Source organism: Microcaecilia unicolor, chromosome 9, assembly GCF_901765095.1.
Source record: "Microcaecilia unicolor chromosome 9, aMicUni1.1, whole genome shotgun sequence".
Classification (NCBI taxonomy): Eukaryota; Metazoa; Chordata; class Amphibia; order Gymnophiona; family Siphonopidae; genus Microcaecilia; species Microcaecilia unicolor.
In genome coordinates this window covers 73,878,384-74,698,628 of record NC_044039.1, presented here as the reverse complement: position 1 = coordinate 74,698,628, position 820,245 = coordinate 73,878,384, and the positions used below count along the sequence as shown (strand labels likewise).

General features: G+C 46.1%; 2 protein-coding genes across 2 annotated transcripts in view; one reads left to right on the top strand and one right to left on the bottom strand.

Annotated features, from left to right (window-relative positions):
- Window positions 1-56,084, top strand: part of ARHGAP8 (Rho GTPase activating protein 8) — a 471,174-nt gene extending 415,090 nt beyond the window's left edge. Inside the window, 2 exon segments of the mRNA XM_030214314.1 lie at window positions 43,027-43,130; window positions 55,774-56,084. Of these exon segments, the coding sequence (XP_030070174.1) occupies window positions 43,027-43,130; window positions 55,774-55,971 (302 nt within the window). The 3' untranslated portion in view covers window positions 55,972-56,084.
- Window positions 56,085-169,300: 113,216 nt separating this feature from the next.
- Window positions 169,301-728,870, bottom strand: PHF21B (PHD finger protein 21B). Its single transcript, XM_030215094.1, has 15 exons — window positions 728,607-728,870; window positions 664,956-665,048; window positions 508,231-508,599; window positions 492,775-492,812; window positions 489,652-489,660; window positions 470,274-470,334; window positions 447,926-448,048; window positions 428,754-428,805; window positions 389,675-389,751; window positions 381,864-381,918; window positions 380,533-380,555; window positions 266,538-266,696; window positions 201,194-201,269; window positions 199,597-199,700; window positions 169,301-169,612 (listed from the first exon to the last, which is right to left on the bottom strand). Exons 1-15 carry the CDS (start codon window positions 728,787-728,789, stop codon window positions 169,388-169,390), a joined length of 1,647 nt encoding a protein of 548 aa, XP_030070954.1. The 5' UTR covers window positions 728,790-728,870; the 3' UTR covers window positions 169,301-169,387.
- Between the last annotated feature and the right edge of the window lie 91,375 nt (window positions 728,871-820,245).

Sequence of the window (820,245 nt, the reverse complement as noted above, 5' to 3'; positions counted from 1 at the left end):
GGAAGGGTAGAGGCCAAAGCTTTGTGTAACTCCAGCAAGTGGAGAGCCTATCTCTTTTGCTTATGGACCAATTGATGCATCTGTAATGTCTCGTTTCTCACACCAGGTAATGTTGGGGTCTGTGCATTCTGTCTTTTAATTTAGCGATTCTTTGCTGCAACATAGCCTTCAGATCAGATACATTATCGGGTAGCTCTTCTTTGCTAGCAGTCGTCTCCTCCATCTGGGGAAAGGCAAAACTTAAACAGTAGTGCAATTTATGTGGTTAAGTTATTGAATGAAGTCATAATGCTAGGAGGAGGGTCGTGGGTATAAATGGGGGCCAGGAAAGAGGCTTGGTAAGAAACAAAGCACCTTGAAGGGTGTAAGACAAAAATAGGCTTAAAAAAAATAAAATATGATACATCTGAATTGCAACAAGGCATATTCAAATAGCAATGCAAGAAAAAAGGTTCCTCAAAAAAGACAAATGGAAGAAAAAACATTAAAAAGTGCAGCTACTTGATTAGTGATTGACCTTCACATAGAGTTTAAGTAACCCTTTTCAATCAGACAAGAAGTAGGAAGAAGCATATCGCTTCAAGACAAATCCACCACGCGGCCAGAGTTAGTTGAAGCAAGGTGTTAGTTAAATACACAAAGCATGAATTCCAGGACCGTTGCACCCAAATAATCTACACCAGTTTGTCTCACAATCACTCGCAGTGAAAGACAGACAGATAAAAAAAGCAATAGTTGGGGTTATTGTGATTACCTGTTGTAATAGAAAGGAATTAAAAAGTGGAGTGCATAATTTTCCTTATTCATGTCCGAAAGCTTCACCAATTCTCTGTCAAGAATACTACAAATTGTATGATCAGCGCAAAATGCTCCCCAAATGGCCAGTTCAAGGGAATATTTCTTGCATTCATTCCATATAATGGTTATTAAATATTTCTTCTTTCTTAGACAAGGAAATAATGAAAAGCTTTCAGATGTCACACATATCATAGAGAGATTTCAAAAATGAAGGCTTTATATTCATAAAAAACTAAAGAAGTAAATGTCACATCAATTTAAACAGCTTAATAGTTAAAGCAGAAAACATTTTAACAATGAGCAATATACAGCTTTATTTAAAAGGGATCTCGTATAAAGTAAAATGGCATAAATAAGTCAGTTCAGGTATATATATAAAATAGACATAAAATGAATATCCTCTGGGATCGCTCACCCCTGCAGTTGATAAGGACTCCCAGGGAAGGTATGCATAGAAACAACTAAATAACTTGCTGACTCAGTTAGGTCATTTGTATGGTACCATAAATATACACTTGCAATGAAATCTCGAAAAATATAAGATAAAGACATGTCACCTGTAATATAAACAGGAAACATCACACCAATACATATACAGAGAAATGTTTTTATGGATACTAAATGAGGAGCTGAGTAGTATAAGTAACTGAGAGCAACAAAATCAAATCAGGTTCGGGTAACGCCTAGTCATATGGGGTGGATAATATAGATCCTTAGGTCTGTGGTCACTGCGGACGGCGTTGATCCGGGTTCCACAAAGGGAAAGATTGCCGTTCTGGGGGATTAGGCGGAGCTGTCTTGCAACTCTATGGGACGGCGGCTGAGAACACTGAGCTGCATAATGACCAAATTGTTGGCAACGATAACACTGAACATCTATATAACGATCAGGTCGTATATTAGTGATGGGTGGCCTTTTTCAGGTTGAGACCGGCGGCCACGATTATCAGGGTAATCATTTCTACAGTCTTGGCGGCGTGGGTTGTCTATCGAGGGGAGGTCACTCGGTCGCCTGCGGTCTCTCTGTGGCTGTCGTATCTGTAGCCGCGAGACATGTAGCGATGGGGAGTCTGAAGGAGGTTGACGGTTTTGTCTATGAGCAAAGTGCCAGCATGGACATCCATGGCGCAATGTCCCAATTGGAAACAAAGGTTGCACTGTACTTCAGCTCGGTGGCTGGGAGTAGGCTGAGAGCGACAATCCCGGCACTGATTGTTAGCACTAGGACCATTGAATTTATGTGGAATGGGTGAATCGGCTCTTGCAGGGGGCCGTCTACTAGGTCGTGGATTAAGATTGACCTCACCAGGTATCAATAACGATGTCAGATCGACAGTGTCTGGGATCACGTAATCAGTGATAGTCGATACCCATCTACTGAGAATCTGATAGTGGAAATGAAGGGTGGAATCGGGTGTGTATATGTAAATAAAATTTAATAACCTTTGCAAAGTTTTGGTATTAAAGTGCCCTTACGGGGCCACGAGAGTCCAGGCTGAACTTATTCCAGGAATGCCATATTTGGCAAAACTTTTATAGGTTTATGCGTGCTCCTGGGAAGTGATTTATCACTCTTTCAAGAGGCAGCATAATGAATTGGGTACCAGAACTCGGGTATGATAGAACACCGATATCTGGGTTGTGTTCAAATAATATTGGCAAATTTAGTCTTATAAAACACTTATATCACTACTATCTGTTACCTATAAGTATATCCAAGGGGGCCAGATATACCAGTTACGCAAATCAAACACCTCACTAGAGGACACCTTAAAACAGGTGTATATTCCAAAATCCTATATTTTTAGTTACTGTCACCCCAACCACGGTTTAACCTGCCTATGGCGATATTAGTCCCAATATGGGGTGTTTTACCGCAATTCCAGCTAGTAACAGTAATTGTCAATTGTTCTAACGTATTGCAAGATATAAAAATATAAAAGGGTATAGAGTATAGGGAATTGGAGTAAAAATTTCCCAATTTTAAATTACAAAATGTAAACAGACCTGGCAATATCTCCAGCCTGGAACAGCAGAGCTTGGCATCAAGTCTGTATATTTACGTATATGAGGGACGAACTGTAGGGCACCTTAAGGGCGGCAGCCGATTCTGACGACTTTAAAGAACACATACACGGACGTACACCTATAAAATTAAATCTGTAAGTGGATTTCTTTAACTAAGAAGTCTGTCATATGATAGCTGAATAAGAATGACAAGTATGTCCAGTATATCTGTCTTATCCAGATTTAGAATCTGGATGTGAGTGCTCGGATTCCTAGTGAAAGCAATTTACCGGAAGTCAAAAACAATCAGGTATTTAACTTCACATCACAAATTAAATGAACATTGCTTAAATGAATACAATCCTGAAAAAAAAAGGAAAAAAAACAAACACTCCTTTGAGGTTTACTACCACTACAGTTGATAGGCAATCTCGCGGGGTAACCTTAGAGCACTAATTTAAAACTAAAGAAATGATTCCCAAAAATAAATATTCCAGTAGCCAATCATAAGTCACAGCACACAGACAGAATAGAAAAGAGCTAATCTAACAGGCCATGAAAGTATACAACGGCAAGTTTAATAGTAACATATAATAAATGAAAATATACTCACGATTCGTGCAATATACTCTCCAGCGCAGAAAATCAATTGAGAAAGAGGACAGTTGGCGGGATCACCACGCCCTTCCGAACTCTCGGTGGCGTAGGGGGGTCAACCGCAAAATAGAAAGCTTTGTTTCAGAAAGTCCTTACCAGAGATCTGAATAGATGTCAGATCACCAGTATCTGGTGTTGGGGGTGGAGAGGAAGATATGATATAATGGGTAGTGAACAACATCACCCAATATGTATAATAACGGGACCTAGTGAGCAAGTGGTCTACAAATAAGCTTCAGACCTGTAATCTGCTATAGAAAAATGAACTAGAGTTATAATTATATTATTGACTAGACCTAGAACCTGGTACAAGGTCAGTGGTTCAAAAGGCAGCTTCGGAGATAGCAGGGAGACCTAGAAATGATAATGTGCTAACAGGTTACAAAAACATGCAATTATTATCCTGATAGTAGAATATGCAGAGACATAACACAATCATACTCACGCATCTGCTAATGTGCTCCTACGTAGGGACCTAAAATAAAAATTACCAATTGGCGGAAAGCTCCTCGCTTTAACCGCAAGTGACATTAGGAGAAAGCAAGACAAAAACTGCAAACAGAAAGTACCTAAACAGTGGGTGTATAAGTGAATAAATACCTAGTGTCAGCTTACGTATGTATCCTATTCTAAAAATACTGCCCCCCAGAGTATGCTTCTATAGAAATTGATCATGGGACTACACTCCCCATGAATTTGGCATGGGATTACACTCGCCATAATGAAACCCCAAAAAGCGGGGGAAGCTAAAACCCCTGAAAGATTTCAGAGAACGGCGAAAATAAGTTCCCTAAAATTGAAGGGCAGTGATCTAATGGGTCTTCGCCGGTTAGGAGGATGGGAATACACTCGCCAAACTGTCGCTAACCCCCCAATAGATGCTTAAATATACGTCTAAAAATTTAAAATCCCCTAGTCAGCTTGTCCGAATGGCAACTAATGCATTGAGCGTCCCCTTATAGCACAGCGTGTATCAGAACCAAGCTAACTCCAGCAGGGGCAAAAGGTCGAGCTATGGAGCTAACACACTTCGAGAATGAAGTGGGATATTGCTCAATTTCTAAGAATCTATTTATACCGTCATCCCCTAAGGAGCAGATATGAGTCCCATAGGTGGGTGTAAGCGATTCTTCAAGCATCGGTATTAAAGCCAATGGTTCTAGCGTGACACAGGTAAAAGGAAAAATAAGAGCATAGCATGTCCTAAGGAGAAGTCCCTGAAACATACTTCAGAAATAGTAAAGCAGGAAAGAGTAAAAAGAGTGAAAAGGAAAATAAATATTCGAAAGCAAAACATATGTAAGCTCATGGGGGAAGGTACAACCATAAAGGAGCCATTAGTTGGAACACATTAGCCAGAACAAAAAATGTGAAAAATTCCACGTTCATCATTCACTAGACAATATATTTTTCACTCAACAAACCACGAGAAGGAAACTCAAAAGCATTAGAACGGAACAGCTGACAGTAAGGAAGCCTGCAATGCAAGGGCAAACACTACAAATAAATTCATTCATGCAGTTATACCTATAGTAAAAGAAAAACTATTTAGGATAAATAAGGAAAGAAAAAAAGTTTTGCAGCTTGGCAACACATCTAAATACAAAAGTGAGTACTGCTATTCTAGCATTGAAGTCTCAAAGAGAAATGACACACTGTAAAAGAGGAAGTGGGCGGGATATAAAAGTAGACAGACAACCATAGCGAACCAATGAGTAAGCAGTTGTATAAGGCTGAGCTAAACTTAACGATGGGTAAAAAGCTGGCAGATAGCTCAGAGAAATGGATTTTAAACATACCAATCAATAAGTAGTCCATGAGAGACACAAAAAAATTGTTGAGCAAGTCTTATTTAAGCTGAATTAAGGGATAGCAAGGGAAAGAAGTGTAAAACCACTAGAGTGAGAGTTGTGAGACAGAGCAACCATCAAGGAAGGGAGGGGCAGTGCTGGAGGAGAGTAGTAAGAGAAGAAAGTTTTAATATGAAGGACGGCTTATCAGGACTTATTGGAAGAGTCCTTTTAGCTAGAGCCCATAGCGGAAAGAGAAAGGAGCTTGAGGTAAATCTTGTGACTGAAACACTATAATATATAGAGGGTAAAGGAAACAAGTAGCGGAAACTGTTGCCAAGCATAATGAGCATCTTAGAAACAGTTTCTACAGAAGTGCAACAAAAAAAAGTTTAGAAATTAAGTTAGGCAACATAGGGCTGCAGAAAAGACACTAAAAGGAAACCAATTTTAATTACAGGCAATGAACAGTGTAAAGTCACTAAAAAAAGTCACGGAGATGCCTACTAGATATGGGGAGGGAAACGCCCAAGCCAGTAAAGGGGAAGTGAAAAAAATATGGCGCAGCAAAAAAAACCCTGTAGCAACAGAGGAAGTGTTCTCAGGAAGTATCTAAAAAAAGGGACTACGCAGGAGAAATAGAGATAAGATTTAGTATTGAGAACTCCTCTATTAAGGGAAAAGAAGCAAAACTTTTTAAAACGTTATAACCACATTGTGGAACAACGATAAGATCTACCAGGCTGTTTCGTGCAGCATAAGAAAATCTGGTTCTCAGTTTTAATGCAAACCGGGCAACAGATTAGATTGCCAAATATAGCATCTTAATTCTGAAAGTCTGAGAAGCAGTTTCAGAAAGAGACCAGAAGCAAAAATAAAACAGCAGTTTACAAATTCAGCCAAAAATTATGCTAGTAAGGGCAACATTCAATTGGAAGATAAAACAACAGAATTTTAGTCAAGATCTATAATCAACCCCCACTTTGACAAAAATTCTGCTGGTGTGTTGAAATCGAATGCAGTGTCACCAATGTTTTAAATTTTAGGGTTCAGAGACCCCAAGAAGGCTGGAGTGACCTTAAATCTGACTCCATCTCTAAATAGCACTAGTACTGGGGTAATCAAGGAGTTGTGAAGTTCTAAAAGGAATTGCCACTAAGAGAGATGTTAGGTCTAAGGAAAAGATACCAGCCTTATGACAAACTGGATTTATGTCACAGGTTATACAATGCAGCGAAAGATAGCCTGATACAGCAAAAGCATTTATACTTACAGCCTCTCATCATTAAGTGAAGCCCACAGATCATCATTGGGATGAGGAGTTTATTTGCCAAGATACAAGTCAAATCAGTGATTGACAACAGGCACGTACAATCAATTAGTTATAGGAATATAATAATCCACTGCAAACAGTGTTAATTAGTTCCTAATCTTTTATAATTTCTTTTACCCAATTAGAGGTTTTAAAGGGAAAGCAATTAGGTAATTTGTCAATTCTGCTGGACACTTGCTTTCCCATGGAGAGAGAGAGTGGCAACCCTTCTCTCTAACTTAAACCAGGAAATACCCTGATTTTTATAGGTGCCCTCAGGATATGGATAATATGACAGTAGATATACCTGATTGGATCTATGCTAATGTCATGGTTGTCACTGATTGGCTCATGCTAATGAGTAGCTTCTATCTTGCTAACATGGTTTTGTCTTTAGCTCGCTTGACCACAAATCTTAAGCAAGACCCTGCATCCAGCTACACCTTTCCTTTCTCACACCATGGCTGACCACAATCCGCTCACAGGAAAGTCTCCCTCCCCTCTTGGACAGCTAGTTCCCTATTTTCTTTGCACCTGGCATGACTCACTCATTTCTCAACTTGTTTTTCTAACTTACATTAGAGAAAATTCCACTTTGTAACAGATACGGCTTCCATTTTGTGCTGAAATCCTCCATTTGTTCCATATCTATTGACCTAACTTTTCCTAATTTAGCTTATTTAGGCCTCAATCCGGGCTACAAACTAGGCCATACTTTCCAGTAAGCTCCCAGTTATGTCAGCCATCAGATTTCTGACTCAGCCAAGGTCTGTAATGGCCTGAGCTCTATGACTGGGCCCGCCACCATTCCAGTGGGGGGGTCTCTGGCTGTACCATAATTATACAATCTTCTGATATAACATCCTGAACCAGCATAAGAAGTGCTAGCGGCCCCTCCGAAGGGACACCACCTTGTAGAGGTGAAGGGGCTTGTGTGTTTCAATGACTTAGAGGGCTGTGTTGAATGGTTACTCATATCAGACAGGCCTCTAAGGAGAAACCAGACAAAGAGTGTCCCAAACTGGGAGAGTGGTAAGATGGTGACCTGAAGTTTGTATGCCCAACGGCCCAGCTGCCCTCTGAAGTTTTGTCTTCTTTACGTAAATTTCCTCTCTGCAATTGCAGTTACCTTAACTGAGAGGAAGGGGACAACGGGCGGTCAGCCGCCGATGGCCAGCGTTTTATCCCCTGAGCAGCAAGTGTGGGACCGCTGCGCGACAAACTGCCCACAGATGAAAGGGTTGGCGAGTCCTTTGATTAGCGCCGGGGAAGGAGCGTTGACGCTCTTGGACCTGGAAAAAACAACTCCATCGCTCCCGAATTATTCAACCACCATGTCCAAAGGAGTGGAGGAGTGAGTTAGAGGTATATGCTGAAATGGAGGACGTTTACAGCAGAACCCGAATTGGCGGAACCACTCCTAAACACCTATGAGAAATCAACTTGGAGTTTTTGGCTCCCTTGGAGGTTACATTGAATACCATCTGGAAGGCGCTTCGGGACCTAACGGTGGCAGTAAATAATTTTGTTTCAGATATAATTTCATTAGAGAGTTACATGGACAATTCAACTGAACCCTTTGAGAGTAAAAAATTGATATAACAAATGATTCTACATGAGCAAGAAGTGGTTATGATAATAGACCAGAAATTTTGAATAATAAAATGAATATTATTATAGATGATTAATATCGAGATTATTGTTTTTCCCAGAGTTCAAGGTATGACTCCTAAAGTTTTCCTCAGAAATATTTCCTCTAATTATTACTTTAAAAGGAGTGAAGCCTGTGAAAACTGGAATTACTTTAATCAGTGGGATTTGAATTAGAGACTTAAGTATATGTATCATTAAATAACTTCTGGTTTTTAAAAGAGAAAGAATGTAATCAGATGTATTATTTCTAACTAATATTGGACAATAAGTATGTTTTTCAATGAAATGATTTGACTATACACCTTATTGGCCTTGAAGAAGCCAACCAGATGATCAATGTGGAATAATGAATTAGACAAGTAATATCTGGGATAATCAGGTTAATACCACGTTTTTTTTTTCTGTTTACTGTTTAATTGATCTCCTTATCTTGTTTCACTCTCCCTATTTAGTGGTCTAAGGAAGAAGAATAGAATTACCTGACTGAAATAATTCTTACATATTATTTTCTCTGTATTTCCAGCAAGTTGTTTTATCGCTTGTAAAAATTTAAATGGTTATAAATAAATTTTAAAAAAGAAGCGCTAGTGGCGCTGCAGAGAGCTGGGTCCTGCGCTATTCTATCGTTGTTTATGAGCGCGGGTCCAGTAGCAGCAGTGCAACGGGAGGATGCCAAACTGCTGAAGAACAGGGGTGCATGGGAGGAGAGAGGACGTGGGTCCGACAGGCAGGGAAGGTTGTGGTTCAGGTTGGGAAGGCTTAGCCTCCCCAAGCCTCTTATACAGGGCGCCTATGCCCATACCAGCTGGGACAGCACTTCACAGAACCAGGACACTGTACCAGTGATTTCACAGTGAGAATACTGAAAGGTAACTTTAAAACCATACAAGAACGTAAGACCTTTGAAGACAGAATGATTGAATATTTTAACACCCAACAGAAAGGACTTAACAAGGACCTGCGGTTCCTAGCCCATTATAAACCATAAAGCTGTATGTCTCTGTTGATCACCCCACCCCTCACCTATCCACACCCATCCTGTTAGAATATCAATGATATGCCTTGATGTCCCCATGCATACCTCCGACCCACCCCCATCCTCCCACCCTGTCAGACTGTCATAGTAATGCTTGAATGTTTTACTTATATACACTGTCAGCTAGCACATTTGCTTATTTCCGATCTGACGAAGAAGGGCAACCTTCGAAAGCTAATCAAGAAATGTATTAAGATGTCCAATAAAAAAGGTATCATCTTATTTTCTTTTCCATGTTTTATTTTGTTTGATTTCTATTGATAAGGATAAATTACAAATCACTAACAGTGGCTCTGCCAGCTCATTTTTTAGTTCTATTAGTACCCTGGGGTGAATACCATCCGGTCCAGGAGATTTGCTACTCTTCAGTTTGCAGAATTGCTCCATTACGTCTTCCAGGTTTACAGATATTTCATTAAGTTTTTCTGACTCGTCAGCCTCGAATACCCTATCCGGTACCAGTATCCCACCCAAATCTTCCTCGGTGAAGACCGAAGCAAAGAACTCATTTAGTTTTTCTGCTATTTCTTTGTCCTCCTTGATCGCCCCTTTTTCACCCTGGTCATCCAGCGGGCCAACCGATTCTTTTGCCGGCTTCCTGCTTTTAATGTATCTGAAGAAATTTTTACTATCAGTTTTTGCCTCCAACACTATCTTTCTTTCAAAATCCCTCTTTGCCTTTCTTATCAGCGCTTTTTCGTCTGACTTGACATTCCTTATGTCGCTTCTTATTTTCTTCATTCGGTTCCTTCTTCCATTTTCTGAAGGATTCCTTTTAGCTCCAATAGCTTCCTTTATCTCACTTTTTAACCATGCCGGCTGTCGTTTGGTTTTCTGATACGTGGAATATGTTTGGCCTGGGCCTCCAGGACGGTGTTTTTGAACAGCATCCACGCCTGTTGTAGGTTTCTTACCCTCTCAGTTGCTCATCTAAGTTTTTTTTTTACCGTTCTTCTCATTTTATCATAGCTTCCTTTCTTAAAGTTACACTAACATATTTGACTTCCTATGTTTACCTTTTTGAAAGCAAATTTCAAAGGCGATCATGTTATGATCACTGTTGTCAAGTGGCCCCTGGACCGTTACCTCCCGTACCAGATCATGTGCTCCACAAATGACTAAGTCTAGAATTTTTTCCTTCTCGCGTCGGCTCCAGCTGCTCCATAAAGCTGTCCTTTATTTCATCAAGGAAGTTTATCTCCCTAGCATGCCCCAATGTTACATTAACCCAGTCTATATGGGTTAAGTAACATTTTTCATTGTTACATTATATATATAATCGTGTCTCCACCTATGAGTGTTGTTGAAGGTGGATGGACAGCATTTCATGAAGTGATTTAATGTGGAGTTTTTTGAGACTCATGATTAAAGAGGCACTCTTTCTTATTATAAGGTGTGTCCTTTGGAAGGAGGGGTTGCCGGTTACACTGAGGTCTTTTTTCTCCACAATTTTTTCATGTGTGAAAGTCCATAACCTCCACTCAACCCTGTGACGATTGTAGAAAGTTGAAAATTAGTGGTAATTAAAATCACCCATTATTATTGCGTTGCGTATTTTATTTGCCTCACTAATTTCCTTTAACATGACTGCGTCCGTCTGCTCATCATGGTCGGGGCGTTCGGTAATACACCCCTATAACCGTCCTTTTCCCCTTAACACTTGGCATTTTGATCCACAATGATTCCAAGAGATCTTTTGTTTCCTGCAGAATTTTCAATCTGTTTGATTCAAGGCTTTCGTTAATATACACTGCTACTCCTCCCCCAATCTGTGATAGAAGCGATGGATAGCAGCAACAAGACCCATCTACTGACTCTTATTGAGTATAATCAGATACCTGATAAGAGGGATGAAATTCCCACACCAGAGGTTGTGCAGCATCATCATCATTTGCAACCTGTAGTTGAGTATCTACAGCCTTTGGACCCAAATACCAAAATCTTACTTTTCCTGGGAAGAGATGCACCAACAATGATCAGAGTTCATGAGTCGTTCAGGATCACCCAGTTCTCTGTTTGCCTACTGACTTACTCTGGGATGGGTGATGGTAGTTGACGTCTGTCTTAACAGATTGAGGAGACCATCTTGGAAAATGGGTGCACCACCTTGTTCAAGCCTTGTCAAAACCATTTGCATTTGAAGAAGGTTTACAGCTGGGAAGAACCAGATCCTGGCTGAACCATCTATCAGAACACCTTTCCACCAGATTTAGGAGAACACCTGGGGAATTCAGTGTTCCAAGTCACCAAGGATGATGACAAATCAACTCTCAGTAGAAAAGACAGAGAGTTCTTGAGAATCATAGATAAGGAATTCCACAAGGTTGAGTCAAACAGAACACCCTGAAGATGACTACCTAAAATCAGAAAGCAAGCTCTCTCTGTCTCATTTAATTGCAAAAGACTCTCAGAAGGAAACCAGAGGCAAAACATCACTTTACAATATTCATACAGAACAAGAGCTGTGTAGTGAAAGAAGGTTCAGCGTCAGTGAATTGTTTCTGCTCCTAGTAGAAAATTGAATATGGTGATGAAGTGGTTTAAAAGGCAGAAAGGGCGCCAAAAATCAGGATAAGGCACACATGCGCTGAATTGTAAAGGGTGAACTTAGTAGAAAAAGGAAAGTGCAGTAAGAAACCGTGAAAAGCATAGGTGTATACGACGTCGGGCTACAAGCATTCACTGGCTCACGCATAATAGACGACTGATGGAGTTAAAAGATATGAGTTGCAAGAAATAGAACGCCATCAAGTTACAGACATGCACTGGCTAATGTATTTGGCATGACAGAGTTGAAAGAAGTGTATGGCGTGGTTAGAAAAGTAAGAATTGAATGTAAGTGTTGAAGTGGAAAGTAGAAAATGTAACTGTAATAAAAATAAAGTAAAATAAAAATGCAATTAACTGCTGGTTTGCACCAATTAAAAAAACATGTTAATATAAATCGGTAACCTCGGATATGGAAATAATATGTAAACTCTAAAATGATCGTGTGGGTACAAAAATATTGACAGGTTCCAAACAATAATTTAATCCTCATTAATGAGAATTAATAAATTGCCACTGGTTGACAATATTCCTTAAGGAAAGAAAGGTTATAAAACACCTGGGAGTGTTGCATGATAGAAATTTGTCAATGGAAGACCAGGTTACACCTATGGTGAGGACCTAGTTCACGAGTGTACTCTTTGCTTACGCAACTACACCCCTTAAGATTGTCTTTATTTGTAAGCTCAGATCCATGCATTCTTTACTTCCAGGTTAGATTTGTTGTAATAGCCTATATTGTGGTTTGCTAAATATCAAATGCCGTCAGTCCAGCATACAGCAGCGTGCTTACTGAAGTGTAAAAAATTGATGGATCGTATTTCTCCTATTTTCTTTGAGCTTAATTGGTTGGTAGTTGAATTTTGGGTCCAGTTTAAAGTCCTTTGGTGTTCTGAGCCCTGTTTTTGGATGGTCCATCCTTTCTGCATGAGTTATTGCACTTGTATGACCCTCCCCCCCCCCCCCCCGGCTGAGATTTTTGCAACAGCTTTTCTCAGAGTGCATGGAAATGTTAAATTGCAATATACTCAGTTGAGTACATGTGCAGTTTATGGGGCAAAATTGTGGAATTCCTTTCCCTCTGAGCTACAATTTGAGTTGCCTAGTGGTTAATGCAGTGGACTTTGATCCTGGGGAACTGAGTTCAATTTCCACTGCAGCTCCTTGTGACTCTGGGCAAGTCACTTAACCCTCCATTGCCCCGGTACAAAATAAGTACCTGAATATATGTAAACCACTTTGAATGTAGTTGCAAAAAACCTCAGAAAGGCGGTATAGCAAATCCCATTTCCCTTTCCCTTCCCTACTGTTTAGGAAAAATGAAAAACTTGTTTTTTGAACAGGATTTTAATTGATTAGATATTTTAAGATATGAGTGCTGATTCTGTGGTGAATGAGTGTTGATGGGAAGAGTTTTGGCTCTTTTTGGGTTGGGGGGATTCCAGGAGGCAGTTCAGGTATGCTATGGTGTTAGGCTGGGTTATGAGTTAGGATGGGAGGTAGGGTGGGTGAAATTTTATGATGTGGTTTTATAAATTCAAGTTGTAACATGCTTTGGATTTTTCATGAATAAAAATGAAAAGGCTCTTAGGATCTAATTTATCAAATGTAATGAATATATATATAAATTAGATCCTAAGAGCCTTTTCATTTTTATTCATGAAAAATCCAAAGCATGTTACAACTTGAATTTATAAAACCACAAATGTAATGAATATATATATAAACTATCTTGTTAAAACATATTGGACCAAGCGTGGTACAAAGCAGTAACAAAAGAGGAAAAGATAAACATCTTTTTCAATGTAAGGTAAAGTACAGCCATTTTCAGAGCATCCTATAATTTATACTCTGTCCCCAAGGTATAAATAAGGTGCCAGATGCAGTGGAGTACCCCCAATGTTGTTTTCATAATTAAGCATGAGGGGCATAGATCACAAAGGCACATTGCCATGCTATACTCACATAATACCAATAGTGGTAACAGTGTCCATTTATTTTAGACTTCATCTGGGGTGGGAGAAGCCATTACATTGGATGATGTGATTGTTTTTCTGAGCTGATACCTGGAGTGTTTTTCTGAGCTGATACCTGAAGTGTAAACCAATTGGGTTGATTTATGTTAGACTGCTGTGTATAATCAATTGACGCCTTCCTGAATAACTTCAGTGCCATAATGTTCATAGAACTAAGCTTCTCTTTTTTTTAAAGTTTTTCTATAGCCTGTTCATCCACACCACTTCATGCTGGGTAATATAAGATTTCTGCTCCAAGAAATGTATCATTTGATTCATAGTGGATATAACTTTATCCATCCTTTCCCCTGTGGTTGCTGTTCCACTTATACAGCATGCTTCCAGTCATTCCTCTGAGACCTTCCTAATGCTTTGCATTTAGACATTCCAATCAGTAGCCTTAGCCAGACATACTATTTTGGATGGGTCTGAGCACAAAGTGGGTGTGCATACAATCCCCACCCTCCCAGTGCTCTCTAACCCTGTGCCAGCAACCCCCAACAGATTATAAATACATGAGCTAGTGGGCATCCCCAAGCCTCACAAATTGAAGAGTTCTTCTGGTGGCCAGAACAGCTTCCTCCCTGACTTGCTGCATTCAGTGGCACTGTCCATGTGTTGCCGCTGCATTGTACCCCACCCCCTACTGAGTGTGGGTGTGGGGGAGCTTGATGCGATGGCAGTGCGTGGACAGTGTTGTCAGCTGCAGCAAGTAGGGCAGGGAGCTGTTCTGGCTGCCACAAGACCTCTTCAGCTGGTGGGGCTTGTGGATCCCTGTCAGCCATAACAAGAGTTCCAGAATTTTGGGTGAACCTGAGCTCAAAGTGGGTGGAACTGGACCCACCTATGGCCACTGATTCCAATAAAAGAACCACTTTCAGCATAAAAAGTTTAGAATCTTGGGGAGGGGGGATGTCCCCTTATACCATACCATTACTTTATTCTTGCAAAGCAATATAGAAAATAATTCCCATCCTATCCCTCCAAATAGTATATATGATAGGCCTTTCCAGCCTATTCTTTGACAATTCTGTGAGGAGAATTAGAAAGTTTAGATTAGTTTATTAAAAACCTGACATACCACCCTTCAATAAAGAAATCAGAGTGGTGTACAATAAAATATTAATTACACATTAAAAAATAATGGAAAGGAACTCCAAAAAATATATATACAGGGATAGCACAAGACGGAAATCAAAAGGTGAAAGAAGACATAGTTCTGTTCTAGGACAGGCAACCAAGGCAGGTCAGTCAGAGGCAAGATAGAGGAAGGCCTGAGAGAATAAATGGGTCTTAAGGAGAGCCCAAAATTGGGGGTAGGATTGCTCAGAACAAAAATCAATGGGAAGAATATTCCAAAGGGAGGAAGCGGCACAGAAGAAAGCAGAGTGACAAGTTCATTCAAGATGAGAACAATGAACAGGGGAAGAGTTAAGCAAAAAGTTAGGTCACAGCGCAGAGGCCTTGATGATTTATAAGGAGAGATGAGAGCCAAGAGATAAGAAGGATTTCCAATGTGTAGAATCTCATGGACCAGAGTTAGAATCTTGAAGTGTGTACAGAAAAATATTGGAAGCCAGTAGTGGTGGGCAACATGATCATGAGAGAGCAAGCAAATAGCTGTATTTTGAACTGATTGAACATTTGAGAGCAATTTTAGGAAGGCCAGCATAGACTATGTTACACTAGTCTAAGCGAGAAGACACCAATGAGCAGAGTAAGGTGGCACAAGGTGTCATGTAAGTAACTTTGAAAAGAGCAAATAGAATGAAGAGATTAAAAACAAGAGCTAACTGTAGGTGAGATTTGAGAACTAAATGACAAAGAAGAGCATCTGGGCTCAGTTTGGAAGGGATTTGGAATTGAGAGAGCTGGATAATGATATCCGAATGTGTTGTCTTCTGTTTTTGCATTTCACCATTCATTTGTTGATTCTGTTTCTGTGGGAAAGAAAGCAATTTGTGTAAGTATTTATGAAATCAGACACATTGCATTTCATGCTTTACTGCTTCAGTATCCACATCAATAAGCTCTGTGGTGTAAACAGCATAACATAACCAACATATTAACTGTGGCTACCTTAAATTATTGTAAGGACAGAAGCAGGCTTCTCTCGTGAGTGGGTAGCTGCTGCATCAGAGACTATATTAATATGCTTTTCATGTTTTATTTTGTATTTATTAAGTATTATAAGCCTGATTTTATGTGATTCAGTGGTCAGATGGACTTATCTGGATAAGTGTCCCACTGAATAAGTCCAGATAAAGTTATTCAGATAACTCTCTGCCACTCATCTGGAAGCATTCTCTGGTTATGGCTGTTCTCAAGAAACGACATCTTGACCCCTCTCTGGCTTCCAAACTCCACCCAATTTCCAAACTACCATTTTTCTTAACAAAAAAAAAAAAATACTTGAAAAGCTGATGCTGCTCCAGCTTGACTCCATTCCTTGAAGACCTGTGTCCTCCATCTGAACCAAGCTATCTTCTGTAGAGGCCACAGCACTAAAAACCTGCTGGTAGCTTTTCATGACACCATCAGAGCTTCTCTTGGATCATCACTCTTCTCTAGTTGTCTTCTCCCTTGACCTTTCCTCTGCTGTTGGTCTTATGGACTACTCCCTTCTGCTTCACCTACAATCCATTGGTCTCACTGGTACAGTTCTATCTTAGTTTCCCAGCTCTCTCTCTGGATACAACTACAAACTTGCTCACTCTCTGTCCCACTTTCATGTCTACCCCCTCACCTCTGGTGTTCCCCAGGGTTCAATACTCACTCCCACTTTGTTCAATATTTTCCTCTCCCTTTACTCACTGTCATTCAGGACCAAGGCCGTGTCTGTCCCTTTTTGCTATGCCAATGACATTCAAATCCTATTTCATGTTCCCTGTTCCTCGCCGTCTGCCCCTTCCTCTATCTTCCTCCCCTGTTCCCCTCCCTTTCTTGCCGCATCATTTCTACCTTGTCTATATATTTTTTTTCTTTTTCTTAATTGTAAACCATGTTTAAGAGACTTTTGAAAACTTTTTATTTTGTGAAAGCATTTATTGATGAATATGTTTGATTCTTTAGTAGTTCTCCCTATCATGTCTGTAGCAACTAAGATTCCTTGTCATCAAGCAGATGCAGCCATTACAGATGGGTTGTGTCCATCAACCAGCAGAGGGAGATAGAGAGCACACTTTTTTCAGTGCCTCATACCAGCTTGCTCCACTGCCTCTCTTCAGTATTCTCTATCTCCCCTAGCAGAGTTGCTGCAGCTTCTTCGAGCTCCATCTAAAATCTGCCTGGAGGTTGCTCCTGTGCTTTTGCCAGTTGTTAGCAGGGGTGTTGGAGGCTATAGCAGCTTCACTTTAAAGGCACATAGGTTCGCCCTTTCCCTGCCTTACCCATACCTCCGTGGATGTGGACACTTTGCTTAGCTTTCCCTGTCCTTCCCCACCAACAGTGGATGCAGGCACATAGGTTCACCCTTTCCCTGCCTTTCCCACTCACCTGAGCCTCCGGAGTTCTATTTACCTCTGCTTTCCTCACAGCGTTAAAAAAAAAAAGTCGCGTCGCGCTTAGACGCTGGAACAGAGGTTTTTCCTTGCCTTTTTCTGTGGGACCGGAGCTGTGATACTCGGTCCAGTGAGGTAAGAGTGTTTTCTGACTCCTCCAGGGTGGGCCCGCGATCGGGGTGATTTTGGCGAAAGCGGTGTTTCAGGCGCTTCTGGCCTTTCAAGTGACCCTGGAAGGATTGGCTGTCAGAGTGAGTGCCGCCTTGTCGATTTATGTAGGCCACTGCTGTCATGTTGTCCGACAGCAGTGGCCTACATAAATCGACAAGGCGGCACTCAGTGCAGAGCTCTAGCCGCGCAGGCCGAACAGATTTGCCACTGGGCCGAGCTGCATCTACAGTTTCTGTCGGCAGCTCACATTGCAGGTCAGAGCAACGTGCAAGCTGATTATCTAAGCAGGCATCAGATTGATCCAGCGGAGTGGGAACTTGCAGACGAAGTGTTTCTGCAGATATGTGCCAAGTGGGACAAGCCCATGATCGATCTAATGGCAACAAGCACCAATGCCAAAGTCCCGTGCTTCTTCAGCAGATGGAGAGATCCTCGCGCGGCAGGGTTGGATGCCTTGACTCAACCCTGGCCTCCGGGCCTACTGTATGTGTTCCCTCCGTGGCCCTTGATAGGGCGAGTGCTCCTGCAGATTCGGCTGCATCCAGAAGTGGTTCTCGTCGCCCCGGATTGGCCCAGGAAGCCTTGGTATGCGGACCTCCGACAGATGCTCGTAGAGGATCCCCTTCAGTTACCTCTGGTTCCCAACCTGTTGTCACAGGGTCCGGTGACCATGGAGGATGCCGGCCGATTTGGTCTTATGGCCTGGCGATTGAGAGGGCGCAATTGAGAGGCTATTCCAGTAAAGTAATTACCACTCTCCTGCAAGCCCGCAAGCGTTCCACTTCCGTGGCTTATGCCAGGATTTGGCGCCAGTTTGAAGTCTGGTGTGCTTCCAGAGAGATCACACCCCTGCGGGCTCCTGTCTTACCGATTCTGGACTTTTTGCAGGATGCTGTACAAAAAGGCTTGGCCTATAATTCCCTGCGGGTGCAAGGGGCAGCGTTGGCCTCCCTGTGTGGCAAGGTTGAAGGCGTTTCTTTAGCTGCTCATCCGGATGTGGCACTGTTTCTTAGAGAGGTGCTTCGGCTCCGTCCTCCCGTGCGTGCACCTTGTCCAGCTTGGAACCTGGGGCTAGTGCTGAAGGCCCTTCAGGGTGCTCCCTTTGAACCGCTTCGGCGTGCTTCAGAGAAAGATTTGACACTGAAGGCCGTCTTGTTAGTGGCCATTACTTCGGCGAGACGGGTGTCAGAGCTCCAGGCGCTGTCCTGTAGAGACCCTTTTCTGCAGTTTTCAGAGTCCGGGGTCACGGTTCAGACCGTGCCTTCCTTCCTGCCTAAGGTGGTTTTAGCGTTTCACCTAAACCAACCTATTTTCTTGCCCTCCTTTGTCGAGGAGGAGTTTCCAGAATCTTTTGGGCAATTGCACCTGTTGGACGTGCGCAGGACTCTGCTGCAGTATCTGCGAGTTACTAACTCTTTCAGGACCTCTGATCATCTGTTTGTTTTGCTATCAGGTCCTCGCAGAGGGTCTCCAGCGTCTAAAGCCACTATTGCCCGCTGGCTTAAAGAATCTATCTTTTCAGCTTATTTGCTTGCCGGCCGGCCTCCACCTGATGCCTTTAAGGCGCATTCCACTAGAGGAATTTCCTCTTCTTGGGCTGAAACTGGAGCACTCTCTCTTCAAGAGATTTGTAGTGCAGCAACATAGTAACATAGTAGATGACGGCAGAAAAAGACCTGCATGGTCCATCCAGTCTGCCCAAGACAAACTCATATGTGTATACCTTACCTTGAATTTGTACCTGTCCTTTTCAGGGCACAGACCGTATAAGTCTGCCCAGCAGTATTTCCCGCCTCCCAACCACCAGTCCCGCCTCCCATCATTGGCTCTGGTACAGACCGTATAAGTCTGCCCTCCCCTATCCTAGCCTCCCAACCACCAACCCCTCTTCCCCCACCTGCTCCGCCACCCAATTTTAGCTAAGCTTCTGAGGATCCATTCCTTATGCACAGGATTCCTTTATGCATATCCCATGCATGTTTGAACTCCGTTACCGTTTTCATCTCCACCACCTCCCGCAGGAGGGCATTCCAGCCTAGACTTGGTGAGAGAAGGACGTGTGCTTGAAGGCTCGGTCTCTAGAGAGCAGGAAGGGTGCTGGGCTGGCTCCTTCCCCAGGTGGGCAGAGAGGCCCGGGGAAGAGTTTCCCAGGAAAGGCCCAGGACATGGGGCCTCTGGGCCCTTCAGACCAGAAGGCCCGGAAGGGTTGTGTGCAGCTCAGTCCAGCCTCGGGGAGCAGAGAAAGGAGCCCTGTGGACCGCAGGGCTCAGCGTCTCCGAGATGAAGAGGTAACAGGTACCTCCTCCATGACCCAGCGGTTTCCGGAAAGGGAGCCTGAAGAACATGGAGGGGGGAGGTGGATAGGGAGGGCCTCGGGCCTCCAGACGGTGGAAGGAGAGGAGCCGATGGTGGTACACCAGGAGCTTCAGCCGGGTCCGGGCATACAGGACTATGATAGTGATTGGTCGGAGGAGGAGGAGGATGAAGACAGGGAGGATGGTGTACGGTCGGTGAGTGAAGGACCGGGGCACTTGGCTGAAGAAGTGGTACAAAGGGTGCGAAAGATTAAAGCCCTGGAGAAAGACATAGAGGAGCAGGGGAAACGGCTGAAGATGGCAAAAGCCATGACTAGGCTGGCCCCAGGAGATAAACAGGACATTTACAAGAAAGAAGAAGCTCGTTTGTTAAAGCAGCTTCAACACAAAGAAAATACTTTGGTTTCATTAAAGAAGAATACTGATAATCCCTTAAGGGAACTTTACATAAACCAGGAGAGAATGGCACAAGGCACAGCAAAATCTCAGAGTCAGGTTTCCCCAGTATATACAGCAGAACTTTTTCAACAACAACAGTGTGTGAGTGAGGACTTGCCAGCTACAAACACTGGACATACACTGCAATTTATGAAGGGCTTAGCAAGTCAAACAGATTCTGGTGCACTTACTGTGATGGCTGCTTCTGGTAATGAGAGGGGAGGAGGCAGCAGGGAGTCCATAGTATCTCTGGAGCCTACAAGGACAGAGAAAGAGCTTCAAAAGGCTCCTACACATTTGCAGGCTATGGAAACCAGAGATAGAGACTTTTTCATACAAGAGCTCCAGACAAGTGTTCCTAGTCTTACAGAAAGAAGGTTTCCTGAAGAAGGCAGGACAGGAGAAGGTACAAAGGACAGTTTTACTCTGGTTGAAGGTGCATTTGTGGAAGAACTGTTGCCAGCAGAAGAGCTCTGCTTGCAAACACAGGTGCACTCTACAGGTTCCCTGAGTGCAGGAGCTGTTGCTAAGTTACAAGAAGTAGCTGCAGCTGGGCAAGCAGGCTCTGTGGAATCCTGCCTTCCAGAGCTGGAAAGACAGGTGGTTTCTGCCAATCAGGAGGAAGCAAGGGGAAATTCCTCTTATAACACAGTGACTGGTCTGTGCGGGACCCTTCTGAGCAGAATGCAACAGACAGCCAGCTGGGAGCAGAGGAGCCTGAGCAGCAGGATATTCAGAGGGAGCAGCAGTGCAAGGTTTCTTCTGAACAGATAAGCAGGGATCTCCCCTGTGGACAAAATCTGGAGAACAGTGACAGTCTAGTAAATGGTTTCAGTTTGGACTTGGGGGGGAAGGCTTTGGATGGGGTGGATGAGCAGGGTGGGGGATTGGTAAGAGAAGAGGGACAGAATGGGTGTACTTTTGAAGCTATGGAGGTGGCAGTCTGTGATCAGAGGAGGGGGGAGGAAGGGAGGGGGGTGGGGCCTGGGCAGGCTGCAGAAGATAGAGGGGGTGGGGCGTGGGGACAACTCAGAAGGGGCAGTTGGAGAAGGGCATGGGTTTGGATGGTCGGGACGGTTCCAGGTCAGGGAAGAGCGGGGGTGGGGATGGAAAGAGACCGGTATCTTTTGCGGCTGTGGTGAGGGGGGAAGGAGAGCAGGGGAGGGGGAGGTTAGGTTTTGCGGGTAGGGGGGGAGACAGGTTTGGAGGAGGAGGGAGGGGGCAGGGGCAGATCCCCAAACGCCGGAATGTCGTTCAGCTCAAATGGGTGGGGGAGGGGGGTATGCCATCCCGGGATAAGGTTTTGCAGTTGGTACTAGGGCTAGGGTTTATTCCAGAAGATTTATATGCTTGCATCCACCCGGCTAACATTCCGGAATATGATGTTAGTTTTTTGACTCAAAGGGGGATGGAGGTGTTTTGGGAAAAGTACGAAGAAGTTCGAGGGAGGGGGGAATGGAGAAATTATAGGGTGATTCCGATAAGCAGACCTGATCTGGTGCAGGTGACCCTTTTAGTCCGGAATGAATCCATCTCAGCAGCGGACCTGGCCTTCTGGGTTCAGCGGTATGCTGAATTGAGAACTCCACTAACCAAGCTCCCGGAGGAGGAGATCGAGGACGGTGGGGGAGGGGAGGGAGAGGGAGTCCTGGGGGGGGATGAAGGGAAGAGGAAATTTGAGGTGGAACAGGGAGAGGGTGGTAGGTGTAAGAAGAAGGGGGGGAAGGTCCGGATGGTAGGGGTTGGGAACGAAGTAGGAGGGGGTAGAGGGAGTAGAGGGAGTGGAGGAGAAGGGGACAGGAGAAGGAGAAGGGATTAAGAGGCGGTCTGATAGGATCAGATCTAGACAGGAACAGGGTAAAAGGGGTGATGGGAATGAGGTAAGGGGGGTGGGGGGGGGCAGGGGAGCAGCTCAGGGAGCAAGTAGGGGAGGGGGGTGGGGGCCTTCTTTTGTGAGAGGGGAGATGGTGGTTTGGATGACTCTAAGAAGAAGAAGGGGAGGAAGAAAGGAGGAGGGGAGGTGGAAGGGAAGGATAAGGGTTTTAACCTTGGTGTTCGGGATTGGGCAGAGGAAGGAAGGGATTCTGCAGAAGGGGTGCAGGGCGTTGGTAGTGGGGTGCTGCAGAGGGCAGATATGCAGGAAGGAGGTGAGCAGAGGATACCTTCTACTCAGTGATGGTAATGGCAGGAATTGTTTTTTTGTTTGCCACATTGAATGTGGCGAGTGTGGCTTCCCAGAGGGCGCAATGTTTGGCCTTTGATGGCCTCTCTAAGATACAGGCAGACTGTATTCTGCTTCAGGAAACACGGCTACAAACGCTAGAAGCGATTAGGCGGGCACAACGGGCCTGGAGATGGGGACCTTCGGTTTGGGGTTTGGCAGGAGAAAGGTATGGGGGGGTAGGGATCTTATTTAAAACACATAATGTAGATATTCAAAAAGTGATAGAGTTAGGTATAGGGAGGTGTTTGGTGTTAGATGTGTTGTGGCACGGGGTGGCGTTGCGGATTATTAATATTTACGGGCCTCAAAGTAAGAAGGAACGTTCCTCGTTGTTTGGGAAAGTTAAACCTTATCTCTATACAGCACGTCAGGTGGTTTGGGGGGGGGATTTTAATACTATTTTAAGGAGGCAGGATAGTGGGGGGAGGACAGCGCAGGTGAGGTATGATGGGGTACGTTTGGCCGGGATAATGAAAGGGGCAGGGCTGGTTGATGTGCACATAGAACATTCCCCTGAGGTACAGGGTTTCACATTTTCACGGGGTCAGTGTAAGAGTAGGATAGATAGATTTTTGGTTCGGGAAGGGGCATGCGGGCAGGGCCCCAGATTAGTGGACGTAGACTTCTCGGACCATAAGCTGGTGTTAATTGAGGTAGGAGGTTGGGCGGGGCATAGGCCAGGAAGGGGTTTATGGCGGCTCAACCTTAAATGGGTAGCAGATATGAGAATGCAGGAGGAGTATCGGGCTTTCTTGGAGGATCAGCTCTCCATCCAGGGTATTTTTCCCTCTATTGGAGAATGGTGGGAGGTAGTCAAAAAGCGCACGAGGAGATTTTTTACCCAACAGGCAAGAAGGGAAGGACGGGAAAGGACGAGGTTAGGAACGGCACTTAAGAAACGCAGGGATTATTTACTCTCCACAGGGGGTAGGCGGGAGGATATCCTGGAACTGCAAGCGCAGTTAGAGAAGGTCCAATACGATAGATATGCCTCCTTGCTTTATGAACGTGATTTCGGGAAATTGATTAGTCCTGATCCGTTTGTCTGTTGTAAGGAGCGGAGGGAGCGTAGGGTGGTGGGAGGGTTAAGGGACGCAAGGGGGGTAGTGCAGGTTTCGAAGGAGGAGATTTTGAAGGTAGTAGGAGAACATTTTGCACGTTTTTTTTCGGGAGGACACTTGGATCAGGAGGTGATGGGACACTATATTGACGGGACACCAGGGGTGGGAAAGGGAGGGCCCCATCTCCAGGCCCTGTCGCGTCCCTGGACACTGGGGGAAGTGGAGGAGGCCATCGGGGCCTTACGGAAAAGAACGGCTCCAGGGCCAGATGGCCTGACGGCTGAATATTACCAAACTTTTAAGGTCCATCTGGCTCCAATTCTGTTGCAGGTCTGGGAAGCCGCACGACAGCAGGGGATTCTGCCCCAATCTCTGACAGAGGCAGCATTAGTTTTGCTTAGTAAAGGGAAAGATCCTGGGTCCCTGTTGAACTGGCGTCCTATCGCCTTGTTGAATGGGGACAGGAAAATTTTTGCACACATGCTCTTAAAAAGGATGAAGTCAGTGGTCCAGGAAGTGGTGGCAGTCTCACAGCAGTGTGGGGTTAAGGGGAGGGGGGTCTTGGAGGCGGCTGCATGGGTTAGGGAGGGTCTAGAGCACAGCCGGGGGGAGGGGAACGGGAGGTTGGTGGTGGCTTTAGACCAAGATAAAGCTTTTGATAGGGTTCAGTGGTTTTTTCTTTGGAGGTTGTTAGAGCATTATGGATTTCCAAGGGATTGGGTGGCACAGTTACAGTTACTTTACACTGGGGCCAGTTGTTTTCCTCTGGTAAATGGTTGGAAAGGGAAGAGTTTTGGGGTCACAGCAGGGGTTCGGCAAGGGTGTCCCCTCAGTCCTCTGTTATACACCTTCGCAATAGATCCCTTTGTTAGGCGTTTAGAGCAGGGAGGGAGGGAGGGATTTCGGGGGGTGGAGGTGAGTACAGGGTGTCATTTGAGGGTGGTAGCTTACGCAGATGACATCACAGTGTGGGTGGCGGATCCAAGGGAGGGGGAGAAGTTGCAGGAGTTGATTTCCAGTTACTCACGGGCCTCGGGGTCACTGATTAATTTCCAGAAAAGTCAGAGTTTATGGGTGGGTCCACCAGGGCTGGCATTTGCTTTGGGAGGGGGGTTTCCGGCCGCAATTGCCAGAATGAGAGTGTTAGGGGTTTATTTTGATCAAGGAGATTATGCATCTTTTAACTGGCAGCGGTGCATCCAGGCAGCTACAGTCAAGGTTGACAGATGGAAAGGCTGGAGGATGACAATGTCTGACCGGGTTCAGCTGATTAAGAGGCACCTGGTGCCCATGTTCCTGTTTCTCAGTTATATTTGTTTGGTGCCAGCACACTGTTATACTACCCTGTATAGTGTGTTTTTCCAACTACTGTGGGGGAATCGGCTGAACCCGGTTAAACGGAACATTACATACTTACCCCGGAAGGATGGCGGGGTGGGAATGGTGAACCCAGTGTTATTTTTCAGTTCCCTGTTCCTCCAGTTTAATTTGGGACGGGCAGTGGGTAGGGACCCGCCAGGGTGGGCACAAAGTGTCTTGTTATGGTGGGAAAGATTTTGGATTCCATGGCGGATGGGGGGAAGGGTGGCGGCTTTAAAGAAGGGGGCACCCATGCAGGTAGGGTACTATTGGATGTTGGTTCGGTTGGTAAGAGTCTGGGGGATCACGGTGGAGGAAATTAAGGCAGGGAGTAGGGAGGTATGGGTGGAAAGGGTGCGGGCCCAGGCCTTTTCAGCACCCCTGACACTCCGAGATGCACCTGGGTCGGTGCTGCGGCAGGGCTTGCTATTGGTGACATCGAGGCGGATTCCACCTAAGTACATGGACATTGCTTGGCTGTCCTTTCATGGGAAATTGTATGTGAGAGGAAATCTCAACTATAGGACTCTGCAGGATCGGGATTGTCCAAGGGGGGAATGTGTGGGTACGGAGGAAACAATGGACCATTTTTTGCGGGATTGCCCCTTTTCAAGGACCGTGGGGGATAGAGTGGCATCGCTTTTGCACATTTCTAGCTTCCGGTTGTACTCCTATGCTGATTGGGTCTATGGGCGGCAGCAGCGAAGTGGGGGTTTGGATCCGGTGACGGAGTTTATCATTTCAGTAATACTCAGGTTTTACCTTTGGATGGCTCGGTGTGGGGTGTCCCTGCACCAGGACTATAGGTCGGCTGAACAGGTTAGTTGGGACATAATTAGGGGAGTTCAAGAGGTGGCTAAATGGGAACGGGTGACGGAAGGGTTACAGAAGGCAAATGTGTGGTGGAAACATGTTCATTTGAAACCTCCATAGGGGAGGTTTGGTATAGGGTGGGGGTTTTTAGGGGGGGGTTTAGTTGGCTTTGTATAGGTGTTTAGGGTCTAGGAGATATGTGGGAGTTTTTTATTGCTTGTACATACTTTTGTTGAAGTATTGTTTTGCGTTTCTTTTAATAAAAGAGTTCTCCAAGCATCCACCACCCTCTCCATGAAAAAATACTTCCTGACATCTTTCCTGAGTCTGCCCCCCTTCAATCTCATTTCATGTCCTCTCGTTCTACCGCCTTCCCATCTCCGGAAAAGATTCGTTTGCGGATTAATACCTTTCAAATATTTGAACGTCTGTATCATATCACCCCTGTTCCTCCTTTCCTCCAGGGTATACATGTTCAGGTCAGCAAGTCTCTCTTGATACGTCTTGGAACGCAAATCCCATACCAACATGGGCTTCTAAGCTCTCTTTTGCCCGACATTACAGGCTGGGTGTGGCTGCCAGGAGGGACGCACATTTTGGAGCGCAAGTGCTGGCGCGTGGTGTGGCTTGTTCCCACCCTATCTAGGGATTGCTTTGATACATCCCATCTGTAATGGCTGCATCTGCTTGATGACAAGGAAGGGAAAATTAGGTTCTTACCGTGATAATTTTCTTTCCTTTAGTCATAGCAGATGCAGCCATGATCCCTCCCTGTCTGATGCTATCTGCTGTAAATCTATTTCAGGTTCTGTTTGTGTTTCCTGGAGATTCCGTCCTTGGGAGAAAGTCGGAAAGCAGTCTTCAGGATTCTTGTTCAATTAAAGGAGGATGACTTAATTCCCTCCAGTTTCATGTTTTGGAGGATGAGTTTATTCCCTCCAGTTATGTCTCAGTGGAGGATGAGTTTATGCCCTCCAGGAGGATGTTTCATTCCCTCCATTCTGAGTTAATGCCCTTTGTTGTAGGGCCATCGTTCGCTGTGAGGAAAGTTCATGTTATTCCCATTGTGGTTTGCCATACTGCTTTGGAAGCTTCAAACACTGAAGAGAGGCAGTGGAGCAAGCTGGTATGAGGCACTGAAAAAAGTGTGCTCTCTATCTCCCTCTACTGGTTGATGGACACAACCCATCTGTAATGGCTGCATCTGCTATGACTAAAGGAAAGAAAATTATCATGGTAAGAACCTAATTTTCCCTTCCTTGATTTTATATGATTGTCAGTGTTTTGTATATCCTGAATTTATGAATGTTTTTAATGTAATTCGCTTTGACTTTAAAACAGGATACATGAAATAAATAAAATAAACAACACATCTGTGGACATCAATGGTATATCAAGTTTCTGGTAATAAGTAAATAAGCTTTAGGACATCCTGTTCACTGACAAGACTTATCACTTCCCCTTAAACTTATTGCTCTTTTGTAAAAAGGTGGTATAGCAAACCTTTAAAAAATCAAACTTCAGCTCAGCCATCACTGTTTAAAGTCGGTTTTACACGCTGAAAAGGTCTTTTACAGAACTGTATGACAGTATACATGTAAGCTCACTGACAAGATGGCAAATATTCATATAGGTACAGAATTGCCTACAAAACTCCAAGTTTTCTAAAATGGGACCAGCTACATGTGTATATGTCATCAGTTACAAGTAGAATTTACACAATTGCTGCTTCCGCGTTTAATTGCCGGCACATACATGTGGAAAATGTGTTTTTGCAGCTCTTTGTGCACGTGTAAAATGGCTGCTCCCTCTGTACATGCTGGCAAATACACATCATGTACTTCTTCACTTCCTTATATGTATTTTATGAATGGCTCAGCAGTCAGCCGAACCTTTTGTAAAATACTGCCAGAATTAAGCACATCCTTACATGGGCATCTCAGTTCCAATCTTAACATTCACCCTTGCTTTCATAAAGGGTCCACATTTGCTGAGGACACAAGGCACTGAAAGTTAGGTGCTGGAAAGATCCATGCTGAAATTGCATTCTATAAAGGGTGCTCTGCGCCAAGTGCCATTTATAGAATAGCGATTAGTGCTGTTACCATGACCAACTTTGGACACGTGAACTTGAACCAAGTGAAGCCAGGTGTAAAACCCAGTATGCAAGTTGAGTGCACAGCCCAGGAATTCTATAACATCGTGATGAAATTATAGGAACACCCCCGACCCAACCATGCCCCTCCAGTAGTCACACTCCTTTTTGGGTTCTGCGCAAGACAATTTTGATGTACAGCTTCATAGAATAGCATGCAGGCTGAAGCATGCATTAAACCAAATACTACTACTACTACTTAACATTTCTAGAGCGCTACTAGGGTTACGCAGCACTGTACAGTTTAACAAAGAAGGACAGTCCCTCTCGAAGGAGCTTACAATCTAAAGGACGAAATGTCAAGTTGGGGCAGTCAAGATTTCCTGAATAGAGGTGTAGTGGTTAGGTGCCGAATGCGACATTGAAGAGGTGGGCTTTGAGCAAGGATTTGAAGATGGGCATGGAGGGGGCCTGGCCAGTTGCCAGTTAATGCCAATAATTGTTAATTGGCTCATTAAATAATTGTTGCACTTGCATCTCAGGATCGCACCTAAAAGTTGGCATGCAAATCTGGGGGTAGATCAGCATGCAGAAAAACTCTGGCAGAAAAGAGCGTTGCTCATGCCTGTTGCTGCCAGTGAGCATTTTCTCCCTCTCCACTCTAATGAGGTCCTCATTAGGAATGGCAATTAAAGTTGCTATCAATCTTGACCAGGACAAGAGGAGCCATCCTTATCTTATTTCACATGAGTGCTGCCTTTGCTCTGGTAGATCATGACCTGCTTGTTGAGGAGCTGCAACAATCAGTACTTTGGCTTGGTGCAGATTGTTCTAGCAGATTTCAGCTCGAAAATAATCCAGTTTATCCAGCCTAGTTGTGGTATCTAATGTGGTTCTATCCTACTATCCTAGGCCTCACTCTCTTCAGTATATTTCTTACCCTATTAGTCAGCCTGATTTAGAGCTTCAGCAGCAGTAGCTGCTTTTACTCAGATGACATACAACTACTAGTTTTCACTGACTGCTGCCGGCTGAATATCGGGCCTCTCAAACTCAAATGGCATTTGACCATTTTCTCAGAATAGACCTCTCTCACTGTTCAGATTTGATTGGCACCCTTCTGGAGGAGGGCCCAGAATAATTATGCTGCTACTGCATAGGAGAGCATTTGGCCATCTGCTGCACATGTTTTACACACACAAAATCTTTTATCAAATTACCCACAGACAGTATTTATCATCTCGCCTTTGGCTCTTAGGCTGTTATTATGGAAATCTCTGCTTTTTCACCTGACCAAGCTCAGAACTGGCTTAAAAACCTGATTCTATATACATATTCTTGCACTCAGAGCCCGCAGTTTTATTCTTAATCGACTGGGAGACCCCCACATTCCTGCATGACATAATCAGTAACACTAGATGGTGATATAGGTTCCCTGAGAGTATGTGAAACTTCCTGTTGGGGAGGGAAAGGGAGGGGGGGTGGGAAATAGGGGATTTTCAAGAAGAAGCAATTGGAAGAACATAAGGAGGAGGGAGGAGGAGTCCTCTACTCCATCATTGATAATAAATAGACAGCACACTAATGACATAAGCTGAGACTGGCACTACTGATGTATGTTAATTTCTGGATGATGACTTGTTTTTGAGGACACATATTATTTTACCTGTCAGTAGTTGCTTATGGGAGTTATTAAGAGTCTTGGATATCTATAACTGGCTTTGTTTTCAAAAACACGTTGATATAACACTTTATAGTAAGGATGGGAGGGAGGGGGATAAGGGTATAGATACATAGAAGAACTTGTTTGACTGTTTGAACTAGCTCTGAATGGAGACGATTGTATTAATAATACTAAAATGTTGAATTTTTATGCTTGTATGGTTCCTTTCAATTATCAATAAACAGATTTGAATAATAAAAAAAAAACCTGATTATTCTCACAAGACTTTGAGCACTAATTCCCTTCTGTTAACTGACTGGAGTCATCATTGTTAACCTGAGGGTGTTTTCCTCATGGAAAGCTGAGCTGTTTGTGGTACCAAGACCATTATCAACTGTGTTATTGTCCTGGCTCACTCAATGTTTCTTGTTTCTGTTAGTTCTATCTACAAATGTTTTTGTAACTTTATCATCTCTCATTTCAGTTTGAGCATCATCTCCTCATCATCTCTCACCTAGCATATATTATTGTCTAATTATTGTAAACTACTTCGGTGTGAAAAGCAAATGCTGCATAGGAAATCCAATAAGTACATAAGTACATAAGTAGTGCCATACTGGGAAAGACCAAAGGTCCATCTAGCCCAGCATCCTGTCACCGACAGTGGCCAATCCAGGTCAAGGGCACCTGGCACGCTCCCCAAACGTAAAAACATTCCAGACAAGTTATACCTAAAAATGAGGAATTTTTCCAGTCCATTTAATAGCGGTCTATGGACTTGTCCTTTAGGAATCTATCTAACCCCTTTTTAAACTCCGTCAAGCTAACCGCCCGTACCACGTTCTCCGGCAATGAATTCCAGAGTCTAATTACACGTTGGGTGAAGAAAAATTTTCTCCGATTCGTTTTAAATTTACCACACTGTAGCTTCAACTCATGCCCTCTAGTCCTAGTATTTTTGGATAGCGTGAACAGTCGCTTCACATCCACCCGATCCATTCCACTCATTATTTTATACACTTCTATCATATCTCCCCTCAGCCGTCTCTTCTCCAAGCTGAAAAGCCCTAGCCTTCTCAGCCTCTCTTTGTAGGAAAGTCGTCCCATCCCCACTATCATTTTCGTCGCCCTTCGCTGTACCTTTTCCAATTCTACTATATCTTTTTTGAGATACGGAGACCAGTACTGAACACAATACTCCAGGTGCGGTCGCACCATGGAGCGATACAACGGCATTATAACATCCGCACACCTGGACTCCATACCCTTCTTAATAACACCCAACATTCTATTCGCTTTCCTAGCCGCAGCAGCACACTGAGCAGAAGGTTTCAGCGTATCATCGACGACGACACCCAGATCCCTTTCTTGATCCGTAACTCCTAACGCGGAACCTTGCAAGACGTAGCTATAATTCGGGTTCCTCTTACCCACATGCATCACTTTGCACTTGTCAACATTGAACTTCATCTGCCACTTGCACGCCCATTCTCCCAGTCTCGCAAGGTCCTCCTGTAATCGTTCACATTCCTCCTTACAATTCTGCCAAAGTGCTGTGGGAGTGCTGGACAGTTGAAATGCTACACTTCTTCAGAAGTGCCTGATTCTGTCTTACATGAACAGCAACATACAAGTAATCCTGCTTGAGGCACTGACTCTTTGAGCAGGGCAGTGGGCCTTAGTCAGTTAAGCTTGTTGGGCCCTCATTAACATAGTAACATAGGTTTTCCATCATTAAAGTGCATTCGCTTCAAGACCATTATCGAGAATTCCTTTTCCTTTGCAGGGACGAGACGATGGAATATGTTACCACCAGATCTAGCACACGTGGAGGGGCATAATCGAACGCGAACGCCTATCTCCATGGGCGTCTGAAAATGGGTACGTGAAGAGGCGGGACAGACCGTATTTTCAAAAAAAATGGACGTTTTTCAGCTGGGCGTTTGTTTATTTTAGCGATAATGGAAACTAAAAATGCCCAGCTCAAAAACGTCCTAATCCAAGCCATTTGGTCGTGGGAGGGGGCCACGATTCGTAGTACACTCGCCCCCCTGACATGCCAGGACACCAACTGGGCACCCTAGAGGTCTGTGCAGTTTACTTCAGACAACACTCCCACATGCATAGCTCCCTTACCACGGGTGCTGAGCACCCAACCCCTCTCCCCTAAAACCCACTACCCACAAATGTACAACACTACCATAGCTCTTAGGGGTGAAGGGGGCACCTTCATGTGGGTACAGTGGGTTTTGGAGACCTCTCATTTACCAGCACAAGTGTTACATGTAGGGGGGATGGGCCTGGGTCCACCTGGCTGAAGTGCACTGCGGTACCCACTAAAAGTGCTCCAGGGACCTGCATACATGCAGGCCTGTAGGACTTGTTGCTGCTATATAACATTGGCACACCAGTTGACACCTGAAGACTAATCTCTCCAAAAACGTCCTTTATTGGAATAAGCACGCTTACTCACAGTTAACTGCAGATCAGAGGTTGTGCCCCACTGGCAACGAGTCTCCCTGGTACTGAGATTAGCAGTAGGTCAGAGCTGGCAGAATGGTGTACAATGCCCTCTTTCAGCCACATTCAAGGTAAGAACTAAGTTCTGTAACGTGGCTAACACGTGAAAGGGATCTAAAACTGGCATACAAAAATGGCCACTACTACCTCATGGACTACCGGAAACAAAACAGGGCACACTCTGACCCAGTAAGCAGGGGGAAAAGCACCATGGGAGTAGAGCCTACCAATACCGACATCGTGAGCATTTGCCACAAGCTAGTGGAATCACGGAGCCCAATACCCTACACCCACCACAATGCATTGCTGATGTGACTCTGCAGTGCGTATAACAGAAAAGGTGTCACACTCACCCGAGAGCCACATCAGAACCAGGGAAAGGCTGTCACAGGATAGAACACATTCTGCTGTCATGGAGGTGGGTACGGCATTTGAGGCTGGCATAGAGGCTGGAAAAAAAGTTTTTAAAGTGGGTTTTTTTTGGTGGGAGGGGGTTAGTGACCACTGGGGGAGTCCGGGGAAGTCATCCCCGATTCTCTCCAGTGGTCATCTGGTCAGTTGGGGCACTTTTTTGGGACTTCGTGAAAAAAAAGGGTCCACAAAAAGTGACCCAAAATCACGGTAAAAACGCCTTTTTTTTCGATTATCAGCTAAAGACGCCCATCTCTCGGCCGATAACCACGCCCCAGTTCCGCCTTCACCATGCCTCCGACACGCCCCGTCAACTTAACCTATTTCCGCGACGGATTGCAGTTGGAAACGGCCAAAATCAGCTTTCGATTATACCGATTTGGGCGCCCATGGGAGAAAGGAGGAGTGGCCTAGTGGATAGGGTGGTGGACTTTGGTCCTGAGGAACTGAGTTCGATTCCTGGCACAGGCAGCTCCTTGTGACTCTGGGCAAGTCACTTAACCCTCCATTGCCCGCCGCATTGAGCCTGCCATGAGTGGGAAAGTGCGGGGTACAAATGTAACAAAAATAAAATCTCACGATTTGGGTCGCAATATAGGCGTTTTTCTCTTTCGATTATAAGCAGGATATTCTTCTATTTCTCCTTCAGGAGGGCCTTGAAGACTGGTCACCATATCTCAAAAAGATATAGTGGAATTAGAAAAGGTACAGAGAAGGGCAATGAAAATGATAAAGGGGATGGGGCGACTTCCCTATGAGGAAAGGCTGAAACGGCTTGGGCTCTTCAGGTTGGAGAAAAGACGGCTGAGGGGAGATATGATAGAGGTATATAAAATACTGAGTGGAGTGGAACGGGTAGACGTGAATCGCTTGTTTACTCTGTCCAAAAATACGGGGGGGGGGGGGGGGGGGGGGGGACACACGCAATGAAGATACAAAGTACTACATTTAAAACGAATCTGAGAAAATATTTTTTCACTCAACATGTAATTAAACTCTGGAATTCATTGCCAGAAAATGTGGTAAAAGCGGTTAGCTTAGTGGGGTTTAAAAAAGGTTTGGATAGCTTCCTAAAAGAAAAGTCCATAAGCCATTATTAAAATGGACTTGAGAAAATCCACTGCTTATTTCTGGGGTAAGCAGCATACTGTTAAATGTATTGTACTGTTTTGGGATCTTGCCAGGTACTTGTAACCTGGATTGGCCACTGTTGGAAACAGGATACTGGGCTTGATGTACCTTCAGTCTGTCCTAGTATGGCAACACTTATGTACTTATGTTACGACTTATCTGTTTGACAAATAGTTAGGTAGTATGTCAACAGTTTCAGACCACCCGTGTAACTGATTTCTTCTTGCTATTATCATTCCTCGAGATGTCACTTCGCTCTTTATGAAGAGCTTCACTTTCCTTTTTGCAAACTGCCAGGAATCCTTTATGGAAAATGGGCGGTATATAAGACTCCAATAGAATAGAATGATGGCAGATAAAGACCTAAATTGTCCAACTATTCTGCCCAACAGTCACACTCATTATCAAATCATGATTACTATATATACTCAATTGCAAGTCGATCTCATGGTTAAGTCGAGGGCAGTTTTGGGACTAAAAATGGCCTAAATTTGTGTGACCTGTGTATAAGTCGAGGCCATAAACAAAGGAAAGTATGAAACCACTGGTACTGCATTTAGTTTCCTTTACTGCTTTCCTTGCCTTTTATGGACATATTTTCTTAAGATTTAAATCTTCACTTTTAAGGAACTCCATGAAAAGCATTTTTATTTGTATTACTTTTTCAGAAATTATACTGCTGTTTTTAGTCTAACTAGATGGAAACTTTTGTACAATGCATACTATTTTTCTAAATTAAATTTATGTAATGTATATAGGAATTATATAGAGCTAAACAGTAAAAAGACTGCAGTCAGGATAAATCTCTGAGGAGTGTTTTATGCAGCAGTTGCATCAGGTTTAGTAATTTTGCCACTTTGCGGCATATATCAATTAAGAGACTACAGGCCAAGAGATTTTATATTTGTTCACACATTAGTATGCTACCATTGTGCATGCAGGTACTCTGTAGCTACATTTGATAAGAGATAGTTTCCTTTTGAAACTTGTCTACAGCTACAACAGCATATCCTCTCTGCTGCCCCCCTCACACAGACCCAGCATGCTCTCACTTTCCCCCTGCCAGCCGTGTATGTTACATTTTCAAAATCTCTTGTTTTTGGCACCGGCACTGCAGAGTCCTCTCCATTGTGTACTCTCTGACTTTCCCTTCTCCTCTGACTCAACTTCTGTTTCTGCATAGGCAGGAGAAGTCAGAGGAGAAGGGAGAGTCAGAGAGTACACAATGGAGAGGACTCTGCAGTGCATTCTCTGTAGTTTTGGCACTGAAAACAAAAGATTTGAAAATTGAAGATACGTGGGCAGCGGGGGGGGGGGGGGGGGGGGGAGATTGCGATGCTGCTCATGTGGGGGGCGGGGGGATTGCAATGTCCCTCGAGCAGGGGGATCACCGCTACATTTTGTTTTCTTCTGTGGATGTTACCCGTAGATAAGATGACCCCAGATTTTGAGGATATCTTTTTTGAAGAAAATGTATCAACTTATAGCAGGGGATTCTCAACCTAGTCCTTGGGACACACCTAGCCAGTCAGGTTGTCAGGAGATCCACAATGAATATTAATGACATAGATTTGGATGCCCTACCTCCTTTCTATGCAAATCAATCTTATGCATATTCAGTGGGAATATCCAGAAAACCTGACTGGCTAGGTGTGTCCCGAGGACTGGGATGAGATCCCCTGATTTATAGTATCTGTATATTTTATCCTGATCTTTCTTTGCCATTTTTGGGACACAGACTATAGAAGTCTGGCCAACACTGTCCTGGAGCTGCAGTCAAGTTCATTCCAGCCGATCATGATTTATCTTGCTGTACACAGGATTGGGATCAACTGGATTATAACATGAGTCAGGGCTGGCTTAACCTATGGACCAGGTTCTATGAAAGCAATTGGTGTATTGTTGCTTGAGTACAGCTTAGCAATGGCATTGTGGGGGCTATGAACTTAAATCGCACAATGTTATCACTGCTTATCCCTTCCCCTTAGGAGACTACAGTATGGCAGTGGCGTAGGAAGGGCGGGGCGGTGGGGGCGGTCCACCCCGGGTGTCAGCGGGTGGGGGGGTGGTCCGGACAGCCCTCGTCTTCTGCCCCCTTCATTTTTTTTTAAATCCATTGCAGCGACGCAGGCAGCGCTTCGCGTCTGCCCTGCGTGTGCTGTGAAGATAGAAAATCACCTCGTTAGCGTCGGCCCTTCCCCCGTTGTGTCCCGCCCTCTTCTGAGGTAACTTCCTATTTCCTCGAGGGCGGGACACAACGGGGGAAGGGCCGACGCTAACGAGGTGATTTTCTATCTTCACAGCACACGCAGGGCAGACGCGAAGCGCTGCCTGCGTCGCTGCAATGGATTAAAAAAAAAACGAAGGGTGATGGCAGGAGACAGGGCTCTGTCAGCTCTCCATGAGGGGGGACGGGACCGGGTCGGGGGGGGGGTCAGATGGGAGAGGGGGAGCTCAGAGGGGAGAAGGGGAGTTCTCAGATGGGAGAAGGGATGGGAGAGCTCAGATGGGAGAAGGGGTGGGGGTGTTCAGAGGGGACAAGGGGATTGGGAAGGGGTGGGGGAGCCCAGAGGGGAGCTCAGAGGGGAGAAGGGGAAGGTGGGGGAGCCCAGAGGGGTTCTCAGATGGGTGCTCGGAGGGGAGAAGGGGATTGGGGAGGGTGGGGGAGCCCAGATGGGACTGTCTTTCTTCTATGTTTGTGCAGCGCTGTGTACGCCTTGTAGCGCTATAGAAATGCTAAATAGTAGTAGTAGTAGAAAGGGATTGGGGAGGGGATGGGTGGGGGTGCTCAGAGGGGAGTGCTCAGATGGGAGAAGGGGTCTGAAGCTGGAACTGGGGTCTGACAAGGGGCAGGAGGGAAAATGGGTCCATGCCTGGGACAAGTGGGAGAATGGGTCTGGGGCTGAAAAGGGGGGATGCAAGGCATGTGGTGGATGAAGGGGGCTGGAACTGGGGGCTGAAAAGGGGACAGGGAGAAGTGGCTGGGGGCTGAAGCTTGGGACTAATGGAAGAAAAGGGCTGGGGACTGGTGGGATAGTGGGGCTGAAAAGGGGGGCAGGTGGGAGATGTGGGCTGGGGCTGGAACCAGGGGCAGGTGGAATAAGGGGGCTGGAACTGGGGGCAGAGAGAGAGGGGACATACCCTGGATGGAAGGGGGGAGTGTGAGGGAGGGCAGACCCTGGATGGATGGATGGGAGAGGGAGGGCAGACGGATTGAAGGGGCAGAGAGAAAGGGCAGATGGTGGGTAGAAGGGGGAGAGAGAAAGAGGGCAGACTGGGGCAAATGGTGGATGGAAGGGAGGGCAGACCCTGGATGGATGGATGGGAGAGGGAGGGCAGACGGATTGAAGGGGCAGAGAGAAAGGGCAGATGGTGGGTAGAAGGGGGAGAGAGAAAGATGGCAGACTGGTGCAAATGGTGGATGGAAGGGACAGAGATAGAGGGCAGATGTGGATGGAAGGGAGAGAGAGAGATGGCAGACTGGGGCAAATGGTGGATGGAAGGGGCAGAGCTAGAGGGCAGATGTGGATGGAAGGGAGAGAGAGAGATGGCAGACGGGCAGATGGTGGATGGAAGGGGCAGAAATAGAGGGCAGATGTGGATGGAAGGGAGAGAGAGATGGCAGACTGGGGCAGATGGTGGATGGAAGGGGCAGAAATAGAGGGCAGATGTGGATGGAAGGGAGAGAGAGGGCAGACACTGGATGGCAGAGAGAGAGAGAGAGAGAGAGAGAGAGCGAAGACAGATGCTGGATGGAAGGAAGACTGAAAAGAAAATGAAGAAAGCAGAAAACCAGAGACAACAAACTGTAAATAAAATACATATTTTTATTTTTTTGCTTTAACATGTAAATAAGGTAATCTTTTTATTGGACTAATTTTAATACATTTTGACTTAACTTTCAGAGAACAAAACCCCCTTCTTCAGGTCAGGATAGGATATTGTAACATCACTATACTGTATTGACCTGAGGAAGGAGATTTTGGCCCCTGGAAGCTAAATGTATTAGTCCAATAAAATGGTATTTTATTTTCTGTATTTGTTTTATTTCTATTTGTTAATTTGTAAAGTGGTGATTGGTATTTGTTAGTTTTTTCAAATTTACATCTGCTGTCTTTATATTTTGCACAGTACTAGGGGACATTTTCTGTTTCTTTGGTGTTGCATTGTAGTCTGGCATCGGGGGTTCAGTTTAATTTTTGACTAAATAGAAAGTTTATTATTACTTATTCTATAGTGGATTAGGGTGTATCTGTGTTTGTGAAAAAGGCATGGCTTTCGGTTGGCATTGACTGTGCAGGATTGACGATCTGTACTATTCTGTCTGTTTTCGTTTTACAATAGGTGAATTGATGTTCTAGTGTTCACTGTAGTGTTTAAGATGCTTTCCTTTTCCCTTGTGTGACTCGTACAAATTACTGCTTATGGTATGGTATAATTGCTCTCTATATAGGTCCTGGGTGTTTTGTATTCTCGGTATGCCTTGTACTGGATTTGGGGGGGGGGGGGGTGTTAAAAAATGAGCGGCCCCGGGTGTCAACTACCCTAGCTACACCACTGCAGTATGGAACTGAATAATAATGAAGTTTGAAGGACATATAGTGCAAGACTGAAATCCTTACACAAAATATTGATGGGAGGTTGTACTTAGTTATTGTTGAAAAAATGACCGACTGTGAGTCCTTGGCAGCTCTATGATTTAAAAAATGATCTTTTTAGTTACGAAAACAGGCATATAATGTTCACATTATCCTGTCTTTCATGCAATGTTAATAAAAGTAGTAATTTTATAATGGTTAAGAAATGTATTAAATAAAGGTACACAGGTCTTAGTAGGAATATAAAGCTATTCTTATGGAAGCAACAACAGTAAAGCAAGCCAAACCACCACGAGGGTGGAGGTACACAAATTCCTACGAAAAGTAGAATCTGAGGAAAGGGGGAGTAGGAGGAGTAGGCTCTTGAACAACACTAGTAGGCGACGTAGGTTAGGAACAATCTCTTTATTTAAATATACACTCGACTCAACACAGCCGTGTTTCGGCGCTACAGACGCCTTCTTCAGGAGTCTTGTGATATATAGATATACAAATATTAAGCTCAAAGAGAATGAAAGCAAGGCTTCTGCTACAATTGTAATCTACTTGCAAGGGATAGATACATCTTCAGGCCCAGTTACCAAACAGGAGAATCCATCTAAACAGCACATCCTCAGCAATATTCTTTACACAGTTCTAAACGTTCTTTTCTCGTAAATTTGAATAGCCTTGGCTACAACAGTAAAATCATAAAATACTGCTGCATTTCTGTGGTGAGACAATCAAGATGCTGATTTTTGGGTTGTACCACTTAAGATTAAGCAATTATTAAGAATTGAAGATGAAGCCAACCCCTTTCTAGCAGTAACATTTTGTCAAATGTTATAAACTGATCTTTTTTCAAAAACAGGTAAAAACATATTCTCAAGTTTCAAATGGCTAACTTACCTTTTATGCTTTCCTGTGAAAGCAGTCATTTGAGCATAAGAACAGCCATACTGAGTCAGACCAATGGCCCATCTAGCCCAGTATCTTGCTTTAAACAGTGACCAATCCAGGTCACAAGTACCTGGTACAAAACCAATTTAATAGTACCGTTCCATGCTACCAATCCCAGGGCAAGAAGTGACTTCCCCCATATCTAGCTCATTAACAGACTATGGACTTTTCCTCCAGGAACTTGTCTAAACCTTTTTTAAATCCAGATATGCTAACCACTGTTACCACATCCTCTGGCAGCAAGTTTCAGAGTTTAACTATTCTTTGAGTGAAAAAATATTTCCTCCTATTTGTTTTAAAAGTATTTCCATGTAATTTCATTGAGTGTCCCCTGGTCGTTGTACTTTTTGAAACAGTGAAAAATCGATTCACTTCCACCTGTTCTACACCACTCGATATTTTATAGACATCAATCATATTCCCCCTCAGCCATGTCTTTTTCCCAAGCTGAAGAGCCATAACCTTGGGGAGGAGTTCCATCATCTTTATTGTTTTGGCTGTTCTTCTTTGAACCTTTGTATCTTTACAATCCTGGGGAAGCTGTGGCCAGCCTTCCCCCAGAGAATAATATTCTGAACATAAGTGTTACATTACTGGGACAGACTGAAGGTCCATCAAAGCCAGTATTGTGCTTTCAACAGTGGCCAATCCAAGTCACAATACCTGGCATCTGTGGGTTGATGACCTTACAGCAGTTGACAAAAAAGGTCTTAAGTTTTATCAGGCACAGGGTCTCTTCTGAACATGCTGGTCAGTGACTGTCCTATGAAACTGTCAGACATCATCACCAGCATAACCAGGTTTGTTTTTGTGGCAATTCTACAAATTGGCGCCGTGGTTTAGGTGTGCCAATGCCATGCACTTAGCAACAGTTCTAGAAGGGCTTCTTGGCACCAAGTTTCTCTTATAGAGTACTAGTGAAAGTCAGTAGTGGTGCACACCCATGTTTAGGTGAACTCTCTTACACCATGTCTATGGCAGGCATAAGTTGGCACACCTAAGTGTGTCAAGTGATGCGTGTAGTTTATAGTATTCTATAACTGAGAAACATGCCGATGGCCTGCCCACACTCCATCCACATGTATGGCCCCCTTGCAGTTCGGCACTACCTTATAGAATTGCGCCTAGCACTCATAAGCACCTGTCAATCAATAGCACCTTCAGTGTGCATAAGTGATGCATACCTCTAGTCACCAGTTTGTACAATTACCCTGTTTATATTTCCAGAACTGATTAGATTTCTGTCTTTAAATTACACATCAAAAATTGATTATAAAATACTTGGTGCATGGAGCAAATCTCAGGAAATTTAGCCAGTATTTCCAGTGTAAAGACTAAAAGTCCTGCACCCATGTTAAATGTAGAAGTGACAGCATGCATAAAAGTATCATGTGCCAACTCAAATTGCAGGCCACACTCATTCTCTATCTATAACAAGGCATCCAATGTCATGCCAATGTGGTAATAAGTACCACTCGCCCACTATCAGCATGTTGAGTGCCAACTGATTAGCACAGTTTAGTAATCAGGCCTGATGGCATATTCAGAGTTTACTCTAAATAATAATAAATAAGGGCTTGGATGATCTTCAATAAATTATCAAAAGTATAAAGTATAAAGTATATATCTGACATCCAAATAATGATAGTTATGAGTGATGCACAGTTTAAGTGAGGAAAAAGCCTCAATTACCAAGGAGAACTCCTATGTTGGACAGCCAACTTAAGGGAGCCACCTCGGAATCATCACGGGCTAAAAACCTCTTAAATTATCATTTCACACTTGAGTGGAGGAGTGGCCTAGTGGTTAGGGTGGTAGACTTTGGTCCTGAGGTATTGAGTTCAATTCCCACTTCAGGCACAGGCAGCTCCTTGTGACTCTGGGCAAGTCACTTAACCCTCCATTGCCCCTTGTAAGCCACATTGAGCCTGCCATGAGTGGGAAAGTGCAGGGTACAAATATAACAAAACAACTAAGGGCTCTTTTACAAAGCTGTGGTAGTGATTACAATGCACCAAATGCGACAAAGCCTATAGGAATTGATTGGGCTGCGTCGCATTTGGCACGCTGCTAATTGCTAGTGTGGCTTTGTAAAAGGAACCCATGCAATCTAAGTTTTGTACCTGGGGCAAAGGAGGGTTAAGTGAGTTGCCCAGGGTCACAAGAAGCTGCAGCAGGACTCAAACCTGATTCCCCAGGTTCTCAGCCCACTGCACTAGCCATTAGGCTACTCCTCCACTCCCAAAGCAAAATTACAGCATTTGCTAAACTTGAAATTCACATATGGAGACAGGGCTCACAGTTTTGGGTAAAAGTCAAATGTGAACAAATAGAGAGTAATTTTGTTAACAGGGAGACTAAGCTAGGAAGACACTTAGGAACATATATTATGCCTGTTATATAAAGGCAGCAAACATGCTTGATCAAAGGTTAATCGGTTTGCGCTTTTTGCAAGCTTCCTGTAAAGACAGAGACTAAAATGTGAGAAATTCTATTAAACCAGAGAAGGACTCATCCCAGGCAATATTCAGCCTGTGGTGGTATGTATTTCTACCCTGGGCTGATTTGTGCCGGCCCCTATCACAATACCTGCACTGAATATCCAGACCCTCTGCATCTCCTGGAAGCTATCCAGGAACTAGTGATATTCAGGGTTGCCAGACCTCAAGTTTTTTTTTGAGGGGGGGGCTGGGCTGAGCTCAAAATGGGGAGGGCACAAATTTTGCCCTGCCTGCCCGCTGCATTCACACATACCTGGCTGGTGGGGATCCCTAAGCTCCATCAGCAGAAGCCCTCTTCCAGCTGATGTTTGTTTTCCTGAGTCATCACGCTGTCTGCCCTGTCTTGCTTCTACCCCCCTCCTCCATGCATGCTTAGTTTTAGTGAAATTGAACATGTGTCAGCAAGGCCCACCTCCTGCGTACGCTCAGTTTTCACGCATGCATGAGGGGCGAGCCTACTTCACACATGCTCAATTTCACTAAAACCAAGCATGTTCGTGATGCAAAGGGGGGTGTATAGGGGCTAATTTTCAAAGCACTTAGACTAATGTTCTATAGGTTAATATGTAACTCTGTAAGTCTAAGTGCTTTGAAAATGCAGCTCATAGTGTCTTACTATATGACAAAATACCAACAGTAACAATAACAACCCCGCTAAACATTCTAGCATAGAAATAAATGATATAGCAGATTACAAACAGCCAATATGGGGGCTTGAGGTCTTGACTCTTATGACCCCCCCCCCCCCCCCCAAGCATGATTCAGTTTTAAGGTATTGGCCTAGCTGTATCCTGAAACCCACTTGGTTGTATTCTTTAGGAGAAATTGCTTGAAGATATGGCTCTTTTAGAATGCGGTAGACTTACCGCGCCTTAGTATAAAGGCTCCTTAGTTCGTATCAAAAACCCACACAAGAGCACGCTAAGGCTGCTTTATACTGCAGCACAGTAACAGGATCCCTAAGTTTATACCTTAGCCAATGGAGTGTTAAGTGACTTACACACGTTCACAAGAAGCAGCAGTGGGATTGTGAGCTAGGCTTGACAATTTGTTCCAAAGGTTTTGTAGATACTGTATATGGAATTATTTGAGTCTTAAAGTTAATGATAGCCTGATTAGGGATCTGCATTCATTTGAAATGATACGGGAAATGTCATTTTCAAATGAAAATGAAGGGAGAAAACACAAAATGTTGTGTTTTTTGTATCTCATTAATAATGTGCACTCTTTCATGAAAAGTGCACACTATTTGCAAAGAAGACACACACTTTGCCAAGAGTGCACACTATTTCTGAAAGACTGCACTCTTTTAACAACATTACTCCAATAATAAGAAAATGCCCAAAAGCCACCAAACAAAAAAAAAATTCCTTTAAACGACATGGGAAGTGGCACAACAAGAAAATTCTCAAGCTGTACACACCTAAGCCTAATGTCCATCTTGCGCTTAAATTGTGGCCTTTCTTGGGCAGGTGTGGAGAGCAGTTTACGTTTAGCCAGTTGTAAAGAAATTGTTGCAAATCTTCCTGAGCACAACTATGTCATGCTGAGATACCTTATGTGCTTCCTACATGTGGTGAGTATGACTGCAATTAACATTCCTTTAGAATTCTATTAATATGCATTTATTTTGCTATATAAAAGGTTGACATAAAAAAGCTATACTTATTCTAAATCCCTGAGATGATCTGAAATGCAGCACTCTTGGTTAGCATCTGTAATCCCAAGTACAATAACCCATTTTCTTTATAAAGCTCCACATTATCATTCATTAATACTTAACCAAACCTTACAGGCTATTATGGAAATCCACATGCCATTTGCAATTAGTTTAACAACCTGCTGTATATTTGCTTCAGTCTCCTGAATTGTACAAACAACATTATTCCAACAATAGATACACCATCTCAGTACATTTTTAAGAGCTAAGTACTTGAGCTGTTAATCAGGCATACGAAAATACTGTATAATGTTTGCAGTAATTGAACAACAGTGCATAGAGTTATATTGGCTATACAGAAAATTAGGGTGGTTCAAAACTTTGGGCTGACCTGATATTTGTACTCATTTCTGAAATTTTTCCAGCTGTAAAGGGCCTTATATTTATTTAAGATCATTTATCTGAGTAGCATCAGTTTCTACCTTCTACCTGGATAAATGCCGCTGATCAGGGCGGTCCAGTGCAGAGCCAGGAAATATCTGGATAGCGGTGATATTCAGCAACGGTATTCAGATAACTAGCCAGGTAAATTAGGACAGCAAAAAAAAAGTTGTCCTAAGTTATCCAGGTGTTGAATAGCACCATTATCCAGATAACAATGGCAGTCAGTGGAATACCTGGATATTCAGTGCCGACATCCAAATAGCAGCAAGCACACAGCATTTTAAAAAACCCAGCAACCGAGAGAGGAAGTGACGTCACGAAACCTGATGGCCATTTGAGTCTGTGGCTCCATTCCTTACCTTCCTATCATTAGCGGCATCGGCTTCCATCAGCATTGCTGAATGCTTCTATATCACTCCGGTGAGTGAGGCTGACCTGCTGAATCGATTTTGCTGTCTGTATTTGCGAGATGACGGCGCTATGCAAGGACAGCGTGAAACAGTCTGCTAAGGCGGTGTTAAAGGCCCAGCGCCGCCATGCCTTCCCTCCGCGTTCCAACTCGGACTCAGTGACATCATCAGCGGAGGTTGGCTTGGTCCTGGCGGGCCCGAATTTTTCCAAAGAGTTGGGTAAGACTCTGGCTGATATCAGGGATGCTATTAAATCATCCAAGGAAGAGATCCTTCAACGCATGGATGTTTTAAGCGTAGACTTGCTTGAGCTGGGAGGACGCGTTGAGAGGCTGGAGACCCGTGTGGAGGAGCACGCTGACCTATTGAGTAGGGCTGATTCGCGGATAAACAAGATTACAGCAGTATGTGAGGACTTGGAATATAAGCTGGATGATTTGGAGAACTGTGGGCGCAGGAACAACCTTCGCTTGCGGGGTGTCCCGGAGGTGGGCGATAAGGTGGATGTCCCCATAATTGCCAAGCTGATTTGTGGAGAATTCCTTGGATCCGAGGAGATAGAGATTGAGAGGGCACATTGGGCACTTGGTAAAGCAACTGACAATACACCACGAGATATAATAGTCAGATTTGCTGCTTTCCCTATCAAGGAACAAATACTACAGAAGGCGCGCCAGATGTGCTCGGTGGAGTATAATGATGCCCGGATCACAATTTTTCAGGACTTGTCACAATATACCCTAAATCAGAAAAGGGTGATGAAGCCGGCTTTAGAGATCTTAAACCAACAGAAGATCCCATATAGGTGGGCTTTTCCTTTTGCCCTTTGCTTTATGGCAGGGGGAAAATGGCGCCGAATCCGTACTTTGGCAGAAGTGTGGAAAACATTGCAGGAGACGGGAGTGACAACAGCTGAAGCACCAGAGACTGCTGATCCGATTACAACTGTTCGAGCCAAGCTGCAGAGGAGGGAAAGGCTAAGAGAGCTGGGACCAACATCTGAACTAAAAGTGGGAACACTTTATCAGCAAAAAAAAAAAAAAGATGCAGCTTTGCGTATTTGCATGGGAATACGTGTGTTTTCTATTTTGTTGTAATTAAGTGCCATTGAATTTGTAGGGGGGTGGGGAGTTTGTGGGCAGAGTGTGTTGATGGATGACAGGTGGGGAGGGGGTATGTAAGTGTAAGGGGGGGCTGGGACGGGGGCTAGGATGGAGTGATATTGGGGATCGAGTGGTGTGCATTCCTCATTGTACCCAGGCGGAGTTGGGGGAGTAGTGTGTATTTTAAGGGGGGAAATGAGCCTGGGGGGGGGGACCCGAGAGGGATGAGGGGTGGGAGGGGGTTGGGTGGGAGGAGGATAGGGTGGGAACTGGGGAGCAGAGTTATGGGGGGAGCTCCTAGTGTGTGCAGGGTGGGACACGAGTGTGTTGGTTGAACTTGCCACAAAAATGCCAAAAGTTGTTTAAAGAATTAACACATTTTCAATCACAGGTGGTATTTCTCCAGGAAACACATCTGAGAAAGGAACATGAAAAGTTCTTATCCTATCCTCAATATCCATCTGTTTTCTGTGCGTCTGATATGGAGGGGTCAAAGAAAAGGGGGTGGCCATAATGCTTCATTCCTCGCTGCAGTTTCAGGTGCCGAAGGTTCAGCGTGACAGAGAGGGGCGTTTTTTGCTCTTGAGTATAGTATTGGGGGATCTGGCAGTAACACTGGCCTCGATATATGCTCCAAATGATGCACAGAAGGAGTTTTTGACCAAGCTGGTGGAACGTATCACCTCTTGCCCCCAGGGTAAATTTATTGTAGGGGGGGACTTCAACGCTACGCAGCACCCGGCATTGGATAGATCGGGTTTGCCCTCTAGGGTGGACGTTATGCTTTCGCAAGCTTTGAACAGATTTGCTAGAGATTTGGGTTTGTTGGATTTATGGCGTGTTTCTCATCCGGGGGTTCAAGACTATTCGTTTTTCTCTCACCCTCATGACACATATTCCCTTATTGATTACATTTTTGTAGATGTGTCATTGACACATGCTGGATGGACCTCAGATATCGGTATGCCTACCTTGTCGGATCATGCACCGGTATGGGTTGGTCTACCCTCGCTTGCATGTGAGGAGAAAGAGAAGAGATGGGCCTTGACACCGCTTTGCTGAAGGAGGAGGAGATAGGCCTTGCTTCTTTGCCATTTGGTGATCTCCATGAGTTTCAATTATCATCTTCCATGGTCATCCCAAGCCAGATCAAGCTTGGCATGGTAGCTCCAAACACCAAATCTGTTGCAAGGTTTAACCCTACAGACTCACCAATGGATAATAGTACCAGCAGATGCTAGCCTGTACAGCTGGGGAGCGCACTGTCAGGATTAGGTATCACAGAGAACTTGGATCAGGAGGTGTCATGGTCCATAAATCGGCTGGAGCTCAGAGTGCTTCACCTGTGTCTTTCCAAATTCTCCCTATTATATGAGAAAGCAGCTGTGTGCATGTGTATGTGTGGGGTTTTTTTCCTGACGGTGGCAAACTGCGGCTTATATCAATAAGCAAAGGGGCATAAAGAATGTAGCAGTGTCCAAGGAAGCAACTTTATTGTTCACATGGGCAGAAAAAGAACCTTCGGATGATCTCAGTAGCCCATATTGTAGGGGAGAAAAAAATGTCCAGGTGGATTTTCTTAGCAGAATCTCGGTGGATCTGGGAGATTGAAACTATCAATGGAGGCATTCCAGTGCATGGCGAACAATAGAGCCCCCCCCCCCCCCCAGTCCTCAATCTGATGGCGACCAATGTTTTTTTCAGCTGTGCAAGAGTCCTCTAACTACATTCCTACCAGTGCAGGGTGCTGTTCCCGTATCACATTTTCAATAGCAAGGGACAGGCAAGATCCTAAGGACTCCAGTGACCTTCCTGTTGCTAGTGATTTGAAAACATGATATTGAAGCCCCCACCAGCAGGAATGTAGTTGGAGTACTTCCACATACCTAAGAGGGAACATTGATGGTGACACGAGCAAATGCAAAGGTTCTGTTTGTGTTTCTGTTTTCCACCTCCTTCTGCCCCAAAGTGGAAAAGAACCCAGTTCCGAGGGTCTGGATGCACAAATCTTAGCCTTCAAGCTAGCTGTTACATGTATTTCCCTCCGATGCTAGTACTCGGTCAGGTCCTTCGAAAGGTTGCCGAGTATACCAGGCGGGTTGTCTTAATAGCATTGGAATGGCCAAGAAGACAGTGGTTTCTGGATGCAGTTCATCTCAACATTAATTGTTCATTGTGACTTCCTTAGGAGAGAGGCCTTCTTCAAGGGCTTCTGGTAATGGAGGACCCATCTCCATTTTGTCTTACAGCATGGCTTTTGAGTGGTCAAAGCTGAAGTGTAAAGGGTATTCTGAAGACCTTGTTGGCCCCTTAATTCAGGCTAGAAAATGGTCCGCATCTACAGTATATATAGAAGTTTGGTGTGTGTTTGTCTTGGTGTGCAGAAAGGTCAAATTTTCCTCTCAAGTCCTCTATAGTTCACATTTTGGCTTTCTTGCAAGCTGGCCTACAAGTAGGGTTGGCCTTGGGCTCTGTAAGTGGCAACTTTGGCCCTTTCAGAGGCCTTTTGGTGGCTCACCCAGCTGTCTGTTTTTCCTGACTATTTGACTCCTCCTCTTCATCCATTTCCAGGCTGGATTTTGAATCTAGTATTCAAGGTGTTGGAACACCTTTCCATTTTGATCTCAATCTCATGACTGTTTTTCTCCTTGCTGTCTCTTCAGCATGAAGGATTTTGGAGTTACAGGGTTCTGTCTTTTCATAAATAGGATTATTGTAATGAATTAAAATTGCTCCATTGGTTGGGTTGTGCACAGTCCTCAAGTATCTGGAGGTAACTGAATTCCACAAGTCAGGTTATTGGTCCTGTTTGGTAGACCAAAAAAGGGTGAGGCAATCTCCCTAAATTAAAATTTCTAGATTAAAGAAATAATTGTCTCTTAGTGTATTAATTTTTTATTGACTGAATAATAAAGAAAATATCTTACAAAACAGCATCAGTTTTTTGTATCATACATATATAGGAGCTCATTTTCAAAGCACTTAGACTAATGTTCTATAGGTTAATATGTAACTCTGTAAGTCTAAGTGCTTTGAAAATGTAGCTCATAGTGTCTTACTATATGACAAAATACCAACGGTAACAATAACAACCCCGCTAAAAATTCTAGCATAGAAATAAATGATATAGCCAGTGGTGTGCTGGAGCCGGCTCGCACCGGCTCTGCAGAGCCTGTTGTTAAATGTAGAACAATTTTGCGAGCCGGTTGTTGTGCTGTCAGCCGGGACTTTTTTTCTTTTTCATAAATTGCAGCTGGGACGCCTGGGAGGCACGCATGCCCAAAGAACACAACATCAGGTGACTTTTGATATTCGTGCTTGCATGCGTGGTGTCCGGCAACCTTACCCTGCCTCGTGCTGCAGGAGGTTCAGTGTGCTCACCTCAATCTGCAGCATTCCTGATAGCAGCCCCGTGGTCCACGGCAACCCAACAACCTCAGCTTAGCTGCCCAGCTGCTGTCCTGATACTGCTGTGCTGATAGATTTCAGCCACCTGCAACCCTCCCCGCGATCTGAGAGGTTGAGAGGAGAGCCCTGGGCTGAAGAAGAGGCACACTACGTCTTACCGGTAAGACTGAAAGAAGCAGTTAGATAATAAAAGGGGGAGGGGGAGGACGAGTGAATGGTTTGGAGGGCGAAGGGGAGCAATGCCTCCACAAACACTGCTGCACGGAGTGCCTGATTCTCTCTCCCCTGCGCGTTCCAGTATCATTCTGATCTCTCTGTCTCCTCCTTCTTCCCTGTTCAACTTTCTCCTTTCTTATCCTCCCTGCATTTGCTTCCGCCCTCAAACCTCTCAACCCTCCCCCAGTCTTCCAGACTTTGGGCCTCAGGGCAAGGAGGCTTAATAGACAGGAATGGAAGTGAGCCTTTCTAGTCCACACACACTGTAAGCAAAGAAGCCAGTTAGTTAGGTTAATTGCTGTTTCTACTCTGTGCAGCCGTCATCCAGTATACTCAAAAGAAGGCAAGCAAACCTTTGATCTGCTGTGAGGAGGTTTAATAGACAGGAGTGGAAGTGAGCCTATGTAGTCCACTGGAAGCAAGGAAGCCAATTTGCTTAATCTCTGTTTCTACGCCCCTGCGCAGCCATCATTGCCATTCATTCAAAACTAAGCAATCAAACCTATGAGCTGCTGCATGGTTTAATAGACAGGAGCGGAAGTGATCCTATGTAGTCCACTGTAAGCAAGGAAGCCAATTTGCTCAATCTTTGTTTCCAACCCCCCCCCCCCCCCCCCCGTGCAGCCGTCATCCAGTACACTTAAAACAAACCAAGCAAATCTGTTGTCGTTTTTTTATTGTTGGTCCATCTGTAACAAGTCTAAAGCTGTTTTAGTTGGATAGGCAGTGCCTCAAAAGGTGGAGGACAAAAGATTTTTTTTGTTTTACTTATTGGACAGCTTTTTAATTTTATTTGAAAGCTTCCCTTATGTAGATATAATAAATATCATTCTAAACCTGAGGGATCAAACCCAGAAAAACTAAAGCAAAAAAGCTGGGTTTGAAGAATTATTTTTTACATAATATACAGTTTTTTGTTTTTGCCAAGTCCCGCTGTTACAAGAAATGATTTATTTTGAGGAAAGAGCTCGAGAGCACTCGCTACTGTTTATAATTTAAGAGCAGATGCTGTATTTATAAGTTTTAGGATATTAATTTCTCCACCAATCACCAAAGGTGATAATTGCAATAAATTAAATAAATTAAGTATCAGAACACAAAGAGACCGTATTTAGCTTCAAAAAGGTTGATTTAATATACAATTGCACACGAGAGGTAGGTTTTAAGAGATCTTTACAGGTAATCAGTGCATAAAATAGAACAAAGTAGCAGGTAGGTTAACTTACAAGTCCTTGTTACAAGCATGCTGTGGTCCAGCTGATTGATGAGCACATGGTTAGGACAGGAAGGCTTCTGCAGTGAATGGATCTGAGTTGCTTGCAGCTGAAGAGAATCTGAATCTTGGGGAAACAGCTTTTGCTTTTATACCTTGCAAGCTGCAGGAGGATATGCCATGTGGATCTTTGCTGGCTTCCTGGTTTTTTTGCACACGACCCCTGAGCATTTGCAAAGCATTGTGGTATCTTGGTCTCATGTCTGCACACGACCCCTGAGTCCTGGTCTCATGTCTTATGACATCACGAGACTTGCTGTCTGGCAAATGGTCTTTTGATGTCCTGTTCAGTCTCTGGGGCAGATACACATTACCAGTCCTTCCTTTCTGCACATGTCTGGAAGCTGATGGGAGGGGCAGGTATACCTTTGACAAGCAAATGTCCTGTTTATGCTTCCTCTGAATTATTCAGGTGCCCACCTTAGTCAATCTTTTGTTAGGTGGGAGGGCAGAGGAAGCTCTTTTGTGTTTGTTAAGTGTTTGTAATTAACTATCCCTGCTCTCAGAAGTTCTCAGAAAAAGGAATGGGGAGAAAGGGGCTTGAAATGAAACTATTTTCTCTGCTGCAGTGTAAAAACTGCACAAATATATTGGTGTATATATAATCCAGCAAAATATAATAAACTGATACCATTACACCGCCACCCAAATAAATAGACTTCTGCTACTCCCCGCTGCTTGTTTCCTGCTCAGAGCAATATGCCGGGACTTCTTGTGCATGCTCTGAGAATACGCAAAAAGTCCTGGCATACTGCATAGAGCCAGAAACAAGCAGTGGGGAGCAGTGGCAGTCCATTTATTAGTTTGCAGGGCTCAGCATCCCTGCCAGCAAATGAATGCCTAGCGTGCCTGCAGGGGGGAGTGGGGAGAGAAGTGTGTTGCCCCCCCCCAAAAAAAATTGCTGGGCTGGCTATGCCCGGAGAGAGAGCCTGTTGTTAAAAATTTACCAGCACACCACTGGATATAGCAGATTACAAACAGCCAATATGGGGGCTTGAGGTCTTGACTCTTATGACCCCCCCCCCCCCCCGAGCACGATTCAATTTTAAGTTATTGACTTAGCTGTATTCTGAAACCCATTCAACACTTGGTTGTGTTCTTTAGGAGAAATTGCTTGAAGATATGGCTCCCAAATTGACAAATATCTCTTCTGGCTTTCTGGTGGTAACAAGCTCCATATGACTCCTATAGCATCAAATATAGTAAAGTAGTAATTTCCAACAAAACTTCTGGAAAAAATTCAAAAAGTACAACACCAGAAAAATATCATATAGGAGATACTTTAGTGAAGGAATTAGCCCAATCCCACTCCATGTAGATAAATAAATAAATAATACTATGCTGGATGTATGTTTATATATATATAGAAGCTTAGCTCAAGGGATGACTTTCAATAGATCGCAGCGAGGTAGCTGCTCTGCTACATACGAAACCCTGACCCAGAATCAGGTCGTCTACGAATGATTTAGCACCGGGTTTCCCACAAATGTGCGGTGCGCTACGGGAGAGAGCTGGTCCCCTTCTGTCCGCGCTCCGGTCCTGAGGCATGCGGCTCTCCTCGCCGGCCGGCGTGCGGCCGGCTATCCCTGGCTCGGTGCATCAAGGCATGGAACTTTTCTCCAATACCAGAAAGTTGGGAGTTGTTTCTGGATCCAGTAATTGAGTAGTGGCGGAAAGCACTCCATTCTCTCCCTGGCTCTCTTCAATCTCTTTCTTGCCCTTCTTTTCACTGTCATACAAAACCATACTTGCACACCATTCTGCTACGCAGATGGTATCCACATTTTCTGAAAGGTTCCCTAGAAGTTCTGAGAGAAGAGGACATTTCTCTGGTAAGAGAACATTATTTTGCTCTGTGCTTTGGGAACTTAAAAATTGGGGTTTATAGGAGGAATTGTAGGTTATTGATAGGCAGAATTAAAAAAAAAAAAGCAAACTTTATCAACTAGTCTCTATACTCTTTTCTCCATAGTTTTAAAACTTGCACTTTGTACCACAGCATTAACAGATAGCCTCTAGCAGGCACAGCAGGACCTAGTTCAGTCTTAGGGAAATAAAAAAAAAATAATAATAAAAAAAGAGAGAGAAGCAAGCATTATTAACTAGTTTCCATAGTGTACAACCCTTTTCCCAAACTGAAACTTTATCTAGAGGTAGAAACTTAACAGCTGTTTTTGGGAGCGTGTCAAGATGGCGGTATAGGAAACCCTTCTGCCGGAGCCCTAACTGAAACACCGAAAAATCGAACAGTTTGAAAATTATAGTAGGTGCTGAATTTACGCCTTTTGAATTTTCCCAGATCTTCAGAATTGAACTCGATGGCAATATTCAAGAAATATTTAGTTGAAATCCTTCAATATTCTCCTGATTTAATTCCTCCGGTTGGTAAAATATACTATTTACCTGATTCAAAGAATGCGGAGAAGAAGAAGGATGTTAAAGATTTGCAAAATTTAACTGAATTTCTTGAACAATCAGAAGTGGCAGTTTGTGAATGGAAAACATTGCTGGTTTCGATGGTCTTGGAGCAAGACCTAAATTCAATTTTGAAATTATTCTTTAAAAACTCTACAAAAACTTTCTTTGGAGATAGAGTTTGGATATATCCAGATGTGGTGAAGACTACACAGGATAGACGAAAGGCTTTCTTGACCCTTAGAGAAGAGACTCGTTTATTAGGAGCCAGATTTACTCTTTCTTATCCTTGTAAATGCTTAGTAAAGTATTTAGATAAAAAATATATCTTCTTTGAACCTGAGCAACTGAAAGAATTTTTGGAAATTAAAAAAGTCACCAGATAGTTTCTGAATAGTAAGAAACCTGGATTAAGGTTTAATTAGGTGGATATTAAATCCAGGCCATCTTTGTTTCATTTTTTTGTTCCTTTTTAAGAAATATTTACCACCAAATTTTCCTAACGCCCCCATTAAGTTTGATTAGATGGTCTAAGAAAGAGTTAATTTTTTTCTTTTTTTTTTAGTTCTTTCTTATCTATAAAGGAGAGACTAATTGTAATTGTTTCCTTGAATGTTAAATATGCTCTGATTTTCTGTAAGAAGATGTAATGTTTGTAAGTTATTTTGAAATTAAAAAAAAAAAAAAAAAACTTAACAGCCAGAGAACTACACATACTATCCAGTTGGCTAGCAGACTGCATCTCCTTCACTTACACCCAAGCTGAGCTGACTCTGGAGGTTCATGTCATGGCTTATAGTGTTAGAACCATGACTGCACTGGTAGCACACATGAGATCAGCCTCTATAGAGGAACTTTGCAGAGCTGCAATGTGGTCATTAGTCTACACATTCATATCTCACTACTTCCTAGAACAGGACTCCTGAGATGATATCTGATTTGGCCAGACAATCTGTCAGATTTATTCATGATTTAGAATCCAATTTCACCCCAGGCCCTTTTTGTTTCTGTTCCAGGCTAAGTAAAATAAGTAAATAAATATAAAAATTAATGGGAAAAATGCTGTGTAATAGTTCTATGTTACACCTTGCTTGTTGCAGTCTTCATTGTTCCCTTTTTATTTCAGAAAGCTTGGTAACTAGTGATTCCCATCAGTGTGGATGTTTCAACCTGCTTGTCCTCTAGTTACCTGTACCAGGTGTTTACTGAGGACAGCAGAATGAATATCCATACTGCCTGGCCCATCTCCCCTAGGAGTTGTATTCTGTTGGCTATAGTATTAAGCTGTCTTGGTTTTGCACTGCAGTGGTGGTGGGAAGGCACATGCATGCGTGGTGCCCTTCTCTCAAAGGCTTTGAGAAGTTGCTGGAGACTGGTTTCTGTGCAAGGCTCCATAAGATGACAAAACCCCATCAGTGTGGATATTAATCTCGCTTCCCTCGGAAACACCTGGTACAGGTGATTAATTTTGTTATACAAGCAGTTGCAACAGATTTACAAATTGGTATTATACAGCTAAACTAAAAAAACAAAAGCTTTCCAGCATCTTCACCCTCAGTTTGATTGCCCAAGGGTACAGACACACACCTTTCCTATTGTTTCCTGTCTACAAAAAGGTGTGTTGGAGATAGGTCTATAACTTTTCACCTTACCAGGATCAGAAGCAGGTTTGTTAAGGATAAGATGGATCACGGTATCCTTCAGTGCTGGTGAAAAACTTCCTCCTGTGATGAAACATTTACATTCTAGCACATGAGGTCCTGCAATAAAGGCTCCACCAGCAGGTTAAAGAAAAAGGACAGGGATCAAACAGTTGTGTAGTTGTCCTAATATCTCTGAGAATACATGTATATTTGCTAGGTCAATCAAGGAAAAAGATGACCATTCACTATGCCAAGTGAATTCCCATGCAGTCTACCAACCTCTAGCAATCACTAGATCTCATTCCTGAAACTGATCCATCCACCTGTAATCCTTGCACCAAATATTCCACTTTAGCCTGAAAAAAATAAGCAAAGACCTCATAAAAGATCTCCTTATTCTTGGGGGCAGAAGTGAGCTGGTATGTCACAGAAAACAACTCCCCAAGTCTAACATATTAGTATTTTATGGACTTTTCCTCCAGGAACTTGTCCAAACCTTTTTTAAAAACATCTATACTAGCTGTTTTTATCGTATCCACTGGCAACAAATTGCAGATCTTAATTATTAACTAAGAGGTTGAAATTCAAAGCAATTTAAATGGCCAGGAGAGGCACCCGAGAGGCTCCTGGCCATTTTCAATCGCTTATGCAGAGCTATCTGGTGATATTCAGTAGCACTTGATTGAAGAGTTCCTCTGAATATCCCCTCTAACCGCCTAATTTGTGGGCAATCCAGGCCCGGAGTTGGGGGAGTGAAAAATTAGTTGTTTAGTGACAGTTTTCAGTCCACTAAGAGGCGTATTTTCAAAGCACTTAGACTTACAAAGTTCCATAGGTTGCTATGCTGCTTTGAAAATATGCCTTTAAGTAACCTCATAAAAGGGCCATTTTACTAGAGGGTTGGCACGCAGCAACCCGGAACTACCACTGGGCTACCACAGGAGCCCGACAGTAGTTCCCACCCCCAGCGCGTGCCATTTCTGAAGCTGCAAAAATATTTTCTATTTTTTGTAGCACCGGTGCTTACCCAGTGGTAATCGCTGTCTGCAGAGCTGCCAAGTTACCCATTTCAGGAGGGAGACTTTATAGCCAGTCCTGGTTTTAAACTTGCATCCCAAAGCAGTCTGGGATTTGTAGTCCATGATTGTCTCTATTGAAACCAGTGCTGCAGGTTCCATAATGCACCAGGATGAGGTTGGCAGAAATCCAGGAGTGGCCAAAATGTCTCCTGGAATGAGTAACTTGGGAGATCTGTGCTCAGTTACTGCCAGGTTAGCGCAGGAGCCCTTACCGCCACCTCAATGTGTGGTGGTAAGTGCTCCTCCCGAAAATGGCCATGCAGCAAGTAGTTCACTTACCATACAGCCATTTCTTTTTGTGAAAAAAATGATAACCTTTTACCCTCTGTGGTAAGGGGGCCTCAGCACGTGTCAACAATATGCGTTGACACTAACACAGGCCCTCTTTTACAGCAGCTTGGTAAAAGGACCCCAAAGTAACAACAGCAAAACAGCTTTATGCGTCAAGTTAATCAGGCACCAGTCTGAATATCATTCTGACCATCTTAAAATCATTCATCTTTTAATATATATCTGTCCTGTATATAGCATCTGCTCTCACCAATGTTAAATCTCCATTCTTTTGCAGGTATCCCAGGAGAGCATTGTGAACAAAATGACAGCATCCAATTTAGCCTGTATCTTTGGTTTAAATTTAGTCTGGCCACCTCAAGGAACCTCTTCCCTTAATGCCCTGGTGCCTGTGAACATGTTTACGGAACTAATGATAGAGTTCTACCCCCAGATCTTCAGCTGTCGAAGAGTAACTTGGGAAGATTCACCTTAAACCATGCAAGACTGCATAGGCAGTATTTCAGAAACCAGAATTATTATCAATCATATTAAAGGACCTCCTTTGGAAAAAAAAAGGGAAGAGACTCACCAAGAGCATTTTTAAAAATTTCCCTTTTATAAAAGAAAAAGGGCCTGATATTCAGCCGGCAGCAGGCAGTGAGTTTGTTGTTCGCGCCAGCATTAAACCTGAATATTCAATGCTGGGCCATATCCAGTAACCAGCATTGAATATCCGGGTTTATTTTGGCTGCTAAAAAGTTAACTGTCTGCAAGCACAACTCGATACCATGGTTCAGCGATGAACTGAAAAAACTAAAAACGCATACCAGGAAACTCGAACGAGCTTGGAGGAAAACCAAAACTCAACACATGGAAACATATACATAGAAAATACAAATACGCTATAAGACAGACAAAAAGATCTTACTACAAAACTAAAATAGGGACAGATTACAATGACACAAAGAAACTATACCAACTAGTGAACAAACTCCTAAACACCAGCTTGGTCACTACAACAAATGCAGACATCCCATCTTCAGATAAACTTGCTAAGTATTTCAATGAAAAAATCATAAAACTACGCAGCACTCTACCTCAGGACAACACCGACATCGAAACCTTCATTAACAAGTTGAACCCAACCACTGGAGAATACCCGGCTGATCGGACTTGGTTAAACTTTGCCCTCCTTACCATTGAAACAGTCACCAAGTGATTAACAGGTTCTCCAACACTCACTGCAAACTAGATACCTGCCCCAGCTACCTATTGAAATCCGTCCCTGACCTCACATCCCACCTCAATTACATGCTTCAACAGGGTCTCTTCCCCAAGGAAACCGGCAATATCCTACTCACCCCGATACCAAAAGATACCAAGAAAAAAACAAATGAAATCACCAACTACCGTCCAGTAGCATCGATCCCACTGGTAGTTAAACTGATGGAAAGCATGGTAACCAAACAACTTACAGACTATATAAACAAATTCTCAATACTACACAAATCACAGACAGGTTTCCGCCCCCTCCACAACACTGAAACAGTACTACTCACCCTCCTATCCAAATTCAAACAGGAAATAGCAACAGGGAAAAAAATCCTTCTCCTCCAATTCGACATGTCTAGTGCATTCGACATGGTAAACCACAATATACTACTAAGACTGCTAGATAAACTCGGGATTGGTGGAAACATACTTAGCTGGACCAAGGGCTTCCTAACCACAAGAACATATCAAGTAAAATCAAACTCCAGCATATCATCACCGTGGAAAGCAGACTGGAGTACCACAAGGATCACCGCTATCACCTCTTCAACCTAATGATGACCCCACTAGCCAAGACCTTTTCCAACCAAGGCCTCAACCCTTTCATATACGCAGATGATGTCATAATATACATCCCTTACAAAACCAAACTGACAGAAATCACTAATGAGATCAATCTCAGCTTGAACATCATGGACTCATGGGCAAATGCATTTCAACTAAAAATCAATAAAGAAAAAACACATTGTCTCATCCTCTCATCCCAACACAGCGTGGACAACCCCACAAGAATTGACACACCAGACTACACCCTTCCTATCTCAGATAGTCTAAAAATCCTCGGCATAACAATGGACCATAACCTAACACTGGAGAGCCAAGTGGCATCCACAACAAAGAAAATGTTTCACTCAATGTGGAAACTCAAACGCTTAAAACAATTCTTCCCGAGGGAAACAATTCGCACCCTGATACAATCAATGGTACTAAGCCACGCAGACTACTGCAATGGAATCTATGCGGGATGCAAAGAACAAACCTTAAAGAAACTTCAGACCGCATAAAACACGGCAGCTAGGCTTATATTTGGAAAAACATGATTTGAAAGCGCAAAACCCCTCCGCGAAAAGCTACACTGGCTCCCAATCAAAGAACGCATTGCTTTCAAAATCTGCACCCTGGTTCACAAAATCATCTGCGGTGAAGCCCCGGGATACATGACAGACCTGATCAACTTACCAACCAGAAACCTATCTGAATCAACACGAACATTTCTAAATCTTCACTACCCAAGCTGCAAAGGTCTTAAATACAAATCAATCTACACATCCAGTTTCTCCTACATAAGCACACAATTATGGAATGCATTACCAAAAGCCTTGAAAATGACAAATCTTCGGGAAATCACTAAAGACTAACCTGTTCCATAAGGCATATCCTACCAACCCAACTAAATGCCTGAACTCTGCTACACAACAAAACTCAAGTACGTAATGGACATTACTCAACTCTTCCATTGTACAAATCCTTAATGTGACAGTGCTATATGAATTCTATCCTATCACAACATTACCTTGTATTTGTTCACCGGAGACTTCAAAGCCTCTCTGGTACTATGTAAGCCACACCTGCAAATAGGCAGGAAAATGTGGGATACAAATGTAACAAATAAATAAATACCGATGTTCAGCGCTAACTGGTTAACTTTTTAGCGGTCAATGATAGGCTTGCTATTTAAGCAGCCTATATTGATCATGCAACGTAGCCTGTTGGGCGCTGAATATTACGCCTAACCAGCTATGTCACATGATATAGCCGGTTAGAGGGTAGCTGCTAACCAGGATATTCAGTGGTTTTCTCCCACTGAATATCCGCGGTTAGGTGCTTAAACGTTTAACCGTCCAGAAGCCGTTTCTGACCAGTTAAATAGTTTGAATATTGGGGGGGGGGGGGGGGGGGAAGTGTTTTAATGTAGCCATAGTTCCCAGGGTAAACTTTTGGGAGTGGGACAAACATGGCAGGTTGCATCCTAATGGACTCTAGAGGTATGGGTTGGTTTTGCAAATAAATGTACCTCTAACTGTGGAACATTTTAAAAAGGTAATACTTTTATTCTGTAAATGTTTAAATTGCTGTGAGGCAATGACCTCTAAGCATGATTGCTATGCTGTAAGATACTTTGAATTGCCTTCAAGCTGCAAAACTTATCATGAGAGCACTGTGAGTGTGCCTAACACTTTCAAATCATATACAAGCAGATGAAGATGGCATATTCCTGTCTCAAAGAATGTTCACTCTGAGAATTCATGTGTATAAGCACAACTTTGAAAGCATTTTACCAAACTGTTGTCTGAAAATTGGCCATCCTCAATGTGGCTACAAGACTGTACACTGTTGCTCTGTTTAGGCCAGGGGACACATAATAAAACTGTAGATTGCAATTTCAAATTTAAATTTGTACTTTTCGAACAAAATTCTACTCACACAAAAAGCAGTGCAAGTAACTATACCTAATTTACACACACAGCAATTTCCAAAGAGAAAATACTTTCTTATTTTTCCCTTGAGAATTAGTCCAGTGTCATGGGCACAAAATGTATGCGGTCTTTGTCCCAATATAGATAGTTTGAAAATTGGCCTTTGAACGGTTTTCAAACTGTTTGCAGTGCTGAAAAGTAATTGGATATGTTTTACCTTTAGTGTTTGCACAATATTCAAAATGAAAGTAAGTACATATATTCACTTTGAAAATTGCTGCGAACATTTGCAATCTTCTTCTTCTCCAAGTACTTTGTCCGTGCAAAATGACATGCATAGATTTGAACATGCAAACTATGCACATTTTAGCATTTTCCTCTCCCACCCTAAACACACCCCCAGGGATGCTTACTCCTAATGCATGTTCTGGAAGTCCATCAGGCTCATTTTCGAAAGAGATGGATGCCCAAAAAGTGACATAAATCTGCACTTGGACATCCATCTCACAGAGACGTCCAAATCGGTATAATCGAAACCCGATTTTGGACGTCTTTCTCAGAAGTTGATCACAAGGATATCCAAATCTCATGGAGGTGTATCGGAGGCATGGTTGAGGCGGGACTTGGGCGTTCTAAGACTTGGACGTCTTTGAGTCATAATGGAAAAAAGCAAAGACGTCCAGGACTAAAACTTAGACATTTTCACCCAGACCTGTTTTTATTATGAAAAAGGTGCCCAAAATGACCAGATGACCACTGGAGGCAATCGGGATTACCTCCCGTTTCTCCCCCAGTGGTCACTAACCCCCTCCCACCCTCAAAAAACATGATTAAAAATATTACTTGCCAGCTTCTATGCCAGTCTCAGATGTCATACTCAGGTCCATGACAGCGCAGGCAGGTCCCTGGAGTAGTTCAGTAGTAGGTGCAGGGCACTTCAGACAGGCCCCCCCCCCCCCCCCACCTGTTACATTTGTGGAGGAAACAGCAAACCCCACTAGAAACCCACTGTACACACATATAGGTGCCCCCTTCACCCGTAAGGGCTATGGTAGTGGTGTACAGTTGGGGATAGTAGGTTTTGGGGGGGCTCAACAGACAAGGTAAGGGAGCTGTGTACATGGGAGCAGTTTATGAAGTCCACTGCAGTGCCCTGTAGGAGCATGTCCTGGCATGTCAGGGGGACCAGTGTACTAAAAATGTTGGCTCCTCCCACGTCCAAATGGCTTGAATTTGGATGTTTTAGACTTGGACGTCTTTGGTTTTGAAAATGGCCGAAAATCAAAGACATCCAAGGTATATTTGAACACAAAGATGGATGTCCATCTTTTTCAAAAATGACTTTCTTGCCTGTTCGGAATTTAGACGTCTTGTAAAACGTCCAAATTCTGATTTAGACGTTTCTTTCGAAAATGCCCCTCCATGTGTCCTTGTATCTTGGTTAAGGGTCAACAGTTCAAGACTTATCTGGATCAATGGTTTCTGAAAGTGCCCTCCCCCTGTGTGTGTTCTACTAAGACCTGAAGTCTTGATATTTCTATTTGACATTGTATTTATTTTATACATGTGAGAAACTAAGGCCGGTACCTGGCAGACTTCTATGGTCTCTGTTCCAATTAGGATGTCCTGGAGAGGGCTTTGTTGGGAACGTAAAGACCGTGCTGGGCGGACATCCAAGGTCTGTGTCCCAAAAATGTAAAAGAATGATCAGGAACAAGAATATGTATGATTTAATCCTGAATTGAAAAGGATTGTGACTGTTATGGGCAGACCGGATGGACCATTTAGGTATTTATCTGCTGTCATCTATTATGTTACTGTCCTGCTTATTTTCGAAGGAGAAGGGCGGCCATCTTCCGACAAAAATCGGGAGATGGCCAGCCTTCTCCTAAGGCCGGTATAATCAAAAGCCGATTTTGGCCCGCTTCAACTGCTTTCCATCGCAGGGCCAGCCAAAGTTCAAGGGGGCGTGTCGGCAGTGTACCGAAGGCGGGATGGGGGCGTGGTTAAGAGATGGCCGTCCTCGGCCGATAATGGAAAAAAGAAGGCCGGCCCTGACGAGCATTTGGCCGGCTTTACTTGGTCCCTTTTTGTTCACGACCAAGCCTCAAAAAGGTGCCCGAACTGACCAGATGACCACTGGAGGAAATTGAGGATCACCTCCGCTTACTCCCCCAATTGGTCACCAACCCCCTCCTACCCAAAAAAAAAAATCAAAACACATTTTTTTGCCAACCTCTATCCCAGCCTCAAATGTCATACCCAGCTCCATCACAGCACTATGCAGGTCTCTGGAGCAGTTTTTAGTGGGTACTGCAGTGCACTTCAGGCAGGCAGACCCAGGCCCACCCCCCTCCCAACCTGTTACACTTGTGGTGGTAAATGGGAGCCCTCCAAAACCCACCTGAAACCCACTGTACCCACATCTAGATGCCCCCCGTTACCCTTTAAGGGCTATGGTAATGTTATACAGTTGTGGGTAGTGGGTTTTGGGGGGCTCAGCACCCAAGGTAAGGGAGCTATGCACCTGGGATCAATTCGTGAAGTCCACTGCAGTGCCCCCTAGGGTGCCCGGTTGGTGTCCTGGCATGTGAGGGGGACCAGTGCACTACAAATGCTGGCTCCTCCCATGACCAAATGCATTGGATTTGGCCAGGTTTGAGATGGCCGCCATTAGTTTACATTATCAGCGAAAACCAATGGCGGCCATCTCTAACGCCGGCGATCTCTAAGGGTTGCCCAAATGTTAAGATTTGGCTGGCCCCGACTGTATTATCAAAACGAAAGATGGCCAGCCATCTTGTTTCGATAATGCAGTCAGGTACGCTGCTTAACAGGGCCGTAATTGGAGATGGCTGCCCTTATAGATGGGCGTCTCCGTTCGATTATGCCCCTCCACGTTACATAAGCTTGTATATACACAATAGATTTGAACTGAAATGGCTGAAAAATTGTAATCAAGGATTTTTATGTTGCTACTGTGGATATTTGACTCATTTTAAAACCGTTTACTTTGCAGATGCAGCGCAATCCTGTCTGTGCTTTCTTAGCATTCATATGCTCCCTGCATCGCTGTTGTAGTTTTCAAGCTATTCGACCCCTGAGGAAGACTTGCTGCCGAAACACGGACCGTGTTGGGTCCCAATAAACTTGTTTTGACGCTCTTACTTTCATTTTTGGGCTGGTCGTTTGGACTTGGTCTTGCACATAAATACCCAGTTACGCTAGTATCCTATAAAAGAAAATAGGCACCTACTTTCCTTCATAGAATAGATGCACTGTTATAGAATGACCCTCTTTTAAGTGTTTGAAGCACCACCATCTCTTGTTCACCTGTATATGAAAACTCAGTAGGATCAGCAATAGTCATGTTGGTGGTCACAATAAATGATAAATCTTAATTAACTGACCAAAATAAGAATTTTTTTTTTAGAAAAGGCGGGGGCGAACACTCTTACAGCATGAAAAAAAACCCAGCACCAAAATTTGAATTATAAATATTTTTCAAAGTCTGGCAGGCTCAAGTAAAGCTATGTTGTGACTTCAGCGGTGACTCGTTTCACAAGGGCAACCTTACTCTTGACTTGCCTACCTCCTCATAGGTCCGATTTATTTAGCTGTTTATTTCCAAAACCACTCATTTTTTGGGACATATAGGGCCCTGTTTACTAAGCCACACTGTAGGTGAGCAAACATTTTAGTGCATGCTAATCTTTAGTGCATACTAATGAAAGAGACACCCATAGGAATATAATAGGTGTCTATCATTAGCGTGCGCTAAAAAGTTTGCATGCCTACAGTGTAGCTTAGTAAAGAGGGTCCATACACTTTAATAGTTTTACTTAAAATTGCTAAGTGAAATATCCAAAAGCACCTAGTTTGATAATAAGAATTCATGAAAATGAATTCTCATTATCAAGCTAAGAGGCCCTTTTACTAAGCCGCGTGTCAACATGCGCCAAAATGGAGTTACTGCCCAACTACCGCATGGCTCTTGCGGTAATTTCATTTTTGGCGCACGTTCGATACGCTCGTCTGAAAAATATTTTTATTTTCGGGCACGCATAATGGATGCGTGCCAAGTCGCATTTGATGCGCATAGGTCATTACCGCCAGGTCAATGGCTGGCAGTAAGGTCTCAGACCCAAAATGGACACGCGTTGATTTTGCCACACATCCATTTTCAGCAAAAGAAAAAGGCCTTTTTTACAGGCGCGCTGAAAAATGGATCGGTGCATGCCCAAAACCTGTTCCTACACTGCCGCAAGCCATTTTTCAGTGCGCCTTAGTAAAAGGGATCTTAGTGCTTTCTAATATTTGACTTATCAAGAAAACGTGTGGTTTTGAATATAAACAGCTAAATAGATCTTCGGACCTATGAGTAGGCAGGCGAATCAAGGATAAGGTTGCCCTTGTGAAACAAGTAGCCACTGAGGTCATAACATACATGAGCCTGCTAGACTTTGAAAAATATTTATGTCAAATTTTGGTGCTGCCTATTTTAAGTGCTGGCACATACATGCATACAGTATGTGGTAAATTTTACAAAACTGGATTTTCAGGAACAGCCAATTAAGAAGCCAAAAGAAAGCATAATTTTCTCCTCAGTCACTCATGCAAGTTGCAGGTCTACATACATAGGTGTAAATGATGACATCCACATTTTTTAAAATTATACCAACATTAGAGCTAACTCCTTTTATTTATGCACACAATACACTGATCTTGTCAACTCTTCATTCATGTATCCCAGAAGAAATGTTAGCTCTTAATTCAAATCTGTACACAGTTTCTCACTGGTTAAAGGAAAATCACATATAGTTGAATTTGTCCAAAACTAAGGGGCCCTCTCAGTAAAACACGTAGGCACCTAAGCATGTCCAACACGTGTCAATTTTGAGTTACATCCCAGCTACCACATGACACTTGTGGTAATTTCATTTTTGACACGCGCCAGAAAATATTTTTATTTTCTGGTGTGCGGGCAGTAATTGGACAGTAATTGACATTTTATGCGCATAGACCAGTACCACCCGGTTACCGCGTGAGACCTTACCGCTAGGTCAATGGCTGTCGGTAAGGTCTCAGACCCAAAATGGACGCATGGCAATTTTCATTTTACCGCACGTCCATTTTCGGCAACAATTTAAAAAAGGCATTTTTTACTGGTGCGCTGAAAAATGATTCTGCGCACGCCCAAAACACACGTCTACACTACCGCTGGCCATTTTCAGTGCACCTTTGTAAAGGGGCCCTTAAGGCTCTTCTGTTTACTAAGAGCAGCAAACACATACCATTGGAATCTCAATGTGTAATTAAACTCTGGAATTCACTGCCAGAGAATGTGGTAAAAAGCTTAGCAAGGTTTAAAAATGGTTTGGAAAATTTCCTAAAAAAAAAAAAAAAGTCCATAACCTATTATTAAGATGGACTTGGGAAAATCCACTGCTTATTTCTAGGATGACAATACCTCACATACAGTTAAGTAGAACTCATATAGTAATGCAGTTAGTGAAACATTATATCTTAAAGTAGGGACGTCTCATAGGTCGCTGGGGTTGCTGTAATCCCCCTGCTTTGCGATAGTTATAATCATCTTGGTTTTAACTTTTTTATATAAATGCTCACAATACTAATTAGGAGCTTAATATATGAATGGTCTATCAAATTGACAAGGCAATTGCTCTAAATATAAACAGCTCAACTTAGCTTTTAGATGTGATGTGCGATACTTTCCCCCCTAAAATAAAGCAAAAAATATATATTAACAGATTTCCGTTCTCAATAGCTACAAAAACGCCCAGGGGCTTCAACACTTCAGACTTACAGCGAAAATCCCTTGTCAACATTCAAGCTTGATGCTGTCGAGAATGGACTGATATATAAAGAACTGACTGCTTCCTATTTCCGGTCTCGTTTCTAGTGTCTCACATAAAGCAACCCCAATGGATCTGTGAATTCAGACCATTGGGTTCCACAGTGTTCAGGTGATGGATCCAAAATGTCTCACGTTGTACGAGGGTTCTGTCCATATTACCCCCACGATTAGTGGGGGCTATATGATCAATGGCCATGCATCTTAAATCATCAATGGAATGATTGTTGCGCACAATGTCTGGCTAAAGGTGCTCCCATGTGTTGCGCTCCAATCCTTGATCTATGTTCAGTCATTCTCGCATGTAGAGTCCTGTTGGTCTTACCTATGTATTTCTCATTGCAAGGGCACACAATAAAATATACCGCATGGGACGTGCGGCATGTTGTGTGATGTCTCAATACATACTTCTTCCAATCATGTTAAAAATTGTCACCTTCTATTGTGACAGGGCCAGTTTTACAGTTCGATTTGCCACACTTATTATGTCCATTGACAGGACTAGATGTTTGTTGATCTTGTTCCGGCAAATCAGCTGGACTCAAAATTTCTTTTAGATTTTTGGCTCGTGAAAAAGCTGTCCTGAGCCTGTGTTGAGCAAACAGAGGATGGGACCTCATGACATCCCAATGATGATGTATTATCTGTGCAGCTTGTTCACCCCCTGGAATAAAACGCATTACAAAAGTCATTACTGGGTCAGGGACTGTATTTTGTCTTGTGCCTTGTAGTAACAGTTCCCTGTTATTGAACTTGGCGCGGGTATAAACCTTCTTCAAGGTATTTCTAGGATAACGCCGTTGCTCAAGTCTATTGGCAAATTCTAAAGCTTGCTCTTTGAAGTCTGCATCAGTAGAACAGATCCTTCTATATCGAAGGAACTGCAAAAAGGGTAAACTGTCTTAAGTTTTTTAGGATGGCAACTCTTATAATCCAACATGGTGTTTTTGTCAGTAGGTTTTTTATAGACTTTGGTATGGAACTCCGAGTCAAATAATCGTATTTCAACATCTAAAAAATGTATATTCGATTGTGAACAAGCTGCTGTGAACTGTATATTAGGATGACATGTATTTAGCCAATCAATGAACTTTTTGAACTTTTCTTCACTGTCATCCCACAATAAGAAAATATCATCTATGTACCGTCTCCATGTGATAATGTGTGCAAAGAAAAGAGATGATGGCAGCCAGCATTCTTCAAAGGCTCTCATGAAGATATTTGCAAGTGTAGGCGCGAACGTGGCTCCCATGGCTACTCCTGAAGTCTGCAAGAACCTTCTCTTTTGGAATCCAAAAAATGTTTTGCATAATGCGATCTTGGTCAATTGCAACAAAAAGCTAGTGGGGACGTCATGTGGTCTCAATCTATCTTCCAACACACTCTCAATCTGCTGTAATAATTCTCCCTGCGGGATCATAGTGTATAAGGACTTAATGTCCAAAGTTGCCATCAATATACTGGATTCTGTTAACTGAATTTCACTCAGGATATTTAAGAAGTGTGTGGTATCTTTTATATAAGACGCTCCACTGGTGGCATGTTGTTGTAAAAATGTGTCAATGTAAGCTGATATAGGTTCCAATAGGGAGCCACGGGCAGACATAATCGGTCTGCCCGGTGGATTTTCTAAGTTCTTGTGCACTTTCGGTAAGGTATATAATATTGGCAATCAAGGAGACTTATCGTTAAGATGTTGATACTCCTTGGTGGTGAGGAATCCTTGCGCTAAGCCTTCCTGGGTCACCATCGCTATTCTGGCTGAAATCTCTTTAATATATTCTTCATCTATTTCATCATAGGCAGCCGTGTCCGCTAGCTGCGTTTCAATTTCAGCTACATATTTAATCCTGTCCTGGACGACAACCGCCCCTCCTTTATCAGCACGTTTGATCACTAAATGTTTATTCTGTTTCAACTCTTGCAGTGCTTGATGTTCCAGTTTCGATAAGTTGTCATAATTTTTCCAGTGTTGTTTGTCAAACAACTTGTGTACGTCACGTAATACCAACCGTTTAAAGACTGCTACCACCGGGTCCAGTGGTATTGGAGGGACCCATTGTGATTTTATATACATCCGGGACTTAGTGTCTTGAGTTTCCGCCCCTCCAAAAAACACCCGTAGCTGTAGCGTTCTGATGAATTTTTCCAAATCTATACGAAACTGGAAAGGGTCAAATCCTTTAGTAGGAACATAAGACAGCCCTTTGGCTAATAGTGATCTTTGTGCAGAGGTCAATTCTGTACTAGATAAATTGATGACATTGGATTCAGCTAGAACTGCGATCTGTATCTCTAGGATGAGCAGCATATAATCTTGGACCTGGATTAGCCACTGTTGGAAACAGGATACTGGGCTTGATGGACCTTCAGTTTGTCCCTTTATGGCAATGCTTATGTTCTGATGATAATACAAAAATTCCTATTCATGGGAACATGAAGAACCCTGTAGGTTTCTTATCAATTCTGACTTAATTTTTTGGTCCTCATATCATCAATGGTTGCTAAATGAATTTTAATGTGTGCAATTTGCTAGAACATCAAGGCACTTTGAATCCTCATTCATTCCTTAGTCATTACACACCTTGATTATTGTAATGCGCTATTCAAGGGTCTACGGATGCCTGCAATTGATGCAAAATATTGCTGTCAAACTCATTAAGGGTGCAAAGACGTTTGACCATTTGATGCTGCTCTTGAAGCAGAATATTGATTGCCTATTGAATCATGTATCCTTTATAAACTATTAATACTTGTACACAAAATTCTACCTTTTGACCTGCCCATATTTCTGTTTTGTTACCTAGTCCCATATTCCCCTTCATGTAGCCATTGGTCTTCTCATCTATATCTTTTGTTCCATCATTTCATCGTGTTTTCTTGGATACCTTCTGAAACTCAAATGTTCAGTATCACAGATCAAAATTTGTGAAATGGCCTTCCACAGCATTTGCATCAGGAGCAGATGTTTCAGAAATTTAACGTTCTTCTGAAGACTTACCTCTTCCAAAACGTGTTTATATAAAAAATGCCCTCCTTTGTTCCACTGGCTACTGTCTGGCAGAGTATAGTGGAGGACATTTTGAACAGAGAATACAGCAGGGTTTTAATCTTTGTCCTGTGCTTTTCTTTATCATGTTATTATTGTAGCTCTTTGCTATTGTAGTTCTTTTGATATAATCATAGTGTACACTGCCTTGATGGCTCATAGGTGCCTCAGGGATCACTTGTGATATATCAAGTGCTGGAAATAATAATGATAATCTATAAAGCAGTCTATCAAAATAAATTGAAACTTGAAATTCATTACCACTATAGTAGACTGGTCACAGATATTCCAGGAGAGCAGTGGAGCTACCCTAAGGGGCACTGCAATGGACTTCAAATAAATGCTCCCAGGTACACATCTCACCGTGCTCCCTTACCTTGTCTGCTGAGTCCCACAAAATCCACTACCCCCAACTGTACACCACTACAGTAACCCTTATGGATGAGGGGGGCACCTATATGGGGATACAGTGGGTTTCTGGTGAGCTTTGAAGGGCTCACGGTTTCCACCACAAGTGTAACAGGTAGGGGGTGGTATGGGCCTGGGTCCACCTGTCTGCGGACTACTCCAGGGACCTGCAAGCTGCTCTAATGAACCTGAGTATAACATCTGAAGCTGGCATAGAGGCTGCTAAGTAATGTTTTTAATCACATTTATGGGGGTGGGAGGAGGTCAGTGAGCACTGGGGGAGTAAGGGGAGGTAATCTTTGATTCCCTTCAGTGGTCATTTAGGGCACCTTTTTGTGCCTTATTCATTCTCAAAACAAGTCTAGCTCAAAATGTCTTAGTTTTAGTCGTGGACAATTTTGTTTTGTTCCATTATGGCTGAAAAACGTCCAAGTATTAGGAATGCCCAACTGCTGCCCCTGGCATGCCCCCTTGAGATTTGGATGCACTGCAGATGAACAGCATAAAATAATATCTTTAAAAAATAGGTTTTGAAAATACCAATTTGGACATTTTTATGAGAAAAACATCCAAATGCTGCTTTATGCCACTTTTTAAACATTTTTCTCTTTCAAAAACGAGCCCCTTAAGCACTTGAGTGTATCTGAGGCAACAAGGTTAAGTGATTTGCCAGAAGTCATAAGGAGAGTCCAGTAAAGAAATGGCTTCCCATTGAGGAAAGAGTGATGTTTAAAGCCAGAAGTCATAAGGAGAGTCCAGTAAAGAAATGGCTTCCCATTGAGGAAAGAGTGATGTTTAAAGCACTTACAATGGCTTTTAAGTCATTTTATGATCAAGCAGCTTCTTACATGGTTTCGCTGTTGCCCCCATTGTTCAGTCAGAGAAGAATAACTTTAAGACCTTCTGTGAGGTTCTTCTTCCCTAATCCAAAGGGGTTAAAATATGGGAAACTATTTGAGAGATCCCTTCTATCTCAGATGGCGAAACTTTGTAATGCCCTCTGATAACTTACATTTTCTGACCAATCATGAGGTCCCTTTACTAAGGTGTGCTAACAGATTAGCACACACTAAATGCTAAGAAGACAATAGGTATAAAATGGGCTTCTTAGCATTTAGCTTGTGCTAAATCCATTAGCATACCTTAGTAAAAGGACTCCCATATGTCTTTTCGAAAGAACCTAAAGGCTATACAGTTTTAGAGATTTCTTAACAGTAAAAACATTGATGTGGGGGGCATTTTCGATGTTCAAATGACGAAATATACTTTTATCGAAAAACATCTAAAAACGCAAGTCCGTAATGGAAGAAAGAACTAAACATTTTCCGATATTTGAAAATGCAAGAAAAAAAATGTTTAGCAAGAGGCACTGCAAATGTTCATAGGTAAAAGTCACCAATCGGAAGTACACTACGCAAAATCTGCAATGGTGGTACTGGTCCCCATATCAAGAAAACATTTGCGGCAACAGCAGGACATTCCCTCCATGTGCAAAATGTGCATATATACCTCTGCATGTGGAGAAATGTTCCTCAGTGTGCATAGTCATGTCTCTGCATGGGGAGCCAAATTTCACTGTGCCAGAGACAGAGCTCCTAGTCCTCCTGTGCCTGAAATTTTTAAGCACCACCACCATCTGTCCCTCACAATGTCTCTATGAGGGCTTGGAGATCCATCAGAGGCACTGGATCACAGCACCACTTGTGCAAGCATCATACATAGGCAGGGGAATATATAGTGAGGTCCCTTTGTTACTGCAATACATGTAATTGATTTTTCATAAGAAAAAATAAAAAATTGCCAAAATCAGAATGTACATAAGTATTGCCACACTGGGACAGACCAAAGGTCCATCGAGCCCAGTGGCCTGTTTCCAACAGTGGCCAATCCAGGTCACAAATACCTGGCAAGATTCTTAAAAGTTCAATTATATTGCTTATCCCAGAAATAAGAAGTGGATTTTCCTCAAGTCAATTTAATCATGGTCTATGGACTTTTCCTTTAGGAAGCTGCCCAGACCTTTTTTAAACCCCGCTAAGCTAACTGTCTTTACCACATTCTCTGGCAACAAATTCCAAAGTATAATTACACATTGAGTGAAGAAAAAGTTTCTCCAATTCGTATTAAATTTACTGCTTTGTAGCTTCATCACATGCCCCCTAGTCCTAGTATTTTTGGAGAAAGTAAACAAACGATTCACGTCTACCCGTTCCACTCCACTCATTACTTTATAGACCTCTATCATATCTCCCCTCAGCCGTCTTTTCTCCAAGCTGAAGAGCCTTAGACGCTTCAGCCTTTCCTCATAGGGAAGTCATTCCATCCCCTTTATCATTTTCATCGCCCTTCTCTGTACCTTTTCTAATTCCACTATATCTTTTTTGAGATGTGGCGACCAGAATTGAACACAATATTCGAGGTGCATTCGCACCATGGACCGATACAAAGGCATTATAATGTCCTCACTTTTGTTTTCCATTCCTTTCCTAATAATACCTAACATTCTATCATCAACAAAAACACCAAGATCCCTATCTTGGTCAGTGACTCCTAACGTGGAACCTTGCATTACGTAGCTATAGTTTGGGTTCCTCTCTCACATGCATCACTTTGCACTTGCTCACATTAAACGTCATCTGCCATTTATATGCCCAGTCTCGTAAGGTCCTCTTGTAATTTTCATAATCCTCCCGCGATTTAACTACTTTGAATAACTTTGTGTCGTCAGCAAATGTAATTACCTCACTAGTTACTCCCATCTCTAGATAATTTATAAATATGTTAAAAAGCAGTGGTCCCCCCAGTGGGGTCACGTGATGCTGTGAGGGCAGCAGATGCACGTTAAGCTTGCTGCTCAGGGATCCTCTTCCTTCAACCCTTTTTACAAACCGCATGGTGTTTTTTTGAGAACATTCATCTTACTTACCATTCAGGGAGCCTATGGATAAATTTATAAGTAGAACAGTGCTTCTCATGTCGTTGAAATCATCGCGGAGGGGCCAGGATCGAACTCGGCTGGTAGAGGACAAAATGGCGCCTTCTCCTCCATCGACGCCCCACACATCAGACTTCATACCGAAACTAACTGAGGCAGTCGTTAAAGCGCTGGACTCAAGATTCATGCAGCTGTCTGAACAAATTGCTGGGATTGCCCAGTCTACCTTGGGTTTAACATGCTGGACCGGCGAGCTTGAATGCTGCGTCTCCGAGGTGGAGGACATACTTCAGACCCACAGTACAGATCTAGAACATCTGGAGACTCTAACTTGTGCTCAACAGATGAAAATCGAGGACTTGGAGAATAGAGCCCGCCGTGAAAACCTTCGGTTTGTTGGGTTCCCAGAATCATTGCAAGAGTCCTCTCTCTCTGCTTCATTAGAATCTTGGCTGCTGGAACAATTTCCTTCGATGGGAGATCAGGTCATTCATCTGGATCTAGTGCACCGTTTGGGGCCTCTCCGCACGACTGACAACAGGCCCAGAGTGGTTATAGCGAAATTCCATTGTTATGTGTAAAAAGCTCAGATCCTGCAACTCTATAAAAATAAGTCCATGGGCACCCAGTTTGAAGACCATCCGATTAGGATATTTCAAGATTACTCTGCTGCTCTCACTCCGAAACACCATGCCTTTTCGCCAATTTGCTCCCAACTTGTGGCTAAACATCTGCAATTTTCTCTGCAATATCCAGCCACCTTGCGAGTTCAGCGCGAGAACCGCTGGCACTCATTTAATAGCCCAGAAACAGCTGTCTTGGATACAATCGCTGGGGAGCGTGTGAGAACTTGTTATGTATAATTACTGTATTTACTATGTTCTCTTCTAGTGAACTATCATAACTGAATTGAAGTGTAAAAGAGCTACTGCAATTGGGTAAATAGAGGTTTTCTCCAGCTGGTAAAGATGACTTGTATATGGATAAATTTTCATAGAAGGAGGGGGACCCCCCTCCTTATAGCATCTATACTGACCCTTGTCCCTTCCCCTTTTAGGGTCTGGGACATGTTTGATGGTAACAAGGGTGTATGTTTGGGGCTGGAAGGGGGGGGGATATGAGGGCGGGGAGGGTTGGGATGAGTTATGGAACATGAAGGGATAAAATGTTGAAGAAGTGAGTGTTGTTTATGATGTGCAATGTGGATTTTCCCCTCTGATGAATCAGAACATATTAAGGATGGCTCTCCACTCTGGAATGTGGATTGGTGATTCCCTGGGGGGAGGCTGGGCACCTGGGGGTTCTCTATGGGAACAAGATTTAATTGATTGTTTCTTATTTGATCAGAGGAGGCATTGATGGGTGAATCAGCACTCCGTATTGTTTCTTGGAACATTTCGGGCATTTCTTCGCCGGTGAAGTGTTCCAAGATTTTGACACAATTAAAACACCATAGCGCCTCTATTGCTTGTCTAAAGGAAACTAAGTTATCTGATGTAGAGCATATGAAACTTAGACAACAATGGTGGGGGATTGTTATTTTTCTTCATCTGGTAATAAGAGAAGTGGGGTAGCTATCCTATTGAAAAAAGATCTCCAGTGTCAGTCTAAATTAGTGTGTAAGGATACCGAGGGTAGAGTTGTGTTAATTCATATTAACTACCAAGGCCAGGAATTTTATCTCTGTGCAGTGTATGGCCCAAATCTCTACTCACCTCAAATTTTCCCGGCTCTCTTAGCCCTGAGAAAACAATATTCAGATGCCCCTTGGGTATGGGTTGAGGATTTCAATAAAGTAATTGATCCGATGGTGGATCGCTCATCCCCAAGAGCTTGCCCGGCGGTAGGGAGAGGTAGAGGGCTCCCTCCACTATGTACAACTTTACAACTGGTCGATCCGTGACGCCTATTACATCCTATGGTAAGAGATTATACTCATCAATCCAAGGCCCACCAATCCTGGTCCCGTATAGACTACATTTTATTATCTCAGACTTGGTTCTTTCGGGTACGCCGAGCTAATATAGGACCATTAGAATTTTCCGATCACTCGCCAGTTTGGGTGGATCTAGATCTGACCAGGAGAGGCAACTCGACCCAGTTTTAGAGATTCCCATCTTACCTGTGTCAGGACAGAAAGTTTTTGGACCACCTGAAAGCTCATTGGGAATTTTATGAGGAAATGGATGCTGATTCTTGTAATTCCCCTATTCTCTTTTGGGAGGCTTCTAAACCGGTGATGAGGGGCGAGGTGATAGCCTTTATGAGTGCCAGAGCCAAACGACTATCGGCGGGAATTATGAGACTAGAGAAAGCCTATCGAGTAGCTAAAAAATCATATCTCCTGAACCCGTCCCAAATAAATTAAGAGAATATGTCATCTGCTTTGGCCGCATTAAATTCACTTATTAATGGAAAAAAAACAAAATACGCTTAATGGCACGACGCCACTATTTTCAACGATTTGGTAATAAAACCGGAAAATTGCTAGCACAAGTAGTTCCTACATGGTCACCACGTCAATTTATCCCCACAATTACTACTAAACAGGGGCTCTGTGTCTCTAGCCAGGAAGAAATAATATCTGCATTCCATTCTTATTTTACAAATATGTTCTTGGCAGAGTGGCGGAGCCCTGGCCCATCAGTTCGGGACTATTTGGAGGATGCAGGTTTACCTTGTCTCTCCCAGGGAATCCAAACTTAGCTACCCCAACCTCTAGGGGCCCCAGAAATTCAAAAAGTAATTAAATCTCTTCCAATGGGATCTGCTCCGGGCCCCGATGGTTTTTCTCATGAATATTATAAAATGTTAGAACTCCAGATTTGTGGGCCCCTTCTCTCTTATTACAACTCTGTGGTGGAATGAGGTTTTTTCTCTCCATCGGAGAATGAGGCCCTGATCACTCTTATTCTGAAACCAGGTAAACCATGGGATCAGGTAGAGTCTTACCGGCCAATTTCATTATTAAATGTGGATCTAAAAATCCTGGCATGAGTTTTGGATGATCGCTTGGACCCACATATCCCTAAGTTAGTAGGAGACCATCAGGTAGGATTTGTTCAAGGATGCTACGCTGTTTTGAATGTCCAGAAGGTGCTCCTTTCTATTGCCCATAGCCAATCCACCAAAGAACAGTTACTGCTTGTTAGTCTAGATGCAGAAAAGGCTTTTGACAAGGTTAACTGGGACTATCTATTTCAGGTTTTATCATATGTGGGATTGGAGGGTTGGTTTTCTCAAGCTATTCACTCTGTATACAAAAATCCACCTCATAGTAAACGGGTATAAATCTCCCGCCTTTGAAGTTCAGATGGGTACGAGACAGGGCTGCCCACTCTCACCCCTTTTATTTTTGCTCTATTTAGAACCTTTATTGCATACAATATTAATAGATCCCGATATATCAAGTGTGTCTGTACCGAGACAATCAGTAAAAATTCTGGCCTTTGCAGATGGCTTATTTCTTACACTTACTCACCCGCAGCAGGCTTTACCTCAGCTGTTATCTGTCCTCGATGAATCTGGATTTTTTTCAGGGCTTTCCCTAAACTACCAAAAATCAGTAGCCCTTCCGATTCAATTGGAAGTGAGAGAGATGTGGGGGGGGGGGGGGGGCCCCTTTCCACTCCAATGGGAACATAAAGCGGTGAAATACCTGGGCGTTTATTTTCCCTCCGATTTAACCCAACTCTCCTCTATAAATCTGGAAGCCCTAAAGACTCTGGTAGGTGAGATTTTACAGGGATGGCAAGCTCTGCCTCTGTCTCTGCTGGGTCTAGTAGCGTTATACAATATGGTTCTTTTTCCTAAATGGATTTATACATTCCAAACATTACCCCTTATGTTATAGTATGAAAGGTGGCTGCGCAGGAGATTGACAACATTTTTATGGCAAGGAAAGCGTACTCGGATGTTATGCTGCCACGTAGTAGGGGGTATTGGGACTATTGGATCTTCAGCTTTTTTCAATAGCCAGCTGTGCTTGCCACCTTTCTGACTGATTTTGTTCCACACAATTTTTTTCCTGCACCCACACAGAGCTCTCTTTTTTAAGCCATTACACTTTGCTTATTGGCTTCATGCTCCAGTAGGGAAGGCACCTCCTTTAGGACATTTTTCAGTTATTTTTCGGTCTTTGCATCAAGCTTGGCGATGGATGTGCAAATTTTACTCTATAAATTCTGAGGTATTTATTATTCAAGGTAATTATTCAAGGTAATTTGGCTTTCCCAGTGGGTAGTTCCTCCTTGGCTTTTCACAGGCGGTCCTCCTAGGGGATACATTATCTATTTCATGTGGTCACAGAGCAGGGAGTCATAAAACCATTTGTGAGGAATTTGGCTTAGATGTTTGCTTATTTTCAGCTTCAACACTATGTAAATTTCTTGTCTTCCATAACATTATCTTTAGAGGTATGGGAACGTCTAAATGATATTTTAGGCCTTGATGCTCAGCAAAGCATCCTGCTGAGATACTTCCATTCACATTTAAGAGACTCGACTCCACAATACGCATATTCTAATGTAACCCAGCAGTGGAACCAAGAGTTGGGTTTGAACCTCCGACCAGAACAAGTGAAGACATGTTTATTATCAATCTATCGTCTGATGGAAAATGCTAGTTGGTGATGGGAGCTACATTATAAGTTTGTGCTACAGCTGCATATATCACCTCATAGAGCCTATTGTGCTACTTTAAGAGACAGCAACTCGTGTCCTAAATGCTCTGGTGGAGAAGCTCATCTAGGCCACATGTTTTGGTCCTGCCCCTTGATATTGGCTTTTTGGAAAGACCTATCTAATCATGTATCGAGGCTCTGGAGCATTAATTGGTGTCCAGTACCCAGACAATTATTTGACATTTTCTATATTTCAGGTTTTGCACCTCAAGGCTCGAAGGCCTTCCTGAAAAGATCTATGTTAATGGCAAGAAAAGTGATTCTTCAATTGTGGCTGGGTTGGGACGGTCCCACAGTACCTCAATGGCATTCGTCAATGATACATCTCTGCTCTTTGGAACGTACAGGAATTTCTAACTTAGCCTCTAAAAGAGGAGACCTGTTTTATTTATTTGTTACATTTTGTATCCCACATTTTCCCACCTATTTGTAGGCTCAATGTGGCTTACATAGTACCAGAGCGGCGTTTGCAAACTCCGGTGTGAACAAATACGTGGCGGGGCATAATCGAACGCGAACGCCCATCTTCATGGGCGTCTATGTCCGAAAATGGATATGTGAAGAGGCGGGACAGACCGTATTATCGAAAAAGATAGGCGTCCATATTTTGTTTCGAAAATACGGTTTGGACGGACCAAATGCCATGGATTTGGTCCCTTCTGAGATGGGCGTTTTTTTTTTTTTTTTGCGATAATGGAAACTAAAAACGCCCAGCTCAGAAACGTCCCAATCCAAGCCATTAGGTCATGGGAGGGACAAATGTACAACACTACCATAGCTCTTAGGGGTGAAGGGGGCAACTACATGTGGGTACAGTGGGTTTTAGAGGCCTCCCATTTACCACCACAAGTGTTATAGGTAGGGGGGATGGGCCTGGGTATGCCTGCCTGAAGTGCACTGCAGTACCCACTAAAAGTGCTCCAGGGACAGGACTTGTTGCTGGTGTATACCCTTGGCACAGCAGTTGACACCTGAAGACTAATATCGCTGAAAACGTCCTTTATTTGAATAAGCACCTTTACTCACAGTTAACTGCAGATCAGAAGTTGTGCCCCACTGGCAACGAGTCTCACTGGTACTGAGATTAGCAGTAGGTCTGAGCTGGCAGAATGGTGTACAATACCCTCTTTCAGCAACATTCAAGGTAAGAACTAAGTGCTGTAACGTGGCTAACATATGAAAGGGATCTAAAACTGGCTTACACAAATGGCCACTACCTCATGGACTACCAGAAACAAAACAGGGCACACTCTGACCCAGTAAGCAGAGGGAAAAGCACCATGGGAGTAGAGCCTACCAACTACCAACATCGTGAGCATTTAACACAAGCTAGTGGAATCATGGAGCCCAATACCCTACACCCACCACAATGCTTTCCTTCTTTCTTGAACCTTTCTAATTGATATCTGTATTCTATGTAACTGATTTTAAAACTGCTTATTGGCTATTTGTATTTGATAGTTGATAATCTAGGAACTGGATTTAACAAGTGCTTTAAAATCGGTAGTAGTTTCTCTTGTATTTTTTTTTCCCTTCTGCTTCCATTCTGTGTGAAACTCCTCCCCTCCCCCATCTGCTTTTGTTGTAAGGTAATTGCATAGCACAGGTGGAGCTTCTCTCTCCATGTGGTTTTTGTCTCTACAAAGAACAGAAGCTGGACGGATTTGGGTGCTCTCAGATAAGATTATTTTCTGATTCCCCCTACCTTACACTTGTGGCTTTGGGCATTTTACATTCCACACTTAAGCCCACCCACCCCAAGACTGACACTTCCTATATAGCTTTACCAAATATACTACATATCATAAATTAACCCCACCCTAATTACAACCCCATCATAGTACACCTGTTCATACCCATTTCAACAAATCAAGATGACTTTTATTCTCTGTAATAATTGTGGTGCTTTAGTTTCAAGACCAAGCTTCTGGAGACTTAAAGCTTGTCCTATCTGTCTTCAGCTTGCTAGTTTAAAACAGGAGCTCAGCAAAGTAAAGCAGGAATTGAATGCACTTAAAGCAACTTCTAGGACTGCACAAAATCATACTGCACAGAATCATACCAAATTCTCACCACTGCCTCAAAGGATAATACCACCTAAGAATAGATGGTTCACAGTAGGCTCAGGCAGGCTTCGTTATGTGACACAGAAGCATCCGCCCTCACAAGTTTTGCCCCTACAGAATTCTTTTGCTCCACTACAGCACTGTGATGCTCCTGAAAATAAAACTGAGGCGGAAGAGAAAGAAAAAGCAAAGAAGGTGGAACAAAAAGATATGAAGGTACCCAAAGAGAAAAGACACCCCCAAATCACTAAAACCAAAACACATACTTGGAAATGTAGATGGAAAGTGATGACCACAAATGCTCGCAGTCTAAGCAATAAAGTTCATGACCTTCATGCCCTAATCTTGGAGGCAGACTTGGACATAGTTGCAATCACAGAGACATGGCTCAATGGTTCCCATGAATGGGATGCAAACATACCAGGCTATAATCTTTTTAGGAAGGATAGAGAGGGGCGTAAAGGTGGAGAAATAGCTCTGTATGTGAGAAATGATATCACAGCGACTGAAATGACAGGGAACTGGGGAAAGGAAGAAGTGATATGGATCACCTTAAAAAGAGAGGATAGAACCTCTGTCCATGTGGGTGTTGTCTACAGACCTCCGACACAATTGGAGGACCTAGATAAAGATCTGATCGCTGATATTCAAAAGTTGGGGAAGAAAAGAGAGGTGCTGTTGTTGGGAGATTTCAATCTGCCGGATGTAGATTGGACGGTTCCGTCTGCGGAATCGGAAAGAAGTAGAGAGATCGTGGATGCTTTTGAAAGTGCTTTGCTCAGACAAATGGTGTCAGAACTCAAGAGGGAGGGAGCGACGCTAGATCTGGTACTCACAAATGGGGATAATGTGTCAAATGTCCGAGTGGGTGCCCACCTGGGCAGCAGTGACCATCAAACGGTTTGGTTTGATATGACGGCTGAAGAGGAGGGTGGCCACTCAAAACTCAAAGTCCTGGATTTCAAACATGCTGACTTTAGTAAAATGGGGGAATACCTGAGGAAGGAGCTGATGGGATGGGAGGAAATACAAGAAGTGGAAGGACAGTGGTCCAGGCTGAAAGAAGCTATAAATAGGTCCACGAACCTTTATGTAAGGAAAGTAAATAAAAGCAAGAGAAAAAGGAAACTGATATGGTTCTCCAAGCAAGTGGCTGAGAAAATAAAGGCTAAAGAGTTGGCGTTCCAGAAATACAAAAAAACTCAAGAAAAGGGACATGAGGAGGAATACCGGATGAAACTGAAAGAAGCCAAGAGAGAGATACGTCTGGCGAAAGCGCAAACGGAAGAACAAATGGCTAGAAATGTAAGGAGGGGTGGCAAAATTTTCTTCAGGTATATTAGTGAAAGGAGAATGACTAAAAAGGGAATTGTGAGACTAAAAGATACTGCGAACTGCTATGTGGATAATGATGAAGAAAAAGCAAATTTGCTAAATAGATACTTCTGTTCTGTTTTCACAGAAGAAAATCCTGGAGAAGGACCGCGATGGACTGCAAAAAGTACAAATGAGATTGAAGTGGATAGAGCACCGTTCACGGAAGAGAGTGTGTATGAACAACTTGAAAAGCTAAAGGTGGACAAAGCCATGGGACCGGATGGGATCCACCCTAGGATATTGAGGGAGCTCAGAGAGGTTCTGGCAGGTCCTCTTAAAGATTTGTTTAATAAATCCTTGGAGACGGGAGAGGTTCCGAGGGATTGGAGATCGGCGGATGTGGTCCCTCTTCACAAAAGTGGTGATAGGGAAGAAGCTGGAAACTACAGGCCGGTAAACCTCACTTCGGTTATTGGAAAAGTAATGGAAGCGATGCTGAAGGAAAGGATAGTGAATTTCCTGGAAGCCAATAAGTTGCAAGATCCGAGACAACATGGATTTGCCAAAGGGAAATCGTGCCAAACGAACCTCATTGAGTTCTTTGATTGGGTGACAGGAGAATTGAATCACGGACGAGCTATGGACGTAATAGATTTCAGCAAAGCTTTTGACACGGTTCCCCACAGGAGGCTCTTAAATAAACTGGATGGGCTGAAGATAGGACCCGAAGTGGTGAACTGGATTAGGAACTGGTTGACGGACAGACACCAGAGGGTGGTGGTGAATGGAATTCGCTCGGAGGAGCGAAAGGTAAGTAGTGGAGTGCCTCAAGGATCGGTGCTGGGGCCGATTCTACTCAATATATTTGTGAGTGACATTGCCGAAGGGTTAGAAGGTAAAGTTTGCCTATTTGCGGATGATACAAAGATCTGTAACGGAGTGGACACCCCGGAGGGAGTGGAAAACATGAAAAAGGACATACAGAAGCTAGAAGAATGGTCTAAGGTTTGGCAATTAAAATTCAATGCGAAGAAATGCAAAGTGATGCACTTAGGAAGTAGAAATCCACGGGAGACGTATATGTTAGGCGGGGAGAGTCTGATAGGTACGGGCTGAGAGAGGGATCTTGGGGTGATAGTATCTGAGGATTTGAAGGCGACGAAACAGTGTGACAAGGCGGTGGCCATAGCTAGAAGGTTGTTAGGCTGTATAAAGAGAGGTGTGACCAGCAGAAGAAAGGGGGTGTTGATGCCCCTGTATAAGTCGTTGGTGAGGCCCCACCTGGAGTATTGTGTTCAGTTTTGGAGGCCATATCTTGTTAAGGATGTAAAAAGAATTGAAGCGGTGCAAAGAAAAGCTACGAGAATGGTATGGGATTTGCGTTACAAGACGTATGAGGAGAGACTTGCTGAACTAAACATATATACTCTGGAGGAAAGGAGAAACAGGGGTGATATGATACAGACGTTCAAATATTTGAAAGGTATTAATCCGCAAACGAACCTTTTCCGGAGATGGGAAGGTGGTAGAACGAGAGGACATGAAATGAGATTGAAGGGGGGCAGACTCAAGAAAAATGTCAGGAAGTATTTTTTCACGGAGAGAGTAGTGGATGCTTGGAATGCCCTCCCGCGGGAGGTGGTGGAAATGAAAACGGTAACAGGAATTCAAACATGCGTGGGATAAGCATAAAGGAATCCTGTTCCGAAGGAATGGATCCTCAGGAGCTTAGTCAAGATCGGGAGGCGGGGCTGGTGGTTGGGAGGCGGGGATAGGGCTGGGCAGACTTATACGGTCTGTGCCAGAGCCGGTGGTGGGAAGCGGGACTGGTGGTTGGGAGGCGGGGATAGTGCTGGACAGACTTGTACGGTCTGTGCCAGAGCCGGTGGTTGGGAGGCAGGGCTGGTGGTTGGGAGGTGAGGATAGTGCTGGGCAGACTTATACGGTCGGTGCCCTGAAGAGCACAGGTACAAATCAAAGTAGGGTATACACAAAAAGCAGCAAATATGAGTTATCTTGTTGGGCAGACTGGATGGACCGTGCAGGTCTTTTTCTGCCGTCATCTACTATGTTACTATCTCCTTCCCTCATTCTTGGGGATTTTAACATTCATGCTAATGATCCCTCTGACTCTTATGCTTCTCAGTTTCTTGCTTGAACATCTTCTTTCAATCTTCAACTGTGCTCACTGACCCCACTCATCAGAATGGCCACTGTCTTGATCTTATCCTCTTCTCAAACTGCTCACTCTCCAGTTTCTGTGCCTCAACTCTTCCACTCTCTGACCATCAACTGATAACTTTCACACTCAAACACCCTCCTCCCCAGTCCCATCCAATCTTAACCAATACATTTAGGAATCTTCAGGCTATTGACCCTTCTACTCTGTCCTCCAGTGTTTCAAATCTCTTCTCTACCACTATGTTATCCAAGTCTGTCAATGAGGCTGTCTCTTCCTATAATACTATTCTCTCCTCTGCTCTGGATACTCTCGCTCCTCCCATTCCCCGTTCTGTAAAACGTGCCAAATCCCAGCCTTGGCTGACCTCTAGAATCCGCTACCTATGTTCCTGTTGGCTGACCTCTAGAATCCGCTACCTACATTCCTGTGCCTGCTCTGCCGAACGCCTTTGGCTGAAATCCCTCCTTCCATTCTGCTCTTTTACTTGCCAAACAGTACTATTACATCCAGTTGACAAATTCTCTTGGCTCAAACCCTCATCGTCTCTTTGCCACACTGAACTCTCTCCTCAAAGTGCCTTCACCTCCAACTCCCCCTTCACTTTCCCCCCAGACTCTGGCTGAGTACTTTCATGATAAGGTTCACAAGATTAAACTTGAATTCTCAACCAGGTCACCTCCACCTCTCCTTCCCTTAGTCCATTCACTCAACCCTACAACCCCTGCCTACTTTTCTTCCTTTTCTGAAATCACTGCAGAGGAAACTACACATCTTATTTCCTCCTCGAAACTAACTACCTGTTCCTCTGATCCTATTCCCACCAATCTACTTAACACTCTCTCTCCTACTGTCATCCCTTTTATCTGTCATATCCTCAATCTTTCACTTTCCACTGCAACTATTCCTGATGCCGTCAAACATGCCATAGTCACACCACTCCTTAAAAAACCTTCATTGGACCCTACCTGTCCTTCCAACTATCGCCCCATCTCCCTCCTCCCTTTCCTATCCAAGATACTTGAACATGCTGTTCACCGCCATTGCCTTGACTTTCTTTCATCTCAAGCTATTCTTGATCCACTTCAATCTGGCTTTCGCCCTCTTCATTCAACTGAAACAGCGCTTGCCAAAATCTCCAATGATCTGTTCCTGGCCAGATCCAAAGGTCTCTATTCTATCCACATCTTTCTCGATCTATCTGCTGCTTTTGACACTGTTGATCACAGCGTACTCCTTGATATGCTGTCCTCACTTGGATTTCAGGGCTCTATTCTTTCCTGGTTTTCTTCTTACCTCTCCCAGCGTACCTTTAGTGTATACTCTAGTGGATCCTCCTCTACTTCTATCCCACTGTCCGTTTTCTCCATCTATACTTCTTCCCTTGGTACTCTGATCTCATCCCATGGTTTTCAGTATCATCTTTATGCTGATGACTCCCAGATCTACCTCTCTACACCAGAAATCTCAGCTGAAATCCAGGCCAAAGTATCAGCCTGCCTGTCTGACATTGCTGCCTGGATGTCTCAGCGCCATCTGAAACTAAACATGACCAAGACTGAGCTTCTTATCTTTCCCCCTAAACCAACCTCTCCTCCTCCCCCATTCTCTATTTCTATGGATAACACTCTCATCCTTTCTGTCTCATCAGCTCGTAACCTTGGGGTCATCTTCAACTCTTCCCTCTCCTTCTCTGCACATATTCAGCAGACTGCTAAAACCTGTCGTTTCTTTCTCTATAATATCACCAAAATTCACCCTTTCCTTTCTGAGCACACTACCAGACCCTCATCCACTCTTATCACCTCTCGCTTAGACTATTGCAACTTGCTTCTCACAGGTCTCCCACTTAGCCATCTCTCTCTTCAATCTGTTCAAAATTCTGCTGCACGACTAATATTCCGCCAGTGTCATTATGCTCATATTAGCCCTCTCCCCAAGTCACTTCACTGGCTTCCTATCTGTTTCCGCATACAGTTCAAACTCCTCTTATTGACCTATAAGTGCATTCTGAAGAAAAGGCTAGACGAATTTTACATTTAATATAAGATGTTTATTCACCTCTTAATTTACAGTTTACTGTATAGCATCAATGGGATATACAGGAAGCATATCTGTACTAGCAAGCAATGTACAGGCAAAGAAATCAGAATGCTTAAACAAGCAATGTACAGGCAAAGAAGTCAGAATGCTTAACACACAGACTTCTCATTGGTCTTATATACCCTTTTCTTTCCATGCAAGTCTCTGAATACCACAAAGCTTTAATCATGTGCAGAACATGATGCTGCATCTGTTTCCCCTTATTGCTCCCTTTTCTTTCCCACAGACTTTCTGGAGCCGTGCCTTTGGCTGATGTTTAATGTCTGTCACATTCTTTTCTCATGCCTCAGGAGGTGTTAGTATTGACACAGCTTGTTCTGATCATGGAGCCTTCCACTTCCATTTTTTATGCTTTCATTCAACAAATCCTCCCTTGAGGCCTGATCGTTCCAGGACTCACACATCTGTTTCAGCTCCAGTCTGTTTCTTCTTACCTCCCTTCTAAATCTCCTCCCCCTTGTTTGTGGCATTCAGTTTCTGCACGCTTTTTCAATATTTTTGGCTGACATATTAAAGTTCTATTCATTCTTGATTTCGGTTACCATTGTCATTTTAAAAGCACCCTGGCACATCTTTCGCAAACATGCTAATACACATGTTACACAGCATTAAACAGATTCAATTGTACTAGGGTACAAAATTTATATTTCCTTTTGAATACAGACAGTGAGCTTCATCAAAGGGAAGTACACTGTCATTCTTACTTTTCATATAAGAACAATTATAAGGATAATGCCTAATTGCATTAACTGATGTGGCATTAAAAATTATACAAATTAAAAGCATATTCCAAGGTGCTAACATTCATTAAATCAGTTGTTACATACCATTAAGTTAAAGTCTTATTGCAGCTTGTTTTATTGCCACATTTTTCTTTGGTGGTTGTGACATTTACAATCACTGTATTTCCTTCTATAGACCAATTACCTGTTACAATATTGTGCGTGTAATTGCACTTTATCGGGGGGATGTTTCCAGTCGCAAATAGTCTCATTTGTCCAATGAAGGTTTCCATCATCCCTTACACAGGTATTATTGGGATAACAGACATGGTGCCCACCCAACTTTATCATTGTAGTCCCATATATCATAACTGGCAAGGACAAGGATGTGGGCACATATGATACAATCAGTCAAATTCAACATCTTGGCCGCTGTAACAAGTCTATTCTCATATGTGTTCATTGTCCACTCCGCTGAGAAAATTAACAAACAACAACATCCCAGTACCATCATGTTTAGGGACATGATGTTTGTTTATTCTTTGTCCACTTCAATATTATTAATTCGTCGAATATCTGATAAATGTATCCAAGAAGTATGACCTTCCAGACGGGCAGCGGTCTGAGTAAGGGCCGTGATAGCAAAAGGCCCTACATACACAGGATCCTTCCACGTTTTATGTGTAAAGTTCTTTCGTAGTACTAGATCACCTACTTTAAAAGCACAAACATCATTATTCCCTACCTGATGTGACACATTGGTACGAATCATGTCACTGGTCAAATTTAGCATTGGTTGTAATTTTTGCCAATACTGCGTAGTGTTTTTCACATTTACAGTTTGCATGGGAAAAAATTGACGCCCCGTTTGTATCTGGAATGGGGACAATTTTGTACGCTCATTGGGTTGGGCCCGTATTGTCATTAATGCTAATGGCAATACATCAAGCCATGTATATAATTTTCCCACCATTGCTTTATTGAGAGATTTTAGTAAGACTCTCAACTTTGTTTTTAAAATGCCATTGTAGCGCTCCACCAAACCATTGGAGGTGGGGCGATACACTGATACTTTCCTGTGTGTTAAACCCATAATCGTTTCCATTTCTTTCAAAATACTGTTATTGAAATGTGTCCCGTTATCAGAAATTATTCTAGACGGACACCCATGTCTTGGCATAATGTGAGTTACCAGGCATTGTACCACCTCATGTGCTGTCTCCCTTTTACATGGAAATGCTTCTATCCACCTTGAGAAAGCATCCACCCAAACTAACAAATATCTTTTTCCCTGCACTGGAACAATCATATCAGTGAAATCAATATACCATTCCTTAGCTGGGCCTTCTGGTATTGGAAGTGTCCCAGGCGATATTTTAGGACCTCTTTTAGGTATGTTAATATTACATACCATGCAATTCTGCACGACCTGTTGAATCAAGTTATCAATTTTCAAAGTCCAAAATCTTTGCTCAAATTGTTGTTTCATAGTATCCTTGTTCCAGTGCATGGTTGCATGCCATTCAGTCAATACCTTAATTGTCTGACTCATTGGCATGCAAGGCAATCCTTCTTCTGTATTAAACCATTCACTTCCCAATTGCATACATCCCTTCTTCAACCATTTTTCACTTTCCTGTTCCTCTGGCTGCCACATTTCAAGCTTATCTACATTCGTAAGTGGCCCTTCCTGTGTCTGTCTAGTATTATACAAAATCTTTTCACTTTGCTTAACCACCTCCGTTGCTGCTGCATCAGCCATTGCATTACCTACTGCCTCAAAGGTTGGCCTTTCAGTGTGGGCCGGGGTCCACACAACTGCCGTTTTTCTACCTTCTCGTTCCCTTCTTGCCAAAATTTCAAACAGCAAATTCCAATATGTGTAAAGTTGTAGATTTTTACCTGCACTGGTTATCATCCCCCTACGTTGCCATTTTAATATATGATACTGTAGTGAACTTGCAACGTAACCACTATCAGTATATATGGTGACATTTTGAGTCATATCAGTTTGTTGTAAGGCCGTAATAACGGCCAAAAGTTCAGCATGCTGTGCAGTATGGTCAGGAGGGGTTTTATATTGTACTTGTGTTATCTTTGTTAAATTCTCATCCACCTGCACGCAGGCAAAGCCTGCAACAGTCCTTTCACAAGCTCCATCTGTAAACCATATCAACCCATCAGACAAGGGTTCAAAAGTAAGACAGTGAAATGCAGGGATTTTTATAGTATCGATCTCACCCTCTTGATCAACAGGAAAAAGCAGATCTATCTTATTTCTCTGTTCTTTAGTTAATGGTATTATTCTTATATCTTGTCCTAAAAGTACTGCTTGATATTTTCCAAATCTAGTGGCTGTCAATGCAGTCTGGCTAGGGCTCAACAGTGTTTTAATCGTGTGGTTGGTATGTATTACAATAGGCACAAAAGGCATTTGTGCCCTCCATTTGCCTACCGCAGCCACAATAGCTGTCAATAACTTTGGTATTTCTTTCATTCCCTTTTCCACATGATTAAAAGAGCCTGACAAAAAAGCTACTGGTGTATTTACTTCATTATTTTGATTAATCATGGCTGCCCAACTGTTTCCCATGTCTTTTACCCACAAATGCACAGGTGATTGGATATCTATTATTGCTAAGGGTCCTGGGGATAACAAATCCCTCACAATCTTAGCCAGTACTATCTTATCCTGCTCTTCCAACACAATTAGTGTATTCTTTGGTGTGGCTGCGGGCAGTTTCAAATGTTTATAAAGTCTCATTACTTTTTGTGTATAATTTGGTATCCATTGTCTGCAGTAATTTAACATTCCCAAAACAGCACGTAACTGGGTAACTGTTTGCGGTACCGGAGTCTCATTCAAAATAGATATAACTTCCGGTATAATGACCTTATGTGCTGCTGAAACATTTTGTCCTAAAAAGGTGACAGTAGACTGAGCTACAACACATTTCTCCTTGTTACATTTATATCCTAACTCTCCTAATAACAAAAATTATTTTCTAGTCCATTCTAGGCATTCTGCTTCAGTCTCAGCAGACAGTAGAATATCATCTACATAGACAAACAATGACACCGTGTCAGGCAATTGACTCCTGAAATCCTTTAAATCCATCATTAGTTGTTTCGAGAATACCGATGGACTATCAGTAAAGCCTTGCGGCATCCTAGTCCACCGGTATGCCTCATTCTGTACTATAAATGACGTCAAATCCCTAGACTCTGGATGAAGAGGTATTGAAAAGAATGCATTAGACAAATCAATGACAGTGTTGTGCGCATATATATTCTGGGTATGCAAAAGAGTAGCGGGGTTCGCACAAATTGGAAATTGATTTTTTGTAACCTCATTTAGCTCTCTTAAATCATGTACTATCCTTACATTGTTTTCCCCTTTCGGGACCGGAAACAATGGGGTATTGTACGGGGATACTGAAGGTTCAATAATACCACATTTCAATAATTTACCAATGTGTTCCAGGGTTTTGGATACTAATTTAGGTCGTATGGGGTAAGGGTCTTGCTTCGGCCCCTGTGCCCCTTCTATTAATTCTATCTTATGGGGTTTTGCATTTACGGCTAGTCCATATGGTGAATCACTTGTACTCCAAATATGTTGCGGTAATTCTTCCATAACCTTTACTTTATTTTCATTATTCAACTGTTGGACCATGGTGAGCAAACTTGGTATTTCTTTATCTTCAAAATCTAAACACAGTCCTAATCGAGACAACAAGTCTCTACCACACAAATTTACTGGGCAATCAGGTGCCACTAAGAAGGGTACCACAACCTCCCTTGAACCGTGCGGTTGGCATTCCAGGCGCACCAGAGTCGGCTCCGTTAGCCTTTTTCTTTGTTCTATCCCCGTAAATCCCACTGTTGTTCTATACTGATTTGAAAGCTTAACTCCCTGTGGTTTTGCACATAACACAGAGGTACTCGCCCCTGTATCTATCAAAAATCTCACAGGAGTTCCATATTTTCCAATTGTCAATGTAATAAAGGGCTCCCTTGTGTCTAACCTGAAAATCATTCCCTCTTCCTGACACGGTTCCACTTCCAGTCAATAGCATTGGTCTGGAGTATTCTGCCAAGTTGGAAAGGCATTCACAGTGCCCTGTCCCTGTGATTGCGTCGCCGGCTGCTGTATTGCAGTCTGCGGGGCACTCGCAGGTATCCCTACTACTTGGGGCATCAATCCTTGCTGCGTCTGCATTTGTACTTGGGGCATTCCTGTATTCTGATAACATTCTGAAGCATAGTGACCATATTGCTGACATCCCCAACATTGTACATGTGCCCTCCTATTAGGTGATGGTCCTAATCCTTGCATCCCTCGACCTCTACCCCTTCCTCTAACCATGCCTCGTCCCCTTGGTTGGTACGGCCGGCTATATCCCGGTTGTACATAGTAAATGACCTGTGGAGGTGGAGCAGAGGGCGTCACAATTGTTTCTTGTTTTTTGTTTCTATCCTGTTCCTTGCTTTCCAAATCCTTTAACTGCATAGTCATTAACTTAGAAGTTAATTTAGCATGTTCTTTCTGAGGGGTCTCTATCATTTTACGATGTACATTGCTAAAACGCATCAACGTCTCTCTTATTTCTGGCCACGGCTTTGAGGACAGGGCAATGACAGCATCTAAATTCTTACGCATATTATCAGGCAGTGTGGACATGAATAGGTGTAAAAATACTGCTACATTATGGTCCACATCCGCATCTTGCCCTGTTTGAGCCTTATACAAATTTATACATTTTGTCAAATGCACCGAAAAATCAGTTTTAGGGTCCCATTTATTTGCCGTTATGGCTGAAAAATCAATCGGGGTTGGATACATCACATGCAGGGCTGCAGAAAGAGCAGCCTTAATATTCCCTACATATACATCCCCATCCGCCGTATGTGACGGCAGGCGCTGATATCCACACTGCACTGCCAGTTGAGATATACTAATACCTGACGCCGCACACAGGGCTTTAAAATCTCCAATAGTCAATTGAGTCCCTGCAGTTGCCTGTTCTATCCCATCTAACCACATACGAGCTCCTTTCACTATACTGGGAATTTTTGCAACTAAAGTTGTAACATCTATGGGGGTGTATGGCTTGTAATGGCGTACTCGATTGCCAGCTGCGTCTAAGCGCGTCATAACTGGCATGTGTAAAGCACTACTATCTAAAGCGCCGCAAATCTCCTGTTTACATTCCTCTTCCACCTCTTCTTCAGCCTGTTTTATTTTGTAAAACCAATTGTCCCAGTACTCCAGCCCTGCTTTAATAAAGTCCAGGCTTCCCGCCTTGGGGCAATATTTATTTATTACTTTTGTCAAATTCTGTACGTCCTCATGTGAGGTAGGTCCTCCCTTATCACAGGGGAAAAGGAGGTTTTTAACTTCTAACAGGTTCTTAGTAACTCCCCACCATTCTGCCCCATATTTAGTTTTATCCAATCTCACAAGTTCTGCAGCTACATGGGTTTCCTTAAAAATTGCCTTTGACGGTCTGGGTGTCAATTTGGGCGGTGTTTCCCTGATTTTAGACGTGGGTGTCTGAGGATCCATTTTAAGGGAAGGTTCAGGGGGTGGCTCGGTACATAGCCGAAGCCGTCCCTCAACCGCAAATTGTGTGGCTAGGTCATATTGCTCTGATGTAATTAACGTTTTCAAATCAGGGTAAGTGCCTGATTCTGCACTAGATTTTCCTTTTTCTTTCTGTCTCACCTGTTTTTCCTCCTTTTTTTGTTCCTTAGTCCCTACATCACTGACCTCATTATCCCCTCCCTTTTCACTTTCTGAATCACTGGGGGGGTCATCAAGAGCAGAATACCCAGCGCATGGCACAGGGCGCTTTGGCTTTGATTCCTTCATTTTATCAGTCGCCCTTAGGGGGCACAACGTGTCCCTGCTAGATTCATACGACGGGGGATTATTTCTTTTATACATTTCTGCCTCTTGTTGTATCCTATCTACATCAGCATGAAAAAGATCTGCTGCTACAGAAAATAAATTCCAAATTGTAAGATGCTTCTCTAAACTTTTCTGCTTCTTTTTATTTTCTTGTATGTATCTCAGGAGAGATAATAATTTTGGACGATCAAACGATCCATACTGAGACCAGCTCAAAAAAGAATCTTTTGCATCATATTTGACCCATTTCTCATGTGTTTTTTCAATCTGTTTTTTGTCTAACGGGAATAATTCTATGACATGCTGCAAAGGGGTGCATTTTTTTGAACTATCTAAATCTAAATACAAAGTGTATACAGAGGGCTTTTCTTTCTTATCTGCCCCTTTCCCTTCCATTTTATTCTGACTATTACAATTTCTCCGATATAACCACAACCTACAAAAATATACTAATGCACTTAAACAAAGAAAATATACAAAAAAGAAAACTACAAAGCTAAACAAATATACCGGTAATAAGGCCACAGTGTAAGCTTACTCACGCGTCTTCTCGTTTCTTTTTAAGCAAGCCCAGGAGTCGTCACCTGTATGTCCACGTCAGTAGGTTGATCACTCCCACGTCAGTGGTACACAGAAATCAAGGCTTAAACAACGCTTGCTCTCAAAATCCTGTAAAACTTTCGTTAACAACAAACACTTAATTTGTCATTCGTCTCACCCTTTCATTCCATGTGCGGCATAAGTCCTGCCGCGGTCGCCACTTTGAAGAAAAGGCTAGACGAATTTTACATTTAATATAAGATGTTTATTCACCTCTTAATTTACAGTTTACTGTATAGCATCAATGGGATACACAGGAAGCATATCTGTACTAGCAAGCAATGTACAGGCAAAGAAATCAGAATGCTTAAACAAGCAATGTACAGGCAAAGAAGTCAGAATGCTTAATACACAGACTTCTCATTGGTCTTAAATACCCTTTTCTTTCCATGCAAGTCTCTGAATACCACAAAGCTTTAATCATGTGCAGAACATGATGCTGCATCTGTTTCCCCTTATTGCTCCCTTTTCTTTCCCACAGACTTTCTGGAGCTATGCCTTTGGCTGATGTTTAATGTCTGTCACATTCTTTTCTCATGCCTCAGGAGGTGTTAGTATTGACACAGCTTGTTCTGATCATGGAGCCTTCCACTTCCATTTTTTATGCTTTCATTCAACAATTCACTCTGCAGCCCCTCAGTACCTCTGCGCTCTCATCTCTTCCTACATCCCTCCCCGGGAACTCCATTCACTGGGTAAATCTGTGTTATCTGCACCCTTCTCCTCCACCGCTAACTCCAGACTCTGTTCCTTTTATCTTACTGCACCATATGCCTGGAATAGACTTCCTGAGCTGGTACGTCGAGCTCCATCTCTGGCCGTCTTCAAATCTAAGCTAAAAGCCCACCTTTTTGATGCTGCTTTTAACTCCTAACCCTTATTCATGTGTTCAGAACCCTTATTTTATCATCCTCACTTTAATATTCCCTTATCTCTTGTTTGTCCTGTTTGTCTGTCCTAATTAGATTGTAAGCTCCGTCGAGCAGGGACTGTCTTCATGTTCAAGTGTACAGCGCTGCATACGTCTAGTAGCGCTATAGAAATGATAAGTAGTAGTACCTATTAGGTGCCTTCAAAGGTGCCTAAAAGAGGCTCACTGTTACAACATTAACCCCACATGGATAAGTCTTTTTGAATATCAACCTGTTATATTGTTGTTTCACCCAGTCTCGCTCAAATCATTATGGGCTGGATTCAGTAATGACGCCCAAAGTTAGGTGCTGTGTTGATATGCACTAAGCTAGGATTCTGTAAAGGGCAGTCTGCGCAGAGCACCCTTTACAGAATGCTAGTGTAGCATGCTTCCCACATCTAACCTTGGGTGTGAGGACTTAGACCTGCCAAAAGCTGGTGTAAATCATCACACCTAATTTCTGGGAATGTCTCTGACCCTCCCATGCTCCTCTCATGGCCATGGCCCCCTTTCGAGTTGTGTGCTACAAAATTCAGGTACGTATGTTATAGAATATAGCATAGGGCAGATGCATGTAACTCCTAATTAATGGCAATTAACGCAAATAATTGATTGTTAGCACCTAATTGACTAGTTTATGTGTGCACTTTAGATCTATGCCTAAATGTGGGTGACCTATGCAGAATCTGTAGGTATGGGGGCAATTTTATTACTGAGTGCCTCCATTTGTTGATGCCATATGGTGAGAGATTATTCTAGAACAGCATGTGGGCTCCCAGATTCCATTTAAGCATACTAGCAGAACCTGATATGGGCACACTTTCCCCCAGATTCTATATAGCATGCCTAGAGATCGCGCCAAAATCCAGGCATATTCTATAACAGCACGTGTAACTTAATTGGCTTAACAAGCCAATCTGTGTTTTTAACAGCACTTAACAAGCAATAATGAGCAGTCATTGGCATTAATTAGAATTTATACTCACAACTTGCTAAGCGTATTCTGTAACGCACTGCACCTAACTTCTAACACACGCAGGCAAAAAGGGGCATGGGTATGGGCAGGGAAATGGGTGTTTCATGGGCGTTCCAAAATTTACATGTGTAGTTTTAGAATATGGCCCAGTGAGCTTGTACCTACATGCCGGGATTTACGCCATGTTTTCATTAGTGTAAATGGACACACATAGTTTCTGGTGCTGGGATGTCAGCTAAGCCATGCTAAATCTAGGCGCCAATTATAGAATACGCTTAGGCAGAAATGTTTTCCGCACAAATTTTTTAGGTGCCATATATAGAACCCCCTCCCTCTATGTTTATACACTTGCAGTTACATCAGTCAGAAATGCGTAAATGTGGCAGGGACAAGCATAACTTTATGCACATAAGTGGGAGTCCTTGCTTTCACTGAGTCAGATACTGCAAATTCACTAAAGAGTATGAGAATCATGTTCCAGTAGAGACTGTTCTGCCACTGAGGCAAATACTGCTGTTCTATATTTACCCAGCAGATGTCACATCATAGAGCATAGAAATCAACAAGAAAATGATTGCAAGTATAAATAACTTGAGCTATGCAATGCATGTTGCACTTTTGCTCAATTTGGCTCTTATTTGTTATTTCTTTTCTGAATTCAAAAGATTTGCCTTAATTACCTGTATTTTATTAGTTCAAACATTTGACGTCTGTTCCCATGATTCATAATCCACTGTCCCATTCAAATGGAGAACTTAAAGTAGCTAAAAAGAAAAGACTGTATTGGGGATTTGTATTTTTAGATAAAACTAGCCATTGAAAACATGATAGACCCAAAGGCAAGTAGTATTAATTATAGGCAGAGATAAGCAGGCAAAATGCACCAGGCTGGAGCACCACAAGAGGCGCCTTTGGCAAAGCTGAATGATGTTACTAAGGCAGAACGTCAGGGTTCCTGGTACTGGATGGGTTAATTCCTCAGTTTTTGCCCTGGGACTCCATGTCCCAAGGCTGGTGCAAGAATATTAGGAGCCCTAGGGAAAGCTTCAGCCTCATGCCCCTCCCCCAACTGATTTTTAGCTCCCTGTACAAGATTTTAATAAACATACTCCAGTCATGATCACCCTACAAAAATTCTATAAAAATACATAATTGGCATCATGGTGCTTATTTTTAAAGCGGATGGACATCTTAAAATTTCTTTAAAAAGGCCTATCTTCTAAAAATGTCCCAATCTTGATTTTTGAGTGAGACATATTATGGGTGTGTTTTGGGTGGGAGTAGGGAGGGCCCAGAAGTAGGACTTCCAACAGGGATTTTCGAATGGGAAGAAGTGTCCATGTCTAAAGGATGTTTTCATCTAGACCTGTTTCTGTCACATCCAAGCTACAAAAAATTGCTCTAATTGAACAGGTGACCACTAGAGGGATTAAGGCATGACCACTCCATAATTCCCCAGTGGTTGCTGCCCCTTCCCTCTCCCCTGAAAATGAAACTGGGAAGGAAAACCAGGCTTTGTGTCAGCTGCAGGTAGTATGGCCATTCTGAGCAAAGCATCAAACAGGTCAGAGGAATAACCTAGTGGCTAGTGCTGTGGACTGTGAACCAAGAGACCCAGGTTTAAGTCCTGCTTCAGCTCTCTCTCTCTTTTTGTTTTTTTGTTGTTAATAATTCAGAGCCTTCGAGAAACAGAAATATACCTATTGTACCTAAATATATAAGACACCTGGAAGCTTGAAGGCTATTGAAGTGGTGTACATTCAGGTACAGTAGGTATTTTTGAGGTCCTGGAGGGATCACATTTACAAAAAAAGTTATAGTGGAGTTGGAACCTCCACTGCACTAATCACTAAGGGACTCTTTTAAAAAGGTGCACCCAAAGGTGGCCTGCGCTTCTGTAGGCACATGTTTTTCACATGCACCGGTCCATTTCATGAGCATGCCTGGAAAAAGGGATTTTTTAAATTGCGGGTCCATTTTCAGCCTGAGACCTTAACGCCACCCATTGACTTAGCGGTAAGGTCTCACGTGCTAACCGGGTGGTAAGCATCCAGCACAAGCCAAATGCTGATTAATGCCGGGTAAGCGCCCCACGGTAGAAAATAGAAAATATTTTCTTCCACGTGTTTTGGGCATGCGCCAAAAATGGAATTACCACCCGGGACATGCGGTATCTGGGCGGTAGTGCCAATTTGATGTGTGTTGGATGCTCATAGGTGCCTATGCGCCTTTGTAAAAGGGCCCCTAAGCTACTCCTCTGCTTTGCAGGGACATCTGGTGGCCATATTTTTGAAAATGATACCAGACAGATGTTCATGTCCCTGGTTTTTGTTGTTCAAAAGTTGACATTTCACTTTAGAAAATGATTATTCATTTTGGACATTTTCAGTGCAAAAATGTTTGTCTCCCAGTCATAATTGAAGGAAATCTAGACATTTTTCATGTTTGATTATGGCTGTGAAATGGATATTTTTAATGTAATGAGCAGGACTTTTTTTTTTTGGACTTTGAACGGTTTTTTGAAAATGCCCTCTCCATGCTTTTAAATATTAAACTTTGTTTTGTAGGAAAAAGTAAGCACTGATGGTTCTTTGAGTTTCTGTGGCTGTCTGGATGAACTGTTTTTCTTTGACTGCAGCTGCTTTTGGCTGCCTCCCTAGAAGTTGCTGCCTAGTCTTGCTTAACATTTGGGTCAGTCCTGAACAACACTGGTCAAGAACTATATTTGAAACAGACAAAAACAGTAATATTTTTAGGAGATGCAGATGGAGAGATGAGTTATAGAATACTGGTCTAGTATATGATGTTCAGGTATGCAGTATTTCTGATGGTGAACTGATGATAAATTAGCTTGCTTAGGGCATCTTTTACTAAAGCGCGCTCATGTTTTTAGCGCACACTAAAATTGTGGGCACGCTAAATGTTAGAGACGCCCATAGGAATGCATCGGCGTCTCTAACGTTTAGCATGCCTACAATTTTAGCGCACGCCAAAAACGTGAGCGTGCCTTAGTAAAAGACACCCTTGATTCTTTTTATATTGTTGGCAATCTCTGTACACTGCCGCTTGTCGTCATTTAACACTCATTAATAGTGCTTTCTGGAAATGTGCTGAAGTCCTAATTTGTGCACCTGGTTTAGATACATTATGAATACCTTTTGTGCTCTTTTCAGTTTGGTTTTCTGGGTCTTTCTTCTTTTTAATTCCATACTCCAGGTTCTCTTCAGCTGAAGAAATCTTTGAAAAATATTGTTAACACTGAGAAAAAGTCTGAATTTGTTATTAATTCAGCAGTGGCACCATAATGAGCATGGACTTTCTTCAGCGCTCTTTTCTCTTCCAGTGTCCTAAGCCTCCTGGAGGAGGCAACTTGGCATACCATAGCATCTGTCTTGTGAAGGATCTTAGCATCCTCTGGTCCCCGACTGTGCTGCTGCCTAGCAACAAGTAAAACTACCTGCAGTCATCTGCTTTAGGTATTACAAAGATGCAGAAACTGGATCATTTTTTTATCATTTAAGTTTTCCATTTTCTCCTTGTGATCTCTGTTTACCAGAGAGATTGCTTTTCCTGTCAGTTACCAAGTAAAACAGCTTAAAGCAGACACATGTATGCAGAAATGCCTGATGTATGGACAGCAGCCTAAAGACCTTAGCCTTCTTTTTCATGTGGCACTTTAGTATTTAGAAGCACAAAGAAGTAAATTGATATTCCCAAGGTCAGTGATTCAGTGGAAAGCCAGAATTAGAACCCAAAGAGCTTCAGTTCTGAGCTCAATCCACTGGATAATTACTGTTCTATAAAAAATCATAGCTTTGAAATTCCTCATGTGTTGTTCAGATTTGTCAGAGAGGGTGTAGAAAGAGTTGAGCAGAGCTAACACAATAAGAATGACAGTGTTGTGTAATCGCTGCTTCAATGCAATCACACAAATGTTTGCTTTTCCGTTTACAAGCAGGATTGAATCAGGGATACAAGTGGTAATATCATCCAATGACACTGGGTCAGAACTGCTCTCCTAGAGATCAGAACTTACTGTAAATTTCTGAGCATCTGTAGCTCTTCTTGCATGCAGCGATATCCTCAGCTACTCAGTTTTGCTTCTTTAACTCTACAAAACAGATGTATGACTGAGCTTTCTCAATAAAAAATTGTTTTGTTATTTTTATTAATGTTTTTCAATATACTGTGAAAGTTCTTCAGTGTTAATCAGTACTCCAGGCACTGCAGCTAAGTTTTCTTTACCAGAATGTTGTCTTCTTGATTTTGCTATCTCCATGCGGGAAACTTCCACCTTGAGGACCTATGTTCATTCCTCTTAGCTATAGGGACCCAGTCATGACCTGGAAAACTGTATGTTCTGTATGATCATGTCTTCATCATCATCAGGACCACCTTCATGACTTTCTTTCTGCAGTGGTAATACAGTAGCCTACTTGAGTCATGATGAGATCGCCTCCACCTCTTACTTGGCTCAGAGTGCCATCTCAGGCAAATACTTCCTATCTGCACAGAGGCTTGAGAGGTTCAGTCACAGAGAAACATTTTATGGAGTCTACTTCTTATTTTAATTATCTGTAGGTACTCAGTTTATTCAAAGCTTCATTTGTGCAAGGTGCTAAGTGGTTTAAACAGATTACTTCTGCACAATCAGGTTCTTCATGTCCTGTGCATTCTCAGCACAATTCCATGTCATCATAGTACCTGCCATAATGGTGTAGCAGTGTCTTTCTGCACACAGATCCAGGCCTATGCTAAGTCTCTGCAAGCTTCCCCTGGGCAATTGCTGGATGAAACCATTTCTTATTTCTCGGTACAGCACTAGCAGTTTTGATGCATCTCATCTTGTGTAGCAGGATATGCTGGTTAACAAGGGATTTCTCAAAAGGGAGTATCTCCTTTCCAGTTGTGAGGTGGTTTGTGTCATAACAAGACTTGTTTGGAGGCTGGATTATATAGTTTTGCTTTTATGCTGTTCTCATTAGCCTGTCACTGGGTCTATATATTAATTTTCAATGCTCTGTTCCTTGTTACTGTGCTCTTGATTTAAACTGCGCCTTCTTTTTTTCCCCAATTTTTGTTTATTTATTTATATATTATTACAACTCACATGAGAAATAATACAGAAATTGGACAATCAGAATCATACAAATAACAATATGTGTCAATATTGACTACACATGAAAATTATGCAAACTTCGTCCAATATATATTAAGTAATTTGGGTCCAAGATGATAAGAAATTAAACAAGAAATTGGAGAAAAATAAAATTCTGAACTATTGCAACCCATCGGGCTCTCTCCAGCCTATCCTATAGTGCGCTCCTGTGACTTAAACAGTGATATTTACCTCCTCTTTAGCTAGCAAAAATTCTTCCAGTAGTTTAGGATCAAAGAATTGAAATACCATAGTAGTTCTCTGAGCAGTGCCGTACCAAGGGTGGGGCGGTGGGGGCGTTCTGCCCCGGGTGTCAGCAGGTGTGGGGGGGGGGTGCTCCGCTGGCACCGCAGTCCCCACCTGCCTACCAGCTCCGTCAATGGATATATGACCCTCTTCTCCTGCCACCCAGCACCCAGCCTTAAAAAAAAAACCTATGAAGTGACTCGCATCTGCTCTGCTGTAAAGGAAGCAAATCGCCTCGTCACGTCAGCCCTTCCCTCACTGTGTCCCGTCCTCGCGGAAATAGGAAGTTACATCAGAGGGCGGGGCACAGTGAGGGAAGGGCCGATGTGACGAGGTGATTTGCTTCCTTTACAGCAGAGCAGATGCGAGGCGCTTCACAGGTGGGTTTTTTTAAGGCTGGGTGCCGGGTGGCAGGAGAAGAGGGTCATATGTCCGTCAACGGTGGGGACTGGGTCAGAGAGGGGGGCTCAGATGGGAGAACGGGATTGGGTCTGGGGGGGCTCAGATGGGAGAAGGGGATGGACTGGGTGGGGGGCTCGGATGGGAGAAGGGAACTGGGACTGGGTGGGAGGGCTCAGATGAGAGACTGCGTCTGTGGGGGGCTCAGATGGGAGAAGGGGCCTGAAGCTGGAACTGGGGTCTGAGAAGGGGGCAGGAGGGAGAATGGGGCCATGCCTGGGGCAGGTGGGAGAATGGGTCTGGGGCTGAAAAGGGGGGCCCTAATGCAAAGCATGTGGATGAAGGGGACTGGAACTGGGGGCTGAAAAGGAGGGTAGGTGGGATAAGGGGGCTAGTACTGGAACTGGGGGCTGAAAAGGGGCAGGGACTGAAACCGTGGGGACTGGGGGCTGAAAAGGGGACAGGGAGAAGTGGCTGGGGCTGAAGCTCAGGACTGGTGGGAGAAAAGTGCTGGGGCTGAAACTGGGGACTGGTGGGATAGTGGGGCTGAAACTGGGGGCTGAAAAGGAGGGGCATGTGGGAGATGTGGGCTGGGGCTGGAACTAGGGGCAGGTGGGATAATGGGGCTAGAACTGGGGGACAAAAAGAGGGGGCAGCGAGAGGAAGGGCAGACCCTGAATGGATGGGAAAGGGAGGGCAAATGGTGGATTGAAGGGGCAGATGGCAGAGAGCGAACACATGCTGGATGGAAGGAAGATGGTAAAAAGAAGATGAGGAAAGCAGAAACCAGAGACAACAAACTGTAAATATAAATATATATTTTTATTTTTTTGCTTTAGGTTAAAGTAGTATTGTAGATGTGTTAATAAATGTTTATAAATAGAACATGTAAATAAGGACTAATTTTAATACATTTTGACTAACTTTCGGAGAACAAAACCCCCTTCCTCAGGTCAGGATAGGATACTATAACAGCACTATACTTATTGACCTGAGGAAGGAGGTTTTGGCTTCTGAAAGCTAATAAAATGGTATTATTTTATTTTCTATATTTGTTTTATTTCTATTTGATAATTTGTAAAGTGGTGATTGGTATTTGTTAGTTTTTTTCAAATTTACATCTGTTGTCTTTATATTTTGCACAATACTAGGGGACAGTTTCTGTGGTGTGGTGTTGCATTGTATGCAGAGTCTGGCATCTTGAGGGTTCAGTTTAATTTTTGTCTAAATAGAAAGTTTATGATTACTTATTTTCTATAGTGGATTAGGGTGTATCTTTGTTTGTGAAAAAGACATGGCTTTCAGTTGGCATTGACTGTGCAGGATCGACGATCTGTACTATTCTGTCTGGTTTCATTTTACAATAGGTGAAGTGATGTTCTAGTGCTCACTGTAGTGTTTAAGATGCTTTCCTTTTCCTTGTGTGACTTGTAGAAATGACTGCTTACGGTATGCTAGAATTGCTCTATAGGTCCTGAGTGTTTTGTATTCTCGGTATGCCTAGTACTGGATTTTGGAGGGGGGGTGTTAAAAAATGACCAACCCCGGGTGTCAACTACCCTAGGTACGCCACTGTCTCTGAGTAGTCACTTCTGGTGAAGATTCCAAAAAAGATGTGAGGTTCATAGCGTCTCCTACTTGGCCTTGGAAATTCTCACCAACTGTTTTTTTAAAAATCTGCAAATACTGTACACGAGTTATAGGAGGCAGTGAATCACCTGACATTCCCAAAATTTCAACCAAATATTTCTTTACCATATCTATTGGGGCTATTAGAGGTGACCTGGGAAAATTGGTTAGTCTCAAATTAAGCCTCCTAGCCTGATTTTCTAAATATTCCAATCGATGAAAAGTAAAATTCTTCTCCTTAATTGAGACTAATCCCAAAGATTCCAAAGTCTGAATTTTTGTATCCAGAAGTTTCACTTCAGTGGACTGTTGAGCAGTTACCTGTGCTTGAATAAGGACTGCTTCAGACAAAACCTTAATTTCACTAGTATTTTTAAGTGTCAGTGTTTGTAGAGAGAAGTGCAAATCAAATATCAAGTCCCAGAGTGACTCCATTGTCACTACAGCTGTTTTTTTCAAAGCCCCTGAAGGAATACCAGGAGGGGGAGCATTAAAAGTCTGGTTAAGAGTACTCACTATCTGTTGAGGCAAAACGTGTGCAGCAATATGAGTTTCAACCAGACTGATCTTCACATTCTCCCTCGGTGTGGGTAGGTTCCCTCCCTGCTCACTCAGTATCTCAGCGTTCGGAGCACCAAAGGCAGGACTTGTCATCACAACATTCCTTCCTGGTTGTGGGTGAGCTGCATGCAAGACGGGCCTCAGGGAAACCCTATCTACACTGCCGGCCGACACCAATGTGTCAGCTCCGATAGAGGGAGAATAAGCCTGCATGGGTCCCGATGTCAGCCCAAACCTCTCCAGTGTCGTCTGCTTTGGGTACCGGTGGGGGTCGAGGGAGTATCTCGTACCTTCCCTCTCCTTTTCCCCATAGTCAGGGGAACAAAGAGCCATTCCAAACAGCGAGTCAGAGTATTGCTTGAGTGCGTCTGTTACAATAACGCACTATGACGCCATCTTGGCTAAACTGCGCCTTCTTCTTTCATGTTCAGTGATGTGTCTCTGATACCAATGGGTTACCTTCAGTTCCTCTTTCTGTTAATATGTTTCAAGCATAGCAAAACTGTGAGAACTGAATAAAATCTTGCAATTAAAGTTTGAATGTTTTTGTCTAGGACCGTACAATCATCTCAATCTAATTTATATATCCCCTTCCTTTGGAAAATATGTTACAATTCCACTCATACTAGGGCTTTTAGTGTTATAGGCCCTACCCTTTGGAATGTCTTGCCTCCCCAACTTCAGCTAATGACTTCTCATACTGACTTTGCTCTCTAGTTTACAATCATCAAGGCACATTAGGCATTAGCCATTATATATTGCATGACGTATTTTCAAAGCAATTAGACTAACAGAGTTCCATAGATTCCTATGGAACTTTGTAAGTCTAAGTGCTTTGAAAATGAGCCCCTTTAAAATTTAGTGTACCAGCACTCTGTTACTTCCCTTCTATGTCCTATATCAAATGGAGTTTGTCTATCATTTTTAGCTATAAGCTATAAAGTTTTACTTCAGGTATACTGTATTATTTCCCACCCCCCATCTCTCTTTTCCTATTAGCCACATGAAGGAATTTCTGGCTGGTCACATGCTCTGATGGGGCCTCATGTTGCTAAGGCAACTCAGATACCTGGTATATCTTGTTACAAAAGTAATTTACTGAAAGCAGGAATGGCAAGGACACCAACTGCAAGCTTCCAGCACATATGAAAATCCCAATTACAAGTCTCCAGCCCATATGCAGCAGCAGCACCTATGATTGGTCCAGGGTAGAGGAGAGGTGGATGCTCACCACAGCCTATAAACCCCTGCTGCAGACAAAGAAACTCTGAAAAACTAGGCATGCTTAGAGAGAGAGTTTCAGATCAGTCCAATGGCCTATGGTTTTTCCCGAAGAGGTTTGCTCTCCCCCCTTCGTAGAAACTAATTCTCTATATCTAAGAATCTTTCTTTCTTTCATTCATTCTTTCTTTCTCTGCTTTCTCTCTGTTCTGTGACCTTTGTGTGAGGAAGAAACTTTTCTTCCTCCTTTTTCTCTTTATATAATTAGTCTAATTACTTATAATTACCAGAGGTACTGATGTTAGATTTTGTAAGTTTTGTTATAACTTTACAACTGATGTCTGATGCTGTGCTGGTGGGTGAGTAATTAAAAGACTTTTCTCTCTTATTCCTGTGCAACATTTTTCTATAATATTTTGTAATGTTTATAGAGAATGGCATCCAAACGCAGCCTAATACAAGTTCCTTTCCTTTTTTTTTTCTACCTTTCCTGACCCTTATTTTGTTTTGTAATTTTATCATTCTTTTATATTTTACTATGTAAACCATTCTAAAAGTCTCTGCTCTAGGGCAGTATATTAAATTGTAATAAGCCTGAAACCTGGCTTTATCTTTGGTTTTACTCTGAATACATCTGACCATTAATCTTCTACTTGGTCCTATTTGATTATGTATTACATATCAAGTCTCTGTGAGTATGCCAAAAGGTAGTTCTACCTTTTGACTGAAGGTTTTTCCACAGTGTATACATTTAGATGGTCTCTCTTCAGTGTCAGATCCTTCTGGTAATGTCTCTGCTAAGAGGTCAGGTATGGGCTCACTATCCTGAAACTCCAATTTTAAATGGAGTCATTACTAATCTGTGAGTCAACTGCTTGTATGGCAGATGGTTTTCCTCTCTCGCTAATGGTTTGACAGAAGGTTATGCTAAAGGGCAGTCTGTTTTCTTCTCCAACCTAAGACCACAGAACATGATGTAGCACTAACAGAAGAATTCTAGTTCCTACTTAAGGAAATTTAAAAGGAAAAAAGGACCAATCAAGAGGTTGGCCCTTTGGAGGACTGAGCAGGAAGATAGTGCAAAGTTCTTAGCATGTGCAGCCCTTCTCGCATGCAGTGTGGCTAATATTCCACCTAAGCGCGATTTTGTAAATACATATGTAACTTGCATAATGTATATTTGCAAATGGGAGAATGCACACTTGTGCATTTATAGTATTCTATAAGATACATGCACAAGTGTGCATTCTCCCATATGCACACGTTTTATAGTGTGCATATCTTCGGTATTTAGGTGCCTGCAGTTATACCAGCTCTATGACTGCCATAAGTACTTGCATCTAACCAACTAGGTAAGTACCTACCTGGTTTGGCTAGTATTTTATAAAGGAACTGAGACACCTACTTTCCTTTTATAGAGTAGTCTCCTACATGGCACCCTCTAGGCACCTAACTGTGGATGTTCTGTTATAGAATTGCCCTTTTTGTGCCTAATCTCTTTTTTCTTGAGAAGTCACCACTATTATATCCAGACTTCCTTCCAGTCACCTCAATTTGATGCAGGAGGAAGTCCCTCCTTCAAGCCACAGTTATAGTGCCTGGCCTTCTACAGGAGAAGAATCAAGGTCTTTTACTCAGGACTCTTTCTTATGCCAAAAAAAAAAAAAAATACAGGAGATATATTCAGTCCCAGAGACCTCAACTAATTCCTTCTCAAGGAGAGATTCAGAATGACTGCCATGCCCTTCATTCTTCCTTTGTTCAAAAAGGAGATTGGATATGTATCTAGGATCTAAAAGACGCATTTATGTATATTCCAAACCACCCTTCTTAGAAGAAATAACTCAAGATTTTGCTTCAGTCCAACCATTTTCAGTACAAGGTCTTTCCCTTTGGCCTTTTATCGGACCCCTGGGTGTTCTTCAAGTGTCTCATGGTGATAGCAGTACACCTTCAAAAGTATGGCCACTTTGCATTTCCATACCTAGATAACTGACATTTAGTGGCTTTGCCGGAGTCACAGGCCTTAATTATACTCAGGTAAACAGTTGGTATTTTTGAGTCTCTGGAACACATTATCAATTATCAGAACTCTAGACTTGGTCCAACCAATATAATCGTGTTCATAAGAGTACTCTTGGTTGTTGTCCAGTCCAAAGCATGTCTTCTACACTCATGGCCAAGCATGTCTTCTACACTCATGGCCCATGTTTGAACCAGACTAGAAGCCAAATAATAACGAGCACCCCAAGTATAAAATCAGCACAACTAGCAGCTTGCAAGAATATTTAAATGGCGAAAAAAACCTCAATCCATTCCAGAAACTAAATTAATTGTAATTATCTTGCCTAGCACTCAATAATGATCTCAATTCATCTGTCTCTAAAGTCAGTGATGAACTTTACACATACACCAGCAATGGCCACTGGTTTGTCTCTTCTGGCTGCTTCCAGGCTTTAAAATTTCTTACCTCACTGCATGGTTGGAATTGACTGAACAATTGAATTATTGAAGAGAATTGTTTGATTGACTATCTATAATAATTTATGTTCAAAGAACCATAAAAATCAATAAGAGCTAGCCTAAATTATTTAAAATATTTGTATATAACATATTTTCAATAGCAATCAAGTAAATAGAGTATTTCAACAGAAAAGCTATGCCATCTCAAATAAGAAGGAAAAATTATTTCAAAATAGTAAAGTAAAAACAATAACAAAAGATAAACATGGTGTCACGAAACGCCTAGCCACCCACCTCACAGTCACTTAGAAAGTCTATCCCCAACACAGCTCAGGTCCACCTGCACCTGTTGCTTGTGCTCTACACTAGCACCCTCCTCCCACCGACTGGGTCACAACTGCCTCTGGGCGAGTCTCCCACTCTCCAATTATCCCCAGTAAGATAATTGGAGCCACATTCCCAGTGGTCCCACAGTTCCCAGAAAGCACTCACAGACCCAACACACATACCACCAGGATTCTTTATCACTCTAGACAGAGAGGCAATAAATGAAATATTGTTTATTGTCTTAAAAATTGAACAGTGGAACAAAGCGCAATTAGCAAATAATAACAGGTAACTGAAATATGGATCAATTATAACACTAAATAAACATTTGCATACTGTCTAAATAGTAGCTGGGAAGATCAGGACATATAATTCACTGAGCCTCAACAAAGAGATCTATCTCTCTTTTCTCCCGGGCTAAGACTGAAGCAACAGCCAGCAACAACTGCTGGGTAATTTCAAACTCCAGGCCAATCAGAGTCCAGTCAACAAGTTTTAAAAGTATACTGCTCATAGTACTGTAGATTCACTTCTTCACTAAGTGAAACTAAAGGAGGGCATGCACTTTTCTATAACAGCTTTAAAATAAAACATGCATCACCTGCTGGCCAAACTAGAGAAATGCACTTCAAGAGTTAAATAAAGGCAATTTTACAGGTTTAAAATATACTGTTCTGTCACACCTCCTTTCTCAAGAGAGGGACCCCGGACTGTGGCCTCCACAGACCGCAGGGTGGTTCTGACTTTTCTTTCCTGGAGAGGCCATCAACTTTGTCATGTTCATTGCCCTTCCAGTGCTTATAACAGAAGTTTTTACCACACTCAGTACATGCTAACAGTTTTAATCCTGTATGTTTCATTTTGTGAATAGTGAGGAGTACCTTCTGACAGAAGAGAAAGGGAATGGGACTTGATATACCGCCTTTCTGTGTTTTTTGCAACTACATTCAAAGTGGTTTAGATATTATATAAAGGTACTTATTTGTACCTGGGGTAATGGAGACTTGCCGCCTTTACCACATTTTCTGGCAATTAGTCACAAGGAGCTGCAGTGAGAATCAAACCCAGTTCCCCAGGATCAAAGTCCAGTGCACTAACCACCAAGCTACTCCTCCACACTTTTACCACACTCAACACATGTGAATGATTTCGCTCCTGTGTGGATTCTCTGGTGCTTTGATAGATGTGACTTATGAATGAAGCTTTTTTTACATTCGGTGCATGTAAATGGTTTCATTCCTGAATGGATTCTATGCTGCTTTGACAATAATTTCCTACAACTGAAACTTTTCTTACACTCTGTACTTGAAACTAGTCTCTCTCCTGGGTGAAATTTTGTATTTCTTGTGGAACCTTCTTCCTGATTGAAGCTACTGTCATAACCAGAACATGAAGAAATTCTATTATCAAGTGTTTTTCTGATATTCTGTAGTTTGCTTTATTGATACAGCTTTTCCCATATTCTATGCTTGTACATATCCCCGTTTCTTTATTATTTTTGAGGTGCTGCATTAACTCTTTCTTCATACTAAAATCTTTCTCAAACTTAGAGCATGTAAAATGTGTCTATTTTATACATGATTTCTATTGTTCTAGTTCTACCTTTTGACTGAAGGTTTTTCCACAGTGTATACATTTAGATGGTCTCTCTTCAGTGTCAGATCCTTCTGGTAATGTCTCTGCTAAGAGGTCAGGTATGGGCTCACTATCCTGACACTCTTCTGGTAGGCTGCACACACTAGCACCATAGCTGTGCGATTTGCATAAGCCTTTAACATATTTACATGAAAGGTATGCTGCTTTCTGTCTTGAGAATCCATAGATATAACATAGTTTGTGGCATGCAGGTGCTTTATGACCTTGTAAGGTCCCGCCCAATTAGTTTGAAGTTTATTCTGACGTACTGGGACTAAAACAGGCACCTGCTGGCCCTCATAAAGCTCTCTATTTTGGGCCTTACGATAATACCAGGTCTTTTACTTAGTCTGGGCTGCCTGCAAGTTATCTCTGATAAAGTCCAAAAGTTCTTGCAATCTCTGCCACATATTAACTACATATTCAATTACAGGGGTGTCAGAGGTATCAACTTTTCCCTCCCAATGTTCTTTTATTAGGTCAAGGGGCCCTCTCACTCTCTGGTCATAAAGCAACTCAAATGGGGAGAACCCTGTGGACTCCTGAGGTACTTCTCTGTATGCAAACAGTAGGTAGGGCAGGTATTTTTCCAAGACATGGTCTCCTGTTTCTAGGAATGTTTTTAACATATGCTTTAATGTTCCATTAAATCTCTCTACCAACCCATTAGTTTCTGGGAGAGGTGTGGTATGTACAGATTTCACTGCACAGTGTGCCTGCACATTCTGTATCAGACATAAACTGTGTCCGTAAGTCCAATTGTACCTACCATACATGTACCTCATTCTACCACAATATCACCTTGTATTCGTTCACACCTTGTATTTGTTCAGACCGGAATCGGCTAACGCTGTTTACGGTACCATGTAAGTCACATTGAGCCTGCAAAAAGGTTGGATAATGTGGGATACAAATGTAACAAAACAAAAACAAAAAAGTAATAAATAAATAAGTATTGCCATACTGGGACAGACCAAAAGTCCATCAAGCCCAGCATTCTGTTTCCATCAGTGGCCAATCCAGGTCACAAATACCTGGCAAGATCCCCAAAAAAGTACAAAACATTTTATGCTGCTTATCCCAGAAATGGTGGATTTTCCCCAAGTCCAATTTAATAATGGTCTATGGACTTTTCCTTTAGGAAGCTGCTCAAACCTTTCTTAAACTCTGCTAAGCTAACCGCCTTTACCACATTTTCTGGCAACAAATTCCAGAGTTGAATTACATGTTGAGTAAAGAAATATTTTCTCTGATTTGTTTTAAATTTATTACCTTGTAGCTTCATCGCATATCCCCTAGTCCTAGTATTTTTGGAAAGCGTAAACAGACGTATCATGTCAACCTCTTCAACTCCACTCATTATTTTTTAGACCTCTATCATAGCTCCCCTCAGCCCTCTTTTCTCCAAGCTGAAGAGCCCCAGCTGCTTTAACCCTTCCCTAACATTCTATTTGCTTTCTTAGCCACCGCAACACACTGAGCAGAAGGTTTCAACGTATCATCAACGACGACACCTAGATCCCGTTCTTGGTCGGTGACTCCTAACGTAGAACCTTGCATGACGTAGCTATAATTCGAGTTCCTCTTTCCCACATTCATCACTTTGCACTTGCTCATATTAAATGTCATCTGCCATTTAGATGCCCAACCTCTCAGTCTCATAAGGTCCTCTTGTGTTTTACAATCCTCTTGCGATTTAAAGACTTTAAATAACTTTGTAACAGCAAATTTAATTACCTCACTAGTTACTCCCATCTCTAGGTCATTTATAAATATGTTTAAAAAGCAATGGTCCCAGCACAGACCCCTGGGGAACCCCACTTACTACCCTTCTCCATTGAGAATACTAACCATTTAACCCTACTCTCTGTGTTCTATCTTTTAACCAGTTTTTAATCCACAATAGGACACTACCTCCTATCCCATGAATCTCCAATTTCCTCTGGAGTCTTTCATGAGGTACTTTGTCAAACGTCTTTTGAAAATCCAGATACACAATATCAACTGGCTCACCTTTATCCACGTTTGTTCACCCCTTCAAAGAAATGTAATTGATTGGTGAGGCAAGATTTCCCTTCACTAAATCCATGTTGGCTTTGTCTCATTAATCCATGCTTTTGAATATGCTCTGTAATTTTGTTCTTTACAGTCTCTACAATTTTGTCCGGCACCGACATAAGACTCACTGGTCTATAATTTCCCAGATCTCCCCTGGAACCTTTTTTAAAAATCAGCGTTACATAGGCCACCCTCCAATCTTCCGGTACCATGCTTGATTTTAAGGATTAATTACATATTACTAACAATAGTTCCGCAAGTTCATTTTTCAGTTCTATCAGTACTCTGGGATGAATACCATTTGGTCCAGGAGATTTGCTACTCTTCAATTTGTCAGATTTCCCCATTACATCCTCTAGTTCTATAGAGATTTCATTCAGTCTCTCCAACTCATCAGCTTTGAATACCATTTCTGTAACCCAAATCTTCCTTGGTGGACCGAAGCAAAGAATTCATTTAATCTCTCCGCAACGGCTTTGTCTTCCCTGATCGCCCCTTTTACCCCTCGGTCATCTAGCAGTCCAACCGATTCTTTTGCCGGCTTCCTGCTTTTAATATACCTAAAAAAATTTTTACTATGTGTTTTTGCCTCCAACACAATCTTTTTTTCAAATGCCTCTTTGCCTTCCTTATCAGCACTTTGCATTTGATCTGATATTCCTTATGCTGTTTCTTATTATTTTCAGTTGGTTCCTTCTTCCATTTTCTGAAGGATTTTCTTTTAGCTCTAATAGCTTCCTTCACCTCATTTTTTACCCATGCCGGTTGTCGTTTGGTCTTCCGTCCTCCTTTTTTAATACACGGAATATATTTGGCCTGGGCTTCCAGGATGGTGTTTTTGAACAGCATCCATGCCTGATGTAAATTTTTAGCCCTTGAAGCTGCTCCTCTAAGTTTTTTTTTTTCACCGTTCTTCTCATTTTCTCATAGTCTCCTTTTTTAAAGTTAAACACCAACGTATTGGATTTCCTGTGTATACTTACTTCAAAGCTAATATCAAATTTGATCATATTATGATTACTGTTATCAAGCGGCCCCATCACTATTACTTCCCGCACCACTAAGGACTGGGTCTAGAATTTTTCCTTCTCTCATCAGCTCATATACCAGCTGCTCTATAAAGCAGTCCTTGATTTTATCAAGGAATTTTACCTCCCTAGGGTGTCCCGATGTTACATTTACCCAGTCAATATCGGGATAATTGAAATCACCCATTATTATTGTGTTGCCCAGTTTGTTTGCTTCCTTAATTTCCTTTAACATTTCTACATCCGTCTGTTCATCCTGTCCAGGTGGACGGTAGTATACTCCTATCACTGTCCTCTTCCACTTTATACATGGAATTTCAATCCATAGGGATTCCAAGATGTGTTTTGTTTCCTGCAGAATTTTCAATCTATTTGATCCAAGGCTCTCCTTAGCATACAATGCTACCCCTCTACCAATTCGATCCACCCTATCACTACGATATAATTTGTACACCGTTATGACAGTGTCCCACTGGTTATCCTCCTTCCACCAGGTCTCAGAGATGCTTCTGGCATTTGCATATAGACATTTCAAACTATGTTTGTTGTTCCTATGTACATCATACTCAGTACTTGACAGTATTAATTTGCAATCGTTTGATTTTTAATTTTATTTAAGGACACCTCATCTACTACGGTCTCTTTTGCAACCTCACTATTGGGATACCCTATCTTCCCTGTTTTGGTGATATCTTTGAAAGATACGTTATCCTGAACCATACGCTTTTGAGTGATTGTCAGCCTTCCCCCAGTTTCTAGTTGAAAAGCTGCTCTATCTCCTTTTTAAATGCTGATGCCAGCAGCCTGGTCCCACCCTGGTTAAGGTGGAGCCCATCCTTTCGGAATAGGCTCCCCCTTCCCCAGAATGTTGCCCAGTTCCTAACACATCTAAAACCCTCCTCCCTGCACCATCATCTCATCCACACATTGAGACTCCAGAGCTCTGCCTGTCTCTTGGGCCCTGCGCGTGGAACGGGTAGCACTTCAGAAAATGCTACCCTAGAGTTTCTGGATTTGAGCTTTCTACCTAAGAGCCTAAATTTGGCTTCCAGAACCTCTCTCCCACATTTTCCTATGTCATTGGTACCCACATGTACCAAGACAGCCGGCTCCTCCCCAGCACTATCTAAAATCCTATGTAGGTGATGCGTGAGGTCCGCTACCATTGCACCAGGCAGGCAAGTCACCAGGTGATCCTCACGTCCACCAACCACCCAGCTATCTTTATGCCTAATGATCGAATCACCAACTACAACAGCTATCCTAACCCTTCTCTCCTGGGCAGCACATGGAGACATATCCCTTGGTCAGAGTATTTCTTATGGATATCCTAGCCGGAAAACTATTTCTAGCAGGGCAGTGGCAATTTTCTCTGATTCTACCACTTCAGGATATCTGATAGCAAAGTCCACCTCTGTCAATATATATCTTTTCCCTGTCCAACTTGGGACAGCTGGAGGCCCCACTATATCTACAAAGGGCTCACTGATAATGGGTAAAGGTTTCAGGGGAGCTCAGGGATGATCTTGGGTCTTACCCACTCTTTGACACGCATCACAGATTCAACAATAGTCAGCTACAGCTCAAGATACTCCCGGCCAAGAGAAGTTTTTGGTCAATCTAATGCATGTGAGTGTCACCCCCTGATGTCCTGCTAGTGGAATGTCATGTGCAATCTGTAGAAATTGTTCTCTGTATGCCTTGGGCACTATAAGCTGCTTGCCTGCTGTCCAGGGCCTATTAGGATCAGCAGGATCAGTCTCTCTGTACAACATGCCCTCTTTCTATAGGATACAATCTTTACCAGTCTCATTGGTTGGCTGACCAGCCCTCTATCTCAGGGCTTCCAGATCAGGGTCAGAGCACTGTGGTTCCCAAAAAGCATGTCTCTGTCCTATATCAGTATCCATATCTGGAAGGGTCTCTGTTGATGACTCTGACAAATCAGGGTCATCAGTCTGATCAATAGGTGTGTCAGTTAAGTCCAGCTGTTCCATATTCACAGCCCCGATCACCTCTGGAATTGGTGCTGCTGGAAGCACTGGAGCGCCTCCTCCTGTCATTTGGTCAGCTGGTCCAACCGGGACTGGCTCAGGATCTGGAACTGGAAAGGTGATCTCTGCTGCTTCTGCTTGTTGGGCCACCCTGGCCTGACTACGGGTCACCATAGTGGAAATGCTGACTCTGCTATCAAGGGTAATGTTCATTGGACCCATGTCAGTCCCACACAGCAATGGTAGTGGCATGTTTTTCATTATGCCTACTTCTCTGTATCCAGGCATACTCGAGCAATAGGGTTTATGGCTAGCACTACCTCTGTAGTGCGCCCTAGTAGAATAGCATCTTCCAGCACTAGCTCTGGTCGTAACAAAGTCATGCTAGAGCCAGTGTCCACAAGCCCAGCCACCTGGGTCTGATGTCTGATTCACAGTTACTGTAGTGCTGTGGGTACTCTCTATCAATCCCCCCCCCCCCCCCCCCATTTTAATTGTGTTTTAATTGTTTTTTTTTTTGTTTTAACTTTTCTATTATATTTATTTAACACAAAAAGTTATTCAATAGGCATCCACTGTCTTGTGTGCAAAGATGGTGAGCCCTTAGGTCCCGTAAGGCCCCGAGGGACCTTAAGGAACAGCCGTGCAACCCCAAGTCTTCACCCATGGCGACCGCCATTCACCAAGGGTTGAGCCCCCAGCTGCAGGCAGTCAACGGGACTTCAGGAACCGCGGGGTGCCAAGCTGACCCGGAGAGGGACCAGGAGAGCAGAGGGCAGCTGGAGAAAGAGAACATCCGAAAACGGGCAAAGGTCAGGGCTGGCAGCAGACAATGAAGTCAAGATCCGGCAAGAGGTCGAGGCAGGCAGCGAGCAGGGAAAACCAGGAACAGTCCAAGGGGCAAAAACCAGAAGAACAAGGAACGCAGAGAAACACAGGAGCCGCAGGAAACAGGCCTCGGGAACAGAACCTGAAGCAAAGTTCAACACAGTCTTCTTCCTTAAGTACTGCTCAGGATCAGTCGCCCCACCCCCGCAGGTATTGCCGACCAACCCGAGCCTGGATATCTTGCCTCATATGAGGCCACTGGTACTGTCGAGCAATCAAACGAAGGGTCTTTTGGAATCCAAAGTGTCCAGCCCATGCAGAAGAATGTCCCCAATGCATTACTTTACCTCGGTCCTGTGGAGGCACAAGCATCCGCAACGGAGTGATCCCTCCCGGGGCCGCACTGAGACATTCTGGGTCCAACATAGGATGAGGCTCTTCAAGGACCCCTGAAGGTTCAAAAGCTCGAGAGAGAGAGTCCGCAGGGGTATTCTGAGCAGCTGACCGAAAGACAAGTTGGAACCGGAACCGGGCGAAGAACAGTGACCAGCGAGCCTGCCGCGGATTCAGTCTTTGGGCCTCCTGCAGATACAAAAGGTTCTTATGGTCAGTAATTACTGTAACCCGGTGCTCCGCCCCCGCCAGCAGATGTCTCCACTCTTGCAGAGCTAACTTCAAGGCTAGCAGTTCTCGGTCTCCCACTGTGTAATTACGTTCCACTGGGGAGAACTTTCGGGAGAAGAAGAAGCAAGGTTGACGCAGGCCCTTGGTGTTAACTTGAGAGAGGACTGCCCCGGCACCCAGAGCGGAAGCGTCCACTTCTACCACAAAGGGCTTGGCAGGATCCGGAGCCTGAAGAATGGAAGCAGATTCAAAGGCTTTCTTCAGTAGGTCAAATGCTGCTTGCGCATCGGCTGGCCAGTTCCGGACCTCCGCATGCTTCTTAGTGAGCGCTGTCAGAGGAGCTGTCAATTGTGAATAGTGAGGGATAAATTGCCGGTAGTAATTCGCAAACCCCAGGAACCGTTGCAGCGCCTTCAGGCCCTGGGTTTGAGGCCACTCCCGGATGGCGCGGAGCTTGTCTGGATCCATTTGCAGACCTCCCGGTAACAGAATATGTCCCAGAAAAGGCAGAGACTGCTGATGAAAAGAGCATTTGCTGAGCTTGGCAAACAGGCGAAATTGTCTTAGGCACTGAAGCACCATTCGAACGTGGTTCACGTGCTCCAGGGGATCTTTGGAAAAGATCAGGATGTCATCCAAGTAAACAATTACCGAAGCATAAAGCAAGTCCTCTAGAGCGAAGTTTATGAACCTCTGGAACACCGCGGGGGCATTGCACAGGCCGAAGGGCATCACCCGGTATTCGAAGTGTCCTTCATGCGTATTAAATGCAGTCTTCCATTCGTCCCCCTGCCGGATATGGACCAAGTTATAGGCCCCCCGGAGATCCAACTTGGTGAAGATCTGGGCCCCCTGCAGCCGATCAAACAACTCCGGAATCAGGGGCAGAGGGTATCGGTCTTTCACGGTGATGGCATTTAGGCCCCGGTAATCAATACAGGGCCTCAAAGAGCCATCTTTCTTGGTCACAAAAAAGAATCCTGTCCCCGGCAGGGGACGTGGAGGGACGGATGAACCCTTTTTGGAGATTCTCTCGGATATAAGCCTGCATGACTTTTGATTCCTCCCGGGACAGTGTATAGAGACGGCCCCGTGGTGGCATTTTGTCAGAATTGATAGCACAATCAAAAGACCGATGAGGCGGTAGTACATCCGCTTCCACAGGACTAAACACGTCGGCGAACTCTCGGTATTCCTCTGGCAGAGCCGCTTGAAAGGCTGACACCGCTCTAGGGGTGGCTACTACCGCGGGACAGCTGGATTCCCGGCCCTTCAAACAGGCCTCAGTGCAGGCGCTACCCCAGGCCTGTATCTTCCCTAGAGTCCAGGAGAGTGGCGCTGTAACCAGGGCAGGCCCAATACCACAGGATGAATGGTGTGGGGTAAGATCAGAAATTGAGCCTCCTCACGGTGATCCTCCCCCACCTGAAGCCCCAAAAATGGAGTCACCTCGGTGATAGGCTGGGGTAATGCAGTACCCTGGATGGATGTCACTTGCAGAGCAGGTCGGTAGGGCAGTGTGGGCCATTCCATCTGCCGCAAGAGTTCCTGGCAAATGAAATTTCCCCCGGCCCCGGAATCCAAGAGGGCACGGGTGTGAACCATCGTCTCCTGCCACCGCAGAGTTACTGGAAGAGTTATCAGCTGGTCAGGTAGGAGAGTAGAGTGCCCCAAGACCCCTCCCCTCAGGGCGCCTTGGGAGTGGCGTTTCCCGGCCGTGTGGGGCAAGTGCGAATGAAATGACCAGCCTCGCCGCAATACAGGCAAAGACCGCCCCGCAGATGTTGAGTCCTCTCTGACGGAGTCAGTCGTTGGCGGCCAATAACCATAGGTTCTTCAGAGGTCTCCCTAGGTTCTCTGGAGCCACGGCGGGGGGACGGTCCCCGACTAGACCGAGACCCACCCCTGGGTCCCTTCCGCCGGTCCGCTTGGGCTCTAGCCCTCTCCTGGAAACGGGTATCTACCCGGACACAAAGCGAGATCAGGGCATCCAATTGCCCCGGGACCTCCCGGCCAGCCAGCTCATCCTTGATCTGATTCTGAAGTCCCTCCAGGAAGATTGCAGATAGGGACTCCTGATTCCAGCGCAACTCGGTCCCCAAAGTCCGAAACCGAATAGCATATTCTGCCACGATCCCTTCACCCTGTTAGATCCGCAGCAGCTCGGACGCAGCAGAAGACGGCCTTCCTGGAAGATCAAACACCATGCGGAAGCGGCGTTGGAACTCCGCATAGTTGTCCAAGAGCGGATCCTGCTGTTCACATAACGGGGACGCCCAGGCCAGGGCCCGTCCCGTAAGCAAGGAAATAACATAGGCCACTTTGCTCTGGTTTGATGCAAACGCCTCTGGTTGCATCTTGAAGTATAAGTTGCACTGGTTGAGGAAACCCCGGCAGCTTCCGGGAACACCATCAAACCGTGCAGGTTCAGGGAACCGAGGTCCCGGGAAGGACCCTCCCGGAAGGGGAGCCGCTGCGGCGACCTGGTGGACCGCAGCGGCCTGGTTCTGTACCTGGACCGAGGATAGCTGAGAGCATACGTTCTGTAGGGCCCCCGACAGGGCGTTCAACTGCTCCTGCTGCTGCTGGAGAACTTTAGCCAGGTCCCGTAGATCGGGTTGCGTAGGCGAGCTCATGGCTTCAGGTTCCTGTCTTGTGTGCAAAGATGGTGAGCCCTTAGGTCCCGTAAGGCCCCGAGGGACTTTAAGGAACAGCCGTGCAACCCCAAGTCTTCACCCGCGGCGACCGCCGTTCACCAAGGGTTGAGCCCCCAGCTGCAGGCAAGTCAACGGGACTTCAGGAACTGCGGGGTGCCAAGCTGACCTGGACAGGGACCAGGAGAGCAGAGGGCAGCTGGAGAAAGAGAACATCCGAAAACGGGCAAAGGTCAGGGCTGGCAGCAGATAACGAAGTCAAGATCCGGCAAGAGATCGAGGCAGGCAGCGAGCAGGGAAAACCAGGAACAGTCCAAGGGGCAAAAACCAGAAGAACAAGGAACGCAGAGAAACACAGGAGCCACAGGAAACAGGCCTCGGGAACAGAACCTGAAGCAAAGTTCAACACAGTCTTCTTCCTTTACTGCTCAGGATCAGTCGCCCCACCCCCGCAGTTATTGCCGACCAACCCGAGCCTGGTGTTTGACAGAGCCCTTCTGAGTGGCTCTGTCCGCCCAATCCAGCACCTCAGAGGCGGAGCTCCAGACCCCCACGCCCAGGAGAGACGAGGACGCCGGCCATCGCGCCCGGGCACCACCTTCCCCTGCAGCGCCAACCCTGCCCCCACAGCCGGCGACCGAGAGACCGATGGCCGCAATCACCGGCCTCCGACCTCGGCCCCGGGTTGAGCGGCGGGCCTTGGCTCCCCGCCGCAGCTTCCAAATCGCCGCCCCTCGCTGCGGTGGACGCCGGCTCCCGCCCCCCACGGCGGAGGCGCCGGGGGGAGCCGCGGACGCGACATCCACATATGCAGGAGGACTCACTAGTGTGAGAAAAAGATGAACCTATAACTTCAAGGGCTGCTACTAGTGAGTCCTCCTGCATATGCAGATGCCTATTGAATAACTTTTTGTTACTTTTTGTGTTAAATAAATATAATAGAAAAGTTAAAATAAAAAATAAAACACAATTAAAATGGGGGGGGGGGGGGGCATTGATAGAGAGTACCCATGATGTTTTAGAACTTCAGAAGTGAGCCGCCATTGCGGCTAGTCTCACTAAAATCTAGCTCAGCTGAATGGTCAGCCTATACTGAACTCTCTTTTGCCCCCTTTATAATTTTTATATTTGTAAGGGTTTTTCTCTAGGCATCTGGTATATGATTTTGAATTTTTGGGGGATTGACTTCCTTTATGTTTTGATATAAGTTTTTGTCTCTCCTTACAGGGATTTTACAGTTTTCGTCAGTGATTTATTTCTTGTGTTAGGTCAGGCATCTCCAGTGTCTTCTGGCTGCTGCCAGTCACCATCAGCACACTGCTAATCTTCTAACACTACCAAAAAAAAAAACTGGAAAGGGACCCTGTTACCGATGCACTGGTTCACTGTGCTCTGTGTCTGGAGGTTATAGATAAAAGAAGACTCTGAGCCACTCAGTGGACAGTGATCCTCACTCCACACACTGAGCCTGACAATCCCACTGCTGCCACACAAAAAAAGGACAGGGGTCTTCATAAAATGCCTAGCTACTCCCCCTGGGGTTACCCCATGGCCACTTAGAGGGTCTATCCCCAGCACAGCTCAGGTCCACCTACACCTGTCATTTGTGTTCTACACTAGCACCCTCCTCCCACCGACGGGTCACAACTACCTCTGGGCAAGTCTCCCGCTCTCCAATTATCCCCAGTGATTTCTAGGTTACTAGAGCCACACAGTTCCCAGAAAGCACTCACAGACCCAACACACAAACACCAGGATTCTTTATCAGTCCAGACAGAGAGGCAATAAATGAAATATTGTTTATTGTCTTAAAACTTGAACAATGGAACAAAGTGCACTTAGCAAACAATAACAGGTAACTGAAATATGGATCAATTATAACACCAACTAAACATTTGCATACTGTCTAAACAGTATCTGGGAAGATCAGGACATATAATTCACTGAGCCTCAACAAAGAAATCTATCTCTCTTTTCTCCCGGGCTAAAACTGAAGCAACAGCCAGCAACAACTGCTGGGTAATTTCAAACTCCAGGCCAATCAGAGCCCAGTCAACAAGTTTTAAAAGTATACTGCTCATAGTACTGTAAATTCATTTCTTCACTAAGTGAAACTAAAAAAGGACATGTACTTTTCTATAACAGCTTTAACATAAAACATGCACCACCTGCTGGCCAAACTAGAGAAATGCACTTCAAGAGCTAAATAAAGGCAATTTTACAGGATTAAAACACACTGTTCTGTCATACATGGCAAAAGTCCACAATATATGAAAAGCCCAAGTAGATAAAATGGGAGACTAATATAGGAAAAAGAAGACATTTCACTTCAAGAAAACAGAAATCCTCATCATGTCTAGTGCCTCCCTCCCCCCTCCCCCCCCCAAAAAAAAAATGCCCTGGTGTTTCTTGGCACACAACCTGATTTGACTTCGCTTTCAAAAACCTGTCCACTCACTCCTAACTTGACACTGCTATCTTTGAAAATGGCAGTGCCCAGCCCCACATCCCGAGATGCACAGCAACAAGAAACAATGCCCATTCCCTCCTGCCTAGTTGCTGCTATCTTTGAAAATGGTGGTGCCCATCCCCACATGGTGCATCCTAGAATGCACCAGGCAAGATCAGTCTGCCATATAAGTGATTTTTTTTCCCTTATTTGGAAGTTGGACAGAGCTACCAAATAAGGGATAGAACTCCTTATATGGCAGGCTGACCTTGCCTGGTGCATTCTAGGATGTACCATGCGGGGATGGGTACCACCATTTTCAAAGTTGGCAGTAACTAGGCAGGAGGGAATGGGCATTGTATATGGGTCTTGGGAAGCCTAGGGGAGAGGTCAGGGGGCAATAGATGCCAGGGAATTTTTGAAAGACGGGTCGATTTTGGTTGGGTGCCACTAGACACCAGGGAAGTGTCTAAGTAGGGGAAGGGGTTGGGTGGGGAGGGGGTGCAGTAATCATGGCTGATGTAGATCGTCAACAATTTTTTTTATTTTTGGAATGTCACCCTTGCTATCACTGCCTAGGCCAATCACTGCTCAGACTCTTATAGGAAGGGTGGCATTTTGCAAAGAGCTGTGGATTACTGCCATATCATTAACACAGCAATAATTTTCATGCTCACTGGTTACAGCATGCTGCTGTATTTTTGTGTCAGTAAGTTCACAGTAGAACTGGCACATTGAGCTGGCTCCACCATGAGTCTTTTTGCATTGGTTCCTTAAATTGTAAGACTTCTGGGGACAGGAAACATGTTCTGTACCTAAATGTAACTTACCTTGAACGTCAACTGCTTTGACCCTAGTATTTTATAGACATGTTGGTGTCCATGGGTCTTTATAAAAATAGACAAAACAGACAACTACTTGGTCTTCACACATAAGTGACTTTTTGTAAAATTAGAGTGGCTAAATGTAGGTGCTCAGTCTATTCAATTTTCCAAGGGCCATTGAGGCTAACTCCCAGAGCTGGTCCCATAATATTGACTCTAAGGTCTCTGTTCTCAGGTACTTAATGTTGTAATTAATAACCATATTACATTAAATCTCATGAGTTATTCAAATTACTTTCTAGGAAAAGTCATATCATAGAAATAGATTTTACAAATTTCATTGTTCCAGGAATTATCCTAGGGTCATTCCCTGCAGTTACATTGATAACTGTTTCGCGTTACGAAAGATAACTACACAGTTCTAGTTCTAGTACAACCTCTTCTTTTAATTAAAAGCCAGTTCTCAAATCCAGTGGCGTAGCTAGGGGGGGGCGCAAGGGGAGCGGTCGCTCCCCAAATCAGATTTCACATGAAAACGGCGCCTACCTCTGCTGGTGGTGGGCCGCCACCACACAGCAGCGTCCACTTTGGAGCTTTCACTTTCACTACCCCCTCCCCCTTGGTCCCTCAAACCTGCTTTCTTTAGCGTCGCCCCTCCGTGCTGCCCTGTAGCAATCACAGGCTGCCTGAGCCGGCGCCGAATGCTTCCTTCTGCTCCGCCCCTCTGACACAACTTCCTGTGTACGCAAGGGTGGAACGTGGCAGAGGGAAACATTTGGTACTGGCTCAGGCAGCTTGTTATCGCTGCAGACGCTCCCTGCTAAAGAAAAGCAGGTTTGAGGGATGGATGGGGAGGAACAAGGAGGTTAGATTGAGAACAGGAGTTGGTATCGGCCAAGGAGGTTGGACGGAAACAGAAGACAGGGTGAACCCCCCTCGGAGCCCTGCAGTGTTCCCTCAGTTGGCTTTACTGTTTGCTGCATGCATGGCAAACAACCAGTCCTCCTCGGTCTTGCACCTAAAAAGGGGTTCCTAATTGGCTGGACACGGTGACGTCCAATTTACACAGAATCTGAGTTACTCTCAGAGTCAGCCAATCAGGAGTCTCCTTTTAGGCGCCAGACAGGGCTCCCTGACCAATCACAGCTGCACTTCTGTAGCAGCTCAGCCACGTGAAAAAACTGTGGCTGAGTCCACAGAAGTGCAGCTGTGATTGTGAATGCAAGTAAGTGATCCGGTCGGCACACAACTGCTTTCAGGAGTCGAGTCACTGTTTGCTGTTACTGTGAACGGCATGGGCACGGCACTGAGCGATTCGGTCAAGGTTGGCTCTCAGCCCAGCTGCTCACTTTCTTCCCCCCCCCCCCCTCCTCCTCCACGCTGAAGTATGGAGGATCATCCAATGTTAAAAGCAAGTACTTCCCTTTTGTGTGTTTCTTCTTTCCCCACTTATATTTTTCTTTTTCAGGGGGAGGGGAGTTCCTCATACTGCATGTGCTGTGGATGGTGAGTGTGTCTGTATTTTATTTTAGCAGCTATAATATAGACCATGTGAGGGCTGCTTGGTTGTCAGATTTCTATGGAAGATCTAAGTATTTTCATGTAGATGGGTTATGGGTGTTGGGTGGTCTGGTGGGGAGGTTTAAATTGGGATGTTTAAGGATTTTTTTTGTTTTGTTTTGCTGGAGGGTTACAAGAACAAGGACTCTCTAGCATTTGTTGCTGTGAGCCTGGGGTTTAGATTGGGATTTGTATAGATTGGGATTTGGGTTTCTTTTTATTATCTTCACATTTGAACTTTCACTTTTATTTGCTGTTACTGTTCATCTGCGCAGCTGATAATTTTGGTGGTGTTACCTCTTGCATACTGTTTTTTTGCTATTTGTTTGTGCTATGGTGCATGTTCTCTTGACAAAAATGATTAAATCTAGATAAAGTGGTAAAATTTAGACTTTTGTTTCTTGAGTTGGAACTGCAATTGAGAACTTAGTTTGCGGTTGGTTGAACGCTATTTATTTCTGACACCCTGATGATTTCTATAGATATTATTTTCCCACTTATTTATTTATTTGCTGCATTTGTATCCCACATTTTCCCACCTATTTGCAGGCTCAATGTGGCTTACAATCAGGGCCGGTCTTAGCAAGTGCGGGGCCCTATGCAGACCAATTTGGTGGGGCCCCATCCTAGCCCCACCCCCACCATAGCCCCGCCCCACTGTAGTCCCGCCCCCACCCTAGCTCCACCCCATTGATAAAATTATTCCATTTTTAGAACATTTTTTTATTTATGAAATTTCAAATAAAGACAAATGAAGCTAAACTTGTACAAAAAACTGATTGAAATAATAAGCACAATGCTATCTTGAAACCTCCACTCCCCAGAAATTATTCAGTTCAAGTCCACTACAATTAGTAGTTCCAATTCTCATAACAAAGGAGAATAAAGGAAAAATATTAAGAAAAGATTCAGTACTTTCAAATTCCCCTATTACTCTGTAACCCATATATGCAATAAAATAAAAATGAAATGAAAAGATATACAATAAAATTAAGTAATATGTAAAATATAATGTACAATATAAAAACATATAGACCACCAAGGTATTAAAATTGTTTTAAAATATATACCACAACTCTCTGACTCAAGAAGACTCCGACTCTGTCATCCATAATTGTCTGACAACACACAGAAAAAAATAAGTAAAAAAAAAAAGTCACAATTAATACCTTATACACCAATATACCAGCCATACGGAAAATGCAGATTATCAACAATATGAAGCTAGCAAGGGATCATAATATCACAATTCTCATGTAGAGCCACAAAACACCCTTTTAGAGAGAGTGTGTCATGATTTAGGCTCTACACCCTTTCCGATGTTTGGTGCCACCTTAGTAAGGCCAACACACAATCTCTCCACTGCAAAACACTATACACAAACGTGTGCAAAAACACACTCATAACCTTAACAAACCATAAACAGCACTAATTCCAAGGACAGGACGAGCTACAACCTTATGCGTGGCATGGAAAGGCAACTGTAATTACACCTGGCTCTAAAACACCAGTGCACAACCTAGTGAAAAAAAACAAACAAAAAGGGCTGCAAACTATACGCTAGCAGAATACTGCACCTTCCTTGATCATACCTGAAAAACACATGAATGCAAAATACTGAACTGGAAAGTTACCTCAAGAAGTCAGACTCAGTATGTAGCAATACTACAAAAATTAAAACTTACATGAAAAATATCACAGATGCACATTTCCAAAAACTAAGATATTCCAATTAATAAATCCTGAAAAAAATAGTTTTTTCTACCTTTGTTGTCTGGTGACTTTGTTTTTCTGATCATGCTGGCTCAGTATCCGATTGTGCTGCTATCTGTCCTTTTAACTCCGTTTCCAGGGCTTCCTTTCCATTTATTTCTTTACTTTCCGCCTTTCTTCTTCATTTCTTGCCCTACATCTGTAAGTAAAAGCTGGGTCCTCCGCAGACTTGACTGTCCAGTGGATCCAGCTTCTGCCTATTTTCTATATCCATGTGCACTTTTTCTCCTCTCTTCCTTTTCCCTCACCTCATCTCCTTCCTCACTCTTCCCTCGCCTCCATCCATGTCCAGCATTTCTTCTCTCTCCTCCATCCACCCATGTCCAGCGGCCCTCCTGTCCCCCCTGCCATCCATCTATGTCCAGCAACCCCCCCGTCCCCTCTGTCCTCCCCTGCCATCCACCTATGTCCAGAGACCCCCTCCCCTCCATCCACCCATGTCCAGCGACTCTCCTGTGCCCCCTGCCCTCCACCTATGTCCAGAAACCCCCTCCCCTGCCATCCACCCATGTCCAGCGACCCTCCTGTCTCCCCTCCCATCCATGTCCAGCAACCCCCCGTCCCCTATGCCCTCCCCTGCCATCCACCCATGTCCAGCGACCCTCCTGTGCCCCCTGCCCTCCACCTATGTCCAGAACCCCCCTCCCCTGCCATCCACCCATGTCCAGCGACCCTCCTGTCCCCCCTGCCATCCATGTCCAGCAACCCCCCCGTCCCCTACGCCCTCCCCTGCCATCCACCCATGTCCAGTGACCCTCCTATGCCCCCTGCCCTCCCCCTATGTCCAGAAGCCCTCCTCCCCTCCATCCACCCCATGTCCAGCGACCCTCCTGTCCCCCCTGCCATCCATGTCCAGCAAAACCCCCCGTCCCCTATGCCCTCCCCTGCCATCCACCCATGTCCAGTGACCCTCCTGTGCCCCCTGCCATCCCCCTATGTCCAGAAGCCCTCCTCCCCTCCATCCACCCCATGTCCAGCAACCCTCCTGCCCCCCTTGCCAACTGCCATCCACCTATGTCCAGTAACCCCCCCCCCCCGTCCCCCCTGCCCTCCACCCATGTCCCGGAACGCGAGTCTCCTCGTTCCCCTGCTGCTCCCCCTCCCTCCAGCCACCTGAGACATCTCCCGTCTGACACACCCCCCGACCCGCCAAACAACCCTCTTCTGTCGCCCGCACCTCACCTGACCCGACCCAGCATTTTAAAAAACCTCCAAGCGGTGGTGCCGGTGCCTCGCGTCTGAGGGCAGAAAACTCGCTTTGTCGTTGGCCGGCCTTCCCTCAAGTCCCACCCTTGCGGAAGTTACATCAGAGGGCGGGACTTGAGGGAAGGCCGGCCAACGACAAAGCGAGTTTTCTGCCCTCAGACGCGAGGCACCGGCACCGCCGCTTGAAGGTTTTTTTTTTAAATGCTGGGTCGGGTCAGGTGAGGTGCGGGCGACAGAAGAGGGTCGTTTGGCGGGTCGGGGAGGGGGGGGGGGGGCAGACCGGAGATGTCTCAGGTGGCTGGAGGGAGGGGGAGCAGCAGGGGAATGAGGAGACTCGCGTCGCGGGACATGGGTGGAGGGCAGATGAGCGTGGTCGGCGAGGCAGAGGTGAGGCATGCCGCGCGGGGCCCCCTTAGGCGCGGGGTCCTATGCGGCCGCCTCGGTCGCCTCTGCCTAAGACCGGCCCTGCTTACAATATGTTACAACAACACTCACATTAGTGGAATAAGAATTTCAGAATATTGATACAGATAAGGTGCATAAGAATATCATGGCAATCATATTAATGGAATAAGAATTTCAGAATTGTTACAAAGATACATAAGAATATCATGTAGTATTAGGAGTGTATAAATAAGGTAAAACATAACATAATGATATTAGGACAAGATATAATATACTGATGAGGATATGATTAAAATAAACAAGTTAGAAGGGTTCCATAATAGTTGTATCTGGTGTAATTTAGGAGTCAGATTGTTATGGGGGATCATTTTTGTAAGCCTTTTTGAACAAATATGTATTCAATAATTTTCGGAAGGTTGTCAAGTCATGTGTTGTTTTTAAGGCGATCGGTAGTTCATTCCATAGTTGTGTGCAGATGTATGAGAAGCTAGATGCATGTATAGACCTGTATTGAAGTCCTCTGCAGTTGGGATAATGGAGGCTTAAGAAAGTACTTGTTATGATTGGGGTCTGAACCCCTCTCAAACTTACCTCTTTCCTGGGGGGTCAGCTTCTTAGCTGGCTTCTGTTTCTTTTCTCTGTCCTTTCTGAGCTGGCTCTGTCTCTCTGTGCTGGCAGCTTCCAGCAGCATGGGGTTAATTGTTTTACTTTACTACAGCTGTGTGTTGCCTGAGTTGCTCTACCTCTCTTTGGGTGTACTGGCTTCAAGTGTTTCACGGTTTTGCATTGGTGTGGGTTGGGCCTCTCTGGGTCAGTGTGCTTTTGCCTAGGTCTAGGGAGTGTGACATCATCAGGGAGGGCCTTGATAAGGAAGTGGTCTTGTTTCCTTCAGGGCCTTTGCAACAGTGGTGTTTGCTGTAGGTAGGGTGGTGCAGTGTGCACTTCTGACTCTGTGTCTAGTTTCCCTGCTTGCTTTTGCTAAGGTCCAGGTTAGTGTTAGTGCAGTGTGCACTGGTGTTTGTGTGTTTAGTCCCCCTGCTTTTCCCTCTTGGTTTTGGAAGCATTGCTGTGTGTAGGGCTTTGGAAGCTCTGTTGTTGATAGAAGTACTTCAGGGTTTGGTGTTGTTAGGAACACTGCAGAGTTTGCTGTTAGAAGTACTTCTGGGATTGTGCTATTGGGAGCATTGCAGTCTTTGCTGTTGGTGTTTGGTGATTTAGAATCACTTTTGGCTTATGTGTTAGCTTCCCTTCTTTTTCCTTGTGGCTCCCCTGTCTTCCCTTTTAGTGCTAGGAGCTCTTCTGGTTGCTTGCCAGAGTAGTGCTTGGCAAGCACCTTGTTAGTTGTATCTAGCTTGCTAGAGCAGTGCTTAGGTAGCTGGTTAGTTCTGTGTTTAGCTTATTAGTGTAAAGCTCTGCTTGTAGCTTGGTGCTTAGTAGCACCTGTGTTAGCTTTGTGTTTAGTTCCCTGCTCTGTTAGTTTAGGGCTTAGGAAGTCCCTTTCTTGAGCAGGGATTAGGAGCTCCTGTTTTAGTATAGGGCTTAGGAAGTCCTTTTGTCAGTTTACTGTTAGGAACACTCCTGCTGGTTTAGGGCTTGGGAGCACGTAGATCAGTTTAGGGTTAGGAGCACTTCTGTTTCCAGTCCTGGTCCCTATGTCACCCGGTATCCAGTAAGTCCTGTCGGCTACTCGAACCCAGAAGCTCAACTCCTGGGGGGCTTAGTAGCTAAGCACAGGTGAAGCTGTGCGGACCAGTCCAGCGTGCTCCAGTCCCGTGTTCCAGTCCTGTGTCCTCCAGTCCGGGGGACCAGTCCAGTGTGCTCCAATCCGGTGTGTGTTCCAGTCTGGTGAGCTCCAGTCCAGTGTGTTCCGGTCCGGTGTGTGTTCCAGTCCGGGGGATTGCAGTCCAGTGTTCCAGTCCTGTGTCCTCCAGTCCGGGGGATTCCAGTCCAGGTGTTCCGGTTCGCTGGGCAGTGCCTGCAGTCCCTGCCGGTGTGCTTACCCAGTGTTGGTTGGTGGGTTTTGCCTGCTGCTGTCGCTCCTCGTCAGCAGCCCAAGGGCTCACGTTTGCTCCAGAGCCCGGCCCCGCGGGCTCTGAACCTGAGAACCTGACAAATTGCAAAGGCCATGAGCCCGGCAAGAACCCCCGCCCAGCTGACCCAGCTGGGGTCCAGCTCCATCGTTGTTCTTGATCCTTCTATGACTCTTCGTCAGTATCGTGGGAAACTTTTGTCTCATCCTGTTTTGAAGAAGACCCCTGAAGCGGCAGCTGAGAGAAAACGTGTCCGGTGGCTTGGAATCACTGAAAACCCAGTTTCAGATATGGACCCTTTTATCACGCTCGCTGAGTATCGCCACAGCCTTGTCTTGAATCCAGCTTTGTGGGATACTCCTGAAGCGGTCGCTGAGAGGAGACGTCTGGGGAATTCTACGCTATGGGCTCAGCTGGAGTCCAGTCCAGTCCGAGCAGCACGTCCAGCCAAGCTTCAGAGGCCAGTCCAAGGGATGCTCCTAACCGAGTCGCCGATCCCAGTTCAGGTGGCGCTTCCACTCAAGCCTCTGAGTCCAGTCCGAGGGATGCTTCTGACTGAGTCTCTGATTCCAGTCCAAGCAGCGCTTCAAGCCAAGTCTCTGCGTCCAGTTCAAGTGGCGCTTCAAACCAAGCCTCCTAGTACCAGTTTGGATCCCAGTTCCAACCCCATTTTTGATCTGGATCCGTTTCTGACACTCCAGGATTACCGGGTTGCACTTTTGTCTGATCCAGCCCTGAAGAATACTCCTGAAGCTGCAGCGGAAAGAAGGCGTGTCTCCTGGCTTGGGTTCGAAGAAAACCCAGTTTCTGCTATTGATCCCTCTACCAAGCTGTTCTTTTACCGCTTCCAACTCCTCTCGGAGCCAACCCTACGGGATACTCCTGAATCCCAAGCTGAAAGAAGGTGGCTTCCTGATTTTTCCCGCCAAATTTCTGAGTCGAGCCTGAAGGGCTTTGCCAGCCGAGATGCTGAGTCTGGAGCGAGTGGCAGCCAAGATGCTGAGTCCGGAGCGAGTTCCAGCAGTGGCAGCCAAGATGCTGTGTCTGGATCGAGTTGCAGTTCCAGTCAAGATGCGGAGTCTGGATCAAGTGGTAGTTCCAGTCAAGATGCTGAGTCTGGATCGAGTTGCAGTTCCAGTCAAGATGCGGAGTCTGGATCGAGTTGGAGTTCCAGTCAAGATGCTGAGTCTGGATCGAGTTGGAGTTCCAGTCAAGAGGCTGAGTCTGGATCGAGTTGCGGTTCCAGTCAAGATGCTGAGTCTGGATCGAGTTGCGGTTCCAGTCAAGATGCTGAGTCTGGATCGAGTTGGTGTTCCAGGCAAGATGCTGAGTCTGGATCGAGTTGGTGTTCCAGGCAAGAGGCTGAGTCTGGATCGAGTTGGAGTTCCAGTCAAGAGGCTGAGTCTGGATCGAGTTGGAGTTCCAGTCAAGAGGCTGAGTCTGGATCGAGTTGGAGTTCCAGTCAAGAGGCTGAGTCTGGATCGAGTTGCGGTTCCAGTCAAGATACTGAGTCTGGATCGAGTTGTAGTTCCAGTCAAGATGCTGAGTCTGGAGTGAGTTGCAGCATTGGCAGTCAAGATGCTGAGTCTGGATCGAGTTGTAGTTCCAGTCAAGATGCTGAGTCTGGAGTGAGTTGCAGCATTGGCAGTCAAGATGCTGAGTCTGGATCGAGTTGTAGTTCCAGTCAAGATGCTGAGTCTGGAGTGAGTTGCAGCATTGACAGTCAAGATGCTGAGTCTACACTGAGTGATGAGTCCATGATGAATGCTGAGTCTGGATCGAGTTGTAGTTCCAGTCAAGATGCTAAGTCTGGATCGAGTTGCAGTTCCAGTCAAGATGCTGAGTCTGGATCGAGTGGTAGTTCCAGTCAAGATGCTGAGAGTTGTAGTTCCAGTCAAGATGCTGAGTCTGGATCGAGTTGTAGTTCCAGTCAAGATGCTGAGAGTTGTAGTTCCAGTCAAGATGCTGAGGCTAGAGCGAGTTGCAGTCCCAGCCGGGATGCTGAGTCTACACCGAGTGATGAGTCAATGATGAGTGCTGAGTCTGCACTGAGTACAGAGTCCAGCCGAGACAATGAGTCCACGATGAGTGCTGAGTCTACACCAAGTGCAGAGCCCAGCCAAGATGACGAGTCCACGATGAGTGCTGAGTCTGCACCGAGTGCAGAGTTCAGCCGAGATGCTGAATCAGAATTGAGTTACAGTCCCGGGCAAGATGCAGAGTCCGGGTCAAGTTACAGTCCCGGCCAAGATGCTGAATCCGGGTTAAGTGAGAGTTGCCGTCCCGGCCAAGAGGCTGAGTCCAGGTCAAGTGGGAGCTGCAGTTCCAGTCAAGATGCTGAGTCTGGATTGAGTTGCAGTTCCAGTCAAGATGCTGAGTCTGGAGCGAGTTGCAGTTCCAGTCAAGATGCTGAGTCTGGAGCGAGTGGTGGTTCCAGTCAAGATGCTGAGTCTGGAGCGAGTGGTGGTTCCAGTCAAGATGCTGAGTCTGGAGCGAGTTGCAGTCCCAGCCGGGATGCTGAGTCTACACCGAGTGATGAGTCCATGATGAGTGCTGAGTTTACACCGAGTGCAGAGCCCAGCCAAGATAATGAGTCCACGATGAGTGCTGAGTCTACACCGAGTGCAGAGCCCAGCCAAGATGACGAGTCCACGATGAGTGCTGAGTCTACACCGAGTGCAGAGTTCAGCCGAGATGCCGAATCAGAATTGAGTTACAGTCCCGGCCAAGATGCTGAGCCCGGTGAGAGTTGCCGTCCCGGTCAAGATGCTGAGTCCGAGTCAAGTTGGAGTTCCAGTCCCAGGCAAGATGCTGAGTCTGGGTCAAGTTGCAGTCCCGGCCAAGATGCCGAGTCCGGGCCAAGTTGGAGTTCCAGTTCCAGGCAAGATGCTGAGTCCGGGTCAAGTTGCAACTCCGGTCAAGATGCTGAGTCCGGGTCAAGTTGGAGTTCCAGTCCCAGGCAAGATGCTGAGTCTGGGTCAAGTTGCAGTCCCGGTCAAGAGGCTGAGTCCGGGTCAAGTTGCAGTTCCGGCCAAGATGCTGAGGCCGGACATGCTGACTCTACTCCGAGTTCCCATTTCAGTCAAGATGTTGAACTCCTTCTGAGTTCCAGCTCCAGCCAAGGGGCAAGGTCTAGTCTGAAGTCCAGTTCAAGTTCCTGTCTGGCTTCAGATTCCAGGATGGGTGTGGGCTCTAGCCCAGTTCTGGCTGCTACAGTGGAGTGCCAGGAAGTCAAGGAAGTTGTGGACTCCTTCAGGAGATGGTTCCTGTTGAATAGAACTCCACTTGTTGCATCCAAGACTCTGATCCTGCCTAGCAGCCATTCTAAAGAGCCTCGTGGTGGCCAAAGCCATTCTGGTTTCCTAGTTCCAGATGTACTTGTCACGTCCTGCCCAGCCGCCCAGATTTATGTTGTGAAACCCATTGGGAGATTTCATCACAGCTACCCATGGAGACCTAAATTGTCTTTTGAGACCTGGAGCTCCCGTGGGGACACGGGAGCCTTGAGGGGGAGGTGCTGTTATGATTGGGGTCTGAACCTCTCTCAAACTTACCTCTTTCCTGGGGGTCAGCTTCTTAGCTGGCTTCTGTTTCTTTTCTCTGTCCTTTCTGAGCTGGCTCTGTCTCTCTGTGCTGGCAGCTTCCAGCAGCATGGGGTTAATTGTTTTACTTTACTACAGCTGTGTGTTGCCTGAGTTGCTCTACCTCTCTTTGGGTGTACTGGCTTCAAGTGTTTCACGGTTTTGCATTGGTGTGGGTTGGGCCTCTCTGGGTCAGTGTGCTTTTGCCTAGGTCTAGGGAGTGTGACATCATCAGGGAGGGCCTTGATAAGGAAGTGGTCTTGTTTCCTTCAGGGCCTTTGCAACAGTGGTGTTTGCTGTAGGTAGGGTGGTGCAGTGTGCACTTCTGACTCTGTGTCTAGTTTCCCTGCTTGCTTTTGCTAAGGTCCAGGTTAGTGTTAGTGCAGTGTGCACTGGTGTTTGTGTGTTTAGTCCCCCTGCTTTTCCCTCTTGGCTTTGGAAGCATTGCTGTGTGTAGGGCTTTGGAAGCTCTGTTGTTGATAGAAGTACTTCAGGGTTTGGTGTTGTTAGGAACACTGCAGAGTTTGCTGTTAGAAGTACTTCTGGGATTGTGCTATTGGGAGCATTGCAGTCTTTGCTGTTGGTGTTTGGTGATTTAGAATCACTTTTGGCTTATGTGTTAGCTTCCCTTCTTTTTCCTTGTGGCTCCCCTGTCTTCCCTTTTAGTGCTAGGAGCTCTTCTGGTTGCTTGCCAGAGTAGTGCTTGGCAAGCACCTTGTTAGTTGTATCTAGCTTGCTAGAGCAGTGCTTAGGTAGCTGGTTAGTTCTGTGTTTAGCTTATTAGTGTAAAGCTCTGCTTGTAGCTTGGTGCTTAGTAGCACCTGTGTTAGCTTTGTGTTTAGTTCCCTGCTCTGTTAGTTTAGGGCTTAGGAAGTCCCTTTCTTGAGCAGGGATTAGGAGCTCCTGTTTTAGTATAGGGCTTAGGAAGTCCTTTTGTCAGTTTACTGTTAGGAACACTCCTGCTGGTTTAGGGCTTGGGAGCACGTAGATCAGTTTAGGGTTAGGAGCACTTCTGTTTCCAGTCCTGGTCCCTATGTCACCCGGTATCCAGTAAGTCCTGTCGGCTACTCGAACCCAGAAGCTCAACTCCTGGGGGGCTTAGTAGCTAAGCACAGGTGAAGCTGTGCGGACCAGTCCAGCGTGCTCCAGTCCCGTGTTCCAGTCCTGTGTCCTCCAGTCCGGGGGACCAGTCCAGTGTGCTCCAATCCGGTGTGTGTTCCAGTCTGGTGAGCTCCAGTCCAGTGTGTTCCGGTCCGGTGTGTGTTCCAGTCCGGGGGATTGCAGTCCAGTGTTCCAGTCCTGTGTCCCTCCAGTCCGGGGGATTCCAGTCCAGGTGTTCCGGTTCGCTGGGCAGTGCCTGCAGTCCCTGCCGGTGTGCTTACCCAGTGTTGGTTGGTGGGTTTTGCCTGCTGCTGTCGCTCCTCGTCAGCAGCCCAAGGGCTCACGTTTGCTCCAGAGCCCGGCCCCGCGGGCTCTGAACCTGAGAACCTGACAGTACTGTACGTGATGAACTTTTGTTGTTTCTCTCAGGTAAGTCTGACATGTAAGATGGGGCATCTCCATAAATAATTTTACGAACCAAGGTGTAAATTTTGAATGCAATTCTGTCCTTCAGTGGGAGCCAATGCAACTTCTCTCTGAGGGGTCTGGCGCTTTCATATTTCGTTTTTCCGAATATCAATCTGACTGCGGTGTTCTGGGCAGTCTGGAGCTTCTTAATAGTTTGTGCTTTGCATCCTGCATATAAGGAATTACAATAGTCCAGATGGCTCAATACCAATGATTGTACTAGTTTGCGGAATGTCTCCCTTGAGAAGAAAGGTTTTATTCTTCTAAGTCTCCACATTGCATAGAACATTTTCTTTATAATGTTTTTCGCATGGCTATCTAGATTGAGATTTCGATCAATTGTTACGCCTAGGAGTTTCAGGGTATCCGCAACAGGAAGAGTGTGGTTTGGTGTATTTATTTTGGTATATTTGATTCTATTGTATTGCGATGATAGTGTGAGGCATTGCATGTTTTCTGCATTAAGCTTTAGTTGGAATGCATCCGCCCATGAGTTCATAATTTGGAAGCTGCGATTAATTTTATCTGCAATTTGCTTAACAATCACTCCTTTGTTTTTTTGTTTGTCATATTGTGTGTTCCACAGATCAATTTTCAAAAGTGTTTAGCCACCTAACTAAGGGACTTAGAAAGTTAACACTGAGCCCTGACTCAAGTTCTCCACCTTTTCAGTTGGAGGTAAAGGATTTTTTTTTAAATATTTATATCCCACATTATCCCAAGCAAACTTGGGTTACTACTCTTAGGATTTGCCTAAAGCAAATGACCTTAATATGTAATACTTGGTAGCAGTAATGAAACGGTGATGGAATATTCACATAACAAGCAGCCTGAGCAAACAGATTTATTTTCCACTGATAACACATATTCCTATGAGGATTTTAACCGTTCCCTCTCTCCCGGCCCTTCAAGTCTCACACTGGCGCCTATTTTACAAATGTCTGCTCCCCCTGATGTCAAAACCTGGCTACGCCTCTGCAATAATTTCCTCAGCAAAATGAAAACTGATTAGAGAATGATAACCAGTTTGGAAAGTTCTTCCTGCACAACCAAACCTTCCGTGAAACAGTTGGTCGTGCTGTTGTGCTCCCTCACATCATAAATCTAGTTCAGATTCTTGTTGTCTCAGAGGCAAATGCTAAGCTCTGACATATAGAGGTACTAGGTTTAAATATAAAATTTAAATACCAAGCATTTTATTGATGGGGAATATAATTTCAAGTCTCTCCACAGTGCTTCTGAACCCAATGAAAAAGAGATATGTGAGGGGAGGGAGAAATGTTTTTTTCAGCTTTTGCATAGCGTTTTTTGCTTTGTTGAGTTTTGTGCTATGCTTGACCTTGTGATACCTGCCATCTTACTAATGGCTCTTGTTCTTCGTTACATTGTACCTCATTTCTAGACTCATAATTTCTTCATACAGGTTTCCTGGGTAAAGTGTCAGATAAGACCAATAATAATAATATGTCAGTCTACACTGAATTATAGATTTCATTGTGATAGACTGTCATGGCCCATACCATTACAACTTTAGTTTCTTAAAACAATTGGGCCTGATATTACACGAGACTTATCCAAGTAGGAGAGGCTCTAATCCACATAAGTCCCGCTCACCAGGTCATACCTGTATATTCAGTGGCACATCCAGATAGTGCTGCTGAAAATCCAATCAGACTGCCCTGGAATCAGCGCTGGGGTGGTTGGGGGCAGAGTCTAGATGGAGCCAGGAGTTACCTGGTTAGTGACCATATTCAACCCGCTAACCAAGTAACTATCTATTTAATGCTAGGATAGCAAAAAGGCTGAATATCATGAATAAGACTTGGTGGGCACGCAATGAATCTATAAAGTAGTAAATTTAAAACAAATCGTAGAAAACATTTCTTCACTCAACATGTACTTAAATTCTGAAATTCATTGCCAGAGAATGTGGTAAAAGCAGTTAGCTTAGTGGAGTTTAAAAAAGGTTTGGATAGCTTCCTAAAAGAAAAGTCCATAGATCATAATTAAAATGGTCTTGGGGAAAATCCACTGCTTTTTTCTAGGATAAGCAGCATAAAATGTATTGTACTGTTTTGGGATCTTGCCAGGTACTTGTGAACTGGATTGGCCACTGTAGGAAACAGGATACTGGGCTTGATGGACCTTTGGTCTATCCCAGTATAGCAATACTTATGTACTTATATGTACTTATGTACTTCTGTTCAGTGCGGTATCCAGGTAAGGCCCAGTGCTGAATATCTGGACATAGCATAGCAGCCGGTGATTAAAAAATGATACTGACTACCACAAACTGAATATTGACCCAATCATTTTCCTTTTATACAGTATCTTCATTTCCTCTGTAGGCCTTACTCCTATATAAGCACATAAGCGTTGCCATACTGGGACAGACCGAAGGTCCATCAAGCCCAGTATCCTGTTTCCAACAGTGGCCAATTCAGGTTACAAGTACATGGCAAGGTCCCAAAACAATACATTTTATGTTACATATTCTAGAAATAAGCAGTGCCCAAGTCCATCTTAATAATGACTTATGGACTTTTCTTTTAGGAAGCTATCCAAACCTTTTTTAAACTCCACTAAGCTAACTGGTTTTACTACATTCTCTGGCAATACTTCCAGAGTTTAATTACAAGTTGAGTGAAGAAATATTTTCTCCGATTTGTTTTCAATTTACTACTTTTGTAGCTTCATTGTGTGCCCCCTAGTCCTAGTTTTTTTGGAAAGAGTAAACAAGCAATTCATGTCTACCCGTTCTATTCCACTCATTATTTTATAAACCTCTATCATATCTCCCCTCAGCCGTCTTTTCTCCAAGCTGAAGAGCCCTTGCCACTTTAGCCTTTCCTCATAGTGAAGTTGTCCCATCCTCTTTATCATTTTCGTCGCTCTTCTCTGTACCTTTTCTAATTCCGCTATATCTTTTTTGAGATGCAGTGACCAGAATTGCACACAGTATTTGAGATGCGGTTGCACCATGGAGTGATACAAAAGCATTATAACATCCTCATTTTTGTTTTTCATTCCTTTCCTAATAATACCTAACATTCCATCTTCTTTCATTTTATCCCCATATATTTCTTTCTTGTGCCTCCTTATTTTTCAGAATAGAAAGCATTTTATATTCTTTCTTTGCACACACTGGCATGATCACTGCATGTGTGTTTGAAGATCAGTTGGCATCCCATTTTTCCTATTTAATTGAATTCATAACATTCTATATGAATAAGTGAAAGGAGCTTTAAAACACTCTTTGAATGCTGACATCTTCCCTAGGAAATGAGATAAATAATAATCGGAATGCAAAGGGTTATAACACGTTATGTTACAGCGATTGAACTTTCTAAAAACGATAAGAATAAAACTTGACTTTGCACCATTGCTTTAAGTGAAGTTTTGAGAAGCACAGAAGAGAACTGACCGGATAAAAAAACTCCCGCAGAGCAAATAATTGGCTAGTGCTATTGTCAGATGAAATGACATCTTATGTGTGAGTTTGTAGGCTTAACTCTACAGTGTTTGCCAGCCATAAGGTCAAATCATGTATCTTTGGTTTTCTTTTACTTTTTTTAAATGGTGGCCAACAAATAATATTTACCCTTGCAGATACCTATTCTAAACTGGGTGCCAAAGTTAGGAGATTGGATGCAACACACTGAGCACAACTTCTAGAACAGAATCTGAGACCAAGAAGCCTTTATAGAATACTAATAGAAATCAGCATCTGTGTGTTTATAATTAGGTGTGTTCACTTACTCCATGTCAATAGCAGGCATAAATGTGCACAGCCAATCTGTAAGTTCCACATGTAAGTGAGAACCCTGCCTATGCCCACCCCATGCCCTGCCCATGTGGTCGCCTGCTTGTATTTACACACTGTTCGCATTGTACGCCTACATTATAGAACAGCGTTAAGCATTCGGCTAATATGTGCACAAATGTACATTCATCCACTAATGAGTTAGTGTTTTATAATTTTAGTTCTCAAAAATACAGAAGAACTACCCTCCACAGGTATCACACAGATCAAGCACAACAGTGGAGGTAACCAAACAAAAAGTCTCACACTCAAGGGTGCCAACAGATCCTTGATTGAACCTTCAATAGACTTGACACAAATTGTGTTTTGGTCTTTAAGACCTGCATCAGGAATCTGAAGATCATTGGAAATATAAATATAAAATGATCTTCAGACTCCTGATATAGGTCTCTCAGGCCAAAACATGATTCATGTTGAGTATATTGAAGATTCAATAAAAGATTTGTTGGCACCCTTGAGTGTGAGACTTTTTGTTTGGTCACCTCCACTGTTATGCTTGATCTATAATTTTAGTGTAATTTTGGGCTCATTTTCAAAGCACTTATACTTACAATGTTACATACTAATCTATGGAAGTTTGAAAGTCTAAGTGCTTTGAAAATACACTTCAATGATGCTTACATTAAGATGCCAAAGTTATAGAATGAGGGGGCTAGTGGCTCTACCAGTTACTAGGTGACCTTTTTATGCCACCCAGTACAGTAGCATAGCCAGATGTTCCAGTTTTGGGTGGGCTTGGGCCCAAGGTGAGTGGGCATAATATTTCCCCCAACCCCACCCATCGCTTGCAGTCCAGCATCATCTCTCTTCCACCCCTCACCCTGCTGGCGATCTGGCATCTCTCCCTCCCCTCCCCTTCTGCTGTCTGTTCGCAATCCAGCATCTCAGTCTTTCAATTCCCCCCCCCCCCCCCCATACCAATTAAAACTTCTCTTCCCTTCCAAAGGTCACTGGTAGCAAGCAGTGATTCACACAAGTTTCTCGTGCCAGCCCCAGAGCCTACCTCTGATGCAGGCCCGCCTATGTGGAAATAGGAATTTGCATCAGAAGGAAGGTTCTAGAGCCATTGCGAGCAGCTTGTATGAATTGCTGCTCACTACATGCTACTGGCAACCTCTGTAAGAGAAGAGTTTCAAAAGGTACATAGGGAGGGGGAAGGGTTGAGAGGCTGGGCTGCTGGATCATTGGTGCGGAGCAGGAGAAGGAAGAGAAAGAGATGTCTGGAGTGTTCCGCTGGCTTGGCTTAGGGATCCCTTCCAGCCACAGCAAGATGTGCTGATGCTGGGTGGGCCTGAGCCCAAAGTGGGTAGGTCCCAGCCCACCTATACCCACTACCAAGGCTACTCCACTGTCCAATTATTTCTAGAAGTGGGAGGGTTCTTTTTAACAATATGGTAATGTTCTATTCATACTAAATAATAATCGCATATATATAATATATATATATAAATAATATATGCATATATGTTTGCATATCAAGTAGTGATTAGATGGCAACTCTAGTTGGTGCAACTAAAGCCAGTGCTGGGCTGGCTTGTATGGTCTGATCCAGTTCAGGATGGGCTGGAGAGAGCTTCAACGAAAACCTCAGTAATTTGGACTGTGAGGAGGACAGTATCGGGCAGACTTTTATGGTTTGTGTCCCGCAAATGACAAGATGGATTCAGATAGGCTGGAGTGGGCTGGAGTGGGCTCCAGTATCTGAAACATAAGGACAGAGCTGAGCTGACTTCTACACTCTATGATCCAGAAAACCAAAGAAAGACCACATTCATTGCTGATTTCTTGAATTGATAATGAATGTGACTGTTGGGCAGACTGGATGGACCATTCAGGTCTTTATCTGCTGTCACTTACTATGTTACTATTTTTTTTCTATTGCACTACTAGATGTATACAGCATTGTGCACAAACCATCTAAGAGACAGTCCCTGCTCAACATAGCTTAAAATCAGACTAACAGGACAAATAAGAGATTAGGAAGTTATTTATTGTGGGAATGATTAAAACAAACATGGGTACTGAACTGGTAAATAGGAGGTCAAGAGTAAAAGCAGTCTCAAAAAGGTGAGCTTTTAGCCTGGATTTAAATAGGGCCAGAGACAGTACATTGACTTACCAACTCAGGAAGTCTATTTCAGATGTATGGTGTAGCAATCAGTGGCTTAGGAAGGGGGGGGGGGGGGGGGGGGGGGGGTCCGCCCCGGGTGCACACGCTCGGGGGGTGCCGGCCCCGCTGGTTCCCTGCTCTCTCTGCCCCGGAACAGGTTACTTCCTGTTCCAGGGCAGAGACAGCAGGGAACCAGCGGGGCCGACGCAGCTCCGAGTGATGTGCACTCAGGGCGGATTGGCCCTCCCGCAGGTAAGAATGCGGTCCGGGGGGGGGGGGGTTGCGGTCCGGGGGGGTTGCGCTTCGGGGGGGTATGCCGCAGAGGGGGGGGGGTCGCGCTGTGCTGCACCCGGGGAGGGGTGCGCAGCGGCGACCCGCCCCGGGTGCCATTAGCCCTCGCTACGGCACTGGTAGCAATGTAAAAGAAAAAGAATGGAGTCTGAAGCTCTCAGTGGAGGAGAAGAGTACAGGTAAGAGTGACTTACCAGATGAATAGAGGTCCCAGGGAGGGGTGTAGAGACATATAAAAGAGGAGAGATACTGAGGAGCTGCAGAATGAATGCATTTGAAAGTCAGCAAGAGGAGTTTGAATAGGAACAGATAGGGAGCCACTGAAGTGACTTGAAGAGAGGGGTTATATGAATGTAGTGAAACTGGCAGAAAATAAGCATGCAGCAGAATTTTGAACAGATTGAAGGGGAGAGAGAGATGGTTTAGTGGGAGACCTGTGAGAAGCAAGTTGCAGTAATTTAAGCATGAGGTGATGAGAGCGTGAATAAGAGTTTTGATACAGAAAGGAATGAACACATTTTGTTGTTCTTATAAAGAAAGAAATAACATGGTACTCAATATAGGGAATGTGCCTTTCGGGTTATACATAGGGCATACCTAACTCAAGCTCAGCTGGCAAAGTTTGGGGGGACCACCTCATCGTTGTGCCAAAAGTGCAAACAAACTGACAACACACTCTACCATGCTTTTTGGGGCTGCAGGTTGATATGGGACTTCTGGGGAAGAGTTGCTACACATCTATCGTGGTTGCTGTCTAAAGAGGTAGCAGGCATGACAGTGCAGATGCTCTTGGAGATCCCGGGTTCTTTTAGGGGGGGCTTCCCCAGAGGGTACTTTATTATTTCGCAAACTATGTTTAATGGCGAGGAAGTTTATCTTGCTTTACTGGACGTCAGAATTGACCCCGGATTACTGGCACTGGCGTAATCTCGTGCACCAGCTAATGATGTGGGAGGCTAGGGAATCTAAGAGCTCATCAAAACGGAAAAAAACATTTCTTAAAAGTTTGGGGAGTTTACATAGATACACTCTCGCCTAAAGGGAGGAGTCTGGTGCTTAATACCTAATGAACCAGAGGGAGGGTTGGGATAATGAGCGCCTCCTTACTTGACAGGACTTACTCCTAAGGGACGGGCGGGTGGGTTACAGGGTGAGGGGGGTGGGAGGGTAATGAGTAAAGGGGGGGAGGGAGGTTTTAGGGAATAAGGTTACCGATAAATGTTGATCTCACTTGCTATCGGACACATGGTTATTTGGGTATGGATAGCTGAAGTCACTAAGAAGGAGGGGAGGGGATAAAAGGATAAAAGTTTGACGACGCATGTAATACTTTGATCAAAGAGAGTATCTCTTTTCTTTTATCTGGATGTTTGAATGCTTACACTGTGAAAATGCTTAATCTGTTTTGTCATCAATAAAAGCGTTTAAATATAAGAAAGAAATAACAGGTTTTAGCTGTCTGTTGGATACTTGCAGTGAAAAAAGAGAGGAGTCAAATATGACACCAAGGTTAGGAGCTGAGAAGATAGGGAGGATGAGAGTGTTATCCACAGAAACAGAGAAGGGGGAGAGGACAGGTGGGTTTAGGGAGGAAAGATAAAAAGTTCAGTCTTGGCCATTGTTCAGGACCAGATGGCAGCAGGAGCATTGCAAGAGCCAAATGCACTCTGTGCGACGTGTCCCCAACTGACGCAGTGCACTCCTGCCCCATTCACTTTGATGGTGTCGGTGTGAAGGAAGCCAGTGGAAGCCTTCTCTTGCGCTCTGTGTGGCCACACCAGCCACACATGACTTGCTACAGCCCTGGATGGCAGTGAGACATCCAGGAAGGAAAGTATGACAAGCATGCCTGGAGTGGAGGAGTAGCCTAATGGTTAATGGATTGGGCTAGGAGCCTGAGGAATTAGGCTTGAATCCCATAGCAGCGCCTTGTGACCCTGGGCAAGTCACTTAACCCTTCATTGCTCCTGGTACAAAACTTAGATTGTGAGCCCACTAAGGATAGAGAAAGTTCATACATGTAATATATATGTAAGCCGCTTTGGTTGTACCACAGAAAGGTGGCATATCAAATCTGAAATTTCTGGTGTGGATAGGAGACATCAAAATGGGGGGAAAGCAAACTGCTGTAAATCTAATCTCAAAAACAGTTTTCTGTCTTTGGTCATCTAAGCTTCTGCCACCTCAAAATCCAACTGTCTGACTGATTAAGTAAAGACACCAATACATTTTATGGTTTATTAAACATTTTATATAGCGCCTAGATGTTTCAGTGAAAACGTGCAGAGCTGTACATGTAAGCATACTGGAAAATATCTTCACCTCCCCAACGAAGACTTCTAAAACCCATCAAAATGTATAAACGATGAACTCCCAAAATGATGGCATAGTAAACCTAGAAATCCAGAAATTTCAGAAGTCACTATGATGCTGAAAATGTTCCACACAGGTAAGCACATATATGCCCTGCACTTACACGAGCTTCTCGAGACGCTTGGGTCTGTTTCTTCATACGAAGACACAGACTACAAGCGGCTGGGCTATGGTCAGGCCCAAGGCACTGGATACACCAGGCGTGGGTATCTGTATCTGAGATGGTCCAGTTGCACCGAGTACAACGTTTGAAGCCGCTGAGTGTCTTTGATGACATGGAAGAAAAAACGACTTCGGCAAAATCAAACGACGTGATTGTGCCAAAAAAGAAAAAGCACAAAAAAAAGGGAAAAAACCCGACCACGTGGCCCAAAGTCTGGTTGCGTTGAAAAAGAAAGGAAACTTTAAAAGTGGAGAAAAAGATTTTTAAAAAACTACGGGAAAACTACTGTTTTTTTTTTAAATCTTTAAGATGAAAAGAAAAATAAAAGCTAAATCAGTCGTGAAGTCTTCTTCCTGGGCCTGACGGAGCAGAGCGAAAACACTGCCGCACTTAACCGCGGAGAAAAAAGAACTAAAGAGGCACGCTCGCACTGCGGGTGGGAAGTTGTTCGCACACGCGCGGTTTGCGCTGCCCGCATGACGGAACTTTCCCGAAAGACTTTGTTTTTTTATTTTGCTTGCAAAATTTGTTTGCCGATTCCTGGGCCGCTGCAGACGACAACCCACATGTGAGAACAAGCAGCCTGCTTGTCCTCGGAGAAAGTTAAGTACAATGGTAATAATGACCCATATAGACATTCCCTCCAACAGATAAAACTATGTACAATGGTTACAACAACCTCTATATACATTTCTCCTCTAACCCCCACAACAACATATAATGCTGTGGAGAACTGTCAATTACAGCTATCAGATGTAAACATAGTACATAATAAACATAGTAGATGACAGCAGAAAAAGACCTGCACGGTCCATCCAGTCTGGCCAAGAAGATAAATTCATATGTGCTACTTTTTTATTTGTACTGTCCTCTTCAGTGCACAGACCGTATAAGTGTGGCCAGCCTCCCAACCACCAACCCCGCCTCCCAACCACCAGCTCTGGCACAGACCCTATAAGTCTGCCCAGCACTATCCCCGCCTCACAACTACCAGTCCCGCCTCCCACCACCAGCTCTGGCACAGACCGTATAAGTCTGCCCAGCACTATCCCCGCCGCCCAACCACCAGCCCCGGCACAGACCGTATAAGTCTGCCCAGCACTAGCCCCACCTCCCAACCACCAGCTCTGCCACCCATTCTAGGCTAAGCTCCTGAGGATCCATTCCTTCTGCACAGGATTCCTTTATGTTTATCCCACGCATGTTTGAATTCCGTTACCGTTTTCAGCTCCACCACCTCCCGCGGGAGGGCATTCCAAGTATCTACCACCCTCTCTCCGTGAAAAAATACTTCCTGACATTCTTCTTGAGTCTGCCCCCCTTCAATCTCATTTCATGCCCCCATGCCCCGCCTTCCCATCTCCGGAAAAGGTTTGTTTGCGGATTAATACCTTTCAAATATTTGAACGTCTGTATCATATCACCCCTGTTTCTCCTTTCCTCCAGGGTATACATGTTCAGGTCCGCAAGTCTCTCCTCATACGTCTTGTAACGCAAATCCCATACCATCCTCGTAGCTTTTCTTTGCACTGCTTCAATTCGTAGACCCTCTGCTGCGAATCTGTTGGTGCGATCTGAGAAACAGCAAAAGGACATAGATGAGGACAACACAGTGAAAATATGCCTACATACGCCAGAAGGTCTCTGCCAACCACAACAGCATTGGGTTGTTTGGATTCTCTATGCTGCTCCCCAATCCATTTTAATGTCAGTGTGTTGTATGGCTGACTACCTTAATCTAAGTCAGCCAACAGGGTGAAGCCGCCTACAATTTGCAGCAGCAAGTAGGTCTCTGCACTTATGGTACAGGAGCCCCACCTAACCAGTAAGTGGGGTTCTGTACACTTAAGGACTGTGAAATGCTGTAGTACTGGGTGTGGAGTGTTATGCTCATGAGTCCATTTCCTTGCATTCCTGTAATTCTGTGGGAGGAGGATGAAGGTGTGGGCTTAACAAGGAGAAGCAATTCCATGTCCCAAGTGAATTGCAGGCAGTGCCCTCACAACAACAACCATTGTGAAAGGCATCCCTCCATTGGCAGGCTGGGGCTACTGTGACTCCCTACATGTCCCAGCCTATTAATAATGTGCAAGTAAAGATGTCAGCACATGGCCCTTCTTAACAGTCATGCACGAACACGAACACTCATGGAGGACAAGATGAGGGGTTGGGGCCAGGTAGGAGTGGTGCCTTGCATGACAGATAGATTGGGGGTCCTGAGACGGGAGGGGGAGGTATCTCTGTCACACACACACTCTCTCTCTGTCTCTCACAGTCAGTGTCTTTCTCTCTCTCACTCTCACACACTGTCTCTCACACTGTATCACATTCACTCTCTGTGTCACACAGTCACTCTCAAACACTCTCTCGATCTCATACACTCTCGGTCTCAGAGAGAGTCTGTGTATCGCACACATACTCTCTAACTCTGTCTCACACACACTCTCTCACTCACTCACAGACACACTCGCACTCACACTCACTCTTTCTCTGTCACACACACTCACACATTCACTCTCTCTCGCACAGTCACTCTCACACACACTCTCTCAAACATACAAACTCCGAGGAAAACCTTGCTAGCGCCCGTTTCATTTGTGTCAGAAACGGGCCTTTTTGTACTAGTTGTAGAGAGGTGTGGTAGCCGTGTTAGTCCACTCTTAAAGGTTATAAATAGAAATCAAACAAAATAAAACATGGAAAAGAAAATAAGATGATACCTTTTTTATTGGACATAACTTAATACATTTCTTGATTAGCTTTCCAGGAAATTGGAAGGGCAACCTTCGAAAGCTAATCAAGAAATGTATTAAGTTATGTCCAGTAAAAAAGATATCATCTTATTTTCTTTTCCATGTTTTATTTTGTTTGATTTCTATTTATAACCTTTACTAGTTGTTAAATAATGAATTGTTACTGGCAACAATTTAATAAATGGCACTCCCCCCATCAGAGTATAGACTTAATGCAGACTTCCCAAGCCAATAAAAACAATAATACACTGTTGATTCTGCTTTGAGCATCATTTTTTTAACTAGAAGGACAGAGCTACATCAACACAAGAGAATGTGGAGTGATAATTCTAAAAAAATGCCCAGTTTCCAATTGGTTTCTTTTTAGATGAAATGAAGGCACATATAGAGAAAGATGTTTAAATAACACAATTTTAAGTAACATAATGGCACCTGCAGTCACTAGGTAGCAGTCAGTAATAAATACTTTGGTCAGAGTTAGTTAATTATGAAATGTGAGTAGTTAAGAAAGAAAGACAATCTACTGAAATCACTCAGCACATGCAGCAGTGAAATAACATTAGAAGCATCAATACAAAGTCTTTTGCATACCTTTGAAATTGGGAATTCGGTTTTGCTCTCCAGGTAGGGTTTTTTTTTTACTCATTCCATGTTTGCCTTCTTCCCATTTGGTCCTTTCCTATGTCTGGCACTGGACCTATGCAGTTTTTCCTATTACTTGTTTGTTTGAGGGATGTTGGGACATAGTGATGACAAGACATCTGAATGGTTCTTTTTGGGTCCTTGCTTTCCTCTTCACATAAGGCTACATGTGCTGTCAGACTGTGCCAAATATATGCAGTGACTGCATGTGGGGTCTTGTGTTTGGACAGATGAGGTGGGATGTACCCTTTTGAGAACTGCTTGGTCATACAGTATATGCCTTGTTTACATTAGAAATCTGCACAAAATGGGGTTCACAGGAAACCTGTGGAAATAGAGGAAGTTTCCATGGAATTCCTGCAGAGATAAAAGAAGTTACCATGGGATTCTTGTGGATATGGAAGAAGTTGCCATGGGATTCCCATTGGAGTGTAGTCAAAATCTCTAGCGATGCCAGAATGAGGTTTGGATTGTACTGAACAAGACAATTGGCGCAGCAGCATAGGCGCCTCATATAAGAGGCTTGGGGAGGCTAACCAGCTCATTTTCGAAAGTGATCACCGGCCATTTCCCGACATAAATCGGGAGATGGCCAGCAATTCCTTAAAAGCGGCGAAATCGGTATAATAGAAAGCAGCATTTTTTACAGCATCGCTGCTTTCCCGTCGCTTCGCCGGCGAAAGTTCAAGGGGGCGTGTCGCTAGCTTAGCAAAGGCGGGACATGGGCGTGGCTACCAGATGGCCCGCTTTCGTGGATAATGGAAAAAAAAAAGCGACGTTAAGCAGTATTTCGCCGGTTTTACTTGGTCCTTTTATTTTCACGACCAAGCCTCAAAAAGGTGCCCCAACTGACCAGATGACCACCGGAAGGAATCGGGGATGACCTCCCCATACTCCCCCAGTGGTCACCAACCCCCTCCCACACTAAAACAATAAAACTAAAAACCTTTTTTGCCAGCCTGTATGCCAGCCTCAAATGCCGTACCCACCTCCATGACAGCAGAATGTGTTCTATCCTCTGACAGCCTTTCCCTGGTTGTGATGTGGCTCTCAGGTGAGTGTGACACCTTTTCTGTTAGGTGCACTGCAGAGTACCATCCCCCTGCTAACTGGGTCAGAGTGTGTCCAGTTTTGTTTCCGGTAGTCCATGAGGTAGTAGTGGCCATTTTTGTCAGCCACTTTTAGATCCCTTTCATGTGTTACCCACGTTATAGAACTTAGTTATTACCTTGAATGTAGCTGAAAGAGGGCATTGTACACCATTCTGCCAGCTCTGACCTACTGCTAATCTCAGTACCAGGGAGACTCTTTACCAGTGGGACACAACCTCTGATCTGCAGTTAACTGTGAGTAAACGTGCTTATTCAAATAAAATACTTTTTCAAAGAGATTAGTCTTCAGGTGTCAACTGGTGTGCCAAGGTGATACAGCAGCAAAAGTCCTAGAGGCCTGCGTGTATGCAGGTCCCTGTAGCACTTTTAGTGGGTACTGCAGTGCACTTAAGGCAGGCGGACCCAGGCCCACCCCCCTACCTGTAACACTTGTGCTGGTAATGGGAGCCCTCCAAAACCCACTGTACCCATATGTAGTTGCCCCCTTCACCCCTAAGAGCTACGGTAGTGTTGTAATGCAAACCCAAAGGGATGAAATCATGAGGAACATAGAGGAACTACATCCACACCGTATGAGCCAACTTAAGGAGGACCTGCATAACATCCAAGGAGAAAAACAATACATTGCTATCCGCAAAAAAGAAATAAAGCTGTTTTCTCTCCTGCAGAATCACAGAGAGAAAAACAGCTTATCCTGGAAGAGTAACAGCTCTGCAGAACCAACATCCCCAGACACCTTGGATATACATCTGAGGCATGTGAAAATCAAAGCCCAAACAAACCAAGAAACACTGATCACACCTTTAGAGATGCAGATCAGATGGGGATAATTAACCTCTCGAACCATCAATTATCACAGCATGAAGTCTCTGTACTCTCCAAAGGACTTTCATTTTGCCCATCCAGCAAACTGGACAAAATCCAACTATATTCAGACCTAGAAGAATTCTTTAGAAAAATGTGCCTGAAAGCATGTTTCCACAATAAAGGGTCCCCCAACAGACTGGAATACAGTCTTCAACAAAAGAACACTTATTTCACCCCACAGGAGCATTATCATCAAACCAGCAAGACAAAGGAGGCGCAGTGGTAATTATGGACACACAAAAATACATTGAAGAGGGGTACAGACAGCTCTCAGACAATAAATACTACAGAAAACTAACTGAGGGCCCCACACAGGATTATACAAAGCACCTAAAAGACCTTATCAGAACATTTCCTATACAAGTACAGCCACATCTGAAGAAACTCATACCAAACCAACCTTCTGTGGGCACATTCTACATGCTACCCAAAATCCACAAACCTGGAAACCCGGGCAGGCCAATCATATCAGGTATTGGCACACTCACGGAGGAAATATCTGGACTCATAGAGGGAATTCTGAAACCTCTCATGCACAAAACAAACAGCTTCACACAAGACACCACAGCTTTTCTGAATAAATTGAAAAATATCAAGCAATTACCACCAAACAGTGGCATTCCTAGGGGGGCTGACACCCGGGGCGGATCGCCAATGCGCCCCGCCCCCCCAGGTGCAGCACGCCCCCCCACGGCGAAAGGACACCCCCCACCCCGGCGAAAGAACCCCCCCCAGGTGCACGCCGCTGGGGGGGGTGCCACGCGCCGGTCAGCTTCCTTCGTTTCCATGCTCCCTCTGCCCCGGAACAGGTTACTTCCTGTTCCGGGGCAGAGGGAGCATGGAAACGAAGGAAGCTGACCGGCACGTGGCACCTCTCCAGTGGCGTGCACCCGGGGTGGACCCCCCCCCCCCCTTGGTACACAGTGCCACCAAACACTCTTCTGGTCACGATGGATGTAGAATCACTATACAGCAACATTCCCCATGCGGATGGCAAAGCTGCATGTGGGAGACTCCTAAAAACATCCACACTGGACCATCAATACTCACCAGAAACTATTACAAAATTAATCAAATTTATTTTAACTCACAACTACTTCTGCTTTAACAATGATATCTATCTACAAATAATGGGCACTGCGATGGGTACCAGGACAGCACCCCAATATGCCAACCTTTTTATGGCTGAGCTGGAAGAGACATTTCTGGAGTGGAGGAGTGGCCTAGTGGTTAGGGTAGTGGACTTTGGTCCTGAGGAACTGAGTTCAATTCCCACTTCAGGCACAGGCAGCTCCTTGTGACTCTGGGCAAGTCACTTAACCCTCCATTGCCACATTGAGCCTGCCATAAGTGGGAAAAGCACCGGGTACAAATGTAGCAACAACAAAAAAAAAATACCAAACCTCTAAAATACTACAGGTACATCAATGACATTTTTATGATTTGGACGGAGGGGGAAGAAACTCTGAAACAATTTTACTATTCCTTCAATACATACCATCCTACAATCAGATTCAAAATTGACTACTCCCTGAAAAAAGTCAATTTTTTGGACACCACGGTCTCAATCAGTGATGGCTATGTACAAACATCTATATACAAGAAACCCACAGACAGATGCAGCTACCTCCACAACTCCAGCTTCCACCCTTCACATACAAAGAGATCCATTACTTACAGCCAAGCCACAAGATACCACCGTATCTGCTCTGACCCAAGGGACAGAGACAGAAATTTTGAAATCCTGACTGCATCCTTCGAATGGAAAGGCTACAACCCCAAAATAATCTCCAAAAATATTGCCTCCTCCCTCAAAACACCCGGGAAAATCTGCTAAAATACAAAGAAAAAAAAAGCCACAGACAGAATCCCCCTTATAGTGACATACAATCCAGAGCTGGAAAAAATAAGAAAAATCATAAAAGATCTTCAGCCCCTACTCCAAGAGAATGAATTACTGAAAGAAATATTCCCAGCCCCACCAATGCTGGCCTTCTGACAGCCACCCAACTTGAAACAGAAGCTAATCAGAAGTAAACTCCCAACACAGACTGAAAAAGAAGAGAATGGCACACATCCTTGCAATATATCCAGCTGCAAGCTATGCCAAAACATTTCACAGGACCGCACAGTCATTCACAAAGGAAAAATATTCAACATAAAGGAATATTTCACATGCTCATCTTCCAATGTGGTATACAGGGGCATAGCCAGACAACAGATTTTGGGTGGGCCTAGGCAAGAAGTAAGTGGGCATCAAGTGTTCTCCCTCCCCCCAACCACCACCCAAAAAAATATCTCAGCTGGTGGAAAAATGCTTCTTTCCACCTTGACAGTCCGCAGCAGCATGCACAGGTGCTGGTATCGTGGAGAGTAGCGTTTTCATTACCATCAGGAGAAAGTCTTCAGCTGGCCGAGCTTGGGATTCCACCAGCTACCATTAAACGTGTGCTACTGTTGGGTGGGCCTGAGCCCTGAATGAGTGGGCCCCGGCCCACCTGTAGCTACGCCACTGGTGGTATATATCATTCAGTGTAAAAAATGTAACGAAGGATGCTATATTGGAGAAACAGGCCAGATGCTAAAGACAAGATTTAATTTACATAGACATCACATGAACAATACTGGTGCCAGCTGGGTTCCCACCCCTGTGGGCCAGCACTTTACAAAACCAGATCACTGTACCAGTGACTTCATAGTAAGAATCCTGAAAGGTAACTTTAAAACAATACAGGAACGTAAGACCTTTGAAGTCAGAATGATTGAATATTTTGACACCCAACAGACAGGACTTAACAAAGATCTGGGTTTTCTAGCCCATTATCCTATATAATAATTCTCACCTCCAACAGGATGTGCCTGGGACCGTGCCTGCCGGAAGTGGTCTGCTAGGCAGGCACGCACTGACCACAGTGACATCAGTGACAGACAATTTGGCAAAGCAAAACAATCTGAATGCTGGCCATTAGGACACAGGGTTGATAGGAGACTTTTAAAAGACTGAAGGAACCGAAAGTGTTAAATGGGGGGAGGGGGGGAGTTGACTGAAAGACATGAACATTTGGGAAAGGAAAACAATCTGAATGCTGGCCATTAGGACACAGGGTAGATAGGAGAGTTTTAAAAGACTGAAGGAAATGAAAGTGTTAAACTGGAGACGGGGGGGGGGGAGTTCTGAATGACTGAAACACATGCACATTTGGGACAGGAAAACAATTTCAATGCTGGCCATTAGCACACAGGGTACATAGGAGAGTTTTAAAAGACTGAAGGAACCAAAAGTGTTGGGGGGGGGGGGGGGGGGGCAAGTTCTGAATGAATGAAAGAAATGAAAATTTACGAGAGGAACACAATCTGAATGCCGGGCATTTGTACACAGGGTAGATAGGACACTTTTAAAAAAATGAAGGACGTGAAAGTATTACATCTTGGGGGAGGGGTGAGGAGGAAAGCGGTGGGGTATCCGGATACTGGGCATTAGGGCCACGGGGGTACATAGACTTTTGAAAGCCTTAAGGAACCCAAAGTGTGGGAAGGAGGAGGAAAAGGAGGGGAGGGAACGGGGTGAGGGGCATTAGGAACAGGGGAGGGGCCCCTGTCACAAACTCTCTTTCTCACAAACACACTGTCACACAGACAGTCTCACTCTGTCACACACCCGCACATTCACTCTGGCTCTCTCTCTCAAACATACACACTCCCAGGAAAACCTTGCTAGTGCCCGTTTCATTCGTTCCAGAAACGGGCCTTTTTTACTAGTAAACCATAAAGTTGTATTGCTATGTTTATCACCCTCCTCTCACCTATCCACCCCCATCCTGTTAGACTATCTCTGAAATGCTTTGATGTTCGCATGCATACAGTGGTGGAAATAAGTATTTGATCCCTTGCTGATTTTGTAAGTTTGCCCACTGACAAAGACATGAGCAGCCCATAATTGAAGGGTAGGTTATTGGTAACAGTGAGAGATAGCACATCACAAATTAAATCCGGAAAATCACATTGTGGAAAGTATATGAATTTATTTGCATTCTGCAGAGGGAAATAAGTATTTGATCCCCCACCAACCAGTAAGAGATCTGGCCCCTACAGACCAGGTAGATGCTCCAAATCAACTCGTTACCTGCATGACAGACAGCTGTCGGCAATGGTCACCTGTATGAAAGACACCTGTCCACAGACTCAGTGAATCAGTCAGACTCTAACCTCTACAAAATGGCCAAGAGCAAGGAGCTGTCTAAGGATGTCAGGGACAAGATCATACACCTGCACAAGGCTGGAATGGGCTACAAAACCATCAGTAAGACGCTGGGCGAGAAGGAGACAACTGTTGGTGCCATAGTAAGAAAATGGAAGAAGTACAAAATGACTGTCAATCGACAAAGATCTGGGGCTCCACGCAAAATCTCACCTCGTGGGGTATCCTTGATCATGAGGAAGGTTAGAAATCAGCCTACAACTACAAGGGGGGAACTTGTCAATGATCTCAAGGCAGCTGGGACCACTGTCACCACGAAAACCATTGGTAACACATTACGACATAACGGATTGCAATCCTGCAGTGCCCGCAAGGTCCCCCTGCTCCGGAAGGCACATGTGACGGCCCGTCTGAAGTTTGCCAGTGAACACCTGGATGATGCCGAGAGTGATTGGGAGAAGGTGCTGTGGTCAGATGAGACAAAAATTGAGCTCTTTGGCATGAACTCAACTCGCCGTGTTTGGAGGAAGAGAAATGCTGCCTATGACCCAAAGAACACCGTCCCCACTGTCAAGCATGGAGGTGGAAATGTTATGTTTTGGGGGTGTTTCTCTGCTAAGGGCACAGGACTACTTCACCGCATCAATGGGAGAATGGATGGGGCCATGTACCGTACAATTCTGAGTGACAACCTCCTTCCCTCCGCCAGGGCCTTAAAAATGGGTCGTGGCTGGGTCTTCCAGCACGACAATGACCCAAAACATACAGCCAAGGCAACAAAGGAGTGGCTCAGGAAGAAGCACATTAGGGTCATGGAGTGGCCTAGCCAGTCACCAGACCTTAATCCCATTGAAAACTTATGGAGGGAGCTGAAGCTGCGAGTTGCCAAGCGACAGCCCAGAACTCTTAATGATTTAGAGATGATCTGCAAAGAGGAGTGGACCAAAATTCCTCCTGACATGTGTGCAAACCTCATCATCAACTACAGAAGACGTCTGACCGCTGTGCTTGCCAACAAGGGTTTTGCCACCAAGTATTAGGTCTTGTTTGCCAGAGGGATTAAATACTTATTTCCCTCTGCAGAATGCAAATAAATTCATATACTTTCCACAATGTGATTTTCCAGATTTAATTTGTGATGTGCTATCTCTCACTGTTACCAATAACCTACCCTTCAATTATGGGCTGCTCATGTCTTTGTCAGTGGGCAAACTTACAAAATCAGCAAGGGATCAAATACTTATTTCCACCACTGTACCTCCTACCAATCCCCATCCTGTTAGACTGTCAATGAAATGCTTGGATGTTTTACTTATATATACTGTCATCTACCACATTTCCGATCTGACGAAGAAGGGCAACCTTCGAAAGCTAATCAAGAAATGTATTAAAGGTTATGTCCAATAAAAAAGGTATCATCTTATTTTCTTTCCCATGTTTTATTTTGTTTGATTTCTATTGATTACCAAAAATTACCTGAAATTCTTTATCAATTTATACCCCAAATTTCTGCACTACAGGAAGAGCCAACACATATGAAAGTACAAACTGTGTGTCCCACAGCCCCTCCAGCAGGACATAGAATAAGCTAGTGGTATCTTGTAGAGGCACATGGGAGTCATGTATCACCTCATGCCAGGAGCCTAAGAAATAAGATGGGGGAGTTGGAATATATTGCACTAAATGAAAAATTAGATATAATAGGCATCTCTGAGACCTGGTGGAAGGAGGATAACCAGTGGGACACTGTCATACCGGGGTACAAATTATATCGTAGTGATAGGGTGAATCGGATTGGTGGAGGGGTAGCATTGTATATTAACGAGAGCCTTGAATCAAATAGATTGAAAATTCTGCAGGAAACAAAACACTCCTTGGAATCACTGTGGATTGAAATTCCATGTGCAAAGGGGAAAAGGATAGTGATAGGAGTGTACTACCGTCCGCCTGGCCAGGACGAACAGACGGATGCGGAAATGTTAAAGGAAATCAGGGACGCAAACAAACTGGGCAACACAATAATAATGGGGGATTTCAATTACCCGCATATAGACTGGGTTAATGTAACATCTGTACACGCAAGGGACATAAGATTTCTTGATGAAATCAAGGACAGCTTCATGGAACAGCTAGTTCAGGAGCCGACAAGAGAAGGAAAAATACTAGACTTAGTCCTTAGTGGTGCTCATGATCTAGTGCAGGGGGTAACGATACGAGGGCCGCTTGATAACAGTGATCATAATATGATCGGTTTTGATATTGGCATTGAAGGAAGTGAAACTAGGAAATCAAGTACGCTAGCGTTTAACTATAGAAAAGGTGATTACGACAAAATGAGAAAAATGGTGAAAAAAAGACTGAAAGGAGCAGCTCGCAGAGTAAAAAACTTGCATCAGGCGTGGATGCTGTTTAAAAACACCATCCTGGAGGTTCAGGACAAATATATTCCACGTATTAGAAAAAAGGGAAAAAAGACTAAACGTCAGCCGGCGTGGCTAAACAGTAAGATAAAGGAAATCATTAGAGCCAAAAAACAATCCTTCAGAAAGTGGAGAAGAGAACCAACTGAAAGTAACAGGATAGATCATAAGGAATGCCAAGCCAAATGCAAAGCGGAGATAAGGAGGGCAAAAAAGGACTTTGAGAAGAAATTAGCGTTGGAAGCAAAAATACATAGTAAAAATTTTTTTAGATACATTAAAAGCAGGAAACCGGCCAAAGAGTCGGTTGGGCCGCTGGACGAAAATGGTGTTAAAGGGGCGATCAAGGAGGACAAAGCCGTAGCGGAGAAATTAAATGAATTCTTTGCTTCGGTCTTCACCGAGGAGGATTTGGGCGGGACACCGGTGCCGGAAAGAATATTTGAAGCGGGGGAGTCGGAGAAACTAAACAAATTCTCTGTAACCTTGGAGGATGTAATGGGTTAGTTCAGCAAGCTGAAGAGTAGTAAATCACCGGGACCTGATGGTATTCATCCCAGAGTATTAATAGAACTAAAAAATGAACTTGCGGAGCTACTGTTAGAAATATGCAATCTGTCCCTAAAATCGAGTGTAGTACCGGAAGACTGGAGGGTAGCCAATGTTACTCCGATTTTTAAGAAGGGTTCCAGAGGAGATCCGGGAAATTATAGACCGGTGAGTCTGACGTCGGTGCCGGGCAAGATGGTGGAGGCTATTATTAAGAATAAAATTGCAGAGCATATACAAAAACATGGACTGATGAGACAAAGTCAGCACGGATTTAGTGAAGGGAAGTCTTGCCTCACCAATCTAATGCATTTTTTTGAGGGGGTAAGCAAACATGTGGACAATGGGGAGCCGGTTGATATTGTATATCTGGATTTTCAGAAGGCGTTTGACAAAGTGCCGCACGAAAGACTCCTGAAGAAATTGCAGAGTCATGGAATCGGAGGTAGGGTATTATTATGGATTAAGAACTGGTTGAAAGATAGGAAGCAGAGAGTAGGATTGCGTGGCCAGTATTCTCAGTGGAGGAGGGTAGTTAGTGGGGTCCCGCAGGGGTCTGTGCTGGGTCCGTTGCTTTTTAATGTATTTATAAATGACCTAGAGATGGGAATAACTAGTGAGGTAATTAAATTCGCCGATGACACAAAATTATTCAGGGTCGTCAAGTCGCAGGAGGAATGTGAACGATTACAGGAGGACCTTGCGAGACTGGGAGAATGGGCGTGCAAGTGGCAGATGAAGTTCAATGTTGACAAGTGCAAAGTGATGCATGTGGGTAAGAGGAACCCGAATTATAGCTACGTCTTGCAAGGTTCCGCGTTAGGAGTTACGGATCAAGAAAGGGATCTGGGTGTCGTCGTCGATGATACGCTGAAACCTTCTGCTCAGTGTGCTGCTGCGGCTAGGAAAGCGAATAGAATGTTGGGTGTTATTAGGAAGGGTATGGAGTCCAGGTGTGCGGATGTTATAATGCCGTTGTATCGCTCCATGGTGCGACCGCACCTGGAGTATTGTGTTCAGTACTGGTCTCCGTATCTCAAAAAAGATATAGTAGAATTGGAAAAGGTACAGCGAAGGGCGACGAAAATGATAGTGGGGATGGGACGACTTTCCTATGAAGAGAGGCTGAGAAGGCTAGGGCTTTTCAGCTTGGAGAAGAGACGGCTGAGGGGAGATATGATAGAAGTGTATAAAATAATGAGTGGAATGGATCGGGTGGATGTGAAGCGACTGTTCACGCTATCCAAAAATACTAGGACTAGAGGGCATGAGTTGAAGCTACAGTGTGGTAAATTTAAAACGAATCGGAGAAAATTTTTCTTCACCCAATGTGTAATTAGACTCTGGAATTCGTTGCCGGAGAACGTGGTACGGGCGGTTAGCTTGACGGAGTTTAAAAAGGGGTTAGATAGATTCCTAAAGGACAAGTCCATAGACCGCTACTAAATGGACTTGGAAAAATTCCGCATTTTTAGGTATAACTTGTCTGGAATGTTTTTACGTTTGGGGAGCGTGCCAGGTGCCCTTGACCTGGATTGGCCACTGTCGGTGACAGGATGCTGGGCTAGATGGACCTTTGGTCTTTCCCAGTATGGCACTACTTATGTACTTATGTACTCAGTAACAATTTTAAATTGCTTGCTTTTAACTTGGCTGATATTGATATTTTATTTGCCTCTTTAAATATCTCACCACATTGTGTATCATCAAAGGCCTCCTTTCAAAATGCCTATCAATCCTGCATATAAAGCTAAAGCTAATGAACCTGTGCTGTTTAATTTCCTTAAATAAAGCTGTAATTAATCCCCTGACCTCTCGTTTCTGTATCCAGAGACACACTCCATTTGATTAAATTTCCTCTGCTTTAGTTCTTTAAAAGGCCCACTATTAATGCAGTGCCTAACTTATAAATATTGATAGAATTCAGAGGCTTTCAAATTATATGTCTGTGCCAGGGCCTCAAAAGTTCTCACATGCCTGTTCTGGAGTGGCTGTTTAAGCCCATCTCTCAAGTTTATTGTCTTGCCCAGTCAGGTCTACCCTAAAGCATAAATAAGAGGAGCTAGTAGGGCCTGCCAATTTTTACCCCATAGTGTAAGGATTCAATATTCTACCCAACCAACCACCACTGGAAGCAACTCATGGGGCACTGCATAAAGGGTTGTAAGGGAGATAATGCTGCTCAATTTGTATACTACTTACAATGTCAACACAATACGTAAATGTTATCTCAGCTAGGGTAGGAGTGGATAAACATGTCCTGCTGTAGTATGTGCAGCCCGTGTCACTCCTTGTGTGTGTGAGTGAGACTAACAAGAATTTGCACTTAACACGCATCATCCAAGTTGCTTTAAATGAGTTTCAGGACAGCTAAAATACTTAGGGGTGAGAGTTACAAATAACTCATCTGATCTGTTTCAGGCTAATTACGTTGCTTTAGTCAAAGGAATTCAGATGAATCTAAGAGTTTGGTGGAAGGAGGAACTATCATAAGTAGAGTGGCTTCTATCAAAATGAATGTTCTTCCTAAACTCCTTTATCTATTTCAGACTCTATCAATCAATATAAACCCATGGACCTTACAAAACTGGCAGCATACGATTTTTAAATTTGTTTGGGGCAGGTGACATCCCAGGGTGGCTAAATCAGTTATGATGAGGCATAGAGATATGGGCAGTATGGGTCTACCAGGCCTGAAGGTGTATATGAAGCTGCAAAAATGAGGCCTATTTGGGACTGGAAAGATGAAGTTTCAAGGAAACCTACCTTAAACAGGATTAGAAGAGGTGGATGTGGATTGGTTAGTGATAGAATACGAACAAGGATATTTTGTGTATAATATTTCTCACTACCACTCCTTTGATATCTTCACAATCCCCAATTCTCTCAGTGAATGGCTCCAGAGCAAATAGAAATGGGGATAGTGGACAGCCTTGCCTTGTCCCCCTGACCAGCTTGAAATTTCTCATATAGGCCTCATTTAATTTTATGTAGGTTTACTAGCATAGGGCACAATGAGGCAACAAAGAAAGCCAGTCCCAATCCTTTTTCTTTTTTTAATGGGCAACAAACATAAGCTCCCAATGCACCCTATCAAAAGCCTTTTCTGCATCTATTGCTAGTAACATTGAAGGTATTTTATCCTGCCGGGCCAACCAGACCAAATTCAATACCTGCATGATATGTATAGTTTGATATCGGGAGATAAATTCTACCTGATCTGGGTGAATAATATCAGGAAGCAAGATTGCTAGTTTGTTAACCAAAATCTTTGCTAATGTTTTAAGATCTATGTGTAACAATGAGATGGGGCAATAAGAGCCACAACAAGTGCTATCTTATCCTAGTTTACACCATATGGTAATCCCTGCCATGGTACCTGGTCAAAATAACCCCAACAAAATGACCCCGACAAAAAAGCTCCAAACAAAAAAACTCCCGACATAATAGCATGTATACATTTAACTCATAAGTACTGGAAATTTAAGCATTCCTCTGCTCAAACACAGATACTCTGCCCTGCATTGGCAAAAGGAAGCAAGTGCTTCAGTAAAAATAGACACTTGCTTCCTTTTGCCATTGCAAGACAGTACTCCTTAACAAGGGCACAGCCAGACCTCGAGGTGGGAAGGAGCTAGAACCCAAGGTGGGGGGGGGGGGGCACATTTTGGTCTGCCACCCTTTCGTCTCCCCCTCTCGCTGCCTCACTGCCTTGCTGCTCCTCACCCACTGCCACAGCTGTACATCTTGGCTGGCGGGGTCCCCAACCACCGTCAGCTGAAGCACTGCTGCCGCAAATACCTTGGCTGGCGGAGGTTTCACTAAAAGGAGCGTGCTGGACGTGAGGGAAAGAGTGAGCAGGGCCAGCGATGTGACGGCACTGGAAACCAGTGCTGGATGGAGGCTTCAGCTGGCGGGAGTTGGGGACCCCCGTCAGCCAAACTAGGGGCTCAGAGCTAATATAGGGGGGCCCAGGCCCCCATGGTCCTATGTAGCTATGCCACTGCTCCTTAATGCCACCTGACTGCCAAAAATGTCTGACAACACTATGGTATCAAATGTGCAAATGTTGAGCGAAAACACTGATTAGTCCAAGATTTTGTTGATAAGTTTGCAAATGTATACTACTGTGGGTGATACTCCTTAATAACATTTAAAAAATTAAATATATGAATTTCACAAGTATATGTACATACCAGCTTCCTTTTAATCCACAAATGAAGTATTATGTATGTAGGGGTAAGTTCACTTCCGGCCTCGGCCTTCTTATAAACATTCTAGACCAGGGGAGGACAACCTTTATACACAGAGGGCCCCATGAATGTCAGTCCAACCCCTAGTGGGCTATAATATTACATAATGCTGGAACTTGAACTGCACAGAGCTTCATAGACCTTTTGTGACAAATAATTAAAAATCTAGCTAAAAACAATGGAAAATGAACTTTGGAAAATAGAGTATTTAAACTTGCCAAAACTATGGTTAATGGCGTTTTCTGTGTATACTTCCCATGTTCCCGGGAGCCACATAAAATTCAATGGCGGGCCACATTTGGCCCATGGGCTGCAGGTTGCCCACTCCTGTTTTAGATAGTGCTCATTTTTTTAAGAGCCAGAATTAAAATACTTTCGTTGTTAAGGATGCTGTAAATGTGATTGTCGATCTGAAAGTTTTGTTAATACCAAGCTAGGTAATATTCTGCCAGCGGCGGTCAGTGATTTTTATAACCCTGTCCATCACAGGCAGAATTAGGCCCAGATATTCAATGTCAGGTCATAACTGTGCACCAACATTGAATATCCAGGCCATGCAAGAATGTGCTGGCTGCTAGATCTTATTTGGGCCCTGGCTGATACTCAACTGGAACCTGCTTATGACACTTATATGGGCCCCTCCATATAAGGGGAAACATGTCCCCCATCCCCTGATTCCGATACCCCTCCCTTCCCCTTGAGAGAATTAGATCCTCCAAGACTCCCCCTGCCTAACATTAAGATCCCTGGTAGTCTAGTGGTCCAATGGGCAGAAGCAATGCTAAGGGTGGAGTGGCATCATTTTACAACCTCTCCTTTCAGCCACTAGCCACCAATGAGGTTTGTCTAGTGCAAGGCAGGTTTATCCACTACTTAGGAAAAAAATTATTAATTATGTGATAATTTTATTTCCTTTAGTCCCAAAGGATCAGTCCAGAAAATGGGTTGTGACCATCCACCAGGAGGTGGAGATAGAGAACTCTGAGTTGTGCCTCATAAGCTCCTGTGCTTAGCAACCACGTCAGTATTCGATAACAAAGCAGTGAAAGAAAGTGACTTTCAGAGAAAAAACTCCAGCCTCTAGATAGAAAAAGAACTATGAAATAAAGGGCAAAACTCATGCCTTAGAAATAAAGGAACCAGAACAATACAAACACCCAAAATTATATAGAACCTGGAAAAACCGAAACCATCACAGAACAGCGGGCTGTGGACTGATCCTTTGGGATTAAAGGAAAGAAAATTACATAAGTACATAAATAATGCCATACTGGGAAAAGACCAAGGGTCCATCGAGCCCAGCATCCTGTCCACGACAGCGGCCAATCCAGGCCAAGGGCACCTGGCAAGCTTCCCAAACGTACAAACATTCTATACATGTTATTCCTGGAATTGTGGATTTTTCCCAAGTCCATTTAGTAGCGGTTTATGGACTTGTCCTTTAGGAAACCGTCCAACCCCTTTTTAAACTCTGCTAAGCTAACCGCCTTCACCACTTTCTCCGGCAGCGAATTCCAGAGTTTAATTATACGTTGGATGAAGAAAAATTTTCTCCGATTTGTTTTAAATTTACTACACTGTAGTTTCATCGCATGCCCCCTAGTCCTAGTATTTTTGGAAAGCGTGAACAGACGCTTCGCATCCACCTGTTCCACTCCACTCATTATTCTATATACCTCTATCATGTCTCCCCTCAGCCATCTCTTCTCCAAGCTGAATAGCCCTAGCCTCCTTAATCTTTCTTCATTAGGTAATTAACTCATTTTTCTTTCCATTACATCCCAAGGATCAATCCAGACAAATGGGATGTACAAAAGCAATTCTTAAAAGTGGAGGGATTGTGATATCCCTGTAGCGAAAGCCATGGCCCTGAAGGAAGCATCTGCTTGAGCAGACACATCCAAACAGTAATGCTTAAGAAAGGAATGAGAAGACCGCGTCATTGACCGACAGATTTCCGCCAACGAAACTGCCCTATACTCTGCCAAAGAATTCTCCAACGACCTGGTAGAATAAGCCTTGATGTGCATGGGGGCAGATCTATCCCTCAGAATGTAAGTTGAAGAAATAGCCTCCTTAAGCCATCGAGCCACTGCCACTTTGGAGGCCAGTAAACCCTTCTGGGGTCATGCAAAGAGGACAAAAAGATGATCAGTGGTAAGATAGCAAATAAGGACATACTTCACATCCAACAGTGACAGGAAAGCGTATTCTGCAGAATAGACCTTCCTGACAAAAGAAGGAAGAAACAGTCTTTTTGACATGAAAAGGAGCTACAGTCTTTGGCAAAAAGGATGGAACTCTCCATAGGGAAACTCCTGAATCAGAAAAGTGGAGAAAAGGATCCCTGCAAGAGAGAGCTTGAAGCTCAAACTCTCCATGCAGACAAAATGACAACTAGAAATACTGCCTTTAAAGTAGTGTCTTTGATAGTTGCCGAATGAAGGGGCTCAAAGGGGGCTGACTGAAGAACTTAAGAACCACTTGAAGACTCCTCTGAGGACAAATATTGCAGAAAGGGGGACGCAGATGAGTGACTCCCCTGAGGAATCGCACTATATCACGGTGGGCAGCCAATGAGGCATTCTGTATATGACAAGCCAACGTTGCCACCTGAACCTTGAGCGAATTGAGAGCCAAGCATTCTTTGAATTCCTCCTGAAGGGAGGATAAAATTTGAGACAAGGAAGCACAAAATGAAGAAACGCCATTCTGTGCAGACTAGCTCTCAAAAGTTCTCCACACTCTAGCAGAAGAAGAAGAAGTGGACCGTCTTCTTTCTCAATCGTGCTCTGTCAAGAGCCAAGCCTTAAGATCAAAGTGGGAGGGATCCTTTATAATGCCTTTGTATCGCTCCATGGTGCAGCTGCACCTTGAATACTGTGTGCAATTCTGGTCACCGCATCTCAAAAAATATATAGTGGAATTTGAAAAGGTACAGAGAAGGGCGACGAAAATGATAAAGGGGATGGGACGACTTCCCTATGAGGAAAGGCTGAAACAGCGAGGGCTCGTCAGCTTGGAGAGAAGATATCTATATAAATAATTCTCACCTCAAATATTCTGAAGCTCACTCTGTGGCAGGGAAACACTGAAGCCCTGTACTTAGGCTGTCACCACTCACCTCTCACTGTCACTCATGCACCACTCACTCTCACTGATAGACCCGCCCGCAGCCATGCCCCTTCCGCACATAATTCGCTACCTCAACGTTCTAATGAAGCTGCAACTTCCGGTTTTTGAGGTGGCAGAGATCGGAATTTTTCCTGAGGTGGCAGAGATCGGAATTTTTCCCCATGACTGTTTGCTCCGCCCTCACGTCAAACGTGATGATGTCGAGGGTGGAGCAATGACAATCTACCAATCGCATCGCTCCGCCCTCGATGTCATCACGTTTGACGTGAGGGCGCCGTTTCGCCTGCAACGGGGCAACGGGGAGTCAGCTGTTCGATCGAAACCACAAACGTCGGACGAACAGGCAGCCTGAAGGTCGGAGGCAGCGACAGAGCCAGCTAGCCCGGATGAACGGAGGGAGTGAGGCAGGCAGCCTGAAGGTCGGAGGCAGCGAGGGAGCCAGCCAGCCAGTCTCCACATGGCAGTGCAGGGGGGGGGTGCCCACGACCCTGAAGCACGGAGGGTAAGGCCAGGAAAAAGGGGAGGGGGATGGGAAGGAAAGGGCCTTGCTAGCGCCCGTTTCATTGGCCTCAGAAACGGGCCTTTCTTACTAGTGATATATAAAATAATGAGTGGAGTGGAATGTGTAGCCGTGAATCACTTGTTTACTGTTTCCAAAAATACTAAGACTAGGGGGCACGTAATGAAGCTACAAAGTCGTAAATTTAAAATGAATCGGAAAAAAAATATTTCTTCACTTAACATGTAATTAGATCTGGAATTCGTTGCCAGAGAATGTGGTAAAAGCAGTTAGCTTAGTGGGGTTTAAAAAAGGTTTGGATAGCTTCCTAAAAGTCCATAAGCCATTATTAAAATGGACATGGGAAAATCCACTGCTTATTTCCAGGATAAACAGCATAAAATATATTGTACTGTTCTGGAATCTTGCCAGGTACTTGTGACCTCGATTGGCCACTTTTGGAAACAGGATACTGGGCTTGATGGACCTTCAGTCTGTCCCAGTATGGCAACACTTATATAATAAGGAAGGAAGAGTCAACTGAGGAGCGATTTGAAGACGGATGAGGTCCGTATACCAAGGATGTCTGAGCCAGTCCATAGCTGGGATGACATGGAATCCTGTGCAACGTCCTTCCCATGAGAGGCCATGGAAGAAACACATAAATGAGGCTGTCCGACGGCCAAGGTTGTACCAGTGCATCCGTTCCTAGAGTCTTTTTCCCTGAAGCAGCTATAGAATCTGTGTACTTGTGCACTGAGTCTGGATGCCATGAGGTCCAGAACTGAAAGGCCCCACTGTGTGGAAATGAGGCAAAATGCAGTCTTTGACAGTTGCAATTCTCCCAGGTCCAGAGACACTGCTGAGAAATCTGCTTGTGAGTTCAGTGAATCTGCTATGTGAGATGCTGAAATCACTGGAATGTTCAGTTCCGCTGACTGAAAAAGAAGATGTGCCTCTTGGGCTAGAGATACACTTTGTTCCTCAGTGTCTGTTGATGTAAGACACGGCTGTGACATTGTCTGAGAGCACGCGCACCAGTCTCCCTTGAAGAAGAGGCGTAAAGGCTAGTAGAGCTTTCTGGACATCTTGAAATTCCAATTTGTTGATAGACCAGGAAGCCTCCACTCTCGACCAGTGGCCCTGTGCAGAGTGGTGGACATAATGTGCTCCCCATCTGAAGAAGCTGGCATCAGAGGTGAGAACACACCAACTGGGAGTCTGAAAGGGCAATCCCGCCTGAGTATGCACAGGGAGAAGCCATATTAGCGCTCTCCTCACGTCACTTAATTGATTCCCTATCCGTTTCCACATACAATTCAAACTCCTTTTATTGACTTACAAATGCATTCATTCTGCAGCTCCACTCTTATTGCTCCCTACACTCTTCCCCAGGAATTCCATACAACGGATAAATCTCTCTTATCTGTACTCTTCTCCTCCACTGTAAACTCCAGACTCACCATATGCTTGGAATAGACTTCGTGAATCTGTACGTCAACTCCAGCTCTGGCCGTCTTCAAATCTAGGATAAAGCCCACCTTTTTGAGGCTGCTTTTAGCTCCTAACTCTTATTCACTTGTTCAGTACCCATGTCTGTTTTATAATTCCCACCTTAACTAATTCCCTTATTTGTCCTGTTTGCTTGTCTTGATTAGATTATAAGCTCTGTCGAGCAGGGACTGTCCTTTACATGTTCGGTGTACAGTACTGCATATTTATATTTGTAGCCCACATTTTCCCACCTATTTGCAGGCTCAATGTGGCTTACATAGTACTGTAGAGGCGTTTGCCAATTTGGTTGATAGCAGATACAAAGTTATATTGTGGTCAGATGAGGTAGGTGTGGATCAGGCATCATGGGGTCAAAGGAAGTGAAGATATAAATTGTCCAGTACGATCATTAGTTATGCTGTGTTGCTGGGTGCTGGGATTTATGTTGGATCGGTGGGACAGGCCTTTTTGAAGAGGTGAGTTTTGAGTAATTTCCTGAAGTTTAAGTGGTCAGGGATTGTTCTCACAGCATTTGGGAGTCCGTTCCATGGTTATGCACTTATGTAGGAGAAGCTAGATGCGTAAATTGTTTTGTATCTTAGTCCTTTACAATTTGGATAATGTAGGTTTAGGTATGATCATGATAATCTGATTCTGTTTCTGGTTCGTAAATCTATTAGGTCTGTCATGTATCCTGGTACTACACCGTAGATAATTTTGTGCACCAAAGTGCAGATTTTGAAGATGATCCGTTCTTTGATTGGGAGCCAATGCAACTTTTCTCATAGGGGTTTAGCACTTTCGAATCGTGTTTTACCATATATCAATCTGGTGCTGTATTTTGGGCGGTCTGGAGTTTTTTTGTGAGTTGTATTTTACATCCCACGTATATTCCATTATAGTAATCTGCATGGCTTAGGAACATCGATTGTATTAGGTTTAGAAAAGTTTCCCTCAGGAAGAAAGGTTTTATTCGAGTTTCCACATTGCATAGAACATTTTCTTTATTACATTATTTACTTGGTTCTCGAGTGTCCGATCGAGTATTTTTAAGCTATCTGAAGTAGGGAATGTGTGTCCTGGGGTGCTTATAGTTGCGGGTTTGTACTTGTTGAGTTGTGATGAGAGGATGAGGCAGTGTGTTTTTTCAGTGTTCAGTTTCAATTGGAATGAGTTTGCCCAGGAGTCCATAATGTTGAGGCCATCATTCATTTCATTGGTTATTTCTGTCAAGTCCTGTCTGAAGGGAATGTAGATTGTAACGTCATCTGCATAGATGAATGGGTTGAGACCTCAATTGGACAAGGACTTTGTCAGTGGGGTCATCATCATGTTGAAGAGTATTGGTGATAATGGTGATCCTTGAGGTACTCCACAAGCTGCTTTCCACGGTGGTGATATGCTTGACTTTGATTTTACTTGGTATGTTGATAACACCCTCATCCTCCCCGTCTCATCTGCCCGCAACCTCGGAGTCATCTTTGACTCCTCTCTCTCCTTCTCTGCGCATATCCAGCAGATAGCCAAGACCTGTCGCTTCTTCCTCTTTAACATCAGCAAAATTCACCCTTTCCTCTCTGAACACACCACCTGAACTCTCGTCCACACTCTCATTACCTCTCGCCTGGACTACTGCAACTTACTCCTCACCGGCCTCCCACTTAGCCATCTATCCCCCCTTCAATCTGTTCAGAACTCTGCTGCACGTCTCATATTCCGCCAGAACCGATATACTCATATCACCCCTCTCCTCAGGTCACTTCAATGGCTTCCGATCAGATACCGCATTCAATTCAAGCTTCTCCTTCTTACCTACAAATGCACTCAGTCTGCTGCCCCTCACTATCTTTCTATCCTCATCTCCCCTTACGTTCCCACCCGTAACCTCCGTTCACAGGATAAATCCCTCCTCTCAGTACCCTTCTCCACCACCGCCAACTCCAGGCTCCGCTCATTCTGCCTCGCCTCACCCTATGCTTGGAACAACCTTCCTGAACCCTTACGCCAAGCCCCCTCCCTGCCCGTCTTCGCTTGAAGCCCACCTCTTCAATGCTGCATTCAGCACCTAGCCCTTACCGTTCAGTGAATCCAGACTGCCCCAATTTGACTGCCCCTATCGGACCGACCGTTCACTTGTCTATTAGATTGTAAGCTCTTTGAGCAGGGACTGTCTCTCTTTGTTAAATTGTACAGCGCTGCGTAACCCTAGTAGCGCTCTAGAAATGTTAAGTAGTAGTAGTATGTTCTGGTGGTAAGAAAGCCCTTGATCCAGTTAAGTACATTTCCATCAATCCCAAAGTGGCCAAGGAGTCTCAGTAGTATGTTGTGGTTTACCATGTCGAATGCGCTCGACATGCCCAATTGGAGGAGAAGTATGCTTTTACCTATGGTTATTTCCTGCTTGAATTTGGCCAGGAGAGTGACTAGTACAGTTTCAGTGCTATAGTGGGACCGGAATCCTGCTTGTGAATCGTGCAGTATTGAGAACTTGTCCAGGTATTCCGTAAGCTGTTTGGTCACCAAGCTCTCCATCAATTTTACTACTAGAGGGATAGACATAACTGGTCGATAGCTGGTGAGATCATTTGTTTTTTTTCTTGGTGTCTTTAGGTATTGGGGTAAGTAGGATGTTGCTCTATTCCTTGGGGAAGGAACCTTGTTGTAACATGAAGTTTAGGTAGGATGTGAGGTCTTCTATGAATCGGTTGGGGGAGTATTAAGTAGATGACTGGGACATGTGTCCAGTTTGCAGTGGGTGTTGGCGAACTTATGAGTCGCTTGTGTGACTGATTCAGTGGTGATTGAATGTTGACCAGGTTCGGTCAGCTGGGTATCCGCCGGAATTAGGTCCAGGTTCTCGAAGAAGTTTTCGATATCGGAGTTGTGATGAGGAAGGGTGCTGCGTAATTTTGTTATTTTGTCTTTAAAGTAGGTAGCCAGTTTGTCTGCAGGTGGGATGTGTGTGTTGGATGTGGTGACAGTGGTGGTGTCTAATAGCTTATTTATGAGTTGAAATAGTTTCTTGAGATTTGTTATCCGGTCCTAGTTTGGTTTTATAGTAGGACCTTTTGGTTTGTCTAATTGCATATTTGTATTTTATGTGTATTTGTTTCCATGCATTGAGTGTGTGTTCATCTTTTGTTTTTTTCCATGCTCGTTCTATTTTTCTGGTTTGTGTTTTGAGTTTTTTAAATTCGTCATTGTACCAAGGTATTGAGTTTTGTCTTCTTGATATTCTCATCTTTAAAGGTGCCATTTCGTTTAGTACGTTTCTGCATCTATCCTCCCATCGATTGAGGTAATGTATGGAGTCAGTTCTTGTTATCCATTCGTTGTCATATATCTGTTGCCAGAATATTTGTGGATCTATTTGCCCTCTCGTAGTGTAAGTTGTTTGTTCTGATCTTCGAGTTAATCCCTCCTTTCACCAATTTAAGGATAGGTTTAGTTTGTAGTGGTCGGTCCAATGTGTTTCTGACCATTTGATGTTTGTTATTGATAGGTTATGATTTGTGTACAGTTTGTGTGCTAGGAGGTCCAGTATGTGTCCCTTAGTGTGGGTAGTTTGTATGTGTGGTCATTTGAGATCCCAGGACTGTAAGAATTCTTTACATTCACGTACATTGGCGGAGTTGGGATCTTCTAGGTGAAGGTTTATGTTGCCTAGTATTAGTGTATTGGAGTTATTAACACAACATAGTAACATAGTAAATGATGGCAGAAAAAGACCTGCATGGTCCATCCAGTCTGCCCAACAAGATAAACTCATATGTGCTACTTTTTGTGTATACCTTACCTTGATTTGTACCTGTCCTTTTCAGGGCACAGACCGTGTAAGTCTGCCCAGCACTATCCCCACCTCCCAACCACCAGTCCCGCCTCCCACCACCGGCTCTGGCACAGACCGTATAAGGACATGAAGTCCGTGAAGATTGGCTGGCTTTCATTCCAATTGCCGGGTGGTCTGTAGAACAGGACGCAGTTCAGCTGATCAATCAGAGATTTGTTTTGGATTCTGAATGAAGCAATTTCTAGTTGAGGTGTTATGGACTCAGCGGTGGTTGCAGTAGTGAATTGTTCTCTATAGATTAGTGCAATGCCTCCACCTCTCTTTCAGGATCTGGTCCTGTGGGTGATTTTGTAATCTGGAGGGCATAGTTCGAGGATTATGGGGTCTTTTTGATTGTGGATCCAGGTTTCGCTGATGAAGATAAGATTGAGGTTTTCTGAATTAATCCAGTCTGATATTGTTGTTGTTTTGTTAACTACGGACCTGGCATTAATGTAACCTACTTGGATATTTTGGTATTGGGCTGTTAGGTTTGGTGTTGTATGGATTTTTGTAAGTTGTCGTTCGTTGGATGTTGTGTGTTTGTTGTGATCTTTTGTGCCATTTTGTTGGTATTGACCATGTTTAGATAATTTTCCTTTGATTTGGTGGGTATCCATTTGGTGAAGTGTGGAGTGTTTGATCAGTCTTTGGTGGTTTTGTAGGATGGGTATAATATTATATTCTGTAAGTGGGATGGTCAGTGTGAGTGAGTAGATTGCTAGGAGTATTCTGATTATATTCATATTGGTGTCAGTTTGGGATAGATAGGTTACTCACAGTCAAATGCTCGGGGGTGATGTCCTGGGCGCAGAGTCCTATAATTCTGGACAGCGTTTTGCTGGTTGGAGGCAGAGAGGTTCCATTAGAGAGGGCGTTCAATGCAATCTGAACTGCCTGTTAAATAAAGGATTTCTCTAGAAGTCTCATATACTTTATTCCACAGAAAGAAGGAAAGAAAAGTAACTTAGATGATCCTGCATTAGGGTGCTCCCGTCTCTCCGCTCCACCCCGCTGCTGCAGTCATCCGAATCACGGGTGTTCCGGGCCCATTGCTGTGCTGTTCCTGTCTCGCTGCTCCTCCCCGCCGCTGTAGATGACCGAGTCTCGGACGCTGTCAGCCAAGCTCCAGGATGTATCGGCAGCTGCCCCCGGAATGGCTCCCACCTCCCCTCTGATACCGCACCGGACTCTCCCTTAGATTTTGTGGGGCAGCAGCGAGGCGGCAGGGTCAGATGCAGAACAGGATATTGCAAGTCCTGGCTACAGGATTACTTCCTACTTCACCAGGGTAATGCTGTCCTATTCACTGGCTTCCAGTCAAGTGTCCATGGTGTTCCTCTTTCCTATCTGTCACTATTTTTTTATTTTTCTGCTACCTACACACCATGTCTACTAGCGCTATAGAAATGATAAGTAGTAGTAGCAGCAGTAGTACTATATGAAATTTATAATTATGATAGGTTTATATGTGAACTGTTCTGAGCTATTAGTAGCCATCAAAGTAAAATGAGTTGTTATATACTAGAGAACCAGAAGGGAGACAACTGGGCAGACTGGATGGACCAACTGGTCTTTATTGTCCATCATCTGGTATGCTACCTTAGCATTTATAGCTAAGCATATTATTATTCAAAATATCTCCTTGCAAATAGACAACAGACCTTTTATAAAGGAAAATTGGACTACACAAATTTTGCAAATGTAATTAAAAGAGCTAAACTGTCAATCGAGTTTAATGCATCATAAAGAAGTAAAACTACATTCGCATATTTAAGACAAACATTTTTTTTCTATGCACACTATCAACTCGAAGTATCCTTTTCAAAAACTACTTTAACAGTCCAAAACACTTTTTTAAAAAAGAAATTCTTCACTTATTCAAACTTCACATTTCTCTTTTGTTTTTCTTTTCTTGTCATTTGAGAAGAAAAAAATAACCATTGAACCCGAAAACATTTACATCCACATTAGAATGCATAATTGGCATACAATAACCAAAGTATAACAATTGTGTATTACTTTGCTTTGTTCATCAATAAAAGAATATAAAAATCTTGTTTTTTCCCAGTGTTGTGTATTAAAATAGATTTGTATAGTACTGCACAGTTTCTCCCGGAGCTGTGAAAATAGTTGAAGGGACCATGTGCTACCTAGCATGATAGGCAACTGCAGAGGCTAATCCTTTAATTTCTTCATTCAGCACCATGTGAATTGCTCATGTGAAGCTGCCTTATGTTATTATTGTATTCACCTTTTCTATTCCATAATACCTATCTTTGATAAGTAATAAGAAATCATAATGAATGAATATAATTAACCAGATGTATTTTATAATATAATAATAAAAAATGGTTTGCCCATCACTAAGTTCCAAGGTAGGCCTCAGGATCATGGCAAAGGTCTGTGGCTTACTAGGTACCAGATTGACCCTTATAGTTTTAGGAAGACTAGAGCCAGTGAAACAAGCAGATGCTTTTCAATTTTCTTCCAGGCTAATGCTGTCCACTTAAAAATGTATTGTGATTTTTAAAAATCAATAACTTAAAAAACCCCAGAAATTAAAATTTTCAAAACCAACAAGTGGTCAAAATTTTGCAGCTAGTCCTTCCCAAAATCTCTTGATATAATTGATGAGAAACTCCACTTGAGGCAGTTGTTTTTCTTCTATATCATTTAGCAGAGATTTCTGCAAGCAAAAAAGAAATCATTTTTTTCACAATACATAATTTACAATAAAAAGGCAGTACAAAAATGTAAAGTTATTTTTTGGCATATTGTCGGTGCTGGCAAAAAAGGAAAAGAAAAGTAGAATATTTTGCTTAAAAAATAACAAATATTTCTCAAGATCAATAAATAAAAATGAAAAACAACCTGTCAAAGATACCCACTGTATGATTTATGCTAAATCTTGCACAAAGTCTCCATGAGAAAAGTACATCAATAGCAAAATAATTAAAAAGAACCTGCAAGAGTAAGGGATTTTAGAGTTATACCTCTTTAAGTACTTCAGTACGCATATTCACAAGCATCAGCATGAAAACACTTCAATGTTCCATTAAAAATGCTAACTTCATACAATATTTTTAAAAATTAAATACCTGCAACTTTCAGCTATACTAATACTAAAAAAATTTGAATTTTTTTGTTTGAAGGCTCTGTGAGTATTATTCATACCATAACCCTTACTAACAGCTCAGTTTCTACATCACCTGAATGAGCTTGTTAAATCTTATTTGTCAAAGTCATAATACATCTTAAGTACTGTGTGGTTTGGTTTTCTATCATTTCCCTCCCCCTCTCAAATAGATTTCAGACCAAGTATATCTACTAGATTACTAGTCTGTTTTTTTTTCCAGTCCTTTGCTGTGTGGAGCACGACTGTAAAACAGTCTAGCCCTCAACACTTTCTACATGTTCTATTGGCCATATTTCTTTTCCTTTCATTTAAAATTCATACATACATTAAGGCCAACATAAAAATTAATCTCATAAGCACTGAATGTGTCGGCAACACAAAATGCAAAACAGACTGCTCTGTGGGAAGCAAATTGCCGCAAGAGTGCTCTATAGGCTGCGCTGATTTGTTCACAAGTTCCTTGGTACACAAATGTGTATAAAAAGAAGGGCGCTCCTTCTTTTTCCTTATTTAAATCTGATTAGATGTGTTATTGTTTCAGTCAGTTCTGTCAGTTCTTGCCCTGCGAGTGCTGCAAGGCTTTGTGCATCGCGGCAGAGGCAGATGAGGGTTTGATCCAGGGGACAGTTAGCAGGGAGGAGGTGGTGGTAGTTGTCATGGTAACTTGAATCATCTGCTCATTTTGTATCAATCTAATGAGAGTTTTGAGACGTTCCAAAGATGACTGAGTCTCTTTCTGCTGGTTCAACAGGCTGTTTTTTTGCTCTAAGCATTTCTGTCAGGGAAAAAAGAGAGACAGTGAGAGAGGGACAGTAGATTTTGTAGTCTTATTGCTGTTTTTCTTTTCAATACTACTACCACTATTGCTTATTTCTACAGCACTACTTGACCTAGGCAGCACTATATGATAGGGATGTACATCTGTTTGACACATTCAAAACATTAGCATGCCTTACAAATTTAGTTTATGCTTGTGTTTATTTACTAAAATATTTATCCCATCCTAACACAAGTCCAAGGGTATACAGCAAGTGTTTGAACACTGTATTTTACTGTAGCAAAATTTACTGTTAGCAAATCCTCTGGTAAATATACATTTTTTGTTGCTGCAGCCAGGAACATTGTGCATTTCTGGCAGCGGTAATGCAGATAGCAGGCCCTAATTTAGGCCAATTATCCCTTAAAGGATAGTCTAAAATTAACCAACCCCCCCCCCCCCCCCCCCCACTCTGCCATCCTACATCCCATCCCCTTCCCAGCATCTTTATTGCTTCTTCCCCCAGTCCTCACATAGGACCTTACTTCCCTCTGTCCCTAGCATCCTTCTCCAATCCCAACCCTTTCACCAGAGCTACTGAGCCTCTCTTATCTCCTGAACACCCCCTTGACATTTGTGTCCTTTCCCTACTGCTCTACTCCCCCCAACACCTACTGGGGGGGTTTAGTTGGCATCTAGTTGGTAAGGCACAAGAGATCAAAATTGCTTTGACCCCATCAGGCATCAAGGATCAAAAAGGCTACAAATAAGGCTTGACCCCTAGTATTAGTACTATAAAACTATCTCTGGGAATCATCCAGCACTATTTTGACCCTGGGCATCTGACAGGCAGGAAAGCGAAGATACTTACTGTAGCAGGTATTCTCCGAGGACAGCAGGCTGATTGTTCTCACATGGATTCGGACGGCATTTTGCAAGCAAAATATAAAACAATTTTGCCAGAGTCTTCTGACGTGCGCACCGCACATGCGCGGACGACTTCCCACCCGTGGCGTGAGCGTGCTTCTTCAGTTTAATCAAAAAGCATAAATAGAAACCAACAATAACAACTCCAAAGGGGAGGTGGGCGGGATTGTGAGAGCCTGGGATTCTCATCTGACTCCCACGAGCGCTCCTGTTCAGTGTCAGATAAAACCTGAGTTAAGGTGCTTCGACACTGGACCTGCCTCAATGCCGAGGAACGATGTCGAGAGGCCATTGCCCAGTCCGACTGCGGTGAACCTCCCTCCACCGACATCAAAAGGGAGTCGACCTGGGTGGCAGCTGACGTTGATGCCGCAGGCGGCATCGCAGTTGGGGACCTCACCACAGGTAAAGGGCCAGACACTGCTGCAGCAGATGGTAGAGAAGGCGCAAGCACCCCCGACACCGAAGCTGACTGACATAGCAGTCCCTCCAGAAGTTCTGGAAACAAGGCCTGGATGCGCTCATCGAGAGCCGCCATCGAAGAAGGCTGCGGGGTTGGTGGGACAGGCGGTGTCAAAATCGGTGGAGGTGCAGGAGCAGGTATCGGGCTACTGGGAGACCGAAGCGTCGGCACCTCCTGTATCGAGGGTGAGCAATCCTCTCGGTGCCGACGCTTCTCGGGTTCCAACTCTCTCGACGTCCCGGAGCTCCCAGTACCGTGCGTCGAAGAACGATGATAGTGCTTCTTCGCCTTCGCTCGACGCCAGTCATCGAGACTCCTCAGTACCGATGAAGAGGATGTGGAATCCTCACGTCTCCTCGGGGCCGGGTCCAACGAAGGTCGGTCCCGGGGGGGCTGCATAACAGGAGGCCTCGAGGCAGGTGGAGACCCACTCAATGCCTCACTGCTCCCAGCGTGAGTTGGTCTCACAGTAGCCATTACCTCTCTTCCTGATGTCAATGCTCCCTTTGATGTCTTACGTTTCTGTACTGTTTTAAAGTTACCTTTCAGGATTCTTACTATGAAATCACTGGTACAATACAGGAACGTAAGACCTTTGAAGTCAGAATGATTGAATATTTTGACACCCAACAGACAGGACTTAACAAGGATCTGGGTTTTCTAGCCCATTATAAACCATAAAGTTGTATTTCTCTGTTTATCACCCTCCTCTCACCTACCCACACCCATCCTGTTAGACTATCAATGAAATGCTTTGATGTCCCCATGCACACCTCCTACCCACCCCCACCCTGTTAGACTGTCAATGAAATGCTTGGATGTTTCACTTATATATACTATCAGCTACCACATTTGCTTATTTCCGATCTGACGAAGAAGGGCAACCTTCGAAAGCTAATCAAAAAATGTATTGTTATGTCCAATAAAAAAGGTATCATCTTATTTTCTTTTCCATGTTTTATTTTGTTTGATTTCTATTGATAACCTTTAAGAGTGGACTAAAACGGCTACCACACCCCTCTACTTAGCGTTAAAAAAGAAATTTTATTTTTTAGCGTGTGGGTAGCACATGCTGATCTCAAAATTACTGTAGGATGTCTGAGAGTGCTCCACAGTAAGACAATTTGAGCTGTGGTAAGCATGCATTAGTGCTTATTGCGTCTTAGTAAAAGGACCCCATAGTGCATATTTACACGTCACAGATCACTCTGGACGATATTTCAGGCAGGAACAGTGGCAGGCAATGCATTGAGCGCTTCAATGACTAACCACACCCACCTCCTATATCCGCCCTCAAATCCCTCCCCCGAAGCGCCGGGCAAAGCGATCCTACACCTGCAGTTCCCGGGCTCCTACACAACCAATACAAAACACTGGCCCTTCCGTTGCCCCGTTCTGTTGGCTTTTCTATTTTTGGAAGCCATGCTCGGCAGGGATGTTCTTCGTATAGATGTGCCCTTCTGGATGATCGATATGGATTGCAAGCACTGTCCCTTCCTTCTCAATTCCCTGCTACAGCTCTGACTTTCTTCAGCCCTGCCTGCGCCGACACAACCCTGGCTCCATCCCATTAGCCCTCTGATCGACGACGGTTCAAAGCAGTGGCATAGCCAGAAGGCAATTTTTGGGTGGGCCAACAGGTTGGATGGGTGGGCACTAGAGTTGCCAACTTTCTGAAAGAGAAAAACCCACCACCTGATGCACCCGTGCTCTGCCTCATCCCATGCTCCACCCCTACTTTGCTCCCAATAAATTCAATGAGGGTAGCAGTGCAGGCCACACTGAAGCTAGAGGGAAGTCCAAAAGACTGCACTCTTCAGTCCCCATTGAGCCATGGTCCCCCAACACATTTATGCTTCTCCTGTATCAGGGTTTGTCAATTCTTTTGTGACCACAACCCATAATAGTGGCCAAATAAAATTATGTGACCCCCCCCCCCCCTGGAGGTGCATAACAATGTACCATAGAGAACCCACTCAAGTTGTGACCCCAAATGTAGGTTTTGTAACCCCATTTGGTATCCCAACCCACAGTTTCTGAAGCTCTGTCTCATATGGTATTGAAGCCAAATACATTCTGCATCCACAGAATCCCCTGGCCCTTCCCCAACAGTGGATGCAGAGCAGGGCTAGGACACTTCCCCATAAAACTCACCAAATACATATTTGTCTCTTGTGTAATCTCAATAACAGACGTGTGAAGTAATTCAAGCTACTCAGAACCTAGATCAAATCTATCATTCCAGCACTAGCTCCCAAAACAAGGATTCTACCTATGATATTTTAGGGCCCTAAATATTACAGTGATGCCCTAAAATATCAACATCTATTAGGAAAACTGAACAAGCCAAATTACTACAGAATGCTACATAGAAAATTCACACTAAAAGAATACCTTGGTTACACACACAGAACACAAATGCCAAATACAGAATAGGTGACCACAAATATAAGCATCAATTAAACCGAAAACCCAAGAAGCCAGCCTTTTCATGTAGTACAATACCAGAGAAATAGAAAGAGATGTATTTCCTCCTATACTGTGCAAAAAAGAAAGATGACACATGCCAGGGATGGTGTTAGAGTGCAGCTAGGGCAACTGCCCTTGGCCTCCTGGCCAGAGAGAGCCCCAAGCCTGCCAGAACTCGAAGAAGGTGCAGCCTGATAATGTGCTTTGGGGTCCCTCCTGGATTTCTGCCCTGGGCCCCAGCCATATCTAACACCACATCTGGCAGGATGTACATTTCAAATCTGACGTATTCTAATCACAAAATAGAAAATAAAAATATTTTTTCTACCTTTTGTTGTTTGGTCATTTTTTTTTCTCCAAATAATGTTCATCCCAGGCTTTGGTTTCTGCTAACCACTGCCTTCTCTTAACTCTCTCGCTAGGGTCTTCTGTCCATTTGACATTTCTTCTCTCTTCATGCTCACCATCCATCTTTGTGCCACTATCTTTCCCCATCCAGCTTCTCTCCCCTCCCTCTTTCCCCCCATCTGCCTGCATTTGGCTTGCCTGCCCTCCCTCCTTTTCTCACTTGTTCTGTGTGTTTAGTATTTGACTCCCTGTTCTTTCATCCCTTGGCTTCAGTACCTCTTTCCCTTCCCTTCTCCCAGGTTTAGCACCTCTCTTCCTTCCAGCCAATCAGCCGCCGCCGCCTCCCATGAGTACAACACCTCTCTCCCTTCCCCCCCCTAAGGGTCCAACACCTTTCTCCCTTCCCTCCAGACCCCCTCCCCACAAGTTCAGTACCCCTCTCCCTTCTCTCCAGCCTACCCCCATGGGTCCAGCACTTCTCTCCCTTCCCTCCAGCCCCTCCCCAACAGCTCCAGCATCTCTTTCCTTCCAGCCCCTCCCCTCCCCTCACAGCACCAGCTCCTCTCTCCCTACATCCCCCCCCCCATATGTCCAGGACTCAGCCAGCCACTCCCACAGGGCAACACTTCTCTCCCTTCCCTCCAGCCCCTCCCCCAACAGCTCCAGCATCTCTTTCCCTCCAGCCCCTCCCCCCAAAGGCTCTAGCCCCTCTCTCCCTACAGCCCCCCCATATGTCCAGCACCCAGCCAGCCACTCAGCCTGCCCCTCCCTTCCCGCCAGACCCCCCCCTGCCCGGAAGGTCATCTCTGTCTTTTTCCTCCCTTCTGCTGCTCCTTTCCCTGTGCTCTCACCTCATTCCGCGAGTCCGGCACTTCAGTTTTTTTTCTCCCTGCTTCTGCCACGGTGCTTCTTAGTACTGGCGTGCACTGCACAGCGATTCACAGACATGAGCCGGCTCCGAGGTTCCCTCTGCCACGTGCGTCCTGCCCTAACAGGAAGCTGCATCGGAGAGGGAGGGATGCGGAAGAGCGAACCCTGAAGCCAGCCTGTGTGTGTGAATTGCTGCACAGTGCACGCCAGTACTGAGAAGCACTGTGGCAGAAGCAGGGAGAAAAAAAACTGAAGTGCCGGACTCGCGGAACGAGGTGAGAGCACAGGGAAAGGAGCAGCAGAAGGGAGGAAAAAGACAGAGATTACCTTCCGGGCGGGGGGGGGGGGGGGGGGGGGGGGGGAGTCTTCAGTTGGAAGCACCGCTGCACAAGAAAAAACAAAACAAACAATTGAAGGAATCGCCGTGGGAGCAGAGGGAAGGGAGCGAGTCAGTGGCATGCACCATTCCTGGGTGGGCCTTGGGCAAATGTGGGTGGGCCTGGGCCCACTCAGGCCCACCTGTGGCTACGCCTCTGGTTCAAAGACCCAGAGGCTCCGAAGGGGGTGGGAGCTGGCCACGAGTTCTTTGTTTTGATGATGGGGAGGCAGGACTCAGCTCTCCATCTCTCTCTTCCTCCCTCCGTTTGCACAGCTCTCTTCTCCCAGGTTGCAGTTGGCAAATGTGTGCAGCCTGCTGCTTTCCTCTCACCGACGTATGGGGGTGGCAGTGGCTTGGTTTTTGAATTTTTTTCCCCTGGTGCTTACAGTGGACAGCTCCCCCTTCCCACCAGAGCAGAAGTTCTTCACCTTTATTTTTAATATTCATTCTCTCTGTCTCTCTCTCTGTCTGTCTCTCTCCCTCTCTTTGTCTCTCATACTCTCTCTCTTTCAGACAGACGCACACACACACACTTCACTCTCTCTTTCACACACACACAAGCAAAATACTAGAACAAGGGGGGCCAGGTGACTCAAAAATGAGCCATGCTTTGCTGCCTCAAACAACTGGCTATAAGGAGCAACTGACCCTCCACTGTCACAGGGACTCCTAAGCAGCTCTCTCTCACACACACACATATACACACTCTCACTCTCTCTCTTTCTCTCTCTCTCACTCTCGAGATGGATATGGATGCAATGGGAGGGCAGGGCAGAGGACAATCTCTGGGGAGGGCAGAATTGCAGGACACGGATAGGCGGACAGGGCACAGGACAATCGATGGACATGGAGGGGAGGACAGAATCGCAGGACATAGAGGGGAGGGCAGGGCAGAGGAGAATCGATGGACATGGATGAGATGGGAGGGGAGGAGAGAATCACGGGACACGGATGGGAGGGCAGGGAAGAGGAGAATTGTTGCACATGGAGGGGAGGGCAGAATTGCGGGACACAGAGGGCAGGGCAGAGGAGAATCACCGGACATGGAGGGGAGGTCAGAATCACGGGACACGGAGGGGATGGAAGGGGAGGAAAGAATCGCTGGATATGGACGGGAGGGCAGGGGAGAGAGGAAAAATCACTTAGACGAGAGCCTTCCTAGGGCTCGTTTCAAAAAGGCTTTGTTCCACTAGTGTATTCTATAAAGGAAAGTATGCATCTATTTTCCTTTATAGAATAGGCTCCTACCAAACACCCCTCAGGTGCCTAATTTTAGGACTCTGTTATAAAATTGCACTCGGAGGGGGTGATTCTATAGCAGGGCATCTTTTTTAGGTGCCTAATCCAAAAAAGGAAATTAGGTGCCTACTTTCCTTCATAGAATAATAGATACACTTGCCAGCCATAAGTGTTTGCATCTACGTTCTAGTGATACATACAAAACTTATAGTATTCTATATGACATTTGCATAAATTTTCACCCTGCCCATGCTCCACCTATATGCACACATATGTATGTATATGCTAGTATTCTATTAATTTATCCAATAGGTGTGTAAATGTTAGCACCTATCTAATAGAATTACTAAATTTCACATGCAAAAAGGGCACGATATGGGACAAGTCCGAAAATCAGAAACATTGGGTCTATCAGAATTTTCAGAGAACATAGCTTCCAAAAACAAATTGCCACTGCTTTCTTTGGGAAATTGTTAGAAGCTGTTGTAACACTGACTACCACTCCATTTCAAAACCCCTCCTCATTCTTTCACCATTTTGACACAAAGCTACACAGGCAGACAGAGACAGGGAAAAATAATAGAACCATCTGGCAACACATTGCAATTCAGTGTGCCTTTAGAGACACTACTACCCCCTCCCCTCATTTAGAAGGTTAAGATAAACACAACCCCCACACCACATATGCATGTGCATATACACACCCCCTTATATGCATTCCGCACAACTCCAAATTTATAAAACAAAGCCCTACATGCATTACCATACTAATCACCCCATATGCACCCAAATAAACCCATAATCTACACACTCCTACCATTGTTTCCTCTAAGCTGAGCAGGAGTACTCCAACTGCATTGCTGCCAGTGTGGGGCGGTACTTCAATATTGTCCTTTCAATTGCTAGAGACAGGCAGGTTCCCTGGAGTCCTGCAGAGCTTGCCTGTCCCTCACTACTGAAAAGGTGATAGTAAAACAGCACCCCCCCACTGACAGGAGTGTAGGTGGAGGACTCCCACTCAGCTTAGAGGGAAAAGTGACACCTACACTCACCCACACACACAAATCTCATGCATGCCCACACACATGAGCATATATCACAAAAGAACACACTTATATCAGATCCTCATACTACAGACTTCCGGTTTGCTCTCTTGCTAAATGGCTGCTTCAACAGTGAGCTCCTGCAGTGTTCACAGATTTATTGATGGTAATACTCACCTCAGCCACCTGACATCAGTGGCATAGCTATGGGGGGCCACGGGAGCCTGCCCCCCCCAAATTGATTATGGGGCCCCTGGTTTGGCTGGCAGACATTGGGGACCCCCGCCAGCTGAAGCGTTTGTCCAGCACTGGTCTCCGCCACATTGCCTGCCCTACTCTTCCCCTCATATCGCGTGCATGCTCGTTGTAATGAAATTAACACCATTTTACCATCATTTTATGGACATAGGACTAGATTCTATATATTGCGCCAAGAATTCCATGTGGAAATCGAAGTGTATTCTATAGAGTACACTTTAATTTATATGTAATTTAAGTACCTAGTACTTTGAACAACAGGAAAAATGTTAAGCGATATCAATAATGACTTGCTTACTCTTGGGGCTGTTTTCTCAGCTTGGTTCTACAAGACAGCCAGGGTCTTCATCAACATGAGTGGTATTGGTCACATGATGCAGCGCTGCTGAGCGGACGTCCGAAGATCGACTCCGCTCCAGCCTCCTTCTATGTTTTAAAAATTAGCCCGCATAGACCTCGTTATCTGGCACAGAAAATACCTGGAACGGTAGCGGAAACCAAGGGCTCTCGTCTGCGGTGGTTGCGATTCCAGTGTGCAGGTGGATGGCTGGTATGTCAGCGAAAAATCAGCGCCTACAAAAACCGCGTGTGTTGGACGGAAGCCCCAAGATGGTGGCGGCGAAAGAGATCGCGGGGGTGACGAGCCAATCTGCAGACACAATGCAGGGGCTCATCCAACAGGTCACGGCTATACTAGAAGAGAAGCTCTCCAAGTTTCAAGCCTCAGTGGAGCAGATCCGTGAGTCGGTGGAGCGGCAAAGCACGAGACTGCAGCAGGCTGAGGAAAGAGTGTCCCAGCAAGAGGACAAGATGGAGACCGCGGAGGTGCGAATTGCTGTACTGGAGCAGAAATGCCTGAGGCTGGTAGATGACCAAGAAAATAGAAGCAGGAGGAGCAACATTCGCATTGTTGGCATCCCTGAATCAGTTAAGGACAGAGATTTAAGGCAATTAGTGGAACAATGGCTAAGGGAGCAACTGGATCTTCAAATGGCTGAGGGTGCTCTGAAGACTGAGAGAGTTCACAGAATAGGTGTGTTGAAGGAAGGAGAAAAGCAGCCTGGACAGTGATTGCGAAGGTACTTAATTATGCAGAGAAAGAAATGATCCTGCAGGCTTTTAGAAAGAAGAAAAGCTTGGAGTATGAGGGGCATAAATTGATGCTTTTTTAGGACTACTCAGCAGTGGTCTCTGAACAGAGAAGGAAGATGGGGCAGCACTGCAAAAGGCTCTTTGACAGAGGGGTGAAATTTGCTTTGATGTTTCCTGCTAAAGTGCGGATTGTACAGGATAATAAAGTGTTCTTCTTTATGGACCCCAAAGAGCTGGCAGAGAGGATAGGAGGTGGTGGAACTTGGAGAATTCCCAGCCCATGCTAATGAAGCGTTAATTACGTTGCTTTTGAAGCCAGGAAGAAAGGAAATACAGGCAGATTCTTATAGGCCCATATCACTAATCAATGTAGATACAAAAATCCTGGCCAAGCTTTTAGCAAACAGAGTACAGAGATTGCTGCCGATTTTAATAGAGCCAGAGCAAGTGGGCTTTGTACGCAACAGACATGCTGTAGTAAATGTGAGGCGTCTACTTTTGGCAATGGGGCAATGCTGTTGTGCAGATAAAGCGGCAATATTGGTGAGTCTGGACGCCGAGAAGGCGTTCGACAGAGTGGGATGGGAGTACATGTTCGCAGTGTTACAACATATGGGTGTTAAGGGATGGGCGTACCAGGCGATCCAATCTCTGTACTCGAGCCCCACAGCTGCAGTACTGATTAATGGCTCAAGAACAACTCAATTCCCCATAGCGAGGGGTACGAGGCAGGGCTGTCCATTGTCTCCGGCCCTGTTTCTTCTCTCGATAGAACCCCTGTTGAGGAGTCTAAAAAGGGAAAGGGAGATAGCTGGAGTGGAGGTAGGGGGCGAGACGGTGAAAGCTTTAGCGTTTGCAGACGACTTACTGATAATGACCACTAGACCGGCTGCGTCCCTCAATGTGCTGATAGATAGGGTATCTCACTTTGGTACGCTCTCGGGATTCAAAGTTAACCTAGAGAAATCCCGTATCATGCACATTCAATCTGGACCCGGTGGCATGGAGGGGTTTAACTTCCCATTACGCAGAGCAGAAGGAGCCATCAAGTACCTGGGGGTGCAGATCCCGAGTGACATGTCCCAGCTTTATGGCTTGAACATTCAAAAGCTGATGTCTGAAACGGCAATAAGGCTGGGTCAATGGCAGGGGCTACCTCTCATGGGACGCATAGCGTTGTACAATATGATGATAGTTCCACGCTGGTTGTATGTTTTTCAGGTTTTACCATTGTATCTCTCTAATAAAGATGAGAAGCAACTGAATGTAATGTTACGAAGGTACTTATGGCGGGGAAAAAGACCGCGATTGCCATTGGAAGTGGTGCAGATACCAAAGGAGTATGGGGGAATGGGTTTGCTAAGCATGCGGCATATGACAGTAGCATGTGCAATGAGACATATTAATGACTGGTTCCGCAATACTACGGATTTTTCGGCAACCCAAATGGAGAAAAACTTATTTAACCCCCTTCATTTTAGCAGTGCCTTGCATGCCTCGGATAGAGGAGCTTCCCCTGTTTTGAAGTTCACTAACATCTCACAAACTGCGCAAAAAACATGGAAGTGGATTTGCAAAATGCATCATTTCTCCCATAAAACTACTCCGTATTTACCACTGAGAGGGAACCCGGACTTTCCACCTGGAGATTTATATGCCGTGTTCAAGCGATGGGAAGGACAAGGAATAATTTATTTTCAACAGATACTTACTGAGGAAGGGAGACTAAAAGCCTTCGCAGAACTTCAAAGGCTAAAACTGTTAACTCCGGGAGACTACTTCCACTATTGGCAACTACAACACTATGTGTCTAGCCTGGAATGGGAAGACCTGGCAGAAGATGTTCAAGTGGAGGTAGTGGAGGCGTTTTCACTTAACTCCCAACAGAAAGTGCCTTTGAAGTACCACCACAGACATATTAAAGATCATAAATTGGAGCTGGAATACGCAAAATATGCCGGGGAATGGGAGAAAGATCTGAACGTGGCTGTTACGCTCGAAATGTTCAAAAATCACGTCCTGACCATCCACCGAACTTCTCCGCTGTCGGCACATTGGGAGATGCAGTATCGCTTTGCTCTTAGACTTCATATTCCCCCACGGCGAGCGTTCCATATGGGAGCTTCCCCAGACGGGGCATGCCCCAAATGTGGGAGAGAGGGAGCGACTTTGGGACATATGTTCTGGCGCTGTGCACAGGTGGAGAAATTCTGGAAGAGTATTTTGGAACAGATCTCTAAACTGTGGGCCACAGTCTGGCGTTATTCTCCGTTGCTGTTGTTTGGTAAACCTGTACTGAGCCCCCCAGTCCCAGGGGGATGCGTAGCCTTTGTGAAATGAGCTACTGTTATAGCAAAGGCAACTATTCTTACAGATTGGCTCTCTCCTGATGGACCCTCAGCACAGAGGTGGAGAATGCAAATGGTGACTTTGATGCGTTTGGAAAGACAGATGTGTCAGGGTAAACCTGAGCCTGACTTGCAACAATTCTTAAAGAGATGGAGACCATTCTTAGAGACATTACCCGCTGCTTCTAGGAGTCATCTGTTGAACTTCTAATACTAGTAGCCTTTAGATTAACTAACTGAGTATATCCCAGAACTTGAGGGATAGGGGAAAGGTAGGGAGGGATGGGTGGGTAGTTAAGGAAGGGTAGGGAAGACAGATGGTTACATAGGGGCTAAGGGGTCATAATATGGTCACATGGGAAATGTATAATGGAAAATATGTGGATCCAGTGGTATAATGACTGCCAATTTGTGTACATTCTGAAAGAACATATGTTATATCTGTTATTGTTAATAAAAATGATTTAAACATAAAAGCAGAGGATTTGATCAGTGCATGAGGTGGGACTGTGGACCTTTGTAAGTGTGAGGCAACTGAGGTGTATAAATGTGTACAAGTGAAGAAGAAGAAACGCACATAGGTTAAAGGATCAGAAAGATCGGGGATGTTGCCGTTGAAAGAGATGGTGGACCCTGAGTACAGAATGGAGCATGGACACCAGAAGGTGGATGCAGAAGATGGAGTGGGACTGCTGGATACAGCACTTATAAGCTATGATTTCAAATCGGTCCCAGCAGAGAGGTTACACAGACAAAGCCCCATACTGTTAAAGTTGCTTTAATTGCACTGTATGCACTGCTACAATTCTGATTAATATTCCCCCTTTTTTTTTCCTTTTGTCTCTTTCTTTTTCTCCTTTCTATCTTCTTTTGTTGAATTGCAAATGGTTGTGGACTATTTGAGCTATTCAGTAGTTTTAGAGCATGGGGTAAGGAAGGGTAAGGGAGCACATAGGTTAGTGTCAGAAGAGGGGTACATACTCTACGGGAGGGGGAGGTGGAAGCGGGGTAATAGAGTTGGTAATGATGGGTTGGGGGGAAAGAGGTGTATGGCTGTGGGTGTGGATGATGGAACAATGGAATACGATGTGTGCAGAGGGGTGGCAGGGGAAGGGAGGGAAGAGGGGTTTGGGGGCTGGAGAAAGGGGTAGGGAGGCGGGAAGAGGGAGGGATGTGCAGGGGGGGAAGGGGGAGAGGGTGGGAGAGGGTTTATTATTGGATGTTTATTTGGTTAACTCTAGGACCGAGGGAGTGGCAAATGTATGAGAGGTACGGGGATGGTATGAGGCACAGGGGGCAAGAGCAGTGTCTCTGGTTGCTGAGGGCTCAGCTGGGAAGCCCTTGGGCCACATGAGGAATTGACTCTCACGCTGTTTGGAGACAAATGGAGATGCATGGCTAACCTTAAAATTATATCATTGAATGTAGATGGAGTACATTCACCAGTAAAGAGAACAAAAATTTTGCAGGCTCTGAAACGTCAGAAAGCTGACGTGGCCATGATTCAAGAGACTCACCTCAGCAGGCTAGAACACCTTAAATTGAAGAAGGACTGGGTTGGGGACATATATTTTGCATCATACAATGGGCGAAAGCGGGGGGGTGGCTATTCTAATCAGAAAATCTATTGCCTTTGACTTACATACAATGTATCAGGATCCAGAAAGGCGATTTTTGATAGTGGCGGCAGTGCTACAGGGGATTAAGGTGGGGCTTTGTAATGTATATGCTCCAAATGTATATTGTCATAAATTTTTCACCTTGTTGGCAGCTAAGTTGATGTCTCTAGGCAATTACCAACTTGTTGTAGGGGGGGACTTCAACATCACCAGTGACCCGTCAATAGATTGCAAACCCCCAAGGAAAGCAGAAAAGGATCACGAAGATAAAGGGGTGAACTTTCTCATGAGAGAATTAGATTTGGTGGATATCTGGATGCAACAACACTTAGATGATACTGATTACACAATTTTTTCCCACCCTCATGGAGCCCACTCCCGTTTTGACTACCTGCTTGTCTCCCACTCAGTAGGTTTGGCATCGGTGAGGTCGGGAATTGGAGAGCCAGATGTGTCTGATCATGCCCCCGTTTGGGCAGAGTGGGCATGGGGGAGCAGGGAGGGACCAACCTGCTGGAGGATGAATCCGGCTCTCTATCAGAGCAGGGAATTTTGCTATTATTTAAGGAAGAGCTGGTTGGATTATAAAATCGACAATGAAGAGCAGTCTGTGAGCCCGAGGATTTTCTGGGAGGCGGCGAAGGCCGTGTTGCGGGGGAAAATTATTTCATATGTGGCCTTGAAAAATAAAAAACGAGGGATGAAGCTTAAAGATCTAACCATGAAGCTGCGGGAGGTGCGAAGGGCCCTTATTGGTTGCTCCTCTATAGGTAAATGACAGGCTTACATGGAGTGCAGGAAAGAAATACAGGAGGTCCTGGACGAGGAGGTGCTTTACAATGTCAATTTGTATAAGTACAAATTACATCGGTGGGGCAACAAAACGGGTAAGATGTTAGCATCTCTAGTGACCCAGAGGCCTGCCAGGAAATTTATCAGCAAAATTAGAGACAAGAATGGGCAGATTTGTGCTACACTACCGGCTATTAAAAGGGAGTTTGTAAATTTTTTTTCGGCGCTATACAAGGAGGGGTCATTCTCTGAGGATAAATGTAGGGAATTCCTGGAGGGGGTGGGATTGCCCACTGTATCAGAGGAGCAACAGAGGATGCTGAGCACGCCAATACAAGGGAAGGAAGTTCAGATTGTAATCAAGCGCATCCCGTTGGCAAAGGCATCGGGCCCAGACGGGCTGGGAGTGGAATATTATAAAATCCTTCAGGATATGATAGTAGATCCATTTATTGCTATGTGTGAGGACATCAGAGAGCAGAGTAGTCTGGGACCAGTGTTGAATCATGCACACATAGTGGTACTCCCCAAGCCAGGGAAAGACGGGGAGCTGGTGGGCTTGTACAGACCAATCTCCCTGTTGAACCAAGATGTAAAGATTTTGGCATCGGTGTTGGCGGACCGATTGGGACGGGTGGTCCCCTGTCTGGTTCATCCAGATCAGGTGGGCTTTGTTAAGGGTAGATTTGCGTCGGCAAACATACTGAAACTGAGTCGGATTCTAATGGAGGGGAAAGGACGGACGGGGGGACGCGGTTTTGGCCAGCCTGGATGCCGAGAAAGCATTTGATAAGGTGGTGTGGAAATATATGTTCTGGATTTTGGAGCGCTTCGGCATCCAGGGGGAGTTTTTGGCTTGGGTCTGAGCTATGTATAGCTCACCAACAGCTCAAATTCTTATAAACGGCTCTTTGACAGAGGTTTTTTCTTTGGGGGCGGAACCAGGCAGGGATGCCTGTTGTCACCGTTATTATTCATTTTAACGCTGGAGCCTCTGGCAGCTAGAATTAGACAAGAGGCGAGTTTGAAAAGCATAAGAGTGGGAGGAGAGGAATATAAAATAAATTTATTTGCAGACGATATGCTATTATTAATGGATGAGGCGACTAGAACTCTACCTTTGGTGATGCAACTTATCTGGGCCTTTGGGACTTTTTCGGGTCTCAGCATCAACTTTGGGAAATCAGAGGCGCTTCCCGTAAGTGGTCGGTGTCGTTGTAGAGACTCGTAGAACTTCCCATTACGCTGGGCCACAGATGGTATTAAATATTTAGGGGTATATCTTAGTGCGGATCAGGCCTGGGTGTATAAAAGAAATCTGGTAAGCCGTCTGGAAGAACTAGAAAAATTATGTCAAAAATGGAGAGACTTACCTTTAAATTTCATGGGAAGGATAGCGCTGGTTAAGATGGTGCTACTGCCTAAGCTTTTATACCCATTACAAATGCTTCTGCTGTGGGTGCGAAAGGGGGAGGAGAAAAAGTATCGCAGTACTGTTGGTACTTTTATCTGGCATGCCAAATGCCCTAGGATTGCCTTTGCTAAGTTGATACAGGGCAGAGCACAAGGAGGCCTTAGACTTCCGGATTTGAGGAGATATAATGTAGCAGCGTTAATGCGGTGGATACATGAACTGATTTCGGGAGAGGGACACTATCCTGCTTATAATCGAAATAGAAAAACGCCTATATTGTGACCCAAATCGGGAGATAGACGTTTATCTCACAAAAACGAATAAAGCGGTATAATCGAAAGCCGAATTTGGACGTTTTCAACTGCACTCCGTCGCGGATGCGGACAAAGTTGATGGGGGCGTGTCAAAGGCGTGGTGAAGGTGGAACTGGGGCGTGGTTATCGGCCGATCAGAGATGGGCGCCTTTCGCCGATAATGGAAAAAGAATATGCATTTGTAGCGAGAATTTAGGGCACTTTTCCTGGACCCTGTTTTTCCACGAGTAAGGCCCCAATAAGTGCCCTAAATGACCAGATGACCACTGGAGGGAATCGGGGATGACCTCCCCTGACTCCCCCAGTGGTCATAAACCCCCTCCCACCACAAAATATGCCGTTTCACAACTTTTTATTGTCACTCTCAAATGTCATACCCACCTCCCTGGCAGCAGTATGCAGGTCACTGGAGCAGTTATTAGGGGGTGCAGTGGACTTCAGGCAGGTGGACCCAGGCCCATCCCCCCCCACCTGTTACACTTGTGCTGGTAAATGGGAGCCCTCCAAACCGCCCCCCAAACCCACTGTACCCACATGTAGGTGCCCCCCTTCACCCCTTAGGGCTATAGTAATGGTGTAGACTTGTGGGCAGTGGGTTTTGAGGGGGATTTGGGGGGGGGGCTCAACACACAAGGGAAGGGTGCTATGCACCTGGGAGCTCTTTTACCTTTTTTTTTTGTTTTTGTAGAAGTGCCCCCTAGGGTGCCCAGTTGGCATGTGAAGGGGACCAGTGCACTACGAATCCTGGCCCCTCCCACAAATAAATGTCTTGGAGTTATTCGTTTTTGAGCTGGGTGCTTTCATTTTCCATTATCGCTGAAAAACAAAAACGCCCAGCTCACAAATTGTCGAATAAAACATGGACGTCTATTTTTTGCGAAAATACAGTTCGGTCCGCCCCTTCATGGACCCGTTCTCGGAGATAAACGCCCATGGAGATAGACGTTTCCGTTCGATTATGCCCCTTTATGCCTTACAAGGTTTCTGGGAGAGCTGGTTTAGGCCGAATGATCCTTTTGCGGTCTTAGAATCTTGGGCATTGCGGGGGGGGGGGGGGGGGGGGGGTGTGGCGCGGAAGTTAGTGGGAAACCCATATTTGCTGCGTTACAACGGGCTTGGAGATGGTGGAGAGGGCATGGGGACGCAGGCAAGGGGATTAGCCCATTTATGCCATTAGTGGGGAACATGGATTTCCCGGCAGGAATGGGAATGTCGGTATATTTCGGGTGGCGGGAAAAGGGCTGTAGATTTATAGGCCAACTTAGAAGAGAGGAGGATAGAGTTTTCCAAATGTTTGATAAGGTTAAAAATGAACTACAGCTTGCTGGCTCCCAATTCTTTGCATACCTACAGGTGCGAGATTATGTGCTGAGTGAGGAGCGCAGGAGTCGGACTATAGTTCGGTTTACTAAATTAGATCACCTTTTCCTACAAACAAGCTCGCCATGTAATGGGCTGGCAAGGTGGCATCAAATGATTAGAGACCATCAGAAGGCATCACACATGACACATTTAGCAGAGGCATGGAGCAGGGAGGTAGTAGAAGATATCACAGTGGAACGCCTGGGAGCAGTCTTTAACAATTTGAGAAGGATCACCCCGAACACTTCCCTTCAAGACATACAGTATAGAATCCTCCATAGGGTACATATCACTAAATCCTGAGGGAAGGTGTTGGGGTTGTGGCAGGATGACATGTGTAATAAGTGTAAGGGGAGTGCGGGCACTTTTTTACACTCCTTTATGGAATGTCCTTCACTGCATGCTCTGTGGGTCGGGGTGTTGGGATTGGTAGAAGAAATTTTGCAACGTACATTGGAGTGGAAGTATTCGGTTACTTTGATGGGCTGCGGGGATTCTCTCTGAGAACAAGGGTTGGGAAGTGCTCAGTCCAAATTTGTACTGTTGACCATGATCATACTGAAGAAATGCATATTAAAAAAGTGGGTTGATGAGGAGCCCCCCGACCTAGCAATGTGGAAGATCTGCATGTTAGATATGTGTTACTGGGTAGGCACATCACTTAAATCTGCTGTCTCCCTGAGGAATCGCCAATATCGAGATCTGTGGGGGAGAACTCGTACCTTGCTCTGCCAGAAGAGTCCTGGTCTAGGTTCTTAGAGTAAGCGTGTAAATAGGAGAAACATCCAATTAGGGGGAGGGGGAGAATAGGGGGTGGGAGGAGAGGAGGGTAGGGGGAGGGTGGGATGGGAGGGGATATAAACATAAAATCGTTATGGAGGTCATTGTGTTTTTTCTGGGAGGGGGGCAAGACGTATTTGAAGACGTTGTTTTCATGACAGTGTTATGTTCTTGTAAATGGTACAAGTTGTAATGTTAATGGCACCATACATTAATAAAAATATTTAAAAAAAAAAAACATGAGTGGTATTGCTGGGTACATGTCTGCCATATTCTCCAATGTGCCAGTAGATTGGGAGACTGTACCAACTGGTCAGCTAGTGCTCTTTCCTTTTTCATTCCTCCAAGGGGTTATTTGCTTCCATACTAGGGATCTGGGTAGTTTATTTATTGGTCACAGGGGTTCTGAGGTTTGTCCTGCAAACCTATTGCCTTTTTGGGTCAGGGGTCCTCAGTAGTTTCTGGGGTTTTTTTCTTTTTGGTTCTCATTGGTTTTCTCTGGTTATTGGTATGCCCATTCACATTTTCTTTTAAATTCTTCTTGTGGTCACAGTCAAGATAATTGCTAGTCTTCCTGTTTTGTTTCTGGAATACAGGAATGGCCCCCTCTGTGGTGGCATCAGAGTGGGTCCCTGAGGGCAAGGGCTCCACTATTCCTTTTGTCTCAGCTTTCAGTGTGGCACTGATGTATGACTATTTTGTCTGAATGTTGTGCCTGTATGTATGTCTCCCGCCTCTGCAGGGGCTATACATGGTAACTTCTTTGCAGCCCTTTGCTTTGTGTTATTGTTTCTTGCAGTTCCTGCATATCTTGAATGATCACTCCCAGTGGCGTAGCAAGGGCGGGGCGGTGGGGGCGGTCCGCTCCGGGTGTCATCGGGTGGGGGGGGGGGGTGCTCCGCTCCCGCTGCTCCGCCTTTAAAACTTTTTTTTTTGAAGCGCTGGAGAGTGGCAGACAGCGCGCCTCGCGTCTGCCCTGCTAGTAAAGAAGATCTCGCTGACGTAGTCGCCCTTCCCACATTGAGTCCCGCCCCCCTCTGAGGCAACTTCCTATTACCGCGAGGGTGGGCGGGACTCAGTGTTGGAAGGACGACGTCAGCGAGATCTTCTTTACTAGTAGGGCAGACGCGAGGCGCGCTGCCTGCCACTCTCCGGCGCTTCGAAAAAAACAGCTGTGTGTGTGTGTGGGGGGGGGGGGGGGTCAGAGGGGAGAAGGGGATTGGGGAGGGGTGGGGGCGCTTAAAAGGGATTAGGGAGGGTGGGAGAGCATCAAGGAGGGGAGAAGGGGATTGTGGAGGGGTGGGGGAGCTCAGAGGGGTGCTTAAAGGGGATTAGGGAGGGTGGGAGAGCATCAAGGAGGGGAGAAGGGGATTGGGGAGGGGTGGGGGAGCTCAGAGGGGTGCTTAAAGGGGATTAGGGAAGGTGGGGGAGCTCAGATGGGTGCTCAGGGAGGGGAGAAGGGGATTGGGGAGGATGGGGGTGCTCAGAGGGGGGAGGGGAGTGCTCAGATGGGAGAAGGGGTCTGAAGCTGGAACTGGGGGTCTGACAAGGAGGCAGGAGGGAAAATGGGTCCATGCCTGGGGCAGGTGGGAGAATGGGTCTGGGGCTGAAAGGGGGGGATGCAAGGCATGTGGTGGATGAAGGGGACTGGAACTGGGGGCTGAAAAGAGGGGGCAGAGAGAGAGGGGACAGATCCTAGATGGAATGGGGGCACGTGAGGGAGGGCAGACCCTGGACGGATGAGAGAGGGAGGGCAGATGGATTGAAGGGGCAGAGAGAAATGGCAGATGGTGGGTGGAAGGGGAGAGAGAAAGAGGGCAGACTGGGGCAAATGGTGGATGGAAGGGGCAGAAGTGGATGGAAGGGAGAGAGGGCAGACAGTGGATGGAAGGGGCAGAGAGAGAGAGAGAGAGGGCAGACACTGGATGGCAGAGAGAGAGCGAAGACAGATGCTGGATAGAAGGAAGACAGTGAAAAGATGAGGAAAGCAGAAACCAGAGACAACGAACTGTAAATATACTGTATATTTTTATTTTTTTGCTTTAGGATAAAGTAGTATTGTAGCTGTGTTAATAAATGTTTATAATAGAACATGTAAATAAGGTAATCTTTTTATTGGACTAATTTTAATACATTTTACTTTCGGAGAACAAAACCCCCTTCCTCAGGTCAGGATAGGACTGTAACAGTACTATACTGAATTGACCTGAGGAAGGAGGTTTTGGCCTCTGAAAGCTAAATGTATTAGTCCAATAAAATGATATTATTTGTTTTATTTCTATTTGTTAATTTGTAAAGTGGTGATTGGTATTTGTTAGTTTTTTCAAATTTACATCTGCTGTCTTTATATTTTGCACAGTACTAGAGGATATTTTCTGTTTCTGTGGTGTTGCATTGTATGCAGAGTCTGGCATCGGGGGTTCAGTTTAATTTTTGTCAAAATAGAAAGTTTATGATTACTTATTCTATAGTGGATTAGGGTGTATCTATATGTGAAAAAGACGTGGCTTTCAGTTGGCATTGACTGTGCAGGATCGACGATCTGTACTAATCTGTCTGTTTTCGTTTTACAATAGGTGAATTGATGTTCTAGTGCTCACTGTAGTGTTTAAGATGCTTTCCTTTTCCTTGTGTGACTCGTGCAAATTACTGCTTATGGTATGGTAGAATTGCTCTATAGGTCCTGAGTGTTTTGTATTCTCGGTATGCCTAGTACTGGATTTTTTTTTGGGGGGGGGGGTAGTGTTAAAAAATGACCGACCCCGGGTGTCAACTACCCTAGCTACGCCACTGATCACTCCTTCACCTGGTGCCCAAGCACTTCACATTTCCTGTAGATCTGGGTTTGGCTAGGATGTTCAAGAAGTCCAGGAATCGTCCCAGAAAAAAGCTAGTTGGGGCATGCTGAAGTCCATCATGTGCAGCTGAGACTACCCTCGGGCAGATGTAGGCTACTCATTTAGCAGTTCAGATGCCTCACTGATCTGTCACCTTGATTGATTTGATAACTTTACAAACAGAACCGAGGAAGGTACTTCTGTCTTTTCCAGGGATATAGGAACCCTACAGATTGATGATTACATAGCAGGAAGTCCACCTTAAAGGCTGGGGAGGAGGGTTTTCTTGTCCTTGCCTGCAGAACTGTCCCAATATATCTTTTATAAGCCTCAGCAACTGAGGACATTTTTGGATGACAGAAGCAAAGCAGGAGTTGCAGATTCTTCTGTCTCTTAATTCATTTTAAGTCAGGGTGCAGATTATTAGGAAGGAATGTTTAATTTATTTACATCCACTGTGTGGAATGTTGTAAACAGGGCCGTTCCAACACGGTAAGCAGGGTAAGCACCGCAGGGGGGGTGCCTGCCTTCAAGGGCGCCGCTGCGGTGCTGCGCCGCCATACCGCTTGGGGTTTAAATGTTTAATTTACCTCGGTCGCAGCGTTTGCATCATTTCAAAACCCTGCCCGTCTCTAGCTTTCCCTCTCTTCATGAGTTCGTTCCTTCAGAGTCCCGCCCTCGAGGAAATGACATCAGAAGGCGGGACTCTGAGGCCGAACAAACTCACGAAGAGAGGGAAAGCTAGAGACGGGCAGGGTTTTGAAATGATGCGAACGCTGGGTGGGTGGGGGGGGGGGGGTGCTCCGCTGGCGCTGCAGTCAGCCCTCATCTCCTGCCACCTGCCTTTAAAGAAAAAGGTGTGAAGCGGCGTGGCAGGCAGCGCCTTGCATCTGCCCTGCTTGTAAACGAAGTAAATCTCCATTCTCCTTCTCCTCGTCATCGTCGGGCCTTCACTCACTGGGTCCCGCCCTCGCAGAAATAGGAAGTTACCTCAGAGGAGGGCGGGACCCAGTGAGTGAAGGCCCGACAATGAGGAGGAGAAGGAGAATGGAGATTTACTTCGTTTACAAGCAGGGCAGACGTGAGGCGCTGCCTGTCACGCCGCTTCACACCTTTTTCTTTAAAGGCAGGGGGCAGGAGATGAAGGCTGTCCTCTCTGGATGAAGCTGGTGGTCGGGTCGGGGTTTCAAATGGGAGAGGGGGGTTTCAGATGGGAGAAGGGGGTTTCAGATGGGAGAAGGGGGGTGGAGAAGGGGGGTGGGGAGGGGGGTTTCAGATGGGAGAAGGGGGATAGGGAGGGGGCTTCTCAGATGGGAGAAGGGGGTGGGGGCTTCTCAGATGGGAGTGGAGCTGAAACTGGGGGCTGAAAAGGGGGGCATGTGGGAGATATGGGCTGGGGCTAGAACTAGGGGCAGGTGGGATAAGGGGGATGGAACTGGGGGCTGAAAAAAGGTGCCGAGAGAGGGGACAGATCTTGGATGGATGGATGGATGGGGGGACAGGAATAGCAAATGGTGGATTGAAGGGGCAGAGAGAAAGGGCAGACAGTGGATGGAAGGGATAGAAAGGGCAGACAGCGAATGGAAGGGGGAGAGAGAGAGGGCAGAAGGGCGGATGGAAGGGGCAGAGATAGAGGGCAGATGTGCATGGAAGGGGAAGGGGAGAGAGGAGGGTTGCTGGACATGGATGGAGGGGAGGGAAGGGAAGACAGGAAGGAGATGCACATGGATGAAGGGGAGAAATTCTGGACATGGATGGAGGGGAAGGAAGACAGAGGAAGGCGATGCAGATAGATGGAGGGGAAGGGAGAGAGAAGAAATGATCGACATGGATGGATGGGAGGGAAGAGAGAGGAAGGAGATGAGATGAGGGAAAAGGGAGAAAACCTGCACATGGATGGAGAAAATAGGCAGAAGCTGGATCCACTGGACAGTCAAGTCTGCAGAGGACCCAGCTTTTACTTACGGATGTAAGGCAAGAAATGAAGAAGAAAGGAGGGAAGTAAAGAAATAAATGGAAAGGAAGACCTGGAAATGGAGTTAAGAGGACAGATAGCAGCAGAATCAGGTACTGGGCCAGCATGATCAGAAAAACAAAGTCACCAGACAACAAAGGTAGAAAAAAATCATTCTATTTTCATTATAGTGTTTGGAATATGGCCACTTTGATAATCAGGTGCTCAACGCGAAAAGTTTATATTTATTTACTTATTTATGGCATTTCATGCTAGACGGGGGGGGGGGGGGGGGGGCGCCAACTGATAGTCTGCAGGGGGGCACCAGAGACCCTAGGCACGGCCCTGGTTGTAAATGACATGATTGCTATAATTACACTGTATGCTATTTATAAGGTGGCACCAGGGGGGCGTGTCAAGATGGCGCCGTGAGCAGGTGTGCTAGAAGCGAGCTCCTGCCTTTTGCTTGCGGAATTTAAAATTATATACCTGGTTTTTTCCTGAAATGCCGCATACCAAGCGTAAAGGGACGACTCGGGGGATTCCCCTTCACCCCGCGACGTCCACACCGGCAAGCGGAGGTTTGGAACGCTTCTTCCCTGCATTGTCCCGAAGAAGCGGAGCGGAGTCCTTAGCGAGTGGGGCCGGTGAAGCGACCTCCCCGCAGGAAATAGAAGTTTCTCTCTCCCCGCCTTCTACGACGCCTCCTTGCCCTGCAACTGCCTTGAGCGAGTCGGGGTTTCTCTTGGAGCCCGGAAAGGGCTATCACGGGGAGCCCAGAGGGGAGCCTGGCTCTGTAAAGACAACTGCAGCTGCAGAGGAGACGGAGGTGAGCCTGGACAAGATCTGGCTGAAGTTATTGGAAATAGAAAAAACCTTGAGACAATCTTCGGATGAGGTAAAGACTTTGAACTTCAATGTACAGGAAGTGAAAGGCTCCCTAGATTTGGCAAAACAAGATTTTACTTTAAAGATTGAGGCCTTAGAGAGAGAGACAAAACAAACAGAAGATTTCAAAATGGCAGTGGTAAAAGACAATATGGAAATTAGAAGAAAATTGGAACAGGTAGAGAATTTCAATAGGAGATTAAATCTTCGAATGTTGAATTTTCCTAGAATACTGGGAGAATCTCCAAAAGACCTGTTCCAGAGATATCTAAAAGAAAATTTAAACTTTCCCCAAGAAGTATTTCCTCCTCTGGATAAAATATATTATATTCCAAGCACGATGAAAAAAGTCGGGACAGAAAATTCTATTGATCTACAAAATGTCACAGCCATTTTGGAGCAAACAATTGAGGAATCACCAGAAAGGGGGACATTGATAATTTCCTTTGTATTTCAACAGGATTTAAATGCAGTTATGCGTCTTTACTTTAAATCTACTAATCGAGAATTCGCAGGTCAAAAGATTTGGCTTTATCCGGATGTGACTAAACCCACACAAGAAAAACGTAAAAAGTTTCTATCTATGAGGTCTAAAGTATTGGAAATGGGAGGTTCTTTCCTCCTGGCTTACCCATGTAAATGTGTCATCAGGTTGAATCAAGCTAAATACATATATTATATGCCTGAACAGCTTCAGACTTTTCTAGACACTAAACAACGATAGAATTAGAATTATAAATGGGACTGACGGTACCATAAAAGTTTCACTAATATGTTTTGATTTTGTATATCTTCACTATTTCCTGCCTCCCCACTATTGAGGTTTAAGGAAGCCAATATTTGTCTTTATTTAGATGATTTGTTGTATTTAATGGCTGTATTACACTTTTGCAGTATGATAATTTCTGTAATAAGTATATAAAAATTAATAAAAATTATGAATCATAAGGTGGCACCTGTGTCTTAGATCATATGTAAAAGGGGGCGTACACATGACCACCCTGGAGAAGCAAGATTGTATCTCTAATTTACACATGTGACACAGAACACTATAAGTTATGAATGTTATATACTACTACTACTACTTAACATTTCTAGAGCGCTACTAGGGTTACGCAGCGCTGTACAAATTAACAAAAAGGCCAGTCCCTGCTCAAAGGAGCTTACAATCTAATGGGCGAAATGTCAAGTTGGGGCAGTCTAGGTTTCCTGAATAGGGGTGTGGTGGTTAGGTGCCGAAGGTGACATTGAAGAGGTGGGCTTTGAGCAAGGCTTTGAAGATGGGCAGGGAGGGGGCTTGGCGTATGGGCTCAGAGAGTTTATTCCAGGCATGGGGTGAGGCGAGACAGAAAGGGCGGAGCCTGGAGTTGGCGGTGGTGGAGAAGGGTACTGAAAAGAGGGATTTGTCTTGAGAGCGGAGGTTACGGGTCGGAACGTAAGGGGAGATGAGGGAAGAGAGGTAAGGAAAGGCTGCAGATCGGGTGCATTTGTAGGTTAATAGGAGAAGCTTGAATTGTATGCGGTATCTGATCGGGAGCCAGTGAAGTGACTTGAGGAGAGGGGTGATATGAGTATATCGGTTCAGGCGGAAGATAAGCCGTGAAGCAGCGTTCTGAATGGACTGAAGGGGGGATAGATGGTAAAGTGGGAGGCCAGTGAGGAGCAGGTTGCAGTAGTCAAGGCGAGAGGTGATGAGAGAGTGGATGAGAGTTCGGGTAGTGTGCTCAGAGAGGAAAGGGTGAATTTTGCTAATGTTAAAGAGGAAGAAGCGACAGGTCTTGGCTATCTGCTGAATATGCGCAGAGAAGGAGAGGGAGGAGTCGAAGATGATTCCAAGGTTGCGGGCAGATGAGACTGGGACGATGAGACTGAGATAGAGAGTGGAGGGAGAGGAGAAGTGGGTTTGGGAGGGAAGACAATAAGCTCGGTCTTGGCCATGTTCAGTTTCAAGTGGCGATTGAACATCCAGAGAGTGGAGGGAGAGGAGAAGTGGGTTTGGGAGGGAAGACAATAAGCTCGGTCTTGGCCATGTTCAGTTTCAAGTGGCGATTGAACATCCAGGTAGCAATGTCGGATAAGCAAGCCGATACCTTGGCCTGGGTTTCTGCAGTGATGTCAGGTGTGGAGAGATAAAGCTGGGTGTCATCAGCATAAAGATGATATTGGAAACCATGAGATGAGATCAGGGAACCCAGGGAAGAGGTGTAGATTGAAAAAAAAGGGGTCCAAAGACACATCCCTGAGGAACTCCGAGAGAGTTGGGGATGGGGGTGGAGGAAGAGCCATGCGAATGTACTCTGAAGGTGCGGTGAGAGAGATAAGAGGAGAACCAGGAGAGGACAGAGCCCTGGAACCCAAATGAGGACAGTGTGGCGAGAAGTAAGTTGTGATTGACAGTGTCAAAGGCGGCGGATAGGTCGAGGAGGATGAGAATGGAGTAGTGACCTTTGGATTTGGCAAGGAACAGGTCATTGCAGACTTTAGGTAGTGCTGTTTCTGTCGAGTGTAGGGAGCGAAAGCCGGATTGAAGCGGATCGAGGATGGCATGAGAGGAGAGAAAATCAAGGCAACGGCTGTGAACGGCGCATTCAAGTATCTTGGAGAGGAAGGGTAGGAGGGAAATGGGGCGGTAGTTGGAGGGACAGGTAGGGTCAAGTGATGGTTTTTTGAGCAGTGGTGTGACTACAGCATGCTTGAAGGTGTCAGGGACAGTTGCAGTGGAAAGAGAGAGGTTGAGGATATGACAGATTGGGGGGGGGGGGGGTGACAGTAGGAGAGATGGTGTTAAGTAAGTTGGTGGGGATGGGGTCTGAGGAATAGGTGGTGCATTTCGAGGAGGAGAGAAGATAGGCGGTTTCCTCTTCGGTGATATCAGGAAAAGAGGAGAAGGAGGCCTGGGTATGTTGGTTGAGGGAGTGGGTTATAGGATGAAGAGGAGGAGAAGGTTTGGTAGTGAATTCGAGGTTAATCTTCTGGACCTTGTCGCGGAAGTAGTCAGCTAGAGATTGAGGAGAAAGTGAGTGGGGGTGGGAGTGGAGGGCACTTTGAGGAGGGAGTTGAGGGTGGCAAAGAGACGACGGGGGTTAGAGCTGAGGGAGTTAGTCAATTGGGTGTAATAATCCTGTTTGGCAAGGAATATGGAGGACTGTAAGGAGGATAGCATGAATTTGTAATGGATGAAATCAGTATGGGTGCGAGATTTCCTCCAGAGGCGTTCAGCCAATCGGGTGCAGGAGCGAAGGTATCGGGTGCAAGGGGTCAGCCAGGGCTGGGGATTAGTACACCTTGTGGGATGGGAGTTGGATGGTGCAAGGGTGTCCAGAGCAGAGGAGAGAGTGGCATTGTAAGTGGAGACAGCCTTGTCGACAGACTCGGAGGACATAATGGAAGGGAGGAGATCAGAGATACTAGAGGATAAGGTGGGGGGGGGGGGGGGTCGACAGCCTGGAGATTCCTGGAAGTAGTGGTTAGTGTTGGGCGGGACTGAGGGGGAGGGTGATGAAGTGTGAAGGTGATCAGAGAGAGGAAGAGCTGAGGCGCAGAAATTGCAGGGTGAGCAGGTAGAAGAGAGGACGAGGTCACGGCAGTGGCCAGATTGGTGAGTAGGGGTGGTGGAGCTCAGTTGGAGGTTGAAGGAGGAGGTTAGAGTGAGGAACTGAGAAGCGTATGAGTCGGATGGGTTATCGGTGTGTATGTTGAAGTCACCAAGAATGAGGGATGGGGATGAGGGCTCAAGAAAAACAGAGAGCCAGGCATCGAAGTCGGTAAGGAAGGAAGAGAGGGACTTATCAGGGGGGCGGTAAATGACTGCAACTCTGAGTGGTAGTGGGTAGAATAGACGGATGGAGTGAACTTCAAAGGATGAGAAGCAGTGAGACTGTGGTAGGAGGAGAGGTTGAAAACTGCAGGAGGGCGAAAGTAGTAGCCTGACGCCGCCACCGCGGCCAACTGGGCGGGGCGAATGGGAGAAAAGACAGCCTCCGTGGCATAGGGCCGCGATTGAGGCACAGTCATCGGGGGTGAGCCAGGTTTCAGTTAGGGCAAGCAGCTGAAGGAATGGGAGATGAAGAGATCATGGGTGAAGGAAAGTTTGTTGCAGACCGAGCAGGCATTCCACAGGGCACACGAGAAGGGGAGGGAGGAGGAGGGGAGGAGGGGAATAGAGATGAGATTGGAGGCATCGCGGAAATGTTTGCATGGATGAGACGAGGACATGGACAGGTGTGGGGGACCTGGGTTGGGATTGATGTCTCCCGCGGATAACAAGAGAAGGAGCAAGAGAGTGCGGAGTAGTGTGGGGGAGGTAGGGCGACGAAGGCAACGAAGACGGGATGAGCTTAGGAGGAATGGGGAAGGGTTCATGGCAGGAAGGAGGTGATGAAGGTTGAGAGCTAGGAAGGAGGAGAAGGACAGTAGGGATGGTGAGGTGGTGGGGGACGAGGGTGGGTAGGGTATTGCAGTAGTGAGCAGGATGGGAGAGGACATGGATGGGCAGTGAGTTCGCGCGGTATACAGCGGTGGGAGGGACAGGGCAAGGAAGAGAATGTGTATGGGGGGCCATAGGTAGTAACTGAGGTGTTTACGGGGCAGGTAGATGGGCTGGGAGACAGGCAGGTTGAAGGGTGAGCAGTCAGTCAGGAGGGTGATGGGTTGGCAAAGTGGCAGGCGGGGGGCAGGTAAGTAGTTGTGCAGGCTGGGAGCAGGCAGGTTGTTGATTGATGGGCAGACAAGCAGGCAGGTTGAAGGGCTGACAAGCAGGCAGGTTGGTTGATTGGCTAGCAGGCAGGCAGGAAGGAACAGGTGATTGGCTAGCAGGCAGGTTGATTGGCTTGCAGGCAGGCAGGAACAGGTGATTGGCTAGCAGGCAGGTTGATTGGCTTGCAGGCAGGCAGGCAGGAACATGTGATTGGCTTGCAGGCATGTTGATTGGCTAGCAGGCAGGAACAGGTGATTGGCTAGCAGGCAGGTTGATTGGCTAGCAGTCAGGCAGGTAGGAACAGGTGAGTGCGGTGGAGAGCACAGCAGCAGGATTGGAGCAAGCTGGAATAAGCAGGAGCAGATGGACTGGAACAAGCTGGAGCAGACGAACTGGAACAAGCTGGATCAGGCGGACTGGAACAAGCTGGAGCAGATGGACTGGAGCAAGCAGGGAGAACCTGGATCAGGCGGACTGGAACAAGCAGGGAGAAGCTGGATCAGGCGGACTGGAACAAGCTGGGGCAGATGGACTGGGACAAGGAGGGAGAAGCTGGATCAGGCAGACTGGAACAAGCTGGATCAGGTGGACTGGGACAAGCAGGGAGAAGCTGGATCAGGCAGACTGGAACAGGCAGGGAGAAGCTGGATCAGGCGGACTGGAACAAGCTGGATCAGGTGGACTGGGACAAGCAGGGAGAATCTGGATCAGGCGGACTGGAACAAGCTGGAGCTGCCTCTCTAACAATACTTGGACACATCCATGGCCTGTATCATTCCCTTATAATCTCTAGCTCTGGAGTTGGCTTTGTTCTTTGACTTCCTAGAGGCTTGATTGAAAAAATAAGCACAGGGAGTGACCAGGGAATCAGAGGCAAGCAGGTGAGAAGGAACGGAGTTGGGGCAAGACCCGGTCTGGTACACAGTAGCGATGTAAATGGCATAAATGGTCATGCCTAAATGTAGGCGTGCCAATTCAGGTTTACACTAGTATTCTATAATGGCATCTGGGTGGACAGATGCTGTTAGAGAATTGTGTTGCAGCACCCCTTTGATGGTTTTCCTTTTGTTCAATTCTACTTTATTAATTATGGGGCCCTTTTACTTAATAGGCTTAGCATTTTTAATGCTGGACCTTCCTGTCCACTAAGCCCATATTTTACACAACAATATACTCACAATTTGTTTGCAGGTCCTACACTACTTTTTCCATTAGCTAGCGGGACTTGCAAAATAATAATGCAGGAGCACTTACTGCCTCCTAGTAAGGAGGCACTAAGTGCTTCCATGTTAAGCTTGCATTATCCAATTAGCATGTGCTAATTGTGACATGGTAGCTGGATAATGCTTCCATGCCCATTCCCTACCAATGGCGCATTCCCTCCTGAAAAAAATTAGCAAAAATTATAAATAACACACAACTAGCACTTGCAAAAAGGCAAATTACTACAAAATGCTTTAACGCATTTTGCAATAAGGCTTTTTTGGCATGCTAACCATGCATTAAGGCTTAACATCCTTTAGTAAAAGAGTCCCTATATTTGTGACTTCAAATTCCCATATTTAAGGGCTTTATATAATATGAATGTAGTTAAAATGCTTTTCTTTCTTCTATTTATAGTATATAACTTTGTAAAACATATGCCACCCCTTCTTCCAAATTCTGATTTAAAATTACTGCAAAGATTCAATTTATAAAAATAAAATAAAAGAAACATGAATACAAACAAAATAGAAAGAAATGGACTCACTGATATTTTAAGCGAACTAGCTATTTCTGCCATTTTAAATTATTGGTAGCTGAACTGCAGAGTGGTTCGGAATCAAATTCATCATAAAAATTAATAACTAGTTAGTCCAGCAATAACAAATCTAATAATTAACATTTGTCCTTACAATCTAACATCTTACCTGCATTGCATTACTGAGAATTCGATCTTTGTCTTCAAGTTGTCTATGTTCATTTTTCAGCTCGCTCTCTCTCTTTAATAATTTTCTTTTCTCTTCTTCTTTGACTGTAAATAAATAAGACCGTACAGCTTATAGTTTGGATATGGATGTTGGTATTCACCTCAAGCCACCAGTGTTTGTCTTCTAACTAATCAGTGATTTATAGAACTAGATAAGTTTATTCATCATAGCTCAGTGGAAAGTAAAATGAAAAACAGTTATTTTATATCACTTTCTGAAGATCTTTGAGAGAACAGGTTTTATCAAATGCAGAAAACATTTTTTCATAGCTCACAAGCCATAATATAACATTTATAATGTTTCCCTTTTGTCAATCTCAATTATTCAGAATTTATCAGTCCTTCAGTGTTGCCTCAACGTTGGGGAAGGTGATGGGGTGAAACAAAGTAAGACACCATAGAACCACCAATTTTATTTATGGGACATTTCTCTCCTTAGGTATCTTCTTCATTTGACTTATTACCGGTGAGCCTTGAAATGATACTCAGAAGAAACGCTGGCTCAGAGTCCATGTTTGTAAATGCTACAAGCCTTCTGTTTGTAATTGTACCAGCAATTAGTCCGAAAGTGCTGCTGCAAAAATGGGCACCTTTGGAGAAGCTTTTTTATTTTTTTTAAATAACAAACTGTTTAAAAATAAAAAATTGACTAAAGTTACATAGAAGAAAACTGGAGGTTTAGAATGTCAATGGGCCTAAAATGCCACAAACAAAATATTGAAAAAAAGAAAAAGAAAAACAGAGTTATAAATGTATGTGGGACTCTCTGAGGATCTCATGAATTCAAGATTTTAATAAAGTGGCTTAAAATTAATTAGCAGACAGGCAAGTAAATAATGCATTTATAATTAGACCATGCAATAATTTTTTGTATTGTTGAAACCTAATACAACTTTTTATCTATACTGAGAAAGTAAAATTACAAGCCAATATAAATCAGCAATTTTAAATCCTATGGAAGGATCATGACTATATTTTGATATGTATGCTAATATCTAAGCACTTTTCCAGCTTGTGAGAGTAATAGGTGAAGTGTGGCATTTATTTTCTTCGGTAGAATTATAAAAAAGTTGCTGATCTTCTGAAAAGGGGGTCCTTGCATTTTGAAAAAGAAGGTATCCTGCAAAGTTTCAAGAATTGGGGGTCCTTTTACAAAGCTGCAGTAGAAAGTGGTCTTAGTGTGCCCTTACGTGGGTTTTTCCTGCATAGTAAGGTTATTTTTACCGCAGTTGGAAAATGGCCAATTTTCCATTTTCTGAATTAATAGCCATACACATGGTCATTACCAAAAATTAGCGTGCGAGCCCTTACTTTTACCTATTTACATGCTAATCCCCAGTTAATCAGCGCACGGTAATGTGTTAACTCATTCACACTAACTCTCTGAAAAAATGTTTAGCATGTGATTTACATGCGCACATTCAAAACTTACCACAGAACACCTCAGCACGTCCCACGGTAAGCCCTTTTAAGCTGCCGTAAGCATGAGCTACTGTTTATTGTAGCTTAGTAAAAGGAGCCCTTACTGTGATCTGTACCTGTTTTGTGATTGGCATACGAATGAGATACAGCTAGAGTTCTAGTCCAGGGCACATTATCATCTTTCTTTAATACCTAGAGGAAACAATAAAGCATTAGAAATTTGTATGATTATGCTGTTGTGTATTATTTTTCTGAACACAAACCAGAGCACATGAAGAATTATATTTGGATATCTATGAGGAGTCAGCAAAAGTAATTTGCAGTGGTTGATTCCATGAAAAATGAATGAGGCCTAAACCCGCTCATTCAGAAACGATGCCATTTCATATCTTGTAAAATCGATGATTTCAACATACAAAATAAACTATAAATATTGTGAATACTGCAAACGGTCGCTCCTAAACCTAAACCTTCAACTGTCCCCTATCCCTGATATGTCCTGTCTGTCCTAACCCTTACCCCTTACTTTTCCTGTCTGTCTGTCATAATTAGATTGTAAGCTCTATTGAGCAGGGACTGTCTCTCCATGTTCAAGTGTGAAGCGCTGCGTATGTCTGGTAGCGCTATAGAAAAGATAAGTAGTTGTAGTAGTAGTACTGTTTGGAATTGTTCACTTAAATATCTGCAACCTGTAATTTTATTTACTAAATATAGTAGAATCCAAAATGTGGGCACCTTACTGATTCTAAAGCCTGTTTCCTCTGTGTAGAAGAAGCATATCACTCCTCTTGAAAATCTGGCACACAAAATAATTTATTTTTTAAATGACATGATTTGAGTCATCAAGGGACAAAATATATTGAACAATTAACTAAAGGATATTAAGCTAGAAATGTGGGAGCTAATTTCATAATAATAATAATGTTTATTTTTAGAGACAAACAAGACATAATGGAAGCACTGCACAAAGGTGATAATCTTGTATTCAAATATAATACACCTTTATCTTAAACAGGTTACAATCGACTTGGATATCTGAGGCAGCAGGAGAGAAAGCGATTTGCCAATGGTTACAGCAACTGCCTGTTTAGAAATGGAATCTTAACCCTTGTTCCCTGGTTTGCAGCCCATTGCACTAGCCATTAGGCTATTTCGTTTTTCTGGATGGCATGTACAAAGAAGGAACTGACAGCAGGGGTTAGATTCTCCTGCTGCTAGCACAGTCTTGAACTGTTACTCAGAAGATAGTAGAAAAAGCTATAGTGCTACAGCCTGCCACAGTGTATAGCAGAAAGAGAACATGCTTTGCTCCATTTGTCAGCAGGACACTTGACAGGTTGAATTTCCCTGCAGGATCTCGTCTCTGCAGCTCTTGCTTAAGAGGTTCCAGACTATGTTCCCACTCTGTCTTCTCCCAGAGCAAGAAAGTAATAAATAGGGAAACTATACTATGCTTCTATAAAGGTGCCTGTTTTATAAAGGAATGAAATAAAAGTGGGAGGGCGACCAAGGATTCCAAAGACTGAAAGGATATATAATAATAAAGATGTTTATTGAGGTATGTTGTGTTGAGTCTTTATACCTCAATAAACATCTTTATTATTATATATCCTTTCAGTCTTTGGAATCCTTGGTCGCCCTCCCACTTTTATTTCATTTCTTGTTGTTGTCCGTGGGGCGTCTAGAGTTCTCCGCCTTCTGGCGGATATTTTTTCTCTTGTTTTATAAAGGAAACACGGGGTTCTATGTGCCTTTATAAAATAGGTACCCAGAATCAACCCCTGCAGTGCACAAGTTCTCATGCATTTATTGACACCTGTTCAAAAGGTCTGTGCATGTATACAAGTGATTTGTAAAGTATGTGCACACTAGACCCTAGGAAAGTCCATGTGCAGAATGTGTAATATTGGGCACAGTCTTTCTGGGAACCTACATTTTACAGGTTTATGCTACCATGCAATTTGATAATTTTTCCACCTGGAGATACTTTTATAGTGCTTTTTTCCCCACATATAAAGTATGTTTTACATGCTCATAAAGCAAAGTTACTTACCTGTAGCAATGTTCTCCAAGGACAGCAGGCATATATTCTCATATGTGGGTGATGTCATCCACAGAGCCAGGTGCGGACACTGCCATAGTACACTGTCACTTTAAAATTTTGAGGCAGTGCCCCCACTGCACATGCGCCAAGTGCCTTTTCACTTTACCCTTGAGTGTGGGACCAGCAGTATAATGCTAAAGCTAAGAAGAAAACTGCAAAGGGAGGCAGGAGGGATATGAGAATGTATGCATGCTGTTCTCGAAGAATGGCTGATACAGATAAATAACTTTGCTTTCTCCAAGGACAAGCAGACATGATATTCTCACATGTGGGGCTCACTTGCTGCAAAGCTCACAAATATAATAATGAACTTGGCAACTAAGGAGGAAGTGAGCCTGGCAAAAATAAAAAGGGCTGGAGGGTGGAGTTGACATTCAAGTAGTAAGGACTGCTTGTCCAATCTGGCTATCCTGCCTAGAATGCAGCTTCATACAGTAGTGAGCAGTGAAGGTGTGGATAGAAAACCATGTTGCACCTTCCAAATTTCTTCAATGGATGCAGAGCAGAAATGGGCTACTGAGGCCACCATGGCTCTCACATTTTGAACGATGAAAAAGCCATGAAGGGTGAGCCCAGTCTGAGCATACACTTAGGAGATGTGGAGGGGCATAATCGAACGCGAACGCCCATCTCCATGGGCGACTATGTCCGAAAACGGGTATGTGAAGAGGCGGGACAGACCGTATTATCGAAAAAGATGGGCGTCCATCTTTCGTTTAGAAAATACGGTTTGGACGGACCAAATGCCATGGATATGGTCCCTTCTGAGATGGGCGTTTTTTTTTTTTTTGCGATAATGGAAACTAAAAACGCCCAGCTCATAAACGTCCCAATCCAAGCCATTTGGTCGTGGGAGGGACAAATGTACAACACTACCATAGCTCTTAGGGGTGAAGGGGGCAACTACATGTGGGTACAGTGGGTTTTAGAGGCCTCCCATTTACCACCACAAGTGTTACGGGTGGGGGGGATGGGCCTGGGTCTGCCTGCCTGAAGTGCACTGCAGTACCCACTAAAAGTGCTCCAGGGACAGGACTTGTTGCTGGTGTATACCCTTGGCACAGCAGTTGACACCTGAAGACTAATATCGCTGAAAACGTCCTTTATTTGAATAAGCACCTTTACTCACAGTTAACTGCAGATCAGAAGTTGTGCCCCACTGGCAACGAGTCTCACTGGTACTGAGATTAGCAGTAGGTCTGAGCTGGCAGAATGGTGTACAATACCCTCTTTCAGCAACATTCAAGGTAAGAACTAAGTGCTGTAACGTGGCTAACACATGAAAGGGATCTAAAACTGGCTTACACAAATGGCCACTACCTCATGGACTACCAGAAACAAAACAGGGCACACTCTGACCCAGTAAGCAGAGGGAAAAGCACCATGGGAGTAGAGCCTACCAACTACCAACATCGTGAGCACTTAACACAAGGTAGTGGAATCAGGGAGCCCAATACCCTATACCCACCACAATGCATTGCTGATGTGACTCTGCAGTGCCCTTAACAGAAAAGGTGTCACACTCACCCGAGACCCACATCAGAACCAGGGACACATTCTGCTGTCACGGAGGTGGGTACGGCATTTGAGGCTGGCATACAGGCCGGCAAAAAAAGTTTGTAAAGTGGGTTTTTTTTGGTGGGAGGGGGTTAGTGACCACTGGGTGAGTTAGGGAAGGGCATCCCCGATTCCCTCCGGTGGTCATCTGGTCAGTTGGGGCACTTTTTTGGGACTTGGACCTGAAAAAAAAGGGTCCAAATAAAGCGGACCAAATTCTCGTCAAAAACGCCCTTCTTGTTTCAATTATCAGCTAAAGACGTCCAACTCTCCTCGGCCGATAACCACGCCCCAGTCCCACCTTCGCCACGCCTACAACACGCCCCCGTGATCTTTGTTCATCTCCGTGACGGACTGCAGTTGAAGACGCCCAAAATCGGGTTTCCATTATACCGATTTGGGTGCCCAAGGGAAACGGACACCCATCTCCCGATTTGGGTCGAAATATGGGCGTCTTTCTCTTTTGAAAATAAGCTGGAGAGTCAGCCAGCCAAGATAAGGTAGTACATTTGGTGATGGGAATCCCTAATCTGTTAGTGTCAAAGGATAGAAAAGACTGAGAGGATTTCCTATGAGGTTTTGTATGCTCCAGATAATATGCTAGAGCACACTTGCAGTCTAAGGTATGCAGTGCTGCTTCTGCAGGATGAGTGTGGCTTAGGGAAGAAGACAGGAAGTACAATGGACTGACTGAGGTGGAACTCTGATACCACTTTAGGAAGGAATTTGGAGTGGTTTCGTAGAACAACATTGTCATGGTAGTACCTGGTGTAAGGTAGATCTGCCACAAGAGCTTGGCTTGCTTACTCTTCTGGCAGAAGTACTGTTAAAAATAATACTTTATATCAGAGGCGTAGCTAGGTTTTGACGTCTGGGGGAGCAGACTTTTGTAAAATAGGCGCCAGAAAGTAGGCAGGCCATAGCATCCCACAGCAGAGAAAGTGCAACTAGACATTCTTGGAAAAGACAAGCCTTGGGGACACTTGTGGCTGCTTCTCATTGGGATTAGCACATCTTCCAAGGGGAATGTACCTAGGATCTCAAGTGTACAGCGCTGCGTACTTCTAGTAGCACTATAGAAATAAGTAGTAGTAGTAGTCTGACTGTCCTATAAAGGAAACAACCAAACAGGAACTTCTCTGACCATTTACACTGTACTGCCAAGTGGCAGCCAAGTGCAAACACTAATAAAAACATAGAAATATTTTTTTTTTACACTTGAAGCTTATATTAGCATGGCAAGATGTTGGCATTTGTGTACTATGAAGTGGAATTTCATACAACAGGCAGCAAAAACTGCTGAGGTGAATTTAGTGACAGTGCTGGTACAGTACTGAATCTGAATGCACAGAAATACAAAGCAAATATATACGCTGATACCTTTTTACTGAATCTTAAGACACTTTAATCATCTTACACATTTTGTATTATGCCCTTTTAAAAACAGAGAGAAAAACTGAAGCTGAATAAACAAAGTTGAACACAAATAAATGCAGAAAACCCAGTATAAAGTACCAATTATGAGCTAAATATTCAAAGGATTTATGCTGTTTACTGAGAGTTATGCCCATCTCTGAGTATTTTGATTGCCTTGCTCTCCCCTCCCATTTTTCCTTTTGCCTAGTTTTCTTTTCACTATCCTTGGTACAATTGTGATAGAATGCATGGATATCCTTTCCTTCAGTAACAGCAAGACAAAATCCCTCCACTGCCAGATACTGTGTGATGCATCAAGAAGGTTGAAGAAAACAGGAAATGGGATGATGTCAAAAAAGTTGAAACCAATTAAGTTAGTCTATGTTTCCTCCTTCCCTGCGCAGCCGTCATCTAGTACACTCAAAATAAAGCAAACAAACCTATGAGCTGCTACATCCTTGTTGTTCTTTACTGTTCCTAGCATTTTTATTTAATCTATTAAACATGCTAGTTTGAGCAGCATATGGATGCACACAAAGGTATTGGTTTCACTGATTAGAGTATCAATAGAAATCAAACAAAATAAAACATGGAAAAGAAAATAAGATGATACCTTTTTTATTGGACATACATTTCTTGATTAGCTTTCGAAGGTTGCCCTTCTTCTTCAGATCGGAAATAAGCAAATGTGCTAGCTGACAGTGCATATAAGTGAAAACATTCAAGCATTACTATGACAGTCTGACAGGGTGGGAGGATGGGGGTGGGTAGGAGGTATGCATGGGGACATCAAAGCATATCATTGATATTCTAACAGGATAGGTGTGGATAGGTGAGGGGAGGGTGATCAACAGAGAAATACAGCTTTATGGTTTATAATGGGCTAGGAACCCCAGATCCTTGTTAAGTCCTTTCTGTTGGGTGTTAAAATATTCAATCATTCTGACTTCAAAGGTCTTACGTTCTTGTATGGTTTTAAAGTTACCTTTCAGGATTCTCACTGTGAAGTCACTGGTACAGTGTCCTGGTCCTGTAAAATGCTGACCAACAGGGGTGGGAGCCCTACTGGCACCAGTATTGTTCATGTGATGTCTATGTAAATTGAATCTTGTCTTTAGCATCTGGCCTGTTTCTCCAATATAGCATCCTTTGTTACATTTTTTACACTGAATGATACATATACCACCAGTGGCGTAGCTGGCTCTTGACCACTTTTTTACTACCCAACCTAAGGACTGGGAAAAAATATGGTACCGCTCGGTCTAAGACCTGCCGAGTGTCTTGATAAGAAGTTTCCCTGAATGGCCAGTCATCTAGATAGGGAAAACTAAAATTCCCTCTTTCCTGAGAGCCACTGCCAGCAGTCTCAAAACTTTGGTGAAAGTGGGAGGGGCTGTTGCGAGACCAAATGGTAGAGGCCGAAACCGAAAAATGGTGTCAGAGAACCGCAAACCAAACAACAGTTTTGGAGACCGGTTCTATACAGATAAACTGCCTTCAGATCAAAGACCGTTACAACACTGTCCTGCAACCGCTAATATGACGTATCAAAGGGCCTCTATACGACCCTTGTGACTTTGAAAACACGATTGATGGCCTTGCAAACTAAAATAGGACGAAGGAACCTTCTCCTTCCTGGGAACTATAAACCCAAGGCATAACGACCGTGCCCGTACTGTAAAGAAAAGACTGGGCAAATAGCTTGAAAATGTAAGAGCCTCTGTCAATTGTCTCCTACCATGCCTGCAGTGCAGTGATAGCGACAGGTAGCCTGTAAACAGATGTCTGAACGAAACGGGACAAAAGCTAAGGCATAGCCTCCCCACTGGACAGAGGAAATATAGACCCTCCTGAGCTGCAGAAAGTGTAAAAACAGGGGTCATTTACTACAAAGCCTCACATGATACAGTTAGGTCCTAGGCTACTGGCCACATAGGAGCAGATAGCGAAGTATGCAAAGGGTGTCATCCACATATTACTTCCTCCCCTGAAGCCAGAGAGGTGAGAACAGAAAAAAATATGAAACATGTACCCATAGAAAATAAGTCAGACCTGAGAAGGAATAGAATTGCCAGAAATAGCTATAACCCCTTGATAAAATACCAGCCGCTGCAGTTACACAAAATAGATATTTATACTATTTATAGTATTGAAACAACTATGTTATGAGAAGAAAAATACACCCAAGTACAATTCATACCAGGCAGAAACTGCCTGTGGCTGCTACTGCTGCAAGGATATTCCCAGAGGTTTTTGGCCTTACAATTCATACCAGTCAGAAACCGCCTGTGTCTGCTACTGCTGCAAGGAGATTCCCAGTGTTTTTTTTTTTTTTAACTGGCTATTGTTACCACTCTTACGATGCCTGGTGGACTTGTACTGCTCCTGTTCAGCTTGCCACTCGTGGCATCTGGATGCACACCTGCACCATACTGCAGCTGCCCTCTCTCTCTCTCTCTTTTTTTTTTTTTTTTTTTACAGAAACTGCAGCTAAAAGAATGCCTGACTGCCACCATGCCTAAGGAAAAAAAGCGGATACCTAACCTATGGGTGGATATCCTGACATGTAAAAAGGAAAAATCACACAGGCAGTCCAAATGCAGTATATATAGATATAAAAACAAAGACATACAGGTATCTTCTAAAGGGCTACCCGACATTAAATGTATAAGGGGCTAGGAATGAGCGTTTATATATCATACTGCATAGAAGAGTAGCCAAATAGCCCCATGGCCCGATGCTGGGCTAACAAAGACTGTACGTATGGATCTGAAGCAACAGATCCCCTGAAAGACTAAAAGAGGTAAATGACACCTATGAAAAAACAGTCCCAAGACCAAAATTGGCCATATAAAAAAGCTGGCACCTCTGAAGGCAAACTCAGGGGAAAATACCGTGGCCTGAGAGCCTCCAGAGTGCCCGAGAAAATGTAGCTTTGCCTCCTAGAACAAAGCTGAGAATGGAAGACCTCCCTTGGAGAAACACTGCAGCTGCCGAGACAAAAATGGTGGCCGTTTGCGCCAAAAATAAAAGAAGCAGAGAGGACCGAAAACAGCAATAGAGGAGACTGAAGAAGCCCGAGAAAGCAGCAATCCAAGACGGACCAAACGCCTACTAAAAATTTTGCGTCGCTGAGGACTTACATGAGGCTCGGCAACTGACGCTCCAGCGCTGAAGAAAAAAACAACGGGAAAGCGTGACCGCCATAGCGGAGCTCCCTCTGCCCTGAACAAACACCACTTCGCGCTTTTTTTTTTTTTTAAAGAACCCCCGCTGGGAAAACGCGAAGAAAAAAGGGTAAGAAAAAAACCCAAACAATGAAAAAACCGCTCCCTGAAACCACGGGCACTGAAATAATTATTTATTTGCTTTCATGCAGTCCACAAGAGCCATAGAGCACAACCAATGCTCGTTATAACTGAGGGGAAAGAAAAAGACATTTGCTTTTAATGCTGTTTTGTTTCCTATATTACTTGTTTTAAAAGTAATAATGGCTGCCTCTCCCAAAGGCAGTACACCTTTCCAACGAATGGGTAGGCCCTTCCCAACTAAGCAAGGGAGATGGGGAGGAAGGGGGGAGGGACTCGGGGCACCCGAGTTTAACACCCCAGAGGCTGTCAAAGAAAGGATGTCAGGTTCTCAGGTTCAAAGCCCGCGGGGCCGGGCTCTGGAGCAAACGTGAGCTCTTGGGCTGCTGACGAGGAGCGACAGCAGCAGGCAAAACCCACCAATCAATGCTGGGCAAGCACACCGGCACCGGCAGGGACTGCAGGCACCGCCCAGCGAGCCGGAACACACGAACTGGAATCCCCCGGACTGGAGGACCCAGGACTGGAACACTGGACTGGAATCCCCCAGACTGGAGGACACCGGACTGGAACACTGAACTGGAACACACGCCGGACTGGAACACTGGACAGGAACACACCGGACTGGAACACACCAGACTGGAGCACCCTGGACTGGTCCGTACAGCTTCACCTGCACGTAGCCACTGCCCCCCTCCCAAGGGTTGAGCCCTTGGGTTCGAGTGGCCGGCAGGACTTACCGGAAACCGGATGACACAGGGACCAGGACTGGAAACAGAAAGTACTCCTAAATCCTAAACTGACCTAAGTGCTCCCAAGCCCTAAACCAACAGAAGTGCTCCTAACAGAAAACTAACAAAAGGACTTCCTATGCCCTATACTAACAGGAGTGCCCCTAGGCACTGACCTAACAGGAGTGCTTCTCACAGCACCAAAAGGAAAAGCAGGGGAGTTACAAGGGAAGGCAGGAAAGCTGAACACAAAGCTAATAAAGGTGCTTCCAAAACACCAAGCTACAGCAGCTCTACAACTCTAAACTAACTAAGGTGCCCCATGCACCAAACAACCAGAAGAGCTCCTAGCACTAAAAGGGAAGACAGGGGAGCCACAAGGGAAACAGGGGAGCTAAACATGTAAGCCAAAAGTGCTTCCAAAGCACCAAACACAAAGACTGCAATGCTCCTAATAGCACAAACACCAGAAGTACTTCTAACAGCCAAATCTGCAGTGTTCCTAACAACACCAAACCCTGAAGTACTTCTATCAGCAACAGAGCTTCCAAAGCCCTACACACAGCAATGCTTCCAAAACCAAGAGGGAAAAGCAGGGGAACCACAAGGGAAAAGGAGGAAAGCTAAACACACAGTCACAAGTGCACACTGCAAGTGCACACTGCAAGCAGGGAAACTAGACACAAAGTCAGAAGTGCACACTGCACCACCCTACCTAAAGCAAACGTTGCAAAGGCCCTGAAGGAAAGAACACCACTTCCTTATTTAGGCCCTCCTAGATGATGTCACACTCCCTAGCCCCAGGCAACAGCACACAAACCCAGAGAGGCCCAACCCACACCAATGCAGCACCGTGAAGCACTTGAAGCCAGTACACCCAGAGAGAGGTAGAGCTAACTCAGTCCACACACACAGCTGTAGTAAAGTGAAACAATTAGAGTCATGCTGCTGGAAGCTGCCAGCATAGAGAGAGAGAGAGCTAGCTCAGAAAGGACAGACAAAAGAAACAGAAGCCAGCTAAGAAGCTGACCCCCAGGAAAAAGGTAAGTTTGAGAGGGGTTCTGACCACGATCATAACAAAGAAAAAGAAAAGAAACTCTGCCAAGCCTCTAACTGAGATTCCAGGCATAGAAGAACTATTATAAATATCTCTAATATCATAAAGAGAGAGAGAGAGAGACTAATGGGCTCACCTCCTGCCTGCTGGAGACTGAGAAAAAAATACGGAGGCTAGGGTCACATGGCCAGGGCTCTCATTGGCTCTCTAGTCTTAGAATTTTCTCAGTCTCCACCTACTAGTAGGCGTACACAACCCATCAGTCCAATCCTGGTCAGGTCTGGAGGGACGCTAAGGAACCAAATTTGTCATGGTTAGTAGGGAGCAATTAGGATTATAGTCTCTTGGTCTCAACATAGCTTGGAATATCAGATGAGCCACAGGCATGCTGAGGGGACCATTCATGAGGCTGAAGGACTCTGCTCAATTTATCTGCCACAGCATTTTGTTTGCTGACTAGATAAACTGCTCTTATAGAGATGTTTCAAGAAGTTGCCCAAGTCCATATCTGGATTGCTTGTCAACAGAGGTGGTAAGAACCTGTTCCCCCTTATTTGTTCAGGTAGTGCATTCCAATCTGGTTGTCCATGTGAATGGGAACTATCTGATTGAGGAGGCAGTCCTGGACAATATAGAGGGCATTCCAACTGCTCGCATTCCAGAGATATGATGTAATTTCTTCTCTGGGGACCAAGAACTCTGTGTATGGAGACCATCAAGATGAGCACCCCAACCTACCATGAAAGCATCCATGGCAAGGACTTTGTGATATGGAAGGAGTTGAAAAGGAAGTCCCCTGGGTGAGATTCTGAGGAACTGTCCACCACTGCAGAGATTGGCATAGCTGTGAAGTAATTCAAATACAGGATGAAACAAATCTCATGGCTTGAGACCACTGAGAGAGCTCACTGAGGTATTCATAAGTGAAGCTGAGCCATTGATTTTACATGGAATGTTGAAGCAATGTGACTGAATAGGTGGAGCATCTGATGAGCATATACTTGGGTGGATCTGGAAACCTGAGAGGAGAAATGCATTATTTATTTATTTGGATTTTGCTCACACCTTTTTCAGTAGTAGTTCAATGTGAGTTACATGCAGGTACACTGGATATTTCTCTGTCCCAGGAGGGCTCACAATCTAAGTTTGTACCTGAGGCAATGGAGGGTTAAGTGACTTGCCCAAGATCACAAGGAGCAGCAGTGGGATTTGAACCAGTCACCTCTGGATTTTAAGACTGGGGCTCTAACCACTAGGCCACTCCTCCACTCCTTATGCTACCTTTCCTCAGTTGAGGGAGGAAGGCTCAACCCTGGAGAACCCTGATGAACTATAAGGTCTGAACTGGTTGAAGATGTGATTCAGGGTAATTTTTTACAAAGCTGAGGAGCTCCAGGAGACGTATGGCAGATAGAATTGAGGTCTGTGCCGACTCTCAGGAGACTGCTTTGATTAACCAGTCATTGAGGTAGGGGAAGACATGTATGCCTCACTTGCGAAGCACTGCCGCTACCTCTATCGAGCATTTTGTGAAGACTCGAGGAGCTGAAGCCAAGCCGAATGGCAAGACTTTGTAATGATAATGCCACGTTCCCTTGCAGGGAGAATAGGTATGTGAGTGTATGCCTCCTTGAGATCTAGAGAGCAAAGCCAGTTGTTAAGTTGGATCATGGGGAGAAAGGACCCCAGGGAAACCATGCATAATTTTTCTTTGAGTAGGAATTTGTTTAAATCTCACAGGTTGAGAATTGGACGCACTTCCCCCGTTTTTTTTTGGTATGAGAAAGTATCTGGAGTAAAATCCTTGACCCCTCTCCAGTGAAGGAACTTGTTCTCTTGAATTCTTCTGGCAGAAGGCAGAGAGCTCCTCTCGAAGCACTATCATTTGGAGGGAATTGAAACAAGACTGTCTTGGTGGATGGTTGGGAGGTCTTTTTTGCTAACACAGAGTGTAACCATGCTGGATGAGTCATAGTACCCAATGGTCGGAGGTTATGAGCAGCCACCTTTGTTGAAAGAGGATGAGTCTGCCTCTTACCGGTAGGTTGTTTGGCAAGGACAACTGGATAGTGGCAATGCTCTCTGGGAAGGAATCAAAAACTGGGTTGTTCTTTAGATTGAGACTTATGTCTCTGCTGCTGCCTCGAACGTGAGCACTGGGACGTAGTCTTTTGAGGTGGAGGAGTAGGAGTATAACAATGCTTATATGTATAGTAATTAGAGTACTGAAATCCTCCTGCAAATCTTCTAGAAGAGGCAGCAGACAGTTGTGGCCTGTTTTTTAATTAGGTCGGTCACTTCCTTGACTTTGTCACTGAATAAGTTGTCTCCATGACAAAGGACATCTGCCAGGTGCTCCTGGAATGTAGATTCAAGGTCAGAAACTCTGAGCCCGGGGGTTACGTGATGCTGGAAGACTGAGCAGATGCCTGTTAGCTCGGCTCCCAACCCCTTTGATCTTTTAATCCTTTTTATGGTAATATCGGTACCTTAGAAGATCTGGGATTCGAATCGGACAGAGTAGACAAATGCACGGATGCGGAGGCTGGGTCGCCGAAGTGAGTGTGGTATGGTATGCCAGTCAAATTGGTGAAAGCAGGAAAAGAGAAAGGCAGCGTGCTGAAAATCAAGATGGCGACACGCCAACCCCGCCAACACAGGCCTTAAGCCTGGCCCCAGCGCATGAGGAAATGGTACAAATCTCGCTAAGACACATGTCGCAGCTTTTAGATGACAAATTAGCAAAACTACATGATGGTATAGACGAGATTAAAGAATGTATAGCTTCCCATGTGGCCAGGCTTCAGGAAGCTGAAGAACGCATCTCCTCGCAGGAGGAGCACACGCGGGCGGCAGAGGGACGAATTGGAGAATTGGAAGCGCAAGTGCGTTTGCTTCAAGATCGGGTGGAAGATCAGGAGAACAGAGGCTGGAGGAATAATATTCGAATAGTTGGTATCCATAGGCGGTCGGTGGCCCAACTGTTTGGGGAGGCTAAAGGGGGCGGGGTTAGGGGTGGGGCCAGGGGCGGAACTTACCTCCATAATTGTCTGACAACACACAGAAAAAAAAAAAGTAAAAATAAAATAGTCACAATTAATACCTTTTATTAAATTTAGATATTAGGTATGTATCATATTTCAAAGAATAAAGTGGTTGCTTATACTAACCACAATCGCTCAACTGCAAAACACTATGCATAACTTTGTGCAAAAACACACTCAGAACCTTACTGTAACATAAATGTTACACTGGGCAGACCCTAATACACCAATATACCACCCATACGGAAAATGCAGACCGTCAACGATATGAAACAAGGGATCATAATATCACAATTCTCATGTAGAGCCACAAAACAACATTTTAGGGTGGATAGTGTTCACAATGAGCTCCTTTTATTAACGACCATATGTAGATCCTTCAAGAGGTAGTGTGTCATGATTTAGGCTCTACACCCTTTCTGATGTTTTGGTGCCACCTCAGGAAGGCCAACACACAATCTCTCCACTGCAAAACACTATACACAAACTTGTGCAAAAACACAGTCATAACCTTACCAAACCATAACAGCACTAATTCCAAGGACAGGACGAGCTACAACCTTATGCGTGGAAAGGCAGCACTATAATTACACCGGGCTCTAAAACACCAGTATACAACCTAGTGAAACAAAAACAAAACAAAAAGGGCTGCAAATACTACACGCTAGCAGAATACTGCATCTTGATCACACATGAAAAACACATGACACAACAGATATGAAGGCAAAATACTGAACTGGAAAGTTACCTCAAGAAGTCAGACTCAGCATGCAGCAATACTAGAAGAATTGAAACTTTCATGCAAAATATCACAAATGCACATTTCCAAAAGCTGACATATTCCAATTAATAAATTCTGAATTAAAAAATGTTTTCTATCTTTGCTGTCTGAGCATTTAGTTTGTTTATTAGCTTTGGTCCCAGTGTCTTCTGTTTTATGCAGTGTCTTCTTTCCATTTGATATTTTTTCTCTCTCCATGTACACCATCCTTCTGTGTCATTATGCGTCCTGTCTACCATCTGTAGCCCTGTCCTTTCTCAAGTTTCAACATCTGCCCTCAAAGTGTTCCAATCCAGCCCTTAAATTCAGCAATTTGCCCTCCATCCATATCCAGCATTTCTCCTCACTCCCCTCCCCTCCCCTCCATGTGCATCTACTTCCTCTGTCTTACCTCCCCTCCATCCATGTCCAGCATTTCTCCTTTCTCCCTTCCACTCTGTCTATGTGCATCTCCTTCCTTTGTCTTTCCTTCACTCCATCCTTGTCTAACATTTCTCCTCATTTCCCTGCCCTCCACTTCATCCAATGTCCAGCATTTCTCCTCTCTCCCCCCCTCCATCCATGTCCAACAACTCTCCATTCTCCCCTGCCCTCTCCTCCATCCATCCATATCCAGCAAATTTCCTCTCTCCCCTGCCCCCTCCATCCATCCATGTCCAGCAATTCTCCTCTCTCCTCTGCCCTCCCCTCCATCCATCCATGTCCAGCAATTCTCCTCTCTCCCCTGCCCTCCCCTCCAACCATCATAAGTACATAAGTACATAAGTAATGCCATACTGGGAAAAGACCAAGGGTCCATCGAGCCCAGCATCCTGTCCACGACAGCGGCCAATCCAGGCCAAGGGCACCTGGCAAGCTTCCCAAACGTACAAACATTCTATACATGTTATTCCTGGAATTTTGGATTTTTCCAAGTCCATTTAGTAGCAGTTTATGGACTTGTCCTTTAGGAAACCGTCCAACCCCTTTTTAAACTCTGCTAAGCTAACCGCCTTCACCACTTTCTCCGGCAACGAATTCCAGAGTTTAATTACACGTTGGGTGAAGAAAAATTTTCTCCGATTTGTTTTCAATTTACTACACTGTAGTTTCATCGCATGCCCCCTAGTCCTAGTATTTTTGGAAAGCGTGAACAGACGCTTCACATCCACCTGTTCCACTCCACTCATTATTTTATATACCTCTATAATGTCTCCCCTCAGCCGTCTCTTCTCCAAGCTGTATAGCCCTAGCCTCCTTAGTCTTTCTTCATAGGGAAGTCGTCCCATCCCCGCTATCATTTTAGTCGCCCTTCGCTGCACCTTTTCCAATTCTACTATATCTTTCTTGAGATGCGGCGACCAGAATTGAACACAATACTCAAGGTGCGGTCGCACCATGGAGCGATACAACGGCATTATAACATCCTCACACCTGTTTTCCATACCTTTCCTAATAATACCCAACATTCTATTCGCTTTCTTAGCCGCAGCAGCACACTGAGCAGAAGGTTTCAGTGTGTTATTAACGATGACACCCAGATCCCTTTCTTGGTCCGTAACACCTAACGTGGAACCTTGCATGACGTATCTATAATTCGGGTTCTTTTTTCCCACATGCATCACCTTGCACTTGCTCACATTAAACATCATCTGCCATTTAGCCGCCCAGTCTCCCAGTCTCGTAAGGTCCTCTTGTAATTTTTCACAATCCTGTCGCGATTTAACGACTTTGAATAACTTTGTGTCATCAGCAAATTTAATTACCTCGCTAGATACTCCCATCTCTAAATCATTTATAAATATATTAAAAAGCAGCGGTCCTAGCACGGACCCCTGAGGAACCCCACTAACTACCCTTCTCCATTGTGAATACTGTCCATTTAACCCCACTCTCTGTTTCCTATCCTTCAACCAGTTTTTAATCCACAATAGGACATTTCCTCCTATCCCATGACCCTCCAATTTCCTCTGTAGCCTTTCATGAGGTACCTTGTCAAACGCCTTTTGAAAATCCAGATACACAATATCAACCGACTCCCCTTTGTCCACATGTTTGTTCACTCCTTCAAAGAATTGAAGTAAATTGGTCAGGCAAGATTTCCCCACACAAAAGCCATGCTGACTTGGTCTCAGTAATCCATGTCCTCGGATGTGCTCTGTAATTTTGTTTTTAATAATAGCCTCTACCATTTTCCCCGGCACCGACGTCAGACTCACCGGTCTATAATTTCCCGGATCTCCCCTGGAGCCTTTTTAAAAATGGGCGTTACATTGGCCACCCTCCAGTCTTCCGGTACCATGCTCGATTTTAAGGATAAGTTGCATATCACTAGCAGTAGCTCCGCAAGCTCGTTTTTCAGTTCTATCAGTACTCTAGGATGAATACCATCCGGTCCAGGAGATTTGCTACTCTTCAGATTGCCGAACTGCCCCATTACGTCCTCCAGGTTTACCGTGAAGTCAGTTCGTTTCTCCGACTCGTCCGCTTGAAATACCATTTCCGACACCGGTATCCCACCCAAATCTTCCTCGGTGAAGACCGAAGCAAAGAATTCATTCAGTCTCTCCGCTACGTCTTTGTCTTCCTTGATCGCCCCTTTTACCCCTCGGTCATCCAGCGGCCCAACCGATTCTTTTGCCGGCTTCCTGCTTTTAATATACCGAAAAAATTTTTTACTATGTTTTTTTGCCTTTAATGCTATCTTTTTTTCATACTCCCTCTTGGCCTTCTTAATCTGTGCCTTGCATTTGCTTTGACACTCCTTATGCTGTTTCTTGTTATTTTCAGACGGTTCCTTCTTCCATTTTCTGAAGGCGTTTCTTTTAGCCCTAATAGCTTCCTTCACCTCACTTTTCAACCAGGCCAGGTGTCTTTTGGACTTTTGGCCTGGGCCTCCAGGATGGTATTTTTGAACAGCGTCCACGCCTGTTGTAGTTTTTACTCTCTCAGTTGCCCCCGCTTATGTTGCTTTTCCTGAATCTGTTGCCGATTCGGAGCTGAAGGACCTTCATGGGCGTAGTTTGACTGTTTCATTGGGGGGGGGGGGGGCAAAGGGTGGGGCGTGGCACATTAGCATATTCATTTGCATACATACATCTTATACATATTAATTATGGTTATTCAAAACACACACAAGCCTAAAACACTGAATATGAAGCCATCATAAATATATATATGTGGGATACAAATGCAGCAAATAAATAAATATATATGTATATAATTTTTTTTTAACTGAAATAAGTCAGCACCATGGGAATATTATGCCTCCTCTCACATTCACATAACACCAGTACACCTACTGGAAAACTAAACAGGCCAGATTAGTACATATTGATCCTGCATAGGCATTCAGTGCCAGCAGAATACCTGGTCTCTTCCACACACACACAGAATAAAGATCAACCCTTACCAAATATAGAATATGTAACTACATACTAAAAACAGAAATATGTGGACACAAATTAAACTGAACTCCCAAGCAGTCAGACTTTCTACTCAATACACCAGAAAAACTGTAATGTGTTCCCTCATAATGTGCAAAATATAAAGACAGCAGATGTAAATTTCAAAACCTGACATTACAAATTAAGGGTTTAATTTACTAAGGTGTGCTAATGGATTTAGCGCACGCTAAATGATAAGATAACCATTTTATATCTATGGGCTTCTTAGCATTTAGCACATGCTAATCATTAGCATGTGTTAAATCTATTAGCGTACCTTAGTAGAGGGACCCCTAAGCATGGTATACTGTCCGAACCAGAAGAAGGTGGTTTAGGCTTTTGAAAGCTAACCGAAAGATGTATTCATTTAGTCCAATAGAAACTATTACCTTATTTCCACTTTGCATTGTTTAAACAAAAAAAACAGCACCACGGGCCTTTAAAAATTGAACACAGTTCTTTAACGAATGAGCCTTGACAAAAAGACCCGACACGGGCCGTGTTTCGGTGACTAGCACCTGCGTCAGGGGTCACAGTGATGACGTGGAAAACTTGGGGAATAACTCGAATATATTCCTCTACAATATATTATTCCTTACCCCACGTCTCATGTAGTAAAAGCTACAAAGCACCAAGGCACTTTCACTTTCTGTATCAAAATGGATGCTGTTTTTTTTGTTTGGACTTTAGTTTGTACTTTGTTCCCTCTCTTTTGTTACACTTTGCATTGTTTGTAATATGCTAGTTTTTAAATTAAAAATATATTTTTTTCTACCTGTGTGGTCTGGCCGTTTAATGTTTCTAATCGCATTGATTCCAGTCTCTGGTTTCTGCTAACTCTCTTGCCAGGATTTCCTTTTCCATTTGTCATTTCTCTCTCTCCTGTCTTCTTCACTTTCTTCATTACATCCATATCCAGCATTCATCTTTTTCTTCCAGATTTCTGTCCAGATTTCATTATTACTAACCAGCCTTCAATTTCCCTCTTGTTACTGCATCTACCTAAAAGTTTCCATCTCTTTCCCTCACCTCTGCCCCTTCCACATATTCCCCTGACTTTCAGTAACTGTCCTCTCCTTCTTCCATCCTCTCTCCCCCTATTCCATCCTGTTTCTTTCCATACCCTTCCCCCTTCTATCCAGTCTCCCCCCTCTCTCCCTCTTCGCAGCATCTCCCATCTCTCTCATACCTTTCCATCGTGTTCTCTTCCTCCTTCCATTCAGCATCTCCCCCTCTCTCTCATTCCTTTCCATCCAGCATCTCCCCTTCATCCCTCCATTGAACATCTCCACCTCACCCCTCCATCGCGCATCTTCCCTTTCTCTCCCTTTTGCAGCATCTCCCATTCCTCATTCCTTTCCATCCAGTGTTTCCACTCTCCCTTACCTCCAGCCATCTCTCATCTGACATTCCTTTTCATCCAGTATCTCCCCTTCCTCCTTTCCATCAGTATCTCCCCCTCTCTTTATCCGCCTTCCATTGCCTCCCCTTTTATTCACTGTCTCCCCCCTCTCTATCCTCTTTACTTCACTGTCTCTCCAGGCTTTCTCCATTCCTTCCAGTGTCTCTCCTTTCCATGTAGAATGTCCTCCCTCATTCCCCTTCCCTGATGCAGCCATCCAGGATCTCATCTCCCCTACCTCATCTGTCCTCTCGCTCACTCTGTCTAGCCCCCCACCCCACCCAACAAGGTTAGGGACATAGGCACCAAACTACTCCTCCCGGCTGCTGCTGTGGCAGCCTGGAGGAACCACGAGCTTCTGTGCTCTACCCTGCCCTTCTTGCCTCTCGCTCACTCCATCCCACACACCCGACGTGACGCTGCTACAAAACAAAATAAAAACGTGCGCGGGGCCATGCTCCTGCCGGCTTCCCTCCTTTCTCTGGAAACAGAAACTTACATTAAGGAGGGTGAGGGAGAAAGAAGGAGGGAAGCCGGAAGCGGCGCACGCAGCAGGAGTACAACCCTGCGCAAGTTTTCATTATGTTTTGCCAAGAAGAAAGGAGGCGGGGAGGAAGTGAGTGAGAGGCAGGGAAGAGCACGGAAGATCGCGGTTCCTCCAGGCTGCTATAGCAGCAGCCGGGAGAAAAGAAGCTAGTGGTGGGTTATGTCCAATGAAGTTTCGGTAGGGTCATCTCGTTTGGGGGGGCATTGCCCCCCTCGCCCCCCAAACTACACCCATGAGGACCTTACAGAAAGCTGGCTCCCGAAGCAGCTGGGGGTGAACCCAGAGACGTATCGAGGACAAGTGGAAAGGGTACACCGAGTTGGACCGAGGAGAGAGGCTAACGGGAGACCCAGGCTGATAATAGCGAGGTATCTGAACTATATGATTAAAGCCACAGTCCTTGAGAAATTTAAAAAACTTAGTGGTGTAGAATATGAAGGCGCTAAGATACTGTTGTTTCAGGACCTCTCTGCTCGAGTAATGGAGCAACGGATGTCGCTGGCGCCATACTGCACTAAGTTATATGAGAAGGGAATCAGATTGGCATTTCAATACCCAGCTCGAGTGAAGATAATGTACAACAACAAAACTTTTACATTGATAAAGAAGGCTGAGGAGTTACAAGCCTTTCTGGAGAAGCTGCCGAAAGACCCAGAACGAAGAGAGGAACTGTGAGAAATTGAGTACTTTACCGGTGGGTCCATAATTCGACTAGCGTGGAAGGAGGTGAAATATTTCACAGTGACTTTGTTTGCTGTAACACAACAAGAAGCAGTCAGAGGAGAGTGACGTGTGTAGGGGTATTTGAGTTTGAGGATGAAACAAGATACCCCTGTATGGGGGGGGGGGGGGGGGGGGACTCTGGCAAGTGCGACTCGAGGCCTACATATGCCTGAGGGGGGAGAAAAACCATCCTGTATGTGGAGCGGCCACAGAACGCGCGATAATGTGTGCAGCGGAAACTCCAGTATGCCCCAGAGACTTTATCCTCAGGCAAATATAACTTTGTTAGCCTGCATGAGGGGACTGGCAGGGGAAGTTATTAGATAGAGTTGCGTTGTGCAGGACTCTAAATGTTACCAAAGGCTCAGGGTTCACAGGACATCTTGGTTGGTTACTACACAAGGCTAGTGGGCGGGGACGAAGAACTTGTAAACGCGACAGGGACTCTTGAAAGCATAAGGTGATGTTAGACTTTTGTGGCAGTAATGTTGGTGTATTAAGGAGGGGGGCAGGGGGGAGGGGGCTGGAAGCTCGGGGATTTGAGGGGTTTGGTTGAAGGGGTGAAGCAGTCAACCGGGGGAGGGAGGGAGGTTATTTGGATACTGATGAGCATTGTGGGTTGGTAAGCAGGAAGGTGGGGGTGGATGAATGAATGTAAGAACGAGAGATGGACAGAATGGAATGTGGGAGAAGGGGGGTAGTGGGGAGGGTGTGTCAGTTGGTGGGGGAGGGAGGTGGGCGGGAGGTGGGGGGAAGGATGAGATGGGGAGGAGGGAGGGAGTTGAGGGGACAGATAGACAGAAGGGAGGGAGATCAGAAACTACTTTGCATAATGTGGCTGACTGTGAATTTACAGTGCAGGGCAAAAGAGGATGTGGTAGCATGGAGGACGTCACTGCTGGGATGGCGTCTTGCTATGTGTCTATATTTTTTGTGTCTTCCAACAATATGAATACGATTTCGTTCCGGGATACTGGGTAGCCTAAGGGTAGCTTCCTTAAACATAGATGGAGTGCACTCCCTGATCAAACAGAAAAGAATACTGCATTATGGTAAGCAAATGAAAGTTGACATTTTTATGCTCCAGGAAACCCACTTATCCACCCCAGAACATCTTAAGCTGAAACAGGGGTGGGTGGGAGACCTAATATTTTCATTACTTAATAGCAGACAGAGAGGAGTAGCTATACTTATACGCAAAGGCCTGGACATGGTCTGCCACAGAGTGGTGCAAGACCCGGAGGGTAGGTTCATGATGTGGACTGGAGTCGTTCAGGGCCTGAAAATAGCTTTATGTTCAGTCTATGCCCCAAATGTCTACTCCAGGAAATTTTACTCTAATCTACTGGCAACACTCACACAGGCGCAGGAATATCAATTGCTGGTGTGTGTGTGTGTGGGGGGGGGGGGGGATTTTAATTTAACAGTGGATCCCCTGATTGACTGTAAACTGCCCAAGACGCGGCCTAAAGGAATAGAGGAAAGGGGGATAGAATTATTGCAAAGAGATCTGGGATTAGTAGACGTCTGGAGGGCCCTGCACCCGGATGAGAGAGAATATACTCATTACTTTAATGTACATAAATGCAGGGTTTTTTTGTGGGGGTGCTGAGTACCGGCACCTTTTTCATTGTCTACTAAAATTGCCCCTTGGTCCCCAAGTTTATGTGTCAGAGCTCAGGCCCTACACATCAATTCTGCCTTGTCATAGATTTTGTGACTAGTTGCAGGGGGCCTGACCATTGTAGGGTGGGTCCCTCAGTGATCACCCCACCCCTGAAGGGTGGCCTGGCATTTGAGTACCGGCACCTTTTGCATTAGAAAAAACGCACTGCATAAATGTCACGCTAGATTGGATTATATATTGCTGTCCCCGACTCTTTTTTCTGTAGGGCGGATGGCAGAGATCGTTATATATTGCTGTCCATGACTCTTTTCTCTGTAGGGCGGATGGCAGAGATCGAGGCCTGTGTTTCAGATCATAGCCTAGTAAGGGTGGAAATTGGAATAGTGGGGGAAAAGAAAACCTCAGGATGGCGCATGAACCCTACTCTGTACCGTGAGTTGGAGTTTAGGGAGTATCTTATTAAAGAATGGGAACACTACCTGACAGACAACAAATTGGCGGATACGGAACCGCTTACATTATGGGAAGCAGGGAAGGTGGTGATGAGAGGAAAAATAATAGCCTACACAGCTAGCTCCTGTAAAAAGAGAGAGAAAGAACTACTTGACAAACTTGACCAGCTCCATGCCGCAAGGGCAGCGGTAGCAAGAGGGGGAGAGGCAGCTAAACAAGAAAGAATTGAAAATCCAGATTAATGACATCTTGACTAAAAGGGCTATGAGAGACATTCAGTTGTATAAATATCGGTTGCACAGGTGGGGGAATAAAACTGGGAAATTGCTAGCCACCATGGTAAGGAAAAGATCTGTGAAGCAGGTTGTAACACGTATCAAAACAGGGTCAGGTCAGTGGGCAGATAGGGAAGAGAACATACAAACAGCTTTTGTGGATTTTTACAAAAATCTGTATGATAAAGGAAACTGCGATAGAGAATCCAGAGAGGCCTTCTTTCAAAATCTCACTCTCCCATCCCTTACACAAGCACAATAAGAATCCCTGAATGAACCGGTCCAGGGTCGTGAAGTACAACAAGCCATAAAGAAACTTAAGCTAGCTAAAGCCTCGGGTCCTGACGGATTGGGTCCGGAATTTTATAAGATTCTAGGGGGGAGAATAGTAGGGGCCTTTAGTGAACTTTTTGAAGCATTATGCCCAGAAGGGCAGCGCACGGGCGATATGACGTATACATCCATCATAGTTTTACCTAAACTGGGCTGAGACAGAGAGTTACTGGGTTCCTACTGCCCTATATCACTGTTAAATCAAGATATCAAGCTCTTCGCAGGTATTATGGCTGCTAGATTGGGTAAGGTGCTGCTCTCTTAGGTGCACCCAGATCAAATGGGCTTTGTTCCAGGGAGATATGCCTCTACAAACATTTTAAGAGCATTGAGTGTGCTTCAGGACGGGGGGGGGGGGGGGGCGGGGGCAGGCACGGGGATAGTATTATGGTAAGCTTGGACGCGGAGAAGGCATTTGCGGAGCAGGTGGGGGAAGAGAGGTTGGTAGTTGGGAGGCGAGGATAGTGGAGGGCAGACTTATACGGTCTGTGCCAGAGCCGGAGATGGGAGGCGGGACTGGTGGTTGGGAGGCAGGAAATACTGCTGGGCAGACTTGTACAGTCTGTGCACAGTCTGTGCCCTGAAAAAGGCAGGTACAAATCAAGGTAAGGTATACACATATGAGTTTATCTTGTTGGGCAGACTGGATGGACCATGCAGGTCTTTTTCTGCCGTCATCTACTATGTTACTATGTTATATGCGCAGCTTAAGCATTATGTATTATCATTACAGAATGAGACAAGGCAAACCCCTGCGTTCACTGCACTTGATGTGGTTTTTAAACAGATGCCAGCGGAACAGAATAAGCTTTCACGCTGGTACCATTTGGGAAAGGCTTAGACCCCTAGTACTGCCACAACTATCTTGGCGCAGAAATGGAGTGAGCTGGTGGGGACAGAGGTGTCGGTAACAGAGCTCCAGTGGTGTTTTGACTTAGCGTACCAGATAACCCCAAATGTCAGCTGTCATGAAACTCAACTAAAAATTTTGCATCATGCATATATAATGAGGTGTAAAGGAAAAGCTATGGGATTGTGGGAGTCAGAGGAATGTGATAAATGTGTTAATCATAAGGGGACACTGGTGCATCACTTCCTGGAATGTAAGATGTTGGAGGCCTTTTGGAAAGAGGTGCTGGCACACTTGGAAGAAGTGATTGAGATGCCAATAGAGTGGAACTATAGGATAATGCTAATGGGGGTTGACACAGATTTAACTCTGCAAGGAGTATCTGCTTTACACAGTCGGTTTGTACTATTATCCCTGGTGTTGGCTAAAAAAGTCATACTGCAGCACAAGGTGGACAAATCGCCACCACCTCTAGCCCAATGGTATGCTGCCATGAAGCAGATGGCAGGATGGGAAGGAGGTGTGTCACTTGAACTTGAGAGTGAAAGAGAATGACTGCCAGTGGATCACCTGGTCTGGAAGAGAAGTTATGAGTGTCTGTTGCAAAGGATTGGTGCGAAGAGTGCCGGGTGTACACTAGCGTCTGTAGTGGATGTTGGAGATGATAGGTATAAGTACTTGAAGGTCTCCGAGGGGGGTGGACAGTGGGAGGGAAGGGAGGGGGTTTACAGGGAGGGGGGGTGGGAGGTGGGGGGGGGAATGGAAAAGTAAGTACAAGAGGAAGTGACACGTTATGGTTACGAATGTTGAGATTGCGATTATTAAAGGTTATAGGAGTCTAAGAGGCACATACGTTATTTGTACAACAGTTGATAAGTTATCTCACATTGTATAAGCTGTTGATGGTGATACCTATGTGATGTAAACCGAGAATGCGGAAGTGGAGGTATAATGTTTGTGCTGCAGTCTCTTGCGGCAGTTGTATATTTTGTATTTCTCTTGTCAATAAAAATTATCAAAAAAAAAAAAAAAAGAAACTCTGAGCCAGGAAAGACATTGCATTACTACTCCTAAGGTGGATATGCGAGAAGTGACATCAAAGGCATCAAAAGCCTGTCTTGCTAAATATTTATAACAATCCAGAAGTTTCCTGTGAAGTTTGAGGAACTCATCAGCCTTTTCAGGGGGAAGGAAGTCTTCAAAGGTGAGTCAGTATTAGAAGTAAATTGTGGAATAAAGTTGATAATGTAATATGAGGTTGGTTAGCATAGAGACTTGAAATGTTCTCCTGCCAAAACAGTCTAAAGTTCTAGCTTCTCTGCGGGAAGAGCAGAAGCATGAGATCTTGTACTGCAAGCACACTTCAAAGCAGTTTCCACAACTAAGGAATGATGGGGTAACTGCGTTTTATTTTTCAAAACCGATGGATTTCTGTATCCTGTACATTGTATCAATTTTCTTTGGAACAACTTGAACAGTTAGTGGAATCTCCCAGTTTTTGATTAGAGCATGCCTCATAACTGTATGAAAGGGAACAATAAATGCCTCTCTAGGAGGAGAGTCATAATCTAGAACATTATAGAGCTCTGAACAAGGTTCCTGTTCAGTCTCCAGTTTGAAAGGTATGGCCTAGACCATCTCTTGGGCAAACTCAGGAAAGCATATATTTTCTGGAGGAGACTTACATCTCTCAGGTGGTGAAGAAGGGTCAGATGGGATGCCATAGGACTCTTCAGCTGAGAGGTCCTGTGGGTATTGCTCTGACTCCCAGGAGAGGTCTGAGTCTGACTCTTCAAAGTACTCCTCTCAGGAAGTACGTGGAAGAGTGTGTCGACTAGAGCGTCGGCTCTGCATGAAAGAACACCGAGACAAATGAGTCTCTGAGGTTAGAGAAAGTTCCTCTGCTGATGTTGACGCATGCGTCAGTTGGGTTTGTCATTCCCCCGACGGTCGACACCAAGCCGGTGTGCGGGACTTCTCCTATGACTGTCTCTCTGATATTTCTATGGGCTGGGCTAAGGCTGATGCAAGCACCCTGTAAGCCTGAATGGACTGTGTATGCAATAGCCCTGAGAACTCTTCTTTGATCATAGCCTGGATTTCCTCCTGTAGAGTAGGCATCAGTATCGGTTGGGAAAGCAGTGTGAAGGCAGCCTGTTATAGTCTGGCAGGTGTAGGAGATCTCAAGGACCTCAAGGGCTCTCATTGAGAATAAGTTGTAGAGAAGAAGAGCAGTCACTGTGAAATGGATGCTTTCCATGCCATCAAGCACTTCATAATGTTATAATGGTTGGGCAGATAGGCTAGCTGTCATGTCCGACTGCAACATGTGCTGCTTTTTGAGCAAGCATTAGAAGAGATGGGGCAGATTCATCATGTGATACTAAGTTTAAGCATGCTTATTGAATTTTTTAAGCTCACTTATTTATTTATTTATTTTATTTATTTAAAACTTTGTAGACTACCTAAAACTAGGTGTTTTCCAATAATATATTCACAATCCAATACACTTCATAGCACAAAAACAGTACATACAGAATATACTTTCTCAGAACATCAATAGAAATAAAACAAAATAAAACATGGAAAAGAAAATAAGATGATACCTTTTTTATTGGACATAACTTAATACATTTCTTGATTAGCTTTCGAAGGTTGCCCTTCTTCGTCAGATCGGAAATAAGCAAATGTAGGTAGATGACAGTATATATAAGTGAAACATCAAAGCATTTCAGTGGCAGTCTAACAGGATGGGGGTGGATAGGTGAGAGACAGGGAGATATGCATGGAGACAGGAGGGTGACAAACAAAGCAGTACATTTCTATGGTTTATAATGGGCTAGAAAACCCAGATCTTTGTTAAGTCCTGTCTGGTGGGTGTCAAAATATTTAATCATTCTGACATCAAAGGTCTTACGTTCCTGTATTGTTTTAAAGTTACCTTTCAGGATTCTTACTTTGAAATCACTGGTACAGTGTTCTGGTTTTGTAAAGTGCCGCCCCACAGGCGTGACATCCTGGCTGGCACTGGCATTTTTCATATGATGTCTATGTAAATTAAATCTTGTCTTTAGCATCTGGCTTTTTTTCTCCAATATAGCACCCTTCGTCACATTTTTTACACTGAATGATGTATACCATATTGAAAGATGAGTATGTAAAGGATTCCTTTATGTTGAATATTTTTCCTTTGTGAATGACTGTGGGGTCCTGTGAAATGTTTTTGCATAGTTTGCAGCTGGATATATTGCAAGGATGTGCGCCATTCTCTTCTTTTTAAGTCTGTGTTGGGAGCTTACTTCTAATTAGCTTGTATTTTAAGTTGGGTGGCTGCCGGAAAGCCAGCACTGCTGGGGATGGGAATATCTCTTTCAGTAATTCATCCTCTTGGAGTAGAGGATTTTTCTTAATTTTTCCAGCTCTGGGTTGTATGTCACTATAAGGGGGATTCTGTCTGTGGCTTTTTTTCTTTGTACTGTAGCAGATTTTCCCTGGGTGTTTTGAGGTAGGAGGCAATATTCTTGGAGATTATTTTGGGGTTGTAGCCTTTCTGTTTGAAGGATGCAGTCAGGATTTCAAAGTGTCTGTCTCTGTCCCCTGGGTCCAGGGGCGTAGCCAGACAACAGATTTTGGGTGGGCCTAGGCAAAGAAGTGGGTGGGCACCAAGTGTTCTTCCCCCCCCCCCCCCCCCCCCCCCACCACCAAAAAATATCTCAGCTAGTGGGAAAACGCTTCTTTCCACCTTGGCAGTCTGTAGCAGACATGCATTGAAAACTGAGCATGTGCAGGTGCTAGTATCGTGGAGAGTAGCATTTTCGGTAACATCAGGGGAAACTCTTCAGCTGGTGGAGCTTGGGATCCCCACCAGCTACCGCTAAATGTGTGCTACTGTTGGGTGGGCCTGAGCACTAAGAGGGTGGGCCCTGGCCCACCCAGGCCCACCTGTGGCTACGCCACTGCCTGGGTCAGAGCAGATACAGTGGTAACTTGTGGCTTGGCTGTAAATAATGGATCTTTTTGTATGTGAAGGGTGGAAGCTGGAGTTGTGGAGGTAGCTGCATCTGTCTGTGGGTTTCTTGTATATAGATGTTTGTATATAGCCATCGCTGATTGAGACTTTTTCTGGGGAGTAGTCAATTTTGAATCTGATTGTAGGATGGTATGTATTGAAGGAATTGTAAAATTGTTTTAGAGTTTCTTCCCCCTCAGTCCAAATCATAAAAATGTCATCGATGTACCGGTAGTATTTTAGGGGTTTGGTCTGGTATGTATTCAGAAATGTCTCTTCCAGCTCAGCCATAAAGAGATTGGCATATTGGGGTGCTATCCTGGTGCCCATCGCAGTGCCCATTATTTGCAGATAGATATCATTGTTAAAGCGGAAGTAGCTGTGAGTTAAAATAAATTTGATTAATTTTGTAATAGTTTCTGGTGAGTATTGATGGTCCAGTGTGGATGTTTTTAGGAGCCTCCCACATGCAGCTATGCCATCCGCATGGGGAATGTTGCTGTATAGTGATTCTACATCCATTGTGACCAGAAGGGTGCTTGGTGGTAATTGCTTGATATTTTTCAATTTATTCAAAAAGTCTGTGGTGTCTTGTATGAAGCTGTTTGTTTTGTGCATGGGAGGTTTCAGAATTCCCTCTATGAGTCCAGATATTTCCTCCGTGAGTGTGCCAATACCCAATATGATTGGTCTGCCCGGGTTTCCAGGTTTGTGGATTTTGTGTAGCATATAGAATGTGCCCACAGAAGGCTGGTTTGGTATGAGTTTCTTCAGATGTGGCTGTACTTGTTTAGGAAATGTTCTGATAAGGTCTTTTAGCTGCTTTGTATAATCCTGTGTGGGGTCCTCAGTTAGTTTCCTGTAGTATGTATTGTCTGAGAGCTGTCTGTGCCCTTCTTCAATGTATTCTTGTGTGTCCATAATTACCACTGCGCCTCCTTTGTCTGCGGGTTTGATGATAATGCATTCGTTAGTTTGTGGAGTTCTTATGGCCGCTCTTTCTGGTGGAGTAAGATTGTACAGAATTTTCTTTTGTGTGCTGGAAAGTTGTGATTTCACCCTATGTCTGAAGCTTTCTATGTAGTTGTCTAGCTTGTAGTTTTGTCCATCCTGTGGGATGAAATAAGTGTTCTTTTGTTTAAAACTGTATTCCGGTCTGTTGGGGGTCCCTTTATTGTGAAAATGTGCCTTCAAGTGCAGTTTTCTAAAAAACTCTTCTAGGTCCAAATATAATTGGATTTAATCCAGCTTGTTGCATGGGCAAAACAAAAGTCCTTTGGAGAGTACAGAGACTTCATGAAAATTGATGGTTCGAGAGGTTTACTATCTCCATTTGATCTGCATCTCCAAAAGTGGGATCAGCGTTTCTTGGTTTGTTTGGGCTCTGATTTTCACATACCTCAGATGTATATCCAAGTGTCTCCAAGGTGTCTGGGAATGTTGGTTTTGCAGAGCTGTTTCTGTTCCAGGATAAGCTGTTTCTCTCTGTGATTCTGCAGGAGAGAAGACAGCTTTATTTCTTTTTTGCGGATAGCGATGTATTGTTTTTCTCCTTGGATGTTATGCAGGTCCTCCTTAAGTTGGCTCACATGGTGTGGATGTAGTTCCACCATGTTCCTCATGATTTCATCCCTTTGAGTTTGTATTATTTTTTTCTTCTTGTAGAGTTGATGTATAAATTCATTTCTTAGTTTCTGACTAGTGAGTTTGCAGAGTTTCTCTGTATAGTCAGAATTGTAAGTAGTAGCCAAAGGATTTTTGATCCTCAGTCCTTTAGGAATGATATCCAATGTGGTATACATCATTCAGTGTAAAAAATGTGACAAAGGGTGCTATAGTGGATAAACAAGTCAGATGCTAAAGGCAAGATTTAATTTACATAGACACAGTGCTTTTTTCGTAGAAAAAAAGGCGCCGGTACTCATTATAGGCGGGGTCACCACATATGACCCCACCCCTGATAGCCACACCCACATTAGCCACACCCCTTATACCACCCATTGCACATATAAACAGACATCATTGAAAATAATATACTAGTATAGGAGAAAAAAATAACGTGATTTTCTGTAAGCCGTTACAGCTCCAGTATACCCAGGGCAAAATAAGACAGCTGATATATATTCTCAAATTGGACATATTCCAAACACTAAAATGAAAATAAAATGATTCTTTCTACCTTTGTTGTCTGGTGACTTTGTTTTTCTATCCATATTGGTCCCAGTCTCTGATTCTGCTGCTCTCTATCTGTTCTCTTAACTCCGTTTCCAGGGCTTCCTTTCCATTTATTTCTTTACTTTCCTCCTTTCTTCTTCATTTCTTGCCCTACATCCATAAGTAAAAGCTGTGTCCTCCTCCGTGGCATTGACTGGAGGAGGTATAACATGGATAGCATTTGCCTATTTTCTCCATCCATGTGCAGTTTTTCTCCTCTCTTTCCTTTCCCTCATCTCCATCCATGTGCAGTTTTTCTCCTCTCTTCCCTTTCCCTCATCTTCATTCATGTGCATCTTCTTCTTTTTTCTTTCCTCCCCTCCATCCATGTCTAGCACTTCTCTTCTCTCCTCCCCTACATCCATGTCCAGCATTTCTCCTCTCTTCCCTCCCTTGTATTCATATAAAGCAATAATCCCTCTCCTCCATCCAAGTCCAGCATTTCTCCTCTCTCCCCCCAAACCCCTCCATGCATCCATGTCCAGCAATTCTTTTCTATCTCCTGCTCTCCTCGCCATCCATTTCCAGCATTTCTCCTCTCTTCCATGTCCTCCCCTCCCACCCATGTGCATCTCCTTCCTGTCTTCCCTCCCCTCCATCCAAGTCCAGCATGTGTCCTCTCTCCCCTGCCCTCCCCTCCTATGTCCAACGATTCTCCTCTGTCCCCTGTCCTCCCCTCTCATCCATGTCCAACGATTCTCCTCTCCCCTGCCCTCCCCTTCCATCCATGTCCAGCAAATTTCCCTTCCCTGCCCTCCCCTCCCATTCATGTCCAGTATGTCTCCTCTTTCCCCTGCCCTCCCCTGCCATCCATGTCCAGCAATTCTCCTCTCTGACCTACCTTCCCCTCCATGTCCAGCGATTCTCTCTTCCCTGCCCTCCCCTCACATCGATGTCCAGCGATTCTCCTCTCTCCCCTGTCCTCCTCTCCCATCCATGTCCAGCGAGTCTCCTCTTTCCCCTGCCCTCCCCTCCCATCCATGTCCAGCGATTCTCCTCTTTCCCCTGTCCTCCCCTCCCATCCATGACCAGCGATTCTCTCTTCCCTGCCCTCCCCTCAAATCGATGTCCAGCGATTCTCCTCTCTCCCCTGCCCTCTCCTCTCATCCATGTCCAGCGATTCTCTATCCCCTGACCTCCCCTCACATCCATGTCCAGTGATTCTCCTCTCTCCCCTGCCCTCCCCTCCCATCCATGTCCACATGTCCAGCGATTCTCTCTTCCCTGCCCTCCCCTCACATCGATGTCCAGCGATTCTCCTCTCTCCCCTGTCCTCCTCTCCCATCCATGTCCAGCGAGTCTCCTCTTTCCCCTGCCCTCCCCTCCCATCCATGTCCAGTGATTCTCCTCTTTTCCCTGTCCTCCCCTCCCCTCTCATCCATGTCCAGCGATTCTCTCTTCCCTGCCCTCCCCTCACATCGATGTCCAGCGATTCTCCTCTCTCCCCTGCCCTCCCCTCCCATCCATGTCCAGCGATTCTCTATCCCCTGACCTACCCTCACATCCATGTCCAGTGATTCTCCTCTCTCCCCTGCCCTCCCCTCCCATCCATGTCCACATGTCCAGCGATTCTCTCTTCCCTGCCCTCCCATCCATGTCCAGCGATTCTCCTCTCTCCCCTGCCCTCCCCTCCATGTCTACATGTCCAGCGATTCTCTCTTCCCTGCCCTCCCCTCACATCGATGTCCAGCGATTCTCCTCTCTCCCCTGTCCTCCTCTCCCATCCATGTCCAGCGAGTCTCCTCTCTCCCCTGCCCTCCCCTCCCATCCATGTCCAGCGATTCTCTTTTCCCTGTCCTCCCCTCCCCTCTCATCCATTTCCAGCGATTCTCTCTTCCCTGCCCTCCCCTCACATCGATGTCCAGCGATTCTCCTCTCTCCCCTGCCCTCCCCTCCCATCCATGTCCAGCGCTTCTCTATCCCCTGACCTCCCCTCACATCCATGTCCAGTGATTCTCCTCTCTCCCCTGCCCTCCCCTCCCATCCATGTCCAGCGATTCTCTTTTCCCTGTCCTCCCCTCCCCTCTCATCCATTTCCAGCGATTCTCTCTTCCCTGCCCTCCCCTCACATCGATGTCCAGCGATTCTCCTCTCTCCCCTGCCCTCCCCTCCCATCCATGTCCAGCGCTTCTCTATCCCCTGACCTCCCCTCACATCCATGTCCAGTGATTCTCCTCTCTCCCCTGCCCTCCCCTCCCATCCATGTCCACATGTCCAGCGATTCTCTCTTCCCTGCCCTCCCATCCATGTCCAGCGATTCTCCTCTCTCCCCTGCCCTCCCCTCCATGTCCACATGTCCAGCGATTCTCCTCTCTCCTCTGCCCTCTCCTCCCATCCATGTCCAGTGATTCTCCTCTCTCCCCTGCCCTCCCCTCCCATCCATGTCCAGCAATTCTCCTCTCACCCCCTGCCCTCCCCTTACATCGATGTCCAGCGATTATCTTCCCTCCCCTGCCCTCCCCTTGTATCGATTCTTTCCCCAGCCCATCCTTCTTCTCCACTGCCTGCCTGCTATGAAACAATAAAGGAAGACTGCAGGCAGCGACTGAGAGAGGCTGGCAGCATTGGAGCTTCCCTCTGCGAGTCCTGCCTACTTTCTTTCAACTTCCTGTTTCCGCAGAGGTGGGACTCGCAGAGGGAAGTTCCGACACTGCCAGCCTCTCTCAATCACTGCCTGCAGTCTTTCTTTATTGCTTCATAGCAGGCAGGCAGTGGAGAAGAAGGATGGGATGGGGAAAGAATCGATAGAAGGGGAGAGAGGGGAATCGCTGATCATTGATGTAAGGGGAGGGCAGGGAAGAGAGGACGGAGAATCGCTGGACAGTAGGGGAGTGAGAGAAAGGGTTAGGACTTGCCGGGAAAAAAGGTGCCGGTATGCCGTACCATTGCGTACCGGCACAAAAAAGCCCTGCATAGACATCATATGAAAAATGGCAGTGCAAGCCAGGATGTCATGCCTGTGGGGTGGCACTTTACAAAACCAGAACACTGTACCAGTGATTTCATAGTAAGAATCCTGAAAGGTAACTTTAAAACAATATAGGAACGTAAGACCTTTGAAGTCAGAATGATTAAATATTTTGACACTCACCAGACAGGACTTAACAAAGATCTGGGTTTTCTAGCCCATTATAAACCATAGAAATGTACTGCTTTGTTTGTCACCCTCCTGTCTCCATGCATATCTCCCTGTCTCTCACCTATCCACCCCCATCCTGTTAGACTGCCATTGAAATGCTTTGATGTTTCACTTATGTATACTGTCATCTACCAACATTTGCTTATTTCTGATCTGACAAAGGTTATCAATAGAAATCAAACAAAATAAAACATGGAAAAGAAAATAAGATGATACCTTTTTTATTGGACATAACTTAATACATTTCTTGATTAGCTTTCGAAGGTTGCCCTTCTTCGTCAGATCGGAAATAAGCAAATGTGCTAGCTGACATTGTATATAAGTGAAAACATTCAAGCATTACTATGACAGTCTGACAGGGTGGGAGGATGGGGGTGGGTCGGAGGTATGCATGGGGACATCAAAGCATATCATTGATATTCTAACAGGATGGGTGTGGATAGGTGAGGGGAGGGTGATCAACAGAGACATACAGCTTTTTGGTTTATAATGGGCTAGGAACCCTAGATCCTTGTTAAGTCCTTTCTGTTGGGTGTTAAAATATTCAATCATTCTGACTTCAAAGGTCTTACATTCTTGTATGGTTTTAAAGTTACCTTTCAGGATTCTCACTGTGAAGTCACTGGTACAGTGTCCTGGTCCTGTAAAATGTTGACCAACAGGCGTGGGAACCCTGCTGGCACCAGTATTGTTCATATGATGTCTATGTAAATTGAATCTTGTCTTAAGCATCTGGCCTGTTTCTCCAATATAGCATAGCATCCTTCGTTACATTTTTTACACTGAATGATATATACCACATTGGAAGATGAGCAAGTGAAAGATCCCTTTATGTTGAATATCTTTCCTTTGTGGATGACTTTGGGGTCCTGTGAAATATTTTGGCATAGTTTGCAACTGGATAAATTACAGGGAAGTGTGCCCTTCTGTTCCTTTTCAGTCTGTGATGGAAGTTTACTTCTGATTAGCTTGTGTTTTAAATTGGGTGATCTGACAAAGAATGGCAACCTTCAAAAGCTAATCAAGAAATGTATTAAGTTATGTCCAATAAAAAAGGTATCATCTTATTTTCTTTTCCATGTTTTATTTCTATTGATTACCCCTAAACCCACCTCTCCTCTCCCCCCTTTATTTCTGTGGATAACACTCTCATTCTCCCTGTCTCATCAGCTCGTAACCTTGGGGTCATCTTCAACTCCTCTCTCTCCTTCTCTGCTCACATTCAGCAGATTACCAAAACCTGTCATTTCTTTCTCTATAACATCAGCAAAATCCGTCCCTTCATTTCTGAGCACTCTACCAGAACCCTTGTCCACACTCTTATCACCTCTCACCTAGATTATTGAAACCTGCTTCTCACCCCTCTTAGCCATCTCTCTCCTCTTCAATCAGTCCAAAACTCTGCTGCGCGACTCATTTTCCGCAAAAGTCGCTATGCTCACATTAGCCCTCTCCTCAAGTCACTTCACTGGCTCCCTATCCATTTCCGCATTCAATTCAAACTTCTCTTACTGACCTATAAGTGCATTCACTCTGCCGCTCCCCAGTACCGCTCCACTCTTGTTTTTCCCCACGCCTCACCTCGGGTACTCCGCTCTGCAGATAGATCTCTCTTGTCTGTCCCCTTCTCCTCTACTGCTAATTCCAGACTCCGTTCCTTTTATCTTGCTGCACCTCACGCCTTGAATAGACTTCCCGAGCCTGTACGTCTAGCCCTGTCTTTGGCCGTTTTCGTCCAGGCTAAAAGCCCACCTCTTTGACACTGCTTTTGACTCCTAGCCACTACTCACTTTCCCTGTACCCCACCTCTTTAATTCCCTTACCTCTAAGTTGTTCTGTCTGTTTACCTGTCTTATTTAGATTGTGAGCTCTTTGATCAGGGACTGTCTTTTCATGTATGGTGCACAGCGCTGCGTATGCCTTGTAGCGCTATAGAAGTGATGAGTAGTAGTAGTAAAAGTGGACTAACATGGCTACCACACCTCTCTACTCAGAACATCAACACATTTTTCAGAGCATCAACAAAGTATTCAGAAAAACGCAGCCACAAAAAGCCTAGTCTTCAATAATTTTTAAAACTGCACAGCTGTCACGATTGTGACTATATTTCCTGTCGGACTTGCTTTGGGGTTCCTCCAGCCAAGTTAAGTCGGTGTGCAAATCCTGAAGCCTGGGTGGAAATCTTGAAATCCATTCCAGTCCAGGCTAGTCCATTCCGAGATCCTGATCCAGCCAGGCTGTGCTCTGCTCTTGTGTTGCTGAGCCCCACCCACCTGCACCTATGGGCTCAACCCCTGGGGAATGGTGGTCAAGTGTAGGTGAAGTCTGTTCCAGTCCTGTATCTCTGCCTGCTTATGTATGTCTTTAGTTCCCTGCCGTGTTAGTGTGTTGCCCAGTACTGGTTGAGGGGTTTGCCTGCCACTGTCGCTCTATGGCAGTGGCCCAAGGGCTCATAAATCCTGTTTCCTCTTCAGAGGCCTGACAGAATGCAAAGGCCATGAGCTTGGCAAGGTTTTGCTCCTGTTTCTCCTGTGTTCGGTTCCAGTTTAATTATGGTTTTTGATCCTTTCATGACACTTTATAAGTATCGTGGAACACATTTGGCTGATCCAACCTTGAAGAGACTTCCTGAAGCGGCAGCAGAGAGAAAGCGTGTCCGGGAGCTTATGATCACTGACAACCCAGTTTCTGCCATTGCTCCTATGACCCTGCTCTGCGAATACTGCCACCTACTTGTCTCCCTTCGAGTCCTGTGGAGTACTTCGGAGGCTGACGCTGAAAGAAGGCGTCTTGGTAATCACAAGCTCCGGGCTTACCTGCAGTCCAGCCTGAGTTCCAGTTCTGGCTCAGATGCTGAGTCCAGTGTGAGTTCCAGTTCCAGCCAAGATGCTGAGTCCAAGCCGAGTTCCAACTCCAGCCGAGTCCAAGCCGAGTTCCAGCTCCAGCCAAGAGGCGGAGTCCACGCCGAGTTCCAGTTCCAGCCAAGAGGCTGAGTCTAGACTGAGTTCCAGTCAAGATGCGGAGTCCATGCCGAGTTCCAGTTCCATCTGAGATGCTGAGTCCAGGCAGAGTTCCAGATCTAGCCGAGATGCTGAGGCCAGTCTTCAGCCTCATGTTTTGAAACCCATCAATAGGTTTCACCATAGCTATCCCTGGAAACCCAAATTCCCCGTGGAGACCGGGGGGGGGGGGGGGGGGCCTTGAGAGGGAGGTGCTGTCACGATTGTGACTATATTTCCTGTCGGACTTGCTTTGGGGTTCCTCCAGCCAAGTTAAGTCGGTGTGTAAATCCTAAAGCCTGGGTGGAAATCCTGAAATCCGTTCCAGTCCAGGCTAGTCCATTCTGGGATCCTGTTCCAGCCAGGCTGTGCTCTGCTCTTTTGTTGCTGAGCCCCACCCTGCTGGTCACCTCACCTGTAGTGCCTTTATTATCACCTAGGAACTTTCTAAGTTGGCCTTTGCATCGCTATAGGCCAGTTGGTGTGCTTCTGCACTTCTGCTTCTGTGTTCTATCTGTGGGCTTTTGCCTTCTGCTTCTGTGTTCTGTCTGTGGGCTTTTGCCTCCTACTTTAGTGTGTCTGTTTGTGGGCTTTTGCCTTCTGCTTTAGTGTGTCTGTTTGTGGGCTTTTGCATTCTGCCTCTGTGTTCTGTCTGTTTGTGGGCTTTCTGTTTTATTTCCCTGTGTGTTGGTGGCTGCTTGATGTTCAACCTTCTGTTCTGTTCAGGTATTAGGTGGTAGTTGTAGCCTAGCTTTGGGTTTAGCCTTGTCTGTCTTTTTTGTGTTCTTGTTTCCCTCTGCCTTTCCCTCCAGTCCTTGTTTATGCAAGCTTGTTGCTGAGTCCTGTTACCTTCGGAGGTTTCCCCAGTTCTGTGACCTGATTCCTGGCCCTGTTAGTCAAGCTTGCTCTTGAGTCCTTTCCCCTGTGTGTGTTCCTGGATCCTGTAAGTTCTGTCGGCCACCTGCACCTGGGGGCTCAACCCCTGGGGAATGGTGATCAAGTGTAGGTGAAGTCTGTTACAGTCCTATATCCCTGCCTGCTTATCTATGTCTGCAGTTCCCTGCCGTGTTGGTGTGTTGCTCAGTACTGGCTGGGGGTTCTGCCTGCCACTGTTGCTGTACGGCAGTGGCCCAAGGGCTCACAAATCCTGTTTCCCCTTGAGAGGCCTGACAACAGCACTACCACAAAGGCAAAGTTATTCAGGAAGAGTGTTTCATAATGAAATTCCTACTGAGGCAAAAGCCATAGATTGTATGTCAGCATAATGTAAACGCACTACCTCATCTGTTGACAATCGCATGGTATTCTCCGATCTTGATACCCGTCTTGGCTGATAGGTAAAACTTGCTTCAGATAATACAGAGCATCAACATACAATGTCTGGTATACAATCAATTTAAATTGTATTCTTTGTAGCACCGGTAACCAGTGCAATTACTTAAGCACTGGAAATATATGAAAAAATTTTGATATTCCTACTATGACTCGAGCAGCCGTATTCTGGATTACATGCAATGCCTTTACACTTGATGTAAAGTACAAAACAGGAAAATCCTCTACGACGAGACAGCAAAAATAAGTAGAGGCTGACCAAAGACGAATCACCACTGGAGATATGAATCCGACAGTCTATCTGTGATAAATAAAAGACCTGACGTGGGCCGTGTTTCGATGCACGAGAGCGTCTACATCAGGGGTCAAACAGTATCTAGTAGCAGGACCGCAGCCCTGTTCGTGACTAGAGATGTGCGCAAATACCTTGGCATTCAAAGCAAGCAGACCAACTTCTTGTAACGACTATAGGAACAAAAAAATCACAATTTTTTGTTCCTACAGTCATTACAAGATTCGTCTTTGGTCAGCCTCTACTTATTTCTGCTGTTTCACACTTGATGTAGACATCGTTTATCGTTTATTTATTTACTAGACCATTTCTTATTACAGAATAAATCAGAACAGTTTACAATCAAATATACAATTAAAACACACAAATCAGAAATCCATATGTGATAAAAAAGCACACCAAACCATCAAAACTAAGAATATACAATTAATAAAAACATTCATATATATCAAAAACAGCAAGGGGCATTAATTCCTCCTCCCTTTTTTTTCTTTCAGTTTGATTCTAAGCAGTGTTTCCAAAAGATTCTTGAAAAAAATGTGTTTTAAGAATTTTACGAAAATGAGTGTAAGAATCCTCAAGCATAAGTTCTTTAGGAAGGCAGTTCCAAAGTGTTGGAGCCAGAAAAAAAATGCAGATTTTTCAGTAGATTCCCATCTAGCTTTATATGGTGGCGGAATTACCAATCTATTATCTGTTAATGATCGAAGAGTCTGAGTTGGCGTATGGGGTATAATAAGATTAAACAAATATGAAGGGCTAGATACATAGACAGCTTTATGTGTCAATGCTAAAATTTTAAATTTTATCTTAGATTCTATTGGAAGCCAGTGCAAATGATATAGCAATGGGGTGATTCTATCATATTTTGAAGCTCTGCAGATAATACGAGCTGCTGTATTTTGAATCGTCTGTAATCGTTTTAGATTAAGTTTTGATAGACCTGCATAAACTATATTACAGTAGTCTAGATGTGATGTAATGTATGCATGAGTTAGTGTGCATAATGATGATTTATTTAAGGAGTTTCTAATTGAATGTAACTTACGCAATTGATAAAAAGATTTCCTTGTTACATCAGATATTTGCTCACTGAAGGACAAGGAAGAATCAATAATAATACCTAAGTATCTAAATGACTACATTGTCGGAACTTGTTTACCAAACAAAACAGGCCCGTTATCCAAGAAGTTATTGTTTTATCTGGATTTAATACTAGTTTATGTGTTGTAAGCCAATCTGCCACCTTATCAAGACAATTTTGGATTGGTACCAGATCAATGTTTGCTGGCTTAACATAATGTATTAAAAGAAAATTGTCGGCATATGAATAGGAACTAATGCCTAAAGATTGAATGAGTAATGAAAGTGGATTAAAATAAAGATTAAATAACATAGGTGACAACACCGATCCTTGTGGTACCCCACAAAGACTGGAATAAGAATTAGAATCTATTAAATTGTAAGCTCTTTGAGCAGGGACTGTCTCTCTTTGTTAAATTGTACAGCGCTGCGTAACCCTAGTAGCGCTCTAGAAATGTTAAGTAGTAGTAGTAGTAAGTTGAATGATTTTGTATAACTTTGAATGAGCGGTTTGAAAGAAAAGAAGTAAACCAATCATAAATTGTACCCGAGATCCCAATTTCCGTTAGCCACTTTAGTAATAAGGTATGATCTATTAAATCAAATGCTGCAGATAAGTCCAATGAAACAACGATTGCAATGTATCCTTGTTCTAACCGTTTCTGTACTATAGCCTATTCTGAAACCATACTGTCTAGGATGTAATAGGTTTTTCATCTCAACATAAGATTGCAATTGTTTAAATACAACCAATTCCAGTATTTTAGATATACATGAAAGATTGGAGACTGGATGATAGTTTCCCAGGGTCTGAGGATCCAGTGTAGGTTTTTTTAGAATAGGCTTTACTAAGGCTTCTTTTAGAACTTGAGGAACTACTCCCTCCTTCAAACTTTTAGTAATGATCGAATAAAGATGTTCTTGTCATGATTTAGTAAGTTATTATTTGATGAAGGGGGATTGGCTCTTGTGTGGTTAATACTGACTATTTCTAATTTTTTGTTCATAGCTTTTTACCATTAGGTGATACTTCTGGAATACACCTCTTATGTATATGCTACTACTACTACTTAACATTTCTAGAGCGCTACTAGGGTTACGCAGCGCTGTACAATTTAACAAGAAGGACAGTCCCTTCTCAAAAGAGCTTACAATCTAATGGGAGAAATGTCAAATAGGGGCAGTCTAGATTTCCTGCATAGAGGTATGGTGGTTAGGTGCCGAAGGCGACATTGAAGAGGTGGGCTTTGAGTAGGGATTTGAAGATGGGCAGGGAGGGGGCCAGGCGTATGGGTTCAGGGAGTTTATTCCAGGCATGGGGTGAGGCGAGGCAGAAAGGGCGGAGCCTGGAGTTGGCGGTAGTGGAGAAGGGTACTGAAAGGAGGGATTTGTCTTGAGAACGGAGGTTACGGGTAGGAATGTAAGGGGAGATGAGGGTAGAGAGGTAGGGAGGGGCTGTAGATCGAGTGCATTTGTAGGTTAAAAGGAGAAGCCTAAACTGTATGTGGTACCTGATCGGAAGCCAGTGAAGTGATTTGAGGAGAGGGGTGATATGAGTGTACTGGTTCAGGCAGAAGATAAGACGTGCAGCAGAGTTTTGAACGGACTGAAGGGGGGATAGCTGGCAAAGTGGAAGGCCAGTGAGGAGTAGGTTGCAGTAGTCAAGGCGAGAGGTAATGAGAGAGTGGATGAGAGTTTGGGTGGTGTGCTCAGAGAGGAAAGGGCGAATTTTGCTGATGTTATAGAGGAAGAAGCGACAGGTCTTGGCTATCTGCTGGATATGCGCAGAGAAGGAGAGGGAGGAGTCGAAGATGACCCCGAGGTTGCGGGCAGATGAGACGGGGAGGATGAGGGTGTTATCAACAGAGATAGAGTGGAGGGAGAGGAGAAGTGGGTTTGGGAGGGAAGACAATAAGCTCGGTCTTGGCCATGTTCAGCTTCAAGTGGCGGTTGGACATCCAGGTCGCAATGTTGGCTAAGCAGGCCGATATTTTAGCCTGGGTTTCTGTAGTGATGTCTGGTGTAGAGAGATAAAGCTGGGTGTCATCAGCATAAAGATGATATTGGAACCCATGAGAGGAGATTAGGAAACCCAGGGAGGAGGTGTAGATTGAGAAAAGAAGGGGTCCAAGGACAGATCCCTGAGGAACTCCAACAGAGAGCGGGATGGGGGTGGTGGAAGAACCCTGAGAATATACTCTGAAGGTACGGTGGGAGAGATAAGAGGAGAACCAGGAGAGGACAGAGCCCTGGAACCCAAGAGAGGACAGTGTGGCGAGAAGTAAGTTGTGATTGACCGTGTCAAAAGCGGCGGATAGGTCGAGGAGGATAAGGATAGAGTAGTGACCTTTGGATTTGGCAAGGAACTGGTCATTGCAGACTTTAGTGCCGTTTCCGTCGAGTGTAGGGGGCGAAAGCCGGATTGAAGCGGATCGAGGATGGCATGAGAGGAGAGAAAATCAAGGCAACGGCTGTGAACGGCGCATTCAAGTATCTTGGAGAGGAAGGGTAGGAGAGACATGGGGCGGTAGTTGGAGGAACAGGTAGGGTCAAGTGATGGTTTTTTGAGGAGTGGTGTCAGGGACAGTAGCAGTGGAGAGGTTGAGGATATGACAGATGGGGGGGCGACAGTAGGAGTGATGGTGTTGGTGGGGATGGGGTCTGAGGAATAGGTGGTGCATTTCGAGGAGGAGAGAAGATAGGCGGTTTCCTCTTCGGTGATATCAGGAAAAGAGGAGAAGGAGGCCTGGGTATGTTGGTTGAGGGAATGGGTTATAGGATGAAGAGGAGGAGAAGATTTGGTGGTGAATTCGAGGTTAATCTTCTGGACCTTGTCGCGGAAGTAGTCAGCTAGAGATTGAGGAGAAAGTGAGGGGGGGTGGGAGCGGAGGGCACTTTGAGGAGGGAGTTGAGGGTGGCAAAGAGATGACGGGGGTTAGAGCTGAGGGAGTTAGTCAATTGGGTGTAATAGTCCTGATTGGCAAGGAATAGGGAGAACTGGAAGGAGGATAGCATGAATTTATAATGAATAAAATCGTATGGGTGCGAGATTTCCTCCAGAGGCGTTCAGCCGATCGGGCGCAGGAGTGAAGGTATCGGGTGCAAGGGGTCAGCCAGGGCTGGGAATTAGTATGCCTTGTGGGACCGGAGATGGACGGTGCAAGGGCGTCGAGAGCAGAGGAGAGGGTAGCATTGTAAGTGGAGACGGCCTTGTCGATAGTCTCGGAGAACATGATGGAAGGGAGAAGATCAGAGATACTAGAGGATATGGTGGTGGGGAGGGGGGGGTTGACAGCCTGGAGATTCCTAGAAGTAGTGGTTAGTGTTGGGCGGGACTGAGGGGGAGGGTGATGAAGTGTGAAGGTGATTAGGTGATGGTCAGAGAGAGGAAGAGCTGAGGTGCAGAAATTGGAGGGTGAGCAGGTAGAAGAGAGGACGAGGTCAAGACAGTGGCCAGATTGGTGAGTAGGGGTGGTGGAGCTCAGTTGGAGGTTGAAGGAGGAGGTTAGAGTGAGGAACTGAGAAGCGTATGAGTCGGAAGGGTTATCAGTGTGTATGTTAAAATCACCAAGAATGAGGGATGGGGATGAGGGCTCAAGAAAAACAGAGAGCCAGGCATCGAAGCCAGTAAGGAAGGGAGGGAGGGACTTATCAGGGGGTGGTAAATGACTGCAACTCTGAGTGGCAGCGGGTAGAATAGACGGATGGAGTGGACTTCGAAGGATGAGAACCAGTGAGACTGTGGTAGGAGGAGAGGTTGAAAACTGCAGGAGGGCGAAAGTAGTAGCCCGATGCCGCCACCGCGGCCAACCGGGCGGGGAGAATGGGAGAAAAGATAACCTCCGTGGCATAGGGTCGCGACTGAGGCAGAGTCGTCAGGGGTGAGCCAGGCTTCAGTTAGGGCGGGCAGTTGAAGGGAATGGGAGATGAAGAGATCATGGGTGAAGGAAAGTTTGTTGCAGACCGAGCGTGGATTCCACAGGGCGCACGAGAAAGGGGGGAGGAGGGGAATAGAGATGAGATTGGAGATATCGCGGAAACATTTGCATGGATGAAGCGAGGACGAGGACAGGTGTGGGGGACCTGGGTTGGGATTGATGTCTCCCGCGGATAGCAGGAGAAGGAGCAAGACAGTGCGGAGGAGGGTGGGGGAGGTAGGGCGATGAAGGCGATGAAGACGGGGTGCGCTTAGGAGGAATGGGGAGGGGTTCATGGCAGGAAGGAGGTGTTGAAGGTTGAGAGCTAGGAAGGAGGAGGAGGACAGTAGGGATGGTGAGGTGGGGGACGGGGGTGGGTAGGGTAGGGTGGGTAGGACTATTATACCCAATTGACCAATTATCAGCTCCAACCCCCGTCGTCTCTTCGCCACCCATAACTCCCTCCTCAAAGTGCCCTCCGCTCCCAGCCCCCCCTCGCTCTCTCCTCAATCACTGGCTGATTACTTCCGCGACAAGGTGCAAAAGATCAACCTTGAGTTCACTACCAAGCCATCTCCTCCTCTTCACCCGTCAACCCTCTCCCTCAACCAACAAACCCAGGCCTCTTTCTCCTCCTTTCCTGACATCACCGAGGAGGAAACCGCTCGCCTTCTTTCCTCCTCGAAATGCACCACCTGCTCTTCTGATCCCATCCCCACCAACTTACTTAACATCATCTCTCATACTGTCACCCCCTCCATCTGTCATATCCTCAACCTCTCTCTCTCCACTGCAACTGTCCCTGACACCTTCAAGCACACCGTAGTCACACCTCTCCTCAAAAAAACCATCACTTGATCCTACCTGTCCCTCCAACTACCGCCCCATCTCCCTCCTACCCTTCCTCTCCAAAATACTTGAGCATGCTGTTCACAGCCGCTGCCTTGATTTTCTCTCCTCTCATGCCATCCTCGATCCACTTCAATCCGGTTTTCACCCTCTACACTCAACAGAAACAGCACTCTCTAAAATCTGTAATGACCTATTCCTTGCCAAATCCAGAGGCCACTACTCCATCCTCATCCTCCTCGATCTATCCGCCGCTTTTGACACGGTCAATCATGACTTACTTCTTGCCACACTGTCTTCATTTGGGTTCCAGGGCGCTGTCCTCTCCTGGTTCTGCTCCTATCTCTCCCACCGCACCTTCAGAGTTCACTCTCATGGATCTTCCTCCACCCCCATCCCGCTATCTGTTGGCATTCCCCAGGGATCTGTCCTTGGACCCCTTCTCTTCTCAATCTACACCTCTTCCCTGGGCTCCCTGATCTCATCTCATGGTTTCCAGTATCATCTCTATGCTGATGACACCCAGCTGTATGTCTCCACACCAGACAACACCGCTGAGACCCAGGCAAAGGTATCAGCCTGCTTATCCGACATTGCTGCCTGGATGTTCAACCGCCACCTGAAACTGAACATGTCCAAGACCGAGCTCATCGTCTTTCCACCTAAACCCACTTCTTCTCTTCCTCCACTTTCTATCTCAGTGGATAACACCCTCATCCTCCCCGTCTCATCTGCCCGCAACCTCGGAGTCATCTTTGACTCCTCCCTCTCCTTCTCTGCGCATATCCAGCAGATAGCCAAGACCTGTCGCTTCTTCCTCTTTAACATCAGCAAAATTCGCCCTTTCCTCTCTGAACACACCACCCGAAATCTCGTCCACGCTCTCATTACCTCTCGCCTTGACTACTGCAACTTACTCCTCACCAGCCTCCCACTTAGCCATCTATCCCCCCTTCAATCTGTTCAGAACTCTGCTGCACGACTTATATTCCGCCAGAACCGATATACTCATATCACCCCTCTCCTCAGGTCACTTCACTGGCTTCCAATCAGATACCGCATTCAATTCAAGCTTCTCCTTCTTACCTACAAATGCACTCAGTCTGCTGCCCCTCACTACCTTTCTGCCCTCATCTCCCCTTACGTTCCCACCTGAAACCTCCGTTCACAGGACAAATCTCTCCTCTCAGTACCCTTCTCCACCACCGCCAACTCCAGGCTCCGCTCATTCTGCCTTGCCTCACCCCATGCTTGGAACAACCTTCCTGAGCCCTTACGCCAAGCCCCCTCCCTGCCCATCTTCAAGTCTTTGCTTAAAGCCCACCTCTTCAATGCTGCGTTCGGCACCTAACTCTTACCGTTCAGTAAACCAGACTGCCCCAATTTGACTGCCCCTTTAGGACTGACTGTTCACTTGTCTTTTAGATTGTAAGTTCCTTGAGCAGGGACTGTCCCTCTATGTTAAATTGTACAGCGCTGCGTAACACTAGTAGCGCTTTAGAAATGTTAAGTAGTAGTAGTAGTAGTATTGGAGTAGTGAGCAGGATGGGAGAGGACATGGATGGGCAGTGAGCTCGTGCGGTATGCGGCGGTGGGAGGGGGAAAAGATTGGGGAGGGACAGAGCAAGGAAGAGAATGTGTATGGGGGCCATAAGTAGTGACTGGATGTTTACGGGTGCATATGTAGTGACTGAGGTAGTAGTAATGCAGGATGGGTAACAGGCAGGTTGTTGATGGGTAGACAAGCGGGCGGTTGAGAGGCAGACAAGCGGGCAGGTTGGTTGATTGGTTAGCAAGCAGGCAGCCAGGCAGGCAGACAGGCATGAGGAGGTGATAGGCCAGCAGGCAGGTTGATTGGCTAGAAGCTGGATCAGGCGGACTGGAACAAGTTGGGATCAGGCGGACTGGAACACGCTGGAGCAGATGGACTGGAACAAGCAAGAAGAAGCTGGATCGGCGGACTGGAACAGGCTGGGAGAAGCTGGGTGAGGCGGACTGGAACAAGCTGGAGCAGATGGACTGGAACAAGCAGGGAGAAGCTGGATCAGATGGACTGGAACAAGCAGGATCAGGCGGACTGGAACAAGCTGGAGCAGATGGACTGGAACAAGCAGGGAGAAGCTGGATCAGGCGGACTGGAACAAGTTGGAGCAGATGGACTGGAACAAGCAGGAGAAGCTGGATCAATCAGGCGGATTGGTTCAGGCGGACTGGAACAAGCAAGGAGAAGCTGGATCAGGCGGACTGGAACAAGCTGGAGCAGATGGACTAGAACAAGCAGGGAGAAGCTGGATCAGGCGGACTGGAACAAGTTGGAGCAGATGGACTGGAACAAGCAAGGAGAAGCTGGATCAATCAGGAGGACTGGATCAGGCGGATTGGAACGAGCAAGGAGAAGCAGGATCAGGCGGACTGAAACAAGCTGGAGCAGATGGACTGGAACAAGCAGGGAGAAGCTGGATCAGGCGGGCTGGAACAAGTTGGAGCAGACGGACTGGAATGAGCAGGATCATTGCACGATACTGAAACATTGCTAATTCCTATTTTGGATACTGCCAGAGAGGGTTTTGATAAAAGTATGCATTATCTTCTGGTAAGCCTGGATATATCTGAAGCCTTCTATACAATTAATCATACCACATTGATCAACAGGCTTTGATCTACTGGGCTGAATAGTTTAGTCCTTAATTGGTTTAAATCTTTTTCTGTAAGTAAGAATGTTTCTGTCAATTCTGAATGCTCAAATGAGCTAGATTGTTTTTCAGGTGTACCGCAAGATTCAGCACTTCCTGCTATGCTGTTTTTCTGTTACCTCTGTGTAGACTCCTGAATTTTCAGCTTACTTATAAACTATATGCAGATGACATTCAATTTTTGCTGGAGCTCGGCAACTCTATTGCTCTTTATTTGAATTCTGTTAATCAGTAGTTACGGGCAGGGCCGCCGAGAGGGGGTGAGAGGGGGGACAAAAGTCCCCGTGCCCGGGCCTCCGGAGGGGGCCCGGCGCCACCGCAGTCAGGCCCGCCCGCCGTTGCTCCCGAACTAACTAACCTAAACGCCTCCTTCCTTTCCTTTCACCACTTTTGCGGCAAGCAGCAGCAGGGCAGGCCACTCCTTCCTTCCGTGTCCCGCCCTCGCCTGACGTAACGTCTGCGAGGGTGGAGCACGGAAGGAAGGAGAGGTCTGCCCTGCTGCTGCTTGCCGCAAAGGTGGTGAAAGGAAAGGAAGGAGGCGTTTAAGGTTAGTTCAGGGCCCGGTAGCGGGTAGAGGGGGAGCCCGGCGGCGACGATGACCTCTGGTGGGGAGGGGTCCGGGGGCAGCCTTGTCCCGGGCCCGGCTCTGGCTCTCGGCGGCCCTGGTTACGGGATAAATGGTTGTCATAACCATACTCTGTAAGCCACATTGAGCCTCAAGGAACCTTCACAATGGATCTGGACCCAGTTCACTTTTCTCTGTGCATCCGATTGTATGGCCTCTGCTCCCCGTTCGCCCCTTTCAGTCTAGCCCTGGGATGAGGAAGCAGCTCGAGATCCCAACTTTGCCCTGGGCAGTGGCGGGTGCTCACCTGTGGCCTGCGCTCTGAGCAGGCGATAGATGGCCCCGCAAAGCTTCATCCGGCCGGCAGCTTTTCCCGCTTCAGTCAGCAAGCTCCCACCCTACCCGCACACTCCAGCCCTGATGCTTTAGGAGCGGGGAGCTCAGGAGAGAGACCTTGGGGTGTTGGTCGGAGGATCTGAAGGTGAAGAAACAATGCGACAAGGCGACGGCCATGGCCAGAAGGATGCTAGGCTGTGTAGAGAGCAGCATAACCAGCAGAAGAAAGGAAGCGTTGATGCCCCTCTACAAGTCATTGGTGAGGCCCCACTTGGAGTATTGCATTCAGTTTTGGAGGACGTATCTTGCTAAAGATGTAAAAAGCTGGAAGTGGTGCAAAGAAAAGCTACGAGAATGGTATGGGATTTGCGTTGCAAACCGTACGAGGAGAGACTTGCTGACCTGAACATGTATACCTTGGAGGAAAGGAGAAACAGGGGTGATATGATACAGACGTTCATATATTTGAAAGGTATTAATCCGCAAATGAACCTTTTCCGGAGACAGGAAGGCGGTAGAACTAGAGGACATGAAATGAGGTTGAAGGGGAGCAGATTCAAGAAAAATGTCAGGAAGTATTTTTTCACAGAGAGAGTGGTGGATACTTGGAGAATTCCTTTATTAAATGAAAACGGAAAAAACAATATTCAAGACATTGCATCATGCAGTTGTAAACCAGCCCCACTACATTTTTTTACAAAAATACAAACCCTACAAAATCCGTCCCTCCCCCAAATCCCCCCCCACCATACATTCAAATCAACTTCAAGCGTACATGCTTCCACCAAACCCCAAAATTATGTACCCCCCCCCCCCTCCACCTTTTCCCAGCGCGCCACTTCCTGGACGGCTCGGATATCGTCCCACGAAAACCTGCTCAGCAGACCTGCATTCCTGGTGCACAGACACCCCGCATCGGGCCACCCACAGGCAGTACCTGATAATAACTGATATGAGGAAGGCGGTACCTGGCTCCAGCCGCCCCGTCCCCTGCTGTCTCCCGTACACCCAGTCTGCATAGGTGTAGGATGTGAGGCCGGGGATGACCAGCAAGGTGGCCACTCTTCGACAAACTGCTCTGGAGAATGGACACTCCATAAGGAAGTGGTCCATCGTCTCCAGCTGAGCAGCACACTCCCCCCTCGGGCAGTTTCAATCCTGCATGCTTCGATACATATTTGCCCTAACATACAATTTACCGTGAATGGACAGCCAGGCAATGTCCCTGTACTTGTTCAGGAGTCGTCTAGATGAAATAAAGCGCAGGCCCTGCCTCAGCACGGGCCCTGGAGCATCCCTAAGAGTCAGGGGAGATGAGAAATGCTGGGAGCGAACCCGCTCCACCCAGCTCTCCCTCTGCCCCACCCTTATTTCCTCCCATGTAATGTCCCACAACCGGACCAGCTTTACTAAGGATTTGTAGTAGCCTACCCCCTCCGGTAAACCCTTCCGCAACCTCCCCACCTTTCCCCCCCCCCCCCCCCCACCAAGGGCCCCAAAATCCCTCCACCACTGTACAACGCTTTGTGCCCACCCTGGGGCCTCCGCCCAAGGTTAAACTGGATGAACAGGGAGGAGAATAGCAAGACAGGGTTTACCATCCCCACCCCCCTTCCTCCCGTGAACGGTAAGTAATATTGCGTTTTATTGGGTTCATCCTGTTGCCCCACAAAAGTTGAAAGAACACGCTGTACAATGAAGTGAAACAGCATTCCGGTAAAAGGCAGATGTAACTCAAGAAGAGAAACACGGGGACTATCTGGGTCTTCAACAACCGGACCCTGTCCGCCATGGACATCTGCCACCCCTTTCAACGATCCACCTTCTCCCTTGCCTCCGATATCTTTTACTCCCAACTCTCCTGCCCGTAATCCCCCCCCCCCCAAATACACTCCCATCACCTGCATTCTTTCAATCCCTGCAGGAAACCCGCCCCCTAGGTTAAACCGCCGTTCCTCTGGACCCACCCACAAGCTAGTACTCTTACCCAGGTTTACCCGTGACCCCGATGCCTTGGAATATTCTTCAAGGGTCTCCCGCAGCATCCTCCCCTCCCTCTAGTCTGCCACCCAGACGGTGACATCATCTGCATAAGCGATGACTCTCAATACGTTCCCTTTGCCAACCTCTACCCCTCTGAGCCCTCCCTCCCCCCCCTTCCCAGCCTCTGCACCAGATCATCTATGGTGAAAGCGTACAGCAGGGGGCTCAATGGGCACCCCTGCCGTACCCCTGCCGTGACCCCCACCTCCGCCCCCTCCATCCATTCACCAGGGGAAAAAATCGCGCCCCAGCATACAACAATTGCAGTTGTGCGATCCACTCCCCCGGGAAGCCATAATGATCCAGGACCTTCCACAAGAACCCCCACTGCACTCGGTCAAAAGCCTTGTCCTGGTCCAAGGCCACGACCAACCTACCATCTCCCACCCGGCTATGTTCCAAGCCCTCCCTCACCCAGGCTACTGCTTCCAGCATCCCCGTCCTGGGACCCCACACCCCTGCGGGACTGCCAGCACTTCCCCAGAGACCTTCCTCATGCGAGCATGAAGCATGTGGGCGAAGATCTTCCGGTCGCTGTTCAATAGTGCTATTGGTTGCCAGTTCGCCACGTCTTGAGGATCCTTGCCTTTGCTAAGGAGGACCAATGCTGATCCTCCCATAGACTCCGGCAAGGATCCCCCTGTTCGCGCCTCCTCCCAGAGTTCCAGCAAGAGCGGCGCCAGCTGGTCCCTGAACCGTTGGTAAAACTCTGCCGGAAGTCCATCCGGCCCCGGCGCTGTCCTGCGCCGCAAGGCCCCAATGGTCTCCTGCACCTCACCCAGCGTCCACGGCTGCATTAAGACCTGAAGATGGGGCCCCCAGTTACCCACCCCCGGGGTCCCCTCAATGTATCTTCCCATGGCCTCTTTCCCCAACTGTTGGTCCGAGAAAACCCACCCAAAATGTGTCCCCACCACCCCCAAAATGCCTTCCCTGGACTCTTGGAGTACCCCCCCTCATCCCTAAACCCCCACCACCACCACCCTCCTCTCCCTTTGTTCCTTGCAGCAGTCATACGGGTCTGGACCAAGCAGCTTCTCAAAGTCCCGCTCGTAGACGAGGGAAGAGTACCAGTTGTACTGTACTCTTTCAACCTCCTGCTGCAGTACCTCAATATCCTCCCTCCTCCCTCCCCCGGGAAATTAGATTATCCCGTCGCTTCCTCAGAGTGATCCCCAACCGGGTGGCCTCCCTTCCCTGCCGCCCCGCCTGACGGAGAAAAAACCCTCTGGTGCGGTGTTTCAGTACTTCCCACCAGTCCCTGAGGGAAGGGAAGACACCTGGTCTGCTAGGAATTCCAGGTACTCCTGGTGCAACACCCCCTCTTTCAACCATTTGAGATTCAATCTCCACAACCCTTTCCCTAGCTTGTGCGCCCCCCCAACTCTATCATCACCATCTTGTGGTCAGAGAAACCTACTTCCACCACCCTAAGTGCCTGCCCACATGCCCCTTCCTGAACTATAAACCGGTCAATTCTGCTCCTACAGGTGCCCCGTGAAAAGGTGAAACCCTGATTCCCACCACCAAGTGTGATATGTACATCCACCAGCCCTGCTCCCTTCATAATCCCCGCTAGTCGAACCCCATCATAACGTACTTGTGTTGCTCGCCCCCCACTATCCTCTTTCCATAAGATAGTGTTGAAGTCTCCTCCCCACACCAACTGCCTTGAAGGGTATAGGTAAGGCTTAATTTTGTTGAACAATGCCGACCTTCCCTGCTTGCTTTGCGGTCCATACACATTAATCACCCGCAAAGCCACCCCCCGCAGTATTACGTCCAACACCAAACACCTACCAATACCGAGCTCCACCACCCTCTGGATCTCTACTTTATTGGTCTTAAAGAGGATGCCTATCCCCCCATACCTCTCCCCGGCCAGACCCCAGATAGAGGGTCCTCATCTCCAGGCCCTCTTTGCCCGCTGGACGTCCTCCAGCGTCTGCAACTGGGTCTCCTGGAGGAGCAAACAACTGTGCACCCCAACCTCCCGCCCACACCCTACTGGGGTCCGGGAGTTTGGACAAGAGGGTACGCAATTCTGCGTACCGTTGTAGCCAGAAGGCCAGGTCCGCCCCTGATAGACTCATTTTGAACCAGCAGGGTTACCTGCACCAGGTCAGGTCTACTGATCGGTACAGCCCGGTAGTTCTTCCAGTCCCCTCTCCCCCGTACCCCCTCATATCTCTCCCAGATCTCCATGCCTCACTGGGTTAGAAAGCTAATATCATATTCTGGTATATTCACCGGATGAATACAGGCATAGAGGTCCTCTGGGAGGAATCCTAGACCCAGGACCAATCTCAGGGCCGCATCCCTACTTGGCATCCCCCCTCCCCCACCCATCGCAATTGTACCACATTCCTCCTTTTGGGAACCTGGCCTCCCCATCCCCCTCCCTATCCTTCCCCACTGCCCCCTACCCCCCAGTTCCCCTGCACCCACCTCCTCCACCCACCACCGCCGCAAAGGACGGGCCCCCCCACCATCCCCCACATTCTCCTGCCCGGGGACCCCCCCCCCCCCGCTCCTGATACACCATACCCTCCTTCTCTTGCCTTCCCCCTTTCTCAGCCTCCCTCCCTTCCCTCCCTATCCCTCCCCCCAACATGCCTTGTACCCCTTCAACCAGCAAACCTTGGTCCCCTGCACCCCCTACCCCCAGAGCACTCGTATCCCCTGCAGTCACAGTGTTCATCAGTTCAATGCCTCCTGCAGCAGAAACCCTGCCTGTCTCCCCATCGATTTGGTCCGTAGGAACTTTCAGAGCAGGTTCCCCTATATAACTGGTCCCCTCCCGGTGCCCCTGCCCCCTCCCCCTCCCGTCGAACCAACCCCTCCCCCCAGAGCCAACCCCCCCCCCCCCCCCCCCCACTGCCTGGCCGGAATCAGAGTCCCTGGTACCACCAGTTAAGTTTACTTCTGGCGCGCATGGCAAGGCAAGCACCCCCCCTCCTCCCCCCTCCCTCCCACCCAAAACCTGCTCTCTGGACCGGGTCCCTCTTTTTCCCAACGTCCTGCTCCGTCGGATCCTCCAGCCCCGCTGTTTCGCCAAGCGGGCGGGGCTTCCCACACTCCGGAAGCGCCTGCCCTCTCACACATGGGGAATCCTCTGGCGCTGCAGCTATTTCCCCTGCCAGTCCTTGTAGCTGTTCTGTAGTCTTTCCTGCTCCAACAGCCCGAATGGCTGGAGCCTCCTGCTCTGCTGCCAGGCCGGTTTGTTGAAAACACTCCTGATCCTCCTGTGCCTTCCTCATCGAGAGCCGCTCCTTTTCGTCCAGCATTCTCTTTCACCAGGTTTTTCTCTGCTAAAACATCACCATGCTCAGTCTTTGACACTGCTGCAGCCTGATTGGCCATGACCTCCAGCTCCTCAGAGCTGTATGGGCGGGGCCTCCCCGACTGCAATGGAGTCAGTGTTTTTTTCCTGCCCTCTGCTGCAGCAGTGTTGCCAGGTGGGCGGTTTTCCCGCCCAATTGGGCGGTTTTCCGCGACCCGCCGCGGGAAATTTTTGCCCACGGCGGGTTGCGGTTTTTTGGGCTTCTTTTTCTTCTTTTCCGCGTTTTTTTTCGGCCGCGGGGGGCGGGGTTAGTGACGTTTTGGGCGGGGTAAGTGACGTTCTGGGCGGGGCCGGTGACGGGGGAGGCGGGGCCGATGACGGCGGGGGCGGGGTTGATGACGGCGGGGGCGGGGGTGATGACGCGGGGGTGGGGGTGTCAGGGGCGGGGTTTGAGTTTGGGCGGGTTTTGGGCTGGTTTTGGGCTGGATTGGGTGGGAAAAAAATTTTCCACCTGGCAACCCTGTGCTGCAGGCAATGAGCACAAAATAACCTGTGGCTGCAACTGCTTCTGCCGACCTCTTGCTTCTTGTTCAAGTAAGTTTTCTACTTCTGCTTCCACCATCACTGGTGTAGAAAAGAGTCTCTCTCCTGAACTTCCATCCCCTGTTTCTACAAGAGGAAAAGTCTGGGTTTTAAAACTTTTTTCCTGTTCAGTTTTTCCACCCTCAGGTTCCCTTAACGAGGATGCCTCTCCAGCCCCAATTCCAGTCCTGCTTGCTCCAGAAGCTGCCAGAAGGGGCCCCGACTGACTAGCAAGGTACTGCATATACTGTAATGTCTTTTGGGTGCTGGGCTCAGGAAGCTCCCCTGGCCCTGGGCCCTGGGTGTTCTGGGGTCCAAGATCTGAGCTCCTACTCTCCTTGCTGCTGTAACTGTTTGGAGGTTGTCAGGGCCTTTCCCCCCGAGGCCATCCTTTCCCGGTTGATGTAAACGTCTCTCAGAGGGTTCCCAGAGCCCTTTTTCAGTGCCCCCTGCAAATGTTCTTTCTTTTGAAGAAGCTTAAGTAAACGGGTTACCTCCTTTGTATAGGTCTTGCGGTGCTCCACTGGGGCTAGTTTGCACAGGGCTTTTGCCATCTCAACCCGCTTCCCCAAACCCACCACCTCTTTTTCTGTACTTTTTATCTTCCTCACCATTTTAATCAGGCCACTAACCGGGTCCTCTGGATCCTGGCAATAGTCCGTGAAATCTCTGAAGAGTTACTGTCCTCCTCCTCTGACACCGGTAGGGCCTCCCGGCAGATCTCCATTACCTCTTCTCTCTCCTCCCTCTCCTTCTCCGACCTGCTCTTCTCTGGGGCCTCCCCCAGCTCTCTCCCCCCCTCACCTGCTAGATGGCGTGCCACTGTGAGGGGGGTACCGGTCTGGGTTCCTCCCGTGGAAGCCTGCGCTCTTCGATCCACAGGGCTCCTTTCCCTCCTCTCTGAAGCCCTGCCAGAGAGGGAACCACTTCTCTTGGCCTTCTGGTCCCTGAATCCAGGAGGCCCCATGGCCTGGGCGCCTGTCCTGGAGAACACGCCCCAGGGACCCTCCTCATCCTTGGGGGAAGGAGCTAGGCCTTGCTCCCTTCCCTCCTGACACCGACAGAGCCTCTGACAACCCTTCCTCCTCTGTCAGCAACTGACTTGGAATGCCCTCCCGCAGGAGGTGGTGGAGATGAAAACGGTAATGGAATTCAAAAATGCGTGGCATAAACAAAGAAATCTTATTCAGAAGGAATGGATCCTCAGAAGCTTAGTGGTGATTGGGTGGCAGCACCGGTGGCTGGGAGGTGGGGCAAGTACTGGGAAGAATTCTACGGTCTATGTCCCGACAATGGCAAGGATAAATCAAGGTCAGGTAAACTCATTTGTGCTACTTTATATGTATATCTTGTTGGGCAGACTGGAGAATTCCTTTATTAAATGAAAGCGGAAAATCAAATTTCAATACATTACACTGTGCAGTTATAAAGCCAGCCCCTCTATACTTTTATACAAAAATGCAAATTTTACACAAAAAACCGTCCCCCCCAACCCCCCCCCAAACATTCAACTCAACTTCAAGCGTACATGCTTCCACCAAACCCCAAAGGTCTTTACCCCCACCTCCACCCGTTCCCATCGGGCCACTTCCTGGACAGCTCGGACAACGTCCCAGGAGACCTGCTCAGCAGACCTGCACTCCTGGCCCAGGGACACCCCGCAGCGAGCCATCCATAGGCAGTATCTGATGATAACTGAGATTAGAAAGGCGGTACCTGGCTCTAGCCGCCCCGTCTCCCCCTGCCTCCCATACACCCAGTCCGCATAGGTGTAGGACGTGAAGCTGGGGATGGCCAGCAAGGCAGCCACTCTCCGGCAAACCGCTATGGAGAATGGACACTCCTTCAGGAAGTGGTCCATGGTCTCCAGCCGGCCAGCACACTCCCCCCTCGGGCAGTCTCGGTCCTGCTGGTTCCTACACCGAAGGTTTGCCCTAACATACAACCTGCCATGTAGGGACAGCCAAGCAATGTCCCTGTACTTGTGTGGGATGCGTTTGGATGAAATAAACCGCAGGCCCTGCCTCAGCACGGGCTCCGGAGCATCCCTAAGAGCCAGGGGAGAGGAGAAGCGTTGGGAGCGAACCCGCTCCACCCAGATCTCCCTCTGTCCTGCCCTAACTTCCTCCCATGTAATGTCCCACAGCCGAACCAGCTTTACCAAAGATTTATAGTAGCCTACCCCCTCCGGGAACCCTTTCCGCAACCGTCCCACCCTACCTCCCCCCAACCAAGGACCCCAAAATCCCTCCCACCACTGGACAACACTGTGTACCCATCCTGGGGCATTCAGACCCCCCGCCCGCCCCAGGTTAAACTGGATGAAGAGGGAGGAGAATAGCAAGACTGGGTTTACCATTCCCACCCCCCCTTCCTCCCGCGACCGGTAAGTGAAATTACGTCGAACTGGGTTCATCCTGTTCCCCCACAGGAGTTGAAAGAACACGCTGTAAATTGCCGTGAAACAGCGTTCCGGCAGGAGACAGATGTAGCTCAGGAACAGGAACATGGGGACCACCTGGCTCTTCAGCAACCGGACCCGGTCCTCCATGGGCATCCGCCACCCCTTCCAGCGGTCCACCTTCTCCCTCGCCTCCGCTATCCTTTGTTCCCAATTTTCCCGCCCGTAATCCCCTCCCCCAAAATACACTCCCAAAACCCTCATTTTCTCTATCCCATCCGGGAACCCTCCACCTAAATTAAACCGCCGTCCCTCTGGCCCCACCCACAAGCTGGTGCTCTTGCCCAGGTTTACCCGAGACCCCGAAGCCTGGGAGTATGCTGCAAGGGTCTCCTGCAGCCTCCTCCCCTCCCTGCGATCCGCCACCCAGACGGTGATATCGTCCGCATAGGCGATGACTCGCAACACATTCCCTTTGCCTACTTCCACTCCTCTGAGCCCGTCCTCCCCCCCCCTTCCAGCCTCCTCACCAGGGGATCAATGGCGAAAGCGTACAGCAGGGGGCTCAACGGGCACCCCTGCCGCACCCCCGCCGAGATCCCCACCTCCGCCCCCCTCCATCCATTCACCAGGGGAAAGAATCGCGCCCCCGCATACAATAACTGAAGTTGCGCGATCCATTCCCCCGGGAATCCATAGTGGTCTAGGACCTTCCATAAAAAACCCCACTGCACTCGGTCGAAAGCCTTGTCCTGGTCCAAGGCCACGACCAGCCTGCCCTCTCCCACCCGACTACGTTCCAGGCCCTCCCTCACCCAGGCCACTGCCTCTAGCACCCCCCTTCCCGGGACCCCACACCCCTGCGGGGCTGCCAGCACTTCCCCGGAGATCTTCCTCATGCGGGCAAGGAGCATGTGAGCGAAGATCTTCCGGTCGGTGTTCAGAAGTGCAATCGGCCGCCAATTTGCCACATCCTGGGGGTCCTTGCCTTTGCTAAGAAGGACCAAAGCTGATGCCCCCATCGACTCAGGCAAGGATCCCCCTGTTCGTGCCGCCTCCCAGATTGCCAACAAGACTGGCGCCAACTGATCCCTAAACTGCTGGTAGAACTCTGCCGGGAGTCCGTCTGGCCCCGGCGCCGTCCTGCGCCGCAAGGCCCCAATGGCCTCCTGTACCTCCCGCAGCGTCCACGGCCGCAGCAAGGCCCGAAGATGAGGCCCCCCCTTACCCACCCCTGGGGTTTCCTCAATGTACCTCGCCATGGCCTCCTCCCCCAACCGTTGGTCCAAAAAGGCCCGCCCAAAGTGGGTCCCCACCACCTGCAAGATACCTTCCCTAGACTGCTGGAGCGTCCCCCCCTCATCCCTTAACCCCTCTACCACCCTCCTCTCCCTTCTTTCCTTACAGCAGTCATAAGGGTTCGGGCTGAGCAGCTTCCCGAAGTCCCGCTCATAGACGAGGGAAGAGTACCGATTGTATTGTACCCGTTCCACCTCCTGCTGCAAGGCCTCAATGTCCTCCCTCTTCCCTCCCCTGGAAATCAAATTGTCCCTTCGCTTCCTCAGAGCAGTTCCTAGCCGGGTGACCTCCCTCCCCTGCCTCCTCGCCTGACGGAGAAAGAACCCCCTGGTGCGGTGTTTCAAAACTTCCCACCAGTCCCCTAGGGAAGGGAAGACACCCTGAATGGATACCTGGTCTGCCAGAAACTCCAGATACTCCTGGTACAACACCCCCTCCCTCAACCATTTCTGATTTAAACGCCACAATCCTTTCCCCAATCCGTGAATCCCCCCTCCCCCCAGCTCGACCAGCACCATCTTGTGGTCTGAGAAATCAACCTCTACCACCCTTGGTGCCTTCCCACACGCCCCTCCCCGAACTAAAAACCGGTCGATTCTACTTCTACAAGTGCCCCGGGCAAAAGTGAAACCCTGCGTCCCACCACCAAACTCTATGTGCGCGTCCACCAATCCCGCTCCCTTCATGATCCCTGCTAGCCGTACCCCATCGTAACCTACTTGCGCCGCCCTCCTCCCCCTATCCTCCTTCCTCAGGACTGTGTTAAAATCCCCCCCCCCAAACTAGCTGCCGTGAGGTGTAAAGGTACGGCCGAATTTTCCCAAACAGTGCTGCCCTTCCCCGTTTGCTTTGCGGCCCGTAGATGTTAATCACCCGCAAAGCCACCCCCCGCAATCTCACATCTAACACCAGACACCTCCCAATTCCCAGCTCCACCACCCTCTGGATCTCTACTTTAAATGTTTTGAAGAGGATGCCTATCCCCCCATACCGTTCCCCTGCCAGACCCCAAATAGAGGGCCCCCATCTCCAGGCCTGCTTTGCCCGCCGAACCTCCTCCAGCGTTCGCAGCCTGGTCTCCTGCAGAAGAAAACAGTCCACCGCCACGGCAGAGAGGCCATCGAACGCCAAGCATCTCGCCCTCTGGGAGGCGACACTAGCCACATTAAGTGTGGCGAATGTTAACAGCAGTCCAGCCATCATTGTGCCGTTCCATACCCCCCGCCCTCCTGGCTACCTTCCCTCTGCTCCATACTACCTCCAGGGATCCCTTCCCCTTCACCCTCCCCTTCCTCGTCCGCCCAGTCCCGGACCCCTAGCTCAAAAAGCCCCCCCCCTTTCCTTACTTTCTTCCTCCCCTTCTTCCTCTTTTCTTCGCCCACCTCCCTCCCTTCTTGGGAGTCGTCCACTGACCCTCCCCCCCCTGCCTCCTCTCCCGCCCCTTCTGCCCCTTCTTCGACCCCCTCCATCAATCCTGCCTCCAGCCCATCCTCCCTCTCCTCTCTTGCCTTCATCCCTGCCTCCTGTCCTACCCTCCTTTTCTCCCCCACCCTCCCTTCAGCCCCCCCCAATCTGCCCCCCACCTCCCCGACCTCCTCCACTACCATTTCCTCCTCTTCGTCCCTCAAAACCTTCTCCCTCTTCTTCTTCTTCCTTTTACCCGCTGTTCCCTTTCCAGCGTCTGCCATGCTTTCCAATCCATCCTGCCGGCTCATCCCATCCTCTCCTTCCTCTCCTGCCAGTTCGTCACCCCCTTCCTCATCTTCCAATCCCCTAAATCTGTTCTCTACTTCTATCCCCATTCCTGCCTCCCCTCCCCCTTCCTCCCGTACCCCCTTCACCTTCCGTTGTTTTTTTGACACCCGCGTCCAACCCTCATCTGCCCCGTCCTGCCGCTTCCGCCCTTCCCCCAACCCTTCCCCACCTCCCACTCCCTGTCCCTCCGCAGCTCCTTTCCCCCCCACCCCGGGAACCTGATCTCGCCCTACATTCACTCCCCCCCTCTCCCTCTGAACTGGACCGCCCCCTCCCATGTCCTCCTCTCCCCCGTTATGGGAGGCCCAAGGGCAAGCTCTGAATGCATGCCCCAGACCCCCACACAAATTACACCGGATAGATGCACAAGACTCCGTAGGATGCTCCTTAGACCCGCACTTCCCACACTGCCGTACTGGGCACGACATACTAAAATGTCTGAATGACCCGCACTTGTGACATTGCCGCGGCTGCCCCTTGTAAAAGCAGAGGATCCGATCCCTGCCAATGAACGCCGCGGAGGGAATGTGCTGGGTCACGTGTCCTGCCTGCTTCAGCCTAACCTGCGCACACCATCCTCCCGCCCACACCCTACTGGGGTCAGGGAGTTTGGACAAGGGGGTACGCAATTCTGCGTACCGCTGTAGCCAGAAGGCCAGGTCCGCCCCTGAAATGGATTCATTTCGGACCAGCAGGGTTACCTGCACCAGGTCAGGTCTGCTGATCGGTACGGCCCTAAAGTTTCTCCAATCCCCTTTCCCCCTTACCCCCTCGTATTTCTCCCAGAAGACCTCCATGCCTCGCTGGGTCAGAAAACTAACATCATACTCTGGGATATTCACCGGGTGGATACAGGCATAGAGGTCCTCTGGGAGAAATCCTAAACCCAAGACCAACTTCAGGGCCTCATCCCTACTTGGCATCCCCCCCTCCCCCACCCACCTTAACTGAATCACATTCCTCCTTTTGGGAACCTGGCCCCCCCACCCTCCCCCCCATCCTTCCCCAATGCTTCCTGCCCCCCCATTCCCCCTGCGCCCGCCCCTCCCACCTACTACCGCCGCAAAGGATGGAGCACCCCCCCACCGTCCCCCTCCTCCATCTCCTGCACTGAGACCCCCCTGCTCCTGCTGCGCCGTACCCCCCCCTCTCTCTCTTGCCTCCCCTCTCAGCCTCCCTCCCTTCTCTCCCTTCTGTCAGCAGACTTTGCACATCCCCTGCCTTCACAGTGTGCTTCTGTACCATTTCCCCTGCAGCAAAAAACCTGCCATTGTCCCCTTCAAAACGTTCGCTAGAGACAGTGAGAGCAGGTTCCCCTAAATACTTGTTCCCCTCCCAATGCCCCTGACCCCCTCCCCCGCCCACCGAGCCAACCCTCCCCTCCCGGCCCGAACACTCCCCCCTGGCTCGCACCCCCGCAGCCTGGCCAACTGCAAAGTCAAAGGTACCAGTCAAGTTTCCTTCTGGCGCACACTGCAAGGCAAACACCTCCCGCTCCTCCCCCCCTCCTTCCCCCCCGGAACCTGCTCTCTGTGCTGGGTCCCTCCTTGCAACGTGCTGCTCCAGCTTTCCCTGTGCGGGCCCGCTGTTTTCCTGGGAACTGGTCTCCCCTCTGGCGTCCTGCTTCGTTGGGACTTCCTGCTCTGCCGTTTTGCAAAGTAAGAGTGGCTTCCCGCACTCCAGCACCACTCGCTCTCCCAAACATGGGGAATCCTCCTGCGCTGTAGCATTCTCCTCTGCGGCCATCCCTGCTCCTCCAGCCCGATTGGCTGGCGCCTCCTGCTCCAATGTGCTGGGCGGGCATGGCATCCCGCCACCCGGCAGCGCAGTTCCTTGCCATTCTGAACCTTTATGTGGGGAACACTGTGTGGCCTCCTGTGCTTTCTCTATGGAAAACCACTCCTTGTCTTCACCTGCCTTTCTTCCTGCATTCTCCTTTAAGAGGCAGCTCCCTGCTGGAACATCTCCACTTTCAGTCCTTAGCCCTGCTGCAGGCTGATTGGCTGGAACATCCTGCTCCTCAGAGCTTTGTGGGTGAGGCCTCCCAGGCATTTTTTCCTTGCCGTCTGCTTTTACTACAGGCAATGGGAACAGGACAACCTCCTCTTCTCCAGGTAAGTTCTCTGTTTCAACTTCCACCACCACTTCTGTGGAAAAAGGTCTCTCTCCTGAAATTGCAGCCTCTGTTTCAACAATGTGAAAAGTCTTAGTGTTTAAGTTTTTTTCCTGTTCTGTTCTCCCACACTCAGGTGCTCTCAATGAGGCTTCCACAGCCCCACCTTCAGTCCTGCTTACTCCAGAAGCTGCCTGCAGAGGCCCTGACTGACTAGCAAGGTATTGCATGAATTTCAATGTATTTTGGGTGCTAGTTCCTGGCAGCTCCCCTGATGCTTCAATGTTCTGGGGTCCAAAGCCTGGGCTGATTCCTTCCTGCTCTGTTTGTTGCTTCCACTGTACCGAGGCTGACGGGGCCTGTCCCCCCGAGGCCATCCTGTCTCTGTTGATATAGAGTTCTCTCAGAGGATTTCCAGGGCCTTTCCTCAGGGCCCTCAGCAGCTGTTCTTTTCTCTGGAGAAGCCTAAGCAGCCTGGTTTCCTCTTTCATATAGGTTTTGCGATGCTCTGCTGGGGCCAGCCTGCTCAGGGCTTTTGCCATTTTGACTCGCTTCCCCAGGTCCACCACCTCCTTCTCCGTACTTTTAATTCTCTTCACCACTTTAATTATGCCACTGGCCGGGTCCTCTGGATCCTGGCAGTAGTCCACAAGCTCTTCCTCCTCTAGATCGTCACTATCCTCACTGCTTTCCTCCTCCACCTCCGGCAGGGCCTCTTGACAGATCTCCATTACCACTCTTTCCTTCTCAGACCAGCTCTTCTCTAGGGTCTCCGCCAGCTCTCTCTCCCCCTCACCTGCTGGACGTCGTGCGGCCGCGAGGGGGGTACCAGTCCGGCTTCCTCCCTTGGAGTCTGGCCCTCTTCTATCCACAGGGCTCCTTTCCCTCCTCCCTGCGGCACTGCAAGGGAGGAGACCGCTTTTCCTGACCCTCTGGTCCCTGAGCCCAAGAGGCCCCATGGCCTGGGCCTGTCCTGGGGAACGCTCCCCAGAGGCCCTCCACATCCTTGGGGAGGGAGTTAGGCCTCACTCTCCTCCCACTGGAAGTCTGCAGAGCTCTCTGAAACACCTCCTTCCACCTCAGCAGACTGGATGGACCGTGCAGGTCTTTATCTGCCGTCATCTACTATGTTACTATGTTACATGTGGGTACAGTGGGTTTGTGGTGGGTTCTGGAGGGCTCACATGTACCACCACAACTGTAACAGGTGGGGGGGCCTGGGTCCGCCTGTCTGAAGTGCACTGCATCCACTAAAAACTGCTCCAGGGACCTGCATACTGCTGTCATGGAGCTGGGTATGACATTTGAGGCTCGCATAGAGGCTGGAAAAAATGTTTTTTTTTTTTGGGTGGGAGGGGGTTGGTGACCAATTGGGGAGTAAGGGGAGGTGATCCCCGATTCCCTCTGGTGGTCATCTGGTCAGTTCGGGCACCTTTTCGAGGCTTGGTCGTGAAAAAAAAGGGACCAAGTAAAATCGGCCAAATGCTTGTGAGGGCCGCCCTTCTTTTTTCCATTATCGGTCGAAGACGTCCATCTCTTAACCACGCCCCTGTCCCGCTTTCGGTACACTGCCGACATGCCCCCATGAACTTTGGTCGTCCCCGCGATGGAAAGCAGTTGAGAATGCCCCAAATCGGCTTTCGATTATGCTGATTTTTGCGACCCTGAGAGAAGGACGCAAATCTCCCGATTTGTGTCGGAAGATGGGCGTCCTTCTCTTTCGAAAATAAGCCTGATAGGCGCCTAGCACAAATCCTGCAGAAATCATTCCTTTATTGAAAGTATGGCACTATGTCTGCTCAAAGGCAGGTGTGAATTTATGCATGTACACTATATGCGATCACTTGTACTTTATAACGTATACATATATATTGCAACTCTGCCCGTGCGCTGCCTATACTCCACCCCTGAGCCAGGAATGCCAAACTTGGACTGTGCATGCTTTTTGTTATGACCCAATTTTATAAGAGCCCACTTACACATTTGAATCAGTTCTTTAAATGTGGAAATGTTTTTATACAATTACCCAGCTTGGGGGCAGTTCTATAAAGGGCACTAAATATTAGGTGCCCAAAATCTAGGTGCTAACTTAGTATTCTATAACAGCAAATTTGTGTGTCTAATCTTGCGATATTGCAGAAGGGCTGTCTGGTAAGGTTTGTCTCCTTGCAGATGATACCAAACTCTGTAATAGGGTGGACACCCTGGAGGGTGTGCTTGGAATGAGGAGGGATCTAGCGAAGCTTGATCCGATAATTGGCAACTAAGATTTAATACTAAGAAATGCAGGGTCATGCACTTGGGTCACAAGAATCCAAGGGAACGGTACAATAAAGGGGGTAAAGTGCTTCTGTGTACGGAAGAAGTACGAGACTAGGGAGTGACTGTGTCTGATAACCTTAAAGTGGCCAAACAGGTAGAAAGAGCGACGGTCAAAGCCAGAAGGATGATTGGGTGCATAAGGACAGCGATGACCAACAGAAAAAAAGAGATGATAGTGCCCTTGTATAAGTGTCTGTGGAGGCCCCATTTAGAGTACTGCGTGCAATTCTGGAGACCGCACCTACAGAAAGATATAAACAGGATGGATCGGTCCAGAGGGCGGGTACAAAATTGGTAAGCGGCCTCTGTCATAAAACATATAAGGACAAGCTTGTGAATCTTAACATGTATACGCTGGAAGAGAGGCAGGAAAGAGGGGATATGATAGAGATGTTTAAATACCTCAGTGGCATTAATGTAGAGGAGGCCAGCCTTTTTCAAATGAAGGAAAACACTGGAATGAGAGGTCATAGGATGAAGTTAAGAGGAAATAGGCTTAGGAGGAATCTAAGAAAATACTCTTTCAAGGAAAGGGTGGTGGGCACATGGAATGGCCTCCTGGTGGAGGTGGTGGAGACAAAGACTGTGTCAGAGTTTTAAAAAGTGTGGGACAGGCATGTGGGATCCCTTAGGAAAAGAAGGAGTTAGTGGTTACTGAGGATGGCCAGACAAAATGGGCCATTTGGCCCTTATCTGCTGTCATGTTTCTGTATTTCTATTATAGAATAGTAGTGTAAACCAGCCTAAATTTACGTACAACTACTTACACTTGCTTTATGGCAGGTGTACATGGGTGCACCTAAATGCAACAGTTACACACCTAATCTAATCTAATGTGGACATTTCTATTCCACTTTACCAATCGACTCAAGGCAGATCACAGAGTAAAAGAAAGCAAATCTGGAGACACATCCCCAAATTACAATAAACTATCCAGTCATTTAATATCTCTAGACATTCAGGGCCCTGTTTACTAAACCTTGCTGTAGGCGCACAAACTTTTTAGTGTGCACTAAAAATTAGTGTGTGTTAATGCTAGATACACCCATTATATTCTTATGGGTGTCTCTAGCGTTAGCACACGCTAAAACGTTTGTGTACCTACAGCGCAAATTAGTAAACAGGGCCCTCAATCTCTAATCTATATACCTTTTAAATATTGTGCAAAGCGATAACATTTAACTGCCCTCCTAAAAGAATGATAATATTTAATATCTTATATATTATGTGGCAATAAACCATGTACTTGAATGGTCAGAATGCCCATTGCTCCTCCCATATGATTGCTCCCTTTGCAGTTACATTCTAAACCACTTAAGTGCCAAATTCTAAAATAGCGCCTAAGTCCTAACTGCCGTATCACATCTGTTTTGGTGCTTACATTCCATTTGAGTACCACAAATTAGCTGTCTAATTGGTGCTTAACATTTGGAGCACTCTATAGAATTAGGAGTCTTGTGTTTATGGCAAAAATAGTTAGTAAATAGGGCTTAAATTTAGCTAGCTAAAATAATTTGAAAATCTAGCCAAGATTTTAATCACAGGGTGAGGTTATATATATAATATAACTTTTTACAAAGAAACTCAGAGTCCCCTTTTCATCCCGCAGTGGTAAGTGGCTGGTAAGCTCCTTGCAGCTGCAGGCTAAACTAACTCCAGATATTCAATGCTGGGGCATGCTTGGTTCCTAGCATTGAACATCATGTATGTCCACCAACCCTGAAGTTAATCAGGCACTGGCTGATATTCAGACTAGTGCCTGGTTAACTCAGCACATAAAGGGGCCCTATTACTATTCAGTACTAAAAGTGGCCTACACTATCCCTAGCGTAAGTCTTTCCCATGCGCTAAGGTGTTTTTTTATAGGCTATTAGCAGTCTAAGGAACACATCTAAGGAAAGATGTTGCAGGATTGTTCTTTATATCACAGTCCTATCTTTCATTTAGGAAGCACATAAAAACTTATCTGGTCAGAAAATTTTGTACTTAATTGTGTTATTTCTTTTTTTTTCATTACTTCCCAGAAGTTTGTTCTAGTTTTCTTATAATTTGGAACCCACTTAGAACTGTAAGATGTTAGCGGGATATAAGCCTGGATGTAATGTAATGTAACTTTTAGCACTGCAGGTAAATGGCCAAATTTCCTATTTTTGCAATAATGGCCATGCACTAATTTTCCCATTACCGCGTGGCCATTACTGTGTGAGGACTTACTGACAGCTATTTTGTAGGAGGTAAGGGCTCACTCACTAATCCTGCACTAATCAGTGCACGACAATGTCACACGCTAACTCTCCGCCCACTCTCCACCTCAAACATGCTCCTCAGTGCTTAAAAAATAAAATTTATTTTTAGCATGTGGGCAGCATGCACACATGCAAAAATTATCATGGGACACATGAATGTGCCCCGCAGTACTGCATTTTAACCTCTCCTGTCTGGTTAAATCCATTTGAAGATTGAGCTCTGAATATTTTTACAGTGTTATATACATGTTGGGTGACCATGTAGGAGAAGCAGATTTCAAATGTCACAATCAAAGCAGACATTTTAATATGAATATGTATACAGTATACTACGTGACAGTACAAATGTTTTTACCTTTTGTTGGCACTTAGGACACACCCATGTTCCCTTTGGGACAGCTTTTAGTGGAGGGTTCAAACAGTCTAAATGATAAGCTCTTGGACAAGTGCCACACGGTTGTAAATTACATCCACGTTTACAAGCTGCACAGTGTTCATCATGAGTAATCTCATTCTAAAAGAGAGCCAAAGATACATTGGTTTCTTGCAGAAAACCAGCCTGGGTGCAACATTTGCAATTAATAGTCTACCAAACAAGCCGAGATGTATCAAAATGTCTTGGATCTTGGGTTTTTACAAAACAACAGCTCAGTCCAAATTCTGCCCCAAACACCCTACTCCAAAGTCACGTAATAATATATATTACACATTAATCTTGCATTCTACAAAAGCCTTTACAGTTCAGCATGGATCACAAAAGACTAAAGATCAAGACAATTCAGGAATTTACAGTTTGAGTACAGTAAGTAAAAAAAATTCAACCAACATATTTCTTAAAAAGAAATATTTTCAGTTGTTTTCTAAAAGTTAAATCACCACATGTACTTTTATGAAGGGGGTGGGGTAATTATATAAGTGGCATTTTACCCACATACCTCTCTATAACAGTGTGCCTATATGGCATCTGATTGGAGCCTATCCTATTAAGTATGCAGTTAGGTGCAAGTACTTACGGCAGCCATAGAGCTGGTATAACTGCACAAGCCTAAATACCAAAGATATGCACATAACTTACAGTATTCTATAAGTTATGTGCATAAGTGTGAATCCTGACTAGACTGCCTGTCAGGGGCATAATCGAAAGAGAAGCGTCTATTCATGCTTTCCAAAAATACTAGGACTAGGGGGCATGCGATGAAACTACAGTGTAGTAAATTTAAAACAAATTGGAGAAAATATTTCTTCACCCAACGCGTAATTAAACTCTGGAATTCGTTGCCGGAGAACGTGGTGAAGGCAGTTAGCTTGGCAGAATTTTAAAAAAGGTTAGACGGTTTCCTAAAGGAGTTGCGTTCCAAGACGTATGAAGAGAGACTTGCTGACCTGAACATGTATACTCTGGAGGAAAGGAGGAACAGGGGTGATATGATACAGACGTTCAAATATTTGAAAGGTATTAATCCGCAAACGAATCTTTTCCAGAGATGAGAAGGCGGTAGAAGGGGGGCAGACTCAGGAAAGATGTCAGGAAGTATTTCTTCACAGAGAGGGTGGTGAACGCTTGGAATGCCCTCCCGCGGGAGGTGGTGGAGATGAAAACGGTAACGGAATTCAAACATGCGTGGGATAGGCATAAAGGAATCCTGTGCAGAAGGAATGGATCCACAGAAGCTTAGCTGAAATTGGGTGGTGGGGGGAAGAGGGGTTGGTGGTTGAGAGGCTAGGATAGGGGAGGGCAGACTTATACGGGGTCTGTGCCAGAGCCGGTGATGGGAGGCGGGACTGGTGGTTGGGAGGCGGGAAATACTGCTGGACAGACTTATACGGTCTGTGCCCTGAAAAAGACAGGTACAAATCAAGGTAAGGTATACACATATGAGTTTATCGTGGGCAGACTGGATGGACCGTGCAGGTCTTTTTCTGCCGTCATCTACTATGTTACTAAGTCCATAAACTGCTACTAAATGGACTGGGGAAAAATCCACAATTCCGGGAATAACATGTATAGAATGTTTGTACGTTTGGGAAGCTTGCCAGGTGCCCTTGGCCTGGATTGGCCGCTGTTGTGGACAGGATGCTGGGCTCGATGGACCCTTGGTCTTTTCCCAGTGTGGCATTACTTATGTACTTATGCTGTTAAGTATTAAGCCACTTGCACTAGTATTCAATATAGAAAAGTAGGTACCTAGTTTTCTTTACAGAATAGGTTTCAAATAGGCACTTTTCTAGCACCCACAGCACATGTAGGTCCCCTGCTGTAGATCTACCCTCGTAGCTGCCAGCGATGAGTGCTTTCCACATATATCAGTGCAGTTGCCTATCCATATAACAGAGCTGAATACATGTATTTTTTAAATACCACTGTTTGCATTAAGAAAAATCCAGTTGTTGCTATGGCTGAATATTGGACCACTTGTTTCAACATATTTTGACTTCTATTTGCAATGCTGTGTAATGGGAATAATGCATGTTATTGGCAAATTAATGCAGCTACTTGGTGTCCTGGCATGTGAGGGGGACCAGTGCATGCATTCTTCACCAATAGCATGGCTTAAAGCAACCCCCCCCCCCCCCCGACAAAAGTTGAATAAGATTGAACTGCTGTATGTGATAAGGGGTGAGAGGATGATATGCCAGGAGAAGGACCTTGGTGTACTAGTATCTTAGGATCTCAAGGTGGCAAAACATTGTGCCAAGGTGGGGGCCAAAGCCAGAAGGATGCTAAGCTGTATAGAGAGAGGCATAACCAGCAGAAGAAAGGAGGTGTTAATGCCCTGTCCAAGTCATTGACGGCGCCCCACTTGAAATATTGTGCTCAATTTTGGAGACTATCAGGCCCATTTTCGAAAGAGATGGATGTCCATCTTCCAACATAAATTGGTACTTGGACATCCATCTCTCAGAGACGTCCAAATCGGTATAATCAAACCCCGATTTTGGACGTCTGTAACTGAAGTCCGTCACAAGGACGTCAAATTTCAAGGGGGCTTATCGGAGGCATGGTGAAGGCAGGACTTGGGCTTTCCTAAGACTTGGATGTCTTTGACCCATAATCGAAAAAAGCAGAGACGTCCATGAATACAACTTGGACGTTTTCACCCAGATGTGTTTTTATTACGAATAAGGTACAAAAAGGTGCCCGAAATGACCAGATGACCACCGGAGGAAATCGAGGATGACCTCCCCTTACTCCCCCAGTGGTCACTAACCCCCTCCCACCCCAAAAAAATCATTAAAAATATTACGTGCCGGGGAGGAAGTGACATCACGAGGTTAAACGGCCGCCTGACTTATTAGCTCCGTACCTTCCCACCTTAAATCAGCGAAAATCGCAGTCTTCAGCCTTCCCCTTTCGAGTAAAAAGCAGCTGAAGGGAAGAATCTGGTCCCTCGCGGAAATGAGTAAAAAAAGTAGCGGAACGCTACGGGACAACGAGCGCCAATCCACGCGCCAGTCGACGAAGGGCCTATCAAGCCTGCGTCCCCCAAGCAGCGGAACACCTCAGGCGCGGATTCGGTGACCCTTAGAGAAGAGAGAGATGAACCTGCAGCTGCCGCTGCCACACCATCGAAGATGCAGAAATGCTTTGAAGCGCTACGAGCCGAAATCTTGGCTTCCAAAGAGGAAATCTTAGAACATGTGGACGCGCTGAGTAGTGATCTCCGAGAGCTTGGGGGCAGGGTTGAGGCCTTGGAAGAGAGAGCAGAGGAGCAGACTGAGAAGAATGAGGCAGTGGACAGAAGACTGGCCAAAATGGAGGAGCAGGCAGAGGAACTACAATACCATTTGGATGACATCGAAAATAGAGGGCGCAGACAGAACCTCCGTTTTCGTGGGGTCCCAGAGAGCGGAGGCCAGGAAGACGTCCCACAGGTGGTGCGGGCCATATGCACACAGCTTATGGGGGACAGCTTTGATGTCGGAGCAATGGGTCTTGACAGAGCCCATAGAGCACTGGGGAAACCCAGAGACAATAGACCGCGTGATATAGTGGTCAGGTTCACAGCTTACGGGATTAAGGAACAGATATGGCAGCAAGCGCGCCAGAACCCTGTGCTGAATTACAATGGAGCACGAGTCTCGATTTACCAAGACCTCTCTCAGTTTACATTAAATCAGAGGAAAGATATGAAACCCGTCATTGAGGTCCTGGCTAAAGAAAAGATTTCCTACAGATGGGCCTTCCCATTCGCTATCTGTTTCGAGATCCAAGGAGAGAGGTTTCGTTGCAGAAAGGTGGAGTCAGCATGGAAACATTTGTTTGCAGCGGGGTTAGCACCAACAGAGGCCCTTTCGACAACGATGGCCCCCTCCACGAGAGCACGATTGCAGAGATGGAAAAGAGTGGAGAAAATAACGAAGAAGAACGCGCCACAGACCTGAGGAAAAGATGCATTGTTTGGTAATGCTGATGCTGGGCTTTGCAGCGCGTGGTACATAGCAAGGAGAAATTTCAGCCTGAAAAGAACAAAGGGACAATCAAGAGGGCTGGACACTGTGGTGAGAAGAAAGGGGGGCTAGAAGGTAAAAGAAGGTGGGAGGTCGGGGTGGGGTAAGTTAGGGGTACACCACTTGTTAGTAGATAAATAAGATTGCACAGTTTTTGCTTGTTTGGCTGGTGGAGTTTCTTCTTCTATATTCCCAAGTAGTGTGGTATCACACTGGTTGGTGAGTGGAATACAGAGGGAGGGGGGAGAGGTCTTGGGAGGGGGAGGATGGGGAAAAATGGGGTAGTCAGGAGGGGGGTGGGGTTAGTAGGGGGGGTAGGAGGTGGGGAGGGGGGAGAGTTAGGGTCTCGATCATGTAGCTTAGCTAAATTGTACTGTGCCAAGAATAGTCAGGATGGCAGATCTTAAATTCCTAACCTATAATATAAAGGGTCTGAACTCGCCCTACAAAAGACATGCCTTGGGGCGAGAGTTAAGCCTACTGCATCCGCAGGTAGTTTTTCTGCAAGAAACGCACCTGCATAGACGGCACGAAAGGCTCCTGGTCACTAGGCAATACCCGCTGGTACGATGTGCATCCAATACAAAGGGGGCCAAAAAAAGGGGAGTAGCAATCATGTTTCACAAAGATGTTACGGTACAGGTATTGCATGAGAAGCGGGAAGCAGAGGGATGCTATCTTTTTGCACATGTAATGCTGGAACAGGAGGAATGCACACTGGCGTGTGTTTATGCCCCTAATGAGAGGCAGGAACACTTCTACCAGCGCCTTCGGAGGGAACTACAGGCATTTGCTAGAGGTAAGGTGCTGGTGGCAGGAGATTTCAACGGGACTATGCAGCCCAGTCGAGACAGGTCCTCATCCCCTACTGCAAGTGACAATAGAGTCTCCCAGGCTTTGAAACACTTGGTGGACGGGTTGGGACTCTGCAATGTGTGGAGACAGGAACACCCAAGAGGAAGGGATTATACATATTACTCCCAGTGCATTCCTCCTACTCAAGGCTGGTCTATGTGTTTGTGGACAAATCTTTGTTGGGAGGGGGGAGTGTCTCCTCTATAGGTCACATCACTACATCAGATCATGCACCGGTATGGGCAAGTATCTCATCCCTCAGGGAAGAGGTGAGAGAAAGAAGATGGTCCCTGAACAACTGTTTGTTACAAGATCCAGACATAGTGGCTAGGTTTGTACCGATTTTGAAGGAATATTTTGACACTAATGTAGATTCCGGCCCCCCTTTAGGTACAGTCTAGGACGCCTTTAAGGCAGTAGCAAGGGGTCACTTCATAAAGTGGGCAAGTCAAAGGGCTAGCGTACGAAAGGAGCGTTTGTCTAATTGCTTGGAGAGACTGGGGGTGTTGGAGTCTAGGTACAGGGCCACCGGTGCTGTGGCCGACTACCGTAGGCTCCAAAAGGTGAGGTTGGAGATGGCTGCGATGCATGAGGAGAGCCTGAAGTTTGTTCATGAATGCCTGAAGCAGGTATACTATGAAAGCATTAACAAGCTTGCGGAGCTACTGCTAGTGATATGCAACTTATCCTTAAAATCGAGCGTGGTACCGGAAGATTGGAGGGTGGCCAATGTAACGCCCATTTTTTAAAAAGGCTCCAGGGGAGATCCGGGAAATTATAGACTGGTGAGTCTGACGTCGGTGCCGGGGAAAATGGTAGAGGCTATTATTAAAAACAAAATTACAGAGCACATCCGAGGACATGGATTACTGAGACCGAGTCAGCACGGCTTTTGTGTGGGGAAATCTTGCCTAACCAATTTACTTCAATTCTTTGAAGGAGTAAACAAACATGTGGACAAAGGGGAGCCGGTTGATATTGTGTATCTGGATTTTCAAAAGGCATTTGACAAGGTACCTCATGAAAGGCTACAGAGGAAATTGGAGGGTCATGGGATAGGAGGAAATGTCCTATTGTGGATTAAAAACTGGTTGAAGGATAGGAAACAGAGAGTGGGGTTAAATGGGCAGTATTCACAATGGAGAAGGGTAGTTAGTGGGGTTCCTCAGGGGTCTGTGCTAGGACCGCTGCTTTTTAATATATTTATAAATGATTTAGAGATGGGAGTAACTAGCAAGGTAATTAAATTTGCTGATGACACAAAGTTATTCAAAGTCGTTAACTCGCGACAGGATTGTGAAAAATTACAAGAGGACCTTACGAGACTGGGAGACTGGGCGGCTAAATGGCAGATGATGTTTAATGTGAGCAAGTGCAAGGTGATGCATGTGGGAAAAAAGAACCTGAATTATAGCTACGTCATGCAAGGTTCCACGTTAGGAGTTACGGACCAAGAAAGGGATCTGGGTGTCGTCGTCAATAACACACTGAAACCTTCTGCTCAGTGTGCTGCTGCGGCTAGGAAAGCGAATAGAATGTTGGGTATTATTAGGAAAGGTATGGAAAACAGGTGTGAGGATGTTATAATGCCATTGTATCGCTCCATGGTGCGACCGCACCTTGAGTATTGTGTTCAATTCTGGTCGCCGCATCTCAAGAAAGATATAGTACAATTGGAAAAGGTGCAGCGAAGGGCGACTAAAATGAAAGCGGGGATGGGACGACTTCCCTATGAGGAAAGACTAAGGAGGCTAGGGCTATTCAGCTTGGAGAAGAGACGGCTGAGGGGAGACATGATAGAGGTATATAAAATAATGAGTGGCGTGGAACAGGTGGATGTGAAGCGTCTGTTCACGCTTTCCAAAAATACTAGGACTAGGGGGCATGCGATGAAACTACAGTGTAGTAAATTTAAAACAAATCGGAGAAAATGTTTCTTCACCCAATGTGTAATTAAACTCTGGAATTCGTTGCCGGAGAAAGTGGTGAAGGCGTTTAGCTTAACAGAGTTTAAAAAGGGGTTGGACGGGACTGCTACTAAACGGACTTGGAAAAATCCAAAATCCCAGAAATAACATGTATAGAATGTTTGTACGTTTGGGAAGCTTGCCAGATGCCCTTGGCCTGGATTGGCCGCTGTCGTGGACAAGATGCTGGGCTCGATGGACCCTTGGTCTTTTCCCAGTATGGCATTACTTATAAGCCGGGAAGGTTGTTGGCTAACAAGCTGCGGAAAATGAGGGCGGACAGGCAAATTCTGAGAGTAAAAGATGATACAGGTAGCATGCTGAACACCTCGAAGCAGATTCGGGAGCGATTTGCCCAATACTATGAAGCGTTATACAGGGAGGATGCTGCTGTACAGACTGAGGAGATAGACAAATACCTGAAAGACAGAGGATTGCCGGTGCTATCCGAGCAGCAGAAGAGAGATTTGGAAGTGCCAGTGGGAGTGGATGAAGTGCTTCATGTCATTAAAACTCTGCCAAACGGTAAGTCCCCGGGCCTAGACGGGTACACAAACGAGTTTTTCAAGACATTTGGGAGGGAACTGGCTCCGTACCTGGCGACGGTAATAAATGCTGTGAGGGATGGGGCCAAGCTCCCTCAATCCATGATGGAGGCGTGGGTGGCGGTTGTCCCGAAACCGGGTAAGGACAAGGTTGAATGTGCATCCTATCACCCTATCTCGATATTAAATGCTGATGTCAAGATACTGGCGAAGGTGCTGGCCAATCGTCTGGGACGTGTTCTTCCAGACTTGATTCACCCGGATCAGGTCGGATTTGTAGCCAAAAGGCAAGCAGCGGACAATATACGTAGAACGTTGAATCTGCTGTATAGTGCAAAGGTGAAGACCAAGCCCTTAGTGCTGTTAGGATTAGATGAGGAAAAGGCCTTTGACAGGGTCCATTGGGGTTATTTGGACAAGGTATTACATTGAGCTGGGATTGGCCAGCTCTTTAGGTCATGGATTCAAGCCTTATACTCGTCTCCCCAGGCCTGTGTGAGAATCAACGGTGGGAACTCGGGGAGCTTCAGGTTGGGAAGAGGAACTAGACAGGGCTGCCCACTGTCTCCTTTATTATTTGCATTGGCGCTGGAGCCCTTGGCCGCGGCTATTCGTGAAAATGTGGACATCACTGGAGTTCGAATAAGAGATAGGGAACATAAAATCGCACTATTTGCAGACGATGTACTCACGTACATGACGAAGCCATTGGTCTCCTTCCCCAACTTGATGATGGAGATAGAGGGATACGCCAGGATATCAGGCTATAAGCTTAATGCTAGCAAATCAGTTGGCATGGCGGTAGGAGTCCCGGCGGGATTGATGGACACGCTGAAGACATATTTTGCTTTTAAATGGGCTGAGCGAGATATAAGTTACCTGGGGGTCCAGATTCCAAAAAAATTGTCTGAATTGTTTGATGTTAATTATCCGGGCCTTAAGAGAGAGATAACAAGAGATCTAGACAGTTGGATGTCCCTGGGGCTATCCTGGATGGGAAGGATTGCCACCATTAAGATGAACGTGTTGCCACGCCTTCTTTACCTGTTTCAAGTGATTCCATTGCGAGTGTCCCGGGCCTATTTGTCAGGGTTGCAGGATATCATCATCAAGTTCATTTGGAACCAGAAGAGACCAAGGCTCTCGAGAGCGTTTTTGTACAGGAGTAGAAGGGAGGGAGGACTGGGAGTTCCCAATCTCTTTTGGTATTACTGCGCAGCACAGTCACGGGCTGCTGTGGAATGGTTTCGTAGAGAGGACCACAAACTATGGGTTCATATGGAGCAAAACATGGTGGGCTCCCGTAGCCTGCGACATTTAATGTGGGTGGGGTATGTCACAGAGGCCAGATAGACAGGTTCCCTCCCACCGTACAGACTACATTTTACTATTGGGACCTAATGTTTGAGGGGAGACGGCCACCTGCCTCTGCTTTAGCACCGATAGCAGACAACCTGGGGTTCCCGCTGGGGGTGGGAGATACTACATTCAGTAGATGGGCAAAAAATGGCTTAGACATGTGGGGTCAATTGCATGTGGGAACAAATGTGATACCTTTTGAGACCCTACTGGAAGACTACAGCCTCCGCCGGGAAGATCATTATGCTTATGTGCAGACTAGGCACTACATAAGGGGTCCGGGCTATGCTGAATGTATGAAGAGGGACGTACATCCCTTGGAGCACATATGTGTAGATTTTGCGGCAGTACGGGGTATGATATCCTTTCTGTATGCCCACTTAACTGTTTGTCATAGACCCTCTCCGGTACATAGGGCGCAATGGGAGCGAGAATTGAACTTTACACTCACAGAAGCTGGGTGGCAGCAGCTTGAGAAAAGTATATTGAAGTCTGCTAGATCAGTGGCCCTGCAGGAAAATGCGATAAAAGTTTTCTATAGATGGTACCTAACACCTGTCAGGTTACATCATATGTTCCCAACAGTGTCAAGATTGTGCTGGAGGGAGTGTGGGGAGACGGGAACTATGGGACACATATGGTGGTCCTGCCGTAAGGCACAGGCATACTGGAGGGGTGTTCAGTCTCGGCTTCAGAGTTGGGTGGGTCGGTCTGTGCAGTGGCATCCTCTGACCTTCGTATTGGGAAGGAGACCTGGAGGTTTGCAGATGAACCAGTGGCTGCTGGTGAGGGCATCATTGCATGCAGCCAGAATTAACCTGGCTAAGCATTGGAAAGTATCAGGGGTTCCCTCACTGACAGATTGGATCACGAAAGTGAGATATATACGTGAGATGGAACGATTGATGGCGGTGAAAAGGAGAATGTTGTATAAGTGGGAAAAAGTGTGGTTGCCATTCCTGACTAAATGTCCGTGACAGCAGAAACATGGTCGAAGGGGGTTAGAAGAGGGGAGGGGGGTTGTTAGAGTAGGAGGGGGTCCATGAAATGGGGAGGGGGAAGGCAATAAAATGGGGGGGAAAATAAAAAGGAGGAAGTACAAATTGGGCTAGCATTGAAACTGCTGACACCATATGTTGTATCTCGTTGAATCTTTGAGACTATGGTTGGCCAAGTTGGAAAAAAAAAAAGAGTTGTAACGAGTTGTTTTGAGTATGTTTGGTGTAATGTCAACAATGTTTAATAAAGACTTCTATAAATTAAAAAAATATATATTACGTGCCAGCCTCAGATGTCAGGTCCATGACAGCGCATGCAGGTCCCTGGAGCAGTTTTAGTGGGTGCAGTGCACTTCAGACAGGCCCTACCTGTTATTGTGGAGGAAACAGCAAGCCCTCCAAAACCCACCAGAAACCCTCTGTACCCACTACAATTTGGTTTTCGCCCTCTCCACTCAACCAAAACTGCTCTTACTAAAGTCTCCAATGACCTATTACTGGCTAAATCCAGAGGTCTCTATTCCATCCTCATTCTTCTTGATCTTTCCGCTGCTTTTGACACTGTCGATCACAGCATACTCCTTGATATCCTGTCCTCACTTGGATTCCAGGGCTCTGTCCTTTCCTGGTTCTCTTCCTACCTCTCCCTCCGCACCTTTAGTGTTCACTCTGGAGGATCCTCTTCTACTTCTATCCCTCTGCCTGTCGGCGTACCTCAGGGTTCTGTTCTTGGTCCCCTCCTCTTTTCTATCTACACTTCTTCCCTTGGTTCATTAATCTCATCCCATGGCTTTTCCTACCATCTCTATGCTGATGACTCCCAAATCTACCTTTCTACCCCTGATATCTCACCTTGCATCCAAACCAAAGTTTCAGCGTGCTTGTCTGACATTGCTATCTGGATGTCTCAACGCCACCTGAAATTAAACATGACCAAACCGAACTTCTCATTTTTCCCCCCAAACCCACCTCCCTACTCCCCCGTTTTCTATTTCTGTTGATGGCTCTCTCATTCTCCCTGTCTCCTCGGCTCGAAACCTTGGGGTCATCTTTGACTCTTCTCTCTCCTTCTCTGCTCACATCCAGCAGACCGCCAAGACCTGTCGTTTCTTTTTTTACAACATCCGTAAAATCCGCCCCTTTCTTTCCGAACACTCTACCAAAACCCTCATCCACACCCTTGTCACCTCTCGTTTAGACTACTGCAATCTGCTTCTTGCTGGCCTCCCACTTAGTCTCCTCTCCCCTCTCCAATCGGTTCAAAACTCTGCTGCCCGTCTCGTCTTCCGCCAGGGTCGCTTTAGTATGAACTACCCCTCTCCTCAAGTCGCTTCACTGGCTCCCTATCCGTTTTCGCATCCTGTTCAAACTTCTTCTACTAACCTATAAATGTACTCACTCTGCTGCTCCCCAGTATCTCTCCACACTCGTCCTTCCCTACATCCCTTCCCGTGCACTCCGCTCCATGGATAAATCCTTCTTATCTGTTCCCTTCTCCACTACTGCCAACTCCAGACTTCGCGCCTTCTGTCTCGCTGCACCCTATGCCTGGAATAAACTTCCTGAGCCCCTACGTCTTGCCCCATCCTTGGCCACCTTTAAATCTAGACTGAAAGCCCACCTCTTTAACATTGCTTTTGACTCGTAACCACCTGCCTCCACCTACCCTCCTCCTTCCTGTACACAATAATTGATTTGATTTGCTTACTTTATTTTTTGTCTATTAGATTGTAAGCTCTTTGAGCAGAGACTGTCTTTCTTCTATGTTTGTGCAGCGCTGCGTATGCCTTGTAGCGCTATAGAAATGCTAAATAGTAGTAGTAGTAGTAGTACCCACATATAGGTGCCCCTTCACCCGTAAGGGCTATGGTAGTGGTTAACAGTTGGGGGTAGTGGGTTTTGGGGGGGCTCAGCTATGTACCTTGGAGCATTTTATGAAGTCCACTGCAGTGCCCCCTAGGGTTCCCAATTGCTGTCCTAGCATGTCAGGGGGACCAGTGCACTACAAATGCTGGCTCCTCCCACATCCAAATGGCTTGCATTTGGACATTTTTGACTTGGATGTCTTTGGTTTCGAAAATTGCCGAAAGTCAAAGACGTCCAAATCTAAGGATGTCCTTGGTATTTTCGAAATGAAAGATGGACGTCCATCTTTTTTTGAAAATATGCTTTTTCCCGCCTCCGGATTTGGACGTTTTTCAAAGACGTCCAAATCCCAACTTAGACGTTTCTTTCGAAAATGCCCCTCTAAATCTTGCTAAATGCTTGTGTTAAAAATACTTGAACAGGTTCAGAGGAAGGTGGCAAAAATGGTATGGGGTTTGTGCTACAAGACATAAATGAGACCTGAAGACCTGAATTTATATACCCTTGAGGAAAGGAGAAATGATACAAATGTTTAAATACTTGAAAGCTATTAACATACAAAAATTGTTTTCAGAAATGGGGAAAAACAATAGAACTAGAGGATATGAACTGAGGTTGCAGACTGGTGGACTTAGGAGCAACAAAAGGGATTTTTTAAAATATTATATTTCCAAATTTATAATAAACATATACAAGTAATTCACTTACAATAGAAAAAGAGTTAATATTCAGAATTCATCAGCCATAGGCTTCAGAAAAAGGGGGGGAAAAACCCTTGTTAGGCTGTAGTCTACAAGTCCTCAAAAATGAAAGGGATCCAATACCCAAATCAAAGGAAAATATTTAAGACTATTACAGTAACGGATATTCTATCATATTGCAGGCCAAAGATAGAATCAAATTAGCAAGCTTAGCAATACTAAGATCAGTGCTATGCCTAAGGCCTAAATGCCTGATATCCTAGCACTTAGAAAAGAAGATAAATGTGGTGGGTCATTAAAAATATATCTCACTCCTTGGTATTTAACTAGACATTTTCATGGAAATCTCAGGAAAATATCCAGCTTATTTTCGAAAGAGAATGACGCCCATATTTCGACCCAAATCGGGAGATGGGCGTCTTTCTCCCGTGGGCGAACAAATCGGTATAATTGAAAGCAGATTTTGGTCATCTTCAACTGCACTCCGTCACAGGAATGAACAAAGTGGACGGGGGCATGTCGGAGGCGTGGTGAAGGCGGGACTGGGGCATGGTTATCGGCCGAGGAGAGATGGGCGTCTTTAGCTGATAATCGAAACAAGAAGGGTGTTTTGAACAAGAATTTGGTCCGCTTTATTTGGAACCTTTTTTTTCAGGTCCAAGTCCCAAAAAAGTGCCCCAACTGACCAGATGACCACCGGAGGGAATCGGGGATCACCTCCCCTGACTCCCCCAGTAGTCACTAACCCCCTCCCACCAAAAAAAACCCACTTTACAAACTTTTTTTGCCAGCCTGTATGCCAGCCTCAAATGCCGTACCCACCTCCATGACAGCAGAATGTGTTCTATCCTGTGACAGCCTTTCCCTGGTTCTGATGTGGCTCTCGGGTGAGTGTGACACCTTTTCTGTTATGCACACTGCAAAGTCACATCAGCAATGCATTGTGGTGGGTGTAGGGTATTGGGCTCCATGATTCCACTAGCTTGTGTTAAATGCTCATGATGTTGGTAGTTGGTAGGCTCTACTCCCATGGTGCTTTTCCCTCTGCTTACTGGGTCAGAGTGTGTCCTGTTTTGTTTCCGGTAGTCCATGAGGTAGTGGCCATTTTTGTAAGCCAGTTTTAGCTCCCTTTCATGTGTTACCCATGTTACTGAAAGTGGGCATTGTACAGCATTCTGCCAGCTCTGACCTACTGCTAATCTCAGTACCAGGGAGACTCTTTGCCAGTGGAGCACAACCTCTGATCTGTGAGTAAACGTGCTTATTCGAATAAAGGACATTTTCGGAGACATTAGTCTTCAGGTGTCAACTGGTGTGCCAAGGTTCTACAGCAGCAACAAGTCCTAGAGGCCTGGAGCACTTTTAGAGGGTAACGCAGTGCACTTCAGGCAGGCGGACCCAGGCCTGTAACACTTGTGCTGGTAAATGGGAGGCCTCCAAAACCCACTGTACCCACATGTAAGTGCCCCCCTTCACCCCTAAGAGCTATGGTAGTGTTGTACATTTGTGGGTAGTGGGTTTTGGGGGAGGAAGTTGGGGGCTCAGCACCCGTGGTAAGGGAGCTATGCATGTGAGAGCTGTTTCGGAAGTCCACCGCACTGACCTCTAGGGTGCCCAGTTGGTGTCCTGGCATGTCAGGGGGCCCAGTGTACTACGAATCCTGGCCCCTCCCACGACCAAATGGCTCGGATTAGGACGTTTTTGAGCTGGCCGATTTTAGTTTCCATTATCACAAAAAAAAACAAAAAAACACCCGGATCAGAAACGAACAAATCCATGGCATTTGGTCCGTACAAACTGTATTTTCGAAACAAAACAAAGACGTCCATTTTTTTTGAAAATACGGTCTGTCCCTCCTCTTCACGTACCATTTTTCGGACATAGACGCCCATGGAGATAGGCGTTTGCGTTCGATTATGCCCCTCCATGCCACCCAAGTTGTAATGCAACATGAGAAACTGTTTGTATTCTTTTGAGTAGATTGAGCTACGTTGGGGAAAATTCTAATTTTCTGTCCCACAGAGAGTCTCTTGAATGAAAATATAATTTAAAAAAACAACCTCTATCTGGCTCAAGAGCACAAGTAATTATTAAGGTAGCAGAACATACTGGATTAGATACTCAAGTTTCTAGTTCCAAACTATCCATGGTTAATTGAGCAACTTGTGCTGGAACTCTGCCTCTCACTTCTTAGCTAAAGGCAAATAAAAAGCCCCTGCCAATGGAGGTACTTTTAGCATAGAGGTTACATACTTTTTAAGCATTTCCGAATGCAAAACAGATGGCAAACAAGGAAAATTCAGAAGCCTCAAATTCTTTCTGCATATGGAATTTTCCAGAGCTTCAAGCTTCCTATGTGTGACGGTAGAATCAGAAATAAATCTCTCTTCTCTAATCTGAAAAGCTTTAGCTTGTTCTTCTAAATCTTCATTAAAGGGAGATAAATTAGATCACATGGATTGTATTAATTATTGACCAGTAGCTAATATTCCTACATTGATGAAAATTACGGAAGCAATTGTGACATTACAGCTACAAGAATATCTGGACCATTTTGATTTATTGGACCCTTTTCAATCAGGGTTCCGTCCATCATATAGTATTGAGATGGTACTTTTGGTACTGGTATCTACACTCCAGGGTTACCTTAATAGGAAGGTTGAGGTGCTGCTAATACAATTAGATTTATCAGCAGCGTTTAATCTGGTGAATCATGATGTACTTTTGGGTAAAATGGAAGGTATGGGGGTGGGAGAGCACATGTTAAAGAGGTTTGAAGGCTTTTTGAAAAAGAGATCTATGCAGGTTTGCTGGCAAGGAGGATTTTCTAATTTGTGGCATATGGAGCAGAGTGTCCCCCAAGGATCACCACTCTCCCCGGTTCTTTTTAATTTATACATGAGTGAATTGTATTTAATAGTGTGTAGGAGGGGTATTGAGTACTTCTCATATGCAGATGACATTGCCTTGATTTTTCCTATTTTGCCAGATCTCAATGCTGTGCAAATGTTGATGAATGCTGTTTTATGGAAATCTTTGTCTGGATGTATCAGCAGTTTTTAAAGATTAATCTAGAAAAAAATCAATGTTTTATAGGTCAGACCTAAGAGGGAAGCTCAATTGTTGGGGGTGGCAGGGCAATTAAGTACAAACTTGGATATTACATAGTAACATAGTAGATGACGGCAGAAAAAGACCTGCACGGTCCATCTAGTCTGCCCAACAAGATAAACTCATATGTGCTACTTTTTGTGTATACCTTACCTTGATTTGTATCTGCCATTTTCAGGACACAGACCGTAAAAGTCTTGCCCAGAACTATCCCCATTTTCAGGACACAGACCGTAGAAGTCTTGCCCAGAACTAGCCCCACCACCCAAACACCAGCCCCGCCTCCCAATCTCGGCTAAGCTTCTGAGGATCCATTCCTTCTGCACAGGATTCCTTTATGTTTATCCCACGCATGCTTGAATTCCGCTACCGTTTTCATCTCCACCACCTCCCGTGGGAGGGCATTCCAAGTATCTACCACTCTCTCCGTGAAAGATACTTCCTGATATTTTTCTTGAGTCTGCCCCCCTTCACTCTCAAATCATGTCCTCTCGTTCTACCGCCCTCCCATCTCCGGAAAAGGTTCGTTTGCGGATTAATACCTTTCAAATATTTGAACATCTGTATCATATCACCCCTGTTTCTCCTTTCCTCCAGGGTATACATGTTCAGGTCAACAAGTCTCTCCTCATACGTCTTGTAACGCAAATCCCATACCATTCTCGTAGCTTTTCTTTGCACCGCTTCCATTTTTTTAATATCCTTAGCAAGGTAAGGCCTCCAGAACTGAACACAATACTCCAGGTGGGGCCTCACCAACGACTTATACAGGGGCATCAACACCTCTTTTCTTCTGCTGGTCACACCTCTCTCTATACAGCCTAGCAACCTTCTGGCTAAGGCCACCACCTTGTCACACTGTTTCGTCACCTTCAGATCCTCAGATACTATCACCCCAAGATCCCTCTCCCTGTCCGTAACTATCAGACTCTCCCCGCCTAACACATACTTCTCCCGTGGATTTCTACTCCCTAAGTGCATCACTTTGCATTTCTTCGCATTGAATTTTAATTGCCAAACCTTAGACCATTCTTCTAGTTTCCGCAGATCCTTTTTCATGTTTTCCACTCCCTCCCCGGTGTCCACTCTGTTACAAATCTTAGTATCGTCCGCAAAAAGGCAAACTTTACCTTCTAACCCTTCGGCAATGTCACTCACAAATATTTTGAACAGAATCGGTCCCAGCACCAATCCCTGAGGCACTCCACTACTCACCTTCCCCTCCTCCGAGCTAATTCCATTCACCACCACCCTCTGGTTTCTGCCTGTCAACCAGTTCCTAATCCAGTTCACCACTTCAGGTCCTACCTTCAGCCTGTCCAGTTTATTCAAGAGCCTCCTGTGGGGAACCGTGCAGTGGCGTAGGAAGGGTGGGGCGGTCCGCCCCGGGTGTCAGCGGGTGGGGGGGGTGCTCCGGACAGCCCTCGTCTCCTGCCCCCTTCGTTTTTTTTTTAAATCCATTGCAGCGACGCAGGCAGCGCTTCGCGTCTGCCCTGCATGTGCTGTGAAGATAGAAAATCACCTCGTTAGCGTCGGGCCTTCCCCCGTGTGTCCCGCCCTCGAGGAATAGGAAGTTACCTCAGAAGAGGGCGGGACACAACGGGGGAAGGCCCGACGCTAACGAGGTGATTTTCTATCTTCACAGCACACGCAAGCTGCGTCGCTGCAATGGATTAAAAAAAAACGAAGGGTGATGGCAGGAGACAGGGCTCTGTCAGCTCTCCACGAGGGGGGACGGGGACGGGACCGGGTCGGGGAGGGGGGTCAGATGGGAGAGGGGGAGCTCAGAGGGGAGACGGGAAGTGCTCAGAGGGGAGAAGGGGTGGGGGAGCTCAGACAGGAGAAGGGGTGGGGTGTTCAGAGGGGAGAAGGGGATTGGGAAGGGGTGGGGGGGCCCAGAGGGGTGTTCAGAGGGGAGAAGTTGATTGGGGAGGGTGGGGGAGCCCAGAGGGGAGCTCAGAGGGGAGAAGGGGAAGGTGGGGGAGCCCAGAGGGGAGAAGGGGATTGGGGAGGGAGGGTGGGTGAGCCCAGAGGGGTTCTCAGATGGGTGCTCGGAGGGGAGAAGGGGATTGGGGAGGGTGGGGGAGCCCAGATGGGCGCTCGGAGGGGAGAAGGGGATTGGGGAGGGGTAGAGGTGCTCAGAGGGGAGTGCTCAGATGGGAAGAAGGGGATTGGGGAGGGGTGGGGTGCTCAGAGGGGGGAGGGGAGTGCTCAGATGGGAGAAGGGGTCTGTAGCTGGAACTGGGGTCTGACAAGGGGCAGGAGGGAAAATGTGTCCATGCCTGGGGCAGGTGGGAGAATGGGTCTGGGGCTGAAAAGGGGGGATGCAAGGCATGTGATGGATGAAGGGGGCTGGGGGCTGAAGCTCGGCACTAATGGAAGAAAAGGGCTGGGGACTGGTGGGATAGTGGGGCTGAAAAGGGGGGCAGATGGGAGATGTGGGCTGGGGCTGGAACCAGGGGCAGGTGGAATAAGGGGGCTGGAACTGGGGGCTGAAAAGAGGGGGCAGAGAGAGAGGGGACATACCCTGGATGGAAGGGGGGAGTGTGAGGGAGGGCAGACCCTGGATGGATGGGAGAGGGAGGGAGACGGATTGAAGGGGCAGAGAGAAAGGGCAGATGGTGGGTGGAAGGGGGAGAGAGAAAGAGGGCAGACTGGCGCAAATGGTGGATGGAAGCGGCAGAGATAGAGGGCAGATGTGGATGGAAGGGAGAGAGAGAGATGGAAGACTGGGGCAGATGGTGGATGGAAGGGGCAGAAATAGAGGGCAGATGTGGATGGAAGAGAGAGAGAGAGGGCAGACAGTGGATGGAAGGGGCAGAGAGAGAGGGCAGACAGTGGATGGAAGAGACATTAGAGAGGGCAGACACTGGATGGCAGAGAGAGAGAGAGAGAGAGAGAGAGAGAGAGAGCGAAGACAGATGCTGGATGGAAGGAAGACTGAAAAGAAGATGAGGAAAGCAGAAACCAGAGACAACAAACTGTAAATAAAATACATATTTTTATTTTTTTGCTTTAACATGTAAATAAGGTAATCTTTTTATTGGACTAATTTTAATACATTTTGACTTAACTTTCAGAGAACAAAACCCCCTTCCTCAGGTCAGGATAGGATACTGTAACAGCACTATACTGTATTGACCTGAGGAAGGAGATTTTGGCCCCTGGAAGCTAAACGTATTAGTCCAATAAAATGCTATTTTATTTTCTGTATTTGTTTTATTTCTATTTGTTAATTTGTAAAGTGGTGATTGGTATTTGTTAGTTTTTTCAAATTTACATCTGCTGTCTTTATATTTTGCACAGTACTAGGGGACATTTTCTGTTTCTTTGGTGTTGCATTGTATACAGAGTCTGGCATCGGGGGTTCAGTTTAATTTTTGTCTAAATAGAAAGTTTATTATTACTTATTCTATAGTGGATTAGGGTGTATCTGTGTTTGTGAAAAAGACATGGCTTTCGGTTGGCATTGACTGTGCAGGATTGAAGATCTGTACTATTCTGTCTGTTTTTGTTTTACAATAGGTGAATTGATGTTCTAGTGTTCACTGTAGTGTTTAAGATGCTTTCCTTTTCCTTGTGTGACTCGTACAAATTACTGCTTATGGTATGGTATAATTACTCTATATATAGGTCCTGAGTGTTTTGTATTCTCGGTATGCCTTGTACTGGATTTGGGTGGGGGGGGGGGGGGGGGTGTAAAAAATGACCGGCCCCGGGTGTCAATTACCCTAGCTACGCCACTGGAACCGTGTCAAAAGCTTTGGTGAAATCTAATTCTCCAGTCACCCAGTCAAAGAATTCAATGAGATTCGTTTGACACGATTTCCCTTTGGTAAAACCATGTTGTTTCGGATCTTGCAACTTATTGGCTTCTAGGAAATTCACTATCCTGTCCTTTAGCATCGCTTCCATTACTTTTCCAATAACCGAAGTGAGGCTTACCGGCCTGCAGTTTCCAGCTTCTTCCCTATCACCACTTTTGTGAAGAGGGACCACCTCTGCCGTTCTCCAATCACACGGAACCTCTCCCGTCTCCAAGGATTTATTGAACAAATCTTTAAGAGGACCAGCCATTGAGATCCCTCAGTATCCTGGGGTGGATCCCGTCCGGTCCCATGGCTTTGTCCATGTGATACTTCACAATTCTGTTATACTTATAAAACAGGAAATAAAGCTTTTGGGAGTTTGGCTTGACTCATGTTAACTTTTGGTTCAAAAGATCTGGTTTAAATTGAAGCTGTTACGTAGGCTAAGAAATTTCCTGGAAGGACATTATTTTTAGCTTATTATTCAAGCGGTTATCCATACTTCCTTGGATTATTGCAATGTTTGTTTATTGGGATTACCAGCTAAACAATTAAAAAGACTTCATGTTTTACAAAATGTATCTGCTAAAATAATCCTGAAAGGTAATAAGTATGACCATGCAACCCATTTTTGTGTAAATTACATTGGTTGCCTATATGGGCGAGGATTGAATTCAAACTTTTATCTTTAAAATTTTATATGGACTGAGTCCTGAGTATTTAGCTGGTATGATTACTATATATCAGCCATCTTGCAGTTTGTGGTCTTCACAGGAGCTGTTGTTAGCCCCTCTATCTTTTATGTGCTCTCGGTTCAGTAGTACTAAAAACAGTACGTTATTTGGAAGAGCTACTGAGCTTTGGAATAGTTTACCATCTGACTTAAGAAATATCTCACACTATATATGTTTTAGGAAAGCTGTAAAAACATGGTTGTTCCAACAATATTTGTAGATATATTGTTTTATTGATGATGTAATATTTCAGCTGTATTATATTGCAGTTTGATGTAACCTGCTTTGAACTTGTTAGTTAAGTGTGATATACTGTAAATGTGGATACTAAATTAAATTAAACCAAAAACCCTTTGTGCAGGTCCAACCACATCCTGTTGAATTTTAGATACTAAGGCTATGGGATATTCAATTTTATCTGAGCAGGCAGAGAAATTTCCAAAGTAACACGACCCTCCCAAATAGTTTTCAAGTCAAATTTGTCTGGTCTCACCAGCATCAACGTTTTTTTTGGAAGGGGATAAAGGTTTCTCCATTGTCTCTGGGTTGTGAGTAGATTCCAACTTGTCTGTCAGGAGCACCGGTCTTCCACCAACTGCCCAGGGCCGTGCCAACTCGGTAAGCGGTGTAAGCACCGCAGGGGGGCGTCGACCTCTGGAGGGCGCCTACCGGCACCTTTTTCCTGAGGTCAGCTCACTTGCAAAATGTTTTACCTGAAGCTGTGATTCTCCTCTCTCCCCTGCCCTCCTCTCTTCGACCGCAGTGCTCACTGAGGCAGGCAGGCTCTGCTAAAGTTGTTTGAAAGAATACAACCAGTGTTATATATGTCTTTGGTGTGGGAAGAACTCCTCATTCAGGGTGAGCTTGAACAACATTCAAATTAAAGAAAACAGCCAGGTTTGGAGGGAGGTGTGCAAGTGAGACTGGGGAGAAATAAAAACTAAAATAGTGTAATTGTTAAAATCTGTAAGTGGTTCAAAGTTTTTTTTTTCTAAGCTTGTACACCGAGAGGAGGGCATGACTGCAATGATGTGTGCATAATTATCAGGTAACTGGATATCTACAGCTAAAAGCCATTTCATTGGCTGGTGGTTCCAACAGTAGTTTCAAAAGAGGAAGTTTAGATGACGTGTAGTGTAGAAGAGCTGGTAAGTGAAAATCTGATTGGTTTTTTTTGGTGTTTGTTTTTATATAAAAGATTCTCCTTGGATAGGAAGAGACTGTGATATGTGAAAATATATTTTACTTTAATGAAATTGCTAAACTTTAGAGTCAGAGACTTATCAATGATCAGAAAAAGAAAGTCACCAGACAACAAAGGTAGAGAAAAATCATTTTATTTTCATTTTAGTGTTTGGAATACGTCCACTTTGAGAATTTACATCTGCTATCTTATTTTTGCAATGTATAGCAATTGTTTCTAAGAATATTGCTGACAATTCCCGTCAGTGTGGCAAGTGGTGAGCGATCATTTTCACGGTTAAAAATCATAAAAAACTAGTAAAAAATGCCCGTTTCAAAAGGGAAGGAAACGGGTGCTAGCAAGGCCATCTCCCACCCTCCCTCCCTCGCTGTTCCAGACTCTGCCGTCCCTCCGTTTTCACCCCCCCTTTCCACGACCCAGTCGACACCCCCTTCTCGGCGAAAACCGTCCCCCGCTGCCGTCCAGTACCTGTGCTGACGGGGGACCCCAACCCCCGTCAGCAGAAGTCCTGTGCTGGCCTTCGAGGCGTTGCTTCTTCAATGATTTTGTGTTCAAGTTGCTCTGCGTGCGTCTGATGTCAGACGCACGCAGAGGAACCTGAACCAAAGATCATTGAAGAAGCAATGGCGCGAAGGCCAGCACAGGACTTCGGCTGACGGGGGTTGGGGTCCCCCATCAGCACAGGTACTGGACGGCGGCGGGGGACGGTTTTCGCCGAGAAGGTGGGTCGACTGGGTCGTGGAAGAGGGGTGCAGTGGGCTGTAACACAGGGGGAGGAGTAGGGAATTCCTCCCCTTGTTTTGGTATCAGCTGTCACTGATGTCAGTGCGTGCCTGCCTAGCAGACCACCTCTGAGGGAGGCACGGTCCCAGGCACATCCTGTTGGAGGTGAGAATTATTATATAGGATTATTTGCGATCAAGTATTTCACAAGAAAGGCTTATAAGCCTTGCCATGATTGCTATTGAGAATGATATATGTGCCCAGTTAGATATCAAAGATTTAATTACTAATTTCGTGAACATGAATGCATGAAAAGCTAAGTGGTTGTAAACCCTCTATTTGTTCAGCAATCCCACAAAGATGCACTCCATCTTTCAGCTCCTATTTCCTTTGCATCTTGTGCCACACGGGGGGGGGGGGGGGGGGGGGGGTGCCAACTGATATTCTGCAGGGGGGCACCAGAGACCCTAGGCACAGCTCTGCAACTGCCCCACACTCTCAGCTATTGCAGCTTAAATTCCTCCAATAATGTTATTCTGGTGAAGGAAGCTATTAGGGTGGTGAAGGAAGCTATTAGGGCGGTGAAGGAAGCTATTAGGGCTAAAAGAAACGCCTTCAGAAAATGGAAGAAGGAACCGTCTGAAAATAACAAGAAACAGCATAAGGAGTGTCAAAGCAAATGCAAGGCGCAGATTAAGAAGGCCAAGAGGGAGTATGAAAAAAAGATAGCATTAGAGGCAAAAAAACATAGTAAAATTTTTTTTTCGGTATATTAAAAGCAGGAAGCCAGCAAAAGAATCGGTTGGGCCGCTGGATGACCGAGGGGTAAAAGGGGTGATCAAGGAAGACAAAGACGTAGCGGAGAGACTGAATGAATTCTTTGCTTCGGTCTTCACCGAGGAAGATTTGGGTGGGATACCGGTGTCGGAAATGGTATTTCAAGCGGACGAGTCGAAGAAACTTACTGACTTCACGGTAAACCTGGAGGACGTAATGGGGCAGTTCGGCAAACTGAAGAGTAGCAAATCTCCTGGACCGGATGGTATTCATCCTAGAGTACTGATAGAACTGAAAAACGAGTTTGCGGAGCTACTGCTAGTGATATGCAACTTATCCTTAAAATCGAGCGTGGTACCGGAAGATTGGAGGGTGGCCAATGTAACGCCCATTTTTAAAAAAGGCTCCAGGGGAGATCCGGGAAATTATAGACCGGTGAGTCTGACGTCGGTGCCGGGGAAAATGGTAGAGGCTATTATCAAAAACAAAATTACAGAGCACATCCGAGGACATGGATTACTGAGACCAAGTCAGCATGGCTTTTGTGTGGGGAAATCTTGCCTGACCAATTTACTTCAATTCTTTGAAGGAGTGAACAAACATGTGGACAAAGGGGAGTCGGTTGATATTGTGTATCTGGATTTTCAAAAGGCGTTTGACAAGGTACCTCATGAAGGCTACAGAGGAAATTGGAGGGTCATGGGATAGGAGGAAATGTCCTATTGTGGATTAAAACTGGTTGAAGGATAGGAAACAGAGAGTGGGGTTAAATGGGCAGTATTCACAATGGAGAAGGGTAGTTAGTGGGGTTCCTCAGGGGTCCGTGCTAGGACCGCTGCTTTTTAATATATTTATAAATGATTTAGAGATGGGAGTAGCTAGAGAGGTAATTAAATTTGCTGATGACACAAAGTTATTCAAAGTCGTTAAATCGCAACAGGATTGTGAAAAATTACAAGAGGACCTTACGAGACAGGGAGACTGGGCGGCTAAATGGCAGATGATGTTTAATGTGAGCAAGTGCAAGGTGATGCATGTGGGAAAAAAGAACCCAAATTATAGCTACGTCATGCAAGGTTCCACGTTAGGAGTTATGGACCAAGAAAGGGATCTGGGTGTCGTCGTCGATAACACACTTAAACCTTCTGCTCAGTGTGCTGCTGCGGCTAAGAAAGCGAATAGAATGTTGGGTATTATCAGGAAAGGTATGGAAAACAGGTGTGAGGATGTTATAATGCTGTTGTATCGCTCCATGGTGCGACCGCACCTTGAGTATTGTGTTCAATTCTGGTCGCCGCATCTCAAGAAAGATATAGTAGAATTGGAAAAGGTGCAGTGAAGGGCGACTAAAATGATAGCGGGGATGGGACGACTTCCCTATGAAGAAAGACTAAGGAGGCTAGGGCTATACAGCTTGGAGAAGAGACGGCTGAGGGGAGACATGATAGAGGTATATAAAATAATGAGTGGAGTGGAACAGGTGGATGTGAAGCATCTGTTCACGCTTTCCAAAAATACTAGGACTAGGGGGCATGCGATGAAACTACAGTGTAGTAAATTTAAAACAAATTGGAGAAAAATTTTCTTCACCCAATGCGTAATTAAACTCTGGAATTCAATGCCGGAGAACGTGGTGCAGGCGGTTAGCTTGGCAGAGTTTAAAATGGGGGTTAGACGGTTTCCTAAAGGACAAGTCCATAAACCGCTACTAAACAGACTTGGAAAACTCCAAAATTCCAGGAATAACATGTATAGAATGTTTGTACGTTTGGGAAGCTTGCCAGGTGCCCTTGGCCTGGATTGGCCGCTGTCGTGGACAGGATGCTGGGCTCGATGGACCCTTGGTCTTTTCCCAGTATGGCATTACTTATGTACTTATGTTTATACCCTTCCAACTCCACTCAGGCGGCAGCACTCTGCCTTCTTTCCTCTACCTGCTACATTTGTCAGGATTCCAGACAGTCCAGAGCCAAGATGACCTTGAGGCAGTATTGGGGGGGCCTGCTCCTTGAGGCTAAGTGAAACTTCTGGATCTGGGGAGCCTATGTTGTCTCTTTCCACAGGCATAGCTTCCAGCAAGACCCCTCCATAAGTTTCCTGGTGTTGAGGCAGTGGGCAAAAGAAATTGATTAATTCTGAGAAATCATATTAAGTGTTAATTCTGCTTAAAAATCTGGTGTTTAAAAGTTTGGTTTAGTTCTGCAAGTGAAGGAATGTCAGCTGGATTTAATTACTTAGAAAGTCTAGCGTTTGGCTAAGCTAAAGGTTAGAAAGGTCAGAAAGAGAAACTTTCTTTGACCCTTTGTGAATGATGGATTGTTAATGCTAGCACATCTGTATACCATTAAATCTTGAGGGGATACTATTATGAACAAGGAATGAGCCAGACATACTGTAGTTTAAAAGCAGGCAGTTTGTTTTAAGATTAAGCTGAAATACTGTTTAGAAGAAAATAGTTAGATTCTAAATAATTCTAGATATTCCTGATGTTTAGACATGTCTTATAAGGATGCTTATTTTAGAATATGTTTTATTTTGGTAGTTAATATGTAGAATACCTTTTTAAATCCAGAGTTACATCAGTGCCTGACTTTTCAAGTGGAGCCTTTGTCTGCTGTTTAAGAGGTCAAGCATGTGGTTTGAATTATCTGCAGTCCTGGCTGGTTTGATGTATGAAGCTGATAGGTGAAAAGAGGTCAGAGAAGTCAACTCTCTTTTCCTTGATTAATTATAGGTAAATGTAGGAATGGGTCTTGAAAGTAATAACTGATATGTATGGTATTAAGTAAGACTGGCCCTTGACCCCTTAATGAATGCCAGAGTTCAGTTAGCAGTTAGTACTAGGAATATGAGAATAATAAATGTCAGATTGGCCCCTTAGCCTCTAAGTGAACCCAGTTTAAGCTATAGCTGAGAAATTAATCATAATGACATGCAGGAGTTCTGGAGCCAAAATGTCTGGTGTGAGGGGCCCCAGGTCATAGGTCAGTTTAGGAAATATCGAACCTATGTAACTGATATTTTTAAAGTAATGATTGGCTGAGGCAAGGTAACCAATCCATTCTTTACCATCTGGAGAGTAAGGGGGGCTAGAGGTTAGGACTGTATTTAAGTGGGAGTAGAAGCAGCTTACGTCAGAAGGAACAGACAGAAGAAAGAGAGCTGAAGGAAGACAGGCAGCAGAAGAAGAGAAGAAGCTGAGACAGAAGCCATAACATCCAGAGAGCTGAGAGAGAGAGAAAGAGAGCTAGAACTGATGTCCTGCTTTGTTTGCTGGCAAATAAAGAAGATTTCTCTCTCACTCTGGTGTGTGCTGTTTGACTCCTGAAGTACCACAGATTCTGCTAACAATAGGGGTAATTCATGCATCAATTCCTGCAACAGTGTCACTGAGGTCCAATAGACGAAAGAATTCATCAGTTCAGCTGGAGCGGCAGCCATCCAAGGTGTTGACATCTGTTGCTTTGCTTTCTGCTTATGTCTCAGGGAAGAGAGGTAACTTTTCCGTAAGAAAAAGCACAGAGGGCGGAGAACTGTTTCAGCAGTCTGCTATCACAGATCTCTATATAAGGGAATATTTTTTTCAAGGAGAGGGTGGTAGAAGTCTGGAATATTGTCCCAGTGGAGGTGAAGGGAACAAAAATAATGATGGAATTCAAAAATGCATGGGATAAACACAGAGGATCCCTATAGAAAAAGGATGGAATCAAAGCAAAAGTTAAATGGCGTTCACACTTTACAGAGAGCATAGAGGGGTGTTACCTGCATGAAGCAGCAGGTACCATTCTGGCTGCCATCTTGAGCAGACTACATGGACCATGCAGGTCTTTATCTGTTATCATTTACTATGCTTAACAAAGAATGAAAATGCATGTAGAGCAGCTTATTATTAAATAAATGATATAATACAACTTGCATCAAACTTTGCAAGCTTTGCAATTCTAGGAAAATTAAAAACATCTCCAGAAGCGTTGTTAATTTCTTCCAGGAAAGCAGCTTAAATGTCCCCCCTCCCCCCCCCCCCAGACGTGTTGTTAATTTCTCCCAGGAAAGCAGCTTAAATCTTCCCCCACTCTGTGATCCCTTCTAAATATAATGCACCAACACCGAGAACCCCCTCCTGATCTCTCATCTCTTTCTAATTAGGAATACTTTTTTGGACGTCAATAGCTGTCATCCGCCTGCATTGAAACACAATCTCCTGTTCTCTCAATTCCTTCGATATAGAAGGAACTGCTGGAGTATGGTTGAGTTTAAAGTTCAAGCAAAACAGCTGAAATCCCACTTGCTATAAAGCGAATGCTACATACCTGTAGAAGGTATTCTCCGAGGACAGCAGGCTGATTGTTCTCACTGATGGGTGACGTCCATGGCAGCCCCTCCAATCGGAAACTTCACTAGCAAAGGCCTTTGCTAGTCCTCGCGCGCCCATGCGCACCGCGTATGCGCGGCCGTCTTCCCGCCCAAACCGGCTCGTGTTCATCAGTCCCATATGTAGCAAGACAAAGACAAGGGAAGACACAACTCCAAAGGGGAGGCGGGCGGGTTTGTGAGAACAATCAGCCTAGCCCCCAGGCTCACTCAAAACAACAAACATGGTCAATTGGGCCTCGCAACGGCGAGGACGTAACTGAGATTGACCTAACAATTTATCCAACTAACTGAGAGTGTAGCCTGGAACAGAATAAACATGGGCCTAGGGGGGTGGAGTTGGATTCTAAACCCCGAACAGATTCTGGACCGCTGCTTTTTAATATATTTATAAATGATTTAGATATGGGAGTAACTAGCGAGGTAATTAAATTTGCTGATGACACAAAGTTATTCAAAGTCGTTAACTCGCGACAGGATTGTGAAAAATTACAGAAGGACCTTACGAGACTGGGAGACTGGGCGGCTAAATGGCAGATGACGTTTAATGTGAGGAAGTGCAAGTTGATGCATGTGGGAAAAAAGAACCCGAATTATAGCTATGTCATGCAAGGTTCCACGTTAGGAGTTACGGACCAAGAAAGGGATCTGGGTGTCGTCGTCAATAATACACTGAAACCTTCTGCTCAGTGTGCTGCTGCGGCTAGGAAAGCGAATAGAATGTTGGGTATTATTAGGAAAGGTATGGAAAACAGGTGTGATGATGTTATAATGCCGTTATATCGCGCCATAGTGCGACCACACCTTGAATATTGTGTTCAATTCTGGTCGCCACATCTCAAGAAAGATATAGTGGAACTGGAAAAGGTGCAGCGAAGGGCGATGAAAATGATAGCGGGGATGGGATGACTTCCCTATGAAGAAAGACTAAGGAGGCTAGGGCTTTTCAGCTTGGAGAAGAGACGGCTGAGGGGAGACATGATAGAGGTATATAAAATAATGAGTGGAGTGGAACAGGTGGTTGTGAAGCATCTGTTCACGCTTTCCAAAAATACTAGGACTAGGGGGCATGCAATAAAACTACAGTGTAGTAAATTTAAAACAAATTGGAGAAAAATTTTCTTCACCCAATGCGTAATTAAACTCTGGAATTCAATGCCGGAGAACGTGGTGCAGGCGGTTAGCTTGGCAGAGTTTAAAAGGGGGGTTAGACGGTTTCCTAAAGGACAAGTCCATAAACCGCTACTAAATGGACTTGGGAAAAATCCACAATTCCGGGAATAACATGTATAGAATGTTTGTACGTTTGGGAAGCTTGCCAGGTGCCCTTGGCCTGGACTGGCCGCTGTCGTGGACAGGATGCTGGGCTCGATGGACCCTTGGTCTTTTCCCAGTGTGGCATTACTTATGTACTTATGTACTTTGTAAAAATAACCTTAAAGGTGGCAAATGTAAAGCATGTGATCCTACGTTGGAACTGTTTGAATGTTTTGTGCATCCTGTGACTGAAGGCAAGTTCAAACATCAGAATCAAACCACCTGTCACACTGAATATGTATTCTACGAGGCATATTTTCAAAGCGCTTAGCCTTCCAAAGTTCCATAGAAACCATTTCAAAACTGCATAAATGAGCACAGAAGCTGTGTGAATTACATAAGATCTGAAGAACCAATTGTACAGCATTGTATGCCTTTTGGGCATGCTTTCTCCATGTTGAAAGTGTGTGTGATAGACCATATATCTGTTTTGGAATTTGGAGGTGACTGAAGAATATTGCTGATGCATCATGAACAGGAATGGATTTTTCGTTTATGTACAAAAGAACTTCTTGGACTTAATGCTACAATTGAATGCCAACATTTCTTTTAGATTTTGTAGTGGCAGGCCCAATTGGGTTTTGATTGCTTACGTATTTCTGACGTCATCTGCTGATACATATGTGTGAATCAGCCCTCCGGTGGCCATGTTTGCTGAGCTTCTAAGTGAAGCAGTGTTTGTTCGACACTAGTAAGGTAACTGGGACATTTACAGGCTTATAAATTGGGAGATGGGCGTCCTTCTCCCAGGGTCGCCCAAATCGGCATAATCGATTTTGGGCGCCCTCAACTGCTTTCCGTAATGGGGACGACCAAAGTTCATGGGGGCGTATCGGAAGCATAGCGAAGGCAGGACAAGGGCGTGCCTAACACATGGGCGTCCTCAACCGATAATGAAAAAAAGAAGGGTGTCCCTGACAAGCACTTGGGAGACTTTACTTGGTCCACTTTTTCTTATGACCAAGCCTCAAAAAGGTGCCTGAACTGACCAGATGACCACCGGAGGGAATTGGGGATGACCTCCCCTTACTCCCCCAGTGGTCACTAACCCCCTCCCACCCTAAAAAAACCTTTTAAAATATTTTTTGCCAGCCTCTATGCCAGCCTCAAATGTCATACCCAGCTCCATGACAGCAGTAAGCAGGTCCCTGGAGCAGTTTTAGTGGGTGCAGTGCACTTCAGGCAGGCAGACCCAGGCCCATCCCACCCTACCTGTTACACGTGGTGGTAAATGTGAGCCCTTCAAAACTCACCACAAACCCACTGTACCCACATGTAGGTGCCCCCCCTTCACCCCTTAGGGCTATGGTAGTGGTGTACAGTTGTGGGTAGTGAGTTTGGGGGAGCTCAGCACCCAAGGTAAGGGAGCTATGCACCTGGGAGCAATTTCTGAAGTCCACTGCAGTGCCCCCTAGGGTGCCCGGTTGGTGTCTTGGCATGTCAGGGGGACCAGTGCACTATGAATGCTGGCTCCTCCCATGACCAAAGGGCTTGGATTTGGTCATTTCTGAGATGGTTGTCCTCGGTTTCCATTATCGCTGAAAATCGGGGACAACCATCTCTAAGGACAACTATCTCTAAGGTCGACCTAAATTTCGTGATTTGGGCGTCCCCGACCGTATTATCAAAACGAAAGATAGACACCCATCTTATTTCGATAATACGGGTTTCCCCACCCCTTTGCCAGGTCGTCCTGCGAGGACGTCCGCAGGAAAACTAGGGCGCCCCTTTCGATTATGCCCCTCCACGTTTACTAAGTGTTGGTTTTGAGTGTGATTTTAACATATTTTCATTTTTGTAGATTGATAGTCCTGACTACTCTGATGCAGAACCTAGTGAAATGCTGGTCACCATCAGTGGGACCGAGAAGTTTGAAACAATTTTTCTTAAGTTTGGATGTTATATTTATATAAAAATATTTTGATTTTGCACTTAAAGTTTTGTGATTAAAGTCTACCTATGGAGGTTGGAGGGGTTTTTAGCCAATGAGGTAACAACTCTTTCCAGTCTTGGAGCTTTTAAATTATTGGGTCCAGACGGGGTTCTGAGGTTTTTTCCTCCTTTTATACGTTAATCAAATTTTGTTGTATTTATATTAATCTTATTGCTTCTGTTGTAGATTTTTTGGTATATTTGTGGGGGCCTTTTGGGTGTTAATGTATGAAATGTTACCAGTGATGGTAATAACTGTGGGTTTCTGGACATAAGAACAAGCATTCTCTGAACCTTGGGCCATGATTTTTAAAGAAGGCATTAGCCCTGAATAAAGAACCCCCTTACTTCAGTACATAAGTACATAAGTAGTGCCATACTGGGAAAGACCAAAGGTCCATCTAGCCCAGCATCCTGTCACCGACAGTGGCCAATCCAGGTCAAGGGCACCTGGCACGCTCCCCAAACGTAAAAACATTCCAGACAAGTTATACCTAAAAATGCGGAATTTTTCCAAGTCCATTTAATAGCGGTCTATGGACTTGTCCTTTAGGAATCTATCTAACCCCTTTTTAAACTCCGTCAAGCTAACCGCCCGTACCACGTTCTCCGGCAACGAATTCCAGAGTCTAATTACACGTTGGGTGAAGAAAAATTTCTCCGATTCGTTTTAAATTTACCACACTGTAGCTTCAACTCATGCCCTCTAGTCCTAGTATTTTTGGATAGCGTGAACAGTCGCTTCACATCCACCCGATCCATTCCACTCATTATTTTATACACTTCTATCATATCTCCCCTCAGCCGTCTCTTCTCCAAGCTGAAAAGCCCTAGCCTTCTCAGCCTCTCTTCATAGGAAAGTCGTCCCATCCCCACTATCATTTTCGTCGCCCTTCGCTGTACCTTTTCCAATTCTACTATATCTTTTTTGAGATACGGAGACCAGTACTGAACACAATACTCCAGGTGCGGTCGCACCATGGAGCGATACAACGGCATTATAACATCCGCACACCTGGACTCCATACCCTTCCTAATAACACCCAACATTCTATTCGCTTTCCTAGCCGCAGCAGCACACTGAGCAGAAGGTTTCAGCGTATCATCGACGACGACACCCAGATCCCTTTCTTGATCCGTAACTCCTAACGCGGAACCTTGCAAGACGTAGCTATAATTCGGGTTCCTCTTACCCACATGCATCACTTTGCACTTGTCAACATTGAACTTCATCTGCCACTTGCACGCCCATTCTCCCAGTCTCGCAAGGTCCTCCTGTAATCGTTCACATTCCTCCTGCGACTTGACGACCCTGAATAATTTTGTGTCATCGGCGAATTTAATTACCTCACTAGTTATTCCCATCTCTAGGTCATTTATAAATACATTAAAAAGCAACGGACCCAGCACAGACCCCTGCGGGACCCCACTAACTACCCTCCTCCACTGAGAATACTGGCCACGCAATCCTACTCTCTGCTTCCTATCTTTCAACCAGTTCTTAATCCATAATAATACCCTACCTCCGATTCCATGACTCTGCAATTTCTTCAGGAGTCTTTCGTGCGGCACTTTGTCAAACGCCTTCTGAAAATCCAGATATACAATATCAACCGGCTCCCCATTGTCCACATGTTTGCTTACCCCCTCAAAAAAATGTATTAGATTGGTGAGGCAAGACTTCCCTTCACTAAATCCATGCTGACTTTGTCTCATCAGTCCATGTTTTTGTATATGCTCTGCAATTTTATTCTTAATAATAGCCTCCACCATCTTGCCCGGCACCGACGTCAGACTCACCGGTCTATAATTTCCCGGATCTCCTCTGGAACCCTTCTTAAAAATCGGAGTAACATTGGCTACCCTCCAGTCTTCCGGTACTACACTCGATTTTAGGGACAGATTGCATATTTCTAACAGTAGCTCCGCAAGTTCATTTTTTAGTTCTATTAATACTCTGGGATGAATACCATCAGGTCCCGGTGATTTACTACTCTTCAGCTTGCTGAACTGACCCATTACATCCTCCAAGGTTACAGAGAATTTGTTCAGTTTCTCCGACTCCCCCGCTTCAAATATTCTTTCCGGCACCGGTGTCCCCCCCAAATCCTCCTCGGTGAAGACCGAAGCAAAGAATTCATTTAATTTCTCCGCTACGGCTTTGTCCTCCTTGATCGCCCCTTTAACACCATTTTCGTCCAGCGGCCCAACCGACTCTTTGGCCGGTTTCCTGCACTTGAAAAAGAGAGCCATTCATGCACTTGTCAGAATAAAAAAAGAATTGGGTGAAGCAGAATGATGTCATGAAAGAAGGTGTAATGAAAACGTGACTAAAACTAAAAAAACATGAAGCAGGAACAAAGTGTGATGATAATGTGAAAAAAGGGAAAGGCATACAAAAGTAAAGTAAAATGTAAAAATGTAATTTTAATGTGCTATTGCTCAGAGTTATAAAAAAGATATTTTTTAAAGAATGGTTTTCTATGTGTGTATACATATGTTTGCAGACTTTGTAATCCATGATACAGGTTTTTGCCGAAACATGGCTGCGTCGGACTTCTGTACAAGAGATAGTTTATCAATAAAAGGCTGGATTCAGTAAATGGTGCTCAAAGTTCGGCACAAAAAAAATTGGCACCAAGAGCGATTCTATAAGGGGAACGTGCCCTTTATAGAATCACGCTTAGCTCAGTTTCCCACATCTAACTTTAGGTGCCAGACTTATGCCTGCTGAAACCTGGTGTAAATGCTTACGTCCCAGTTAGGCACACTGAGGCCATATTCTATAATTCCGTGTGCAGCTTTTCAGAACACCCCTGAGATGTCCATGGCCATGCTCCCCTTTTGTGTTACAAGCTAGTAGAGTTAGCCATCAAGAATAGTGCGCAGCCAGATGCGTTCACAAATTTTACTGAATGCCAAGTAGCATCAATAATTGGTTGTTAGCACCCAATTACTGATATTAATTGGCTCATGATTCAATTATTTGCATGTGCATCTTGGGCACATGCACAAATTTAGGCTTGCAATTTTGGGCGTCGTATATAGAATTGGGGGGAAAGTGGTTTGTACCAGAATGGTATACTTCTTCATTATCAGCTTGGATATTTCCTCTTTGAATGTATACTCCTAACAATTGACCTGATGCAATTCTTCTCCCTTTTTTCATAAGTACATAAGTATTGCCATACTTGGAAAGACCAAAGGTCCATTGAGCCCAGCATCCTGTTTCCAACAGTGGCCAATCCAGGTCACAAATACCCGGCAAGATCCCAAAAATGTACAAAACATTTTATACTGCTTATCCCAGAAATAGTGGATTTTCCCCAAGTCCATTTAATAACGGTCTATGGACTTTTCATAGTAACATAGTAGATGACGGCAGAAAAAGACCTACACGGTCCATCCAGTCTGCCCAAGATAAACTCATGTGTATACCTTACCTTGATTTGTACCTGTCTTTTTCAGGGCACAGACCGTATAAGTCTGCCCAGCAGTATTCCCCGCCTCCCAACCACCAGTCCCGTCTCCCATCACCGGCTCTGGCACAGACCGTATAAGTCTGCCCTCCACTATCCACACCTCCCAACCACCTCTTCCCCCCACCTGCTCTGCCACCCAATTTTAGCTAAGGTTCTGAGGATCCATTCCTTCTGCACAGGATTCCTTTATGCATATCCCACGCATGTTTGAATTCCGTTACCGTTTTCATCTCCACCACCTCCCGCGGGAGGGCATTCCAAGCATCCACCACCCTCTCCGTGAAAAAATACATCCTGACATCTTTCCTGAGTCATGTCCTCTCGTTTTACTGCCTTCCCATCTCCGGAAAAGATTCGTTTGCGGATTAATACCTTTCAAATATTTGAAAGTCTGTATCATATCACCCCTGTTCCTCCTTTCCTCCAGGGTATACATGTTCAGGTCAGCAAGTCTCTCTTCATACGTCTTGGAACGCAAATCCCATACCATTCTCGTAGCTTTTCTTTGCACCGCTTCCATTTTTTTAACATTCTTCGCAAGGTACAGCCTCCAAAACTGAACACAATACTCCAGGTGGGGCCTTTAGGAAGCCATCCAAATCTTTTTTAAACTCCGCTAAGCTAACCGCCTTTACCACATTCTCTGGCAATGAATTCCAGCGTTTAATTACATGTTGAGTGAAGAAACATTTTCTCAGATTCGTTTTAAATTTACTACATTGTAGTTTCATCGCATGCCCCCTAGTCCTAGTATTTTTGGAAAGCGTGAACAGACGCTTCACATGTACCCGTTCAACTCCACTCATTATTTTATAGACCTCTATCATATCTCCCCTCAGCCGCCTTTTCTCCAAGCTGGAGTCCTAGCCGCTTTAGCCTTTCCTCATAGGGAAGTCGTACCATCCCCTTTATCATTTTCGTCGCCCTTCTCTGCACCTTTTCTAATTCCACTATATCATTTTTCAGATGCGGCAACCAGAATTGAACACAATATTCGAGGTGCGGTCGCACCATGGAGCGATACAAAGGCATTATAACATCCTCATTTTTGTTTTCCATTCCTTTCCTAATAATACCTAACATTCTATTTGCTTTCTTAGCCGCAGCAGCACACTGAGCAGAAGGTTTCAACATATCATCAACGACGACACCTAGATCTCTTTCTTGGTCCGTGACTCCTAACGTGGAACCTTGCATGACATAGCTATAATTCGGGTTCCTCTTTCCCACATGCATTACTTTGCACTTGCTCACATTAAACGTCATCTGCCAATTAGACGCCCAGTCTCCCAGTCTCGTAAGGTCCGCTGGTAATTTTCACAATCCTCCCGTGATTTAATGACTTTGAATAACTTTGTGTCATCAGCAAATTTAATTACCTCACTAGTTATTCCCATCTCTAGGTCATTTATAAATATGTTAAAAAGCAGCGGTCCCAGCACAGAGCCCTGGGGAACCCCACTAACTACCCTTCTCCATTGAGAATACTGACCATTTAACCCTACTCTCTGTTTTCTATCTTTTAACCAGTTTTTAATCCACAATAGAACACTACCTCCTATCCCATGACTCCCAAATTTCCTCTGGAGTCTTTCAAGAGGTACTTTGTCAAATGCCTTCTGAAAATCCAGATCACAATATCAAAGGGCTCACCTTTATCCACATGTTTGTTCACCCCTTCAAAGAAATGTAGTAGATTGGTGAGGCAAGATTTCCCTTCACTAAATCCATGTTGACTTTGTCTCATTAATCCATGCTTTTGAATATGCTCTGTAATTTTGTTCTTAATAATAGTCTCTACCATTTTGCTCGGCACCGACGTCAGACTCTCCGGTCTATAATTTCCAGGATCTCCTCTGGAACCTTTTTTAAAAAATCGGCATCACATTGGCCACCCTCCAATCTTCCGGTACCACACTCGATTTTAAGGATAAATTACATATTTCTAACAATAGCTCAACAAGCTTATTTTTCAGTTCTATCAGTACTCTGGGATGAATAACATCCGGTTCAGGAGATTTGCTACTCTTCAGTTTGTAGAACTGCCCCAATACATCCTCCAGGTTTACAGAGAATTCATTAAGTTTCTCCAACTCGTCAGCTTCAAATACCATTTCCGACACTGGTATCCCACCCAAATCTTCCTCGGTGAAGAGCGAAGCAAAGAATTCATTTAATCTCTCCGCTACTGTTTTGTCTTCTCTGATCGCCCCTTTTACTCCTCGGTCCTCTAGCGGCCCAACTGATTCTTTTGGCAGCTTCCTGCTTCTATAAAATTTTTTACTATATGTTTTTGCCTCCAACGCAATCTTTTTTTCGAAGTCCCTCTTAGCTTTCCTTATCAGCGCTTTGCATTTGACTTGACATTCCTTATGTCAAACCACTTCTCCCTCAAAACAATCCAGGAATCAATTCTCAAACCCCTAAACCTTCAATTTTCCGAAGAGCAGGTAGAGGGTCTCTTGGGCATGAGCAATGTGTTTTTGTTATTACCTCATCAGAGCAAACATTCAAAATAATGTAACTGACCTGAAGTTCTCCTCTGCCCTCAGGTCAGCTGGCATCATTTTTAATTACATCACTGATAGGGCAGAAGCAATTGGACATCATCCCTATTTGGGATAAACTCTGGCTGCCCAGGGTTCCAGTGAGGATTTTTAGTATATCGAGTTGGATGATGTTTATAGCCAGGGGTGTGGGTGGTGGGGGATCTCTCAGGAATGACCTATTACTGGCTAAATCCAGAGGTCAATATTCCATCCTCATTCTTCTTGATCTTTCCGCTGCTTTTGACACTGTCGATCACAGCATACTTCTCGATACCCTGTCCTCACTTGGATTCCAGGGCTCTGTCCTTTCCTGGTTCTCTTCCTACCTCTCCCTCCGCACCTTTAGTGTTCACTCTGGTGGATCCTCTTCTACTTCTATCCCTCTGCCTGTCGGCGTACCTCAGGGTTCTGTTCTTGGTCCCCTCCTGTTTTCTATCTACACTTCTTCCCTTGGTTCATTAATCTCATCCCATGGCTTTTCCTATCATCTCTATGCTGATGACTCCCAAATCTACCTTTCTACCCCTGATATCTCACCTTGCATCCAAACCAAAGTTTCAGCGTGCTTGTCTGACATTGCTGTCTGGATGTCTCAACGCCACCTGAAATTAAATATAACCAAAACCGAGCTTCTCATTTTCCGCCCCAAACCCACCTTCCCGCTCCCCCCGTTTTCTATTTCTGTTGATGGCTCTCTCATTCTCCCTGTCTCCTCAGCTCGAAACCTTGGGGTCATCTTTGACTCTTCTCTCTCCTTCTCTGCTCATATCCAGCAGATTGCCAAGACCTGTCGTTTCTTTCTTTACAACATCCGTAAAATCCGCCCCTTTCTTTCCGAGCACTCTACCAAAACCCTCATCCACACCCTTGTCACCTCTCGTTTAGACTACTGCAATCTGCTTCTTGCTGGCCTCCCACTTAGTCACCTCTCCCCTCTCCAGTCGGTTTAAAACTCTGCTGCCCATCTCGTCTTCCGCCAGGGTCGCTTTACTCATACTACCCCTCTCCTCAAGACCCTTCACTGGCTCCCTATCCGTTTTCGCATCCTGTTCAAACTTCTTCTACTAACCTATAAATGTACTCACTCTGCTGCTCCCCAGTATCTCTCCACACTCGTCCTTCCCTACACCCCTTCCCGTGCACTCCGTTCCATGGATAAATCCTTCTTATCTGTTCCCTTCTCCACTACTGCCAACTCCAGATTTTGCGCCTTCTGTCTCGCTGCACCCTACGCCTGAGCCCCTACGTCTTGCCCCATCCTTGGCCACCTTTAAATCTAGACTGAAAGCCCACCTCTTTAACATTGCTTTTGACTTGTAACCACTTGTAACCACTCGCCTCCACCTACCCTCCTCTCTTCCTTCCCGTTCACATTAATTGATTTGATTTGCTTACTTTATTAATTTTTTTGTCTATTAGATTGTAAGCTCTTTGAGCAGGGACTGTCTTTCTTCTATGTTTGTGCAGTGCTGCGTACGCCTTGTAGCGCTATAGAAATGCTAAATAGTAGTAGTAGTAGTAGTAGGAAGCATCTGATTTTGAGGTATTTTTGCTAGGGCAGGAGATGAGGATCTGCCAGGGAGACTGATTTCTTGGAAAAAGAGACCTTCACTGAGGGTTAAACACCCAATTATGGAATCCGGGGGAGAACCCTGAGATCATTGGGAGGTATATTAACCTGCTGATACTCTCATGGGGAAGTAAAGTGCACTTTTTGAAGTGCAGTTAGCTTTTCAATGCTTATCACAGAATGTGATGTTTATCGTACTCCTTGTTAAGTCATTTTAATGTTAATGAAAAGCTTTGTATGCATTTGCATGCAATACAGCTTCTTAATATTTTCTGCATGTTCTTCTTAATTTTTTATATTACGAATAATGTCATTAACAGGCCCCAAGGTCTCTTATCTGTCATTCAGGTAGAAAGTATATTTACTAAGAGCAATTATCTAACCAAGTACTAAATATTTTAATTAGCTCACTTAGTTTAACATTCATATGCCACTATATCATCTTCAGGATATTAAATATAAAGAATGGCCAAACACCCAGGGGCAATTTTAATTAGGTTAGGCAGTTTGTAGGTACTTTTGTATACATAGATCTATAACTTATTTTTCAAAGGAAAAATCTTCTATGAGCTGCCTGGACTCTTGTATACTGCATATTGTGAAGATGAGGCTTCTGCTCCCCCTCTCCAGCAGGCCTCACTGGCCTGTGGTCTCTGAACAGGACTCCAAACAGTCTCTTCCCAGCATCCTGAGCAATCCAACCTCAAGCTCCTGGGCCCCTTTCTGACTCAGGGTGAGCTGGTTCTCAGTATGCAAATTGTATGCGGATTAGCATGTTATCCTTTCACGCTCAGGGTGACCTGGTTCTCCAGAGTCAAAATTAAACAGGTCTTACCAACAGCATATTCAGGCAATTCTTTATTCCAGCCCCTGGGCACAGTTCTTCTAGCTTAAATACTTTATACATTTACTTATCTTCACACTGAGCCTCCCCACACAGATTCCTGGGCTCAGCATTAACCTCAATACTTTGGGGACTTCTAACCCCAGGCTTTGCAGCCTGCTTCTCAGTACTGGGACACACAGCCCTACTTCTTCTTTGGACACCCAGTCCTTTCTTTGAACACACAGTTCCTTTAAGTACTGAGGCTACACAGTCCAACACTAATGCTTTAGGGACTTCTTACCCCAGCCTGTTTTTCTTCCTTGAGCACACAGTCCACCACAAGTCCATAGGGTTTAGCCAGTTCTTTCCAGGGGGATTCTCCTTCTTCAGCTACCAGCTCTCCTCTTTTTCTTTCACATCTCAGGTGGGGTATAAAGTGGTTAATAGCTAAACAGGACCCAGCCCATAACCGCCTGCACCTGTAGCTATCCCAGGACTCTCCCCGGTCCTAGTGACCTCCTCCTATTCTCCTAGCGCCCTCTAGTGGTCTACCGCGGACATCCTGGACATTTTTAGGGGAACAGCGCCATCTAGGGGCCTGCCCAGGGTAAGACAGCCTCTTACTTATCACAATATCCTATATAATAATTCTCACCTTGAACGTTCTGAGGCTGCTTGGGACTGTGGCTTCCACTGGAGGTGGTCTGCTTCATGGAGTAGATCACTGACGTCAGCAGGAAACAGCGACCCAGGCAGGGGGAGGAGTCTCCTGCCTAGGAATCGCTGGACACAGGCTGCCAACCTCCGGAACCACCCGCGCACAGTCACCGCCCTCAAAAACCCACTGCCGCCCTCTCTCTCCTCTCCAAGTCCGGATTCAGACTGTCGGAGAGGGCGCAACTCCCGAAACAACCGCGCGCCCTAACCGCCCTCAAAAACCCGCCGCCAGCCTCCCTCTCCTCTCCAAGTCCAGATTCGGACTGTCGGCGACGAAGAAGAGGGAGGGCGGCGACTCGGCGAGCGCGCGCCTCTGGCGACTGTCCAATGTGGAGGAGGCGGGTGACGGCTCAGGGGAGGGGGTCGGGGTCCAGTAGTGGCGATTCGGAGGAGGGAGCAGGGAAAGAGCAGCGGTTCCCATTCCAGCGCGGCCGTCATCCCTGTTGACTCGAAACAAAGCAAGCAAACCTCTGACATGCTGCAGCACCTTCAATACACAGGAATGGAAGTGAACAAAGCAAGTGTATGGTAAGCAAGGAAGCCCATTGGTTAATCTCTGATTCCACTCCCCTATGCAGCCGTCACTCATATACACTCAAAAAAAACCGGACACCTAGGAGCTGCTGCTTCTCTTTGTCGTTTTTAAGGCTGTTTCCACTGGATACACAGTGCCATTAACCGTGGAGGACAAAAGGACGGGGGGAGACACACAGACCCTGCAACTGGGAGGGAGGGAGGGGGTTGTGACCCTGCAACTGGGGAAAAGGGAGGGGGCTGTGACCCTGCAACTAGGAAAAAGGGAGGGGGTGACCCTGCAAATGGGAGACAGACTGGGGGGGGGGGAACGACCCTGAAACTGGGAGAGAGAGGGGGATCCTGGCACATACTCTCATTCTCATACACATACGCGCACCCAGTCTCACTCTCTCTCTGTCACACACACACACACACTCGCACATTCACTCTCTATCACACACTCACTCACACACACTCTCTCAAACATACACACTCCAAGGAAAACCTTGCTAGCGCCTGTTTCCTTTAAAACAGAAACAGGCCTTTTTTACTAGTTGTATACTGCATAATACTGTCATACTTTTATCTACATTGTATTGTATTGTAACATTTATTCACCGTGCTTTCCCACTTAATAGCAGGTTCAATGCGGCTTACAAATATAACAGGTTTACAAGATAACACAAAATGAATAAAACAGCTGAATATAGTATATAAAGAGGTGGACAATAAAAAGTGGGTAAGTAAGATGGGTAAGGGAGGAAGGTGGTAGAGGTAGGGAGTGGGGAGACGGTATAAATTGGGATAGTGTGTTGTAATTAAGGAAGAATGCATAATGATGGCTGGAAGAGGGATGAAATCAAAAAGGGGTAAAAGAGGAAGCGTATTTCAGGTTCTGTCACAAGGTCGGATCTGGGAGGCACAGAAGGATCTTAATTTAAGTCCTTTGTGTAGGCTTGCTTGAAGAGGTAACTTTTTAGCAGCTTCTGGAAGGGTAAATGGTTATTGACTGTTCGAATCGATCTTGGTAAGGCGTTCCAGAGCTTGCTACCTATAACGGAGAAATTGGATGCATAATATGTTTTGTACTTGATTCCTTTATAGTTGGGAAGATGTAAGTTTAGATACGTTTGAGAAGATCTAGAGCAATTCCTGGCTGGAAGGTCAATCAGATTGTACATGTAGGCTGGGGATTCTTTGTAGATAATCTTATGAATCATTGTGTGGACTTTGAAATTTATTCGTTCCATAACAGGGAGCCAATGAAGTTTTAAACGGAGAGGTGTTGTGCTCTTAAATCGCGACTTACCAAAAATAAGTCTGGCTGCCGTGTTTTGGGCAGTTTGGAGTTTTTCCAGAATTTGGGCCTTGCATCCAATAAAAACACTATTGCAGTAGTCAACGTGAATGAGTACAGTGGATTGGACCAAATTGCGGAAGGTTTTCAGGGGAAGATAAGGTTTCAGACGCTTCAACATCCACATCATGTTGAACATTTTCTTTGTCATAGCTTTTGCGTGATTTTCCATAGTTAGGTGTTTGTCTAATAATACCCCTAATATTTTTAGTTTGTCTGATATGGGGATGGTGACGTCAGGAGTGTTGATTGTAGTCATAGAGAGTGTAGAGTACTGGGATGTAAGGATTAAGCATTGTGTTTTCTCCTTAGTCAATTTCATCTTGAAAGCGTTGGCCCAAGAGACTAAGATGTTCATCCCATTGATTATTTTATCGGAAATTTCTGCAATGTTGGATTTGAAGGGGATAAAAATAGTGACATCATCTGCATAAATGAAGGGATTGAGTCCAAATTTAGAAAGGGATTTGGCTAGAGGGATCATCATTAGGTTAAAGAGGATCGGGGAAAGAGGTGAACCTTGGGGTACCCCGCATTTTGATGACCAGGGAGACGAGATAGATGTGTTTTGATTTGACTCGATAGGACCTTGAGGTGATGAAACCTTTTATCCATTTGATGATGTTTCCACTAATTCCAAGTTTGTCAAGTAACTTAGCAAGGATATCATGATTCACCATGTCAAATGCGCTAGACAAGTCAAATTGCAAAAGTAGGATGTTGTTTCCAAATGATATTTCATTTTTTTAATAATAACTTTTATTGGAAATGCATGCCATTACAACAAAAATTGTTTCACACATGGCAACTTAACATCTGATATCGATAACACCAGATCTCTAAGGCAATTAAACATGTGCAACTAACCTCAACTTCAACCCCAAAACCCTATTCCCCCCCCCCCCCCCCCCCCTTTATAGAAGTCCAAGAGAGGAATCTGGACAGGAGGACCATGTCACATAAGTGTCCCATATTTTCTGATACGCTATAATATGACCAGTTCGTTTAGCTGTCAATTTAGACATCAGATGAATTTGAGCCAATTTGCGGGCCACCAAGCCGCAGCCAAAACCAACTTGCTGGCCACAAAAACAAATGTAGCCAAATGATAAATGTGTGGCTTTACTCCTCTCGGCTTGACATGAAGAAGGCAATGTTCCATTTTCATGGGATATGAGAGCTTGGTGATACTGTGCACCATTCGTAAAACATCCAACCAAAATGTCTGAGCTTTGGGGCACTCCCACCAGATATGGTACATATCACCCACCCCCGCACATTGACACCAGCACAATGCTGATACCGAAGAGAACATCTTATGTAGCTTATGAGGGGTGTAGTACCAGTTATACAATATCTTATACCCATTTTCCATTAAAGCACTAGAAACACAGACCTTACGCAATAATTTGAAAACCCCCTCCCATTGTGAAAACTCATATGACACTCCCATAGCTCGCTCCCACTTTGTTAAATAGTATGAGACCAGCCTACTGTAGGAAAGCAAGGCTCTATATAATCTAGATATGCCACCCCCACCTTCCCCACTCACCATTGCTTGTTCTAAAAGCGTTTCAGCTAAACTCACATCCGCCCTAGCCTTTCTCCGAATAAAATCCCATACCTGATGATACTGAAAAGATTGGGAGAGAGGAATCCCATATTCCTCTTGTATGTGTTGAAAAGAGACCACCTCCCCCTCTTCCCAAATCTGTCCCAATTCACATAATCCCAATTTTTCCCAGCTCTTAAACCCCTCTGTCTCTTTCCCAGGTGTAAACTGTGGTGCAAAACGAATAAACATATGCAAAGAATATTGACGACTCGGGAAAAACTTGCGCCGTACAGCCCTCCAAACCGACAGAGGCCATTGCAACAATGAAGGCAGGTCTCTAATTAAGACTCCTAAATGATGATCTGATAACCATGGAACAGCAGCTAACGGATAAGGATCTAACCAAGTTTGCTCTATCCGCTCCCAGAATTTGCCCAACTTTTGCATCCAGATCGCCAAGATGCGAAGGTGGGCAGCCTGATAATAAGCCCAAAACCCAGGAACACCCATCCCACTCTTCGCCCGCGGCTGGTACATCACTTCCCTACGAACCCGAGGGGGTCTCCACTTCCAGATAAACGAAAAAACCCTCTGTTGTAATCCTCTAAAGAATTTATCAGGCAACGAGATGGGAAGTGCCATAAATAAGTATAGCAGCTTAGGAAGCAAGATCATCTTGACCGCCGCAATACGACCCAGCCAAGATATCATTCGAGCTCCAAGAAAAGCTCCCTTAGTTTCCCTGGGAAATTAGCAGCATAGAGATCCTCAACCTTTTTCGTTAGCATAACCCCTAGGTATCTAATACCTGTGGAAGCCCACCTAAAGGGATAGTCTCTCTTTAGCCTAACCACCTGGTCCTCTGGAACTGACACATTCAATGCTTCTGATTTACTCAGATTAATTTTGAACCCTGATAGCTTACCATATTCTTGAAGAACTAGGGTCAAAGCAGGAAAAGAGATCATCGGATCCGAAAAAGTCAGCAAGAGATCGTCCGCAAACAAAAGCAATCTAGTTTCAAGCTCTCCTCGGCCTAATGCCCTGAATCCCAGAATGAGTACGAATGCATTCTGCCAATGGGTCGACCACAAGAGCAAAAAGTAAAGGTGAGAGAGCGCAACCCTGTCTCGTGCCCCGAAACAAAGGAAATGAGGGCAATCTCCCGCCATTAACACGAACCGAAGCACAAGGGGCCCTGTAAATAAAATATAACCAATGCAGAAAAGACCCACCTATTCCAGCCCGTCCAACACCGCAAACATATATGGCCAATGCACGTGATCAAACACCTTTTCTGCATCTAATGATAGAATACACAAAGGCACCCGTGCAGACTCAGCATGAGACATAAGATGTAAGGCACGGCATATGTTATCAAAAGTTTGACGCCCATGAACAAACGCACTCTTGGGGTTGTGGTTAGAATGAGGTTGCATCACACTTATTTCAGTCAGAAAAGGCATCCACTGATTCCTTAGGCAATTATTTTCAAAGAGAAAGAACATATTTTTTTTTATTTTTGTTACATTTGAACCCTGTGCTTTCCCACTCATGGCAGGCTCAATGTGGCTTATAGGTACTTATTTGTACCTGGGGGAATGGAGGGTTAAGTGACTTGCCCAGAGTCACAAGGAGCTGCCTGTGTCTGAAGTGGGACTTGAACTCAGTTCCCCAGGAACAAAGTCCACCACCCTAACCACTAGGCCACTCCTCCATATGTACTGTTACATATGTACTTTCACTTTCAAAACTGGTGTGTTCTGCTTTCAAAAAGTGCCCCCAGGTTTTGTAATAATGTGGGAAGAAGGAATATTGTCCCCTAAGGGGGTAATTTTATAAGCCATTGCTGCTTGTACAGCATTTTGCATGCAGAAACAAGTATTTATAAAATTGTCTTAGTATATAGTTTCTCCAATCTGGCCAGGGACAGAGGTGTTCCTAGGGGCATGGTTTAGGCAATGTTTTGGACAATATTTCCACTTTTGCACTTTGCCCATATTTTATAAAATGGCGCTTGGAGTTTTCATTTTGAATTTACAGTTCTCTTTATCTTGTGGGGGTATGAGAAGGGTGGGAGGACATGCCCTTCACTGTTGCCCTATCGCTGATTTTGGCCAGGGTGGGGAGGGTAGAGGAGCTGCGTGTTAGTGGCGCCATGACTCTGGGGGAAAGTTAACACCACCCTCTGAAGATATTAATAATGTTCCATGAGTAACGCAACTTATGAAGTTTAACATATTCAACATTATGAGTAAATTTGCACATACAGTGGGGGAAATAAGTATTTGATCCCTTGCTGATTTTGTAAGTTTGCCCACTGACAAAGACATGAGCAGCCCATAATTGAAGGGTAGGTTATTGGTAACAGTGAGAGATAGCACATCACAAATTAAATCCGGAAAATCACATTGTGGAAAGTATATGAATTTATTTGCATTCTGCAGAGGGAAATAAGTATTTGATCCCTCTGGCAAACAAGACCTAATACTTGGTGGCAAAACCCTTGTTGGCAAGCACAGCGGTCAGACGTCTTCTGTAGTTGATGATGAGGTTTGCACACATGTCAGGAGGAATTTTGGTCCACTCCTCTTTGCAGATCATCTCTAAATCATTAAGAGTTCTGGGCTGTCGCTTGGCAACTCGCAGCTTCAGCTCCCTCCATAAGTTTTCAATGGGATTAAGGTCTGGTGACTGGCTAGGCCACTCCATGACCCTAATGTGCTTCTTCCTGAGCCACTCCTTTGTTGCCTTGGCTGTATGTTTGGGTCATTGTCGTGCTGGAAGACCCAGCCACGACCCATTTTTAAGGCCCTGGCGGAGGGAAGGAGGTTGTCACTCAGAATTGTACGGTACATGGCCCCATCCATTCTCCCATTGATGCGGTGAAGTAGTCCTGTGCCCTTAGCAGAGAAACACCCCCAAAACATAACATTTCCACCTCCATGCTTGACAGTGGGGACGGTGTTCTTTGGGTCATAGGCAGCATTTCTCTTCCTCCAAACACGGCGAGTTGAGTTCATGCCAAAGAGCTCAATTATGTCTCATCTGACCACAGCACCTTCTCCCAATCACTCTCGGCATCATCCAGGTGTTCACTGGCAAACTTCAGACGGGCCGTCACATGTGCCTTCCGGAGCAGGGGGACCTTGCGGGCACTGCAGGATTGCAATCCGTTATGTCGTAATGTGTTACCAATGGTTTTCGTGGTGACAGTGGTCCCAGCTGCCTTGAGATCATTGACAAGTTCCCCCCTTGTAGTTGTAGGCTGATTCTAACCTTCCTCATGATCAAGGATACCCCACGAGGTGAGATTTTGCGTGGAGCCCCAGATCTTTGTCGATTGACAGTCATTTTGTACTTCTTCCATTTTCTTACTATGGCACCAACAGTTGTCTCCTTCTCGCCCAGCATCTTACTGATGGTTTTGTAGCCCATTCCAGCCTTGTGCAGGTGTATGATCTTGTCCCTGACATCCTTAGACAGCTCCTTGCTCTTGGCCATTTTGTAGAGGTTAGAGTCTGACTGATTCACTGAGTCTGTGGACAGGTGTCTTTCATACAGGTGACCATTGCCGACAGCTGTCTGTCATGCAGGTAACGAGTTGATTTGGAGCATCTACCTGGTCTGTAGGGGCCAGATCTCTTACTGGTTGGTGGGGGATCAAATACTTATTTCCCTCTGCAGAATGCAAATAAATTCATATACTTTCCACAATGTGATTTTCCGGATTTAATTTGTGATGTGCTATCTCTCACTGTTACCAATAACCTACCCTTCAATTATGGGCTGCTCATGTCTTTGTCAGTGGGCAAACTTACAAAATCAGCAAGGGATCAAATACTTATTTCCCCCACTGTATTTGCATATGACACAGCTTGTTATTTTGTAATGTTCATTGGACCAAGCTTTGTGTATTATGATGATATAACACATGTTATTGGCTTTTAGGGGGCATAATTTTTAAACTCTTAAATTATAATAACATTTCAGCTGAAAAGTTATGTTCCTAAGTTTGGCTGAAAATAGGACACAAATTTAGGGAGCTAACAGGAGCACAAATTTAGGAGCTCAGCATTTTTTGAATATTGCGTCCACTCTTTTCATTATCAAAAGCATGTCATCAAAATGTTCAATTTTAAATATGTTATGCTTACTACTACTACTTATCATGTCTATAGCGCTACTAGACATACGAAGTGCTGTACACTTGAACATGAAGAGACAGTCCTTGCTCGACAGAGCTTACAATCTAATTAGGACAGACAAACAGGACAAATAAGAGATAAGGGAATTACTAACGTGAGGATGACAAAATAAGTGATGACAAAATAATGAACAAGTGAATAAGGGTTAGGAGTTAAACGCAGCAGCTTGGTAAGTGAGGGCAATTTTCAAAGGTTTGGATTAAATATATGTTTAAAAACAACAAAGAGAGTCCAAAATCTCCCGCAAAAAACACAAGAAAACAACAAAACAAGCGGAAGATATCCAGAAGGACCAGACTGAAGCCACAGATGCTGGAAACCAGAGGAGATCCGGGAAATTATAGACCGGTGAGTCTGACGTCGGTGCCGGGCAAGATGGTGGAGGCTATTATTAAGAATAAAATTGCAGAGCATATACAAAAACATGGACTGATGAGACAAAGTCAGCACGGATTTAGTGAAGGGAAGTCTTGCCTCACCAATCTAATGCATTTTTTTGAGGGGGTAAACAAACATGTGGACAATGGGGAGCCGGTTGATATTGTATATCTGGATTTTCAGAAGGCGTTTGACAAAGTGCCGCACGAAAGACTCCTGAAGAAATTGCAGAGTCATGGAATCGGAGGTAGGGTATTATTATGGATTAAGAACTGGTTGAAAGATAGGAAGCAGAGAGTAGGATTGCGTGGCCAGTATTCTCAGTGGAGGAGGGTAGTTAGTGGGGTCCCGCAGGGGTCTGTGCTGGGTCCGTTGCTTTTTAATGTATTTATAAATGACCTAGAGATGGGAATAACTAGTGAGGTAATTAAATTCGCCGATGACACAAAATTATTCAGGGTCGTCAAGTCGCAGGAGGAATGTGAACGATTACAGGAGGACCTTGCGAGACTGGGAGAATGGGCGTGCAAGTGGCAGATGAAGTTCAATGTTGACAAGTGCAAAGTGATGCATGTGGGTAAGAGGAACCCGAATTATAGCTACGTCTTGCAAGGTTCCACGTTAGGAGTTACGGATCAAGAAAGGGATCTGGGTGTCGTCGTCGATGATACGCTGAAACCTTCTGCTCAGTGTGCTGCTGCGGCTAGGAAAGAGAATAGAATGTTGGGTGTTATTAGGAAGGGTATGGAGTCCAGGTGTGCGGATGTTATAATGCCGTTGTATCGCTCCATGGTGCGACCGCACCTGGAGTATTGTGTTCAGTACTGGTCTCCGTATCTCAAAAAAGATATAGTAGAATTGGAAAAGGTACAGCGAAGGGCGACGAAAATGATAGTGGGGATGGGACGACTTTCCTATGAAGAGAGGCTGAGAAGGCTAGGGCTTTTCAGCTTGGAGAAGAGACGGCTGAGGGGAGATATGATAGAAGTGTATAAAATAATGAGTGGAATGGATCGGGTGGATGTGAAGCGACTGTTCACGCTATCCAAAAATACTAGGACTAGAGGGCATGAGTTGAAGCTACAGTGTGGTAAATTTAAAACGAATCGGAGAAAATTTTTCTTCACCCAACGTGTAATTAGACTCTGGAATTCGTTGCCGGAGAACGTGGTATGGGCGGTTAGCTTGACGGAGTTTAAAAAGGGGTTAGATAGATTCCTAAAGGACAAGTCCATAGACCGCTATTAAATGGACTTGGAAAAATTCCGCATTTTTAGGTATAACTTGTCTGGAATGTTTTTACGTTTGGGGAGCGTGCCAGGTGCCCTTGACCTGGATTGGCCACTGTCGGTGACAGGATGCTGGGCTAGATGGACCTTTGGTCTTTCCCAGTATGGCACTACTTATGTACTTATGTAATTTATTACGACCCAACACGGTCCGTGTTTCGGCCGAAAAGGCCTTCTTCAGGGGTCTAGAACAAAAATATAACATATATAATAAAAACATAAAAACACATCTCGTATATAACAGTGGCATTAAAATAACAAGTGTATTAAAAATATACATATAAAATACATATATGTAATCGCAACCCATTTATATAATAAAACAAAAGTATATAAGAACTTGAAAAATATGACAATTAGAATAACTGGAAAAATTAAATACACATCATGAAGGCAGAAAGGCTTATGGAAACAGTAATCTTGTAATGGCCATGCACATTATACATACAAAGGCAAAATATATGAAATTTAGGAGTGCAATAAATTACTAAAAACCTATGTAAGAATACAAATAGCGAGGTTACAGACAAATGTAAAAAAATGATAGTTATAGAGACACCAACACTTGCATAAATGTTATTCAATGTTTGTCATACCTTCAGACTGGCATATACAGGTATTCCTCCAAAGAATCTCACAAAAATGAGACGATCTGGACAAACATAAATGCAAAAATTATAAAAAGTAAATCAAAAATATGGGAAGGTACTAAACAGATGGCAAACCATATAGTTAAAAATGTATATATAATATAAAAATATATCATATAAAAATATATAAATATGTCTATCACGGATACTTTAAGTACTAAAATAAGAGTATAGCTTTTAAAAATACATTCAAGAGAATGTGTATATATATGGCCGTCTGAAATCTATTTAAATTGAGATAAAACCTACAGATATAAACATTTACCATATACATGTGCACGACTGAATGCACTGATGTATAAGTAATCTCAGAAAAAATCATGTGAAATGTTAAAGTCATACCGCTAATACTATTCAAATGACAGTCGACTTGCCAGTCTGCAATAGCTGGCAGTGACAAGAAACGCTGTTATTTTAATCAATAAGTGACTTATACAATGTGTAAGAGATTGGTTGAGAGCCTTGGTGTTCAAAAGAAAATAGGATGACGTCTCAAACCTTCTAGTCAATGATATTCGGGACTGAGTTTCAATTTGACATACGTCACTAATTGATTGAGACGGTTTGAGACGTCATCCTATTTTCTTTTGAACACCAAGGCTCTCAACCAATCTTAGCTCTTACACATTGTATACGTCACTTATTGATTAAAATAACAGCGTTTCTTGTCACTGCCAGCTATTGCAGACTGGCAAGACGACTGTCATTTGAAAAGTATTAGCGGTATGACTTTAACATTTCACATAATTTTTTCTGAGATTACTTAGACATCAGTGCATTCAATTGTGCACATGTATATGGATAGAATCCGCTACTTTGTTACGGATATCTTATTTTTCTCCAAGGACAAGCAGGCTGCTTGTACTCACGACTGGGTTTTCGTCCACGGCAGCCCCCACCAACCGGAACAAAAACTTCGCGGGCGGTCCCGCGCACAGAGCACGCCCACCGCGCATGCGCGGCCGTCTTCCCGCCCGTGCGCGACCGTTCCCGCTCAGTTTTTTCCGATTCCGCGCTGAGGAGAGACGTGTTACCGTCTCTCTCTTGGTCAGCCCCGGAAACCGTATCGCGGCCTAGTCGCAAATTTTCTCTTTTGTGCGCGTTCGCGCTTCTTTTCTTTTCTTTATTTCCAAAAAAAAAAGAAAAGTTTTGTTTGTCCCCTCGTCGTCTTAGTGCGGGGGCGCTTCGTTGTGGCCTTGTGGCCGCTCGGTCGTTTCTTTTTCCAGTGTGTTTTTCACCGCCACCATCGACGACTTTGACTTCGCCGACGCGATTTTTCCGTCAATGTCCTCGAAGGTCCCGAGTGGATTCAAGAAGTGTGGTCGGTGCGGCTGGCACATCTCGCAAACCGATACTCACACTTAGTGCCTCCAGTGCCTTGGCCCGGAGCATAATACCAAGACGTGCACCTTGTGTCTCGGATTGCGAAAGCAGACACAGGTGGCGAGGCAAGTTCGTCGGGACCAACTTTTTGGAACTTGCGCCGGCCCTTCGACGTCATCGGTGTCGACGGCCGGGTCTTCGGTACCGGTACCGATGTCGACGAAATCGACACCGACGATGGCATCGACCCCAGGAGCACAGGTACCGTTGGCCCACTGGACTGCCGGCGGGGGTGAGCGGCCGCGCGGGCAGTCGGCCCCGGCCACTCCCTCTACCCAGGGCCATCGGGACCGAGCCCTGTCAGACCCGATCCCTCGAGGCCGGGGGGGTTCTACCTCCTCTTCATCTCTGCCACCGAACGTCGATGATGGGCACCGAAAGAAAGCAAAGAAACATCGGCATCGGTCGCCCACGGCTCACGGGACTGCTAGTTCCGGCGCCTCCAGAGATGGATCGACACCGAGGAAAAGGCAGTGCCGAGAGAAGCGTTCCCCCTCGGTCGAAGAGGTGTCGCTGCGTCAGTCCATGGGTGCTTCGGTATCGTCTCCTGGACCCGAGCAGCTTCCGGCACCGGCACCCACTCCGGCCCCCCGCCTTTCCCGACAGCGGGCCTTGACGAGTGCCTCCGAGCCATCCTTCCAGGGATTCTGGAAGGGCTGATGTGCCAGGCCTTGCCGGCTCTGGGGGTGCCGTTGATGGAGGCGCCGGCGTGCTCCAGCTCGATGCCGAGGCCTCCGACACCAACGCCGCTTGCGGTACCGGTGTCGACTGCCACGCAGGTGAAATCCCCGTCGACGTCGATGGAGGGAGATTCATCCCCGCCGGCGCGGGAGTCCACCGCTCGATGCCACCATCGAGGACGTGGTTCCTCGCAGTCGAGACGGGCACGGTTCAGGTCTGAGCTGCAAGAGCTCATGTCCGATACCGAGGAAGAGGCCTCGTGGGGGGAGGAGGAGGACCCCAGATATTTTTCCTCAGAGGAGTCTGAAGGTCTTCCCTCCGACCCCACTCCTTCACCGGAGAGGAAGCTCTCGCCCCCTGAGAGCCTCTCTTTTGCCTCCTTTGTCAGGGATATGTCTATATGCTTTCCCTTCCCCGTGGTCTCTGTGGATGAGCCGAGGGCTGAGATGCTCGAGGTCCTCGACTATCCATCACCACCTAGAGAGTCTTCCATGGTACCGTTGCACAATGTCCTCAAGGAGACACTGCTCCGGAACTGGCAGAAGCCATTATCTAACCCCACCATTCCCAAGAAAGCGGAGTCCCAATACAGAATCCACTCTGACCCAGAGTTAATGCAGCCCCAATTGCCTCATGACTCGGCGGTCGTGGACTCTGCTCTCAAGAGGGCACGGAGTTCGAGGGATACCGCCTCGGCACCCCCGGGGCGGGAGTCTCGCACTCTGGACTCGTTTGGGAGGAAGGCCTACCAATCTTCCATGCTCGTGACCCACTTCCAGTCGTACCAGCTCTACACGAGTATCCACATGCGGAACAATGTGAAGCAACTGGCGGACCTGGTCGATAAGCTCCCTCCGGAGCAGTCCAGGCCTTTTCAGGAGGTGGTCAGGCAGCTGAAGGCGTGTAGAAAGTTCCTGTCCAGGGGTATATATGACACCTGTGATGTGGCATCTCGAGCTGCGGCCCAAGGTATAGTGATGCGCAGACTCTCATGGCTGTGTGCCTCTGACCTGGACAACCGCACCCAGCAACGACTGGCGGATGTCCCTTGATGGGGGGATAACATTTTCGGCGAGAAGGTCGAGCAGTTGGTGGACCAACTACACCAGCGGGAAACCGCCATCGACAAGCTCTCCCACCGGGCGCCTTCAGCATCCACCTCTACAGGTGGACGTTTTTCCCGGCCCTGGCAGGCTGCTCCCTACGCCTACAGCAAGCGTAGGTACACCCAGCCGGCCCGAAGGCCTCCTCAGGCACAGGGACAGTCCCAGCGCGCTCATTCCCGTCAACAGCGTGCGCCTAAGCAGCCCCCTGCGCCTCCACAGCAAAAGCCGGGGACGGGCTTTTGACTGGAACCATGGGAACATAGCCGCCATCAAAGTGTCCGTACCGGACGGCCTGCCGGTCGGGGGGAGGTTGAAAGCTTTTAACCAAAGGTGGCCTCTGATAACCTCCGACCAGTGGGTTCTCCAAATAGTGCGGTGCGGATACGCCCTGAATTTGGCCTCCACTCCACCAAATTGCCCACCGGGAGCTCAGTCCTTCAGCTCCCATCACAAGCAGGTACTTGCAGAGGAACTCTCCGCCCTTCTCAGCGCCAATGCGGTCGAGCCCGTGCCATCCGGGCAAGAAGGGCTGGGATTCTATTCCAGGTACTTCCTTGTGGAAAAGAAAACTACTACTACTACTACTACTTAACATTTCTAGAGCGCTACTAGGGTTACGCAGCGCTGTACAAATTAACAATTAAGGACGGTCCCTGCTCGGAAGAGCTTACAATCTAAAGGACGAAATGTCAAGTTGGGGTAGATAAGTTTTCCTGAGAAGAGGTGAAGTGGTTAGGTGCCGAAGGCGATATTGAAGAGGTGGGCTTTGAGCATTGATTTGAAGATGGGTAGGGAGGGGGCACGGCGTATGGCTCAGGAAGTTTGTTCCAGGCGTGGGGTGAGGCGAGACAGAAGGGGCGGAGCCTGGAGTTGGAGGTGGTGGAGAAGGGTACTGAAAGGAGGGATTTGTCTTGAGAGCGGAGGTTACGGGTAGGGACGTAAGGGGAAATGAGGGTAGAGAGGTACGGAGGGGCCGCAGATCGAGTGCATTTGTAGGTGAGTAAGAGAAGCTTGAACTGTATGCGGTATCCGATTGGGAGCCAGTGAAGTGACTTGAGGAGAGGGGTGACATGAGTATATCGGTTAAGGCGGAAGATAAGACGTGCGGCAGAGTTCTGGATGGACTGAAGGGGAGATAGATGGCTACGTGGGAGGCCGGTCAGGAGTAGGTTGCAGTAGTCAAGGCGAGAGGTAATGAGAGAGTGGATGAGAGTTCGGGTGGTGTGCTCGGAGAGGAAGGGGCGAATTTTGCTAATGTTAGAGAGGAAGAAGCGACAGGTCTTGGCTATCTGCTGGATATGCGCAGAAAAGGAGAGGGAGGAGTCGAAGATGACACCGAGGTTGCGGGCAGATGAGACGGGGACGATGAGGGTGTTATCAACTGAGATAGAGAGTGAAGGGAGAGGGGAAGTGGGTTTGGGTGGGAAAACAATAAGTTCAGTCTTAGACATATTCAGTTTCAGGTGGCGGTTGGACATCCAGGCAGCAATGTCGGATAAGCAGGCCAAGACTTTGGCCTGGGTATCCGCAGTGATTTGTGGTGTGGAGAGATAAAGCTGGGTGTCGTCGGCATAAAGATGATAGTGAAAACCATGAGAAGAAATCAGGGAGCCTAGGGAAGAGGTGTAGATTGAGAAAAGAAGGGGCCCAAGGACAGATCCCTGAGGAACTCCAACAGAGAGCGGGATAGGGGAGGAGGACGCACCATGAGAGTGTACTCTGAAGGTATGATGGGAGAGATAAGAGGAGAACCAGGAGAGGACAGAGCCCTGGAACCCAAGGGAGGACAGTGTGTCAAGAAGTAGGTTGTGATTCACAGTGTCAAAGACGGCGGAGAGGTCGAGGAGGATGAGGATGGAGTAGTGACTTTTGGATTTGGCGAGGAATAGGTCATTGCAGACTTTAGATAGTGCTGTTTCTGTTGAGTGTAGGGGGCGAAAGCCGGATTAAAGCGGATCAAGGATGGCATGAGAGGAGAGAAAATCAATACAGCGGCTGTGAACAGCGCGTTCAAGTATCTTGGAGAGGAAGGGTAGGAGGGAAATGGGGCGGTAGTTGGAGGGACAGGTAGGGTCAAGTGATGGTTTTTTGAGGAGTGGGGTGACCACAGCATGCTTGAAGGTGTCCGGGACAGATGCAGTAGAGAGAGAGAGGTTAAGGATATGACAGATGGTGGGGGTGATGGTAGGAGTGATGGTGTTGAGTAGGTTAGTGGGGATGGGGTCAGAGGAACAAGTGGTGGCTTTCGAGGAGGAGAGGAGATGGGTGATTTCCTCTTCGGTGATAGCAGGAAAGAAGATGAAGGAGGCCTGGGTAGGTTGGATGACAGAGTGAGATATAGGCTGAAGAGGAGGAGAGGGAGTAGTGGAGAATTCGAGGTTGATCTTCTGGACCTTGTCACGGAAGTCGTGGGCTAGAGATTGAGGAGAGAGTGAAGTGGGGGTGGGAGCAGAGGGCACTTTGAGGAGGGAGTTGAGGGTGGCGAATAGACGACGAGGGTTAGAGCTGAGGGAATTGGTCAATTGGATATAGTAGTCCTGCTTAGCGAGGAATAGGGAGGATTGGAAGGAGGATAGCATGAATTTGAAGTGAATGAAGTCAGTAAGGGTGCGAGATTTCCTCCAGAGGCGTTCAGCCGAACGGGCGCAGGAGCGGAGGTATCGGGTGCAAGGGGTCAGCCAGGGCTGGGGATTGGTACATCTTGTGGGCCGGGAGGTGGACGGTGCAAAGGTGTCAAGAGCAGAGGAAAGAGTGGCATTGTAAGTGGAGACAGCTTTGTCAACGGATGTGGAGGACAAGATGGAAGGGAGGAGATCAGAGATAGTAGAGGATAAGGTGGGGGGGTCAACAGCCTGGAGATTTCTGGACGTAGTAGTTAGTGTTGGGCGAGATTGAGGGGGAGGGTGCTGAAGTGTGAATGTGATAAGGTGGTGGTCGGAGAGAGGAAGAGGTGAAACGCAGAAAGTGGAGGGTGAGCAAGTAGAAGAGAGGACGAGATCAAGACAGTGGCCAGATTTGTGAGTAGGGGTGGTGGGGCTCAGTTGGAGGTTGAAGGAGGAGGTAAGAGTGAGGAACTGAGAAACATACGAATCGGAAGGGTTGTCAGTGTGGATGTTGAAGTCACCGAGAATGAGGGATGGGGATGAGGGCTCAAGAAAGACGGAGAGCCAGGCATCGAAGTCGGTAAGGAAGGAAGGGAGGGATTTCTCAGGGGGGCGGTAAATGACTGCAACTCTGAGTGGCAGTGGGTGGAATAGACGGATGGAGTGAACTTCAAAGGATGAGAAACTGTGAGACTGAGGTAGGTGGAGCGGTTGGAAGCTGCAGGCGGGCGAAAGTAGTAGTCCGACGCCGCCACCGCGGCCGACTGGGCGGGGCAAGTGGGAGAAAAGATAAACACCGTGGCATAGGGCTGCGATTGAGGCAGAGTTGTCCGGGGTGAGCCAGGTTTCAGTTAGGGCGAGCAGATGAAGGGAATGGGAGATGAAGAGATCGTGGGTGAAGGGAAGTTTGTTGCAGATTGAGTGGGCGTTCCATAGGGCACACGAGAAAGGGAGGGAGGAGGGGGGGAGGAGGGGAATAGGGATGAGATTGGAGATATCGTGGGATCGTTTGCATAGATGAGATGAGGATGAGGACAGGTGTGGGGGACCTGGGTTGGGATTGATGTCACCCGCGGATAGCAGGAGAAGGAGCAAGAGAGTGCGGAGAAGGGTGGGTGAGGAAGGGCGACGAAGGCGGCGAAGACGGGATGCGCTTAGGAGGAAAGGGGAACGGTTCATGGCAGGAAGGAGGTGTTGAAGGTTGAGAACTAGGAAGGAGGAGGAAGACAGTAGGGATGGTGAGGTGGTGGGGGACAGGGGTAGGTAGGGGAGTGCGGAAGAGGATAGGGATGGGTAGTGAGATCGTGTGGAAGACAGCGGTGAGAGGAGGAAAAGATTAGGGAGGTACAGGGCAAGGAATAGGATGTGAATGGGGGCCATGGGTAGTGACTGAGGTGTTCAAAGGGAAGGTAAGTGGGCTGGGAAACAGGCAGCTGAGGGTAAGCAGTCGGGCAGGAGAGTGATGAGCTGGTAGGAAGCTGGGCTGGGAGGCAGGCGGGTTACAAGGTGGGTGGTAGACAGTCAGGTGATTGGTGGAAAGTCAATGATTGGCTAGTAGTCAGGTTGAGAGGCAGGCTGGAGTGGTTTGAAGCAGGAGCTGGCGGACTAGGACAAGCTGATGCAGACAGACTGGAGTAGGCTGGGACAAGCTGAAGCAGACGGACTGGAACAGGCTGTATCAGGCAGACTGGAGTAAGCTGGCTGGAGCAGAGGGCCTGGATTAGGCGGGCTGGAACAGGCTGTATCAGGCGGACTGGAGTAAGCTGGCTGTAGCAGAGGGCCTGGATTAGGCGGGCTGGAATGGCAGGAGCAGGTGGCTGGAACAGGCTGTATCAGGCAGACTGGAGTAAGATGGCTGGAGCAGAGGGCCTGGATTAGGTGGGCTGGAATGGCAGGAGCAGGTGGCTGGATTTGGCGGGCTGGAACGGCAGGAGCGGGCTGGAACGGCAGGAGCAGGTGGCTGGAACAGCAGGAGCAGAAGGCTGGAGATCTGGATCAGGCTGACTGGAGCAAACTGGATTAGGCTGGATTAGGCGGGCTGGAACAGCCGGAGCAGGTGGCAGGAACAAGCAGGAAGCGCTGGATCCGACGGAGGCTGGAGCAGATGGACTGGGATGAGTAGGAAGAGCTGGATCCGACGGAGCAGGGATGAGCAGGGGGAGCTGGATCAGGCGGGCTGGAGCAAGCTGGATTAGGCGGGCTGGAACGCGCAGGGGGAAGCTGGATCAGGCTGGAGCAAGCTGGGTTAGGCGGGCTGGATCAGCTGGAGCAGGTGGCTGGAACAAGGAGGAAGAGGCTGGATCCGAAGGACTGGGACGAGCAGGAAGAGGCTGGATCAGGCGGAGTGGAACAAAGTGGGCGAGCTGGATTAAGCGGGCTGGATCAAGCTGTAGCATGCGGGAAGAAGCTGGAATCGATGGAGCTGGATTAGGCGGGCTGGATCAAGCTGTAGCATACAGGAAGAAGCTGGAATCGATGGACTGGTACAGGGTGGTGGAGATGGGCTGGAGCGAGCAGGGAGAAGCTGGAGTGGTACAGGCTGGACGAGCTGGATCAAGCTGGAGCAGATGGCTGTGATAAGCAGGCAGGTGGACTGGAACAACAAGCATGGAAGCAGGAAGAAGCTGGATCGTGCGCATGCAGGCAGATGGAGCAGATGAGGCAGGCAGATGGAGCAGATGAGGCAGAGCAGGCAGGCAGGGAAGGCAGGGAAGCTGGGCCTACAGACTGGTCAGGGATGAGATGTGGCTGATGGATTGTTTCCCACGGTCTCTGTCCCTGCCCCGGTCGGCCCGTACGCTGGATCGCCTTGAAGCCTAAGCAGATGTTGGATCGGCCGGCTGGAACGGGCTGGTGGACTCTCCTGTCTGCGCTGCGAAGCCCCGGGCGTCTCGGTCGCGTGGTCCGCACACTGCAAGTACGCACCCAGGCCGTTCCGGCCGGGGAGTGCGGTGGCAGTGCTCTTCGCTAGTGCTCCCGTCTGTCCGCCATCTTGCCAGCTATCCTCTCCAGCTGCTTGCTATGTGGGCACAGGGGGGATGCGCCCCATCCTAGACCTGAGAGGCCTGAACAAATACCTGGTCAAAGAGAAGTTCAGGATGCTTTCCTTGGGCACCCTTCTCCCCATGATTCAGAAAGACGATTGGCTATGCTCCCTGGATTTAAAGGACGCTTATACTCACATCCCGATACTGCCAGCTCACAGACAGTATCTCAGATTCCGCCTGGGGACACGGCACTTTCAGTATTGTGTGCTGCCCTTTGGGCTCGCCTCGGCCCCACGGGTGTTCACGAAGTGCCTCGTGGTGGTCGCGGCGTATCTACGCAAGCTGGGAGTGCACGTGTTCCCATATCTCGACGATTGGCTGGTCAAGAACACCTCGGAGGCAGGGGCTCTCCGGTCCATGCAGTGCACTATTCACCTCCTGGAGCTGCTGGGGTTTGTGATAAATTACCCAAAGTCCCATCTCCAGCCAGTCCAATCTCTGGAATTCATAGGAGCTCTGCTGAATTCACAGACGGCTCAGGCCTTTCTTCCCGAAGCGAGGGCCCACAACCTCCTGTCCCTCGCTTCCCAGACCAGAGCGTCTCAGCAGGTCACAGCTCAGCAGATGTTGAGACTCCTAGGTCATATGGCCTCTACAGTTCATGTGACTCCCATGGCTCGTCTTCACATGAGATCTGCTCAATGGACCCTAGCTTCCCAGTGGTGCCAAGCCACCGGGAATCTAGAAGATGTCATCCGCCTGTCCCTCAGTTGTCGCAATTCGCTGCACTGGTGGACACTTCGGACCAATTTGACCCTGGGACGTCCATTCCAAATTCCGCAGCCCACGAAAGTGCTGATGACGGATGCATCTCGCCTGGGGTGGGGAGCTCATGTCGATGGGCTTCATACCCAGGGACTGTGGTCCCTCCAGGAACAGGATCTTCAAATCAACCTCCTGGAGCTCTGAGCGGTCTGGAACGCACTGAAGGCCTTCAGAGATCGGCTGTCCTATCAAATTATCCAAATTGGGACAGACAATCAGGTTGCAATGTATTACATCAACAAGCAGGGGGGCACCGGATCTCGCCCCCTGTGTCAGGAAGCCGTCGGGAAGTGGCGTTGGGCCTGCCAGTTCGGCATGCTTCTTCAAGCCACATACCTGGCAGGTGTAAACAACAGTCTGGCCGACAGACTGAGCAGAGTCATGCAACCGCACGAGTGGTCGCTCCATTCCAGAGTGGTACGCAAGATCTTCCGAGAGTGGGGCACTCCCTCGGTGGACCTTTTCGCCTCTCAGACCAACCACAAGCTGCCTCTGTTCTGTTCCAAACTACAGGCACACGGCAGACTGGCGTCGGATGCCTTTCTCCTCCATTGGGGGACCGGCCTCCTGTATGCTTATCCTCCCATACCTTTGGTGGGGAAGACCTTACTGAAGCTCAAGCAAGACCAAGGCACCATGATTCTGATAGCGCCTTTTTGGCCCCGTCAGATCTGGTTCCCTCTACTTCTGGAGTTGTTCTCCGAAGAACCGTGGAGATTGGAGTGTTTTCCGACTCTCATTTCGCAGAACGACGGAGCGCTTCTGCACCCCGACCTTCAGTCTCTGGCTCTCACGGCCTGGATGTTGAGGGCGTAGACTTTGCTTCATTGGGTCTGTCTGAGGGTGTCTCCCGCGTCTTGCTTGCCTCTAGAAAGGATTCCACTAAAAAGAGTTACTTTTTCAAGTGGAGGAGGTTTGTCGTTTGGTGTGAGAGCAAGGCCCTAGAACCTCGTTCTTGTCCTGCACAGAACCTGCTTGAATACCTTCTGCACTTATCAGAGTCTGGCCTCAAGACCAACTCAGTAAGGAATCACCTTAGTGCGATTAGTGCTTACCATCATCGTGTAGAGGGTAAAGCCATCTCTGGAGAGCCTTTAGTCTTTCGATTCATGAGAGGCTTGCTTTTGTCAAGGCCCCCTGTCAAGCCTCCTGCAGTGTCATGGGATCTCAATGTCGTCCTCACCCAGCTGATGAAATCTCCTTTTGAGCCACTGAATTCCTGCCATCTGAAGTACTTGACCTGGAAGGTCATTTTCTTGGTGGCAGTTACTTCAGCTCGTAGAGTCAGTGAGCTGCAAGCCCTGGTAGCTCATGCTCCTTATACCAAATTTCATCATAACAGAGTAGTGCTCCATACTCACCCTAAGTTCCTGCCAAAGGTGGTGTCGGAGTTCCATCTTAACCAGTCAATTGTCTTGCCAACATTCTTTCCCAGACCGCATACCCGCCCTGCTGAACGTCAGTTGCACACATTGGACTGCAAGCGAGCGTTGGCCTTCTATTTGGAGTGGACACAGCCCCATAGACAGTCCGCCCAATTGTTTGTTTCTTTCAACCCCAATAGGAAAGGGGTCGCTGTCGGGAAACGCACCATCTCCAATTGGCTAGCAGATTGCATTTCCTTCACTTATGCCCAGGCTGGGCTGGCTCTTGAGGGTCATGTCACGGCTCATAGTGTTAGAGCCATGGCAGCGTTGGTGGCCCACTTGAAGTCAGCCACTATTGAAGAGATTTGCAAAGCTGCGACGTGGTCATCTGTCCACACATTCACATCTCATTACTGCCTCCAGCAGGATACCCGACGCGACAGTCGGTTCGGGCAGTCGGTGCTGCAGAATCTGTTTGGGTTTGAATCCAACTCCACCCTCCAGGACCCAAATTTATTCTGGTCAGGCTGCACTCTCAGTTAGTTGTTCTTCGTAGGTCAATTTCTGTTAGGCCCTCGCCGTTGCGAGGTTAAATTGACCTGGGTTCTTGTTTTGAGTGAGAGTGCGAGCTAGGGATTCCCCAGTCATGAGAACAAGCAGCCTGCTCCTTTACTAAACTCACTACGTAATAACCTTTGTCAGAATTGAAATTATGTATTACTCCTGTGACTTATGATTATGATCTGTTATCGAAATAATCCCGGACTTGCCCTGTATGCTGATGCTTGTTACTGTTAACTTGAATGTATTTTTAAAAGCTATACTCTTATTTTAGTACTTAAAGTATCCGTGATAGACATATTTATATATTTTTATATTATATATACATTTTTACACTATATGGTTTGCCATCTGTTTAGTACCTTCCCTTATTTTTGATTTACTTTTTATAATTTTTGCATTTATTTCTGTCCAGATCGTTTCATTTTTGTGAGATTCTTTGGAGGAATACCTATATATGCCAGTCTGAAGGTATGACAAACATTGAATAACATTTATGCAAGTGTTGGTGTCTCTATAACTATCATTTTTTTACATTTGTCTGTAACCTCGCTATTTGTATTCTTACATAGGTTTTTAGTAATTTATTGCACTCCTAAATCTCATATATTTTGCCTTTGTATGTATAATGTGCATGGCCATTACAAGATTACTGTTTCCAAAAGCCTTTCTGCCTTCATGATGTGTATTTAATTTTTCCAGTTATACTAATTGTCATATTTTTCAAGTTCTTATATACTTTTGTTTTATTATATAAATGGGTTGCGATTACATATATGTATTTTATATGTATATTTTTAATACACTTTTTATTTTAATGCCACTGTTATATACGAGATGTGTTTTTATGTTTTTATTATATATGTTATATTTTTGTTCTAGACCCCTGAAGAAGGCCTTTTCGGCCGAAATACGGACCGTGTTGGGTCGTAATAAATTATTTTGGTTTCCAACATCTGTGGCTTCAGTCTGGTCCTTCTGGATATCCTCCGCTTGTTTTGTTGTTTTCTTAAATATATGTTTATTCATGTAAATAGTTCTCTAAAAACAGCCCATCCCCCATATATGATTATAAGTATGCATGTTCTATGTCTAGCTTCACAGGGTCGGTCTTAGGGCGAGGCGACCGCATAGGGACTCGCGCGCCTGAAGTCGCCCCGCCCTGACCGCCCGAGCTCCAGTCCCCCCTCCCTCACAGTGGCGTAGCAAGAAGGGCAGTGGGGGCGGTCCGCCCCGGGTGTCAGCGGGTGGGGGGGGGGTGCTCCGCTCCTGCTGCTCCCACCCTGTCCTACCTTTAAAAAAAAATTGGCGAAGCGCCGGAGTGGCAGGCAATGCCTCGCATCTGCCCTGCTAGTAAAACTCTCCTCGACGTCGTCGGGCTTTCCCACATTGAGTCCCGCCCTCCTCTGAGGTAACTTCCTATTACCGCGAGGGCGGGCGTGACTCAATGTGGGAAGGCCCGACGACATCAAGGAGATTTTTACTAGCAGGGCAGACGCGAGGCGCTGCCTGCCACTCCAGCGCTTCGCAAATTTTTTTTAAAGGCAGTGAGGGTGGTGGCAGGAGAACGGAGCTGGTAGGTGGGTCAGGTCGGGTCGGGTCCAGCTTCTTCATTGTGTGTAGAGAGGGGTTTGGAACCCCCGGTCATTTTGAAATTTTGGTGCCTATCCCAGAGCAGTGGCGTAGCCAGACCTGACATTTTGGGTGGGCCCAGAGCTAATATGGGTGGGCACTATGTATATAAGTATGAGTAGTGTTTCTTGGGATACTACAAAATAATGCCTTAGAATGCACTTGATGATGGATTTCTAAGTAGCTTGCCCAACAGTTGCCCTGTATCATCATAAACCACATACATACTTTAATGGAAATGAAAAAAAAACAATATTTTTAAATATAGTTACATTATGCCATATCAAACTTGACCAGATATAAGTCTTCTATAATGGCAAACATATCAGCACACATAACAGAATCCTGCAATATAATTACAGCAATGGCATATATCCTTCAAACTTTACTTTATAACAAATGTAAATGCCTGATTAAGCAAAACAGGTAAAATATCTTTGAAGTCTTTTTCCCTTCCTTTGGCTCTACTGTTTTCTCTCTATTCTGATGCTGACAAAATAAAATTGCCACAGTTTGTCACATATCCTTCACCTGCTCAGTCACATGCAGACCACAGACCAACCCTTGTCAATTACAGAATAAAAGACCAAAAATTAGAAATATTTATTTTCTAAATTTCTATACCACACTATCTCTGCAATTCTAAGCGGATCACAATTCAACACACATAGCTTTAAAACATATCACAAAAACATAAAACAAAGACCTTTCCTTTCCCTTACCCCCCATTCATCCAAGTAATCCAACATCAGCTTTTCCCTCCCCTACCCCCCCATCCAATCCCGTAGCCCAGAATCAGCCCGTCTCTTCTCTACCTTACCCCCCATCCATCCCTGTAGCCCAGTAGCTATCCTTCCCTTCCCCACCATCCATCCCATAGTTAAGTATTAGCCCTATCTTACCACCCCACCCCTCCTTGTAGCCTAGTACTCCCAACCCACCCCCCATGACATTAAATATAAGACTTTTTTTTCAATGTCCTGGGAACTGCAGATCCCACCTCCACCCAAAGAAGACCACCCACACTTTTAAAAAATTTTAACCTAGGCACTGCAGAGACCATCCCCTTCCAACAACCCACCACCAACATGAAAAATAGACAACCTTTTTAAAATGAACCTGGTCACTATTAAAATGTATTGCTGGTGAGTTTCTGAGTGGGGGTGGGCTCTTCACTGCTAGGGCAAAACAGGTATATTTAGTGATTAAATATACCTTTCTTTTGCCCTAGGCAGTGAAGTCCACCCCCCACCCAGAAGCCTACCACCAGAGCCATCATTGTTAATGATTAAATATATCTTTTTTGCTCTAGGCAGTGAAGTGCTGACCCCACCCAGAAGCCCATCACCAGCCAGCATTTTGATTACACTCTGAGTCACTCTGTACACATTAAAATTTAAAAAATATATGTATTTTTATTTTACCTGGGCTGCTGCTTGCTGGTGCAGAGCACTGTGCTGGCTCCTGTACCTGTTGTGTGGGGCCGCGGGGAGTGCTGCTCAGCTGCTGTTTGTGTTTCGTGAGGTGAAGACTAATATTAGTTCTGGCACAAGAATTATCTTGCTCCGCATTCTTCCTCACTGAGGAAGAAGCATCTGGGATAATTTAGTTTTTACCTTTAATCTTCTTCATAAGGTACCAATTAAACTGGTCTAGAAGACCCACCTCTCTCATCAGCCACAGTTCTCATTTGTGGAAGGTACCATAGCAGAATTTGGATAATAACAATAGAAAAATAAAACCATCTCCATCTGCCTTAACTACAGCTTCTCTGTCTAAAGCTATGGTAAAGTGGAATCTGGTGCAAGTAAATACAGAGATGACAAACTTTGTGCAAGCTTTTCTGCATTACTTAGGCTGAGACCTGTCTACATACCCACAAAGGAGTATAAGTTTACTCCTTTCTCTTCATATTTATGCTATGAGGGCCTAGTTTACTTCCAGCTGAGTTAGAGGAAGAGAGAGGTAAAATGAGGGTCATGACAGAATAACCTGGTTCTATTGGTTTTTCCTTTTGTCTGGAGATACAGCAGAAGGCTAGATTTAATGATTCACACCAGGTCCATTGGAAGACGAGGCCTGTGATAGTCAACTGTTTCCTTGGCCTGCTACAGCTCAATTGAGTTTCAATGGACATAGGAATAATAGCACTGGCCAGTCTGTTGAGAATGGGTTTCAGGGCTGCTTCCAGTTAAATAGTCCTACTGGGGTTATGGTGCTCTTCAGAATCCTCTCGCTTCCTAATTTCAGACCCAGCCGGCAGGCACAGTTTGGAGGAGCCGCGCCTGCCGCCCGCGACAAATCCGGCAGCCTTTCCCATGTGGCACTGCGGCACCTTCATGCCTTACGCACTACGGGGACGGAGAGCAAAGCAATGTAAACCAGCGCGGTGCCGAAGGAGACAGGACGGAGTTAGCGTGAGAGCCGAGAGTGGGGCGGCGCCGCCGACTGCCTAAAAGAAGTGGCTGAGCCGCGACAGCTGAAGGCTATGCACTTTTGTCACTGAAACTGGGTGGGCCTGAGCCGAGATTGGGTGGGCCTGTGCCCACCCAGGCCCACCGTAGCTACGCCCCTGCCGTTCAACCAGTTCCTAATCCAGTTCACCACTTCAGGTCCTATCTTCAGCCCCTCCAGTTTATTTAAGAGCCTCCTGTGGGGAACCGTGTCAAAGCTTTGCTGAAATCTAAGTAGATTATGTCCATAGCTCGTCCCTGATTCAATTCTCCTGTCACCCAATCAAAGAACTCAATGAGATTCGTTTGGCACGATTCCCTTTCGTAAAACCATGTTGTCTCGGATCTTGCAACTTATTGGCTTCCAGGAAATTCACTATCCTTTCCTTCAGCATCGCTTCCACTACTTTTCCAATAACCGAAGTGAGGCTTACCGGCCTGTAGTTTCCAGCTTCTTCCCTATCACCACTTTGTGAAGAGGGACCACCTCCGCCGTTCTCCAATCCCTCGGAACCTTTCCCGTCTGCAAGGATATATTAAACAAATCTTTAAGAGGACCCGCCAAAACCTCTCTGAGCTCCCTCAATATCCTGGGGTGAATCCCGTCCGGTCCCATGGCTTTGTCCACCTTTAGCTTTTCAAGTTGTTGATACACATTTTCTTCTGTGAACGGTGCTCTATCCACTTCATTCTCAATTGTATTATTTCCAGTCCATCGCAGTCCTTCTCCAGGATTTTCCTCTGTGAAAACAGAACAAAAGTATCTATTTAGCAAATTTGCTTTTTCTTCATCATTTTCCACATAGCGGTTCGCAGTATCTTTTAGTCTCACAATTCCCTTTTTAGTCATTCTCCTTTCACTAATATACCTGAAGAAATTTTTGTCACCCCTCCTTACATTTCTAGCCATTTGTTCTTCCGCTTTTGCCAGTCGTATCTCTCTCTTGGCTTCTTTCATTTTCATCCGGTATTCCTCCATGTGTTCCTTTTCTTGAGTTTTCTGTATTTCTGGAACGCCAACTCTTTAGCCTTTATTTCTCAACCACTTGCTTGGAGAACCATATCGGTTTCCTTTTTCTCTTGCTTTTATTTACTTTCCATACATAAAGGTTCGTGGCCCTATTTATAGCTTCTTTCAGCCTGGACCACTGTCCTTCCACTTCTCGTATTTCCTCCCAGCCCATCATCTCCTTCCTCAGGTATTCCCCATTTTACTAAAGTCAGCACGCTTGAAATCCAGGACTTTGAGTTTTGAGTGGCTGCTCTCCACTTTAGCTGTTATATCAAACCAAACGTTTGATGGTCACTGCTGCCCAGGTGGGCACCCACTCGGATATTTGACACGCTATCCCCATACGGTCGAGGACGCCCAAATCTTAACATTTAGGTCGACCTTAGAGCTGTGGACCTGGATAGTTCTTCTGTACATTTAATGCAGCTCTACAGATAGGTTACAGCAAACACATTCCAAAGGTTTTAAGTTTAAGCCCACCCACCCTTCCCCTCATCCCATCCACCCCAAGACTGACACTTCCTAAATAGCTTTTCTAAATACACTACGTATCACAAATTAACTCCACCCTAATTACAACTGTCTCAGTTTGCTGAGGAGTAAAATTAATCTTGCACACTTAAACCCCATCATAGCGTACCTGTTCATACCCATTCCAACAAATCAGGATGACTTTTATTCTCTGTAATAATTGTGGTGCTTTAGTTTCAAGGTCAGTCATCTGGAGCTTTAAGGCTTGTCCTATCTGTCATCAGCTCACTAGTTTAAAACAGGAGCTCAGTAAAATAAAGCAGGAATTAGATGCACTTAAAGCAACTTCTAAGACTGCACACATCATAATGCACAGAATCAAGCCAAATTCACACCACTACCTCAAAGATAAAACCACCTAAGAATAGATGGTTCACGTAGGCTCAGGCAGACTTCGTTATGTGACACAGAGGCATCCACCCTCACAAGTGTTGCCCCCTACAGAATTCCTTTGCTCCATTACAGCACTGTGATGTTCCTCAAAATAGAACTGAGGCGGAAGAAAAAGCAATGGAGGTGGAACAAAAAGATATGAAGGTACCCAAAGACAAAAAACACCCCCAAATCACAAATGTTGAAACACATACCAGAAAATGTAGATGGAAAGCGATGACCACAAATGCTCGCAGTCTAAGCAATAAAGTTCATGACCTTCAAGCCCTGATGTTGGAGGCAGACTTAGACATTGTTGCAATCACGGAGACGTGGCTAAATGGTTCTCATGAATGGGATGCAAACATACCGGGCTATAATCTATTTAGGAAGGATAGAGGTGGAAAAGGTGGAGGAGAAGCTCTGTATGTGAGAAATGACATTGAGGCAACTGAAATGTCAGGGACCTGGGGAAAGGAAGAAGCGATATTGATCACCTTAAAAAGAGATGATAAAACCTCTGTACACGTGGGTGTTGTCTACAGACCTCCGACACAATTGGATGATCTAGATAAAGATCTGGTCGCAGATATCCATAAGTTGGGAAAGAAGAGAGAGGTGCTGTTGCTGGGAGATTTCAATCTGCCGGATGTAGATTGGAAAGTTCCGTCTGCGGAATCGGAAAGACGTAGAGAGATCGTGGATGCTTTTCAAAGTGCTCTGCTCAGACAAATAGTGACGGAACCCACGAGGGAGGGAGCGACACTGGATCTGGTGCTCACAAATGGGGATAGTGTGTCAAATGTCCGAGTGGGTGCCCACCTGGGCAGCAGTGACCATCAAACGGTTTGGTTTGATATGACGGCTAAAGTGGAGGGCGGCCACTCAAAAATCAAAGTCCTGGATTTCAAGCATGCTGACTTTAGTAAAATGGGGGAATACCTGAGGAAGGAGCTGATAGGATGGGAGGATGAACGAGAAGTGGAAGGGACAGTGGTCCAAGCTGAAAGAAGCTATAAATAGGGCCACAAACCTTTATGTAAGGAGAGTAAATAAAAGCAAGAGAAAAAGGAAACCGATATGGTTCTCCAAACAAGTGGCTGGGAAAATAAAGGCTAAAGAGTTGGCGTTCCTGAAATACAGAAAAAACTCAGAAGAGAAACACGGGGAGGAATACCGGATGAAACTAAAAGAAGCCAAGAGAGAAATACGTCTGGCGAAAGCGCCATGCGGAAGAACAAATGGCTAAAAATGTAAGGAGGGGTGACAAAAATTTCTTCAGGTATATTAGTGAAAGGAGGAAGACAAAAAAGGGAATTGTGAGACTGAAAGATGCTGCGAACTGCTATGTAGATAATGATGAAGAAAAAGCTAATTTGCTAAATAGATACTTTTATTCTGTTTCACAGAAGAAAATCCAGGAGCAGGACCGTGATAGACTGGCAAAGTACATGTGAGAATGGAGTGGATATAGCACCATTCCCGGAAGAGAGTGTGTATGAACAACTTAAAATCTAAATGTGGACAAAGCAGTGGGACCGGACGGGATCCACCCCAGGATATTGAGGGAGCTCAGAGAGGTTCTGGCAGGTCCTCTAAAAGATTTGTTTAATAAATCCTTGGAGACAGGACAGGTTCCGTGGGATTGGAGAAAGGCGGAGTTGGTCCCTCCTCACAAAAGTGGTCATAGGGAAGAAGCCGGAAACTACAGGCCGGTAAGCCTCACTTCGATTAATGGAAGCGATGCTGAAGGAAAGGATAGTGAATTTTCTAGAAGCAAATAAGTTGCAAGATCCGAGACAACATGGTTTCACCAAAGGGAAATCGTGCCAAACGAATCTCATTGAATTCTTTGACTGGGTGACCGGAGAATTAAATCAAGGACGTGCTATGGACGTAATCTACTTAGATTTCAGCAAAACTTTTGACACAGTTCCCTACAGGAGGCTCTTGAATAAACTAGACAGGCTAAAGATAGGACCCGAAGTGGTGAACTGGATTAGAAACTGGTTAATGGGCAGACGCCAGAGGGTGGTGGTAAATGGAGTTCGCTCGGAGGAGGGAAAGGTGAGTAGTGGAGTGCCTCAGGGATCGGTGCTGGGGCCGATTCTATTCAATATATTTGTGAGTGACATTGCCGAAGGGTTACAAGGTAAAGTTTGCATTTTTGAGGATGACACCAAGATTTGCAACAGAGTGGACACCCCGGAGGGAGTGGAAAACATGAAAAAAGATCTGCAGAAGCTAGAAGAATGGTCTAATGTTTGGCAATTAAAATTCAATGCGAAGAAATGCAAAGTGATGCATTTAGGGAGTAGAAATCCAAGGGAGACGTATGTGTTAGGCGGGGAGAGTCTGATAGAGGTATCTTAGGGTGATAGTATCTGAGGACCTGAAGGCGACGAAACAGTGTGACAAGGCGGTGGCCGTAGCTAGAAGATTGCTAGGCTGTATAGAGAGAGGTGTGGCCAGTAGAAGAAAAGAGGTTTTAATACTCCTGTATAAGACGTTGGTGAGGCCAGTATTGTGTTCAGTTTTGGAGGCCATATCTTGCGAAGGATGTTAAAAAAAAATGGAAGCGGTGCAAAGAAAAGTTACGAGAATGGTATGGGATTTGCGTTACAAGGATATGAGGAGAGACTTGTTGACCTGAACATGTATACCCTGGAGGAAAGGAGAAACAGGGGTGATATGATACAGACGTTCAAATATTTGAAAGGTATTAATCCGCAAACGAACCTTTTCCGGAGAGGGGAAGGCGGTAGAACGAGAGGACATGAAATGAGATTGAAGGGGGGCAGACTCAAGAGAAATGTCAGGAAGTATTTCTTCACGGAGAGAGTGGTGGATGCTTTGAATGCCCTCCCGCGGGAGGTGGTGGAAATGAAAACGGTAACGGAATTCAAACATGCGTGGGATAAACAAAGGAATCCTGTTCAGAAGGAATGGATCCTCAGGAGCTTAGCCGAGATTGGGTTAGTGATTTTCTTCTGAGGGGTATAGGGGCATCCATCTGCTGAGTTAACTATGAGCAGGGGTCTCATTTATATCTGAGGAGGGGGATATCCCAAGAGTCAGAGTCTAGTAAACATCTCTATATGTGCACTATTCGTAGGTGTAGGGTTGCAGTGGGATGGGGTGGTGAGTAGAAAGGAAAGCCAATGCAAAATAGAGACCTCTTGTAGCAGGTACAGGTGAGACCACTATGGGAAAGACCAAGGGAAATGTTATCCAGATAACCAGGGAAAGAAAATAAATCTTGCAGCTGATAAGAGGCATTTAAACTAAGTTTCTGGGTCTGCCACTGCCTTATTTCCTGGCCTGGATTACCCTATTTTCTCCCTTTGGCCAGAGAAATTCATTTTTTTCTACAGATCTTGGAGGGGGGAGGGGCAGAGAGAGAGGGGCAGACCCTGAATGGAAGGGGGAGCGAGAGGGAGGGCAAACCCTGGATGGATGGGAGAGGGAGGGCAAATGGTGGATTGAAGGGGCAGAGAGAAAGGGCAGACAGTGGATGGAAGGGATAGATAGGGCAGGCAGTGAATGGAAGGGGGAGAGAGAGAGAGGGCAGACAGGGGCAGATGGTGGATGGAAGGGGCAGAGATAGAGGGCAGATGTGGATGGAAGGCGCAGGGAGAGAGGGCAGACATTGGATGGAGGGAACAGCAGAGAGGGCAGACACTGGATGGCAGAGAGAGACCGAAGACAGATGATGGAAGGAAGACAGTGAAAAGAAGATGAGGAAAGCAGAAACCAGAGACAACAAACTGTAAATAAAATATATATATTTATTTTTTTGCTTTAGGATAAAGTAGTATTGTAGCTGTGTTAATAAATGTTTCTCCGAGGACAAGCAGGCTGCTTGTTCTCACTGATGGGTGACGTCCACGGCAGCCCCTCCAATCGGAATCTTCACTAGCAAAGTCCTTTGCTAGTCCTCGCGCGCCCGCGCGCACCGCGCATGCGCGGCCGTCTTCCCGCCCGAAACCGGCTCGAGCCGGCCAGTCTTCTTTTGTCCGCACTCGGTACGGTCGTGTTTTCGCCGTGTCGAGCCCCGGAAAGTCGACCTCGCGCGTCCTTTGTCTTCGACGTGTGTTTTTTTTCTTCGGAAAATCTTTCGAAATTGTTGGGAAGTGCTCCGGAAAGCCCCCTCGGGTTTCGTTTTGCCCCTTCCCGTATTTTCAGTCTTTGCCCCGGTAAGTTTTCTTTTGTCGTCGGGGTAGGCCTCTTTTCGGCCTCGGTCGAGATTTTTCTCCCTCAAAGTTTTGGTGCTCATTTTCGTCATTTCGGATTTTGATTTCGCCGGCGTGACATCGAAGCCTTCCAGCGGCTTCAAGAAGTGCACCCAGTGCGCCCGGGTTATCTCGCTCACTGACAGGCACGCGTCGTGTCTTCAGTGTCTGGGGGCCGAGCACCGCCCTCAGGCCTGTAGTCTGTGTTCCCTTTTGCAAAGGCGGACTCAGGTAGCGAGATTGGCCCAGTGGAACGTTTTGTTCTCGGGCTCTTCGTCGGCGTCGGCACCGGGGGTATCGAGTGCATCGACGTCTTCAGCGTCCAGAGCTTCATCCTCGGCCGCCAGTGCATCGAGTGCATCGAGGCATCGGCCCTCTGCATCGGCGCCGAGACATCGGATAGCTGCATCGACGTCGGTGGTACCGGGACCTCGTCTGCTGATGTCGTCGGACGGTGGTGCATCGTCGGGAGTGCAGGTGAGGGCTGTCCATTCCCCTGCTGGTGGCGGTGAGCCTTCGGGTGGGTCTCCCCCTACCCTGAGGGCTCCTGCGGTACAGCCCCCCCGAGACCGACCTCCTTCGGCCTCGGCCCCGAGGAAGCGACGGCTGGATTCTACGTCCTCCTCGTCGGTACCGGGAAGCTCCGGTGACATGCTTCGTTCCAAGAAATCGAAGAAGCATCGTCACCGGTCCCCTTCCCGTGTCGGTACCGAGAGCTCTGGGTCGCCGAGGGAGTCGGCACCCAGTAGGCATCGGCACCGAGAGGACCGCTCACCCTCTGTTCAGGAGGTGTCGATGCGCTCCACTCTGGACAGCCCGGAACAGCCTCCACGCCCGGAACAGGTTCTGACGTCGACGCCTGCATCGACTTCCATGCCTTTCTCCGCAGCCGCTCTGAACGAGAGCCTCCGGGCCGTTCTCCCAGAGATCCTGGGAGAGCTGTTGCGCCCTACCCCTCCGGTACCGGCGGTGCTTGCGCCACCGGTACCGTCGACTCCCAGGAAGGCTCCCCGACTACGTCGGCGGAGGGAGCTTCGCCGATGCGGGCGAGGGAGTCTACCTCTCGACGCCCCCATCGTGGACGTGGCTCCACGGAGTCGAGTCGGGCACGGTTGCAGACACAGGTCCGTGAACTTGTGTCTGACACCGAGGGTGAGGCCTCGTGGGAAGAGGAAGAAGACCCCAGATATTTCTCTGACGAGGAGTCTGAGGGTCTTCCTTCCGATCCCACTCCCTCTCCTGAAAGACAGCTTTCTCCTCATGAGAGTCTGTCTTTCGCTTCCTTTGTCCGGGAGATGTCTACGGCCATCCCCTTCCCGGTGGTTGTGGAGGACGAGCCCAGGGCTGAAATGTTTGAGCTCCTGGACTATCCTTCTCCACCTAAGGAAGCGTCCACTGTTCCCTTGCATCATGTCCTAAAAAAGACATTGCTTGCGAACTGGACAAAACCCTTAACTAATCCCCACATCCCCAAGAAGATCGAGTCCCAGTACCGGATCCATGGGGACCCAGATCTGATGCGCCTCATGATTCTGGAGTTGTGGATCTGGCCCTAAAGAAGGCTAAGAGTTCTAGGGAGCATGCTTCGGCGCCCCCAGGCAAGGACTCTAGAACCTTAGACTCCTTTGGGAGGAAGGCCTACCATTCTTCTATGCTCGTGGCCAAAATTCAGTCTTACCAGCTCTACACGAGCATACACATGCGGAACAATGTGCGGCAGTTGGCGGGCTTGGTTGATGCTCTCCCCCCTGAGCAAGCCAAGCCTTTTCAGGAGGTGGTCAGGCAGCTGAAGGCGTGCAGAAAATTCCTGGCCAGAGGGGTGTATGACACCTTTGATGTTGCGTCCAGGGCCGCTGCTCAAGGTGTGGTGATGCGCAGGCTCTCATGGCTGCGTGCCTCCGACCTGGAGAATAGGATCCAGCAGCGGATTGCGGACTCGCCTTGCCGTGCGGATAACATTTTTGGAGAGAAAGTCGAGCAGGTGGTAGAGCAGCTCCACCAGCGGGACACCGCATTCGACAAGTTCTCCCGCCGGCAGCCTTCAGCCTCTACCTCTACAGGTAGAAGATTTTTGGGGGGAAGGAAGACTGTTCCCTACTCTTCTGGCAAGCGTAGGTACAATCCTCCTTCTCGACAGCCTGCGGCCCAGGCTAAGCCCCAGCGCGCTCGCTCTCGTCAGCAGCGTGCGACTCAGCAAGGCCCCTCGGCTCCCCAGCAAAAGCAAGGGGCGAGCTTTTGACTGGCTCCAGCAGAGCATAGCCAACATCCAAGTGTCAGTGCCGGGCGACCTGCCAGTCGAAGGGAGGTTGAAAGCTTTTCACCAAAGGTGGCCTCTCTTAACCTCCGATCAGTGGGTTCTGCAAATAGTCCGGCAAGGATACACCCTCAATTTGGCCTCAAAACCTCCAAATTGCCCACCGGGAGCTCAGTCTTACAGCTTCCAGCACAAGCAGGTACTTGCAGAGGAACTCTCCGCCCTTCTCAGCGCCAATGCGGTCGAGCCCGTGCCATCCGGGCAAGAAGGGCTGGGATTCTATTCCAGGTACTTCCTTGTGGAAAAGAAAACAGGGGGGATGCGTCCCATCCTAGACCTAAGGGCCCTGAACAAATATCTGGTCAAAGAAAAGTTCAGGATGCTTTCCCTGGGCACCCTACTTCCCATGATTCAGGAAAACGATTGGCTATGCTCTCTGGACTTGAAGGATGCCTACACACACATCCCGATACTGCCAGCTCACAGACAGTATCTGCGATTTCAGCTGGGCACACGTCACTTCCAGTACTGTGTGCTACCCTTTGGGCTCGCCTCTGCGCCCAGGGTGTTCACAAAGTGCTTGGCTGTAGTAGCAGCAGCACTTCGCAGGCTGGGGGTGCACGTGTTCCCATATCTCGACGATTGGCTGGTGAAGAACACGTCCGAGGCAGGAGCCCTGCAGTCCATGCAGATGACTATTCGCCTCCTGGAGCTACTGGGGTTTGTGATAAATTACCCAAAGTCCCATCTTCTCCCGGCACAGAGACTCGAATTCATAGGAGCTCTGCTGGATTCTCGGACGGCTCGCGCCTATCTCCCAGAGGCGAGAGCCAACAACTTGTTGTCCCTCGTCTCGCGGGTGCGAGCGTCCCGGCAGATCACAGCTCGGCAGATGTTGAGATTGCTGGGCCACATGGCCTCCACAGTTCATGTGACTCCCATGGCCCGCCTTCACATGAGATCTGCCCAATGGACCCTAGCTTCCCAGTGGTTTCAGGCTGCTGGGGATCTAGAAGACGTGATCCACCTGTCCACGAGTTTTCTCGAATCCCTGTATTGGTGGACGATTTGGTCCAATTTGACTCTGGGACGTCTTTCCAAATTCCTCAGCCACAAAAAGTGCTGACCACGGATGCGTCTCTCCTGGAATGGGGAGCTCATGTCGATGGGCTTCACACCCAAGGAAGCTGGTCCCTCCAGGAACGCGATCTACAGATCAATCTTCTGGAGTTGCGAGCGATCTGGAACGCTCTGAAGGCTTTCAGAGATCGGCTGTCCCACCAAATTATCCAAATTCAGACAGACAACCAGGTTGCCATGTACTACGTCAACAAGCAGGGGGGCACCAGATCTCGCCCCCTGTGTCAGGAAGCCGTCAGCATGTGGCTCTGGGCTCGCCGTCACGGCATGGTGCTCCAAGCCACATATCTGGCAGGCGTAAACAACAGTCTGGCCGACAGACTGAGCAGGATTATGCAACCTCACAAGTGGTCGCTCAACTCCCGAGTGGTGCGCCAGATCTTCCAAGCGTGGGGCACCCCCTTGGTGGATCTCTTCACATCTTGAGCAAACCATAAAGTCCCTCAGTTCTGTTCCAGGCTTCAGGCCCACGGCAGACTGGCATCGGATGCCTTCCTCCTGGATTGGGGGGAGGGCCTGCTGTATGCTTATCCTCCCATTCCTCTGGTGGGGAAGACTTTGTTGAAACTCAAGCAAGACCGAGGCACCATGATTCTGATTGCTCCTTTTTGGCCGCGTCAGATCTGGTTCCCTCTTCTTCTGGAGTTATCCTCCGAAGAACCGTGGAGATTGGAGTGTTTTCCGACCCTCATCACGCAGGACGAAGGGGCTCTTCTGCATCCCAGCCTCCGGTCCCTGGCTCTCACGGCCTGGATGTTGAGAGCGTAGACTTTGCCTCTTTGGGTCTGTCAGAGGTTGTCTCCCGCATCTTGCTTGCTTCCAGGAAAGATTCCACTAAGAGGAGTTATTTCTTTCTATGGAGGAGGTTTGCCGTCTGGTGTGACAGCAAGGCCCTAGATCCTCGCTCTTGTCCTACACAGACCCTGCTTGAATACCTTCTGCACTTGTCTGAGTCTGGTCTCAAGACCAACTCTGTAAGGGTTCACCTTAGTGCAATCAGTGCATACCATTACCATGTGGAAGGTAAGCCGATCTCAGGACAGCCTTTAGTTGTTCGCTTCATGAGAGGTTTGCTTTTGTCAAAGCCCCCTGTCAAGCCTCCTACAGTGTCATGGGATCTCAATGTCGTTCTCACCCCAGCTGATGAAACCTCCTTTTGAGCCACTGAACTCCTGCCATCTGAAGTACTTGACCTGGAAGGTCATTTTCTTGGTGGCAGTTACTTCAGCTCGTAGAGTCAGTGAGCTTCAGGCCCTGGTAGCCCAGGCCCCTTACACCAAATTCATCGTAACAGAGTAGTCCTCCGCACTCACCCTAAGTTCTTGCCAAAGGTCGTGTCGGAGTTCCATCTGAACCAGTCAATTGTCTTGCCAACATTCTTTCCCCGTCCTCATTCCTGCCCTGCTGAACGTCAGCTGCACACATTGGACTGCAAGAGAGCATTGGCCTTCTATCTGGAGCGGACACAGCCCAACAGACAGTCCGCCCAATTGTTTGTTTCTTTTGATCCCAATAGGAGGGGAGTGGCTGTGGGGAAACGCACCATATCCAATTGGCTAGCAGATTGCATTTCCTTCACTTACGCCCAGGCGGGGCTGGCTCTTGAGGGTCATGTCACGGCTCATAATGTTAGAGCCATGGCTGCGTCGGTAGCCCACTTGAAGTCAGCCTCCATTGAAGAAATTTGCAAAGCTGCGACGTGGTCATCTGTCCACACATTCACATCTCATTACTGCCTGCAGCAGGATACCCGACGCGACAGTCGGTTCGGGCAGTCAGTTCTTCAGAACCTGTTTGGGCTTTAGAATCCAACTCCACCCCCCGAGGGCCCTGTTTGTTCTGTTCCAGGCTGCACTCTCAGTTAGTTGGTAAATTTTTTAGGTCAATCTCAGTTATGTCCTCGCCGTTGCGAGGCCCAATTGACCATGGTTGTTGTTTTGAGTGAGCCTGGGGGCTAGGGATACCCCATCAGTGAGAACAAGCAGCCTGCTTGTCCTCGGAGAAAGCGAATGCTACATACCTGTAGAAGGTATTCTCCGAGGACAGCAGGCTGATTGTTCTCACAAACCCGCCCGCCTCCCCTTTGGAGTTGTGTCTTCCCTTGTATCTCTTTTGCTACATATGAGACTGGCCGGCTCGAGCCGGTTTCGGGCGGGAAGACGGCCGCGCATGCGCGGTGCGCGCGAGGACTAGCAAAGGACTTTGCTAGTGAAGATTCCGATTGGAGGGGCTGCCGTGGACGTCACCCATCAGTGAGAACAATCAGCCTGCTGTCCTCGGAGAATACCTTCTACAGGTATGTAGCATTCGCTTTATAATAGAACATGTAAACAAGGTAATCTTTTTATTGGACTAATGTTAATACATTTTGGCTAACATTCGGAGAACAAAACCCCCTACCTCAGGTCAGGATAGGATACTGTAACAGTACTATACTGTATTGACCTGAGGAAGGATGTTTTGGCCTCTGAAAGCTAAATGTATTAGTCCAATAAAATGGTATTATTTTATTTTCTATATTTGTTAATTTGTAAAGTGGTGATTGGTATTTGTTAGTTTTTTTTCAAATTTATATCTGCTGTCTTTAAATTTTGCACAGTACTAGGGGACATTTTCTGTTTCTGTGGTGTTGCATTGTATGCAGAGTCTGGCATCTTGGGGGTTCAGTTTAATTTTTGTCTAAATAGAAAGTTTAAATATTACTACTTATTCTATAGTGGATTAGGGTGTATCTGTGAAAAAGACATGGCTTTCAATTGGCATTGACTGTGCAGGATCGACAAGCCCTGGAGCTGGGGGCCTTGGAGCTCGGAGGGAGGGGTGGCCAGCCCTGGAGCTAGGGTGGGGGGTGGAGCCAGGGTGGGGCGGAGTTATGGTGGGGCGGAGTTATGGTGGGGCGGTGTTAGGGGGCCCATCAAATTGGTCTGCATAGGGCCCCACACTTGCTAAGACCGGCCCTGTAACTTCACCAGCAAGGAGTAGAGAGAATAAAGTATGTAAGGGAATTTCATTTCAGAATCCTTGTGTTTACTTTACCACATGTACCCTGCACTTGAAAAGCACATAGATATAAAAGTAGCCAAGTCGTGCACCAGCCCTCTTTGCAAAGGGAAACATCAAAGAAAATGCAAACTTGCAGCTTTCCTGTATAGAAGGAATGGAACCAAACAAGCTTAGCGGTAATTAGATGGCAACACCAGCAATTGAGAAGCAAAGCCAGTTCTAGGCAGACTTCTTTAGTCTGTGCCCTGATTGTGGCTGGGACAAATCAAGATCAAGTATATGTATGTAGTATTACATCATACCTTATACCGAGTTTATCTTGTTGCGTAGACTGGATGGACCGTACAGGTCTTTATCTGCCATCATCTACTATGTTCTATATGTTACATGCAAATTAGTCCATTTATTTCACAATCTAGTGAAAATTTTATTTAGAAACATAGAAACGTGATGGCAGATAAAGGCCAAATGGCCCATCCAGTCCACCCATCCAAAGCAACCACTATCTCCTCATCTCTCTAAGCAATCCCACGTGCCTGTCCCACACTTTCTTGAATTCAGATACAGTCTTTGTCTCCACCACCTCCATGACAGAGACCAGTAATCAATTTTGTAGCCGCCCTCTGGACCAGCTCCATCCTGTTTATATCTTTTCGAAAGTGTGGTCTCCAGAACTGAACACAGTATTCAAAATGAAGCTTCATCAGAGACTTACACAAAGGCACTATCACCTCTTTTTTTCTTGTTGGCCATTCCTCTCCCTATGCACCAAGCATCCTTCTGGCTTTGACCGTCGCCTTTTCTACCTGTTTAGTCACCTTATGATCATCAGATACAATCACCCCCAAGTCCCACTCTTCTTACATACATAGAAGTACTTCACTCCCTATGCTGTTCCTTTGGATGTTTGCAGCCCACATGCATGACCCTGTATTTTTTAGCATTAAATCTTAGTTGCCAATTTCTGGGCCATTCTTCAAGCTTCGCTAGATCCCTTTTCATGATATCCATACCCTCTGGGGTGTCTACCCTATTACAGAGTTTGGTTATCATCTGCAGAGAGACAAACCTTACCAGTCCTTCTGCAATATCACTCACAAAGATGTTAAAAAAAAAAAAGCTGGCCCAAGGACAGATCCCTGCAGGACACCACTGATAACATCCTTTTCCTCAGAGTGAACTCCGTTTACCACTTACCCTCTGTCTCCTTCTACTTAACCAGTTTTTAACCCAGTCATTTAGGGCCCATACTGAGGGCACTCAGTTTATTTATCAGTCACCTATGCAGAACTGTATCAAGTACATCCAAGTACACCACATCTAGCACCCCTCCTATATGCAACTGTTTGGTCACCCAGGCAAAGAAATCAATTGGATCCTGCAGTTCATTTGATTTTAGAAACTTCACAATCCTCTGCTTTAAAAACATTTCTATTAGTTTACTCACCACTGAGGTCAAACTAACAGGTCTGTAATTCCCAACCTCTTCCTTACTTCCACTGTTGTGTAAAGGGACCACATCTGCCCTTTTCCAGTCCTCTGGGACCACTCCAGACTCTAAAGAATCATTGAAAAGGTCAAACTAGACAGGCTAAAGATAGGACCCGAAGTGGTGAACTGGATTAGGAACTGGTTAACAGGCAGACGCCAGAGGGTGGTGGTAAATGGAGTTCGCTCGGAGGAGGGAAAGGGTGAGTAGTGGAGTGCCTCAGGGATCGGTGCTGGGGCCGATTCTATTCAATATATTTGTGAGTGACATTGCCGAAGGGTTACAAGGTAAAGTTTGCCTTTTTGAGGATGACACCAAGATTTGCAACAGAGTGGACACCCCGGAGGGAGTGGAAAACATGAAAAAAGATCTGCAGAAGCTAGAAGAATGGTCTAATGTTTGGCAATTAAAATTCAATGCGAAGAAATGCAAAGTGATGCATTTAGGGAGTAGAAATCCAAGGGAGACGTATGTGTTAGGCGGGGAGAGTCTGATAGAGGTATCTTAGGGTGATAATATCTGAGGACCTGAAGGCGACGAAACAGTGTGACAAGGCGGTGGCCGTAGCTAGAAGATTGCTAGGCTGTATAGAGAGAGGTGTGACCAGTAGAAGAAAAGAGGTTTTAATACCCCTGTATAAGACGTTGGTGAGGCCAATATTGTGTTCAGTTTTGGAGGCCATATCTTGCGAAGGATGTTAAAAAAATGGAAGCGGTGCAAAGAAAAGCTACGAGAATGGTATGGGATTTGCGTTACAAGGATATGAGGAGAGACTTGTTGACCTGAACATGTATACCCTGGAGGAAAGGAGAAACAGGGGTGATATGATACAGACGTTCAAATATTTGAAAGGTATTAATCCGCAAACGAACCTTTTCCGGAGAGGGGAAGGCGGTAGAACGAGAGGACATGAAATGAGATTGAAGGGGGGCAGACTCAAGAAAAATGTCAGGAAGTATTTCTTCACGGAGAGAGTGGTAGATGCTTTGAATGCCCTCCCACGGGAGGTGGTGGAAATGAAAATGGTAACGGAATTCAAACATGCGTGGGATAAACAAAGGAATCCTGTTCAGACGGAATGGATCCTCAGGAGCTTAGCCGAGATTGGGTTAGTGATTTTCGTCTGAGGGGTATAGGGGCATCCATCTGCTGACCAGACCTGATGTCCAAGGAAATGTGCTGTCTGCCTGGTGCCAAGATTTGAGATGTAGCAGAAAGTTTGCAAAAGTGGCTTCATGGCTCTGGGTCAGAGGGTAAAGCAGTTAGGTCCACAGTTAATGTTCTCATCGATCCTTCCTGTTGAGAGTAAAAGCCAAATAAGGACGATCGCATTCTGGAGCTGCACATGAGTGCTTCAGTTTTCTAGGCATGGGATGATTTTTCAAGAGCTACTGAGCAGAGATGATGTCCATCTATCAAAGAAAGGACAAAGTGACTTACATAACAGACTGGCTAATGTAATAAAGAGTTCTTTAAAATAAATTTGCTGAGGATGGGTGAAAAAAAGCCCCCAAATCATTAATAACCCACAGGAATGTAAGACATCAAATACTTTTATAGAAATAGAAAAAAAAAGGTTAATATCTGGAGAGCTTTGTGTACCAATGCCTGTAGCATAGGAAACAAAATCTACAAGCTATAATGGTAGAAACCAACATGGATTTAGTAGCAGTCACAGAGACATGGTTAATGGAGAGCCATGACTGGGATATAGTTATACCTGGCTATAATGTACTCAGGAGGGACAGGATAGGAAAAAAAAGGTGGAGGAGTGGCATTATATGTTAAGGATAATATTAAAGTGACAGAATTGCAGGACATGTGGGATAAGAAAGAAGTACTGTGGGTTAAACTGGAAAGAGGGAATGGAAAATATGTTTACATTGGTGTGATATACAGGCCTCCTTCACAGTCGGAAGAAATGGACAGAGATTTAATTGAAGACATTCACTACTGATAGGTGATTTTAAAATGACAGACGTTGATTGGGGCGTTCCTGCTGCAGGAATGTCTAGAAGCAAGGGGATCTTGGATTTGCTACAGGAAAAACTGTTCTAAACAGTTGGTAATGGATCCCACGCTGGATGGATCTATTCTGGACCTGGGGCTTACAAATGGTTAGAGTGTTACTGATGTTCTCTGAAGACAAGCAGGCTGGACATCATCACGCATGGGTTGTTGTCCGCGATGGCCCAGGAGATCGGAAGTCAAAACAAAAACTTTCAAAAGTTCTAGAAGCGGCGTGGCGCGCACGGGGACAATGCACCGCGCATGCACAAGTGACTTCCTGCCCGTGACGCGCGCGCACTTCCCTCAGTTTCTTTTTCTCCACGCTGTGAAGGGGTAGTGTTTTTACTCTGCTCCTCATCTTTTGCCCAGGAGATCGTGTTTTTTTCCGCGTTTATCGCGCCCCTTTTCAAATTCTTTTTACTAGTAGTTAATTACTTCGAAATAAAAAAATTAAAAAAAAAAGAATTCTTTTCCTTATTTTTTTAGTTTTTCCTCATTTTTTTCAAGTTTCCTTTTCGTTGCGGCCATCCTTAGGATGCTCGGCTGCGTCTTTTTTCCCTTTTTTGTGCCTTTTTATATGGCATAATTGAGTCGTTTGATTTCACGGACGCTATTTTCCTTCCCATGTCATCGAGGACTCCCAGCGGCTTCAAACACTGTACTCGCTGCAACCGGACCATCTCGTGTACCGACCCTCACGCGTGGTGTCTCCAGTGCCTCGGGCCCGATCATCTTCCAGCTGCTTGTAAGCTCTGTAAGTTAATGAAGAAGAGGACCCAGGTGGCTTGAGAGGCTCAGCGCGAGAGGCTTTTTCCGGATCGGTCCGCTCCGGTCCTTCGACGTCGGCATTGACATCGGTACCGAGGTCGGCGGCATCAGCGTCGACGTTGAAGGAAGCAACACCGAGAGTCCAGGTAATGGCTGCCGAGATACCAAGCTGGGAGCAGCAAGGCATCGAGCGGGTCTCCATCCGTCTCGAGGCCTACTGCTTTGCAAGCCCCCCCCCCGGGACCGACCTGAGTTGGACCCAGCCCCGAGGAGGTGGGAGGATTCCACGTCCTCCTCATCAGTACCGAAGAGTGTCGATGACGGGCGTCGGTCAAAGGTTAAGAAGCATCGCCATCGATCTCCTTCCAGACATGGTACCGAGGGCTCTGGGGAGCCGAGGGAGTCGGCACCCGAGAAGCATTGGCACCGGGAGGACCGCTCACCCTCCATTCAGGAGGTGCCGATGCGTCGGTCGTCCGGCAGCCTGGTACCGGCTCTCGAGCCCCCTCAGATTCTGGCACCGACTCCTGCACCAGCCCCACAGCCTTATTCGATGGCAGCTCTCGATGAGCATCTCCGGGCCATTCTTCCAGAACTTCTGGAAGGACTGCTCCGTCAACCTGTTTCGGTACCGGAGGTGCTTGCACCTCCCATTCCTACTGCTGAGACGGCGTCTGGCCCATCCCCTGTGAGGAAGTCCCCGCCCTCGGTACCACTTGTGATACCGGAGCCGGTTGCCACCCGGGTCGACTCTCCCTCAACGTTGGTGGAGGAAGCTTCGCTGGAGTCCAGGCAGGGGTCGATCAACATCCCCCACGAGGACGTCAATCCTCGAAGTCGAGACAGGCTCGGGTTCAGGCTGCTCTTCGAGAGCTTCTGTCCGATACCGAAGAGGAGCGTTCATGGGGAAAAGAAGAAGACCCCAGGTATTTTTCGGAGGAAGACTCCTGTGGGCTTCCTTCTGATCCTACTCCACCTATTGAAGTCAGACAGTCTCCACCTGAGAGTCTTACTTTTTCATCTTTTGTGTGGGAAATGTCTAAGGACATTCCATTTCCCATGGAGGTTGTGGATGAGCCCAGGGCTGAGATGCCCGAGGTCCTGGATTATCCTTCTCCACCTGCAGAGGTTGCAACGGCCCCCCTGCACAATATGATCAGGAAAGCGATGTTGCGGAATTGGTCTTGCTCTCTCTCTAATTCAGTTGTCAACAAGAAGTCCCGAGTCCCAGTACAGAGTCCATGGTGAGCCTGTGATGGTGAAGGCTCAACTTCCTCACGATTCTATGGTGGTGGACTCTGCTCTCAGAAGAGCCAAGAGTACTAGAGACTATGCCTTGGCGCCCCCGGGCAGAGTGTCTAGAACCTTGGATTCTTTTGGGAGGTGTACATATCAGGCTGGAATGCTCGCCGCCAAGATCCGAACATACCAGCTGTACACGAGCATTCACTTACGGAACTCGGTGAAGCAACTGTTCAGTTTAGTTGAAGCTCTCCCTCCGGAGCTTGCTGAACCTTTTCACCAGGTGGTCAGGCAGCAGAAGGCGTGTCGCAAATTCCTGGCCAGGGGGGCTTACGACTCTTTTGATGCCGCATCCCGAGTAGCTGCTCAGGGTATCGTGATGTGCAGACTCTCATGGCTGCGTGTCTTGGACCTCGATCAGAAGACCCAGCAGCGAATGGTGGATGTTCCTTGCCGGGGGGATAATCTTTTTGGAGAGAAGGTTGAGGATATGGTCGATACCTTCAAGAAGCATCATGATGCAATGGATTCTGTCTCCCGCCGGACGCCTCCACTAGGAGGTTTTTTGGAGGGAGAAGGACTACTACTACTATAAATCACTTTTATAGCGCTACCAGTCGTACGCAGCGCTTTACAATTGAACATGAAGAAGAAAGACAGTCCCTGCTCAAAAGAGCTTACAATCTAAATCAGGACAAACAGACAGGACCAAAAAGAATAAGGGAAGGACAGACAGAAGGACACATAGGGATAAGATGAAAAGTTACAAGTCAGGAGTCAAAAGCAGCATCAAACAGGTAGGCCTTTAGCCCGGATTTGAAGGCTGCGAGGGATGGAGCTAGATGTAATGGCTCAGGAAGCCTATTCCAGGCATAAGGTGCGGCGAGATAGAAGGAGCGGAGTCTGGAGTTAGCGATGGAGGAGAAGGGTGCAATTAGGAAAGATCTGCCCAGTGAACGGAGTTTTAGGGAAGGAGTGTAGGGAGAGATGAGGGTGGAGAGGTAGTGAGGGGCTGTAGAGTGAATGCACTTATAGGTCAACAAGAGGAGCTTGAATTGTATACGGAAATGGATAGGGAGCCAGTGAAGTGATTTGAGGAGAGGAGTGATATGGGCATAACGACTTTGGCGAAATATTAGTCGTGCGGCAGAGTTTTGAACAGATGGAAGAGGAGAGAGATGGCTGAGTGGAAGACCTGTGAGAAGCAAGTTGCAGTAGTCTAAGCGTAGGTACACTCCTACCTCTTGACAGCCTGTTCAAGCTCACTCCCGGCAGGCTCGCTCTCGTCAGCAGCGTGCGCCGAAGGCCCCTCCGGCTCCCCAGCAAAAACAAGGGACGGGCTTTTGACTGGCTCCAGAGCAGCATAGCCGCGGTAAAAGTATCCGTGCCGGACGATCTGCCTGTTGGGGGGAGGTTGATATTTTTTCACCAAAGGTGGCCTCTTATAACCTCTGACAGGTTCTTCAAATAGTCCGGTTCGGATACGCTCTCAATCTGGAATCCAAACCTCCAAATTGCCCACCGGGAGCTCAATCCTTCAGCTCTCTGCACAAGCAGGTACTTGCAGAGGAACTCTCCGCTCTTCTAAGCGCCAATGCGGTCGAACCCGAACCACCAGGGGAAGAAGGGCTGGGATTCTATTCCAGGTACTTCCTTGTGCAAAAGAAAACAGGGGGGATGCGTCCCATCCTAGACCTAAGGGCCCTGAACAAATTCCTAGTCCAAGAAAAGTTCAGGATGCTTTCCCTGGGCACCCTTCTTCCCATGATTCAGGAAAACGATTGGCTATGCTCTCTGGACTTAAAGGACACCTGTACTCACATCTCGGTGCTCCCAACTCACAGGAAGTACCTTCGATTCCGCTTGGGAACTCAGCACTTTCAGTACTGTGTACTACCCTTCGGTCTAGCATCTGCGCCCAGGGTCTTTACAAAGTGCTTGGCAGTTGTCGCAGCATTGCTATGCAGACTGGGAGTGCATGTGTTCCCTTATCTCGACGATTGGCTGGTGAAGAACACCTCGGAGGCAGGAGTTCTATGATCCATGCAGATCACTATTCAACTGCTCGAGCTGCTGGGGTTTGTCATAAATTATCCCAAGTCCCACCTGGTTCCAGTACAGAAGTTGGAATTCATAGGTGCTCTGTTGAACACACGGACGTCTCGAGCTTATCTCCCCCAGGCAAGGGCAGACAATCTTCTGGCCTTAGTGTCCTCGGCTCAAACATCTCAACAAATCACAGCTCGGCAGATGTTGAGGCTTTTGGGCCACATGGCCTCCACAGTCCATGTTACAACCATGGCACATCTACATATGAGATCAGCTCAATGGACCCTAGCTTCCCAGTGGTGTCAGGCTACAGGGGATCTAGAGGATGTCATCCATCTTTCCACCGATTTTTGCATTTCCCTCCAGTGGTGGACCATTCGCTCCAATCTGACCCTGGGACGTCCATTCCAAATTCCTCATCCACAAAAATTGCTGACGACGGATGCATCCCTCCTGGGGTGGGGAGCTCATGTAGATGGGCTTCACACTCAAGGAGTTTGATCTGGAGTTACGAGCAATCTGGAATGCTCTCAAGGCTTTCAGAGATCGGCTGTCCAACCAAATCATCCTAATTCAGACCAACAATCAGGTTGCGATGTATTACACCAACAAGCAGGGGGGCACCGGATCTCGCCCTCTGTGTCAGGAAGCTGACAGGATGTGGCTTTGGGCACACCAGCATGGCATGCTTCTCCAAGCCACGTATCTGGCAGGCGTAAACAACAGTCTGGCCGACAGGTTGAGCAGGGTAATGCAGCCTCATGAGTGGTCACTGAACATGGATGTTGTCCGCAAGATCTTCCGAGCGTGGGGCACCCCCTCGGTGGATCTTTTTGCCACTCAGACCAATCACAAGGTCCCTCAATTCTGTTCCAGGCTTCAGGCCCATGACAGACTAGCGTCAGATGCCTTTCTCCTACATTGGGGGACAGGCCTTCTGTATGCGCATCCTCCCATACCTTTAGTAGGGAAGACTCTGCTGAAACTCAGGCAAGACCGTGGAACCATGATTCTGATAGCACCTTTCTGGCCGTGTCAGATCTGGTTTCCTCTTCTTCTGGACTTGTCCTCCGAAGAACCGTGGAGATTGGACTGTTTTCCGACCCTCATCACCCAGAATGAGGGGTCGCTTCTACATCCCAACCTCCATTAGTACATAAGTACATAAGTAATGCCACACTGGGAAAAGACCAAGGGTCCATCGAGCCCAGCATCCTGTCCACGACAGCGGCCAATCCAGGCCAAGGGCACCTGGCAAGCTTCCCAAACGTGCAAACATTCTATACATGTTATTCCTGGAATTGTGGATTTTTCCCAAGTCCATTTAGTAGTGGCTTATGGACTTGTCCTTTAGGAAACCGTCTAACCCCTTTTTAAACTCTGCCAAGCCTTCACCACGTTCTCCGACAACGAATTCCAGAGTTTAATTATGAGTTGGGTGAAGAAAGATTTTCTCCGATTTGTTTTAAATTTACTACACTGTAGTTTCATCGCATTCCCCCTAGTCCTAGTATTTTTAGAAAGCGTGAACAGACGCTTCACATCCACCTGTTCCACTTCACTCATTATTTTATATACCTCTATCATGTCTCCCCTCAGCCGTCTCTTCTCCAAGCTGAAAAGCCCTAGCCTCCTTAGTCTTTCTTCATAGGAAGTCGTCCCATCCCCGCTATCATTTTAGTTGCCCTTCGCTGCACCTTTTCCAATTCTACTATATCTTTCTTGAGATGCGGCAACCAGAATTGAACACAATAATCCAGGTGCGGTTGCACCATGGAGTGATACAATGGCATTATAACATCCGCACACCTGTTTTCCATACCTTTCCTAATAATACCTAACATTCTATTCACTTTCCTAGCCGCAGCAGCACACCGAGCAGAAGGTTTCGGTGTATTATCGACGATGACACCCAGATCCCTTTCTTGGTCCGTAACTCCTAACGTGGATCCTTGCATGACGTAGGTATAATTCGGGTTATTTTTTCCCACATGCATCACCTTGCACTTGCTCACATTAAATGTCATCTGCCATTTAGCCGCCCAGTCTCGTAAGGTCCTTCTGTAATTTTTCACAATCCTGTCGCGAGTTAACAACTTTGAATAACTTTGTGTCATCAGCAAATTTAATTACCTCGCTAGTTACTCCCATCTCTAAATCATTTATAAATATATTAAAAAGCAGCGGTCCTAGCACAGACCCTGAGGAACCCCACTAACTACCCTTCTCCATTGTGAATACTGCCCATTTAACCCCACTCTCTGTTTCCTATCCTTCAACCAGTTTTAAATCCACAATAGGACATTTCCTCCTATCCCATGACCCTCCAATTTCCTCTGTAGCCTTTCATGAGGTACCTTGTCAAACGCCTTTTGAAAATCCAGATACACAATATCAACCGGCTCCCCTTTATCCACATGTTTGTTTACTCCTTCAAAGAATTGAAGTAAATTGGTCAGGCAAGATTTCCCTACACAAAAGCCATGCTGACTTGGTCTCAGTAATCCATGTCCTTGGGTGTGCTCTGTAATTTTGTTTTTTATAATAGCCTCTACCATTTTCCCCGGCACCAATGTCAAACTCACCAGTCTATAATTTCCCGGATCTCCCCTTGAACCTTTTTAAAAAATCGGCGTTACATTGGCCACCCTCCAATCTTCCGGTACCATGCTCGATTTTAAGGATTGCATATCACTAACAGTAGCTCCGCACGCTCATTTTTCATTTCTATCAGTACTCTAGAATGAATACCATCCGGTCCAGGAGATTTGCTACTCTTCAGTTTGCTGAACTGCCCCATTACGTCCTCCAGGTTTACTGTGAAGTCAGTAAGTTTCTCCGACTAGTCCGCTTGAAATACCATTTCCGACACCGGTATCCCACCCAAATCTTCCTCGGTGAAGACCAAAGCAAAGAATTCATTCAATCTCACCGCTACGTCTTTATCATCCTTGATCGTGCTATTTACCCTTCGATCATCCAGTGGCCCAACCAATTCTTTTGCCGGCTTTCTGCTTTTAATATACCGAAAAAAAAATTTTTGATATGTTTTTTTGCCTCTAATGCTATCTTTTTTTTTTTTAATCCCTCTTGGCCTTCTTTATCTGCGCCTTGCATTTGCTTTGACACTCCTTATGCTGCTTCTTGTTATTTTCAGACGGTTCCTTCTTCCATTTTACTACTACTACTACTACTACTACTACTTAACATTTCTAAAGCGCTACTAGGGTTACGCAGCGCTGTACAATTTAACATGGAAGGACAGTCCCTGCTCAAGGAGCTTACAATCTAAAAGACAAGTGTACAATCTAAAGACAAGTGTACAATCTAAAAGACAGGTGTACAATCATTTTCTGAAGGCGTTTCTTTTAGCCCTAATAGCTTCCTTCACCTCACTTTTCAACCACGCTGGCTGTCTTTTGGACTTCCATCTTTCTTTCCTAATTCACGGAATATGTTTGGCCTGGGCCTCCAGGATGGTATTTTTGAACAGCATCCATGCCTGTTGTACAGTTTTTACCCTCTCAGTTGCCCCCCCTAAGTTTTTTTTTAACTGTTCTTCTCATTTTATCATAGTCTCCTTTTTTAAAGTTAAACGCTAACGTATTTGATTTCCTGTGTATAGTTACTTCAAGGTTGATATCAAAACTGATCATATTATGATCACTGTTATCAAGCGGCCCCAGTACCATAACGTCCCTCACCAGATCATGCTCTCCACTAAGGACCAAGTCTAGAATTTTTCCTTCTCTCGTCGGCTCCTGCACCAGCTGCTCCATAAAACTGTCCTTGATTTCATCAAGGAATTGTACCTCTCTAGTGTGTCCCGATGTTACATTTACACAGTCTATATTTGGATAATTGAAGTCACCCATTATTATCACATTGCCCATTTTGCTTGCGTTTCTGATTTCTTTTATCATTTCTGGGTCTACCTGCTCTTCCTGGCGAGGCGGACAGTAGTACACTCCTATCACCGTCCTTTTCCCTTTTATACATGGAATTTCAACCAGTGGCGTAGCAAGGGCGGGGCGGTGGGGGCGGTCTGCCCCGGGTGCCAGCGGGTGGGGGGTGCTCCGTCGAGAGCAGGCAGCTCTCGTTTTCTGCCACCACCCTGCCTTTTTTTAAAAAATCCATGCAGCGTCGTAGGAAGCGCCTCGCGTTTGCCCTGCGTGTGCTGTGAAAGGGAAAATCGCTTCGCTGGCATCGGGCCTTCCCTTGCTGTGTCCCGCCCTTTTCTGAGGTAACTTCCTATTTCCTCAAGGGCGGGACACAGCGATGGAAGGCCCGATGCCAGCGAGGCTATTTTCCCTTTCACAGCACACGCAGGGCAGACGCGAGGCGCTGTCTGCGTCACTGCATGGATTAAAAAAAAAAAGGCAGGGTGGTGGCAGGAGAAGAGGGCTCTGTCGGCCCTCGACGGAGGGGGGACAGGACCGGGTTGGGGGGGCTCAGATGGGAGAGGGGGAGCTCAGAGGGGAGAAGGGGATTGGGGAGGGGTGGGGGAGCTCAGAGGGGTGCTCAGAGGGGAGAAGGGGATTTGGGAGGGTGGGGGAGCTCAGATGGGTGCTCAGAGGAGAGAAGGGGATTGGGGAGGGGTGGGGAGCTCAGAGGGGTGCTCAGAGAGGAGAAGGGGATTGAGGAGGGGAGAAGGGGATTGGGGAGGGGTGGGGGAGCTCAGAAGGGTGCTCAGAGGGGAGAAGGGGATTGGGGAGGGGTGGGGGAGATCAGAGGGGTGCTCAGAGAGGAGAAGGGGATTGGGGAGGGGTGGGGGAGCTCAGAGGTGTGCTCAGAGGGGAGAAGGGGATTGGGGAGGGGTGGGGGAGCTCAGAGGGAAGAAGGGGATTGGGGAGGGGAGGGGTGCTCAGAGGGGAGAAGGGGTCTGAAGCTGGAACTGGGGTCTGACAAGGGGACAGGAGGGAAAATGGGTCCATGCCAGGGGCAGGTGGGAGAAGGGGTCTGGGGCTGAAAAGGGGGGATGCAAGGCATGTGTTGGATGAAGGGGGCTGGAACTGGGGGCTGAAAAGGAGGGTTGTTGGGATAAGGGGGCTAGTACTGGAACTGGTGGCTGAAAAGGGGCAGGGGCTGAAACTGTGGGGACTGGGGGCTTTAAAGGGGACAGGGAGAAGTGGCTGGGGGCTGAAGATCGGGACTAATGGGAGAAAAGGGCTGGGGACTGGTGGGATAGTGGGGCTGAAAAGGGGGCAGGTGGGAGATGTGGGCTGGGGCTGGAACTAGGGGCAGGTGGAATAAGGGGGCTGGAACTGGGGGCTGAAAAGAGGGGGCAGAGAGAGAGGGGACATACCCTGGATGGAAGGGAGGAGCGTGAGGGAGAGCAGACCTTGGATGGATGGGAGAGGGAGGGCAGACCCTGGATGGATGGAAGAGGGAGGGCAGACGGATTGAAGGGGCAGAGAGAAAGGGCAGATGGTGGGTGGAAGGGGGAGAGAGAAAGAGGGCAGACTGGGGCAATGGTGGATGGAAGGGGCAGAGATAGAGGTCAGATGTGGATGGAAGGGAGAGAGAGGACAGATGTTGATGGAAGGGGGAGAGATAGATGGCAGACTGGGGCAGATGGTGGATTGAAGAGGCAGAAATAGAGGGCAGATGTGGATGGAAGGGAGAGAGAGGGCAGACAGTGGATGGAAGGGGCAGAGAGAGAGGACAGACAGTGGATGGAAGGGACATTAGAGAGGGCAGACACTGGATGGCAGAGAGAGAGAGTGAAGACAGATGCTGGATGGAAGGAAGACAGTGAAAAGAAGATGAGGAAAGCAGAAACCAGAGACAACAAACTGTAAATAAAATATATATATTTATTTTTTTGCTTTAGGATATAGTATTGTAGCTGTGTTAATAAATGTTTATAAATAGAACATGTAAATAAGGTGATCTTTTTATTGGACTAATTTTAATACATTTTGACTTAACTTTCAGAGAACAAAACCCCCTTCCTCAGGTCAGGATAGGATACTGTAAAAGCACTATATTGACCTGAGGAAGGAGATTTTGGCCTCTGGAAGCTAAATGTATTAGTCCAATAAAATGGTATTATTTTATTTTCTGTATTTGTTTTATTTCTATTTGTTAATTTGTAAAGTGGTGATTGGTATTTGTTAGTATTTTCAAATTTACATCTGCTGTCTTTATATTTTGCACAGTACTAGGGGACATTTTCTGTTTCTGTGGTGTTGCAATGTATGCAGAGTCTGGCATCGGGGGTTCAGTTCAATTTTTGTCAAAATAGAAAGTTTATGATTACTTATTCTATAATGGATTAGGGTGTATCTGTGTTTGTGAAAAAGACATGGCTTTCGGTTGGCATTGACTATGCAGGATCAACGATCTGTACTAATCTGTCTGCTTTCGTTTTACAATAGGTGAATTGATGTTCTAGTGCTCACTGTAGTGTTTAAGATGCTTTCCTTTTCCTTGTGTGACTCGTACAAATTACTGCTTATGGTATGGTAGAATTGCTCTATAGGTCCTGAGTGTTTTGTATTCTCGGTATGCCTAGTAGTGGATTTGGGGGGGGGGGGGGTGTTAAAAAATGACTGGCCCCGGGTGTCAACTATCCTAGCTACGCCACTGATTTCAACCCACAATGATTCAAAGGTGTGATTTGTGTCCTGCTGAATTTGTAATCTATCTGAGTCAAGGCTCTCATTAATATACAATGCTACCCCTCCACTAGTCCGGCCCACCCTGTCACTACGATATACTTTGTACCCCGGTATGACAGTGTCCCACTGGTTATCCTCCTTCCACCAGGTCTCAGTAATGCCTATTATATCCAATTTTTCATTTAGTGCAATATATTCCAACTCTCCCATCTTATTTCTTACACTCCTAGCATTTGCATATAGACATTTCAGAGTATGTTTGTTGTTCCTATTTACATGATGCTTAGTACTTGACACTATTGATTTGCCATCTTTTGTCTGATCTTTAGTTGTATTTAAGGGCACCTGGCCTACTACGTTCTGTTGTGCAACCTCACTATCCAGAAACCCTATCTTCCCTGTTTGTGAGGTATCCTTGCAAGATACCTTATCCCGAACCATGCGCTGTTGAGCGACTGTCAGCCTTCCCCCCATTTCTAGTTTAAAAGCTGCTCTATCTCCTTTTTAAATGTCGATGCCAGCAGCCTGGTTCCACCCTGGTTAAGGTGGAGGCCATCCTTTCGGAATAGGCTCCCCCTTTCCCAGAATGTTGCCCAGTTCCTAACAAATCTAAAACCCTCCTTCTTGCACCAGTCTCTGCCTCTCAAGGCCTGGATGTTGAGATCCTAGAAGTTGCCTCTTTAGGCCTTTCAGAGGGTGTCTCCCGAGTCTTGCTTGCTTCCAGGAAAGATTCCACGAAAAAGAGTTATTCTTTTAAATGGAGGAGGTTTGCCGTCTGGTGTGACAGCAAGGCCCTGGATCCCTTTTCTTGTCCTACACGGACCCTGCTTGAATACCTTCTACACTTATCTGGTCTGGTCTGGTCTTAAGTCTGGTCTTAAGACTAACTCAGGAAGAGTTCACCTTAGTGCAATCAGTGCTTACCATCCACGTGTAGAAGTTCAGCCTATCTCTGGACAGCCTCTAGTTGTTCGCTTCATGAGAGGTTTGCTTTTGTCAAAGCCCTCTGTCAAACCTCCACCAGTGTCATGGGATCTCAACGTTGTTCTCACCCAGCTGATGAAACTTCCTTTTGAGCCACTGAATTCTTGCCATCTGAAGTACTTGACCTGGAAGGTCATTTTCTTGGTGGCTGTTACTTCAGCTCGTACAGTCAGTGAGCTCCAAGTCCTGGTAGTTCATGCTCCTTATATTAAATTTCATCATAACAGAGTAGTCCTCCGCACTCATCCTAAGTTGTTGCCGAAGGTGGTGTCGGAGATCTATCTGAACCAGTCAATTGTCTTGCCAACATTTTTTCCCCGTCTACACACCCACCCCAGTTGCACACCTTGGACTGTAAGAGAGCATTGGCCTTTTACGTGGAGTGGATAAAGCCCTATCGACAGTCTGCCCAGCTGTTTGTTTCTTTTTATCCCAACAGGATGGGAGTTGCCATCGGAAAATGCACAATCTCCAATTGGCTAGCAGATTGCATTTCCTTCACTTATGCCCAAGCTGGGCTGACTTTGGAGGGCCATGTCACGGCTCATAATGTTAGAGCCATGGCTGCGTCAGTGGCTCACTTAAAGTAAGCCTCTATTGAGGAGATTTGCAAGGCTGCAACATGGTCATCGGTTCACACATTCACATCTCATTACTGCCTCCAGCAGGATACCCGATGTGACAGTCAGTTTGGGCAGTCGGTGTTACAGAATCTGTTCGGGGTTTAGAATCCAACTCCACCCTCCTAGGCCCTTTTCTGTTCTGTTTCAGGCTGCACTCTCACTTAGTTGTGTTTATTTTCAGGTCAATCTCAGTTATGTCCTCGCCGTTGCGAGGCCCAGTTGACCTATGTTCATTGTTTTGAGTGAGCCTGGGTGCTAGGGATACCCCATGCATGATGATGTCCAGCCTGCTTGTCCTCGGATAAAATTAAGATACATACCTGAGCAGGTATTCTGCGAGGACAGCAGGCTGGACATCATTACAACCCACCCTCCTCCCCTCTGGAGTTGTTCTTCTCGTTTGCTTTTCATATAACTGAGGGAAGCGTGCGGGCGTCACGAGTGGGAAGTCACTTGCGCATGCGCGGTGCGTTGTCTCTGTGCGCGCCACGCCGCTTCTAGAACTTTTGAAAGTTTTTGTTTTGACTTCCGGTCTCCTGGGCCGTCGCGGATGATGACCCATGCGTGATGATGTCTAGCCTGCTGTCCTCAGAGAATACCTGCTACAGGTATGTATCTTCATTTTATAGAGGGCAATCATTTAGCGTCTAGTGATGGTGTGGTTCAATATTAGACATAGGAGGAGAGGGCTTATTCAAGACTGAAGGTTCTAGACTTAAAAGAACTAACTTTTTCAAGATGGAGGCATACCTCAAGGAAGAGATAGTTGGATGGGAACAGTTGAAGGAAGTAGAACAGCAGTGGGCACAACTGAATGGAGCTATTTTAAAGGTGAGAAACCTTTATTTTAAAAAAAAGTAAATAAAAGGAAAAGGAAAAGAAGGCTGCTTTAGTTCTCAAATGTAGTAGCTTAAAAAGTAAGGGAAAATGATTAGCCTTAATAAATTACAAGACAGGCAAAAAATCTGGAAAAGCTAAGAGAATGGAAAAATTGTCAGGAAAGCAGAAATTCAAATGGAAGAAAAGATAGCCAATATAGTATAGTTACTACTACTACTACTTAACATTTCTAGAGCGCTACTAGGGTTACGCAGCACTGTACAAATTAACAAAGAAGGACGGTCCCTGCTCAAAGGAGCTTACAATCTAAAGGACGGAATGTCAAGTTGGGGCAGTCTAGATTTCCTGAGTAGAGGTGTAGTGGTTAGGTGCCGAAGGCGACATTGAAGAGGTGGGCTTTGAGCAATGATTTGAAGACGGGCAGGGAGGGGGCCTGGCATATGGGCTCAGGGAGTTTGTTCCAAACATGGGGTGAGGCGAGGCAGAAAGGGCGGAGCCTGGAGTTGGCGGCGGTAGAGAAGGGTACTGAAAGGAGGGATTTGTCTTGAGAGCGGAGGTTACGGGTAGGAACGTAAGGGGAGATGAGGGTAGAGAGGTAAGGAGGGGCTGCAGATCGAGTGCATTTGTAGGTTAGTAGGAGAAGCTTGAACTGTATGCAGTACCTGATCGGAAGCCAGTGAATTGACTTGAGGAGAGGGGTGATATGAGTATATCGGTCGAGCCAGAAGATAAGACATGCAGCAGAGTTCTGAACGGACTGAAGGGGGGATAGATGACTAAGTGTTGGGGGATAGTTGGGGGACAAGACATTTTTTAAAAACGTAAATGATAGAAGGAAGTGCCAAAATGGCATTATGATGCTCTAGATAAAGGGGAGGAATATGTAGAAGATAAAGCTAAATTAACAATTACTTCTGTTGGAGGAGGGACCAAGATGGCATTGTGAACAGACGCCCAGTTGAATTGCTTCTCACCTTTGGTTGTGCTGGTCAGCTTTGTGAGTCTCTTTCCCAGTTTCATATGGGGAAGAGGAGAAGCAGAGTGCGGCAGCTTCCTCCAGCATCCACTCCAATCCCGGCAATGAAGCAGATCTTAAGCCAAGAGTTTTGTGCACTGGCTGGTTTGAGTCCTCTCCCGCCTTCACTCATTCCAGAGGTGCTCTCTGGCAGCAGTGCGAGCGGAGTATCGCTCAGTCCCAGTCAGGCCATGAGATCTAGGCAGCCTGGAAGTGGTTCCCGTTGCAGGGGTTGGGAGCATCAGGAGAGGCTCTTCTGTCACCAGTACCCCTGCTGGAGGAAACTCCAGACATGGTGTTTCATCCTGAGAGAGGTCAAGTAACCCCTGGCCTAAAACAGCAGCTTCAGCAGCATGAAGTTGCCCTCTGCTGAAGCTGCCCTTGAGGAAAGAAAGATGGAACAAAGTCCCGAAGCCTTTCAATGCTGCAGAGGCCTAGTGTAGTAACAATGGAAGTATTATGGAACACAATGCAGACCCTCAATCAATCTGTTCAGCGTTTGTCTTCAAACTTTGGTGTACAGTTGTCTGATATTGCTAGAACCTCTTCGGATCATACACAGAGGCTGGAGATGCTGGAATCCTTGGAAAAGAAGGTTAGTGATTTGCAAGATTTTTGTGGCTCTTTGGTCAAAGATAAACTTGCTCTCCACAGGAAATTGGAGTACTTGGAGAACCAGGTTAGGAAAAATAACCCCCGTTTTACAAATTTCCCTAAATCACCTTAAGTGGCACCCCTGGACATTGGCTGGAAGTATATGAGGGAAGTATTGAAGTTGCCATCCGAGGCTATTCGTCCTATGGTTCCTGTTCAGTATTTAACTATATCTGGGCATATTCTATCTGAGCTTCCTGATGTGTCCAGTATGAATTTAACGGAGTTTTTGAAGTAATCTTTAGATGTCATCGCATGCAGATCTACTCTTGTGGCTACATGACAGGAATGTGATTCTAAGACTTTATTTTTGTTCGATGGATCAATTGTTTTTGGGATCTAAAGTTAGAATTTTTCCTGATCTGTCAAGAGCAGCTCAAAAACAGTGGCAATAGTTCCTCACTATGCACGTTAGAGCTCAGAAGCTAGGGTTGGTATTTGTTCTTCAATTTCCTTGTACTTGTGTGGTAAAGTTTTAGAGTAAGGTTTATATGTTTTTTGATCAAAAACAACTAACGGACTTTATAATCTCTAAGGAGGAATTGAGGATTCTGACATGATGTATTAAATCTTTCCTGGTCTGGCTTGGGTACTGGATTCAGGATGTGCCTGTGTTTTTCTTTGGGGGTTTTTTTTTTGCCTTTTATCTTTTTATGATGAAAGACGTATTGTTTTTTCTCCGAGGACAAGCAGGCTGCTTGTTCTCACGACTGGGTGACGTCCGCGGCAGCCCACACCAACCGGAAGAAGCTTCGCGGGCGGTCCGCACACAGGGCACGCCCACCGCGCATGCGCGACCGTTCCCGCCAGTCTTGTTTTTTCCGCGCTGGAGAGAGTCGTGCGTCGCCGCTCTCTCTTGGTCAGCCCCGGAAAACCGTCGCGTTTCGCGAATTTCTTATTTTTTTGTTTGTTTCTGGTTCCCGCGCGTTCCGGACCCTTTTCTTTTCTTGTTAAAAAAAAAAAAAAAAAAGTGAACGCGCTTGTTTTTCCCTCGTTTAATAGCGGGGGCGTCGCGTTGCGGCCTTGTGGCCACGCGGTCGATTTATTTTTCGAGGTGTGATTTACCGCCACCATCGACGACTTTAATTTTGCCGACGCGATTTTTCCGTCGATGTCCTCGAAGGTCCCGAGTGGATTTAAGAAGTGTGATCGGTGCGGCCGGCCTATCTCGCAGACCGACACCCACGCTTGGTGCCTCCAGTGCCTCGGCCCGGAGCACAATATCAAGTCGTGCTCTTTGTGTCTTGGTCTCCGGAAACGGACTCAGGTTGCGAGGCAAGTTCTTCGGGACCGTCTTTTTGGAACTTGCGCCGGCCCCTCGACGTCGACCTCGACGGCATCGGTATCGACGGCCGCAAAATCGGCACCGATGGCACCGACCCCAGGAGTACAGGTCCCGTCGGCCCGCCGGTCCTCCGGTGAGGGTAGGGGTGAGAGGCCGCATGGGCAATCGGCCCCGGTCACTCCCTCTGCCCATGGCCCTCGGGACCGAACCCTGTCTGACCCGGTCCCTCGAGACCGAGGGGGATCGACCTCCTCCTCCTCCGTTCCACCTGGCGCCGATGACGGGCACCGCAAAAAATCAAAGAAGCACCGTCATCGGTCGCCTTCGATGCATCCGGCTCTCGGTGCCGGCGAGGAGTCGACGCCGAAGCGTCAGCGTCGAGAGGAGAGGTCCCCTTCGGTAGTAGAGGTACCAACGCGTCAGGGTCCCAGCACTTTGGTGCAGTCTCCTGGACCCGAGCAGCTTCTGGCACCGACACCTCTACCGGCCCCCCCGTCTTTCCCGACAGCGGGCCTGGACGAGTGCCTCCGAGCCATCCTTCCGGGGATCCTGGAAGGGCTGATGCGCCAGGCTGTGCCGGCGCCGGGGGTGCTTGCGCCCTCGGCGCCGTTGACTGTGGCGCCGGCGAGCTCTAGCCTGGTGCCGAGGCCTTCGACACCGCTGCTGCTTGCGGCGCCGGTCTCGACCGCCACGCAGGTGGAGTCCCCGTCGACATCGATGGAGGGAGCTTCGTCCCCGCCGGCGCGGGAGTCCACCGCTCGACGACACCGAGGCCTCGGTGCCTCGACGTCGAGCCGGGCCCGGTTAAGGACTCAGCTACATGAGCTTATGTCCGATACCGAGGAAGAGGCCTCGTGGGGGGAAGAGGAGGACCCCAGATATTTCTCCTCAGAGGAGTCTGTGGGCCTTCCCTCTGACCCCACGCCTTCACCAGAGAGGAAGCTCTCGCCTCCTGAGAGCCTCTCCTTTGCCTCCTTTGTAAGGGACATGTCCATTTGCATTCCCTTCCCCGTGGTCTCTGTGGATGAGCCGAGGGCTGAGATGCTCGAGGTTCTCGACTATCCATCACCACCTAGAGAGTCCTCCACGGTGCCGTTGCACAATGTCCTCAAAGAGACACTGCTTCGGAACTGGATGAGACCATGATCTTTGTGATTGACATTATGTGAAAATGAATAAATATTGAAAATAAAAAAAGTTTTAAAAACCCAGGGGCCCTTTTACTAAGCCGTGTAAGCATCTATGTGCACCCTACATGCCAAAATGGAGTTACTACCCGGCTACCTTGTGGTTCTTGAGGTAATTTCATTTTTGGCGCGCGTCCGATATGCGCGTCCAAAAAATAATTTTTATTTTCGGACATGCGTATGGGGCATGCGCCAAGTGGCATTTGACACACATAAGTCATTACTGCCCGGTTACCATGTGAGTCTTTACCGCTAGGTCAATGGCTGGCGGTAAGGTCTGAGACCCAAAATGGATGCACGGTAATTTTCATTTTGTCGCACATCCATTTTCTGCAAAAATGTAAAAAAGGCATTTTTTACAGGTGCGCTGAAAATGATTCTGCGTGCACCCAAAACAAGCATCTACATTACTGCAGGCCCTTTTTCAGCACGCCTTTGTAAAAGGGCCCCCCAACTACTTCTGTTCTGTTTTCATGGATAAGGGCCAGGGTAGAACCGCAGAAAACAAATGCTATTAGGAATAGATCTGTAGTGCACCAGGACCAATTCTCAGAAGATTGTGTTCATGAGGATCTAGCTAAACTAAAAATAGACAAAGCGATGGGGCCTGATGGGACACATCCAAGGTACTCAAGGAACTTGAAGAAGTTCTGGCGGCTCCTTTGACCTTTTCAATGATTCTTTAGAGTCTGGAGTGGTCCCAGAGGACTGGAAAAGGGCAGATGTGGTCCCTTTACACAACAGTGGAAGTAAGGAAGAGGTTGGGAATTACAGACCTGTTAGTTTGACCTCAGTGGTGAGTAAACTAATAGAAATGTTTCTAAAGCAGAGGATTGTGAAGTTTCTAAAATCAAATGAACTGCAGGATCCAATTGATTTCTTTGCCTGGGTGACCAAACAGTTGCATATAGGAGGGGTGCTAGATGTGGTGTACTTGGATGTACTTGATACAGTTCTGCATAGGTGACTGATAAATAAACTGAGTGCCCTCAGTATGGGCCCTAAATGACTGGGTTAAAAACTGGTTAAGTAGAAGGAGACAGAGGGTAAGTGGTAAACGGAGTTCACTCTGAGGAAAAGGATGTTATCAGTGGTGTCCTGCAGGGATCTGTCCTTGGGCCAGCTTTTTTTTTTTTACATCTTTGTGAGTGATATTGCAGAAGGACTGGTAAGGTTTGTCTCTCTGCAGATGATAACCAAACTCTGTAATAGGGTAGACACCCCAGAGGGTATGGATATCATGAAAAGGGATCTAGCGAAGCTTGAAGAATGGCCCAGAAATTGGCAACTAAGATTTAATGCTAAAAAATACAGGGTCATGCATGTGGGCTGCAAACATCCAAAGGAACAGCATAGGGAGTGAAGTACTTCTATGTATGTAAGAAGAGTGGGACTTGGGGGTGATTGTATCTGATGATCATAAGGTGACTAAACAGGTAGAAAAGGCGATGGTCAAAGCCAGAAGGATGCTTGGTGCATAGGGAGAGGAATGGCCAACAAGAAAAAAGAGGTGATAGTGCCTTTGTGTAAGTCTCTGATGAAGCTTCATTTTGAATACTGTGTTCAGTTCTGGAGACCACACTTTCGAAAAGATATAAACAGGAAGGAGCTGGTCCAGAGGGCGGCTACAAAATTGATTAGTGGTCTCTGTCATGGAGGTGGTGGAGACAAAGACTGTATCTGAATTCAAGAAAGTGTGGGACAGGCACGTGGGATTGCTTAGAGAGACGAGGAGATAGTGGTTGCTTTGGATGGGTGGACTGGATGGGCCATTTGGCCTTTATCTGCCATCAAGTTTCTATGTTTCTAAATAAAATTTTCACTAGATTGTGAAATAAATGGACTAATTTGCATGTAACATATAGAACATAGTAGATGATGGCAGATAAAGACCTGTACGGTCCATCCAGTCTACGCAACAAGATAAACTCGGTATAAGGTATGATGTACTACTACATACATATACTTGATCTTGATTTGTCCCAGCCACAATCAGGGCACAGACTAAAGAAGTCTGCCTAGAACTGGCTTTGCTTCTCAATTGCTGGTGTTGCCATCTAATTACCGCTAAGCTTGTTAGGTTCCATTCCTTCTATACAGGAAAGCTGCAAGTTTGCATTTTCTTTGATGTTTCCCTTTGCAAAGAGGGCTGGTGCACGACTTGGCTACTTTTATATCTATGTGCTTTTCAAGTGCAGGGTACATGTGGTAAAGTAAACACAAGGATTCTGAAATGAAATTCCCTTACATACTTTATTCTCTCTACTCCTTGCTGGTGAAGTTACAGGGCCGGTCTTAGCAAGTGTGGGGCCCTATGCAGACCAATTTGATGGGCCCCCTAACACCGCCCCACCATAACTCCGCCCCACCATAACTCCGCCCCACCCTGGCTCCACCCCCCACCCTAGCTCCAGGGCTGGCCACCCCTCCCTCCGAGCTCCAAGGCCCCCAGCTCCAGGGCTTGTCGATCCTGCACAGTCAATGCCAATTGAAAGCCATGTCTTTTTCACAGATACACCCTAATCCACTATAGAATAAGTAGTAATATTTAAACTTTCTATTTAGACAAAAATTAAACTGAACCCCCAAGATGCCAGACTCTGCATACAATGCAACACCACAGAAACAGAAAATGTCCCCTAGTACTGTGCAAAATTTAAAGACAGCAGATATAAATTTGAAAAAAAACTAACAAATACCAATCACCACTTTACAAATTAACAAATATAGAAAATAAAATAATACCATTTTATTGGACTAATACATTTAGCTTTCAGAGGCCAAAACATCCTTCCTCAGGTCAATACAGTATAGTACTGTTACAGTATCCTATCCTGACCTGAGGAAGGGGGTTTTGTTCTCCGAATGTTAGCCAAAATGTATTAACATTAGTCCAATAAAAAGATTACCTTGTTTACATGTTCTATTATAAACATTTATTAACACAGCTACAATACTACTTTATCCTAAAGCAAAAAAATAAATATATATATTTTATTTACAGTTTGTTGTCTCTGGTTTCTGCTTTCCTCATCTTCTTTTCACTGTCTTCCTTCCATCATCTGTCTTCGGTCTCTCTCTGCCATCCAGTGTCTGCCCTCTCTGCTGTTCCCTCCATCCAATGTCTGCCCTCTCTCCCTGCGCCTTCCATCCACATCTGCCCTCTATCTCTGCCCCTTCCATCCACCATCTGCCCCTGTCTGCCCTCTCTCTCTCTCCCCCTTCCATTCACTGCCTGCCCTATCTATCCCTTCCATCCACTGTCTGCCCTTTCTCTCTGCCCCTTCAATCCACCATTTGCCCTCCCTCTCCCATCCATCCAGGGTTTGCCCTCCCTCTCGCTCCCCCTTCCATTCAGGGTCTGCCCCTCTCTCTCTGCCCCTCCCCCCTCCAAGATCTGTAGAAAAAAATGAATTTCTCTGGCCAAAGGGAGAAAATAGGGTAATCCAGGCCAGGAAATAAGGCAGTGGCAGACCCAGAAACTTAGTTTAAATGCCTCTTATCAGCTGCAAGATTTATTTTCTTTCCCTGGTTATCTGGATAACATTTCCCTTGGTCTTTCCCATAGTGGTCTCACCTGTACCTGCTACAAGAGGTCTCTATTTTGCATTGGCTTTCCTTTCTACTCACCACCCCATCCCACTGCAACCCTACACCTACGAATAGTGCACATATAGAGATGTTTACTAGACTCTGACTCTTGGGATATCCCCCTCCTCAGATATAAATGAGACCCCTGCTCATAGTTAACTCAGCAGATGGATGCCCCTATACCCCTCAGAAGAAAATCACTAACCCAATCTCGGCTAAGCTCCTGAGGATCCATTCCTTCTGAACAGGATTCCTTTGTTTATCCCACGCATGTTTGAATTCCGTTACCGTTTTCATTTCCACCACCTCCCGCGGGAGGGCATTCAAAGCATCCACCACTCTCTCCGTGAAGAAATACTTCCTGACATTTCTCTTGAGTCTGCCCCCCTTCAATCTCATTTCATGTCCTCTCGTTCTACCGCCTTCCCCTCTCCGGAAAAGGTTCGTTTGCGGATTAATACCTTTCAAATATTTGAACGTCTGTATCATATCACCCCTGTTTCTCCTTTCCTCCAGGGTATACATGTTCAGGTCAACAAGTCTCTCCTCATATCCTTGTAACGCAAATCCCATACCATTCTCGTAACTTTTCTTTGCACCGCTTCCATTTTTTTTTAACATCCTTCGCAAGATATGGCCTCCAAAACTGAACACAATACTGGCCTCACCAACGTCTTATACAGGAGTATTAAAACCTCTTTTCTTCTACTGGCCACACCTCTCTCTATACAGCCTAGCAATCTTCTAGCTACGGCCACCGCCTTGTCACACTGTTTCGTTGCCTTCAGGTCCTCAGATACTATCACCCTAAGATACCTCTATCAGACTCTCCCCGCCTAACACATACGTCTCCCTTGGATTTCTACTCCCTAAATGCATCACTTTGCATTTCTTCGCATTGAATTTTAATTGCCAAACATTAGACCATTCTTCTAGCTTCTGCAGATCTTTTTTCATGTTTTCCACTCCCTCCGGGGTGTCCACTCTGTTGCAAATCTTGGTGTCATCCTCAAAAATGCAGACTTTACCTTGTAACCCTTCGGCAATGTCACTCACAAATATATTGAATAGAATCGGCCCCAGCACCGATCCCTGAGGCACTCCACTATTCACCTTTCCCTCCTCCGAGCGAACTCCATTTACCACCACCCTCTGGCGTCTGCCCATTAACCAGTTCCTAATCCAGTTCACCACTTCGGGTCCTATCTTTAGCCTGTCTAGTTTATTCAAGAGCCTCCTGTGGGGAACTGTGTCAAAAGTTTTGCTGAAATCTAAGTAGATTACGTCCATAGCACGTCCTTGATTTAATTCTCCGGTCACCCAGTCAAAGAATTCAATGAGATTCGTTTGGCACGATTTCCCTTTGGTGAAACCATGTTGTCTCGGATCTTGCAACTTATTTGCTTCTAGAAAATTCACTATCCTTTCCTTCAGCATCGCTTCCATTAATCGAAGTGAGGCTTACCGGCCTGTAGTTTCCGGCTTCTTCCCTATGACCACTTTTGTGAAGAGGGACCAACTCCGCCTTTCTCCAATCCCACGGAACCTGTCCTGTCTCCAAGGATTTATTAAACAAATCTTTTAGAGGACCTGCCAGAACCTCTCTGAGCTCCCTCAATATCCTGGGGTGGATCCCGTCCGGTCCCACTGCTTTGTCCACCTTTAGATTTTTAAGTTGTTCATACACACTCTCTTCCGGGAATGGTGCTATATCCACTCCATTTTCACATGTACTTTTGCCAGTCTATCACGGTCCTGCTCCTGGATTTTCTTCTGTGAAAACAGAATAAAAGTATCTATTTAGCAAATTAGCTTTTTCTTCATCATTATCTACATAGCAGTTCGCAGCATCTTTCAGTCTCACAATTCCCTTTTTTGTCTTCCTCCTTTCACTAATATACCTGAAGAAATTTTTGTCACCCCTCCTTACATTTTTAGCCATTTGTTCTTCCGCATGCGCTTTCGCCAGACGTATTTCTCTCTTGGCTTCTTTTAGTTTCATCCGGTATTCCTCCCCGTGTTTCTCTTCTTGAGTTTTTCTGTATTTCAGGAACGCCAACTCTTTAGCCTTTATTTTCCCAGCCACTTGTTTGGAGAACCATATCGGTTTCCTTTTTCTCTTGCTTTTATTTACTCTCCTTACATAAAGGTTTGTGGCCCTATTTATAGCTTCTTTCAGCTTGGACCACTGTCCTTCCACTTCTCGTTCATCCTCCCATCCTATCAGCTCCTTCCTCAGGTATTCCCCCATTTTACTAAAGTCAGCATGCTTGAAATCCAGGACTTTGATTTTTGAGTGGCCGCCCTCCACTTTAGCCGTCATATCAAACCAAACCGTTTGATGGTCACTGCTGCCCAGGTGGGCACCCACTCGGACATTTGACACACTATCCCCATTTGTGAGCACCAGATCCAGTGTCGCTCCCTCCCTCGTGGGTTCCGTCACTATTTGTCTGAGCAGAGCACTTTGAAAAGCATCCACGATCTCTCTACGTCTTTCCGATTCCGCAGACGGAACTTTCCAATCTACATCCGGCAGATTGAAATCTCCCAGCAACAGCACCTCTCTCTTCTTTCCCAACTTATGGATATCTGCGACCAGATCTTTATCTAGATCATCCAATTGTGTCGGAGGTCTGTAGACAACACCCACGTGTACAGAGGTTTTATCATCTCTTTTTAAGGTGATCAATATCGCTTCTTCCTTTCCCCAGGTCCCTGACATTTCAGTTGCCTCAATGTCATTTCTCACATACAGAGCTTCTCCTCCACCTTTTCCACCTCTATCCTTCCTAAATAGATTATAGCCCGGTATGTTTGCATCCCATTCATGAGAACCATTTAGCCACGTCTCCGTGATTGCAACAATGTCTAAGTCTGCCTCCAACATCAGGGCTTGAAGGTCATGAACTTTATTGCTTAGACTGCGAGCATTTGTGGTCATCGCTTTCCATCTACATTTTCTGGTATGTGTTTCAACATTTGTGATTTGGGGGTGTTTTTTGTCTTTGGGTACCTTCATATCTTTTTGTTCCACCTCCATTGCTTTTTCTTCCGCCTCAGTTCTATTTTGAGGAACATCACAGTGCTGTAATGGAGCAAAGGAATTCTGTAGGGGCAACACTTGTGAGGGTGGATGCCTCTGTGTCACATAACGAAGTCTGCCTGAGCCTACGGTGAACCATCTATTCTTAGGTGGTTTTATCCTTTGAGGTAGTGGTGTGAATTTGGCTTGATTCTGTGCATTATGATGTTGTGCAGTCTTAGAAGTTGCTTTAAGTGCATCTAATTCCTGCTTTATTTTACTGAGCTCCTGTTTTAAACTAGTGAGCTGATGACAGATAGGACAAGCCTTAAAGCTCCAGATGACTGACCTTGAAACTAAAGCACCACAATTATTACAGAGAATAAAAGTCATCCTGATTTGTTGGAATGGGTATGAACAGGTACACTATGATGGGGTTTAAGTGTGCAAGATTAATTTTACTCCTCAGCAAACTGAGACAGTTGTAATTAGGGTGGAGTTAATTTGTGATACGTAGTGTATTTAGAAAAGCTATTTAGGAAGTGTCAGTCTTGGGGTGGATGGGATGAGGGGAAGGGTGGGTGGGCTTAAACTTAAAACCTTTGGAATGTGTTTGCTGTAACCTATCTGTAGAGCTGCATTTAAATGTACCAGAAGAACTATCCAGGTCCACAGCTCTAAGGTCGACCTAAATGTTAAGATTTGGGCGTCCTCGACCGTATGGGGATAGCGTGTCAAATATCCGAGTGGGTGCCCACCTGGGCAGCAGTGACCATCAAACGGTTTGGTTTGATATAACAGCTAAAGTGGAGAGCAGCCACTCAAAACTCAAAGTCCTGGATTTCAAGCGTGCTGACTTTAGTAAAATGGGGGAATACCTGAGGAAGGAGATGATGGGCTGGGAGGAAATACGAGAAGTGGAAGGACAGTGGTCCAGGCTGAAAGAAGCTATAAATAGGGCCACGAACCTTTATGTATGGAAAGTAAATAAAAGCAAGAGAAAAAGGAAACCGATATGGTTCTCCAAGCAAGTGGTTGAGAAAATAAAGGCTAAAGAGTTGGCGTTCCAGAAATACAGAAAAACTCAAGAAAAGGAACACATGGAGGAATACCGGATGAAAATGAAAGAAGCCAAGAGAGAGATACGACTGGCAAAAGCGGAAGAACAAATGGCTAGAAATGTAAGGAGGGGTGACAAAAATTTCTTCAGGTATATTAGTGAAAGGAGAATGACTAAAAAGGGAATTGTGAGACTAAAAGATACTGCGAACCGCTATGTGGAAAATGATGAAGAAAAAGCAAATTTGCTAAATAGATACTTTTGTTCTGTTTTCACAGAGGAAAATCCTGGAGAAGGACTGCGATGGACTGGAAATAATACAATTGAGAATGAAGTGGATAGAGCACCGTTCACAGAAGAAAATGTGTATCAACAACTTGAAAAGCTAAAGGTGGACAAAGCCATGGGACCGGACGGGATTCACCCCAGGATATTGAAGGAGCTCAGAGAGGTTTTGGCGGGTCCTCTTAAAGATTTGTTTAATATATCCTTGCAGACGGGAAAGGTTCCGAGGGATTGGAGAACGGCGGAGGTGGTCCCTCTTCACAAAAGTGGTGATAGGGAAGAAGCTGGAAACTACAGGCCGGTAAGCCTCACTTCGGTTATTGGAAAAGTAGTGGAAGCGATGCTGAAGGAAAGGATAGTGAATTTCCTGGAAGCCAATAAGTTGCAAGATCCGAGACAACATGGTTTTACGAAAGGGAAATCGTGCCAAACGAATCTCATTGAGTTCTTTGATTGGGTGACAGGAGAATTGAATCAGGGACGAGCTATGGACATAATCTACTTAGATTTCAGCAAAGCTTTTGACACGGTTCCCCACAGGAGGCTCTTAAATAAACTGGAGGGGCTGAAGATAGGACCTGAAGTGGTGAACTGGATTAGGAACTGGTTGACGGCAGGGGCGTAGCTACGGGTGGGCCTGGGTGGGCACAGGCCCACCCAATCTCGGCTCAGGCCCACCCAGTTTCAGTGACAAAAAGTGCACAGCCTTCAGCTGTCGCGGCTCAGCCACTTCTTTTAGGCAGTCGGCGGCGCCGCCCCACTCTCGGCTCTCACGCTAACTCCGTCCTGTCTCCTTCGGCACCGCGCTGGTTTACATTGCTTTGCTCTCCGTCCCCGTAGTGCGTAAGGCATGAAGGTGCCGCAGTGCCACATGGGAAAGGCTGCCGGATTTGTCGCGGGCGGCAGGCGCGGCTCCTCCAAACTGTGCCTGCCGGCTGGGTCTGAAATTAGGAAGCGAGAGGATTCTGAAGAGCACCATAACCCCAGTAGGACTATTTAACTGGAAGCAGCCCTGAAACCCATTCTCAACAGACTGGCCAGTGCTATTATTCCTATGTCCATTGAAACTCAATTGAGCTGTAGCAGGCCAAGGAAACAGTTGACTATCACAGGCCTCGTCTTCCAATGGACCTGGTGTGAATCATTAAATCTAGCCTTCTGCTGTATCTCCAGGCAAAAGGAAAAACCAATAGAACCAGGTTATTCTGTCATGACCCTCATTGTACCTCTCTCTTCCTCTAACTCAGCTGGAAGTAAACTAGGCCCTCATAGCATAAATATGAAGAGAAAGGAGTAAACTTATACTCCTTTGTGGGTATGTAGACAGGTCTCAGCCTAAGTAATGCAGAAAAGCTTGCACAAAGTTTGTCATCTCTGTATTTACTTGCACCAGATTCCACTTTACCATAGCTTTAGACAGAGAAGCTGTAGTTAAGGCAGATGGAGATGGTTTTATTTTTCTATTGTTATTATCCAAATTCTGCTATGGTACCTTCCACAAATGAGAACTGTGGCTGATGAGAGAGGTGGGTCTTCTAGACCAGTTTAATTGGTACCTTATGAAGAAGATTAAAGGTAAAAACTAAATTATCCCAGATGCTTCTTCCTCAGTGAGGAAGAATGCGGAGCAAGATAATTCTTGTGCCAGAACTAATATTAGTCTTCACCTCACGAAACAAACAGCAGCTGAGCAGCACTCCCCGCGGCCCCTCACAACAGGTACAGGAGCCAGCACAGTGCTCTGCACCAGCAAGCAGCAGCCCAGGTAAAATAAAAATACATATATTTTTTAAATTTTAATGTGTACAGAGTGACTCAGAGTGTAATCAAAATGCTGGCTGGTGATGGGCTTCTGGGTGGGGTCAGCACTTCACTGCCTAGAGCAAAAAAGATATATTTAATCATTAACAATGATGGCTCTGGTGGTAGGCTTCTGGGTGGGGGGTGGACTTCACTGCCTAGGGCAAAAGAAAGGTATATTTAATCACTAAATATACCTGTTTTGCCCTAGCAGTGAAGAGCCCACCCCCACTCAGAAACTCACCAGCAATACATTTTAATAGTGACCAGGTTCATTTTAAAAAGGTTGTCTATTTTTCATGTTGGTGGTGGGTTGTTGGAAGGGGATGGTCTCTGCAGTGCCTAGGTTAAAATTTTTTAAAAGTGTGGGTGGTCTTCTTTGGGTGGAGGTGGGATCTGCAGTTCCCAGGACATTGAAAAAAAGTCTTATATTTAATGTCATGGGGGGTGGGTTGGGAGTACTAGGCTACAAGGAGGGGTGGGGTGGTAAGATAGGGCTAATACTTAACTATGGGATGGATGGTGGGGAAGGGAAGGATAGCTACTGGGCTACAGGGATGGATGGGGGGTAAGGTAGAGAAGAGACGGGCTGATTCTGGGCTACGGGATTGGATGGGGGGGGTAGGGGAGGGAAAAGCTGATGTTGGATTACTTGGATGAATGGGGGGTAAGGGAAAGGAAAGGTCTTTGTTTTATGTTTTTGTGATATGTTTTAAAGCTATGTGTGTTGAATTGTGATCCGCTTAGAATTGCAGAGATAGTGTGGTATAGAAATTTAGAAAATAAATATTTCTAATTTTTGGTCTTTTATTCTGTAATTGACAAGGGTTGGTCTGTGGTCTGCATGTGACTGAGCAGGTGAAGGATATGTGACAAACTGTGGCAATTTTATTTTGTCAGCATCAGAATAGAGAGAAAACAGTAGAGCCAAAGGAAGGGAAAAAGACTTCAAAGATATTTTACCTGTTTTGCTTAATCAGGCATTTACATTTGTTATAAAGTAAAGTTTGAAGGATATATGCCATTGCTGTAATTATATTGCAGGATTCTGTTATGTGTGCTGATATGTTTGCCATTATAGAAGACTTATATCTGGTCAAGTTTGATATGGCATAATGTAACTATATTTAAAAATATTGTTTTTTTTTTCATTTCCATTAAAGTATGTATGTGGTTTATGATGATACAGGGCAACTGTTGGGCAAGCTACTTAGAAATCCATCATCAAGTGCATTCTAAGGCATTATTTTGTAGTATCCCAAGAAACACTACTCATACTTATATACATAGTGCCCACCCATATTAGCTCTGGGCCCACCCAAAATGTCAGGTCTGGCTACGCCACTGGTTGACAGACAGACGCCAGAGGGTGGTGGTGAATGGAATTCGCTCGGAGGAAGGAAAGGTGAGTAGTGGAGTGCCGCAGGGATCGGTGCTGGGGCCGATTCTGTTCAATATGTTTGTGAGTGACATTGCCGAAGGGTTAGAAGGTAAAGTTTGCCTATTTGCGGATGATACTAAGATCTGTAACAGAGTGGACACCCGGGAGGGAGTGGAAAACATGAAAAAGGATCTGAGGAAGCTAGAAGAATGGTCTAAGGTTTGGCAATTAAAATTCAATGCCAAGAAATGCAAAGTGATGCACTTAGGGATTAGAAATCCACGGGAGACGTATGTGTTAGGCGGGGAGAGTCTGATAGGTACGGGCGAAGAGAGGGATGTTGGGGTGATAGTATCTGAGGATTTGAAGGCAACGAAACAGTGTGACAAGGCGGCGGCCGTAGCTAGAAGGTTGTTAGGCTGTATAGAGAGAGGTGTGACCAGCTGAAGAAAGGGGGTGTTCATGCCCCTGTATAAGTCTTTGGTGAGGCCCCACCTGGAGTATTGTGTTCAGTTTTGGAGGCCGTATCTTGTTAAGGATGTAAAAAGAATTGAAGCGGTGCAAAGAAAAGCTACGAGAATGGTATGGGATTTGCGTTACAAGATGTATGAGGAGAGACTTGCTGAACTAAACATGTATACTCTGGAGGAAAGGAGAAACAGGGGTGATATGATACAGACGTTCAAATATTTGAAAGGTATTAATCCACAAACGAACCTTTTCCGGAGATGGGAAGGTGGTAGAACGAGAGGACATGAAATGAGATTGAAGGGGGGCAGGCTCAAGAAAAATGTCAGGAAGTATTTTTTCACGGAGAGAGTAGTGGATGCTTGGAATGCCCTCCCGCGGGAGGTGGTGGAAATGAAAACGGTAACGGAATTCAAACATGCGTGGGATAAGCATAAAGGAATCCTGTGCCGAAAAATGGATCCTCAGGAGCTTAGTCAAGATCGGAAGGCGGGGCTGGTGGTTGGGAGGCAGGGATAGTGCTGGACAGACTTGTACGGTCTGTGCCAGAGCCAGTGGTGGGCAGCGGGACTGGTGGTTGGGAGGCAGGGATAGTGCTGGACAGACTTGTACGGTCTGTGCCAGAGCCGGTGGTTGGGAGGATGGGCTGGTGGTTGGGAGGTGAGGATAGTGCTGGGCAGACTTATACGGTCTGTGCCCTGAAGAGCACAGGTACAAATCAAAGTAGGGTATACACAAAAAGCAGCAAATATGAGTTATCTTGTTGGGCAGACTGGATGGACCATGCAGGTCTTTTTCTGCCGTCATCTACTATGTTACTATGTACTATGTATTATCAAAACGAAAGATGGATGCCTATCTTGTTTCGATAATACGGGTTTCCCCGCCCCTTCCAGAGGACGTCCTGCGAGGACGCCCTCAAGAAAACTTGGGCGCCCCGTTCTATTATGCCCCTCAAAGTAAACTAATATCCTTCTATTAGAGGTATATAAACTAAATAATAAACCTTGCATTAAAGAAAGAAAAACCCTGTTTATATAACATTGGTTGTTTTGTGATGTAGTTTTTTTATGATTAGTCAGCTAGCCTGACAAATACCAGTTTATGATCTTAAATACTGAGTACCTACTTGTGGAAGCTGAAAACCATCATTTAGACATCCAAACTGCATGGCCATCCAAATCCTGATTTTATAAAGCTAGGATATTGATGTCTAAAACAGAAGTATGTCCTTTTGGCAAGGGGGCATGGTCTGGATGTGCAACTCCAATTTCAGAAAGGGAAGGGACACCTATGTCCGCAAAAATAGACTTTAGTATTTAGGCCTGGTGTCCAGGGCCGTGCTAACCCGGTAAGCGGGGTAAGCACGGCAGGAGGCGCCTCACCTTCGAGGGCGCCGCCGCCGCCACCGGCCGAGTCAGTGTTGTGTTCTAAAATTAAAAAATATAATTACCTCTCTCGCGTTGGCCGGCGCCTATATGCGCATGCGCTGCTGGCTCTGGCTGCTGCCTTCCCGTGCGCAGCGGCGCGCTCGTTCATCTGTTTAGACTTAGCACCGCCCCAGCTTTTCCACGCACGGCTTGACGTCATCGCGCCTGGAGCCTCGCAGGCAGTCCGACTCCGAAGGACCTGTACGGGTGTTGTTGCTGTCGCCGCCGTGTTGGAGTAGTGCTGCTGACTGCTGAGAGGAGAGCCGGCACCGCTGCTTGGATCCGCTGCTGCCTGCTCCCGCGGCGCTCGCATTAATTTTGTTTTTTGCTGAGAGAGTCAGACTGTGGTGGACATCATTGGTAAGGACGGTTTCACCTTGTTGTTAACTTTTCATTACTCTGTAATGGCTAGCTGGCCTACACTTATCGATATAGAAAGTTACATTTGAGGCTGCAGGTTGGGTGGGGGAACTGGAACCAACCAGGCCAGCTGGGGAAGAAAAGAAAGACAAGTCAAGGAGGAAATTTCTGTGTGAGGAACGAAGGAGGGGAGAGTAAGAGCTGATGGAACAGAAAGGCAAAGAGGAAGATAGGAAAAACAAGGCAAGGAAAATTCTGTGTGTTGGGGGGGGGGGGGGGGGAAGAGAACAAGCTAGAATCAGGGAGGAAGGAGGGGAGACTAAGGCACGAGGAAAGGAACTGGAAGATAAGCTGATGAGTAATAAAATGGATTGTGACATAAGTATAACAGTCATATTTCCAGTTCTAGTAGTACTTAAGATCCAGCAACTATGTTGTAAAAAAATGTTGAAACATAAAGATAAGTGGTTGTAAACCCTTTATTTGTTCAGCAATCCCACAAAGATGCACTCCATCTTTCAGCTCCTATTTCCTTTGCATCTTGTGCCAAACCGGGGGGGGGGGGGGGGGGGGCGCCAACTGATAGTCTGCAGGGGGGCACCAGAGACCCTTGGCACGGCCCTGCTGGTGCCCAACACATTCAAGTTACACAAAGATGTTCCAAATAATCAGCTCTCCACTGGAGGGATTAAGGTAAGTCACCCCCTTAATCCCCCCAGTGAATGCAATTCCCCTTCCCCCAATTGTGATGCTACATGGAATTACACTGTAAAGGGATGCTGGGATCTGTGACATCTTCAGGAACTATGGATATCCATGGTTCTAAAACTTCTTATTTTAATTAATTTCTTATATAATCACCCACAAACCATCAAAGTAGTATGCATTCAGGTATAGTAAGATTTTTTTGTCCCTGGTGGGCGCACAATCTGAGTTTATACAATTTGTACACGAGACAATAAAGGGTTAAGGAACTTGCCAAGATCACATGAAGCTGCTCTGAGATTTGAGCTGCCACAATGATGTCCATGTCCCTTGTTTTACCCCATCCAAAGTTTGGATGCTTCAGTTTGTAAAACGGATGGACATAACCAGCACATGGACATCCATTTCTCATGTATTTTAGTACAGGCTGTATGTCGGCAGATCCTGTTCTAAAATACTAGTATCACTGGCAATGTACTGACCTGGACATCCTTATTCTGAGTTGGACATTCTTTCTAAAATGTCATTCCACATGTATAGCTGTAATATTCAGTTACTGTAATATTCAGAAATGTATTTGTCATCTAAGATTTACATGACAAATACATGTGTAAACGATTAGAATACTATATGGATGTACGTTTGCCCATAAGTCTGAAGATGTCAAATGCCTATATAAAATAGCACACAGTTGGAAGCTGGACATACACATGAACGTACACATTTGAGACATACAGATATGAGAGGAGTATAGAGGTGGGAAGGGTGAGGTGCACAGTTATACATAAATTATAAAGTGCTATACGTTATGCATGTGTTTTCACAGTTTAGGCATGAACTCCAAGCTCTATGGTTAGTGTTTGTACTTGCACCTAAACTGTACGCATATATCTAACCTCTTATGCTAGTATTCTGTAAAGAAAAGCAGGATCCTATTTTCCTTTATAGAATAAGCACCACATAGGTGCTCTCTAGGTGTCTAAACATATGTGCATTATTGTAGTCTTCTTTAGGACTGCTGAATATTGCCGCTATTGAAGTTATATATGGTGGTGCCTAGTTTTAGGCACAAACTACATTCATCAGTGTTGGCATTTTAGTCACTTATGTGTGTAAGTAGCAACAGATGTACAAAAATGACTGCTTATAAAATACCAAGTGTTAAATATAATATCCTTTTGTGGCTGTATCCTCTTTTCCTGACAGAATCCAGGATATATGACTTATATAATAGTCAAATAATTTTTTTCAGCTCACTTTCAGCAAAATATATTTTTCGACATATAGTATTACAATGTTGCTGTTTCTGTGTTTATTGATTGGTTTATTTATGTCAAATCATTTGATATACTGCTTTTAAAATCAGTAACACTATAAACAAATTCTTAAGATATTAGATGACCAAGAAAAGGTTAATTTACAATTTTTATGATTTTGATCCACATATGCCTACAAACATAAGTCCTATACACACTGTTAAAGTGCATGCCAGCATTAAGCAAATCTTGCCAAAACATACCTTCCAACATGGATCCTCATTTGCTAGCACATGGAAAAACGGCAGAGAATAGGTTAGTGGGCAAATAAATAGTGCAAAGTAAGATCACTCTCAGGTATATTAGTGATTTTAGTGAAGATTAGATGTTGGGAATGAAAGGAAAGCCAAGTTGCTTAACTATAATTGTGTTCCCTATGGACATCAGGATAAATCAGAAACATATGTGGATGACAATATTTGATGGCACTGGGGATGAAACATTCACCAGATGTGGAGCTGGCATCACAAGAAACATCTGAACACCGAAAGAAATCAAGTGTGTGTGATTATTCTTCTATCCACAGAAAACACCAGTTACAAATCAGCAACTATGCATTTTCTATGGGCAAGCAAAATGGGTCATTCACACAAATGAGAACTCCTAAGCTGCAGTAAGGGTTGTATTGAAGTTCCCTAACTAGGCTCTTCTTAAGAACACCTGCTCAAATGGGAAGATGTTGAACAAAAATTTGAATTGATATTCAAAGCTATTTAACCGGCTGACTGCTTAAATTGATTGTTTGGGGTTATCCGCTAATTTTTAGCGCTGAAAATTAGAAGTTAGCACCTAAGAGAAAAATGACTATTTTGAGGCCAATCCGGGGCAGAGTTAGCACTTGGCTGGTTATGCTCTAGATGGCTTTTAGGTACCCCATTACAAAGATACTCTCGGGGAGGAGGGGGGGGGGGGGTGGGGAAATAGCATTTTTAAGCCTGTGGAGTATATGCAGGTAATTCTTAAGTTACACGGGCAAATTCCTTTTACACTTATCCTCATAAATTGACTTGTGATCTCAAAAGCTCATATGCATAATCTTTGGAAAGTTATACACTGGTATAGATCTTTTAAAATATGGCAATAAAAATAAAAAATAAAAGGCGGGGATAGTGCTGGGCAGACTTATACGGTCTATGCCCTGAAGAGGACAGGTCCAAATCAAGGTAGAGTATACACAAAAAGTAGCACATATGAGTTGATCTTGTTGGGCAGACTAGATGGACCGTGCAGGTCTTTTTCTGCCGTCATCATCTACTTTGTATAATGAAGAACTTAAAGGAACGGATATTAAAGAAAGATAAATAGTACTCAAATAATGTCAGAGAAACCCCAGTGAAAGTAAATACAATTTGTATTATTTCTTTTGAACACAGAGCTGCTTTATTAGGAAACAAGGCCAAATATATCAATTTCAGAACTGTAGACAGCTAATAATAATCATTAATTTGGAAAAGCTAACCTAGCAATAGAGAGAGAGAGAAATATTTGGTGCAGCACATTTACAACAATGTACTTGTCATTTAATAATCTTTACCTTTTGATGAAAGAAACAATGGATTATTCAAATAATTTGATGATAGGCGTTTCCTCTGCAGAAAAAGAGAAAAGCATGACTTTATAAGACATTGGAATTCAGAGTATCAGGCTGAGAAAACAATGTTTATGTTAAATAGACAAGTAAATACCAAGTTTTTCCTTGCAACTCAACAGCATTACAATGTCAACTGTTAGAGTGCAATTTTTTCTCTGAAAGCCTATACGCTTAGATTTGTGAGGTTGAATTAATACTTCTTTGAATGTGCTGCATGCATATGTTATAATTTTATCTGAATACTAAGGGACCCTCTTACTAAAGTGTGGTAAGCAGTTAGAGGTTAATTCTATAAACTAGGTGCTAAAATTTACATGTGTGTTAGAATACTAGTATTCACACATTTTTGGGTGCATATGTGCCAGTATGCTGCCTAAGTGCTGTTCTTCAGATATCCACTTAACTTACATTGCATGTATTTGCAAAACATACACAGAGGTGGAGCATGGTCGGGACATAGGTGTGGCTCAATTATCGGCACTAATTAGAATTTACGTGCTCAACTTTCAAAGCGTCTTCTGTAAAGTGGTGCGTGTAAATTCTAATGCACTGATCTCAAAAGGGGTGTGGCCATGGGAGGTGCATGGGCAGGTTGTGGGCATTCCTAGAAACTACACGCACTGTTATAGAATACGCCCAATCTGTGACTAAGTTAGGCACAGGCATTTACATCAGGTTTTAGATGGCATAAGTGGTTGCATCTAAATTTAGTCACTGGTCTGAGCACTACATATATTCTATATGTGCGCCTAACATTATAGAATAGTGCTACGTGCGTGTTTTCTGCGTCAATTTTTGTGGCACCATATATAGAATCTAGACAATGCACAAACTCCATCATTCTATAATCTGGCACCTTAGGTGCCAATTGTGTGCATACGTTATAGAAAACTAGTACTTATGCACATACGAGCACTTTTATGCACAAGTGCTAGGTGCTATTCTATAACTTACATACCCAAATCATGGCATTCAGCATCTCTTTCCTTCCCTTTTCCTTTCCCCCCTACCTATCGTGTCAAGCATTCCCCCTCCCTCTCTTTAGCATAAATCTACTTCCCTTCTTCCTTGCCCCTGTTGCCCATGGTGCCCAGCATTCCCCTTCCCCTCACTATCATCTCTTACCTTCCTTTCCCCTCTTGCCCATGGTGTCTAGCATTCCCGTTCCTCTTTCCCTCTTTAGCATACCTCTCCTTTCCTTCCTCCTTCCACCTCCTGCATATTATGTCCAGCATACCCCTCACCTCCCCCTTCCCATTTTCAGCATATCTGCCCTCTCCACCATCCCATTCTACAGTTGTAATGTATTTATTTATTTTAAAAATGTATAACCCACTTAAAACCTAAGCGGTTCATATCAAGTACACTCAAAATAAAAGAAAACATCATATACAAAATGGACATATCAAAATCAGTAGCGCTATTCATCCATTATTCTTTCCAACATCAATGGTGCTATTAATACGTTATCCTTTACTAGTCAGCTTTCTACCATTCAAATATTAATAGAAGCAAGTTTAATTATTTCCTAAATAAAGGTCTTTGCACACCTAAGTGGAATTGCGTTATCATTTGTTAATATGACTTACGTCCCTCATAAAAAGGCCTGCACAAAAAAGTGAGTCTTTAACGACTTTTTAAATTCCATAACAGTGATCCAGCCACTGAAAAGCCTGAAGTTCTCATGCTGACGTGGAGGGGCATAATCGAACGCGAATGCCCATCTCCATGGGCGTCTATGTCCGCGAACGGGTACATGAAGGGGCGGGACAGATCGTATTTTCGAAAAAAATGGGCACCCATCTTTTTTTTCGATAATACGGTTTGTGCCTGGCAAATGCATCGGATTTGTGTGGATTTGAGCTGGGCGGTTTCATTTTTCAGCGATAATGGAAACCGAAGGCGCCCAGCTCAAAAATGAACAAATCCAAAGCATTGGGTCGTGGGAGGGGCCAGGATTCGTAGTGCACTGGTCCCCCTCACATGCCAGGACACCAACCGGGCACCCTAGGGGGCACTTGTAACAAGTAAAAAAAAAAAAAGTTAAATACCTCCCAAGTCCATAGCTCCCATCCCTTGGGTGCGGAGCCCCTCAAATCCCCCCCCAAAACCCACTGCCCACAACTCTACACCATTACCATAGCCCTAAGGGTTGAAGGGAGGCACCTACATGTGGGTACAGTGGGTTTTGGGAGCGGTTTAGAGGGCTCCCATTTACCACCACAAGTGTAATAGGTAGGGGGGATGGGTCTGGGTCCACCTGCCTGAAGTCCACTGCACCTACTAACAACTGCTCCAGGGACCTGCATACTGCTGTGATGGAGCTGGGTATGACATTTGACGGTGGCATACAGGCTGGAAAAAAAGTTGTTAAAGTTGTTTTTTTTTTGGTGGGAGGGGGTTAGTGACCACTGGGGCAGTCAGGGGTGGTCATCCCCAATTCCCTCCGGTGGTCATCTGGTCATTTAGCGCACTTTTTTGGGACTTGTTCGTGAAAAAAAGGGTAAAAAAAAGTGACCTAAATTCGCGCAAAAAACGCCTTTGTTTTTTTGATTATCGGCTGAAGGCGCCCATCTCTCCTCGGCCGATAAACACACCCCAGTCCCGCCTTCAACACGCCTCCGACACGTCCCCGTCAACTTTGTTCATTCCCGCGACAGAGTGCAGTTGAAGACGCCCAAAATTGACTTTCGATTATACCAATTTGAATGCCTTTGCGATATGGGCGCCTATCTCCCGATTTGGGTCAAAATCTGGGCGCCCATCACTTTCGAAAATAAGGCTGATAATGTACTCTGGTCATTGCCTTTACATTTAACCGCATTGCAGTCTTTAATCTCAAAGTCCTCTAAGATGATAAACATAGGGTGTTTGTAAACTACTAAAGCACTTTTCCATAGAAAGACTGATACAGAACCTTATGCTGTATCCTGTATTTCACTGGTAACCAGTGGAGATGTTTCAAATAGGGGTTATATAATCAAATTTAGACATGCCAGCAATCAATCTAGCTGTAGAATTTTGAATAGCCTGCAAAGCTTTCATCCACAAAATACAAATCATTACAGTAATCTACTTTAGATAGTACCAAACTCTGTACAACACTTCGGAAATACAACATAGTCAACATTGGTTTTAACCTACATAATAAGCAGAGTACCTGAAAAAATGTTTGCTGAACCCTGGCAATTTGCTCTCTTATAGCCAGCTTCGCATCCAGAACACTCTCCCAACAGTTTCACTTCCTTCTTCACTACTCCCTTACTTCTCTCACCAGGGTGGCAAATCTATCATCTGCCCTTTTAATGTGGCTCTTTTAATTATTCAAAGTAATCCTATATAATAAAAAGCACCTCCAACATTCTGAAGCTGACTCCATGGCACTGTGGCAGTGTAGGGTTTGTAAGTCTGTAGTTCAGCGTTTCATTGGCTCTCACTGTGAATGAAGAACCAATCAGACAGAACGGAACTTGGAGGAGGGAAGTGGAGTGGATTGAATCTCTAACGTAACAAACAATCATATACAGGGAGGTACGAACATCAGTGGAGGCAAGTGCACAGAATGGAAGGGAAGACAAACATTTAATCACTTTGTCACTCACACACATCACACACACACACTCAATCACTCTTTGTATCTCTCTCTTACACTGTCTGTAAAACACACTGTTACTCTCAGTCTCTCACATGGGCAACTGTATGTTGCATTCTCACGAGTAAGGAGCTCTTCTGATGTGATTGTTAAACTGAATGAAGGGCCTGAACAAGGAAAACTTTTACCACATTGTAACACAGTTTACACAAAAAATATTGTATATAAAGAAATCTTACACATGTAAACAACAATTATATTCAGAATACAACCGTGGAAACATTAATGGCAGGAACTCATTACATTGCTAGCGCCCGTTTCATTGCGGTAAGAAACGGGCCTTTTTTACTAGTATATTGATAAAAAGAGATAGATGTCCAAAAAGTCACATAAGTCAGTATTTGGATGTTTATCTCACAGAAACGTCCAAATCAGTATTATCAAAACCTCTTTTTGAATGTCTTTCTCTGAAGTCCTTCAGAAGGACATTCAAATCTGAAGGGGGCGTGCCAGGGGTGTGTTCAAGGCTGGACTTGGGCGTTCCTAAGACATGGATGTCTTTCAGCAATAATGGAACAAAACAAAGACATCTAAGACTAAAACGTAGATGTTTTGAGCTAGACCTGTTTTTAAAGTGAATAGCTGTAGTGGGAATTGAACCCACTTCCCCAAGATCAAAATCTGCTGCACTAACCACTAGGCTACTCCTCTACTCCACACAAGAGTTGCCTACAAATGACCAGATGACCACTGGAGGGACTCGGGCATCACCTCCCCTTACTCCCCCAGTAGTCACTATCCCCCTCCCACCCCAAAAAATGTGATTAAAAATATTACTTTCCAGCCTTTATGCCAGCCTCAGATGTTATACCAGGGGCATAGCTAGGTGGGGCCATGGGCCCCCATAGATTTAGCCCTGGCCCCCTCTACTTTTGACCCCCCACCACCACTTTCGACCCCCCCTCCCGCCGCTGCCACTACTGACCCTCCCTCGCCACCAGGTACCTTAGCTGGCGGGGGTCCCCCAACCCCCGCCAGCCGAAGTCTTCTTCGGCGCCGGTCTCCACCGCCTTCACTGATCTGTTTCTGTGAGTCCTGAAGTCCTGCATGCTCGTCCTGCACAGGCTACATACAGGACGTGCATGCAGGATGTCAGGAGTCAGGACTCACAGAAATAGATCAGCGAACGCGCCGGAGACCGGTGCTGAAGAAGACTTCGGCTGGCAGGGGTTGGGGACCCCTGCCAGCAAAGGTACCTGGTGGCAGCGGCGACGGGGAGGGGTCGAAAGTGGCGGGGAAGGGTCGGTGGCTGGGGGAGGTGGGCTAAAATGTGCCCCCCCCCCCACCTCGGGCTCTGGACCCCCCCTCCCGCTGAGGTCTGTCTACGCCCCTTTGTTTTACTCAGGTCAATTAGAATAGCATGCAAGTCCCTAGAGTAGTCTAGTAGTGGTGCAGTGCACTGCAGACAGGTAGACCCAGACTTCTACCTCCCCCTACTTGTTACACTTGTGGAGAAGACTGTGAGCCCTCCAAAACCCACCAGAAACCCACTGTATCCACATATTGGTGCTCCCTTCACCTGTAAGGGCTATGGTAGTGGTGTACAGTTGGGGGTAGTGGGTTTTGGGGGGGGGGGCTCAGTAGACAAGGTAAGGGAGCAATGGTGAGATGTGTACTTGGGAGCATTTTATAAAGTCCACTGCAGTGCCCCAAAGGAGGCCCTATTGCTTTCCTGGGATGTCACTTTTCCACTATTCTACCTGATGCCAAGCTTTCTATTTTTTTTATAACATCTGAGCCTTGTGTCTATTGTTTATCATTAGCTTGGGGCTTTGAATTCAGATCTATAGATGAAAAGGAGGTCTCATTACATATATCTAAATACCAGAGTGCTTTTTTTCCATACTTCATTCCCTAATTACCTGTCCAAATGCAACTCCTCAGTGCATGTAAATGGTTTCATCCCTGTGTGGATTCTCTGATGCCATGTGAGGCTTTCTTTCCAACCAAAGCTTTTACCACACTCAGGACATGTAAATGGTTTCACTCCTGTGTGTATTCTCTGGTGCATTGTGAGATTTACCTTCTGACCATAGCTTTTACCAGACTCTGAACATGCAAATGGTTTCTCTCCTGTGTGAACTTTCTGATGCACTTTCAGATTATATTACAACCAAAGCTTTTACCACACTTAGAACATGTGAATGGTTTCACTTTATTGTGGATTTTCTTGTGTATTTTGTACATTTTGCATTTGGATATATTTGTTTGAAAATGGACCAAAAAATAAAACATCCAAATCACAAAACATTTTTCCAAACTGCATTTTCAAAAGGAAAAGATAAGACGTTTTTGGTAGAAAATTACCTTTCCTGTTCTGATTTTGGATGTTTTACAAAAAAAAAAATTCAGACTTAGATGTCGTATCCAAAAAAGCCCCTTGTGCATTTGACTTGCCCAAAGTCACAAGGAGCAGTAGTGGGAATTGAACCCATGTTATGTTGCCAGATCAAAGTCCACTGCACTAACCATTAAGCCACTCCTCTGTTTTGGATGTCTTGCATTTGGATGTCGTTTGGTCGAAAATGGACCAAAAGAAAAAGGACGTCCAAATCCCAAAACATCCAAATTACAGGACGTCCACAGTATTTTTGAACACAAAAGATAGACGTCCATCTTTTTCGAAAATGACCTTCTTTCCTGTTCACAATTTGGACATCTTTGTAAAACGTCCAAATTCTGATTTAGACGTTTCTTTCGAAAATGCCCCTCTAAGTCAAACACTGTTTACCTTCCAGTGATTTCTCTTTAGAGTATATTTGTACTAAGTAAGTAGGCTGTCGGTACTTCACTAGTTTAAAACCTGGCTGCCTCACTGTGCTAATGAAAAGGCACTACTGGACATTTTGCATTTTACAATAGATAGTGTGCTGTATACCATGGGGTCAATATTGAGCCGTTGGCAGTCAGTATTTTTATAATTAGTGACTACCACTAGCTAATTTAGTCCTGGATATTCAATACTGGGCTATATGCAGTCTCTGACACTGAATATCTCGGTCAGCAGTGGTACCCAGAATTTATGTGGGTACAGCCAATATCCTGTGACCGTACCTGCATAGCTAACTGGGCAAAGACAGGACTGCAATTTAAGTGGTCCTTCTTGCTCGGTTAGCTATATGGTCATCGGCACCAAATATTGCCTGCATAACTCTTTGCTTGGCCCAGACTCCGCCCCTAGGCTTCCTTGACAATCAGAGGGGATATTCAGTGGCACTATCTAAGCATGAGTGAACTGGGCAGGAGCCTCTCCTGTCCAGTTAAATCATTCTGAATATCCCTATAGGGGCCCACATTTGTTAAGGAATCAGCACTCTATTTAGGTTTGTACTGAATTTACGATCATTAGCAGGCTACTCTGGTGATGTGCCAAACCATATTGTTAAAATAGCATTTATTATGTACTATACAGTACATATCAAGGCCAAAGGTAGTGCTATACTAAGCGCATATTATTTATGACACTGTGGAGGTGATTTTAAGGCCTCTTTATATGAAGAGAATTTCACTGCTGTATACACCTATATATGTGCAAACAATAACATACACACAGGTATTCCCAGAAGCAATGTGCATGTATATTTTATAAAATATGCACATACACACATTACCCTCTCATTCTAAAAGGTTAGACACAGAAGTTACACATCTGGCATTTCAGTGCCATAAATGCAGAAGGGCGCTAAGTGCTACTCTGTATGTTGAAAAGATGGTGTGAATCTGCAGGCTGTTGCAAAATGTTATTTACACAAAAAGGGGGCATAAAATGGGCAGGGCCTACCCCACATCAGCGCATGCAAAACCCATTCTACAAAGCTTGAGAAAGTTGATGATGCACAACTGCCATGACCAAGCGTATATGGTGACTAAGTGACTGCAAACTTGTCTTCTGTGACCAGGCATTGTGACTAATTAGGTTTTTTTTATTTTTGGCCTTTTGTGCCTTGCTATGCAGTAATATAGGAAATAAGAGTTTATGCTCTTAAAACTTTTCAGGATGAAACTTTTTCTTTTTTTATTAATGTCCATTCTCCATACTGTATGTAGAAATGAGGTCCAACTGTAAACATTAATTCAAGTAACAGAGAAATAAATGAAGTACCTCTGGTTCCAGAAGTCCACTGTACGCTGGGTTAGCAGTACTCCTTCGCTTTCTTTCCTGACGTTTGCTTTGGATTTCTATAATCACAGAAAAAAAAAACCAGTCACTATATGTTTCCCTCTATGCTGTCTATAGAAAAATGTAGATGGAACTTGTTCAGCAACGTTTCTTTTTGATACAATATATATTACCAGTTTGTAAATATAGCAAGCAAGAATTGTATATACTACCACATTAGAAATATAGCATACATGCTTTTAAAAGGTCTTATGAAAAAGGGTTGAGATGCATATTTGAAGGGCTCTGCTGTTGCTAGGGGAAATCATTCTGAAAATATCCATTTGAAACAACAGCAGCTGGAGACCAGGGCTAATATTTAGTAACGGAACTCCAGCTACACCAGTTTCTTTACAAGAAAAAAACAAAAACAAAAAATTTTAGACTGACTTTTCAAAACTTTTGAACAGCAGATCAAAAGGAAATATGTAAGAAACCACAAATAAATAATTACAAAAAGAAAATAAAGACCACAAGAAGAAAACAAGATTAGCGGGATCCATAAAAATTAGCCTACAAGCATGGATATCGAAGAACAATCAGGAACAAAACGAAAAGTTATTGCACAAGAAAACAATATGGTCTATATAGCTCTATAACTTACTAATGAAAGTTTAGCCAGCATATCACTCCAGACCACCTGCAGCCTTCTCAATGTGTGCATCCTGCTTAGAATCCATAAGCATCTTAGGTTGTATATGTCCATAAAAAAAGTTGTGCAAAAAAGTTTAACTACCCCTGACAAAATTCTCTGTTTCAATGAATCATCAAGTAAACAGAAGATGACAAAACCTCTATAGTTGCACAGTTGGATGCAGATAGGGTGTCAGAATAGGACATTGCAGGAGTTAGTGATGAGAGCTCAGTAAGAATGCTAAAAAGCCATTCAGGATGACAGGAAGACTTTTCAATCAGGGGTCCATTTACTAAGGTGCGGTAAGCCTAATGTGGGCTTACAATGTGGTAAAAGGGCACTACCGCTGGACATGCTGAGGTGTCCCGTGGTAGTTTTCTGCTCAGTGTGCACAAATCCCACATTGGAAAATATTTTTAATTTTCCAGTGCAGAAGGCATTGCCGATGGGTAGAGAGTAGGTGTGCCTCTGCTAATCAGGCAGTGTGGGCACATTACCGTATGCTATCCAATTAGCACAGAAGTAGCGTGGGAGCCCTTATCGCCTCCTAAATAGGTGGAGGTAAGGGCTCCTGCAGTAATGGCCATGCGTTAATGGGGCCATTACAATAAGCTCTAGCAAGGCGGCCATTTTACTGCTTTATAGAATACTAGGATCAGTGGTGTACCTTGGATTGAATGGGCCCCGGGTAGAAAAACTGAAGCCCCCCCCCCCCCAAAAAAAAAAAAACCCCACAACATTGCTTAGTGGGATGGGGGAGGGAGAAGGCACATTTTCTAAAGCAGACATATTTATTTATTTATTTTATTTATTTATTGCATTTGTATCCCACATTTTCCCACCTCTTTGCAGGCTCAATGTGGCTTACAATACATCAAGAATAGTGGAAATATATTAGAAAATACATATTTAGTGTTATAGGAGGGTCTTGGTCAACTTGATAATGATAAAACATGATAGTAGTATTACAAGAAGATATTGTAAGACAGCCCTGAATATCTGTGGAGGAGTTGTGTGTATTCACATTGGTTGATCTTTGTGGTATGCCTTGTTAAAGAGATGGGTCTTCAGTAGTTTGCGGAAGCTCGTTAGTTCGTGGATCGTTTTTAAGTTGCGCAGCAATGCGTTCCATAACTGTGTGCTCAAGTAGGTAAAGTTTGACGTGTGCATTAGTTTGTATTTTAGACCTTTGCAGTTAGGGAAGTGCAGATTGAGGAATGTGCGGGATGATCTTTTGGCATTCCTGAGTGGTAAGTCTATCAGATCTGCCAAGTAGGCTGGTGCATCTCCGTGAATGATTTTGTGAACTAGGGAGCATATTTTGAACGTGATGCGTTCTTTAAGTGGGAGCCAGTGTAGTTTTTCTCGTAGGGGTTTAGCACTTTCATATTTTGTTTTACCGAATATGAGTCTAGCTGCAGTGTTCTGGGCTGTCTGAAGTTTCTTGATTATTTGCTCATTACAGTCGGCGTAGAGTGCGTTGCAATAGTCTAGATGACTGAGCACCATTGATTGTACCAGGTTATGGAAAACAGTCCTTGGGAAGAAAGGTCTTACTCTTTTTAATTTCTACATCGAGTGGAACATCTTCTTGGTTGTGTTTTTCGCGTGGCTTTCGAGTGTTAGGTGTCGATCGATTGTAACTCCAAGAATTTTTAGGGTATCCGAAATTGGAAGGTTCAAGTTTGGTGTGTTAATGGCGGTGAATTTATTCTTGTTATGTTGAGATGTGAGTATTAGGCATTGAGTTTTTTCTGCATTAAGTTTCAGCCGAAATGCATCCCCCCACGAATGCATGATCTGGAGGCTTTGGTTGATGTCGTTGGAAATTTCCTTTAGATCTTATTTGAATGGGATGTAGATCATTACGTCGTCTGCATATATGTATGGGTTGAGGTTTTGGTTTGATAATAGCTTGGCCAAGGGTATCATCATTAAATTGAATAGAGTCGGCGAGATCCCTGTGGGACTCCGCACTCAGGTATCCATGGGGCTGAGGTAGTCGAGTTAGATGTCACTTGGTATGAACGTGTGGTTAGGAATCCCTTAAACCAGTTGAGAACGTTACCTCCAATTCCAAAGTAATCAAGGATATGTAGTAGTATTCCATGATCAACCATGTCAAAAACGCTTGACATGTCAAATTGAAGTATGTTCTTTCCAGATGCAATCGTTTGTTTGAATTTGGTCATGAGAGTAACTAGTACTGTTTCTGTACTGTGGTTAGACTGAAATCCTGACTGGGAGTCATGGAGTATTGAGAATTTATTTAAATAGTTTGTGAGTTGTTTGGTCACCAATCCTTCCTTTAGTTTGGTTATTAAGTGAATGGATTTTATTTTATTTATTTTTGTTATATTTGTACCCTGCACTTTCCCCACTCATGGCAGGCTCAATGCAGCTTACACGGGGCAATGGAGGGTTAAGTGACTTGCCCAGAGTCACAAGGAGCTGCCTGTGGCTGAAGTGGGAATTGAACTCAGTTCCTCAGGACCAAAGTCCACCACCCTAACCACTAGGCCACTCCTCCAGATGCTACTGGTCTGTAGTTGGTTAGTTCACTGGCACTTTTCTTTGCATCTTTGGGTATGGGGGTGAGTACTTTTTTCTACCTTTGTTGTCTCAGCGAAGCATTGGTCCTAGTGTCTCATCTGTTTTTCTGCTTTTTTCTCAACTCTCTCCAGGGTCTCCTGTCACTTTGACATTTCTTCTCTATATCTACCATCCATCTTTCTTATGTGTCTCCATCTCTCCTATCCAATGTCTGCCCCCACTTTGTCCCTGTCCCTTTTGCTCCTTGCAGAGCCAGAATTTATTATCTGTCCCTTTCCCTCTCATGGCCATATTTTCTCCTCTCTTCTCTACCTCCTGCATTCCCTGACTCCCACCAACCTTCTGCAGTATGGCATCTCTCTCTCTCTCCCTCCCTCTGTTGGGTCAGTGTCTCTTCCCAGTCCAGTCTCTGTCTCTCTTTCTCTGTTCCTGACCTCTGCCCCCTCCCTTCTGCTCTCTCCCCCCCCCCCCCCCCGCACCCGGGTCCATTGTCTCTCCACCCTCCCCTCCACATGCCTGGATCCAGCATCTGTCTACCCATAACCCACCGCCGTTCCTCCAAATGCTGTGGCAGTTTGCAGCAGACGTAGCACTGAAAGCTGCTTTCTGTCCAGTGGGGCCTTTCCTTTCCCACACCTTGCCTATATGAAGTTGTATCAGAGAGGCAAAACGCAGCAGAGGATAGGCCCTTCTGGACAGAGAGCAGCTTTCAATGCTACTTCTGCTGTAACCCATCACAGCAATTGGAGGACCGTGGGGAGGGGGGCAAGATGCAGATAGATGTAGACAGATGCCAGACCCACATGAGCGCATGAGAGGAAGGAGAGTGGAAACACAGTTGGACCTGGGCCCAGGAGGGAAGGGGGAAGAGGAGAGGAAGGGAGGGTACAAATTTAGGCAGTCCCTACCATTGGGTGGCCATTTTGATGGGCTTGCTCAATGCTAGCTACACCCCTGACTAGCATAACCAGGTATACATGCATGTATGTGCGTAGGTGCAAGCTTTTATGCAAGTCATAGAGCTGGTGTACATTCACCTAGATTCAGAAGGTAAGCACTTACAGTATTCTGTGAGTCCCACCCATGCTGTACCCATGTGAATGGCTATCAAAGTTATGCACATATTTCCATAAAAGTGCATAGTCATATTTTAGGCATTTATACAAATAAACATATGCGCTTATATGCCAGTATTCTAGTCATTTATGTGCCTATTTGCCACGTTTGTGTTAGTGCCTTCTTTCTTGAATTAATCCCTCAAGGGTCAGTATTCAAAAAGGTGTAACAGGGAAAACTGATGTTACCTCTGTCTTAATATCTTCCTGATTACCTGCTTCTTTCTATCTTATTAAAAAAAACAAACAAACTTGTCTTTTCACTTGTAGAGGGTCTGACCTCTAAAAGTTTCTAATCTGTCTTCATCCTATTGCTTATAACTTAAAATTGTTGCATTGTGATTTCATATTTTTATGCTGGTACAGTCTTAAAGGTGCTTTTATTGAACTGTATTTTGATCTTCTGTGCCAGTTGATTTCTTATTTTTATGTTGGAATTGTCTTAAAGGTGCTCTCATTAGAACTGTGTTTTGAACCTGTGCCAAGTGACTTAATCCAATCAATTTGGTTACACAAAATTGGGTGACTCTGCTGTCCGTCTTAAAGGTGTGTTTATTAGAACTGTGTTTTGGATCTTCAGTGCCAGAGACTTAATTCAATGAATTTGGTTACATAGCATACCTCTGGAGGAGGGGCATTTGTGTGGTAAAAGAAAAAACAGAACTTAAGTTCACCTTGTGAGCTGTCTGAGATACGCTGGGCATTTTCAGACTCGGCTAAACGCGTTGATTGGCTCAGAGACTTCCTGGTCTCTCAGCTGAGTGAAGCATTGCCAAAAAAGACATTTTTATTATTGCGGGGGTGGGGGGGGGGTGGGGGGGAATGGCGGCCAAAAATCGACGTTTTTTTTGGATGGGCTTCCTCAACTGCACTGTCCTCTGGATCGAGCTGCATCGGAGGGGGTGAGCAGCGCGGCATCTTCGGGCGGCACAGGGAGGCGTATTTGGCATGCGCAGAGCAGTCAGCATAACGCTTGGCTGCTCTGCGCATACTCGACCGGCCGATTGGCCGACTGTTTAACGATGGAATAGAGAATGCAAGTGAGCTACAATGAGCAGCTCATTTGCATTCCCTTTCCTTAATGCATGCGCGTTCCTTACCAATTTGCTAAGGGAATCGGTAAGGGAAGGGCTCTAACGATTTAGTGCATCTGGCCCTTAGTTTGATTGTAAACTGATGTTACCTGTGTCTTAATATCTTCCTGATTACCTGCTTCTATTCTATCTTATTAAAAAAATAAACCCTGTCTTTTCACTTGCAGAGGATCTGTGACACAGAAGCACTCACCCTCCCAACCTTTGCCCCTGTCAAATTCTTTGCTGATTTGCATTGTTATGATGCTGAAAAATGGTGGAACCAGAGGCAATGAAAGTAGCACAACTCAAGAAACATCCCCCAAACAACAGATTGGTGAAAAGCAGAAAATTCTTCCTGATTGGAGACTCCATTATCAGAAGAATTAACTAAGGAACACAGTTCAAGGGTTCTAACCTAGTGAAATACCTTCCATGATCTTCAGCTACCAGATGTACCAACCAAATACTTAAAGTGATCCAAAAACAGAGCATGTCTTCAAATACTGATGTTGCAATTCACCTGGGGACAAATGACCTGGCCACCAATAGCAAGTTTGCAGCACAGAGAGCGTTCCAGAAGCTTGGGGAGGGACTGAAATCTTTGATTCGGACTGTGGCTTTTTCTGAAGTAATTCCCACATAGGAGAGGGAGAAGAAAGACTATGCAAAACAGTAGATTTCAATATGTGGCTTGAGTCTTGGTGTAAAGAAGAAGGTTTTAGATACATAGGAGCATGGGGTAATACGTGGAAAAATAACAGGCTGTACTGTAATGACAGGTTATATCTTTCTGTGATGGGAAAAAGGATTCTTGGGGAGAAATTCAGACAGTATGTTTCTAGACATTTAAACTAGAAGGCGGGGTGACAAAAGGAAACAAGTGAATTCAAAAAGTCATCCCCAGAATAAACATGATGGCAGAGGGAAAGGTCATCTAAATATAGAAAAACACCTAAACTCACTCAGCACATGGAAAGCAATGAGCACAAATACTCGTAGTCTAGGTAAAAAGATTCAAGACTTGCAAGCCCTGATGTTTGAAGAAAACTTGAATATTGTTGTTATTACAGAGACATGGTTGAATGATGTGACTATACCGGGCTATAATCTTTTTAGGAAGGATAGGGAGGGCTGAAGAGGTGGAGGAGTGGTGCTGTATGTGAGAGACAATATCAGAGTGGCTGAAATGCGGGGAACCTGGGGAAAGGATGAAGCTTTATGGATCATCTTGGAAAGAGAAGACGGAACCTGTATCTGCAAGGGGGCTATCTACAGACCTCTGGCACAAACGGAGAAGCTAGACAAGGATCTGATAGAAGACATTCAAAAGACTGGCATGAAAGGGGAGATTTCAACTTGTCTGATGGGGATTGGAATGTCCAGTCTGCAGAATTGGAAAGAAGTAGGGAGATTGTGGACGCCTGTCAAAGAACCTTGCTCAGACAAATGGTGATGGAACCCACGAGGGAAGGGTCTATGCTGGATCTAGTGCTCATGAATGGAGGAACTGTTTCTAGTATCCGGGTAGGTGCCCACTTATATAATAGTAATCATCACACAATATGGATTGATATAAGGGCAAAGGCGGAGTGTGGATGCACAAAACTCAAAGTACTGGATTTTAGACGTATTGAATTTGATAAAATGGGGGAATACCTGAAGAAGGAGCTGTTGGCGTGGGAAGGCGTAGGAAAAGTGGAAATAGGAAGTTACATCACAGGAGGCTGGGACACAGTGAGGGAAGGCCCGCCTGAGGCAATCTGCCGCTTTCACACAGAAGGCGCTGTGCTGCCGATTTCAAGATTTTTTTTTTTTTAATGCAGGGGACCGGGTGGCAGACAGAAGGGAGCTGAGGGTAGGCAGGTGGAGACTGGGGACTGCGGCGCCAGTGACCTGGGAGCAGGAGAGGGCAAAAGACCCCAGCACCGGGCCCTTCTTGGAGTCCCAGGCCCGGGGAATTTTGCCACCCCCCCTCTCAGCAGCCCTGGTAGAAATTCCCAACAGAATATCCCTGTTTCACTGACACGTCATCCTCAGGAGAAACTGGCAACTGCACATACTCAAAATAGCTGCTGGATTGCTGGGCTGTATTGCTGAAAACTTTCATTGACTAGAAAGTTTTTTTGCCTATTCATGTGGTATCTCTGTCTTTTTGCAATCTTTTGTAATTATTATTATTGTGGAGTTTTTTTGACCAATAGAGGAGAGGTGTTTTTTTTTTCTTTGAGTGCTTCATATTTTTCATCTCTAATCCTCTCTAAGTTTTCTTGTTAGAGGTAATTGAAACCACCCATTTTTACACTGTTGCCCAATTTGCCAGTTTTCCTGTTAACATTTCTTCATCTGTCTGGTCTGTCTTGGCAGATGGTAGTATACCCCTACCAGCAGATGAAATTTCTACATATAAGGATTCCTCTTTGCTATCTGTTTCAAGCAGAATATATAGTTTGTTTGACACAATTCCCTATTTTGTGCAATAATATGTAGCTTCTGTTTGCAGATTTCAATAGTTTTTGGGCAGTTCCATCAGAGATTCTTCCTGGTCTCAATGCCACTGGGCCCATGAAACTTCCATTTGTCAACAGTGTTTCTTACCATTTAAATATTTAACTGCAAGCATTTAGACATTTCTTTTTGTCTTCATTGTTTTATAATACTGAACTACCTTCATTTCCAAATACTCAGACAGCTGCTTAGAGAAGCCCTTGGTTATTGTGAGTAGACAGAACAAAGGGTTGAAGTATTTGATCAACTGCGAAATTGTCTTTACTTCACTAAGTCACATTATTTTCCCCATTGATGTGACTTAAAGGACACTAACGTGGCTATATTTAAGTCACCATGGGTTCCATAGCAGTGAAATTCAAAACATACAAATGCATGTAAAGCAGCTCATTCCATAATGCTACTTGCAGTGAACACTGGGTGCATACCGCAAGTTGCACTATGGCCCTAAAATTAAAGTAAAATAACCCTAGCTTTTAACTCAGGTTATTTTACTGCCCAGGAACACTGGGCCTCCAAGATGCGGACCGATGCTCCCGATGGTCACTTCCTGGGGCTTTCCCACCTCTCCCATGTTCCCTCCCTGATCCACATCCCTGAAAAATTCTCCCTCTGACTGGAACACCCCCATCAGGTCTCAGATTACCACTGCTAGGGTCCATGTTACCCTATAAGGTAGCATGGACCCCAACGGTGGTAGCACGAGACTATCACTAAGGGAACTAATTTGAGGATCAGCATCAGAAGGGCAGGAGCAACTGGGGATCACTCTTAGAAGCAACCACTGGACCATCAGGCCATAAAGTATGTCCATGGGGGTGCAGGGTTCTTGCCTTTGGGAGCTGAGGAGGGGGCTTGATTTTGGTGGCTGGGGGAACTTGACTGGAGGGCTAGATGTGGGTTGCTTAGGGGGGTTCCCAATTGGGGAGCCTTGCTCAAGAGGGCATGATGGAGTCATCCCAATCAGAGATAGGGGAATTGTTCAGAGGAGTACAGATTAAGGATGCATGGTCGGGGGCAGGGGGAGGTTGGGGATAGTACCACAGCCCTTTTGAGATAACTTAGCAGCCTGATGTTCCTGGGCTGCTGGACAAACATTGTTTGCGAGGTGTCTTATAGGTAGCATTAGTCCTTACCATGGAATAAGTAACCTGCGGTACAGTGATACTGTAGGTTGCTGACTCTTGTGGTAAATCAAGGTGTGTTAAAAACATGCCTTTTACTACACCGTGATAACTTCCCCCATATTTGAAGTCCTAATACATAGCTTAACATTATGGGTTTTATGAACAATATATTTTTTTAAGTAGTAATCAATCAACTGGAAAAAACCATACTTTTGCATCTGTAACACTCACTTTCTGATTATTTTCCATTTGTTCATGTCATGTTTAACTTAGTACCAGGTAAAGGTTGTGTCAGTTTTTGTTCACTTAGGGCTGCAGTAAAATATATAATTTGACCAGGAGTACTTAAACTTTTGCACGCAACTGCATGTATTTAATGTCTCAAAGCTTGACTAAACATTTGTACATTAATAAACGTAGGACCCTAAAGTAGGACAAAAAGGTCCAAAATGCAAAACAATTTAAATGGCCAGGAAAGGCTCCTGCCCATTTAAATCACCTGTCTAGGGTTAACTAGGAATTTTCATTGGCCCTTAACTGGATAGTGCCGCTGAAAATGCTTGGTTAGCGTCTAAACTGAAACTGGCTATTTTGTGGGTATTCTGGGGCTAAGTCAGTATTTAGCTGGTTGTGACGATTTTCAGCAATTAACTGGCTAAGATTACTGTACAAATAGGATCGCATAATACAGTCCTATCTTTGGTCTGCTTTTACCAAGCCACAGTAGTGATTCCCGTGCAACAAATACGACTAAGCCCATAGAGCTTCGTTGCATTTCTGCACCGGGAATCACTAATGTGGCTTAGTAAAAGGAGCCCTTTATGCAGTTCTTTTTATCTGGTTAAGTGTTGAATATTACATTTAACTGGCTAAGTTTTGTCTGGTTGTGTACGCCCAGATATTTAATGCCGGAGCCCAGACATGACCCAGCATTCAATATTTGAGGATAAAGCCACTGGTGGTCAGCAAAATGCTGACCGCTGCCAGCTGAATATTAGGCACAAAGTTTTTACAACACTGTTGTGTGTTCCTAGACATGTTATAGAAAATCCATGGGACAAACTGCATAAGTGTTGTTTTTTTTTTTTAATGGTCCCACTTGTGTAACAGTGGGACCATATTTTATAACAGGAAGCCTATGTGAGAAGTCCAAAAAAAGATGACTATTATAAGCCCGTTTTATAAAGGCAATATATGAGCCTATGTGCTTTTAATAAACAGGTTCCCAGACACAAACCCAAAAGCGCACAAATGCTGATGCACAAATTTACACCTTCTCTGAAGAAGGTTTAAATATGTGCATGTACTCTCTAGGGAAATTCTATAAGCAACCACCTAGATCTAGGTAGCAGGAAAGCACATAAATGGCGGTATTCTAGTCATTTACATGCATAAATGACCTCATGGAATACCAACTAGCAGAAAAATATGCACCTTGATTTGATGCTGTATACCTTGTAGTGGGCATGTACACGGGCAGAGTTTGGGTAGAGCATAGGCAGAGTGTGCAACTATGCACGTAAATTATAGTATTCCATAATTTACAAGCATTTTGGCTAACATTTAGGCTTGGGCATTTACATCAACTCTAGGGCCTGTGTAAGTGATTGTGCCTCAAATGTAAGCACATTTTCTGCCACTTGTGCTAGTATTTTATTTTTATTTATTTATTATCTCATTTATACTCCACATTTTCCCAACTGCGTCAGGCTCAATGTGGCTTACATCACACCGCAGAGGGGGACGCCAATGCAGTAAATTAAGCTAATACTAATTAAATCTACATAAGAAATAAAGGAGAGGATGGGGAAGGAACGAAAGGAACAGGGAAACCAGGGGAGAGGAGGGAAGGGAAGGGTGGATGTGTCCAAAATTGTCATTAGATTGATGTGTATCAAGCAGTGGAGACACATGCTGAGTCCTTGGGATAGGCTTTTCCAAATAACATAGTCTTAAGAGATTTCCTGAAAGGTAGATGGTTGTGGATGGTTTTTATAGCTTTTGGCAAAGAATTCCATAGTTGTGAGCTGATGAAGGAGAAGGATGATGCATATGAGGTGCCCACTTTTTATAGAATAGGTTTGAAATAAGTGCCTGCTTACCCTCTTATCCTAGGCATCCTGTTAATGGCAATGCTGTTGAAGGCATTGGAAGCTGGGTCATCAGCCACTGCACAGGGGGTGATTGAAGCAAAGGGGGCATATATACATGGGCATGACATAGGCAGAGCTTCTACCTACATTCATCATTTACAGAATACTGTATGTTATACATGCCCTTGCCACATTTAGGCACCCACAGTTCTGCCAGGTCTATGGCTGGTATAACTGCAGATGTCCAAATGTTTGTTGCACCAACACCAGGTTACACTAGTATTCTATAATGGAACCTGGGCACCAAGATGTCATTATAGAATATGCTCCTCACACGTATTATCAGGGGGGCTAAAAGAAGGTGCCTACTTCTAGAACTGCTCCCTTAGGATGTAATTCTATATGGAGCCATCTAGCTTTAGGTGGCTACAAAAGGAATGTAAATGTGAAATTTTAATCATTGATGTACATAAATGACCTATTATAGAATACTAACAGAATAGTACATGCCATGACTTAAACATGTGTACTTTGCCAGTGGAGAACATAAGTATGCATGTAAATGATAATTTACACACATCTATGCTAACATGTAGGCACAGGCATTTACATCAGCTATTGGACTGGTATAAGTGATCATGCCTTACATGTAAGCACATGTTGGATAACTGTGCTAGTAATTTTTTCTTTTCTTTAAAGAACAGGCTTAAAATAGGTGCCCTGTTATAGAATGCTGCACGTTATACACTAAAGGGGTCTTTTACAAAGCCGCATTAGCGTTTTTACCTCACAGTAAAAATCAGCTGGCAGTAAAAACTAGCACAGCTTTGTAAAAGTACATAAGTACATAAGTATTGCCATACTGGAACATACCAAAGGTCCATCAAGCCCAGCATCCTGTTTCCAACAGTGGCCAATCCAGATCACAAATACCTGGTAAGATCCCCCCCAAAAAGTACAAAATATTTTATGCTGCCTATCCCAGAAATAGTGGATTTCCCCAAGTCCAATTTAATAATGGTCTATGGACTTTTCCTTTAGGAAGCCGTACAAACCTTTTTAAAACTCTGCTAAGATAACCGCCTTTACCAAATTTTCTAGCAATGAATTCCAGTGTTGAATTACATGTTGAGTGAAGAAATATTTTCTCATGTTCGTTTTAAATTGACTACTTTGTAGCTTCATCGCATCCTAGTATTTTTAGAAAGAGTAAACAAATGATTCACGTCTACCCATTCCACTCCACTCATTATTTTATAGACCTCTATCATATCTCCCCTCAGCCATCTTTTCTCCAAGCTGAAGAACCCCAGTTGCTTTAGCCTTTCCTCATATTCCCATCCCCTTTATCATTTTTGTTGCCTTTCTCTGTACATTTTCTAATTCCACAAAGGCATTATAATGTCCTCAGTTTTGTTTTCCATTCCTTTCCTAATAATACCTAACATTCTATTTGCTTTCTTAGCCACCACAGCACACTGAGCAGAAGGTTTCAATGTATCATCAACGTTTGACAAAGTACCTCATGAAAGACTCCAGAGGGAGAGTAGGGTTAAATGGTCAGTATTCTCAATGGAGAAGGGTAGTTAGAGGGGTTGCCCAGGGCTCTGTGCTGGGACCGCTGCTTTTTAACATATTTATAAATGACCTAGAGATGGGAGTAACTAGTGAGGTAATTAAATTTGCTGTTGACACAAAGTTATTCAAAGTCGTTAAATCGTGGGAGGATTGTGAAAAATTACAAGCGGACCTTACGAGACTGGGCGTCTAAATGGCAGATGACATTTAATGTGAGCAAGTGCAAAGTGATGCATGTGGGAAAGAGGAACCCGAATTATAGCTATGTCATGCAAGGTTCCACGTTAGGAGTCACGGACGGCTCTAAAGGCTTTCAGAGATTGGCTGTCCAATCAAATTATCCAAATTCAGACAGACAATCAGGTTGCCATGTTCTATATCAACAAGCAGGGGGGCACCGGATCTCGCCTCCTGTGTCGGGAAGCCGTCCAGATGTGGTTTTGGGCTCGCCGTTATGGCATGTTTCTCCAAGCCACATATCTGGCAGGCGTAAACAACAGTCTGGCCGACAGATTGAGCAGGATAATGCAACCTCACGAGTGGTTGCTCAACTCGGGCGTCATACACAAGATCTTCTGAGAGTGGGGCACCCCATCAGTGGATATTTTTGCCACTCAGCTCAATCACAAGGTCCCTCAGTTCTGTTTCAGACTTCAGGCCCACGACAGGCATCGGATGCCTTTCTCCTTCATTGGGGGAAGGGCCTTTTGTACGCATATCCTCCCATACCTCTAGTGGGGAAGACTTTGCTGAAACTCAAGCAAGACCGTGGAACCATGATTCTGATTGCTCCCTTCTGGCTGCGTCAGATTTGGTTTCCTCTTCTTCTGGAGTTGTCCTCCGAAGAACAGTGGAGATTGGACTGTTTTCTAACCCTCATAACTCAGAACGAGGGGGCGCTTCTGCATTCCAACCTCCGGTCTCTGGCTCTCACAGCCTGGATGTTGAGAGCATAGAATTCGCTTCCTTTGGTCTCTCTGAGGGTGTCTCCCGGGTTTTGCTTGCCTCCAGAAAAGATTCCACGAAGAAGTGTTACTTTTTCAAATGGAGGAGGTTTGTAGTCTGGTGTGATAGCAAGGCCCTAGATCCTCGCTCTTGTCCTAGTTGAATACCTTCTACACTCTCAAGACCAACTCTGTAAGAGTTCATCTTAGCGCAATTAGTGCTTATTATCAACATGTAGAGGGTAAGCCTATCTCTGGACAGCCTTTAGTTGTTCCCTTCATGAGAGGTTTGCTGACAACAGATGCATCTCTCCTGGGGTGGGGAGCTCATGTCGAGGGGCTTCACACTCAAGGAGTTTGGTACCTCCAGGAAAAAGGTCTTCAGATCAGTCTCCTGGAGTTGCGAGCGGTCTGAAGATCATTTTCCTGGAGGGACCAAACTCCTTGAGTGTGAAGCCCATCGACATGAGCTCCCCACCTTAAGAGGGATGCATCCATGGTCAGCACTTTGTGTGGCTGAGGAATTTGAAAGGGACATCCCAAGGTCAAATTGGATCGAATTGTCCACCACTGAAGGGAATTCTGAAAATCGGTGGACAGCTGGATTGCATCCTCTAGATCCCCTGAAGCTTGATACCACTGGGAAGCTAGGGTCTATTGAGCTGATCTCCTGTGAAGACTGGCCATGGGTGTCACATGGACTGTGGAGGCCATATGGCCTAGAAGTCTTAATATCTGCCGAGCTGTGATCTGCTGAGATGCTCTGGCCATGGAAACTAGAGACAGAAGATTGTCTGCTCTCACCTCTGGAAGATAGGCACAAGCTGTCTTTGAGTCCAGCAGAGCTCCTATGAATTCCAGTTGCTGAACAGGGTAAAGATGGGACTTGGGGTAATTTATAACAAAGCCGAGTAGCTCCAGCAGTTGAATAGTCATCTCATCTGCATGGACTGTAGAGCTCCTGCCTCTGAGGTGTTCTTCATCAGCCAATCGTTGAGATAAGGGAACACATGCACTCCCAGTCTGCATAGCGATGCTGCAACTACTGCCAGGCATTTTGTAAAGACCTGGGCACAGACAGCAGACCAAAGGGCAGCACACAATACTGGAAATGCTGCGCTCCCAGAGGGATTCGAAGATAGCTCCTGTGAGATGGAAGTATCGGGATGTGTGTATAAGCATCCTTTAAGTCCAGAGAGCATAGCCAATCGTTTTTCTGAATCATGGGAAGAAGGGTGCCCAGGGAAACCATCCTGAACTTTTCTCGGACTAGGAATTTGTTCAGGGCCCTTAGGTGTAGGATGGGACACATCCCCCCCCTGTTTTCTTTTGCACAAGAAAGTACCTGGAATAGAATCCCAGCCCTTCTTGCCCTGGTGGACCGGGCTCGACCGCATTGGCGCTGAGAAGGGCAGAGAGTTCCTCTGCATGCACCTGCCTGTGCTGGAAGCTGAAGGACTGAGCTCCCGGTGGGCAATTTGGAGGTCTGGAGATCAAATTGAGGGAGTGTCCACCGATCGGAGGTTATAAGAGGCTACCTTTGGTGAAAAAATTTTAACCTCCCCCGACCAGCAAGTCGTCCGGCACGGACACTTTTATAGCGGCTATGCTCAGCTGGAGCCAGTCAAAAGCCCATCCCTTGCTTTTGCTGGGGAGTCACAGGGGCCTGCCTTGGCACACGCTGTTGACGAGAACGAGCGCGCTGGGGATGAACCTGGGAAGGCTGTCGAGAAGGAGGATTGTACTTACGCTTGTTATAAGAATAGAGAGCCTAGTGGTTAGGGTGGTGGACTCTGGTCCTGGGGAACTGAGGAACTGAGTTTGATTCCCGCTTCAGGCACAGGCAGCTCCTTGTGACTCTGGACAAGTCACTTAACCCTCCATTGCCCCAGGTACAAATAAGTTCCTGTATATAATATGTAAGCCGCATTGAGCCTGCCATGAGTGGGAAAGCGCGGGGTACAAATGTAACAAAAATAAAAATAAATTCTTCCTTCCCCGGAAAAATCGTCTACCTGATGAGGTAGTAGCAGAAGGCGCCCGGTGGGAGAGATTGTCCATGCGTGATCTGATCAACCACTTGCTCGACTTTCTCACCAAAAATATTATCCCCCTGGCAAGGGACATCCGCAATCCGCTGCTGGACTCAATTGTCCAGGTCAGAGGCATGCAGCCATGAGAGTCTGCGCATCTTTATACCTTGGGCAGCAGTTCTGGATGCAACATCAAAAGAATTGTAAGCACCCCTGGACAAGAATTTACGACACACCTTCTGCTGCTTGACCACCTCCTAAAAAGGCTTGGCCTGCTCCGGAGGGAGCTTATCAACCAAGTCCACCAGTTGCTTCACCGTGTTCCTCACATGAATGCTCGTGTAGAGCTTGTACGATTGAATTTTGGCCACGAGCATAGAGGCCTGATACGCCTTTCTCCCAAAAGAGTCCAGGGTTCTAGATTCTCTTCCCGGGGGTGCCAAGGCAAAGTCTCTAGAACTCCTGGCTTTCTTGAGAGCAGAATCCACAACCATAGAGTCGTGAGGTAACTGCGACTTCATCAACTCAGGTTCTCTGTGAATCCGATATTGGGACTCAGCTTTTTTGGGAATGGTGGGATTACTTAGTGGTTTCAGCCAGTTCCGCATAAGTGTCTCCTTGAGCGCATTATGCAAAGGAACCGTGGATGACTCCTTAGGTGGCGAAGGATAGTCAAGGACCTCGAGCATCTCAGTCCTGGGCTCATCCTCAGATACCACAGGGAAGGGAATAGCCACAGACATTTCTCGGACAAATGAAGAGAAAGAAAGACTCTCCGGGGGAGAAAGCTTTCTTTCTGGTGAAGGAGTAGGATCAGAGGGAAGACCACAAGACTCCTCAGAAGAGAAATACCTGGGATCCTCCCCTTCATCCCACGAGGCATCCTCATCGGTATCGGACAAGAGTTCCTTAACTGCAGTCCGAAACCAGGCCCGTCTCGACGCCAAGGAACCATGTCCTCGATGGCAATGTCGAGAAGTCGACTCCCATGCCGGCAGCAATGAAGCTCCCTCCAATGATGTCGATGGGGAGCCGACCTGGGTGGCAGCCGACGCTGATGCCGCAGGTGGCACTGGCGTCGGAGACCTCACCACAGGCATAGAGCCAGCTGCTGCTTCCATCGACGGTACAAAGAGTGCAAGCACCCCCGGTATCGAAGCAGACTGACGCAGCAACCCCTCCAGAAGACCTGGAAGAGTCGCTCGGACGCGCTCGTCTAGAGTCACTGTCGAGCAAGGCTGCGGGGTCGGTTCAAGAATCAGCATCAGAATCTGTGGAGGTCGAGGAGGCGGTACTGGGCTGCCTGAAGACCGACGCACCGACACCTCTTGAATGGAGGGTGAGCGGTCCTCCAGGTGTCAGCACTTCACGGGTGCCAAATCCTTCGACGCCCTGGAGCTCCCGGTACCGTGCTTGGAAGGAGACCGATGACGGTGCTTCTTCGCCTTCGCTCGATACACGTCATCGATACTCCTCGGTACCGACGAGGAGGACGTGGAATCCACACGCCTCCTCGTGGTTTGGTCCGAGAGTGGTCGGTCCCGGGGGGCCTGTACAGCAGGAGACTTCCAGGCAGGTGGAGACCCACTCAACGGTTCACCGCTCCCGGCGTGTGGTGGTCTCCGGACAGCCATTACCTGTGCTCCTGAAGTCGATGCCATCTTCGGTGCCGATATGAACGCCGCCGACCTCGGTACCGAAGTCGATGTCGAGGAACTGTTCAAAGCTCCGAAAAGACGGTCCTGAAGAGCTTTTCTCGACGCTTGTGTCCGCTTTTTAAGGCTAAGACACAACTTACATGCGTCTGGGCGATGGTCGGGCCCAAGGCACTGAAGACACGCATAGAGATCGGTACCTGAGATCAACCGGTTGCACCAAGCACACTTCTTGAAGCCGCTGGGAGTCCTTGATGACATGGACGGAAAAATAGCAGCGGCGAAGTCAAAATTCGCGATTGTGCCAAGTAAAAGGGCACAAAATTGAGAACGCGCATACGCGCGGCCTAAACAAACGGAAACTTAAAAGGGCCAAACTAAGAAATAAAGGATGTTTTTGTATTTTTGCTTTTTTCAGTTTTGAAGGGAAACAGAATAAAAGAAATAAGAGAGGACAAAAGAGAGAGAATACTCTCAAAAGCGAAGGCTCTTTTCTCTGGGCCTGACGAGAGAGACCAACAAAGCAGCCACTCTCCACCCCGGAAAAAGAAAAACTGGGCGGGGACTCTCATGCGACAGGCGGAAAGACGGCCATGCACCCCGCGCACCGGAAGGCTCTGGCAAAACTTTTATTTTTGCTGTGAAAAATTGCCATTCCTGGGCTGCCGTGGATGTCAACCCCATCAGTGAGAACAAGCAGCCTGCTTGTCCTCGGAGAATTCTGTTTCTTTGGTATTTTTCTCAAATATTCATCATTTACTCTTTGTAACCTCTGTCCCTTGAATACCTATCGCTCATTCTGGTCCTTCACTGAAAATGACTCTGTGTTAACTCAGGCCCAGATGCATCAACCAAACGTAAAGAAAGCAAAATCGTTAAAGCCATCACCGAATTTTAAAAAACGACCAATGCTCCAAATAAACAAGTCGCACAAGTTTGGTGCGGTATTGTAAAGAACGATGCACTAATCCCCATCGGTAATCGGCTCGTAAAGCATGCGCAGAGCAGCCAAGCGTTATGCTGGCTGCTCTGCGCATGCCAGAAACGTAAAAGAAAAAAAGAAAACACAAACACGTGGCTCCCCACTTTCCCCTGCATGTCTCCACAAACATTAAAGGATTGGGAGGGGGCAAAGGCGTTCATCAGTAGCGTCCTGTATGGACGGCCTTGCCTTGCTCCCCCCCCCCCCCCCCCGAAGTCCCCGCTGCTCCGTTTGTGAAATAAAAGCTGATAAAAATGAAACCTTTGCAGTTGCTGGGCTCCCCCTCCCTTCCTGTCTCTCTCTTCTTCAGTCGGCAATGCTCCGCCTCCTGCCCTCCTCCAGCTCCGTGCCCCACCCCCCCACCCCGAGTTCGTCCCCGCCGCTCCCCCCCTCCACCGGACCCCCCCTCCACCATAATGGCCGGTGCAGCGCCTCTCACCTATGTTTGAAGGCGCTGCACGGGATGGATCAGCTGTTCTTGATCTCTTCTGTCTCCTCCGATGTCTCCTTCTTCTTCCTGTGCCCGCCCTCCTCTGACGTCAGATATCTGGGGAGCAGCGGGGACTTTGGGGGGGGGGGGCAAGGCAAGGCCGTCCATACAGGATGCTGCTGATGAGTGCCTTTGCCCCCTCCCAATCCTTTTTTAATTTAGTTTCATTTTTTATTTTAGGCACAGGGAAGCAGGGAGCCACTTTTCTTTTTAAACATGCCAGCAATTTGGTTTTTCATCGTGCAGGGGGCAGCGGGGAGATGACAGCTCAGGCTTTAACGACAGGTCTGAGCTGACGTTAAATTTCTGGCGGTACGTGAATCGTTGCTATCGTCGGTATGGTTAGTGCATTCCGAATTGTCTACATTTCAATGGTAGTTTCTCATTTGCATTCTAGTTTCGTTAGCTGCTAGCTTCCTCGGAAAATGGACTTTGATGCATGCTACGTTTGAAAATTTCTTCGTTAAGGGTCATTAAAAGGGTCCTTCAGGTTTAGTGCATCTGGGCCTCAGAGTCTGTTTGAAGCAAACAGACAGATACTTGTTAAAATTTATGGCCCATTACTAGGGCTAAGCAAGCCTGTCTATGGTCTGTGAGAAAACCAGGACACAAACTAGCTAATTGCCTTACTAGATAAAAAAAGGAATGTTATACAAAACTGACTGATCTGAAAAACCAAACAGCTCTATACAATAGATGCCAACTTAAGTTGTACTGTATTCTATAACAGAATCTTGTCACTCAGATGCTGTTACAGAATTAGCACTTAGCGTGCTGCATCTAAATGCCTAACTTGTGCACTCAGGTATAGAATTGTCCTCTAGGGCCGTAGGGCTAGATCCTATATATGGTGCCTGAAAAATCTGGGCAGAATAAATTTCCACCTAAATGTATTCTATAAAAGGCGCCTAGATTTAGGTGTGTTATATAGAATACACGTAGTTGTTATCCTAGCGCCTAGAACTACGTGCATCCATTTACACCAAGGGAAATGTGTTGTAAATACCGGCGTGTAGATTTAGGTGCAGAGGGGTATAATCTAAAACAGTGCACATAAATTTTGGAACACACATGGAAAGCCCATTTCCCAGCCCATAACCATGCCTCTTTTTGGCTCTACACATTAGAATTTAGGCGCTGTTCGTTACAGAATACACTTAGTGAGTTGTGTATGTAAATTCTAATAATTACCAATTTACCAATTAGTGCTCATTATTGCTTGTTAAGTGCTGTTAAAAACACTGATTGGCTTGTTAAACCAATTAAGTTACACGCATTGTTACAGAATATGTTTGGATATCGGAATGGAATGCTAGGCGTGATATATAGAATCCAGCGGTTAGTCCATAGCACAGTATTTTTTGTGCATAGCAAGCTTTACTGTGTAGACCCCCGACATGCTTTTATAAAAATGCAATGCAGCTTGTTTAGATTAAAATTATTTCTAAATTAAAGGAAATTACTGAGGCAAGGCTGTCCTGTGGTTTTATTTATTTATTTATTGCATTTGTATCCCACAATTTCCCACCTCTTTGCGGGCTCAGTGTGGCTTACAATAAAGCGAATGCTACATACCTGTAGAAGGTATTCTCCGAGGACAGCAGGCTGATTGTTCTCACTGATGGGTGACGTCCACGGCAGCCCCTCCAATCGGAAAGGCCTTTGCTAGTCCTCACGTGCTCATGCGCACCGCGCATGCGCGGCCGTCTTCCCGCCCGAACCGGCTCGTGTTCGTCAGTCCCATAAGTAGCAAACAAAGCAAGGGAAGACACAACTCCAAAGGGGAGGCGGGCGGGTTTGTGAGAACAATCAGCCTGCTGTCCTCGGAGAATACCTTCTACAGGTATGTAGCATTCGCTTTCTCCGAGGACAAGCAGGCTGCTTGTTCTCACTGATGGGGTATCCCTAGCCCCCAGGCTCACTCAAAACAACAACCATGGTCAATTGGGCCTCGCAACGGCGAGGACATAACTGAGATTGACCTAAAAAATTTACCAACTAACTGAGAGTGCAGCCTGGAACAGAACAAACAGGGCCCTCGGGGGGTGGAGTTGGATCCTAAAGCCCGAACAGGTTCTGAAGAACTGACTGCCCGAACCAACTGTCGCGTCGGGTATCCTGCTGCAGGCAGTAATGAGATGTGAATGTGTGGACAGATGACCACGTCACAGCTTTGCAAATTTCTTCAATAGAGGCTGACTTCAAGTGGGCTACCGACGCTGCCATGGCTCTAACATTATGAGCCGTGACATGACCCTCAAGAGCCAGCCCAGCCTGGGCGTAAGTGAAGGAAATGCAATCTGCTAGCCAATTGGATATGGTGCGTTTCCCCACAGCCACTCCCCTCCTATTGGGATCAAAAGAAACAAACAATTGGGCGGACTGTCTGTTGGGCTGTGTCCGCTCCAGGTAGAAGGCCAATGCTCTCTTGCAGTCCAATGTGTGCAGCTGACGTTCAGCAGGGCAGGAATGAGGACGGGGAAAGAATGTTGGCAAGACAATTGACCTGGTTCAGATGGAACTCCGACACAACCTTTGGCAAGAACTTAGGGTGAGTGCGGAGGACTACTCTGTTATTATGAAATTTGGTGTAAGGGGCCTGGGCTACCAGGGCCTGAAGCTCACTGACTCTACGAGCTGAAGTAACTGCCACCAAGAAAATGACCTTCCAGGTCAAGTACTTCAGATGGCAGGAATTCAGTGGCTCAAAAGGAGGTTTCATCAGCTGGGTGAGAACGACATTGAGATCCCATGACACTGTAGGAGGCTTGACAGGGGGCTTTGACAAAAGCAAACCTCTCATGAAGCGAACAACTAAAGGCTGTCCTGAGATCGGCTTACCTTCCACACGGTAATGGTATGCACTGATTGCACTAAGGTGAACCCTTACAGAGTTGGTCTTGAGACCAGACTCAGACAAGTGCAGAAGGTATTCAAGCAGGGTCTGTGTAGGACAAGAGCGAGGATCTAGGGCCTTGCTGTCACACCAGACGGCAAACCTCCTCCACAGAAAGAAGTAACTCCTCTTAGTGGAATCTTTCCTGGAAGCAAGCAAGATACGGGAGACACCCTCTGACAGACCCAAAGAGGCAAAGTCTACGCTCTCAACATCCAGGCCGTGAGAGCCAGGGACCGGAGGTTGGGATGCAGAAGCGCCCCTTCGTCCTGCGTGATGAGGGTCGGAAAACACTCCAATCTCCACGGTTCTTCGGAGGACAACTCCAGAAGAAGAGGGAACCAGATCTGACGCGGCCAAAAAGGAGCAATCAGAATCATGGTGCCTCGGTCTTGCTTGAGTTTCAACAAAGTCTTCCCCACCAGAGGTATGGGAGGATAAGCATACAGCAGACCCTCCCCCCAGTCCAGGAGGAAGGCATCCGATGCCAGTCTGCCGTGGGCCTGAAGCCTGGAACAGAACTGAGGGACTTTGTGGTTGGCTCAAGATGCGAAGAGATCTACCAAGGGGGTGCCCCACGCTTGGAAGATCTGGCGCACCACACGGGAATTGAGCGACCATTCGTGAGGTTGCATAATCCTGCTCAACCTGTTGGCCAGACTGTTGTTTACGCCTGCCAGATATGTGGCTTGGAGCACCATGCCGTGACGGCGAGCCCAGAGCCACATGCTGACGGCTTCCTGACACAGGGGGCGAGATCCGGTGCCCCCCTGCTTGTTGACGTAGTACATGGCAACCTGGTTGTCTGTCTGAATTTGGATAATTTGGTGGGACAGCCGATCTCTGAAAGCCTTCAGAGCGTTCCAGATCGCTCGTAACTCCAGAAGATTGATCTGCAGATCACGTTCCTGGAGGGACCAGCTTCCTTGGGTGTGAAGCCCCTCGACATGAGCTCCCCACCCCAGGAGAGACGCATCCGTGGTCAGCACTTTTTGTGGCTGAGGAATTTGAAAGGGACGTCCCAGAGTCAGATTGGACCAAATCGTCCACCAATACAGGGATTCGAGAAAACTCATGGACAGGTGGATCACGTCTTCTAGATCCCCAGCAGCCTGAAACCACTGGGAAGCTAGGGTCCATTGAGCAGATCGCATGTGAAGGCGGGCCATGGGAGCTGTGATCTGCTGGGACGCTCGCACCCGCGAGACGAGGGACAACAAGTTGTTGGCTTTCGTCTCTGGGAGATAGGCGCGAGCCGTCCGAGAATCCAGCAGAGCGCCTATGAATTCGAGTCTCTGCACTGGGAGAAGATGGGACTTTGGATAATTTATCACAAACCCCAGTAGCTCCAGGAGGCGAATAGTCATCTGCATGGACTGCAGGGCTCCTGCCTCGGATGTGTTCTTCATCAGCCAATCGTCGAGATATGGGAACACGTGTACCCCCAGTCTGCGAAGTGCCGCTGCTACTACAGCCAAGCACTTCGTGAACACTCTGGGCGCAGAGGCGAGCCCAAAGGGTAGCACACAGTACTGGAAGTGACGTGTGCCCAGCTGAAATCGCAGATACTGTCTGTGAGCTGGCAGTATCAGGATGTGCGTATAGGCGTCCTTCAAGTCCAGAGAGCATAGCCAATCGTTTTGCTGAATCATGGGTAGAAGGGTGCCCAGGGAAAGCATCCTGAACTTTTCTTTGACCAGATATTTGTTCAGGGCCCTTAGGTCTAGGATGGGACGCATCCCCCCTGTTTTCTTTTCCACAAGGAAGTACCTGGAATAGAATCCCAGCCCTTCTTGCCCGGATGGCACGGGCTCGACCGCATTGGCGCTGAGAAGGGCGGAGAGTTCCTCTGCAAGTACCTGCTTGTGCTGGAAGCTGTAGGATTGAGCTCCCGGTGGACAATTTGGAGGTTTTGAAGCCAAATTGAGGGTGTACCCGTGCCGGACTATTTGAAGAACCCACTGATCGGAGGTTATGAGAGGCCACCTTTGGTGAAAAGCTTTTAACCTCCCCCCGACTGGTGGGTCGCCCGGCACTGATACTTGGATGTCGGCTTTGCTCTGCTGGAGCCAGTCAAAAGCTCGTCCCTTGCTTTTGCTGGGGAGCCGATGGGCCTTGCTGAGGCGCACGCTGCTGACGAGAGCGAGCGCGCTGGGGCTTAGCCTGGGCCGCAGGCTGTCGAGAAGGAGGATTGTACCTACGCTTGCCAGAAGAGTAGGGAACAGTCTTCCTTCCCCCGAAAAATCTTCTACCTGTAGAGGTAGATGCTGAAGGCTGCCGGCGGGAGAACTTGTCGAATGCGGTGTCCCGCTGGTGGAGCTGCTCTACCACCTGTTCGACTTTCTCTCCAAAAATATTATCCGCACGGCAAGGCGAGTCCGCAATCCGCTGCTGGATTCTATTCTCCAGGTCGGAGGCACGCAGCCATGAGAGTCTGCGCATCACCACACCTTGAGCAGCGGCCCTGGACGCAACATCAGCCTTCAGCTGCCTGACCACCACCTGAAAAGGCTTGGCTTGCTCAGGGGGGAGCGCATCCACCAAGCCCGCCAACTGCCGCACATTGTTCCGCATGTGTATGCTCGTGTAGAGCTGGTAGGACTGAATTTTGGCCACGAGCATAGAAGAATGGTAGGCCTTCCTCCCAAAGGAGTCTAAGGTTCTAGAGTCCTTGCCCGGGGGCGCCGAAGCATGCTCCCTAGAACTCTTAGCCTTCTTTAGGGCCAAATCCACAACTCCAGAGTCATGAGGCAACTGTGTGCGCATCAGCTCTGGGTCCCCATGGATCCGGTACTGGGACTCGATCTTCTTGGGAATGTGGGGATTACTTAGAGGCTTGGTCCAGTTCGCCAGCAATGTCTTTTTTAGGACATGGTGTATGGGTACAGTGGACGCTTCCTTAGGTGGAGAAGGATAGTCCAGGAGCTCAAACATTTCAGCCCTGGGCTCGTCCTCCACAACCACCGGGAAGGGGATGGCCGTAGACATCTCCCGGACAAAGGAAGCGAAAGACAGACTCTCGGGGGGAGAAAGCTATCTCTCAGGAGAGGGAGTGGGATCAGAAGGAAGACCCTCAGACTCCTCGTCAGAGAAATATCTGGTGTCTTCTTCCTCTTCCCACGAGGCCTCACCCTCGGTGTCAGACACAAGTTCACGGACCTGTGTCTGCAACCGTGCCCGACTCGACTCTGTGGAGCCACGTCCACGATGGGGGCGTCGAGAGGTAGACTCCCTCGCCCGCATCGGCGAAGCTCCCTCCGCCGACGTAGTCGGGGAGCCCTCCTGGGAGGCGACAGCAGCCGGTACCGCACGCGGCACCGACGCCGGAGACCTCACCTCGGGCGATGGACCAGCCGGCGCCACGCTCGACGGTACCGGTGGTGCAAGCACTGCCAGTACCGGAGGGGTAGGGCGCAACAGCTCTCCCAGAATCTCTGGGAGAACGGCCCGGAGGCTCTCGTTCAGAGCGGCTGCAGAGAAAAGCATGGAGGTCGATGCAGGCGTCGACGTCAGAACCTGTTCTGGGCGTGGAGGCTGTTCCGGGCTGTCCAGAGTGGAGCGCATCGACACCTCCTGAACAGAGGGTGAGCGGTCCTCTCGGTGCCGATGCCTACTGGGTGCCGACTCCCTCGGCGACCCAGAGCTCTCGGTGCCGACACGGGAAGGAGACCGATGACGATGCTTCTTCGACTTCTTGGAACGAAGCATGTCACCGGAGCTTCCCGGCACCGACGAGGAGGACGTAGAATCCAGCCGTCTCTTCCTCGGGGCCGAGGCCGAAGGGGGTCGGTCTCGGGGAGCTGTACCGCAGGAGCCCTCAGGGTAGGGGGAGACCCACCCGAAGGCTCACCGCCACCAGCAGGGGAATGGACAGCCCTCACCTGCACTCCAGACGAAGCACCACCGTCCGACGACATCAGCAGACGAGGTCCCGGTACCACCGACGTCGACGCAGCTGTCCGATGTCTCAGCGCCGATGCAGAGGGCCGATGCCTCGATGCACTGGCGGCCGAGGATGAAGGTCTGGACGCTGAAGACGTCAATGCACTCGATACCCCCGGTGCCGATGTCGACGAAGAGCCCGAGAACAAAACGTTCCACTGGGCCAATCTCGCTACCTCAGTCCGCTTTTGCAAAAGGGAACACAGACTACAGGCCTGCGGGCGGTGCCCAGCCCCCAAGCACTGAAGACACGACGCGTGCCTGTCAGTGAGCGAGATGACCCGGGCGCACTGGGTGCACTTCTTGAAGCCGCTGGGAGACTTCGATGTCATGGGCGGAAAAATCACGCCGGCGAGATCAAAAGTCGAAATGGCGGAAAAGGCACCACAAAAACAAGGGGAAGAAAACTTCGACCCGAGGCCTAAAAGCGGCCTACCCCGACGACGAAAGAAAACTTACCGGGGCGAAAAAGCTGGAAATATCGGGGGAAAAGAGACCGAAGAGTCCCTTTCCACACACAGAATGTTTTTTTTTTTTTTTAACACGAAGAGAACGCGCGAGGTCGACTTTGCGGGGCACGACACGGCGAAAACACGACCGTACCGAGCGCGGACAAAAGAAGACTGACGAACACGAGCCGGTTCGGACGGGAAGACGGCCGCGCATGAGCGCGGGAGGACTAGCAAAGGCCTTCTTCGCTAGTGAAGTTTCCGATTGGAGGGGCTGCCGTGGACATCACCCATCAGTGAGAACAAGCAGCCTGCTTGTCCTCGGAGAATATATGAATAATGGAAATACATTTGTTACAACTTGGTTATGGGTTACATTGTACAAGTTATGCGAGACCATCGAAGTATCGTTAGGAATGTAACAATGGGACATCAACATTGAAACATTGGAAAGAGACAATGGGAAGCTTAAAGGGCAGTATTAAGACACAAAGACATATTGTGTACATATTTCTGTGAGTAAATATATGAGTGATGTGGAATTACGAGGGATGAGGATCAGAAGTGGATGTATGATGCATTGATGATCAGTGAGTGTGGACTCTATGTGTTTTGGCTCTTTCCATAAATTGTTTCAAACAGATGGGTCTTCAATAATTTGCGGAAGGAAGCTTGTTCGTAAATCGTTCTTAAGTTGCGCGGCAGTGTATTCCAAAGCTGCGTGCTCGTGTGAGAAAAGGTTGACGCGTGTAGCGTCTTGTATTTCACGCCCTTGCAATTAGGGAAGTGGAGGTTGAGGTATGTTCTGGATGATCTTTTAGCATTTCTGGGTGGTAGGTCTATCAACTCGGACATGTAGGCTGGGGCTTCACCGTGAATGATCTTGTGGACTAATGTGCATACCTTAAAAGTGACGCGTTCCTTAAGTGGAAGCCAGTGTAGTTTCTTTAGTAGTGGTGTTGCCCTTTCATATTTTGGTTTTCCGAAGATGAGTCTGGCTGCTGTGTTCTGGGCTGTTAAAGTTTCCTCAGTATTTGCTCTTTGCAGCCTGCGTATAGTGAGTTGCAGTAAACCAGATGGCTGAGGACGAGGGATTGCACTAGGTTGCGAAAGACGAATCTTGGGAAGAATGGTCTTATCCTTTTCAATGTCCACATGCAGTAGAACATCTTCTTAGTTGTGTTGCTTGCGTGAGTTTCGAGTGTTAGGTGGCGGTCGATAGTGACTCCAAGGATTTTTAGCGTTTCTGAGATTGGAAGGTTTAGGTTTGGTGTGTTTATCGCGTTGAATTCATTTGTGTTGTATTGGGAGGTGAGTATCAGGCATTGAGTTTTTTCTGCATTTAGTTTCAGACGAAATGCATCTGCCCACGTGTTCATGATGTATAGACTTTGATTGATTTCGTTGAAGATTTCTTTGATGTCTTGTTTGAAAGGGATGTATATCGTCACATCATCGGCGTATATATATGGGTTGAGGTTATGGTTTGATAGGAGTTTTGCTAAAGGGATCATCATTAGGTTAAAAATAGTTGGTGAGAGAGGTGATCCTTGTGGAACTCCACATTCAGGTGTCCATGCCTTGGACGTGGTTGAATTTGATGTGACTTGATACGAACGCAGGGTTAGGAACCCCTTGAACCAGTTCAGGACATTTCCTCCAATGCCAAAGTATTCAAGTATGTGTAGTAGGATTCCGTGGTCGACCATGTCGAAAGCGCTTGACATGTCAAATTGTAGGAGGAGTATATTGTTGCCAGTTGCTATTATTTGTTTAAATTTAGTCATAAGGGTGACTAATACTGTTTCTGTGCTATGGTTCGACCGGAATCCTGAATGGGCATCATGCAGTATTGAATGTTTGTTTAGATAGTTTGTGAGTTGTTTAGTTACCATTCCTTCGGTTATCTTGGTTATTAGTGGTATGGATGCTACTGGCCTGTAGTTGGTTATTTCGCTTGTGTTTTTCTTTGTATCTTTAGGAATTGGGGTGAGTAAGATTTTTCCTTTTTCTTTTGGGAAGAGTCCGTTTTATAGCATGTAATTTACATGGTTCGTTAGGTCTATTATGAATTGTTGAGGAGAAGATTTCATGAGGCTATTTGGGCATGTGTCTAGTTTGCAATTGGATTTGGCATATCTTTTGAGAGTTTTAGAGATGAGGTCTTCTGATAGTAGTTCGAATTCGGTCCAGGTTCTGTCTGCTGGGTGTGTTCCTTCTTCTGGATCTAGACAGTCTAGAAGAGTGGCGTATTCTATAGGACTAGCGGGTATTTTGTGTCGTAATAGTATAATTTTCTCCTTGAAGTACTTCGCAAGGTTGTCGACGTCTGGTATATCTTTGCCGTTGTTTGTAACTGGTGTGGTGTCTAGCAGTTTGTTCACGAGGTTGAAGAGTTTATGTGTGTCTTTGTAGTTTGGTCCTATTATTGTTTTGTAATGTAGTCTTTTTGTCTGTTTTATGGTGTATTTGTATTTTCTCCGAAGTAGTTTCCAGTCGTTTAGTGTTTGTTCGTCTTTCTTTTTGTTCCAAGCTCGTTCTAGTTTCCTGACTTGTGTTTTAAGTTTTTTCAGCTCTTTGGTGAACCATGGGTTTGCTTTTTTCCTGTGTGATGTTCTGGTTTGGATTGGGGCAATTTTGTCTAATGTTCTTGTACATAGATCGTCCCATTCTTGGAGGAATTGGATGGTGTCAGCGTTTGTTGTCCATTCGTTCTGGTAGATCTGTTGCCAGAATGTTGTGGGGTCTATTTTTCCTCTCGTTGTGTATGTTGTTCGCTCATGTTTATTGGTCGTGTTTAGATGTGTTTTTCGCCAGCAAAGAGTGACATTTGCTTTATGGTGGTCTGACCATAGTGTAGGTGTCCATCTTGTGTCAGTGAGTATGATGGTTGAGTCCGATTCGAATTTGTTCGTTATGATATCTAGTGTGTGTCCTTTTTTGTGAGTTGGTTGCATGTTGGGTGCTTGCAGATCCCAGAGTTTTAGGAATTCTTTGAATTCTCGTGTGCTTGGTAAGGTGTCATCTTCTAGGTGTAGGTTGATGTCTCCTAGTATAAGGATGTTTGAGGCAGATACGCAGGAGTTCGAGATGAAATCCATGAGTTGTGTTTGGGAGTCTTGCCATTTTCCTGGTGGCCTGTAGAATAGGATTGTGTTAAGGTGTCCTGTTAAGTTTGGATGGTTAATTCTTGTCGATGCAATTTCGAGTTGTCTATATGTTTTAGGTTGGAAGCTCCCTTATAGGTTTAGATTCCTTTTAACTTTTCCTCAAAATACCTTCCTCGATTTAATTGCCACTCTTCTTATGGTCTGACATAGCACTGTATTAATTCTATTGCTGTTCTTGCTTTGGTTATTATTTTGCCTCTATATGCTTTTCAATTATTGTACTTGATGTATTGTTTAAATGCAAATAAATATAAAGTTAAAAAGAAAAAATGAATGGAAGGAGTTGCTTGAACTGTAGGAACAGAAGCCCATAAGAATCATATTGTATGTGTTGGCATAGATTTGGAATTAAATACTGTTTGCTTTTCTTATGCTTCATAATCCAAAATAGAACAATCCAAAGGGATTCTAGCAAAAAAAAAATCCAATTAGTATTTGAAATGATAATGTGCAGTGCTGCTTCAAAAGAATTATTGGTAACTGTAGAACAAAATGCATTGTCTGATTTCTTTCTATAGTTTGAAGCTGTGTATGCATGATAATCTAATTCCTTTGCTACTGCTTCCTGCTTCCAGAAATAAACATTTCTGTCAGAAATGTACTATGTAAATTGGATTATTTTTCACACTTTCCCTTTTTCACCAAGTCCTAAAAGGATGAGATGCTGTGTTCATTCCTGCAATTTGTTCAGATGTAAAAGTTCTACAATCAGGATAACTGGACTGGCCAAGGCAGGAGATGCTGTGGAGGCAATGGTCACAATTCTGGAGACGAAGAATTATCAACAAAGTTAAATCTTTGTGTCCAGATTGAGAGTGTATGATATATGGTTGCCAAAAGAACACTGGCGAATAACTCCTGGCCTCTGGAGTGATGCTGCAGTGACCCAACTAAGAAAAGTAAGAGGCTTTATTCTAACAGGAGAAACATCCTTAGCTGGTCACGAATAAAGGCTAATAGTACCAGGATTAGAGTACTGGTTCTAACTGAGCTTGGAAGGATGAGAAGAAAGCACAACTGTAGAAACTGCACCCTCTCCCCACCCAACAAACTGGAATACTCATAAAATTAAATTATATTTTGTATAGATTTTTAACTTTAATTTTACCCTGTGAGTTTTTATCCTCTCTGTGTAAATGTATATATTTCCTATTATCAATTGGTGTTCCTTTTACTTTCTAATTAAAAATGTTTTAGCCTGTACACCGCTCTGCTCTGCCCTCACAGCTAGAGTGGTCTAATAAGTCTCAAAAAACTGTAAACTTGTCTCCACCACCTCCATCGGGAGGTCATTCCACACATCCACCACCCTTTCCATAAAGATGTATTTCCTTAGATTATTTCTGAATCTATCCACTTTTAACTTCATCTTATGCTCTCATTCCAGAGCTTTTTTTTTTTCCGGTTGAAAAGCGACCTGTCTCCTGTGCGTTTATGCTCCAGAGATATTTAAATATCTCAATCTTATCTCCTCTCTCTCTCGGCTTTCTTCCAAAGTATACATAATGAGGTCTATCTCTATATGCTTTATGATGAAGACCACTGACCATCTTAGTAGCCACCCTCTGAACTGACTCCACTACCCTCTGTCTCCTCCTATTTAACCAGTTTCTAACCCAGTCATTTTTCAGTCTAGACCAGTGATTCTCAAACTTCGTCCTGGAAGCACCCCAGCCAGTCAGGTTTTCAGGATATATGCAATGAATATTCATGAGAGGTATTTGCATGCACTGCCTCCACTACATGCAAATCTCTCTTATTCATTGTGGATATCCTAACCTGACTGGCTGGGGTGACTCCAGGACCAGGTTTGGGAACCGGTGGTCTAGACCAAGGTCACTCAATTTATTTATCAGTCGCCTATATGGAACGGTGTCAAAGGTTTTACTAAAATCTAAGTACACCACATCTAGCGCTCCTCCTGCATCTAACTGTTAGGTCACCAGTCAAAGAAGGTAATCAGATTAATCTGACAAAACCTTCCTCTAGTAAAACCATGCTGCCTCGGGTCTTGCAAGTGTTTCCATAATGTACTCACCACAGAGGTAAGACTAACTGGCCTGTAGTTCTCACCTCCTCCTCACTTCTGTTTTTGTGGAGGGTGACTACATCAGCCCTTCTCCAGTCCTCTGGGACTACTTCCAGCTCTAGCGAATCACTGAAAAGGTCATAACCGCCAGGCGAACAGCACACCTCCTTAGACATCTTATCTGGTTGACGGATGGATGCCTCTGTACCTCTCAGAAAGGAATCACCGGCTACTACAACCCTTCACTTCCTAGTGATAACTGGCTCAGCAACTTTGAGATTTTTGTGCTTTGTATCCTCCTGTTCCTGGAGTATTTTGACCTCTCAAATTCCAGAGCTGTATACTTGTTCTTCAGTTTGAGGTGCAGTTGGACTCTTAACTTTGCAGGGTCTAGTGATCTGTGTCCAGCAGTCCTCTTTTTCTACAGCACCTCTTTTCTATTTTGCTGGAGACCCACACCTCTTCTCTATTTGCTGGAGAGTCCCACTGGCTTCAGAAGCATTTCAGAGATGGATATCTCCTTGTCATCGATGCTTCTCAGTCTTGTCACCTCCTCTCTTAGCTCTTTAACTTCTTTAATGAGGGATTCAATGTGCAGACATCTTGCACATGGCACAAGTCCCTCATCTTGGATCATACTTTCAGTCTGAACAAAGGCAGAAACAGTTTGGAGAGCAACAGCAGCTTTTCCTAGTTTAGTAGTAGTAGGTTTTGTACCTGTACAAATAAAAGGCTTACCAAGGTCCCCAAAGGTTCTCCTGCCCCCCCCCCCCATCTGTTTTGTAAGTAAAAGGATGCAGTTAGATACTTTTATATGAGACCTAACCACTTCTGATTCCCTGTGTATCCTAATTGCTTCATCATCAGTTATTTGGGTATAGAATGGTATTTATGTGTTCAGGCTTAATGACAAGTGGGTCTGTATAGAACCTATAAAAAAGTATAGTTTGCTTTCCTTTTTGAAACAGAGGGAAAAAATAAAGCCCTAGGGCAAACTAACAAGTAAGCTCTTGAAGAGAGCAGAGGACATCCTTCAATTCCTTGTCCCCTCCCCCCATAGGAGCTCTTATAATTCCTGTCCACAGAATCCTTAAGCACATACAGATGAGAATCTGGGTGACCTCCTACTCTGCCTCTCCTATCAATAAGAAGGCTGGCTCTATGTAGAGGCCAGAAGGCTCCTAGATTTGAGAAGCAGCTGCTTCCTCACGATTCCATGGTGGTTGAATCTGCTCTCAAAAGGGCCAAAAGTTCTAAGATATACTCTTTAATGCTCCTGGGAAGAGAAGCTTAGACATTGCAGTCTTTGGGGAGAAACATATTTCAAAAGGCTGTTATGCTTGGCACATGATGGTTGATTGTTTAGCCTTGACATTATTCTGAGGTATCCCCCCCCTTTTTTTTTTGGTAGGGTTGCTAGGGGCGGAGTCAGCATTTGGCCAATTTGCTGATATTCATCACTTAACCAGTCAAAGTAACCGCATAAACATGACTGCACGAAAGTCAGACCTATCTTTATGCGGCGCCCCATAGACAGTTAAGTGATGAATAACACGTTTAGGGGGTCTTTTACAAAGACATGCTAGCATTTTCAGCATGTGCTAAAACTTCACGTGCGCTAAATGCTAAGATGCCTATAGGAATATAATGAGTGTCTTAGCATTTAGCATACACTAAAAAAGCTAGCGTGCCTTTTTAGAAAACAGGTGCAAAAGTTTGTGCACCCTTTCGCTTAACACATTGTAACACATCCTTTGGCAGAAATAAAAGCTTCCAAATATTTCCTGTAGCCAGCTTAAAGATTTTCTATTCTTGTTTTGGGATTTTTTCCCCACTTTTCCTTGCAGAATATTCTAGCTCAGAAATATTCTTAGGTCTCTTTGCATGAACTGCAGGTAGCACAGAATTCTGTGGCTTGACTGCTCACGAGGAAGAGTAAGTTTGATTATATAACCCCATAGCTACAGAAATTGCATTGGTTGCCTATTGTGTAGCACATTGAGTTTAAATTGTTGGCATTGTTTTTTAATGCTTTGTATGATGAGGCTCCATTGGTATTGATTCAGAGGTTGCAGCAATATTGTCCTGCACGACCTCTTCGGTCTCAGACTCAGGGACTGTTGGATGTCCCTTCGTTCCATCGTGTTCATTTGCAGATGGTTTGTTCTTGGGCTTTTTCTGTGGTTGGCTTGGAGAATGTCCTTCCTTTCACTTTGTGCCAAATTGCTTATTTTTTATTGTTTAGAAAGCAGTTGAAGGCTTTGCTGTTTTGCAGAGCATTTGCTGGATCATAGGTGGGAGGGTATTTTTGTTTTTTTTTGTGGGTGTTTATGTTATAGCTGTATGTCTGCTATTGATTGCTTGATTTGTTTGTTTTATTGTAACCTACTCACATGGTTGAATGGGTGTGCTATAAGTTTTGTTAAATAAATAAATAAACAAAAAAGATTTACAATATTCAATCTGGCGATTATGATTGGCCATTCCGAAACCTTTATCTTTCTTTCTTGTATGTACATAATGGTTTATTTTGAGGTTTGTTTTAGATTCTTTTTTTGCAGAAATATCCAACACCTTTTCAGTTCAAATTTCTTTGACTATGGGACATTAGCTTCTACGATATGTTGATATTAATTGAATCTATTCTTCCTTCCCTCTGTACAATATTTCTTGTGCCACTGGCTGCTACACAATTCCAAAACATAATAGAACTACTTCAGTGTTTTTTTTTTTTTTTATATTTTATTTATATTTATTTCAAATTTACATTTATGCAATACAACATAAATCAATCAAGATAACTTTAAAGGAACTTAAATCAAAACGGAAATTATCCTACATTATATCGACCACAAATTATGATCCAAGATCTAGGAAAATAACTAAAATCAAAAAGCAATCAAATTAAGTGAACAGAGAGAGATGGCGAAGATTCGCAGCCGAATAGCGCTTAATACAGTGCCTATTACAACATTATTCTTTAGAGGTAATAAATTCTTGTAATTTTCCTGGGTCAAAAAAAATATATGATATAGATTCAATAGTAATAAAACATTTACAAGGAAACCTCAATTGAAAAGTTCCACCTAAACGGAGAACTCTTTCTTTTAGTAACAGGAAAACTTTTCTTCTTCTCTGGGTATCCTTGGAAAAGTCTGGGAAAATCTGTATTTTTGACCCAAGAAAAGTGGAGTTCATATGGCGAAAATAAAGTCTCAAGATGTTATTACGGTCTGTTTGCAGTGCAAATGTAGCAAGCAGTGTGGTTCTCTCAGTTATGACCTCCATAGAACTTTCCAGGAAGTCAGTTAAATTTAAAGCAGTTGAGGATTTTGAGGAATATCACCCTTTCTTGCACCAGAAATATATTGTACTCTTATAATAGGAGGGAATCCCTCAGAGGGGACACCCAATATCTCATGCACATATTTCCTCAACATTTCCAGTGCTGGGATGAGTGGAGATTTAGGAAAATTAAGAAAACGTAGATTATTTATGCGAATTTGGTTTTCAAGGAAATCTATTTTACGCTGCTGAAAGTTGAAACTTTTCATCAACATTTCTGTTGAAGATTTCACTGCCTTAAAGTCATTGTCCAAAACATTCATTCTAGATGTGTGCTCTGCAACTTTAAGAGAAATATCTTTTTGAGTTTGCTTTACCTCTGCCAACTCTCCCGTTAGGATTCGGGCAATCTGTTGTACGTTGGAATTTAGGCCTTGTATCGCTTCCCATAAAACTTCTAGGGTAATAGCTGAAGGTTTTTTCAAATCTCCCAGCACGACAGAGGACGCATTCAGATTCACTGCAGGCAGTACACTTGCCTGCATCGATGTTCCTTCTGGCGTTGAGGAAGCAGCGGGGTCTCCGCAAACAAGCGCAGGGGACCGACTTCCGGATACCACGCTCCGTTCCACCGCTGAATCCTGCCTCTCTCCTGGCCTTGGGGGAACAGCCATTGGGGGTGGGCTCAACGAGACTCCCTCAGCGCTCAGGTCTGTAAGATTTTCCGGACCGCCCGTAGCGAAACCGCCAGCTCCCGGCGTCAGCAATCCCATCTCTACCAGAGTCATCTGCCGCAACGGGGCTGGTTCCACCCTGCGCGCGGAGACAAGTGCACTGGGTTTACCCTTTCGCTTGCCCATAACGGCAAGCGAAACTCCGTGTGCAGGTTTCAATGGAGGGAGGAGAGAGCTCGGCGCACATCCGTTCAGCTAGACGCCATCTTGGATCTGCCCCCAGAACTACTTCAGTGTTTAACCCTTTTTCCTAAATGTATCTTGGGTGACGGTGGTTGAACATTACAATTTTTGTTTTATTGGTCCAAAGTAATTCTAAAAAGTTTCAGACTTTATCAAGGTTGTCTTTGCATATTGATGGTGTTTGTGATAAGATTGTAGAAAAGGTCTTCTTCTGACAAAGCTCCCATGCAAATCATTGTCATGTAAGCAACACTATACTATTGACAGCTATCCCATTATCAACTAATTTCTTTTTGCAGTAATCTAGGGGTTCTGTTTTATTAATTTATTTGATTAATTTTTATTCTGCCAATCTCAAATTCTGAATGGACTGCAACAAAAAAACAAGAAATAACATATTTAAGTACACTCTGACAATTACAGATCACCAATCATTTTGAAAGCTAAGCAGTTAATGCAGGCATTAGTGTGTGCTGCTAGCAGAGGCCTGCACTAACAGTTAGTGTGGTGGCTTTATAGCTCATTCTGATTCTCTTTTGGTTAAGTTATAGAAGGATGGGTAGCAGAACAACTGAGTGATTATTTGGAATCCTTCACAGCTCTCAGGCAGGTTTTCATAGAGGATTCAGTACTGAAACAGTGGTGAGTTCTTTGATAGCACATGGGAATAACATGCTTAAAATAGGTCAGAATTCTTTGATCATTCAATTTGACCTACCATAAACATGGTTTAATGGGACAGAGTCAGCATGGATTCAGTCAAGGGATGTTTTGCCTCACCAATTTGCTTCATTTCAGGGAACAGCATCTGATTTTCATATAGAATACTACAGTAAGCTACCACTGGTGTGCCTGAAATTTATGCACCAGTGATTACATCAGCCATAAAGCTGGCAGAAATGCTGGTGCATAAATGTGGAAAGACAATGCATAATGAACAGTATTCTGAAAGACATATGAGTAGCTTGGAGCCCCACCCTTGCTTCACCCATATGTATGCCCTCTTGCAGTTGTGCACCCTGATAGAATAGTGCTGAGGTTACTTACATGTACAAGTACTAATTATCTCAGCATTTATGCAGCTAATGATATTTGCGGGCACCTCATTATAGAATTGCCTTTATACTGCTTGTAATGCCTGGGATCCGACCATGATCCTTCTCATTGTATTCTCTATTCACAGATGTCAGAGAGAGAGAGATTTGTGGTAGAGAAAAGCAGAGAGAAAGACGTTTTGGAGATAAAACTAGTTCATCAACATTAGCATTGGAAAGATCAATTTCAATGGATCCAGAAGCAGGGACTGTCTTTTGTGTATGGTGTACAGTGCTGCGCTGCTGCGCATTCCTTGTAGCACTATAGAAATGATAAATAGTAGTAGTAGTAGAAGCTGCATTGGACACTGGGATGTATTGACATTGATATCTCTATGATACTTGTAGACGAAAGCTCTGTTTTTATTTGGAAAATTAAAGATCACCAATAAAATACATGCAAATTATACTATTCTGTAATTTATATGAGTAACTGTGTACCCCAGTCACACTCTGCCCAGACTCCACCCATGTGTACACCCACTTCCAAACCATGCGCCATTTCATAGAAGACTGATTAGCTGAAACAGTGTCAATTATGTGCATATGTACACACAGACACATGTATATGCTGGAATTCTGGCTATTTACACACATTCTTGGAGCCTCAGTGTTAGTGCTCTCTTCATAGAATTACGTCCATACACTTGGATTCCATAAAGTTGTGTGCGTAAATCAGAATGCATAGCCAATTTGTGCGCACAACTTAATTGATTAATGAAAGGGAAAGGGAAATGGGACTTGATATACTGCTTTTCTGAGGTTTTTGCAACTACATTCAAAGCAGTTTACATATATTCAGACCAATCAACACCAATATTGGCTGCTAACAACCAATTATTGGCACTAATTGGCCTTAACTGAGAGTTACGTGCACACTGTATTCTATAAAACTGTGCATGTAACTCCTATAGCATCTAATTTCAAGGGGGCGTGTATATGGGTATTCCTATGAATAATGCACATTGTTGTAGAATATGCCCGTGCCTAACTTATGTGCTGGCATTTACACCTGGTTTCAGAATGCATAAATGCAGGCACTTTAAGTGCTTAAAAACTATTCTATAAAGTGTGAATACCCTTTTATAGAATAAAACTTGATGCATACTTTTTTCCATGCCAATTTTTCAGTGCGATTTACTGAATCTAGTTTATATTGGGTAATTTTAGAAAGGTTTTTCTGCATGTAAAGTCTGCTTTACATGTGGAATTGAGCTTTTAGAAAATTCCACGGCTATATAAAAATGTATGAGTACTTGTACTGATATGACTTCTGTTGTGTATTTCAACAAATATACTTGTTTCTTTGGTGGGGATATGGGCATTTTTTTAAAAATTCCCTACATTTATGATACCTTTTCTAAAACACTAGAATTTTTTTGCATGCATAGATCTAAATGTCTATTTTCTAAGCTAGACATCCGGTACAAATTATCCTCTTTGTTTTGTGATCACATGGTTTGGAGTGTAAATTTTTTGGGGTGATAAAAATTTCAAATTGGTCTACTGAAGATAATCAGAACTTTCCTCTCCTTGAATTACAAAGATTAGTTTCATTAGTATACATGAATATCAAGTTCTACTAATATTAATAAGTTTACAGTCTGTGTAGCTTTAACTGTGTATTCTTAAACAAATTCAACTGACACTGAAGGCCAGATAGACTAATGTATTTGTCTCCATTTTGAGCTTAGGAGATAAAAATGTACTATGTCTTGCCTTATGTGGGAGGTTGGTGTATTGAATGACGTTTACTTTTCCTGTTTGTTTTTCATCTTGTGGGATTAAAAAAAATTGTGTTCGATCTAACTTAAACAAGACTTGGGTGTTTGGGATAAACATAAGCCTTACTTTTAGCATATTTTTAGCTGAACTGCAAGGACGTATTCCTGAAGGCTGTTTAGACTGGGGGCTCCCTTTACAAACCCGTGCTAGTGATTCCGGTGCTGCATATGTGACAAAGCCCATTCAATTCTTATGGGCTTCCTCACATTTACCGCACCAGAATCACTAGTGTGGCTTTGTAAAAGGAGCCCTAGGGGAGGAAAACAGCACATTTACATAATATTTTCCCAAGTATGCATGCTATTTTATATTTCTTGGTTGTCTACAAAAAACGAGCAGGTGTAAAATATGTGAGAACTTTTAGCTCCAGTACTGTATACCATTTTTCTAAGAAAAAACTTCCTTGCTTTCTCTTTTCTGTTAGAAACTTAGCATAAAGTAGACACACTAACTCCATTTACAAAGCCATGTGGCAATGCCGACACAGCCTATTCAAAGTGAATGGGCTGTGTCGGCATTATCGCACTGCCAGTCTGTAGCTCAACTTTGTAAACAGGGGGTAAAAGTGCTGCTTATTTTACAGGTTCATGCGCTATTTGAAAATCACCCCTTTCATGTGCAGGAAAAACAAATGGTAAACATATATGATTCCAAAACTGAAACAGCTTACCTTCCAAATGCTCTGCTGTAACCAGGCCTAATGCCACCATAAAGGCAATTTTCTAAGGAACAAAGAAAATCAAGTTTATCTTTATTCTTTTAAAATAATACACAATACTGTCTATTGTCACTGTAATGATTACATATAAGGCACCGATCAGCCTTTATAAAATAGGTTCCCAGATTCCACCTCAATAATACTCAAATACCAATATGTACATTTACACCTGCTCTGATGATGGAAATTTATACATGTACTCTATACAGGCACCCATGTATTTTATAACATATGCATAACCACAACTCCATCTCTGCTCAGCCCAGGACACCTACACGTGGTCCATGTAAAGATACATGCAATCTTGTAGTACATGTTATATTTAAGTGCACATATGGTTATGCAAATTTATTAAAGGCTTTTTCTGTATGTAAATTTGACTTTACATGCAAAATAAGTTTTATAAATTTACTCCTTTACTGATTTCTAATCTTAAGTACGATCTTGATAAAAACAGCTTTACAAATTCATTACTTATATATTGACAGTCATTCTAGGTTTAAAGTGCACAAAGAGGAATACTGGTGTACTGACACTTTTAAACCAATATGTCTGGAAAATTCAAGTAGTGAGCAATGATGTGGAGGGGCATAACTGAAATGCCGGCGAACTCAGAATTTGACCGGCTTCATTCAGGCGGTGGAAAAAGGGCAGGAATAATCAAAAAATAATATGGCTGGCCATAAATATACCATTATTGCGATCAAATCTGGCTAAATGTGATCTGGCGAAAGCATAGTAAAAATGCCGCCATTATACATTCGATTTTTGTGGTCCAACCCGGCCAAATCAGGGCCAGCTAAAGTATACTAAGAATATGGTACTTGAAAAATACGTTACTGTACTTGATATTTTTCACTGTGCCTTAAATTTTCCCTGTATCTGGATGTCCGCAACTGCACTGTACTTGCGGAACATGCAACTACAGGAAATATATTGTGTATGAAGTTCGCATTTGTGATAATGATCCATATATGAAAATTCCCATATAAGGGAAACTCCGCACGTAGGCCCCGCACGCATGACGACAATGCGTCAAAGACGGCCATGCGTCATAGTCGGCCATGTGTGGAGCCACTGTACATGGCAAGACGTGCACATACTGATTTATCCATATATGGAATTGCGAACCTTATATGGAGCTTTGCGTGTAAGGGCGGCCATCACGCATGGCCAGCAATATAAGGCAAGGCACGTTTTTCTATTTTCACTTATAAATATGTCTATGAGAAGGGAGCCCAACTTCTCTGTGGCAGAGAACCTGCTCCTTGTATGCCTGTGTGTCAAGCACAGGCATGCTCTCTTTCCCTACCACCACCATCTGCCTCCCAGGGCCATCTGCATTAGAACATGGACTGAGATCAGGGACAGGTTACAAAGGTAAGTGTTTCAGCGCCCCAACCCTCCTGTAGCTACATGCACATTCATTAATATAATCTAGGTAGTAGAAAATACAAACCTTACCACATCCTTACAATACTGCACACAAACGATTCTCTCTGTCCTCACATCCCCTTTCCCCCCCCCCCCCCCCCCCCCCCACCAAGTGTTGTGAATCTCTTCTAGTTGATTTACAAATGAATTTGTGTGCTGAAGGCAAGAAGGCCCATCCCCTGACTCCTGGTGTAAAAAATTATATCTTGCAGAAGATTTGGCATCAGGAGGGACTTAGAGTCCCTCCGCCGGAGGTACCGTTGCGTCTGGCTAGAGAGCCCTCAGATGGTCAGGGCGGCGAGACGGCGCCTCAGGGATCAACGTAAGTATTATAAACAGGGCACCTATACTCCTTTGTAAATGTATTTCATACTGCAAATGTCCTGTACAATATCAGTTTCCATGTGACTAATAAGCAACTATTTAAGTCATAACACCTCTATCCCAGATCAAGGCCTGAGGTATGGCTGCAACTTCCAACTAACCTCCTGTGAGATGAATGAGATGGCATGCCTCATTCCTGTATCCCCCTTTCTGGGGTAGATACTGTTTCATGGTGTTCCTGCCTGAGGTCCTACTCTTAGTGGATGTCATTGCCTCATATTAAACTTGTGTCCCCCCCCCCCCCAAAAAAAAAACATTATTAAACATAAACCCTAAATAGTCAGCCAACCATAGTCACAAATCATCATGCAAAGATGCTGCTGAGCAATGACTGTGGTCTGCCTGCGTACTCAGAGTCACACCAGCATTCACGTTCCCTGTCATCTCATCTCATGCATCTCACGCCCCATCAGGCCAGCCAGCTCCTGCACTATGTAAGCTATGTTGGATGTGCTGATCTCAAACACAATCCTGTTACATACACAGAGCACCAGCGGCAGCAGGAGGCGGCCCAGGAGGAGGAAGAGGAGGAGGAGGAGATGGACTAGGAGGAGGAGGAGCAGGCAGCCCAGGAGGAGGAGGCGGCAGCCCAGGAGGAGGAGGAGCAGCTAGCCCAAAAAAGAGGAGGCAGCGGCCCAGGAGGAGGCCCATCAGGAGGAGGCCTGGCCAGACATGCCTCCCCTTGAGGGGGATGAAGAAGGGCCCACACCCCCTGCCCTCTCCACTCCATCCCCACCCCCATTCCTAGCCGTATCCCCATCACCATCCCCACCCCCATTCCTAGCTGCAGCCCCACCCCCATCCCTAGCCACACCCCCATCACCACCCCACCCCCATCTCCTGCCCCAGCACTGCACCTCCTGCAGCAACTGGTGGATGGGGTAAACCAGTTGCTGTAGGAGGTGACAGCAATGAGGCAGCAGATGGGGGCAATGTGGCAGGCTAATGAGCAGCACCATAGGGCAGTGTCGCTGCTCCTGGTGCTGCTCATTAGCCTGCTGTACAGGGTCATTCAGGCAGGAGGACGTGGCCGCCATTAAAGGACATTTTGGGGGGGAGGGGGGGAACTTGTAAATAGGTTATTTATTGTTTTGCAAAATTTGAATATAAGTTGTATTTTGTTCATATACCATGGTGTGTGTCTCTCTTTCTGCACTACATATTATCAAATGCTGGGGTTCATGTGAGAGGAGGCAGCAATATGGATTGCATGACAGGTGAACTGTGACAGAGAAACTTTGGTACATATGTGTGATGTGTGGCCATACAGAAGGCCACCTGTTCCATCCAAACTGCATGGCTGTATGCCCATCCAGGCTCTTCTCCCCCCACTTTACCATAGAGCTGCACAGCACAGAGTTGTGTAGCACTAGTGACCTGCCAAGTAGAAACTTGGAGATATCTATAGGTAGCCCCTAGACAAGGTTTGCTCTTTGCTCACCAGACACCCTCACCCACAATCAAACCACATTGGTGGGGGCCACAAAGATGTTACAAGCAGCTGGGCCATCTTTTGACATTGAGCAATGCTATATAGTGCTCAACAGAAATGGGAAAACAATGTTAAAAGCATTAGATGGATGTTTGATTCTTTTCACAATTGCAATACAATACCACAGGTACAGAAGGGCCTAGGCTAGGGGATATAAATGTATTGTTGTAGTGATTTTCAGTTTGCTTACAGCTTCTTGGGTACCGGGAGGGTTGTAATGGAGGGTTAAGTGACTTGGCCAACACCACAAGGAGCCGCACCAAGATTTGAACTGGCAACCTCTGTATTACAAGACCAGTGCTCTAACCACTAGGCCACTCCAGCCACCAGGCTGTGGCCACCTGCACGTAATTTGCAGTAGGAATTGTAAAAACCCTTGCTCTCAGCATGACTTAAGGGCTCAGTAGCCACGTACCTGTGGCCACCTTGAAAATAGTTTGCAGGCTGGAATGTAGAAATGATGTGGTTCCATAATTATGGACGATTGTAGGACTGTGTTTAATAATGTGGAAAAGACATTCAAGGCATATTAATTCATTTGTTTATTTAATTAAAGCATTTATATCCCACATGTTCTCACTGGATGCAGGTTCAATGTGGCTTACAAGAGCTACATCAAGAATACTGTATTACTGACATACTAAAACAGTGCAAGCAGTAAATTAACTTTGCAATAATATACAGCAGTGAAATAGTAAAGAACATATATGGTAACTGATTTATTATATATTGTTATGTATGCCCCCCCCCCCCCCCAACAACCCTGAGAATGGGTGGGCACTTCATAACAGGGGACTGGGGTTCACCACATAAAGAAGGATGGAACCTAGTGGGGAGACACATGAGGGGCAAAGCGGGACACAAACTACCAGCTGTGGATACCTGTGAACCTGGTGAAAATAGAGGTACGATTTGAGTGCAGTGAAGACAGAGAGAGAATGGGGAACCCTTGACCATGAGGGATGCACACATCCATTCTCAGGGCCTCTTCCCCTCCCCCACTCCCACCCCACAGCCAGCCACAACTCAGTGTGTCCAATAGAGAACAAGACATCTGTACAATGAATTGGGTTGAACAAATCATGGCTCTCAGAGTTCTGTATTACACTCCACTGCTGTCTCTTGCAATCCTCTTGACCAGCTGTCCTGCAAGATGCAAGAAGTGTTTGTTTAGCAACTACATAGCAGAAAGGGAAGAGATGGCTGAGAGGTATGAGCTTACCTTGAACTTCTGGTGCAGGAATCTGTTGACTCCAAGGGACAGAGGCTGGCAGCTTCAACAAAGGAGAGAGCGAGCACATCACACACAGCAAGGAGCTCCTGGAGGGTACAGAATGGAGAGTTGGCCCCATGTAGAAAATGCAGAGTATATGCTAGGCTACCACCTACCACCCAGTGTGAAATAAAGTCCACACATCAGTTGTGTTCCAAAAAGTGCCCAACCCCCCCCCCCCCTTTCAAACACTGCCCAAAAACTCACCCCCCCCAGAAGAACCCAAAACAACAAACAGGTATAGAAAACTATACAGTGCCAAAAAGAAGGTGTAATATAACAGAAGCACAAACGCGAAATACCAGCCCATACTATAAACGGAAACCTCTAAAGTGCAGCACAGAGAAAGGCCTTTTCCAAAACACAGTGCAGGTGAAAACACCGTAGTTCCCTACCGATAATGAAAATTACGCCGGCTATTTGATTTGCCAATTAGCCCGGCCATCTGCGAAAACAGCTGTGGCCGGTTAGCATTTTACGCGATTATCGAAATTACGCCGGCTATATGAGACCCGCCCATATCATTCTCACATGGCCAGTCATAAGAGCGTATTTAAGCGGCGTTCTTGGTATTTTCGAACCTTTTGCATTGCAGTGGTACAATGGGACCCAAGCTACCACCAACCCGCAATGGTAATTTCTCAGATGCTGAAGTGCAACTGCTGGTGGTAGAAATAGACAGGAGGCACATGTATCTGTTCACTCCCACCGGCCAGAGGTTAGCTGCAAGCACAAAGCAGCGGGAGTGGGAAGCAGTCAGGGACAGGCTGAATGCGGTCTTCCACTGTGGCCAGGATGTGGAGGACTGTAAGAGAAAGTGGCGCCGGCTGAGGCAAGATGTCCGCAGGAAAGCTGGTGCCAACCCCCCAGCACAAGACACTGCTAACCTCACTCCCATTGAGCGCATCATCCATGGGCTCTTGCCCTAGGAAGGGATCCATGGCATTGGGTCCCTGGACACATCAGCACAGGCTGAGGGCTCAGGTAGGTTCACCATTAGGGAGCTGGGGGATGTGTTCTGCTGTACACAAGTGGGGGACAGTGTGGTGCTCCTCAGCAGTAGGGAAAGGGGGAAAAATAGCATGCAATGTATATCACTATTCATTACAAGCCATGGCAGAGGGAGAGGAGGGGGGAGAGGGGCGAGGGGGAGGGTTTCCAGCAATGCATATAATAGATGTAAATATAGTTACAATATAATATATACCATAGGAGCTGACTCTGTGGGTGCTTGAGCACCCCCAAAGCGAATGCTACATACCTGTAGAAGGTATTCTCCGAGGACAGCAGGCTGATTGTTCTCACTGATGGGTGACGTCCACGGCAGCCCCTCCAATCGGAAACTTCACTAGCAAAGTCCTTTGCTAGCCCTCGCGCGCCCGCGCGCACCGCGCATGCGCGGCCGTCTTCCCGCCCGAAACCGGCTCGAGCCGGCCAGTCCAGTATGTAGCAAGACAATACACTTCAAGGGAAGACACAACTCCAAAGGGGAGGCGGGCGGGTTTGTGAGAACAATCAGCCTGCTGTCCTCGGAGAATACCTTCTACAGGTATGTAGCATTCGCTTTCTCCGAGGACAAGCAGGCTGCTTGTTCTCACTGATGGGGTATCCCTAGCCCCCAGGCTCACTCAAAACAACAACATTGGTCAATTGGGCCTCGCAACGGCGAGGACATAACTGAGATTGACCTAAAAAATTTACCAACTAACTGAGAGTGTAGCCTGGAACAGAACAAACAGGGCCCTCGGGGGGTGGAGTTGGATCCTAAAGCCCAAACAGGTTCTGAAGAACTGACTGCCCGAACCGACTGTCACGTCGGGTATCCTGCTGCAGGCAGTAATGAGATGTGAATGTGTGGACAGATGACCACGTCGCAGCTTTGCAAATTTCCTCCATGGTGGCTGACTTCAAGTGGGCTACCGACGCTGCCATGGCTCTAACATTATGAGCCGTGACATGACCCTCAAGAGCCAGCCCAGCCTGGGCGTAAGTGAAGGAAATGCAATCTGCTAGCCAATTGGATATGGTGCGTTTCCCTACAGCCACTCCCCTCTTGTTGGGATCAAAAGAAACAAACAATTGGGCGGACTGTCTGTGGGGCTGTGTCCGCTCCAGATAGAAGGCCAATGCTCTCTTGCAGTCCAATGTGTGCAGCTGACGTTCAGCAGGGCAGGAATGAGGACGGGGAAAGAATGTTGGCAAGACAATTGACTGGTTCAGATGGAACTCCGACACAACCTTTGGCAGAAACTTAGGGTGAGTGCGGAGGACTACTCTGTTGTGATGAAATTTGGTGTAAGGGGCCTGGGCTACCAGGGCCTGAAGCTCACTGACTCTACGAGCCGAGGTAACTGCCACCAAGAAAATGACCTTCCAGGTCAAGTACTTCGGATGGCAGGAATTCAGTGGCTCGAAAGGAGGTTTCATCAGCTGGGTGAGAACGACATTGAGATCCCATGACACTGTAGGAGGCTTGACAGGGGGCTTTGACAAAAGCAAACCTCTCATGAAGCGAACAACTAAAGGCTGTCCTGAGATCGGCTTACCTTCCACTTGGTAATGGTATGCACTGATTGCACTAAGGTGAACCCTTACGGAGTTGGTCTTCAGACCAGACTCAGACAAGTGGAGAAGGTATTCAAGCAGGGTCTGTGTAGGACAAGAGCGAGGATCTAGGGCCTTGCTGTCACACCAGACGGCAAACCTCCTCCAATGAAAGAAGTAACTTCTCTTAGTGGAGTCTTTCCTGGAAGCAAGCAAGATGCGGGAGACACCCTCTGGCAGACCCAAAGAGGCAAAGTCTACGCCCTCAACATCCAGGCCGTGAGAGCCAGGGACTGGAGGTTGGGATGCAGAAGAGCCCCTTCGTCCTGCGTGATGAGGGTCGGAAAACACTCCAATCTCCACGGTTCTTCGGAGGATAACTCCAGAAGAAGAGGGAACCAGATCTGACGCGGCCAAAAGGGAGCAATCAGAATCATGGTGCCTCGGTCTTGCTTGAGTTTCAACAAAGTCTTCCCCACCAGAGGAATGGGAGGATAAGCATACAGCAGACCTTCCCCCCAATCCAGGAGGAAGGCATCCGACGCCAGTCTGCCGTGGGCCTGAAGCCTGGAACAGAACTGAGGGACCTTGTGGTTCACTTGAGATGCGAAGAGATCCACCAGGGGGGTGCCCCACGCCTGGAAGATCTGTCGCACCACACGGGAATTGAGCGACCACTCGTGAGGTTGCATAATCCTGCTCAACCTGTCGGCCAGACTGTTGTTTACGCCTGCCAGATATGTGGCTTGGAGCACCATGCCTTGACGGCGAGCCCAGAGCCACATGCTGACGGCTTCCTGACACAGGGGGCGAGATCCGGTGCCCCCCTGCTTGTTGACATAGTACATGGCAACCTGATTGTCTGTCTGAATTTGGATAATTTGGTGGGACAGCCGATCTCTGAAAGCCTTCAGAGCGTTCCAGATCGCTCGCAACTCCAGAAGATTGATCTGTAGATCGCTTTCTTGGAGGGACCACCTTCCTTGGGTGTGAAGCCCATCGACATGAGCTCCCCATCCCAGGAGAGACGCATCCGTGGTCAGCACTTTTTGAGGCTGAGGAATTTGGAAGGGACGTCCCAGAGTCAAATTGGAGCAAATCGTCCACCAATACAGGGATTCGAGAAAACTCGTGGACAGGTGGATCACGTCCTCTAGACCCCCGGCGGCCTGATACCACTGGGAGGCTAGGGTCCATTGAGCAGATCTCATGTGAAGGCGGGCCATGGGAGTCACATGAACTGTGGAAGCCATGTGGCCCAGCAATCTCAACATCTGCCGAGCTGTGATCTGCTGGGACGCTCGCACCCGCGAGACGAGGGACAACAAGTTGTTGGCCCTCGCCTCTGGGAGATAGGCGCGAGCCGTCCGAGAATCCAGCAGGGCTCCGATGAATTCGAGTTTCTGCACTGGGAGAAGATGGGACTTTGGGTAATTTATCACAAACCCCAGTAGCTCCAGGAGGCGAATAGTCATCTGCATGGACTGCAGGGCTCCTGCCTCGGATGTGTTCTTCACCAGCCAATCGTCGAGATATGGGAACACGTGCACCCCCAGCCTGCGAAGCGCCGCTGCTACCACAGCTAGGCACTTTGTGAACACCCTGGGCGCAGAGGCGAGCCCAAAGGGTAGCACACAGTACTGGAAGTGGCGTGCGCCCAGCTGAAATCGCAGATACTGTCTGTGAGCTGGCAGTATCGGGATGTGTGTGTAGGCATCCTTCAAGTCCAGAGAGCATAGCCAATCGTTTTGCTGAATCATGGGGAGAAGGGTGCCCAGGGAAAGCATCCTGAACTTTTCTTTTACGAGATATTTGTTCAGGGCCCTTAGGTCTAGGATGGGACGCATCCCCCCTGTTTTCTTTTCCACAAGGAAGTACCTGGAATAGAACCCCAGCCCTTCTTGCCCGGATGGCACGGGCTCGACCGCATTGGCGCTGAGAAGGGCGGAGAGTTCCTCTGCAAGTACCTGCTTGTGCTGGAAGCTGTAGGACTGAGCTCCCGGTGGACAATTTGGAGGTTGTGAGGCCAAATTGAGGGTGTATCCTTGCTGGACTATTTGGAGAACCCACTGATCGGAGGTTATGAGAGGCCACCTTTGGTGAAAAGCTTTCAACCTCCCTCCGACAGGCAGGTCGCCCGGCACTGACACTTGGATGTCGGCTATGCTCTGCTGGAGCCAGTCAAAAGCTCGCCCCTTGCTTTTGCTGGGGAGCCGCGGGGCCTTGCTGATTCGCACGCTGCTGACGAGAGCGAGCGCGCTGGGGCTTAGCCTGGGCCGCAGGCTGTCGGGAAGGAGGATTGTACCTACGCTTGCCAGAAGTATAGGGAACAGTCTTCCTTCCCCCGAAAAATCGTCTACCTGTAGAGGTAGAAGCTGAAGGCTGCCGGCGGGCGAACTTGTCGAATGCGGTGTCCCGCTGGTGGAGAGACTCTACCACCTGCTCGACTTTTTCGCCAAAAATGTTATCCGCACGGCAAGGCGAGTCCGCAATCCGCTGCTGGATTCTATTCTCCAGGTCGGCGGCACGCAGCCATGAGAGCCTGCGCATCACCACACCTTGAGCAGCGGCCCTGGACGCAACATCAAAAGTGTCATAAACTCCTCTGGCCAGGAATTTTCTGCACGCCTTCAGCTGCCTGACCACCTCCTGAAAAGGCTTGGCTTGCTCAGGGGGAAGAGCATCAACCAAGCCCGCCAACTGCCGCACATTATTCCGCATGTGTATGCTCGTGTAGAGCTGGTAAGACTGGATCTTGGACACGAGCATAGAGGAATGGTAGGCCTTCCTCCCAAAGGAGTCTAAGGTTCTAGCGTCCTTGCCCGGGGGCGCCGAAGCATGTTCCCTAGAACTCTTAGCCTTCTTTAGGGCCAAATCCACAACTCCAGAGTCATGAGGCAACTGAGTGCGCATCAGCTCTGGGTCCCCATGGATCCGGTACTGGGACTCGATCTTCTTGGGAATGTGGGGATTAGTTAATGGCTTGGTCCAGTTCGCAAGCAATGTCTTCTTCAGGACATGGTGCAAGGGAACAGTGGACGCTTCCTTAGGTGGAGAAGGATAGTCCAGGAGCTCAAACATTTCAGCCCTGGGCTCGTCCTCCACAACCACCGGGAAGGGGATGGCCGTAGACATCTCCCGGACAAAGGAGGCAAAAGACAGACTCTCGGGAGGAGAAAGCTGTCTCTCAGGAGAGGGAGTGGGATCAGACGGAAGACCCTCAGACTCCTCGTCAGAGAAATATCTGGGATCTTCCTCTTCCTCCCACGAGGCCTCACCCTCGGTGTCAGACACAAGTTCACGGACCTGTGTCTGCAACCTCGCCCTGCTCGACTCCGTGGAACCCCGTCCACGATGGGGGCGTCGAGAGGTAGACTCCCTCGCCCGCATCGGCGAAGCTCCCTCCGTCGACGTAGTCGGGGAGCCTTCCTGGGAGGTGGCCGCGGTCGGTACCGCACGCGGTACCGACGTCGGGGACCTCAACCTGGGCGATGGGCCAGCCGGCGCCACGCTCGACGGTACCGGTGGCGCAAGCACCGCCGGTACCGGAGGGGTAGGGCGCAACAGCTCTCCCAGAATCTCTGGGAGAACGGCCCGGAGGCTCTCGTTTAGAGCGGCTGCAGAGAAAGGCTGAGAGGTCGATGCAGGCGTCGACGTCAGTACCTGTTCCGGGCGTGGAGGCTGTTCCGGGCTGTCCAGAGCGGAGCGCATCGACACCTCCTGAACAGAGGGTGAGCGGTCCTCTCGGTGCCGATGCCTGCTGGGTGCCGAATCCCTCGGCGACCCAGAGCTCTCGGTGCCGACACGGGGAGGAGACCGGTGTCGATGCTTCTTCGATTTCTTCCGAAGCATGTCACCGGAGCTCCCCGGCACCGACGAGGAGGACGTCGAATCCATCCGTCGCTTCCTCGGGGCCGAGACTGAAGAAGGTCGATCTCGGGGGGGCTGTACCGCAGGAGCCCTCAGGGTAGGCGGAGACCCACCCGAGGGCTCACCGCCACCAGCAGGGGAATGGACAGCCCTCACCTGCACTCCACCCGATGCACCACCGTCCGACGACATCAGCAGACGAGGTCCTGGTACCACCGACGTCGATGCAGCTATCCGATGTCTCGGCGCCGATGCAGAGGCCCGATGCCTCGATGCACTCGATGCAGGGGCGGCCGAGGAAGGAGGTCTGGACGCTGACGACGTCGATGCACTCGAAGATCCCGGTGCCGATGCCGACGAAGAGCCCGAGAACAACACGTTCCACTGGGCTAGTCTCGCTACCTGAGTCCGCCTTTGAAGCAGGGAACACAGACTGCAGTTCTGAGGGCGGTGCTCGGCCCCCAGACACTGAAGACACGACGAGTGTCGATCAGTGAGCGAGATAACCCGGGCGCACTGGGTGCACTTCTTGAAGCCGCTGGAAGGCTTCGATGTCATGGGCGGAAAAATCACGCCGGCGAAATCAAAAGCCGAAATGGCGAAATTTGAAGCACCAAATTTAGAGGGAGAAAAAATCTCGACCGAGGCCGAAAAGAGGCCTACCCCGACGACGAAAGAAAACTTACCGGGGCAAAAAAGCTGGAAGTACGGGGAGGATTTACACGAAACCCGGCGGGGGGTTTCCGGAGCACTTCCCGACTAGGACAAAGCTTTCCCGAAGGAAAAAAACACGTTCAAAACAAATTGGACGCGCGAGGTCGACTTTCCGGGGCTCGACACGGCGAAAACACGACCGTACCGAGTGCGGACAAAAGAAGACTGGCCGGCTCGAGCCGGTTTCGGGCGGGAAGACGGCCGCGCATGCGCGGTGCGCGCGGGCGCGCGAGGGCTAGCAAAGGACTTTGCTAGTGAAGTTTCCGATTGGAGGGGCTGCCGTGGACGTCACCCATCAGTGAGAACAAGCAGCCTGCTTGTCCTCGGAGAATATAGAGAATATTCATTGACTGTGTCCAGGGAGGGGTTATTTCCACTGGGCTTAGCACCCCCAATAATTTAGAAACGTTGGCTCCTATGATATATACAATGTAAATAAAATACATACACTGTGTGTAGCTTTGCACTGTTTCACATCTTTGGCTGCTCTTCCCCATCACCAAACTCTGCATATCTCCTTCCCACACCTCTGTGCTATAGCCACTGTGTCCTCTGCACTCCTTCCACAGTTCTATGTCTACCCACCTGCCTGTGTGGCTGTCTTGCACATCAGTCTCTGCAGTACACTGCACTCACTCCTTGTCTCCAGCTCAGTACAATGACATCTGTGGCTTGCCTGCCAATCCCATTCCTCACCATCTCTTTGCTGGGTCTTTGCCGGTGGGGCTATGTGTATGAATGCTGAAAAACAAATGCAGATTATTTTGACCAACACACTTCTTCCCCTTTTGCTATGCAGGTGATGACAGCCAGTGGGAGGAAGAAGCTGGCCCTAGTGGCTACCAGCCCCACCACACACAGCTGCAAACCAGTGGGCCTGCACAACAACCCACACAGGACCACAGGGTTGGAAGCACACGACCCAACAGCAGCAGCACCAGCTATCCCTCCACCACCTGCTGCACCGGCTATCCCTCCACCACCCGCAGACTGTGCTGATGGTGGGAGCGAAGATGAAACAGAAGATGCAGAAGGGGGGGCACCTGCTCAGCAGAGGCCAGGCAGCCAGAGGAGGCAGCTACTGCGCCTCGCCACACAATTGCTGGCCCACAATGTACAGATGGAAGAGTACTGGCGGCAGAAATTGGAGTTGCACCGGGAAGCACTCCAGGTGCACCGGGAAGCGCTCCAGGTGCACCGGGAAGTGCTCCAGGTGCACCGGGAAGTGCTTCAGGTGCAAGGGGAAGCGGTAGAGGCCCAACGTGCTGTGACCCAGCAGCTCCAACGGCTGGAGCACAGCATTGAGGGCCTCCACCGTGACTTCAGAGCAACTACTCCAGCTGTGCAGCAGCCACCACCCCAACAACTGCCGTCTGCCTCTTCCACTGCACATGAACCACCTGCAAAGAAGAGGAGCTTGCGATCCTCATGTTCCGCAGCCACTGGTCCAGCAGCCACCACACCAGCTCCCCTTCTGGGTCCAGTGCCCAGATTGCAGGACAAGGCCCACAGCACAAAGTGGCCGGACTTCCACAGGGCAGCTGAGGCAGCAGGCTGCCTTGTGGACACAGAGGAGGAGAGTGGGAGCTCATCAGAGGACTCTCAACAGAGTTCCCATGCAGCACCAGCTGCAAAGGAACACGGTGGGAGGGATAGGAGGGGATGGGAACGGGGGAGGGGGCAGGGAAAGTGATTGGACATGCTGGGGGGGGGGTAAGGGGGGAGGGGGCAGGGAAAGTGATTGGACATGCTGGGGGGGGGGTAAGGGGTGGAGGGAGGGGAATATGCACTGAGCGGGTGATGGTGGTGGGAGGGGGGGTGGTGTTGGTGTGTAAATACCATGTGATATCAATAAAGGTCCACTTACTTCACTGAAAACTTGTGTCAATGAGTCTTTGCCTGGTGCTGACCCCCAGCTGGTATGCACTCTGCTCTGCTCTGTGGGCGGGAGGTGGAGGGGCTCCTCATCCTGTTCCTCTGGGGCCTGCTGCTCTGGTGGCTGTACCTCTTCTGGGAGGGCCAGTCCTCGGCGCTTTGCCAAATTATGTAGCATGCAGCAGGCCAGGAATATCTTTGCCACCTTTTGGGGACTGTAGAGGAGCTCCCCTCCAGAACGGTCCAGGCATCGGAACCTGTTCTTTAGTAGTCTGAAGGTCCGCTCTATGATGACACTGTCCGATGCCTACTGTTGTAGTTCTCCTCTGACCTTCTTTGTGGGTGCACTATGGGGGTCATGAGCCACATCCTCTGTGGGTAGCCTCTGTCACCTTTGGGAAGAAGCAGAGTGTGTGTTGTTTAGAGCAGGTACCTTGTGGTAGTGGGGGGGGGGGTGGGGGTGGTGGTGGTGGGGGGTTATAGTGGGTTGAGCAGGAGGTATAGTTTGGCCAGAGCCATGCTGCACTTACCTAGTAGCCATCCACCAGTGAACTCCCCTTGCTCAAACCTCTGGAAGATGCCCGAGTGCTGCAGGATATACGCATCGTGAGTGGACCCTGGGTATCGGGCACACACATCTATGATCTCTCCCTGGGCATCACACACCACTTGCATGTTCATGGAGTGAAATGCTTTGTGGTTTCTGTAGGTGGCCTCTCGTGCCCGGGGGGGTCTCAGTGCGACATGTGTGCAGTCTATCACACCTATGATTGAGGGGAAGTGAGCTACAGCGTAGAAGGCAGTCATGTTGTTGTGCAGGGCCTGGGGGGTGGTGGGGAAGGTGATGTACTCAGAGGTGTGGGTAAGGAAGGCATCAAGGAACTGGGTGAGGCAGTTAGAAATGGAAGGCTGGGTCAGACCCGTGTTGACAGCTAGGACAGACTGGAAACTCCCAGTGGCCAGAAAAGAGAGAGAAGCAGTGATCTTTAGGTGCACAGGGATGGGGTTGTTCCTACAGGTCCCGGCCTGCAGGAAGGGTTGGAGCTGGTCACAAAGGTACTCAATGGCAGCTCTATCAAACCGGAACCTAGTGAGGCACTGCAGGTCAGTGAGGTCTAGGAAAGTGCTACGGGGCCTGAACACTCTGGGGCGTGCGTACCTCCTGCGGTGCCTCCCCTCTTCCTCCAACATGCAAGCCACCTGTGCATTTAGTGCCTTCATTTCCCCACAGTACAGGTGAAATACACCAATGAAACACAGCAGGAACAAACAGAAGCTTCCACTCACTCTCACACCAGACACAAACACCCACTACAATCTCTCCTGCCACACCCTCTAGTCACTCACTCTCCAAGCAGCAAACGACACTCTTCACACACAGCTGCAGCAGTACACAGGACAAAGACAGAAACAGAGACTACAAACAGGTAAGGGAATGAATTATGAACGTGGAGACACTGACAGGAGAGGGAGAGGGGATGGGGGAGATAGAGGAAGGAGTAGGGGTGTCTGGGTTTGGGGAGTAAAAGGGGTAAACCTGAAAAGGTAAACCACAAATGAGGTAGGTGAGGGTGAAAATGTTGGGATACAGACACAGGTAACAGGTACTCAACAAACTCTCAGCTTTCTCTGCAAACACCAATTCAGCTCTCCCAACAACGATTTAGCCACTCTCCAACTCCACACAATCGCTAATGGGTCTAAAGACAATTTCCCCCTTACTCTGGTCGCTTTTATTTGTGCTCTAACTAGTGCTGCCCCTATTACCGGCCATGTGAAACTCATTCGCAAACCGTTATATGTAGCAGCCGGCGATCTCATTACACCGCCCTTAACACGCCCCGTATTTCCCCGGCCATAGCTGGCCGGTGTTACGTTTACGCTGGCGTCTCGACCCACAATTGATTATTTGGATTAGCTGGCGTTCTCTAACGGAGCCGGCTATGTCCCTTTTGTGTCGCTTTTTCGCCGGCGATAACTTTCGAAAATAAGCTGGTGAGCAAGTTGCTAAAAATATCCTTGCAATGCTGGCCATTACCATGTGATTTTCAAGAAAAAAACCATCCACAGGCAGTTTTCTTTGAAAATCATTTTGCAGGCCTGTGGGTACAAAACATCTGTGAGCCCACAGACTCTCTGAAAACTGCCCTCACTTCGTTTACTAGTGATGTCAAAAAGGCATATGTTTGGGTTCTACGTATAATGTATTTTCACAGGGAAAACATTTATTTCCAGATTCTGTATAGGTCATCCAAAGTTGGGCTTCCAAATTTGGGCATGCACGGCAGATGCAAGTGCAAATTAATGAGCTAATGAGGTGTTAATAATGAATTATTTATGTTAATTGGCATTAATTTGCATTTGCACACACATCTGCCTGTGTGCTATTCTATAACACTGCATCAGGGCCGTGCCAACACGGTAAGCGAGGTAAGCATGGCAGGGGGGCGCCACCCTCTGGGGGTCGCCTCCGCACCATGCTCACCTCGCTCACCCTCCCGCTCCCATTGTTCAACTACTGCCCGCCCTCTTCTCCTCCCCCCCCCCCCAACATCCCTTTTCTTTTTTTTTCTTTTTAAATTTACCTCCGTGGCGGTCCAGCAGCGCAGCGTCAGTGAAAGAGGAAATGACATCAGAAGAAGGCGGAACACAGCGAAGGGAAGGCTAGAGACGTCGGGAGGCGAGCGCCGCCTCCTTCACTGACGCTGCGCTGCTGGACCGCCACGGAGGTAAATTTAAAAAGAAAAAACAAGAAAAGGGATGTTGGTGGGAGAGAAGAGGGTGGGCAGTAGTTGAACAATGGGAGCGGGAGGGCAGGGGAGAGACGAGCATGGATGCGAAGGGGGAGGGGAGAAGAGGGCGGGCCAGGCCAACTGGGACATGATGGGAGCGGGAGGACAGAGGAGAGAGGAGCATGGATGCGAGGTGGGGGGGTCATGGAAGGGAGAGAGGGGAATTGCTGGATAGGGATTAATGGAGGGTGACAGAGGAGCATGGATGAGAGGGGCAGGGCTCAGGGAGAGAGGGGAATTGCTGGATAGGGAATTAGGGATGAATGGAGGGCACAGAGGAGCATGGATGGGAGGGCAGGGCTCAGGGAGAGAGGGGAATTGCTGGAAAGGGATGAATGGAGGGGGCAGGGGACACAGGAGCATGGATGGGCATGGATTGGGAGGGCAGGGCTCAGGGAGAGAGGGGAATTGCTGGATAGGGATGAATGGAGGGGACAGATGGGCATGGATGGATATGGATTGCAGGGCAGGGCTCAGGGAGAGGGGAATTGCTGGATAGGGATGAATGGAGGGGGCAAGTGACAGAGGAGCATGGATGGGCATGGATTGGGAGGGCAGGGCTCAGGGAGAGAGGGGAATTGCTGGATAGGGATGAATGGAGGGGGCAGGTGACAGAGGAGCATGGATGGGCATGGATTGGGAGGGCAGGGCTCAGGGAGAGAGGGGAATTGCTGGATAGGGATGCATGGAGGGGGCAGGGGACAGATGGGCATGGATGAATATGGATTGCAGGGCAGGGCTCAGGGAGAGAGAGGAATTGCTGGATAGGGATGAATGGAGGGGACAGATGGGCATGGATGGATATGGATTGCAGGGCAGGGAGAGGGGAGAGGGGAATTGCTGGATAGGGATGAATGGAGGGGGCAGGTGACAGAGGAGCATGGATGGGCATGGATTGGGAGGGCAGGGCTCAGGGAGAGAGGGGAATTGCTGGATAGGGATGAATGGAGGGGACAGATGGGCATGGATGGATATGGATTGCAGGGCAGGGCTCAGGGAGCGAGGGGAATTGCTGGATAGGGATGAATGGAGGGGGCAGGGGACAGAGGAGCATGGATGGGCATGGATGGGAGGGAGGGCAGGGCTCAGGGAGAGAGGAGAAATTGCTGGACATAGAGGGGAGGAAAGAGAGATGAAGGAGATGAAATGAGGGAAAAGGAAGAGAGGAGAAAAACTGCACATGGATGAAGAAAATAGGCAGAAGCTGAGGACCAGAAATGAAGAAGAAAGGAGGAAAGGAAAGAAATAAATGGAAAGGAAGCCCTGGAAACGGAGTTAAGAGGACAGATAGCAGCAGAATCAGATACTGGGCCAGCAACATCAGAAAAAGAAAGTCACCAGACAACAAAGGTAGAAAAAAATCATTTTATTTTCATTTTAGTGTTTGGAATATGTCCACTTTGAGAATTTACATCTGCTATCTTATTTTGCAATGTATAGCAGTTTGTTTCTAAGAATATTGCTGACAATTCCTGTCAGTGTGGCAAGTGGTGAGCGATCATTTTCACGGGGGGGGGGGGGGGGGGGGGGGCGCCGCCGCCGCCAACTGATAGTCTGCAGGGGGGGGCACCAACTGATAGTCTGCAGGGGGGCGCCAGAGACCCTAGGCACGGCCCTGCACTGCATGTCCAAATTGTCTCGTGTGCAGCCCAAAAGGGGCATGGGTGGGTCAGGAGCATTCTTGAAATTTTGGTGCAGTGTTATAGAATATCTGGGTTATGTGCCCAACTTGCATGCTGGAATTTACACTAGGTTTCAGCAGCCATAAATCCTCTTGCAAACAGTTGGGCGCAGGAATCCACGATATAAAGGGCTTCAGCCTGGAGTGCCCTTTATGAAACAGCACTTAGCAAGGATTTCCCGGAGTCTAAATTTCAGCACCATTTACCCTTAGTGCATAGGCCCCAATGTCTTAAATATGGACGTCAGAGTGAAGTACTTTACTTACATTTTTAATATAGGAATATTTATGAGATGGAACATGCCATTATTATAATGAAAAAAAAATGGGAAAACCATTACTAAACAAAGGCATCATTTTACTAAAGTGTGTTTACCATGTGGGAAAATGCACTACCGCGGGGAGTGCTCAGGTGTTCATGCAGTAGTATTGGCATCTGCGCATGCTTCACATGCGCTAAAAAATACTTTATATTTTTTACTGCTGGGGACATGTTTGGGGGTAGAGAGTAGGCATTCCCATCGCTAAGCGGTTAGCGCAGCCACATTGCCGTTACCTACTGATTAGTGCATGGTTAGCGTGTGAGCCCTTTATCTCCTACTAAACAGGTACTGGTAAGGGCTCATGCACTAATTGGTCAATATATGAGGAAATGAAAAATCAACCATTTTATAGCAGCGCTAAAGGTGACCTTAGTGTGTGGGGAAACTCACGCACTAGTCATAGTGCAGGTCACCTTCTACGGCAGCTTAGTAAAGGGGCCTCAAAATGATTATGTCTTAGCTAGACTGCATATGAAGCTGATAAATAAAATATTGAAAATGGAAAATATTCAGGGCTTGATGTCAGTTAATTAAATAATCAGAATACCAAAAGCAAGATCAAATTACTTATGTTAAAAAAACAGATTTATGTTAATAGAGATGACTCATGACTTTACAACATTAACATGCCATGATCTATATTTCAAATCCTTGCCTTAGTTATACACCTTTATAGTTATAGATATACCTAATAGAAAAAGTGAAAATTGAGAGAAATACATTTACATATGCACTTTCTTACCTCAGGATTTTCCTCCTTTTTCTTTTTGGTAGTAGGGGGTCCCCGAGCTGGCTTGTCAGAATGTTTTTCATTCTCTGTTTTCCTTTCTGATTGGGTCTGAACTTGAGGCTGAATAATAATGACCTTTAACAATGACAAAAACTAGTTTGAGATTGAAGCTATGAATATAACTCGAGAATGTATTGTAGAACATTAAAAACAATAAGTAGAAAGATAAAAAGAAAGAAACTGTGTTAATAAGAAGATCTGTTTTCATATTGTACAAACAGGTAAACAAAAGTATTGAGGATTATGTATTAATCCAGAACAAGCAAAAACTTCCCACAAAACACCTTGCAAAAGCTAATCATCAAATGTGAGGAAGTGAACACCCAAATGAAACCTTCAAAATTCACTTAATCAATTTAGTATAAACTTTTTTATCTATCTTTTTTTCCTTTTATATGGAGGAAAAAGGCCTCAGCAGCAGTGGCGTAGCCATAGGTGGGCTTGGGTGGGCCAGGGCCCACCCATTTATGGCTCAGGCCCACCCAACAGTAGCACATGGTTAGTGGTAACTGGTGGGAATCCTAAGCTCCGCCAGCTGAAGATTTCCCCCTGATGGTAACAAAAGCGCTACTCTCCACGACACCAGCACCTGTGCATGCTCAGTTTTCAGTGCATTCCTGCTGTCAAGGCAGAAAGAAGCGTTTTCCCACCAGCTGAGATTTATTTTTTTTTTGGGGGGGGGGGGGGGGGGAGAACACTTGGTGCCCACCCAATTCTTGCCTGGGCCCACCCAAAATCTGTTGTCTGGCTACGCCCCTGCTCAGCAGTCAGAGGTTTCAAACTGTCGGTGTTGCTTACTTCAATCTTCACAGCAATATCACTTTGGGGCTCATTTTCAAAAGAGATAAACATCTAAAAAGTGGCATAAAGCAGCGTTTGGATGTTTTTCTCACAAAATGTCCAAATCAGTATTTTCAAAACCTATTTTCAGACGTTTTTCTATGCTGTTCTTCTGCAGTTCATCCAAACCTCAGGGGGGTGTATAGGGGGTGTTTTAAGGGTGGCATGTGGGTATTCCTAAGACTTAGATGTTTGTCAGCCATAATGGAACAAAACTAAACTGTACAGGACTAAAACTAAGGTATTTGAAGATATACCTGTTTTTATAACGAATAAGGCACAAAAAGGTGCCCTAAAAGACCATATGACTACTAGAGGGAATCAGAGGTGACCCCACAATACACCCCCAGTGGTTACTGACCCCCTCCCACCTCCCAAAATGTGAATAAAAATATGACTTACCAGCTTCTATGACAGCCTCAAATGTTAAAGTCAGGTCTATTAGAGTAGCATGCAGGTCCCTGGAGTAGTGTAATGGTCGGTGTAGTGCACTGGGACTCAGGTCCCTATCTCTCTCCACCTGTCACACTTACAGTGGAAACTGTGACCCCTCCCAAAGTCACGAAAACCCTACTGTACCCACATATAGGTGTTCCCTTCACCCACAAGGGCTATTGTAGTGGTGTACATAGGTTTTGGAGAACTCAGGGGACAAGATAAGGGAGCAAAGGTGAGATATGTACCTGGAAGCATTTTTATGAAGTGCACAGAAGTGCCCTCTAGGGTGCCCCATTGCTCTCCTGTGATGTCTGGGGGATCAGTCTACTAAAAATGCTGGCTCCTCCTACATCCCAATAGCATGAATCTCTAAGTTTTGCACTTATTCGGGGGGAGGGGGGGTTCCGAAAATGGAGCAAAAAACAAAACGTCCAAAGCACAAAACCTTGTTCAAAACAGTATTTTTGAAATAAAAATAAGGTAGATGTTTTTCTTTTTCGAAAATGACCTTCTTTCCTATTAGGGTTTTGGACGTTTTGTGCAAAACATCCAAAGTTGGATTTAGACATATCGAAAATGCCCCTCTTTGTGACTTAAATCAATCATTAGCCGAAAAAACCTCCTACATTTTTAACCCAATGCACTTTTTTTCATAAACAGTTTTATTTATATGTAAACAAATCAACATACATCAGAATGAATCTGCCAATAAAAATGTATGCAATGGGGAAAAGTAGGAAGCACTTAGCTTATTCTTGTAGATTTTTATTTATTTTATTTATTGCATTTGTATCCCACATTTTCCCACCTTTTTACGGGCTCAGTGTGGCTTACAATACGATATGAAAGATGGAAATACAATTTGTTACAACTTGGTTATGGATTACATTGTGAAGAGTTATGCGAGACAATCAAAATGTTGTTAAGGAATATAAACACTGGAACAGAACCTTGAAACATTGGAAGGAGACAGCGGGAAGCTAAAAGGGCATTATGTATGGTATACATATTTCTGTGAGTAAAGGTATGAGTGAGGTGAGATTACGGGTGATGAGAGTAGAAATGGATGTATTGATGCATTAGTGAACAGTGAGTGTGGACTTTATGTGTTTTGGTTCTTTCCGTAAATTTTTTCAAAAAGATGGGTCTTCAATAATTTGCGGAAGGAGGTTTGCTCGTAGATCGTTCTCAGGTTGTGCGGCAGTGCGTTCCAGAACTGCGTGCCCACGTGAGAAAAGGTTGACGCGTGTAGCGTCTTGTATTTTACGCCCTTGCAATTAGGGAAGTGGAGGTTGAGGAAAGTTCAGGATGATCTTTTGGCGTTTCTGGGTGGTAAGTCTATTAACTCAGACATGTAGGCTGGAGCTTCGCCGTGAATGATTTTGTGGATTAATGTGCAAACTTTAAAAGTAATGCGTTCCTTGAGTGGAAGCCAGTGTAGCTTCTCTCGTAAGGGTTTTGCACTTTCATATTTTGGTTTTCCGAAGATGAGTCTGGCTGCTGTATTCTGGGCTGTTTGAAGTTTCCTCAGTATTTGCTCTTTGCAACCTGCGTATAGTGAGTTGCAGTAATCCAGATGGCTTAATACGAGGGATTGCACTAGGCAGCAAAAGACGGATCTTGGGACGAATGGTCTTATTCTTTTCAGTTTCCAGACAGTTTCAGATCCGGACAGGGACCCATTTCACCTTAGCTTTGTCAGGGGAATTCTTCTTTAATTCAAAGTGCTCCTTTTTATCACTCACCCTGTGCAAGCAGGCAGATTGATTTAAGCCACAAGGTGATGTTGCTTTGAAAAATGAAGTAAGCAACACCGCCAGTTCAAAACCTTTAATTCCTGAGGCCTTTTCCCTCCATATAAAAAGAAAAAAACATAGATGAAAAAGTTTATACTAAATTGATTAAGTGAATTTTGAAGGTTTCGGGTTGAGTGTTCACTTCTTTGTATTTGGTAATTAGGATTATGCATTAAAACATGGCCTGCATGCTAAGATAGTTTAATGCTGTACATTAAGAAAGCAGTGTGCATGCTAACAGAAACAGCAAAAAGTGGAGGCAGCCAGTGAGACAGAGAAGTCACTAGAGCCTATAGCCACACTCTGGTTATACATTTTATTGTTGAACTGACATGGCCATGTTTTGGCAAGTGCCCATGTTAGGGGTTCTTGTTTTTAAATGCGAATAAACACAGTTTTCCCCTCCCCATATTCAGCGCGATTTAGCCACTCAGCAATGGCCACTGACCGCTTAAATAGCATTTAACCGGGTAATTGCGAATATTCAGTGTGAAATAACCAGTTATTTCCGCTGGATATTTGCAGTTAATGCATAGCAATTAACCAGCTGTATTGCATGATGTGGAGGGGCATCCAAATGCTGCTGGAGACGTTTATCACAAAACGTCCAAAATAACAGAGATAAAATCATTTTTTTAAAACCCATGTCTTTAGATGATCGAAAATCCAGCAAATAGCCATCTAGAAGTAAAACATCCTAAAAGAGAAGAGAAGAACGTTTCCACCGTTCGAAAATATGCCATGTAAAATGTGCAGGTGAAAACGTTACTACCGTGGTAGCATGTAGACTTCCTTTGACGTGCAAGACATCTATATATAGTTCTGCACATGGAACAATGTTCTAATCAGAGTAAACATGTCCCTCAGAAGAGAGCCAAATTACTCTGTGCAACAGACACAGCTCCTAGTGTGATTGTGCCACAGATATAGCAGGCTGCTATATAAATATAACCACCACCTGCCCCCCACAGAAATGTCTCCCTGCGAGCATGGAAACAGATCTTCTGGCAAGGTAATTGTCCAGAATTGCCTCCTCCCCCCCCCCCCCCCCGCCCCAATAGCACAGCAGCATTTATATACTGTACAGCAGAAGCAATGCATGATATTGCTGTCTCACCAATACCATAGTGTTGCAGTATCTCTATTCAGCATTAAACAAATGACAGCTTAAAAAAATGTAACAAGTCATAACAAGGGACTGCATAGAGCAGTGCTGGCGAACCTATGGCATGCGTGCCAGAGAGGGCACACAGAGCCCTCTCTGTTGGCATGTGCGCCGTCGCCTCAGCCAGTTCCAGCCCCCCCGCCCCGCCCTCCGAGCACCAGGGCCCACCTCCGAATAAAAGTCATATCTGGTCGGGGTTAAGGCGGCGTCAGTGGCAGCAGCAGTAGTGAAAAGCGTGCTGACTCGGCGCGGAAACAGGAAATGAGGGCGGGACCAGAGATTGAGAGACAGAAGGGAAGGCTGAAGGCGCGCCAAGTCAGCACGCTTTTCACTACTGCTGCTGCCGCTGACGCAGCCTTAACCCCGACCAGGTATGCCTTTTAAATTTCGGAGGGGGGCCCTGGTGCTGGGACGGAGGGAGGACGGGCTGCTCTGGAAAAGCTTTTGTCTTTGACGCCATTGGTTTTCCTTGTCAGACCAGCCTCCCTGTAGGGTTGCTGGTGTGTTTTCACTATGACAGCACTGCAGGATTAAATAAAACACCGTTCCTTTTGTGGGGCACAAAGATTGGCTACCACAGTAGTAGGAAAATGCTGATAGGAGAGAGTCATTGAATGAGCAGAATTCTGGTTCCTCCCACGACAACCCTGGGAGGGAGGGAGAGGGGAGGGGGACCCTGGCCCTGGAAGGAAGAGGGGAGGGGGGATCCTGGCCCTGGAACTGGGAGGGAGAGGGGACCCTGTGGAACTCAGAGGGAGGGGGGATCCTGTTGAACTGGGAGGGAGGGGGACCCTGGAACTTGGGGGGAGGTGGAGGGGGATGAGGGGGAAGGGGAGAGCGAGGGGGACGAGGGGGGGGAGAGGGAGGGGGAATGGCACTTTGCAATAAATAATTAGATTTTGGGTTGCTGTTTGGGCACTCGGTCTCTGAAAGGTTCGCCATCACTGGCATAGAGCTACACCTCTCCCCCCCTTATCATGAACTACAGCTTTATGGTGCTTGGACTGTTGGCAACACGCACCACATGCATTACCATCTTTCAACCCACTGATCACAGTGCTTCCAAGGTTACCTGCTATGTCATCTCATTGCCACCAGGAAACAACTCCTGCCCACACTTGTCCCTGTACCTGCCTCCCATCAGCCATCTACACCACTAGGCAAGTCATGTAAGATCTTACCTGCCAACTATTTCCACACACAGGACCCCCCTCCAAACAGGGACCAGCCAGCCGAGGAGGAGGCAGGAGGGGATGAGCTGGCCTTGGAGGAGGAGAAGGCAGGCAGGGATGAGCCGGCTAAGAGGAGGAAGCAGGGAACAGCCAGCCGAAACACAGGAGGCAGCTGAGGACCAACTGGCTGCAGCAAAGGAGACAGCTGGCGACCAGCCGGCTGTGTGGAGGAGGTAGCCAGGGACCAGCAGCAGTGGAAGACAGTGGAGGTTGAGGCTGGCACCTGGAAGGTGCCACCCCCCCCCCCCCAAACACACACAGGGGGAGTACCATGGGGCAGAAGAAGAGCCCACCCACCATCTGCCTGAAGGCCTAACTGGGGAGGCCAGGGTCCCAGCGATATGGATCCCCTACAGCTCCTGGAGCATGTTTCTGATACACAGACTGCTGGGCTGCAGGCTCAGCACCTGGTCCTCGAATAAATCCTAACCCTGCTCCAGAAGCAGGCTGAGTAGTGTAGGCCAGCGCCCTAAGCACGAGGGACAGTACAGTTCATGTGTAACTTTGGCCAATGCAACAAAAATGTGTTTTTGAAATAAAATTGAACTGTAAATGTTTTATATTGTTTGCCATACAAAGTCAGATGTCTCCAGTTTGTCTAATATGTGTAGATACCTTGATATCCAAGGCTGATGGGTGCTATGCTGCCACCACTACTACACATGGCCAGGGAAAGAGAGACTGGATAAGCTTGGGGGGGGGGGGGGGGGGGGGAGACCCAGGCCTGCAGTTTCTCAACACTTCCTTGTGCACCTGGCATGTGGGTCCTGAAGTCCAGCTCCATGATGGAGTCTGCAATCTGGGTGGTATCACAGGTATCCCTTGTCAAACATCCTATGTATAAAGCTGTCCTCCTGTGGCCAGGTAGAAGGCCACATATACTGATCTGGGTCAAAATTAGCCCACTGAAAGCATTGTCCTTTCTGTTCTTTACATAGACCAGCCCCATTACCCCCGCTGACCCTGCAACTCTACACCCTTTGGACACACAGCATACTTTTATTTTAGAGTGGCCTAAAATAAAAATATGTTGTCTCGCACTAGCAACCTGCCTGGCACCAACCCGCAGATATGCATAGTCAGTGCTTAGACTATAGTTTACTCTATGTTCAGCATACTTCCCTAGCCATCCACCAGTTTGTGTTGTAGGGCTAGGTAATTCTTGCAAACAGCTGGGTCATATTTACACAATAACAATTTTCCACAATGGTAAACACTGGTGAAGGAAAATAACCATGTACAATTATGGGAGATATCTACATGATCCAGGAGTCAAAGGTACCATTAGATACATGTTTATTTTGTAACAATTGGAAATAGTCAGGTACTGAACAGCAGGGGAACTTGCCTATAGGAATAAGTAGCCTCAATCTGGGATCGGCAGGGCACAGGCCAGGGAAAAAAATGTAGGCACCAGGCTGGAGCCACCTGCAGGGGATTTAGAGCAGGAACTGTAACTGGATGCTCTTGAGCCTGTGAGAGGCCCTACCTATGGTCAGATAGGAAATAGTTTGAAGGACAAACTTGCATAACCATGGAGGATTGTAGGAGTGTGTTCACTGCTCTGGAAATGACAATCAGTACATACAATGGTTCCCCCCTGAACCCTAGGAATGGGTGGGCATCTGAGAAAAGGGGACTGGGGTTCAACACACAAATAGGGATGGAGCCTACTGGGTAGACACATGAGCTGCAAAGCGGGAGCAAAACCACCAGATATGGATGCCAATGAAGAAGGTGAACATAGATGTGAGATGTACATCTTGGAAAAAAGGCACAAAATGGGGAGCCCTTGACCCTACGAGAAGAGGAGAAGATGGTGCACAGACACATTCCCAGGGCCTCTTCCCCTCCCCCTCACACACCCACAGGCAGCCACACCTGAGTGTGTTCAGTTGAGAACAAAACATATGTACATAGGCTGAAGCAATTGTTATCACTAGCATAGTCCACTGCTATCCCTTGTGTTCCTGCTGACCAGTAGCAGTGTTTGTAGCAGTGTTTGCAGCATTCTATCCTGTCCTGCATCCAGATCCTGCAAAAGGCAAGGATTCCTTGGTTAGCAGATACATAGGGCAGCCACCCATGCCAGCGATTGTACTCTCTTCCTTGCCCCCCTCCAACCACCCATACCCAGTGATTGTCTTCTCTTCCTTGCCCCCCCTCCAGCCACCCATACCCAGTGACTGTTCTCTCTCCCCTGCCCCCCTCCAGCCACCCATACCTAGTGATTGTCCTCTCTCTCCTGCCCCCCCTCCAGCCACCCATGCCCAGCGATTGTCCTCTCTCCCCTGCCCCCCCTCCAGCCACCCATACCCAGCAATTGTCGGTTGTTGAGTGGATTCTTCGGGGCAGGCAGGAAAGATCCCCAGTCTTTCCTGCCCACTGCCGGCGCTGACTCTCCCATGGCGCTACTGCATCGCTCTTCAAAATGGCCACCGAGACTTACAAGGGTGGCCTCCTTCAGCAGAAGTCTTGCGAGGCCGCCGCTGGAAGTCTTGGCGGCCATTTTTAAAGAGCGATCCGGCAGTGGGGGAGGGTCAGCGTCGGCAGCGGGCAGCCAGGACTGGGGATCTTTCCTGCCTGCCCCGAAGAATCCATACACTGGGATGGAGCCTGTAGCTGGAGGGAAGGAGGGATGGAGCCTGTAGCTCGAGGGGAGGAGAGCCAGCTCACCCTGAACAACAACCGGCTCGCAAGATGGTAATAAATTTAACAACCGGCTCTTGCGAGCCGGCTCCAGTACACCACTGTCTCTCTCTCTTTACAGTGGGCAGGGATGGAATTGTTCCTACGGGTTCTGGCCTGCAGGAGGGGTTGGAGCTGGTCACAAAGGTGCTGAATGGCAGCCCTGTCAAAGCGGTACCTAGTGAGATACTGCTGGTCAGTAAGGTCCAGGAAACGGGTACAGGCCCTGAAAACTCTGGGATGTGGGTATCTCCTGCGGGGCCACCCCTCCAAACTTTCCTCTTCCTCCAACATGTAAGCCACTTGTGCATTCAGTGCATCCCATCACCACAGGTGCAACCCACTGAACCCAAACAAACCTCTGTGCTCACCTCTCCCTACCAACCTAGTGAAAACCACCACCAACAAACACGACCTGACACTCACTCTCCCACCACCGACAAATAATACAGGCACACACAGCAATCACTCTCTCAGATACAGCAAATACTCATGCCACACCCTCTACCCACTCACTCTCCAAATAGCTACCAACAGTCCTTACACACACACAGCAGCAGCAGCACACAGGACAAACAGAGCAACATGGACAGACACCAAACAGATAAGGGGGTGTAACGAAAGAAGTGTGGACCTAGGGACAGTGAGTGGAGCGGGGGGGGGGGATATACAGAGGAACAAGTAGTTGTGTGGGAGGGGGGCTGGCAGGGTTTGACAAGAAGCTGAGAAGGTGAGACACAGAGGAGGCAAGTCAGGGAATGTAAGGGTGAAAAGGTTCAGACTAGGGCAAAAAGACAAATGATAAGACAACGTCAACAACTCTCAACTTTCTTTCAAACCAACAGTTCCTCCACTCCAACTCCACAAATGGGTCTAAAGACAACCTTGTGCTTACCCCAGACGCTTTTATATCAGGTCTAACTCTGAACGTTTTTATTTCCATCAATGTGACAACATTTTGCTACCCGTCATTATGCGCTGAAGTCATTCATTTGGTAAGACTGCCCAAGATATGCCTTTGAAACGCCCCCTCTAGAGATGTTCTAAGTTGGATGCACTGACGATTTAGACCGGTTTTTTTCCTGCTCTTTGATTATATGTTTTAGATGTTTCCCTGAGAGGTAAACATCTATTTCTCCTTTAGGTAATTTTTTGGACATTTTTCTCTTTTGAAAATGAGCCCATTAGTGCAAATATTCAGCACTGGGTTTAGTGGTTAAATAGGATCGCATAAATAGAAATCCAATCTTTAACTGCTAGGAACTTAACCGGTTAGTGCTTAACTGGTTAAGTTCTGGCAGCCAAAAATAAAATTGGAAATTTAATGCTGATCGTTGGATATGGTGCAGCATTGAATTTCCAGATTCAGCGCTGGCAGTGGGATTTAACTGTGCTGCCTGCTGCCAGCTGAATATAAACCCCAATTTGTTCACAAATCTTAGCTTCTCATATAATCAATTGATCTAACAAAATACTGCCACACCATTCAAAATGGCACTTAGACAGAAAATCTTACAAACTCACTCCTTCGTGGTCTGCTAAAACAGAATATAAACATAGAGGGGAATAATCGAATGGCGCCAGCAAAATACATGGCCGGCGATGTATTTTGGCGGCACCGCAAACAGCTGGCCAGACCCGTATTTTCGAAAAAGATGGCCGGCCATCTTTTGTTTCGATAATACGGTTCCGGCCAGCCAAATGCCTTGGATTTGGCCGGGGTTTGAGATGGCTGGATTCGTTTTTTAGCGATAATGGAAAGTTATGTTGGCCATCTCAAACCCCGGCCAAATTCAAAGCATTTGGCCATGGGAGGAGCCAGCATTTTTAGTGCATTGGCCCCCCTGACATGCCAGGACACCAACTGGACACCCTAGAGGTCACTGCGGTGGACTTCAGAAAAGCTCCCACGTGCATAGCTCCCTTATTTTGGGAGCTGAGCCCCCCAACCCCCCCCCCCCAAACCCACTGCCCACAAATGTACTGCACCCACTAAAACTGCTCCAGGGACCTGCATACAGCCTCTAGGACTTATTGCTGCTGTATAACTTTGGCACACCAGTTCACACCTGAAGATTAATCTCTCTGAAAAAGTCCTTAATTTGAATAAGCACGTTTACTCACAGTTAACTGCAGATCAGAGGTTGTGCCCCACTGTCAAAGAGTCTCCCTGAGACTGAGCTTAGCAGTAGGTCCGAGCTGACAGAATGGTGTACAATGCCCTCTTTCAGCCACATTCAAGGTAAGAACTAAGTTCTTTAACGTGGCTAACACATGAAAGGGATCTAAAAGTGGCTTACAAACATGGCCACTACCTCATGGACTAACGGAAGTAAAACAGGGCACACTCTGACCCAGTTAGCAGGGGGAAAAGCACCATGGGAGTACAGCCCAGTACCCTACACCCACCACAATGCATTGCTGATGTGACGCTGCAGTGCACCTAACAGAAAAGGTGTCACACTCACCCGAGAGCCACATCACAACCAGGGAAAGGTTGTCGGAGGATAGAACACATTCTGCTGTCATGGAGGTGGGTACATTATTTGAGGCTGGCATACAGGCTGGCAAAAAAGGTTTTTAATTTTATTTTTTTAGTGTGGGAGGGGGTTGGTGACCACTGGGGGAGTATGGGGAGGTCATCCCCCACTCCCTCCGGTGGTCATCTGGTCAGTTGGGGCACCTTTTTGAGGCTTGGTCGTGAAAATAAAAGGACCAAGTAAACCCGGCGAAATACTGCTTATCGCCAGGTTTTTTTTTCCCATTATCGGCGAAAGCCAGCCATCTGGTAGCCACGCCCATGCCCGCCCATGTCCTGCCTTTGCTTAGCCAGCGACACGCCCCTTTGAACTTTCGCCGGCGAGGCAACGGGAAAGCGGCGATGCTATCAAAAACGCAGCTTTCGATTATACCGATTTCGCCGCTTTTCCGAGATCGCCGGCCATCTCCCGATTTATGTCGGGAAATGGCCGGCAATCACTTTCGATTATAAGCTGGATAGTAACATAGTAGATGATGGCAGAAAAAGACCTGCACGGTCCAGCCAGTCTGCCCAACAAGATAAACTCATATGTGCTACTTCTTGTGTATACCTTACCTTGATTTGTATCTGCCATTTTCAGGGTACAGACCGTAGAAGTCTTGCCCAGCACTAGCCCCGCCTCCCAACCACCAGCCCCACCTCCCCCCACCGGCTCTGCCACCTAATCTCGGCTAAGATTCTGAGGATCCATTCCTTCTGAACAGGATTCCTTTATGTTTATCCCACGCATGTTTGAATTCCGTTACCGTTTTCATCTCCACCACCTCCCGTGGGAGGGCATTCCAAGTATCCACCACTCTCTCCTTGAAAAAATACTTCCTGATATTTTTCTTGAATCTACCCCCCTTCAATCTCGTTTCATGTCCTCTCGTTCTACCGCCTTCCCATCTCCGGAAAAGGTTAGTTTGTGGATTAATACATTTCAAATATTTGAATGTCTGTATCATATCACCCCTGTTTCTCCTTTCCTCCAGGGTATACATGTTCAGGTCAGCAAGTCTCTCCTCATACGTCTTGTAACACAAATCCCATACCATTCTTGTAGCTTTTCTTTGCACTGCTTCAATTCTTTTTTACATCCTTAGCAAGATACGTCCTCCAAAACTGAACACAATACTCCATGTGGGGCCTTACCAACGACTTATACAGGGGCATTGAAACCTCTTTTCTTCTGCTGGTCATACCTCTCTCTATACAGCCTAGCAACCTTCTAGCTACGGCCACCGCCTTGTCACGCTGTTTCGTCGCCTTCAGATCCTCAGATACTATCACCCCTACTATCTACTCCCTAAGTGCATCACTTTGCATTTCTGCGCATTGAATTTTAATTGCCAAACCTTAGACCATTCTTCTAGTTTCTGCAGATCCTTTTTCATGTTTCCCACTCCCTCCCGGGTGTCCACTCTGTTACAAATCTTAGTATCGTCCGCAAAAAGGTAAACTTTACCTTCTAACCCTTCAGCAATGTCACTCACAAATATATTGAACAGAATCGGCCCCAGCACCGATCCCTGAGGCACTCCACTACTCACCTTTCCCTCATCCGAGCGAATTCCATTAACCACCACCCTCTGGCGTCTGCCCGTCAACCAGTTCCTAATCCAGTTCACCACGTCAGGTCCTATCTTCAGCCTGTCCATTTTATTCAAGAGCCTCCTGTGGGGAACCGTGTCAAAAGCTTTGCTGAAATCTAAGTAGATTACGTCTATAGCATGTCCCTGATTCAGTTCTCCGGTCACCCAGTCAAAGAATTCAATGAGATTTCTTTGACATGATTTCCCTTTGGTAAAACCATGTTGTCTCAGATCTTGCAACTTATTGGCTTCCAGGAAATTCACTATCCTTTTGTTCAGCATCACTTCCATTACTTTTCCAATAACCGAAGTGAGGCTTACCGGCCTGTAGTTTCCAAGTTCTTCCCTATCACCACTTTTGTGAAGAGGGACCACCTCCGCCGTTCTCCAATCCCACGGAACCTCTCCTGTCTCCAAGGATTTATTAAACAAATCTTTAAGAGGACCTGCCAGAACCTCTCTGAGCTCCCTCAATATCCTGGGGTGGATCCCGTTCGGTCCCATGGCTTTGTCCACCTTTAGGTTTCCTAGTTGTTCATACACATTCTCTTCCATGAACGGTGCTATATCCACTCCATTCTCATATGTACTTTTGCCAGTCAATCGCGGTCCTTCGCCAGGATTTTCTTCTGTGAAAACAGAACAAAAGTATCTATTTAGCAAATTTGCTTTTTCTTCATCATTATCTACATAGTGGTTCGCAGCATCTTTCAGTCTCACAATTCCATTTTTAGACATTTTCCTTTCGCTAATATACCTGAAGACATTTTTGTCACACCTTTCTAGTCATTTGTTATTCCGCTTGCGCTTTCGCCAGACGTATCTCTCTCTTGGCTTCTTTCAGTTTCATCCGGTATTCCTCCCCGTGTTCCTCTTCTTGAGTTTTTCTGTATTTCTGGAACACCAACTCTTTAGCCTTTATTTTCTCAGCCACTTGCTTGGAGAACCATATCGGTTTCCTTTTTCTCTTGCTTTTATTTACTCTCCTTACATAAAGGTTTGTGGCCCTATTTATAGTTTCTTTCAGCCTGGACCACTGCCCTTCCACTTCTCATGCGTCCTCCCAGCACATCAGCTCCTTCCTCAGGTATTTCCCCATTTTACTAAAGTCAGCACGCTTGAAATCTAGGACTTTGAGTTTTGAGTGGCTGCCCTCCACTTCAGTTGTCATATTGAAACAGGTGGGAAATCAGGAGACGAAAGGCAAATTGGTTCCAAAACAAAACAGCTTTTTTATTGCTAGCAATTCAGACAGCCCCGAGTACAATCTCAGAATACTGCCCCCTGAGCGTCACCTGACACTCGTTCTTATACACTCTTATCAGTAGTCATGCGCAGTTACAGACAGAGGATCTTACACAGAACCCAGGAAACGAAACTTATCTTTGGCTTTGCACACAACCCTCTATTTCCAACACTGGTCTCTAGTCTATTCACAGTTATTTGGCATTGCATATACCATATAAGGCAATATACTGATAAGCAGCACAAGTTCCGGCTGGTTTCTGCTATCTGGCTAACTGTCAGCTTGCAAGCCTTACATTTCAGTGTTCCAGCACATTTACACAATACAGCCTCTATGCAGGAATCACGAGACTGGGCTGGCAGAGCCAGCTGCCCTAAATTGCTGACTACTACAATTTGTTATCTAGCTGCTGGTTAACAAATACATACTACTAGTAAAAGTCTAAACTGCACAGGTTTTGGTCTTAGTCTAGGCTCATTATATGTAAGGCACAAAAGGTCCAGTGCATTAATAAAGTATGGCTAAGAGGCCAAAAGCAGAGTTAGAGTCCATAAGTATAAGTCCATCAGTAGGCACAAAACATGAGGTTGTTCTGGTGGTCAGTAGTATTCATAGTATTCGAATAGTATCCGGCGTTCCACCCCTTCATTCCCCCCTTTTGATACTTGAACATCCATCTGGTGGAAAGTATCACCTCCATGAACCCTGAAAGGGAAGAGAGACAAGAAGCATTAGCAGGGAGGCAAAAAGGGAGCCCTAGTTCCTTGCGCAGCCGCTGGTTACTTCGCCGGGGTTGAGACGGAGGGCCCCTAGTGGAATCCCCCCCCCTTTGTATCCGGTCTTATGCTGACACAAGGGTACTGGCCCATTAAGTGACTCAGGAGGTGAAAGGTGCACGTCAGCCACAAGGTGCTTCATTGTCAGCTTCATCAGACTGGGGAATGGGGGAGTACATCTGGAGAGCCATAAGTTGGGCAGCAGCACGGCAGTCAGCGATGCTTTCCATGGTGGAGCGGAGACACCTGAAAACTAAGGGGAGAGACAAAGGTATTAATAGGCAGGACAGCAAAAACAGGCCCCCCCTGACGAGGATACTCTTGAGGCTCCCAGAGGTCGGCAACCAGCTGGTGAGGGAGGAAGTCCAATCCCACGCACTGTTCCAGGTCTGGACGGGGACGTGGGCGAGTTTCACCATCCGGTCAGTTATTTCTCTGATGACATGGCTCTGGTCATCAATTTGTAAGCAGCAATTACTGAGGTTAAACTTGCCACACACCCCCCCCTCCTGGGCTAAGAGGTAGTCGAGAGCCAAGCGATTTTGGTAAACGGCGGTAATGAGCTTAGTGTTCTGTCGAGCTAGGATATTGAGGGCAAGGGCCGAATCGTTAGTGAGGATTTCGAGTACGGCCTGTAGGCGAATAATACGATTCAGCATATAGATAGGGGTACGGTACCCGTATGTACCATCTTCAGCCCATGTGGCCGGTCCATAGTAATGAATGATGCGTTCAGGCGGCCACTCGTTGTCTTTCCAGTCTCCAATTTGGACTTTGGGCTTGGTATCTAGGAAGGACCGTTTACGTCTGGCCGGGTTATCTGGCCCCTTTTCCACGTATAGGGGGATACCCAAAGTTTCGCCAACCCGCAGGGGCAAAAGGAAAAAGCTAGGTCGAACAGTGCCCAAGAGACAGGTACCGTACCAGCGGGCCGGGAGCTGTTCGTAGGCCCTGCGCCCGCAGATATAGTAGTAGCCCGCTGGGGCTACCCACTTGAGGGAAGCGTTGCCTCCGTATGTCCATGTCATGTTCAAGGTGGGTTCTGTCCAGATAGGCTCCGGGGCGGGCAGATTATCCGTTTGCCACCAGGTCGTCCGGCTTCCATTATACTGAAGGACCCCCGTGCAAGCAGAATCTCCCACTGGTACAGAGTACCGCTTCGATGGCGCTCGACTAGCGCAGAGGGTACCTATTATATTTGTTCTCAGGGCCCATTCGTACGGCTTCGGCCGTTGGGGAAAGGTAATGTTAGTGGTGTTGAGTGCATCCCATGTTTGCTGTCGGATCTCTCTCGCTTCCCAGGGCCATTGTTCACCCATGTCGGTTCCTCCACAGACGAAACAGTTGGCAATTCCGAGGAAGAGGGCGATGTTTTCGGCCAAGTTGAGGAACATATTCCGGGCTTCTGGGGAAATGGGGAATTTAGTCTCGGTCTGCTCAGCACGAGCAATTTCATCGAATACGTCTTGGTAGCCGACAACAGTAGTCTGGTAGTGCGTAGGAGGCTTCGTTTCGAGACTCTGATATATGGTAATATATGTCAACGGGTCCATTCCTCCGCCGTCAATACCGAGGCCCCACGTCCCTCTCCAGGGCATGTCGTGTCCTCGAATGGGCCAGTCTAGGGACACATAGTTACCAGAACCTCGACGAAACTCGCCCAGGCCGGTGCATCCGGCATATCCTCCTCCCGTATAAGCACATACTCGGTCCCAGCCCGAGGCTCGAGTGTCGCCGGCGCATGGGAGCCAAACCCACGGGGAGCAGCATCTCATGTCTGGACTGAAGGGGCAGACATACTTGTGGTCGTTAACATATGCCTCACGCCAACTCTGGCTGCCACACTTGCGAGACCAAGGGTGTTTGTCCATGGCGGCACAGACGTCGAAGGTTAGGGTTGCTACAGTTTGGATGCCACCGACAAGGATGCGAGTGGAATTAATGTAATATAGAATGCCATCTCCCTCGACTCCCGGAGGTCCGGCCACATACGCGGGGAGTCCTACGCTGAGGGTGACATTGTAGTATCTTGGTTTGGTAGGGCTGTGGCAGATAGTGAGATTTCCTTGGAGGCACCTGTGGAACTGTTGAAGGCCATTCGGAGTGATGAGGGCACAAGTCGGGAGAAGCCGGCAATCGCCTTCCGGGGGCTGCGTCTGGTGAATGAGGGTGGTGACTAGGTGATATCCTCCCTCTATACGGTGGCGCACGAGGCGCAAGCATTCAGTGCAATTCAGGCTCAAAGTGGCAGGATAGCTCGGGACTGCACACAGGAGAAGGAAGATGGTCAGCATTATATATATGGTGGAAGGTATCCAAGCTTTTGCAGCAAGAAGATAATGAGGCCCACGATGAAGGCAGCAATAAACAGAGAGCCAAAGACGCAGTGGGTCCAGAAGCTGAGTTCCTGTTGCTGGGCAGGCATGAATCTGGTGGTTCACGTATTTCTTAGAGTCAGCCGTAATGGAGCGTCAGGATGTAGATGCGCACGCCAACGCTTCAGGGTGCTGCTAGTGGTAGCAGCAGGTTTCAGTCGGGTCCAATGTATCCACACTGGGCTTCCTGCAATTTTAACAGCGGTTGAGGTCGTTAGGAGAACAAGGGAGGGCCCCTTCCATTTGGGCTTTAGGCAATCAGATTCATCCCACTCTTTTACCCAGACCTCGTCTCCCACCCTGAACCTGTGCGTAGGACTGGTGAGGACCAAGGGAGCTACTCTTTCAGTGTACTGCTGGATGTCTTGCACTACCTGGTGTAAAGCTCTCATCTGTTTCACTAAGGAACTCTCACCCTGTATCTGCAAGGAGTCGGGAAAGGAGGGTAGTGGTGGTGGCCTAGCATACATCATCTCGTAAGGAGTAAGGCCGGTAGCCTTGGGGGTACACCTAAGATGCAGCAAGGCCAGTGGAAGCAGGTCGGGCCATTTGGCTTTTGCTTCTTGGCATAGCTTGGCTAGCTGGTTCTTCAGGGATCGGTTAGCCCTCTCCACTACTCCACTGCTTTGGGGTCTCCAGGCACAATGCAACTTCCAATCGAGGCCCAGTCTGGTACTGAGCTGTTGTGTTACTTCGCTAGCGAAGGCGGGACCGTTGTCAGAGTTTATTTGCTTGGGGAGACCATATCTGGGTAGGATTTGATGAAGCAGTAGGGAGGTAACTTCTTTAGCCATTTCCGTTCTAGTGGGCTGGGCTTCAATCCATCCAGTGTAGGTACACACGGCGACGAGGATAGCTTTGTAGCCGCGCGCCGGGGGCATGTGTGTGAAGTCAATCTGGCACACGTGGAAAGGGCTGGTGCCTCGGAGAACATGTCCTGGCATAGGGCCGGGCCCCGTTCGAGGGTTGTTCCGAGCACAAGTCGCGCATCGGCTGGAAGCGTTTTTGGTCCACAGGGATAGTTTGTTGATGTAGTAAGTCTTCTCAAGTAAGCGCCCCAGGGCGTCCCTTCCCAGGTGGGTGCGGTCGTGAGCCTCCTTGGCCACCGTCCAGGCCAAGGCTTCGGGTATCCATATGCGCCCATCCTGTAGTATCCACCAGCCATTGCGTGACTGTAGACCCTCTTGTTGGGCCCATTCCGTTTCTTGGGGGGTGTAGATAGGGGTCTCCGTAGGGAGCTGGACGACGAGTACGGGGCCAGAAGGGTGAGAGGAGTAGGGGAGCTGACTTGCCCTTTTTGCAGCGTCGTCTGCCCGCTGATTTCCCCGGGCGATAGGGTCCGTTCTTCCAGTGTGGGCCCTGCAGTGCATCACAGCCACCTTCTTCGGCTTCCATACTGACTCGAGTAATTGGCAGATCTCAGTGGCATTTGCAAGTCCTTTCCCCTCAGCTGTCAGAAATCCCCTCTCCTTGTACAAGGCCCCATGCACCTGGAGGGTGAGAAAAGCGTATTTGGAGTCTGTGTAGATGTTAACAACTTTTCCCTCAGCCCACCGGAGGGCTCTGGTGAGAGCTATCAGTTCCGCCTTCTGGGCTGACGTTCCGGGCGGCAGAGCCATAGCCTCGATCACGTGGTCCTCAGACACAACAGCATAGCCAGCTCTTCGAATTCCCTCTACCACCTGGCTGCTTCCATCGGTAAAAAGGGCGATGCCCCCTTGCCAGGGTTGGTCCTTGAGGTCAGGTCTGCTAGAATGCACTGTGGCCATTACCTCTTCACAGTCGTGGAGTGGTGGTTCAGGGGCCGGAAGGAGAGTAGCGGGAGTAAGGTTAGTTGTGTCCAGGATCCGTACCTCCGGATTTTCGCACAGGAGGGCTTGGTATTTAACCAATCGGAAGTTGGTCATCCATCTAGGTCCGCGGCTCTCGAGTAGGCCGCGGATGGTGTGGGGTGTAGTCACAAAAAGTGTTTGGCCAAACGTGAGTTTATTGGCCTCGTGTATCAGCAGACAGGCCGCCGCAATGCTTCGGAGACAGCCCGGCCATCCTCGTGCCACGTTGTCCATGCCCTTGGAGAGGTATGCTACAGGGCGTTGCCAGGTGCCGACCAGTTGGGTGAGGACTCCAAGTGCCAATCCCTTCTTTTCGTCGATGAACAAGTGGAACGGCTTAGTCACATCTGGCAGTCCGAGCGCTGGTGGGGCCGCAAGGGCATCCTTAAGGTCCTGAAGGGCTTTCAGTTCGCTTTTCTCCCACTGGAGGTTTTGGCCCTCGAGTTCAGGTCCTTTCAGTGTGGCGTACAAGTCTTGGGTCAGGACAGCGAAGTTGATGACCCAGATCCGGCAGTATCCAGCGGCTCCGAGGAGTGCCCGCAATTCCTTCTTATTCGCAGGGGTGGGTTGGTTGCGGATAGCTTGGGTACGGGGTGTACCGAGCCTCCGGGTTCCTTCTCGGAGGCGAAATCCCGGGTACGCGACTTCGATCTCGCATATCTGGGCCTTCTTGCGACTGGCCCGGTACCCCTGGGCTTCCAGGGTTTTCAAGAGGTAAAGGGTAGCTTCTGCACAGTCCGTGTATGTTTCACGGGCCACCAACAGGTCATCCACGTATTGGACGACCGGCCCGTACTCGTCTTGGTACGTTTTCAGGTCCTGGGCAAGCTGGTCACCAAAGAGGGTGGGGGAGTTCTTGAATCCCTGGGGGAGCCGGGTCCAGGTATATTGCTGCTTGGTTCCCGTCTGTAAGTCTTCCCACGTGAAGGCAAACAATTTCTGGCTGTCGGCGGCGAGGGGGATGGAGAAGAAGGCGTCCTTCAGATCAATGACACTGTACCACTTGGTCTGGGATGGCACTTGGGCTAGGATGGAGTAGGGGTTTGGTACGAGGGCAACTATGTCGGCTACCTGGTTGTTGACTTTTCTCAGGTCCTGGACGGGTCTGTATTCTGATGTTCCTGGCTTCTTGACGGGCAACAATGGGGTGTTCCACGCGGATCTAGTCGGTTTAAGGACCCCTTGTTGAAGGAGTTTCTGTAGGTGAATTTGCATACTATGCCGGGCCGCATAGGGGATATGGTATTGTCCTTGGGTGACAACTTGAGCGTTCGGTTTGAGCTCAATCCAGATAGGGATAGCGTTAACGGCCAGTCCTCCGGGGTTCACTTCTGCCCATACATCAGGCACTTCATCCATTATGGCTCGTCTCTGCTGGGCAAAAGAGGTATTCTGGTCGTAACGGCAGCTGCTAGGCCCTACAGTTGGGGGAGCGTGTAGTCTCCATTCTTCTCTTACCGGGCAGATGAGTGTCACTGGCCGATCTTCAAAGCGAGCTTCCACCTCACCCTTGGTCTTGAACTTCAAGGTGGCCTGGAGCTTACAGAGTAGGTCTCGACCAATTAAGGGGACTGGGCATCCAGGGATGTGTATGAACTGATGGGACACCATCGTCCCTCCGATCTGGACTTGGCGCTCTTTGAGGAGGGGGGGCCGCAAGGGATTTCCCGGAGGCTCCCACAATTGGTATAGTTTCTTTCGTGGCTGGGGCTATGGCGGTGGTGATAACAGATCGCTGGGCCCCCGTGTCTAGTAAGGCCTTCATAGATTCTGTCCCCACCCGAATTTCCACCAGAGGGTCAGTGGGGACTCTGCCCTCCCGGTTTCTTCATGCTGTGCTGTCTCGGGTGGCGTCCACAGCCATCTGCCATTCCCTCCGGTCATCCCGTCCTCTCTCTCTTCGGCCCCTTCCCCGGCCTCGCCTGGGGGCCCCCGCACGGTCGCCTGTCTCCTCCTCTCTCTGCTGGTCCCATGATTCCTCTTCTCTCGGGCTGTCCCGTATCTCCTCTGGACAATCAGCCCACCAGTGTCCTTCTTGTCGGCAATTTGCACACTGGTTACGCCCTATGGGGGACCGCGTTCCTCTTGTTCTCCTGCCCCTCCCTTTTGGTCTAGACCTCATTCGTTCTTCCAGCACCGTGGCCAACACATCTGCCTTCTCCCGCATCCGTCTGGTCGATTCCTTCCGGGCCTCCACCTTCTCCTCTTGGTCGCGATATCCGAATACGCGATCAGCTATAGCTTTCAGTTGGCTGAGGCTCATCCCTTCGAACCCCTCCGTTCTCTGTAGCTTTCTTCGTATATCCGGTGCTGACTGGCTAACAAAACTCATAACCACGGTTGGGAGGTTCTTAGGGTCTTCGGGATTTATCGGGCTGTGCCTCCTGAATGCTTCCATAAGTCGTTCAAGGAAGTCCCCTGGACTCTCGTCCTTTTGTTGGACCACACTGTGGATCTTCCCCATGTTGGTAACCTTCTGCTTTCCCTTCCTTAAAGCGGCCAGGTACGCCTGCTGGTACCGGCGGATAAAGGTTTGGCCTTCAGCGGTTCGGTAGTCCCACGTAGGGGCAGCGATGGGCGCCTCCGTTTCTATTAGGTTCTGTAAGTTGGCATGGGCCGGATTAGCATCCCGGATGGCTTGCTCCATATTTTGTTGCAAAAGGCGGCGTTCTTCAGTGGTCAGGATGTGGGCGCTCAACTGCCTAAGGTCTGCCCAAGTCGGATTATAACTGTATATAATGCCTTCCACCAGCTCTATCAACTGCTCGGGTTTCTGGTCGTAGGACGGCCCATGGAATTTCCAGTTATACAAATCAGCACTTGAGAAGGGAACGTGGCTATAAACTGTTGATTCAATGGGCTGGCCCCCCCCTTCCGCCGGGTTAGGGGTATAGGTGGTAGACTGTCGAACTGGGAATAAGTGGGAGGTTCCCCCTTTTCGGCCGGACGGGAGGGCCTGATGCGGACTCGATTGGGGGAACCGAGTAATGTTCTTCACAACCCGTTTACTCTTCCGTGTGGTTGCGGGGCCAGGTGACTCAGGTGAGGCTGGTTGGGACGTCTCCCCGGCATCTGACTCTGACCCGGAAGTCTCGGCGTCAGCGGGGCCTTCTGCTAGGCCCGTAAGGTCAGGGTATATAGGGGCATATGGCGGCGGCGCAATGTCGTCTTCGTATGCGTCCGCCGTAGCAAGTATCGGGGCTTTTGGAGGCTTCTTCTCGGGCGAACCCTGAACTTTCCCTGCGGTTTTCTTTGGGGGTTTCTTTCTAGAAAGTGTGTTGGTAGTACTGGGCGTGGTTCCTGCCTTGGCTATGGTAGCAGGGGGCGTGGTCTCAGTGGCTTCAGTGCTAGGGGCGGTAGGCCGTATGGGGGCGGTCCCTGCGGCCTTCGGGACGGCAGCGGTTGCCGAGCTTTGGAGAGCGAAGGCATGGGTCGGCAGGGTTCTAAGTTTAGTTTTCCGACCTTTTCTCTGCTTTACCAACATGAGGGCGGCCTTTTCTACCTTCCGTTGGGCCCAAGCCGGCGGATCCCGGACTACATCCAACCACGCTTCTATGTATGGAATGTCCTCGGGACAGCCTGGGTTTCCCTCAATTATAACAATATTCATGACCGCCGCCACTTTTGCATACTCGAATGACCCTTCTGGGGGCCATCCAGCAATACCTAGCCCCGGCCACATAAATTGACATCTCTGTATCATCCCGGCTCTGCTACATTTATCTAGGTCGAACACTTCGCTAAAGTGTTCCGTCATTAAATCTAACGGTGAAGACCCACCCCCGCCCATCCTAACCTGAGTGCCAAAGGACAGGTGACGGACAAAGGGGGAAAGGGGCGGTGGAGGAGTAAGGGGTCTCGTTCCACCAGACACAGAAGGGTCAACACTCGGCCTGACCAGGACGCGGTCGCCCGGCCTGGAACTGCAAGCCCATTCACACACTTTCATATGCCACAAGAAACCCTCCCGTTCGCCGCTCGGTTTCGTCGTCGGAGCCTAGTGAGTTTCGGGACCTAGTCGGATACCAATAGTCCGTATTAGTCACTGGCTAAAAGAGGGTGATCACGCCTCTTCTTCGGTCCTTACTGGGCCGGTCACTACGTAGAGTATACTCGCCTGTCCGCCGGGGTCGCAGGCCGCGCCGTCGTACGCTTCTCTCTGAAATAGAAAAGGTGCCTTGTCGGAACCACACAGCCCCCTCCACAGTCAGGCGGAGTTGATCGGCCCTCCTCCGGGAGATGGACGCTGAAATCAGCGGTGGCCACTCACCACCTTCGCGGGTGGGGGTCGATGACCCGGTCCGACCGCAGTGGGGGAGGGGAAGAATATAATCCGATTCCCCTTTCTACTTCCGTCCCATCTGGGTCGCCAATGAAACAGGTGGGAAATCAGGAGACGAAAGGCAAATTGGTTCCAAAACAAAACAGCTTTTTTATTGCTAGCAATTCAGACAGCCCCGAGTACAATCTCAGAATACTGCCCCCTGAGCGTCACCTGACACTCGTTCTTATACACTCTTATCAGTAGTCATGCGCAGTTACAGACAGAGGATCTTACACAGAACCCAGGAAACGAAACTTATCTTTGGCTTTGCACACAACCCTCTATTTCCAACACTGGTCTCTAGTCTATTCACAGTTATTTGGCATTGCATATACCATATAAGGCAATATACTGATAAGCAGCACAAGTTCCGGCTGGTTTCTGCTATCTGGCTAACTGTCAGCTTGCAAGCCTTACATTTCAGTGTTCCAGCACATTTACACAATACAGCCTCTATGCAGGAATCACGAGACTGGGCTGGCAGAGCCAGCTGCCCTAAATTGCTGACTACTACAATTTGTTATCTAGCTGCTGGTTAACAAATACATACTACTAGTAAAAGTCTAAACTGCACAGGTTTTGGTCTTAGTCTAGGCTCATTATATGTAAGGCACAAAAGGTCCAGTGCATTAATAAAGTATGGCTAAGAGGCCAAAAGCAGAGTTAGAGTCCATAAGTATAAGTCCATCAGTAGGCACAAAACATGAGGTTGTTCTGGTGGTCAGTAGTATTCATAGTATTCGAATAGTATCCGGCGTTCCACCCCTTCAATATCAAACCAAACCGCTTGATGGTCACTGCTGCCCAGGGACATTTGACACACTATCCCCATTTGTGAGCACCAGATCCAGCGTCGCTCCCTCCCTCGTGGGTTCCGTTACCATCTGTCTGAGCAGTGCACTTTGAAAAGCATCCATGATCACTCTACTTCTTTCCGATTGCGCAGATGGAACCTTCCAATCTACATCTGGCAGATTGAAATCTCCCAGCAACAGCACCTCTCTATTCTTTCCCAACTTTTGAATATCTACAATCAGATCTTTATCTAGTTCCTCCAATTGTGTCGGGGGTCTGTAGACAACACCCACGTGGACCGAGGTTCTATCATCTCTTTTTAAGGTGATCCATATCTTCTTCCTTTCCCCAGTTCCCTGTCATTTCAGTCGCTGCGATATCATTTCTCACATACAGAGCTACTCCTCCACTTTTACGACCATCTCTATCCTTCCTAAAAAGATTATAGCCTGGTATGTTTGCATCCCATTCATGGGAATCATTGAGCTAAGTCTCCGTGACTGCAACAACGTGTAAGTCTGCCTCCAACATCAGGGCTTGGAGGTCATGAACTTTATTGCTTAGACTGCGAGCATTTGTGGTCATCGCTTTCCATCTACATTTCTTAGTATGTGTTTCAACTTTAGTGATTTGGGGGTGTCTTTTCTCTTTGGGTACCTTCATATCTTTTTGTTCCACCTTCATTGCTTTTTCTTTTGCCTCAGTTCTATTTTGAGGAACATCACAGTGCTGTAATGGAGCAAAAGAATTCTGTAGGGGCAACACTTGTGAGGGCGGATGCTTCTGTGTCACATAAGGAAGCCTGCCTGAGCCTACGGTGAACCATCTATTCTTAAGTGGTTTTATCCTTTGAGGCAGTGGTGAGAATTTGGTATGATTCTGTGCAGTATGATTTTGTGCAGTCCTAGAAGTTGTTGTAAGTGCATTCAATTCCTGCTTTACTTTACTGAGCTCTTGTTTTATACTAGCGAGCTGAAGACAGATAGGACAAGCTTTAAGTCTCCAGATGATTGGCTTGAAACTAAAGCACCACAGTTATTACAGAGAATAAAAGTCATCCTGATTGGTTGAAATGGGTATGAGCAGGTGTACTATGATGGGGTTGTAATTAGGGTGGAGTTAATTTGTGATAAGTAGTGTATTTGGGAAAGCTATTTAGGTAGAGCTGCATTGAAATGCCCAGAACCACAGCTCTAAGGTAGGGGTAATCAGAAAATAGTATTATCTGTGAGCTCCAAATTCCTTCCAGCTCCTCTGGCAAAGACTCTTGGAGAGAAGCCACACCTCTTCTTTACAAATGACTTACAACAAAAAGCAGGTGGGGGAGGGGAGGGGCTCCACATAATAAGGAAACAGAAAAAAAGAACTAATACCGATTTTAAAGCACTTGTTAAATCCAGTTCTCAGATTATCAGCTATCAATATAAATAGCCAATAAGCAGTTTTAAAATCTGTTACTTAGATTACAGATATCAATTAGAAATAGCCAATAAGCAGTTAGTTAGGAAACACAGATTATCAGATCACAAGTTTAGCTGAGCAGATAAAAACAGGTTGTTGTTTTTGTTTTCCTGTCTCAATGCCATTTTGAATGGTATGCAGTATTTTGTTGGCCTGACTGATATATAAGAGGCTAAGATTTGTGAACACATTGGACTGAATTCTATAAACAGTGCTGAAAAAATGGCACAAAAAAAGCGCAACACACTATTCTATAAACAGCACTTAAAGTTAGGTTTCATTTATAGAATAGTGTTAAGTGCCAGGAACCGTGATTACATTTAGCTGAGACCATTCACACCAACGAAACCTTGGTGTAAATCCCCATGCTTAAATTAGACATGGATCCCCCTTATTCTATAACAGTCATTCCCAACCTCGGGGCACACCTAGTCCCATTGGGTTTTCAGGATATCCACAATGAATATTCATGAGTTAGATTTGCATACAATCAAGACAATGAGGCAGTGTATGCAAATCTATTCTATGCATATTCATTGTGGATATCCTAAAAACCCAATGGGACTAGGTGTGCACAGAGGACTGGGTTGGGAATGGCTGTTCTATAACACACCTAAATTGCAGGAACACCACTGATCCTCCCATGGCCACGACCCCTTTTTGATCCATGCATAAAAGTTACGTGCAGAGCCAGGCACGTAAATTTACACATGCAGATTTTAATGAATGCCAATTAGAACTGATAGTTGATTGCTAGAGCCCAATTATTAGCACTAATTAAATTCCATGTGCAAATTGAGCACATGCCCAAATTTGTGAACACAATTTAAAGCGCCATTTATAGAATTCAGAATTGTGTTTACTTACATTGAAAAACAAGGATCCTTGACACAGGCACTTGCCAAAACACAGCCGTGTCAGGTCAGCAATAACATTTATAACAAGAGTGTGGTTTCCGTGACTTCATTATTTATCTCCCTGGCCATCTCTACTTTTTGCTGTTAGATGGATCCATGGTGACATTTTATTTACTAGACTTATACCCGCTTACCATTTTATTTCTGATTAGTGTACAATAAAACACTCAGAATAAACACAATATAGTTACGACAATAATATAATTCAAGTAACAAAAGAATAAAATATCACAAGTTAAGCATAAGTAGACCAAGACAAGTTGGTTCTGAAATTTTATATAGTCCTTTTCTCCATGTAACACAGTGAAGAGGTTATTCCATCACCTCGTTAACTTTTGTGCTACTTTTATACTTTCCATCCCCCAGTTTCCTTTTGTATCAAGTGTTACATTGTTTTGTCTTGTATGACTTCCCTTCTCCCAATTATATTTATTTATTTATTGCATTTGTATCCCACATTTTCCCACCTATTTGCAGGCTCAATGTGGCTTACATTATGGCCAGGGCCGGTCAAACCCAGTAAGCAGGGTAAGCGCCTCAGGGGGGCACCTGCTTTCAAGGGCGCCATACCGCGCCGCTCTTGGTGCTTTAAATCTTTAATTTACCTCCGTTCCAGCAGCGGCGTCATTTGAAAGCCCTGCCCTGTCTCTAGCCTTCCCTCCCTTCGTGAGTTCATTCCGCAGTCCTGCCTTCTGATGTCATTTCCTCAAGGGCGGGACTTTGGAACGAACTCACGAAGGGAGGGAAGGCTAGAGACGGGGCAGGGCTTTCAAATGATGCCGCTGCTGGAACGGAGGTAAATTAAAGATTTAAAACACCAAGGGCGGCGCGGTATGGCGGGGATGGGGCGGAGAATTGCTGGACAGGGGCAGGGTGGAAGAAGAGAGAACGGAGATGCTGGTGGGGGCATGCGCAGGCGCCAACTCAGTCTGCAGGGGGGCGCCAGAGACCCTAGGACCGGCCCTGATTATGCCGTAGTGGCATTATCGGAATGAGAAATACAGAGTGGTATTGCATTAAAGTTCATAAGTGACAGAGTACTTTAAGCAGTCAGGTATAGAGAGTTCATTTCCGGAATGAGAAATAAAGTGGTATTGCGTTAAAGTTCAATGGTGACAGAGTAAATTAAGCAATCAAGTATCGAGGGTTCAGTTTTGTTCAGTTCTGGTATAAGTTTCATTATCTGGAATTTAGGATAGATCATTGTAGTATGCCTTTTTGAACAGGTTGGAAGGGGTTGGGGGAACAGGCAGGGGATAGGGAAGCCTTGTGGGGCCCTTATCCAGGTATGGGCAGCTCCTTGAAGTCACCTAGGTGCGCCAAAATTCAGTGGCAGTATCCAAATAACTAAGCAGACATAGTTAAAACTACATTTTATGTGGTCCTTCTTGCCCAGCTAGTTATCTGGGTACCAGCATTAAAAATTGGCAGCACCCAGATACTTTCCAGATCCACCCTGACTCTGCCCCTGGACTGCCTCACCACAAGCCACAGTGTCACTGATATCCAGGAACTATCTTGTAAGTGCTGCTAATATCCAGATCTGGCCCAGTAAGTAACTTAACTTGATAAGACCCTTTTCTATTTAGATATGTCCTGCTAAATATCGGATCCAAATATTCTCGGAACAAGCCCAATTAGACAGAAGCAGAGATGGCCAAGGGTGAACCATACTTAAGGTCTAAAGCATTAGATTTTTCCACAGTGTGTCTAGGACATATGTCTAGAACGACTCAAGTGGAGGAGTAGCCAAGTGGTTAGAGCTCCAGGCTTGACACCCAGGGGTGCCTGCTCCTTCTGATCTTAAGCCACTTAACACTCCATCGCTTCAAGTACAGATTGTGAACCCTGCAAGGAGAGGGATATACTTTCTATACTCAAATGTAACTCAGCTTGAGCTAGTACTGAAAAAGTGTATTATTGCTTTGCAAATTAACAAAGCAGAATAAAATATTTGTTTTTTCTTTAGAACCTCCGAAAAGATAGTGGAAGCAATATGGGAAAGTATATGTGTGTGTGTGTGTGTATATATATATATATATATATATATATATATATATATATATATATATCATTGTAAACTACTTATGATTTCTTTTTTGAAAATATGTAGTATATCAAATAAATTGAACCATAAATCTTGCAGTCTGCATACAGAGAATACAAGTGACCAAGTAGATTAATTCTGCACTGCCCTAACAGTAGGCACAAGTAACAATCCTGCTTGTAAAGAACTAAGAGTTTAGCTCAGTGACAGGTACCTTACGAACTACCTTAAAAATCACACAAACATTTGAACATCACTCTGTATTTAATGGGACTCTAAAACTGAGGTGTGTTCTGTATGTTTACCCCACTAATCAAATTGGGCAGCCATATTTTACTACTACTACTACTGATCATTTCTGAAATGTTTGGGCAAGCATATTTTGATTTCTGCACATAAATCACAATGAAATGTTCTCAACCTTTGTCTATAAATGATGACATGAGATCAACTCTACATGGTTGAAAAAAGGATAAATTATATTCCATATCTTAAAGTAGAAGAGGCCTTCTGTAGTACCGTGAGTCTGTTGTGAGAGGTCACTGCAGCCATTTTCCACAGGCAGCTGCAAGGGGCAGGAGCAAGGGGACTTCACTCCTGCTCCCAATGTCCCCACTGGACATCAGGAAGCAAAGGCAGATCCAGGGAGGCCTACCTAGACCTCGGGGATGGAACGTTTCATAGGGAGGTTCCTCACCACAATTTGAGCAAGTTGGAGCCCCTCTGTCTCACTTAAATCGTTTTGAATATCAAGACCAATAATAATGAAATTGTGCATTATTAATAAGTATTCATTGTTTTCAATAAATGATAATCACTCACTTGGAATTTTATCATGTAAAATTAATCACTAGAATACAATAGCTGCGCCAATTGTCTTGTTCAGTACAATCCAAACCTCATTCTGGCATCGCTAGAGATTTTGACTACACTCCAATGGGAATCCCATGGCAACTTCTTTCATATCCACAAGAATCCCATGGTAACTTCTTTTATCTCTGCAGGAATTCCATGGAAACTTCCTCTATTTCCACGGGTTTCCTGTGAACCCCATTTTGTGCAGATTTCTTTTTTTTTAATATCTCATGTTTATTGAACATAATACACCAACCAGGATATTGTTCTGATCCATTATACAATGTAAACAGTGCCACACATATCCTTATTCAGTCCAAACCGCCAACTTAAACATTTTATAACATTTTCCTTCCGTCTCCCGTCTCTTTCCTTCCCTCCCCAACGCCTACCCCCCCCCCCCCCTCCACCTCAGGAATTCAACACTCTACTGCGAGCCACTGGAGTTAAAGTGTCCCAGAACGGTGCCCAGACAGAACAGAATTTGTCCCCCCTGGACCCTGCCAGATCCTTAATTCCACTACGTTCAAATGAGCACATGTAAATCATCGCCGATCGCCAATGCGATACTGTTGGAATGTCTGGGGTCAACCACAGTTGTAAAATTAGTTTTTTTGCCATCAACACAGCTCTTTGTAAAAAGCCTCGAGAGCCTGCCCTGGCCGCTCCCCGCATATTGTAGATACCAAACAGTTGGCCTGGAGAAATACGCCACTTTGTGCCCCACATCGAAGAGGTGTGCAGCGCCAATGACTTCCAAAACTTCTGAATACATATACAGTTCCAAAACATATGACCCAAATTTGCATTGTCTTTCCCACATTTAGGGCATACATCTGAGTCTCGCAAGGTAGCTCGGAACGCTCTTCTTGGCGACACATGAAGACGGAACAGAAACTTATACTGTAATTCCCACCAGCAGGCATTTTCTGTCAGTTTGTATGTGCCCATCAATACATTTTTGATACTCTCCGGGTTCACCGAAAAGGCCAGCTCCTTCGTCCATTGTTGTGCCATCCGGGTAAAGTCTGTGGACTGTAGGTGCTCTCTTAGGAGTGAGTGAAAGTACTTCAGCGGGATCTTTCCCTGTGCCTCAAGCGCCAACATTGCATTTAAACACTCCCAAACTTTTACAGACAAATCCTTCTTAGGTAATGAGTTAACATAATGACTTAACTGCATAAATGCAAAAGGATCCCTCTTTCCCAGGTGGAATTCTCCACTGATATCAGACATAGTTTTCATCCCTCCCTGCTCCGACACCACATGTCTCAAATAAGTGACACCCTTGGCCCTCCAGTCTCTAAAAGTCCCAGAGGAGTCTCCCACTGGGAATTCCGGATTACCTCTTATAGGCAGCAATGGGGACACCGATTTATTCAGTGTGAAAAACTTGCAGAGCCACCTCCACGTCTGCCTCAAGGGACCGAGTATGGCCGAAGCCCCACCCAAATTCGGGCTCTGCCCCCTCACCTGATGAAGCCAGCTGGAGAAATGCAAAGGTTCAACCCAGCTCGTCTCAGCAGCCGTGAGGGAAAAATGTTCAGTGGCCCGAAACCAATCTGAAATGTGGCGCATACCACTAGCCACCGAAAACATACGTAGATCCATCAATCCCAACCCGCCCTGTGCTCTTGGGAGAATTGCCCTGTTGATTGTCATGCGTGCCCTTTTTCCCTGCCACAAAAACACATTTAATTTTGACCTCAGCCATTTATCATCTTTGGAGGTCAGGAACATGGGCAGAGTTTGGTAAGCATAAATCCAGACAGGAAACAATACCATATTGTAGAGTGCTACCCTGCCCATCAAAGAAATGGGCAAATCCTGCCAACTCACCAACGATTGTGTCACCCTCTTTTTTAAGTGAACCATGTTTCTCTCGTATAAAGAGCCCAGGTCAATTGGAATCCTCACACCCAGATACGTCACCTCCTCCTGCACCCACTGAAGCGGAAAAGAGTCCCCCCAGTTCCCTCGTATCCTCTCCGCTGAGGGCAAGGCAAAAGATTTCTTTAAATTCAGCGAGAGTCCCGAGTATAGCCCAAACTCGTCAATAGCTGCTAAGACTCTATTTAAAGAATTGTGGGGGTCAGTCAGGGTCAAAAATATGTCGTCCGCAAAGGACAAAACTTTTACCGAGTGGTTTGGCAATTGGACTCCCTCAATATCCGGGTCGACCTCAATGGTCCTCAACAAAGGCTCCAAATACAGCAAAAATAAAAAGGGGGAGAGGGGACACCCCTGCCTCGTTCCCGCTTTTATCTGAATCGGAGGGGATTTCGACTCATTGACTAAAATTCTGGCTACTGGGTCCTTGTAGAGTATTTTTACCGCATCTAGAAACCATCCTCCCACGCCTATGTAGTCTAATACTTTGAATAGGTACCTCCACTGTACTTTATCAAACGCCTTTTCGGCATCTAAACTAACCAGTAGGAGGTCCCGATCCCTTGCTTGGCAGTGTGCAATGGCCAAAAGTACTTTCCGTACATTAATCACTGAGTTCCTGTTTTTCATAAAGCCTACCTGATGTGCCCCAATCAACGTCCCCATGTAGGGTGTGAGGCGAACCGCCAAGATTCGAGCCAGAATTTTAAGATCCACGTTAATAAGGGAGATAGGGCGGTAAAACTCCACCCTATCCCCCGGCTTGCCCGGCTTTGGGATTAACGTCACTAGCGCCTCGTTACCTCCCCTTGGGAGCCCCCCTTGTTCTATCACCTCCTCAAAATATTCAATTAGAGGGCCTATAAACTGTGGTGGGAGAATCTTATAGTATTCGGCCGAGAACCCATCGGGCCCCGGCGCCGATCCCAGAGGTAAAGCTCTTAATACTCTCTGCACTTCTTGGGCCTGTAACGGTTTTGAAAGCGCCTCTCTGGCCGACATGGAAAGCCGGGGGAGCCCAGCGTCCCTCAAATAGTCCTCCACTGCCATGTCCGTTGTATCCCCCTTCCCAGAATATAATTTAGAAAAATAGGCGTGGAATTCTTTTACAATCCCCTCCGGGGTACTAACCCTGGCCCCCCCGGGGGATGTCACCGACGCGATCAGTTTTCTCCGCCCTCGGGTTCTCACCATCTGGGCCAGCAGCCTACCCGGCTTATTTCCATATCTACGGAAATTGAACCCTCTTGCCGTGAAACTTTTCTGAGTTTTTTCGTGGATTAGGGAGTCCAGGGCCACCTTTGTGGAAGACCAAAGATCACGGGTCTCCGGTGAGGGTCTTAGTAGATACCCTTTTTTGGCCTGTCGTAGCTGACGTTCTAAGTGAACTATTCCTGTTGAAAGTTTCTTATTTCTGGCACTCATGTACGCTATCGTAGCCCCCCTCAGTACTGCCTTTGACGCTTCCCAAAAAACTAAGGGGGACTCACAGGACTCCAAGTTAAATTCTACATATTGTTCCCATTGGGCTATGATATATTCTTTAAATTTTTGATCTTGATATAAAAAGGATGGAAATCTCCAAGCAGAACCCCCCACACCCGTGGTCGGGAACCTCATATCTACCCAAATCAACGAGTGGTCGGTAACCTCCATGGGGCCTATCTCGGCTTGAGTGACTTTGGTAAATAATGAGTGGTGCATCAGAATGTAGTCTAATCTCGACCATGATTGGTGTACTCTAGATTGATGAGTATAGTCAATTTCTGATGGGTGGAGTAACCTCCAGGGGTCAATCAAGTCCAGGGAACGGCTCAGGGATTGGAGTGCCCCTCCCCCCCGTGCCTCACTCCGCTGTCGTCCGGCAGTCCTATCCACCCCTGGGTCCATGACCTGGTTGAAATCCCCGGCCCACACCCAAGGGGCGTCCGAGTATCGCAGACCCAGGGATATCAAGGATTTAAAAAATGTAGGGGAGTGGGAGTTTGGGCCATACACAGCACATAGATACAATTTGTGCCCCGATAGAGTTAGCTGCAAAAGAATCACCCTACCCTCTTGGTCTTTGTATATCAACCTGGGGTCACAAAGCAGCCCCTTCCTAATCAGAATCGCTACTCCACCTCTTTTGGCTCCCGAAGAAGAATAAAAACATTCTCCCACCCATTGACGCTTAAGCTTTTCATGCTCTAGATCAGTCAGTTTCGTCTCCTGAAGACAGGCAATAGAAACCCCGTGCCGCTTCAGTTGCGCCAATATCTTGGCCCGCTTAATCGGGGATGAAATTCCCGACACGTTCCAGGACATCAAGCGCACGCGCGCTCTATCAGAGATTCCCGCTGTATCTAGGCATGTCCACGTTACACCATTTGTCCTCCCCCGGGAGCCCAGCCCCCCTCCCCGGGGAGATCAATTCTCCAGTCCGCGGGTACACACTCCAGCTGCAATCCGATTGTAAACCACCCATATTCCTGAGGCTGTTATCCCCCCCCCCAATTTACCCCCCCTCCCCTTCTTGCCCTTCCCACCCTTCCAACCCCCCCTACCCTGCCTACACAAGTCGTTCCCGTCTTTTACCACGGGAGTGGGTCACTTCCATGCTAAGGCCCCCCCGCCATTTACAAACAAGTAATGTCAAAATCCAGCCCATACCTCAAGTAATGCTTACAACAATTCAAATACCTGTTACAGACATTAATGTATTAGTCCTTCACTCTCTTTGAGTCCCAGACTTTCAAGTGGCTACATCTGCTCCTTCCGCATTTAGCTGAACATCATCCAATGTTTTTACATAGGCATCCGCCTCTGCAGCATTGGAAAAAACCTTCCATCCATTGCCGTTTTTGATTTTCAAAATTGCAGGATAAAGAAGCATAAATTTAACTTGTAAAGCATGCAGGCGTTGACACGCTGGGTTAAATTTTTTTCTTTTATCTTGTAAGCCAGCTGAATAGTCCTGGAAGATTCGTATGAGCTTCCCTTCATATTTTGTCGTTTCTCTCTTCTGACGATACCCCCTCAGGATTTCGTCCTTGTGGATATAGTTGTGCACTTTTATAAGAACTACTCGCGGTGACTGGCGGCCATCTTGTAGTCGGCCCACTCGGTGTGCCCGCTCTAAGCACAGCGGGCCCATGCTGTCTGAGAGGGCAAACTCTCTTTTAAGCCATTGCTCCAGTTCCGTGGCCAGGATTCTGTCGCCCACCGATTCTGGAAGCCCCACAATGCGAAGATTTGCTCGTCGTGATCTGTTCTCCAGATCATCAACTTTGGTCAGTAGATTTTCAATTGTAGTTTCTTGCTGTTTTATCCACGCCGCCATTGGAGCGCACATGTCTTCCAGCTCAGAAACACGACGCTCTGTTTCGCCAGTCCGTGCTGTGGTTTCGGACAAAGAAGATGTAAGTGTGGCGATTTGTGCCGACAGCTGTGCGAGTCTCGGTTCCAGCGCTAGACTCACTGCTTCCGTGATTTGTTTTAATTGTTCCGGCGTAAAGATGAAACTTTCACGTTTTGCCGGCCCGTCTTCTCCGTTCGGAGTTTTCAACTTTTCTTTCTCTCGTTTTCCGCTGCGGGTTGGCAAGCCTTTACCCTGCGCTTCCACAAATTTATCCATTGGACCCTCAGCTTCTTGTAGTATCGATTTTAGGGCTCGATTTCAGCACTTTGTGATCGAAAATTGCATAAAATTGGCGAATGGGCCTAAGAGAGCACGGAACCACGTCCTTCACTCTCTAGTGCATCACGTGACCTTCTTGTGCAGATTTCTAATGTAAACAAGGCATATATGACCAAGCAGTTCTCACAAGGGTACATCCCACCTCATCTGTCCAAACACAAGACCCCACATGCAGTCACTGCATATATTTGGCACAGTCTGACAGCACATGTAGCCCTATGTGAAGAGGAGAGCAAGGACCCAAAAAGCACCATTCAGATGTCTTGTCATCACTATGCCCCAACACCCCTCAAACAAACAAGTAATAGGAAAAACTGCATAGGTCCAGTGCCAGACATAGGAAAGGACCAAATGGGAAGAAGACAAACATGGAATGAGTAAAAAAAACCCTAACTGGAGAGCAAAACGTAATTCCCAATTTCAAAGGTATGCAAAAGACTTTGTATTGATGCTTCTAATGTTATTTCACTGCTGCATGTGCTGAGTGATTTCAGTAGATTGTCTTTCTTTCTTAACTACTCACATTTCATAATTAACTAACTCTGACCAAAGGATTTATTACTGACTGCTACCTAGTGACTGCAGGTGCCATTATGTTACTTAAAATTGTGTTATTTAAACATCTTTCTCTATATGTGCCTTCATTTCATCTAAAAAGAAACCAATTGGAAACTGGGTGTTTTTTTAGAATTATCACTTCACATTCTCTTGTGCAGCCACTGGTTGATGTAGCTCTGTCCTTCTAGTTAAAAAAATGATGCTCAAAGCAGAATCAACAGTGTATTATTGTTTTTATTGGCTTGGGAAGTTGGCTTGGGAAGTTGTTGCCAGTAACAATTCATTATTTAACAACTAGTAAAAAAAAAGGCCCATCAAATGAAAAGGGCGCTAGCAAGGTTTTCCTCGGAGTGTGTATGTTTGAGAGACTGTGTGTGAGAGTGACTGTGCGAGAGAGAGTGAATGTGTGTGTGAGTGTGTGTGTGTGTGACAGAGAGAGAGTGAGTGTGGGTGCGAGTGTGTCTGTGAGTGAGAGTGTGAGAGAGAATGTGTGTGAGACAGAGTTAGAGAGTATGTGTGCGATACACAGACTTTCTCTGAGACCGAGATCGAGATCAGTGATTGATAAAATGTGATCGAGATCGAGAGAGTGTTTGAGAGTGACTGTGTGACACATAGAGAGTGAATGTGATACAGTGTGAGAGACAGTGTGTGAGAGTGAGAGAGAGAGAGAGAAAGACACTGACTGTGAGAGACAGAGAGAGAGTGTGTGTGTGACAGAGATACCTCCCCCTCTGGTCTCAGGACCCCCAATCTATCTGTCATGCAAGGCACCACTCCTACCTGGCCCCAACCCCTCATCTTGTCCTCCATGAGTGTTCGTGTTCATGGCAGCTGCATGACTGTTAAGAAGGGCCATGTGCTGACATCTTTACTTGCACATTATTAATAGGCTGGGACATGTAGGGAGTCACAGTAGCCCCAGCCTGCCAGTGGAGGGATGCCTTTCACAATGGATGTTGTTGTGAGGGCACTGCCTGCAACTCACTTGGGACATGGAATTGCTTCTCCTTGTTAAGCCCACACCTTCATCCTCCTCCCACAGAATTACAGGAATGCATGGAAATGGACTCATGAGCATAACACTCCACACCCAGTACTACAGCATTTATGGGTTTACTCACAGTCCTTCTTAAGTGTACAGAACCCCACTTACTGGTTAGGTGGGGCTCCTGTACCATAAGTGCAGAGACCTACTTGCTGCTGCAAACTGTAGGCGGCTTCACCCTGTTGGCTGACTTAGATTAAGGTAGTCAGCCATACAAAACACTGACATTAAAATGGATTGGGGAGCAGCACAGAGAATCCAACAACCCAATGCTGTTGTATTTCTAATTGATATTACATGTGGCAGCACTTGTTGTGGTTGGCAGAGACCTTCTGGGGTATGTAGGCATATTTTCACTGTGTGGTCCTCATGTATGTCCTTTTGCTGTTTCTCAGATCGCACCAACAGGGAATGCAGCAGAGGGTCTATGGAAACACATCTGATAGCTGTAGTTGACAGTTCTCCACAGCATTATATGTAGTTGTGGGGGTTAGAGGAGAAATGTATATAGAGGTTGTTGTAACCATTGTGCATAGTTTTATCTGTTGGAGGGAATGTCTATATGGGTCATTATTACCATTGTACTTAACTTTCTCCGAGGACAAGCAGGCTGCTTGTTCTCACATGTGGGTCGTCGTCCACAGCGGCCCAGGAATCGGCAAACAAATTTTGCAAGCAAAATAAAAAACAAAGTCTTTCGGGAAAGTTCCGTCGTGCGGGCAGCGCAAACCGCGCATGTGCGAACGACTTCCCACCCACAGTGCGAGCATGCCTCTTTAGTTATTTTTTCTCCGCGGTTAAGTGCGGCAGTGTTTTCGCTCTGCTCCATCAGGCCCATGAAGAAGACTTCTCTTCACGACTGATTTAGCTTTTATTTTTCTTTTCATCTTAAAGATTAAGAAAAGAAGAGTAGTTTTTCCTGTAGTTTTTTAAAAATCTTTTTCTCCACTTTTAAAGTTTCCTTTCTTTTTCAACGCAACCGGACTTTGGGCCACGCAGTCAGGTTTTTTCCCTTTTTTTGTGCTTTTTCTTTTTTGGCACAATCACGTCGTTTGATTTTGCCAAAGCCGTTTTTTCTTCCATGTCATCAAAGACACTCAGCGGCTTCAAACGTTGTACTCAGTGCAACCGGACCATCTCAGATACAGATACCCACGCTTGGTGTATCCAATGCCTTGGGCCTGACCATAGCCCAGCCGCTTATAGTCTGTGTCTTCGTATGAAGAAACAGACCCAAGCGTCTCGAGAAGCTCGTGTAAGTGCAGGGCATATGTGTGCTTACCCGTGTGGAACATTTTCAGCATCATAGGTACTCTTTCTGAAATTTCTGGATTTCTAGGTTAACTATGCCATCATTTTGGGAGTTCATCGTTTATACATTTTGATGGGTTTTAGAAGTCTTCGTTGGGGAGGTGAAGATATTTTCCAGTATGCTTACAAGTACAACACTGCACGTTTTCACTGAAACATCTGGGCGCTATATAAAATGTTTAATAAACCATAAAATATATTGGTGTCGTTGCTTAATCAGTCAGACAGCTGGATTTTGAGGTGGCAGAAGCTTAGATGACCAAATACAGAAAAATGTTTTTGAGATTAGATTTACAGCAGTTTGGTTTCCCTCCATTTTGATGTCTCCTATCATTACCCATCTACCTCTCCACACAGAAATTTCAGCAGGAAAGGGTCATGGATTTGATATGCCACCATTCTGTGGTACATAAGTAATGCCATACTGGGAAAAGACCAAGGGTCCATCGAGCCCAGCATTCTGTCCACGACAGCGGCCAATCCAGGCCAAGGGCACCTGACAAGCTTCCCAAACGTACAAACATTCTATTCATGTTATTCCTGGAATTGTGGATTTTTCCCAAGTCCATTTAGTAGCGGTTTATGGACTTGTCCTTTAGGAAACCGTCCAACCCCTTTTTAAACTCTGCTAAGCTAACCGCCTTCACCACTTCCTCCGGCAACGAATTCCAGAGTTTAATTATACGTTGGGTGAAGAAAAATTTCTCCGATTTGTTTTAAATTTACTACACTGTAGTTTCATCGCATGCCCCTTAGTCCTAGTATTTTTGGAAAGCGTGAACAGACGCTTCACATCCACCTATTCCACTCCACTCATTATTTTATATACCTCTATCATGTCTCCCCTCAGCCGTCTCTTCTCCAAGCTGAATAGCCCTAGCCTCCTTAATCTTTCTTCATAGGGAAGTCGTCCCATCCCCGCTATCATTTTAGTTGCCCTTCGCTGCACCTTTTCCAATTCTACTATATCTTTCTTGAGATGCGGCGACCAGAATTGAACACAATACTCAAGGTGCAGTCGCAACATGGAGTGATACAACGGCATTATAACATCCTCACACCTGTTTTCCATACCTTTCCTAATAATACCCAACATTCTATTCGCTTTCCTAGCCGCAGCAGCACACTGAGCAGAAGGTTTCAAAGTATTATCAACGACGACACCCAGATCCCTTTCTTGGTCCGTAACTCCTAACGTGGAACCTTGCATGACGTAGCTATAATTCAGGTTCTTTTTTCCCACATGCATCACCATGCACTTGCTCACATTAAACGTCATCTGCCATTTAGCCGCCCAGTCTCCCAGTCTCGTAAGGTCCTCTTGTAATTTTTCACAATCCTGTCGCGATTTAACAACTTTGAATAACTTTGTGTCATCGGCAAATTTAATTACCTCGCTAGTTACTCCCATCTCTAAATCATTTATAAATATATTAAAAAGCAGCGGTCCTAGCACAGACCCCTGAGGAACCCCACTAACTACCCTTCTCCATTGTGAATACTGCCCATTTAACCCCACTCTCTGTTTCCTATCCTTCAACCAGTTTTTAATCCACAATAGGACATTTCCTCCTAGCCCATGACCCTCCAATTTCCTCTGTTCATGAGGTACTTTGTCAAACGCCTTTTGAAAATCCAGATACACAATATCAACCGGTTCCCCTTTGTCCACATGTTTGTTTACTCCTTCAATGAATTGAAGTAAATTGGTCAGGCAAGATTTCCCCACACAAAAGCCGTGCTGACTCGGTCTCAGTAATCCATGTCCTTGGATGTGCTCTGTAATTTTGTTTTTAATAATAGCCTCTACCATTTTCCCCGGCACTGACGTCAGACTCACCGGTCTATAATTTCCCGGATCTCCCCTGGAGCCTTTTTAAAAAATCGGCGTTACATTGGCCACCCTCCAATCTTCCGGTACCACGCTCGATTTTAAGGATAAGTTGCATATCACTAGCAGTAGCTCCGCAAGCTCATTTTTCAGTTCTATCAGTACTCTAGGATGAATACCATCCGGTCCAGGAGATTTGCTACTCTTCAGTTTGCTGAACTGCCCCATTACGTCCTCCAGGTTTACCGTGAAGTCAGTACGTTTCTCCGACTCGTCTGCTTGAAATACCATTTCCGACACCGGTATCCCACCCAAATCTTCCTCGGTGAAGACCGAAGCAAAGAATTCATTCAGTCTCTCTACTACGTCTTTATCTTCCTTGATCGCCCCTTTTACCCCTCGGTCATCCAGCGGCCCAACCAATTCTTTTGCCGGCTTCCTGCTTTTAATATACCGAAAATGTTTTTACTATGTTTTTTTTGCCTCTAATGCTATCTTTTTTTCGTAATCCCTCTTGGCCTTCTTTATCTGCGCCTTGCATTTGCTTTGACACTCCTTATGCTGCTTCTTGTTATTTTCAGACGGTTCCTTCTTCCATTTTCTGAAGGCATTTCTTTTAGCCCTAATAGCTTCCCTCACCTCACTTTTCAACCAGGCCGGCTGTCTTTTGGACTTCCATCTTTCTTTTCTAATTAGCGGAATATGTATGGCCTGGGCCTCCAGGACGGTATTTTTGAACAGCGTCCACGCCTGTTGTACAGTTTTTACTCTCTCAGTTGCCCCCCTAAGTTTTTTTTTACCGTTCTTCTCATTTTATCATAGTCTCCTTTTTTAAAGTTAAACGCTAACGTATTTGACTTTCTGTGTACAGTTACTTCAAGGTCGATATCAAAACTGATCATATTATGACCACTGTTATCAAGCGGCCCCAGTACCATAACGTCCCTCACCAGATCATGCGCCCCACTAAGGACTAAGTCTAGAATTTTTCCTTCTCTCATCGGCTCCTGCACCAGCTGCTCCATAAAGCTGTCCTTGATTTCATCAAGGAATTGTACCTCTGTAGCGTGTCCCAATGTTACATTTACCCAGTCTATATTTGGATAATTGAAGTCACCCATTATTATCACATTGCCCATTTTGTTCGCATCTCTGATTTCTTTTATCATTTCTGCGTCTACCTGCTCATCCTGGCGAGGCGGACGGTAGTACACTCCTATCACCGTTTTTTCCCCTTTTATACATGGAATTTCAACCAACAATGATTCAAAGGAGTGATTTGTGTCCTGCTGAATTTGTAATCTATCTGAGTCAAGGCTCTCGTTAATATACAATGCTACCCCTCCACCAGTCCAGTCCACCCTATCACTACGATATACTTTGTACCCCGGAATGACAATGTCCCACTGGTTATCCTCCTTCCACCAGGTCTCAGTAATGCCTATTATATCCAATTTTTCATTTAGTGCAATATATTCCAACTCTCCCATCATATTTCTTAGACTCCTAGCATTTGCATATAGACATTTCAGAGTATGTTTGTTGTTCCTATTTGCATGATGCTTAGTACCTGACACTATTGATTTGCCATCTTTTGTCTGATCTTTAGTTGTATTTAAGGGCACCTGGCCTACCACGGTCTGTTGTGCAACCTCACTATCCAGAAACCCTATCTTCCCTGTTTGTGAGGTATCTTTGCAAGATACCTTTTCCCGACCCATGCGCTTTTGAGCGACTGTCGGCCTTCCCCCCATTTCTAGTTTAAAAGCTGCTCTATCTCCTTTTTAAATGCCGACGCCAGCAGCCTGGTCCCACCCTGGTTAAGGTGGAGCCCATCCTTTCGGAATAGGCTCCCCCTTCCCCAGAATGTTGCCCAGTTCCTAACAAATCTAAAACCCTCCTCCCTGCACCATCGTCTCATCCACGCATTGAGACTCCAGAGCTCTGCCTGTCTCTTGGGCCCTGCGCGTAGAACAGGTAGCATTTCAGAAAATGCTACGCTAGAGGATCTGGATTTGATCTTTCTACCTAAGAAGAGCCTAAATTTGGCTTCCAGAACCTCTCTCCCACATTTTCCTATGTGATTGGTACCCACATGTACCAAGACAGCGGACTCCTCCCCAGCACTATCTAGAATCCTATCTAGGTGACACGTGAGGTCCGCCACCTTCGCACCAGGCAGGCAAGTCACCAGGCGATCGTCACGTCCACCAGCCACCCAGCTATCTATATGCCTAATGATCGAATCACCAACTACAACAGCTGTCCTAAACTTTCCCTCCCGGGCAGCACTTGGAGACATAATCTTGGTGCGAGAGGATAGTACAACCAAAGGATAGTACAACCAAAGTGGTTTACATATATATTACATGTATGAACTTTCTCTATCCTTAGTGGGCTCACAATCTAAGTTTTGTACCAGGAGCAATGAAGGGTTAAGTGACTTGCCCAGGGTCACAAGGAGCTGCTATGGGATTCAAGCCTAATTCCTCAGGCTCCTAGCCCAATCCATTAACCATTAGGCTACTCCTCCACTCCAGGCATGCTTGTCATACTTTCCTTCCTGGATGTCTCACTGCCATCCAGGGCTGTAGCAAGTCACGTGTGGCTGGTGTGGCCACACAGAGCGCAAGAGAAGGCTTCCACTGGCTTCCTTCGCACCGACACCATCAAAGTGAATGGGGCAGGAGTGCACTGCGTCAGTTGGGGACACGTCGCACAGAGTGCATTTGGCTCTTGCAATGCTCCTGCTGCCATCTGGTCCTGAACAATGGCCAAGACTGAACTTTTTATCTTTCCCCCCTAAACCCACCTGTCCTCTCCCCCTTCTCTGTTTCTGTGGATAACACTCTCATCCTCCCTATCTTCTCAGCTCCTAACCTTGGTGTCATATTTGACTCCTCTCTTTTTTCACTGCAAGTATCCAACAGACAGCTAAAACCTGTTATTTCTTTCTTATATTTAAACGCTTTTATTGATGACAAAACAGATTAAGCATTTTCACAGTGTAAGCATTCAAACATCCAGATAAAAGAAAAGAGATACTCTCTTTGATCAAAGTATTACATGCGTCATCAAACTTTTATCCTTTTATCCCCTCCCCTCCTTCTTAGTGACTTCAGCTATCCATACCCAAATAACCATGTATCCGATAGCAAGTGAGATCAACATTTATCGGTAACCTTATTCCCTAAAACCTCCCTCCCCCCCCCTTTACTCATTACCCTCCCACCCCTTCCTACCCCCCTCACCCTGTAACCCACCCGCCCGTCCCTTAGGAGTAAGTCCTGTCAAGTAAGAGGCGCTCATTATCCCAACCCTCCCTCTGGTTCATAAGGTATTAAGCACCAGACTCCTCCCTTTAGGCGAGAGTGTATCTAAGTAAACTCCCCAAACTTTTAAGAATTTTTTTTCCCGTTTTGGTGAGCTCTTTGATTCCCTAGCCTCCCACATCATTAGCTGGTGCACGAGATTACGCCAGTGCCAGTAATCCGGGGTCAATTCTGACGTCCAGTTAAGCAAGATAACTTCCTCGCCATTAAACATAGTTTGTGAAATAATAAAGTACCCTCTGGGGAAGCCCCCCCTAAAAGAACCCGGGATCTCCAAGAGCATCTGCACTGCCGTGCCTGCTACCTCTTTAGACAGCAACCAAGATAGATGTGTGGCATCTCTTCCCCAGAAGTCCCGTATCAACCTGCAGCCCCAAAAAGCATGGTAGAATGTGTTGTCAATTTGTTTGCACTTTTGGCACAACGATGAGGTGGTCCCCCCAAAATTTGCTAGCTGAGCTTGAGTTAGGTATGCCCTATGTATAACCCGAAAGGCACATTCCCTATATTGAGCACCATGTTATTTCTTTCTTTAAAAGAACAACAAAATGTGTCCATTCCTTTCTGTATCAAAACCCTTATTCACGCTCTCATCACCTCATGCTTAAATTACTGCAACTTGCTTCTCACAGGTCTCCCACTAAACCATCTCATATCAAACATGGCAACTACTCAGTATCTTTCTTTGCTTTTAACAAATTTTGAATTTGACAGCTCTGATGAACAGGACCCCCCTGATCCCACACTTTGTAAAAATGTTCCCTGATGGTCTAGTGGACCCTGGATCCCTCCCCCCCAAATATTTTTAAAAACTTTTCCCTGGTGGTCCAGTGGATCCTAACCAGGGGTGGACTGACCATTCGGGCAACTGGACAGTGCCCGAGGGCCCAGAGGCTCTAGGGTGCCCAGAGGATCTGCCCGGATGCCCAGTGTGCCGCTGGTGATCTAGTGGCCTCTGCGGAGGGAACATGTGCTTTTCTGCCTGGCCCGCTGGGTAGCTGCTATTCCCCCCCCCCCCCCACCCGGCACCACCATATTTTAAAAATGGTGGCCAAGACTCTATGGAAGTCTCGTGAGACTGTTGAGACCTGCGAGACTACCACGAGAAGTCTCGGCCACCATTTTGAAAACACAGTGGGGCTGGCAGGCAGGGGAATAGCGGCAGCGCAGCAGACAGGAAAGAACATGCCCCCACCGCAGATGCCACCAGACCACCAGGACCCCTCAGATAGGACCAGGGCAGTGGGAGCGTCAGCTGCGGCAGCAGGGGTGGCAGGGGGGTGTTGGGCAGTGGCCCTTCCAGCAACCTCTCCCTCAAAAGCATTTAAAAATTTTTTCCTTGGTGGGCCAATGAACCGGATCCCTTCCCCCACATGTGCACACCCCCCTCCGGGTCCTGACCCTACCCGCACCCCTTCCTTATATGGTGCTTAGCCCTGCCCAGTACATCCCAGATCATACAGGGCAGGTTCTGGGCGCTGCCATTTTGTTCCAGGCAGGCCCGAGGCAGAAGGGAGGAGCTGTTGCTCATGCCCTCCTGCCTCCACCGGGTTGGGACCGGGAGTGGGGGGGTGTGCACTTGTAGGTGGAAGGGGTCCGGTTCATTAGAACACCAGGGAAAATATTTTTAAAAGATTCCTGGGGTGGGGGATCACAGGGAGGGCTCCGGGGGGGTGGGGGTGGGGTGGGTGGGGGGTCGGGGTCCACTGCACCACAAGGGAAAATTTAAAAAAAAAAAAAGATTCAGGGAGGGCCACGAGGGGGGGGGGGGGGGGGGTTCAGTGTCCACTGGACCACCAGGAGGGGCATAATCGAAAGGGGTGCCCAAGTTTTCCTGAGGATGTCCTCACAGGATGTCCCGACGAAGGGGCGGGGAAACCCGTATTACTGAAACAAGATGGGCGTTCACCTTTCGTTTCGATAATACGGTCGGGGACGCCCAAATCTTGACATTTAGGTCATCCCTAGAGATGGTCGTCCTTAGACTTGGTCGTTTCTGATTTTCGGCGATAATGGAAACTAAGGACGCCTATCTCAGAAACAACCAAATGCAAGCCCTTTGGTCGTGGGAGGAGCCAGCATTCGTAGTGCATTGGTCCCCCTGACATGCCAGGACACCAACCAGGCACCATAGGGGGCACTGCAGTGGACTTCAGAAAAAGCTCCCAGGTACATAGCTCCCTTACCTTGTGTGCTGAGCCCCCCAAACCCCACTACCCACAACTGCACACCACTACCATAGCCCTTACGAGTGAAGGGGGCACCTATATGTGGGTACAGTGGGTTTCTGGTGGGTTTTGGAGGGCTCACATTTACCACCAGAAGTGAAACAGGTAGGGGGGGATGGGCCTGGGTCCGCCTGCCTGAAGTGCAGTGCACCCACTAAAACTGCTCCAGGGACCTGCACACTGCTGCGATGGGCCTGAGTATGACATTTGAGGCTGGCATAGAGGCTGGCACAAAATATTTTTAAAGTTATTTTATTTGGGTGGGAGGGGGTTGGTGACCACTGGGGGAGTAAGGGGAGGTGATCCCCGATTCCCTCCGGTGGTCATCTGGTCAGTTCGGGCACCTTTTTGTGACTTGGTCGTAAGAAAACTGGACCACGTAAAGTCATCCAAACGCTCGTCAGGGACACCATTTTTTTTTTCTATTATGGGTCGAGGACGCCCATGTGTTAGGCATGCCCAAGCCTCGCCTTCGCTACGCCTCCGACATGCCCCCGGGAACTTTGGTCATCCCCACGACGAAAAGCAGTTGAGGACGCCCAAAATCAGCTTTCGAATATGCCAATTTGGGTGACCCTGTGAGAAGGACGCCCATCTTCCGATTTGTGTCGAAAGATGGGCGTCCTTCTCTTTCGAAAACAAGCCTGCAGGTAAATTTAAAAAAAAAAAGATTTGTTGGGGGGGTGGGGGGGCTCGGCTGAGGGGGCGTCGGAAGGTGAGAGGTAGGAAGCACAAGCAGGCAACTTTTGCAGTGGCATGCTTGTGCTTCCCTCCTCTCCGATAGCTCCAGAGCAACCATAAAATTTGCTTCCACAGAATACACACTAGAATACTAATGAGCTCATTGTAATACATTTGCATGGTGTTCTCGGTGGCTGCTAACGGCACACATTAGAGCCACGGAAAGCCCCTTTGTGCATTACTAGCTACATAATCGCTTGCTTTAGACTGGCTAGAACCAGTCTAAAGCAAATGTTAATAGTAAAGTAAGCTTTGTGCATCTGGCCCTAAGTTCCCTTATAGTCTGCAACTACATGTCCTTGGAGTGCCCTGTTATAGAATTTCCCTCAATCTTTCCTAATTCTATAAACTTGCATGCCCAATTTTCAGCTTAGCAAGCACAGTTATTATTATTATTATTTATTGCATTTGTATCCCACATTTTCCCACCTATTTGCAGGCTCAATGTGGCTTACACAACTTTGTTATGACATTTACATTCCAGGATATCAGATACATTTAGTAATGTGCAGAGATTGAGTAAGGGAAGAAAGAAGGAAATGGTTAGGCGGGTAAGTATAGAAGGTGGACTTTCATGGCTGGGTGGGTTGGTAAAGTGGATTAGAAGAGATATTGGTTCTCTTTGTAGGCCTTGTTGAAGAGGTATGTCTTCAGAGATTTGCGAAAGTTATTTATATTGTCGATTGATTTCAAGTCTGTAGGTAATGCATTCCATAGCTGCGTGCTCATGTAAGAGAAGGTGGTGGCATGCATCAGCTTGTATTTTAGTCCTTTACAGCTGGGGTAGTGCAAATTGAGAAATTTGCGGGATGGCATTTCTGGGAGGTAGGTCCACGAGGTTTAGCATGTAGATTGGGGCATCTGCATGAATGATTTTGTGTACAATTGTGCAGATCTTGAATGCAATGCGTTCCTTAAGTGGGAGCCAGTGAAGTTTCTCTCTTAGGGGTTTTGCGCTTTCATATTTGGTTTTTCCAAATATGAGTCTGGCGACAGTATTCTGGGCGTTGCAATAATCCAGATGGCTTATTACCATAGACTGTACCAGGGTACGGAAGATGTGTCTCGGGAAGAAAGGTTTTACTCTTTTGAGTTTCCACATAGTGTGGAACATCTTTTTCGTCGTGTTCTTCACGTGGGTATCGAGAGTGAGGTTTCGATCAATAGTAACCCCAAGGATTTTCAAGTTTTGTGAGACAGGAACAGAACAGTATGGTGTGGTTATGGTGGAGAAGTTTTTTGTGTTATGTTGAGAGGTGAGTACAAGACATTGTGTTTTTTCTGCATTAAGTTTTAGTTGGAATGCATCCACCCAGGTGTGCATGATTTGGAGGATTTGGTTGATCTTGTTAGTGATTTCATTTAGATCATGTTTAAACGGGATATAAATTGTGACATCGTCTGCATATATGTAGGGACTGAGGTTTTGATTGGCTAGAAGTTTGGCTAAAGGTATCATCATTAGGTTGAATAAGGTTGGTGAGAGGGGGGATCCTTGGGGGACTCCACATTCAGGTATCCATGGGGGTAATCTGTCTGCGTACATTATTACTTGGTATGATCTTGTGGTCAGGAATCCTTTGAACCATTTGAGAACTGTGCCTCCTACTCCAAAGTATTCTAGTATATGTAATAGTATTCTATGATTAACCATGTCAAAGGCACTGGACATGTCGAATTGTTGGAGGAGTATGTTGTCACCCGTTGCTATTGCTTGTTTGAATGAGTTCATTGCGGACACTAGAACTGTTTCAGTACTGTGATTTGACTGAAATCCTGATTGAGAATCGTGTAGAATTGAGTGTTTATTTAGGTATTCAGTAAGTTGTTTCATCACTATGCCTTCCATGAGTTTGGTTATGAACGGAATGGATGCTACTGGGCGATAATTGGTTAGGTCCAATGTGCTTTTCTTGACATCTTTTGGTAGCGGTGTAAGTAGGATGTTTCCTTTGTCCATGGGAAAGAGCCCATTTTGAAGCCTGTGGTTTATGTGGTTCATGAGGTCTATTTTGAATTGTTTGGGTGCAGATCTTATTAGACTAGTTGGGCAAATGTCTAGTTTGCATTGCGATTTGGCGTATTTTCCGAGCCAGTGTGAGATTTCATCTGATGAGAGCGTGTCAAAGTTGGTCCATGATCGATCTGCTGGGTATTCCCCGGGTTTTGGGTTTAGACATTCCAGGATGTCTGTGTAATCCGATGTATTGGTAGATATCATGAGTCGGAGCTTTATTATTTTTTCATTGAAGTAATTCGCAAGATTGGTTGCTGATGGAGTGTCAGTGTTGTTGGAGGTAACCGTTGTAGTACTTAGGAGATTGTTTACGAGTGAGAAGAGTTTGTGTGTATCCTTGTAGTTTGGTCCTATTTTGGTTTTATAATACGTCCTTTTAGTTTGTCTGATAGTGTATTTGTATTTTCTTTTTTTTTTTTTAAATTTATATTTATTAGTATTTCAATAATCACAAGCCAATACCACTTGAGAAGGAAAAAAAGCATCCAAAGAGTACTAATTTACAAAGGAAAATAACACAATTTTCTTCAGAAAAAAAAAAAAGAGAAAACATCTCCTTTTTAGATGCTTTAAAGTCCACAAATAGGGAGTCCAAGTATTCAAAATACTGGAGATATAAGGAAAAGAAATTAAACATTTCAAGTAAATTGTTACCAAAACTAAGACATCAGCATTCCAGACAAGGTATATATTCATTTACAGAGCTTTCTTAGATGTTAAAAAGGAACTTAAATGGGAAGGGTCAAAATACACATATTTGACATTCTGATAATTAACCAAACATTTGCAAGGATATTTTAAATAAAACGTTGCTCCTAATTGGAGAGTCTCTTGTTTCAACTGCAAAAACTTTTGCCTACGCTTCTGCGTATCTCTCGACAAATCCGGGAAAATCCGTGTTTGTAACCCTCTAAAGGTTTTTTCTTTCTTTAGGAAAAATTTCTTTAATATCCATGATTTGTCAGAGGTCAACGCCACAGTAGCAAGTAAAGTTGAAGCTGTAATTATTTCATTATCTGATCTTTCTAACAATGCAGATACATCTATTGCCTGATTACTTGGAAGTTGTTCATCTTTTTTACCCGGGATATAAAAAACCTGGGAAATAGGAGGGAGTTGATCTTCACCAATTTCCAAGACCTCTCTGAAGTAATTTCTTAACATTTCCCGTGGGGAAATCAGAGGCTGAGCAGGAAAATTTATAAAACGTAAATTATTATTTTTAAGATTGTTTTCAAGAAACTCCGATTTCCTCCTTTGGTTTACCAAATCTTTAACAATTGTTGTTTGCACAGATTGTATATATTGTAATTCTTTCTCAAAATTTTCAGTTTGTGAGGCCACAGTATTAAGTTTAATTTCTACTTCCTTCAATTTCCCATCCAATAAAACAATTTCTTCTGACATTTTTTTTGTCTGAGGGCATAAAGCCCTACCAAGTTCCACAATTAGATGCCAAAGATTGTCTAAAGTTACTTCAGTAGGTTTTTTGAAAGGAAATATATCTTCTGTCTCAGTGTGTATCGGACTTACATTCCCATTTGTTCCTACGGTCTCCTCAGTGGTTCTTCTCTGTATGGGAGCAGTTAAGGTGGGAGTTAACAAACTTCCCAAACCTTCCATCGAGGATAGAATAGCCTCCCGTTCCTCTCCGCTACCTGACCCTCCGGTCTTCGCGTCTGAGTGCGCACTCATCGGGGAACTGCTTCCAATTGGCTGAGGAGGCGGTTCTCTGCCGTCTGGGCTCAACGAAACTTCCAGCCCTGTGTTCGCTTCACTTTCTCCAGCTAGTGTGCGAACAAGCGGGCCACCATTGACGGAACAACCATTGCCTGCGGCTCTCTGCAAAAATGGTTCGATAGAACCAAGAGAAGGTACATTTCCCGGCTGCTGGGAGGCAGTCGCCGCAGCCCTTCCCCTCCTCTTAGGCATAACAACGATATTTTTTTTTTTTTTTTTCAGGAAAGGGAGAGACGAAAAAACGCGTCCGTCCTAATCGGCGGCCATCTTGGACTCCTCTTATTTGTATTTTCTTTGTATGTTTCCAATCTTTGAATTTGTCTTCGTCTTTTTTCTTGCTCCATGCTCTTTCTAATCTTCTGACCTGTGTTTTTAGTTCTTTCAATTCTTCGTTAATTTACAAAGGAAAATAACACAATTTTCTTCAGAAAAAAAAAAAAGAGAAAACATCTCCTTTTTAGATGCTTTAAAGTCCACAAATAGGGAGTCCAAGTATTCAAAATACTGGAGATATAAGGAAAAGAAATTAAACATTTCAAGTAAATTGTTACCAAAACTAAGACATCAGCATTCCAGACAAGGTATATATTCATTTACAGAGCTTTCTTAGATGTTAAAAAGGAACTTAAATGGGAAGGGTCAAAATACACATATTTGACATTCTGATAATTAACCAAACATTTGCAAGGATATTTTAAATAAAACGTTGCTCCTAATTGGAGAGTCTCTTGTTTCAACTGCAAAAACTTTTGCCTACGCTTCTGCGTATCTCTCGACAAATCCGGGAAAATCCGTGTTTGTAACCCTCTAAAGGTTTTTTCTTTCTTTAGGAAAAATTTCTTTAATATCCATGATTTGTCAGAGGTCAACGCCACAGTAGCAAGTAAAGTTGAAGCTGTAATTATTTCATTATCTGATCTTTCTAACAATGCAGATACATCTATTGCCTGATTACTTGGAAGTTGTTCATCTTTTTTACCCGGGATATAAAAAACCTGGGAAATAGGAGGGAGTTGATCTTCACCAATTTCCAAGACCTCTCTGAAGTAATTTCTTAACATTTCCCGTGGGGAAATCAGAGGCTGAGCAGGAAAATTTATAAAACGTAAATTATTATTTTTAAGATTGTTTTCAAGAAACTCCGATTTCCTCCTTTGGTTTACCAAATCTTTAACAATTGTTGTTTGCACAGATTGTATATATTGTAATTCTTTCTCAAAATTTTCAGTTTGTGAGGCCACAGTATTAAGTTTAATTTCTACTTCCTTCAATTTCCCATCCAATAAAACAATTTCTTCTGACATTTTTTTTGTCTGAGGGCATAAAGCCCTACCAAGTTCCACAATTAGATGCCAAAGATTGTCTAAAGTTACTTCAGTAGGTTTTTTGAAAGGAAATATATCTTCTGTCTCAGTGTGTATCGGACTTACATTCCCATTTGTTCCTACGGTCTCCTCAGTGGTTCTTCTCTGTATGGGAGCAGTTAAGGTGGGAGTTAACAAACTTCCCAAACCTTCCATCGAGGATAGAATAGCCTCCCGTTCCTCTCCGCTACCTGACCCTCCGGTCTTCGCGTCTGAGTGCGCACTCATCGGGGAACTGCTTCCAATTGGCTGAGGAGGCGGTTCTCTGCCGTCTGGGCTCAACGAAACTTCCAGCCCTGTGTTCGCTTCACTTTCTCCAGCTAGTGTGCGAACAAGCGGGCCACCCATTGACGGAACAACCATGCCTGCGGCTCTCTGCAAAAATGGTTCGATAGAACCAAGAGAAGGTACATTTCCCGGCTGCTGGGAGGCAGTCGCCGCAGCCCTTCCCCTCCTCTTAGGCATAACAACGATATTTTTTTTTTTTTTTTCAGGAAAGGGAGAGACGAAAAAACGCGTCCGTCCTAATCGGCGGCCATCTTGGACTCCTCTTATTTGTATTTTCTTTGTATGTTTCCAATCTTTGAATTTGTCTTCGTCTTTTTTCTTGCTCCATGCTCTTTCTAATCTTCTGACCTGTGTTTTTAGTTCTTTCAATTCTTCGTTAAACCATGGTATTGAGTTTTTTCTAGGTGAGGTTCTGGTTTGTAGTGGTGCTATGTTGTCTAGTACTGTTCTGCATCTGTTATCCCATTCTTGGAGAAATTGGGGTGAGTCTGTAGGTGTTGTCCATTCGTCAGTGTAGAATTGTTGCCAGAAGATTAGTGGGTCTATTTTACCTCTCGTTGTGTAGGATTGTTGTTCTTGTTTTTGTTGTATCTTTTTTGTTCTCCAGTGAAGGGAAAGGTTTGCACTGTAGTGATCGGACCATGGCGTGGCTGTCCATTTTATGTCTATTAGTGTGAGGTTTGGTTCTGATGAGAATTTGTGGATGATGATGTCTAGTGTATCTCCTTTGTTGTGGGTGGGTTGTGTGTTCGGCCAGTGGAGTTCCCATAGTTGGAGAAAATCCTTGCATTCGCGTACATTGCTTGAGTTGGTATCTTTGCGCACACAAGATACAGAATAGTCAATTGCACGCATAACTTAATTTAATAATTAGCTGCTAATTGCATTAACCAATTATTGGCTATAATTGGTGTTGATTGGTACTAATTTGGCACAAATTAGTAGTTACAAGCGTAACTTTCATTAATTGGTATTCTTAAAATTGTGCATGCAAAATCTATCACATGCAACTGCAAAGTAGATGGAGATCTGGGAAGCGCATGTGTGGGTCAGAAGAGTGCCTAGCTGTAGTGTACGCAGTGTATAGAATACTAGCATTTATGCGCATGCATTTACACAAGCCATTAAGACAGAGTAAGTGCTCGTGCCTACAGTTGTTAAGTATGCAAATGCAAACTTACACTAGTATTCTATAATGGCAATTGCATGTATAATTGCCGATACAGAATTCACAATTAGCATGTATTATTTTTATTTATTTATTACACAGTTTCTATACCGCACTGTCAAACTTTCTACACAATTAAAACATATTAATAACAACACTTGCTCTTCCAAGAAAGCAACCAAAAATCAAAGATAGCAAATATCCCTAACCCTCCAGATCAATATCAAAGGCTTCACACATTTTCTAAATTGACCATAGTTCTTCAAAAGGCGCCTAACTTCAGGTGTCCTTTTGAAAATTACTTTCAATATGTTTGCATTACATTTTGTGTGTTTTAATTTGTATTCTATTTTTGCTGTGCTAATGGGTAATGAGCTATTCTGCATACTCTTGCACCTCATTATTTCATCAGAATAGATTTTGCATTAGTACTAAAGCAGTCTAGTTTACAGGGCCGGTCCTAGGGTCTCTGGTGCCCTCCTGCAGACTATCAGATGCCCCCCCCCCATCTAGCATCTCCTTTCTCTCTTCTCCCTCCCTCTTCTCCCACCCTGCCGCCCTTTTCAGCCCAGTGCCTTAAAAGGTGAAGAACAAGTTGAAGAACTGCAGACAGAGGGAGCACAAGATGCAAAGGAAATAGGAGCTGAAAGAGATGGAGTACATCTTTGTGGGATTGCTGAACAAATAGAGGGTTTACAACCACTTAGCTTTTTGTGCTTTCATGTTCACGAAATTAGCAGATAGGGTAGTGACTGCCTAGGCTGGCCACGCTGCCCACACGCACAGGAGGAGCAACTCGCGAGCGGACTCAGTGGAGGGAAACCATTTGCGCTGCAGCCTTCTGCCTGTTCCACCACGGCGCTGAACACTGAGTCTGTCCGGTTCAGTCAGTGGTGTGCTGGTAAATGTTTAGCAACAGGCTCTCTCCCCGATCCACCTCTGCCCCACATCCACCTCTGTGCCCCCCCCCCCCCCCAAAAAAAAATAATTTCAGAACTGGCTATAGCCGGGGAGAGAGCCTGGGGGGGGGGGGGGCAATGCATTACTCTCTCCAGAAAAAAAAATTAAATGCTCCCAGGTTCCAATCTAATTCATGTTTAATGTGGGATAAAATGCCATAAATAAGTAAATAAATTTAAACTTTTAACATTGAGCACCTGATTCTCAAAGTGGACATATTCCAAACACTATAATGAAAATAAAATGATTTTTTTCTACCTTTCTTGTCTGGTGACTTTGTTTTTCCGATCATGTTGGCCCAATACCTGATTCTGCTCCTATCTGTCCTCGTAACTCTGTTTCCAGGGCTTCCTTTCCATTTATTTCTTTACTTTCCTCCTTCCTTCTTCATTTCTTGCCTTACATCCCTAAGTAAAAGCTGGTTCCTCTGCAGACTTCACTGTCCAGTGGATCCAGCTTCTGCCTATTTTCTCCATCCATGTGCAGGTCTTCTCCCTTTTCCCTCATCTCATCTCCTTCCTCTCTTCCCTCCCCTCCATCCATGTCGAACATTTTCTTCTCTCTCCCTTCCCCTCCATCCATGTGCATCTCCTTCCTCTGTCTTCCCTCCCCTCCATCCATGTCCAGAATTTCTCCCCTTCATCCATGTGCATCTCCTTCCTGTCTTCTCTTCCCTCCCCTCCATCCATGTCCAACAATTCTCCTCTCTCCCTGCCCTCCCCTCCATCCATGTCCAGCAACCCTCCTCTCTCCCCTGTCCTCCATCCACCCATGTCCAGCAACCCTCCTCACTCCCCCGCCCTCCAGCCACCCATGTCCAGCAACCCTCCTCTCTCCCCAGCCCTCCCCTCTATCCACCCATGTCCAGCAACCCTCCTTTCCCCTGCCCTCCATGCATATCCAGCAATTCTCTTCTCTCCCCTGCCCCCTCTATCCATCCATACCCAGCAATTCTCTTCTCTCCCTGAGCCCCGCCCCCTCCATCCATCCATACCCAGCGATTCTCCTCTGTCCCCTCCCCTCCCGCTCCTATCCATGTCCAGTAATTCTCCTTCACCCCCATCCCCCTCCCATTTATGACCACCTGCCTGCCCTCTTCTCCGACTCCCCCCCAACATTCCCCTTTTTCGTCCTGCCACCCTGCGTGGTTTAAATCTTTTTTAAATTTACCTCTGTCCCAGCGGCCGCGTCATTTCAAAGCCATGCCCGTCTCTAGCCTTCCCTCCCTTCGTGAGTTCGTTCCCTCAGAGTCCTGCCCTCGAGGAAAGAGGAAATGACGTCAGAAGGCGGGACTCTGAGGGAACGAACTCACTAAGCGAGGGAAGGCTAGAGATGGGCAGGGCTTTGAAATGACGTGGCTGTTGGATGGAGGTAAATAAAAGATTTAAACCCCCAAAGGGTGGCGCGGTATGGTGGCACAGCGCCACAGTAGTGCCCTTGAAGGCAGGCACCCCCTGTGGTGCCTACCCCACTTACCAGGTTTGACCGGCCCTTCTAGTTTATGTATGTTAATGCTATTAACATGCATTAATCGCCTATGACAGATAATGCAGACATTTAGGGAGCAATTCTGTAACTGGACGTCTCCATTTAGGTGCCCCGAGGGCGCATGGTAGGATCTTATTCTATGAAGAAATGTAGCTGTTGAGGTATAAACTGTATGCACCTGACATTTAAGTGCTTACAGCTGGTGTAAGTGTGAGCACCTAAGTGCAGCAGGGATGCACATAACTGACCGTATTCTGTGAGTTATACACATAAATGAGAGTCCCACCTAACTCCCACCCATGCAATACCCCTGTGTATGCCCCCATTGCACATACAAGCTATGCAAGTTTCATGCGTTTGTACAGAATAGCGCATAGATGACAAGCTAGCATATACGCATGTAAAGGCATACATATGCCAGTAAACGCTAGTGTTCTAAACATTAACATGCATATGTAAATGCTAGTGCCAACTTTATAGAATTGCCCTCAAAGTAAATTAACACTTGTGTTGCAATTAATGTACTTAAGAACATTGGCGTCTATGCTGCTAAACATTGTGGCCTTCAGAGACAGGAAAAGCTTTTGCTATAAATCTATGATCTTCTGTTTTTTAAATATGTCTGAAAGAGGTCTGTGACCAATTTTAAAGGTCTGCAAGGGAGAAATTCTGTAGTGGAGGCACTAACATTTACACGCCCAATATGTACATAAATGTTTAGAATAATGGCATTTTGGAATAGCAAAGAGGCGCTGAGTGTCTAGCAGTGAGAAAAGGAAAAACAGAAAGCAGAAACTGGAGGTCCAAACAGCTCCTTTACTCGTACGAATAAAGGAAATGTTTGGACCTCTAGAATAATGGCATTTACACATATTGGGGTAAATTCTATAAGTAGCACCTAAAAATTGGCGCGGATAATGTGAGGTGCATAGTGTGGTTCTATGGAGTGGAGGAGTGGCCTAGTGGTTAGGGTGGTGGACTTTGGTACTGGGGAACTGAGGAACTGAGTTCGATTCCCACTTCAGGCACAGGCAGCTCCTTGTGACTCTGGGCAAGTCACTTAACCCTCCATTGTCCCAGGTACAAATAAGTACCTGTATACAATATGTAAGCCGCATTGAGCCTGCCATGAGTGGGAAAGCACGGGGTACAAATGTAACAAAAATAAAATCTATATATATAAAACTCACCCTCAACGTTCTATTGGCTTCTGACGTCACTGAAGCCAAGGTTCGTATGTTCGAAGCTCTGAAGCCTCGAAAAACACAGTCTCTGGGCCCCGCCCTCGCGTCAAACGTTATGACATTGAGGGCGGAGCACATTCAAGGAGCCAACTGCAAATCCCTAGCCGGAAGCAACCTGCACGTCCCTCCCGGACGGGTGGCGCGGAGTACTGCGGCGGTTGCGCGCGTGCACGGGGAGCATGCGCAGTGACTGGGGGCCGCGGCGGTAGGTACTGTAGCGCATGAGACAGGGCGGGAGGAGGAGGAGGCGGCCCGGTGGCGCTTCGGCCTCTGCGGCCGGGATGGGGAGGAGGAAGACGGGAGAACTAAGCCGTCGTCGTCCTGGAGGTGAAGAGCAGCGCACTGGCCGGTAAAGGTTGCGGTGCTGGGAGGGAGTGGTCCGGAGGCGCTGGAACAGGAGGTGGGGTACCAGGTACCGTCTGCACTGCAGGGGTGGCTGAGGGGACGGTATCAGGGGGGCTGTTGGGTAGAAGAGAATGAGCTGCAGCGCGTGTTCTGTCCAGTGAGTCCCCCCCCCCCCCCGGGGGATGTTGTCCTGCGCTGGTCCTACCCCCTCCCCCCCCCCAGGGATGCTCTCTCCTCGCCCCCCCCCCCCCCTCCAGGCACCGAGCGATTCCCTGGGTGGCTGGAAGGGGAGCAGGGGACAGAGGAGACTCGCTGGGTGGCCGGAGGGGGGCAGGGGAGAGAACAGCACCGCTGGGGTAGATACAGGGAGGGGGAACCCTGGCACATACTCTCATTCTCACACACACACTTGCACCCACTCTCACTCTCTCTCTGTCACACACACACACTCGCACATTCACTCTCTCTCACACACACGCTCTCTCAAACATACACACTCCGAGGAAAACCTTGCTAGCGCCCGTTTCCTTTAAAACAGAAACGGGCCTTTTTTACTAGTAAATAAATAAACAATAACGAGTATGCTTCCTTTACAGATTTGCACTTAGCACTAAGGTGTGCCTTACTGTAGGTGGCTACAATTAAGCCTGCTTAAATATTGGTGCCCAAGTTAGGCACACTTAGGTGTGATTCTAATCCAGGAACACCCCCAAACCACGCCCCCAAATTGTTATGCGAAATAGGATTTAGGCGCAATCTGTTATAGAATCAGATATGCGCCTAAATCCTAACTATTGCCAGTTAGTGCTGATAATTGACTATCTTTCAATTATCAACACTGATTAACTTGTTGTTCAATTAAGTTGTGTGCACTCTTTATAGAATCACGTTAAGCGTGTCTTTAATTGGTATCCATTTTTCAGGCACATTATATAGAATTTGGCCCATTATGTGCACACATATGCACAATTGCCAAACTTATGCCTATTCTGTAAATACTGCTTAGCTTACATTGTGTATATTTGCAAGATGAGGTGTACCATGGGCGTAGTTTGACTGTTTCATTAGGGGGGGGGGGGGGGGCAAAGGGTGTGGCTTGGACATTTGCATATTCATTTGCATATATACATCTCATACATATTCATTATGGCTATTAATAAAAACAACAAAAACACACACGCATCAGACTAAAATGCTGAATATGAAGCCAGCATATCAAAAACAATAGAGCCAGACACTTTATGAAATAACACAAAACCCTACAAAAAGACACTCAAAAACTATATAGAAAACTTAAACACACAACAGTCTTAACTCACCTATGAAAAGACAGTGCTATAAATTTTACACTGACCCTAGAGCACCAATATACCTGCTACTGGAAAACTATAACAAGCTGGACTGTTACACATTCCTACACAAACACTACATGCAAGCAGAATCTGTCACGTCAGTCACATATGCAGAACATGGACAGACCCTTATGTGATACAAAATAGGGAACCACAAAAAAACATGCACACAAAAACTTAAATATAGATCTCTTTAAGAAACCCAGACTCTGTAAGCAGTGCAAATACTGGTAAAAGAGAAACAGAAATGTATTTTCTCCTGTACTCTGCAAAATACAACAATAGAAAAAAAAATGTACATTTCACAAAGCAGGCATATATTAGTTCTTAAAAAGAATGTTTTCTTTTCTACCTTTGTTGTCTGAGCATTCTATTTTTCTAGTTGGTCTGGTCCCAGTCTCTTTTCCACTTTCCATGTATCAGTCTTCTCCTAAATTCTTTTCCAGGTTGACTTTTCCATTTCTTTGCTCTTCTCTTGTCTCTTCCTGTCCTTCTCTGCATCTGTCTGGCACTAATCTTTCATTTTACGTCCCCCCCCCACCCCACACACACACACACTTTCTCTCACTCGTTAGTCCTTGGTATCCATCTACCTATGGCTTTGACCATCTCCCTCTCATTCCCTCTCCAGTACTCCCGTATCCCCCCTCTGTCTCTCCCTTACCCAGTCTCCTAAATTCCCTCCCTCATCTTCAACCCACTTCATTAGTCCCCCATTCCCATACTCTGTACTCACCCCCTTTGCCCTCATCTACCCTCCACTGCATCTCATCACCCTATCAGTCCCAGCTCCATCCATGTCTATCCTTCCTTCCCTTGCCTCCAGACCACTCTTCTGCATGTTACCTTATACGCCATGCCCAATAACTTATCTTTCACCATCTTTTTAACCCCTTTCTTACCCTAACTCAACCCCTTCAGAGACTTATCCCCTTCTCCTATACTCTCACCAGTACCCCAATCCCTTTTTCAATGTCTCTTATCCTCTCTCCAGTCTTCCAGGTCATTCACATTATGTCTCAACCTTTTCCACATCATCCTTTTTCTCATATCCTCATTTCACATCCTGCTTCTTTCCCTCTCCCCACCCCCCAGTCCCACCCCATCTCCTGCTCCTTCCCTATGCTCACCACCCCCTCCCAGTCCCATCCATCTTCTGCTCCTTCCCTATGCTCACCACCCCTCCCAGTCCCATCAATCTTCTGCCTCCTTCCCTTGCTCACCACCCCTCCCAGTCCCATCCATCTCTGCTCTTCCTCTGCTCACCACTTCCCAGCCAAACCCATCTTCTGCCCTCTGCCTCCACCACCTCTCCCAGTCCCATCCATCTCCTGCTCCTTCCCTCTGCTGTGCCCCACCTCTCCTAGTCCCATCCATCTTCTGCTCCTTCCCTCTGCTCACCACTTTCCAGCCAGTCCCATCTTCTGCCCTCTGCTCACCATCCCATCCCAGTCTATCCATCTTCTGCTCCTTCTCTCTGCTTACCATTCTTCCCAGCCAGTCCCATCCATCTTCTGCTCTTCCTCTGCTCACCATCCCTCCCAGTCCCATCCATCTTCTGCTCACCCCCCTCCCCCAGTCCCATCCATCTCCTGCTCCTTTCCTCTGCTCACCACTCTTCCCAGCCAGTACCATCCATCTTCTGCTCCTTCCTCTGCTCACCACTCTTCCCAGTCAGTCCCATCCATCTGCTCCTTCCCTCTGCTCACCATCCCTCCCAGTCCCATCCATGTTCTGCTCCTTCCCTCTGCTCACCACCTCTCCCAGTCCCATCCATCTCCTGCTCCTTCCCTCAGCTGTGCCCCACCTCTCCAGTCCCATCCATCTTCTGCTCCTTCCCTCTGCTCACTACCCTTCCCAGTCCCATCCATCTTCTGCTCCTTCCCTCTGCTCACACGACACCACCCCTCCCAGTCCCATCCATCTCCTGCTCATTCCCTCTGCTGTGCACCACCTCTCCCAGTCTGTTATCCCCTCCCCCTCCTCTGGCGCAGCAGTCTTCAGTCATTCTGTGCTCCCAGCAGCATTAGCTATGTATACACGCTGCCTTCAGTCTGCCCTGGAAGCCTTCTCTTCAACCTCCTGTTCCCGCATAGGTGGGACCAAGGGACGCTGCAGAGAAAAGGCTTCTGGGGCAGTGCAAAGGCAGCATGTATACATTGCTAACGCTGCCGGTAGCCTAGATAGATTGAAGACTGCAGCGCAGAAGGGAGGAAGAGAGGGAGTAGATGGAATCGCGATCAGCAAAGCAGGCGGGGGGCACTGCCCCCCCTCACCCCCAAACTACGCCCATGGGGTGTACACATGGCAGAGCTTCGATGGGGCTCAAACTTATGTGCTTAACTTACACAAAACTGTAATTTACACAGGTTTCTGCAGCACTTAGGTATTAACACCTATACCAGCTCCATGGCTGGTATAAATGCTCATGCCAAAGCACATTATAGATAGATAGATAGATAGATAGATAGATAGATAGATAGATAGATAGATAGATAGATAGATAGATAGATAGATAGATAGATACACACACACACACACACACACACACACACACACACATACATACTGTATGTATATACTCTATTGTGCTAGTATTCTATAAAGGAAATAGACACCTACTTTCCTTTATAGAATAGACCCCTACCATGCACTGTCTGGGAACCTAATTGAAGGTGTTCTATTATAGAATTTCCCTTTACATATATTGACTTAAATATATACTAAAACTGCTATAATATCAGAATATGCTATGAACTTGAAATTTAACTGTAAGCATATTAACACATACTTTGCTGTCGGCACAGATGAGAAGTGGTTGCACTTTGATACCATCGTTGACCACAGAAACTGTGCTGGTGTTGATAGGAGTTGCATTGTTAGGTGAGGTGGATATGATAGCATAGGCTACACCTGCACCACTTAGAGTTGATGAGATCGATGTAGACTCTGCCACACTCTGAGATTGACCATTAGATGTCTGTATGTGGCTGAAAGTATTGTTGGCTGTAGGAAGGGCAGGGCTTGGATTTTTGATGCTGACGACTGTTGCCTTTTGAAAAGTAGAAGGCTGTTTAGAAGGCTGGTCTCTGCATGGAGATATAGGGAGACTGTCTGGGATCAAGGTCTTTGGCCTAACCTGTAAACAGATAAATAGACAAAAAAAAACCTGAATTTTAAAAATGCTAAACACAGAAATGTTTGTCATATATTCTTTCTGAAGTCACTTATTTAGTTTAGTTTAACTTAATTTATATTTACTTTACCCTAGTCCAGTGGTGTGCTGGTAAATGTTTAACAACAGGCTCTCTCCTTGGTCCCCCTCTACGCCCCCGTCCCCCTCTGCGCCCCCCCCCCCAAATTGCAGAGCTGGCTATAGCCGGGAGAGAGCCTGGGGGGGGGGGTGGCAATGCATTACTCCAGGAAAAAAAATTAAATGATCCCAGGTTCCAATCTAATTCATGTTTAATGTGCGATAAAATGCCCAAATAAGTAAATAAATATAAACTTTTAATGTTGAGCACCTGATTCTCAAAGTGAACATATTCCAAACACTATAATGAAAATAAAATGATTTTTTTTCTACCTTTGTTATCTGGTGACTGTTTTTCTGATCATGCTGGCCCAGTATCCAATTCTGCTGCTATCTGTCCTCTTAACTCCGTTTCCAGTGACCCTCCTCTCCCCTGCCCTGCATGCACCCATACCCAGTGACCCTCCTCTCCCATGCCCTCCATCCACCCATGTACAACAGTGACCCTCCTCCCCTGCCCTCCATCCACCCATGCCCAGCAGTGACCCTCCTCTCCCCTGCCCTCCATCCACCATACCCAGCGCGACCCTTAGTTCTCTCCCCTCCACCACATACCCAGGGACTCCCTTCTCTCCCCTGCCACCCCTCCTGAGTTGTTCACCAGCGACTTCTCCTCCCTCCCTCCGGATCCGTCCCTCACCCACCTAACTCTTCTAATTCTTTGGCGGGGCAGGCAGTCTTGCCTGCCCCTACCAGCGCTGACTCTCCCCTGCCGGTTCGCACTTCAAAATGGCCGCCGAGACTTTAGTAGAAGTCGCGAGGGCCTCTGGAAGTCTCGGCGGCCATTTTTAAAGCGCGAACCGGCAGGGGAGAGTCAGTGCTGGCCTGCCCCGCCGAAGAATTAGAAGAGTCAGGTGACGGTTGGTGACAATGAGGGACTGGATTGGGTGGGCGATTGATCGATCGGGCGGGCGGGTGGGAGGGAGGAGAGCTGGCTCGCAGTAGGAAACAACCGGCTCGCAAGTCGGTACAAAATGTAACAACCGGCTCTTGCGAGCCGGTGCGAGCCGGCTCCAGCACACCACTGGCTGGAGGTGTCCTGGGTTGCCAGGGAGATATTTAACGAGGATGACTTCCTGACCTGCACTGAGGACAGATAGAAGCAGAATCGGATACTGGGCCAGCATGATCAGAAAAAGTCACCAGACAACAAAGGTAGAAAAGATCATTTTATTTTCATTATACTGTTTGGAATATGTCCACTTTGAGAATCAGGTGCTCAACATTAAAAGTTTATATTTATTTACTTATTTATGGCATTTTATCCCACATTAAACATGAATTAGGGTGTTTTGTGGCTCTACATGAGAATTGTGATGATATGATCCCTTGTTTCATATTGTTGACGGTCTGCATTTTCCATATGGGTGGTATTAGGGTCTGCCCAGTGTAATATTTATGGTACAGTAAAGTTCTGAGTGTGTTTTTGCACAAGTTGTGCATAGTGTTTGAAGTTGAGGATGTGGTTAGAATATGCTTGAGCAACCACTTTATTCTTTGACATATATACATATATAATATCTAAATTTAATAAAAGGTATTAATTGTGACTTTTATTTTATTTATTTTTTCTGTGTGTTATCAGACAATTATGGATTTAAGCTCCACCCCTGGCCCCACCCCAACCCCGCCCCCTTTAGCCTCCCCAAACAGTTGGGCCACCGACCGCCTATGCCTCCATCCATGTCCAGCATTTCTCCTCTCTCCCTTACCCTCCATCCATGTGCATCTCCTTCCTGTGTCTTTCTTTCCCTCCAACATTTATTCCCTTCCCTCCACTCCATCCAGGTCCAGCATTTCTCCTGCCCTCTCCTCCATCCATCCATGTCCAGCAACTCTCCTCTCTCCTTGTCCCCTCCAATCCATGTCCAACGATTCTCCTCTGCCCTCCCCTTCCATCATAAGTACATAAGTAATGCCATACTGGGAAAAGACCAAGGGTCCATCAAGCCCAGCATCCTGTCCACGACAGCGGCACCTGGCAAGCTTCCCAAACGTACAAACAATTTATACATGTAATAACATTTTTCCCATGTCCATTTAGTAGTGGTTTATGGATTGTCCTTTAGGAAACCGTCTAACCCAGTTTTAAACTCTGCAAAGCTAACCGCCTTCACCACGTTCTCCGGCAATGAATTCCAGAGTTTAATTATGCGTTGGGTGAAGAAACATTTTCTCCAATTTGTTTTAAATTTACTACACTGTAGTTTCATCGCATGCCCCCTAGTCCTAGTATTTTTGGAAAGCGTGAACAGACACTTAACATCCACCTGTTCCATTTCACTCATTATTTTATATACCTCTATCATGTCTCCCCTCAGCCGTCTCTTCTCCAAGCTGAAAAGACCTAGCCTCCTTTCTTCATAGGGAAGTCGTCCCATCCCCGCTATCATTTTAGTCGCCCTTCACTGCACCTTTTCCAATTCTACTATATCTTTCTTGAGATGCAGCGACCAGAATTGAACACAATACTCAAGGTGCGGTCGCACCATGGAGCGATACAACGGCATTATAACATCCTCACACCTGTTTTCCATACCTTTCCTAATAATACCCAACATTCTATTTGCTTTCCTAGCCGCAGCTGCACACTGAGCAGAAGGTTTCAGTGTTTTATCGACGACGACACCCAGATCCCTTTCTTGGTCCGTAACTCCTAACGTGGAACCTTGCATGACGTAGCTATAATTCGGGTTCTTTTTTCCTTACACTTGCTCACATTAAACGTCATCTGCCCAGTCTCCCAGTCTCATAAGGTCCTTCTGTAATTTTTCACAATCCTGTTGCGAGTTAACGACTTTGAATAACTTTGTGTCATCAGCAATTTAATTACCTCGCTAGTTACACCCATTTCTAAATCATTATAAATATATTAAAAAGCAGCGGTCCTAGCCCAGACTCCTGAGGAACCCCACTAACTACCCTTCTCCATTGTGAATACTGCCCATTTAACCCCACTCTGTTTCCTATCCTTCAGCCAGTTTTTAATCCACAATAGGACATTTCCTCCTATCCCATGACCCTCCAATTTCCTCTGTAGCCTTTCATGAGTTACCTTGTCAAACACCTTTTGAAAATCCAGATACACAATATCAACCGGCTCCCTTTGTCCACATGTTTGTTTACTCCTTCAATGAATTGAAGTAAATTGGTCAGGCAAGATTTCCCCACACAAAAGCCGTGCTGACTTGGTCTCAGTAATCCATGTCCTTGGATGTGCGCTGTAATTTTGTTTTTGATAATAGCCTCTACCATTTTCCCCGGCACCGACGTCAGACTCACCAGTCTATAATTTCCCGGATCTCCCCTGGAACCTTTTTTAAAAATCAGTGTTACATTGGCCACCCTCCAATCTTCTGGTACCATGCTCGATTTTAAGGATAAATTGCATATCTAGCGATTCTCCTTTGCCCCCTATCCCATCCATGAGTAGTGACTCGCCCCAGCCTCCACCTACCCCCGAGTTCAGCCCCCGAGTTCAAGCTCCAATCCCAGCGCCGGCTCACCTGCCTGCCCTCAGCTCCCCAATAGCCCTCCTTTCCTTCATGCCGCCGCCCGGCCTTTAAAATTTTTATTTTACCTCAAGTCACGGCGGCGGCACTAAAAGCAGAAGGCTCGCCTCCATCCTTCCCTTCCCTCTCAGTGTCCCATGTTCTTCTGATGTATTTCCTGTTTCTGCGAAGGCGGGACAGTAAGAGGGAAGGGAAGGCAGGAGGCAAGCCGAGCCTACTGCTCTCAGTGCCGCCGCTGCAACTTGAGGTAAAATAAAATATTTAAAGGCAGGGCAGCGTCAGAAAGGAAAGGAGGGCTATCGGGGAGCTGAGGGCGAGCAGGTAAGCCGGTGCTGGGAGTCTGTGACCCTGCAGCTCGCGGGGTGGGGGGAGGAGACGCAAGCTGGCTCGCACTCCCAGAACACCGGCTTGCAAGATGCCAAAAAATTTAACAACCGGCTCTTCAGAGCCGGTGCAAGCCGGCTCCAGCACACCACTGCTCCCAGCCTCTCCAGGCCCAGACCCCTCTCAATACTCCTCACTCAGGCTAGGTCTCCCAAGCCTACCTGAAGTCCCTCGTGGCCCAGTGGGGGCGATGGGGGCAGCCTCAGTTGCTGCTTCTAGAAAAGAGCTGTTGTGACCTCTCAAGGACAAAACCACAGGCTGGAGATTTTATTACAATTCTTCAATATGACTCAATACGGACCATGTTTTAGTGACAAGACCTTGTATGCAAGAATCAACTTGTGAAAGCAGCAACATATCTATTTCATCAGCCAAAATTGTCTAACGAGTCTCCCAGCAAACACATGATTGATTTTATCTATACTAGTGGTCATCTAGACCTACCTTTGATGCAGTTTTACAGACTCCTAACACAGGCCTTGTCGCCAAAACAGGTCCATGTCGAGTCATATTGAAAAATTATAATAAAATCTCCAGCCTTTATCATCCACTCCGCTGTGGTTTTGTCCTTGTTTGCTTGGTGAATTTGCCTGCTTAGCTATTCGGGTGCCAGCACTGAATACTGCTGGCACCCGCATAACTACACGCTCCTCTGCCATATTACTCCTGTGCACCTTGGCACAAAAATGGCCATTTTGTGCTGATATTTAGCGGCAGTGCCTGGTTAAGTGCCACTGAATATCGGCAGTTATTTATTTTATTTATTTATTTGTTACATTTGTATCCCACATTTTTCCACCTATTTGCAGGCTCAATATGGCTTACATAGTACCGTAACGGTGTTAGCCAGTTCCGGTATGAACAAATACAAGTTGATATTGTGGTAGAATGAGGTTCATGTATGTAAATACATTAAGGGGACTTAGAAAGGAAGAGGAGGAGTTAGGATATGCCCATTACAGTCTTACGTTATGTTTGTTGGGCCATGATTTAAGCGAGCAGGAGACTCTTGCCCACTTAAACCGCTTTGAATATTGGGCAGTATGCATTTGTTGATGGCAGCCCTACCCTATTTGCATCAAAGCAAACAGAAAGTTGGGTGGGCTTTCTAAAAGCTTTATTCCACTCCAAATAGAAGGCAAAGGCTCTCTTGAAGTCTGATGTGTACAGTGCACTTTCACCTTTGTGAGCATGAGACCTGTAAAATAATGTTAGTGAGGCAATAGTTAAGATGGAAAACTGACACTACCTCAGGAAGAAACTTAAGATGATTGCACGGAGCCACCCTATTGTAAAAGAATTTAGTTTAAGGTGGATTAGTTATTAGAGCCTTGAGCTTAATCTTTCTGTGCTGAAGTCACTGCCACCAAAAACAAGACCTTCCAACTCAAGTACTTCACTTCATAGGTATCGAGTGGAACATAGGGAGCATTTGTCAGTTGGGTTAATATCAGCCTTTTTGCTGACCTAAGTTAACTGGATAGCTATTTGGATACTGCCACTGAATCTCAGTGGCACTCACGTAAACTCCTTGCTCTGCCCTGACTCTTCTCATGAGCCATCTTGTACTAACTGAATATGTGCAGCCAAAGATCCTGCCAGGACCCAGTAAGCACTAGTTAACTAGGTAGAAGCTTCTCTTACCTAGATAATTAGCACTAAATATTGCCCCTAAGTTTAAACTTTAAGCAATGTAGAGTTAAGTGACTTGCCCAAGATCACAAGGAGCTCCCCAGCCCAGTTTGGATGCATCTGTCCTGAGTTTTTTGATAATGTGGAATTTGGAAGGAAGTGCTTTTTCCTAGATTGGAAAAGTCCTGAAGAGGCTTGTGACATATATGACGTCTCATATTTTGTGAGTGTGTTAAGGTCTACTGAGCTTGTCTCATTTGAGACAAGTCAGGGGCATTATAAACTCAATATCTTCCAGTGGTGACACATTCAGTAGAAAAGAGACATGTATTTGAAGATTATAATTTTTGTGATTGTTCTACCATCTCTCTTTTAGAGAGGTGGTAACATAGATCACAAATTGTTCAGGTTTGAGCAACAATTTATTTTTGATTTTAATAAAATTAGTCATATGGTCTAAATCAAGAAATGAAACTTGTATTTTTCACAATGAGGCCCTTTTACTAAAATATGTACTTAGCGGTTTTAATGCGATACTTCCTATGTGCTATGTCCATATTTAAGATGCCACCATTTTAAGTTTTTTATTTTGCAGGTTCTGTGCTAATTTTTCCAATGTGAAAGCACTTACTGCTTCCTATTTAGGAATTGCTAAATGCTCCTGCTCCCTGTGTTATCAGGTATCATACGTAATAGAACATACTAGTTGGATAATGTTTCAACCTCATTCCTGGCCCCGTGCCTGAAAAAATTACAACCCCCCTCACTGCAAAAAACATGCGCTTTAGAGCACACTGACAGGAATATTAGTTTAAAATTGCATTAACATGTGTTGTGGTAAACATTTTTTTCTGGATTAAGCACACGTTAGTGCTTACATTGTTTAGTAAAATGGCCCCACTGATTCTTAATTTAAATTATTAAGAGCAATAGATCAGATGATTGTGTTATTTCGTTTTTGGCAGAACTTATGCCTTGTAGCGCTATAGAAATTATAAATAGTAGTAGTAAATAGTAACTTGATTTTATATTGTAATTTCAGCTTGAAAACTCTTCTTTATTGCAAAATAGCAAAACACAAAATATCAACTGCGTTGCATGTACAAATGAGCTAATATAGGTTCATTTATCTGTTAACTAGATATTATCAATTATCTATTATCAGTTACACTTATAATCATCAATTTTTTTTACTCCTTCCCTTCCCCCATACCCCTCCCATTATATACATAATCAATTAAGAAACTGTTCAATTTTCAAAGTTAAGGAGGCAAAAGTGGGTCCCAGATTGCTAGAAAGCATTTTATTCCTTTATCCCCAGTCTCAATGCTGTTAAGCGCTCCATTCTCAGCAGAAAATGCATTTAGTTTCAACATAAAGTAAAGGTTGAGGGGTCTGTTAACATTACACCTCTCTTCCCATCAGGTACACTTTTTGGACAAATGATTCCTATGTTCTGATGTTTATGGGTATGAGCTGTCCCAACAGTGTTTGAAGTTGAGAGTGGATTGCTGTCCAATAAGATTGTATGTTATCACATTCTCAAAAACAGTGTACCAACGTACCCGCTTCACTGGCTCATTTTTAACAGCATGCTGATATCTGTGGTCAGACCTTATAGGCCGCCTAGGATGCATATACATTCTGTGCATTATTTTAGATTGGAGCCAGTGGTGTGCTGGAGCTGGCTCGCACGAGCTGTTTGTTAATTTTTACAGAATTTTGGGAGCCGGTTGTTAAACTTTAACAACTGGCTTCCAAAATTTGGGCTCGGATCCCTTTTTGGCATTGTTGTCCTCCTCCTACCCTGTGGCTTGATAGTGGTGTAGCTATAGGGGGCCTCGAGGGCCAAGACCTCCCCAACAATAGTGGCCAGCCAGGCAGTTTTTTTTTGCTTCCTCAGGATTACTGTGAAGAGGAGGAGTGGCATAGTGGTTATGGTGGTTAGGGTGGTGGTCTTTGGTCCTGAGGAACTGAGTTCAATTCCCACTTCAGGCACAGGCAGCTCCTTGTGACTCTGGGCAAGTCACTTAACCCTCCATTGCCCCAGGTACAAATAAGTACCTGTATACATATGTAAGCCGCATTGAGCCTGCCATGAGTGGGGAAAGCACAGGGTACAAATGTAACAAAAATACAATATTTTGTCCCCCAAAAAGGAGGACACATGCCCCGCCCCATTTCTTGCCCACCTGCCCCCTTTCTCACCCCACCCTGACCCCTTTCACACCCCGCCCTGCCCCCTTTGATGCCCTCGCTCCGCCCCGTCACATTTTCCCTCCCTTGTCACCCACCCTGTCACTCCCCTCCCCATCACCCCCCTCCCCTTACCTACTACTGCCCTGGTGGTCTAGTGACCTCTTTGGGGCAGGAAAGAACCCCCTCTTTCCTGCCCAGAGCGCTGCCCTGCATGCATCCTTCCTGTTGTGATCTCGGTGCCAATCAAAATGGCCAGCTGTGAGTTGAAGTCTCGCGAGGTCACTTCAACTCTCGGCTGCCATTTGAATCGGCGCCGAGATCACGAACAGGAAGCATACATGCAGGGCAGTGCTCTGAGCAGGAAAGAGGGGCTCTTTCCTGCCCTGAAGGTGGAAGAGGTCACTAGACCACCAGGGCAGTAGTAAGTAAGGGGAGGGGAGGCTACCAATCTGCCATTTGTCCGGATTTCTGGACAAACGGGCAGGCTGGGCGGGCGGGCCATCCTAAGGCCTGCCTGCCAGCCTGCCCGTTTGTCAAGAAATCCGGACAAATGGGCAGATTGGCAAAACCCGCCCGGTTGCCCGGACATGTCCTCAAAAAGAGGACATGTCCAGGTAAATCTGGACATATGGTAACCCTAGTGTACTTCAAAATGTGTTCAAAACACACTATTTACAGTCACATCCACATTTCATTCTTTAGTTTTCTAAAAAAAAAAAAAAGAGCTCATGCAGCTATACATGAAATTTGTAACAAGGTTTCTGACCCCACTGTTTTTCTCTTTCCCAGGGGAATCAGGCAGATTATAAAGTGGATGACCTCGTCATTACCTTAATTTAAATAGAAAGGAAACAAAATTTCTGTTAGTAGGTTTTAAAATGAACCATACCATACCATATATTTAAACCTTAATATTGATGGCAAAACTTACTTGTTAGATCGTTCAGTAAAATTATTAGGTGTTATACTAGATGATAAATTATCCACGGAAAATCAAGCTAACTATCTTGTAAAAAGTTATTTTCGTATTATGAGGAAATTAAGGAGCATTTGGAAATATCTGTGGGAAATGTATTCCGACTTGTGGTTCAATCTTTAGTCCTGGGTTAATTGGATTACCGTAATATTGTTTACCTGGTGATTATTTTGGTTGCGGAAAGGCATGCTCTAAAATATATATTGAACCTACCTGCTTCCTGAGACCTCCTGTTCCTCATACCTTGGATGGGGAGGGTGGATGAGAGGACCCAAAAAATATACCACGGGGGCAGGAAGAGATCCAGGAAGTGAGTCATTGAGGATATGGTAGGAAGCAGGGAGGAAACTTGTAGATAGGAGGAAGAGGTTCTAGAAAGGGCCACTGGGGAGTACTATGAAGAAGGGAGAAAGGATTCAGGAGGGAAAAGATAGGAAGAAGACCAGGAAGGGGCCCAAGTAGAGACTAGGAGAGAGAGAGAGAAAGAGAGAATCTGGGAATAGGATATTGGACAAACATTTATTTCCCACCCAACAAAATGCTTTTCCTGCCCTGGAACTGGCTTTAAAAATTGTCAATGGATGAATGATATGTGATTTTAATGAAGCACAAGCACGAGCACAATATACCCCAAGGGAAGTGAAATAATTATGTGAATTTGTGTGTATATTGCATTGTGGGTTGGTTTGTGTAAGATATGTGGGGGAAGAGAAATCAGGGTGTCATGAATTAACATATTCCTCCTTTAGGTTTAAACAAACGGTGAACTGTATGTTTTATTATCCATGTATCAGAAAGGTTTGAGCTCAAGTCTAACAATAGTTAATGTGAGTAGTCCATGACTTATACATATGTATTGTAGATATACGCATACATTGGTGAGTAAGATCTACTTGGCGCAGCTGTATGTACATACACAAATATTAGGAGGTGGAACATCATATGTGCAATGATGGTTCCATTGTGACACCACACATATTCCTCTTGGGGATATAATGGGTGTAAACGGTATGGTCTGAGCACATTTAAAACAATTTAAAACACTTAGCATTTTTTAAGTGCATACATATATATATATAAAAAGATAAATTATTCTGAACCCAAGTTTACTATAGTGAGTTTAAAAATTGTCTCCCATATATTATTTATTTGGTTCACTTGTATCCCACATTTTCCCAGCTTATGCGGGCTCAATGTGGCTAACAAAGTTACTAGAAAATTGCATAATACAACAGGATAAAATTGTTCCAGAAAAAAGTGTCAAATACAAGTACAGAAGCAGCTGAAATAAGAGAATACGATGGGAATACAGGAGCAACAAAGGGAAGCAGACAGAAGGTAAAAAGCGGGAAAACAAACAAAACGGAAAAAGGGGGGTTTAAAGAGCATTGTGGACTGCGGGTAGGCTTTATTGAACAAATAAGTTTTTAGTAATTTTCAGGAGTCTCAGCAAAGCATTCCAGGTTCACGGGCTGATGAACGAAAAGGAAGATGCGTATATCGTCTTGTATTTTAGATTCCTCCAGGAAGGATAGTGCAGATTAAGATAAGTTTGAGATGATGCCAATGAATTTCTAGGAGGTAAATCAAGCAATCACACATGTAAACTGGTTGCTTCTCCGTAAATGATCGTTGAGTTAAGGCGCAGATCTTGAAATCAATTCGGTCTTTAAAGGAAGCCAGTGAAGATTCTTACAGAGAGGCTGCGCACTGTTGAAACGAGATTTTCCAAAGAATAGTCTGGCTGCGGTGTTTTGAACCGTCTGAAGCTTCTTCAAAATATAGAGTGTACAACCAGCGTAAATTCCACTGCAATAATCGATGTGGCTGAGGACCATGGAATGTATCAGGGTTCGAAATATATCTTTTGGCAGGGGTTGTTTGATGCGTTTTAGCTTCCACAAAGATAAGAAAATTTTTTTTTGTAATCTGCTCTACATGACTATCAAGTGACCCCAAGAATTTTCAAACTGTTCGAGATTGGGAGGGTATAATCAGGAGTAACCAGAGCTTTGGGAATAGACTTGTTATGTTGTGAAGAAAAAACAATACACTGAGTTTTATCCTTATTGAGTTTAAATTGAAACGCATTAGCCCAGGATTCCATAATGGAAAAACTGGCTTGGATTGTGCCAGAAATTTCAGTCAGTGTGGACTTAAAAGGGATGGATATGTTACATCATCCGCATAAATGAAAGGATTGAGGCCATGTTGGATAATGCATTAGAGAGAGGAATCAACATAATGTTGAAGAGCATTGGGATAGAAGAGAACCTTGCGGAACTCCACAGACGGGTTTCCAAGGTGGTGAAATAATGGAGTTCACTTTGACTTGATAAGACCTAGATGATAGGAACCCTTGAACCAATTGAACACATTGCCACCGATACCGAATTTATCTAATATGCTGAGAAGGATAGTATGGTCAACCATGTCGAACGCACTGGACAAATCAAATTGCAGCAGAAGTATATTTCTGCCCACAGAGATTTCTCTTTAAAATTGGACAACAGAGTAATCAGAACTGTTTCAGTGCTATGTTGGGTGCGGAAACCGGATTGAGATTTATGAAGAATATTGAATTTGTTCAAGTAACATGTAAGCTAATTAGTGACCATACTTTCCATTAGTTTTACTAGTAGCGGGGATAGAAGCAACTGGACGATAGTTAGTAATGAGATTTGCCTTTTCTTTGGGTCCTTTGGAATTGGGGTAAGTAGAATACTACCATGGTCCTTTGGGAAACAACCTTCCTGTAGCATAAAATTGAGGTGAGACATGAAATCAGTAATAAAACATGAAGGAGGAGAAGACAATAGGTAATTAGGGCAAATATCTAGTGTATAAAAAGTTTTTGAAAACCTTGTAAGATCTTGAACTACAGTCTCCGAAGGTCAAGGGTGTGAAGTTGATCCAAAAGCGATCTGAAGGGCAATGACAGATGAGTAATCAATGTCATTAAGAAAGTTGCCAAAGTCTGGGGAAGAGGCACAGTGATTTGTGCAGGGTTAAAATTTTCTCATTGAAATATTTTGCGAGCTGATCAGCAGTTGGAAGGTCAACTTGTGCTATAATTGCAGTAGTTGTCAGAACTGAGATATGAGTTGGTAAGTTTCTTAGGGGTCTTACTAGATTGAGTAATTTGTTTCCTAAATAAAGTCTGCTTAGCTTGTTTAATTGCACGTTTATATGTTCGTCGCTGTATTTTCCAAGCATTAAGTGCAATTTCATTTTTGATTAGGACCATGCACGTTCGTACCTCCTAGTTTAAGTTTTTTTTTTTTAAATTTATTTATTTATTAAATTTCAAAATAATACATTCACATAATAAATGTATAAATCAGGAAAACATCCAAAAGATTAAAGAACCATCCATTACATTTTCCATGGATTTTCAAAAGAATATCTTTCTTACTTAGTCCACTTAAACCATCAAGATACAAGGTATTGATCCATAGGGAAACAAAAAGAGTAAAGAAACTCTTACAATAAACATAAGGAGGACAGAATCACAAGTTTGACTGCGGTTTCAGCTCCCTACTGGTGCCTCCGAGGCTTGAAGATCCCTGCTTTCTTTACTTATTATAGGAGCTTCAATTTTCTGGATCAAAAAAAACATAATGCAACATTACCAAAAGAACCAGACATCTGCATGCAAATTTCAGCTTAAATGATCCTCCCAGGGAGAGAGTTCGAGGCCTAAGCCCCAAAACTTCTCGCCTTTTCTTTTGTGTAGATTTGCTGACGTCAGGAAAAATCTGTATCTTTGAGCCAAAAAATTGAGTTTCCCTAAATTAGAAGTAAAGGCGAAGTATATTGTTACGATCAGTCTCGAATGCAAAGGATACCAGGAGAGTAGTGCGTTCACTTATAGACTCTAGTGATGTTTCAAGAAATTGAGTAAGATTTAAATCTGGAGCAATCTCCAGATTTGTTTTAATTCCAGTAATATAATAAGCTTTAACAATCGGAGGAAAAACTTCTTTTGGAATCCTTAAGATTTCTAGGAAATATTTCTGTAACATCTCTAATGGAGGTAATAGAGGGCTTTTAGGAAAGTTTAAGAATCGCAAGTTGTTTCGTCTAAGTTGATTGTCCAAAAATTCTACTTTCCTTTGGTCCCTTTCTTTCTCCATAAGAACATTGTCAACTAGAGTTTGTAATTTTTTTATTGCAATTGAATTTAACTCACTTTTCTCCTCTTGCTTCGCTGTTCTCGACTCCATTAGTTGTTGAGAATTTTTAACATCCTTCACTTCAGCAGTCAATTCAAATGAAATCTTTTGCAGGGAAACATTCATTGTCTGGATGGCATCCCATAGGGTATCCAATGTAACCGTTGCTGGTCTAATTAATTCGCTGAGTCTCGCTGGTGAAGGCGTCTGAATGGAAGCGGGTACACTCTCCACTCTTCCCGCCTTGCGCTCAGACGTCGCCGCGTCTGGCGTCGAAAATCCCACAGGCCGCTGCCAACTTCAAAACTATCCAGATGAAGTTCTCCTGTAGGGTCTGTCTCTCCACCCGTCTCGGCGGCGCAACTCTATTAGGCGGGCTCAGCGATATCGCCTCCGCGCCAAGATCTCCGGTAAGCTGATGTTTCGGAGATCCAACCTGGGCAGAAACTTGTGGTCCCAACGTTGTAGCCCAAAGACTTCTAAGGTAGGCTGCTTTAGCGATGTGGTATCCCCGGTGCTAGGAACGGCTTTAGCACCGACTTTCCTTTCCTCTTAACCATAATTAAGGCAGGGAAAGGAAAAACGCCAGGCAAGCCTTCTCATGTCTCAGAGCCTCAAAACGCGCTCCTCCCATGGACGCCATCTTGATCCTAGTTTAAGTTTTTAATATTTTTAAGTCCTGATTAAACCATGGAGTTTGAAGTACGCTTAAAGGAGGATTTAAATTGCAAAGGGGCCAAGCATCCAGCACTGAACGACATCTGGAGTCCCATGCCGAAAGGAAATCCACGGAATCTGGGTGAAACTAACCAGTCAGTATGATATAACGATTGCCAAAATGATTTAGGGTCAACAACTCCTCTTGAATAGTAGGAAGAGGGTTCTCTTTTGATACATAAACCCGATTCAACCAGTGCAATGTGAGATTTAATTTATAGTGATCAGACTAGGGGCACCTCAGACCACTTGATATTAGACAAAAAGAAATTCTTGTCATTGAGGAACTTGTAGGATATGAGGTCCAGGTGTGACCCTTTTACATGCGTTGGATGCATCTGGGCCAAATAAAATCAAGGTGGAGGTTTAAATCACCAAGATTAAAATATTAGAGTTATTGGTGCAGGTATCGGAGATGTAAATCCATGAGGTAAGATTGACCTGTCGTTCCAGTTGGAAGGTGGTCTATAGAACAAAACACAAGTCAGGCAATCTCGAAGAGTATCTTTACAGACAAAATTTCAAGGTATGGCAAGATGGATTTGGCTAATATATAATTGTATTCAACATAGGGGTCTTAATCGAACGGGGCCAGCCATCTATATGGGTGGCCATTTCTAGGCCGGCCCCTTAAAGCGGCATACCTGACCGTATTATTGAAACAAGATGGCTGGCCATCTTTCATTTTGATAATATGGTCGGGGTCGGCCAAATCTCAACGTTTGGGCCGGCGTTAGAGATGGCCGCATTAGAGATCGCCGCCATTGGTTTCCCGCCGATAATGGAAACCAATGGCGGCCATCTCAACCCGGCCAAATCCAAGCCATTTGGTTGTGGGAGGAGCCAGCATTTATAGTGAAGTGGTCCCCCTCACATGCCAGGACACCAACCGGGCACCCTAGGGGGCACTGCAGTGGACTTAGAAATTGCTCCCAGGTGCATAGCTCCCTTACCTTGTGTGCTGAGCCCCCACCCAAACCCCCAAATACACAACCCACAACTGTACAACACTACCATAGCCCTTATGGGTGAAGGGTACAGTGGGTTTTTTGGGCGGGGGGGGTTTGGAGGGCTCACATTTATCACCACAAGTGTAACAGGTAGGGGGGGATGGGGGGGATGCGCCTGCCTGAAGTGCACTGCAGTACCCACTAAAAACTGCTCCAGGGACCTGCATAGTGCTGTGATGGAGCTGGGTATGACATTGAGGCTGGCATAGAGGCTGGCACAAAAATGTTTTAATTTTTTTGGGGGGTGGGAGGGAGTTGGTGACCACTGGGGGAGTAAGGGGAGGTGGGTTATTCGGAACAAATAGGGCCTAAGGTTATTCTAGTAACATTAGATGTTACTACTTTATACACGAATATACCACAAAGGGCAGCTGTGCAGATGTTGGAACGTTTGTTAAATACGCTTCAGCTGTCTGAAGGACGAATATCTTTGTTATGTCAAATGGCACAATCAATTATTTTTCATAATTTCTTTAGGTTTGGAGACCAATATTTTTTACAGGTGAAAGGGGTCGTCATGGGGGCAACGGTTGCCCCCACAGTGGCACGCCTGTATATGTCACAGTATGAGGAGGATTTTGTGTATGGGTCACCTTTTTTTGCGAGCGTGGTGGGATGGCTACGGTATATCGATGATGTCCTGATGATTTGGAGAGGGGATGAGTATCAGTTAAGACAATTTCTGATGTATTTAAATAAGCAGGATCCCAGTATACATTTTGATCATCACATAGGGGGTGATATAGTAAATGTTTTGGATGTCAACATTTCTTATCATCAGGGCAAGTTTGTTACACGATCTTACAGTAAGGATACGGATTGGAATGCACTTTTACATTACTGTAGCCACCACCCGCTACGGTTAAGAAACAGTATACCAGCAGGACAGTGTCTCCGGATTCGGACACTGTGTACTTCTCGGGGTACTTTTAAGGAGCAAGCACAAGAGATGGTAGAATGGTTCAGACAGCGTGGGTACCCTCCCAAAATTGCCACGTAACCTAAAAGCGACCTATGAACTGACCAACTTCCAAAAACTGCTGAAGACACATCTTTTCGACAAGACATACCACAATAACTAAAACATATGAAAAACCCACATATATCTAGTAAGCATTGTTAACATGCCCCATATCATATCTTCATCATACTTTCTATTACCCAATATACTTCTGTTACACTATTAACTCTCCTCTCATTTCCACTTTCCACTATATATTGTAAGCCACATTGAGCCTGCAAAGAGGTGGGATAATGTGGGATACAAATGCAATAAATAAATAAATAAATAAATTTAATGCCCAGCGAGAGTGGTTGACCATTTCTGGGAAAACGCGTGATACCCCAAGATTAACATGTGTGCTGCCATACCCTGTGGAAAGTATCGCGGTGGAATGAATAGTGAAACGTTTAGGGCCAATTTTATCAGTCCATGAGCATTTTCAACAACCACCCCGTTTCACATACACTCATAGGAAAATGTGGGAGAAATAATGTCCCATTATAAAACTTTGGAAGACGCAGAGACTGGATATAGTGGGAGGTCACAGGGAGTGTGGGGCATGTGTGTATTGCAGATATGCATTGCAGATTTCTCAAGTAGATATACCCTACTCTGGTGGGCAGGTGTATGAGTTGCAGTCACGAACAGATTGTAATACCAGTCAGTGTGTTTATTGTATTTGTTGCCCATGTGGGCTGTGGTACATAGGGCATACCACAGCCCACATGGGAAAGTTAAAATAGAATTGCACAACATCTTAGCAATATTCGTTTATTAAAACAAGAAGCACCTTTAGTATCAGATTGGTGACCGCAGGACATGCACTCCAGGATTTAAGATTTGTGGTGTTATGCCAATGTTATAATAATGGGGGGGGAGGGGGGGAGGGGGAATATCCCTTTAATGCTCTTACGTAAACGCATAATATTTGCGTGCAATATCATTGCTGCCTCTGGATCGAATAGGGAGGTAGAATGGCTGAATGTGTGAGTGGGTGGGGGTTATAGTGCTTTAAAAACCGCTGAGAATTGAAGCACTCCATACACATGCACTCGCGTTTGTGCTGGGGCGTGGACGCATGGAAGTGCTATGAGAGTTCCTGTCTGCCTCATATGCACGAATTGGATGGAATCATCAATAGTAAGTTGGGAAATGTTATGTGTATGAATAGTTTGAGTGTAAGAGTAGCAGATACTGTACATACAGATTATGATGGTTAATGTGTTTTATGAACCCAACCCCTGATGATGCTCACGTAGTGAAACACAGGCTGTGTAGGGTGTGGGATGCTGTGTGCAATAAAGGGTGGTATTTGAAGACCAGCCTTGAGGATCCAGACGTAGTATTGGAAACTGCTGAACGACAGTGAAGCCTGCTGGCTGTGGAAAGTTAAATGTGGAGTGGAGGAGAATACTCTGGAAGCAATAACGAGTTTATGATTGATAATATGGACAATATGAATAATCAACAAATTGCTTAAAAGGACAGTTGTTGTCCCGTTCCGGGCCCTTACCTGGCACTCCGCGGGCCGGAGCGGGAGGCTGGGGCGCCCGGGGAGCGCGGGTCGACAGGGAGGGGCGGCCACGGGGATCGCGGCGACTACGGGTTGCTCCGAGGCCGGCGACACAGGAGAACCAGCGCCGGTCTCGGAGAAGAGGATCCGCCGGCCAAGATGGCGGCGCCGGCGGCGGCGTCCTCCTCGCTGCAGCAGGACCAGCGAGGAGGCTCCGCCCACACGCGCCGGATTGGCGCTTCCCCCTAGGAACTCCGCCCATTGGACGGAGGGACCAATCCGGGTCCCGCTGCAGGCTGGGGCACCGAGGATTGGCCACAGCTGTTCCCCAGCCAGGACGAGCGGGGGATTTAAACGGAAGCATGGAAGGGAACCAATGCTTCCGTTTTCTTGTTTGAAGCCATCCTGCGAAGATTTCCAAGCCTGTGTTTGTTCCTCGTGACTGCTAGCCAGTCCAGCTAGCGAATTCCAAGTCTGTGTTTGTTCCCCGTGACTGCTAGCCGTCCAGCTAGCGAATTCCAAGCCTGTGTTTGTTTCTCGTGACTACTAGCCGGCCTGCTAGTGAATTCCAAGCCTGTGGTTGTTCCTCGTGACAGCTAGCCGTCCTGCTAGCCATTTCCAGGACTGTGTTTGTTTCTCAGGCCAGCTAGCCGTCCTGCTAGCCATTTCCAAGACTGTGTTTGTTTCTCAGGCCAGCTAGCCGTCCTGCTAGCCATTTCCAAGACTGTGTTTGTTTCTCATGCCAGCTAGCCGTCCTGCTAGCCATTTCCAAGACTGTGTTTGTTTCTCATGCCAGCTAGCCGTCCTGCTAGCCATTTCCAAGACTATGATTGTTTCTCATGCCAGCTAGCCGTCCTGCTAGCCATTTCCAAGACTGTGTTTGTTTCTCATGCCAGCTAGCCGTCCTGCTAGCCATTTCCTAGACGGAGTCTGCCCTTCAGAACAACTAGCCGTCTCGCTAGTACTTGCCACTTCAGCACACGTTCCAGTTGTCAGCTAGCCGCCCGTCTAAGCCACGTTACCAAGGACTCTGTATCCACATCCAGCCAGGCCAGCCGTCACCCCGTGCTTCCAGCAGTCCTGCTGGCCGCCCGCAGCTGAGGGCTCAACCCTCGGTGAACGGCGGTCGCCGCGGGTGAAGAGTCGGGGTGCTCGGTTATCTTCTGGGCCTAGTGGAGCTCGGGAGAACTCGAGAGCTCACCTACACCAGAGTGGCATCAGGGCCGCGACAGAAAACGGAAGCCATGAGCTCGCCGACGCAACCTGATCTACGGGACCTGGCCAAGGTTCTCCAGCAGCAACAGGAACAGCTTAATGCCCTGTCTGGGGCCCTCCAGAATGTATGTTCTCAACTTTCCACGCTTCAGGTACAGAACCAGGCCGCTGCGGTCCAAGAGGCCGCAGCAGCTCCCCGTATGGAGGGTTCCGTGTGGGACCTCGGTTCCCTGAGCCAGCACAATACGATGGGAACCCGGAGGGTTGTCGAGGGTTCCTCCATCAGTGTAATCTGGCCTTCCGGATGCAACCGGAGGCCTTTGCTTCAGATCAAAGTAAGGTAGGCTACGTTATGGGCCTTTGTGCGGGAAAGGCACGGGACTGGGTGGTCCCTCTGGACGAACAACATGATCCCATTTTGGGGGATTATAGCGAATTTCAGCGCCGGTTCCGGATGGTGTTTGACATTCCGGGAAGACCCTCCTCGGTGGCCTCGGAGCTGCTCCGGATTCATCAGGGAGAGGGTACAGTGGCCGACTATGCCATCCGGTTTCGTACCTTAGCCGCGGAGCTGCGGTGGGATCCGGAGTCCCTGATGGCCATTTTTAGGGAGGGATTACACGAACGAATCAAGGATGAATTAGCGGGACGAGAGATTCCCGGACCATTGGATGCCTTCATCTCACTCTGTATCCGGGTGGACACTCGATTCCAGGAGCGAGCCAGAGACCGGGTGGAGCGGCAGAAGTGGATACGAGGGGCCTCCAAGACGAGCAAAGGGCCGTCGTCTCGCCAGGCGAACCGGGACTCTATGGAGCCCGGGGAGGAGCCCATGGTAATGGGTCGGCAACGGTTGACCCCCGCCGAGAGACAGCAACGACAGTCTAAGGGACTGTGCTTCTATTGTGGGCAGGCTGGGCATTTCCTCCGGACTTGTTCCCTCCGGCCGGGAAATGCGCTCCCCAAGGCACCCTGAGGGGAGGGTTCTTGGGGCACTCCGCTCCCCTACAGGACACCTTGCTCATCTTATCAGTGACCTTACGGTGGCAGGAGGCCACGGTTCAGACCCGAGCCCTGGTGGACTCGGGGTCTGGGGGCAACTTTATTGGGCTCGAACTGCTGCAGCAACTGGGCTGGCCCACGCTCCCCCGGAGACCAACGCTGCGGATAACCTCCATCCAGGGAACTACCCTTCCCAGCCGGTCACTGAGATTACGCCTTTGTTGGGCCTGCAAGTGGGGGAGGGCCATCGGGAGGAGGCCGAATTCTTAGTACTATCCCGGACCATCCACCCGGTGGTTCTGGGATTGCCATGGCTACGATACCATAACCCGGTTATCGACTGGACCGGAGGAAAGATTCAAGCTTGGGGCATCTCCTGTCAAGAGACCTGTTGTAAGGGTCGGGCTGGCAGCTGTCCGGCTTTAAATACGTTGCCCGGGGAGGGACCCAGTGAACTGGGCTCCCTGCCTATGGATTATAGAGACTTTGCTGATGTGTTTAGTTCCAAGGAGGCGGAGGTATTACCGCCGCATAGGTCGTTTGACTGTGCTATTAACCTGAAGACTGATACGGTACCTCCACGGGGCCGCCCGTACAAACTGTCCCGAGGAGAAGTCAAGGCTATGCGAGATTATATCCATGAGAATCTACGGAAGGGGTTCATTCAGCCATCTACATCCCCAGCCGGGGCGGGGTTTTTTTTTGTTACCAAGAAGGATGGAACTTTGAGACCTTGTATTGACTATCGGGGATTAAATGCCATCACCGTGAAGGACCGGTTCCCGTTACCACTCATTCCCGAGCTCTTGGACAGACTGCAAGGAGCTCAGATCTTCACGAAGTTGGATTTGCGGGGAGCCTACAATCTAGTACGAATCCAGTCAGGGGATGAATGGAAGACGGCCTTCAATACCCATGAGGGGCATTTTGAATATCGGGTAATGCCATTCGGTCTCTGTAATGCCCCTGCGGTGTTTCAACGGCTTATCAATAGTGTGCTAGAAGACTTACTCAATTCCACGGTGATTGTATATCTGGACGACATTCTCATTTACTCCAAGGATCCCAGGGAGCATCCGGGCCATGTACGCGCGGTGCTGTACCGCCTACGTCAAGCCCATCTATTTGCGAAGCTGAGTAAGTGCGCCTTCCATCAGCGGTCTTTACCATTTTTGGGGCATATCCTGCTTCCAGGGGGGTTAAAGATGGAACCAGACAAGCTCCAAGCCATTCGAGAGTGGCCGCAACCGAGGGGTCTGAAGGCATTACAACGATTCCTGGGCTTCGCAAATTATTATCGCCAATTTATTCCCCAGTATTCCCGGTTGACCACCCCGTTGACGGAGCTCACCCATAAGGACACAAGGGTCAGGGATTGGCCGCTAGAGGCGCAAGCGGCGTTCCAGCAGGTCAAAGAGGCCTTTGAGTCCGCGTCCATTCTGCTGACCCCCGACCCTGAGAAGCCCTTCACGGTAGAGGTGGACGCATCCGCTCTAGGGGCTGGGGCAGTCATTTCACAGATCAACCCCGAGGGCCGGCGTCAACCGTGCTCCTTCTTTTCACGTAAATTCTCTCCAGCCGAGCGGAATTATACGGTTGGGGATAGAGAACTCTTGGCCTTGAAACTCGCACTGCAAGAGTGGAGACACTTACTGGAAGGAGCGGAACACCGGTTCACGGTCATCATGGATCATAAGAATCTCCTATACCTCCAAGAGGCCCAGCGGCTGAATCCCCGACAGGCCCGGTGGTCATTATTCTTTTCTAGGTTTCATTTTCAGCTAGTGTTCCGGGCGGCCTCCCAGAACACCCCGGCAGATGCGCTCTCCCGGGCCTTTGAAGTACCAGAGGAGACTAAGGAGACTCATCCTATGTTAGACCCCGCGTGTCTCAGGGCGGCCACAGGGGAGGTTGCCCAAGTCCAGAGATTCGTGGCGGCCGCAGACCGGAAGAGGGTTCTGCACTGGGGGCACTCGTCTAGGTGGGCCGGGCACTTCGGGTACCAAAAGACACTCCGGTTCATCTCGAGACAATATCGATGGCCACAGATGAGACGAGATATCCTCCAGTTTGTTACCTCGTGCCCAGTATGTGCCCGAACCAAGCCAGTAGGAGGACCCCCCGTGGGAGACCTACAACCGTTGCCCATACCGACCAGCCCTTGGTCAGAGATATCCATGGACTTTATCACGGACTTACCTCGTTCCCAGGGACATACTGTGGTCTGGGTGGTGATAGACCGCTTCTCTAAAATGGCTCACTTTGTTCCCTTCACAGGTATTCCGACAGCAGCCTCGCTAGCTCAAGCGTTCATTCACCACATCTTTCGACTACATGGACTGCCCACTCGGGTTATCAGTGACCGCGGGCCCCAATTCACCTCTCGCTTCTGGAGAGGTTTATGCAAGGCCTTGGGGATGGAGAATCATTTTTCATCCGCGTACCATCCTCAAACCAATGGTATGGTTGAGAGGTTAAACCAAACCCTGAAAAACTTCTTAAGGGCCTTTGTCAACCAACGACAAGATAACTGGGTTTCTCTACTTCCATGGGCCGAGTTCGCCTATAACCAAAGTGACCATTCATCCTCAGGACAGTCCCCGTTCTTCCTGGTATATGGACGACATCCACGGCTTCCAGGGCCGTTCCCGACTACCGCCATGACCCCGGCTGGGGATCAAGTAGTAGCCGACCTACAAAAGGTCTGGAGGATGGCCAGGGAACAATTACAGAAGACCACGACCAAGGACAAGCTTTTTGCTGACCGCCACCGGCGGCCCGCCCCCGTGCTCCAACCAGGACAAAGGGTCTGGTTAAGCACGAAACACCTGAGACTCCGAGGATCTTCCCGAAGACTGGGACAGCGATACGCGGGACCCTATGCAATCCAAGAACGAATTGGGCCAGTAACATATCGATTGCGGCTACCCGCCACCCTACGAGTGCATAACGCCTTCCATATCTCACTACTGAAGAGGTTTCGGGAGTCCAGGTGGCACCCGCCTCCAGCCCAGGAGAAGGATCTCCAGGTGGCTCCAGACCCGGAGTACGAGGTAGGAGAGATTCTCGACTCCAAGTGGCGGCGGGGAAGACTGTATTATTTGCTATCCTGGAAATCGTTTGGCCCCGAGGATAATTCCTGGGAGCCCGTGGCTAATGTTCATGCTCCAGAACTGGTCAAAGCCTTCCACACCCAATATCCGTCCAAACCCGGGCCCCGGAGGAAGGGGTCTTCCGGGGAGGATACTGTCCCGTTCCGGGCCCTTACCTGGCACTCCGCGGGCCGGAGCGGGAGGCTGGGGCGCCCGGGGAGCGCGGGTCAACGGGGAGGGGCGGCCACGGGGATCGCGGCGACTACGGGTTGCTCCGAGGCCGGCGACCCAGGAGAACCAGCGCCGGTCTCGGAGAAGAGGATCCGCCGGCCAAGATGGCGGCGCCGGCGGCGGCGTCCTCCTCGCTGCAGCAGGACCAGCGAGGAGGCTCCGCCCACACGCGCCGGATTGGCGCTTCCCCCTAGGAACTCCGCCCATTGGACGGAGGGACCAATCCGGGTCCCGCTGCAGGCTGGGGCACCGAGGATTGGCCACAGCTGTTCCCCAGCCAGGACGAGCGGGGGATTTAAACGGAAGCATGGAAGGGAACCAATGCTTCCGTTTTCTTGTTTGAAGCCATCCTGCGAAGATTTCCAAGCCTGTGTTTGTTCCTCGTGACTGCTAGCCGTCCAGCTAGCGAATTCCAAGTCTGTGTTTGTTCCCCGTGACTGCTAGCCGTCCAGCTAGCGAATTCCAAGCCTGTGTTTGTTTCTCGTGACTACTAGCCGGCCTGCTAGTGAATTCCAAGCCTGTGGTTGTTCCTCGTGACAGCTAGCCGTCCTGCTAGCCATTTCCAGGACTGTGTTTGTTTCTCAGGCCAGCTAGCCGTCCTGCTAGCCATTTCCAAGACTGTGTTTGTTTCTCAGGCCAGCTAGCCGTCCTGCTAGCCATTTCCAAGACTGTGTTTGTTTCTCATGCCAGCTAGCCGTCCTGCTAGCCATTTCCAAGACTGTGTTTGTTTCTCATGCCAGCTAGCCGTCCTGCTAGCCATTTCCAAGACTATGATTGTTTCTCATGCCAGCTAGCCGTCCTGCTAGCCATTTCCAAGACTGTGTTTGTTTCTCATGCCAGCTAGCCGTCCTGCTAGCCATTTCCTAGACGGAGTCTGCCCTTCAGAACAACTAGCCGTCTCGCTAGTACTTGCCACTTCAGCACACGTTCCAGTTGTCAGCTAGCCGCCCGTCTAAGCCACGTTACCAAGGACTCTGTATCCACATCCAGCCAGGCCAGCCGTCACCCCGTGGTTCCAGCAGTCCTGCTGGCCGCCCGCAGCTGAGGGCTCAACCCTCGGTGAACGGCGGTCGCCGCGGGTGAAGAGTCGGGGTGCTCGGTTATCTTCTGGGCCTAGTGGAGCTCGGGAGAACTCGAGAGCTCACCTACACCAGAGTGGCATCAGGGCCGCGACAGTTGTTGAACGAGTTGGTCATCAAGAACAGCACGACAGCGTGGTTGACAAGATGAAAATACTGTAAATCATTTAAACAAAGGTTTTGAAGGAACTGTTAATTGTAACAAGAGTTGATGGTTAGGGTTCACGGTAGTAGTGAGGCACATGATGTATTAGTAAGATCTGGTACAAGGCTTGGATCAATGTGGGGGTGTGAGTGTGTGTATCTGGCTTATTGATGATAAATAATTTTATAGGTTTGATATTTGTGATACATAATAAAGAGTAATTAAAAAATAGTTGATACTATGTTGAATATCTAAGATATAGAGTACAGACTAAAAGCCCCATCCAGCCTGCTTGGTTGTTCCCTTCTATACTTCTCTAAGGACATACACCAGTTGTCAGTTACATAAGCGTAAAAGTTCTTATCCACATACATTTTGTTGTAGACGAGCACACAAGTTCCCACACATAAGCTAATATCTAGGTACTTGTCCTGTTCTTACCAGTGCCCCCTATAACCATCTCAAGCATGAATACATTTTGCCAAAGTATTGATTGCCACCATCTCTCCTAGCAGATTATTTCACGCATCCACTAACCCCTCCAGTAAAGAAGTACTTACTAATGTGGGCTCTGTTATAGAAGAGATGTCACTGCTGACTTTCAGGGTGCCTGAATGGAGCCACCCAGTTGTAGAATTGCCTCCATACTCAACACCACTGACCATTTGTATAGTGCCACTGAAAACTGACCTAATAACAAGTGTTTAAAGCTGAAGTTTGCCGCTGAACATACATCATTTTTGCCTGCCTTTGCTCTGCCCAAAACCATGCTCCTGTTATAAGTGGTTATTTTATTCATAACACGGCCAAAATTATACAAAGTTATACACAGAAGTGCCCTTGATTAAAAAAAAAATCATTGATGTCGTCGCCACCACCTGCCAAACACATAAGTGCTTTTGAATATTGGCTTGATTGTTTTATCTGGGGTGCAAGAGATTGCAGGGTAAAAGTAAAATCTTAGAAAAATTACAAAATAGCAATGTTACTTGTGGCAAACCAAACCATAAAAAAACATTTTTTATAACAGGTATTTATGAACTTGAATGAACTTGTCAAATGAATAGATGTATGATGTACAACTTTCAAAGAGTATACTATAATTAAAAATAAATAAATAAATAAAAGAACAATTATCTTGGACCTTATCTGCCACCTTGTGATAAGATGCGCAAACTGCATGGTTTTCACATTCATTACAATCTACTCATTCCTATTTCCAGTGTATTTCATACAATGAAACAAAGCAAAAGAAACTATCTGGTCATCACATTTTACATTTATTTAATATACTGTGAATAAAAACATCTAGGTGGTTTACAAAATAATTAAACTGAATAAGAGATAAGGAAATAGGAGGAGAGAGGAGGAGAGATGGATGCCTAGATTACAATAACAAATCATATGTTCTGTAATACATACAGATGTATATAGGTCTGGAGTATAATTAGGATATGAGACACATGAGGGGGAGAGGTTGTGAAAAGCAGTAGACATAGACTATGTGAGAGCTTTACCACCAGGGGACAAAAAGGCGGGAGGAGAAATGTAATACATTTAGAAGACATGCTAAAGCAAAGAAATAGGCTTTAAGAAATGCTTTATTTTCTAGAAATGAGAATTCTAGTCTGAGTTCAGTGGGGATAGTATTCCAGAGGGATGGGGGCTACCATGGTGAAACATGAACTGAGAGCTAAATGTGATCTATTTGAAGATGGGATATTACAACAAATAAATTCAAAGGCGCATATGGTCAGAACTTGAATTTGCTAACTGCATAATGCTTTTTTATTCCATTTAAGTTCAGTGCTGGCTGATGGATACATTCTGACCAGACAACTCAATGTCTTCCCCAGATTATCCAGTTAAATTTAATAGTACTCACAGGCATTTCGGAGTCAGGGTCAAAATTTATCCAGATAGCAGTGAAATTAATCTGTCCGCCAGATAAATTTGTCCATTTAGGGAGACCACACACACAGAAATCCTAACTTAGAGGGGAAGTTACCAAACTTCAGTAAAACATGTCATTTTATCACAGCTTAGTATAGAGTGGAAGTCAACTATGGTAATGCAATACTGTAATTACATACAATTTGCGATCAACCCTTCAAGATAACACACAGCACAATGTTCCTAGGAAGCCTTCCTTAAACGGATTGGCATGGTGGAGAAAAGAGGGCAATGCAGGGGTCCCTTCTTTCTCTTCCCCCTCCTCATCCTCCTCCACGACTCGCCTTAAAGATACCTTCCACATCACTCTGATTATCTTTATGTGGATGCTGTCTTTCTGAATATTCCTACCTGAAATTATACATCTGACTAGCATCTAAGGATAGGCAATTAGAATTGAAAGTATAGGTGACTGAATGATAAGATCCTGATGTGTCATAGAAAATGCAGTTCAGATTCTGGGATGTTTCTTAGGTTGGTTAATCAGAGAAAAAAGTATTCATTAACATACGGCACAATTCATATTTGTATGCCTTTTTCTGAAGAAGCGTAAGACTGAGAGCTGCTTTACTATTAGGCACATGTTTATCTCAAGGTTTACTAAGCTGCACAAAGAAATGGGCTTAGCATGCCCTTACACTTTCAGGGGAATTTTCAAAAGAGAAGGGCGCCCACCTTCTGACACAAATTGGGAGATGGGTGTCCTTTACTCAGGGTCGCCTAAATCGGCATAATCGAAGGCCGATTTTGGGCGCCCTCAACTGTTTTCCATGACGGGGACGACCAAAGTTCACGGGGGCGTGTCGGCACTGTACCAAAGGTGGGACTGGGGCGTGATTAAGAGATGGGCGTCCTCGGCCGATAATGGAAAAAACAAAGGCGTCCCTGACGAGCATTTTCACAACCAAGCCTCAAAAAGGTGCCCGAACTGACCAGATGACCACCAGAGGGAATCGGGGATGACCTCCCCTTAACTCCCCCAGTGGTTACCAACCCCCTCCCACCCAAAAAAAATTTTTTTTAACATTTTTTGCCAGCCTCTATGCCAACCTCAAATGTCATACCCAGCTCCATTATAGCAGTATGCAGGTCCCTGGAGCAGTTTTTAGTGGGTGCAGTGCATTTCAGGCAGGCGGACCCAGGCCCATCCCCCCCCTACCTGTTACACTTGTGGTGGTAAATGTGAGCCCTCCAAAACCCACCCAAAACCCACTTTACCCACATGTAGGTGCCCCCTTCACCCCTTAGGGCTATGGTAGTGGTGTACAGTTGTGGGGAGTGGGTTTGGGGGGGGGGGGAGGTTTGGTGGGCTCAGCACACAAAGTAAGGGAGCTATGCACCTAGGAGCAATTTCTGAAGTCCACTGCAGTGCCCCCTAGGGTGCCCAGTTGGTGGTGTCCTGGAATGTGAGGGGGACCACTGCACTACGAATGCTGGCGCCTCCCACGACCAAAGGGCTTGGATTTGGTCATTGTTGAGATTGACGTCCTCGGTTTCCATTATGGCCGAAAACCGGGGATGATCATCTCTAAGGTCAACCTAAATTTTGAGATTTGGGTGTCCCCAACCGTATTATCGAAAAGAAAGATGGACGCCCATCTTGTTTCGATAATACGAGTTTCCCTGCCCCTTCGCCGGGACGTCCTTAGAGATGGGCATCCTCATTCGATTATGCCCCTCCACGTCTTTCCCATGTGCTAAGCCCATTTAGCGTGTGGCCATGAAAATTTTTTTTTGTATTTGTTTGATTTATGGCTGTGCACTAATATTACTGCTAGTGCATGGCCATTTAAAAAATTCCTTACCACTTCTTGTTTAAGAGGCATGAGATTCCTACATTAACCCTGTGGGAACCAGTTAGCGTGCGCTAACTGGTTAACAGCTTCTATTCTCCGCCCATTCTCAGACCTTGACATACCCCCTCAAAACAATTAAAAAACAATAAAACCATGGCCCAGATTCAGTAAATGATGCTCAAATTTGGGCGCTGAAAAAAATCAGGGCTTAATGTAATTTTTAAAAAGGGTGTACACTAGAGACTCTTGCTTAGCACCAATTCCCATACCTAAAGATTTGCGCCTGCTGAAACTTGGTGTAAATGCTGGCATCCAAATTAGGCACGCTGAGGCCGTATTCTGTAACAAAGTGCACAATTTTTGGGAATGCCCCTGACATGCCTGTGACCATGCCCTCTTTTCAGTAACGCTCTAGTAGAGTTAAGTGCCATGCCTTATAGAATAGTGTTGAGCCAGATGTGCACACAAATATTGAGTGCCAATTAACTTCAACAATTGATTGTCAGTACCTAATTATTTATAGTTAAGGGCTCGTTACTCAATAAAATTGTGCGTGCATCTTGGGCTCACAAATCCGGGCACCATGTATAGAATCCAGGGGCTTCTGCTTAGCATACACAAATGCCAAAAGTAATGCAGGACACTTCAGCACCTAATGCAGCTTAGTAAAAAGGCCCCTAAAATTTGTTGGACCTAAACATGTGAGCATATGACAGATTAGATTCTATTAGTAGGTATTATCACAATTGAAAATACCAACGCACGTAACACAAAAATAAAACTAAGCTGACAGCAGTTTCCAGGATGGGAGTTTGCTATTTGGATTGATTGAGAATAGTGATGCCACAAAAAGAACATTCATAATGTCTTGGGCAAGAATTAGTGCCTAGAGACAGGGGCCCCCAACTGAGCACTGTTATTACAGTGGCTGGACTAAGTGAGTTGGGCAGTGATACTGGACATTTGCACACACAGTCTAGCACTTTTATTAATATTAATGTATAAAATGGAAATAGTCTGTCTTTTCCTTATCAAGGTGCCAAAATTTGTAATACCCTACTGCAGTGGCGGCCCTACCATTAGGCCAACTGAGGTGGGGGACTTAGGCAGTAATCTTTATGGAGTGGCATCTCCCCCCCCCCACCCTCCTCCTAAGCCTACCTTCTTTTTTTGTTTTTCAAGTAGGCAGTGATCCCCATATGCTGCCCTGCCACCGGCACTGGCGTCTCCTTTGTACTGCAGGCCACTTCTCTGATGTAACTTCCCATTTCCTTGGAGGTGGGCTGCAGTTCAAAGAAGACGCTGGTGCCAACAGCAGGGCAGTGTATAGGGATCGCTGCCTAATTTTGAAAACAATAACAAGAAGGTAGGCTAGGGGAGGGAGATGGAGGAAGGAAGGGGGGAGAGATGCCAGGCCTGGGGAGGGGAGAGGCAGTGTGGAAAGATGTTGGACTCAGTGGGGGGGGGGGGGGGGGCTAGGGGGTGCGATGCTGGGGGGCCATCTTATCCCTGCCTCAAGCGGCAGATTGCCTTGGGTCGCCCCTGCACTAATGGTGTATATTAGATCTGAAATGGACTATTCCTCTAATTTTATAATGATGCCTAAAGTTGGGCATGCAGTTATAGAATAGGGTTGGTTATGTCTGTAAAATAATTAGTTAATTGTGCTAAATTGGCTTTTATTTGGAGATAATTATTGATAATTGACTTTAACAAGCACTAATTGGCACTAATTAGCAGTTGCGCACATAACTGACATGTCCCTATTCTGTAAACTGAGTGCCTAACTTCTCTGTCAATCAACTCCAAAGGAGGTGTGGTCATAGGAGGAGAATGGGCAGCTCAGGAGCATTCCCAGGATTTAGGCGCGATGTTACAGAATTGTTTCATTTACACACCGAACTGTTTTTGGCAGGTGTAAGTACTTGTGCCCAAATTTAGGCAAGAGATGCGCACTAAGCCAGTGTTCTGTAAAGATCATTCCGTGCAGAGCATCCCTTGCAGAATACTGGATTAGTGCTGATCTTCCTGGTATCTAACTTTGGGAGACATTTACTGAATCTACCCCTATGAGGTGAATTATATATATGGTGCCAAAAAAAGTGCTATTTTATAAGCCACATTTAAAGTTAGGCACGGTTTATAGAATGCCCAGGAATCATGCCTAACTTTTGGCATGGCCATTTGCACCAACTGAAACATGGTGTAATGTCATGGCCCTGTCGGGATTCCTGCCCTGATCCCCCAACATACTCACCGCTCTGCGGTGTTGTGTGGGATGCATCTTGCCTCCTTCCTGGAACTGCGCGCTGGCCTCATAGAAACGCATACATGCCACAGTCCGTAGTTTATAGTGCTTGTGGTGGAAATCCCTGGGGGCCCACAGGGAGTGATATCACGGGCCTGGGCACATTTAAGGAAGGCCCAGGTCCTCCTCCAGTGCTTCTGCAATGGGTCCCATCCATGTCTTCTGTTTGCTGTGTTCTTGACCCTGCATTGTAGAGCCTTGTGTGTCTCCAGCCTTGCCAAGTCTTGCCTGTTTCCAGCCATGCCATGTCTTCTGCTACTGTCTGATTTCCAGCCTTGCCTTGTCTGCGAGTTTCAGCCGTGCTTGTCTGTGAGCTCCAGCCATGGGCGTAGACTAGGGGGGCAAGGGGGGGCAGTGCCCCCCCCCAAACGACGACGACTTACCAGAAGTTGCTTCAGAGAACTGGAGGGCGGGGCACCAGTAGTAAAAGCAACAAACAGGCACGCTCGTCTCCGTCCACTTCCCTGCCCTCTCAGCATCCCGCCCGAAAGGAAATTACATCAGAGGAAGGTGGGACGCAGAGAGGGCAGGGAAGCGGACGGAGACGAGCGTGCCTGCTTGCTGCTTTTACAACCTCTGCTCGCTCGGCCGCCCGCCCGCCCGCCCATTCGCTGCTGGAGTGGAAATGCTGGCTCCTGTCTAGTCCACTGTAAGGAAGGAAGCCATTTGGTAAGTCTCTGCTTCAACTCCCCTGCGCAGCCGTCGCCGGTCACTCAAACACAGCAAGCAAACCTGTGAGCTGCTGCATCCACGTTGTCGTTGCTCCACGTTGTCGTTGCTGCGAAGGGGGAGGGGGGAGACGCTGGATAGAATGGGGAAGGGGATGGATAGAAACAAGAAAGGGGGTGGGTAAATACTACTGAAGAGGAAGAGGGAGTGCTGGGTAAGGAGGAAAGAAAGAAGGAAGGAGGGGAGATAAAGCTGGCTTGATATTCCCAAAAAAAGCCAGCTCTTTTCCCCTTCCTTCCTTCCTCCATATTAGCATATTCATTTGCATATATATGCAAATGAATATGCTAATATGCTCCGCCCCATCCTTTGCCCCCCCCCCCAAATGAAACAGTCAAACTACGCCCATGGCTCCAGCCCTGCCAAGTCTACAACTCCAGCCCTGTCATGTCACTTGCTTCAGTCCTGCCTTGTCCTGTCATGCCTTGTCTGTATCTAGTTCTAGTCTTGTTTGCCTTGTCCTGTCTTGCCTTGTCTGGATCCAGTTCTAGCCCTGTTTGCCTTGTCCTGTCTTGCCTTATCTGGGTCCAGTTCTAGCCCCACTTGCCTTGCTTTGCACTGTCTGGATTCAGTTCAAGCCTCATCTGCCTTGTCTTGTCTAGCCCTGTTTGCCTTGCCTGCCTGCCTTGTCAAGTCTAGCCCTGTTTGCCTTGCCTAGTACTTTGCCTAAGGCTGTGCCTAGCTCAGTTGAATTGCCTGCCATAGCTGGTGCCCAACTACGGCCCAAGGGCTTACTTCCACTGAGTCCATGACAGATTGTGAAGGCTATGACCTTGACAAGTTCTCTGTGTTGGGAATGCAAGGATACCATGGATCTCCTACTGGGAGGGAGGCTTCCCCAGAGTAAGACATGTTCACTCTCTGCATTTAAAATTCAGGCTTTGGCTGGGAATCTACCCAAAGAATTTCTTCAAGCATCAATGACAGGGAGTGGGCCCTGAAGAACCAGATCATGGGTACGTGGTCCAGAACCCCGCTTATTCCAGAAGGGGCTACAATCTTAGGATTCTATTGTAAGTCTACTAGCCTTGTTCCAGTGTTCCCCATAGGGAAGTATTGTCTGACACAGCCCCAGACCCAGGAGTGGAGCCCTTAGAGGAGAGGTACTGCCATGGCCCTGCCATGACTCCTGCCCTGACCCCCTGATGCTCTCACTGCTCCGCAGTGTTCTGTGGGACGGCATCCTGCCTCCTTTCTGCAGCTCGCACTAGCCTCCTAGGGCATTATGTTATGTTTATCTATCAATCCACTTCCAATCCTACATGATTTACTCATGCACTCTTATTTGTAACAATTGTAAAATTATTATTCTGTTAATATGATTGCTATGTTATTCTTATGCTCCTCTCTGTATCTTTATTCTGAAATTCTTATTCTATAATGTGTATATGTTGTTGTAACATTTTGTAAGCCACATTGAGCCTGCAAATAGGTAGGAAAAATGTGGGATACAAGTGCAGCAAATAAATAAATAAATAAATAATGTGTGAGTTCTGCAGCCTGTAGCTTATAGGGAATGTGGCGGGAATCACTGGGGGCGCACCGGGAGTGATGTCACGGGCCTGGGCAAATTTAAGGAAGGCCTAGCTCCTCTCCTCTAGTGTCTTCACAATAGGTCCCATTCGTGTCTTCTGTTTGCCTTGTTCTTGACCCTGCCTTGTTGAGCCTTGTGTGTCTCCAGCCTTGCCAAGCCTTGCCTAGTTCCAGTCTTTACGTATCTTCTGCTGCTGTTTCTTGTTTCAGCTCTACCTTGTCCCCGAGTACAAGCCCTGCCTTGTCTTCACATTCCAGCCTTGCTTTGTCTCCGAGTTCCTGCCGTAACTTGTTTTCCATCTCTAGCCTTGCCTTGTCTCCAAGTTCTATCCTTGCCTTATCTCCAGTTCCAGACCTGCCTTGTCTTCAGCTCCAGCCCTGTTGTTTCTCTTATTTCAGTCCTGCCTTGTTCTGTCTTACCCTGTTTGACTTGCTTTGCCTTATCTGGATCCAGTTCTAGCCCTCTTTGCCTTGCCTTGTCTGGGTCAAGTTCTAGCCCCACATACCTTGCTTTGCCCTGTCTGGATTCAGTCCTAGTCTTGTCTACCTCGTCCTGCCTAGCATTGTCTGCCTTGTTCTGCCTAGCCTTGTCTGCCAAGTCCTGCCTGCCTTGTCTTCAGTCTAGCCCTGTTTGCCTTGCCTAGTACTTTACCTAGCTCAAGTGACTCACCTGCTGTAGCCAGTGCCTGTCTATGGTGCAGGGCTCACTTCCCCGGAGTCTGTGACATGCAAATGTACACATATACATTAAGTGCGTATTCCCCCTCATTCTATAACAACTCGAGTAATTGTTAGTAATGTCCCTGTTCCTCCCATGACCCTCCTATTTCTGTGCCCCTTTTTTGAACTCACACATAAAATTTATGCGCAGATCCTGCACCTAAATTTATGTGCCTATATTTCAATTAAGTCTAATTAGTGCCAATAATTCCTTAACACACCAATTATCAGGGCTAATTAGCTCATTCAATTAAATCATATGCACAAATTAGAAGCATGCCCAAATTTGCGCATGAAATGTTTAGTGACTTTTATAGAATTAGGGGGTGTATGTGCTTTAATAGGAGGTTGAAAACTTTTCTTTTTTTCAAAAATTTTGGAAGTTTAATGTTTATATTATATTTGTATTTGTATTGAGCCCTTTTTAATTGTGATTCTGCAGAAACGTTTGGCTCTCTTATTGTAATCCACAATAGACCAAATTTATTGGAAATTGTGGAATATAAGCAGTTACATTGTATTGCATCATATTGGAGCAATAAGCTTGCCAAATAAAACATAGATGGTGAAGAGATAAATATATAGACAATGCATGCCACTGTATTTATTTATTTATGAAAAATATCACAGCTATTTACAGTTCTAGGTGACATTTTTTCATTACTGACAAAGAAATGTGAAGCCAGTGAGTTGAAGTGGGCACTTTTGATTTATCTTTCATCTTCTTTAAACTGAAAAATGTGTGCAAAGGCATGACTTGTGACAGCTTGGATAATTAAGTGATAAAAATGGTATGCATCTGTTACATTATAAAGGAAGAGATTTTATATATGTATCATTGGTTTAAAAAGATTTCTTATTGCAGTAAATGCTAATGACACATGAATCCCAAGCCCCTGATGAAGTGGCAGGCCTCCTTCGGGATTTAAGATAAATTAGCTATAACACTTTATTAATTGCATGCAAAATAATTATTAAAAATTTTAAAAAAGCAAAAATTGAAATTTTTTAAAATTGGAGGTTTTTGAGAGCTATGATTGATGCTTAATACAGCCCTGGTGTGCCAGTTACTGGGCACTGTGAGACTTCTGAAGTTTTTTTCCTCCACATTATAATTGTGTGATATACAATCTAGTTATCTCCAGCTTTTTTGGCCATGCATTGATGCTGGTTAATGTTCAGGTGAGGATTCCAGCCTAATTTCTTGTGATCTCAGGATATTACCACTTAAATAATAGGAATACTGGAGGCAACTACCAACATAGGAGGGCTTTAGAATGGTTGCAAGGTTGTGTCTTAGTAAGCCATAATCAATGATGAGCCCAATGTCCAGCTAGTGATGATCAGCATTTTGTTGACCACTGCTGGAGTTAAACCTGGAAATTCAATGCTGAGCCATATTGCATGCGGACAATATATGCAGGCATTACATCTATTTTTTTTTTTTAATTACATTTGTACGGTCCCGCACTTTCCCACTCATGGCAGGCTCAATGCGGTGAGCAATGGAGGGTTAAGTGACTTGCCCAGAGTCACAAGGAGCTGCCTGCGCCGGGAATCAAACTCAGTTCCTTAGTTCCCCAGGACCAAAGTCCACCACCCTAACCACTAGGCCACTCTACTACTACTACTATTTAGCATTTCTATAGCGTTACAAGGCGTACGCAGCGCTGCACAAACATAGAAGAAAGACAGTCCCTGCTCAAAGAGCTTACAATCTAATAGACAAAAAATAATGTAAGCAAATCAAATCAATTAATGTGTACAGGAAGGAGGAGAGAAGAGTAGATGGAGGTGAGTGGTTACGAGTCAAAAGTAATGTTAAAGAGGTGGGCTTTCAGTCTAGATTTAAAGGTGGCCAAGGATGGGGCAAGACATAGGGGCTCAGGAAGTTTATTCCAGGCGTAGGGTGCAGCGAGACAGAAGGCGCAAAGTCTGGAGTTGGCAGTAGTGGAGAAGGGAACAGATAAGAAGGATTTATCCATGGAGTGGAGTGCACGGGAAGGGGTGTAGGGAAGGACGAGTGTGGAGAGATACTGGGGAGCAGCAGAGTGAGTACATTTATAGGTTAGTAGAAGAAGTTTGAACAGGATGCGAAAACGGATAGGGAGCCAGTGAAGCGACTTGAGGAGAGGGGTAGTATGAGTAAAGCGACCCTGGCGGAAGACAAGACGGGCAGCAGAGTTTTGAGAGGGGAGAGGTGACTAAGTGGGAGGCCAGCAAGAAGCAGATTGCAGTAGTCTAAACGAGAGGTGACAAGGGTGTGGATGAGGGTTTTGGTAGAGTGCTCGGAAAGAAAGGGGCGGATTTTACGGATGTTGTAAAGAAAGAAACGACAGGTCTTGGCAATCTGCTGGATATGAGCAGAGAAGGAGAGAGAAGAGTCAAAGATGACCACAAGGTTTCGAGCTGAGGAGACAGGGAGAATGAGAAAGCCATCAACAGAAATAGAACGGGGGGGAGTGGGGAGGTGGGTTTGGGGGGAAAAATGAGAAGCTTGGTTTTGGTCATGTTTAATTTCAGGTGGCGTTGAGACATCCAGACAGCAATGTCAGACAAGCACGCTGAAACTTTGGTTTGCATGGGGTAGAAAGGTAGATTTGGGAGTCATCAGCATAGAGATGGTAGGAAAAGCCATGGGATGATATTAATGAACCAAGGGAAGAAGTGTAGATAGAAAAGAGGAGGGGACCAAGAACAGAACCCTGAGGTACGCCGACAGGCAGAGGGATAGAAGTAGAAGAGGATCCACCAGAGTGAACACTGAAGGTGCGGAGGGAGAGGTAGGAAAAGAACCAGGAAAGGACAGAGCCCTGGAATCCAAGTGAGGACAGGGTATCGAGGAGTATGCTGTGATCGACAGTGTCAAAAGCAGCGGAAAGATCAAGAAGAATGAGGATGTCCCTTCTGTTCTTGGGATTCTATGTATGTCTGCTGTAACGTGGCAAGATATTCACCCGTATTTTTGCCTCGAGTATATGTTATTAAAGGCTTTTGCATAAATTATTCCTGCACACTTAAAATGGACCAGAAACACAGTCTCCCAGATAATTCAAAAATACTGGCCCATGAAAATTCTTTAAAACGAGTGTTACATACTCCTAGTGAGACTCGGCATCTCTGTTCTAATATTCTTCCAAAAGCCTTATTCACAACCAGCAGAATCCACTTTACATACCTTGAACTGCTTGGACTTGTTTTGCTTGGACTTCACAAAAAACCACAGGAAGTCTTCTCGGCTTTGCTTCTATCATCCCACCCATTTGGACCTTGCTGTCTGAAAGTGAACACTTTCTTCATGGATAGCAAACTGTATTTGTTATCAACCATAATGGCAATCGCCATTACGATACTTTGTAAGCCACATTGAGCCTGCAAATAGGTGGGAAAATGTGGGGCATAAATGCAACAAATAATAATAATAATATCCAGGCTCCAACACTGAATTTCTGGATATAGGGAGCCGGCTAAAACATAGCCACATAACTGCAATATTTGTCACTTAACCAGCTATGAATAACTGCATAAAGATAAGACTGCATTTTATGCAGTCCTATTTATGCAGTGATCTTAAGTGGTTATGTGCAAAATATCAGCACTTAACCAGCTAAGTGCCGACTCCACACCCAGAATGCCCTCAAAATAGCTGTTTTTGGCTTGAGTGCTAACCAGGCATTTTCAGTGGCACTATCTCCTGGCCATTTAAACTACTTTGAATATCGGGTTCGACATTATTGCCTTTCAGAGAACAGGCTGCTGGCTTCCTATTTGTGGGATTATTGGGGAAATTAATTTTGTACCAAAATCTGGGATAGGAAAGTCAGATAGAATGATTTCCAGCAAGTGTGGGACACTTACAAAATTTAAGCCAGTGACTTTAGTAGAAATAGAAAAGATGTTAGGAGTTAGGCCAACATATTATAGTTTGGACCATACGCCATTGAAAATGATGAAATCTCTTGGTTATGAGTTAGCTCCCTTTTTCGTACATATTGTTAGTTTATCTTTGTAGCAAAGAAGTTTGATTCAGTCTGTTGTTGAGGTCAATTTCAAAAAAGGAGAAGTTAAATCCAGCAATTCCATTACAGACCAGTTTTGAATTTGCCTTTTTTTAAACCAAAGTAACTGAGAGACTAACTTATGAATAAATTTTTAGTTATTCTGCATGGATTGGCTTACTCCATCACTGCCAATTGATTTTGAACTGGACAGAACACTAAGATGGTTCTGATAGCTTTAGTAGATAGTTACTGCTGATGCTCAGCCTGTGGCATTGTTTTTTTAAACACTGACCACCATGGACAGATTTGGGATCAAAAATTCAGTGCTGGACAAAATCTGTATCCCAGCACTGAATATCTGGTACATTGGCAGCTGCTGGAATTTATTCGAGTTCAGTTGATATTCAATACCAGTACCAGAATAGGCTAGGAAAGATAGGACAGCCTTTTATTCAGCCCATTTGGTCTAGCATTGGCATTTCTGAGGACCAGCGGTGGTGAAGGATGTGTTGGTGAATGAAAATTTAGCTCTGTCGCAGTAGCCATCATCCAGCCAGAAACACCAAAGTCGCCAATCGATAACCCTCGACTCGGGGAGTGGAGGAGTTCGTACTTACACATATGGTTGTATTGCCATTTGCTCCATATTGACTTTTTGGACATTGTTGCGTCACAATTGTGGCCTGCACGTAGTGGCATGGAGTTGCCACACCTGTGAATATCCTGGATCTTATATAGCTGATCGGACTGGTGCTAACAATGTTAAGTTGATGAGGGATTGAATGAATTATAGTGAAGTATGGATTGATTATGAGCGTGTGTGTGGTGGATGTAAGGAGTGCTGCGATAAATTGTTTGGGATTATATGTAACTGTTTCGCATAGAGTATACATAAATAGTATATAATAAAATACGATATGTAAAAGGTATATCTGTGTAAGGAGTACGTTGAAGATTGACATTGTAAGGTTAGTGGTACTCCGGGGTAATATATATCCCCTGTTGTACAGTAATTGGCATTTCTGTCCCAGAAATTGGGTTTCTGCTAGGTACTTGTGACCTGTGGCCACTGTTTGGAAACAGGATACTGGGCTAGATGGACCATTGGTCTGACCCAGTATAGCTACTCTTATGTTCTTAGGTAGTAACTGGAGAGTGCTGTGGCCATCTGTGATAATATTCAGAGGTACTCTCTGGTTAAGTACTAGTACTACTGAATATCAGCGTCAGACCCAGTCAACATCTTTTAACTGGGTAGTAGCTCAGAGAGAGTGCAGAGCATTGGAGCTCATCTTGCCTATTAAAACTGAACAGTGATAAAATGAAGGCTTTATGGTTAAGTAACCCTTCTGATTCTATACCTACAAAGTTTTCCTTCTTACTGGTGCCTCTCCAGCAGAAAAGCAAACATCCAAAATATTAGATGTTGCTTTCAATTTTTCGTTATCCTTAAACTGTCATGTAAACCTGATTATTAAAAATATTTCTTTGCAAAATTCATCAGTTGAAGGTAATTTAGGTCTTTCTTTCATGGAGAAGCTGTTTGTACTTTATCACAGGCCTCAATACTTCCTCATATAGATTATTGCAATGCTCAATATTTGGATGCTAGCAGGACATTGATTAAAAATCTTCAAATTTATCCAATATATTGCTGCTAGATTAACATTTAGATTGCATAAGTATGATAGGGTATCTCCTCTGTTGATCTAGTTACACTGGCTCCCTATTCAAGCATAAATTATATTTATACTAGCATAAGTGTTTCAGGAGTTCAGAGCCAGAATATTTGGTTAACCACTTATCTTTTCCTTTGTTTAAAAGAGACACCAGCTCCAAGGTTTTGGTATTGTATTTTTCATTTGTTGCTGGCCTGCAATATAAGAAGGTCATCAATATACTTGATTTTTTTTCCGCCTTGCTATAATTTGGAATGCTTTACCAAGAGAGATCAGAATGAAGGATTCTTATTTTATTTATTTATTTGTTACATTTGTATCTCACATTTTCCCACCTATTTGCAGGCTCAATGTGGCTTACATAGTACCGTAGAGGCATTCACCAGTCTGGTAAAGAAACAAATACAGGTGGTATTATGGTTGAGTAAGGAACATATGTTTCAATTACAATGGGAATCAAGGAGAGGAAAGATTATTTAGTGTCCAGTACAAGCTTTGGTTATGTTGTGTTGCAGAGTGCAGGCGTTTATGTTGGGTCGGCGGGGTATGCCTTTTTGAACAGGTAGGTTTTTAATGATTTCCTGAAGTTTAGGTGGTCGTAGGTTGTCTTCACAACTTTTGGCAGTGCGTTCCATAATTGTGTGCTGGACGTATAGGTTGTTTTGTATTTAATTCTTTTGCAGTTTGGGTAGTGGAGGTTTAGGTATGTTCGAGATGATCTGGTTATATTTCTGAGTGGTAGGTCTATAAGTTCTGTCATATATCCTGGGACTTGGCCATAGATAATTTTGTGGACCAGGGTGCAAATTTTGAAAGTAATACGTTCTTTGATTGGCAGCCAATGCAGTTTTTCTCAGAGGGGCTTGGCACTGTTGAATCGCGATTTGCCAAATATTAGTCTGGCTGCTGTATTCTGGGCGGTCTGGAGTTTCTTTGTGAGTTGTTCTTTGTATCCAGTGTAAATTCTTTTGCAATAGTCTGCATGACTTAGCACCATTGATTGTATTAGGTTACGAAATATTTCCCTTGGGAAGAAAGGTTTTAAGCGTTTAAGTTCCCACATTGAGTGGAACATTTTCTTTGTTGTGGAGTTCACTTGGCTCTCGAGAGTGAGGTTGTGGTCGATTGTCATGCCGAGTATTTTCAGGCTGTTTGAAATAGGGAGGGTGTGTTCTAGGGTGATTAAGGTTGTTGGTTTGTGTGTATTGTGTTGAGATGAAAGGATGAGGCAATGTGTTTTTTCAGTATTCAGTTTCAATTGAAAGGAGTTTGCCCATGAATCCATGGTATTCAAGCTGAGTTTAATTTCGTTGTTGATTTCTGTTAGATCATGTCTGAAGGGAATGTAAATTGTGACATCATCTGCGTAGATGAACGGGTTGAGGCCTTGCTTTGATAATGCCTTGCAGGGCCGGTCTTAGGCCGAGGCGACCGCATAGGGCCCCGCGCTTAGGGGGGCCACGCACGGCGCCTCAGTCAGCCTCTTCCCAAGGCCTACGGCGATCCGACGACACGCTATTCTGCCCGCCCTGGCGCCCTCTTCCCCCCAACCAACAAGCATGCTTTTTCTTTTAAATTTACCCGCCTCCGTCGCCGACTCGCTGGAATCTGACTGGACACTGGAGAACACAGCAGGCATCGTCGCTGAAAGCGCTCCTCCCCTCCCAAGTGCACCCGACGTCTCTAGCAGAATGGAGAAGCTTTCTGATTCGTTCATTCTCAGTGTCCCGCCCTCGAGGGCGGGACACTGAGAATGAACGAATCAGGAAGCTTCTCCATTCTGCTAGAGACGTCGGGTGCACTTGGGAGGGGAAGGAGCGCTTTCAGCGACGATGCCTGCTGTGCTGTCCAGTCAGATTCCAGCGAGTCGGCGACGGAGGCGGGTAAATTTAAAAGAAAAAGCATGCTTGTTGGTTGGGGGGGAGAAGAGGGCGCCAGGGCGGGCAGGCAGTTGAACAGGGGAGCGGGAGGGCAAGGGAGAGAGGACCTGGACATGGATGGCAGGGCTCAGGGAGAGAGGGGGACTGCTGGATAGGGATGAATGGAGGGGACAGAGGAGCATGGGAGGGCAGGGCTCAGGGAGATAGGGGAATTGCTGGATAGGGATGAATGGAGGGGACAGAGGAGCATGGATGGGAGGGCAGGGCTCAGGGAGAGGGGAATTGCTGGATATAGGGATGATGAATGGAGGAGGCAGGGGACAGAGGAGCATGGGAGGGCAGGGCTCAGAGAGATAGGGGAATTGCTGGATAGGGATGAATGGAGGGGGCAGGGGACAGAAGAGCATGGGAGGGCAGGGCTCAGGGAGATAGGGGAATTGCTGGATAGGGATGAATGAAGGGGACAGAGGAGCATGGGAGGGCAGGGCTCAGGGAGAGAGGGGAATTGCTGGATAGGGATGAATGGAGGGGGCAGGGGACAGAGGAGCATGGGAGGGCAGGGCTCAGGGAGATAGGGGAATTGCTGGATAGGGATGAATGGAGGGGACAGAGGAGCATGGGAGGGCAGGGCTCAGGGAGAGAGGGGAATTGCTGCATAGGGATGAATGGAGGGGGCAGGGGACAGAGGAGCATGGGAGGGCAGGGCTCAGGGAGAGAGGGGAATTGCTGGATAGGGATGAATGGAGGGGACAGAGGAGCATGGGAGGGCAAGGCTCAGGGAGAGAGGGGAATTGCTGGATAGGGATGAATGGAGGGTGCAGGGGACAGAGGAGCATGGATGGGAGGGCAGGGCTCAGGGAGAGAGGGGAATTGCTTTATAGGGATGAATGGAGGGGGCAGGGGACAGAGGAGCATGGGAGGGCAGGGCTCAGGGAGTGAGGGGAATTGCTTTATAGGGATGAATGGAGGGGGCAGGGGACAGAGGAGCAGGGCAGGGCTCAGGGAGAGGGGAATTGCTGGACATGGAGGGCAGGGGAGAGAGGAGAAATGTTGGGCACGAATGGAGGGAAGGAAAGACTAAGGAAGGAGATGCACATGGATGGAGGGGAAGGGATAGAGGAGAAATGCTGGACATGGATGTAGGGAAGGGGAGGAAAGTAGATGCACATGGAAGGAGGGGAGTGAGGAGAAATGCTGGATATGGATGGAGGGAAAATTGCTGAATTTAAGGGCTGCATTGGAACACTGAAGGCAGATGCTGAAACTCGAGAAAGGATAGGGACAGGGCTACAGATGGTAGACAGAACACATAAGGACACAGGAGGATGGTGGACATGGTGAGAGAAAAAATATCAAATGGAAAGAAGACACTGCATAAAACAGAAGACACTGGGACCAAAGCGAATAGAATAACCAAATGATCAGACAACAAAGGTAGAAAAAAGTATTTTATTCAGAATTTATTAATTGGAATATGTCAGCTTTTGGAAATGTGCATCTGTGATATTTTGCATGTAAGTTTCAATTTTTCTAGTATTGCTGCATGCTGAGTCTGACTTCTTGAGGTAACTTTCCAGTTCAGTATTTTGCCTTCATATCTGTTGTGTCGTGTTTTTCATGTGTGATCAAGGTGCAGTATCCTGCTAGCGTGTAGCATTTGCAGCCCTTTTTGTCTTGTTTTTTTTACGAAGTAGTGTATCGGTGTTTTAGAGCCTGGTGTAATTACAGTTCTGCCTTTCCACGCATAAGGTTGTGCTCGTCCTGTCCTTGGAATTAGTGCTGTTATGGTTTGGTAAGGTTATGAGTGTGTTTTTGCACAAGTTTGTGTATAGTGTTTTGCAGTGGAGAGATTGTATGTCCGCACCTCTGACCCCCCCCCCCCCCCGGGGTTATGAGAATTGGAACTACTAATTGTAGTGGACTTGAACTGAATAATTTCGGGGGGGGGGGGGGGGACATGATAGCATTGTGCTTATTATTTCAATCAGTTTTTCTGTACAAGTTTAGCTTCATTTGTCTTTATTTGAAATTTCATAAATAAAAGTTTTTCTAAAAATTGAATAATATTATCAATGGGGTGGAGCTGGGGTGGGGGCGGGGCTAGGATGGGGCCCCACCAAATTGGTCTGCATAGGGCCCCGCACTTGCTAAGACCGGCCCTGATGCCTTGGCTAGTGGGATCATCATTATGTTGAAGAGTGTTGGTGATCCTTGAGGTACTCCGCAGTCTGCTTTCCAAGGTGGTGATATGTTTGATTTTGTTTTTACTTGGTATGTTCTGGTGGTTAGGAAACCTTTGATCCAGTTGAGTATGTTTCCTCTGATTCCGAAATAGTCTAGGAGTCTCAGTAGTATTTTGTGGTTTACCATGTGGAATTTGCTTGACATGTCAAATTGTAGGAGAAGTATACTTTTACCTATGCTTTCTTTCATCATTTGAAAACATTTTTGTTTGACGGCTAATATAAGTGTATGATTTATATTGGATTTTCTGTGTTTTACTGGTGTTTTTCTCATCTCTTTCATTTCTGTGACCTGCTTTGAACCCTGTTTGGGGATTTGGCGTGATATAAATCTGTCAGATTAGATTATCACAGAATGGTTCCACCTTGGCCTTTCTACTTTGTGCTTTGTATCTTGAGCTAAGGGTGTACAGTTTTAAACTGCTTTTTCTAAATCTTTCTTTTCTTGCTGCAGTTCAGTACTGGAATAAACTTCCATTTGAGCTTTGCTCCTTAAAATATTATTTTTTATTCCGTAAAGCCCTAAAAACTTGTTTGCTCACTAGGTCCTAGGGGTTATAGTATTGTGCGTTAAGTTCGAATTTGTTTTCATTTGTAGTTCCTGATAGCTGTTCTCAGTCTCTTACTTTTTGAGTAATTGTAACTTGCCTTAAATCTTATTTAAGAGAGTTGGTGAGTAATAAATCCCTATTAACATAACATAACATAACATAAGATAACAGGGTAGATTTTGTTACTTAGCTTTGTCCACTCTATTTTTGATGATATCATCCAGTTTATTGCTTATTTAGAGAGGGGTCAGGTTGGATGAATGTCTTACTTGATGCAATATATAGAAACAGTGGCAGACTGGTTAATGCAATATAGGTTAAAATTCTAAAACAGAAGTGTAAGGATGTCTATGTAAAATAGTCCCTTCCTGTCCAACCATTAATCCTGGGATAGGAACCAGATGAAATAGTTCTAAAATGATCAACAGTCTTTTTTATAATGCATACAGTGACAGTATTAAAAATCTAAATATGCATACCTAGGAGAAAAGGTGATACCTAGGAGATACGAGTATAGGGTCAATATTGAAAATTTAATATTATGCATTTATTTGTGGATGGTACAATATAAATCTTCTAACTACTGATATTCAAAGTACTTTGGGAGTAATTTTATAAAGCCAAATTTAATACGTATAAGCCAGTATGGGGGTAATTCTAGAACATAATTGCTAACATTTGTCCGCCAATTAGTGTGTGTAAATGTTTAAATTATAATGGCAGTGTGTGACTGCCAAAATCTGCCTAAGTACTACTATTCTATAAATAGATGCTTAACTACATAGGGCCCTGTCTACTAAGCTGTGCTGTAGGAGCGCATACTTTTTAGTGCGCGCTAATGATAGAGACACCCATTATATTTCTATGGGTGCATATCATTAGCATGCGCTAAAACATTTGTGCGCCTACAATGTGGCTTAGTATACAGGGCCCATAATGTGTATTTGCAAGGGGCTGTACGCTTGGGGGAGCTTAGGCAGGGCTTAAACTTATACACATAACTTATAGCCTACTGTAAGTTAAATGCTTATCTGCAGCATTCAAGAAAGCTTGGGGCAAGTACATAGGATCTCTAAGGGAGAGGAAGGGATAGCAGATGGCATGAATGGGCAGACTGGATAGGACATATGGAGGGGCATAAAAGAACGAAAACGTCTATCTCCATGGGCGTTTATCTCCAAGAACGGGTCCGTGAAGGGGCGGACCGAACCGTATTTTGGGAAAAATAGACGTCCATGTTTTAATCGACAATTTGTGAGCTGGGCGTTTTTGTTTTTCAGCGATAATGGAAAATGAAAGCGCCCAGCTCAAAAACGAATAAATCCAAGGCATTTGTTCGTGGGAGGGGCCAGGAGTCGTAGTGCACTGGTCCCCCTCACATGCCAGGACACCAACCGGGCACCCTAGGGGGCACTTTTACAAAAAAAAAAAAAAAAAGGTAAAAGAGCTCCCAGGTGCATAGCACCCTTCCCTTGTGTGTTGAGCCCCTCAAATCCCCCTCAAAACCCACCACCCACAAGTCTACACCATTACTATAGCCCTAAGAGGTGAAGGGGGGCACCTACATGTGGGTACAGTGGGTTTGGGGGGCGGTGTGGAGGGCTCCCATTTACCAGCACAAGTGTAACAGGTGGGGGGGGGGGGGGATGGGCCTGGGTCTACCTGCCTGACGTCCACTGCACCCCCTAATAACTGCTCCAGTGACCTGCATACTGCTGCCAGGGAGGTGGGTATGACATTTGAGGGTGAACATAAAAAGTTGTGAAACGGCATATTTTTGTGGTGGGAGGGGGGTTTGTGACCACTGGGGGAGTCAGGGAAGGTCATCCCCGACTCCCTCCAGTGGTCATCTGGTCATTTAGGGCACTTTTTGGGGCCCTATTCGTGGAAAAACAGGGTCCAGGAAAAGTGCCCTAAATTCTCGCTAAAAACGCATATTTTTTTTCCATTATCGGCGAAAGGCGCCTATCTCTGATCGGCCGATAACCACGCCCCAGTTCCGCCTTCACCACGCCTTTGACATGCCCCCATCAACTTTGTCCGCATCCGCGACAGAGTGCAGTTGAAAACGTCCAAATTCGGCTTTCGATTATACCGCTTTATTCGTTTTTGTGAGATAAACGTCTATCTCCCGATTTGGGTCGCAATATAGGTGTTTTTCTTTTTCAATTATAAGCTGGATGGTCTTTATCTGACTTCATTTTTCTCTGTTTCTATACTTTTATTTAAGAGCTAACAAACCAGCAATATGGCTAGTATAAGTGCTGGCATCTAACATTTAAACATGTGTTTAAGCGATGATGCTAGTATTCTATAAAGGAAAGCAACCACCCAGATTCCTTTATAGAATGGGCTCCTACCAGGTGCCCTCTGGATGCCTAATTATAGGTGCCCAATTATAGAATTGTCCTCCACATGCATATAAAATGTTGCTGATATAATTATTCTGTTCAAACTTGTACACAATTCTACAGTGTGCGTGTTTGTCCCAGTGGCGTAGCCAGACCCACCATTTTGGGTGGGCCCAGAACTAATATGGGTGGGCACTGTGCTTATGAGTAGTGTTTCTTGGGACACTACAAAATAATGCCTTAGAATACATTTGATGATGGATTTGTAAGTAGTCTGCATCAATATAAACCACATACATACATAATGGAAAAAAACAACCAGTTACATTATCCCATATCTTAAACTTGACCAGACGTAAGTCTGCAATAACAGAAAACATCTCATGACAAGATCCTGCAATATAACAGCAATGGCATATATCCTTCAAACATTGCTTTATAACAAACATTTAAAAATATAGAACTGAGAGCCAGTGGCGTACCTAGTGTATTTGACACCCGGGGCTGATCATTTTTTAACACCCTCTCCTCTATATGAAAATATTATTTTTACTAACATGAGTTACACAACAAGTATGTACCTAGGAAAGGCAGCATCTTAAACATTGCAGTGAGCACTAGAACCTCAATACACCCATTGTAAAACTAAACAAGACATTAGTAAAAATGATCCTGCCAACAGAAAATCATGTCTTTTTCACAAACATAGAACACAGATACATCCTCACCAAGTATAGAATAAGTAACCACAAACTAAAATAGAAATATGTAGACAAAAATTAAATTGAACCCCCAAGAGGCCAGATTCCGCATACAATGCAACACCACAGAAACAGTGATGCATGTCTCCTAGTACTGTGCAAAATATAAAGATAGCAGAAGTAAACTTGAAAAAACTGACAAATACCAATCAACACTTTACAAATTAAACAACAGAAATAAAACAAAACATAGAAAATAAGATAATACCATTTTATTAGATAATGCTTTTTCAATTAGCTTTCAGAGGCCAAAACCTCCTTCCTTAGGCCAGTACAGTATACTGCTGTTACGGTCCTGTCCTGACCTAAGGGTGGAGGTTTTGGTCTCTGGAAGTTGGTCAAAAATGTATTAAAATAGTCCAACAAACATATCACCTTATTTTCATTTTCTATTTATCACCACAGCTACAATACTACTTTATTCTAAGGAAATACATAAATCTTTTTTTCTACCTTTGTTGTCTCTGGTTTCTGCTTTCCTTGTCTTCTCTTCACTCTCTCCCTTCCATCCAGCGTGTCTGCTTTCTCTGCTCCTTCCATCCACTGTCTGCCCTTTTCCCCTTTGCATACGGTGTCTGCCAGCTTTCTCTGCCTCCTCCATCCACTGCCTGCCTTTTCTTTCCCTTCTATCCTGCCTGTCTCCCTCTCTCCTTTTTACATGATTTATTCCAGTATCTCCCCCCTCTCCATCTTTATTTCTCCTCTCTCTGTACTCCATCCATATCCATCTTCTGCTTATCTCCTGTCTATTTGACTTTTTTCTATGTCCACTGTCATTTCCTCTGTGACTCACTCTCTCTCCTATCCATAACCTCCTCTCTGTGTCCCTGTCCCTATTCCCCCTGTAATCAGCATTTGCTCTCTGTGTTCCCATCCCTGTTCCCCCCCCCCCCCCCCAATGTTCAGAATCTGCCCTCTGTGTCCCCTTCCCATGTTCCTCACCCTTCTTTCTCTCTCTCTCCTGCATTCCCACCCCGGGGCCAGTATCTCTCTCCCTCTTCTCTCCCCTGCTTCATAGTACTGCATCTCGTTCTCCCCCTCCCCAGATGCAGCTTTTTCCCAGTCTCCTCTCCCTCATGCGTCCCACCTTTCTCTCCCCTCTTGCTTCCTTTTGGTCTAGCATCACTCTCACTCCTTTCTCCATCCCCCCCTTTTTCCCATTGCTTTCCTTCCTCTCTCCACCACTCTTTTCCCTTGGGTCTGGCATCCCTCTCTCCACCCCCTCTCCCCTCAACATCCTGCACCCAAAAACTACCCCTCTGCAAACTGCCCCAGCTTTAAAAACTATTGTATTTCCATCTTACTAATAGCCCCATATATTAAAACAACGCACCCCACAATGATCCCCAAGCAATTGCCTTAGCCCTCCCTGCAAGTTGCAACTGCACCTCCTCCAAGCACCTCCCCCAAAATAGCCCCCACATTTGCCTCAACCCATCGCAAACTGCCTCACCAAGTAAGAATATTACGAGATATGCTACTTAGGCTACCCCACTAGTTCCCGGTTGCAGCTTGTTAGGAACTGCAAAAGAAAACAGACTTCAATGCAAAGAAAGAACTCGTCCCAAAACGGCCTGAGCACGCGGGCGCTGGGTTGGGCGGCGTGACGTCATGGAGCTCCATCTCCCCTCCCTCCTGGCCGCCCCGCCCCTGGGCTGCGTTCCGGAGCGATTTGCAGCTGATTAAGCAAGCGCCGAACAATCGCGTATTCTAGCCGGTGTTGTTGAACCCATAGTGAGGAGGGGGGAGAGCGATACCGCACGTCGGGGAGGGGGGGAGATGGGACACCCCATGCAGCACCGCACCAGCGGGGGGGGGGGGGGTGAAGACGTACGCAGCAACATCGTGACCGCACCAGTTGGGGGAGGAGGGAAGACGTCCATGGATAGAGGCAGCACCCCCTAACGACCTGCACCCGCCCTCGGTAGTTACGCCACTGCTGAGAGCTGCCTGCTGCTTGGATTGGAACCAAGACTACGCTGAATCCCAATTGGAGCATCAAGAGAAACTGGGTGGGCCTGAACTATGATTGGGTGGGCCTGGGCCTACCCAGGCCCACCCGTAGCTACGCCCCTGGTTTGTCCAGGAGTAGATTTGGGGCAGATTATGGGCAGAACAAAACTTTACATACAATTTTTATAAAATAAATGTTTGCAAACTTTGAGGCTCATTTTTAAAGCACATAGACTTACAAAGTTACATATGTTACTATGGGGCTCATTTTCAAAGGAGAAAAATGTTCAAAAAGTGGCATAAATCTGCATTTAGACTTGTTTCTCACAAGAAAATGTCCAAATTGGTATTTTCAAAACCAATTTTTGGATGTTTTTCTACGAAGTCAATCAGAAGTGCATTTAAATCACAAGAGGGCATTGTCAGGGGCATGTTAAGGGCGGGATCTGGGCGTCCCTAACACTTGGACATTTTTCTACCATAATGGAACAAAACAAAAACATCCAGGGTTATAAGTTGGACATTTTCGTCTAGACCTGTTTTATTCATGAATAAGCCACAACAAACTGCTCTACATGACTAGATGACCACTGGAGGGAATCAGGGATGACCTCCTCATACTCCCCCAGTGGTCATTAACCCCCTTCCACCACCCAAAAATGTGATTAAAAACATTACTTTCGAACCTCTATGCCAGCCTCAGATGTTATACTCAGGTCCATTAGAGCAGCATGCAGGTCCCTGGAGTAGTCTAGTGGTGAGTGCAGTGCATTGCAGACAAGTGGACCCAGACCCACACCTGTTACACTTGTGCTGGAAACTGTGAGCCCTCCAAAACTCATCAGAAAGCCACTGTATCCACATATAGGTGCCCACTTCACCCATAAGGGCTACTGTAGTTGTGTACAGTTGGGGGTAGTGGGTTTGGGGGACTCAGCAGACAAGATAAGGGAGCAACGGTTAGATATGTACTTGGGAACATTTATTTGATGTCTACTACAGTGCCCCCTAGGGTGCCCCATTGCTCTCCTGGGATGTCTGTGTGGCCAGAAATCTTGTTCCTCCTGCATTGCAATGGCTTGATTTTGTTTATTTTTCACTTGGACATTTTTTTTTTTCAAAAATGGACTAAAAGATAAATGCACAGAGCACAAAAACATCTAGCAAATAGCCATTAAAAAAAAAGATAGACATTTTTCTGTTTTGAAAATGGCTATATTCCCCACTTGAATTTTGGACATTTTTAGCAAAATGTCCAAAGTTGGACTTAGGCGTCATATCAAAAATGCCCCTCTATGTAACTTTACAAGTCTATGTGCTTTGAAAATGAGCACTATGGTGGGATAGATTCTATAAACAGCACCAACAAAATTGGTGCCGAAAAATGCACTATTCTGTAAGCTGCACTTAAAGTTAGGCACAGTTTACAGAATAGAGCTTACACCTGGGAATCACGCCTAACTTTAGGCATGGTCATTTGCACCACATGAAATATGGTGCAAATGTACCCGCCTACATTAGGTGTGCATTCCTGTTATTCTATAACAACGTGCGTTAATTTTAGGAATGCCCTCCTTACATCCATGCCCCTCCCATCTCTGTAATGCCTTTTTCCAATCGTATGTAAATATTAGGTGTGGATCCTGCATCTACATTTATGTACATAAATGCCAATTAAATCTAATTAGTGGAAATAACTGCTTGTTAAAAAAACAATTATTGGTGCTAATTGGCTTATTCAATTAAATTACGCACACAAATTGGGCATGCACCTGAATTTGCATGCACAATTTTTGGTAACATTTATAGAATTAGAGGTTCTGCAACAAAATCAACCAAAGTTTACATATTATGCATTCTTGGGCAGATGCATTTCAGCTGAAACTAAATGCGGAAAAAACCCAATGCCTAGTACTCACCTCGCAACACAACAAAGACAAATTTACCACCATCAACACACCAAAACTAAATCTACCAATCTCAGATACCCTAAAGATTCTTGGAGTCACCATTGATCGGCATCTAACACTTGAGTATCATGTGAAAAACACAACCAAAAAGATGTTTCACTCAATGTGGAAACTAAAAAGAGTAAGAGCATTTTTTCCAAGGACCGTCTTCCGCAATTTGGTACAATCACTGGTACTCAGTCATCTGGACTATTGCAACTCACTCTACACCGGCTGTAAAGAACATATACTCAAAAAACTCCAGACAGCCCAGAACACAGCGGCCAGACTAATATTTGGAAAACCAAAATATGAAAGCGCAAAGCCCCTACGAGAGAAACTGCACTGGCCCCCACTCAAAGAACGAATCACGTTCAAAGTATGCAGCCTCGTTCATAAAATTATCCATGGAGATGCCCCAGCCTACATGTCAGACCTAATAGACCTGCCACCCAGGAACGCAAAACAATCTTCTCGAACATTCTTTAATCTTCATTTCCCAACTGCAAAGGTCTGAAATACAAATTAACACACGCCTCCACCTTCTCTTACATGAGCACGCAACTCTGGAACGCGTTACCACGCTATTTGAAAGCGACCTATGAACTGACCAACTTCCGTAAACTACTAAAGACTCATCTTTTTGAAAAGATATACCACAAAGAATAAAATATGTTAAATCTCCAAATACACCTAGAAACGTCGTAATGCGTCTATTGTTTTACAATGTCTCTGCTACACCATGATCTTGTATTTCTAATGTCTGATAATGTCTTCTGTAAAACCACTATCTTGTATTCCTAATGTCTGTCAATGTCTTCTGTAATGCCACTATCTTGTACTTCTTGACCATGTAGCCCAAATCCTTCTGTAAAACCAAATGTATATCCTTTTCTATTTCCAGTATCCATGATATATTGTAAGCCACATTGAGCCTGCAAAGAGGTGGGAAAACGTGGGATACAAATATAATAAATAAATAAATACATACATTTATACCAGGTCTCAAATTGGTATAAATATATGCAGTTTCATTGCAGCCACAACTTCTATAACTTTTATAAGGCAATGGTATAAAAATACATAGGAATTTATGTACTGTATCTTTATGAAATAGGCTAAAAAAAAGGCATTTGCTTGACCTCTCAATCTAGACAATTGATCATAAAATTACTTTATAACAGCTGAGCTGAGCTGGAAGCCCAATGGGGAACGAGGCAATCAAATTAAAAGTGTAAAATTCAGGGGGTGGGGGGGGGGGGGTAATATCAGAGCTGCTAAGAGGTCCCAATTTCTGAGGGGATTTTAATACAAGCCCCCAGCCTCTCCCCACTCTGCCTTGGCTCCACCTACTCTACATAACTCCGCCCCCTGGCACACCTCAATCCCACGGCCATTTCAGAAAGCTATTTTCAATTAGCTTTCAGAGGCCAAAACCTCCTGCCTCAGGTCAAGTCAGGACAGTAAAATGCTGTTATGGTATCCTCTCCTGACCTGAGGAAGGAAGTGCTGGTCTCTGAAGACTAATCAAAAATGTTTTAAAATCAGTGAAGGTATCACCTTATTTTCTATTTTGTGTTTTATTTGCATTTATTAACCTTTATTAACACAGATACCACATTACTTTATTCTAAATTAAAAATAAAATTATTTTCTGTACCTCTGTAGTCTGGCCATTTACTTTTTCTAATTGTGTTGGTCCCAGTCTCTTGATTCTGCTTTCTTTCATCTTCTCTTAACTCTCTTGTCAATTTGCCATTTTTTTCTCCTTTTTCTTTGTTTTCTTCAATTTATTTTTCTGCCTCTATCTATCCAGATTTAATTCATTCTTACTATCCATTCTTTAATTTCCCTCTTTTTACTTCATCTACCTATAGCTTTTCATCTTTTCCTCACTTTTGTTCTCTCCATGCCCCTTCCTCTTATTCTCCATTAACTCTATTCTCTCCCCCTTTCAATCCAGCATCTTGCCTCTTTCTCTCCCCATCATCTTTCCCTCAGAAGTTTACTTCTGAGGCTCTATTTCTATCACAACTGCTGAACTCTCACTCTCACTGTGAGCCTGTATTCCCATCAGAACTGCTGAGCTCCCACTCTCACTGTAAGCCTGCACTTACTTTAGAATGGTTAAGCTCCCACTTTTATAGCAGTTTACACTCTTATTAGAGCTGCTGAGCTCCAACCTTTATTGTAGCCTGCTCTTGGGGAAGGCTTTCCTCAGCCATCATCTTTCACAACATAATTTCAAACCAGGCAGACGGTTGGTGATACCAGAAAGCACCTCCCACAATAGGCAGTTTGCTTCTGAGGCTCTACTTCTATCAGAACTGCTGAACTCTCTCACTGTGAGCCTGTATTCCCATCAGAACTGCTGAGCTCCCACTCTCACTGTAAGCCTGACTTATAGGTGTCCAGGACTTCACTCCCGAGCATCTGACTGTGAGTAACCTATATATCCTAAATTGACACCAAAAGGAACACTATCAAAATACTTCTGGTAATCTACTCCCTTTCACTGATCCACCTAGCACTATCCATCCCACTAATAGAACATTACTTCATACCCACCCTACAAAATCACTAAAGACTGATCAAACATTCCACACTCCACCAAACTGACTCTCATCACACTAAAGGAAAACTATCTAAACATGGACATCACCAACAAAACGAGAGGAAAGACCACAACAAACACACATCACCCAAAGAATGACAACTAACAAAAATCCACATAACACCAAACCTAGAAGCCCCATACCAAAACATCCAGGTAGGCAACATCAATGCTAGATCCGTAATCAACAAAACAACAATATCAGATTGGATCACCTCACAAAACCTTGATCTCATCTTTATCAATGAAACATGGATTCACAACCAAAATGACCCCATAATCCTTGAACTGTGCCCGCCAGGTTACAAAATCACCCACCGAACCAGATCGGAAAAGAGAGGTGGAGGCATAGCACTAATATACCGAGAACAATTCACCACTGAAACCACAGCCGCCTCCATAACACCCCAACTAGAAACTGCCTCGTTTAGAATCCATAACAACTCCCTAACCGATCACCTGAATTGCGTATTATTCTACAGACCACCCAGCAACTGGAAGGAAAGTCAGCCCACCTTCATGGACTTCATATCAAACAACTGTGTAAATAAAAACAACATACTGCTACTAGGCGACATTAACCTTCATCTAGAAGACCCCAACTCCACAAATGCACTTGAATGTAAAGACTTCCTACAGTCCTGGGATTTTAAATGGCCCCCACATGCAAACTACCCATATCAAAGGACATACATTGGACCTCCTATCACATAAACTACCTACAAACAATAATCTATTAATAACAGACATCAAATGGACAGCAATACCTTGGACTGACCATTACAAACTGAACCTAACTCTAAACTGGCGGAAGAAGGGCTCAAACAGTACACCAGAACATACTACTTACACTACAAGAGGGCAAATTGATCCACAAATATTCTGGCAACAAATATACGACAACGAATGGAAAACACGTACTGATTCCATACTTTATCTTAACCACTAGGATGGCAGATGCAACAGCGTACTAAACAAAATAGACCCCTTAAAAACAAAAATATCAAAAAGACAAAACACTATACCTTGGTTCAATGATGAACTAAAAAAACTCAAAACACAATCTAAAAAACTTGAACGAGTATGGAGAAAGACAAAAGATGAACACACACTCAACGCATGGAAACAAATACACAGAAAATACAAATACGCAATAAAACAAACCAAAAGGTCCTACTACAAAACCAAATTAGGACCGGACTACAAAGATATGAAGAAACTATTCCAACTTGTAAATAAATTACTAGACACCACCCCTATCACCATAACCAACACAGACATCCCACCCGCAGACAAACTTGCTAACTACTTTAACAAAAAAATAATAAAACTACGCAGCACACTTCCTCATCACAATACCGAAGTCGAAATCTTCTTCAACGATCTGAACCCATCCTCCGAAGGATACCCAGCTGACCGCATTTGGACATTTAATCTCCTCAGTACCGAATCAGTTACACAAGCGACTCACAGGTTCACCAAGACCCACTGCAAACTGGATACATGTCCCAGTCATCTACTCAAGTCTGCCCCAGACCGCTTTATAGCAGACCTTACATCCCATCTAAACTTCATGTTACAACAAGGTCTCTTCCCTGAGAAACATGGCAACATCCTACTCACTCCAACACAAAAAGACGCCAAGAAAAGCACAAACGATATCACCAATTACCTCCCAGTTGCGTCTATCCCATTAGTAGTAAAAATGATGGAGAGCTTCGTGACTAAACAGCTTACAGAATACCTGGACACGTTCTCAATTCTACATAATTCACAATCAGGATTATGATCCCACCATAGCACCAAAACTGTCCTAGTCACCCTCCTGGCCAAATTCAAGCAGGAGGCAAAAGCAAAGGCAAAAGCATACTCCTCCTCCAGTTCGACATGTCGAGCGCATTCGACATGGTAAACCACAACATACTACTAAGAATACTAGGCCACTTCGGAATTGAAGGAAACGTACTTAACTGGATCAAAGGCTTTCTAACCACCAGAACTTATCAAGTAAAATCAAAGTCAAACATATCACCACCGTGGAAAGCAGTCTGCGGAGTACCTCAAGGATCACCATTATCACCAATACTCTTCAACATGATGATGATTCCACTGGCACAGTCCTTATCCAACCGAGGCCTTAACCCATTCATTTACGCAGATGATGTTACAATATACATCCCCTTCAGACATGATCTGACAGAAATAACCAACAAAATCAACAATAGTCTGAACATCATGGATTCCTGGGCAAACTCATTCCAACTGAAACTGAACACCGAAAAAACACATTGCCTCGTCCTCTCCTCTCCATATAACAAATACAAACCCACAACTATAAATACTCCAATACATACCCTCCCTACCTCGGACAGTTTGAAAATACTCGGTGTCACACTCGATCGCAACCTTACCCTCGAGAGCCAAGTAAACTCTGTAACAAAGAAAATGTTCTATTCAATGTGGAAGCTCAAACGATTAAAACCTTTCTTCCCAAGAGCAACTTTTCGATACCTAATACAATCAATGGTCCTAAGCCATGCAGATTATTGCAACAGAATCTACGTGGGCTGCAAAGAACAACTCATAAAAAAACTCCAGACCGCCCAAAATACAGCAGCCAGGCTGATATTCAGCAAAACACGCTTCGAAAGTGCCAAATCCCTCCGAGAAAAGTTGCATTGGCTCCCAATCAAAGAACGGATCATCTTCAAAATCTGCACTTTAGTCCACAAAATCATGTACGGCGTAGTCCCAGGATACATGACAGACCTTATAGACTTACCAATAAGAAACAAAGTCAGATCGTCAAGATCCTACCTAAACCTACACTACCCAAATTGCAAAGGACTGAAATACAAAAAAAATTTACGCAGCCGGCTTCTCCTACATAAGCACACAACTATGGAATGGGCTCCCAAAAGCTATGAAAACAATCCACGACCACTTGAACTTCAGGAAATCACTAAAAACCTACCTCTTCAAAAAGGCCTACCCCAACGATCCCACGTAACCCTCTTCACCTACCGACACAGCATGACTATGATCGAACAGGACATCATGCAATCTTCATCCATTCCGACCCTCCACTTATACCTCATACGATCACTATACAACTTTGTATTTACATAAGTAATGCCACACTGGGAAAAGACCAAGGGTCCATCGAGCCCAGCATCTTGTCCACGACAGCGGCCAATCCAGGCCAAGGGCACCTGACAAGCTTCCCAAACGTACAAACATTCTATACATGTTATTCCTGGAATTGTGGATTTTTCCCAAGTACATTTCGTAGTGGTTTTTAGACTTGTCCTTTAGGAAACCATCTAACCTCCTTTTAAACTCTGCCAAGCTAACCGCCTTCACCATGTTCTCTGGCAACGAATTCCAGAGTTTAATTATGCATTGGGTGAAGAAACATTTTCTCTGATTTGTTTTAAATTTACTACACTGTAGTTTCATCGCATGCCCCCTAGTCCTAGTATTTTTTGGAAAGCGTGAACAGACGCTTCACATCCACCTGTTCCACTCCACTCATTATTTTATATACCTCTATCATGTCTCCCCTCAGCCGTCTCTTCTCCAAGCTGAAAAGACCTAGCCTCCTTAGTCTTTCTTCATAGGGAAGTCGTCCCATCCCCGCTATCATTTTAGTCGCCCTTCACTGCACCTTTTCCAATTCTACTGTATCTTTAGTCTTTCTTCATAGGGAAGTCGTCCCATCGCCGCAGGGCCGCCGAGAGCCAGAGCCGGGCCCGGGACAAGGCTGCCCCCGGGGCCCCCCTCCCCACCTAAGATCATCGTCATCATCGTCGTCGTCGCCGGGCCCCCCCTCCACCCGCTACCGAGCCAGGCCCTCAACTAACCTTAAACGCCTCCTTTCACCACCTTCACAACAAGCAGCAGCAGGGAAGACCTCTCCTTCCTTCCGTGCCCTGCCCTTGATGACGTTACGTCAGGCGAGGGCGGGACACGGAAGGAAGGAGTGGCCTGCCCTGCTGCTCCTTGCTGCGAAGTTGGTGAAAGGAGGCGTTTAAGGGTAGTTCCAGAGCGATGGAGGGCGGGCGGGCTGGACTGCGGTGGCACCGGGCCCCCTCCGGAGGCCCGGGCCCGGGAACTTTTGTCCCCCCTGTCCCCCCTCTCGGCGGCCCTGCACCCCGCAATCATTTTAGTTGCCCTTCGCTGCACCTTTTCCAATTCTAATATATCTTTCTTGAGATGCGGCGACCAGAATTGAACACAATACTTAAGGTACGGTTGCACCATCGAGCAATACAACGGCATTATAACATCCTCACACCTGTTTTCCATACCTTTCCTAATACCCAACATACTATTCGCTTTCCGAGCCGCAGCAGCACACTGAGCAGAAGGTCTATTATCGACGACAACACCCAGATCCCTTTCTTGGTCCGTAACTGCTAACGTGGAACCTTGCATGACGTAGCTATAATTTGGGTTCTTTTTTCTCACATGCATCACCTTGCACTTGCTCACATTAAACGTCATCTGCCATTTAGTCGTCCAGTCTCCCAGTCTCGTAAAGTCCTTCTGTAATTTTTCACAATCCTGTCGCGAGTTAACGACTTTGAATAACTTTGTGTCATCAGCAAATTTAATTACCTTGCTAGTTACTCCCATCTCTAAATCATTTATAAATCTATTAAAAAGCAGCGGTCCTAGCACAGACCCCTGAGGAACCCCACTAACTACCCAGGCTTCTCCATTGTGAATACTGCCCATATAACCCCACTCTCTGTTTCCTATCCTTCAACCAGTTTTTAATCCACAATAAGACATTTCCTCCTATCCCATGACCCTCCAATTTCCTCTGTAGCCTTTCATGAGGTACCTTGTCAAAAGCCTTTTGAAAATCCAGATACACAATATCAACTGGCTCCCCTTTGTCCACATGTTTGTTTACTCCTTCAAAGAATTGAAGTAAATTGGTCAGGCAAGATTTCCCCACACAAAAGCCGTGTTGACTTGGTCTCAGTAATCCATGTCCTTGGATATGCTCTATAATTTTGTTTTTGATAATAGTCTCTACCATTTTCCCTGGCACCGACGTCAGACTCTCCGGTCTATAATTTCCCGGATCTCCCCTGGAACCGTTTTTAAAAATCGGTGTTACATTGGCCACCCTCCAATCTTCTGGTACCACACTCGATTTTAAGGATAAATTGCATATCACTAACAGTAGCTCCGCAAGCTCATTTTTCAGTTCTATCAGTACTTTGGGATGAATACCATCCAGTCCAGGAGATTTGCTACTCTTCAGTTTGCTGAACTGCCCCATTACGTCCTCCAGGTTTACAGTGAAGTCAGTAAGTTTCTCCGACTCGTCTGCTTGAAATACCATTTCCGACACCAGTATCCCACCCAAATATTTCTCGGTGAAGACCGAAGCAAAGAATTCATTCAGTCTCTCCGCTATGTCTTTATCTTCCTTGATTGCCCCTTTTACCCCTCGGTCATCCAGCGGCCCAACCGATTCTTTTGCCGGCTTCCTGCTTTTAATATACCGAATGTTTTTTTTGCTATGTTTTTTTTGCTCTAATGCTATCTTTTTTTCGTAATCCCTCCTGGCCTTCTTTATCTGCGCCTTGCATTTGCTTTGACACTCCTTATGCTGCTTCTTGTTATTTTCAGATGGTTCCTTCTTCTATTTTCTGAAAGCATTTCTTTTAGCCCTAATAGCTTCCTTCACCTCACTTTTCAACCATGCCAGCTGTCTTTTGGACTTCCGTCTTTCTTTTCTAATTCGCAGAATATGTTTGGCCTGGGCCTCCAGGATGGTATTTTTGAACAGCGTCCATGCCTGTTGTACAGTTTTTACCCTCTCAGTTGCCCCCCTAAGATTTTTTTTAACCGTTCTCATTTTATCATAGTCTCCTTTTTTAAAGTTAAACGCTAACGTATTTGACTTCCTGTGTATAGTTACTTCAAGGTTGATATCAAAACTGATCATATTATGATCACTGTTATCAAGCGGCCCCAGTACCATAACGTCCCTCACCAGATCATGCGCTCCACTAAGGACCAAGTCTAGAATTTTTCCTTCTCTCGTCAGCTCCTGCACCAGCTGCTCCATAAAGCTGTCCTTGATTTCATCAAGGAATTGTACCTCTCTAGCATGTCCCGATGTTACATTTACCCAGTCTATATTTGGATAATTGAAGTCACCCACTGCCCATTTTGTTTGCATCTCTGATTTCTTTTATCATTTCTGCGGCTACCTGCTCATCCTGGCAAGGTGGACGGTACTACACTCCTATCACCGTCCTTTTCCCTTTTATACATGGAATTTCAACCCACAATGATTCAAAGGTCCCCGTTTCTCCCCAGCTAGGGTTACCATATGGCTCCAGAAAAAGGAGGACAGATTGAGCCAGTCTGGGTTTTACTTCCATTGCTTTCAATGGAAGGAAAACCCAGACTGGATCAATGTGTCATCCCTTTTCTGGAGCCATATGGTAACCCTATCTCCAGCAGTTTCTGCCCTTTTCCATGTCCCCTCTTTCGGTCCCCATCTTTCCACTCATCTCTCTCTCTGTACCCCTCTTCCATCCCTTCCCTCTTTCTGCCCCCTCCTTCTCTCCCTCCTTTCATCCAGTGTTTATCTTCTTTCTCTCTCCATCTAACCAGCCAGGCTCTCCCTCTTGCTTCCCTTCCTTCTCCTCAGCAGCTTTTCTTTCCCTTGCCCTTTTCCATGTCCCCTCTTTCTTTCTCCATCTTTCCACTCATCTTTCCACTCATCTCTCTCTCTCTCTCTCTCTCTCTCTCTCTCTCTCTCTCTCTCTCTCTCTCTCTCTCTCTCTCTCTCTCTCTCTATATATATATATATATATATATATATATATATATATATACTCTATATATATACCTCTCTTCCATCCAGCGTACCCACTCTTCTTTCTTTTTCTCCATTTATCACCTCCTGCCTCCCTCTTGACGTCCTTTCCTCCTTCCCCTACCCTTTCCACCCAGTACCCCGTGTTTCCTGGTCACTGCTGCTTCTTCCGATGTCACAGCAATGGCCTCGGCAAAACAAGAAAAACAAGTGCAGGGCTGCAGTAGCCTTCAGGCTTACGCTGTTGGCTCTGCTGTCCTCTGCCCCCGCTGACATCAATTTTTCGTTCCTGGTGCAGAGGACCAGCAGAGCTGACAGTGGCAGTGCATGCCTGAAGGCTGGTACGGCCCCGCGCTTGTTTTTCTTGTTTGCTGCAGCTGCTCATCAAGAGAGAAGCAGCGGCAGTGGCAGCAGTGGATCACCTGGCAAAGTGTGTCTCAGCAGGAGATGACCTGCCAAAGCTAGTCTCCCGCTGAATGTGGGAGACTTGGCAGGTCTGGTAATCATGGTGATCAGTAAAGCATTATATGGGCCTTGGCTGAATATTGGCTGGCACCAACATAATTTTTTTTAACCTCCCGCAATCCCCCTCCTACTCCACATTGCATCCCCCTCCTTCCCTTCCCCCACCCCTTTTCTTCCAGCCTGCAGTGGTAACAACCCCTCCCCTCCTGAAATGAAATTTCCTCTCCCATCCCTCTAACCCCCCGACCTAGATAGGCATCCCCTAGGCTTACCTCATATCCATGATGATGCAGTAGGGGCGTGTAGGCAGGAGCAAAGCTCATGTACTCCTGCCCCTTGAGGCTGCTTGAATAAAATGGCTGCCATGACCTCTCATGGAAGCTCATGGTACCCTTTATTCAGGCAACCTCAAGGGGTAGGAGTGAATGGGCTTCGCTCCTGCTGCCATTGCCCCCACTACACCACCGTGGATATGAGGTAGGCCTGGTGGGGGTGGAATTTCCAGAAAGGAAGGTGTTATAACTGTTGTGGGCTGGGGGATGTGGAAGCGAAGGAGGGGGCTGCATTGGGGGTACAGGGCCACATTAGGACAGCTTTTGAGCTGTCCTAAATTCGCCCATTTAGTTATGCAGGTGCCGGCAATGAATACTGCTGGCACATGCATAACTACCAGCACTTCCCCAACACTGCTCCCTACACCACTCCTGAACCTGACCATTTTTTTAACGGGTGATCAGAGCCGATATTCAGCGGTACTGCCCAGTTAAGGGCTGCTGAACATCAGTGGTTGGGTGGCCAGGTGTGATTTAAGCAGGCCAGAGCCTCTCCTGCCTGCTTACATCACTTTGATTACCGGGGGTGGGGAGGGGATGAGGTGGGAAGGTTTCTAAGGTTAAATATCCAGAAATGCGGGTTATAGTATGAACAAGTCTTAACAGCATTTCTTTCTGTCACTGCCTATAGATGCATAACCAGATAAAAGAGTATCTATTATTATTTGTGACAACTATAGACTCTAACAATAGTATAGAGATGTACATACAGGATAATTTTATAGCACGTCATCTCAGTTGGGAGGTCAGGTAGGCACCTATTTTATGAAGATATATAGGCCCCTATCTGCCGGATTCTATCAGTGGTGTAGCTATGTGGGGCCTGAGGAGGCCTGGACCCCCATAGATTTCGTCCTGGACCCCCCTCCCAATGACCCTCTTGATCCCCCCCCCCCCCCCGCGAACACTCCCCCGCCGCTGCCTACCTTTGCTTTTGCTGGCGGGGGACCCCAATCCCCGCCAGCCGACGTCCTCTTCGTCCTGCAGTCAGTGCAAAAAAGTCTTCGTTCTGTTGCATGCTGACGTCCTGGGGTCCCCCGCCAGCAAAAGCAAAGGTAGGCAGGGGAGGGTTCGCAGTGGGAGGGGGGGTCGAGAAGGCGGGAGGTCGTGAAAGGTGGCGGCGGGTCGGCAATGGGGGAGGGTCGGCAATGGTGGGGGGGTCAGTGGCGCTGGGGGGAGGAGCTAAAATGTGCCCCCTCACCTCGGGCTCTGGACCCCCCTTCCACCGAAGTCTGGCTACACCCCTGGATTCTATATAACGTGCCTAGAGATCTGTGCCAAAATCCAGGCGTATTCTATAACAATGCATGTAACTTAATTGGCTTAACAAGCTATCAGTGTTGATAACACAACAGGCAATAATGAGCACTAATTGGCAATAATTAGAATTTACATGCACAACTCGCTAAGAATATTCTGTAATGAACTGTGCCTAAATTTTAATGTGCGCAGTCATAGGCGGTCGGTGGCCCAACTGTTTGGGGAGGCTAAAGGGGATGGGGTTAGGGGTGGAGCCAGGGGCAGAGCTTACAGCCACAATTAACACAGAAAAAAATAAGTAAAAATAAAAGTCACAATTAATACCTTTTATTAAATTTAGATATTAGATATGTATCATATGTCAAAGAATAAAGTGGTTGCTCAAAGCATATACTAACCATAATCGCTCAACTGTAAAACACTATGCACAACTTTGTGCAAAAAAACACTCAGAACCTTACTGTACCATAACACTAGGCAGACCCTAATACACCAATATACCACCCATATGGAAAATGCAGACCGTCAACAATATGAAACAAGGGATCATAATATCACAATTCAAATGTAGAGCCACAAAATACCCTTTTAGGGTGGATAGTGTTCACAATGAGCTCCTTTTATTAACAACTGTATGTAGATCCTTCAAGAGGTAGTGTGTCATTATTTAGGATCTAAAACCCTTTCCGATTTTTTGGTGCCACCTCAGTAAAGCCAATACACAATCTCTCCACTGCAAAACACTATACACAAACTTGTGCAAAAACACACTCATAACCTTAGCAAACCATAACAGCACTAATTCCAAGGACAGGACGAGCTACAACCTTATGCGTGGAAAGGCAGCACTGTAATTACACCGGGCTCTAAAACACCAGTACACAACCTAGTGAAACAAAAAAAAAAAACCCAAAAGGGCTGTAAATACTAGTAGAATACTGCACCTTGATTACACATGAAAAACACATGACAAAACAGATATGAAGGCAAAACTGGAAAGTTACCTCAAAAAGTCAGACTTGGCATGCAGAAATACTAGAAAAATTGAAACTTACATGCAAAATATCACAGATGCACATTTCCAAAAGCTGACATATTCCAGTTAATAAATTCTGAATAAAATACTTTTTTCTACCTTTGTTGTCTGATCATTTAGTTTTTCTATTCGCTTTGGTCCCAGTGTCTTCTTTCCATTTGATATTTTTTCTCTCAACATGTCCACCTACTACTACTACTATTTAGCATTTATATAGCGCTACATCCCTCCATCCTTATCCAACATTTATCCTGTCTTCCCTGCCCTCCACTAAATCCATGTCCAGATTTCTCCTCTCTTCCCTCCCCTCCATCCATCCTTGTCCAGCACCTTCCCTCTTTCTCTTCTACCCATCCATCCAGTGTCATCCCTCTTTCTCTCTCCATCCTTCTACCCATTACCCTCTCCCAATCCTTTCGTCTATTGTCTCCCTCTCCATCCATCCACTGTCTCCCTCTATCTACCCTTCCTTCTAAACAGTTCTCTCTCGCGACCCTTTTCCATTCAGCATGTCCTCTCTATCCCCATCCTTCCAGTGTCTTTCCTCTTTCACTCCCTACCCTTACGTCCAGTGTCTTCCTCTTTCTGCCCCCTCCTTCCAGCATTTTCCCTCTTTCTCCCTCCTTTCATTCAGCATTTCTCCGTCTGACAGCTAGGGTCTCCCCCAGTTTCTCCCCAGCAGCTTCTCTCTCTCTCTCTCCTACCCATGTCCCCTCTTTCTTTCCCCATCTTTCCACTAATCTCTCTCTCTGTACCCTTCTTCTATCCAGCATCTTCTCTCTGGCTCTCCCTTGCTCTTCTCCAAGGCCCCTCTTTCTCTCCCCATCTCTCTCTGTCTCTTCCATGCTCTTTTCCGTGTCCCTGGCTTTCCCCTGCTCTCTTCCATGTCCCCTTTTTCTCTCCCCATCTCTCTTTGGCTCTCCCCTGCTCTTTTGCATGTCCCTGGCTCTCCCCTGCACTTTTCCACTTTCTCTCTCTCTCCTCCAGCGTCCTCATGCATCTCTCCTCTCCCTCATGCATCCCACTTTTCTCTTCCCTCCCCTTCTTGCTTCCCTTAGATCTAGACTACCATCACTCTCACTCCTTTCTCCACCCTCCCCTTTTCCCATTCCCATGCCCTGACATTGCTTTCCTTCCTCCCTCTTCCCCTTAGATGTTACATCACATCCTCCTACCATTTGCAAGATTAGAAATGAATTGGGGGCTCTTTCTCTGGCTGCGTGGGTAGAGCTTAAGGTTTGTCTTCTTGCACTGCTGGAAGAAGGACAAAAACTGAGATATGGGGGCTTGATATTTTTCATTAATCTGCAAATGAAAGGAAGAAAGCCTTACCCTTTGCTTCTTTCAGGGCACAGACTGATGACATCAGAAAGGGAAAGGCAGAGCTTCACAACAAAGCGGAGTGATTGGCCCCAGCCCTAGCTCCCTCCTTCTTCCACTCTTCTTTTCCTCCATTCGTCATGCGCCTCAGGAATAAAGCTCAAACTCCTCCTCTTCCCAACCCCAGAAACATTCTGACCAATGAGTTTCCAAAGAAGGAACTAAAACTCCTCCTCTCCCCGCCCCATCAGTGTTAGCGGCGGACCCTTCTACTGCTCTTCCAGTCCCTGACCAATCAACAACATTAAAAAACGGATAGAGCTTAGAGCCGACTCAGCCGAGACCAGAATGGACTCTCTCAGCCAAGGAGGTAGAAGATTAAGAGCCTCAATCAAACCTCATCTCAGTCAAAAACGTCCACCCTCTGCAGCAGCAGCAATGATGTAAGCGCTGCTTTCACCCTGCCCCTGAAACACTCTCTGTACAGCTTCCCGCGTAGGAGGGACGCTGTCCAGAGAAGGCTTCCGGGGCAGGCTGAAAGCAGTGCTTACATCATTGCTGCTGCTGCTGCTACCGGAAGAATGCCTCGAAGTTGAAAGATGACGTGACAGGCGCGGAGGGGGAGAAGCGATACCGCACTAGATGGGGGGGGGGGGGACAGGGTGGGTAAAGATCGCACGGTCCGCCCACCGCCCCGCCCTTGCTGCACTTCTGGCTGGGGAGGCTTAGCCTCCCCAAGCCTCTTATACCGGGTGCCTATGAAGGAGACTATCATAAAATGAGAAGAACAGTGAAAAAACGCTTAGAGGAGCGGCTGCGAGGGTCAAACATTTTCATCAGGCATGGATGTTGTTCAAAAATATCATCCTGGAAGCCCAGGCCAAATATATTCCGTATATTAATAAAGGAGGAAGGAAGACCAAACGACAGCCAGCATGGTTAAAAAGTGAGGTGAAGGAAGCTATTAGAGCTAAATGAAAATCCTTCAGAAAATGGAAGAAGGAATTGACTGAAAATAATAAGAAACAGCAAAAGGAATGTCAAGTCAAATGCAAAACGCTAATAAGGAAGGCAAAGAGGGACTTTGAAAAAAAGATTGCGTTGGAGGCAAAAACACATAGTAAAAATTTTTTTTAGGTATATTAAAAGCAGGAAGCTGGCAAAAGAATCGGTTGGACCGCTAGATGACTGAGGGGTAAAAGGGGCAATCAGGGAAGACAAAGCCATAGCGGAGAGATTAAATGAATTCTTTGCTTCGGTCTTCACCGAGGAAGATTTGGAAGAGATACCGGTGCCAGAAATGTATTCAAAGTTGACAAGTCAGAGAAATTGAATGAAATCTCTATAAACCTGGAGGATGTAATGGGGCAATTTGACAAATTGAAGAGTAGCAAATCTCCTGGACCGGATGGTATCCATCCCAAAGTACTGATAGAATTGAAAACTGAACTGTCGGAACTATTGTTAGTAATATGTAATTTATCTTTAAAATCGAGCGTGGTACCAGAAGATTTGAGGGTGGCCAATGTAACACCTATTTTTAAAAAAGGTTCCCGAGGAGATTCGGAAATTAAAGACCAGTGAGCCTGACCTTGTTGCTGTGCAAAATGGTAGAGACTATTATAAAGAACCCAATTACAGAGCATATTCAAAAGCATGGATTAATGAGACAAAGCCAACATAGGTTTAGTAAAGGGAAATCTTGCCTCACCAATCTATTACATTTCTTTGAAGGGGTGAACAAACGTGGATAAAGGTGAGCCAGTTGATATTGTGTATTTGGATTTTCAAAAGGCGTTTGATAAAGTACCTCATGAAAGAGTCCGGAAGAAATTGGAGAGTCATGGGATAGGTGGTAATGTCCAATTGTGGATTAAAAACTGGTTAAAACATAGAAAACAGGGTTAAATGGTCAGTATTCTCAATGGAGAAGGGTAGTTAGTGGGGTTCCCCAGGGATCTGTGCTGAGCTAGAGATGGGAGTAACTAGTGAGGTAATTAAATTTGCTGATGACACAAAGTTTTCAAAGTTGTTACATCTCAAGAGGATTGTGAAAAATTACTAGAGGACCTTATGAAACTGGGATACTGGACATATATATGGCAGATGACGTTTAATGTGAGCAAGTGCAAAGTGATGCATGTGGGAAAGAGGTACCCGAATTATAGCTACGTAATGCAAGATTCCACGTTAGGACTCACCGACCAAGAAAGGGATCTAGGTGTTGTCATTGATGATACGTTGAAACCTTCTGCTTCGTGTGCTGCAGCGACTAAGAAAGCAAACAGAATGTTAGGTATTATTAGGAAAGTCAGCGATAGCAGCGGGCAGGCAACACTGCCTGCCCCGAAGAATTCGATAGTCAAGGTAGGATCGGTGAGGGACCGGATCCGGAGGGCGGAAGGAGGGAGAGCCGGCTCGCCTTTTCCAACAACCGGCTCGCAAGTCCGGCCAAAATTTAACAACCGGCTCTTGCGAGCCGGAGCGAGCCGGCTCCAGCACACCACTGCAGGATTGTCTCTAGAGAAAGAGGAGCTGTTTTAGGACCCTGGAGGGTCCCAGTCAAGTCTGCTCAGTTTTCCCTTCCAGTTAAAGAAATGGGAGGTGCCAGGGTGCCGGATTCTCCATAAACCTGGCTTCAGTGCTTAAAGCCCTGCAGACGTTACAACTTTTCCAAAATGCGTTTTAAAGCTTTGTTTTAGCAAAATCATTTTCGGATAGGTACAGCTCAACTATTTGCATTTTCAAGAAAGCCTAAAGAGTGATTTTCAGAGTGTTTTGATTGCCTTTCACTTATTGTACAGCCCGAAGAAACTTCAGCAAATCTCGTGGAAGCTTGTTTTTAGTGGAAGGAGAGGAAAATAGCAGTGATTTTATGCTGCAACGCAGTTATGTTAGAGAAAAGCTCTGGAGAAAAGGCCAGCTATTTTTGCATAAGTAGAGAAAGTAACCTAGGCTGAGCTCTGTTTATAAGTGCCAAAAAGCCTTTGCTAGATTAGAAAGTTAACTGAAGACTTGCAGGGTCAGATGTTTACTGTATGAAAAATCCTGGTTGATCTTGCTGTAATCTTTGGCGGCTTTTTAAAACGACGGAAATGCAAGTTTTCACCCTTGGGAGCAGCTTAGAGCACCTATGGATTCATAAAAAGGTATAAGCATATTTTGCATTTTTATTTGGTATAGGATGAACAACATAAAAACCCATAAAAAACCCACCCCCTGTGGATCCAGTTCATTGGCGGAAAGTTTTTTTCATTTCGCTATAAACTTTCTTGAAGCTTTTGCAGGAGGAGGAGATTTGTGGGGGGGGGGGGGGGGCTGGAGGTACCTCTCGGACAGCCGGGGGGGGGGGGGGGCAGATGCTTGGCTATTGAAGGGTGCAAAAGGACCGATCCCTTTGCTCCGACATGACAGTTTATGCCCTTACTGGCTTTTCTGTGGTCAGTCTGCTCAGCTTTGGCTACATGTATCCAGCCGAAACCTGCCCTTGGATACTGTTAAGCAAAGGCAAGTCCCCAGAGGCTTGGCTACATAAACAAACACAGGTTTCTGCCAGCTGCCATTTTTGCCAAAATACTGTTCTTTAAAGAGACTTTTTTTTAAGCAGCTTCCATTTTTCACAGCTACTGTTCTATCAAATTTTGTTTTATAAATTAAAAGCCTACCTGCTTCCCTGTGGTTCTTTAGACCCTGAATAAACACACAGAGAATGGGGGCTAGCGGAATGGCTCAACAGAGAACCTGGGTCATTCAGGACTGGAGATGCTACAGAGGCATCCATAGTCCCTGAAGGGAGGGATGTGCAATCACTGTGCAATGCAGATAAACATGACCTTTAGATACGGGTGTGATTAAGCATTCAGGACTGCCAGAGTTGCAGCACCCTAGCTAGTCATATGGCAGGGCACCTATGGGGTCATGGTGAGGCATCTGAATCTTTTAGGACTGTAGTGCCACCCAGTGAAATCTGCCTAAGAGGCCTCTGACACAAATAACGTGGGAGAGGGGAGGGCAGGGGAGAGGAGAGTTGCTGGACATGGGTGGATGGAGGGGAGGGGAGAGGAGGGTTGCTGGACATGGGTGGATGGAGGGGAGAGGAGGGTTGCTGGACATGGATGGAGGGGAGGGAAGAGTGAGGAAGGAGATGAGATGAGGGAAAAGGAAGAGAGAAAAACTGCACATGGAGGAAGAAAATAGGCAGAAGCTGGATCCACTGGACAGTCAAGTCTGTGGAGGACCCAGCTTTTACTTACGGATGTAGGGCAAGAAATGAAGAAGAAAGGCGGAAAGTAAAGAAATAAATGGAAAGGAAGCCCTGGAAACGGAGTTAAGAGGACAGATAGCAGCAGAATCGGATACTGGGCCAGCATGACCAGAAAAACAAAGTCACCAGACAACAAAGGTAGAAAAGATCATCTTATTCTCATTATAATGTTTGCAATATGTCCACTTTGAGAATTAGGTGCTCAACATTAAAAGTTTATATTTATTTACTTATTTATGGCATTTTATCCCACATTAAACATGAATTAGGGTGTGGCTCTACACGTATCATGATATTATGATTCCTTGTTTCATATTGTTGACGGTCTGCATTTTCTGTATGGGTGGTATATTGGTGTATTAGGTTCTGCCCAGTGTAATATTTATGGTACAGTAAGGTGCATAGTGTTTTGCAGTTGAGCGACTGTGGTTAGTATATGCTTTGAGCAACCACTTTATTCTTTGACATATGATAAATAGCTAATATCTAAATGTAATAAAAGGTATTAATTGTGACTTTTATTTTATTTTTTTTTTTCAGTGTGTTATCAGACAATTATGAATTTAAGCTCCACCCCTGGCCCCACCCCCACCCCTCCCCCAACAGTTGGGCCACCGACCGCCTATTGGGGAAAAATACAAATATACAAAAAATTATCAAGGAGCAGAGAAGTAACCCCAATAGTCCCCAGAAGAGATAGAAGTCCAAGGCAAAATCAAAGGAAACTAATAATCTGAAAATAAAAGTACCACCCACTAAAAAGGAGAGCTAGTAGAAGGGACATTGTTAGATAATGCTCCTGCCATTTGTATGCTACAGTTTTATTACTTAGGAAGGTGGTACGTTCAGAGAACAAGTTTATTACTCTGATATTTAATTAAATACACAGAAAATACATGAACATAATGCTACTTATCTTAGATGGTGACTTTAGACACATCATTCTCACAGGACAATTCATAAATAGAAAGTCCTTGAACATTCCAAAAATTATTTGTGCTCCATTGTATCGGTCACAAGGTGAGAAGGTACTTCCTAACTCTCAGCTTCCTTCTGCCTAGCTGAAGGCAAATGGCAGGCCTGGAAGGACTGTATGTAGGAAAAGGGAATTTGCACTCAGAAAATTTACCAGAGTAACACTGCAGAAAGGGTCAGATCAGGAGCAGGGACTCTAGAATGTTCCTCTGTCTGAGCATAGGGAGCACATTGAGGCACCCTGCTACATTTATTTTAACATGTTTTTCTACTTGCTTTATATAAGAATATATGAGATGAGACTGACCTGAAAATCAAGTTTGAAGGATGACACTTGAACATCTAATATCTTATACAGCTGAAGACAGACAGCCTAGTGTAGAGCATTACTTACAATATTAGTCATTACATTAAAGCATGTGAATATCTGCTTTAGTCTCATGCTCACTGGAGCATATTTTCTAAATGTATTCTCTTCCTTTCTCTGCTGCAGGAAGCTAGATAGGGAAAGGTAAATTTGGATTTTTAGCCCATCATTGCCACATGAAGCTCAAAGTAGCATTTCTTAGATTCAGGTACCGCTCCAATGATTCCATGCTCCAAAGAACTTACAGTCTATGACAGTATCAGTGAAAGTTTATATACTGCGATAGCAGTGAGAAAACGTTGCACGCATACATTTTGGAATGCCTATAAAAAGCCCATTTCCTTGCCCAAAGCAATGCCCCTTTTGAACTCCTTTATGAAAGATAAACGCTAACGTATTGGATTTCCTCCGTATACTTACAGGCGACCCTCAGGGGGAGGAATGCTGGCTTCGGCCTAACCCCTGGTAAGCCTTTCCTCAGCTGAGAGGTGCCCACCTCTACCACCGGCTGCCTTTCAGGTGCTGTGGAGGACTTGCAGCTCATCTGCATATCCTTACAGCCTTCTCCGGGGTGACACCCAGGTCCACCCCGATCCACTCAGGGCCTCCGCTCTAGGTGCCCAGCGCTCCCACCAGGTGCTGTGGAGGATTTGCAGCCCTTATGCATTTCCTCACAGCTGTATCCGGGGTGACTCCAGTTCCACCCCGATCTTCCCAGGGCCTTCTCTCCAAGTGCACAGAGTTTCCAGGTGCTTTTTGGCTAAGATCAGGCGACCCTCAGGGGGAGGAATGCTGGCTTCGGCCTAACCCCTGGTAAGCCTTTCCTCAGCTGAGAGGTGCCCACCTCTACCACCGGCTGCCTTTCAGGTGCTGTGGAGGACTTGCAGCTCATCTGCATATCCTTACAGCCTTCTCCGGGGTGACACCCAGGTCCACCCCGATCCACTCAGGGCCACACCTCTCCTACTCTCCTCCGCTCTCTTTTACTCCTTCTCTTACTCTCAGCTGGTGACATCAATCCCAATCCTGGTCCTCCTCACCAACTATTATCCAAACACTACAGATCTCACCGTGACCTCTCTAACCTCATCTCTATTCCTCTACTCCCCTCCTCTTCTCTGCCCTTCTCTTGCGCCCTATGGAATGCCCGCTCTATCTGTAACAAACTCCCCTATATCCAGGACCTCTTTATCTCGCGTCACCTCCATCTGCTCACCATAACAGAAACCTGGCTCTGCCCTGATGACTCTGCTTCAGTCGCAGCCCTGTGCCATGGCGGTTTTCTATTTTCACATTCTCCTCGCCCTGCTGGCCGTGGGGGCAGTGTTGGACTACTTCTCTCTCCCTCCTCCAGATTTCAACCCCTTCTTCCACCTCAATCTCACTGTTTTTCCTCCTTTGAAGTCCACTCTATCCGCCTTTTCTCTCCTCTGCCTCTTCGAATAGCGGTCATTTATCGTCCCCCTGATAAGTCCCTTTCATCCTTTCTCAGTGACTTTGACGCCTGGCTTGCCTTCTTCCATGATCCTTCCTCCCCCTCTCTCATCCTTGGTGACTTTAATATTCCTGCTAATGATCCTTCCAACTCTTATATTTCCAAGTTACTCGCTTTAACGTCGTCCTTTAATCTCCAACTATGCTCCACCTCCCCCACTCATCAAAATGGTCACTGTCTTGATCTCATCTTCTCCTCCAACTGTTCACCTTCTAGTTTCCTTGCCTCTGATCATCCCTCCTCTGATCACCATCTTATAACTTTCACACTTAAATCTCCTCCCTTCCAGTCCCGTCCTGTCCTATCTAATTTATCTAGGAATCTTCACGATATTGACCCTTCATCTCTATCCTCCCATGTTTCAAACCTCCTCTCTACTGTGGCACCATCCACGTCTGTCAACGAGGCTGTTTCTTCTTACAACAATACTCTATCCTCTGCCTTAGACACTCTTGCACCTTTGATGTCCCGCCCTGTAAGGCGTACAAAACCCCAACCTTGGCTGACTTCTAATATCCGCTACCTACGTTCCTGTACACGCTCCGCCGAACGCCTCTGGCGGAAACCTCGGGCCCTTGCTGATTTCTTACACTTTAAGTTCATGCTGACCTCCTTCCAATCTGCTCTTTTACGTGCCAAACAGGATTATTATATCCAACTGACCAACTCTCTTGGCTCTAATCCTCGACTTCTCTTCACCACATTGAACTCTCTCCTCAAGGTGCCCCCTCCCCCAACTCCCCCTTCATTATCTCCTCAGACCCTTGCTGAATTCTTTCACGACAAGGTTCAAAAGATAAACCTTGCTTTCTCTACCTCACCAGTTCTCCCTCCACTAGTCCGTTCCCCTCTCTCTCCTTCCCCTCATTCCCTTTCCTCCTTTCCTGAAGTTACTATTGAGGAAACTACACTTCTCCTTTCTTCCTCAAAATGTACCACCTGTTCCTCTGATCCCATTCCCACCCACCTTCTTAATGCCATCTCTCCTACTCTTATTCCTTTTATCTGTCACATTCTCAACCTCTCACTTTCCACTGCGACTGTCCCTGCTGCCTTTAAACATGCTGTGGTCACACCTCTCCTTAAGAAGCCTTCACTTGACCCTACTTGTCCCTCTAATTACCGACCCATCTCCCTCCTTCCTTTTCTCTCCAAATTACTTGAGCGTGCTGTTCACCGCCGCTGCCTTGATTTTCTCTCCTCACATGCTATTCTTGACCCATTACAATCTGGTTTTCGCCCTCTCCACTCAACCGAAACTACGCTTACTAAAGTCTCCAATGACCTATCACTGGCTAAATCCAGAGGTCAATATTTCATCCTCATTCTTCTTGATCTTTCCGCTGCTTTTGACACTGTCGATCACAGCATACTTCTCGATACCCTGTCCTCACTTGGATTCCAGGGCTCTGTCCTTTCCTGGTTCTCTTCCTACCTCTCCCTCCGCACCTTTAGTGTTCACTCTGGTGGATCCTCTTCTACTTCTATCCCTCTGCCTGTCGGCGTACCTCAGGGTTCTGTTCTTGGTCCCCTCCTCTTTTCTATCTACACTTCTTCCCTTGGTTCATTAATCTCATCCCATGGCTTTTCCTACCATCTCTATGCTGATGACTCCCAAATCTACCTTTCTACCCCTGATATCTCACCTTGCATCCAAACCAAAGTTTCAGCGTGCTTGTCTGACATTGCTGCCTGGATGTCTCAACGCCACCTGAAATTAAATATGACCAAAACCGAGCTTCTCATTTTCCCCCCCAAACCCACCTCCCCGCTCCCCCCATTTTCTATTTCTGTTGATGGCTCTCTCATTCTCCCTGTCTCCTCAGCTCGAAACCTTGGGGTCATCTTTGACTCTTCTCTCTCCTTCTCTGCTCATATCCAGCTGACTGCCAAGACTTGTCGTTTCTTTCTTTACAACATCCGTAAAATCCGCCCCTTTCTTTCCGAGCACTCTACCAAAACCCTCATCCACACCCTTGTCACCTCTCGTTTAGACTACTGCAATCTGCTTCTTGCTGGCCTCCCACTTAGTCACCTCTCCCCTCTCCAGTCGGTTCAAAACTCTGCTGCCCGTCTCATCTTCCGCCAGGGTCGCTTTACTCATACTACCCCTCTCCTCAAGACCCTTCACTGGCTCCCTATCCGTTTTTGCATCCTGTTCAAACTTCTTCTACTAACCTATAAATGTATTCACTCTGCTGCTCCCCAGTATCTCTCCACACTCGTCCTTCCCTACACCCCTTCCCGTGCACTCCGCTCCATGGATAAATCCTTCTTATCTGTTCCCTTCTCCACTACTGCCAACTCCAGACTTCGCGCCTTCTGTCTCGCTGCACCCTACGCCTGGAATAAACTTCCTGAGCCCCTACCTCTTGCCCCATCCTTGGCCACCTTTAAATCTAGACTGAAAGCCCACCTCTTTAACATTGCTTTTGACTCGTAACCACTTGTAACCACTCGCCTCCACCTACCCTCCTCTCTTCCTTCCCGTTCACATTAATTGATTTGATCTGCTTACTTTATTTATTTTTTGTCTATTAGATTGTAAGCTCTTTGAGCAGGGACTGTCTTTCTTCTATGTTTGTGCAGCGCTGCGTATGCCTTGTAGCGCTATAGAAATGCTAAATAGTAGTAGTAGTAGTAGTACTCCAAAGCTAATATCAAATCTGATCGTATTATGATCACTATTATCAAGCGGCCCCAGCACCATTATCTCCCGCACCAGATCATGCGCTCCACTAAGGACTAGTTCTAGAATTTTTCCTTCTCGTCAGCTTCTGTATCAGCTGCTCCATAAAGCGGTCCTTGATTTCGTCAAGGAATTTTACCTCCCTAGCATGCCCTGATGTTACATTTACCTAGTCAATATTCGGGTAATTGAAATCACCCATTATTATTGTGTTGCCCAGTTTGTTAGCGTCCCTAATTTCCTTTAACACTTCTGCAACTGTCTGTTCATCCTGGCCATGTGGACTGTAGTACACTCCTATCACTATCCTTTTCTCCTTCACACATGGAATTTCAATCCATAGCCCTAAGATGTGTTTTGTTTCCTGCAGAATTTTCAATCTATTTGATTCAAGGCCCTACTTAACATACAGTGCTACCCCTCCACCAATTTGATGAACCCTGCCACTACGATATAATTTGTACCCCAGTATGACAGTGTCCCACTGGTTATCCTCCTTCTATCAGGTCTCAGTGATGCCTATTATATCTACTTTTTCATTTAGTGCAATATATTCTAACTCTCCCATCTTATTTCTTAGGCTTCTGGCATTCACATATAGACATTTCAAACTATATTTGTTGTTCCTATTTACATAATCATGCTCATTGCTTGACAATATTAATTTGCAATCTTTTCTCTGATTTTTATTTTTATTTAAGAACACCTAATTTACTATGGTCTCTTTTGCAACCTCACTATCGGGATACCCTGTCTTCCCTGTTTTGGTGATATCTTTGAAAGATACCTTATTCTGAACCATGCACTTTTGAGTAACTGTCAGCCTTCCCCCAGTTTCTAGTTTAAAAGCTGCTCTAACTCCTTTTTAATTGCCGATGCCAGCGGCCTGGTCCCACACCGGTTAAGGTGGAGCCCATCCTTCTGGAATAGGCTCCCCCTTCCCCAGAATGCTGCTCAGTTCCTAACAAATCTAAAACTCTCCTCCCTGCACCATTGTGTCATCCACGCATTGAGACTCTGGAGTTGTGCCTGTCTCTTGGGCCCTGTGTGTGGAATGGGTAGTACTTCAGAAAATTCTACCCTATCTGGATTTGAGCTTTCTACCTAAGAGCCTAAATTTGGCTTCTAGAACCTCTCTCCCACATTTTCCTATGTCATTGGTACCCACCTGTACCAAGACAGCCGGCTCCTCTCCAGCACCATCTAAAATCCTATCTAGGTGACGCGTGAGGTCCGCCACCTTCGCACCAGGCAGGCATGTCACCAGGTGATCCTCACATCCACCAGCAACCCAGCTATTTATATGCCTAATGATTGAATCACCAACTACAACAGCTGTCCTAACCCTTCCCTCCTGGGCAGAACTTGGAGACATATCCTCAGTGCGAGAGGATAGTACATCCCCTGGTGGGCAGGTCCTGGCTACAGGAGTACTTCCTACTTCACCAGGGTGATGCTCTCCATCTAGAAGACCTCCCTCCTCCAAGGTAGCACAGTGGCTACCATACTGGAGGTGAGACTTCTCTACAACTTCCCTGTAGGTCTCCTCTATGTACTTCTCTGTCTCCCTCAGCTCCATCGTCTGCTACTTTAGCCTCAAGAGAATGGACCCGTTTTCTGAGAGCTAGGATCTCTTTGCATTGGGCATACATATATAACCGCTCTCCAACTGCGAGATAATCATACATGTGACACTCATTGCAAAAGACTGGATAACACCCCTCTCGCTGCTGGACTGCTGACTCCATCTTAGTATTTTTGAGTTTTTTTCATAATTTAAAACTTGCTAAGGTATTAAGGACATTAGTCTAACATGAAAATGTCTTTAATTTATATGATATATTGTGTGATTTATTTAGTGTTTCCTTCTTAGATAGTAATGAAATGTATTTAAAACTCTGTAAGAGCATACTTGCTTGTTATCCTAATTACAATAACTGACAATAAATGAAGAGTTGTGCTAGGGGTAGGCAGCTGTTGGGGAGGGTGGGCAGGATGAAGACTAAACTAGGTCCTGCAGTGATTGCTAGAGGCTATCTGTTAATGCTGTGGTACAAAGTTCAAGTTTTAAAACTAGGGGGAAAAGAGAATGGAGATTAGTTGATAATGTTTGCTGTTTTATATTTTAATTCTGCCTATCACTAACCTAGAATTCCTCCTTTAAACCCCAATCTTTAAGTTTCCAAAACCACAAAGCAAAATAGTGTTCACTTACCAGAGAAATGTCCTCTTCTCTCAGAACTTCTCTCTCTCTCTCTCTCTCTCTCTCTATTTTTCCTCTGCATACAGAATCTACCCCTTCCCTCCCTTCCTTCCTTCCTTCCCTCCTTCCTGTCTAGCTTCAGACCCCTCTTTACTCTCCCTTATCCAACATCTGGCGTCTTTCAGTTTCTGTTTCCCTTCCAATCCAGAAGATACCCTCAGCAAAGGAGACCCCTGCCTGTAGAAATGAAGGCAAAAGTAAGCACGGGACTTCAGAACCACTGCATGCTCTCAAGATCCTGCAATCTGCAGTGGCTCACAGACACCGTTTTTATGTTTTCACTTCCATTGCTTCTTTATCCATAGACTGGGCTCCATGCATATTGCTGTTTGCTCCCTCATTATGTTTCAGCAATAAGCCCATCACTGCCCACTGTGGCATGCCTGAAAGCCCAATAAGGCTATCTGCGCCTGAAGAGAAACTTGCCGCAGAGGTTAAAACTCAAAGTAAAAAATTTTCAGGTACATCAGAAGCAGAAAGCCTGCAACGGAATCCATGGGATTGTTAGATCATGAAGGAGCAAAAGGGGAGCTCAGGGAGGACAAGGCCATAGTGGAGAAACTGAATGAATTATTTGATTCTGTCTTTACAGAAAAAGATGTAAGAGATCTGCCTGTATCGGAAATGATTTTCAAGGACGATGAAGCGGAGGAACTGAAAGAAATCTCAGTGAACCTGGAAGATGTACTGAGCCAAACTGACAAACTAAAGAGTAGTAAATCACTTGGACTGGATGGCATAAATCCAAGGGTACGCAAAGAATTCAACCATGAAATTGCTGATCTGCTGTAATCAGAGTAATCTGAGAGGAGGAGTAGCCTAGTGGTTAGTGCAGTGGACTTTGATCCTGGAGAACTGAGTTTGATTCCCACTGCAGCTCCTTGTGACTCTGAGCAAGTCACTTAACACTCCATTGCCCCTGGTACAAAATAAGTACCTGAATATAGGTAAACTGCTTTGAATGTAGTTGCAAAAACCTCAGAAAGGTAGTATATCAAGTCCCATTTCCCTTTCCCTTCCCTAATATGTAACCTGTCATTAAAATTGTCTGTAGTACCTGAAGATTGGAGGGTGGCCAATGTGATGCTGATTTTTAAAAAGGGTTCTATGGGTGATCTGAGAAACTACAGACCAGTAAGTTTGGCGTTGGTGCCGGGCAAAATAGTGGAAACTATTATAAAGAATAAAATTACACAACAGGTAGACAAACGTGATTTAATGTGATGGGACAGAGTTAGTATGGGTTCAGCCAAGGGAAGTCTTGCCTCACCAATTTGCTTCATTTCTTTGAAGGCATGAATAAACATGGGATAAAGGTGAGCTGGTCAATGTAGTGTATCTAGATTTTCAAAAAGCTTTCGATAAAGTTCCTCATGAGAGACTCCTTAGAAAATTAAAGAGTCATGGGATAGGAGGCAAGGTTCTGGTGTGGATTAGGAATTGGTTACTGGAGGGGGAAGTAACGTCATCGAGCATAATGGATGTCTGAGCAAGGAGCTCCTGCTTACCCAGACAAAGCCTGGCGATTAACCAGCGTCAAACATAGCCAACTAATATAAAAACAAACCTCGAAGGTTGCTGAATACAGGGCAGTCCCCATGGCTGATGAGCCAGAAATCTACAATGGCGAATTTAGCACTTTTCGCCTACACGCCGCGAGGAGACAGAGGGGCAAACAAAATGGCGGAGCTAGAGAAAAAATCACCGCCGGAAGGCACGATGGAGCATCAAACGCAGGTCACAGCGCATGGGCCGTCCGGATCGGCGATACCTGCAGAATTGAAGTCCTGGCTCCAAGACATTTGCGCCAAATTGCAGACGTTGTGCAATGAAGTGGTGACATTGGGATCCGATCTTAAGGCTGACATACGGGATCTGGGCTCCAGAATTGTGAAATTGAAACGCAGATGGAGAATCAAGGGGAGGCCCTGGGCCAGTTGGACCAGCAAGTACTTGAAATGAGGTCTACCCAGCAACAACAACAAGATAAGCTAGAAGATCTTGAAAATAGGAGCCGGAGGAGCAATCTGAGGTTCCGGGGCCTACCAGAAACGCCAACCTATCAAGACTGCAAAGTAGTGGTCCAAAAGATGGTGGTGGAGCTACTAGGCGCGGGCGGCACGCAGATTACAGAAGAAGCTGTCCAGGTCGAGCAAGCGCACAGGGCGATGCGCCCAGTTAGAAATAATGTGCCAAAAGACATCATCGCCTGTTTCAGCAGCTATAAGCTTAAAGAACAAGTTCTTAAAATGTCTCGCCAGGTGCAGGACTTCACCTGGGATTCATATAAAGCGAATGCTACATACCTGTAGAAGGTATTCTCCGAGGACAGCAGGCTGATTGTTCTCACTGATGGGTGACGTCCACGGCAGCCCCTCCAATCGAAACACTTTCCTAGCAAAGGCCTTTGCTAGTCCTCGCGCGCCTATGCGCACCGCGCATGCGCGGCCGTCTTCCCGCCCGAACCGGCTCGTGTTCGTCAGTCCCATATGTAGCAAAACAAAGGCAAGGGAAGAAACAACTCCAAAGGGGAGGCGGGCGGGTTTGTGAGAACAATCAGCCTGCTGTCCTCGGAGAATACCTTCTACAGGTATGTCGCATTCGCTTTCTCCGAGGACAAGCAGGTTGCTTGTTCTCACTGATGGGGTATCCCTAGCCCCCAGGCTCACTCAAAACAACAACCATGGTCAATTGGGCCTCGCAACGGCGAGGACATAACTGAGATTGACCTAACAATTTATCCAACTAACTGAGAGTGCAGCCTGGAACAGAATAAACATGGGCCTAGGGGGGTGGAGTTGGATTCTAAACCCCGAACAGATTCTGAAGCACTGACTGCCCGAACCGACTGTCGCGTCGGGTATCCTGCTGCAGGCAGTAATGAGATGTGAATGTGTGGACAGATGACCACGTCGCAGCTTTGCAAATCTCTTCAATAGTGGCTGACTTCAAGTGGGCTACCGACGCTGCCATGGCTCTAACATTATGAGCTGTGACATGACCCTCAAGAGCCAGCCCAGCCTGGGCGTAAGTGAAGGAAATGCAATCTGCTAGCCAATTGGATATGGTGCGTTTCCCCACAGCCACTCCCCTCCTGTTGGGATCAAAAGAAACAAACAATTGGGCGGACTGTCTGTTGGGCTGTGTCCACTCCAGATAGAAGGCCAATGCTCTCTTGCAGTCCAATGTGTGCAGCTGACGTTCAGCAGGGCAGGAATGAGGACGGGGAAAGAATGTTGGCAAGACAATTGACTGGTTCAGATGGAACTCCGACACAACCTTTGGCAAGAACTTAGGGCTACTCTGTTATGATGAAATTTGGTGTAAGGTGCCTGGGCTACCAGGGCCTGAAGCTCACTGACTCTACGAGCTGAAGTAACTGCCACCAAGAAAATAACCTTCCAGGTCAAGTACTTCAGATGGCAGGAGTTCAGTGGAGGTTTCATCAGCTGGGTGAGAACGACATTGAGATCCCATGACCAGACTCAGACAAGTGCAGAAGGTATTCAAGCAGGGTCTGTGTAGGACAAGAGCGAGGATCTAGGGCCTTGCTGTCACACCAGACGGCAAACCTCCTCCACAGAAAGAAGTAACTCCTCTTAGTGGAATCTTTCCTGGAAGCAAGATGCGGGAGACACCCTCTGACAGACCCAAAGAGGCAAAGTCTACGCTCTCAACATCCAGGCCGTGAGAGCCAGAGACCGGAGGTTGGGATGCAGAAGCGCCCCTTCGTCCTGTGTGATGAGGGTCAGAAAACACTCCAATCTCCACAGTTCTTCGGAGGACAACTCCAGAAGAAGAGGGAACCAGATCTGACGCGGCCAAAAAGGAGCAATCAGAATCATGGTGCCTCGGTCTTGCTTGAGTTTCAACAAAGTCTTCCCCACCAGAAGTATGGGAGGATAAGCATACAGCAGACCCTCCCCCCAGTCCAGGAGGAAGGCATCCGATGCCAGTCTGCCGTGGGCCTGAAGCCTGGAACAGAACTGAGGGACTTTGTGGTTGGCTCGAGATGCGAAGAGATCTACCAAGGGGGTGCCCTACACCTGGAAGATCTGTCGCACTACCCGGGAATTGAGCGACCATTCGTGAGGTTGCATAATCCTGCTAAGCCTGTCGGCCAGACTGTTGTTTACGCCTGCCAGATATGTGGCTTGGAGCACCATGCCGTGACGGCGAGCCCAGAGCCACATGCTGACGGCTTCCTGACACAGGGGGCGAGAACCGGTGCCCCCCTACTTGTTGATGTAATACATGGCAACCTGGTTGTCTGTCTGAATTTGGATAATTTGGTGGGACAGCCGATCTCTGAAAGCCTTCAGAGCGTTCCAGACCACTCGTAACTTCAGGAGATTGATCTGCAGATCGCGTTCCTGGAGGGCCCAGCTTCCCTGGGTGTGAAGCCCATCGACATGAGCTCCCCACCCCAGGAGAGACGCATCCGTAGTCAGCACTTTTTGTGGCTGAGGAATTTGGAAAGGACGTCCCAGAGTCAAATTGGACCAAATCGTCCACCAATACAGGGATTTGAGAAAACTCGTGAACAGGTGGATCACGTCTTCTAGATTCCCAGCAGCCTGAAACCACTGGGAAGCTAGGGTCCATTGAGCAGATCTCATGTGAAGGCGGGACATGGGAGTCACATGAACTGTGGAGGCCATGTGGCCCAGCAATCTCAACATCTGCTGAGCTGTGATCTGCTGGGACGCTCGCACCCGCGAGACGAGGGACAACAAGTTGGTGGCTCTCGCCTCTGGGAGATAGGCACGAGCCGTCCGAGAATCCAGCCGAGCTCCTATGAATTTGAGTTTCTGCACTGGGAGAAGATGGGACTTTGGATAATTTATCACAAACCCCAGTAGCTCCAGGAGGCGAATAGTCATCTGCATGGACTGTAGAGCTCCTGCCTCGGATGTGTTCTTCACCAGCCAATCGTTGAGATATGGGAACACGTGTACCCCCAGCCTGCGAAGTGCCGCCGCTACTACAGCCAAGCACTTTGTGAACACTCTGGGCGCAGAGGCGAGCCCAAAGGGTAGCACACAGTACTGGAAGTGACGTGTGCCCAGCTGAAATCGCAGATACTGTCTCTGAGCTGGCAGTATCGGGATGTGCGTGTAGGCGTCCTTCAAGTCCAGAGAGCATAGCCAGTCGTTTTCCTGAATCATGGGAAGAAGGGTGCCCAGGGAAAGCATCCTGAACTTTTCTTTGACCAGATATTTGTTCAGGGCCCTTAGGTCTAGGATGGGACGCATCCCCCCTGTTTTCTTTTCCAGAAGGAAGTACCTGGAATAGAATCCCAGCCCTTCCTGCCCGGATGGCACGGGCTCGACCGCATTGGCGCTGAGAAGGGCGGAGAGTTCCTCTGCAAGTACCTGCTTGTGTTGGAAGCTGTAAGATTGAGCTCCCGGTGGACAATTTGGAGGTTTTGAAGCCAAATTGAGGGTGTATCCTTGCCTGACTATTTGGAGAATCCACTGATCGGAGGTTATGAGAGGCCACCTTTGGTGAAAAACTTTCAACCTCCCTCCGACCGGCAGGTCGCCCGGCACTGACACTTGGATGTCGGCTATGCTCTGCTGGAGCCAGTCAAAAGCTTGTCCCTTGCTTTTGCTGGGGAGCCGAGGGGCCTTGCTGAGGCGCACGCTGCTGACGAGAGCGAGCGCGCTGGGGCTTAGCCTGGGCCGCAGGCTGTCGAGTAGGAGGATTGTACCTACGCTTACCAGAAGAGTAGGGAACAGTCTTCCTTCCCCCCAAAAATCGTCTACCTGTAGAGGTAGAAGCAGAAGGCTGCCGGCGGGAGAACTTGTCGAAAGCGGTATCCCGCTGGTGGAGCTGCTCTACCACCTGTTCGACTTTCTCTCCAAAAATATTATCCGCACGGCAAGGCGAGTCCGCAATCCGCTGCTGGATCCTATTCTCCAGGTCGGAGGCACCCAGCCATGAGAGTCTGCGCATCACCACACCTTGAGCAGCGGCCCTGGACGCAACATCAAAGGTGTCATACACTCCTCTGGCCAGGAATTTTCTGCACGCCTTCAGCTGCCTGACCACCTCCTGAAATGGCTTGGCTTGCTCAGGGGGGAGCTTGTCCACCAAGCCCGCCAACTGCCGCACATTGTTCCGCATGTGTATGCTCGTGTAGAGCTGGTAAGACTGGATTTTGGCCACAAGCATAGAAGAATGGTAGGCCTTCCTCCCAAAGGAGTCTAAGGTTCTAGAGTCCTTGCCTGGGGGCGCCGAAGCATGCTCCCTAGAACTCTTAGCCTTCTTTAGGGCCAAATCCACAACTCCAGAGTCGTGAGGCAACTAAGTACGCATCAGCTCTGGGTCCCCATGGATCCGGTACTGGGACTCGATCTTCTTGGGAATGTGGGGATTACTTAATGGCTTGGTCCAGTTTGCCAGCAATGTTTTTTTTACGACATGATGCATGGGTACTGTGGACGCTTCCTTAGGTGGAGAAGGATAGTCCAGGAGCTCAGACATTTCAGCCCTGGGCTCGTCCTCCACAACCACCGGGAAGGGGCTCGCTGTAGACATCTCCCAGACAAAGGCCGCGAAACACAGACTCTCGGGAGGAGAAAGCTGCCTTTCAGGGGAGGGAGTGGGATCCGAAGGAAGGCCATCAGACTCCTCGTCAGAGAAATATCTGATGTCCTCCTCCTCCTCCCACGAGGCCTCACCATCGGTGTCAGACACAAGTTCACGGACCTGTGTCTGAAGCTATGCCCGGCTCGACTCTGTGGAACCACAGCCACGGTGTGGGCGTCGAGAGGTAGACTCCCTCGCCCGCGCCGGTGAAGCTCCCTCCGCCGACGTTGTCGGAGAGCCTTCCTGGGAGGCGACCGCAGTCGGTACCGTAAGCGGCACCGATGTCGGAGACCTCACCCTGGGCAAAGGGCCAGCCGGCGCCTCACTCAACGGTACCGGTGGCGCAAGCACCCCCGTTACCGGAGGGGAAGGGCGCAACAGCTCTCCCAGTATCTCTGGGAGAACGGCCCGGAGATTCTCGTGCAGAGCGGCTGTGGAGAAAGACATGGAAGCCGATGCAGGTGTCGATGTCAGAGTCTGTTCCAGGCGTGGAGGCTGTTCCGGGCTGTCCAAAGTGGAGCGCATCGAAACCTCCTAAACAGAGGGTGAGCGGTCCTCTCGGTGCCGATGCCTACTGGGTGCCGACTCCCTCGGCGACCCGGAGCTCTTGGTACCGATACGGGAAGGGGACCGGTGACGATGCTTCTTCGACTTCTTGGGACGAAGCATGTCACCGGAGCTTCCCGGCACCGACGAGGAGGACGTAGAATCCAGCCGTCGCTTCCTCGGGGCCGAGACCAAAGGAGGTCGGTCTCGGGGGGGCTGTACCGCAGGAGCCCTCGGAATGGGGGGAGACCCACCCGAAGGCTCACCGCCACCAGCAGGGGAATGGACAGCCCTCACCTGCACTCCAGTCGAAGCATAACCGTACGATGACATCAGCAGAAATGGAGGTCCCGGTACCACCGACGCCGACGCAGCCTTCCGATGTCTCGGCCCCGATGCAGAGGGTCGATGCCTCGATGCACTCGATGCAGTCGCGACCGAGGACGAAGGTCTTGACGCTGTCGACGTCGACGCACTCGATACTCCCGGTGCCGATGCCGACGAAGAGCCCGAGAACAAAACGTTCCACTGGGCCAATCTCGCTACCTGAGTCCTTTTCTGTAAAAGGGCGCAAAGACTGCAGGCCTGCGGGCGGTGCCCAGCCCCCAGACACTGAAGACACGACGCGTGCCTGTCAGTGAGCGAGATTACCCGGGCGCACTGGGTGCACTTCTTGAAGCCGCTGGGAGACTTCGATGACATGGGCGGAAAAATCACACCGGCGAAATCAAAACTCATAATTGCGGTAAGGCACCAAAAAGAGGGGGAGAAAAAAATTCGACCCGAGGCCTCAAAAGGGCCTACCCCGAAAACGAAAAGAAACTTAACGGGGCAAAAACTGGAAATACAGGAAGGGGAAAAAGACCGAAAAGGCCTTCTTCCGAAATCCTTTTTCCCTTCTTTTTTTTTTTTTTTACTAGCGAAAAGTCCAAAAAAGACGCGTGAGGTCAACTTAAGGGGCGCGAGCGGCGTAACACGACCGTACCGAGCGCGGACAAAAGAAAACTGACGAACACGAGCCGGTTCGGGCAGGAAGACGGCCGCGCATGCGCGGTGCGCATAGGCGCGCGAGGACTAGCAAAGGCCTTTTGCTAGGAAAGTGTTCCGATTGGAGGGGTTGCCGTGGACGTCACCCATCACCCATCAGAGAAAATAGAAGTATATCAAGACCTGGCGGCCGCAACCCTGAAGAGGAGAAATGAACTGCGCCCATTCACAAGAACGCTGAGAGAACTGAATATCAAATATAGATGGCGGTACCCATTTGCATTAGCCCAGGGCCGTGCCAATGCAGTAAGTGGGGTAAGCAAGGCAGGGGGGCACCTGCCTTCGAGAAGCGCCACTGCCCTGCCTTCCACTCACTTGCAAAATCTTTTACCTGAAGTTGGGATTCACCTATCTCTTCTACCCTCCTTTTCATGGCAAACCGGATGTGAAAGCAAGCCAGCAATATTCACTGAGGCAGGCAGGCTCTTCAAGTTAAGTAAGAGAATACAACCAGATTGCTATATATGCTTTGGTTTGGGGATAACTCTTCACTCAGGGTGAGCTTCAGCATTCAAATTAAAGAGAACGTGAAATTTTAAAAGTGCTAAAAATAAGTTTTAAAAGTATTTGCATTAAATCTAATTGCAGAATTCAGGTGCTGGGAGTCTGTATTTGGTTGTCATATGCTCAGATTTGTTTAAATCATATGCAAATTAGTCCGTTTTTGGGAGGTTCTCATTTGCATATTTATGGATAAAAATGATGGAAATGTTTACATCCTTAATGTTAGGTCATGGCTCTGATCAAAAGTGTTAAGTTTGATCCAAAAACGAAGGGTTTATCTAGTGTTTTTGACTAAAAATTCCCATTACAGTGTCTGTATGTTAAGCTGCATTCAAATAGAGCTCTCTGATTGGACGATCAGCTTCTGTTAGAAATCTGCAGGGAAGGGAACAGAGTGAGACAGCAACTGACCGTCGGTTTGGCCAAGAGAGACATGCAGCTGTGAGTTCCTGTGTGTGTTGACTGAAATTATAAAAGAGTGCCTGATTATGTGGTAAATGAGAAAATATGAATGAAAAGAGGTTGGTGGAGATTGAAGTTTGAGGTTTCTCTAGTGAGAAAAGGATCTAAATATTTCAGGATTACTTGAAGTTTATGAAGAATAGAAAAGGGTGAATTTCAGTTTAAGTGTTTAAATCCTATAAGCTATATAAAGGCTAGGTAGATTTAAGTGACTGTAAGCAAGGAAAAGCGAATGCTACATACCTGTAGAAGGTATTCTCCGAGGACAGCAGGCTGATTGTTCTCACTGATGGGTTGACGTCCTCGACAGCCCCCTCCATCGGAAAGTTTACTAGCAAAGGCCTTTGCTAGTCCTCGCGCGCCCATGCGCACCGCGCATGCGCGGCCGTCTTCCCGCCCGAAACCGGCTCGAGCCGGCCAGTCCAGTATGTAGCAAGACAATACACTTCAAGGGAAGACTCAACTCCAAAGGGGAGGCGGGCGGGTTTGTGAGAACAATCAGCCTGCTGTCCTCGGAGAATACCTTCTACAGGTATGTAGCATTCGCTTTCTCCGAGGACAAGCAGGCTGCTTGTTCTCACTGATGGGGTATCCCTAGCCCCCAGGCTCACTCAAAACAACAACCATGGTCAATTGGGCCTCGCAACGGCGAGGACATAACTGAGATTGACCTAAAAAATTTACCAACTAACTGAGAGTGTAGCCTGGAACAGAACAAACAGGGCCCTCGGGGGGTGGAGTTGGATCCTAAAGCCCAAACAGGTTCTGAAGAACTGACTGCCCGAACCGACTGTCGCGTCGGGTATCCTGCTGCAGGCAGTAATGAGATGTGAATGTGTGGACAGATGACCACGTCGCAGCTTTGCAAATTCTTCAATGGAGGCTGACTTCAAGTGGGCTACCGACGCAGCCATGGCTCTAACATTATGAGCCGTGACATGACCCTCAAGAGCCAGCCCCGCCTGGGCGTAAGTGAAGGAAATGCAATCTGCTAGCCAATTGGATATGGTGCGTTTCCCTACAGCCACTCCCCTCCTATTGGGATCAAAAGAAACAAACAATTGGGCGGACTGTCTGTGGGGCTGTGTCCGCTCCAGGTAGAAGGCCAATGCTCTCTTGCAGTCCAATGTGTGCAGCTGACGTTCAGCAGGGCAGGAATGAGGACGGGGAAAGAATGTTGGCAAGACAATAGACTGGTTCAGATGGAACTCCGACACAACCTTTGGCAAGAACTTAGGGTGAGTGCGGAGGACTACTCTGTTATGATGAAATTTGGTGTAAGGGGCCTGGGCTACCAGGGCCTGAAGCTCACTGACTCTACGAGCTGAAGTAACTGCCACCAAGAAAATGACCTTCCAGGTCAAGTACTTCAGATGGCAGGAGTTCAGTGGCTCAAAAGGAGGTTTCATCAGCTGGGTAAGAACGACATTGAGATCCCATGACACTGTAGGAGGCTTGACAGGGGGCTTTGACAAAAGCAAGCCTCTCATGAAGCGAACAACTAAAGGCTGTCCTGAGATCGGCTTACCTTCCACATGGAAATGGTAAGCACTGATTGCACTAAGGTGAACCCTTACAGAGTTGGTCTTGAGACCAGACTCAGACAAGTGCAGAAGGTATTCAAGCAGGGTCTGTGTAGGACAAGAGCGAGGATCTAGGGCCTTGCTGTCACACCAGACGGCAAACCTCCTCCAATGGAAGAAGTAACTTCTCTTAGTGGAATCTTTCCTGGAAGCAAGCAAGATGCGGGAGACACCCTCGGACAGACCCAAAGAGGCAAAGTCTACGCCCTCAACATCCAGGCCGTAAGAGCCAGCGACTGGAGGCTGGGATGCAGAAGTGCCCCTTCGTCCTGTGTGATGAAGGTCGGAAAACACTCCAATCTCCACGGTTCTTCGGAGGACAACTCCAGAAGAAGAGGGAACCAGATCTGACGCGGCCAAAAAGGAGCAATCAGAATCATGGTGCCTCGGTCTTGCTTGAGTTTCAACAAAGTCTTCCCCACCAGAGGTATGGGAGGATAAGCATACAGCAGGCCCTCCCCCCAGTCCAGGAGGAAGGCATCCGATGCCAGTCTGCCGTGGGCCTGAAGCCTGGAACAGAACTGAGGGACTTTGTGGTTCACTCGAGATGCGAAGAAATCTACCAAGGGGGTGCCCCACACCTGGAAGATCTGTCGTACCACACGGGAATTGAGCGACCACTCGTGAGGTTGCATAATCCTGCTCAACCTGCCGGCCAGACTGTTGTTTACGCCTGCCAGATATGTGGCTTGGAGCCCCATGCCGTGACGGCGAGCCCAGAGCCACATGCTGACGGCTTCCTGACACAGTGGGCGAGATCCGGTGCCCCCCTGCTTGTTGACATAGTACATGGCAACCTGGTTGTCTGTCTGAATTTGGATAATTTGGTGGGACAGCCGATCTCTGAAAGCCTTCAGAGCGTTCCAGATCGCTCGTAACTCCAGGAGATTGATCTGCAGATCGCGTTCCTGGAGGAACCAGCTTCCTTGGGTGTGAAGCCCATCGACATGAGCTCCCCATCCCAGGAGGGACGCATCCGTGGTCAGCACCTTTTGTGGCTGAGGAATTTGGAAGGGACGTGCCAGAGTCAAATTGGAGCAAATCGTCCACCAATATAGGGATTTGAGAAAACTCGTGGACAGGTGGATCACGTCCTCTAGACCCCCAGCGGCCTGATACCACTGGGAGGCTAGGGTCCATTGAGCAGATCTCATGTGAAGACGGGCCATGGGCGTCACATGAACTGTGGAGGCCATGTGGCCCAGCAATCTCAACATCTGCCGAGCTGTGATCTGCTGGGACGCTCGCACCCGCGAGACGAGGGACAACAAGTTGGTGGCTCTCGTCTCTGGGAGATAGGCACGAACCGTCCGAGAATCCAGCCGAGCTCCTATGAATTCGAGTCTCTGCACTGGGAGAAGATGGGACTTTGGATAATTTATCACAAACCCCAGTAGCTCCAGGAGGCGAATAGTCATCTGCATGGACTGCAGGGCTCCTGCCTCGGATGTGTTCTTCACCAGCCAATCGTCGAGATATGGGAACACGTGTACCCCCAGCCTGCGAAGTGCCGCTGCTACTACAGCCAAGCACTTTGTGAACACCCTGGGCGCAGAGGCGAGCCCAAAGGGTAGCACACAGTACTGGAAGTGGCGTGTGCCCAGCTGAAATCGCAGATACTGTCTGTGAGCTGGCAGTATCGGGATGTGAGTGTAGGCATCGAGAGAGAGCATAGCCAATCGTTTTGCTGAATCATGGGGAGGAGGGTGCCCAGGGAAAGCATCCTGAACTTTTCTTTTACGAGATATTTGTTCAGGGCCCTTAGGTCTAGGATGGGACGCATCCCCCCTGTTTTCTTTTCCACAAGGAAGTACCTGGAATAGAATCCCAGCCCTTCCTGCCCGGATGGCACGGGCTCGACCGCATTGGCGCTGAGAAGGGCGGAGAGTTCCTCTGCAAGTACCTGCTTGTGCTGGAAGCTGTAAGACTGAGCTCCCGGTGGACAATTTGGAGGTTTTGAGGCCAAATTGAGGGTGTATCCTTGCCGGACTATTTGCAGAACCCACTGATCGGAGGTTATGAGAGGCCACCTTTGGTGAAAAGCTATCAACCTCCCCCCGACAGGCAGGTCGCCCGGCACTGACACTGGGATGTCGGCTATGCTCTGCTGGAGCCAGTCAAAAGCTCGCCCCTTGCTTTTGCTGGGGAGCCGCGGGGCCTTGCTGAGGCGCACGCTGCTGACGAGAGCGAGCGCGCTGGGGCTTAGCCTGGGCCGCAGGCTGTCGGGAAGGAGGATTGTACCTACGCTTACCAGAAGCATAGGGACCAGTCTTCCTTCCCCCGAAAAATCTTCTACCTGTAGAGGTAGATGCTGAAGGCTGCCGGCGGGAGAACTTGTCGAATGCGGTGTCCCGCTGGTGGAGAGACTCTACCACCTGCTCGACTTTTTCCCCAAAAATGTTGTCCGCACGGCAAGGCGAGTCCGCGATCCGCTGCTGGATTCTATTCTCCAGGTCGGCGGCACGCAGCCATGAGAGCCTGCGCATCACCACACCTTGAGCAGCGGCCCTGGACGCAACATCAAAAGTGTCATAAACTCCTCTGGCCAGGAATTTTCTGCACGCCTTCAGCTGCCTGACCACCTCCTGAAAAGGCTTGGCTTGCTCAGGGGGAAGAGTATCAACCAAGCCCGCCAACTGCCGCACATTGTTCCGCATGTGTATGCTCGTGTAGAGCTGGTAAGACTGGATCTTGGCCACAAGCATAGAAGAATGGTAGGCCTTCCTCCCAAAGGAGTCTAAGGTTCTAGGGTCTTTGCCCGGGGGCGCCGAAGCATGCTCCCTAGAACTCTTAGCCTTCTTTAGGGCCAAATCCACAACTCCAGAGTCATGAGGCAACTGAGTGCGCATCAGCTCTGGGTCCCCATGGATCCGGTACTGGGACTCGATCTTCTTGGGAATGTGGGGATTACTTAATGGCTTGGTCCAGTTCGCAAGCAATGTCTTTTTCAGGACATGGTGCAAGGGAACAGTGGACGCTTCCTTAGGTGGAGAAGGATAGTCCAGGAGCTCAAACATTTCAGCCCTGGGCTCGTCCTCCACAACCACCGGGAAGGGGATGGCCGTAGACATCTCCCGGACAAAGGAAGCGAAAGACAGACTCTCAGGAGGAGAAAGCTGCCTTTCAGGAGAGGGAGTGGGATCAGAAGGAAGACCCCCAGACTCCTCGTCAGAGAAATATCTGGGGTCTTCTTCGTCCTCCCACGAGGCCTCACCCTCGGTGTCAGACACAAGTTCACGGACCTGTGTCTGCAACCTCGCCCGGCTCGACTCCGTGGAGCCACGTCCACGATGGGGGCGTCGAGAGGTAGACTCCCTCGCCCGCATCGGCGAAGCTCCCTCCGCCGACGTAGTCGGGGAGCCTTCCTGGGAGGTGGCCGCGGTCGGCACCGCACGCGGTACCGACGTCGGGGACCTCAACCTGGGCGATGGACCAGCCGGCGCCACGCTCGACGGTACCGGAGGCGCAAGCACCGCCGGTACCGGAGGGGTAGGGCACAACAGCTCTCCCAGAATCTCTGGGAGAACGGCCCGGAGGCTCTCGTTCAGAGTGGCTGCAGAAAAAGGCTGAGAGGTCGATGCAGGCGTCGACGTCAGAACCTGTTCCGGGCGAGGAGGCTGTTCCGGGCTGTCCAGAGTGGAGCGCATCGACACCTCCTGAACAGAGGGTGAGCGGTCCTCTCGGTGCCGATGCCTGCTGGGTGCCGACTCCCTCGGCGACCCAGAGCTCTCGGTGCCGACACGGGGAGGAGACCGGTGTCGATGCTTCTTCGACTTCTTCCGAAGCATGTCAACGGAGCTCCCCGGCACCGACGAGGAGGACGTAGAATCCATCCGTCGCTTCCTCGGGGCCGAGACCGAAGAGGGTCGATCCCGGGGGGGCTGTACCGCAGGAGCCCTCAGGGTAGGAGGAGACCCACCCGAAGGCTCACCGCCACCAGCAGGGGAATGGACAGCCCTCACCTGCACTCCTGACGATGCACCTCCGTCCGACGACATCAGCAGACGAAGTCTCGGTACCACCGACGTCGATGCAGTCGCCCGATGCCTCGGCGCCGATGCAGAGGTCCTATGCCTCGATGCAGTCGATGGAGCGGCAGCCAAGGAAGATGGTCCGGACGCTGACGACGTCGATGCACTCGATGCCTCCGGTGCCGATGCCGACGAAGAGCCCGAGAACAAAACGTTCCACTGGGCTAATCTCGCTACCTGAGTCCGCCTTTGTAACAGGGAACACAGACTGCAGTTCTGAGGGCGGTGCTGGGCCCCTAGACACTGAAGACACGCAGAGTGCCTATCAGTGAGCGAGATTACCCGGGCGCACTGGGTGCACTTCTTGAAGCCGCTGGAAGGCTTCGATGTCATGGGCGGAAAAATCACGCCGGCGAAATCAAAGGCCGAAATGGCGAAAATTGAAGCACCAAAATTTAAAGGGAGAAAAATCTCGACCGAGGCCAAACTAGGCCTACCCCGACAACGAAAGAAAACTTACGGGGCAAAAGCTGTGAAAATTACGGGAAGGGCAGAAAACCCGAAAGGGTCTTCCGGAACACTTCCGGAGCGCTTCCCGAACTTTTTCAACGAAAACCAAGGAAAAAAACACGTTGAAAAGGACGCGCGAGGTCGACTCTCTGGGGCACGAACGGCGTAACACGACCGTACCGAGCGCGGACGAAAGAAGACTGGCCGGCTCGAGCCGGTTTCGGGCGGGAAGACGGCCGCGCATGCGCGGTGCGCATGGGCGCGCGAGGACTAGCAAAGGCCTTTGCTAGTAAACTTTCCGATGGAGGGGGCTGCCGAGGACGTCAACCCATCAGTGAGAACAAGCAGCCTGCTTGTCCTCGGAGAACCTTAATATTTGATCTGCAATAAATATTTGATCGGAGATAGTTGATCAGAGATAAATGTTTGATCTGAATTATATCCTTTGGTGCAAAGGAGATTAGAAAAAGAATCTTTGGAAACTAAGAGGACTTTGCTCACATTTTGAATTAGCATTCCTATTTTGAGTTGGAAATCTTTGAAGTGTTATGAAAATACATTTTGCTTTAATGAAATTGCTAAACTTTAGAGTCAGAGACTTATCAATGAGGGATACATACAGTGCTATTTTTTCCTGAGGTCTGGCTTACTTGCCTGCTCCCGTCTATTCCTGCTCTGCTAGACGGAGGGGGGGGGGGGGGCGCTAACTGATAGTCTGCAGGGGGGCACCAGAGACCCTAGGCACGGCCCTGCATTAGCCTTCTATAAAGATGGTAAACAGCATCAGGTGCGCTCTATAGCAGAGGCGAGAGAGGTTTGTCCGGATGCCGAGACAGAGAAAGACCCACTAGATTCCGCCAACACTCAGAGAAAGAACCTGCAAGCCGCCCCACTGAAATGGAAACGCGTTGGAAAAGGGCCGAAACGCCTGCAACGGCAGCAGTCGGCGGCGAAGGTCTCTTGAGAATGTGCCCAAAGGGAAGGTTTTTTTTCCTCATCTCTGGCAGCCTGGGGCCGCAAATTTGGCCGAAGAAGCAGAGCCCGCGAGGACATGTGAGATAGTTTGACTGGTTTGGTTCACTATGTTGATTAATGGGATTTGGGGCAGCGGTTAGCGTTCCATATGTCACTTTCTCTTATCAAGGGGTCCAGGGGGTTTCCACTGGCCACCATAAACAATCGGGGAAATATGGGGAGTGGGGGGAGGGGGGAGATGGGGCTTAATGGGAGGGGAGAGACATACATAGGAACTTTTGGCTGGGGGGTCAGACACGTAGGGGCCTACACAATAGGGAAGAGAGGGCGTCAGGGTACCAAGAAAGAAGGAACGACATTAAGATCCAATGGTTGAAGTAAAATGGTTGTCGCTGAATGTCAAGGGATTAATCACCCCACGGAAACGACAACTCCTATTTAGAGAGCTTAGTCGCCTTCAGATAGATATAGCGTTGATACAAGAGACCCATCTTAAGGCCAAGTATGAGCGATTATGTTCCAACAAAAACTACCCAAATATATACTACGCCTCTTCATCTGGGGGCACCAAGAATAAGGGCGTACTGATAGCTCTGCGAAATTCTAAACCCTGGGAGATAAAAAAGGTAGTCTGAGATAAAGAGGGCCATTACCTGCTTTTGGTGCTGGCCTTGGCGGGGCAGTCCTACACGGTGGTGAACATTTATGGGCCCAATGCTAATCAGGGAGACTTCTACCAGAAAGTAAATAATATGCTTACACAGCATGTGGAGGGCTCCCTCTTACTGGGAGGAGATTTTAATATCACATTGCAGCCACAGGTGGACAACTCCTCCCCGGGAGGACAACAAGCTAAGTTAAATAGGCGCCAATTAAAAGAGCTAACTGAGCATTGGCAATTGACAGACCTCTGAAGACAGGCCCATCCTACACAAAGACAATACACACACTATTCAGCGGTTCATAAGACCTCCTCGCATAGAGATCTATGGCTGGGGGTATGGTCTAATCCGGGGACAGGTGGCGTCAATTGAGATCTTTTCATGCACCTGGTCTGACCACTCCTCAGTGCTCTTGCACACGAAAAGCTGGGGGTCCACCAGGGTACGGCGACCCTGGCGGCTAGATGATGCACTCCTGTAGGACCCGGACAATATCCCTATTATAGAAAATCACATCAGGGAATATATAAACTTTAATGATAATGGGGAGCTTTCTCCGGTGGTAGTGTGGGAGGGCTTTAAGGCGGTCATAAGGGGCCACCTCATAGCTCTGAGAGCTCACTGTTGGAAAAAACAATCAGCTAGGGAAACCACATTAAGGACAGAACTGCAAAGCTTAGAACACCCGAGCCAGAGGGTAGACACACATACGTCTATAGAAAGAGAGTCCCAACAAAAGAGGTTAAGGAGCCAATTACAGGAGTTAGAACTGGAGGATATTTCAGAACAGATGCAAAGGGCACGCCAATCCCATTTTGAATTTTGGAGTGGAGGAGTGGCCTAGTGGTTAGTGTGGTGGACTTTGGTCCTGGGGAACTGAGGAACTGAGTTTGATTTCCGGCACAGGCAGCTCCTTGTGACTCTGGGCAAGTCACTTAACCCTCCATTGCCTGCTGCATTGAGCCTGACATGAGTGGGAAAGCATGGGGTACAAATGTAACAAAAAAAAAAAAAATTTGGAAACAAGGCCAGTCGTTTACTGGCCTATAAGCTAAAGCAACAAGCTACATGAAATGGGGTTGGCAGTTTGAGGGACGAAAGGGGACAAGTGAGGTCCGATGAACAGTACATACGAACAGCTTTTAAAAATTTCTATGAAGCACTGTATTCACGGGAAACCCATCGTGCAGATGCCCAGGGTACACAGTTTATAGACGATGCGATGTGGAGCTCCCCCAGCTCTCTACTGAGGCTGGGGAGATGCTCTCGGAACCCATAACCCTTGAAGAGATAGAACAATCTGTTAAAGAATTGATCCCGGGCAAGGCACCAGGGCCCGATGGTTATACTAACAAGTTCTATAAAGTGTTCGGCAAACTGGTGTGCCCCCTACTATTAAAAGTCTTTAATTCGTTAGAAAATGGCGAGGGATACCCACCAACGTGGAATCTAGCTACAATAGTGGTACTGCCGAAGCCAGGGAAGGATCCCATGCAATGTAGTTCATACAGGCCCATTTCCCTATTGGGTGTAGACTACAAAATCTTCACAAAGATTTTGGCAACCCGGCTACAAAAATGGTTACCCACTCTAATACATGAAGATCAGGCGGGGTTCATTCAGAATAGACAGACATTTGATAACATCCGAAGGGCCCTTTTTCTGGTCCAGAACGCGCAGCTCAGCGGTACCCCACTTTGTATACTGTCGCTGGACGCAGAAAAAGCCTTCGACCGGGTGAGCTGGTCTTTTCTTGTTAAAGTTATGGAACGCATGGGTATTACAGGACGGTTTGGGAACTGGCTTTGGCAGATCTACAAGGAGCCGCAAGCCTCCATACGGGTTAATGGGCAACTTTCCCAATCATTTAGACTCTATAGAGGGACCAGACAGGGGTGCGCCCTGTCGCCCTTGCTATTTGCTCTCGTAATGGAGCCTTTGGTTATAAGAATAAGGGCCCAGCCGGACAGTAGAGGATTCAAATGGAGGGGGCTAGAAACAAAAATTCTTTTATTCGCAGACGATGTGCTGCTTACTTTGAAGGCCCCCCTGGTAGCACTTCCCAAAGTGGGAGAGATAATTCAGAGTTATGGGGCAGAGTCCGGTTTTAAAATTAACTTCGACAAATCAGAGGCCCTAGATATAAACATCCCAGCAGACCAGTTGCAGCAATTGCAGACACAGTTCCCATATCGCTGGGCCAAGCACCAAATTAGATATTTAGGGATAAACATTACCCGTAGCCTTGATGAGCTTTTTAGTGCTAACTTCCCAGATAAAACACAGGAGTTGTTTAGTGAAGTGGAGAGATGGGAGGGACTCAACCTATCTTGGATGGGGCGGATTAACGCAATCAAGATGATAGTACTCCCCAAACTCCTATATTTCTTCATGGCTCTACCAATAATGTTACCAAAGGGGTATCTGCGGGGCCTACAAAGAGAGGTGTTCGCTTTCATCTGGAGGAAGAGAGCACCTCGGGTACGGAGGGCAGTAATGTTCCAGCCGCAGGAGAGAGGTGGGATGGGGGTCCCGTGCTTATACACCTATCACCAGGCTGCACAATTGCGGATCATATCGATGTGGTTGCAGAGGGATAGCAGACTAGGTGGGGTACTAGAACAAGGTTGGTGAGGACCGGTCCCATTGAGGGCAATACCGTGGGCATCTAAACAACAACTAGGGGATTTCATAAGGAAAAGCTCTCCTCTCATAAGATGGCCCCTGGAGACATGGAGTAAAACTAGGGAGTCCTTCTTCCCGGACCGCAAGTACTACACTCACATGTATCTTAGATTTGCACCAGACTTTGGCCCGGGGACAGTGGATGAGGCATATATTAGGTGGGAAGAGATGGGTTTATGTGAACTGGGCCAAATGCATGAACAAGGGCAAATGATTCCCTACAAGGAGTTGTGCCAGGTCCATGGGCTCTCCCCTTTACAGGCTTATCAGTATCTTCAGGTGAAGGATTTTATCAAGCGTAAGGCAGCAGAAGAGCTTAATCTCACTGAAACATGGTTGTAACAAAGCATGATTGGGGGGGGGGGGGGGAGGTCAGGGGGGAATCTCTAGGATATACAAGGCTTTATTATTCCAAGATTACCCAGTGGCATATTACACAGCTAAATGGGAGGCAGTATTGGGGGTGACATGCGAACCTGAACAATGGAGCAGGGCGTTTAAATCACTGTTACAAGTTTCCACTTCAAGTACCCTTATGGAAAATGGGCATAAAATTCTCTATAGTTGGTATTACACGCCCTGCCGCCTGATGCAAATGTATAAGGCAGGGACCGGGCTCTGCTGGAGAAATTGTGGACTACAGGGGGACATGGCCCACATTTGGTGGGAATGTGAAAAAGTAAGCCGGTTTTGGAAGGAAATTGTGAACTATTTGAACACGATAATGGGGGTGTCATACCCAGTGAGACTGGATAGTTGTTTACTACATTTTAAACCGCAAGGAATTCAGATGGGCACTCACAGGTTTGCCACCCAGCTATTTGTAGCAAGCAAACTATTGATTGCGGCTGCATGGAAAGCACCATCACTTCCAGATCTACAAAGAGTTTTGCAGAGACTTGACAATGTACGCCTGATGTCAAAGTTGACCGCTATTCAAAAAGGCACCCTGGCCCAGTACCACAAGGTGTGTGGCACATACGAGACGAAGAGGGCATTGCCATAGTGTCTGTCCACCTCAAGCTAAAAGTACAAAATAACTTAGAGGGATGAGGTGGGAGGGGGGAGGGTAGCAGGGGGGGGGGGGGGTTCACAAGGGGGAGCTTGCTAATAGGGGACAGTTGTGTGGTATTATACGCTTTCTTTACCAAAGCATATGATGTTTTAGCAATCTGGTTCCACAGTATTTGGAGATATTACTGTCATTCCATTTTGTCTTGTTATATTGTGAAAAATTTCAAAATAAAAAGTTAAATAAAAAAAGGAATTGGTTACTGGAAAGAAAACAGAGGATAGGGTTAAAAGGTCATTTCTCTCAATGGAGGAGGGTGGAGTGCCACAGGGATCTGTATTGGGACGGTGCTATTTAACATATTTATAAATGATATGGAAATCAGAATGAGTGAGGTGATTAAATTTGCAGATGATACAAAACTATTCAAAGTTGTTAAAACACATGTGGACTGTGAAATATTGCAGGAAGACCTTAGGAAATTGGAAGACTGAATATCCAAATGGCAGACAAAATTTAATGTGGACAAATGCAAGGTGATGCAATTGGAAAGAATAATCTGAATCATAGTTACCTGATGCTAGGGTCCACCTTGATGGTCAGCACTCAAGAAAAAGATCTAGGTGTCGTTGTAGATAATACACTGAAATCTTCTGCTCAGTGTACGGCGGTGGCCAGAAAAAGCAAACAGGATGCTAGGAATTATTAGGAAAGGGATGGTGAATAAGACCCAAAATACTATAATGCCTTTGTATCATTCCATGGTGTGACCACAGCTTAAGTACTGCATTCAGTTCTAGTCGCTGTATCTCAAAAAAGATAATAGTAGAATTAAAAAAGGTTCAAAGAAGAGTGACCAAAATTATAAAGGGGATGGAACACCACTTGTATGAGGAAAGGCTAAAGAGGTTAGGGCTCTTTAGCTTGGAAAAGAGACGGATGAGGGGAAATATGATTGAGGTCTACAAAATCCTGAGTGATGTAGAATGAGTAGAAGTAAACCAATTTTTTACTCATTCCAAAAAGTACAAAGATTAGGAGACACTCAAAAAAGTTACATGGAAATACTTTTAAAACAAATAGAAAGAAATATTTTTTTCACTCAACGGATAGTTAAGCTCTGGAACTCTTTGCCAGAGGATGGGTTTAAAAAAGGTTTGAACAAATTCCTGGAGGAAATTTCATGTTTATATATTTATTTAGATTTTGCTCACACCTTTTTCAGTAGTAGTTCAAGGTGAGTTACATTCAGGTACTCTGGATATTTATCTGTCCCAGGAGGGCTCACAATCTAAGTTTGTGCCTGAGGTAAGTGACTTGCCCAAGATCACAAGGAGCAGCAGTGGGATTTGAACCAGCCACCTCTGGATTGCAAGACCAGTGTTCTAAACACTAGGCCACTCCTCTACTCCACCCATAGTCTAAAATTGAGACAGACATGGGGAAACAACTGCTTGCTCCAGGATTGGTAGCATGGAATGTTGCTGCTAATTGGGTTTCTGCCAGGTACTTGTGGCCTGGCTTGGCTACTGTTTGGAAAACAGGATACTGGGCTAGAAGACCATTGGTCTGACCTAGTATGGCTACTCTTATGTTCTTATGACCCTGCTAGACAATATGAGGCCTGAAGCAACTACTAACCTGCTGGCATTGACCTAATTGATTCCATGGAATTACTATTTCTGCCCCATGTTTTTTTTTACTTTTTACCTTGCTGGATAATATCCAGCCATCACTAACTGCTGGTATTGGGAAAGCTGGTTTGGAATTATTTTTAGCTTGATACCAATTACTATCCTAGGATCTGTGGTGTCACCAACCAGAACTGGACAAAAGAAATCAGCTAGGCATGCTTCTACTGTGATGCCATCTTAAACCAGGGGTATCCAAACTTGGCCCTCACCAGGTTAGGTTTTCAGGATTTCCACAATGAATATGCATGAGATCTATTTGCATACAATGGAGGCAGTACATGCAATAGATCCCATGCATATTCATTGGGGAAATCCTAAAATCCCAACTTGATTGCGGTCCTTGAGGACCAAGGTTGAACACCCTGAAATTAATTGCCCAATGCCAAAAATGGATGTCCATATTTCTATCATCTCACACTTTATTTTAACTTGCTGTTTACATCACACTGTTCCATAACAAGCAACTACTATAATACCATACAAACAAATGTAAAGTCTGCAATCCTGCGACAGTTATAGTCTTGAAGAAAAAGAAAAGCTAATTAAAAGTAAAGCAAATCTGCTGAGATGGGCAGTGATTATTTGATAATTGTACCCTGCACTATGGGAAATATTCAGATATTTCTCATTGACTAATCAATATCAACAATATATAGAGAAGTAGCAGGCAGTATATATGAAAACATCCTCAACAGAAGGTTGATTTAGAAATCAGTTGGATTTTAAGAAAGAACAAGCAATTTCAGGGACTTAACAGGATGATGACTAAATGTAAAGGCCACCTAAAAAAAAACAACATTTTTCTAATAGGCAGAAATCTTCTACACACTAGAAGAGAGAACCAGTGAAAGCAGCAGGGCTTTTTTTGTGCTGGTATGCGCTGGTATGGCATACCGGCACCTTTTTTTCAGTCCCCCAAACAGCTGTTTTGAAAAAATGGCACCTATGCACCTCGTGACAATAAATATATATATTTTTGCTCTCTTTCTCCCGATTCTTACTGTTTTCCAGTCTCTTTTGCCCGTCTCTCCTGTCCGCGTGGTCACTTTTTACTTCCCTGAAGCCTTCTCCCTCCTGCGCAGCACTGCACCGGCGATTCTCAGTCAGCCTTCTGCCAGTGTCGGGGCCTCTCCTCAGGTGCGTCCCACCTCTGCGGAAAACAGGAAGTTGCAATAGAGTAGGCGGGACGCGTCTGAGAAGAGGCCCCGATGCTGGCAGAAGGCTAACTGGGAATCACCGGTGCTGCGATGCGCAGGAGGGAGGATGCTTCAGGGAAGTAAAAAGTGACCACCTGGACGGGAGAGACAAGCAGAAGAGAAGGTGAAAGAGGCAACGCTCGGGGGGGGGGGGGGGGGCTGGAGAAGGGAGAAAGCTGCTCGGGGGGGGGAGGGGCTTGAGAAGGGAGAAAGCTGCTCGGGAGGGGGCTGGAGAAGGAAGAAAGCGGCCCGGGGGGGGGGGGGGAGGTTGGAGAAGGGAGAAAGTGGCGGGGTGGGGTGGGGGGCTGGAGAAGGGAGAAAGCTGCCCAGGGAGGTTTAATTGACCGGAGTGGAAGTGAGCCTATCTAGTCCACTTTAACAAGGGAGCCAATTTGGGTAATCTGGCTCCACCTCCCCCCCCCCCAGCTGTCGTTGCCGTTCAGTTTAAAGCAAGCAAACTTATGATCTGCTGCATACACGTCGTTATTTATTGCTGGTCCATCTGTAACATGGATGGGAGGGCAGGGGAGAGGGAAGACATGCTGGACATGGATGGGAGGAGAGAGCAGGGGAGAATCGCTGGACATGGGTGGGAGGAGAGGGCAGGGGAGAGAGGAGAATTGCTGGACATGGATGGGAGGAGACGGCAGGGTAGAGAGGAGACGGCAGGGTAGAGAAGAGACATACTGGACATGAATGGGAGGTGAGGGCAGGGGAGAGTGGAGAATCGCTGGACATGGATGGGAGGAGAGGGCAGGGGAGAGAGGAGACATACTGGACATGAATGGGAGGGGAGGTCAGGGAAGAGAGATTCGCTGGACATGGATGAAAGGGGAGGGAAGGGGAGAGAGGAGAATCGCTGGACATGGATGGTAGGGGAGGACAGGGGACAGAGGAGAATCGCTGGACATGGATGGAGGGGAGGGAAGACAGGAAGGAGATGCACATGAATGGGAGGGCAGGGAAGAGAGGAGAAATGCTGGAAATGGATGGAGAGGAGAGCAGGAGACATGGATGGATGGAGGGGTTTGGGGGAAGAAAGGAGAAATGCTGGACTTGGATGGAGGAGAGGAGAGAGAGAATTATTGCTTTATATGAATACAGGGGAGGGAAGAGAGGAGAAGTGTTGGACATGGATGGGGGGGAGGAAAGAAAAAAGAAGAAGATGCACATGGATGGAGATGAGGGGAAGGGAAGAGAGGAGAAAAACTGCATATGGATGGAGATGAGGGAAAGAGAAGATAGGAGAAAAACTGCACATGGATGGAGAAAATAGGCAAAAGCTAGATCCACGTTATACCTCCTCCAGTCAATTCCACAGAGGAGGACACAGCTTTTACTTATGGATGTAGGGCAAGAAATGAAGACGAAAGGAGGAAAGTAAAGAAATAAATGGAAAGGAAGCCCTGGAAACGGAGTTAAGAAAACAGATAGAGAGCAGCAGAATCAGAGACTGGGACCAATATGGATAGAAAAACAAAGTCACCAGACAACAAAGGTAGAAAAAAATCATGTTATTTTCATTTTAGTGTTTGGAATATGTCCAATCTGAGAATTTACATCTGCTGTCTTATTTTGCACTGGGTATACTGGAGCAGCTTACAGAAATGATTTATAATGAAAAGAAATCACATTATTTTTTTCCCCTAAACTAGTATAATATTTTCAACTAGTAAAAAAGGCCCATTTCTGACACAAATGAAACGGGCGCTAGCAAGGTTTTCCTCGCAGTGTGTATGTTTGAGAGAGTGTATGTGAGAGTGACTGTATGTGAGAGAGAGAGTGAATGTGCGAGTGTGTGTGTGTGAGAGAGAGAGAGAGTGAGTTTGGGTGCGAGTGTGTCTGTGAGGGAGAGTGTGTGCAAGTGCGTATGTGAGAGACAGTGTGAAAGAGAGAGTGTGTTTCACACAGATACAGTGTGTGCGAGAGAGAGAGTGTGTGTGAGACACAAACTCTCTGTGAGACTGAGTGTATGAGACCAAGAGAGTGTGTGTGACTGTGTGACACAGTGTGAGACAGAGTGTGTGAGAGATAGTGTGTGAGAGTGAGAGAGAGAAAGAAAGACATTGACTGTGAGAGAGATAGAGTGTGTGAGAGAGAGAGTGTGTGTGTGACAGAGATACCCCCCTCTCTGGTGTCAGGCCCCCCCCTCCCTCCCTCTCTCTGGTGTCAGGCCCCCCCTCTCTCTCTCTGGTGTCTGAGCGTTACTGTGCAGGTCGCTGAGCTCTGGCTGTGCTTCAAGGAACTGACCAATCCCATTTAATAGAATGCACCTCCAACATTCTGAAGCCGAGAAACCTCGTGTGGTTGGTCACTTCTGCTTGTGACGAACCCGGAACTACGTGATGTCAATTCAGGAGATGGATACAGAGAGCAGGAATGCCTCAGCCATGCAGTCAGCTTCAGAATGTTGGAGGTGCATTTTATTATATAGGATGATGTCTGTTTATATGCACCATGGCTGGTGTAAGGGGTGTGGCTAATGTGGGTGTGGCTATCATAGGGGTGGAGCCATATGTGGTGACCCCACCCATGAGTACAGGCACCTTTTTTTTCTACAAAAAAAGCACTGGGAAGCAGTGAGTGTCCTTGGTGGGAAGGATGTTGGTTCTTGAGAAAGTGTAGAAATGTAAGAGGAATGGGGAAAAGTGTGAGGGTCTGCAGCAGGCTCAGAAACTTTTACATGACAGTGGGTTGAGCTGGTTAGAGGAGGGGGCACTAACTGAATGAGCACCTGAAGAGCAGCACAGTACCAGAAAAGAGAGAAACAGAATCTGTCTGTTGAAAAGTGAGAGTATATGTGCATCTTAAGAACAAGAGTGTATATCTGAAGAATGAAAGTGTGCCTATATCTGAAGAGCAAGAGCACATGTGTGTATTTTATTTTTGTTCACACGTAGCTCAAGGTGAGTTATATTGGGTACTTCTCTGTCCCTGGAGGGCTCATAATTTAATTTTGTATCTGAGATAATGGAAGGTTAAGTGACTTGCCCAAGATCAGAAGGAGCAGCTGTAGGATTTGAACCAGCCACCTTTGGATGTCAAGAGTGGTGTTCTAACCACTAGGCTACTCCTCCACATGCTTGTGACTAAAGAGTGAGAATGCATGCACAATGGAGTGCATGTATGAAGAGCAAGAGGTGTATGGGTTTGTGTGTGTTCACCAGTCTGAAGAGTGACAGTGCATACATGTGTACATGTTTCTGTGTCTCCAGTTGGGACACTCACATATTGTTTTCATTTAAAAATTTGTGCTGGCGTGGAGAAGTTCACTGGTATAAATGTACCTGGGAAAATCCCTTTAGAAACTGTCCTACTAATACTGCTTCCACTCTATTTATATCCTGTCAGGAGCACCACATAAGTTAAATACCATTTTCCTTTGATTCTTCCATTTGAGAAGTTTTTTCACACCTAAAACTTTGTAAATGTATACCTTAGACATATCACTCAATACTATTTGGGGCAGCCCACCTTTGGCATCTCTGATTTGTACCAGAGGCAAAAGAGGGTTACAATGGCTTGCTCATATTGCTCCAGTGCTGCCAAGTTATCCATTTCCAGAAGGGACACTTTTTTGGCCAATCCTGTTTTTGAACTTACATCCCAATTCAGTGTGCTATTTGACATCCCTGATTGTATTGATTGAGATAATTCACCAGAATAGAGTTGTCAGAAACTCAGAATTAGCCTAAAATCTCTCTTTTGGAATTGAGTGATTTGACAGTTCTCCAGCTCTAACCATTAAGCTACACCATTTGAAGCATGTACTTGCCTAGTCTCCATACTCACTCACAACCTATTTCCTCCAATATTCAGCCAGCAGCAGTCAATGTTTTTTTTAAACACTGACCGTCGCTGGCTAAATTATCCCCCGGTATTCAGTGCTGGGCCAAGTCTGGATACCAGCACTGAATATCGGGGGATAATTTTGGGCAGCCTGGCCACCTGGAGTTTAAACGGGCCTGGCTAATATTCAGTCAGGTCCGCATAAGGCAGTTATTGTGGCCCCAGTTGAATACTGGGCCGAGATACACATAACTTTAAAAAGAACAAATTCCTAGGAGCCCCCTCCTACCCCCCGACAATGTCCCCTTCACCTCACTCCCGCCCCAAGCCCACACAAGAAAGCCTACTGCGAGCTGCTGTGAGAGGTCGCAGCACCCATTTTAGAATGGACAATCCAGTTTCTTTTATAGAAAATTGGAAGCAATTGATGGTTTCTTATAATCCTACTTGGGCAGACATGAATAATCTCCTCAATACCTTGTTTGTTAATAAATCAGATTACATTAAAATAACAAATAATGAGGAAACAAATACTAAATGCCCCACTGAGGATCCTGTTGAGGATTACACAAACTCAGAAGAAGTTAATGATTATATTAATCAAAGAAATAAATTGACAGCAAGCTTAGAGAAATTCTGTGCACCCAGAGTAGATTGGCCAAAACTGATATCTCTGAGGCAGGAGAAAGGAGAAGATGTTACAACCTTCCATACTCGGTGTGTTAAATCTTTTCCCCGTTTTTCTGGCCTTCCTGATGATGGAACTGGGAAAGGAATGGTTGCTATGTTTGTAAATGGCCTTTTACCACCTATAAAAGATATGTTAGAGAATGCAGTCCTCGACTGGCCAGCTAAAGATTTCAGTGCTATTTTGGTAGCTGCCAGACAGTGTGAGTGAAGAATCAAAGAAAAGGAAGATCAGGAAAAGCAAAAGAAGGAAAACCAGAAACAAAGATTGTTGAACTTACAAATTTCTTCCTTAGCATGGGCAGCTAGGAAACAGGGTAGTGGAAGAGGGGAGATCACAAGTATAGAAATCCAGGATATGGGAGTGGTAAAGTAATCTGTTATCAGTGTGGACAGTCAGGACATTTCAAACGTGAGTGTCTGTATAGACCACGGCAGGTGAACCGAGCCGCTTCCCCTCTGCATCCCCCTCCGCCACATCCTCTCCCCAATCAAAACTTAAATCCCACAGCCCACCAGCCCTGGCCTAAACCACCTCTAGCTGCTTATTACTCCAATGACATAAATATTGACTTTGCAGAGGACTGACTAGGCCAGGAGGCCCCGGTCCTTATGAATCTCCAACTCCAGGGCCGTGCCGATGCGGTAAGCGAGGTAAGCGCCGCAGGGGGGCGCCCACCTCTGGAGGGCGCCGCCGCGGTGCTTACCCTCGCCCCGCGCCGCAAAGGCCTTTAAATCTTTTACCTGGGTCGCAGCAGTGTCAGTGAAAGCGCTGCCGACCAGCAAGGGCGGGGCGGTGGGGGCGGTCCGCCCCGAGTGTCATCAGAAAGGGGGGTGCCGCCGCTCCCGCTGCTCTTCTTCCTGGCAGCCCCTCCCCCGCACCAGCCCTTTAAAAATAAATTGCCGACGCGAATAGCGAGCGCAGCACCTCGTGTGCAAGTAAAAGAAGCGGATCCGATCATCTCATTGGGCCTTCCCTCACTGTCCCGCCCTCCTCTGACGCAACTTCCTATTTCCTCTGGGGCGGGACAGTGAAGGAAGGCCCAATGAGATGATCGGATCCGCTTCTTTTACTTGCACACGAGGTGCTGCGCTCCCTATCGCGTCGGCAATTTATTTTTAAAGACCGGGTGGCAGGGAGAAGACGAGGCAGGGTGAGGGTGGGGGACAGATGGGGTGAAGGTGGGGGGGACTCGGATAGCAGAAGGGACTGGGTGGGAGACAGATGGGGTGAGGGTGGGGGGCACTTGGATAGCAGAAGGGACTGGGTGGGAGCCAGATGGGGTGAGGGGGACTCGGATGGGCAGAAGGGACTGGGTGGGAGACAGATGGGGTGAGGGTGGGGGGGCACATGGATAGCAGAAGGGACTGGGTGGGAGACAGATGGGGTGAGGGGGACTCGGATGGGCAGAAGGGACTGGGTGGGAGACAGATGGGGTGAGGGTGGGGGGCACTTGGATAGCAGAAGGGACTGGGTGGGAGACAGGTGAGGGGGACTCGGATGGGCAGAAGGGACTGGGTGGGAGACAGGGTGAGGGTGGGGGGCACTTGGATAGCAGAAGGGACTGGGTGGGAGCCAGATGGGGTGAGGGGGACTCGGATGGGCAGAAGGGACTGGGTGGGAGACAGATGGGGTGAGGGTGGGGGTGCACATGGATAGCAGAAGGGACTGGGTGGGAGACAAATGGGGTGAGGGTGGGGGCACTTGGATAGCAGAAGGGACTGGGTGGGAGACAGATGGAGTGAGGGGGACTCGGATGGGCAGAAGGGACTGGGTGGGAGACAGATGGGGTGAGGGGGACTCGGATGGGCAGAAGGGACTGGGTGGGAGACAGATGGGGTGAGGGTGGGGGCACTTGGATAGCAGAAGGGACTGGGTGGGAGCCAGATGGGGTGAGGGGGACTCGGATGGGCAGAAGGGACTGGGTGGGAGACAGATGGGGTGAGGGTGGGGGGGCACATGGATAGCAGAAGGGACTGGGTGGGAGACAGATGGGGTGAGGGGGACTCGGATGGGCAGAAGGGACTGGGTGGGAGACAGATGGGGTGAGGGTGGGGGGCACTTGGATAGCAGAAGGGACTGGGTGGGAGACAGATGAGGTGAGGGGGACTCGGATGGGCTGAAGGGACTGGGTGGGAGACAGGGTGAGGGTGGGGGGCACTTGGATAGCAGAAGGGACTGGGTGGGAGCCAGATGGGGTGAGGGGGACTCGGATGGGCAGAAGGGACTGGGTGGGAGACAGATGGGGTGAGGGTGGGGGGGGCACATGGATAGCAGAAGGGACTGGGTGGGAGACAAATGGGGTGAGGGTGGGGGCACTTGGATAGCAGAAGGGACTGGGTGGGAGACAGATGGGGTGAGGGGGACGGATGGGCAGAAGGGACTGGGTGGGAGACAGATGGGGTGAGGGTGGGGGCACTTGGATAGCAGAAGGGACTGGGTGGGAGACAGATGGGGTGAGGGGGACTTGGATGGGCAGAAGGGACTGGGTGGGAGACAGATGGGGTGAGGGTGGGGGGCACTTGGATAGCAGAAGGGACTGGATGGGAGACAGATGAGGTGAGGGGGACTCGGATGGGCTGAAGGGACTGGGTGGGAGACAGGGTGAGGGTGGGGGGCACTTGGATAGCAGAAGGGACTGGGTGGGAGCCAGAGGGGGTGAGGGGGACTCGGATGGGCAGAAGGGACTGGGTGGGAGACAGGGTGAGGGTGGGGGGCACTTGGATAGCAGAAGGGACTGGGTGGGAGACAGATGGGGTGAGGGGGACTCGGATGGGCAGAAGGGACTGGGTGGGAGACAGATGGGGTGAGGGTGGGGGCACTTGGATAGCAGAAGGGACTGGGTGGGAGACAGATGGGGTGAGGGTGGGGGCACTTGGATAGCAGAAGGGACTGGGTGGGAGCCAGATGGGGTGAGGGGGACTCGGATGGGCAGAAGGGACTGGGTCGGAGACAGATGGGAGAAGGGGCATGGATCTGGAACTGGGGTCTGAAAAGTGAGCAGGAGGGAGAATGGGGTCATGCCTGGGGCAGGGGTGGATGGGAGAATCAATGGATCTGGAACTAGGGGCAGCCGCAGGTGGGAACTGGGAGCTGAAAAGAGGGGGCATTGAGAGAGGGGGGATAGATCCTGGATGGAATGGGGAGTGAGAGGGAGGGCAGACCCTGAATGGATGGGAGGGGGAAAGAGAGAGGGCAAATGGTGAATCGAAGGAGCAGAGAGAAAGGGCAGACAGTGGATAGAAGGGAGTGAAAGAGCAGACAGTGGATGGAAGGGGCAGAGATAGAGGGCAAATGCTGGAGGGAAAGGAGAGAGAGAGGGCAGATGGTGGATGGAAGGGGGAGAGAGAGATGGCAGACTGGGGCAGATGGTGGATGGAAGGGGCAGAAATAGAGGGCAGATGTGGATGGAAGGCACATTAGAGAGGGCAGACACTGGATGGCAGAGAGAGAGCGAAGACAGATGCTGGATGGAAGGAAGACGGTGAAAAGAAGATGAGGAAAGCAGAAACCAAAGACAACAAACTGTAAATATATATTTTTATTATTTTGCTTTAGGATATAGTATTTTAGCTGTGTTAATAAATGTTTATAAATAGAACATGTAAATAAGGTAATCTTTTTATTGGACTAATTTTAATACATTTTGACTTAACTTTCAGAGAACAAAACCCCCTTCCTCAGATCAGGATAGGATACTGTAACAGCACTATACTGTATTGACCTGAGGAAGGAGATTTTGGCCTCTGGAAGTTAAATGTATTAGTCCAATAAAATGGTATTATTTTATTTTCTGTATTTGTTTTATTTCTATTTGTTAATTTGTAAAGTGGTGATTGGTATTTGTTAGTTTTTTCAAATTTACATCTGCTGTCTTTATATTTTGCACAGTACTAGGAGACTTTTTTGTTTCTTTGGCGTTGCATTGTATGCAGAGTCTGGCATCGGGGGTTCAGTTTAATTTTTGTCTAAATAGAAAGTTTATGATTACTTATTCTATAGTGGATTAGGGTGTATCTGTGTTTGTGAAAAAGACATGGCTTTCAGTTGGCATTGACTGTGCAGGATCGACGATCTGTACTATTCTGTCTGGTTTCGTTTTACAATAGGTGAATTGATGTTCTAGTGCTCACTGTAGTGCTTAAGATGCTTTCCTTTTCCTTGTGTGACTCATAGAAACGACTGCTTGTGGTATGGTAAAATTGCTCTATAGGTCGTGTTTTGTATTCTCGGTATGCCTAGTACTGGATTTGGGGGGGGGGGGGGGGGGGGGTGTTAAAAAAAATGACCGGCCCCGGGTGTCAACTACCCTAGCTACGCCACTGCTGCCGACGTCTCCCTTCCCTTGCACTCGTTGGTTCCCTCAGTGTCCCGCCTTCTTCTGACGTCAGAAGAAGGCGGACACTGAGGGAACAAAGAGCGCAAAGGGAAGGGAGACGTCGGCAGCGCTCCGCTTTCACTGACGCTGCTGCGACCGGAAGTAAAAGATTTAAAGGCCCCAGGGCGCGGAGGGAAGGGCAGAGAGGCATGGATGGGAGGGCAGAGAGGCATCGATGGGAGGGCAGGGCCCAGGGAGAGGACAAATTGCTGGAAGGGGAGGGGAGAGAGGATTGCTGGCTATGGATGGAGGAGGGAAGGGCAGAGAGGGACAAGGATGGACATGGGGGCCCAGGGAGAGGACAAATTGCTGGAAATGGAGGGGAGGGGAGAGAGGAGGATTGCTGGCTATGGATGGAGGAGGGAAGGGCAGAGAGGGACAAGAATGGACATGGATGAGAGGGCAGGACCCAGGGAGAGAGGAGAAATTGCTGGAAATGGATATAGAGCAAGAAATGAAGAAGAAAGGAGAAAAGTAAAGAAATAAATGGAAAGGAAGCCCTGGAAATGGAGTTAAGAGGACAGATAGCAGCAGAAAGCGAATGCTACATACCTGTAGAAGGTATTCTCCGAGGACAGCAGGCTGATTGTTCTCACTGATGGGTGACGTCCTCGGCAGCCCCTCCAATCGGAATCTTCCTAGCAAAGTCCTTTGCTAGTCCTCGCGCGGCCGTCTTCCCGCCCGAAACCGGCTCGAGCCGGCCAGTCCAGTATGTAGCAAGACAATACACTTCAAGGGAAGACACAACTCCAAAGGGGAGGCGGGCGGGTTTGTGAGAACAATCAGCCTGCTGTCCTCGGAGAATACCTTCTACAGGTATGTAGCATTCGCTTTCTCCGAGGACAAGCAGGCTGCTTGTTCTCACTGATGGGGTATCCCTAGCCCCCAGGCTCACTCAAAACAACAACCAAGGTCAATTGGGCCTCGCAACGGCGAGGACATAACTGAGATTGACCTAAAAAATTTACCAACTAACTGAGAGTGCAGCCTGGAACAGAACAAACAGGGCCCTCGGGGGGTGGAGTTGGATCCTAAAGCCCAAACAGGTTCTGAAGAACTGACTGCCCGAACCGACTGTCGCGTCGGGTATCCTGCTGCAGGCAGTAATGAGATGTGAATGTGTGGACAGATGACCACGTCGCAGCTTTGCAAATTTCCTCCATGGTGGCTGACTTCAAGTGGGCTACCGACGCAGCCATGGCTCTAACATTATGAGCCGTGACATGACCCTCAAGAGCCAGCCCAGCCTGGGCGTAAGTGAAGGAAATGCAATCTGCTAGCCAATTGGATATGGTGCGTTTCCCTACAGCCACTCCCCTCTTGTTGGGATCAAAAGAAACAAACAATTGGGCGGACTGTCTGTGGGGCTGTGTCCGCTCCAGATAGAAGGCCAATGCTCTCTTGCAGTCCAATGTGTGCAGCTGACGTTCAGCAGGGCAGGAATGAGGACGGGGAAAAAATGTTGGCAAGACAATTGACTGGTTCAGATGGAACTCCGACACAACCTTCGGCAGAAACTTAGGGTGAGTGCGGAGGACTACTCTGTTATGATGAAATTTGGTGTAAGGGGCCTGGGCTACCAGGGCCTGAAGCTCACTGACTCTACGAGCTGAAGTAACTGCCACCAAGAAAATGACCTTCCAGGTCAAGTACTTCAGATGGCAGGAATTCAGTGGCTCAAAAGGAGGTTTCATCAGCTGGGTGAGAACGACATTGAGATCCCATGACACTGTAGGAGGCTTGACAGGGGGCTTTGACAAAAGCAAACCTCTCATGAAGCGAACAACTAAAGGCTGTCCTGAGATCGGCTTACCTTCCACACGGTAATGGTATGCACTGATTGCACTAAGGTGAACCCTTACAGAGTTGGTCTTGAGACCAGACTCAGACAAGTGCAGAAGGTATTCAAGCAGGGTCTGTGCAGGACAAGAGCGAGGATCTAGGGCCTTGCTGTCACACCAGACGGCAAACCTCCTCCATTGAAAGAAGTAACTCCTCTTAGTGGAATCTTTCCTGGAAGCAAGCAAGATGCGGGAGACACCCTCTGACAGACCCAAAGAGGCAAAGTCTACGCCCTCAACATCCAGGCCGTGAGAGCCAGAGACTGGAGGTTGGGATGCAGAAGCGCCCCTTCGTCCTGTGTGATGAGGGTCGGGAAACACTCCAATCTCCACGGTTCTTCGGAGGACAACTCCAGAAGAAGGGGGAACCAGATCTGACGCGGCCAAAAGGGAGCAATCAGAATCATGGTGCCTCGGTCTTGCTTGAGTTTCAACAAAGTCTTCCCCACCAGAGGTATGGGAGGATAAGCATACAGCAGACCCTCCCCCCAGTCCAGGAGGAAGGCATCCGATGCCAGCCTGCTGTGGGCCTGAAGCCTGGAACAGAACTGAGGGACTTTGTGGTTCACTCGAGATGCGAAGAGATCCACCAGGGGGGTGCCCCACGCCTGGAAGATCTGTCGCACTACTTTGGAACTGAGCGACCATTCGTGAGGTTGCATGATCCTGCTCAATCTGTCGGCCAGACTGTTGTTTACGCCTGCCAGGTATGTGGCTTGGAGCACCATGCCGAGACGGCGAGCCCAGAGCCACATGCTGACGGCTTCCTGACACAGGGGGTGAGATCCGGTGCCCCCCTGCTTGTTGACATAGTACATGGCAACCTGGTTGTCTGTCTGAATTTGGATAATTTGGTGGGACAGCCGATCTCTGAAAGCCTTCAGAGCGTTCCAGATCGCTCGTAACTCCAGAAGATTGATCTGCAGATCGCGTTCCTGGAGGGACCAGCTTCCTTGGGTGTGAAGCCCATCGACATGAGCTCCCCATCCCAGGAGAGACGCATCCGTGGTCAGCACTTTTTGTGGCTGAGGAATTTGGAAAGGACGTCCCAGAGTCAAATTGGACCAGATTGTCCACCAATACAGGGATTCGAGAAAACTCGTGGACAGGTGGATCACGTCTTCTAGACCCCCAGCAGCCTGATACCACTGAGAGGCTAGGGTCCATTGAGCAGATCTCATGTGAAGACGGGCCATGGGAGTCACATGAACTGTGGAAGCCATGTGGCCCAGCAATCTCAACATCTGCCGAGCTGTGATCTGCTGGGACGCTCGCACCCGCGAGACGAGGGACAACAGGTTGTTGGCTCTCGCCTCTGGGAGATAGGCGCGAGCCGTCCGGGAATCCAGCAGAGCTCCTATGAATTCGAGTTTCTGCACTGGGAGAAGATGGGACTTTGGGTAATTTATCACAAACCCCAGTAGCTCCAGGAGGCGAATAGTCATCTGCATGGACTGCAGGGCTCCTGCCTCGGATGTGTTCTTCACCAGCCAATCGTCGAGATATGGGAACACATGCACCCCCAGCCTGCGAAGTGCCGCTGCTACCACAGCCAGGCACTTTGTGAACACCCTGGGCGCAGAGGCGAGCCCAAAGGGTAGCACACAGTACTGGAAGTGGCGTGTGCCCAGCTGAAATCGCAGATACTGTCTGTGAGCTGGCAGTATCGGGATGTGAGTGTAGGCATCGAGAGAGAGCATAGCCAATCGTTTTGCTGAATCATGGGGAGGAGGGTGCCCAGGGAAAGCATCCTGAACTTTTCTTTTACGAGATATTTGTTCAGGGCCCTTAGGTCTAGGATGGGACGCATCCCCCCTGTTTTCTTTTCCACAAGGAAGTACCTGGAATAGAATCCCAGCCCTTCCTGCCCGGATGGCACGGGCTCGACCGCATTGGCGCTGAGAAGGGCGGAGAGTTCCTCTGCAAGTACCTGCTTGTGCTGGAAGCTGTAAGACTGAGCTCCCGGTGGACAATTTGGAGGTTTTGAGGCCAAATTGAGGGTGTATCCTTGCCGGACTATTTGCAGAACCCACTGATCGGAGGTTATGAGAGGCCACCTTTGGTGAAAAGCTATCAACCTCCCCCCGACAGGCAGGTCGCCCGGCACTGACACTGGGATGTCGGCTATGCTCTGCTGGAGCCAGTCAAAAGCTCGCCCCTTGCTTTTGCTGGGGAGCCGCGGGGCCTTGCTGAGGCGCACGCTGCTGACGAGAGCGAGCGCGCTGGGGCTTAGCCTGGGCCGCAGGCTGTCGGGAAGGAGGATTGTACCTACTCTTACCAGAAGCATAGGGACCAGTCTTCCTTCCCCCGAAAAATCTTCTACCTGTAGAGGTAGATGCTGAAGGCTGCCGGCGGGAGAACTTGTCGAATGCGGTGTCCCGCTGGTGGAGAGACTCTACCACCTGCTCGACTTTTTCCCCAAAAATGTTGTCCGCACGGCAAGGCGAGTCCGCAATCCGCTGCTGGAGTCTATTCTCCAGGTCGGCGGCACGCAGCCATGAGAGCCTGCGCATCACCACACCTTGAGCAGCGGCCCTGGACGCAACATCAAAAGTGTCATAAACTCCTCTGGCCAGGAATTTTCTGCACGCCTTCAGCTGCCTGACCACCTCCTGAAAAGGCTTGGCTTGCTCAGGGGGAAGAGCATCAACCAAGCCCGCCAACTGCCGCACATTGTTCCGCATGTGTATGCTCGTGTAGAGCTGGTAAGACTGGATCTTGGCCACGAGCATAGAAGAATGGTAGGCCTTCCTCCCAAAGGAGTCTAAGGTTCTAGGGTCTTTGCCCGGGGGCGCCGAAGCATGCTCCCTAGAACTCTTAGCCTTCTTTAGGGCCAAATCCACAACTCCAGAGTCATGAGGCAACTGAGTGCGCATCAGCTCTGGGTCCCCATGGATCCGGTACTGGGACTCGATCTTCTTGGGAATGTGGGGATTACTTAATGGCTTGGTCCAGTTCGCAAGCAATGTCTTTTTCAGGACATGGTGCAAGGGAACAGTGGACGCTTCCTTAGGTGGAGAAGGATAGTCCAGGAGCTCAAACATTTCAGCCCTGGGCTCGTCCTCCACAACCACCGGGAAGGGGATGGCCGTAGACATCTCCCGGACAAAGGAAGCAAAAGACAGACTCTCGGGAGGAGAAAGCTGCCTTTCAGGAGAGGGAGTGGGATCAGAAGGAAGACCCTCAGACTCCTCGTCAGAGAAATATCTGGGATCTTCTTCTTCTTCCCACGAGGCCTCACCCTCGGTGTCAGACACAAGTTCACGGACCTGCGTCTGCAACCGCGCCCGGCTCGACTCCGTGGAGCCACGTCCACGATGGGGGCGTCGAGAGGTAGACTCCCTCGCCCGCATCGGCGAAGCTCCCTCCGCCAACGTAGTCGGGGAGCCCTCCTGGGAGGTGGCCGCAGTCGGCACCGCACGCGGTACCGACGTCGGGGACCTCACCCCGGGCGATGGGCCAGCCGGCGCCATGCTCGACGGTACCGGAGGCGCAAGCACCACCGGTACCGGAGGGGTAGGGCGCAACAGCTCTCCCAGAATCTCTGGGAGAACGGCCCGGAGGCTCTCGTTCAGAGCGGCTGCAGAGAAAGGCATGGAGGTCGATGCAGGCGTCGACGTCAGAACCTGTTCCGGGCGTGGAGGCTGTTCCGGGCTGTCCAGAGTGGAGCGCATCGACACCTCTTGAACAGAGGGTGAGCGGTCCTCTCGGTGCCGATGCCTGCTGGGTGCTGACTCCCTCGGCGACCCAGAGCTCTCGGTGCCGACGCGGGAAGGGGACCGGTGTCGATGCTTCTTCGACTTCTTCCGAAGCATGTCACCGGAGCTTCCCGGCACCGATGAGGAGGACGTAGAATCCATCCGTCGCTTCCTCGGGGCCGAGACCGAAGAGGGTCGATCTCGGGGGGGCTGTACCGCAGGAGCCCTCAGGGTAGGAGGAGACCCACCCGAGGGCTCACCGCCACCAGCAGGGGAAAGGACAGCCCTCACCTGCACTCCACTCGATGCACCACCGTCCGACGACATCAGGAGACGAGGTCCCGGTACCACCGACGTCGATGCAGCTATCCGATGTCTCGGTGCCGATGCAGAGGGCCGATGCCTCGATGCACTCGATGCACTGGCAGCCAAGGATGAAGGTCTGGACGCTGATGACGTCGATGCACACGATGACCCCGGTGCCGATGCCGACGAAGCGCCCGAGAACAAAACGTTCCACTGGGCCAATCTCGCTACTTGAGTCCGCCTTTGTAACAGGGAACACAGACTACAGTTCTGGGGACGGTGCTCGGCCCCCAGACACTGAAGACACGAAGAGTGCCTATCAGTGAGCGAGATTACCCGGGCGCACTGGGTGCACTTCTTGAAGCCGCTGGAAGGCTTCGATGTCATGGGCGGAAAAATCACGCCGGCGAAGTCAAAATCCGAAATGACGAATTTGGAGCACCAAAACTTTAAGGGAGAAAAAATCTCGACCGAAGCCGAAAAGAGGCCTACCCCGACGACGAAAGAAAACTTACCGGGGCAAAACTGGAAATACGGGAAGGGGAAAATGAAACCCAAGGGGGTTTTCGGAGCACTTCCCGACAGATATAGAAACTTTTCCGAAGAAAAACACGTCAATAAAACACGGACGCGCGAGGTCGACTCTCCGGGGCTCGACACGACAAAAAACACAGCCGTACCGAGTGCGGACGAAAGAAGACAGGCCAGCTCGAGCCGGTTTCGGGCGGGAAGACGGCCGCGCAGCGCGCGAGGACTAGCAAAGGACTTTGCTAGGAAGATTCCGATTGGAGGGGCTGCCGAGGACGTCACCCATCAGTGAGAACAAGCAGCCTGCTTGTCCTCGGAGAATCAGATACTGAACCAGCATGATTGAAAAAAGAAAGTCACCAGACAACAAAGGTAGAAAAAAAATCATTTTATTTTCATTTTAGCATGTGGAATATGTCCACTTTGAGAATTTACATCTGCTATCTTATTTTGCAATGTATACCAATTTGTTTCTAAGAATATTGCTGACAATTCCTTTCAGTGTGGCAAGTGGTGAGCGATCATTTTCATGGGGGGGGGGCGTGATCATTTTCACGGGGGGGGGGGGCGCCAATTGATAGTCTGCAGGGGGGCGCCAGAGACCCTAGGCACGGCCCTGTCCAACTCCCTTGCTCAGAAGGAGCGGAGGTTGAGGGGGAGGTGGAAGGAAGAACCTGCAGGTTCATTGTGGATTCAGGGGCAAATTATTCAGATCTCAGCTATATGGATGTCCCCATGTAGGTGTCCCAAAAATTAGAGGGAGCACAAGTTATACAGTGTGAGGGAATCAGAGGTGCAAACATCCCTCATTTCAAGTCACCACCCCTGACATTAACCCTGCAAGGACACAAATACCACCTCCCCTTCCTGATCAGTACCCAGCTCCCAGTAAATCTGCTTGGCAGGGACTTTCTTAGCATGGCCAAGGCTAGTCTTAGCTGGGATCAGTGCACATTAAAATGCTCCATTTATTTAATGCAGCCAGCAGCAGAAGAAGATGAGTTGAAAGATATTCCTAAAGACTTGTGGGCTAGACCAGGAGCTAATGTTGGATTTTTAAAAGCCTCACCAGTAAAGACTAAAGTGGATCCAGAGTTAGAACTACCCCGTATCAAAACAGTACCAATCGAAACCAGAAGCAATAGAGGGAATTAGACCAGTGCTACAGGACTTACTCAGTCAAGGGGTTATATATCCTACTTCACCACCATGTAATACTCCAATTCTGCCTGTTCTGAAGGCAGATGGTAAAATGTACAGGTTTGTCCAAGACCTCAGAGCTTTGAATAAAATAGTGGCGGCTAAGTTTCCTGTGGTACCGGACCCCCATTGTAGACGGACAATGATTCCTGTGACATCTACCTGTTTCTCTGTTATAGACTTGAGCTCCGCCTTTTTCAGTATACAGCTCCATCCCCTTTCTCAGCAGTTTTTTTGCTTTGTCCTTCAAGAGGCAGCAGTACACCTGGCGGACCCTCTCGCAAGCATACACCAAGAGTCCTAGTTATTTTTCACAGGCCTTGAGAGCTGCCTTACAGAGATTCGATCCAACACCTTCTACTCTGGTACAGTATGTGGATGATTTGTTATTATGTGCTGATGATGTTGAATCTTGTAAAATGTTTACTAAAGATCTGTTACTATTCTTGTATAATACTGGGCTTAAGGTAAACAGGGAGAAGTTACAGTACTGTTAAGTCTAGAGTAGTGTTTTTGGGAGTGTGTTTAACTGATAAGGGAAAAGAAATTACTCCAGAAAGAACTGCAACTATTTTGAATATGAGTTTTCCATAAAAATATGACTGCCTTAAGAAGATTTTTGGGGTTAACAGTATTCTGTAGACAGTGGATTCCTAACTTTACTCAGATAGCAGAGCCATTGTATAAAAGAGACAGATGGGGAATTTCCTGTCCCAACAGAACAGCAACTTTCTGCCTTTATTAATTTGAAAACAGCTTTGACCAAGTTTCATTTATATGTGTACCATACTAGAACTGTTGCTACATGTTTGCTGGCCCAGAAGTTTCCCACTGGCCTTAAACCGCTGGGATACTTCTCAAGCCAATTTGATCCAGTGGCTAGAGGGATGCCATGTTGTTTGCAGAGCTTAATTGCAATGGCATATGCTGTACAAATTACAGATTTTGTAGTTCTACAGCATCCACTGGCTGTGCATACAGAGCACACAGAGTCACAGTTGTTAGTCTTCGCAAAAACTCAGCATATTACAAATACCAGACTACTGACCAAGGATCATATAACCATCACTAAATGTACTGGCATGAATCCAGCAACCCTCTTCCCTGCAGAGGAAGAGGTGGGGGTAGCTGAGGGGGATCATAACTGTGTTCAGCAAATTGCATTGGACACTAAGCCACATCCAGACCTTTCACCATGCCTTTGTCTGATGCAGATTTAATCATGTTCACTGATGGGTCAGCCTATAGGGACCAACAAGGGACTATATGAGTGGGATATGCAGTATGTACTCAGGACAGAATAATAGAAAAAGGGTCTTTGCCCTTTACCAGTTCTCAGCAAGCAGAACTGTTTGCATTAATTCATGTATGTGAATTGGGACAGTTTGCAGCTGTAAATATCTACATTCACAGTGCATACGCTGGAAACAGTGAGGTTTTTTTTACCTCATCTAACAGACCTATCAAATATGCTAAATATATACAGAGACTATTGGAAGCAATTAAGAAACCAGCAAAAGTAGCAGTCCTTAAGTGCTTTATTTCAATTTCACTTGACTGATAGGGGAGGGCATATAAAGATCAGCCAAGCCCTACACGCTTTCACCTCCCAGGGGGCGGAATCAAGATGGCTGCACGAGCCTGACTGCTATCACAAGAGCTCTGTCTGTTGGCATTTTTCCTTATTGGAACATCATGCTGCATACTAAGAGGAAGGGAACGAGTAAGCCCACAACCTCTGTGGGATGTACTTTGACCCTATCCAACAGACAAGCGACTGATATTCAGTCAGAACCTCCCAAGGTATAAGTGGGACTGGTGTGCCTGCTGCTGTCCGTGATAGAGGAGTCCTGGAGAGCTTGGGCATGGACTATCCCCCCCCCCCCCCCCCCCCCACTATGCAAGACACATCCTTGTCCAGCAAGCGAGAGGGTGGTTAAACTGGTTGCGGAAGGCACTCCCGATGATCGGGTGGAGGAGACCCTGCCCTCTATGGGACTTGCTGGAGGCCTTGGAGGCCTGGAACAATCTTCGGCCCTGAGTGAGGTGATGCTGCAAGGCATCTGGAGATGTTGAAAGCGACAACAACAAAAACTGCAGCTGAAGTGTCATCACTAGTAAGTAAAATCGATTTAATCTCTACAAACATCTACATAATAATTTATCAATCTGCGTCCCTGAATGGCTGGTTGGGTTCATAACCGTATGCAAATGAGCTACCTGGCATGCAGCTATGAGCAAAGAACAAAAGGCCCGTGAAAGGGAACAAGCCGCTGCAAGGAAAAGGTCCAGTGGCGAATATGACTGATGAGCAAAGAGCAAACAATAGAGAAAGAAATGCCGATTTAGAAAGGCAGAGAATTGCAGAAATGACAAACGAGCAGAGACAAAGACACAGAGAAAGACGAGCAGATTTGGAACGGCAAAGAGTTACAGAAATGGCGGATGAGCAAAGAACAATGACTAGAGAAAGGCGAGCAGATTTAGAACAGCAAAGGATTGCAGAAATGACGGACGAGCAATGAACAACGAATAAAGTAAGGAGAGCAGATCTGGAATGTCAAAGAGTTGCCAATCTGCTAGAAGAGGAAAGGGCCCGTGTGAGGAAACGAAATACAGCAAGAAAAATGGCTAGAGTGGCAGATATTCCTGCATTGTAAAGCGTTATCAGTTATTGCTTATCACATGATATTTCTGATAATGCTTCAGTTGAAAACATAATGGCCATTAGACGATAGCCTTGCTAGGGCCTGTTACATTTTTTTGCGAAACGGGCTTTTTTGCTTGTAGGAAATATTAAAGAAAGTTTTATGGACAGACACAGTAGATAAAGAAAGACTTACAAATTAATCAGAAAGTGACTGCTGCGTTAGTTACAGACAAATTGCTGATACACAGGAAAATAGAACAATTAGAAAACTCTAACAGAAATCTCCGCTTGTTACATTTTCCAAAATGTGAGTGGTATGACTCTTTTGGATACCTTTAAAAAATACTTAGTACATATTCTACATTATTCTTCAGACCAGATACCTCCTGTTATCAAGATTTACCTTTTGCCAGTTTCCTCTAAGTCTAGGTGAAATACCTCTTAAGATTTAGTTAATATAGAAGAACGGCAGGAGATTGAAAATGAAAGGGAAAGGGAAATGGGACTTGATATACCGTCTTTCTGAGGTTTTTGCAACTACATTCAAAGCAGTTTACATATATTCAGGTACTTATTTTGTACCAGGGACAATGGAGCACAGAGTAGACTTGAATAATTTAACAGCATTTTTGGAGGACACTACTATTGAAGTTTTAGGGCATTCAACTCTACTGGTGATATTTGTGTTTGAGAAAGATCTAAATTCTCTTCTTCATTTGTATTTTAAAAGATCTCAGGAAGTGTTTTTTGGACAAAAAAATTTGGATTTTTCCAGATATAACTAAATCCACACAGGAAAAGAAGAAGGCCTTTTTGGCTTTGAAATAACAAGTTAAGGATTTGGTGTGATACGTTATCTAGGGGTTAAATATGTATTTTTTTGCTCCTAATCAAGCTTAAGTCTTTTGTTGAGTTAAAAAACTATTTGTGCCTTCTACTTAATTTGCAGACAAGAAATATGACTAGGGAGATAATTGTGTTAATAGCCTTTTCCTTATTTTTTTATTTCCTTCTTTTAGTCATCTATATTTCAGGTTTTTGCGCCTCACCTTATTGTGGCTTAATTAAGAGGAGTTGGATATTCCTTATTATAATTAACTCCCAATTTTTTATATTTTGGTAATATTCCTGTAGTTCATATCCTCTGTGTTTCTGTAACAAGTTTATTCTTGTGATAATTTGTTTAAAACTTATAAATAAAGAAAAAAAAGAAAATTAAGGAGTGGTATATAACGAGTGAAATAGGGAAACAAAAAATAAATGAAAGGAATAGATCAGTGTTAGAGATGGATGTAGAGGAGAAAGTGAAGACAGTAGGAGAGAGAAGAAATGGCAAGTGGACAGGACAGGAAACCATAGAAACACAGTAAAGCAGTGGTTCCCAAACTTTCTCAGGTCACTGCTCCCTTAGGCTACACATTTCCTCCCAAGCCTCGCCAGCTGAAGAGGTCCACTGCCCGAGGTCCAAGCTCCATACTGCTTGTGCAGCAAGCAAATTGGTGGCATTCTTCAGCCACCAACACCGGCATTTCCATGCATGCTCTTCTTCTCGCCCCCCTTTTCCATCCGTCTGCCCTCCTCTCCCCCTTCCATCCAGCCTGCCCTCTTTCTCTTCCCACTTTCATCCAGCTTCTGTCCTCCTCTCGGACCACTTTCATCCAGCTTCTGCCCTCCCTCTCTCCCCCTTCCATCCCGCCTAAGCCCCCTAATTAACCCCATTCATCATTACCCCTTTCTCTCTGTTTTTTCTCCCATATCCAGCCTTTTCCCTTCTCTCTTTGTGTTTCTTCTTCCCCATCCAGCACTACCCCAGTCTCTCTTTCTCTCCTCCCTCATTTTTCATTATCCCCTATCTCTTTCTCTCTGGCAATGTTTTGCTGCCCCTCTCCCCAAGCCAGTATCACTTGTGGCTTTCTCTCTGCCTTCCCCCCTCCTTTCCCGCTCACCCTCTGCAGATTTCCCCGATCAGCAGCAGGCTAGAACTCTCAGCTAATGTGAAGACAGCGGGACCAGTTTCCTGAGCGTGTTGTCACTAGCTTTGATGGTCACACCCCTCTGATGCAGAACATTTGCTTCAGAGGAGTTGTGACTGTCCAAGCTAGCGGCAATGTTTGCAGGAAACTGGTCCCGCAGTCTTCACATTGCTTAGTGCTGCAGCCTGCTGCCGCCCTCGAAGAACAATGGGCCTTTCCAAGGAGGTTAGACTGAGAACAGGAGAGGGGAAGGTCATAGTTGCAGCTTGGCAGGAAAACATGTCATGGCACCCATGACAGTTTGCTGCAGCGCATCAGGGTGCCGCAGTGCACTATTTTGGTACCAAGGGAGCAAAGAGCCTGGCACCAACAAAATTAGAAAAATAAAATGGCCAGACAACAAAGGTAGAACAAATAATTGTAGTTTCAATTTTGTGAATGGAATGTCACACAATATGGTTTGATATAAGGGCGAAGGCGGAGTGTGGACGCACAAAACTAAAAGTACTGGATTTCAGACGAACTGATTTTGATAAAATGGGGGAATACCTGAAAAAGAAGCTGTTGAAGTGGGAAGGCATAGGAGAAGTGGAACATCAGTGGTCAAAGCTGAAGGCTACTATAAATATGGCGACTGATCTTTACGCGAGGAAAGTAAACAAAACCAAGAGAAACAGGAAGCCTATATGGTTTTCCAACCAAGTAGCTGAAAAAATAAGGGCAAAAGAGGCTTTGTTCAAGAAATACAAAAGAATGCAACAAGAGGATCATGGAAAAGATTATCGGATTAAACTCAAAGAAGCGAAGAGGGAAATACTGCTAGCGAAAGCGCAAGCAGAAGAAAAAATGGCTAAAGATGTAAAGAGAGGTGACAAGACCTTTTTCAGATATATTGGAGAAAGGAGAAAAGATAGGAATGGAATTGTGAGACTGAAAGATAATGAGAATGGTTATGTGGAAAGTGAGGAGGATAAAGCGAATGTGCTAAACAATTACTTCTCTTCGGTGTTCACGGAGGAAAATCCTGGTGAAGTACCGCGGTTGGCTGCTGAAGGAATATTTGGGAATGGAGTGGATACTGTGCTGTTCACGGAAGAAAGACTTTATAAACAGCTGAAGAATCTGAAGTGAAAATGAGTGCCACAGATATGTTTTAGCAAGAGTCTTGCTTCTTGGGGTTTCAGCTTAATTTTTATCTACATATTTCTATTTTTAGTTTTTGGTCATTTTGGCCACAAGGATCTCTGCTTTCTCCAATTCTTTTTAACCTAATGATGATCCCTCTGGCCAGAGCACTATCCAAGTATGGCCTTAATCCCTTCATTTACGCTGACGACGTCACCATATTTATCCCTTTTAAAACTGACCTATCTGAAATCTCCGATAAAATAAACATAGGCATGACCACTTTAACCTCCTGGGCTGATGCTTTCAGGATGAAATTAAATAAAGAGAAAACACAATGTTTAGTCCTATCTTCTCAACATTCTCCACTTATCCCAACCACCCTTTGCACCCCAGAGATTAAACTTCCCATATTAGACAATTTGAAAATCCTTGGAGTAACAATTGATAGTCATTTATCATTTGACAACCATGCTAAAGTCATCAACAAAAAGAAGTTTAACATAATGTGGGTATTGAAACGAGTGACATCCTATCTTCCCCTGGACACCTTCCGGAACCTAGTACAATCCATTGTACTCACACACGCAGATTACTACAACAGTGTTTTTTTAGGTTGTAAGTCCCAAATATTGAAAAAGCTCCAGACTACCCAAAACACGGCAGCCAGACTAATTTACGGCAAGTCAAGATTTGACTGTGCTATACCTCTTCAGGGGAGAAGCTTCACTGGCTCCCCATCAGAGAAAGAATTAACTTTAAAGTCCACACAATGATTTACAAGATATTACACGGAGAAGCCCCCACCTACATGAATCACCTTGTAGACCTCCCAACCAGGAACAGTCTGAAGTCTTCCTGTACTTACCTTAATTTACACCTCCCCAACTGCAAAGGTGTTAAGTACAAATCCCTCTACGCATCCAATTTTTCCTTTTTAGGTAGCCAGCATTGGAATGCTCTACCAAGACCTATCCGTACCATTAACGGCCTTTTGTCCTTCAGGAAAGCATTGAAGACCCATCTCTTCAAGATAGCCTACCCTAACAATTCAACGATTCAACCTAACCAAAACTTGCCCACATGATTATTATTGACATTTGTTTTACATTGACCTTGTTCCCATTATCCTTTTTTGCTACCCTTATCCCTTCATCTCTATCTTCCTACACCTACCTCCCAACGCTCTATTTCTCTGCTCCCAATTCCTCCTATGTTCAATTTACTTATCCATTAACCCCATTAATTTTGCGTTCACTACAAACTGTATATTCTTCTTACAACTTTGTCATTCTTTTTATTGTTACTATGTAAGCCGCATTGAGCCTGCCATGTGTGGGAAAGCGCAGGGTACAAATGTAATAAATAAATAAATGGGCAGAAGAGGCTCCTGTCTGTGTAAATAGCACTCAGTGGGTCAGCCAATGACATTCAGAGGCACTTAACCAGGCAGTGCTGGACATCACCAATAAAACGAGAGGAAAGACCACAACAAACACACATCACCCATGGGGGATTCTTCCTGTTTCCTTTGTAATAACAGACATCCACATCCATCTGTTACAACATGTGAATAAAGCTGAACTGATTTATGTAGTGTATCTAGATTTTCAGAAAGCTTTTGATAAAGTTCCTCATGAGAGACTCCTGAGAACATTAAAAAGTCATGGGATATGAGGCAATGTCATTTTGTGAATTAGGAATTGGTTACTGGACAGAAAACAGAGGGTACCTTTAAATGGGCATTTTTCTCAATGGAGGAGGGTGAATAGTGGAGTGCCGCAGGGATTTGTACTGGGACCAGTGCTATTTAACATTCATAAATAATCTGGAAATCGGAATGACGAGTGAGGCGATTAAATTTGCAGATAGCACAAAACTATTCAAAGTTGTCAAAACACATGCGGATTGTGAAAAATTGCAGGAAGATCTTAGGAAACTGGAAGACTGGACATCCAAATGGCAGATAAAATTTAATGTGGACAAATGCAAAGTGATGCATATTGGGAAGAATAATCCAAATCATAGTTACTCCACTTTAGGAGTAAGAAACCAAGAAAAAGATCTAGGTGTCATTGTAGACAATATACTGAAATCTTTTGCTCAGTGTGCAGTGGCCAAAAAAGCAAACAGGATGCTAGGAATTATTAGGAAAGGGATTGTAAATAAGACCAAGAATATTGTAATGCCTCTGTATGGCTCCATGGTGCGACCTCACCTTGAGTACTGCATTCAATTCTGGTCACCATAGCTCAAAAAAGATGTGGAGGGGCATAATCGAACGCGAACGCCCATCTCCATGGACGTCTATGTCCGAAAACGGGTATGTGAAGAGGTGGGACAGACCATATTATCGAAAAAGATGGGTGTCCATCTTTCGTTTCGAAAATACGGTTTGGACGGACTAAATGCCATGGATTTGGTCCCTTCTGAGTTGGGCGGTTTTTTTTAGCGATAATGGAAACTGAAAACGCCCAGCTCAGAAACGTCCCAATCCATAAGTACATAAGTACATAAGTAATGCCATACTGGGAAAAGACCAAGGGTCCATCGAGCCCAGCATCCTGTCCACGACAGCGGCCAATCTAGGCCAAGGGCACCTGGCAAGCTTCCCAAACGTACAAACATTCTATACATGTTATTCCTGGAATTGTGGATTTTTCCCAAGTCCATTTAGTAGCGGTTTATGGACTTGTCCTTCAGGAAACCGTCCAACCCCTTTTTAAACTCTGCTAAGCTAACCGCCTTCACCATGTTCTCCGGCAACAAATTCCAGAGTTTAATTATACGTTGGGTGACGAAAACGTTTCTCCGATTTGTTTTAAATTTACTATACTGTAGTTTCATCGCATGCCCCCTAGTCCTAGTATTTTTGGAAAGCGTGAACAGACGCTTCACATCCACCTGTTCCACTCCACTCATTATTTTATATACCTCTATCATGTCTCCCCTCAGCCGTCTCTTCTCCAAGCTGAATAGCCCTAGCCTCCTTACTCTTTCTTCATAGGGAAGTCGTCCCATCCCCGCTATCATTTTAGTCGCCCTTCGCTGCACCTTTTCCAATTCTACTATATCTTTCTTGAGATGCGGCGACCAGAATTGAACACAATACTCAAGGTGCGGTCGCACCATGGAGCGATACAACGGCATTATAACATCCTCACACCTGTTTTCCATACCTTTCCTAATAATATCCAACATTCTATTCGCTTTCCTAGTCGCAGCAGCACACAGAGCAGAAGGTTTCAGCGTATTATCGACGACGACACCCAGATCCCTTTCTTGGTCCAAGCCATTTGGTCGTGGGAGGGACAGATGTACAACACTACCATAGCTCTTAGGGGTGAAGGGGGCAACTACATGTGGGTACAGTGGGTTTTAGAGGCCTCCCATTTACGGGTGGGGGGATGGGCCTGGGTCTGCCTGCCTGATGTGCACTGCAGTACCCACTAAAAGTGCTCCAGGGACAGGACTTGTTGCTGGTGTATAACCTTGGCACAGCAGTTCACACCTGAACACTAATCTTGCTGAAAACGCCCTTTATTTGAATAAGCACCTTTACTCACAGTTAACTGCAGATCAGAGGTTGTGCCCCACTGGCAACGAATCTCGCTGGTACTGAGATTAGCAGTAGGTCTGAGCTGGCAGAATGGTGTACAATGCCCTCTTTCAGCAACATTCAAGGTAAGAACTAACGCTCTCTAACGTGGATAACACATGAAAGGGATCTAAAAGTGTCTTACACAAATGGCCACTACCTCATGGACTACCAGAAACAAAACAGGGCACACTCTGACCCAGTAAGCAGAGGGAAATGCACCATGGGAGTAGAGCCTACCAACTACCAACATCGTGAGCATTTAACACAAGCTAGTGGAATCACGGAGCCCAATACCCTACACCCACCACGATGCATTGCTGATGTGACTCTGCAGTGCCCTTAACAGAAAAGGTGTCACACTCACCCGAGACCCACATCAGAACCAGAGAAAGCCTGTCAGAGGATAGAACACATTCTGCTGTCATGGAGGTGGGTACGGCATTTGAGGCTGGCATACAGGCTGGGAAAAAAAGTTTGTAAAGTGGGTTTTTTTGGTGGGAGGGGGTTAGTGACCACTGGGAGGGGAGGTCATCCCCGATTCCCTCCGGTGGTCATCTGGTCAGTTGGGGCACTTTTTTGGGACTTGGACCTGAAAAAAAAAGGGTCCAAATAAAGCGGACCAAATTCTCGTCAAAAACGCTCTTCTTGTTTTGATTATCAGCTAAAGACGCCAATCTCTCCTCGGCCGATAACCATGCCCCAGTCCCGCCTTCGCCACGCCTCCGACACGCCCCCATGATCTTTGTTCGTCTCCATGACGAACTGCAGTTGAGGACGCCAAAAATCGGGTTTTGATTATACCGATTTGGGCGCCTACGGGAAACGGACGCCCATCTCCCGATTTGGGTCGAAATATGGGCGTCTTTCTCTTTCGAAAATAAGCTGGATAGTGGAATTAGAAAAGGTTCAAAGAAGAGCAACCAAAATGATAAAGGGGATGAAACACCTTCCATATGAGGAAAGGCTAAAGATGTTAGGGCTCTTCAGCTTGGAAAGGAGATGGCTGAGGGGCAACATAATTGAGATCTACAAAATCTTGAGTGGTATAGAGAAAAAGTCCATACACTATTATTGAGATAGACATGGGGGAATCCACTGCTTGCCCTGGGATTGGTAGCCCTGAGAAGTTCCGAGAGAAGAGAACATTTCTCTGGTAATTGAACGCTATTTTGCTTTGTGCGTTGGGAACTTAAAGATTGGGGTTTAAAGGAGGAATTGTGGGTTAGTGTTAGGCAAAATAAAAATATAAAAAGCAAATTTTATCAACTAATCTCCATAGCCTTTTCCACTTAGTTTTAAAAACTTTGTACCACAGCATTAACAGATAGAATCTAACAGGCACTACAGGATCTAGTTTAGTATTAAGGGGGAATAAAAAGAGAGAGAGAGAGAGAGATAGAGAGAGAGAGAGAGATGACCGTATTTTCGAACGAGATGGGCGTCCATCTTTCGTTTCGATAACACGGTTGGGGCCGGCCAAATGTCAGAGATGGCTAGGTTTGAGATGGCCGGCATCGGTTTTTGCTGATAATGGAAACCGAGGCCGATGATCTCAAACCTGGCCAAATCCAAGGCATTTGGTCGTGGGAGGAGCCAGCATTTGTAGTGCACTGGTCCCCCTGACATGCCAGGACACCAACCGAGCACCCTAGGGGGCACTTCTAAAAATTAAAAATAAAAATAGCTCCCAGGTGCATAGCTCCCTTACCTTGGGTGCTGAGCCCCCCAAAGCCCACTCCCCACAACTATACACCACTACCATAGACCTAAGGGGTGAAGGGGGCACCTACATGTGGGCACAGTGGGTTTCGGGTGGGTTTTGAAGGCTCCCATTTTCCACCAGAAGTGTAATGGGGGGGGGGGGGGGGGATGGCCTGGGTCCGCCTGCCTGAAGTCCGCTGCACCCACTAAAACTGTCCCAGGGACCTGTATACTGCTGCGATGGACCTGAATATGTCATTTGAGGCTGGCATAGAGGCTGGCAAAAAAAGTTTTTAAAGTTGTTTTTTTTGAGGGTGGGAGGGGGTTAGTGACCACTGGGGGCATCAGGAGAGGTGATCCCCGATTCCCTCCGGTGGTCATCTGGTCAGTTCGGGCACTGTTTTGGGACTTGGACCTGAAAAAAAGGAACCAAATAAAGTGGACCAAATTCTCGCCAGGGACGCCCTTCTTTTTTCCATTATCAGCCGAGGGCACCCATCTCTTAAGCACGCCTGTGTCCCGCCTTCGATACCCTTCTGACACGCCCCCAGGAACTTTGGCCGTCCCGGCAACGGAAAGCTGTTGGAGCCGGCCAAAATCAGCTTTCAATTATACCGATTTGGCCGACTTCAGGAGATGGCCGGCCATCTCCCGATTTGTGTTGGAAGATGGCCGGCGATCTCTTTCGAAAATAAGCTGGATAGTGTACAAACCCTTTCCCCACAGTTTTAAGCTGAAACCTTTTCTAGACGTAGAAACTAAACAGCCAAAAACTCTTGTTCTAAAAGGCAGTTATTTTCTGTTCCTTGGCTGCTGGAGAGGTAGCTCATCCAGCGACCTCAATTAAGTGTTAATTAAGGTGTGGGGAAGTAGAATACTTGCATCGGTTGCTGAGTCAGCTTCAAAGAGCCGGTTTAAAAGAGGCCGTTTAGATTCAAAACTATATAAAGAGGAAAGGTCCCACTGAACTTTCTTTCTGAGAAGTTCCAAGAGAAGAGAACATTTCTCTGGTAAGCGAACGCTATTTTGCTTTGTGCTTTGGGAACTTAAAGATTGGGGTTTAAAGAAGGAATTGTAGGTTAGTGTTAGGCAAAATAAAAATATAAAAAGCAAATTTTATCAACTAATCTCCATAGTCTTTTCCACTTAGTTTTAAAAACTTTGTACCACAGGATTAACAGATAGAATCTAACAGGCACTGCAGGATCTAGTTTAGTCTTCCCACCCACCCCTAGGACAACTCTTCATTTATAGTCAGTTATTGTAATTAGGGTAACAAACAAGGAGTGCTCTTACAAAGTTTTAAATACATTTCATTACCATCTAAGAAGGAAACACTAACTAAATCATACAATATACAGTGGTGGAAATAAGTATTTGATCCCTTGCTGATTTTGTAAGTTTGCCCACTGACAAAGACATGAGCAGCCCATAATTGAAGGGTAGGTTATTGGTAACAGTGAGAGATAGCACATCACAAATTAAATCCGGAAAATCACATTGTGGAAAGTATATGAATTTATTTGCATTCTGCAGAGGGAAATAAGTATTTAATCCCTCTGGCAAACAAGACCTAATACTTGGTGGCAAAACCCTTGTTGGCAAGCACAGCGGTCAGACGTCTTCTGTAGTTGATGATGAGGTTTGCACACATGTCAGGAGGAATTTTGGTCCACTCCTCTTTGCAGATCATCTCTAAATCATTAAGAGTTCTGGGCTGTCGCTTGGCAACTCGCATCTTCAGCTCCCTCCATACGTTTTCAATGGGATTAAGGTCTGGTGACTGGCTAGGCCACTCCATGACCCTAATGTGCTTCTTCCTGAGCCACTCCTTTGTTGCCTTGGCTGTATGTTTTGGGTCATTGTCGTGCTGGAAGACCCAGCCACGACCCATTTTTAAGGCCCTGGCGGAGGGAAGGAGGTTGTCACTCAGAATTGTACGGTACATGGCCCCATCCATTCTCCCATTGATGCGGTGAAGTAGTCCTGTGCCCTTAGCAGAGAAACACCCCCAAAACATAACATTTCCACCTCCATGCTTGACAGTGGGGACGGTGTTCTTTGGGTCATAGGCAGCATTTCTCTTCCTCCAAACACGGCGAGTTGAGTTCATGCCAAAGAGCTCAATTTTTGTCTCATCTGACCACAGCACCTTCTCCCAATCACTCTCGGCATCATCCAGGTGTTCACTGGCAAACTTCAGACGGGCCGTCACATGTGCCTTCCGGAGCAGGGGGACCTTGCGGGCACTGCAGGATTGCAATCCGTTATGTCGTAATGTGTTACCAATGGTTTTCGTGGTGACAGTGGTCCCAGCTGCCTTGAGATCATTGACAAGTTCCCCCCTTGTAGTTGTAGGCTGATTTCTAACCTTCCTCATGATCAAGGATACCCCACGAGGTGAGATTTTGCGTGGAGCCCCAGATCTTTGTCGATTGACAGTCATTTTGTACTTCTTCCATTTTCTTACTATGGCACCAACAGTTGTCTCCTTCTCGCCCAGCGTCTTACTGATGTTTTTGTAGCCCATTCCAGCCTTGTGCAGGTGTATGATCTTGTCCCTGACATCCTTAGACAGCTCCTTGCTCTTGGCCATTTTGTAGAGGTTAGAGTCTGACTGATTCACTGAGTCTGTGGACAGGTGTCTTTCATACAGGTGACCATTGCCGACAGCTGTCTGTCATGCAGGTAACGAGTTGATTTGGAGCATCTACCTGGTCTGTAGGGGCCAGATCTCTTACTGGTTGGTGGGGGATCAAATACTTATTTCCCTCTGCAGAATGCAAATAAATTCATATACTTTCCACAATGTGATTTTCCGGATTTAATTTGTGATGTGCTATCTCTCACTGTTACCAATAACCTACCCTTCAATTATGGGCTGCTCATGTCTTTGTCAGTGGGCAAACTTACAAAATCAGCAAGGGATCAAATACTTATTTCCACCACTGTACTATAGAGGCATAAGGAACTTTGGCAGGCTAAGTGCTTTGAAAATATGCCTCTATATAAACTAAAAGGCTAATATCCTTAATACTGTAGCAAGTTTTAAATGATTGAAAAACTCAAAAACACTAAGATGGAGTCAGCAGTCCAGCAGCGAGAGGGGTGCTACCCAGTGTTTTGCATTGAGTGTCACATGTATGATTATCTCCCAGTTGGTGAGATGTCATATGTGTGTGCCCTATGCAAAGAGATCCTAGCTCTCAGGGAACGTGTCCGTTCTCTTCAGGCTTGAGTAGCAGACTTGGTGGAGCTGAGGGAGACAGAGAGGTACATAGAGGAGACCTACAGGGATGTGGTAGAGAGGTCCCATCACCAGTCTGGTAGCCCTTGTGTTACCTTGGAGGAGGGAGGTCTCCTAGAAGGAGAGCATCACCCTGGTGAAGTAGGAAGTACTCCTGTAGCCAGGGCCTGCCCACCAGGGGATGTACTATCCTCTTGCACCGAGGATATGTCTCCAAGTGCTGCCCAGGAGGGAAAGGTTAGGACAGCTGTTGTTGTTGGTGATTCGAGCATTAGGCATATAGATAGCTGGGTGGCTGGTGGACGTGACGATCGCCTGGTGACTTGCCTGCCTGGTGCGAAGATGGCGGACCTCATGTGTCACCTAGATAGGATTTTAGATAGTGATGGGGAGGAGTTGGCTGTCTTGGTACATGTGGGTACCAATGACATAGGAAAATGTGGGAGAGAGGTTCTGGAAGCCAAATTTAGGCTCTTAGGTAGAAAGCTCAAATCCAGATCCTCTAGGGTAGCTTTTTCTGAAATGCTACCTGTTCCATACGCAGGGCCCAAGAGACAGGCAGAGCTCCGGAGTCTCAATGCGTGGATGAGACGATGGTGCAGGGAGGAGGGGGTTAGATTTGTTAGGAATTGGGCAACATTCTGGGGAAGGGCGAGCCTATTCCGAAAAGATGGGCTCCACCTTAACCAGGGTGGGACCAGGCTGCTGGCATCAGCATTTAAAAAGGAGATAGAGCAGCTTTTAAACTAGAAATGGGGGGAAGGCCGACAGTCGCTCAAAAGCGCATGGTTTGGGATAAGGTATCTTTCAAAGATATCACCAAAACAGGGAAGATAGGGTATCCTGATAGTGAGGTTACAAAAAAGACCATAGTAGATCAAGAGGCATATTTTCAAAGCACTTTGGGAGGCTAAGTTCCATAGGTTTCTATGGAACTTTGGGAGGCTAAGTGCTTTGAAAATAAGCCTCCAAGTGTCCCTAAATAAAAATAAAAATCAGACAAAAGATTGCAAATTAGTACTGTCAAGTACTAAGCATGATGTAAATAGGAGTAACAAACACAGTTTGAAATGTCTATATGCGAATGCCAGGAGCCTAAGAAACAAGATGGGAGAGTTAGAATATATTGCACTAAATGAAAAATTAGATATAATAGGCATCTCTGAGACCTGGTGAAAGGAGGCTAACCAGTGGGACACTGTCATACCGGGGTACAAATTATATTGTAGTGATAGGGTGGATCGAATTGGTGGAGGGGTAGCATTGTATATTAACAAGAGCCTTGAATCAAATAGATTGAAAAATTCTGCAGGAAACAAAACAGGATTGAAATTCCACAGGAAACAAAACAGGATTGAAATTCCATGTGTAAAGGGGAAAAGGATAATGATAGGAGTGTACTACCGTCCGCTTGGCCAGGATGAACAGAAGGATGCAGAAATGTTAAAGGAAATTAGGGATGCAAACAAACTGGTCAACACAATAATAATAGGTGATTTCAATTACCCTGATATTGACTGGGTAAATGTAACATCGGGACACACTAGGGAGGTAAAATTCCTTGATGAAATCAAGTACAGCTTTATTGAGCAGCTGGTACAGGAACCGACGAGAGAAGGAAAAATTCTAGACCTACTCCTTAGTGGAGCGCATGATCTGGTGCGGGAGGTAATGGTGCTGGGGCCGCTTGATAACAGTGATCATAATATGATCGGATTTGATATTAGCTTTGAAGTAAATATACATAGGAAATCAAATACGTTAGCATTTAATTTTAAAAAAGGAGACTATGATAAAATGAGAAGAACGGTGAAAAGAAAGAGGAGCAACTGCGAGGGTCAAAAATTTACATCAGGCGTGGATGCTGTTCAAAAACACCATCCTGGAAGCCCAGGCCAAATATATTCCGCGTATTAAAAAAGGAGGACGGGGAGTCACGTGATGGAGTAGAGGAGAGCAGCAGCAAGTTGTCTTTCCTCCTGAGCCCCCTCCCGGTTCTCCAACTTAAATAATGCGAAGAGAGACGGGAAAGGAAGAAACAGTAAGCTTAGCATTTTGCTAGTATATGGATCCTTTCTTAATTCGCGCAGAGGCGGGCATGCCAAGCAAAGCAGGGAAAAAAGAAACAGCGAAGCCACGCGGGCCTCCCGAGGCCAAGATGGCGCGGAGTCCCGGGGCCGAACCGTCATTGTTCAGCGAGCCTCAGCTGCAGCAAATAATAGCCGCAGTTAAGAGCGCGACGGAACCGCAATTTGCGCTTTTGACACAACAAATGTCAGTAATGGACAAAACGCTGGAGGAAACAGTACGGCGCACAGGAGAATTAGAAAGCAGAGTGGCCGAGACGGAAGATCGAGAGACAACAATGGCGTCGTCAGTGCAGGCCCTGCAAAAGCTGGTAAGGGAGCAGGGCCAACTGATAGACGAACTGGAAAATCGCTCGCGTAGATCGAATATCAGACTTGTGGGCTTTCCGGAGTCCGTTCCAGACCAAAATTTGTCAGCGGTTCTGGAGCGCTGGATAAATGCTGAACTAGCGTTGACGGACAGCATAGGAAAATTATGCCTGGAGCGGGCCCATAGACTCGGCCGTAAACAAGAAGGAGCGCAGCGCCCCAGAGTGATAATAGTGAAGATCCACAATTTTTTACATAAAGTGGAAATCCTCCGGGGCGCAAGGCAGAGAAAGGACGATCTTCAATATGAAGGCCATACTGTGAAGATATTCCAGGATTACTCCTGGGCATTACAACAGCGTCACCGAGAATTTAATCCTATTTGCAGCGCGCTACACACCAAAAAAGATAAATTCATGTTGGTATACCCAGCTACATTAAAGATCCATCATAATGGGAAATGGCATGCTTTCACAACACCTAAAGAAGCAGCAGTTTTTCAAAAAGCAATGCATGTAAAAGCAGAATCTCACCAAGACTAAAATAGGCTCCACGAGCACAGTACCCTGGAAAAGGAGACCATGCAGACTACAGTAAATGGAGGAAGACCATGAGTCTAAGAGGTAGCGACCAGGAGTGTGGATGGTGGCAGGCAGCTATACTCAGACATGTTCACAGCCATCCCCACCGCAAACCAGGTTTGGGAGGTGGTGGAATATAATACCATTCTGAGCAAAAGGGCCGAGACTGTAAATGAAACAAGCTAAAGGTTCAAGTTTGAGTTACATGAAAGTGTTTGTTTGTTAAGTTAGCATGTTTTAAAAATGAGTAATTGCAAAATGTCTATAAATGTCAAAGATCATATGATGAGAGCATAAGGATCAGGGGGAGGACCGGGGGGGCTATCACAGTGATCTATGCTCACCCAAGATCTAGGGGGAGATGAGAAGGGTAAAGAGGGGCGTAAGGGAAGATTCGGGGTACTTATGGGGGGAAGGGGAGGGAGTTTAGAGAGAGGGATGGGGAAGGGAAGGGAAAAGAATGGAGGGGGGGGGTTAAGGGAGGGCAGGGACTACATTTAATTGACCAGGAAAAGAACTCAAGTGAGCAAGGAAGGCTCTGTCCTTCAGATAACACCTTAGGTACACAATACAAACCAATGTCCTCAGATCAGGCAAAACAAAATAGAAAGGATCAGGGCGAGGCTGGGCGCCCGATCCTCCATTATAGAACTTTCTCATACAGGAACCTAATAAAGGATGTTAATGGCTAAAACCGTTAGATTTAATACCTGGAATGTAGGAGGAATTACCTCTCCTATCAAACGCGCTAAAGTGCTGACAGCGCTACGTAGGAAGCAAACCGATATAGCATGCATCCAAGAAACCCGCCTGTCCCAAGTAGAAAACCAAAAATTAAAAAGGAACTGGGTGGGCGAAGTATATGCCTCTCCAGCAGAAGGTCAAAAAGGGGGTGTAACTGTTCTCATACGAAAAGGACTAGTATCAAAATCAGAACTAATAACGGTAGACTCGAAGGGCAGATATGTATTATGACATATATGGCTGCAGGGCAGAGAACTACTACTGCTAGCCCTTTATGGGCCTAATACATACGACAAAAACTTTTATAATCATTTGATACAATTATGTAGGCCGTACAGATCTCTGGAGCTTATGGTCATGGGAGATTTTAATTTGGTAGCGCGACCTATGGAAGACTGTTCAGATCCAAATAGGGCTCATAGGGGAGGCCCAAGGGCTAGGACATTATTATCATTCATGCGAGCCTTGAGCCTAGTTGACTCTTGGAGAACTCTGCATCCGGGGCAGAAAGATTTCACTCATTTGTCGAGAGCTCACGGGACATATTCCAGGTTAGACTATGTCCTAGTGGCTCGCTCATTGTGACCTCAGTGGAAATAGGGGCTGCAGACATATCAGATCACGCCATGGTTTGGTTGGACTTAGAGGCGCCAAAACACTACCAACAGCGTGGAAGGGGATGGAGGTTCCCGGCCTATCTCTATAAAAATCAGGAATTTGTAAAATACATACAGGCAAAGTGGGATGAATATGAGCAATTTAATGGACAACATAGAGATAACCCCGCCTTGTTTTGGGCTACGGCAAAAGCAGTGATGAGGGGTGAGGTGATCGCATATGTAAATGGTAGAAATAAGAAAATCTCTAAAGCTATTATAGATCTAGAAATGAAATTACGAATAGCTAAAAGAAAAGTTATAAGATCACCAACAGGGGCAAATAGAGACAATATGCAGTCGGTGCAAGTAGCACTTAATTCCCTCTTACACGAGAGAGCTACAAGGGGACTCTTATATAACAAATACAGACTCCAGAGATTTGGGAATAGGACGGGCCCAATGTTAGCGGGGATGGTTAAGACATGGGGGAACCACCAGGTAATAACAGCATTGAAGGATGACCAAGGGAAACTACATCATATGAGTGAAAAGATTGCAGAAATTCTTAGACATCATTTCTCGGGGATATATTCAACCCCAAGTAAGAGTGATGTAGGAGCAATAAATCAATATTTGAGCCAGGCCCATCTGCCAGAACTAACTCAACAGGAGCTGGAGTCTTTGAATCACTGGCAGGGAAGTACAGGAATGCATAAAGTTCTTAAAACTAAATTCAGCGCCCGGCCCGGATGGACTGTCGGGAGAGTTCTACAAATTGTTAAGTGCCAAGTTAGTTAAGCCATTGATATCAAATTACGAACAGGCAGTACAGCGGGGACAGGTGGCGGATCATGCCAACGAAGCCCTAATAGTTCTTATAAAGAAACCAGGCAGAGCAGAGGAACTCCCAGACTCATATAGGCCGATATCCTTAATAAATGTAGATTTAAAAATATTATCAAAGATAATGGCAAACTGCCTTTCTAGGATACTACCCTGGGTAATAAGTACAGAACAGGTGGGCTTTGTTAAAGGGCGGCAAACCGTAGGAAATGTCCGAAGACTTCTAATAGGAATGGCCTCATGCCAAAGATATGAACAACAATCCTTGGCAATCAGCCTAGATGCAGAAAAAGCTTTTGACAAGCTGCACTGGGACTATTTGTTTGCTACCCTACAGACTATGGGATTCCAGGGCTGGTTTGTTCGAGCTCTTCAAGTATTATACACAGATCCAACAGCCGCAGTGTTAGTTAATGGGATTAAAACACCATCATTCCACATAAGTAGGGGGACACGCCAAGGCTGTCCGCTCTCACCACTCTTATTTATATTGTCCCTAGAACCGTTGTTAAGGAGGCTATGCCTCAGGACAGACATTATGGGAGTGGACGTGGGAGGTACTATAATTAAAACACTAGCATTCGCGGATGATTTACTAGTCCTTCTTAAGAACTCTAGATCCTCAGTACCGGCACTACTACAGGAGATAGAATCCTACGGGAGGCTCTCTGGGTTTGTGCTGAACAAACAGAAGTCACAGGCACTTCCAGTATATGGGATACCACCTGAAAGGGGAGGAGGGGAGATACCAGTGTTACCAGAGGGGGCGCCTTTGAAGTACTTAGGAGTATATATCCCACAGAACTTAACTTATCTTTATGACAGTAACGTTCAAAAGCTGTTACGGGATACAAAAGATAGACTGACTACATGGCAGGGATACCCATTGTCATTGTTGGGCAGAATTGCCTTATATAACATGGCAATAGTACCTCGCTGGTTATATGTTTTTCAGGTTCTGCCGTTGTATTTGAAATGTAGGGATGAGAGGCAACTCAACAGGCAGTTGCAAAAGTTTTTGTGGAATGGGAAAAGGGCTAGACTCCCCTTGAAGACATTGCAGGTGCCTGTTGAGTATGGAGGCTTGGGCCTTTTAAGCATTAGGCAAATGACAATTGCAAGTGGGATGAGACACATAGCAGACTGGTATGAACTTGGACGATCAATGATAATGCCTACAGCGAAGAAAGTTTGGCGATGGGTCTGCAAACTCCATAGATTCAATGCAGAAGCAACTCCATTTTTATCCATAAGCAGAAACCCAGCTTTCCCAGCTGGAGATATGTATCATATCTTCAAGAAATGGCAACAGCGAGGAATTCAATATGTGTATCAGATTTTAAATGAACAGGGACGCTTGTTGCCCTTCAAGGAACTACAAGATAAATATTCTCTTCCAAATACAGATCTCTTTCATTATAGTCAGTTGAAGCATTACATTGATAGCCTGAAATGGCAAAACTTGACTGAAGATGTACAGGAAGAACTGGCCGCAGCATATTCCTTATCTGCTCAACAAAAAGTTTCCTTATCGCTCTACCATAGACATATCTGGGATACTGCAGCAGAACTGCCTTATGAAAGGCTAGCTCAGGCCTGGTCAGATGAATTAGGGGCGACCCTATCAACAGATATCTTCAAAATCCATGTCTCGAACTTGAAGAAGTCTACAGGCTTTGTTTGGTGCTGGGAATTACAATATAAGTTTGCAGTCCGAATGCATATAGCCCCCAGACGGGCATTCCACATGGGCTTGTCCCCGGCAGGGGAATGCCCCAAATGCAATCATGTTGGGGCCACGTTGGGACATATGTTTTGGACATGCCCACATATTGCAAAATTTTGGAGACAACTTTTAACAAATATATCACAGATGTGGGATATTCGCTGGATTCTGGATTACAAACTATTGTTCGGCCACGTAAAAATTGTGGCCCCAAAACCTAAAGGACTTAAAGAATTCACAAACAGGGCGGTCATTGCAGCCAAGAAGGTGATTCTGCTGGAATGGATGGCATCGAAAGCTCCAACTCTACAACAGTGGAGGACCCAGATGATAACTTTAATGAGAATGGAGAGATTTGATATAGTGCAGTTGGACAATAAAAGAGGACAGCAGTTTGAACGGAGATGGGCACCATTCTGGCAAACGCTAACGCCAGCAGCACGGGGATACCTGTTAAATTTATAACAATGTCAAGGAAGGAGGACAGAGAAATATTGTGTAACAGTAGTCTCGGAGGGCATGGGAGGGTGGGAGGGAGGTTCAGGGAAGAAGTGGGGGGGGAAAGGGGTGATAGAGGGAGGGGGAAATAGAAAACGTATGGAACAGGATGATTATTGTATAGACAGCTGAAAGTTCTGTAACTATCGCAATAATGTGCGCTTGAATTGGTGGATGTTTTTATCTGATGTGTTAAGTTATGTCTTGTTCCATAATAAACAGATTTAAATATAAAAAAGGAGGACGGAAGACCAAACGACAGCCGGCGTGGTTAAATAGTGAGGTGAAGGCAGCTATTAGAGCTAAAAGAAAATCCTTCAGAAAATGGAAGAAGGAACCGACTGAAAATAATAAGAAATGGCATAAGGAATGTCAAGTCAAATGCAAAGCGCTGATAAGGAAAGCTAAGAGGGACTTCGAAAAAAAGATTGCGTTGGAGGCAAAAACACATAGTAAAATTTTTTTTTAGGTATATTAAAAGCAGGACGCCGGCAAAAGAATCAGTTGGACCGCTAGATGACCGAGGAGCTCTTTGAGCAGGGACTGTCTTTCTTCTATGTTTGTGCAGCGCTGCGTATGCTTTGTAGCGCTATAGAAATGCTAAATAGTAGTAGTAGTAGTAGTAGTAGTAGTAGTAGTAAAAGGGGCGATCAGGGAAGACAAAGCCGTAGCGGAGAGATTAAATGAATTCTTTGCTTCGGTCTTCACCGAGGAAGATTTGGGTGGGATACCGGTGCCAGAAATGGTATTCGAAGCTGACGAGTCGGAGAAACTTAATGAATTCTCTGTAAACCTGGAGGATGCAATGGGGCAGTTCTACAAACTGAAGAGTAGCAAATCTCCTGGACCGGATGGTATTCATCCCAGAGTACTGATAGAACTGAAAAATGAGCTTGCGGAGCTATTGTTAGAAATATGTAATTTATCCTTAAAATCGAGCGTGGTACTGGAAGATTGGAGGGTGGCGAACGTAATGCTGATTTTTTTAAAAGGTTCCAGAGGAGAGCTGGGAAATTATAGACTGGTGAGTCTGACGTCGGTGCCGGGCAAAATGGAAGAGACTATTATTAAGAACAAAATTACAGAGCATATTCAAAAGCATGGATTAATGAGACAAAGTCAACATGGATTTAGAGAAGGGAAATCTTGCCTCACCAATTTACTACATTTCTTTGAAGGGGTGAACAAACATGTTGATAAAGGGGAGCCGTTTGACAAAGTACTTCATGAAAGACTCCAGAGGAAATTGGAGAGTCATGGGATAGGAGGTAGTGTTTTATTGTGGATTAAAAACTGGTTAAAAGATAGAAAACAGAGAGTAGGGTTAAATGGCCAGTATTCTCAATGGAGAAGGGTAGTTAGTGGGGTTCCCCAGGGCTCTGTGCTGGGAACCGCTGCTTTTTAACATATTTATAAATGACCTAGAGATGGGAGTAACTAGTGAGGTAATTAAATTTGCTGATGACACAAAGTTATGCAGGGGCGTAGCCACGGGTGGGCCTGGGTGGGCCGGGGCCCATCCATGTTCATCCCAGGCCCACCCTGCAGAAAACCAGCCACTATAATCAGTCTCTCCTCCGTTGTTGCAGATTCAGCAGCGAAGTTATGAAGGCAACCATGGTCTCTCCCAGCTGCACACGTCAGCAGACAGCTGGTGTGGTTAAATAGTGAGGTGAAGGAAGCTATTAGAGCTAAAAGAAAATCCTTCAGAAAATGGAAGAAGGAACCAACTGAAAATAATAAGAAACGGCATAAGGAATGTCGTCAAATGCAAAGCACTGATAAGGACAGTTAAGAGGGACTTCGGAAAAAAGGCTGCGTTGGAGGCAAAAATACATAGCAAATTTTTTTTAGGTATATTAAAAGCAGCATCGGAAGATCCATAGCTGGGGAGATGTAATCCATTCCTCAGACTGCAGCACGGGACCAGCAACATGCCCGCTAACAGCTCTGCGCAGCGTTCAGACTCCGAATCCCGCCCCTTAAGACACAAACGTCCTGTTTCTGACACAGAGAAACAGGAAGTTTGTATCCTAAGGGGTGGGAGTCGGGACGCTGCAAAGCTGTTAGCAGGCATGCGGCTGGTCCCAAGCTGCAGTCTGAGGAATGGATGACATCTCCCCACGGATCGTCGGGTGATCCGGAGGCAAGCACGAATGAAGGCCCAGCAGGGTTGCAGGGGAAAGGAGCTGCTGCAGTGAACAGGAAGATTAGATAAGAGAGCTGAAGGGAGAGAGGGGGGAGGGGTGGATGGCTTGGCAGGCAGAAAATATGACCTAGATTGTGTAAGGGCACCAGAGTTGGGGAATAAAGACATCGGAGGGTGGAGAAATAAAGAGGAGATGCTAGACTGGGGGGGGGGGGGGGGGAAGAAAAAGCTTATAGAGAAGGAATGTTAAACTTGAAGAAAAGAATGAGAGAGTATTCTACACACACAGGGAGAGACTGGATAGAGAGGGCATGCTTGGGGGGGGGGGGGGGGGGACAGGTCACAGAGAGGGGGTGCTGGGCATGAGGGAAGGAATGGGAGAGATCCTGGCCACACTGGATCACGGGAGAGGGGGCAAGAGGAAAGAGAAATGACAGGAAGATGCTAGGAGTGGGTGAAGGGTGGGGAGAAGAGAGGGAGCAGATGCTGGGCTAGAAGGGTGGAGGAAGAGAGACACTGGGAAATGTAGAACCATGTGGGAGAGGTCAAGGGGGTGGCAAGGAAATGAACGCAAGGAGGATGGTGATTACAGGGGAAAGAAATATGGTAATGGGGAATAGATTGAAGATGGAAGGAAATGGATGGCTGGGGAAGTAGAGAGATGGGGAATAGGAGAACTAGTGGGTGAAAAGGAAATGGAAATCTGACAGGTATCTGAAAAGTAAAACAAAGGAAATGGGGTTAGACAGGAAAACATTTGGGTGGACAGAGAGCAGAAAAGAAAAAAAGGAGAGGAAAGAGCTAAAATGGAAAGCTCAATATGTCAGAGGCAAGTGAAGTGAGGGAATGGAACAAGAGAGGAGAAAAAGACAAATGGACAGCAGCTGCTTGAAGGAGAAATAGCAGAAAGATAGGAAAGATCAAAACAGAAACTGGATCAACATGATGGAAAGATAAAATGACCAGACAACAAAGGTAGAAAAGGCATTTTATTTTGAATCTTAACTGAAATATAATAGCTTGAGAAATGTGCATAGCGGATGTCACTTTATTGTGTTCAGTAGTAAAAGACATATATTTCTATTTTTATTTCTCCACTGTTGCAGTATGGTATCCGGCTAGTTGCCACCCACCAATTCCTGCCTGGACAATTCCCTCCTAGGACGTTTCCCCAAGGTGGACAATTCCCTCCTAGGTCTGTTCCCCCCTGGCTAGTTCTTACTGGCATGTAGTTTTGTTTTGTTTTTTTGTGTTGATGTTTTACTGGGGGGGGGGGTTTTCTTATGCATTGTATTTTTTTATGAGGAGTGTCGTTGCGTGTCGTGGACGTGTTGGTAATATTTTGTGTAAGTTTTTATATATAATATTTTATGCTCTGTATTAATTTGGATTGTGGCTTATTTTAAATTTTTTGGTGTGGTGTGGCGTGTTAAAGGTAATATTTGAGTGTGGGGGGGGGGGGAGGGCATTACCCCCCCCCCCAAAAAAAAAAACAACTACCTGGAAAGGGAAGGAGATAAATTTAAGTCTGTGATGTTTCATGATTGTTAAGGGTGGGAATTGTCCTTCCTGGAGCAGTGGGAATTGTCCTAGGTGCGAACTGACCTAGAATCTGCAGTTTATGCCAAGGTTCCCAGTTCAATTTTTGTCTGTTGGTGTTATTGCAATGGTAGGTGGGGAGATTGGAGGGGAGAAAAGGAGAAGAGGGAATTGGGGGGGGTACCTTCTTTATTTTCTGCCCTGGGCTCTAGCATGTCAAACACCAGTCCTGACCTTTGCTGTGGCTGGAGAGGATCCCTAAGCCCCATAAGCTGAAGACCTCCTCTGACGGCAGCCAAAACTTCCTTCTACTAAGCTTAGCAGGTGGCGGCAACATCGAGTCACCAATAACTAAGCATGCCTGGGGTGCCAGCATCAGTAGCTCAAGGAGTTGCTGCTGCTGCCTGCCAAGCTTGGTAAAATGGAGTTCTGGCCGTCTTCAGAGGAACTCTTCAGCTGATAGTGCTTGGGGATCCTCATGAGCTAAACTGTTTCTGTTTCTATTTTGAGTTGGGAGGTGCTGGGGGAGAGGTGGAGAATAGGGGGAGGAAGGGGGCGGGGCAGAGAGAAAATTTTGTGTCCACTCACTATGGTCTCAGGCCCACCCAAAATTGGCTGTCTGGCTATGCCACAATTAAATCGCGGGAGGATTGTGAAAAATTACAAGCGAACCTTACGAGACTGGGAGACTGGGTGTCTAAATGGCAGATGACGTTTAATGTGAGCAAGTGCAAAGTGATGCATGTGGGAAAGAGGAACCCGAATTAAAGCTATGTCATGCAAGGTTCCACGTTAGGAGTCACATACCAAGAAAGGGATCTAGGTGTCGTCATTGATGATACGTTGAAACCTTCTGCTCAGTGTGTTGCTGCGGCTAAGAAAGCAAATAGAATGTTAGGTATTATTAGGAAAGGAATGGAAAACAAAAAGGAGGATGTTATAATGCCTTTGTATCGCTCCATGGTGCGAACGCACCTCGAATACTGTGTTCAATTCTGGTCGCCGCATCTCAAAAAAGATAATTGTGGAATTAGAAAAGGTGCAGAGAAGGGCGACGAAAATGATAAAGGAGATGGGACGACTTCCCCATGAGGAAAGGCTAAAGCGGCTAGGGCTCATCAGCTTGGAGAAAAGGCGGCTGAGGGGAGATATGATAGAGGTCTATAAAATAATGAGTGGAGTTGAACGGGGAGATGTGAAGCGTCTGTTCACGCTTTCCAAAAATACTAGGATTAGGGGGCATGCGATGAAGCTACAATTTAGTAAATTTAAAACAAATCTGAGAAACTTTTTCTTCACTCAACGTGTAATTAAACTCTGGAATTTGTTGCCAGAGAATGTGTTAAAGGCGGTTAGCTTAGCGGAGTTTTAAAAAGGTTTGGAAGACTTCCTAAAGGAAAAGTCCATAGACCGTTATTAAATGGACTTGGAGAAAATCCACTACTTCTATGATAAGCAGTATAAAATGTTTTGTACATTTTGGGGATCTTGCCGGGTATCTGTGACCTGGATTGGCCACTGATGGAAACAGGATGCTGGGCTCGATGGACCTTTGGTCTTTCCCAGTGTGACAATACTTATGTACTTAGCATGGAATGTTGCTACTAGTTGGGTTTCTGCCAGGTACTTGTGACCTGGATTGGCCACTGTTGGAAGCTGGATACTGCTCTGGCCCAGTATGGCTATTCTTATTTTCTTATGATGTCTCTTCCTTCCACATTTGTGATTGGATTTTAATCTTTGAGGCCCCTCCCCATTCACATCCAAGATACACCCACACCAAGCTCCCTTGCCATATGGACTAACAGCTCTCACAGACTTCCATATCCTGGGTTCATCACAGGATTTGGGTGCCCATCCAATATGAACATCTAAATGGAGCGTTTCACATAGCCCAAACAATAATAGAGGTAAAGTCCTTTGGGACTGTGTGGCTCTAAGGTAAAGCCCTTAGGGTCGCACAATGGATAGCAGTATGTGTTTACACAGTAAGCTATCTAGAATAGGGGCCCAGGAATGGAACATGAGCACATCACCATTACAGAACCAAACTGAAACAAGCCATTTGTAGCACTGTGGTAAAAATGGCCTTGCCACATGGGAAAGACACACCCAAGGTTAAGCTGAGACCCATTTTTTTCCCAGCTTGATATGAGGATCTTTCATCTTTACAATATAGGGTCCAAGGTTAAAACGAAAGCTACATACCTGTAGAAGGTATTCTCCGAGGACAGCAGGCTGATTGTTCTCACTACTGGGTGACGTCCACTGCAGCCCCTTCAATCGGAGATCTTCTCTAGCAAAGACGTTTGCTAGCCCTCGTGCGCGCACACACACCGCTCATGCGCGACCGTCTTCCCGCCCGAACTCGCTCGTGTTCCCTAGTCCAGTACAAAGCAAAGACATAGACAAGGGAAGACACAACTCCAAAGGGGAGGTGGGCGGGTTGGTGAGAACAATCAGCCTGCTGTCCTCGGAGAATACCTTCTACAGGTATGTAGCATTCGCTTTCTCCGAGGACAAGCAGGCTGCTTGTTCTCACTACTGGGGTATCCCTAGCCCCCAGGCTCACTCAAAACAACAAACATGGTCAATTGGGCCTCACAACGGTGAGGACATAACTGAGATTGACCTAACTTAAGCAACTAACTGAGAGTGCAGCCTGGAACAGAATAAAAATGGGCCTAGGGGGGTGGAGTTGGATTCTAAACCCCGAACAGATTCTGTAGCACCGACTGCCCGAACCGACTGTCGCGTCGGGTATCCTGCTGAAGGCAGTAATGCGATGTGAATGTGTGGACGGAAGACCACATGGCAGCCTTGCAAATCTCTTCGATAGTGGCTGACTTCAAGTGGGCCACTGACGCTGCCATGGCTCTAACACTATGAGCCGTGACATGACCCTCAAGAGTCAGCCCAGACTGGGCGTAAGCGAAGGAGATGCAATCTGCTAGCCAATTAGAAATGGTGCGTTTCCCAACAGCCATTCCCCTCCTGTTGGGATCAAAAAAACAAACATTTGGGCGGACTGTCTGTGGGGCTGTGCCGCTCCAGATAGAAGGCCAATGCTCTCTTGCAGTCCAATGTGTGCAGTTGACGTTCAGCAGGGCGGGTATGCGGACGGGGAAAGAATGTTGGCAAGACAATTGACTGGTTCAGATGGAACTCCGACACCACCTTTGGCAAGAATTTAGGGTGAGTGCGGAGGACTACTCTATTATGATGAAATTTGATATAAGGAGCATGAGCTACCAGGGCTTGAAGCTCACTGACTCTACGAGCTGAAGTGACTGCCACCAAGAAAATGACCTTCCAGCTCAAGTACTTCAGATGGCAGGAATCCAGTGGCTCGAAAGGGGTTTCATCAGCTGGGTGAGAACGACATTGAGATCCCATGACACTGTAGGAGGTTTGATGGGGGGGCTTTGACAAAAGCAAACCTCTCATGAATCGAACAACTAAAGGCTGTCCGGAGATCGGCTTACCTTCCACACGGTAATGGTATGCACTAATCGCACTAAGATGAACTCTTACAGAGTTGGTCTTAAGACCAGACTCGGAAAAGTGCAGAAGGTATTCAAGCAGGGTCTGTGTAGGACAAGAGTGAGGATCGAAGGCCTTGCTATCACACCAGACGGCAAACCTCTGCCATAGAAAGTGGTACCAAGCAAGACTGGAGACACCCTCTGAGAGACCCAAGGAGGCAAAATCTACGCTGTCAACATCTAGGCCGTGAGAGCCAGGGACCGGAGGTTGGGATGCAGAAGCGCCCCCTCGTTCTGAGGGTCGGAAAACACTCCAATCTCCACGGTTCTTTGGAAGACAATTCCAGAAGAAGAGGGAACCATATCTGACGCGGCCAAAAGGGAGCGATCAGGATCATGGTGCCTCGATCTTGCTTGAGTTTCAGCAAAGTCTTCCCCACCAAAGGTATGGGAGGATAAGCATACAGGAGGCCGTCCCCCCAATCCAGGAGAAAGGCATCTGACGCTAGTCTGCCGTGGGCCTGAAGTCTGGAACAGAACTGAGGGACATTGTGATTGACTTGAGTGGCAAAGAGATCCACCAAGGGGGTGCCCCACACTCGGAAGATCTCGCGTACCACTCTTGAATTGAGCGACCACTCATGAGGTTGCATTATCCTGCTCAATCTGTCGGCCAGACTGTTGTTTACGCTTGCCAGATAGGAGGCTTGAAGAAACATACCGTACTGGTGAGCCCAAAGCCACATTCTGACGGCCTCCTGACACAGGGGGCAAGATCCGGTGCCCCCCTGCTTGTTGATGTAGTACATGGCAAACTGATTGTCTGTCTGAATTTGAATGATTTGATGGGACAGCCGATCTCTGAAGGCCTTTAGAGCGTTCCAGATCGCTCGTAACTCCAGGAGGTTCATCTGTAAACCTTTCTCCTGAAGGGACCAACTCCCTTGGGTGTGAAGCCCATCAACATGAGCTCCCCACCCCAGGAAAGATGCCTCCGTCGTCAGCACCTTTTGAGGCTGAGGAATTTGGAAAGGACGTCCCAAGGTCAAATTGGACCGAATTGTCCACCAATGGAGGGACTGAAGAAAACTCGTGGACAAAAGGACTACGCCCTCTAGTTCCCCAGCAGCTTGGTACCACTGAGACGCTAGGCTCCATTGAGCTGATCTCATGTGGAGGCGGGCCATGGGAGTATGCACTGTGGAGGCCATGTGGCTGAGCAATCTCAACATCTGCCGAGCTGTGATCTGCTGAGACGCTCGTACCCAAGAAACAAGGGACAGAAGATTGTCGGCCCTCGCTTCCGGGAGGTAGGCACGAGCTGTCTGAGAATCCAGCAGAGCCCCTATGAATTCGAGTTTCTGAACAGGAAGAAGGTGGGACTTTGGATAATTTATCACAAACCCTAGTAGCTCCAGGAGTCGAATAGTCATCTGCATGGACTGTAGAGCTCCTGCCTCAGAGGTGTTCTTCACCAGCCAATCATCGAGGTAAGAGAACACGTGCACTCCCAGTCTGCGTAGAGACGCCACTACTACAGCCAGGCACTTTGTGAACACCCTGGGCGCAGAGGCGAGACCAAAAGGCAGCACACAATACTGAAAGTGCCGTGTTCCCAGACGGAATCGAAGATACTGTCTGTGGGCTGGCAGTATCAGGATATGAGTGTAAGCATCCTTTAAGTCCAGAGAGCATAGCCAATCGTTTTCCTGAATCATGGGAAGAAAGGTGCCCAGGGAAAGCATCCTGAACTTTTCTCAGACCAGATATTTGTTTAGGGCCCTTAGGTCTAGGATGGGACGCATCCCCCCTGTTTTCTTTTCCACAAGTAAGTACCTGGAATAAAATCCCAGCCCTTCCTGCCCCGGTGGCACGGGCTCAACCGCATTGGCGCTGAGAAGGGCGGAGAGTTCCTCTGCAAGTACCTGCTTGTGCTGGAAGCTGAAGGATTGAGCTCCCGGTGGGCAATTTGGAGGCTTGGAAACCAAATTGAGGGAGTATCCTAGCTGGACTATTTGAAGAACCCACTGGTCGGAGGTTATGAGAGGCCACCTTTGGTGAAATAATTTTAACCTCCCCCCGACCGGCAGATCGTCCGGCACAGACACTTTGATTTCAGCTTTGCTTTTGCTGGGGAGCCGCAGGGGCCTGCTGAGTCGCACGCTGTTGACGAGAACGAGCGCGTTGGGGCTTGGCCTGGGCTGCAGGCTGGCGAGAGGGAGGATTGTACCTACGCCTATTAGAAGAATAGGTAACAGTCCTTCTTCTGCCATAAAAACGTCTATCAGTTGAGGTAGATGCTGAAGGTGCCCGGCAGGAGAACTTGTCGAATGCGGTGTCCCGCTGGTGGAGCTGCTCTACCACCTGTTCAACATTTTCACCAAAAATATTATCCCCCCGGCAAGGAGAATTCGCAATCCGCTGCTGAATCCTATTTTCTAGGTTGTAGGCACGCAGCCATGAGAGTCTGCGCATCACCACACCTTGAGCAGCGGCCCTGGACGCGACATCAAAAGTGTCATAAACACCCCTGGCCAGGAATTTACGACACGCCTTCAGCTGCCTGACCACCTGCTGAAAAGGCTTGGCTTGCTCAGAAGGGAGCTTATCTACCAAGTCCGCCAACTGCCGCATATGAATGCTCGTGTAGAGCTGGTAAGATTGGATTTTGGCTACGAGCATTGAGGAATGGTAGGCCTTCCTCCCAAAAGAATCCAAGGTTTTAGAGTCTCTGCCCGGGGGCACAGAAGCATACTCTCTAGAACTCTTGACCTTCTTAAGGGCCAGATCCACAACCCCAGAGTCGTGAGGCAACTGAGTCCGCATCAAGTCAGGGTCCCCATGGATCCAATACTGGGACTTGATCTTCTTGGGAATGTGGGGATTAGTTAGCGGCTTCGCCCAGTTCTCCAGCAGTGTCTTTTTGAAGACATGATGCATGGGTACTGTGGACGATTCCTTAGGTGGCGAAGGATAGTCCAAAAGCTCAAACATTTCAGCCCTTGGCTCATCCTCCGTAACCACAGGGAAGGGAATTGCCGTAGACATTTCCCGGACAAAGGCCGCGAAAGATAGACTCTCGGGAGGAGAAGGCTGTCTTTCAGGGGAGGAAGTGGGATCAGAGGGAAGACCGTCAGACTCCTCATCTGAGAAATATCTGACGTCTTCCTCTGCCTCCCATGACGCCTCACCATCGGTATCGGACGCCAGTTCATGGACTTCTGTCCAAAGCCGTGCCCGCCTCGACTCCGTAGACACATGGCCACGGTGGGAACATTGAGAAGTAGACTCCCGTATCGGCGTCGATGAAGCTCCCTCCATCGACGTCGTCGGGGAGTCTGTTTGGGAGGCAGCCGACACGGGCACCGCAAGCGGTACCGGCATTGGAGACCTCACGACGGGCAAAGGGCCAGCCGTCGCCTCACTTGACGGCACCAGCGGCACAAGCACCCCCAGTACCGGAGGAGAAGGCCGCAACAGCTCCTCCAGGATCCCTGGAAGGATGGCCTGGAGGCTCTCGCTTAGAGCGGCTGTCGAGGAAGGCTGGGAGTCCGGTAAAAGGCGACGAACTCAGAATCTGTTTGGGGCACGGAGGCTGTACCGGGCTGTCCAGGGTAGAGAGCATCGACACCTCCTGAATGGAGGGTGAGCGGTCCTCCCGGTGTCGATGCCTAGTGGGTGCCGACTCCTTCGGCAACCCAGAGCTCTCGGTACCACGTCGGGAAGGTGACCGGTGCCGATGCTTCTTTGCCTTCACACGAAGCATGTCAACGGAACCTCCCGGTACCGACGAGGAGGACGTTGAATCCAAGCATCTCTTCCTCGGGGCCGGGTCCGAAGAAGGTCGATCCCGGGGGGGGGGGGGGGGGGGGCTGTACCGCAGGAGCCCTCGAGGCAGGGGGAGACCTACTCGAGGGCTCACCACCACCAGCAGGGGAATGGACAGCCCTCACCTGCACTCCTGATGAAGAGGCACCCTCCGATGGCATCAGTACCAACGATGATGTCGGTACCGTAGACGCTGCAGCACTGGTCAATGACCTTGGTACCGCAGACATCGATGCACCAGCCGATGACCTCGATACTGTGACCGTCGAAACACCAGGCGAAGCCCCGAACAAAACGTTCCACTGGGCCAATCTCGCCACCTGAGTTCTCTTCTTCAATAGACAACAGAGAGTACAGGCCTGAGGATGGTGCCCAGCCCCCAGACACTGAAGGCACGAAGCGTGCCTATCAGTGAGCGAGATAGCCCGGTTGCACTGGGTGCACTTTTTGAAGCCGCTGGGAGGCTTCGATGACATGGGCGGAAAAATCACGCCGGCGAAGTCAAAATCCGCGATAATGGCAAAGGGCCCCAAAAATAAGAAGGGAAAAACCTGTACGGGCGGCCAACAGGGCCGCTTTCGAAAGTGAAAGGAAACTTGACGGCGAAAAACAAACTCGAAAATAAAGGTTTTTTTTTTAGACAAACACGCAATGCGAAGAACTTTTGAAATCAAAAGAAGACTTCCGAATCGGAAGAACTTGGCAAAAGCGCGAGGGTCTCCTCAGGGCACAGAACGACGAAAAACACAGCTGTCCCGAGCGCGGAAAAAAGAAGACTAGCGAACACGAGCGAGTTCAGGCGGGAAGACGGTCGCGCATGTGCGGTGTGCATGCACGAGCGAGGGCTAGCAAACGTCTTTGCTAGAGAAGATCTCCGATTGAAGGGGCTGCCGTGGACGTCACCCAGTAGTGAGAACAAGCAGCCTGCTTGTCCTCGGAGAATGTTAATACATTTATCTAACACTCCAAAAAAATTACACAGGAGACAGATAAGTAGCAAAGTAGAAAAATGTATTATATAAAAATATCAAATAAAATGTATGCTACCTTGCCATTATTTAAAAACAAGGATTATTCAAACACCAAGTAACATTGCCTTGGGGAAAACTGAACAAAACATGATCACAAACTAATTCACACATCACCAGGGCCAGCCCATCTATAGCAACCCTCAAGTCCTATACCTCTGTCACCAGCTCCCTGGCAACAGAGGGCTGAGCTACAGGGTCACCACTAGGGGCTGATCGTGGCGGGCTCTGGGGTGCCCTTGCCTCTGCTTCATCCTCTCCTTCTGACTGAGAACAGAAGGATGACTCAGAGACGGGGGCACGCTGATCCACCCCCTGCAGCAGCTGTGGTAGTGGAGCTCTGCCTGGTGGTGTGACTGCACCTGCTTGCCCTGGTGATGATGGCACTGTGCCTTGTGGTTGTGGTGGCGCTGGTGCTGGTGGCTGGGCTTGGAGCCAGTCCGCCATCCCTGCTGCTGCACCCCGACCTGTAGCCTCTGTGGACAAACATCAAAGAGCAAAATGTAAATATCTGAATATGATATAGTGATTTCTGTGAAGGTTAGCCCCTTAAAAGCAGCTGACACAGCCTAATGAACCAGCTAGAAATAGGCAGGGCCTAATCTGATCACATGCATCCAGTGTGCCATATTTTCACCTTTCTGGATTGCCAGATTGACACATAAGACCGTATATCACACATCCCCAATAAAACTGGGACATCTGTGGGCCGTGAGCCAGCCACTTGTCTCCAGTGGACATTCAGCTGCACATAACCTTCCTGTGACACCCTACCAAAACCCACAGCACTGTGGAGTAGTAGCCTAATGATTAGTGTGTTGGTCTGATAATCACAGGAACTGGGATCAAGTCCCACTACAGCTCCTTGCAACTCTGGGCATGTCACTTAACCCTCCATTGCCTCAAGTACAAAATAAATACCAGTAAATACATATAATATGTAAGGCATTCTGACCGTAACTACAGAAAAGCAGTATATAAAATCCCATCCCCATACATGATTAGTCCCTTACCTCTCTCTGCAGTCACCTCTTCCTGGAACTGGTAATAGCGGCTGGGGTTCTTGTTGAGGAAATGCCTCACATCATACTGTCTGTGTGGACAAAGTAGCACAGATTTCACCCTGTGTCCAGAATCCTGTGCCACCTGTCTGTTGTCATCACCTCTCATCCATGTTTGTCTGGTCCACAATGATGAGCGATAACGCTCATCAGTCATCCCTTAAATATGATACCCACCATCCCAAGGCTGTACACAAGGGCTTGGTGCCATGTCTAGTGTGCATGTGGCAAATCTGCACATTGTAGCGCACTCTCATTCCTAGTTTGTACCTTTTCTCTCTTTGCATGTATGCCTGCCTCTGGCAGTCAGAAGGTTTAAGGTGGTCACTCTGCACAGAGGCAGACACACACAGCAGCAGTTAGCTGATGTCATGCAGGTTCTTACACTTGCACACAATGGCTCCAATATTCAGACACTGCTGAGTTTGAACATTTTAGCACCCAGGTGGTTATCCATCGTTATCAAACTGATTTGGGTGCTTGACTTTTCTGCTGAAGTTCATCCTACTTGTGGAAGACAGGTAAGGATCATAAATTATCACCTTCCATTTGTAAGCCTACATTTCTGGGCCTAATTGATAAGTCAAGTTGTGCACATCTGTGCTGAGTTCTTAATTTTTCTTCCCAGCCCAAAATCCTGTTGTGACTCACTGTTAGAGTGTAGGGATTTGTTTTCATCAGAGGTTTATACACTCAGGATTAGCCAATCTTCTAAAGGGACTATTTAAATGCACAGAAGTGAAACCTGGGAAGGAATATCCCTTGATTAATTAGTCCATCATGACTTACCCAACCTGGGCATTGTGAGGCCTACATGCACACCACGGGCAAAGGGTGTGGGCATATCTCTTACCTCTCAAGGTGGCTCTGGAACCTTCTCCAATAGATTATTGAGATTTGCAGGCCAGCCTTCTGGTTTCTGGGGTATAATTCCCGCTTATGTTGGAGGACTAGCTTGCACTGCTCCACTGCCTCCTCTTGTGAAAATTCTGGAATTTTTTTCCTGTCAGCCATCTTTCTGCTCTGAACCTCCAAGCCACAGAGGTCACCAGCAGAAAGGTAAGCAGGTTCTGCATTGCATATATCCAGTTCATATGTATAGCTGGTTACTCTACCCTTACACAAAGCCAGTTGCCATGCACCATGTCCCCAGGTATGATGGCATAAGTACATAAGTATTGCCATACTGCGACAGACCAAAGGTCCATCAAGTCCAGCATCCTGTTTCTAACAGTGGCCAATCCAGGTCACAAATACCTGGCAATGGCACCTGGAAACATAGGAACTGAAATCTGGCACTATGCCATCCGCCCCTGCATACAGGAGGGCAGCAGTCCTTGCCAATCTTGGTACTTGTCCTAGTTTTGGCCTGTTGCCCGTGCAGGATCCAAAAGTGTGGCCATGTCATCTCCTTCATACCTCATTGTTATCTCAAACAATATTCAAAGCTGACAGGCACCATATCGCTAGTCCCTCATTTTCAAAGGTAAGCGGGTTTCAGAATAGCGATTGGAATATTCATTATCATGGTTAGGGTAGTTTATGCGGTTATGGTTTCTGAGAACTAAGCAGCAATATTCAGATATATAACTGGTTATCTTCTGGCATTTAAAATGCAGGACCAAGTATTGGCGGTTATCTTTAACCAGTTATCACGGCATTGCCCGTATTTCTGAATATCGGCCAGAGTGTTGTCTTTCTTAGGTAAGGTCCTTGTTATGTAAATTTTGGAAAATAGTGCTGAGATGATAGGTTTGCTCAGATCCTGAGGGATTATTTGAAGAGGTTTTTATTACTTCACAATATGCTTGGTATTGGGAGAATTTATATTGCTGTTACTGAAATGACACCAGAATAAGAATTTTTTTTTGGATGGTAAGTTCTATAGGCAAATGTCCTATTTCTGCTCTGTATCCATTGTTGGGAGTGAGGCTACAGGTTCTGTCGATGGAGAATATATGTTTGGATTTAATACTATATGGGGAACATATGTGCACAGGGGAGGTGGTTGAAGAGTGCAAACCTCATGTAAGTCCTCCCCCCCCTCCCCCCCACACACCTCAAGTTAACATACAGGTGCTGAAGTCTGTGCTGCTGCTGTTACTGCAGTTATTTGTTGAGGTCTGGCAGGGATATGGCAGCAGTGTGGCATGGGAAGGATGGGGGGGGGGGGGGCATGGACAAGAGCAAGTGGCATTTTTTCCACTTTCAAAAAGTTGGCATTTTTTCCACTTTCAAAAAGTTGGTAATCCTAATCCTCAATTGTTCCTGTCCGCTAGGCTGCCTGGATTCAAAATGATGTTGGTCTACCTCCTAGTAGACCCCTTTAAGAAAGAAACTATCAGGCTTATTTTCGAAAGTGATCGCCGGCCATTTCCCGACATAAATCGGGAGATAGCTGGCGATCTCTCAAAAGCGGCGAAATCGGTATAATCAAAAGCGGCTTTTTTGACAGCATCGCCGCTTTCCCGTTGCCTCGCCAGCAAAAGTTCAAGGGGGCGTGTCGGCGGCGTAGTGAAGGCAGGACATGGGCGGGCATGGGCGTGGCTACCAGATGGATGGCTTTCGCAGATAATGGAAAAAAAAAAGCGGCGTTAAGCAGTATTTCGCCGGGTTTACTTGGTCCTTTTATTTTCACGACCAAGCCTCAAAAAGGTGCCCCAACTGACCAGATGACCACCAGAGGGAATGGGGAATGACCTCCCCGTACTCCCCCAGTGGTCACCAACCCGCTCCCACACGAAAAAAATAAAAATAAAAATCTTTTTTGCCAGCCTGTATGCCAGCCTCAAATGTCATACCCAGCTCCCTGACAGCAGTATGCAAGTCCCTGGAGCAGTTTTTAATGGGTGCAGTGCACTTCAGGCAGGCAGACCCAGGTCCATCCCCCCACCCCCCACCTGTTACACTTGTGGTGCTAAGTGTTGAGCCCTCCAACCCCCCCAAAACCCACTGTACCCACATGTAGGTGCCCCCCTTCACCCATGAGGGCTATGGTAATGGTGTAGAGTTGTGGGGAGTGGGTTTGGGGGGGATTTGGGGGGGCTCAGCACCTAAGGTAAGGGAGCTATGCACCAGGGAGGTATTTGTATATATTTTTTAAATTGTTAGAAGTGCCCCCTAGGGTGCCCGGTTGGTGTCCTGGCATGTCAGGGGACAAGTGCACTACAAATGCTGGCTCCTCCCACGACCAAATGCCTTGGATTTCGCCGGGTTTGAGATGGCCGGCATTTTTTTCCATTATCGCTGAAAAACAAAACCAGCGATCTCAAACCCGGCGAAATCGAAGGCATTTGGCCGGGCTAAACCATATTATCGAAAAAAAAGATGGCCGGCCATCTTTTTCAATAATACGGTTCCGGCCAGCTGTTGCGCCGCCGCCAAAATAGATCGCCGGCGACGTTCGATTATGCCCCTCGCATGTATCGTTATAAAGTAGGCCAAAAATATGTGCATGCTTACCCTCTCAACCTTAGGCCACCTATTATAAAATTACCCACTAACTGTAACACTAGAACATTATCTGAAAAAAAAAATAAAAGTGGAAGTACTTGTATATAATATTTGTAAACCACTTTGACTGTACCACAGAAAAGCAGTATATCAAATGCCTTACCCTTAGAAACAGTACTGAAACAGTACTAGTCACTCTCATGAGTAAATTCAAACAAACGATTGCAACTGGAAAGAACATTCTACTTCTACAATTCGACATGTCAAGCGCTTTCGACATGGTCGATCATGGAATACTATTACACATCCTTGAGTACTTCGGAATTGGAGGCAACGTTCTCAGATGGTTCAAGGGATTCCTAACCACACGATCTTACCAAGTGACATCTAACTCGTCCAGCTCAGCCACAGGGATACCTGAATGCAGAGTCCCACAGGGATCCCCCCTCTCGTCAACTCTATTCAACTTAATGATTTATTTATTTATTTATTTTTGCTACATTTGTACCCCGCGCTTTCCCACTCATGGCAGGCTCAATGCGGCTTACATGGGGCAATGGAGGGTTAAGTGACTTGCCCAGAGTCACAAGGAGCTGCCTGTGCCTGATGATACCCTTGGCCAAACTATTATCAAACCAAAACCTCAACCCATACATATACGCAGACGACATAACGATCTACATCCCATTTAAACAAGATCTACAGGAAATTTCAAACGAAATCAACCAAAGTCTCCATATCATGCATTCCTGGGCAGATGCATTTCGGATGAAACTCAATGCAGCAAAAACCCAATGCCTAATACTCACCTCTCAACATAACAAGAAATATTTTACAGCCATTAACACACCAAATCTGAACCTTCCAATTTCAGACACCCTAAAAATTCTTGGAGTTACCATCGATCGACACAAAACACTCGAGAACCATGCGAAAAACACAACCAAGAAGATGTTCCACTCAATGTGGAAACTAAAAAGAGTAAGACCTTTCTTCCCAAGGACTGTTTTTCAGCAATTTGGTACAATCAATGGTGCTCAGTCATCTAGATTACTGTAATGCACTCTGCGCTGGCTGCAGAGAGCAGATAATCAAGAAACTTCAGACAGCCCAGAACACCGCAGCAAGACTCATATTCGGCAAAACAAAATATGAAAGTGCTAAGCCCCTACGAGAAAAATTACACTGGCTCACACTTAAAGAACGCATCACGTTCAAAATCTGCTCCCTAGTTCATAAAATCATTCACAGAGAAGCACCAGCCTACATGTCAGACCTGATAGACTTACCACCCAGGAATGCCAAAAGATCATCCCGCAAATTCCTTGATCTGCACTTCCCTAACTGCAAAGGTCTAAAATACAAATTAATGTACGTGTCAAACTTTACCTACTTGAGCACACAGTTATGGAACACACTGCCGCGCAACTTAAAAATGATCTACGAACTAACGAACTTTCGCAAACTACTGAAGACACATCTCTTTAACAAGGCATACCACAAAGACCAACCAATGTGAATATACACAAACCCTCCACTTATATTCAGAACAATCTAACTATATCTGCTTGTTTATTCAAATATTATGTTCTATCTTTATTCTGTCGCCCAAGATCTTTCTGTAACACTAAATTTCCATTTTCTAATATATTTCCATCACTCACATGCAGCCACATTGAGCCTGCAAAGAGGTGGGAAAATGTGAGATACAAATGCAATAAATAAATACATGAAAGGGGCGAAAAGCATTGCTTTCTCAACTTTCTTAGACATCTTAAACTAAATATTACATATTTGAAAATGATTCACTTAATTCAAGACATATGAAATATTTTCAGAATCACATTTTTGTTATTCTTTTTACCTGAGGTAGCACTGTGGGTCCATGTCCTGCCAACCTCTGCAAGGAGCTGACCTGAGGAACTTTGATTGGGACTGCAGTGATAGTTCCCATAGCCTGTTCAGAGTAACATAGAAAGAAAAAAAAGCTTTTATTAGTTTCTCTGTATGAAAAATACTAATGTACAATATTTGCAAGGTGTATTAAAAATTATAAAGTAAAATAAACTAAACTAACAATTATAAAGTAGTTTCAATACCTATTTGCACCAGAAGATATAAGACCCTAGTGGAATGTTCCTATCCTTGGAATGGATTTTAAAAGACTTTAAAGACAATAATACACTAAAAAATGAAAGGTGAAAATGGCATTTTTGGTCTGAGAGATGTGGAGGGACATTTTCGATATGACATCTAAATCTAATTTTGGAGGTTTTGCGGAAAACTTCTAAAAATCCAGTAGTACATAAGTACATAAGTAATGCCATACTGGGAAAAGACCAAGGGTCCATCGAGCCCAGCATCCTGTCCACGACAGCGGCCAATCCAGGCCAAGGGCACCTGGCAAACCCCCCAAACGCACAAACACTCTACACATGTTATTCCTGGAATTGTGGACTTTTCCCAAGTCCATTCAGTAGCGGTTTATGGACTTGTCCTTTAGGAAACCGTCCAATCTCTTTTTAAACTCTGCTAAGCTAACCGCCTTCACCACTTTCTCCGGCAACGAATTCCAGAGTTTAATTATACATTGGGTGAAGAAAACTTTTCTCCGATTTGTTTTAAATTTACTACATTGTAGTTTCATCGCATGCCCCCTAGTCCTAGTATTTTCGGAAAGCGTGAACAGACGCTTCACATCCACCTGTTCCACTGCACTCATTATTTTATATACCTCTATCATGTCTCCCCTCAGCTGTCTCTTCTCCAAGCTGAATAGCCCTAGCCTCCTTAATCTTTCTTCATAGGGAAGTCATCCCATCCCCGCTACCATTTTAGTCGCCCTTCGCTGCACCTTTTCCAATTCTACTATATCTTTCTTGAGACGCGGCGACCAGAATTGAACACAATACTCTGTGCGGTCGCACCATGGAGCGATACAACGGCATTATAACATCCTCACACCTGTTTTCCATACCTTTCCTAATAATACCCAACATTCTATTCGCTTTCCTAGCCGCAGCAGCACACTGAGCAGAAGGTTTCAGCGTATTATCGACGATGACACCCAGATCCCTTTCTTGGTCCGTAACTCCTAACGTGGAACCTTGCATGACGTAGCTATAATTCGAGTTCTTTTTTCCCACATGCATCACCTTGCACTTGCTCACATTAAACATCATCTGCCATTTAGCCGCCCAGTCTCCCAGTCTCATAAGGTCCTCTTGTAATTTTTCACAATCCTGTCGCGATTTAACAACTTTGAATAACTTTGTGTCATCAGCAAATTTAATTACCTCGCTAGTTACTCCCATCTCTAAATCATTTATAAATGTATTAAAAAGCAGCGGTCCTAGCACAGACCCCTGAGGAACTCCACTAACTACCCTTCTCCATTGTGAATACTGCCCATTTAACCCCACTCTCTGTTTCCTATCCTTCAACCAGTTTTTAATCCACAATAGGACATTTCCTCCTATCCCATGACCCTCCAATTTCCTCTGTAGCCTTTCATGAGGTACCTTGTCAAACGCCTTTTGAAAATCCAGATACACAATATCAACCGGTTCCCCTTTGTCCACATGTTTGTTTACTCCTTCAAAGAATTGAAGTAAATTGGTCAGGCAAGATTTCCCCACACAAAAGCCATGCTGACTTGGTCTCAGTAATCCATGTCCTCGGATGTGCTCTGTAATTTTGTTTTTAATAATAGCCTCTACCATTTTCCCCGGCACTGACGTCAGACTCACCGGTCTATAATTTCCCGGATCTCCCCTGGAGCCTTTTATAAAAATCTGCGTTACATTGGCCACCCTCCAATCTACCGGTACCATGCTCGATTTTAAGGATAAGTTGCATATCACTAGCAGTAGCTCCGCAAGCTCATTTTTCAGTTCTATCAGTACTCTAGGATGAATACCATCCGGTCCAGGAGATTTGCTACTCTTCAGTTTGCTGAACTGCCCCATTACGTCCTCCAGGTTTACCGTGAAGTCAGTAAGTTTCTCCGACTCGTCCACTTGAAATACCATTTCCGACACTGGTATCCCACCCAAATCTTCCTCGGTGAAGACCGAAGCAAAGAATTCATTCAGTCTCTCCGCTACGTCTTTGTCTTCCTTGATCGCCCCTTTTACCCCTCGGTCATTTACCCATGGCCATTTTCACACCAGAAAAATATCCCAACTTTTTGTTTCAAAAACGGCCATTTGTGAGATGTTTTTGCGCTCAGTATATCTATCTGTTTGGACCATTAAAAAAAAAAGTCAAGGGAAAAAACACACAAAAACCAAGCCATTGGGATATATAAGGGGCCAGCATTCTTAGTAGTCTGGACACATAAATATTCCCCCAGAGCAGTGGGGCATCCTAGGGGGCACTGCAGTGGACCACATAAAAGGTCTCAGGTACACATCTCACTATTACTTCCTTATCTTTTATGGTGAGCCTTCCAAACCTACCAAAAACCCTCTGTACCCAACTGTACACCACTACAACAGCCCTTGGGTCTGCAGGTGTCACCTATATGTGGATAGATAGGTTTTTGGTGGGTTTTGGAAGGCTCACACCTTCCACCACACACTTTCCACCACAAATATAACAGTTAGAGTAGGATATGGGCCTGGGTTCCCTTCTCCACAGTGCACTGCACCGACCACTAGGCTACTCTAGGATCTGCTTGCTGCTCTAATAGGACTGGCCATAACATCTGAAGCTGCCATAGAGATTGGTATATACTGTTTCTTTCACATCTTTCGGGGTGGTGGGTGGGAGGGGGTTGGTGACCACTGGGGGAAGAAGGAGGGGCCATGCCTTAATCCTTCCAGTGGTCATTTGGTCATTGAGGGCACCTTTTTGTCACATAGTCGTAATTGAGAGGGTTCACAAGTACACAAACTAAAGCAAAAAAAAAAAAGCACAAATGGGCCTTCAAGACTGGAATAATCAAAAGACCCGACAGGGGCCATATTTCGGCGAGCATCTGCCTGCGTTTGAGGTCTAACAATGCAACATAAAAAGAATAATATGATAGAAAACATAATGCTACAGAAGCAAGCTGATAATATAAAATCCTTTAAAATGATCTAAAAGGACATACCTTAATGGACATATTACATAGTAACATAGTAGATGACGGCAGAAAAAGACCTGCACGGTCCACCCAGTCTGCCCAACAAGATAAACTCACATGTACCATTTTTTGTGTATACCTTACCTTGATTTGTACCTGTCTTTTTCAGGGCACAGACTATATAAGTCTGCCCAGCACTATCCCCGCCTCCCAACCACCAGCCCCGCCTCCCACCACCGGCTCTGGCACAGACCGTATAAGTCTGCCCAGCACTATCCCCACCTCCCAACCACCAGCCCTGCCTCCCACCACCGGCTAAGCTTCTGGGGATCCCTTCCTTCTGAGCAGGATTCCTTTATGTTTATCCCACGCATGTTTGAATTCTGTTACCGTTTTCCTCTCCACCACTCTCAGGGCATTCCAAGCATCCACCACTCTCTCCGTGAAAAAATACTTCCTGACATTTTTCTTGAGTCTGCCCCCCTTCAATCTCATTTCATGTCCTCTCGTTCTACCGCTTTCCCATCTCCGGAAAAGGTTCGTTTGCGGATTCATACCTTTCAAATATTTGAACATCTCTATCATATCACCCCTGTTTCTCCTTTCCTCCAGGGTATACATGTTCAGGTCAACAAGTCTCTCCTCATACGTCTTGTAACGCAAATCCCATACCATTCTCGTAGCTTTTCTTTGCACCGCTTCCATTTTTTTTAACATCCTTCACAAGATACGGCCTCCAAAACTGAACACAATACTCCAGGTGGGGCCTCACCAACGTCTTATACAGGGGTATTAAAACCTCTTTTCTTCTGCTGGTCACACCTCTCTCTATACAGCCTAGCAATCTTCTCGCTACAGCCACCGCCTTGTCACACTGTTTCGTCGCCTTCAGGTCCTCAGATACTATCACCCCAAGATCCCTCTCCCCGTCCGTACCTATCAAACTCTCCCCGCCTAACACATACGTCTATCGTGGATTTCTACTCCCTAAGTGCATCACTTTGCATTTCTTCGCATTGAATTTAAATTGCCAAACGTTAGACCATTCTTCTAGCTTCCGCAGATCTTTTTTCATGCTTTCCACTCCCTCCGGAGTGTCCACTCTGTTGCAAATCTTGGTGTCATCCGCAAAAAGGCAAACTTTACCTTCTAACCCTTCGGCAATATCACTCAGAAATATATTGAATAGAATCGGCCCCAGCACCGATCCCTGAGGCACTCCACTACTCACCTTTCTCTCCTCCGAGCGAACTCCATTTACCACCACCCTCTGGCGTCTGCCTGTCAACCAGTTCCTAATCCAGTTCACCACTTCGGGTCCTATCTTCAGCCCGTCTAGTTTATTCAAGAGCCTCCTGTGGGGAACCGTGTCAAAAGCTTTACTGAAATCTAAGTAGATTACGTCCATAGCACGTCCTTGATTTAATTCTCTGGTCACCCAGTCAAAGAATTCAATGAGATTCATTTGGCACGTTTTCCCTTTGGTAAAACCATGTTGTCATGGATCTTGCAACTTATTTGCTTCCATGAAATTCACTATCCTTTCCTTCAGCATCGCTTCCATTACTTTTCCAATAATTGAAGTGAGGCTTACCGGCCTGTAGTTTCCAGCTTCTTCCCTATCACCACTTTTGTGAAGAGGGACCACCTCCGCCGTTCTGCAAGCCCACGGAACCTCTCCCGTCTGCAAGGATTTATTAAACAAATCTTTAAGAGGACCTGCCAGAACCTCTCTGAGCTCCCTCAATATCCTGGGGTGGATCCCAAACGGTCCCACTGCTTTGTCCACCTTTAGATTTTTAAGTTGTTCATACACACTCTCTTCCGTGAACGGTGCTATATCCACTCCATTCTCACATGTACTTTTGCCAGTCCATTGCGGTCCTGCTCCAGGATTTTCTTCTGTAAAAACAGAACAAACGTATCTATTTAGCAAATTTGCTTTTTCTTCATCATTATCTATATAGTGGTTCTCAGCATCTTTCAGTCTCACAATTCCCTTTTTAGTCTTCCTCCTTTCACTATTATACCTGAAGAAAGTTTTGTCACCCCTTTTTCTCTTTTATTTACTCTCTTTACATAAAGGTTTGTGGCCCTATTTATAGCTTCTTTCAGCTTGGACCACTATCCTTCCACTTCTCGTTCATCCTCCCATCCCATTAGCTCCTTCCTCAGGTATTCCCCCATTTTACTAAAGTCAGCACGCTTGAAATCCAGGACTTTGATTTTTGAGTGGCCTCCCTCCACTTCAGCTGTCATATCAAACCAAACCATTTGATGGTCACTGCCGCCCAGGTGGGCACCCACTCGGACATTTGACACACTATCCCCATTTGTGAGCACCAGATCCAGCGTCGCTCCCTCCCTCGTGGGTTCCGTCACCATTTGTCTGAGCAGAGCACTTTGAAAAGCATCCACGATCTCTCTACGTCTTTCCGATTCCGCAGACGGAACTTTCCAATCTACATCCGGCAGATTGAAATCTCCCAGCAACAGCACCTCTCTTTTCTTTCCCAACTTATGGATATCTGCGACCAGATCTTTATCTAGATCCTCCAATTGCGTTGGAGGTCTGCAGACAACACTGGTGTGTACAGAGGTTTTATCATCTCTTTTTAAGGTGATCCATATCGCTTCTTCCTTTTCCCAGGTCCCTGACATTTCAGTTGCCTTGATGTCATTTCTCACATAGCTACTCCACCACCTTTTTGACCCTCTCTATCCTTCCTAAATAGATTATAACCCGGTATGTTTGCATCCCATTCATGGGAACCATTTAGCCACGTCTCCGTGATTGCAACAATGTCTAAGTCTGCCTCCAACATCAGGGCTTGAAGGTCATGAACTTTATTGCTTAGACTGCGAGCATTTGTGGTCATCGCTTTCCATGTACATTTCCTGGTATGTGTTTCAACATTTGTGATTTGGGGTTGTTTTTTGTCTTTGGGTACCTTCATATCTTTTTGTTCCACCTCCATTGCTTTTTCTTCCGCCTCAGTTCTATTTTGAGGAACATCACAGTGCTGTAATGGAGCAAAAGAATTCTGTAGGGGCAACACTTGTGAGGGTGGATGCCTCTGTGTCACATAACGAAGCCTGCCTGAGCCTACGGTGAACCATCTATTCTTAGGTGGTTTTATCCTTTGAGGTAGTGGTGTGAATTTGGCTTAATTCTGTGCATTATGATGTTGTGCAGTCTTAGAAGTTGCTTTAAGTGCATGTAATTCCTGCTTTACTTTACTGAGCTCCTGTTTTAAACTATTGAGCTGATGACAGATAGGACAAGCCTTAAGACTCCAGATGATTGGCCTTGAAACTAAAACACCACAATTATTACAGAGAATAAAAGTCACCCTGATTTGTTGGAATGGGTATGAACAGATATGCTATAATGGGGTTTAACCGTGTGCAAGATTAATTTTACTCCTCAGCAATCTGAGACATTTGTAATTAGGGTGAAGTTAATTTGTGATAAGTAATTATTCAGAAAAGCTATTTAGGAAGTGTCAGTCTTGGGGTGAGTGGGATGAGGGGAAGAGTGGGGGGGGGGGGGGGGCTTAAACTTTACCTGTGGAATGTGTTTGCTGTAAAACCTATCTCTAGGACTGTGTTAAGCCACTGTTGTTTGGGACAAGGGGAAGACAAGGTTAAGAAATGCACCAGAAATGTGCAGAAACCACAGCTATAGGGTAGGGAAAGCCAGCACAGTTTTTATCTGTTTTGAGTTTCCTTCAGGCAGGGGACAAGCAAAGAGCTGCAGGCTGCTCTCCACAGAAAACAGAAATCACCACACCTAAGTGTTTAAAATGTCTGCTGAAAACCAGGTGGTTGGGGGAGGGGAACAGCTCAGCAGCACACTTTTAGTAAAAGAAAGAGATTTCTAATACTTCCTGGCAGTTTTGAAATCTGAAAATCTAGTTTTCAAATTTATAGATATCAATAAACCAGTTAGAAACAAAACCAGTTAGAAACACAACAATGAGATCACACCATACAATCCATACCTTGCAAATCCCCAATGAGTACATCTCTCTATATAAAACGCACCTCCAACATTCTAATGAAGCCTCACTTTCCCAACGTTCTAAAGTGAGGCGGCTGAGACCACTTTTTTGCTCCATGAGTGTCTGCCCCGCCCACGCGTCAAACGTAATGATGTCGAGGGCGGAGCAATGACACTCAGCAAATAACAGCGCTCAACCTAAAATGACGTCCCATTAGAAGGTTAGAAACACACTATCCGCCCTTCCCAACTTCCCCCACACCCCAAAGTCGCTGACCGTCACCCAAGGTTGCCACCGCTAACACACGGAACAAAACCCCCCAGCACGTCCCCCACCCACCAAAGTTGCCGCCCGTCACCAAAACACCCCCCCCCCCCCAAGGTTGACACCGCAAACACACTGAACGCCACACCCCAGCAAACACCAACCCAGGCAGGGGAGGAGTAGAATCGCTCCAGGGTGCCACTGCAAACACACGTAACACCCCCCCCCCCCACCCCAGCAAACAACAACCCAGGTAGGGGGAGGAGTAGAATCGCTCAAGACTGCTGCCAGGGGCGTAGCCACGGCCGGCCCTAGACGGGCCCTGCCAGCCCACTTTTCCTCCACCGCGACAGCGCCAGCCCCAGCTCCCATTGCCGGCCACTGCTGCTTTTCATGTTCAGCAGCAGGGCCGGTGCTACAAAAAAAAACCCAATCAGCTGACTAACCTGAGCGCAAACAACAAAAAATGTAAAAACAAAACAAAAAAAAAACCACAGCACCGCGGGCAGCCTTGAGCCATTGGCTGCTGGCTGTGCCGGCTCCACCCGTCTCTTACGTCACTGCCCCTACGTCGCTCCGGGGGCAGTGACTTAAGAGACGGGAGGAGCCTGCGCAGCCAATGCCTCAAGGCTGCCTGCAGTGCCGCGTTTTTACATTTTCTTAAACATTTTTTGTAGTTAGCGCTCAGGACAGCTGAGCGCTTCTTTTTATAGCGCCAGCCCTAGGAATACCAAAGATACAACATCAAGTGGCAGGGCGGCCCGGAGGAGGAGAAGGTGGGTGTGTACCAGGCAGGGGGAGGAGTCACGAAGATCGCCGATCAAGAGGCAGGGAGGGACAGAAGAGGAGGAGGTAAACATCAGTACTAGCAGGCAGGGGGAGGAGTACCGAAGAACGGGATCAAGTGGCAGGGAGGGCTGGAGGAGGAGGAGGTGGGGAGAGAGGGAGGTGGGCCCCTGGCAGGGAAGCAGGCAATGAGGGAGGGGGGGCACCCTTGAGGCAGCCATGGGCATAATATATATAAGAAATCATATTAAGGGTTAATTCTGTTTAAAGGTGCTCAAATACTATTTTAAATTCTCAGTTTTGCAACTAAAATGAAGGAATGCCAGATGGTTCAGGTTAATTACTCAATGTCTAGCTTGCCGAGCAAAAGGTTAAAAAGGTCAGAGACAGGAATTTCTTTCACCCTTGTGAGTGATGGATTGCTAAATGCTGGCACAGCTGTAAATTATTATGAATGAATAAAGGAATGAGCCAGACATATGACACATTGTAGTTTAAGGAATAGGCTGAAATATTATTTAGAAGTTCTTGATATTTAGAATATGTTTTATAAGGATGCTTACTTTAGAATATGCTGTATTCTGTGTAAATTAATAAGTTTTGTGTCTGTGTAGAATGTCTGTTAAATTCTGTATTACTCTTTGTCTGCTGTTTAAGAGGTCAAGCAAGGACTGCAGTGAAGAGGCCAACATGTGTTTTAAGTTATCTGCAGTTCTGGCTGGTTCAATGTATAAGCTGATAGGTGAAAGAGGTCAGGACTAGTCAGCTCTCTTCTCCTTGATTAATTATAGGTAAAATGTAGAAATGGTCTTGAAAGTAATAACCTGATATGTATGCTATTAAGTAAGATTGGCCCTTGACCCCTTTAATGAATGCCAGAGTTTAGTTAGCAGTTAGTACTAGGAATATGAGAAATCAATCATAATAACATGTAAGAGACTGGAGCCCAAATGTCTGGTGTAAGGGGCCCCAGGTCACAGGTCAGTTTAGGATGTCTGGAACCTATGTAACTGATATTTGTATGGAACTGATTGGTTGAGGCAAGGTAATCAATCTATTCCTTAACCAATTGGAGAGTAAGGGGGCTAGGCTAGGCTAGATAGAACTGTATTTAAGTGGGAGAAGAAGCAGTTTACGTCAGAAGGAGCTCAGAAGAAAGAGAAGGACAGAAGGAACAGACAGAAAAAGGAGAAGACAGCATAAGAAGAGAAGCAGCTGAGACAGAAGCCACAAAGACACAGAGAGCTGAGAAAGAGAAGAAGAGACTTAATGCTGATGTTCTACTTTGTTTGCTGGCAAATAAAGAAGATTTCTCTCTCATTCTGGTGTGCTGTCTGACTCCTGAAGTATCATAAATTTATGCATCAATTCCTGCAACACACTCACCTTCATCTGGCACACACTCTCCTTCATACACACACACACTCTCTCTCTCTCTCTCACACAAACAAACACACTCACACACACTCACTCTCCCTCTGTCACTAACACACACTTAAATCTGGGACGGGGAGGGGAGGGATGCGCCCCACCCTGGCACACACGCTCATTCCCCTACACACACTCTCTCTCTCAGTCACAAACACACACGCACCTGGGAGGGAGGGAGGGGGGCACCCTGGCGGACGGAGGCCACCCTGGCACACACTCTCATTCTTACACACACTCACATTCCCATACACACACTCTCTCACAGAGACACTCGCACACAGTCTCACTCTCTCACACTCACAAACATACACTTGCACCTGGCAGAAGGAGAGGGAGGGGGGGCCACATCTGAGGGAGGGGGGCCCATCCTGCCACACACTCTCATTTTCACACTCACTCTCATTCCCACACACACTCTCATTACCACACACACACTCTCTCACAAACACACTCACACACACTCACTCTCTCACAAATACACACTTACACATGGCAGGGAGACAGGGAGGGGGCACCTTGCAGGAGGGGGGACCATCCTGGCACACACTCATTCTCACACACACTCTCATTCCCACACACACACTCTCTCTCTCAGAGACACTCAAACACAGTCTCACTCTCTCTCTCCCAATCACTGTATCTGTGTGAAACACACTCTCTCACACTCAGTGTCACACATACGCACTTCCACACACATCACACACACTCATTCTCACAGACACACTCACACCCACACTCACTCACTCTCTGTCACACACACACACACACACACACTCGCACATTCACTCTCTCTCACACACACTCTCTCAAAAATACACACTCCAAGGAAAACCTTGCTAGCGCCCGTTTCATTTGTTTCGGAAACGGGCCTTTTTTACTAGTATAAAATAAAATCATAATACTCTATAAATATGTAAATCATATCTATATAAAATAAAATAATGCCCTGTTTTATTTGTATTTATTGATCTTTACTAAACACAGCTACCACATTACTTTATCCTAAATTAAAAATAAAATTATTTTTTCTACCTTTGTTGTATGGCTATTTACTTTTCTAATTGTGTTGGTCCCAGTCTCTGGTTTCTGCTTTCCTTTGTCTTCTTTTAACTGTCTTGTCAGGGTTCTTGTCCATTTGCCATTTTTCTCTCCCCTCCTTTTTGTTTAATTTTTCTTAAATTTATTTTTCTGCCTCTCTGTCTAGATTTAATTCATTCTTACTATCCCGTCTTTAATTTCTCTCTTTTAACTTCACCTATCTACAGCTTTTCATCTTTCCTTCACCCTTGTTCTCCCCTATGCCCTTCCTCTTATTCTCCAGTGTTTCACCAACTCTGTCCTCTCTCCCCTTTCCATCTTACATCTCCCCCTTTCACTTCCCATTCCCCTATCCAGTGTTTCCTCTCTTTCACGCCCCATCCTTCCATCCAGTGTCTCCCTCTCTCTCCTCTTCCTTCTACCCAGCATCTACTCTCTCTCTACCCTTTTCCATTCAGTGTCTCCCCTCTCTCTCCCCATCTAGTATCTTCTCTCTTCCCATCCTTTCATCTCACATCTCCCCTCTTTCTAACCCCATCCTTATAGCATAGAAACATGATGGCAGATAAAGGTGAAATGCCCCATCAAGTCTGCCCATCCACAGAATTCACTATCTCCTCCTCTCTTTAAGTGATCCCAGTACCTGTCCCACACTTTCTTGAACTCAGACACAGCCCTTGTCTCCACCACCTCCACTGGGAGGCTATTCCATGCATCTACCACCCTTTCCATAAAAAGGTATTTCCTTAGATTACTCTTGAACCTATAACCTCTTAACTTCATCTTATGCCCTCTCATTCTGGAGTTTTTCTCCATTTGATAAAGGTTCACCTCTTGTACATTAATACTATGGAGGTATTTAAACATCTCTATCATATCCACTGTCTCCTGCCTTTCTTCCAGAGTATATATATATATTGTAATAAGGAAGAGGCTGTCTTACCCTGGTTAGGCCCCTAGAGGGCGGTGTTGCCCTAAAATGTCCAGGGAGAAGGGCTGGGTGAGTTGCTGAAGGGAGCCAGAAAGGGGAGGTATAGCTGGAGGTCGCTAGGACCGGGGAGAGTCCTGGAGATGGAAACAGGTGCAGCAGGTTATGGGCTGGGTCCTGTTTGGCCATTAACCACTTAGTACCCCGCCTGAGGGAGAGGGGAAAAGGAGGAGGGCTGAGTGCTGTTTAGCCCTTAACCACTTAGTACCCCGCCTGAGGGAGAAGGGGGAAAGGAGAGCTGGCAGCTGAAAAAGGGGCTGGTAGCTGAAGCCAGGGAATCCCCATGAGAAGTACTGGCTGTGTCCTTTGGCCTGGTAGTAGAACGGTGTGTCCCCAGAAGGAAGCTGGCTGGGGTAAGAAGGCCCTGGAGTAGCCAGGTATAAGAACTATGTGTTCAAAGAGGTACTGTGTGTCCCAGCTGAAAAGACTGTGTGTCTAAAACAGTGAAGAGGTACTGTGTGTCCGGGGACTGAGTTAGTCCGGGGACTGAGTTAGTACTGAGCCCAAAGGCCTGTGGGAGACAGCTCAGTGAGAAGAGTCCAAGGACTGAGTTAAGACTGAGCCCAAATGGCTGTGTGAGAGGGCTCAGGGGGAAGAAATCTATGGATAATGAACTGTGCAAGAAGAAATGTTTAAAATGGAAGAGTGCACTGAGTAGGAAGAAATGGTTAAGCTGGAAGAACTGTTAAAGCTTGTGAAAGTGTTTTAAGCTAAAAGAAGTGTGCCCCAGAGGCTGAAATAAAGATGTGTTTGCAAATAACCTGACTGGTGAGACCTGACTATGCTGACTATGTTTGCTTTGTGAGAAGCAGGTCACCCTGAGCAGAAAAGGGTAGTAGATTAATTTGCATAAAATCTGCATACTGAGAACCAGCTCACCCTGAGTGAAAGAGGGACCTGGGATCCTGAGGTGGGAGCTTCATTATCACACAAGCCTCATCATTTTCACAATATTGAGGTTTATAGTCTGTCCCCATACGCTTCCACTGACCAATTTTGTAGCCACCCTCTGGACCAGTTCTATCCTGTTTATATGTTTTAGAAGATGCAGTTACCAGAATTGCACACAGTATTCTAAATGGGGCCTCACCAGAGACACTATCACCTCTTTTTTCCTGCTGGCTATTCCTCTGTCTATGAACCCAAGCATCCTTCTGGCTTTGACTGTCGGCTTTTCTACCTGTTTGGACACCTTAAGATGATCAGATATGATCACCCCAAGTCCCACTCTTCTTTCATACACAGAAGTATTTCACACCCTATATACTATACTATTCCTTTAGATTTTTGCAGCTGCATTTTTTAGCATTAAATCCTAGTTGCCAGTTTCTGGACCATTCTTCAAGCTTCACTAGATCCCTCCTTATGCTATCCACACCCTCTGGGGTGTCTACTCTATTACATAATTTGATATCATCCACAAAGAGACATACCTTACCAGACAGTCCTTCCACAATATCACTCACAAAGATGTTAAAAAGAGCTGGCCCACGGACAGATCCCTGCAACCCACCACTGATAACATCCTTTTCCTCAAAGTGAACTCCGTTTACCACTACCCTCTGTCTCCTTTCACTTAACCAGGTTTTAACTAGCAGCAGTGGCTCAGTGGGAAAATTTCCCACTTTGGCAGGAGAGTGGGAGGCTTGGCAGACCTGTGGTTTACAGTCCACCTCACTAACCAGTAGGTTACTCCTCAAACTTGGTTCCTGTTTTGTTAAGAATGCCCAGAGACATGATTCATAGAGAACCATAACTGAGATATACTGGACTATAATCTGTTCAGGAAAGACACGGTAGGAAAAGTATATGTAAAAAATAATAGCAAAGTCACACAATTGCAGGACCTGTAGGGTAAGGAAGAGGAACTGTGAGAAAGAGGGAATGGAAAATGTATTTAAATTGGTGTGATATACAGGCCTCCTTCGCAGAGATTTAATTGAAGACATTCAAATTATAGCTGTGAAAGGGGAAGTACAATTAAATTAATGAGCTATTAACACTCAATAATTGGCCACTAACAATTATTGGCGTTAATTGGTACTAATTTGGAGTTGTCGTGTGCAACTGCCTATGCGTGATTTTATAAAGAACTGTGCTTAAATTCTCTCATTCAACCTAATGGGGGCATGGCCATAGGAGGAGCATGAGCGCGGGTCATGGGTCTTCCCAAAAGTTACATGCAGTGTTACAGGAAATGGGGGTTGCGAACCTGACGTGTGCCAGGATTTTTATTGGTTTCAGAAGGTGCCTAATTTTCAGAAGGTGCCTAATTTTTATTGTGAGAATTGGCGCTACATGCTGTTCTATAAAGGGTGCTCATCCCAGAGTGTCCTTTACAGAATAGCACTGAGTGCCGATTTTTCCCGGTGCCTAAATTTGGGTTCCATTTACTAAAGCTAGTTCTTATTGCTTACGCATGGGGAGAGTGTTTCTGATGCTATAGTTGGTAATCATCTGGCATCCAGTGTTCACTGGATGGTGTGGTTTAATATTAAGACAGGTGTGGAGAGGGTTCATTCAAAATTGAAGATTCTAGACTTCAAAAAAGCTAAAGCTGTTCAGATGGGAATTGTTGTCTAGATGGGAACATCTGGGGGAAGTTGGAAAGCAGTGGGCAAAACTAAAAGGAACTAATTTAAGAGCAAACAACCCTTTTTGTAAGGAAAATAAATAAAAGGAAAAGAAGGCTGCTTTGGTTTTCAAATGTAGTAGCTGAAAAAGTAAGGAAAAAGAGGTTAGCCTTTATAAACTAGAAGAGATCGCAGAAAGAGGAAGTCAGTTAAAAATATCTGGAAAAGCTGAAGAGAAGCTGGCAGTCAGGAAAGCAAATATGCAAACGGAATAAAAAATAACCAATGCAGTAAAACGGGGAGATAAGACATTTTTTTTTAGATAAGTTAGTGATAGGATGAAGTGCAAAAGCGGCATTGTGAAATTCAAAGGTGAAACGGAGAAATATGTAGAAGCTGATAATGATAGGGTGGAATTGCTTAAACATTTCTGTACTGTGTTCACAGCTGAAGGACAGGAGCAAGGACCATGGAAGACAAACAAATAGGAATGAAGGTGTGGTAGACCCTGAATGATATTCAGAGGACTGAGTTCATGAGAAGCTAGCTATACTAAATGTGAACAAAGCAATGGAGGTGGATGGCATACATCCAAGAGTTCTGAAGGATCTTAGGAAAATTCTGGCAGCTCTGCTGGATGAGCTTTTCAATGCTTCTGTAGAGTCGGGAGTGGTCCTGGAGGTCTGGAGAAGGGCAGATATGAGGAAGAAGTTGGGAACTCTATGCCGGTAAGACTGACTTCTGTTGTAAGTAAATGAATGGAAACACTTTTAAAACAGAGAATAGTAAAGTTTCTGGAATCCAAAGGATTACAGGTTCCGAGGCAACATGGTTTCACTAAAGGCAGATCTTATCAGACTATTTTGATTAATTTCTTTGACTAGGTGGCCAGAGAATTGGATCAAGGAAGAGTGCTAGATATGGTGTGGTACGGTATTTAGATTTTAGCAAAGCCTTTGACACGGTTCTGCATAGACGACAAATAAAATGAGTGCCTTTGGTATGGGCCCTAAAGTGACAGACTGGGTTAGGAACTGGTTGAGTGGAAGGTGACAGAGTACATAAGTACATAAGTAATGCCATACTGGGAAAAGACCAAGGGTCCATCGAGCCCAGCATCCTGTCCACGACAGCGGCCAATCCAGGCCAAGGGCACCTGGCAAGCTTCCCAAACGTACAAACATTCTATACATGTTATTCCTGGAATTTTGGATTTTTCCAAGTCCGTTTAGTAGTGGTTTATGGACTTGTCCTTTAGGAAACCGTCCAACCCCTTTTTAAACTCTGCTAAGCTAACCGCCTTCACCACTTTCTCCGGCAACGAATTCCAGAGTTTAATTACACGTTGGGTGAAGAAAAAGTTTCTCCGATTTGTTTTAAATTTACTACACTGTAGTTTCATCGCATGCCCCCTAGTCCTAGTATTTTGGAAAGCGTGAACAGAAGCTTCACATCCACCTGTTCCACTCCACTCATTATTTTATATACCTCTATCATGTCTCCCCTCAGCCGTCTCTTCTCCAAGCTGTATAGCCCTAGCCTCCTTAGTCTTTCTTCATAGGGAAGTCGTCCCATCCCCGCTATCATTTTAGTCGCCCTTTGCTGCACCTTTTCCAATTCTACTATATCTTTCTTGAGATGCGGCGACCAGAATTGAACACAATACTCAAGGTGCGGTCGCACCATGGTGCGATACAACGGCATTATAACATCCTCACACCTGTTTTCCATACCTTTCCTAATAATACCCAACATTCTATTCGCTTTCTTAGCCGCAGCAGCACACTGAGCAGAAGGTTTCAGTGTGTTATCGACAACAACACCCAGATCCCTTTCTTGGTCCGTAACTCCTAACGTGGAACCTTGCATGACGTAGCTATAATTCGGGTTCTTTTTTCCCACATGCATCACCTTGCACTTGCTCGCATTAAACATCATCTGCCATTTAGCCGCCCAGTCTCCCAGTCTCGTAAGGTCCTCTTGTAATTTTTCACAATCCTGTCGTGATTTAACGACTTTGAATAACTTTGTGTCATCAGCAAATTTAATTACCTCGCTAGTTACTCCCATCTCTAAATCATTTATAAATATATTAAAAAGCAGCGGTCCTAGCACGGACCCCTGAGGAACCCCACTAACTACCCTTCTCCATTGTGAATACTGCCCATTTAACCCCACTCTCTGTTTCCTATCCTTCAACCAGTTTTTAATCCACAATAGGACATTTCCTCCTATCCCATCCATGACCCTCCAATTTCCTCTGTAGCCTTTCATGAGGTACCTTGTCAAACGCCTTTTGAAAATCCAGATACACAATATCAACCGACTCCCCTTTGTCCACATGTTTGTTCACTCCTTCAAAGAATTGAAGTAAATTGGTCAGGCAAGATTTCCCCACACAAAAGCCATGCTGACTTGGTCTCAGTAATCCATGTCCTCGGATGTGCTCTGTAATTTTGTTTTTAATAATAGCCTCTACCATTTTCCCAGGCACCGACGTCAGACTCACCGGTCTATAATTTCCCGGATCTCCCCTGGAGCCTTTTTTAAAAATGGGCGTTACATTGGCCACCCTCCAATCTTCCGGTACCACGCTCGATTTTAAGGATAGTTGCATATCACTAGCAGTAGCTCCGCAAGCTCGTTTTCAGTTCTATCAGTACTCTAGATGAATACCATCCGGTCCAGGAGATTTGCTACTCTTCAGTTTGCTGAACTGCCCCATTACGTCCTCCAGGTTTACCGTGAAGTCAGTAAGTTTCTCCGACTCGTCCGCTTGAAATACCATTTCCGACACCGGTATCCCACCCAAATCTTCCTCGGTGAAGACCGAAGCAAAGAATTCATTCAGTCTCTCCGCTACGTCTTTGTCTTCCTTGATCGCCCCTTTTACCCCTCGGTCATCCAGCGGCCCAACCGATTCTTTTGCCGGCTTCCTGCTTTTAATATACCGAAAAAAAATTTTACTATGTTTTGTTTGCCTCTAATGCTATCTTTTTTTCATACTTCCTCTTGGCCTTCTTAATCTGTGCCTTGCATTTGCTTTGACACTCCTTATGCTGTTTCTTGTTATTTTCAGACGGTTCCTTCTTCCATTTTCTGAAGGCGTATCTTTTAGCCCTAATAGCTTCCTTCACCTCACTTTTCAACCAGGCCGGGTGTCTTTTGGACTTCCGTCTTTCTTTTCTAATTTGCGGAATATGTATGGCCTGGGCCTCCAGGATGGTATTTTTGAACAGCGTCCACGCCTGTTGTACAGTTTTTACTCTCTCAGTTGCCCCCCTAAGTTTTTTTTTACCGTTCTTCTCATTTTATCATAGTCTCCTTTTTTAAAGTTAAACGCTAACGTATTTCACTTTCTGTGTACAGTTACTTCAAGGTCGATGTCAAAACTGATCATATTATGGTCACTGTTATCAAGCGGCCCCAGTACCATAACGTCCCTCACCAGATCATGCGCTCCACTAAGGACCAAGTCTAGAATTTTTCCTTCTCTCGTCGGCTCCTGCACCAGTTGCTCCATAAAGCTGTCCTTGATTTCATCAAGGAATTGTATCTCTGTAGCGTGTCCCGATGTTACATTTACCCAGTCTATATTTGGATAATTGAAGTCACCCATTATTATCACATTGCCCATTTTGTTCGCGTCTCTGATTTCTTTTATCATTTCTGTGTCTACCTGCTCATCCTGGCGAGGCGGATGGTAGTACACTCCTATCACCATTTTGTTCCCTTTTATACATGGAATTTCAACCCACAGTGATTCAAAGGTGTGATTTGTGTCCTGCTGAATTTGTAATCTATCTGAGTCAAGGCTCTCGTTAATATACAATGCTACCCCTCTACCAGTCCGGTCCACGCTATCATTACGATATACTTTGTACCCCGGTATGACAGTGTCCCACTGGTTATTCTCCTTCCACCAGGTCTCAGTAATGCCTATTATATCCAATTTTTCATTTAGTGCAATATATTCCAACTCTCCCATCTTATTTCTTAGACTCCTAGCATTTGCATATAGACATTTCAGAGTATGTTTGTTGTTCTTATTTGCATGATGCTTAGTACCTGACACTATTGATTTGCCATCTTTTGTCTGATCTTTAGTTGTATTTAAGGGCACCTGGCCTACCACGGTCTGTTGTGTAACCTCACTATCCAGAAACCCTATCTTCCCTGTTTGTGAGGTATCTTTGCAAGATACCTTTTCCCGAACCATGCGCTTTTGAGCGACTGTCGGCCTTCCCCCCATTTCTAGTTTAAAAGCTGCTCTATCTCCTTTTTAAATGCCGACGCCAGCAGCCTGGTCCCACCCTGGTTAAGGTGGAGCCCATCCTTTCGGAATAGGCTCCCCTTTCCCCAGAATGTTGCCCAGTTCCTAACAAATCTAAAACCCTCCTCCCTGCACCATCGTCTCATCCACGCATTGAGACTCTGGAGCTCTGCCTGTCTCTTGGGCCCTGCACGTGGAACAGGGAGCATTTCAGAAAATGCTACCCTAGAGGATCTGGATTTGAGCTTTCTACCTAAGAGCCTAAATTTGGCTTCCAGAACCTCTCTCCCACATTTTCCTATGTCATTGGTACCCACATGTACCAAGACAGCAGACTCCTCCCCAGCACTATCTAAAATCTTATCTAGGTGACGCGTGAGGTCCGCCACCTTCGCACCAGGCAGGCAAGTCACCAGGCGATCCTCACGTCCACCAGCCACCCAGCTATCTATATGCCTAATGATCGAATCACCAACTACAACAGCTGTCCTAACCTTTCCCTCCCGGGCAGCACTTGGAAACATATCCTCAGTGCGAGAGGATAGTACATCCCCTGGTGGGCAGGTCCTGGCTACAGGAGTACTTCCTACTTCACCAGGGTGATGCTCTCCTTCTAGGAGACCTCCCTCCTCCAAAGTAGCACAAGGGCTACTAGACTGGAGGTGGGACCTCTCTACAACATCCCTGTAGGTCTCCTCTATGTACCTCTCTGTCTCCCTCAGCTCCACCAAGTCTGCTACTCTAGCCTCAAGAGAACGGACATGTTCTCTAAGAGCTAGGAGCTCTTTGCATCGGGCGCAAACATATGACATCTCACCAACTGGGAGATAATCATACATGTGACACTCAATGCAAAAGACTGGATAAAATCGCTCCCAAGATGACCATACACTCCATACACACATATACCCCTGAATTCTATATATGGCGCTTTGAGTTGTGTGCACAAATTTGGACGTACGTCCAATTACACGTGCAACTTAATTGAATAACAAGCCAATCAGTGCCGATAATTGGGCAACAGCAAGCAATTATTGGCAATAATTAGAATTTATGTGTGCATCTTTTTAGGCGTATTCTATAAAGATGTGCGTGTAAATTCTACTGCACGGATCCGAAATGAGGCATGACCATGGGAGGAGCATGGGCAGGTTGGGAGCATTCCTAAAATTTATGCATGTTATAGAATTAGGGGGATCCACACCTAATTGGATTTACACCAGGTTTTCATTGGTGTAAATATTCACGCGTATATGTAGTTGTGGTTCCCGACACTAAGTGCTATTCTATAAACCGCATCTAATTTTAAGCTCGGTTTTTTTCAGCGTTAATTTTTTAGGTGAAATTTATAGAATTTAGTCCATAGAGTGTAATCTTCAGCCCTCCTGCTTAGTTTGTAGATGGTGGACCTATAAACCAATTTTGAAAAGAAATCTTGCGAAGTTTGACTTTCAAATGGTGCCTGTCTACTGGTGCTATGGAGAAGATGCGGGTTTTAAAAATAAAATCCTTTGGCATACTTTTTAAGGCCTGCCCTGGCTCCATCCATCGTGCTGTCCATTTTCGCTGTGTGAAAGTGTGTGAATTGCTGGCAGTCTATATGCTTTTCACAGATGAAGGTTCAGGGTAGTTTTCTAGAGGGTTTTCAACACTCGTTTAAATATGGCAATCTTTTAGAAATTACCCCCACATTGGTATTATTTACCTGTAGTCCTTTACATAATATCATAATATAAACATACTAATACAACTCATATTGAACAGGAAATTAGAGTCTAATAGACACGCTCACATTTAAAACATGTCTTGCCTTTTTCTTGTTTTATCTCACATGTTCTTAAACAAACCCTTTACCCCAGAAATCCAGAAGCCCCTATATGAACTGCAGATAGAGATACAAAGAGATGTGAAGTTGTCTGTGGTTTTTTTGGCCTCCTTTTTTAATTAAAATGTTTAGAGTTGTAAATGTAGTAATAAAAACTCATTTATCTTCACAAAAGACTGCTATGAGCTATTCAGCACTCATAAAGTAACCTTTTGAATTATTGTTTCTGCTAGTATCAATACATTCAAACAAAGTGCTTAAAGGTCAGGCATTGCCAAAAAAGAATGTCTTTTTTCAGCTTGTTAATTGAAGGTTTAAAGGAATGTGCACTAGCCTGCTCTTTTGACAAATTAAAAAAAAAAAACTCCCTTAAGATGGGAGAAAAAGGATGAATGACAGCTGTGATTGACATAAGACTTAACCAAATTTAGATCCCCTATTTCTATGGGTGAACTGTGGAAAAAGAAAATATATATTTTCAAAGAAAAGACAGTTACTTACATTGAAAATGAGGAGGTATTTATGGTAATTTAAACCTCAATTTCGCTTCCAAATATGAAATACTTAAACAAAAAAACATTTTTTTTTTGCTTGACAGGTCTGACCTTTAATATCAAAAGTTGGTAAGCACAAAGCCATTTTCTTCAGGAATGAAAATTTCATATCTGAAGAATGTCGTAATTTGTTTTCATTCTCTTGAGGGGTAGGAGAAGCATTCCGAACTTCAGGGAAATAAATCTAGCTTGGTTTTGTGTTAGTGCCAGTGACAGGATTAATGCTAGCTCAGTTTGAAAATGCAGTCAGAATACATTGTCCAACAGTTGTCAAGTAAAACAACTGATGGGCGTGAGGGGAAGATGAGCATTAATCCCGTTGATATTTTAAGGCCTTTTAAAAATTGGTTTAATATTGTAATGTTTTAATGTGCAGCCGGGGATGATCTGTTTTCTCTAGCAAGTAACTTCTGTGTTACTTTTTTGTTATTGTTGTTTTTACAAAATTAATAAAGTTGACTCCATTTAGTATTTCCTTCTTCTAGCCTACATATTTTAATTTAAGCAAATATAACTGGACACCACAATATGCTTTCCTGTGTAGTAGCAGGAGGAAAATTCTGGGTCCCAGCTCAAAAGTAGTGCCAGTCAGACTATTGAAATGGTGGTCTGTTCTTGGGAAGTAGCCCAGTGACAGTAGATCCTTAATAACTGGAGGGAAGTATAAAAACAGGAGTTTAGGGAACAACCTTATTTTTTCCTCCCCCAGAGGGGATCCAGCAGAGAAGCAAAAATAGTGAGTGCAGTATGGCGGGTTTCCTGTTCTGGGGACAATCAGGACATTAGTCTCTGGGACCTGCACGCACCCTACACGCAACCAACACACAAAAAAGGACACACACTAGACATCATAACACACAAATTTGACCCGGACCCAATTATCATACTTACTGACACAAGATGGACACCCACACTATGGTCAGACCACCATAAAGCAAATGTCTCTCTCTACTGGCGAAAAACACACATAAACACGATCAATAAACATGAGCGAACAACATACACCACGAGAGGAAAAATAGACCCCACAACATTCTGGCAACAGATCTACCAGAACGAATGGACCACAAATGCTGACACCATCCAATTCCTCCAAGAATGGGACAATTTATGTACAACAACATTAGACAAAATCGCCCCAATCCAAACCAGAACATCACACAGGAAAAAAGCAAACCCATGGTTCACCGAAGAGCTGAAAAAACTTAAAACATAAGTCAGGAAACTAGAACGCGCATGGAACAAAAAGAGAGATGAATAAACACTAAATGCCTGGAAACTACTTCGGAGGAAACACAAATACACCATAAAACAGACTAAAAGATCACATTACAAAACAATAATAGGACCGAACTACAAAGACACACATAAACTCTTCTACCTTGTAAACAAACTGTTAGACACCACACCAGTTACAAACAGCAGCAAAGACATACCAGATGTTGACAACCTTGCGAAATACTTCAAAGAGAAAATCATACAATTACGACTTAAAATACCCGCCAGCCCTATTGAATACGCCACACTTCTAGACTGTCTAGACCCAGAAGACGGAACATACCCAGCAGACAGAACCTGGACCAAATTCGAACTACTATCAGAAGACCTCATCTCGGAAACACTTAAAAGATATGCCAAATCCCACTGCAAACTAGACATATGCCCAAACAACCTTATGAAATCAGCTCCTCAACAATTCATAATAGACCTAACGAACCACGTAAACTTCATGCTACAAAACGGACTTTTCCCTAAAGAAAAAGGAAAAATTTTACTCACCCCAATACCAAAGATACAAAGAAAAGCGCAAGCGAAATAACCAATTACAGACCAGTAGCATCCATACCACTAATAACCAAAATAACCGAAGGAATGGTAACTAAACAACTCACAAATTATCTAAACAAATACTCAATACTGCATGATGCCCAATCAGGATCCGGTCGAATCACAGCACAGAAACAGTATTAATTACCCTTATGACTAAATTTAAACAAATGATTGCAACCGGCAACAATATACTCCTCCTACAATTCGACATGTCAAGTGCCTTCAACATGGTTGACCACGGAATCCTATTACACATACTTGAATACTTGGCATTGGAGGAAATGTCCTAAACTGGTTCAAGGGGTTCCTAACCCAACGATCATATCAAGTCACATCAAATTCAACCACGTCTGCTGCATGGACACCTGAATGTGGAGTACCGCAAGGATCACCCCTCTCACCAACCATTTTCAACCTAATGATGATCCCCTTGGCGAAACTCCTATCAAACCATAACCTCAACCCATATATATACGCCGATGATGTAACAATATACATCCTTTTCAAAAAAGACATTAAAGAAATCTTCAATTAAATCAACCAAAGTCTACACATCATGAACACCTGGGCAGATGCATTTCGCTTGAAACTAAATGCAGAAAAAACTCAATGCCTGATACTCACTTCCCAGTACAACACGAATGAATTCACCGCTATAAACACACCAAAACTAAACCTTCCAATCTCAGAAACGTTAAAAATCCTTGGAGTCACTATCAACCGCCACCTAACACTCGAAACTCATGCAAACAACACAACCAAAAAGATGTTCTACTGCATGTGGAAACTGAAAAGAATAAGACCATTCTTCCCAAGATCCGTCTTTCGCAGCCTAGTGCAATCCCTCGTACTCAGCCATCTGGATTACTGCAACTCACTATAAGCAGGTTGCAAAGAGCAAATACTGAAGAAACTTCAAACAGCCCAGAATACAGCAGCCAGACTCATCTTCGGAAAACCAAAATATGAAAGTGCAAAACCCTTACGAGAGAAACTACACTGGCTCCCACTCAAGGAACGCATTACTTTTAAAGTATGCACATTAGTCCACAAAATCATTCACGGTGAAGCCCCAGCCTACATGTCTGATTTAATAGACTTACCACCCAGAAACGCTAAAAGATCATCCCAAACTTTCCTCAACCTCAACTTCCCTAATTGCAAGGGCATGAAATACAAGGCGCTGCACGCGTCAACATTTTCTTACATGAGCACGCAGTCCTGGAACACACTGCCGCGCCACCTGAAAACGATCTGCGAGCAAGCCACCTTCCACAAACTATTGAAAACCCACCTTTTTGAGAAAATTTATGGAAAGAACCAAAACATAAAATCCACACTCACTGCTCAGCAATGCATCAATACAGCCACTTCTGAATTCTCATCCCCGTCATCTCACCACACTCATACCTTTACTCACAGAAAAATGTATACCAAATGTTTTCCTGTTAGTATATATTACCCCTTTTAGTTTCCTGTTGTTTCCTTCTAATGTTTTACTCTTTTCCATTGTAATATTTCTTAACGATACTATGACTTGTCTCGCATAACTCCTCACAATGTAATCCATAACCAAGTTGTAACAAATTGTATTTCCATCATTCAAAATGTATTGTAAGCCACACTGAGCCCGCAAAAAGGTGGGAAAATGTGGGATACAAATGCAATAAAATAAATAAATAAATAAATAAATACCCAAGAAGTTAAGGAAAAGTTGGCAACAGAAGTGAAAGGCCAGAAATGGAGTTTGTTCTTAAAAGTACAGAATGGTGGGGTTGTAGGTCTGAAAAACCAGCTGAACCCCGGCCATAGGATTCTATAAGGTATTAAGCCAGATAATTATTGCAATATTGTTCTCTGAGGATTACCAGAAAGACAATTATGTTAAATTCAACTCATACAGAATGCAGCCGCTAAATTGATTTTGGGAAGAAATTACAATGATCATGCTACCCCTCTGCTCATTAAATTGCATTGTCTGCTGGTAAAGGACAGGATACATTTTAAATTATTGATGTTTATTTGTTAGATATTACATGGTCTACCTCCTGATTATATTCAAGATATAATTTTTGCCTGTTCCTCCTTCTAGGGTGTTGTGTTCTGCTCAGAAATTAAATTATGTTTTCCAGCGACAACTTGTCAGAAATTGATTACCAGATAGAGATCTTTGATTGGTAGGGGCCCTGCTTTGTGGAACAAACTGCTGTGTAGTATCCGTAATATTACTTGTTATCATACTTTCAGGAGAATTGCCAAAGGTTTTTCTTTGCATGCGCTAACTTGTATGGGTGTCTCTAGCATTAGCATGCGCTAAAATGTTAGTGCACCTACAGCATGGCTTAGTAAACAGGGCCCTGAATGATTACAGGTTATCTCTTTGATCTGTATTTAATTGTGATCTGCCTTAAGCCATTTTTTAATTACATTTGTACCCCACGCTTTCCCATTCATGACAGGCTCAATGCGGTGGGCAATGGAGGGTTAAGTGACATTGCCCAGAGTCACAAGGAGCTGCCTGAGCCGGGAATCGAACTCAGTTCTTCAGGACTAAAGTCCACCATCCTAACCACTACACCACTCCTCCACTTTCAGTAAAGCAGAATAAAAATGCCAGTATTAAATTGGATTAGTTTAGAAAGGAGGGATCATCAGGTAGTTCTTGTCCTGTCCTAAAGGAGAAGGGATAAAAGGTTCAAACAGTTCCACATCTGAGTGTCCTAAAGGAGAAAGGGATAAAAGCTTCAACCAGTTCCACGTCTGAGTCAGGGAAAAGACTGGAATCCAAAAGCAGTGTGAGTACATACTGTAAGCCTATTTGAGCTCTGGCTGCATCCTACTTCTAGTACATAGAAGCTGAGTATGGGTCACATTAAGTTCTACAGAGGAGAGAAAGAACTTTTTTGAGCACGGAAAGACTTCCCAGTCTGTGAGGAGCATGGAAGAGAAGGAGTCAGGTTATATCCCATGCCCCAAAAGCTGACTACAAAAGAGTAGCAAGAAGGAGATTGGGACTGCTAAAAGCTCTGAGAGTTATTTTTGTTACATTTGTACCCCATGCTTTCCTACTCATTGCAGGCTCAATGCAGCTTACATATACAGGTACTTATTTGTAATTGGGGCAATGGAGGGTTAAGTGACTTGCTCAGAGTCACAAGGAGCAGGGCCGGTCTTAGGCAGAGGCGACCGAGGCGGCCGCATAGGGCCCCGCGCCTAAGGGGGCCCCGCGCGGCGTGCCTCGCCTCTGCCTCGCCGACCACGCTCGTATGCCCTCCACCCATGTCCCGCGACGCGGGTCTTCTCGTTCCCTTGCTGCTCCCCCTCCCTCCAGCCACCTGAGACATCTCCCGTCTGACCCCCCCTCCCCTCCCCGCCAAACGACCCTCTTCTGTCGCCTGCACCTCACCTGACCCGACCCAGCATTTAAAAAAAAAACCTTCAGCAGCGGTGCCGGTGCCTCGCGTCTGAGGGCAGAAAACTCGCTTCGTCGTTGGCCGGCCTTCCCTCAAGTCCCGCCCTCTGATGTAACTTCCGCAAGGGCGGGACTTGAGGGGAAGGCCGGCCAACGACGAAGCGAGTTTTCTGCCCTCAGACGCGAGGCACCGGCACCGCCGCTTGAAGGTTTTTTTTTAAATGCTGGGTCGGGTCAGGTGAGGTGCGGGCGACAGAAGAGGGTCATTTGGCGGGTCGGGGGGTGGGGGTGTCAGACGGGAGATGTCTCAGGTGGCTGGAGGGAGGGGGAGCAGCAGGGGAACGAGGAGACTCGCGTTGCGGGACATGGGTGGAGGGCAGAGGGGATGGGGGGGTTACTGGACATAGTGGATGGCAGTTGGCAAGGGGGGCAGGAGGGTCGCTGGACATGGGGTGGATGGAGGGGAGGAGGGCTTCTGGACATAGGGGGATGGCAGGGGGCACAGGAGGGTCACTGGACATGGGTGGATGGCAGGGGAGGGCATAGGGGACGGGGGGGTTTGCTGGACATGGATGGCAGGGGGGACAGGAGGGTCGCTGGACATGGGGTGGATGGAGGGGAGGAGGGCTTCTGGATATAGGGGGAGGGCAGGGGCATAGGAGGGTCACTGGACATGGGTGGATGGCAGGTGAGGGCATAGGGGACAGGGGGGTTGCTGGACATGGATGGCAGGGGGACAGGAGGGTCACTGGACATGGGTGGATGGCAGGGGAGGGCATAGGGGACGGGGGGGTTTGCTGGACATGGATGGCAGGGGGGACAGGAGGGTCGCTGGACATGGGGTGGATGGAGGGGAGGAGGGCTTCTGGATATAGGGGAGGGCAGGGGGCATAGGAGGGTCACTGGACATGGGTGGATGGCAGGGGAGGGCATAGGGGACAGGGGGGTTGCTGGACATGGATGGCAGGGGGCACAGGAGGGTCTCTGGACATAGGTGGATGGCAGGGGAGGACAGAGGGGACAGGGGGGGTTGCTGGACATAGATGAATGGCAGGGGGGACAGGAGGGCCGCTGGACATGGGTGGATGGAGGAGAGAGAAGAAATGCTGGACATGGATGGAGGCGAGGGAAGAGTGAGGAAGGAGATGAGGTGAGGGAAAAGGAAGAGAGGAGAAAAAGTGCACATGGATATAGAAAATAGGCAGAAGCTGGATCCACTGGACAGTCAAGTCTGCGGAGGACCCAGCTTTTACTTACGGATGTAGGGCAAGAAATGAAGAAGAAAGGCGGAAAGTAAAGAAATAAATGGAAAGGAAGCCCTGGAAATGGAGTTAAGAGGACAGATAGCAGCACAATCGGATACTGAGCCAGCATGATCAGAAAAACAAAGTCACCAGACAACAAAGATAGAAAAAACTATTTTATTCAAGATTTATTAATTGGAATATGTTAGTTTTGGAAATGTGCATCTGTGATATTTTTCATGTAAGTTTTAATTTTTGTAGTATTGCTACATACTGAGTCTGACTTCTTGAGGTAACTTTCCAGTTCAGTATTTTGCATTCATGTGTTTTTCAGGTATGATCAAGGAAGGTGCAGTATTCTGCTAGCGTATAGTTTGCAGCCCTTTTTGTTTGTTTTTTTTCCACTAGGTTGTGCACTGGTGTTTTAGAGCCCGGTGTAATTACAGTTGCCTTTCCACGCCACGCATAAGGTTGTAGCTCGTCCTGTCCTGGAATTAGTGCTGTTTATGGTTTGTTAAGGTTATGAGTGTGTTTTTGCACACGTTTGTGTATAGTGTTTTGCAGTGGAGAGATTGTGTGTTGGCCTTACTAAGGTGGCACCAAACATTGGAAAGGGTGTAGAGCCTAATCATGACACACTCTCTCTAAAAGGGTGTTTTGTGGCTCTACATGAGAATTGTGATATTATGATCCCTTGCTAGCTTCATATTGTTGATAATCTGCATTTTCCGTATGGCTGGTATATTGGTGTATAAGGTATGAATTGTGACTTTTTTTTTTTTACTTATTTTTTTCTGTGTGTTGTCAGACAATTATGGATGACAGAGTCGGAGTCTTCTTGAGTCAGAGAGTTGTGGTATATATTTTAAAACAATTTAATACCTTGGTGGTCTATATGTTTTTATATTGTACATTATATTTACATATCACTTAATTTTATTGTATATCTTTTCATTTCATTTTTATTTTATTGCGTATATGGGTTACAGAGTAATAGGGGAATTGAAAGTACTGAATCTTTTCTTAATATTTTTCCTTTATTCTCCTTTATGAGAATTGGAACTACTAATTGTAGTGGACTTGAACTGAATAATTTCTGGGGAGGGGAGGTTTCATGATAGCATTGTGCTTATTATTTCAATCAGTTTTTTGTACAAGTTTAGCTTCATTTGTCTTTATTTGAAATTTCATAAATAAAAAAATGTTCTAAAAATGGAATAATTTTATCAATGGGGTGGAGCTAGGGTGGGGGGCGGGACTACAGTGGGGCGGGCTACAGTGGGGGGGGGGGCTAGGACGGGGCCCCACCAAATTGGTCTGCATAGGGCCCCGCACTTGCTAAGACCAGCCCTGACCATGAGGTGAGCGCCCAAATTCAATTATAGGGTACTAGCATAAGCCAGCATCAGTACACCTTACATTTATAAGCTCGCTGTTATCCATGGACCTGGCATATCTGCAGGTGCCTAAATGCAACAATGGTGTGCATAACAAAGTTACGCATGTAAGTGGCAGAACTGCTCAGCCCCTCTGTTGTTCTGCCCATGTGAATACCCCCCTCCCCCCGCATTACATATTATGCCACTTATAAGTGTTCTTACAGAATAGCACTTAGTTGCTTTGCTACCACTTATCTGTGTAAGTGTAAACTTACTATCGAAAACACCAGTATCAGCTAGAATAGACTTTTGTCCATGATCTGGTCTGTTAAATGAAGTTGATTTTGCTGATGGTCTAAAACAGCAATAGTGACCACATCATGAAGGACAGCATATAGAAACATAGAAACATGACGGCAGATAAAGGCCATATGACCCATCCAGTCTGCCCATCCTCTCTAAAACCCCTTCCTGTTACTAAGCGATCCCACATGCTTATCCCATGCCTTTTTAAATTCTGGAAGAGTCCTCGTCTCCACCACCCTCCACCGGGAGGTCATTCCACGCCTCACCACCCTTTCTGTGAAATAATACTTCCTTAGGTTTACTGTATATATGTAAACCGCTTTGAATGTAGTTGCAAAAACCTCAGAAAGGCGGTATATCAAGTCCCATTTCCCCCTTTCCCTAAGCCTATTCCCTCTGAACTTTGTCATATGCCCCTCATTCCAGAGCTCTCCTTCATTTGAAAAAGGCTCTCTTCCTGTACATAAATGCCTTTGAGATATTTAAACGTTCTCCTCTCTCCCCCCTCTCTTCCAGCGTATAGTACATGTTGAGGTTCATAAGCCTGTCCCTATAATTTTTGCATTCAAGACCGCTTACTAATTTTGTAGCTGCCCTCTGGACCAAACTCCATCCTGTTTATATCTTTTCGTAGGTGCAGTCTCCAGAACTGCAACGCAGTACTCCAAATGAGGCCTCAGCAGAGACTTATACAATGGCACTATCACCTCCTTTTCCCTGCTGTTTATGCACCCAAGCATCCTTCTGGCTTTGGCTGTCGCTTTTTCTACCTGTTTGAAAGCTTTAAGGGTCGTCAGACACAATCACCCCCAAGTCCCGCTCTTCCTTCGTACACTGAAGCACTACACCCCCTATACTGTACCATTCCTCAGATTTTTGCGACCCCAAGTGCATGACCCCTGCATTTTTTGGGATTAAACCTTAGTTGCCAAATATCTGTCCATTCCTCTAGCTTCGTTAGGTCCTTCCCATGTCATTCACACCCTTCAGGGTGTCTACCCTGTTGTAGAGTTTAGTATCATCCGTAAATAGACAAACCTTACCAGACAGCCCTTCTGCAATATCGCTCACAAAGACGTTAAAAAGAGCCGGCCCTAGGACCGATCCCTGCAGTACTCCACTGATGACATCCTTTTCTTCAGAGCCCTCTGTCTCCTACCATTCAACCAATTTTTTACCCAATCAGTTACTCTAGGTCCCACACCAAGGGCACTCAATTTATTTATCAGTCGCCTGTGCGGAACCGTGTCAAGGCTTTGCTGAAATCCAAGTATACCACATCAAGCGCCCCTCCCACATCAACTGTTTGGGTCACCCAGTCGAAGAAGACAGTCAGATTCGTCTGACACGACCTGCCACTAGTGAAGCCATGCTGCCTTGGGTCCCACATTCCATATGTTCTAATATGGTAAGAAAGTAATTATTTAGCACTCCAAAGGCAATTACATACTTAGCTGAAATTGGGTGGTGGGGGGAAGAGGGGTTGGTGGTTGAGAGGCTAGGATGGGGGAGAGCAGACTTATACGGGGTCTGTGCCGGAGCCAGTGATGGGAGGCGGGACTGGTGGTTGGAGGCGGGAAATACTGCTGACAGACTTATACGGTCTGTGCCCTGAAAAAAGACAGGTACAAATCAAGGTAAGGTATACACATATGAGTTTATCGTGGGCAGACTAGATGGACCGTGCAGGTCTTTTTCTGCCGTCATCTACTATGTTACTATTTCTATCTAACAAGAACTTGGTCTCAGAATTTGAGAATTTTTATTTATTAAAACCTCTGGAACTACTAGTGAAGACTGCAGGAAATAATTGGTCAGTTCCTTTTCAGTACAGCAATTCTGACTCTGGTTAGATATATTTCTTTTAGAAGAATAACATCACCTTCTGCCTTTAAGATGATGTACTACAGTGGCCCACTTGATCTTATCTTTCAGACTCATGTTCTAAGAAAGACATTTCACATTAAACTTCTGTGAAGCGCCAGCTGTTGGTTAGATCTCTACATATGTATAAAGCTATAGGCGCCATTTTATAAGTATTATCAGTTATTTTGTAGAAAACTAATAAAACGGCAAAGTAAAGTGCAGACAAATAAATCTGCTGGCCCTAATTGCTGGAGGAGGGTCTGAGAATTGAACTTGGATCCTCTGTAACTCCTGGGCCTCAAAGAAGCTCACATCTTATTTATTAATACTTAATTCAGTGAGGCTCTCTAGCAGTGAACCACATCTCAGAGAACCAAATTCAATGTTTTTGATTTTAGACGTAAAATTCAAGTACTACTTGATGTGGTACTATCATGTTTTAAAAATATGGCGATATAGAAGAGCTGTGTGAAGGGCTCAGAATAGTCCCACAACTCCCAGTACACAAGCCAGATATCACTGACTTAATCCTATCCTATCTGTAATAAAAGTCTAGGTGGAAAACCATTCCCTTAGCATGTTAGGTCCTGTTTATTTTAACAGAGTTCCATTTCAGATTTCTCTCTTCATGCTAGACAACCACTAACAAATCACTATCCTGCTTATAATCGAACGAGAAAAAACGCCCAAGTTCCGACCTAAATCGGGAGATGGACGTTATCTCACAAAAAACGAATAACGCGGTATAATCGAAAGCCGAATTGGACGTTTTCAACTGCACTCCATCGCGGAAGCGTACAAAGTTGACGGGGGCGTGTCGGAGGCGTGGTGAATGCGGGAACTGGGGCATGGTTTCACCCGAACAGAGATGGGCCCTTTCGCCGATAATGGAAAAAAGTATGCATTTGTAGCTAGAATTTAAGGCATTTTTCCTGGACCCGGTTTTTTCACAAATAAGGCCCCAAAAAGTGCCCTAAATGACCAGATTACCCCCAGAGGGAATCGGGGATGACCTCCCTGACTCCCCCAGTGGTCACTAACCCCCTCCCACCACAAAAAATGATGTTTCACACTTTTTATTTCACCCTCAAATGTCATACCCACCTCCCTGGCAGCAGTATGCAGGTCTCGGGAGCAGTTGTTAGGGGGTGCAGTGGACTTCAGGCAGGTGGACCCAGCCCATCCCCCCCCTACCTGTTACAATTGTGCTGCTTAATGCTTAGTCGCCCAAACCCCCCAAACCCACTGTACCCACATGTAGGTGCCCCCTTCACCCCTTAGGCTATAGTAATGGTGTAGACCTTGTGGGCAGTGGGTTTTGAGGGGGATTTGGGGGGCTCAACACACAAGGGAAGGGTGCTATGCACCTGGGGAGCTCTTTAAACTTTTTTTTGTTTTTGTAAAAGTGCCCCCTAGGTTGCCAGGTTGGTGTCCTGGCATGTGAGGGGGACCAGTGCACTATGAATCCTGGCCCCTCCACGAACAAATGCCTTGGATTTATTCGTTTTTGAGCTGGGCGCTTTCATTTTCCATTATCACTGAAAAACAAAAACGCCCAGCTCACAAATTGTCGAATAAAACATGGACGTCTATTTTTGCGAAAATACGGTTCGGTCCGCCCCTTCACGGACCCGTTCTCGGAGATAAACGCCCATGGAGATAGACTTTTCGTTCGATTATGCCTCTCCATGCACACTTTGATCCTCTAAATGCCTTTCTAGCAGAAACCACTACTCAAAAAAAATCATACATTCCATTTCATGCCTCTGCCTTTTTTTCTCACTTTGTGTAAAGAGGTGTGTTAGCCGTGTTATTCCACTCTTAAAAGGTAATCAATAGAAATCAAACAAAATTAAAACATGGAAAAGAAAATAAGATGATACCTTTTTTATTGGACATAATAACTTAATACATTTCTTGATTAGCTTTCGAAGGTTGCCCTTCTTCATCAAATCAGAAATAAGCATATGTGTTAGCTGACAGTGTATATATCAGTCCCTCATAGATGGTCTAGCAAGGTGGGTAGGAGATGTGTATGGGGACTTCAAAGCATTCCATAGTCTAGCAGGATGTTTGTGAGGAGGGTAGGGGAGGGGAGGAGAGGGTGATAAGCAGTGAAATACAACTTATGGTTTATAGTGGGCTAGAAAACCCAGATCCTTGTTAAGTCCTGTCCGCTGGGTGTCAAATATTCAATCATTCTGATTTCAAAGGTTTTACGTTCCTGAATTGTTTTACAGTTACCTTTCAGTATTCTCACTGTGAAATCACTGGTACAGTGTCCTGGTTCTGTAAAGTGCTGTCCCACCGGGGTTGGGGCCCTACTGGCAGTATTGTTCATGTGATGTCTATGTAAATTGAATCTTGTCTTAAGCACATTTGTACCCCGTGCTTTCCCACTCATGGCAGGCTCAATGCGGCTTACATGGGGCAATGGAGGGTTAAGTGACTTGCCCAGAATCACAAGGAGCTGCCTGTGCCTGAAGTGGGAATTGAACTCAGTTCCTCAGTTCCCCAGGACCAAAGTCCACCACCCTAACCACTAGGCAACCTTCGTTGCATTTTTTACACTGATGAATATACCACATTGGAAGATGCATGTGAAAGATTCCTTTAAGTTGAATATCTTTCCTTTGTGCATGACTGTGGGGTCCTGTGAAATGTTTTGGCATAGTTTGCAGCTAGATATATTACAAGGACGTGTGCCTTTCTGTTCACTTTCAGTCTGTGTTGGCAGTTTACTTCTGATAAGCTTGTGTTTTAAGTTGGGTGGCTGTCGGAAGGCCAGTACTGGTGGGGATGGGAATATTTCCTTCAGTAATTCATCCTTCTGGAGTAAACGTTGTAGATCTCTTTTGATTTTCCTCAGTTTTTCCAGCTCTGGATTGTATGTCACTACCAAGGGGATCCTGTCTGTTGGTTTTTTCTCTTTGTACTGTAGCAGATTTTCCCTGGGTGTTTTGAGGGGGGAAGCAATATTTTTGGAGATTATTTTGGGTTGTAGCCTTTCTGTTTGAAGGATGCAGTCAGGCTTTTAAGGTGTCTGTCTCTGTCCCCTGGGTCAGAGCAGATACGGTGGTATCTTGTGGCTTGGCTGTAAATGATGGATCTTTTTGTATGTGCAGGATGGAAGCTGGAGTTGTGGAGGTAGCTGCATCTGTCTGTGGGTTTCTTGTATACAGATGTTTGTATATAGCCGTCACTGATTGAGACCGTGGTGTCCAAAAAATTGACTTTTTCTGGGGAGTAGTCAACTTTAAATCTGATTGTAGGATGGTATGTATTGAAGGAAGAGTGAAATTGTTTCAGAGATTCTTCACCCTCCGTCCAAATCACAAAAATGTCATTGATGTACCGGTAGTATTTTAGGGGTTGGTCTGGTGTATATTCAGAAATGTCTCTTCCAGCTCAGCCATAAAAAGGTTGGCATATTGGGGTGCTGTCCTGGTGCCCATCACAGTGCCCATCATTTGTAGATAGATATCATTGTTAAAGCAGAAGTAGTTGTGAGTTAAAATAAATTTGATTCATTTGTAATAGTTTCTGGTGAGTATTGATGGTCCAGTGTGGATGTTTTTAGGAGTTTACCACATGCAGCTATGCCATCCGCATGTGGAATGTTGCTGTATAGTGATTCTACATCCATCGTGACCAGAAGGGTGTTAGGTGGTAGTTGCTTGATATTTTTCAATTTATTCAGAAAGTCTGTGGTGTCTTGTATGAAGCTGTTAGTTTTGTGCATGAGAGGTTTCAGAATTCCCTCTATGAGTCCAGATATTTCCTCCGTGAGTGTGCCAATACCTGATATGATTGGCCTGCCTGGGTTTCTCGGTTTGTGTATTTTGGGTAGCATGTAGAATGTGCCCACAGACGGTTGGTTTGGTATGAGTTTCTTCAGATGTGGCTGTACTTGTTTAGAAAATGTTCTGATAAGGTTTTTTAGCTGTTTTGTATAATCCTGTGTGGGGTCCTCAGTTAGTTTCCTGTAGTATTTATTGTCCTTCTTCAATGTATTTTTGTGTCCATAATTACCACTGCGCCTCCTTTGTCTGCGGGTTTGATGGTAATGCATTCATTAGCTTGTAGAGTTCTTATGGCCGCTCTTTCTGGTGGGGTAAGATTGTACAGAATTCTCTTTTGTTTGTTGGAAAGTTGGGATTTTACCCTGTGCCTGAAACTTTCTATGTAATTATCCAGCTTGTAGTTTAGTCCCTCCTGTGGGGTGAAATAAGTGTTCTTTCCTTTAAGACTGTATTCTGGTTTGTTGGGGGTCCCTTTATTATAGAAATGTGTTCTCAGGCGCATTTTTCTAAAGAATTCTTCTAGGTCTGAGTATAGTTGGATTTCCTCCAGTTTGCTGGATGGGCAGATTGAAAGTCCTTTGGCGAGCACAGAGATTTCATGCTGTGATAATGCATGGTTTGAGAGGTTTATTATCCCCATCTGATCTGCATCCCTGAAGGTGTGATCAGTATTCCTTGGTTTGTTTGGGCTCTGATTTTCACAGGCCTCAGATGTATATCCAGGTGTCTCCAAGGTGTTTGGGGATGTTTTAGATTGTAAGCTCTTTGAGCAGGGACTGTCCCTCTATATTAAATTGTACAGCGCTGCATAACCCTAGTAGCGCTTTAGAAATGTTAAGTAGTAGTATGTTGATCCAGCATTGCTGTTGATGTTCCTGGATAACCTGTTATTCTCCCTGTGATTCTGCAGGAGAGAAAACAGCTTTATTTCTTTTTTGCGGATAGCAATGTATTGTTTTTCTGCTTGGATGTTATGCAGGTCCTCTTTAAGTTGGCTCATATGGTGTGGATGTAGTTTTAACAATGATATCTATCTACAAATAATTGGCACTGTGATGGGCACCAGGACAGCACCCCCATATGCCAACCTTTTTATGGCTGAGCTGGAAGAGACATTTCTGAATATACACCAGACCAACCCCCTAAAATACTACCGGTACATCAATGACATTTTTGTGATTTGGACGGAGGGTGAAGAATCTCTGAAACAATTTCACTCTTCCTTCAATACATACCATCCTACAATCAGATGCTTAAGACAAGATTCAATTTACATAGACATCACATGAACAATACTGCCAGTAGGGCCCCAACCCCGGTGGGACAGCACTTTACAGAACCAGGACACTGTACCAGTGATTTCACAGTGAGATACTGAAAGGTAACTTTAAAACAATTCAGGAACGTAAAACCTTTGAAATCAGAATGACTGAATATTTTGACACCCAGCGGACAGGACTTAACAAGGATCTGGGTTTTCTAGCCCACTATAAACCATAAGTTGTATTTCACTGCTTATCACCCTCTCCTCCCCTCCCCTCCCCTCCCCACAAACATCCTGCTAAACTATGGAATGCTTTGAAGTCCCCATACACATCTCCTACCCACCTTGCTAGACCATCTATGAGGGACTGATATATACACTGTCAGCTAACACATATGCTTATTTCTGATCTGATGAAGAAGGGCAACCTTCGAAAGCTAATCAAGAAATGTATTAAGTTATTATGTCCAATAAAAAAGGTATCATCTTATTTTCTTTTCCATGTTTTAATTTTGTTTGATTTCTATTGATTACCTTTCTCACTTTGAAAATCAGAAAAGCTCTACTACAGCAGGAATCTTATTTGCTGCTATCAGTCTGCAAGCATAACCTGGTTTTAAAGGTCTGTCATCACCTATCTTACAAACTTCATACACTCAACCATCAAAACTATTTTCAAAGTTATTACCTGTACTAAAAAGTGAAGTGTCTATTTCTTGCTCTTATTCAATGTAGCCAACCTCAAGTGGCCATGAATATGTCACTAAAGGGGTTGCTTCTAAGATATTTCCATTTAGGAACAGGAATGAAAGCAATTATTTACCTTTGCTTACTTTCAGTTTTGTTGATGCTTTCCTTCCCTTTCCTTGGCTTTTCAAATAGGCATTTTATATTTGAACTTCAAATTGTGTATAAAGCAATAACTCTTACTCAAATTCTAGCATGATCCATTCCAGCTCCTGAGCCAGTTTCTCCAACTTTGCTCCTCCACTGTTTTAACCAGCTCAGAGAACTCAGCACTATCTTTCTTCTTTAAGTTCTGTCAAATTAACTTCTACTCATAACTGAGCTTTTTCTTATGCTGGATCTTTCTTATGGAATTCTTTACCAGTAATGAATCCCATTCTAGCTTTAAGATTTTAAAAGAGATGGGATGGGATTTGATATTCTGCCTTTCTGTGGTTACAATCAAAGCTGTTTACATATTACATGCCAGTAGCCTAAGTCATTCACGCTCTCCTGATTCTTATCCAAGTAGACACTCCAAATACCACCATCCCCTACCCTACTTTCAAAAAAGTGCCCTCATTTCCCAATCTCACCTAGAACCCGCATAATCCTTAGTCGTAGCACCTACAGACATGTGGATGGGCATTTTGAAAAGGACGTCCAAGTCAGAATAGAGAAATCCAGCTCACAATGTCCAAACTGGATGTCCATCTCACAGGACAACCAGCATGAACAGATTTTTTACAAACTGGAACTTCCAGCATGACATAAATGCAGGGATGATATTTGTCTGGCAGCTTTCATAGAAGAGTGGCCATACAGATGATCATGCAGAGCAGAAAGGCAGCCTAGTGGTTAGTGTTGTTCTGTCTGTCTGCCTGTCTTATCTAGATTGTAAGCTCTTTGAGCAGGGACTGTCTTTTTTTGTGTACGGTGTACAGCGCTGCGTATGCCTTGTAGCGCTATAGAAATGATAAGTAGTAGTAGTAGTACTGCTTTTTTTGTGCCAGTATGCGCCAGTACAGCGTACCGGCACCTTTTTCCTGAGGCCCGGCTCACTTGCACGCTCCCTTCCGTTCCTGCTCCTGTGCTCCAAAATCTTTTTCCCGAAGTCGCGATTCTCCTCTCTCCCTGCCCTCCCTCCATGTCCAGCAATTCTCTCTCCCCTCCCCTCCATGTCCAGCATGTCGCCTCCCTCCCCTCCCCTCTCCAAGTTGCGGCGAACCGGAAGTGAAGACAGCGCAGCAGTGCTCACTGAGGCAGGCAGGCACGCAGGCAGGTTCGTCTCCTCTTGCGTTGCTTCCCTCTCAGTGCTTCCTGCCTTCGAGGGAATCAGAGACTCGGACCAATATGGATAGAAACACAAAGTCACCAGACAACAAAAGTAGAAAAAATCATTTTATTTTCATTTTAGTGTTTGGAATATGTCCAATTTGAGAATTTACATCTGCTGACTTATTTTGCACTGGGTATACTGGAGCTGTAACAGCTTACAGAAATAATTTATAATGAAAAAAATCACGTTATTTTTTTTCCTGTACTAGTACAATATTTTCAAGGATGTCTGTTTATATGCGCCATGGCTGGTATAAGGGGTGTGGCTAATGTGGATGTAGCTATAAAAGGGGTGGAGTCATATGTGGTGACCCCGCCCATAATGAGTACTGGCACCTTTTTTTACAAAAGCACTCCCCCTGAGCCATCATCCTCTCCCCCTGCCCCCCTCCATCCACCCATGTCCAGCGACCCTCCTCTCTCCCCTGCCTCCCCTCCACCCACCCATGTCCAGCGACCCTCCTCTCTCCCTGCCCCCCCTCCAGCCACCCATGTCCAGCAACTCTCCTCTCTCCCCTGCCCCCCCTCCAGCCACCCAGGTTATCCTGCGAATTCTTCGGGGCAGGCATGAAAGATCCCCAGTCTTGCCTGCCCGCTGCCGGTGCTTACCCTCCCCCACTGACAGCGACACTCTTCTCTCCCCTGACCCCCCTCCATCCACCCATGCCCAGCAATTCTCTCTCTCCCCTTCCCGCCTCTCTATCCACCCAACCATGGCCAGCGACTCTCCTCTCCCCTGCCCCGCCTCCAACCACCCATGCCCAGTGACTCTCCTCTCTCCCCTGCCCCCTCCACCCATGTCCAGTGACCCTCCTCTCTTCCCTGCCCCCCCATCCACCTGTCCAGCGACCCTTCTCTCTCTTCTGCTCCCCCTCCAGCCACCCATGTCCAGCGACTCTCCTCCCTCGCCCCCTCCAGCCACCCATATCCCGCGACTCTCTTCTCTCCCCTGACCCCCTTCCATCCACCCATGTCCAGCGATTCTCTTCTCTCCCCTTCCCGCCCCTCCATCCACTCAACCATGGCCAGCGACTCTCCTCTCCCCTGCCCCGCCTCCAACCACCCATGCCCAGCGACTCTCCTCTCTCCCCTGCCCCCCTCCATCCACCCATGTCCAGTGACCCTCCTCTCCCCCCCCCCCCTCCATCCACCCATATCCAGTGACCCTCTTCTCCCCTGCCCCCTCCAGCCACCTATGTCCAGCGACTCTCCTCTCTCCCTCCCCGCCTCCAACCACCCATGCCCAGCGACTCTCCTCTCTCCCCTGACCCCCCTCCATCCACCCATGTCCAGCGACTCTCTTCTCTCCCCTGACCCCCTCCATCCACCCCAACCATGGCCAGCGACTCTCCTCTCCCCTGCCCCGCCAACCACCCATGCCCAGCGACTCTCCTCTCTCCCCTGCCCCCTCCATCCACCCATGTCCAGTGACCCTCCTCTCCCCCACCCCCCTCCATCCATCCATATCCAGTGACCCTCTTCTCCCCTGCCCCCTCCAGCCACCTATGTCCAGCGACTCTCCTCTCCCCTCCCCTCCAACCACCCATGCCCAGCGACTCTCCTCTCTCCCCTGCCCCGCCTCCAACCACCCATACCCAGCGACTCCTCTCTCCCCTGCCCCCCTCCATCCACCATGTCCAGTGACCCTCCTCTCTCCCCTGCCCTCCTCCATCCACCCATGTCCAGCGACCATCCTCTCTCCCTGCCCCCCCTCCAGCCACCCATGTCCAGTGACTCTCCTCTCTCCCCTGCCCCCCCTCCAGCCACCCAGGTTGTCCTGTGAATTCTTCGGGGCAGGCAGGAAAGATCCCCAGTCTTGCCTGCCCGCTGCCGGCGCTGACCCTCCCCCTGCCGGATCGCTCTTCAAAATGGCCGCCAAGACTTTCAGTGGCAGCCTCGCAAGACTTCTGCTGAAGCCTTGGAGGCCGCCCTTTTCCGTTCCAGCCTCCCTCCTTTCCTATGTGTATGTGTGTGGGGGGGGGGGGCGTGTGTCTCAGAGCGTGTCTGCGGTGGCGGCGGCGCTACCAGCACAATTGTTGCCGGCAACGTTGGCTGTGGACGTGTGTCTAGGAGGGGGGTTGTCAGGGAGGCGGCGAGTGGCTTGTAGGGGTGGTAGCGGCGGCAGTACCGGCAGTGTTGATGCCGGCGACGTTGGGTGCGGACTGGTGTGCCTCGTGCTGCTATCGTGTGGTTGGTCACTGCTGCTTGTAACAAACCAGGAAGCATGCAAATGTCAGGACAGGAGATGGATACAGCGTTATAGGCAGCACGAACCCTACAAACCCTTCACTGCCACAGAGTCAGCTTCAGAACGTTGGAGGTGCTTTTTATATAGTAGATTGTGAGTCTTCTAGATACAGAAAAATATATACTATGCCTGAAAGTAGACCACTTCGATAGGCTTATATATTTAGATACATTAGGTATTTTTCTGTTTCTGGAGAGCTCACAATAAAAAAATTAAGAGTGTTAAAATAGGATTTGAATCTTGGTCCTTTGGTTTAAAGTGCATTGCACTAACCACTAGGCTACTCCTCAGACTAGCCACCTGCTTTGCAAAGAATGCCCACAATACCTGAAGCTGTCATGGCACCTGGTTTGCCCTTACAGTTTCACTCCTTAATCCAGATAGTTTTGCAAGCATTGCTTCAATTGCATGCAAATTTAACTCATGCATATTCATAAAAATGGGTCTAGGTGTGCCCTGAGGACTGGGTTGGGAATAGCTGCCTTAATCCCTCTAGTGGTCAGCTGCTCAGTCAGGACAATCTTTTGTACCCTGGCTGTGACTGAAACAGGTCTAACTTAGGACATACTTCTTTTTAGGTTTGGATGTTTCTTCCTGTTTTGTAATTGCTGTTGGGCATCCTGATGTTGGGACCTCTCTAGTTCTACCCCAAACATGCCCACAACATACCCCTTGCTATTTAGACGTACTATGTATTGGGTGTCCCTTTTCTGCCTTTGCAAAATCAGTATTTGGACATTTCAAGCGCATGGACATCCATTTGGGCATTTTCAGATGCCCATATCCTTAAAAATAAGCTTAGTATTTATATCTTCACTGCATTGTGAAGAAGGGACCAACATGCACACAGAACCTAGGAGAGAAACAAAAGAGAGAAGCAGGTTCTGAGCAGAGACTGATCACTAGCTTTGTTATTGGAAGTGACTACGAGCAAAAATGTGACCTTCCAGGTAAGGTATCTGAGCTTAATTGAAGAAGTACTATATAGAGATATCAAGACACTGCAGGAGTTTGTTGGCAAGTTTTTACTGAAAAAAGCTATTCATGAATTTGACACCTAGGTCAATGCCAATTAATCATTTTTCTACATCAAATAGGAGGAATATTCCTTACTCTAGGATCTCTTCTTGAGTCTTGGCTCCAAGGATGACAATCGACCCCTTGGCACAAAGATCACCAGTGAATGGCATGGCTTGGCTTATAAAACAAGGCCCTTGGTTATTTCTGGCTTTGTCACCTCCACTCTCAGAAATTTCTTGGATTTTCAGTCTTTACACACTTTAGTTCATGCTTTCATCATTTCTTGACTGGATTACTGCAGTACAGCTTACTGTAGTATTTCTTCCTTTCAAATATGGCGTCCACAAACTCGATCATGTGACTCCTCTATTCATGCCGCTTCACTGGCTACCAATAAAATTCCAGCCACGGTTTAAGATTCTTCTCATTGCATATAAAGTTATTTACACAGGTTCCCCTTCTTCTCTTTCTTCTCTAACTATCCCGTACAACTTCTATCAAGTTCTTTGTTTATTGGATGCTCACTGTCTAGCCCTGTCTCCACTTATAACTGCACATTATGAGATGACCAGGAATTTGGCCTACTTTTTTCTAGCTCTTAAACTATAGAACAATCTTCCCCTAGCTATTTGCTCTGAACTTTCTTTACCCAAATTTAAAGTTTTGCTCAAAACACACTATTTCCAGCTCACTTTTGGTTTACAGTGCTGATGGACTCTGTGGATTGATACAGCAGTGGATTGTTGTTATGTAGTTTTCTCTTAATTAACTTCAGGTCCTTGTTCTGAGTGCATGTGTTCTGTCCTATATTTCATGGCGTTTTCTATTGTATTTGAATTAAGTTTTTTTTTAAATATATGGCAGTATATCAAAACTTGTAAATAAACATCTCTTTAATTGAGATTAATTATTGGTATATAGGTTGTGGAAGTAGGATGAAAAAAGTCAATCCTTTCCATGAGAGACAGTGAGGATAATATGTAGGGATAAAAAGAGCATTTCTATGGCAGGGTGCCCATAGTTATGCAACATTTGAGCATGCAGATGTACAGAATATTGTCACATATGAAAATGCACATTTACTTTCAAAACTGACAGCTTGGAAAATGTCCTGTTTCAACAGTACTTCACGGATACATAACACCGAACCATGCACTCCTGAGCGACTGTCGGCTTCCCCCCCCCACCCCATTCTAGTTTAAAAGCTTCTCTATCTCCTTTTTAAAAGTTAGCGCCAAGGGGGGGTCACGTGATGCGCTGAGAGAGCAGGACGTGAGATCTCTGCTCTCCGAGGCCCGACGCCCAAAATCGTCAATTATTCTCGCTAAATCATCTTGAGCAGGTCAGAAAAGACTAGAGAGAGGAAGCTTACCCACCGATGGACAAGTTTGTCGAAGCGCAACCAAAAACAATGCCAGCCGGCAGCGTCAAAAAGAAAAAGAAAAACCGCGAGGAGCGGACGCTGGCGGATCAGCTAATGGCACGAGGCGGGTTTGCCCTCTCGAGGAACAGCTACTGCAAATAACGACGGCAGTAACACAAGTGCTGGAGCCGCGCCTAGAACATTTATCGACGCAGATAGAACAGTTCGAAGCCCGTCTGGCAGAATCTTCCAAGCGAACGGAGAGTTAGAAAGCGGGTGTCAGACTTGGAAGATATCTACCCCCCGATACAGCAAACAATGAAACAGCTGCAGAGTACGGTAACAGAACTAAATGAAAAGATTGACGATCTCGAGAATAGATCGAGACGGAGCAATTTGCGTCTCATTGGCCTGCCAGAATCAATCAGCGACCCGGCATTAGCAGAGGTCGTGGAAAAATGGCTCAAATCAGAATTTGCTTTATCAGACCACGCTGGGGCACTCTGTCTGGAGAGAGTTCACAGAGTAGGCCGGAGACAAGATGGCCGCCAGGTACCGCGTGCAGTCATATTGAAGGTACATAACTACCTACATAAACTAGAGATTCTGAGAGGATACAGATTAAAGAGAGAGACCACCAAATATGACGGCCATCTGATTCGAATTTTCCAGGACTACTCAGTATCCCTACAAGAACGACGGAAGAAAATGTAACCCGTTGTGCCGCCGTTTGCAGGAATTGCAGGTCAGATTCATGTTATCTCACCTAGCGGTGTTACATATACGACATGGAGACAGATGGAATCGTTTGACACAGAGCTGGCAGCCAAGGAATACATCGCAGAGTTTGGAAAGCAAGTTGGCTCCGCAGCCGGCTGAAGAAGGGGGAGAGTGAGACGGTTCTTGGACTTTGCAGTGGACTGATGCAGTGAGTACAACAAGTTGTGAGAACACTTCTTAGTTATACATCCAACAAGGGCGGGAGGCCTCGTGCATGGTAGGGCTCCCAACTTAACGAGGGCTGAATGTATAGGGAACGGAGTAACAGGTTAGATTTTTGGGAGGGGGGGGGGTAGGATATAGGGTGGGAAGGGTTTAGAGAAAGGGGGAGCATAAGATTTCATTTGGGAACAAGGACTACAACATTGGTACCAGTTAAGAGAACACATAGCAACACAAGGTACAGGAAGAGAGGATAGTGACAAAACGATGTGCCGTGGGAAAAAGGGGAGCTCTGGGGCAAGGCTGGGTGCCCTGGAGACATAAACAAAACATCTTAGCGTTGCCCGGGACAGCCTGTTACGCCTGTATGCCACCTGCTAGGATTCGCCTGATCTCTTGGAACGTTGGGGGCATTTCCTCTCCAGTTAAGAGAACTAAAATACTTGCGGCCCTTAATCGCCACAAAGTAGGAATAGCCTGCCTCCAGGAGACCAGGCTTTCTCAGGAAGAACATGAGAAGCTGAAGCGCCATTGGTGGGAGAAGTTTTTAGTTCCCCAGCAATAGGTCGAAAAGGGGGGGTAGCGATCCTGATTCACAAAACACTATTATGCACAGCAAAAATGATGTACAAAGATGGGGAGGGAAGATTGGTGGGGATACAACTTAACCTACAAGGGAACGAGATACTGCTGGCCTCAGTGTATGGACCAAATTCCGCAGCACAAAAATTTTATGCACAGCTGTTGGCCCGATATCAAGACAGAAAGGTGCGGCCCTTAATAGTTGCAGGGGATTTAAATCTGGTGATGGATGCAGAGTTAGACAGATCTAACCCACCTCCAAAAGTCCGACCTCTTCCCCCTCGGTGTTAGAACCTTTTGTCAGGGACTGGGCCTGATAGATCCTTGGAGGACCCTCCATGGGGAAGAGAAAGATTACACACATACCTCCAGAGCACATCACACACAGTCAGAATAGATTATATACTTGTAACACCGGATCTCTTCCCCAAGATCACTGCAGCCACAATAGGCCCGGAAGAGATTTCGGACCATTCTGCCATTTGGGTGGATATTGAATCGGGGACTTTCTTCCGGAGGCCATCAGGGTGGAGATTCCCAGCATATTTATTCTCTCTAAAGAATTCCAAGCCACTTGCAAAAGAAATGGGAGGAGTTTCAGGCACATAACTGGGAACACGTAGAGGATATTGTTCTTTTTTGGTCTACCGCCAAAGCGGTACTCAGGGTGAGATTATCGCCTACGTCAGTAGACGGAATCGACAAATCACCCAGGGAATCATAGACCTAGAGAAGAAGTTAAGAGGGGCGAGACGCAGATACATTCACGAACCTACTCAACCCCACTATGAGACACTGACGGCTACTAGGGTGGCCTTAAATAGTCTACTACAGAGAACAAAGAAATCCCTGCTGTACAGGAAGTACCAGTTGTACAAATTTGGGGACAGAGCAGGAGGAATGATGGCCCGACTAGTGAAAGGAACCCGGAGACCTCATTTCATTTCCGCATAAAGACACCTGGGGGCAAGACTACAAATAACTTATCAGAAATAGCTCAGACTTTTCAAGATCACTTCGCCACCTTGTATAGGGGGGAACAGAAAAAGTAGGCCTCCGGGAGAAAATTCAGAAATACCTACAAGAGAGAAATTGGGGAGTATTTTGACGGACCATTTAGCCTCTTAAATATCCCGATAGAGGCCAAAGAGTTACAGACAGCCATTAGCTGAAGTTACATTCCGCCCCTGGGCCGATGGCCTGTCCGGCGAATTTTACAAAATATTGACATACAGATAATAGGTCCTTTAACAGAATATCTAAATACGGTGGTGGAGGCGGGGGTTTCCCAGCACATGCGAACACGGCTGCTGTTAGCCTTATACCTAAACCAGGTAGAGACCCCTTGGACCCTGGCTCCTACAGACCCATATCACTCATTAATGTAGAGGCGAAACTACTGTCCCACATTTTAGCAGATAGATTGGCGCCCCTAATGCCTCAACTAGTACAGGAGGAACAAACGGCTTCATTCGGGGCCGCCAGTCAGTCCTCAACGTGCGGAAATTACTATTAGCCATGCTGGCTAGACCAGGTTCAGAGGCCCGTGGGTTGCTTGTGAGTTTAGACGCGGAACGCGCTTTTGATCAGGTGGAATGGCCTTTCATGTTTGAAGTCCTGAAAGACAGAGGGTTGGCAGGGTGTTTTTTTCAAGCGGTAAACATTGTATACACACCCACGGGCAATGATAAGAGTAAATGGGGTGTACACAGATTTTGACATCGAAAGGGGCACAAGACAGGGATGCCCTCTGTCACCATTGCTTTTCATATTGACTCTGGAGCCCTTATTGGCAGAAATTCGATCGCAGTGCATTAAGGGCATCCAGGTGTATGGGAGGGAACTGAAAGTACTTACATACGCAGATGACGTGCTGATGTTGAGTGATCCACAGACCTCGCTACATCGCTCCTATCTGTGATAGAGAATTACGGGAAACTTTCGGGTATAAGCTTAATTTGTCTAAGTCACTGGCCCCTTCCGCTGAGTGAGACGGTGCGGAGGGAGTGGAGAGGCCAACAGCCGCTGCAGTGGGCACAACAGCAAATCCGTTATCTGGGGGTCACAATCCCAGTAGACATGGAGGCACTATATGAGAGTAATGTTTCACCCCTCATGACCTCACCAGGAGACTATTACAGGCATGGAGTGCATGCCTCTCTCTCTTTCGGGTCGGATAGGCCTTTTTAAACATGATGATTGCCCCTAAGTGGCTATATATATTTCAGATGCTGCCCTTGTACCTGAGGGGGAGAGAGGAGCGGACTCTTAATCAGCTCACACAGAAGTTTTTGTGGAATGGGAGAAGGCCCAGACTCCCTATTCAGATATTACAGAAACCAAAATCATATGAGGGAATGGGGCCTACTTAACATACGTTACCTCACTATAGCTAGTTCTATGAGGCACATAAAAGACTGGCTGGCGGGAACCCAGGATTTTTCAATAACATCTTTAGAGATGGCTCTGGCTCCCACTGCACATCTAGGATGGGGGTTGCATGCACCGGGACATAGATTAGATGAGGGGTTGGGGAAGAATCCATTATTACTGGCAGCTAGGGCAACATGGAAGTGGCTCTGTAGGAGACATAACTTTGATTGGAGGGCGACTCCATTTCTGCCACTGTATCACAATCCGGATTTTCCTGAGGGATCTACCTCGGCAGCCTTCGCCCGATGGAGGACAAGTGGGATACAATACATTTATCAACTAGTGACGGAGGAGGGCAAGATACGACCATTTACAGAACTGCAACAGGAATTTAAGCTGACCGAGAAAGACCGCTTTGCCTATCTACAGGTGCATCATTACATCAGATCTCTGGGATGGTACAACTTAAGTGAGGATGTTCAGGACATATTAAACACTGCATTGACTTTAGGGGCACAGAACCTGGTACCCCTGAAATACCACCACAGATACCTACAAGACTCGACAGAGGACATAGATTTTCGAACGGTGGCAAGAAAATGGGCAGCAGACCTGAAGGTGGAGATTACAGAGGATACATTGAGTGGTTTCCTGACCTCCATACAGAGTACCTCGGTCTTCACCCGCTTCTGGGAATTACAATATAAATTTGCCCTTCGACTTTACGTTTCTCCAAGCAGAGCCTTTAAAGCAGGATATGGACAGTCTGATATCTGCCCGTGGTGCGGTTTTAGCTCAAGCCTCTCTTGGACATATGTTCTGGACTTGCTGCCACTCGTCATTGCTATGGACACAGATACTGTGTGAGACTAGGAGATATTGGGGTCATAAAATTCAGCGACAACCCTTACTCCTTTTTGGAGAATTCAAATACGTTGGACCCTCTCCCTCAGGCCTTCGCGCTTTCTTACAGAGGGCAGCATTGATGGGGAAAAGAGTCATATTGCTGCACTGGAGAGACAGTAGAGCACCGTCCATAGCAGCCTGGCGGATACAAATGATTGAATTATTGAAGTTAGAGAGGCGCGGAATTCAAGATTTGACATCAAGAGAAGGTCGGACACTGCAGAAAACATGGGCGAACTTTTGGGACACTCTGCAACCCACTGCACGAAGTAGAATCCTCAATTCATAGTACCTAATAGTGATAGTAATGTTAACATTAATAATCTTATGCGGATAGGGAGGGAAGGGAGGGGAGAAGGGAAGGGGAGATGCTAAGTAGGAGGAGGGAGGAGGGGGGTGTTGGGAGGGCTAGGGACGGAGAGGGGAGGGGGTTGAGGAGGAGGGAATCGGAGAGAGGGGTTGGGGGGATGGGAGAAAATGTAAATGACATGTTGACGCCTGGCTAACTGTTGATCATTGTGATTTTCACTGTTTGTTACATATTTACTGGTTTTTCTATTTGTTGCGCAATGATAATAAAAAAGATTTAAACATAAAAGTTAGCGCCAAAAAGCCTGGTTCCATCCCAGTTAAGGTGGAGCCCATCCTTTCAGAACAGTCTCCCTCTTTCCTAGAATGTGGCACAGTTCCTCACAAATCTGAATCCCTCATCCCTGCATTAAGACTTCGGAACTCTGCCTGCCTTTTGGGTCCTGCGCGTGGAATGGGAAGCATCTCTGAAAATGCTACTCTGGAGAACCTGGAGTTCAGCTTTTAACCTAAGAGCCTAAATTTGGCTTCCAGAACATCCCTTCCACATTTTCCTATGTCATTGGTACCCACATGTACCAAGACAGCTGGCTTCTCCCAGCACTATCTAAGATCCTGTCTAGGTGATGCGTGTATTCCACCCACTTTCGCACCAGGCAGGCAAGTGACCAGGCGATATTCACGTCCACCAACCACCAAGCTATCTACATGCATAATGATTGAATTGCCAACTACAACAGCTGTCCTAACCCTCCCCTCCTGGATGAAGTTCTCGGAGACATATCCTCAGTGCAAGAGTATAATTCATTTCCTGGAGAGCAGGTCCTGGCTACAGGAGTACTTCCTACTTCACCAGGATGATGCTCTCCTTCTAGGAGACCTCACTCTTCCAAGGAAGCACAGGGCTGCCAGACTGGAGGTGGGTCTTCTCTACAATGTCCCTGTAGGTCTCCTCTATGCACCTGTCTGTCTCCCTCAGCGTCACCAAGTCTGCTACTCTAGCCTCAAGAGAACAGACCCATTCTCTGAGAACTAGGAGCGCTTTGCATCGGGCACACACATATAACCGCTCACCAACTGGAAGATAATTATACATGTGACACTCAATGCAAAAAACTGGATAGCACCCCTCTCGCTGCTGGACTGCAGTCTCCATCTTAGTATTTTTGAGTTTTTCAATAATTTATAACTTGCTATATTAGTCAAATATAAAGTCTTTAGCTTATATGGTATATTGTGTGATTTATTTAGTGTTTTCTTCTTAGAAAGTGATTACATGTAATTAAAACTCTGTAAGAGCACTCCTTGCATCTTATCCTAATTAGAATAACTGACTACAAGTGAAGGGTTATGCTAGGGTTGGGTGGGAATTGGGGAGGATGGATGGAATTGAACACTAAACTAGGTCCTGTGTCTTCTAGAGGCTATCTGTTAATGCTTAGGTACAAAGTTCAAAACTAGGGGGGGAAATGTATGGAGATTAGTTGATACAAGTTTGCTTTTTTGTATTTTTATTCTGCCTATTATTAACCTGCAATTCCTCCTTTAAACCCCAATCTTTAAGTTCCCAAAGCACAAAATAAGGATCACTTACTAGAGAAATATTCTTCTCTCAGAACTTCTCAGAAAGAAAGTTAAGTGGAACCTTTCTTCTTTATATAGTTTAGACTCTAAGGGGACTGCTTCAAACAGACCCTTTCAAGCTAACTCAGTAATCAGATTGCCCTCAATAACCTTTGCAAACATTCTACTTCCTCACACCTTAATTACCACCTAATTCAGGTCAGTAGCAGTGTTACCTCTCCAGCAACCAATCAGAAAATGATTGTCTTTTAGAACAGAATTTGGGCCTTGCTACTATCCTTTTTGAAGTTCTTTAGCTGTTAAGTTTCTACCTCTAGAAAAATGTTTGTTTAAAATTATGGGAAAAGTGTCTACCTCTAGGAGAAAATTTCAGTTTAAAATTAAGGAAAAGGGTTGTACACAATGGAAACTAGTTAATAATGTTTACTTTTTTCTCTCTTTGTTTCCTCCTAAGATTAAACTAGGTCCTTCTGTGCCTTTTAGAGGCTATCTGTTAATACTTAGGTTAAAAGTTCAAAACTAGGGAGAAAAGAGTATGGAGATTAGTTGATAAAGTTTGCTTTTTATATTTTTATTCTGCCTATCACTAACCTACAGTTCCTCCTTTAAATCCCAATCTTAAGTTCCCAAAGCACAAAGCAAAATAATGTTTGCTTACCAGAGAAATATCATCTTTTCTCAGAACTTCTTATGTTACTGTTCTAATACCAAGTCTAGGGCTGGTGTAACTGATGGCATGCAATTGTTTGGCGCCGATACTGGGGTATGCTAACATAGTAACATAGTAGATGACGGCAGAAAAAGACCTGCACGGTCCACCCAGTCTGCCCAACAAGATAAACTCACGTGTCATTTTTTGTGTATACCTTACCTTGATTTGTACCTGTCTTTTTCAGGGCACAGACCGTATAAGTCTGCCCAGCACGATCCCCACCTCCCAACCACCCGCCGCGCCTCCCATCACCGGCTGTGGCACAGACCGTATAAGTCTGCCCAGCACTATCCCCACCTCCCAACCACCAGCCCTGCCTCCCACCGCTGGCTAAACTTCTGGGGATCCCTTCCTACTGAAGAAGATTCCCACGCATGTTTGAATTCCGTTACAGTTTTCCTCTCCACCACCTCCTGCGGGAGGGCATTCCAAGCATCCACCACTCTCCTCCGTGAAAAAATACTTCCTGACATTTTTCTTGAGTCTGCCCCCCTTCAATCTCATTTCATGTCCTCTCGTTCTACCGCCTTCCATCTCCGGAAAAGGTTCGTTTGCGGATTCATACCTTTCAAATATTTGAACATCTGTATCATATCACCCCTGTTTCTCCTTTCCTCCAGGGTATACATGTTCAGGTCAACAAGTCTCTCCTCATACGTCTTGTAACGCAAATTCCATACCATTCTCGTAGCTTTTCTTTGCACCGCTTCCATTTTTTTAACATCCTTCACAAGATACGTCCTCCAAAACTGAACACAATACTCCAGGTGGCGCCTCACCAACGTCTTATACAGGGGTATTAAAACCTCTTTTCTTCTGCTGGTCACACCTCTCTCTATACAGCCTAGCAATCTTCTAGCTACGGCCACCGCCTTGTCACACTGTTTCATTGCCTTCAGGTCCTCAGATACTATCACCGCAAGATCCCTCTCCCCGTCCGTACCTATCAGACTCTCACCGCCTAACGCATACGTCTCTCATGGATTTCTACTCCCTAAGTGCATCACTTTGCATTTCTTCGCATTGAATTTAAATTGCCAAACGTTAGACCATTCTTCTAGCTTCCGCAGATCTATTTTCATGTTTTCCACTCCCTCCGGGGTGTCCACTCTGTTGCAAATCTTGGTGTCATCCGCAAAAAGGCAAACTTTACCTTCTAACCCTTCAGCAATATCACTCACAAATTTATTGAATAGAATCGGCCCCAGCACCGATCCCTGAGGCACTCCACTACTCACCTTTCTCTCCTCCGAGCGAACTCCATTTACCACCACCCTCTGGCGTCTGCCCGTCAACCAGTTCCTAATCCAGTTCACCACTTCTGGTCCTATCTTCAGCCCTTCTAGTTTATTCAATAGCCTCCTGTGGGGAACCGTGTCAAAAGCTTTGTTGAAATCTAAGTAGATTACGTCCATAGCACGTCCTTGATTTAATTCTCCGGTCACCCAGTCAAAGAATTCAATGAGATTCGTTTGGCACGATTTCCCTTTGGTAAAACCATGTTGTCTCGGATCTTGCAACTTATTTGTTTCCAGGAAATTCACTATCCTTTCCTTCAGCATGGCTTCCATTACTTTTCCAATAATCGAAGTGAGGCTTACCGGCCTGTAGTTTCCAGCTTCTTCCCTATCACCACTTTTGTGAAGAGGGACCACCTCCGCCGTTCTCCAATCCCACGGAACCTGTCCCGTCTCCAAGGATTTATTAAACAAATCTTTAAGAGGACCCGCCAGAACCTCTCTGAGCTCCCTCAATATCCTGGGGTGGATCCCATTTGGTCCCACTGCTTTGTCCACCTTTAGATTTTTAAGTTGTTCATACACTCTCTCTTCCGTGAACAGTGCTATATCCATTCCATTCTCACATGTACTTTTGCCAGTCTATCGCAGTCCTGCTCCAGGATTTTCTTCTGTGAAAACAGAACAAAAGTATCTATTTAGCAAATTAGCTTTTTCTTCATCATTATCTATATATCGGTTCTCAGGATCTTTCAGTCTCACAATTCCCTTTTAGTCTTCCTCCTTTCACTAATATACCTGAAGAAAGTTTTGTCACCCCTCCTTACATTTCTAGCCATTTGTTCTTCCGCTCGCACTTTCTCCAGACGTATCTCTCTCTTGGCTTCTTTCAGTTTCATCCGGTATTCCTCCCCTTGTTCCTCTTCTTGAGTTTTTCTGTATTTCAGGAACGCCAACTCTTTAGCCTTTATTTTCTCAGCCACTTGTTTGGAGAACCATATCGGTTTTCTTTTTCTCTTGCTTTTATTTACTCTCTTTACATAAATGTTTGTGGCCCTATTTATAGCTTCTTTCAGCTTGGACCACTGTCCTTCCACTTCTCGTTCATCCTCCCATCCCATCAGCTCCTTCCTTAGGTATTCCCCCATTTTACTAAAGTCAGCATGCTTGAAATCCAGGACTTTGATTTTTGAGTGGAATGTGTTTGCTGTAAAACCTATCTCTAGGACTGTCTATGGACTATATCTGTCTACCTATCTCTAGGACTATCTCTAGGACTATTCTACACAGCTGTTTGGGACAAGGGGAAGACAAGGTTAAGAAATGCACCAGAACTGTGCAGAAACCACAGCTGTAGGGTAGGGAAAGCCAGCACAATTCTTATCTGTTTGAGTTTCCTTCAGGCAGCAGATAAGCAAAGAGCTGCAGGCTGGCTCAGGAGCTCCACAGAAAACAGAAATCACCACACCTAAGTGTTTAAAATGTCTGCTGAAAACCAGGTGGTTAGGGGAGGGGAACAGCTCAGCACACAAGTAAAAGAAAGAGATTTATAATACTTCCTGGCAGTTTTGAAATCTGAAAATCTAGTTTTCAAATTTACAGATATCAATAAACCAGTTAGAAACACAAAAGATATCATAAACCAGTTAGAAACACAGCAATGAGATCACAACAGTTAGATCACAGTATTTGCAAAGCAGATTAAAAAAGATGTTTTTTTTTTTTTAAATCTTTTAGGAAAGATATATTTGCAGTTACAAGGACAGACTAGGATAGAGAAGGAATAGAAGGGAAAGCCAGCACAATTCTTATCTGTTTGAGTTTCCTTCAGGCAACAGATAAGCAAAGAGCTGCAGGCTGCTCAGGAGCTCCACAGACAGTGTTGCCAGGTGGAAAATTTTTTTCCCACCCAATCCAGCACAAAAACCGCCCAAAACCCGCCCAAACTCAAACCCCGCCCCTGACACCCCCACCCCTGCGTCATCACCCCCGCCCCCGCAGTCATCAACCCCGCCCCCGCCGTCATCGGCCCCGCCTCCCCCGTCATCGGCCCCGCCTCCTACGTCACTAACCCCGCCCAAAACGTCACTAACCCGCCCAAAAACGTCACTAACCCCGCCCCCCGCGGCCGAAAAAGCCGCCCAAAAAACCGCCCTGAAGCCCAAAAAGCAGCCCAAAAAACCGCAACCCGCCGCGGGCAAAAATTTCCTGCGGCGGGTCGCGGAAAACCGCCCAATTGGGCGGTAAAACCGCCCACCTGGCAACACTGTCCACAGAAAACAGAAATCACCACATCTAAGTGTTTAAAATGTCTGCTGAAAACCAGATGGTTGGGGGAGGGGAACAGCTCAGCACACAAGTAAAAGAAAGAGATTTCTAATACTTCCTGGCAGGTTTTGAAATCTGAAATCTAGTTTTCAATACAGATATCAATAAACCAGATTTATCTGGGTGCACAGATGTTATAGAATAGGCTCTTACTACATGGTATCAGAGCACTTAAATTGAGGTGCCCTGCCCACTATAGAATTGCCCCCAAAGTGCATTTTAATTGTGTTTAGGATAAAGTAATTTGAATTCTTTATTTTAAGCTGTTTATGTAAAATGCTATGAGCCACTCTCAGTCAGTTCATAAACAGTAGTGGAAATGGGTCCCCAACAATTGGTTTAATGGCAGTTTGTCTAATGGAAAATTGGTCTAAAATACACAATAGTGATAAGTCAGTTGTCTAAAACACAATGGTCTAATTGTACAATTGGTCTAATTGCTTAATTGGTGTAAACAAAAGAGGAGACAGATACTGATGCAAAAATCAGTGTAATTGTGAAAGAAAAAATACAGCAAGATACAGAAATTAAAGATTAGCACACCACAAAACCCTATGAAAGAAGTTAATTTTATAAACTTACATATATAAGTGATGAAAGTGTGACCCTCCTGAAAAATGTCCCTACTGTAGGACAGCGGGAGGGAGGATTTTCAGGGAGGTCACTAAGGCAACAAGGGGTGGGACTGCCAGCCTGGTGGGTGGATTTGGGAATGGCCCAGCCCTATGGGCAGGGCCAGGAGTTAATAAAAGAATGGCTTTGAGGAGAACAGGGTCTTTGGTTGCCCACCCTCGCTGAGACCTAAACACAGAGGGGGAAGTCCTGGACACTAAAGGGAGGACTTCTCCAATATCCAATGGAAGAAGCCCCTGAAACAGGGCAGACGGTGCCTGTGGGGAGCTTCCAACTTGGCAACGTAAAGGAGTGTCCGGTGGAAAAGACATCCTGGGTAGGAGAAGTGGAAGCGAGGGAGCCTCACTTCTGGCAGGGACATTCAATGAGTGTTCGGAGGTGAATCCTGAACCAGGATGGGACAGGAATAAAAGAGAATTGTGCTGTTAATCTACAATGACTGTTTGCATTTCTTTTGTTGATTGGAGGAGATTATGCCTGAAGCTGATCTGGAGCTAACTTTTGCCCTGACTGTACATATGTTGGAAAATAGTTAGTGTTATTGTTGAGTAAGCCAGTTAAAGTTTAACTCAATGAATGCTGGTTGTTTTTGAATGAGAATGGATTTGAGGGTGCCTAGAGAAAGATTATCCTTTGGCCTACTGGGATATAACCCATCCCCAGCCTGCGCCCAGCTTGACTGAAGTACAATCTGTTTTATGACCCCTTGTCCCAGGTACTTGGCCTGGGGAGATTAGCCGGCAGCCCTGACTGAGGGGAAAGCCAGGGGTTATAAAAATTTAATTTGAGAAAATTAAAAACCATGAAAGCTTGTCACTGTTCTACAAGTGCAAATTATGGGCAATTCAACATAGAAAATCCAGAATATTGTAGGAGACTCTCTGTGCAAAAATGGACATAATACGATCTTCATGCTTCTTTCATCATTTTTCTGTTTCTTTCGTTTCTTATCTCGTATTATGCATTCTATCTAACCTTCAAACATCTTTCTTCTCTTTCTGCACTTCAGCGATCAATTATAAACTCTAACATGTGCTCTTTCCGACCAACAATTCCAGTCTTTTATACCATGATTCCACTATGTTCTGTGTTCTTTGTATACCCAGGTCAACATGAGCATTGACCGACCACACAGATGAGTGGTATAGAATGGTTAAAAGTGAATCGATTATTTACTCTCAAAAAGTACAAAGACTAGGGGACACTCAACGAAGTTACATGGTAAAACTTTTAAAACAAATAGGAGGAATTATTTTTTCACTCAAGAATAGTTAAGCTCTGGGCTTGTCCTTAATATTTGCTGCAGCTTATTACATGGCTACATCAGCTTAGTGTGTAGTAACAGCAAGTTCTCCAAACTTCTGCAGTTGATGCTGGCCATTAATGATTATTGTGACTGCTGACCCATTACAGTCTCTATCTTTGCATCTCCAGTAGTAAGCAGTTTATCCTGTTATCTTTCTAACACGCTTATGTCATAAGAAAATAACATAAGTGTTATCAAACTGGGACAGACCGAAGGTCCAACAAGCCCAGTATCCTGTTTCCAACAGTACCCAATCCAAATCACAAGTATCTGGCAATATCCCAGAACAGTAAAACAAATTTTATGCCGCTTATCCTAAAATAAGCAGTGGACTTTCCCAAGTCCATCTTAATAGTGGAGTGGAGTGGAGGAGTAGCCTATTGGTTAGTGCAGCAGGCCTTGATCCTGGTAACCTGGGTTCAATTCCCACTGCAGCTCCTTATGATCTTGGGCAAGTCACTTAACCCTCCATTGTCCCAAGTACAAAATACTTAGATTGTGAGCCCCCTAGGGACAGAGAAAGTACCTGTATATAATGTCCACAGCACTGCATATGTCTAGTAGCACTATAGAAATGATTAGTAGTAGTAATAGTGGCTATTGGACTTTCTTTTAGGAAATTAACCAATCCTTTTTTAAACCCTGCTAAGCTGGGTGATGACTCCTAATATAGAACCTATAGTTTGGGTTCCTCTTTCCCACATGCATCACTTTGCACTTGCTCACATTAAATGTCACCAGCTATTTGGATACCCACTCTCCCAGTCTTGTAAGGTCCTCTTCCATTTTTTCACAATCCTCTTGCGATTCAACAATTTTAAATAACTTTGTGTCATCAGTAAATTTAATTACCTCACCAGTTATTCCCATCTCTAAATCATTTATAAATATGTTAAAAAGCAGCAGTCCCAGCACACACCCCTGGGGAACCCCACTATCTACCCTTCCACACTGAGAATACTGACTACTTAACCCTACACTTCTATCTTTTAATCAGTTTTTAATCCACAAAGCAAAGATACTTACCTGTAGCAGGTATTCTCCGAGGACAGCAGGCTGATTGTTCTCACATGTGGGTCGACGTCTGCGTCGGCCCAGGAATCGGCATTTTTGCAAGCAAATAAAACAAAGTTTTCCAGAGTCTTCTAGGGTGTGTGCATCATGCACCCTGCATGCACGGACTGATTTCCCGCCCATCGCATGAGCACGTCTCGTCAGTTAAATCAAAAAGCATATAAGAAATAAATAACAACTTCAAAGGGAAGTGGGCAGGACTGTGAGAACAATTAGCCTGCTGTCCTCGGAGAATACCTGCTACAGGTATCTTCGCTTTCTCCAAGGACAAGCAGGCTGTTTGTTCTCACATGTGGGGAATCCCTAGCAACCATCCCTAGCAACCAGACTCACTCAAAACAATGGAACATTTGCTTTTCTCTTGTTGTAATCTTCAGTTGTACTGGAGGTCGGTTTGTGGGGCACCACCCAGAAATATTTACAATCCAAGATGCTCTATCTTTTAAAATACTAATCCTCAAGGCTTTGACTCCTGACTTGTCCAATTCCTCCTAAATATGCCAAACTGTTTAACTTAATGATTTCTCTTGCTCTTCATCTGATTGCATTACATTGGAAGAATAATCAGCTTGTATCATATCACGAATGGTGGAATCTGCTGTGTTCTTATAGGTGATATGAGGAAATGGCTGCCATAAGATTTGGTTGCATCACCTCTTTCCAAAGATCATGGTCACTGCTAGACAACTATGTATCTTGTGAAGGGAATTAGCTCTCTAAAGTATGTTGCAAAATACTGTTCTGTTTGGTTTTTATCAGCTCACTGACCTGTATGGTTTTTGGGGTTTTTTTTTGTTTTTTTTCTCATTGTTCCATATTATATGCATTTATATGTTTTTATAATTATTGTGTTGCTTTAAAATCAATAAATAAGTTAAAAACAATGAACATTGATTAATGGGCCTCGCAACGGCGAGGACATAACATAGATTGACCTGAAACCATAAACAACTAACTGAGAGTGCAGCCTGGAACAGAACAAAAATGGGTCTAGGGGGGTGGAGTTGGATTCTAAACCCCAAACAGATTCTGCAGCACTGACTGCCCAAACCGACTGTCACGGCGAGTATCCTGCTGAAGGCAGTAGTGAGAGTGAATGTGTGGACTGATGACCATGTTGCAGCCTTGCAATCTCTTCAATAGAGGCTGACTTTAAGTGGGCCACTGACGCAGCCATGGCTCTAACATTATCAGCCGTGACATGGCACTCTAGAGTCAGCCCAGCTTGGGTTTAAGTGAAGGAAATGCAATCTGCTAGCCAATTGAAGATTGTGCGTTTTCCGATGGCGACCTCCCTCCTGTTGGAATAGAAAGAAAGAAACAAACTGGGAGGACTGTTTGATAGGCTTTGTCTGCTCCACGTAAAAGGCCAATGCTCTCTTGTAGTCCAAGGTATGCAAACTACTTTCGCCAGGGCGGGTATGAGGGACAGGGAAAGAATGTTTTCAAGACAATTTGACTGGTTCTGATAGAACTCCAACACCACCTTCGGCAGGAACTTAGGGTGTGTGAGGAGGGACTACTCTGTTGTGATGAAACTTGATATAAAGGTGCATGCACTACCAAGGCCTCAAGCTCACACTGACCCTACAAGCTGAAGTAAACAGCCCCCAAGAAAATGACCTTCCAGGTCAAGTACTTCAGATGGCAGGAATTCAGTGGCTCAAAGGAGGTTTCATCAGTTGGGTGAGAACTACCTGAGATCCCATGACACTGGTGGAGGTTTGACAGGGGACTTTGACAAAAGCAAACCTCTCATGAAGCGAACAACTAAAGGCTGTCCAGAGATAGGCTTACCCTCTACACAGCGATGATAGGCAGTAATCGTACTAAGATGAACCCTTACTGAGTTGGTTTTGAGGCCAGACTCTAAGTGTAGAAGGTATTCAAGCAGCGTCTATGTTGGACAAGAGCAAGGATCTAGGGCCTTGCTGTCACACCAGACGGCAAACCTCCTCCATTTGAAAGAGTAACACCTCTTCGTGGAATCTTTTCTGGAAGCAAGCAAGACTAGGGAGACACCCTCTGAAAGACCCAAGGAGGTGAATTCTAAGCTCTCAACATTCAGGCCGTGAGATCCAGAGACTTGTGGTTGGGATGTAGAAGCGACTCCTTGTTCTGGGTGATGAGGGTTAGAAAACATTCCAATCTCCACGGTTCCTCGGAGGACAACTCCAGAAGAAGAGGGAACCAAATCTGACGCGGCCAGAAGGGTGCAATCAAGATCATGGTTCCGCAGTCTTGCTTGAGTTTCAGCAAAGTCTTCCCCACTAGAGGTATGGGAGGATACGCATACAGAAGGCCTGTCCCCCAATGCAGGAGAAAGGCATCTGATGCTAGTCTGTCGTGGGCCTGAAGCCTGGAGCAGAACTGAGGGACCTTGTGATTGATCTGAGTGGTAAAAAGATCCACTGAGGGTGTGCCCCATGCTCAGAAGATCTTGCGGACTATGTCCATGTTCAGTGACCACTCATGAGGTTGCATAATCCTGCTCAAACTGTTGGCCAGACTGTTGTTTACGCCTACCAGATAAGTGGCTTGGAGAAACATGCCGTGACGGCGAGCCCAAAGCCACATCTGGACGGCTTCCTGACACAGAGGGCGAGATCCGGTGCCCCCCTGCTTGTTGGTGTAAAACATGGCAACCTGATTGTCTGTCTGAATTAAGATTACTTGGTTGGACAGCTGATCTCTGAAAGCCTTGAGACCATTCCAGATCGCTCTTAATTCCAGGAGGTTGATCTGCAGACCTTTTTCCTGAAAGGACCAGGCTCCCTGAGTGTGGAGCCCATCTACATGAGCTCCCCACCCCAGGAGAGATGCATCCGTCGTCAGCACTTTTCATGCCTGAGGAACTTGGAATGGTTGCTCCATGGTCAAATTGGATTGAATCCTCCACCACTGAAGAGAATTACGACAGTCAGTGGACAGTTGGATTACATTCTCTAGATCCCCCGCAGCTTGAAACCACTGGGAAACTAGGGTCCATTGAGCTGATCTCATATGTAGACGTGTCATGGGCGTTACATGAACTGTGGAGGCCATGTGCCCCAGAAGTCTCAACATCTGCCGAGCCGTGACCTGCTGAGACGCTCGAACCATGGACACCAGGGACAGAAGGTTGTGCGCCCTTGCCTCGGGGACATAAGCTCGAGCTGTCTGAATGTTCAGCAGAGCTCCAATGAATTCCAATTTTTGGACTGGGGTGAGATGGGACTTGGGATAATTTATGATGAACCCCAGTAGCTCTAGCACCTGAATAGTCATTCGTATGGACTCCAAAGCACCTTCTTTCGAGGTGCTCTTCACCAGCCAATTGTCAAGATAAGGAAACACATGCACTTCCAGTCTGCATAGCAACGGTGCGACTACGGCTAGGCATTTTGTAAACACTCTGGGCGCAGACGCCAGGCCAAAAGGCAGTACACAGTACTGAAAATGCTGTGTTCCCAGCCAAAATTGAAAGATACTTCCTGGTGAGCTGGAGTATCGAGATGTGTGCGTAAGCATCCTTTAAGTCCAAAGAGCAAAGCCAATCGTTTTCCTGAATCATGGGAAGAAGGGTGCCTAGGGAAACCATCCTGAATTTTTCTTGGACAAGAAATTTGTTCAGGGCCCTTAGGTCTAGGATGGGACACATCCCCCTGTTTTCTTTTGCACAAGGAAGTACCTGGAATGCCAGCCCTTCTTCCCCTGGTGGAATGGGTTCGACCACTTGGGCCTGTAGAAGGGCGGAGAGTTCCTCTGCAAGTACCTATTTGTGCTGGGAGCTGTAGGACTGAACTCCCAGAGAGCAATTTGGAGGCTTGGATTCCAGATTGAGGGTGTATCCTAACCAGACAATGTGAAGAACCCACCGGTAAGAGGTTATAAGAGGCCACCTTGGGTGAAAAAACATTAACCTCCCCCCAACCGGTAAGTCGTCTGGCACGGACACGTTTACTAAGGCTATGCTGAACTGGAGCCAGTCAAAAGCCGTCTCTTGCTTTTGCTGGGGAGCCGCAGTGGTCTTAGGCACATGCTGTTGACGAGAACGAGCGCGCTGGGACTGAGCCTGGGCAGGCTGCCAAGAAGCAGGAGTGTATCTATGTCTAGCATAGGAATAGGGAGCACTCCTCTTCCCTCCAAAAAACCTCCTAGATCAGAAGGTAGTAGCAGAAGACACCCGGCAGGAGAGAGAGAATCCATAGCATCATTGTGCTTCTTGATCTGGTCAACTAGATCCTCTACTTTCTCACCAAAAAGGTTATCCCCCAGCAAGGAACATCCGCCATCCGCTGCTGGACCAAATGATCGAAGGTCAGAGACACGCAGCTATGAGAGTCTGCGCATCACTATACCTTGAGCAGTGATCCTGGATGCTACATCAAAAGTGTCATATGTACCCCTGGCCAGGAATTTTTGACACGCCTTCTGCTGCCTGACCACCTGGCGAAAAGGCTCAGTCTGCTCCGGAGGGAGTTCATCAACCAAGCTGGACAGTTGCCTCACTGAGTTCCGCAAGTGGACGCTCATGAAGAACTGGTATGTCTGGATCTTGGCAGCGGCCTGATACGTCTTCCTCCCAAAAGAGTCCAAGGTTCTAGATTCTCTGCCTGGGGGCGCCAAGGCATAGTCCCTAGTGCTCGGCTCTTTTGAGGGTGGAGGCCACCACCATGGAAGTAGCTGAGACTTCATCAGTCCAGGTTCACTGTGGATCCGATATTGGGATTCAGCTTTTTTTGGGATCACGGGATTAGACAGAGGGAACGACCAGTTTCGCATAAGGAAACATTATGCAAAGGAGCTGTTGCAGCCTGTCTAGCTGGAGAAGGATAATCCAGGACATTGAGCATCTCAGCCCTGGGCTCATTCTAAACCTCCATAGGGAAGGGAATAGCCGCAGCCATTTCCTTGACAAAAGAGGTAAAGGATAGACTCTCCAGTGGAGAAAGTCTCCTTTCTGGTGGAGGGGAAGGTTCAGAGGGAATCCTATAGGACTCGTCAGAAGAAAAGTACCTGGGATCTTCCTCTTCCTCCCACGAATGCTCATCTTCATTATTGGACAAGGCATCCCCCACAGCAGTCCGAAACTGAGCCTGCCTCGACGCAGGGGAACGATGTCCTCGATGGCGGTGCTGAGAAGTCGACGCTTGCCTCCACCTGCCTATGTTGTTTATTTACAATGCCTGTTAGGCCCATAAAATTGCATAAAATCTTCCTTTCAGCTTTGAGCAGAGAGATGCGGGGAAGAAATTAAGACTGTGAGGATGATGAGGGGATAGGGATGGAGAATGCAGGGATGGTGAGAGGACTGAGTTACAAAGCCCTCTGTTTACTAAGCTGTACTAGAGGCTGCTGTGTGGCATTGCCAACATAGCCCATTCAAAGTAAATGGGCTGTGTCGGCATAAGCGCACCAAAAGCCGCTTGCGCAGCTTAGTAAACAGTCTGCTTGACGGTGGGGATGGAGTGGGGAACGGGAAAAAAATTGGGCTACGGGGAGGGAATGGGGATAAAGTTTTGTCCCTATGTCACTCTCTAATATACAGTAAAGACTTTTTCAGAACTTTGAATTCCATATTAGTGGCATCAGATAATGAGGCTAATTTTTGAAACAGAAAAACATCCAAAAAGTGGCACAAGTGGCATATATGGAAAGTTTTTTTTCTACAACGTCCAAATCACTAGGCAGAGCACCAGGAACAAGGCCTGACTGTGGCAGGACCCAGGGACAGAGCTTGGCTGGAGCAGGGACAGAGCTTGGCAGAAGAAGGGACCCAGGGACAGGGTTTGGCTGGAGCAGGAGCCAGAAACAGGGTTTCGCTGGAGCAGGAACCAGGAACAGGGCCTGGCTGCAGTAGGACCAGGGTTTTCAAGAACAAGGTTCTCAGGAACAAGACGTTTTTCTATGCAGTTCGTCTGAAGTGCATCCAAATCACAAGGGGGCATGTCAAAGGCATGTTGGAGGTGGGATCTTGACATTCCTAACACTTGGATATTTTTCTGCCATAATGCAACAGAGCAAAAATGTCCATAAAACCTAGACTTTTGGGTTAGACCTGTTTTAATAACAACTATGTAACAAAAAGGTACCCCAAATGACCAATTGAGGGATTAAGGCATGACCCCTCTTACTCCCCCAGTGGTCACTGGACCCCCTCACACTTTAAGGGCTCACCATATAATATAAAGGGGAATGGTGAGATGTGTACCTGGGACCTTTCATGCGAAGTCCACTGCAGTGCTAGGGTGCCCCACTGCTCTGCTGGGATGTCTGTGTGGCCAGTCTACTAAGAATGCTGGCTCCTCCTACATCATAATGGCTTGATTTTATGCGTTTTTCACGTGGATTTTTTTTTGTGAAAATGGTCCAAAAAGATAGATGCATTGAGCACAACAATGTTTAGCAAACATTTTTCGGGGAAAAAAAGACATCTTTCAGGTTTGAAAATGGTTATGTTCACTACTGGATTTTCGGACATTTTTGGCAAAACGTCGAAAATGCCCCTCAATGTCACCCATTGGTGGAGTTGATCATATCCAGTTGTCAATAGAGAATCTGTTTCATTCAATCATGAAGGAATGGGGAAAACTGATTGTGTCTTGATTAAAATCTGCTGTCATATTGTTTTCAGTTGAAAATGCACATAGAGAAAAGCTCTCCTCAACATTTTATGACTACTACAAAAACCTTTACTGAATTCATACCTAAGCTTATCAATATCTTGATTTTAACCTGCTTCCAACTTCCTCCCAAATATCCCTAAGTGCCTTAAGTTTCATTATTATTTACTTTTGGGCTTATGAATAAACAAAAATTACAGTAAGTGCACTCTGCCCCTCACCCCCACCCCGATTCCTGCCAACCACAGATGAGGCAAGGTAGAAACCTCATCCATTCCTATCCCCTCCTGCCCTGGCTACATGAATTTCTCTCTTACCTGTGAGTGTGAGATTTCTGGGATTCTTCTCCCTGACAAGTTTAAAGTGTTCCCCATCAGTCTGCCACTGGTCTGCAGGTTTATTGGAGATGTCTGTTGGGGCTCCAAGCTGGCTGAAGTTGCTGGTTTCTGGTTGCCATTGATGTGCGCTGTCACCATGGTGACAGGAGACTTGGACTGCATGATAGAAATGGCAAGACTCTGACTGCTGGGTGCTTTGATTAGAGGGATGGGCTTGGCGCTTCCCACAGGACAGGTACGGACTGCAAGTTTCTGCCACAGAAAGAAAAAGCAAAAAAATTACTGAAGGATGCAAGGACACTAACCCCTGGATTCAGTATAGGTCACCCAAATTTGGGCATGCATATCTGGCCATGGATCCCAGATCAGCACATACCCTAATAGTCAATTAGGCACTAATAATCAATTATTGGAATTAAGAAGCCCTTGATTGGCAGAAATTAGGAGTTACGCACAGATCTGCCCTATTCCACATTTTATAACATGCGTGCCTAAATTTCAAAGGCGTGATATTATAGAATACAAGCTCACGGGGGAACAGGAAGATACCCTCTATGAAATGCAATGAAGATCACAGAAAATTTGCGGGAGACATGACTCACAGGCAGGAAGAATTCAAGTTGAAACTCTTTATTAGGCACTAAAGCTGAAGACCCAACACGGGCCAGTGTTTTCAGCGGGGAAAACTGCCTTCATCAGGGGACACAATACTTGAAAGGAATTCAACTGTGTATGAAACCTATAGTTGGATATTTATCTTTCAAAATTGCCACACAGCCAAAGCTGTATGAGTACTACCAAAAAAACTGCATTTGAAAATGCCTAATAAAGAGTTTCAACTTGAATTCTCCCTGCCTGAGAGTCAGTTAGGTGGCAGTGAGATATGCAGCGTTTGGTAGGCGCAAATGCTCGTGTACAAAGTGCAATATGCATGCTAAACTAGTATTCTATAAAGGGTGTTTGGCATAGAGTGCCCTTTACAGAATACTATCTTAGTGTGGATCTGTCCGGCAACTAACTTTGGACCATTTATTGAATCCAACCCTAAATACCTCAGTCCATATATCAATAAGGTACTTATCAGGGCATTGTTCCATTAAGGAAGTGGACCCCCTGCAAATTGTCATTTCTAGTTGTAGCAGCAGAAACCAATGCCACTGTCAGGTCCTCAGAGATGGTATTGCATAGGAGGGAGGCAGGTTCAACTGGGAACAGCAGTGATGTCATTTTTATACAGCCTAATCTGGGCCAGTATCTAAAAATAACGCCAGAGCATTATGGGAAACCCAGGTGGGTACCACTTAGTTATCACAATGTTTGTGGGCAGGGACAAAGAATTAAATGAAGTCAGATGTCATTGGCATATGACATCAAAAGGTAATTTAATGCCAACCATATTGAATATTGTGGCTATTGTATCATTAATACCACATGACTGAAGCTATCTTGGTGGCACAGGACATAAATAATTTTATCATTTCTAAACAACAGAGAATGCATAAAAGGCAGCAGATGTATTAGAAATGATCACACCTTAGCAGTTTAAAAGCCTTTTAATATCCTCTCAAAAGATATATCATTTCTCACCAATGAAGCAGTAGTTCCCAAACCTGTTCTGGAGGACCTCGAAAAGGATAAAACTGAAAAAAGGAGGGCAAACCTCTATGCACAGAGTCACACACCAAAAAGAGTAGAGATGGAATGGACCAATGGTGCTCCCACAAACAAAGGACAAAAGGACACCAGAGGGCAAACACAAATATATAAATAAATTTATTGAACAAATAAAACAGGACAAACAATGTCTAATTATAAAATTTCACCATGAGGCAAACATGTGAATGCAAAATAGTCTATGCAACTGGACTCATATGAATGCAAAACAGTCTTTACATTTGGACTTGACATGGAGCTGTGTTTTGGCAAAGACCACCTGCTTCAGGAGTCACAAATTAGTGTCAACAAACTCATCTGTGGGGCAATTTATTTATATATTCATGTTTGCCCTTCTGGTGTCCTCTCAACCTTCATTTGTGGGAGCACCATTGCTCCACTTCTACTCTTTCTGGAGGACCCCGAGTCAGTCAGATTTTCAGGATATACACAATGAATATGCATAACAGAAATCTGCATGCAGTGGAGGCAGTGCATGCAGATCTATCTCATGAATATTCATTGTAAATATCCTGAAAACCTGGGGGTGCCCTAGGACAGGTTTTGGAACTACTGATTACAATAAGACTTTATGTTAGGATATTCAGCAGCCCAAACAATTTAGGTAGGACTGCTGAATGTGTGGTCCTAATCTTAAACAGATACTTATCCTTTTAAAGTTAGCATTTCTAGTTGCACTGAAAACCTAAAATCTGGATAGCAGCTAAATATCACAACTCAATGGATACATTTTAGACAACCCTTGAGTTATTTGTTCAAAATGTATCCAATCTGTGACCCCTAACATTTTTTTTAAATATTAATGCAGTCATTAAGAGCAACACCTTGGTGAAGTAGGAAGTACTCCTGTAGCCAGGACCTGCCCACCAGGGCATGTACTATCCTCTCGCACCGAGGATATGTCTCCAAGTGCTGCCTGGGACAGAAAGGTTAGGACAGCTGTTGTAGTTGGTGATTCGATCATTAGGCAGTATAGATAACTGGGTGGCTGGTGGACGTGAGGATCGTCTGGTGACTTGCCTGCCTGGTGCAAAAGTGGCGGACCTGACGTGTCACCTAGATAGGATTTTATATAGTGCTGGGGAGGAGCCAGCTGTCTTGGTACATGTGGGTACCAATGACATAGGAAAATGTAGGAGAGAGGTTCTGGAAGCCAAATTTAGGCTCTTAGGTAGAAAGCTCAAATCCAGATCCTCTAGGGTAGCATTTTCTGAAATGCTACCTGTTCCACACGCAGGGCCCAAGAGACAGGCAGAGCTCCGGAGTCTCAATGCGTGGATGAGAAGATGGTGCAGGGAGGGGTTTTAGATTTGTTAGGAACTGGGCAACATCCTGGGGAAGGGGGAGCCTATTCCGAAAGGATGGGCTCCACCTTAACCAGGGTGGGACCAGGCTGCTGGTGCCAGCATTTAAAAAGGAGATAGAGCAGCTTTTAAACTAGAAACGGGGGGAAGGCCGACAGTGGCTCAAAAGTGCATGGTTCGGGATAAGGTATCCTTCAAAGATATCACCAAAACAGGGAAGATAGGGTATCCTGATAGTGAGGTTGCAAAAGAGAACATAGTAGATCAGGTGTCCTTAAATAAAAATAAAAATCAGACAAAAGATTGCAAATTAATACTGTCAAGTACTAAGCATGATATAAATAGGAACAACAAACATAGTTTGAAATGTCTATATGCAAATGCCAGGAGCGTAAGAAATAAGATGGGAGAGTTAGAATATATTGCACTAAATGAAAAATTAGATGTAATAAGCATCTCTGAGACCTGGTGGAAGGAGGATAACCAGTGGGACCACTGTCATACCGGGGTACAAATTATATCGTAGTGATAGGGTGGATCGAATTGCTGGAGGGGTAGCACTGTATATTAACAAGAGCCTTTAATCAAATAGATTGAAAATTCTGCAGGAAACAAAACACTTCTTGGAATCACTGTGGATTGAAATTCCATGTGTAAAGGGGAAAAGGATAGTGATAGAAGTGTACTACCGTCCACCTGGCCAGGATGAACAGAAGGATGCAGAAATGTTAAAGGAAATTAGAGATGCAAACAAACTGGGCAATACAATAATAATGGGTGAGTTTAATTACACTGATATTGACTGGGTAAATGTAACATCGGGGCACGCTAGGGAGGTAAACTTCCTTGATGAAATCAAGGACAGCTTTATGCAGCAGCTGGTACAGGAGCCGACGACGAGAGAAGGAAAAATTCTCGACCTAGTCCTTAGTGGAGCGCATGATCTGGTGCAGGAGGTAATGGTGCTGGGACCGCTTGATAACAGTGATCATAATATGATCGGATTTGATATTAGCTTTGAAGTAAGTATACATAGGAAATCAAATACGTTAGCGTTTAACTTTAAAAAAGGAGACTATGATAAAATGAGAAGAACGGTGAAAAGAAAACTTAGAGGAGCGACTGCGAGGGTCAAAAATTTACATCAGGCGTGGATGCAGTTCAAAAACAGAAGCACAGGCCAAATATATTCCAAGTATTAAAAAAGGAGGCTGGAAGACCAAATGACAGCCAGTGTGGTTAAACACTGAGGTGAAGGAAGCTATTTGAGCTAAAAGAAAATCCTTCAGAAAATGGAAGGAGGAACTGACTGAAAATAATAAGAAACAGCAATAAGGAATGCCAAGACAAATACAAAGCGCTGATAAGGAAGGCTAAGAGGGACTTCATAAAAAAGATTGCGTTGGAGGCAAAAACACATAGTAATTTTTTTTTTTTAGGTATATTAAAAGCGGGAAGCCAGCAAAAGAATCGGTTGGACTGCTAGATGACCGAGGAGTAAAAGGGCTATCAGGGAAGACAAAGCCGTAGATTAAATGAATTCTTTGCTTCGGTCTTCACCGAGGAAGATTTGGGTGGGATACCGGTGCCAGAAATGGTATTCGAAGATGACGAGTCGGAGAAATTTAATGAATTCTCTGTAAACCTGGAGGATGTAATGGGGCAGTTCTACAAACTGAAATCTCCTGGACCGGATGGTATTCATCCCAGAGTACTGATGGAACTGAAAAATTAGCTTGCGGAGCTATTGTTAGTAATATGTATGTTATACTTAAAATCGAGCATGGTACTGGAAGATTGGAGGGTGGCCAATGTAATGCCGATTTTTTAAAAAGGTTCCAGAGGAGATCCAGGAAATTGTAGACCAGTGAGTCTGACTTTGGTGCCGGGCAAAATGGTAGAGACTATTATTAAGAACAAAATTACAGAGCATATTCAAAAGTATGGATTAATGAGACAAAGTCAACTTGTATTTAGTGAAGGGAAATCTTGCCTCACCAATCTACTACATTTCTTTGAAGGAGTGACTAACCAATCAACCAACCGCTCATCGGCCCATCTACAACCGCCTGCCTCCCAGCCTGCATAACTACCTACCTCTGTCATTACATCTGCACCCGTAAACACCCAGTCAATACAAATGGCCCCCATACACATTTTCTTCCTTGCCCTATCCCTCCCCAACCTTTTCCCCCTCTTACCACTGCATACCGCACATACTCACTGCCCATCCATGTCCTCTCCTGTCCTGCTCGCTACTCCACCCCTGTCCCCCACCTCACCATCCCTACTGTCCTCCTCCTCCTTCCTAGCACTCAACCTTCAACACCTCCTTCCTGCCATGAACCCCTCCCCATTCCTCCTAAGCGCACCCCGTCTTCGCCGCCTTCGTCGCCCTACCTCCCCCACCCTCCTCCGCACTGTCTTGCTCCTTCTCCTGCTATCTGCAGGAGACATCAATCCCAACCCAGGTCCCCCACACCTGTCCTCGTCCTCTCTTCATCCATGCAAATGTTTCCGCAATATCTCCAATCTCATCTCTATTGCCCTCCTCCCCCACTCCTCCCTCCCCTTCTCGTGTGCCCTGTGGAATGCATGCTCGGTCCGCAACAAACTTTCCTTCACCCATGATCTCTTCATCTCCCATTCCCTTCAACTGCTCGCCCTAACTGAAACCTGGCTCACCCCTGATGACTCTGCCTCAGTCGCGGCCCTATGCCACGGTGGCTATCTTTTCTCCCATTCTCCCCGCCCAGCTGGCCGCGGTGTCGGGCTACTACTTTTGCCCTCCTGCAGTTTTCAACCTCTCCTTCTACCACAGTCTCACTGTTTCTCATCCTTTGAAGTTCACTCCATCCGTCTATTCTACCCGCTAGAGTTGCAGTCATTTACCGCCCCCCTAATAAGTCCCTCCCTTCCTTCCTTACCGATTTCGATGCCTGGCTCTCCGTTTTTCTTGAGCCCTCATCCCCATCCCTCATTCTTGGTGACTTTAACATACACACTGATAACACTTCCGACTCATACGCTTCTCAATTCCTCACTCTAACCTCCTCCTTCAACCTCCAACTGAGCTCTACCACCCCTACTCACCAATCTGGCCACTGTCTTGACCTCGTCCTCTCTTCTACCTGCTCCTCCTCCAATTTCTGCGCCTCAGCTCTTCCTCTCTCTGACCATCACCTGATCACCTTCACACTTCATCACCCTCCGCCTCAGTCCCACCCAATACTAACCACTACTTCTAGGAATCTCCAGGCGGTCGACCCTCCCACCTTATCCTCTACTATCTCTGATCTCCTCCCCTCCATCATGTCCTCCGAGACTGTCGACAAGGCTGTTTCCACATACAATGCCACCCTCTCCTCCGCTCTAGACGCCCTTGCACCGTCCATCTCCCGTCCCATAAGGTGTACCAATCCCCAGCCCTGGCTGACCCCTTGCACCCGATACCTTCGCTCCTGCGCCCGATCGGCTGAACGCCTCTGGACAAAATCTCGCACCCACACCAATTTCATTCATTATAAATTCATGTTATCCTCCTTCCAGTCCTCCCTATTCCTCGCCAAACAGGACTATTACACCCAATTGACTAACTCCCTCAGTTCTAACCCCCGTCGTCTCTTCGCCACCCTTAACTCCCTCCTCAAAGTGCTCTCCGCTCTCACCCACCCCCCTCACTCTCTCCTCAATCACTGGCGGACTACTTTTGCGACAAGGTGCAGAAAATCAACCTCGAATTCACCACCAAACCATCTTCTCCTCCTCCTCACCTCCTCAACCAACCAACCCAGGCCTCCTTCTCCTCTTTTCCCGATATCACCGAAGAGGAAACCGCCTGTCTTCTCTCCTCTTTGAAATGCACCACCTGTTCCTCAGACCCCATCCCCACCAACTTACTTAACACCATCACTTCTACTGTCACCCCCCCATTTGTCATATCCTCAACCTCTGTCTCGCCACTGCAACTGTCCCTGACACCTTCAAGCATGCTGTAGTCACACCACTCCTCAAAAAACCATCACTTGATCCTACCTATCCCTCCAACTACCACCCCATTTCCCTCCTACCCTTCCTCTCCAAGATACTTGAACGCGCAGTTCACAGCCGTTGCCTTGATTTTCTCTCCTCTCACGCCATTCTCGATCCACTCCAATCCGGCTTTCTCCCCCTACACTCGACGGAAACGGCACTTTCAAAAGTCTGCAATGACCTGTTCCTTGCCAAATCCAAAGGTCACTACTCCATCCTTATCCTCCTCGACCTATCCGCCGCTTTTGACACTGTCAATCATAACTTACTTCTCGCCACACTGTCCTCACTTCGGTTCCAGGGCTCTGTCCTCTCCTGGTTCTCCTCTTATCTCTCCCACCTTACCTTCAGAGTACATTCTCAGGGTTCTTCCTCCACCCCCATCCCTCTCGCTGTTGGAGTTCCTCAGGGATCCGTCCTTGGACCCCTTCTTTTCTCAATCTACACCTCCTCCCTGGGTTCTCTAATCTCCTCCCATGGGTTCCAATATCATCTTTATGCTGATGACACCCAGCTTTATCTCTCCACACCAGACATCACTGCAGAAACCCAGGCTAAAGTATCGGCCTGCTTAGCCGACATTGCGACCTGGATGTCCAACCGCCACTTGAAACTGAACATGGCCAAGACCGAGCTTATTGTCTTCCCTCCCAAACCCACTTCTCCTCTCCAGTGGTGTAGCTAGGGTAGTTGACACCCGGGGCCAGTCATTTTTTAACACCCCCCCAAATCCAGTACAAGACATACCGAGAATACAAAACACTCAGGACCTATATATAGAGCAATTATACCATACCATAAGCAGTAATTTGTACAAGTCACACAAGGAAAAGGAAAGCATCTTAAACACTACAGTGAACACTAGAACATCAATTCACCTATTGTAAAACGAAAACAGACAGAATAGTACAGATCGTCAATCCTGCACAGTCAATGCCAACCGAAAGCAATGTCTTTTTCACAAACACAGATACACCCTAATCCACTATAGAATAAGTAATAATAAACTTTCTATTTAGACAAAAATTAAACTGAACCCCCGATGCCAGACTCTGTATACAATGTAACACCAAAGAAACAGAAAATGTCCCTAGTACTGTGCAAAATATAAAGACAGCAGATGTAAATTTGAAAAAACTAACAAATACCAATCACCACTTTACAAATTAACAAATAGAAATAAAACAAATACAGAAAATAAAATACCATTTTATTGGACTAATACATTTAGCTTCCAGGGGCCAAAATCTCCTTCCTCAGGTCAATACAGTATAGTGCTGTTACAGTATCCTATCCTGACCTGAGAAAGGGGGTTTTGTTCTCTGAAAGTTAAGTCAAAATGTATTAAAATTAGTCCAATAAAAAGATGACCTTATTTACATGTTAAAGCAAAAAATAAAAATATGTATTTTATTTACAGTTTGTTGTCTCTGGTTTCTGCTTTCCTAATCTTCTTTTCAGTCTTCCTTCCATCCAGCATCTGTCTTCGCTCTCTCTCTGCCATCCAGTGTCTGCCCTCTCTAATGTCCCTTACATCCACTGTCTGCCCTCTCTCTCCCTTCCATCCACATCTGCCCTCTATTTCTGCCCCTTCCATCCACCATCTGCCCCAGTCTGCCATCTCTCTCTCTCCCTTCCATCCACATCTGCCCTCTATCTCTGCCCCTTCCATCCACCATTTGCCCCAGTCCGCCCTCTTTTTCTCTCCCCCTTCCACCCACCTTCTGCCCTTTCTCTCTGCCCCTTCAATCCGTCTGCCCTCCCCTCTCCCATCCATCCATCCAGGGTCTGCCCTCCATCACACTCCCCCTTCCATCCAGGGTATTTCCCCTCTCTCTCTGCCCCCTCTTTTCAGCCCCCTTATTCCACCTGCCCCTGGTTCCAGCCCCAGCCCACATCTCCCACATGCCCCCCTTTTCAGCCCCACTATCCCACCAGTCCCCAGCCCTTTTCTTCCATTAGTCCCGAGCTTCAGCCCCCAGCCACTTCTCCCTGTCCCCTTTTCAGCCCCCAGTTCCACCACATGTCTTGCATCCCCCCTTTTCAGCCCCAGACCCATTCTCCCACCTGCCCCAGGCATGGACCCATTTTCCCTCCTGCCCCTTGTCAGACCACTCCCCTCTGAGCACCCCCACCCCTCCCCAATCCCCTTCTTCCCATCTGAGCACTCCCCTCTGAGCACCCCCACCCCTCCCCAATCCCCTTCTCCCCTCAGAGCGCCCATCTGGGCTCCCCCACCCTCCCCAATCCCCTTCTCCCCTCCGAGCACCCATCTGAGAACCCCTCTGGGCTCCTCCACCCTCCCTCCCTCCCCAATCCCCTTCTCCCCTCTGGGCTCCCCCACCTTCCCCAATCAACTTCTCCCCTCTGAACACCCCTCTGGGCTCCCCCACCCCTTCCCAATCCCCTTCTCCCCTCTGAATACCCCTCTGGGCTCCCCCACCCCCACCCCTTCCCAATCCCCTTCTCCCCTCTGAACACCCCCACCCCTTCTCCCATCTGAGCTCCCCACCCCTTCTCCCATCTGAGCTCCCCCTCTCCCATCTGAACCCCCCCCCGACCCGGTCCCGTCCCCCCCTCGTGGAGAGCCGACAGAGCCCTGTCTCCTGCCATCACCCTTCATTTTTTTTTTAATCCATTGCAGCGACGCAGGCCAGGCAGCACTTCGTGTCTGCCCTGCGTGTGCTGTGAAGATAGAAAATCACCTCGTTAGCGTCGGGCCTTCCCCGTTGTGTCCCGCCCTTGAGGAAATAGGAAGTTACCTCAGAAGAGGGTGGGACACAACGGGGGAAGGCCCGACGCTAACGAGGTGATTTTCTATCTTCACAGCACACGCAGGGCAGATGCGAAGCGCTGCCTGGCCTGCATCGCTGCAATGGATTAAAAAAAAAAACGAAGGGGGCAGGAGACAAGGGCTGTCCGGAGCACCCCCCCCCCACCCGCTGACACCAGGGGCGGACCGCCCCCACCGCCCCACCCTTCCTACGCCACTGCTCCTCTCCCTCCACTCTCTATCTCTGTCGATAACACCCCCATTGTCCCTGTCTCATCTGCCCGCAACCTCGGGGTCATCTTTGACTCCTCCCTCTCTTTCTCTGTGCATATCCAGCAGATAGCCAAGACCTGTCGCTTCTTCCTCTATAACATCAGCAAAATTCGCCCCTTCCTGTCTGAGCACACCACCCGAACTCTTATCCATTCTCTCATTACCTCTCGCCTTGACTACTGCATCCTACTCCTCACTGGCCTCCCACTTTGCCATCTATCCCCCCTTCAGTCCGTTCAAAACTCTGCTGCACGTCTTATCTTCCACCTGAACCGGTACACTCATATGACCCCTCTCCTCAAGTCACTTCACTGGCTTCCGATCAGGTACCGCATACAGTTTAAGCTTCTCCTTTTAACCTACAAATGTACTCGATCTACAGCCCCTCCCTACCCTCATCTCCCCTTACATTCCTACCGTAACCTCCGTTCTCAAGATAAATCCCTCCTGTCGGTACCCTTCTCCACCACCGCCAACTCCAGGCTCTGCCCTTTCTGCCTCGCCTCACCCCATGCCTGGAACAAACTCCCTGAGCCCATACGCCAGGCCCCCTCCCTGCCCATCTTCAAAGCCTTGCTAAAAGCCCACCTCTTCAATGTCACCTTCGGCACCTAACCACCATACTTCTATTCAGGAAATCTGGACTGCCCCTTAGATTGTAAGCTCCTTGGAGCAGGGACTGTCCTTTTCTTAATCTGTACAGCGCTGCGTAACCCTAGTAGCGCTCTAGAAATGTTAAGTAGTAGTATTAGTGGGTGAACAAACATGTGGATAAAGGGGAGCCGGTTGATATTATGTATCTGGATTTTCAGAAGGCATTTGACAAAGTACCTCATGAAAGACTCCAGAGGAAATTGGACAGTCATGGGATAGGAGGTAGTGTTCTATTGTGCATTAAAAACTGGTTAAAAGATAGAAAAAAGAGAGTAGGGTTAAATGGTCAGTATTCTCAATGGAGAAGGGTAGTTAGTGGGTTCCCCAGGGGTCTGTGCTGGGACTGCTGCTTTTTAACATATTTATAAATGACCTAGAGATGGGACTAACTAGTGAGGTAATTAAATTTGCTGATGACACAAAGTTATTCAAAGTCGTTAAATCATGGGAGGATTGTGAAAAATTACAAGAGGACCTTACGAGACTGGGAGATTGGGCGTCTAAATGGCAGATGATGTTTAATGTGAGCAAGTGGGAAAGTGATGCACGTGGGAAAGAAGGAACCTGAATTATAGCTACGTCATGCAAGGTTCCACGTTAGGAGTCACAGACCAAGAAAGGGATCTAGGTGTCGTCATTGATGATACGTTGAAACCTTCTGCTCAGTGTGCTGCTGCGGCTACGAAAGCAAATAGAATGTTAGGTATTATTAGGAAAGGAATGGAAAACAAAAATGAGGATGTTATAATGCCTTTGTATCGCTCCATGGTGCGACCGCACCTCGAATATTGCGTTCAATTCTGGTCGCCGCATATGAAAAAAGATATAGTGGAATTAGAAAAGGTGCAGAGAAGGGCGACGAAAGTGATAAAGAGGATGGGACGACTTCCCTATGGGGAAAGGCTAAAGCGGCTACGGCTCTTCAGCTTGGAGAAAAGGCGGCTGAGGGGAGATATGATAGAGGTCTATAAAATAATGAGTGGAGTTGAACGGGTAGTGGAGTGGAGTGGAGTGGAGTTGATCTATTTACGATTTCCAAAAATACTAGGACTAGGCGGCATGCGATGAAGCTACAATGTAGTACATTTAAAATGAATTGGAGAAAATTTACTCAACGTGTAATTAAACTCTGGAATTCGTTGACAGAGAATGTGGTAAAGGCGGTTAGCTTAGCGGAGTTTTAAAAAGGTTTGGACGGCTTCCTAAAGGAAAAGTCCATAGACCGTTATTAAATGGACTTGGGGAAAATCCACTATTTCTGGGATAAGCAGTATAAAATGTTTTGTACTTTTTTGGGATCTTGCCAGGTATTTGTGACCTGGATTGGCCACTGTTGGAAACAGGATGCTGGGCCTGATGGACCTTTGGTCTTTCCCAGTATGGCAATAGTTATGTACTTATGTAACTCCATAAATTGTCGCTTCAGACTAGGTAAGCCAATGCTGAGTGCTTTAATGCAAATTCTATAATGGCTTATGATTTATCTACATATGATATTCCACCCTTCCTGTGAACATAGCAAGGTGGTTTACATTATTCAAAATAAAACAGAATTAGAAAAGAACACCATTAAAATTTCAAGATACCATTATAAAATACTAAGATAGGGCCAGTATTGATTTACCTATCTATAGGCATACTCTCTTATGCCATGCCATTGGCAGGTATAAGTTGGCATGCCTAGGTGTGCCAAGTGGCATGCACAGTTAATAGTATTTTTTAAGCTATACATACTACTGGGAGACATGTCCATGCCCTGACCAGGCGTCACCAACATGTATGCCCCCCTTGCAGTTAGGGGCTGTTGCATATAGGAGCTACTTTATAGAATAGTGCCTAGTGCACGTACAGGCACCTAACTGTAAATTTAATGGTGCCTTTAAAATGCATAGATGGTGACAATGAGGCATCACTTTATAGTTTATACTGTATTACGCTTTCGCATTTTTTAAAGCCACAAGCAGAACATAAAGTTGGAACAAATACATATTTTATGGCAACATTATTATTCTGGAAGTAAAAGATATCTGTTTGTCATGGGCCAGAGTACTTGAAGAACAGAATCTCTCTCTTTGTACCTGCAAAGTCACTAAGGTCTTCCCAAGGAGGATCTGCACATGCTTTGCACTTACTGCACCCTAAGTTTTACATGTAAGATACAGTGTATAGTGTGTGCTGTTATTTAAGTTTTGTTTTTTTTACTGCTGTAATCTTTTATTGCCTATGTCCGGGTTATTCCTGTTGTACATAGCCTTGGGTGATTATTTTTAAAAAGTGGTAAATAAATCCATAAAATAATTAATTAATTCATGAATCAATCAATCAACCAACCAACCAAGTGTTAATGTATAAAGCTTTGCACAATCAGAAGACTAAATACTAGAAAAAAACATGCAAGGATGTACACCAACTTGCCCTCTGCATTCTTCCAAGGTCATTTATTAAGTACGCCACCCTGAAGGTATTGAAAATGGCTCAGGCATTTTCCTAAGGAGTCGTGGTAGAGTCTATTGCTATGGAAAATGTATGTGTCATATAAGGGAAAGGGGATGGGAATTGATATATCATCTTTCTGTGATTACAATCACAGTGGTTTACATATTATATATAGGTACTTATTTTGTACCTGGGGCAATAGAGGGTTAAGTGACTTGTCCAGAGTCACAAAGAGCTGGAGATAAACCCACTTCTACTGGTTCTCAGGCCACTGCACTAACCATTAGGCCACTCCTCTACTCCAAGGTGTAATTCAAGTATAAGGGTATAAAGATTGTGGATTTATGCAGATAGCTGTATGAAGCCCCCTTGGGAAACAGTTGTTTGAGTTTGTGTATGATTTGTCAATGTTGATGGTAGAGAAGATTTTATAAATAAATAAATTAATAAAATACATACATTTTCACAAAAATGATTTTTAAATAAATAATAGTGTCAATGACAGTTTGTTTTTTAAGGGGACATTTTGACACAATAAATACTTTTTGAAAGCAGTTTTCAATAGCCTGATTTGTTGCTAACTATATAGGACCATGAAGCCAATTTTTCAAGGGGAAACAACACAGGTTAATTTTCTTTTAAAACTGCCTCTGGTATACACAAGCACAAATATGCCTTTTTGCATTTTTGTTCTTATTTCTAATGGTGGCAGAATGAGTAAAATACTCTGTATAGATTTGAACATCCAAATATATGCATAATGTTGACTGCCCTGATCTTACCAGACCCAAGGAAATTATTCATATACCACGCTTAAGAACATAAAAAAATGGTTTACAATGTGAAAAAATACAAGCCAATCTCATAAAATTAATTTGAAATACACTTCCCTATATCAAAAAGAAAACCTGACACACAAAAAAGGACTTGTCCTTTCAAATACAGTTCCACAATATTATACAAAACCATAAAAAATGCACAGAAATTTAACATCGATCAGCACTTTCTCCAAACACTTGAATAAACAGCCTTGCCTAAAGCGGTTTCCTAAAGCTAATGCAGTTTATTATTTTCTCTAATATTAAGAGGAAGATCATTCCTCCATCTAGGGTCAACACACCTAAAAGCCTGCCTTCTGGTTGTAGTTAATCTATTCACAATTAGAGGTGAAAACCTGACTACACAGGATGATACATCTGAGTATTTTCTAGGTAGTCTTCTATTTGTATTGACTACCTTTTCCAAAAGCTTTGCTAAAAATGGCAAATTAGATATAGGATGATAGGATACATATGTAGTATCACATCATACCTTATGCTATGAGTTTCTCTTGTTCGGCAGACTGGATAGACCATACAAATCTTTATCTGCTGTCATCTACTATGTTACTATGTTATAGAATCAATACTGCATTCATGTAATGCCATACCATGTTTGAATGCTCTTATTGTTTCTACCAGCTTAGCAGTGCAAGCAGCTACAGTTCAAAATAAGAGATGGACCTCCTGAGTTTTGTTTTCAAAATAAGCCAGTAAATCCATGCTAGTCAAATATCCCTGGCCAACTAGGCCATATAATCCTTTCCCTACTGTGGTGCCTCTAGACAGAACTATTTGGGGTGTCATCAGGGAGGCAAGCTAAGAATGGGAGAGGGGAACAAGTCAAAGTGACATTTTCACATATCATACCCCTCTTTTCCCTCACTTTAAATTAGCAATAAGACATAGTGATCTTCTATGTATAAAGTAACCCCCACCCCCCAGCCAGTTTTATCTACCCGGTAAAACCACCTTAGAAATAGTAGCATCATTCAACAAATTCTATGTGGAAGTGGAATTTGGATTATCTGCAAGTCAGAATCTAAAATATAAACCCTGAAGCTCCAGTTCTGTATCACATACTCTATATTCCCCGACAATGGAGCTATCCCCCTTACAACTTGCCATACAAAAAATATTCAAATTGTGATTATCACCTCAGGAACTGCACACACTCCTTCCACTGCCAAACAGTTTGTTTAAAGCAGATGGGTTTTTGTTTGTGTGGTGACTCTACCGGATATGGAGGCCACTAGATCTGAGCATTTTTAATTTTGGGTGATAAGGGCCACCTTCCCCCAAAGCCTGCTTTCAAACAGTTCAGACACAAAACACTGCAAAAAGACACTCAAAACTTATACTGGAAACTTATCACACCATAACAACCCTAACCCACCTATAAAAAGGCAGTGATATAAATATTGCACTGGGAACTAGAGCACCAATATATCTGCTAATGGAAAACTGGAACAAGCTGGACTGTTACAGATTCCTACACAGACACTACATGCTAGCAGAACCCTTCACTTCAGTGACATATGCAGAACATGGACAAACCTTCACCTAATACAAAATGGGGGATGACAAAAACTGCACCCTCTCCCCCCAGAATGCCAGACTATAAGCAGTGCATTACTGGTAAGAAAAGAAACAGAAATGCATCTTCTCCTCTGCTCTGTTAAATACAAAAATAGAAAAGACGTACATTTCCCAAAGTGGACACATCCCAATCCTTTAAAAGTATTAAATACAAATTATTTATTTATCTTAAAAACTTATACCCTGCTTAATACTATGCACTTTCCAACACAATAAAACATATAAACAAACATCATAAAAACAGTAAACTACAATAAAATACAACATCAGCACTGCCCCATCTTCCACATGCCCATTGTCTATAAATTCAAAAACAATGCTGTAACAAACAGTTGTGTCTTAAGCTATTTTTTTAAACTGTAACCTATTTGCACATAAGCATAGCTGTCCAGACATCTCATTCCAAAACGAGGTACCAGCAATAGAAAATGCTGACGTCCATGTGTCTGCATAATGGACTGTGGTTGCATCACTTGAAGATAAACGTAAACATGCTCTGAGTGCAGTGCTCTATTTGGGTGATATATACATACAAGACTAGGTTCTATATATGGCACCTGAAAAATCTGCAACAGAAAAAAATATGCCTCAGTGTAGGAACCACCTCAGGGGCCAATTGCTGCACCACCCCAGAATAAAACACTAAGGTGTACTTTATAGAATAAGCCTAAATTTCTGTGCAGATTATAGAATACACAGAGTGTCCGTCTGCATGACTAAATTTAGTCATGGGTAGTTATGCCAAGTAAAACTCAGTGAAAATGCTGATGCCCAAATTTAGCACGGACCAGGTTTATTCTATAACGTACATAGATTTTAGAAATGCCCACAACCCACCCATTCCAGAACCCTGGCCACTCCCCCTTTTCAGCTATGCAACATAGAATTTACATCATACATCATGTTATAGAATATGCTTAGACAGCTGTGCGCGTAAATTCTAATTAATGCCAATTAGTGTCAATAAATGCTTGTTAATTGGCAATTAGCACTGATTGGCTTGTTAACTAATTAAGTTGTGTACACAAATCAAGAATACAACTGGATTTGTGTGCGCAACTTAATTCACACTATATAGAATCTGGGGAACAGCATCTTTTAAAATACTGTGGTGTATGAGAGTATACCACTTGATGCATCAGGGATATTACTTTATATCTGATTCAATAAACACTGGTAGCCAGTGGAGTTGTTTCAGAACAGGAGAGATATGGGCAGTCCTTCAAACTCCAGTGACCAATCTGGCTGCCATATTTTGTATAATCTGCAACTCCCTGCACCTCGCATTTGCTAACCCGAGGTACAAAGCATTGCAATAGTCCAATCTACTTAAAATCATTGCCTGTATCAGACAACACAAATCTGAGTTTATAGAACAAACATAATTGAAAAAATGAAGATTGAATTACACAATCAACCTGTTTCATTATAGTAAGCCTAGAATCTAGCACAACACCCAACAACTTCATCTCCTTCCATACTACCAGTTGAGCATCATCAATCACAACCAATTCATGCCACAACTCTTCCATTAATCTCCCAACAATCATCATCTCTGTCTTTGCTAGGTTCAACACTAGGCCACTTTCAGACATTCATGTACCAACCTAATTCATATATCCCTGCAACTGAGCAGTCAACTGTAACACACCAATAGTTGACACAAGAAGCATCTCAACACCATGGGCTTACCTAAGCCATATTAAAAGGCATCAAGACACCCAATTCTCTCAGCAAAGTCTTCCAACTGTTTCAGAACCACCTTTTCAATAACCTTACACAAAAATGGAAGAACTGAAATAGGGCAATAATTCAATAAATCAGAAGTATCCAAACCGACCTTCTTCAGTAATGGTCTTACCGTTGCTTGCTTACTTACACACAGATGGAAAATCACCACTTACCAATGACTTATTAACTATCTTATTCAGAACAGGGGCCACCTCACATACCGACACATCACCCCAGAAGAACACAGATCAAGAATAGAACATGTAGGCGTCACCCTCTGTGCAACAGAAATTACTTCCTCCTCAGACACCAATTCAAACAAAGGCCCCCCAACAAAGGCCCTTCAACTAAACAGCTCTTTCTGGGTCCTCACTATGTACCCTACCAACAACATCCTGCAACTTCTCCACCTTACTCACCAAAGCATCAGCATATAAATCCACATCTGGTCCTGCTCCCCCCTATCCTCAGCCTTATAACCATCTATCCCATCTATCAAAAACTTCACCAGGTGAAACAGCTCCTGAGGCTGATTTAGCGCTTGCCTATCCTCTGCTTATAATATCTATTGTTCTCATTTTCACTAAAACTCAAAACTCTATTAAAAGGAGTTGATAACTCTCATAGTCTTCCACATCCTTAGTCTTCCACCATATTCTCTCAAATTGTCTTACTTCATGCCACACTTTTACTAATGGATCTGATATCCACGGGCATGGCCTAAACCCTAGAGTAACTTAAAACTTCTTCATAGGAGCCACCACATCCAATGAAGAATGCAATGAAACATGCCACATATCCACAGCATCAGTCACAGAACATGACACATCTATCACCATTAAAGATTTCCACACAGACCACAAATCATGTATCTGAAAATGTGGACGTGCTCTTAACCACTCTACTTTTGTCTGCCTCTTATCAACCTGTCCCATAAAACTCAAAGACAGAAAAAGTGGTGTAACCACCACTGGACTATATAAATTATATAGCAACTCTGATGCCATAAAAATCTAAAACATAACCAGCAAGGTGTGTCGCATCCCAAACAAGCTGTTCCAAAGTTAGAGCAGCCAACAAGTACTAAAAGGAAGACCAGCTGGTGGATTGAGAAGAGGAGGAAGACTGAAACTGACCTGGGGAAGTACACTCAAGAGGGATCTATGCAATGGACACAGAGGAGATGGAAGCCATCGTGGCCGATTGAGACAGATGGAGAAAGCTTGTTGCCCGATGTGCAGAAATGTATAAAAGGTACTAAGAGAGATCCTGAAAACCTGACTGGTTTGGTGTGTCCGTAGGACTGGGTTGAGAACCCCTGTCTTAAAATAAACAGAATATGCAGTTTTCACATATGGGATGAAGTCATCTGAAAAAGTCCAGAAAGTGAAAAGTATTCAGAGCTCTCTAAAATTTAAGAGCTTTCCAGAGAAGTGTACCAAACTTTTGCATGGGTTCCCGTATTGGTGTCATTCTGCAGGAGCACCTCAATGTCACTTTAGTCTCGGGACCCACAGGATGTGTTCTACCAGTTTCCCATGGTGAGGTAGTTTTGTTGTTGTTGTTGGTGGGGCTTTTTTTTTTTTTTTTTTGCAATTGTGTCAGGTAAAACTTTCTTCCTTTATACAAACTCCTAGTTATTGTTTTATAGACTCATTTATAATTTACTTACTTTTTGCTGTACATGCAACTTGCACAGCCATCAGTGCACTGAGTGGCATAGTTAAGGGCTTTTTGCCATCAAGTTGTTTGATTGTCTCACAGCTCTTTTAAGTAGCTCCCAGTAGTTTCATGTCCTAGGTGCTCCAAGATTATGTTGGATATAGACACTTATGACTCATATCTGTCCTGTGTAGATCTCAACATGTACCACTTACCAGAAACTGACATATAGAGAGATCTTCATGGATGTCAAGAGCATAGAGATAAGTCCTTTGTTGATTTTAAATCTGGTCCAAATGTATTGGAATTGTGGACATTGACTCTTAGAGAGCAATTATATAAGGGGGCATGTACTTTAAGCGATAAATATGAAGGTATTTTAGTATTTACCTCTAGATGTGGACACATAAAAATGTGCATACTTCTGTGATGTATAACACCAGCTCAATAGACATGCCAAGTCACATGCATTAGACATGACAAATGTATTTGGCCAACGTCTCTAGCTAAAGGAGGGAAGTGAGAGGGACACTTAATGGATCCCCAGGGAGGGGGGTCGTGAGGTAGGAAAGAGAAAGGGAGAGATACCAGACCCCCAGGGAGGTGGGCAAAGAGAGAGAGAGAGAGAGATGCTAACCTGGGAGGGGGACCAGGAGGGAAGGGAGGTGCTGGCCTTGGGGGCATGGTGCTAGAGAAAGAGGAGAGTGAGGGAAGAAGGTGGACATTGGGAGGGATGGGGACACAAGAGTAGTGATGGTTAACATGGGGAGGGGCAAGGGACATGTGGGGAGTTAAGGACACAGAAATCTGGGACTGGACAGGGGGGTAGGGATATGGCTGAGGAGAAGTACTGGATACGGCAGATAGATGCAGAGAGAAGATGGATTGTGGAGATGAAGAAATGCCAATTAACAAGAAGAACCTTGGCATAAGAGATAAGAGAAGACAAAGGAAAGCAGAAACATAAACACATAAGAATAGCCATACTGGGTCAGACCAATAGTCCATCTACCCCAGCATCCTGCTTCCAACTGTGGCCAATCCAAGTCACAAGTAGCTGACAGAATCCCAAAATGTAGCAAGGTAAAATTATGTATCATACCTGATAATTTTCTTTCCATTAATCATAGCTGATCAATCCATAGACTGGTGGGTTGTGTCCATCTACCAGCAGGTGGAGATAGAGAGCAAACGTTTGCCTCCCTATATGTGGTCATGTGCTGCCGGAAACTCCTCAGTATGTCGATATCAAAGCTCCATCCGCAGGACTCAGCACTTAGAGAATTACACCCACAAAGGGACACTCTGCCCAGCTCACCACCGCCGAAACGGGGGAGGGGAATTAACCCAGCTCATCCCCACACAAGTGGGGGAGGGGAATCCGTCCAGCTCATCCCCGCGGAGCGGGGGAGGGACACCACCCCGCCGATGCGGGGGGATCTGGCTTATCCTGCAACCGCAACCGCGGGAGGAGCTGACTGACCCTAAAACCGCCGAAGCGGGAGGGGTACAAAGCTGCCCTACAGCCGCACGAAGTGGGAGGGAGTGCCGGCAGAATTTAAGTCTCAATCCAGCCCCGTAAAACGGAGGGGAGAGGAATGCAGCAGCTCACTGTAACACAAATTCGTCTCAACTCTTGAAGAATCCAAGTGAAAAAACTTGAACACGAAGTCCTCCTGAAGTAACTGAAGACTAAACTTGAACCTAAAATTCAACCAGAATATAAACAGTACAGATATCTGGGAGGGGCTATGGATTGATCAGCTATGATTAATGGAAAGAAAATTATCAGGTATGATACATAATTTTACCTTCCATATCATCAAGCTGATCAATCCATAGACTGGTGGGATGTACCGAAGCAGTACTCACCCAGGGCGGGACATAGAAATCCCTGACCGCAACACTGAAGCTCCAAACCGGGCCTCCGCCCGAGCAGCCACAGTCAAGCGGTAATGCTTGGAGAATGTATGGGCCGATGCCCAAGTTGCCGCCTTGCATATCTCTGCCAAGGAGACGGACCCGGCCTCTGCCATCGAGGCCGCCTGAGCTCTAGTGGAATGAGCCTTCAGCTGGATAGGCGGCACCTTCCCCGCGGCCACATAAGCCGCTGCAATGGCTTCCTTGACCCATCTTGCCACTGTAGGCTTAGCAGCCTGCAGACCCTTACGAGGACCTGCAAACAGGACAAACAGATGATTCGATTTCCGGAAATCATTGGTCACTTCCAAGTATCTGATGATAACTCGTCTCACATCCAGATATTTGAGAGCAGAGTATTCCTCTGGGTAGTCCTCCCTACGAAAGGAAGGGAGACAGAGCTGCTGATTCATATGGAAGCGAGAAACAATCTTGGGCAGGAAGGAAGGCACTGTGCGAATAGTCACTCCTGCCTCAGTGAACTGCAGAAAAGGCTCTCTACATGAGAGCGCCTGGAGCTCGGAAACTCTTCTGGCTGAAGTGATAGCCACCAAAAAGACTGCTTTCAACGTCAGGTCTTTCAGAGATGCCCTCGACAAGGGTTCAAAAGGCGGCTTCTGTAATCCTCTTAGCACCAGGTTGAGATTCCACGCAGGCACCACTGAGTGCAGAGGAGGGCGCAGGTGATTAACTCCCTTGAGAAAACGCACCACATCTGGCTGCGAAGCCAGGGAAGCACCCTTCAGGCGGCCCCTGAAGCAAGCCAGGGCCGCTACCTGGACTTTAAGGGAACTGAGCGACAGGCCTTTCTCCAGACCTTCTTGCAGGAATGCCAATACTGAAGAAATTGGAGCAGTGAATGGAGAAAATGAGCCTGCTTCACACCACGCTGCAAAGGTACGCCAAACCCTGGCGTAAGCAGTAGAAGTAGAGCGCTTCCTCGCTCTCAGCATAGTGGCGATGACCTTGTCTGAGAAGCCCTTCTTCCTCAGACGCTGCCGCTCAATAGCCAGGCCGTAAGACCAAAGGGGGAGGGATCCTCCATCACCACGGGACCCTGATGTAACAGACCCTGCTCCACTGGCAGCCGCAGAGGATCGTCGACTGAGAGCCTGATCAAGTCCGCATACCAGGGACGTCTGGGCCAATCCGGACCCACCAGGATTATCCGGCCTGGATGCTTTGCCACCCAGTCTAGCACCCTGCCCAACATGGGCCAGGGCGGGAACACATAGAGAAGCTCTTGTGTCGGCCACTGTTGGAGAAGAGCATCTACTCCCAGGGATCGAGGGTCCCGTCCTCTGCTGAAAAAGCGCGGCACTTGGCAATTGGCCGATGACGCCATCAGATCTAGGCTCAGCTGGCCCCAGCACTTCGTGATGTCCAAGAACGCCTGAGCAGATAGCTGCCACTCTCCGGGCTCCAAGGTATGGCGACTGAGAAAGTCCGCCTTGACATTCATGACTCCGGCAATGTGGGCCGCTGACAGCTGTTCCAGGTTCGCTTCCGCCCACTGGCATAGATTCATGGCCTCCTTGGCTAGAGGGGCGCTCTTGGTACCTCCCTGGCGGTTGACATAGGCCACAGCCGTGGCATTGTCCGACAGGACCCGTACAGGCTTCAACGCCAGTACCGGGATGAACTCCAAAAGCGCCAACCGAATGGCTCTGAGTTCCAGAAGGTTGATAGACCACTTTGCCTCTGCAGGAGACCAGAGCCCCTGCGCTGTCCTTCCCAAGCAGTGGGCTCCCCAGCTCGACAAAGAGGCGTCCGTCGTGACGACAATCCACTCCGGGGTCACCAGAGGCATTCCTGCAGACAACTTGTCTGTCTGCGTCCACCAGCTCAGCGCCTTGCGCACTGCTGGGTCCAAGGGAAGGCGCACAGCATAATCCTCCGACATCGGAGTCCAGCGCTGCAACAGAGAGTGTTGTAGTGGTCTCATATGAGCCCTGGCCCAGGGCACTACTTCCATCGTGGCCGTCATAGAGCCCAACAGCTGCACATAGTCCCAAGCCCGAAGAGGAGAGGCTACTAGGAACTGGTCCACCTGAGCCTGAAGCTTGACAATCCGATTGTCTGGCAGGAACACTGTGCCCACTTGGGTGTCGAATCGAACTCCCAGATACTCCAGGGACTGAGTTGGGCGCAGCTGGCTTTTCTCCCAGTTGATGATCCACCCCAGGGAGCTCAAAAGAGCAACCACCCGGTTCACAGCTTTGCCGCACTCTGCATAAGAGGGGGCTCGGATCAACCAGTCGTCCAGATAAGGATGGACTTGTACTCCTTCCTTCCTCAGGAAGGCCGCGATGACCACCATTACTTTGGAGAAGGTCCGTGGAGCAGTAGCCAACCCGAACGGGAGGGCTCTGAACTGGAAGTGTCGGCCCAGGACTGCAAAACGCAGAAAGCGTTGATGAGGAGGCCAGATGGGAATATGCAAGTACGCTTCCTTGATGTCCAAGGATGCCAGGTACTCCCCTGCCTTCACTGCCGCTATAACAGAGCGGAGAGTCTCCATGCGAAAGTGCCGAACTTTCAAGGCCCGATTGACCCCTTTGAGGTCGAGGATAGGCCGTACAGAACCTCCTTTCTTTGGTACCACAAAGTAAATGGAGTAACGCCCCTTGCCAAGCTGATTTTCTGGCACCGGAACGACCGCACCCAGGCGGATCAGATTGTCCAAGGTCTGCTGCACTGCCACAGCTTTGACCGGAGACTTGCAGGGAGAGAGTACAAACCCGTCTCTTAAGGGTCGGCAGAACTCTAGCTTGTAGCCGTCTCTGATGACTTCCAGCACCCAAGCGTCTGAAGTTATTGTGGTCCACTCGCCCAGAAACGAGGACAGCTGTCCTCCAATCTGCACTGGGGCGTGGACCAAGGCCCCGTCATTGGGTACGAGACCCTGGGGGAGGACCGGAGGGAGCATCTCCGGGATGGCGGTCTCTGCGAAAGGAATGCTGCTTGGGGGAGAAGTTCCTCTTGAAGGAAGAGGGGGCAGAGGAGCCCGACCTGCCCGGGCGGTACCGACGGGCTTCCTGAAACCGTCCTCTGGAGGTACCGGGGCGAGTACTAGCCCGAGCCCTGACCTCTGGTAACTTCTTGCCCTTAGACATGCCAAGATCGGTCACGATTTTGTCCAGCTCGACCCCAAAGAGCAGCTTGCCTTTAAAAGGCAATCTAGCCAGGCGGGATTTAGAGGCGTGGTCAGCAGACCAATGTTTCAGCCAAAGCCACCGCCGCGCAGAGATTGTCTGAGCCATGCCTTTAGCTGAGGCCCTCAAGACATCATACAGCAAGTCTGCCAAATAGGCTAAGCCCGATTCCAGGGCCGGCCAATCAGCCCTCAAGGAATGATCCGAGGGGGAAGCCCGCTGCACCATAGTCGGGCACGCCCTGGCCACATAGGAGCCGCAAACTGAGGCCTGCAAACTTAAAGCAGCCGCCTCAAAGGACGACCTTAAGGCCGCCTCCAATCTTCTGTCTTGGGCGTCCTTTAGGGCCGTGCCACCTTCCACCGGCAACGCCGTTTTCTTAGTCACCGCAGTGATTAAAGAATCCACGGTAGGCCACAGATAGGCCTCACGTTCACTTTCAGGCAAAGGATAGAGGCGGGACATAGCCCTAGCCACTTTAAGGCTCGCTTCCGGGACATCCCATTGAGCCGAAATTAAGGTGTGCATAGCATCATGCACGTGGAAGGTTCTAGGCGGGCGCTTCGTCCCCAGCATAATGGCAGAGCCAACAGGGGCTGAGGGAGAGACGTCCTCCGGAGAGGAAATCTTCAAAATGCCCATGGCCTGCACCAACAGGTTGGGCAAATCCTCTGAGCTAAAAAGTCGCGCTGCAAAGGGGTCATCCGCTCCATCTGAGCGGGGATCCGTCTCCTCCAAGGAATCCGCAAAGGACCGTTGGGAGAACTCAGATACGCTGCCCTCATCTACATCGGAGGAGACACAGTCCTCCAAGGCCTGGGAATCAACCCGAGGGCGTTTACCTCCGGGGGCCTCAACCTCTTTACCAGACGAGGGAGCAGGGGCAGCGTTTTGCATAAGGAAGGCCTGATGCAGCAGCAAAACAAACTCGGGGGAGAAACCTCCCAGACTGTGCACTTCCGCAGCCTGGGCTACAGCCCTAGACGCACCCTCAACCGGCGCTCGCAAGAGCGGGGGAGAGACATGCTGCGCATCCAAGATGGTGTCCGGCGTGACACTCCGCGAAGGAGCCGCGCGGGAAGAACGGCGCTTAACTTTAGCCGCTTTTGTGCCGTCGCCCAAATTAAGGGCGTTCATGGCATTAATGTCTCCCACCTCAAGGGCAGCCCAAGAAGAAGCCGTCCGAGCCGCGTGGCCGGCCAAGATGGCGGAGGCGAGCAGCGGGGGATGGGCGTTTATGGCGGGAAAAACTGCCACACCGGAGGAAGGACCGGGACACTCATCGGTCATGAAGCTGTCACCCAACAAGGGCGAATCAGACTTTAAGACCCCCGCATCCCCTCTAGAAGCGCCCAAGCGATCAGGGGAGCGACTCTTTGCGCCCTCGCCCTCCGACGCCATCGGCCACGTGGAGATCAATCGGGGAACCCCCTGCCCGCTATAAAAAGGTAAAAATTACCTGCTTTCCGCTCCGAGCTGTAACGACCTGGTGTCCCAGTGAATAGCTGCAATAAACGTTTAAATAAACGTCAAAATAAACGCCTTTAAGGACGTTCAAAATTTTGTTTTTTTTTTTTTTAACGGAGCCAGCGGGAGGGGGGAGAAAAGGAGGGACCTGGCGCCACCAGGTTTGCACTTGCTCAAGAAGAGCCCTCAACCCCAGGCACTCAACAAAACCTAAAAATTAGGCTTGGAGGCCTAGCCAGAGCTGCTGCTGTGTGTGACCACCACCTGCTGAGATAGAGAACATACTGGGGAGTTTCCGGCAGCACATGACCACATATAGGGAGGCAAAAGTTTGCTCTCTATCTCCACCTGCTGGTAGATGGACACAACCCACCAGTCTATGGATTGATCAGCTTGATGATATGGAAGATTCCATTCTACTGATCCCAAGGCAAGCAATGGCTTCCCCTATATCTATCTCAATAGGATTCTATGGACTTCTTCCACAAACATTTCTAAACCCTTTTTTTTAAACCACATAAATTGGTACCAATAGGATTAGAAAAATAAAATAACCAGAGAGCAAAGGAAGAAAAAAATAATTGTTTTCTATTTATTGATTAGAATACATCAGTGTTTATAATGTACATCTACTAAAGCAGGTGTTAGACATGGTTAAGGCCTGTAAGAAAAATATCACTCATTGGCCTTCAATTTCACTCGTTGTGGTAGTAAATCTCACTTTTTGGGATGGGTCATCCTTGGTGTCTCTGAATCTGCAGAGCATTGAGCAGGTCAAAGAGCTAATCTGAGCTGTGAAGGCCATGGATTGGAGCGGTATCTGCCACAGGAAGAGTAGGTTAGAGAAGTACTAGTCCCACTGCACCATCAGTTGTACTCTCCTGTTGACAGCTGGGATTGGTCCAGATGCCAGATCGGGTGGGGGAATAGAGGCAGGGGCCAGATTTAATGTATGTATCGGGCAGTGTCCAAATGTACACATTGACTGGCAGATAATGAAAACCTACACTATGCCACTGCCCTGCCTCTGTTCACTGCTGGGGAAAATATGCATGCTTTCAGGGGCAAGCATACTTTTCCCTGCCCAGGGTGTGGGAGTAATTTTTCAAATGAGGATTTTCTGCAGTAATTGCCTGCTTATCTGCAGAAATCCATTTGGAAATTTCTGCAACAAAGAGAAGAAAATAAGCATTTCAAAAGGAATAAAGAAATCAGAATATATTAATGACTGTAAATTATTTATAAGTAAATAGCATTTTGTAACTGCTATAGCAGTAGCATCTTGCTCTCCTGAAAGCGTAATTATTTTAACATCATCTACTCCTACACTCATTTTCTCTAGCCCTTATCTGTGGAAGCATAGTTCGATTTGAAGATATATTTCTTTTACTCTAAATAAAACAAGCAATCCAGTGAAATAAACAGTTGTTCAGAAATAGGGTTTCCTTTTTGTGCTTATGTAGTGCAAGACATTTATTAACGCTTTCACCTCAGGGACTGCTCTTCAGGGATGAATGCATGAAAGAGTGAGCGTTTATATACTTTTTTTTATTACATACTGAGTGTCAGCGACACACCATCTCTTTGTGTGCTTAAATATGCAACCCACTTATTGCACATCTCTCCTCCTACTGGAGCAGCTGCTGACGTGATGAGTAACGGGGAGGCATAAAGCAAAAGAAGCTGAGGAGGACGAGCTCCCAATCCCCTGTGCCGTACTGCAACCCTGAGATTAGCAGGTGGTTTGCTTTATTCTCATGTAACCTCTGCATGCAAAGGGACTTTTATGTTGCAGAAGCAGTTAGGAGCCCTGAACTGAATCGACTGAATTTGGATGAATGGGGGTATACTGCAAGAAATATGGAGTAAAAAGCTACAAAATTCTGTTTTCCCCAAGGAACATTTCAGCCTAAGGAGGAAAACTCAATACAACCGACTGCAGCAAAAAGGAATGTGAGGAAGCAGTTTCATGACATGGGCTCCCATGTGCTCGTCATGATCAGGATTGTAAAAACCTCTCTGTATTTTTGTGGTTGGGGCTACATGCAGCGTACAGTAATTTCTCCAAGATGGAGAGATTTGGGTATTCCCTTGTCCTCAGAACACTTTGCTTCTAACGTAATGGATCAGCCTGGATCAGTCCGCAATTTAATTTTCATTTGAAGTGCTTGTGAATTGTCAAAATCGCTTTTATGAGTTAAGGGATTCCTGGTATATTGGCTGAGCACTGCCTGTATTTCATTTAATGAAAAACAAAATGATCTGAAACAACTCAGTTTATGTTCTTGCTTGTTTCAGACTATACTGGGCATCTAATAGGGTAGTAAGAAATAACCAAAGCTACTTTGTTTTTGTCATTTGACCATTCAGAATCATGCTGTTTGCTTTACAGTTCAGGATTTTATGTTTTCACAGACATCAAAGGGAATAATGGCAGATTTTTTTTCTTTAGACACAATAATAATTTTTTACTATTCAGGAAAGGTTAATTTTACTTGACAAGCAAAGCAGCACTTGACCCTGGCAGCCTGCAACATTTCTACTCACCTTTTCTGAACTGATAATTGGAAGGATCTTCCCTACATGTTTAACTTGCCTTTCTAAATCAAAACTTCTAAAAAATCATAATACAATAGCAGCAATTGCTGTAAGTCCTTAATTTTATTCAAATTTTTCATTCCTGAAAAGCAGAACATTTTTCCCTAAGAAAGAACAAAACATCAGTAACTGCTGGAAAAATCAATTAAATTAGAAATCAAAATAATCGTTTCTCCACATTTGTGGCCTTGCTAATTTTTCTGACATAGGCAACTGGAAAACAAAAGGGGAATCATTTCTGAGAAATCAAAAATACTTTATTAGTCAAATAAAATTTTCATTACCAGGCATGTTTGAAAATGTATTAAAAGGAAGCATTGCTAAAGAACACACACACCACAACTGCCCAAAATGTTTGCTGTATTGCTATCAATATTACAATTTATAATTAGCCTATATTCCAGATCTTCTGAATGCAGTTTTAGAAATGTTTATACCAGCTGTAAAATCATCTGTGTGCAACATTTACATTCTGAAATATTTTTTTTGTTTTAGAGTCAGGGCTACCTAGGTTAAACAATATCAGATCTCAAAGCTAGTGGACATTAAGGTTGTGTAAATTACTTCATCTGTCCCAATCCGGTTTATAAGCAATACATTCCAAAAGTAAACGCACAGGTTTTGAATACTGAATGCATTTTTGTTTTTTAATTTTTTTTTGCCATTGCCAAAGCAGCATAAAGCCCTTTTTATTTTTATTGTCAAATTTAAGAACACTTATTTTTGCAGGATCATCCTGTTTTAAAGTTTAAGCTATATGTGAATATCATACTAAGCACATATCACTGTTAATCATCTGTATAAGAACAGAAGAAAATGTCTGTTCTAGCTCATTATCTATCTTTGTAGATGTCATATTTCTAGTGGTATTTTTATAATATCTTCCGAAAAAATGTTCAGAATTTCAACATAAAAATAAACATATTTGCTTAATTTATGTTTGCCTTTATTGACATACTTGTCATATTTTGGGAACTCAGAGAGCCTTTGATCATTTTCAAAATAATCTTGTACAATTCACTCGGTTGCAAAACATATTTAGTTCCTGTTAGAAAGGAAGCTTATCTTAAAATAAATATTAAATTATAAATGATGCTTAAAATCACAAATAAAAAAAATATTGTGAAATGAGAGTGATACAGGAATACAGGGAAATGTAGAGCGAAACATATGCCTGGCATTTCTAATCAAGATGGAAGGAGAATAGCAAACTGTCCCTCAGAAGAAAACGGTTCAGCAATAAATATTTGGCAAAACAAAGGAAGAACAGGAAAGCATAAGTTCAAAGACTAGACAAAGTGAACAGATTACAGATAGAAGAGTTGTGATAAAATAGGTCACTAAAGAAATCAAAGTCAGTCAATATAAAAAGAATAAATAATGAAAATATGGGGGTGATATTCAGGTCAGGTATCAAAAACATTTGCCAGGAGGCTCCAAAGCCCACCAGCAGGCTGTATCTCCTTCAGCTTTCAATCTGACTTGTGGCTCCCTGTAACAAAGTGGTCTAGGGTACTCTCCTGATTGCATACCTACTAGCACCAAATGTGGGTGTTTCAGGGAACAGAATTTGGTCAGGGAAACAATTTGGCCTGCCTAGTCTGAGCACTTCCATAGCTAGCTTAGGGGTCCTTTTACTTAGCTGCAGGGAAAAGGGCCCTGCAGTAGTGGCAGGGGCTGTTTTTCCCAAGTGCCAGGGCCCTTTTTACAGCAGTGGGTAAAAAAGCCCCCCCCCCCCCCCCCCCCCCACCAAAACAATGGCCATGCAGTAAGATAACTCTGAACGCATGGCCATGCAGCATGGAGCACATACCGCCACCCATTGAGATGGCAGTAAGGGCTCCCGTGGTAACCAGGCAGCAAGCGGCAATGCCCAATTACTGTTAGAGTTGTGCTAGACAAAATAAATTTCCATGGAGTGCCGGAAATGGCGCACGCTCAACCCAGAACTACCACCGGCGGCAGTAATTGTTTTAGCATGCGGTAAGCCCGCACTGGGCTTACTGCCACTTTGTAAAAGGGCCCCTTAAATCTCTACCTATTCAGCTAGATTAAAGGCTATTTTCAGCAACAACCTAGCAAACTAATTATGGTTGACAATTATCCTAAAAATAACAGATGATTTTGGCAACTCAATGTCTCTTTAAAATCTGCTGTATCAGCATGAGTTGTGTTTCAAAGACTGGCTTTCTGTCAGTGAAGTGCTATATTCTGCCATGTGGAGAGCCTAGGTTCAACTCCTGGATAAAGTCTTCTTTTTCCCAGCAAAACTGGAGCAGGGGGTTACTGCAGAAATAGTGCTCACAGACTCTGAAGGAGGAATCCTAGTCATCAACTGTAACAGTGTCTGGAGTTGTTGTCCATGTTGGCAGTGTGCCATAAGAAACCTCGGTGTGTGGGTTTTGTGCCAGGACTATCACTGCAATCACTGGGCAAATGAATTAGGAAGGGATCTATAATATAATGGAAAAAATCCCCAGGCCATGACCTGAGAGGGGCTAGTTATGATTTACCTGAAAGCCCAAAGGTGAAGGAGGAAACTGCCAGGCCAAAAAATAATGTTTCACATAGACATAAAGGGCTGGGTTCAGTAAATGGTGTCCAGCGCTATTCTATATAGGGTGCTGCAGGATGAGCACTCTTTATAGAATAGCATTGGGCTTTGAATTCCATGCCAAATTTTGGACACGCACAATTTTCCAGAACGCCCTTGACCCGCCTATGTCCCTCCCATTGAATTGCCCCCTTTGCAGTTGTGCGCAGATATACTTAGGCGCTATCCTATAACTGGGTGTGTAAGTATACTTCCGTGCCAATCTGACGTTTCAAGCCCACTTCAGAATGGGTTTGTGCACCGAAAGTGGGCGCAGAAATAGCTTGTAACTTTAGGTGCCATTTTTATAATTCCCCCTAAGCCCGGTACATGAGGAAACATGCATGAGCACATTAAGGGGTTATGCGGTAGTTTGTTTGTTTCTGCACATTAAACTGTGCGTTAGCAAATTTTTTTAGATGCTTTCTGTTGGGGGTGTGGCATAGGCACAGAGTGGGCATGGAAGATATTTAGCAGTTAACGCACTGCATTTACCACGTTAACTGTCTAACACAAAGTTCACGTGGAAACACTTACCACCTCCAAAATAAGAGGAACTGAGGGCCCCTTTTACAAAGCAGGATAAGCCCAACGCGGGCTTATCGCTTGCTAAAAAGGAAGTGCCGCCGGGCTACTGCAGCAGAAGTACTTCCCACCCCCAGCACACTGTCATGACCAGCGCTACAAAAATATTTTTGTAGTGCCAGTGTGTACCCAGCAGTAATCGAGCAGTGCTGTGCACTGTCTGGTTACCGCTGGGTTAGCGCGGGAGCCCTTACCGCCACTTCAATGGGTGGTGGTAAGAGCTCCCTCCCCAAAATGGCCACGTGGCAAGTACTCTACTTGCCGCACAGCAATTTCCTGTAAAAAAGCAAGGCCTACCTTTTAACCACTGTGGAAAAAGGGGGCCTCAGAACGCATCAAAATCAAGCGCCAACCCCAGCACAGGCCCCCTTTTACTGCAGCTTGGTAAAAGGGACCCTGAATGATTCTTTGTAGCAGGTATCGTGTGTTAATCCAAATGTAAATGCACAATCTGCAATGGGAAACAGAGGGACTACCCCTTCTGCAGCAGTATTAGTTTGGGCTTGCTGCAAGTTAAAATCCTGCATTATACATGTTAAACCCAAAACTTAATGCATTTTAGAAGAAAGGGTTGAATTTAGAGGTAGATTGGTGGTCTCTCATCTGATTGGTGGGGGTTAGTGATACGTTGTCCTATGGGATTTCGAGCTTACAATCAGCTGCAGCTTATTTAAATGATTGTATCGGCGTAGGACGCCGCAGCCATTTTTCTCTGTTTGCTGGAGTGATTTCAGTGATGGTATGATCATAGCGTAACAGATTATTTTGAAAGAATGGGGAATGGTGTATGTATAATTGAAAGTTGATATATTTTTCTCCTTAGCATGCCTCTTCCCTGAAGAAGATTTTCGAAACCTGTGGCCATGTTGGTTGAGGTTTGGTCTGGGAGAAACATCGCTGCTGCTAATTAATCAAAAAGCTAAGTAGTATAACTTATTGGATGAAGTTGGACTATTGTTTTAAGAAGAATAATATCATGAACTATGTTGCACTGTTCATAGAAAATTGAAGATAATGTGTTTGAAAATGAACTGCACTATTTATAGAAAATCAAAGAAAAGCAATATGAAAAAAGAGTGATAAAATTGAAAAGAAACGGGTTGATCAATGAAGAAGTGATTGTCACTACTATAAGATTGGGGGTTTCCCCAGATGGTGGAGTTGATGAAATATTCTGATGATCCCCGTTTAAGGAAGCTGTGCAATTATTAGAAAATAAATTTTGCTGTTACGGATATGATGTATAAATTTAGGAAATTCAAGAGTGTTTGGGATAGATTCTGGATTCTTAATACTGAGGTCCATGACAGCAGTATGCAGGTCCCTGGAGCAGTTTTAGTGGGTACTGCAGTGCACTTCAGGCAGACGGACCCGGACCCAGGCCCATCCCCCCCCCCCCCACCTGTTACACTTGTGGTGGTAAATGTGAGCTCTCCAAAACCCATCACAAACCCACTGTATCCACATCTAGGTGACCTCTTCACCTGTAAGAGTTATGGTAGTGGTGTACAGTTGTGGGGAGTGGGTTTTTTTTTGGGGGGGGGGGGTTGTGGGGGCTCATCACACAAGGTAAGGGAGCTATGTACCTGGGAGCAGTGCCAGGTACAGTGAAGTCCACTGCAGTGCCTGGTTGGTGTCCTGGCATGTGAGGGGGACCAGTGCACTACGAATGCTGGCTCCTCCCATGACCAAAGGGCTTGCATTTGGTCATTTCTGAGATGGGTGTCCTTGGTTTCCATTATCGCTGAAAATCAGAAATGACCAAGTCTAAGGATGACCATCTCTAAGGTTGACCAAAATGTCAAGATTTGGGCGACCCCGACCATATTTTCAAAACGAATGATGGACGTCCATCTTGTTTCGATAATATGGGTTTCCCCACCCCTCCACCGGGATGTTTTGCGAGGATGTCCTCAGCAAAACTTGGGCGTCCATTTCGATTATGCCCCTCCATGTCTTTAATCATGTAACTTGAACATCACTTTGGCACATTTTTGGCATGTGCACGATTATGTGCATAAACATATATGTTAGTATACTAAACATTTATGTGCTCAGCTGGTATATAAATGATAGCGCCTACATTACAGAATTACCCCTCATCGTGGAAATTCTATATATGGTACTGAACTTTAAGTGCTATTTTTGCACCAAATTTTGGTGCAGAAAAGCGTTCTAATGCACGGTGCCAAAACAGGGCAGAAATGGCAGATCCGTGTGAAACATACTTGTGTGCCTATTTAGTGGGATGTACCATAAGTAGGGTGGGACGCCGACACTCCCCGCATCAACACTCCCGCCCCAAAACTTGCATCCTCCCGAGCAGACATGTCTAGCCTGTAATGCTTCACAAAAGTATGACAGGACGCCCAAGTAGCCACCCGACAAATCTCTTCCAGAGATAAGGCCTCCGCCTCCGCCCAAGAAGCCGCCTGTGCCCAAGTAGAATGCGCCTTCAGGGCCACTGGAGACGCCCACCCTTGTAGTAGATACGCCGCTCCAATGGCTTCCCTAATCCAGCGAGCAATGGAAGCCTTAGAAGCCGCCTCACCTCTTTTCGATCCCGACAAGAGCACAAAGAGATGATCCGAGCGTTGAAACTCGTTAGAGATCTGCAAGTACCGAAACAAGGCTCTCCACAAGTCCAGGAAACGTAGCGAGGCTAACTCCCCCAGATAATCCTCTCTTCGAAAAGACGGAAGATAAACCGCCTGATTGACATGGAAAGCTGAAACCACTTTAGGAAGAAATGATGGCACCGTCCGGCTCGACACACACGCTTCAGAAAAAACTGCAAAAAAGGATCTCTGAAAGACAAAGCCTGAATTTCAGAAATCCTCCTAGCCGAAGCAATGGCCAGAGACCTTATTCAACGGCTCAAACGGTGGGGCCTGGAGGGCTCGCAGTACCACATTCAAATGCCATGCTGGGCACGGCTGCCGCAGAGGAGGCCGAAGCCAAAGAGCCCCATGTAGAAAACGGACCACATTAGAGTGAGCTGCTAAAGAGGAACCATCCAGTTTGCCCCTAAAACAAGCTAGAACGGCTACCTGCACTTGAAGGGTATTATATGCCAATGCCTTTTGAAGACCATCCTGAAGGAACTCCAGAATAACCGGAATGTCCGCCCGAAAAGGCGATTCAGCACACAAAGCACACCACGCCGAGAAAGCTTTCCACACTCGCGCATACGCTGCTGAAGTAGACTGCTTCCGTGCCCCCAAAAGAGTGGCAATGACTGGTCCTGAAAATCCCTTCTTCTTCAGCTGCTGCCTCTCAATAGCCAGGCCGTAAGACCAAAGCGGGAGGGATTTTCCATCTGAACTGGCCCTTGATGCAGCAGATCGGGAGTCACCGGAAGTTGCAATGGTGGCTCTGAGAGTGCTTGAACGAGATCTGCATACCACGGCCATCAGGGCCAGTCTGGGGCCACTAGAACGACCGGCCCCCGATGCCGCCCTGTGCGGTAAAGAACTCTCTCTATCAGAGGCCACAGAGAAAAAACATACAGTAGCTGTTGTTCCGGCCATGGCTGGAGAACAGCGTCCAATCCTTCGGATCCTGGCTGCCGTTTGCGGCTGAAGAACTGGGGAACTTTGGCATTGCAAGCCATGGCCATGAGATCCATTACTGGTCTTCCCCAACGTTGACAGATCAGCCGAAAATCCGAGTCCGACAGCGTCCATTCCACTGCGTCCAAAAGGGTCCGGCTGAGAAAATCCGCTTGAACATTGTCTTGACCTGCAATGTACGCTGCCAACAGACTCTGAACATGCGCTTCCGCCCATACTAGAAGATGAGACGCTTCCACTACCAAAGGAAAAACTACGAGTACCCCCTGCCGAATGATGTAGGCCACCGTCTTGGTGTTGTCCGAGAATACACGAACTGCCTGCCCCTACAGAAGGTCCTGAAAACTCCGCAGCACATTCATGACTGCTCGCAACTCCAGATGATTTATCGGCCAAGTCGCTTCAAGAGGGGTCCACAATCCCTGGGCTACTCGATGAAGACAATGGGCTCCCCAGCCCACAAGGCTGGCATCCATCATGACTACCACCCAATTGGGAGATGCCAGAGAAACAACCTTCTGCAAATTGGCTGACCAGAGCCACCACGCGAGACTGTCCCTGGCCCGGCTCGACCAAGGAAGGTGTCGTTGATAATCCAGCGATGTTGGAGACCATCTGCTCAAAAATTCTGAAGAGGCCACATGTGAGCCCTTGCCCATGGAATGACCTCCAAGGTTGCTGTCATGGAACCAAAGAGCTGAACATAGTCCCACACTCGGGGAGCGCAACATACCTGAGAAAACAATTTGATCCTTCACCCCTCAGGGAGAAACACCTTCCCCCGCTTCGTATCGAATTGCACTCCAAGATACGCCAGACTCTGAGTAGGAACCAGATGACTCTTGTCCATATTGACCACCCAACCTAAGGATTGCAACACCGCAATCACTCAGTCGGTGACCACTCGACTCTCCTCTGCTGTCGTCGCCTGAATTAGCCAGTCGTCAAGATATGGATGCACTTGAATCCCCTCCTTCCACAGGAACACCGCCAGCACCACCATGACCTTGGAAAAAGTGCATGGGACAGTGGCAATTCCAAAAGGAAGGGCCCGAAACTGGAAGTGCTGACCCAGCATCGCAAATCTGAGAAATCTCTGATGGGGCTGCCAAATGGGAATGTTTCCCTCAAATTGAGAGCCGTCAAAAACTCGAATGGTTGAACAGCAGCAATAACTGCCCTTAATGTCTCCATGCGGAAGTGACGAACCCGCAAAAACTGTTTTACTTTTCTGAGATCGAGAATAGGCCAAAAAGCCCCTCCCTTCTGTGGAACCACAAAGAAGATGGAGTACCGACCTGTGCGCCTTTCGAACACGATAGTCCCTATCCTTAGCAGGTCTTGCAAACACTGCAGAACCGCTGTCCTCTTGGCCCACGATACACAGCGGGACTCCAGAAAAAAAGTCTGTGACAGGAGAGAAGAGTTCTAGCTTGTAACCTTCTCGCACTACATCGAGGACCCACTGGTCCGAAGTAATTCTGGCCCACTCTGGAAGAAACTGAGAAAGCCGACCACCGATCTGCTCTCCTCCCGAGTGGACCTGTGCCCCATCATTGGGAGGCCCGAGAAGGAGCCCCCTGACGAGAGGGGGGTCCAGCTGGATGCTTCTCGTTGTGAAAGGAAGAATGCTGCCCAAAATGAGGACACTGAAAGTTTGCGTTGGACCGCCCCGGGCGATACCGTCGTATCTCTCTGAAACGTGACATCGAGGTTCCCTGCCTGGAAGTAGACTTGGGTCTATCTTACGGAAGACGCTGAGATTTGGAATCCCCCAAATCTTTAACAATCTTTTCTAGGTCTTTCCCAAAAAGCAATTTCCCTCGGAAAGGCAATTTAATAAGCCATTGCTTAGAGGCCAAATCTGCGGCCCAATGACGGAGCCACAGAAGACGCCAAGAGGAAACGGTCAAGGCCATGAGTTTGGCCGAAGCACGGACCAAATCATACAAGGCATCCGCCAAGTACGCCAGCCCAATATCCATCAGCGACATCTGAGGAGTTCCCGGCATATCAGACTCTGAAATCGAATCCATGACAGAATGTAGCCAACTGAGACAAGCTCTAGTCGCATAAGAACTACAAACAGAAGCTTGAAGTGTCAAAGCGGCCACCTCAAAAGCATGTTTTAAAGAGGCCTCTAGCCGTCTGTCTTGCATATCCTTAAGTGCCACACCACCTTCCACTGGAAGAGTAGTCTTCTTAGTGACCGCCGTCACCAGGGCATCCACCCTAGGTAGAGCAAACTGTTCTAAACGGTCTGCTGAAACCGGATACAGCCTGGCCATAGCCCTGGCTACTTTCAGCCCCCCATCCGGATCCGCCCACTGGGCCGAAATCAACTCTTCAATAGCTTCATGTACCGCAAAGGTCTTAGAAAGTTGTCTGGTACTAGCCATCTTGGGGTCCTCTATATTCAGGGCTTCCAGCGCCTGAGAGATAAAGGAGGACAACTCCTCCTTAAGGAACATCCTCACGGCGGAAGAGTCCTTTGGTTGGTCAGTGAAGACACTGTCCTCTACTACTTTCTACTTATCACTTTTATAGCGCTACAAGGCATACGCAGCGCTGTACACCATACACGAAAAGACAGTCCCTGCTCAAAGAGCTCACAATCTAAATAAGACAGGTAAACAGACAGAACAATTAAGAGGTAAGGGAAAGAGGTGGGATACAGGGCAAGTGAGTAGTAGCTAGGAGTTAAAAGCAGTGTCAAAGAGGTGGGCTTTTAGCCTGGACTTGAAAACGGCCAAAGACGGGGCTAGACATAGAGGCTTGGGAAGTCTACTCCAGGTGTGAGGTGCAGCGAGATAAAAGGAACGCAGTCTGGAATTAGCAGTAGAGGAGAAGAGGACAGACAAGAGAGATCTATCTGCAGAGTGGAGTGCCCAAGGGGGGGCATAGGGAGAGACAAGAGTGGAGAGGTACTGGGGAGCGGCAGAGTGAATGCACTTATAGGTCAGTAAGAGAAGTTTGAATTGAATGCGGAAACAGATAGGGAGCCAGTGAAGTGACTTGAGGAGAGGGCTAATGTGAGCATAGCGACTTTTGTGGAAAATGAGTCGCGCAGCAGAGTTTTGGACTGATTGAAGAGGACAGAGATGGCTAAGTGGGAGGCTGGTGAGAAGTAGGTTGCAATAATTTGGGCGAGAGGTGATGAGAGTGTGGACATGGGTTCTGGTAGAGTGCTCAGAGATGAAGGGACGAATTTTGCTGATGTTATAAAGAAAGAAACGACAGGTTTTGGCAGTCTGCTGAATGTGAGCAGAGAAGGAGAGAGAGGAGTTAAAGATGACCCCAAGGTTACGAGCTGATGAGACAGGGAGAATAAGAGTGCTATCCACAGAAATAGAGAAAGGGGGGAGAGGAGAGGTGGGTTTAGGGGGAAAGATGAGAAGCTCGGTTTTGGCCATGTTAAGTTTCAGATGACGTTGAGACATCCAGGCAGCGATATCAGATAGGCAGGCTGAAACATTGGTCTGGATGCTGGTTGAGATTTCAGGGGTAGAGAGGTAGATCTGGGAGTCGTCAGCGTAGAGATGGTATTGAAAGCCATGGGATGATATCAGAGAGCCAAGGGAAGAAGTGTAGATGGAGAACAGGAGAGGACCAAGAACAAAACCTTGAGGTACACCAATAGGTAGTGGGATAGAAGTGGAAGAGGATCCACTAGAGTGTACACTAAAGGTGCGAAGCGAGAGGTAGGAGGAGAACCAGGAAAGAACAGAGCCCTGGAATCCAAGTGAAGACAACGTATCAAGGAGTAAGCTGTGATCAACAGTGTCAAAAGCGGCGGATAGATCGAGAAGGATGAGGATAGAATAGAGACCTTTGGATTTGTCCAGAAACAGGTCATTGGAAACTTTTGTAAGTGCAGTTTCAGTTGAATGAAGAGGGCGAAAGCCAGATTGGAGTGGGTCAAGAACAGCATGAGATGAAAAAGTCAAGACAGCGGCGGTGAAAGGCACGTTCAAGTATCTTGGAGAGGAAGGGGAGGAGGGAGATGGGTCGATAGTTGGAAGGACAGGTAGGGTCAAGTGAAGGCTTCTTAGGGAGTGGTGTGACCACAGCATGTTTGAAGGCATCAGGAACAGTCACAGTGGAAAGTGAAAGACTGAGGATATGACAGATAAAAGGGGTGAGAGTAGGAGAGATGGTGCTAAGAAGGTGGGTAGGAATGGGATCAGAGGAACAGGTAGTTCGTTTTGAGGAGGAGAGAAGATGAGTTGTTTCTTCATCAGTGACTTTGGGAAAGGAGGAAAAGGACGGAGGGGTTGGGGAGATAGGGGAACGGACAAGGGGAGGGACAGGGGGAGGGAGAGGCTTGGTTAAGAATTCAAGGTTTATCTTCTGAAACTTGTTGTGGAAGAACTCAGCTAGGGTCTGAGGAGATAGTGAGGGGGGAGTTGGAGATGGAGGCACCTTGAGGAGAGAGTTCAGTGTGGCGAAGAGAAGTCGAGGGTTTGAGCCGAAAGAATTAGTCAGCTGGATGTAATAGTCCTGCTTGGCAAGCAAGAGAGCAGATTGGAAGGCGGTCAGCATGAACTTAAAGTGTATGAAGTCAGCAAGGGCACGAGATTTCAACCAGAGGCGTTCAACGGAGCAGGCACAGGAATGTAGGTAGCGGATTTTAGAGGTCAGGCAAGGCTGGGGTTTGGTACGCCTTACAAGATGGGGCATGAGAGGTGCAAGAGTGTCTAAAGCAGAGGATAGAATAGTATTGTAGGAAGAGACAGCATCATTGACAGATTTGAATGGTGCAGTGGTAGAGAAAAGGTTCAAGACATTGGAGGATAGGGTAGTAGGGTCAATGGCCTGAAGATTCCTAGATACATTGGTTAAGATTGGACGGTATTGGGCAAGACGAAGTTTAAGTGTGAAGGTTATTAGATGATGATCAGAGAGGGGAAGATCTGAAGCAAAGAAATTAGAGGGAGAGCAGTTATAGGAGAAGATGAGATCAAGACAGTGACCATTTTGGTGAGTAGGGGAAGTGGAGCATAGTTGGAGATTGAAGGAGGATGTTAAGACGAGGAACTGGGAGACGTAAGAGTTGGAGGGATCATTAGCATGAATGTTAAAGTCGCCAAGGATGAGGAAGGGGGAAGGGGGAAGAAGGATCATGAAAGAAGGAAAGCCAAGCATCAAAGTTGCTGAGAAGGAGTAAACAAACATGTGGACAAAGGGGAGCCGGTTGATATTGTGTATCTGGATTTTCAAAAGGCGTTTGACAAGGTACCTCATGAAAGGCTACAGAGGAAATTGGAGGGTCATGGGATAGGAGGAAATGTTCTATTTTGGATTAAAAACTGGTTGAAGGATAGGAAACAGAGAGTGGGGTTAAATGGGCAGTATTCACAATGGAGAAGGGTAGTTAGTGGGGGTTCCTCAGGGGTCTGTGCTAGGACCGCTGCTTTTTAATATATTTATAAATGATTTAGAGATGGGAGTAACTAGCGAGGTTATTAAATTTGCTGATGACACAAAGTTATTCAAAGTCGTTAACTCGCGACAGGATTGTGAAAAATTACAAAAGGACCTTACGAGACTGGGAGACTGGGCGGCTAGATGACAGATGACGTTTAACGTGAGCAAGTGCAAGGTGATGCATGTGGGAAAAAAAGAAAGTGAATTATAGCTACGTCATGCAAGGTCCACGTTAGGAGTTACGGACCAAGAAAGGGATCTGGGTGTCGTCATCAATAATACACTGAAACCTTCTGCTCAGTGTGCTGCTGCGGCTCAGAAAGCAAATAGAATGTTGGGTATTATTAGGAAAGGTATGGAAAACAGGTGTGAGGATATTATAATGCCGTTATATCGCTCCATGGAGGAGCCAGCATTCGCCGCGTCTCAAGAAAGATATAGTAGAATTGGAAAAGGTGCAGCGAAGGGCGACTAAAATGATAGCAGGGATGGGATGACTTCCCTATGAAGAAAAACTAAGGAGGCTAGGGCTTTTCAGCTTGGAGAAGAGACGGCTGAGGGGAGACATGATAGAGGTATATAAAATCATGAGTGGAGTGGAATAGGTGGATGTGAAGCGTCTGTTCATGCTTTCCAAAAATACTAGGACTAGGGGGCATGCGATGAAACTACAGTGTAGTAAATTTAAAACAAATCGGAGAAAATGTTCTTCACTACTACTACTACTTAACATTTCTAGAGCGCTACTAGGGTTGCGCAGCGCTGTACAAATGAACAAAGAAGGACGGTCCCTGCTCAAAGGAGCTTACAATGTGAAGGACGAAATGTCAAGTTGGGGCAGTCTAAATTTCCTGAGTAGAGGTGTAGTGGTTAGGTGCTTTGAGCAAGGACTTGAAGATGGGCAGGGAGGGGGCCTGGCGTATGGGCTCAGGGAGTTTGTTCCAAGCATGGGGTGAGGCGAGGCAGAAAGGGCGGAGCCTGAAGTTGGCAGTGGTGGAGAAGGGTACTGAAAGGAGGGATTTGTCTTGGGAGCGGAGGTTACGGGTAGGAACGTAATTAAACTCTGGAATTCGTTGCCGGAGAACGTGGTAAAGGCGGTTAGCTTGGCAGAGTTTAAAAAGGGGTTAGACGGTTTCCTAAAGGACAAGTCCATGAACCACTACTAAATGGATGGGAAAAATCCACAATTCCAGGAATAACATGTATAGAATGTTTGTACGTTTGGGAAGCTTGCCAGGTGCCCTTGGCCTGGATTGGCCGCTGTCGTGGACAGGATGCTGGGCTCGATGGATCCTTGGTCTTTTCACTGTGTGGCATTACTTATGTACTTATGAGAAAGGATGAAAGGGACTTATCGGGGAGACGATAAATAACTGCTATTCAAAGAGGCAAAGGAGTGAATAGGCGGACGGAATGGACTTCAAAGGAAGAAAAGCAGAGAGACTGAGGTGGCAGAAGAGATTAAAATTTGGAAGAGGGTGAGAGTAATAGTCCAACACCACCACCGCAGCCAGTAGGGCGAGGAGTATGGGAGAAGAGATAACCACCATGGCAGAGGGCTGCGACTGAAGTAGAGTCTTCAGGGCAGAGCCAAGTTTCTGTTATGGCGAGCAGATGAGGCTACGAAAGATAAAAAGGTCATGGATATAAGAAAGTTTGTTGCAGATGGAGCAGGCATTCCATAGGGCACATGAGAAGGGCAGAGAAGAGGGGGGGAGGAGAGGAATAGAGGAATAGTAGTCAATAAAACAACAATTATAACAGATTGGATCACAGCAGTCAATTTCGACCTGGATTCACGACCTCAAGGACCCCATAATTCTGGAACTCTGCCCCCTGGGATACAAAATTACTCATTAGACAAGGAAAGAAAAAAAATAGGCGGAGGTCTAGCACTAATCTACAGATCTCACTTCAACTTAACAACAACTGCTGAGTCCACAACACCAGAACTAGAAATCGTCTCAGTCAGAATCAACCATACTAACCTGAGTGACAGCCTAAGCGTTGTCTTATTCTACAGACCACCAGGTAACTGGCAAGAATGCCAATCACAATTCATGGATTTCATATCGAATACTTGTGTTTCAAACCCCAATCTACTTATAATCGGAGCCATAAAAATACACCTCGAAGACACTAAGGCAACCAATACACGTGAATGCAAGGACTTCCTCCAACTATGGGACCTTAGCTGGCCCAGAATACAAGCCACTCACGTCAAAGGACTCACAATTGACCTCATCACCCATAAACTATCCTCAGACCTAAACCTAAAACTAACAGAAACAAACTGGTCGGACGCACCTTGGTCAGATCACTATAAACTAAATTCCACACTACAGTGGAGGAAAAAAGGTACGAACCTCAAGCAAGAACCCAAAACCTACACCACAAGAGGCCAAATTGACCCAGTAATATTCTGGCAACAGATGTACAATAATGATTGGATGACACAAACAGATTCCAAACATTATCTATCAAATTGGGATGACAGATGTAAGCCCACATTAGACATAATTGCACCACTACAACAAGGAACTACAAGTAGACAAAACTCAATACCTTGGTTCAACGAAGAACTGAAATCACTAAAAACACAAGTTAGGAGACTTGAACGAGCATGGAAAAAATGAAAGACGAATATACACTTAACGCATGGAAACAACAGCAAAGAAAATACAAATACTCAATAAGACAAACCAAAAGAGCATACTACAAAACCAAAATAGGGCCAGACTACAAAGACATACATAAACTCTACCAACTCGTGAATAAATTAACAGACACCACACCGGTGACCACAACCAGCACAGACATCCCATCAGCAGACAACCTTGCCAAATACTTCAATGAGAAAATTATAAAACTACGATCCACATTACCACTAAATATCAATGATCACAAAAAATTTATGGACTGCTTGGACCCAACTCCCGGTGAATACCCAGCAGATCGAACCTGGAATAACTTCGATCTATTGACCAAAGAAACCATCAGTCAAGCAATCAATAAATTCTCCAAAACTCACTCCAAACTGGATATTTGTCCCAGCAACCTAATAATGCTCGCCCCCAACGCTTCATAACAGACCTTACATCACACATGAATTACATGTTGCAACAAGGACTATTCCCCAAGGACAAAGGAAATATACTTCTTACCCCAATACCCAAAGACCTAAAGAAAAAATTAAACAACACAACCAACTATCGACCAGTAGCATCAATCCCCCTGGTAGTCAAACTAATGGAAAGTATGGTAACCAAACAACTTACCAATTACCTAAAGGTTATCAATAGAAATCAAACAAAATAAAACATGGAAAAGAAAATAAGATGATACCAATTACAGTGGGGGAAATAAGTATTTGATCCCTTGCTGATTTTGTAAGTTTGCCCACTGACAAAGACATGAGCAGCCCATAATTGAAGGGTAGGTTATTGGTAACAGTGAGAGATAGCACATCACAAATTAAATCCGGAAAATCACATTGTGGAAAGTATATGAATTTATTTGCATTCTGCAGAGGGAAATAAGTATTTGATCCCTCTGGCAAACAAGACCTAATACTTGGTGGCAAAACCCTTGTTGGCAAGCACAGCGGTCAGACGTCTTCTGTAGTTGATGATGAGGTTTGCACACATGTCAGGAGGAATTTTGGTCCACTCCTCTTTGCAGATCATCTCTAAATCATTAAGAGTTCTGGGCTGTCGCTTGGCAACTCGCAGCTTCAGCTCCCTCCATAAGTTTTCAATGGGATTAAGGTCTGGTGACTGGCTAGGCCACTCCATGACCCTAATGTGCTTCTTCCTGAGCCACTCCTTTGTTGCCTTGGCTGTATGTTTTGGGTCATTGTCGTGCTGGAAGACCCAGCCACGACCCATTTTTAAGGCCCTGGCGGAGGGAAGGAGGTTGTCACTCAGAATTGTACGGTACATGGCCCCATCCATTCTCCCATTGATGCGGTGAAGTAGTCCTGTGCCCTTAGCAGAGAAACACCCCCAAAACATAACATTTCCACCTCCATGCTTGACAGTGGGGACGGTGTTCTTTGGGTCATAGGCAGCATTTCTCTTCCTCCAAACACGGCGAGTTGAGTTCATGCCAAAGAGCTCAATTTTTGTCTCATCTGACCACAGCACCTTCTCCCAATCACTCTCGGCATCATCCAGGTGTTCACTGGCAAACTTCAGACGGGCCGTCACATGTGCCTTCCGGAGCAGGGGGACCTTGCGGGCACTGCAGGATTGCAATCCGTTATGTCGTAATGTGTTACCAATGGTTTTCGTGGTGACAGTGGTCCCAGCTGCCTTGAGATCATTGACAAGTTCCCCCCTTGTAGTTGTAGGCTGATTTCTAACCTTCCTCATGATCAAGGATACCCCACGAGGTGAGATTTTGCGTGGAGCCCCAGATCTTTGTCGATTGACAGTCATTTTGTACTTCTTCCATTTTCTTACTATGGCACCAACAGTTGTCTCCTTCTCGCCCAGCGTCTTACTGATGGTTTTGTAGCCCATTCCAGCCTTGTGCAGGTGTATGATCTTGTCCCTGACATCCTTAGACAGCTCCTTGCTCTTGGCCATTTTGTAGAGGTTAGAGTCTGACTGATTCACTGAGTCTGTGGACAGGTGTCTTTCATACAGGTGACCATTGCCGACAGCTGTCTGTCATGCAGGTAACGAGTTGATTTGGAGCATCTACCTGGTCTGTAGGGGCCAGATCTCTTACTGGTTGGTGGGGGATCAAATACTTATTTCCCTCTGCAGAATGCAAATAAATTCATATACTTTCCACAATGTGATTTTCCGGATTTAATTTGTGATGTGCTATCTCTCACTGTTACCAATAACCTACCCTTCAATTATGGGCTGCTCATGTCTTTGTCAGTGGGCAAACTTACAAAATCAGCAAGGGATCAAATACTTATTTCCCCCACTGTACCTAAACAAATTCACCATACTGCACGAATCACAATCAGGATTTCAATCCAATCATAGCACTGAAACAGTGCTAACTACTCTCATAACCAAATTCAAACAATTAATTGCAACGGGAAACAATGTGCTCCTCCTACAATTTGACATGTCCAGCTCGTTCAACATGGTCAGCCACCAAATACTCTCAAACATTCTGGATTATTTCGGGATTGGAGGAAACGTACTTAGATGGTTTGAAGGCTTCGTAACAGCAAGAACCTATCAAGTGATATCAAACTCAAAAACGTCAACACCATGCAAACATGAATGTGGAGTACCACAAGGATCACCGCTCTCGCCGACCCTTTTCAACTTAATGATGATACCATTAGCCAAATCGCTAGCCAACCAAGGACTCAACCCGTACATCTATGCAGATGATGTTACGATATACATTCCGTTCAAACAAGATATAGCCGAAATCACAAATGAAATCACACATAGTCTCCAAATAATGAACTCATGGGCGGACGCATTCCAACTAAAGCTGAACGCAAAAAAAAACACAATGTCTCATCTTGTCTTCACAATATAATACAAACAAACCCAACACCATAAACATACCGGACTACACCCTCCCGGTCTCAGACAGCTTAAAAATTCTGGGAGTCACAATCGATCGAAATCTCACACTTGAAGATCATCCGAAAAATACAGCAAAAAAAAAAATGTTCTACTCAATGTGGAAACTTAAAAGAATCAAACCTTTTTCCCAAGGGAAGTATTCCGCAGCCTAGTACAATCAATGGTGCTAAGCCATCTAGACTACTGCAATGCCATTTATGCTGGATGTACAGAACAAATCATTAAGAAGCTTCAAACCGCTCAAAATACAGCAGCCAAACTCATATTTGGGAAAGCGAAATACGAAAGTGCCAAACCCCTAAGAGAGAAACTACACTGGCTCCCACTAAAAGAATGAATTGCGTTCAAAGTTTGCACCCTGGTCCACAAAATCGTTCACGGGGAAGCCCCGACCTATATGTCAGACCTTATAGACTTGCCTACCAGGAATGCAAAGAGATCAGCACGCACATTCCTCAATCTCCATTACCCTAACTGCAAAGGACTAAAATATAAATCCACATACACGACCAGTTTCTCATACATCTGCACACAGCTATGGAACGCACTACCGAAGGCCATAAAAATAACACAAGACCTAATTATCTTCCGAAGGCTACTGAAAACAGATCTGTTCAAGAAGGCATACCATAAACACCCATCTTAAACACCAAAAAATAAGACATAATTGAAATCTTATCACTTGACTGATCAACCTCCTTACCACTAATGAATAAGCATAACCACTTCAATCTCTATGTCGAATATGGTCTCTCCATAGTCGATGACCTAAAGAATGATACAACCCAATTTCGTACTCAGGAACGTTCATGTATTACTATAATTTATTGTTCCAATTTCTTACTCAGGAACTTTCATGTATTACCATAATTTATTCTTCCTTAACATATATATGCACATGATATATATCTATACCATGATCTGTTCACATATGTTATGTTACATGTATGTTACCATGTATGTATGTAACTTAACACATTACCATTTGTAATTCTGTTACCCGGAAATGGCAACCGCCATTACGGCACATGTAAGCCACATTGAGCCTGCAAATTGTTGGGAAAATGTGGGATACAAATGCTACAAATAAATAAATAAATACATGAGATTGGAAAGGTTACTGTGCGACCTGCACAAATAGGATGAGAGTTGGCAAGGGGGACCAGGATTGGGATTGATGTCTACAGCAGAAAGAAGAAGAAGGAGTAAGAGAGTGCGGAGGAGAGTAGGAGAGGAGTGGTGATGAATGCGACGAAGGCGAGATGAACTCAGATAGAAAGGGGAGAGTACAATGGAAGGGATGAAATGTTGAAGGCAGAAAGCAAAGAGGGAGAAAGAGGACAAGAGAGATGGTGAGGTAATAAAATCAACGAAAGGGCAATGTATAACTGTAGTGCACAGTGGCTTTGGGTGGAGCAGTAGATCGGTGCGTAGGAGTAGATTGGGAAGGGACAGTACTAGGGGCCAGATGCACTAAATTTTATGAGCCAATAATGAGCCATTAACGAGCTATTAACGAACAAGTAGTAAACCCTGGCATGCACTAAATACTTTTTTCCGACGACGGTAGCAGCTAACGCAAACGGAATGCAGATGAGCAAATTGTGTAGAAACCCTATTGAAATGAGATGCTCTAAGCTTTTCCGCTTGCCCTAACGCTGGAAAACGCTGGGAAATCTAACGAAATCATCTGACGTAAGTAACTTACGTAAGTTACTTATGTCAGACGAGGGCGGGCCAGGGAGGAAAGGAGGGAAGTCCGGAGAGGCGATCAGCTGTTGTTGCCGGTGCAGCGCCTTCACACGGAGGTGAGGCGCTGTGAGGGCCCGGTGGCAGACAGAGGGGGGCGGGTGGAGGGAGAGCAGCGGCGGCGACGACCTCAGGGGGGGCGGCGGGGCGGAACCACGGTGGGGCAGAGGATGGAGGGGAAGCTGTCATTTCAAGGAAGGAAGGAAGGAAGGAGTAAAGTTCTGATTTCAATGCAGGGGGGGAGGGGGCAAGGCCGTCCATAAAGGACGTGGTTTTTTTTTTTACATCCTTGGCATGCGCAGAGCAGCCAGCATAACACTTGGCTGCTCTGTGCATGCTCTACCGGCCGCTTATCCGACGGTTTTACGAAGGATTAGAGAATGCAAGTGAGCTGCAACGAGCAGCTCATTTGCATTCCCTCTCCTTGATGCATAGGCATTCCCTACCGATTCACTATGGAATTCGGTACGGAACTGCTCTAACGACGACTTTAGTGCATCCCCCCCTATGAGGAGAATGTGAGCCATATGTAGTGACTCAGGCAGTCGCAAGCGCTAGGCAACAGTCACGAATAAAGGTGCAGCAGTGGGCTGGAGCTGAGGCTGAAGGCTGGAACAGAGGAGCAGAGGTTGCAGGACTGGAGTTTAAGCTGCAGGCTGGAGCAGAGGATGCAGGTTGGAACAGAGGAATAATACGGTGCGATGCTGCAGAACAAAGGTGAGGCAGTGGGCTGGAGCTGAGGCTGAGGGCTGGAACAGAGGAGCAGAGGTGCGGGCTTAACAGAGGATGCAAGTTGGAATAGAGGATGGAGGATGGGGCAGAGGATGCAGGCTGGAGCAAAGGATGTAGGCTGGAATGCAGGCTGGAGTAGATGATGCAGGCTGGAGCAGATGATGTAGACTGGGGCAGAGGATGCAGGCAGGAACAGAGGATGCAGGCTGGAGCAAAGGATGCAGGCTGGAACAGAGGATGCAGGCTGGAGTAAAGGATGTAGGCTGGAGCAAAGGATACAGGCTGGAGCAGAGGATGCAGGCTGCAGCAGAGGATACAGGCTCTCTTATGCAAATCTGGAGTGAAACCAAGGTTACAAAGGTAATTGTGGTGGACTACCCTAGATATTTCAAGGGCCTCTTAGGACTCAACCATTGCTAATTTGCAGTTACTGGGATCGCAGGACTGGACTCCGTCCAAATATCAAGAATACCTGAAATCAGGATCTCTCAAAATCCTCAGTGCAGGCAGCCAGCAGAAAGTTCAGTAACCTATGGCACGGTGTTCTTGTCACACTGTCTTGAAAATCCAGCCACGTGGTGTCAACAGGTAGGCCCTGAATCGCGATTTTTCTCGTCTCACAAACCTTCTGGGCGGTCTCGTTAGGCGTAGGAACCAGGTGGAGAGACAGAAGTCAGATATACGGGTGGTATCTGATTAGCTCCTTGCAGTTGTTCTTGAGGGGAGGCTATGGCATCCAGGTGCAGGCGAGATTGGTATCCGATCGAGCACGGTCAGACTGATGGCCAGCCTCTACGCTGCGGAGGAGGTCCGTCTGCGAAGTAGGCCCGTCCGAGACGGCCCGCAATTATATCGGAGGTCCGCAAACTAACCCAGAGGCCCGCAAATTACCCGCAAATTACACCAGAGGCGGCTCTTTCCTAGCGATGCTCTCTGGGCTGGAGTAGACACTGAAACGGTTCCGTTTCAAGGTGTGCTGTGATCAGGTCCCTGGAGCAACATCAGCTACATGATCCTTACATGGCGGCCATCTTAGCTGTCCTCTACAATCTCTACCCCTGTCTGCTCCAAGAGAGCCACCATGGAGGAAGCTGCAGGCGACTGTATGCAGGACCCCTCCTCAGACCCCAAAGAAAGCCTAGGCTTTTTAAGGGAGGAGAAATCCTCTGGGGAAAACCCCAAAATCTCTTGGTTACCCCCAGAGAGAATCAAAGGCTGAAGCTGTTGCAGCCGCAAGAGGGGGGGCAAGGCCCTTTTCAACAAAAACGCCTGATGGAGTAGCAAAATAAACTCTGGCGAAACCCACTCCTCCACAATGAAGGAGGTCGCAGCCAAGGCACCTGCACCACCACCCACAGTGCCTGATGCCCCCTCTGACTCCCCTACCAGCGAAGAAGCTTTGTCCAAAACCGCTACTGGAGCCGGCTCCATGACCGATCGCAAAATGGTGCGAGAATCGCCAGGCTCTGGGCGGGAAAGCACGCTTTCAGGGGGCCACCGCTCCGTCGAGTCCTGCAAAATCAGCGCACCCCGCGTTGCAAAGGCCCATTGCTGAACGCCGTTTCTTGCATCGGGAACTGCATTTTAATGCCTCCGCTACCATCGCCTGTCCCCTAACAGGAACCCAGCAGGACTTACCCCAGACCGGGAAAGCGCGGAAACTGACAGCTGAGCCGCAGAAAAAAAAAAACTCTCTGACTCCACTTCGAGGCAGGCTCAGACAAGCAAGCAACAGAAAACAGGACTCGGGCAGCAGTAACACAAACCTGCTCTCAGCAAAAACACACTTTCCTGTGCTTCTGTTTTTCTTTTAAATAAATTCTATGGTTCTCTTTTTTTTTTTTTTTTTAGTGAGGAGGCAGAAACAAACAGGGAAGGAAAGGAACAGCAAAAGCCTGTTCAGAGGGAATCTGAGGTGCAGCAGGGACCCAGCAACTGCGTATGCTGCCAAAGGGGACACCACCAGTCTGCCACCCCCCCCCCCCCCCCCGGCTCAAACTGGCCACCGGCCCAGGAGCTGGAGAAAAAGCCGTCCATCACCTGCTGAGATAGAGACATACTAACTGAGGGAGGAGCTGGCCATCTGGCATCACTGCCTTTAGTTTGTTTATCTCTATCTCCAGCTGCTGGTAGGTGGACTTAACCCACTAGTTCCTGGATTCATCTGCTCAGTGCTTTTTTTGTAGAAAAAAAGGGGCCGGTACTCATTATGGGCGGGGTCACCACATATGGTGCCGCCCCTATTATAGCCACACCCACATTAGCCACACCCCTTATACCAGCCATGGCGCATATAAACAGACATCACTGAACATATTATACTAGTATAGGAGAAAAAATAATGTGATTTTTTTTTCATTATAAATAATTTCTGTAAGCTGTTACAGCTCCAGTATACCCAGTGCAAAATAAGACAAATTCCAAACACTAAAATGAAAATAAAATGATTTTTTTCTACCTTTGTTGTCTGGTGACTTTGTTTTTCTATCAATATTGGTCCCAGTCTCTGATTCTGCTGCTCTCTATCTGTTCTCTTAACTCCGTTTCCAGGGCTTCCTTTCCATTTATTTCTTTACTTTCCTCCTTTCTTCTTCTTTTGTTGCCCTGCATCCATAAGTAAAAGCTGGGTCCTCCTCCATGGAATTGACTGGAGGAGGTATAACGTGGATCCAGCTTTTGCCTATTTTCTCCGTCCATTTGCAGTTTTTCTCCTCTTCTCTTTCCCTCATCTCCATCCATGTGCATCTTCTTTTTTTCTTTCCTCCCCTCCATCCATGTCCAGCACTTCTCCTCTCTCCTCCCCTCCATCCATGTCCAGCATTTCTCATCTCTCTTCCCTCCTCTGTATCCATATAAAGCAATAATTCTCTCTTCCCTCTCCTCCATCCAAGTCAGCATTTCTCCTCTCTCCTAGCCAACTCCTCCATCCATCCATCCATGTCCAGCAATTCTCCTTTACCTCTTGCTCTCCTCTCCATCCATTTCTAGCATTTCTCTTCTCTCCCCTCTCATCCATGTCCAGCAATTCTCTCTTCCCTGTCCTCCCCTCCCTGTCCAGCGATTCTCCTCTCTCCCCTCCATGTCCAGCAATTCTCTCATCCCTGTCCTCCCCTCCCCGTCCAGCAATTCTCCTCTCTCCCCTCCATGTCCAGCAATTCTCTCTTCCATGCCCTCCCCTCCATGTCCAGCAATTCTCTCATCCCTGTCCTCCCCTCCCCGTCCAGCGATTCTCCTCTCTCCCCTCCATGTGCAGCAATTCTCTCTTCCCTGTCCTCCCCTCCCCATCCAGCGATTCTCCTCTCTCCCCTCCATGTCCAGCAATTATCTCATCCCTGCCCTCCCATCAATGTCCAACAATTCTCTCTCCCCTGCCCTTCCCTCCCATCCCATTGATGTCCAGCAATTCTCTCTTCCCTGCCCTCCCCTCCCATCCATGCCCAGCAATTTTCTCTTCCCTGAGCTCCTCTCCCCTGCCCTCCCATCCATGTCCAACAATTCTCTCTTCCCTGCCCTCCTCGCTCCCCTGCCCTCCCATCGATGTCCAGCAATTCTCTCCCCTGCCCTTCCCTCCCATCCCATGTCCAGCAATTCTCTCTCCCCTGCCCTTCCCTCCCATCCCATGTCCAGCAATTCTCTCTCCCCTGCCCTTCTCTCCCATCGATGTCCAGCAATTATCTCATCCCTGTCCTCCACTCCCATGATTTCCAGTGATTCTCCGCCTCTCCCCTGCCCTCCCATCGACGTGCAGCGATTCTCCGTCTCTCCCCTGCCCTCACCTCTCCCATATCCAGCGATTCTTCGTCCCCCAGCCGTCCTCCTTCCCTGCCTGCCAGCCAGCGTCGCACTCAGAAGCGAACGGTGCAGGCAGCGATTGGCTGGCAGCGTCGTAGCTTCCCTCTGCGAGTCCCACCTACAGCTTCCTGTTTACACATAGGCGGGACTCGCAGAGGGAAGCTACGAGGAATATTTTGAGGAGAAATCTTCAAAATTTCAACTAGGTATTTTTATATTATTATTATTATTTATTTATTCATTTATTCAGCTTATTACAAGAAACATCTTGCTTAGGAAAGTATCTAACAATAAAACAAAATATTTAAACACAGGAAAGAAAATAAGAAAATTCACATTTTCAAAAGTAACCCATACTCAAGTCCATAAATTTGAGATCCAAGATTTAGGAAGTCTACAGAAGAAAAACAACAACAGAAAAATATACAAGATAATGCAAACACTGCTAAGAGAAGTTAATTCTTATTTTAACGCTTATCCACTTTTGCTGAGGCTATAAGCGCCGATACATAGTACATAGTAGATGACGGCAGAAAAAGACCTGCACGGTCCATCCAGTCTGCCCAACAAGATAAACTCATATGTGCTACTTTTTGTGCATACCTTACCTTGATTTGTATCTGTCATTTTCAGGGCACAGACCGTATAAGTCTGCCCAGCACTATCCCTGCCTCCCAACACCGGCTCTGGCACAGACCTTATAAGTCTGCCCAGCACTATCCCTGCCTCCCAACCACCAGCCCCGCCTCCCACCACCGGCTCTGCCACCCAATCTCGGCTAAGCTTCTGAGGATCCATTCCCTCGGAATAGGATTCCTTTATGTTTATCCCACGAATGTTTGGTTACCGTTTTCCTCTCCACCACCTCCCGCAGGAGGGCATTCCAAGCATCCACTACTCTCTCCGTGAAAAAATACTTCCTGACATTTTTCTTGAGTCTGACCCCCTTCAATCTTATATCATGCCCTATAGTTCTACCGCCTTCCCATCTCCGGAAAAGGTTTGTTTGTGGATTAATACCTTTCAGATATTTGAACGTCTGTATCATATCACCCGTTTCTCCTTTCCTTCAGGTCCGCAAGTCTGTTCTCATACGTGTGCAGGTTCTGTAAATACATATTTCTTCTCTCTAAGCCATACTATGCACTTGCATGGCAACTAGGTATTGTTTTAAATAATTCCAAGGGGAGGATTCCTATCGGTTTTTGAATATTCAAAATCCTCATATTCAAACATCTATTGTAATTTTCTATTTGTTCAATTTTTTTGACTGATACTTAAATTATCTTTGATAACCACTGAAACATTTTCTTTAATTGTAACAACATCATTTTGAGAACTCTGTACCTGTTCCTTAAAATCTTGCTTCAAATTGTCCATCGATTTAGAGAGCTGGTCTACCGTGGAAACCAAATTCATCGTTTCTTGAGTTGATTTTGTTATCAGGATTTTCATGTTTTCCATAGCCTGCCAAAGGGTATTGAGCATAACCACCATGGGGGGGGGGGGGGGGGGGGGGGTCAATTCCATTCCCAAGTTCTCCTTTACTGCCAGTAACTGTTCCGAGGGAAAACTCCCTCCGCAGGCCCCAGAGTTCGCGACTTCTGCGTCCTGTAGTCCTGCATTCTCCTCTCGCGTTACAGCAGGGCATGGTGGATTCCCAGGCACTGGAAAGAGTGTAACCTCAAGTTCCAAAGACGCCGAGTTCCCTTCCAGGGCGTCAAAAGGAAGCTCAACTCCGGCCTCTATCGGTGGGCGCCGAACCACAAAGCTGTCCAACGTTAGCTGCTTCAAGGAGGATGCACGAGCTGGAGAGGGTAATGCTCTGATAATCCCCTTTCTTTTTGAATGTGGCATATCGAAAACAGGTAAAATGTGCAGCGAGCGTTCGATCAGTCCTGCTTCTCTTGGCGTGTCGGCGCCATCTTTGCCACTCCCCAACCGGCTTTCTGCTTCTGATGTATCTGAAAATGTTGTTTTGAGTTTTTGTCTCCCCGGCAAGATTTTCTTCATATTTTATTTTAGCCTTCTTTATCATTACAAAAATGAACCTAAAGTTTTCCTTTGGAAATTCAGGCTGGTAGGAAAGTGCAAGCCCTTGGTAAATGTGCCAATTATGTGCTTGACATCATGCAAGAGGATTTCAAAATGAAATACAGAGAATCACTAGGGGCAAAAATATGGAAATAAAGCACTGGAATAATCTGCCTGATGCAACCAGCATGCCTTCTGGGGTCTGGGCAAGTCTGCAACCTGCATTCTTATCATTGGGCATGGTGCAGCAAAATAACATTTTCAACTGTGAGAGGCAAGTAGGTCCAATTGTAGTCCCAAATAACTTGCCTGCTCACTATAATTGAAACCACAGTATTCTAAACTATCCCCTATGGCAGGAATACTGATGCATATAGGCTTCACTGCCTGGCAGGAATGTGGTGTCTTGTAAGATTTAATTCCAAAGGAAAAGGAAAATTTTATAACTCCACAAGTCTGATTCACAGGCTAACTTAAGATCTTTGGGAAGTGGACCTATATTTTGAAAGCCCTTACACAACCATTTTTGCTTTTGTGCTTATTTTCAAGATATTATATCAAATGTCAAACTTTATATCACATGTTGGGGGTCATGAACTTAATTTAGGGGTCCTTTTATTAAGCTGTAGAAAGCACTAGTGCTCACTTACCACAACTTCAAAGGGCTTACCGTAGGTGCCATTTGGGACATCACTTTTGTGGTGCCATCTAGAAGTAGGAATATCCTGGACTCTCTAAAGGGTGAACTGTTTCTGCTGTTAATAATGGAACCCAGATAGGATGGGACCATACTGGACCTAGTGCTTACAAATGGGGAGAGTACTTCTGGTGTTATAGTGGGTGATCATCTGGTATCCAGTGATCACCAGATGGTGTGGTTCAGCATTAAAACTGGTCTGGACATGGTTTATTCAAAACTGAAGGTTCTAGACTTCAAAGTGTTGTTAGCTCGATGGAAACATATGTGGGACATATAAAAGCAGTGGGCAAAAATGAAAGGAACTATTTTAAGAGCAATAAACTTTTTGTTAGGAAAGTAAATAAAAGCAAGAGGAAAAGTAGATCACTTTGGTTCTTAAAAGAAATAGCTGAAAGGTAAGGAAAAAGAGGTTCGCCTGCATAAACAAGAGATTGAAAAAGAGGATGAGGGGCAAGATCTGGAAAAGCTAAAAGAAATTGGTAAAGTAGTCAGGAAAGCAAGGATGTAAATTAAAGAAAAAACAGCCAATACAATAAAAAAGGTGACCAGAATTTTTTTTAGATTGTGACAAGGCTACTGCTAGGGTGGCTAGGATGAAGCATTTAGACCCTGAAATACAAGTACCAGAAGCCATTGCAAGGAGGGAGGCAGAGAGTAGTCTGGAGACAAGGGAATGGATTTCCAGCTCCAGCAGACGGAGCCAGGGGGATAGCCAGACTAAGCCTATAATTTCATCACCCACTAGGGGGAGGCGGAGGGAAGAAGCTCAGTTCCCCTGGATACGCAATCAATATACCATGCGGCCCAGCTGGAATAGAGAGGGGCCCATGGAGGGGGAAGAAGATGATTGGATGGATTATATAGAAGGAGGGGTAGATCAGGGGGGAGAGGAATCCCAGGAGGGGGGAGGGGCCTCTATGGAGTGGGAGAGTTCCAAGGCAGGGATGGCCAGCTCCTGAGGGTTTGGAAGGGTGTTGGAAGTGAGAGAAACCTGCTTTATTGAAAGCCTGATGTATTTGGAAACCTGCTTTATTGCAAGCCTGATGTATTTGGAAACCTGCTTTATTTACCTGCTTTATTGAAAGTCTGATGTATTTGGAACCCTGCTTCATTTACCTGCTTTATTGGAAGCCTGACTTATTTTGAAACCTGCTTTATTCCCCTGCTTTATTGGAAGACTGATTTATTTGGAAGCCTGCTTTATTTACCTGCTTTACAGGAAACCTATGTGGTTGGAACCTGTTTGTTTGGGGATAACCTATGTACTGAAGTTTGTGGCAGCTGTTATTGGCTTGATAATAAAAATCGTTTCACCTAGCCACTGTCTGCAATTGTGGTGAGATCTGGAAAACGGCAGAGGACCCTTTTCACAAGATATTTTAGATAAGTTAGTGATAGGAAGAAATACAAAAAGTGACATTGTCAAACTGAAGGATGAAGGATAGGAATATACAAAAGCAGACAAATTTTTGTTCTGTGTTCACAGATGAAGTACCAGGAGTAGAACATCAGAAGACAAAACACAAATAGGAATAAAAGTAAGGCAGATCTTGAATGTTTTTCAGAAGACTGTGCTCATTAGGAGCTAGATAAACTAAAGGCAGACAAAGTGATGGGATACTTCAAAGAGTACTGAAGGGATACATCTGAAGAAATTTAGGGAAGTTCTGGCAACTCTGCTCTCTGAATATTTCAATGTTTCTTCAAAGTCAAGAGTGGTCCCAGAGGACTAGAGAAGGGCAAATATGGTCCCTTTCTGCAAAAGCAAACTTAAAGAGGAGGTTCAGAATTACAGGCCAATTAGTCTAATCTCTGTAGTAAGTAAATTAATGAAAATGCTTCTAAAACAGAGGATAGTGCAGTTTCTGAATTCTGATGGATTGCAGAATATTAGGCAGCAGTTTTACTAGAGGTAGGCATGTTAGATTAATCTGATTAATTTCTTTCAAAGGGTGGCTACAGAGTAGGATTGAAGGAGAGCACTAGACATAGGGATCCTTTTACTAAGCCACGTAGGCACCTGTGCGGGCCTAACATGTGCCAGTTTGGAGTTACTGCCCGGCTATTGCATGGCCTGGGTGGTAATTACATTTTTTACGTGCATCCGCTATGTGTGACAGAAAATAATTTTTATTTTCCTGAGCATGGCAGAAACTGGGGGGTAATCGTCATTCTACATGCGTAGACAATTACCGCACAGTTACCGCATGAGACCTTACCACTAGGTCAATGGGTGGCAGTAAGGTCTCAGACCCAAAATGGACGGGTATCAATTTTTATTTTGCCGAATGTCCATTTTTGGCAAAAAGTTTTAAAAAGGCCTTTTTTACAGGCATGCTGAAAAATGGATCTGTGCGTGCCCAAAATATGCACCTACAATAGCACAGCCCATTTTTCAGTACACCTTAGTAAAAGGACCCCGTGGAGGGGCATAATCGAAAGGGGCACCCAAGTTTTCCTGAGGATGTCTTCGTAGGACGTCCCGGTGAAGGGGCGGGGAAACCCGTATTATCGAAACAAGATGGGCATCCATCTTTCATTTCGATAATACAGTTGGGGATGCCCAAATCACAAAATTTAGGTTGACCTTAGAGATAGTCATCCTTAGAAATGGTCATCCCCGATTTTCACCGATAATGGAAACTGAGGACGCCCATCTCAGAAACCACCAAATCCAAGCCATTTGGTCGTGGGAGGAGCCAGCATTCGTAGCGCACTGGTCCCCCTGACATGCCAGGGCACCTACCGGGCACCCTAGGGGGGACTGCAGTGGACTTCAGAAAAAACTCCCAGGTGCATAGCTCCCTAACCTTGGGTGCTGAGCCCCCCAACCCCCACCAAAACCCACTCCCCACAACTGTACACCACTACCATAGCCCTAAGGGGTGAAGGGGGGCACCTACATGTGAGTACAGTGGGTTTCTGGTGGGTTTTGAAGGGCTCACATTTACCACCACAAGTGTAACAGGTAGGGGGGAATTGGCCTGGGTCCACCTGCCTGAAGTGCACTGCACCCACTAAAACTGCTCCAGGGACCTGCATACTGCTGTCAGGGAGCTGGATATGGCATTTGAGGCTGGCATAGAAGCTGAAAAAAATATTTAAAAAGTTTTATTAGGGTGGAAGGGGGTCATCCCTGATTCCCTCCGGTGGTCATCTGGTCATTTAGGGCACCTTTTTGAGGGTTGGTCGTAAGAAAAAAATGGACCAAGTAAAGTTGCCCAAGTGCTCGTCAGGGATGCCCTTCTTTTTTCCATTATCAGTTGAGGACGCCCATGTGTTAGGCACGTCCCAGTCCCGCCTTCGCTATGCTTCCGACACGCCCCTGTGAACTTTGGTCGTCTCTGCGATGGAAAGCAGTTGAGGATGCCCAAAATCGGCTTTCGATTATGCCAATTTGGGTGACCTTGGGATAAGGACGCCCATCTCCCGATTTGTGTCAAAAGATGGGCACCCTTCTCTTTCGAAAATAAGCCTGATAGTGTACTTAGATTTCAGCAAAGCCATTGACACGGTTCTTCATAGGCAACTTATATATAAACTGAGTGCCCTCAGTATCGGCCCTAAAATGAATGACTAGGTTAGAAATCTGTTGCGTGGAAGGCGATAAAGGGTAGTGGTAAATGCATGTCACCCTGCATATAGGGATGTTACCAGTGGTATGCCGTAGAGACTAGTTCTTGGTCTGATTATTTTTAACATTTGGCATTTTTTGTCCAAAGTATCTGTCAGGCTTCCTCCCTGGAAGCACTGGGTTTGTGAGCCCTTGGACCACTACCGTGGAGCGGCAGTGGCAGGCAAGGTCACCTTCAAAGCAGAGATGAGACAAGGCTGGACTGGAACCCCGGACTGGAGTTCTGCACTGGAATACACAGGACTGGAACGCACTAGACGGGTGCGCACTGGACTGGAACCCACTGGACTGGTACACACTGGAGTGGAGCCCACTGGACTGGAACACACTGGACCTAGGCTTCACCTACGCTTAGCCACCGTTCCCCGAGGGTTGAGCCCTCAGGTTCGGGCAGCCGGCAGGGCTTACAGGAAAACTGGAACTAGCAAGCAGGAACAACAGGAATCAGGATACAGAAGTGCCCCTAGGCACCTAGGCAAAAGCAAGGCAGATAGGCAGGGAATGTCCGGGTTCCGGCAATAGTCAGGGTCAGGCAGCAGGCAGCAAGTATCGGGGTTCAGGCACAGAGTAGTCAGATTCAGGCAATGGTCAGGTCAAGTAGCAAGACCATGGCTGGAGCTCCAGTAGCAAGGAGTACTGGCAGCGGACAGGACTAGGGCTGAAGCTCCAGAAGCAAAGGAAAACACACACGGAAAACACCAGAAAGCTAAACACAAGAAAACTAGTAAAGCTGTACACAAGCTAACAAGAAAGCTATGCCCAAGCTAACTAGTCACAAGCTAGAAACTCACCCTAAGCAAAACACAGGAGAACTAGTAAAGCTGTACACAAGCTAACAAGAAAAGCTATGCCCAAGCTACTAGTAACAAGCTAGAAACTCACACTGAACTGGACAAGGTAGAAATGCACAGAGCACTCTAACATACCAGGGACCTTAGACGATGCAAAGGCAAAGGCTGCAGTCTCTAAGTGATTAATAAAGCCCTTCAACACCTGAGGAGCAGCTGCAGCCATCAGTAAGCAACTACGGAGGCTGTCCAGGCACAAACAAGAGAGACAAGTCCGGCAGCCTGGAAGAACCGGACCGGACTGGGCTAAAGTCTGGAACGGGTAGGAACAGCAAGACAAACTATGGCAGCCACTGGCTCTGGCCATCAGTGGGTGAGAGAAGCACAAACCAAGGAGCAGGCAGAGCGCACACAGAACATAGAGAGACTTAGAATACCTAGGTGCAGCACAGAGGAGCAAACAGAGCCAGGCTGGAGACAGAGGTAGAGCTAACTCAGGCAGCATCCCCAAGTGCAGTACAGTGAAGTAATTAGAGCCATGCTGGAAGCAGCCAGCACACAGAAGGAAAACTACTCCAGAAAGAATAGGCAGAAGCCAGCTTAGAAGCTGACCCCCAGAAATAAGGTAAGTCTGAGGTGGTCACAGCCACAGACGTGACAGTATCAGAAAAACCTGCCTTAATCCAATTATTGGATATCATAGACCAACATAATTTATTGGATCCTTTTCACTTTGGCTTCAGAAATGATTATAGGACAGAGACTTTGTCTAGTACTGAAGTCATACCTCAAGGTTTCCACCATGGCCAAACATTATTTTGGTCCTGATTAATATTTCTGCTGCTTTCAATACCTTGGATCATTCTATCCTACTTGCTTATCTCAAAGTGGTTGGGATAGTTGGCAAAGTTTGGAATATTTTCTGTCCTTCTTTGATATTTTCCATCAAGTCTGTATGCAGAATGATCAATCAACTACAATTTTGATGGAAGTTCCTTGATAAAATATAAAGCGAATGCTACATACCTGTAGAAGGTATTCTCCGAGGACAGCAGGCTGATTGTTCTCACTGATGGGTGACGTCCACGGCACCCCCTCCAATCGGAATCTTCACTAGCAAAGACGTTTGGTAGTCCTCACACGCCGATGCGCACCGCGCATTCGCGGTCGTCTTCCCGCCCGAACCGGCTCGTTTTCGTCAGTCCCGTATGTAGCAAAACAAAGACAAGGGAAGACACAACTCCAAAGGGGAGGCGGGCAGGTTTGTGAGAACAATCAGCCTGCTGTCCTCGGAGAATACCTTCTACAGGTATGTAGCATTCGCTTTCTCCGAGGACAAGCAGGCTGCTTGTTTTCACTGATGGGGTATCCCTAGCCCCCAGGCTCACTCAAAACAACAAACATGGTCAATTGGGCCTCGCAACGGCGAGGACATAACTGAGATTGACCTAACATCTTATTCAACTAACTGAGAGTGTAGCCTGGAACAGAACAAAAAATGGGTCTAGGGGGGTGGAGTTGGATTCAAACCCCAAACAGATTCTGAAGCACTGACTGCCCGAACCGACTGTCGCATCGGGTATCCTGTTGCAGGCAGTAATGAGATGTGAATGTGTGGACAGATGACCACGTCGCAGCTTTGCAGATCTCTTCAATAGTGGCTGACTTCAAGTGGGCCAATGACGCTGCCATGGCTCTAACACTGTGAGCCGTGACATGACCCTCAAGAGCCAGCCCAGCCTGGGCGTAAGTGAAGGAAATGCAATCTGCTAGCCAATTGGATATGGTGCGTTTCCCTACAGCCACTCCCCTCCTGTTGGGATCAAAAGAAACAAACATTTGGGCGGACTGTCTGTTGGGCTGCGTCCGCTCCAGATAGAAGGCCAATGCTCTTTTGCAGTCCAATGTGTGCAGCTGACGTTCAGCAGGGCAGGAATGAGGACGGGGAAAGAATGTTGGCAAGACAATTGACTGGTTCAGATGGAACTCCGACACTACCTTTGGCAAGAACTTAGGGTGAGTGCGGAGGACTACTCTATTGTGATGAAATTTGGTATAAGGAGCATGAGCTACTAGGGCTTGAAGCTCACTGACTCTACGAGCTGAAGTTACTGCCACCAAGAAAATGACCTTCCAAGTCAAGTACTTCAGATGGCATGAATTCAGTGGCTCAAAAGGAAGTTTCATCAGCTGGGTGAGAACGACATTGAGATCCCATGACACTGTAGGAGGTTTGATGGGGGGCTTTGACAGAAGCAAACCTCTCATAAAGCGAACAACTAAAGGCTGTCCCGAGATCGGCTTACCTTCCACACGGTAATGGTATGCACTGATTGCGCTAAGGTGAACCCTTACAGAGTTGGTCTTGAGACCAGACTCAGACAAGTGCAGAAGGTAGTCAAGCAGGGTCTGTGTAGGACAAGAGCATGGATCTAAGGCCTTGCTGTCACACCAGACGGCAAACCTCCTCCATAAAAAGAAGTAACTCCTCTTAGTGGAGTCTTTCCTGGAAGCAAGCAAGACACGGGAGACACCCTCCGACAGACCCAAAGAGGCAAAGTCTACGCTCTCAACATCCAGGCCGTGAAAGCCAGAGACTGGAGGTTGGGTTGCAGAAGTGCCCCTTTGTTCTGGGTGATGAGGGTCGGAAAGCACTCCAATCTCCACGGTTCTTCGGAGGACAACTCCAGAAGAAGAGGGAACCAGATCTGACGCGGCAAAAAAGGAGCAATCAGAATCATGGTGCCTCGGTCTTGCTTGAGTTTCAACAAAGTCTTCCCCACCAGAGGTATGGGAGGATTAGCATACAGCAGGCCTTCCCCCCAATCCAGGAGGAAGGCATCCGATGCCAGTCGGCCGTGGGCCTGAAGTCTGGAACAGAACTGAGGGACCTTGTGGTTGGCTCGAGATGCGAAGAGATCTACCAAAGGGGTGCCCCACACTTGGAAGATCCGGTGCACTACTCTGGAGTTGAGCGACCACTTGTGAGGTTGCATAATCCTGCTCAACCTGTTGGCCAGACTGTTGTTTATGCCTGCCAGATATGTGGCTTGGAGAAACATGCCGTAATGGCGAGCCCACAGCCACATGCTGACGGCTTCCTGACACAGGGGGCGAGATCCGGTGCCCCCCTGCTTGTTGATGTAATACATGGCAACCTAGTTGTCTGTCTGAATTTGGATAATTTGGTGGGACAGACGATCTCTGAAAGCCTTCAGAGCGTTCCAGACTGCTCGTAACTCCAGGAGATTGATCTGTAGACCTTGCTCCTGGAGGGACCAGCTTCCCTGGGTGTGAAGCCCATCGACATGAGCTCCCCACCCCAGGAGAGACGCATCCGTAGTCAGCACTTTTTGCAGCTGAGGAATTTGGAAAGGGCGTCCCAGAGTCAAATTGGACCAAATCGTCCACCAATGCAGGGATTCGAGAAAACTCGTGGACGGATCACGTCCTCTAGATCCCCAGCAGCCTGAAACCACTGGGAAGCTAGGGTCCATTGAGCAGATCGCATGCGAAGACGAGCCATGGGAGTCACATGAACTGTGGAGGCCATGTGGCCGAGCAATCTCAACATCTGCCGAGCTGTGATCTGCTGGGACGCTCGCACCCGGGAAATGAGGGACAACAAATTGTTGGCTCTTGTCTCTGGGAGAAAGGCACGAGCCGTCCGAGAATCCAGCAGAGCTCCTGTGAATTCGAGTCTCTGTACTGGGAGAAGATGGGACTTTGGATAATTTATCACAAACCCCAGTAGCTCCAGGAGGCGAATAGTCATCTGCATGGACTGTAGAGCTCCTGCCTTGGATGTGTTCTTCACCAGCCAATCGTCGAGATAAGGGAACACGTGCACCCCAAGCCTGCGGAGCGCTGCTGCTACCACAGCCAGACACTTTGTGAACACCCTGGGCGCGGAGGCGAGCCCAAAGGGTAGCACACAGTACTAGAAGTGACGCATTCCCAGACGAAATTGGAGATACTGTCTGTGACCTGGCAGTATCGGGATATGCGTGTAAGCATCCTTTAAGTCCAGAGAGCATAGCCAATCTTTTTTCTGAATCATGGGAAGAAGAGTGCCCAGGGAAAGCATCATGAACTTTTCCTTGACCAGATATTTGTTCAGGGCCCTTAGGCCTAGGATGGGACGCATCCCCCCTGATTTCTTTTCCACAAGGAAGTACCTGGAATAGAATCCCAGCCCTTCTTGCCTAGATGGCACGGGCTCGACCGCATTGGCGCTGAGAAGGGCGGAGAGTTCCTCTGCAAGTACCTGCTTGTGCTGGAAGCTGAAAGACTGAGCTCCTGGTGGGCAATTTGGAGGCATGGAGGCCAAATTGAGGGCGTATCCTTGCCAGACTATTTGAAGAACCCAACGGTCGGAGGTTATAAGAGGCCACCTTTGGTGAAAAACCTTCAACCTCCCCCCGACCGGCAGGTCGTCCAGCAAGGACACTTTGATCTCGGCTATGCTCTGTGGAGCCAGTCAAAAGCTCGCCCCCTGCTTTTGCTGGGGAGCTGTGGGGCCTTGCTGAGGCACACGCCGCTGACGAGAGCGAGCGTGCTGGGGCTTAGCCTGGGCCGCAGGCTGTCAAGATGGAGGATTGTACCTACGCTTACCAGAAGAGTAGGGAACAGTCCTCCTTCCCCCATAAAAACGCCTATCTGATGAGGTAGATGCTGAAGGCTGCCGGCGAGAGAATTTGTCGAAAGCATTATCCCGCTGGTGGAGCTGTTCTACCACCTGTTTCGACTTTTTCCTCCAAAAATGTTATCCGCACGGCAAGGGGAGTCTGCAATCCGCTGCTGGATCCTATTCTCCAGGTTGGAGGCACGCAGCCATGAGAGTCTGCGCATCACCACACCTTGAGCAGCGGCCCTGGACGCAACATCAAAGGTATCAAATACCCCTCTGGCCAGGAATTTTCTACATGCCTTCAGCTGCCTGACCACCTCCTGAAACGGCTTGGCTTCTCAGAAGGGAGCTGGTCCACCAAGTCCGCCAGCTTCCGCACATTGTTCCGCATATGGATGCTCATGTAGAGCTGGTAAGACTGAATCTTGGCCACGAGCATGGAAGAATGGTAGGCCTTCCTCCCAAAGGAGTCTAAGGTTCTGGGGTCTTTGCCCGGGGGCGCCGAAGCATGCTCCCTAGAACTCTTAGCCTTCTTCAGGGCCAGATCCACCACACCAGAGTCGTGAGGCAACTGAGTGCGCATCAGCTCTGGGTCCCCATGGATCCGATATTGGGATTCTATCTTTTTGGGAATGTGGGGATTAGTTAGTGGCTTGGTCCAGTTCGCCAGAAATGTCTTTTCAGGACATGATGCATGGGTACTGTGGACGCTTCCCTAGGTGGAGAAGGATAGTCCAAGAGCTCAAACATTTCAGCCCTCGGCTCATCCTCCACGACCACCGGGAAGGGGATGGCCGTAGACATCTCCCGGACAAAGGCCGAGAAAGACAGACTCTCGGGAGGAGAAAGCTGTCTCTCAGGGGAGGGAGTGGGGTCAGAAGGAAGGCCATCAGACTCCTCGTCAGAGAAATATCTGATGTCCTCCTCTGCCTCCCACGAGGCCTCCTCATCAGTATCAGACACAAGTTCACGGACCTGTGTCTGAAGCCGTGTCCGTCTCAACTCCGTGGAACCACGGCCATGGTGGGAGCGTCGAGAGGTGGACTCCCTGGCCGGCAGTGGCGAAGCTCCCTCCCCCGACGTCGTCGGGGAGTCCACCTGGGAGGCAGCCGAAACCACCGGGGACCTCACCCCGGGCAAAGGGCCAGCTGTAGCCTCACACGACGGCACCGGTGGCGCAAGCACCCCCAGTACCGGAGGAGAAGGGCGCAACAGGTTTTCCAGAATGCCAGGAAGAACAGCCCAGAGACTCTCGTGCAGAGCGGCTGTAGAGAAAGACTGGGAAGCCGGTGCAGGCGTCGAGGTCAGAATCTGTTCTGGGCATGGAGGCGGTACCGGGCTGTCCGAGGTAGAGCGCACCGACACCTCTTGGATGGAGGGTGAGTGGTCCTCCTGGTGCCAATGCCTGCTGGGTGCCGACTCCCTCGGCGACCCAGAGCTCCCGGTACCCAGTCGGGAAGGTGACTGGTGACGATGCTTCTTCGACTTCTTCGAGCGAAGCATGTCACCGGAGCTCCCCGGTACCGATGAGGAGGACACTGAATCCAGACGTCGCTTCCTCGGGGCCGGGGCCGAAGATGGTCGATCCCAGGGGGGCTCTACCACAGGAGCCCTCAGGGCAGGAGGAGACCTACCCAAAGGCTCACCGCAACCAGCAGGGGAATGGACAGCCCTCACCTGCACTCCAGACGAAGCACCACCGTCCGACGACATCAGCACCAGAGGGGGTCCCGGTACCGCCGACGCACTCTTCCGAAGCCTCAGTACCGACGATGCAGGAGGAGGACGCCTCGATGCAGTCGATGCCGATGCGGTCGCCGAAGACTTCGGTGCTGCCGACACCGATGCACCCGACGAATCTCTCAATGCCGATGCCGTCGAAGCGCCGGAGAACAGAACGTTCCACTGGGCCAATCTCGCTACCCGAGTCCTCTTTTGCAAAAGAGCACAAAGACTACAGGCCTGCGGGCGGTGCCCAGCCCCCAGACACTGAAGACACGAGGCGTGCCTATCAGTGAGCGAGATTACCCGGGCACACTGGGTGCACTTCTTGAAGCCGCTGGAAGGCTTCGATGTCATGGGCGGAAAAATCGCGCCGTCAAAATCAAAATTCGCGATGATGACACGAGGCACCGAGACAAAAGGGGGAAAAAACCGGTACGGGCGGCCAACAAGGCCGCTGCCGAAAGCGAAAGAAAACTTACGCTGGGAAAAAGCTAGAAATACGGGAAAAAGGTTCTCTCTTTTTTTTTTGAAAACACGAAAGACGTGCGAGGGTCCTCTGAGGGGCACGAAACGGCGGCAAAAACACGACCGTCCCGAGCGCGGACAAAAGAAGACTGACGAACATGAGCCGGTTCGAGCGGGAAGACAACCGCGCATGCGCGGTGCGCATCGGCGCAAGGACTAGCAAACGTGTTTGCTGGTGAAGATTCCAATTGGAGGGGGTGCCGTGGATGTCACCCATCAGTGAGAACAAGCAGCCTGCTTGTCCTCGGAGAACTAAATAAATAAATAAAACCAGGAAAACATGGCGGCTGCTTTGGTAGCATTGAATACAATGATCCATGAAAAATATCAGAGTTCATTCTTTGCTAGACGTCTTAATTTTCAAAGATATGGGAACAAGTCTGGTAGGATGTTAGCACAAGCGGCTAGAGTCAGGAAATCAAATCAATTTATCCCCCATATCCAATTGCTAGATGGGTCTAGACTATCGTAACCAGCAGAGATTGTAACTGTGTTTCAGAAATATTTTCAAGGGATATATTCTCAATCAGGGGATCATCAGGGGCCCTTGATAACAGACTACCTGGAGGACGCAGGTGTGCCACGCTTGGAGCCACGGGTCTGTGACTCTCTGACTCTTCCCATTAGGGCACAGGAAATCCAACAGGTGATAAAATCCCTCCCACTGAAATCTGCTCTGGGCCCAGATGGCTTCTCGAGTGAATATTATAAAATCTTAGGCCCGGAGCTGATAGGGCCCCTAACCTCGTATTTTGATGCTGTGGTGGAACGCGGTCATTTTTCATCTGGTGAAAATGAGGCGCTTATTACACTGATTCCAAACCGGGCAAACCCTCAGACCAAGTAGAAGCCTACAGGCCTATATCTTTGTTAAATGTGGACATAAAAATTATGGCCCGAGTTTTGGCAGATAGGCTTGCGCTGCATCTACTATCCCTAATTGGAAATTATCAGGTTGGTTTTGTTAAAGGCCGTCAGGCAACTGTAAATGTATGAAAGGTGCTGCTGTCCATTGCACATAGTTGTGCCACAGGGAAGCGGTTGATGTTGGTAAGTCTAGATGCTGAAAAAGCATTTGACAAGGTGCAGTGGGACTATTTGTTTCAAGTGTTAACCCATGTTGGAGTGGGGGGCTGGTTCATGGAGGCGGTTTCAACACTATACACTAACCCCTCTGCTCGAGTAGTGGTGAACCAGTTGCAGTCGGCCCCATTTCAATTGCAGAGGGGTACCAGGCAGGGTTGCCCACTATCCCCACTGTTGTTCCTATTATACTTAGAACCACTTCTTCGAACGATCATGAGGGATACGGATGTTGCAGGGATAAGCATGCCATCGCTGGAGGTCAAGGTGTTAGCATTTGCTGATGATATTCTTTTGACCTTGACCAATCCTGCTTCGTCGGTGCAACATCTAATGGCGAATCTGGATGAATTTAGTTTTTTGACAGGTTTTTCCCTAAATTATCACAAGTCCGTGGCCCTCCCCATTCAAGCGGACATTTGAACTCAATGGGAAGGGCGTTTCCCTTTTCAGTGGGTGCATTCTAGTATTAAATATTTGGGGGTACACATACCCACAGATTTAGCGGAGCTTTATGAACTAAACATAGGGCCGATAAAACAGCATGCAGCGGCATATCTACAGCGGTGGCATGCACTTCCGATCACTTTACTGGGACGTATAGCGCTCTATAATATGGTCCTTTTCCCTAAGTGGACTTATATGCTTCAAATGTTACCATTTCATTTAAGGCCCCGAGATGGAAACTGGCTGCGGAAAAAATTGATTCATTTTTTATGGCAGGGAAAGAGGGCTCGTTTGCCTTTTTCCAAAGTATTGTTACCGCGCTCAAAGGGGGGGGGGGGGGGGGGGGGGGGGGGGGGTTGGGCCTCTTAGATCTCAAATTGTTTTCTTTGGCTAGTAGCATGAGACATCTGTCTGACTGGTTCCGCTCTACAAATTTTTTCTCATGCACAGAGGCAGAAGTGGCAGTTTTGGGAAAAATGCATTTCTCTTATTGGCTCCATGCGCCCACCGGAGAATTGCCGGGGTTGGGTCCTTATCGACCTATTCTTTCACCATTGAGGGCCACATGGAGATGGATGGGTAAACTTCACAAGATAAACACAAGGATCTCTCCTTTACTGCCCTTTAGAGGTAATTTGGCTTTTCCGGTGGGTGGTTCTTTGGTACCCTTCCAGAGGTGGGCTGTAGCAGGAATTAGGTATCTATTTCATGTGGTAACTGAGCAAGGGACACTAAAAGCATTTGAGGAATTGAGAACAGAGTATGGTTTGAGTGTGAATGACTGGCTAGCATACACGCAATTGCGGCACTATGTAAACTCCCTGCCAGCAGAATTCTTAACCAATGTGTCCTTGGAAAAATTTGATGATATATTGGGACTTGAGGCACAATCACGAGTGCCATTAAGTTACTTCCATCGGGGTTTGAGAGACTCTTTGCAGCCCATTGATTGCCGCCAGGTGGTGCAAGCCTAGAATGAGGAATTGCAGCTTAATCTTCAACCCGAACAATTTGACAAGTGCCTTAAATCTATTTCAACTTTGACAGACAATGCTGCCTGGTGGGAGTTACAATATAAATTTCTGTTCCGTTTACATGTATCTCCGCACAGGGCATATAAAGCTACCCTCAGAGACTTGGATACTTGTCCAAAATGTAATGGCACCAGGGCCCATTTGGGGCACATGTATTGGCAATGTGCACCAATTAAGGTTTTTTGGATTGAATTGAGCAGACACGTCTCCCTACTTTGGAAACACACATGGAAACCTAACCCCAAACAACTGTTTGACCTCTTTGAGATGCAGCAGCCTGCCCCAGCAGGATTTACAGCATTCCTGAAAAGAACAGTATTAATGGCAAAGCGTGTCATATTGCAATTGTGGTTGGTGGGGGACAACCCGAGTATAGTACATTGGAGGTCTGCAATGATTCAAGCATGTGCTGTAGAAAAAAAAGGTATCAGAGACTTGGCCTCCAAAAGGGGTGATCAGTTTTGCTGTATTTGGTCTCCATTCTGGGACACTCTCACTCCAATGACAAGAAGCAAGATATTGAACTCTTGAAGTTGATTAGGGGGGGACAGGGTAAGAGGTTTGGGAGGGAGGAAAGGGGGGGAGGGGTAGGGGAAGGGGGGAAGAGGGAGGGGTACAGTTAGGAATATTGTTAAAAACTTTTTAGGCATGCCAAATATTGTGTTGCAAATTTTCTTCAGAGCTGTCTGACTGTTGAATTTTCTTGTTGAATTGCCTGAATAAAAATGATTTATATAAAAAAAAAATTTATAAACCAAACATAGCACTTTGAATATTATTCAAGACTGCACAGGCAATCAGTGCAGTGCATTTAACAAAGGAGTTACATGATCCAATCAAGATTTTAGGAATATTAACTGGCAGCTGAGTTCTGAATCAATTGAATCTTAGAAAGTATCTTAGTCTGCAATCCCAAATACAGGGAGTTTCCATAATACAATAATGATAAAGTAGTTAACTGCACAATAATCCTAAAGTGTAGAAAATGAGATCTCAACAAACTAAGGCCCTGTTTACTAAGCTGCACTAGAAGAGCGTTAGCATTTTTAGAGCATGCGCTAACCGTGTAGATGCCTATAATATTTCTATGGGCATCTACATGGTAAGCGCGTGCTAATTTTTAGCACATGCTAAAAATGCCAGTGCACCTTAGTAAACAGGGCCCTTAGATGCTTCAGTTTAGAATAGGTTCATCTAATTAAAACTGTTAATATGTAATTCCATGTTTAATGACAAACCCAGAACCACTCCCAAGACTTTGGAAGTGCGCTCTACATTACATTGAGACCCGTATTCACACAAAATCTTCTGTGGGATGTTAGCCAAGTCCAGTGAAAACCATAATATTTTGGACTTGTCTGCATTCAGCTTAAGTTTAACCTTAACAGACCAATCTTTTATCCTGTTTATATACCTGATAATCAAAAAGTAACAGATTCTATTCCATGACCTACAGGGATCAGGAATAAAAATATCAGCATAACTACTACTACTACTACAAATCATTTCTACAGCGCAAGACAGTAAAAGCTTGATGAATTAAGAAGCTATAGATTTCTTGTAACAAGCCAACAATTTCTTCAAATTAGGTCTCTCTATTCATACCAACTTTGAGTAATAAGACCTTCTAGATAGATTATTTTATATGTGGTCTGAGCATCCCTCCAACAAGCATTCTCTTCTTCATCCTTAGATTTCCACCGGCAACATTCCAGCCTTTGGCATTTCTTCTTTTTCTAGCAAATTACTAGTAAACCAAGAGGATCATATCTTTTTGAAGATTTGACTGCATGACAGGGGCTAATTCTCCAAGTATACTGTTGGTAGTACATTTACAACAAAGGAATGACCCTGCCTAGACCAATACTGAGTCGCAACAATCTTTTCCCTACCTAACCTATTATGCCTAAAACAACTATGCTTAACTTCAGAAGTGGTAATATTCAGCGTAAAAATTACAACAGAAGTGATCTGACCAAATCACTGGATTCCATTTACAAAAGGCTATCAAGATGTATCATTTGCAGAAATAAGATCTAACATGTGCCCTTTTTCATGAGTTGGAACCTTTGGTTGCCAAGAAAATAGTAAAATCTGTAAAAAGGGCAAAAAAATCACAAACAGTGGTCTCTGTCATAAAACACACAGGGACAGGCTTAGGAACCTCAACATGTAAACTGTGGAAGAGAGGCGAAAGAGAGGGGATATGATAGAGACGTTTAAATACCTCAGTGGCGTCAATATACAGGAGGCGAGCCTTTTCAAATGAAGGAAAACTCTGGAATGAGGGGGCATACGATGAAGTTAAAAGGACATAGACTTAGGAGGAATCTAAGAACATACTCTTTCACCAAAAGGGTGGTGGACACATGGAATGGCCTCCCGGTGGAGGTTGTGGAGACGAGGACTATCAGAATTTAAGACAGCGTGAGACAGGCATGTGGGATCCCTTAGGAAAGAGTTAGTGGTTACTTGAGGATGGCCATTTGGCCCTTATCTGCTATCATGTGTCTAGGCTTCAAGGTTTCTATCTTCAAGATGTAAATTAAAATCACCTAGAACCACTAGCTTTGAAAATCTCGCACAAGCTTCTAAAATCTGAGTATAAAGCAAAGAAGATATCGAAGACCACAATCTAGGTGATCTGTAAACTAATAACAGTCCTATTATTTCACTAGCATTTGAAGCAGGTAGTTGGCATTCCAAGATTTATAAGCAGTAGCAACAGATAAAGATAAATATTTTAAATATTACTGCAATTCCACCACCCTTTTTTGCCTCTCGGTGAGAAAAAACAACAAATAACCAGGTGGACATAAATTTGCTATAATTGGTAGAATAATCAGAAAGCCAAGTCTCTACTACATAAAACAGGCCCAAGTCTGACCCACTAATTAAATCGTTTATCAGATCTACTTTGTTACAAATGGACCTAGCAAAACCAAGTCCATAGTTAGATAACCATGACTGACTCCCTTTAAATTGCTTAAACCACTTAGTTGTGTGAGCCTTGTACCAATTAGGATCGGGCCAGCAGTCCAGGCTCCCCTCTCTGTGTGTTTTGCTGGCAGTGGAAATTTGTTTCAATCCCTCCTGCTGGGCAAGGCACAACAAAGACACTGTAGGGCTAAAACCCTGCATAAGACACTACAATTCAGCATTAGCCTGCAATATGAACCTGACTTTTACAGACCTGACCTTCAACGAACTAAATGCAGAGGCTTGGTACTGTGTGAAGGCCTCCAAGTACATAAGGAGCCATCCAGTCTGGGAAAAGACAAAACAACCGGACAATAACAACTTATTGTTGTTACATTGCTATCAGCATGGACGTCACTACTGGTCATCAAGCTCCAGACCAACAGGCACTAAGAAAGGTATACAGATCGCTTCCTTGAAGGTGTTATCAGCTTGCTGGAACGTGCGCTGTTATCTTCTCAACTTCTGTAACAGCCATCAGCTGGCTCCGAGTCCTGCCACCCGATGAAAGCTCGCTAATCTGTGGCATCACTGCCTGAGTCTTTCCGGCTGGGTAGTCCACCTTTCTACCTATGTGCCTGTTCCTGAGTTCCTGATCCGAGATGTGCCAGTGTTCATGACCCTGATCTACCATCATCAAGTGCCAGTGGAGTTTTCTGATCCAGTGTTCATGAGTGATGCCATCTGTCAGGTCTGAACTGCTATTTCCTTAGTGCCTATCAGTGCCTGGGGTTTGTTAGGGTATCCTAATTTGGGATTAGGTGAGTTTGCACTATCTTGGCTAAACCTAGACCCTGCTACCATCATTTTGGGTTAGCATGATTGATTGTCTCTGCGTACATCTATTATTATTTGCTGCATATGGTATAATAAATTATTTTTTTTATAATAACATCAGAGCCTTGTGTCTTACTCTCAGTATAAAGTATGTGTGCATAATAATTGTGAACTGTGAATTTGGATTGTATCTAGGGTGAGAGGTTATTTCTAAGGTTTTATTTTCTAGAGTGCTAGATAATAAATTATTCTTCTCACTCATTTTACCAATTCCCTTTCAGGTTTGGCAAATTTGTAGCTTAATCCCCTCCAAATTGGAGGTTCCACCAAGATGTAGTATGTTTCACACTATATTCTGCTTATATTTGGCACACATTTTAAAATCATAATAACCTATGATTTTGAAATTGGAGCGTTCCATGTAAGATGAGTGTGCCACATTAATGTTTATGAGGTCACACCCTTGATATATTGGTTTTATACCATTATATTGTTCTTGTTACTGTTGAGCACACATTTTAAATCATATTTGGCTTGTTAGAGCACACATTTTAAAATCATATTGGCTTGTTAGCTGCAGCTGTGCTGTTTCAGCTGGGCACGGGCTGCTTGTTTATCTTTCTGTAGTGAGCCTGTGGAATGTGCAGGAAGTGATTTATGATTTTTATTGAGAAAGTTAACTGTCTAAAGACTCCTAGACACATTTTCTGTGTGTGCTAGTTTGTAAAGCTGTGTTTATAGCATTTACGCTGAAGCTTTTGGCGGTGTCATAGTCATCTGTTTAAAATCTGCTTCTGAATTTTGCTGAGGCAGCCGGGTGGTTCCGTAATGGTTTGAACCACTCTGATTTATTTACAGAGACATGGTAGATAGAATTTACATGCTAACCATTACTCGTGGGTCTTAGCTAGTCTTGCAGAACTAAGCTGTATAAAAGGTCAGTGTATGGTATAACTAGAACAGGATGGGCAAGAACTGGCACATACCTAGACTCCATTAGCTCAAGCTCAGGCTTATGCCAAAGAGTGGGATTTAAATTGATCCCTGGAAACAGAAGACTGACATTACATTGTAACAAAGTTTTGTGCCTCCCCAAAGAATTAATACATCAAATTTGGTTTCTTTCTATGTAAATATGGCTTTTAAATTGAATCCCACAAGCATATCAGACAGTCAGTTGGGGATCTTGGATCTGAAACTTGAAACTCTGGTACAAATACCAAGAGCTCCCTTTTTTGAGACTCGGGGAGATATAATGAAAAGAGAGGAAACATTAGGGCAGAGAGGGTTGTCTAGTTTTGCCTATGTGGGAAGTGTCCCAGAGGCTAGGAGTAGACCATCGTTGACAGGTCACCCCAGGGGTGCCAAGACATCCCGTGTACAGAAGGGACACCAGCCAAAGTTGAGGTTCCAGGCAGATGAGACTGTGACAGGGAGGGAACTTCCCCAGGGACAGAACCAGGAGTAAAGAATTTTCCTTACCTTCCTTCAAACAAGTTATTAATAGCTTTCTGGTCTCTCTAGAAATCATGCTTGTTTCATGTTTTAAAAAACAGATATAGCTACCTTTATGTCAAGTAAGAGAAATTGCTTAGGTAGTTGCCTCTAAAGTCCATCAGAAGGCAGCAAAGTACAGTTTAAGAATTATCCTTTTATGATGAATTTTATGAATGAAAATCATGAAACTTTTGGTTTTTACATAACATAATACTGCCTAAAATGTCTGGAAAGAAGTCAGTTACATCTATGATTTCATGTCTTCAGATCCACGGTTAAAATAATAGAACATTTCTGCTGTGAATTAGTAATTCGTATTTGATACGAATTTTGTGTGGTGTCTGTCATTTCTTGTGGCAGAATAGTTTGATTGGATTTTTGGGGTGACAGAATCCAAAATGATAATTTGCTATCTTTGTTAAAAACTGGCAAATGTTGCCCTGTCTTTTTAGGTAATATATTAACCTCTGGGTTTCCGGAGAAGAGAGAGTTAGGACCGCCCAGAAAATGAAATGCCCATGAGTGTTTCATTTCCTTTTGCACCAAGCTTTGATGGGAAGCGTTTGAGTTTTCCTTTATTTAGAGATAATAGCCAGTTTTGCTGTGATTTTTAATCTCTAAAAGTAAGCAGCGCTTTCCAAGAACAGCTTTAAATAATCTAGTTGCCAATTACAGCTTTATACCTAAGTTATTTCTATTTCCAATCTTAGAAATGTTTACTTAAGAATGCTGTAGATCTATACCAGACATCTCTCTTCTTAAAAACAAACACCGTAAGAAACAACTTTCCTAGGGTAATATCTATATATATGCTATGAAATTACCAACTTCAGAAGCTTATCTCATATTACAACATAGTGCATAGAACAACCAACTGTTTAAAAATGCTGTGTATCAAATTATTTGGTCTCCATTCCTCACTGAATTTAAAGTATGAGATGTTCTCAGCTCATATATTGTGGAATCACTTCAGAAGTATTCTTTGATGAGACATGTCGTCTTAATAGTTCAAAGAAAGAAAGTTTTAACTAAGTGGTTTTTCTTCTCATGTAGGCAGGGACTCCATGCCAGCCATATGGGAAACTAGAGGTATTTCAGGGACGAACGCTGTAATGTTGGGATTTCCATTAACAGGAATCAATAAGACAATAAGCTCTAAAACATCTTCTTATATATAAGCATGTATCTCAGTATTGCTAGGATTAATTTTTGCTGTTTTGTCTTTCAGTGATTCCAGAAACAGAATACTATATTATTTCTAACTGTTATGATTGGGGTCAGAACCCCTCTCAAACTTACCACTTTCCTGGGGGTCAGCTTCTTAGCTGGCTTCTGTTTCTTTTCTCTGTCCTTTCTGAGCTGGCTCTGTCTCTCTGTGCTGGCAGCTTCCAGCAGCATGGGGTTAATTGTTTTACTTTACTACAGCTGTGTGGGTGGACTGAGTTAGCTCTACCTCTCTTTGGGTGTACTGGCTTCAAGTGATTCACGGTGTTGCATTGGTGTGGGTTGGGCCTCTCTGGGTCAGTGTGCTTTTGCCTAGGTCTAGGGAGTGTGACATCATCAGGGAGGGCCTTGATAAGGAAGTGGTGTTGTTTCCTTCAGAGCCTTTGCAACAGTGGTGTTTGCTTTAGGTAGGGGGGTGCAATGTGCACTTCTGACTTTGTGTCTAGTTTCCCTGCTTGCTTTTGCTAAGGGCCAGGTTAGTGTTACTGCAGTGTGCACTGGTGACTGTGTGTTTAGCTTTCCTGCTTTTCCCTTATGGTTCCCCTGCTTTTCCCTCTTGGTTTTGGAAGCATTGCTGTGTGTAGGGCTTTGGAAGCTCTGTTGTTGATAGAAGTACTTCAGGGTTTGGTGTTGTTAGGAACACTGCAGAGTTTGCTGTTAGAAGTACTTCTGGGTTTGTGCTATTGGGAGCATTGCAGTCTTTGCTGTTGGTGTTTGGTGATTTAGAATCACTTTTGGCTTATGTGTTAGCTTCCCTGCTTTTTCCTTGTGGCTCCCCTGTCTTCCCTTTTAGTGCTAGGAGCTCTTCTGGTTGCTTGCCAGAGTAGTGCTTAGGAAGCAGCTTGTTAGTTTTGTTTCTAGCTTGCTAGAGCAGTGCTTAGGTAGCTTGTTAGTTTTGTGTTTAGCTTGTTAGTGTAGAGCTCTGCTTGTAGCTTGGTGCTTAGTAGCACCTGTGTTAGCTTTGTGTTTAGTTCCCTGCTCTGTTAGTTTAGGGCTTAGGTAGTCCCTTTCTTGAGCAGGGCTTAGGAGCTCCTGTTTAGTATAGGGCTTAGGAAGTCCTTTTGTCAGTTTATTGTTAGGAACACTCCTGCTGGTTTAGGGCTTGGGAACACGTAGATCAGTTTAGGTTTAGGAGCACTTCTGTTTCCAGTCCTGGTCCATGTGTCATCCGGTATCCAGTAAGTCCTGCCGGCTACTCGAACCCAGGAGCTCAACTCCTGGGGGGCTTAGTAGCTAAGTGCAGGTGAAGCTGTGTGGACCAGTCCGGTGTCCCAGTCCTGTGTCCTCCAGTCCGGGGGATTCCAGTCCAGTGTTCTAGTCTGGGGGGTTCCAGTCCTGTGTCCTCCAGTCCAGTGAATTCCAGTCCAGTGTTCCAGTCCGTGTGTTCCGGCTCGCTGGGCGGTGACTGCAGTCCCTGCCGGTGTCGGTGTGCTTGCCCAGCGTTGGTTGGTGGGTTTTGCCTGCTGCTGTCGCTCCTCGTCAGCAGCCCAAGGGCTCACGTTTGCTCCAGAGCCCAGCCCCGCGGGCTCTGAACCTGAGAACCTGACACTAACCCAGCAAAAAAGTAATTAAATTGGTAGCATTTACCTTTTGTTGTCTTTATTTTATTCTAAGCAGATCTTGGAGAAAGAAGATGACTGTACTGAACATGGACACCAGTAGAAAGTTGTGAAGGAAAAGTATAATTCTCCCATGATGTTTTGAAGTTATATCTTTTTTGCCGCTTGCATGTGTGTACAACTAAAGAAACTAATTTTGTGTTAATTGCTATTAACATCCAACTAATTTCAAAGAAACATTTTTAAGAAACCTTGTTTATTCCCCTTATTTGAAATTGTATAATTATGGTACAGCCAGAGACCACCCCCCCCCCCCCCCCCCCCCACTGGAATGGTGGCGGGCCCAGTCATAGAGCTCAGGCTATTACAGACCTTGGCTGAGTCAGAAATCTGATGGCTGATATAACTGGGAGCTTACTGGAAAAGTATGGCCTAGTTTGTAGCCCGGATTGAGGCCTAAATAAGCTAAATTAGGAAAAGTTAGGTCAATAGATATGGAAACAAAATGGAGGATTTCAGCACAAAATGGAAGCCGTATCTGTTTGTGGTCAGCCATGGTGTGAGAAAGGAAAGGTGTAGCTGGATGCAGGGTCTTGCTTAAGATTTGTGGTCAAGCGAGCTAAAGACAAAACCATGTTAGCAAGATAGAAGCTACTCATTAGCATGAGCCAATCAGTGACAACCATGACATTAGCTTAGATCCAATCAGGTATATCTACTGTCATATTATCCATATCCTGAGGGCACCTATAAAAATCAGGGTATTTCCTGGTTTAAGTTAGAGAAAAGGGTTGCCACTCTCTCTCTCCAAGGGAAACCAATGTGTCCAGCAGAATTGACAAATTACCTAATTGCTTTCCCTTGTAAAACCTCTAATTGGTAAAAGAAATTATAAAAGATTAGGAACTAATTAACACCTGTTTGCAGCTGGATTATTATATTCCTATAATTAATTGATTGTACGTGCCTGTTGTCAATCACTGATTTGACTTGTATCTTGGCAAATAAACTCCTCATTCCAAATGATGATTTGTGGGCTTCACTTAATGATGAAAGGATGTAAGTATAAATGCTTTTGCTGTATCAGGCTATCTTTCGCTGCATTGTATAACTTGTAATCTAAATCCAGTTTGTCATAAGGCTGGTATCTTTTCCTTGGACCTAACATCTCTCTTAGTGGCAATTCCTTTTAGAACTTCACAACTACTTGATTACCCCAGTACTAGTGCTATTTAGAGATGGAGTCAGATTTAAGGTCACTCCAGCCTTCTTGGGGGGCTCTGGACCCCTAAATTTACAACAAAATCCAGTTAACTCTGGGGAATATGTCTGGTTCTATTCCCTAGGTTTCACAGACCTCTTTCTTATCTCTCCATTGCTCAGCAAGTAAATATTCCAGAATGAATGTTATGTCTTAAAAAGCCAAAAGACAGCATCCAAACCTTTTCTGTACTAAAGGAAAAAATTAATCCAATTTTTAAAACTTGTGGTCCACATTATTTTTTGTACTGTGCACACCATTTTCAGACTTTATTTGCCTCAAGTGGCAATTTTGTTTGTTTGATTTTACCAATAGTCATGACTTATTACTCCAACAATCTATGAATGCAAAACAAATGTTTTAAAACTATGGTGCACCATCTACTTATTGAATTATTTACAATTTGAATGCAACTCAAACTCTAAATTATAATTGCAACTTATATGCATGCATTAATTTTTTATTTGAAGTAAACTACAACTAATTTCTTTTTATAATGTATATACATCACTTATAGACACTTTTTGTCTTTATTAGGTGTTACATACTACATTTATGTTTTTACCCACAAGACTTACACTTTGTCCCCTGATTTAAAAAGGTATTAATCCGCAAACAAACCTTTTCCAGAGATGGGAAGGCGGTAGAACTACAGGACATGAAATGAGGTTGAAGGGGGGCAGACTCAAGAAAAATGTCAGGAAGTATTTTTTCACAGAGAGAGTGATGGATACTTGGAATGCCCTCCCACGGGAGGTGGTGGAGATGAAAACGGTAACGGAATTCAAAAATGCGTGGGATAAACATAAAGGAATCCTGTTCAGAAGGAATGGATCCTCAGAAGCTTAGCAAAGATTGGGTGGCAGCGCCAGTGGTTGGGAGGTGGAGCTAATGCTGGGCAGACTTCTACGGTCTGTGCCCTAAAAATGGCAGATACAAATCAAGGTCAGATATATATATATATAAAGTAGCATATTGTTGGGCAGACTAGATGGACTGTACAGGTCTTTCTCTGCCGTCATCTACTATGTTACTATGTAAAAAGTGTTGTTCTATGTTAGGTCGCAAATATGTAGTCATTATTGGGTAGAAAGATTTAGGGCCCCTTTTACCAAGCTGCAGCAAAAGGGGGCTGGTGCTGGTGTCGGCGTGTGCTTTACACGTATGCCGAGGCCCCCTTTTACTGCAGCTGGTAAAAGGGAAGTCTCGCCTTCCTGCAGGAAATGGTCATGCGGCAAGTAAAGCACTTGCCACGCGGCCATTTCGGAGGGGAGCCCTTACCGCCACCCATTGAGGTGGCGGTAAGGGCTCCTGCATTAACCCAGCGGTAACTGTGCAGCGCATGGCACTGCCCAATTACTGCTGGGTACACTCTGGCGTGCTAAGGGAGGGAAGTACTGCCGGGCTGCTGCGGTAGCCCAGCAGTACTTCCTGTATAGCGAGTGGTAAGCCCGCACTGGGCTTACCGCTGCTTAGTAAAAGGAGCCCTTAGTTACTCTCATGGCACACCTTAACATTGTTTTTAAATCAACACTGTTTCCTTTTGGTTTTTGTGCAAGTGCACTGGAAAAATACAAAAGCAATACATGAAGCAACGTGCCTTCTGCAGTTATCAGCCTTTCCAAGGTCAGAGAGGGAATAGAGAGGGTGAAAAGCATTGCAATGAAGAGAATTGCCAGGCCAATGTTCATCTCACATTTTAGAGCCTTAGCAAGACAGGGTGGTTTATAGTTCTGTAGTCATTTCTGCCCACTGGTCACCTTGCCTTCCCAATACCTTTGCACCTAGTCCTTTCCAGTTCCTGACATGGTACGTGAGAGTATTACCTGTTTGTCACATCAAGAACACATGAATAAACAACAGACTTCCCTGGGGACCATGCAGAATTCTTATGCTGATGTCTGGGTTAGATTTGAGGGTTTCTACTCAGACACCAGTAGACTTTCTATCGCCTCTTGGGAAAATAAGTCAGTGCCACACCACCAGCTGACAAAATATCAGTACAAACGCTTCCATGAAACAGTCTGAGAGAGAATAAATATGGAAATATATCAAGCTTGAATTGTATATAATACTTATGCAGCTACACTTGTAAGAATGATTTCACAACTAGGCCTGAACTTATTCAGGCTAAAGGTTTCCATTGATGTCAACTATGCATTGCCTTGAAAAACCTCTGATACAGCCCTGACATATACCTTGTATATATCTGTGTTCAACCTACATGTACATATACATTTCAAATCATGCTTCTTATGGCCTAATTATGCATATGCAATATTAATATAAAGGTACCTGTTATTATTACACTCACATTTTTAGAGTGATTTGCACTACATAACTACCAAGTATTTCCAAGTGTTATACATGTGTCTAAATAATTCAAATCCCTTATGGGGATTAATAAATCTTGGAGGTAGCAGAGAATGGCTGGCATTCAAATAAATAAAGCGAATGCTACATACCTGTAGAAGGTATTCTCCGAGGACAGCAGGCTGATTGTTCTCACTGATGGGTGACGTCCACGGCAGCCCCTCCAATCGGAAACTTCACTAGCAAAGTCCTTTGCTAGCCCTCGCGCGCCCGCGCGCACCGCGCATGCGCGGCCGTCTTCCCGCCCGAAACCGGCTCGAGCCGGCCAGTCCAGTATGTAGCAAGACAATACACTTCAAGGGAAGACACAACTCCAAAGGGGAGGCGGGCGGGTTTGTGAGAACAATCAGCCTGCTGTCCTCGGAGAATACCTTCTACAGGTATGTAGCATTCGCTTTCTCCGAGGACAAGCAGGCTGCTTGTTCTCACTGATGGGTATCCCTAGCCCCCAGGCTCACTCAAAACAACAACATTGGTCAATTGGGCCTCGCAACGACGAGGACATAACTGAGATTGACCTAAAAAAATTTACCAACTAACTGAGAGTGTAGCCTGGAACAGAACAAACAGGGCCCTCGGGGGGTGGAGTTGGATCCTAAAGCCCAAACAGGTTCTGAAGAACTGACTGCCCGAACCGACTGTCACGTCGGGTATCCTGCTGCAGGCAGTAATGAGATGTGAATGTGTGGACAGATGACCACGTCGCAGCTTTGCAAATTTCCTCCATGGTGGCTGACTGCAAGTGGGCTACCGACGCTGCCATGGCTCTAACATTATGAGCCGTGACATGACCCTCAAGAGCCAGCCCAGCCTGGGCGTAAGTGAAGGAAATGCAATCTGCTAGCCAATTGGATATGGTGCGTTTCCCTACAGCCACTCCCCTCTTGTTGGGATCAAAAGAAACAAACAATTGGGCGGACTGTCTGTGGGGCTGTGTCCGCTCCAGATAGAAGGCCAATGCTCTCTTGCAGTCCAATGTGTGCAGCTGACGTTCAGCAGGGCAGGAATGAGGACGGGGAAAGAATGTTGGCAAGACAATTGACTGGTTCAGATGGAACTCCGACACAACCTTTGGCAGAAACTTAGGGTGAGTGCGGAGGACTACTCTGTTGTGATGAAATTTGGTGTAAGGGGCCTGGGCTACCAGGGCCTGAAGCTCACTGACTCTACGAGCCGAGGTAACTGCCACCAAGAAAATGACCTTCCAGGTCAAGTACTTCGGATGGCAGGAATTCAGTGGCTCGAAAGGAGGTTTCATCAGCTGGGTGAGAACGACATTGAGATCCCATGACACTGTAGGAGGCTTGACAGGGGGCTTTGACAAAAGCAAACCTCTCATGAAGCGAACAACTAAAGGCTGTCCTGAGATCGGCTTACCTTCCACTCGGTAATGGTATGCACTGATTGCACTAAGGTGAACCCTTACGGAGTTGGTCTTCAGACCAGACTCAGACAAGTGCAGAAGGTATTCAAGCAGGGTCTGTGTAGGACAAGAGCGAGGATCTAGGGCCTTGCTGTCACACCAGACGGCAAACCTCCTCCAATGAAAGAAGTAACTTCTCTTAGTGGAGTCTTTCCTGGAAGCAAGCAAGATGCGGGAGACACCCTCTGGCAGACCCAAAGAGGCAAAGTCTACGCCCTCAACATCCAGGCCGTGAGAGCCAGGGACTGGAGGTTGGGATGCAGAAGAGCCCCTTCGTCCTGCGTGATGAGGGTCGGAAAACACTCCAATCTCCAGGGTTCTTCGGAGGATAACTCCAGAAGAAGAGGGAACCAGATCTGACGCGGCCAAAAGGGAGCAATCAGAATCATGGTGCCTCGGTCTTGCTTGAGTTTCAACAAAGTCTTCCCCACCAGAGGAATGGGAGGATAAGCATACAGCAGACCTTCCCCCCAATCCAGGAGGAAGGCATCCGACGCCAGTCTGCCGTGGGCCTGAAGCCTGGAACAGAACTGAGGGACCTTGTGGTTCACTTGAGATGCGAAGAGATCTACCAGGGGGGTGCCCCACGCCCGGAAGATCTGCCGCACCACACGGGAATTGAGCGACCACTCGTGAGGTTGCATAATCCTGCTCAACCTGTCGGCCAGACTGTTGTTTACGCCTGCCAGATATGTGGCTTGGAGCACCATGCCTTGACGGCGAGCCCAGAGCCACATGCTGACGGCTTCCTGACACAGGGGGCGAGATCCGGTGCCCCCCTGCTTGTTGACATAGTACATGGCAACCTGATTGTCTGTCTGAATTTGGATAATTTGGTGGGACAGCCGATCTCTGAAAGCCTTCAGAGCGTTCCAGATCGCTCGCAACTCCAGAAGATTGATCTGTAGATCGCTTTCTTGGAGGGACCACCTTCCTTGGGTGTGAAGCCCATCGACATGAGCTCCCCATCCCAGGAGAGACGCATCCGTGGTCAGCACTTTTGAGGCTGAGGAATTTGGAAGGGACGTCCCAGAGTCAAATTGGAGCAAATCGTCCACCAATACAGGGATTCGAGAAAACTCGTGGACAGGTGGATCACGTCCTCTAGACCCCCGGCGGCCTGATACCACTGGGAGGCTAGGGTCCATTGAGCAGATCTCATGTGAAGGCGGGCCATGGGAGTCACATGAACTGTGGAGGCCATGTGGCCCAGCAATCTCAACATCTGCCGAGCTGTGATCTGCTGGGACGCTCGTACCCGCGAGACGAGGGACAACAAGTTGTTGGCCCTCGCCTCTGGGAGATAGGCGCGAGCCGTCCGAGAATCCAGCAGGGCTCCGATGAATTCGAGTTTCTGCACTGGGAGAAGATGGGACTTTGGGTAATTTATCACAAACCCCAGTAGCTCCAGGAGGCGAATAGTCATCTGCATGGACTGCAGGGCTCCTGCCTCGGATGTGTTCTTCACCAGCCAATCGTCGAGATATGGGAACACGTGCACCCCCAGCCTGCGAAGCGCCGCTGCTACCACAGCTAGGCACTTTGTGAACACCCTGGGCGCAGAGGCGAGCCCAAAGGGTAGCACACAGTACTGGAAGTGGCGTGCGCCCAGCTGAAATCGCAGATACTGTCTGTGAGCTGGCAGTATCGGGATGTGTGTGTAGGCATCCTTCAAGTCCAGAGAGCATAGCCAATCGTTTTGCTGAATCATGGGGAGAAGGGTGCCCAGGGAAAGCATCCTGAACTTTTCTTTTACGAGATATTTGTTCAGGGCCCTTAGGTCTAGGATGGGACGCATCCCCCCTGTTTTCTTTTCCACAAGGAAGTACCTGGAATAGAACCCCAGCCCTTCTTGCCCGGATGGCACGGGCTCGACCGCATTGGCGCTGAGAAGGGCGGAGAGTTCCTCTGCAAGTACCTGCTTGTGCTGGAAGCTGTAGGACTGAGCTCCCGGTGGACAATTTGGAGGTTGAGAGGCCAAATTGAGGGAGTATCCTTGCCGGACTATTTGGAGAACCCACTGATCGGAGGTTATGAGAGGCCACCTTTGGTGAAAAGCTTTCAACCTCCCTCCGACAGGCAGGTCGCCCGGCACTGACACTTGGGTGTCGGCTATGCTCTGCTGGAGCCAGTCAAAAGCTCGCCCCTTGCTTTTGCTGGGGAGCCGCGGGGCCTTGCTGATTCGCACGCTGCTGACGAGAGCGAGCGCGCTGGGGCTTAGCCTGGGCCGCAGGCTGTCGGGAAGGAGGATTGTACCTACGCTTGCCAGAAGTATAGGGAACAGTCTTCCTTCCCCCGAAAAATCGTCTACCTGTAGAGGTAGAAGCTGAAGGCTGCCGGCGGGCGAACTTGTCGAATGCGGTGTCCCGCTGGTGGAGAGACTCTACCACCTGCTCGACTTTTTCGCCAAAAATGTTATCCGCACGGCAAGGCAAGTCCGTAATCCGCTGCTGGACTCTATTCTCCAGGTCGGCGGCACGCAGCCATGAGAGCCTGCGCATCACCACACCTTGAGCAGCGGCCCTGGACGCAACATCAAAAGTGTCATAAACTCCTCTGGCCAGGAATTTTCTGCACGCCTTCAGCTGCCTGACCACCTCCTGAAAAGGCTTGGCTTGCTCAGGGGGAAGAGCATCAACCAAGCCCGCCAACTGCCGCACATTATTCCGCATGTGTATGCTCGTGTAGAGCTGGTAAGACTGGATCTTGGACACGAGCATAGAGGAATGGTAGGCCTTCCTCCCAAAGGAGTCTAAGGTTCTAGCGTCCTTGCCCGGGGGCGCCGAAGCATGTTCCCTAGAACTCTTAGCCTTCTTTAGGGCCAAATCCACAACTCCAGAGTCATGAGGCAACTGAGTGCGCATCAGCTCTGGGTCCCCATGGATCCGGTACTGGGACTCGATCTTCTTGGGAATGTGGGGATTAGTTAATGGTTTGGTCCAGTTCGCAAGCAATGTCTTCTTCAGGACATGGTGCAAGGGAACAGTGGACGCTTCCTTAGGTGGAGAAGGATAGTCCAGGAGCTCAAACATTTCAGCCCTGGGCTCGTCCTCCACAACCACCGGGAAGGGGATGGCCGTAGACATCTCCCGGACAAAGGAGGCAAAAGACAGACTCTCGGGAGGAGAAAGCTGTCTCTCAGGAGAGGGAGTGGGATCAGACGGAAGACCCCCAGACTCCTCGTCAGAGAAATATCTGGGATCTTCCTCTTCCTCCCACGAGGCCTCACCCTCGGTGTCAGACACAAGTTCACGGACCTGTGTCTGCAACCTCGCCCTGCTCGACTCCGTGGAACCCTGTCCACGATGGGGGCGTCGAGAGGTAGACTCCCTCGCCCGCATCGGCGAAGCTCCCTCCGCCGACGTAGTCGGGGAGCCTTCCTGGGAGGTGGCCGCGGTCGGTACCGCACGCGGTACCGACGTCGGGGACCTCAACCTGGGCGATGGGCCAGCCGGCGCCACGCTCGACGGTACCGGTGGCGCAAGCACCGCCGGTACCGGAGGGGTAGGGCGCAACAGCTCTCCCAGAATCTCTGGGAGAACGGCCCGGAGGCTCTCGTTTAGAGCGGCTGCAGAGAAAGGCTGAGGGGTCGATGCAGGCGTCGACGTCAGTACCTGTTCCGGGCGTGGAGGCTGTTCCGGGCTGTCCAGAGCGGAGCGCATCGACACCTCCTGAACAGAGGGTGAGCGGTCCTCTCGGTGCCGATGCCTGCTGGGTGCCGAATCCCTCGGCGACCCAGAGCTCTCGGTGCCGACACGGGGAGGAGACCGGTGTCGATGCTGCTTCGATTTCTTCCGAAGCATGTCACCGGAGCTCCCCGGCACCGACGAGGAGGACGTCGAATCCACCCGTCGCTTCCTCGGGGCCGAGACTGAAGAAGGTCGATCTCGGGGGGGCTGTACCGCAGGAGCCCTCAGGGTAGGCGGAGACCCACCCGAGGGCTCACCGCCACCAGCAGGGGAATGGACAGCCCTCACCTGCACTCCACCCGATGCACCACCGTCCGACGACATCAGCAGACGAGGTCCTGGTACCACCGACGTCGATGCAGCTATCCGATGTCTCGGCGCCGATGCAGAGGCCCGATGCCTCGATGCACTCGATGCAGGGGCGGCCGAGGAAGATGGTCTGGACGCTGACGACGTCGATGCACTCGAAGATCCCGGTGCCGATGCCGACGAAGAGCCCGAGAACAACACGTTCCACTGGGCTAGTCTCGCTACCTGAGTCCGCCTTTGAAGCAGGGAACACAGACTGCAGTTCTGAGGGCGGTGCTCGGCCCCCAGACACTGAAGACACGACGAGTGTCGATCAGTGAGCGAGATAACCCGGGCGCACTGGGTGCACTTCTTGAAGCCGCTGGAAGGCTTCGATGTCATGGGCGGAAAAATCACGCCGGCGAAATCAAAAGCCGAAATGGCGAAATTCGAAGCACCAAATTTAGAGGGAGAAAAAATCTCGACCGAGGCCGAAAAAAGGCCTACCCCGACGACGAAAGAAAACTTACCGGGGCAAAAAAGCTGGAAGTACGGGGAGGATTTACACGAAACCCGGCGGGGGGTTTCCGGAGCACTTCCCGACTATGACAAAGCTTTCCCGAAGGAAAAAAACACGTTCAAACGAATTGGACGCGCGAGGTCGACTTTCCGGGGCCCGACACGGCGAAAACACGACCGTACCGAGTGCGGACAAAAGAAGACTGGCCGGCTCGAGCCGGTTTCGGGCGGGAAGACGGCCGCGCATGCGCGGTGCGCGCGGGCGCGCGAGGGCTAGCAAAGGACTTTGCTAGTGAAGTTTCCGATTGGAGGGGCTGCCGTGGACGTCACCCATCAGTGAGAACAAGCAGCCTGCTTGTCCTCGGAGAAATAATGTTATTACAAGGGGAAAGGCAGTAAGAAACATAACTAACACTTTTTAGTTTCTCTTTTGGCGTTATGGTAGACAGGATGAAAGAACCAAATTGATCAAAATACATGAATATGACTGGTAAATGTTAATAACAGTAGTCATATTTAACAATTCCCTTCTGTACCCACTGCTTCTCTATTATACGTTGTAGGATGATTGTTTCCTTTTCCAAGTAGGATCTCCCAGTGACTTCAGATAAGAACTGGGCTTCTTTCTTTATACCAGAAAAATCTACCAAACATCAGGATTCTTTCATCTAAGTTCCTTTTTCTATGCCTTTCACAAAAGGCCCTCCCAGCTTCAAAAGAATGGAAAGAACAATGTAAACTATTAGATCACAAACCTTGCACAAGCTCTGTTAAAGATAATGTTCTGGCCAGGTATGGGTAAAAGTATATATAACTCCATGGTTATGCATCACCAATGGGTACTTTGAAGAATTGTCTGTGATGTATAAGCAGATGGCTTGCTCCAAAGCACAACCTGGGGTCCCATGATAAAAAGCTCTACTTCCATACTGTGGGCTCAAATTCCCTCTTGTCCCTTGATATACATAACACTAATTACTAAATTAACAAGCAACTTCTTTAGATCCTCACACAAAAGTACAGTCTGGATGATATTCAGCCCCGGCGGTCAGTGTTTTTTTAAACCCTGACTGTGGCCGGATAAGTTAGCCCTGAATATTCAATGCTAGGCCATGTGCAGGCCCCAGTACTGACCATCCGGCTAATTTAAACTACTATGGCTGCCAAAGCTTATGTGAGTCCTGGGCGATATCCAGACGGGGCATGCAGAAGACAGTTATGCGGGCCCCAGCTGAATATCAGGTGGGGCATACATAATTGTAAAAACCCTTTGTGAAGCCCTCCAAACCCTCTCTGGCCCACAGAAATAGGCCCCTCCTCCTAGCCTGTGACCTGAACAATCCCCTCCCACCCCCACCCCTGAATGGCCCTCCCCAACCCCCGTCTCAATAGGTCTCCCTAAGCCTAACTCCGAGCATTGGTAGTCCTGAAAATGGCTGCTGCAACCTTCTTTCTCTCCCTAGAGCAGTCCTGGTTGGGGTGGGGACAGCCAATTTCAGGATGCTGACTCCTGCCCTCATTGCTCCCACTGGACCTAGCCAAGTTACAGCAGCTTTTGAGCTGTCCTAACTTGACTGGGTTAGGTACATGGTTCCTGGCATTGAATATTGCCAGCACCCGCATAACCACTAACTTCTCCCCAACGTTGCCCCCTGTACCACCCCTGATCTTCCCACTTTCAACATGCATAGTCACAGCCAATATTCAGCAGCACTGCCCAGTGTAGTGCTGTTGAATATGGGGTTAGGTAGCCACAGGTGATTTAAGCAGGCAGGAGTATGTGTACATGACTGTACTTTTCTTGATAAGTTGAAAATAAAACAAAAATTAAGTGGTTCAACACTGGAAATGCTATTTTACTTACAGTCCTATTTGACAAAAGAATTGCACGTTTGTCTTTTATCCATTTATACTGGTATCCTGCTTTTAAATTTGAGTGTTATCCAAATTTTTATTATAAAATCACTTCCCTGTTCTTTTCTTCTGTTGAAAGTTGTTTGTGAACTATTTGTATAGATCAACACTGCCCTCTTGAAAGTACTACTAGTCATTTCTATAGAGCTACTAGATGTATGCTGCGCTGTACTCATTATATATAGGTACTTTCTCTGTCCCTAGGGGGCTCACAATCTAAGTTTCCTGTACCTGAGACAATGGAGGGTTAAGTGACTTACCCAAGGTCACAAAGAGCCACAGTGGGAATTGAAGCCAGGTTGTCAGGATCAAAGCCCGCTGCACTAAATTAGGCTACTCCTCCACTCCACTGGATAAAGTGAATACAGTATATATTTCATGTTTAAGTACCCTCTTTGGGTGAAATAAACACTAAATTTTTGTGAAATCGTTTATTGATTGGGAACATATGTGAAGACTGGATTTTCAATTTGCTTAAGCCACAAAGAGGGGCATAATCAAACGGGGCGCCCAAGTTTTCCTGAGGATGTCCTCGCAGGATGTCCCCACGAAGGGGCGGCGTCCATCTTTCGTTTCGATAATACGGTCGGGGACGCCCAAATCTCAACATTTAGGTCGACCTTAGAGATGGTCGTCCTTAGAGATGGTCATCCCCGGTTTTCGGCGATAATGGAAACTGAGGACGCCCATCTCAGAAATGACCAAATCCAAGCCATTTGGTCATGGGAGGAGCCAGCATTTGTAGTGCACTGGTCCCCCTCACATGCCAGGACACCAACCGGGCACCCTAGGGGGCACTGCAGTGGACTTCAGAAAAAGCTCCCAGGTGCTTAGCTCCCTTACCTTGTGTGCTGAGCCCCCCAACCCCCCCCCCCCCCAAAAAAAAAAAAACCCCACTCCCCACAACTGTAAACCACTACCATAGCCCTTAGGGATGAAGGGGGGCACCTAGATGTGGGTACAGTGGGTTTCTGGTGAGTTTTGGAGGGCTCGCTGTTTCCTCCACAAGTGTAACAGGTAGGGGGGATGGGCCTGGGTCCGCCTGCCTGAAGTGCACTGCAGTACCCACTAAAACTGTTCCAGGGACTTGCATACTGCTGTCATGGAGCTGGGTATGTGTTACCTACAACCCACATTGCCTCCTTCCCCATCCCCATCCCCTTCCCGCCCACCCCCTACCCCCTCCCTCCCTTGCAATGACTATCCTACCTTATTAGTCCATGTGTGCACATTAATTAAGAATTTTGCTACTATCCGTTGGCTGTAGCGTGTCCCAAAATCGACTCTATGTCTGTTGTAGGCGCCCGCCTTCTTTAGAGTCAAGGTCTCTAATTCCACGTCTCTCCATTTTCAACAACTGAATCATATGCGTTCTCCACTGGGTTAAGGTGGGCCCTGTCGGCTCCCTCCAGCATAATAGTATGACTTTTTTCTGTAGAAATTGTCAAAATCCAGGCAAAGCAGGTCCCACATATTTGAACACTTCAAATAAAATCAACGCCTGCCATGTCACTCTCCGGTTCCAATACGCTCGGATCCCCTCCAGCAACGAATCCCAGAAACAGGCTCCAAATCAAGCTCGATACGCCCTGAGGGGCGACACATACAAACATAAAGCAAATTTGTACTGTTGCTCTCAGCATCGTATAAATGGGGAACTATTCAGTATAGACATTAGAAGAAAGTCTGAGTAGGCCCTCGGTCACCTCCACCGCCAGCTCTGCCGTCCACCTCTGTGCCCATCTCTTACAGTCCAGATCCTCCGTGGTATCCAGTAAATATTTGTGAAAAAATCGTAATGGGACAGCATTCTGGGATCCCAATGTAAGGGCCGAGTTTATTGTGTCTTGAACATCCTTGCAGAGATTTAACCAACCCAGCGAAGAAGCATAGTGCTGCACCTGTATATAGGCAAATAAATCTGAAGCTGGTATCTGAAATTCTTGTTGTAGTTCTGCAAATGCCCTCATCTTCCCTTCCGCATTGATCAGCTGACATAAGTAATATATACCTTTCTCTCGCCAGTTGAGGAACATCCGCAACGATGTGCCAACCGGGAAGTCTGGATTATTCATCAGTGGTAAAAAGGGGGTGGCCATTGTTGAGAAGCCATGTCTTCTACACAGCCACCTTCATGCTGCTCTGGCCGAATGAACCAGTGGGTTTTTACTAATCTCTAGTTCTGGTTTCTTTTTCCTGGTGTGCATCAACCAGCCAAGATGTTCGTTGGGGGAGATCAAGGATTCTATGGAGGTTGCCATGAAACTCTGGTTCCCTGTTAACCAGTCCCTTATATGTCGTAGCACACATGACACTGTCAAGTATCTGATATTCAGTAACCCCATTCCCCCATGTGTCTTAGGCTTCTGTAAAATAGTCATGGAAAGTCTGGGGCGCCTGCCTCTCCAAAGGAATTGTTGAACAATCTGATGTAGTGTCCGTTCCTCCTTCTGCCGCAAAAATAGCAGCAGTATTTGAAATAAATATAGCCATCGTGGAGCTATCATCATGTTGAACAATGCGATACGTCCTGACAAGGATATCGGGCAGGCACCCCAGAGTTGCTGTGTACGCCTGGTCTCGGCCAACAACGGAAACACATTCATCTCATACATCAAGGACAGGTCAGCCGGAACCAAAACCCCCAGGTATTTCAACTTGCCTTCTGCCCACTCTAAAGGGAACTGTCCCCGCCACCCTCTCCTAACCTCCTCTCCCAGTGGCAGTGCCAACGATTTAGAGAGGTTTAATTTGAATCCCGATATCTTCCCATATCTCGTCAGCATATGGAGAAGACACTCTAACGAGGGTTGCGGTGTGTCTAACAGTAATTACAAATCATCTGCATATGCGAGTATTTTAATTATTGTCCCTTGAATCTTCATCCCCCTTATGCTCTCTGATGCTCGAACCTCACATAGCAAGGGTTCCAAAGAAAGTAGAAACAGTAACGGTGATAGCGGGCAGCCCTGTCGTGTCCCATGTCCTATTTCAAATTCTGGGGTCCTAACCCCATTGACCACAATTATAGCTCTGGGAGATGAATACAATGCCATGATTGCCTGTAGATACCATCCTCGCACCCCTATCCATCTTAAAGTTTCAAACATGAATGGCCAAAGTACTCTATCGAAGGCTCGCTCCGCATCCAAGCTAATTACCATCCCTCTATTGCCCTCTCCCGGATCTTGTATCATAGCCACAACTAACTTGCACACATTGAGCACTGATTGGCGTCCTCTTACAAATCCTACCTGATCATTATGTATAAGCTGTGGTAAAACCGGTGCCAACCTTTCCACCAGCACTCGGGACAATATCTTAATGTCAACATTTATCAGGGATATAGGTCGAAATGAACCTGGCTGTAATAAGTCCCTCCCTTCTTTGGGTATTAAGCTA

Bases quoted from the DNA above. Each gene is read 5' to 3' on its own strand.
- PHF21B (XM_030215094.1), bottom strand. From the start codon at position 728,789: ATGCAGTCCAAGTCTCCTGTCACCATGGTGACAGCGCACATCAATGGC. The intron at 381,919-389,674 runs GTACTTCATTTA...CTTTTTCTGCAG, and splicing joins GTGGACTTCTGGAACCAGAG to AGGAAACGCCTATCATCAAA. The intron at 201,270-266,537 runs GTAAAAACATTT...TGTTTCCTCTAG, and splicing joins GTCCTAAGTGCCAACAAAAG to GTATTAAAGAAAGATGATAA.